Genomic DNA, 1,034,234 nt, shown 5'->3' with positions numbered 1-1,034,234 from the left:
GGGGTAGTGGAGCGGACCAATCAGACCCTTAAGCGACATCTCTCGAAAGTGTGCCAGGAGGCCTCCCTACGGTGGCCTGATGCCCTGCCCCTAGTTCTGCTCCGCATCCGTGCTCTCCCAAAGGGTAGATTAGGGCACAGTCCCTTTGAAATTATGTTTGGAAGGGCATGGCCTATGAATGGTACACCGGTTGTGTCAGGGGGAGAGTGGGAACTGGGGAATGGGTTTCTATCTCAGTATATGTGTTCCCTGTCTGCTGTTCTTTTGTCTCTTCACAGGTATACTAAGGATTCCCAGCCTCTACCCTTGGACTCGCCCATCCACTCCCTGCAGCCTGGTGATTCAGTGCTCGTACGTACCTGGAAAGACAAGCCCCTCCAGGAAAAGCGGAAGGGACCCTATACCATCCTGCTGGTCTCCCACACAGCAGCAAAGGTCAAGGGACACAAGAATTGGATTCATTATACCTGGCTGAAAGCAGTGTCAACGCCCCCCCCCGGCTGAAAGGTGGACCGTGCATTCAGCCCCCTCCACTGAGGATCTTGGACTAAAATTACTATTTAAATGGCAACCCACCGGGAAGGCAGGAAAATAGATGGGAGGGTATATTTTATTCCCCCTCTTGGCCATGTGCCTAACCGGTACTGCGGTTTCAGGCATTGTACCCGTAAATACCTGGCTGGCACTGGCCCAGAGTGCAGTGAACGCAACGTCATTCTCAGAGAGCCTTATTCTCAGAGACTGAGACAGCAGCTCTGGCCTTTTCTTTAGTTGGTATCCCTGGGCTTGTGGTGCATAATTATCACGCAGTAGAGCACCTTGCCTGCACGGTGGCAAAGGCCATTAACTTAACCTCAGCCGTCCTGGCCCAACTCTCACATGAGTTAGGGGAAGTACCTCAGGGTATGCTACAGAACAGGTTGGCTGTGGACTATTTGCTTCTACGCCATGGTCACCTATGCCAGGAGTTTGCAGGCATGTGTTGCTTTAATATAACAGATGCAGGGCCATCCATAGAAGCTGATTTACAACGCCTAAAGCAGCTGGTAAAGGGATTCATCAGCAAACTGGGGAGGATTGGCTAGGCTCTCTATTTTCTGGTTGGGGCCTTTCCCCATGACAAAGTGGGTTGTTTAGCCTATTATTTAAGTTTTTTTTTCCTGTATTAATCATGTTATGTTTACTGTGTTGTATGTGGTCCTGTGTAAAAATGCTTATTTTGCATAGTTTTGAAAATTTTAATTTTATGCATAGCCCGCTAGTGAGCAAATAAAGATGAGAAGACTCAAGCAATAGAAATGAGTATTCTCAAAGGAGGGAATTGTTGGAGACCCCAGGGCATGGCCACTAGTTAAGCTGAGGGGAGGGAAGGCCATAAGGGTCAAGGAGGTCTCCCTGCTGAAGGCCTAAGGGCTTCTTCTCAACCCCCCTTAATAGAATTCAGGCCTGGCTGGTTTGAGTAAGCTCTTTTGCTCTTAAAACAATGTTGCAGCCGCAGATAATGCCTCATAGTGTAAGGTTTGCTGACGCCAAGTTAAAGATAACAGGAGAGACAGCTACAAGGCCAGACAGGATGTGCTGGTTGTTTAAGTTGCTAGGAATGGTTGTTAGAGGTTGCAGGAAATAAACATTGTTGTAACCCATATAAGGAAGGCAGAGTATTTGTGCAAAGTTTTGATTGGCTAATGTGTAGTGCAGTAGCATTAAGGAATATAAAAGTGTGTGTAATGACCTGCTCTGTGTGCAGGATTTGAGATTCTATTCTCCCTGTACCTTGTTTGCAGCTGCAAATAAACTTTTCTGCTTCTCCACCCTGTTGTGATTATTGGGTGACGCACACCGGGTAACGAACCCCTGCTGTTGTTTTGCCTCTGGGCACTGGGTGCCGGCAACAATATTTTTATATGGTTTCTTGCTGTCTCACTTTTGCCTGTGTGAGATCAGGGTTGAACTGAAGTTGGGCTGGTAAACTAGTGCCTCTTATGGCAACAACGATCCTGTCTCTTATTTTCTAAATGGTCCTTATTTGCAATGTTCAGCAAGACTATGACCTGCAGTAATAGGAGTCTCAGCTGTGTTCCTTGTTCCTGGCACCTCTTATTAAATTTGGTCCTTTCATATATAATATTCTGGCTGCCTTTCACATGGGCATCAAAAGCCTTTTTCACTTTGGTGTATTGTTTTTATTTTCCACATCCGTGAGGGGGGGGGCACATGGGATCGCAGCAGCAGGAGCAGTAGCATGCTAACACAAGGGCATTTATTACCAGAGGTTCGTCTGTTGTTTCTATTACATCAGAGCCACCCCGAATCACTCAAATCTCTGGATCCAGCAAGGCCAGCTGCCTGAGGCCTTGTCTACACTAGCGGATGTAAAGCGCCGGGAGTAAAAGCGCCCCTCAGAGACAGCAGTAGGCAGAGCACTGCTGCGTGTTCACACTGTCGGCTGCCAGTGCAACGGCATGGCCACACTTGCGACACTTGCAGCGGCATTCAGAGAGGTGCACTCTGGGCAGCTATCCCACAAAGCACCTCTTCCTCTTCTGCTGCTGAGGCTTGTGGGAAGGAGGAGGGGGGTGCGGGTCATCCTGGGTCCAGTCCCAATGCCCCATCATGCATTGCTTCATGTCCCAGCAGTCCATTCTCATCCTTCTGCATTTGGTGCCATCTTTTAACAGTTTTTGTATTGTGCGCTCTGTCTTCCCGGTCTGCGGGAACGGATCCTGAACTGTTGAGGAATATGCTAATGGGTCTCACCAGCACGTCACGAATGGCAATACAGTTACTCCTTAAACTACAAAGTGAGGATGAGGAGTCTGACAATGATGTCAAAACGTGTAGTAGAGATGACACGAGATTCCTTGTGGCATTCACAGATGTGCTGACCACCATGTAACGCCACTTTTGGGCTCGGGAAACAAGCACCGAGTGGTGGGATCACATCATCATGCAGGTCTGGAATGATGAGCAGTGGCTGCAGAACTTTCATATGAGGATACGAACTTTCATGAGACTGTGTGCTGAGCTCGCCCCCACCCTGCGGCGCAAGGACACAAGACTGAGAGCTGTCCAGATGGTGGAGAAGCGTATGGCAATTGCAGTCTGGAAGCTCTCTACTCCAGATAGCTACCGATAGGTCACTAACCAGTCCGGAGCGGGCAAGTTGACGAGTGGACTCGTGTTGATGGTAGTTTTCAGGGCCATTAATCGCATCTGTCAAGGTTCCTTCCCCACTCTAAACTCTAGGGTACAGATGTGGGGACCTTCGTGAAAACCTCCTAAGCTTACTTTTACCAGCTTAGGTTAAAAACTCCCCAAGGTACAAACTATTTTACCTTTTGCCCTTGGACTTTCGCTGCCACCACCAAATGTCTAACCGGTTTTATTTTATTAGGAAAGAGCCCGTTTGGAAACATCTTCCCCCAAAAAATCCTCATCAAAACCTTGCACCCCCCTTCCTGGGGAAGGTTTGATAAAAATCCTCACCAATTTGCATAGGTGAACACAGACCCAAACCCTTGGAACTTAAGAACAATGAAAAAGCATTCAGTTTCTTAAAAGAAGAATTTTAATAGAAGAAAAAGTAAAAAGAATCACCTCTGTAAAATCAGGATGGTAAATACCTTACAGGGTAATTCGATTCAAAACATAGAGAATCCCTCTAGGCAAAACCTTAAGATACAAAAAGACACAAAACAGGAATATCCATTCCATTCAGCACAGCTTATGTTCTCAGCCATTTAAAGAAATCATAATCTAACACATATCTAGCTAGATTACTTACTAAGTTCTAAGACTCCATTCCTGTTCTGTCCCTGGCAAAAGCATCACACAGACAGACACAGACACTTTGTTTCTCCCCCCATCCAGCTTTGAAAGTATCTTGTCTCCTTGTTGTGGTTCAAATACAAGACAGACAAAACTTTTAGCAAGCAAGCGAGCTGGTCTGCCAACGGCTGGTCTGCCTGTCAGCTTTTCCACACTCTCCTTTTATTCTGCCCCCCCTCCTGCGCATTACATACTCCAACAGATAAAAGGAATACACTGGCTTTGTTTAATATACTTATTTACCAATTTCTATCTACCGCATTCCTTGCTTTCGGGCCTTGAGCCCAGTCCTGGGAGGCTTCCCACAGTTCATGTCCTTCGGGCGAGATTCCAAGGCTCATGCCCTTGGGAGGGGCCGTGTGTGCACTACTCCTACACAACACTCAGGGTGTGCCCTGAATGTTGCCAAGTGCATGAACCTTGCATGAATCCTTCATCCCCTCCTTTTTTGTTTATTTGTGCTCGGCCAACTCATGGTAGCCATCAATTTGCTTTTGCAAGCCAATTAACTCCCGGACAGACAAGGTCATAACTCGTGGAGCCTGCCAGAGCGGGTCTCGACAAAGCCTTTACAAGAGGGAATACATTGTACACAGCAACAGCAAAAAATAAGCCCCAAAAGGTAAAGTGTAGTTGGCCGGGCCCCAATTAGCCATGCTAGAGTACTGGGAAGAGAGGTTCGCGTAAGCAGCGAGCATCGTTTCATTCCTTATTTCCTCAGGGTGATGACATACTGGAATGAGGCACGTACCTAACAATTCTTCAGCTGCTACAAAATCAAATAAACAAAAGTGGGTAACATTTGCTATTGAAGCCAATCTTTCCCACAGGTTATATGTCATTCGGGCCCGTAATTACAGAATTAGCAGTGATCTGGGCGAGAATTGCCACAAACAAAGTCTCAGGAGTCTCTGGCTGTTGGTTTGCTGCCAGTCTTTGTTGAGCCGCGGCGACCAATGCTTTCACTGCTCCCCATGTCATGGGCTGGCTTGAGCCGCTACGTCTCCTCCGTCTCCGTCCCACCATTGTCGACCCGGGAGGCACCGCGTTCTCCTCCAAGGTCAGCTGAAACTCCAGTATGGGGTTCGACAGCCCCTGGTGCCACGCCATGCTGTTTCAGTGCCGGTCGCACACACCGGGCCGGAACCCACAACGGTCCTGCAGGGAGAAACACAGCAGCATATCCCCGACCCCAAGTAATTAAAGGTACTGGGCCCAACCATTGCGGATCGGGCAGCTGACGGTAATAGACACGCAGTCTTTCCAGTACCTCGGACTTATGAAAATGCCAATCCGCGGGGGTCTGCTGATCTGTATTCAGTGTTAAATTATTTAAAGTAAACAAAAGGACATGCAATTGTTGTTGAATGTCTCCTAAGGTTCGGAGACAAAGCTCCCCTTGTTTTAATTGTTTGTCAAGCAAGGTTTTTAGCGTGCGATTTGCACGTTCAACAATAGCTTGGCCTGTGGAATTATAAGGGATCCCGTGTTTGAGACGGACATCCCATTGGGCACAAAAGGTGGAGAGGGCTGTGGAGCAATAGGCTGGGGCATTATCCGTTTTTATCTGGCTCGGGCGACCCATAACAGCAAAACAGGCTAGCAAATGGTGAATAACTTTGGGAGTGGCTTCCCCACGCTGTGGGGTCGCCCAGAGAAAGCCTGAATAGGTATCAATGGAGACATGAAGAAATGAATAGGGGCGGAATTGTGGCACGTGAGTGACATCCATTTGCCACAACTGATTCGCTGCGGTACCTCTGGGGTTAACGGCATAAGAAAAGGTAGGGGCAGCAGCGGCACGGTGGGGGCAGGAACGAACAATAGAACGTGCATGATCAGCAGGAATGTGAAACTTTCGGGCCAAAACAGAGGCAGACTGATGAAAAAAGGAATGGCTTTCGATGGGGTCAGAAAAAAGGGAATTTACCTGACCATGTAACGAGCGATCTGCGCGCGCATTGCCCTCAGTGAGCAGCCCAGGCAGAGGGGTATGACTGCGAATATGAGCAACAAAATAAGGGAAATTACAAGTGGTAAGAAGATACTGTAAGGACAAAAACAGGCGAAGGAGGTCCGCATCAATCTGAGGGGTAATGAGGGCAAGGGGTAAATGATCGATTACCTGATAAACATAATGCGTGTCCACAATCAAATTAAAGGAACAAGCAGCAAAAAATTGAAAGGCCAACATAGCAGCAGCTAATTCCAAGGACTAGTGGAGCTCTCCAAGCCCTGTGCATGCAAATATTGTTATAGAAGTGAATGAAGCGCTTTCAGCTTTTCTAGGGGGAGGGGCCACTGGTCAATCCATACGGGCTCTAAGGATTGCCATACCAATGGGAATGCGGATGGCAAGGTGGGTGGGGGGGGGGTTTGGGCCATTATATATTAATATCAAGGGTGGTGTCCAGCTTTACAAGTAAGTCACTGCCCCAAATATTGAGGTGGACAGGGAACACAAAAGGGCGGATAGTAGCAAGGGCACGGCTTCCTGGTTTAGAGACCGTGACCCAAGACAAACTTTGGCGCCCGGGTTTACTACCCCCGATCCCCCACAACTCTGTAGAAGGAACTGTTGGCCAATTGACCGGCCAGTCCTGATCACGAATCACCGTAACGTCAGCTCCAGTGTCCACCAGCCCCGTAAAAGGAAAATTATTTAAAAGAAGTCTTAACTGAGGTTTCGAGAGGCGGATTGACATTGTTAGAGCAACAAGTGGAGAGGACGTGTTGTGAGACGGCAATTGAGACAACGTCGATCCAAAGCCGCCCCCGCCCCAGGTCCGTTCCTCTGCGGCTGGTACCTGATAGGGGACTAAAATCAGCTGTGCAATTGACCGTCCACCCAGGAGCGACTGCAGAAGATGGGTCCACACCTGAACCTTAATAACGCCGGTGTAATCGGCGTCAATGACCCCTGGGATGACAAAAAAACCCTGTTTCCCAGCGTGTGAGCGAGGGAGAACCAGACCCACAAACCCAGCAGGGAGAGGTCCCGTCACCTGTGTAGGTATGGCGCAAACCTCCCCCGGCAACTGAAAATCAGCGTCCTCCTGCATAATCAAATCAAGCCCTGCACTTCCGGCAGTCGCCGCCCTCATGGAGTCTATGGATCTTAAGGCAGAGGAACAGTTGTCTGAGTGAGAAACACCCCCGTTTGGTCCTGGGTTCGGGGGGGACCCGTCGCTCGGTTTCCCGACCCGCTACGACACTGATTAGCCCAGTGATAGCCCTTCTGACACTTGGGGCACTTCTTTGAGGGGCGGGCAGGCGCCGTCGATGAGCGGCACTCCCGCTGAAAGTGACCCTCCTTACCACAGCGATAACAACGCTTCCCCTCCTTCCCGCTTTTCCGCAGGGTGGCGGCCAGAACCCCAGCTTTATGTGCTTGTGTGCCGATGTTTTGGCACGCCCGCAGCATGTCCGACAGCTCTAGAATTCCAGAGGCTTGTGCAGCCTGGAGAGCACGGCGGCAATCCTCGTTCGCATTTTCAACCGCCATTTTTAACAGAATCTCCTGAGCTGCCGCAGGGTTCTCCACCTGTCGGAGGATAGCCTCCTGCAATCTGTTGGTAAAATCCATAAAGGACTCTGATGCACCCTGACGGATACTGGCAAAGCTTTTGGTAGGCCTGCCTGAATCTGGGACCTTCCGGAAGGCATGCTGGGCGCAGGCGGAAATAATGGGGAAGACAGCCTGAGGGAGTTGAGACTGCATCTGAATGGTAGCAAACTGGCCCTCCCCAGCTAACTGCTCATAAATGACACCTTGCTCTCTATATACCTGGGCTTGGCGTTCCGCCATCTGCCGATACTCACTAAGCCAAATAACGTACTGACTGGGCGTCAGCATCATGCACAACAGCACTTTCCAGTCTTCAGGGACCAGGGTGTACCCAGTACCTAGACCTTCAAGGAGACCACGTACATACGTGCTAGTCAGGCCAAACTCGCGAATCGCTTTCTTTACCTCTCGGATCACCGAGTAAGGCAAACTGACCCAGTTTGCTAGCTGGTTGCCCCGGCCATCATCCTGCCAGGTCACCGGGCAAACTGAGACCAGATCAGCCAACTTCTCTGCTGTAATATCTGAGCGAGTCTTCGCTGCGTGAACCATTTGTTGCACCAGCGAAAGCCCCTGAGCAGACGCAGATGACCCCCCAGGGGGCCCCGGAGCATGGGGCCCCACGGGGGGACGATGACCACTCACCGGCTCCAGAGGGGAAGACAAGGGAGGCGGCAGTAACGGAGGCCCTGGGGGCGAAGCAGGAGGGGGGATGGCTGCAGGAGCGGACGGGGGTGGAGAGACCGGCAGCCCCTCTATTGGCGCGGGAGAGGGCCTTTCCGAGGCGACACGCTGTATCGCGTCGCGGCAGAGGTGCCAGGCATGTAAAGCCTGCACGGGCGCCCGAGGCTATTTGTGCAATGTCTGGCCCAACCGCTCCCAGTCCGCTAGCTTAAGGGTCCCGGCATCAGGGTACCACGGGCATTGGGCACTCACCTCCTGTAGCAGGAGAGTGAGATCTCGAGTGGAGCAATCATGCTGAGCCTTACGCAGCAAATACTGTAGCTCATTGCGGTGTTGCACTTGCAAAGCAGAGAGGGAGCTTCCCATACTTACCACGATGAAAAATACTCACCGGGATCCGCGAAGCGGATGAGTGACGCGTCTGAAACCCTTGCCGGGCGAGGTGAGTGCTGAGGGCCCCACATTGGGTGCCAGCTGTTGTGGTTCAAATACAAGACAGACAAAACTTTTAGCAAGCAAGTGAGCTGGTCTGCCAACGGCTGGTCTGCCTGTCAGTTTTTCCACACACTCCTTTTATTCTGCCCCCCATCCTGCGCATTACATACTCCAACAGATAAAAGGAATACACTGGCTTTGTTTAATATACTTATTTACCAATTTCTATCTACCGCATTCCTTGCTTTCGGGCCTTGAGCCCAGTCCTGGGAGGCTTCCCACAGTTCATGTCCTTCGGGCGAGATTCCAAGGCTCATGCCCTTGGGAGGGGCCGTGTGTGCACTGCTCCTACACAACACTCAGGGTGTGCCCTGAACGTTGCCAAGTGCATGAACCTTGCATGAATCCTTCATCTCCTCATTCGTCATTGTGGTCAGGTGCCAGCGAGGTTATCCTAGCTTCTTAACCCTTTACAGGTGAAAGGGTTTTTCCTCTGGCCAGGAGGGATTTTAAAGGTGTTTACCCTTCCCTTTATATTTACGACACTTGCTAATAGATATTAGCGGAGAAAGCACACCCAGTCAGCCAGTGAATTCTGTTAAGCAAGAGAAATCAGGGTTTGATCCTTCAGGACAAGGAGGAAAGAGAGACCTTAATTTTGCAAAGGGAAACTACAGGATAACCCGAAAATGCCAAAATCCCACTGGTATTGAGCCAAAGGTGTAGAATAACAAACATGATTGTAGATGGACACTTGCAAAAATGAATTTGTTGTTATTGCTAATGGTAATTTTTGTAACAAATGTGTTGCTATTACCAAGAACTATAAAAATGTACAATGTGCCTAATCTTTTGGAAAATCCCTTGAACATGTTAAGAGTGATACATAAGAACACACTTTATGTTAAAAGGCTTTGTAATACTGATGTTTCACAGTTAGTGACTGTAAACAGGCTTGGCACTTTGCACAGGAGAAAAGACATTCCAAACCTAATGTGCTATATGAAAAGGGAAACGAAGGCACGCTACCATACTGCTTTCACAGGTAAATGCCAAGATTCCTGTACTATGGACAACATCAATATCTACATAGCTACAGACAGGGCCGGCTCTACCTTTTTTGCCGTCTCAAGTGGCGTAGCAGAAAAAAAATCAAGAAGCTGCCGCTGAAGTGCCACCGAAGAAGCTGCCGCTGAAGTGCCGCCGAGGGAAAGAAGAAAAAAGAGGGACCAGAGTGCCGCCCCTTCAGATTGGCCGCCCCAGGTACCTGCTTCCTTAGCTGGTGCCTAGAGCTGGCCCTGGCTATAGATAGCTAATGTAATGCCAATATTTTAAAAGGGCTCTAGAGGTGATCCTGGCAATTACAGACCAGTAAGTCTAATGTCAGTACTGGGCAAATTAGTTGAAACAATAGTAAAGAATAAAATTGTCAGACACATAGAAGAACATAAATTCTTGGGCAAAAGTCAACATGGTTTCTGTAAAGGGAGATCATGTCTTACTAATCTATTAGAGTTCTTTGAAGGGGTCAACAAACATGTGGACAAGGGGGATCCAGTGAACATAGTGTACTTAGATTTCCAGAAAACCTTTCATAGAATATCAGGATTGGAAGGGACCTCAGGAGGTCATCTAGTCCAACCCTCTGCTCAAAGCAGGACCAATCCCCAACTAGATCATCCCAACCAGGGCTTTGTCAAGCCTCACCTTAAAAACCTCTAAGGATGGAGATTCCACCACCTTCCTAGGTAACCCCTTCCAGTGCTTCACCACCCTCCTAGTGAAAAAGTTTTTCCTAATATCCAACCTAAACCTCCCCAACTGAAACTTGAGACCATTGCTCCTTGTTCTGTCATCTGCTACCACTGAGAATAGTCTAGAACGATCCTCTTTGGAATCCCCTTTCAGGTAGCTGAAAGCAGCTATCAAATCCCCCCTCATTCTTCTCTTCTGCAGACTAAACAATCTCCATCAGCCTCTCCTCATAAATCATGTGTTCCAGTGCCCTAATAATTTTTGTTACCCTCTGCTGGACGCTTTCCAATTTTTCCACAGCCTTCTTGTAGCGTGGGGCCCAAAACTGGACACAGTACTCCAGATGAGGCCTCGCCAATGTCAAATAGAGGGGAACGATCACATCCCTCGATCTGCTGGCAATGCCCCTACTTATACAGCCCAATATGCCGTTAGATTTCTTGGCAACAAGGGCACACTGTTGACTCATATCCAACTCCTCATCCATTGTAGCCCCTAGGTCCTTTTCTGCAGAACTGCTGCCGAGCCATTCGGTCCCTAGTCTGTAGCGGTGCATGGGATTCTTCCGTCCTAAGTGCAGGACTCTGCACTTGTCCTTGTTGAACCTCATCAGATTTCTTTTGGCCCAATCCTCTAATTTGTCTTGGTCCCTCTGTATCCTCTCCCTACCCTCCAGCGTATCTACCACTCCTTCCAGTTTAGTGTCATCTGCAAACTTGCTGAGGGTGAAGTCCACACCATCCTCCAGATCATTAATGAAGATATTGAACAAAACCGGCCCCAGGACCGACCCTTGGGGCACTCCACTTGACACCAGCTGCCAACTAGACATGGAGCCATTGATCACTGCCCATTGAGCCTGACGATCTAGCCAGCTTTCTATCCACCTTATAGTCCATTCATCCAGCCCATACTTCTTTAACTTGCTGGCAAGAATACTGTGGGAGACCGTATCAAAAGCTTTGCTAAAGTCAAGGAATAACACGTCCACTGCTTTCCCCTCATCCACAGAGCCAGTTATCTCGTCATAGAAGGCAATTAGATTAGTCAGGCATGACTTGCCCTTGGTGAATCCATGCTGACTGTTCCTGATCACTTTCCTCTCCTCTAAGGTCCCTCACCAAAGGCTCTTACGTAAATTAAGTTGCCATGGGATAAGAGGAAGATCCTTTCATGGATTGAGAACTGGTTAAAAGACAGGGAACAAAGGGTAGGAATAAATGGTCAGTTTTCACAATGGAGAGGGGTAACTAGTGGTGTTCCCCAAGGGTCAGTCCTAGGACCAATCCTATTCAACTTATTCATAAATGATCTGGAGAAGGGGGTAAACAGTGAGGTGGCAAAGTTTGCAGATGATACTAAACTGCTCAAGATAGTTAAGACCAAAGCAGACTGTGAAGAGCTTCAAAAAGATCTCACAAAACTAAGTGATTGGGCAACAAAATGGCAAATGAAATTTAATGTGGATAAATGTAAAGTAATGCACATTGGAAAAAATAACCCCAACTATACATACAGTATGATGGGGGCTAATTTAGCTACAACTAATCAGGAAAAAGATCTTGGAGTCATCGTGGATAGTTCTCTGAAGACGTCCACGCAGTGTGCAACGGCAGTCAAAAAAGCAAACAGGATGTTAGGAATCATTAAAAAGGGATAGAGAATAAGCCTAGTCTGTAGCTGTGCATTGGGTACTTAGGACGGAAGAACCCAATGCACAGCTACAGACTAGGGACCGAATGGCTAGGCAGCAGTTCTGCGGAAAAGGACCTAGGGGTTACAGTGGACAAGAAGCTGGATATGAGTCAGCAGTGTGCCCTTGTTGCCAAGAAGGCCAATGGCATTTTGGGATGTATAAGTAGGGGCATAGCGAGCAGATCGAGGGATGTGATCGTTCCCCTCTATTCGACATTGGTGAGGCCTCATCTGGAGTACTGTGTCCAGTTTTGGGCCCCACACTACAAGAAGGATGTGGATAAATTGGAGAGAGTCCAGCGAAGGGCAACAAAAATGATTAGGGGACTGGAACACATGACTTATGAGGAGAGGCTGAGGGAACTGGGATTGTTTAGTCTGCAGAAGAGAAGAATGAGGGGGGATTTGATAGCTGCTTTCAACTACCTGAGAGGTGGTTCCAGAGAGGATGGTTCTAGACTATTCTCAGTGGTAGAAGAGGACAGGACAAGGAGTAATGGTCTCAAGTTGCAGTGGGGGAGGTTTAGGTTGGATATTAGGAAAACCTTTTTCACTAGGAGTGTGGTGAAACACTGGAATGCGTTACCTAGGGAGGTGGTAGAATCTCCTTCCTTGGAAGTTTTTAAGGTCAGGCTTGACAAAGCCTTGGCTGGGATGATCTGATTGGGGATTGGTCCTGCTTTGAGCAGGGGGTTGGACTAGATGACCTCCTGAGGTCCCTTCCAACCCTGATATTCTATGATTCTATGATTCTAATATTCCTAACTTCAGATACAGAAATGATAAAGGCATGCGAATTGAATAATCACATTCAGTAAATTATAACCTTTCTAATGTTATAAAGACCCATCTCGGTTAAAATAAAATAAAATACATCTCGGTTATATCATTCATATCATAAGCATATTTTCATAAAGAATATGGAATGAAACATCACAGGCCGATCTTACAAGAGGAGACTGGAAGAGGTTGGCTTGTTTTGCCTAGCAGAACAAAGGCGGAGGGGGATCTGACAGCTCTCTATAAATACATCAGGAGTTAACATTAGGGAGAGGGAAGAGCTACTGAAGCTGAAGGACAATATTGGCACAAGAACACATGGAGATAACCTGGCCATGAATAAATTTAATCTGAAAAAGAGAAGGGTTCTAACCATCAAAGAAGCGAGGTTCTAGAACAGCCTCCCAATAGGAGGAATGGGGGCAAACACTCTGATTAGTATTAAGATACAGTTAGGTATGTTTATGAAAGGGATTATATGACAGGGTTGCCTTCAGGACTTGATGGCCCAGGAGGTCCCTTCCAGTCCAATGTCTTATGTTCTACAACTTTAGAGTTCACTTATCTATTTGGTCCAAAAATAGCCTAAACCTCTCAACTTTCTGCACACTCTGCAAGGCCAATCAATTTTCAGGGAATTTGGGGGAAGTGTGTGAGGTCTGTGGGTCGGTATTGCTACTTCCTATTGGCACGAGCAGTTAGACAATATCTTGAATTTTGCAGGATGGTTCAATTAGGTGGAGAATCTGAAGGAATGAGTCTCTGATGCAATTCTGTTTATTAACACAGAATATACACAAAGTCCTTTCCCCCTAAACAAAGTAGGGCTAAACAACAGGGGACAGCTTCTTTGATCACTATTCCAAGTCTGCCTTTCCAGTGCTCTGTCTAAAAAGCTGTTTCTCTTGGCTTTCTCCCACCTCCATGCTGTCAGTGCTTCTCTTGTCTCCCAGTCCAGTCGCGTGGTCTAGCTGCCCCAGCTTCTTGGCCCCAGCCCTGCCCGCCCCACATCAAGAGCCGGGCAGGCTTGTCCATTTCAGTGGACAAGACAATCCAGTTGGGACTGGGGGTTAGGGGAATGAGCAGCTGCCCAGGCCTTCTCGCCTCCCTGTTCCCCACCAGAAGCAGGCGAGGGAAGCCGCCCAAAGACTAGACTGCATGAAAACCCTGGGCAGGGTCTGGGCCATGTGGACACAAATACAAGGGCTAGGATTAATTGGTGGAGCGGTGTGTGTCTCTGGAGTGGGAGAAGCAGTCAGAAGCAAGCAGAAAATCTGAAGGCAGCAGGGCCAGCGTTAGACTCGCTGGGGCCCAGAGCAGGAACTAAGGAGTGGGCCCCACCCCATCTGCATTACCTGCTCACACACTGGATTTCTGCAGTTTCTGAAGCCGAAGCCCGAGCCCCGTGGGCGGCACGTATCGAAGGCACAGGAAGGCTAAGCCTGCCCAAACTGCCTGTGTGGCCCTGCCTGGCCCATTCAATTTTCACCCAGGCAGAGCCCTCCCCCTTCCCTTCCCCCCAAAGCCCCACTCCCAGACAGGGACCAGTGTGGAGCCCGGCCAGGGAGCCTGGGCAGCTGAGGGGAACCACGGTAGACCCTCCACCTGCCCGTGGTGCAGCGGGCCTGAGCAGGCCCTGGCCCATGTCCCTGCTCCCTGGCCATCCTGAGCAGGAGAAGGGAGCACGGCTCCCCACCGCAGCCTGCATGGCTCTCCCCAGCCTGGCTCCTGCCTGGGAGAGGGCCTTGGAGCTACAGCCTCGCCATGGTAAGAGCTGGGCGGGCAGCTGTGAGGAGCTGTGGAGTCACAGACCCTCCTCCGGCCCTGGGTGGGGAGTCTGGGGGGCAGGGAGGAGGCCTGGAGCACCATGGGCAGGTAGAGGGTCCACCGTGGCTGTCCACAGCTGCCTGCCTGGATCTTATCATGGCCAGGCTGTGGCTCTGAATCCATCCCACCCCGGCCGGAGTCAGGTTGGGGCGACCTGTGCGGGGAGCTGTGCGGAGCCTGGGTCCCTCCACCCACCCGGGATGGGCACTCAAGTGGCCGGCGGGGTTGGGGGCCCCAGGGCAGAAGGGTTGGGCCGGCCAGGGGCTAGCCTCCCCAAGCCCCCGGGTCACCCACCATCCATGCTGAGTCCTGCTGCCTGGGGCTGAAGCCTAAGCCCGAGCCCTGCTGTGTAGGGCCCAGGCAATTGCAGGAAACTAGGGGGCAGGGGGCGGCAGCCCGCTGGGAGCCCAGGAGCCTATGTGGCAGCCAGGCTCCCGGAAAGGAGCTGCAGCGAAGCTGAGAGACCTGGCTCTCAGCTCCCCACACTGCCCCCTTAGATTGGTGGAAGCGCTCCTGGTGAGGACACGCACCATTCAATCCAAGGATGGTAATGTGGACATCATCCACTGCAGGAATTAATGTGGTGGCTGTAAGCTGATCTAACATAGGTCGACTTATCTTTGTACTGTAGACATAGCGTAATTTTAATTATCAAAGGGCCGCCCAGCGAGAGGAGTCTCTCACATGAGGCAGTCACGCTCCATGGCTACAGCTTAGAAGCAGAGCCAACTTGTGATCTCCATGATATTGTTGTGGTTTAAACTTTATATCCCTAGTCTCTCTCTGGGTTCCTGAAGTGCAGGGGCTGCAGCATACTCACAAAGAAGATACTGTTGGCTGCCTGACCAGGCTAGAAAGCATGACAGAGCAATGTTCCCCCTGTGCATCGGGGTCTGTGCAAGCCCCAGGCACCGCTTACAACCCACTAAGTTCTATTCTGAGGTCTGAAGTGGTCCTCTGCCCAGGAAGCATAACTCCAAATCTAACCATGCATCCTTCCAAAAACGCTAGAAGGGGCAGAGTAATAAACCAATCTGGAGTTTGAAGCCCAAGCTATGTTACACAGCTATTCCACAACAAAAGTAAGAAACTGCTCAATATATATCATGTCTTCTAAACACCCTGTCCAGTCACCTTCAGGCTTTCCAAAAACCAGTCTCTTCAGGCAGGACATACATGAGACATACATGTGGCAGGACAGAAATAATACATGTTAAGGAAAATGGATTTGTTCTGATGAATTTAGCCATGATTTTCATAGAATAACATGGACTGTGCCAGACTGGATTCATGCCGAGGTCTTTCTAGCCCAGTCTCCTGTCTCTGACAGTGCCCAGCATGGGATGCTGCAGAGGAAGGTGTAAGAACCCGTAGTAGCAGATGGGAGGCAGGAAGCAGGAAGTTTAATGTCTCTCCCAAAGGTTTGTTTTATTTATGTGTAAGCAGTGTCAGGATGAGCTCCACCCTGACATCTGGTGGTGAGGTGTGGCAAGCTGTGGAAAAGAACTTCAGGGGCTGATCTCATTTGCATAGGCACACCCACGCCGCCTAGAATGAGGCCATAGCTGCCCAAATGGTCACTTTGGCTGCTGTGGGATCCCCAGTGTCTCTGTTCTTGGGGCAGGAAGAATAAATTGTTATTACCCTGATTATGGGAACTGTGCTGGGAACTGTACTTGGCCTTTTGTTATGATGGAGGGACTCACCATCAACTAAGTAGCACTCGCTAGGCAAGGGACATGGGTTCCAAAACTCTGTGAATTGAGAGAGGCTGGGGACAAGTATTAATACTTGATGGTATGGGCCCCTGGGTGAGGGCCTTACATGCTAATTGCACTTTCTCCTCTCTCCACTGTGGAATATCAGAGCTAATTTTGATTTCATTAGAAGTCTAGTTACAGGCTGCTGAGCTCACCTTGGGCTAATAGTACACCAGCACTGACGCTCCCCTACTACAAGCTGAATTCACAAAAGAGCTGAACTGACTAAGAGCTGAAATCACTGAGCATTGTGTTAAGTAGTGGGGGAGCCTGAAGATATATTGTAGAGCAGTTTGCGGGATGGCTGCAGTGCCTTGTGGACAGGCTGGTGGAGCAGTTCATAGGACGGCTGGAGCTGCTGGTGGGACGCGGAGCAGTTTGTGGGACGGTGGGAGCTGCTTGTGGGCTGCGGAGCGGAGCTGAGCGAAGGAGTTGGCGGGGCAGAGTGGAGTGGAGCGGAGCGAAGGCCTATGGAGCTGTGGGGCGGTCAGCTTCAGATCATGTAAGGTGCCTCTTACCCCCGTCCCATCTCCACCCAGGTTGGGAGGTAAAGCTCTGCAGATAAACTTTCGAACTCTGGGGCTGCCCTGACCAGGGACAGAGAATTTTGGGTCATTGGACTTTTGGGACTTTGGGTGATTTGGGGTTGCTGGACTCAAGAACCAAAGGGAAAGGGGCATGCCCCAATTTGCTTGGGGTGGGTTTTTTTTTGCTCATGGGTTGTGTTATGAATCCTGTTGGTGGTGTTTCCCCAACATAATGCCACATTGTTTCTCTCTGTTATTAAAAGGCTTTTTGCTACACTCAGACTATGTGCTTGTGAGAGGGGACGTATTGCCTCTTGGAGGCGCCCAGCGGGGGTGGTATATATTTGTCCCAGGTCACTGGGTGGGGGCTCGAGCCGGTTTGCATTGTGTTATTGGAATGGATCCCCTAGATATTGAACCCGGCCCTTGTTGCTGCCAACTCTGATGGGCAGAAGGGTTATATATGAAAAGTCTGATATTCCTGTTGTCCATAGAAAGGTCCCTCTTTGAATCTAGAGGGGAAAAGCATGTGCACCACAGGCCATGGGCCAGGGCAATAGTCTGCTGGAATGCTATTAACCTTTAATCTCAGAGAATTGTTTCCTAAAAACAAGTATCAACCAAGCCATTGAGGCAGGAGGGAGCAAATAGGCTGAGGAACTTAGTCGATGGAAAAATAGAGATATAGGAAGGCTCAGCATGTGTATTAAATACTCAGGACTGGATGTACAAAGGGAGTTGGGCAGCTAAGTGCCAATTTTAGGCTCCACTGCAACACAAAACACCCTCACCCCAATCCCCTGAATTCTGTAGGCACCCAAACTCACTCAGCACCTAAGTGTTTGCAGTAACGTTCCCTCAGTGCCTGTGTTCCTGCTCCACTCTAGGTGTCTGGACACCTACCTCCTGCCTAGAACTGGGTAGGAGAACGGACATAAGGAGGAAGGGCAGTGTGGATACCAGTCTAATAGGTCATACCGGCGGTAGAATGTCTGTGCCCAATTGGGTGCAGAATGTGAGTGAGGCCAAACAGCAAAAATTAAGATGTTTGTACACTAATGCAAGGAGCCTAGGTAACAAAATGGAGGAACTAGAGCTATTGGTGCAGGAAGTGAAACCAGATATTATAGGGATAACAGAAACAGGGTGGCATAGGATTCATGACTGGAGTACAGGGATGGAAGGACACAAAATAAATGCTGTTTAGGAAAGACACAAAATAAAGGTAAAGGTGGTGGAGTAGCATTGTATATCAATGATGAGGTAGAATGTAAAGAAATAAGAAGCAATGGAATGGATAAGACAGAGTCTGTCTGGGCAAAAATCACATTGGGGAAGAAAGATACTAGAGCATCCCCTGGGATAGTGCTTGGGGTGTGCTATAGACCGCCGGGATATGATTTGGATATGGATAGAGCCCTCTTTAATGTTTTTAATGAAGTAAATACTAATGGGAATTGTGTGATCATGGGAGATTTTAACTTCCCAGATATAGACTGGAGGACGAGTGCTAGTAATAATAATAGGGCTCAGATGTGATAGCTGATGGATTCCTTCATCAAGTAGTTGCTGAACGGACTAGAGGGGATGCTGTTTTAGATTTGGTTTTGGTGAGTAGTGAGGACCTCATAGAAGAAATGGTTGTAGGGGATAATCTTGGTTCGAGTGATCATGAGCTAATTCAGTTCAAACTGAATGGAAGGAAAAACAAAAATAAATCTGCAACTCGGGTTTTTTATTTCAAAAGGGCTGACTTTCAAAAATTAAGGAAATTAGTTAGGGAAGTGGATTGGACTGAAGAACTTATGGATCTAAAGGCAGATGAGGTGAGGGATTACTTCAAGTCAAAGCTGCAGAAGCTATTGGAAGCCTGCATCCCAAGAAAGGGGGAAAAAATTCATAGGCAGGAGTTGTAGACCAAGCTAGATGAGCAAGCATCTCAGAGAGGTGATTAAGAAAAAGCAGAAAGCATACAGGGAGTGGAAGATGGGAGCGATCAGCAAGGAAAGCTACCTTATTGAGGTCAAAACATGTAGGGATAAAGTGAGACAGGCTAAAAGCCATGTAGAGTTGGACCTTGCAAAGGGAATTAAAACCAATAGTAAAAGGTTCTGTCGCCATATAAATAGGAAGAAAACAAAGAAAGAAGAAGTGGGACGCTAAACACTGAGGATGGAGTGGAGGTTAAGGATAATCTTGGCATGGCCCAATATCTAAACAAATACTTTGCCTCAGTCTTTAATTAGGCTAATGAGGAACTTAAAGATAATGGTAGGATGACAAATGGGAATGAGGATATGGAGGTAGATAACACATCCGAGATAGAAGCCAAACTCGAACAGCTTAATGGGACTAAATCAGGGAGCCCAGATAATCTTCATCCAAGAATATTAAAGGAATTGGCACATGAAATTACAAGCCCATTAGCAAGAATTTTTACTGAATCTCTAAACTCAGGGGTTGTACCGTATGATTGGAGAATTGCTAACATAGTTCCTATATTTAAGAAAGGAAACAAAAGTGATCCGGGTAATTACAGGCCTGTTAGTTTGACATCTGTAGTATGCAAGGTCTTGGAAAAAATTTGAAGGCGAAAGTAGTTAAGGACATTTAGGTCAATGGTAATTGGAATAAAATACAACATGGTTTTACAAAAGGTAGATCGTGCCAAATCAACCTGATCTCCTTCTTTGAGAAGGTAACAGATTTATTAGACAAAGGAAACGCAGTGGATCTAATTTACCTTGATTTCAGTAAGGCATTTGATACGGTGCCACATGGGGAATTATTAGTTAAATTGGAAAAGATGGGGATCAATATGAAAATTGAAAGGTGGATAAGGAACTGGTTAAAGGAGAGACTACAGTGGGTCATACTGAAAGGTGAACTGTCAGGCTGGAGAGAGGTTACTAGTGGAGTTCCTCAAGGATTGGTTTGGGGACCAATCTTATTTAAACTTTTTATTACTGACCTCGGCACAAAAAGTGGGAGTGTGCTAGTAAAGATTGCAGATGACACAAAGCTGGGAGGTATTGCCAATACAGAGAAGGACCGGGATATCATGCGGGAAGATCTGGATGACTTTGTAAACTGGAGTAATAGTAATAGGATGAAATTTAATAGTGAAAAGTGCAAGGTCATGCATTTAGAGATTAATAACAACAATTTTAGTTATAAGCTGGGGACGTATCAATTGGAAGTAACGGAGGAGGAGAAAGACCTTGGAGTATTGGTTGACCACAGGATGACTATGAGCCGCCAATGTGATAAGGCTGTCAAAAAAGCTAATGCTGTCTTGGGACGCATCAGGCGAGGTATTTCCAGTAGAGATAAGGAGGTTTTAGTACCATTATACAAGGCACTGGTGAGACCTCAACTGGAATACTGTGTGCAGTTCTGGTCTCCCATGTTTAAGAAGGATGAATTCAAACTGGAACAGGTACAGAGAAGGGCTACTAGGATGATCCGAGGAATGGAAAACCTGTCTTATGAAAGGAGACTCAAAGAGCTTGGCTTGTTTAGCCTAATCAAAAGACGGCTGAGGGGAGATATGACTGTTCTTTATAAATATATAAGAGGGATAAATTTAAGGGAGGGAGAGGAATTATTTAAGTTCAGTACCATTGTGGACACAAGAACAAATGGATATAAACTGGCCATCAGGAAGTTTAGACTTGAAATTAGATGAAGGTTTCTAACCATCAGAGGAGTGAAGTTCTGGAACAGCCTTCCAAGAGAAGCAGTGGGGGCAAAACACATATCTGGCTTCAAGACTAAGCTTGATAAGTTTATGGAGGAGATGGCATGATGGGATAGCCTAATTTAGGCAATTAATTGATCTCTGACTATTGGCGGTAGATATGCCCAATGGCCTGCGATGGGATGTTAGATGGGGTGGGATCTGAGTTACTACAGAGAATTCTTTCCTGGGTGTCTGGCTGGTGAGTCTTGCCCACATGCTCAGGGATTCGCTGATCGCCATATTTGGGGTCAGGAAGGAATTTTCCTCCAGGGCAGATTGAAAGAGGTCCTGGGGGTTTTTCGCCTTCCTCTGCAGCGTGGGGCACGGGTCACTTGCTGGAGGATTCTCTGCACCTTGAAGTCTTTAAACCACGATTTGAGGACTTCAATGGCTCAGAAATAGGATAGAGGTTTATTACAAGAATGGATGGGTGAGATGGATGGCCTGCGTTGTGCAGGAGGTCAGACTAGATGATCATAATGGTCCCTTTTGACCTTAAAGTCTATGAGTCTATTCATCCAGGCCCTATTTCCCAAACAGAGGAGCCTGAGGTCACCAGCTAAATTAAATGGGGACCCTTATATAAAGGACCAAGCAAGCTGCAATGACCAGGTGTCTGTTGCCATTTAGGAAATTCAGACACCCAGCAGCGGGGAGGAAGGAAATTTGAAGTATATGGGGGACGGGATGGAGCAGGGGACTCAGGATGTGAGCAGTGGTGTAGTCAAGCCAGAAGACACCTGACTGCACTCTGCTGCTATTACTCTGTGTCTCCGCCACCTAGCATCAGTTGTTATCTGGGGGAAGTGCCTGAACACTGCGGCCACTCAGTGCCTGGCCCACAGTTGGCACCATCTGCAGCCCCCTAGTGGCTTCATGCTTATTTTAGTTAGTGGTGCAGCAGGTGTAGGGAAGCTCAGACGCTCCCAGAGGCAGGGCCAAATTAACCTTTTGTGGGCCCGGCGCCAACCATATTTGTGGATCCCCCTGTAGTCATTATGGGCCCCTTCTGAGTGTGGGCCTGGTGTGGCGGGACCATTGGCACCATAGTATACCCAGGACTGAATCTCAGAGACATTTTTCATTTTTGAAGGAACAAAATATGGACACGGTGTAGAATTAAGCATGTGGGTTTATTACGCACAGCGCTGGCAGAGTGTCACCTTGCTTATTAGGCTCAGAGACACTGCCAAACAATTGATTACAATGGATTATATGGATTTTCCATGGGCGGAGGGAAATGACGGGGTAGGCAGTCCCAAACCCCTGGATAGGTTTAGCAGCAAGACAAGATAAGCACAGTAGCCAATGGTCAAAAGGTTACATAATGTCTCCGCCCATAGTTTCAGGTTAACACACGACACTTAATTAGTACACAGGTGTTTTCCTTTAAACAATATATAGAGTGTGTTAGTATAAAATATATATGTTGAATTCTGATTTGGGATCCATAGGAATGAAGTAGCTCCCCTGATTGTCCGACAGGTACACACCTAGGAGCTAAAGCAAAAGGACAAATGAAAAGTATATAGCAATAAAGGTTGTCTTTTAGTTGTTCATTTGTGTTTCCAAGGGTATGTTTACACTACGAAATTAGGTCGAATGTATAGAAGTCGGTTTTTTAGAAATTGTTTTTATATATTCGAGTGTGTGTGTCCCCACAGAAAATGCCATAAGTGCATTAAGTGCATTAACTCGGTGAAGTGCTTCCACAGTACCGAGGCAAGCGTCGACTTCCGGAGTGTTGCACTGTGGGTAGCTATCCCACAGTTCCCGCAGTCTCCGCTGCCCATTGGAATTCTGGGTTGAGATCCCAATGCCTGATGGGGCTAAAACATTGTCACGGGTGGTTCTGGGTACATATCGTCAGGCCCCCGTTCCCTCCCTCCCTCCGTGAAAGCAGCAGCAGACAATCGTTTCGTGCCTTTTTTCCTGAGTTACCTGTGCAGACGCCATACCACGGCAAGCATGGAGCCCGCTCAGCTCACGGTCACCGTATGTCTCCTGGGTGCTGGCAGACGCGGTACTGCATTGCTACACAGCAGCAGCAACCCATTGCCTTGTGGCAGCAGACGGTACAATAGGACTGGTAGCCGTCATCGTCATGTCCGAGGTGCTCCTGGCCACGTCGGCCAGGAGCGTCTGGGCAGACATGGGTGCAGGGACTACATTAGAAGTGACTTGACCAGGTCATTCTCTTTAGTCCTGCAGTCAGTCCTATTGAACCGTCTTATGGTGAGCAGGCAGGTGATACGGATTGCTAGCAGTCCTATTGCATCATCTTCTGCCGGGCAGGCAAGAGATGGGGATGGCTAGCAGTCCTATTATACCATCTTCTGCTGAGCAGCCATGAGATGTGGATGGCTTGCAGTCCTTCTGCACCATCTGCTGCCAGCCAAAGATGTAAAAGATAGATGGAGTGGATCAAAACAAGAAATAGACCAGATTTGTTTTGTACTCATTTGCTTCCCTCCCCCCCCCCCCCCGCCATCTAGGGGACTCATTCCTCTAGGTCACACTGCAGTCACTCACAGGGAAGGTGCAGCGAGATAAATCTAGCGATGTATCAATCAGAGGCCAGACCAACCTGCTTGTTCCAATAAAAACAATTACTGAGGTGCACCATTTCTTATTGGAACCCTCCGTGAAGTCCTGCCTGAAATATTCCTTGATGTAAAGCCACCCCCTTTGTTGATTTTAATTCCCTGTAAGCCAACCTTGTAAGCCGTGTCATCAGTAGCCCCTCCCTCCGTCAGAGCAACGGCAAACAATCGTTCCGCGCCTTTTTTCTGTGCGGACGCCATACCACGGCAAGCATGGAGGCGGCTCAGCTCACTTTGGCAATTAGGAGCACATTAAACACCACACGCATTATCCAGCAGTATATGCAGCACCAGAACCTGGCAGAGCAATACCGGGCGAGGACGCGACGTCAGCGCGGTCACGTGAGTGATCAGGACATGGACACAGATTTCTCTGAAAGCATGGGCCCTGCCAATGCATGCATCATGGTGCTAATGGGGCAGGTTCATGCGGTGGAACGCCGATTCTGGGCTCGGGAAACAAGCACAGACTGGTGGGACCGCATAGTGTTGCAGGTCTGGGATGATTCCCAGTGACTGCGAAACTTTTGCATGCGTAAGGGCACTTTCATGGAACTTTGTGACTTGCTTTCCCCTGCCCTGAAGCGCATGAATACCAAGATGAGAGCAGCCCTGACAGTTGAGAAGCGAGTGGCGATAGCCCTGTGGAAGCTTGCAACGCCAGACAGCTACTGGTCAGTTGGGAATCAATTTGGAGTGGGCAAATCTACTGTGGGGGCTGCTGTGATGCAAGTAGCCCACGCAATCAAAGATCTGCTGATATCAAGGGTAGTGACCCTGGGAAATGTGCAGGTCATAGTGGATGGCTTTGCTGCAATGGAATTCCCTAACTGTGGTGGGGCCATATCCCTATCTTGGCACCGGAGCACCAAGCCGCCGAGTACATAAACCACAAGGGGTACTTTTCAATAGTGCTGCAAGCTCTGGTGGATCACAAGGGATGTTTCACCAACATCAACATGGGATGGCCGGGAAAGGTACATGACACTCGCATCTTCAGGAACTCTGGTCTGTTTCAAAAGCTGCAGACTTTATTCCCAGACCAGAAAATAAGTGTTGGGGATGTTGAAATGCCTATAGTTATCCTTGGGGACCCAGCCTACCCCTTAATGCCATGGCTCATGAAGCCATACACAGGCAGCCTAGACAGTAGTCAGGAGCTGTTCAGCTACAGGCTGAGCAAGTGCAGAATGGTGGTAGAATGTGCATTTGGACGTTTAAAGGGGCGCTGGTGCAGTTTACTGACTCGCTTAGACCTCAGTAAAACCAATATTCCCACTGTTATTACTGCTTGCTGTGCGCTCCACAATATCTGTGAGAGTAAGGGGGAGATGTTTATGGCGGGGTGGGAGGTTGAGGCAAATGGTCTGGCTGCTGGTTACGCACAGCCAGACACCAGGGAGGTTAGAAGAGCACAGGAGGGTGCGGTACGCATCAGAGAAGCTTTGAAAACCAGTTTCATGACTGGACAGGCTACAGTGTGAAAGTTCTGTTTGTTTCTCGATGAAACCCCTGCCCCTTGGTTCACTCTACTTCCCTGTAAGCTAACCACCCTCCACTCCTCCCTTCGATTACCGCTTACAGAGGCAATAAAGTCATTGTTGCTTCACATTCATGCATTCTTTATTCATTCATCACACAAATAAGGGGATGACTACCAAGGTAGCCCAAGAGGGGTGGTGGAGGAGGGAAGGAAAATGCCACACAGCACTTTAAAAGTTTACAACTTTTATTGAATGCCAGCCTTCTGTTGCTTGGGCAATCCTCTGTGGTGGAGTGGCTGGTTGGCCGGAGGCCCCCCCACCACATTCTTGGGCGTCTGGGTGAGGAGGCTATGGAGCTTGGGGAGGAGGGTAGTTGGTTACACAGGGGCTGTAGCGGCGGTCTGTGCTCCAGCTGCCTTTGCTGCAGCTCAACCATACGCTGGAGCATATTGGTTTGATCCTCCAGCAGCCTCAGCGTTGAATCCTGCCTCCTCTCATCACGCTGCCGCCACATTTGAGCTTCAGCCCTCTCTTCAGCCCGCCACTTACTCTCTTCAGCCCGCCAACTCTCCTCCCGGTCATTTTGTGCTTTCCTGCACTCTGACATTATTTGCCTCCACGCATTCGTCTGTGCTCTGTCAGTGTGGGAGGACAGCATGAGCTCAGAGAACATTTCATCACGAGTGCATTTTTTTCTCTTTCTAATCTTCACTAGCCTCTGGGAAGGAGAAGATCCTGTGATCCTTGAAACACATGCAGCTGGTGGATTAAAAAAAAGGGACAGCAGTATTTAAAAAGACACATTTTATAAAACAATGGCTACACTCTTTCAGGGTAAACCTTGCTGTTAACATTACATACATAGCACATGTGCTTTCATAACAAGGTCGCATTTTGCTCCCCCCACCGCGTGGCTACCCCCTCAACCCTTCCCACTCCCCGTGGCTAACAGTGGGGAACATTTCTGTTCAGCCACAGGCAAACAGCCCAGCAGGAATGGGCACCTCTGAGTGTCCCCTGAAGAAAAGCACCCTATTTCAACCAGGTGACCATGAATGATATCTCACTCTCCTGAGGATAACACAGAGATAAAGAACGGATGTAGTTTGAACGCCAGCAAACATATACTGCAATGCTTTGTTGTACAATGATTCCCGAGTACGTGCTACTGGCCTGGAGTGGTAAAGTGTCCTACCTTGGAGGACGCAATAAGGCTGCCCTCCCCAGAAACCTTTTGAAAAGGCTTTGGGAGTACATCCAGGAGAGCCGCGAATGCCAGGGCAAATTAATCCTTTCACATGCTTGCTTTTAAACCATGTATAGTATTTTAAAAGGTACACTCACCGGAGGTCCCTTCTGCGCCTGCTGGGTCCAGGAGGCAGCCTCGAGTGGGTTTGGGGGGTACTGGCTCCAGGTCCAGGGTGAGAAACAATTCCTGGCTGTCGGGAAAACCGGTTTCTCCGCTTGCTTGCTGTGAGCTATCATCTTCTTCGTCCCCAAAACCTGCTTCCGTGTTGCCTCCATCTCCATTGAAGGAGTCAAACAACACGGCTGGGGTAGCGGTGGCTGAACCCCCTAAAATGGCGTGCAGCTCATCATAGAAGCGGCATGTTTGGAGCTCTGACCTGGAGCGGCCATTTGCCTCTCTGGTTTTCTGGTAGGCTTGCCTCAGCTCCTTAAGTTTCACGTGGCACTGCTTCGGGTCCCTGTTATGGCCTCTGTCCTTCATGCCCTGGGAGATTTTGACAAAGGTTTTGGCATTTCGAAAACTGGAACGGAGTTCTGATAGCACGGATTCCTCTCCCCATACAGCGATCAGATCCCGTACCTCCCGTTCGGTCCATGCTGGAGCTCTTTTGCGATTCTGGGACTCCATCATGGTCACCTCTGCTGATGAGCTCTGCATGGTCACCTGCAGCTTGCCACGCTGGCCAAACAGGAAATGAGATTCAAAAGTTCGCGGTTCTTTTCCTGTCTACCTGGCCAGTGCATCTGAGTTGAGAGTGCTGTCCAGAGCGGTCACAATGGAGCACTCTGGGATAGCTCCCGGAGGCCAATACCGTCGAATTGTGTCCACAGTACCCCAAATTCGACCCGGCAAGGCCGATTTAAGCGCTAATCCAGTTGTCAGGGGTGGAGTAAGGAAATCGATTTTAAGAGCCCTTTAAGTCGATAAAAAGGGCTTTATTGTGTGGACGGGTGCAGGTTTACATCGATTTAACGCTGCTAAATTCGACCTAAACTCCTAGTGTAGACCAGGGCTAAGGCAGGCACTGGCAATGGCTTGGAGGAGAGGTGCACATCTGTGAGAGGGAAGATATCGTATCTCATAGTGATATGTCTGAACCTCTTCCATAAACTCAAGGCTGGTGTGTAGGAAGGCACCTCTTCTACAGAAGAAACAGGGCCCCTTTCATTCCTTAGGTCTGTTTGCAACTGAGATAAAGCCCCCAATTATAATTTCCACCTGGCTTCTTGCTGACCAAGCTTATCTTAGCAAAAAACAAGGTTGTCTTTTGTTTGTTCTGCTTCTTAGCTAATATTGTTCACTATTTGCTCGGCCTCTGTTGTCTTGACCAAACTCTGGATTTTGGGCCTGTAAAAAGAGCTGACACAGTCTATATATCAGGTTGTAACATAAACAGCATATGGATTTTAGCCCTTCAATTTTGATCACACACCTCTGCTTAACTATATGTTTTGCCAGACCCAGCTTCCTCAGCCCTCAGTTTTTCTCATTGAGCTGTACCCATGTGGGTTTACCAGTGTCCACAGTGAGCAGAACTTTCATAAGGACCAGGGAAACCCCCCACAGATTTATCTCCTTCCTCATTCAGACATTGTATAGCCATGTCTCCAGTACCGCCCCATGTCACCAGTCACTGTGTGTGATCCTGGCCTCAGCTCAATAAAGTTCCACAGCCACCAGATACCCGATCCGTTCTGACAAATCCCTCCCCCAGCGCCCATCCTGCCACTTGCAAACATCATTTCTCCAGCCCTGGCTCAGTGAGCACTTAACCCCTGGGAACCTGCAGCCTTCTTTTTCCCTCTGCTCCCATCTACGTGCTATTCCACTACCTGGTCACCACCACCTCTCCCCAGGCTTGTTTCCCTTCTACCTTGGACGTGCTCCCCAGACAGCTGGTCCTATTCTCCCCCTGCAAACCTGATCTGCTCCTGCTTTCCCTGCTCCCCTTGACATTCTTTTCCTCAAGGTGACCTCTGTTCCTTGAGGTTAACTCCAGTTTCTTTATCTGCTCCGAGCTTAATGGCCCCCCAGTAGTCACAGAGCCACCTGCAGCTTCTCTGGCTACAGCCACGGGGCCAATTGCCAGAGGCCAGCCTTAGACAGCTGCACCTACTAGCTGCGGGAGGGGTGGCAATTCCAAGGCTGAGCATGCTTGAACCTTGCAACGGCAGCACGAGGGACTCTCAATCCGCAGCGCTGGCCTTAGGCAGCTGTAGACTCTGCAGTTAGGTGCTTCCCTATTCCAGGCCAAGGCTTTAAGTACCTGAGATGCACATCACATGCAGAAGGGGCCCCCAATTCCTATGCACCCAACAGCTAACATATAGTAGTGAAGAAGGTGCAGCCTGGATGATTTCTGAGGCTGGGGCGCCAGGAGATTCGCCATCCCTGAGCAGCAGCTCTGCAACAAGCTCACACCACCCCCCCTCCACTGTGGGATCGGTACCCTATGAAGACAGTGGAGTTACCCCATGTTTCCACCCAAAGCCTGCTGAAGTCAGTGGGAGTCTTTTCAATGTCTTTAATGGGCTGTGTATAGAATTAGTTCCTTTGCTTCTAGACTCCAGGAGTACAGTGCATTCAAAAACTATGCTGCACTGGTTTACTATTGTAAGCAGGAGGGACTCACATAACCTAGTAAATAATCAACTCCTCCTGCAGCACTTACCTTTTTCTGAGAGGCCTCCCGCCCAATTACTAAATGTAAACCTGCTTCGCTTACAGCGTTTGAAACTATCAGGTGGTATGGTTACAAAAGCAAGGCACTTCTGAATTCAGTAGGAATTTTGGATGGGCATAGAACGCAGGACTGGTTCCTGCATGGTTACAGAACTGCAGTAAAGTGGAACAATTTTCAGTTTGTGTGATTAGAGGATATCTGGATCCATATTGTAAGACTGTCCCACATAATGAGGAAAAGTTGAGGTGCCTTTGATGTTCTTTTGTTTCACTCTTAGTTTCTGTGGGGAACTTGCCAATGCAATATTGACTGTCATCTTCTTTTTAAACAAACAAAACTAAAATAAAAAAGGGCAATGGTTGTTGAAAATAGCAATTCCAGTCCTAGTTAACATTGGGAAGATGCCAGCATTTGTTGCTCAATTTTATCCTACTTTTTCTTCAGTAAATTACGGTGGATCAATATTTGATTTGGGAGAAATGAAGTAACAGAGAGCGGCCCAAATGGAACTTGAGTGCTCCTGAACTTTAAGGGTGTTCAAATCTGGAAGGCAGGTGCGAGATTCCCTTTCGGGATATGAGATAAATCTGGAAAGGAAAAGCCAATTTCTGCTTCTATGTCTCAGAAGTGGAAATTGAGTCACATCCTCCTATGTGCCTGGTACTGTACCTAAAGCTGCCCAGGTCCTCTAGTAGAGCCTTCCCTCTCTTACTTCTCATTTTAACTTCTCCTAGTGGGGTCCACATACCTCCTTTACTAGGCTTCAGATAGAGGCACATTCTCCATTCATTCCACCCAATTCCTTCTTTGGGAGCTGCCAGCCAAGGAAGTCTTCTGAGGGTGATGTCTGGGTCAAAGTCTTCTACTCCTTGTGCATACATGTGCCCCATTCACAGTACCACCCCCTTCTACCAGCCCTCTCCCCATTCACAACAAGCAGGTGCATCAGGTCTGTCATAAATATAAAGGGAAGGGTAAACACCTTTAAAATCCCTCCTGGCCAGAGGAAAAATCCTTTCACCTGTAAAGTGTTAAGAAGCTAGGATAACCTCACTGGCACCTGACCACGATGACCAATGAGGAGACAAGATACTTTCAAAGCTGGAGGGGGGAAGAAACAAAGGGTCTGTGTCTGTCTGTGTGATGTTTTTGCCGGGGACAGAACAGGAATGCAGTCTTAGAACTTAGTAAGTAATCTAGCTAGGTATGCGTTAGATTCTGTTTTCTTTAAATGGCTGAGAAAATAAGCTGGGCTGAATGGAATGTAGATTCCTGTTTTTGTGTCTTTTTGTAACTTAAGGTTTTGCCTAGAGGGATTCTCTATGTTTTGAATCTAATTACCCTGTAAGGTGTCACCATCCTGATTTTACAGAGGTTATTCTTTTACCTTTTCTTTAATTAAAATTCTTCTTTTAAAAAACTGAATGCTTTTTTCATTGCTCTTAAGATCCAATGGTTTGGGTCTGTGGTCACCTATGCAAATTGGTGAGGATTTTTATCAACCCTTCCCCAGAAAAGGGGGGGTCAGATTTGGGAGGATTTTTGGGGGAAAGACGTTTCCAAACGAACTCTTTCCCAGTAACTGGTGTTAGACGTTTGGTGCTGGCAGCGAAAGTCCAAGGGCAAAAGGTAAAATAGTTTGTACTTTGGGGAAGTTTTAACCTAAGCTGGTAAAAGTAAGCTTAGGAGGTTTTCATGCAGGTCCCCACATCTGTACCCTAGAGTTCTGAGTGGGGAAGGAACCTTGACAAGGTCTCACCAGCCTTGGCATCTTCCCCCCTCCATCCCCTGTTGATAGCAGCCAAGGGAATGCTGGGAAATGTAGTTCCTTCCCTGCTCCAGGGCTGATTCTCCAGGGAGGAAGCTGGCCAAAGAACTACTCCATCCCTTCCATGAGGCCCCGCCCCTTCCCACCTCTTCCCTGCTCCCATTCCAACCCCTTCCCTGAAATCCCCACCCCAACTCTGCCCCCTCCCTGCCTCCAGGGGGTGCAGGAGGCATGTGGGGTGTGGCGGGGGCTCAGGTAGGGAGTTGCGATGCAGGAGGCGTGCAGGGTGTGGCAGGGGGCTCAGGGTACAGGAGGGGTTCGGGGGATGGCAGGGGGCTCAGGACAGTGGGTTTGGCTGCAGGGGGGAACCCGCAGCCCCCCTTCCTCCCCGCATTTACCTAGAGCGGCTCCAGCCCAGCGTGCACTGGGGGCAGGGCAGGCTCCCTGCCTACCTGCCCTGCCCCCCCACCTTTGCTCTTTCTTTCCAGGCACCGCCCCTAGCAGCTCCCATTGACCAGGAACGGGGAACCGCAGCCAATGGGAGCTTCGGGGGAGGTACCTGGAGGAGAGGCCAGGGAAACACACAGACCCTGGTGCCCCCTCCCCCAGGTTCTGGCCGAGGGCAGGGCAGGGAGCCTGCCCTGCCCCCGGTGCGCACCGGGCTAGAGCCACTCTAGGTAAACGCTGTGGGGGGGGGCCCCCACAGGGAGCTTGCGGGCCGCAGAAAATAACCCCGCGGGCCACGAGTTTGAGACCCCTGAATTAAAGTGACCTGCTTAAAGTGGAAACAGGACAGATTGTTTTGCAGGAGGGAGCCGTCCCTGTGTGCTCAGCACGGCCTGCCAGGGGCCTGTCCCAGTGCTTCCCACAAGGAAGGGAGAACAGGATGGTTGGACAAGAATGGTGTAACAGCGTTTGTTGCTCCTGACAAACGGTGCTGCTCCCATGAAAAGAAATGAGCATGTTGATAAATTGGAGAATTGGACTGAAAGCAACAAGATGAAATTCAATAAAGACAAGTGCAAAATACTTTCCTTAGGAAGAAAAAATCAAATGTACAAATACAGAATTGGGAATAACTGGTGTGGTTATAGTGCTGCTGAGAAGGATCTGGGGGTCATACTGGATCATAACTTGAATATGAGCCAGCCACGTGATGCAGATGTGAAAAAGGCTAATATCGTTCTGGGGTGTATGAACAGGAGTGTTGTATGTACGACATAGGATGTAATTGTCCCGCTCTGCTCAGCCCTAGTGAGCCCTCACCCAGAGTTCTGTGTCCAGTTTTGGGCACCGCACAAAGAAAGATGTTGACAAATTGGAAAGAGTCCAGGGGACAACAACAGAAACGATAAAAGGTTCAGAAAACCTGGCCTACGAGGAAAGTTTTAAAAAAAAACAGACGTTTAATCTTGAGAAAATAGGCAAACTGGAGATCACCTCAGCTCCGACAAGGACTCGGCCAGGTGAGCAATCATTCAAAACCCCACACAGGAGCTCTTCTGTAGTTCCAAAATGGAAACACCCTTTGCTCCGCACAAGGACACAGTCTTATCCAGTCCTTCCCTAAGGACTGGAGCCTTCTGTGGACCAGAGGTCCTGTCCATTTGCTGGATAAGAAAGGAGGCCTTGAGTCAGTTTAAACTCAGGCTATTTAACCAAAAGTCCTTTCTTTCTCGGTTGATCCTAGGAGAATCGAGTTTGAACCAGTATATGCCAGTCTTTCCAGGTGGTCGGCCTCCTAGGAGGAGTTACAATGTGACTAATCAGCCCCTGCTCTTCTGAGTGGTTCCCCTGCCCCTCTGGAAGTGCATACAATCTGAAGCACCCTGGAGCACCCATGATAAAAAAATGAAGGGGTGTTCAGCACCCACCGGAGCCAGCTCCTCCCCCTGCCACCCACCAGCATCTCCCGCCCACCAGCAGCCCTGCCAATCAACTCCTCCCCCTAGGACTGGGCGCGCTCGGGGGAAGGGGGCGGAACTGGTTGGCAAGAGCTGGGGCAGGGGTGGGGACTTGGGGGAAGGGGTGGAGTGGGGGCGGGGCCTGTGGTGGAGCAGGGGTTGAGCACCCCCAGGGCAAAGAGGAAGCCGGTACCTGCGCCAACAACCTTGAATTGTTTTTTGCCATTGTGACCGGGGGTGCCCGGGGCAGCCCTCACTGGAAATGCCAAGGGCAGGGCAGGCTGCAGAAGGGAGAGCAGATACTCCCAAGACTGGTGGGTAACACTGAAGTTAAACCTCCCAACCAGTCACAAACTGTGCTTCTGATCCCCCGCACTGGTTATCACGAAGCAAAAAAAAAGAAATCACACAGCCCCTTTATTGCATTCCAGCATCTGGCTCCCAGTCAGCACCTAGGTCTGGTACAGTGAGAAGTTATTTAAAACTCTGCTCACATATACAAAATGTTCTTCTGACCCCAAAGGGTGAGCCACGTCACCAGGTCAGTATAGGTTTGGATCTTACTCAAAATACCATACTGCCAGGCAATCCTTTAGTATCTAAAACTAAAGGTTTATTATAAAGAGAAAAGAAAGAACAAGAAGAGAGATGTTAAATGGTAAAACAGTCACATACATACAAAGACTTCAGAATCCATATATCAGGTTCTTAGCAGTACTGGTGAGTTTGCTGGCTCTGGTGGATCATTCAATCCTTGTTCAGAGCTTCAGTTTGTAGCAAGGTTCCTCCAGAGGTAAGAAGCAGGGACTGAAGACAAAATGAACAAGATGCAGCTGCCTTTTATAGTCTCTTGCCATGCAGCCTGTGCTTCCTTTGTTCCAAACACAAGCTGCCCAGCACATGGCTTGAAAGCCCAGTTCCGTTCATAGGCATGGCATATCTGGTATAATTCATTGCCATTCTACACTATTGATATTCATAATATCCTCAAGTGTCCCCTACATTCCATGCAGCGTCACACCCCCCACACAAAATGGATGCGGAAAGGGGTGTTCCTAGACACTGCTGAATGCATCACACGAATTTTCCATTCTTGGTCCTATATTATTACACTTCTGGTTTACATCACAAGCATTAGTGTAAAAAAGAACTAGTTTATCAAAATCATGTCTGACTAAATCAGGCTCTTTATATACAGCTACCTTCGCTTTCTGAAAGTCTTCTCATCCGATGTTACTTTAATATAGACATTAATGCTCTCAAGGATGTAATTACCTTGGCATTTAGCCATGACAGCAATGTGGTAGTGTGCCTCAGTTTCCCTTTCTGTATAGCAGACTAGATTTGTAAAGGTTTCTCTGCTGTGCCAAACTTTACAATTACTTACAGGTACCAGTTGTAACATTTCACTATTCTACAGCTCTCTAGCATACAGCGTGTTTTTAGGTATTATCCCCAATATGTTTACAGGCTTTTTATCAAAGTCATACACATTGTACCATTTTACCAGGGTTGACGTCAAAATCAAATACATTAGAAGGCTAAACCTTAACAGTAGCACCAAATTTGTTACAAGTCAGTGTTTATAAGTATCTTGGTCATAGCATGCCTCTTGTCTCACTGAATCCCTTGCCTGGCCAGGTGTGTCCTCAGTGCTACCAGCTATGGGCAAATCTTCCCTGTCCCTTGTTAGCCAGGTAGATTGTATCAGACACCAGCTTTCAAATTCTCATCTGCTACCGATTTCAAGGCTGGACACTCATTCTTCCCCTCAGCAGGATTGGGTCCTCCCCTTTCTCCTAGAAGGTTGAAAACTGAACCTCCCTGCTCACAGGGATCCTTTTGCTGGCTAGGTGTGTTCACCAACTGCAGCCCCTCTGTGCTATCAACATCAACACAGACACCCTCCTGCATGCTTGCTTCTGGATCCACCACCAGCTTAGAGACTGGACTCTGCTTTAAAGATACCAAACAAATCCAAAGTGTCTCAGGGTGAGAGTTTGCCTGCTCTCCCCTGCATCCTTGTGGGTTCAGTCATAAGGCTGTTCTGCACTGAAAAACCAGTAACCCAATCTTTCCTCAGACCCCGAGGCACAGGCTGCTTACTCAAAGAACCAGCATGGGGAACATGCTGGCCAAGCCCAGCCACTTGGCTACAGGGCTGTTCAATTTCTCTAACAATTCCCCGGCCCCAGCCCCCAATCTGAAACCTCCTCTAGGCTATCCACTCTGGATCTTTCTAAAGCAAAGTCAGTGGATGTAGACACCTCAGAAAGACGCGGGCAGTTAGGAACTGAAACCAGTCTCCCAAACATATATAGTGATTCACCCCCAGTGAACTCACGCAAATCACTTTTACACCCATCAGTGGCAGCAAACTGTTTGGGAAAACTACCATGAGGAACCTTCTCCCTAGGAGCTTCTCTAAGCAACAACCCCGTTTTTTTCTGCTCTACAGAAGCGTTGCTCTGTGGAGCCACAACAAACTCCTTCTGAGTTTCACTTACACCCAGAATCATCCCTGGAACATTAAGAGGATTTTCACATAACCCCCTTTCCAGCAAATGGCTACATTCCATGGTGAAAGCTGGGTTGGAGGCACCCTCCCTCTGCAGCTTTCCTCACTGGCAGTATGCAGGTTACCACACACAACCTTGGGAACACTTCCTTGTGGGGTTTCGGTTAAGTCCAGAACCACCTCTGGGAAAACTGAAATATCCTCAGCCATCACAGGCTGTTATACCCAGATGATATCCTGGTGCTTGCTAAAACATCTGAACAGGAACTGAAACCTTTTGGTGTGTGAGAGAACACACAGATACTGAGGTCACAGCGAGAGGCAGGCAGAGAAAGAGGCAGAAAAGCCAAGCAGGAGGCTGTAAGTACAGCGTGGCCTTGGACAAGGCTAGACAGAGCTTTTGGGTCTAGTGTTGGCTGAAGAGTCTCGGGGGCTGGACGCTAAGAAACGGCTCCTTTTGTTCTTGGGTCTTTCTGCGTTCAGAGACACAGGACTTGGTACATTCTTTATAAGTAAATGAAGCTGCATCAAAGAAATACCAACTATCCCCAATTTCTGCTTCTAAATGGATCATCCCCAGAGCCCCAAATTTTGACAGCCGCTCAGGTCGAAAAGGGGCAACGTCCTCTTAAATCACTGCACAGACTGTCACACTCCCCAGGACAGGGGTTGTTCAATCTCACCCAACCGTCCCCCTGTGCAGAATGTTCCTTGCGGCCAGCGGGTGTTCACAGACTCCTGCCCCCTTGCAATGAGAGCTCCCTCTGTGTCTGAAGGGGATGGTAAGATGTGCCAGTCAGAGACAGGGCCACAGAGGCCCGTTGGGCCGGGGAAACAGGGAGACACTGGCCAGGGGCTGCTGCTGAGTGCTTTGGGGACTGGTTTCTCTGTGTATCTGGGAGTCACTCTCTTTTCTGAAACACCACTCTCCTGACTGCCCGCTCCCACACAGGATCCCAGATCTGTCCCTCCCATGCTACCCCTGACCATTTCATACCAGCGTCACGCTCTGGGCAGGCCCTGTGACTCCAAGGGATGTTTGCAGAGAACACTTACAACTAGCAGAAACCACGAGTCTCAGCCCCAAAAGGTGCCGAGAGACAACGCCCCCCTACTCCTTGCTGCTGGGGATCAGGGCTGCGCCCTACAGACATCTCAGTGTTAGTAACATTAAGTGCCCCTTCCTCCTCCAGAAACTGAGACTCAAGTTCTTCAGAAAAAGAGCCATTGTAACAGGAAACAGCTCTCTGACCCCTGTAATGCATCGATCCCTCATCCCTCCCCTTCCCTGTGATCAGTGCAGTGAGGGGCACGGATGGGGCACCGCAGCCTTTTGGTTACTCAGGAGGAGGAAACTCCTCTTCAGTCTCTGCCAGAAATGTTGCCCATTTTTCACTGTCCATAATAAAACAATCCCTTCCAGCCGAGAGGCGCTGAGTGAATGGCCTGGCAGAAACCAGGGCCTCCAAAGTGCAGCCCTGACTCCTGTCATCTCCTCTGTCCAGCTGCAGCCCATAACGCTCACGGGGATGTTTAGGTGGCTGCTCGGTTCACACTCCCATCCTGGGGGCTACACAAACCATTCTAATAAAACTCTCACCTAGTACCTGGTTAACGGGGAGGTGGGAGGAAGGGTCTCCCTTCTGTGCACTGGCTGTGGGGAGAAGGGCGAGGTGAGAGCGGGCAGAGGTTCCCCCCCATCAAACTCAAGGGTCAGGAGTCCCCGCCCCATGGGTTCGCTGGTGTTTAGCAAGAGACAACGAGTGAGCAAAGCGCTTCTCACACTGAGTGCAGGGATAGGGTCGCTCTCCCGTGTGGATTCTCAGGTGCGTGGTGAGGCCTGACAACTGGGTGAATCTTTTCCCGCACTCAGTGCAGCAATGGGGTCTCTCCCCAGTGTGGATCCTCTGGTGGCTAGCAAGATGATGCAGACGGACAAAGCCTTTCCCACAGTCAGCGCAGCGATGGAGTTTCTCCCCCGTGTGGACTCGCTGGTGTCTAGTGAGATTTTCCAGACAACTGAATGTTTTCCCGCACTCGGCGCAGTGATGAGGGGTCCCCCCACGATGGACTCTCTGGTGTCTCCGGAGACTTTGAAGGAGACTGAAACTTTTCCCACACTCAGCGCAGCGATGGGGTCGCTCCCCAGTGTGTGTTGTCTGGTGTCTAATGAGATGTTCTTGTAGGTTGAATCTTTTCCCACACTCATGGCACAAGAAGGGTCTCTCTCCGCTGTGGATTCTCAGGTGTCTAGTAAGACTTGATGTAAGTTTGAAGCCTTTCCCACACTGGGTACAGCGATGGGGCCGCTTTTCTGAGTGGATTCTCTGGTGTCTTTTAAGGGTGGACGAATACATAAAGCACTTCCCGCACTCAGCGCAGGCATAGGGTCTCTCTCCTGAGTGGATTCTCTTGTGCATGGTAAGAGCTGATATTTGGAAGAATCTTTTCCCACACTCGGCACAGCAATAGGGTCTCTCGCCAGTGTGGATTCTCTGGTGGGCAATGAGATGGGATGCCCGGTTGAATATTTTCCCACACTCAGAACAGGGATGGGCTCTCTCCTTTCTGTGGATTTTCCCATGTGCTTTGAATGCTTTCTTTCTCCTGAAGCTCTCCCCACACTCGCTACATTGATAGAGATTCTGTCTCCTATGAACCGTCCAGTGATGGCTTATCAGGTCTCTCTGCACCTTGAATTCTTCCCTGCACACACGGCAGGTAAATAGGCTCTTTCTGGGCTCAGATTGACCCTCTGCAGGAGGCTTTAGATGTGGCCTGGATCTCCTCTGATGGCTTTTTGGGGTTGCTGGCTCCTTCCTGGTCAGGTTCTTCCTCTGCTTTTGTGGCCTGCACTGTCTCTTCTGGTGCCTTCCTCGCTCAGATTTCTTAGAATGGTTCTTCCCTGATGTCCCTGGGAAAGGCCTGAGTGGCTTCAGGTTGCCAGGCCCTTCCTCAGGAGTCTGCCCCTCAGCTCTGTTCTGGTTCCTCGCCCCTGGTTGGTGCAGAAGAGAATCCAGATGTTATTTTCTGTGCTGCTGACAAAGGGAAACCACTAATATTCCTAGCAGGGGGATGAGCCTGAGTCAGCCCCATGCCCCTCCCCTCCCCTCCGAGCAGGGCTGGCCCTCGGCACTTGAGTGCAAGAAGCCAAACTCCCAGGAGGCCCAGTGCTGGGGAAGGAGGAGAAGGTCAATGTCCCATAGACCCTGCTAATAGTCCCCCAAGTCAATGAACATAAGACTCAGCCCCCATGATTCTCTCCCTACTCTGAGGCCCATCTCACTGGGGAGAACAGCATCACCACACACCAGCACTGACACCGCTCTCCCGAGGGACACACACAGAACACTCACACTGTGATGGGATCTGAATGGCTCCATGTTCTATGGAAAATGTGGGAGGGGGAAGAGACTGGGGGAATCTGCGTAAGGGGAGAGATGGGGTTTCTAGGGGGATGTCAGGGTGAGGAGCTGTAGCACTTCTCATGTTTGGGCTTCAATCCCTATTGTAACGCTCTGTGAGGGGAGAGTTTCCAGCTGATGGATGACTCCTGAAATGAGCTCTCTGGCTCCCACTGGTGGAAAGGGCAGAGCTGGTTCCCTACCTGCTCCAAGGGAAGAGCTTTGTGTGAGGAAGAAGCCCAAGGAGCTTTCAATTGCCGACCAGTCCCAGGTCTCCTCTGCATCTGGAAAATCTGCACCAAGACAAAAGGTCTTTGGTTGCCAGCACATGGACCAAATGAATATCACTGAGAGAAGCCCTTTCCCCACCATCATAAATGATGCACAAGATGGGAGGTTATTTGGGGCTTGATTTTCAATTTGTATTGTGGTAGCACAACTGAGTTTGTGGCTGCATAGCCCCAGGCGCTGCACAGAGAGATTGTCCTGATGTTGAAGAGCTTATACACTAAATACACAAAGGGAACCTGAGCCAAAGCAGTAACTTGCTGTTTTAATAACTGGGCCCATAAATTTACCCTAATTGGCTGTTTAATTGTAAAAACTGTGAGAAAGGTTATACAGTGTTACAATATCCTACAACAATAAATGTCGATGGGCAAAGGTGCAAAATATAAAAAAGAAGATGGAATTAGTCCAAACACAAAAGGCCTATCATGCAATTCAAGGACAGTGTTAAAATTATGGCTGGTAAACAAGAGAAGTGTGGAACTGGAAATTAATGAACCAAAATGAATGTGTCAGAATTTAGGCCTAACTAGAGGAAAACTCAATGAAGGGCTGGGCTATTTTGCCCATTACTTCCTTTCTTGGTTTTTCAAAAGAAAACACTTGGGAGGGAAATAAAGGAGGGGAACTGAATGCAACCCTTGAAAGACGCAGCAACAGCAGGTGCGTGCCAACAACTGCTGCAGGGAGCGATATCATCATGTTGCCACCCTGAACTTCTTTTGGGACCCCAGATCTTCTTCATCCTTATCCTAAGAAATGTGCTAACAAGACTGGACCAGAGAGAGGGAGCTGGAGTATACAGCCACCATTACCAGTTCTGGCTAACTCCCCCAAATCACCTGGAATGTGAGACTTTGTCCCCTTCTCCCCCAAGCACCGTGAGTTCTTTTCGTTCCTCAGCTTATTTCTTCTCTTTCCTATTCTTCTCCCTTTGCTTTATATTAAATAAGAGTCTGGCTTAGCTGGACAAAACTGCCATAGTTTGCAACATTGCTGTAAGCCTGTGATCAAAGAGGCAGCAAAAAGCACTGCCCAGAACAGCCCAACGCTGGTACACGTTTGCCAGGTAGGCCTCCAATTGGCTGATCAGACCATGTGCTATGCCTGTGTGTCTCCAACCAGGATGCAGCTCCAGCCCATTTCAGCTAACTGCTTCTCTCCTCCCCAAAAGGACAGTTATTACCATCTTTAATATCATCGAAAAGACTTTCAAACAGAGGCTTTTTGTCTAAAGACTCTCTCCAGCTAAAGGGCAAGGAAACAAGGGACACTGTCAAAATAAAAGTCACACCTAATACTTGACATTTCAGATGCCTTAACTCTTTTCCTTTCTTTTTCTGTATCATTAATAAAAGGTTAGAAAGAATGCGTCATGGTGTTTTCCATGATACTAAACAGGCGAGTCTCTGTATTCCAAATCCCAAAACTTATTTAACCCTCTATAATACTGGCCATGACAGTGTCACATTAACGCCTTTGTCTCTCTGGGCCCATGTAGTCTATATGAATTAATACAACATTGTCCAAAGTCTGCCCACAGCTCAGTGGCAGAGTGAGGAATAGAGTCCAGGTCTCCTCACTCCCACAAGATGATGTTGCCTCCCAAGCAGTCCGGGGGAGTAATAAGGAAATCCCTTATTAATGTCAACTGAGAGCCCACAAAAGCGATGGAACGATGTTGGGTCTCTACAAAACTGGGCCTGATGTGGGAAGGGAGATTCCCAAGTGCTGCTCGGCCAATGATTCCGACAGCCAGGGCGGGGTGACAAACACTCTGGTGGACAGGATTAGAATTCAAAATGATCTTTACAAGGTGGAGAATTGGTCCGAAATCAACAAGATGAAATTCAAGTACAAAAGTAGCTCGCTTAGGAAGAAAATATCAGATGCACAACTAGAAAATGGGGGATCACTGGCTTGGCAGCAGTACAGCAGAAAAGAACGTGGTGGTTATAGTGGATCATGAATTGAAGGAGAGCCGACAATGTGATACCGTTGCAAAAAAGCCTAACAACATTAGACTAAAACACTAACATTCTGGGACAGAGGTGGGCAAACTGCAGCCCGCAGGACCGTTCTGCCCGGCCCTTGAGCTCCCGGTTGGGGAGGCTAGCCCCCAGCCCTTCCCCCGCTGTCCCCTGCTGCCGGGCAGTGCAGGCGGCGTGGCTGCGAGCTCTTGCTGCTCTGAGCAGCATGATAAGGGAGCAGGGAGTGGGGGCGGGGGGGTGTTGGATAAGGGATAAGAGGTTCGCAAGGGCAGTCACGGGACAGGGAGCGGTTAGATGGGGCAGGGCGGTCAGGGGACTGGGGGCTGGATAGGGGGTAGAGTCCTGGGGTGGGGGGGTCCCGGGAGGGGCCGGTCAGGGGACAAGAAGCAAGGGGGGTTGGATGGGTCAGGGATTCTGAGGGGGGCAGTGAGGGGGCAGGAAGTGGGAGGGGGTGGATAGGGGGTGAGGGCCAGGCTGTTTAGGGAGGCACAGCCTTCCCTACCCAGCCCTCCATACAGTTTCGCACCCCAATGTGGCCCTCGGACCAAAAAGTTTGCCCACCCCTGTTCTGGGATGTATTGTCACTTTGGCCAAAATGCAACAGGATTTCAGCTGCCTTCAAGCTACTCATTTGATCCCTGCACATCACTTTAACTCCTTCCTCACCTGGGCGGGTGCTACTCAGGATGTCCCCATCTCCATCTTCTGTGGGATACTGGACACACAGCTCTTCCCCTTGCTCTATGCTGGAGATCACCACTGGCTTGCGGGTTTGGATTCCTGCTTAGAGAAAAGCATCACCGCCCGTTAGATCTAAGCTAAGCACTTCTAGCCACGGAACTGCTGCACTTTCCGCAGCTCCCTATGCAAGGTGCCAATTAGGCAATGAGCTAATCTACGGATCTGCATTTGTTTTCCATGGAAACATGAACTGCAGCTTATGGTCAATAGTGCCTGCACATGGCAGTGGCGAGATATCTACACTGCAATTTTAGCCCCGCAGCCTGAGCCCCATGTCCAGAGCCAACTGACCCAGGTCAACCACAGCCGTGCCGTGGGTCTTTTATTCCAGCACAGATGAACCCAGTCTGTCTTTCACCTTAACTGTGGTGTTGGCTGGCCTTTCATCCCGTAGCCTGCAGAACACATGGCCCTTTTCTGCTTGTGTGCTCTGTCTGGGGAACTTCAAGAGCCAGAATTCTCTTGCCTTAAACTTTGGAGCCCTAGTGACCATGGGTGGAAGTGCCTCCCCTTGAAGATATGCAGTGTAGTTATAGCCCTATCAGTTCAAGGATATTGGAGAGACCAGGTGGGTGAGGTAATATCTTTATTGGACCAACTTCTGTTGGTGAGAGAGAGAAGCTTTCCTTTCCCAGACCTGAAGAAGAGCTCTGGGTGACTCAAAAGCTTCTTTCTCACACTCACCTTGTCTCCCCCTGAAAGGGCTGCTCTGCTCCATTAAACACACCTCTATCCATCCACACCCATGCACCCCTCCTTCCAACCCCATAGACACCTCTCCACCCAACCACTCATACCACTGCTCCATCTCAGTTACTGTGTCTCTGTGCAGCTCCCAGTGCACTGGGGCCCTGATCTCACAGACACAGCTCCTCACCTAACGAGACCAGAGTCTGGTAATTTTCCCACATGACATGTCTGTAAAGCTGCCTTTGCTGCTCGCCCAGCAGCGCCCACTCCGCTGGGGAGAAATACATGGCCACATCCTCAAACGTCACCGACATCTGAAAGGACAAACAACTCAACTCAGCATGGCAAAGTTTACACACTGGTAGAGGAATAGCTGTTGCAGGTGAGGCAGACGTACAGTGGTCCACGCAACTGGGAGGGCCCTGAGGGGTTTGAAAGTTCGTACCATTATTATAGGTGCAGGTTTGCCACAGTGTGAAAAAAGTAACGGACAGTCCTTTCCTCTGACTTTTTTTCTGTCTGTGACTCACCCCACAGTGAGCCCAGCCCCTGGCTGTGGGTGTTGTATTCTGGCACAAAGGGTTACAGCACTGCTGAGGGTTAGTCCTCCTGACCCTCTGTCATGATGCGACAAGCAGGCCAAACTTCAGTGAGTGTTGCTGCAACCCAGAGCACCAGGTCACAGCCCCACTTACATTTAGCCTGCACACCCGACCCTCTGTCACCAGGCTGGGGGGCTGGGCAGACCAAACCTGAGTAGCACTGCGGCCCCTCCAGCCATGATGCAATGCCCAGAGCAGGGCACCGGGCCCAGCCCCTCAAGACCCTGCTGGAGCCACTGCTGCGCGGTGAGAGTGGGGAACTGGACTCAGCCGTACACAACACAGGAGCTGCTGGAGCTGCACTGTGGGGTGAGCACAGGGTGGGTTCGCTCTCCAGTCGCTCCCCCCCTGGGCTTGCCCTCTCTATGGGGTGGGAATTAGGGTTACAGTGTTGTAGCCTTGTCGGTCCCAGGATATTACAAAGACAAGGTGGGGGAGGGAATATCTCTTGCTGGACCAACTTCTGTTGATGAAAGAGAGAAGTGCTTGAGCTACACAGAGCAGGGTCCCAAAGCCCAGGCTCCAGCAGGAGCCCAAATGTCTGCACTGCCATTAAACTGCCCCTAGGCTGAGCCCCATCAGCTGGCACAGCCCGGCTGCAGGTTTTAGTTGCCGTCTGCACAGACCCTGGGAGCCCCAGCCAGAGAGCTGCAGCTCCAGCAGGAGCAGCCCCGGCTGGCAGCGCTGGAGGTCCCGGGTTGAATCCCCAGCACGCTGCCCGATGGGGCGCTCACAGAAGGAACCTTCCCCCCGCGGTACCCACGGACCCCGCGCAGCCTCCCCCCGCACCTCCCATCGCCGGTGTGTGCAGCGGCCCCAGCCCGGCGCCGAGCCCGGTGTCCCGAGCGGGCCGGTCCCAGCCCCCGCGGCACAGGCCAGAGGAACCGACCGAACGGACCCGCCCCCGCAGCAGCCTCCCCCCGGGCAGCGATTCGCAGCCTCCGCGGCCGCTTCCCTCCCCCCGCGGCCGCCTCTGGCTGCGCCGCCCCGGGCCCCGCTCACCGCCCCGCGCGCCGGGGCTGCAGCCTGCAGAGGGGGCTCGCTCCCGCACGCGCCGCTCGGGCCGCGCTCGGCCCCCGGGTCTCCGCGGCGGGCACGAGACGGTCCCTCCCTTCGGCCCCCCCCCCTCGCGCAGTCATTCCTGGGCCTGTCTAGGCTGTGGAGGACCCCGAGCTCTGTGGGTTTAACCCTTAATCATCTCGGTCGGGGAAGCGAGTTGCCCGGGGAGCCACTAGGGGAGACGGGGTGAAATCGGTTCCCTGTGGGTTGGTGGCTCCCATCCCTTGTGCAAAGGCGGGTATCGCACCAATGTTACAGTGGGGGGGGGTGGACACCCTGTGTAGGATGGAAACCACTTCAACCCGGGGGTGCTGCCGCACCTGCACTCCCAGCACCCTGAGTTCCAGCCCCCGGTGCAAAGAACATTTCTTAGTAATTCATCAGGGTGAGAGACGCCTTTTCAAACATTTCACCAGAATAAATATGGGTTGAGATTCATGACAGTGTCTATTAGCAAATTAATACATTATTTAATAATTATTCAAATCTGGATCTGGAATCAGAGTGGCTGTGAGTGATAAAACACGTTTTCTGGGCAGCCTAAGCGCCGCTGTGGTGAGACAAGAATATGCCATTCCTGGAGCTAACACTCCCCGTGTCTGGGCTACATTCTGCCAAATATCATACCCCTGTTTCAGGTCTCTATCTGATTTGACAGTAGTGATACCACATGCATGAGAAAAAAAATCAGCCCAAAGCAATAGTCAACCAAATTGTTGCAGATCCAGAGGTAATGTTTTCACAGAAATTATATGGACAATTACAGTTTAAGAAATCTATAGGACTAGCCCTGCTTGGTTCTTAGACAAATTAAGAACAGGGGAAATGGCTACATTTAGCAGAACTTGTTGCATTGTTGTATACATATCAAAAAAATTATTAGTGTCACATCTTTTGCTTGGTGCACAACAAAAATTATATGAAGAAACTAGACAGGCACTGTTGGCCCCCCCCCCCCCCAAAAAAACCATGTTTATTATTTATATACAAACATACAAGACCTTAGCTTATTGCACACTGTGGTCAGACTGATTTCAGATGGCTTCTAAAACACAGATCACAGTAAGTACCACCAGGGGGCTCACAAACAACTTAAAGGGATAATACAACCCTATTCCCACACACGCACACTACAACTAGTGAAATCAGTCTTTAATGTTGCTGTGAGCGTTGCAAATAGTATTGTGTCTTGGTACACTTTACTTTTCAAGTTACTTGGCGAAGTCTTCACCTGTGCTGGAATATCTCCACTTCCTTTCCTTTTAAATTCCAGGATTCCATCACAGAAATGCCAACTCTCCGTTTGATCAAGTTTTTGGAAACATATAAAACGGTTCCCAGTGTTGTATATCATCCGAACAGTTTTGTCCTTGTAATGACAGCACCTTGGCTTTAATAAATGCTAAGGTTTATTCAAATCACTTTGATGTTCTCTACTGAACTAAACAATATTTGGAACACTATTTTTAATATTAATCTTATATCCAAGTTACATGGAAAAGAGATAAAGAGAGGGCAGATGAAGGATTTATCTGGCCTAGGACCATTTCTTTCTCTGAACAGTCAATGCATGTATCTGAAAAGAGACAGTACTGTACAGTACTTTAATATAACACTCCAAATGCATTTTGTTTTCTCTCAACTTACTTGCCATCATGCACAGAAATTGCTGGTGGAAATAGACGAGGGTCATATTTTAGAATTTTTCTGTGATTGGACTTAACCTCCAGTGTAATGCAAAAGATGTGTGGTTCACCATTAATGAGATGACATTTACTCAATTGATATATGTTGCACTTGTTAATTTTGATTCTGAAATTGTAAAATAAGTAAAAAACCTGCTAGCTATTATACCACAGATATTTTAACTAACCAATTCCTGCTTTTGTTAAAACAACGAGGGGTCCGGTGGCACCTTAAAGACTAACCGATTTATTTGGGCCTAAGCTTTCGTGGGTAAAAAACCCCGTGCATCTGAAGAAGTGGGGTCAATCATCTATATCATCTGCATAACACAGGCCATGAAATTTCAATGAATTACCCCTGTATGGAGTCCGATAACTTGTGTTTGTCTAAAGCATCTTCGTGTCCCAACTGGTTTTGAAGACATCAGAAGCTGGAGAATCCATCACTTCCCTTAGGAGTTTGTCCCAATGGTTAATCACCTTCACTGTAGAAAATTTGTCCTTATTTCCAGTTTGAATTAGTCTTTCTTCAGCTTCCAGCCTTGGGTCTTTTTCTGCCTTTCTAGGATGAGCATTTCGGCAGGGAGAAAGTGGGTATTCAGGCACTTCCCCTGGATACAAATGTTTATTAGCCAAGGCCTTGGAAGTCTACTTTATGTGGGAGCCATTTCCACCCCACACCTCCTCCACACAGGTGAGAATGGTCCTTCCCCAGCCCAGAGTGGTGGTTGGTAATTAGGGGCGGGGGCGGGGTTGTGCAGTTTGAAAGTAGAGGGTGAATTGCCCAGAGAACCATCTGGGCCTGTATTGGCTCCATCCCACAATCCAAACCCCAGATGCCCTTTGCCCTTCACTGTGGCATTAGCCCCTGGGAGCAGCAGCTGCAGGGGGCAAGAGGGGAAAATGGGCTCAGGAGGATCAAACAGCTCCTGAATGTCTAAGGTTCCCAGTGAATGTTCCCTGAGGGGCCACAACAGGCTGCCCCGGCCTCAGCCCCTGAGAGGTCACTGCCCCCCTGTAGCCTATGAGGCTGATCACACTCCACAGGGATCTGTGAGATCACCCCCATTTCCTTTCCTGCCCATTTTCACCATTTATGGCCAGGCAGCCCTACCCCATCTTGGTGGAGGGGCACCCCAGCTGAAGCTCCAGGGGCAGAGGGCACTGTGACTGCAGCTCAGGTTCCTAATTATTCTGTCTGAAGAATAAATAAAAAGGACCATAATGATAAACTGACCCTGGAGCCCATGCTGATCACTCAGCAACTGTCACGTGAGCCCAGATACAGACCAGAAGAGTCTGTCTGCTTGGGAAATTGCCAAAGCTGGTCAAGGGGAAGGATGGGGATGGCACTTAAGGGGTGGGAGGGGAGCAGGGGTTCAGGTTGTCTCCACTGTCTTGCATGAGAATTTCAGCTTCCATTACAAAAGGTAAGGTTCTAGCCCTCAGGGTAGCAGAGAAAACCTTCAAAACTTGAAACCAGTGCACCCTAACAGCTCAGACACCTAAAGCAAGTAAAAACCTCCAACTTCTATTATTTTAGAAAAATCTCATGAGTTTTAACCATTTGGGGCTGGCAAACTGTTTCCCTAACATGTACCCCTGAGGCAGTTCATTCTTAGGACAGCTCAGAGTCACTGAGAGGAGAGAGATAACAATAACTCTTATCTGCTTCAGGGTTTCATAGTAAGTGAGCTGAGATGTCAGATAACCAGATTCTACTTCCAATCAATAAATAAATAATAATAATTATAAATAAATAAATAAATAAATAATAAATTGGTTGAGTCAGTATAATTGTGACTTTACCCACGGTTCCATCTGGAATGTTGAACAGCTGTGTCCCATCTGGACTCCAACCAGGGGTGCCTTTTACACTGCTTAGCTGTGAAAGCAACCACTCCTGGTTTGCTCTCACAGCCTCCAGCATGTAAATTACTCCCAGCAACATGATATGAGGCCTATAGCCAGTGACTCCTGAATTACACCGCAGAGTAACACCAGCAAATTCCTAGTCCCAGAAATGTACATCACGTCCTGTCCAGCCTTCTCCTGGACAACACAAGCTCATATAAAGGCCGTCATTTTATTAATAGGAAATGATAGGCACAAATCCTGTTATCTCAAATGTTTCAATCCAAACACACTGGCTTCGATGAAACAATAAAACAAGTTAATTAACTACAGAAAAAAAAATTAAGTGATTACAAGTCATGAGGGATAAAAGTCAGATTGGTCATGGGCAATAAAGTAAAATTCATCGAAGCCCATGACCTGTCTCTGATTTTTACTAAAAATATCCATGATAAAATGGGAAGGGACTGGGCAGCTGCAGGGTGGATGGGAGCTCTTGGGCCCCCACCACTGGTGGGGGCTCAGGGCTCCAGGGTACCCCTGCCACCACAGCAGTGGGGAGCTGTGGGGGTCCGCATGCCCTCCATGGTGGGCAGGGAGCTGCGGCGATCCTCCTGTCCCCCGCAGCAGCTGGGAGCTGTGGGATACCCTCACTGCCCATGGCAGCGGAGAGCTTGGGGGCCTGCTGCCTCAGTCAGCGGAGGTAGCTCACAGCTCCCTGGAGCTGCAGGAGGCGGCAGGACCCTGCAGCTCCCAGCCGCCAGGGCTGAAGTCACAGAGGTCTTTGGAAGTCACAGATTCCGTGACTTCCGTGACCTCCATGACAAAACCGTAGCCTTAGTTATAAGAAAATAAAAGGTAAAACACAACTAATATCTAACTTAACAAGCTAAATGGATTCAAAGCAAAAGTCTCTCTCACCATATGCTGTATTAGTCTTACTAGCGGGAATCCTTTCAGCCAGGAACCCTCCCCAACTGCAGTGTTACTTTCCTTGTCTTTCAGGTGTCACTGATGCCATGAGCAGAGAGAAAGAGAGGAATATTTTGGGGTGCTTCTTCCCCTTTCTTATAGTTTATTCTCTGGTGCAAGAATCATCTCCAGCTGAGTTTCAGGAGACATGAGGTCCGTCTGTCTGGGAACCTTAAGCTGTTCCTTTGTTAAAATGCAGATTTCTCACCCACACCCTTTTTCCTACCAAAGAACATCCACTTAACCAGGTGATAGTCCATTTGATTTTGCTGACATCTGGCTGAGGGGTCAGTCTGCCTTTTTGTCTCTGAGGAACTGGTCTGTGGGTTTTCTCCAGAAATGCGACCATGTCTAAGTAACATCATACAGTAGAATCATATTGCTTTACATACAGTGTTGCCACACACATATTTTAACAGGACAATGATGTTCAGCTGATTATGGGTTTTCAAATGATACCTTGTACAAAAAATATCATAATCCTGATAAGGCGTGAACATAGAGGTACAGACTGTCACAGTAATACAGAAAGGTCAGTATATACCCAATCTGGAGAACTGTCTTGCAGCAGTTACATCTTCACTCTGTTCCGAACTATGAACTCAGTTTTGCTCATATTTTCCTCATTTAGAAGAGAGAAAATTCCAGATTCCACAGACCTTACACACCTTTTCTTATCTAATTATGCACACAACAGTTTAGCTGGCAGTAGACCATAGCACACAAGGTGCATAAAACCAAAGAAATATTAGCACTAACTGTACCTAGCACACAGTTCATATTTGTCAAACCTGAACAGAGCATACATCTTGCGTCTGACAGATTCTGCATATACAATTGTCATAAATATAAAGGGAAGGGTAACCACCTTTCTGTATACAGTGCTATAAAATCCCTCCTGGCCAAAGGCAAAGTTCTTTTACCTGTAAAGGGTTAAGAAGCTCAGGTAACCTGGCTAGCACCTGACCCAAAATGACCAATGAGGGGACAAGATACTTTCAAATCTGAAGGGGGGGAAAAGGCTTTTGTCTGTCTGTGTGATACCTTTGCCTGGAACAGATCAAGGATGCAAGCCCTCTAACTCCTGTAAAGTTAGTAAGTAATGTAGCTAGAAAATGCATTAGGTTTTCTTTGTTTTGGCTTGTGAAATTCACTGTGCCGGAGGAAATGTGTATTCCTGTTTTTGTGTCTTTTTGTAACTTAAGGTTTTGCCTAGAGGGATTCTCTATGTTTTGAATCTGACTGCCTGTAAGATTATCTTCCATTCTGATCTTACAGAGTTGTTCTCTTATCTTTTTTGTTGTTGTTGTTGTTCTTCTAATAAAGTTCTGTTTTTTAAGAATCTGATTGGGTTTTTTGGGTGTTAAAAATCCAAGGCTGGTCTGTGCTCATCTTGTTTTTTCTCAAGCCTCCCCAGGAAAGGGGGTGTAAGGTCTTGGGGGGATATTTTGGGGAAATAGGAACTCTAAGTGGTTCTTTCCCTGTTCTTTGTCTAAATCACTTGGTGGTGGCAGCATACAGTTCAAAGACAAGGCAAAGTTTGTGCCTTGAAAAAGTTTTTAACCTAAGCTGGTAAAAATAAGCTTAGGGGGTCTTTCATGCGGGTCCCCACATCTGTACCCTAGAGTTCAGAGTGGGGAAGGAACCCTAACAACAATGAACAAAGGGTAGAACAATTTAACTACTAGTAAATTTGCACAATAAAGCTTAACATGAGCACAGAGTATTCTGGGAGATTTTAACTAGTTCAAAGTTCTAACACTCCCATTTCTTGAGTGGGAATAATGGTTAAAAGCAGATTACAACTCAGCTAACCTGCAGCTGGCATAACCAACTCCAGAAAGAAAGGCAGGATGGCTGCTTCTCCCCAATATCATCTCCCAAGAGTGACTGGGACATGGCAAAGTCAGCGCCGCAGGGAAGATTGCAGGCCTTCACTTACACACACAGCAGTGCAGCCATTTCAGACCCATAATTCTATTGTATTATGTCATTCTCTCCAGGAACGATGAGACAATAGTGAGATAAAGTCCCATCTCATCATCACCCTCTGACAGAGAGGCCTGGCCACAGATTTCCCCAGCTTGAGGAACGGGGAGACACTGGCCCTGTGCTGCTGATCGGTTTGATTTGTTGATGTTGCTCTCTATTTAGGAGTCTCTCCCTCTCTCTCCTCAAACAATGCTCTCTGGGCTGCCTGTTCCCATGCAGGATCCCATCTCTGTCCCTGCCCCGTGACCCCTGGCTGTTTCATACCCATGTCACACTCTGGGCTGGGACTGCAACTCCACAAGTTGTTCACGGAAAACACCTACAACAAGTAGCAAACATGAGTCCCAGCCTGCAAAGCGGAGCAAAGTTGCCCAGAGAGATTTTCCAACACTCCTTGCCACTTGGTGTCACGGCTGAGATCCAGTGTTAGGCGTAATCTACACTCGAAGTGCTACAGCTCCCGATAGCATTCAAGACACTCTACGCTGACGGGAGAGAGCTCGCCTGTCAGCATAACACCTCCACCTCTATTTGAGGCGGTAGCTATGTTGGTGGGAGAAGCTCCCCCGCCAGCATAGCTCGGTCTACACCAACACTTAGGTTAGTATATTTTACTCCACTCAGGGACGTGGATGAGTCATCTGGTAAGTGATCAGTTCTAGTGTAGACAAGCCCTACGTGGGCATTAAAGGGCCACTTACTCTTCCGGGGACACAGCTCGAATTATTTTTTAAAAAGCCATTATAACAGGAAGCGACTGACATCTCGAATGTATCAATCCCTCACCCCTGCCCCTGGCGTTTTTCTGGCGTATGGCTTCTGATGGCACAAACAATGAATTAGATGTTGGGTAAGTGATGTCGTCACTCCATCATGGCAGCAGCATCCGGAGACGTCAAGCGTTTGCATCTACCATCAAGATGATAAAGAAGGCAGCCCATAACCAAATGGCATGTTCTGTTTGTTCTTGAGCCCCACAGGAACAGGATGGGGAGCTGAAGAAGCCCCAGTGGGTAGAGATGTAAGTTAAACCACCTCTCACCACAGTGTATCCTGTTGTAATGAAGAAGGATCTTTCCGTTAATACGATGATTCCGAGGAGGACGTGAGAGCTGATTCGGAGAAACTAGGGGCTGGAAATCTGACTTGTCTATCCACCAAGAAATGCAGCATCAAACCAAAGTACAGTCCCACACCACCTGATGTCGCTGTTTTCTAAGAAATGTTGTGTCTGATTTTACTGTCTGACAGGCTCAACTATTATTATGCATTCAGCCAACTATCAGGACAGTTTGCTTCATAACTTTGTCTCAAAGCCAAATCAAAACACTCTTCCTTTTGATTCAGTACTATGAGGGGCACACAGGGGATGTCACAGCCTGTCATTAACTCAGGAGACGGAAGCTCCTTTTCAGTCTCTTTGCCAGAATCTTTGCCCATTTTTCCTTTTTCCAAACAGAAAAATCCCAGAAGAAATAAAACAATTAATTCCATTTGTGGAGCCCGAGAAGACGGGAGCCGCAGTGAGCAAACGGCCTGGGAGAAACCAGGGCCTCCAAAGTGCAGTCCTGACTCCAGCCATCTGTCCCCGCTGCAGCCCATAATGCCCACAATGGAATGTTTCGGTACCTCTAGGGTTAAATGCTCCCATCTCCAGGACGACACAAATTATTTTAACAAACCCAGCACCTAAACTCATGTCTGCTCCCTGGCTGGGCGGCTCCCAATGCTTGAGGAGACTCGATGCAGCCAGGCTTCCCAGGGGGAGCAGGGAGCCAGGAGCCCATGAAATTGGCCAGTATGACAGCCAACAGCCAATGGAAGTAACACGCAGTGTCCACATGGACACTCCATCACCCTAACTACACTGACCTAAGCCATACGCCTCTTGTGGAGGTGGAGTTATTATGTCGGTGTAGTAGGGCCCTTAGATCGGTGGGAGAAAGGCTGTAGTGTGTACACTGAAAAGCTGCCTTATATCGACCTATGACTGTAGTGTAGACCAAGCCCTAGTCTAAGAACATTCATGGGGAGAAAATACCAGGTTCTAAAGGGCTCTTTTTAATGTAGTGGAGACAGGCATAAGAAGAACCAATGGCTGGAAGTCAAAGCCAGACAGATTCAAATTAGAAATAAAGAGGCTGATTAACTGTTAGGACAAACTACCAAGGGAAGTGGTAGATTTTCCATCTTTTGATATTTTCACATCCCGACTGGATGGTCAAAGCGGTAACTAGATGAACCATTCGATAATAGTGACGATAATGTAATTAAATGTAACGTCCTTGTAGGGGGAGAAATACCAAAAAACCCCACTGTGGTAACATGTAACTTCAAAAAGGGAAACTGCAAACAAATGAGGACTCTTGTTAGAAAGCAATTAAAAGGAGCCATCACAAGGGTTAAATGCCCGCAAACCGCCTGGAGACTATTAAAAATACCATAACAGAGGTTCAGATTAAATGTATACCCCAAATCAGAAAAGACCATAAGAAGACCAAAAGAATGTCACCATGGCTACACAGCAGAGTAATGGAGGCGGTTAGAGGCAAAACAAACAAACAAACGACCCCTCCCAAAAAACAAAAACAAAGCAAAGTAAAAGCTTTAAAATTTGGAAGTCAAAACGTAGTGAGGATAACGGGAAGGAGGACAAATGCTGGCAGGTGAAGTGTAACAGTATAATTGGGCAGGCCAAGAAATAATTTGAGAAGCAATTTGCTAAAGATTCAAAACGTACCGATAAGAATGTTTTTTACATTCGTGGGGAAGCAGGAAGCCTGTGGAATAGCCAGTGGGGCACTAGATAACAAAGATTCTAAAGTATCAGGGGGTAGTAGCGTTAGTCTTTAAGGTGCCACCAGACTCCTTGTTGTTTTTGTGGATACAAACTAACAGATTTATTTGAGCATAAGCTTTCGTGGGTAAAAAAAGATTCTAAAGGAGCACTCCAGGAAGACAAGGCCACTGCACAGGAGCTCAATGAATTCTTTGCATCGGTGTTCACTGCGCAGGATATGGAGGAGACACCCCAAAAGAACAGCTCTGATGTGGGTGACGCATCTGAAGTACTGACCCACCATGATGTGTCAATGGAAGAGGTTTTAGAACGAACTGAGAAGTTAAACTGCAATAAGTCACCAGGGCCAGCGGGTATTCGCCAAAGAGTTCGGAAGGAACTCTAATATGAAATGGCAGAACTACTATCTGTAATATGTAACCTGTCACTGAAACAAGCCCCATGGCGCTGGAACACTTTTTATAGCGCAGGGGTGGAAAGCCAGCTAACGAAACTGTAAACCATGTTTCAGAGTTGCAGCCGTGTTAGTCTGTATCCGCAAACAGAAAAGGAGGACTTGTGACACCTTAGAGACTAATTTATTTGAGCATAAGCTTTTGTGAGCTACAGCTCACTTCATCGGGTGCATGTAGTGGAAGATACAGTGGGGAGATTTTATATACACAGAGAACGTGAAACAATGGGTGTTACCATACACACTGTAACAAGAGTGATCAGGTAAGGTGAGCTATTACCAGCAGGAGAGCAGGGGGGGACGACAGACCTTTTGTAGTGATAATCAAGGTGGGACATTTCCAGCAGTTGACAAGAACATGTGAGGAACAGTGGGGGAGGGGGTGTTAATAGTTTTACTTTGTGTAATGACACATCCACTCCCAGTCTTTATTCAAGCCTAAGTTAATTGTATCCAGTTTGCAAATTAATTCCAATTCAGCAGTCTCTCATCTGTTTTTGAAGTTTTTTTGTTGAAGAATTGCCACTTTTAGGTCTGTAATCAAGCGACCAGGGAGACTGAAGTGTTCTCCGAGTGGTTTTTGAATGTTATAATTCTTGATGTCTGATTTGTGTCCATTTATTCTTTTACATAGAGACTGTCCAGTTTGGCCAATGTACATGGCAGAGGGGCATTGCTGGCACATGATGGCATATATCACATTGGTAGATGTGCAGGTGAACGAGCCTCTGATAGTGTGGCTGATTGGATTAGGCCCTATGATGGTGTCCCCTGAATAGATATGTGGACACAGCTGGCAACGGGCTTTGTTGCAAGGATAAGTTCCTGGGTTAGTGGTTCTGTTGTGTGGTGTGTGGTTGCTGGTGAGTATTTGCCTCAAGTTGGGGGGCTGTCTATACGCAAGGACTGGCCTGTCTCCCAAGATTTGTGAGAGTGATGGGTCGTCCTTCAGGATAGGTTGTAGATCCTTGATAATGCGTTGGAGAGGTTTTAGTTGGGGGCTGAAGGTGACGGCTAGTGGCATTCTGTTACTTTCTTTGTTGGGCCTGTCCTGTAGTAGGTGACTTCTGGGTACTCTTCTGGCTCTGTCAATCTGTTTCTTCACTTCAGCAGGTGGGTATTGTAGTTGTAAGAATGCTTGATTCAAGATACAAGAATGCTTGTAGGTGTTTGTCTCTGTCTGAGGGGTTGGAGCAAATGCGGTTGTATCGTAGAGCTTGGCTGTAGACAATGGATCGTGTGGTGTGGTCTGGGTGAAAGCTGGAGGCATGTAGGTAGGAATAGCAGTCAGTAGGTTTCCGGTATAGGGTGGTGTTTATGTGACCATCGCTTATTAGCACTGTAGTGTCCAGGAAGTGGATCTCTTGTGTGGACTGGTCCAGGCTGAGGTTGATGGTGGGATGGAAATTGTTGAAATCATGGTGGAATCCCTCAAAGGCTTCTTTTCCATGGGTCCAGATGATGAAGATGTCATCAATATAGCGCAACTAGAGTAGGGGCAATAGGGGACGAGAGCTGAGGAAGCGTTGTTCTAAGTCAGCCAGAAAAATGTTGGCATACTGTGGGGCCATGTGGGTACCCATAGCAGTGCCGCTGATCTGAAGGTATACATTGTCCCCAAATGTGAAATAGTTATGGGTGAGGACAAAGTCACAAAGTTCAGCCACCAGGTTTGCCGTGACATTATTGGAGATAATGTTCCTGACGGCTTGTAGTCCATCTTTGTGTGGAATGTTGGTGTAGAGGGCTTCTACATCCATAGTGGCCAGGATGGTGTTATCAGGAAGATCACCGATGGATTGTAGTTTCCTCAGGAAGTCAGTGGTGTCTCGAAGATAGCTCGGAGTGCTGGTAGCGTAGGGCCTGAGGAGGGAGTCTACATAGCCAGACAATCCTGCTGTCAGGGTGCCAATGCCTGAGATGATGGGGCGCCCAGGATTTCCAGGTTTATGGATCTTGGGTAATAGATAGAATATCCCAGGTCGGGGTTCCAGGGGTGTGTCTGTGCGGATTTCATCTTGTGCTTTTTCAGGGAGTTTCTTGAGCAGATGGTGTAGTTTCTTTTGGTAACCCTCAGTGGGATCGGAGGGTAATGGCTTGTAGAAAGTGGTGTTGGAGAGCTGCCAAGCAGCCTCTTGTTCATATTCCGACCTATTCATGATGACAACAGCACCTCCTTTGTCAGCCTTTTTGATTATGATGTCAGAGTTGTTTCTGAGGCTGTGGATGGCATTGTGTTCTGCATGGCTGAGGTTGTGGGGCAAGTGATGCTGCTTTTCCACAATTTCAGCCCGTGCACGTCGGCGGAAGCACTCTATGTAGAAGTCCAGTCTGCTGTCTTGACCTTCAGGAGGAGTCCACCTAGAATCCTTCTTTTTGTAGTGTTGGTAGGGAGGTCTCTGTGGATTAGTATGTTGTTCAGAGGTGTGTTGGAAATATTCCTTGAGTCGGAGACGTCGAAAATAGGATTCTAGGTCACCACAGAACTGTATCATGTTCGTGGGGGTGGAGGGGCAGAAGGAGAGGCCCCAAGATAGGACAGCTTCTTCTGCTGGGCTAAGAGTATAGTTGGATAGATTAACAATATTGCTGGGTGGGTTGAGGGAACCATTGCTGTGGCCCCTTGTGGCACGTAGTAGTTTAGAAAGTTTAGTGTCCTTTTTCTTTTGTAGAGAAGCAAAGTGTGTGTTGTAAATGGCTTGTCTGGTTTTAGTAAAGTCCAGCCACAAGGAAGTTTGTGTAGAAGGTTGTTTTTTTATGAGACCTGTCATTTTTGAGAGTTCATTCTTTATCTTTCCCTGTTTGCTGTACAGGATGTTGATCAGGTGGTTCCGCAGTTTCTTTGAGAGCGTGTGGCACAAGCTGTCAGCATAGTCTGTGTGGTATGTAGATTGTAATGGATTTTTTATCTTCAGTCCTTTTGGTACGATGTCCATTTGTGCTGGAAATGGCCCACCTTGATTATCATACACATTGTAAGGAGAGTGATCTCTTTAGATAAGCTATTACCAGCAGGAGAGTGGGGTAGGGGGAGAGAAAACCTTTTGAAGTGATAAACACCCAGTTTTTCATGGTCTGTGTGTATAAAACATCCTCACTGCATTTTTCACTTTATGCATCCGATGAAGTGAGCTGTAGCTCACAAAAGCTTATGCTCAAATAAATTGGTTAGTCTCTAAGGTGCCACAAGTCCTCCTTTTCTTTTTGCGAATACAGACGAACACGGCTGCTACTCTGAAACCTGTTCTAGATAAGTCATCTGAACAGAGCCCTGTCCCATTAATGGCTCTTCTTCCCTGCAGGAGCAAGTCGGTGTCTGCTGTGAGAGCTGCGCTTGGTGGCCCCAGGGAGGTATTTTGAAAAGAAGGTGGAGCTGGTGCTGTTAACAACAACTGAAGAAGACAGGTGTGTACAGTAGATCTTATGCCCCCATTATATAGATCTAGGCCTTTTCCTCACTGCTAAACAAGTTTGGTTTTTGCCACCTTGCAGTAACAAGGGGGTTTGAGCCATTCTGAAGTCACAACACAAGGAGGACAAGGCACTTGCCTTTTCGCAGTGCGGGAAAAGGCTCAAGAGAACGTCTTTAAAATAAGAGGGGAGAGCAATGCGCTGACGTGTGCCTTGGGACAGAAGTGTCATTTTTGTGTTGAAGCCTTGTTGCTCAGTCTGTGTAACAGCGACAAAAGGGGGGAGTCTGTATAAAGCACGGAGGTAGGTTTTCTCCCTAGTAGCTTGTTTTCAAAAGGAGATTCATAAGTATTTCCAATACTATTTCCAGTGGCTTACACTATTTTCAGTGTTTTGTGGGCATTCAGTGTTTCTTCACTAATACGCTGTGTGACCTACTCTGCAGTGGAAAGGCGCTAATAAAGAACTACTCAGACTTTCATTCAGGGTTTTACATACAATAGTTTTAGTCTGCGGAAGAGAAGAATGAGGGGGGATTTGATAGCTGCTTTCAACTACCTGAAAGGGGGTTCCAAAGAGGATGGCTCTAGACTATTCTCAGTGGTAGCAGATGACAGAACAAGGAGTAATGGTCTCAAATTGCAGAGGGGGAGGTCTAGGTTGGATATTAGGAAAAACTTTTTCACTAGGAGGGTGGGGAAGTACTGGAATGGGTTACCTAGGGAGGTGGTGGAATCTCCTCCCTTTTGAGGTTTTTAAGGTCAGGCTTGACAAAGCCCTGGCTGGGATGATTTAGTTGGGGATTGGTCCTGCTTTGAGCAGGGGGTTGGACTAGATGACCTCCTGAGGTCCCTTCCAAGCCTGATATTCTATGATTCTATGAATAGTCGGGAAATTCAACTCTGCAAAATGCTTTCTAAAAAGTCCTGGAAACACGGAAATGTGGGCTGGGTCCTCTCTGCTCCCAAGAGTGGTTTTTTATCAAATGTTTTCTAGCAGGTGTTGTGATGATCTTGCCTAGGCACCTTGTCATAAAGCTAAAGTATCACCTACGGTTTTTGAGCTATAAGCATCATGGACATAAGGTTAGTTTTACTAGGAGATAACACAGGGTTGATGAACCCATACAAGAGTGTTCCTACTGATCTTGCTTACGTGTGGTAAACACCTCAAGTGTCTCCACTTCTCATTCTCCAGAGAGATAATAACTATCCTGCCATGACCACTTATCCTTCAGCACTTTGCACCCTTCAATAGAAGTCTGACCACCCAAAGATTTAGGGGCTCCTGGCTGAGTGCATGATAGTCAAGGACCTTCGCAAAAACTCTCAAGTCACTTTGTGCTTTTAAAATGTTTGTCCGTGCCTGTGATCATCCTGATACTGAAATGTGTATGTTATATGGGTTTTTTTATTTCAGATTCTTCAGAATTACAGAAAATTCTTCCCCCCCCCCCCCCAAAAAAGCTGTACTAGGCAAAAAATCCACTGTAATATACATCAGTATGGCAGGTAAAGAGAGGGTTTTCTTTCCATACATATTTTGTTGTTTTCTGAATATATTATACAGTATCTTCAAACACCCCTGCTTGTGCTTTTTTTGCAATTCACGTTTTGGTGCTGTTACATTTCCTGTCCTGAGTGACTATGTGTCACGGAGTCGCCATGCCAATGCTCTGGAACTACTCCATACGAAGCCAGCCAGGACTCTGGGGGAGCCTCCTCTCTCTGAGCGTACTGTAGCCAGGGCAAGAAGCTTACACAGGTTCGACCTTCCTGGGTCTGACCTCGGAGCATTCAGCATCCCCTTCCACACCGTGCACTTCCTGCAGTGAGTCCGCCCAGGCAGGGCTCCTGGGGAAGCCAGAGGGCCCTGCACCCCAACTCCACAGTCAGACATGACTCTCAGCCAGCCGGTAAAACAGAAGGTTTATTAGTCCACAGAACACAGCGTAGGACAGAACTTGTTAGCACAGAAATCAGTGACTTTCAGCCAAGTCTATCTTGGGGGGAGGGGAGCCCAGAGCCAGGGCTCTGGCCCGCCCCCTGCACCCCAAGCCAGCCGAGACGGACTCACTTCCAGCTGTCTGGCCCCTGCCCTGCCCGTTGCTCCTCCTCTGGCCTTTGTCTCTCTTCCCAGGCCAAGAGTCACCTGGTCGCATTCCCTTCCTGGGTCTCAGGTTATGATGGGGCGGCCATAGCATCTGTGCAGGCAGCTGGGCAGCCCCCACAAAAGTCACACCCCCTTATTCCCACCTCCTAGACATTGGTGCAATACACATGGAAACTGAGGCACACACAGGATTCATGCAAAACAATAAGATTCACATAGGCTCATATGCAACATAACCAGGGAAAATCCCAACTACGTCACAGTATGATCTTACATGGTTAAAATCTGATCGATGTGATCTAATTATTTCAAATGAAATTTGATCTCATTACAAAATCTGGCTGTATTTGAGCAAGCCACAAATACTTCAAACTTATGCACATAGCTCAGATTTACTTACGTCACTCGTGTGATTGGCCTATGACTGCTGCATTGTTGAGTTTGGCTTCCCTTGCTTATATGTCTGCAGTTTACATGTCACGCCTCACCTACAAAATAACATCTGATTGTTATGCAGGTAGATACTTCATGTTTGCAATGATGTGAATGTTAACAGTGTGAAATGTTTTCTTCTGTGAACAATACTCGGGAACATCTCTGGAGGAAAAAGCTGCACACATTTTGGCATATAAGAGGAGTAACACGTATCCTGAAGGAATGAATAAAACAGACAGACGTAACCTGGGTCGATTTTCTGCCAACTTTTCTTTGGAAGGCAAGCCGTACATGTTTTTTTATGTAATAAAGACACAGAATACAGTGGAATCTTGAGCATATAAGAATGTTAACCTTACCTTCAATGGGACCATGATTAGGATCACTAGTTTTCGTCAAATTTCCCAGAAAATCTCCTTGCTCCATATATAGGCACTGTGACAAACCTATATGTCAGTGACATGACAAATGAGTATAAAGTATAAATATTACCCAAACCCCTATGATTTAACTTTATTTTTCAAGTACAAGCGGCAAAGAGTCCTGTGGCACCTTATAGACTAACAGACCTATCGGAGCATAACTTTCGTGGGTGAATACCCACTTCGTCGGATGCAACGAGTATGTTATCCAGTGCATCCTACAGTGTATCCTACAAACCGCAACAACGATCCATATATGTTCACTGAACAATGATTTCTAGTTTTTAAAAAAAAAATCAAAATCTAATTATAACCATATAGTGGAATTCCCCCCTTGTACTCAAGTTAAGATGACCCATACGCAGACAGGTATCTTTTATATGCATATGCCTTATAATGAATCTGTGACTTTGAAAATATCTGATAATTGCTTAAGTGCAACACTTGATGTCATCATCACGTCTCCATCTGCTTTGATTTGCAGAGGGACACTTTTCTATTCCTCCAAAGGAAGAAAGGTTGTCGTGCACACCATGAAACAAGCCCTACAATTCTTTAAACAGGTTCATGCCAGTCCCCAGGGTGAACATCAAGGAAAAGTCGAAACGAGAATTGCACTGACCTCAAGATACTATTGGCCAGGGATGACACAGGACATCACAGGCTGGGTATGTAAAGTAATGAAACAAAATCCTGAAATAGGTGATTTAAAATTTAAATACAGATTTGAAATGTACAGTGCAAAGAACGATATTAATACATTTGGTGTGAAAGCGTAAACTCCGTCCCCTTGCAGTAATGTTTTCATACAAGAATGTTAATGCCGTCCAAACTAGGTTGAGCGATGTCTGCATTGCCGGAAAGCAGGAAAGGAATTAAATCTAGATACCACCTTGAAAAACATAAAGGTAAATTTTGGACTCTGAGACATCTACTACATATCTTCTTTTAAAGCCTTTCCATTGTCAATGCATGAGGAATGTTCTTAGTGCAGACTGCATGTACATGATATACAGTCTTATTCACTTCCTTCAAAAACAGTAAGAAATCTTTGAAAGACAGAATCAAAGATAATTGTTTATCATTATCCATTTTTATTATTGCTACACAATGAGGCTTTGAATTTGCCTGAGTGGCACAATGGAGTGCAACAATGACCTCTCTTGCTCCTTGCGCTGGCATGGTCTATTTCTGCAGGTTTATTCTTGTATCATTTTTCCTACCCCTATTCTTATATTTCTTTTTCATGTGTTTGCTTCTTTATTTGTTTTTGTTCTGTTTTTTAAAAAAGGAAATTAGATTCTGCTTGTGTGGTTGTGGAAACCACATTATAGCGTTTCCTCTACTTCCTACATATGCGCTTATTGAGACCATTTAATAAGAAAGATCCAAAGTATGACTGCAACCTGTACCCCTGCATATAGGTCAGTCAGCCCTGGGAACTGGTGGGAATGGATTTAATAGGGCCGCTACCAGCAACGAAGAAGGGATACCAGTACATACTGACAGCCACGGATTATCTTACAAGATGGGTGGATGCATTTCCACTTCGAACTAAGTCAGCCTATGAGGTAGCAAAGAAAATATACAGCATTGTTATTAAATATGGATATGTACAGAGGATACTGACAGATGGCGATCCTGAATTCAATAATGAGGTAAAGATTTATTTTTGAGGTTATTTTTACTATTTCTTCAATCACACTGTCAGGTCACGGATAGTTGATAGTGAACATGGGTTTCATTCCCTTGTGAGTTTTTTTTTTTTAATGTAAATTGTTGCTGACAAGTTTTTCTGAACACCCACCCTGTTTTTGCAAATACTGTAGTTGGTCATCTCATCAGGGTTGCTATAACGTGTTTGTGTGCGCCCACGTGTGCTTACCCACCAAAATAACCCCCATCATATTATTCCAAGTAGTAAAATCTAGAGGATAGTTCCAGGTAGTAAAACTAAAAGTAATCCACAGTAATCACACACAAAATCAATGGCAAATAGGGGAAGGAACATAAATACAGACCTGTCCAAAGGAAAGTTTATGGTGTAATTTTTTTTTTCATTGTGATCTGGAAATGTGCAAAGTATGGGGAATAGAACGTATCTTCACCAGCCCATGCCACCCACTGACCAATACATTTGCCCATAGCACTACCAAATCCATCAAAAGGTCATTTTAGGGGTGGGAAAATTACAGTACTAAAGGCTAGTAGAATGCACCATGCCAGAAGCTGCAAATTGCTTCTAAATCTTGCAAGTCAATTTATTACATGGCAAATCTTTTTACCATATCACATGTGAAATGAAAAATAATCATAGCAACGCTCTGTGATGACCTCCTTCTAGTGCCTTTTTGATTCCATATGATCTGTCTCGGTCGTTTACTTTTTTCCCCACAAACTAATCAATCACCATTTGTTACAGAGCATTGCAGAAGTTGGTTGATGACACTGGGAGTAACTGGGATGAATTTGTTGGTGATATTTTATTTTCTTTGTGATCTCAAGTGAAAATGACCACCAAAATGTCCCCCTTTCGACTACTGTATGGCTTTGAAGCAAGATTTCCAATCCAAGTCTCGGAGGATTATACAGTAAGTGTATTTAAGTACCATCAGCTTTCATGTCAATGTCTTATTCTGTGAATCTTCATTTCACAAATCCAACCCCTTCTCTGTTTGTTTCAAAGCCACCAAATTTCGAGGAGCTCGAACAATTCTACAAAGAGTACAGCATAAATTTGAAATTGAGAAAGGATGCTGACATTGCACTGGCTCTTAGTAATATTGCCAAAGTACAAGAAAAACAACAAAACCAGCATGCCAAAAGAAAGAGTTCTGAATAATGGGGAAATAACATTTGAGGTTGGGGACTGTGTTATGTTACTGAATACGAGAAGGAAAACAAGAAAGGGAGGGCTGCTGCAACCTACCTATCGTGGCCCATACAAAGTTACTGCTGTTGCGGGTAAAAGAGTTAAATTGGAAACCACCTCGGGGAAACTGTTAGGGTCTAAGTACAGTATCTCCCACTTAAAACCATTTCAAGAGCCACCAACGTTAGGGGCTGAAAACAAATCAGAGGCAAACACAGAAATGGAAACTTCTGTGGATGAGATTGAAAAAACAGAGCCCTCGGAAGAGATTGGGCAAATGGGTGGCAATATATCTCACGAGCCTCCTGAGAGCCGAGTGATCAAGGTGGAGCTCACAGACGTGGCAGAAGAGGAGTGTGTAGTGGAAGAAGTTGCATGCAGTGATGTTGGTGATATGCTTGTGGAGGATGGGGGAAGACAGAGAATGGCTGCTCAAAGGTAATTGCTTACCACACTTTTTTTTTTTTTAAACAATTGGTTAAAAGTTTTCATGTCAAAAGGGCAACGTGCACAATGGTAAAACAGAGAAAAAGGAAACAGTATTACCAGGCATGTCATCTATGTTCCATGTTTTTTTTTCTAGTAAAATTTGTACAGACCCACAAGGTTACACAGAGACTGGAGGCCAAAGTGAGAGAAATCCATTTGTATGACAAAAAGAAAAGGAGGACTTGTGGCACCTTAGAGACTAACCAATTTATTTGAGCATGAGCTTTGAAGTGAGCTGTAGCTCACGAAAGCTCATACTCAAATAAATTGGTTAGTCTCTAAGGTGCCACAAGTCCTCCTTTTCTTTTTGCGAATACAGACTAACACGGCGGTTACTCTGAAATTTGTATGACACTTCATTTTATAGCCTGAAGCCCAGAAGCTGGCTGGATGTTGAGGTACATTTAAATAGCAGTAAACGTTGCTGGCGACTGGATGGATTCATCAATGCTTTTTTAAATTTGAACTATTCTTTCATCCGTTGCAGGTGGTCTGTGGGGCTGTGACTTCAACACCGGTACATGCACTGGTTAGTCAGTTTTTAAAAGAAGACAGAGCACATGGGGCTTACAGAAAAGGTTTGTAATCCATTTTACATCACTTATTTGTAACAGTAAGGATCCCTTCCACGTATGTATTTATGAACTACATTATGGTCTGTGTGTGCCATGATCATAAAATATCAGGGTTGGAAGGGACCTCAGGAGATAGTCCAACCCCCTGCTGAAAGCAGGACCAATCCCCAATTTAATCATCCAACAGATTTTTGCCCCATATCCCTAAATGGCCCCCTCAAGGATTGAACTCACAACCCTGGGTTTAGCAGGCCAATGCGCAAACCTCTGAGCTATCCCTCCCCCATTTAAAAACTTGCTTGCGTGTCAACAGATACAAGCCGTTTCGTTAGTCGCTTCCACTAGCATTCTGTCAGGCCGAGCAAAACTGAAACTGGAGAAGGTAAATGTTCACACGCTCTCGTGCCCCACAGGGGCAAAGCACATTTTCATAAAGGTGGTTAAGCGCAAACACAGTGCTGTGTTGGGGAAGGAAATGTACTGAAACTGGGAAATCCACTATAATCTACATTACATGGTTTGCTTCACTGACCAGCATAACTGCATTTTTCATTCTTTTTTCAATCAACACAGAGTGGAATCATGCAAAGTGATCTCTTATTGCTTCCTTTCAACGCACCAAAGCACTGGGTTCTTGTGGTAAGATGTTTTCCGCTGTTATACTTTGGGATTGTCTGCACTAAATGTAGGGCTGTCGGTTAATCGCAGTGAACTCACGCAATTAACTCAAAAAAATGAATCATGATTAAAAAAATGAATCACAATCACACTGTTAAACAATAGAATACCAATTGAAATGTATTAAATATTTTTGGAGGTTTTTCTACATTTTCAAATATATTGATTTCAATTATAACACAGAACAACAAGTGTACAGTGCTCACTTTATATTATTTTTTATTACAAATATTTGCAGTGTAAAAATGATTTTAAAAAAAAGAAATAGTAAAAAGAACGAGGAGTACTTGTGGCACCTTAGAGACTAATAAATTTATTTGAGCATAAGCTTTTGTGAGCAAAAACCCACTTCATCCGATGCATGCAGTGGAAAATACAGTAGGAAGATACATATACACAGAGACCATGAAAAAATGGGTGTTGCCATACCCACTATAACGAGAGTGATCAATTAAGGTGAGCTATTATCAGCAGGAGAGAAAAACTTTTTGTAGTGATAATCAGGATGGCCCATTTCCAACAGTTGACAAGATGGTGTGAGTGACAGTAGGTGGGGGGGGGGGGAAATAAGTATGGGGAAATAGTTTTATTTTGTGTAATGACCCATCCACTCCCAGTCTTTATTCAAGCCTAATTTAAAGGTGTCCAGTTTGCAAATTAATTCCAATTCAGCGTCTCTTGTTGGAGTCTGTTTTTGAAGGTTTTTTTTGTAATATTGCGACTTTTAGGTCTGTGATCAAGTGACCAGGGAGATTGAAGTGTTCTCCGACTGGTTTTTGAATGTTATAATTCTTGACGTCTGATTTGTGTCCATTTATTCTTTTACGTAGAGATGGTCTGGTTTGGCCAATGTACATGGCAGAGGGGGCATTGCTGGCACATGATGGCATATATCACATTGGTAGATGTGCAGGTGAACGAGCCCGTGATGGCGTGGCTGATGTGATTAGGTCCTGTGATGGTGTCCCCTGAATAGATATGTGGACACAGTTGGCAACGGGCTTTGTTGCAAGGGTAGGTTCCTGGGTTAGTGTCCAGGAAGTGGATCTCTTGTGTGGACTGGTCCAGGCTGAGGTTGATGGTGGGATGGAAACTGTTGAAATCATGGTGGAATTCTTCAAGGGCTTCTTTTCCATGGGTCCAGATGATGAAGATGTCATCAAAGTAGCCCGAGTAGAGGTAGGGGATGAGAGCTGAGGAAGCGTTGTTCCATATGGCTGACTTAGAACAACGCTTCCTCAGCTATTGTTCCCTAACGCCCCTACTCTACTTGGGCTACATTGATGCGCCTACAAGTCCGATCAGTCCTACTTCTTGTTCAGCCAATCGCTCAGACCAACAAGTTTGTTTACATTTGCAGAAGATAATGCTGCCCACTTCTTAATTACAGTGTCACCTGAAAGTGAGAACAGGTGTTCGCAAGGCACTGTTGTAGCTGGTGTCACAAGATATTTACATGCCAGATGTGCTAAAGCATCATATGCCTTTTCATGCTTTGGCCACCGTTCCAAAGAACATGCTTCCATGCTGATGACGCTCGTTTAAAAAAAAACTTTGATTAAATTTGTGATTGAACTCCTTGTGGGAGAATTGTAAGTCTCCTGCTCTGTTTTACCGGCATTCTACCATGTATTTCATGTTATATCAGTCTCCGATGATGACCCAGCTCATGTTGTTTATTTTAAGAACACTTTCACTGCAAATTTGGCAATATGCAAAGATACCAATGTGAAATTTCTAAAGATAACTACAGGACGCGACCCAATTTTAAGAATCTGAAGTGCCTTCCAAAATCTGAGAGGGACGGGGTGTGGAGCATGCTTTCAGAAGTCTGAAAAAGCAGCACTCCGATGCAGAAACTACAGAACCTGAACCACCAAAAAAGAAAATCAACCTTCTGCTGGTGGCATGTGACTCAGATGATGAAAATGAACGTGTGTCAGTCCGCACTGCTTTGGATTGTTATCGAGGAGAACCCGTTATCCAACATGGATGCTGTCCTCTGGAATGGTAATTGAAGCATGAAGGGACATGTGAAACTTTATCGCATCTGGCACGTAAATATCTTGCAACGCCGGCTACAACAGTGCCATGTTCTCTATTTCAGGTGACATTGTAAACAAGAAGCGGGAAGCATTATCTTCCGCAAATGTAAACAAAGTTGTTGGTCTGAGCGATTGGCTGAACAAGAAGTAGGAGTGATTGGACTTGTAGGCTCTAAAGTTTTACATTGTTCTATTTTTGAATGCAGGGTTTTTTGGTACATAATTCTGCATTTGTAAGTTCAACTTTCATGATAAAGAGATTGCACTACAGTACTTGTATTAGGTGAATTGAAAAATACTATTTCTTTTGTTTTTTTACGGTTCAAATATTTGTAATAAAAAATAAATATAAAGTGAGCACCGTACACTTTGTATCCTGTGTTGTAACTGAAATCAATGTATTTGAAAATGTAGAAAACATCCACAAATATTTTAAAAAATTGTATTCTATTATTAACAGCACAATTAATCATGATTAATTTTTTTAATCGCTTGACAGTCCTAAGTACTACATAGGACATTTCAAACACAGTTGTGTAGCAGTGATATAATTTCCTTTGTATTGTGGGTTTTCAATAAGTTTAATACACACAAATGAAAATGGAACTTCAGTGTAAGTCTTGAAATTCAGAGGATGGCCGTTTAAAAAATAAAATCCTAGTGTGAAGAATGTGTTGTTGGTAATGTATATGTAAAGAATATCGTCTGTAGTGTTTGAATCAAGGCATTCACAATACGATTTTCTCTTGTGTGTTAGTCAGATGTTACAAATGAGAATATCTGCAGGCAGTGTTTTGAAAAATCATTACACAATTGTTGAAATTATCGTATTACCAATAACGTATGTATATGTATTTACACTTACAGATCACATTAATGGAAACAAAAGAAGTATTAATAATTGACCCCTTGGGTGATGAGACAAAATATGAAAGAACCTTCCTGAGGACTTGGAGGTGATTCTTTAGATACTTATTTTCACGGTTTACATGTAGTGTTAGTGTGAAACTATGTTTAATCAGTGTAACAACAGTGAGGAGAATAGCTTCCTGATAGTTACAAAGAAAAATGGAAATAGCATATACTTGTACTCGCTGTACTTAATAATGGACATTGGGTGACCGTGTGCGATTTGAGTGTGACTAACTACTTCATTGGCCGTGGGCACAAAACACTAGCATTTAGTGTGAGTGAGACGGTGTTATTAGCAACACGGGCCATAGCAAATCAAGTGATATGTAGTGTAAGACTCTCCGCCTAGGAGCTGCAGGGACATGCTGGCTGCTTCTGGGGAGCCCCCTGAGGTCAACACCGCCCCGCACCCCAAACCCCTGCTACAGCCCTGAGCCCCCTCCCACACCCCAACTGCCCCAGCAGCGGCTGGTGCTTCTGGACCAGGGGCTGCCTGATCTGCTCGGGTAGCTCTGGAACCAGCCGCTGCAGAAGTCACAAAATCCGTGACCTTCGTGACAGACACGCAGCCTTAATTATCCTGTGTTTTTCTAATTAGACGTGTTTTTAGTTTGCAGAAACGTATTTACAGCATAAAGACATCAGTGCTGTAGAAACCACACAAGAGGCTCTCACTACGTGTAGAAGAAAAATAGCAATTCTTTTGATGGAAGAGGCAGGTAAGAGCTTTGTTACATATTACCGAGTCAGCCCATAGTATATGGGAAGATAATAGGAAAAGTGGAATAATGTCCTGTAACAAACCGTTACCTTAATACATCTACAGTGGGGTATGTCACAAGTTTGGGTCTCGAATGGTGACTCTGTATGAATAATTTCTTCAAGTCGTGAAAAATGTGGAGGGTTTGAGTGGTTACTACGGATCGAGCAGTGAAATGTAATTGGATATGGTTCTACCCACCTGCATTAAACTAAAAGTTTGAAACCCGTAGACTGGGGTACAAAATATCATCTAAAATAGGACACCCCCGGACCCAAAAAAAGAAAAAAATGTTCGCAAACCAGTTTAATTACTTGACATAATTGACATTAATCAAGATTTGCGTTTAGAGGTTTGGTCACAATGTAATCACCCTTTGAGTACAGGGCATTGATTTTTCAGAGGGCGTGGAGGAGTACTGCGTGTACTGCAACTTGGTCACTTGCAAAAAAGAAAGTGAAGATTGCATGATGGTAAGAAACAGTAAGGGTATGAGAAACACACACCATGTGTTGGAGCAGATAAGGAAGCAGAATATGATTGTTTATAGTACAAGAACAAAAGTCATGGCCCAACATCTAGCCAATTACATATAGACCCAGCGTAATAACCTGCCTAAGGGGCAGGATTCTTGTAATAATTCCACAGAAGTAAATATTTCCATAAGAATGGCCAAACTGGGTCAGACCAAAGGTCCATCTAGCCCACTGTCTTCTAATAGTGACCAATGCCAGGTGCCCCAGAGGGAATGAACAGAACAGGTGATCATCAAGTGATCCATCCCCTGTCGCCCATTCTCAGCCTCTGGAGAACAAAGGCTAGGGACACCATCCCTGGCTAATAGCTATCTTCCATGAATTTATCTAGCTCTTTTTTGAATTTTGTCATATCTTGGCCTTCACAACATCCTCTGGCAAGGCTGTTGATAGTCATATCTGACTAATGATTATATGTTCAAGGAATATTATTTTATAAATTAATTGAAATTAATTTTATGCTATAAGTTTTTATAAATTGTATAAATTAATTGAAATTATACTTAGGATGATTAATTCTGTGATTTCATGTTCTCATCTCTTACTTATCAAAGGTCCAGTGTGACTCTTGTGAGAGGTGGGCACATGTGCCCTGCCTGCCAGAGGAAATCAATGAAGAAAACGTAACGGATGAGGAGACAAAGTACAGCTGCACAAAATGTGCCTCGTTCAGTTGTTTATAAAAAACGTACATTGTGGCATTGTTTTGTAAAGAGAAATATTTTGGTTTTCTTGGAATAACACAGCTGGAATATAAACCAGGAATAGAGAAGTTTAATTTTAATGTACATCTCAGTTAAGAACAAAAATTGTGTTGTTAACTCTGTATCCGTAAATATGTTTAGATGCCTGTTTTTGAAAAACTCTTGAAATGAAAAGTAAGCTGTCCTTGTTTCTATACCTTGCTACAATAATAAAGTCTTTTTACATTTTGAAAAATACCTGTGTTTATTTGTGTCCACGTTTACAATGGAGATTTCAAACCGGTAGCAAATTCCCATCACGGTTTGCTACCTCTCAACTTTGTCATCCTCCGGGCCAGAGGCAGGTAACTGCAACGGATGGGTGATGCTCTGGCAGAAGTTGCTACCCCTGGGCCAGAGACTGAAAGGGGAGAGGTAGCGAATTCTGATAGAGGTACCGCTGGCCTAGAGCAGGTACATGGAAGACCTTACAGCAGGTGCAGCTGTACAGCTGTGTAGTGTAGAAATAGCCTTTGAAGTCAAGGGGAGGTTACCTTTGATTTCAATGGGAGAAGAACCAGTCCGGCTCCATGTGCTTTTGAAATTCCCACGCTCTGTGCATTCAGCAGCTGAGGAGTTTGCCCTACAAGTGGATTTTCAGGGTGCCGGCCCAGAAATCGATTATGAACCATTTGATGAACTCTGACTCCGACATTTAGGAACCTAACCTGCAACCAAACACCTGTGTGAAACGGGGGGGGGGGGGGGGGAAATGCCGTGGCTGTGCAAACATTCACTAGCTTATGCTCAAATAAATCGGTTAGTCTCTAAGGTGCCACAAGTCCTCCTTTTCTTTTTGCGAATACAGACTAACACGGCTGCTCCTCTGAAACGATTCACTAGGTGGATTTTATTTATAACCTTTGCATGGTTAATTTCTTAGACCAGTCCAGGCGCAGAGGGATGCACTTTGCATTTAATACGTTGATTATAGTGCTCCTTTCCGTGTATCTGGCGAACTGAAAGAAATAACCGTAGAGCTCCTAAGCCTTCCCCAGTTCCAGAGAGGGCCAGGCTATGCTGTAAGGGGAACTCAATAAAGACAGGAACTTCCTGCTCTCAGCTGTTTCCTCTGGAAGTATCAGGCTGGAGTCTCTCAGCACCTTGTGCACTGAGGGGTTGGGTCCAATTGATGAGCTCTCCTGGGAACATCTTTGGGAATAAGGCTTCCAAGCGGTGAGTCTCTGGGCTAAAGGGGAATTACAGCGAGAGGCGGCTCCAGGGGAGGGACAGAAACAGGCAGAGGCAGGAAATTGCTGCCTGGAGGAACAGGCTGCCAGGACAAAGGGAGCGCAGCTGACCTGTGGCTGAGGCCAGAGGGAACCCACCCAGGCAGCTGGGCAGGGCTGAGCTCAGCAGCCGGGAGAACATTTGCACAGTATTTAATTTTGTATGTCAGGAGTGCAGCATGGGGTCTCACTGGGTGAATCAGAGCCACTTCCTGTTGTCGGTAGGAGAGCAGTACTGAAAGCCCCAGTCAGGCTCAGGTCGCCCACTGAACAAAAAAACCTCATTCACCCAGATCTACGCTGGTTTCCGCGGCCTGCGTTATGCAGGAGATCAGACTAGACTCTATGAGCGTCTACCAATCTCTCCCCACGACCCGGAGCAAATCTCCATGGAAAATTCTCGATCCGCTGAATTCAGGGGCCAGTTATGGCAATGCTGCGCTACATCTCCTCTCTGCTTTCACGCCCTCAGCCAAACCTGCCATGATCTCCCGGATGGAGCGCGGGGAGGAGCCCAGCATCCTGATTCTCCAGGACTCCAAGGAAAGGGAGAGCCTGAGAGGTGAGGAGTGAGTGACGCCGGCTCAGAGAGCAGGGGAAAGCTGGGATCCCAGCAAAGCCATTGGGAGCTTCCCAGTCTGTCTTGTCTTGTCCCCTGTCCTCAGGGCAGGCATCACTCCCGGCTCCCACCTGCCCTGCCTGACCCAGCCTTGGGGAGATTCACTTCCTGCCCATCAGCTGCCTCTCTTTCTCTCGCTCTCCCCCAGAAGGTGCCAGGACAGCGAGTGAGAACGAGGAGGCGAATCCCCAGCAGGAAGGGTCGGCGGGAACAGAGCTGCACAGGACGTGGGGAGGAGCCAGCGAGAGCCCAGGCGGGGCAGGACAGCAGCAGGGAGAGCCCCTGGAGGAGAATGAAGCCTGCCCGGGGGAGAAACTCTACCAGGGCACCTAGTGCCTCAAACGCTTCAGCTGCAGCTCCAGCCTGCTCCATCACCGGCGCTGCCACATGGGAGAGCGGCCCTACGCGTGCCTCGAGTGCAGGAAGGGCTTTGGGGGGAGCTCGGCGCTCGTGGCCCACCAACGCACCCACACCGGGGAGCGGCCCTTCCGCTGTGCCGGCTGCGGGAAGGGCTTGAGCCGCAGCTCCAACCTGATTCGGCACCAGGGGATCCACAGCGAGGGGACCCCTGCCACTCAGTGACATGGGGCGGGAGAAGGGTGGGAAGTTTGGGTGGAAGATTGACTACCGCTAGACACCAGGAAATCAGCTCAGAGGGGCCCGGCCACGGACCCACCTCGAGGAGAGGGGCTCAGTCATGATTCAGCACCAGGGAATTCCCATCCAGGAAACCACCTGCCATTGACCCACAGGCTGTGTGGGAAAGAAGCTGACCTGGTAGCTCAGCCTCTGCCATCAAGTGAGTTCCCAGAGTGCTGCGGTGGCTGTGAAGGCCGGCCAGGATCCTAGGCTCTATGAGCAGGGGAACGTCGAATAGGAACCAGGAGACCATCCCCAGAGACTATACCCAGTTCTGGTGCCCACAGTTCATAAGGACGGCCATGCTGGGTCAGACCAAAGGTCCATCTAGCCCAGTATCCAGTCTTCCGACAGTGGCCAGTGCCAGGTGCTTCCGAGAGAATGAGCAGAACAGATAATCGTTGTGTGATCCATCCCCTGTTGCCCACTCCCAGCGTCTGGAGTGGGTTCATAGGCATTGCAAGACTGGCTCAGATCCTAGCACCATCTAGTGCCGTATGCCAACTCGGACAGCGTCCCAGCTGCTGCAGAGAAAGGTGTGTGAACCCTACAGTAGCATGTGCGGGGTATTCCGCCCCCCACGTTAGGTCTCAGCCTGGACTGCAAGGGAGCAGAGTGGCCTGAAGTGCAGGCCACAAGAATGATTCCAGGTCTGGAAAAACCTTCCTTGTAGTGAAAGACAGAAGAAGCTCCGTCTCTTTGGTTTCTCCAAGGGAAGGCTCAGAGGTAACTTGGTTCGGGTTTACACACCCCTGCATGGGAAGGAGGTTCCTGATGGCAGATGGCTCTGTCATCGACAAAGTCTGAACGAGATCCACAGCTGGGAGCTGCGGCAGACCGGAGAGAAGGGGCACATTTTTGACAGACACTGGGGCAGCCTTACCAAGGGACATGGTGGATTCTCCTTCCCTTGGGGTCTTTAGGGGGCGACTGGCAGGGTATCCTCGAAGACATGCTGTAGCTCGGCCACGAGCTGTGGGCTTCGTGCAGAGATCACTGGGTGAGTCTCCGGCCTGCGTTACAGAGATCAAACTAGATGATCCCAACGGTCCCTTCTGGCCTTCAAATCACCTTTAAACGAGAGAGTTTCACACTTGGTTGCTTCTGCAGGCTGAGCCCGTTGCACAAGCCAGGGGCTCCTTGCATTCTTCTACTTCCCCTACTAGCTCCTGTGGGCCACCCTCTCATCCCTTTCTATTTCTGGGACTCCCCTCCTCAGCACATATGGCTCCATCCCCCATACCATACCCCATACATATGGCTCCATCCCCCATATGGCTCCATCCCCCATACAATTATCCCCTGTTCACCTCCCATTCCTGAGGCTCTATCTGCCTCCCCATCCCCTATTCCCCCCTTCTCTCTATGTATTCCCCCTTCCCCCATATCAGGGTCCCTCATTTTCCCTCTAGCAGGGGTTCTCCATGCCCCCATTCCCCCATGCCAGGGTCTCTGTGCTCCTATTCCCCCTGTACCAGGGTCCCCCATTCTCCCACTCATGCCAGGGGCTCTGTACGCCCCCTCACACCCCGCTTTGCCCCTTCCCCCTGTTTTTATTTTCTTTCTGTCTGGGAGCTAAGTCATGCAGGATGTCAACCTTTCAAACTGAGATGGGGGTGCTGGGACACAGGAAGGTGTAAACGGCGGTCATCAACCTCTCCTTTGAGCTACGGACAATTATGGAGATGGCGGAAGGTGTAGCTCTGCTAACCAAAGACCAAGGGCTGGGTGCACCCCGCATTTCGCCATTCCGGTTTTCTGGGGGTTTTTTTCCTGTTTTTTGCCAGATCCATGGGGTTCTGCCCCTTGACGCCTAGAACAGGGCCTGAAACTGCGGAATTGATCAGCCAGGGCATTCAAAAGTGATCGCGTTACAGCCCAACAGAGAAATGTCATCAAAGCTGAGTGTAATGATGTGTGTGGAGATGCTTTGGTGGGAGCTTGAATCTTATCAGATGCCAGGAAAACCATGCTGAGAGAGACCCGGTCCCTGAATTACATGGTGGGTTGGGGAGAAGGTTCAGAGCCTTGACATAATGGGCTATAGAGCCTCATTGAAATCACTGGAGCGATGCCACTTTACACCAGCTGAGAGTCTGACCGCATTGAGTCTCCTCCAATTTCTTCCATATGGGGTAGAATCCAGTGCCCTTGCTCATTAAGATGTCTTGTAACCTTCATGTGTGGGGTGCTAAATAATATCAGCCCGTCCCCTGCCATATCAGCCAGGGGATGGGCTGATATGGCAAGGGACGGGCTGATATTATTTGGCAATCTGTTTTGGAGACAAGGTTCTCTCAGCCAGGCTGAAAGGGAACTGAGTTCTGGAAGTATCTGCATTAGAGTGAGTTACTTTCCCTTCCCCTGCTCAGCAGGAAACATTAACCCCCAGGCCCAGCCTGTACCCTATATATCTATGCCTGTCCCGAATTAAGAACATAAGAACGGCCCTACTGGGTCAGACCAAAGTCCATCTAGCCCAGTATCCTGTCTTCCGACAGTGGCCAATGCCAGGTGCCCCAGGGGGAATGAACAGAACAGGATGAAGTGATCCATTCCCTGTCGCCCATTCCCCGCTTCGGGATTTGGAATCCAAATGCTGCGGGCTCTTTGCTCTGCTGGATCTTGCAGCCTCTTGTAATGATGCCTCTGGCCGGGACGTCTGCCTGGATTGAACCCGGGAGCTCTGGATCTGAAAGCTCAAGGCACGGCTGCCTGAGTGATGGGATCAGGGCCCTCAGCTGAGAGGCTGCAGGAAGCTCATAAATGTCCAGAAATAGTCTGGCCACTAGATGGGGACACACGAGTCACCCTGTGTGGGTTATTCTTCGGGTTGGTGTGAAAGTCCCAAAGGCCGCTAGAAACCGGAGTTCCCTGAGAGGCCAGCCCATGGCCTCCTGCTCTCTCCAGCGCCTGGCTCCTCTCTCCAAGTTGCAGGGAGCTGCTCGTTCAGGAGCCAGGGACATCTGGGGAAAGTCCCCTCTGTGGCCAGCACTGCCCTGGAGGCTCCCAGACTTCTGACCATCCCCACCCCTAATATCAGTTCCCAGTGGGTACCCAGATCCCACTCCCACACTCTAGTTCCTGGAGCCAGGGCCGGATTCCCAGTTAGGCCCAGGAGGCACGTGCCTAGGGGTGCTGGCGGCGTTCTAGGGGCGCCTAAAAGTTAATAGTGGGTTAAAAGTTTCATTTTTGAATGGAAAACACCAAGGTCAGCTGGGGGGGGGCGCTGAAGACGCTGTGCCTAGGGGCGCGTAAGGTGTCAATCTGGCCCTGCCTGGAGCCCCCACTACAGGGGCAGGGGTTACAACAGCCCAGGATATGTCAGAGCCAGGGTCCGGCCCCGGGGGGGGTGCAGGGTTCCCGGGGGGGGGTCTCTGAGGGAGGGCGTGATGTCCCCCATTGCAAGTGGGGTGCAGAGTATCCCCCACCTGCCCTGCGGCGGGGGCTCATCCCGGGTTTCCCGGGGGGGGGGGGTTAGACACTGGCTCCGCGCCGGGGTCTTTGGTGCCTGTTCGGGGCGGGGGGGTCTCCCCATCGCCGGTGCTCTGGCGAGCTCAGAGTTAAAACCAGCGAGCTCCGAGAGCCGCCGAGCCCGGGCCGGAAGGGAGCGGCCGGCGCAGTCCCGGCCCACGTGCGGCGGGAGCGGGGAGACCCAGCCGCAGAGGCGGGACATCGCTGCCCGGGGGGGGGGATCGGAGCCGAACTGGGACCGGAGAGACCCCCCCGCCCCCAGCCAGCTCCGGGGGTCTGTGCAGCTGAGGCCGGCAGGGTCCCTGTTCCAGCCCTGCCCTCCCCTCCCCGTGCATGTTCAATAAACCCCTCGTGCTGAGATCCCACCGGCAGCTCCTCCATGGGGCCGTGCCCGGACCCATCGCTACAAGGGGCCAGCTGCTGCCCCCCCTTCGCCCCCCCCCCGGCCCCGTGTGCCTGGAGATCCTTGATTCCCCTGCAGGGGGCGCGGCCCATCTGCCCCCAGGGGTCTCCCTGCCTCAAAGGGCCCCTGGGAACATCCCCCCCAGCAAAGAGCGGGGCGGGGTTCAAGCCTAGGCGCATCTCACCAGTTTCTTCTCCTAAACAGGATTCCCCGAGCCCAACCTGGCCGGGATCCCCCGCATGGAGCCAGGGGAAGAGCCGAGGGTCCCGGATCTCCCGGGCTCCGAGGAAAGGGAGACCCCGAGAGGCGCCCACCCAGGTGAGGAATGAGCCACACCGGCTCGGAGACCGTCCGGGAGGGAAGGGGGCAGCTGGGATCCCAGCCAAGCCCCGGGAGCCCCCAGTTCTGTCTCCGCTAGTGTGGCAGCACGTACACGCCTTGCTCAGGTGCGGTGCCCCGCGGTGCCAGGTGCTGCACAAACACAGAGACCAAGTGCCTGACCCAAAGAGCTTTCACCCTTAAGAGGCAAAGGGTGCTGGGCGGGAAAGGGATGCAACATACAAGGGTTTGGCCCGACATAGCTCCGTGTATCGGGCCCTAGCAATGTATGGCCAGATCCACAGCTAATGTCAATCCGTGTTGCTTGTTGATTCCCACCAGCAGGGATCTGGCCCATTGACTCCAGTGGAGTGATGCCCATTTACACAAGGGTGGGATCTAGCCTGATCCCCACCTTCAATACCAGCTGGTACTCCCCGCTTCCTTCGTCCTTGTTCTAAAAGATTAAATGAGCGTTGCAATATGAGTTTCAGATATATCCTCGTTATTCAAGGCTCTGAGTTTTCGGTCCTAGCCTTCGTATCACATACAAATATAAATAATTCCCTGATCATCTCGTCTCACTCAGCACCGTCCCTAGCAGGTGTCCTGTCCTCATGGCAGGTGTCACTCCCAGCTTCCACCTGTCCTGCCTGATGCCTGGCAGGAGCCCTCCCTCCCTTCAGCCTTTCTCTGGGGGCTCAGCTGGGCCACTGGAACAGACCCCGCCCCTCCTCTCTCTTCAGGGAAGGGTTTGTGGGATTTCGCTTCCTGCCCATCAGGCTTTCTGCTCCACCCGTGACCAACTACTTGGCCTCCCCTCGCCAGCACAGGGAACAAGCCCTGGCTGGATTCTCTCTCTCGCTCTCCCAGCAGGTGCCGGGGCAGCCAGCGAGAACGAGGAGGAGAATCCCCAGCAAGAAGGGCCTGCAGAACCTGAGCGACACGCGACGTCCTGGAGCCCCGAGCAGGGAGACGTCGGTGGGGCAGGACGGCAGGGAGGAAACCTCCCAAGGGAGAGCTCTGCTGAGCGGGAAGGAGATCCCTGGCAGCTCCAAGACTCCTCTGGGCGTCCGGAGGAGAGACTGGCCATATGTGGGCAGTGTGGGGAGAGCTTCTCTCAATACAAAGACCTCGCTGAGCACCAGAGATCCCATAGAGAGGAGAGGCCCCATCAATGCCCTGACTGCGGGAAGGGTTTTACCTGCAGCTCCCACCTCCTCCAGCACCAGCGCACCCACACGGGCGAGAGACCCTTCCAGTGCCCCGACTGCGGGAAGGGCTTTGGGGTCAGCTCCCACCTTGTTGTCCACCAGCGGGTCCACACCGGGGAGCGTCCCTACAAATGCCCCGACTGCGGGAAGGGCTTCAGCCAGAGCTCCCACCTGGCCAAGCACCAGCGCACCCACACCGGGGAGCGGCCCTACAGGTGTGCGGCCTGTGGGAAGAGCTTTGGGGACAGCTCCTACCTGATCCAGCACCAGCATGCCCACACCGGGGAACGCCCTGGTGTGGGCGGTGGGATGGGTGCAGAGGACAGGCCTCACCCGTGCCCCCAGTGCGGGAAGAGCTTTGGCACCAAACTGGCCCTGAGCCGGCATCAGAAGGTGCACAGCGAGGAGCGGCCCTATGAGTGCGCTGAGTGCGGGAAGAGCTTCAAACTGAGCCGGCTGCTTATCCAACACCAGCGGATCCACACCGGGGAGCGGCCCTACCGCTGCCCCGACTGCGGGCAGAGCTTCGGCCGCAGCTCCCACCTCCGCTCCCACCAGCACATCCACACCGGAGAGAAACCCCACCCCTGCCCTGACTGCGGGAAGGGCTTCAGCCACGGCTTCCAGCTGGCTCAGCACCGGCGCGTCCACACGGGGGAGCGGCCCTACGGGTGCCCTGCCTGCGGGCGCAGCTTCAGCCACCGCTCCACCCTCATCAAGCACCAGCGCACCCACACCGGGGAGCGGCCCTACCGCTGCGCCCAGTGCGGCAAGAGCTTCAACTGGAGCTCCGCGTTCATCAAGCACCGCCGGACCCACTCGGAGGAGCGGCCCTTCCGCTGCTCGGACTGCGGGAAGGGCTTCCGCGAGAGCTGCACCCTCATCCAGCACCAGAAGATCCACTCGGAAGAGAAACCCTACAAATGCCCCGACTGCTGCAAGAGCTTCAGCCTCAGCTCCTACCTCGCCAGGCACCAGAAAATGCACACGGCCTAGGGGCGCCAGCGGGGGGCCTGCCCTGCCCGCGCAGGGGTGTCTCGGACTCACAGGTCGTGCCCACTCGTAGCCCCGTGCGGTCCGTGGGGGGAACCCCCTTCAGTGTGACAGCCCTTCTTGGGGGTCCACTCTGTCTCGGGAGTTAAGCCCCTCCACCTCCTGGAGCCGCACCTCTCTGAGCCTTAGCACACCTGTTTCTCGCCGTCGGCCCCCTCAGGGAGTCCACTTGCTCTGGACCCCCGGGGCCTCCACTCCCAAAGGGAATAATGCCACCCTGTTCTCTAGACCGGAGCGACTCTCGGCCAACATAAATCAGGAGGGTTTATTGAGCGTTTGAACACAGCATAGGAAACTCTCAGGGCGACTCCTGAGCTGAGCCTCCGGGTCGCCAGGTCCCCAGTTGCTGGGGTATCCATTCTCCAGGCCATTGGCTGGGGTCCCAAGTTCCCTCGCCGGTCCTCTGTAACAACAAATTCCCTCTTCCATCACCTCATTGAACCAGTAACACCCAGGGAAACTGAGTCCCACCCCCTATGCATGCAAACCATTGGAAAAAACAAGACAATCCCCCACTTCGTCACAAGGGGCATTGTGGGTACCTTTCTGGAGTGGGTATGCACCCCCTGCTTGCACAGAGATGTCCTCTTGTCTTCCCTCTGGTGACTGGAGCGTGTATCAGAATTTATGTGGAATTTGTGGCCCTGGAGGTTTTTAAGAACAGTTCCAGATCTCGGACAGCTCCCACCTCTCATTGAGGGTCTAGGTATATTTGATCCTGCCTCAGTGTGGAGGAGAGGACTAGATGACTTCTCAAGGACCCTTCCAGCCCTCCATTCTATGACTCTGTGAGTCTGCTGCTAACCCCTAAACTGATTGAATTTCCCATGGGATGAAAACTTTGAATATCAGAAATTTTAAAAAATTTGATTTTCGCCCCGATTTGTTGAAAGCTGAGAATTTTTCACAAAATATTATTGGGGAAAATATTTCATTTATTGTTTTGACTAATTATATCTTCTGTTATCTGAGAGGCCGTGTGGTCTAGGGCAGTGTTTCGCCACCAGGGCCTTTTCTTGTGGCAACAGCCTCCTGGGCTGTGATGGGGGCAGAGGGGCGCACAGCAGTGGCCCCTCTCCCAGGGCCACCAGCAGTGGTTGGTCTCTGCCCCCCTCTGGAGACACACACGCTGCAGGTGCAGACAACTGGTGAATTCCCCACTTTCCCGGGGGTAGGGTGGGCAGGGTTCAGCCATGGGGCTTCGGTCTCCATCCACGCAGTGGCGGCTCTGGTTCAGGCTCCAGCCCCAGGCTCACCATCCCCTACGCACACCCCTATTGTCCCTGGGCCCCACTGCCTCCCTGCCCACCTCCCCAACCAGGACTTAATCTGTCCCAGGGCTTGCCGGGGCTGAGTAAGTCTGCTGTGAAAAGTGATATTAGCAAACATACAAAGATCACTTTCACAGCAGAAAACTTATCAGCTAGCAAGTCTTAGGGGGGAAGAAAAAGCTCAACCAAAAAAGCAAAAGAAACCACAAAAAAGACAAGAACACGGGAAGCACCTTATTTGTGTTTCTATTCTGTTTATGTCCAGTAACGAATAGAGACAGCTGTAAATTATTTGTATTACCGAGTCTGAAAAAACCCTACATAAATTACAATGATTTGGACATATGTGCATATTTATATGTTTTTCCTAAAGTTCATTAAATATTTTAGGAAAACTTGTCAGCGCGGCCACCAGCAAGAGTTGGTGGCCGCACTCTGAGGCCCCCAAAAAATTTGTTGTGAGAACCCCTGGTCTAGTGGATCGCACACTGCACTGAGACATGGATTCTATTCCCAGCTCTGCCACTGGCCTGCTGGGTGACCTTGGGCAGGTCATGTCACCCTTCTGTGCCTCAGTTTCCCCATCTGTAAAATGGAGGTGATGATACTTGACCTTTGTAAAGCACTTTTTGAGATCTACTTGAGGAAAAGCACCATGTATAAGAGCGTGGCAGTATTATATTATAAATTTTAATATAAAGTAAAAGTCAAAATGATAAAGTAATATTCATAGATTCCAAGGCCAGAACGACCATTGTCATCAGCCTATCTGACCTCCTGCAGAACACAGGCCATAGAACTTCCCCCCAAAAATTCCAAGAGCAGAGCTTTTTGAAAAACAAACAATCTTGATTTAAAAATTGCCAGTGACGCAAAATCCATCACTTCGTAAATTGTTCCAAAGGTTAATTACTCTCAATGTTAAAAACTGACACCTTATTTCTAGTCTGAATTTGTCTAGCTTTAACTTCTGGCCTTTGGAACTTGTTATACCTTCTTCTGCTAGATGGAAGAGCCCACAATCACATATTTGTTTCCCCTGTAGGTACTTAGACTGTGATCAAGTCTATAACCTTCTCTTTGTTAAGCTAAATAGATAGACTCAAGGAGATCAATCGCTGTGAGGCAGGTTGTGGGGCTAACTGGTGTGATCATAGGAACCCCGCAGGAGATGGACTGGTAGAGCTGAAAGACGTGACTACAGAAGAACAGGGTCCCCAAGGGTGAGCCTGGGAATGAGTTCTCCGGGCACTTGGAGGCAGTGTTTTACAAGTAAGTCACTGGGCTAGAGCTCTACAAATCTGGTTCCTGCCCGAGCCTCTTCATGAGATTGTGGGCAGCTCTGTCTCAATTTCCCTATCTGTCCCTTTCTCTGTTTAATTGGTAATTTCTTCAGGCCAGGAGCTGTTTCTGAGTGTGTTTCTGTGCAACGCCCAGCAGAACGGGGCCCCGAGATGCTACTGTAATGCAAACAAAGAAATGGGAGTGTGAGACCTTACTATTTCTTTACTACCATGACAGAGTTGTGTGGCCCAGTTTGGGCAAGGGTGGGATGCCTTAGACCTGGCTAATTTGGACACCTTGGTCTTGGATACCTTTATGTGGTTGTCTCCTTGTTTTTCCTAACAAATCTTGTTTCAGTAAGATCCACGTTGACTTGGACTCTCAGGAATTTCCCAGAAGGATAAATGAGCCATCAAGCTTTCAGGACGGGTGGCTGAATGGGACCTAACTCGGCTTGTGAATTATTATCTAAAAGATTGAAGTGAAGTGACTCTTTTCTATAAGGTGTGTCACTCCCTGGGCTATGTCTAAAGGACAGGTCAGTTCAGCCAAACCCATCAGGATCCCTCCTGACCCTGCCCAGCCAACTCAGGAATTATGGTCCAGAGGGTAAGAGTCCTCCTATGGCTGTGTCACACCCAGCCAATGGAAGATGCTGGATAACCAGGGCAAGTTGGAGGGGTGTAAGGTTGCAGCAAGATTTCCTTTGCTTAGTGGGAGGTTCCTGTGGTTTAACCCCATCTCTCCCAGCGTTTTCTGGTTGCTGCTCTCCCTTGCCCGGGGTGAGGGAACTTCAGTCTGCAAGGGCTGGCATCAGTCCCATCTCACCTCAGTGAGGATCTCAAAAAAGGATCTGAGAGAGGTGAATGCCTCTGTCTCTAGGGTGGTGGTGGGGAAAGCCAGCTAGGGTCTCTCCCTCTCCTCAGCGGACCCCAAAGGACACAACCCCATCCCAACTGCACCCAGTCTGCTCCCATGTACAGCAGTCACGGAACCTTCCAAGCCTTAGTGTTCCATCTGCCCCCATGGCTATGGAACATTCCTGACCCCAAGATTCCATCTGGCCCAGGTTCCAGGCCCCAATGTTCCACTGACCCTGGAACCTCCTGAGCCTCAAAGTTCCAACTGCCACAGACCCCTCCTAGCTGGAGCAGTGAGTGGGGGCGCCGGGCACAGGGGAGATGCAGAGAAGAGTCTCAGTGAGAGGTGGCTCCGGGGGAGGGAGAGAAACAGTGGCAGAGACAGGAAATCCCTGCCTGGAGGAAGCAGCCGTAGGGACAAGGGGTTGGGAACCTGAACCACAGCTGGGACCAGAGATTCCCCCCAGCCAGCCCTGGGAGCTGCATGGAGGGAAGCGGGGTCTGTGCAGCTGAGCCCAGAAGGTTCCCCCCCTTTGCCCCCGCAGCAAGTTTCAGGGCAGCACAGGAGATCTGTGCAGCAGAGTGCCCCCAGCCACATTCGGGAGCCATGGAGTGCGTGAACGCAATAGGCTGCTGGGAACAGGAGGGGCTGCTCCCTGAGAGGCCAGACAGATGGATGTTCCCAGGTGGGGGGCAGCCATCTCCTCCATAAGGCACCCAGCTCCTCTCTCCACAGCGCTTACCAAGCTCCTAGTTCTCCTGGGCCCAGAGCAGCCCGAGAAGCTCCCAGGCATCTGGCCACACCCCATCTCCTTGACCTAAAATGGGTGATGTGGGGGCAGGAACCCATGAATTGTCAGATTCCAATGGGCTTTTCACTGTCAAACCTGGTCTTTGCAGGGCAATTTCTCACTGTGTGACTTCAATAAACCAGGATTTTTTTTTAAAGGAAACTAGGAAAAACAATCCCATCATGTGCGACTCTAAGAATCTTATCACATAGGTGACTGGCGTGGCCTGAGCCCCTTTTGTTCTGTGGACCAGCCCCCAGAGGGGGATGTGGCTACGCTTTTAGCCCACAAGCCACACAATTAACTGGGCGACAAGCACTGAATGTAGGATCAGCTTTCCTGACTTCTCTCCCTAGCTCTGGGAGGGATGTGGGGTAGAGCAGGACTCCTGGGTTCTGTCTGCAGTGCTGGGAGGGGCGTGGAGTCTAGAGCAGTGGTTACAGATCAGATCATAGGGGAACATGGTGTTTTGGCCTGTTCCTTGTAAAAGACAGTCCCCTCCTGGGCCTGGAGATGCTGGAGGTTCCCAGGCATTCTGCGGCCCTGCCCCAAGCTATCCATTCCCAGCAGGTATCCAGACCTGGCTCCCCAGTAAGGCCCTAGTTCCCAGCTGGCTGTGATCACTGTGGCCCCTGGGGAATGACCCCCGCCCCAATGCTTTGCACTCTCCTGGCTCTGGTCCTGGAGCCCCAGTTATAATGGCCTTGGGTATATCAGAGAAAGAGCCCCCTGGGGTTTCCCTGCGGGCTCTTTGGCAGGGAGCATGGTGCCCTCTTTAGGACCATCCTGTGGGGGGCGGAATTCCCAGTAGATTTTGTGGGGCGCTGCATTAAAGTCCAGCCAGGCCCATAATGGGTCCCCCAATATCTGCTCCTGCTGTGAGTTCGCTCTGGGACTGTGAGCCTGCCCCACACAGCCCTAGCTAGGGGGTCTGTGTTATCCGCCCCAGGGAATCTGCACCAGTCCGCTGAGCTCCCCCAGCGCCGGCTCCTCGTGGTCCCAGCTGAACCCCCAAACCAAGACCTGGAGCCAGGGCGGGCATGGACGGACACTGGGGCAGCTGGGCAGGGCCACCCTCCCGGCGAGACTGGGGGATCCGGAGATGGGGCAAGAGGAGCCAACGGATGTGGGTGCGCCAGGGATGGGGGGGCCAGGGGTCTCTCCTGAAGGTGTGGGGAACTGGTGCATCCTCCACAGGAGGGATCTATCCCCCCCTCTCTCCAGCCCAGCCCCCCGCGGGGGACCCTGCATCCTTCCGCCCCCTGCAGAGCCTTTCCCGGCTCCTGGGGCCGCCAGGCCGGGCTATCCAAAGCGGATCTTCCCGGAGTGGAGCCGGCCGCGGGGTTGCAATAGCGCAGGGACCTTCCTGTCCAACCCCCCTGCCTGCACCCTGGGCCGGGGACTCAGGCAGCACCCGCTGCCCAAGGGGCCGGACCCCCTGTCTGCAATGAGACCCCCCCCCGCGCCCCAGGGGACCAACCAGTAACCCCCCCACCCCGTGCGCTGCAGCCGGGCGGTGAGTGGGGGCGCAGGGGCGGCGGCTCCGGGGAGGGAGAGAAACAGCGGCCGGGGCAGGAAATCGTTGCTTGGACAAAGCGGCCGGGGGGGGTCGGAGCCGAAGGGGGGGCTGGGACCGGAGAACCCCCCCCCCCCCAGCTTTAGGGCAGTGGTGGGGGAGGTGGGTCTGTGCAGCTGAGCCCAGCAGGCTGTCCCCCCACCCCACCCCCCAGCCCAGCAGCGAGCCCCCGGGACACCACTGGAGGTTGTGGTTTGTACCACTTCCTTGGAGCAAAGTTACTGACCCCAGGCAATGAAGGGGAGTCGTGTGCTGAGATCTCCCCCCCCCAGCAATTCGCGTGAGAGCCATTGAACCAAACTCTCAGCCCTGGATCTGCTGGAAACCACTCCCTGGCTCCTGCACCTCTGCACGTTTCGGCTGCTTTTTGCAGCACTGGCGTGGCATGAAAAGGGTTAACACACTGTGTGGTTTCAAGGCCCTTAGGTGATGTTTGCAAAATGACTTCTACTGCTGAGTGTGACTCATTCGTCAAAACACCTCTTCCCTGTGTCATAGATCAGATCAGTAACTTAACAGCCCCCGAGTGGGGTTCCCCTACAGCCCAGGGGGCCCCACTGTGCTAGAACTTGGGTGGGGGGTTTTTTCGGATGAGATTATAACTGCAGTTGACAGAGGCAATAGTGTTGATGTAAGATAGACTTCGGTAAGGTATTGGCATTGGTACTGCATGACATTTTGAAAAAAAACTAGAAGGATGTAAAATTAAGCTGGCGCACATGAGAGGGACCAAAAGCTGGCTAAGTGATAGGTCTGAAAATGGAACTGTAAAATCATCACCAAGTGGGTGTATTTCTAGCGGGGTCCCACGGGGATCGGTTCATGGCCCCCCACTATTTAACATTTTTATCGATGACCTGGCAGAAAATATAAAATCGCCACTGATAAGGTTTACTGACAACACACAAAATGGGAGGAGCGATGGATAACGAGGAGGACAAGTCGCTGGTACGGAGCGATCTGGATTGCTTGGTAGCCTGGGTGCAAGCGAACAATCTGTGTTTTAATATGGCTAAATGCAGGGGTGAAAGTAACATTCAGCACTTACCGGAGTAAGAGGCGGGGCCTTGGGTGGAAGGGGCGGGGCTGGGGGGGTCAGCGTCCCCCAGCCAACCCAGCCACGCTGCCTGGCCCGCGCCACCTGGGGCAATTTAAATCGCCGGCCCCGGGGCAGCTCCTCCTTTTGCCCTCAAAGCAGGGTCCTTTGCCACAGCAGTGCTTTCACGTTGCCTCCATACGGGCCGGTACCGAAGGCCACTTTTTAGCAATACGCCGTACAGGCCTGTACCAGCTTACTTTCACCCCTGGCTAAATGTGACTATAGAAACAAAGGATACGACTTTATCCTGAGAAGCAATGCCTCTGAAGACTTGGGGGTCATGGCGGATAATCAGCTGACCATGAGCTCCCCATGTGATGCTGTGGCCGAAAGGGATAAGACATGATTTAGTTGGTGTTGGTCCTGCTTTGAGCAGGGGGTTGGACTCGGTGACCTCCTGAGGTCCCTTCCAACCCTAATCTTCTCGGATTCTATGCATAAGCGGATGCATACACAGCAGTATCTTGAGTAGGAGTAGGAAGGTTATTTTACTTCTATATTTGGCACTGGTGTGACCACTGCCGGAGTACTGTGGGTTCCATTCTTGTGTCCACAATTAGAGAAGGATGTTGATATATTGGTGAGAGGGTTCAGAAAAGAGCCCCAAGACCGATTAAAGGATTAGAAGGATTAGAAAACAGGCTTTATAGTGATAGATTCAAGGAGCTCAGTCTATTTAGTTTAACAAAGAGAAGGTTAAGGGGTGACTTGATTACAATCTTTAAGAACCTGCAGGGGGAACAAATATTTGATAATGGGCTTTTCAATGTAGCAGACAAATATATAAGACAATCCCATGAGTGCAAGTTGAAGCTAGACAAATTCAGACTGGAAATAAGACATACGTTTTTACGGTGAGGGTAATTAACAACTGGAAGATTTTACGAAGGGTCGTGGTGGATTCTCCATCATTGGCAATTTTAAAATCGAGGGGATGTTTTTGTCTAAAAGATCCGCTCTAGGAATTATTTTAGGAAAGTTCGTTGGCCTGTGTTAAGCGGGAGTTCACAACAGATGATCACAACGGCCTCTTTTGGCCTTGGAATCTGTGAATTGTACTGGGCGATGCACAGATCCTGACTAAGATCTGGGCCCCCATTGTGCCAGGCCCTGCACAGACCCAGTCTGAGATCAAGCCCCATTGTACCAGACACCACACAGACCCCTACCAAGATCAGGGTCCCCCATTGTGGCAGGGGCTGCATAGGCCCTGACTGAGATCAGCGACAAACCGCTTTGCCCCTCCTCCCTCCCCAGCGCAGGGAACGAGCCCCGGCTGGATTCTCTCTCTCTCCCAGCTGGACCGGGCTGCAGGAGCAGAGTGGCAGGGGAGGTCCCAGAGCCGGCAGGTGGCAGGGCAGGGCAGCTCCCTCCCTGCCAACCAGCCAGCTCCAGGGGAGATCAGAGCTTGGATCTGAGTCATAGTGTTTGAGGTTCATTCTCTCTCTCCCAGCAGGTGCCAGGACGGGTGTGAGAACGAGGAGGAGCTGGGACCTTCTCAGGAAGAGGTGTGGCAGGAACCCCCCAAATGTCCCTCTTGCCACCCGAGCTGGGGGAGCCGCTGACCATCTGCAGCCAGTGCGGGAAGAGCTACAGCCTGAGCACCCAGTTCCTGCGGCACCAGCGGACCCACGTCCGTGAAAAACCCTTCAAGTGCGACGAGTGTGGGAAGAGCTTCGTGGACAGCTCGGCCCTGCTCACACACCGGCGTGTCCACTCCGGGGAGCAGCCCTACCGCTGTGCCGACTGTGGCCGGCGCTTCAGCCGCAGCTCCAACCTGATCCGGCACCAGCGCACCCACCGAGAGCTGCGGCCCCACCAGTGCCCCGATTGCGGGAAGAACTTCGCCGAGGCCTCCTGCTTCCTGCAGCACCGGCACTCCCATGCAGGCGAGCGCCCCTACCTCTGCCCTGACTGCGGGAAGAGCTTCCGCCACCGCTCCGCCCTCCTGGCCCACCGCCGCACCCACCTGGGGGAGCGGCCCTACACGTGCTCCGATTGCGGGAGGAGCTTCCACCAGAGCTCCCAGCTCTCTGCCCACTGCCGGGTTCACCTGGGCGTCAGGCCCTTCCAGTGCCCTGACTGTGGGAAGAGCTTCTTGGACAGTTCCTCGCTGATCATCCACCAGCGCATCCATACTGGAGAGAAACCCTACAGATGCCCCGAGTGCGGGCGCAGCTTCAGCCGCAGCTCCAACCTCCTCCGGCATCAGCGCATCCATGCCAGGGAGCAGCCTTTCAAGTGCCCCCAGTGTGGGAGGAGCTTCCGGGATGGCTCAGGTCTGGCTCAGCACGAGGGGTCCCACCTGAAAGCCAAGACATACCAGTGCACCCAGTGTGGGAAGGGTTTCAGCCAGAGCGCCACCCTCATTAGGCATCAGAGGATTCACACCGGGGAGCGGCCCTACACCTGCCCTGAGTGCGGGAAGAGCTTCAGCCAGAGCTCCACCCTCTTCCGACACCGGAGGATCCACACAGGCGAAAGGCCCTACAAGTGTCCCCAGTGTGGGAAAAGCTTCATCGAGAGCTCGGCCCTGATCCAGCATCAGAGAAGTCACACGTGACAGAGGCCACTAGGGGAGTGCATCCATTGGAAGTCAACCATTGGCCAGTATCAGTGTGGTGCCGGCAGGAGCAGGTGCCTGGAATATTATGGGTTCATTGGTGGGAGGAGAACATCAACCATTGGCCAACGTCAATGTGGCATTGGCATGACAGCATGGCTGGAACATCGTAGATTAATTGGCTGGAGGAGAGCGTCAACTATTGACCAATATCACTATGGTGTTGTTGTGCATTTGTGTCTGGATTATCATAAATTAATCAACCGGAGGAGAAAGTCAACCACTGGTCAATGTCAACATGGTTTTCGTGTGAGAATGTGGCTGGATTATGGTAGATTAATCAACCTGAGGAGAAGATCAACCATTGGCCAATATCAGCGTGGTTTTGGTGTGAGAACGTGGCTGGAGTATCACAGATAAATTGACTGGAATTTTCAAATGACCCTAATGGTGTCAAGTGACCAGGTTCGAAATTCTCCCTTGGAAATCCCAGCCATAGATGTGGAAGGCCAGAAGGGACCATTACAATCACCCAGCCTGTCCTTATGCCTAGCGCAGTGATATACTGACATTCTTGGCAGTGTGTGGCGGAGGTGTGGAGTCTGCTCAGTGGTAATTGAACTTTCCTGTCTCTGTACGAATTGTCTTTTCCAAGGTCTGTTTGACGTGGTATTTAACAAGGTGAAACAGCAATCCCCAAAACAAGAACCCATCATTTCTGCCATGCAAATGGACCAAATGTCAGTGTTTAAAGTGACCTGCAGGGGGGGGGAAGTTAAGGCTGGGTTTGGGCCCCTTTTCTTGATCTTTTATGAAAAAAGTCTGGCCGTTTTATTTTTTTTTAAATTCTGCTTGGTTTGGGTGTGTCCCACAGTAAAGCCGTGTCTACACACATTTGTAGCTTTTTCACTACACCGGTCTAGTTAAAGGGGTGCAGCCCCCATAGTGTGGGCTCAGTTATTCTGTTATGAAGGGACTTTTTTTATTATTGCTATTCATTTCTATTTACCGTAGTGCCTCGGAATCCTTGGTGTGGACCAAAACCCCACGGTGGTTGGTGCTGTACAGACACGGAACGAGACGTCAGTCCCTGTCCCAGAAATCGTACAATCAAAGTCTAAAACAAGAGACAACAGATGGATACAGATGGAATGATGGTGGAGTACAAGGAAACAATGGGACACTGCTGGTCAGCATGACTGACCGTGGTCTCAGCACCAGCGGTCTAACCACTGTCAAGTTTTTTGTAGGACTGATGGCATAGGAGGGATTTGAAGGAGGAGGATGTTTAAGGGGGGGCCTTTCCCCGGCATGAGGGTTCAGCATGGGAGAAAGCGCAAAGGGGCTGGTTTTAAAAGGTCAGTCCAATCTGGATTGAAAAATGGCCAGTCATGGAGAGTCCACCGTGACCCGTGGAGAGTTGTTCTTATGCTTAATTATTATTCTCACAAAACTTTGCCCCTTATTTCCGGTCTGAAATTGTCTAGCTTCAACCTCCAGCCCTTAGATCTTGTTATGCAATGTAACTGTATCAGTTAAAAAAAAAAAAATCACACCCCGACCACCAAAGCTCTGCTGGAAAAAGACGTAGGGGAGACCCAATGATACCAGTGAAAAAGGCCCTGTTGCTGGAATAGCTTATTCTGCCTGGGGAACCGATAGAAGCCAAGCTAAAGGAACTCTGTTGGTGGCATAAGCTAGGTCTCCGCAAGGGGGCTTGCTAGTATAGCTGTCCTGCTCTAACCGGGGTTCTCAAACCTTTTTTGCTGGGACGGGGACCCCCTTTGAAAATAGTTCAGGCTGTGATGCCCCCCACCCCAACAAAAGGGATGCTCCCCCCTCCCATGCCATCCTTACTTCTGCGCTGCTGCTGGCAACAGCGCTGCCTCCAGAGCTGGGCGCCTGGACTGCAGCCACCGCTCTCGCGACCCCCCTGCAATAGTCTTGTGACCCCCTTTTGGGCCAGGGCCCCCAGTTTGAGGAGCTCTGTGCTATAAACTACACGTTTCCCAAACCCGAAGAAAAGCTCTGTGTACGCGCGTCTCTCTTACCAACAGAAGCTGGTCCAGTAAAAGATACTAGAGTACCTCACCCACCTTGCCTCTGATATCCTGGGGCCAGCCTGGCTGCAACAACACGGCATAAGCTACACGGCAGACTCTTTCTAGTGTAGACGAGACCCAACTCTGTGTGGCTAGACCACATGGGGAGGGGTTTAGGCGTCTACTCCGTCCATGCTCCGGTAGCAGAGATGTCTTCTGTTAGATTCAATCATTCCCCTGGCCCTCTGTGGCAGTGCAGTGGGGGTAGGGAATTATTCCCTTGGGGTTGGAGGGGGGGCGGGGGTCAATCCAGCAGCAGGTGCTGTTGGTGGGGCTGGTGGCAGGAAAGTCTCCACGCTGTTACAGGCCTGCTCTGGGGAAGTGAGGGGGTTAGGAGCTTCGTAACTTGAAGTCTACAGTAGATTCCTCGTGAGACGCAGCTGGTGGGGGTGGAGGGCATGGGGGCTGTTTAAACAAGGATCTCTCACTTTGCGCTGAGATGCGGCCGCTTCTGGAGTGGAGTGTGGGGGTGATTAACAGGAACCGTGCTTTAGGAGGGAAGTGAAAGAGAATCCTGCAGTCAGTTGAAGCCACAACTGGGGGGCATGGCGGGTAGAGGGAAATGAAATGGAATTACCCAACTGGGATGCTATTTTTATTGCTGTTTGTATTACAGTAGCAGCCAGAGGCTTGAACTGAAGTCAGAACCCCATTGTGCCAGTGAGACAGTCCCTGCCCCCAGGAACTTAAAGCCTCTAGGTCAGGGGTCTCAAAGTCCCGGCCCACGGGCCGTCTGCGGCCCGAGAACCTCCCCGCTGCGGCCCGCGAAAACTTTTTTAAAACTTCTTTCATCCCTCCCTGGGGGAGGGGAGCGGGCAGGAGAGATGCAGCCCCGCTGCCGGCTCTGTCTGCTGCAGGTGCCTCCCCCCGCAGCTCCCACTGGCTGGGGGAGAGGGACGGAGATACCATCACCAGTCGCCGGGCAGAGTCAGCCGTGGCGGTTGCATCATTGGTTGCCGGGCGGAGTCAGCTGTGGAGGACGAGTCACTTTTTTCCACAATGAACATAAACAAGTCAACATAGCGAACGCAACTCTCTGATGCCCACCTGGCTGCAATCCTGAAGGTTTCAACGGCTCAGTTCCCTGAGGCCAAACATCAACAAACTGGGAGAACTGAAGCATTGCCAGGTGTCTGGCAAACACGAACGGCTCTCTGGCAGGCGAAGCATTGTATCAAGTGGTACGACAGCGGTATTCTTTCCAAGACATTCGAAAGAAAAAATACACTAGAAACATTTTCTTTTCTACACACCATCTTCAGTGACATTATTGGCCCGCTGGGAGGATTTGAGGACTGGCCCTGGCCCAAAGGGAAATGGAGTTTGAGACCCCGATCTAGGTAGAGCGTTTTTCAGATGGGGACACCAAGGCTCAGGGGCTCGGCGACCTGACCCAGGAGCTAATAGCAGAGGGAGGAATTGAACACAGGTCTCCAGCACAGCACCTTAACCAAGGCCCTGGCCCCCTCCTCGTTCTGCCAGCAGGCTGCAGGGTCGTGCCCCGATGCTGAGGGGAAAGATCTGAGCTCAGTTTCTTCCATTCAGCCCATCACAGTGGCATCTCTTGGAGTCAAAGGGCACAACCCCTACTCCCAAAGCAAGGGCACCCCAGGACCACAGTTTACACGTAGTCCTGTTTTTCCAGTTGGGGTCCCATGACATGACACCCCCTCCCCAAACCTGCTGCTTGGGGACACTTGACCCAAACAAGGCAGGATTTTCTGACGCTCCCCCGCCTTCCCCATCAGATGTTTCGAATTTTGTCACTGGAAATCAGCGTGAAGAGCGGAAGGAAGTGCTCTCGCTCTGCAGATGCTTCTGCGCTCCTCTCCGCCTCCCACGTCCGTGGGAAAAGCGGGTGATAGAAATCTGCGTAATCATTTCCCCCAAACTCTGTTTCCAGCACCTCAAGCCGGCTCCTTCCCCCTCCGCCTGTGCCCAGACACTGTCTGCACAACGGGCTGGCGAGCCCGCCCAGCCGGATTTCTCCCTTTGCCATCATGTCCTGCGTCATCTAACGCCCCAGATCCCCGGGGAGCCATCACGCTCCAGATCCCGACATGGCCAGGACCCCAGGTGCCTTCCCTCTGCTGTTGCTGTTGCTCGGGCCGCCTCTCAAAGGTGGGTTGAATTGAGGGAGCCAGGTTCGGTCAGTCTGAGCCCGCTTCCGGGTGCATGTGGAAGGCCCATGGGATGGAGGGTGTCTGGACTGAAAGCACCTGGTGGGGCAGCGGATTGAATGGGGAGGCAGCAGGGCGGAGAGGTTGGTTTGGCACCAGCCCCAGGTTTGGGGAAAACGGGGATGGGGATGGGAAGAACAAACCCTGGGCACTGCAGTTGGTTTGTGGGTTCCTCTCACTGCAGCAGCTGGCCTCAGGGCCGGGGGGGGCTGCACCGATTGAAAAGGAAGGGGTGACAAGAGAGAGAAGCAGACTCATTAGAAATGTCATGGCTGCCGGGCAGAATCTGGTGTGTCTATAAAAGGAGGGCAGTGGAGTTTAGGCCATGCTCCAGTTGTTAGCCAAGCCCCAGCCTGGAGCCCCTTGGTCGTTAGAGTTGCCCAGGGCTGGGTGCCTTCGGCCATGAGCAATGTCCCGAGCCAGATGCCCTCAGTTGTCAGTGTCACCCCAGATCAGATGCCCTCTGTCCTTAGCAATGCCCCTGTGACCGACCCAGGGTACAATCCAGACTAATGAGTAGCTGTGTCACCCCTGCCCTGTAATCCGGGGCGCCCTTTACAATGCCTTGATGCTGTAGCCTCCAGCCTGGACACTGCTCACAAAGAGTTTCCAGCATGCAACTCACTCCTAGCTATCTCTGTGTGATCTGCAGCCAGCCAGCCACACCCTGGCTCTTACCAGCCTTGGTTATGCTGCAGGGTGATCCCAGTTCACTCCCAGTCTCAGATTTCCCCCCAGAAATCTATGTCCTGTATTGCCCAGCCCTCTCGTGGACACTACAAGTTTATAGAAAGTCTGTCATTTCATCACTAGAAATAATATGCACACCCCTTGTTACCCCAAATGGAGTTTCCCTGACACTTCACTTTAAACACACTGGATTAGATAAAGCAGCAAAACAAGTTTATTAACTAAAAAGAGAGAGATTTTAAGTGAGTACAAGTAATGAGTAGGGCCCTACCAAATTCACGGTCCATTTTGGTCAATTTCAAGATCACAGGATTTTAAAGACCGTAAATTTCATGATTTCAGATATTTAAAACTGAAATTTCACGGTGTGGTAATTGTAAGAGTCCTGACCAAAAAAGGAGTTGTGTGTGTGTGTGTGTGTGTGGGCGGGGGGTCGCAAGATTATTCAAACGGGGGTTGCGGTCCTGCCACCCTTACTTCTGCGCGGCTGGGGGCGGTGGTGCTGCCTTCAGAGCTGGGTGTCCGGAGAGCAGCAGCTGCTGACTCGGAGCCCAGCTCTGAAGGCAGCAGCACAGAAGTAAGGGTGGCAAAACCGCGACCCTCCCAGAAATAACCTTGTGACCCCCCTGCAACACCCGTTTGGGTCAGGACCCCCAATTTGAGAAACGCTGGTCTCCCACGTGAAATCTGTATAGTACACAAAAAAACAGATTTCACGGGGTGAGACCAGATTTCACAGTCCAGGATGCATTTTTCATAGCTGTGAATTTGATAGGGCCCTAGTAATGAGGCATGAACATCAGAAATGGTTACAAGAAACAAAGCTAAAATGCAGCTGGTGCCGAACTTCACACACTATGTTAAATTCAAAGCAAAGTTTTCTCACTGCATGCTCTCAGCAGTCTTGCTGGTCAAACTTCTTAGGTCAGGACCCGTTCTCCAGTTCTCTCTCTCTCTGTGTGTGTGAGAGAGAGAAAGAGCTCCCTGCTGCTTTTCCTTACCTGTTGGAGCTTCTTTTGTTTCTCTTCCTGCTTGATGTCTCTCTTTATGGCATAAATGCAAATTAAGCAGAGCACCCTTTCCTTTGTTTGACACAGGGCCTGTTTGCCAACCTCAGTTTGGAATATCTGCTATTAACGCCAAAATCTTATAACTTCCCATACAATGCTGCCAGACCTATTTTATCAGGACAGTATTGACCAGCAAATTTTGACTTTTCAAATGATATCTCACAAGGCAAACTTTGTAAAAGATTGTTACAATAGAGGTGTAGGGGGTGGGCATAGGGGTACATTCTGTCACAGCCCCCCAGCCAGATACCCTCAGTCATCAGCGTTGCCCCAAACTGGATGCCCTAGGTCAACAGAGATACACCAGCCTGGACACCCTCGATTCTTAGAGACACCCTGGGCTAGATGCCCTTGGTCATTAGCGACACCCTAGGCCAGACGCCTTTATTAATTTCAGCCATCCTGGACTTGATGCCCTCAATCGTTAGTGATGCCCCAGGCTGGACACCCGCAACTTTGTCATTGTACCCAATCAGTTTTTCCCTAAACACTGCCCAACTTTTCAGTCCTTTTCAGTGTGTGTTTGGGGCGGGGGGGCCTCCCCTCCTGCCAGTGAAACCTCCAGCCGTGCCACGGTGGCTGTTCAGAGGGGAAACAGCTGCAGCTGGGGACAGCTCACATCTCAGGCTGGATGTGTCTCAGGCCTCTGAGTGCGTGCGGCTCCCTCTCTGCAGGGGTGCCCGGCCCTGAGCAGCCTGTGAACCCCAGGGATCGTGGGGCACAAGGGCAAATCCTTCCCACACCCCGAGTCTACCCTGGGGAGTCAGCGGGTTAAGAGGATGAATGGCCTCCTCTTCTGAAAGGTCCAGCCCCTGCCAAGCTCTCCTGCCTGCCACAATCCCCACTGGCCTCCCTGCTGCACGGCGTTCACCCCCAATCCTGCTCACACCAGTGCCCCCACCGGTGCTCCCTCCGCATTGTGGGGACCCCTCCTCCTGCCCCCTAACTAGCACCCCTAATCTGTGATCCCTCCCCATTGTAGGAACCCCTCCCCCTGCCTCCCGACTAGCACCCCTAATCTGTGATCCCTCCCCGTTCCTGTGGCTTGTGTATTCGCGGTGCAGCACCAGCGCTCTAAAGAAACCCACCTCCACGAGGGGTGTAGCTACTGTCACCACTGGCGTTTTACAGCGCTTTCACCCCCCCCCCACCCAAGTGAGAAGGTTGCAGCGCTGTACAGTGCCAGGGGAGACAAGCCCTAAGAATCTTACCTCTCCAGCCTTCAGGACACCTGGGTTCTTCGTGCCCTCAGGCCGAGAGCCATGCAGTGTTGTCAACTCACGATATTTGGCATTTCACATAAAGCCCCAGCTGCGTGCGTCGTGTTTTAGATGCGAATCGTGTCTTTTGTATTGTAAAACACAGCGCACCTCTCCAGCCCTTGTCTTGGGGGAAGACACGAGCAAGAATGACCCTTGGCGGCTCAGAAGTCAAATAAGGAAAACCACAAATTTATCATTGTGAAAAAAAACAACCCCACCCAAGATAGTTTAAGCCAATATTATGATTTCAGGGGACCTGGTGTATGATTTTTGAATGCTTGGGAATGGCAATACTGCAGCGGGACCCTAGAGGTTAAATAAAAAAAAACACCCCAGCTTTCTGTCAGCTTGTACTAGGATATCAAAAACAGCTATTTCCTTGTGGCCTGTGGTTTGGCATGTGTGAAGAAAGCGTACAAGCTGAACCTTTGCTTTCTCCACACTGACTTCCTGTAACAGCAGCGCGGGCAAACTGGGTGGGAGGGCTAACAGGTTGGGGCTGGGAGCCAGGAGTCCTGGGTTCAGTCCCCAGCTCCGGAAGGGGAGTGGGGTCTAGTGGGTTGTAGCCGGGGGGGCTGGGAGTCAGGGCGCCTGGGTTCTACCCCTGCTTTGTCTCCCGTTGGCCTGCGATGGAATGAAAATGCCTTTCACGGCCTGCAAGGCCACATCTATCCGTGCAGCTGCGCGGTAATAACAATCCCAGCGGCTCTCAACCTTTCCAGGTGACTGGACCCCTCTCAGGAGTCAGATTTCTCTTGCGTACCCCCAAGTTCCACCTCCACCTAAAAACAACTGGCTTACAAAACCAGACATAAACATACAAAAGGGTCGTAGCCACACTAGTACTGAACAATGGCTGCCTGGCTCATCGTTACCATATAATTATCAAATAAAGCCACTGGGATATAAATATTGCATTTACATTTCAGGGTATGGAGCGGTCTAGACAAGTCATTGTCTGCATGAGGTTTTGGTTTGTACTGACTTCGCTAGTGTTTTTTCTGTAGCCTCTTGTGAAATCCAGATGAGGTGTTTCAGAGTAACAGCCGTGTTAGTCTGTATTCGTAAAAAGAAAAGGAGGACTTGTGGCACCTTAGAGACTAACCAGTTTATTTGAGCATGAGCTTTCGTGAGCTACAGCTCACTTCATCGGATGCATAGGTGATGTACCCCCTGGAAGACCTCTGCGTACCCTCAGGGCTATGCGTTCCCCTGGCTGAGAACCACTGTCCCGTTGTCATGAAAAGCCCACTTCCACGAGCGGCAGAGTCCCACCCCTGAGTTACATAAGTTAGGCCAACAGAGGCTTAGTGTAGACAGCGCTTCTACCGTAGACTAGCCCAGTTGCTTATTTCACATGCGGGCTTTCAACATAGCAGGGCCTCTTCCTCTTTCAGTTATCATCACCTGCAGCTAGGAAACCAGCTGGGGCTGGGGGCAGGCGGTTAACGCAGGGGCGAGCACGTAGAAATGCGAGGGCGCGTAGGGGGGTGAGAAAGACAGATTATAGTGGGGCACTAGGACCACCCTAGCTAAGGCTCAGAGAGCCCGCAGCTTGACAGCTGATTTCTCTAACTGCTCTAAAATCCCCACACCGACTGGATTTGGCTTGAAAACTGCTCTGGCCCGAGGGCTGCGGGGTAGGGATAATGGTCCAGATGTGAGGGGAGGGGGGTTTCTAATGTTTCGGGGGCTCGAACGCTCCCCAAACTGATTGCCCATGGAGCTGTGATCCGGGGTCAAAGCTGGCTCTTTAATCCCTTGAGACCAGCGGTACGAGGCACTTGCTGCCTTGTGGCTTTTGAAGCTAAGCACCACCCACGGGCTGTGAGTCGGAGGCTCTTTGTGCAGTGCAGCGTGTGTCGGCGTAACTTATGTGACACGCGGGGGCTGGAGCAGTGAAGCTGACGGGAAAGCTCTCTCCCGTCAGTTTAGGGCAGCTTGATTAGAGAGATAATGGCGGTGGAGCTGCGTGGCTTTGTGAGCTGTCTCGGGTAGCCTGAGTCAGGCCTGGGGGAGCAGTCTGAGCGTCGTGTGTTGTGTGCACTAGCTGTTCTCAGGCTGCGGGGGGCTCCTAATGGAAGTTTGGCTTCGGTATTTCAAAGTCCACAAGCAGATTCATATTTTATTCCAGTAAATTCACTGACAACCACCTTCGTTAGCTCAGAGTTAAGGTGCCCCGGGGCTGTCTCATGCCCTCCCAGAATGCTGAGCTCAGCAAAGCACAACCTCCGAAAACCAGGAAATACAGAGTTAAGGTAAACACCCACGTAACCTTAACTCTGCCCTCTTTGAGTGATGCCCCAACGTCACGGGCAGCGGGTAGCATAGGCAGGGGAAGGCTGTGCCTCCCCAAACAGCATGGCGTGGCCCCGCCCACGCTCGTCCCCCAGGCTCCCTCCTGCCTGCTTCAGTTCGCTTCCCGCCGGCCCTCTTCTGTGGCCGAGAGGCTGGGGCCGGCAGGCTGGGGCTGGTGCACACAAGGCCCAGGGTTGGGGAGCTCCGGGGTTGGGGCTGGGGGTGCTCTGGCCGCGCCACCCACCCGGCACTCCAGGGCTGGGGCGTGTTGCGGGGGGGCAGTGGCTGTGTGGGGGGTGCTCCTGGCTCCGGCGGGGCAGGGAGGATAGGAGGGGCGGGGCCTCGGGCAGAGGGGGAGGGGACAGGGGCTAGCCTCCCCCAAGGATGCATTCACCCATCGCCCATGCCCAACGTGCTCATAACACACACACTGACCCTCCGCCATTGTGCCGTACTGAACAGGAGCGCCCTACACCTGCCCTACACTCACTTAGCCTGGTCCACAGAAAGAACCCCCCCCCATCAGCTAAATTTTGCATCCCCTTTAGCACCCCCGTCACCTTCATGCGCCCGGTCCTGTCCGGCACTCTGCTTTCACTTACCCTCCTTTCAACCCACAGAGCACGCTCACCTCCCACCTCACGGCTGACAAGCCCCCGGGCAAGAAGACCCCTGTGCCCTGCTACTGACACACCCTACACCACACAGGGCTGTAATGACTGGATCTCCCAAGACACACGTGCAGGGCCGCCCAGAGGATTCAGGGGGCCTGGGGTCTTCGGCGGTGGGGGTCCTTCCGCTCCGGGTCTTCGGGGCACTTCGCTGAAGAAGCGGCGGCAGGTCCTTCACTCCGGGTGTGTTTGGCGGCACTGAAGGACCCGCTGCCGAAGTGCCACCGAAAATTCTCCTGGGGGCCCCTGAAAACTCTCATGGGGGCCCCTGAGGGGCCCGGGGCCTGGGGCAAATTGCCCCACTTACCCCCCGCCCCCTCTGGGCAGCCCTGCACACGTGCTCCTCTTTGATCACATACACGGGGTCAGGGAGAGGGGCTCACAACTCCCCCCCCAAATCAGCTTATACAATCACAGCTCTGCCAAGCTGCCCCAACTAATCCCTCCATCATTCAGCATAGCTACTCCCAGTATAGGGAATGCAGCTGCAGTGCGTGCAGATAATTCCCTGGGGCTCTTGCCGGCCCCGGGGGGCACAGTTAAGGTTACCGGAGCATTTGGCTTCACTTTGTATTTCCTGGTTTGCAGAGGTCAAAGTTTTGCTGAACGCAACGTTCTGGGAGGACCCAAGAGAGCCTCAGGCAGCCTTCCCTCTGCGTTTATGAAGATTTTTGAACAGAAAGAAGCGTTATTCGTGGGAGTTGGTGGTCATTTAGGCAGTTGTAATCCTACTGTGGTTATTGAATGTAATGACACCACCTAGCTCACGCATGGTGCTTTGGCTCAGTACATTGAGAAAGGAGGTAAATCTCTTTAGCCCAAGAATAGAGGTGGGGAAATTGAGGGACAAAGAGGTGAAGAGACTTGGTCAAGGTCTCTCAGCAGCCAAGCCAGGACTGGACCCCATGACTCCTGAGTCCCACCACACAGCCACACGGTTGCTGTGTGATTCCCACCCCTGCATCCCCCCTGTATGGTTTGTTGTGGGGGCAGTACTGGGTTTACAATGGCACCGGGGCGCCGGGCCCACACTCAGAAGGGGCTCTGGCACCCGGACTGTGGCCCCGCCCCCACCCCACTCCACCCATGCTGCGCCATAAGGCCCCGCCCACACGCAGCCTCTTCCCCCTGTGGCCCCGCCCACCACTCGCTTCGCTCCACTCCCTCCCCCAGGGCCTCGGGGGTGCAGTGTGGGCAGGGCCTTGGGGGGGGAAGAGGCAGAGCAGGGGGCAGGGTCTTGGGGGGAAGCCTTGGGGGGAAGAGGCCGAGCGGGGGGCAGGGTTTCAGGGCGGGGCATGGGCGGAGCTGGGGGCAGGGCCATCGTCTGGGTGCCTGGGTCCATAAAAGATTAATCTGGCCCTGCGTGGAGCGCTGGGGTTAAGGGTCCTGCTTTGAAATGTTTGCAGTGTGTAGCTGCTAACAGGGCGGGTGAGAGAAACCTCAGACATGGGCCGTGCCCCAAATACTGTATGAAATTAGTCATCAGCAAGTGCTTTGTTGTGTCCAGATCCCCAGCCCAGGATAATGCTGAAAGGGGGTCGGCTGGAGGGAAGGGGCTGTGCACACCCCAGAGAGGTGCGAAGTGGCGTCTCAGATGGAGTGTGAGCTGCTCCATTCACCTCAGTGGGTGTTCCCATCCCTCACACACACACACACTGCTGGGGAGCCTGTGATATGCATCGAGCATGCCTGTTCTCAACTCCTCACGCCAGCCTCTGGCCTGGTTGACGCTACAGCGTGAGGGGGGCATAGGGCGGCTGATGTCAACCTAACTCTGTAAGCGTCTACGCTGAAATGTAGCTCCCACCCCCGTGAGTCGCCCACTGCAGCTACTTGCATTGCCTGTTGGCTGTCAGCAGCGTGGTCTTGGTGCCGGGTCCCCATATGCCTGTTCTCAGCTCCCACCCAGAGGGGCAGGGCTGCCCCAGAGGCTGGTTCCTATGGGAGTATCAAGGAGAGGGGCTCAGACTTCCATGGTAGACCAGAGCTTCCCCGGATGGCAGCTCACAGGGGTGGGGAGAGAAAACGCCTCAGACACCCTAGAATGGCTCAGACACCCCCAGACCCCAAAGAGGAGGGGAGAATATGGGGCAGGCGCCCCCCTCCTGTAATCCCTCCACTCACTCTGCCACCCAGCCCTATGTCACTTCTCCAGTCCTCACCCCCTTCCCCGACCCCTTGTGGTCCCCTTCCCATAATCCCCCCACTCCTTGCCACAGCCCCTCCTCCCCGTGCCTTTACCTCTATTTCCCCCTCCCCTCCCAGCAAACATTCACATAGTTCATCTTTTTCTTTAAAAAAAATAATAAAAAAAATTTCAGCCCCTGCTGAACTCAAGAGTGCCGGTCCCCAAACTGACAACAGCCTGTGGACAGGGGCTACCCGCCTTCAGTTCAGCTTCTTGCCAAGAGTCCGGTGTGACGCTATAGGGCCGGGGCGCAGGGCAGGAGATCAGTGACCTTAGCAGGTCCCCCGGGGGCCAATCAGGGCCTGGGACTAATTTCTCTCTGACGAGCCTCTTCACAAGTCTTTCTGCCCGTGGAATCCGATTGGTTCACAGCTGTTAGGCACACGCCCATTGAAAGTGCCCAACTCTGTTTCAGCTCCCATTTGGATTCCCCGCAGGGGCAGAGGGATCTCATGCAGTAGTAGGGTGACCAGACAGTAAATGTGACAAGTTGGGACAGGGGGTGGGAGGTAATAGGCCCCTATATCATAGAATCATAGAATATCAGGGTTGGAAGGGACCTCAGGAGGTCATCTAGTCCAACCCCCTGCTCAGAGCAGGACCAATCCCCAAGTAAATCATCCCAGCCAGGGCTTTGTCAAGCCTGACCTTAAAAACTTCTAAGGAAGGAGATTCTACCACCTCCCTAGGTAACGCATTCCAGTGTTTCACCACCCTCCTAGTGAAAAGGTTTTTCCTAATATCCAACCTAAATCTCCCCCACTGCAACTTGAGACCATTACTCCTTGTTCTGTCATCTGCTACCACTGAGAACAGTCTAGAGCCATCCTCTTTGGAACCCCCTTTCAGGTAGTTGAAAGCAGCTATCAAATCCCCCCTCATTCTTCTCTTCCGCAGACTAAACATCCCCAGTTCCCTCAGCCTCTCCTCATAAGTCATGTGTTCCAGCCCCTTAATCATTTTTGTTGCCCTCCGCTGGACTCTTTCCAATTTTTCCACATCCTTCTTGTAGTGTGGGGCCCAAAACTGGACACAGTACTCCAGATGAGGCCTCACCAATGTCGAATGGAGGGGAACGATCACATCCCTCGATCTGCTGGCAATGCCCCTACGTATACATCCCAAAATGCCATTGGCCTTCTTGGCAACAAGGGCACACTGTTGACTCCTATCCAGCTTCTCGTCCACTGTAACCCCTAGGTCCTTTTCTGCAGAACTGCTGCCTAGCCATTCGGTCCCTAGTCTGTAGCGGTGTGTGGGATTCTTCTGTCCGAAGTGCAGGAGTCTGCACTTGTCCTTGTTGAACCTCATCAGGTTTCTTTTGGCCCAATCCTCCAATTTGACTAGGTCCCTCTGTATCCTATCCCTACCCTCCAGTGTATCTACCTCTCCTCCCAGTTTAGTGTCATCCGCAAACTTGCTGAGGGTGCAATCCACACCATCCTCCAGATCATTTATGAAGATATTGAACAAAACCGGCCCCAGGACCGACCCTTGGGGCACTCCACTTGATACCGGCTTGATATAAGAAAAAGCCCTGAATATCAGGACTGTCCCTATAAAATCGGGACATCTGGTCCCCCTATCCGCACCACTGATCAGTTTCACCCCTGCAGTTCCAAGGGAAAGGAGATCCGACAGGAATGCCAAATTCTAGAGAAATGGCCCCACTGGGGGCGTGTAGGGGCCAGGAGAGGGCTCGAGTTGGTAACCAAGCGGCTGTGCTGTGATCCCTGGTGTCCACACCCTACCAACCACTTCCTCAAGTCAAAAACCATGGGAAATTCCTCCCCAACTACTTGGTTAAGGCAGATTTCTGGTTGTCCCTGTGCCCTTCCCAGAAGTGGAGAGCAGCTAAATGTAACCCTCTGCAAATGGGACACGCAGCAGTAAGGGACACGCCACCCCCCGGAATGTAACCTTAACTCTGCCCCCAAGGAACGATGCCCCAACTCGCCCCGGCAGATGTGGTGCCACTCTCCTCCCAGCTGGGACAGAGCACTGTGGGGACACAGAGCGTGTCCTCGCTGAGCCACGTTCAGGGCAGGCTTAGGGAACAGCCCCAACCTCTGGAGCCTCTGGAAGCTCCCCTTCACTCCCCCCGGCCTTGCAGTGCATGGTCACCTATCTTCTCATCCCCACAGCAAGAAGAGGCAACTGCGTTCCCCGCCCATCACAAACCACATAGATCAGCCCAGGAACAAGGGTCCCTGATCACCCTGGGGACAGATGCCCCTCTCCTCCTATGACAGTGCAGCCCACCTGCCCAGCCAATCCAGCTGGCCCTAGCACAGAGCATGTACAGACAATGGCACATTCACAGAATCAGTCCCAATGGGCAGCCCTAGTGGCCTAATGGATAAGGCCTTGGCTTCCTAAGCCAGAAATTTTGGGTTCAAGTCCCATCTGGGGTGAAAAACTACCCTACTCACAGGTGGGGGCATGGGACATGGCACCCCGATCTGGCCCCAGGCTGGCTCTTGGAGACAGGGAATGGGACCCTCTAGGGTCCAAGGTGGGGGGACTAGCTGGCTCAGGGGGGCAGGGACATTCTGACTGGGCACCTGTTCAGTGGTTCCCTGTCTGAGGTGAGTTTATTGGGTCTCAGCACAAATTTCCCCTGTCCTGCAAGTTTCACTAACCAGTCCCCCTTGCTCCCTGAGGGCTGGACGGAGTACAGAGACCGACCTCCCATCAAGTGGGGGCTCTCCCCGGGCCCCCCAGCCTAGGCACTGGGAGGTCTCCTGTCAGCTAGTTGCACACTGACTGCAACATGATGCAAGCAGGGTGGAGAGGTGTTAAATGACACCGGGGGGACTAGGGCGGGAGTGGGGCTGGCCTCAGCCCACAAGTCACAAACCACACGGTGCAGATGACATAACCAAGGCAGGGTTCCTGTGCGAGCGTGAAAGGCAGAGCGAAAGGATATGGCAATAGGTCAGGGTTCTTGGAAGCTAGGCATCTCCTCTTCGGGGGATGAAGGGGTCAAAGGGGTTAAGGGCAGGGTTAGGGTTTGAGGGGTGGAGTAGCGGTGTCCCCACTCTGGATGGGGAGGTGGCTGTGCAGGAGGATGCTCTGATCCAGTTTCCTTCAATACCCCACTCTCCTGTAGGGCCAGCCCCCACCCTGGGGTACAACATTGACACTGTCCACCCGGAGGTGCTCGCCCCCAAGGTCAGTAGGACTTTCGGGTACCAGGTGCTGCAGTTCAAAGATGCAAGGTAAGAGACCCACCCTGCACTGCAAGAAAGACCCGGAGTTAGAGGGGGCTGGGAATCAGGACTCCTGGGTTCTATCCCCAGCTCTGGGAGGGCAGTGGGGCCAGAGCAGGGGGCGGGGAGTCAGGACTCCAGACTGTGGGGATTGCCAGGCCCCTGCCCACTCTTTCCCGGTGGGATCCCCCCCCAGCTTGTGTATGATCCCTACTGGGTCATGCACAAACCATGATGCTGACTCCCTCTTCCCCTTTCACTACCCGAATGCATGCTGCATCCACCAGGCCTAATTGGGAAGTGAGAGTATGTCAGGGGGCCCCAGCAGGCAGCACTGGGGTGGGATGACCCAATGAAGGACTAACTGGAACACAGAAATCAGGAAGGAGGTGGGGTCTCATCATGTGTTAGAGCAGGGAGGGGGCTGGGAGTCAGGATGCCTGGGTTCTATCCCCACCCTCTGTGGGGTCCCTGGCAAGCAGGTATTTCCCACCCCCGGCGTCTGATCTGCCTTGTTTTACAGCATCATCGTGGGAGCGCCAGGTGACCAGAACTCCACAGGGCAGTTGTACCAGTGTGCTGTGAAGAAAGGCTCCTGCCAGGTCATCCCATTGCCGGGTGGGTCTGGGGAGAAATCAGGGTGGCAGGGGGCACGGGGCACTGGACAGCGCGAAGCACTGACCCCATTTCCCTCTCCTTGCAGCGAGTGCTCAAATGGCGCATCTCGGCATGGCACTGGCGAGCAGTGGCTCAGACGCCCAGCTGATTGTGAGTGTGCCGGAGGGGGCGGGGGGGCATTGGCTGCGGGACAGGTCCTGATGGGACGTCTCCAGCTCTGCTGGGGAATAGACAGTTGGGGAAGCTCCTGCCTCAGGTGGGGAGAGGCTAGATGGGGCGTCTCCCTCTCTGCCGTCCCCTCTTGGATTCTCCTGCTGTTGGGCTCATACCTGGAGACCCAGGCCCCAGCCCCATCTCCCTTCCCGGTCGGGTTTGGCTCAGTCATAGACACTCTGATTTCCAGTCCTATGTGCTTCCCCCGCCAATCCCATACATGGCTGGTAACTGCCCTGCTCGGTGCCCCCCGTAGGCCTGCGGCTCTGGCTTGAACCGAACGTGTGATGGAAACCAGTACCTGAGTGGGGTCTGCTACCTCTTCAAGGAACACCTGGAGCAGCCCAAGGAGATGACGCCGGGATTTGAAAGTAAGGAGCTGACAAACTCAAAGCACTGAGACCCCATTGCAGGAGTCCTGGCTCCCCACTCTAACCCACCAGACCCTACTCCCCTCCGAGAGCTGGGGAGAGAACCCAGGAGTCCTGGCTTCCCGCTCTAACCCACCAGACCCCACTCCCCTCCCCGAGCTGGGAACAGAACCCAGGAGTCCTGGCTCCCGCCTCCTACCCCACACTCCAACCCTCTCTGGTGGTTCCCCACAGAATGCCTGAAGGGGAATGTGGATCTGGTGTTTCTCTTCGATGGATCAGCCAGCATGAACCCTGTCCAGTTCAATGCCATCAAGGACTTCATGGTCGACGTGATGGAGAAGCTGGGAAACTCCACAATACATGTATGTGGTTGACTCCTGCCCTTCCTGGTGATACTGGCCGGGCCCCATCTCCCCAGACGGGTGCTACAGGACTCTGCTTTCCATCTCCCAGCCATGCCCCATCTCCCAGCTTGGCACTAGGGGGTGCTGTGTTACGGGGGGGGTGCTGGCCGTGGCCCATCTCCCAGCTTGGCACTAGGGGGCGCTGTGTTATGGGGGGGTCCTGGCTGTGGCCCATCTCCCAGCTTGGCACTAGGGGGCACTGTGTTACGAGGGGTCCTGGCCGTGGCCCATCTCCCAGCTTGGCACTAGGGGGCGCTGTGTTACGGGGGGGGGGTCCTGGCCATGCCCCATCTCCCAGCTTGGCACTAGGGGCGCTGTGTTGCAGGGGGTCCTGGCCGTGGCCCATCTCCCAGCTTGGCACTAGGGGGCGCTGTGTTGCAGGGGGTCCTGGCCGTGGCCCATCTCCCAGCTTGGCACTAGGGGGCGCTGTGTTACGGGGGGTCCTGGCCGTGGCCCATCTCCCAGCTTGGCACTAGGGGGCGCTGTGTTGCAGGGGGGTCCTGGCCATGCCCCATCTCCCAGCTTGGCACTAGGGGGCGCTGTGTTACGGGGGGTCCTGGCCGTGGCCCATCTCCCAGCTTGGCACTAGGGGGTGCTGTGTTACGGGGGGTCCTGGCCGTGGCCCATCTCCCAGCTTGGCACTAGGGGGTGCTGTGTTACGGGGGGTCCTGGCCGTGGCCCATCTCCCAGCTTGGCACTAGGGGGCGCTGTGTTGCAGGGGGGTCCTGGCCGTGGCCCATCTCCCAGCTTGGCACTAGCGGGCGCTGTGTTACGGGGGGTCCTGGCCGCGGCCCATCTCCCAGCTTGGCACTAGGGGGTGCTGTGTTACGGGGGGGTCCTGCCCATGCCCCATCTCCCACCTTGGCACTAGGGGCGCTGTGTTGCAGGGGGGTCCTGGCCGTGGCCCATCTCCCAGCTTGGCACTAGGGGGCGCTGTGTTGCAGGGGGGTCCTGGCCGTGGCCCATCTCCCACCTTGGCACTAGGGGTGGTCCTGGCCAGTCCCTATCTCTCAGCCTGGCTCTAAGGAGTGCTGTACAGCAGGGATCCCAGCCCTGCCCTGTCTACCGGCATGGGGGGGTGGGGGGGTGCTGTTCTGACAACCCCTCTTCCCCGCCAGTTTGCCGCAGTGCAGTTTTCCCTGGAGGTGAAGACAGAATTTGACTTTAACAATTACAAACGAAACCGAAATCCCCGGGAACTCCTGAAGAATGTGACGCACATGAAAAGCCTGACAAACACCTTCGAAGCCATCAACTATGTTGCGTGAGTAACCAGGGGCGGGAGGGAGAGACGGACCCGTGACAACCAGCCCCCCACGCCCCACCCCAGAGGTGGCTGCATCTCAGTGCCGGGGGAGGGATCCTTGTAGAAACAGCTCCTGTGCCCAGCTCTGGAAGTGGCTACTTCTGAGTTCGTCTGCACCCTTTCGCTGTGTCCTGCAGAGACAAGGTTTTCATCCCAGAGCGTGGCGCCCGGGAAGATGTGACGCGCGTGATGATCATTATCACGGACGGAGACCCCAGTGACAGAGGGAATGTGACCGCTGCCAAAAATAAGAAAATTGTTCGCTACATCATTGGGGTAAGGAACCCAGGAGTCCTGGCTCCCAGCCCCCCACTGCTCTAACCCACTCCCCTCCCAGAGCTCAGGAGAGAACCCAGGCATTCTGGCCCATTGGGACTGACACAGGCACCAACGTCCCCTCTTGCTCTCTCCAGATTGGCAATAACTTTCACCGGAACGAGTCCCAGGCCTTCTTGACACAGTTCGCCTCAGAGCCCACAAGCCAGTTTGTCAAGGTGCTGGACAACTTCGAAAAGCTCAAAGGCCTCTTCAGTGAGCTGCAGGCCAAGATCTACGCCATCGAAGGTACCGGCGCCCCCTGGTGTGTGGCCTGGATTGTGGTGGGCACAGCTTGGCAGCACCCCCTGGTGCATGCACTGGACATCTGCAGCTCCCCCAGCGTCCCCGGTGCATGCACTGGACATTGCGCAGCCCCCAGTGCCCCCTGGAGTATGCACTGGACATGCACAGCCCCCAGTGCCCCTGGTGCATGCACTGGACATGCACAGTCTCCCCCCAACACCCCTGGTGCATGCACTGGACATCTGCAGCTCCCCCAGCGTCCCCGGTGCATGCACTGGACATTGCGCAGCCCCCAGTGCCCCCTGGGAGTATGCACTGGACATGCACAGCCCCCAGTGCCCCTTGTGCATGCACTGGACATGCACAGTCTCCCCCCAACACCCCCTGGTGCATGCACTGGACATCTGCAGCTCCCCCAGCGCCCCTGGTGCATGCACTGGACATTGCGCAGCCCCCAGTGCCCCCTGGAGCATGCACTGGACATGCACATCCCCTAGCGCCCCCTGGTGCATGCACTGGACATGCACAGCCCCCCAACACCCCCTGGTGCATGGACTGGCCATGAACAGCCCCCCCCAACACCCCCTGGTGCATGCACTAGACATGCACAGTCCCTAGTGCCCCCTGGTCCATGCACTGGACATGCACAGCCCCCCAACACCCCCTGGTGCATGCACTGGCCATGAACAGCCCCCCCCCCCCAACACCCACAGGTGCATGCACTGGACATGCACAGTCCCTAGTGCCCCCTGGTGCATGCACTGGCCATGAACAGCCCCCCCCCCAACACCCTCTGGTGCATGCACTGGACATGCACAGTCCCTAGTGCCCCCTGGTGCATGCACTGGACATGCACAGTCCCTAGTGCCCCCTGGTGCATGCACTGGACATGCACAGCTCCCCCAGTGGATGCACTGGACATGGACAGCAGCCCAGAGCACACGCTGGACACAGAACTAGCAATTCCCCTACGGCTGAAAAGCTGAGGCACATAATCCGAACCCAGGAGGCCTGACTCCCCCCACCCCCCACTTCTCTAATCCACTAGACCCCCCACTCCCTTCCCAGAGCCCGGGATAGGACCCAGGAGTCCAGACTCCCAGCCCCCCCCTGCTCTAACCATCCATTCTGTCAGCTGTCACCGAGATGCAGCTGTCTCTGGGGTGAGGCGTGGGGGCTCTTCATACAGGGGTCACTGCTCTGAGCTCCCACCCCTGTCTGTCTTGCAGGTACCAGCAGCCGCAGCTCCTTCCACCTGGAGCTCTCATCCAGTGGATTCAGTGTGGACCTGGACAAAGTGAGCCACAAGGAGGGGGCCTGGGCTATAGTGATTTGGGGTGGGGGGGGGTCTGAGCTATTGAGGTTCAGGAGGGTGGGAGAGGGCTATGGGGTTCAGAGGTGGGGGGATGGCTTTTGGGAGCTTGGGGGGGTTGGGGAGGGGCCTGGGCTGTGGGAGTTCAGGAATGAGCTGGGGCTACAGGGATTTGGGAGGGTGGGGAGGCTGGGCCATGGGGGTTCAGAAGAGTCATAGAGGGGCCAGGACTATAGGGGTTCAGGAGGGGAGGGACCTGGACTATGGGGGGGAATGGGCTATGGGAGTTTGGGGGGGGGGTGTCAGGGAGGGACCCAGGCATGGGAGTTGAGGGGCTCCCCATTCCCTCTGCCCTCCCCTTTGCCCCATGGCGTGTCTCTCTCTCCCCCTGCAGGAAAGGGTGGTGCTGGGGGCCGTGGGGGCAGATGATTGGGCGGGGGGCCTGATTGAGCTGCGGAGCAACCCGCTGCTGGAGACCTTCATCGGGAGCCCCTCAGCCAGTGAGCAGATAAAGGACGCCTACCTGGGTATGTTACCCCCAGCCCCTAGAGCCTCCCAGCCTGCCCCAGCATCCTCCATCTGTGGGGTGGGGCGCGGGGGCCATGTATACAGGGATCCCTCACCCGGTTCTCACAGGGGGGAATCCCTGGGTTGTGCGTACAGCCCTGGGGCGAGGGCCTCTGCAGCTGTGTGGCTCTCTGGGTACTGAAGCTTTGGAGGGCTGATGGGGGCGCACCCTGCCGCCCCTCTGCACCCCCATGGGCAGGGCTAGAGAGGCCTGCCCATCCCCCTCTCATCCGGAGAGGTTTCCTGCCCCCCAGGCTACGCGGTGAAATCCATGCAGCACCAGAACAGAACTCTCTGCGCCGCGGGAGCCCCCCGCTATCAGCACGTTGGGAGGGTTTTCGTGTTTGAAATCGACCCCCGCACCTCCAACTGGACAGAAACTCAGCACATCAGGGGCAACCAAGTGAGACCGGGACGGCCGGGCTGCAGGGAGGGGGCGGGGGCTCGGCAGGGGGCGCTGGGCTGCAGGGAGCGGGTGGGGGGCTCAGCAGGGGGCGCTGGGCTGCTGAGAGCGGGTGGGGGGCTCAGCAGGGGGCGCTGGGCTGCAGGGAGCGGGTGGGGGCTCAGCAGGGGGCGCTGGGCTGCAGGGAGCGGGTGGGGACTCAGCAGGGGGCGCCGGGCTGCAGGGAGCGGGAGGGGGGCTCGGCAGGGGGCGCTGGGCTGCAGGGAGCGGGGGGGGCTCAGCAGGGGGCGCTGGTCTGCAGGGAGCAGGCAGGGGCTCGGCAGGGGGCGCTGGGCTGCAGGGAGCGGGCGGGGGCTCAGCAGGGGGCGCTGGGCTGCAGGGAGCGGGGGGGGCTCAGCAGGGGGCGCTGGGCTGCAGGGAGCAGGCAGGGGCTCAGCAGGGGGCGCCGGGCTGCAGGGAGCGGGCGGGGGGCTCAGCAGGGGGCGCTGGGCTGCAGGGAGCGGGCGGGGGCTCAGCAGGGGGCGCTGGGCTGCAGGGAGCGGGTGGGGGCTCAGCAGGGGGCGCCGGGCTGCAGGGAGCGGGGGGGGCTCAGCAGGGGGCGCTGGGCTGCAGGGAGCGGGGGGGGCTCAGCAGGGGGCGCTGGGCTGCAGGGAGCGGGTGGGGGCTCAGCAGGGGGCGCTGGGCTGCAGGGAGCGGGGGGGGCTCAGCAGGGGGCGCTGGTCTGCAGGGAGCAGGCAGGGGCTCGGCAGGGGGCGCTGGGCTGCAGGGAGGGGGCAGGAGGCTCAGCAGGGGGCGCTGGGCTGCAGGGAGCAGGCAGGGGCTCAGCAGGGGGCGCTGGGCTGCAGGGAGGGGGCAGGAGGCTCAGCAGGGGGCGCCGTGCTGCTGAGAGCGGGTGGGGGCTCAGCAGGGGGCGCTGGGCTGCAGGGAGCGGGGGGGGCTCAGCAGGGGGCGCTGGGCTGCAGGGAGCGGGTGGGGGGCTCAGCAGGGGGCGCCGGGCTGCAGGGAGGGGGCAGGAGGCTCAGCAGGGGGCGCTGGGCTGCAGGGAGCGGGGGGGGGCTCAGCAGGGGGCGCTGGGCTGCTGAGAGCGGGTGGGGGCTCAGCAGGGGGCGCCGTGCTGCTGAGAGCGGGCGGGGGCTCGGCAGGGGGCGCCGGTCTGCTGGGTGCAGTGAGAGGCTCACTAGGGGGCGCTGTGGTTGCTCCCTACCTCTCTGACCCCCACCCGCCGTTTGGTTTGCAGATTGGCTCCTATTTCGGGTCAGTTCTGTGCTCGGTGGACGTGGACGGGGATGGGGACACGGACGTGCTTCTTGTGGGGGCCCCCCTGTACTATGAGGAGAGGAGTGGGGGCAGGGTCCACATCTATCGCTTGGACCAGGTGAGTAAGGGGGACCCTGGGGCTAGGAGCGTGGAGGATGGGGGGGGGTCTCCCCAGCAGGAGGGTCTCCCTAAGGGGTTCCCAGGGCATTGCTGGGGGGACACTGACTCTGTATCTAACCTTTCCGTGCTCACTCCCCAGGCCGGGCTCACCAACACTTCCGTGCTCCAGGGAGCCACGGGGAACCCCCTGGGCCGCTTCGGCGCAGCCATCACAGCACTGGCTGACCTGAACGGGGACGGCTGGGCTGACGTAGCCGTGGGGGCACCTCTGGAGAGCGAGGAGCAGGGCGCTGTCTATATATACAACGGCCACCACAGGGAGATCAACACACACTACAGCCAGGTCAGGAGCGGCAGTAGGGGGCGCTGTGCCCCATGTCCCAGCCTGGTACTAGGGGCCGCTGTGCTGTGCGGGGTCCTGGCTATGACCCGTCTCCCAGCCTGGTACTAGGGGTCGCTGTGCCGCAGGGGGTTCTGGCCATGCCCTGTCTCCCAGCCTGGCACTAGGGGGCACTGTGTCATGGGGGTCCTGGCCATGTCCTGTCTCCCAGCCTGGCACTAGGGGGCGCTGTGTCATGGGGGAGGTCCCAGTCATGGCCTATCTCCCAGCCTGGCACTAGGGGGCGCTGTGCCATGAGGGAGGTCCCAGTCATGGCCTATCTCCCAGCCTGGCACTAGGGGGCGCTGTGCCATGAGGGAGAACCCAGTCATGGCCTATCTCCCAGCCTGGCACTAGGGGGCGCTGTGCCATGAGGGAGCTCCCAGTCATGGCCTATCTCCCAGCCTGGCACTAGGGGGTGCTGTGCCATGAGGGAGGTCCCAGTCATGGCCTATCTCCCAGCCTGGCACTAGGGGGCGCTGTGCCATGAGGGAGGTCCCAGTCATGGCCTATCTCGCAGCCTGGCACTAGGGGGTGCTGTGCCATGAGGGAGGTCCCAGTCATGGCCTATCTCCCAGCCTGGCACTAGGGGGTGCTGTGCTATGGGGAGTCCTGGCCATGTACCATCTCCTGGCACTATGGGGGCCCTGTGCTGCAAGAATCCAGCATTCACATTCTCATACTGTCGTGATTTCCCCCCGCTCCGTGTTCCACAGAGAATTGAGGGCGCGACACTCTCTCCTGGTGTGAAATACTTTGGCCAATCCATTCATGGACAGATGGACCTCAGTGGGGACGGGCTATCAGACCTCACCGTTGGGGCTCTAGGAGAGGTGATCATGCTGAGGTGAAGCTGTTTCCCGGACTCCTGGGTTCTCTTCCTAGAGAGTGGGACACGGGGCCTTTCCCCTCTAGGGGTTGCTGGGTCCCGTCTGGCTTGAGGGCAGGGGGACTGGCTGGATCAAGGGGTGGGGAATGGGCCACCAGACCTTTCTCCTCTAGGGGGTGCTGGTTGACACTGTCCATTGTTTCCCCAGCTCCCGGCCCATCCTGACGGTGGTCCCCACAATGTCGTTCTCGCCAAAGGAAATCCCGGTAAAGCAGGTGGAGTGTTCAGGGCGTGATTCCTCCCGGCAGGGTGTTGAGATTACCCTCAACGTCTGCTTCAGTGCCAGCCGAGCCACCAAGCGCTACCAAGGTCAGAGACAGGGTCTGAACCACATCCTCTAACCCATTAGGTCCCACTCCTCTCCCAGAGCTGGAGCCCAGGAGTCCTGGCTCCCAGCTCTTCCTGCTCTAACCCACTCACCCGTACTCCAACCTTTATGCATTCCCCCGCTTCTCTCCCGCCAGAGCCTCTCTCTGCCAACCTCACCTACTGGCTGGAGATTGACGCCAATCGCATGAGGAGCCGAGGGGTGTTTGGGAATGGGCAGAGGAACACGTCTGGGACCATGGAGATCTCGGAGGAGAAGGACTGCAAAACAGAGATGATCCAGATATCAGTAAGGTCCCACCCCGTGGCCCGCAGCGGGAACTGGCTAACCCATTGGGATAATAGCACAGCTGCCTTGGGAGCGGGTCACGGTGGCTGTTTATACAAGGGATCCCTTGCCCAGTGCCGCAATGTGGCCACCTCTGGGGTGGGGTGCAGGGACTGGTTAGACAGGGATCCCTTGCCCGGCACTGAGCTGCAGCAGCCTCTGGGGTGGAGCGTTTACACAGCGATCACTCTCTGTTCAGAACTGCATTGAGGATTACATCACGGCAATCAAGATCTCGCTGCACTTTGCCCTCCAAGAGGACGGTGGCCTGAGCAGGACCCCGAGCCCGGTGCTGAACCCCTTGTACAACTCGTCAGCGACAGAGGTGAGGGGAGCCCGGCCTGGCGTTGCTCGGCTCTGTGGGGCTGGCTGGGCTCCGGGGCTGATCTGGGAGGCGGCCAGCCCAGTCCAGCTGATCTGGTATTAACTTTCGGGCTCTGTTCTCTGTTGCAGATCCCCTTCGAGAAGAACTGTGGGGAGGACGGGGTGTGCAACGCCGATCTGCAAATCCGCTTCCACCAGAATAGGTACAGCAGGGGGGCACCGTTCTGCAGGGAGCGGGGCGGGGGCTGAGCAGGGGGCACTGGGCTTCAGGGAGCGGGTGGGGGCTCAGCAGGGGGCGCTGGGCTGCAAGGGGAGGGCGGGGGCTCGGCAGGGGGCGCTGGGCTGCAGGGAGAGGGGGGCTCGGCGGGGGGTGCTGGGCTGCAGGGGGAGGACGGGGGCTCGGCAGGGGGCGCTGGGCTGCAGGGAGAGGGGGGCTCGGCGGGGGGTGCTGGGCTGCAGGGGGAGGACGGGGGCTCGGCAGGGGGCGCTGGGCTGCAGGGAGAAGGGGGCTCGGCAGGGGGCGCTGGGCTGCAAGGGGAGGGCGGGGGCTCGGCGGGGGGCGCTGGGCTGCAGGGAGAGGGGGGCTCGGCAGGGGGCGCTGGGCTGCAGGGAGAAGGGGGCTCGGCAGGGGGCGCTGGGCTGCAAGGGGAGGGCGGGGGCTCGGCGGGGGGCGCTGGGCTGCAGGGAGAGGGGGGCTCGGCGGGGGGTGCTGGGCTGCAGGGAGTGGGTAGGGGCTCAGCAGGGGGTGCTGGGCTGCAGGGAGAGGGTGGCTCGGCAGGGGGTGCTGGGCTGCAGGGGGAGGGCGGGGGCTCAGCAGGGGGCACTGGGCTGCAGGGAGAGGGGGGCTCGGCAGGGGGCGCTGGGCTGCAGGGAGAAGGGGGCTCAGCAGGGGGTGCTGGGCTGCAGGGGGAGGTCGGGGGCTCAGCAGGTGGCGCTGGGCTGCAGGGAGAGGGGGGCTCGGCAGGGGGCGCTGGGCTGCAGGGGGAGGGCGGGGGCTCAGCAGGGGGTGCTGGGCTGCAGGGAGAGGGCGGGGGCTCAGCAGGGGGTGCTGGGCTGCAGGGGGAGGGTGGGGGCTCGGCAGGGGGTGCTGGGCTGCAGGGAGAAGGGGGCTCGGCAGGGGGCGCTGGGCTGCAGCGGGAGGGCGGGGGCTCGGCAGGGGGCGCTGGGCTGCAGGGGGAGGGCGGGGGCTTGGCAGGGGGCGCTGGGCTGCAGGGAGAAGGGGGCTCGGCAAGGAGTGCTGGGCTGCAGGGGGAGGGCGGGGGCTCAGCAGGGGGCGCTGGGCTGCAGGGAGAAGGGGGCTCGGCAAGGAGTGCTGGGCTGCAGGGGGAGGGCGGGGGCTCAGCAGGGGGCTCTGGGCTGCAGGGGGAGGGGGGCTCAGCACGGGGAGCTGGGCTGCAGGGGGAGGGGGGCTTGGCAGGGGGTGCTGGGCTGCAGGGGGAGGGCGGGGGCTCAGCAGGGGGCGCTGGGCTGCAGGGAGAAGGGGGCTCGGCAGGGGGCGCTGGGCTGCAGGGGGAGGATGGGGGCTCAGCAGGGGGTGCTGGGCTGCAGGGGGAGGGGGGCTCGGCAGGGGGCGCTGGGCTGCCGGGGGAGGGCGGGGGCTCGGCAGGGGGCGCTGGGCTGCAGGGGGAGGGCGGGGGCTCAGCAGGGGGCTCTGGGCTGCAGGGGGAGGGGGGCTCGGCAGGGGGCGCCGCGCTGCCGGGAGCGGGGCCAGAGGCTCAGCGGGGTGCACACTCCCCCTGCAGTCATTGATGACCCCAATGCCCCAGTATCGGCGCTTTCCCCTAATACTTCCCCCTTCAGCCCATGGCTCTGTTAACCCTTTAATCACCATGGAGGGACTGAGAGCTCCCCTCGCCCTGCTCCCACCGACTACGTCCTCCTCCCCCGCTGCCCCCTGCCCAGCTCCCCGCTCATCCTGCTCATGTATCTGGGGAAGGGGCGGCAAATCCAGTCATGGGACGGAGGGGCGGGGTCTGCTCCCATGTACCGCTCATTCCCCGGACACCTGGGTCCTTTGCAAACCCCTGCCCCTCACATTATTTGGTGCCCAGTGCGGGGAATTGCTGCTAACTGGGTCTCTCACCCCTGCCCTCTTCCGGTAGGTCGCCGCAGCTGTTGGTGTCGCCCTCCACCCAGCTGCGGGTGGTGGTGGAGCTCACCAATCGCGGGGAAGACGCTTACCACACAGCTGTCCACCTGCCCCAACTGCCAGGACTGTCCTTCCGCAAGGCCTCGGTGCTGGAGGTAGGAGGGGGCTCAGGCTCTCAGCAGACTCAGGCAGACACCCCGGCGTTGGTGACACTTGGGACAGCTTTAAGCTGGACCAAGCTCAGGGCGGCCTGGTTGCCTCGTGGGGCAGGGGAACAGGCCATGGGGCCTTTCCCCTCCAAGGGGCACCGTCGCTGATTGGGCCCCAGGGCAGGGGACCGGCTGGCTCAAGCGGGTGGGGAATGGGCCATGGTGCCTTTCACATCTCGGGGTGCCAGCTCCGACCCGGCCCCAGGGTGTCCGGGGACTGGCTGTCTCTGGGGGGGTCTTGTTTCCTGACTGGTCTCACAAGCACTGCTGGCCAGGATTGGGGTCCTTCCTCCTTCCCCCCGCCCCGCTTACTTCTCATTGGTGTTTCCCCCCCACAGTCCAGCGTCCAGGCCAGCGTGAGCTGCAATGGCCTGGAGACTCCAGACATTAACTTCAGGAACCTCTCGTGTAACGTCAGCCACCCGATCTACTGGGCGAACAGCCGGGTGAGTCAGCGCCGCCCCCAAGGCCCATACGGGTGCTAGGGGGCGCAGCGCTGCAAGGAGTGGGGTGGGGACTCAACAGGGGGCGCTGTGCTGCAGGGAGCAGGGAAAGGGGTGGCGTTCAGTAGGGGGCGCCGTGCTGCAGGGAGCGGGGGAAGGGGCGGTGCTCAGCAGGGGGCGCTGTGCTGCAGGGATTGGGGGGCGCTCAGCAGGGGGCGCTGTGCTGCAGGGAGCGGGGGGCGCCCAGTAGGGGGCGCTCTCCCCTTGCAGTCAGCGCTGACTATTCTCCCTCGCCCTGCGCAGGTTCTGCTCCAGCTGCTGTTTGACGTTCTCACCAACAGCTCCTGGGGCGAGTGGCTGGAGCTGGACGTCACGGCCAGCAGGTGGGCGCAGCGCTCTGGACTAGCCTCTTAAGAACCGGGACCGAGCTGCCTCTGGGGCCATCCCTGTGATCCTGGCTGCATGGGCCACAGCCCCACAACACAGGCCACAGGCGCCCCCCGCAGCTGCACGGGCCACAGCCCCCCCTAGCTTGGACATTGAGAGGTCGGGGGTCGTGTCCTGTGTCACGGGGAGCATAGCTGTTCCCCACTGTACCGCCCGAAGCAAGCTGGGTTGTGTCCTTGCACCCTACCCCAGAGGCGGCCCCATGTCAGCGCCGGGCGAGGGATCCCTGTATAAACTCCCCCCCACACCTCGCCCCAGAGGCGGCCGCATCTCAGCGCCGGGCAAGGGATCCCTGTATAAACACCCCCCCACGCCTCGCCCCAGAGGCGGCCGCATCTCAGCGCCGGGCGAGGGATCCTGGTATAAACAGCCCCCACGCCTCGCCCCAGAGGCGGCCGCATCTCAGCGCCGGGCGAGGGATCCCTGTATAAACACCCCTCACGCCTCGCCCCAGAGGGGGCCTCATCTCAGCGCCGGGCGAGGGATCCCTGTATAAACACCCCCCACGCCTCGCCCCAGAGGCGGCCGCATCTCAGCGCCGGGCGAGGGATCCCTGTATAAACACCCCCCACGCCTCGCCCCAGAGGCGGCCGCATCTCAGCGCCGGGCGAGGGATCCCTGTATAAACACCCTCCACGCCTCGCCCCAGAGGCGGCCGCATCTCAGCACCGGGCGAGGGATCCCGGTATAAACACCCCCCACGCCTCGCCCCAGAGGCGGCCGCATCTCAGCGCCGGGCGAGGGATCCCGGTATAAAACACCCCCCACGCCTCGCCCCAGAGGCGGCCGCATCTCAGCGCCGGGCGAGGGATCCCGGTATAAACACCCCCCACGCCTCGCCCCAGAGGCGGCCGCATCTCAGCGCCGGGCGAGGGATCCTGGTATAAACAGCCCCCACGCCTCGCCCCAGAGGCGGCCGCATCTCAGCGCCGGGCGAGGGATCCCTGTATAAACACCCCCCCACGCCTCGCCCCAGAGGCGGCCGCATCTCAGCGCCGGGCGAGGGATCCCGGTATAAACACCCCCCACGCCTCGCCCCAGAGGCGGCCGCATCTCAGCGCCGGGCGAGGGCTGGAGCCTGTAAAGCACGTGGGGATGTCTGTGGTTTCAGGTACTATCAATAGCGGTGCCTGCCAGGAGGATGTCGCTGGCGTATGGGGCGGGGACTCATTCGGGACCGGGGGTGGCTGCAGGGGGCTATAACGTGTTTCCTTCTTGTCCATCCACCCCCCCCCACCCCCCCGCCCCCCCAGTGACAATGAGATGAACGGGACCCTGGTGAATAACAGACACTCGCTGAGGATCCCCGTCCTATACCCCATAAACATCATCACCAAGGGGTAAGACACCGGCCTCCTCTCCCCTCCCAGAGCTGGGGCTAGAACCCAGGAGTCCTGGCTCCTCGTGCCTTAAGCCAAACCCTCTCTGCGCCCCTGACCTGTGGGTCGGGGCCAGCCCTGCTCTCTGTGCTCACCAGCATCCCTCCCTCCCCCTCACAGAGCGGACAGGTCCACCCAGTACGTCAGCTTCAGCTCCCTGAACCCAGAGAGCCAGACGGTGCAGCACGTGTACCAGGTGAGGGGCTGGGCAAGGGGCGGGGGGTGCCGTGCTGGCCGGGATCTGACAGGGGGCGCCCTCCCCTCCAGCCCCGTGACACTGCCCCCAGACTGCCCCAGCCCTCTCTCCACAGCTCCCTTCCCCACCTCCTGCGTCGCCCGCCTCCCACACCCCACACCCCGGCCTCCCCTCCGCGCCCGACGTGAATCCCCCGCCCTCCCCTCGTGCCCTGTGGCCCGGGTCATGGCCTGGCCACAAGGGCCCGGTCCGCGGCCTCGTCCCCATTGCTCTCGGCGCTTCTCTTTGGCAGGTGGAGAACCTGCTGCCAGGGCCTTTCCAACAGCCAGAGGTGACGGCCTTTGTGATGGTGCCGCGGGAGTTCCCGGCCGGGCTCGCCTGGGAGCTGCTGGGCGTGCAGACGGTGAGGACAGCGTGAAGGAGTGGAGACAGGGCACACAGCACCCCTAGTGCTGGGGGGGGAGGTGGGACACAGCCGGGGGCCCCACAGCACAGCACCCCTAGTGCTGGGGGGGGCGGTGGGACACAGCCGGGGGCCCCCGCAGCAGAGCACCCCTAGTGCCGGGGGGGAGGCGGGAGGCCCCACGACACAGCACCCCAGTGCCAGGACAGGAGATGGGCCATGGCTAGGACCCACCGGGGCACAGCACCCCGTAGCAGCGGGCTAGGATACAGGACACAGCCGGGGCTGTCAGTCAGATGCTCTACAAACTCCGTTACATGTGGAGGAATCTCCTGGGTTTCCCCTGCTCCCCCAGGACCCCAGTATGACCTGCGATCCTGTTGCCACGGACGGGAAAACGAAAGAGACAGACGCCACCAGCGTCCCCTTCCGCACTCTCAAGGTAGGCGTCTCTGTCCTCAGCCCAAAGACCTTTACAGGGATCCCTCGCCCGGTGCGGAGGTGCAGCCACCTCTGGGGCAGGGCATGGGGACTGTTTATACAGGGGTCCCTCGCCTGACGCTGCGATGCAGCCACCTCTGGGGCAGGGCGCGGTGCAGCATGCAGACTGTAATGTGGCCAGGACACCAAGGTTAACAGCCCCACCCTTGGGGGAAAGGGTCAGGGAATCTTTAATGCCCAGGATCTCACACTAGCGCTGACTTTGAAAGACCTTCAGCAGCACCACAGTGGGGTCAGCTCCGATTGTGAGGGGGCAGTACCCTCTACTGAGCCCCCCACCCTGCTCCCTGCAGCACAGCGCCCCCTAGCACCATGCTGGGGCATAGGGGCCAGCACTGACTGAAAGGGGCGCATGCCTCCTGTTGACCCTCCAACCCGCTGCTTGGGTTTTCATGCTGTCTCCCGTCCCAGCACTAGCCCAGCCTGCTCTACATTGTGTGTGAAACCTGCCCGGGTCCCCGCCTGCCAGGCCCGTTGGAGCCAACAGCCCCGTTCTTCTCCCTGAGCCAGGTCCCCACCCCTCACTGGCCCCAGGAACCTCTCGGGTCCCTTTGTGTCCATGCTCCCGCGCGTCGGCTCTCCGGAGAACCCTCTCCCCACCTTGTGCTGGTGTGTTTCTTCCTAGGACTGCTCATCCGGAGACTGGCAAATCTACAAGTGCAACCTGGGCCAGATATATGCTCCCTTCTACATCACCATCATCGGGCAGTTGTCGGTTACTGGCAAAATTGAGGTCAGGGCTCTGTGTGAAGATATAGGGCCTTTCTCCTCTAGGGGGCACCATCACTGAGCCAGCCCCAGGCCAGGTTGGCTCACGGGGGCAGAGAATGGGACTCGGGGCCTTTCTCCTCTAGGGGGCGCCAGGTCTGCTCCAGTCCCAGGTGGAGAGACTGGCTGGCTCGGGGCAGGGGAGGGAATCCAAAGCCCTACGCTACCCCTCAGCAAAGAGACTGAGCCCCTCACCCTGGCCTGATGTCTCTGTTGGGGGCAGGGCTGAGTTTCCTGCTCTTCCGCTGGGCCCCCCTGGGTAAGGGGGCTCTCAGTTGGGAGCTGCTGTAGAGATTAAGCTTCTTGATCTCACAGGTCAAACCTCCTCGAGCCCTGTCCATAGCGTGGACCCTGGCGGGGGACTGAGCACCCTCCAGGGTTAGTGTGAAGGTGAGGTGTGATGCCTCCATGCCCCCCAGAGGTGCCAAGAAAGGCAGAGAGCGCCAGTGAGGCTGCCCTATGGAGGCGGGATCGACCCATCTCATGCTCTGCCCCCCACCATGAGATTACAGGTTGGGGGGCCAGTGTGTCTGAGGCCTGGTGTCCTGCTCTCCCTCCAGACTTCCTCCCGGTCCCAGTTCTGCACTGCCCTGTGGTTCAGCTTCGACACCAGCAAATATGTCAGCCAGTACAGCGACGAATTCACACAATCCCAGGTAATAATCTTGGCTGTGAAATCCCCCCCGCAGCGAGCAGCTGGGACTTCCCTGCCCTGCTCCCCACCTGTGTCTGGGATTCGGTGCCCACCACCCAGCCCAAACTGTCTTGTTGGGCTCGGCTCCTCCCCAAGGGCTGCTCAGCCCACATACTGAGTCCCCCCTCCCCAGAGGCAGGTGGGGTTTCCCCCTTACAGCCCCGTCTGCATTTCCTGGTATGCCGTGTCTGCCCCTGCAGGTCACCACGGAGGTGGAGCTGTTGCACGTGATGAATTACCTCTACGTCTACATAGGCAGCGGGGTAGGGGGGCTGCTTCTACTGATCGTGATCATCGTCGTCCTGTACAAGGTGAGATGGGCAGGGACTGGCTGGGCGATAGGACTCCAGCTCACTCAGAGGTGGTGCATTGCAGCCCGCCGGGTGCTGAGTTTCCCTGCTGAAGCAGCCAATAAAATCGCTTAATCTTTCTCCAGCAACATTTCCCCCAGGGGATCCCAAAGCCCCAGGCAGACATTGGAGGGACCGCGTCACCTCCTTAGCGCTCATCCTGAGATGCGTCCACCTCTGGGGTGGAGGCAACGCTCTCCAACAGCAAAGGGGAGGAACTGAAAAAGAATCCCATGTCCCAGTTGAAACCACAGTGAGGACCTGGCTGTCACAGAGAGGAGAGAATGGGGCCTCCGCTTGCTTTGTGGGGGGAGGGATAGCTCAGTGGTTTGAGCATTGGCCTGCTAAACCCAGGGTTGTGAGTTCAATCCTTGAGGGGGCCATTTAGGGATCTGGGGCAAAAATTGGGGATTGGTCCTGCTTTGAGCAGGGGGTTGGACTAGATGACCTCCTGAGGTCCCTTCCAACCCTGATATTCCATGACATGGGGCCTTTCCCTTCTCGGGGGCACTGGCTCCAATCCGACCCCAGGGCACGGGAGATGACTGGCTCGGGGGGCAGGGAATGGGACACAGGGCCTTTCCCCTCTAGGGTGGGCACCAGCTCCAATTCAACCACAGCATGGGTCAGAGAGAGTTTCTCTAGTCCCCTAGTCAATCAGTGGTGGTTTTTCCTTTTCCTGGCAGTGTGGTTTCTTCAAGCGTAATTACAAGGACATGATGGACCATGAGCCAGCGGCTGGGAACGGAGCGGCACCTGCAGAGGTCAGCAGTGAGGAAAAGGCAGGTGAAGATTGTAAGGAGGCACTCACCACAGATGCTCCCAGTGAATGACCAGACCCTCCCACCCCCTGGACCATGAATCCGAGATCTCCTTCTCTTCCCTCCATCCCCACCTGCCCCTAGGACTGCCTCATGCTCAGCCGGGGCCCTGCCCTCGCCAGTGTCCCCCAGTGGCCCGAAGGAGGATCACAGCAGCTATGCCTTTGCAGACTCATGTCTATCCCTGTCCTTGTGGCGGGGGTGGCTCCATCCTACTCCTGATGGAACAGGTGTCCCCAGGACCTGAGCCCCCCTCGCCGGCAGCCACAGCACAGAGACCGGGGGGCAGAGCGGGCCATGGATACCAAGGTCCACTCTCCCCCAGGCTAAGGCGAGGCACAGGGGCAGCGTGTGTTGGGCAGCTCCCCCTGCGCTCAGGGAAGGACATCGTTTCTCCAGGCCTCCTGGCCAGCGCCTCTCCTCAGCAGCTGCCCCATCCACCTCAGTGACAAAGAGGGGAAAAAAATCCCCATGAGATGTGAACAGCGACTGCAGTCAGGCGACCAGCACGTCCCTGAATTAGCGCCACGCTCACCAAGGGCCAGTGCTTCTGGGCAGCCAGACATGGCATGTAAGAAAGCATTTGTGGACCACATCAACTTCAACAGGTGACTGGGAACATGGCTTTAATAGTGACTGTCAACTATTAATCTAGGCCCAGCCCCTACACTCGTGAACTCTCCGTTCCTGGAGCCGACTAGAATGCTCATCTATTTATCACCTCACGCACTTACTGATGTATCTGTCTTCTGCGAGTATGCGACACTGTATGCTGATGCTTCCATCGCCCCGTGGATTTTCGCTTTCCCTGTTCTTCGCTTGAAGTTGCTCTTGCTCTCAGAGGCCTCTGAGTAGAGAGGTGATTTTACCTCTGTATTCGGCACTGGGGCGACCACAGCTGGAATCCTGTGCCCACAATTCCAGAAGGATGTTGATAAATTGGAGAGGGTTCAAAGAAGAGCCACGAGAATGAGTAAAGGATTAGAAAACCTGCCTTACAGTGAGAGACTTCAGGAGCTCAAACAAAGAGAGGGTTAAGGCGTGACTTGATCACAGTCTATAAGTGGGAACAACTATTTGTTAGTGGGCTCTTCCATCTAGCAGAAGAAGGTATAACAAGTTCCAAAGGCCGGAAGTTGAAGCTAGACAAATTCAGACTGGAAATAAGGTGTCAGTTTTTAACAGTGAGCGCAATTAACCATTGGACCAATTTGCCAAGGGCTGTGATGGATTCTCTACCCTGCCAACTTTTAAATCAAGATTGGATTTTTTTAAAAAAAAAGATCTTCTCTAGTTTGACCAGGAATTATTTCGGGGAAGGTCTCTGACCTGTTTCCCCCCCCAACCCCCCACCCCCGTGATTTCACAGGTCAGACTAGATGATCACAATGGTCCCTTCTGGCCTTGGAATCTATGAATCCATCTTGCAGTGGCAGGGTGAGGATCAAGAATTTCCTGATACAGGGAAGGAAAGCTGATCTTCCTTTTGTTAGGTGCCTCAGCCAGGTGAGCCCTTTCTAATGAAAACCCAGAGAATGATCACCCCATGATAGCCAGCAGCCACCTGGGATGTAGAAGCCCCCCCTGTTCAAGCCCCTGCTGCCATAACTATTTAAACCAAGCGAAAAGCTTCAGTGGGAGGGATTCCCACACTAGAACACTCTATAGCCCAGCGGCTAGGGAACTCCCCTGGGAAGATGTGGTTTAAGGTCATTGCTGCCGGTCAGGGAGAGGGGGGATTCCAACCTAGGTCTCCTACATCCCACGGGAGTGCTCTAACCAGTGGGCTGCTAACGAGCGACCAGTCCTAAGCTCCCCCCAGGTGTCCTTTGTGCAGGTTAGGTGTGCCTTTGAGCATCCAAAGCCCTACTTCTCTTTGTACATCCACCGCCAGGGTACCCCAGCTTTGGTGGAATTTCATGGGAGCAGGGCCCTTGCTTTGACCCCCAAGCAACAACTGCTCCGTCCGCTGGCAGGGCTGAACCCTGGCACCTATACGCACCCATCTCTGGTGCCTGAGCTAAAGGCCCTCCGTACTCAGTCCAGACACTAGAGGGGAGGAAGAGCCATTCTGGGATCATGTGGGTGTCTCTCTCAGGCACGCACTAAATTTCCATTGCGAGGGGGCTGATCTTTAACCCACATGGGTCAATACCAATTTCCAGGTGAGGTAAATCTCTTGTCTACAAACTGTGGAAACCCCCAGGCCAGGCTGTTTCTTTGACACATACGGGGCTGTTATAACTAGGGCCCTACCAAATTCACAGTCCATTTTCGTAAATTTCACAGTCATGGCATTTTAAAAATCTTGAATGTCCCTGTTTCAGAAATTTAAATCTTAAATTTCATGGTGTTGGAACAAAACATGAATGTGCTTTTAAAAACAGCAAAAGATAAACATGCAAAGCCCTTAAGACTCAGTGTTTCTCAAACTGGGGGTCCCGGTCCAAAAGGGGGGTCCCCAAGGCTATTGTAGGGGGTCACAGTATTGCCACTCTTACTTCTGTGCTGCCTTCACAGCTGGGTGGCTGGAGAGCAGCAGCTGCTGGCCAGGTGCCCAGCTCTGAAGGCAGCGCTGCAGCCAGCAGCCGCACAGAAGTAAGGGTGGCAATACCGTGACCCCTCTACAATAGCCTCGCGCCCCCCTTTTGGGTAGGGAACCCCAGTTTGAGAAGCACTGTGTACTTCTGTTTACAGTTACCCTGTACTATAGGATACTTTTATAGCATAGGGTAAAAGTTCACATAAGCCCAGATTTCACAGGCCGTGACACGTTTTTCGTGGCCATTGATTTAGGTAGGGCCATAGTTATAACCCCTGCCCCGGCAATGGGGACTCCAGGGCCAGAGCTGGGTGAATGCAGAGCGTTGGGACTGGGGAGGTGGGAAGAGGGGCCCCAACAGGGTGGCACTGATCACCTAGCCGGGAATTAGCGAGTAATACAAATTGCTAGGAAATCAGGAGAAAGGGTCTGGAAAGCGTGTTGGACACAAAAAGCCTCCCTGGCTGGTCTCTTTAAATGCGGCAATCGTACGCTGAGCCCAGTTCTTACTGGGCTAATAAAATACTAGTGATTATAACGCTTTCCACACACATAGTTAACGCTCTCAAACAGCCATCAGGTACGTTCTACAACCCCCCTGTTAGTGTCGAGCTCCAGACCCAAGAGGGGTTTCCCTTCACATCTCCAGCGAAATGCAGCCACCTCTGGGGTAGTGTGTTGCAAAAAGCAATATTAATAGAGCACAGCAACGGTTTGGGCCAGGAAGTGGAGAATCCCGTACGCCACTGAGACTGCGGGGGGGTGAGGGGAGGTTGATGTCCTGACGCTGGGGATTCTTAATGGCTGTAAACGAGTCAGGATCTCAGTCCGATGTCCCACCTGAGAAACAGCAGCTCCGCGCCCCCTGGCAGGGCTCCGAGGTCAGCACTGACTGGAGGGGGAAAACATTCCCTATGGGGCCCCCGCCCTGCTCCCTGCAGCACAGCAGCGGGGCCAGCACGGGCGACATGGGGAGAGCACCCGCTGCTCAAGCCAGGGCTCCGAGGAAGAGGCTGGGCGATTTCAGCCGCGAAGCCAGGCCTCAGACGAGAGGGGCTGGAGCGGGGCTGGCAGCAGCAGGGCTTCAACATGAGACCGCTGGATCTGAAGGCACAAGACCCCACGCTCTGAGCGCCACGACGAGCTCCACCAGCCAACACGTGCCCTGGCCGCTGCTCGCGGGGGAAAGAGCGCTGCTCTCCCTGGGTTACGCGTACCGCCCTTCCCGTCCGCCCCAGACACGTACCGCCCTTCCCGTCCCCGCCAGACACGTACCGCCCTTCCCGTCCCCCCCGGACACGTACCGCCCTTCCCGTCCCCCCCGGACACGTATCGCCCTTCCCATCCCCCCCGGACACGTAGCGCCCTTCCCGTCCCCGCCAGACACGTACCGCCCTTCCCCTCCCCCCCAGACACGTACCTCCCTTTCCCTCCCCCCAGACACGTACCATCCTTCCTGTCCCCCCCAGACACGTACCACCCTTCCCATCCCCCACCGCCCGTTCCCCACAGACACATACCGCCCTTCCCGTCCCCCCCAGACACGTACCGTCCTTCCCATCCCCCCCAGACACGTACCTCCCTTCCCGTCCCCCTCAGACACGTACCGTCCTTCCCGTCCCCGCCAGACACGTATCGTCCTTCCCCTCCCCCGCCGCCCGTTCCCCCCAGACACATGCCACCCTTCCCGTCCCCCCCAGACATGTACCGTCCTTCCTATCCCCCCCAGACATGTACCTCCCTTCCCATCCCCCTCAGACACGTACCGTCCTTCCTGTCCCCCCCAGACACGTACCGTTCTTCCCATCCCCCTCCACCCATCCCCCCCAGACACGTACCATCCTTCCTGTCCCCCACCGCCCGTCCCCGCCGACACGTGCCATCCTTCCCATCCCCCGCTGCCCGTTCCCCCCCGACACGTACCGTCCTTCCCGTCCCCCCCAGACACGTACCGTCCTTCCCGTTCCCCGCCGCCCGTTCCCCCCAGACACATACCGCCCTTCCCGTCCCCCCCAGACATGTACCGTCCTTCCTATCCCCCCCAGACATGTACCTCCCTTCCTGTCCCCCTCAGACACATACTGTCCTTCCTATCCCCCCCCAGACACGTACCGCCCTTCCTGTCCCCCCCAGACACGTACCGTCCTTCCCATCCCCCCAGACACGTACAGTCCTTCCCGTCCCCCACCACCCGTCCCCCCCGACACGTACCGTACTTCCCATCCCCCGCCGCCCGTTCCCCCCAGACACATACCGTCCTTCCTGTCCCTGCCAGACAGGTACCGTCCTTCCCATCCCCCCCAGACACGTACCATCCTTCCCGTCCCCCACCACTCGTCCCCCCCGACACATACCATACTTCCCGTCCCCCACTGCCTGTCCCCCCCAGACACATACCATCCTTCCTGTCCCTGCCAGACAGGTACCGTCCTTCCTATCCCCCCCAGACACGTACCGTCCTTCCCATCCCCCACCACCCGTCCCCCCCGACACGTACCGTACTTCCCGTCCCCCGCCGCCCGTTCCCCCCAGACACGTACCGTACTTCCTGTCCCCCTCCTCCCGTTCCCCTCAGACATGTACGGCCCTTCCCGTCCCCCGCCGCCTGTTCCCCGCAGACACGTACTGACCTTCCCGACCCTCGCAACTTCCCCCCAGACACGTACGGCCCTTCCCGACCCGTGCCAGCCGGTCCCCCCAGACACGTACCGCCCTTCCCGTGCCCCTCCACCCATTCTCCCCAGACAGGTACTGCCCTTCCCGACCCCGCCAGACACGTACTGCCCTTCCCGACCCCCGCCGCTTGTTCCCATCGGAGGAGGGTGAAGAAACTAAATGAATTCTTTGCATCGGTCTTCATGGCTGAGGATGTGAGGAAGATTCCCAAGGCTGAGCCATTCTTTTTAGGTGACAGATCTGAGGAACTGTCCCAGACTGAGGTATCATTAGAGGAGGTTTTGGAACAAATTGATAAATTAAACAGCAATAAGTCACCAGGACCAGATGGTATCACCCAAGAATTCTGAAGGAACTCAAATATGAAATTGTGGAACTACTAACTGTGGTAGGTAACCTATCATTTAAATCAGCTTCTGTACCAGATGACTGGAGGATAACTAATGTGATGCCAATTTTTTAAAAGGGCTCCAGAGGCGATCCCGGCAATTACAGGCCTGTAAGCCTGACTTCAGTACCAGGCAAACTGGTTGAAACTATAGTAAAGAACAATATTGTCAGACACATCGATGAACATAATTTGTTGAGGAGGAGTCAACGTGGTTTTCGTAAAGGGAAATCATGCCTCACCGATCTACTAGAATTCTTTGAGGGGGTCAACAAGCATGTGGACCAAGGGATCCAGTGGATACAGTGTACTTAGATTTTCAGAAAGGCTTTGACAAGGTCCCTCACCAAAGGCTCTTACGCAAAGTAAGTTGCCACAGGATAAGAGGGAAGGTGCTCTCACGGACTGGTAACTGGATAAAAGATAGGAAGCAAAGGGTAGGTATAAATGGTCAGTTTTCAGAATGGAGAGAGGTAAACAGTGGTGTCCCCCAGGGGTCTGTACTGGGACCAGTCCTATGCAACATATTCATAAATGATCTGGAAAAAGGGGTAATCAATGAGGTGGCAAAATTTGCAGATGATACAAAATTACTGAACATAGTTAAGACCCAGGCAGACTGTGAAGAGCTACAGAAGGATCTCACAAAACTGGGTGCCTGGGCAACAAAATGGCAGATGAAATTTAATGTTGATAAATGCAAAGTAATGCACAGTGGAAAGCATAATCCCAACTATGCAAATAAAATGATGGGGTCTACATTAGCTGTTACCACTCAAGAAAGAGACCATTGAGTCATTGTGGATAGTTCTCTGAAAACATCCACTCAATGTGCAGCGGCAGTCAAAAAAGCGAACAGAATGTTGGAAATCATTAAGAAAAGGATAGATAACAGGACAGAAAATATCATATTGCTTCTATATAAATCCATGGTAAGCCCACATCTTGAATACTGTGTGCAGATGTGGTCGCCCCATCTCAAAAAAGATATATTGGAATTGGAAAAGGTTCAGAAAAGGGCAACAAAAATTATTAGGGGTTTGGAACGGATTCCATATGAGGAGAGATTAATAAGACTGGGACTTTTCAGCTTGGAAAAGAGACGGCTAAGGGGAGATATGATTGAGGTCTATAAAATCATGACAGGTAGAGAAAGTAGATAAGGAAGCGTTGTTTACTACTTCTCATAACACAAGAGCTAGGGGTCACCAAATGAAATTAATAGGCAGCAGGTTTAAAACAAACAAAAGGAAGTATTTCTTCACACAACGCACAGTCAATCCTTGCCAGATGATGTTGTGAAGATCAAGACAATAACAGGGTTCAAAAAAGAACTAGATAAATTCATGGAGGATAGGTCCATCAATGGCTATTAGCCAAGATGGACAGGGATGGTGTCCCTAGCCTCTGTTTGCCAGAAGCTGGGAATGAGCGACAGGGGATGGATCACTCAATGATTGCCTGTTCTGTTCATTCCCTCTGGGGCACCTGGCATTGGTCACTGTCGGTAGACAGGACGCCGGGCTAGGTGGACCTTTGGTCTGACCCAGTAGGGCCGTTCTTATATTCTTATGTTCCCTCCAGACACGGCCCTTCCCGTTCCCCCCAGATACGTGCGGCCCTTCCTGTCCCCTGCCACCCATTCCCACCAGACACGTGGTCCCCTTCCCTTCTACCTAGGAGCTGGAACCAGGCCGCCGCGAGCCGTCACAGTGATCCTCCTACTACCAATCCCCTCAGCGTCCACTGCAGCTTCCAGATTTCCCTTCGTTGCCCCACTAGGTACATATTCCCTTCCCGGTGCCCTGGTCCCAGTCACCCCAGCCCGGCGCTCTCCTTGCTTCCTGCCTCATCACCCTCCTCCTCCTCCTCCTCCCGCTGGCTCTGGGACGCACCCCAGTCCCCCAGGGGGATCACTCCAGTCGGCTCCTGGCCCAGGTGAGTCCTCTGGTGCTGGGCCATGGCCGCCTTCTGCCCGAAGCCTTTCCCGCAGTGGCTGCAGCGGTAGGGCCGCTCCCCGGTGTGGGTGCTCTGGTGCTGGAGCAGGGCAGAGCTGCGGCTGAAGGCCTTGCCGCAGTCAGCGCAGGCGTAGGGCTTGAGCCCGGTGTGGGTGCGCCGGTGGATGTTGTAGGTGGAGGAGACGCTGAAGCTCTTGCCGCACTGGGGGCAGCGGTAGGGCCGCTCGCCGGTGTGGGTGCGCCGGTGCTGCAGCAGCGCCGAGCTGACGCCGAAGGCCTTGCCGCAGTCGCCGCAGACGTAGGGCCGCTCGCCCCGGTGGGTGCGCTGGTGCTGCAGGAGGTTGGAGCTCTGGTTGAAGCCCTTGCCGCACTGCGGGCAGCGGTAGGGCCGCTCGCCCATGTGCGTGCGCTGGTGCCGGATGAGGTGGGAGCTCTCCACAAAGCGCTTGCCGCACTCGGCGCAGCCGTAAGGCTTCTCGCCGGTGTGGGTGCGCCGGTGCCGCAGCAGGTCGGCGCTGAGCCGGAAGGCCTTGCCGCAGTCCGGGCAGCCGAAGGGGCGCTCGCCGGTGTGGAAGCGCTGGTGCTGGGCCACCTTGGAGCTCTGGGCGAAACGCTTGCCGCACTGCGGGCAGGGGAAGGGCTTCTCCCCCGTGTGAACCCGCCGGTGCTGGGCCAGGTCCGAGCTGTGCCCGAAGCTGCGCCCGCACTCCCCGCAGGTGTAGGGGCGCTCGCCCGTGTGGGTGCGCTGGTGGATGATGAGGTTGGAGCTCTGCGAGAAGGCCTTGCCGCACTCGGTGCACTTGTAGGGGCGCTCGCCGGTGTGGGAGCGCCGGTGCTGGGCCAGGTGCGAGTCCTGCCGGTAGCTCTTCCCGCACTCGGGGCAGGTGTAGGGCTTTTCCCCCGTGTGCGTGCGGCGGTGGCGGGCTAGGTGCGAGCTGTTCCCGAAGCTCTTCCCGCAGTCGGGGCAGATGGTGGATTTCTGCCCCTTGAGGGGTTTGGGAAGCAGCTCGGGGTCCTCTGACCCTTCAGGGGTCTCCCCTGCGGGATCTCCCTGCTGCCGTCCCATGCAAATGGTGTCTCCCCATGCAGGGCTCTGGGACATCCCGCGAGACTCCGTTCCTGCAGGTCCTTCCGGCTGGGGATTCTCCTCCTCTGTCCTGGCACCTGCTGGAAGAGAGAGAGTGAGTCCAGACAGGGCTGTGCCGGGGAGAGGCGATGGCAAAGGGCTTGGCTACAAAGAAATCAACATTTGTACCAATCCCACAGCCAGAGCCCCCCAGACCCTGCTCTGATGTGCTTCGTCCTGCTCAGTGCTGCTCAGAGATGAGACTGAGACCAGAGCCCCATTACGCCAGGCGCTGCACAGACCCTGACTGAGATCTGGGGCCCCATTACGCCGCGCACTGCACAGAGTCCAGCTAAAATCACGGCCCCCTGGTGCCAGGCGCTGCACAGACCCTGACTGAGATCTGGGGCCCCATTACGCCGCGCACTGCACAGACTCCAGCTAAAATCATGGCCCCCTGGTGCCGGGCGCTGCACAGACCCTGACTGAGATCTGGGGCCCCATTACGCCACGCACTGCACAGACTCCAGCTAAAATCACGGCCCCCTGGTGCCAGGCGCTGCACAGACCCTGATTGAGATCTGGGGCCCCATTACGCCGCGCACTGCACAGACACTGGCTAAAATCACGGCCCCCTGGTGCCAGGCGCTGCACAGACCCTGACTGAGATCTGGGGCCCCATTTAGGCCTTGCACTGCACACACCCCGGCTAAAGTCAGGGCCCCCTCCTGCCAGGTACTGCACTCCCACCCCCCCCGAGAAACAGTCCCTGCCCTCACAACCTAGAGAGCCAAGAAGTGACGGGGAAAGGGAGGCCCAGAGCGGGGAGGCGGCTCCCCAGGGCCCTGCAGCCGAGGCCAGAGGCGGAGTTGGGGGGGGCCGGGGGAATAGAACCCAGGCGTCCGGCCCGGCTTCGGAGAGCAGCAGCGATCGCCCCCCCTGCGCGTCCTCTTCTCTGCGGCCCCTTCCCAAGCTCCCGGGTCTGCCCCACGCTGGACAAGCCCGGCCGGCCGGCAGGACCCCCCAGCTCCGGGGGGGGGCGGGGGGGCCGAGTGTTACCCAGCCTCTGGCGGAACTGGGGCTCCCCCCTTCGCTCATTCCTCACCGGTGCGGGCGCCTCTGGGGATCCCCCTTCCCGGGGAGCCCTGGAGATCCGGGAGCCTCGGCTCGTCCCCTGGCTCCATGCGGGGGGAGGAAACAGCGGCTATTTGCTACCCACAAAGCTCCCTGGGTTTATCCCGCAGCCCCCCCCCGCACCCCGGCTGGGGGGGGTCTCTCTAGCCCCCATTTGGCTCCGATCCCCCCGGCCCGGCCCTGCGGGTTCCCCTGCCCGGCGCGCCGCTCGCGGGGCTCCCCCGGGGGCCGGGCGCGCTGGCCCCGCGCTGGGACCCCGCCGCCGCCGCCGCTTTCCGAGGGGGCAGCTGGGAACAGGAAGGTCCCTGCGTTATTCAGACCCCTTGGCGGCACTTCCGAGTCCTTGCGAGGAGCCCGCGGCCTGAGGAGCTCCGCTGGTTGCGGCTGGGGGGCAGATTTCCCCGGGGAAGAGGGGCGAGAGCTCACCCTGGGGTGGGGGATGACGGGGGGGGCCTGTCCCCGTCCCCGGGGAGGCAGGCGAAGGCCCATCACTGCAGAGATCCCAGTCCAAGAGCCTCCGGTGTGTCTTCAACGTCTGCCACAGAAGAGCCTTTTACACGCCTTGCAAATCCTACCTAGGTCTTGGCTGAAGATGCAGCCACCTCTGGGGTGGGGGCTGGGTATACAGGGATCCCTCGCCGGGTGCTGAAATGTAGCCACCTCTGGGGTGGGGGCTGGGTATTCAGGGGTCCCTCGCCGGGTGCTGAAATGTAGCCACCTCTGGGGTGGGGGCTGGGTATTCAGGGGTCCCTCGCCGGGTGCTGAAATGTAGCCACCTCTGGGGTGGGGGCTGGGTATTCAGGGGTCCCTCGCCGGGTGCTGAAATGCAGCCACCTCTGGGGTGGAGGCTGGGTATTCAGGGATCCCTCGCCGGGTGCTGAAATGCAGCCACCTCTGGGGTGGGGGCTGGGTATTCAGGGATCCCTCGCCGGGTGCTGAAATGCAGCGGCCCCTGGGGTGGGGGCTGGGTATTCAGGGGTCCCTCGCTGGGTGCTGAAATGCAGCCACCTCTGGGGTGGGGGCTGGGTATACGGGGATCCCTCGCCGGGTGCTGAAATGCAGCCACCTCTGGGATGGGGGCTGGGTATTCAGGGATCCCTCGCCGGGTGCTGAAATGCAGCAGCCCCTGGGGTGGGGGCTGGGTATTCAGGGATCCCTCGCCGGGTGCTGAAATGCAGCCACCTCTGGGATGGGGGCTGGGTATTCAGGGATCCCTCGCCGGGTGCTGAATTGCAGTGGCCCCTGGGGTGGGGTGTAGGGGCTGTTTACCCGGCAATCCCTTCCCAGCAGCCACCCCTGGGGGGGAGCACAGCTCTTCTCAGCTCCCCACTCTTGGTTCCAAAGGTTGTAAACGCCGAGGCAGGGTCCGTGTGCCGCACACAACGGATGTCCCTTTATTATCAATGTAGCAAAGCTGGCTGGGTTTATTGTCCGGGCCGGGGGTGGCCAACCTCTGGCTCCGGAGCCACACGCAGCTCCTCAGAAGTGAAGATGTGGCTCCTTGTACAGGCACCGACACCAGGGCTGGAGTAGGGTGACCAGACAGCAAGTGTCAACAATTGGGACAGGGGGTGAGGGGCAATAGCAGCCTATATAAGAAAAAGACCCCAAAATCGGGATGTCCGGTCACCGTAGGCTGGAGCTACAGGCGCCATCTTTCCAATGTGCCGGGGGATGCTCACTGCTCAGCCCCTGGCTCGGCCACAGGCCCTGTCCCCACTCTACCCCTTCCCGTCCCCTCCCCTGAGCCTGCCGTGACCTCGCTCCTCCCCCCAGAGCCTCCTGCACGCCGCGAAACAGCTGATCGAGAGGTGCCGGAGGGAGGGGGAGGCGCTGATCGGCAGGGCTGCAGGTGGGCGGGAGGCGCTGGGAGCGGGGCGGGGGAGCTGACGGGGGGCTGCTGACGTATAACTGTGGCTCTTTGGCAATGTACATTGGTAAATTCTGGCTCCTTCTCAGGCTCAGGTTGGCCACCCCTGGTCTGGGAGATTCCTGCGTACCTGACTCTACCGCTCAATTATTGTGAGACCTTGGGCAAATCATTCCTCTCTTTGTGGGTGTTTCCCTCCTGCCGAGGCTGACCAGACAGCAAGTGTCAAAAATCGGGACAGGAGGTGGGGGTAATAGGTGCCTATGTGAGAAAAAGACCCCAAAATCGGGACTGTCCCTATAAAATCGGGACATCTGGTCACCCTGCTCCTGCCCTTTGTCTATCTCATATTAACCTCTTTAGGGCCTCCATTATCTCTTATTCTGTGTCTGTGCCGCACAATGGAGCCCTGATCTTACAGGAGGCCATTAAGATCTGTTAAGATGAACAATAATAAGAGTAATTAATTAGTCTTTCCGCTAGTCTCCCAATCTTGAAACGAAGCATTTTCCATATGAAACAAAACCAGATTTTATTTACTGGGGTCTTTGCAAACGACAGATACAACCGGCCTCTCGTCCAAAGTCATTACGGCAGAGCATGGGGCCATTTGCGTCCCTGATTGGAGTCTCCGAAGATACTAACGCCATTGGCCAGTCAGATGTCTTGCTGATCGCGTGGATCTGTGGTGGGGCTAGGAGGGGAAAGGATACAGCTCCCCGATCGCACAAGAAGACAGAGAATCCAAGAATCATGAACAAAACAGAATTCAACAGCTGCTTTCAAACAGGTCCAGGCCTGCTTTTTTCTGTCACGGGGGGAGGGTGTGTTACTTACAGGCCTGTTCCAACACCCATTGGAATTAGTGGAAAGGTTCTCATTGGCCCAGATCCCCAGCTGGTGTGAATAGGCCAGGGTGACCAGACAGCATCTGTGAAAAATCGGGACGGGGGTGGGGGGGTAATAGGCTTCTATATAAGAAAAAGCCTCAAATATTGGGACTGTTCCTATAAAATTGGGACATCTGGTCACCCTAGAATGGGCTGTAGATCCACCGGAATCAATGGGGCGATGCCAGTTGACACCAGCTGAGGCTCTGGCCCACTGATTGTGATGGGAATTGGATCAGGCCCTGAATCTAAGGAATCTACCAACAGTCTTGTGTCTCTTTGGAGTCTGTACTTGGATGCCAAGCCCTGCGCTGGGCCTTTTTTACCCGAGCATTCAGCCTTTATCGTAGCCAGTGCTCTGACAGTATGGAACCTGCCTCTCGCCCCCCTGAGCTCAGCGTGGGAGTGTGCTTTTGGTCCCATCAACACTAGTGGCTCTGTCCGCTCAGAAAAGGAAGCGAAGCAGGATGACCTTGTGGAGAAAGGTATTGTACCGGGACTCAGGAGAGCTGGGATCGATTCCTGGGGTAAACGCTTGAAAAGTGACTGAGGAGCCTAAATCACAGTTTCAAAAGTGGATGAGGCACTTAGGAGCCTTTCAATGAGACTTAGGTGCCTAATTCACTTTTGACAGGGGACTTAAGGCTTGTCTACACTACAGAGCCTTGGCCCGTATAGCTATACCAGCAGCGCCCCCTAGTGGAAACACAGTGTAAGCTGTCGGAAGAGTAGCTACACCATCTACCCGAACATGCCAACAGAAGCCCTCTTCTATCAGGATAGTTGTGTCTACACCAGGGGTTCTGCTGGCACAGCTATGTCAGCTGATCCAGGCACGGATTTTTTCACAATCCCAGATGACACAGCTAGGCCAACAAAACTCTGTAGTGTAGACCAGGCCTTAGGCTCCTAAGTCTCTTAGCCGCTTTTACAAATGTTACCCTTAGTCTTTCTGTCTCTCTATTATAAAATGGAGGAAACAGTCCTCACTTTCCCTGTCTCGTCTATTTAGGCTGTGAGCTCTTTGGGGCAGGGTCTGACTTATTGTGTGTTTGTGCAGTGCACCGTGGGGACACTGATTTCAGTCAGGGTCTGTGTAGGGCTTGGTACAATGGAGGCCTTTATCTCGGAAAGGGTCTGTGCGGCACCTGGCACCTGGGAACCTGCTCCCAGTCAGGATCCGTGCGGCGCCTGGCACCTGGGAACCTGCTCCCAGTCAGGATTTGTGAGGCGCCTGGCACCTGGGAACCTGCTTCCAGTCAGGATCCGTGCGGCACCTGGCACCTGGGAACCTGCTCCCAGTCAGGATCCGTGCGGCGCCTGGCACCTGGGAACCTGCTCCCAGTCAGGATCTGTGCGGCGCCTGGCACCTGGGAACCTGCTCCCAGTCAGGATCTGTGCAGCGCCTGGCACCTGGGAACCTGCTCCCAGTCAGGATCTGTGCGGCACCTGGCACCTGGGAACCTGCTCCCAGTCAGGATCTGTGCGGCGCCTGGCACCTGGGAACCTGCTCCCAGTCAGGATCTGTGCGGCGCCTGGCACCTGGGAACCTGCTCCCAGTCAGGATCTGTGCGGCACCTGGCACCTGGGAACCTGCTCCCAGTCAGGATCTGTGCGGCGCCTGGCACCTGGGAACCTGCTCCCAGTCAGGATCTGTGCGGCGCCTGGCACCTGGGAACCTGCTCCCAGTCAGGATCTGTGCGGCGCCTGGCACCTGGGAACCTGCTCCCAGTCAGGATCTGTGCGGCGCCTGGCACCTGGGAACCTGCTCCCAGTCAGGATCTGTGCGGCGCCTGGCGCCTGGGAACCTGCTCCCAGTCAGGATCTGTGCGGCGCCTGGCACCTGGGAACCTGCTCCCAGTCAGGATCTGTGCGGCGCCTGGCGCCTGGGAACCTGCTCCCAGTCAGGATCTGTGCGGCGCCTGGCGCCTGGGAACCTGCTCCCAGTCAGGATCTGTGCGGCACCTGGCGCCTGGGAACCTGCTCCCAGTCAGGATCTGTGCAGCACCTGGCATAATGGGGACGCTGATCTCAGCTGGGGTGTCCAGGTGCTATTGTAATAATACAGTGTCTTTAACATGAGTCATGCCTAATGTATGGGGCCCTACCAAATTCACGGTCCACTTCCGTCAATTTTATGGTCACAGGATTTTAAACATAATACATTTCCTGGTTTCAGATATTTAAACCTGAAATTTCACGGTGTTGTAACCTTGGGGGTCCCAACCCAAAACAGGGTCGGGGGGCAGGGTTCGAAGGTTGTTGTAGGGGGGTCGTGATATTACCACTCTTACTTCTGTGCTGCTGCCTTCAGAGCTGGGCAGCCAGAGGGCAGCTGCTGGCCGGGCACCCAGCTCTGAAGGCAGCGCCGCCGCCAGCAGCCGCGTGGACCGAAGGGTGGCGGCAATGCCACGCTATGCCGTGTCACGCTCACGGGTGGGCTGCTGCCGGGGCAGCACCGCCTGCAGCGCCGAGCTCCCAGCCCGCGGCCGCGGAGCTTCCTGCAGCCAGGGGAGGTTCCCAGAGATGGGTCTGACCCGACCTTGGGAGCAGCCCGTGCAGAGGAAGAGGAAGTCCTGTCCCTCTCCAGCCCATCCAGGACTAGCAGTTGGAGCCTAGCGCTTGGGAGTTAAAGGGCTCCAGCTGCTTGGGCTGGCTGTGTGTGGGGTGGGGGGTTAACCTGGCACCCCCCGACCATGGGGCCCTTGGCGGTTGCCCATTTGTCCACCTGTAAGGCCAGCCCTGCCCCTACAATCGCCAGATTTCACAGAGGAGATCAGATTTCACGGTTCCTGATACATTTTTCACGGCCGTGAATTTGGTAGGGCCCTACTAGTGTAAGGCAGATCAATGGTTGGCTCCTCCTGCACATGGATTCTCTGATGCTGGACAAGGTGGGAGCTCTGGCTGAAGGATTTCCCACATTCCAGGCATTTATAGGGTCTCTTGCCCAAGTGGACTCTCTGGTGCTCGATGAGGTTGGAGCTCCGGCTGAACCATCTCTGACACATGGGGCATTTGTAGGGTCTCTCCCCACTGTGGGTCTCCTGGTGCTGAGTGAGAATTTAGCACTGACCAAAGCTCTTCCCGCACTCGGGGCATTTATAGGGTCTCTCTCCCATGTGGCTCCTCTGGTGTTTGATCAGGGCTGAGTTCTGGCTAAAGCTCTTCCCACACTTAGGGTATTTATGGGGTCTCTCTCCTATGTGGGTTTTCTGGTGCTGAATCAGGGTTGAGCTCTGGCTGAAGCTCTTCCCGCACTGGGGGCAACTATAGGGCCTCTCTGACATGTGGATCCTCCAGTGTTTCATGAGGTCCGAGTTCTGGTTGAAGCCTTTCCCGCAGTCAGAGCATTTGTAGGGCTGCTCCCCAGTGTGGATGCGCTGGTGCCGGATCAGGTTGGAGCTCTGTCTGAAGCTCTGTCCACACTCAGGGCAGAAGTAGGATCTGTAACCCAGGTGGGTCTTCTGATGGGTGAGCAGGTTGGACCTCTCACCGAAGCTCTTCCCGCAATGGGGACACTTGCAGGGCTTCTGTCCTGTGTGGATCTTCTGGTGTCTCATCAGAGTCGAGCTCTGGCTGAACCTTTTCCGCATTGGGAGCAGCGATGGAGTTTGACCCCTGTGTGGGTCTTCTGGTGGCTGATCAGCTTGGAGTTCCAGAGGAACCTTTTCCCACACTCCTCGCACCTGTAGGGCTGCTCACCTGTGTGGACCCGCTGATGGCTGAGCAGGTGCAAACTGCTCACAAAGCTCTTCCCACACAGGTGGCAACTGTACGGCCACTCTCTGCTATGGGTCCTCTGGTGGGTCATGAGTTTGGAGCTGTGGCTGAAGTTCCTCTCACAGGTCATCACATCAGCCATGCCATCAGGGGCTCGTTCACCTGCATATCTACCAATATGATATATGCCATCATGTGCCAGCAATGCCCCTCTGCCATGTACTATAAGGTGGACAGAAAGCTGGCTAGATTGTCGGGCTCAACGGGTAGTGATCAATGGCTCCATGTCTAGTTGGCAGCCGGTATCAAGCGGAGTGCCCCAAGGGTCAGTCCTGGGGCCGGTTTTGTTCAATATCTTCATTAATGATCTGGAGCATGGTGTGGATTGCACTCTCAGTAAGTTTGCAGATGACACTAAACTGGGAGGAGAGGTAGATACCCTGGAGGGTTGGGATAGGATACAGAGGGACCTAGACAAATTAGAGGATTGGGCCAAAAGAAATCTGATGAGGTTCAACAAGGACAAGTGCAGAGTCCTGCACATAGGACGGAAGAATCCCATGCATCGCTACAGAGTAGGGACCGAATGGCTCGGCAGCAGTTCTGCAGAAAAGGACCTAGGGGTTACAGTGGACGAGAAGCTGGATATGAATCAACAGTGTGCCCTTGTTGCCAAGAAGGCCAATGGCCTTTTGGGCTGTATAAGTAGGGGCATTGCCAGCAGATTGAGGGACGTGATGGTTCCCCTCTATTCCACATTGGTGAGGCCTCATCTGGAGTACTGTGTCCAGTTTTGGGCCCCACACTACACGAAGGATGTGGAAAAATTGGAAAACATCCAGCAGAGGGCAACAAAAATGATTAGGGGTCTGGAACACATGACTTATGAGGAGAGGCTGAGGGAACTGGGATTGTTTAGTCTGCGGAAGAGAAGAATGAGGGTGGATTTGATAGCTGGTTTCAACTACCTGAGAGGGGGTTCCAAAGAGGATGGATCTAGACTGTTCTCAGTGGTAGCAGATGACAGAACGAGGAGTAATGGTCTCAAGTTGCAGTGGGGGAGGTTTAGGTTGGATATTAGGAAAAACTTTTTCACTAGGAGGGTGGTGAAACACTGGAATGCGTTACCTAGGGAGGTGGTGGAATCCCCTTCCTTAGACGTTTTTAAGGTCAGGATTGACAAAGCCCTGGCTGGGATGATTTAGTTGGGGATTGGTCCTGCTCTGGGCAGGGGGTTGGACTAGATGACCTCCAGAGGTCCCTTCCAACTCTGATATTCTATGATTCTATGAAAGGCGTATCCGATTTTCTCATGAGTATGAATTAACAAGGCGTTAATGCAGCCCTCTTTGTTTGAGCTTCTACCAGGTCCAGATTTAACTGTTCCTCTTTCAAGACCAAAACAAAAGGTTGATATCCCAGCTCTACCTTTTCCAGTGTACATATCTTTTTGGCAGTGAGACCTTTGCTCTAGTTTGAGTTAATCAAGCGCATCTGACCTGGTGTCATTAGCAACTAGGAACAGCTTCACATCCAAGTCTTCCCTTTGAACCTGCCCTTGTTCAGGGCTAGGCCTCCTACCAGCAGTGGAATTATCAACTGGATTATTTGTAGCTGTCCAAACACTGTGTAACAACGGTCTTTTTTTGCAGTCGTGATCAGGTGTCCAGCCCACACAGGTCTGGAAGGGGTTGGGGTGGTGTAAGCAGGGGGATGGTCCCGCTATTGTGGGGAACTTTCCTGGCTTCAGAATTGGCTACCAACTCCCTTTACTTTTAGGCCTGCCTGACTTCAAGGACTCCCCTTCCTTCCTCCCATATGGCAGAGTCCTCGCAACCCCGACAAGCTTGGACCCAGGATTCCTGGGCGGCTTGATTCCCAGTCTTGTCATGGTCACTTAGGATGGAGACAAAGGTGTCCCCATTCCAGGGTGCTCTCTTCACACCAGACACTTCCCTGTCTCACCGATCAATGCATATCATTCAAAGCAAATACAGTTTATTAAACAAACAAAAAATTAAAGAAAAAAATTTAAGGCTAAAGAAAGGTTAAAGGAAACAAGTAATCCCACCTTTAGGGCAAGGGGACACCACAAACAGCAGTCTTTGTGTTGTAAGGAAAGGTCACAGTCTGTTCCTCACACATCCCAGGCCTCCTTCCTAGGCCCTGGCTGTGCTGCAGTGACACCATGGGTCAGACACCTACTCTGGTGGTGGCCACATGCCCTCAGGATCTAGGTGGCAGGACTCTTCTTCCCAGTGTTAGCCCTCCTGTCTGGTTCACGTCCACCCTCCGAGTCTGGCAGGGACACCCTTTCAGATTTTCTGGGGGTGGGGGAGGCATGACAACTTTAACCATGATTCCAGGGGCTACTAGGCACCTGAAAACTCTAGGTATTTTGCAGATAATAACTTAGAAATTAGCTGATAGTGTTCCTATCTAATTCCTATATAAAGAAAGGAAAAAACTAGGGCTGTCAAGTGATTAAAAAAATTAATTGCAATTAATCGCAAGATTAAACAAATTAATCATGATTAATTGCATGATTAAACAATAGAATACCATTTATTTAAATATTTTTACGGTTTCTACATTTTTAGATATATTGATTTCAATTACAACACAGAATATAGTGTACACTGCTCACTTTATATTTATTTTTGATTACAAATATTTGCACTGTAAAAAACTGCATTCAAAAATAAAACAATGTCAAATTTTAGAGCCTGCAAGTCCATTCAGGCCTATTTCTTGTTCAGCCAATTGCTCAGACAAACAAGTTTGTTTACATTTACAGGAGATAATGCTGCCCACTTCTTGTTTACAATGTCACCTGAATGTGAGAACAGGCGTTCACATGGCACTGTTTGTAGCCGGCGTCGCAAGATATTTACGTGCCAGATGCACTAAAGAGTCATATGTTCCTTCATGCTTCAATCACCATTCCAGAGGACATGCGTCCATGCTGATGACGGGTTCTGCTCAATTACAATCCAAAGCAGTGCGGACCGACGCATATTCATTTTCATTACCTGAGTCAGATGTCACCAGCGGAAGGTTGATTTTCTTTTTTAGTGGTTCGGGTTCTGTAGTTTCTGCATCGGAGTGTCGCTTTTTTAAGACTTCTGAAAGCATGCTCCACACCTCGTCCCTCTCGGATTTTGGAAGGCACTTCAGATTCTTAAACCTTGGGTCGAGTCCTGTAGCTATCTTTAGAAATCTCACATTAGTATCTTATTTTGTGTTTTGTCAAATCTGCAGTGAAAGTGTTCTTAAAACGAACAACATGCCGGGTCATCACCTGAGACTGCTAAAACATGAAATATATGGCAGAATGTGAGTAAAACAGAGCAGGGGACATGCAATTCTCCCCCAACGAGTGCAGTCATAGATGTAATTAACACATTTTTTTTTAATGAGTGTCATCAGCATGGAAGCATGTCCTCTGGAACGGTGGCCCCGGACATATGAATCTTTAGCGCATCTGGCACCTAAATATCTTGCGACGCTGGCTACAACAGTGCCATGCGAATGCCTGTTCTCACTTCCAGGTGACATTGTAAACAAGAAGCGGGCAGCATTATTTCCTGTAAATTTTTTAAGGCAGTTATGTAACAAAAAGAAATAAATCTACATTTGTAAGTGGCACTTTCACAACAAAGAGATTGCACGACAGTACTTGTATGAGGTGAATTAAAAATACTATTTCTTTTGTTTATCATTTTTACAGTGCAAATATTTGTAATCAAAAATAAGATACACTTTGATTTCAATTACAACACAAAATACAGTATATATGAAAATATATCCAAAATATTTAATAAAACGGCGATTAATTGCGATACATTTTTTAAATTGCTATTAATTTTTTGAGTTAATCGCGTGAGTTAATGGCGATTAATTGACAGCCCTAATATAAACTTGAAATATGGCTTTAATTGGTGTTTGTATATATTTTTTTGCAAATTTAAATCAATCAGGAGATAACACAGCAAGATAGTCCCAATCCCAAAGCTTGAGGTATCGGTTTTGGAGCCTTGACACAGATATCAGAAACACAAGTTTGATACTTTGTACACTATCTTTAGTAGAGATAAATAAAATCTGCTTACTTTCTCTAACAGACACACTCTGTGTTGACGGCCATTATCCACTCCATTTTAGTCATCTGTTTTTCACTCCACTAAAAACATATTTAATTTTAACATGCGTGGTTAAGTTTTTTCCCCTCTTTTATTAAGGAAACAAATTTATTTTTCTAATTATTTTGGCATTTATGTTTACCAATGTAAATCATGTACGTAACTCACTAACATTTGACTCCATCATTACTTGGAACCACATTAATTTTTGTACAAATTTTAAGTTATTTTACAGAGATAACTAAAAATACAATTTGAAAATAAGCGACCTTCATCTGCAGCGTCTAAGGTTCTGTGTTTAGCTAATGTTGTTTTAAACTGGCTCTGCTAAGGCGAGTACAAGATAAATTTACATTCTAGAAGGATATTATTATTTGATTGTACCACTTTAATCAATGAATGACAAAAGCATAATTTGGTAATAAAAGTAATAAGGATAATTACTCCAGCCAGGACAGGTTCAGCATTTTTAGAACTCACTGCTCAGAATTAAATTTAATCATAAGAGAGAAATAAAATTGTGAAATGCACAGACCAGGCAAAAAACACTAAAGTAACAGCACTGTAATCCTTAACAAACATTGACAAAATAAAATGACAGAGAATATATGTACATTTTGACAGGAATCCAGATGTAATAATAGCACCACCACAAGTGTGTGTGAGAAAGAGAGAAAGCGTGTCTGTTGTGGGAAGCATGTGAGGGAGACTGTGTGTGAGTGTGTGTTTGTTGGGCGGGGAGTGCGAGGGAGACTGGGTGCGTGTTGCGGGGGGAGTGAGCATGTGCCTGAGTGAGTGTGTCAGCGAGCTGTCTCTTTAAGCCGAGCACTCAGGAGCCTGAAAGCTTGTTCAGTACAGCAGCAACTCCCACACCAGAGCCAGAGGCACCAGCCAAGGCAGGCTCTGTCCCCGCACCCCAGCTCAGTGGAGACTGGTTAGATGGGCAGGGGGACACCCTGACATCAGCCCCCACCTAGCTCTGTGCAGCAGATCAGGAGGCAGGCTCCCGGTCCTGAGCAGCTTGGCCAGCAGTGGCTCCATGGTGGGGGAGCGGGGGCAGCGTGGCAGCTGCAGACGGCAGTGGAATAGGGCAGCAGCGGGGCGGGGGAATGGGGGTCAGCATCTTCCCTCCTGCTGCAAACTTCACCCAAATGTGAAGTACAAAACTCAGGGGCAGGGAAAGCAGGTGCCCCTGCTGCCCTCCCTAAATGGTGCCCCTGAAGTCCGGCCTGCAAGTCCTCTTGTCTGGTGGCATCTCCCTGCCCAGGGCCTCCACTCGCACTTCCCAGCGGCTCATGGCCGGCGTCTGCTCCCCAGCTCTGGGTCCGTAGCTCCCCGCTGTAGCTCAGCCCTGGCTCCCCGTCCACGAGGCTGCTCCAGCTCCACCTGCCTCAGCGCTGCTCTTGTTCGGCTCTGGCTCAGCTCCCCGAGCTCCCCTGGGCTGCTTCTCTGGCCCCTCTGGTTCTGGCTGCTGGGCAGCTCTGCCCCCAGCTCAGCTCTGCTCCGCCTCCGGCAGCTCCAGCTCACCCTGAGGACAGGCCCTGGGCTCCTGACTCCCTCATTAGCCTGCTTGCCCTGTCAGTCAGGCCGAGCTGGAGCGCTGGCCTCTCCCCATTGGCCCTGGGGACCTTGATTTCTCATTGGTAGGGCCCTACCAAATTCATGGTCCATTTTGGTCAATTTCTTACCAGGCAATACCATACCAGGCCATTCTTATTTCTGCACTGCTGCCTGCAGCCCTGGGCCCACAGTCAGCAGCCGCCACCCTCTGGCCGCCCAGCTGTGAAGGCAGCAATGCAGGAGTAAGGGTGGCATGGTATGGTTTTGCCACCCTTAGTTCTGCGCGGCTGGGGTGCGGCCTTCAGAGCTGGGTGCCCAGCCAACAGCCACCGCTCTCCAGCCACCCAGCTCAGAAGGTAGCGCAGAAGTAAGGGTGGCACTACCCTGATCCCCCTAAAATAAACTTGTGACCTCCCTGCAACTCCCTTTTGGGTCAGGACCCCCAATTTGAGAAACGCTGGTCTCCCCTGTGAAATCTGTACAGTACAGGGCACACAAAAGACCAGATTTCACGGTCTGTGATGCGTTTTTCATGGCCGTGAACTTGGTAGAGCCCTACTCATTGACCCTTCCCCTTTCTTTTGGCACTGGGAGATGGCAACCAAAAACCCCACTGAGTTTCAGTCAGGAGCCAACAGTCCCCTTGCTGGAGGCCTATTAACCCCACAGGCGGCAGCTGCGGAAGAGCCAGGGAGCATGGAACCCATTGCAAGCGGGTTTAGCCACAGGTGCCGACTTTTCAAAGTGCTGGTGGGTGCTCGACCCCCAGCTCCAGCCCAGGCCCTGTCCCCGCCCCGCCTCCTCCCACCCAGTTCCACCTCCTCCCCCGAGTCCCGGCCTCCCTGCACGCTGCGAAACAGCTGATTGCGGCAGGGAGGGGCAGGTGCCGATCTGCGGGGCCCACCGGCGGGCGGGAGGGGCTGGGGGCAGTGCGGATTTAGAGTTATTGGGGCCCTGTGCCCAGCTTCATTATTGGGGTCCCTCCTTGGGACCCAGCCAAGAAAAAGAACATTCTCTCTTATCTCTCCCCCCCTGCTCCCGTTTTTCATTCTTTCTTTTTTCTTCATCCCTCCTCCTATAAGTCACAGGAAGTAAATGAAAATAAAGTGAGGTACTTGACTCTTTTTGTAGTCTAACTTATTTTTCCACAGACCACTTGAAGATTGCTGAGGATCTCGGCGGACCACTTAATGATCTTTCCAAATATTGTTTCTACCATTAGCTAACTACTGTAAAGCACTTTGGATAAAAGCACTTTATGAAAAGAAAATGTAAAAAAACTTTGGGGTGCAGGGTCTGGCCAGGACTTAGGGTGCAGGAGGAGGTTCAGGGCTGGGGGTGCAGGGTCTGGGAGGGAGTTAGGGTGCAGGTGCAGGCTGGGGGTTGGGGTACAGGGTCTAACCAGGAGTTAGGGTGCGGGAGGGGGCTTAGGGTTGGGGAAGGAGGTTGGGGTGTGGAGCGCTGACCTGGGGCAGCTCCCGTTTGGTGCGAGGGGTGCAGGTGGGGATGTGGGGGGGTGGCAGGAGTCAGGGTGGGCAGGAGGCAGGGGGCGTATGAGGGGGCTGCAGGAGTCAGGGCTGGGAGTGTGTGAGGGAGTGCTGGAGTCCCCATTTGGTGCTCAGGTTAGGGGTGGGGATGTAGGGAGGTGCAGGATTCAGGGCATGGGGTGGGGAGGCTGGGTATGTGGGGGGCTGCAGGAGTCAGGGAGGGCAGGGGGCTGGGGATTCGTGAGGGGGTGCAGAGTCAGGGCAGGGGGCTGGGAGCACCCCCACAACCTCAGCCCACACCCCCAGCCCCCTGCCCTGAGTGGCTCATGGCAGGGGGCTGGGTGGGGTATGTGTAGGGGGAGTACGGGGGCCCTGCCTTTGCTCTGCCCTGCCCCGATTCCACCCCCTTCCCCAAGGCCCCGCCTCCGCCTCTTCTCCGACTCCGTCCCGAGCGCCCTGCGGCCCTGCTCCTCCCCCTCCCTCTCGGAGTGACCTGAACACCGGCAAACAGCTGTTCGGCAGCAGGGGAAGCACTGGGAGGGAGCGGGAGAGGAAGGGGCGGGAACGCGGCACGTTTGCGGGAGGAGGCGGGGAGGGGAGCTTAGTTGCCGGTTTGGGGCGGAGCCTGCAGCAGGAACCCCAGGAGCTGGCAGGTATCAAAACTTCTGACCCCCCAGCTGCCCAGCCCTGGGGGCCCCCTGTCACTGGGGGGCTCTGTGCCTCGGCACCCTGTGTTTCACTGTAAATCTCTCTCTGTCTCAAGGCGTCTTTCACCTCCTTGTTTCCTCAGGCTGTAGATCGGGGGTTCAGCATGGGGATCACAAGGGTATAGAACACAGCCACCAACAAACAAACCTCCCTGGAACAAATTAACCAGGGAAGAAGTGGATTCTCTGTTTCCTGGTATCCTCACATCACAACTGGTTACCATTCTGGAAGGTGCCTTTTAGTGAATTTCAAGCAATTGGGCTTAATATGGTGGTAAGTGTGTGACATTTCATAGCCGGTGAAATAGAGGGCCGGATTAGGAGATTGAATTGTTTCACAATCTATGTCTGTACGGAAAACTCAGAGTGGGGTGAGGAACAGGCTCTGCTGTTTACTGGGTGGCCCTGCTTGCTCCCCAGAATCAATAATGAGCAAGTGGGTGATCCGGGGTGCAGCTCAAACATCCAACCGGGCTGGCCAGGAGCAGACATCAGGCCTGCAAGGGAAAGGTGAGCGTAGGCAGTGACTTCACAAGGCCTTTGGCAGGAACTCAGCCTATTGGGCAAAGGTGATGAGGCGGCTGTGACCTCACAGAGCTCCCTGGACAACAGCCCGGCAGGACAGGGATGCGGGGCAGGGGGAACCTCAGAGACCCTTGTAGCCTTGCTGCAGGAAGCCTCCATCTCCCGGTCTCTCGGTCAGGACCAGGAGCGGATTGGGGTGGAGGAGATTCTTTGGGAGTTTTTGCATTTCCCTGCTGGATTTTGTTGAAAGAAATCATCATCTGTGTAGAAGGTAAGAAAAATACAGGCTCTCTGTACAAGATGGGGGACTCTATCCTAGCAGCTTCTCAGGTAGAAGCAGAGAGGTTCCATATCTCTCTGTACTGGGCACTGGTGCAGCCACTCCTGGAATATTGTGTCCATTTCTGGTGTCCACAATTTGAGACAGATGCTGATCAGTTGGAGAGGGTCCACAGAAGAGCCACATGAACGATGAAAGGATTAGAACACTGCCTTGTGCTGACAGACTACACGAGCTCCATCAAAGAGAAGGTTAAGATGAGCCAAAGGGAACAAATATTTACTAATGGGTCTTCACTTTAGCAGATAAAGGTTATAAGCAGACAGTGGCTGGAAGTTGAAGCTAGACCAATTCACAATAGAAATAAGGGGAGCATTTTTAACCTCAGGATTTGGAGCAATTCACCGAGGGTTGTGCTGGATCCTCCACAAATGGCCTTTTTAAAATCAGATTAGGTGTTTTTTCTAAAAAAATCTGCTCTAATTCCTATGGAAATTATTTTGAGGGACGTTCTATGGCCGATGTGAAACAGAAAGTCAGAGCAGAGTGGTTCCTTCTGGGCTTGGAATTTATGAATCTGAGACTCGCCTGGGGGCGTTTGGAATTTGTCCCCTTTGCCTTCCCTCTTCCTCCTTCACTCTTGTCTCTTCTTCTCTTTTCTCTTCTTCCATTTCTTTCTGCTGCTTTTCTTCCTGGGGAGGGTGGGGCTGTGCTCCAGCTGTCATTGTAGAGCCCCTCACAAAGAGGTGGGGCTGGAATTGTGCGCTGATGGTGATCTCCACCATAGTGCTCTCCTGTGGTGACTAGTTGAGAATGCTCGGCCCTCCAGGCCCTGAGAGTCTCCACACTGATCGGCCAAGTGGGGGGCTATTGCTGAGTTAATAGGGAGGAAACTCAGGCACTCCTTGGCTGTGTGGTAGTGAGGCCTAAGGCTCAATTCAAAGGCATTTATTTGTCTGTCTGGAAGGCCATATTTGGAAGGCTACATCCAATTCATTCAAAATTTCAGGGAATTTCTAGGCATCAGTGGGAAGAACCTTGTTGATTTTGGTGACAATTGGAAAACACACCGCCAGAAAAGCTGATTTCCACACTGTGCCCCTTACATTGGTCCTGAAGATTAAGGGCGTTGTGACTTGAGAGTTAATTCAGCCAGTCAGTGCTGACTCTCCATGGGCGATTTGCGTGTAACCCTTCTGCCCATCAGAGCTGGCAGCAACAAGGGCCGGGTTCAATATCTAGGGGATCCATTCCAATAACACAATGCAAACCGGCTCGAGCCCCCACCCAGTGGACCTGGGACAAATATATACCACCCCCCTGGGCGCCTCCAAGAGGCAATACTTCCCCTCTCGCAAGCACATAGTCTGAGTGTAGCAAAAAGCCTTTTAATAACAGAGAGAAACAATGTGGCATTATGTTGGGGAAACACCACCAACAGGATTCATAACACAACCCATGAGCAAAAAAAAACCACCCCAAGCAAATTGGGGCATGCCCCTTTTCCCTCGGGTTCTTGAGTCCCAGCCCCCAAACGTCTCTTGAGTCCAGCAATCCACAAATCACCCAAAGTCCAAAAGGTCCAGCCCCAGAGTTCAAAAGTTCATCTGCATAGTGTACTTACTCCCCCAGTCTGGCTAAAATGTGCCTGTGTGTGGGGGAAAGGGGTAAGGGGCACCTTACGTGTCCTGAAGCTGACTGCCCCACAGGGCTCTGCTCCGCTGTCTCACGAACGGCTCTGCTCCACCACGACCGGCTCGCTTTGCACAGCTCGCCGTCTCACGAACACGCCGCTGTCTCACGAACGGGCTCCGCTCCACCACGACCGGCTCCGCTCTGCACAGCTCGCCGTCTCACGAACAGCTCTGCTCAGCTCGCCGTCTCACGAACACGCCGCTGTCTCACGACCGGCTCTGCTCCACCACGACCGGCTCTGCTCTGCACAGCTCGCTGTCTCACGAACGGCTCGCTCTGCACAGCTTGCCGTCTCACGAACAGCTCTGCTCAGCTCGCCGTCTCACGAACACACCACTGTCTCACGGACGGCTCCGCTCCACCACGACCAGCTCTGCTCGGCACAGCTCGCCGTCTCACAAACAGCGCTGCTCAGCTCGCTGTCTCCACAACGGCTCCGCTCTGCACAGCTCACCGTCTCACGAACAGCACCACTGCAGTCCTAGATCTTCTGGCTCCCCACTACTTGACACAGTGCTCAGTGATTTCAGCTCTTAGTGATTTCAGCTCATAGTTAGTGGGGGGCCTTAGTGCTGGTGCACCATAAGGCCAAAGTGAATGCAGCACAAGTACCTGTAGCAAGACTCTTAATAGACCCCAAAATTAGCTCTGACATTCCACAGTGGAGAGAGACAGAGGTGCAATTGGTGCTTCAGGCCCTCACAAAGGGGCCCACACCACCAGGTACTAATACCCTGTCTCAAGTCTCTCTCATTCACACAGTTTTGGAACCCATGACCCTTGCCTAGTGAGTGCTACTTAGTTGATGGTGAGTCCCTCCATCATAGCAAAGGCCAAGTACAGTTCCAAGCTACAGTTTCCCATAATCAGGGTAATAACAATTTATTCTTCCTGCCCCAATAACAGAGACACTGGGGATCCCACAGCAGCTGAAGTGACCATTTGGGCAGCTATGGCCTCAGTCTAGGCGGGTGGGTGTGCCTATGCAAATGAGATCGGCCCCTGAAGTTTTTTTTCCACAACTTGCCACACCTCACCACCAGATGTCAGGGTGGAGCTCATCCTGACACTGCTTACATGCGTAAGTCAGCAAACGAGCCTGCAGGTTTCAGTGGGAGCGATGCCCAAGGCAGGCCGCAGGGTCAGGGTCTACGCTCAGAGTTAGTGGAGTCAGTGAGCGACAGGTGGCCGAGTTACCTCTGATGTCCCAGTGTTACTGCTCAGGTTCCTCTGCCTGCAGCAACCCCTGGGCAGTGACTGTCAAGGGGAAGGTTTTGTAGATTGAAACTTAATAAAACAGGAAGCGCAGAAGAGGAATGGCTGAGACGATTTGTCAATAAATGTAGGTTTTGTGGCAATATCCTGTGCAATTAATACTGGTTCAGGGAGGGAGACAGCATTCCTGCCCCTCCCACCACCTCTTAGCTGGGCCTCCATAAAAGAGACTAACCAGAGTTTCGGATACTTGTTTTGTTTAAGACTGAGCAAATAAGACACAACAAATTATGATATGATGAATTTTGCTGCCATCTCTCCTTTCATAGAATGCCAGCAGTTTATGACTCTCTAGAATGAAGCAGGTGTAAAATTCAAGGTGAAAACCAATCAATGGCTGTGTTCAAAACCAAAAACCCCCCAAAGGGAATTTTTTTAAAAAAAATTTAAACTGGATTTTTAAAATGTAAATTTAAGAACAGGTTTTTTTTTTGTTTTTTCCTGACAAACCTATCAGGTACAAAATTTGAAAATATGACAAGCTATGGTAAGGCCCTGTAGTTGCCTCGAGCCTATGAAACTGATTTAAATAAATAAATATATGAAGAAGTCCATGTTTGTGGCCAAGTTTCAGAGGCAGTCAAACCACTGAACTGTTGGAAGTCGTTGCCTAAGCACCTAGGGGTCCGGAAGTTGTTGAAATACTCAGCCAGATTTTGGCAGCAACAGCCGTTTCTGCAGGTGCAGAAAGAATATTTTCTTCATTTCAGTTCCTGCGGCTACTTCACTCAAATTAAGAACCTGATTGGGAGTTGAAAAAGGATGAAGGCTTCTTTTCCTCTTCTAATATATGAATAAACGCTAGAGAGGAGGAGATGTGAGCTACTACTTCTAAAATCTGGAAAGACGTTTATGACCAGGAACAATCAGTTCAATGCACTAATGAGAGATACTTCTTGACCTCAGTTTGTTTGAAATGAAAAAAAATGTTTCAGTCAACCTTTCGGTTTTTATGTATCCTGCAAAAACCAGCAAATCAACAAGTTTTAATGGATACCTATTCGTAGAATCATAGAAGACTAGGGCTGGAACAGACCTCAGGAGGTCATCTAGTCCACCCCCCTGCCTCAAAGCAGGACCAACCCCAACTTAATCATCCCAGCCAGGGCTTTGTCAAGCTGAGCTTTAAAAACTTGTAAGGATGGAGATTCCACCACCTCCCTAGGTAATGCATTCCAGTGCTTCACCACCCTCCCTGTGAAAAAGTTTTTCCTAATATCCATCTTAAGCCTTCCACACCTACAACTTGAGACCATTGGTCCTTGTTCTCTCATCTGCCACCACTAAGAATTTCATGAGAATCAATCTTCATTAGGAAAATAACTGAAAAATACAAATACAAAACATTTGAAATGAAATCAATCCACCCTGATCTTAGTGCCTGGGGGTGTGGGCCTCTGAGACCAGACCTGAGACCCTCATTGGCTAGAAACACCCAGGGAGCCAGTAACAAATTCCAGTCCTGTTAGCATCCAAGCCTCCATAATCCAAGGAACACCTGATGGCTGTGGGAGACAGAGGGGTGCTGAGGATGTCTAACTCATGCTTGCAAACACAGAGATGTGTTATTGGCTTTGGATGGGGGACAAGTAGCAAATCCATCGGGATTCTTGCCCCAAACAACAATCACCCATTTTCCTTTTGAGCACAAGGGCTCTAACACCCCTGACGAGCTCAAATCTTCTCCTTCTAGGACTTAGAGAATTTTCGCCATCCCCATGATACAGAGGTAAAGAGAAAGGAAGTGACCTCTCTTTGGTCACACACCAAGGTCAGGCTAGAGCTCGAAGAGAAGCATACTAAAAAAAAGTTGTATCAAAAATGTTTTACATTTAAAACTAACGGATTTCTTAAACAAAGGAAATTTGATGTGTGGTTAGTGACCTGAAATGATACATTCTGGTCACCACGTGTTTCTAGATTTATGAACTAGTAGATCCATCCTCTCACACTAGCTTTTATCCATGGATTGAGGGAGGAAAACAAGTTTGCCTGTTTTGTGAACTGCCAATGGCTTTCTTCAATTTCAACGCACTAGTCAATTCAACTGAACATTTGAATAAACTGAAATGAAGAAAATATTTTCTGCGCCTTTCGAGGAAGCTACTGCTGTCCAAAGCTGGGTTAGCATTTCACCTAACTTTGCTTCCAGGGCCTTAGCTATCACATCAGTGGTGTGACTGTCTTTAAAACTTGGCAGTAAACATGTTCCCCTTCATGTTATTTTTTCTCTTCTGTTTAAATTATTTAAGAGATTGTCATAAATTTCACCCTTAACAAAGGTTGTCATTTCAAATTGAATTTTAAATAGATAATTTTTTGTGTCAAGCTGGGCCTTAAAAATCTCTAAGGATGAAGATTCCACCCCCTCCATTGGTCACACTCAGAGCAAGGGAGACGGGGAATCGAGGAAAACCACCAATGAAAGCCAGGAGTCCTGACTCCCAACCCCTGCCTCAGTCACTACAGCAGCTCACACTCAGAGCCAGGGAGACTGGGAATCGAGGCCCGCTGGCACATCCCAGCGCTGGAAGGGAGTGTTCCTCTAGTGGTTAGTGCGGGAGCCTGGACAAAGGACTCCTGGGCTCCATCCCCAGCTCTATCCCTGACTCCCAGTGTGACCCTGAGGCAGTGGCTTCTCCTGCCCAGGCCTCTGTTTCCATCACTGGGGCTGGGGACACTCCCCTACAGCCCGTGGGTCGTCACGCTTCAGGAATGTGCGTGAGGTACAAGGAGACCTGGAGATGGAGGTGTGCTGCTGGCCGTAGGTCAGTGTTGTGAAGCCCGGCTGCTAGCCTGGGTTTATCCATTCCCTGGCAATAAAACATCGTCTTGTTTTCACAGCCCTTTCGATCTCCTGGCTTCTACCCCCTGCCCTGCTGGCAGGGCATTGTGCAGCACCCTTTCCAGCCCACCTGGGTGTGGGAGATCGAGGAGGAGGGCAAATTACGGACCATCAGTGAGCATCTGCCACCCAGCTCCATCCCATCTAGAGCAAGTGAGTGGAGTTCTCCAGAGCCATCCCAGTGTGGGGGGAATGGCCCAGCAACAGGCTCCCAGCCCTTCCCTTGTCGGAGATTGTTCCCCATGTCGAGAGTCTTCGGGAGAGCAGAACCTGCCACTGCTGAACACCCCCACCCCAAATCAGTGAAATCAGTGGGAACTGAGGGCGACTCCTGCCTCCTGGATTGGCACATCTGGGTAATGTGATTGCCCATCACAATGGGCAATGATCAGGTTCCTGGTACCTAGCCTGGCTGAGAGCATCCCTTATCCCTGGATCCCAGACCTGGGATACAGCTGTCATTCTCTGTGTGGTGTTCTTATTTTATTCCTAGGAAAAGGATCCCCAAAGGGGTGTGAGGATCCTGGACTCTAATGTCTGCAAGAAGCTTCAGCCACCTTCACAGGTAGAAGTCACTGTCTTCCTACAATGCCACTAGTGCCCTTTCTGCTCTCCAGGCCTGCTCCCTGCAGCAGGACAGAGACACCCCTTAACTCCCCAAGTCCTGATTTCCTGCCATTCAAGGGGTGGGGTTTCCATTGCCCACACCCCCACCATCAGATACTTTCCTGTGGGAATCTCCCTAGAGCAGGGAGAAATCTGTTCTTCTCTTCTCTGCTCAGTAAATCCACCGACACTGACCTCATCTGAGCTGCTTTGTGTATCCGAGATTAGTGGTATTTTTGGAAAACCCTTAGCGTACGGGGCTGTGAGGTGCAGCAGGGGAGACGTGAGCTCCAGCAGATTCCCCTGAAAAACACCACCCTGCCTTTCTCTGGTCAGGCTAGGGCTCACTGTCCATTGTGGAGGTGAAGACCGATGGGAGCTGCTGGATTGACCTTGATGTGCCATGTCCTTGTGTGGATGAAGGACCTACATCTCAGAGATGGCCAGCAGCAGATCTACCACATGTGTCCAGGAACAGGCTAAACAACCTACACTAATAGGTAAGTAAAATCATGGCCACATGTAGACATGAACCCCCTGATCTAAAGCCTAAGGAACAAGGATGTGAAATGTACTGTAATGAAAATGACAGCGAGGAAAACGTTTACTCCGTGAATTCCTATCATAGTGTAATTCAGAGTAACTAATGGGGAAGGGTGGTAGGAGATGGAATCCCACCGTTGCTATGGGATGGGAAGCCAGGGCATTTGCACAAAGACGTGAAAAGTATCACCCGGGTTATATATTGGGACAAAGTTCCTCCTCTACCTTGGTGGGTCTTGCACTTATTGGCGGATTTGCTCGTCTTGGAGCTTCACGGAGCCCTCAGTTTGGCCGCTTTCGTGAACCCACAGTCCAGGTCAACTCCTCCCGTGTCTGACCAGGAGTTGGGAGGTTTGGGGGGAACCTGGGCCCACCCTCTACTCCGGGTTCCAGCCCAGGGCCCTGTGGAATGCAGCTGTCTAGAGTGCTCCTGGAACTGTGCGACAGCTACAACTCCCTGGGCTACTTCCCCATGGCCTCCTCCCAACACCTTCTTTATCCTCACCATAGGACCTTCCTCCTGGTGTCTGATAATGCTTGTACACCTCAGTCCTCCAACGTCCGCGTTCTCACTCTCAGCTCCTAGCGCCCCTTGCTCCCAGCTCCTTACACGCGCACCACAAACTGAAATGAGCTCCTTTTTAAACCCAGGTGCCCTGATTAGCCTGCCTTAATTCATTCTAGCAGCTTCTTGATTGGCTGCAGGTGTTCTAATCAGCCTGTCTGTCTTAATTGTCTCCAGAAGGTTCCTGATTGTTTGGAACCTTCCCTGTTACCTTACCCAGGGAAAAGGGACCTACTTAACTGGGGCTAATATATCTGCCTTCTATCACTCTCCTGAGCCATCTGGCCCGACCCTGTCACAATATTTGTTGGCTGTCCCTATTCAATGCCCTAGGTACATTGAATGCTGTAAGATCTAGATGTCAGTCATGTTACTAAAACTCTGATTCATCAGGAAATCCTTGTTCAACACAGCATTTAAGCAGATGCCTAACTTGGTGTATCTGTTTTCATCCCCATTGATGTCATGCCTTTAGACACGGGCTTTGAATTTTCTAAATTTCCACAGTGCATCTTGTTCTGATCACTAACTCTGTTCCCCAGAAGTGTTGCAAGGTAGGAGTAAATATTCCAGTCACTATCTCTAATAGTAGAGAACAACCAGGGGATGCTTTTGGATGCACTCTCTGGGTATGTCTACACTGTAATTCAAAACCTGTTGGCTAGAGCATGAGCAGAGCTTTATGAGACTGCTGCTGCTGCTGTGGACAGCCATCTCAGCACGTTTCCCATCGTCTCTCTTCTGGCTGTGGATGCTCGATTGCAGCTCGTCTCAGCGGAGGTCCCTGCCATGCCATTTTATCTGTATCCAGCGAGTAGCTGGCACTCGGTTGGAAATACATGAAGAGATCGTCCCGTGGAATTTGGCGACAGCTGTCAGATGGGAGGCGCAGGTGGAGAAGGCCTTGCGCCTGCCCTCAGCAGAGCGGATCCTCAGCACGGCTATGATGATGAGAACGTACGAAACGATGATCAGAAAAGTGCTCATTTCAAACAAACTGCCAAAGACAAAAACCAGCATCAAATTCCTATGAATGCTGCTGCAGGAGAGTTTCAGGAGAGGGGTGAGGTCACAGAAAAGTGATTGATGACACTGGAGTCAAAAGGATAATCTCAACAAACCACTTGTGTGTATCAAAGCATTCACAAAGCCCCAGAAGTACGACCCAATGACCAGCATCAGGCAGACCTTCTTGGTCATGCTGACCATGTAGAGCAGTGGGTTTCAGATGGCCACATAACGATCGTCCGCCATGGGGCTATGAGGAAGATCTCAGTGGTGGCAACTACAGCAAAGAAGCCATATTGCGTAATGAACCTGCTCTAAGAAATGGCTTTGCTCTCCACTAAGAAATTGACCAGGATATTGGGAGCAATGGTGGAGAAATAGCAGGTGTCTAGGAACGACAAGTTGCTGAGGAAGAAGCACATGAGTTTGTGGAGATGGGAGTTGATCTGAATTACCAAGATCATCCCTAAATTCCCCAGCAGGGTGATAAAATAGATTAGTAAAACACTACAAAAAGCGTGGACGATGAGCACTGGATGATCTGTTAGTCCGATGAGAACAAACCTAGTCACCCTTGTGTATTGTTTCCACCATTGCCTTAGCTTGATTCTTAGCTGCTGGGATAATAATATTATGTATTATTTCTATTGCTTTCGCACCAGGGGGCCCCAGTTGCTGACCAGGACCTGGTGGTGCTAGGTGCTGTACAAACACAGAACAAAAGGATGGTCTCCGTCCTGAAGAGCTTACAATGTATTTACAAGACAAAAGACAACAGAGGTTTACAGAAAGACAGATCAGGGGAGCACAGGCAAACATGATAGGCGGTGGCACAGGATATCACCTAACCCTATAATAACTGATGTTTGTTGGCCTAGTGCGATGGGCTGGTGGCCAACTCCAGTCAGCTGGTTACTGCCCTCTAGGTGTTGGCTACGATTCCAAAACCTTCCTAATTTAGGCATCAGCTGCACAGTGTGCACAATAGCTTCCTGGCTTTTATTAAAGCAACAATATAAGGATTAAAACTGGTGTCTGTCTTTTTAAGTTCCCTGCTCCCAACAGGCCATCACTTATCTCTAACCCACAGCACCTGTAAACAACCCAGGTGTCCCTCAACTGCTGCAGACCCATGGAGAGAGAGAGAGAGATTGGAACTTACTGTCAAACCCAGGCCGGCTTCATCAGCAGTCCCTACGTCACTGGATCACCCAACAGCCTCCCAGCCACTGGCAATCTGGGTAGAGAGCAGCACCCTCACTGAGGTGAGGCTAAATGGATAAATAAATGTGGTGACGTGTCTCTCATACTCCCTCTGTTTCATCCAAACATCACACAGATCTCACCGTATCCAGAAGAAAGTGGCTGTAAAAGGGCTCATGAGCTCGTTTACTTACATAAGGTCCCTCTGTATTCCTTTTATTCACGTCGATAGTACTGTATGGAAAAGTCATTTTAGGATCAATGAAGTTATTCAGAAAGACCCCAGATGAGGAAGATACTTAAGTATGTGCCTTACTTTAACTACAGGGTAGTTCTAAATTAATGGGATCATCCAAATGCTTAAAATTAGCACCAGGATCACAGTAAAATATCACTCAAATTTTATAAATGTGCCACAGTGTAGCCCACTATTATTATTACTTATTTTTTGTATTATGCTAGCACCAACATCCCTAGTCATGGGTCAGGACTCAATTGTGCCAGGCGCTGTACAAACACAGAGCAAAAGGACAAAATGCTTACCAAGAAAATCAAGAGATAACAGGTGGATACAGACACAGAAATGGGGGAGGACAAGGCAACAACGAGACAGTAGTCGTCAGTTTCAGAGGCTTAATATTACAGGTGAAAGATTATGTAGGTTGGACATAAACACATTAATTTTTGATCATTTGGGGCCCAGAGCACTTGCAGTGCCATGAATAAATTAGTCTGCAAAAATATTTCTCCCATTTCACTAATTTTACATTTAAAATAATATGTGTTATCCTAACATGTAGCACTACTTACTTCAAACTCTTCAGATCACATTGGCAAAAATTACTTTTCACATTCCTTCTTCCAAACTAAAATCAAATATAAAATGAAGATACTTCAGGCCAGTGATACAGCTGGTGTAAATCGACATCACACCCGGGAGAACACCACCTAAAATCTGGCCCTAAATATTTCCACCTGCGGAAAATAGAACATTTATCTCATTATTTATTCCAGTTTGGGCCATACTAGATCTAGTCAAAATGTTTTTCACGCAAATTCTTTTGTTAGCCAGAGAATGCGGTGTCATTGACACAGAAATGTTGATGGGTTGATTTTGGTGGAGTTTTCGGCCAGAAGTTTTCTGAGGTGTCGGGTGCACTTTCTGGTCAACTCCAGAGAGAGAAGGAGAAAGAGAGAAAAGACAATTGAAAATCTGATCTTTTTGATCATCCAACGGACATTTTAACACAATTCAATTTTATGAAGCCTTTTGGAAGGTTTTATTTTCATTCCACTGTGGAATGGAGACAAATTTTGAAAACTTGAAGATTGTCACAAAAAAGAATCTTCATTCTCTGGCTGTCTCTAGTCCATGAACCCTACTTGCTGGAAAAAAGGGACCAACTTACGGAAAGACTCCAGAGGATCCACATTGAAGGAAGGGGAGGGGAAAAAGGGCTTGTATATATATGGCTTGTATCTGTCTTTCAAGGCAAGTCACCTGAAAGCTCCAAACATCTCTCCTACTCCCAAACTTCCTCAAACTAAGCAATTAAGATTCCCATCCTAGATCTTTGTTTTGGCTGCAGAATAATTGCCCTCAGATGAATTGTGCCATGGAAAAAGAAATGATGTTTACACCTTCATCCATCGCTTCCCCTCCCACCCCTGCTCTGAGAGAGACGTCATGTGAAAGACTCAGAACCAACTCCTTTCTGTTCCCACATCTTCTGATGTCCTCACCAGAGAGCCTGCCCCTTGAAGAGTATAATTTTATCCTGAAAACAAACATGGCTGCATTTCAGATTCAAATAATCAACAAGTTGACTTCTGCAAATTTCTGCCTTGGGCAAGGTGACCTGAAAAGAGCTATTTCCTGATGTAACTCACAAAGGGAGATTTCAGTTCTATTGTAATGGAAATAATGTTCACTCCTACCTTCCGAGAGATGTTGTCTTTCTTGATTTCAAAGTATAGGATGGAAGTATGTTTATGTTTGGCATAGCATCATTTTGGGAGAGGATCCCTGTAGCACTTTGGAGCTCTGATCATCAAGACAAGCACGGACAGACTCATTAAAAATGACCGTATTTCTCTTGGGGACACGGGATAATCACATGCAGATGCATTATCTTGAAAAGTTGTGCAAAAGTTTTTGCCACTGCGGGGATATGGGCTCTGTGGCTGATGTAGAAACCCATCCCCTGCCTCCCTGACCCAGCGCCTGTCACACGAGGCAGGTTGGAGCAATCCAGGGGAACATCAAGGTATGGCCAGCCTGCATTCTTTTGTGGCAACACTGTGCTGGTGTAATGGTCCTGAGTAGGTTTAACATCATTCTCATCATTGATTGCCAAGGGGCTGTAACAGTGTGGCGGAGAGCATGACTTGGTCCCCGGCGTGCAGCATCCCTGCTCCAGCAATGGTACCTGCCATGTTCCATCCTCTTTGCCAGCCCAGGGTGCTACTTGCAATGTCCGATGCTGGTTTTCCAATTCATTTGAACTCTGGGAGCATGACCTTGTGCCTGTGTAACTTCGCAGCCCAATTACATGTGACTTATGGATGGTTCTGAACAGCCGCCTTCCCACCAGGTTGGAGTCTAGAACTTGAAACCCCAGGAAAGCTGGTGGGTGCACAAATTCAGGGTGCCCCTTTGGCCCTGTTGTAGAGCAGTCTCCTCCCAAACCCCACTCCTCCCCTGCTCATGACCTCTTCCCAAGCATCCGCTTGTGGCCCGAGTCTATCTGCAGCACCCTGCCATCCACCTCTCCCTCCTCTGGGCTCTACAGCTGCACTCACAACAGATCAGTCTCGCAGGCCCTTCCAGGCGGGTTTTATTTATTTTCCAAGAGACAACAAACCAAAAGGAGAAGAACAGCATAAGGCAAGTTTTGCTGCTGGGATTAGTCTCTGCTCTCGAGGTCTTTCCTCCAAGGTTATTGCCAAACTCTCTGTCTCTAGCCATCCTTGCTGCTCCTTCCTTTCTCTGCAGCTCCTGCAACTCTCTCAGACACTTTCTCTTGTGCTTCCTGCTGATCAGTAAGAGAATCCGCTGATCCCTGTTCAGGTGGCCTTCTTAGCCGCTAGGGTTGGCTGAACTCAGGCCTCCAGTCCTTAAAATGCCAAGCCACCCCATTACAGGGCTATTTACAGGGACAGGCCATCATCAAAAACCTAGTCCTTTTCTACATCACCTCCCACCCTCTCTGCTTCACCAGCACAGCTAGCACCAATACCATGTGTTTCTTTCTCCCATTCCATTTCTTGTGTTTTTCAAATTGCTTCCCTCATGGAACATCCTCACCACGCAAGTTCCCCAATGCACCACCCTTTTTTATAATAATAAATAATAATAATAATAAATAATAAATGACTATTCATCAAGAAAGAAAGAAAGAAATTAGTTCCTTACATATCCTGCTTTCTTTGTATGTGTCCGTCTTCCTTAGATCATAAGGTCTTTGTATTAGGGAGTGTCCTTACTTTTCTGTCGTAAAGCACACACGATTGGTACTGAACAGATCAATAATGGATACATCAAACAAACAAAAAAAACCCACCTTTGTCATAAAGGTTGGTCTCCTCAGTAAAGTAAGCCATAAAAATTAGGACAAAGGCTATGAAGTCAAGTACTCTCAAGTTAGGAAATACCAGAATGAGTATTGCCCATGCAACATTAACTCTGCAATAAAGGAGGCAGGGATCCTGCAGACAACAGACTCCTTCAATACACAGCCCCAGAGCAGAATTCTGTGCACTGAATAAGGCAGGGGTCGCGAGGGAAAAAAATAACATGGGATCATGTAATTAGCGTCTGCATCATCGGGCAAAGGCACAAAGGACTGAATTAAGGGTGCCAGGGCAACACTTATTTGGACATTTGCTAACCTGAGAATGCTAAACTTTGTAACCTTTTAATCCTTTTTAAAACCTTGACTTTGTATTTCCTAATTATTTGATGGTTTAATTTATTGATGAAAGCTAACCTAAGAACGTTAAATGAAGGGTTTTTGGTTTCTTAATTTCCTTCGTTTTTTAATAGAAAGAACATCAATTATATATGTGCTGTTTAAACAATGAAGCTCTTACTCATCTGTTGTTTTCAGTATATATTTTATTGCCATTCTTATCTTTGTGAAGGTCCCTTTTCACCACTCAGTGCTGTGTTGATCAGAGTGAAAGTAATTAAATTAAACTGTATTAAAAAAAACTCATTTTATGCAACTTCAGTATCAGTGAAAGTTCTAAGCTCTAATCCTCAATTTGTAAGAAGCAGATAAACAATATCCAAGGAAAAAAAGATGGAAGGAAGGATTTTCAAGAATCAGAAGAAACCAGATAGAATTTTTTCCATCTTATTTTCACCTAGCCCTTACTAAGGAAAGTAGCAAACAATTGCTCTTTGAAAGAAACACTGTACCATACCACAGTACAAACCCAAATGAGCCCAGCAGGAGGCTACTGGCTTCTCTCAATCTGGTCCTGTTTCATTACAAACGTCCTTTCTGTGACGATGTTCTGGTAAGAAGGGGGCACTCAGTTGTCAAAGGTAGCTGTTGCCATGGCAGCCAGGGGCTAGTCATTCTCCCCAAGTATGACAAGGAGCTGGAGGCAGGGAGTGCTGAGTGGTGGGTTACTCTGATGTCACAATGCTACTGCTCAGGCAGCACCAGAGGGCAGCAAATGTGCGCTGTGGGGTGGGGTGGGGGGGAAATAGGCTTTCCCAGTGCTCCCGTTTCCCCAAATTTCCTAAAGAAACCAACAACATAACACCGAATGCACGAGTGATTGTTCCAAACACATGCTAATTAGTAGCTGAAATTTGATTCAAATTCCCCATGGCATGTTTCGAAACCAGTGTTCCAAAACAAGGAGAGACCTTGTAAAACAGAAAATTTGGAGGCTCTGGTGTATTTGTGGTTGTGTTAAGATTGAATACTGTGACTTTAAATTTGGGGCACGGTTCCTGGACCTACTTGCGTGCTAGGTGTCTCAGTGGGGGCTTAGCAGCAGTCAGTCAGCAGGTACCCAGTGAATTGTGCCTCTCTGTTACAGGCAGTAGCTTACATTCTCTCCCTCTGATTTTTGGGTTCTTATTTGTTATTGTTCTGGTCTCAAGAAACAAGTTAGCGAGACATTGCAAACTTCCAGCAAGAATATTTTATCTTTTCTCTAACTTCTCTGCTTGTGTGCCACAAAACATAAAAGACACAATCTCATAAAAAAAACAAAATAAAATTCTGAAGCCAAAAGTCCTAACTTCCCCTCTCTAATTTCCCCTACTGTTACTTACAACTTCTTGTCAACTGTTTGAAATGGGCTACCCTCATTACCACGAGAAAAGTGATTTTTCCTCCCTTGGCATCCTACTCCTAACTGAATTGTCTCATTAGACTGACCTCCCACTTGGTAAGGCCACGCCCATCCTTTCCTGTGCTGTGTATTTATACCTGCTACTGTATTTGCCACTCCATGCATCTGATGAAGTGGGTTCTGGCCCACGGAAGCTTATGCCCAAATCAATGTGTTAGTCTCTAAGGTGCCGCAAGGACTCCCCGTCGTTTTGCTGATACAGACGAACGCGGCCGCCCCTCTGAAAACCATTGAACGTTTTCCAGCAGAACATTTTTTTCAGCTGGGAAATGTTGATTCCTTGAAATGGACACATCCCTTGGGAACACGTCCGTCTCAATGACATTTCGTGGGGGTCCCGACCAAAATGGGATCGTGGGGGAGTTCAGAGGTTGTTGTGGGGGGTCACAGCATTGCCTGCTCACTTCTGTGCTGCCTTTAGACCTGGGCTCTGAGGGCAGCAGCCAACAATCTTTCTGAAGTTAGAGGAGGTTTGAAGATGTGCGGGTGGGTCCCTGCTGCTGAGAGCACCTCAGCTGGGGGCTCCTACCTACTAGTACCCTGGCAAATTAACGCAAGGGCCAATTTGGGGGCATCCAGGAAAATGGACCTCTGAGCCCCAGAAGGAACTGCAAGGGAAGCCCCGAGCCCCTGCTGCAGATGCTGGGCAGAAGCCCTAAGCCCAGGCACCCAGAGTGCCGACAGGAGTGGGGAGGGGCATGAAAGTCCTAAGCTCATCACCCCAGCCCTGGCTGCAGCCACGGGGGTTAGAAGCCCTGAGCCCGGGCACCCAGAGACGTGGCTGGAGCACAAGTTGTCAAAGCCAAACCCCTGAGCCCAATGCCGGGTTGATGCAGTGCACTCACACCTGCATGCCTCTGGTACATCTGACGTCCCCAGCCCGGCAGACAAACAGCTAGGAGGCCCCTGCTGGGGTGCTCCTGGCTGGGGGCTCCCACCACGACAGGGAGATCGGATTTCACGGGGCAGGGCTAATTCGATCTAGCCAAGAAAGGCACAACAAGAACCAAGGGCTGTCAGTTGAAGCCAGAGAAATTCAAATGAGAAGTAAGGCACACATTTTTGACAGTGAGGGAGACTAACCACTGGAATAAATTACCCAGGGAAGAGGTGGATTCTCTGTTTCCTGGTATCCTCACATCACAACTGGTTACCATTCTGGAAGGTGCCTTTTAGTGAATTTCAAGCAATTGGGCTTAATATGGTGGTAAGTGTGTGACATTTCATAGCTGGTGAAATAGAGGCTGGATTACGAGATTGAATTGTTTCACAATCTATGTCTGTATGGAAAACTCAGGGTGGGGTGAGGAACAGGCTCTGCTGTTTTACTGAGTAGCCTGCTTGCTCCCCAGAATCAATAATGAGCAAGTGGGGTGATCCGGGGTGCAGCTCAAACATCCAGCCGGGATCACTATAGTGATCTCCTGTGGTGACTAGTTGAGAATGCTCGGCCTCCAGGCCTGAGAGTCTCCACACTGATCGGCCAAGTGGGGGGCTATTGCTGAGTTAATAGGGAGGAGACTCAGGCACTCTTGGCTGTGTGCAGTGAGGCCTAAGGCTCAATTCAACGGCATTTATTTGTCTGTCTGGAAGGCCATAATTTTGGAAGGCTACATCCAATTCATTCCAAAATTTCAGGGAATTTCTAGGCATCAGTGGGAAGAACATTGTTGATTTTGGTGACAATTGGAAAACAACACCGCCAGAAAAGCTGATTTCCACACTGTGCCCCTTACATTGGTCCTGAAGATTAAGGGCGTTGTCACTTGAGAGTTAATTCAGCCAGTCAGTGCTGAGTCTCCATGGGTGATTTGCGTAAGTCAGCAAACGAGCCTGCAGGTTTCAGTGGGAGTGATGCCCAAGGCAGGCCACAGGGTCAGGGTCTACGCTCAGAGTTAGTGGAGTCAGTGAGCGACAGGTGGCCGAGTTACCTCTGATGTCCCAGTGTTACTGCTCCGGTTCCTCTGCCTGCAGCAACCCCTGGGCAGTGACTGTCAAGGGGAAGGTTTTGTAGATTTGAAACTTATAAAAGAGGAAGCGCAGAAGAGGAATGGCTGAGACGATTTGTCAATAAAATGTAGGTTTTGTGGCAATATCCTGTGCAATTAATACTGGTTCAGGGAGGGAGACAGCATTCCTGCCCCTCCCACCACCTCTAGCTGGGCCTCCATAAAAGAGACTAACCAGAGTTTCGGATACTTGTTTGTTTAAGACTGAGCAAATAAGACACAACAAATTACTGATATGATGAATTTTGCTGCCATCTCTCCTTTCATAGAATGCCAGCAGTTTATGACTCTCTAGAATGAAGCAGGTGTAAAATCAAGGTGAAAACCAATCAATGGCTGTTTCAAAACCAAAAACCCCCAAAGGGAATTTTTTTAAAAAAATTTAAACTGGATTTTTAAAATGTAAATTTAAGAACAGGTTTTTTTTGTTTTTTCCTGACAAACCTATCAGGTATAAAATTTGAAAATATGACAAGCTATGGTAAGGCCTGTAGTTGCTCGACTATGAAACTGATTTAAATAAATAAATATATGAAGAAGTCCATGTTTGCGGCCAAGTTTCAGAGGCAGTCAAACCACTGAACTGTTGGAAGTCATTGCCTAAGCACCTGGGGGTCCGGAAGTTGTTGAAATACTCAGCCAGATTTTGGCAGCAACAGCCGCTTCTGCAGGTGCAGAAAGAATATTTTCTTCATTTCACTTCCTGCGGCTACTTCACTCAAATTTAAGAACCTGATTGGAAGTTGAAAAAGGATGAAGGCTTCTTTTCCTCTTCTAATATATGAATAAACGCTAGAGAGGAGGAGATGTGAGCTACTACTTCTAAAATCTGGAAGGACGTTTATGACCAGGAACAATCAGTTCAATGCACTAATGAGAGATACTTCTTGACCTCAGTTTGTTTGAAATGAAAAAAATATTTCAGTCAACCTTTCTGTTTTTATGTATCCTGCAAAAACCAGCAAATCAACAAGTTTTAATGGATACCTATTCGTAGAATCATAGAAAACTAGGGCTGGAACAGACCTCAGGAGGTCATCTAGTCCACCCCCCTGCTCAAAGCAGGACCAACCCCAACTTAATCATCCCAGCCAGGGCTTTGTCAAGCTGAGCTTTAAAACTTGTAAGGATGGAGATTCCACCACCTCCCTAGGTAACGCATTCCAGTGCTTCACACCACCCTCCCTGTGAAAAAGTTTTTCCTAATATCCAACTTAAGCCTTCCACACTACAACTTGAGACCATTGGTCCTTGTTCTCTCATCTGCCACCAAGCATTTCATGAGAATCAATCTTTCATTAGGAAAATAACTGAAAAATACAAATACAAAACATTTGGAATGAAATCAATCCACCCTGATCTTTAGTGCCTGGGGATGTGGGCCTCTGAGACCAGACTGAGACCCTCATTGGCTAGAAACACCCAGGGAGCCAGTAACAAATTCCAGTCCTGTTACCATCCAAGCCTCCATAATCCAAGGAACACCTGATGGCTGTGGGAGACAGAGGGGTGCTGAGAATGTCTAACTCATGCTTGCAAACACAGAGATGGTATTGGCTTTGGATGGGGACAAGTAGCAAATCCATCGGGATTCTTGCCCCAAACAACAATCACCCATTTTCCTTTTGAGCACAAGGGCTTTAACACCCTGACGTGCTCAAATCTTTCTCCTTCTAGGACTTAGAGAATTTTCGCCATCCCCATGATACAGAGGTAAAGAGAAAGGAAGTGACCTCTCTTTGGTCACACACCAAGGTCAGGCTAGAGCTCGAAAGAGAAGCGTAAGAAAAAAGTTGTATCAAAAATGTTTTACATTTAAAACTAACGGATTTCTTAAACAAAGGAAATTTGATGTGTGGTTAGTGATCTGAAATGATACGTTCTGGTCACCACGTGTTTCTAGATTTATGAACTAGTAGATCCATCCCCTCACATCTAGTTTTTATCCATGGATTGAGGGAGGAAAACAAGTTTGCCTGTTTTGTGAACTGCCAATGGCTTTCTTCAATTTCAACGCACTAGTCAATTCAACTGAACGATTTGAATAAACTGAAATGAAGAAAATATTTTCTGTGCCTTTCGAGGAAGCTACTGCTGTCCAAAGCTGGGTTAGCATTTCACCTAACTTTGCTTCCAGGGCCTTAGCTATCACATCAGTGGTGTGACTGTCTTTAAAAATGGCAGTAAACATGTTCCCCTTCATGTTATTTTTTCTCTTCTATTTAAATTATTTAAGAGATTGTCATAAATTTCGCCCTTAACAAAGGTTGTCAATTCAAATTTAATTTTAAATAGATAATTTTTTTGGTCAAGCTGGGCCTTTCAAATCTCTAAGGATGAAGATTCCACCCCCTCCTTTGGTCACCCTCAGAGCCAGGGAGACGGGGAATCGAGGAAAACCACCAATGAAAGCCAGGAGTCCTGACTCCCAACCCCTGCCTCAGTCACTACAGCAGCTCACACTCAGAGCCAGGGAGACGGGGAATCGAGGAAAACCACCAATGAAAGCCAGGAGTCCTGACTCCCAACCCCTGCCTCAGTCACTACAGCAGCTCACACTCAGAGCCAGGGAGACTGGGAATCGAGGCCCGCTGGCACGTCCCAGCACTGGAGGGGAGTGATCCCTAGTGGTTAGTGCGGGAGCCTGGACAAAGGACTCCTGGGCTCCATCCCCGGCTCTATCCCTGACTCCCAGTGTGACCCTGAGGCAGTGGCTTCTCCTGCCCAGGCCTCTGTTTCCCTCACTGGGGCTGGGGACACTCCCCTACAGCCCGTGGGTCGTCACGCTTCAGGAATGTGCGTGAGGTACGAGTAGACCTGGAGATGGGAGGTGTGCTGCTGGCCGTAGGTCAGTGTTGTGAAGCCCCGGCTGCTAGCCTGCATTGATCCATCCCCTGGCAATAAAACATCATCTTGTTTTCACAGCCACTTTCGATCTCCTGGCTTCTACCCCCTGCCCTGCTGGCAGGGCATTGGGCAGCACCCTTTCCAGCCCACCTGGGTGTGAGAGATCGAGGAGGAGGGCAAATTACGGACCATCAGTGAGCATTTGCCACCCAGCTCCATCCCATCTAGAGCAAGTGAGTGGAGTTCTCCAGAGCCATCCCCAGTGTGGGGGAATGGCCCAGCAACAGGGCTCCCAGCCCTTCCCTTGTCGGAGATTCTTCCCCACGTCGAGAGTCTTTCAGGAGAGCAGAACCTGCCACGTGCTGAACACCCCCACCCCAAATCAGTGAAATCAGTGGGAACTGAGGGCGACTCCTGCCTCCTGGGATTGGCACATCTGGGTAATTGTGATTGCCCATCACAATGGGCAATGATCAGGTTCCTGGTACCTAGCCTGGCTGAGAGCATCCCTTATCCCTGGATCCCAGACCTGGGATACAGCTGTCATTCTCTGTGTGGTGTTCTTATTTTATTCCTAGGAAAAGGATCCCCAAAGGAGGTGTGAGGATCCTGGACTCTAATGTCTGCAAGAAGCTTCAGCCACCTTCACAGGTAGAAGTCACTGTCTTTCCTACAATGCCACTAGTGCCCTTTCTGCTCTCCAGGCCTGCTCCCTGCAGCAGGACAGAGACACCCCTTAACTCCCTGAGTCCTGCTTTCCTGCAATTCAAGGGGTTGGGGGTTTCCATTGCCCACACCCCCACCATCGGATACTTTTCCTGTGGGAATCTCCCTAGAACAGGGGAGAAATCTGTTCTTCTCTTCTCTGCTCAGTAAAACCACCGACACTGACCTCATCTGAGCTGCTTTGTTTATCCGAGATTAGTGGTATTTTTGGAAAACCCTTAGCGTACGGGGCTGTGAGGTGGAGCAGAGGAGACGTGAGCTCCAGCAGATTCCCTTGAAAAACACCACCCTGCCTTTCTCTGGTCAGGCTAGGGCTCACTGTCCATTGTGGAGGTGAAGACCGGATGGGAGCTGCTGGATTGACCTTGATGTGCCATGTCCTTGTTTGGATGAAGGACCTACATCTCAGAGATGGCCAGCAGCAGATCTACCACATGTGTCCAGGAACAGGCTAAACAACCTACACTGATAGGTAAGTAGGTTTCAGAGTAACAGCCGTGTTAGTCTGTATTCGTACTTGATGATCACTTTACATAAGCTGTTACCAGCAGGAGAGTGGGGTGGGAGGAAGTTTTGTTTCATGGTCTCTGTGTGTATATAATGTCTTCTGCAGTTTCCACGATATGCTATGCATCCGATGAAGTGAGCTGTAGCTCACGAAAGCTCATGCTCAAATAAACTGGTTAGTCTCTAAGGTGCCACAAGTACTCCTTGATAGGTAAGTAAAATCATGGCCACATGTAGACATGAACCCCCTGATCTAAAGCCCAAGGAACAAGGATGTGAAATATACAGTAATGAAAATGACAGAAAGGAAAATGTTTACTCCGTGAATTCCTATCACAGTGTAATTCAGAGTAACTAATGGGGAAGGGTGGTAGCGGATGGAATCCCACCGTTGCTATGGGATGGGAAGCCAGGGCATTTGCACAAAGACGTGAAAAGTATCACCCGGGTTATATATTGGGACAAAGTTCCTCCTCTACCTTGGTGGGTCTTGCGCTTATTGGCGGATTTGCTCGTCTTGGAGCTTCACGGCAGCCCTCAGTTTGGCCGCTTTCGTGAACCCACAGTCCAGGTCGACTCCTCCTGTGTCTGACCAGGAGTTGGGAGGTTTGGGGGGAACCCGGGCCCACCCTCTACTCCGGGTTCCAGCCTAGGGCCCTGCGGAATGCAGCTGTCTAGAGTGCCTCCTGGAACAGCTACAACTCCCTGGGCTACTTCCCCATGGCCTCCTCCCAACACCTTCTTTATCCTCACCATAGGACCTTCCTCCTGGTGTCTGATAATGCTTGTACACCTCAGTCCTCCAACGGTCCACGTTCTCACTCTCAGCTCCTAGTGCCCCTTGCTCCCAGCTCCTTACACGCGCACCACAAACTGAAATGAGCTCCTTTTTAAACCCAGGTGCACTGATTAGCCTGCCTTAATTGATTCTAGCTGCTTCTTGATTGGCTGCAGGTGTTCTAATCAGCCTGTCTGTCTTAATTGTCTCCAGAAGGTTCCTGATTGTTCTGGAACCTTCCCTGTTACCTTATCCAGGGAAAAGGGACCTACTTAACCTGGGCTAATATTCTGCCTTCTATCACTCTCCTGTAGCCATCTGCCCGCCCTGTCACAATATTTGTTGGCATTTAAGCAGATGCCTACTTGGTGTATCTGTTTTCATCCCCATTGATGTCATGCCTTTAGACACGGGCTCTGAATTTTCTAAATTTCCACAGTGCATCTTGTTCTGATCACTAACTCTGTTCCCCAGAAGTGTTGCAAGGTAGGAGTAAATATTCCAGTCACTATCTCTAATAGTAGAGAACAACCAGGGGATGCTTTTGGATGCACTCTCTGGTATGTCTACACTGTAATTCAAAACCTGTTGGCTAGAGCATGAGCAGAGCTTTATGAGACTGCTGCTGCTGCTGTGGACAGCCATCTCAGCACGTTTCCCATTGTCTCTCTTCTGGCTGTGGATGCTCGATTGCAGCAGCTCCGCGGAGGTCCCTGCCATGCCATTTTATCTGTATCCAGCAGTAGCTGGCACTCGGTTGGAAATACATGAAGAGAATCGTCCCGTGGAATTTGGCGACAGCTGTCAGATGGGAGGCGCAGGTGGAGAAGGCCTTGCGCCTGCCCTCAGCAGAGCGGATCCTCAGCACGGCTATGATGATGAGAACGTACGAAACGATGATCAGAAAAGTGCTCATTTCAAACAAACTGCCAAAGACAAAAACCAGCATCAAATTCCTATGAATGCTGCTGCAGGAGAGTTTCAGGAGAGGGGTGAGGTCACAGAAAAAGTGATTGATGACACTGGAGTCACAAAGGATAATCTCAACAAACCACTTGTGTGTATCAAAGCATTCACAAAGCCCAGAAGTACGACCCAATGACCAGCATCAGGCAGACCTTCTTGGTCATGCTGACCATGTAGAGCAGTGGGTTTCAGATGGCCACATAACGATCGTCCGCCATGGTGGCTAGAGAAGATCTCAGTGGTGGCAACTACAGCAAAGAAGCCATATTGCGTAATGAACCTGCTCTAAGAAATGGCTTTGCTCTCCACTAAGAAATTGACCAGGATATTGGGAGCAATGGTGGAGAAATAGCAGGTGTCTAGGAACGACAAGTTGCTGAGGAAGAAGCACATGAGTTTGTGGAGATGGGAGTTGATCTGAATTACCAAGATCATCCCTAAATTCCCAGCAGGGTGATAAAATAGATTAGTAAAACACTACAAAAAGCGTGGACGATGAGCACTGGATGATCTGTTAGTCCGATGAGAACAAACCTAGTCACCCTTGTGTATTGTTTCCAGCCATTGCCTTAGCTTGATTCTTAGCTGCTGGGATAATAAATTATGTATTATTTCTATTGCTTTCGCACCAGGGGGCCCAGTTGCTGACCAGGACCTGGTGGTGCTAGGTGCTGTACAAACACAGAACAAAAGGATGGTCTCCGTCCTGAAGAGCTTACAATGTATTTACAAGACAAAAGACAACAGAGGTTTACAGAAAGACAGATCAGGGGAGCACAGGCAAACATGATAGGCGTGGCACAGGATATCACCTAACCCTATAATAACTGATGTTTGTTGGCCTAGTGCGACGGGCTGGTGGCCAACTCCAGTCAGCTGGTTACCGCCCTCTAGGTGTTGGCCACGATTCCAAAACCTTCCTAATTTAGGCATCAGCTGCACAATGTGCACAATAGCTTCCTGGCTTTTATTAAAGCAACAATATAAGGATTAAAACTGGTGTCTGTCTTTTTAAGTTCCCTGCTCCCAACAGGCCATCACTTATCTCTAACCCACAGCACCTGTAAACAACCCAGGTGTCCCTCAACTGCTGCAGACCCATGGGAGAGAGAGAGAGATTGGAACTTACTGTCAAACCCAGGCCGGCTTCATCAGCAGTCCCTACGTCACTGGATCACCCAACAGCCTCCCAGCCACTGGCAATCTGGGTAGAGAAAGCAGCACCCTCACTGAGGTGAGGCTAAATGGATAAATAAATGTGGTGACGTGTCTCTCATACTCCCTCTGTTTCATCCAAACATCACACAGATCTCACCGTATCCAGAAGAAAGTGGCTGTAAAAGGGCTCATGAGCTCGTTTACTTACATAAGGTCCCTCTGTATTCCTTTTATTCACGTCGATAGTACTGTATGGAAAAGTCATTTTAGGATCAATGAAGTTATTCAGAAAGACCCCAGATGAGGAAGATACTTAAGTATGTGCCTTACTTTAACTACATGGGTAGTTCTAAATTAATGGGATCATCCAAATGCTTAAAATTAGCACCAGGATCACAGTAAAATATCACTCAAATTTTATAAATGTGCCACAGTGTAGCCCACTATTATTATTACTTATTTTTTGTATTATGCTAGCACCAACATCCCTAGTCATGGGTCAGGACTCAATTGTGCCAGGCGCTGTACAAACACAGAGCAAAAGGACAAAATGCTTACCAAGAAAATCAAGAGATAACAGGTGGATACAGACACAGAAATGGGGGAGGACAAGGCAACAACGAGACAGTAGTCGTCAGTTTCAGAGGCTTAATATTACAGGTGAAAGATTATGTAGGTTGGACATAAACACATTAATTTTTGATCATTTGGGGCCCGGAGCACTTGCAGTGCCATGAATAAATTAGTCTGCAAAAATTTCTCCCATTTCACTAATTTTACATTTAAAATAATATGTGTTATCCTAACATGTAGCACTACTTACTTCAAACTCTTCAGATCACATTGGCAAAAATTACTTTTCACATTCCTTCTTCCAAACTAAAATCAAATATAAAATGAAGATACTTCAGGCCAGTGATACAGCTGGTGTAAATCGACATCACACCCGGGAGAACACCACCTAAAATCTGGCCCTAAATATTTCCACCTGCGGAAAATAGAACATTTATCTCATTATTTATTCCAGTTTGGGCCATACTAGATCTAGTCAAAATGTTTTTCACGCAAATATCTTTTGTTAGCCAGAGAATGCGGTGTCATTGACACAGAAATGTTGATGGGTTGATTTTGGTGGAGTTTTCGGCCAGAAGTTTTCTGAGGTGTCGGGTGCACTTTCTGGTCAACTCCAGAGAGAGAAGGAGAAAGAGAGAAAAGACAATTGAAAATCTGATCTTTTTGATCATCCAACGGACATTTTAACACAATTCAATTTTATGAAGCCTTTTGGAAGGTTTTATTTTCATTCCACTGTGGAATGGAGACAAATTTTGAAAACTTGAAGATTGTCACAAAAAAGAATCTTCATTCTCTGGCTGTCTCTAGTCCATGAACCCTACTTGCTGGAAAAAAGGGACCAACTTACGGAAAGACTCCAGAGGATCCACATTGAAGGAAGGGGAGGGGAAAAAGGGCTTGTATATATATGGCTTGTATCTGTCTTTCAAGGCAAGTCACCTGAAAGCTCCAAACATCTCTCCTACTCCCAAACTTCCTCAAACTAAGCAATTAAGATTCCCATCCTAGATCTTTGTTTTGGCTGCAGAATAATTGCCCTCAGATGAATTGTGCCATGAGAAAAAGAAATGATGTTTACACCTTCATCCATTCTTTCTAGTGTGTCATGAGCTAGAGCAGGGATTCTCAACCTTGGTTCGCGCTTGTTCAGGCCGCGGTTCCCCGTTCCCGGCCAATGGGAGCTGCGATCGTCCGAACCTGCGGACACTCAGGTTAACAAGCGTCTCGCGGCCCGCCAGGGACTTACCCTGAACAAGCCGCGGCCCAAGGTTGAGAACCCCTGAGCTAGAGGACTCTTTCCATAAACCCAGCTGGGAGGACTCTAACCATAGTGTTATAGCCTAAAGCATAGATCCCTCAAGCCTTTTGTGCCACAGACTTGAGCTATGGGTGGTGCCCTACCACCCTCATAGGTCACAGGGCTTTGGAAGCTGTAACCAGAGAGAAGCCAAGCAGCCATCCAGCCAGGGAGCATCAGGCAGACTCAAGGCCTCCGAGCCACAGAACAAAGGCCACGGTGCAGGTGCAGCAGTTACAGCCTCCCTCCCCAACCTCTATGCTAGACATGCAGGAACCTTGTGTTGCAGTTAGGAAGGGGAGAGATAGACCCACTTGGCCTCACTGTACAAATAATTATCGCTTCCTCCCACCCTGCTCTGAGAGAGAAGTCATGTGAAAGACTAAGAACAATCTCCTTTCTGTTTCCACATCTTCTGATGTCCTCACCAGAGAGCAGTGCCCCTTCAAGACTATAATTTTATCCTGAAAGAAAAATATGGCTGCATTTCAGATTCAAAGAATCAACAAGTTGACTTGTGCAAATTTCTGCCTTGGGCAAGGTGACCTGAAAAGAGCTATTTCCTGATGTAACTAACGAAGGGAGATGGTTCTATTGTAATGGTAATAATGTTCACTCCTACCTTCTGAGAGAGGTTGTCTTTCTTGCTATGCCAAACATAAACATACTTCCATCCTATACTTTGAAATCATCATTTTGGGAGAGGATCCCTGTAGCACTTTGGAGCTCTGATCATCAAGACAAGCACGGACAGACTCATTAAAAATGACCGTATTTCTCTTGGGGACACGGGATAATCACATGCAGATGCATTATCTTGAAAAGTTGTGCAAAAGTTTTTGCCACTGCGGGGATATGGGCTCTGTGGCTGATGTAGAAACCCATCCCCTGCCTCCCTGACCCAGCGCCTGTCACACGAGGCAGGTTGGAGCAATCCAGGGGAACGTCAAGGTATGGCCAGCCTGCATTCTTTTGTGGCAACACTGTGCTGGTGTAATGGTCCTGAGTAGGCTTAACATCATTCTCATCATTGATTGCCAAGGGGCTGTAACAGTGTGGCGGAGAGCATGACTTGGTCCCCGGCGTGCAGCATCCCTGCTCCAGCAATGGTACCTGCCATGTTCCATCCTCTTTGCCAGCCCAGGGTGCTACTTGCAATGTCCGATGCTGGTTTTCCAATTCATTTGAACTCTGGGAGCATGACCTTGTGCCTGTGTAACTTCGCAGCCCAATTACATGTGACTTATGGATGGTTCTGAACAGCCGCCTTCCCACCAGGTTGGAGTCTAGAACTTGAAACCCCAGGAAAGCTGGTGGGTGCACAAATTCAGGGTGCCCCTTTGGCCCTGTTGTAAAGCAGTCTCCACCCAAACCCCACTCCTCCCCTGCTCATGACCTCCTCCCAAGCATCCGCTTGTGGCCCGAGTCTATCTGCAGCACCCTGCCATCCATCTCTCCCTCCTCTGGGCTCTACAGCTGCACTCACAACAGATCAGTCTCGCAGGCCCTTCCAGGCGGGTTTTATTTATTTTCCAAGAGACAACGAACCAAAAGGAGAAGAACAGCATAAGGCAATTTTGCTGCTGGGCTTAGTCTCTGCTCTCGGGGTCTTTCCTCCAAGGTTATTGCCAAACTCTCTGTCTCTAGCCATCCTTGCTGCTCCTTCCTTTCTCTGCAGCTCCTGCAACTCCCTCAGACACTTTCTCTTGTGCTTCCTGCTGATCAGTAAGAGAATCCGCTGATCCCTGTTCAGGTGGCCTTCTTAGCCGCTAGGGTTGGCTGAACTCAGGCCTCCAGTCCTTAAAATGCCAAGCCACCCCATTACAGGGCTATTTACAGGGACAGGCCATCATCAAAAACCTAGTCCTTTTCTACATCACCTCCCACCCACTCTCTGTGCTTCACCCATACAGCTAGCACCAATGCCCTGTGTGTTTTCTTTCTCCCATTCCGTTTTTTGTGTATTTTCAAATTGCTCCCTCTACATGGAACATCCTCACCATGTAAGTTCCCCAACGCACCACCCTTTATTTAATTAATAATTAATAATAATTAATTAATAATTAATAATAATGACTATTCATCAACTGAAAGAAAGAAAGAAATTCCTAGTTCTTACATATCCTGCTTTCTTTGTATGTGTCCGTCTTCCTTAGATCATAAGATCTTTGTATTAGGGAGTGTCTTTACTTTTTCTGTCGGGTAAAGCACGCACTATTGACACTGAACAGATAAATAATGGATACATCACAAACAAAAAATAAACCTTTGTCATAAAGATTGGTCTCCTCAGTAAAGTAAGCCATAAAAATGAGGAAATGCACAAAGGACTAAAAGACTGCAAAGTCAAGCACTCTCAAGTTAGGAAATACCAGAATGAGCATTGCTCAGGCAACATTAACTCTGCAATAAAGGAGGCAGGGATCCTACAGACAACAGACCCCGTCAATACACAGCCCCAGAGCAGAAAATCCTGTGCATTGAATAAAGCAGGGTCCTGTGGAAAAAAATAACATGGGATCATGTAATTAAAGTCTGCATCATCATGCAAATGAGCAAGAGGACGAATTAAGGCTGCCAGGGCAACACTTATTTGGACATTTGCTAACCTGAGAATGCTAAACTTTGTAACCTTTTAATCCATTTTAAAACTTGACTTTGTATTTCCTAATTATTTGATGGTTTAATTTATTGATGTAAGCTAACTAAGAAACGTTAAATGAAGGGTTTTTGGCTTTTAATTTCCTTAGTTTTTTTGAATAGAAAGAATCTATTATATATGTGCCTTTTAAACAAGGAAGTTACTCGTCTGTTGTTTTCAGTATATATGTTATTGCCATGTTCTTATCTTTGTGCAGGTCCCTTTTCACCACTCAATGCTGTGTTGAACACAGTATTGAAAGTAATTAAATTAAACTGTATTAAAACAAAACTCATTTTATGCAACTTCAGTATCAGTGAAAGTTCTAAGCTCTAATCCTCAATGTGTAAGAAGCAGATAAACAATATCCAAGAAAAAGAGATGGAATTTTCCATCTTATTTTCACCTAGCCCTTACTAAGGAAAGTAGCAAACAATTGCTCTTTGAAAAGAAACACTGTACCATACCACAGTACAAACCCAAATGAGCCCAGCAGGAGGCTACTGCTTCTCTCAATCTGGTCCTGTTTCATTACAAACTTCCTTTCTGTGACGATGTTCTGGTAAGAAGGGGCACTCAGTTGTCAAAGGTAGCTGTTGCCATGGCAGCCAGGGGGCTAGTCATTCTCCCCAAGTATGACAAGGAGCTGGAGGCAGGGAGTGCTGAGTGGTGGTTATCTCTGATGTCACAATGCTACTGCTCAGGCAGCACCAGTGGGCAGCAAATGTGCGCTGTGGGGTCGGGTGGGGGGGAAATTGGCTTTCCCAGTGCTCCTGTTTCCCCAAATTTCCTAAAGAAACCTACAACATAACACCGAATGCACGAGTGATTGTTCCACACACATGCTAATTAGTAGCTGAAATTTGATTCAAATTCCCCATGGCATGTTTCGAAACCAGTGTTCCAAAACAAGGAGAGACCTTGTAAAACAGAAAATTTGGAGGCTCTGGTGTATTTGTGGTTGTGTTAAGATTGAATACTGTGACTTTAAATTTGGGCACGGTTCCTGGACCTACTTGCGTGCTAGGTGTCTCAGTGGGGGCTTAGCAGCAGTCAGTCAGCAGGTACCCAGTGAATTGTGCCTCTCCGTTACAGGCAGTAGCTTACATTCTCTCCCTCTGATTTTTGGGTTCTTATTGTTATTGTTGGTCTTAAGAAACAAGTTAGCGAGACATTGCAAACTTCCAGCAAGAATATTTTATCTTTTCTCTAACTTCTCTGCTTGTGTGCCACAAAACATAAAAGACACAATCTCATAAAAAAAAAAAAAATTCTGAAGCCAAAAGTCCTAACTTCCCCCTGTCTAATTTCCCCCTACTGTTACTCACAGATTCTTGTCAACTGTTTGAAATGGGCCACCCTCATTACCACGAGAAAAGTGATTTTTTCCTCCCTTGGTATCCTACTCCTAACTGAATTGTCTCGTTAGACTGACCTCCCACTTGGTAAGGCCACACCCATCCTTTCCTGTGCTGTGTCTTTATACCTGCTACTGTATTTGCCACTCCATGCATCTGATGAAGTGGGTTCTGGCCCACGGAAGCTTATGCCCAAATCAATGTGTTAGTCTCTAAGGTGCTCCAAGGGCTCCCCGTCATTTTGCTGATACAGACGAACGCGGCCACCCCTCTGAAAACCATTGAACGTTTTCCAGCAGAACATTTTTTTCAGCTGGGAAATGTTGATTCCTTTAAAATGACACATCCTTGGGAACACGTCCGTCTCAATGACATTTCGTTTGGTGGGGGTCCAAACCAAAATGGGATCGTGGGGGAGTTCAGAGGTTGTTGTAAGGGGGTCACAGCATTGCCTGCTCACTTCTGTGCTGCCTTTAGACCTGGGCTCTGAGGGCAGCAGCCAACAATCTTTCTGAAGTTAGAGGAGGTTCGAAGATGTGCAGGTGGGTCCCTGCTGCTGAGAGCACCTCAGCTGGGGGCTCCTACCTACTAGTCCCCTGGCAAATTAACGCAAGGGCCAATTTGGGGGCATCCAGGAAAATGGACCCCTGAGCCCCAAAAGGAACTGCAAGGGAAGCCCCGAGCCCCTGCTGCAGATGCTGGGCAGAAGCCCTAAGCCCAGGCACCCAGAGTGCCGACAGGAGAGGGAAGGGGCATGAAAGTTCTGAACTCATCACCCCAGCCCTGGCTGCAGCCACGGGGGTTAGAAGCCCTGAGCCCGGGCACCCAGAGACGTGGCTGGAGCACAAGTTGTCAAAGCCAAACCCCTGAGCCCAATGCCGGGTTGATGCCGTGCACTCACACCTGCATGCCTCTGGTACATCTGATGTCCCCAGCCCGGCAGACAAACAGCTAGGAGGCCCCTGCTGGGGTGCTCCTGGCTGGGGGCTCCCACCACGACAGGGAGATCGGTTTTCACAGGGCAGGGCTAATTCGATCTAGCCAAGAAAGGCACAACAAGAACCAAGGGCTGTCAGTTGAAGCCAGAGAAATTCAAATGAGAAGTAAGGCACATATTTTTGACAGTGAGGGAGACTAACCACTGGAATAAATTACCCAGGGAAGAGGTGGATTCTCTGTTTCCTGGTATCCTCACATCACAACTGGTTACCATTCTGGAAGGTGCCTTTTAGTGAATTTCAAGCAATTGGGCTTAATATGGTGGTAAGTGTGTGACATTTCATAGCCGGTGAAATAGAGGCCAGATTAGGAGATTGAATGTTTCACAATCTATGTCTGTATGGAAAACTCGGGGTGGGGTGAGGAACAGGCTCTGCTGTTTTACTGGGTGGCCTGCTTGCTCCCCAGAATCAATAATGAGCAAGTGGGGTGATCCGGGGTGCAGCTCAAACATCCAGCCGGGCTGGCCAGGGGCAGACATCAGGCCTGCAAGGGAAAGGTGAGCGTGGCAGTGACTTCACACAGGCTTTTGGCAGGAACTCAGCCTATTGGGCAAAGGTGATGAGGCGGCTCTGACCTCACAGAGCTCCCTTGACAACAGCCAGGCAGGACAGGGATGCGGGGCAGGGGGAACCTCAGAGACGCCTGTAGCCTTGCTGCAGGAAGCCTCCATCTCCCGGTCTCTCGGTCAGGACCAGGAGCGGATTGGGGTGGAGGAGATTCTCTGGGAGTTTTTGCATTTCTGTGTGGATTTTGTCGAAACAAATCATCATCTGTGTAGAAGGTAAGAAAAAATACAGGCTCTCTGTACAAGATGGGGGACTCTATCCTAGCAGCTTCTCAGGTAGAAGCAGAGAGGTTCCATATCTCTCTGTACTGGGCACTGGTGCAGCCACTCCTGGAATATTGTGTCCATTTCTGGTGTCCACAATTTGAGACAGATGCTGATCAGTTGGAGAGGGTCCACAGAAGAGCCACATGAACGATGAAAGGATTAGAACACATGCCTTGTGCTGACAGACTACAGGAGCTCAATCAAAGAGAAGGTTAAGGATGAGCCAAAGGGAACAAATATGTACCAATGGGCTCTTCACTTTAGCAGATAAAGGTTATGAGCAGACAATGGCTGCAAGTTAAAGCTAGACCAATTCACACTGGAAATAAGAAGAGCATTTTTAAAGTCAGCGTTTGGAGCAATTCACCAAGGGTTGTGCTGAATTCTCCACAACTGGCCTTTTTTAAAATCAAGATTAGGTGTTTTTCTAAAAAAAATCTACTCTAATTCCTATGGAAATTATTCTGAGGGACGTTCTATGGCCGATATGAAACAGAAAGTCAGAGCAGAGTGGTTCCTTCTGGGCTTGGAATTTATGAATCTGAGACTCGCTGGGGGCATTTGGAATTTGTCCCCTTTTGCTTCCCTCTTGCTCTTTCACTAGTCTCTTCTTCTTTTTTCTCTTATTCCATTTCTTTCTCCTGCTTTTCTTCCTGGGGAGGGTGGGGCTGTGCTCCAGGTGTCATTGTAGGAGCCCCTCACAAACAGGTGGGGCTGGAATTGTGCACTGATGGTGATCTCCACTATAGGGATCTCCTGTGATGACTAGTTGAGAATGCTCGGCATCCAGGCCTGAGTCTCCACACTGATCGGCCAAGTGGGGGGCTATTGCTGAGTTAATAGGGAGGAGACTCAGGCACTCTTGGCTGAGAGCAGTGAGGCCTAAGGCTCAATTCAACGGCATTTCTTTGTCTGTCTGGAAGGCCATAATTTTGGAAGGCTACATCCAATTCATTCCAATATTTCAGGGAATTTCTAGGCATCAGTGGGAAGAACATTGTTGATTTTGGTGACAATTGGAAAACAACACCCCCAGAAAAGTCTGATTTCCACACTGTGCCCCTTACATTGGTGCTGGAAGCTGAAGGGTGTTGTGACTTGGGAGTTAATTCAGCCAGTCAGTGCTGAGTCTCCACAGGTGATTTGCATAAGTCAGCAAATGAGCCTGCAGGTTTCAGTGGGAGCCATGCCCAAGGCAGGCCGCAGGGTCAGGATCTACGCTCAGCGTTAGTGGAGTCAGTGAGCGACAGGTGGCCGAGTTACCTCTGAGGTCACAGTGTTACTGCTCAGGTTCCTCTGCCCGCGGCAACCCCTGGGCAGTGACTGTCAAGGGGAAGGTTTTGTAGATTTGAAACTTATAAAACAGGAAGCGCAGAAGAGGAATGGCTGAGACGATTTGTCAATAAAATGTAGGTTTTGTGGCAATATCCTGTGCAATTAATACTGGTTCAGGGAGGGAGACAGCATTCCTGCCCCTCCCACCACCTCTGAGCTGGGCCTCCATAAAAGAGGAAGCTACTGCTGTCCAAAGCTGGGTTAGCATTTCAGCTAACTTTGCTTCCAGGGCCTTAGCTATCACATCAGTGGTGTGCCTGTCTTTAAAACTTGGCAGTGAACATGTTCCCCTTCATGTTATTTTTTCTCTTCTATTTAAATTATTTAAGAGATTGTCATAAATTTCGCCGTAAATAAAGGTTGTCAATTTCAAATTTAATTCAAGCTGGGCTTTACAAATCTCTAAGGATGAAGATTCCACCACCTCCATCAGTCACACTCAGAGCCAGGGAGACGGGGAATAGAGGAAAACCACCAATGAAAGCCAGGAGTCCTGACTCCCAACCCCTGCCTCAGTCACTACAACAGGTCACACTCAGAGCCAGGGAGACTGGGAATCGAGGCCCGCTGGCATGTCCCAGCGCTGGAAGGGAGTTATCCTCTTGTGGTTAGTGCGGGAGCCTGGACAAAGGACTCCTGGGCTCCATCCCCGGCTCTATCCCTGACTCGCAGTGTGACCCTGAGGCAGTGGCTTCTCCTGCCCAGGCCTCTGTTTCCATCAGTGGGGCTGGGGACACTCCCCTACAGCCCGTGGGTCGTCACGCTTCAGGAATGTGTGTGAGGTACGAGGAGACCTGGAGATGGGAGGTGTGCTGCTGGCCGTAGGTCAGTGTTGTGAAGCCCCGGCTGCTAGCCTGGGTTTATCCATTCCCTGGCAATAAAACATCGTCTTGTTTTCACAGCCCCTTTCCATCTCCTGGCTTCTACCCCCTGCCCTGCTGGCAGGGCATTGTGCAGCACCCTTTCCAGCCCACCTGGGTGTGGGAGATCGAGGAGGAGGATGGATTATGGACCATCAGTGAGCATCTGCCACCCAGCTCCATCCCATCTAGAGCAAGTGAGTGGAGTTCTCCAGAGCCATCCCCTGTGTGGGGGGAATGGCCCAGCAATAGGACTCCCAGGCCTTCCCTTGTCAGAGATGGTTCCCCACGTCGAGAGTCTTTGGAGAGGGCTGAACCTGCCACGTGCTGAACACCCCCACCCCAAATCAGTGAAATCAGTGGGAACTGAGGGCGACTCCTGCCTCCTGGGATTGGCACATCTGGGTAACTGTGATCGCCCATCACAATGGGCAATGATCAGGTTCCTGGTACCTAGCCTGGGTGAGAGCATCCCTTATCCCTGGATCCCAGACCTGGGATACAGCTGTCATTCTCTGTGTGGTGTTCTTATTTTATTCCTAGGAAAAGGATCCCCAAAGGAGGTGTGAGGATCCTGGACTCTAATGTCTGCAAGAAGCTTCAGCCACCTTCACAGGTAGAAGTCAATGCCAGTAGTGCCCTTTCTGCTCTCCAGGCCGGGTCCCTGCAGCAGGACAGAGACACCCCTTAACTCCCCGAGTCCTGATTTTCTGCCATTCAAGGGGCTGGGGGTTTCCATTGCCCCCACGCCCACCATCAGATACTTTTCCTGTGGGAATCTCCCTAGAGCAGGGGAGAAATCTGTTCTTCTCTTCTCTGCTCAGTAAATCCACGGACACTGACCTCATCTGAGCTGCTTTGTGTATCCGAGATTAGTGGTATTTTTGGAAAACCCTTAGCGTACGGGGCTGTGAGGTGGAGCAGGGGAGGACGTGAGCTCCAGCAGATTCCCCTGAAAAACACCAACCCTGCCTTTCTCTGGTCAGGCTAGGGCTCACTGTCCATTGTGGAGGTGAAGACCAGATGGGAGCTGCTGGATTGACCTTGATGTGCCATGTCCTTGTGTGGATGAAGGACCTACATCTCAGAGATGGCCAGCAGCAGATCTACCACGTGTGTCCAGGAACAGGCTAAACAACCTACACTAATAGGTAAGTAAAATCATGGCCACATGTAGACATGAACCCCCTGATCTAAAGCCTAAGGAACAAGGATGTGAAATGTACTGTAATGAAAATGACAGCGAGGAAAACGTTTACTCCGTGAATTCCTATCGTAGTGTAATTCAGAGTAACTAATGGGGAAGTGTGGTCGGAGATTGGAATCCCACCGTTGCTATGGGATGGGAAGCCAGGGCATTTGCACAAAGACGTGAAAAGTATCACCCGGGTTATATATTGGGGACAAAGTTCCTCCTCTACCTTGGTGGGTCTTGCACTTATTGGTGGATTTGGTCGTCTTGGAGCTTCACGGCAGCCCTCAGTTTGGCCGTTTTCGTGAACCCACAGTCCAGGTCAACTCCTCCTGTGTCTGACCAGGAGTTGGGAGGTTTGGTGGGAACCTGGGCCCACCCTCTACTCCGGGTTCCAGCCCAGGGCCCTGTGGAATGCAGCTGTCTAGAGTGCCTTCTGGAACAGCTGTGCGACAGCTACAACTCCTCGGCTACTTCCCCACGGCCTCCTCCCACACCTTCTTTATCCTCACCATAGGACCTTCTTCCTGGTGTCTGATAATGCTTGTACACCTCAGTCCTCCAACGGTCCGCGTTCTCACTCTCAGCTCCTAGTGCCCCTTGCTCCCAGCTCCCTTACACGCGCACCACAAACTGAAATGAGCTCCTTTTTAAAACCCAGGTGCCCTGATTAGCCTGCCTTAATTGATTCTAGCAGCTTCTTGATTGCTGCAGGTGTTCTAAATCAGCCTGTCTGTCTTAATTGTCTCCAGAAGGTTCCTGATTGTTCTGGAACCTTCCCTGTTACCTTACCCAGGGAAAAGGGACCTACTTAACCTGGGCTAATATATCTGCCTTCTATCACTCTCCTGTAGCCATGTGGCCCCTGTCACAATATTTGTTGGCTGTCCCTATTCAATGCCCTAGGTACATTGAATGCTGTAAGATCCTAGATGTCAGTCATCTTACTAAAACTCTGATTCATCAGGAAATCCTTGTTCAACACAGCATTTAAGCAGATGCCTAACTTGGTGTATCTGTTTTCATCCCCACTGATGTCATGCCTTTAGACACGGGCTCTGAATTTTCTAAATTTCCACAGTGCATCTTGTTCTGATCACTAACTGTGTTCCCCAGAGTGTTGCAAGGTAGGAGTAAATATTCCAGTCACTATCTCTAATAGTAGAGAACAACCAGGGGATGCTTTTGGATGCACTCTCTGGGTATGTCTACACTGTAATTCAAAACCTGTTGGCTAGAGCATGAGAAAGCAGAGAAAGCAGCACCCTCATTGAGGTGAGGCTAAATGGATAAATAAATGTGGTGACGTGTCTCTCATAATCCCTCTGTTTCATCCAAACATCACACAGATCTCACCGTATCCAGAAGAAAGTGGCTGTAAAAGGGCTCATGAGCTCATTTACTTACACAAGGTCCCTCTGTATTCCTTTTATTCACATCGATAGTACTGTATGGAAAAGTCATTTTAGGATCAATGAAGTTATTCAGAAAGACCCCAGATGAGGAAGATACTTAAGCATGTGCCTTACTTTAACCACACGGGTAGTTTGAAATTAATGGGATCATCCAAATGCTTAAAATTAGCACCAGGATCACAGTAAAATATCACTCAAATTTTGTAAATGTGCCACAGTGTAGCCCACTATTATTATTACTTATTTTTTGTATTATGCTAGCACCAACATCCCTAGTCATGGGTCAGGACTCAATTGTGCCAGGCGCTGTACAAACACAGAGCAAAATGACAAAATACTTACCAAGAAAATCAAGAGATAACAGGTGGATACAGACACAGAAAAGGGGGAGGACAAGGCAACAACGAGACAGTAGTCATCATTTTCAAAGGCTTAATATTACAGGTGGAAGATTATGTAGGTTGGACATAAACACATTAATTTTTGATCATTTGGGGCCCGGAGCACTTGCAGTGCCATGAATAAATTAGTCTGCAAAAATATTTCTCCCGTTTCACTAATTTACCTTTAAAATAATATGTGTTATCCTAACATGTAGCACTACTTACTTCAAACTCTTCAGATCACATTGGCAAAAATTACTTTTCACATTCCTTCTTCCAAACTAAAATCAAGTATAAAATGAAGATACTTCAGGCCAGTGATACAGCTTGTGTAAATCAGCACCGCACCCGGGAGAACACCAGCTAAGAATCTGGCCCTAAATATTTCCCCTTGCGGAAAATAAAACATTTATCTCATTATTTATTCCAGTTTGGGCCATACTAGATCTAGTCAGAACGTTTTTCATGCAAATGTCTTTTGTTAGCCAGAGAATGCGATGTCATTGACACAGAAATGTTGATGGGTTGGTTTTGGTGGAGTTTTTGGCCAGAAGTTTTCTGAGGTGTAGGGTGCACTTTCTGGTCAACTCCAGAGAGAGAAGGAGAAAGAGAGAAAAGACAATTGAAAATCTGACCTTTTTGATCATCCAATGGACATTTTAACACAATTCAATTTTGTGAAGCCTTTTGGAAGGTTTTATTTTCATTCCACTGTGGAATGGAGACAAATTTTGAAACCTCGAAGATTGTCACAAAAAAGAATCTTCGTTCTCTGGCTGTCTCTAGTCCATGAACCCTACTTGCAGGAAAAAAGGAACTACTTATGGAAAGACTCCAGAGGATCCACACTGAAGGAAGGGGAGGGGGAAAACGGCTTGTATATATATGGCTTGTATCTGTCTTTCAAGGCAAGTCACCTGAAAGCTCCAAACATCTCTCCTACTCCCAAACTTCCTCAAACTAAGCAATTAAGATTCCCATCCTAGATCTTTGTTTTGGCTGCAGAATAATTGCCCTCAGATGAATTGTGCCATGAGAAAAAGAAATGATGTTTACACCTACATCCATTCTTTCTCGTGTGTCATGAGCTAGAGCAGGGATTCTCAACTTTGGTTCGCGGCTTGTTCAGGCCGCGGTTCGCCATTCCCAGCCAATGGGAGCTGCGATCGTCCGAACCTGCAGACACTCAGGTTAACAAAGCGTCTCGCGGCCCGCCAGGGACTTACCCTGAACAAGCCGCGGCCCAAGGTTGAGAACCCCTGAGCTAGACAACTCTTTCCATAGAGACCCAGCTGGGAGGACTCTAACCATAGTGTTATAGCCTAAAGCATAGATCCCTCAAGCCTTTTGTGGCCACAGACTTGAGCTATGAGTGGTGCCCTACCACACCTCATAGGTCACAGGGCTTTGGAAGCTGTAACCAGAGAGAAGCCAAGCAGCCATCCAGCCAGGCAGACTCAAGGCTTCCGAGCCACAGAACAAAGGCCATGGTGCAGATGCAGCAGTTACAGCCTCCCTCCCCAACCTCCGTGCTAGACATGCAGGAACCTTGTGTTGCAGTTAGGAAGGGGAGAGATGGACACACTCGGTCCCACTGTACAAATATTTATCGCTTCCTCCCACCCTGCTCTGAGAGAGACGTCATGTGAAAGACTCAGAACAAACTCCTTTCTATTCCCACATCTTCTGGTGTCCTCACCAGAGAGCCTTGCCCCTTGAGGAGTATAATTTTATCCTGAAACAAACATGGCTGCATTTCAGATTCAAATAATCAACAAGCTGACTTCTGCAAATTTCTGCCTTGAGCAAGGTGACCTGAAAAGAGCTATTTCCTGATGTAACTCACAAAGGGAGATTTCAGTTCTATTGTAATGGAAATAATGTTCACTCCTACCTTCCGAGAGATGTTGTCTTTCTTGATTTCGAAGTATAGGATGGAAGTATGTTTATGTTTGGCATAGCATCATTTTGGAAGAGGATCCCTGTAGCACTTTTGAGTTCTGATCATCAAGACAAGCATGGGCAGACTCATTAAAATACACCGTATTTCTCTGGGGGACAGGGGATAATCACATGCAGATGCATTATCTTTAAAAGTTTTGCAAAGGTTTTTGCCACTGCGGGGATATGGGCTCTGTGGCTGATGTAGAACCCATCCCCTGCCTCCCCCACCCAGGGCCTGCTATAGGAGGCAGGTTGGAGCAATCCAGGGGAAGGACAGGGTCTGGCCAGACTGCATTATTTTGTGATTATACTTTGCTGGTGTAATGGCCCTGAGTAGGTTTAACATCATTCTCATCACTGATGCTAGCACCAATGCCATGTGTGTTTCTTTCTCCCATTCCGTTCTTTGTGTATTTTCAAATTGCTCCCTCTACAAGGAACATCCTCACCACGCAAGTTCCCAACACACCACCCTTTCTTTAATAATAATAATAATTAATAATAATAAATTAATTAATAATTAATAAATGACTATTCATCAATTGAAAGAAAGAAAGAAATTCCTAGTTCTTACATATCCTGCTTTCTTTGTATGTGTCCGTCTTCCTTAGATCATAAGATCTTTGTATTACGGAGTGTCTTTACTTTTTCTGTCGGGTAAAGCACGCACTATTGACACTGAACAGATAAATAATGGATACATCACAAACAAAAAATAAACCTTTGTCATAAAGATTGGTCTCCTCAGTAAAGTAAGCCATAAAAATGAGGAAATGCACAAAGGACTAAAAGACTGCAAAGTCAAGCACTCTCAAGTTAGGAAATACCAGAATGAGCATTGCTCAGGCAACATTAACTCTGCAATAAAGGAGGCAGGGATCCTACAGACAACAGACCCCATCAATACACAGCCCCAGAGCAGAAAATCCTGTGCATTGAGTAAAGCAGGGGTCCTGTGGAAAAAAAATAACATGGGATCATTTAATTAACGTCTGCATCATCATGCAAATGCACAAGAGGACTGAATTAAGGGTGCCAGGGCAACACTTATTTGGACATTTGCTAACCTGAGAATGCTAAACTTTGTAACCTTTTAATCCATTTTAAAACTTTGACTTTGTATTTCCTAATTATTTGATGGTTTAATTTATTGATGTAAGCTAACTTAAGAAACGTTAAATGAAGGGTTTTTGGCTTGTTAATTTCCTTAGTTTTTTTGAATAGAAAGAACATCTATTATATATGTGCCGTTTAAACAAGGAAGCTCTTACTCATCTGTTGTTTTCAGTATATATGTTATTGCCGTTCTTATCTTTGTGCAGGTCCCTTTTCACCACTCAATGCTGTGTTGAACACAGTAGTGAAAGTAATTAAATTAAACTGTATTAAAACAAAACTCATTTTATGCAACTTCAGTATCAGTGAAAGTTCTAAGCTCTAATCCTCAATGTGTAAGAAGCAGATAAACAATATCCAAGAAAAAGAGATGGAATTTTCCATCTTATTTTCACCTAGCCCTTACTAAGGAAAGTAGCAAACAATTGCTCTTTGAAAAGGAACACTGTACCATACCACAGTACAAACCCAAATGAGCCCAGCAGGAGGCTACCGGCTTCTCTCAATCTGGTCCTGTTTCATTACAAACTTCCTTTCTGTGACGATGTTCTGGTAAGAAGGGGGCACTCAGTTGTCAAAGGTAGCTGTTGCCATGGCAGCCAGGGGGCTAGTCATTCTCCCCAAGTGTGACAAGGAGCTGGAGGCAGGGAGTGCTGAGTGGTGGGTTATCTCTGATGTCACAATGCTGCTGCTCAAGCAGCACCAGAGGGCAGCAAATGTGCGCTGTGGGGTGGGGTGGGGGGGAAATAGGCTTTCCCACTGCTCCCGTTTCCCCAAATTTCCTAAAGAAACCAACAACATAACACCGAATGCACGAGTGATTGTTCCAAACACATGCTAATTAGTAGCTGAAATTTGATTCAAATTCCCCATGGCATGTTTCGAAACCAGTGTTCCAAAACAAGGAGAGACCTTGTAAAACAGAAAATTTGGAGGCTCTGGTGTATTTGTGGTTGTGTTAAGATTGAATACTGTCACTTTAAATTTGGGGCACGGTTCCTGGACCTACTTGCGTGCTAGGTGTCTCAGTGGGGGCTTAGCAGCAGTCAGTCAGCAGGTACCCAGTGAATTGTGCCTCTCTGTTACAGGCAGTAGCTTACATTCTCTCCCTCTGATTTTTGGGTTCTTATTTGTTATTGTTCTGGTCTCAAGAAACAAGTTAGCGAGACATTGCAAACTTCCAGCAAGAATATTTTATCTTTTCTCTAACTTCTCTGCTTGTGTGCCACAAAACATAAAAGACACAATCTCATAAAAAAAAACAAAATAAAATTCTGAAGCCAAAAGTCCTAACTTCCCCCTCTCTAATTTCCCCCTACTGTTACTTACAACTTCTTGTCAACTGTTTGAAATGGGCTACCCTCATTACCACGAGAAAAGTGATTTTTCCTCCCTTGGCATCCTACTCCTAACTGAATTGTCTCATTAGACTGACCTCCCACTTGGTAAGGCCACGCCCATCCTTTCCTGTGCTGTGTATTTATACCTGCTACTGTATTTGCCACTCCATGCATCTGATGAAGTGGGTTCTGGCCCACGGAAGCTTATGCCCAAATCAATGTGTTAGTCTCTAAGGTGCCGCAAGGACTCCCCGTCGTTTTGCTGATACAGACGAACGCGGCCGCCCCTCTGAAAACCATTGAACGTTTTCCAGCAGAACATTTTTTTCAGCTGGGAAATGTTGATTCCTTGAAATGGACACATCCCTTGGGAACACGTCCGTCTCAATGACATTTCGTGGGGGTCCCGACCAAAATGGGATCGTGGGGGAGTTCAGAGGTTGTTGTAGGGGGGGTCACAGCATTGCCTGCTCACTTCTGTGCTGCCTTTAGACCTGGGCTCTGAGGGCAGCAGCCAACAATCTTTCTGAAGTTAGAGGAGGTTTGAAGATGTGCGGGTGGGTCCCTGCTGCTGAGAGCACCTCAGCTGGGGCTCCTACCTACTAGTACCCTGGCAAATTAACGCAAGGGCCAATTTGGGGGCATCCAGGAAAATGGACCTCTGAGCCCCAGAAGGAACTGCAAGGGAAGCCCCGAGCCCCTGCTGCAGATGCTGGGCAGAAGCCCTAAGCCCAGGCACCCAGAGTGCCGACAGGAGTGGGGAGGGGCATGAAAGTCCTAAGCTCATCACCCCAGCCCTGGCTGCAGCCACGGGGGTTAGAAGCCCTGAGCCCGGGCACCCAGAGACGTGGCTGGAGCACAAGTTGTCAAAGCCAAACCCCTGAGCCCAATGCCGGGTTGATGCAGTGCACTCACACCTGCATGCCTCTGGTACATCTGACGTCCCCAGCCCGGCAGACAAACAGCTAGGAGGCCCCTGCTGGGGTGCTCCTGGCTGGGGGCTCCCACCACGACAGGGAGATCGGATTTCACGGGGCAGGGCTAATTCGATCTAGCCAAGAAAGGCACAACAAGAACCAAGGGCTGTCAGTTGAAGCCAGAGAAATTCAAATGAGAAGTAAGGCACACATTTTGACAGTGAGGGAGACTAACCACTGGAATAAATTACCCAGGGAAGAGGTGGATTCTCTGTTTCCTGGTATCCTCACATCACAACTGGTTACCATTCTGGAAGGTGCCTTTTAGTGAATTTCAAGCAATTGGGCTTAATATGGTGGTAAGTGTGTGACATTTCATAGCTGGTGAAATAGAGGCTGGATTACGAGATTGAATTGTTTCACAATCTATGTCTGTATGGAAAACTCAGGGTGGGGTGAGGAACAGGCTCTGCTGTTTTACTGAGTAGCCTGCTTGCTCCCCAGAATCAATAATGAGCAAGTGGGGTGATCCGGGGTGCAGCTCAAACATCCAGCCGGGATCACTATAGTGATCTCCTGTGGTGACTAGTTGAGAATGCTCGGCCTCCAGGCCTGAGAGTCTCCACACTGATCGGCCAAGTGGGGGGCTATTGCTGAGTTAATAGGGAGGAGACTCAGGCACTCTTGGCTGTGTGCAGTGAGGCCTAAGGCTCAATTCAACGGCATTTATTTGTCTGTCTGGAAGGCCAGAATTTTGGAAGGCTACATCCAATTCATTCCAAAATTTCAGGGAATTTCTAGGCATCAGTGGGAAGAACATTGTTGATTTTGGTGACAATTGGAAAACAACACCGCCAGAAAAGCTGATTTCCACACTGTGCCCCTTACATTGGTCCTGAAGATTAAGGGCGTTGTCACTTGAGAGTTAATTCAGCCAGTCAGTGCTGAGTCTCCATGGGTGATTTGCGTAAGTCAGCAAACGAGCCTGCAGGTTTCAGTGGGAGTGATGCCCAAGGCAGGCCACAGGGTCAGGGTCTACGCTCAGAGTTAGTGGAGTCAGTGAGCGACAGGTGGCCGAGTTACCTCTGATGTCCCAGTGTTACTGCTCCGGTTCCTCTGCCTGCAGCAACCCCTGGGCAGTGACTGTCAAGGGGAAGGTTTTGTAGATTTGAAACTTATAAAAGAGGAAGCGCAGAAGAGGAATGACTGAGACGATTTGTCAATAAAATGTAGGTTTTGTGGCAATATCCTGTGCAATTAATACTGGTTCAGGGAGGGAGACAGCATTCCTGCCCCTCCCACCACCTCTTAGCTGGGCCTCCATAAAAGAGACTAACCAGAGTTTCGGATACTTGTTTGTTTAAGACTGAGCAAATAAGACACAACAAATTACTGATATGATGAATTTTGCTGCCATCTCTCCTTTCATAGAATGCCAGCAGTTTATGACTCTCTAGAATGAAGCAGGTGAAAACCAATCAATGGCTGTTTCAAACCCAAAAACCCCCCAAAGGGAATTTTTTTAAAAAAATTTAAACTGGATTTTTAAAATGTAAATTTAAGAACAGGGTTTTTTTGTTTTTTCCTGACAAACCTATCAGGTATAAAATTTGAAAATATGACAAGCTATGGTAAGGCCTGTAGTTGCTCGAGTCTATGAAACTGATTTAAATAAATAAATATATGAAGAAGTCCATGTTTGCGGCCAAGTTTCAGAGGCAGTCAAACCACTGAACTGTTGGAAGTCATTGCCTAAGCACCTGGGGGTCCGGAAGTTGTTGAAATACTCAGCCAGATTTTGGCAGCAACAGCCGCTTCTGCAGGTGCAGAAAGAATATTTTCTTCATTTCACTTCCTGCGGCTACTTCACTCAAATTTAAGAACCTGATTGGAAGTTGAAAAAGGATGAAGGCTTCTTTTCCTCTTCTAATATATGAATAAACACTAGAGAGGAGGAGATGTGAGCTACTACTTCTAAAATCTGGAAGGACGTTTATGACCAGGAACAATCAGTTCAATGCACTAATGAGAGATACTTCTTGACCTCAGTTTGTTTGAAATGAAAAAAATATTTCAGTCAACCTTTCTGTTTTTATGTATCCTGCAAAAACCAGCAAATCAACAAGTTTTAATGGATACCTATTCGTAGAATCATAGAAAACTAGGGCTGGAACAGACCTCAGGAGGTCATCTAGTCCACCCCCCTGCTCAAAGCAGGACCAACCCCAACTTAATCATCCCAGCCAGGGCTTTGTCAAGCTGAGCTTTAAAAACTTGTAAGGATGGAGATTCCACCACCTCCCTAGGTAACGCATTCCAGTGCTTCACCACCCTCCCTGTGAAAAAGTTTTTCCTAATATCCAACTTAAGCCTTCCACACTACAACTTGAGACCATTGGTCCTTGTTCTCTCATCTGCCACCACTAAGCATTTCATGAGAATCAATCTTTCATTAGGAAAATAACTGAAAAATACAAATACAAAACATTTGGAATGAAATCAATCCACCCTGATCTTTAGTGCCTGGGGATGTGGGCCTCTGAGACCAGACTGAGACCCTCATTGGCTAGAAACACCCAGGGAGCCAGTAACAAATTCCAGTCCTGTTACCATCCAAGCCTCCATAATCCAAGGAACACCTGATGGCTGTGGGAGACAGAGGGGTGCTGAGAATGTCTAACTCATGCTTGCAAACACAGAGATGGTATTGGCTTTGGATGGGGGACAAGTAGCAAATCCATCGGGATTCTTGCCCCAAACAACAATCACCCATTTTCCTTTTGAGCACAAGGGCTTTAACACCCCTGACGTGCTCAAATCTTTCTCCTTCTAGGACTTAGAGAATTTTCGCCATCCCCATGATACAGAGGTAAAGAGAAAGGAAGTGACCTCTCTTTGGTCACACACCAAGGTCAGGCTAGAGCTCGAAAGAGAAGCGTAAGAAAAAAGTTGTATCAAAAATGTTTTACATTTAAAACTAACGGATTTCTTAAACAAAGGAAATTTGATGTGTGGTTAGTGATCTGAAATGATACGTTCTGGTCACCACGTGTTTCTAGATTTATGAACTAGTAGATCCATCCCCTCACATCTAGTTTTTATCCATGGATTGAGGGAGGAAAACAAGTTTGCCTGTTTTGTGAACTGCCAATGGCTTTCTTCAATTTCAACGCACTAGTCAATTCAACTGAACGATTTGAATAAACTGAAATGAAGAAAATATTTTCTGTGCCTTTCGAGGAAGCTACTGCTGTCCAAAGCTGGGTTAGCATTTCACCTAACTTTGCTTCCAGGGCCTTAGCTATCACATCAGTGGTGTGACTGTCTTTAAAACTTGGCAGTAAACATGTTCCCCTTCATGTTATTTTTTCTCTTCTATTTAAATTATTTAAGAGATTGTCATAAATTTCGCCCTTAACAAAGGTTGTCAATTTCAAATTTAATTTTAAATAGATAATTTTTTTGGTCAAGCTGGGCCTTTCAAATCTCTAAGGATGAAGATTCCACCCCCTCCTTTGGTCACCCTCAGAGCCAGGGAGACGGGGAATCGAGGAAAACCACCAATGAAAGCCAGGAGTCCTGACTCCCAACCCCTGCCTCAGTCACTACAGCAGCTCACACTCAGAGCCAGGGAGACGGGGAATCGAGGAAAACCACCAATGAAAGCCAGGAGTCCTGACTCCCAACCCCTGCCTCAGTCACTACAGCAGCTCACACTCAGAGCCAGGGAGACTGGGAATCGAGGCCCGCTGGCACGTCCCAGCACTGGAGGGGAGTGATCCTCTAGTGGTTAGTGCGGGAGCCTGGACAAAGGACTCCTGGGCTCCATCCCCGGCTCTATCTCTGACTCCCAGTGTGACCCTGAGGCAGTGGCTTCTCCTGCCCAGGCCTCTGTTTCCCTCACTGGGGCTGGGGACACTCCCCTACAGCCCGTGGGTCGTCACGCTTCAGGAATGTGCGTGAGGTACGAGGAGACCTGGAGATGGGAGGTGTGCTGCTGGCCGTAGGTCAGTGTTGTGAAGCCCCGGCTGCTAGCCTGCATTGATCCATCCCCTGGCAATAAAACATCATCTTGTTTTCACAGCCACTTTCGATCTCCTGGCTTCTACCCCCTGCCCTGCTGGCAGGGCATTGGGCAGCACCCTTTCCAGCCCACCTGGGTGTGAGAGATCGAGGAGGAGGGCAAATTACGGACCATCAGTGAGCATTTGCCACCCAGCTCCATCCCATCTAGAGCAAGTGAGTGGAGTTCTCCAGAGCCATCCCCAGTGTGGGGGGAATGGCCCAGCAACAGGGCTCCCAGCCCTTCCCTTGTCGGAGATTCTTCCCCACGTCGAGAGTCTTTCAGGAGAGCAGAACCTGCCACGTGCTGAACACCCCCACCCCAAATCAGTGAAATCAGTGGGAACTGAGGGCGACTCCTGCCTCCTGGGATTGGCATATCTGGGTAATTGTGATTGCCCATCACAATGGGCAATGATCAGGTTCCTGGTACCTAGCCTGGCTGAGAGCATCCCTTATCCCTGGATCCCAGACCTGGGATACAGCTGTCATTCTCTGTGTGGTGTTCTTATTTTATTCCTAGGAAAAGGATCCCCAAAGGGGGTGTGAGGATCCTGGACTCTAATGTCTGCAAGAAGCTTCAGCCACCTTCACAGGTAGAAGTCACTGTCTTTCCTACAATGCCACTAGTGCCCTTTCTGCTCTCCAGGCCTGCTCCCTGCAGCAGGACAGAGACACCCCTTAACTCCCTGAGTCCTGCTTTCCTGCAATTCAAGGGGTTGGGGGTTTCCATTGCCCACACCCCCACCATCGGATACTTTTCCTGTGGGAATCTCCCTAGAGCAGGGGAGAAATCTGTTCTTCTCTTCTCTGCTCAGTAAAACCACCGACACTGACCTCATCTGAGCTGCTTTGTTTATCCGAGATTAGTGGTATTTTTGGAAAACCCTTAGCATACGGGGCTGTGAGGTGGAGCAGAGGAGACGTGAGCTCCAGCAGATTCCCTTGAAAAACACCACCCTGCCTTTCTCTGGTCAGGCTAGGGCTAATTGTCCATTGTGGAGGTGAAGACCGGATGGGAGCTGCTGGATTGACCTTGATGTGCCATGTCCTTGTTTGGATGAAGGACCTACATCTCAGAGATGGCCAGCAGCAGATCTACCACATGTGTCCAGGAACAGGCTAAACAACCTACACTGATAGGTAAGTAGGTTTCAGAGTAACAGCCGTGTTAGTCTGTATTCGTACTTGATGATCACTTTACATAAGCTGTTACCAGCAGGAGAGTGGGGTGGGAGGAAGTTTTGTTTCATGGTCTCTGTGTGTATATAATGTCTTCTGCAGTTTCCACGATATGCTATGCATCCGATGAAGTGAGCTGTAGCTCACGAAAGCTCATGCTCAAATAAACTGGTTAGTCTCTAAGGTGCCACAAGTACTCCTTGATAGGTAAGTAAAATCATGGCCACATGTAGACATGAACCCCCTGATCTAAAGCCCAAGGAACAAGGATGTGAAATATACAGTAATGAAAATGACAGAAAGGAAAATGTTTACTCCGTGAATTCCTATCACAGTGTAATTCAGAGTAACTAATGGGGAAGGGTGGTAGCGGATGGAATCCCACCGTTGCTATGGGATGGGAAGCCAGGGCATTTGCACAAAGACGTGAAAAGTATCACCCGGGTTATATATTGGGACAAAGTTCCTCCTCTACCTTGGTGGGTCTTGCGCTTATTGGCGGATTTGCTCGTCTTGGAGCTTCACGGCAGCCCTCAGTTTGGCCGCTTTCGTGAACCCACAGTCCAGGTCGACTCCTCCTGTGTCTGACCAGGAGTTGGGAGGTTTGGGGGGAACCCGGGCCCACCCTCTACTCCGGGTTCCAGCCTAGGGCCCTGCGGAATGCAGCTGTCTAGAGTGCCTCCTGGAACAGCTACAACTCCCTGGGCTACTTCCCCATGGCCTCCTCCCAACACCTTCTTTATCCTCACCATAGGACCTTCCTCCTGGTGTCTGATAATGCTTGTACACCTCAGTCCTCCAACGGTCCACGTTCTCACTCTCAGCTCCTAGTGCCCCTTGCTCCCAGCTCCTTACACGCGCACCACAAACTGAAATGAGCTCCTTTTTAAACCCAGGTGCACTGATTAGCCTGCCTTAATTGATTCTAGCTGCTTCTTGATTGGCTGCAGGTGTTCTAATCAGCCTGTCTGTCTTAATTGTCTCCAGAAGGTTCCTGATTGTTCTGGAACCTTCCCTGTTACCTTATCCAGGGAAAAGGGACCTACTTAACCTGGGGCTAATATATCTGCCTTCTATCACTCTCCTGTAGCCATCTGGCCCGACCCTGTCACAATATTTGTTGGCATTTAAGCAGATGCCTAACTTGGTGTATCTGTTTTCATCCCCATTGATGTCATGCCTTTAGACACGGGCTCTGAATTTTCTAAATTTCCACAGTGCATCTTGTTCTGATCACTAACTCTGTTCCCCAGAAGTGTTGCAAGGTAGGAGTAAATATTCCAGTCACTATCTCTAATAGTAGAGAACAACCAGGGGATGCTTTTGGATGCACTCTCTGGGTATGTCTACACTGTAATTCAAAACCTGTTGGCTAGAGCATGAGCAGAGCTTTATGAGACGGCTGCTGCTGCTGTGGACAGCCATCTCAGCACGTTTCCCATCGTCTCTCTTCTGGCTGTGGATGCTCGATTGCAGCAGCTCCGCGGAGGTCCCTGCCATGCCATTTTATCTGTATCCAGCAAGTAGCTGGCACTCGGTTGGAAATACATGAAGAGAATCGTCCCATAGAATTTGGCGACAGCTGTCAGATGGGAGGCGCAGGTGGAGAAGGCCTTGCACCTGCCCTCAGCAGAGTGGATCCTCAGCACAGCTATGATGATGATAATGTATGAAACGATGATCAGAAAAGTGCTCATTTCAAACAAACTGCCAAAGACAAAAACCAGCATCAAATTCCTATGAATGCTGCTGCAGGAGAGTTTCAGGAGAGGGGTGAGGTCACAGAAAAAGTGATTGATGACATTGGAGTCACAAAAGGATAATCTCAACAAACCACTTGTGTGTATCAAAGCATTCACAAAGCCCCAGAAGTAGGATCCAATGACCAGCATCAGGCAGACATTCTTGGTCACGCTGACCATGTAGAGCAGTGGGTTTCAGATGGCCACATAACGATCGTCCACCATGGTGGCTAGGAGGAAGATCTCAGTGGTGGCAACTACAGCAAAGAAGCCATATTGCGTAATGAACCTGCTCTAAGAAATGGCTTTGCTCTCCACTAAGAAATTGACCAGGATATTGGGAGCAATGGTAGAGAAATAGCAGGTGTCTAGGAACGACAAGTTGCTGAGGAAGAAGCACATGAGTTTGTGGAGATGGGAGTTGATCTGAATTACCAAGATCATCCCTAAATTCCCCAGCAGGGTGATAAAATAGATTAGTAAAAACACTACAAAAAGCGTGGACGATGAGCACTGGATGATCTGTTAGTCCGATGAGAACAAACCTAGTCACCCTTGTGTCATTGTTTCCAGCCATTGCCTTAGCTTGATTCTTAGCTGCTGGGATAATAACTATTATGTATTATTTCTATTGCTTTCGCACCAGGGGGCCCCAGTTGCTGACCAGGACCTGGTGGTGCTAGGTGCTGTACAAACACAGAACAAAAGGATGGTCTCCGTCCTGAAGAGCTTACCATGTATTTACAAGACAAAAGACAACAGATGTTTACAGAAAGACAGATCAGGGGAGCACAGGCAAACATGATAGGCGGTGGGCACAGGATATCACCTAACCCTATAATAACTGATGTTTGTTGGCCTAGTGCTACGGGCTGGTGGCCAGCTCCAGTCAGCTGGTTACCGCCCTCTAAGTGTTGGCCACGATTCCAAAACCTTCCTAATTTAGGAATCAGCAGCACAGTGTGCACAATAGCTTCCTGGCTTTTATTAAAGCAACAATATAAAGATTAAAACTGGTGTCTGTCTTTTTAAGTTCCCTCCTCCCAACAGGCCATCACTTATCTTTAACCCACAGCACCTGTAAACAACCCAGGTGTCCCTCAACTGCTGCAGACCCATGGGAGAGAGAGAGAAATTGGAACTTACTGTCAAACCCAGGCCAGCATCATCAGCAGTCCCTACGTCACTGGATCACCCAACAGCCTCCCAGCCACTGGCAATCTGGGTAGAGAAAGCAGCACCCTCACTGAGCTGAGGCTAAATGGATAAATAAATGTGGTGACGTGTCTCTCATACTCCCTCTGTTTCATCCAAACATCACACAGATCTCACCGTATCCAGAAGAAACTGGCCGTAAAAGGGCTCATGAGCTCGTTTACTTACATAAGGTCCCTCTGTATTCCTTTTATTCAAATCGATAGTACTGTATGGAAAAGTCATTTTAGGATCAATGAAGTTATTCTGAAAGACCCCAGATGAGGAAGATACTTAAGGATGTGCCTTACTTTAACCACACAGGTAATTCTAAATTAATGGGATCATCCAAATGCTTAAAATTAGCACCAGGATCACAGTAAAATATCACTCAAATTTTATAAATGTGCCACAGTGTAGCCCACTATTATTATTACTTATTTTTTCTATTGTGCTAGCAATATTTATTTATTTATACTTATTTTTTCTATTGTGCTAGCAAATCGGCATCGCACCCGGGAGAACACCAGCTAAGAATCTGGCCCTAAATATTTCCCCCTGCGGAAAATAGAACATTTATCTCAGTATTTATCCCAGTTTGGGCCATACTAGATCTAGTCAGAACGTTTTTCATGCAAATATCTTTTGTTAGCCAGAGAATGCGGTGTCATTGACACAGAAATGTTGATTCGTTGATTTTGGTGGAATTTTCGGCCAGAAGTTTTCTGAGGTGTCGGGTGCACTTTTTGGTCAACTCCAGAGAGAGAAGGAGAAAGAGAGAATAGACAATTGAAAATCTGACCTTTTTGATCATCCAACGGACATTTTAACACAATTCAATTTTGTGAAACCTTTTGGAAGGTTTTATTTTCATTCCACTGTGGAATGGAGACAAATTTTGAAACCTTGAAGATTGTCACAAAAAAGAATCTTCATTCTCTGGCTGTCTCTAGTCCGTGAACCCTACTTGCAGGAAAAAAGGGACCAACTTACGGAAAGACTCCAGAGGATCCGCATTGAAGGAAGGGGAGGGGAAAAAGGGCTTGTATATATATGGCTTGTATCTGTCTTTCAAGGCAAGTCACCTGAAAGCTCCAAACATCCCTCCTCCTCTCAAACTTCCTCAAACTAAGCAACTAAGATTCCCATCCTAGATCTTTGTTTTGGCTGCAGAATAATTGCCCTCAGATGAATTGTGCCATGAGAAAAAGAAATGATGTTTACACCTTCATCCATTCTTTCTAGTGTGTCATGAGCTAGAGCAGGGATTCTCAACCTTGGTTCGCAGCTTGTTCAGGCCGTGGTTCCCCGTTCCCAGCCAATGGGAGCTGCGATCGTCCGAACCTGCGGACACTCAGGTTAACAAAGCGTCTCGCGGCCCGCCAGGGACTTACCCTGAACAAGCCGCGGCCCAAGGTTGAGAACCCCTGAGCTAGAGGACTCTTTCCATAAAGACCCAGCTGGGAGGACTCTAACCATAGTGTTATAGCCTAAAGCATAGATCCCTCAAGCCTTTTGTGGCCACAGACTTGAGCTATGGGTGGTGCCCTACCACACCTCATAGGTCACAGGGCTTTGGAAGCTGTAACCAGACAGAAGCCAAGCAGCCATCCAGCCAGGGAGCATCAGGCAGACTCAAGGCCTCCGAGCCACAGAACAAAGGCCACGGTGCAGGTGCAGCAGTTACAGCCTCCCTCCCCAACCTCTATGCTAGACATGCAGGAACCTTGTGTTGCAGTTAGGAAGGGGAGAGATAGACCCACTTGGCCTCACTGTACAAATAATTATCGCTTCCTCCCACCCTGCTCTGAGAGAGAGGTCATGTGAAAGACTCAAAACAAACTCCTTTCTGTTACCACATCTTCTGCTGTCCTCACCAGAGAGCCTTGCCCCTTGAGGAGTATAATTTTATCCTGAAACAAACATGGCTGCATTTCAGATTCAAATAATCAACAAGTTGACTTCTGCAAATTTCTGCCTTGGGCAAGGTGACCTGAAAAGAGCTATTTCCTGATGTAACTCACAAAGGGAGATTTCAGTTCTATTGTAATGGAAATAATGTTCACTCCTACCTTCCGAGAGATGTTGTCTTTCTTGATTTCGAAGTATAGGATGGAAGTATGTTTATGTTTGGCATAGCATCATTTTGGGAGAGGGTCCCTGTAGCACTTTTGAGTTCTGATCATCAAGACAAGCACGGGCAGACTCATTAAAATACACCGTATTTCTCTGGGGGACAGGGGATAATCACATGCAGATGCATTATCTTTAAAAGTTTTGCAAAGGTTTTGGCCACTGCGGGGATATGGGCCCTGTGGCTGATGTAGAACCCATCCCCTGCCTCCCCCACCCAGGGCCTGCTATAGGAGGCAGGTTGGAGCAATCCAGGGGAAGGACAGGGTCTGGCCAGACTGCATTATTTTGTGATTATACTTTGCTGGTGTAATGGCCCTGAGTAGGTTTAACATCATTCTCATCACTGATTCCCAAGGGGCTGTAAAAGTGCGGCGGAGAGCATGACTTGGTCCCTGGCATGCAGCAGGCCTGGTCCAGCAATGGTACCTGTCATGTTCCGTCTTGTTTGCCGGCCCAGGGTGCCACTTGCAATGTACAATGCTGGTTTTCCACTGTATTTGAACTCTGCGAGCATGACCTTGTGCCTGTGAAACTTCGCAGCCCAATTAAACGTGACTTATGGATGGTTCTGAACAGCCACCTTCCAACCAGGTTGGAGTCTAGAACTTGAAATACCAGGAAAGCTGGCGGGTGCACAAATTCAGGGTTCCCGTTTGGCCCGCCTGTAGAGCAGTCTCTTCCCAAACCCACTCCTGCCCTGCTCATGACCTCCTCCACAGCACCCCCTGGTGGCCTGAGTGGTTCTGCAGCACCCTGCCATCCATCTCTCCGGGCTCCACAGCTGCACTCACAACAGATCAGTCTCGCCGGCCCTTCCAGCCGGGTTTTATTTCTTTTCCAAGAGATAAGGAACCAAAAGGAGAAGAACAGCATAAGGCAATTTTGCTGCTGGCCTTAGTCTCTGCTCTCGGGGTCTTTCCTCCAAGGTTATTGCCAAACTCTCTGTCTCTAGCCGTCCTTGCTGCTCCTTCCTTTCTCTGCAGCTCCTGCAACTCCCTCAGCCACTTCCTCTTCTGCTCCCTGCTGATCAGTAAGAGAATCAGCTGATCCCTGTTCAGGTGGGCCTTCTTAGCCGCTAGGGTTGGCTGAGCTCAGGCCTCCGGTCCTTAAAATGCCAAGCCACCCCATTACAGAGCTATGTACAGGGACAGGCCATCATCAAAAATCTAGTCCTTTTCTACATCACCTCCCACCCTCTCTGCTTCACCCATACAGCTAGCACCAATGCCCTGTGTGTTTCTTTCTCCCATTCCGTTTTTTGTGTATTTTCAAATTGCTCCCTCTACATGGAACATCCTCACCATGTAAGTTCCCCAACGCACCACCCTTTATTTAATAATAATAATTAATAATAATTAATTAATTAATAATTAATAAATGACTATTCATCAACTGAAAGAAAGAAAGAAATTCCTAGTTCTTACATATCCCCCTTTCTTTGTATGTGTCCGTCTTCCTTAGATCATAAGATCTTTGTATTAGGGAGTGTCTTTACTTTTTCTATTGGGTACAGCACGCACTATTGACACTGAACAGATAAATAATGGATACATCACAAACAAAAAATAAACCTTTGTCATAAAGATTGGTCTCCTCAGTAAAGTAAGCCATAAAAATGAGGAAATGCACAAAGGACTAAAAGACTGCAAAGTCAAGCACTCTCAAGTTAGGAAATACCAGAATGAGCATTGCTCAGGCAACATTAACTCTGCAATAAAGGAGGCAGGGATCCTACAGACAACAGACCCCGTCAATACACAGCCCCAGAGCAGAAAATCCTGTGCATTGAATAAAGCAGGGGTCCTGTGGAAAAAAAATAACATGGGATCATGTAATTAACGTCTGCATCATCATGCAAATGCACAAGAGGACTGAATTAAGGGTGCCAGGGCAACACTTATTTGGACATTTGCTAACCTGAGAATGCAAAACTGTGTAACCTTTTAATCCATTTTAAAACCTTGACTTTGTATTTCCTAATTATTTGATGGTTTAATTTATTGATGTAAGCTAACTTAAGAAACGTTAAATGAAGGGTTTTTGGCTTGTTAATTTCCTTAGTTTTTTTGAATAGAAAGAACATCTATTATATATGTGCCGTTTAAACAAGGAAGCTCTTACTCGTCTGTTGTTTTCAGTATATATGTTATTGCCGTTCTTATCTTTGTGCAGGTCCCTTTTCACCACTCAATGCTGTGTTGAACACAGTAGTGAAAGTAATTAAATTAAACTGTATTAAAACAAAACTCATTTTATGCAACTTCAGTATCAGTGAAAGTTCTAAGCTCTAATCCTCAATGTGTAAGAAGCAGATAAACAATATCCAAGAAAAAGAGATGGAATTTTCCATCTTATTTTCACCTAGCCCTTACTAAGGAAAGTAGCAAACAATTGCTCTTTGAAAAGGAACACTCTACCATACCACAGTACAAACCCAAATGAGCCCAGCAGGAGGCTACCGGCTTCTCTCAATCTGGTCCTGTTTCATTACAAACTTCCTTTCTGTGACGATGTTCTGGTAAGAAGGGGGCACTCAGTTGTCAAAGGTAGCTGTTGCCATGGCAGCCAGGGGGCTAGTCATTCTCCCCAAGTGTGACAAGGAGCTGGAGGCAGGGAGTGCTGAGTGGTGGGTTATCTCTGATGTCACAATGCTGCTGCTCAAGCAGCACCAGAGGGCAGCAAATGTGCGCTGTGGGGTGGGGTGGGGGGGAAATAGGCTTTCCCAGTGCTCCTGTTTCCCCAAATTTCCTAAAGAAACCTACAACATAACACCGAATGCACGAGTGATTGTTCCACACACATGCTAATTAGTAGCTGAAATTTGATTCAAATTCCCCATGGCATGTTTCGAAACCAGTGTTCCAAAACAAGGAGAGACCTTGTAAAACAGAAAATTTGGAGGCTCTGGTGTATTTGTGGTTGTGTTAAGATTGAATAATGTGACTTTAAATTTGGGGCACGGTTCCTGGACCTACTTGCGTGCTAGGTGTCTCAGTGGGGGCTTAGCAGCAGTCAGTCAGCAGGTACCCAGTGAATTGTGCCTCTCTGTTACAGGCAGTAGCTTACATTCTCTCCCTCTGATTTTTGGGTTCTTATTTGTTATTGTTCTGGTCTTAAGAAACAAGTTAGCGAGACATTGCAAACTTCCCGCAAGAATATTTTATCTTTTCTCTAACTTCTCTGCTTGTGTGCCACAAAACATAAAAGACACAATCTCATAAAAAAAAAATAAAAATTCTGAAGCCAAAAGTCCTAACTTCCCCCTGTCTAATGTCCCCCTACTGTTACTCACAGATTCTTGTCAACTGTTTGAAATGGGCCACCCTCATTACCACGAGAAAAGTGATTTTTTCCTCCCTTGGTATCCTACTCCTAACTGAATTGTCTCTTTAGACTGACCTCCCACTTGGTAAGGCCACACCCATCCTTTCCTGTGCTGTGTCTTTATACCTGCTACTGTATTTGCCACTCCATGCATCTGATGAAGTGGGTTCTGGCCCACGGAAGCTTATGCCCAAATCAATGTGTTAGTCTCTAAGGTGCTCCAAGGACTCCCCGTGATTTTGCTGATACAGACGAATGCGGCCGCCCCTCTGAAAACCATTGAACGTTTTCCAGCAGAACATTTTTTTCAGCTGGGAAATGTTGATTCCTTGAAATGGACACATCCCTTGGGAACACGTCCGTCTCAATGACATTTTGTTTGGTGGGGCTCCCGACCAAAATGGGATCGTGGGGGAGTTCAGAGGTTGTTGTAAGGGGGTCACAGCATTGCCTGCTCACTTCTGTGCTGCCTTTAGACCTGGGCTCTGAGGGCAGCAGCCAACAATCTTTCTGAAGTTAGAGGAGGTTTGAAGATGTGCGGGTGGGTCCCTGCTGCTGAGAGCACCTCAGCTGGGGGCTCCTACCTACTAGTCCCCTGGCAAATTAACGCAAGGGCCAATTTGGGGGCATCCAGGAAAATGGACCCCTGAGCCCCAGAAGGAACTGCAAGGGAAGCCCCAAGCCCCAGCTGCAGATGCCGGGCAGAAGCCCTGAGCCCAGGCACCCAGAGACATGGCTGGATCACAAGTTGTCAAAGCCAAACCCCTGAGCCTAATGCCGGGTTGATGCCGTGCACTCACACCTGTATGCCTCTGGTACATCTGATATCCCCAGCCCAGCAGACAAACAGCTAGGAGGCCCCTGCTGGGGTGCTCCTGGCTGGGGGCTCCCACCACGACAGGGAGATCGGATTTCACGGGGCAGGGCTAATTCGGTCTAGCCAAGAAAGGCACAACAAGAACCAAGGGCTGTCAGTTGAAGCCAGAGAAATTCAAATGAGAAGTAAGGCACACATTTTTGACAGTGACGGAGACTAACCACCGGAATAAATTACCCAGGGAAGAGGTGGATTCTCTGTTTCCTGGTATCCTCACATCACAAATGGTTACCATTCTGGAAGGTGCCTTTTAGTGAATTTCAAGCAATTGGGCTTAATATGGTGGTAAGTGTGTGACATTTCATAGCCGGTGAAATAGAGGCCGGATTAGGAGATTGAATTGTTTCACAATCTATGTCTGTATGGAAAACTCAGGGTGGGGTGAGGAACAGGCTCTGCTGTTTTACTGGGTGGCCTGCTTGCTCCCCAGAATCAATAATGAGCAAGTGGGGTGATCCGGGGTGCAGCTCAAACATCCAACCGGGCTGGCCAGGGGCAGACATCAGGCCTGCAAGGGAAAGGTGAGCGTGGCAGTGACTTCACACAGGCCTTTGGCAGGAACTCAGCCTATTGGGCAAAGGTGATGAGGCGGCTCTGACCTCACAGAGCTCCCTTGACAACAGCCCGGCAGGACAGGGATGCGGGGCAGGGGGAACCTCAGAGACCCTGTAGCCTTGCTGCAGCCAGCCTCCATCTCCCGGTCTCTCGGTCAGGACAAGGAGCGGATTGGGGTGGAGGAGATTCCCTGGGATTTTTTGCATTTCTGTGTGGATTTTATTGAAAGAAATCATCATCTGTGTAGAAGATAAAAAAAAATACAGGCTCTGTGTACAAGATGGGGGACTCTATCCTAGCAGCTTCTCAGGTAGAAGCAGAGAGGTTCCATATCTCTCTGTACTGGGCACTGGTGCAGCCACTCCTGGAATATTGTGTCCATTTCTGGTGTCCACAATTTGAGACAGATGCTGATCAGTTGGAGAGGGTCCACAGAAGAGCCACATGAACGATGAAAGGATTAGAACACATGCCTTGTGCTGACAGACTACAGGAGCTCAATCAAAGAGAAGGTTAAAGATGAGCCGAAGGGAACAAATATTTACTAATGGGTCTTCACTTTAGCAGATAAAGGTTATGAGCAGACAGTGGCTGGAAGTTGAAACTAGACCAATTCACAATAGAAATAAGGCGAGCATTTTTAACCTCAGGATTTGAAGCAATTCACCGAGGGTTGTGCTGGATCCTCCACAACTGGCCTTTTTTAAAATCAAGATTAGGTGTTTTTCTAAAAAAAATCTGCTCTAATTTCTGTGGGAATTATTTTGAGGGAGTTCTATGGCTGCTGTGAAACAGAAAGTCAGACCGGAGTGGTTCCATCTGGGCTTGGAATTTATGAATCTGAGACTCGCTGGGGGCGTTTGGAATTTGTCCCTTTTTGCTTCTCTCTTCCTCCTTCCCTCTTGTCTCATCAAGTCGTGTCTTCTTGGCTTTTCTCCTCTTCCATTTCTTTCTGCTGCTCTTCTTCCTGGGGAGGGTGGGGCTGTGCTCCAGCTGTCATTGTAGGAGACCTTCACAAAGAGGTGGGGCTGGAACTCTGCGCTGATAGTGATCTCCACCATTGTGCTCTCCTGCCAGGACTAGTGCTGGCTTTTGCCCCTCTGTAGAGAATGCTCGGCCTCCAGGTCTGAGAGTCTCCACACTGATCGGCCAAGTGCCTGGCTATCACTGAGTTAATAGGGAGGAGACTCAGTCACTCTTAGCTGAGTGCAGTGAGGCCTAAGGCTCAATTCAACGGCATTTCTTTGTCTGTCTGGAAGGCCATAATTTTGGAAGGCTACATCCAATTCATTCCAAAATTTCAGGGAATTTCTAGGCATCAGTGGGAAGAACCTTGTTGATTTTGGTGACAGTTGGAAAACAACACCGCCAGAAAAGCCTGATTTCCGCATTGTGCCCCTTACATTGGTGCTGGAAGCTGAAGGGCGTTGTGACTTGGGAGTTAATTCAGCCAGTCAGTGCTGACTCTCCACGGGCGATTTGCATAAGTCAGCAAACGAGCCTGCAGGTTTCAGTGGGAGCGATGCCCAAGGTAGGCCGCAGGGTCAGGGTCTACGCTCAGAGTTAGTGGAGTCAGTGAGCGACAGGTGGTCGAGTTACCTCTGATGTCACAGTGTTACTGCTCAGGTTCCTCTACCCGCAGCAACCCCTGGGCAGTGACTGTCAAGGGGAAGGTTTTGTAGATTTGAAGATTATAAAACAGGAAGCGCAGAAGAGGAATGGCTGAGATGATTTGTCAATAAAATGTAGGTTTTGTGGCAATATCCTGTGCAATTGATACTGGTTCAGGGAGGGAGACAGCATTCCTGCCCCTCCCACCACCTCTGAGCTGGGCCTTCATAAAAGAGACTAACTAGAGTTTCAGACACTTGTTTGTTTAAGATTGAGCAAAAAGGCACAACAAATTACTGGTATGATGAATTTTGCTGCCATCTCTCCTTTAATAGAATATGAGCAGTTTATTATTCTCTCGATTGAAGTAGGTCTAAAATCAAGGTGAAAACCTATCAATGGCTGTTTCAAAACCAAAAACCCCCCAAAGGGATTTTTTTAAAATTTAAACTGGATTTTTAAAATGTAAATTTAAAAACAGTTTTTGGTTTTTGTTTTTTTTTCTTAACTGAACTATTTGAATAAACTGAAATGAAGAAAATATTTTTTGCACCTTTCAAGGAAGCTACTGCTGTCCAAAGCTGGGTTAGCATTTCAGCTAACTTTGCTTCCAGGGCCTTAGATATCACGTCAGTGGTGTGACTGTCTAAAAACTCGGCAGTAAACATGTTCCACTTATTGTTATTTTTGAGATTGTCATAAATTTCACCCTTAACACAGGTTGTCAGTTTCAAATTTAATTTTAAATAGATGATTTTTTTTTTGGTCAAGCTGGGCCTTACAAATCTCTAAGGATGAAGATTCCACCCCCTCCATAGGTCACACTCAGCGCCAGGGAGACTGGGAATAGAGGAAAACCACCAATGAAAGCCAAGAGTCCTGACTCCCAACCCCTGCCTCAGTCACTACACCAGCTCACACTCAGAGCCAGGGAGACTGGGAATCGAGGCCCGCTGGCATGTCCCAGCGCTGGAAGGGAGTGATCCTCTAGTGGTTAGTGCGGGAGCCTGGACAAAGGACTCCTGGGCTCCATCCCCGGCTCTATCCCTGACTCCCAGTGCGACCCTGAGGCAGTGGCTTCTCCTGCCCAGGCCTCTGTTTCCATCAGTGGGGCTGATCCATCCATCCCCTGGGAATAAAACATTGTCTTGTTTTCACAGCCACTTTCCATCTCCTGGCTTCTACCCCCTGCCCTGCTGGCAGGGCATTGGGCAGCACCCTTTCCAGCCCACCTGGGTGTGGGAGATCAAGGAGGAGGGCAAATTACGGACCATCAGTGAGCGTCTGCCACCCAGCTCCATCCCATCTAGAGCAAGTGAGTGGAGTTCTCCAGAGCCATCCCCAGTGTGGGGGGAATGGCTCAGCAATAGGGCTCCCAGCCCTTCCCTTGTCGGAGATGGTTCCCCACGTCGAGAGTCTTTGGAGAGGGCAGAACCTGCCAGGAGCTGAACACCCCCACCTCCAATCAGTGAAATCAGTGGGAACTCAGGGCAACTCCTGCCTCCTCGGATTCGCCCCTTGTGAACTTTCGCTGGGGACTATCCGGGTTCTGCTCTTTCCCTGGCCGGGGAGGGAGCGGGGCCTGGAGGGGTGGCGGGAGCTGCTTGTCCAAACTAACGGAGAGCCCCACTGCTCTGAAAGGACGAGACTCCCCCGGTGTCACAGGGCCCCAGGGGTGAGGGGGAACGTTGGGAGCAGCCTGTGCTGTGACCTGCTGCCAGTGGGTGTGGAACGGCAGCCCCCGTGCCCTGGGGTGGGGTGTGCGGTGAGGAGGAATTGCCTCAGCGGAGGGGACGTGGGCAGGGGATCAGGCCGGCCCGTTAATGAGCAGCTGCCTTGAGCCCAGACTCATGGCTGCTCCCCACTCATTCCCAGGATGCAGCGGCTGAGGCGGATGCTGAGGAGGAAGGCCGGGCTGGTGGCTCCGGAGCCAGTGGGGAGCAGCGGCCGGCTTGCTCAGGAGGAGAGCGGCCCCTCTGTCCCTGCGGGCGGGGAAGAGGCCAGTGGCCAGGCGAAGAGGAGGAGCTCCCTGGCTTTCTGGAGGAGGAGGAGGAAGACACCAGCTCCCATAACAGGCCCTGAGGCCCCTTCGGGCCCAAACGGAGGTGGCCCAGGGTGATGCTATGCCGGAGGGACCCAGGAGCGGGTGGGAGCCGGGCAAGGCGGCTCTGGGGCTTCCTTCACAGGAAGCAGAACCAGGAGCCGCACCCCAGGGTCCAGCAGGAGCCACCCACCAGCCTGGCCACTGAGCAGCCCCCAGCCGGCCCAGAGCAGGAGCTGGGCGACTCTGGCACCAACAGCAGCTGCTCTTCCTACTCCCGAAGGGCCAGCAGCCCCTCCGTGGGGTCTGACAGCCCTGAGGTTGAAGGCTCCCCCTGTGCAGGTGAGGGGAGACCCAGGGGAACAGGAGGAGGATGGGGCGGTTGGGGGCTCGCGGGCTTCTGGGCGGAGTCGGGGGAGCTCCAGCCTCCCCTGATTACTTTGTTTGTGGGGGCTGACTCCCACAGGGCCCTGGGGCTGAGGGCATCTCTGGGAGGGGCAGGGTGGGGCCCTCAGTGCCATGGGGCTCCTTACAGAGGAGGAGGAACATGGAGCCTTTTCTCTCCACTGCATCCCCCCCGCAGCAGCATAAATGACCCTTTCTCCTTCCCTCCCCGGTGCAGAGACCCCCAGTGCCCAGCTGGAGGAGGTGGAGGAGGAGGATGTGTCCCCTGAACAAGCCACCATCAGGGTCATCCAGCAGCACCTCCAAGGCAGAGCTGAGGTACAAAACTCCCCCAGCTGCGCAGCCACCGAGTCTGTCCTGCCCCTTCTTCCATCCCCACCCACACAGTGGGGTCTAGTACCAGAGAATCCATAACCCCTAATGGGGGGGCACGTCTCCTCTGTTATCCTGCACCCCAAAGTGGGGGCATTTGTCCCACAAAGGCCAAGGTGTCGGCTCCCCGGTGACACGGTCCCAGTTACAACCCCTGTCTGTGCAGGGCGACGCTGTGGTTTCGGAAAGCGAGACGGCTTTCCCTGTCCAACCCCATGGAGGTCCTGAGCCCTGGAGCTGGTTTGGGTGGGGCGGGGAGGTCCCTACCTAATCCTCTCTCTCTCTCTTTTCCCCCATCCCACTCCTGTGCTACTCGGCACAGAGGCAGGGGCAGGACACCCTGAAGCCCCAATTCTCCAAAGCGGCCCTCATGGAGAGCATTGCGGTGAGTGGGACCCCGTGCCCGGCCCCTGGGGCGAGGGAGCCAGACATGGCAGGACGAGTCAGTGGGGCCGGAGGAGGGAGCAGAGGACAGGGGTTCCTAGGGCTCTGGGCTGGGGAGCAGGGAAGGGGGAAATTCTGACACTGATGGGGAGCTGGCAGTGGGGGAATTGTGAGGCCGGAGGGGCAGCTGAGGCTGAGGAAAGGGAGGAATTGGGTGGGAGAGGGGGAAAGGAAGGAGGAAGTTTGATGGATGGGAGGAATGGGGGGCCCAGCTGGTTGGGGGTTGGGGTGACACTGGCTGTTTCTGCAGAGCACTTTGGCCTCCTCACTGGGAAGCGCCTGTGGGTCTGCGGGGCCTGAATCTCACACGCGGTTTTGTCTCCTTGGGGTCTCCCAGGAGCTGATTGAAAATCTCCCCATGGAGTCCAAGCCAACCTCCATCGTGTCCAGCTCCATGGCCGCGGTTTGCAACCTCAGGTACCAGGACCCTCCCTTCCAGCTGCCCTGACCCTGGTGCTGATCGGGCCCAGAGCTGGGAGTCACAGATACTCCCCGGCCTGCATTACCCCAAGTTCTGGCTGTTCGCATCCCCCAGCAGAGGAGGTGGGAACATCCCCTCTTTCCTGGCTGGGGGGTTGATTTCACTCCAGTAACGTTCGAGTGGCCGTAGGGAGGGGATCACTGCAGGGGAGGGGGGTCGTGTCCAAGGCAGTGCCAGCACCACTCTCGTGCTGCAAAGTGTAACACGGGCTCCTCTCTCCTGCCAGCAAACTGAAGCCACTGCTTGCCCTGGAGCTGGAATCCCGCCTCCTGCGGGCTGTTCTCCACGGCGTCTTCACCATGGGCACGGGGCAGGGCACCACCCACTTCCGGGTAGGTCCTGATCCTACTTCTCTGTCCCAGGAGCAAGAGCAGCCTCTGGTCCCTGCTCCCTCGGTTTGATGGAGCTGCTGAGAATAGGGGAGGGGTGGGCAGAGCTGGGAACAGGCCCAGGAGGGGCGGGGGAGAGGGGAGGACACAAACTGGCAGGGAGGGCCCCTTCCCTCCAGAGGGGATTGCATTAGCCCTTGTGGCTGATCCCAGACTTTCCTCTTCTCCTCACTCTCTGCTCTGCTGCCCGGACTCTCCCACCCGGGGATCCTACCTCCCACCCATTGCGGTTTGGCTGCTCCATACTCTGCTGGGTACCAGGCCCTGCGCAGAGAACAGCTAAGGGCAAGGATTGAGGAGCCAGCAGGCATCCGGCCATGAACTCTTGCTCAGTGTCCCTGCAGTGAGGTGAATGGGAGAGCCCAGGAGGTGCCTTTTGGCTCTTGCCATGGCTCCCCGGAGAAACCCTGCCCCCGATTGTCCCCTGTCTGGGGTAGCCCCAGATCCCATGGTTGAGGGTGCTCCCTCTTTTTGCAGGCTCTGCACAAGACCTATTCGCAGAGCCTGGACTCCATGTTCAGGGGCCTGCTGACAGAGACCCCCACCACGGACAAGCTGCAGCACCTCTTGGAGGTGAGCAGAATGGGAGGGTCTGGGGCGAAATTTCTCCTGAACCCCGTGGGAGGGGTGCAAAGGAGAGACTAGAAGAGCCATGTTTCCATTGTGTCCTCCCAGCTTGGACCCTGCCGGCCGCACGTTCCCAGAGCCGTCAGTGCAGAGGGAAGGAGCTGGGACTGTCAGCCAGAGCTCTGCATGGTTGCATTAAGCACTAACAGTGAGCACCAGAGGCTGAAACCTGTGAGATATAGGACATGGGCCTCAGTTCCTGGAGGGATTGTCCTCACGGCCACTCCATCTATCCTACCAAGGCCTCTGGAGCTGGGGTCAGGGGGCCCAGGGCATGTGCCTTGATCCGGATGTGCTATTCATGGATCAGGGGTTCAGAGCAAATAGACCAGTCCCAAGGCCGAACCTTGTCCCAGCCTGGAGAGACAATGACAGCTTGTGCCCAGCAAGATGTGGGCAGTATCATGAACTCCCTTTTCAAGCTCTGCAAGCAGGGGTCAGCTATTCCCCCCTGAGCACAAGGTCTCAGCCGCTTGGGGATGGGGAGAGGCTCGTTTGTAGAGCATGTAGGCCTGCGCGCTGACTCTCTCCTGCCTCCTTCTCCTGCAGCACGTCCATTTCTGGCTCCACTCCAAAAAGACCCAGGAGAGAGCTAGGGCCATATGGAGCAGCGCTGCCCTGCTCCGATTCGCCACCACCCTCCCCGGATTTGATGTAAGTGACCTTTGACCCCAGCATCTGCATAGGCAGGGCTGGCTCTGAAAGGCTGTGGGACGAACCGCTGCAGGGATTGTAAATAGAGAAGGTCCCCATGGGGAGGCAGAGTCAGAACTGAGCCTCAACTGTGCTTGAGTCAAGTTCCTCATGCATGGGAGCAGAGCTCTGGCCCAGGGGAGCTGGAGAGCTGAAGGGAGACTGTTGATGGATTCCCTTCTCCTCCTCCTTCCACCAGAGCTCCTCTGACTTCCCCAAGGCGGGCTGCAGCTGGGTCTCTACATATCGGACCCAGCCGACGACATCAGCCGGCAAGCCAGGGGTGGGGTTTATTGGCTGTACAGCCTCCTGCTGCAGAACTGGGGTAAGAAACCCAGCTGGACGTTGGGACGCCATAGAAGCAAGCCCCTTGGAGACTAGCTCCAGCTGGCCATTGGGACGCCGATACGACTAAGGGCTCTCGTTTTAGACCAACTCCAGAAGGACAGAGGGACCCCAATAGAAACAAGGCCCCTGCTTTGGGGGCCCCCCACTTGCTGGGCAATGGGACCCTACAGAAAGAAACCCCCTCCTCTGAGACCCAGCTTAGATGATGATTCACACACATGTCCCTAATTCAGGGAGAGGGGAAGAGAAATAAAGTGCCAGGAAATTGGCTGCTTTATCTCAGAGCCCAGCTCTGTTCCCCACCCCAGGGAAATCAGCCCACCCATGGGGCTGCCAACTGGTGAGGGGTCAGGAATGGAGCTATTGAGACACATGGAGGGAAAGAGCCCATCATGAGGGCAGGGGCAGGAGCAGGGACCACAGGGGATGGACAGGGGATGGACACAAAACTTGAATGTATCAGATGAAGTGAGCTGGGGCAAATAAATAATGTAAATAAATTTGTTCGTCTCTAAGGTGCCCCAAGTACTCCTTTTCTTTTTGCAAAACTTGTATGATGTCACCAGCTAGGTAGCTAGGGTCAGATCCTGACTTCAGTGGAGGGGGCGGGGGGATTTCTCAGTATTAGACGCCACCATTAACAGGCGCCCACTCCCAGGGCACAATGACCGTAAGGGTCACATGATTACTGTGATGAATGAGACAAATCCCCCTTCAGGTACTGAACCGCCTGGTGGGGAACTGCGAGTCCACTGGACCATGGGTCCCACGAGGTTGCCGGCCAGTGTTCACCCAGCAAAGGGAACCGAAGGAAACAAGCACGGAAACCGGAGGCGAAACCTCCCCAATGGGTGTGTCTTTCTCCCCCCAGGGCTGAACATCAGAGAGGCGAGCGAGCTGTGGTGTCGGGACGGGCTCCAAGACACCGAGCGCCTGGGCTACAGGAACATGGCCAGGGTGGGGGAGGTAAGGACTCTCCGCCGGTGCATGGCAGCAGCTCAGGTGTGGAGCTGCCTCCCCCTGCAGTGAGTGTGTCATGGATACAGGACAAGAGCCTGCTACTTATTTCCAGCTGACAGTGTTTGGTTGGGAGAGGCTGAGGATCCTGGCTTGGAGCCTTGCTAACGGCCCCGGCTTGTGTGTGTTGCATGGATCCATGGCTATGTGGCGTAAAAGGGATCCCCTGGGGGGTTGAGTTAATGGAGGATTGTATCTCCAGGGATCCGGCTCTGCTCACTGTCCCCCCAGCTGACACCCTAGTGTCTGAGAGGGGAGCCAGTGGGTCAGTGAGTTGGGAAGCTCACACCAGCTAGTGCCGGACCAGATCCTCATTGGATTCCCTGCACCCCCTGGAAGCACAGGCAGGGTGTGGGGTTTGCCCAGCACCGTGGTGAGTCCGGGAGCAGAACCTGCCCCTGCCCTGGGCATTGGGTGAGGGACACCGAGCTCCTTTCCTGGGCGGAGTCACTGCACTGTATGTGAGGCTCATGGGAATGTCAGTGGGGTGAGGAGCGGGAACGGAAGCAGATCTAAAACACCCCTAACCTCTAGCGGCTGAGCTGCGGGAGATAGCACTGCTGGGAGCAGTAGGGGACCTTTGTTGTCTTTGTGAGCTGGGTTCCAGAGCGCGCAGACACGTTCCCAGCATGTCATGGCACCTGCGGTGAATCCGGCTCCAGAAAGAGCGATTCGAGGCCTCCGTGCCTGCAATCTCTAACTGAAGGGGGTTCCTTGGTCCATGGGACTCCAAAGGTTGGCTGCCCCAGGACTCGTATCCACCTGGTGAGATGCTAGAGGGATTTGGAGCCTGGTTCTGGGCAATTGCCAAGGGCTCTGGTCCTCTTTGTTTTAGGTCTTCGAACACGTCTTCACTGGAGGCCAAAGAAGAACTTTCCTCCAGGCGGCGCTTCTGGCCATACACAACCCCCAGATCCGTGTCAGCCAGGCTGGGCTGGTGCTCACATATTCCTTCCTGGGGGAAGCCAGCCAGCTGATCAGGGACGAGGTAACCAAAGAAGGATCAACTGGGGAGGGATCCCCAGGTCCTCTCACCTCCGGGCCATAGAAAGTCACTCCCATCCCATCCCCATTCGCTGACCAGGAAGCAAGGAGAGGATGAACCCGGGCAGGTGCCATTGGTAGGTGTCAGCTTCTCCCCTGAGCAGCTCAAAGCAGAGGAGACCCAGCTCTCCAGCAAGGCTATTTCCAAACAGGCGTCACATCAACATGACAGGCTGCCATGCTCATGCTAGGGACTGCCAACTTCCCTAGCCTCCTCTGTGAGCCTTTCATCCACCTCCGGGCCTCAGTGCTCTGGTATCATGTTATCCCAGCCACCACCTGCTCTGGGAGAACTGGAGGAGTCAGTCAGCAGAGGCTGCTCAAGTGCCTCATTCCCCAGAGCTACTGCGTCCATGGCGTCACCTTAAGGACGGGGAGGGTCCCTTGCGGAAAGGTGTCCACTTCTTCTCACCCCACGGCACTTCTGCCCAAAGCCTCCCAACCCCTCATCTGAAGGGGGCGAGGGTAGCTGAGGGATTCTGGGGAGCGGAGCTGAATACCTAGCTGGGTGGGAAGGTAGAACAGCTCTCACGGGGGGATTGAGAGGAAGGGGGCAGGAGTTCATTTCACAATGGTGGGAGTGGGGTTGGAGGTCACTAGAGAGGAGACAAGATTTCATCTCGGTGGATGGGTGGGGGAATCCGTCCCTCGGACGTGGGGAGGGTTAGGGTAGAAATTTTGCTGGCTCCCAGTGCCATTAATGCCCTTCGTTGCCTTGGGTGTCCGAGTCTCTGACTGATCCTTGTTCGTTTGCAGCAGGAGGACGTGACAGCGACGATCTACATCCAGTGCTTGCGCCAGGTGCCCAAAGCGCTGCAGGGGCTGTGCTCCGTGGGACAGCCTTGAAGGGCCCCCCCTTCGCATGCTCAGAAGCTCCCACTCCCTGCGGCAGGTACTGCTCTTTCTCGCTGGGCCTGGGGGAGACGGGCTGGGGGAGGGTCCATAGAGCCCACAGCACTGAGAGAAACCCAGGCTGAGCACCTCGCTCTCACCACCCTGCCCCACCCCGACCCCTGGAACTGGGGCCAGGCCAGATATGGTCCCTGCCCCCATGCCCAGAGGCCAGTTTCAGAAGCATCAGGCCGTCAGGGCCGTGGGGCTGGAAAGAAATGAGAGCATCCGCAGAGCCAGGGTTTATCGTCAGTAGCCATTGCAGTCTGGGAGGGGTGGCCCGACTTGGAGCCCCTCTCATGTCATCACTGCTTAGACCTCCCCATGGCCCGTGTCACCCCGATGCAGTGAATGTCTGACCACCTGGTATCTGAACCCTTCCTAGCCAGGAATGAAACTCCCCGCTAGCACCCTGGGGCAGGGAAGGATCCTCCCCATCTGGCAGGTGGGGACTGAGACACAGAGGAAGAGCTGTGATCCTGGTCACACAATCCTGGGGGTAGATCTGGGAACTGGTCGGGGTCCCAGGCCTTTCCCCCAGTGGCACCTTCGCTTTCTGCCCTTTATTCTCCCCTCCTGCTAGGGGGTCTGTGAGTGTGAAATGAACAGGAGGGTGATGGGGTCCTGGCACACAGCCTGGGTGGGAGCTCCCCTTGGCTTGGAGCCCACCGTCAGAGACATCTTTGTCATCCTGCTCTCCTTCTTTTATTCCTAGGATGGGAGTCCCTCGATGAGGGGTCTCTAGGGCTCCAGGTGGGCAGTGCCTAGGAGTACCAATAAGTCATCCTGGTTCCCGCCTGCATGCACCACCCGGCCCTGCCCTGCCCTCCAGTTCCTCGCTATTGACTCTGGCTTGACTCTGGGGTTATGACTTTGCCATGACCCTTATTGGCTCCAGGTGTTGGCTACCCACCCTGGTGCCGTATTCTCCTTCCCTTCTCTAGCCTCGCTCCAGGCCCTCCACCGACCCACTCCAGCATTGCCTCCTCCTCCTGATCTTCCCCAAGCCCTCCGATGTTGACTACCCGGCTTTGACCTTCGGCCTGTATCCGCACTCTGGCTTGACAATGACATCGACTTGGCTGATCTTTGGTCTCTGACTACCCAGCTACGACCTCTGGCATGGACTTGGACTCTGGCTCTGATTCTGCTTTGTCGATGGACTCTGATCTCGCTTTTGACCCTGGTGCGTCCCCGGACCTTGAGTCTAGCACCACTCTTAGCCTAGGCACAATCCTGCACTTCGCTGCGCTCCAAACACTGGGCCTAATTCTCAGATGCAGCATGTGACATCAGGTGATACAACTTTTGGCAGAAAAGCAGGCTCTCCGCAAGTAAGTGGTCCGTATGCAACAACGGACACATCACACAACAAGGTGTGAACCAGGGCCTCACTACATGAGCCTGGCCTGGGGATACTCCTACTGGAGCTGTGCAATGGAAATGACTGAAAATATCGGGGTTCCTTTAACCAGCTTCCACCCCTGGAAGGAGTAAGTTTGATGGATGGGAGGAATGGGGGGCCCAGCTGATTGGGGGTGGGGTGACACTGGCTGTTTCTGCAGAGCACTTTGGCCTCCTCCCTGGGAAGCGCCTGTGGGTCTGCGGGGCCTGAATCTCACACGCGGTTTTGTCTCCTTGGGGTCTCTCAGGAGCTGATTGAAAATCTCCCCATGGAGTCCGAGCCAACCTCCATCGTCTCCAGCTCCATGGCCGCGGTTTGCAGCCTCAGGTACCAAGACCCTCCCTTCCAGCTGCCCTAACCCTGGTGCTGATCGGGCCCAGAGCTGGGAGTCACAGATCCTCCCCGGCCTGCGTTACCCCAAGTTCTGGCTGTTCGCATCCCCCAGCAGAGGAGGCGGGAACGTCCCCTCTTTCCTGGCTGGGGGGTTGATTTCACTCCAGTAACGTTCGAGTGGCCGTAGGGAGGGGATCACTGCAGGGGAGGGGGGTCGTGTCCATGGCAGTGCCAGCACCACTCTCATCCTGCAAAGTGTAACACGGGCTCCTCTCTCCTGCAGCAAACTGAAGCCGCCGCTTGCCCTGGAGCTGGAATCCCGCCTCCTGCGGGCTGTTCTCCACGGCGTCTTCACCATGGGCACGGGGCAGGGCACCACCCACTTCCGGGTAGGTCCTGATCCTACTTCTCTGTCCCAGGAGCAAGAGCGGCCTCTGGTCCCTGCTCCCTCGGTTTGATGGAGCTGCTGAGAATAGGGGAGGGGTGGGCAGAGCTGGGAACAGGCCCAGGAGGGGCGGGGGAGGGGGGCGGACACAAACTGGCAGGGAGGACCCCTTCCCTCCAGAGGGGATTGCGTTAGCCCTTCTGGCTGATCCCAGGCTTCCCTCTTCTCCTCACTCTCTGCTCTGCTGCCCGGACTCTCCCACCCGGGGATCCTACCTCCCACCCATTGCGGTTTGGCTGCTCCATACTCTGCTGGGTACCAGGCCCTGCGCAGAGAACAGCTAAGGGCAAGGATTGAGGAGCCAGCAGGCATCTGGCCATGAACTCTTGCTCAGTGTCCCTGCAGTGAGGTGAATGGGAGAGGCCAGGATGTGCCTTTTGGCTCTTGCCATGGCTCCCCAGAGAAACCCCGCCCCCGATTGTCCCCTGTCTGGGGTAGCCCCAGATCCCATGGTTGAGGGTGCTCCCTCTTTTTGCAGGCTCTGCACAAGACCTATTTACGGAGCCTGGACACCATGTTCAGGGACCTGCTGACAGAGACCCCCACCACGGACAAGCTGCAGCACCTCTTGGAGGTGAACAGAATGGGAGGGTCTGGGGCGAAATTTCCCCTGAACCCTGTGGGAGGGCTGCAAAGGAGAGACTAGAAGAGCCATGTTTCCATTGTGTCCTCCCAGCTTGGACCCTGTCGTCCACACATTACCAGAGCCGTCAGTGCAGAGGGAAGGAGCTGGGACTGTCAGCCAGAGCTCTGCATGGTTGCATTAAGCACTAACAGTGATCACCAGAGATTGAAACCCCTGTGAGATGTAGGGCATGGGCCTCTGAGAAAAGTTACTGGCTCCTTTCGAGGGAGACCCTGAGATACAGGAGGAGCCTCAGGGAATCAGTTCTTCTGTCCTAGGGACATGGCAGTTCCCGGAGGGATTGTCCTCACGGCCGCTCCATCCATCCTACCAAGGCCTCTGCAGCTGGGGTCTGGGGGTCCAGGGCATGTGCCTTGATTCTGATGTGCTGTTCATGGATCAGGGGTTCAGAGCAAATAGATCAGCCCCAAGGCCGAATCTTGTCCCAGCCTGGAGAGACAATGACAGCTTGTGCCCAGCAAGACGTGGGCAGTGTCATGAACCCCCTTTTCAAACCCTGCAAGCAGGGGTCAGCTATGACCCCCTGAGCACATGGTCTCAGCCCCTTGAGGATGGGGAGAGGCTCGTTTGTAGAGCATATACGCCTGCGCGCTGACTCTCCCCTGCCTCCTTCTCCCGCAGCACGTCCATTTCTAGCTCCACTCCAAAATGACCCAGGAGAGAGCTAGGGCCATACGGAGCAGCGCTGCCCTGCTCCGATTCGCCACCACCCTCCCCGGATTTGACGTAAGTGACCTTTGACCCCAACATCTGCATAGGCAGGGCTGGCTCCGAAAGGCTGTGGGACGAGCCGCTGCAGGGTTGTAAATAGAGAGGGTCCCCATGGGGAGGCAGAATCAGAACTGAGTCTCAATTATGCTTGAGTCAAGTTCCTCATCCCCTGGCAACCTGGTTCCCCCTGGGTCCGTAAGGGACAGCCACGTTCCATAGGCCACTGGCTGGCAGGGCCATGCCTGGCCTCAGGTCCCTCTTTATTCTGGAGCAGCTCGGCAGCGAGAGCTCATACAGGGCCCTTGCCCTGGTCCCTTTCCTCCAAGCTCCCCCAGCGCCTCCTACAGATGGATGGGAGCAGAGCTCTGGCCCAGGGGAGCTGGAGAGCTGAAGGGAGAATGTTGATGGATTCCCCTCTCCTCCTCCTTCCACCAGAGCTCCTCCGACTTCCCCAAGGCGGGCCACTTTGTGCTGCAGCTGGGTCTCTACATATCGGACCCAGCCGACGACATCAGCCGGCAAGCCAGGGGTGGGGTTTATTGGCTGTACAGCCTCCTGCTGCAGAGGAGGGGTAAGAAACCCAACTGGACAATGGGACACCATTGAAGCAAACCCCCTGGAGACTAGCTCCAGCTGGCCATTGGGACGCCTTTACAACTAAGGCCCCTCCTTTTAGACCAACTGCAGAGGGGCAGAGGGACCCCAAGAGAAACAAGTCCCCGGGGCTTTGGGGGCCCCCCACTTGCTGGGCAATGGGACCCTACAGAAAGAAACCCCCTCCTCTGAGACCGACCCCAACTTAGGTGATGATTCACACTCATCTCCCTAATTCAGGGAGAGGGGAAGAGAAATAAAGTGCCCAGGAAACTGGCTGCTTTATCTCAGAGCCCAGCTCTGTTCCCCACCCCAGGGTAATCAGCCCACCCATGGGGCTGCCAACTGGTGAGGGGTCAGGAATGGAGCTATTGAGACACATGGAGGGAAAGAGCCCATCATGAGGGCAGGGGCAGGAACCACAGGGGATGGACAGGGGATGGACACAAAACTTGAATGCATCCAATGAAGTGAGCTGGAGCAAATAAATAATGTAAATAAATTTGTTTGTCTCTAAGGTGCCACAAGTACTCCTTTTCTTTTTGCAAAACTTGTACGATGTCACCAGCTGGGTAGCTAGGGTCAGATCCTGACTTCAGTGGAGGGGGCGGGAGGATTTCTCAGTATTAGACGCCACCATTAACAGGCGCCCACTCCCAGAGCACAATGACCGTAAGGGTCACATGATTACTGTGATGAATGAGACAAATCCCCCTACAGGTACTAAACCGCCTGGTGGGGAACCTGCGAGTCCACTGGACCATGGGTGCCACAAGGATCCCGGCCAGTGTTCACCCAGCAAAGTGTACCAAAGGAAACAAGCACGGAAACCGGAGGCCAAACCTCCCCAGTGGGTGTGTCTTTCTCCCCCCAGGGCTGAACATCAGAGAGGCGAGCGAGCTGTGGTGTTGGGACGGGCTCCAGGACACCGAGCGCCTAGCCTACAGGAACATGGCCAGGGTGGGGGAGGTAAGGACTCTCCGCCGGTGCATGGCAGCAGCTCAGGTGTGGAGCTGTCTCCCCCTGCAGTGAGTGTATCATGGATACTGGGCTAGAGCCTGCTACTTATTTCCAGCTGACAGCGTTCGGCTGCGAGAGGCTGAGGATCCTGGCTTGGAGCCTTGCTAACAGCCCCGGCTTGTGTGTGTTGCATGGATCCAAGGCTATGTGGCATAAAAGGGATCCCCTGGGGGGTTGAGTTAATGGAGGATTGTATCTCCAGGGATCCGGCTCCGCTCACTGTCCCCCCAGCTGACACCCTGGTGTCTGAGAGGGGAGCCAGTGGGTCAGGGAGTTGGGAAGCTCACACCAGCTAGTGCCGGACCAGACCGTCATTGGATTCCCTGCACCCCCTGGAAGCACAGGCAGGGTATGGGGTTTGCCCAGCACCGTGGTGAGTCCGGGAGCAGAACCTGCCCCTGCCCTGGGCATTGGGTGAGGGACACCGAGCTCCTTTCCTGGGCGGAGTCACTGCACTGTATGTGAGGCTCGTGGGAATGTCAGTGGGGTGAGGAGCGGGAACGGAAGCAGATCTAAAACGCCCCTAACCTCTAGCGGCTGAGCTGCGGGAGATAGCGCTGCTGGGAGCAGTAGGGGACCTTTGTTGTCTTTGTGAGCTGGGTTCCAGAGCGCGCAGACACGTTCCCAGCATGTCATGGCACCTGCGGTGAATCCGGCTCCAGAAAGAGCGATTCGAGGCCTCCGTGCCTGCAATCTCTAACTGAAGGGGGTTCCTTGGTCCATGGGACTCCAAAGGTTGGCTGCCCCAAGACTCGTATCCCCCTGGTGAGATGCTAGAGGGATTTGGAGCCTGGTTCTGGGCAATTGCCAAGGGCTCTGGTCCTCTTTGTTTTAGGTCTTCGGACACGTCTTCACTGGAGGCCAAAGAAGAACTTTCCTCCAGGCGGCGCTTCTGGCCATACACGACCCCCAGATCCGTGTCAGCCAGGCTGGGCTGGTGCTCACATATTCCTTCCTGGGGGAAGCCAGCCAGCTGATCGGGGACGAGGTAACCAAAGAAGGATCAACTGGGGAGGGATCCCCAGGTCCTCTCACCTCCGGGCCATAGAAAGTCACTCCCAACCCATCCCCATTCGCTGACCAGGGAGCAAGGAGACGATGAACCCAAGGAGGTGCCATTGGTAGGTGCCAGCTTGTCTCTTGAGCAGCTCAAAGCAGAGGAGACCCAGCTCTCCAGCAAGGCTATTTCCTAACAGGCGTCACATCAACATGACAGGCTGCCATGCTCATGCTAGGGACTGCCAACTTCCCTAGCCACCTCTGTGAGCCTTTCATCCCCCTCCGGGGCTCAGGATGGTTCCTAGTGCTCTGGTATCATGTTATCCCAGCCACCACCTGCTCTGGGAGAACTGGAGGAGTCAGTCAGCAGAGGCTGCTCAAGTGCCTCATTCCCCAGAGCTACTGTGTCCATGGCGTCACCTTAAGGACGGGGAGGGTCCCTTGCGGAAAGGTGTCCACTTCTTCTCACCCCACGGCACTTCTGCCCAAAGCCTCCCAACCCCTCATCTGAAGGGGGCGAGGGTGGCTGAGGGATTCTGGGGAGCGGAGCTGAATCCCTAGCTGGGTGGGGAGGTAGAACAGCTCTCACGGGGGGATTGAGAGGAAGGAGGCAGGAGTTCATTTCACAATGGTGGGAGTGGGGTTGGAGGTCACTAGAGAGGAGACAAGATTTTATCTCAGTGGTTGGGTGGGGGAATCCGTCCCTCGGACGTGGGGAGGGTTGGGGTGGAGATTTTGCTGGCTCCCAGTGCCGTTAATGCCCTTCGTTGCCTTGGGTGTCCGAGTCTCTGACTGATCCTGGTTCCCTTGCAGCAGGAGGACGTGACAGCGACGATCTACATCCGGTGCTTGCGCCAGGTGCCCAAATCGCTGCAGGGCCTGTGCTCCATGGGACAGCCTTGAAGGGCTCCCCCTTCGTATACCCAGAAACTCCCACTCCCTGCAGCAGGTACTGCTCTTTCTCGCTGGGCCAGGGGGAGACGAGCTGGGGGGAGCGGCCATAGAGCCCACAGCACTGAGCCAATAAGGGTGATTGCAACTTTTTGCAGAAAACCAGGCTCTCCACAAGTAAGTGGCCCGTATGCAACAAAGGACACATCACACAACAAGGTGTGAACCAGGGCCTCACGACATGAGCCTGGCCCGGGGATGCCCCTTCTGGAGCTGTGCAATGGAAATGACTGAAAATGTCAGGGTTCCTTTAACCAGCCTCCGCCCCTGGACCTACTCCACTGTTCTTGACTCAGACACCTGGCATTCCTGATAAAAGCCAGGGTTATATGGATACCTTTGAAAGAAATGTGAATTCGTTGCCGCTGCACCGGGGCTATGACTGCCGTCTTGACCTACCACCTTGGTTGAAAGTTGCCTTTGGCTGTATTTACACATTGTCAGAATAAGAATTTGTGGCTCTCCCTGCGTACAGGCATGAAAACCAGTCCAAAGGCTTTCTTAGCTACCAAGCTTTTCCCACGGGTGGTCAGGCCCTTTTTGGGAAGAAGAAATGTGGGACTCTGCTACGCTTCTGGTTAGACAATCAGCCCCTGAACAAAGTGCTAGTTTGGAACCATAACCCCCAGCTGTGAATCCCACAATTGTTGGCTCACAGGAAATCTGCAAAGGTTTTCATCAAACTAGATCTGCAAGGATTTATAATCTAACACTCATTTGGGCAGGGGACAAATGGAAGTCAGATTTCAAAACACGTTCTGGACATTTTAACTGTCTGGTATGCTATTTGGGCTCACTAGTGGTCCTCTGCCCTTGCAACACTTCCTCAGTTATGTAGCTGGGGACATTGTGGATCCATACAGTGTCATCTCTTCAGGTGACAGACTTCTCTTTTTGGAGAACCCAGAGCAGCACGTGCACCACACCCGAACCTGGAGAGGTTTGGGCAGCATGCTCTCTACACAGAATTGGAAAAGCGAACCTCCAGCCAACTCTCCACAGAGTTTTTGGGGTACATCCTCTCCCTGGAAGGTGTCACGATTGATCCAAAGAAGGGGGAAGCCATTCACAACTGGGAGGAAGTTTGAAGTCCTCAAGAAGAGCAGTGCTTCCTCGGCTTCACAAGTTTTACCACGGCTTCGGCCCAGGGTTCTCAGAGCCGGTAACCCCCAGGAGAGCTCTCCTCCTCAAGACGGCCACGTTCGTGTGGTCGCCCAAGGCCCAACAAGCCCTCACACAGCTCAGAACTGCCTGCACGACTGCCCCTGTTCTCACATGCAGCATTCATCGTGGAAGTAGACGCATCTACTATGATCATCAGGGCCCACTTTGTTTGGTGGTGCCAGAAGTGGGCTGAAATTCAGACTCACGTGACTTCTGCCCTTGCACCAATGCACCACGCACCAAACTTCTTGGCATTTCAGGCCTTTGGAGACTTTGTCCCAGCCATGGGCAGCCATTGCCAGGAATTTCACTATTGAACTCCCTGAATCAAATGGCCACAGGGTGGAACTGACTCTCATAGATCACCTGACCAAGATGGCACACTTCATACCTTGGGCTGAGAGGACAGATCAACTCCGAATTCCCAAAGCCAAAATGCCGATGACACCTTTATTTTGATAACTATAAATTCCCCCCCTGATTCCATGCCACACAACCAATGGCCTCTCCGTACTTCCTGGCCATCAACCTCGTTCAACGAATCCACCACATTCAAGAAGAAAGAAGGGAGCCCCTCGAGGACACTAGGAAGGACTTCAGATAATACGCGGATTGCTGATTTCAAGAGGGGCCAGTCTTTTCAGTAGGAGAACAAACTCTGGGTCCCTTCCCTCACTCTGACACAATCCGTTCCCAGAATATCTGAGCCTCTCACAGACATTGAGACTGTCCTCCCCTCTCCTCCTTGTGGGGGGGACTTGTATCCCCATTTTACAGACAGGGATTAAAGGTGAGGAAGTGACCTCTCCAAGGTCATGTCTGGAAATGTGGGGGAGAGCTGGGAACTGGACTGGGTTCTACAGGAGTGCCCTCCCCACAGGGGCAACTTCACTTTCTGCCCTTCGTTCTCTCCTTCCCTCTTGGCCCGTCTTCGAAGGGGGCTCTGAATGGGAAATGAGCCGCGGATTCCTCCCCCGCTCTGTCTTCCAGCTTCTGGGATCTGTCCACGTCACCTACAGCAATGCAGCCTGCAGCAGGCCCGGCTTGGGGAGCCATGACCTCATCCTATGAAATCGAGAAGTACTGGCTCTCAGGGGTGCTTAGATGGAAAACCACTCACCCCACACAGAGGTAGGAACCACCCATTCCCAGGTTGCCCTGAGGAGCCATGATTCCTCCAGGAGCTGGGGAAGGGCACAGTGATCAGTTTGTCAAAGGTAGGGGAGGATCGTGTAAGGAGAGGGTCTAAGAGAGGAGGAGCATGAGCTACTCTCTGTATTTGGGCTTGGCAGGGCTCAAGAGAAGGGACAGGGGCTGTTAGAGGACAATGGTGAGGTACAAGCGGTGTCGGAGATGGGGGCAAGGCCTGAAAAGTTCAGCTACTTTAGATCAATAGTACCAGAGAATCACCGGTTGAGGTGACTGAAAGCTCTGAAGTAGGGCAGCCAAAATCATCCTCCTCAGATGGGAACGTACCAAAAGTCTGCAGAAGCTCAGCCTCTGAGGTGAACGTTGTGGCCCAAACCTCTGTCTGCTCTGTACCGCACAGGATTCCCACTGGCTGTTCCAATCCAGGATGAAAACTATGCCAGTGATGTCTCACAGCACCTGGGCAGTGAAGTGCCACTTAAACCCGCTGTGATGCACAGACCTTGCCCTGGCTGTCTGCACAGGGCTGAATTTCACCCATTCAGAGTGTAAGGAAATAATTGGCTGAAGGCCTTTTTCTTTTTGGATGTCTGTCTAGTGGGAAAGAACTATGGGGATTTTTAACCTGTATTGCTCCCGGGACTGGTGCTTCAATGTTACAAAGAAGTGCTGATGCACTGGAGGATTTTTCCCCCTTTTAATCTACTCTCTTCTTCTCTTTTAACAGGTATTCTAAGGGCACCCCATGCTTCATACGGGCATTCTTGGGTGTGCAAATTGCATCAGACCAGCACAGGAATAAATAATAGTGAATGACATATGCAGACACTAAAGTTCTGCAGCCAAATTCTCAGAAACTTTCCTCTTCAATGTAGGATCAGGATTTCGTATTTAATTGATTTTTTTAAAGTGCTAAGCAGATGCTACCCTGTAATGAGAGGAAACAGAAGCGAAAAACTAAAAGAATGTTACTTAAACCAATGAACTGATGCAGAGAGTGGAAACACAGCAAAGCAAACAAATGAATACTGTGAGTAAATAACCTGAAAGCAAATGGGGAAGAAAACCTCATCTGGGTAGTTGTGGCTCTTGGGATAAAGATCAGGTTCCTGGTACCTAGTCTGGCTTGGAGCATCCCTTATCCCCTGGATCCCAGACCTGGGATACAGATGTCATTCTCTGTGTGGTGTCCATATTTTATTCCTAGGAAAAGGATCCCCAAACAAGGTGTAAAGATCCTGGACTCAATTGCCTGTAAGAAGCTTCAGCCACCTTCACAGGTAGAAGTCACTGTCTTTCCTACAACGCCAGTAGTGCCCTTTCTGCTCTCCAGGCCTGCTCCCTGCAGCAGGACAGAGACACCCCTTAACTCCCCGAGTCCTGATTTCCTGCCATTCAAGGGGCTGGGGGCTTGCATTGCCCCCACCCCCGCCATCAGATACTTTTCCTATGGGAATCTCTCTAGAGCAGGGGAGAAAACTGTTCTCTTAGAACCAGTCTGCTCAGTAAATCCACCCACACTGACCTCATCTGAGCTGCTTTGTGTATCCGAGATTAGCAGTATCTTTGGAAAACCCTTCGCGAACAGGGGTGTGAGGTGAAGCAGGGGATATGGGAGCTCCAGCAGGTTCCCCTGAAGAACACCACCCTGCCTTTCTCTGGTCAGGCCAGGGCTCGCCATCCATTGTGGAGGTGAAGACCGGATGGGAGCTGCTGGATTGATCTTGATGTGCCATGTCCTTGTGTGGATGAAGGACCTACATCTCAGAGATGGCCAGCAGCAGATGTACCACGTGTGTCCAGGAACAGGCTAAACAACCTACACTGATAGGTAAGTAAAATCATGGCCACATGTAGACATCACAGGAGTTGGTGGGGATTGAACCAGGGCCCTTCAGCACAAGCCCCTCTCACTCAGTGTCAACCAATCCTGCTCCACCCACTAGACCACGCCCCCTTCCAGAGCCGCAGAACCCAGGAGCCTTGATTCTGAGACTCATGCCTCACATCACAAGGCCAAACCTCCTCCCATTAAGGGAGCTATAGAAGAGACCGTCTGCAAGACCCCCTCTACATTTCCCCTGTCAGAGACTGTAGCCACGGGTGACAAGTGAATGAGCAGAGATCTCCCCTGTGGGAATCCGAGGGGCGGCACATTTGGGGTTTCACAGGGAAGGCCTCTGGCAGCCATTGACAGAGTGTTCCTGTGAGGAGATTTTCCGTCTCGAACAAAAGGTTTCTGTTCCCCCAGATCTCAGCCGCTCAGCAGAATGCAGGAGAGCCGAGTGCTGATGGGCTAGAGGGGTCACCGGAGTCACCACGCAGCTGTGCAGCAGGTGCAGTGTCTGCAGTCACCATGGGCCAAACCCTGCGCTCCAGACAACACAGGCCAAGTTTCCCTGGATTGCGAAGGGGACTTTGGCTCAGGGAATCGGTTGCTGGTGCCTGTGTCCACAGAGAACTGGGATGTTTTCATTAGCCCACCAATGGTCCATGAAGCGCCATCCAAGCCAGGGGAGAATGGACATTAAAGAGCGAGGCTGGGACCTCTGCGGAGCTGCTGCAATCGAGCATCCACAGCCAGAAGAGAGACGATGGGAAACTCGCTTAGATGGCTGGCCACAGCAGCAGCAGCCGTCTCATAAAGCTCTGCTCATGCTCTAGCCAACAGAGGCAGGGCCAAGAGCCACACAGGGAGAGCCTGGGTTGCAATTAGCACTATGCGGTTTTTCAGTGGATTGTGCTGTCCCGACAGTCTATTTCCTGTAATGTGCACATCCAGCCTCCCTGGCTGACCTCAATGGAAGTTAGGTGCTCTGTGCCCACAGGATCAGTGCTCAATGTGCTCACGCAGCAACCTAGGGTGCAAAAATGGAACATGATAGATGCAATGGTCCAAATAGTTAAAAACCTGTCCTCCCTGTTTGTCCCTACAGTTTTCATGTTTGCAGTTAAAGGAAGCCAGATATCTAGCTACTTGAGAGCCCCCTTGTTCCAGTCAGGCAGAAGATCAGTGCTAGCATGTGCACAAACCCTTATAGGGGAAAGATGGATTTTTAACCTAAAGCCATACCCCGTTCAGCCACGTTTTCACAACTTCACAGGTGAGGCAGTGTAAGAAATGGCTGTGCCTTTTGCTTAGGATTTGACTCACTGTGGAAAGACACATCACATTATCCAGTGTTGGAGAACTAAGGGCCTATTGGACTGCAGACGACCAGCAAATTAAACAGGAGGTGATCTTGTAAAAATAAAGTATTTATATTAACTAATAAGCCAACCTCTGCCCTAGTCCAGGTCTGCTTTGTGTTTAAACCCTAGGTAAAATCCAGTGCATTCAGGCCAGCACGGAGCTGCTGTTTGAATCCTCTAATCTGGTCTTTTCAGAGGAATTTTTGAATGTTAGATGTACTGATCCACAGCATTCACATACTCCTTAGTAGCAGGACAACTGCGCACCTCACAACCTTCTACGTATTTAGCCTCACTACACCCCTGTGAGGTCGGGAATTATGACCATCCCCATTTCACAATTGGGGAACTGAGGCACAATGAGATAAAGCAAGTTCTGAAGGTAACTCAGGAAATCTTTGGCAGAACAAGTAGCTGAATCTGGGTCTACCAAATCCAGAATTAGCACCTCAGCCATGGGAACATCCTTAAGCCTGACTCCCTTACCCTCCTCTGAATATCCTCGTCCTAGTTAAGGCTTCTTCCACTGCAGTGCCCTGTGCCTTCCATCAGTTATTCATTGTCTTAAGACTTTAAAGACCTAAAGGACACCTGTGCCAGCTTTAGATGAGTAGAAACACAGCTCTGCAGATGAGCAGAAACACAATCCACAACAAAACAGCACAAGAAAGTGCAGTGGCCAACTCAGCCAACACAAAACACATCCGGACATACAGGTACCCTCATCTGATCTGCAAAAGATAGGTTTCATTCCACTGAATGCATCCGATGAAGTGAGCTGTAGCTCATGAAAGCTTATGCTCAAATAAATTTGTTAGTCTCTAAGGTGCCACAAGTCCTCCTGCAAAAAATGTAGATCTCTTGTAATCAGAACTGGTGGAGCTAGATCCAGAGGTGGTATAAACTGGAATAGCTTGAGGATCTGTAAATCAAGCACTTTAATACTTTGAGTGCATATTTTGTTTTAAGTCTTTGATAAATAAAGAAAATACCTGCTGAACAATATATGTGCATGGATATTCTCTCATTTCTCCTGGGATGTGTCTTTTGCTCAAACTGCCTCTCCTGGGCAACTTCTTGTTACTTTCTGATTCAGGCTACATTTGCTCACCAATGGCCGTGCATATTGGCTGGCCCTCTGGGGAGCTGTCTCCCAGCCCCAGGACTCTACATATGCAAAAAAATCCAGCTCCCTTTTTGGGGTTGTTACCCTGTGTTGCCCCCTTCCAGCACTGAGTCCTTCCCTGCCCGCTTTTCCTCAAGGACTGGGGTCTGCGTTCTCTGGGCTAAAAGGGTCTCCTCTTTGGTCAGAGGCACCTTTCCCCAGCAGTTTCCCCTCACCTGTAAACACAATAAAGAGAGCGTTACTATCGGCATTAGCATCTCACCAGAGATCACTGCTCAGCGAGAGAAATATGGAGACCTAGCTCATGTCGGTGCAGAAGGAAAGCTTGGGAGGGCATTCAGAGATAGATGGTTTGAATGTCATTCAAGATGTGCAGTTCCTCTTTATAAAACAGACACATAAAATGATACCTGAATAAAATGTGGCCTCAGGGGGCATTTTTCAAAAAGCAGCAGGAATGGTGACAGAGTGGGAACATACATCTTTGAGTCACATATGACAAAAAAGTTTGTCAAACCAATATATTTCCAAGAAACATTTCAGTTTAGACTGACTGGCATTTTTCAAAAGAAAATAGTTTAGTCAAAATTTTGTCAACCAGTTCTACACATTAACTTTCCAATTAGATTTCTCCATCCGCCCTCCACCCCACCCCTTATCAGAGGCTGTAGGTGCTCTTACTAATTTGAAACACATACATAAAAACTGAAGATCTGAGAGACAAGTCCTAGGTTAGAGAATTGTCTTTTGTAACTATAAAAGTAACCTACAAGTTTCAACCACAGACATGCTGGAGGCAACAGCCCATCCACACATCATCCCAAATCTAGCCTGGGAAAGAAGATGTGCTTGACAGCATTCCCAGAATGTTAACACATCCAAAGGATTATGGACCAAAACAGAAGCGAGTTGCAAGGCTGGTGACTCTCTCTGCCCAAAAGATGCCCTGTCCCTAGCCCCCAATTTGAATCAAAATATTTCCAGAGTAAAAGTTCTTCTTCAGATAATACCAAGAGAAACTGCCCTCTTTCAAAACAGCTTGCATCTTATATTGTTCTCAAGGACAGCAAGGTGCATATGACCTTTGAAAGATAAGACTCTCTATGTTGGAGACATGTACCACCAGCTTCTGTGAGGGCAGCTTGACTTTCCTGCTGTTGGAAATAATGGCAGGTGGTGTTCATATTGAAAGAGGACCTCTTTGCTTAAAGGCAGCTTTAGCCTCATTCCTGTGGACAATGATGAGAGCTGGTGGCCATTTTGAAAAGTCGCAGTTCTCTGAAAAAGAAAGTTATTCACCATTAAAACTTTCGGAAAATGTTCCCCTGGCATATGGCGCTCTCACACACATACACACAAATTCTTATGAATTAACAGTTTTAGCAGAAAATTTCAGCTTTTTCTCAAAAAAATTAAAGCTTGAACTCTGGATATTTTTGTTGCTCTTCTCTGGACTTTTTCAATTCTAATATATCTTTTTTTTTTTTTTTTTTTTTTTGGAGATAGGGTAACCAGAACTGCACAAAGTATTCAGGGTGTGAGCATACCATGTATTTATATACAGGCAATATGATATTTTCTGTCTTATTATTTTTCCCTTTCCTAATGGTTCCTAATATTGTTCGCTTTTTGAACCACCACTGCACACAGTTTTCAGAGAACTATCTTCAATGAGTCCAAGATCTCTTTCTTGAGTGGTAACAGCTTATTTAGACCCCATCATTTTGTATGTATAGTTAGGATTATGTTTTCTAATGTGCATTACTTTGCATTATCAACACTGAATTTCATCTGTCATTTCCTTGCCCAATCGCCCAGTTTTGTGAGATCCCTTTGTAACCCTTTTGCAGTCAGCTTTGGCCTTAACTATCTTGAGTAGTTTTGTATCATCTGCGAGCTTTGCCACCTCACTGTTTACCCCTTTTTCCAGATAATTTATGAATATGTTGAATACAGTTCCTTATGGAACCCTGTTGTTTACCTCTCTCCATTGTGAAAGCTGACCATTTATTCCTACCCTTTGTTTCCTATCTTTTAACCAGTTACTGATTCATGACAGAACCTTCCCTCTCATCCCATGACTACTTAGTTTGCTTAAGAGCCTTTGGTGATGGACTTTGTCAAAAGTTTTCTGAAAGTCCACGTACACTATATCCATTGGATCACCCTTGTCTACATGTTTGTTGACCCCCTCCAAGAATTCTAATAGATTGGTGAGGCATGATTTACCTTTACAAAAACCATGTTGACTTTTCCCTAACAAATCATGTTCATCTATGTATCTGATAATTCTGTTCTTTACTATAGTTTCAACCAATTTGCCTGGTAATGAAATTAAGTTTACCGTTGTAATTGCCAGGATCATCTCTATATCATTTCCTGAAAACCAGGGTTATATTAACTTTCTGCAGTCATCTGGTACAGAGGCTCATTTCAGTGATAGGTTACATACCACAGTTAGTAGTTGTGCTAATTTCATATCTGAGTTCCTTCCGAACTCAGTTGAATACCATCTGGTCCTGCAGTAAAGCCTGATGTAAGAAATTCATTGAGATTCTTCATAATGGCCTTATCTTCCTTGAGTGCTCCTTTAGCACCTCAATGGTCCAGTGGCCCCACTGGTTGTTTAACAGGCTTCATGCTGCTGAGGTACTTAAAAAAAACTTTCTGTTTTTGTGTCTTTTGCTAATTGCTCTTCAAATCCTTTTATGGCCTGCCTGATTATATTTTTACACTTGGACTTTCTCTTAAGCTTGGTTTTCCTCTGCTAGCCTCAGGACTTGCTCATGCAATACTCCAGGTGACTATGAGATGCTACCTTGCTTTGAAAAGGCTGACCCATGTCACTGTAAACTCTTGCTGGGTTGCATCACTCCACAGGAAGGTAAAATCTCCACGGGGGTGTGAACTAAGGTGGAGTTGCTATCGGAGCTCACAGTGGGACACAGAGGGTGCTGGAGCTCCACCACCCAGCCCCAGAGCAATTGAGGCCCTTGAGAAAAGTGGTGACCCTAGAGTCTGGCAAACTAAACCTTGACTCCCAGGAGACTATTTAAAGGCCAGAGCATAGAACAAACTGCAAATCTGTGACATCTTCACATTCTCCTACCTGGTCATATATAACTCATTGCTATTCTTCTTTCCTAGTTCCTGAAGCTATGCGTGGAGACACTTACAGATCTCTACCAGAGCTGGCAAAGATATGGTCAGAGGACAATTCCTTAAACCCTTTTTCTTTTCATGAGTTATCTGCAAATTGACTTTGCTGTGTCTATCTTTGTTCGTTACTCCAAATGATTCAAAGTTAATGAGTCAAACGCAATTCACAGCATGTTCTAGATAATACTTAGCCCTGCCATGAGTGTAGGGGACTGGACTAGATGACTCATGAGGTCCCTTCCAGTTCTATGATTCTATTGGAACGAACATGGCCAGCTCAGATTTGTATGGCTGTCTTTGTGCTGCACACCGTGGCCACTCAGACATGGACAACAATAATGGGCAGAGAAGTGTTTCAAAATACCCCTTCAACTTGAACTAATCCTCTCTATTCGCCATGAGCAGCATAGTGGCCTATAACATGTTTGTGCAGTGTTGATTGTGGCATATTGATAACTATTACTGTTGTAACCGATCCTTTTAAATTTCAAGTTTTCCTGGCCCTGTCTGCAGCCTAGGAGGCTCTGTAAGGAAACTTATGATCCGAGTCGTTCTGCAGAGAGCTAACTTAGAACAAGGTGGGGTGAGTTTTGCCCTCTGACTTAAGGTATGTCTACACTGCATACCACTGGTGGTGGTGTGTAGGGTATGCGTAGATACACATTGCAGTGAAAAGCAGATTTTGTCCACACTGCAGTGTGTAGCTAGATGTGGAAGTGAAAGGCTCTGGCAGTGAGGAGGCGTGACATAGAGTGACACTACATTGCTATAAATAGCAGTGTAGATGGAGGAGGCACTGGTTGGGCATGTGCAGAACCATGCAGGGTACATACCTTACAGGTTCAGGTGTGTCTTTACTCATCTAAGCAACGCCTCATCATCTACACTGCTATGTATACTGGTGCTAGGAAGCATGCCAGATCAGGGGATTTACATGCCACCCTAAGGAGCGTGCAGTGTAGACACAGCCTTAGGGAGCAGCCTGCTTTGTCTCTCTCTGTTTCAAGGTTCTTGTATGTTATTGTTCTGAATTCTAAAGAAATAAAAGTGTTATGTTGCAACCTTCCAAAAGTGTATTTTAGGCTTTCATCTAATGCCTCTATTTGTATGCTGTGAACATAACACTGATTCCACCCAGTAGGGGTCAGGAGTATGGGTGCACCATCCAGTTCAACATTGAGCACGTGAAATATAATACCGCAGAGTACTAATGAAAATGTGCTTTCATGGACAGTGATTTAGAAATAAATTACTATGTGAACTGTTTCAGAGACTATGACGCTATCAATAGTGTTTTGTTAATACCTCTTCCTGTGAAGGGGACATTTTCAGTTAAGTAAAATAACAGGGAAAAAGACCCAAAAAGTTATTTTCAGAAACCACCCACTGCCCCAGTTCCACCCAAGACTTAGTTCTTTGGTAATTTCCAATGAAACAGGGAGGACCTGGGTTGGCTTATTTAGGGAGAAACAAATGGTTTGACACTGTGTTACACTTTTAAAGGACGTATTTTTTAATTCATTTTAACTCAGAAATTAATTAACAGATGCACTAGCAAATTCTCGGAAAATTCATTCTTTAGGCAGGGTGTAGTGCTGTAAATAGGAGGAGAACATAGTTTAAATACGTCAAGAGGCAACAGCTGGACACAGACAGATTAATAGGGGAGTACAAGGAAACAAGGAGTTAATATGGTCAGCATGAAAGGCAGTGACCTCAGACACCACAGTGGATCTCTGCTTAAGTGGAAGCAAACTCAACCTTATCTGTGGCACTACCCTCCATGCTATACAGTAAATAGTTTGTACTTGGAGCCACATGGACATTTTTTTCAGTGTTGCAGAAAAGTTAGTTTGTCATTTAGTTCTGCTTTATTGGTTAGAAATATATTGATAATGTTCATGGCAGTTGCATATATGTCTATATTTTGCACTAAATCCTGATCTTATTAAACACAAGTGCCAAAACTTCAATTGACTTCACACTACCTGAACTCTAATAATGCATATGCAGAAGGGGAAAGAATTAAGATTGCATCTGTCTGAAAAGGTCTGAGGAATCACAGCCTAACCCATAGGCCTGCTGCCTTTCAGACCCATGACGCCCAGTCAAACATTTCCCCTCTTTTTCATGCAATTTGCTCCCTTCTGCATCCTGCTGCTACCGCCCCCTTTCTGCCCTCACCCAAACACAGTGGAGTTTTTATCTTGCTCCCCTGCCCAGAATATAGCCCAGGGGAGGGGAAAAAGCAATTCTAAAGGCTGGAGAGCCTCCTGCATGGCCTACAGAAGCAGCGGTATCCTAGAGCTGAGAACTGTGCAGGCAGAGGAAGGGGGAAAACAAATAGAGCCACGCCCAGATACCAGCATCAGCCATCTTAACAGAAAGTGTCACCCAACCCATCACCTAAGAACATAAGAATGGTCATACTGGGTCAGACCAATGGTCCATCTAGGCCAGCGTCCTGTCTTCCACAATGGCCAATATCAGATGTTTCAGAGAGAATGAACAGAACAGGACAATTATCAAGTGATCCACCCTCTGTCATCCACTCCCAGCTTCTGGCAGTCATAAGTTTTGGGACACCCAGAGCATGGGGTTGCGTCCCTGACCATCTTGGCTAATAACCATTGATGGACCAGTCCTCCAGGAACTTATCTAATTCTTTTCTGAACCCAGTTATACTTTTGACCTTCACAACATCCCCTGGCAATCACTGTCCTCCGCACAGCTCTACTGCTGACAGTTGAGAGAAATTCTTCTTTAGCACCTCAGCTATTGCCTTGTGTTTTAGGAACTGAGTTCCAGACCCTAGGTTGTTGTATAATTTCGTTGAAGTCAATGGAGCTACACGAATGACAGCAAATGAGGATCTGGCCCTGAAAATAAGGAGTTCTACTGATTCATCTTATTTTTATTAGTTAGTTTATCCAAGGGAAGGTCAAGAAGTGACTTAAATATGCTGTATACGTGCCTGTGTGGGACAAAGATTTCCAATCGGGTAAAGATCTTTCTTTCTGCAGACAGAGGTATAAGATTCAGTGGCTGGAAGCTAAAACTCAGTCAAGATACGAGGTGCACCTTTTTCTTCATGAGGGTAATTAATTATTGGAACAAATTACCTATTACTGCGGTGGATGTTCCACCATGTAATGTCTTAAAATCAAGGCACGTTGTCTTCCTAAATCATATGCTGTAGCTTGAACAGAATTCATGGACTCAATGGACAAATTACTGGGTCTTGTGCCTGTGTTATGAAGGAAGTTCAACCAGATAAAGATATTGGTCCTTTCAGCATGTTTAAGTCACTTTAAAAAAATCTAGGAATTGATGAGTCTCTTTATGTCTTCCCAACACATCCTGATCTCTGACTTATGAGGATACGTAACAATAACCCTGTTATCTCTGTTCAGAATCTGACGTTTATCTCAGCAGCTACTGGCATATTCCATATGTCAGGGGTCTGTTGGCCCCTTACTAAAACTCAGTGCGGGTGTTTTGGTTGGCTGGGGCCTAGTACCAAAAGGAAGGGGAAGGGTCGGTGGGAAACCAGGCCCCTGAGGCTGACAGTCCCCAGAGACAATGGGGACAGGCCAATGCTCCAGGTCGGGCCTGCTTGACAGGGGGGCCAGGCTAATCAGGGAGTCAGGGGGTCAGAAAGGCCCCGTCCTCCCTGTGAGCTGGAACCAGAGGCTCCACTTTGCCTCAGCCCGGCTGCTGCTTCTCTGGCCCCCCGCCGGCTCTGGGGCTGCAGCCCTGCCCCCAGCACAGGGCCTGCTCTCTCCTTAGCTCGGCCCCACTGTGTCTGTCTGACCCAGGGCGACTCCAGCTCACACGGAGGACGGGACCTTCCTGACCCCCTGACTCCCTCATTGGCCTGCCCGCCCTGTCAATCAGGCCGCCCTGGAGCATTGGCCTCTCCCCATTGCCCCCGGGGACTGTCAGTCTCCGGGTCCTGGTTTCCCACCGACCCCTCCCCTTCCTTTTGGTGCTGAGCCCTAGCCAACCAAAACACCCCCACTGAGTTTTAGTAAGGGGCCAACGGTCCCCTGAGACATAGCAGTGTGGAAGTGGAGCCACTGAGCCAAAGCCTGGGCTTAATAGCACACGTATAAATCTGGAATAACTTCCCAGATTGTACAATGGCAGAAAAGCTGGATCCAAAGGTGCTGAACTCAATGACGGCTTTTCCATGGACTAGTGGGCTATAGCTCAAGGCATAGAATCTGATGCACTACTGAACTCTTGCTTGTTGGGAAGAGGCATCTCTCGCTATATCCCCACCCATCCTGAGCCGGGAATTGGGTGTCTTGCCAAGATGCTCTGATACAAAGCAAGGCTCTCTTTGGATTGGAGTGGCAGTCGCATTGGCTGCAAGAAAAGAGTTCCCAAAGAACGGCAGCAAAAGGGTTAAGGAGCATAAAGTGACCTTCGATACACACACAAATCTACTTCTCTGCTAGCAATGCCCACTGCAACTGACGTTCAAGGTATATCTTCAGACGCTGGCATTTACATATTCCCAATATATCATATTATCATCAATATGTTTACACCCAAGAGCGTATCTAGTGTTGCAGCAGGTGAACGAATACTTTGATCAATACTGAGAGAAAAAGGCCAAACAGGAAGGAAGGGCCGGCAGTCTGGGTGCTAGCCTGGAATTTGGAAGAGGAGTTAAATTCCTGTCTCTGCCACAGATTTGCTGTGTGACCTTGGACAAGTCACTTAGCCCCTCATTTGCCTTTCTGTAAAATGGGGTTAATAGCACTTCCTTATTTCACAGAGGTGTTCTGAGAACACATACATTAAAAGGTTGTGAGATACTCAATTGTTGCAGTAGCTGGAGCCATATATGTGCTTTAGATACATCGCAAATACCTTACTTATGTTGGTGAATGCTGATTCACATGAGCTGTCCCATTCACTACTGCAGGAATAAGATGTCACCCATCAGGAAGAGTCCAGTGATGTGGCTCAAACAGATGTAGAAAATGGTTACCATTATCAATAAGAACATTCCTGTAACTGAGCCATCGGGATGCCTTTGGTGTGGTGTGTGTATGTCCTTTCTCGTAGGTACCACACCTGACATTCATAGCGCAGGGCATTTTTGCATGAAAAGGAGATAGAAGGGCGGGGTGTTGAATTAATAAGAAATTTGTTTCATATGAATTCCCAAAGGCCTGCCCCTTCCTTTCCTCCTCTGTGGCAAATATCCTCAATTCTGGATTGAGACATGAAGGATTCCATAGGTCAGATGCTTTGAAAATGATCCACTGTCTGATTCAGAAACGACCATTAAAAGGAAAAAAGCCAAGCTATGGAATAGAGCTGTGGAAAGAAGTGAAAGCATTTGAAGAAAATCAGGGCCCAACTGTGACAGGGTGAGGCCGGACTGCACCATTTTGTGGCTATACTGTGCTGGTGTAATGGCCCTGAGTAGATTTAACATCAATACATAAGAACATAAGAACGGACATACTGGGTCAGACCAAAGGTCCATCTAGCCCAGTATCCTGTCTTCCGACAGTGGCCAGGGCCAGGTGCCCCAGAGGGAATGAACGGAACAGGTAATCATCAAGTGATCCATCCCTTGTCGCTCATTCCCAGCTTCTGGCAAACAGAGGCTAGGGACACCATCCCTGCCCATCCTGGCTAATAGCCATTGATGGACCTATCCTCCATGAATTTATCTAGTTCTTTTTTGAACCCTGTTATAGTCTTGGCCTTCACAATATCCTCTGGCAAGGAGTTCCACAGATTGACTGTGCGTTGTGTGAAGAAATACTTCCTTTTATTTTAAACCTGCTACCTATTAATTTCATTTGGTGACCCCTAGTTCTTGTGTTATGAGAAGTAGTAAACAAAACTTCCTTATCTACTTTCTCTACACCAGTCATGATTTTATAGGCCTCAATCATATCTCCCCTTAACCGTCTCTTTTGCAAGCTGAAAAGCCCCAGTCTTATTAATCTCTCCTCATACAGAAGCTGTTCCATACCCCTAATCATTTTTGCTGCCCTTTTCTGAACCTTTTCCAATTCCGATATGTCTTTTTTGAGATGGGGCGACCACATCTGCACACAGTATTCAAGATGTGGGCATACCATGGATTTATAGAAGAAAGATGATAGTTTCTGTCCTATTATCTATCCCTTTCTTAATTATTCCCAGCATTCTGTTTGCTTTTTTAACTGCTGCTGCACATTGAGTGGATGTTTTCAGAGAACTATCCACAATGACTCCAAGATCTCTCTTTCTTGAGTAGTACCAGCTAATTTAAACCCCATCATTCTCATCATTGATTCCCAAGGGGCTGTAACAGTGTGGCAAAGAGCATGACTTGGTCCCCGGCCTGCAGCATCCCTGCTCCAGCAACGGTACCTGCCATGTTCCCTCCTGTCTGCCGGCCCAGGGTGCTACTTGTAATGTACGATGCTGGTTTTCCAATTTATTTGAACTCTGGGAGCATGACCTTGTGTCTGTGAAACTTCGCAGCCCAATTAAACGTGACTTATGGATGGTTCTGAACAGCCGCCTTCCAACCAGGTTGGAGTCTAGAACTTGAAATACCAGGAAAGCTGGTGGGTGCACAAATTCAGTGTTCCCGTTTGGCCCTGTTGTAGAGCAGTCTCCTCCCAAACCCCACTCTTCCCCTGCTCCTCCCAAGCACCATGGACACTGTGTGTAGCCTCCTTCTCTTCACCAGAACTCAATGGGACGGAAGTTGGAAGCTTCATCTATGCCTTCTAAAGCACGCTTCCGTTCTTTCACCAGTATGACCACACACGGGGCCGGCCTTACACAGGGGCGAACCGAGCGAAGGCCGGGGGCGCCATTATAAACGGGGTGCCTCTGGATCAGCGGTGCCCCTGCCGCTCTGCTGGCGTCTGCAGCCCCGCAGCTCCTTGGACGACCCCCCCCCCCCCCGCAGCTGGGGAAGAAGGGCGCCACTGATGCCAGGGTGTCCCCTGCGCCCCCTGCCATGTACCCTATCTCTGCAGAGCGGAGTCGGGGGTGGGGATAGGGCTCACCAAGAGAGGGACAGGGCTGCTGGCACCTGCTACTGTGTCGAAAGGAGCTTTTTATTTAGACTGGTGAGTGCCTTCTCTTAAAGGGGCAGTGCGCGGTCTCTCACACTCCCCCAGCTCACACCCACTCTCTCTTTCACACTCACCTCCCAGCACATACTTATGTTGTTGTTGTTGTTGTTTGTTGTTACTTCTTGGTACTTCCTGCAATGCACATATATTCTCTGTAATTTTATTCTTTCACGTGCTGTAATTTTAGGTTTTTGACTGGTCTGTGCATTTCATAATTTTATTTCTCTCTCATGCTGACATTGAATTCTTTAAGTAGTGAGTTCTAAATCGCCGAACCTGTCCCGGCTGGAGTAATTATCATTATTACTATTATTATCATATTGTGCTTTGTCATTCATTATTGTGCTACAATCAAATAATAGTATCCCTCTCGAACAGGGGTGGGCAAACTACAGCCCGTGGGCCACATCCAGCCTTCCAGACAGTTTAATCCGACCCTCGAGTTCTTACTGGGGAGTGGGGTCTGGGGTTTGCCCTGCTCCCGCCAGGGAGACGGATTGGAGGCCGCTCCACGCGTGTGCTGAGGCTCCTGGAAGCAGCGGCATGTCCCCCCTATGGCTCCTACATTTAAGGGCAGCCAGGGGGCTCCGTGTGCTAGTCCTGCCCCAGGCGTCACCCCTGAGGCTCCCATTGGCCAGGAACTGCGACTAATGGGAGCTGCAGGGGTGGTGCCTGCAGACAGGGCAGCGCGTAGAGCCTCCTGGCCGCACCTCCTCATAGGAACCAGAGTGAGCACATGCCGCTGCTTCCAGGAGCTTCTTGAGGTAAGCATGGCCCAGAGCCTGCACCCCTGACCCCCTCCCACACCCCAAACCCCTACCCCACCCTGGAGCCCCCTCATACACCCTGAACTCCTCATTTCTGGCCCCGCCCCAGAGCCCGCACCCCAGGCGGAATCCTCACCCCCCCCCCCCATGCCCTAACCCCCTGCCCCAACCCTGATCCTCCTCCTGTCCTCCTAACCCCTTTGTCCCGCCTGGACCACCCTCCTACAGCCCAAATCCCTCATCCCCAGCCCAAAGCCCGCACCTCAGGCCAGAGCCTTCCCCTTTCCCCTCCCCGCCACACCCCAACCCCCTGCCCCAGCCAGGAGTCCCTTCCTGCACCCTGAACTCCTCATTTCTGGCCTCACCCCAGAGCCCGTACCCCCAGCCAGAGCCCTCACCCCCTCCCACACCCCAACCCCCAATTTTGTGAACATTCATGACCCACCATACAATTTCCATACCCAGCTGTGGCCCTCGGGCCAAAAAGTTTGCCCACCCCTGTTCTCGGCAAAACCTCTGTGTGTTATCCAAAAATTGAACATGGCTCTAGATCTTAAAGGAACAAACGAGACCAGAACTCTTGAGCCTATTTGCTAATAAGAACAATCAGAACGCAGCCCTGACTCCATGGACGGCAGGGGGCGGGGGTCCCTCCGGATTTACATCAGCGTCATCAAGATCAGAATGTGGCCCTGATTCTGATGCAACCAGGGGTTACAGAAATGGAGCTCTATTAAAGACTCCCCGTCATTTTCTTTGTTTCCTTTTAATCTTTTCCAGGAACCAGAGCACCACCCAGGCATGACCGAGAGATACAGAATGCTCCACCTATTACCCTGAAAAACTGGCTTTGGGGCACCTCTTGAATAACCTGCCTATCACCCCCCCTTAATCTCTCCTTCCCGAGGCGTGGGTCTCCAGGGTTGTGAGGGAAACACTTGAAGGACAGGCAGCCAGGCACTTTTTATTCGTGTACGTACTAACCCGGAACAGAGTACTAATCGAAATGCAAACAACACACAAATAACTTATCACAAGCCAAAGAGCATTCAAACTACAATAGCATACAGTTCAAATTGTCCTAAGCGATTGTGTTTGGCTACACATGGCCAGTATGCAGCAGATCTGGTTTCCTTGTACTAAACATATTTTGTCCAAGCGCTCCCTTATTAAACTCCACATACATTGTGAGCAGTGTTCCCTCTAATTTTTATGTCCGTGTGCGGAACGAATTTTGTTATGGGCACCAATATGGAGGTGATGTGCAGCACATCACCTTCATATTGGTTCACATAACATTCATGTGGTGGGGGTGGGGCCAAGGGGTTCGGAGTGTGGGAGGGGGCTCAGGGCTGGGATGCGGGGGGGATGAGGGCTCTGGCTGGGGGTGCGATCTCTGGGGTAGGGTCGGGGATGAGGGATTTGGGGTGTGGGAGGGGGCTCAGGGCTGGGTCAGAGAGGTTTGGGGTGCAGGCTGCTCCAGGGCTGTGGTCGGGAGAGAGGACTCCCCCCAGCCCTCTCTCGCCGCAGCAGCTCGGGGCCTGGAGAGAGGCATGTCTCCCCGGAAAATCCGGCAGGCCTGGGCCGGGCCTAGGGAAGGGCTCCTCTCCTCCAGCCGCAGCAAGTCCGGGGCAGGTCTGTGCTATGGCCGGCGGGGAGGGGCGCCTCTCCCTGCTGCAGCAGGTCCATGCTGGGGCCAGCGGGGAGAAGCCTCTCTCCCCGTCGCAGCCCTGAGCCCCTGCGCTGGGCTTAATAGGCAGCTGCACAGCCACACAGCTTAGAGGGAATTCAGATTGTGGTTCTTGCCCAGGTATCCTGATCTAAATGGGTCACTAAGTCAGCAGGATCGTATGCTGACACTGGGGAAACCAGAAGTGCCCAGCCTCCCTATGCTATCTGCGTGGAGGGGTGCGGGAGATGTAGGTACAGTTTCCTCATACGTTAGTAACCTTCAAAGCAGCTCTGCAGTCAGTTTGGTCTCTGCTTTCATATTGTAACAGCCGCTTCCACACTACGTTTCTCCAGAATTTCTGCTGTTCTTTGTTAGGATTCCTATTAATTTCCCCATTCTGGCTACCTCACTGGCCCCCTTTTGCCAGCAGCTGGTCTCCTAATTCCTCTCTCAACCGTTCTATCTGCCTTTTATGCTGTCCTGTCAGCTCGCGGATCTTTACAACACATGCTGATCACAAGTTGTTTACCACAGAGTTATGCTGCACCTCTTTCTGCCAGTTCGGTGGTTTTCTCTGGGGCTTTTTCCCTGCTGAACTTTCGACCTGCAGAGCTTTCGACCTATTTTTTTTCCCCTTCCGCTGAACTTTTAACTTTTTGGCCTACTTTCAGTAATGAAGAATCATGTGACCTGCAACTTCTCATGGTGGAATGACCTCAGCATATTCAAAATGCAAGCTAGGGACACAAAACGGAGCCTGGAGAATCTCTCCGGGATCACACCATCTCTTACCCTGCAGCAATCCAGGCACTGGGATTCAAATCCTTCACACATGCCTCTGAACTCCCTTCCTATGACCCCTCTTAGCTCAGTTCACCCACACAGAATCCCTACCCCCCTCCCCCCAACTTCTTATTTCCACACAGCCATGGTTTTCTGGATTCCATAGACCACAAAGGAAACACACACACACACACACACACACACACACACACAATCATTTAGATCCAAATATTTATTTATTCTTAGATCTAACTACAGGAAGCTCACTACATGGATAGAAAAATATCACTAGTTAAAAAAAATGGATAAAGAATTAAAATCAGCCCTACAGAAAAATATCTGAATTAATCTAACACCTCTCCCTTAAAAGCTACATAGTGAGAAGGCCCCAATCCCTCCATGAGTAGATTTCCTTCATTAAGTCTCTCTCAACTCATAATAACATTGATTGAAATAAGTGGAACGAGATCTCTGTGTTATGACAGCTGATGAAGCTGCAGGAGAAGTATCTCTGGATTATAGCGTCCTGTGAAGTTGCAGGAAAAAGCTCTCTCTTTGCTGCTAAGATGAAATCATGCCAATCCCTCAACTTCCCCCCTCCCCATGTTTATAAAAATTCCCAAATTAAAACATGCACACTCTCCCTCAAAAAACACAACAAAAAAAATGAGGCTCACAAAAAAAAAATCACTTTAAAAGGGCATTTTAACAGCAGTCACTTCTCTAAAACCATCTGGGTTTCCTTTGGTTTTAGAAGACACTTCCCCAAGAGAATCAAAAGAGCAAACAATTGACTTAAGAGAGGGTGGGTGGAAGACCTGGCTAAGGAGACAGCAGGGATTCTAGTTAGTTACTTTGATGATTCAGTGGCCACCACTGTCAAAAGCAGCGAGTGATTCAGTGTCTCAGTTTTTAAGGGACTCAAATTGGGGGAGACCCCCTTACAAGGAAAGTGATTCCCCAGAAAGCACTGAGTGATCACCCTCTGAAAAATCAGACTCAGACTGAGCACCCTCAAAATAATTAGCCAGTTTAGAAAAAATCTTAGCCATTTTCTCTCTCTCCTTCTTCCCCCTCTCTCGCCCCTTTCTTCAATCACAGCTTTTCCATGCCACATCTTGATGCTAGCTCAGGATTCTAAAAAGTCCTGGTGTAAATTCTCCATGCAGCCCTGCCGCAGACTTAGCCCCTGCCTAGGGTTGGGTGCCTGCTGCTAGTTGCCGTGCACAACCTGTGCCGGGCAAGTGTCTGGTTGTTGAAGGCACTTGGCAAAGGGCCAGAGAGCCATTCTTTTGCGAAGAACAGAACACAGAAATCTAGATTTCCATGGCCTCCTCTGCTGCAACCAATAGACCCCACTTCCCTCCAAGAGCCATGGATACAGCCCAGGCATTCTGACTCCCAGCCTCCCCTGTTCTAATCCACGCTACATTTTCCCTCTATCAGAGGTGGGAAGAAAACCCAGAAGTCCTGACTTGTATCCCTTCTTTAATCTACACAGCTCCAAGACCAGACGAATCACCTTTTCTGCCTTTACTTATGCATAGTTCCCCTAGGCTGCTGGGTTTTTTATAAAGAATTCTGTCTTGCAGACATAACTCCACCAAACTCCAATGACAGCTTTGCCTGTAGAAATACAACAGGGCTGGGGGAAGCTCTGGGATTTATTCTTTAAACCTTAGAACCACTAGGAATGTGTGATCTTATTTTATTTCCCTGTGAAGCATCAGGTGAGGATGCTCGAGAGTTTAACAGAATGTTAGGATATAGATATTCAGGCCTGTCTGTAAAGGCCTATACTCTAAGAATTTAGGTGTATTCTTATCACTTGGCTAGTTCTAGAGGTATAAAAGAATCAAAATCACTGTCTGCCAGCGTAAGGGCCTTCTCTTACTGTGACAGTCTGAGGCCCTGTTCTTAGGCTAAGGCCTTTGGCTAAGCAACAGAGGCAGCCATAAGCTGGGAAGTGACCGGTCACCTCCTCACATTCCAAACTAGTCACATTGAAAGAAGGTGCTATTGGGCTGTTAGGAATACAATCCTGTCCTGATAGTGCCCATCACCTCCAGAGAAAGGGAAGTGCCTAGAAAATGTAAAAGGAAACTTAGTTTGATAGCATCCTGTCTGGCAAGAACTCACTTCTCAATAGGTGGGATGTGAAATCCTCATTTCTGTGTTTGTTCTATCACTGTAGTCCCCATTTCCCCATTGTTTGTCTGTATAATCTCTGTCTGGTTCTGGGATTGTTTCTGTCTGCTGTATAATGAATTTTGCTGGGTGTAAACTAATTAAGGTGGTGGGATATAATTGGTTAGTTAAATTTCAGGAAAGTGATTGGTGAAGGTATAGCTAAGCAGAACTCAAGTTTTACTATATAGTCTGCAGTCAATCAGGAAGTGAGTGGGTGGGTGTGTGGTGGGATGGGAACAGGGAATGGGGGTGGGGAAATTGGAATCATGTTTGGCTAAGGGCAGGAATGGGAACAGGGACACAGGTAAGGCTCTGTGCTGTCAGAGCTGGGAAGGGGGACACTAAAGAAGGAAACTGGAATCATGCTTGCTGGAAGTTCACCCCAATAAACATCGAATTGTTTGCACCTTTGGCCTTCGGGTATTGTTGCTCTCTGTTCATGCGAGAAGGACCAGGGAAGTAAGTGGGTGAAGGAATAAGCCCCCTAACACAGAACTCCCAAGGCAAAGGGTTGGTGAATTTTTAACAAAGAAGATTTTTCTCCAGAGTGCCTGTTATGCTGTGATGTACATGGGAAAGTTGGTAATATTTTTATGACCCAGATGCGTGTCTCAGTTTCCCTGTGCACTTTGTATGGCTTCACACTGAGTAGAACAGGGAATGAGGGCTGGCAGAATGGCAGGTAGACTGTCTGAGATGGTACCAAGGTGTCTTTAGGAGCAGAAAAGAATCAACACATCTGAATGAAAGATCCGGAAGACATAATGGGACTGCCAATGAACAAGAACGCTTAGCTGCTGGGCCTGTAAAGAGCAGGCAACTTCCTCTGACACTCTGCAGTGAGGAAAGAGCTCAGCATCACTGCTAATACGCAATGGGCTGCATCGCTCCCTGAGACAAGAATGTCTCCGCAGAAGTCTGATCTCAGCTGGACTCGCTGTAGGAGCTCCTGGTGGCAAACAGGGGTGCTGGAGCCTGAAGGCCCAATCCTGGAGTCAGGAAGGCTGTATGGCCTACCCTGGTGGAACAGTGTGGCCCCCTGAGGTCTGCCACACTGAAAGGGAGACTGTTTAAAGGCCGGGATGTAGCACAGACCTGGTAAACCCATGTCTGATGGGGTGTTCACCCCATACCACCTCTGAAGGGCTTAACGTGGCTAGATGGACCAATTAACCACCAGGGCTGCACCTGGACAGGGAACCAGGGAGCAGAGAGGACTAATTAAAGGATGAAGCTCACCTGGACAGGAATAGGAAGGGCTTGTAGAAAGCCAGGTAGCTGAGGGCAAAAAGGGGCTGCAGGGACGAGGTCTGTAGTCACTCTTGGGCTTGGGAGAGCAGGGAGCTTGGCCCAGAGGGAAAGGCAAACCCGGAGGAGGATGGAAAAGAAGCTGGACAGAGACAACGTAGGAAGCAGACCAGAGAAACAGAAGTCAGGTGGGGGACAGTGCAGGTCTTAGCCACTGGATGTAGGGTCCCTGGGCTGGAACCCAGAGAAGAGGCCAGGCCTAGGTTCCCCTACCACCCACTGGGGAAATGGCCCCATTGATGGGCAGTGAACTGGAAGACTGCCTGGGATGACTGGTACAGAGAGACTTGGATACACAAACCCCCCACCCCCCAGAAGGGGAAACTACAGTGACCTGGCCAAAGGGCGAAGCCACGAAGAGGGAGCCATTGAGTCCCGAGAGAGAGACGGAGTGAGCACGTCAGGAAGGGGCGTCAGACTGGCAGAGCTAACCCCAGCTGTGGCCACAAGAAGGCGCTCCAGTAGTGAGCAGAGCACTCCATGATGCCTTGATACAGGCATTTGAGTTACATATATATTAACACAGGCAAAGAATCTGACAGGCTCACTTTGTTGACACTTATCTAACTCAGTTATCCCAGGAGCATATTGGAGAAAAATCCTCATTGTTAAAAATTTATATCAAAACTTTCAATGGTGACAGGCGGTGCCCAACTGTTAATGATTAAGGGGGCCCAATTTTGAGACAATGCTGAGCACTTCCACCTGAAAATTAGGCCTCCAAAATATCTCACACAATGGAGGTCCTCTGAGATTGCTACTGAAAACTCTTAACTTATGTTTTAAAGCCATTCTCCACATTCAGTCAGGTTTAACTGATCAGACCCAGTTCTCCAGTCTTCCCAAGAGACTTCCAAGTTATACAACTCCCAAATGTCTAATGTACAAGCCCCAAGCAGGTTGATTCCCTCTGCCCCTTCCCCAGGCTTTGCTTTGTGCATCATAAAGTAGCAAAATTGAGGGGCACAATCCCCAGTTTTATTTCCCTTTCCAGGATGCCTTTAAATTTCTTCTCCTGGTTGGTTGAGAGAAATGAGAGATCAATTGTGGATCTTAACTACTGCAAACCAGACTAAGAAAAGACCGAGAGATCTATGCTCTGCAGCCAACTCAGAGCATGAACAAAGCAGGTCAATTGAGAGCCACTTCTGCTTAGAGAATTACTCATCAAATAAAGAAAAGGAGTACTTGTGGCACCTTAGAGACTAATTTATTTGAGCATAAGCTTTCGTGAGCTACAGCTCACTTCATCGGATGCATACTATGGAAAGTGTAGAAGATCTTTTTATACACACAAAGCATGAAAAAATACCTCCCCCCACCCCACTCTCCTGTTGGTAATAGCTTATCTAAAGTGACCACTCTCCTTACAATGTGTATGATTGGAAATGGCCCACCTTGGTTATCATACACATTGTAAGGAGAATGATCACTTTAGATAAGCTATTACCAGCAGGAGAGTGGGGTGGGGCGAGGTATTTTTTCATGCTTTGTGTGTATAAAAAGATCTTCTACACTTTCCACAGTATGCATCCGATGAAGTGAGCTGTAGCTCACAAAAGCTTATGCTCAAATAAATTGGTTAGTCTCTAAGGTGCCACACGTACTCCTTTTCTTTTTGCGAATACAGACTAACACGGCTGTTACTCTGAAACCTGTCATCAAATAAAGAATAATATGGGTATCATTATTCCCATTGTACAAAGAGAGGCCCAGAGAGGTCAAGTGACAGAGCTGGGGCTGGAACCCAGGAGTCCTGATTCTCCCAGCCCGCTCTGATATCACCCCTAGACCCCATTCCCCTTTCTAAGGACCAAACCCAGGAGTCCTGACCCCCAGCCCTAATCACTATACCTCACTATGTTTGCTTATTTTGTCTCTACAAATCTACACATCAAAGCTGAACAAGTTACCTTCACTCTTCCTGCCATTTTGGGATCTTCACAGAGGCCATCAGCACCTTCATCCACTGGAGGGGGGAAAAGGGGGCTTCTAGTGCACTGGCATGCATTGCGGGTAGGAGCCAAGGCTTCCGAGATGGATTGGTATGTCTTGCTGAGCAGTGGGGGTGAGAAGAGAGGAAGCCAATTTACTCTCTATAAAGGTGCCCTTGTCCCCCCCAGCGCCCCTGGAAGGCACATTAATGTCCCCCTCTGTAGTGGCCCCTGTTCCCCAGGACATGTCAATTTCACTCTCTAGAGGGCCACCAGTGCCCCCCCTCCATCTGCTGGGTGTCTACTTGGTGTGCGTCCTCAGGTGCTTCATGAGAGCGGAGCTGTCTCCAAAGCCCTTCCCGCAGTCGGTGCATTTGTAGGGCCGCTCTCCAGTATGGGTGCGCCGGTGGTTGGTGAGCCTGGACCTATTGATGAAACCCTTCCCGCACTCGGGGCACTTGTAGGGCCGCTCCCCGGTGTGGATGCGCTGGTGGTTCATCAGGGATGAGTTGCAGCGAAAGCACTTCCCGCACTCGGTGCACTCGTAAGGCCGGTCTCTGCGGTGGATCTGCCGGTGCCGCATGAGCGACGAGCTCTGGCTGAAGGTCTTGCCGCACTCAGGGCAGCTGTAGGGTCTCTCTCCGGTGTGGATGCGCCGGTGCTTGATGAGATTGGCGCTTTGGCTGAAGCTTTTCCCGCAGTGGCCACAGCTGTAGGGTTTCTCTCCGGTGTGGATGCGCTGGTGCTGGCTCAAGTTGGAACTGCTGCTGAAGCTCTCGCCGCACTCGGCACAGGTGTAGGGCTTTTCGCCCGTGTGCGTGCGGATGTGCTTGGCGAAGGATCCCAGGCTGAAGCTCTTCCCGCACTCACTGCAGAAGCAAGGCTGCTCTGCAGCATGGGTGTGGTAATGCTTCACCAGGGTGTAGTTGCATTTGAAGCTCTTCCCGCACTTGGTGCACTGGTAGGGCCGCTCGCCCGTGTGGATGCGCTGGTGCTGGAAGAGGTGGGAACTCCGGATGAAGCTCTTCCCGCACTGGCCGCACTTGTAGGGGCGCTCCCCGGTGTGGATGCGCTGGTGATCGATGAGGTTATATCTGAGGACAAAGCACTTCCCGCACTCGGTGCACTTGTAGGGCTTCTGGCCCGTGTGGATGCGCTGGTGCTGGACCAGGTGGGAGCTCTGGCTGAAGCTCTTCCCGCAGTCCGAGCAGCTGTAAGGACGTGCCTCAGCCTGGGCTTGGTTGTGCTCTGTCACCACCCTGATGTCCATCTCATCCGGAGATATCGTGTCCGTCTCCTGCTGCCGTCCAACTCCACTGGCCTCTCCCTGCTCAGCACTCCAGGACATCCCACAAGGCTCCCTTCCTGCAGGCCCTTCCTGCTCGGGATTATCCTCCTCCATCCCAGCACCTACTGGGAGAGAGGGAGAATCCAGGCAGGGCTTGTTCCCTGTGCCAGGGAGAGACAGGGCACAAAAGGGGGCAGAAAATCTGAAAAGCGGGAAACAAATCCCCTGCAAACCCCTCCCTAGAGGACAGCGGAGGGGCTGGTTCTGCCCCAATGGTCTTGCTGAGCCCCCAGAGAATGGCTGGGGGAGGGCAGGGTTCTTCCCAGGGGTCAGGCAGGGTGGGCGAGAGCCGGGAGTGACATGTGTCAGGAGGACAGGGACCTGCTGGAGATGACATTGAGCGAGTCCTGTGGAGGGCTCCAGGAAGCTTTGCTGGGATCCCTTCACTCCCATAAATTGCCAAACTAACCTAAATTATTTGATGCCAATTTTGCCACTTCAAGGCTCCCCCAGCTTGTGGACCACTGACACTAGCCCTATGGGTTTGGGGTGCGACGTCAGGCTTGCTGACCAGAACAGTCCCTTCTGACCTTCCCCATCTATGGCTCTAGCATGGCACCCTGGGGTGCTGGCTGTTAGTTCGTGGAGGGTCTCTGGGCCAGCGTCACTCCTTTCTCACCTGTGCAAATGACCATCAGGTTCTCCCTTTCCTGGGAGCCCTGGAGATCAGGGACTCTCGGCTCTTCCCTTCGCTCCATCCTGGGGATCACGGCCGGGACAGGGAATCCTGCTCAGGGGAAGGAAACAGGCAAGACGACGCTTCGTGAAGTTTCCCTGGAGGTCTCGGTGCAGAGAACACGCTCTCATTTTAACCCCAGCCCCGTTCTCTGCTGGGGGGCGTGGGGGAGGATATGTTCACAGGGACCCTTGGGGCAGGTTAATGCCTGGGGGAAATGGGCTGTGCCCCCCATAAGGGAGTCAGGGATCTCAACACACAGTGAGAGGCCCGAATGGCTCAGGGAGTTGCTGGGACGTTCCTAGCCCGGCAGAGAGAGCAGAACCCCGGCTGGGCACGGAGCTGCCTTGGGAGGGGGATACAGGGATTCAGTGCCTGTGTGAACTGGAGCAAGGACATGCAGCCACCTGTGCCCTGGAGAGCCCTGGGGGAGGGGATCAAACTACCCCATGTGAATCCCCTTCCAATGTGGGGCTGACAGTCTCTCCTGTGGGGTTGGGGGCAGGGGCCAATCCCCCAGAAATCTACGGGGCCAGGGAAGAGCCCTGAGCCGAAGCTGTCCAGGGCTCCCCGCTACATCAGCTCCTGATCCCCGAGGGGCAACGGCGCCTCACCCAGCGAGATGAGAGTCTGGTAGTTCTCCTGCATGACGTCCCTGTAGAGCTGCCTCTGCCCTTCGTCCAGGAGGCCCCACTCCTCCCGGGAAAAATACACGGCCACCTCCTCGAACCCCACCGGCGCCTGGAACCAGAAGGGACCCCGCTCAGCACCTGCCGCTCCAGCCACGGCCCCCAGCGCTGGATCGGAGGGCGGGCAGCGAGGGGCACAGCTGGGAGAGCCCAAAGGGGGAGTCTGTGGAGCAGGATCCAGGGGGAAGGTGCAGTGCTCACTGTCCGATAGCACATCCCGCTGCGCATCTCACCTGGTAGCCAGCCGCAGCGACCACCAGCTCCTGTGCCAGGCCGCTCCCCTCCTCGCCCAGGGCAGGCCGATCTGTGGGGAGGACAGGGGGGGTCAGAGGCCAGGGCATAGCCCCACGGGGACCCGTGCATGGCCCCCTATGGAGCAAATCGCTCTGCTGGAGACCCGTGGCTGGCACAACATCCAGAGGGCCCTGCTGGGGTCATGCTCGTCCTGGGGCACATGGGCGGCTGCTGGGATCGCCAGCCCCCTTGGCACAGCTCCCAGCCCCACGGAGCCATCTCTCTGCTGCTCCCCCATGATCTGGGGCACGTGAACCCTGCGGGCAGCCCCTGGGGCACGAGACACAAGCACTCGCCGAGTCTGTTCCAGCAGCACACACGGAGCCCAGCTCTGCGGCTCCAGCGACTCCCGATTTCAGCCCCGCCGGACCCGGTTCGCGCCCCGCCGCCCAGCCCCGCCGTACCCATGTCCTGCCGCCCGCGGGGCTCCGGCAGCGGCTGGTCCGGGGAGCCCCGGGGGAGCCGCCGGCCTCCGCCCCCCGGCTGGGAACCGGGGCAGGGACCGGGCTCCAGCTGGGAGCGCGGGGGATCCATCGGGCCTGAGATCCTGTCCCGTCTGCTGGCGTCACGTCCCCACGTGTGTCACCCGGAGCCAATCCGCTTATGTCAGAGACAGGGACTGAATGAAGGGGCTGGTACACGTGCATCTGCCACGGCGCCCCCCAGTCCCGACCCGCAGCCCCTGCTAGCCCAGCCGCCCCCCAGCCGCCCCCCGATCCCGCCCCTGCTAGCCCAGCCGCCCCCCAGCGCCCCCCGATCCCGCCCCTGCTAGCCCAGCCGCCCCCCAGCGCCCCCCGATCCCGCCCCTGCTAGCCCAGCCGCCCCCCAGCGCCCCCCGATCCCCCCCTGCTAGCCCAGCCGCCCCCAGCCCCCCCCGATCCCGCCCCTGCTAGCCCAGCCGCCCCCCAGCGCCCCCCGATCCCCCCCGCTAGCCCAGCCGCCCCCCAGCGCCCCCCGACCCCCACCGCTGCTAGCCCAGCCGCCCCCCAGCGCCCCCCGATCCCCCCCGCTAGCCCAGCCGCCCCCCAGCGCCCCCCGATCCCCCCCCGCTAGCCCAGCCGCCCCCCAGCGCCCCCCGATCCCCCCTGCTAGCCCAGCCGCCCCCCAGCGCCCCCCGATCCCCCCCCGCTAGCCCAGCCGCCCCCCAGCGCCCCCCGACCCCCACCGCTGCTAGCCCAGCCGCCCCCCAGCGCCCCCCGATCCCCCCCGCTAGCCCAGCCGCCCCCCAGCGCCCCCCGATCCCCCCCCGCTAGCCCAGCCGCCCCCCAGCGCCCCCCGATCCCGCCCCTGCTAGCCCAGCCGCCCCCCAGCGCCCCCCGATCCCCCCCCGCTAGCCCAGCCGCCCCCCAGCGCCCCCCGACCCCCACCCCTGCTAGCCCAGCCGCCCCCCAGCGCCCCCCGATCCCGCCCCTGCTAGCCCAGCCGCCCCCCAGCGCCCCCCGACCCCCACCCCTGCTAGCCCAGCCGCCCCCCAGCGCCCCCCGATCCCGCCCCTGCTAGCCCAGCCGCCCACCAGCGCCCCCCCAATCCCGCCCCTGCTAGCCCAGCCCTGGGCTCCCCCCGCCCCCACAGCCCTGCCAGCGCCCCCCTGTGCCCCAAACTCCCGACCCGCAGCCCCTGCTCTCTCCTCCCCTGTCTGCACCCACCTGGCACCTGTGCCTGCAGCACTCCCGGGGCTACCCAGGTGAAGGGCGAATAACAGGTGTGGGGAGCCTCTCATTGAGCAGGCTTCTCCTGAAAGGGGCATTTCAAGCTACCTGAAGAGCAGCCTGGGAGCCAGCACGGCAGTGGCTAACGCTCGGACTCCTGGGTTCTGATCGCAGTTCTGGGAGCTGAGTGGGCAGAGCAGGGGGCTGGGCGCCAGGGCTCCTGGGCTGTAGCCCGCCCTGTGGGAGAAGAGGGGGGTCGAGTGCATTGCCGCGGGGGCGGGGCTGGGCGTCAGGACTCCTGGGTTCCATGGCCGGATCTCCTCCGGACTGTTCTCTGAGTCATTGCGGAAACAGGGATGGAAGGAACTGAAGAAAAATAATTTCCTGCTGACTGGAGATTTCAGTGTTAATATAATAGAGAAATTCAAGCCCAGCTTCCCAGAGCGGAGCCGGGGCTGGCTTAGGTAGGGCTGTAATAGCGCAGGGACCTTCCTGTCCCAGCCCCCGGACACCTGGGTCCCTCCCAGGCCGGCTTCCCCCGTCCCCCTGCGTGCCCAGGGGTGAGTCCCTGCTGAGGGCCGAGGGGATGGCCCGGCCGGGGGGTGAGTGGGGACGCAGGGGAGGGAGAGAAAGGGCAGCAGGGGGCAGGAAATCGCTGCCTGGAGGAAGGGGCTGCAGGGAGGAGGGGATCGGGGCTCCCCGAAATGCAGCTGGGACCAGCAGAGTCCCCCCAACGCAGCCAGCGCCTGGGGAAGTTTTGAAGGGTTTAATGGTAATTTATCAAAGCAGGACTCCCCCCTCTTTCCTCCCCTGCAGGCAGGATTCCTGGTCCCTGACCCCGGGATCTCCGGGACGGAGCGCGGGGACAAGCCGTGTGCCCGGGATCTCCAGGGCGCCGAGGAAAGGGAGACCCTGGCCCTCACTTGCACAGGTGACAAAGGAGTGACGAGGACTTGGGGAGTCTCCATGAACTAACAGTCAGCACCCCAGGGTGCCATGCTAGAGCCATAGATGGGGAAGGCCAGAAGGGGCCATTCTGGTCGGCTACTCTGACCTCCTGCCAAACCCAGGCCAAAGAACCGCACCCCAAACCCGTAGGGCTGGTGTCAGTGATCCACAAAGCTGGGGGAGCCTGGAAGTGGCAAAACTGGCATCGAATAACTTGGGTTAGTTTGGCAATTTACGAGAGTGAAGGGATCCCGGCAAAGCCGCCTGGAGCCCTCCACAGCTCTGTCTGGTCTCGCTCAGGGTCATCTCCAGCAGGTCCCTGTCCCCTGCCCTCCCCCAGCCATTCTCTGGGGGCTCAGCCAGGCCATTGGGGCAGAACCAGCCCCTCCGCTCTCCTCTGGGGAAGGATTTGCGGGGGATTCATTTCCTGCTTTTCAGATTTTCTGCCCCTTTTTGTGCCCTGTCTCTCCCTGGCACAGGGAACAAGCCCTGCCTGGATTCTCCCTCTCTCCCAATAGGTGCTGGGATGGAGGAGGATAATCCCGAGCAGGAAGGGCCTGCAGGAAGGGAGCCTTGTGGGATGTCCTGGAGTGCTGAGCAGGGAGAGGCCAGCGGAGTTGGACGGCAGCAGGAGACGGAGGCGATATCTCCGGATGAGATGGACATCAGGGTGGTGACAGAGCACAACCAAGCCCAGGCTGAGGCACGTCCTTACAGCTGCTCGGACTGTGGGAAGAGCTTCAGCCAGAGCTCCCACCTGGTCCAGCACCAGCGCATCCACACGGGCCAGAAACCCTACAAATGCACCGAGTGCGGGAAGTGCTTTGTCCTCAGCTACAACCTCATCGATCACCAGCGCATCCACACCGGGGAGCGCCCCTACAAGTGCGGCCAGTGCGGGAAGAGCTTCATCCGGAGTTCCCACCTCTTCCAGCACCAGCGCATCCACACGGGCGAGCGGCCCTACCAGTGCACCAAGTGCGGGAAGAGCTTCAACCGCAACTACACCCTGGTGAAGCATTATCACACCCACGTTGGGGAGCAGCCCTTCATCTGCAGCGAGTGCGGGAAGAGCTTCAGCCTGGGATCCTTTGCCCAGCACGTCCGCACACACACGGGCGAAAAGCCCTACACCTGTGCCGAGTGCGGCGAGAGCTTCAGCAGCAGTTCCAACTTGAGCCAGCACCGGCGCATCCACACCGGAGAGAAACCCTACAGCTGTGGCCACTGCGGGAAAAGCTTCAGCCAGAGCTCCAACCTCATCAAGCACCGGCGCATCCACACTGGAGAGAGACCATACAGCTGCCCCGAGTGCGGCAAGACCTTCAACCAGAGCTCGTCGCTCATGCAGCACCGGCGGATCCACCGGGGCGAGCGGCCCTACGAGTGCACCGAGTGCGGGAAGCGCTTCATCGACAGCTCCAAGCTCAACAAGCACCGGCGCACCCACACAGGTGAGCGGCCCTACAAATGCACCGACTGCGGGAAGGGCTTCAGAGACAGCTCCGCCCTCATGAAGCACCAGCGGACCCACACCAAGCAGACGCAACCCAGCTGCGGGGAGGGACTTTAGGGGAGGGGAAATTGACGTGACTTCAGGGGGACCCTCTGACAGTATATCATATGCTAAGAAACTGAAGCATGCATGCATATCAATCATAGAAGTATTTACCAACATTCTCATGTTCATCACAGACACTTTGGAGAAGGCTTCCTTGTTCAAGGTTTGCCAGCGTGTCATCTTGCTGGCGTTGTCCCCAACTCTAAAGCGTGCCCTGCCACACCCAGTCTTTTCAAGGAGGTCTATTTCTTTGACAGAGATTAGCACACAGACCAGGAAACAGCCTTAACTCAGTCTTGGCCCCAGGCTTCAGGGCCACCCCACCCCGGGGGTCTCAGGCACCCCTGCTCCTGGCAGTTTCCCAGTTTCAGCCACCTCTACATAAGAATACCCATACTAGGTCAGACCAATGGTCCATCTAGCCCAACATAAATGCCAACTTCTCATGGCACCGGTGGGTGCTCGCACTCCCCCCCATTCCAACCCCTTCCCCCAAAGTCCCTGCCCCAACTCCGCCCCCTCCCTGCCCCATTGGACCCCTCCTCAAATCCCCACCCCGGCCCCACCTCCTCCCCTGAGCACGCTGCGTTCCCCCTCCTCCCCCATCCCTCCCAGCGCTTGCCGCGCAAAACAGCTGTTTCACGGCAGCAAGCGTGGGAGGGAGGGGGAAAAAGCGGGCACGCGGCACGCTCGCGGAGGAGGCGGAGCAGAGGCGCAGGTGAGCTGGGGCGGAGGGGGGCGGGGTTGGTTGTTGTTTTTGCATTTGTCTGTTTCCAATAAACTCTGATGCTTAAGGCACACCTGAGAGGAAAGGACTGTGTGTTATCATTTTAAACCATGCTCTTTCCACTGAAGTAGCTAAAAACCGTAGTTTACACATCTCTCAGCTCTCCAGCCTCTGGCCTTAACCTTACTGAGTCTGTGGCATTTTTGTACAAGAGGCCATGAAAAGTGGGATGGGGCTCAATGGGGATGATCTGGGGATAGAGGAGGGATTTTTAGCTCATCTCTTAACTTCTTTTGACAATAGAAGCGTCCAGACTTGGAGCTTTCTTTGCATATCGTGACCAGGGAGCTGGGAATTTCCACTGTTCCTGAACCAAGGCAGGCAAAGGGCCCCAGACTGGGATTCAAACCCTCAGATCCCAGCACCACCCTATTTTGTATATCCCCCACTCAGCTGACTCCTTTCCTCTCCCCTTGTAAACTGGTCCCCACAGCCTCTGATCATGTCTGTTGCTTTGCCCTAGGCTCCCTACAATCTGTCTATATCTCTCCAGGATTGAGGGACCCAGAGATGAATCAAAAGGAGCCTCCCTGGGTTTATACAGACAGGGACTGTCCCCTCTGTTCTCAGGTCTGGGAATGGGACGTGCAGCCTTTCCCTTCTAAGGGCTCCGAGCAGCCTCAGAGCAGGGGAGAGGGTGGCTCGGAGGGTGAGGGTGTTGGGGGGAATGGGATACGGGACCTTCCCCTCTAGGTTGGGGACTGGCTGGCTCAGGGGGGCAGGGAATGGGATACAGGCCAGGACCTTAGTGTGTGAATCTCATTTACTGTGTTCATTAGGCCTAGTGTGAAATGAGTTGGGTCTCAGCTCAGATAGGAACAGACAGGTGTGCGCTTGACCACAGTTCCCACAAAACAGTGGGCTCAGTGACAGCAGGGGCCATGAATCCCTGAGACATTTCTGCCTCCTCAGTTCCCCCCAGGGTTTGTGACTGAGGTATTTACCTCACGCCTGTGACCCCCTGTCCACCTCAGGCCCCAGCCTCCCACCCAACTGCCCCAGAGACACCAAACCACGACATGCCCAACTGCCATGGAACCTCCAGATCCCAACATTCCACCCAACTGCCACAGAACCTCTAGATCCCAACACTCCCCCCCCGACTGCCACAGAACCTCCAGATAGCAATATCCCCCACCCCACTGCCACAGAACCTCCAGACCCCAGCACCCCCCACCCAACTGCCACAGAACCTCCAGATTCCAATATCCCCCTCCCCCGACTGCCACAGAACCTCCAGATCCCAATATCCCCCACCCGACTGCCACAGAACCTCCAGATCCCAGCACCTCCCACCGAACCTCCAGATCCCAGCACCCCCGACCCAACTGCCACAGAACCTCCAGATCCCAATATCCCCCACCCGACTGCCACAGAACCTCCAGACCCCAGCACCCCCCACCTGACTGCCACAGAACCTCCAGACCCCAACATTCCACCCAACTGCCACAGAACCTCCAGATCCCAACATTCCCCCCACCCCCACCCGACTGCCACAGAACCTCCAGACCCCAGCATCCCCCACTCAACTGCCACAGAACCTCCAGACCCCAGCATTCCACCCAACTGCCACAGAACCTCCAGATCCCAACATTCCCCCCACCCCCACCCGACTGCCACAGAACCTTCAGATCCCAACATTTCCCCCCACCCCCACCCGACTGCCACAGAACCTCCAGTTCCCAACATTCCACCCAACTGCCACAGAACCTCCAGAGCCCAACCTCCCCCCCCCGCCATGGAACGGCTAGACCCCAACATTCCATGGGAAATGGCCCGTCCCCCTGTCTCCTCCTGCTGCGGTTACCCTGCGGGGGGGTCAGGCCGCGTGGAGCCGGAGGAGCTGCTCGCTCCAGCTGGGCTTCGCCCCGCGGCGGGAGAAGAGCACTTTGACTGAGACCCGGGACCCCCGATCCCCAGGGAGCCCGTAATTCGGATTCCATCCGCTCCCTCTCCAATCTCTAGCGAGCACCCACGGGGAACTCTACCGCCTGCTACCCCTCCCTGGGCACGTGCCCTGGGGGAGCGCACCCCACCGCTCCCCAGGCTGGTCTAGTCTCTGCGGTGCCTTCCCGGGGGGCTCGAGCTCTGCCCACCCCGGGCGCGCTCCGCTTTCCCCGGCCTCCGGCGAGTCACCGGGTTAAACACATAGAGCTCGGCAGCGCCCCGGACTAGAGCGGAGCCCGGAGGAGGGGGCTGCGATCGCGCAGGGACCTTCCTGTCCCGGCCCCGGACACCTGGGTCCCGAGCCCCCGGCTGCAGCGCTCCCCGGCCCGGGCGCGATCCCCCGCATCTCCCGGTCTCCCGGGCGCCCAGGAACGGGGGACCCCCAGGGGCGCCCCCCCAGGTGAGGAATGAGCCACACCGGCTGGGAGTGAGGGGGAAGCCGGGGTCCCAGCCGAGCCAGCGGGAGCCCCCCCCCCCCAGTTCTGTCTGGTCAGTGTCGTCCCCAGCAGGTCCCTGTCCTCATGGCAGGTGTCACTCCCGGATCCCCCCCCGGCAGGAGCCCTCCCCTCCCCCAGCCTTTCTCAGCTGGGATGTTGGGGCAGCCCCGGCCCCTCCACTCCCCTCAGGGAAGGGTTTGGGGGGGTGGGGTGCTTCTTACCCTCATGTTTACTGCTCAGTGACAAACCCCTTTGTTATCCCTTCTCACCCCGGCGCAGGGAGCCAGCCCCGGCTGGATTCGCGCTCTGTCCCAGCAGCTGCCAGGACAGACAAGGACAACCCCAAGCAGGAAGGCCTGGCGGGAGCAAAGCTGCATGGGATGTCCCACTGTTTCAAGCAGGGAGATGATGCCTGTGGGGCAGGACAACAGCAGGGAGCCCCCCCCCCGGGGCAGAGACCTAATGATCTCGCCCCACTGGCCTCCACCCCAGCGGAGAAACCCTACAAATGCCACGAGTGCAACAAGAGCTACAGCCTGAGCTCGAACCTAAGCCGCCATCGCAGGATCCACACGGGGGAGAGAGCCCACAAATGTGCCCAGTGTGGGAAGAGCTTCCACTTCAGCTCCCAGCTTGTCCAGCACCAGATCAGCCACACTGGGGAGCGACCCTACAAATGCCCCGACTGCGGGAAGAGCTTTGGTGTGAGCTCCAACCTTCTCCAGCACCAGCGCATCCACTGGGTGGAGCGACCCTACAGCTGTGCCAACTGCGGGAAGAGCTTTGGCCACAGCTCCCACCTGGCCCAGCACCAGCGCATCCACATGGACGAGAGACCCTACAAATGTGGGGAGTGTGGGAAGGCTTTTGGGGTGAGCTCGGCCCTGATCCGGCACCAGCGGATCCACACGGGTGAGAGGCCTTACAAGTGTCTGGTTTGCGGAAAGAGCTTCAACCTTAGCTCCAACCTCTTCACCCATCGCAGGATCCACTGGGACGAGAAACCTTTTAAATGCCCTGAATGTGGGAGGAGCTTCAGCCAGAGCTCAAGCCTCAGCCGCCACCAGATCAGCCATACGGGGGAACGACCATACAAATGCCCTGAGTGTGGAAAGTGCTTCAACCAGAGCTCCCTGCTGATCCGGCACCAGCGGATCCACACGGGGGAGCGACCCTACAGATGCTCCCAGTGCTGGAAGAGCTTCCTACGGAGCTCCCAGCTGAAAAGACACCAGAGAGTCCACACCAGGTAGGGGGCAGTGGTTGGTGGCTCTCTGGTATCCTGCTGGACCTGGGCCATAGCAGTTATACAGACTGACTGGGATCACTTGGATAATTGGGATGGTCTCAACAAGATGTGTTTTAACACAGCCAAATGCAATGCTGTACATTCAGGAACTATGAGAATGTATTTTGCATTTACTGGGTGAAGGACTGTATCCTGGGACACAGTGACTCTGAAAAGGACTTACAGGTCCTGGCGGATAACCAGCTGACCATCAGCTCCCAGTGTGATGCTCTAGCTAAGAGAGTAATGTGATCCTTGGTTCTATAAACCGGGGAATATCGAGTAGCAACGGAGAGTGGGTAACACCTCTGTATGCGGCATTGGGGAGAGCATTGTAGGAGACTGCGTCCAGTTCTGGAATGCACCTTTCAGAAGGGATGTTGACAAATTAGGAAACGTTCAGAAAAGAGCCACAAAAACAGTGTGAGGTCTGGGAAACCTTCCTTGTAGTGAGCCTCTAAAGAAGTTTGATCTATTTAGCTTATCCAAGAGAAGATGAGTCGATGACTGGATCCCAGTACCTACATGGGGAGGAGAATTCTGATAGCAGAAAGGTCTTCAGTGTAGCAGTCAAAGGCTAAATGAGATCCAATGGCAGGAAGCTGAAGGGAGACAAATTCAGACTGGAAATAAGGTGTGAATTTCTAGCAGTGGGGGGAATTAACCACTGGAACAACTCACCAAGGGGTGTGGTGGATTCCCCATCACTTGGAGTCTTTACACCAAGACTGGACGACTGTCTGTAAAAGTTCCACTCTAGAGCCACCAGGAGTTCTGGGCTGGCTGCAGGAATCACACAGTGAGGTTCGTTGGCCGGGATTATGCAGGAGGTCAGGCCGGGTGGCCAGAATGGTCCCTTCTGGCTATAAACTACGAATCCCTCACCCCTGTCGGCCCAGCTGTGGGCGGCAGAGAGTGATAGAGACACAAAATGAAGGATTCACATAAACGTATCAAGGCAGGCAGAACGAAGGCTAAGAGACCACATGGTCCTCAAAGTCAGCAGATCTGGGTTGTATTCCTGCCTCGGCTACTGACTGGCTGTGTGTCCTTCAGCAAGTCCCTTCCCCTCTCTGTGCCTCAGTTTACCCTCCTGCCCTTTCTGTTTTCCCTTGTATGCCCTTTGGGGCAGGGACTGTTCTTGCTCTGGGTGTGTGCTGCGTCCAGCACAATGGGGCCCTGATCTGGGGTGGGCCTGTGAGTGTGGTTGTAATAGAAATAACTAACCAAGTAGGAAGCTTTCGCATCATTTACAAATGATTCTGTCGCCTCCTCCTTGTGCTGCTTTATCCCTGGTGGAAGTGGCGTCCCACAACCCAAGCCTGTTGACTGAGCAAAATGAGATCTTACCCTTAACTCCAGGGCATCAATTGGACAACCAGTAGGGGGTAAATGGGGGTCACACAGAGCTCCTGGCATGGGGAAAAGAGGGAGATGGGGGAGACAAATAGAGCCCCTGGCATGGGAGTGTTGGGGAGGGACACAGAGCCCCTGGCATGGGGAAGAGGGGGCAATCAGGGGGGACACAGAGCTCCTGGGATAGGGCCAGGGTTCAGGTAGTCCCTGAAATAGAGGGGGCTGGGAGGGTGGTACACAGGGAGCTTGTCGGGGATGTGGAGGGATGCACAAACAGAGGAATCTTGAATAGGAGTAAAGAGGTTATTTTATCTCTGCATTTGGAAGCGGTGCTACCACTTCTGGAATCCTGTGTCCAGTGCTGGAACCCACAATTCAAGAAGGATGTTGATAAATTGGAGAGGGGTCAGAGAAGAGCCACAAGAATGATTAAAGGATTAGAAAACCTGCCTTAATAGTGACAGACTCAAGGAGCTCAATCTATTTAACTGTCCAAAGAGAAGATTAGGGGGTGACTTGATCATAGTCTGTAAGTACCTACACGATGAACAAATATTCAATAATGGGCTCGTCAGTCTAGCAGAGAAAGGTCTGTCATGATCCAATGGCTGGAAGTTGAAACTAGACAAATTCAGACTGGAAATAAGGTGTAAATTTTTGACACTGAGAGTAATTAACCACTGGAACAATCTACCAAGAGTTGTGCTGGATTCTCCATCACTGACAATTTTTAAATCGAGATTGGATGTATTTCTAAAGGCTCTGCTCTAGGAATTATTTTGGAGCCGTTCTCTGGCCTGTGTTATCCAGGAGGTCAGACAAGATGATCACACTGGTCCCTTCTGGCCTTGGAATCTATGAGGAAGCCCTGGTGGGTGCAAAGAACTTGGCGAACAGAAGAAACAAAGTGTGGGACCCTCTAGCATAGAATATAGGTCACTTCAGGAGCTGAAAGGAGCGATAGGTCAGAGCCCTTCACTCCCAGCTCCCACCCCACATCTCTGGGGCCTCCCAGGAGGTCTCCAGCAGGACTACAGAAGAGGAGACTGATCAAGGGCTGGGGTTTAATTTGAGATCAAGAACACCGTTATGGAGAGGAACTTTCCACGTCTGCTGGGATGCTTCTCCACCTGTTCTTTGCTCCATCTGTCCCTGGAGAATGGACCCATGGGTGGTGGCTGGCACGGTGGGACAAGGGCACATTAACTGGGACACAGGACTCTGAGCCCTTAAGGGAGCCGGTACTTCTGATCCCATGTGTTTCCTCTCCAATCCCTAGAGAGCACCCAGAGGGGAATCTACCGCCTGGTACCTCTCCCTGGGCACATCCCCTGGGGAGAGGGCACCCCATTGCTCCCCACGCTGGTCTAGTTTGTAGTGTCTTCCCCAGGGGCTCGAGATCTGACCACCCCACTCTCTCCATGTTAGGAGCCTTTTCCTAATACCGTATCCGGCAACTCCCTGGGTTAAAAACATAGAGATCGGAAGCACCCCGGACTAGAGCGGAGCCAGGATGAGCGGGGCTGTGATCGCGCAGGGACCTTCCTGTCCCAGCCTCCCGGGCACCCCAGCCCGTGTGCGCGCAGGGGCCAGTCGCCGGCTGCCGCCCCACAGCGCCCAGGCGGGACTCGCCCCGGCCGGGCGGTGAGTGGGGACCCCGGGGGCAGGGGAGAAGCAGAGACACAGCTGCAGAGGCAGGAGATCGCTGCCGGGAGGAAGCGGCCGCAGCGACAGGGGGATGGGCGCTGACCCCCAGCTGGGGCTGGAGAGACCCGCCCCCCCGCCAGCCCGCTGGGAGGCGGGGTGGGGTGGGGGTCGGTGCAGCGGGGGAAGGAGTTTTCTGTGCAGCTGAGTTCGGTAGAGCCCGGGCGCGTTCTCTGCACCGAGCCCCGGGGGGAGGTTTCACCGAGCCCCGTCTCTCCCCTTTCTTTCCCCCGAGCAGGATTCCCTGGCCAGGCCACGATCCCCCGCACGGAGCCAGGGGAAGAGCCGAGGGTCCCGGATCTCCAGGGCTCCCAGGAAAGGGAGATCCCCAGAGGCGCCCCCACAGGTGAGAGACACCAGAGACCCGTGGAGATGGGGAGCGGGGTTGTATCCTGGGAAACGGTGACCCTGTAAAGAACCTAGGGGCCTCGATGGAAACCTAGTGAAAGCCTGAGCTCCAGGTGCAATGTTCTGGCTAGGAGGGTAAGACGATCCATGGACCCATGAACAGGGAAATTATCCAGCAGTGGCCAGGAGGGGTTATCACCTCTGTACAGAATCCTAGAATATCAGGGTTGGAAGAGACCTCAGGAGGTCATCTAGTCCAACCCCCTGCTCAAAGCAGGACCAACACCAACTAAATCATGCATAGGGCATGGGGAAGACCATTACAGGAGGCTGTGTCCAGTTCTGGTATTGCCCTTCGAGAAAGGGCATTGGGAAAGTGGAGGGGGTTCAAAGAAGAGCCATGAGAAGGATGTGAGGTCTGGGTAACCTGCTTTCAGCTGGGGCCACAAAGACGCTCAATCGATTATGTTTTTCCAAGAGGAGGTGACTTGACACCACTCGTCCCTCTGAGGGGAGGATATGGCTCAGAGCAGAGGGCTCTTCAATCTAGCTGCCAAAGACAGAGCAAGATTCAGCAGCTGGGAGCTGAAGTGAGACACATTCAGACTAGAAGTAAGGTGCGGGCCGGGGAATGAAGCACTGGGGTAAGTGACCAAGGGCGTTGGTGGGTTCGCCATCACCTGGAGTCATTTCACTCTAGTGAAAGCAGAAGCTGGGTTAGATGCAGGAGTCACTGACTGAACTGCTCCAGCCTGAGTTACACAGGAGGTCAGACTAGGTGATCACCATGGTCCCTTCTGGCCTTCGCATCTGTGTATGTTCTCTCACTCCCAGCAGGTGCCAGGACAGCAGGTGAGGAGAATCCCCGGCAGGAAGGGCCTGTGGAAGCAGAGCCTCACTGGACATCCTGGAGTGCCAAGTTGGGAAATGCCAGCGGGGCAGGGTGGCAGCAGGGAGCTCTCCAGGAGGGAAGAGGCTTGTGGGCACTCGGGGTCCCAGTGGGGATGCAGCAGGGGGAGCAAGCCTACCACTGCCCCGACTGCGGAAAGGGATTCAGCCAGAGCACAAACCTCCTAACCCACCGGCGAGCACACATGGGGGAGAGACCCTACGAATGCCCTGATTGCGGGAAGGCCTTCAGCTGGCGCTCCCACCTGCTGGAGCACCAACGCATCCACACCGGGGAGCGCCCCTACCGGTGTGGGGAGTGCGGCAAGAGCTTCAGCTGGAGTTCGGCTCTGATCCAGCACCAGAGCACTCACACAGGCGAGCGGCCCTACCGCTGCCCCGACTGTGGGAAGAGCTTCAGCCGTGGCTCCAACCTGCTGCAGCACAAGCGGATCCACACAGGTGAGAGACCCTACCAATGCCCCGAGTGCGGGGAGCGCTTTGGCCACAGCTCACACCTGGTGCGGCACCAGCGCATCCACACGGGCCAGAAGCCCTACAAGTGCGCTGAGTGCGGGAAGAGCTTCATCTCCAGCACCTGCCTGCTGCGGCACCGGCGCATCCACACGGGAGAGAAACCTTTCACCTGCTTGCAGTGCGGGAAGAGCTTCAGCCACAGCTCCTCGCTGCTGCGCCACCAGCGGGCCCACAAGGGCGAGCGCCCCTTCCTGTGCAGCCAGTGCGGGAGGGGCTTCAGCCAGAGCTCCTACCTCTCTGAACACTCGCGCACCCACACCGGCGAGCGCCCCTACAAGTGCCCCGACTGTGGGAAGGCCTTCGCCCAGAGCTCCACATTGGCCCGGCACCAGGGGGCCCACACCAGCGAGCACTGCTTCCCCTTCATTGGCTGCAGGAGCACTTGATGCAGGGCAGGGAGGCTGCTGCAAACACTCACGCTCCTTCGGATGGGGAGAACCTGCTGCTGTCTCCAGCTGGGGTCCTGTCCCGGGAGCCTCAGCTATTGCATCAAGTTGAGAGTCTGCAAAGGTGGCTTATGGAGACATGTCTCCCTGGGGTCCTGCCCCATTAACCCACGGGGGGACGTACCACTGCATCCGGCTGAGGGTTTCCAGTGGTGGATCATGCAGCCACATCCCACTGCATTCAGCTGGGGTCCTGGCCTGGAGAACCCAGGGGATACATGTCACTGATCTGGCTGGGGTCCTGTGCCAGTGGAATGCAGAGGGGACATGCCACTGCCTCAGGATAAAGGTCTGCCATCTCCCTGCGGCCCTGGCTGAGAGGCCCTGTAGCAGTGGTTTTCAAACTGCGGGTCGCGACCCGCTACTGGGTCATGGAATGTAAGGCGCTGGGTCTCGGCGGCTCTGGTCAGCACCGCCGAGCGGGCCGTTAAAAGTCCCGTGGGCGGTGCTGCCTGGCTAAGGCAGGCTAGCCCCTGCCTGTTCCGACAACACGCTGCGCCCTGGAAGTGGCCAGTAGTAGGTCCAGCTCCTAGGCGGGGGGACCGTGTGGCTGTACGCACTGCCCCCGCCCCAATCACCAGCTCCGCACTCCCGTCGCCCAGGAACCAGCTAATGGGAGCTGGGGGGGTGGTGCCTGTGCACGAGAGCCACGTGGAGCCACTTGCGTGCCTCCGCCTAGGAGCCGGATCTGCTGATGGCCGCTTCTGGGGCGCAGCGCAGTCCGCGGTACCAGGACAGGCAGGAAGCCTGCCTTCCCACCCCCACTGCGCCGCTGACCGGGAGCTGACCGAGGTAAGTCCGCACCCCAATCCCCTGCCCCAGCCCTGCGTCCCCCCCAAACCCAGAGCCCCTCCTGCACCTCAAACCCCTCATCCCCACCCTAGAGCCTGCACCCCCAGCCCAGAGCCCTGATCCCCTCCCACACCCCAACCCTCTGTCCCAGCCCTGAGCCCCTCCCACATCCCAAAACCCTCATCCCCAGCTCCGTTAGGTCACGGGCATCAACAATTTTCTTCAACTGGGTCACCAGAAAAAAAGTTTGAAAACCACAGCCCTATAGGATAGGGGTCACTGATCAAACCTCAGTGGCCTTTGGAGGGATGTGCCACCCCATCAGGCTGAGGGTCTGCAGTGGCAGATCGTGGAGCCAGTTCCCACTGCAGCCAGCTGGGTTCCTGGCCTGGTGGCCCCCATGGGGCACATCACTACATTGTGTCTCACCTCTCCCCACCGGGGGTTGAGCCTAGTAACTCTGTTTCTAGACCTCTGCCTCCCTCCTGTCAGCAATAAAGGACGTGTTGCCTAAGAGGCACTGACAAGCCCATCATTTAGCTGTTAGGGAGGGACATAGGCACCCCGTTAGCACAGGTTACAGCTAGCCTGAGGGTCACTGGATTATGTACCCATACTCCCTTGGTTGGTCTATTCATGGGGCTCAAACCCATAACCTCTGGGTTTCTACTGCCCTGTGTTCTCTCAGGTCCCATTCAGCTGGGCTGAGAGGTGAAAACAAGCACTGATATCTCTCCGTCACGCCCTCCCCCCCCCCCCCCCCCCCCCCCCCCGCCACCGGTGGCATCAATATGAGCCATCAGCTCACAATAAATTGAGTGGATCGCCTGGCTGTGGCCAACCCTCTCTTTCATTACATGGAAGAAGTAAGTGTGTGTGTGAGAGAGAGGGAATTGGAGGGAGAAGCACAGTGCTCGCATAGTGCTCGGTATCTGGACCGTATGGGAGATACATCAGAGGGTCCATACAGAAGATGGACCAATCAGAGGTAGCACATATTATTGGAACACCTAGGAGCCTCAATCAGGCACCAGGACCACACCATGGTGGATGCTGTACATTATTTATTAGGTGGATTATGGTAACACCTAGGAGCACTGGTCAGGACCGCACTGTGTTTGATACTGTATGTTATTTATTAGGTGTTGTGATGGGTGGCCCCCCGCTTCCAGGGTGCCATCTGATCTTACTGCAGTACCGTTGAGCCCACCTGTTCCACCGGCTTGGGCTCCCGCACCCTCTCCTGCTAAACCAGGCCCTCAAGCCTCCTCTAGCACACACACAGGTAGGGCCACACCCAGCTGCAGAAAGACAGACACTGAGATCAGCTCTGTGTGGGACGACTCAGCTCGGGAATTTCCCAGCACTCAAGAGCACATCCCCTCTGGACTGTAAACCCAAAATTGTATTGTCTTGCACCGCTCAGAAGTCTGTACAGCATAAGCTCATGGAAATCGCCCCCTCCTTCAATGTGGAGGAAGATATGCAAAGCTTTTTGGCCCCAGTTATGAATTGCACAAACTGGTTTAGAGAAAACAAAACAAGTTTATTAACTACAAAGGATAGATTTTAAGCGATTATAAGGGATAGCTATCAGATCAAAGCAGATTACTGAGCAAATAAAATATGCAAACTAACCTTAATACACTAAAGAAACTGGCTACAAGTAGTAATTTCTCACCCTAAATGTTGTTTTAAGCAGTTTGCAGAGTTTCTTGAAGACAAACTTCTCTTTCTTGCAGCTTAGAACGGCCAGATATTCCATTCACAGGCCAGACACCTTCTAGCCTGGGTCCAGGCCTTTCTTCCCCCAATCACTCTTAGGTGTTTTCAGCAGTCATCCTGGGCGGGGATTCAGTGAAGAACCAATCAAGATTAACTCACTTCCCTGCCCTAAATAGGATTTATATATGGCGGGAATCCTTTGTTTCCTAGTTTGGTCCCCATCCCCTATTAGTGGAAAAATACTAGTAGTCCAAGATGGGGTCCAGTACCAGGTGACATGATCAAAGCAGTGTCAAAGCAGCATCCCAGGAAGGTAGGAAATTAGCATCTTCAGAGTCCTATTGTTCTCCCTAATGGCCCGTCTAGGTTGATTGCCTACTGTGGAGTGGGCATTCCCCAAGTGTAAACACAGTTGTAATTGTTACATAGTCAATAATCAAAACTTCAGATACAGAAATGATACATGCATACAAATAGGATAATCATACTCAGTACATCATCACCTTTCCAATGATACCGTACATGACCCATCTTGCATAAAACATATCTTAGTTATGCCATATTCATATAACAATATCTCTATGACGAATATGGGGTGTAGTGTCACTGATGTATTATGGTAGCACCTAGGAGCCCCAGTCATGAGCCAGGACCGCATTATGAAGGTGCTGCACCAACACAGGATGTGGGGGGAATCATATGGGGGAAGCATCAGTAAGCCTCAGGACTCCTGGGTTCTATTTTCTAAGAGAAGAAGGATGGCCCACTGACTGGTTCCAATTCCCTGCTTCACCGCAGACTGTCTATGTGGCCTTTGGCAAGTCATCACAGCCAGATCCCCAAAGGTATTTAGGTGCCTACTTAATTCAAGACTAGGCACCTCTCTGCATCTTTAGGCACCTAAAAACCTTTGAGGAGCTGGCTCTTAGTTGCTCTGTGCCTCAGTTTCCCCATCTGTACTATGGGGATAATAGCTCTGCCCTGCCTCGCAGGGGGTGTTGTGAGGATAAATACATTACAAATAGTGAGGCACTCAGATACTACTTCTCTGGTCCCCACTGATGTATCTTAGCTAGATAGCTGTTGCCAGCACTGTCTCACTATATGACTGTATACCAGTCTCTTCCCTGCTCTGTGCCTCAGTTTCCCCATCTATAAAATACGTGTGGACCAGGCCTACATGAGTGAATGTTCCTCAGGCAGATTCTACCGGGGCCCCAAGATATTACGATGTGGAATATTTCAAGTATGCTAGTCGCTATCTAGCTCTGTTCTCTCTTCCATTCCTGGTACTTGTAAAATCAGTCGAAGGCAATGCTTTTCCATATCACCCACCATTAGCTGGCTGACTGCGAGCTCAGGAGCCCAGTGTCACCCAAGGACTTCCCCTCTGGTCACCCCCTCCTCTAATCCACTCACCCCATGCCCCTCTCAGAGTTGCAGTGCTCAAATTGTAATGAAAGTGGTGCCAGGGCTCAAGCAATTTTTTTTTTACGTTCATAACTGATGCAGCAAGCCCAGAGGTGCTAGGGCTCTGAACTGCCCAAGCCTAGAGGTGCCGGGGCTCAGCCCTGGCACAAATTAAGCACTGCAGAGTTGGGGCTGGAACCCAGGAGTCCTGGGCAGTGTCTGTGACATGGGGAGTAGAGAGTTACAGCTTTCCACCCCGTCATAAATATGCAAGAGGAGCTGGATCTGAAATCTCCAGCAGGCCCGGAATCAATGGCCAACCCTGCCCTACCATGCACTGCAAAGAGAAGCTCCATTTCCCAGAGTCCCTTGCAAAGGGGGCTGCACTAATTGTGGGACAGAATCCTAGCCGCAGCCTATTCCCACCCCCTTAGTTCCTGCTCCGGCACTGGGGACCAGCAGGTGCTGAGTAGGGTCCCTTGCGGTTCTAGGTGCTGTTTGAAGAGGTGGCCGTGTATTTCTCCCAGGTGGAGTGGGGGCTCCTGGAGGAAGGGCAGAGGCAGCTCTACAGGGACGTCATGCAGGAGAACTAGCAGACTCTCATCTCGCTGGGTGAGGAGCTACTGCTGCTCAGGGATTAGGAGCTGTAGGACTTTGACATACCTGGGTTTGACTCCCAGCCCCCACACACCCACTTTATCCCACTAAACCCCACTCCCCTCCCCGAGCTGGGGATGGAGCCCAGGGCTCTTCCTCAAACCCTTACATTTCTGGGAGATCAGGCCCTGCAGCTCCCAAACCCAGCAGCACAGAGACTGTCACCCCTACAGTGCAGCACCCATGTGCCCCCATCAGAGAACAGGGTCAGGATATTGAGCCCTTCAGGGGAGATTTAACAAAGCACTGTCTCATCAGTTTCCTTCCCCATCCCTGAGATCTCCCAGATGGAGCAAGGGGAAGAGCCGAGGGTCCTGGATCTCCAGGGCTCTGAGGGGAGGGAGATCCTGAGAGGCGCCCACACAGGTGAGGAATGAGCGACACCGGCTCAGAGACGGTCCGGGAGCAAAGGGGGAAGCTGGGACCCCAGAAAAGCTGCTGAGAGCCCCCCAGTTCTTTCTCGTCTCTCAGTTTCGCTGCCTTTTTTTTAACAGCTAACAAAATCATCCAAAGCACAGCCTTAGCGGCAGCCACGCTGCACCACCAACCGGGAGCCGCCAGAGGTAAATGCTGCCCGGCGGGAGGCTGCACCCCAACCCTGAGCCCCCTCCTGGATAAAAGCACCCTGAACCCCCTCCTGTACCCCAAACCCCAGCCCTGACCCCCCTCCCAGAGCCAGCACACCCACCCTCTCCTGCACCCAACACTCTGCCCCAGCCCTGACCCCCCTCCCAGAGCCAGCACACCCACCCTCTCCTGCACCCAACACTCTGCCCCAGCCCTGACCCTCCCTCCCAGAGCCCACACCCCGCACCCTCTTCTGCACCCCAGCACTCTGCCCCAGCCCAGAGTCCCCTCCTGCACCCAAACTCCCTCCCAGAGCTTGCACCTCTCACCCCCTCCTACACCCCTGCCCCAGGCTCAGCCAGAGCCCCCTCCTGCACCCCAACCCCATGAAAATGAGTGAGGGCGGGGGAGAGCGAGTGATGGGGGGGGGGTGGAGTGAGTGGGGCGGGGCCTTGGGGAAGGGGCGGGAATAGCTCCTAGGTTGCCCTTACTTTCAAAAAGTGATCTTGGGTGTGAAAAGGTTGGAGACCACTGCCCTACGCTAACCAGTCCCCTCCCTGCCTTTCCAGTCTCGGCTGCCTGCTGATCCTTCCCGGCCCCTGCCAGCCCTCTGGGGCTCCCTCGCCCTGCCATGCGCCCACAGGGGAGGGTACAGCTCCCCACCCCCATCATGACTATGCAAAAGAAGGTGGCGCTGAAATAATCTCCAGCACGCCCCCGAGTCAATGACCAGCCCTGCCCAGGGTGCATTGCAAAGGGAGACTCCATTTCCCAGAGCCCCCTGCAGCGGGGAGGGCACTCAACGTGGACAGGCTCCCAGCCCCAGCCGCTCCCACCCCCTTAGCTCCTGCCCCAGCAGCCGGCGGCTCCCTGGTGGTTCTCCCGGGCGGAGTGGGGGCTTCTGGGGGAGGCTCCGAGGCCGCTCTGCAGGGACGTCATGCAGGAGAATGACAAGACCTTGACCTCGCTGGGTGAGGAGCAGCTGCCCCCCCCCGGGGATCGGGGGGCTCGGAGGTGCCCCGGGGGGAGGCTTCGGTTCAGGACTCCTCCCCACCCCATTAGATTCCTGAGGGAACCCCTCCCTGGAACCTCACCACCCCATAGATAGAGGGGGTCACCCCCCCCCAACGGGGCCAGCTGCCCCTTCCACATCCCCAAGTGCTGACTCTGCCTCTCCGTCCCCATCAGCAACAGCTGGAGACCCCCCCGTCTACAAGAGAACCCTAAATCCTCCGCAATCCCCTGCCCTCCCTGAGCAGCAGCATCTCCCTGAACACTGCCCCCCTCCTACACACATCACCCAGGTTCCCTTTCCATCCACCCAGGGAGCGGAGGAAGTGTGTGCAGGTGGCAGGGTGAGAGGATGGGTGTGCATGGGGAGGGGGGGTGCACACATGTGTGCAAGAGGGGAAGGGCCGGGTGTGCATGTGCAGGGAAGGATGGGAGAGGTGCTGCTTGACCCCATCTCTGTGGCTACGGGGAGTGTTATGGGGGGGGGTGCACTCACCACCCAAGCACCCTCTGGGGTCAGGACACGACAGGGATTCGTCCAGCTTCAGCACCCCCTTTTGTCGGCTGATCTGGCTTTGCTGTGTTTTTTTTCTGGGTGACTCAGCCTTCAAGCCAGGTCACACTTCAAGTTCAGTGCCCTTCCGGGATATCCAAGTCCAGCTGTAACTGGTCAAACCCCACGCTGGCCTCTTCACAGTCCCTTCACCCACCTCCCCCCTGGTCCCACTGCAAAATCATAAAAATGTAAGTCCATCTCCCTGTGCTAAGGTGGGACCAAGTAAACCTAGACCATCCCTGGCAGTGGTTTGTCCAGCCTGTTCTTAAAAACCTCCAATGACAGGGACTCCACAACCTCCAGCCCTGGAACATGTTGCCTCTGAACTATCCATAGAGTTAGAAAGTTTTCTTAGGTTTCAGAGTAGCAGCCGTGTTAGTCTGTATTCGCAAAAAGAAAAGGAGGACTTGTGGCACCTTAGAGACTAACCAATTTATTTGAGCATAAGCTTTCGTGAGCTACAGCTCACTTCATCGGATGCATAAAGTGGAAAGTCTCCTCACTGTACTTCCACGCTTGGGCCTCTCATCCCTCCAGGACTCTTCGTCAGTTCCCTGTTTCTCTTGTGGAACGCTGGCCACAGGACGGCATCCCTGGAGCCTGGCCCCTCATTCTAGGGCCCCACCACAGGAAGGGAATGGAAGTGAATTGGTTTGGCATGGCATGGCATGGGTCGTCATCTCTGCTCTACATCAAGCCCCTCACTGTGTTCTCTTAAGCCTTTCTATTATGAGGCCCAGGTGTTCACCATACTAAGATCCAACCCCATTATTCCCGCAGCCTCAGGCTGGGATGCCATTAATTATGGCACAGGTGGAGCTGGGCCCATTTCCCCTTAAAGGGGCCAGTCACCCCCTGATGGGGGAACAGGCACTCTAGGCCCCGTTGTTATGGTTACAGCGGAATTGGGGAGATGCGCACTCAAGGCCCCATCTCTATGGTTACAGCGGAATTGGGGAGATGCGCACTCGAGACCCCGTCTCTATGGTTACAGCAGAATTGGGGAGATGCGCACTCAAGGTCCCGTCTCTATGGTTACAGCGGAATTGGAGAGATGCGCACTCAAGGCCCCGTCTCTATGGTTACAGCGGAATTGGAGAGATGCGCACTCTAGGCTCCATCTCTATGGTTACAGCGGAATTGGAGAGATGCGCACTCTAGGCTCCATCTCTATGGTTTCAGCAGAGCTGGGGAGATGTGCATGCTTGGCCCTGCTCTATGGTTACATGCAGGCATGGGGAAATGCACATTCTAGGCCCCATCTCTTTGGATACGGGGGAGCCAGGGAAGTGCACACTCTAGATATAGTCTCTATGATTATGGTTGAGCCTGGAAGATGTACACTCTACGCTGGGTCTCTATGGTTACTGGCAGGGCAGGGATATTTGTGGTCTGAGTCCCATCGCTATTTACTGGGGGGTAGGGTTGGGAATATGCAGTCTAAGCCCTGACTCTTTGGTTACAGGTGGGCCAAAGAGACGTGCATTCTTCTAGGCCCATCTCTGTGGTTACAGGCAGGCTAGAGAGACGTGTTCTCTATGGTTACAACATAGGTGGGGAGCAAGGTGTGGAGCCAAAGGGAGTGAAGTCAGGGAAACCTTGAGAGGGGACTACAGAGAATGGGGAGAATCCCTTTTTAAAATTATTATTATTTTTGAGGGGATATTATATTCATAGTCTTGTTTGCATAATTGTATGGAAATTAGGGGATTTGCTCATTTGCATAAACCCTCCAGATTTCTGAGCCTGCAGCCACGACATCACAGTGAGGGGGCAGCTGGGGGGTGGGAGGGTGGTATAAATGATGCTTCTGGGCAGGGTAGATACTTTCCACTGATGCCCAGGCCTATAACAACACCGATGATTCACTGGGCATAGCCAGGATTTGCCCTGCCAGGGGTTTCACTTCCTGCCCATCAGGTTTTCTGCTCAGTGACAAACCCTTTGCTGCCCCTTCTCTCCCCAGCAGGGAATAAGCCCCAGCTGGATTCTCTCTCTCTCCCAGCAGGTTCCAGGACCAAGAAGAGGAATCCCCATCAAGATGAGCCTGCAGGCGCAGAACTGCAAGGGATGCCCCAGAGCCCTGAGCAGGGAGACAATGGTCATAGCCAGGGAAGGAGAGGACGGCAGCAGGGAGACACAGAGGGAGAACCCACTGATGAAGAATGTTCTAAGAAGCTCCTTGGCTTGCAAAGAACCTGCACAGCAGAGAGACCCTATAAATGCCCCGAATGCGGGAAAAGCTTCACCCAGAGCTCTATGCTCATCCGCCATGAGAGATCCCACACGGGAGAAAAACCCTACACATGCTCTGTCTGTGGGAAGAGTTTTAGTCAGAGGTCCAATCACATGCAGCATCAGAGGATCCACACAGGGGAGAGACCCTATAAATGCACTGACTGTGGGAAGAGTTTCTCTCTGAGCTCCCGCCTGCTCCAGCATCAAATGGTGCATACTGGAGAGCGGCCTTACAAATGCCCTGACTGTGGGAAGAGCTTCAACCAGAAGTCGAACCTGAAGCAGCACCAGAGAATCCACACAGGGGAGCGACCCTACAGACGCCCTGACCATGGAGAAAGCCATTCTCTGAGCCCACCCCAGGAGATCCATAAAGTAGAGAGACCCTATAAGTGTCCCCAGTGTGGAAAATGTTTCCGTGTGAGCTCACACCTTATTAGACACCAAGTCACCCACACGGGAGAGCGACCCTATAAATGCTCCGACTGCGGGAGAAGCTTCTCGCTGAGCTCTCACCTCATCCGGCACCGGATAGTCCACTCAGAGGATAAACCCTACGTCTGCACTGAGTGTGGGAAGAAGTTTAGCCTAAGCTCCAGGCTCGACAGGCACCTGAGAACCCACACGGGAGAGAGACCTTATAAATGCCCCAACTGTGGGAGTGGCTTCGTCGACAGCTCCGCTCTTATTAAGCACCAGAGGATTCACACTGGGGAGCGACCCTATACCTGCCCTGAATGTGGGAAGAGCTTTGGTCGGAGCTCGTACCTTATCACCCACCAAAGAACCCATACGGGAGAGAGACCCTATAAATGCCCCGACTGCGGGAAAAGCTTTGTTGGCAGCTCTGATCTTAATAAACACCAGCGCACCCACACAGGGGAGCGCCCCTATAACTGCCCTGAATGTGGGAAGAGCTTCAGCCGGAGCTCAAACCTTATTGCCCATCAGAGAATCCACACCCGTTCCTTCACTCCTGCTCAGGGATGTGGTTAAGGGGATTTTGAATGTTGGCATTAAACATTTTGGGAGGGTTATTTATTTGATCACTTGGCTCCCATGTAGCCTCTTATTTCCAACCGGCTAGTGCCTTGTTCATCCTGTATTACACCCTGTGTTTAATACAGCTAAATGTAAATGTATACATCGGGGAACAAAGAGTGTTGGCCAGACTTACAGGATGGCGAACTGTCCTGGGAAGCAGGGACTCTGGAAAAAATTTGGAAGTTATGGTGGATAATCAGCTGAACACGAGCTCTCCCTGCAACGCTGTAGCCAAAAGATCTAAAGCAATCCTGGGATGCATAAACAGGGGACTCTCAAGTGGGAGTAGAGAAGTTATTTTACCTTTGTATTTGGCACTTTTGCAACCACTGCTGGAATATTGTGTCCAGTTCTGGTACCTACAATTCAAGAAGAATGTTGATAAATTGGAGAGAGGTCAGAAAATAGCCACAAGAATTATTAAAGGATTAGAAAGCATGTCTTATGGTGGCAGAGTCAAGGAGCTCAATCTATTTCACTGAACAAAGAGAAGATTATGAGATGACTTGATCACAGTCTATAAGTAACTCCATAGGAAAAAAATATTTAATAATGAACTCCTCAGTCTATCAGAGAAAGATCTAACACAATCCAGTGGCTGGAAGTTGAAGTCAGACAAATTCAGACTGGAAATAAGGCATAATTTTTTAATGGTCAGAGTAATTAACCATTGGAGAACTGACCAAGGGCTGTAGTGGATCTCCATCTCTGACAATTTTTAAATCAAGATGGGATGTTTTTCTGAAAGCTCTGCTCTAGGAATTATTTTGGGGAAGCTCTATGGACTGTGCGATACAGGAGGTCAGACTAGATGACCACAATGGCTTTAGAATCTGTGAATCTACATAAAGCCTTGTAAGGAATAGATTTTTAGTTGGTAAATGTCAATTTCACCGTGCACACACAAGCCAGTGACAAAATATTTCCAGTGATAATCAAAATTTACAGATAGGCAAAGTAAGAAAAATGCTGCTTTAGAACTTCTTGGAGTCAAAATCCAGTGACTGGAAATAAACTTATTACAAATCCACTAGTGAATGAATAGTAAAATAGGTAGGATTTGGTGATGTCAGGATATTGACTTTGTATATTTTGACATGTGATGTTGACAATTTGGTTTTAATGGTTTATAAAACTTTAATTTTTTGAATCTCAACATCTGCTATCATTAAATAATTATCTGACCCTCCCGACTTAATTTCCGGCAACTGTGAAAATTTAAAGAGATTAAAACAAAATAAACTTTGGTATTAACTGTTGAAATTATTTTTAAAAATTCTGCCAAACCTAGTTTTATTATATATATTTATATATATATTGTGACAGGATCAGGCCAGATGGCTACAGCAGAGTGATTGAAGGTAGATATATTAGCCCCAGATTAAGCAGGTGCCTTTCCCCTGAGTACAATAATGGGCTGTTCCAGAACAATCAGGAAGTTGCTGGAACCAATTAAGGCAGGCTAATTAGGACACCTGGAACCAATTAAGAAGCTACCAGAATCAGTTAGGACAGGCAGGCTAATCAGGGCACCTGGTTTTAAAAAGGACCTTACTTCAGTTAGTGAAGTGCGTGCAAGGAGCAAGAGGCGTGCAAGAAGCTGAGAGTGAGGTGTACTGCTGGAGGACGGAGGAGTACAAGCGTTATCAGACATCAGAAGGAAGGTCCTGTGGTGAGGATAAAGAAGGAGTTGGGAGGAGGCCATGGGGAAGTACCCCAGGTAGTTGTAGCTGTCATGCAGTTGTTACAGGAGACACTGTAGACAGCTGCAATCCACAGGGCCCTGGGCTGGAACCCAGAGTAGAGGGTGGACCCGGGTTCCCCCCATCCCCCTCAACTCCCTATTTGATACCAGAGGGGGTGACCTGGACTGTGGGTCCCACAAGAGGGGAAGGTCCCTGGCCTATCCCCCAACCCACTAGGTGGGTGAGCAGAGACTGCTGGGATTGGTCTCCTCCCTTTCCCCATGCTGGCCAGTGATGAGGTAGGCTGAGTGAACAGCAGGTTTGAGGCACTAGCAAAAGTGGCCAATCTGAGGGCTGCCGTGAATCTCTGAGGCAATCAAATCCGCCAATAAGTGCAGGACCCACCAAGGCAGAGGAGGAACTTTGTCCCAATATATACATGTAAGTTCTTTGGGACGGGGCCTGTCTCTTCAATATGTACAATGCCTAGCACATTGGGATCCCACACTTGATTGGTTCCTCTGGGTATAACCAGGCTGGAAACATTAAAATAACAAAAATGTCCATGTTTTGATTTATGAAATGTTCTTGCAGCCTTTCTTTGAGAAGCTCTAACACCTCTCTCATTTGTAGCAGGGTTCTGAAATTAAGCAAAGGGAAAGCCCTTGGGCTGGAGAAGTGCCTTTTCTTTGTCCTGGAAGATCTGCTCCAGTTTGGCTGAGATATCAGTTGTTAACACTCACCAATTCTTTTCTCTCACTTGGGCTCCTCCAGAAAGTGGCGAGAGGCTGCGGGAATAACACCCGAACTCAACCATGGTAGAGCCAGGCCTGTCCTGCAACAGCACACACGACTGGAAACGTGTGGGACCTGCTGGCATGGGAGGAAATGGGGGACACACAGAGCCCCTGCTCTGAGGGAGAAGGAGGGGGGAGTCCCTGAAATAGAGCAGTTGGGATGGTGGCACCCAGAGAACTTGAATGGAAGGAAAGCGTGAGCCCCTGGTGTGTGCACTCTCTGAAGGGGTGGGGGAAGTGCCCTCTGCATCTTAGCTCTGAAACCTGTTACTCTGGTGACAGGACAGGACACGGAGGCAGAGAGGAAAGGCCCCAGACACAGATTTTGCTGCTGCGTTGGATTGGAGCTGAGTTCCCAGCCAGCCTGTGATGGGGTTGCCACACTATGCAACAAGGAGTTAAGGGATTATTTTGGGCTCAGCCAGCCCTGCCCTGCCCCACCTGCAGCAAATGCTCCATCTGCTGGAGGACTTAAAAGATGGGGAATTCTCTCATTGGGGTTGCAGAGCGAGTGGTGAGAAAACCTGCAGAGTGCAGTGGGAAGCCTGAAGGCTGTGATAGCTGCCCAGAAAGGAGGACCCACCCAGAGAGGGACGTATCCTTTGGACATTGGTAACCCCCTCTTATTTATTGTGGTTTGGCTTTCCCCACCAGGAGCCGGAAGCAGGAAGATACTGCTGAGGCTCTCCATTGCCCCTGGCCTGAGGGAGAAGGAGGGAGTCCCCAAATCGAGGGGTTGGGATGGTGACACACAGGGAACTCGAATGGCAGGAAAGCGTGAGCCCCTGGTGTGTGCACAGAGAAGGGCCTGCTGGAGAAACAGACGTGTGCAATCTTTCGGTGGAGAAGGTACTAGCATGGGACTAGGTATTCCCGGACCGTGAGGGAGTCATTCCCTTCTCTGAGCCTCTTTCCCTCTCCCACCTTGTGTCTGCCTTGGGCAGGCCTGGCTCGTGGCTGGGACTGGTGTCCTAAAGTTCTTCCTCTGTAATCTGTTGCCTTTCAAGTCCATTGAACGTCCCCTGAGGGTCTTGTGGCACAGAAGATCCTAAGCTCCTGTCTCCACCTCGCTCCTCTCTCCGGTCCCCTCTCCCTCCTCCCCGCTCTAGGCTGACCAGCCCCCGGCTCTCCAGCCTCGCTCCAGCGGACCGTCTGTCCTGCCTGCTGCCCCTTCTCCCGCCCCAGCCCCGCCCCCCGGGCCTCCCTGCGCCTGCCAGGCGAGGGGGCAGATTCGTAGCTCTTAAAGCCACACAGGACCGTGGGGATCATCGTGTCTGAGCGCCCCCGGCACACGGCTCCGAGCCGGCCCGCAGTGAATTCCTGCTGCAGCCAGAGCGGATCTCCCGGCGAAGGGGCAGCCTGGAACACAGGTACCAGCTCCCCGCCCCTTCATGAATATTCACGAGGGGGTGGGGCCGAGGCGGGAACCTCCAGCCCCTCCCCCCCGGGGCACGGCAAAGGGAGACTCCATTTCCCAGAGACCTTGGCCAAGTGGGCCGCGCTGGAAGCCGCCCCCGCCCCCGCCCCCGCCCCGTCCGAAAGTCGGTCCCGCCCCGGCCTGAGTGCTGGGGACGCTGCCCCGGGGCAGGTGCGGCGCGGGGTGCCCGCCCCGGTGGCTCCCGGCGGGGCCGGGGGAGGGTCCCGCGTTGCGGGGGGGGAGGCTCCCGGCGGGGCCGGGGGAGGGTCCCGCGTTGCGGGGGGGGAGGCTCCCGGCGGGGCCGGCGGAGGGTCCCGCGTTGCGGGGGGGGAGGCTCCCGGCGGGGCCGGCGGAGGGTCCCGCGTTGCGGGGGGGGAGGCTCCCGGCGGGGCGGCTCCCGGCGGGGCCGGCGGAGGGTCCCGCGGGGCGGGGGGGGAGGCTCCCGGCGGGGCCGGCGGAGGGTCCCGCGGGGCGGGGGGGGAGGGTCCCGCGGGGCGGGGGGGGAGGCTCCCGGCGGGGCCGGCGGAGGGTCCCGCGGGGCGGGGGGGGAGGCTCCCGGCGGGGCCGGCGGAGGGTCCCGCGGGGCGGGGGGGGAGGCTCCCGGCGGGGCCGGCGGAGGGTCCCGCGGGGCGGGGGGGGAGGCTCCCGGCGGACGGGCAGAGGCAGCTCTGCGGGACGCGCCGCAGGAGAGTTACCGGGCTCCGGGCTCGCTGGCTGCGGCGCTGCCCCGCGGGGATCAGGAGCTCGCGGGCTCTGGCGGCCCCGGGGCAGCTCCGGCTCAGGGCTCTTCCCCGCTGAGATTCCTGGGGGACCGGCCCCGCAGCCCCCGGGCCCCGCAGCCCTGGGACTGTCACCCCCAGCGCGGATCCCGTGTCCCCCAGCAGGGAGCGGGGCCCGGGGTAAACCCAGGGCGGGTTCCCCGGACCGAGACCTCGGGGGACATTTCACCGAGCCCCGTCTCGCCTGTTTCCTTCCCCAGAGCAGGACTCCCCGTCCCGGCCGGGATCCCCCGCATGGAGCCAGGGGAAGAGCCGAGGGTCCCGGATCTCCCGGGCTCCGAGGAAAGGGAGACCCCGAGAGGCGCCCACCCAGGTGAGGGATGAGCGACCCCGGCTCGGAGCCCGTCCGGGAGGGAAGGGAACAGCTGGGATCCCAGCAAAGCCGCCGGGAGCCCCCAGTTCTGTCTCCTCTCAGTATCGTCCCCGGCAGGTCCCTGTCCTCAGGGCAGGAGCCCTCCCCTTCCCCAGCCTTTCTCTGGGGGCTCAACTGGGCTGTTGGGGCAGCCCCGGCCCCCCCCCCCTCCCCTCAGGGAAGGGTTTGGGGGATTCACGTCCTGCCCATCAGGTTTTCTGCTCAGCGACAAACCCCTTTGCTGCCCCCCCCTTCACCCCAGCACAGGGAACGAGCCCCACCTGGATTCTCTCTCTCTCTCCCAGCAGGTGCCGGGATGGCGAGTGGGAACTTTGAGGAGATCCCCCAGCAGGAAGGGACTGTGGGAGCGGAGCTGCCGAGGACGTCCCAGAGCCCCAAGCCGGAGGATACTGATGAGGCTCTCCACTGTCATTCTGCCCCCCCAGCAGGGAAACTGAGTCAATCCAGAGCTGGTGTCGAAGCTGAATATGACATGGTATCTCGGGGAACCCAGGCCAGGGAGAGAGCGAATACGTGCCCCGAGTGTGGGAAAAGCTTTCCTTGGAGCTCCCGGCTCCTCCGACACCAGAGATCCCACACCGGGGAGCGCCCCTACCAGTGCCCTGACTGTGGGAAGGGCTTCGTCGAGAGCTCAGGCCTTATCCAGCACCAGCGTACTCACACCGGGGAGCGCCCTTTCAGCTGCGGTGTGTGCGGGAAGAGTTTTGGCCTGAGCTCCCACCTGATCTGCCACCAGCAAACCCACACCGGGGAGCGCCCCTACCAATGCCCCGACTGCGGGAGGGGCTTCCTGCGGCGCTCCCAGCTCACCCTGCACTGCCGCACCCACACAGGAGAGAGACCCTATAAATGCCCTGACTGCGGGAAGGGCTTCAGCGAGATCCGCAACCTGAACCGGCACCAGCGCAGCCACACGGGGGAGCGGCCCTATAAATGCCCTGACTGCGGGAAGGGCTTTGCTCAGAGCTGCCACCTCCTGCAGCACCAGCGCACCCACACAGGGGAGCGGCCCTACAGGTGCCCCTGCGGGAAGGGTTTTGTCCGCAGCTCCCAGCTGATCCGGCACCAGTCAGTTCATACAGGGGAGAAACCATACAAATGTCCCATCTGCGGGAAATGCTTCACTCAAGGATCCACCCTGGCCGGCCACCTGCGGATCCACACCGGGGAGAGACCCTTCAAATGCCTCTAGTGTGGGAAGAGCTTTGTTTGGAGCTCGCACCTTATTACGCACCGGAGAACCCATACAGCCTAGAATGCCATACATGCCTCCCCCTACACGTCCCAGCCCTGGGGTGTGTATTAGCCAAGGTTCATCCCTTATTACTCCCCATAAAACCCATACATGTGTCTCCCTTCTACATGCTCCCTCCGGTGCAGGGGTACAGCTAAGGAGAGCTAAACATTTTTAGGGACCTCACTTATTTTAAACAACCCCTTGGATTTAATCCCTTGATTTCTAGCCAAACTGCTAGTGTCTTTTTGATTCCTGGGGGTGGGGGGGTGTTCAGAGTTAAGCACGGGGTTCAGATGCCCCCTTATTAATGTTAATGGGGATTGGATCGCCCCGTCCCTTAGGCAGTAAAGGTGGCAATAAGGCATACATTTTTAACAGAGTAATTAACCTATGGAACAATTTACCATGGGTCATGGTGGATTCTCCATCCCTGGCAAACTTTAAATCCGGAGTGGAGGCTTTCCTACAAGCTCTGCTCTAGGAATTATTCGGAGGGAGTTCTCTGGCCTGTGCTATACAGGAGGTCAGACTAGATCAGTGGTTTTCAAGCTGTTTGTTGTGACCCAGTACTGGGTCGTGACGGCTCTAATCAGCACCGCCGACCGTGCGGTTAAAAGTCCCATCGGCAGTGCTGCCGGCTAAGGCAGGCTAGACCCTATCTGTTCCAACACCGCACTTTTCCCCCGGAAATGGCCAGCAGCAGGTCCAGCTCCTAGGCCAGGGGGCCATGGGGCTCCGTGCGCTGCCCCGAGCACCAGCTCCGCACTCCCATTGGCTGGTTCCCAGCTAATGGGAGTGGGGGGCGGTACCTGTAGGTGAGAGCCGTGCAGACCTTTTTGCGCACCTCCACCTAGGAGCCAGATCTGCTGCTGGCCGCTTCCAGGGCACGGCGCTGTGCCAGGACAGGCAGGAAGCCTGCCTTAGCACCCCCGCTGTGCTGCTAACCAGAAGCCATCCGAGGTAAGCCCGTGCCCCAATCCCCTGCCCTAGCCTGAGCCCCTGCCCCAAACCTGGAACTTCCTCCTGCACTCCAAACCCCTCATCCCTGGCACCACCCAATAGCCTGCATCCTCAGCCCAGAGCCCTCACTACACCCTGAATCCCTCATTCCTGGCCCCACCCCACAGCCCTCACCCCTGCACCTCAACCCCAGCCCTGAGCCCCTCCCACACCCCAAACCTCTCATCCCCAGCTCCGTTGGGTCAGAGGCATCAACAATTTTTTTCAACTGGGTGCCCAGAAAAAAAGTTTAAAAACCACTGGACTAGATGATCACAATGGTTCCTTCTTACCTTGGAATCTATGAATCTAGGCACCTTTCGATGTCTGATCCCCACACGTTGTAATGTGGATCGTGTTTCCAAAGCCCTGAGGCTCCAGGGAGAATTTCAATTCTGTATCTGCTGAACAGACTGTAAACTCTTTGAGGTAGGGACTTCCTCCACGGTCAGTACTCCTTGACCAACAAGGGACACTGATCACAACCTCCGTGTTCAACCAGGCTGCATGTAATAAAGACAACCTTCACAGGTGACAGTTTGGAAGTCAGTGTTGTCGTTATGGAGGTATTGAAAGGAAGGGTTGTGTTGGGGGTGAGTGTGGTTATTGGGGAGGCCTTAGAGGTTTGGATAATGAAGTGGGGCTGGGTTTAGTTCCATTCTCAGGACCCTGGCTTCTGGACTTGCAAGTTTTTATCAGAAACCCCATTTTCATTAAAAACAAAATCTCTAACCCTCAAGGTTGCAAAGAAAAGTTTCAAAATGTCTCTTGGCTTTCAGCTGAACTCATTGCTTTGAGAGGTGGGAACTTTCCCGAATGGAACCAATGCTTCCTGAGTCTGCAGAGAGCCTTAGCCTATTGCTCAGAGAGGTGTGAACTGCCCTGATTGTAATCAGTGCAGCAATACTGCCTGAGTCTACAAAGAGCCTGAGCCGAACACTCTCTGAAGGGGTGGGGGAAGTGCCCTCTGCATCTTAGCTCTGAAACCTGTTACTCTGGTGACAGGACAGGACACGGAGGCAGAGAGGAAAGCCCCAAGGCCCCAGACACAGATTTTGCTGCTGGGTTGGCTGGAGCTGAGTTCCCAGCCAGCCTGTGATGGGGTTGCCACACTATGCAACAAGGGGTTAAGGGATTATTTTGGGCTCAGCCTGCCCTGCCCCACCTGCAGCAAATGCTCCTTCTGCTGGAGGAATTAAGAGACAGGGGATTCGCTCATTTGGGTTGCAGAGCTAGAGGTGAGAAAACCTGCAGAGTGCAGGGTGGGAAGCATGAAGGCTGTGATAGCTGCCCAGAAAGGAGGACCCACCCAGAGAGGGACGTATCCTTTGGACATTGGTAACCCCCTCTTATTTACTGTGGTTTAGCTTTTCCCACCAGGAGCTGGAAGCGGGAAGATACTGCTGAGGCTCTCCATTGCCCCTGGCCTGAGGGAGAAGGAGGGAGTCCCCAAATCGAGGGGTTGGGATGGTGACACACAGGGAACTTGAATGGCAGGAAAGCATGAGCCCCTGGTGTGTGCACTGAGAAGGGCCTGCTGGAGAAACAGAGGTGTGCAATCTTTCGGTGGAGAAGGTACTAGCATTGGACTAGGTATTCCTGGACCTTGAGGGAGTCATTCCCTTCTCTAAAAAGAAAAGGAGTACTTGTGGCACCTTAGAGACTAACCAATTTATTTGAGCAGAAGCGTTCCTGAGCTACAGCTCACTTCATCGGATGCATTCAGTGGAAAATGCAGTGAGGAGATTTATATACACACAGAACATGGAAAAAATGGGTGTTTATCATGCACACTGTAAGGAGAGTGATCACTTCAGATGAGCTATTACCAGCAGGAGAGCGGGGAGGGGTGTGGGGGGGTTAAAGAAAACCTTTTGTAGTGATAATCAAGGTGGACCATTTCCAGCAGTTAACAAGAATGTCTGAGGAACAGTTCCGGGGGGGGATTAAATATGGGGAAATAGTTTTACTTTGTGTAATGACTCATCCACTCCCAGTCTCTATTCAAGCCTAAAATAATTGTATCCAGTTTGCAAATTAATTCCAATTCAGCAGCCTCTCGTTGGAGTCTGTTTTTGAAGTCTTTTTGTTGTAATATTGCAACTTTTAGGACAGAGATTGAGTGACCAGAGAGAATGAAGTGTTCTCCACCTGGTTTTTGAATGTTATAATTCCTGATGTCTGATTTATGTCCATTTATTCTTTTACGTAGAGACTGTCCAGTTTCACCAATGGACATGGCAGAGGGGCATTGCTGGCACATGACATGATGGCATTTTTATGGCTGACTTAGAACAACGCTTCCTCAGCTCTCATCCCCTAACGCCCCTACTCTACTTGCGCTACATTGATGACATCTTCATCATCTAGACCCATGGAAAAGAAGCCCTTGAGGAATTCCACCATGATTTCAACAATTTCCATCCCACCATAAATCTCAGCCTGGACCAGTCCACACAAGAGATCCACTTCCTGGACACTATGGTGCTAATAAGCGATGGTCACATAAACACCACCCTATACCGGAAACCTACAGACCGCTATTCCTACCTACATGCCTCCAGCTTTCACCCAGACCACACTACACGATCCATTGTCGACAGCCAAGCTCTATGATACAACCGCATTTGCTCCAACCCCTCAGACAGAGACAAACACCTACAAGATCTCTATCAAGCATTCTTACAACTACAATACCCACCTGCGGAAGTGAAGAAACAGATTGACAGAGCCAGAAGAGTACCCAGAAGTCACCTACTACAGGACAGGCCCAACAAAGAAAATAACAGAACGCCACAAGCCAACCAGCCCTCAACTAAAACCTCTCCAACGCATCATCAAGGATCTACAACCTAGCCTGAAGGACGACCCATCGTTCTCGCAAATCTTGGGAGACAGGCCAGTCCTTGCCTACAGACAGCCCCCCAACCTGAAGCAAATAGTCACTAGCAACCACACACCACACCACAGAACTACTAACCCAGGAACCTATCCTTGCAACAAAGCCCGTTGCCAACTGCGCCCACATATATATTCAGGGGACACCATCATAGGGCATAATCACATCAGCCACAATATCAGAGGCTCGTTCACCTGCACATCCACCAATGTGATATATGCCATCATGTGCCAGCAATGCCCCTCTGCCATGTCCATTGGTCAAACTGGACAGTCTCTACGTAAAAGAATAAATGGACACAAATCAGACGTCAAGATTTATAACATTCATAAACCAGTCAGAGAACACTTCAATCTCTCTGGTCACTCGATCTCTGTCCTAAAAGTTGCAATATTACAACAAAAAGACTTCAAAAACAGACTCCAACGAGAGGCTGCTGAATTGGAATTAATTTGCAAATTGGATACAATTATTTTAGGCTTGAATAGAGACTGGGAGTGGATGAGTCATTACACAAAGTAAAACTATTTCCCTAGGTTTATCTCCCTCTCCCACACCCCGGCCCACTGTTCCTCAGACATTCTTGTTAACTGCTGGAAATAGCCCACCTTGATTATCACTACAAAAGGTTTTCTTTAGCCCTCCCCACCCCCCATCCCCGTGCTCTCCTGCTGGTAATAGCTCATCTTAAGTGATCACTCTCCTTACAGTGTGCATGAAAAACACCCATTGTTTCATGTTCTGTGTGTATATAAATCTCCTCACTGCATTTTCCACTCAATCCACCTGATGAAGTGAGCTGTAGCTCACGAAAGCTTATGCTCAAATAAATTGGTTAGTCTCTCAGGTGCCACAAGTCCTCCTTTTCTTTTTGCGGATACAGACCAACACGGCTGTTACTCTGAAACCATGCCCTTCTCTGAGCCTCTTTCCCTCTCCCACCTTGTGTCTGTCTTGGGCAGGCCTGGCTCGAGGCTGGGACTGGTGTCCTAAAGTTCTTCCTCTGTAATCTGTTGCCTTTCAAGTCCACTGAACGTCCCCTGAGGGTCTTGTGGCACAGAAGATCCTAAGCTCCTGTCTCCACCTCGCTCCTCTCTCCGGTCCCCTCTCCCTCCTCCCCGCTCTAGGCTGACCAGCCCCCGGCTCTCCAGCCTCGCTCCAGCGGACCGTCTGTCCTGCCTCCTGACCCTTCTCCTGCCCCCGCCCCGCCCCCCGGGCCTCCCTGCGCCTGCCAGGCGAGGGGGCAGATTCGTAGCTCTTAAAGCCACACAGGACCGTGGGGATCATCGTGTCTGAGCGCCCCCGGCACACGGCTCCGAGCCGGCCCGCAGTGAATTCCTGCTGCAGCCAGAGCGGATCTCCCGGCGAAGGGGCAGCCTGGAACACAGGTACCAGCTCCCCGCCCCTTCATGAATATTCACGAGGGGGTGGGGCCGAGGCGGGAACCTCCAGCCCCTCCCCCCCGGGGCACGGCAAAGGGAGACTCCATTTCCCAGAGACCTTGGCCAAGTGGGCCGCGCTGGAAGCCGCCCCCGCCCCCGCCCCGTCCGAAAGTCGGTCCCGCCCCGGCCTGAGTGCCTGGGGACGCTGCCCCGGGGCAGGTGCGGCGCGGGGCCGGAGGAGGGTCCCGCGTTGCGGGGCGAGGGGGGGCTCCCGGCGGGGCTGGCGGAGGGTCCCGCGGGGCGGGGCGGGGCGGGGTGGGGGGGCTCCCGGCGGACGGGCAGAGGCAGCTCTGCGGGACGCGCCGCAGGAGAGTTACCGGGCTCCGGGCTCGCTGGCTGCGGCGCTGCCCCGCGGGGATCAGGAGCTCGCGGGCTCTGGCGGCCCCGGGGCAGCTCCGGCTCAGGGCTCTTCCCCGCTGAGATTTCTGGGGGACCGGCCCCGCGGCCCCGGGACTGTCACCCCCAGCGCGGATCCCGTGTCCCCCAGCAGGGAGCGGGGCCCGGGGTAAACCCAGGGCGGGTTCCCCGGACCGAGACCTCGGGGGACATTTCACCGAGCCCCGTCTCGCCTGTTTCCTTCCCCAGAGCGGGACTCCCCGTCCCGGCCGGGATCCCCCGCATGGAGCCAGGGGAAGAGCCGAGGGTCCCGGATCTCCCGGGCTCCGAGGAAAGGGAGACCCCGAGAGGCGCCCGCCCAGGTGAGGGATGAGCGACCCCGGCTCGGAGCCCGTCCGGGAGGGAAGGGAACAGCTGGGATCCCAGCAAAGCCGCCGGGAGCCCCCAGTTCTGTCTCCTCTCAGTATCGTCCCCGGCAGGTCCCTGTCTTCAGGGCAGGTGTCACTCCCGGATCCCCCCCCCGGCAGGAGCCCTCCCTCCCCCAGCCTTTCTCTGGGGGCTCAACTGGGCTGTTGGGGCAGCCCCGGCCCCCCCCCTCCCCTCAGGGAAGGGTTTGGGGGATTCACGTCCTGCCCATCAGGTTTTCTGCTCAGCGACAAACCCCTTTGCTGCCCCCCCCTCACCCCAGCACAGGGAACGAGCCCCACCTGGATTCTCTCTCTCTCTCCCAGCAGGTGCCGGGATGGCGAGTGGGAACTTTGAGGAGATCCCGCAGCGGGAAGGGACTGTGGGAGCGGAGCTGCCGAGGACGTCCCAGAGCCCCAAGCCGGAGGATACTGATGAGGCTCTCCATTGCCATTCTGCCCCCCTGGCAGGGAAACTGAGTCAATCCAGAGCTGGTGTCGAAGCTGAATATGACAGAGTGTCTTGGGGAACCCAGGCCAGGGAGAGAGCGAATACGTGTCCCGAGTGTGGGAAAAGCTTCCCTTGGAGCTCCCGGCTCCTCCGACACCAGAGATCCCACACCGGGGAGCGCCCCTACCAGTGCCCTGACTGTGGGAAGGGCTTCGTCGAGAGCTCAGGCCTGATCCAGCACCAGCGTACTCACACCGGGGAGCGCCCTTTCAGCTGCGGTGTGTGCGGGAAGAGTTTTGGCCTGAGCTCCCACCTGATCCGCCACCAGCAAACCCACACCGGGGAGCGCCCCTACCAATGCCCCGACTGCGGGAGGGGCTTCCTGCGGCGCTCCCAGCTCACCCTGCACTGCCGCACCCACACGGGAGAGAGACCCTATAAATGCCCTGAGTGCGGGAAGGGCTTCAGCGAGATCCGCAACCTGAACCGGCACCAGCGCAGCCACACGGGGGAGCGGCCCTATAAATGCCCTGACTGCGGGAAGGGCTTTGCTCAGAGCTGCCACCTCCTGCAGCACCAGCGCACCCACACAGGGGAGCGGCCCTACAGGTGCCCCTGCGGGAGGGGTTTTGTCCGCAGCTCCCAGCTGATCCGGCACCAGTCGGTTCATACAGGGGAGAAACCATACAAATGTCCTATCTGCGGGAAATGCTTCACTCAAGGATCCACCCTGGCCGGCCACCTGCGGATCCACACTGGGGAGAGACCCTTCAAATGCCCCCAGTGTGGGAGGAGCTTTGTTCGGAGTTCGCACCTTATTACACACGGGAGAACCCATACAGCCTAGAATGCCATACATGCCTCCCCTTACACGTCCCAGCCCTGGGGTGTGTATTAGCCAAGGTTCATCCCTTATAATGCCCCATAAAACCCATACATGTGTCTCCCTTCGTACATTCTCCCTCCAGTGCAGGAGTACAGCTAGGGCGAGCTAAACAGTTTTCGGGACCTCACTTATTTCAGACAACCCCTTGGATTTAATCCCTTGATTTCTAGCCAAACTCCTAGTGCCTTTTTGATGCGCGGGGGAGGGGGGGGGGTGTTCAGAGTTAACCACGGGGTTCAGATGCCCCCTTTATTAATGTTAATGGGGATTGGATCGCCCCGTCCCTTAGGCAGTAAAGGTGGCAATAAGGCATACATTTTTAACAGAGTAATTAACCAATGGAACAATTTACCATGGGTCATGGTGGATTCTCCATCCCTGAAAATTTTTAAATCCGGAGTGGAGGCTTTCCTACAAGCTCTGCTCTAGGAATTATTTGGAGGGAGTTCTCGGGCCAGTGCTATACAGGAGGTCAGACTAGATCAGTGGTTTTCAAGCTGTTTGTTGTGACCCAGTACTGGGTCGCGGAATGTCAGACACTGGGTCGTGACGGCTTTAATCAGCACCGCCGACCGTGCCGTTAAAAGTCCCAGCGGCAGTGCTGCCGGCTAAGGCAGGCTAGACCCTATCTGCTCCGACACCGCACTGTGCCCTGGAAATGGCCAGCAGCAGGTCCAGCTCCTAGGTCTGGGGGCCACGGGACTCCGTGCGCTACCCCGAGCACCAGCTCCGCATTTCCATTGGCTGGTTCCCAGCCAATGGGAGCGGGGGGGCAGTGCCTGCGGGTGACAGCCACACAGAGCCTTTTGCGCGCCTCCGCCTAGGAGCCAGATCTGCTGCTGGCCGCTTCCAAGGCACGGCGCTGTGCCAGGACAGGCAGGAAGCTTGCCTTAGCACCCCCGCTGCGCCGCTAACTAGAAGCCATCCGAGGTAAGCCCGTGCCCCAATCCCCTGCCCTAGCCTGAGCCCCTCCCCCAAACCTGGAGTTTCCTCCTGCACCCCAAACCCCTCATCCCTGGCACCACCCCAGAGCCTGCACCCCCAGCCCAGAGCCTTGCCCCCATCCCGCACCCCAACCCCCTGCCCCAGCCCAGAGCCCCCTACTACACCCAAACCCCTCATTCCTGGCCCACCCCACAGCCCTCACCCCTGCATCTCAACCCCAGCCCCGAGCCCCTCCCACACCCCAAACCCCTCATCCCCAGCTCCATTGGGTCACGGACATCAACAATGTTTTTCAACTGGGTGGCCAGAAAAAAAGTTTAAAAACCACTGGACTAGATTATCACAATGGTCCCTTCTGACCTTGGAATCTATGAATCTAGGCACCTTTCGATGTCTGATCCCCACACATTGTAATGTGGATCGCGTTTCCAAAGCCCTGAGGCTCCAGGGAGAATTTCAACTCTGTATCTGCTGAACAGACTGTAAACTCTTTGAGGTAGGGACTTCCTCCACGGTCAGTACTCCTTGACCAACAAGGGACACTGATCACAACCTCCGTGTTCTACCAGGCTGCATGTAATAAAGACAACCTTCACAGGTGACAGTTTGGAAGTCAGTGTTGTCGTTATGGAGGTATTGAAAGGAAGGGTTGTGTTGGGGGTGAGTGTGGTTATTGGGGAGGCCTTAGAGGTTTGGATAACGAATTGGGGCTGGGTTTAGTTCCATTCTCAGGGCCCTGGCTTCTGGAGTTGCAAGTTTTTATCAGAATCCCCGTTTTCATTAAAAACAAAATCTCTAACGCTCAAGGTTGCAAAGAAAAGTTTCAGAATGTTTCTTTGCTGTGAGCTGAACTCATCACTCACAGGTGGGAACTTTTCCAAATGGAACCAATGCTGCCTGAGTCTGCAGAGAGCCTGAGCCTATTGCTCAGAGAGGTGTGAACTGCCCTGATTGTAATCAGTGCAGCAATACTGCCTGAGTCTACAAAGAGCCTGAGCCGAACACTCTCTGAAGGGGTGGGGGAAGTGCCCTATGCATCTTAGCTCTGAAACCTGTTACTCTGGTAACAGCACAGGACTCGGAGGCAGAGAGGAAAGCCCCAAGGCCCCAGACACAGATTTTGCTGCTGGGTTGGACTGGAGCGGAGTTCCCAGCCAGCCTCTGATGGGGTTGCCATACTGGGCAACAAGGAGTTAAGGGATTATTTTGGGCTCAGCCAGCCCCGCCCTGTCCCACCTGCAGCAAATGCTCCATCTGCTGGAGGAATTAAGAGACAGGGAATTCGCTCCTTTAGGTTGCAGAGCTAGAGGTGAGAAAACCTGCAGAGTGCAGTGGGAAGCCTGAAGGCTGTGATAGCTGCCTGGAAAGGAGGACCCACCCAAAGAGGGACGTATCCTTTGGACATTGGTAACCCCCTCTTATTTACTGTGGTTTAGCTTTCCCCACCAGGGAAAGCCTTGAACTAAACTGACCCAGGGGGATGAGGGGAGGAAGAGGCCCAGGGAGGACAGCTTTGGTTGCCAGCCTACTGGTAGCCCAAAGAGCCCTGGGTCAGAGCCTGGTAGAGTGGGAGGACCTGGGCTCCCTGTCCCTCAAGCCCCTTGGCAGTCAGGGGTTGTGACTGACCACTAAGCCATGCTCCCCAACCAGATCCTGAGTGAGGACCATTACACAGCCCCATGGAAGACAGGGAACAGTGGTGTGGGGAGATCATGGAAGGGAGGGGGCCATAGCAGAGGGAGGGGAATGGGAAGTGTGCTGTTAGGATATAGATATTCAGGCCTGTCTGTAAAGGTCTGTACGCTAAGAATTTAGGTGTATTCTTATCACTTGGCTAGTTCTAGAGGTATAAAAGAAAGAATCAAAATCACTGTCTGCCGGTGTAAGGGCCTTCTCACTGTGACAGTCTGAGGCCCTGTTCTTAGGCGAAGGCCTTTGGCTAAGTGACAGAGGCAGCCATAAGCTGGGAAGCGAATGGTCACATCCTCACATTCCAAACTAGTCACATTGAAAGAAGGTGCTATTGGGCTGTTAGGAGCTATCAGGACAGGATTGTATTCCTATCGCCTCCAGAGAAAAGGAAGTGCCTAGAAGATGTAAAAGGAAACTTAGTTTGATAGCATCCTGTCTGGCAAGAACTCACTTATCAATAGCTGGGATGTGAAATCCTCACTTCTGTATTGTTTTGTCATTATAGTTCCCACTTTGCTATTGTTTGTCTGTATAATCTCTGTCTGGTTCTGGGATTGTTTCTGTCTGCTGTATGATGAATTTTGCTGAGTGTAAACTAATTAAGGTGGTGGGACATAATTGGTTACATAATCATGTTACAATATGTTAGGATTGGTTAGTTAAATTTCAGGAAAGTGATTGGTGAAGGTATAGCTAAGCAGAACTGAAGTTCTACTATATAGACTGCAGTCAATCAGGAAGTGAGTGGGTGGGTGTGGGGAGTGGAAATGGGAACAGGGAATGGGGGTGGGGAAACTGGAATCATGTTTGGCTAAGGGCAAGAATGGGAACAGGGACACAGGTGTAAGGAACTGTGGTATCAGAGCTGGGAAGGAGGATACTAAGGAAGGAAACTGGAATCATGCTTGCTGGAAGTTCACCCCAATAAACATCGAATTGTTTGCACCTTTGGCCTTCGGGTATTGTTGCTCTCTGGTCATGTGAGAAGGACCAGGGAAGTAAGTGGGTGAAGGAATAAGCCCCCTAACATCTTGGTGCTGGTGACTCAGATGCATCGCATTGGATAGGTGAGCGGCAGCCTGTAAGTCCCCCTCCCCAACAGTCCACGCAGCTGCTTCGAGGGGGTATCGCAAACTCTCGTGATGGTAGTTGCGGGTTCTGTCAAGCCAGGGTAAAGGATTTTTTGGATAAATGGATAAGGAAGAACCAGGGCCCATACCGGGTGCAGGGGTCAACCTGGGATGAGATTAACAAGGAAATGGAGGAAGTGTTAGGGGACCCAGAGGGATGGGGGGTGGCTGAGGAGCCCACCCTCCTTGGTATACGGGGGAGTGGAAGAAGGTCCCTGCCCATGGGGACTGGATGCGTTCCGGGGAAAGGAGGCCCTTCAGTCCACTTGTGAGAGGTTTGAAGTAAGGGCAGCATTATGGGAAGCTGCCAGGAATCTTTCAAGTTTGGTGCTGCTTCAGCAAGGGCTGCTGAAGGGTTGTAAATTAGTTAGGGGTGGTTAAAGATGATTTGGAACAGCAGGGTTTAAAGTCAAAAGCAGAGTTAACAGACGACCTTTAGAGACTGGAGCTGGGACTTGCTCCTGGGGGAGTGGAGAGAAAGAAGGTGCGGGCGGGGGGGGGGGAGTGGCAGGATTTGCAGGAGCAGGTAACAACCCCTACTCTTCTCCCAGAGCCAGAATGAGAACCTGGGGATAAGGGTTCCCAACTGTTTCAACCCAGGGAGCCTACTCTTGGATCAAAGCTAAATATGTCCTTTTCTTCTCTTCCTTGGTTTACTTAATTTGCTGCTGGTAGCCTATACTTTAAACTGACCTGGCAGGCTTAATTGGTTTCTTTCCACCTCTCCCCCTGCCTTTCCACACTTTTTTTTGTTTTTCTGAAGTTTTAATGGAGGCTACTTCCTTCTTGACATCTCACATAAGTATCCGAAGTTTTTGTTTAATGATAAAACCCAGTTGCATCCGATGAAGTGAGCTGTAGCTCACGAAAGCTTATGCTCAAATAAATTGGTTAGTCTCTAAGGTGCCACAAGTTCTCCTTTTCTTTTTGTGAATACAGACTAACACGACTGTTACTCTGAAAAAAGTTCTATAAATGTAACTGTATGTGCAACTCTGTGCAGTCACATTGGATGGAAGCTTGGTAATTAAATTATCCAAGGGGGTCAGGTAGAGTGGCTACTACCACCACTAGGCTTCTGTCCCCAGAAACCTTTACAGCTATTCTGAGGGAAAATGGGCCCTTTTCCCACAGAAATAGTCTATAAGGGACTGCTGCAGGCAGAGAGAGAATCTGATCAAAATTGTTTGACTATTGGGTAATGTAATCAAAATCACTAAAGGATGTAAGGGGAACTATTGGAACTTAACTTGGCTGCCCCTGGTTGTCTAGTTGTACAAGATGAAAGTGTAATTGGGGTACAGTTGTGTAAAAAAGAGTAATCACAGTGCAAGAAATGTTAGGCAAAAGGGAATTTTGTGTGTGCGCACAGGTAAAAGGAAAAGGGGAGGAATGATGGGAACACTGAGCCTTGGGGTGGCTCTGGGGGATCAGATTGTTGCTTTGGTGGGTGTGCGTGAAAACTCTGTGGGCATGGGAGGCAGTTACACCTTGTGTAAAATTAATATGGCTAATATGTTATGAAGGTTAAACTATCTGGAAGGAATGTGCATTTTCACAGGATGTGTACAGTGCTAAAATCTGAAGCTGTGTCTCAGCTATTACCTGAGAATAAACTTAAAGTTTGGTACAGCAGAGAAACTATTGCAAACATGGTCTGTTGTACAAGAGGGGAAACTGAGGTACACCACCTCATGAATTTCATAAATGACCAGTGAGTGGGGTAATTCACTAGCCTGACTATAGAACAAAATAAGGACAGCCTGGAGGTAATTATTCTGTTTTTCCTGCAATTAGCAAGGAAATTTGTAAAAGAAAGTGATGATATTATTATTAAGCAATAATCTGTCCCCACCAGGGGGGTGGAAATTGTTTCTTTTGTTTTTCAGACACTCTACAAGCAAGCTGGCGCCAGCGGGGAAAAATAACTCAGAATAGCATGGATCTATGTTTTGTGTTGTGTTGTTTGTCTTGTTGCTAGCATTGCTGTGCTTCAATGAACAAAAAATCTCATGATATGGGTGGGGGATGGCTTCAAAAGGCTGACCTTGGGGGGGCAGATGTGTATGGGAATGCAAAATGCTCAGCAAGGAGGCCAGCACCTGTGTAATAGCTACCGTGGTACCTGGAAATGGAATGGCAACTAAGGTGGTTCCCACGAGCCGTATGGAATAATGAGAAGGGGAGGAGCTCACTGGGAATCAATGGAGGGGTGTGTAGAATAGTATAAATCAACAGAAGATGTTTGGATGTGCCCCTCTCCTGTGACTAAGGAGGAGCAGGATCAACGGCCTATGCAAGGGGTGGACAACTGGGTGTACTGTGTATAAGGTGTTTTGCTGGGAATGTACATATTACTGGGGGCACAATTACATCAGCCCATAACAAACTACACCCATCTATATGCTGCTATCTGGACTTTGCTGCACAAATGGATCTGTGAACCTTATTGCTGTGAATAATCAAACCAGGGCATACTGCCTGATTCCATACCAAGTGGTCAAGCTGGTTTGGACAATATCCCATTTCTCTGTGAACGTTCAATGGACTTATGATATGGACAAAAGCAAGCAAAGCCTGCAGGGGCAGCTTGTTGCAACTGCCAGCAATTGGACACATAAGATCGTGACCCTGTCAAAGGAGGAGAGGCCATGTTTTGGGGGTGTCTCGGATGTTGGACCATACTGCAGTGGTCAGGACTCGGTGTTGCTATGGATTTTGTATTGTTAACTGTACTTGTGTTACATTGCATATGGAGATAACCTATAAGTAATAAGCCCTCCAAACCCTGCAGTGTACTAGACAACCCGGACCCAACCTTCTCTGGCCCACTATAATGAGAAGTCTGGAACACTAATTGGAATAGGTGTGGTATGCCCGGACGAGAGAAGGTGCAGGGCACTATACTACACAAGGGGCAGTGGGACAAATGGAATATCGACACCGTCCACCTTGATGCCTGGCCCTATCAGGAAATGTGTCGCCATATGTCCTATGCTTTTCCAGGGATACCTGGGCAGGAGAATCCCAAAAGGGAAAAGAAAAAAAACTAAAGGGGGTGGAGTGTTAGGATATAGATATTCAGGCCTGTCTGTAAAGGCCTGTACGCTAAGAATTTAGGTATATTCTTATCACTTGGCTAGTTAGAGAGATATAAAAGAGAGAATCAAAATCACTGTCTGCTGGTGTAAGGTCTTTCTCTTACTGTGACAGTCTGAGGCCCTGTTCTTAGGCTAAGGCCTTTGGCTAAGCAACAGAGGCAGCCATAAGCTGGGAAGCGAATGGTCACATCCTCACATTCCAAACTAGTCACATTGAAAGAAGGTGCTATTGGGCTGTTAGGAATACAATCCTGTCCTGATAGCGCCCATCACCTCCAGAGAAAGGGAAGTGCCTAGAAGATGTAAAAGGAAACTTAGTCTGATAGCATCCTGTCTGGCAAGAACTCACTTATCAATAGCTGGGATGTGAAATCCTCATTTCTGTGTTTGTTCTATCACTGTAGTCCCCATTTTCCTATTGTTTGTCTGTATAATCTCTGTCTGGTTCTGGGATTGTTTCTGTCTGCTGTATAATGAATTTTGCTGGGTGTAAACTAACTAAGGTGGTGGGACATAATTCGTTAAATAATCATGTTACATTATGTTAGGATTGGTTAGTTAAATTTCAGGAAAATGATTGGTGAAGGTATAGCTAAGCAGAACTGAAGTTTTACTATATAGTCTGCAGTCAATCAGGAAGTGAGTGGGTGTGGGGAGGGGAAATGGGAACAGGGATTGAGGGTGAGGAAATTGGAATCATGTTTGGCTAAGGGCAGGAATGGGAACAGGGACACAGGTGTAAGGCTCTGTGGTGTCAGAGCTGGGAAGGGGGACGCTAAGAAAGGAAACTGGAATCATGCTTGCCGGAAGTTCACCCCAATAAACATTGAATTGTTTGCACCTTTGGCCTTCAGGTATTGTTGCTCTCTGGTCATGCGAGAAGGATCAGGCAAGTAAGCAGGTGAAGGAATAAGCCCCTAACGTGCTCCCAGTGGGGTGTACCTATGGCCATGGATTGCTTTAATTCAGCCCAGGGAAGGATGCAGAGAAGAAGAACCATGGACTGACCCAAGGAAGGATCGTGGTCGGAGCCACCCTCTTCCAGGGTAGAGTGGGGTGGATCACAACTCCCCTGGATGAATATGAATGGAGTGGGCGAGGCAAAAGGATCAGTAAAGAGAGAGAGCCAACCCTGCTCATGCTGCCTTGCAAAGGCAGACTCCATTTCCCAGAGGCCCTTGCAAAGGGGGTGTGCACAAAAAACAGGACCGGATCCTAGCCCCATCCATTCCCATTCTTCTTCGTTCCTGCTGGGGACTGGGACAGTGTTGTGGGGTCCCTTGGGTTTCCAGGTGCTGTGGGGAGGGACTGGCTGTGTGTTTCTCCCGGGAGAGTGGGAGCTCACGGGGGAAGGGCAGAGGCAGCTCTACAGGGACGTCTTGCAGGAGAATTATCAGACTCTGATCTCGCTGGGTGAAGCAGCGCTGCCCCTTGGGCATCAGGAGCTGGTGGGGGTCTGACATACTCATAGCTGACTGCCAGCCCCCCTCCTCTAACCCGCTAGACCCCACTCCCCTCCCAGAGCTGGGCTAGAATCCAAGAGTCTGGGCTCCCAGCCCCTCTTCTACGTGTGTGTGTGTGTGTGTGTGTGTGTGATGAGAAGTAAGCTTAAGGATCAATTTCCTATTCATGCACAAATGCATCATCATGGCAACAAAGATCACATTCCTATGACTTGTTACTAGGCGTATTACTGTAGCGCCTGGAGGGTTGTTGTCCAACGCACGACTGAGATTGGGCAGGTACACAGGGCAATGGAGGTGGACTTGGGACTCCAGGGTCCTGAACTGTATTCCTGGCTCTGCCACTGACCCACTGTGTGACCTTGCCCAAGTCAGTTTCCCCTCCCTCTATTTAGATCATAAGCTCGTCCTGTTAGGGATGGTCTCACTGTTTCTGCACAATGCTTAGCACGTGGGGTTGGAGCCTTTTGGTGCTACATAAGACAATTTTGCTGCTCTTCTCGTTGCCTGGACTGGCCTCTGCTTTCCTTGGAATCCACTGGCAATGGAGTTTCACTCCTGGAAACTATTTACTTTTTAAAATGTTGTTTAGATTGCTCTTAGCACTTCATCGTTTACCTGCATTAACACTGTGCAGCTGGATTGTGCTATGTGACTGATATTTTAATAGCAATAATCATTCAAAATATTAATAATTGTTAGTCATTTCAGCAATTGCACTTCTGTGTTTCTAGTATAGCACTTCCTGTTTCTCCCACATTAGATTTTAATTCTAAATTGGGGAGCCGGGGGGACTTTTTTTTTTTATACCCAAGCTTATTCTTTGGGGTCATGTGACTTTTAGGCTGACTGATTTCCTGGTTTCATGTCAAAACTACTTCGGTTTCCTTTGATCCTCCTAGGGGGATTGCCCACTGCTACTGTTGTTTTGCCTCTCTAACCAGCACTGTCCTCCTTTTTCGCCTCACTTGTGTGTCAAACTTCGATCCCAAATAGTCATCCCAGGCCAGATTTTTAAGGGTTGAAAATACCTAGATGCTTTTGAAAATTCCGCTAGTCCCCTTAATACCTTTACAAATCTGGCTCTTAAGGCACTATACTATCTTGTATGAAATCCTTTTCAGAAGCCAATTTCTACGGTAATTTTTACTGAATATAGGTATACAACCCTGAGATAGATTGACAACCACAAGCATTCAAAAATCATGGGTTTTACACCTGAAAATCATGACATTTAAATAAATACGTACGTTTGGGGGGTCTTTTATTTTGTCTTTTTGTTTCTGAGCTTTTAGGGTGCACTAGCTTCATACTTTTTCTGTTTCCTCTCCCAAAGACTGCATCTACCTAAAACGGTTGTACATGCCTTTAACATTCAATACTGTTTTGGACCTCCAGTAACATGTGAGTCTCCCCTCCTGTCATAATTGAAAACTTATTAAAGATCCTTATCTCTGTAAGTAATCCCCCATCCTGCAAACACTGAAGTGCAGACTTCCTTCTTTCTATTACTTTCTTTGTTGCATTGTAGATATGTCAATTTGTAAATACTGATTTTTTTAATTGAATTGTATATGCTTCTAATTGCATATTTTAATTGCATAGCCTTTAAGATGTATGCTACATATTTTGTGACGATACATTCCAGTGACATTCTTCATTCTGACAAATTTACTGTTCTGTGCTGCCAAAATCCAGGATTTTTTAAAGTGAATTAGCCTGATACTCCTTTGCATTGATTGGGCCGGAGCACAGTGCTGACCTCTCCTGGTTTGCCGTTTGGTGAAACTAAATGGCCTTGTCACCATTGTGTCTTCACAGGGAGATAGCTAATGCGTGTTGCCCATATCACACCCCAAAACCACATCTTTTCCAAACTATGCTGCTGCCTCAGACGTTAAATGAACCATTATTATCCATAGCTTGACCGCTCTGGTACTGCTTGCTTGGCTAGCCCTGCTCCTTCGCCGTCAGAGGTATTTTGCATCTGAATGTTTGCAGCCCCCCATTTGTGTGGGTGTCATAGAAAACCAATGAAAACATTTTTAAACTGGAGGAAATAACAGGTTTGTCTCCCTTCAATTTCCCTTCCCTTATTAAGATAGTACCGTTAAAGGTGTGAAACCGATGCACATAAAGTGCCTTAAACCCCTGTGTAGACACTCTCGTTCAGAAGTGAAGTGACCTGAGTTTTGACAACAGCTTTCAGGACCATCATAGCACTACTAATCATCATACTTAGCCCTTTCTTGAGTGCAGGGGTTACAGTGGACAAGAAGCTGGATAGGAGTCAACAGTGTGCCCTTATTGCCAAGAAGGCCAATGGCATTTTGGGATGTATAAGTAGGGGCATTGCCAGCAGATCGAGGGATGTGATCGTTCCCCTCTATTTGACATTGGTGAGGCCTCATCTATAGAACTGTCCAGTTTTGGGCCCCACACTACAAGAAGGATGTGGAAAAATTGGAAAGCGTCCAGCGGAGGGTAACAAAAATGATTAGGGGGCTGGAGCACATGACTGATGAGGAGAGGCTGAGGGAACTGGGATTGTTTAGTCTGCAGAAGAGAAGAATGAGGGGGGATTTGATAGCTGCTTTTAACTACCTGAAAGGGGGTTCCAAGGAGGATGGATCTAGACTGTTCTCAGTGGTAGCAGATGACAGAACAAGGAGTAATGGTCTCAAGTTGCAATGGGGGAGGTTTAGGTTGGATATTAGGAAAAACTTTTTCACGAGGAGGGTGGTGAAGCACTGGAAGGGGTTACCTAGGAGGTGGTGGAATCTCCTTCCTTAGAGGTTTTTAAGGTCAGGCTTGACAGAGCTTTGGCTGGGATGATTTAGTTGGGGATTGGCCCTGCTTTGAGCAGGGGTTGGACTAGATGACCTCCTGAGGTCCCTTCCAACCCTGATATTCTAGGTCTCCGGAGCCACAGGCCGGCCACCCCTGGTCTAGGAGCTTGTGTTTAAAAGGTATTCATAAGTAGTGCCTGCACTGTCCCCCCCGTGTGAGGCTAGCTGCAGTGTTCTCTGTACAGTACATGCTTGTTTACTATAGAAACTTTCTACAAAGGGAAGAGACCGAATACAGAAATATTGCAACCCCGTCCTGTTCGCTGGTTTTAGAGGCAACAGCCCGGCCCTGGAGCGCGGTAGCATGCTTTTGCAAATTAGACAAATACCTTTCTTTAGGGGTGTCAGAGGAGCAGCCCTGTTCGTCCGCATCCGCAAAAAAAGAAAAGGAGGGCTTGGGGCACCGTAGGACTTACTCTTTTTCTGTGTGGGTGTCCCCATTTAAAGCAGAGATTTCCCAGGGATGAAGAGGCACCTCTCACCATCACAAAGGGCTCCCGGGAGATGGGGGGAGGTAGCAAACTTGTGCCGAGCCTACCCCGCCCTGGCCCACCTTGCTACCCCTGGACCAGATGATGGGGGGGGGGGGAGCAAACTGCGCCAGGGTAGCACAACCCCCCCCCCCAGGTGAAGGCAGCGGTTTGTAACATTGCACCCTGCGGGGGGGGGGGGACTTCAAAGCACCGGGGATCCCCAAATGTTTTGCAGCGGGGGGAGGGACTCAACCCCGCCTGACCCGCGGGGGGGGGGAAGGCGACCAGGGCCAGGAGGGAGCGTGCCGGCAAGGGAAGGGTTAAGCCGAGGCATTGCCCCGCCCCAGAGCACATGGGGCCGGGCTGTGATAGCGCCGGGACCCTCCCGGCCCGGCCCGCCCGGCGCAGGGCCCGTCCCCGGCTGCAGCCCCGGCCGGGCGGGGCGCGGGGCGGCGCCGAGAGAGACTCGCCGCGGCCGAGGCAGGAAAGCGCCGCCCGGAGGAAGCGGCCGCAGGGCCGGGGCGGGGGATCGGGGCCCAACTGGGACCGGAGAGACCCCCCCCGCCCCCCCGCCAGCTCCGGGGGTCTGTGCAGCTGAGCCCGGCAGGGTCCCCCCCCCCCAGCCCGCCGGGCCTTCGGGGCAGCCCCGGCCCCTGCTCTCCCCCGCGGGAGAGGGGCAGGGGTTGGGGGGTTCGCTGCTGCCCCTCGGGGGTCTCCCTCCCTTTGCCGGGCGCAGGGAAGGGGCCCGGCTGGATCCCGGCAGCCGCCAGGACGCAGGAGGGGAGCCCCCAGGGGCGGTGTGGGGGGGGGGACACGCCCGGGGAGCCCCCATGGGCGACGCCCTGACCATCTGCCCCGACTGCGGGAAGAGCTTCCGCCAGTACTCGTACCTGGTCACCCACCGGCGCGTCCACACCGGGGAGCGGCCCTACAACTGCGCCCAGTGCGGCCGGGGCTTCTCCCAGCGCTCCAGCCTCATCCGGCACCGCCGCACCCACACGGGCGAGAGGCCCTACCGGTGCCCCGACTGCGGCAAGGCCTTCGCCCTCAGCGCCTCCCTCCTGACCCACCAGCGCACCCACACCGGGGAGCGCCCCTACAGCTGCGCCCAGTGCGGACGGGGGTTCAGCCAGCGCTCGGCTCTGGTCACCCACCAGCGCACCCACACCGGGGAGAGACCCTACAAGTGCCCCGACTGCGGGAAGAGCTTTGCCATCCGCTCCCACTGCACCGCTCACCAGAGGACCCACGGGGATCCAGGCGGGGAGCCCCCCTACCGGTGCCCCCAGTGTGGGGAGGGCTTCCGGCTCCGCACGCCGTTCCTGCATCACCGGCGCAGCCACGCGGGCGGCAGACCCCACCGCTGCCCCGACTGCGGGAAAGGATTCTCCCGCAACTTCCTGCTCCAGACGCACCGGCGGATCCACACCGGGGAGCGGCCCTACCCCTGCCCCGACTGCGGGCGCCGCTTCCGGCAGAGCTCCCACCTCGCCCACCACCGGGCCACCCACACCGGAGAGCGGCCCTACCGCTGCAGCCGCTGCGGGGACGCCTTCCCCTGCAGCTCGGAGCTCTTCCTGCACTACCGCACCCACACCGGGGAGCGGCCCTACCAGTGCCGCGACTGCGGGCGCAGCTACACCACCAACGGCAGCCTGCGGCGGCACCGTGCCAGCCACGCCCTGGGCTAGGGCTGCAGCCGGCTCGGCCCAGGGGCACCCTCCTGGGCAAGGGGCTGCATCTTCCTGCCTCTAGGCATGGCCTTTCGGACTGTTTGTTGGACGGCTTGTACTGGGGAAGAGAGCTAGGGACGGGTTATAGGGGGCTAGCGGTGGATCATTCCAGGAGAGAGAAGGAACACAGGGCGGGATCGACGGGTCATACAGGTCTAGAGCTGGGTCATACCTGTTAGACTGTGAAAAGCAGCTCCGCTCCATCTTCCCCTGGTCCTGAAGATGAGGTTTTCAAAATGATCTGAAGTGTGCGTGTATTTTTCCAAGCACCTTGAAATAGAGCGTGAGTGTATCTCTCTGTTCTTAGATGCAGATCTGTGTTCTGGGGCTCAATAGAACAATCAGCCGACCCACAGATTGTGCCGGCAGGGGGTGCAATGTTGGTAGGCCCTGGTGGCAGCTATCAGGTGACAATGACAGACCTCCTTAGCGCCACTTAGGGAGTAGAGAGAGCCGCCGAGAAAGGAAGCGACTGCCAGGAGACATGGCGGGTCAGAGCTGAGCTGGTTGCAAGCACCGAGCCCTAGGAGATCAGCCTGGGTTGGAGTCAGCAAGTCAAGAGAAGGAGGTGGGAGCATGACCCTGAGAGGCAGCAGAGGCAGAGATTCTTGGTCACAGAGCCCACTGGAGGGGCAAAGGTGGGGATTGTGCTGCGGGGAAACTGCCGGCTGTTTCTTTTCTGCGGCGTATAGGGAAACAGGGTCCTGTGGGCATTCTTTGTAAATAAACACCATCACACCTGGAATAGACCTGCCTTGTCTCAGCGAGGTGCTGTCTACAGAGGAACAGCCTTGCAAGGCCCTGGCTATTGGCTAAGACCTCAGGCTGGAAGGTTACAGGGTATGGACACGATACCTTGCCCCAGATTAATCCTGGGTCAGTCAGTCCCTTGGGAAGAGAGCAGCATGAGCCTGAAGCAGCACCGATCTGCCCCCATCTGGACCCCAGACGGGGTGGACCAATGTTCTAGGGTGGTCCAGAGAATCTTCTTTTTAGCTGCCTGGCCGGTGGGTCTTGCTCGCATGCTGAGGAATGACCGATTAGGGGTCAGGAAGGAATTTTCCCCCCAGGTCAGATTGGCTGGGGCCATGGGCAGGGTGGTTGTCAACTTCCCATGCAGCAAGGGGTGCGGGTGGCCAGCTGTTGAACGTCTGGGCATAGAATTACAGAGTTGTAGGGCTGAAAGGGACCTCAAGAGGTCATCAAGACCAGCCCCCTGTGCTGATGCGGGACCAAGACCATCCCTGACAGGTGTCTGTGTAACCTACTCTTGAAAACCTCCAGTGACGGGGATTCCACAATCGCCCGGGGCAAACCTGTTCTCGCACTTCACTACCCGAGAGTTAGGAAGTTTTTCCTTATCACTAACCTACATCTCCCTGGCTGCAGAATGAGCCCATTATTTCATGTCCTACCTTCAGTGGAGGTGAAAAACAATTGATCACTGTCCTCCTTATCACAGCCCTTAACATATTTGAAGACTGTTACCAGGTCCCCCCCTCTGTCTTCTTTTCCCAAGAGTAACATGCCTGGTTTTTTTTTTTTTAACTTTTCCTCCTAGGTCAGGTTCTCTGAACCTTTTATCATTTTTGTTCCTCTTCTCTGGACTCTCTCCAATTTGGCCACATCTTTCCTAAAGTGCGGTGCCCAGAGCTGGACACAGTGCTCCAGCTGAGTTCTCATCAGTGCTGAGGAGAGCAGGACATTGACCTTCCATGCCTTACATACAGCATTCCTGGTAATACACCCCAGAATGATACCAGCCTTTTTTGCAGAGGCATCCCATGGTTGACTCATAGTCAATTTGTGACCCACTGTAACCCTCACATCCTTTTCAGCAGCACTGCCACCTAGCCAGTTGTTCCCCATTTTGTAGTTGTTCTTTTGATTTTTCCCTCCTAAATAAAGAACTTTGCACTTCTCTGTACTGAATTTCATCTTGTTGATTTCCGCCCAATTCTCCAATTTGTCACGGTCATTCTGAATTCTGCTCCTGTCCTCCAAAGAGCTTGCAACCCCTCCCAGCTTGGTGTCGTCTGAAAATTTTATAATTATACTCTCCACTCCATTATCCAAGTCATTCATGAAAATCTTGACTAGTACTGGACTTAGGACTGACTCCTACAGGACGGCACTAGATGGCCGCTCCCAGTTTGACAGCAAACCATTGATAACTACTCGCTGAGTATGGGCTCACCCAATCAATTCCCTGCCAGTGCAGGGACCCTCAGGCATTGTCGGCTCACCGGTTTCTCGTGTTCTCTGCCCGTCGCTCACAACAGGGCTGAAATGCTTTGGTCTAACTAAAGGCTTTGGGCTGAATAGTAATGGCCTGTGACCTATGGGAAGTCAGATTAAATGAGCTAATGGCCTCAACCATCCATGAAACTTTGCTGTTTGTTGAGGCTGGTTTAGGCCACGCAGGTTGGGGAAGGGCCTGTAACCGGGGGCTCTGTTATTTATACCGACATTTTAAAAATGCATCCAGGCCTCTGGGTCCCTGGCAGGTCAATTAAAAATTGCTTCCCAGAAAGCTATTCCTTGCCTTTCAGAGTTTGCATTTTAGCCCCCATCCGTCAGCTGCAGGCTACGGTAACACTGCATTAATTTTCTGGCAGGGGATTTCCCTTGTTTGTTATTGAGGAAGTGCTGGTAGCAGTGAGGGGGGTGGGATTAGGGGAATCTGTGTGTGCAAAGGGGCATCGTGGGCACACTTCACCATTCAACTGCTGCGTCCCCCCTCCTCCGTGCTGCCCCATGCGTTGGTAAGAGCGGAGGGGAGCTGGTGGGGCTGTGTGGGGCACAGCCCAGCTGGGGGCAGGGGAGTGGAGATGCCAAATGCCTTCCCCAGATACACAAGTCCAGGGAGAGGTGTGAAGTGGCCCATTCATCTCAGGGCAATGAGAACACCCCAGGGAGAAGACTACAGTCTGCAACAATCGCCCGGAGAGGTGTGTACTGCTCCATTCATCCCAGCGGGTGTGCGCGTGCGCCCTGAACCGAGCATGCCCGTCCCCAGCGCCCGGCACAGACCCAGTGCTGGGGTCCAGTGCCCATACCCCTCACGTGTCCAAAAGGAGCCCCAGAGGCCACGCAAAAGGCAGGGTGAGAGGGAACACCTATGGCACAGAGTGGCCCGCCCTGAAGATTTTGCCTCCTTTGCCTTGCCTTTCAGGGGCAGCACTTGTTGCCTTAATCCCTCGGGCAAGCAAACAACAGCTCGCAGGCGGGTGAAGGGACGTCAGCAGAGGTCCAAAGGGCCGTCTCCACCAAGGGGCCTTAGCCTCGGCATTGCAAGGCCTAGCTTTTCGGCGCCTGTGACGGGTTCAGAGGAACATAGAACCATCGGGCTAGAAGGGAGCGCCAGCGTCATCGAGTGTAACTCCAGCCCCGCTGGAGTGATTCGTATAGGATGTCTGAGATCACAGCCTGGCTCAGGCCCAATAGGTGTGGGAACACCTAGACGGGGTTTAGGTGTGAGACAGGCCCCTGGAGCAAGGACTTTAGGTGGCAGTGTGGTTTCCCACTGGCAAATCTTTAGGTGCTAAAGAGACTTTGTCAATGGAAATTCACGCACCTAGAGGCTGTCAGTGCTCACAGGGTTAGGCAGCAGCTGAGAAGGGATTTTGAGGATCTAAATGTTGGATTTAGGTGCCTAAAGTGCACTTACGGTGACCAGATAGCAAGGGTGAAAAATTGGGACGGGGATTGGGGGGGGGTAATAGGCCCCTATATAGGACAAAGCCCCAAATATCGGGACTGTCCCTATAAAATCGGGACATCGGGTCACCCTAAGTGCAGTTATCCCTTTGTGGACCTAGCCCGAAAGCTTTTGTAGTGCATTGTTGCCAACCCTCCAGGATTGTTTTGGAGTCTTGAGACATTAAAATTGAATCTTTAATTAAAGATTATGTCACGTGATGAAAGCTCCTGGAATGCATCCAGCCGAAATTGGCAACTCCCCCATTATTCCTTGCCTGAGGGTCGGAGCCTAAGCTCTGGGCCAAACAGATGATACAAAGCTGCAAACGTTCAAAGCTGCTCTTTCTGGTGGGGCTGCATGTGGGGAACTCCTTAACCAAACGACCCGCAATTGTCCTTTCTGGGCTTAGACTCTATGATTCTATTGCATGTGGGTTTCCGAGCACCTTGGCTGTTAAAGTCGGACGCTGATTGGGGTGCCCTGTCCGAGGAAACCCTTGACCAAATGACCCCAAACTAGTACCATTTTCTGTCCTGCTGGTACTGAGGATGGGTAGCAATTTTCAAGACAATCTGATTAGGCACGTAGGTTTCCAAGCACTTTGAACTATTGGTTCTTAAGCAAAAAGCTCTGAGTTTAGGGCTCGTTTGCCACAACCGGAGAGCGGTCATCTAGGCTGGGGAATTTGCCAACAGCTCAACTTGAACTCATGACACAGGGGAGGTGCTTGGAGTCAACCCTTAAGCTCCTGAGCAACTCTATTATTCGGGCTGCTGCTTCATAGGCTCATTCATCCCCGTCTCAGGGTACGCCAGCAAACCTTCCCAGGTGCATGCCACGTCAGCAAGCCACAGCACAGCCCTCGTACTTCTTTAACTCTTGCTCCCCCAAAGGCAGAGTGAGCGGGTGCTAGACACGAGCAGAGAGCAGACCAGATCGAGTGAGATCGGTGCGGGGTGATCACAGCAAGAATTTGAGCCCACGGGTGTGTAGCAAAAAAAACCCAACGTGATAAGAACAGAAATGTTACCAACCGGTGCTTTATTCTGCTCAGCAACCCCTTGTCCGAATGACCCCAGATTTGCCCTGCTGACCTTATGCCAGGCCCTTATAGGGCCCAGGGATTTTTAAGAAGCGTTGTGTATGCAGATGCTAACCTAACAACTTCCAATGCTGTGTTCCAGTTGGCTAATACAGCCTGCTCTGTCTTGAAAACGCTTGGGGTCACTGCAAATACTGGCTGAGGTACATTAAGAACGGTGCTACAGAGGGAATGAACAGAACAGGCGATTACCGAGCGATCCATCCCCTGTTGCCCCTGGGGAGTGTACAAGTCTCTAACCAGGAGTTTGTTTCAGTTGGATTTGCTGAGGAGAGCTTGCAATGTGAAACAGGAGTTCTGGAGCTGTCTCGGAGGTGGCGAGGCTGCACGGCCTAACCTGAAGGAAGCGTCAGACTCTGTGGGAGCCTAACTGTAAAAAGGTTCCCCCAAGAGACTGTTTAAAAGCTGGAGCAGAGCACAGATCCCGTCCATGCCCAGAGGATCTGGCCTGGGTGGTGCTGAGAATGGTGGGGGACATTCCAGCTAGAGCTGGGTGAATAACGAATCTTTTGATTCACCGGCAATTCTGAAAACAAGAGAAAAGAAATCATTTGGGGTCAAGCTGAAAACCACATTTTCAGCAAATCAAAAAGTGGGGGAGGGGGATTAGTTTTGGGTCAATGTACATTTTTTTGTTTCAATTTTGAGCATTTTTTTAAAAATCTTTTTGAATTGGAGTTTAATGACATTGAAGGAAATTCGGAATCCAAAAGTTGTTTTGAACCAAAAAAATCAAAAAATGTTCCATTTAGAAAATGTCAAAACTTTACATTTGGATTTTTCAGATTTTATTTTTTGTACATCAACAATTTGGTGAAACTAATGTGAATTTGCGAAATGTTGCCATGGTGCAAAATCTGCACTTTTCATGGGGGAAAAATGGTTCAGATGAAACCGTTTGCCCACCTCCAGTTCTGACATTGAGCGAACCAAGACCTGGGGTGGTAAGTTGGCAGGAAAGAGCCCATCTCCCTGGTAGCAGACCCCCAAACCATTTACGGTTTTGGTTAAGTCTAACTGTTCGGTGTCACCCCGGGGGCTTATCAGACACCAGCGCCAACTGAGGATGGCTGGTCTGACGCACTCCCAACAAGAAGAGGTGGTGACAAACTTTCCGTCAAAACTGTTTTTCTACAGAAAATTGAGTTTTTGACTAGATGAAAAGCATGCGCTGCTTTCCACAGAAAATGTCCATGTCTTGTCAAAAAATCCAAATGTTTGAAAACAGAAATATTTCAATTTGGATCTGCCACCACGGTGCCGTAGGGGATTTATAGTTCGGTTGCCTCATGTCTCCAGTCTCCTCTAGGTCAGGGGAGGGCTGAGCTCCCTGGCTGGACTAGATCTTCCATGATGCACTGCAGGTGTGGGAGTTTTATGATGCACCATCTCCTGTCACCTAGAGTAGACCATGATGCATCAGGGGAGATGTACTCAGACCTGGGAGCCCAGCCTATATAGACTAGGATCATGAGGCACACAATCTACAACTCCCATGATGCATCATGGCCACAGGATTCCCATATGCACTGCCTCCCATCCCCTAGGGCAGGCCATGATGCACCATGGGAGATGTAGTCCGACCAGGGAGCCCAGCCTATAGAGAAGAGGCGCATGAGAAACCAACAACTCTAATAATGCGGGTGGCTCGGGGACTCCCAGGATGCACTTTGGTCTGTCTTAGGTGAGAAGGGGAGGTGCATCCTGGGAGTCCTATGCCCATGATGCAACATGGGAAATGTAGTCTGACGAGGGAGACCTATAGGAAAGGGGAGAAGAAGGCCCTGTGTCCAGGGACTCCCCAAATGCAACAGCCTCCCCAAGAGCCAGCTAGTCCAGGGGTTCTCAAACTTTTTCTTTCTGTGGCCCCCCTCAACAGGCTATAAAAATTCCACGGCCCGTCTGTGCCACAACAAATGTTTTTCTGCATATGAAATCCCCCCACCCACGAGTCTGGTTTTCTTATCTTTTCCAAAATCCCCAGGGGTCTGATCTGCAATGGGGAGAAAATTCCCTGGAGATCTGGAATCAATTTTGTGTCTTATGCCACCACGTTGGGGTTGGCATCTCACTTCCCTCAGCTAGCGATTGGTCCATCTGTCTGTCTGTCCAATCAATCAGTCCATCCATTTGTGTCAGAGCAGTCCAAGCAGTCCAAGCCCAGTCGCCCTCTGTATGGACACCCATCTATTGCCAGTGGGCCCCCATCGTTGGGTCCCATGTGCTCTCAAGTCCCCTGGCTCTGGCTCTGGGCAGGGTGTAGTCCCTGTTTCCAGCTCTGGGTCTATGGGGCACATGCCCAGGCTCACACCTCTTGCCTGAGCCCATCCTTGGGACATGGGACTCCACCATCCAGCCGTCCTAGAGCCTGAAACCTTCCGAGTCTCTCCCCTCCACCCCCAGTTGCCAAGGCCATGGGCACTCTGGCTGTGGGCCCTCTAGGCTTCTAGTTTAACCCTTTCATGGACAAGGGGGTGGGAAACTGTAGAGAGGGGGCATAGCCTCCCTTGGAGACTGATAGGGAGGAGGCACCATTCACTCTTGGTGGGTGGAGCCGTGCCAGCCGCGCCCGCCCCACCGGAAGCAGAGAGGTGGGACAGGACGTTTAAAAGGCAGGCCCTGCACCATTGGCAGGGCCCTGGGTTGGGACCCAGTGGAGTAGGGTGGGCCCAAGTCCCCCTACCTCCTGCAGCCACCCCACCCCTGGGGTAGCCGCCTACCCACCTTAGGCCTAGAGGCCTGCATTTGTCTGTCATCTGCCTGAGCTAGGAGGCCAGAACCTTAGATTGCTTATTGCTCTGCCCTGCCCAGAGGCCCCTAGATCCCTTGCTCCTCTTCCCTGCCAGACAGCTGGAGCCCTTTAGACTGTGGCCCTGCCCCGCCCAGACGGCCAGAGCCCTCTAGACTGTCATTCAGCCCAGCCAGAGGGCCTCATACACTGCTGACTGCTCTGCCTGTCCCAGAGGGCCAGCGCCTTACAGACTGTTGCATCCGATGAAGTGAGCTGTAGCTCACGAAAGCTTATGCTCCAATAAATTGGTTCGTCTCTAAAGTGCCACAAGTCCTCCTTTTCTTTTTGCGGATACAGACTAACACGGCGGCTACTCTGAAACCTGTCATTATAGACTGTTTGTTGCCCTGCCCTGCCCAAAGAATCAGAGCCTTGAGAGTGCTAGTTCCCCCTTTCAGACGCACTAGTGCAGGGGCATGGCCTCCCTCTGAGACTGATGGGGAGGGACGGCCACGGACCCTTACAGAAAGCAAAGAACACGGGCTGAGCAAAGGGGTTTCCTAACGCCAGTGACTTTACTATTAAAGCCCTTGAGAGTGACAGAGCTTTGAAAACAAGCACAAAGCACTCCCAGTCCCCTGCTCTGAGCTGGCCCCAGCTGGGAGTTTGTCCGTGTTTCAGGCTGGTGAGGGTCCCTCTTGCCCTCTCCTTCCCCTGCACATCTGGATTACTTGTGCCCCCATGCTCCATAGGGCCAGTAGTTAACAGACATTCAGAGTTGGTAGCTGCAGATTGCTGTGTCCTGGATGGTCCTTCAGCAAGTGTCAAGCCCTTCCCTGTGTGGGGCGGCTCTCTGGGACGCAGGACAATAGGCCACCCTTGGGCAGCTGTAGACCCATGTTGAGCAAGGTTGAGCAACAAAAGGTTTCAGAGTAGCAGCCGTGTTAGTCTACAGCTCACTTCATCGGATGCATTCAGTGGAAAGGAAGTTTGTACTATAAATTGGAGCTCACATGGGAACAGCTCAGAGCCCAGGGTGTGTTGGGGGGCATCGGTGGGTTTATCTTCCCAGGCATTAGGAAAAAAGCTCTCAGAAGTGAGAAGGACTGGAGTAGTTGGATAGATAGTTATCCAGTCATGGACCAAACCCCTTTGAATTATTTGTTAGGTGTATTACAGCAGAGCCTCAGAGCCTCAGTTAAGGGGCAGGACCTCACTATACCAGGTGCCGTACAAACACAGAACAAAAAGACAGTCCCTGCTCTAAAGAACTTATAGACTTCTGGAGGCAGATAGGGGGTGATGGATTCTCAACTCTCCCAGGGGAAAATGCATCAGTTGGTGGAGTATTGGTGGGGGAATCCCATAGGGCCAGCAGGTGACCAGGCTGAGATTGCTGCCATCTGCATTAGACACACAGGGATGTCCCCAAGTGAGGGCTTGGCTGTTTCTTTGCAAGATGACATACATGGGGCCGATAAAGACTCTGCCCCTGAAATGAGGATGTAGGTCACAAGATGGGAAAAGGTTGTTGATGAATATAGGGGTGCCCAGAAAGTTCCATGGCAGATGAATTGTTGAGCCCAGGAGGGTTCCATGGAAGCTGAGGCAGATGGAACATTGAGTTTATAAAGGCTCCGTGGTGGTTGAGGTGGACAGAACATTGGCGTTATGAAGGTTCCATGGCAATTATGGTGGATGGAACATTGGATTCATGAAGATTCCATGGCAGTTGTGGCAGATGGAACATTGGGTTCATGAAGGTTGAAGCCAGGAGGGTTCGGTGGCAGTCGGAAATGGGAGTTGAGTGGGAGCAACGGGTAAGGGATCCCTTCTGTGATCACTTCTCAGGGGCTGGTCCAATGGCACTCAGCCTAGGCCTCTGCTGGAGAAGTGTGTCCAATTGTGGGCACCGAGCTTTAAGAAAGATGTGGACAAACTGGAGTGTCCAGAGGAGAGGAACAAAAATAATAAAAGCTTTAGAGAACCTATGAGGAAAGGTTAAAAAAAAACAGGCATCTTTAGTCTTGAGAAAAGAAGGTTGAAGGGGGACCTGATAACAGTCTTCAAATATGTCCAGGGCTGTTACAAAGAGGACAGTGATCAATTGTTCGCCATGTCCACCGAAGGCAGGACCAGAAGTAATGGGCTTAATCTGCAGCAAGGGAGATGTAGGATAGGTTAGAGGTTTCCTAGGGAGGCTGTGGAAGCGGCAATATTGCAGGTTTTTAAGAACAGGTTGGACAAACACCTTTCAGGGGTGGTCTAGGGTTACTCGGACCTGCCTTTGCACAGGGGGCTGGACCTGATGACCTCTCGAAGTCCCTTCCAGCCCTACATCTCTATGATTCTCTGAGCCCTCAGAGAAAGGCTGGGGGAGGGGAGGGCTCCTGCCAGGGGTCAGGCAGGGCAGGAGGGAACTGAGAGCCACACCTACCATGAAGATGATACTGAGCAAGACGAGACGGCGTTCTGCTGGGGTTTACGTCAGGATCAGAGCGGCAAATCGTGATAACTGGGAGCCCAAGCCAGCTTCTGAGCTTCCCTGCAGGCGAGAACAACATGTCCAAGGCCACGCTGAGCCCTAAGACAGGGCCCTCAGCACAGAGATGGGGGGAGGCAGATCCCGAGGGGGAAGTTTATTTCCAACAGATACAATTGACTAACACAACAGCAGACTGGATCATCATCAAAACCAGGCAGGGGGTGGGATCCAGGTGCCTGCTGGGAACCGAGAGCCAAGGGTGAGGCTGGCTGGATGCCAGCTGCCCCAAGCTCAGGAACGGACGTTCCCCAGGTGCCACTGGGCTCCTGAGCTAGCAGGTCTATGCACCGTGAAGAGAGGAGCCAGGCGCTGGAGACGCCACCAGGGAGGGGATTAGACACTCCCTCACCCCCCGCCCAGCCATCTGGGAGCATACGTCTGTCTGGCCTCTGAGAGCAGCCCCCTCCAGTTTCCAGCAGCCTCACATACCCCTCCCCATGGCTCCCAATACTTCCCTTCCCCAGCCCCTGGGAGAGGAGAAGGAGCAGAGAGTGAGGTCCAGAGCTGTGGAGTTCCAGGGGAACGAAGGAACAGGTCTCCCCCACCCAGGAGTGGGCACAGACAAAAGACCCCATGTCCTTCAGAGATCACTCCCTCACGACTGTGGGGATTCTCACCTTTTCCCTACCAGGATCCCACTGCCATATACACAGGAACCCTCCCTCTTAGCAACAAGGAAGGGGTAGGGTTACCATGACCCCCTTTGAGGGGCAGCGATCCCAGGCTGAGAACCCTGCCTTGTGGCCTCTAAGCATTTCTAATAGCCCCATCTTGACTGGGGCAGAAGGGACCCCCATATTCACTTCCTTCCCCACTTCAACTAATTTCCACCTGGGGGCCCCTCAGTCATTCCCGTCCTCCCCTTCCACCCATACACACACTGCACTCATATCGCAATGCCTACGTGGTACATCACTAGTCTGGAGTCGGACGGGCTGTGCCTCACCCCAGGGGAAAAACTATGTCAGACCTCTGGGCTGATGTGATTCCTAAGGAGCTTGCTTCCTCCTCCCTAAAGAGGCCGGGTCCCAGGTCTTCAAGGCCCTTGGTCTCTAAGGAGGCCTGCTCCCCAAAGAGGCCTGGTCTCTGGTCTCTAAGGAGGCCTGGTTCCTAAAGAGGCCTGGTCCCAGGTCTCCAAGGTCCTTGGTTTCTAAGGAGGCATGGTCCCTAAAGAGGCCTGGTCCCAGGTCTCCATGTTCCTTGGTTTCTAAGGAGGCCTGGTCCCAGGTCTCCATGTTCCTTGGTTTCTAAGGAGGCCTGGTCCCTAAAGAGGCCTGGTTTCTAAGGTTCCTAAAGAGGTGTGAACAGTTAATAGAACTGTCCTCGCATGGGGACTCTAGGCCACATGGACCCTCTGGTGCCGGACAAGGTGGGAGCTGAGGATGAAGCTCCTCCCACACTCTGGGCATTTGTAGGGTTTCTCTGCCAAATGGGTGCGCTGGTGCTGATTCAGGGTGGAGCTGTCACCAAAGCCCTTCCCGCACTCGAGGCACTTGTAGGGCCGCTCACCGGTGTGGGTGCGCTGGTGCTGGATCAGGGCCGAGCTGTCCCCAAAGCCCTTCCCACACTGAGTGCATTGGTAGGGCCGCTCCCCGGTGTGTGTGCGCTGGTGCTTGATGAAAGCCGAGCCCCAGCTGAAGCTCTTCCCACACTTGGGGCAGCTGTAGGGCCGCTCCCCGGTGTGGGTCCGCTGGTGCTTCACCAGGGTTGACTTGTGCCGGAAGCTCTTCCTGCACTGGGGGCATTTGTAGGGCTTATCGCCACGGTGGGTCCTCTGGTGCCCGATCAGGGTGGAGCTGTGGCTGAAGCTCATCCCGCAATCAGCGCATTTGTAGGGGCGTTCCCCTGTGTGGACCCGCTGGTGCTGGACCAGGTGCGAGTTCCGGCTGAAGCTCTTCCCGCACTCGGTGCATTTGTAGGGCCGCTCGCCCGTGTGGATGCGCTGGTGCTGGATGAGGTAGGAGCTGTCGCTGAAGCTCTTCCCGCAGTCAGGGCATTTGTAGGGTCTCTCGCCGTGATGCACCTTCTGGTGCCGGGTAAGGCCTGACTTGTCTCCGAAGCTTTTCCCACAGTCCGGGCATTCGTAAGGCCGCTCGCCCGTGTGAGTGCGGCGGTGCTGCAGGAGGTAGGAGCTGTCGTTGAAGCCCTTCCCGCAGTCAGGGCATTTGTAGGGCCTCTCACCCGTGTGGATCCGCTGATGCTTGGTGAGGTGGGAGCTCTGGCTGAAGCTCTTCCCGCACTGGGAGCAGCTGTAAGGTCTCTCCCCCGTGTGGATCCGCTGGTGCTTAATAAGGTCCGAATACTGGCTAAAGCTCTTCCCACATTGCCCACAGATGGTCAGTCTCTGGGGTACAGACATGCTACTGAGAAGCCCAAATCCATTTTCCACCCCTTGGAGTTCTTCCCCCTGCCATCCCACCCTGTTGGCCTCTCCCTGCTCGGGGCTCTGCGAAGGCCTGTGTGGCTCCCACTGGGGATTCTCCTCCTCCTTCCTGACACCTGCTGGGAGAAAAAGAAAATCCAGTTCCCTGTGACAGGGAGAAAGGGGGCAGCAAAGGGGTTTGTCACCAAATAGAAAACCCGATGGGCAGGAAGCAAAACCCGCCCAAATCCCTCCCAGAGGGGAGATGAGGGGCCAGCAAAGGAATTTGGCATTCACCCATTAATATGTCTGAAAAGTTTAATCTGGTTATGAAGGACTGGGGAAGGGAGAAAGTCACCTAACCTAAGTGTTGTGTCTACTCATCCTAATCTGTGAATCCTCCCTTATCACATGGCAGTTTATGGTATCCATTCGTCCAAAACCTGGGTCTAGTTCTGGTGTCCACAACTTCAAAAAAGGTGTTAACAAATTGGAGAAGGCTCAGAGAAGAGCAACAAGAATGATTTGTCCGTTCTGGATAACCTGCCTTATAGCAAACAAAGAAATGGAAGTGACTTGATCACGGTCACTGGAAGACAATATCATAGAATCTAGGGCCAGGAGGGACCATCTAGTCTGACTTCCTGTGCAACGCAGGCCAGAGAACGTCCCCCCTGATAATTCCTGTTTGAACCAGAGCAGGTCTTCTAAAAAAAAACAACCCCACCCAATCTTGATTTTTCAAATTGCCCCTGATAGAGAATCCACTATAATCCTGGTCAGTTGTTACAATGGTAAATTGCCCTCACCATCAAACATTTTCACCTTGTTTCCAATCTGAATTTGTCTAGCTTCAAATTCTAGCCTTTGGGTCCTGTTAGACCTTTGTCTGCTAGACTGAAGAGCCCACTACTAAAAGTTTGTTCCCCACATATGTAGTTACAGACTGTGCTCAAATCACCCCTTAAGCTTCCCTTTATTAAGCTCAATAGATTGATCTCCTGGAGTCTATCATTCTAAGGCAGGTTGTCTAATCTTTAATCATTCTCGTGGCTCTTCTTTGACCCCTCTCTAATTTATCAACATCCTTCTTGAAGTGTGGACCCGAGAACTGGACAGTAATGGCATCACCAGTGCTGTATACAGAGCTAATATCACGTCCTCATTCCCTAGTCATACACCCAAGGATCATATTAGCTCGCTTCACTACAGCATGTCTGGGAACCAAGTGAAGATGAGCTGTCTATCATTACCCCCTCCCCTAGTCCTTTTCAGAGTCACTCCTTCTCAGGATACAGCTCTCTCTGGTATCTTTGAGACAGGAGAGCTTTTTAATCTACTGGACAAAGGGAGAACAAGACCCAACAGCTGGGAATTGAAGCTGGACTAATTCAAACTGGAAATAAGATATTGATTCTTAACAGTGAGGGGATTTAGTCAGTGCACCAGCTTTACCAAGGGATGTGATGGATTTTCCATTACATGGAGACTGGGTTGTTTTTCTTTAGGGAGACAGTGCGGCCTACTGGATAGAACACTAGGAGTCCTGGGTTCTATTCCTGGCTCTGCTACTGGGAGGCCTTGGACAAGTCCATTTCCCTCTCTGTACCTCAGTTTTCCCATCTGTAAAACAGGGGAAAGGAGCCCACCTCTATGAGAGTCCCATGGTGATGCTCTCCAGCCTGGGCTACGCAGGAAGGGCAGGCTGGACAACCATCGGGGTTACTTTTGGCAAACCATCTAGGGATCTATGGATGGTCCCTCTGATTTTCCAGTCCATGACACTAATCAGCCTGCCACAAGCCTTTCCGAATACTCCCCTGGCCCAGTTTATCTAGTGCCCCCATCCAGACCAAGGCCACCAAGTCTAGTTATCGAGGCAGCGATGTGGGGGACGAGTGAGGGTATGTCTGCTCCAGTGTGAGCAGCCCCCCAAGTCATTGCACCCTCTGGTGCTGCCATTCCCCCTGCTGGTGGGCTGCAATGCCAGGGCTTCTGGGGGGCACATCCCACAATGCTTTTTGCTGCACTCCGCTGAGCTTGCTGTGTGATTCTTTCCCAGAGCACCGTGGGAGAGGCCGTCTGGCCTTCTGGGCACCTGGGGATCGTGGGAAGGCGACAGGGGACTAACGGCGCTCAAGGGCTTAGCTAGCATCCTCACTGCGAAGTGGGGAGGTTACCAGCCAGGCTGAGCACCCGAGGAAAACCCCTATGGGTGGCGAGCGGCCGGACCACCTGGCCAAGGCTAAATGAAGGAGCCTGCAGCTGGCTAGATCTCCAGAAGCCAAGAGGACTCCCGTGGGGCCTGGAAGCCAAACGCTCTCAAGAGATGGTGCCCTTGTCCCCTGGGGAGAAGGGCCAGAAATAGGGACACTCCTTGGCGCCGGCTGGGGGCGCTACTGAGCGAGTGGAGACAGAACTGGGGGGGGGGCTCCCGCTGGCTTGGCTGGGACCCCAGCTTCCCCCCTCACTCCCAGCCGCTGTCGCTCATTCCTCACCTGGGGGGGCGCCTCTGGGTGTCTCCCGTTCCTGGGCGCCCGGGAGATCCGGGACCCTCGGCTCTTCCCCTGGCTCCATGCGGGGGATCGCGCCCGGGCCGGGCAGCGCTGCTCGGTGAAATCTCCCCCCGGGGCAGAGAACGCGGCCGGGCTCGAACCCCGGCCCCGCGCTCTGCCGGGGGGAGGCGGGATCCGGGCCGGGGACCGTGGGGGAGACCCGGGCTGCTCAACCAAGCTGTGCTGGGCTCGGCTCCGGGCCCCTCCGGGCAGCGACTTCCTGCCGCTGGTGCTGCCCCCGGAGCCGGGCACGCAGCCCTGCGCGCACCCGGCGGGGCCAGGACCCGGGCTCCGGGGGCTGGACAGGAAGGTCCCGGCGCTGCTCCGGCCCCGCGGCTGGCAGCTCCCTGGGAAGCGGAAGGTTCAGGAGAGCGGTGGGTTTAACCCGTTCTTCTCCGGGCCTGGTGGAGACGCCGCTGGTTAGAGGCACTTCCGATCCCCCCGCCTCTCTACAGGGCTTAGCTCGCACGCTTGTCCTAGCTGGGACCAGGACCCAGGAGCCCTGACCCCCCTAGGCCCCAATCCCTTCCCCCGAGAGCTGGGGTTAGAACCCGGGAGTCCTGATTCCCAGCCCCCACACTAACCCACTGGACCCCACTCCCTTCCCCCGAGAGCTAGGGATAGAAGTAGAACCCGGGAGTCCTGACTCCCAGACCCCACACTATCCCCCTAGGCCCCACTCCCTTCCCCCCAGAGCTGGGGATAGAAGTAGAACCCGGGAGTCCTGACTCCCAGACACCAAACTAACCCACTGGACCCCACTCCTTTCCCCCCAGACCTGCTGACAAAAGTTAGAGCCCAGGAGTCCTGACCCACTGCTTCAATTCTTATATAGGCAGAAGACTCCTCAAAACTACCACACAAGGATGTGAGACATGCAGATGGTGAGAAAAGAGATCCAGGAAAGGTGATGAATATACACAATCACCCTCTGTAGTTAAGACGTTCAATGGGCCGAGAGTATGTAACAGAGCTTCCTTACACCTGTGCTATCCAAATACAAGAGGAGAGATTATGAGTAGGGCCCTACCAAAGTCACAGTCCATTTCGGTCAATTTCACAGTCATAGGATTTTTAAAATAGTAAATTTCATTATTTCAGATATTTAAATCTGAAATTTCATGGTGTTGTAGGGATCCTGACCCAAAAAGGAGGGGGGGGCACAAGGTTATTGTGTGTTGGGGGAGGGAGGCGGTTGCGGTACCGATACTCTTACTTCTGTGCTGCTGGCGGGGGCGCTGCCTTCAGAGCTGGGAGCTGGAGAGCGGCGGCTGCTGGCCGGGAGCCCAGCTCTGAAGGCAGAGCCACCCCCAGCAGCAGCCCAGAAGTCAGGGTGGCCGGGGATGGTATCGCCGCCCTTCCGTCTGCACTGCTGCCTGCAGAGCCGGGCCCTCAGTCAGCAGCCGCCGCGCTCTGGCCGCCCAGCTCTGAAGGCAGCAGTTCAGAAGTGAGGGTGGCATGGTCTGGTATTGCCACCCTTAGTTCTGCGCTGCGGCTGGAGGGGTGCTGCCTTCAGAGCTGGGCACCTGGTCTACAGCCGCCGCTCTCTGGCCACCTAGCTCTGAAGGTAGCACAGAAACAAGGGTCTCAATACCGTGACACCCCCCCCCCCCCCCGCAACGCCCTGTGGATCAGGCCCCCAATTTGAGAAACACTGGTCTCCCTCCCTAAAACCTGGTATTTTGTGTGCTTTTACTGTATACCGTACAGATTTCAGGGGGGGACCAGATTTCACGGTCCATGACATGTTTTTCATGGCCGTGAATTTGGGAGGGCCCCAATTATGAATAATAATGAACATTATCGGACAAGCTTGTGAGGCTCTAAGCGCTCCTTGCTGGTGTTTCTGTTTGTATTGTTTTGCATGGATCCCTCACCCGGTGCAGAGATGCAGCTGCTTCTGGGGTGGAGTGTGGGGACTGTTTATATAGGGATCCCTTACCTAACCCTAAGATGCAGCTGCCTCTTAGGTGGGGTGCAGGGCTGTTTATACAGGATCCCTCACCTGATGCTAAGATGTAGCAACCTCGGAGTGGGGTGCGGGGCTGTCTATACAGGGATACCTCACCCATTGCTGAGATGCAGCCACCTCTGAGGTGGAGTGTGGGAGCTGTTTCTATAGGATCCTGCACCTGAATCTGAGATGCAGCCACCTCTGGTATGGGACATGAGGGCTATTTATACAAAGATCTCTCCTGATTTTTAAACCAATTTTATGATTTTTTTTTTAGGATATATTTCATGAGTTTTGAAGACTCCAGGCCTGGCAAGACCAAGATTTTTATTATGATAGTAATAATAATTCCTAGCTCTTATTTTCATTTGTAAATCTCAGGTCACTTTACAAGAGAGGGGCAGTATCATTATCCCTGTGACACCCTGGCACCCCCATATTCACCACTGTCCTGTAATTTTAATATGTTTTGTACAATGCGTGCCTTGTGAGGTATCCTTCTAAAAGTCTTGATCTGTCAAACATTAATATCCTGTTGGATTGTAGGTGTCATTATATGTGTTACTGAAAGATGTTGTGACGTTGAAAACACCCACAACTAGCCTTTCAGGTACAGCGATGGAGGAGCCAGACAGTGTTAATTGCTGTCATCAACACCCATCCAGGGAAGAATCCACTAGCACAGGAACTCTGTATAAGGAAGTTTCCTCCGAGGGAGCACGTAGGCAATGGAGAATGTTTGGCCAATGCAGCAGACTCCCCACGTCACATGCATAGACTTTCCGGCAAGCTGGAAGAACCTATAAATGATGAGGAGTGACATCATGACTTGGTCTTCACTCCCCCACAACTCAACACCTGAAAGAAGCTCTGGAAGACAAAGGACTCTGAATGGGGGAGGGGAATCCAAGCTGCAAGGCAGATGCAGCTTGTGCCTCAAGAATCTGTAAGCCTGCTTGTATCATCAGACAGGGTGAGATATTGCTGATTCAAATCCAGTCTAGTTTGTATAAGACTTAGTTTGCGATTTTGTTTATTTACAAGGTAATCTTCTTTGATCTGTTTGCTATCACTTAAAATCTATCTCTCTGCAGTTAATAAACTTGTTTTATATTTTATCGTAACCCGTGTGTTTTTGAGTGAAGTGAGTGGGGAAAATCTCAGCTCAGCTAGCAAAGGCATGGTGCAAATCTTTTCCACATCGAGGGGGAAGCGAACTATATTAATGAGCTTGGATTGTACAGATCCCTGTGCAGTGCACGATGGTATAATTCTGGGTGAATACTCCAGCAGGGGTGCAAGGCTGGGGAGCTGCCTTGTGCTGCCATTGTTGATCCATGAGTGGCTTAGGTAAAGCACTCAGGTAGGCATGTCGCACCACCTGCTGTTCTGTGGGGTGTTAACAGGGCCTGGAGAGGCTGGCTGAGTCACCAACAGAGCAGTGTGAGAGAGGCCAACCCAGCTGAATGGTTAGGGGGGGCACAGTGGTTCCAATGGCTCCCAGAGTGCACCCTGGGGGTACAATCCATCACAATCCCCATTTTACAGATGGGGAAACAGGCACAGGGAAATGAAGTGATTTGCCCAAGGTCACCCACTGGCAGAGCTAGGAATAGAACCCAGATCTCCAGAGTCCCACCCTAGTGCTTTGTCCACTAGGTTTGCTCTGCACACATTTTTTATCGAGATATTACTATGTCAGTTTGCGGTGTGATGTTAAAATCAATATAGCAGCACAACCGCTAGCATAGAGGTAGTTACACCAACATAAAAATATCTTATACCAGTGCAGCTAGTCCCCTACCTTCATAGTGTTGGTGGCTTAATTCCCTTATTGATAAGATAGCAAATAACTCAGCTCCATCAGTTCACTAAACAGTGAGAAATCAGCACAGACAGAGGTGTTCAGACCTTACCCCCCTGCAGGGAAGAGCCGTTAAACCAGCGATACTCAGTCCTGAACAGGAGCCAAATTCGCGATCAACATTACCCCAAAGAGCCACAGGAGTCTGAATTCATTGTTTCATTCTCTCTCTCTATATATGTATATATAATTCTTACAGCAAAATAACTGACCCAGTATTATTATTTTATCGACTACAATTGGTTAATAGCAGAGTAGAAGCTTCCTGCTTGATTAATAATGAAATCACAGAGTGTTTTAGTATCCTGTGCTGCAAAAAGCCGCAGGAGACACATTAAAGAGCCACTTGTGGTCACGAGCCTCAGTCTGAGTATCACTATATTAAACTGTCCCAAAAGCATGAGCTCACTTCTGCCCATATTCATAACCCTTTTGTGTACAGCAGATACAACATTTCCCAAATTCCCCAGTATCAACACAAACCTTCCATCCCTTTTTCCTATCTAGTTCTGTACCCATTTTTCAGGTTCAAAGGCCGCCTGCTCCGATGATTTCTAGCCTTGTATCTAGTTAAAGACCCCTGTAGCAATTATCCCTAAAAGATAACCAGCCATGCCTGGCACTCTGTTTATATTTGCTATTGCTTCTGACAGGTTCTGCATACACAGACAACAGAGGTCACATACAGTCAGGCTTGGAAGGATGACGTTTTTATTGGTAAATGTTGATTTAGCCGTACACACCCAAACTGATGAAAAGCTATTTCCATGGATAACCATCAAAATGTACAGATATGCAAAAGAAGAAAAACACTGCTTGAGAAAGAAAAGTTTGATCCAAGGATATTTACTTTGTATAGTATGACATGTGATCCTGGCAATTTGTGTTTTAGTTATAAAGCTGTAATGTTGTGAATCTCAACATCTGTCGTTAAATAATTATTGTCTGCCCATCCCCATTGTCTGCCCTCTCCCCAATTTCCTGCAACTGTGGACATTTAAATTGACAAAAGGAGAAAAAAATGCTTAAAACAGAATTTTGCACAACTGTAAACTGATAAAAATGGGGGGGAGGGGAGGAATGCTTTAAAACCACCATCAATATTATCCATAGAAATGATTAAAAAAATAAAAATCTGATTCTGTCAAGCTGACATACATTTCACCTGTTAAGAAGTTTCCACAATAAAGCTTAGCATAAGTGCGTGGCATCTGGGGAGTCTGATTCATGGTTATGCAACTCAGCATACGTACAAAGCCTTCCAAAATGTATATGATATTGGCTAACAATAGGAATAGAGGTGGTTGTTTCTCAGATTCAGGTGCAGGATCCTAAGCTATAATGCCATAAGCATGGGGGTGGGCTGTGCCCCTTTACTAGTATACTACTTACAACTTTTTCCGTGCAGGCAAGGTCTAAGAGATTTAGTTCTTTTTATGCAGAAGCATCACACTTTTGGAAATGTTTCAGAGTAACAGCCGTGTTAGTCTGTATTTGCAAAAAGAAAAGGAGGACTTGTGGCACCTTAGAGACTAACCAATTTATTTGAGCATAAGCTTTCGTGAGCTACAGCTCACTTCATCGGATGCATACTGTGGAAAGTACAGAAGACGTTTTTATACACACAAACCTTTGAGATGGTGTCACTCTTTCCTTATCTGTGTGGGATCCTCTCGGGATCTCCCTTTCCTTGGAGCCCTGGAGATCTGGGATGCTCGGCTCTTCCCTTCGCTCCATCTGGGAGATTACAGCTGGGTCAGGGACAGGGAATCCTGCTCAGGGGAAGGAAACAGGCAAGGTGGCACTTGGAGAAATCTCCCCTAAGAACTCTGTACAGAGAATGTGCCCTGATTTTAACCCCAGCCCTATTCTCAGTCTGGGTGATGTGGGATCCAAGCAAAGGGAAAATGTTCACAGGGATCCTTTTGGGTAACGAGATGCCTGGGGGAAGATGGCCTGTACTCTCTGTAGGAGAGGGATTCCCCCCTACACACGGGCAGTGGGGGCTTAGGAACAGCACAGGTATCCCATCACAGTGATAGTCAGACTAGTGCAGTGGTTTTCAAACTTTTTTTCTGGCGACACAGTTGAACTAAACTGTTGATGCCCGTGACCCAACAGAGCTGGGGATGAGGGGTTTGGGGTGCGGGAGGGGCTCAGGGCTGGGGCAGAGGGTTGGGGTGCAGGGGTGAGGACTGTGGGGTGGGGCCAGGAATGAGGGGTTCAGGATGTGAGAGGGGGCTCTGGGCTGGTGCAGGAGGGGGTCAGGCTCTGGGCTGGGGGTGCAGGCTCTGGAGTGTGGCCGGGGATGATGGGTTTGGGGTTCAGGAAGGGGCTCCAGGTTTGGGGGGGGGGCTCAGGGCTGGGGCAGGGGATAGGGGTGTGGGGTTGGGGCATGGGCTGACTTCGGGCGGATCCCAGTCAGCGGCGGAGTGGGGGTGCTAAGGCAGGCACCGTGGACCGCACTGTGCCCCAGAAGCTGCCAGAAGCAAGTCCGACTCCTAGACAAAGGCACGCAAGCGGCTCTGCACGGCTCTCACCTGCAGGCACCACCCCCAACCCCCTAGCTCCCATTGGCCGGGAACCGTGGCCACCCCTGCCTCAGAGCCGGACCTGCTGCTGGCCGCTTCCAGGGCGCAGCGCAGCATCAGAACAGGTAGGGACTAGCCTGCCTTAGCCGTGCAGCACCACCCAAGGGACTTTTAACGGCCCGGTTGGCGGTGCTGACCAGAGCCGCCGTGACCCAGTGCCTTACATTCTGCGACCCAGTGCTGGGTCGCAACCCGCAGTTTGAAAACCACTGGACTAGTGCCTATGTGAAAAGGGGTCCTTACAAACACAAAGTCATTGACAGGCTGGAGCAAACCAAGGGGCCCATCTGGCTTGGCATCAAATGAACATGGCACAGTGGACTTGTCATTGGCCTGGTGTTTTTCCAGGGAGCCCTGCAGGGATCGGGTCAGGGCCCCAGAATGGGAACGTGTTGGAAGGAGACATAAGGGAACCCCTGGCACAGACTGCAGAGGACACGCACGGGGGGAGGCAAGTGGTCAAGCGGGAAGACGCCAGGTGGCTGAATCGGAGCGAGCTGCATGGGTGGGAAGTTCGGCACGTGTTTTAATTCGGCGCTATGTAAACGGGTCCGAGGGGAACAAAGAACGGGGGCCCCACGCTCCCAGGATGGGGACTGGCTGGAGCCCCCATCACTAGGGTGACCAGACAGCAAGTGTGAAAAATTGGGATGGTGGTGGGGGGTAATAGGAGCCTATAAAAGAAAAAGACCCCAAAATCGGGACTGTCCCTATAAAATCGGGACATCTGGTCACCCTATCCATCACCTAGGGTCGCCTGGCCCTTTAAATGCCCAGCTTCTCGCCCTCATCCAAGATGGCCTCGCCCTGAAAGTGCTTCACTCCCTCCGATGCCCTAATCCAAGATGGCAGCACCGCATGGCCGCACCGCTATCTCCCCTTGACCATCCCTCGCCCGCCACCACACGCTGTTGCCCCACCCCAAGATGGCGGCGGCTCAGCTTGAGCCGTGACACGGCTTTCTTTCTCGCCCTTTGCCAAGATGGCGGTCTCCACGGCTTCAAGCTCCGGGGACCCCCGGGCAGCAAGACGCGCGCCCATTGGCTGAGGGCGGACGGGAGCAAGGCCCGCTGCCATTGGCCGCGGGGGGTCGGGCTGTGGAGCGTCGACAGAAACGGGGCGGGGCGGGAGGAGGCTGAGCCGCAGCCGGAGACCGAACGGGAGCGAGCGAGAGCCGGTGAGTCGGGAGGGGGAGCAGTGCGGGGAGGGGGGAGCAGTGCGGGGAGGGGGGGGCAATGGAGGGAGCCGGGAGGGGGAGCAGTGCGGGGAGGGGGGGGCAATGGAGGGAGCCGGGAGGGGGAGCAGTGCGGGGAGGGGGGGGCAATGGAGGGAGCCGGGAGGGGGGGCAGTGCGGGGAGGGGGGGGCAGTGGAGGGAGCCGGGAGGGGGAGCAGTGCGGGGAGGGGGGGGGCAGTGGAGGGAGCCGGGAGGGGGAGCAGTGGGGGGAAGGGGGGGCAATGGAGGGAGCCGGGAGGGGGAGCAGTGCGGGGAGGGGGGGCAATGGAGGGAGCCGGGAGGGGGAGCAGTGCGGGGAGGGGGGGCAATGGAGGGAGCCGGGAGGGGGAGCAGTGCGGGGAGGGGGGGGCAATGGAGGGAGCCGGGAGGGGGAGCAGTGGGGGGAGGGGGGGCAATGCAGGGAGCCGGGAGGGGGAGCAGTGGGGAGAGCCGGGGCAATGGAGGGAGCCGGGAGGGGGGGCAATGGAGGGAGCCGGGAGGGGGGGCAGTGGAGGGAGCCGGGGCAGTGGAGGGAGCCGGGAGGGGGGGCAGTGGAGGGAGCCGGGGCAATGGAGGGAGCCGGGAGGGGGGGCAGTGGGGGGAGGGGGGGCAATGGAGGGAGCCGGGAGGGGGAGCAGTGGGGGGAGGGGGGGCAATGGAGGGAGCCGGGAGGGGGAGCAGTGGGGGGAGCCGGGGCAATGGAGGGAGCCGGGAGGGGGGGCAGTGGAGGGAGCCGGGGCAATGGAGGGAGCCGGGAGGGGGGGCAGTGGAGGGAGCCGGGGCAATGGAGGGAGCCGGGAGGGGGAGCAGTGGGGGGAGGGGGGGCAATGGAGGGAGACGGGAGGGGGAGCAGTGGGGGGAGGGGGGGGCAATGGAGGGAGCCGGGAGGGGGAGCAGTGGGGGGAGGGGGGGCAATGGAGGGAGCCGGGAGGGGGAGCAGTGGGGGGAGGGGGGGGGCAATGGAGGGAGCCGGGAGGGGGAGCAGTGGGGGGGGGGGGGCAATGGAGGGAGCCAGGAGGGGGAGCAGTGGGGGGAGGGGGGGCAATGGAGGGAGCCGGGAGGGGGAGCAGTGGGGGGAGGGGGGGGCAATGGAGGGAGCCGGGAGGGGGGGGCAATGGAGGGAGCCGGGAGGGGGAGCAGTGGGGGGAGGGGGGGCAATGGAGGGAGCCGGGAGGGGGAGCAGTGGGGGGAGGGGGGGGCAATGCGGGGAGCTTGGAGGGGGAGCAGTGGGGGGAAGGAGATCCAGGGGGTTAGAGAGCAATGAGGGCCTTTGAGGACGGGGGACTCATGGGGCAGGGCAATGGGGGGGGATCAGTGAGGGAGGGTAACAGGGGTCGGGATTGGGGGAGATCAGGGCAAGGGGAAGTATGGCAGGGGGAGACCTGGGGGAAGCGTGGTTTGGGGGATTTGGGATGATGAGAGAAGTGATGGAGGGATTTGAGGGGGGAAAGCTGGAGTGCAGCTGGGGAGAAAGGGACCAATGGGGAAGACCAGGTGGACGGGCAGTTTAGGGGGACCAGCGACGGGAGCCATGGGGGGAAGACCCAGGGGGAGAGCAGATGGTGAGAGGGAGCACCTACCGGGGGGGGGGGGGGAATTTGTGCAGGCGAGTGAGGAGGAGTGCAGTGTGGGAGGGGACCGAACATAGGGAGAGCCCTGCAGGAGGGGCTGAGAGTAAAGAGGGTGTGGGAGAGGCAGGTGGGTGAGGGAAAGGGGGAGTAGTTGGCGGGGGGGGGGGTGAGAGAGATCCAAGGGGAGGAGAGAGACCTAGAGCCCGGGCGATGGATTTTGGGGTAGGGACCCAGTGGGGGAGAGATTTGGGAGTAACCAGAGTGGGAGATTTCAGAGTAACAGCCGTGTTAGTCTGTATTCGCAAAAAGAAAAGGAGGACTTGTGGCACATTAGAGACTAACCAATTTATTTGAGCATAAGCTTTTGTGACTGAGAGAGGGGAAATAGAGAGGGTTGGTGGGGAGAATCTAGGGGGAGAAGGGAGGAACCTGAAGCGGGGGAGGTCCCGTGGGGGAGTCCTAGGGGCAGAGGTAGGCAGGGTCAGTGCTGGGAGGCAGGACAAAGAGATGGAGATGCCCCATCAGGGCCCCTCTAGCCTGTCCCCGCTGCCCAGGATCCGTTCATGTCCTTTGTGGCCTGGGAAACCATCTCTAGGTGATCGTTCCCAACCCCCACACTTCCCTTCTGCTCCCAAGCTGGTGTCAGGTCACACCTGAGCTGCGCAGGGGGCTCTGTGGTTACTGCTAGCAATGGCTTTGCCTGCCCGCTAATGCCCTGTAATTATTCTCCCAGCGGCTCCCCTCTGCTTGTCCATTGTGATCTCTTGAGTTCTGCTCCGTGGGAATGTGCCACCTCTGCGGCCCCTCCCCCCGGCACTGAGGAGAGCCCACCCCCACCCCCACGTCTACACCCCCTCCCCCAGTCTGATCCCCCATGGCTGAGCCCTCTGCTACTGTGGCCATGCTGCCAACCCTAGAATGCAGGAGGTTGGGGGGGAGGGGTGTCATGCTGAGTCCTCGGGGGCTCTTCACAAGAGCCGGTGCCCCCTAGAGGGGAAAGACCCTGTGTCCCATTTCCCCTACAGCTGAGCCAGCCAGCCCCCCACCCCGGAGCTGGGTCAGGGCGGGGGTCTTGCAGTGCTCATTGTAACCCTGGATTCTCTTTCCTGGGCAGAGGAGGCCACGCTGGAGGATGAGTAGGCAGGAGGCTGTCCCGGGACAACCTCTGAACCCCTGATCCCAGGGGGCTGCCCCCTACATCCCAGCTGAAGCCAGCCATGGAGCACCCCGTGGCCAGAGGGGCGCTGGCAGGGGGCTGTACCAGGCTGTCTGCCTCGGAGCGGAACATCCGACGCCAGAGGCTCATCGTGTACAGGTGTGTGGGGGGGTTCACCTCTGTCCAGCCGCCTCCCCTCTGGGGTCAGGGCCTGTCTATCCCACCCTGGGCAGACCTCACCGGGGGCAGCGCCCTTCCTCTTCCCCTGGGTGTGTTTGAGGGGGGAGATTCGGGGCTGAGGATGCTGGAGGACAGGATGCTGTGGGTGGGAGACAATGAGAGGCAATGATCTCAACTAGGCCGGGTGGGTGATTTTTTTTGGGGGGGGGGGGAGATGTGGGTCTCTGGGTCCTGGGGCAAACATCATGCCAGTAATCAGAGGGATTTGGGAGTCCATGGCCCCTGTGAGTGACCCCATCTCTCTCTTCCAGACCCTCCACTGAAAATCAGAGCTCCCCCGCCCCCCGGGGGCCTGAGGAGAAGGCTCCCCCGCTGTGCTGGCTGCCCCGGGGCAGGGCCGGGTCTCCTCAGGCAAGGCGCCAGTCGGAGAGACTGCAGGGCAGACGGCAGCGGCTGCAGCAGGGGGTGCCCCAGTGGGGCCAGGGGGCGGAGCTGTGGCTGGTGGCCTCGCCCATGGAGAGAGCCCGGCACAGGGTACTGGCCATTGCCCTGGAGGAGTGTCTTGCCACCACAGGAGGGGCTGTGAGTGCGGGGGGTACGGGTGGTCTGGGACTCTGGCGGGGGCCCTGCTTGGAGATCTGATGGCCTGAGCCCCCCACCCCAACCTCCCCTGAGCCCTCCCAGGCCCTGTTGTCCTGCTCCCTTGAACCTGCTGAATCCTTTGCTGCTCCCCGGTATGGATTTCCCGAGCCAGCCTCTCCCCCACGTAACCTCCTTCTCTCCCTGCTGTGGTTTGCCCCCAGATGGCCCAGAAACTCCTGTGCTGAGCTCTCGGGGGGGGGGGGGGGGCAGACCGCTTGGTATTTGTGCCCCCATTACACATGGGAGGGGGCCAGGCTGGGCTCTTGAGGAGAGTTGTTAGGAGATGCCAGGAGCTGGGAGTCAGTTGGGGGGGGGGAGGGAGATGGGGTCCATGTTTAACCCCATGGTGTCTCTTGCCCAGCAGGTCTCCCAAAGGGGCACATCCTCCTCAGCTCATCTGGCCACCCCCTCCCTCCCTGGACACCCCCTCCCTGGGAAAGCCTTGCCGCCAGCTGGGAGCCCTACGCCTGGTTCAGATTGGACTCCTAGGCAGCAGGAGCCCACCATGGACAGGTGAGCGGGGATGAATCATGTGTCGGGGCACATTCCAAATACTAAGCAGGGTGTCTGCCGGGGGAGAGGGTCACTGGCTTCTGGGGCAGGGGCTGGATCTGGAGGATCTGACAGCGGAGGTATGGCAGCATGTGGGAGGCTGGGAAAGGGGAGCTTTGAGAGTTGGGGGGGGGGGGGGGATGTGGGAATGAGGTGCCAGGGGGCTCAGTGGAGCTGATGGCAGGGATGCGGGGAGTGGGATCTCGGAGGGGGTGCTGGTGGTGTGATGATTGGGGGGAAGGGGAGTCTCTTGGGGGGGGGGGCTGAAGATCCGGGGGGGGGGGTGAAAATTGTGCCAGTGAGCGACGGGGCTTTGGGGTCCATGGCCCCGTCTCATTCTTCCAGACCCTCCCCTGAGGAGCAAAGGTCTCCCGTCTGCCAGAGGCCTGAGAATAAGGCCCCTGCATCGTGCTGGCTGCCCCAGGGCACGGCTGGGTCTGAGTCAGAGCGGCTGCAGGGCAAGCGATGGCTGCTGCGGCAGGGGGCACCGCAGCAGAGCCGGGGGCCGGGGGTATCTCCCTCCATCTCCCAGCAGGGGAAGGAGCTGGTGACGTCGCCCATGGAGAGGGCCCAGCAGCGCGTCCTGACTGTGGCACTGGAGGAGTGCCCCATGGCAGCAGTGAGCAGCTGGGAAGCTAGAAGGGGACTGCCAGAGCCCAGAAAGGAGGGGATGGGGGTGGGGGAGGGATTGGGGGTGGGGGAGGCTGCCAGAACCCTGGCCAGAGGGGCAGGGATGGGTGGGTGGGGATCTCAGCAGTGGGTGCTGTCCCAGATGTGTCAATGGAGGGAGGGGTTGGGCTTACAACCAAGGAGGAAGCTGCCCTGACCAGGTGTCGCTGTCCTGTCAGCCTTGGGTGCGGGGGGTGAACCCCATCCTGTGCCCCAGCTCAGATGCTACCTCTCATTGGCAGGATGCCAGCCTGCAGCAGGAAGATCTGCTGACGCTGTTGCCTCCTAGCATGTAAGTGCACTTCCCTACCAACCAGCTGGGGTGGGACACAGGGCCCTCTAGGGGGCCCTGGCCCCAGAGCTTCACTTCCTCTCTCTTGCCTGACAGGGTTGATCAGCTGACAGCATCTTCCTCTTCCTCAGACCAGTGGGAGTGCTGCCCACAGCCAGGTAGGCGGAGCTCCAACTCATGCAGGGGCGGGGCTGGGGGTGGAGCTTGGACGTGGGGGTGGGGCTCCATGGGGAGCAGGGTTTGAACTTTTCCTTAAAACGTTTTTTAACCGAAAATGTTCTTGAGAAGGAAACATTAATTTAAATGAAATTTCAGTTAAAAAAAATTTATTTTGAGTTTAGCAACCATTTTTTTTGTTTTATAGAAAAAGAAGTTTTTAAAGAGATTGAATCAGTACAAAAACGTTTAGATCCTTATCAGGATGAAACCTTTCTGCTCAAAATGTGGTTTTCCCCAAGTCTTGTTTTGTGGGAAGTCAAAATTTCTTCTTTGTTCTGAAAATAGGGCCAGGGAGGCAAGAGTGTGTGGTTTTGGGAGTGTTTCTGGGACCTTGCTCAAGGTTTAGTGGGTTCGGCACTGTTGGGGGCTGTCTGTGCATCGCAGGATATGGTCCTCCCTTGGCTTCTCCTGACCCCTGTGCCCTCCTCCCAGCAGATCCTGCCCCACAAGAAGCCGAGCCATCTGGCAGCCTCCTGCCTTCCTCCTCCGCCTGGCCTCCCCCGATCTGTTCGCTGTTGCGCCCCCGGGCCACAGTCCCCAATCTGCGGCACTGGGGCATCGCCCCGCTCTTCCAGAGTGTCAAATCCAAGCTGGAGACCTTCGCTGACATCTTCCTGAGCCCGGCCAAGCCGCGCCTGCGCCCCCCACCGTCTCCCTGTCCGGACGAGGGAGAAGGTGGGGGGCAGCCGGCGGAGCCCCCCCGCCCCGAGGAGGAGCCAGCACAGAGTCGGAGCGGGCCGAGCCAGCAGGGGGCGCACAGCTCACGCCAGGGGGTGAACATCGAGGTGAAAATTGCCATCTCGGAGCCAGCAGAGAGGAGGGGCCCTGGCGAGGCCAAAGATGACGGGGACGGGGACAGCATTGTGAGCCGCAGACCCCCCATCTGCCAGTGGCGCCTGAGCCCTGAGGACCCCAGCCAGCCCCGCCTGGGCCGCAGCTACTCCTGCCCTGACTTCCCCTGGGCCATGCCGTCCCCGTTGCCAGCGTCCGCCCCCTGCCCCCCGCGCCGTCGCCGTCACACAGTCTGCAGCCTGGAGGTGTCGCGGGAGTTGCTGCGGGGCCACCCCTCGCCCCCCGTCCTACCCTGCCTGCGCAAGGAGGTCTTCCCCTTCCCCTCCCCAGCCTCCCGCCACCTGCTCAGCCCAGTGGTGTGCATGACCCGCTGCGACGAGGCCCATTCCTCCTGCTCGGGGCCACCCCACCACGAGGAGCCTGCCACTGCCCTGCTTTGCCCCAGGTAACCCTGCCCCCGACTCCCTGCTTGGCTCCAGGGAACTCTGCCCCCTGAGCCCCTACTTGGCCCCGGGGAACTCTTCCCCCCGAGCCCCCCTGCCGTGCCCCCAGTAACCCTGTTGCTGCCTGCCACACCTGCTATCCCCTTCCTGCCCCTAACACCACCTCGCCACCCCACCTTCCCCCAGATAACCCTGCCCCATCCCTCCTGCCACCCTGCCTTGGCCTAGGTCATCCCACTGCCATCCTGCCTTGCCCCAGCATCTGGGCTCCCAGTGCCGTGGCATCGCCTGGTCCTCCAGAAAAGGCCCTGAGAGGTTCCTGGTCCATATGGTCTTCTTGCCTCGCAGGGACGGCTCCCAGTGCCCGGAGCAGGGGGACAGGGGCCATGGCATCACCACGGGTGGGATTCTGCTGTCACACACAGATGCCAAGGTGAGGTGGAGCAATGGGAGGCAGTGCTGGTCCCAGAGTCCCAGTGCGCTGCTGGGGGCGCCATGCTGTGGAGAGCGGGGGGGCTCAGCAGGGGGTGCTGTGCTGCCAGGAGCGCGGTGAGGGGAGGTGGGGGTGGGGTGCTGTGCTGCGGGGAGTGGGGAGCGCTGTGCTGCGGGGAGCAGAGGCTTGGTGGGGGGCACTTTGCTGCGGGACAGGGGCTCAGCAGGGCACGATGCTGAAAGGGGCACTCTCCACTCACTGTGTAAATAACAGGGAATCTTTCCTGATCCTGTCCTATTTCTCTCCCCATTCCCTGCAGTGCTCCCAGGAAGAAACCACAGGGAAAGTGTCCCGCTTCCGCATCCGCAAGACCCCAGCCAAACAGCAAGCCAACCTCACGCCAATGGGCCTGCCCCGGCCAGTCAGGTATTGGGAGCTCTGGGGTAGGGGAGCGGTTGGGAGTCAGGACTCCTGGGTTCTATCCCCAGCTCTGAATCTCCCCAGCAGTTACAGCTGGCCACAGGATTCTCTTCCATTCCTGTTGTGTGGTGGTTGTCCAGCCCCCACGTCCCACCCCCAAGGCTGCTGAGACTCGGCACGGACAAGGGATTCCCATGCGTTTTTGCTAAGTCCGGTCTCCCCATCACAGGTTGAACAAGAAGGAGTTCAGTTTGGAGGAGATCTACACCAATAAGAACTACCGCACTCCCACCGAGAAGCGGTGAGGGGGCCCAGGGTGCTGCTGCTGGAGGGGGTGAGGGGTTGGGGGTGGCTACGAGGGGGGGGCGGCCCCCTCCTCCAACTCACAGGAAGGGGAGAGCCTGGCTTCAGAGTTGGGGTGGGGTGCAGGATGTTAAATCTAGCCGGGGTTGGTTCTTGCTGCTGGGAACCCAGGTGTCCAGCCCACAAACTTGCTGCCCCCCTAAGCAGCAGGAGGTGTTTGGTCCTGAGTGGAGGACCCAGGAGTCTGATCCCCGTTCCCCCCGCCCCTTGTGCTGAGGGTGTCCCAGCTGGGGGACACAGTAGGTAAGGACCGAGGTGTCTGGGCTCCATTTGTACTATAGGCATTCCAGCCGGGATACAGGGTGCGTTGGTGGACTCGGGCACCTGGGTCCCATCTAGCCCTCTCTCCTCCCCCGTAGGACCTTCGAGACGATCTTCGAGGAGCCTCGGGAGCGGAACGGGGCACTGGTGCTTACCAGCCAGCGCAAGCTGAAACGCACCATGGAGTTCCAGGACAGCAGCCTGCCCCGCAAACAGCGCCGTGCCCGACCCCGGGGGAGGCTGGCGGGGCGAGTGCCAGGTGGGCGCCGGGCCCCACCCCAACACCCCGACCTGGAGGAACTGCTGCGCCAGCGCCTAGCCGAGCTGGACGCCCTGTTTGAAGCTGATGGGGACTAGGGGGCGCTGTGCACTGTCCAGATCCATGCTGGGCATTGAACCAGAGACTGAGTGGCCCCTCTGTCCTTGGTATTGCTCATTGGCCTGGGGGAGCTCCCAGAATCCTCTGGTATCCAAGGAGAGTAGTTACCTCCCAGAAGCCTCTGCTCTTCCAGGGAGCATCTCCCCTGGGGATATACCCAGAATGTTCTGCTATTGGATCCTCCTAGAGCCATCATGTCCTCAGGGGTACTCCCAGAATCCTCAGCTCCCCTGGGGCTCCTGGACCCATGTCCAAGCAGAGATCTCTCTGGGACAGAGATGTCCTAGTTCTGCCCAGAATCCTTTGCTGCCCAGGAGGAGACATCTCCCCCTTGAGCCCTAGTTCCACCCATAACTGGCTGCTTCCCTGATCTGCCTGAGCCAAGGCAGCTGTCCTGCAGCCAGTCGCCAAGCTGCCTCCGCCACTGCTCCCCTCACAGGGTCCAGTCCAGGAGTGGAGTGGGGGTGGGATGAATGTCCAGCAGTTGTGACGAACCTTCCTGTTCTCAGCACTCAGTTGCCTACGCACAAATCCTCCTGGTGCTTCCATCGTCCCAGTGCCTCTGTGTAGCGCGCCCCCCCCCCCCCCCCCCCCGTGGCTGAACGTACCAGGGGGCAGATTGTTTGGGAGGGGGCAGTATTAGCCATTTTAGGGTCACCTCTCACTGAATGCCTGGGGGGCTAGTGGCCTTTGTCCAGTCTGGCTGGGATATAGGGCAGGAGAGGGGGCTTGTGGGAAAAGGCACCAGGGCATCAGGTCCCTGTGTTTATCAGGAGGAGGGCATTTTCCCCTCTGAAGTGTGACTGCAGCCTTGGGGGCACTGGCAGGAGCCCTGGGTGTGGGGTGTCTCCTGGGCTGGGCCCTGTAGGGTCAGTCAGTGGATATTTGCTGGTTTTATGTGTGTGGAGTTTTTTGAGATCTATATTTCTATTAAACTTTTCAACAAAAACATCCATCCTGTTGTCTGATCTGCTTCATTCATGCTGTCCCTGGCACTAGGGGCCACTGTGCTGCAGGGGGGAGCTCAATAGGGGGCACTCTCCCTTTGCAGTCAGTGCTGATCCCTACACACCATTAGGCGATGCTGTGCTGCAGTGAGCTCCTCAGCTGGGGTCTGAGAGGTAGCGGATGTAGGAGGAAGCTGGTGGGAGGTAAGCCCTGAACCTCAGTGCCCTGTGGGTGGGAGATATGTCCACCTGGAGCTGCTGGCCTAACTGGCCCAGGCTGTAAACCCTAAACCCTACTGTTGTCACTAATTGACTGCTTGTTCAGGCTCATTTGGCAGCTCTGAGCCTGCCGTAGTCACTCCAATGCCTTGCCAGAATCTGCCCTGCCTGTGCCCCATCTGTTAGGGGACCAGGGCCCCAAAGAGGGTTGGAGCTGCAGCAGAAGAGACTCCTGTTTTCATGCAAGGGAAAGCAGATGGGAGGAGGCCAGTGTTAAGGCAACTCTTTTACTGTAGCACCTAGGAGCCCTAGTCCCAGTCCCAGTCTGCATTGTGCTTGGTGCTGTACAAACAAAGTGATTGTCCCTTGAGTGCTGGCCCTGGATTGGGATGAGATATCCCAGGAGGCTGGGATCAGAAATGCTTTTGCATTAGGTACCCAGCCCCTGTGTGTTGTTACATGAAGGAGAGGGGGGCTGACTGCGGGTTATGAGGTGACAGGCTCATTTTTACCCAGCTGGATTCTTCTGGGCCTTGGCCTAAGCCTCCTGCCAACAGCCATCCTTGGCCTGTGGGGATGGAGCAGCTGTGTCCCTGGCAGCAAGGCATAGGCAAGCCTCCATACCTGGCTCCTTGGTGTGGGGTCATACCCCCTTGCCACTGCTGTGGTTTGCGGTGGGGGAGGGATGGAGCTGGGTTTGGGCTGACCTGGTGTGATTGGGCGGGACTCTGAGAGCAGGCCAACATGTGACATGCATGGTGCTGGGGTTGGGTGGGGCACTGGGGCTGTGACATCACAAGGCTGGTTGGTGACATCAGGACAGAATCAGGTCTTGTCATGTGATGTCGTGGTATGGTGGGGCTATGACATCAGTGTAGGATGTGATGTGATCAAGCTGTGCGGTGACATCAACATGCTTTTGCGTCTCCTGGGGACGTTGTGACATCACAATGTGGGGGAGAGAGAGTCCCGGCCTGGGGAGGGGCTGAAGGGACTACTTCTTCTAGCGGAGGGATTTTTCTCCTCTCTGTACTTTCAGCACGTAGCGGAAGGATCGCACGCTGTGGTCGGAGTTGCGTCGCGTGCCGTGCGCAGAAGAGAAGAGGATCCGACAGCGACGCGCACAGACAGAGCCGAGAGAGTCGGGGGACAGTAGCGAGCGGGGCGCGGCCCGTGGAGGGGGAGGGCGAGACCAACCGGGCCCCCTCCCGTGGGGGAAGGAGAGACCGGCTCGGACCGAACCATTCCATCCCCCCCCGCTCCGGCCAATCAACGGGGGGCGGGGGGCAGCGAGGACAGCGTAGGGCACGAGCCTCGCGGCCAATCAGCGCGGGGGTCGCGAGACGCCCCGCTCCCCGCAACGGCCGCGAGACCCCCTCCCCGCCGTCAACGGATTCCTGCCCTCTACGGCCGCTTTCTTAAAGGGACAGAGCAACGTGAGGCGTCAAGGGGGATTTCTACCGGAAGAAAACAACCCCCCTCTTCTTCCCAGCGCCTGTCAATGGATTTAAAGGAAGCCCCGAGCTGGTAAAGGGGAGTTCGCTCCTGCCCCATTGTGGAAAGTGGTTTCTTGTCGGAGGACTTTGACGCCAGGTTCTTAAAGGGGACGCTGGCTGGCTAATGACGGAAGTGGCTGGTGAGATTTAAACTCCGGGTTCTCCGAAGGGACGTGGCCCCCTGACACGAATGCCAAGAAGCGGTTTCTTAAAGGGGCAATGACCCCCACCCCGCGGGAGGCAGAAGCCGTTCGATCCGGATCCTGACCGGGGAGGCGGCCCCCCCCCCGAGCCAGGCGCGTCGGCTGGGGAGACTTGCCCCCGGAGTGTTAAAGGCGAGGTGCCTCCCTCGGCACGTCAACCATTGCCATTGCTGGCAGAAGGGGAAGCCGGAGTCTTCAAGGGGAAGTCCCCCCCGGCGTGTTGGGTTGCTGAAGGCATTTAAATCGGGACTCTCCAAGGGGAAGTGGCCCCAGGCCGGCTACGCAAGCGGCTGACTGCGGTGGCGGTGTCCAGCCCACGCACTTCAAGGGGAGGCCGCACCCCAGAAGCCACCCCCCCCCCCCCGCTGCACTTTGTGCGGGGAGGGATTTAAATCTATTCTGAGGAGGGGCCCCAACCCTGCAAGGGGGGGGCATGTGAGGCCTGATTAAAGGGGAGGCCTCTGCCAGAAGCTGCCTCAGCCCTTTCCTCCCCCATCCTTAAAGGGGAGGCCCCTGGAAAGAGGGTGGTAGCATGGTTTGTTTCGGCAGCAATTTAATCTGAATTAAAGGGGAGGCGCACCTCGGCCCGCCCCCCCGGCTTGGAGTTTATGTCAAGGGGCATTAAACCTCTGTTCTTCGAAAGGCCTGCCTTAAACGGGAGGACGCACGGAGCAGCCGCTGTGGCGTTCTGAAGGCGAGGCCCCCCAAAGCAGCTGCCGCAGGGAGTTCGTGTTGGGGGGCCCTAAATCGGATTTCAAAGGGGACGTTTGCCAGCGCGTGTCAAAATCCACCTTAAAGGAGAGGACGAAGACACACCCCCTCCGCTTCCTGGGGGAGCACCTCCCGCCTCCAGTTCTCCACCAGTCAGCGCCCAGAGGAGAGAGCGAGGACCCAGTTCAGAACAGCTGCCATGCAGCAGGCCGGAGAAGGGTGAAGGGCGTCGCAGGAAGAGGCTTGGCCAGGGGCAGCATGGAAGCAGCGGCCGCTCCTGCCCCCTGCTGGAGCGGGGGGGGTGGCAGGGCCCGGAGGCTGCGGCGCTGCTCGCGGCGGGACCGCGAGAGCCGCCGGAGCCAACGTCGGGGGGGACGCCCGGGGGAGCCTGCCCACCGGGGCGTCCTCTCCTCCTCCTCAGACTCAGAGAGCGAAGGTCCCGCCCCGCCAGCCCCTGTGGCACCCGGTAAGCCCCGGCGCCGGCCTTTGCGCCGGAGGACAAGACCATCAGGCTCCTCCTGTAGCCATGAGGAGGAGGAGGAGGAGGAAGAGGATCTGATTGACGGTTTCGCCATTGCTAGTTTCATCAGTCTGGAGGCACTGGAGGTGAGGGGCTGAGAATCATCCTCAGCCACAGGCGCTATAGGGCACAGGACACACATAGCAGAGCCCATTCCAAGCGAAGCACAGTGGTGTGTGACACACATACGCCACACCCAGAACAGACAATTATAGGCAGCCCAGCCCAGAGAGAGTGGATTTATGTGGTTATGTTTCTGGAGTGCTTGGCATATAGCAGTGGAAGTGGGGTCATGTCTCGGTGCTGTGGGTTCCCGGGGGCTGGAATATAGTGAGGGACGTAGTTAAGTGCCAGAGGTTCCTGAGGGCTGAGATATAGTTGGGGAGACAGGGATGTGTTTTGGGGATGGGATATAGGTGGGGGGGGGGAGGCGGGACGGCATGATGGAGGGGCAGTGTTGTAGTGCCAGGGGATGTTATATAGCATTGGTGGGGGGGAGAGAACACACCTGTACATTGGAACCGGGGGTTCCTAGCACTGGATATAGTGGGAGAGATGGGGCTATCTCTCAGTGGCAAGGGTTCCTGAGGGCTGGGATATAGCAGGGGGACGGGGCCATGACTTTTGTCTGGGATGCTGGGTGCTGTGTCCAGGAAGGGTTGCTCCCCTTTGGGAAGAGGTGCTGTGTCAGGCCGCAACTAAGGCTGTGTCTACATTGCCACTTTCAGCGCTAAAACATTCAGGGGTGTGAAAAAACACCCCTCCTAGCAACAAAAGTTTTAGCGCTGAAAAGTGCCAGTATAGACACCTTGTTCGGAGTGGTTATTTTTTATCACTGCCAGATAAAAAGTGTGGCCACAGGGAACACGAGCAGTGTAGACATACCCTAAGACACTTTCCGGTTAAGATGTGAAGCAGGGAATCCAGGTTTCAGGAGTGCAGGGTGGGGAGCTCTCTGAGCTCCATGTGTTCCTGTTCTGCAGTGACTCATGCTTGCTCCTCTTGTCAGACTGGACTGATTAGGAATCAAGGCGTGTACTCCAGAGTAAAGGTTGAACTCCACCAGGGCAGTTATAGTCTGCCATGTCACGCCCCCCAGGTGGCTGCTTCTCAGTGCCAGGCAAGAGATCCCTACATAAACCATCCCTGTGCCCTGCCCAAGAGGTGGCCATATCTTAGAGTTGGGCAAGGGATCCCAGTATAAGGAGCCCCCCACACTCCACCCCAGAGGTGGCTGCATCTCAGCACTCTGTGAGGGAACTCCTTAGAGATGGCTGGGCAGGTGTCATCTGTCCTCAAGGAGCTGCTTCACCGTCTCCCCCTCCCCACAGAAGGACACGACATTGAGGACCCCCGAGCGGCTGGAGCATCGGCTGAAGCACTCGGGGAAGCGGAAGCGGGACGAGGGGAGTGGCTCAGAAGAGGAGGAGGGCCGTGATGAGAGCTCAGAGAAGGGGTGTGGGCGGCATGCGGGGGAGCGGGCGCTGAGGAGACGCAGCAAGAGGAGGAGGAAAGAGGTCAGTGGAGAGGGGTGTGTGGGTTTGGGCAGGGAGAACTGGGGGGCTGTATGACATGGGGCTGCAAGAGAGGGTGGGGGGACTGGGCAGGGGGACGGGGCATGGGGGAGGTAACGGAGGGTGGGGGCTGGATGAGGACTTTAGGGTGGAGGCCGGGGGGGTGGGTTGCAGGAAATTCTCATGACACATGGCAGGGGCATCCCAACCCTGCTCAGCAGGGGGCGGTGCTGCCAATCATACCCCTTCATTTCCACAGGCCTCCCTCCGCTCCTACTTGGAAACAGGATACATAGTAAGTGGCTCCCTCGCGCTCCGCCTCTCCCCCCTTTGTCTGGCCCACGGCACCCCCTAGGGGCAGGCTCAGGCAGCTCGCCCTCCGCTCATCCCACCTTTGTCTTTCTCCCTTGCAGTGCGACATGGAGAGTGACCCAGGGGAGCAGGTGAGAGGCCCTGAACCCCACCCCTCCTCCTGTCCCCTCCTCCCATCCCCACCCCCTGAACTCCACCAGCCCACCCCTCCTGCCCCCACAGCCCTGAATCCCCCCTCCCCCAGGCAGGCGCATTCGGGAGGGGAACCCTCCATGGGGAGCTCAGAGAATCAAGGATGGTGGGGAGCTCCTGGCGTGTATTTGGCATCAGGGGGCTCCCCACAGCCAGGGATAATGTGAGTTCATTTCTCTCCCTGTCAGGCCTCCAATGATGACCTGGATCAATCGTTCACTGTCTCAACCAACAAAGGTGGGTGCTAAAGAAAAAGAGCAGCCCTTACCGAGCCCCCCGCCCTGCTAACTGCAGCACAGCGCCCCCTGTGACATTACCCTGGGTACAGTCTGGACTGCTGAACAGCTGTGTCCCCTTAATTTTCTAGCCTGCGCTGCCTTTTGCGCTGCTTTGCTGTGAGAACAGCCACTCCTGCTCCTACTCACTCATAGCCCCATACCTGCAAAATCACTCCTAGCTAAATGACATGAGGGCTTTGGCCAGCCGCTCATGAATTACATACAGGGCAACACCAGCAAATTCCCAGTCCCAGCCTTGTCCCCCAGAAATGTACGTCTTGTACTGCATGGCTCCCAGCTGGGCAATACGAGGCAGAAAGACCGTAATTTCATCAGTGGAAAATTATATGCGCAAACTCTGTTATCTCAAGTGGAGGTTCCCAAATGCTTCAATCCAAACACGCTGGCTTAGATAAAACAATAAAACAAGTTTCTTATCTCCAGAAAGAAAGATTTTTAAATGATTACAAGTAATGAGGCATCAAAGTCAGAAATGGTTACAATGAAAATAAAAGGGCAAAAAGGCAAACTAATACCTAACATAAGAACGGCCATACTGGGTCAGACCAAAGATCCATCTAGCCCAGTATCCTGTCTACTGACAGTGGCCAATGCCAGGTGCCCCAGAGGGAATGAACAGAACAGGTAATCATCAAATGAGCCATTCCTTATCACACATTCCCAGCTTCTGGCAAACAGAGGCTCAGGACACCATCCCTGCCCATCCTGGCTAATAGCCATTGATGGACCTGTCCTCCATGAATATATCTAGTTCTTTTTTAAACCCTGTTATAGTCTTGGCCATCACAACATGTGCTGGTAAAGAGTTCCACAGATTGACTGTGCGTTGGGTGAAAAAATACTTCCTTTTACAAGGAAGTACCTAGCTTAACAAGCTACCTTAACAAGCTAAGTCAACTTAAAGCAAAAATGTTTTTCTTGCAATAAGCTTACAGCAGTCTGGCTGGATTGCTTCAGCCAGGATCTCCCCCCAGTTCAGTGATGCTTCCTTTGTCTTTCCAACTTCGCTGCTGCTGTGAGTAGAGATGAAAGGGAGAGAGGTGATTTGGAGGCCACTGTTTTTCGTACCCTTTCCCCCTCTTTGAGGATCATTTCTAGCTGGGGGTCAGGCGACAGGCAGTCAGTTTACACAGAAACCCTCAACTGTGGCTTTGCCAATATGTAAAGTTCTCGCTCACACCCTTCTTCCTGCCAAAGAATGGCTGCTTATCTCGGTGGTAGTCCATGATGGTTCATTGGTTGTGCTGATACCTGGCCGGGATGTCAATGTGTGTTTTGTCTCTGAAGAACTGGTTTGGGCCTGCTTTTATAAACTTGGAACACGTTACAGCAAAGTAATACAGTATAATCTTATAACTTCACATACATTGTTGCCACAAATATTTTACTGGGACGATAATGTTCAGCAGATTATGAGTTTTCTATTACCACCTCACAATGCATACATTTGTACACAATTTATCATAGTCTTTTGAAAAGTGGGAACATGGGGTACAGTCTGTCACAGCCCCCTAGCACTGCACTGGGGCATAGGGCAGCACTGACTGCTGGGGAGAATGCCTCCTACTGAGCCTCCCACCCCGCTCCTTACATGGCAGCACCCACCCACCCCACCCCCAGCGCTGCATTGGGGCATCAGGGGCAGCACTGGCAACCAGGGGAGTGCCCCCTGGTGCTGGGTGGTCTCTCACTGGGTGCTGTCTCTCTCCCCAGCCTCGGGCCCAGTTGGTGCAGTGAACGGGAGCTGTGCAGCCAAACTCTCTGTGATCCCCAAGGTCTCAGGGCTGGAGCGGAGCCAGGAGCGGAGCCACGAGGCTGACGGGGACCCCCTGCTAGTGCCTTTCCTGCCCAAGGACCCCCTTTCTCAGGCAGCCCCAGCCCTCCCTGTGGCCCCAGCCCGGCCTCCTACTCCTCCAGCCCCGCCGCCCTCCCGGACACCCAACCCGGCTGCTGCCCGCACCACGCCCCAGCCCCGGGGTCAGCTGTCGGCGCCACAGGGGGGCCCAGCACCCCACAGCCTGCCCCAGCCCACTGTGCATGGGAAGGGAGCGCCCTTCGCCAGCCCCACGCCGCCGGGGCCCTATGGAGCAGGGCTGGACCTCAGCATTGCCGGGTGAGTGAGCTAGGGAGTGCGTTCCTGCCTTGTTCTTTCCCCCTTCATTCTGTCACCTTTTTCCCCTCATTCTTTTCTTGCTCTCTCTCAGGCGTGCTATTCCCCCCCCCCGTCTTATCTCGTGTTCCGTTCCATGTCTCCTCCTCCCCCCCCCCCACTACTCTTCTCCTGTTCGGTCTCGCTCGTTCTTTCCCCTGGGGCTGACTTTCTCTCTTTCTCTGTCTTTTGCAGGTGCAGCCGGAGCAGCGCACATGCCAAGTCCCTGCTGCCCCCGTGCTCCTCCTCTTCGCAGCTTCCTCCCCGCCCTTCCACCCCCTCGCTGGCCCTGCCCCCCCATGCCTTCCCTTCCACCCTGCGCCCCCCCACCCACCATCACCCACCCCTCTTTCCCCCTTCTCCGGGCCTGCCCCCACCCCCCCCTCTGCTCCAGGTCGCTGGGCACCCGGCCGCAGCCGCAGCCTTATCCGGTGAGTTGGGAGGGAGGCACGAGGGAGTGGGGGGTGTATGGGGAGGGGGAAGGGAGGGGCTGGTGGGGCGAGTCCCATCTCTTCTGGGAAGGGGCCGGCAGAGTGGAGAGGGGAGCATCTTTCAAGGTGGAGCAGGCAGAAGATGGTTCCCATATCTCCAGGGGAGAGGGGCCGGCAGGGGGATCCCATCTCTCTGGGAGGGTGGGGAGGTGGCTGGTGGTGGTGGTGGAAGGGGTTTCACTTCTCAGGATGAGGCTGGTGGGGGGTGCTCTTGTCTTTCTGGGGGCCTGAGGGGGAGAGGCTACAAGGGGGTCCCATCTCCCCCAGATAACTCCACCCCCTGCTTTCTCCTCTCCTTGCTCAGAACAAGAGCTGATCCGGCAGGGCCTGAGCTCACGGTTCCTGACAGCGCAGGGCGGGGCCGACATGGGGGCAGCCGCCATCCGCCCGCTGGCCTTCCAGTTCCACCAGCACAACCACCAGCACCAGCACACCCACCAGCATACGCACCAGCACTTCACCCCCTTCCCACCGGGCATGGTGCCCGGGCCCGCCCCCGCCATGGTGAGTGACCCTTCAGGGGCATCAGCTCCAGTCTGACCCCAGGGCAGGAGACTCTGCCTCAGGGGGAGCGGGGAAAGGGACATGGGCCTCTAGAGAGCACTGGTGCGTTGGGTTCCCCTTATACCCCACTTTTTCTTTTCCAGTTTGAGAAATACCCAGGCAAGATTGATGGGCTTCTGAGGCATAACGTGAGTGCGGCCTTGGCAGCCACTATCCTGTTCCAGGGGTTCCCAAGGGCTGGAATATTGTGGGGGGCAGGGCTTTGTCTAGGTGCCTGGGCTCCTGGGGGCTGGGGTATGGGGGGGGCAGGGCTGTGTCTAGCTTCCAGGGCTCCTGGGGGCTGGGATACTGCTCGGGGCAGGGCTGTGTCTGGGTGATTGGGCTCCTGGGGGCTGGGATATTGTGTGTGTGGGGGGGGGGGGGCGGGGGGCGTCTCAATACCAGGGGAGGTTCTTCGAGCAGTGTCCCTATGGATGCTGCACTGTAGGTGCGCTTGTGCCCCCTATGCCTTTGGTCGGAGATTTCTCATAGAAGTGTCAGGTCCGCTCGCACATGCGTGCTTGTCAGCCTCATGCTCCGTGCTGTTGTTATATAGCACTGCACGGGCGAGCCGCCTTCAGTTCCTTCTCAGCCAACTCGGCCAGAGACAGAGCTCTGACAGCGGTTCCCGTTGAGATTACTTCAGCTGGATCCTGCTCTGTTATTGTAGTAGTCAGTTTGTAGTGCTTAACATTAGTGTAATTAGTTTTAGCTTCCTAGTTATGAAAAATAATTATTTTTTTATGTGTTACATTTAGATAGATATTAGTTAGTAGATAAGGTAGTTCCTGTTCACTGGAAGGTTATGCCCGGTTCTCCCAGTGTCAAACGTTGTCTGTTGTGACGGGCATTCCTCAGTGCATTTGTTGCCTCAGGGAATCACACATTGCCCAGAAGTGTAAATTCTGTCTGGCATTGAAATCTAGAGCCAGAAAAATCAGGGAGATCAAACTTCGGCTCCTCATGATGGAAAGCTCACTACACCCTGCTTCTGACCCAGGCCAAGGGACTCCTCCTGTACGCCAGTCTCCAGGAAAATATGCTACCTCCACTATCTCTCAACTGCTTTCATTGAGGGTATCTTAGAGGAAGACGCAAGACTCCCCTCATAAGCCTTCCAAAGGTCGTGCCCTGAGTTCACCAGGTAGAATCTGTCTCAAAAAAGCCAAGGTCGTAGTATCTTCAGCTACTTCAGCACTGTCTGTTCTCCAATCTGGTACCCATGAGGCTGCTGGTTCCTCAGGTTCCGAGGGCACCACTAGACCAAAAGATGGCAAAGCCTCGGGCCCATCGAGATCGTTGGTACCGTTAGCAGACCAAAGCAGCAAGAAAAGCTCTTCCTCTGCGTCCTTGGTACCAAAGAAGCCCGCTTTGGCTCTGACCACATTTCCCTCAGTGCAGCTGAGACTCATAGTACCATCAGCTCGGTGCAGACTATGGACTTGGTAGTGACAGCACGCTCGGTACCACAGGAGTTTAATCTTCCCTGGGACCTCACTGTATATGAGACACCCAATTCTCCACTACCCGTCTCCAATGTATTTTCCATACCGAGTGCATCGAGATGGCCAGTTCACCTGGTAATTACCGTTTCCCCTCAGATTTCTCCAGGCACGCCACCATAGTGAGCATTCCATAGTGAGTTTAAGGAAGAGGATTCTGATGAAGACCTTGCCTCAGTTTCCCAAATACTGATCCAGGGCTCTCCTCCTCACCCCTATAGTGGCCCCTCTCCAGAAGTCTCTTATGAGTCTATGACCACTCATGGCACAAGATCGCAACCACCCCCTCCTATGCCTTATGCAACACCTCCTTGGCCATACTGGGATCCTTGGGCCTATCATTAACAATTTTCCAGGGCTTCGAGCACCACCCATCACAAAGATAGTCAACCTTCATCGCCTTCCGTCTCTAGGAGACCTGATCCTCAAGAAGAAACTTTATAAGAAGAAACTCATAAACATTTAGACCTATGTTAGGGGGCTTCTTCATTCACCCTCTCACTTCCCTGGTCCTTCTCGCATGAACAGAGCAACAATATCCGAAGTCTGAAGGTGCAAGCAATTCGATGTTGGGGTGACCTTCCAGCAAGCTTAAATCCAAGTTCCTTTTTCCTTATTTTCTAATTCGAACTTACTTCCTGTTTGCCCCCAATTTATATAGTAATATTCTCAGCTATACTTTAACCAACCAATTTAGTGAAATTTAGCTAACCAATCCTAACGTATTGTAACATGATTAGCTAACCAATTATATCCCACCACTTCAATTAGTTTACACCCAGCAAAATTAATTATACAGCAGACCGAAGCAATCACAAAACCAGACAGAGACCATGCAAATAGACAATAGCAAAGTGGGAACTATAATGACAAAACAATACAGAAGTGAGGATTTCACAACTACATTTATAAAGACATAAGGGTTTCCCAGCTGTGTCTAAGTGAGTTCTTACCAAACAGAAAACTATCAAACTAAATTTCCTTTTACATCTTCTAGGCTCTTTCCTTTCTCTGGAACTGATAGATCAGATCACCTTTCTAACAGCCCCAGATTGCCTTATTTCAATATGACTAGTTTGGAATGTGAGGATGTGACCATACATTTCTCAGCTTATGGCTGCTCCCGCTGCTTAGCCAAAGGCCTTAGCTTAAGAACAGGGCCCCAGACTGTCACAGTGAGAGAAGGCTCTTACACAAATTCTTTCTTTTATACTTCTATAACTAGCTAAATGATAAACATATAGCTAAATTCTTAAAGTGTAGGCCTTTACAGATAGGCCTTAATATCTATATCCGAACAACTAGTTGGTAGAAAATCTTATTCGTCTGCCTCCTTACAACTTAAAATAACCAACTATCAGGCATTAATGGTGAAACATAATCACTAAGGCCTTACCAAATTCTCGGCCATGAAAAACACATTGCGGACCGTGAAATCTGGTCTCGTGTGCTTTTACCGTATACTATACAGATTTCACGGAGGAGACCAGCGTTTCTCAAATTGGGGGTCCTGACCCAAAAAGAAGTTGCAGGGGGTTTGCAAGGTTATTTTAGGGAGATTGGGGTAGTGCCACCCTTCTGCGCTGCCTTCAGTGCTGGGTTGCCAGAGAGCGGCGGCTGTTGGCCAGGTGCCCAGCTCTGAAGGCAGCGCCCCGCCAGCAGCAGCAGCCCGGAAATATTATTTACATGCCACCCTTAGTTCTGGGCTGCTGCTGGCGGTGGCTCTGCCTTCAGAGCTGGGCTCCTGGCCAACAGCTGTCGCTCTCCAGCTGCCCAGTTCTGAAGGCAGCGCCGCCGCCAGCAACTGCACAAAAGTAAGGGCAGCAGGACCGCAACCCCCCCTACGATAACCTTGCGACCACCGCACAACTCCTTTCTGGGTCAGGATCCTTACAGTTACAGCACTGTGAAATTTCAGATTGAAATAGCTGAAATCATGTAATTAATGATTTTTAAAATCCTATGACTGTGAAATTGACCAAAATTGACCTTGAATTTGGTAGGGCCTAATAATCATGTAAATTACACCAAACTGAACTCTCTTGTTGACCGCTTACCTGCGGAGCATAGAGAGCAATTCCAGGCAATTATTGCAGAGGGCCAGCTGCTTGCCAGAACATCACGACAAGCCTCCCTCAACGCTGTTGATATTGCTGCCCATTCAATCTCTGCAGTGGTAGTTCTGAGAAGGGCTTCCTGGCTCCAGCTCTGGATTTCCGAAAGAGGAGCCGAATACAGTGGAAGACCTTCCTTTTGATTGGTGTAAACTGTTTGCCGATGGAACAGATGAATCTCTGAGCACATTAAAGGACTCTAGGGCTACTTTGTGTTCTCTTGGAATCTATACGCCTGCCTAGAAGAGATGGTTTACCAAATCCCATACAGCTCAGATATCCCGTCCAGCTCAATTCCTGATCTCTGAGGCTGTGAGAACCATATCAGAAGACACCCAAATTCCAGAGAAGGAAGCCATCCAACTCTCAGCCTTCTGCCTTCCGCCATTCCACCTAACCAGCCCATCAGAATTGCCGCGGGGAAGATTCTGAATTACCACCCTCATCCTTACCAGCTCCACCAATTCCACTGCTTTCCTCCCTTTGGCAACCACCTTTACCTCTTCAAGCAAGTTTGGGAGTCGATCCCTACAGTCAGATGGGTTTTGGAGATCTTCTCCACAGGGTACACCATCCCCTCCACATCTGACCAACCCCCCTACTCCGTCCCTTTTCAGGGACCCCTCTCACAGGAACTTCCTTTGTCAGGAAATAGCCTCTCTCCTACACTCAGGTGCTATAGAACCAGTTCCCATGAAGCACAGAGGAAAGGGGTTTTAGTCCAGGTACTTCCTAGTACCAAAAAAGAATGGCCCTGGGAGACCCATCCTAGATTTGAGGCTACTCAACACTTAGGTGAAGGCACAAACGTTCAAAATGGTGACACGTGCAGTGTTAATTCCATCACTAGATCCAGGGGATTGATTCTCAGCCCTCGCCCTTCAGGATGTGCGTTTCCACATTGCGATCCACGCATCTCACAGTAGACATTTTATTGTCAGCCGGGACCACTGTCAGTACCAGGTGCTCCCTTTCAGCCTGTCCTCTGCCCCAAGGGTCTTTTCGAAAGTCACGTCAGTAATAGCAGCACAGCTCCGCAGGAAAGGTATTTTAGGGTTCCCTTACCTGGATGATTGGCTGCTGAAGGGTCGCTCCCTGGAACTGACTTCATGGGCCACTTCCGAAGCCGCAACTTGGGCCTACAACTGAACATTCAAATATCCCCTTTATCCCCTGTGCACAACTTGGCATTCATAGGAGCGCATCTTGACTCAGTAACAGCAAGAGCATACCTCCTGCGCTGGTGTGTGGCCCTTTCCAACACAGCCAATATGATCCAGCTCAGCACCCAAACTTCGGTCAAGAACTGTCTTCAATTGTTGGGGCACGTGGCAACTAGTAGATCACACAAGACTCTAAATGTACTGCCTTCAGGGGTGGCTCAGGAGTGTTTAGTCACCAAACAGACACAGTTTAAATATGCTTCTTTCCATACCCACTTGCATAAAACAGTCCATCAATTGTTGGAAAGACCATCACAGCGTGTGTGCAGGAGTCCTATTTGTACGTCTTTTCCCAATGATCATCATAATGACCGATGCCTCCATGCTAGGGTGGGGAGAGCATCTGGATGCTCACATGGCCCTAGGCAAATGGACGTCACAAGAGACCATGCTATGCATCAGCCTCCTGGAACTCAGAGTGGTCAGATACGCCTTTCTCCGGTTTCTACCACTAATCAGGGGCAAGTACATAAAGGTCGTGACGGACAACATATGTATGTTTTATATTAACTGGCAAGCAAAAGCAAGATCCCCCCTCCCTCTGCACTGAGGCTGTCAAGCTCTGGAGTTGGTGATTATGCAATCAGAGTGTCTTCACAGCACCCTGTCTTCCAGGGTCGCAGAATGTGACCGTGGATACTCTCAGCAGGCACTTCTTCAAGACCATGAGTGAGAAATAGATTCCAGCATATTACACTACATATTCTGGTAATGGGGCACCTCCCAGATAGGTCCCAAACTGGAAAAGGACGCTCGATTGGCAGATTGAGATTTCCAATCCACCACAGCGGTAATCAAGAGATGTGTCTAGTTTTGCTCCAGAGGCAGACTGGGTCACCGATTCCTGTGAGATGCCTTCATTGGTCATCGGATCGACTGCATGTATTCCCACTGACTCCTCTGATAGCCAAAGTTCTGCTCAAAATAAAAAAGGACAGAGCCAGAGTCATCCGAATAGTTTTGATCAGGCCCAGACAAACATCGTTTCTTTATCTGATACAGCGGGTCGTTTGCTCACTGATCACTCTCCACATTGCTCCTCACCTGCTCTCCCAGGAAGGGCTGGAAGATCCTTAACCCCAATCTTGGAGAGCTTCATTTTAAAGCACTGTTGGTTCATGAGATTAGAGACTTACCTCCTCTCAGCAGGCTAAGGAATACTGTTACACAGCAGAAAACAGTCTATTTCCTACACGTACTCTCCAAAATGGACAAGATTTGTCTGTTGGTGTGACCGCCGACATAGTCCACCGACCTCATCACTGCCAGATATACTGGACTGTATCCTAACGCTAAAAATTTTGGGACTATCGCTGAGTTCCATTAGAGCCACCCCAGCTTTCCATTCTCCAATAGAGGGTTATTCTGTTCTTGCCCAGGGTGTTCCCCAGAGGTTCCTCAGGGGGCTCAGAAATCAGAATCAGTCAGTCACGTGTCCTAATCCGATTTCGGCCCTCAATCTGGTTCTTAAATGCCTTTCAAGATCACAGTTTAAACTGAGCTACCTGCTCCATGTATCGATGAAAACAACATTCCAGGTAGCCATCCCATCGGCACAGCTGCTTGGGGGACATGCCACAAAGGCCCTTTTTCACTGAATTTTTTAAGGATGAGGTCACATTATGACACCACCTCGAATTTTTACCTCAAGTTTCCTCTGAGTTCCATATTAACCAACCCATTCACCTGCTGATCTTCCACCCTAAACCTCACCTAGATAAACAAAAAGCATTGTTGCACACCCTTGACCTTGGGAGAGCCCTGGCCTCCTATCTGGAAAGGACTAACCCCTTCAGAAAGACCCCCAAATTGTGTGTCTCACTCGCAGATTGATTAGAGACTCTAGGCCCTTTTGATCTAAGACTTGCCAAGTGGATATCTGACTGCATTAATTCTTTGTACAAATTTTGTAATATTCGGGCACCTCTGGACATATGAACTCCCTCTACGAGGTCCATTTCCACCTCTACTATATTTCTCAAAAACGTGCCCGTGATTGAAATATGTAAGGCTGCTACGCTTGTCAATAACTCACAACTCTGCTTCTGATGCTGTGTTTGGCTCAGCTGTACTTCCTTCCGTACTGGACTCGACTCTGAAGCCTGCCCCATCCTTAGAGGGAATTGCTTGGTAGTCACCCGGAGTGGAGCACCCACAGGGATGTTAGTCACCCTGTGAAGAACTGTGGTTCTTCGAGATGTGTTCCGCTCCCTGCCGCCCTTCCCCTTCCCTTCAGAGTTCTCTGCTATGGGGCTTCAAGGTAGAGACGGAGCTGAGGGCGGTTTGCCCGTGCAGTGTTATATGACAACGGCCCGGGGCACTGCTATGAGAAATCTCCAATCAAAGGCAAGGGGGCGCAAGCACACCTAGAGTGCAGCACCCGGAGGGGGACACATCTCGAAGAACCACAGTTACTGTCCAGGGTGAGCAACCGTTTCTTCCCGGGGGCTGGCTGTAATGGTGGGGAACAGGGCTGTGTCTCGGTGCTGGGAGTTCCCAGGGGCTAGGATATGGGCTGTGTCTCGGTGCCAGGGTGTCTCGGCAGCTGGGATATAGCCAGAGGACAAGACCGTGTCTCGGTGCTGGGGCATAGCGGTGGGGGACAGGGCTGTGTCTTGGGGCTGGGGGTTCCTGGGGATTGGGATATAACCGGGAGGATGGGGACGTGTCTCAGTGCTGGGGGTTCCCAGGTGCTGGGATATAGTGTGGGCGGGGGAGGCTGGGCCATGTTGTAGTGCTGGGTGTTCCCGGGGGTTGAAATCCGAGGTCCCAGGGTGCTGCTTATTCCCCAGGGACTAGGAGACCCCTGCAGTGATGGTGCTTCCGTTTCCACTCAATGAGCTCTCCATGCCCTCTCTCTCCTCCTAGTTCTATGCCACGTTCCCTCCCACCGTGTCTGGGATCCCACCTGTCCTGCCCCCTGCTGTTTCCTTTGGCTCCCTGCAGGGGGCTTTTCAGCCTAAGGTGAGCGGGGAAGTAGACGTTGTCCATTCCCAGCTCTGGGAGGGCAGTGGGGCCTAGAAGGTTAAAGCTGGGGGGAAGGAGGGGTTAGCAGCTGGGAGCCAGAACTCGTGGGTTCTATCCCTGCTCTCGCAGGCGAGTGGGATCTCATGGATTAGAGCCGGGGGGGGGGGGGGCGGCTGGGAGTCTAGGTGATTGTGCGGGAGGGATGGGAGGGAGGACTCTATCCTGGCTTTGGCTCTGGCTGTGGTAGGGGGATTTGTTTGTTTGTAGCCTCCTGACGCCCTGTTCTCTCCCCAGAGCACTAACCCAGAGCTGCCATCGCGGCTGGGAGCTGTCGCCCCCTCTTTATCCCAGAAAGGGGGTCAGGTGAGCGGGGCAGTGGGCTGGTTGCGTGGTGTGGGGGTGTGGGCATGGATCCCTCTCTAACTGCCCGCTCTCTGTCTTTTTGTAGCTCACGGACCCTTTCAGACCCTCCCTGAGGGTAAGTAACCACGTGTACCAATCCTGTAACTTCACTTGTTGCAGCAGGGGGTGCTGTGAGAAATGGGTCATGGGGGGAATAGGCCAGTGTGTGCCCAGCAGGGGGCCCTGGGAGGAACGGGTCATGGGGCAGGGGAATAGCCCGTCTTGTGCCCAGCAGGGGGCGCTGTGGGGAATGGGTCACAAAGGGGGAATAGCCCAGGCGGGGGCACTGCCCTGGTGTGTCCCAGGAGCTGATGCTTTCCCATCTTTCTTGTAGAAGCCTGGCAAATGGTGCTCCATGCACGTCCGCGTGGCCTACATGATCCTGCGGCACCAGGAGAGGATGAAGGTAGAGTCGTGGTGGTGCCCTTTCCAGGCCCCAGTGGGCACTGCAGGGGACAGCAGATCCTGACCAGTAGCGCCCCCTGCAGTACCAGTGCTGGGCGAGAGCACAGCTGGGATCCTGCACTCATAGTCTGGGAGCATAATGTAGTAAAAACTCATTCTGGGGGCACCTCAGCCATAGAAAGGCAAGAGAGGTGTCAGCTGAGTCTTAACTATCTCCAGAATTATCAGTTCAGTGGTTTCGCCCTCTGCAGCATGGCAGGGGGCACTCGTTGCCCCCGCCTCCAGATCTAGAGCCTCCAGTTGGTGGGAATTTTGTTAATACTGTGTCATCAGAAATGAGTCCAGTTGGGTATCATTCAAAAGCCCTTTCTCCTTCTAACACACCAGTACCAAACGTAACAAACCTAGAGCATTTAAATGGCTCCGGTCAAACTAACCTGATATCTTTTTTTTTTTTTTTTTTTTGAATGAGATTACAAGTTTGATCAATAAAGGTAACAGGTTTTATTTAACTGTACTTTAACCGGGGATGTATTGGTTACATAAAAAAGACAAGGTTCTTTGGTAATTCTAGGGAAGTTAGCCTTGACATGTAGGACTGAAAACATGTTTTCATCAAAGTCATCATCGGGGTCCTCTCCGTCTAGGGACGTTGTCACACTGATCCTTGTTCGTGCCGCACTCTCACATCTCTGTACAAGGCAGGCTGGTGGCCAGACATTTGCAGGGTGATGAGTATCTGGGCTGTGCATGTGAGCGTTTGATTAGCTAAGGATGGATTCAGGAGCACGCGGTATTTTACACACAACTGGTGTGGTCACTCCATCTGCGCCTGAGAGGAGGAGGGTAGTTTTGGATGCACATGATCATCTTTGAGCCATTCCGTGCTTGATGATTTGCACTTTTGGTAGCAGGTATAAATGCACCCCTTGTCGGTGGCAGTTTATGTCTGTTGTCTGCTTCTTGGCAAACATCCACACTGTAGCTCTGCAAGTGTCGTAATGTTGATCTTCAAGTGGTAAACTCAGCATGTGAACACCTCCAGTGCACTTATGATGTAAGAATGGCCACACTGGGTCAGACCAATGGCTCACCTAGCCCAGTAGCCTGTCTTCCGACAGTGGGCAATGCCAGGTGCTTCAAAGAGAATGAACAGAACAGCTCATCATCACATGATCCATCCCTTGTTCTCCAGTCCCAGCATCTGGCAGTTAGAGGCTTAGGGACACTCGGAGCGTGGGGTTGTATCCTTGACTATCATGGCTAATAGTCATCGCTGGACCTATCCTCCATGAACTTATCTAATTAAATTATTTTTTTAATCCATTTATAGTTTTCACCTTCACAACATCCCCTGGCAATGAGCTCCGCAAGTTGACTGCGTTGTGTGAAGTACTTCCTTTTGTTTGTGTTAAACCTGCTGCCTATTCATTTCATTGGGTGACCCTTGGTTCTTGTGCAGGGGGAAAAAACACTTCCTTATTCACTTTCTCTCATATCCCCCCCTTGGTCGTCTCTTTTCCAAGTTAAATAGTCTCAGTCTTTTAACTCTCCTCATAGGGAAGCTGTTCCATACCCCTAATCATTTTTGTTGCATTTCTCTGTACCTTTTTCGAGATGGGGTGACCAGAACTGCATGCAGTATTCAAGGTGTGGACATACCATGGATGTATATAGCGGCATTATGGTATTTAGTGTGTTATCGATCCCTTTCCTAATGGTTCTTAACATTCTGTTCGCTTTTTTTGACTGCCGCTGCACATTGAGAGGGTGTTTTCAGAGAACTATCCACAATGACTCCAAGATCCCTTTCTTGAATGGTAATAGCTAGTTTAGACCCTATCATTTTATATGTATAGTTGGGATTATGTTTTCCAATGTGCATTTGCATTTATCAACATTGAATTTCAACTGTCATTTTGTCGCCCAGTCAGCCAAGTTTTGTGAGATTCCTTTGTATCGCTTCGGAGTCTGCTTTGGACGTAACTATCTTGAGTAATTTTGAATCATCTGCAAATTTTGCCACCTCACTGTTTACCCCTTTTTCCAGATCATTTCTGAATATGTTGAACAGCACTGGTCCCAGTACAGACCGCTGGGGGACCCCACTATTTACCTCCCTCCATTCTGAAAACTGACCATTTATTCCTACCCTTTGTTTCCTGTCTTTTAACCAGTTACTAGTCCATGAGAGGACCCTCCCTCTTATCCCGTGACAGCTTAGTTTGCTTAAGAACCTTTGGTGAGGGGCCTTGTCAAATGTTTTCTAAAAGTCTAAGTACACTATATCCACTGGATCCCCCTTGTTCACATGCTTGTTGACCCCCTCAAAGAATTTTAGTAGATTGGTGAGGCATGATTTCCTTTTACAAAAGCCGTGTTGACTCTTCCCCAACAAATCATGTTCATCTATGTGATTGATAATTCTGTTCTCTACTGTAGTTTCAAACAATTTGCCCAGTATTGAAGTTAAGCTTACCGGCCTGTAATTGCCAGCATTGGCTCGGGAGCCTTTTTTAAAAATTGGCGTCACATTAGCTATCCTCCAGTCATCTGGTACAGAAACTGATTTAAATGATAGGTTACCTACCACAGTTAGTAGTTCTGCAATTTCATATTTGAGTTCCTTCAGAACTCTTGGATGATACCATCTGGTCCTGATGACTTATTACTGTGTAACTTATCAGTTTGTTCCCAAACCTCCTCTATTGACGTCTTAATCTGGGATAGTTCTTAAGATTTGTCATCTGAAAAGAATGGCTCAAGTGTGTGGATCTCCCTCATATCTTCTGCAATGAAAACCAATGCAAAGAATTAATTTAGCTTCTCCTCAATGTCCTTGTCTTCCTTGTGTGCTCCTTTAGCACCTTGATCCTCCAGTGGCCTCACTTTTAGCAGACTTCCTGCTTCTGATGTACTTAAAAAATATTTGGCTGTTAGTTTTTGTGTCTTTTGCTAGTTGCTCTTCAGATTCTATTTTGGCCTGCCTAATTATATTTTTACACTTTATTTGCCAGAGTTTGTTCCTTTTTATTTTCCTCATTTGACCTCCAACTTTTAAAGTATGCCTTTTTGCTTCTAACTACTTCTTTTACTCTGTTTAACCACGGTGGCATTTTTTGGGCCCTCTTACTATTCTTTTTAATTTAGAGTATACATTTAATTTGAGCCTCTATTGCGTTTTTAAAAAGTTTCCCTGCAGCTTGCAGGCATTTTATTCTTGTGACTGTTCTTTTTAATTTCAGTTTAACTAGCTTCCTCATTTTTGTGTAGTTCCCCTTTCTGAATCTGAATACCACTGTGGTGGGTTTCTTTGGTATTCCTCTTCTTCCTTCCTTCCCACCCCACCCCTGGATGTCAAATTTAATTACGTTATGGTCACTGTTACTGAGTGGTTCAGTTATAGTCGCTTCTTGGACCAGATCCTGTGTTCCGCATAGGACTAAATCGAGAATTGTCTCTCCCCTTGTGGGTTCCAGGACTACGTGCTCCAAGAAGCAGTCATTAATGGTGTCTAGAAGTGTTATTTCTGCATCCCATCCTGAGGTGAATGTACCCAGTCAATATAGGGATAGTTAAAATCCCCCATATTATTGAGGGTTTTTTCTATTTTAATAGCTTTTTTAATCTCCCCGAGCATTTTAGTCACCATCCTGGTCCGGTGGTCGGTAATATATCCAGGGCCGTCCTTACGCATACGCAAAGTATGCAGCTGCGTAGGGCACCAGGAAATTTGGGGCACCAAATTTCCTGGTGCCCTGTGCAGCTGCGTGCTGCTCCAGCCCCTGCTCTGCCCCAGCCCCGCCCCCACACCCCGAGCTCCGCAGCAGGGCTGGGCCTGCACTCACCGGTGGCAGGAAGTGCAGTGACCCGGCCCCAGCCATGCCTCTGGTGAGTGCTGGGGGGTGGTCCCCCCCCCTGCCCCCCAAGGGCCCCAGAATTGCTAGGGATGGCCCTGAGTTTATCCCTACTGCTATACTTTTATTACTCAAGCATGGAATTTCTATCCATAGAGATTCTATAGTACAGTTTATTTCATTTAAGATGTTTACTATATTTGATTCTGTGCTTTCTTTCACATATAGTGCCACTCCTCTACCAGCATGACCTATTCTGTCATTCCGATATATTTTGCACACTGGAATTACTTTTGACCCATTCATTGTCATTGTTCCACCAAGTTTCTGTGATGCCTATAATATCAATATCCTCATTTAATACCAGGCAGTCAAATTCACCCATTTTTAGTATTTAGACGTCTACCATTTATATACAAGTATTTATAAAATGTGTCACTTTTTAGTTGTCTGCCTTCATGTGATGTACTTGAACGGGACTCCTTTTCATTTGACTTAAAAGAAAAGGAGTACTTGTGGCACCTTAAAGACTGACAAATGTATTTGAGCATAAGCTTTCATGAGCTCGCGAAAGCTTATGCTCAGATAAATTTGTTAGTCTCTAAGGTGCCACAAGTACTCCTTTTCTTTTTGCGGATACAGAATAACACAGCTGCTACTCTGAAACTTTTAATTTGACTGTTTCTCTTGCGTTCCTACCTGTACTTTATCAACTTCTATTCTCTACTCTTTACTAGAATATAGAGAATCCCAGTTAATAGATCCTCCCCATGGGATGTCTCTGTCCAAACCGTGTGCTCCTCTGCACCTGTTGGCTTTTCTCCAGCCCTTAGTTTAAAAACCTCATCGATGACTGTCACAGCTGTTTCGAGCGCCTTTGGACAAGGAGAGAGGTGAATTAAATGCCTTCCAGTAAGATAATTTGGTCTTCCCAGTCAACCTTCTAGTAGTGTCACATCTTGAAAGGGCATGGAAACGTGCCAGTGGGTAGCATTTAATGGTCCGAGTGATAGGAACACCTCTCTGAGGGATATACAGCGATTCTGTTCCCCAGAAGAAGCAGGCACAAAAGCAGAACCTACAACATCTGTGTCTTGTGCAAAACTCTCTGGAGTTTAGTAGCACCTCTTTTTCTCTGTGGCTTTGATGGCATGCAAGATAATTTTAGCCTCAGCCACCTCATGGGAACTATGAAGAAACTCCACTGAACAGTGCAAGGCAGCAGGTTCATTACACCATACAACCATGATATTCTTCCATCAGTTCTTTGCATGCTTGAGCGTTGTCCCTGCAATGTACACCGTTAACTCATCCTTCATGCAAGTACGAGACTGTAGCTTCTTCATTGTGAAAGTGGAGATGTCTGTGGAGTCAATTATTTTGTATCAGACAGGGGCAGTATCTCCTTTTTGGTAATATTGTTAATTGATTCCCCCGCGTATGTGTCAGACATGAGCTGGAGTTTATCATAGGTCCAGTATTTTCTCTGTAGCTTCATAATGAAATGTTCAGCCAAATCTTGGCAGGTGTTTCCAGGTTCTGGTTTGTCGGGACCTTGTACCTCAGCCATACCATCTCTGATTGCTATGCTGAATGGCCTCTGCTGGCGTAAGGCACCAGTCACGTTGTCAGTAGGTGCTGGCTGAGGAAGCCCAGGTGAGATGTGCATTCGTTTGCTTCTTGTCCTGTATGCATCCTGTATGCATTGTTCTATCACATTCAAATGTAGATTGTGGTACCACGAAGAAATCGTACGTTCCCAAAGTCTCATGTAGATCAACATCAAGCTGCGATCTGGACGCAGCCAGGAGATGAGCAAACAGTGACCTGTCTGGTTAGCCTTTCACGCTGACTTCCTTCTTGCGTTTGAGCATAGCTTTAGCCTACTGTTCTTGATTGGAGCCTATAGATTGACACGGCCTTGGATAAGTGTTTGGGTTTTGAAGTCTTCATGCACGTCATGGCCCACACTATCCATTTGACCGAAATCTTTAGCTATATCATCCCTGAAGGCTGCTATTCCTGAGCTCCAGTCCATTATATGTAAATGGATTGCCAGTGCAAGTAAGCTCATCATGTAGCTTTACAGTTATCCCTTCTTGGCATTTAACAACACCTAACGAATCCAGATGGTGCTTGGCTACTTCTGGGGAAATCATCCCAGCCATGCTTAATGTTTCGTTCGAAATTGGATGGAGTCCTGTCATTGTGAGGAAAACCCAGAAAAGAGCATTTGGATGCTGTTATGCCCACCAATCCCCCCAGGGCCTTTCAGTGCTCTGTTTTCTTATTTTAGTTCTTCGTCTGAATCAAGTGCACAGAAGGGAACTGGCGACCTTTTAACAACCCAAATTCCTTTTCTAAATTCCTCCCTAAATACATCTCTTATTTCAGCAAGGAACTAGGCAACCGTTGCAGAATATTTCGATACTTTAGATGTATTCAAGTAGGCAGGGCCTGATGAAAGTCATTATAGGGTACTTAAGGAACTAGCTGAAGCAATCTTAGACCATTAGCAATTATCTCTGAGAATTCGTGGAGCAAGGGTGATCTCCCAGAAGAATGGAGGAGGACAGCCACAGTACATATCTTTAAAAAGGGGAACAAAGAGGACCCGGAGAATTATAGACCAATCAGCTTAACTTCAATACCTGGAAAGATACTGGAACAAATAATTAAACCATCAGTTTGTAAGCACCTGGAGGATAATAGGGTTATAAGGACTAGCCAGCATGGGTTTAGAACATAAGAATGGCCATACTGGGTCAGACCAAAGGTCCATCCAGCGCAGTATCCTGTCTATTGACAGTGGCCAATGCCAGATGCCCCAGAGGGAGTGAACTTAACAGGTAATGATCATGTGATCTCTCTCCTGCCATCCATCTTCACCCTCTGACAAACAGAGGCTAGGGACACCATTCCTTACCCATCCTGGCTAATAGCCGTTAATGGACTTAACCTCCATGAATTTATCCAGTTCTCTTTTAAACCCTGTTATAGTCCTAGCCTTCACAGCTTCTTCAGGCAAGGAGTTCCACAGGTTGACAGTGCGCTGAGTGAAGAAGAACTTCCTTTTATTTGTTTTAAACCTGCTACCCATTAATTTTATTTGGTGGCCCCTAGTTCTTATAGAAGGGAACAAGTAAATAACTTTTCCTTATTCACTTTCTCCACACCACTCATGATTTTATATACCTCTATCATATCCTCCCTTAGTCTCCTCTTTTCCAGCTGAAAAATCATAGCCTCTTTAATCTCTCCTCATATGGGACCCGTTCCAAACCCCTAATCATTTTAGTTGCCCTTTTCTGAACCTTTTCTAATGCCAGTATATCTTTTTTGAGGTGAGGGGACCACATCTGTACGCAGTATTCAAGATGTGGGCGTACCATGGATTTATATAAGGGCAATAAAATATTCTCCGTCTTACTCTCTGTCCCTTTTTTTAATTATTCCTAACATCCCATTTGCTTTTTTTGACTGCTTGTGCACACTGTGGATGTTTTCAGAGAACTATCCACGATGACTCCAAGATCTTTTTCCTGATTAGTTGTAGCTAAATTAGCCCCCATCATATTGTATGTAAATTGGGGTTATTTTTTCCAATGTGCATTACTTTACATTTATCCACTTTAAATTTCATTTGCCATTTTGTTGCCCAATCGCTTAGTTTTGTGAGATCTTTTTGAAGTTCTTCACAGTCTGCTTTGGTCTTAATTATCTTGAGCAGTTTAGTATCATCTGCAAACTTTGCCACCTCACTGTTTACCCCTTTCTCCAGATCATTTATGAATAAGTTGAATAGGATTGGTCCTAGGACTGACCCTTGGGGAACACCACTCGTTAGCCCTCTCCATTCTGAAAATTTACCATTTATTCCTATCCTTTGTTCCCTGTCTTTTAACCAGTTCTCAGTCCATGAAAGGAGCTTCCCTCTTATCCCATGACAACTTAATTTCCATAAGAGCCTTTGGTGAGGGACCTTGTCAAAGGCTGTCTGGAAATCTAAGTACACTACGTCCACTGGATTCCCCCTTGGCCACATGTTTGTTGACCCCCTCAAAGAACTCTTAATAGATTAGTAAGACATGATCTCCCTTTACAGAAACCATGTTGACTTTTTTTCCCAACAATTTATGTTCTTCTACGTGTCTGACAATGTTATTCTTTACTACTGTTTCAACTAATTTGCCTGGTACTGACATTAGACTTACCAGTCTGTAATTCTCAGGATCACCTCTAGAGCCCTTCTTAAATATTGGCATTACATTAGCTATCTTCCAGTCATTGGGTACAGAAGCTGATTTAAAGGACAGGTTACAAACCATGGTTAATCGTGCCGCAATTTCACATTTGAGTTCTTTCACAACTCTTGGGCGAATGCCATCTGGTCCTGCTGACTTGTTACTGTTCAGTTTATCAATTTAATTCCAAAACCTCCTCTAGTGACACTCCAATCTGTGACAATTCCTCAGATTTGACACCTACAAACAACGGCTCCGGTTTGAGAATCTCCCTAACATCCTCAGCCGTGAAGACTGAAGCAAAGAATTCATTTAGTGTCTCTGCGATGACTTTATTGTCTTTTAAGTGCTCCTTTTGTATCTCGATCGTCCAGGGGCCCCACTGGTTATTTAGCAGGCTTCCTGCTTCTGATGTACTTAAAAAAATATTTTTTTATTACCTTTTGAGTTTTTGGCTAGCTGTTCTTCAAACTCCTTTTTGGCTTTTCTAATTACATTTTTACATTTAATTTGGCAGTGTTTATGCTCCTTTCTATTTACCTCACTAGGATTTGACTTCCACTTTTTAAAAGATGCCTTTTTATCTCTCACTGCTTCTTTGACATGGTTGTTAAGCCACGGTGGCTCTTTTTTAGTTCTTTGACTGTGTTTTTTAATTTGGGGTATATATTTAAATTGGGCCTCTATTATGGTGTCTTTGAAAAGTGTCCATGCAGCTTGCAGGGATTTCACTCTAGTCACTGTATCTTTTAATTTCTGTTTAACTAACCCCTCATTTTTGCATAGTTCCCCTTTCTGAAATTAAATGCCACAGTGTTGGGCTGTGGAGGTGTTCTTCCCACCACAGGAATGTTAAATTTTGTTATGTTATGGTCACTATTTCCAAGTGGTCCTGTTATAGTTACCTCTTGGACCAGATCATGCACTCCACTCAGGATTAGATCAAGAGCTGCCTCTCCCCTTGTGGGTTCCTGTATCAGCTGCTCCAAGAAGCAGTCATTTAAAGTATCGAGAAATTTTGTCTCTGCATTTCGTCCTGAGATGACATGTACCCAGTCAATATGGGGATAATTGAAATCCCTCACTATTATTGAGGTTTTTATTTGGTAGCCTCGCTAATCTCCCTTAGCATTTCATCGTCACTATCAGTGTCCTGGTCAGGTGGTCGATAATAGATCCCTACTGTTATATTCTTATTAGACCATGGAATTATTATCCATAGAGATTCTATGGAACATGTGGATTCATTTAAGATTTTTATTTCATTTAATTCTACATTTTCTTTCACACATAGTGCCTGCATTCTCTCCTACAGCTACCTAGGTTAATGACAGGGTTTTTGTTTAAATCAAGAAGTTTTGATTATAGTTTAGTTTAAAGGTTTTAAAGAATGGCAAGTATACCTCCTCCCCTTTCCAAACTCCCTCTCGAAACTCCCTGGTCGCAAAGCACCCTCGAGGCTTTCTCATTGCTTTCTCAAGCCCTGGCATTCTTGATAGCCCTGCCCTCTGACTGAGGCTAGCCAATGAACAGAGACTTCTAGATTTCAAACCTTGTTTAGAAGCTCACAGCTTCCAGCTGCCAGCCACAGCACATGGTCCTTCAAACAGACAAACACAAGCTCAGCACACAGCAAGTAACCCCCAAACACAAACCCACACTACAGACAGCCACTTACCCCCAAGGGTCCCATATTTGCTCTTCCTTCCCCTAGAGAACTCCCTCTCAAAACTCCCTGTTCGCAAAAACAAATAATGCCAAACCAAACTAATTTCCTTCAAGATGTGACCTATCTTGATTTTAGTAAGGCTTTTAATATTGTCCACCAGACATTCTCATACGCAAACTAGGGTAATGTGGTCTAGATGAAATTACCATGAGGTGGAAAGATTGTAGTCAAAGAGTAGTTATTAGTGGTTTGCTGGCAAACTGGGAGGGTGTATTTAGCGGTGTCCCACAGGAGTCATTCTTGGGTCTGATACTGTTCAGTATTTTCATTAATGACTTGGATAATGGAGTGGAGACTATGCTTATACATTTTGCAGATGTCACCAAGCTGGGAGGGGTTGCAAGCCCTTTGGAGGACAGGATTAGAATTCAGAACAACATTCTCAAATTAGAGAATTTGTCTGAATTCAACAAGATGAAATTTAATAAAGATGAGTGCAAAGTACTTCACTTAGGAAGGAAAAATCAAAGGCCCAATGTGGGGAATAACTGGGTGGTTGCACTGCTGAAAAGGATCTGGGGGTTAGAGTGTGTTACAAATTGAATGAGTCAAGAAGGTGATGTAGCTGTGGAAAAGGCTAATATTGTTCTGGGGTGTATTAACAGGAGTGTCATATCTAAGACAAGGGAGGTAATTGTCCCCCACTACTCTGCCCTGGTGAGGCCTTGGCTGGAGTACTATGTCTAGTTCTGAGTGCTGCGCTTTAGGAAAGATGTGGACAAATTGGAGAGAGTCCAGAGGAGAACAACAAAAATGATTAAAAAGTTTTAAAACACCTGACCTAGGAGGAAAGGTTAAAAAAACTGGTCATGTTATTCTTGAGCAAAAAGTCAACTGAGAGAAGACTTGCTAACCATCTTCGAGTAGGGTAGGGGCTGTTATGAAAAGGACTATGATCAGTTGTTCTCCGTGTCCTCTGGAGCTAGGACAAGAAGCAATGGGCTTAAACTGCAGCCACGGTGATGTAGGTTAGATATTAGGAAAAACTTTCTAATGCTAAGGGTCTGGACCGGACTTCTGAGGGAGGTTGTGGAATCCCTGCCACTGGAGGTTTCAAAACGGGTTGGACAAATCCCTGTCTGCGATGGTCCAGGTTTACTCCGTCAAGGGCACCAGAACCTTTGTAGAAGTGGGCAGGGGAGGGGGCAGGCGACATATAACTGTGGGTAGTGGGGAACTACAGTTGAAAGGGTTTTTTTTTTTTTGGCAGGGGGTGGGGGGCATGTGACAACCTCAGCAAGCTGTCCTGCTGCTTCCTCCCTCCCCGGGCTGCAGGGACACATGGAGAGTGCAGATGCCAAGGGGAGCACTGTCTCCTCGCTGCTGAGCATCCCACCCCGAGGTGTCCCAAGAAATCTGGGGGTCCACGTAACCCCACGTGCCCCCTGACATGTCGCCTCTGGAAGGCCAAAGTGGATTCCTGTGCCCCTTCTCCCCTAAGCCTTGCACTCCCCTTCTGCACCCCCTCCCCATGTGGCACCCCTTGCCCTCCAGGCACTTGGTGCAGCCAGTCTTCTGCCTCCAGCAGGAGCTCGCCGGGAACCAGCCACATAGCCTGTCCCCCTGCCTTTCCTACCGGCCAGCACCTGCAGCACCATGATCAGCGCCCCTGCTGGTGCTGCTCCACGCTTGCCTGATGCTTGCAGTTTGTGGATGGAGCCCAGTGACTTGTGACTGGATGTCTTAACCAGCGCCCCATTACACCTCTTTTCGTGTAATAATACAGGCTGATAACAACGATGATCGACACCACTGAACTGCTTCTCTTTTGCTGATGACGCCCAATCAATGGGAAGCTCTCCTTCCCTCTCTTGTAACCTTAGAGAAACGAATTCGGTCTCCTGGTCTGAGCATTAACTGCTACCACGGCATTGTCAGGCGAGGGCCTCAGTTTCACTTGGGGAGGGCTGCATGTTTCACATCCCTGGGTTAAAGTAGAATTAAAAAACCCCTTGGGTTTATCAATATTTTTCAATAACCCAAGACTAAATAATTGTTCTAGGTCTGACCCGTTGTATGCGGGGAGAAAGGGCTTTTGAATGATACCCCACTCGACCCATTGCTGGTGACGTATTATCAAAACTTCCACCAACCAGAGGACCGGGAGCTGGGGGGACTGTGAGTCCCTCGCAGAGGGTGACACCCGTGAAATGAGGATTCTGTAGATATATATTTTTTTTTTTACGAATCCGATGACCCCTCCCTCACCTTTCTGCCATTAACTTTGCCCAGAATTACATGTGCTCCCAGACTGTCAGCTCTGGTTCAGCCCATGGTTCCCAGAACTCCAGGAGGGCCCATTCCCTAGCACCGAGGAACATGAGCCCGGGGACTGATGCCATATGGAGCCCTGGGGAGTAACCATTGGGGGCGACCCTGCCTGGGTGGGGGTGGGCTAGATGGGCCCTGTGAGATGCAGTTAGGTCCCCCCCTTTGCTGACCTCCTTTCTCCCCTCTCCCCAGCTGATGCAGGGTGATCCCCACAAGCTGGATTTCCGGAACGACCTGATCACCTGCCTTCCTGGCACAGGGACCTTTGGAAGTCTGGCTCATGGCCAGGAGCTCACGCGCCCCGCAACGCTCTTTACCCCCGCAGGTCAGCGCCTTCCAGGCCCCAAGATCCTGCAGCCACTGCCCCCCTCCCAGCCCTGGGTACCCAGGTTATTGGGAAAACTGGGCATCAGAGTGCCATGGGAGTTGGAGGCCTATCTGGGGGAGGGGATACTGGGCTGGTGGGGGACGTGGGGGCATTGGAGCCGATTGGGGGAGGGAAGAGACAGGCGACCCAGGGGCTGTGGGGGGTTGGGGCTCAGGCTGGGGGCGGGAGGGAGGGAGATGATTTAGCCAAGGGCTATGGGCCCGGTAGGGATGAACTCCTCTCAACCAGTCTAATGCTCTTTCTGTCTTCCACAGGCGCTGTCCATCCGAGCTCTGGTGCCTCCTTTGGGCCCCCCAGCACGCCACACAGCTCTTTCCTGGGCCCCAGCACACACCTTGGTAAGAGCTGGGGGTGGGGTACAGGGCACCAGGACTAGGCATGGAGTCAGGGCCTGCACATGAGGCCCGTGGGCTGTGCGGCCCACGCCGGGGGTGGGGCACGAGGGCCCCGAGGGGCACTGCTGCGCCCATTCACCCCTCCCTTTCCTCCTCCTTGCTTTTCAGATCCTTTCAGCCGCCCCACCAGCTTCGCCGCGCTGGGGGCGCTCTCCAACGGGGCCTTCGGCGGCCTGGGGAACCCCGCCTTCAGTGAGTAGAGGGGGCGGGGCCACAGGCATGAGGGCGGACTCCAGTGCTGGGAAGGAGGGAGGACTGTTCTATGCCCCATGTGGGGCGACCCCTCGGGGCCGAAGCCCACCTGGGAGGGAGCAGGACCTGCGCGGTGAGAGGCTGGGGGCGGAGCCGGTGAGGGAAAAGTTGTGGAGCCGGGCGAGCTCTCGGGAGTGAGACCCCCATGTGAGAGGAGGTGGGGCCTCAGTGAGCCCTGGGGAAGGGCTTGGGGTGGCACTGTGTCCAAGAGGGACAGTAATTGCCCAGGAACAACCCTGGGGCAGGGCCCGTGCTGGAGCGGGCAGGCGAGCCCCAGGTATTTCGGGGGGGGAAGAGGGGCGGAGCCTGCACCTGAGGGGCGGGACCTGTTCTCAGAAGCTCTGTAAGCTAATCCCCCATGGGATAAGGCAGGGCCTGGATAGGGAAGGGACATGGGGGCGGGGCCTCCCTTGGCAGAGGTGGAGCCTACGTAGGGAGAGCCCTGGGGATGGAGCCCACTTTGGGAGCGGCGGAGCTAGGTCCTTCCTAGTCTCATGCTCCGGTCTCTGTGTTCCCATCCCAGACTCCAGCTCCATGTTCGGGCAGAAGGACAGCCCTGGGGCCCAGGCCTACGGCAGCCCCCACGACCCATGGAACCGGCTGCACCGCACGCCCCCCTCCTTCCCCACTGCCCCCACCTGGCCCAAAGGGGGTGCTGGCGATGCAGCTGAGCGTGGCCCGGCCCAGCACGAGAAGGAGCCGGACAAGCGGGAGGTGCCTGCCATAAAGGACGAGAAGGACAGGTATGAGGTGGGGGCAGGCCAGCTGGGTGGGTAGGGGTCAATGTAAGAGGGCTGGGGATGAGGGTTGCAGGGCTGGCTGAGGATTGTTGGGGGGTCAGGGTGGGATCGGGCAATGAGGTCCAGGTGCAGGAGCGGGGACTGATTCTGGGGAAGGGGGGACGGGCTAGCCGGAGATTGGGAGGGGATCGGGGCTGGTGTGGGGGAGGAAGGGGATGGAACGGCTGGGGATTGAGGAGGGGGATGGGATGGCTGAGGAATGTGGGGGGATCAGGGACTGAGGAGGAGGGGGACGAGTTGGAGATTGTGTTGGCCTCAGCCCAGTTCGTGGCACTAACCCCCAGCTCTGTTCCAGGGACACCCTTTTCTCCAGGCCGCCCCCTCGTGCTTCGCCAGTGCCCCTCCCCACTAAGCACCCTGCATCCCTGGGGCTGGAAGACGGCCCCATGCGGGCACACAGTGAGCCAGGGCGGGAGCAGCGTTATGGCAGCCCAGTGGGGGGCCGGGCCTCACGCTCACCCTACCCTGACCCTGCCCTCAAGAAGGAGGTGAAGGTGAAGGAGGAGCCAGAGCTGGGTGTCCTAGAGGGGGCACTACGGGCGGGCGGGCCCTTCCCCGGGGCTCTGCATGTCTCCCACCCGCTGGGGGCGCTGGCCGTCTTCGAGCGGCCGCAGGGCTCCCCGTATCTGGTGGCTGGGCCGGCCCCCGGTGCCCCCTATGCTGCCCTGGAGGCCTGGCGGGAGCCCTACGCCCTGCCCCGCTATCTAGAGCGCGAGCTGCCTGAGGACTACGAGCGCGCACGGCTCTATGGGCTGGGCCCGCACCCCCCAGGGCTGCTGGCCTATCCCCGGCATGCCACGCTGCTGGCCAAGGCCCCACCCCCAGAGGGGTTGCTTGGCGCCCCTCCGCCCCTCATCCCTGCCGTGCCCGGCGCCCGGCCCAGCTCCCCCCGCCGTGCCCCGGACCTCCGTGAGCTCACCACCGCCTACAAGGACCGGGACTCCAGATAATGATGCCTGTGGGTCCCAGGCCCTGGCATCAGAGATGGCATACCCTCCCCACACTGGGCTGGCAAGGATCCCCCCCACCCTGCCATTAGGGGCAGAATTCTCCCCCGCCCACCCCAGCATCAGGGGCAGCATGTCCTCCCCACGCCAGGCCAGTCAGCATCCCTCCCACCTAGCATCAGCACTGGTATCCACTCCCCCCAACGTGGCATCAGGTGCAGGATCCCCGCCCCCATCCCTTGGACTGGCCAGGATCAAGGGTGAGAGCGCTGAGGAAACTGCCCCCCTCCCGGCCGCTACACACGGTCAGAAGGGATGGGAGGCAGGACAGTGGGGTTCAGGGTGTGGCTGTGCCTCCCCATCTCCCCCTGGCCTGGCTGGGTCCAGGCGAAGGAGGGTTGGCATTGCATGCCCCACGTTGTCCCATGGAGAGGGCTTGGGGGAGAAAGGCCAGCTGTCGGGGTGTTCTCTACTGGACTGGTGGGGTTTAGATCTGGGTTGTTGGGATCATCCTAGGGCGGGTGGGGGTTAGAGGTGTGGGTTAAAGGGCGATCTCCCCAAGCTCATGGGGTTTCAGGGCAGGAGTCTGGGCTTCAGGTTCCCCAGATCTCCCTGTAAGTGGGGATTTTGGGGGCGTGTCTTGCTTTGCTCCCCTGTGGACTGGGGGGAGGGGGCAGGAGTGGAGCTGGGGCCCCCAGCCTAGTGTAAATAGGTCCCTGCTACCCTCAGGTGAGCTGGGTTTTGTACATTTATACCAGGTTTGAGGTGGTGATTTTAAAGGATCCCCCCCCGCCCCTCTTCTCTCCCCTCATTTTTAATGTACCGCGCTTTTTTCTATTTCTGTATCGACGTTGTGACGCTCCCCTCCCTCTCCCAACTGGACCTGATCGGAAAGGGATAACACGGCTGCAGGGGAAGGGTAGTGGAGACCCCCGCCCCTTGCATTGGACACTGCCGGTTCCTCCCCTTCCTCTTCCCTCCCCTCCCCGTTTAATTAAACCCCAGATTGGTGCTTCTGGATGGATTCCTCTTTGTGATTTCTTCTACCTGGGGACGGGTGAGGGATCCGAGTTATAATCCATGGTAGCAGGATCTGAACATGCCAGTGATTAAATATTCAGGCCCAGGGCTGGGAGTCTCTGGGGAGGAGTGGGCAGCTGGTGCCTTGATGCAGTAAAATGAGGGAGGCCATATGCGGGCTGATCCTGGGGTTCAGGCCCCAACCCAGGACACCTGGGTTCCATTCCTGGCTCCATTGCAGGCTGTGGGTGACCCTGGGCATGTCCTTAAATCTCTCTGGGCCGTATCTGTAAAACAGGGAGAATTGTCCTTCCCTTTGTCCATTTAGATTGTGAGCTTCTTGGGGCAGGGACTCGTATTCTCTCTCTCTGCGACACCCAGCACAATGGGGGCCCCAGTCTCAGTTGCGGTCTGGGCAGCACCCTCCACAATGGGAGCCCTGATCCATTTGGGGAGGGATCTGGGCAGAGCCTGGAGTGATGGCAACCCCAATCCCGTGCAGGGTGAGATCCATGTGGCCCCCAGCATGACACGGCCATGATCCTGTGCGTGACAGATCCGTGCGCCCCCGGTGTGATGCGGCCCCAATCCTGTGCAGGGATAGATCCGTGCAGCCCCAATCTTGTGCAGGGAGGGGTCCGTGCAGCCCCTGGTGTGACATGGCCCCAAACCTATGTGGGGAAAGGGCTGTGCGGCCCCCGGTAGATTGCAGCCCCAGTCCCAGTTAGGGAGGGGTCCACACTGCCCCGGATGCAACAGCAGCCCTGATCCGGGTCGGAGAGGGGTCTGCATGATTGCTGGTATGCCAGCGTTCCTTTACAGCTGGAAAGACTCTCTCTCCCCCAGCTCTGGGAGGCTTCCAGAGCATTCTCCACCCAAGACCACGCTCCCCATCCCTCCTGTTCCACTAGTACAAAACTACAAGGGGACAGAAGCCCCCTGATTCCCTGCCCCATTCTTTGCAGGTAAGATCCACTGGCACCTGCCCCTAGATTTTCTCTGTGCTTCACTCCCGTGGCAGTTGCATTTTGGCAGAGCCGTGCCAGTGCATTGCAGGGGCGCTTGGCACGTGGGCGCTCTTTCTCTTCCCAAGAGCCTGCTACAGCAAGCAGAGTACAGGAGCAGCTGTGGAAGCCTGCAGCACCGACCAGGCCAGTAGGAGGTGCTTTATTGCTGGGGAAATGGTGACAGCAGAGAGGTCTGGGTATTTCTAAAATGCGGGGCTCCTCTCCCAACTACCAGCTGCTGACACAGCCCTGACCCTGAGCTTCCTCCATGTTGGGCATTATGCTCCAACCCAGAGCCAATCATGTTTAAGTGAGGTTCTGTATACAGAAGGAATGAAATAGGGTGGGTGGGAGGGCTGGGAGTTAAGACTCTTGAGTTCTATCCCCAGCTCTGGGAGGGGAACAGCATCTATTGATTAGAACATGGGGCACTGGGAGCCTTAAGGGTTCAGCAAATGGAAAAAATGCTCCATGTTACACAGGATTACTAACAATTATCTATTGCAGTCAGGATGGGGCGCTCTACAGCCCAGGAGCTTAGAATGGGCCTGCACTATCGCGGTGCTACAGCACTCCCGAGAATGAATAATTATCATTCGCAGTGCAGGGGACATTGTGACCCAACAGAACCCGAGGCTAGGGGTAGGGATGCCTTCTGTTGTGCAGTGATATGCTGACCCATTTCCCCCAGCAGATAGAGCCAAGAGCAATAAGGGAGTGAAGGGGGTGTCATTCATACTGAACAAAGCCTGTTCAAATGGGAACAAAAAAGAACCCAGATCTCAAGGACTAGGGGGAAGATGAGCCCTAATGGATCCTGCTCTGTTAATTCAGAGGGAAGCAGGATGTTCGTGGAAAAGTTGCTGGATGGTTCAAGTGCATCTGACTGCTGTCCCCAGGGGGCAGTAGTGAGAAAGCAGAGGGGATGGATTTGTTTGCAATGTATGATTTGATAGCATCCTATTACCTTGAAATGGGATTTGAAAAGCTACTTTTCTGTCTACATACATCCTTCTCTCTCCACCTATACCCACGCATGCCCCTTCCTCCCTCCACATCCCCCATCTATCCTTATCCACACCCCTCTATCACTGCCTCCCTCCACATCCACACTGCTCCATCCACACTGCTCCATCCACACCCCTTTATCTGTCCACATCCACACCCACCTAATCTGTCCTTCTGAATACATCCAGTCCATCCATCCCCATATACTGGCTGTCTGTATCCATCCCTTCCCATGCACGCTCATCTATATCCATCCATCCATATGCACATCTTTCCATCCATTCATCCCCATATGGACCCCTCTATCCATCCTCCCCCACACCCCATGTATCTGTCTCCATACACTCACAGCTACACTCCCCTTACTCATTAGCTACTGGGATTGTTTATGCAGAAACAGGGTGGATTCTTCCTCAGCTGAAGTGTTTAAATAAAGACAAGGTGTCTTTTTCTCAACTCTGCGCTAGATCAGCCAGGGAGGTGTGGGGCTGGATGCAGGAAGCATTGGGGGAGGTTACCAGCCCTGTGGGATTCCAGCTAGATCATCTAATGGGGCCTAATTCGTGGCCCCAAGAGTTTAGCAAGCGATAGCACAGGCCCGGCCACTTGCTCTCTCTCCATAAAGCCCATCCATGGCTCCATCTAGGTGAAGACGCTGATCACATCCACACACCAGCACCAGTAAAAGGGGCATGGCAGAAAATTTTGCAGAGAAAAATTATCACAAGGTTCTGTTGAGTTTCCCCAGACAGTCGATAGTGACAATCCACCGTGGTTCGGGTCCCGTGTTCTCCCTGAAGAGTTCAAGGGAAATACCCCCTCAAAAATTGGTGGGGAAAATCCTTGACATCCTTCCATGGAACGACATTTCCCAGCAGCCTCCTCGGCACTCGGCTGGAGAACTACATTTCCCAGCATCTTCCTGTGTCACTGCCCGCCGCCTGGTCCCACGGAGCTACATTTCTCAGCCTCCCCTTCTGTCCGGGCTCTATGGAATAATATTTCCAAACGCCCGCCTCTGCCGCCCCTCCATGGAACTACTTTTCCCGTCATCCCCTGCGCCCTATCTCCGGCCTGGACTCCATTTCCCACAATCCCGTGAGCTCAGCGCTCTTTCTTTCCTCGCCGGGAGTCGAGACTTCACTTCCCGCGCTCCCCCGGCTTCCTCCTCTCGCGAGACTTCGCGGCCGCATTGGTCCCGCTCTGTCCCCATTGCCCCGCTCGAACTCCACTTCCCGTCATCCCTCGCGCCTCTGACTGTGTCTCCCTTTCACCTCTCGCGAGAGTTGCCGGGCGGCGAAGCGGGCGCGGGGGGGGCGGCCCTGGTGGTGGAGGTGGTGGCGTCCGCCATTTTGCCGCGGCGGCTCGGCTCGGCTCGGCGGGGCCTGGTTCGGGGTCGGCATTCGGGTGGGAGGGGCCAGCGCGGGGCTGATCGGGGCCGGCGGGGCCCGAGCGCGGGGAGGGGCGGGGTGGCTGCGGCCGGGGGGCTGCGGATGGCGGCGGATCTTGCCCGGCGGCGGCGCTGGGGCTGAGGCGGCGGCAGGAGGAGGCGGAGCAGGAGGCGCCTCCCTCCCTCCTCCCCCCTCCCACCCAGGTAAGATGGCGGCCCGGCCGGGGCTCCGCGCTCCCCCCCCGCCCCTACCCATAGGGGCGCGAGACGCGCTTGGGGAGGGAGGGGGCGCGAGGGAGGAGGGAGCGCGTGCGTCGCCAACCGCCGCTCCCCCCTCCCCGCGCGGCACTAACCGCCGCCTTCCCTGGCGGGGGGAGCCTCGCTCTGGGGCGTCCGGGGCAACGGGGATGGGGTCAAAGGGCAAAAGGGTGGTGGGTTGGGGTGTGCAGGGGTCAAGGGTCAAAAGGGTGTTGGCGTGGGCTGTAGGGATCAGAGGTTAAAGGGTCAGAGGGCAAGGCGTGGTGGGTTAGGGGTGGGGGTCAAAGGGTGGTGGGTTCATAGAATCCTAGAATCTCAGGGTGGGAAGGGACCTCGGGAGGTCACCTAGTCCAGCCCCCTGCTCAGAGCAGGGCCAATCCCCAATTTTTGCCCCAGATCCCTAAATGGTCCCCTCAAGGATTGAACTCACAACCCTGGGCTAAGCGATTGCCTAGTTAGGCACTGGGGATCAAGGGGCAAGAGGGGGCTGGGCTGGGGCTGATGGGATCAAGGGGGAATAGGGTTAGGGGCTGAGGGAGGGCAGGGTTAGAGGTCAAAGGGCAAGTGGGGTTGGGTTGAAGTGGGTCAGTGGCTATGGAGTCAGGAGCAGCACAGCTAGTGGGTCTGTCTCAGTGGGCTGCAGATCTGAGGGTGTCTGAGCGGGGTCGGGGGGCGTCAGAGCTTGTGCAACAGGTGGTTGTGGGGTCAGTGGGGCAGGGAGCATCAGGGTTGATGGGACAGGATCAGGAGTTGGCCCAGCAGGCAGCCATGGGTTTAGTGGGGCAGGGGACATCGGTGTTGGCACAACAGACAGTCATGGAGTTTGTGGGGCCAGGGGCACCAGGGCTGGTGGGGCCGGATTAGGGGGAATGGGAGTTTGTCAGTTTGGGTCAGGGGTTGCTGGGGGACAGTATGCCAAGATTGGTAGTGACAGTAGAGGCAGGACAGTCTCCGGGCAGGACAGAGGTGGTTGACAAAAGGGAGTCAGCAGCGCGGGGGCTTGGGAAGAGGGAGATGGTGGGCGTTGGGGTGTCAGGCTTGGCAAGACAGAGTTGTGAGGTAATGGGGTTGGGGGGATATAGGATGATGGGTTTGGCAGGTTTAATGATACAGAGATCCAGAGTACTGGGGTTGGCTGGATGGGGTCAGAAGGTACTGGGGTTGGAGGTAGAGGGATATGCAGTGACAGGACGGGGTCAGCGGGTTAGTGGACTTAGTGACAGTACCCAGGATATCAGGCTTGAAGGACACAGATTACAGGAATATGATAGGGTTGGTAGGACAGGACCAGGGTGTAACAATGGCAGGACCTGGGATAGTGGGACAAAAGCCTGATGTGACAGGCTTGGCAGGATGGGTTCAGGAATCAAGGGCACTGGAGGCAAAGGTGGGACTGGGTAAGGAGGTGGTAGAAGCGTCTGGGATGGTGGGAAAAGGGGTGACATGGCTCACAGGCTGGGACCGGGGACTTAGTGGGTTGAAGGTGGTGGGAAACAGAGTGGCTGAGTTGTCGGGACAAAGTCCAGAGGTGCTGGAGTTGGAAGAGGCAGTGAGATGGGGACGTGGGGTGGCAGGGATGGCAGGATATGGGGGGATGGGGCTGAAGGGACAGGGTCGTGTGTTGGGAGTGACAGAGGCAGTGGGGCTGGGGATGGCAGGTTTGGCATTGGAAGGGCGCAGCGTGAGGGAGTTAGTGGGACAGGGTCAGGCCTTGGCAGAGTTGGTGGTGGCAAGGCATGGTGTGCAGGCGCTGGCAGGACAGGGTCATGGGTTGGCAGGCGAGCGACCTGGGGTGACAGAATCGGTGGGGTGGGGGTTGGCAATGGAGGGGTACAGGGCAAGGAGGTTGGCAGTCGGGGTCAGGGGGTGACAGGGTTGGAGGTGGTTGAGCACGGGCTCCCTGGATTGTCGGGACATGATCGGGGGGTTCCAGGGCACAGCATCGCAAAGTGGGGTCAGGAGGCACCTGAGTTAGCAAAAACAGGACACCAGAGGCCGGGGTGGGCACATTAGGGTCAGGGGATGACTGAACTGGTGGTGGTGGGACACAGGGTAACTGGCCTGATTGGGTGGGGAAGTGGGGCTGTGGGATTGGCAGGGATGGGACAGGGCATAGGTAACAAGGAACAGCTAGGCACATGGGATCAGGAAACAGGAAGGTGTAATAGGATTGGGGCTTATGGGGGTCAGGGTGGTGATGGGGAGGACACACAGGTTGCAGTGTGGGGATGCAGTAATGTGGTGAGCAGGATGAAGTCAGTGGAGTGGGGAGGCAGGGTTTAGCAGGTAATGACAATGGGATCGAGTGACAAGGGATGGGTCAGGAAGGGGTCACAGGGTGGGCCAAGATTGGATGTAATAGGGACACCAGGGCATCAGCAGATCAGAGGGTGGGAGATTAGAAAGTGGTGAAGGGCTGAGAAGGGCTAATATGGGATAAGGGATACGATACAGTAACAGAATGGAGCAAGGTGGCAGACAGGGAAGTGGCCAGGATTAGAGGAGAGAATGCAAGGGTCTGGGCTCCTAACTCCCTTGCAGACAAGCCAAGCCAGCAAGCTAAGTGGAGATGGGTTATACCTGCCTTGACGACATCTAGGCATTGCTGTTGGCGGCCAGCTGTCTCCCAGGCTCTGCACTAGGACAGACAGGGTGTCCCCGTCCCTGCCTCTCCCCAGTACCCTCAACAGGTCTCTGCCTTTCCCCATAGGCAGGGATTTGGTAGCTGGTGCTCAGAGAAAATTCTCTGTTATACCCTGCAGCTAGGTCCATAGTCTGCCAGCTGCATTTCAGGCCCAGAGAGACAGGTTTAGCTAGACCCAAGGACTGTTCTGTGCGAGCCATGTTGGACCAAGGGCACAGGGAAAAGTGGGAGGAACGGGGCGGGGGAGTCTGTATCCCTGTGGAGTACCCTTCCAAGGAAAGGGCTGGGATTAGAAAAGTGTGAAGGGAGAGGGAAGTCTGGAGCCATGCCCCCATCCTGTCCCATCTTGCTGCAGGAGCGGTCTTCCCCGGGAAAGAGAAACCGTGGAAGTGGAGTCTGACGAGGAGGAGGAGTTCTCAGCTCACACAGGTATGGCTGGGATATGCTCTCTGGTGGCTCAGGGCTTTTCCCCCCTCTTGGGGGAAGCCAGCAGTGTAGCATTGCCTTTGCAGCAGGAAGCTTTGGATGTTCTCCAGAGCTGTGTCACGTTTCACCCCATAGGCAGGTGCATTTCAGCAGCAGGCAAGTGAATCCTTCCCCCTGCAAGAAACCCTTTTGAGATCCCAAATTCAAAAGTGATGGAAAAATGCAGATCACTGATGAAAAGGGCTGAGGGATCAGATGGGCAGAGGTTGGTTATGGATTCCCTGTGTCAAACTGGGAAGCGGCTGTTCTTGGGGGAATCCTGACAAAGAAGGTGTTGCATTTCCAACTATTTAAAAATATTGTTGTTGACTTAAGGTTTCCTCCTAGCATGAAACAAAAACATCTTGAACACCATAGGCCTGACTTCTTGTTCTGTTGTCGTGTGGCACTTAGTGCAGTGGGGTCCTGGTTTGTGACTCATGCATCTAGATGCTACTGTAATAGTAATATAAATAAGATCGTATATGAGCATTCTTGCTAAATAAATTGATTTCAGCTGCAAGCCTCAGTCCTGGACGCATTAAAAGTGGACTTATACTAGCAATGCTGAACTTGGAAAGTTCCCGATCAACTTTTTCGACTTAAGGCAGTAGACTGTGTCTGTATGATGGAGTTGCCACAGCGCATGTCGATTGGTGTAATGTAAATCAGTGCAGATTAACTTAGGTCAGGCCAAGTTCATGCTTATCCCAACTTCAGCAGCTGTTAAAATATGAACAACAATTGAAATTAAAGTGTCGTGTGTCCTGAGCTTAGTTCCCAGTTCTTGGTAGTTGACTGACAGGTAGAACTGGCAGCAAAAGGCAGTGTAGTCAGGGAGGGAGTTTTTCTCCATTATAAACTTATTTTTTTTCACTGAAGATGAACGTCTACAGCACAGCACAGAGCCAAGGAATCCTAGCTCTTCCCTCCTGCTCTAACCCACTAGACCCCACTCCTCTCACAGAGCCAGGGCTAGAACCCAGGAGTCCTGACTCCCAGCCCTTGCTGTAACCACTAGACATACTCTCATCTAGTTCTATTTCTGCAAGGTGAGTCTCCCCAGAGGAGATGGGTGTTGCCTTCTGAGTATGGGCAGCTTTCGGTAGCAGAGGAGTCCCTTCAGCTGGCAGCGTGAATACACAGTTGATGGCTACTTCCCCATCTCTTGCCAGGTGATTCAGAGACAGGCAGCCCCGAGCGCAGGCTGGGCTGCCAGGGGACCCAGGAGCTGGACAGTTCGTCCCAGCGGTTGCTTGACCAGAATGAGGCCGGTTCCCAGCATGCACTGGAGCAGGACGACAGCACTTCGGCCACGAGCAAAGCTATCGGGGCGCGAGGCGAAGAGCAAGGGAGCAGTAAAATGCAGAGCCATCCTCCCCAGCAGCACCATGCACTGCGCAGTGAGGTAGGGGCTCCCAGCCTGGCCGTGGAGCTGACCAGGAACACACTGCATTGCTGCCTGGGTGGGAGAGCTGGAGAAACGCGAATGCTGCTGGGGGTTCAGAAAGGGGCGCTCTCCTCTCCCAGTCAGTGCTGACCCCTGTGTGGTACTTGGGGAAGCTGTGCTGCAAGGAGCAGCGCGGGGGCTCACTAGCGGGCTCCCTCCCCTCAGTCAGTGCTGACCCCAGCACTTGGGGGAGCTGTGTTGCAGGGTAGGGAGCGCTCTCACTTTAAAGTCAGTGGGCGCTGTGCTGTATGGAGCAGGGTGGAAGCTCAGTAGGGGGTGCTCTTCCCTTGCAGTCAGTGCTGGCAGTCACTACTGCTATGTCTACTCTACAAAATGATGTCGACCTAACTTATGTCAGCGTACAGCCACTGCAGTTGTTATATCGCTTGTGTGTGTGCACACTTGGCTCCTTGTGTTGTCGGTGCCTGTTCTCACCAGGAGCACTCGTATTGATGGTATTGTCAGTGTGGGACGGCTCCTGAAAACCAGCAAGAGTCAGCGTGAACAACACTGACGTTGCGTCGACCTAATTGTATAGACTGTGACTCTGCGCCACTCGGGGAGGTGGTGTCACTAAATCAGCGTAGAGAGGCACTTGCATCGGCAGGAGCCGAATTTAAGTGAAGACACTTCCACAGCTAGGTCAACACAAGGCAGCCTGTGTTGCCCGAACCCTGCAGTGTAGACCCGGCCTTTGCTGATGTGGGTCTTTCATTAAGACGGTGATACTCGGGCTGAGGCTTAGGAGCCGCACGTAGCTCTTTAAAGTGTCTCCTGCGGCTCTTTGCAACACATATTAAAACATCGTGTGATTTAATTATTAACCAGTCTAAGTTATTAACCAATCAGGATGTTATTACTATACTATTAATCAGTTGCGGTTGATAAAATAATAATACTCTGTCAATCGTTTTGCTGTGAGAATTAATTATTTTTTTTATATATATCTATATATTACTGTAGTGAACGAAACAATGCATTCACACTACTGCGGCTCTTTTGGGTAATGTTGATCACTAATTTGGTTCCTGAACCACTGAGATCTGAGTACTGCTGCATTAAGAAACTTAAAATAAGTCAACCCCCGTTTCTATCAATGCTGTCCTGGCCCTTTTTTTCAAGACCTGGAGTATTAATCTTACTGTCCTGTCCAAATCTTAAATGTAATTCCATTCTGCTTCCTTAATTCCGTCTGCAGTTTCAGGTGGATATGGGATTCTCTGTCACTTCCCATCCAAAACTGTTATATGCAGCTGATAATTAGAGGCCATGCCTCAACCAAGAGCTGTCTGCACCTGGGTGAGGGATCCCTGTATAAACAGCCCCCCTCCCCACTCCAGAGACTGCTTCATCTCGGCACCAGGCAAGGCTTTCTTGTTCATACACATGGGGAAAAGCACTTTACCGTCCTTAGGCTGAAAGGGCTGCTGAGTTCACTGGTTCCATATGTAGCTGTGGCAGTGGCTGTCCCAGTCATCTCATCCTCTTTCGCCCCCAGATTGCACCAGACAAAATGACGGGGAGCAATCCTGTGTCACCGGCCTCTTCGGGGTCACCTGCCTCCAGTGGCAGCATCTCGCCACCACACCTCACTCACGATTCCTCCCTGGACAGTCACCTGGGCTTTGATGTGCCCAGGCTGCAAAGCAAAGCTCTGGCGTCCCCAGGAGTTTATGCCTCGGACCCGGCCAGCATGTGGGACAAGACGCATGCTGAGATCGCTGAGCAGGCCAAGCACGTGAGGAGCTGACTGTGTCTGAAGGGTCCCCTGGGCTGGAGCCCTCCATGCTCCCAGGGCCATGACCCAGATGCCCTCAAGGATCCCATGCCAGGGTGGGGGGTGGGAGGAAGTAGGGGATGTGATCCAGATGCCCTCAAGGAGACCGTCAGGGCAAGGAGGGGAGATAATGCCCTGGCTGGGGAGGAGGGGTAATGTGACTCTGAGCCCCTCTAGGTCCCTTATCCCTGTGTCACTGTGGGTCATCTCCTTTTGTTTAGAGTCAGATGGGTCTCGGCCCTGAGGATGGTTGATTTACCCCTGCCTTCCAATCTCCCGTGATGGGTGGGGGCTGGGATCCCTGTTGACTTGGTGCTATGTTCCAGGAGGCGGAGATTGAGAACCGCATCGCGGAGATGAAGAAGGAGGGCTTCTGGTCCCTGAAGAGGCTCTCCAAGGTGCCGGAGCCAGTTCGCCCCAAGGTGCACTGGGATTACCTCTGTGAGGAGATGCAGTGGCTTTCGGCAGACTTTGCCCAGGAGCGACGCTGGAAGAGGGGTGTGGCCAGGAAGGTGAGTTCTGCCCCTCCCTGAAACAGCTCTGACTCGTTTATTAAGTCCCCTAAAACCCAAAGGTGGGTTTGGATTGTCTTGGAAATTGCTGTGCCTCGAGGAGCTGTAGGGCAGGGTAAATGGTCCAAACTTGGGGGCATTTGAGATAGACCCGTGAAAGTATCACATGACATCAAAAAGTTCTGGGTCTCCTAACTCTCTTTTACACGCATCTGGGGCTGAAACCTATTGCTGTGATCCTCCCCCATTCAGGATTGATCTCAGCCAGCATTTCATACCCACTGACTCTCTGGGAAATGAATAGCACAAGAGTCATTAAGGGTCAAATTTGGGAATTGTAGCACAGGTCAAGCCACAATGCAGGGTGGATTGATTTAAATTGAAGCTATTTAAATGACTAATTTTAATCACGATTTAAATGCAAGAAGGTAGCCTTGATTTAAATAATTTATTTTACTCTCGTTTTGCATTTATACTTTTTAGTTACTTTCCTAAAGAAAGGTTGATTCTCATTGGTTGGTAACTATTACAATATATTGATTTACAACTAAATATAACCTTTACACTAAATTTGGTGCTTCTTTTAGTTAACCAGCAGGATACGCTACTTACACCTTCATTTAAGCAAGTATATAGTTTAACTTACATTTACTCTGATTCTTAATTTTTACATTTTTGTTAGTTTAGAAAACAATGAATGATGCATTTCTTATTTACTAGATGATTTGTTGTTTACATGTAATTTGTGCCAAACTCAATTTGGGTGGAGATTCAACTAAAATGCACAAAAACAGCATTTTTGAATGTTTTTTAAATAGTTAAATAAAACTATCTTAAACGTGCTAGATAAATAAGAAAAGTTTATCGGACAGTTTATCAAAATATGTTTTACGTTGAAAACTGATTTATTAAACAAAAGAAGTACTTAGTGCATTGAACTGTGGTTTTGGTCACCATGTCCTTCAGAATTTTAGAACTAGTAGATCATGCCCTCTCACGCCTAGTTTTTATTCATAGATTGGAAGAAGAAAACAAGCTTTTCTGCTTTTTCAACACCCAGCTCATTTTGTAACTGAATTATCTGTTCATTGAACTGAATTAGTTGGATAAACTGAAATGAAGCAAATTATTCTGCAGGTGCAGAAGAGGCTACTTATGTCAAAAGCTGGTTTACCACTACAACAAACTCTGGTTCCAGGTGCTTTGCCTGTGACTTCCACCAGTTCAGTGCTTTGTCTTTCTTTAAAACTTGGGAACAAATATGAACTGCTAATTTTTGTATTTAATTGTAATTATTTTGTAGACTCAATAGATTATAGTAAATTGAGGTCTTAACATGGGTTGTCATTTCAAATTTAACTTAAATAGGTTTATTTTAAAATATAAACCTGTAGCTAATTTAAATGTTGAAATCTGATTTTAAAAAACACTTAGATTTTTGTTCACCATGCCATGCCAAAGAGGGTGGAAAGGTACATGTGCAGCAGGACAGGGTCTCTGTTGCAAGGCAGAGAGTTTGCAGGTCACTTGGTATCAGGGTAGCTGGATGGCTCCCGTGTTCTGTGAGTTCAAGTCCTGCCCTCAGCAGCTTTCTGTGACTGCTGGGCACATTTTGCAGGGGATTTACTAAGGGTTCTGCCCTGAGAGCACACCTTAGGGCTTAAGAGCTGGTATTTCCAAGGGCTCTGAAATCCATCCAGGCGACATCTGTCTGTCCATTCATCCAAGCGCCCATCTGTCTGTCCATGTTCCTGTGTTCCATCTAGGCTTGCTCTGTCTGTCCTAGGTGCTGAACGGAAACCTCCCTGACCCTTCTCAAACTGTGGCTGGTGACCCAGCTGTTGGTTGGCAGCATGTCCCTGGGCTGTTGCTCCAGCTAGAGAGATCTCCCCCACCCCCAATACAGTCTGCCCTGGGTTGGTATAGCCCCCTTCTTCCCCCCAGCCATGCATGCATCTCATCCTCCTCCTCCCCTCCCCCAGGTGGTGCGGATGGTGATCCGGCACCATGAGGAGCAGAAGCAGAAGGAGGAGCGAGCCAAGCGTGAGGAGCAGGCCAAGCTGAGGCGCATCGCCTCCTCCATCGCCAAAGAGGTCAAGCAGTTCTGGAGCAACGTGGAAAAGGTGGGTAGGGCGTGCAGCACTGGAGGGAGTGCTCAGGCTGGCTTTGGGCCTGGCCTTTCTCATATAAGAATTGTCACACAACATACAGGCCTCTAGCCTGGTATCCGTGCCTCTTCGCTGCTCTAGCTCAGGCTGTTGGGCTTCTCTGTCCCAGCATCCCCTGCTCTCTGTCATTTCAGCTTGGGTATCATGACTCTCTAGCCCGAGGTCCCTGCCTCTCCTCTACTCCAGGGTGGGTTTCACTAACACAGCGTCTTGTATCGAGCAGTAGAATACAGTCGTCAGAGGGGAGATTTCCTTTTGCCCCTCAGCAGGAAGGTTCTTCAGAAGCGAGGATGACAGGCTAACAATATGCTGCTTTTTGAGACCTCCCGCTTACCCTTCTCTTTCACTTGGATGTCCCTGCCCACCCCCCTGGCCCTCCACTGGCAGGTGGTGCAGTTCAAGCAGCAGTCTCGCCTAGAGGAGAAGAGGAAGAAGGCCCTGGACCTGCAGCTGGACTTCATCGTGGGCCAGACAGAGAAATACTCAGATCTGCTGACTCAGAGCCTCAACGAGACCTTCCCCATAGCCAGCAAGACTGGCTCCTCCTCCCACATCAGCTCCTCCCACGCCGGCTCCACCGCATCCAGTCCCCCGCCACCTCCACACCTCACCGACGAAGAAGGTAGGGAACCCAAACACCCCACATCCCATTCCCTGCTCACCTTGAGCCAGCCAGTCCTCCCCTAGAGGTTAAAGGTCTTGTGTCTGTTTCCCCTGAGTTGGCCAGTCTCTCCTGCCATGGGGCTGGACTGAAGCTGGCACCCTTTAAAGAAGAAAGATTCCATGTCCCATTCCCTGAGCCCTCCAGTCCCTTCCCCCTCCAAGGCCAGATCAGCCGGCGCCCCCTACAGAGGAAAGGCCCCAGATCTCACTCCCAGGGCTCCGTAGTCCCAGGGTTCCCCACTTGCCCTGTCAGTGCCCCAGGTGTATGGTTCACACCCTGCTTCCTCCTCCCGCAGATGGGGACTTCCAGCCCCATGAGGAGTCAGACGACGAGGAGACGATTGAGGTGGAGGAGCAGCAGGAAGGGAATGACTCAGAGACGCACCGGCTTGAGATAGAGCTGCTGAAGCAGGAGAGTGAGCTGCCCCTGGAGGAGCTGCTGCAGTCCCTGCCCGCCCAGATCCTGGAGAATTCCTGCAGCGCTGCCCCCTCCGTCTCCAGCTCCAACAACGAGGAGGAGGAGGCTGCGGGGGAGAGTGATGAGGAGGTAGAGAAACAATCCAAGATGGTAAAGATGACTGAGGGGTGGGTCAGACCTGCTAGGGAGGCTAAGGGGATTGGTGATCAGCGACAGTCTCGGGGCGCTAGATGGGACACCCCTGACTGAGGCAGCGCTTTGCTCGGAGCAAGCACCTCCCTTCTCAGTCTACTGACCTGGAGAGCCAGCTGCACTCGGATCCCTTAAGCCAGTGGTCTTCTAACTTTTTTCAGGCGACCCAGTTGAAGAAAATTGTTGATGACCGCGACCCAATGGAGATGGGGATGAGCAGTTTGGGGTGTGGGAGGGAGCTCTGGGCTAGGGCAGGGGGTTGGGGTGTGGGGGGATGAGGGCTCTAGGGTGGGGCTGGGGATGAGGGGTTTGGGGTGTGGGAGGGGGCTCCAGGTTTGTGGGGGCTCAGGGCTGAGGCAGGTTGTTGGGGTGTGGGAGGGTGAGGGCTCTGGGCTGGGGCTGGGGATGAGGGGTTTGAGGTGTGGGAGGGGGCTCTGGGCTGGAGCAGGGGGTTGGGGTGCAGGAGGGGGTCAGGGCTCTGGGTTGGGGGTGCAGGCTCTGGGGTGGAGCCAGGAATGAGGGGTTTGGGGTGTGGGAGGGGGCTTGGGGCTGGGGATGAGGGGTTTGAGGTGTGGGAGGGGGCTCTGGGCTGGGGCGGGGGTTGGGGTGCAGGAGGGGGTCAGGGCTTTGGGCTGGGGGTGCAGGCTCTGGGCTGGAGCCGGGAATGAGGGGTTTGGGGTGCAGGAAGGGGTTCTGGGTTGGTGGGGGGGGCGGGCTCAGGCCTGGGGCAGGGAGTTGGGGCATGGGCTTACCTCAGGCGACTCCTGGTCAGCAGCGCAGCGGGAGTGCTAAGGCAGGCTTCCTGCCTGTCCTGCAACCGTGCTGCGCCCCAGAAGCAGCCAACACTAGGTCCGACTCCTAGGAGGAGGCACGCAAGCGGCTCCACACAGCTCTTGCCTGCAGGCACTGCCCCCCTCCTCCTCCCCCCACTGCTCCCATTGGCCGGTTCCTGGCCAATGGGAGTGTGGAGCCGGAGCTAGGGGCAGAGCGCAGAGCCCTATGGCTTCCCCACCCCGAGGCGGACCTGCTGCTGGCCACTTCCGGGGCACGGTGTCAGAACAGGTAGGGACTAGCCTGCCTTAGATGGGCAGCACTGCCACCGGGGCTTTTAACGGCCCGGTTGGCGGTGCTGACCAGAGCTGCCGCGACCCAGTGCCTTACATTCCATAAGCCAGTACTGGGTCGCAATCCACAGTTTGAAAACCACTGCCTTAAGCTGCATGATCTGTGTCCCCCAGCTAGGCCAGGGTAGGAGGGCCTGGGGGGGTGCCAGGGCTCTCATTTTGGGGTAGGAGGGCCTGGCCCCAGCCTCTCCTCCCAGCCCTCTACTTCATGCCTCCAGCAGGAGAAAGCAAAGTCCGTCATGCAGAGGAACAAAAGGCCGTGGAAGCCTGACAAGGAGGATGAGGAGTTCACGGCCAACGAGGAGGAAGGTGAGCATGGCAAGGGACCTGCTGGAGCAGCTAGGCTCTGGGTGGATGGGAGGGACCTGACTGCCGCTGATGGGGGTGGCAGATTAACAGGGCTTTCTCCCATCCACGTGGTAACACAGCCCCTTTTCTCCTCAGCTGAGGATGAAGAGGAGACGATCGATGCTGAAGAGAAGCTGGAAGGGGACATGGATCACAGGAAGGAACTGGATGACTTGGCCCAGGAAGGTATGGAGGGGGTGGGAGGAGAGTATATCTGGGACAGGCCTAACTGTCCTCATAGCTCCAGGATTCTCCCCTATGCTTTAACTGCATGGGTCAGAGAGATTTTAATCCTCTGACCACACCCAAGCTTGCGAGGGGATGGAGCCCTTAGGGTGTAAAGATCTTCTCAAGACAGGGTATTAACCCCAGCAGCGGGGCCAAATCCAACAGCTTGGGAAGCCCCTGATCCGTCCTTGGCAGATTTGTTGGTGGAGCCTCATTCTGAAACAAGTTCCTGCACCTTCCCCTCCGTGCTGCCTTGTTGCTAAGCCCTGAAGAATAAGGCCTTGTGGGACTGGACTGATTCCAGCCATGTAGCGCTGATGTTCAACGTGCCCTGGATCTCTCTCAGGGACACAGGGTCAGTTTCTCTGTCTCACCATCCCCAGGGCTCCTGGCAAACTGTCCCCCAAGTCATGTGATCAGTGTTCAGGGAGCACTTAAACAGGTCCCTGCCTGGCCCCGTAGGCTGGGATTTGGTAGCTGGTGCTCAGAGAAACCTCTCCATTGCAACCCGCAGCCAGGTCCTTCCTGTGCTGGCTGCGTTACAGATTTGGAGAGACATCTAGTCACAGGGCGGGGGTGGAACACGACATGACCTCTGCCCCATCCCACCCTCTGCGTGTTCGCATGCACCCCTGACTCTGTCGCTGTCTGGCAGGGGAGCTGCCCATGGAGGAGCTGCTGCAGAGATACGCCGGCGCCTACGCCTCGGACTTTGAGATGGATGAGTCGGATAGCTCCTCGGATGCCTCGGAGCCCAGCACCTCGGAGTACGAGGAGGAGTCAGAGGACGAGGACAGCAGCAGCCAGTCAGGTATAGAGGGATGAGGCGGCGCGGTCCGAGGAGTGGGTGGGTGTCTTAAGGCAGGGCTGATGCTAGCTGGATCTTGCCCCAGACTCCACCGCAGAGGAGGAGAGTGAGGAAGAGGAGGAGAGCCAGGAAGAAGAGGAGGAGGAGGAGGATACCCCTGCTGAGGAAGCGACGGCGGTGAGCCGGGAGGAAGACTTTGGTGTGGAGTACCTGTTGAAAAGGGACGAGGATCGGGGAGAGGGGCGTAACGACGCAGCCCCCGCCCTGGGGCCCAAGAAGGAGATCACAGACATCGCAGCCACTGCCGAGAGCCTGCAGCCCAAGGGCTACACCCTGGCTACTACCCAGGTAAGCGGGACCGCAGTGGGGAGGGGGTTGGAGGAGGGAAGGCAGCCAGACTAACCCACTCCCCCTTTGTGCAGGTGAAGACGCCCATCCCTTACCTGCTGCGGGGGACCCTGCGGGAGTATCAGCACATCGGCCTGGACTGGCTGGTCACCATGTACGAAAAGAAGCTCAACGGGATCCTGGCGGACGAGATGGGGCTGGGCAAGACCATCCAGACCATCTCCCTGCTGGCTCATTTGGCCTGCGAGAAGGGTGAGGGGGTGGGATGGGGCTGCATGGGGCGGCTCCATCTCTGACGGGGACAATCCTGCCCCAGGTGGGGATGGGCTAGATGGGCCCAGATGCCTGGACTGCAATAGCCACCTGCCCCATTGGTGGCATCTGCAGAGAAGCCCAGGGCTGACAGACTATGGAGATGGAGCTCCCTTCCTCGGGGGCTCTGGGAGGCTCATTGGTGAGGAGGGTACATGGAAGAGATTGCCATGCTGCTGCTCAGGCTTTGCCCACCTTGGCGCGCCAAGATCCCTGAGTCCGCAGCTTGAAAGCAGCCCTGCTCTGTGTTGGTCCCACAGGTAGCTGGGGTCCCCACCTGATCATCGTGCCCACCAGCGTGATGCTGAACTGGGAGATGGAGATCAAGCGCTGGTGCCCCAGTTTCAAGATCCTCACCTACTATGGGGCACAGAAGGAGCGCAAGCTCAAGCGGCAGGTGAGGAACCGGGGCTCCTCCATTACCCCAAGTGCACCCCCCAGCTGGGATACAGGACTGCCTCCTTATGGTGGCTGAGGATTGTCTGCTCTCCCGGGCATTGGGGATGAGAGTCATAGAGTATAAGCCAGAAGGGACCACTAGATCTAGTCTGGCTTCCATATAGAGCACAGGCCACCAACACCACCCAGCACCCGCACACTAATCCAGCCAGCGAAATGTGGCCAGTGTATTGACTAGCCTGTTGTGTGCCAAGGGCAGAGTAGGAGGGACCGGTGCACCGGCACCAGCAGGGAAATGATTAGATGCAAGATCCCCAGATGGTCCCAGCAAGCGACCTGCACCCACACGCTGCAGTGGAAGTGGAAGTCGTCTCCTCCAACCCAGGGTTCCTGCCAGTCTGACCTGGGGGACAAATTCCTTCCCAACCCCACATACAGCGATCAGTGAGACCCAGCCCTTGTGAGCAAGAACCAGCCAGCCAAGCACTTGAGAGAGAGACTGCTCGGTGCCACCCAAGTGCCCTGGCCCGCCCTCCCAATGTCCCATTTCCAGGGTGGCCATCCCTGATGCTTCAGAAGAAGGAGATGATAAGAGCCTCACAAAAACAGAATATATGAAGGAAATCCCTTCCTGGACCTGGTTAAAGCCCTGAAGCATGAGCTTTAGGAACATAAGAAATAAATCTGCCCCCTGCCAGCACAAGCAACCCCGTCATACAATCGCACGCATACGTTTTTCCAGCTTTCTCTTAAAACTAATGGAGATTTTTGCTCCCAGATCTCCTACTGGGGGTCTGTTCCAGAACCTCACCCTACTGATAGTTAGAAGCTGCCTTCTCATTTCCAGCCTGAATTTGTTCATGGCCAATTTATATCCATTTGTTCTTGTGCCAACTTTGTCCTTTAGCTTAAGTAGCTCTTCTCCCTCCCTGGTATTTACACACACCCCCACCCCCCACTCCCTGGTGTATTTATAGAACTCAATCAGATCCCCCTCAGTCTTTGTTTGACTAGACTAAATAAGCCGCGCTCTTCCAGTCTCCTCTGGTAGGATCAGCCCTCTGTTTGCCTGGTCATCCTCATAGCTGTTCTCTGCACCTGTTCCAGATGGAATTCACCTTTCTGGAACCAGGGGGCCCAGAACTCTGCACAGTATTCCCAGTACCTTGGACAATGGCATTAATACTTCTCCCTCTCTCTACCGGAAATGCCTCTCCTGAGGCATCCTAAGATCACATTTGCCTTTGTCACTGCTGCATCACGTTGGTGCCTCATAGTCATCCTGTGATAGACCCCCACAGCCATGTCTCTCTTCTCTCTTGCTTCCAGCTGATGAGCTTGTAACAGAAATTCTTATTATTAGACTCGAGATGCAGGACCTTGTACGTTGTCCTGCTGAATTTCATCCCATTTCTGTCACTGTAGTCTTCAAGGTCAGATTTTCCTGTATAATATTCCAATCTTCTGTATTGACAGTGCCTCCCAGGTCTGTATCATTAGCACACTCCTGCTTTACGAGCAGGCAGGCTTCTGTAGGGTTGCACAGGATACTGGCTGGCTCATGGGGGCAGGGAATGGACCCGGGGCCTTTCCCCTTTGGGGGCACCAGCTCCAGTCTGGTCCTGGGCTGTAGAACCACCTGTTTGGAGATGGGAAGGGGATCTGGGTGGTCCATCTTCTCTGGCTGCTCGCAGCCCCTCCCAATGTAACCCAGCTCCCCTCTGTAGGGCTGGACCAAGCCCAACGCCTTCCACATCTGCATCACCTCTTACAAGCTGGTGCTGCAGGACCACCAGGCATTCCGGCGCAAGAACTGGAAGTACCTGATTCTGGATGAGGCCCAGAACATCAAGAACTTCAAATCCCAGCGCTGGCAGTCGCTGCTCAACTTCAACAGGTGGGTGGGGTACCCCCCTGAGGTGGGGAGGGCCCTCGCCTGGCGTGGCCCAGCACGCTCATTGCTTTGCCTTTCCTTTCCCCGTGTCTCCTCCAGTCAGAGGCGGCTGCTGCTGACAGGCACCCCCCTGCAGAACAGCCTGATGGAGCTCTGGTCCCTCATGCACTTCCTGATGCCCCATGTCTTCCAGTCGCACCGCGAGTTCAAGGAGTGGTTCTCCAATCCGCTGACAGGCATGATCGAGGGTAGCCAGGAGTACAACGAGAGCCTGGTCAAGCGGCTGCACAAGGTGCGGGTGGGAACTGCTGTGGCTGCAGTGGAAGGGGAGAAGGACCTGCTGGGGGTGGGGAGCAAGGGCTGCTAGGAATCAGGCCTGGGGTGGGGTCTGCGAGGGATCGGGGTTGGGAGAGCGGATGGGTCAGGACCGGGACATGGGCGGTTTGATCTAGTGCTCGGAGCAGGGGTGACAGGCCTAGTGGTCAGAGGCCAGGCCAGGGGGCCAGAATTGGGAACCAGTCAGGAAGTCAGTAGGTTGCCCAGACAACTTTCTGTGCTTCCTCCTGGTTTAAATAGTACAGTCGGGGCAATCGGTGGGGGCCGGGCATCGTCCCCAAGCAGGATCCTTGTAAGTGGTGCCTCTGGGAGGGGTCAGAGTTCTGCAAGCCTCATGACCCCTAGGGTGGGGGGGCTGCCCAGTGGTGGCCAGGGTGTGAGGGCAGACTTTCCCTGTTAGGCTGGGCTGGGCTGGGCTGGGCATTCCCGCTGGTGATCAGGACACCTGTGACGTTGGGGGCGGGGCTGGCTTTCAGACTGATGGCTCTGCCCCACCCCTGGCAGGTGCTGCGGCCCTTCCTCCTGCGAAGGGTTAAAGTGGATGTGGAGAAGCAAATGCCAAAGAAATATGAGCACGTCATCAAGTGCCGGCTGTCCAAGCGCCAGCGCTATCTCTACGACGACTTCATGGCCCAGGCCACGTGAGTGCAGAGGGCACAGGACGCTTGGGTTTATCCTGGCTCTTGGGGGCGTGGGGTGTCTAATGGGTTAGAGCAGTGGGGACTGGGAGCCAGCACTCCTGGGTTCTGTCCCCAGCTCTGGGAAGGACTGGGGCCAGATCCCAACTCGGGTGATGGCGTTCTGCCTCTCTAACTCCTGCCCATAGTGTCAGTTGGGTACAGAATCCACCTTCACTGCTCTGTTGCCCTGCTGTGTTAATCAGTCGCTGCTCCCTGCCCCAGAGGTAGCTGCATTTCAGTATTGCCTGAGGGGTCCCTGTGCAGTGGCACGGTGTGGTTACCCGGCTGCTGCTGTGCCGCACCCCAGAAGCGGCCGCATCTCAGCGCTGGGTGGTCGATCCCAGGGTGGCATTGCTGGGTGGTTCTTACCCACCCGCCAGTCCAGAAATGCAGCATGTGGTGGCAGCAAGGAGCTCGAGCTGACTCTGCTCTTGCTTGCCTCTCAGCACCAAGGAGACTCTGGCCACAGGGCATTTCATGAGCGTCATCAACATCCTGATGCAGCTGCGGAAGGTCTGCAACCACCCCAACCTCTTCGACCCCCGGCCCATCCACTCGCCCTTCATCACCCAGGGCATCTGCTTCAGCACCGCCTCCCTCGTCCTGTCCGCCCTCAACCGGGACCCCTTTAAGGCAGGTGCCCCCAGCCCTTCAAGGGGGGTGGGGGGTGGGACACAGGGCTCTAGGGGACTTCAGTTCCAGTCCAGCCCCAGGACAGGGGCTTGGCTGGCTCAGGGAAGGGGGCGGGAAGAGATGGGGCCTTTCTCTAGGGAGCCCTGGCTTGCTCAGGGGGGAGGCAGGAATGGGACACAGGCCCTTTCACCTTCCTACCTGCCCTTGTGTTGGTGTTGCTCCGGGGGGAAGTACTAGGAGCCATGGGGGGGCTGGTCCTCTCCTAACTGGGCCTGGCCCCTTTGCAGCATGTGGACATGGGCATTTTCGACCTCATCAACCTGGAGGGGCGCGTGTCCCGCTACGAGGCCGACACCTTCCTGCCTAAGTGGAAGGTGACAAGGAAGCTGATCGAGGAGATCGCCGAGTCCCCGGACCCCCCTCCCAGGCCCAAGCCAGTCAAGATGAAAGTGAACAGGTACCGCAGCCCCCTATGGGGATCTCAGCGGGAGGGAAGGGGGCTGCCATGGCCATGGGCTGGGGGGATGGGGATCTCAGGGGGGGGAGGGGCTGCCATTGCCCAGGACGGAGGGATCTTGGGGGCAGTGGAGGAGGCTTCCATAGCCAATGCCAGGGGTTTTGGGGGAGGGGGCTGCCATAGCGCAGAGCAGGGGGTTGGAGGGGAGTCCTGGATTTGTGGGGGGGTCGGCAGGGAGTGGCGAGTTCCCTTGCCCCCGCACTTTAACCCCATCTGTTCCCCCTCCCTGCAGGATGCTGCAGCCAGTGCCAAAGCCAGAGAACCGGACTGTGGTGCTGGTGAACAGCCCTCGCCCTGTGGCCCCCTTGCAGAGACCTATGGCTCCTGTGTTGCCAGAGGCCCTGGCCCCCATGCACCCCATGGGCCCGGTTCTCCCGGGGCCCGTTCAGCCTCCCCTGCTCCCTCACCCCATGGCCGTACCCATCTCGCTGCCCCTGCCCCTCCCGCCATCCCCGGTGCCGGTGCCTCCTGCTGCCAGGCCGCAGGGCCCAACGCTAGTGCCTACGCTGAGCCAGAACAACGCCGCTGCCGCCGTGCTCCAGGCCCCGGTGTCCGCCCCGCAGGGTAAGGGCCCTGCCCAATGGGAGGGGTGGGGCGGGGCTGGGTCCCCACTGGGATCCCCTGCAGCGGGGCCCTTTCCTCTGCCTGAGGGCTGAAATGCCCTACTGGGGGGGTGTGGCCTGGATTTCCCTCCCCTCTCCTTTTTGGAGGGCAGGGCCAGGCCAGGTAACACCTTCTTGGACCCTGCCCCGTCTTTCCCAGGGTGGAGGAGCTGGGCTTGTATCCCCCTCTCCCTTCCACGGGGGCGTGGCTAGGCTGGCTGACTCCTCCCCTCTAACCAGCCCCTCTTTCCTCCCACAGTCCTGCCTACACTGATGCCTGCAGCCCAGCTGGTCCCGAATGCCCCCCAGCCCCCTGTGCTGCCGGCCCCTGCCACCGCTGCTGCTGCTGCTGCCTCCACCCTCAAGCCCGGCCCGGTGCCAGCCCCTGCCGTGCGGCTAGCCACCAACCCACTGAACCCGGGCGCCGTGGGGAGCATGATGAAGCCAGTGACAGTCCATTCCACCACTAGCACCCTGCCTGGCTACAACTTCCCGGCCACCAGCGCTGTGCAGCAGAGGCTGCTGCTCTCCCCGGACATGCAGGCCCGGCTGCCCTGTGAGTACAAGGGGCGCTGCAGGGAGTGGGGGGGAAGGCAGCAGGTGTCTGCCCCCTCCCCTCCTGGGAACTGACCCCGTCCCCTCTCCGCAGCGGGCGAGGTGGTGAGTATCGCACAGCTGGCCTCGCTGGCCAACCGGCCCCTGCAGAGCGCCCCAGGCAGCAAGCCCCTCACCTTCCAGATCCAAGGGAACAAGCTGACCCTGACGGGCACCCAGGTGCGGCAGGTCACCATGGCCCAGCCCCGACAGCTGCAAAGTAGGTAAACCCCTCCCCTCCCAAGTGGCCCCAGGCACCTCTGCTCCCCCTCCCCTCCTTCCATCCTGGTGAGGGATCTCTGTGTAAACAGCCCCCACGCCCCATCCCAGAGGTGGCTGCATCTCATCAGTCCCTGCACACTGTGTGATCCTCCCGCTAAGAGCCGTCTCCCTGCCCCAAACCCTCGCTCCCCTGCTTCCACCATTGCTGTTCTCACTGTCTCTCCCTCAGCCCCCTGTGCCCTGGCTGCTTGGCTGGCTTACCTGCTTTCTCTCCTCTTCCCCTCCACTCAGCCAGAGGTCTGCTGGGGGCTGCTAAACACTCGTTCTTAGACCGGACGAGGCAGGGTGGAGGGAGGGGGCATGAGAGACTGCAGCACTTGGGGGAGGAGATGGAAGAGCCAGGGGGTCCCAGTGGGTGGAGTAAGAACAGATCTGGGGGAGTGGGTTCCTGGGGAACAGCCAAGGGGCACGGTGGGGAAGAGCAGGGAACCAACAGTCCCCGGTGGGGTGGGGAGCCCTGGGGCGAGCAGAGCAGCGCTGGTGAGGTGGGGTGGGCAGCGGTGCACAGAGGGATGCCGGTGGGGTGGGGAGTGGGGAACCGAGGGGCGGTGGTGGGCAGGCAGCGGAGGGGCACCATAAGGGAGTGTTGGGGCATGGCGGGGCAGACGGCCAGGGTGGGATCCCTCTAAGCTCCAGCCGTCTCTGCCCATGAGGCGCCTGTTGACCCGAGGGAGAGAGCAAAACTCCAAGCCTGACCCTGCTGTAAGGCCCCAATGCCAGCCCGGCCGGGTCGCTGCAGGGGGGCGCACAGGGGACGGGGACGGGGTGGGCGTGCTCTGGTGGGGAAGCCCAGCTGTTCATGCTTTCTCCCCTGTAGGGAATGTAGTTCACCTGGTCTCTGCCGGGGGGCAGCACCACATCATCAGCCAGCCAGCCCAGGTGGCTCTCATCCAGGCCATGACCCAGCAGGGCGGACAGGCGCAGGGCGGGGTGCAGGCCATGTCAGGCCCCCAGCCCACCACCATCCTGCCCGCCCCAGCCTCTGCCACCACGGCAGCCACCACTTCAGCAGCCATCAGCGTCCCCATAGCTGCCACACAAGGTGAGTGTCAGTGGCTGGGGGCAGATCAGGGCGAGCGGCAGGCCGGACTCCTGGGTTCTATCCCCACTTCTGGGAGCGGGGCGGAGCTGGTGGGTTAGGGCAGAAGGGGCTGGGAATTAGGTTTTGTCCCCAGCTCTGGGAAGGGGGTGGGGTCCAGTGGTTAGTGTGGGGGTCAAGCTGTGTGCTGTGAGGGGGAAGATGTCTGCCAGGCTCTAACCCTGCTTTCCTCCTCCCCAGTGCCCTCCTCCATGGTGAACAGCTCTGGTGTGGTGAAGATCGTAGTGCGGCAGGCCCCGCGGGACGGCCTGGTGCCTGCCCCAGCCCTACAGCAGCCTCCACGCCCAGCCACAGCCACCACCCTGCCGAGCCTGCCGGCCGCCCTGATGGCACAGCGACCCCAGCTCCCCGTGGCACCCATGCCGCCCGTGCGGTTGCCCACTCAGCCACTGGTTCCGGTGCGGGCACCCACCCCACTGCAGGCCCTGGTGCGACCCATGATCCGAGTGGTACAGGCCCAAGTGCCCAGCATGGAGCAGTCGGGTAAGCGGGTCATCTTTGCCTTCCTAGACGGGGCGTTGTGCCCTAGGACTCTCACTAACCCCACTTGGCCTTTCTCTGCAGCTCCAGCACCGGCTCCACCTTCTCCTGCCACGGCGGCCCCTCTCCCCATCCCCCCTGCCACCACCATTGCTGCTGCTGTCTGCCCCGCACTGGCTCCGCGGCCCGCAGCCGCACCCAGCCCAGTGCCCAAGGAGGAACCCGAGACACTAATGCTACGCTCCACCACGCCCACCCCGCCTCCCCCGTCGCCACGGGCCCCACGGCACAGACGGCAGCCCCCTCCCCCACCCCGGTCACCCTTCTATCTGGTGAGTGAATGTGCGGGGGGACTGGGACTTGGGGGAAAGAAGAGGGGTCAGATAGGGCAGGGAGGGGCTGGGATAGTCCATGGGGAGGAGGATCTCAGTGCAGTGGGGCAGGGATAGGACTGGACCAGGAGAGGGGGAGAAGAAGGATCTGGACCAGCTGGGCTGGGAAGAGGATCTCGGAAGAGGTGGGAGCTATGCTGGCCCGGATGGAGGGGAGAGGATCTTGCGGGGTGGGGCTGGGATCTCAGATGTAAGGCAGCTCGGGGGGGCGTCCCATCGCCAACACTGACGTCTGTCCATCTGTGTGGTCCCGGTGGCAGGAATCACTTGAAGAGAAGCGGAAGAAGCAGAAGGAGGAGCGCCTGGACCGGCTTTTCCGCCTCAACGAGCAGCACTGCAACCTGGCCCCCATCTATGGCACCGAGGTGCTGCGCCTCTGCACCCTCTTCCCACCCAGCCCCCCTCGGGAGCAGGAGGAGGAGGGGCAGGAAGTGGCACCAGAGCTGGATGGCTGGAGGGGGGCCAGCTACAGCCACTGCTACGTGGCGCAGGTGCATCGGGACCCCCAGCACCTAGAGATGTATTGGCAGCGGGCCACAGCCGTTGCCCAGGCCATCCTGACCCCCCAGCAGAGGGTTGAGCAGTTGGCAGACATCATTGAGAGGTAACGCCTCCCGGCGGTGTGGCTGGGCCCCTCAGTGAGGAACGGGGATCTGAGCAGCTGCCTTGGGGAGCTGGGGTTCGAACTTAGGAGTCCTGGCTCCCAGGCCCAACCTGCCCCATTCCAGGCCTGGGGCTGGAACCCAGCAGCCCTGACTCCCAGGCCCCTTCTCCACCCGACTGTAACCCACTCCCCTCCCGGAGCTGACAACCGTGGAGGCGCGTCCTCCGTCCCCCTGGCCTGCTGTTGTGCCCTGGCTGTTCGCACCCTCAGCCATGCCCGTTGTATCTGCAGGTTCATCTTTGCTATGCCTCCCGTGGAGGCGCCTGCCATCACCATTCACACCTCTCACCCGCCCCCGTCACTCCTGCTCCACCAGGCCATCTTCAAGGAGACGCTGCGGCGGGAGATCTCGCCCCGTGCCAGCGGCCTGCATCGCATCGTCTGCAACATGCGCACCCAGTTCCCCGACCTGCGCCTCATCCAGTACGACTGCGGTATGTGGGTGGGCCGGGCAGTGGGGGTCATGGCTAGCTGGGCCCCTGGCCGATCCAGGGGAGGGGTGGGAAGCAGGGAGGCTGGGCAGAGACGCTCTGCTCAGGCAGGGGCTGAGGGAGAAGCAGAGAAGCCAGGCTCTTCGTGGTCCTTACTCCTGCCTGGCTCGCCTGGTCACCATCCCTGTTCCTTCCTGCAGGGAAGCTCCAAACCCTGGACCTGTTGCTGCGACAGCTGAAGGCCGGAGCGCACCGGGTCCTCATCTTCACCCAGATGACCCGCATGCTGGACGTGCTGGAGCAGTTCCTCAACTACCATGGGCACATCTACCTGCGCCTGGACGGCAGCACCCGCGTGGAGCAGAGACAGGTATCGCCGGCTGCCGCCTTGTTCTTGCACCCACGTGTCATGGGGGTTCCCTCAGCAGCCAGGCTAGGGACTCCTCTGGGCCCGCAGGCCTCCTCTGCTACGCATCCACCTCACTCCTCTCCCAGAGCTGGGGACAGAACCCAGGAGTCCTGATTGCCGGCCCCGCAGCTGTAAACTCTAGACCCCACCAGCCCCATATCCTGTCTGCTACCCCTCACTGTGGCTTCCCCCCTGACAGGCGCTGATGGAGCGTTTCAACGCTGACAAGCGCATCTTCTGCTTCATCCTGTCGACACGCAGCGGAGGCGTGGGGGTGAACCTGACGGGTGCTGACACTGTGGTGTTCTACGACAGCGACTGGAACCCCACCATGGACGCCCAGGCCCAGGACCGCTGCCACCGCATCGGCCAGACCCGTGATGTCCACATCTACAGGTCAGCCATGCGCCGTGTCACCTGCTCTTACTCCTCCTGTCCAGCAGAGGGAGCCTGTGCAGTGCATGTCCCGTCCCTTCCCACTCTGTGTGGCTGACCCTGCCCCAGAGGGTAAGTTGCCTCTCTGCCTCCCCCTGCAGGCTGATCAGCGAACGGACAGTGGAGGAGAACATCCTGAAGAAGGCCAATCAGAAGAGGATGCTGGGAGACATGGCCATTGAGGGCGGGAACTTCACCACAGCTTACTTCAAACAGGTACCTGGCCCTGCTGCAGCAGTCACACTCCCTGCTGCATTGCATCCCTTGCTGACCAGCTAAGTCATGGGCTGAAAGCTGAAACTCCCTGCTGGGACCCAGGATTAGTGATTCCCAGCACCCCCAACCTACCAGACCCAACTCCCATCCCAGAGCTGGGGAGAGAACCCAGGAGTCCTGACTCCCAGCACCCCCTGCTCTAACCCAAGAGACCCCACTTCCCTTCCAGAACAGAACATAAGAATGGCCATACTAGGTCAGACTAAAGGCTAGCCCAGTATCCCATCTTCCGACCGTGGCCAATGCCAGGTTCCCCAGAGGGAATGAACAGAACAGGTAATCATCAAGTGATCCATCCCCTGTCGCCCATTCCCAGCTTCTCGCAAACACAGGCTAGGGACACCATCCCTGTCCATCTTGGCTAATAGCCATTGATGGACCTGTCCTCCATGAACTTGCCTAGTTCTTTTTTGAACCCTGTTATAGTCTTGGCCTTCACAACATCCTCTGGCAAGGAGTTCCACAGGTTGACTGTGCGTTGTGTGAAGAAATACTTCCTTTTGTTTGTTTTAAACCTGCTGCCTGTTAATTTCATTTGGTGACCCCTAGTTCTTGTGTTATGAGAAGTAAATAACACTTCCTTATTTACTTTCTCCACATCAGTCATGGTTTTATAGATCTCTGTCATATCCCCCCTTAGTCGTCTCTTTTCAAGTCTTATTAACCTCTCCTCATACAGCAGCCCTAATCATTTTTATTGACCTTTTCCAATTCCAGTATATCTTTTTTGAGATGGGGCGACCACATCCGCACACAGTATTCAAGATGTGGGCGTACCATGGATTTATATAGAGGCAATATGATATTTTCTGTCTCATTATCTATCTCTTTCTTAATGATTCCCAATGTTCTGTTTGCTTTTTTGACTGCCGCTGCACACTGAGTGGATGTTTTCAGAGAATTATCCACAATGACTCCAAGATTTTTCTTGAGTGGTAACAGCCAATTTAGACCCCATAATTTTATATGCGTAGTTGGGATTATGTTTTGCAATGTACATTACTTTGCATTTATCAACATTGAATTTGAGCTGGGGAGAGAACCCTGGAGTCCTGACCAAGCCCGATCTCCTTGATCCAATCCCAGAAATCTGGCTGAGTACATTGCTCTTGCTCTTACAAAGCCCCTCACTCAAGCAGGTCACTGCTCAGTATAACCCGGGGGTATCTATGCCTAACCTGGGTGTGTCTGCCCCTCAGCAAACCATCCGGGAACTCTTCGAAATGCCCTTGGACGAGCCGGCCAAGAAGGAAGGGGAGGTCCTCACCATGGCACAGGAGGACGAGGAGGATCCCATGGCCAACAAGCAGACCCAGATCCTGGAGCAGGTAAGCCCCACCCAGCCACGGGGAGGGTTGGGTTTCCCTCAGCTCCGCCTCCTCACCCACTGAGAGAAGTGTGTCTGGCCGGCAGGCGCTGTGCAAGGCCGAGGACCCTGAGGACATCCGAGCGGCCACACAGGCCAAGGCCGAGCAGGTGGCAGAGCTGGCCGAGTTCAACGAGAACATCCCCCTGGATGCAGACGAGCGGCCCAGCAAGGAAGAGGAGGAGGAGATGTCGAAGGCGGAGCAGGAGATCGCCTCGCTCATGGAGCAGGTGCAGGGCAGGGGCAGGGACAGATTGGCTAGAAAGAGATCCACCCTGCATCATGTCACTCCCCTTGCTCCTACCCTGCAGCACAGCGAACCCTAGTGTATCTCAACTGGGGGAGCACTGTACCATGGGAAGGGGCTGGGTGGCTGTGTCCTTGCTGCCACCTGCTGGAGGGAATGAGCCCTGCTCTCAGTGGTGGGTTCAGAATCTCGCAAGCTTTTCCAGCGGCCCCTGCGCCCTGGGTTTAGCCAATCCTGTGGGCCTACCATTTCAGGGCTCTTTTATGTGCAATGGGACCCAAAAGACCTGACTCCCAGCCCGCTGCTGCTCTACTCCAGTAGACCCCACTCCCCTCCCAGAGCTGGGGTTAGAATCCAGGAGTCCTGACTTCCCAGATCCCTCTGGTAACTCCTGTTCATCATCTCCTGCCCTTGCAGCTCACCCCCATTGAACGCTATGCCATGAACTTCCTGGAGGCCTCTCTGGAGGACATCAGCCGAGAGGAGCTGAAGCAGGCAGAGGTGAATGTGACCCCCTTTAATCCCTTCATCGCTTGGGGCCAGGTGGGGGATCTCATCCTGGCTGGCCAGAGTAGCTTTGTCCACAGCCTTGGCTTCGGCAGCACCTCCAAACCTCAAGCGCGTGGCTCCCCCCATGCAACGCAGCTTCAGTGGTGTGGCCGCACAGCAACCATCTCCCAGGCTGTTGTGAGCCCCACTCCCCTGGGCTTATGACCTTTCATGGAGATGACAAACAGGCACCAGCTGGGTGGAGGACGGGGGTGGCCACAGGGCACTGAGGCACTGTGTAAACCCATCTGGTATCCTGTTCCCCCTGCCGCCCCAGATCACACCCAGGGGCCCATCTAGCCTGGTATCCAGTCCCCCCGCCCCAGATCACACCCAGGGGCCATCTAGCCCAGTATCACATCCCCCTCATCGCCCCAGATCACACCCAGGGGCCATCTAGCCCAGTATCTCATCCCCCTCATTGCCTCAGATCAACACCCAGAGTCCCATCTAGCCTGGTATCCTGTCCCCCTGCTGCCCCAGATCACACCCAGGGGCCCATCTAGCCCTGTATCTGGTCCCCTCTGCTGCCCCAGATCACACCCAGGGTCCCATCTAGCCAGGTGTCCCGTCCCTCTTGCCACCCGAGATCACACCCACAGGGTTATCTAGCCCCCTATATCCTGCCCCAGATCACGGCCATGGGACCATCGATGCACAAACACCCCTCTCATATCCCGCCCTGGATGAGACCCATAGGACCCTCAAGTCCTGTACTCTGCCCCCTCCCTGCTGCCCCAGCTCAGACCCATGGGCCCATCTAGCCCAATATCCTGCCCTGGATCAAGCCAATGGGCCCATCTGGCCAAGTATCCCACCCCCTCCTTGTCCCCCTGGCCCAGACCAGATGCTCTGTGGTTGCCTGGCAGATGACCACTCTCTCTCTCCTTTACAGGAGCAGGTGGAGGCCGCCCGGAAGGACATAGACCAGGCCAAGGATGAGGTGGTGTTCAAGCTGCCCGACGACGAGGAGGAGGGTCGGCTCAGTGAGGAAGGCTACATCAAAAAGAGCAAGAAGGCCAAGGTGCCCAGCCGTGCAGGCCCAGAGCGCACTGGCACACGCATGAGTGAGCGACTGCGGGGCACTCGCCTCTCCCTGCGCGAGGCAGATGGAGTGGACACAGAGTCGCCCCAGGCCCGGCTCCCCAGCCTGCGCCACCTGCGGGGCCACCATGCCAGGCTGGAGGCCGAGGAGGCAGAAGACCACCTGTCCCTGGTGGCACAGCACACGCGTGGCGCAGCCATCCGCAGGGACCTGGTGCGGGAGGAGATGCCGGTTCCGACCCGCAAGGCCGCGGCCAAGAGGGAGGAGTCGGGGACCAAGGTTCCAGGGGCTGGCGAGAGGGTGCTGCGGCCCATCCCTCACAGAACAGAGGCCCCCTTCATCGGGGAGAGGGTGCTCCGGACCTCCCCACAGAGACCTGAACCCCCTGCCACCGGAGACAAGGTGCTGCGAGGCACCCCCCAAAGAGCCGAGCCCCCAGCCACCATAGAGCGGGTGCTCCGAGCCATCCCTCAGAGAACAGACACCCCAGTCCCCGGGGACAGGGTGCTACGAGGCGCCCCGCAGCGAGCAGAGCCCTTGGCTGCCCTGGAGCGGGTGTTGCGGAGCGCCCCCCCGAGAACAGATGCTCCAGCTCCTGGGGACAGGGTGCTCCGACCGGCCCCACTCAGACCAGAGGCACCTCCTGCTGGGGAGCAGGACCTGAGACCTGAGGCACCAGCGGCTGGTGCGAAGCTCCTCCAGCCAAGACCTGAGGTAGCACCTGCCAGAGAGGAGACCCCCCAGCCAATGCTCCCAGCTGCTGAGATCTTGGGGGCACCGGCCCTGCTAGGGCATGAGAGCACAGCACCCACAGGGGAGCTAGTCTCGAAGAAGCCCCCTGCTGAGCATGTGTTGAGGGTGGAACCTCCACCCACTTGGGAAAAAGTGTTGGGATCCATGGAGCTCACGACGGGGGCGAAGATGGGGAGCGCGGAGCCATCTTCTGCCTCAGAGAAATTTCCCCTCCCAGCCCCCTGCAACCTGGAGATCCCAGCCCCCGACAAGCCGGTGCCAAGCCCGGAGACGCCAGCCTCTGGGGAGGAGCCACCTGAAGAAGCCAAGGGATCTTTGGGCAAAGCTGAGGTAGCCGGAGAGCTGTCCCGATGCCCAGTGGAGCTGGACAGCGTGGACGTGAAGAGGGGAGAGCCAGTCAGAGGTACCCTGGAGGTGCCGGAGAGCCAGGCACCCGATGGGCCCGCAGCAGAGCTCCCACCAGAGACGCGTGCCCACAGCGCTGCTAGGACAGGGCTCGAACCGCCCGCTGCTGAGCCTTTCTCCACCACAGAGGACAAAGTGCCAGGAGAGGCGGAGCCCCAGCCAGCCTGGCCTCTCACGGGCTACCTGAACCAGCCCGTGGAGGCTGCCAACTCCCTGCCTCGACTGAAAACGCCGCCCCCCAGCAAGGAGCACAACGGGCTAGAGCGGCCTTCCCCTCTCTCCAATAGCCTGGCCGAGCCCCAGCCCAGGGAGCTGGCGCAGGGTGCCACGGAGCCACTGGAGATCGCCACTGGTGGCAGCAGCAGCCTGAAGGTGGTGTCCAAGAGGGGGCTGGAGGACCGGGAAGACAAGCCCAAGCACCCAGACGGAGTGAGTGCAGCCAGCACCGCCTCGCTGGGGCTGGGGGAAATGCAGCCAGGGACGACCTCCTCCTCGGACAGCCCATCGCCGGCCAAAACACCGCGCCGGCGCACCAGCGCTGACGTAGAGATCCGGCAGAACCACCAGGGCCAGGACGGCCCAGCTGCCAAGGTCTTGCGCAAGCTGCCAGGCCGCCTGGTTACTGTGGTGGAGGAGAAAGAGCTGATCCGACGCCGGCGCAACCGCATCCACAAGCTGGACACCACCGGCGGCACCGTGGTGAGCCCCAGCAGCAGTTCGGCCCACAGCATCTCCGAGCTGGAGTTGTCCCCCTCCAGCAAGGAGCTGCCGCTGCTCCGTGACCTGCCCGCCCGCCGCAGGATTGAGCTGGAGAGCCGGGCTGCCAAGGAGCGGGGAGACGAGGGATCTGGGCTGGAGCTGCCCCCCAGCCTGCCCCCGCCGCCCCTCAAGCGTAAACGGGGCCGGCCCCCCAAGAACAAGTCTCCAGAGCAGCCAAGCCAGGGGGAAGCACAGCCACCACCCAGCACCAATGTGCCCCGCATCAGGAAGCCAGAGATCAAGACTCCCGAGCCATCCTCACCCAAGACCCTGAAGCAGCCATGCAAGGGGGAGGCACGGCCACCGCCCGGCACCCTGAAGCCACGTGCCCAGAAGCTGGAGCCCAAGGCCCCTGAGCCAGTCTCACCCAGGAGCAAGACAGAGAGCAGTGAGAATGAATCCCCCCTGGAGAAGCGCCGGCGGGGCCGGCCCCCCAAGGCACACTGGGCCCCTGCCACTCCCAGCACTGAGTCACCCCCCAAGCGCAAGCGGGGCCGGCCCCCCAAGAACCCAGCTTCCCCCCGCGTGGAGACAGCAGCCCCCCGCCCTGGCTCAACTTCGGACCGCGACACCTCCGCTGAGAAGGAGCCGCCCCCACCTGGCCGCAAGAGGAGGTGGAGGAGGAAGGAGGAGCCTGGCCAGGCCCCCAGCGAGAGCTCGTCAGATGGCGAGGAGGCCCGGCCCCTCACCCGGCTGGCCCGTCTCCGGCAGGAAGAGAAGCTGGAGTCGGGCAGCGAGTGCTCGGCCCTGCTCCCATCCCAGAGCGCTGCCCCTAAGCCGGAGCCGGACGGCACCTCGTCAGGGGAGAGCAGCACCTCCGAGCAGACCCCAGCCCGCTCCACCCGCCAGCGCCCTGGCAGCTTGGTGCCACCGCTGGAGCAGGAGCATCAGAGGCGCAAGCGGGGGTGCTTGTCAGAGGGCGGCAAGTCCCCCGGGGCTGCCGGCTCATCGGAGGACGACGGGGGCGGCGAGTCGGAGTCATCAGCAGAGTTGAGCGGTGAGGAGGGCGAGCGGCGGCCCAAGCGCCGCCGCCGCCATGCAGGCCGAGCCACCGGCAGCAGGAGGCGGCCGTGCCCCCGAGGCAGTTCGGCCGACCGCATCCTGCGAAGCGCCGCCGCCACCCCAGCCGGCAACACCCGCTCGGCCACCGGCACCACGCCGGGGGGGGTGGCTGGAGCCCCCACCCCCTCGGCCACCGCTGCTCCTGCCGCCATGGTTACCTCCTCACTAAGTATCAGAGGCCGCAAGCCCAAAACGTGACCACAGCCTGGGAGATGCCAGAGTCACTTCCCCTTGGGATAGATCGGAGCTCGCCTCCCCACCCACCCCCATCCCGCCCTTCTCGGGCAGCAGTACAGCCGCTCTGGGCTTCCCACCTCTCTGCCATCCCCGTCTGGACTGTTAAACCACTACTTGAACGCGGGAGGGGCTGGTGGCATGGCTGTCCGGTTCCCCTGGCCCCGACACACGCTTGGCTCTGGGCACAAGCTAACCCAGCTGCAAGTCTCGGCAGCCTGGGGTGACCCTGCTGCTCTGGCCCTGGGGGAGACACGTCCTGTGAGGGAACAGGGCGCCAACCAAGGCGGGTGGTGTACGCGGCTCCTCCTGGTTCCAGGCATGGGATTAGCCCAAGGCCCTGGCTGGATTGGCCCAGGCGTTTCACACCCTTTTTTATTTCTATCCTCTTGCCCAATCCAGGGCTGGTTCAGATCCCCCCTCCTGCCCCCCCAATGGAGGGAGCCCCCCCCCCCCGATTTCTAAAAACTCACCCGTTCTTTTTAACTAGCTTGGGTTGGTTTTTAACTGACGCGACCAAATTCGCGGCCTCCCACTCCCGCCTGGGGTTCTTCTCGATTTCCTTCCTGCTCTTCCATGCAGGAGCCAGGTTGTCAGGCTGGGGCAGCCAAATCTGGCCGCTGGGGACAGACTGGAACACGGGGTGCAGCGGCCCCCCAACACACACGGGAGAAATTGTCCTCTTTTTAATTATGTACATTTCAGACTCACAGCTCCAAGGACTCTTGGGGCTCTGATTGGTTGGAACCCCCCCCGACACACAAGCCCCCCACCTTTCTCTGTATGTACAGCCCTTGTTGTAAAATAGGTTCTTTTGAACATAATCTATGCAAAGGTTATTTTGTATAGGGGAGCACACCATTCCCCCCTCCACGGCAGGACTGGGGGCGGCAGCCGTTCTCTGGGGGTGGGGGGGGGAGCGTGTGGTTGGGGAGCAGGGGGTGTAGGGACTGGGGGGGGAGGTGTTCCCATGGAGCTGTCTTTCCTACTGAAGCATGTTCAGAACGTGTACAGAGGTCCGATGTAATCTTTCTTCAGAATAATGCTATGAATAAAGTGTTTAAAAAAAAGAAAAACCGACAGCACAGCCCCGGCCTCTGCAGTGTGGTTTGTGCCTCCAGCACCCTCCTGTCTTCCATCCACTCTCTCAGCCTTCCCTCGCGGCCATGATTGTCTAGACCTTCCACCGCAGTGTGGCATGCTCACACCCGTGGGTCGTGCCATTTCAAGGGGCTTGGGCACTGGTGGCACGTCAATGTCTCTCCCCTCCCCCGGTTCTCTGTGGCTCAGAAGAGAACTGAAATGCTTTGGGCTAACTAAAGCCATTGGGCTCAACATGGGGAATGGGGTGTGCTCTACAGCGGGTCAGAGCAGATGCTCTGTGGGGCTCCTTCGGGACTTGGAATCCGTAAAACAGCCCCATCTGCAGCATCCCAGGCCACGATTCCAGGGTTGAAGCCTGTATCTGGTGGCCAAGCTAGAGCATCTCTTTAAGAAGGGACGTAGGGACGGCCGGACTGGCTCGGAGCCAGTGGCCATCTAGCCCAGTATCCCATCTGGCAGCGCCCAGTACTAGCCACTTAAGAGGAAGGTGTGAGAACCTCCCAATAGCAGATGTAGGATAATCTGACCCTGCTTTAGGTTTGCACCCTGAGACCAAAGAATTAAAGATCAGTTCAGGCTCAACCAGAGGAGAAGTGATCTCCCCACCAGTATTAGCATGAGCAACACTAACTCTGGCTGTTCGCGTTATCCATAGACATGACCAATCACTTTAGCAGGCCTCAAAGCCTTGGTGTTGCCCTTATCATGTGGCAGTGAATTCTGCAGGCTAATCTCAGTGTATGGAAAAGGATTTCCTTTGCTTGGTTTTGAACTTCTCCTCTTACTGTAATTCATTGTCCCCTTATTCTTGTGTTGTAAGTCAGGGGAAACAAACCCTCCCTACTCTCAGCCCATCAATATTTTAAAGGCTTTCATCATGTCCTTTCTGTTTCTAACCAGCCCCATTCCCGTCAGTCTCTTGGAGAGAGGCCCATCCACTCTGTCTCTGAGGACTCCCAGGGATGGGGAATCTACCTTGCCCCACGACGGCACTTCCAACCCAAGACCCTCCACTGCATTTGTTCTTAGGGCAAAAGCATCAGAGTGAGAACATATTTTTAAAAACAAAAGTATTGAAAGGTTTCCTTGCCGTCCCAGGAATGGCCTGTCTTGGAGGCTGGTGGGCCACAGTCTTCGCAAACATTGAGGCCACCCTATGGGGGCGGGGGAGAAGGGACGGACCAGCGAGCCAGGGACACACACAGACTCATCAGCTGTATTGCTACAAAGGGCTGTAAGCATTGTGTGCCTCAAACTGTCCGGCCTAGCTCACTGTAGTGGCTTTTGGGAGGTTTTCAGGCTTTAAATGTGAACTACCCTGCTCCCCAAAGATACCACACCTGGTCGCTATAGCTGTCGCACCTCCCTGTGCCCCTGTATGGCTCAGCCCCATGGTTGGCATCCTTCTGTGCCCTTGATACATCCCTGTACCAGTAAGATACCATAGTCAGGTACCGGACACCTCCCTGGGCCTTTGATGGCACTGCTGGGGGCATGACAGCAGCTGAGGAGGGTGGGAATTTTTTGTGCTATTTTTAGATTCATAGATATTTAGGTCAGAAGGGACCATTATGATCATCTAGTCTGACCTCCTGCACAACGCAGGCCACAGAATCCCACCCACCCACTCCTGCGAAAAACCTCTCACCTATGTCTGAGCTATTGAAGTCCCCAAATCGTGGTTTAAAGACTTCAAGGAGCAGAGAATCCTCCAGCAAGTGACCCGTGCCACAGAGGAAGGCGAAAAACCTCCAGGGCCTCTTCCAATCTGCCCTGGAGGAAAATTCCTTCCCGACCCCAAATATGGCGATCAGCTAAACCCTGAGCATATGGGCAAGATTCACCAGCCAGATGCTACAGAAAATTCTTTCCTGGGTAACTCAGGTCCCACCCCATCTAATATCCCATCACAGGCCATTTATATGACCCATCTGGCTGACTCAGGGCCTCTTCCCGCTTCGTATGGCCACCTCTTGGAGGGGAGGGGGCGGGGGGAAGAGTTCTCCCTGGGCCAGGGGAGATCAGGGCTACGGTTTGAGTTGAGCCCAGACTGGCTGGACTCTACACCCCTTGAAGGGCAGACCCTGTGCTGGCAAAGGAAGAGCCATGATCCCATAGGGGGAAATGACCTGCAGCGGGGGAAAAGGTGCCACGGGAGGGAGCCAGGATGGATCTCAGAAGAGCAGGGCAGCACTGGGGCCATGACTCCTTCCAGTGGGGACTCTGAAGCCTGGCTTGTCCAGGCCGCCCTAAGGACTTTCTCATGCTGGCTTCTAGACTTAACAGCTACTGCCCTGTTTGAAAAGGTGCAGCATCACTGCGAATACTCCGCTGGCTTCACTCCTGAGAGATGGGGTGCTGGAGCTCACAGACCCCGGCAGGATGGGCCTGGGACCTGCCCTGGGGGTACAGCAGGAGCCCTGGGCGTCTGGCACATGAATGGCCGGGACAGAGCACAGATCCTGTGCCTCCACGCCACCCTCCCTCTGCCCTTACCTGGTACAGCTGGCGGAGTAACAGCCTGGCACATGGCGGCTCCTCGTGCCCTTGAGAGTCTTCTCCGTGTGTCTGAGATATACATACACACCTCTCTCTATTCCCGTATCTCGTAGAGCCTGGTGCGTCTGAGCAATCCACATGCCCATCCCACATCCAGCACTCCACCTGCCCACCCTAGTCCTTGTCCACCCTTCCTCGTCTGCCCTGTGCCCCACACACGCTGCCTCCAGCCTCCCCCGTTCGCCCTGCACCCCACCTGCTCTACATCCCATTCTCCTTCGAGTGATTGCTTATGTGTATTCCACAGTAGGGTGCGTGTGCTCGTCACGTGCGCCGGTGCCAGAAGTTTTCCCCCTAGCAGTACCCGTAGGGGGAGCACCGCTGCACCCCCTGGAGTGGCGCCTTCATGGCGCGGTATAAGGGGAGCTGCGCGCTCCCCTCACCCTCAGTTCCTTCCTGCGGCCAGGGAAGGTGCGTGGGAACTATTCTGCTCCAGCTTAGCTGTAGCTCGTCCCCAGAACTTTTCGGTTCGCTTAGTGCTAGTCAGTTCTTCCGGTCAGTTCAGTTCAAGTACCCGGGCTGGGGCATGCCCCAGGACCCGGGCTTCAAGTTGTGCGACACTTGCAGGCGTTCTATGCCAAGAAGTGACCCGCCCGCGGATTGCCTATGTTGTTTGGGTGAGACTCACATCAGCGACCGCTGTAAGATTTGTAGATCTTTTAAACTCCGAACAAAAAGGGAAAGAGACATTAGACTCCAGGCCATTCTCATGGAGTCAGCGCTGACCCTGGCTCCGGCACGCCGATTCAGCTCCGGGCACCGCAACTTCGGTGCGCGGCAACCCTTCGGTGCCTTCCACTAGCTGGCACCGCTCCCCAGCTATGGGACAGAAGAAGCCGAGGAAAGCCAACCGTCGCAGTGGCATCGGGAGAAAGTAGGGGCAGAGGCTAGACCCATGTCGGGCAGCCCTTGTTCCCCTCCGGACCCTAGGCCTCTGACTCAGGTTGAGCGGAGTAGCCCGGCCGTGTCGGGTCAGGCCTCTCCGGATGTCTGGATGCCTTGGACGCCAGAGGCCTTGCAAGCAGCTCGAGACGTCATGACCATGCTGGTACCGGGGGTGCCGCCGGTGTCGGGCCCCCGCTCTAGAGGCAAACCGCCGCTGAGCTCCCCGCAATCACCCCCAGCTTGGCACAGATCTTGGTCAAGAGACCGCTTCCGACCCCGCTAGCCGCCCAGCGATCGTTCGGGACGCAGTCCTCGTGCATCGCCGTCAACATCCGCTAGACTGTCTGGTTGGCTGCCTTCCGAACAGGGCTCCCAGCACCGTTCCACACCACGGAGCGATTACCGACGTGACCGAGAAAGGTATCGCAGACAGTCACCGAGTGGTCGGGGCTACCGCAGTCGGTCACAGCATGGGCGCCGTCACCGCTCCTGGTCAGGCTCCTGCTCTCGCTCCCCGCCGAGACACCGTCCCCGCGGCTCGAGGCATAGATTGCCGGCACCGTGCCATCGAAGGTCCGTGCATTGGAGCAGATCGCGGAGCAGCAGCTATGAGCGGTACCACTCCTCTGTGTCGTGGTCGCGGTCCCATGGACGCCGTTGCTCCAGGCACCGCCATTCCTCCCGCTCCGGCGATCGTGCCAGGTCACTTGTCAGCCCGACCGCCGCTCGCCGCCACCCCTCCTTGGGTCAGCCTAGTCAAGCCGACCAGCCGGTGCCGCTCCTGCTGCAGCAAGGGCACTGGCACCAGTGGGCACTGTGGCCTCCGACGCAGCCCCAGGTGGGGGCTCGCTCAGTAACCGGAGCTTCAGAGGCGCTGTTGGCCTCGCTCTCTAGGCCCCTGGGAGCTAAATCGGTGGGACATACGTCCTTGGCGCCGCGCCTGGAGTCCGACGAAGGGGTGGACCCTCCAGTGCCGGCAGACACTCAGAGCTCCATGCCGGCCTCCCCCCCCATTCCGGATGACACAGTTGCGGCCCCGCCACCCGCGGCCCCACAGGAGGACTTCAGAGCACACCAGGAGCTCCTGAAAAGGGTAGCATCGAGCCTTAACCGCCAAGCAGAGAAGATGGAGGGGCCCTCGGACTCCCTTTTTAATGTCCTGTCCTCCCCGGTGCCGGGCAGGGTGGCTTTGCCCCTCCACAAGGGGGTGGTAAACATTTCGAACACCTTGTGGCAAACGCCAGCTTCCCTGGCCCCCATTTCAAAGAAGGCACAGCGCAAATATTTTGTACCCGCCAAAGGGCATGAATACCTTTATACCCACCCGGCGCCCAACTCCCTGGTGGTCGAATGTGTCAACCACAGAGAGAGAGCGGGCCAACCAGCTCCCATGCCCAAACATAAAGATTCGAGGAGACTGGACTCTTTCGGTAGGAAGCTGTATTCATCTTTAAGCTTCCCCAGCTGTGGGTGGCTAACCACCAAGCTCTCCTGCGCAGATACGAATTTAACTTGTGGGGCTCACTGCCAAAATTTGAGGTCTCCCTCCCGGAGCGAGACAAGAAAGACTTCAAGGTGCTGCTGGAGGAGGGTGCGGCTGCTGCCAACGCTGCCTTACAGGCGGCGTCGGATGCGGCGGACATGGCTGCTCGATCCATGGCCTCAGCAGTATCCATGCGGAGGGCATCATGGCTCCTGCTGTCCAGGTTATCCACGGAGTCCCAGCCAATTATGCAGGATCTCCCGTTTGATGGGAAGGCTCTGTTCGCAGAACAAATGGACGCCAGGCTGCGTGACAGGAAGGATTCCCACACAACCTTGCAGACCCTGGGCCTTTACGTACCGCCGGCCAAAGCCAAGTTCAAGCCGCAGCAGGCCCCTGCCCAGGCTTCTCAGCCTAGATATGAGCCCGCCTATAACAGGTCTAAGGACTGGAAGGGGCGCCCTCAAAGGCAGTCGCGTCCTGCCCTGCAGCCTGGGCCCTCTAAGGGCAAGCAGGCGGGAAAAAGGCATTTTTGATGGGGCGCCGGGGTGTACCCGGGCAACTCCCGAGGGGACTCCCCCTTCCATAAAGCTTCCCTTCCGCAATCGCATGTGTGCTTTCCTCTCAGAATGGTCGTGACTAACCTCGGACCAATGGGTCCTCAACACCATCTCTCGGGGTTACATGCTGCAGTTTGTCTCGCCCCTGCCCAACCAACCCCCATCCCTCGCTGGCCTGGGGGACCCATCACATGTGGACCTGTTAGAGTAGGAAGTGGGCCGGCTCCTCAGTCTGGGAGCTGTGGAAATGGTGCCCGGGGAGTTCAAGGGCAAGGGGTTTTACCCCCATTATTTCCTTATCCCCGAGGCGAAAGGGCATCTCAGGCCTATCCTGGATCTGTGGGACCTGAACCAGTTCATGGTCAAGCTCAAGTTCCACATGGTCTCCCTGTCCTCTATCATACCCTCCCTGGACCCTGGGGATTGGTACACGGCCCTGGACCTGCAGGACACGTATTTCCATATTCATATATTCGAGGGGCACAGGTGCTTCCTCCGGTTCCAAGTGGGGCAGAACCACTATCAGCTCACGGTCCTCCCGTTTGGCCTATCCACTGCCCCCAGGGTGTTCACGAAGTGTATGTCGGTGGTGGTGGCCTACCTCAGGTGCCGGGGGGTCCAGATCTTCCCCTACCTGGACGACTGGCCGGTCAAGGGCAGCTCCTGGTTGCAGTTGCGGGACCACGTGGTGCTCCTTTTGTCCGCTTGTGCCACCCTGGGTGTGTTGGTAAACAAGGCCAAGTCAACATTAATTCCAGTCCAACACATAGAGTTAATCGGGGCGCTCCTGGATGCCTCGACGGCCACAGCCTCCCTCCTGCCGGGCAGGTTCGAGACCCTGAAAGGGCGAATCGCCTCGGTCTCGAAATTCCCCATGACAACGGCCAGGGCGTGCCTACAGCTCCTGGGTCACATGTCGGCGTGCACGTATGTAGTACGCCACACCAGACTCCAGATGAGGCCTCTCCAACTTTGGTTGGCCTCACAGTTCTCCCAGGCCCGGTGATTGCCTCCCTACGGTGGTGGTCCTCCCTGAGCAACATGCTCCAAGGGGTCCCCTTCCGGGACTTGGCCCCGTCACTGGAGCTAGTGTCAGATGCGTCGGACCTGAGCTGGGGGGACAGTTCAGACCCAAGGGCTGTGGTCGACCACGGAGTTGTCCCTCCACATAAACATCAGGGAGCTCAGGGCGGTACGCCTGGCGTGTGTGTCCTTCTGCTCACACTTACAGGGCAAGATAATCAGGGTCCTCACGGACAATACGGCCTTGATGTTTTACATCAACAGGCAAGGCGGGACCTGGTCCTCGGCCCTCTGCAAAGAAGCCCTCAGGCTGTGGGACTTCTGTATAGCCCATGGCATCTCCCTGAGGGCCTTCCACCTGCCGGGAGCCCGCAGCACACGGGCCGATCATTTGAGCAGGAATTTCTCCTCCCAGCATGAGTGGTCTCTCCACTCGGAGGTGGCTCACCAGACCTTCCGAGCATGGGGAATTCCCCAGGTGGACCTGTTCGCAATGAGGCAGAACAGGCTTTGCCCCCGGTTCTGCTCCAGGGAGAGTTTGGGACGGGGTGCTATCTCAGATGCCTTCCTCCTGCCGTGGTCAGGCCAGCTTCTCTATGCCTTCCCGCCCTTCCCCCTCATCAGCAAGGCCCTAGAGAAGGTGAAGTTAGACAAGGCATGGGTCATTTTAATCACCCCGGCTTGGCCCTGGCAGCATTGGTATGGGACCCTCATGAGCCTAGTGGCAGCCCCACCACGGCCGTTGCCTCTCCGCCCGGACTTGCTCTCCCAGAACTGAGGCCATCTCCTTCACCCCAACTTAGAGGCTCTCCACCTCATGGCGTGGCTGCTCAATGGCTAGGCGGGGAGGAGCGGGCATGTTCGGAAGGGTCCGACGCATCCTCCTGGAAAGTTGGCAGCTGTCCACACGCCGAGCCTACTTGGCAAAGTGGTCCAGGTTCTCCAGATGGGCTGTCGAGCACAGTGTTTCCCCAACGGCCACCCCGATTCAGCTTATCTCGGATTACCTCCTCCACCCTAGAACCCAGGGCCTGGCCCCCTCCTCGGTCAGGGTGCACCAGGCAACCATATTGGCCTTCCATCCACTGGTGCAGGGTCGTATGGTGTTCTCCCATACTTTGACTGGATGGTTCCTCAAGGGATTGAACCGTCTTTTCCCATATGCTAGGCCCCCTGTCCCACAGTGGGATCTGAACTTGGTGTTGTCCTGTATCATGGGACCCCCCTTTGAACCTCTGGCCACGTGCTCCTGGTCTCATCTTTCATGGAAGGTGGCCTTCCTGGTTGCCATCACATCGGCCAGGCAGGTATCGGAGCTCAGGGCTCTGACCTCTGGACCCCCGTACACGTTTTTTCACAAGGATAAGGTCCAGCTCCGCCCACACCCCACGTTCCTCCCTAAGGTGGTCTCCGTCTTTCACATGGGCCAAGACATCTTCCTGCCTGTCCTCTGCCCCAAGCCTCCCGCGTCCAATGAAGAACGCCTCCTCCACATGCTCGATGTGCGTAGGGCACTGGCTTTCTGGAACGGACTAAGCCATTCAGATCTTCGCAAATGTTTATTGCTTCAGCTGAGCACATGAAGGGGTGGTTGATCTCCACCCAGCGCCTCTCTCGCTGGATCACCTTGTGCACCCGCACCTGTTACGATCTGGCAGGAGTTCCCCCGCCACCGATGTGAAGGCACACTCAACGCGGGCACAGGCCTTGTCAGCTGCCTTCATGGCCCACGTCCCAATTCAGGACATCTGCAGGGCCGCTGCCTGGTCCTCTGTTCACACGTTCACCTCGCACTATGCGATTGTCTCTCAAACCAGGGACGAATGCCGGGTTCGGTAGGGCTGTACTCCGTCCCGGGAATCTGTGAACTCCTACCCACCTCCAACAGATATCGCTTGGAATCTCCTATTGTGGAATACACATGAGCAATCACTCGAAGAAGAAAAGACAGTTACCTTTTTCCATAACTGGTGTTCTTCGAGATGTGTTGCTCATGTCTATTCCACATCCCACCCTCCTTCCCCTCTGTCGGAGTTGTCCAGCAAGAAAGAACCGAGGGTGGGGGGAGCACGCAGCTCCCCTTATACCGCGCCATGGAGGCACCACTCCAGGGGGTGCAGTGGTATTCCCCCTACAGGAACTGCTAGGGGAAAAACTTTCAGCACCAGTGCACGTGGCGAGCATGCACACCCTACTGTGGAATAGACATGAGCAACACATCTCGAAGAACACGAGTTACGGAAAAAGGTAACTGTCTTCTCCCAGCCCACCCCACACCCTGCTCCACACCCAGCCGCTGCACTCTCTGCCTGGTTCACATTCTCAGCATGGCCTTTCTACCATTCTGGGTTTTTAGATCTACACATGGAGACTCAACCATATTCAAACACACAATATTTGCTTGCAACCCATTTACCAGGCAATCCAGATTGCTCGGACTCAGTGACTTCTCATCTTCTATATTTACTGCTCCCCCCAATCTTTGTGTCATCTGCAAACTTTATCAGTGAAGCGTTTATGTTTTGGGCCAGGCTACTCATAAAAATGTTACATAGTGTAAGGACAAGAACCGATCCCTGTGCGCCCCCCCCCTTTATATCCCAGCCCCCAGGAACTTCTTGCACAGCCCCACACTCCCCACAATACCCAACTCCGGGAACTCCTGGCATCAAGACACAGCCCTATCCCCCCACCAAATCCCAGCTCTCAGGAACCTCTGCCACCAAGACACAGCCCTGTTCCCTTGCTATATTCCAGCCTCCAGCACCAGGATGGCGCAGGGTCTGGGTGGGTGGCTGATGTTGTGAGGTCACTGCCTGGTTCATCACCACAGTCTCTGCCTCATCCCCTGTGGGTTTCCCAGTGCAGCCGTTCTGCACGCCGAGTGCCATCTCTTCCCCCATGGGGCACCGAGGGCTCCCCCAGGGTGGGACCTACAGGACAGAGACATGAACAGTCACACGGCCCTGCCCTGCCCCGCTTCGGCTGCTGCAGTCCCAGTGTGCTTCCAGCTCTTCCTTTGGGCAGGGGAATCAGGGTGCCAGGGTCCCCGGCAACTCCAGGAGGGGGTGCTGAGCAAAGAGTGATGAAGCAGCCCCCTGGGGCTCCACTCTCCTTTTGGGAGGCACCGCAGGGCTGGGCACCTCATTCTTTGCAGGGCCCTCATTTTGGGCTGTCTGTGCATGGCCCCCTCCCCGTTTTCCTGCAGGGGATTCCCCAGCTTCCCAGGGGAGAGAGGGTGGCACCGAATGCCAGGGCCCAGCACATTCCTGAGTTTCCAGGGGCAGCAGCTGCCTCAGCCAGCAATGCCCCATCCCCCAGTGCCCCCGGGAGGGGGAAGGCCCCACATCTCATCCCCCCCACTGAGCCAGCCAGTGTCCCCCGTCCCCCCCCCCGTCTCTGGTTCACAATCAATTCCCCTCCCCACGTCTAATTTCTCTTTCTCTCTCTGGGCTCATTTGAAACACCCTCCCACTAACGGGCCACTTCACCTTGAATGGGCCCTTAGCACAGGCGTTAACTGCTTATGCTAAACTATCTGCTCCTCCTCCTGTTTAGCTGTGACTAGGGTTGCCAGGTGTCCGGTTTTCTGGCAACCTGACACACATCTGACCAGGCCATTAAAAGTCCAGCTAGCTGCAGCGGGGCTATGGCAGGCTCCCTGCCCGGCTCCACACGGTTCCCAAGAAGCAGCCAGCATGTCCGGCTCCTAGGCGGAGGGGCAGCCAGGGGGGCTCTGCACACTGCCGCCACCCAAAGCACCGGCTCCACAGCTCCCATTAGCTGGGAAGCCGCGGTGGGCGTGAATCCAGGGAGCCACAGCTGTGGCCAATGGGAGCTGCAGAGCCAGCACTCAGGGCGGCACATGCAGGCAGGGGCAGCATGCGGTGCCCCCTGGTCGCCCCTCCACCTAGGAGCCGGAGGGACATACCACTGCTTCCTGGGAGCTGTACGTACTTACTTCCTCCATCTCCGGGAAATGTTAACTAAAGCCATTGGGCTCAGTTAGCCTCCCAGAGCCCCCTCGAACTGCACCAGCCAGAGCCACCCAGAGCCCACACCCCAAACCCCCTCCTGCACCCTAAACTCCTCATCGCCAGCCCCACCCCAGAGCTCGCACCCCCAGCCCAGAGCCCCCCCAACAATCCCCTGCCACAGCCCAAAGCCCCCTCCCTCATTTCTAGCCCCACCCCAGAGCCCTCACCCCCGAGCCCATGCCCGGAGCCCATACCCCCTCCCACACCCCAACCCCCCTGCCCCAGCCCGGAGCCCTCTACCACACCCCGAACCCCTCGGCCACACACCCCAGCCAGCAGCCCCCTCCTGCACCCCAAACCCCTCATCCCCGTCTTCACCCCAACCTGCTACCCAGCCCAGTTAAAATGAGCAAGTGAGCGAGGGTGGGGGACAGCAAGTGACGGATGGAGGGGGACACGGAGTGAGCAGGGAGGGCACCTTGGAGAAGGGGCGGGGCTTCGCAGAAGGGGCGGGACAGGGCAAGGGTGTTCCATTTTCTTTGATTAGAAAGTTGGCAACCCCGACTGGGAGAACCATTCACGGACCAGACTCTTCCCTGGAGTGGAAGAGGAGCTCTGTGTGGCTTGTCTCTCTCACCAACATACCTGGGGCCTGTGAAACAGATTACCCCACCCACCTCCCCTCTCCCATTTTTAAAGGCGGCTCCAAGCACAGAGCAAACACCAGCCCCCAGCTTCTGAATCCCCTTGGTAACATTTCCTCAGTGCCTCTAAAAACCCAGCTGGGTCCTGACAGCGACTCTCAGGCCACACCTAACAGCCCAGGCTGGAAAATCATCCACCATAGCCCTAGAAAGGGGGTGAACTTCTAGCCAAGAGGAGGGGGCTAAGGGGAGCAACTATCCCAGAGCGTCAGGGCAGCTGCAAATCTGGTGTGCCGGAGGGAGTACACTGGGGGGGACGACCCAGCCTCAGAGGTGAGAGGGACTGTCTGGATGGGCTCTGATGGGGAGTCATCTCCATCTCTGCTGGGGAAACAGACTCTTAGGGAGGGGGCTGTGCGGACAAGAAAGGGGTGGGGTGGAAGGAGGAGCCCCCCCCCCACACCTCCAGGGTCTTGGCCTGGGATCCCAGCTCACTCTGCCTGTTTGTCTGCACACCTGTGAGTTCCCAGTCCAGGTTTGGCAGTGCCTCTTTAGGGCTGGGCCCAGCCTCTCAGCATGAGCTCATTGACTCTGACTCAAAGCTGGCCGGCTGCCTCATCAGACGCCCCCACCCACCTTGCCCCTCTGGCCGAGTCCCCGCCAGGTCCCCAGGATATGGTGGACATTCAGGCTGGTTCAAACAATGGGGACTGGGAATCAGCCCTCCTGGGTTCTAGCCACAGTGCTAGGCAGGGATCTGTGGGTTAGACCAGAGGATGGCCTGTGAGTCATTCCTAGCCTTTCCTCTGTCTCGTAATGCATGTCTCTTCCCCTCTTCATGCCTCAGTTTCCCCCTTGTTGATGCTGCGTTTCTGTTGAAATCCGGATGCCTCTGGGGCATGTGGCAGGAGGAGGGTTGTTTGCAATAGGCTAGGAGCTAATTTCTGGAGCATGGGGAGCCATTTGATCAGCTATGGCTGCCTCCTTCCATTAGCTTGGGAGTTTTGCTCTCTCCATGCCTGGCAGGCCCTGTCCCGGGCAGCAGCAGCAGGACAGGTGAGTCTTTGTGTGTGTGTCCCTCTGCCTCTGAGCATGTGTCTGTCTGGGGAGCAGCCCCAAAGCCAAGCAAATGTGTCACGAGCCACCGCTCCCACTCCAGGAGGGGCTGAATCAGGAAGCACTTGGGGCCCAGTGCTGGCGATGATCCACCCTGGGACTGCCCAAGCCACGGAAATTGCAGAGCCGCCTTTTCTTTACACATTCCTGTGCCCACAGCGTTGGCATGGTGCCACCCCCATAGCCTGGCATAAGACCCCTCCCCCTAGAGTTGCCATCTTTCTAGTTGCACAAAACCAAACACCCTAGCCCTGAGGCCCCGCCCCCCGGCTCACTACATTCCACCTCCCTGGGTGGCTCACTCTCCCCCACCCTCACTCACTTTCACTGGGCTGGGGGGTTGGGTGCGGGAAGGGGTGAGGGTTCTTACTGAGGGTGCCAGATCTGCACCTCATTCCCCAGCCTCACCCCAGGAGGGGGCTCCAGGCTGGAAGATGGGGCCAAGGGATTTGACGTGCAGGAGGGGGCTGCAGGTTGAGGCAGGGAGTTGGGGTGAAAGCTCTGGGTTGGGGGTGCTGGCTCTGGGGTGAGGCCAGGGATGAGGGGTTTGGAGCTCTGGGTTTGGGGGGGCTCAGGGCTCGGGCACTGGCTTACCTCAGGCAGCTCCTGGTCAGCAGCGCAGCAGGGGGGCTAAGGCAGGCTGCCTGCCTGTCCTGGCACCCAGTGGCACTGGAACATTTTTAGTAGTGGGGGTGCTGAAAGCCAGCCCCCTTACCCATCCACCCCTGCCCCTGATTGGGAGCAGGGCTGTCTCTTCAGGAGCGGGGGACCCAGACAGGGATAAGGGGGCCGAGGCGACAGCTGGGGGAGGGCATGGGGCCAGGAGCGGAGCTCCAGGCAGGGACCAGCAACTAGGACCCCACGTGCGGGGCCAAGAGCAGAGCCCCGTCCATGGGGCCAGGTGTGGGGCTACGGGCAAGGGGCAAGCGATACCCGGGAGCAGAGGCCTAGGAGCGGGGGTGGGGCCGCCACAGGGGCCCAGGACCCGAGGCCCCCCAGGTGAGGTGAGGGGTTGTGGGGCAGAGGTCTGGGAGCAGGGCATAGGCAGGGGAGGCACCCCCACACACACACACCTCCCCCGCCTATGCTGGCACCAGTGTTGCACATGATCCGGAAGTGGCAAACAACCAGCAGGTCTGGCTCCTAGGCGGGGGCGAGACCAGGAGGCTCCACACGCCCGCAGAAACTGCTCCCCCACCCCCATTGGCCAGTTCCCGGCCAATGGGAGTGCGGAGCAGGTGCTTGGGGCAGAGCACAGCGCTGCCGTGGCCCTGCTGCCTAGGAGCCGGACCTGCTGGTCGTTTGCTGCTCCCGGGGCGCACGCAGCGCGGTGCCAGCCAGGACAGGTAGGGACTAGCCTGCCTTACAGCCACAGCACCCCCGAGCAGGCTTTTAACGGCCCAGTCGGCCCGGAGCCGCCAGGGTCCCTTTTCCACCGGTTGTTCCAGTCGCAAAGCGGACACCTGGTCACCCTAACCCCCCCGCCCCGCCCGCCATAGGTCGGGTGCGTTCGTCCCGGGGGAGAGATTCTCCCCCTGTGCTCTAAGGGGCTCCGGGCCTGATGGGCCCCTCTGGCCCCAGCGAAAATGGGCCTGGCCAGGGACAGGATGGGCCCAGGGCAGCTCCCCACAGCGGCGCCCCCGTCCCCACCGCCTGAGGGTCACAGGGGTCACCGGGGGCTGGGGCGTCACATGACCTGGGGGCACCGAGGGGTCAGCGTTCGCCATGTGACAGCCCAGGGCACCGGTCAGGTCACGTGACCAGGCTGCAGCCGTGATCCCCTTGGCGTGAGGGCCCCTAACCCTGCCTCTGGGGTCAGAGGTCACCTGGCTGACCCCCTGTTAACCCAGGAAGCTATCCATTTAAGAGCTCCTTCTTTTCCCCTATTGGCTGGCCCGCCCCCCCGCTCGGCTTCTGATTGGTTGGCTACTTGGGAAAACCGTTCCTCCTCCCCGTCTGATTGGCTGACTGGTTCATCAATCATAGCGCCGCGCAGCATTCCCATTGCTGATTGGCTATCTGAGCCGTTACTCAGCTTCAAACCCCGCCCTCCCCTTCTGTTTGGCCACGCTCCCCGCTGCTCACCCGCCGAGGCCGAGCCCCGGAGCTCGATTGGTCAATCTGGCTGCCGCTCAATTCTCCCGGGCCCGCCCCTCATTTGTTCCCTGCCAGTGCCCGTTGATTGTCCTGCCTTCTTGGCGCGTGGGTGGTCAGGCTCCTCTCCGGAAGTGGGCACGGCGCGCGGCCCCATCCAAACCGCGCGGCCCGAAACCGAGGTGCTGAGCCCGTGGGGGCGGGGGTTGGTTGGCTGGGGGAGGGGCTGGGAAAGGGGGGAGGCTTGGGTGGCTGGGGGGGCTGGAGGAGGGGGAGCTGGGGGGAGGGTTGGCTGGATGGGGGAGGGGCTGGAGGAGGGGGAGCTGGGGGGAGGGTTGGTTGGATGGGGGAGGGGCTGGAGGAGGGGGAGCTGGGGGGAGGGTTGGCTGGATGGGGGAGGGGCTGGAGGAGGGGGAGCTGGGGGGAGGGTTGGCTGGATGGGGGAGGGGCTGGAGGAGGGGGAGCTGGGGGGAGGGTTGGCTGGATGGGGGAGGGGCTGGAGGAGGGGGAGCTGGGGGGAGGGTTGGCTGGATGGGGGAGGGGCTGGAGGAGGGGGAGCTGGGGGGAGGGTTGGCTGGATGGGGGAGGGGCTGGAGGAGGGGGAGCTGGGGGGAGGGTTGGCTGGATGGGGGAGGGGCTGGAGGAGGGGGAGCTGGGGGGAGGGTTGGTTGGATGGGGGAGGGGCTGGAGGTGGATTATCTGGCTGCGGGGAGGGGGTGGTTAGGGGAGGGGAGGGGGACCTGGGAGTGGGGCTCTAATGCTTGGTGGGGGGGGAGGAAGTGCAGATAGAGGTGAGTCGCTGCCCTCTCTCCACTTGCTGTTTGTCTCTCCCCTCCCTCAGCTGGCCCGCAGGTCTGTGAGCCTAGCCCCGGGAGAAGCTGACAAGCATGACCCAGGACATGGGGCTTGAGGACAAACTGCCGGACTTGGGTGGCAGGAGGGAGTTGGACCAGAAAGACAACGACAGCGGCAGCAGCTGGGCCAGCAGCATCTCGGAGCTGGCGCTGTCCTCCAGCGGCGAGGAGCTGCTGCAGCACCGCAGCCAGCCCGCCAGCCACAGGGTCGAGGTGGAGAGTGATGATGAAGCTTCTGAGCCAGAGATGGCCCTCAGCCTGTCCCCAGTGCCCCTCAAGCCTAAACGGGGCCGGCCCCCCAAGAACAAGTCTGTGCAGCAGCCAAGCCAGGGGAAGGTGCAGCCCCCAGCTGCCACCCCCAAGTCCCATGCCAGGAAGCCAGAGACCAAGGCGCCTGAGCCCTCTTCACCCAGGAGCAAGAAGATCTGTGAGAATGACTCTTCCCTTGAGAAGCGCAAGCGGGGCCGGCCTCCCAAGGCGCATCGTGTCCCAGTCGCCCCCAGTGCTGAGTCTCCACGTGGGCGGGGCCGGCCTCCCAAGGCACAGTGTTCCCCAGTCGCTTCCAGTGCTGAGTCACCCCGCAAGCAGGGCCGGCCTCCCAAGCCATGGTGTTCCCCGGTCGCCCCCAGGGCCGAGTCGCCCCGGAAGCGGGGCCGGCCTCCCAAGGCACAGTGTTCCCTGGTAGTGGTCCCCCCCAGCATTGAGTTGCCCCACAAGCGGGGCCGTCCTCCCAAGGCACAGTGTTCCTCAGTCATCCCCAACGCTGAGTCACCCCGTGGGCGGGGCCGGCCTCAGAAGGCACAGTGTTCCCCAGTCGCCCCCAGCGCTGAGTCACCCCGCAAGCGGGGACGGCCTCCCAAGGCACAATGTTCCCTGGTCACCCCCAGTGCTGAGTCACCCCGCAAGCGGGGCCGTCCTCCCAAGGCACAGTGTTCCCCAGTCATCCCCAGCACTGAGTTGCCCCGCAAAAGGGGCCGGCCTCCCAAGATCAAGTCTTTGGAGCAGTTGCCATCCGGCACTCTTAAGTCCCACATCAGGAAGCTGGAGACCAAGGCCCCTGAATTGTTCTCACCCGGGAGCGAGACAGACAGCAGTGATAGCAACTCCCGCCTCGAGAAGCGCAAGCAGGGCCGACCTCCCAAGGTGCACGGTGCCCTGGTCATCCCCCATACTGATTTGCCCCATGAGTGGCACCAGCCCTCCAAAAAGAAGTCTCCAGAAATCAACAAGGAGGATGTACAGCCACCACCCGGTGTCCCCACATCCCATGTCATGAAGCTGGAGACCAAGGTGCCTGAGCTCTCCTCACCAAGGAGCAGGACCTCAGAACTGCCAGGGGAGGCGGAAGCACAGCCCTCACCCAGCACCCCAAAGCCACATGCCCAGAATCCAGGATCCAGTGCCCCTGAGCCAGTCTCATCCAGGAGCAAGACAGTAAGCAGTGAGCAGCCTCTGGAGAAGCGCCGACGGGGCCGGCCCCCCAAGGTGCCCTGGGCCCCAGCTGCCCCCAGTGCTGAATCACCCTCCAAGCGCAAACGGGGCCGGCCCTCCAAGAGCCCAGCCTTGCCCCGCGTGGAGGTGGCAGTCCTGTGCTCCGGGTCAGCCTCAGACCGTGACACCTCTGCTGAGAACGAGCCACCTCTGCCTGGCCGCAAGAGGAGGAGGCGGTGGAGGAAGGAGGAGCCTGTCCTGGCCGGCAGTGAGAGCTCGTTGGATAGTGAGGATGGGATGGCCCCACTCTGGCAGAAAGAAAAGCCAGACTTGGGCGGTGAGACCTCGGCCCTGCTCCCACCCCAGAACACCGCCCCTGAAGTGGAGCCAGATGGCAACTCGTTGGGGGAAAGTAGCGCCCCTGAACACCCCCCAGCCCGCTCCACCCGCAGCACAGCAGCAGTTAGCAGCAGCAAAACGGGGCCCATCAGTGGCTCACTCAGAATGTAGAAAAGGAGAAGAAAGGAACAGGTCTAAAAATTAAAAAGAGCAGCCTTTAAATCTTCAAATTCCCACACCACTGTCTGATGAGGACGGTTTAACTCAAAGGCTTCGGTGTTTATGGTCTGCTCCTTTCTCTCCTCATTCATGCCTCACTCAACTCAGGGTGCTGAATTTGGTGCTGTTGCCTGTGCTTTGGAACGCTTCACTGGTTTTCTCATACCCCTGCTTTCGCTTTCCAATTCTGCATGGCTATGCAATGCCCCCACCAAATTCCAACTTTTCTAATAAACCTACCCCTGATCTTGCCTCTCTCCTTTCCTACATTGCTTCCCTCGCTTCATCCTCTCCCTTTCATAGGATATCAGGGTTGGAAGGGACCTCAGGAGGTCATCTAGTCCAACCCCCTGCTCAAAGCAGGACCAATCCCCAACTAAATCATCCCAGCCAGGGCTTTGTCAATCCTGATCTTAAAAACTTCTAAGGAAGGAGATTCCACCACCTCCCTAGGTAACGCATTCCAGTGTTTCACCACCCTCCTAGTGAAAAAGTTTTTCCTAATATCCAACCTAAACCTCCCCCACTGCAACTTGAGACCATTTCTCCTCATTCTGTCATCGGCTACCACTGAGAACAGTCTAGATCCATCCTCTTTGGAACCCCCTTTCAGGTAGTTGAAAGCAGCTATCAAATCCCCCCTCATTCTTCTCTTCTGTAGGCTAAACAATCCCCATTCCCTCAGCCTCTCCTCGTAAGTCATGTGTTCCAGTCCCCTAATCATTTTTGTTGCCCTCTGCTGGACGTTTTCCAATTTTTCCACATCCTTCTTGTAGTGTGGGGCCCAAAACTGAACACGGTACTCCAGATGAGGCCTCACCAATGTCGAATAGAGGGGAACGATCACGTCCCTCGATCTGCTGGCAATGCCCCTATTTATACATCCCAAAATGTCATTGGCCTTCTTGGCAACAAGGGCACACTGCTGACTCATATCCAGCTTCTTGTCCACTGTCACCCCTAGGTTCTAAAGGTTTCCTAGATTCCCAGGCCAGAAGAGAGCATTATGATCCATCTAGTCTGACCTCCTGCCCTGGCCATAGACTCTCCCCTCCCATCTCTTATAAATGACTTTTCCTCCCGTATTCTACGCTGTCCTCCTATTTTTTTTTTTTTTTTTTTTTGCTTTACTTTACTTGCTTTCTTCATCATTTTATTTTTGTGTCCCCCACCTCGCCCCTCTCATTTCATTACGTGATTTGTTTATAAAGGTACTCTGTTCTTACCAAAGTCACTGGTAAATTCCTAAACCTTGAAGTACAGCCTCCTTGTTGGGAATCAGACCCTAGTGTGCTGCGGGACGGGCGGAGATATTCACCAGTATGCTAATGAAGAAAGCTGTACGGCTCTGTTTCATTATGAAAATCTTATCGCCAACTCTTGCTACACCAAGTGATCAAGGGGTGACAAGGAAGTGATGGGCTCTTTCCATAAAATTGTGAGCATTTCTGTTCTAGCAATCAGTCTTGCGGAGACTACCTGTTTTGTAGGCTCTGCAGAGGTGGATTGCCATATTGTCAGAAGCAATAAAACAGGAGCAGGCTAAGGAAGGAATTGTCGTAGGACTAACTCTTAAAATCTTACAAACCAAAATAGAGAACCACGGAGAGTTGCTTTCTTATGTAAAAAGGGAATGGGGCACTAATTTGAAAGTTTGATTTATTTGGTCCATGACGTTCCCTCAGGAGGATAGCAAGGGACTGATAAAACCAGGCAAAGATTGGCAAGAGTAGGTTTGTAGCCAGAGATAAGAAATAATGTGAAATAATGCTGTGACAATTGCTTAATCTGTGTGCAAAATGATCTTAAAGTAATAAGAACAGTGCTCCCCTTAAAGCTCATAAAAATTCAGGGCCACGGTCTACTTTGCAGATTCATTTTGTGGGACTGTTACCTGCAAGTTAAAAAGGAAATAAATATTTTTTTTCTTCAGCAATGGCTCCTGTGTTGGTAGTCTAGGTATTCTCCTATTGGGCCCTACTGGCAAAATTGAAATCAGATCGAGGAACTAACTTTACAGAAAAAAATCTTCCAAAATTGTCTTTTGGTGTTAGGGACAAAACAAAAGTACCACAGTCCATACTGCGCTCAGGACAGGTGGAAAGGATGAACAGAATCCGTCAAACTGATGGTGAGAAAGTTTCTCTCTAAAGGGAAGAGACCAGGACAGTCTCATTCCGTTACTTGACATGGCATTCGGGGCTGCTTTGCTAGTGCAAGAAATTGCATTTTGTTTGAGGTAATGACGCATGGAGAAATGAGACTTTCAAAGCATCTATGAAAAACTAATGATGCATGAGATTGAGGGAATAAAAGTGGATGTTTTGTGCAAAACTTTCAAAGACTACCTTAAACAAGCACATGTGTACATAGCTAACGAATGGGGAATATCAAAGTGAAAAGCAAAAGTGTATTTTGACAGATAAAGGAAAATGACTGGAAAGTAGGAGACCAGGTCATGCTTCTGTTATGCTTATTGAAGCATAATTTGTATAATAAATGGCTGTCTCTCCATTGAACTGTGGATAAATTAAACTCATTTATGTGTAATCAGGTTACTGGGAATAAGAAAAATGTGGATAAAGTTTAGCATGCTAACCAACTTCAGATGTTTTAGAGGTGCGTCACCCAGACCAAAGACACCAAGGTATATCAGTGCATAGTGAAGAAACCCCCAGGCATCGGAAGGGAAAAGATAAACCTACAGGTGACAGATGAGCCAATTACACTTCCACCCACTCTGCAAGAACAACTGAGTGCAATTAGCTATAGAGATGTTACAGTGCCCTAAGGTTGGACTGTGCTCGCTTACTGGTCTAACTGCTATTTCAGTCCCTAGTGCTTTGCTTAATAATGTGTAGTTTATGCATATATCTATTGTTTTAAATCTTTCTCAATGGAATATTGCTGAATTTGTCCACTGTGTAACAACAAATGTATTGTTGCTGTATGCATCTTTGTTATTAGACTTAATAGCATTTTATCAGGGACAAGTGCAAAATCTGGGAGCTGCTCCAGAAACTATTACATAGTCTGGTATCTTTCAAAATAGGCAACTCTGAAGTTTTGATGGAATTGTTTGTTCAGTTTTACGATTATTTGGATCAGGGATGTCTTTTTTTCCAAATGGGAGATTTAGAAAATATAAAAAGACACATTAACTATTTCAAGTACCAGGCAGTGGAAACAGTTTCTAAATCTATAATATGCCATTAATGGCCTAACTACTGAGGAAAGGTATAGTGTGTGTGTATAATAAGCATGACATTGCTAAACTGTTCATCCAGAAACCAAGATTAATGAATGAATTACAGGAAAGAAAAGGAACATGGCAGAGGTAAGAAGATTATTTGCACAATTTATGATAGTTGTGTTAACTGCCATAACCAGTTTGTCAAGTGATGATGAAATGGATAAATTTCCTGATTTTTATCACTGACAAAAAATTAGCTAAATGGTCTTTCCATCAGTGTATCTCAAAGGCTCTTGTAAACCGGCAATGTCTCAAATCCTGCAAACAGATTCCCTTGAGCACAATTTGTAATTTGGGGTCAGTGACACCTCAGCATACCAGAGGTACTTGTTGATCGAAACAGTCTTGGCATCCGTTGTCCGAATCTTAGCGCTGACATGTTTAATAAATTGGTGTTTGTCCAGTCACTTGATTACCTAGAAGAAGACCTCTACAGCGAGTGTCTGGATGTACCACGGCTCCTGGTGTTTCATTCAGCAGTGCAAACCTGGAGCCCACCACGTGTAGCCTGCTGCCGTGTATCAGTGCATGTGCCTGTGTAATGTCTGACATCAAAACTACTGTCTGTGGCCACGCCAGCCTGACACGGCTCAATGAGACAGATGGACAAGAGGCTACAGCCTCTTGTCCTGCAAGACTCATCCACTGGTGACAACCAGCAGTTGGGGCGACCTAGGCTCTGGAGAGATGGGATTGCATAGTAACCAGTTAAAATTTTTTTTGACCTACGGAGACTTTGCTTCACTCCAACTTTCTGTTTGACCCACAGTGTTGCAAGTCGAACCATAACGTGTAGGTTGGAACAGGCATCAGTGAATCCATTATCCAAAGTGAACCCCATCACCAGGATGAAGTTGAAAAATAATACCAGTTGTTCAACCTACACGTTGATCCACTAACCATAAATGTAAAAATATCATTAGACCGAAGAGATACGCATCTTAATCAGATTAACAGTGTCATGCACGAAGCAGAAAAGGCTCTGTATAATCACAGGCATGATGGTGACTTAGAAATACTTACGTCTAATGCTTGGACAGAGATTACTCTTAAAGCTTTAATTATATTGATTTTGTGTGTGTCAATTTTGTTTTGTCATGTGTTTTGCTAAAACAGCCTAAACTTCAGTTAAATGCTTTCACATCAGCTACGTGATTTTTTTCCCCCAGGGAGTCACCCTGTTGCTATAAATCTGAGCGGGGAGGGGCTATTAGCCAATATCATATATTTCTGACGGTTTTGTATTTTCGCACTTTCGCTAAGTTGTGTAACTATGAAGCAGACTCCTAGCATGCTTTGTGTTCATGCTAAGCTTACAGTTGTTGACTTGTGACCCCTGAGCTGATTTTGAAAGGTCCATATTTAAAAACTATTTTTTCTTTGCTAGGAATGGCTTGCTTACCGTCTCAAATAATCTGGTGGGGTGTTTGGAAAATGAGTTAAAAGCTGGTCAGACCAACTCCATACACCAGGATGACAGGATAGTGGAATCATGTCTACTTATGGTGTTTTTCCACTTACTGTTTCTTCCATCTTCACCTGTGATGCTTCCGGTGGTCTCCATGAGGTTGGGAGCATGTGCAAGGCAGGGAAACATTTTGCTGTTTCCTTTTCAGTTGGATGTTAAAGTTTTCAGATCTCTGTGAGACCTACCAGTGTCAGCTGGTATGATACATTTTACGTAGCTGCATGAGTACCGTGATCAGTGACTTGTGCGCTCTAAATTAATCAAAGGCTACGGAGTGAGCTGTATATAACCTCTGGTATTTGTAAGTGTAGGAACTGTCAAGCAAGATGTATGTTCTGTTAAGGCTTGCCAAATAACAATTAGCGTACAAAATACAGGGTATAAAGTGATAGGAGTGATTGGTGCAGGTGTCTTGGGTGAAGATGTCTGTAGACCTTGAAAAACAGGTGGGGAAAGTAGATAAGAATAGGGAAATTAGGTCTTTGATGTGACCGTGAGATGGGGGTGGGTGGGGGAGCGGAGGGTGTTCTGCCTATTGAAAATGCAGGATATAAATGTCAGCTAAGCTCATGATTTTGGAACAGATTGAAGACTGCTGCGAGCCTGTATCCCCACCTGGTACAGTGCTAACCTTTGCTTTTCTGTATTGTGCTGATCTATCTTTGCTTAATAAACTGACTGAGCATGGTTAGCGGATGTGCCATTGATCGGTAATTTAAATTGACTCCTCAGTGTTTTGTATAAAGGAACACAGCGTTTCCCCTCTCCGCGGCAGGACTGGGGGCAGCAGCCGTTCTCTGGGAGGGGGCAGGGAGTATGTGGTTGGGGAGCTGGGAGATCGGGAGGTGTTCCCACGGAGCTGTCTTTCCCCCTGAAGCATGTTGAGAACGTGTACAAAGGGCTGACGTAAACTCTCTTCAGAATAATGCTATGAATCAAGTGTTTTTAAAAAATAAAGAGGGAAAAACTACCAGCACATCCTCTGCAGTGAGTTGTGTGCTTCTGTTCTCCCATTCCTTCAAGGTAATGCCCATCTCCGCTGACCTCCTTCCTCTGCAAGGGTGCTTGCCTGCTGGGGTCATCTGGGTATCTCTCACCTCATCAATTCCCTCCCATTGCCACATCCTCAGGGTGGCAGTTCGGTCCCCCCTGTTCTCTTCCTGCGTCTCACACCAAGGCTGAAATGATTTGATCTAACTGAAGTCATTGGGCTCAACCCAGCAAGAAGTGGGTGGTGCTTGTAAGAAATACAGGGTATAAAATAAACCTTGGTTAAGCAACTGCTTATCTGAGTACCCATCTCACCTTTCTTAGGGTTCTTCTCATGTTGATTACTTTCCTAAAGAAAAGGTCATAGGAGTTGAATAGGATTAAATATCCTTAGCAACAACTATGAGTTTAGGACATAAGAAGACGAGAAGAGTGTTGGACTATGTGGGTCCATAAACTAGCAGGGTCAATATAACCATGTAGGTTTTCAGAATCAAATCACACAACCACCCTTGAACACGCTTTTACTCTGTCACTCAAATCAGGGTCTCGCTTATGCTTGTTTCTGTCAGCAACTTCAGTGCTGCTAGCACACCAGAGGAAAAACCGTCCAAAGCTAGAGTAGAAGACGATCTGCCAATTACTTGTATGCCAGTTCACCCACGGAGGCATAGTAATCAACCCTCGTTACCTGTTTCCCAAGGAGTGAGATTAGCCCCAGGCTCTAACGTTTCTAAGTGGCTAAGATGAATTCCTACGTTCTAATGAATCATTGGGCAGACTTAGTGCAGATCAAGAAGCCTGCCCACTTGGTCTCATTTTATATCTGTATGTGCCTAGCACTTGACCAGCAGGTGTGACTCACTGACAATATTCCATAATGTCCTGCACGAACCATATGGAATTAAGAGAAGCTTTATGGAGTTAAATTAAACCTTATTGAATTAGGGTTAATGCCTTTGGGGTACATGGTATTAAAAATGCAGCTGTGTCTGTTCCTGCAGCATTGTATGTACCTTCTCGAGGAGGGTGCTAACGAACTTCCTGCATTATCAGCCGTCAAACTCTTTCTCCCCCTCCTGGGGAGATATGCATAGACTAGTTTGAACTGGATTCTCCAGAGCCCCCCAGACAACAGCTAAGGTGGAGGTGGGGCTTTCTTCCTGATCCAGCAAACGGACTGGACCCTTGCTCCCTGGAGGGCCCCAATCCACAGGGGAAGATTGGAAGGACTTGGCCTACGAGGCCTCTTAAGTCTGTGTGCTTGTTGTGACTGAAGCTCCGCTGAACTGGTGATCACAAGGAAGCCCCCAGGGGCGAGGGTTGAAAGAGGGGTCTTGCCACAGCCCATGTGAGAGCTGGGTTGAAATCTGGTAAACTTATTAGTACATGTGCCAGTTCTTTTGTTGGTTTTAATGGGTCTCTGTCCTGCTTTGTACCTTTAAAAATAAAGTCGGCTTGCCTAGAAAACTTGGTATGGCAACTTGTATTGCTGGCAATCGCTCTGTTAGTCTCTGAAGAGGAAGCAAGCAGGTCTGTTTGGGCAGCCTGTCTGTGCTGGGAGCAAAGGCAGGGAACTGTCCATCCTGGAAATACCCTGGTCAGAAGGGAGAGGGACCCATGTCTCTATTCAATAAAGGCAACAGTTGCGGTGCTGGAAGCCTGAGGTAACCTGAACCACTGAGGGCAGATACAGCTACGCTTGCCCTGAACTGGGACAGCAGTATGGAACATGAACTGTGGTAGACGTGCATACAGTGTTATGCCATCTTAGTTAACAACAGTAATTTGTTCAGTGTCCAAGGTACTGTACAACAATCTTGATTGGAATTTGCTACAAAACAAGGACACATTCTGTGACACTCTTTAAAACTCATACACAAGCATGTACACTTCCTTACTAATTAGGAACGCAGTTTCAGGAAGTGGTCAGTTGATTGACTTAGGTCATCACCCAAGAGAGAGTCTGTGTGTTACTTACCAGATCTTTGCTCACTTGTCAGCTTTCGGGTGCTGTTATTATTTGCAGTAAGAGTTGACATTGCAAACACAGGTGGAGCAAAGGACACACACGACCACAGTCTTTTCCCAGTGCATTAGCAGGCACCCTGAATTGCTGGAAAATAGAGACAGTTAAAAGTGCCTATCTGAGACAGGTACTTCATGTCACCAGGAGCACTCCTAGGGCATCAACTCAGGACCTCTGTCTTCTCCCTTCCAGGTGTCTTCAGCCTTCAGGAAGCTGTGTGCTGAAGGAGACAGGATGGATTCCTTTTCTTGGAAGTGCTGGCGTGGACCAAGCAGATGGTGAAGATTTGAAAAGTGTCATCCTTTCTCACCATCCAATCAGGGAATGAAACATCAGCTTTTGAGATTTTGCAGCTGGGACTGGAACTTTCTAGTCTTGTTGTGCAGCACAACTTATCACACCAGCTTGTGTAAAAGTTAGGCCATGACTGTTGGTACAATCATCTTGGGACATATCTTGAGCATTGACTTGTTTGCGTCGGTCAGCAATTTACGTCCACAAGTTGCTTTCTATGGGCCCTTTGCAGCCCTTGGACAATTTTTGCAGTTCTGCTTGCTCACGTTGCAGTTACTCCATCAATGCTGCTGACAGCTGAAATGTTCAATTTAAAGTTTATAATTTATACAGAGACTCTCCATCTGCTTTGATGCACCTGACACTTGTTTTAACAGTCCATTATACAATGTGAAGTCCCTTCAAGATCTGGTCTCTAGCAGACTGGAACACCTTTATAAACCTTTCCTTTCTGGTCTCCTTGTTTTAACAGTAAGTGTGAGCCCTTCATCCATATGCCTGAGCTGAGTCTGTGCATTATCAGTTGAATTAGGTAGAGGTCTGGGATAGGTCACAGCTAAATACTAGGTGGAACAGATTGTTTAGCATTTTGGTTTTGTGTTAAAGATGAAGAGGTCTAGTGAAATAAAAATTACATATCAGTATTTAAAAGATTTCTCCCCACCTTTAAAAAATCATGTTAGTTTGTTTTTGAAGTTTTGCCTAAATGAATTGCCCAGCCTAGAAAACCCCCAACCACCCAAAAACCTTCTCTAAAGGCAGGTTTCAGAGTAGCAGCCGTGTTAGTCTGTATCCGCAAAAAGAAAAGGAGGACTTGTGGCACCTTAGAGATTAACAAATTTATTTGATCATAAGCTTTTGTGAGCTACAGCTCACTTCATCGGATGCATTCAGTGGAAAATACAGTGGCGAGATTTATATACACAGAGAACATGAAACAAAGGCAGTTGACAAAGATGGGACATAGGTCTCTTACTAGGCTTGTCAATTGTAAAGAAAGATTTAAATTCCAATCATGCTATAAATCCGCTCCATTCAGGGATTTTACAATAAAAAAGTAAAATGTTAAAAGGCAAAAGCCATGGCTTTGTGCCTGCATGCGAGCCAGGGATAAAGCTGCAGCCTCTGACACTGTTGACCCACCCCACACCCTCTCCTCCCTTTCTGAATTTTTTTTGGTCTGAAATGGCAACCTTCTCCGATTCACCTCTTAAACGTCTGTTCAGTTTTATCAAATATAGTTGTACAGTTCAGTGGACTATTAGACGAGTAAATAAATACCATTAACAAAAGCATAGGAGGGAGTACATGATGGACAATATTTTGTAGCAGTATCTGGAAAGCAACAATGACGTTCTTTGTTTTTATCATCACAATCAAGGGGCCCGAAAGTATGATTTTTTCTGTTCTTACTGATATAAATATATATAATACTTTTTACTTTTATGCAAGCTGTAACTCTAGATACTCGACAGCATTAAATCATACAAGTCAGTCCATGAGAGAGCTGAGCAATTACTGAAAACAGGTGTTATGATAACAAAAGGCCTAATGCAGAGAGACTGGGGAGGAATTAAGAGGCACTGCTGAAGTGGAAGTGGGTATAAGAATAAATCATGTCAAATCAACCTAATTTCCTTCTTTAACCACTAGGCCAGTAGCCCTGTTAGGGGAGAAGCAATAGATATGATATAAGGCTTTTGACACAGTCTCACATGACATTCTCATAAGCAAACTAGAGCAATGTGGTCTAGAGGAAATTGCTATTTGTGCAAAACTGGTTGGAAGAGTAGTTCTCAATGATTCGCTGTCAAAGTGGGAGGGCGTATCTAGTGGAGTGCTGCAGGGGTCCGTCCTGGGTCTAGTACTATTCAGTATTTTCATTAATAACTTGGATAATGGAGTGGAGAGTATGCTTATAAAATTTGTTGCTGACACCATGTTGGGAGTGGTTGCAAGCACTTTGGAGGACAGGATTAGAATTCAGAATGACCGTGACAAATTAAGGAATTGGTCTAAATTTGACAAGATGAAATTCAATAAAGACAAGTGCAAAATATTACACCTAGGGAGGAAAAATCAAAGGCACAAATACAAAATGGGGAATAACTGACTAAATGATAGTATTGCAAAAAAGGATCTGGGGCTATAGTGGATCACAAATTCAATATGAGTCAACAATATGATGCAGTTGTGAAAAAGGCTAATAGCGTTCTATGGTGTTTTAACGGGGCATTGTATGTAAGACACGGGAGGTAATTGTCCCACTCTACCCAGTACTGGTGAGGTCTCAGCTGGAGCATTGTGTCCAGTTGTGGACACCCCATTTTAGGAAAGAGGTGGAGAAATTGGAGAGAGGCCAGAGGACAGCACCAAAATTGATAAAAGGTTTAGCAAACCTGACCTATGAGGAAGGGCTAAAAACACGGTCGTTTTTAGTCTTAGACTCATAGATATTAAGGTCAGAAGGGACCATTTTGATCATCTAGTCTGACCTCCTGCACAGTGCAGGCCACAGAATCTCACCCACCCACTCCTGCAATAAACCTCTCACCTATGTCTGAGCTATTGAAGTCCTCAAATCACGGTTTAAAGACTTCAAGGTGCAGAGAATCCTCCAGCAAGTGACCTGTGCCCCATGCTACAGTCTTGAGATAAAAAGACTCAGGGGGGACCTGGTAACAGTCTTCAAAGATGTTAAAGGCTGCTACAAAGGGGACAGTGATCAATTGGTTGCCATGTGCACCAATGGTAGGAGTTGAGTGGCTGAGGGGTACTTTGTGAAGGCCTAGATGCCCATAGACCTACCGCACACTCGGGAGGACATGGGGCCACGTGTCTCTTGTTCTGGACAAACTCTAACTTATCGACATGTATGAGAAAAATAATGCAGAACTAAGTGTGCAAATGTCTTCGCCCTTTCAACCATGGTCCCTAATCTACTTTGCCCCAAATAGAAATTCCTCCTTGGGGGAGGCCAATGACTTTCTGAGAGAGAAGCAATTTGAGGACTGCCCAGGTTGTGTTGTAGATGCCCCTGGCCAGAGCAGCCACGGTGATGACCCCACTATAGCAGGCTTTTAAAAAGAAGCGGATAAAATCATGGAGGACAGGTCCATCAATGGCTATTAGCCAAGATGGTCTGAGATGGAACCCCATGCTCAAGGTTATCCTAAACCTCTGACTACCAGAAGCCAGGAGTGGAAGATGAGGTGGATCACTCCATATTTGCCCTGTACTGTGCAGACTCAAGCTCTGGCATGGGCCACTGTCAGAGACAGGATTCTGAGCCAGACGGACCATGGTCTGTGACCTAGTATGGCAGCTCTTATGTTTTTGATGATGTGAACCGTAAAATCAAAGATACTTGTGTTAATTTGTGCACGGAGAGTGTTTAAAATATTACCACATTGGCATGCACACTACAGTGCCTCTGTTTCACACAGAATCGCTCAGCTCAAAGACCAGAGCTGGTGGACAAAGCACCAGAGGCCGACGACCCCGCTAGAGTGCTAGATAAAATAATCAGAACGGCGTGTGGGATGTTGAACTTCGTCTTTGTTCAGCCGCATTTTGCTAATGTCATGCAAAGTATTCGTACAGCTTCATACAAGCTCTGAAACATAATTTGTGTCAACTCATTTCCCCAGGCACACATGTCGTTTTAATTTTATCCCTTCAAACTTTAACCCTCACAGAGTACACGTTTAAAACGTACTCTCCGCAGGCCTTTGAATTGCATTAGCACTCGGAACATGACACTTGGAGGTGCCATATAAGGGCATGGGGAAGTGACACACCCCCCAGCTGTGCCATATGAGGGCGTGGGGCTGTCACACAGGAGCCCCGGGGCATGCCACAGGAATGAGTGAAGACCAGTTTCCCAGCTGGCTCGGGCAGTCCCAGGGTGGATTGTCCCCAGCTCTGGGCCCCAAGTGCTTTCTGATTCAGCCCCTCCTGGAGAGGGAGCAGTGGCTCGTGACACGGTTGCTCGGCCTTGGGGCTGCTGGACAGACACATGCTCAGAGGCAGAGGGACACACACAGAGACCCACCTGTCCTGCTGCTGCCCATGGGGAGGGGGCTGCCAGGCATGGAGAGAGCAAAACTCCCAAGCTAATGGAAGGAGGCGGCCATAGCCGATCAGACGGCTCCCCCTGCCCCAGAAACTAGCTCCTAGCCCACCGAGCAGCCCTCCCCCCTCACACGCCCCAGAGGCAGGGGGATGTCAACGCTCAAGCCACTAGCCCAGCCTGACTATCCACCCAGGGACCTGGCAAGGTGGGTGGGGGCGTTTGATGAGGCAGCCGGCCAGCTTTGAGTCAGAGTCAATGAGCTCATGCCGAGAGGCTGGGCCCAGCCCTAAAGAGGCACTGCCAAACCTGGACTGGGAACTCACAGGTGTGCAGACAAACAGGCAGACGGAGACGGGTGGAGCTGGGATCCCAGGCCAGAACCCTGCCACCAGGTGAGACAATTCCCCGAGGGGGTGGGGGGCTCTTCCCTTCCACCCCACCCCTTCCTGGTCCGCACAGCCCCCTCCCCAAGAGTCCGTTTCCCCAGCAGAGATGGAGACAGCTCCCAATCAGAGCCCATCCAGCCTGTCTCCCCGCAGCCTACTCCCTGCCCTTCCCTAGGGCAGACCAGACTCACAGCTGCCCTGGCACGAGGGGATCTTTACTCCCCTTAGCACCCTGCTCTCGGCTAGAGGCCCCCGCCCCCCACCCGGGGCTGTAGTGGATGATTTTCCAGCCAGGGCTGTTAGGTGTGGCCTGAGAGTCGCTGTCAGGACCCAGCGGGGTTTGGAGAGGACCGGAGGGAACGTTACCAATGTGATTGTGAAGCCCAGGGGCTGTTGTTTGCTCTGCGCTCGAAGCCACCTTTAAAGCGCCTTTGAAACGAGCTGACAGAAAGAAGGAACGATTCTGAACCAGAGACTGGGGGGGACTGGCTGGCTCGGGGGGGCGGGGGGGTGGGACGTGGGGCCCTTCCCCTCTTGGGGGGCACTGGGGGATGGGGCATTGCTGGCTGAGGCAGCTGCTGTCCCTGGAAGCTCAGGAATGGGCTGTGCCCTGGCATTCGGTGCCACGCTCCCTTCCCCGGTGTCACCCCCCCCTCCCCTGGGCAGCCAGGTAATCCCCTGCGGGCAGTGACTCAGGGCAATGGAAACCAGGGAGGACGCAGGTAATCCCAAGCACAGACACAGCCCGAAAGGGGAAGCCCGCAAAGGATGAGGGGACCCGGCTCAGAGGGGACCCAGCCTTAAGGGAGCTGGTGCGGGGAGGGGGGGTTCTCCCTAATAACTCTGGGCTCAACACCCTATCCCTGAGCTGGTTGGGCATCCCGATTCCCCTCCCCGAGGGGGAGCTTGGCCATGCCTGGGGCTACAGCAGCTGGAGCGGGCCAGGGCAGGGCTGTGGCATGTGACTATCTGTGTTTCTGTCCTGTAGGTGCCCTTGCGGCCCCATGCTGGGGGAGCCCTCGGTGCCCCATGGGGGAGGAGATGGCCCTCGGCGTGGGGAATGGCTGCACTGGGAAACCCGCAGGGGATGAGGCAGAGACTGTGGTGATGATCCAGGAGGGGCCCTCGCGGCCTGAGCCGTCTGCCTGGACCCCACGTCCCCATGCCCTCCGCTGCCTGGCCATAGGCAGCACTGTCTGCTGCTGCTCCTGCCTGGGGGTGCTGGCCCTAATCTATGCTGTCAAGGTGAGGGGGGCTGGGATACAGCAGGGAGGATGGGGACATGTCTCAGTGCTGGACGGTTCTTGGGGTTGGGATATAATAGGGCGAGGGGGCACGGGGCCACATCTCGGTGCTGGGGGCATCCAGGGACTGGGATGTAGTGGGGGTCATGGGGCCATGTCTCGGTGCCAGGGGTTACTGGGGACTGGGATGTAGCGGGGGTACGGGGCCATGTCTTGGCGTGGGGGGCTACCAGGAGCTGGGATATAGTGGGGGGTACGGGGCCATGTCTTGGTGCCAGGAGCTACCAGAGACTGGGATATAGAGGGGGTACGGGGTCGTGTCTCGGTGCTGGGGACTACCGGGGTCTGGGATATAGCAGAGAGGGATGACAGGGCTGTGCTTCTGGTGACTCTCCCTTTTCTCCTCAGGCCAACGAGAAGCGGAAGACAAACTCTCCCGACGCGGATCTCTGGGCCCGGAAGTCCTTCCGGTTCTCCCTTCTCAGCATCGGGGTCTGGGTATCTCTGCTCATCCTGGTGCCGCTACTCATGGGACTCATCTCCTACCTGATTGCCAGGGCTGAATGATCTCCTGCCACATCCCCATTGGCTCTGGGGGATCAGGGGGATTCCCAGATCTGATTTTCCTCTCCTGGGACTGCAGGATGGGAGTTTCCCTGGCTGCATCTCACCACAACTGGCCTGGAATCTCCCCAGCCCTGCCAGTTCTGGAGCAGCTCCAGCTTCTCTGTGGCTTGGGACTGAGACTTGAGAGAGACCAGGGTGGGGTGTGGGACAGGATCGTCCGTGACTGTCTATTCCCAGCAGAGATGGCAATAAGGGAACCTAAAAACATCAAGGAAAAATCCATGGCTGGTAGGGCTAAGGACCAGACCGATTCCGTTCCTAGACGGAGATGGTAAAGCTGTTAATAAGGATGTACAGAAGGCAGAAGTGTTCCATAAATATTAGGGCTTTGTATTTGGAGAGAAGCAGGATGATGAACTCGCATCCCGAGAGGATGGTGAACTACTTTCCGGCCCATTAGTCACCGAGGAGGATGTTAAACAACGTCTACTAAACATGTTCACATCACAGGCCCAAGTAAATCGTCCCCCAAAGTCCCAACAAAGTTGGCGGAGGAGATCGCAGGCCTGCAAATGTTTATTTTTAATAGATGTTGGAATGAAATGCCAGAAGACTAAGAAACAGATTGACAGAGCCAGAAGAGTACCCAGAAGTCACCTACTACAGGACAGGCCTTACAAAGAAAATAACAGAACACCACTAGCCGTCACCTTCAGCCCCCAACTAAAACCTCTCCAACGCATTATCAAGGATCTACAACCTATCCTGGGGGAAGACCCATCACTCTCACAAATCTTGGGAGACAGGCCAGCCCTTGCTTACAGACAGCCCCCCAACCTGAAGCAAATACTCACCAGCAACTACATACCACACAACAGAACCACTAACCCAGGAACCTATCCTTGCAACGAAGCCCGTTGCCAACTGTGCCCACATATCTATTCAGGGGACACCATCACAGGGCCTAATAACATCGGCCGCACTGTCGGAGGCTCGTTCACCTGCACATCTACCAACGTGATATATGCCATCATGTGCAAGCAATGCCCCTCTGCCATGTGCATTGGTCAAACTGGACAGTCTCTATGTAAAAGAATAAATGGACACAAATCAGATGTCAAGAATTATAACATTCATAAACCGGTCGGAGGGCACTTCAGTCTCTCTGGTCACGCGATTACAGACATGAAAGTTGCGATATTACAAAAGAAAGGCTTCAGGACCGGGCTCCGGCGGGAGACTGCTGGATTGGAGTTCATTTGCGGATTGGATACAGTTGACCTAGGCTTGAATAGAGACTGGGAGTGGCTAAGTCATTATGCAAGGTTTCAGAGTAACAGCCGTGTTAGTCTGTATTTGCAAAAAGAAAAGGAGTACTTGATGCATCCGATGAAGTGAGCTGTAGCTCACGAAAGCTCGTGCTCAAATAAATTGGTTAGTCTCTAAGGTGCCACAAGTACTCCTTTTCTCATTATGCAAGGTAACCTATTTCCCCTTGTTTTTTCCTACCCCCCCGCCCTCAGACGCTCTTGTTAAACCCTGGATTTGTGCTGGAAATGGCCCACCTTGATTATCATACACATTGTAAGGAGAGTGGTCACTTTAGATAAGCTATTACCAGCAGGAGAGTGGGGTGGGGGGAGAGAAAACCTTTTGAAGTGATAAACACCCATTTTTTCATGGTCTGTGTGTATAAAACATCCTCACTGCATTTTCCACTTTATGCATCTGATGAAGTGAGCTGTAGCTCACAAAAGCTTATGCTCAAATAAATTGGTTAGTCTCTAAGGTGCCACAAGTCCTCCTTTTCTTTTTGGAAGAATGCTAATACTGTGCCGGGCAAGCAGGGTGACCAGGGGAATTATAGGCTGGTTAGCGTGACATCAATTCTGGGCGACACAAGGGAAAAGCTGATAAGAGCTTCCATCAACAAAGACTGAAAAGATGTAATTAAAGTCAGACAGCATTGTTTTATGGAAAAGACATTTTTGTCAGACAAAGCTGATTTAATTCTTTAACGAGGTTACAAATTTGGTTGATAAAGGCAGTTGTGTAGCTGTAATATACTTAGGGTTTTTGTAAGGCAGTTGACTTAGACTCGCATGACATTCTGATTAAAAATATAGCACAATGCCCCATCAACAGAGCACAAGTTAAATGGATTAAGAACGGGCTGACTGGCAGAGCTCAAGAAGCAGTTGTCAATGGGGGAGTTTCTAGTGGGGTTCTGCAGGGATCGGTACAAGGCCAGACGCTATTTGACATTTTCATTAATGATCTGGAAGTAAATAGGTGCTGACAAATTTGCAGAGTGTCCAGCCTCTGTTCCGCTGGACACACAGAATTCACAGACCTGCTGTTCCCAAAGGAACACCACACCTCAGCTTACCACAGGATCACAGTTCTGCTTAACACACAGCACTTCCCTTTGTTTATGGTGAAAAGAAGTACAGTGAAAGCAAACAACCGCGATTCATATAATAGCAATTAGGTAAAAGTATTGGAAACAATGGGTTACGTTTAAAACAAAATCATCATGTGCCTTCTAGAGTCTAGATTTAAATAACAAGACACTTTCATGGTCTTATGAAGTTTAGGTCACCCAAAGTCTTTCTCCCAGTGAGCAACAAGCAGATCGGCTGTGATCCTCCGTTCATAAGACAAGCAGGCAGGCCGCTTGTCCCTTGGGTGAAGGATACCGTATGTCTCTCTGCATGCTCCTCCTGATATACCAAACGAATGCTTTGATCTTAGTCGTAAACAGGACAACCCTCCCTATTGTGTGGTTCTTCCTGTAGATTTTGTGATCTCTTGTTGACTTCGCAGTCTTGATTAGCTGGTGGCTCCGGATGCAAATAGATTTACATTGTAAGACACACAATACGCAATGGTCAGCCAGGGAGAGATAAGCACCTCCACCCTCAGTTGACCTGTCTTAACTTACACACCTTAAAACCATAATGTTCAGTACAGAAACATAACTTCTTAAATATTATCATCATTTTGCAAAGATTAAGCTGATTAGTGGCCTACTGGGTCAGTGGAGACCTCACATGCCCCTCCACTGGTGAATTATTATGGATATACCAGCCCCAGGAGATGCCTGTAAACCTCTGTGCATCACTTATGTCATCCACCAGTTAGCATTAAGGGATCTCTGGGTCAGAGTAAGCTAGGCCCATTCAAACAAAAGGTGCCCTAATGTAACGCCGACAGATCCTGGTCATCGGGATTGAACGTGGAAGCTCTGGAGCTTAGTGCCTGATACTCTACCGCATGAGCTAAAAGTCACCTGGCTGTTAGCTAAGGCTCTAGAGCAGACTTGTTTTGTCTCTCTCTAAGTGGTCTCAGTGCCACTAGATGGGACACCCCACCACACCCAGGAGGTGTGTGGATTACATACTTCCCCTAGCTGGGGAAGTGCATCCCGAGCTTCAGAGACTTCCCAGGTGATATCCCAGATGAGCCCCGACTTGTAACACCAACAGATCCTGGTCATCGGCGGGCGGGATCAAACTGGGGAACTCTGGAGCTTAGTGCATGAGCCTCTACCTCATGAGCTAAAAGCCACCTGGCTGTTAAGCAGACTCATTTTATCTCTCTCTTTAAGTGGTCTCGGTGCCGCTAGATGGGAGAGAACACCGCACCTGGGAGGTATGTGGGTTACACAACCAAATGCGGAGCTGGGCTCGAGAAACGCAGGCCAAAGCACGCGAATGGGGGACCGTAGCCAGGGCAGCAGTGACGCCAAAAAGGATCTAGGGGTCAGGGCGGACAAACACGAGCTCCCAGCACGGCGCGGGGGCACAAGGGGCTGACGCGAGCCACGGATGGATAAGGAGGGGAGAAGCGCAGAGGAGCAGGAAGGTGAATCGGGCGCACTGGGGAGAGTGATACGGGGTCCCGCCGCCCCCCGTTCACACCCAGCCCAGAGGCCTTTCTGGAAGATGCTTTAGCCCAGGGGTAGGCAACCTATGGCCCGCGTGCCAAAGGCGGCACGCGAGCTGATGTTCAGTGGCACTCACACTGCCCGGGTCCCGGCCACCGGTCCGGGTGGGGTGGGGGGGCTCCGCGTTTTAACTTAATTTTAGATGAAGTTTCTTAAACATTTTAAAGACCTTATTTACTTTACATACAACAATAGTTTAGTTATAGATTATGGACTTCTAGAAAGAGACCCTCTGAAAACGGTACCATGTACGACCGGCAGGCGAAACCCTAAATGAGGGGGGCTCGATGAAGACTCGGCACTGAAGGGGGCCGACCCCGGGGGCAGCCGAAGGCCGGTGGCTGGGCTCCGCACAGGGGGGCCGGGGGGACACTGGCTGCCCCGGGCTCTACGGGGCCTCGGGGGCAGGATGGGCCCAGGGCAGCCCCCCCGCCCCAGCGCCCCCAGCCCAGCCGCCCGAGGGCCACAGGGGCCACCGGGGGGGGTGTCAGGTGCCTGGGGGGGGGGGCACCATGGGGTCAGCTGGGGGTCAGCGTTTGCCATGTGACAGCCCAGGGCACCGGTCAGGTCACGTGACCAGGCTGCACCGCCCCCCCCGGCGTGAGGGCCCCTAACCCTGCCTCTGGGGTCAGAGGTCACCTGGCTGCCCCTTGGCTGACCCAGGAAGCTGCCCCTCTAAGAGCTTCCCCCTGTTCCCCTCTGGCGGGCCCTCTCTTGGCTCCTGATTGGTTAGCTTTAAAGAACTACCCGCCCCTGTCCTCGGCTGACTGGCAGTTTGGTTTGTCAATCATAGGGCTGCTCCACATTCCCGTTCCTGGTCGGTCAATTGAGCCCTCACTCAGGTTCAAACCCCGCCTTGGACTTCTCATTGGTCCGGCTGCCCGCCATTCACCACACCCGGCCCCACGCCACAGCTCGGCTGGACAATCAGGCGGCGGCTTAATTCTTAGATCCGCCTCTTATTGGCTCCCCGACTCATGACCCCCGGCTCGCGTCTCGCTCTTTCTGCCTGCTGATTGGCCGCCTTGCCTCTCCTCCCGTGGGGGTGGGACAGTGCGGGCCAATCGGGGCAGACGTAGGGGGCGGGGCTGGGAGTCCGGCTCGAAACCGAGGTGCCGGGTGAGTGGGAGGGAGCGCGATCCTGGGGGGTGGACGGCCCCAGGATCGGGGGGGGGGCTGCTGCTGAGGGACGCGCCGTTGGGGAGGGGCTGGGGGACGCCCCGTGGGGGGGGTACGTGGGGGGAGGCTCGGGGACGCGCCGTGTGGGGGGGAGGCTGGGGGACGCCCCGTGTGGGGAGGGTACGTGGGGGGAGGCTCGGGGACGCGCCGTGTGGGGGGGTACGTGGGGGGGAGGCTGGGGGACGCCCCGTGTGGGGGGGGGTACGTGGGGGGGAGGCTGGGGGACGCCCCGTGTGTGGGGGGGGTACGTGGGGGGGAGGCTGGGGGACGCCCCGTGCGGGGGGGGTACGTGGGGGGGAGGCTCGGGGACGCCCCGTGTGTGGGGGGGTACGTGGGGGGGAGGCTGGGGGACGCCCCGTGTGTGGTGGGGTACGTGGGGGGGAGGCTGGGGGACGCCCCGTGTGTGGGGGGGTACGTGGGGGGGAGGCTGGGGGACGCCCCGTGTGTGGGGGGGTACGTGGGGGGGAGGCTGGGGGACGCCCCGTGTGGGGAGGGTACGTGGGGGGGGAGGCTGAGGGACGCCCCGTGTGGGGAGGGTACGTGGCGGGGAGGCTGGGGGACGCCCCGTGTGTGGGGAGGGTACGTGGGGGGGAGGCTGGGGGACGCCCCATGTGGGGGGGAGTACGTGGGGGGGAGGCTGGGGGACGCCCCGTGTGGGGAGGGTACGTGGGGGGGAGGCTGGGGGACGCCCCGTGGGGTCCCCTGGGTGGGGATCAGGGCACCCTGTGGCGGGGCGCTGGCAGGGACCCAGTCAGTGGTTGCGGTGGGTGGGATCCCCAGCTCGGCTGGCTGCACCCCACACATTCCCCGCTTGTTCGCTCAGCATCACCCCCGCTGCCACCCAGCCTGCCCTCGCTGCCCAGGCCGGCCTGGCCTGGCTTAGCTCCCTCACCCTTCTCCTCCTGCTCCATCCCACCCGGAGCTCCCCCTGCCCTCCAGCTCCTGTCTAAGCCCTTCCAAGATGGCTCCCCTCAAAGTGGCTCTTGCTGAGGTCTGATCACCCCAAGCCTGGGGGCTGGGAATGGGGTACAGTGAAAGGGGGGCTGGCTGGCTTGGGGAGGGGGTGTTGGGAGGGGGTCAGATGGCTGGCGCGGGGAGGCACGTGAGTGGGGAGGGGGTGCTCCATGGGAGGAGGCTGGGATGGAGGGGCACGTGGGTGGGGAGAGGGCACTCTGTGGGAGGGTGTCTGGGTGGGGTCACATGGGTGGGGCTGGCTGGGGGGGATGCGAGGAGGTGGGTGATCTGGCTGGTTATCTGGAGGGGAAAGGGGGTGTGCTAGCTGGAAAAGGGAGTGCTGGGGAAGAGAAGTGGGGAACTGGGGGAAGTGAAGTGGGCTGGACGGGAGAGGGAATGGGGCCAGTTGGCTGCGCTGGGGGTCTCCCATGCTGCAGGGGAAGGTGGGATGTGTGTGTGGAGGGTCTATGGGACAGATCACTGCTCCCTCCCCACTTGCTGTCTGATTCTTCTTTCACCCAGCAGGTGCGGGGGTCCTCGAGCTCAGCTCCTGGGGAGCTGGCCAGCATGACCCGAGATGTAGGGCTAGACGATGAGCTGCCCGACTGGGCCGGCGCCAAGGAGTTCTACCAGAAATATGACCCCAAGGATGTCATCGGCAGGTGGGGCAGGGGGAAGGGTCTCAGTCCTTGCTTGGGGGGGTGGGTTTTTTGGGGGTGGGGGGGAGCTCTGTGCACACAGAGATGGGCGGCTACATCTGTCCATGGCAGGGGTATGAGCAGCGTGGTGTGGGGGGCTGTGGGTGTCAGTCTGTCTATCTCACCAGGGTGCCTGTCTGCCCGTAGCAGGTGGGTGAGCCGGTGATGTTGATAAACTGGAGAGGTTAGAGAAGAGCCATGACAAGGATTGGACTCACGGAGCTCAATTTATTTAGCTTAAGAAAGAGAAGGTTGAGGGGTAACTTGATCACAGTCTCTAAGTATTTATGCGGGGGACAAAATTCGATGATGGACTCTTCAGTCTAGCAGAGAAAGGTCTAACACGATCCAACGGCTGGAGGTTGAAACTGTCCATCTTATTTGTAGTCTGAATTTGTAAACATTTCACAGTGAAAGTAACTAGCTATTGGAACTAGATGATCACAGTGGTTCCATCAGGACTTGAAACGTATGAATCAACAGGGTGTGGAGGGCTGTGGGTGTCTGTCTCACAGTGGTGTCTGTTGGTCTGTCCATGGCAGGGGCGTGAGCAGCGTGGTGCGGCGCTGCGTGCACAAGCAGACGGGGCAGGAGTTTGCGGTGAAGATCATTGAGGTGACCCCGGAGCGCATGACCCCGCAGCAGCTGGAGGAGGTGCGGACCTCCACGGGCAAGGAGATTGCCATCCTGCGTCAGGTGGCTGGGCACCCCTACATCAGTGAGTGACACCCTCCGTCCCCCTGGGACACTCTATGTCAGTAAGTGGGTATGTTTACACTGCAAAAAACAGGTGTGGCCTTGAGTTCACGGATTCCAAATCTAGAAGGGACCACTGGGATGATCTAGTCTGATCTCGTGTATAACACAGGCCAGAGAGCTTCCCTGGGCTATTCCTTATGGAGCAGAGTGGTTGTTTTTAAAAACATTCAGTCCTGATTTTAAAATTGCCAGTGACGGAGAATCCCCCGGGAACCTTGGTCATTTGTTTGAATGGTTAATTATGCTCCCTGTTCAATACGTCCACTTTATTTCTGAGCTGAATTTGTCCAGCTTCAGTTTCTAGCCGTTGGATCGTATTTGGCCTTTCTCTGCCAGATTGCACTGGGAGCTCATGATCAGCTGATCATCCATCATGACCCCCAAATCTTTTTCAGAGTCACTTGCTTCTCAGGACAGAGTCACCCATCCTGTAGTATGGCCAACATTCTTTGTTCCCAGATGTACATTTGACTGTAGTGAAACAGACATCGCTGCTTGCACCCAGGGAGCTGTGAAGTAGAGATGAAGATTTAACAGCTCAGGTTGAAGCCTAGAGGACTGGAGTTGATTTTTTTTCCCCCTGCTAACCCAAGTCACTGCTAGTTTAACCCCAGTGAAGAACACGCCTTTTTGCTGTGCCTCTATACCGGGTAACATCCTCCAAATTTCCTGGGCACCCCTATGACAGGAAGTCCCACCCCTGGTACCATCCCCTGTGACATACCAGGATGCAGTCCAGACTAATGAACAGCTGTGTCACTCCTGCCTGCAACCTTGCTGAAGTGCCTTCCACCTGGCCTGCTCACAAACAGCATGCAAGTCACACCCTGTGTGTAGCTGAAGCCTGCCAGCCACACCTGGGTTACACTCTGGCTCTCACCAGCCTGGGTTATACAGCAGGGTGACCCCCAATACACCCCCAGTCTTAAGATTCCCCCCCAGAAATGTATGTCCTGTTGTGCCCAACCCTCTCCTGGACAGTACAAGTTACATTAAGTGCATTATTTCTTTAATAGGAATAATGCACACAACTTACCACCCCAGTGGAGTTTCCCAGACACTTCACTTTAAACATACTGGATTAGATAAAATCTCTCTTTGTACTTATTAAATTTATGACTATTTTTGTTGTTGTTTTAAGTGAGTACAAGTAATGAGGCATAAATGTCAGAAATGGGTACAAGAAAAATAAAGATAAAATGCAACCGATGCCTAACTTAACCTTGCTTTGAATTTAACGGTTTGTTTTCTGACCACGTGCGCTCAGCAGTTTGTGGATTTGTTTTTGTGGATACAAACTAACACGGCTACCCCTCTGATACTCAGCGGTTTGACCAAACCTCTTAACTTAGGACCCCTTCTGCATTCCAACGGCTGCTTCCTTTGTCCCTTTAGATGTAGAGAATCGATGGACAGAGAGAGAGCGGTGTCTTGGGATGTTTGTCCCTCTCTTTTGTAGTTTCAGTCCCTCTTTTGAAAAACATTTAAAACTTGGTTCCAAGAGATAAAAAGTCTGTGTGGAAGGATGCTCCCTGCTGCTTTTTTCTCACCTGTTTGAGCTTCCTTTGTTTCTCCTCCTGCTTGATGACTCTTTTTACTGCTTACATGCAAATTAAACAGAGCACCCATTCCTTTGTTTGTGATAGACCTGTTTGCCAACCTCGGTTTGAAACATATGTTGTTAACACCATATAGAGGAATGTTATAACTTCACATACAATATTTCCACACGTATTTTATCAGGATGACAATGATTAGCAAATTATGAGTTTTCAAATGATCCCTTGCAGGGTGTGCTTTTTACAAAGATTATGACAATAGTGCGTAGGGTGTGAATTCAGAAGTACATTCTGTCACACCTCCCCCTTTACAGAGCTGCAGTAAGATTAGTCACTGGCTGACCTGGAGGCAGCAGGTCAGGGCCCTCTTTCCTGGATAGGGCATCTTCCACCATGTTTTCCCTTCCCTTTATATGAACAATTTCCATATCAAATTCTTGGAGTATAAGACTCTAGCATAGAAGCTTGGAAATTGAGCCTTCAGGTTTTTTTTAAACAAGATTAATGGCGAATGATCCATCAATACCCTGAACTTTCTGTTAATAAGATATGCCCTTAATTGCTTGACTGCCTACACTGTAGCATAATGTTCTTTTTCTATGACAGGATAATTTTGTACGGTGGGTGTCAATTGTTTAAGAAGGTGATGGGGTGTTTGTTGTTTTTCCCCCATCTGCATCAGCACAGAGCCTAGACCATGGATCTCGAACTCAAATAACCACGAGGGCCACATGAGAACTAGTACATTGGCCCAAGGGCAGCATCACTGAAACCCTTCCATACAAAAGCCCCCCACCTTGCCCCCGGCCCCTCCCCCACTGCACCCCTTCCATGAGGCCCTGCCCCTTCCCCACGCCCATTCCAGCTCCGCCCCCTCCCTGCCCCTATTCCAACCCCTTCCCCAAATCCTCTCCCTGGCCTCTCTTTTCCACCTCTTCCCCTGAGCATGCCGCGTCCCTGCTCCTCCCTCCTGGAAAGTCCTAAGCAGCGGGAAGCGCTGGGAGGTAGGCGGAGATGTGGCACGCTTGGGCGGGAAGGTGGGGGGTGAGGGGAGCCTGGCAGCCGGTGGAGTCTGCGCCTATGGCGGGCCACAGGAAATAACTCCATGGGCCACGTGTTTGAAACCCCTGGCCTAGACCAATGTCTGATGCACCTGTACACAGTTCAAACATTTTGTCAAAATCTGGACTAGCTTTTTTGGACAAGATTTTCTTCACCTTATCAACTCCCTCTTGATGTGCCTTTGTCCATATGACTTTGTTAGGTTTATTTATTTGTTTTTGTGACATAGGTCTGTGATTGCAGATACAATGTCGCTGAACCCCAAGTAACCCCAGCAAACCTCAAGTAATAGTTTACCAGACCTGTGAAAGAGTGGATCTGTTTTTTGGTTTGAGGTACAGGCCAGTTTCCAATGGCTTCAACTTTTAAGTGCTCATGGGATCTGTGACCCTCCCCCTACCCAGTGTTCCAAATAAGGAACTGTGGCTGCTCCAATTTTACACTTAGAGGCTTTTATGGTTAGGCCTGGCTCTTTGGGCTTTGACAGCACAACTTCCGAGTGTGTTTTGTGATCAGCCCAAGTGTTGCTAAACACTGCGATGTCCTTAGACCCTTGCAGAGCTCTGCAAATCATTTATGTTCACACTGGGTTGACCAGCCTCTGAAAGTTGGTTCCAGCATTAATTAACCCAAATGGTAACATTATGACCCCAGAGTCCCATATCAGTGATGAAAGCCGATTTTTTTTTTTTTTCTGAGCACCCTTATCTAAAGGAATCTGCCAGTAACCTTGAGTTAAATCAGGAGTGGAGATATTTAGCTTTCCTTAAAATGTGCATTATATCATCAGTTCTAGGGATGGGATACACATCTCGTGCTGCAACAGCATTGAGTTTTCTATAATCAACACAAAACCATAAAGTATTGTATTTCTTAGAGACCAAGACCACAGGTGACACCTAAGAGCTGTCAGGTTTCCGAGTAGCAGCCGTGTTAGTCTGTATCCGCAAAAAGAAAAGGAGTACTTGTGGCATCTTAGAGACTAACAAATTTATTTGAGCGTAAGCTTTCGTGAGCTACAGCTCACTTCATCGGATGCTGTCAGACTCTTTAATTACTCCCAGGTCCAACGTGTTTTGTATTGCTGTTTGAATTTGTTCCTGCATCTTGCAAGTGGCCCTGGAGGGTCTGCTGGGGGGTGACTGTGGCCCTTCTGTAATGATCTTCTGAGTTAGCAAGTGGATCTTCCCTGGCTCGTGAGAAAACACTTCTTTGTGTTATTGCAACACAGACAACACCTCTGCCCTTTCAACTGGTGTTAATGCACTGCAGATAGTGATGCTTTCCAGGGCTGAGTCAGTTTGGCATTCAGCCATTCGATCAATGAGGTGGTGTGCCTCAGTTTCCCCCTCTACACAATGGATCATGTTCACCATGGCTTCCCTGCTGTGATAGGCTCTAAGTCTGTTCACATGGACTAGTTGTGGGACAACATTACCATAAGGCTTTCTAACATGATATGTATCTTCATTTACCAGCCATCATGTCTTCTAACTCCTTTTTTAACCTGTGTACATAGTCAGTTACAGGCTCTTTCTCTGTCTCGGTGTTAGTCAGAGCTACAGCCTCAAGATACCTAGTGGCAAATTCACCACCACCAAAATAGATTTCTTCCCCCTTTTGGTAGGACATGGGACCCACAATGTCCATTGCTACCCTCAGGAATGCCTCTCGTATCAGAGGCAAGGGGTGTAGAGGAACTGTCTGGGGTCCTGCAGGTCTTCTGCAATAATTCCTTTCATCATTCTGTTTTCCTGGCCAGCAGACATTTTCTTTTAACCTGTCTCAGGTTCCGTGTGGCCCCAAGTGATTAGCAAAAGGTCAGTCATGTGCTAACAACATTAATTCCCCACAGTGCTGGTGGGCACAACCAACTGCTTAGAGGGACGCCCAGGGCTTTTGGTTTTTTGTCAATGGAGCATCTTTATGCAATCTCCCATCTTCTTCAAAAAACCTCTCCCTGTCTTCCCTTCTTGGGGCCTCGTCTAGGACATACTCTTTTATGCTCTCTAGAGTGGGGTTTATCCTTTGTTCAGTTGCAAAACAAACAAAAAAATCTGATATCTGGGACAGTGTCTTCAGTTACAGGGCTCATCCTCTCTCCGCCCCGCCCCTGGCCCGAGGCCATGCTGCTTTTCTCTGCCGTGCAGGACACAGCCTCAGCCCCTTCCCACATGTGGAAATGCAGTTTCCTTCTGCTGGAGAGGAGCTAGATAGACCCTCCAAGCAATCTCTGGGATTTTACCACTCTCCTCTGGGATCCCAGCATATGATTCCCTTTTGCTACAAGTTACCACATTAATAGCCATAGCCATATGCAAAATATCATTCCCAACAAGCATTTCCATGGGTTACTATCCCGCACCCCTACCGGCAAGACACCTTCCAAACCTTCCCAGTCCACATGCACCTTGGGTAAAGGTACAGGAATGTTATATCCCCCCACAGCCAGACGCTCCACCTTCTGGTCTGGTAACAGGTCAGTCTTTTGGTCCATGCTTCCCTTGACCAGAGAGATCTGGGCTCCGGTGTCTCTCCACACCATGCACTCCTTGGTATTTACTCTGGAAGCCTTAATAAATTCCATAGCTACCCCCTCGGTCAGTCCTCACAAAACTCATCTTTATACACTGGGGGTAGCTCTGGAGCACCTGTATTAAGGACAGCTGCATTAATGTGGGTTGGCTGGGGCCTGGTTTCTTTTAGCTCAGGCCACTGATTTTTCAGGTGGTCAGTGGAGTTACAAAGGAAACACTGACTGGGACCCTCCTCTGTCACAGGAGGTTTGTGATGAGGATTTTCAGAAGGGGAATGATTCTGCAGGGGTGAGTCCTTAGGCCTCCTTCCCAGGGGTAAAATGAGATCCCCTTTACGCTGGGTTTGGGTCCCTCCTTTCTGTGGCTTGCACTCATTGCACCTCTGGGCTTTCACAAAGGAGTCAGCCAGAGTGGCCATCTCTTGCACAGATTTTAAAGATTTATCTCACAGACTGTTCCTAATGTCAGTGCATATATGCAGGAAATGTTCTGGAGAAAGAGATCGAATCATTAGTTGTAATCGTCAGCCCTCTTCCCCTTTATCCATTTCCTTGTTGTCGCACGTCTTATTCGCTTCAGGAGTAACTTGAAACCTTGAAAAACAGCTTTTTGAAATGTAGGATACTGTATAACAACGCTTCCTGAATCAGCATTTCATTAAATACATTCAAAGCTTTACCAGACAGTTTTGCAATCAGTGGGGGGTCTTTCTTGTCCTCAGGAATATTGTGAATCTCACAGAGCCTTTCAAATGTGGTCAGATATTCTTTAGTGCAGGCTGATTCCCTGTACACAGGATACAACTTGTCTGAGCTAAGGGTTCTTTGAGTGGAGGTGATGCTGGGATCTGTCCAGGTTATACGTCCACTGCTCCTCTTCTTGGATCTCTTTCTCTCTCAGCTCCGCAGCTCATGCATGAGCTGCTGCGTCTCACTCTTCTCTTTGCTTCTCACCTTCTAGGGCTTGCCAATAGGCAGCTCCCTGATCTGCTCACCGTTTCTGGTGCTCATGTTCTCTGTCACTTTCTTCTGCCTCCAGCCTGGCCAGCTCTGGCTTTGCAGTTGCTTCGCTGTTGCTCATTGTGATGCTTTACTGTTTCTGCGTCCCTTACCTGAGACAAGCAGACAGAAAACAAAGCGAGGGTGACCTCTCCCTGTCCGTTTCCAGCCACTGCATGCGAGACTTACTTAGAATTTGGTATTCGCGGAGCTTGGAAGCCTAGACGGCTGGTGTCAATTTCCCCCGGCTAACCCAAGTCACTGTCTTCACTGGTAGTTTAACCCCAGTTACGAACATCCCTTGTTTGCAGTGCCTATGTACCCAGTGACACCCCCCCCCTCCCCCCAGCAATCTTCTGGGCACCCCTCTGGCAGGAAGTCCCACCCCCGACACAAGGAGTGCTCCGCTGTAACCCCCCCCCATCCTCTCACTCCTCTCTCTCCCCACAGTCTCACTGATTGATTCCTACGAGTCGTCCACGTTCATGTTCCTGGTGTTTGATCTGTGAGTATGAGATTCCTGCGCTCCCATGCCCCTTCCCCAGAGGGGCCTGCCCAGCCCCCACTTCTCCCACCAGGACCCTACCACGAGTGATCCCCCCCACTTCCCCACCCCTGCAGGGGTCTGCCACACCGCAGGGGCCTCCGGCACACTCACATCTGCCCCCATTCCCTGTAGGGGCCCCCCATGCCCTGGGGCTCTCACACCAGGAATGGAACCAGCCTACCTCCTGCAGACCCCAGAGTTGCTGTGGTGTGGGGTGTCTGTGCCCATGGATCAGGAAAGGTGGTGTCCCCACATCCTGTACTGCCTGCCTGGGCTCCCTCCCACTCCATCCGCTCCCTGGGCCAATTTCCACCCACCCCACCAGGGCTGATCACCCCCAATCTGCCCTGTCACCCCACCACGGCCGCCCCCCCTCTCCCTCCCCAAGCTGGCTGACAACCCCCTTCTCTCCCCAGGATGCGGCGTGGGGAGCTCTTTGACTACCTGACAGAGAAAGTGACCCTGAGTGAGAAGGAGACCAGGTACCGTACAATGCCCGCTGCTGGGGGAAGCTGGGGCTGCAGTAGCCGGGAGCTCCCCCACAGCCGCGCTCCTGCCCTGCTCCCCCCAGCACCCTCTGTTTGGTGAGGCACTGGCTGCAGGAGTGATCTGTCTCTTCCGTCTCCTCCCCCCCCCACCCCCAGGTGCATCATGCGAGCGCTGCTGGAGGCAGTGAGCTACCTGCACGCCAGCCACATCATCCACCGTGACTTGAAGCCCGAGAACATCCTCATGGACGATCAGCTCAATATAAAGCTCTCTGACTTCGGCTTCTCCTGCCGGCTGGAGCCGGGGCAGAAACTGCGGGGTCAGAGCAGGCTGGGTGGGAGGGGCCTGGCTGGCTGGGCCTGGGGGGAGGACAGGAGGGAGGCCAAGCTGATCTATTGTCAGTGGGAGGGCTGAGCTAGCTGGGTCAATCCAGGGGACTGTGGGGAGGGGAGAGGCCAAGGGGCTGACTGATGGGTGGGGAGGGGTTGGAGGGGAGCACACACCCCAGCCTGGGGGGCTGGCCGATTCAGGGTTGGGGGAAGGGAGAACATGGCTGGGTGGAAGGGGGGAGCTGCTGGGGACTGCTTCGGGGGGGGCGGGCTGATCCATGGGCCTGATCTGGGAGGGAATTGAAGGGCACTGTTGGTCCCTGCTCACCCATGCCTGGGGTGTCTCTCTTCCCCCTCCCCCAAACCAGAGCTCTGCGGGACCCCCGGGTACTTAGCCCCAGAGATCCTCAAGTGCTCCATGGATGAGATGCACCCGGGCTACGGCCAGGAAGTGGACCTGTGAGTCCTTGTTCCAGCAACCACCGTTGGGCTGTGGGGAGAAGGGCTCATTCTGGGGGGGGGGCAGGGGGTGGTGGTGGGGGAGCGGGTGGGCTTGCCCTGTCTACCTCAGTTCCTGTTATGGCTCTTAGACACCCCCATGTGCCCCCTGCTGGCCGGCCACCCACCCACCCTCTGTGCGGGATTCTGACCAGGTCCCCAGCTAGTGGTTTCCATGCCCGCCCCCCACCCCCTCCCCCCAGCACCAGCGCCCTGATGGATCCAGTAGGAATGACTTGACCCCTCCCACCCCGTTGTGTCCCAGCCCCGTACACATGGTCCCACCTGGCAAGTGATGGGTCTGACTTGAGAGCGTGTGGGGGCCGTGGCCCTGTCTGCCATCTGGTGTGGGGAGGGGCCCAGCTCCCCACACAGTGGCCATTGGCCCCTCTTGCTGCTGATCCCCCACTCCTGACTCCACCCTCTGGCCCCTCCCTGCAGATTCACGGTGGCCGAGTAGTGTCCGTGGTTCCAGGCCAATGATCCGTCTGTCCATCCCTCCACCCATTGGTCTGTGTCTGTCTATCTGTCCCCCTCCCAGTGGCCCTGCCTACCCTAGGTCTTACTCATGGAACCGTAGCGTGACCTCGCCCCCACCTCTCCTCCCCCCAGGTGGGCATGTGGGGTGATCTTCTTCTCCCTGCTGGCCGGCTCACCCCCATTCTGGCACCGCAAGCAGATGCTGATGCTGCGCATGATCATGGAGGGGCACTACCAATTCAGCTCTCCTGAGTGGGACGACCGCTCCGACACCGTCAAGGACCTGGTGAGAGCAGGAGGCCCCCCTGCCATCCCAATTGGATCAGCCTCCTGCAATCGCAACCCCCAGCTCCATCCCCAAATCAATCAGCTTCCCCCCACCCCCTCTGAATAAAACAGTCCCCCCCCACCCCTCAATGCCCTTGTGCTGAGTGGATTGTCCCCTGGCACCCCGTGGTCTAGTGGCTTAGGCCCCTCTGACTCCTCCTGCCCCTGCAGATCTCGCGGCTGCTGTGTGTGGAGCCGGCGGAGCGGCTGACGGCGGAGCAGGCCCTGCAGCATCCCTTCTTCGAGCGCTGCGTGGGGCGCCCGGTCCGGCTGTTCAGCCCCTACCGCCGGTTCAGGGTGAGTCACCTCCTTCTCCCCCTCTAGCCCCACTAGCTGGGGCTCTTCCAGGGCTTTCCCCATCACTGTAATGGGCCCTTCCAGCAAGAACCCCCTCCCTCGGGTCAGTGGGCTCTTGTGTCCCCAATAACTCCCCTCGGCCTGCACTGAGCTAATGGGCTCTCCCAGGTTCCCCTCTCCCCCTCCCGCCTGAATTGAGCTCTCCCGGGTTCTCCCTCTCCCCCCCACTGCACTTGAGCTAATGGGCTCTCCCAGGTTATCCTCCCACCTGCACTGAGCTCTCCTGGGTTCCCCCTCTTCCCCCCACTGCACGGAGCTCATGGACTTTGCTGGGTTCTTCAGGGTACATGCCCCCCTCCTCCATGTGCTGCTTTAAGGGGCTCTTGTGACTCCCCCAATCCCTCTTCCTTTTCCATTCTCCCCTTTGCTGGAATAGCCATTCCGCAGCACTGGGGTAATGGCCTCTCCTACGTGCTCTCCCCCCCCCCCAATGGTGGGGATAATGGTCTCTCCTTTGCCACCTGGCCTCTCCTCCTCCTTACAGTGGGATAATGGTCTCTGCCATCCCATTCCTCCCCTCTGCAATTGGAAAATGGTCTCCCCTGTGGCCTCCCCCTCTGCCCTGTGCTAATGGTTTCCCCTGCTGCCTCATTTCCCCCCACATCAGGAACAGGGATACTGGGCTCTCCTGTGTTCCCACCCACTGGGATAATGGTCTCTCCCACGCACCCCCACCCTCCTGCTGATGGTCTGTCCTGCGTGGTAGGTGCTGGTGTGGACGGTGCTGGCCTCCATCCGCATGTTCAACAGCTACCGGGTGCGGACGCGGCCGGTGACGCGGGAGCTGCTGCTGCGTGACCCCTACGCGCTGAAGGGCGTGCGCAAGCTCATCGACGCCTGCGCCTTCCGCATCTACGGCCACTGGGTCAAGAAGGGCGAGCAGCAGAACCGCGCCGCCCTCTTCGAGAACCTGCCCAAGGCCCTGCTGCTGGCCCTGCTGGGCGCGGAGGGCGAGGGGGTGGAGCTGGGCCATGGCGAGGGGGCGGAGCACCACTGCTCCTCGCCACTAGGAGGCAGGGACCAGGCTGGGCTGGGGGAGATCCTGGGGTGACCCCCCTCCTAGCCTGGGAACCGCGAGTGGGGGGTAGGGATGGTTGCACTGAACTTTAGGCCAGGGAACCCTCCACTGGGGGGCTGCAGGGGGGGCCCTAATGCAGGTTTGTCAGGGATCTCTGGGACAGGAAGGGGCAGTCCTGCCTGGGTGAGGTTTAGGGACCCCATGTGTGTCTGGCAGGGAGGGGGCTGGCGTGCTGTGTGCATCCCCCTGCCCTTTTTTTTTTTTTTTTTTTTTTTTAAACTTGGTCAGTATTGCAGACTGGGGGAGATGGGGCCAAATCCTCCCCTCCACCCAGATGGCAGAGTTGGGGAGATGGGGCCAAATGCTCCCCCCCTCCCGCCATGGCTCAGCCAAGCCCCGCTGATGTAGCTTGGTTCATTTTTACTTTTTTCCTGTAGTGTGAATTCCTGTGAATTAGAATAAAAATCTGTTGTGACCCCTACAGCGCCTGGGGGTCCTTCCTTCGTCTGTACTCCCAGCAGGGGCCCCAGGTCTGGGAGTGCAGGGACTGGGGGCTGTCTCCCCAGCAGGGGGCACTGTCCCTGGGGCAGTAGGGGGGAACCTTGAGACTGGGGTTCCCCCCCAGCAGGGTGCAGTTTCCCAGGGCAGTGAGACATGGCACCACCGTAGAATTAGAGTCCTTTATTGCACTCTTCTCTCCCTTCACTTCCGGCGGCCCCGGCCGCCCCCCTTGGAGGAGTTGGGCACCTTCTCCAGCAGGGCCAGCTTGGCATTGAACTGTTCCTCGCTGGCCCGTAGCCGCTCCTCCACCGCCAGCCGCAGCTGGGCCATCTCCTGGCAAAGTTGAGCCGAGATGTATTCCCGCAGCGGGGCCCTGGGGCCTGCAGGGGGGAGAAGGGTGAAGAAAGCAGCCAACCAGATCCCTCACCCTAGAGCTGGAGCAGGGTTGGTGCCCCCCAGAAGGAAAAAGCCTAGGTCCCATTCCCCACCCCCCGCCCTGGGGCCAGCCTGGAGGCCCCGTTTGCTCCCGAAGGGGAAAGGCCCCGTATCTCATTCCAGGCCTCACTCTTCCTCGCTCTCTTACTCTCACTGGGGGCTGTGGTTCCACTGTCTGCTTCCTCCTCTTGCGCTGGGGGGACAGGCGCCGTCACGCTCTCGCCCAGCTCTCCTGCTGGGGGGTGAAGACAGTGGATAATCAGGGTGGGGTTTGGCTTCATTGGCTGGATGCTCCACCTTCCCGTGCCTCCTAAAGCCCCCTCCTCCCTTCTGTGGTGTCTGGGAGCTTGTCCCGCCCAGCACCCTCAGGTGCCCCACTCTGCTGGCATCAAAAAGCCACTGTCTCAACGTTCTTTGGCTGGGAATTGCCGTCCTGTTCGAGCATTTTCACCTTGGCTCCGAGGCCCCAGGGCTTGCTCTTAGTCAGCAGCAGAAAGGAGAAGCCCCAACCATCTCCCCCCTGCACCTCCCACCCAAACCCCTCCCATGGGTACGAAGGAGGGTAAACTCCTCTGAGTTCACGCGCATGGCCGAGAGTTTGTGGGGTCCGGCGAGCACCAGCCACTCACCCAGCTCAGCCGCGGGCTCCGGCTCTGGCATTCCCACGTAGGACAGCGATATGTCCAGCCGGATCTGCGAGGGGAGAAAACAGGGCTGTCCTGGAAGCCGTAGGGGCTGAGGTAGGTCTTGGGCTGGGCACGCCTGCCTTCTGCTAGCTGCCCCATGTGGGTGGAGGACTCAGAAAGGGGGCCTGTGCGCAGCTAAGCCATGCGGGTGGTGGGGCAGGCCAGGTCCCCAGGGGGTGTTGGGTGTGGCTGACACTGGAGGTGCCATACCCCGTGGGATTCCCCGGGGGGGCGCCATACCTGCGGTGTGAAGGCGTACTTGTACAGCTTGAAGTGGCGGAAGTAGGTGTTCACCACGTAGTCGCTTATGAGTGCCAGCTGCTCCTGGCTGAAGAGGTCGATGCTGAATGGAGGCCGCTGGGGATGGGGAGAGGAGAAGATGAGGCAGGAGATGGGCAGAGGCTCCCCACCCCACACTCATCCCTCTAACTGGGCCCTGCTGGGGGGGGGAGCTGGCAGCAGCAAGGGGTCCCTGGCAGGAGCTGTCCCTCCCTGGCCCGTGGGCGGCGCCGAGCGGCGGGGCTCACCCGTATGGCGTGGCAGAAGAGCAGCTCGGTGAAGTAGCGGTAACATTCCTCCACATTGGGCAGGGGTGTCTCTGCGGGAGCAGACATGAGTGTAAGGGACCTGCACGCCCCACGGCCACCCCCCACGCTGCAAGCTCCTCCCTGCCAGCAACACCATCTTCCAGGCTCCTCCTCTTCCTTCCCCATGCCCACCACCACTGCCTCTCTCCACAGCCATGTTCAACCCCCAGGCTCCTCCTGAGAGCCCCACCCACCTTGTAGGCTTCTCCCCCTCCCTGTGCCCATCCCTACTCACGGAGGGTCCTCTACACCCCACTCATTTTTGTGGGCTCCTCCCTTGAGACTCATCCCCTTTCTTTAGGCTCTCCTGGCCCCCCGCCCCAATTCCCTGACTCCCTCCTCCCACCGAGGCCAGCAGTGCCTCCCTTTGGCCCCCGCTCTTACCCACACAGGCCTCGTGGGTGTCTTTGACGATGGCGAAGAAGGCGGAGCTTTGCTCCCGGTTGAAGCTGTGCTCCCGGCTGAACTGCACCGTGTAGAAGTAGAGATCCAGCAAGATGGCGGCCCGTGGGTCCGATTCCCAGCCCTGCAGCTGGAACAGCTCCGCCAGCACCCTGCGGAGAGGGGGCCACAGACTCCAGGGGTGGGGTGTCTCCCCACCCAGGGGCCCCCTCCAGGGTGGGGGGCCCTAGGGAGGACCTGAGAGTACAGGGGGCTGGTAGGGGGTGCTCTCCCTACCATGGAAGGACAATGGGGGGGACTCCAAGCCTAGGTGCAGGGGATGGGGGTACCCCCCCAGGGCTGGGGAGTACCGACCTAGAGACTTCCCCGAGTCCTACAATCAGTTACCTCTTCAGCTCGTCGGTGGTCTGCGCTTTGTTGATGAGGTCCATGGAGTGAACGTCCAGGTACTTCCTGCACCAGGGAGAGGGGCCCCAATGCCGTGAAAGAGCATCATTTGAAGCCCCAGCACGGGCTCAACAGCCCATTGGGGAACGTCGACAAGAGACCATCTATGAATATGGCAGGTTAAGGAGATACTTTGGGTCTCCCAGCTGAGCCGTTTCTGCCATTCCCAAGTACTGCATCAGCAATCCCCCTTCCCTGCTCTAGCTGCAGGGCGTTCGCATTATCTGCATTTTAAGGACATAGTTGGTCCTATGTGCGGAGTGCACTAGAGACTCCAGAACCGATGGGGAGACAGGTTCACCTGATCAGCTGTAGCCTGGTATGTACCCTGACCCCAAAGGCTGTCCCTAATTTAGATTGCCTGTGCCAGGCCTGGAACCCGAGCCAAGCGGGTAGTGCCTTGCAAAGCATTACAGACTCAACACGTGATCTACCGAGCGCCATCCTTGTGGCCCAAGATACAACCCTTTAGCTAGAAGTAGGTAGGAGGATAAACGGCCTTCCCAGAACTGTGCTGTGGGCTCAATCCCATCAATCTAGAAACGCTTCAGCTCCCGGGAAGTTTGGTTCTCTAGATCAGTGCTCGGAGCCAAACGACCTGTGGGGGAGAGATGGAAGAGCAGAAGCCTGGCACGGTGACTTGGCCGACACGGCAGCTAACGAGCAGGAACGTTTCAGAGAAGAGGGACCTCGGACAAATTTAAAAAGATCTGGTCTGACTTTTTAGATGCTTTTGATTAATTCCTAGCAGATGGAAACCAACATGGCACTCTCCTTTTCCTGCCCTTCCTGTTGCTTTCTTTTTCTGTTCTTTTTGTCTTGTTTGTTCTCCACCTACTTTTGGGAGCAATCAATAAAATACACATAACTATCAGAAGCTGCATCTTGGGTCGGGCAGCTGGGTAGCAGCCACACAGCAACACCACGTGGGGTGGCTTGCTTGGCACTGAGATGCAGCTGCCTCTGGGGTGGGGAGGCAGGTAAAAGCCATGCAGAGACGCTGCACGGGGATGGCTTGCCTGGTGCTGAGATGAAGGTGCCTCTGGCTGTGTAACAGCCACAGAGCGATGTGCCCAGAGCGCCCCCTTTGGAGGGGTTGGATGCTACTCACCACATGCAGATCTTGGCTTCATGGCACTGGGGCTGAAAGAGAGAGCAGTGTGGGGTGTCAGTGAACATGATGGGGATGGGGTGTGGCCAAGACATTGGGATGGGGGGAATGACAGGTCCCACTTGCCCCACCCTGAGAGGGAGTAGCCTGGCCAGTGGCCATAAGAATTAGCTGGTTGATGTTCCTAAGGGGTTGGTAACAGCTGGGGGTGTTCAATAGTTTAATTCATATCAGATTATCAGAATCCAAGAGACAATTTGCCTGTATGTAATGATGAATATCATGAGCCAACCAACAATGTGCTCGACATCAGTGAGGAGACAATCAGCCGGCAGGAGGTGACGGATATTCATGAGGTGATCAGCAATGTGATTAATATTCATGAGGACATGGTTAATCAGCTGTGGATGCTGACTTTTCATGAGACATGCTTACATGTACAACCTACATACGTACAAGAACCTACATCACAAAACAGAATTTTGTTTTGAAATTTGGTTTTGTTCCGAATCAGAACAAAAAGCTGAAATTTCTTGTGGAAATTTTGAAAAATTGTTCTCTGGAACCATTAAAACGTTTCGTTTCGACAATGTGGAATTGCCCATTTTTGACAATGTCAAAATGTTTTATTCTGATAATAATAATAATACCACCAATTTCTTAGCGCTTTTCCTCAGCAATTTCCAAGCGCTCCAGAATCTTTAATTGTATGCAGAGTAGTTGGAGCTGTGTCAGTCTCAGGATATTAGAGAGACCAGGTGGGTGAGGGAATATCTTTTATTGGACCAACTTCTGTTGGTGAGAGAGAGAAGTTTCAAGCTACATAGAGCTCTTCTTCAGCTCCGAGAAAGGTACTCCAAGTGCCAGAGCTCTAACTATTTATGCTAAGCAACCTGTTCCACCTTGCATTTAGCGGGTGTTGCAAGGCAGAGGTCCTGAGCTTCCCCCCACCCCCAAATCTGGCAGGTGAAAGGGGTGGAGGCTGGGGGCTGCACTTTAATGGTAAAAGAGCCATATGTTGGCCACCCCTGTATTATAGTGTCCGTAGCATTGACATATGTGCAGTGATGAGTGTTTTTAAAGCTGTGGAAATTCAGTAGGTGACAAATCTTACTGAGGGGGAAGTAATTAGGTAATGCTGGGTTTGGATATTCAGAGTGTGATCAAGGTAAATGAGATGGTGAATATTCAGGAGATGATGCATATTAAGGAGGTAATGGAGGAGTGAATAGTCATGTTGAATTATTATTAATGAGCGGTTTCGGAGTAGCAGCCGTGTTAGTCTGTATTCGCAAAAAGAGCAGGAGTACTTGTGCACCTTAGAGACGAACCAATTTATTTGAGCATAAGCTTTCGTGAGCTACAGCTCACTTAGCTCACAAAAGCTTATGCTCAAATAAATTGGTTAGTCTCTAAGGTGCCACAAGTCCTCCTTTTCTTTTTATTAATGAGCGATGACAATTAAAAATGATTGGTGATTCAAGGCTGATCTCTACCACGGATTTACATATGGGTCCTGAGATGACTCAGAAGTCCGATCCTGGAACTGCAAACCCATCCGCTAAAGGTACAGACATTTCGTGGCAAGCCAGCTGCCTGCTAGGAGAAAGTTAGTTCTTTCTTTTTGCTTCATTCTCTCTCGCTTTTCAGCTTTGAGGGCAAGGTGCTTCTCCTCGAAGCGGGCTATTGCCTGATGAAGGATATGGCGCCATCGGGGTCGGCTGGTGGCTTGCTCCTCCCAGTTTGGGATGTCCACATCAGTTTTCTTAAGATACGCTTTCAGTGTGTCTTTGCAGCGTTTCCTCTGACCACCACGGGATCTCTGACCACGGGCGAGCTGAGAGCAGAGGACTTGTTTTGGGAGGCGAGAGTCTGGCATCCGCGCACAGCGTCCAGCCCAGCGAAGTTGGTGCAGGAGGATCATTGCTTTAACGCTGGTGACATTGGCTTCAGCGAGGATGCTGGCGTTAGTGCGGCGATCTTGCCGCTTGACGCGAAGGATCTTCCGGAGGCATCACTGGTGATACCTCCCCAGACGCCTGAGGCGCTGTCGACAGGTCTCCCAGGTTTCGCAGCCGCAGAGGAGCGTGGGAACAACAAATGTGTTATCGGCTGGATCTCGGTGCCTGCCGCCGGTCACGAGCCGTGACAACGCGTCGGAGCAGTTTCCCAAGGGAAGCCCTTGCGCGCTGGATCCTGAGCTGGGCCTCGCGGTCGATGTGAATACGCGACAGGGGCTCGGCTGCTGGCGTGTGCCAGATCACGCTGGCTAACGCCGCTCCCTTGGGCCATCCGGTGTCTTGTGTGACACCGGGATTGTCGTTTGGTTCCGCGTCTGTCCCGCGCCGAGGCCCCCGGGCTCCTCCTGGTCTGTGACTGGGGCCTCCAGCTGCCACCCTCAGGCACGGAATAAACAACGTGCAGCGCCTAGCGCAAGGGGGCGTGGCCCAGGGCGGGGCTCCTCCGGGGTGCGGGGGGGGGAGGGATCAGCGCGTGGGCGGGGCTAAAGGGCAAACGAGCGAGGGACGCGCCCCGGCAGAAACCGCCCCGGCCCGTCTGCCGCTTGGGCGGTGAATATTTACATGCTCATGAATATTCATGAGCGGCTATGCGGGGGGCGGGGTTTGCTCACGCTCGCTGAGTGGACAGGGACGCCCCCCAGGCGCGAATCAGAGGCCACCATGACGAGCCGATGAATATTCATGAGCCGATGAATATTCATGAGGTCGTCGAAGGGCCGCGACCCCCCCCGAGGCTGGCTCTTTGTGGCGCGGTTGTCATGGCAGCCGCAGCAGCGTGGCCCCCGCCCCGCCCCGGGCTCACCTGCTTCAGGCGGTCCCCCCGCCCCATCGCTGCGGCGGCGCCGGCTCCCGCTCCCGCTAATGCTTGGGACGCGTCGCCACAGCAACCCCCGCTCCGCCAATCAGAGAGGGTATCGGGGCCGAAGCCAATCAGAGAAGGATTCATTGGATGGGTGAGAGCCCATTGACCAATCGCCGAGGTCGTCTTTGTCCAGCCAATCACAATGTGTATCTGTGCTGGGCTATGACCTAGTCTTAATTCCTTCAGCCAATCAAAAACGGTCTTTTCGGCTCAGCGGGCTTCAGCCAATCAGCGCATGTCTCTCTTTGACGGCTGGTTTCCACTATCCAATCACAGAAAGCCTCTTTCACCTCTCAGCCAATCCCCAGCCTGTCTCTAACATCAGCCAATCTTCGGCAGGGACTCTCGTCGACTAACCCCGCCCCACCCTCGCTCTCATCCAATGGGAGAAGAAGGGGAAAAAAAAACTCGTCCCGCGCATGTGCAACGCGAGGTAGGGGGGCGGGTGTTGGGAGTGTCAGGTCAGCGCGTGCGCAGTGGTGCGGCTGGGGGTGGGCCTGGCACGGGAAGCCGCTGGGAGTGGGAGCGCGAGGCAGGTGAGCGGGGTGGGAGGGCTGGCAACGGGGGGAGGGAGGCAAAGGGGGGGGAGCGGTGGGGGCTGGGGTGAGGGAGTGGGAGGGGTGGCAAGGGGGCGAGGGGTGGCAAGGGGGGAGCAGTGAGGGTTGGGTTGAGAGGTGGCAAGGGGGTGAGCAGTGGGGGTTGGGGGGAAGGATGGGGAGGGGTGGCAAGGGGGTGAGCGGTGGGGGTGAGGGAGGGGGAGGGGTGGCAAGGGGGTGAGAGGTGGGGGAGGGGGTGAGGGAGGGGAGGGTGGCAAGGGGGTGAGCGGTAGGGGTTGGGGGTGAGAGGTGGGGGGAGGGGTGGCAAGGGGGTGAGCGGTGGGGGGAGGGGCTGCGGGTGGCAAGGGGGTGAGGGGTTGGGTGGGTTGGGGGATTTAAGGGGTGCCATGGGGTTGGGGAGGTGAGGGGTTTGGGGATAGCAAAGGGAGATGAGGGGGGTTGGGTAAGAGTCCAGGAGGTGTGGGGGGGGCAGAGATGATGAGGGTAGGGAGGTTTCTGACCCCTCTCTGTTTTCCCCTCCAGGTGAGGTTGATCCCCCGCCCCCAGCTGCTGCTTCCAGAGCCCCCGGCCAGCGGCGTCATGTCGGGGCCGGGGAGCAAGCGGGCGGCTGGGGATGGGGGCTCAGGGCCCCCTGAGAAGAAAGCCAACCGGGAGGAGAAGACGACCACCACCTTGATCGAACCCATCCGCCTGGGGGGCATCTCCTCCACGGTCAGTGCTTGGGCTAAGGACTGTTAGGGGCAAGGGGGGTTGGTGGATGGAGGGCATTTGGGGAGGTCAAGAGAAACTGGGAGCGTGGAAGGGATTTGGGAACCCTGATTAGGCAGGTGGGATGGGGGCGTGGGGACACTGGGTGTAATTTGGGGAGGGCAGGGTAGGGGATTAAGAAGTGGGGGAGGAAGCAGCTGCGGTGATGGTGGGGGTGGCAGGGAGCCACTGCTGACTCCCCCCCACCCCCTGTTGATCCACCCAGGAGGAGATGGACCTGAAGGTGCTGCAGTTCAAGAACAAGAAGCTGGCGGAGCGGCTGGAGCAGCGCCAGGCCTTTGAGGACGAGCTGCGTGAGCGCATCGAGAAGCTGGAGAAGCGCCAGGCCACAGACGATGCTACCCTGCTCATTGTCAACCGTTACTGGAGCCAGGTGAGACCCATGTCCCTCCCCCGGCCATGGCCCTCTCCCCACGATCTCTCCTGCCGCCTCCCCCGACTGAGCATTCCACACCCACCCCTCCTCCCCTCCCGGCCACAACCTTCTGGCCGTGCATTGCACTACCCTGTCACAATGCCTCATCACCACCACCATACCCCTGCCACGCATCCCCCACCCTGCCTCGTTGCTTATTGTCATCTGCAGTTGGAGAGCTGCCCCTCTGGACCCTCAGCATATCTCCCAGTGACCACAACAGGCTGCCTACAGTGAGACCTCGGTCTGCTGTACTCTAGTGGCGTTGAGTGATTGGGGACTGCAAGCCAGGACCTCTGGGTTCTTAGCTCTGTTACCACAGTCTTCCTCTGTTCCTCCCAGAGACCTTCCTCCTGGGTGTACGTCTCCCCCAGCTAGTGGAGGGGGGCGCAGGTGTTATATCCTCTCCCAAACCTGAGCTGGGCTGACATCCCCACCCCCATCTCCATCTCCCTGCAGCTGGATGAAAATGTGCAGGTCCTGCTGAGAGGCTATGATGGGGACTGTGAGCCCCCACCCCCCGCAGCCCCTGCTGTCCCCTCTGCAGAGGAACCCAGGCCAGAGCCAACAGGACCGGACCCTGAGAACACAGCCAGCCCTAGTACCGAGGGCCCAGATAGGACAGGTGAGCATGGGAGAGGTACCAGGCTGCAGGGGGCGCTGCGCTGGGTCGGGGTGGTGCTGCACTAGGGCAGGGGGTTCAGCGGGGTGGGGGGCATTCAGCAGGGAGTGCTCTCCCCTCACAGTGATCTCAACATAGCGCTAAACCAGGGGTGGGCAAACTACAGCCCGCGGGGCCACAGGGACGTGGTAATGGCTGCTTCCGGGAGCAGCGAGGTGCCAGGGCAGGCAGGGAGCCTGCCCTCGCCCCAGTACGCACCGCTGCCACCCTGGAGCTGCTCCAGGTAAGTGGTGCCGGCTGGAGCCCGCACCCTGAACCCCTCCTGTACCCCACACCCCAACCCCCTGCCCTGAGCCCCCTGCCGCACCCATTCTGCACCCCACACCCATTCTGCACCCCAACCCCCTGCCCTGAGGCCCCTCCCATACTCCACACCCCTCCTGCACCCCAACCCCTTGCCCTGAGCCCCTTCCTACACACCGCACCCCCTCTTGCACTTCCTCCCGCACCCCTGCCCCAGCCCTACACTCGGCCCTGCATGCAGTTTCCCCACCCAGATGTAGCCCTTGGGCCAAAAAGTTTGCTCACCCCTGTGCTAAACCCTTCTCTGTCCTCCCCACCCCCGCAGAAACAGCTCTACCTGTTGCAGCCCCGTCTACCCCCTGGAAGGCCGGGGGGCTCCTGCTGAATGAGCCAGCCCTGTCATTCCTGGCCACCCTGGCCAGCAGCAGCAGCGAGGAGATCGAACTGCAGCTGCAGGAACGCATGGAGTTCTCCAAGGCCGCCGTGTCCCGTGTGGTCGAAGTCTCCAACAAGATCCACCGGCGCACGGAGGAGCTGTGCCAGAAGATCCATGCCCGGGGTGAGCCGAATGCCAGGGTTCCATCCTGGCCGTGGGAGTGGAGTGAGATCTAGGGGGTTAGAGTTGGGGCGCTGGGAGTCAGGACTCCTGGATTCTCAGAAGTGTGACTCCTTTTCAGCTGACTTGGACCAGCTGGATGAGGCGCTGAAGTCCTTGAACAAAGAGCTGATGAGAGAGAATCAGCGGCTGCAGGACTTGGCGATGCAGCTGCAGGAGAAACACCACAAGATCTCGCTGGAGGTATGAGCCGGTTCTCAGGGCAGAGGGGCTGGCTGGCACAGGGGTAGGGAATGAGTCGCAGGACCTTTCCCCTCTGGGGGCACTGGCTCTGACCGCAGGGTCAGGGGTTGTCTGGCCTGGACTGGATCCAGCCCCGCACATCCGTGTCTCTTCCTGGTGCAGTACACAGAACTGCAGGACAAGGTGACATCGTCTGAGACCAAGGTGCTGGAGATGGAAACGACGGTGGAGGATCTGCAGTGGGACATCGAGAAGCTGCGCAAGCGTGAGCAGAAGCTCAACAAACACCTAGCTGAGGCGCTGGAGCAGGTGACCTGCCCCCATGTCCAAGGCTTCCCTCTCCTCATCCCCCCAGGCCCCTTTCTGTGTCTCACTGCTCCCATCTGGCCCCATTGCAGCTGGAGCCATAGTTTCTCTGCCGCTTGTATCTGGGTCCCTCTCCCCCTCATCCCCCATATCTGGGGCTCGCTGCCACATTTGCCCATTCCTCAGAGCACTTGGGAGGCCTGATCGGCGAGGGGGTGGCTGACTCTCTTTCTGGCCTTTTGCAGCTGAACTCTGGTTACTACGTGTCAGGCAGTTCCGGGGGCTTCCAGGGCGGGCAGATCACGCTCAGTATGCAGAAGGTGAGGGGGCAGGGGGAGTTGGGGACATGGGAGGGGCAGGGATCTCTGGCACTTGGGCAGGGGAGGTGAGGGTCTCAGTGGGTGGAGTCCCAGTGCAGAGAGGGGCGGGGGTCTCTGGCACTGGGATGAGGGAGTCCTGGTGTAGGGAGGGGTGGGGGAGTCTGGCCCTGAGGTTAGGGAGCATCTTCATGCTGGGTGAGGTGGGGTCCTGGTGCAGGAAGGAGCGGGGCTGGGAGTGTGGGGTCTCATGGCATGTGTTGAGGTGGCCGCTGGGTGGGGGTCTCGAGGCGGGTGGGAGATAGGGCTCCGATGACAGAGGCTGTCTCGGCAGTTTGAGATGCTGAACGCGGAGCTGGAGGAGAACCAGGAGCTGGCCAACAGCCGCATGGCCGAGCTGGAGAAGCTGCAGCAGGAGCTGCAACAGGCTGTCAGGACCAATGAGAAGCTCAAGGTAACGAGGTGGAGGGCGGTGCCCCCTGGAGCCAGGTTCGGCGGTGGGACCTGGCCGGGAGGGGTGGATGGCGGCAGGCTGGGCGGTGGGGCCTGGCCGGGAGGGGTGGATGGCGGCAGGCTGGGCGGTGGGGCCTGGCCGGGAGGGGTGGAGGGTGGTGCCCCCTGATGCCAGGCCTGGGGGGAGATGTGGGGAGGCTGACTGGGGGTGGAGGGCGGTGTCTGTGGCAGTGACTCCCCGTGCCCGCAGGTGGCGCTGCGGTCGCTGCCCGAGGAGGCGGTGAAGGAGACCCTGGACTACAAGGTGCTGCAGTCCCAGTTCTCGCTGCTCTACAACGAGAGCCTGCAGGTGAAGACCCAGCTGGACGAGGCGCGCGCCCTGCTGCTCACCACCAAGAACAGCCACCTGCGCCACATTGAGCACATGGAGGTGAGGCTGGGGGGAGGAGTCACAGTGGGGGCGGGGCCTCTTGGGAGGGGCAGGACCTGTGAGGGGAATGTGCCACGCCTTTTATGCAGAGGGTGGTTATTGTTTTGGAGAGCCTGTGCTGTGTTGGAGGGTACCATTTGTGGTGCAGTGACTCATTGTATTGGGATGTACCACTCTGGCCAGGGGTGGAGGAGTGCTTACCATGCTGCCTGCAGGGAAGCCAACTGGGGTTGGGGGAGAGTGATTCCTCCCCCGTCTCTCACCCTCCGCCCGCCCCATTGCAGAGCGACGAGCTGAACCTGCAGAAGAAGCTGCGCACGGAGGTGATCCAGCTGGAGGACACGCTGGCCCAGGTGCGCAAGGAATACGAGATGCTGCGCATCGAGTTCGAGCAGAACCTGGCCGCCAATGAGCAAGCGGGTGAGAAAGAGACACGTCCCCCTCCCCCATGCCCGGCCCCGTGGTACAGGCCGGCATGGTGTATCGCCCGGCCCTGTGTGTAACTTTGTGGTACAGCCCTGTGTGGAGTGCGTGCCTCCCCCACGCAGTGTAGCCCAGTGGGGTGGGCAGGCCCCTCATAAGGAAGCTCTGTCTCTGCCTGCTGGAAGCTTCCCTCACTGGTGCCCTGCCACCAGCCACCTACCCCCCATGGCAGATGCCCCCCATTTCTCAAGTGCTTCCCCCTGTCCTGAGACAGCAGGTTCCTCTTCCCCCTGTGTAACCCTGCCCTTCCCCCCCAGGTCCCATTAACAGGGAGATGCGCCACCTGATTAGCAGCCTCCAGAACCACAACCATCAGCTGAAAGGAGACGTGCAGCGATACAAGCGCAAGCTGCGTGAGGTGCAGGCTGAGATCAACAAGGTGAGAGATCCGCTGGGGAGGGGTGCGCTCAGTGATCCACTCTGCGGGAGGGGAGGGCTTGACTGGAGCAAGGGCAGGGAGGGAGGGAGGGATCCATTTGGGGAGGGACAGGCGGCATTTAGGGATCTGCTCTGAGCGGCAGAGACAGATCCACTTGAAGTGTGGGGCTGCAATTGGAGATCCATTTGGGGCAGGGAAGGATCTGTTCTAGGGGAGAGGCTTGATTAAGGATCCCCTTGGGGGGCCAGGGAGGGATCTGTGGGGGGGATGCGGGGTTTGGGGATCAGCTTAGGGGGGTCGGGGAGGGATGGGTTGGGGAGGTGTGGGGTTTAGGGAATCTGCAGCCCAGGTGTCTCACTCCGACTCTCTCTCTCCCAGATCCGAATGCAGTCAAGTGGCTTCCCCTGCGGCTCAGCTGTGCTGCCCCCCGCACCTGGGCCGGAGGAGCCGGTGGGCGTGGTCCCAGCTGTGGCGGTGAAGGAGGAAGAGGGGGGCACACCTTCCGTAGAGGTGAAGAAGGAGCCGAAGGAGGCAGTGGTGGCTGTGGTTAAGAAGGAGGAAGCAGTGCCCCTGCCTGAAGGGGGTGTGAAGAAGGAGGAGGAGGAGCCACTCCCACCGGCTCCCCAGCCGCCCCCCCCTCCTCGCATCAAGGAGCCACCAGAGCGCCCCAAGGGGGGCCGTGGGGGGGACCGGGAGCGCTCGCGAGACCGTGACAGGGATGGCTCGGCTCGTGAGCGCGACCGCCAGAAGAGCAGCGATGACCCCAAGAAGAAGGACTCAGACCTGCTCAAGCAGCTGCGCATTGAGCTCAAGTGAGAAAACCCAGGCGTCCGGGGGAAGGGGGTGGGGGGAAGGAGCTCGTAGGGGGGTCCCAGGCTGGCTGTGGTGTGCAGGGCCTTGATTCCTCTCCCCCCCAGGAAGGCCCAGGAGAGCCAGAAGGAGATGAAGCTGCTGCTGGACATGTATAAATCAGCCCCCAAGGAGCAGCGGGACAAGGTGCAGCTCATGGCCGCCGAGAAGAAGACGAAGGCCGAGGTGAGTGAGACCCTTGTGGGGTGGGGGGGTCTGGAGGGTGGGTCTATGGGTAGAATGCAGATTGAGGGGTAGGGTTTGCCTCACTCTCTGTATGGGCAGATATGAGACAGTGACCGCCGTCTTTCTGCCCCTGCAGGCGGAGGAGCTGCGGGAATGGTTATGGGGCTGACACACCATATCTCTGCCCCCTGCAGGTGGAGGAGCTAGGGGGGTGGTTATGGGGCTGTGCCCCCATCTCTCTGCCTCCTGCAGGTGGAAGAGCTGTCGGGGAGAGCTATGGGGTTGTGATGCCATTTCTGCCCCATGCAGGTGGAGGAGCTGCGAGGGCGGGTGCGGGAGCTGGAGGAGAAGGAGAAGAAGGAGAGCAAGAAGATGGCCGATGAGGATGCCCTGCGCAAGATCAAGCTGGCAGAGGAGCAGATTGAGCACCTGCAGAAGAAACTGGCTGCTACCAAGCAGGTACTGGGGTGGGGGAGTGGAGGGCGGATGGGGTGGGGGTGGTTAGTGGTGGGAGGTTCCCCTGAATGGGGTGGGGAGGGGAGATCTGGCAGGACTGGGGGGCTCTGAGGGTGGGGCTGGGCAATCTGGCAGAAAGGACTTAGCAGGGGAGGGCATCCAGGCCCCCCTGACCTCATGGCCTCGGGCTTCAGGAGGAGGAGGCCCTGCTGTCGGAGATGGATGTGACGGGCCAGGCCTTCGAGGACATGCAGGAGCAGAACATGCGCCTCATGCAGCAGCTGCGTGAGAAGGACGATGCCAACTTCAAGCTGATGTCAGAGCGGATCAAGTCCAACCAGATCCACAAGCTGCTGCGCGAGGAGAAGGACGAGCTGGCAGATCAGGTGCTGGCTCTCAAGTCACAGGTAGGGGGTGCTGCAGGGAGCGGGACGGGGGCTCAGTAGTACGGTTGCCAACTGTGTAATCACACAAACCCAAACACCCTTGCCCTGCCCCTTCTCCGAGGCCCCACCCTCCTCACTCCATCCCCCCTCCCTCTGTCGCTCGCTCTTCTCCCACTCTCACTCATTTTCACTGGGCTGGGGCAGGGGGTTAGTGTGCGGGAGGGAGTGCCGTCTCTGGGCTGGGGCTGAGGGGTTTGCAGTGTGGGAGGGGACTCCGGGCTGAGTCTGGGGCAGGGGGTTGAGGTACAGGAGGGGATGCGGGTGCAAGCTCTGGGAGGGACTTTGGGTTTTGTAAGGGGCTCAGGGCTGGGGCAGGGGCTTGGGATGGAGGAGGGAGTGCGGACTCTGGGAGGGAGTTTGGGTGTGGGAGGGGGCTCAGGGCTGGGGCAGGGGGTTGGGGTGCGGGACGAGGTGAGGGGTGTAGACTCTGGGAGGGAGTTTGGATGCAGGAGAGGGCTGGGACAGGGGCTTGGGTGCAGGAGGGAGTTTGGGTGCCGGAGGGGGCTCAGGGCTGGGGCAGGGGGTTGGGGTGCAGGAGGGTGTGTGGGGTGCTGGCTCTCAGAGAGGGCTCAGGGCTGAGACACGGGGTTGGAGTATGGGAGGGCATGTGGGGTGCTGGCTCCGCGACGGGGCTCAGGGCTGGGGCAGGGGGTTGGGATGCGGGAGGGGGTGTGGGGTGCTGGCTCTGGGAGGGGGCTTAGGGCTGGGGCAGGGATGTGAGGGTGTGGGGTGCTGGCTCCGGGAAGGGGTTCAGGGGTGGGGCAGGGGGTTGGGGTGCTGGAGGGGGTGCAGGCTACAGCAGGGCGGCGCTTATCTCAGGCAGCTCCCAATGGGCGGCGCAGTGGGGCTAAGGCAGGCACCCTGCCTGCCCTGGCCCCTTGCAACTCCTGGAAGCGGTCGGCATGTCCCTGCGGGGGGCCACCAGGGGGCTCTGTGCTCTACCCATGCAGCTCCCATTGGCCGCAGTTCCTGGCCAATGGGAGCTGCAGAGTTGGCGCTCGGGGTTGGGGCAGTGAGCAGAGACCCCCCTGCTCCCTCCCCACAGGGGCCGCAGGGACGTGCCGGCCGCTTCCAGGAGCGGCGCAGGGCAGGCAGGGAGCCTGCCTTAGCCCCACTGTGCCGCTGGACTTTTAGCGCCTAAAATCTCCCTGTTTGGCTTCAGTAACCTCCAGGAGATAGAGCCTGATTCCAGGAGAGTTCTGGGAAAACTGGGAGGGTTAGCGACCTTAGCTCAGTAGGGACCGCTCTCCTCACGCAGGCAGTGTGTGCCTCAGTGCGGCACTAGGGGGCACTGAGTTGCACAGAGGAGCATGGGGGTTCAGCAGGGTGGGCCTGTGTGGTTGGGGTGGGGGTTCATTAGGGGGTGCTCTCCCCTGGCAGGCAGGGGGCGGGGGCAGCTGGCTGGCTGCGAGTCGGCAGGCGGCGCTCTCCTGACCGGGCTGCATTGCAGGTGGACGCCCAGCTGCTGGTGGTGCAGAAGCTGGAGGAGAAGGAGCGGGTGCTGCAGGGGAACCTGGGCACGGTGGAGAAGGAGCTGACCCTGCGTAGCCAGGCCCTCGAGCTCAACAAGAGGAAGGTGAGTTGGGGGGCAGGGCTGTGGGCTGGGGACCTGGGTCGGGGGGGTTGATGAGGGTGATCCGGGGGCAAGGGGGTGGGGGAGTGGGGTGGCGGCAGCGGCTCTTTTGCACCCACAGGGCAGTCTCCTGGGAGAACCCTTATTTCTTGGCTAAGCTTCTGCTGCCTCAGCCCAGCCTTCTCCCACTCAAGACTCCCTCTGCTTCCTGGTCTGTCATTGGGGTTCCTGTTCACAGGTGTGGATCCCAGTGTACCCGATCTCATCCCAGATGCTTGGCCAGACCTCATGCCTCTCTCCCCTAGGAGTCACCTGCCCAGTTCCGCTCAGCGGGTGGGGAAACTGAGTCACACATGTTGGTTATAAAAATATGACCAATATCTCCACGTTTGTTGGTGATGCTGCTGGAGGGAAGCTACCAGCATCGGGATGGGCTCTGTGGCTGAGGCCCTCCTGTGGGGGGAAGCTGGCAGTGCTGTGGGGTGTTCCCCCGTGGGAGCACTCCCACAGGGGAAGATTACAGCGCCGGAGGCACTGTTCAGGGGGAAGCTCGCAGTGATTGACATTCCCTCCTCCCGCAGGCGGTGGAAGCGGCCCAGCTGGCCGAGGACCTGAAGGTGCAGCAGGAGCACGTGCAGTGCAAGCTGAAGGAGATCCAGGCCTGCATGGCCGAGAACCGCGCTGCCAAGGAGAAGGAGTCCTTCAACCTCAAGAGGGCCCAGGTAGGGGGCGGGGGCTTGTGGGGCATACTGGGGGGAGAGGCAGGGGAGGGCCCAGGCCCTCTTGCTGACTGGATCTTCCCTGCACTCCAGGAGGACATTTCCCGGCTGCGGCGCAAGCTGGAGAAGCAGAAGAAGGTGGAGGTGTACGCCGACGCTGACGAGATACTGCAGGAGGAGATCAAAGAGTACAAGGTGGGCAGGGGGCAGCTGCGGGAGGAGGGGGAAGCCTGGCACAGGGGCCGGGGGGTGCGGGGAGGCACGAAGCTTGGGGAGGGCCTGTGCTCAGGCTCTGGGGTTGGGGGGAAGGAAGCCCGCCCCCCACACTAACAGGGTCTGTGCCCTCCCTGCCCCCCTAGGCCAAGCTGACCTGTCCCTGCTGCAACACACGCAAGAAGGACGCGGTGCTCACCAAGTGCTTCCACGTCTTCTGCTTTGACTGCGTCAAGACGCGCTACGACACCCGGCAGCGCAAGTGCCCCAAGTGCAATGCTGCCTTCGGCGCCAACGACTTCCACCGAATTTACATCAGCTGAGCGCCTGCAGTCCCTCTTCCCATCCCCTAGCCCAACGTTCCACAGATCCACCCCCTCCAGGATCCACGCGGCGGTCCCCTCCCTCCTGCCCTCTGCAATCCGCTCAGCAGGTGCTGCCAGGATTCCCTTGACCCATCCCTGAGGATCCCACCCAAATGATGCCCGATCCCCTGAGGATCTGCTCCTCACAGCTCTCTGGATCCTCCCCCAGGCTCTGCTCTGTGCTCACTCTGTGGGTTCTGCCAGGGTCTGCTCCCCTGGGGCTGGTCTCCTCCCTCTGATATTTGAACCCCGGTGAGAGCCCTGTTGTGCCGAGAGGATGCCCTTGGGGGTGAAGGGCCGCAGGGCAGCAGCTGACTGTGTGTGGGGCGGGGATGGGGACTGTTCATTCTATTTGGATTTTATTTTATTTTTAAATACTATGTTTGGTTATGTGGGAAATAAAAATTGGAGAGTCCCACTGGGGCCAGATCCTCCAGCCTGGGAGCGTCTGTATCGGTGCTTAGGGAGGGGAACCGGGGGAGGACCACAAACACGGGGGTCACACAGGAGGCTTTTACGGTACATCTACACTGCAATTAAAACCCTGTGGCTGGCCCGTGCCAGCTGGCTCGGGCTGTGGGCTGTTTAATTGCAGCATAGAGTCCTGGCCTCGGGGTGGAGCCCAGGTTCTAGGACCCTGTTTTTTAATCAGTCTGTCACATGGTACCAAGTCAAAGGCCTTACAGAAGTCTAAATATATCAACTTTGTCAGTCACGCTGGTCATCTCATCCAAACAAAGTTACCAACATTTGCCTGGATCTGTTGTCCGTAAACCATGGTGCTTGGTATTAATTACATTGCTTTCCTTTATTAATGGAGTCCCCCCATCAGCTGATCTGTTACCTTCAGTGGGATTGAGGACGGGCTGACAGGCCTATGATTATCCAGGTCGTCCTGTTTACCCTTTTAAAATATTGGCAAAACTTTTGCATGTGGTCAGACAGGGCACTGCCAGGTGGCAGCTTGCAGCTTCCATGCTCCAGGGGAGTGGGAATGGGGGGTGCCTCCTTTTCCAGCCTGTCAGCACTGGAGAGTTGGGAGCTGCTGAGCTGAGATGGAAGGGTTGTCCCATGACCCCAGAGTCTTCATCCACCCAGTGAAATTTAAGGGGAATGCTGCATCCCATCAGCCACCTTGCTGCCATGATGGCTGAGAGGGGCTGGGGTGGAGACCCTGTCGTTGGGATGGTGCTGCTCCATTCATGTGGCCCTGCTCCCCTCCCAAAACTGGGGCAGAGAACCCTGGAGTTGACCCAACTCCACAAGGCCCCACTCCCCTCCCAGAGCCATGGATAGAACCTGGGACTCTTGACCTCCTCCCAGCTGACTCAACCTCATTCCCCTCCCAGAGTTGAGGATAGAATCATAAAAATGTAGGACTGGAAGGGACTTTGATAGCTTGTCCAGTCCCGTGCACTGAGGCACTTTAAGTATTATCTAGACTGTTCCAGACAGGTGTGTGTCCAATTCTGGCTGTTCTTAAAAACCTCCAGTGACGGAGATTCCACACCCTCCCTTGGTAACCTGTTCCAGCATTTAACTACCCTGCAGGATGTTTATCCTAATATCTAACCTAAGTCTCCCTTGCTGCAATGTAAGCCCATTACTCTTGTCCTGGCCTTAGTGTATAAGGAGAACAATTTGTCACCCTTCTCTTTGTAACAACCTCTTACATACTTGAAGACTGTTATCATGGCTCCCTTCAATCTTCTCCAGAAAAACTCAGTTTTTTCAATTGTTTTCTAGACCTTTAATCATTTTTGTTGCTCTCCTCTGGACTCTCTCCAATTTGTCTACATCCATCCTGAAATGTGACCAGAACTGGACACAGTACTCCAGTTGAGGCCTAATCAGTGTGGAGTAGAGCGGAAGAATTACTTCTCCTGTCTTGCTTACAACACTCCTGCCAATACATCCCAGAATGTTGTTTGCTTTTTTTGCAATAGTGTGACACTCTTGACTCATATTTAGCTTGTGATCCACTATGACCCCCGGATCCCTTTCCGCAGTACTCCTTCCAAGGCAGTCATTTCCCATTTTGTACGTGTGCAACTGATTGTTCCTTCCTAAGTGGAGTACTTTGCGTTTGTCATATTGAATTTCATCTTATTTATTTGACTATTTCTACAGTTTGTCAAGATCATTATTAATTCTAATCTTGTCCTCAAGTGCTTGCAACCCCTCCCCTCTTGGTGTCATCTGCAAACTTTATAAGTATACTCTCTACGCCATTGTCCAAATTATTTATGAAGATATTGAACAGAACCGGACCCAGAACTGATCCCTGTGCGACCCTGCTTGATATGCCTTTCCAGCATGACTGTGAACCACTGATAACTAGTCTGAGTACCGTTTGCCAACCAGATGTGCATTCACCTTATAGTAGGTTCACCTAGGCTGTATTTCCTTAGTTTGCTTATAAGAAATTCATGTGAGACAGTATCAAAAACCTTACTAAAGTTGAGATATGTGACATCTGCTTTCCCCTCTCAATCCACAAGTCTTGTTATCCTGTCAAAGAAGGATATTAGGTTGGTTTGATAAAATTTGTTCTTGACAAAATTCATGTTGACTGTTACTTATTACCTTTTTTTCTAGGTGCTTACAAATTGAGTGTGTGTTTGCTCCATTATCTTTCTGGGTACTGAAGTTAAGCTGACTGGTCTATAATTCCCTGGGTTGCCCTTATTCCTCTTTCTTTTGATAGATACAGTATTTGCCCTTTTCCCATCCTCAGGTATCTCTCCCATTCTTTGAGTTCTCAGAGATAATCACTAATGGCTGAGATCTCTTCAGCCAGTTCCTTAGGTATTCTAGACTTACTTCATCAGGCCCTGCTGACCTGAAGACATCTAACTTAATTCTTAACTTGTTCTTTCCCTATTTTAGCCTCAGATTCTACCCCATTTACACTGATGTTCACTATGTTAGATGTCCAGTCACTGCTAACCTGTTTGGTGAAAACTGAAACAAAAAGAGCATTTAACACTTTGGCCATTGCTGTGTTTTTTATTGTCATTGTCTTTCCCTCTTCATTGAGTAATGAGCCTACCCTGTCCTTGGTCTTCCTCTTGTTTCTAATGTATTTGTAAAATGTTTTCTTATTACCCTTTATGCCCCTAGCTAATTGAATCTTGTTTAGTGCCTTGGCATTTGTAACTTTGTCCCGACATGGTCTCATCCTTTGTAATTTGACCTAGTTTCCACTTTTTATATGATTCTCTTTTGAGTTTCAGGTCTTTGAAGATCTGGAGTTGTCAGGGTGGTCTCTTACCGTACTTCCTTCTCTCCTGAGCCTGGGGATAGTTTACTCTTAATAATGTCTCTTTAAAAAAACGCCAGTTCCCCTGCACTTGTTTCCCTTAGACTTGCTTCTCATGGGCTCTGACCTGCCATTTCTCTGAGTTTGCTAACGCCTGCCTTCTTGAAGTCCTTTTTTTTTTATTCTGCTGTTTTCCCTCCTACCATTCCTTAGAACCGTGAACTCCATCTTTTCATGATCACGTCGACCCAAGCTGCCTTCCACGTTCAAATTCTCAACCAGTTCCTTCCTGTTTGTCAGAATCCAGGACGGCCTCTCACCTAGTCGCTTTCTCCACCTCCTGCAATAAGAGTTGTCTCCAATGCATTCCAAGAACTGGTTGGAAAATCTGTGTCCTTCTGTATTATTTTCCCAACAGCTGTCTGTGCAGGTGAAGTTCCCCATCACCGCTAAGGTCTAGTCTGTACTACAGACTTCTATCGGTATAACTTCATCCCTCAGGGGTGTGTGAAAAATCCACACGTCTGAGTGACGAAGTTACACCAACCTAACCTGCCGTGTACACAGCTCTATGGCAGCAGGAGAGCTGCTTCCGTCGACATAGTTATCCCCCACCTTTTGGGGAGGTGGATTAACTATGCCGAAGGAAGAGCTCTTTTCTGTCATCTTAGAAGCAGCGTTTTAAGGGGGCGTTTGCCCCAAGTCTTGGGCTTGGGATGATTTTGTTAGTTGCTTAAGAAAAGCCTCCTCTACCTCTTCTTCCTGGTGTGGTGGTCTCTCGTAGACCCTTCCCATGACGTCACCCTTATCTTTTACTCCTTTCATCCTTTCTCAGAGACTTTCAGCCGTCTGCCTCCCTTCTCTCTCAATCTCAGTGTAAGCGTACGCATCTTGGATATTCAAGGCAACACCTCCTCCCTCTTTCCCCTGCCGGTCCTTCCTGAACAAGCTGGACCCGTCTATGCCAATATTCCAGTCATGTGAATTGTCCCACCAAGTCACTGTGATGTCAGGGATGGCCCAAGTGTGATTATTCACTAATATTTTTAGTTCTTCCTGTTTGTTCTCCATACTTCTAGCATTAGTGTACAGACATCTAAGAACCCAGGAGGCCCAAATCCAGCCCCCCCCGGATCTAACCCACTAGACCTAGAGCTGGGGACTCCTTGAGCAACATAAGGTGAGTGAGTGAAGTTCTGCTCCTGGGCTCCAGCTGGTCTCATTGGGGCTGGTTTCTGCTGTTCCATGAACCCCTGGGGCTGTGGATGAACAGGTCAGGACTGACCCAGGTTTCAGCACCTCTAACAGGGCCGGGGCCAGACTTCTGCAATGCCTCACACGGCCCCCAGGGGCTGCTGCAGGGAGTACACAGCACCCCCTAGTGGCGCATTTGGGGCTAGCACTGACTGCAAGGGGAGAGCGCCCCCTACTGAGCCCCCACCCCGATCTGGGTGCAGTGACCCCTTAGCACCAATCTGGGGCCAGCACTGACTGTGAGGCCTCCTCCTGTGCCCTCACCCCCCTCCGACCCAGATCCACTGATCCTGCTGGGCCCGTAGGAGCTGGTGGTGCAAGTAGCCCTGGGTTTCAGGACACGTGCTAATGCCCCACATGCCCTGGCTGTCGTCTCCGCTGGGGGTCCGGGGCCATGCTCGCACCCCCCCCCCCCCCCCCAACACACACAATGGGGCGATTCCTACAGGGGATGAGGAACTATTGCAAGGAGGGGACGGAATAAGGCAGGGACCTTCCTGTTCCCAGCAATCCCCCCGGCTTGTGTTGTGTGTGTGAGCCTGGCAGCTGGGAGGGGAGCACACAAAGAGACCCGCTGCCACCCGTGCCTCGGGGCCGCGTCTCCGCCTGCAGCCCCGGCCCCGGGAGGGGATCGCCCCGGCTGGGCGGGGGCGCGAAACAGCCGCCGAGGCAGGAAATCGCTGCCCGGAGGAAGCGGCCGCGGTGAGGAGGGGATCGGGGCTGGGACCGGAGAGACACCCCCGCCCCCAGCCAGCTCCGGGGCAGCCCGGGGAGGGGGTCTGTGCAGCTGAGCCCAGCGGGGGCCCCAGCTCCGAGGCAGGGGCGGGGTGGGGCTGCGGATGGGAAAGATGCTAAACCCAGATGATCCGGCCAAGGGGGTCCCTGGGAGCAGAGGAGAGAGAGCGGCGATGGTTGCAAAGCCCCCCCCTCGCACAGCCCCCCCGGGCATGTGGCCCTTAATTCCAGCTGGAAATTGTGCGGGAGCCTTGTTTAAATAACTTCCCCCAGGCCTGTTCTGAATGGTGCAGAAATGGAACCCAGGAGTCCGGGGTGTGGGGGGTGTGTGTGGGTATTTGATCTTCTCCCCCGCCCTCCTGGTTCTCCAGGCCCCAGGGATTGCTGTGCTGATGGTGTCTGCCTCCTCGAATTGGCATGTGTGTTGGGGGTAGCGGGGTCGGGGCTGGCTGAAGGTTTGAGCACCCAGGGGGATGGGTTGAGATAAGTGCATGAGCTGGACGGGGCAGCTCAACGACTTTGACGTTTTACACGTCATCATTAGGTTTCAGAGTCGTGCCCCCATTGAGAAGAGTGGAGGCAATTCATGCCTTTCAGGGCAAGTCTACGCTATGACCTAAATACAGCCCTTGCAGTAGTTGAATCGGTTTTACACGTCCACACTACGCTCCTTGTGTCAGCGGTGCACGTCCTCACCAGGACCTTATTAGCTACCAGTGTGGGGTAGTGGGGGATGGTTTCCTAAAGGCAGCAACGGTCGATGTAAGTAATGCAGGACATTGTGTCGACCGAACTACGTCGACTTAAGCACTACGCCTCTCGCGGAGGTGGAGTTATTAAGTCGGTGCAGTGGGGAGCTACATTTTAGTGTAGACGCTTACGGAGCCAGGCCGATGTAAGCTGCCTTAATCAGCCTAGCTGTGTCGTGTGGACCAGGCCTCAGCGTGATCAGTTCAGACTCTCTGCAGACTCAGGCAGATGTTGGGTCATGTTCTCCAGATTTTCTGCGCACCTGTGACATCTAGAAACATGGTTTTCCCGTAGTGAAAACCGAGGTTCTACTGCTAATTGTGCATTCTGGGCACTTAATACATGTCTCTTCTGATCCCTGGTTTCATCTTATTTGATGCCTAGCCTATCTCAATTCAGAAGTGATTAAATTAAAACCTTTAGCATGGAAAACTCATTGAGACCAACAGCTGCTTTCTAGGGCCAGATAATGCCCTGGGGCAGCTGTGGAGTGTTCTGTGTGGGGCCTGCGGCATGCGGAAGTGGAATCAGCTGGGAATAAAGCAACGTCTTGTGGCTGTAAATTGTCCCAATGCCTACTATCGGGCTGGGGGGTGTTGAGTGATGGTGCCGTGATTAGGTACCATCTTAATTAAGCTCTTGGTTAAGGGTCCCTCTGGAAGTGGGGTGCTAACCGTGGATGGCACCTGAATGAGAAGGGGAAACCTAACAATGTGTTTGAATTCAGCAGCTCACTCCACATGACTGGGATCATGCCTGGCCCTGCCCCTGCCCCAGGATTCCCCGACCCGGCCGGGATCTCCCGCATGGAGCGAGGGGAAGAGCCCAGGGTCCCGGATCTCCAGGGCTCTGAGGAAAGGGAGATCCCGAGAGGTGCCTACACAGGTGAGGAATGAATGACACCGGCTTAGAGACTGGGAGTGAAGGGAAAAGCTGGTTTCCTAGCAAAGCCATTGGGAGCCCCCCTCCAGTTCTGTTTTCCACTCCCCCATTCCTGTTACTGTGTGACCCCATCCACAGCCATGTGCTCAGCAGTGGGGCGGGGAGACTTGGGCTCCAACTCCTGCACCCTGTGGGGCCAGATGCCCCCCCTTGCGTCCTCCAGTGCTCAGCACTGCCTCTTTCTGCTCCCCCCATGACAGCTTGGGAACCCCAAGGGCCACTGAGGATCCTAAAATCTCCCCAGCAGCATCTCCCTGAGCAATGCCCCACCCCACAATTCTATTTCCATAGAGATGGGATGGGGAGATGTGAAAGGGGCTAGACCCCCATCACTATGGTTACAGGTGGGTAAGGACCTCCTGGCCCCATCTCTATAGTTACTGGGGTGCTGGGGCAGGGTGATATATGTTCTAGGCCCCATCTCTGTGGTATGGGCAGGGAAGAGCAGAGCAGAGCCGATCCCACTGTGAGTTGGCAGGGCAGCAGTCGTGGGTCCCCTGTGGCAGCTGGGGCAGACGTGGCCTCTCCTCTCCCTTCTTGCGAAGGGTTGGGGGGAATTCAGCTTCCTGCCCATCAGCTTTTCTGCTTTGCCAGCCGCTGTCTCCCTTGGCCCGGGAATGAGCCCTGTCTGGATTCTCTGTCTCCTAGCATGTGCCAGGACGGAGGAGAATCCCCAGCGGGAAGGGCCTGCAGGAACGGACTCTTACGGGAGCCCCAAGCAGGGGGAGGGCCGGCCCGACTGGGAGACAGTGTGCGAGAGCCCCCTGCAGGAGATCCTGGTGCACCAGCGCACCCACATGGGTGAGAAGCCCTACAAGTGCCCCGAGTGCGGGAAGAGCTTCCACCAGAGCTCCCACCTCATCCGGCACCAGCGCATCCACACGGGGGAGCGCCCCTACAAGTGCGGCGAGTGCGGCAAGGCCTTCAGCCAGAGCTCGCTGCTGACCCGCCACCAGCGCACCCACACCGGGGAGAGACCCTACAAATGCCCCGACTGTGGGAAGAGCTTCAGCCGCGGCTCCAACCTCAGCCAGCACCAGCGCATCCACACCGGGGAGCGGCCCTACCAGTGCACCGAGTGCGGGAAGAGCTTCACGCTCAGCTCCCACCTCATCCGGCACCAGCGCACCCACACGGGCGAGCGGCCCTACAAATGCGGCGAGTGCGGCAAGGCCTTCGCCGAGAGCTCCCACCTGCGCCAGCACCGCCGCACCCACCGGGGCGAGCCGCCCTACAAGTGCCCCGACTGCGGGCGCGCCTTCGCCCTGAGCCTGGACTTCGTGCAGCACGTGCGGGAGCACACGGAGCGCCGGCCCTACCGCTGCGGGGCCTGCGGGCGCTGCTTCCCCCTCAGCTCGGCCCTCTCGCAGCACCGCCGGAGCCACCACCGCCCCCCGGCCGCCCCCAAGGCCCACCCCTGCGGGGTGTGCGGGAAGGTGTTCGGGAAGAGCTCGCACCTGGTGACCCACCGGCGGGTGCACACGGGCGAGAAGCCCTTCGCCTGTGCGGAGTGCGGGCGCGGCTTCAGCCAGAGCGCCGACCTGGCCAAGCACCGGCGCACCCACACCGGCGAGCGGCCCTACCGCTGCCCCGAGTGCGGCAAGAGCTTCAGCGTCTCCTCCACCCTGGTCAAGCACCAGCGCAGCCACAAGGGGGAGCGGCCCTACCCCTGCCCCGAGTGCGGCAAGCGCTTCAGCCAGAGCTCCAACCTCATGCAGCACCAGCGCAGCCACCGCGGGCACCGGCCCTACCGCTGCACCGAGTGCGGCAAGGCCTTCGCCCAGAGCTCGGCCCTCCTGCAGCACCACCGCACCCACACCGGCGAGAAGCCCTTCGCCTGCCGGCAGTGCGGCAAGGCCTTCAGCCTCAGCTCCAACCTGCGCCAGCACCGGCGCACGCACCGCGAAGACGCCGGCCCTGCCTGGGGCGTGGCTGGGGCAGCTGGCCCGCTCGGACACATTCAGAAATACCTTGGCTGACCAGGAGGGGACACGGGAACCCCACGGGGGTGTCCCTGGGAGGGGAGGGGATTTAAAGCAGGGAGGGGGCTGATAACCAAGACTCCTGGGTTCCCTGGGGGTAGAGTCTAGTGGTTAGAGCTGGGGGCTGGGAGTCAGGATATTTGGGTTCTTTCCCTGACTCTGGAAGAGGAGTGGGTCCAGGGGTGAGAGAAAGAGGGACAGGGAGACAGGACTCCTGGGTTCTCATCCTGGCTCTGGGAGGAGAGTGAGGTCTAGTGGTGAGAGCAAGGTGGGAGACCGGACTCCTGGATGCTACCCCTGGCTCTGACGTTTGCTTTTGTGCTCTTGGGGGAGTGTTTTCCCCTGTCTCTGCCTTAGTGCCTCATCTGGGAAAAGGGGACAGTGCTGCTGACCCACCTTCGGGAACGCGCTTTGGGATCTAGGGCTGAAGAGTGTTGGCTGGGAACTCCGCATGATACATAGGCTCATCTGAAGGGGATCGGAGTGGAATGAGGGTGGGGACAGATGGGTTATTTAGAATTCATGTGGAGGGATGGGGAGGAGGCAAATAAGAGGGTGGGGAGGGAGGTTTGGGTCAGGGTGGGGACTCCACGGAAGAAGAGGTTTTGGGGGAACGTTGGAGAAAGAAGGATTCAAGTTTCTCCCTGGTGCCCTGAGAATCCCATCTGTGCTGGAGCTGGGGGAGAAGTGCCCCAGTTTGGGGGCCTCTCCTGCTCTCCAACCCCCCACTCAGCAGGGATCATTAACTCTTGCAGGCCCATCCTGTCCCCTAATGCCTGTGCCCGTCCTGGGCGGGGGAGACCATCCCTTCACTCTCCAGAATCTGGCTGCCTCTGGACCCTGCTCTCTGCTCCTTCCCCTTTCACAGGCGCCAGGGGGTTCGGGAGCTGGGGGGGGCGTGTGAGACTGCTGGGTACCAGAGAGGCTGCTCCCTGAGAGGCTGGACAAACGGACACACCCAGATGGGGGGCAGCCTGTCTCCTTCTCTCCAGCGCCTGGCTCCTCTCTTTGCAGCGCATGGAGTGTTCATTCAGGAGCCTAGTGACACCTGGGGAACATCCCCTCCTGGCCTGGAGCAGACAGAGCTTCCCAGAAGTCAGTCTGGCCCCAGCCCAAACCCTCTGTTCCCAACAGGTGCCTGGATCCTGCTCCCCTGCTGGATTTTGTGACCGATGGGGTCTCTTGTTGTGTTATCAAGTTGTATCTGTAGGAAATAAACTCCCTTCCTCTGTGATTTGCCTCCCCCCGTATCTGTACTGTGGACCCCGTCTTGGGGGTCAGAATGGCCCTGGACATGTCGCTGTGCCGGCATGGAAGCCCAGATGCTGCTTGGGCTCCCAGATGGGCCAGGAGGCTCCCAGTTCTGTGGTGGGGTCCAGACTATACTGATAGAGACCTCAGGGAGACCTCCCAGACTGTAACACCCCCTCCAGGATTCTAAACCATAGAGACTCCTGGGAGACCTCCCACATTCCAGAATGGAACCTCCTCCAGGATTCTTAACCATAGAGACCCCTAGCAGCTCTACCCAAGCGTAAGGCCATCAGGTCTCCAAATCAAAGAGACACTCGCGAATCCTCCCACCGTGTAATCCTTTCAGGACTCTAAACCATAGCAACCCTCAGCAGCCCTCCCAGACTCCTTCAGGATTCTAAACCATAGAGATGCTTGGAAGACGTCCCAGAGTGTAACCTCTGCAGGAGACCAAATAATAGAGACTCCCCAAGAATGCTCCTCGATTGTAACACCCTCCAGGGCACTGTACTGTTGAGCAGTGTTTCTCGATGACCGGTCTGTGGACCAGTGCTGGTCCCTGAGATCTCCCCGACACAGTCTAGGAAGGCAGCAAGCCGGTCCCTGGGATCAAAAAGCTTGAAAATACCTAGATCAGTGCAGGTGCTAGCCCACTGGGTGCCCGAAGTAAAAAATGTTTGGTTCCCCCCAATACTAAAACAAGAAAATAGGGGTCCCCCTTGAGCTGCTCAGGGCCCTAAGCAATTGCTTAGTCTGCTTATGCGCAGTGCCAACTCTGCCCTAGTTCATAATGCTCCCCAACCCATAACCATAGAGAGATGGATAGTGACATGGCTAGATTGGTACTACATAGGTGGTCACTAGCCATATTTCTGTGGCAAGGCTGGAAGAGAAAACTGTATCTCTATGGTTATTAGACTCCTGGAGGGTGCTTGGAAAACTCACCATAGAGACCCTTCCCTGGAGTTTCTCCCAGCTGGCCTACAACCCTGGACAATGCTAGTGCACTGGGTGACATAATGGATAGTGGACCAATGCAGGCAGCCACTCTTAACTACATCTCTGGGGCCGCAGGGTGGCTGTGGGGGATCAGTGCTCCACAGTCAGGGAGGCCTTGGGGCGGTGGCCGGGTGGGCAGAGCCAAACAGAAATTGTGTGTGTATGGGGGGGAGGAATCTATATTATGTAGATAGTCAATGCATATTAATCCAACATGTATACTGCTATTGCATACTTCTCATGAGATGCCTGGATCTCTGGTCCCACAGACAGGGGACTAGCCTAGGGGATGTTGGTTTGCCTCCCCAGTCTCCTGGGGAGAGAGAGAAACCTCAGACAGGGCAGGGCAGAATCCCCACCCCCAGTGTTGCTGGCTCTCTCGATTTTTCATGAGTCTCATGATAATTATTTTTCCTTAAAGCCCCAGCTCCTGGAGTCAAGTGGAGATGTGATAATTTCAGCCTTCATTCTTACAGAAAAAGTATGTTTCTAGCCCTCGTGGCTGTGGAGAAAGCTTCAACATGCGACCCCTGTGCAGCCTAAAGACTCACAAAGCAGAAGGCAAAGAAAAAGACCCCCACATCTATTATTTTTACCTCATCTCATGATTTTGGGTGAGCCTGACTCTTGATTTTTGAAGATCTGGGGTTGGCAATACTTCTCACCCTCCTTGTTGTCTGCCTCCCGCTGCAGTTTAGCAGGGGGCTTCCCCATCCTGGTTATGCTTCAAACACCCCAACAAAAGAGCCTCTGTTGCATTATGAGTGGGTGTAACAGACCCCAACCAGTAGGGGGCAGCACCCCCAAAGGGGGAAAGGCCCCACGTCCCATTCCCCACCTCCCAGAGCCAGCCAGTCCCCTGCCCTGGCTGGGGCTGGATCAGAGCTAGTGCCCCTGATCGTGAGCCACAGCTTTGCCCTTTGGACATTCACTTTGCTCTCAGTTCTGCCTCCTGGCGCCCCCTGTCCCTGCCAGGCGACCACCCGGGCCAGTTACAGCTCCCCACCCCCCTCATGAATATGCAAGAGGAGGTGGGCCAGAAACCTCCCAAGTGGCCGACCCTGCCCAGGGTGCATTGCAAAGGGAAACTGCATTTCCCAGAGCCCCTTGCAAAGGGGACAGACCGAAGCGTGGGACAGGCTCCCAGCGCCAGCCCGTTCCCACCCCGTTAGTTCCTGCCCAGAGCGGCAGGTGCGGCGCGGGGTGCCCGCCCCGGTGGCTCCCGGCGGGGCCGGCGGAGGGTCCCGCGGGGCGGGGGGGCTCCCGGCGGACGGGCAGAGGCAGCTCTGCGGGACGCGCCGCAGGAGAGTTACCGGGCTCCGGGCTCGCTGGCTGCGGCGCTGCCCCGCGGGGATCAGGAGCTCGCGGGCTCTGGCGGCCCCGGGGCAGCTCCGGCTCAGGGCTCTTCCCCGCTGAGATTTCTGGGGGACCGGCCCCGCGGCCCCGGGACTGTCACCCCCAGCGCGGATCCCGTGTCCCCCCAGCAGGGAGCGGGGCCCGGGGTAAAGCCAGGGCGGGTTCCCCGGACCGAGACCTCGGGGGACATTTCACCGAGCCCCGTCTCGCCTGTTTCCTTCCCCAGAGCGGGACTCCCCGTCCGGGCCGGGATCCCCCGCATGGAGCCAGGGGAAGAGCCGAGGGTCCCGGATCTCCCGGGCTCCGAGGAAAGGGAGACCCCGAGAGGCGCCCGCCCAGGTGAGGGATGAGCGACCCCGGCTCGGAGCCCGTCCGGGAGGGAAGGGAACAGCTGGGATCCCAGCAAAGCCCCGGGAGCCCCCAGTTCTGTCTCCTCTCAGTATCGTCCCCGGCAGGTCCCTGTCCTCAGGGCAGGTGTCACTCCCGGATCCCCCCCCCCCGGCAGGAGCCCTCCCTCCCCCAGCCTTTCTCTGGGGGCTCAGCTGGGCTGTTGGGGCAGCCTCATCCCCGCTCTCCCCTCAGGGAAGGGTTTGGGGGATTCACGTCCTGCCCATCAGGTTTTCTGCTCAGCGACAAACCCCTTTGCTGCCCCCCCCTTCACCCCAGCGCAGGGAACGAGCCCCACCTGGATTCTCTCTCTCTCTCCCAGCAGGTGCCGGCATGGAGGAGGAGAATCCTCAGCAGGCAGGGCCTATGGGAGCAGAGCCACGCGGGACCCCCGAGCAGGGGCAGAGTCAGGGTGGGATGGGCCGGCCCTACCAGTGCCCCGAGTGCGGGAAGAGCTTTGCCCGCAGCACCCTCCTGATCCGGCACCAGCGGATCCACACAGGCGAAAAGCCCTACAAGTGCGGGGAGTGCGGGAAGAGCTTCTACCAGAGCTCCAACCTGGCGCAGCACCGGCGCACCCACACCGAGGAGAAACCTTACGGCTGCCCTGACTGTGGGCGCGGCTTCCGCCACAACGCCCACCTGGCGCAGCACCGGCGCACCCACACCGGCGAGCGCCCCTTCCCCTGCGCCCAGTGCGGCAAGGCCTTCAGCCAGCGCTCCAACCTGCTGCAGCACCGGCGCACCCACACCGGCGAGCGCCCCTTTGTCTGCACCCACTGCGGGAAGGGCTTCGGCGACAGCTCCAACCTGCTGCAGCACCTGCGCACCCACACGCCGGAGAGACCCTATCCGTGCCCCGAGTGCGGGCGCAGCTTCCGTCACGGCAAGCACCTGACTCAGCACCGCTCCCTGCACACGGGCCAGAAATCCCACTGCTGCCCTGACTGCGGGAAGGGCTTCAATTGGAGCTCCCACCTCGCCCAGCACCGGCGCATCCACACTGGGGAGCGGCCCTACCAGTGCCCCCAGTGCGGGAAGGCGTTCACACAGAGATCCAATCTCTTGCAGCACCAGGCCCTCCATCGCCCTGCCCAGGACCTGGCTGAGCAGCTGCAGATGAACCATGTGGCTTAGGGGTGGCTGGGGTCAGAGGTCATGCTGGAGAGGAGAGAGACCCGCCTTTCAGCATCGGATGCCTGGGGTTAAAGGTCTGATGATGTCCGACACCCAGGACTCCCCCACAGCATGGACACACCAACTGGACCCCACTCGGATGTGCTGCCAGGGAATGCGGGGGTGGATTAAACAAGCTCCCTGAGGGGACTTATTTGCTGGAGAGGAGAGCTGGGGACATTATTAATAAAGGGTGTAAAGCAGTGGTTCTCAAACTTTTGTACTGGTGACCCCTTTCACACAGCAAGCCTCTGAGTGCAACCCCCCCCAATAAATTAAAAACACTTTTTTACATATTTAACACCATTATAAATGCTGGAGGCAAAGCGGGGTCAGGGTTGGAGGCTGACAGCTCATGACCCCCCCCATGTAATAACCTCATGACCCCCTGAGGGGTCCTGACCCCCAGTTTGAGAACCCCTGGTGTAAAGTAAGAGTGTGTGGGTGGGTGTGCACGGGTGCGTGTACAGCCCTGCCCCCTGCTGGAGGGAATCAGGGCTGTGTGTGTGCGTGTGTGTGCGCACAAGCATAGCACTGCCCCCTGCTGGAAGGAATCGGTCATGTATGTGCAACACTGCCCCCTGCTGGAGGGAATCAATTGTGTGTGTGTGTGTGTGTGTGTGTGTGCACAGCACTGCCCCCTGCTGGGGGATTTGGGGCGCTGTGTGTGTGTGAGTGCACATGCATAGCACTGCCCCCTGCTGGAGGGAATCTGTCATATATGTGTGCAGCACTGCCCTCTACTGGAGGGAATCAGTTGTGTTTGTGTGTGCGTGTGCACAGCGCTGCCCCCTGCTCGAGGGATTCAGGGCTGTGTGGATCCCTGCTCCCCCTAGTGGAGTAAATGAACCCAGGTACCTGTGTGATTCTGTATCTAAGTGGTAATATCAGACACTTTCCCCCCCTCACAAACCCCCTCCTCACCATTTCACCATCAGCCCACGTGAAATCCAGATGGCAAGAAAAATAGCTTTTGTCCTAGAGGGAACACAAGCCCCAAGGCAGGACAAAATCCAGCTGTTGGCAAGGAAGAGAGCCCTCTGCACTCCGCAGCACAGCCCTCCCAGAGCCAGGGCACCCATCCCCTGCTCTCATCCACTAGACCCCACTCCCCACCCAGGACTGGGGATTGAACCCCGGGACAATTTGTGTAGTGGGGGGTGCTGAGAGCCATTGAACCAAACTGTAAACCCTGGATATAATGGAAACCACTTCAAGTCAGCCCACACACCGCTAGTTCCAGCACCTGTGGATCGAACCCAGCACTCTCAGCCCAGCTCTCCCGCAGGGTGCTACAGACGGGCGTTCAGAGCAGCTGCATGGCTCTTCCCCGAGGCACTGAGATTTCACAGTGGAGTGCCCTGTTTGGGGGATCCCCCACGGGAGACATCTCACTCCGATTGCAGGGTGGGTGTGAGAGATGCAAATCCTTCCTCTCAACCGGTTAAAGCTCCCAGAGTCATTTTGGACCGGGTCTGTTTTTCAGTGTAATGTGGTAATATCTCTTGGCTGAAATCAGTCACCCTGACCACCGGCTTTCCTCATTTGCTCCATGTGCAGCACCTGGCACAATGACGGCTCGATCTCAGCTGGGGTCTGTGCAGCGTCTGGCACAATGGGGGCCCCGATCTTCGTCAGGGCCTGACAGTAGTGGGGGAAGAGGTGAGGGTCGGGACCCAGCTGGAGGCTTGTTGGAGTGGGAGGTGAGGGAGCCGGCAGGGTGTCCAGTGCGGGCTGCATAAGCAGCAAAGCACAAACCCCGCTAGCTAATAGTGATTGAAGAATCCTCTCTGCCCCATGTCACGGGTCGCCAGCTGTTCCCTGTGGGCTGGCACCTATTCTCTGATACGTGCCACACTCCCCTCCAGTGGCTGGCCTGCGTAGTGGATAACAGCCCACTGCTGCTACCAGCAAAGGGGTGACTCCTTTCAGAGCTCAGGGCTGATGGGCATAGGCAGTAGTCAAGAGAGAATAACAACCTACTACTGCTACTTGACTCAAATAGGAGAGAGCCTGGCTGGGCTGTCCTCCCAAAGGCTTTGAATTCAATAGTGCTGGTGGCTCGGGGCAGGGGCCTGCTGTACATGGAAGATAACAGCTTACTATGGCAGCCTGCAGGTGGCATTACTCCATCTCGAGTGGCAGCATGTTGTGAGGTGAAAGGGAAGGCCCTGGGTTCGATTCCCAGTCAGGGCTCTTCTGCTGTGTGCTGGCAGCCCTTGTTGATGTTAGGGGGTGCTCAGTGCTGCTGCAAACAGCGTGTTAGGTGCCCCTGAATAGCAGCCACATTGGCCTCAGGCTGTCAGGGCAGGTTTGTGCAGCTCTGAGACTGGCCACCTGCACATCGTGGAGGCCCAGCACTCTGGCTGTCTGCTGGAGAGGGAGATAACTCTCTCTCTATCCCCATACACCCCCTGTACCTATTTCTAGCCCCGAGCACTACCTCCTCTATCCTCATACCCCCAATCCATAAGAACAGCCAGACTGGGTCAGACCAAAGGTCCATCTAGCCCAGTTTCCTGTCTTCCAACAGTGGCCAATGCCAGGTGCCCCAGACGGAATGAACAGAACAGGTCTTCATCAAGTGATCCATCCCCTGTCGCCCATTGCCAGCTTCTGGTAAACAGAGGCTAGGGACACCATCTTGGCTAATAGCCGTTGATGGACTGGTCCTCCATGAATTTATCTAGTTCTTTCTTGAACCCTGTTATAGTCTTGGCCTCTGGCAAGGAGTTCCACAGGTTGACTGTGCGTTGTGTGAAGAAATACTTCCTTTGGTTTGTTTTAAACCTGCTGCCTATTAATTTCATTTGGTGACCCCGGGTTCTTGTGTTATGAGAAGGAATAAACAACACTTCCTTATCTACTTTCTCCACACCAGGCATGATTTTATAGACCTTACCATACCCCCATAGAACCCCCCAACCCTATACACCCCCCATCTCTCTCTATCCCCATAGCTCCTCCCAGCCCCATACAACCCCCATCTCTCTATCCCCATATACCCTCATCCGCATACCCCCAAACCTATACACCCTCCGTATCTCTCTATCCTCATAGCCCCTCCCAGCCCCATACAACCCCATCTCTCTAGCCCCCCATATACCCTCATCCTCATACCCCCAACCCTATACACCCCCGTATCTCTCTATCCTCATAACCCCTCCCAGCCCCATACAACCCCATCTCTCTAGCCCCCCATATACCCTCATCCTCACCCCCCAACCTTATACACCCCCGTATCTCTCTATCCTCATAGCCCCTCCAGCCCCACACAACCCCCATCTCTCTAGCCCCCCCTATACCCTCATCCTCATACCCCCAACCCTACACCCCCCGTATCTCTCTATCCCCATAGCTCCTCCCAGCCCCATACAACCCCCATCTCTCTAGCCCTCCATATACCCTCATCCTCATACCCCCAACCCTACACCCCCCGTATCTCTCTATCCTCATAGCCCCTCCCAGCCCCATACAACCCCATCTCTCTAGCCCCCCATATACCCTCATCCTCATACCCTCAACCCTATACACCCCCGTATCTCTCTATCCTCATAGCCCCTCCCAGCCCCATACAACCCCCATCTCTCTAGCCCCCACCATATACCCTCATCCTCACCCCCCCCCCGGTATCTCTCTATCCTCATAGCCCCTCCCAGCCCCATACAACCCCCATCTCTCTAGCCCCCACCATATACCCTCACTCCCCCCGCCCCCCGTATCTCTCTATCCTCATAGCTCCTCCCAGCCCCAACCTCATAACCCCCCATCTCGCTCTATCCCCCTACATGCCCTCCTCCGCCCTCCAGGCGCTCCGACAGGGACTACACCCCCCAGAATGCCGTGCGCGAGGAACTACACCTCCCACAATGCCCCGCGCGGGGGTGGGGGGCGCTCTAGAACCCCACTGCCTGGAGTCCCCTGCACCGGCCAGACTCGGGTCCCCGCTGCTCCCGCGCCCCCTGCCCAGGTAAGTGCGGGCAGCCGGGGCCCCGGGGTGTGTCCCGGCCTGGGGGGAGGGGCGCTTCCCGGGCCCCTCCCCCCGCCAACGTGTCCCCCGGGCAGCGCCGGGCACCGGGCCTGCGGGGCGCCTCGCTCCTGCACCGGGGGTGCAGCCTGCGGCGGGAGGGGGAGGTTGGTGTAACTCACTAACTCCCCCGCCATTACACCCACAGCGTATTTATAGCTGTGTGTGTGCAGGCAGCTACACTGCGTGTGTAACACCGACATGCACACACACGACATGCACACACACAGAGCATGCAACACACACACAGTGTAATACCCACACGTGTGCGCACACACAGAGCATGTAACACACACAGTGTAACACCCACATGCATGCACACACATGGAGCATGTAACACACACAGTATAACACCCACACGTGTGTGCACACACACAGAGCATGTGACACACACAGTGTAACTCCCACACATGTGCACACACACAGAGCATGTAACACGCATGCAGAAACACAAGGCATGTAACACACACACAGTGTAACACCCAGACGTGTGTGCACACACACAGAGCATGTGACACACACACAGTGTAACACCCACACGTGTGCGCACACACAGAGCATGTAACACACACACTGTAACACCCAGACGTGTGTGCACACACACAGAGCATGTGACACACACACAGTGTAACACCCACACGTGTGTGCACACACAGAGCATGTAACACACACACTGTAACACCCAGATGTGTGTGCACACACACAGAGCATGTGACACACACAGTGTAACACCCACATGTGTGCACACACACAGAGCATGTAACACACTGAGTATAACACCCACACGTGCGCACACACAGAGCATATAACACACACAGTGTAACACCCACATGCATGTGCACACACACAGAGCATGTAACACAGAGAGTAACACCCACACATGTGCACAGAGCATGTAACACACAGAGTAACACACAGACACACAGTGTAATGCGCACACAGAGCATGTAACACAGTGGAACACACATAGAGAGTGTGTAACAGGTGCAGTAACACACATGCACACAGAGTGCAATAGACATACACACAGCATGTAATACACACTGCGCACATGTACAGAGCGTAACATGCACACACGCCCACACATGTACACACAGTGTAACACATATGCAGTGTAACATGCACGCACACAAAATGTGTAGCACGCACTCCATACTCTCACACACAGCTTAACACAGACTGCACACATGCACTAATGCGCACACAGAGTGTAACACACTCACCACAGACACAGGCTGCATTCAGATTGCGCCCGCACACTGTAACATACCCACGGCATGTAACGCACTGACAGCGTGCACAGACAGAGTGTAACACTGAGCATCTGCAGTCTCTGCATTACACTGTATACTTGTGACATTGTGTGTGTGTGTATGCAGTCAGTGGGTTGTGTTCTCTTCTCGTACCCATGGACTCCTCCTTGCTCTGTCTAATGTCTTCTCTCCACAGACCCGCTCCGGCCATGCCCAGCCTGGGGGTGCAGCCGCTCTGCACGGAGCAGTATGGCTCCCGTGATGCCCGGTGCTACCTGCCCTCACCTGACGGGCGCCTAAGCTGTGTGGGGGATGAGCCAGGGCGTGTGGGATGGCGTTCGCTAAAGGAGATCTTCATGGTGAGACGAGGGGTGGGGGTCAGAGGGCAGTTGGCCAGTGGGGGTCAGAGGGCAAAGGTGGGGAGTTGGGGGGAGCCAGGAGGGCTGACGGGTAATTCAGAGGTGGGCAGGGGAGGAGGGGTTCAGAAGTCAGAGGAATCAGGGTGGGGGGCACAGATTGGGAAGGGGGTTTAGCCAGGCTCGATCTGAGTGGGGAGGGGTTGGAGGTTATGAAAGCGAGCTGAGGGTGAGAGATGAGGGGAAGGGAGATTGGGGGGCTTGGAGGAGTTTACGGGGGGTGGGTGTTGGAGAATTTGTGGGGGGCGGGCAGGACATGCTGTTGACCAGGTGGAGATGTAGGGTGGGATGTGTGGTCTCTGATTCCCAGGGGAAGGTCGCAGTTCTGCTCACCCTTGGCCCCCACTTTTCTCTGCTGCAGTCCGTGTTTCTGCCTCAGGGGTACCCCGAGAGTGTGAGCCAGGACTACCTGCCCTACCAGATATGGGACACCGTGCAGGTGAGGTGGTGAAGAGGGGGAGACCCACCTCAGCTCTGGGGGAGGAGGGGGTGCACTGGGAGTCAAGGGGACCCAGTCCTGGGGGAAGAGGGCACTGGGGGGGCAAGGGAACCCAGCCCCAGCCCTGGAGGTATTGGGGGACCCCTGCTGCTTAGCAGTGGGTTTGGGGGGTCAGAGTGCAGTGGAGTGTGGCCCAGTCCCCCTCTTTATAGTACTAGGGCATGCGGGGGACTGGCTGAGGGCAGAAGGGTGTGATGGGGGTAATGGCGGGCACTGGGAAGCCAGAGGTGTGGAGAGGTTTGTCAGGGTACTTGCCCCTCCAGGGGCTGCCCCATTAGTAACAGCCTTCCCTGTTCCTCCCAGGCCTTTGCCAGCAGCATCACGGGGGCGCTGGCCACGCAGGCCGTGCTGAAGGGGGTGGGCGTGGGGGACCAGACCTCGACTGTTGCTGCAGCCACCGTCACCTGGATACTCAAAGGTGAGACACACTCCCTGAATCATCCTGGAGACACCCACTCCACAAATCCCTATCTCTGATCCCACTATCGAAGAAGGCCATACTGGTTAAAAAACTGACCTGGTTTGGTGGGGAAGTGACGGCATCTTCAAAAATATAAAAATAACATGTAATGAATAGAAGAAAGGGGAAACCTCATAGTAATTATTATAAATCAGAAGCTAGGAGTTTCAGAAAACTGATAAAGGAAGCAAAGAGACACAAGGAGAAATCTGTGGCCAGCAGAGTTAAGGACAGTAACAAGGGAGCTTTTTAAGCACATTAGGAACAAAAAGAATCCTGACAGTGATATTGGTCCATGACTAGATGGAAATTGTCGAATTAACAATAATAATGCAGAAAAGGCAGGAGTGTTCAATAAATGTTTTTGTTCTGTATTTAGGGCAAAAACAAATGATGCTGTCATATAATAGAATAACATTTTTTCCATTCCACTAGTATCTCTGAAGGATGTTAAACAGCAGCTACTTAAGGTAGACATTTTAAAATCAGCAGGTCCAGATAACTTGCGTCCAAGAGTTTTAAAAGAGCTGGATTAGGAGCTTCCTGGACTTTTAATGTTGATTTTCAATAAGTCTTGGAGCACTGGGGAAGTCCCAGAAGACTGGAAGACAGCTAATGTGCCAACATTTAGAAAGGGTAAACAGGATGACCTGGGTAATTATAGGCCCATCAGCCTGACCTCCATCCCAGCCAAGAAAATGGATCAGCTGATACGGGACTCTATTAAGGAAGAATTAAAGGAGGATAATATCATTAATGGCAGTCCATATGGATTTATGGAAAATAGGGCCTGTCAGACTAACTTTGTTTTGGGTAAGATTACAAGTTTGAAAAAGGTCACACTGTTGTAATATACTTAGACTTCTGTAAGGCTTTTCACTTGGTACTACACCACATTTTGGTTAAAAAAACTAGAACGATGTAAAATGAACATGGTCCACATCAAATGGATTGAAAACTGGCTAACGGATAGGTATCAAAATGTGCCTGTGAACGGGGAATCCCCACCAAGTGGGTGTGTTACTAGTGGGGTCCCGCAGAGCTGGCCCTTTGCTGTTTAACATTCGCATTAATGACTTGCCAGAAAACATAAAATCATCGCTGATGACACAAAAAGTCTGGGGAGTGGGAAATAACGAAGCGGACAGGTCACTTGAGCTGGGCTCAGGTGAACAATATGTGTTTGGATACGGCTAAATATATAGGTATAGGAACCAAAGAGCGTGGGCCAGACTTACAGGATGGGGGGACTCTGTCCTGGGAAGCAGGGACTCTGAAAAAGATTTGGAGGTCCTGGTGGATAATCAGCTGAACGGGAGCCCCCAGTGTGAAGCTGTGGATAAAAGAAGTCAGGCGGTCCTGGAATGCATAAACGGGGATCTTGAGTCGGAGCAGAGAGGTTATTCTACCCCTGTATTTATCCCTGGTGTGTCTGCTACTGTGTTCAGTGCTAAAACCTACAATTCCAGAAGGATGTTGTTACATCCTTAATTCCAGACGGATGTTGAGAGGGTCAGAGAAGAGCCGTGAGAATGATTAAAGGATTAGAAAACCTGACTTATAATGACAGCTCAATCTCTTTAGCGTAACAAAGAAAAGGTTATGGGGTGGCTTGATCACAGTCAGTAAGTACCTACGTGGGGAACAAATATTTAATAGTGGGCTCTTCAATCTAGGAGAGGGAGGTCTAATAGGATCCAATGGCTGGAAGTTGAAGCTGGACAAATTCAGACTGGAAATAAGGGTAAATGTTTCACCGTGGGAGGAATTAACCATTGGAACAATTTATCCAGGGTTGTGGTGGATTCTCCATCACTGACCATTTTTAAATTAAGTTTATATGTTTTTCTACAAGCTCCGTTCTAGGAATTACCCTGGGGTAGGTCTCTGGCCTGTGTTATCCAGGAGGTCAAATGAGATTATCGTAATGGTCCCTTCTGGCCTTGGAATCAATGAATTGGTGAATCCATCCTGTCCTGGGACTCCCCCATACCTGGGTTCCCCTCCTTGATGCATGCTGGCCTGGGACATCGCCCACTCCCTCCCACTAATCCCAATACTGCCCCCCCAGACTCCCCTGAACCCCCCATTCACTCTGCGGGATCTGCCATTTCCTTCACTCCCCCTGACAGCCCTCTCTGTCTCCCCTGCAGACGGGACGGGGATGCTTGGCCGGATCCTTTTTGCCTGGATGAAAGGGTGAGTGGTACACCCCGTGGAGGGGGGGGTTTCTGGGTCACCAGTGCTGGTAGGGTTATCTCTCCTCATGACCTCTTCTCTCTCTGTCCCCCAGGAGCAAACTGGACTGTGACGCCAAGCAGTGGAGGTGAGTGAGGAAAGGACCCGCCCCCGTTTTCCCAGGACATCCCTCCCCCAACCCCTCATCGCCGGAGCGCCCTTCACCCCAACACCCTGGGATGCCCCTCATCCTGATATCCCAATGGCGGATCCCCGCTTGCTGACTATTACATGATCTTTGACCTCTGAACCTTAAATGTGTTGGTCTTGCCCTCTGCATGTGATTGGACGATCCTCCCCTCTGAGCCTCTCAGGTGACCCTCACACTCTGATCTCCCATTGGGCATTTGTCGTCTGAGTCCCCATTGTGTGATCTTCACCTTCTGACTATCCATTGGGCAACACTTGCCTTGTGACTGCACTGTGTGACCTTTGCCCTCTGACCCCCATTGAGCCAATCTCAACTTTTGACATTTGTTGAGCAATACTTGACGTTTAACCTCGACCCATTGGTGACCTTCAGTCTTTGAACCTCATGGAGCAATTCTCAACCTCGTACCCCATTGAGTGCCCTCTGACCTCCCCCATGACCTCTTACCCTTCACCCCGACCATCAGCAGGCAATCCTGAACCTCTGACCCCTGTTTTGTGCCCAGTGTCCTCTGAACCCCAGTGGGTGACATGTGACCTCTAACCTTGCCATGCCCCACAACTCTTACCCCTTGTGCCCTTCAGGCTCTTCGCAGATGGGCTCAATGACTTGGCCATCTTCATGGAGATCTTGGCCCCTGCCTTCCCAGCATGCTTCACTCTCATCATCTGCACCAGCGGCTTCTTCAAGGTAGCAGGGACTGGGTTGGCATGAGGGGGTTTGGCGTGTGGGGAGAGGGGATTGATGCAAGGGGTTTGCATTGGGAGTTGGGATGGGGGTTGGCATGAGGGGAAAAGGGTTGGTTCAGGGGAGAGGGCGGTGTGATATATTGGGCTGTATTAGTAGGAGAATTGCCAGCAGATCAAGGGAAGTGATTATTCCCCTCTATTCGGCACTGGTGAGGCCATACCTGGAGTATTGCGTCCAGTTTTGGTCCCCCCCCACTACAAGAAGGATGTGGACAAATTGGAGAGAATCCAGCGGAGGGCAACAAAAATGATCAGGGGGCTGGGGCACATGACTTATGAGGAGAGGCTGAGGGGACTGGGGTCATTTAGTCTGCAGAAGAGAAGAGTGAGCAGGGATTTGATAGCGTCCTTCAACTACCTGAAGGGGGGTTCCAAAGAGGATGGATCTAGACTGTTCTCAGTGGTACCAATTGACAGAACAAGGAGTAATGGTCTCAAGTTGCAGTGGGGGTGGTCTCGGTTGGATATTAGGAAACACTATTTCACTAGGAGGGTGGTGAAGCACTGGAATGGGTTACCTAGGGAGGTGGTGGACTCTCCATCCTTAGAAGTTTTTAAGGTCAGGCTTGACAAAAGTCCTGGCTGGGATGATTTAGTTGGTGTTTGTCCTGCTTTGAGCAGGGGGTTGGACTAGATGGCCTCCTGAGGTCTCTTCCAACCCTAATCTTCTATGATTCTATGTGGGTGAGGAGTTGGTGGGAGGGGTTGGCATGAGGGGCTGGCATTGGGGGATTGGGGCATTGGCACAGGGGGAGGGATTGGCATGGGGTGATTGGTAGGAGGTTGGCACTGGGGCAGAGGATTGGCAGAGGGGCAGGGGATGGCGTCAGAGCTGCGTGGATGGCAGAAGTTCCATTTCACGAAGGATTTTGTGCTTTTGAAATTTGGCCGCATTCTTCATCAGAGCAAAACCCGACATTTCAATATTCTCCACGAAGGAGAATTCCAGAAAACGTTCATTTTAGCTCGTTGGAAAGATTTTGCTTTAGTTTTATCTCTTTGTACTATATAACACAGCGTATACTCCATACTGAGGTCTATGCAGTAGAGAATTCTGTGGCCATCAATACCAAAATGAAATAAAAACAATCCAAGCAAAAATTATTTTCTAAACAAAGAGTCAGGACGTTGTCAGAACATTTTCTCCCATTTTCTTTTTTTCCCCCTGATGAAATTCTGGTGGAACCGCCCTGATCCACATATTCCTATGGGATTCGGCTCTCTCTTAAGTCTTTCCCCCCGACTCTCGTTCCTGCACCCAACACCCGAACCCCTCTCCTCTCTCTCTCTCTCTGCCCCAGTGCATCGTGGGAGTAGCCGGAGGCGCCACCCGGGCAGCCCTCACCATGCACCAAGCCCGGCGGGACAACATGGCGGACGTTTCGGCCAAAGACGGGAGCCAGGTGGGATCCTGCTGGGGCGGTGTGGCCAATGTTAAGGGGCACCCCACAGTGCAGCGAGCAGGGGAGCTCCAGGGGGCAGAGGGGACAGGTTCTCCCAGAATGCAGCAGGGCGGAAATGCCATGGGGATGGGAGTTGTACCCCACCTCTGCAGACGCCCTCACTCACTCCTCTCCCCGACCCCCAGGAGACCCTGGTGAATTTAGCCGGCCTGCTCGTCAGCCTCCTCCTCATCCCCCTCGTCACTGACAGGCTCCAGTGAGTGACCCCAAGGGCAGGGATAGCACAAGTGTTATGGGGGGGGGGTCAGAGGGGATTGTGGGAAGGATTGTGGGGGATTATGGGAGGTGGGAGGCAAAAGTGATTGTGGGAAGGGTGGTGGCAGGCATGGGATTGTGGGGGATTCTAGGTCTGGCTGGGCCTGCCCCTGCCTCTGATCCCTGTCCCTGCCCTCCACCCCCCCAGGCTCACCTACGCCCTCTATGGCCTGTTCACGGCTCTACACCTCTACGCCAACTACCGGGCCGTGCGCGCCGTCTGCATGGAGACGCTCAACCGGGCCCGGCTGCGCCTCACCCTGCGCCACTTCCTGTGCCAGGGCTGGGTCCCCACGCCCGCCCATGCCAACCCGCAGGAACCCCTGCTGCCAGGTGACCACGGGGGGAAGAGGATACGGCGGGAGAGGGGAAGAGGAGAACCCCAGCATGGGCAGATGCAGAGACCAATTACCCCGAGAGAGGAAAGGCCCCATGTCCCATTCCCTGGCCCCCTGAGCCAGCCAGCCAGTCTCCCCACCTTGGAGCCAGATTGGAGCCAGCGCTCCCGAGAGGGGAAAGGCCCCGTGTCCCCTTCCCCCCACATACCCAGCTGACTAGACTCTTTGCTCCTTACTTCTTCACAGAATTCCAGCGGCATCTCAGGGTAACTCTGGGCGCCCCACTCCACCTGCTGGTCTCCAGGTTAGTAACAGAGGTTTAACTTGTCCCTCATCCCTCCCCAGGGATTGGCCGCTCGGCCCAGCCAGCACAAGTCTCTAGGGACACCCCTCGACATTTATTCTAGTTGCTGTTCCTGCTCACAGAAACCTGTGTGTCTTTGGTGGATCTAGTCCCTGTAACATCTTGTGGCAGGGAGTTCCAGAGGCTAAACGTGTCTGTTCCATTCGTAGTGAGCATCGCCTTCTTTGCGTATTCTTTCCCTCTGTCTATCCTGCAGCGTAGCTGAGTTCCAGCAGGCCTGCGAGGGCAACTCGAGGAACTATCTAATCGCTCTGAACCGAAAAACTGGTGAGGAGGGACCGGGAGGAGGAATGAGATCCAGGTGTCCGGGATGGCAGCCATAGGAGGCAGAGACCAGGAGGGGAGTGGGACCTAAGTGTCCAGAACAGCAGCTGTAGGGGGCAGAGCCTGGGAGAGGAAATGGGACCCAGGCATCCGGGATGGCAGCTGTAGGAGACAGAGACTGGGAAGGGAAATGGGATCCAGATGTCCAGGATGGCAGTGCGGTGAGATGGTGCGGGACACCCTGCTGTGCCCTTCTCCCCACAGGCACCGTGGCCGTGGCCCTACGCCATGGGGCGAGCAGTGTGGACACCATCCAGGCCTGTTCCCACGCCCTGCTGCTGGAGACCCTGCTGTGCCAGGCCCTGCCCCCGGGTGCTGTGGAGGGAGAGACGGTACAGAAGCTGCAAAGGCAGCTGTGTGGAGGTGAGGGGCCGGGCAGGGGGGCGGGGTGCCCAGACACCCCCTGTGCCTGATCCTGTGTGCGGGGAGGGGGGCTCAACTAGGGGTTTCCTAGCACCTATCCTTCATCCCCAGCCAGCTCTGTTCTGTCTTTCAGCCCCTGACGGAGAGGTCTGGGCTGCACTAACGGAAACTCACCGGCTGCTGGACAGGCTGTTCCCCCGGTTCCTAGCAGGTAACTGGGATGTCTGTGCACTCAGCCCTCAGGGACTCCTAGTGCCCCTCCCTGGAGAGAGCGCCCCCTGCACTCAGCCCTGAGCTCCCTGGTGCCCCTACCCCCAGGAGAGCGCCCCCTGCTGGGGAACATCCCCATCCCCTCCACTCAGCCTTGAGCCCCCTAGTGCCCCTACCCCTGGGAGAGCGCCCCCTCCTGGGAAATGTCCCCAACCCCTGCACTCAGCCCCGGCCCTTCCCTGTGTCCCCCTGCCTGGGGAGAGCGCCCCCTGCTGGGGAACATCCCCACTCCTTGCACTCCCAGTCCTGGTCCCACCCCCTGCAGGCCCCGTGCCCTGGGAAGAGCACCCTGTGCTCTGGAGACCCCACCCCCATGCTCTCAGCGCTGGGGTCTTCCCCATGGGCCCCTGCCCTGGGGAGATCGGCGAGACACCCCCACCCACTGCATTTCCAGCCCTGGGGTGTCCCCTACTGCCCCCTCTCTTATGGAGAGCACCCCCTGCTGGGGAAACACACACACCATCCCCTCGCCCTGGGCTTGTCTGTCTCTTGCAGGGCTAGTCTCGGCGGGCTGGGTCACAGATCGGAACCTGCTTGGAGCAGAGGAGTGGCGTCTGGATTGGACCCCAAAGGACAAGAAAGTCCTTTAGGCCGGCCCCCCTCCCCAGCATCGGTACCAACCCCAACGGGGCCAAAACATTCAGTGCCTTAGTGGGCTCACCCCAGGGAGCTGACTGGGATCAGTGACTGAAGGATGTGGATTGGATCCGGCTCCATGTGGGACCAGAGTTACAGATGCTGGGAATTCAACGTGCTCTGCACCCCTGTACTGCTGGAAATAAAGTTTTAATATATATATATAGACCTGGGGCTTTTCCCTGCTAGGGGGAACAGCTGAGATGGAGCCACCTTTTGGTTGGGGTGCAGGGGCTGTTTACATGGGGATCCGTCACCCAGCACTGAGATGCAGCCACCTCTGGTGCAGGGTGTGGGGACTGTTTATACGGGGATTACTTGCTTAGTGCTGAGATGCAGCCCGCTCTGGGGTGGGGTTCAAGGGCTGTTTATATGGGGATCTCTTGCCCGGCGCTGAGACGCAGCCCCCTCTGGGGTGGGGTTCAAGGGCTGTTTACCTGGGGATCCCTTGCCCGGCGCTGAGACGCAGCCCCCTCTGGGGTGGGGCACAGGGGCTGTTTATATGGGGATCTCTTGCCCGGCGCTGAGACGCAGCCCCCTCTGGGGTGGGGTTCAAGGGCTGTTTATATGGGGATCCCTTGCCCGGCGCTGAGACGCAACCCCCTCTGGGGTGGGGCACAGGGGTTGTTTGTCTGGGGATCCCTTGCCCGGCGCTGAGACGCAGCCCCCTCTGGGGTGGGGCACAGGGGCTGTTTATCTGGGGATCCCTTGCCCGGCGCTGAGACGCAGCCTCCTCTGGGGTGGGGCACAGGGGCTGTTTATCTGGGGATCCCTTGCCCGGCGCTGAGACGCAGCCCCCTCTGGGGTGGGGCACAGGGGCTGTTTATACGGGATGCCTGGCCTGGGCTGAGATGCAGCCGTATCTGGGGCATAGTTCAAGCCCCTTCTGTTTGCAATCCCACCTGTGTGCGTGGCCCGGTGATGTCATGGTCCTGCTGTGTGGGGTGATGATGAGACCATAGGCTTGTGCAGAGCCAATTCCGTGAGGGAGGGCCCGGCCCCCCCGTGCAAGTCTTGTGAGTCATTGTGCACGTGTTGTGTGATGGCCATCACTGAGCACTGGCGAGGAGGAAGAGACGGATCCGGGCCAGCAATACCCTTGCTCCCAGTGAGTGTGTCTGGGTTGGCCTCGCCTTGTGTGTGTGTGTGTGTGTGGTGATTTGTGTGTTGTTGTCATTCTCTGTACCCTTGTAGTGGGTGTGATTTTGTGTTAGTGTCATTCAGTGTTTTTCTCTGTGTTTGTGTGTGTGTGTTTGTGATTGTGTTAGTGTTCTGTCTGTGTGATTTTCTGTTTGTGTGAATGTTACCCTCTATTGTTATAGTGTCTGTGATTGTGTGTTAGGAGTATTCTCTGTACCCTTGTGTGTGTGATTGTATGTCACTGTGCGTGCGTGTGTGTGTCTTGTTCTGCATGCCCTTGTGTGTGTGACTGTGTGTCACTGTTCTGTGTGCCATATTGTAGGAGGCTGCTGGGGGGGGGTGTCTGTGCTGAGTTGTGGGGGGTGTGTGTGTGTGTGTGTGCGTGCATATGCATGCACCAATATCAGTAGATATCAGCTGTCTTGAGAGTCGTCCTGCTATCAGTGTGTGTGTGTGTGTGTGTGTGTGTGTACACATGTTGCAGGGTGTGGGTCATTGTGTCAAATGTGTGTGTTGTATCTGTGCCAGTTGTCCGTTCTGCTGTCAGCGAGTGTGTGTGAGTTTTGTTTCCTGTGTGTATAAATAGCAGGGTGCGTCATTCAGGGCAGGTGTGTGTTACATTATTAATGTGGGGGGGGGGTGTCCTGTTCCGTGTGTGACCCAAAGGCCAGGAGTCACTCTCCCAGCCACTGTGCATCAGTGTGTATGTGTATATTTGTGTGTGTTTGTTAGTGGATGGCTATGTCTGTTTGAAGGTTTTCAGGAGTCACACCCCACTCTCAGCTGTTGTGTGTTATGTGTGTGTATATCTCTCTGTGTGTTACACTATGTTATAGTCTGTGTGTATATGACACTGTGTGTCTGTGCATGTGTGTGACGTGTGTTACACTGTGCTACACTGCGACATTGTGTGTTACACACAGTGTGTGTGAATTACACTGCATTTTGTGTTAGTCTGTCAGAGTATCACGTCTGTTATTGTGTTATACTGTTATGCGCTCTGTGTATTACACTGTGTTAAGTCCTGTTTATGTGTTAAATTTGTGTGTGCAACTGTTACTCTTTCTGTGTGTCTGTGTGTGTATCTTGGTGTGTGTGTTACACTGTGCTCTGTGTGTGACGCGGTTACACTTTCTGTGTTACACTGTTAGTGCGTTCCACTGGCTTATGCTCTCTTTGTGTGTTACACCCTGTGTGTGTTACATTTGTACGTGCAACACTTTCGCTATGTATCTCTGTATCAGTGTGTGTGTTATACTGCTATACTCTGTGTGATGCTGTTTGTGTGTTACGCTCTGTGTGTTACACTGTGCCTGTGCACAACACTGTTACGCTCTGTGTGTAGGACACTGTGTGTCTGTGTTATGCTGTGTGTAACTGTGTGTGATCTCGGGGAGTGGGCTGGCTCTGTCTTTGGGGGTGCCCTCTGACCCCATGGCAGCCCTGAACCTGGGCGCTGCTCTCCTGATGGGCGTGGGGCGCCCAGCCTGGCTTTGGGGGATGCGCCTGGGGCAGTGACTCCCCTCTGCCCCAGGCTGGGATCATCCCAGGCAAAGGCAGGCTGTGCAGAGCATCTCATAACTCCCAGTTTCACCCCCAGGGGTGAGCCGTGGTGTGTGTGCGGTGCTGTACGTGTCCCTCCAGGATGGCCATCCCCAGGCTCTCCCTGCGGCGCCATCTACCCCAGATGCCTGGCCATGCCCTGCGGCTCCGCTCCTGGCAGATTCTCAAGCCCCTCACCCATGCTGGGCTGCAGCCCACCAGCAAGGTCAGGGCGTGGGGGGTAGACAAGGGGCCAGGGAGGGGGAGGAGCTGGGGAGAAGGGGGGCAGAAGAAGGGGTGGGAGGGGAGGAGTGGGGGAGGGGGTATATACGGGGCGCTATGGGGCGAGTGCCCCCTGCTGACTCCCCCCCCTGCAGGCCGTGTACCGTCGCGCCCCCACCCGGCTGCTCTCGCGACTCTGGGGGGTGCTGACTGGGCTGGCGCTGCCCCGCTGGCTGCGGCGCCCCCTGCTGGCGCTCTACGTCTGGGCCTTCTCCGTCAACATGGCTGAGGCGGCTGAGGAAGATCTGAGCAGCTACCGCAGCCTTGGGGAGCTCTTCCGACGCCCGCTCAAGCCCTGGGTGCGTCCCATCGCACCCCATGACATGGTATGTCCTGCCCTGTCCCCCGCATTGCCCTCCCATGACATGGTACATCCCTCGTTGCCCTCCATTGCCCTTCCATGGCATGGTACGCCCTGCTCTGTTCCCCCCCCCACATTGCACTTCCATGGCGTGGTATATCCTGCCCTGTCCCCCATTGCCCTTCCATGGCATGGTATGTCTCATGCTGCCCCCCCATTGTCCTCCCATGCCATGGTACGTCTTGCCCTGCCCCCCCATGACATAGTAGGTCCCTCCCATTGCCCTCCCATGGCATGGTACGTCTTGCCCTGCCCCCCCATGACATAGTAGGTCCCTCCCATTGTCCTCCCATGGCATGGTATGTCCCACCCTGCCTCCCCATTGCCCTCCCATGGCATGGTATGTCCCACCCTGCCTCCCCATTGCCCTCCCATGACATGGTATGTCCCACCCTGCCTCCCCATTGCCTTCCCATGTCATGGCAGGTCCCCCCGCCCCTCCACGGTATGGTTACATTCCACTCCTGCACCCCCTAAAATATGATAGGTCTCGTTTTGTTCTCCTCCCGCCATGGCATGGTATGTCCCACCCCTCCTGTACAAATTATGGTATGTCCCACCCCCACCAACATGGTATGTCTCATTGGCCCCTCCCCCAAGTGCCCCATGTCATGGGTCTTCCCGCCCCGTGACACCCCTTTGACATGCTTCGTGGGGTTGCCCACAGTGGCAATGCACATGCACGTCCCTCCTTGAGGCCAGGCTCACCAGGGTCCCAGACCTACCCGCCTGCCTTGGCCCGCACGTGTGCCCAGCAGTGCCCCGAGCTGGCGTTGGCCACCGCTCAACATGGCCGTGCCAGCCGCCACACTTGAGCCTCCCGCACGTGCGAGACACAAGCACGTTCCCCGGGGCTCCGGGCCGGGTGCCTTCCCAGCCTGGCTCTTCACGAGAGCTTTGCACTGTCTGCGCACGGGCCGGCATGGGCCCTCCCCTGAGCCCTGCCCCTGCCTTCCCCAGGGCACTGCTCCCTGGGGATTGGGAGCTCCCCCATCTTCGCTCAGCTGCCACAGGTGTGACCGCCCTGGCCTGCCCTCGTGAATCCCCGTGCGAGGCCATCCCCGCTTCTCATGCTGTCCCGGCTGGTTGCAGGTCAGCCCGGCGGACGGCTGCATCGTGCACCTGGGCCGGGTGCGGAGGAGCCGCCTGGAGCAGGTGAAGGGGATGACGTACTCCCTGGAGAGCTTCCTCGGGCCCCAGGACTGGAGGGAAGATGGGGGTGAGCGAGGGGTTGGGGGTGGGCTGATGGTGGGGGGCTGGGCCCAGGATCCAATCCGGGGGGGTGGCTGGGATAGATCCCAGGGGCCAATCTGGGCCCCAAGGGGGCAATGCTGGAGGGCCAATCTGGGGTGTGTCTCCCCCAATCCAAGGCAGTCCCCAATTAACCCTTTGCTGTCCGTCTCTCTCCCCCAGGCCAGGGTCTCTCCCCATGGTGGCGCCGGGGGCATCGGCTCTATCAGTGCGTCATCTATCTGGCGCCGGGCGACTACCACCGCTTCCACTCGCCCACCAACTGGCACATCCAGCACCGCCGGCACTTCCCTGGTACGGCACAGCCGAGGGGGGGAGCAGGCTGGGGGGGGCGGGGGGCATGGACCCGGTTGTCACTCACGCTGGGGTCTCCTCTTCCCTCCCATCCGTCTGCCTGCCCTGCCCCGTGCCCGTCCGTGGCAGGGTCCCTGATGTCGGTGAGCCCGAGTGTGGTGCGCTGGATCCCGGGGCTGTTCTGCCAGAATGAGCGGGTGGTGCTGAGCGGGGAGTGGGCCCACGGCTTCTTCTCCCTGACTGCCGTGGGGGCCACCAACGTGGGCTCCATCCGCATCTACTGCGACCAGGTGGGGCTGGGGGCAGAGGGAGCTGGGAGCCCTGGAGAGGGGGGCAGCCCTCTGGTGTCCTGATGGGGTCCCTGGTGAGCGTGTGCGCTTGTGGGGTTGTATGGGGGGGGGGTGTCCTGGTGAGCACGCACAGGCTCATGGGATTGCATGTGGAGGGGGCCTGGTGAGTGTGCACACACTTGCATGAACAGATGTGGGGGGCCCTGGTGAGCATGCGTGTGCTTGTGGAATCTCATGTGGGGGAGCCCCTGGTGAGCGTGCACGCATTTGTGGGATCAGACAAGGGGGGGCCCTGGTGGGTGTGCAGGCGCTTGTGTGATCGCACATGGGGGGCCTCTAGTGAGCACATGCATGCTTGTGAGATTGCACGGGGGGGCCCCCAGTGAGCATGTGCTCCCATAGGATTGCATGTGGGGGGGCCTGGTAAGCATATGCTTTGGTGGGATTGCACGTGGGGGGGGGCTAGTGAGCACGTGCTCCCTTGGGATCGCATGTGGAGGGGGGGGTGAGCGCACAGTCACATGGCTCCTGCAAACCAGAGCAGACGTGGCGTCAGGGGGTGCCCGTCACCATGGTAACCGTGGCCCCCTTTCTCTCCGGCAGGACCTTCGCACCAATTGCGCCCGCCACGTGCAGGGCCGCTACCATGACTGTAGCTACTTGGCCTGGGCGGAGCCAGCTGGGGTCCCCGCCCCCAAGGGGGCCGGCCTGGGCGAGTTCAACCTGGGCTCCACCATCGTCCTCCTCTTCCAGGGGCCCCGGCGCTTTGGCTTCCGCGCCAGTGCTGGGCGCAGGGTGCGGGTGGGGCAGGCGCTGGGCAGCCTGTGACGCGGCGGGCAGACGAGCAGGCCCCCATTTCCGGGCAGGACCCTGATTTCCTGGGGAGATTGCAGAACCCCTTCACTGCCATGGGGGAGACACCCCAGATTCAGTTGGGTAACAGGGAGGAGACACCAGACTTGTGGGAGAAGGGAAACCCCCACTTCAGATGGGAGAATTGGACCCCACTTTACTGGGGGGAAGGGAAGAGTCCCCCATCCCAATAGCCCCTTCAGCTTTCTGCTGGGGAATGTGGGGGGCTTTGACACCCCTTAAGAGCCATGGAGGAAACATAGGTGGGACCCTGATCTTAGCAGGGGATGGGATTTTTGGAGGCAGGAGCATGAGGAACCTACTTTCAAGATGGGGAACCGAGAGCCCCCCAATACTAGGAGAAGGGACCCCACTTTCCAGTGAGGGAATATGGGGTGCATCTGTGGCCCCCCCACCTTTAATTCCAATGGGGGTAAAAAGAGGATACTTGGTTTTAAGTGGGGGAGTCCCAAATTCAGCGGGGAGGATATGGGGGTGGATCCGAGGCCCCCCCTTAATTCCAAAGGGGGATGATGTGAATGGGGCTCTGGGGAGCTCCTTCCCAGATCCTTTGGGGTTGAAATCTGGGGGGAAACTTTTGTACAATCCTCTCTGCCGCCCTGTCCCCTGCATCCCATCCCATCCCCATAAGGCGGTCTGAACGCCAGGGGGCAGAATAGCTCTGAAATAAACCTTTCTATTTTCATATACAACCTGTTTGTCCTGGTGCGTTTGTGGTGGGGAATGGGACCTGGGGCCTTTCCCCTCTAGGGGGCGCTGGCTGTGATCTGGCCCTGGGCTAGGGGATTGGCTGGCTCAGGGGGGGTGGGGAACGGGACCTGGGGCCTTTCCCCTCTAGGGGGGGCTGGCTGTGATCTGGCCCTGGGCTAGGGGATTGGCTGGCTCTGGGGGGTGGGGAACGGGACCTGGAGCCTTTCCCCTCTAGGGAGCGCTGGCTCCGATCGGGCCCTGGGCTAGGGGATTGGCTGGCTCAGGGGGGTGGGGAACGGGACCTGGGGCCTTTCCCCTCTAGGGGGTGCTGGCTCCGATCTGGCCCTGGGCCAGGGGATTGGCTGGCTCAAGGGGTTGGGGAATGCCTGGGGCCTTTCCCCTCTAGGGGGCGCTGGCTGTGATCCGGCCCTGGGCTAGGGGATTGGCTGGCTCTGGGGGGTGGGGAACGGGACCTGGGGCCTTTCCCCTCTAGGGGGCGCTGGCTCCGATCTGGCCCTGGGCTAGGGGATTGGCTGGCTCGGGGTGGGGAATGTCTGGGGCCTTTCCCCTCTAGGGGGCGCCAGCTCCGGCCCAGAAAAGCAAACACTGGCTGGAGTTTCCCATTCATTTATTTGTCTATTGCTTCCCCTCCACACTCTTCCCAGCCTGAGTTTCATGGGGGGGGACCTGGTGGGAGGCTGGGCTGGGGGGTCGGTGAGGGTTTGGGGGCTATGCTGTCCCCCTCCCATTTCCACCCTCTTCCTGTGGTCGCAGCACTGGGTTTGGGCGGGAGGGGAGCCCCCAGAGAATACCTTGGGGGTGGGGGAAGTGGTGTACACAAGCCGCTCATTGACAGCTGAGGTGCACAGTGCCGGGGGTGGGGGGGACGATGGCATAGGGCAGAGGGGACCCCACCAAGGGAGAGGCCACCTTGGACAGAGGGTGCAGTGGGGGCGGGAGTGGGGTCTACAGGAACAGGGGAAGGGAAAGAGGGTTTATTTGGCGGCAGTGGGGGGCCGAGGTGCCGTGGGTTCCCCGTGGCAGAGGCAGAAGCTGCCGTGGGTTCCCTGCGGTGGGGCTCAGAGCCGGGGGGGGGGCTCCGCATGGCAGAGGCGGGGGTGCGGGCAGCGGCTCAGGCGTAATAGCCCCACAGGAAGAGGGCGACGGCCATCATGGCGATGGCGTTGAGGTTGACGACCCGGCTCCAGGTCGGCTGCTCCGTGATGTCTGGCAGTGTCTCCTCGGCCTCCTTGTCCGCACCCGGCTCCGGCGCCCGCTGCTCCGCACTCCCCAGGCTGCAGAGCCAGGCCACGCAGCGCCCCACGCAGCCCTGGGGCTGACCTGCCGGGGGGCCTGGCGGAAGAAAGAGTGTGAACAGCGCCCCCTGCTGAGCCCCCTTCCCCTCCCCTGCAGCCCAGCACCCCCTGCTGAGCCCTTGTCTGCTCCCTGCAGCCCGGCGCCCCCTGCTGAGCCCCCTGTCCGCCCCCTGCAGCCCTGCGCCCTCTGCTGAGCCCCCCTCCCGCCCCCTGCAGCACAGCGCCCCCTGCTGAGTCCCCGCCTGCCCCCTGCAGCATGACGCCCCCTGCTGAGCCCCCCGCCCGCCCCTTCAGCCCAGAGTCCTCTAGAGCCCCACCTTCCACCTCCAGCACGTGCTCCACAGCCCCGTTCGCGGCCACTCCCTGCTGCCGCCTCATTTCTTGCCTCCTCCTCCTCTCCTCCTTCTCCTCCTCCTCCACGTCCAGGTCCACGCGCTCCTCCTTGCTGTGCCGCAGGCTGAACACCAGCCGGTGTAGCTGGGGACGGGGGGTTGCAGGGTGAGCACTCTGCACTGGGGTGCCTGGGTCCCATTCCCCGTCCTGCTCCCTCCCCCCTAGGGGGGAGGGCCCTGTGCTGCTGTCCCGGACACCTGGGTCCCTTTTCCCCACTTTGTCTCTTCTGCTAGGGGCGAGCACCCTGTGGTCCTGTCCTGGGTTCTTCCCCACCTTGGTCTCTCCCTTCTAGGGGTGAGCGCCCTGTGCAGCTGTCCCGGACGCCTGGGTCCCATCCCCCTTCCCCGCTCCCAAGGGTTACTCACGTGCTTGTCAGGGATGGGTGGGGTGCAAAGCGATACCCCCACCACCAGGGCGATGCTGGCCAGGAAGAGGATGATGGCGAAGTAGAGGTAGTGGACCCCGCAGATGAGGCGGGGGCAGGCACTGGGGAAGGTGCAGCTGCCAGTGCCATAGGCCAATTCAGGCAGCAGACGGGCCAGGCCCATCAGCAGCCCCCCGACCAGCCCCCAGAACGCGCCCTGTGTGGAGAAAGTCGGGGGCGGGGGGTCACCTGGGCTTCTGAGTCCTCGCTCCCTCATCCTCCCACGGCCGGGATGCGCATTCCCCACCCCCTCCACCCTCCCCTGGTCTCCCGCTACCCAGATGCCTGGGTCCCCCCCCCCCCCCACTCCCTCCTCCCCGACACTTGGGTCCCCCACACCCTCCACGCCACCCCTCCCCCATCCTTCCACTGCCCAGACACTGGGTTCCCCCCACTCCTCCCCTCCCTCCCCACTGCCTGGACGCCTGGGTCCCTCTCTCGCTCCCTCCTTCTGCTGCCTGCTGTGGACACCGGCAGAGCAAGTGTCAGCTCGTGCCAAGGCCTCTGGAGCCCAGCTGGACACTGAGGCCCGCACAGCTGGGCCCCAGCCTCTCCCCGTGTGTTAGCCTTGTTAAATAAGGTCGGAGGGGTTAGTGTGTAGACTTGCAGAAGCGTTTGTACATTGCTGCAGGCAGCGATCTCACCTACCGCCTCTGTACCCCTGAGGGGTTGCTCTGTAAGGGCAAATCACCCGCCGGGCAAATCGCGCCCCCGGGTGTGAGATGCCAGTTTGCCACAGGACAAAAGATGGCCCCCGCGGGCTCTGTCTCCACCGCAATTGGCTGCCCACGCTGGCCCAGGCTGTGGGGCTGTTTGACTGCTGTGTAAACGTTCGGGGTCGGGCTGGAGCCCGGGCTCTGGGACCCTCTGACCCCGCAGGCTCCTAGACCCTGGCCCGCGCCCGGCCGTGTACACAGCAACGAAACAGCCCCGCAGCCCAAAGCTGAGTGGGCCAGACTCAGAGACACCAGACAGCCCAATGCAGAGCATCAGGGGGCAAATGATGCCCCCCCCATGAAGAGGAGATGCCCATGAGGGCTTGTCCCGCCAGCTTAAACTCTGGGGGAAGGGAATAAAAACACCTGCCAGGAAGAATGGCCCCTTCTCGCCATCCCCGGTCACCTGGGTCCCTCGGCTCCCCCACCGGTGACCCCTCCTCTCCATCTCCAGATACCTGGGTTCCCCACTCCTCTGGCCCCTTCTCGCCATCCCCGGACACCTGGGTCCCTCCTTCCCCCTCCCCGGTCCATCTCCGGATGCCTGGGTCCCCTGGCACTCACGGGCTCGTTGACCCTCTTGACGAACAGGGCGAGGAAGAAGACGGCGGCGATGGGTGGCGCCAGGTAGCTGGCGATGGACTGGATGTAATCGAAGAGCAGCCCGCTCTGCGCTGCCTGCACCACTGGGATCCAGGCAATGCTGATGGCCACCATGCACAAGATCCACACCCTGCCCAGAGACCAGGGTGAGGGGCAGGGGCATGGCTGGGCCCACAGCGAGCTCAGAGGCACAGCCCTCCCCACAGCACAGTGCCCCGAGCGCACCCTCACCTGCCCACAATCAGCAGCTCCTTGCTCCTGGCCCGGGGCCGCAGGCGGTTGTAGATGTCCATGGTGAATAGGGTGCTGCTGCTATTGAAGATGGAGGCCAGGGAGCTCATCAGGGCGGCCAGCATCACGGCCAGCATCAACCCCCGCAGACCTGTAGGGGGCGACAGAGAGTCAGACGGCCCCTGCCCTGCAGCCCAGCGCCCCCTGCCGAGCCCCCCGCCCGCTCCCTGCAGCCCAGCGCCCCTTGCCGAGCCCCCCGCCCGCTCCCTGCAGCCCAGCGCCCCCTGCTGAGCCCCCTGCCCGCTCCCTGCAGCCCAGCGCCCCTTGCTGAGCCCCCCGCCTGCTCCCTGCAGCACGGTGCCCCCTGCTGAGCCCCCTGCCTGCTCCCTGCAGCCCAGCGCCCCCTGCTGAGCCCCCCGCCTGCTCCCTGCAGCCCAGTGCCCCCTGCTGAGCCACCTGCCCTCTTCCCTGCAGCCCAGCGTCCCCTGCTGAGCCCCCTGCCCTCTTCCCTGCAGCCCAGCGTCCCCTGCTGAGCCCCCTGCCCTCTTCCCTGCAGCCCAGTGTCCCCTGCTGAGCCCCCTGCCCTCTTCCCTGCAGCCCAGCGCCCCCTGCTGAGCCCCCTGCCCTCTTCCCTGCAGCCCGGCGCCCCCTGCTGAGCCCCCTGCCTGCTCCCTGCAGCCCAGCGCCCCCTGCTGAGCCCCCCGCCTGCTCCCTGCAGCCCAGTGCCCCCTGCTGAGCCACCTGCCCTCTTCCCTGCAGCACGGCGCCCCCTGCTGAGCCCCCTGCCCGCTCCCTGCAGCCCGGCGCCCCCTGCTGAGCCCCCTGCCCTCTTCCCTGCAGCCCGGCGCCCCCTGCTGAGCCCCCTGCCCTCTTCCCTGCAGCCCAGTGTCCCCTGCTGAGCCCCCTGCCCTCTTCCCTGCAGCCCAGCGCCCCCTGATGAGCCCCCTGCCCTCTTCCCTGCAGCCCGGCGCCCCCTGCTGAGCCCCCGCCCTCCCCCTGCAGCCCAGCGCCCCCTGCTGAGCCCCCGCCCGCTCCCTGCAGCACGGTGCCCCCTGCTCAGCCCCCTGCCCTCTTCCCTGCAGCCCAGTGCCCCCTGCCGAGCCCCCGCCCTCCCCCTGCAGCCCAGCGCCCCGTGCTGAGTCCCACGGCCGCCCCCTGCAGAACAGCGCCCCCCTAGCAATGCACTAAGGCATTAGGGGCCAGCTCCAACTGCTTACCGGCAGGCATGAGCGTCACCACCAGCTTGGGGTAGGCGATGTTGGAGCAGCCGACTTCAGTGCCACAGATCCGCTTGCAGTCCTCTGGCACCACGCAGGCCACCTCGTCTGGGGAGAAAACGGGGTCAGCAGGGGGGCCAGGCCTGGAGGCAGGGGGCTAAGACATGGGGCAGCTGGGATCCCGCCAGCAGGGGGCAGCGGTACCCAACCGTCACTATCTCCTGGTGAGGTGAGGAGCACCGTACCTGGGTAGAGGATGCGGCTGATCATGCCTGGCATCACCATGAGGAACATGGGCAACAGCTTCAGGTACCCACAGAGGATGCAGCCGGCTTTGACGTGGGTCAGGCTCCTGCCCGCTAGGCAACGCTGCACAATCACCTGTGAACAGGGAAGGCCCCCGTGGAAGGCCCCACACCCTGAGCCAGCCAGTCCCCCACCCTGGGGCTGGATGGGAACCGGCGCCCCCAGAGGGGAAAGGCCCCGGGCCCCACTCCCCGCCCCCATACCTGGTCGCTGCACCAGTACCAGGTGGAGATGATGGTGAGGCCGAAGATTAGCGCTGGCCAGGGGAGGTCTCCCGTCAGGGGGTCGCGGAGGAGGTGAAAGGAGTCGGGGCGGGGCTGGTAGCAGGTGGCTGAGATGTTGTACAGGGCCGGGGCTGGAGAGAGGGTCTTGCTGGGAATGGCCTCCAGGTACTTGTCAAAGAGCCCCTGGTAGCCCCCCACCTCGTGAAATGCTGCAAAGCAACCAACAGGGGGCACTGTGACCAAGAGTGACCACGGCAGCCTGCTCCCAACATCTGGGAGAACTCGGGGCTGGAGTCACTGGGAGCCCCCCACAACCAGCACCCCTTCCCTACTCCCTACAGCACCCCCTGCTGGGACTGGAGTCACCGGGAGCCCCCCCCGCCCCAGTCAGGATCCCCACCCTGCTTCCCATAGCATCTCCTGCTGGGACTGGAGTCGCCGGGAGCCCCCCACAACTGGCACCCCCTCCCTGCTCCCTACAGCACCCCCTGCTGGGTATGGAGTCACCGGGAGCCCCCCCCGCCCCAGTCAGGATCCCCGCCCTGCTTCCCATAGCATCTCCTGCTGGGACTGGAGTCGCCGGGAGCCCCCCACAACTGGCACCCCCTCCCCACTCCCTAGAGCACCCCCTGCTGGGTATGGAGGCACCGGGAGCCCCCCACAACCAGCACCCCCTCCCCACTCCCTACAGCGCCCCCTGCTGGGTCTGGAGGCACCAGCGGCTTCCTTTCAGCTGCACTTCCTGCCCCTGTCCGTGGGGGAGCAGCGGGTGGGTCTCACTCACCAAAGCCCATGAGGACGAAGGCTCCCCCAATGATGACGAAGGTTTGCACTGTGTCGGTGTACATCAGGGCTGCCAGCCCCCCTGGGAGAGCAACAAGGGGTGGGGTGAAACGGTGCCCACCTGCGCTCCCCCCCCTCGCTCCCCAGGGCCCAGCTGGAGCAGCCCCTGGGCCCCCACCCCAGATGTGGCCCCATTACCTGTCACAGTGTATATGGTGGTAATTACGAGCAGGGCAATGACAGCGACATAGATATTCCAGCCCAGAGCCTGCTGGATAAAAACAGCCCCCGAGAACATGTCCACCTATGGGGGGCGATACAGGGTGGGGGTCTCAGCATTGGGCCGATGAACACAGCACCCCCTGCTGGAAGAAGCCAGGAACACCACCCACAGCCAGTGCTCCTGCCCACCCCCCGGAAGAGGATTAATTACGTACTGAGATTTTAGTGAAGATGTAGAGAAAGAGGGACAGGATGGACAGATAGATCCGGATTCGCCGGCCCCCAAATCGCTTCTTCAGATACTGGGGCATCGTGATCACCTGCAGGTAAAGGGAGAACAGAACGGAACCCAGGCGTCCTGGCTCCCAGCCCCCACTGCTCTAGCCCACCAGACCCCACTGCCCTCCCCTCCTGGAGCTGAGGATAAAACCCCGGAGTCCTGGCTCCCAGCCCCCTGCTCTAACCCACCAGACCCCACTCCTCTCCCAGGATTGGGATAGAACCCAGGAGTCCTGGCTCCCAGCCACCATTGCTCTAACCCACCAGACCCCACTGCCCTCCCCTCCTGGAGCTGAGGATAAAACCCCGGAGTCCCGGCTCCCAGCCCCCGGCTCTAACCCACCAGACCCCACTCCTCTCCCAGGATTGGGATAGAACCCAGGAGTCCTGGCTCCCAGCCACCCCAGCCTTTACCCAGTGTGATGCTCACCCCGGCAGTGAGGTAGACAGGTACGAAGAGCCATCCCAGGAGGAGAACCACGAAGAGAGCCTGGCAGGGAGAGAGGAGAGGGGTCAGGGAGGGGCAGTGGGGTCAGAGAGGGGGAGATGTGGGGGGAGGGTGTTCTGGGCACTCGAAATCACTTACATTCCACTCGAAGCCGGCCACAGCCAGGCCACTGGCGGCACCGGTGCCAGCCAGCCCCACGAAGTGCCCACTGCCGATGTTACTGGCAAAGAGAGACGCGCCCACCTGCAGCATAGCCGGAGGGAGAGGGCCTGGGCTATGGATAGGTGCACGGAGTACTGCCCCTAACGCCAACCCCCTGCCCCCGGACACTGCCCCTAATGCCAACCCCCTGCCCCCGGGCACTGCCCCTAATGCCAGCCCCCTGCCCCCGGACACTGCCCCTAATGCCAGCCCCCTGCCCCTGGGCACTGCCCCTAACGCCAACCCCCTGCCCCCAGGCACTGCCCCTAACGCCAACCCCTTGCCCCCGGTCACTGCCCCTAACGCCAAACCCCTGCCCCTGGGCACTGCCCCTAATGCCAACCCCCTGCCCCCGGGCACTGCCCCTAACCCCAACCCCCTGCCCCTGGGCACTTCCCCTAACGCCAACCCCCTGCCCCCAGGCACTGCCCCTAATGCCAACCCCTGCCCCTGGGCACTGCCCCTAATGCCAACCCCCTGCCCCCGGGCACTGCCCCTAACGCCAAGCCCCTGCCCCCGGACACTTCCCCTAATGCCAACCCCTGGCCCCGGGCACTGCCCCTAATGCCAACCCCCTGCCCCCGGGCACTTCCCCTAATGCCAACCCCTGCCCCCGGGCACTGCCCCTAACGCCAGCCCCTGCCCCCGGGCACTTCCCCTAATGCCAACCCCTGCCCCCGGGCACTGCCCCTAACGCCAGCCCCTGCCCCCGGGCGCTGCCCCTAATGCCACCCCCTGCCCCCGGGCGCTGCCCCTAACGCCAGCCCCTGCCCCCGGGCGCTGCCCCTAATGCCAGCCCCCTGGCCCCGGGCACTGCCCCTAACGCCAACCCCCTGCCCCTGGGCACTGCCCCTAACACCACCCCCTGCCCCTGGGCACTGCCCCTAACACCAACCCCCTGCCCCGGGCACTGCCCCTAACACCAACCCCCTGCCCCCGGGCACTGCCCCTAATGCCAACCCCCTGCCCCCGGGCGCTGCCCCTAATGCCAACCCCCTGGCCCCGGGCACTGCCCCTAACGCCAACCCCCTGCCCCTGGGCACTGCCCCTAACACCACCCCCTGCCCCTGGGCACTGCCCCTAACACCAACCCCCTGCCCCGGGCACTGCCCCTAACACCAACCCCCTGCCCCTGGGCACTGCCCCTAATGCCAGCCCCTGCCCCTGGGCACTGCCCCTAATGCCAACCCCCTGCCCCCGGGCACTGCCCCTAACGCCACCCCCTGCCCCCAGGCACTGCCTCTAACGCCAACCTCCTGCCCCCAGGCACTGCCCCTAACGCCAACCCCCTGCCCCCAGGCACTGCCCCTAACGCCAACCCTCTGCCCCCGGGCACTTCCCCTAATGCCACCCCCTGCCCCCAGGCACTGCCCCTAATGCCACCCCCTGCCCCTGGGCACTGCCCCTAATGCCAGCCCCCTGCCCCCGGGCACTGCCCCTAATGCCACCCCCTGCCCCTGGGCACTGCCCCTAACACCAGCAGCCTGCCCCCGGGCACTGCCCCTAACGCTACCTCCTGCCCCTGGGCACTGCCCCTAACGCCACCCGCTGCCCCTGGGCACGGCCCCTAACGCCAACCCCCTGCCACTCAACCTCATATCCTTGCTATGGGCCCCGTGACATCAATCCCTTGCCCCGCCCCACATTGCCCCATCCTCACCCCAGCTGCTTCTAGGGTCAAGTATTAACCCTTTTCCCTAAATCCATCTCTGAATCCGTTCCCGAGATCGACGGTTAGCCCCATACGCACCCATCCATCTAGCTGTCTGTCTGTCTGTCTGTCTCCCCCGCCCCCACTGCAATACTCACCGGCCACCAGACCATGTTCCTACCAGCCAGGAAGTAACCCCCGACGGTGCTGCGGTTGGTGCGGCACATAGACTGCAGGGGCGAGAGCGGGAGGAGGGCGTTTTCCCTGGGCTGGATGCTGGGTTTCTCCACCGGCTCCAGAGATACCCCGCCAGCTCTGTCTCCCTCCACGGGGTGCGTCCCCCCAGCTCTGGCTGGAGATGCCAGGCTCCGAGAAGGGCGATGGGACGGCTCAGCGGGCTGGACCAAATCTCCTCTGGAGAGTGACTGACCTGGGGCTCAGAGATTCTCAGGCCGGCCGGGTCTGACCTCCCGGGTAGCACAGGCCAGGGAACTGCCCCAAATCGTTCCTGGCTGAACTGGGGCACCAACTTCCCAGCGATGGCGAATCAGCCGCAGCCCTGGGTGAGCTGTTCCCATGGTTAATTCCCCTCACTCTTAAAAACGTACCCCTTAGTTCCAGGCTGAATTTGCCTACTTCCAGCCACTGGGTCGTGTCAGACCTTCGTCCGCTAAAGAGCCCCGTATTAATGATTTGTTCCCTATGGAGGTACGTACAGACTGTGACCAGCCCACCCCTTAATCTGCTCTTGGTTACTCTAAATAGATTGAGTTCCTGGAGTCACTCACAAGGAGGCAGGAAATGCACTTTCACCCGAGGCGTGATCGGCCTTCGGAACTCCCTGCCACCAGAAGTTGTGGGGGGCCAAGATTCAAAGAGGGACTGGGTATTTCAGTGGCTGAAACTAGCCAGAGTTGGTGACACAGCTTCCTGCTGCGAGGCTTCAGGGGGGTCCCTGTTAGAGACCCGGTTGAGATGTATATTGCGGGGGTGGAGGTGTGTGTGTGTGTGTGTGTGTGTGTGTGTGTGTGACATTTTCCTTTGCTGGAGGCTGAGTTAGATGGGCCTCGGTTGTGAGCCAGCCTGGCACTGAGTGAGGAATCCCACTGCCGTGCACGTGTCTTGCCTGAGTAATCCTGGTGTGTCCCACCATTTTGGGTCTTTGCCATGTACTGCAGCAAGCTGAGGTGTCCGCGGGGAGAGGATCCAGCACTCGGGGCTGTGAGGGGATGGGGCTGGCTAGTTGGAGGGGCCGCAGTGACTTATTAAAGCCATGGGTCAACGGTCGGGGGACTTTGTGTGGTGAGGTGATGCAGGGGGCAGACGCCGTACATTTCTGCTCCCTGACTAATCTGCTAAATTTACAACACCTCATTACAGGCCTCATGAGCATTCCTGGACCATGTACTTCCCAGTAATAATTAACAACCTCTTCCCCTGTCCCTGCCCAATCTGGAGCTGAGATCAAAGAGCTAAGACTATGAGAAGAGCAAAAAACCAACTGTACAGCCGGGATGAGGCCCCACCAGCCCTTCCACTGTGAGATGGGACCCTCCTGGGGTGGAGTAGAGGGAGCGATAAGCGGGAGAAGGGACAGAAATATCATGGGAGTGGTGGAACAAGGACAGCCCCATCCGAGGTCCCAGCGGTTTGGGTTCTAGGTACATCAATCATGCCAGTGACTTGTGTTCTAGGCATGTCAATCGCATGAGATTGTTGGGTTCTAAGGCCCGGCTCCACAGAGGGACTTAGGCATCATGGTGCTCGGCCCCAGGAACACCTAATGTTTAGGTGCTGAGAAAAATCACTGGACCAACACTGGGATCCAGAAAGCCTGAGCTAGGCGCCAGGCTCCCTATATAATGAATGGGTGCTAGGCGTGCTAGGCAGGGAGCCAGCTGAGCCAGACAATGGGAGATGGGAGGTCCTAAGTCCCGCCCCTCTCATGGAGTTTGCCCCCTTAGTCCAGGCTGCAGAGAGGCGCCTCGCTCTGCCAGCGGCCCAGAGCCGGGAATCCCTCTCCTGGGGTCGGGCAGCTTCGGTATCTCCGTTGTTCCTGGGAGAATGAGTTGGGCGCCTGCCTCACTCCCCACAAACCAGCCACAGGAGGAGGTGCCCAGCTTACGACTTCCAGCCCAGTGCTTAGTGCACTCAGCCTGGGTTGTGGAAGCTCCTGGTTCAATTCCCCCCTCTGCCTGAAGAGAAGCCACGGAGCAATAATGGGAGAGTCGGATGTGCAAGCTCCCTTGGTCTCTCCTGGTGCAGCTTCTTCTCCATGGTGGCTTTAAAGAACAAGAGTCCCTGGCCAGAGAGAGAGCAGGCCAGAGCTTGAGAAGAACTCTGTGGGCCGGTGCTTGGGACATCCAGCTGGGAGGTGGGAGACTCCTGGGGCCAGTCCCCTGGCTGTACCCACTCCTTCACTGAGGCACTGTGGAACAGCTGTACCAGGAGGGACTGAGGGGGTCCCACATCAGCATAGCCCAGTGGGTAGCATGAATGCTTGTCCTCCTGGACACCCAGAGGGAGGCAGCAGCTCATGTGCCCCGAGGCAGAAAGTCCGGCGGGTACGAAACTTAGACTACAATGACTTAGGTGTTGGGTGGGAGCCGAGTGAGAGTTTTGTGGATCTCAGGGGAGCCTAAAACTAGGACTTGGGCATCTAAGTTCTCTGTGGATGTGGGCCTCAGCCGCAGGCCCTTCTGAGACCCGCTGTTCTGTGGATGGGCTTCCCGGGCCACAGTTCAGGTTCTGGGGTCAGATTTCCAGGGCCGAGCCCTGGGCTTTGGTTCTGGGATCTGCCAGCAACAGAGTCATGCTAGGGTTGAGATGGAAATTCAAGTTTCAGAGTCTGAGTTCCTAGGTGATGATGCTTGACTCTGGGATGGATGGATGGATGGATGGATAAGTGTGGGGGGGGTGTCTGGAGACTGATGGATAGAGGGGTGTGTATGGAGATAGGTAGATGTGTGTGTGTATAGGGGTAGACAGCTGGCTAGAGGGGTGTGTATGGGGATGGAGAGAGGGGTGAGCAGCGGGATGGATGGGTGGACAGAGGGTTGTGTAGCTGGATAAAGAGCGGGCTCTGCTTAGGGCTGGATGGATAGAAGGTTGGGTATTAGGGTGGATAGATAGGTAGGGAGGTGTGTATGGAGTCTGATAAAGGGATAGAGAGAGAGGTGTGTACGGGGAGGGATGAATGGATAGACAGAGGGGTGTGTATGGGGATGGCTAGAAAGAGGGGTGTGTTTGGGGAATGAAGGATGGATGGGGTGTGTGTATGGGGATGGATAGAGGGATAGAAAGCGAGGGGTGTATGGGAAAGGATGGATGGACAGCTAGAGAGAGGGGTGTATATGGGAATGGCTGGATGGGGGGATAGATAGCAGGGTGCATATGGGGATGGGGGATAGATAAAGAGTGTTTATGGGGATGGGTGGATAGATAGCAAGGTGTGTATGGGGATGAGTGGATGGATGGATAGATAGAGGGGTGTATATGGGGATGGGGGATAGATAGAGGGGTTTATATGGGGATGGGTGGATAGATGGCCGGATAGCAGGGTGTATATGGGGATGTCCTTGACTCAAGTTTTGGGTCTAATTTTGGGGTGGTCAGTTCTCGTTCTCCGCCTGGTGGTTCTGGGTCCCAGAAGAGTGGCTCAGGTCTCTACCCTGTGCCATTTCTTCCCCTGTGCCATCTCTACCCTGTGCCCAGTGTGGGGGGGTGGGAGAGAGGGGACTGGGGCAAAGTCACCTACCCAGAGCCCTACGCAGATGACCAGGACGAAGTAGCCCACGATGACGCTGATGTCGGCAGGGTTGTTGATGACGGCCCTGGGCTGCGGCACCCCCTCCATACTGTTGCTGTCTCTCTCCCTGCACCGAAATGACACCTCCTGGAAGGGTCCCCAGGGGCCAGCGGGGATGGTTAATAGCAAACTTGGTCATGGGGCTGGATCTGTGATTAACCAACCCAGAGACTGCGGGGAGGGGGGAAGTAGACTAGAACGAAGGAATCCTGACTCCCAGTCCCACCCTGAGTTGGGGACAGAAGGCAGGAGTCCTGACTTCCAGACCCATTGTTGGGCCAGGCACTGGCTCTGGGTTGAGTCACCATGTGCCAGTGGCTAGTGTCAGAGCAGGGATGTCTCTAGAGGGTGATTAGCCTTGTCCCTCCTCCTTCCCTTGCCGTCTCTGCCCCACCGTTCCCTGGTAGCGGGTGGAGCAGAGCCCATGTTCTGAGCCAGTGGAAGTGTTCTCCAAAGAGAAGCAGAGTGAGGCTGGGCTGAGCCAGGCAGAAACGTGCACTGCTGGTGAGTGCCACCTACTACCCTGTGCTCCCTAGGGGATGGGGAGGGGGCTTCTGCCATGGGAGGGTTGTCACAGGGGAGGGGGCAAAGGGGGAGTCAGGCAAGGAGGGCTGCAGAAGATTGATTTAGCTTTCCTTCCATCCATCCTCATGCTGAGCCACCTACATGTCTATCCATCTCTCTACACCCTCCTCTAGGTATGTATGTATGCCCCTCATGAACCCAACTATCTATCCATCCCTCCATCCCTCTACAGAGCCAACTACCCGTCCATCCCTCCACATCGCCAATTACCCATCCCTCCATCAATCTTCAGAGCCAACTACCCATCCCTCCATACCCCTACAGACCCAACTATCCATCCCCCTCTGGATCCAACTACCCATCCCTCCATCACCCTTCAGACCCAACTACCCATCCCTCCATCACCCTACAGAGCCAACTACCCATCCCGCTGTGGGACCAACTACCCATCCATGCGTCCCTCCATCCATCCTTCTATGGACCCAGCTATCCCTCCCTCCATTCTCCTGTGGATCCAACAACCTATCCTTCCCTCCGTCCCTCCCCATATGGACCCATCTACCTAATTATCCTTTCCTCACCCCCCATGGACCCAATTACCCATCTTTCCAACCTCCTACGGATCAACTACCTAACCCTCCATCCCTCTATGGGCCCAACTACCCATCCCTCCATTTCCCTATGGACTCAATGATCTAACCATCCATCCCCCTATGGACCCAACTATCTAACCTTCCGTCTCCCTATGGACCCAACTACTCAAAAATCCATCCCTCCAAGCCTCTACAAACCCAGCTACCCACCCACCCACCCATCCCTATATCCCCTACCTACTCACCCGCACATCCTTCCATCTCTTCATCTCTGTGATGGGGTGTTCACCCCACACCAGAGAAGATGGGGTTAATAGAGGCCTCATGGGCCCTCCTCACCCTGTCCCAGAAAAAAGCAGTGGAGGTGAGTCCTCCAAACAGCCTAGCCAGGCTGTGCAGGGAGCAGCCAGTTGGAGGGAGGATGCACAGAGCGAGAGGGAGCTGCTGGCTGACTGCTGGGACTTGCTGGCTGGATACTCTGAGAAGAAGGGGAAGAAGGTGTTGGGGCGGCAGGGAAGTGGCCCAGGAAATAGAAGCAGCATGGAGCAAGGTTAAGGAGATGCTGAAGGAAGCTGTTATCTACAGGGTCCCTGGGTCAGGACCCAGAGTAGTGGGTGGACCCGGGCATTCCCCTACTTGCCACTGGGGAAGGGGCTGGACTATTGAACTGAGCTACTTCACCCCTGGAAGGGGGAAAACACGCTGATGACATGGCTGGAGGGCAAGAAGAGGACACATCCCCCCTGTCAGCACTTCTCCCTCCCCCCAGCGCCTCCTGCCTGCTGGCAGGCTCCGCCGATCAGTGCTTCTCCCTCCCACCCTCCCGCCTGCCTCAATCAGCTGTTTTGCGGCGTGCAGGAGGCTGGGGGGAGGGGGAGGAGCGAGGACGCAGGGCTCGGGGGAGCGGGTAGAACAGGGCAGGAAAAGGTGAGGCAGGGGTGTGAAGAGGTGGGGCTGGGGCGGGGCCTTGCGGGAAGGGGTGGAGCCTGGGGCAGGGCTGGGAGTCGGGCAGCCCCCCAGTACAATGGAAAGTTGGGACCTGTTCACTGCGGTACTTGGACTGAGGCGGGTCTGCAGTTAGAGACAACATCAGGAGACGCACCACCTGGAGACGGCGCACTGGTTGGTGGCGCTAATTCCTGTGGTGGCCAGCAGGAGGCGCTGCTGTGCTGAGTCAACTCTGTCATGCCTAGTTATCCAGACCCTCCAGCCCTCGAGGGGCCTACATAGCCACCCATCCTTCCTTCCATCCCCCTGTGGTCCCAGCTATTTATCTCTGCGTCCACACAGCTATGTACCCATCATCCATTTATATCTATATCTATCGATCCATCTCCCTGCGTGTGCCTGTCCATCGGAGCTCGAATGATGCCGGAGTTGGTGTGGAAGGCGCTGTCAGACACTGCTGTGGCATTAGGCAGCTCCCCATCGACAACATCACGCACACGGATGTTTCCCCCCCACTCCAGTGCCTTTGGCCCATCAGCTGGCTCTTGCACTGGGGCCAGGGGGAGGCGGCCTGGCTTGGAGCATCACATTGATGGCAAACACTTCTCTGTGGAGGTGTGTGTGTGTGTGTGTGTGCGCGCGTGTGTGTGTGCGTGGAGAGGCTCAACACTGGCTCCAATGCCCCAGTGCAGCGCTAGGGGGCGCTGTGCTGCAAGGAGAAGGCAGGGCACTCAGCAGGGGGCACTATGCTACAGGGAGTGGGGGGCCCAGCAGGGGGCGCTGTGCTGCACAGAGTGGGTGGGAGCTCAGCAGGGGGCGCTGTGCTGCAGTGAGTGGGGGGCTCAGCAGAGGGCGCTGTGCTGCGGAGGGGCAGGGGGCTCAGCAGGAGGTGCTGTGCTGCAGGGAGCAGGGGGGCTCAGTAGGGGATGCTTTCCCATCTCTCTCTCTCTCTTCCTCCCCCCACTTCAGCGCCACATCCTGGGGGGGTCTATCCCCAGCTCCGCTCATCGTAGGCTGTCAGCTATGTGGTGCAGGGGCTGAGGGTACGTCTACCTGCCAAGTAGAAACCTGCAGCAGCCAGTATCCGAGCTGGGCCTGACAGACTCGGCCTTGCGCTCTCGCACTAAAACTCGCCGAGCGGACAGTCGACCTCAGGCTGGAGTTCGGCTCTGAAACCCACCCCACTCCCCTGGCATCACAGCCCGAGCTCCAGCCCAAACCCACGTGGCTACGTGGCTGTTCTTAGAGCTGGAGCCAAGCCCCATGACCCTGAGTCTGTCAGCCCGGGCTCTGAGACTCACTGCTGCGGGTTTCTGCCACAGTCTCCATCTTCCCCTGCGGGCCCGTTCCTCGCTGAGGCGCCTGGATCCTACCAGAAATAACAAAACCCCTAATGGCTTGGTCAGTGTCTTGAATGAGTCCTCTGTGCTTTGCCGCCGATACTGACCCGACGGGGTCATCGCACGAGGAGGAGCAATAATTGCTCGGAAGAGCTGGGCACCCAGAAAAGTTTGGTGTAAAGATGTCGTCCAACGACAACGGTGACAGCTGGGTCTGTTGAAAAGGAGAAGATCTTCCCACCCAAATCTGAGGATGCACCAGAGTGCGCGGAGCAAGTCAGATGCCTGGGTAGTATGACCCCCCCAAGGGACATAGAAATCTGACATAGAATTGGGTTCGGGACTGCGGCTCTTGTGACACTCGGCCGCTTTGAAAAAGCAGAAGTGTAACCGGGAAGTGTCCAATGAAATTGCTGCAGTTTCTGGTGTTCAGCATCTTGCTAGATGCATGTGAGACATAGACGGTAAAGACACGGGACAGCAGGCGACTGGCCCTTCAACCTGAAATGCCATTGCTGTGTGTTAGCTCTACTTCGCACATGACTAAGAGAAAGGTAATTGCCCGGATCTGTGGCATAACCGGAGTGATCCTGGATATCACTGAGGCCATCAGATGAAGAAAACTGGAGTTTGCAGGCTGAGTGGGTTGGAGGAGCGGAGGGAGATTACTGGAGGAAGTGTAGCAGGGACTGATGCCAGGGGCAGGGGTGAGTGTGGACCGGATGTGGTATGGTGCACTGCTCAAGGCTGTGTGAAGACCACGAAACACAGAGGAAGTCTCCTGTGTATTGTGTTTACTGTCCATGGTGACAAGGATGGGCTGTGCTTTGCACTGCGAGAGAACGGGGGCGTGTGGATGTCTCGGCACCCATCTGCCTGCCAGACCTGGCGCCTCCCGGTGCCGTGGTAGCAAACAACACCCCCGCTTGAGCTGGAACCCTGCTTGAAAGGAAAGGGGCTGCTGGTGGGCTGTCCTCTGCGAAGGATCCCAGGATCATTTCAATAGGGTTCCCATATGTCCAGGTTTTCCCAGAAAGCACAGCAGCCAAAACTTTTGTGAGCCTCATCTCTACTAAAACTTGACCACAGAAGTCATAACAATGGAAGCCCTGTTTGCTCAGGCTTCTGTGCTCGCAATCCGGAAGGGATCATTCTATTTTGTTGCCTGGCATTTTGGTGGTGGTGCTGTATTTTATTTTAAACTGTGGTAGTGCCTGCAATGTCCTGCCCCCTGTGATGGGTTCAGTTACAGAGACCCCCTTGGGACTGTCACCTGATGTACTGGAATTACCTCTGAGCCCGTTTTCCCTGCCAGCTTGGGACTCCAGAACCCTGCCTTGTTGAGCCAGACATGCTAGCCTGCTGTAACACAGACCCAGGGCTGGTCCACGCCTCCAAAACTTCAGACTTTAACTAAAAACAGCTCAGCAGGTTATCTATCTCCAGCACCCAGATACACAAGCTCCCAATGGGATCCAAACCCCAAATAAATCCATTTTACTCTGTATAAAGCTTATACAGGGCAAACTCATAAATTGTCTGCCCTCTCTAACACTGATAGAGAGATATGCACAGCTGTTTGCTCCCCCAGGTATTAATCACTTACTCTGGGTTCATTAATAAACAAAAGTGATTTTATTAAGTATAAAAAGTAGGATTTAACTGGTTTCAAGTAATAACAGACAGAACAAAGTAAGTCACCCAGCAAAATAAAGCAAAAACATGCAAGTCTAAGCCTAATACATTAAGAAGCTGTTTACAGATAAAATCTCACCCTCAGAGATGTTCCAAAAAGCTTCTTTCACAGGCTAGACTCCTTCCGAGTCTGGGCCCAATCCTTTCCCCAGTACAGTCCTTGTTAGTTCCAGCAGGCATCTTAGGTGGAAACTAGGGGTGTTCTCATGACTGGCAGCCCCTGTTGTTCTGTTCCACCCCCTTATATAGCTTTGGCGGGAATCTTTTGTCTCTCTGAGTACACACCCCTCCTTCTAAATAGAAAAGTATCAGGTTTAAGATGGATTCCAGTATCAGGTGACTTGTTCACATGTCCTGTGAGACCCCAGTCTCCATTCTTCCAGGGCTGGCCTGCACATACCCAGGAAGGTTTGCCAGTGAACAGAGCCATTCATGACCAATTGTCCTAGTCAATGGGAGCTGTAGTAAGATGAGGCCCTGAAACATAAACTCTTGCATTAGAGGCCTGATATGACGCCTAAGGCCTGAACTAAAGTAATGGTCAAGACTTTGCTAACATAAAGCAAAGTTAAGCTGTGAGCCAGAGGAAGGCCCTGCTCACAGAATCTGGCAAGAAGAGGGCTGATGTTGCAAAAATACACGTACCTAAAATGGTACTGGGCACTAGTTATGGAAACACATGCCAGGATGGTACCAGAAAATGCCGGTACTTGCACATTCCCCAGATAACAGGGACAGGCTGACCTATCCTAAAGACAGGGGCAGGAAGGTAATATGGTAGAGCTGTTTTGTGAGAGGCGGCATCCTCACATGTAGAGGGGATTGCACCTCTGCATGTCAGGAGTGATCTGTAACTTGTTTGAACCTGTGTCTAAGAATGCATCCCTGAGTGGATGTCTGTCTGGCGTAGGGGGCAGTGGTAAATCCCGCCACTGACCGAGCCGGTCCTTTGTCAGGGAGCACATATGTACTAGCAGAACTGCAGACATCTGATCCGGGGAGCTAGAGACTGCGTTTCGTTTGGCAATAAACCTGGCCGGGTGCCTTCATACCTTATCAGAGTCTGTGGTCATTGGGGGTTCTCTCGGGGTTGCTGGGTCAGCGATCTGCACGGAGCTGGGGCGGCACACAGAGGGAACACCCCCCCGCCCCACCCCCGCAACCAACTGGTATCGACATTGAACAGAGCAGAACATCACACCCGTGACTTGTGACACCAGGAGCCGTCAAGATTCTAAACCGCCATTCAGTGGCCCACACTTTACAATAGGACCTCAGAGTTATACTTCATATTTCTAACTTCAGATACAAGAACGATACATGGATACAAATAGGATGACCACACACAGTAGATTATAAGCTTTGTAATGATACCTTACAAGAGACCTTTTGCCTAAAGCATATTGCAGTTACATCATATTCACACTCTTAAGCATATTTCCATAAAACATATGGAGTCATACGTCACATCCCCACTGGAGGTTTTAATCACTGGCAAAGTGTCTAGAAGCTAGGGTGGAGGTTGGGCTGCAGGGACTGGAAGGATGGGTAAAAATAAATGAAAGGTTTTTGCTAATTTGCTAATGCAAATGGACTTACCAGCATGAAGTTTGCCTCTTTAAACAAGGGGATGATTTTGTTGTTTGCATTTCATTTAGGAAGTGAAGGTAGCTTCAGTGTAGGTGGCATTGACACAGTTATTTGCAATTGTGCAAAACACCAGGGATGGCCCCTAATCCTGGCAAAACAAATGGCAATTCAGTGAGCGGTGCCATGCCAGTAGTGAATCAAACAGAAGTTGTCCTGTGTCTTGCTTTAATTCAGCTCCAATTTCACACCACAAAAGGCATATTATCAAGAGTTATTCAAAGCAAATCAGTTGACAAGCGAATTGCCAATGAAGCAAGAAGGAAAACCATGCTTGCTAATGTTTCTAAAGGGAAAAATTTCCAAAAGTAATTTTTGTTGTTGATTAAATCCTGCAAATTGTAACTTCCTTTCTGGGTTATTTATTTATCAAACTGAAGGTATGACTGACCATTTGGAGATTTCCTCCGTATATTTTAAAGAATGTTATTGAGCAAAGAAGCCACAGAAGTTATTCCATTATCTAACCCTGCAGCCTCCGCCAAAAAATGCTCTGGATTAGAAAGGTAGATTCATGAAAACTAGAAGAGAGGATGTCTGATGCAGAATGTGTTGAAAAATGCAAAGCCTATAACCTCTGTTCAGATTAATTTTTCCTTGGGTACTTGGGGGATTGCCAATATCCCTTTATAACAATTACTCAGCTCAATCAGTAAAACATATTCTGAAGTTGTGTTTTAGAAACAATGATATGAATGAATCAGTGAGTAGGTATTTAACATAGTTTTATACCAGTGTAACAACATCCACAGAGCTGAACCGTTTTGTAAAACTCTTTTAGTTTCACTAAAATATTCACTTAACTTTCTGAAAACCCCTTCTCCCAAAGTCTAAGCTGTGGCTTCAAAACCAGTAATACGTTAGGTCCCAAAAGACTAATTATTAGCTAAAACAACGAGGAGTCCTTGCGGCACCTTAGAGACTAACAAATTTATTTGGGCATAAGCTTTGGTGGACTTCATCAGATGCATATTTATACATAGTACATGAAAAGATGGGAGTTGCCTTACTAAGTCGGGAGTCAGTCTAACGAGCCAATTCAATTAACAGTAGAATACCAAGGGAGGAGAAATCACTTTTGTAGTGATAATGAGGGCGGCCCATTTCAAACAGTTGACAAGAGGGTGTGGGTAACCGTAGGGGGAAATTAGTATGGTAAAATTAGGTTTTGTAATGACTCATCCACTCCCAGTCTTTATTCAGGCCTAATTTGATGGTGCCCAGTTTGCAAATTAATTCCACTTCTGCAGTTTCAGGTTGGAGTCTGTTTTTGAAGTTTTTTTTGTTGAAGAATTGCCACTTTTAAGTCTGTTATTGAGTGTCCAGGGAGATTGAAGTGTTCTCCTACTGGTTTTTGAATGTTGTAATTCCTGTTGTGAGATTTGTGTCCATTTATTCTTTTGCGTAGAGACGGTCCGGTTTGGCCAATGTACATGGCAGAGGGGCATTGCTGGCACAGGATGGCATATATCACATTGGTAGATGTGCAGGTGAACGAGCCCCTGATGGCGTGGCTGATGTGATTAGGTCCTATGATGGTGTCCCTTGAAAAGATATATGGACAGAGTTGGCACCGGGGTTTGTTCCAGGGTTTGGTTCCTGTTGTTAGTGTTTTTGTTGTGTGGTGTATAGTTGCTGGTGAGTATTTGCTTCAGACTGGGGGGGCTGTCTGTAGGCGAGGACTGGCCTGTCTCCCAAGGTCTGTGAGAGTGTTGGGTCGTCCTTCAGGATAGGTTGTAGATCCTTGATGATGCGCTGGAGAGGTTTTAGTTGGGGGCTGTAGTTGACAGCTATTGGCGTTCTGTTACTTTCTTTGTTGGGCCTGTCCTGTAGTAGGTGACTTCTGGGTACCCTTCTGGCTCTGTCAATCTGTTTCTTCACTTCCCCAGCTGGGTATTGTAGTTTTAAGAATGCTTGATAGAGATCCTGTAGGTGTTTGTCTCTGTCTGAGGGATTGGAGCAAATGCAGTTGTATCTTAGAGCTTGGCTATAGACAATGGATCGTGTGCATCATCAAGGATCTACAGCCTATCCTGAAGGACAATCCCTTACTCTCATAGACCTTGGGAGACAGGACAGTCACTGAGGCCAAACATCAACAGACTGACAGAACTGAAGCTTTGCCAGGTGTCTGGCAAACACTAAAAACTCTCTGGCAGGCGAAGAATTGTATCAAGTTGTATGACCGTTTTATTATTTCTAAGAAAATTGAAATAAAATATAAATGTTTTCTTTTCTGAATACCATCTTCAGTGGCATTATTGGCCCACTGGGAGGATTTGAGGACTGGCACTGGTCCCAAGGCAAATTGAGTTTGAGACCCCTGGTATAAAGCTTATACAGGGTAAACTCATGAATTGTCCGCCCTCTATAACACTGATAGAGAGATATGCACAGCTGTTTGCTCCCCCAGATATTAATCACTTACTCTGGGTTCATTAATAAACAAACGTGATTTTATTAAGTATAAAAAGTAGGATTTAAGTATTTCAAGTAATAGGCAGAACAAAGTAAGGTATCAAGCAAAATAAAGCAAAAACACTCAAGTCTAAGCCTAATACATTAAGAAACTGATTACAGGTAATATCTCACCCTCAGACATGTTTCAATAAGCTTCTTTCACAGACTAGACTACTTCCGAGTCTGGGCCCAATCCTTTCCCCTGGTACAGTCCTTATTAGTTCCAGCAGACATCTTAGGTTGAAAACAGGGGCTTTCTCATGACTGGCAACCTTAGGTGTTAAACAGGGGTGTTCTCATGCCTGGCCTGCTTTGTCCTGCTCCACCCCCTTTTATAGCTTTGGCACAATGCGGGAATCTTTTGTCTCTCTGGGTCCCCGCCCCTCCTTCTAAATGGAAAAGTACCAGATTTAAGATGGATTCCAGTATCATGCGACATGGTCACATGTCCTGTAATACCTCATTCTTCATTACCCAGGGGCTGGCCCACACTCACATGTACACAGGAAGGCTTGCAGGTAAATAAACCATCTACAACCAATTGTCCTAGTCAATGGGAGCCATCAAGATTCTAAACGACCATTAATGGCCCACACTTTGCGTACTTACAATAGGACCTCAGAGTTATACTTCATATTTCTAGCTTAGATACAAGAATGATACGTGCATACGAATAGGAGGAATATATTCAGTATGTTATAACCTTTGTAATGAAACCTTACAAGAGACCTTTTGCATAAAGCATATTCCAGTTACATTATATTTACATTCATAAGCATACTTTTATAAAGCATATGGAGTGCAACATCACACCCCCTCTGCCCACTCAGTCCAAACTCCTGGCGGTGGGGGCTTGTAATCCAGTCCTCCTGAGATATGTTGCGAATTATACCTGATAGGTCATGCGCAGTTCGAGTCTAGGCTGAGGCACACGAACAAAGTCCCCAACTGCAGAGTTCCCAAAGATATTAAATTTATTATGCTTGAGCGCGGTGCCCCCCTGCTAGCCAGAAGGGGACCCCGAATGCAGGTTATACAAAGATTATATACCTTTTAGCAAAGCATGTTGCCCTCGTGCATCGGAAACCTTAGCCAATAGACAAACCCTTTCCTTATCTGCCACCTATCCCTGCTAGGTACGTTCCCCGTGCTAAACTATTACTTCAACTACCCAACATGGTCCGAAAGCAATACACCAGTAGCCTTTCTTATTAGGATGGGAGGCCCACATCACAACGCCAGGAGGCAGGGAGTTAGAAATAGACAAAGTACAGAAACCGGGAGTCGAGACAGGCTGGAAACAAGCGGGAGGGTTTTCACAGGAATGCAGTATCTAAGGAACACTCCTCCTGGTGCATGATGTTGTTGCCGGCACCCAGTGCCGAGAGGCTAAACAACAGCTGGAGTTGGTTCACTACCTGGTGTGCTACACCCAATAATCACAACGGGGTGGAGAAGCAGAAAAGTTTATTTGCAGCTGCAAAAAGGTACAGGGAGAATAAAATCTCAAATCCTGCACCCAGAGCAGGAAGTTACACAGGCTTTTATACCTCCTTTTTCCCAGCATACTTATCCAATAGCAAGCTGCCCTAAGTATCCATATAGCCAGCCAATCCAGTTCCCAGCTAGTGCCCTTGTGCTCTGTATCATTTCTTAAACCATACATAAAGCTGCTTTATTCAGCATTGTTCTTCCATATCTGCCCTGTTTGGCCTTGCTTCGTTTCATATTGTTGCAGATCCTCAGCATAACTGCTGCGAGTGCCTCCAGGCGGGACGGGGGGGCCAAGGACACCTGGGCCTAGGGCGAGGGGGCTTCATCGACACTCGTGGTCTTCCATCCCCTCGAGTTACCTAGTGGCCATGCCCCAGTGTCCCCAACAACTCCCTCCTTTGAGAACACTCAACAACCTTGGCTCTGAGTTTTCTCACTTGGGCTACTTAATTCTTTACAATAGGACTTTGCATAAGCACTTTGTGATAGCCCTGAAGAGAGTGACTTATTAACTTTTGCAAAAGGGCCCTGACACATGATACTGCACAGCATAATACCAGTAATACAAGCAATACGGGAAAGAGAAGTTTCAATAGCAGGCTAAATAAACCACCAAGCCAAAATGACAAACCCCAGCCTGAAAACAAGGTTTGCAACCAGTCGCTCTCTGGGGCAGTATAGGCAACCTGTGCTCCGGCTCGGTCATGGGCCTCAGCCTGTACCACCTTTTCATAGATCTCATAACTGCTATCATTGACATATACACAACATCGGGGCCCGACGAGGGCACAAACCCCTCCTTGGGATGCCAAGAGATAGTCCAAAGCCAGCCTGTTTTGGAGGGAAAACATCCTGAGCTGCTGTACCTCTTTATTTAATGTTTTTACTGCTGACCCTAAATCACTAACCGAGTCCTCTAACTCTAAGGCCACCTTCTCAAGCATCATCTGCAGCCTTACAGTATAGCGGCCTGTGCATGCCGTGGCTGGCCCGGAAACCAGTGGCGCTATTCCCAGTACAGAGCACCCTACAAGCTTCTCGGTTGTGAGGGAATTCTTCATATTGCCCTCCAAGCCGTAGTCAGTTGCTGCAGGGTCTTTTCTCGTGACTCAACAGAGGTGTCTTGGGCATTTCTAATCTTTCCTTTGGGCAGTGTGGCAGTTATGGACAGATGAGGAACTCCACGAGCTATATAACAGCTACCTGTCCAGTTGGCTGGCAGCACCTTGTAAGCCTTTCGGCCACATACAAAATAGTGACCCTGTAGGGCCCAGTAAGGACTGTTTCTTAAGGGGATTCCTGAGATCTTTAAGGCTGCTTTGGCTGTTTTTCCAAACAGTTCATATGCCCCTAAGGGGGCATCCCATCCTCCTGATTGGGTACAAGTGGGGGCGTTTCTAATTGTGCCGTTCAAATTACACTCGCCATAGGGACCACTACAAACCCACCATTGGCTTGCTACATTGGAGATATTAACTGGACGGCAAGTTATATTTCCAAACCCTTCTTTTGTGGTAAGAGTATTTGTAAGAGTTTCCCTAAAAGGGGAGGAACCATTACACACACACTGCTGACCTCCCCTCTTGGTCTTTATCCAATACCCATCAGCCCACTGTGTAATAACACAGGAGCTTTTTCCCACAGGACGCCCATAGTGACCAGACTGGTTTCGGGTAAAACATAACACTCCCTCAGTGAGTACTGCAACCGAATACTCCTGGTCCTGATAGGTGGCCTGCTGTAAAGAGGTCTTATTCCAGAATGGCGAGTCCGTTCTTTCCTGCTCTTTGGTGGCGGCTAATTCTGCTAGGGTCAGGGGCAGCATGTCAAGGGGCATTCCCGTTTTGGGGGACAGTGGAGTCGGAGCACATACCCAGCAATCAGTCTGGTTTGTTAAAGTAGCAACATGGTGCGCAAGCGAAACAAAGGAGTTATGCTCCCGATATGCACGGTTTGGAAATACCAATACAGAGAATAACAATGTTACCCAATTAATTATCACCAGAGTCTTCCCAACCCAGGGTCTCCAGTACCTGGGTGGGCCCATTTTAGCGTTAAGGTGCCCGCTATTTGTGTCTTTTAAACAGTAGCTTTAGCCCGAGATCGTCACTAGATGAAGAGTCAGCAGGTTGGACAGTCCACTGTTCTGCTGACGAGGGGGCGGGTACTGCCTTCAGACGAGAGTGATGGATCCAGTTCTTGTGTCCCTCGATCTTTGCCGCTGTATGGGAGATCAGCAGGACAGTATAGGGTCCTTTCCACTTTTCCTGGAGAGGCTCGTCTTTCCAGGTGCGAAGAAGCACGGCGTCACCGGGCAGTAAGGAGTGGACGGGAGAGTCCAAGGGGAGAGGCTGGGAATCCTTGGTATACCTGTGAAGAGACAAAAGAACAGCAGACAGAGAACACATATACTGTGACAAAAAAACATTACCCAGGTCCCATTCCCCTGACAGAACCGGGGTGCCATTCATAGGCCATGCCCTTCCAAACATAATTTCAAAGGGACAAAGCCCTAATCTACCCTTTGGGAGAACGCAGATACGGAGTAGGACGTGGGGCAAAGCATCAGGCCATCGCAGTGAGGCTTCTTAGCACACTTTTGAGAGATGCCGTTTAAGGGTCTGATTGGTACGCTCCACTACACTACTGGCTTGCGGTCTCCAGGGCGTATGGCGTTTCCAGGGGATCTGTAAGGCATGTGAAATGCTTTGAATGATTTTTGACGTGAAATGTGACCCGTTGTCAGATTCCATCCACAGGGGGAGTCCAAAGCGAGGAACGATCTCCTTAACAAACTTGAGGGCCACTGTTCTGGCAGTGCAGTTACGGCATGGGAAGGCTTCTGGCCATCCGCTGAACCGATCCACTATGACAAGGAGATATTTGAACCCTTGGGTCCGGGGAAACTCAGTAACGTCTATTTGCCACACTCGTCCGGGGCCTGGAATGGGTTCTAGGGCAGCTGGTGGCACAGGATGTCCCGGTCGGGGGTTATTCTTTTGGCAGACTAAGCAGTCCGCTTGTACCTGGGCAGCCAGGGGTCGGAGTCCGGAAGTGATAAAGTATTTTCCCATTAGCTGGATAAGTGCTTCCCTGCCAGCATGAGTGGTTTGATGTAGTTTCTGCAGCACTGGCCGGATCAGGCCCTTTGGTAAGAGGACCTTCCCTTCTGGGGAATGGAGCCATCCCTCCTTTTCCTGGAGACAGAGTTTGTCAGTTAGCTGTCTCTCCTCCCCAGAGTACTGAGGGGTTGGAAGCTCCCCTACTGATGGGATAAGGGCAGCATATGGGCGTTCTCAGTCTGAGGGGATGGCAGGGTGGCAGCATGCTTAGCCTCTCTATCTGCCCGGGCGTTACCTCTGGCCACATCTTGATCTTCCCTTTGATGGGCTTTACAGTGTACCACCGCCACTTCCGAGGGAAATTGTACGGCTTCTAGGAGCCAGCGGATTTGGGGCCCGTACTTGACTGGGGAGCCTTGGGCTGTCAGCATTCCCCTTTGCTTTCATAGGCCAGCATGAGCATCCAGCACACCAAAAGCATACTTTGAATCAGTAAAAATGTTGGCCCGCTTTCCTTTTGACAGTTCAAGTGCACGGGTCAGGGCTATCAGTTCGGCAAGCTGGGCAGAGGTCCCAGCAGGCAAACCTTCAGCTTCCACAGGGTCATGGAGGGTCACAACAGCATAACCCGCCCTCCTTTGCCCATCTATTACAGTACTGCTACCATCAGTGTACCACTCATAATCTGCATTTGGGAGGGGTACATCCTTTAAATCCGGACGGCTGGAGTACTGGGCATCTATGATCTCTAAACAGTCATGTTTCTGTTCCTCTGTTTCTGGCAAGAGAGTGGCTGGGTTAAGGGAGGGGCAAGGCTGTAGGGTGACTTCAGAGTTCTCTAACAGCTTAGCCTGGTACCGAGCAATCCGAGCCTGGGTGAGCCAAAGCCCTCCCTTTGCATCCAATAAGGCTCGGACCATATGGGGAGTATAGATTTGCATAACCCCTCCCAATGTTAGCTTCTCGGCTTCCTCAAGCACTAGGGCAGTAGCTGCCACCGCCCGTAAACATGCCGGCCAACCCTTTGCAACCTGATCCAGTTGCTTAGAAAAATAAGCCACGGGATGTCTCCATGCTCCTAACAGCTGTGTAAGCACTCCTAGGGCCACCCCCCTTCGTTCATGTACATACAACTGAAACGGCTTAGAGAGATCCGGCAGGCCCAGAGCCGGGGCTTTCATCAATTTTCTTTTCAGGATTTTAAATGTCCTGTCAGCCTCTGGGGTCCAATAGAAGTGGTCATGATCAGCTCCTTTTACACAGTCGTACAGGGGTTTAGTCCATAGTCCAAACTCTGGGATCCATATCCTGCAAAAGCCTGCCATACCCAGAAATGCCCTGAGCCGCTTACGATTACTTGGAGTAGGAACTTGACAGGTAGCTTCCTTTCTTTCGCTTGAAAGCTGACGCTCCCCTTGCCGTATGTGAAACCCGAGGTACCGTACCTCTGGGAGGGCGATTTGATCCTTACTCCGTGCTACCCGATATCTCCGGAGTCCAATAAAATTCAGGAGGCTCACGGTGGCTTTAAGGCGGGGGTTTGGCCCACAGTGGCAATTAACAAATCATCTACATACTGCAGAAGGAGGGTCTCCTCATTATCCCACTCCTCTAGGTCCCTGGCCAGAGCCTGGCCAAAGAGGGTGGGGGAGTTTTTAAATCCCTGGGCCAACACTGTCCAGCAAAGTTGCTTTTTAACCCTTTTTCGGTCCTCCCACTTGAAGGAGAAGATCTCCTGTGACGGGGTGGCAACTGGGATGGTAAAGAAAGCATCTTTCAGATCGAGGACTGAAAAATGGGTATACTGTCCCCCTATAGAAGCCAATAAGGTATACGGGTTAGGGACAAGAGGGTGCAGAGTCTTATCCCGTTCATTGACTGCCCTTAGGTCCTGTACCAGCCGATACGTGCCATCAGGCTTCTGTACGGATAGAATGGGAGTGTTCCAGGCTGACTGACATTCCCTGAGAATACCATACATTAGGAATCTATCTATAGTTTCCTGTAAACCTTCTCTGGCTTCCCTCTTGATTGGATACTGTTTTACTTGCAGTGGGCCTTTCCCTGGTATGAGCTGAATAGTAATGGGGGTCTGGTGGGTGGCCTTTCCTGGAATCCCTGATGCCCACACGAGGGGGTACACCTGGTCTTCCCACGGGCTCCATTCTGGGGCTTGCATGGCTGAGGGCTCAACTGCAAGGGTCATGATCCATGCATTCTCAGGGGGTAAGGTAAGGGTTATTTCGTCCTCAGTAAAATGCAGGGTGGCACCGAGGCGACAAAGCAGATCCCGTCCCAGCAGAGGTGTTGGACACTCAGGGAGGTATACCAGCTTGTGGGATATAGTCCTGTTTCCCAAAGCGCATTCCGCTGGGGCATACACTAGGCACTTGGTGTCCCTGCCTGTGGCTCCCACCACAGTAAGGGAATCTGCTACTGGCAACTGAAGGGGTTGATTTACAGCAGTTCGGGCCGCTCCAGAGTCCACTAAAAATTCTGTTTCTGAGCTTCCCACCCGCATCTTTACTCGGGGTTCTGGGGGTAGAGTGGTCCGTCTCCCCTGACACCCTATTCCTGCTCCGCCATCGCCATCACAGAGGCACCCCCCTTTTCTTTCCTCTTTGGGCACTCATTTTTCCAGTGTCCCTCTTGTCGACACAAGGCACACTAGTTGCGACCCAGTCGTCTTTCCTGCGGGCCCGGACGTTCATGTCCACGGCCCCTTCCTCCCCGGCCACTTCTCTTAGTGCCGGCCTGTACCGCTGTTACCATCAATCTCACTTGCTCTCTCTCCTTCTCTGTCTCTCTCAGACTATAAGCTCGGTTTGCAGTCTCTAAGATTTGTGCCATGGTCATGCCCATTAAATCCTCTTTTTTTTGTAACTTTCTCTTAATATCAGGGACTGCTCTGCTCGTAAAAATTCCCTTAATAATTGACTCAGTTGCCTGATCATCGGGGTCTGCATTAGTGTTCTGTCGAATGGTGTCCCGAATACGCTGTAGAAAGGCCCCTGGGCTTTCTTTTAAATCCTGCATTACTTCATATGGCTTTGCCCAATTATTATGTCGGATAGCCGAGTGACGGAGTCCATTCAAAAGGAACTCCTTATAGGAGGTAAGGCGGGTCATATCCCCATGATCATTTGGATCCCACCTGGGGTCTGCTCAGGGGACTTATGCATCCGGGTCAGGGACATTAATACGACCCCGGTCGTACCGTCTCTGCGCCTCCTCCCTTGCCTTGGACACAACCTGTTGTCTTTCAACCTCAGACCATAGGGTTCGCAGGAGGATGTTACAATCATCCCAGTCCGGCTTATGACTGCTGAGGCACCCCTCAAAGACTGAAATAAACCGGCTTGGGTTCATGGAGAATTCCCCAGCCTGTGTTTTAAAAGCTGCTAAGTCTATTGGATTGAATGGCACATGGGTGTAAACTTGCATAGTGGTAGTCTGACGTCCCTCTGCCCCTGGGCAAGCCACAACGGTCTTGGTAAGCAAAGGATAGAGTCCCACCGAGGGGGCAATCTCTGTAACCCGAGGCGTCCTACCCTTATAAGGTGGGGGCATGGGGGCCGAAGGGGACACCGGCTCTGCCATTACAGTGGGGGTGGGGGTCTGGGGACTAACATTAGCTGCTACCGAACCAGTTGGAGTCAAATTACAACTCTGCAGAATTACAGCTCTATTCTATTTCTTAAAGCCATAAACGCTTGTGCATACAAATATTCATTCCATTTACCCATTCACTGACAAAACAAAACTAATTGGAGGATTGTGTTGTAATTAATTGACCCTCCTGGTGGCCACCACTCCTGGTCCTCTAGTTGATATTGAGGCCAGTCAACTGTACAGAATCGTTTTAATTGACTCTTAGTCATCGGATCCGCACCAAATACCTTCCAGTTTGCTAGAACCCATTCTAGGGGTGTACAGCGTGCCCTAACCCCTGAGCTCTGTCCCTGTCCCATACCTACAGGGTAACTCTGGGCGTCCCCAGGTTGCAACAGAGCATACAATCCGGATTTCAAAAGGTTCCTACCTTATCCAAGGGACCGGTTCCTCACCGTCGTCCACAACTGCTCCTCCCCTATGTCCAAGGGACCGGTTCCTCACCGTCGTCCACAACAACTTCTCCACTATATGAGTGCATTGCACCGTTGTGCCCTCCGGGGTTGATCAAATCGCTCTCCTCCGAGGCCCCGGTGAACTCACCGGTGCACACTGGGCGTCGGTTCTCGCCACAATCCTCGACCTCCAGGAGGGGTCCGGGCAAGGCTAAATTGCAGGCTCGTCGCCCACCCAGGGACGCCAAAAGCTGTTGTCGGCACCCAGTGCCGAGAGGCTAAACAACAGCTGGAGTTGGTTTGCTACCCGATGTGCTACACCCAAGAATCACAACGGGGTGGAGAAGCAGAAAAGTTTATTTGCAGCTGCAAAAAGGTACAGGGAGAATAAAATCTCAAATCCTGCACACAGAGCAGGAAGTTACACAGGCTTTTATACATCCTTTTTCCCAGCATACCTATCCAATAGCAAGCTGCCCTAAGTATCCATATAGCCAGCCAATCCAGTTCCCAGCTAGTTCCCTTGTTCTCTGTATCATTTCTTAAACCATACATAAAGCTGCTTTATTCAGCATTGTTCTTCCATATCTGCCCTGTTTGGCCTTGCTTCATTTCAGGCAGTCTGACTCTGCAGCATATTGTTGCAGATCCTCAGCATAACTGCTGCGAGTGCCTCCAGGCGGGGGGGCCAAGGACACTTGGGCCTAGTACGCAGAGCTGCTGCGAGTGCCTCCAGGCCGGGGGGGGCCAAGGACACCTGGGCCTAGTGCGAGGGGGCTTCATCGACACTCGTGGTCTTCCATCCCCTCGAGTTACCTAGTGGCCATGCCCCAGTGTCCCCAACAACTTGCTTGCTTTTAGACAATGGTGGGCCCCAAACCAAAATGGAGTCACATATGCTAACTTTTCCTTAACAGATATATTAGCTGAAGGTTGTGTTCCCACCCAGTCTCCAAGAGGACTGTGATCAATGCTGTCTCCAGGACTGTGGAGCAAAACCTATCACTATTTTATCTATGGGGAACTGAGGCCCAGAGCGGGGATGGCGCTTGATGACGGTCACATAGGGAGTCTGTGGCTGAACCAGGAATGGAACCCAGGAGTCCTGGCTCCCAGCACCCCCCGTATCTGGCTCTGTCCCTTTATAGGTGCCAGGCAATTGCTGCGGTACTGATGAGCAGAGGGATGAAGGCTGCAGGCCGCATGGTGGAAGAGAAGCTGGTGGCGACTCGGAGGCCCGCCGAGGCCTGCACGTGGCGATTCCCAAGGCTCTGCAGAGGCCGGTAGTTGTTCTGTAGCCGGGGCCCAGCATCTGATTTTGTGGAGCTGAGGATGGAGGGGAACGCATCCACCTGGGGAGAGAGAGACAGATTAGTGGGGGGGGTCAAATTGAGGGGGGAGGCAAACTTGGGGTGCCCTACTGAGTGCAGAGGAGGATACCCCATCAATGGAGAGAACTGGGAAGGTTCTGATGGGGACCACTTTGGAGCAGAGAGAGTGGGGGTCTGAACAGCAGAGGGGAGGTGAGCTGGAAAAAGAGCCCAGGAGCCCTGACTCCCAGCCCCTCTGCTCTAACCCACTAGACCCCACTCCCCTCCCAAAGCTGGGGAGAGAACCCAGGAGTCCTGACTCCCTCCCTTCCCCCCAGCCCCACACTCACCACACCAGGAGGCACCAGGATGAGGTCGGGGAAGACAGTCCAGACCACGACTTCGTCACAGTTGGGGGTGGTGAGGGAGCCCTGGTAGCGGTAATAGCGGGCTAGGTCCACCGAGCCCAGGAGCCCCCGCAGGGAGAAGGAGCCGTCCAGATCCGTTTTCTTCCCTGGAGGGGCAGAGGGAGAGTGAGGGCCCCTCCCAGAGCTGGGGATAGAACCCAGGAGTCCTAGCTCCCAGCCCCCCTGCTCTAACCCACTAGATGCCACTCTCCTCCCAGCTTTAGGGACAGAACCCAGTAGCCCGGACTCCTAGCCCCAACCCCGCTCCTCTCATCCATTAGTCTCTCTCGCCCCCTGGTGGCACAGAGCTGTACTGTCCCCAGCCCCAATGCTCTGCCAGCCGTAATCCACCTCTCGCGCACCCCAGTTCAGGGGATACTCACCCTTCAGAGCCACCTTCTTCAAGTGTTGGGTGAAGGAATCCCAGGAGTGGGAGGGGCGTGTGTGGGCTGTTGCCTGAGGGACAAGACCACATGAGTACAGCAAATAGGGAAACTGAGGCGTGGGGAGGGCTGGGAGTCATAGAGTGACTCAGGGTAAGACTCCGGTCCCTCCTCAAATCATTAGATACCATTTCCCATCCAGAGAACCCAGGAGTCCTACTGCCCAGCCCCCACTGGACCCCGCTGCCTGTCCAGAGCTGGGGATAGAACCCAGGAGTCCGGGCTTGTCGCCCCGCACTGCCTCACCTGAAGGAAGAAGGCCAGCACAGCGATTCCCTCGGGATCCTTGAGGGCGTCAGCCACGCTCAGGTTGTTCTTGGTATGAACAATGTGGAGCTAAAGGGGGAGAGAGAGAAAAATTGGAGACTGCCCCATATGGAGCCCCTGCATGCTCCCTGCAGCACAGAGCCCCCTGCTGAGCCCCCCGCCGGCTCCCTGCAGCACAGCGCCCCCTGCTGAGCCCCCCGCCTGCTCCCTGGAGCACAGCACCCCCTGTCGAGCCCCCGCCCGCTCCCTGCAGCAGAACTCCCCCTACTGAGCCTCCTGCCTGCTCCTTGCAGCACGGTGCCCCCGGCTCTGCCCCACAGCCCACTCCAGACCGCACAGCATCCCCTAGCTCTGCACTGGGGCACTGGGGCCAGTGCTGCGCCCCCTGCCTCTCTCACCTCCATGGAGAACCCTTGGTAATTGATGAAATGCTCCGAGCCAGGCTGGGCTGCCCCCTGGCCCCAGTGCAGGTGGAAGGATTTGGCTGTGTAGATAGCCGGGAGCCCCTGGGCGCTGAGACGGAGCCCATCCGCTAAAAGCACGTCCACTGTAGGGGGTGGGGAGAGAGACCAACACAGGGAATGGGACCCAGGCGTCCGGAGTGGCAGTGCTGGGCACTCACTCCGGGGCAGGGACCAGGGTGGGGAATGGGACCCAGCAGGGCTGTAACATGGGCAGGGTGAGCAGGGCAGCCACCCAGGTGTGCCCTACTGTTTGGAAACCGTCACCTCCTACCAGGAGCCGGTGGCTCAGAAGCTGCTGGGAGTGACCTGCCCGCTTGGGCCCCTGGGTCTCTGAGCTGTGGGAGCCAGGGTGCTGGCTGGCTGCCAGGCAGCCCTCCCTGCCCTGTGCCCCGAGCCAGGCCACCTCTGCACGGCCAGGTGCTCCCCAGGCAGGGCGGGTGGCACTGCTCCTCTCCCCTTCTGTGCTAAATGGAAGGCAAAATCGGGGGGGGGGGGCCCACAGGCCCCCTGCCTGCCCCCCCATGTGTCGCCTCTGGGGGGGCACAGATATGTTTGCTCACCACAGGTACTAAAATGCCTAGTTCTGGCTCTGGGACCCAGGCATCTGGCCTGGCAGTGCAGGGTGCTCGGTTTAGGGGCAGTCTGTACCTACCTGTCGTCCCCTTGTTTTCCATGGAGATAAGCTTCCTGGCATCCCCATAGCCAGCGAGGGACACAACCCCCAGGTGGGGATTGTGGACAGTATCAGGGGTGACGATGTTGATCGGGGACTGCCTGGTGCCGTTACAGTGACCCAGAGTCACCCATGTCTCTGGACCTGCCAAGAGGGGAGAAGCCAACAGGGAGGGGGAAGGGCCACAGAAGAAAATGGGGGAGGAGTCAGAATGTTAATCAGCTGGTGTCACCCACCCCAGAGGTGGCTGCATGATGCAAATTTTAGTCCAGGAGTCAGGATTCCTGGGTTCTGTCCCTGACTCTGGCAGGGGAGTGGGCTCTGGTGGGATAAAGTGGGGGAGCTGGGAGTCAGAACTCCTGGGTTCTCTCTGCAGCTCTGGCCAGGGAATGCTGTCTAGTGAGTTAGAGTCACACGGCTCCGGGAGGGGGCTGGAGTCTTGTGGTTTAGAGCAGGGAGGTGGGGCTGGGAGTGAGGATTCGTTGGTTCTAGCCCTGGCCCTGGAACGCTGACCCACCCCTTCTCTGTGCCTCAGTTTCCCCACCCACCCAAAAAGTGAGAAAACAGTAATTAATCCCACTCTGGGTGAGGTCAAAGGCTGGACGTCTGTGTCGCAGGGGATGGATGGGTTCTCTTACCGCATTTTGGGTCTTCGTAGCACCAGGAACCTGCAGGACAGAGAGAGATGGGGGAGGGGGTCAGAGCCGGGAGGTGGCCAATAAATAACCACATCCTGCTGCCCCCTCCCTCCCCTGGGCTTGGCCCCAGCAGGTAGGGTCACTGTAGAGCAGGGTCGGGGCGGGATGGGGAGCAGCTTTACCTGTTGTATCGGCACCGGTGAAGCTGGCGCCCAGCAGCGTCCCCAGGACAATGAGGTGCTGGACCGAGGCAGGATTCATGTCTCCGATGTCACCTGCTGACAGCAACCTGGAGAAAGGATTGGAGAGACTGGATTCAACTCCCCTGCCCTGGTCCAGCCAGTGCCCCACCCTGGGGCCAGATTGGAGCCTGCGTCCTAGAGGGGATGGGCCCCATGCCTCATTTCCCACCCCTGGAGCTGGCGCCCCTAGAGAAGACAGGCCCCTAGGGATGCTCAGCAGCAAGCAGCTCTCACCTGCTCTGTGCCTGGTGGGGGAAGGTCACACTGCAGGGGTGAAGGGCTCCTTGCAGCTCCTTATATACATGGGGTCACCGCCCAGCCCAGCCCAGCTCAGCCCAGCCCAGTGCAGCCGGAGGTGGAATTACAGGGAAGGGATGAGTTACATCCATGGGGTGGGGCAGGGACAGAGAGAGGTTGGGAAGGGAGGGAGAGAGAAAACCAGGGAGTGGGAAGGAAAGAGGGGGACGGTGAGAAAGAGGAGAAAGGGCGCCAACCTGGGTGGCCGTGGGCACCCCCTGTAGGGGGAGAGCTGGTCTCAGATGCCCACGTCGGCTCTCACTCTTCTTGGAAGGGATGTGCAGGGGAGATGGCGCAAGAAGGAAGTGACACAGGGCAGCCCGGCGTGGGGCACAGCACGTCCCCCGCTGCTGGAAGGGTACCTCACACCCACCCTGGGGTGAGCAGATGTCCCTGAACCACTGCCCCTTATTGCCCGCCCAGAGCTTGGGATGGAACCCAGGAGTCCTTGTTCCCTGCTCCCCCTGCTCTAACCCACTAGATCCCACTCCCCTCTCAGAGCTGAGGGCAGAACCCAGGTGTCCTGGCTCTCAGTCCCCATGTCTAAATTATTAGACTAGATTTTTGCCACCCTCAGTTATTGGCACTCAGAGGATAGAGAGCACCCTCTATTGAGCCCCTCCCACTCCACTCCCGGCAGCACAGCACCCCCTAATGCTGCTCTGGGGCATTGGGCCAGCCCCCTCTCCTGAACTACCAGGTGTGTTCATAGCCCCCTGAGGGCGTTCGGCAGCTGGCGGGTGTACAAGGCGAAGATGCTGATGTCATCTTCTGAAACCCCATGATACCCAGATCTGTTTCCCCATCTGCTGAAACTCAAGCTGGGCGGATGGAGCAACCGTGCTTCCTGGGTTTACAGGTTCTCATTTCCAATTTAACAGGCTGGGACTGACTCACAACAGTGTCAGGCTGATGTCTTTCATACACCCTGCTCAACATGTGAGGAATACCCACAGGTCTCCAGGAGCCGGAAGACTTCCTTGAACCCCTCAGCTGGGGCTAGAACCCGGAGTCCTCACTCACGACCTCCCATCTCACCTACTAGACCCCACTCCCCTCCCAGAGCTGGGAGGAGAACCAGGAGTCCTGGTCCCAGGATGGGGTGCAAGAAGGGTCAAAGTTGGTCTCGATCCCCCACCCCTGCCCCGACTGGTTCTCTAGCCTGGAGATGTGGAGTTGCTGGGACTCTCTGAAAACAGGGCAGGAGGGTGAGGCCAGATAATTTTGGTGACATACCACGGCCCATACAAGGGTTTTAAATTCACGAGGTTGGCTGCTTCCCCACTGTGACCTGTACTGACTATGACAGTCATTAATGGGGGGCAGGGTCTGGTGAGTTAGTGTAGTGAGTGGGATGGGGGAGGGCTGGGAGTCAGAATTCCTGGGTTCTCCTCAGAGCTCTGGGAGGGGAGTGGGGTCCAATGAGTTAAACAAGGGGGTCTGGACTCAGGACCAGTTTGGGGTTAGGGGGCTCAGATCACAAAGGCATGTGGGGACAGGGGACAGAGGACTCTCTCTTTGTCGGTAGCATCTACAAGTCTGACTGGGAACCAGTTTGGATAACTGGGCCAGCTTGTGGGAACTGGTCTGTGTTGTACCCAGAGGGAACTGTCTTCCTCTCCTTGCTGGGAGCCTGTAAACAGGCAGCTGCTGACAGTGTAAACTCTGCTGTGCTTCACCCCAACAACTGATCTCCCCTCAGGCCTGGGGGTTGTGCAGACAGAGGTCATGTCGTCCTTGCTTATAACCTCTGTCTCTCTCCAGGGGCCCAGCGCCCCTGAACGGTTAGTGCTCTGCACAGCTACAGCGCGGAGAAGAGATGGTAGGGATGGAGTCTATTGTTTTGGAGCGGGCATGGGAGCCAGGACTCCTGGGTTCTATCCCAGTTCTGGCAGGGGAGTGGAGTCTATTGGGCACCTGCAGGGGGTTAGGCCAGATGACTCTTGCAGTCCCTTCTAACCCTATGAATCTATGATCAGACCCTGGGGCGGTGGGTTCCCATCTTCTCTGCAGTTCCTCCGAACTCCCTGATGCAACGCTAGGTGAACTGGTACCAAACAGGAGCCTAAGGTGCATCTGCCCCCTGCCAACCTGTGGGCCCCCCACCCAGTGCGTGTGGTGCTGATGCCTGGCTGGGCTTTCAGCCCTGCCTCTGGTAAGTTTGCGACATGTTCTCCTGGCGTGGCATGTGGGGAAAGTGAGGCACCCGCTGGGGAAGGGAGTCAGTGAGGCTGCCAATGACAGAACCCAAGAGTCCTGGCTCCCGCGCCCCCTCGAACCCCCCTGCCAGAGCCGGGGACAGGACCCGGGAGCGGGCGCTAGGGTGGGTGACAGCAGCTGTCCAACTGTCTGACCCCGCCCACTGGTTCTCTGTGGCTCCTCCCCCTCCGTGTAGACCCCTCCCCACTCATCAGCGCCAGGGAGGGGGCAGACCCCCGGGCAGTGTAACAGCCCCCGCAGCCACGCCCCCAGCGGAGGTGAGAACCGCAGCCCCCGGCAGGCATTGCTCCCCGCCCGATCAGAGCCCCCCCCCGCGCGCTATGCCTTCTGGGAGCTGTAGTCCTTTCCCCATCAGCTCCGGAGGGGAGAACTACAGCCCCCACAATGCATCGCGCTCTCCCCGCGCCTCATGGGAGGTGTAGTTCCACCGGCCGCCTTTAGCGCGGATTCTGTCGGGGCCCGAACTACAACTCCCACAAACCCCCGGGGCCGGACCCCTTTCAAGGCCCCCCCCCTTCCCCCATCGCTCTTGCCCTTGGGCCAGTCCCGCGATGGCCGCCGCAGCCGGGGGGAGCTGCCCCGCCGAGTCGCTGGGCTACTGCCTGGCCCAGCTGCGGGGCGGGGCCGAGCCCGGGCTGGGCCGGGCCCTGTTGGCCCTGCGGACCCGGCACATCAAGCAGCCCGGAGGGATCGAGCGGTTCCGGGCCCGCGGGGGGCTGGGGCCCCTGCTGGGGCTCCTGGCTGGGGCCCTCCGGCCCCGCCGCACCCTCGACCTGGCCCTCAGCATCCTGGGCAACTGCTGCACCGAGGGGGGGAGCCGGGCCCAGGTGCGGGAGCTGGGGGGGATCCCCTCGCTGGGTGAGTGACGCGGCGGGGAATCCCCGACGCGAAATGGTACGGTCCGGGGCCACCTGCCAGGCCTGGGGGTGCAGCCTGGGTGTCGTCCCCCCCCCGAGCCAGAGTGGTACAGTCCAGGGTTACCCTAGTCCTGCCAGGCCTGGGGGTGGAGCCTGGGTACTCCCCCCGCCCCGAGCCAGGGTGGCACAGTCTGGGGTTACCCTGCTCTGGGTCCCCCCCCCCCCCCGAGCCAAAATGGTTCTGTCTGTGGTCCCCATGAGATGTAGTGGTATGGTCTGGGGTTACCCTCCAATGGCCAGGCCAAATTGGTACAGTCTGCGGTCTCCTTGCACCTGTTAGCCTGGAGGTGCAGCTTAAATCCCACCGAGCTGAAATGGTACTGTCCAGGGCGCCCCACAGCCGAAGTGGCATGTTTCTGGATTCTCACCGTCCAGGGTTGCCCTGCACCTGCCCGCCCCCCCTGGGAGGTTGCATCTGGGGCTCCTGTGCTCTCACATTGTGGAACTTGGGCTCCCCCATTGGTGCTGCAATAGTGCAGTGCCTTGATTTCTCTCTTCCCTGGGTACGGCGTGGCTTGGTGTTCCCCCCGTGCATGCATGGTACAATTTGGGGTCCCCACTGGTGGTACAGGCCTGTGCTGCCTCCATCTCTCCTTGGGGTGGAACTACCTTGTGTCTCATGTCCACCCCAGAGGCGGCTACATCTCCGCACTGGACAAGGGATCCCTGTATAAACAGTCCCCGTGCCCCACCCCGGCGGTGGCTGCACCTCAGCACTGGACGAGAAATCCCTGGATAAACAGCCCCTTTGACCCCCCCAGAGATGGCTGCATCTCAGCTCTGTGCGAGGGATAATGCACTCACCGTGGTTCACAGATGATTTCTTTCTCTCTCTCCCCCCAGTGATGATCCTGAAATCGCTTGGAGTTGAAAGTATCCACAACCGGACAGCACGGGCCCTGGGCAACCTGGCCATTGATGTAGAGAACCTGCAGGCTATCCATGATGCTGGTGAGTGGGGTCGTGCCCCCCCCCTTGCCAACCTGCAAATGGAGGATGGGGGAAGACTAGGAACTGGGATTCTTGCCCCATATTGGGGAGCCCCTCGGATCCTGCTAGCCGAAGTCTAGTACTGAGGCTCACCCCGTACTGGGCATCCCCTGCTGACCTGGGCTGGGGTAATGGGAATTGTTCCATACAGGGAGCCCCTCTCTGCTTGCTTGCATGGGAGTAATAGGGGGGCTCACCCCCATACCGGGGAGCGCCCTGCTGACCTGGGGGATAATGGGGTTCACTCCTATATTGGGGAGCCCACTCCTTGTGGGGGTAATATTGGCGTTCACCCCGTACCGGAGAGGAGCCATGTTGGGGTTCACCTGCATACTGAGGAGTCCCCTGCTGACCTGGGAGGGGGTAATTGGGGTTCATTCTCTGGATCTGGGGCTCACTAACCCCCTTTCTCTCTCCGCCCCCTCCCAGGCGCGGTGCCACCCCTGGTTCAAGTCCTTGCCAGCTCCCAGGACAGCGAGTGCCTACAGAGCATCATTCGGGCCCTGCGCAACCTGGGCGCCACCCCAGCGCACCGCCTGGCGCTGGCCCAGCAGGGCGCAGTGCGGGCCATCTCCGAGCGCCTGGCTGCCAGCCCCGACGACCCCGCCCTGGCTGCTGCGGCTGCCCGGGCCCTGCTAGAGCTCACCAAGGGCTGCAGCCGGGACTGCGCCGAGCAGCTGAGCCTGGGGGGCGGGGTGGCCCCCCTGGTGGCATTAGCCGGGCACAGCAAGCGGGCAGTGCGGGAGGCGGCCGTCTCGGCGCTGTCCAATCTCTGCCTGCAAGGGATGCTGCGGCCGGCCGTGGGCAACGCTGGAGGCGTGGCGGTGCTGGTGGGGGAGATCCGGCGCCGGCGCGGGGCGGGAGCCGCTGGCGCCGTCCTGCAGCCCCTGGTCAGGGCGCTGTGCCTGCTGTGCCGGGAGGCCATGAACCGCAGCCGGGTCCGGGAGGCCGGCGGGCTGGAGCTGCTGCTGGCGCTGCTGCAGGATGGGCGCCAGCGAGGCTGCCATGCCCGTGTGGTCGTGGCCTTCGTGGCCTTCTTCTACGACCAGGAGGCGCTGGAGGTTCTGCAGGCCGGCGGGCTGGTGGCTCTGCTGGTGGGGCGGCTGGTGGCCCAGGGCCAGTGGGCTGCGCGCTGCGAGGAGGAGGACAAGGAAGAGGAGGGAGAAAGCGAGGATGAGCGGGACGCTGCCTCCTTTGACTTCCCCCCCGAGGGGCGACGGGAGAGCGGGGCACCGGAAGGGGAGTCACCCAGCTTCCAGAGACTCAGGTGAGCGTCTCTCCTGGTGTGCTTGGGGCTCGCTTGAGGGGTTCTCCTCCCCACTCCCTAGTGCTCCCCCCACCGGCTCTCCTGGTTTCCCTGCCCCCTGCTTGCTCCAGTGCTCCTGACTCACTAGCTCGTCTCCCTTCCCTGTTCCTGCTCGCTTGCTCTGGGCTCCCTTGATTCCCCCTTCCTCTCTGCACTCGGGGCTTCCTTGACCCCCGCCCCAGCTCTCACTCCTTCCCTCTTGCCACAGGTCCTGGCTGCTCTCTGAGGGTTACATCGCCAGTCCCGGCGACCTCTCCCCACAGTGGTCCCCCGACGGCTCCTTCAGCCCCACCCTCGAGCTGCAGGACGACACGCCGGGGCCTGGCCGGCTGCCTGTGGGGCTGGGCTCGCCCACCTGCTTAGCTCCTCCGTCGCTGGAGCCGGCTGCCAGGGTGCAGTGCTTGGCACCCGGGGCAGAGCTGGACTCAACTGTGGCTGATGGGAGCCATGTGGCAGAGACGCCAGGTGCTGAGGCACCAGTCCTGGCACGTTTGGCTACAGCCGGAGCTGCCAGGCACCATCCAGCAGAGTTACTGCCAGCTGCGGCACCGGATTTAGCTGCCAGGCACCATACAGCATTGCCTAATCCAGCCAGGACGGGTGAGCACAGCGCAGCCCCCATGGTGCTGCTGGCTACACCAAAGTCCACTGGGACCAAGAGAGAGAATCTGGCACAGATTGCCCCGGACACTGCCGGCACCGCCCGGAACCAGCAGGCTCAGTTGCTGCGGTCGGCGACCCCGAATGAGGAGCTCTCGCCAAACTGCGCTCGGACTGACTTGCAAAATCCAGCATGGTTCGCGGATGTGGCAGCCACTGAAGAGTTGTGTCCAGGCACCCTGGTGTCAGCCGGGCCTGACTGGCACGTCACGGCACCATCAGACGAGCCAGGTCCAGTGCTGGCGTCGCCAATTCCCACCGGGGCCAGCCGGTCCGATCGGGCACCAAGCCCCGTTCCCGAGCGTCTGCGTCCAGCGTCGCCAATTCCAAACGCGGCCAGCCGGTCTGATCGGGCACCAAGCCCCGTTCCCAAGCATCTGCGTCCGGTGTCGCCAATTCCCGCTGGGGCCAGCCGGTCCGATCCAGCACCGAGCCCAATTCCCAAGGATATACGTCTGATTTCTCCGATTCCTACCGGGACTGAGCAGCGCCTCCTTGCCGATGACTTCCTGGAGCCCCAGCCCGCTGCTTTCTCCTCGCGGCGCCGTGGCAAATCACGTCCCCATCCAGACGTGGCCCCTTCCATGCCGGCTCTCTTCCATCCCCCAGGCGAGACCCTGGCCCCGCAGTTCTTGCTGTGGGGTGGGGAGGAGGAGCTATCGGCCCCCGAGGCGCCTGCCCTGCTGCTGCTGTCCCGGTTCTCCCAGGCTGAGGACCCCAGCCGCAGCCTAGTGACGGGCCCAGTGCTGCGGGGGCTGCTGACCTATGTCACCGGAGCCCCTGCCCCGTTACCCCGTTGCCTGCGGCTGCTGCATCGGCTCACGTGCAACCCCATCTGCCTGGAGGCCTTTGTGCGCTGCTACGCCCCCTCCCTGCTGCGGGCCTGGCTGGTGCTGGGCGTTCCCCCAGAGGAGGCTGCCGCCGTGGGACATGAGACCCCCAGAAGCCCAGGCAGCAGGCACCAGGCTGGCAGGAGGTTCAAGGAGTTGGGTGAGTCCTCTCCCCCGCTGAGCCCTGGTCCCAGGGCACGGGGATCCCCCCCGCTGTGCCCCAGGGGTAGGTGAGTGCCCCAGTCCTGGGCAATGGGGGTCACCCTGCTGCATTATGGGGCTCCCAGCATCCCAGTGTGAGAGCACTCTGTCCCCGAAGAACTTGGGTCCTCTCTCCAGTAGCCCCCCACTGAGGGAATTGGGGTTTGCTCTAGGTTAATGGGGGTCTCCTGCTCCCCAGCTCAGGGTGAGCCTCCTACTTCCGCTGTCAGGTTCACAGTGCCCCGGCGTGGCACTAGGGGGAGCTGTGTGGCAGGGCGCGGGGCTGGGCAGGGAATGCTGCTTGGTGGGGGCTGGACACCCTGCTGGGGCGGGGGCGGGGGGGATTTGGAGGGATGCTGTGTCACAGGAGCTGTCTTGCGGGGGGGGGGCGGGGGGCTCATGCTGCAGGGGCAGGGCAGGGGGATGGGAGATCTGTGCCGTGGGGTGTTGGGGGAGGGGCTCTGACATGCTGCCCCCCTCCCCAGGCGAGGCCCTGCTGTGCAATCTGTGCGTCCAGGCTGAGTCGGCCTTCGGGGCGGGCGTCCTCACCCACATGCTGCTCTCGGGCGCCGAGGCCGACCAAGTGGCCTGTGCCGTGGCCCTGCCCCTCATCTGCAGGTGGGTGGCACCGGGGGAGGGGGGGGGGTGCATGGGTGGGCAGGGGGCTGGGCCCAGCTGGTGGAAGGAGGCCGTTCCGGGGGAGGTGGTGGGAATGGAGGCTGCGGGGGAGGTTGTGGGGCTGATCCAGGGAGATCCTGGGCCCATCTGGTGGGGGGAGGGGAGGGGGAGGCTGGGGGCCGAGCCGGGGACTGATCTATACCCACCCCCGTCCCGCAGGAAGAAGTCCCTCTGCCGGAGGCTGCTCCTGGAGCACTCGGGCCTGCGCCTCCTGCTGGCTGCGTTGACAAGTGGCGCCGACCCGCCCTTCACCTTCTATGCCGTGGACTCGCTCTCCCTGCTGCTGGGGGCTGCCGCCCCCCTCCCCGCCCCGCCCGCCCCCAAGCGCTCCCGGCTGGCAGCCTCCCCGCCGTGCCCCTACGAGCGGCTGGTGAGGGCGGGCGGGGCGGACCTGCAGTTCCGGCTGGACTCGGGCGCCCTGGTGCCGGCCTTGCGCCCGGCCGCGTGCACCGGCTCCGACGTCCTGCGGGCCATGCTGGCGGGCGGGTTTGCTGAGGCCCGCCAGGCCCTGGTGCCCATCCGCGGGGCGGCGCCCGCCCCCTTCCTGGTGCTGACCCACTTCCTGCACGGCTGCCGGGGCGAGCCGTGCCCGGCCCTCGGGGGCCTGTTCCCACCCGGCGAGGGGGAGCTGGCGGAGCAGACGCTGGCGGTGGCCGAGCAGTTCCTGCTGCCCGAGCTGCAGGAGCTGGTGGAGGAGGCGTTGTGCCGGCAGCACCTGCGCCCCGGCGCCGGCCCGGACCGGCTGTACCGGCTTGCGGAGCGCCTGGGCCGGGGGCAGCTGCTGCGCCGCTGTGCCCGCTACGTCCTGCTGGGGGCGTCGGAGGAGCCCGCCGGCCGGGCGGCCGCGCTGGGGCGGATCCTCCGAGTCACCGGAGACCCCAAGGGCCTGGCCCAGGAGCTGCTGGAGGTTGCCATGGAGACGCCATGGGGAATGGGCACTGATGGGACCTAGGCTAGGGGGCTGGCTGAGAGCACCGCCCATGCCCCTCTGGGTGAGGGGGGGGCTGGGCTTAGGGCACTCTCTGTACCCCTCTGGATGGGGGGCTTTGGGAATAGAGGAGGTTGGGGGTCAGGGAGCTGTGGGGAGGTTGATGGTGGGGGGAACTGAGGGGGAGAAATGGGGTAATGGCAAGGTGAGGAATGGGGATATGGGACCCATGCAGCGAGAGGTATCGGGGAAGTGGGGACGAGCCGCTGACCCCCAGGAAAATTTGGGATCCCTTCTCTGGAGTGAGTCATCTCCCCTTCCCCCGGGCTATGGCACAGGGTGGGACCTGCCTGCAACCTTCCCCGAGGAAGGGATTGTGGTGTGTTTTTGGGGGGGGGGGTGTCCCTACTTTTGCAGCACAGGGCACCCCAATTCCCCACTTGAGGCCACAGCGAGCAGCTGGGGGGGCGGGCCTTGACTGGAGGCTGGTGCAGGGCAGTGTGTGGGCTTTGTCTGCACAGAGATCTGTCCCTACCTTGTTTCCTATGTCGCAGGTAGGGCAGGCCCCGGGGGGTGCTCAGCGGTACCCCCCCCCGTGCTCCAGGGAACGGTGAGGGGCAGCCGGGGTTGCTGCTCTGTGCTGGCGAGGGGATGGGTGTGTACGACGGGAGTGTATTGAATAAGCTACTGTACGTGGAGAAATACAGGGTGGGCTTCGCTACGCACATGTGTCTCTCTCTTCATTCTGCTGTGCCCCCCACTCCCCCCCGAACTGGGGAGAGAACCCAGGAGTCCTGGCTCCCAGCATCATCATCTCCCCCCGCCCCCCCGAATGGGGGAGAGAACTGAGGAGTCCTGGCTCCTACTCCTCAGCCTGCTAGACCTGATCCTGGCCCCCCAGAGCTGGAGAGAGAACCCAGGAGTCCTGGCTCCTCGCCCCTGCTACTGTCTATCCCCGTCCACCCCAGCTGAGGCTAATCTCCCATCTCTGCACCTGGCTGGGGTGTGGCGGGGGCAGTGGCAGCAGCAGCGTGGGATCTGCCCCCAGCCTGGGGGGTGGTGGTGCCTGAGCCTGGGGGGGGGCTGGGGCAGCACCAGTCCAAGCGGGCTGGGGACAAGGATGGGGGTGGTGGATCAGGGGTGGGGGGGAACCAGGCTGTGGACTCCCTGCTTGGTGCTGGCTGTTCTTCCAGCTGGGCCCCCCCCCTCCTCCCCTCCCTGTGTCACAGGAAAGGCCTGCTGCTCAACTGCTTCCAGATGGGCTGGGGGGGAAGGGAGGGCCGCTTCCTGAGTGCGGGGCCTGGGATGTGTCATTCCCCCCCCCCAGCCTCTCCTCTGTCCCCTGCCACTGGGAGCCCCCACAGCCTCTTCTTCCCCCCCCCCCCAGTCTTTCCTCTGCCACTGGGAGCCCCCCCAGCCTCTCTTCCTCCTCCCCCCAGTCTCTCCTCTGCCACTGGGAGCCCCCTCAGCCTGCCCTCCATCCCCTGCCACTAGGAGCCCCCCCAGCCTCTCCTCTGTTCTCTGCCACTGGGAGACCCCCTAGCCTCTCTTCCTCCCCCCCCAGCTTCTCCTCTTCCCCCCCCCAGTCTTTCCTCTGCCACTGGGAGCCCCCCCCAGCCTCTCTTCCTCCTCCCCCCCCCAGTCTCTCCTCTGTTCTTTGCCACTGGGAGACCCCCCAGCCTCTCTTCCTCCCCCGCAGCTGCTCCTCTTCTCCCCCCCGTCTCTCCTCTGTCCTCTGCCACTGGGAGACCCCTCAGCCTCTCTTCCTCCCCCGCAGCTTCTCCTCTTCTCCCCCCCCCCAGTCTCTCCTCTGCCACTGGGAGCCCCCCAGCCTTTCCTCCATCCCCTGCCCCTGGGAGCCCTCCCCCAGCCTGCCCTGCCCCCACTATCACTGCCAGGGGTCCCTCCTGGCTCCCTCTGTTCCCCCCCCCCATCACCCACCTCCCTCGCTCCTGGGATCTGCCCTTCGCTCCCCCCTCTGGTTCTCCCGGCTGGGGGACCTCTCTTCCCCCTTTCTTGGCTCCGGCCCCGGCACCTCTCCCCACATCCTGTGAACAGTCAGCCAATTCTCTCATTTGGTGACAGTTTTTTCCCAACGTCCCAGCCAGAAAAGCCCGAGCCGGAACCCCCCCTGGCCCTGCGGCCTCCCCACTTCCCTTAGCGTCAGCAGCAAGAGGGGAATGGCACAAGAGAGAACCCAGGAGTCCGGGCTCTCAGCCCCTGCTCTAACCCACAAGCCGCACTCCCCTCCCAGCGCGGCGCTGGCCCCCTGGGGGCCCTCAGCAGGAGTAGTTTTGCCCCCCCCCCCAAAAGGAAGAGGGGCCCTAAGCAATGGCTTAGCCTGTTTATGCCTAGCTTGGGGGGGGGGGGGGAGGGAGGGAAAGAGAAGAGGGGTCCAGGCTCCCAGCCCCACCAGTTGCTGGTCCCAGCTCCCCAACCCATGGGGATGGAACCCAGGAGTCCGGGCTCCCCGCCCCTGACCCAGCCTGCTAATCGCCACTCCCCTCCCTTGGGGGATGGAACCCAGGATTCCGGGCTCCCCATCCAGCCACCACCCACTCGTCCCCACTCCCCTCCCTTGGGGGATGGAACCCAGGATTCCGGGCTCCCCATCCAGCCACCACCCACTCGTCCCCACTCCCCTCCGCTGGGGGATGGAATCCAGGAGTCCGAGCTCCCCATCCAGCCACCACCCACTCGTCCCCACTCCCCTTCCTTGGGGGATGGAACCCAGGAGTCCGAGCTCCCCATACAGCCACCACCCACTCGTCCCCACTCCCCTTCCTTAGGGGATGGAACCCAGGAGTCCGAGCTCCCCATCCAGCCACCACCCACTCGTCTCCACTCCCCTCCGTTGGGGGATGGAACCCAGGAGTCCGGGCTCCCCATACAGCCACCACCCACTCGTCCCCACTCCCCTTCCTTGGGGGATGGAACCCAGGAGTCCGAGCTCCCCATACAGCCACCACCCACTCGTCCCCACTCCCCTTCCTTAGGGGATGGAACCCAGGAGTCCGAGCTCCCCGTCCCTGTCCTGACCCGCTGGCCCCTGGCCCCTCCCTCGGGGCTGGAACCCAGGAGTCCGGGCTCCCAGCCCCGCGCGCCGAGCGATGCCCCGTTGCCATACATGGTCAGCGCGCAGGGGCCGGAGCCGGGCTCCCTGGCTCTCCGGGAAGACGCGTCACGGGGCGGGAGGGGATCGGGGGGGGGCTCTGCCTCCATCCGCCGCTGGGGCCGGGCCGCCATGGACGACCTGGGTAAGGGACCCGCTGCCAGGCTGGGACCCGCCGCGCCCAGCCCGGCCCCAGCCCCAGCCCCTCGCCCTGCGCCCGCTGCCCCGCTCCCTGTTCCCCCTCCTTCCCTCCCTTCCTTCTCTCCTTCCCTCCCTTCCTTCTCTCTCTCCCTCTTTTTCTCTCCCTTTTCCTCCCTCCTTCTTTCTTTTTTCTTTCACTCCCTTCCTTTTCTCTCTCCCCCTTTTCCTCATTCGCTCCCTTCTTTTTCTCTCCCCTTCTCTCTTTTTCTCTCCCTTTTCCTCTCTTTCTCTCTCTTCTTTCTCTCTCTCCCTCTTTCTCTCTCTCATTCACTCCCTTCTTTTTCTCTCTCCTCTTTTCTCTCTCTCATTCGCTCCCTTCTTTTTCTCTCTCCTTCTCTCTTTTTCTCTCCCTTTTCCTCTCTTTCTCTCTCTCCTTTCTCTCTCTCCCTCTTTTCTCTCTCTCATTCGCTCCCTTCTTTCCCTCTCTTTCTCTCTCTTCTCTCCTTTTCACTCCTGTCTTTCTCTCTCTCTTTCTCTCCCCCCCAACTTTTCCTCTCTCGCGGGCTGCTTTTTGCTCCCATTCATCCTTCTCTCTCCCCCCCCCCCGCCATTCCCCAGAGCGGTCAGGGCATGGGGAAGGAGGATTTTTTTGAGGGGGGGTGCGTCCCCCCTCCCCAGCCTGTCCCCATCTGGAGGAGAAGGAATTTCTCACCACATTCCTGTGGCTTCGTGGGGCCTGGGGTGGGGCCCAACCTGTAGGGGGCGCTAATAACCAGGGACCTCCCCCCCCCGCCAGCACCCTCCCTGCTGCCCCCCTCAGAAAGTTATACCCATGTGCCGCAGGGTCCCTTCTCTTCCACCCTTAACACGTGTGTGTGTGTGGGGGGGGCTGTGCCTTAGGGGGCGGGGGCAGTGCTGAGGCGGGAAGAGATGGGGGGCTGTGTCCCGGGAATGTGTCCCAGGAATAGGGGTGGGGGCAGGCTGTGGGTGGGCTGTGTTATTGGGCAATAGGTGGGTGTTTCACGCTGCGGGGAGGCTGTGTCCTAGGAAGGGTGTTTGGGGGCTGCACTCCAGGAAGGAGCCTGGGAGGGGGGCAGGGCTGTGGGAAGGGGGTCCCAGGATATAGGATCTGGGTTTGGGGGGGTCTGAGTTCTAAGAGCAGGGGCTGGATCCCAGGGGAGGGAGCTAAACTGGGGGGATGGGGTGCTGAGTTGTGGGGTGCAGAGGTTGTCCATCCCCAACCCAGGTAAGAGCCCCAGTGAGTCCTGCAGTGAAGACATGTCTGTGCTGGGGTACGGGTGTGGGGGGTTCACTGAGCTCCCCACCCCAGGATTCACCCCCCCTTGCCAGATTTCCCCAGCACCCCCTCCCAGCAGGAGTGTTGCTGCCCTCTCTTCCTGTCCCCAAACCAGCAGGGTGGGGCGGGCAGCCCACAGCAGGTGTGACCAGGACTGGGGGAACCACTGGGTGAGGAGGGGTTCTGGCTGCGGGGGGAGCCATGGAAGCTGGATGGTCAACCCTCACCCTGGGCTCACTAAACCTGAATCTCACTTTCCCCCTCTGTCCCCTGGTCTGGTTTGTTATTGTAGGGTCTCCTGTGACTGACAGAGGGACTGTATTCATTGTGGTTTGTTGTTGTAGGGTCTCCTGTGAGGGCTGTGACCACAAGCAGTGGTTTGCTAGTGTAGGGTAACTTGGGAGGGCTACCCATGCTGGGTTATTATTGTAGGGTCTCTTCCGGACCTCTAGGGCTGCTGACACTCCTTTGTTATTGTAGGGTTGTCCACAAGGACTCCTTTATTTTTATATGGTTGCTTATGGGCCTTGAGGCTGAACACCTGCAATTGTTTGCTGCAGGGACATTTACGAGATTGCTTTGTTATCGTAGGGTCTCTTGTGAGCACAAGGGTCTGTATGCTGGGTTTTTATTGTAGGGTGGCTCGTGAGCAGCAGGAGCTGTTTGGTTGGGTGGGGCCTCACGTGAGATATGGGTGGCATGTGCTGGTTTGTTATTGTAGGGTCTCGTATTTACACATGTTGGTTTGTCGTTGTAGGGACTTGGATTTACGCATGATAGTTTGTTGTAGGGAGGTGAATTTACACACAATGGTTTGTTGTTGCAGAGTGCTTGGAAGCACTGGGGTTACAAGCTCTGGTTTATTTTTGTAGGGTCTCCCATAAGCAGTTGCTGAGAATACTGCTTTGTTGTTGTAGGGTGCCCATTATTGTAGGGCCTCCTGTGCATGTTTTCAGGTTTGTTATGGTAGGGGGATAATGGGCACTCTGTGTTATCGTAGGGTCTCCTGTGAGCACAGCAATGGGTTGTTATGGTTGGGGGGCAGTGGACACTCTGTGTTATTGTAGGGTCTCCTGTGAGCACAGCAATGGGTTGTTATGGTTGGAGGGACAGTGGGCACTCTGTGTTATCGTAGGGTCTCCTGTGAGCACAGCAATGGGTTGTTATGGTAGGGGGGCAGTGGGCACTCTGTGTTATCATAGGGTCTCCTGTGAGCACAGCAATGGGTTGTTATGGTCGGAGGGACAGTGGACACTCTGTGTTATCGTAGGGTCTCCTGTGAGCACAGCAATGGGTTGTTATGGTCGGAGGGACAGTGGGCACTCTGTTTTATCGTAGGGTCTCCTGTGAGCACAGCAATGGGTTGTTATGGTTGGAGGGACAGTGGACACTCTGTGTTATCGTAGGGTCTCCTGTGAGCACAGCAATGGGTTGTTATGGAAGGGGGGCAGTGGGCACTCTGTGTTATCGTAGGGACTCCTGTGAGCACAGCAATGGGTTGTTATGGTCAGAGGGACAGTGGGCACTCTGTGTTATCGTAGGGACTCCTGTGAGCACAGCAATGGGTTGTTATGGTCAGAGGGACAGTGGGCACTCTGTGTTATCGTAGGGTCTCCTGTGAGCACCGCAATGGGTTGTTGTGGTTGGGGGGCAGTGGGCACTCTGTGTTATCGTAGGGTCTCCTGTGAGCACAGCAATGGGTTGTTATGGTCGGAGGGACAGTGGACACTCTGTGTTATCGTAGGGTCTCCTGTGAGCACAGCAATGGGTTGTTATGGAAGGGGGGCAGTGGGCACTCTGTGTTATCGTAGGGTCTCCTGTGAGCACAGCAATGGGTTGTTATGGTCGGAGGGACAGTGGACACTCTGTGTTATCGTAGGGTCTCCTGTGAGCACAGCAATGGGTTGTTATGGTCGGAGGGACAGTGGACACTCTGTGTTATCGTAGGGTCTCCTGTGAGCACAGCAATGGGTTGTTATGGTCGGAGGGACAGTGGACACTCTGTGTTATCGTAGGGTCTCCTGTGAGCACAGCAATGGGTTGTTATGGTCGGAGGGACAGTGGACACTCTGTGTTATCGTAGGGTCTCCTGTGAGCACAGCAATGGGTTGTTATGGAAGGGGGGCAGTGGGCACTCTGTGTTATCGTAGGGTCTCCTGTGAGCACAGCAATGGGTTGTTATGGTCGGAGGGACAGTGGACACTCTGTGTTATCGTAGGGTCTCCTGTGAGCACAGCAATGGGTTGTTATGGTCGGAGGGACAGTGGACACTCTGTGTTATCGTAGGGTCTCCTGTGAGCACAGCAATGGGTTGTTATGGTTCAAGGGACAGTGGGCACTCTGTGTTATCGTAGGGTCTCCTGTGAGCACAGCAATGGGTTGTTATGGTCGGAGGGACAGTGGACACTCTGTGTTATCGTAGGGTCTCCTGTGAGCACAGCAATGGGTTGTTATGGTCGCGGGGACAGTGGGCACTCTGTGTTATCGTAGGGACTCCTTTGACTGCGGTGCTGGGTTGCTTGCCCAGGGTTCTGGTGAGGGCTGAGTCAGGCTGATGTGTGATCCATGGTCTTGCCCCTCCCTGGCTTGGCTGCTCCTGGCTGCTGGGGAATGAAAAGGCCTCTGTGGGGCTCAGTCTGTGGTGGAAAATGTTCCCACAAAGGAGTGATTGTATGAGAGGGGGGAGTTGGCTGGGGTGGGAGAGGGGCAGGGGCGCTCTCCCCGCATAGTCCATGGTGGCCCCCCTGTGGTGCTAGGAGGTGCAGGGAGTGGATGGGGGGCTCAGCAGGGGGTGCCGTGCTGCAGGGAGTGGATGGGGGGCTCAGTGGGTGGGGCGCTGTGCTGCAGGGAGTGGATGGGGGGGCTCAGCGGGGGGCGCTGTGCTGCAGGGAGTGTGGCGGGGAACTGTCCCTTCACGGAATGTGCTAATCCCAGTGCCCCTCTGTCCCTCCTCCCCATCTGCCCCCCCATTTCCTTCTGTCCCGTCTCCTTTTCCAGGGGACTCTGGCTCCCCTTCTTTCCTGCTTGGCCCCCGTATAGTGGTGTTTGGTACGTACTGTATGAGCTCCCCATGTTCACAGCACACGTGGCTACTCCTAGGGCACTGCCTCAGGGAATCATTTGTATTGCTAAAGGTTGAATCTATTCTTGGGAGAGGAGTGGGGTCTAGTAGTCAGAGCATGGGGGCTGGGAGTCAGGACTCCTGGGTTCTATCCCAGCTCTGAGAGGGCAGTGGAGTCTTTTGGAAAGGGGGAGCGGGGGCTGGGAGTCAGGAATCCTGGGTTCTATCCCAGCTCCGGGAGGGTAGTGGGGTCTAGTGGGGGATAGAGGATCAGGACTCCAGGGGCCTTCCCCCAGCTTTGGGAAACTACAGATCTTGATGCTAATTCCACAGCCCCGGACCTGGGCATCCTCTCTTCCTTTTCTTGTCCCTTGTCTCTGCTTCCCAAGCCCCTGCTCCCTCTCTGTGCCCCCTCCCCCCCAGCAGTCCACCCCAGATCCATCCTAGCCTCTCCCCGACCCCCCACCTCTCTCTGCTCCCCCGACAGATGCCCTGCTGGCTGATCTGGAGACCACCACCTCTCACATTTCCAAGCGCCCAGTACTGCTCACGGACTCTGGGGCAGCCCACGCTAACGGGCTGGGGCAGGATGGGACGCCTGAGGCCAGGCCCCCTCCTCCACCCTACAACCCTCAGCAGCAGGTAACACTAGGGGGGTACTGCAGGGAGTGGGGCGAGGGCTCAATAGGGGGCGCTCTCCTCTGTCAGTGCTGGCCTGGCCCCAATCTGCCAGTGTGGTGCTAGGGGGCGCTGAGCTGCAGGGAGCAGGGACGATCAATCCTTGTGCAGCTGTTCATCAGGCTCTGCACCCCACCCCAGAGGTGGCTGCATCTCCCTGGTTAGTCTGAGACCCAGCAATCTCATGTCACTGGTGAATAGAGGCCCATTCAGTGACTCCTTGCACCCCCTCATGTCTCTCTCTTTGCAGGCCATGTCCATGGACCCTCTGCCTGTCTCTGCCCCGCCTAGCGGGGGCGATAAAGAGCATCTCTACAGGTGGGTCCCGAGCACAGCAGGGTTAGGTCTACAGGGGGCGGTACTGGGAGGGAGTGAAGGGTATGAGTGTGGGTAAGGAGCTGGGGGGGAGCTCACTGGGGGAAGGGAGGAAGAGACTGGCAGGGGTGGGGTGTGTAGGGCGGGGGAGAAGTGGGTGGGAGTGGAGGGGTGGGGGCAGGGGAGAAGAAGCGGGCGGGGGTGGGGTTTCTGGGGCAGGGGAGGAGAAGTGTGCGGTGGGGAGTGTGGGGTGGGGAAGGAGAAGCGGGCGGGGATGGGGCAGGGGTGGCAGCAGGCAGGCCTCCCCTTGGCTTTGGCCCAGTCCCTGCTGGCCATGGTCCAGCTGCTCCATTAAGAGGCTCCCTATAAATAGCGTCTCCATCCCGCCCTGCCTCCCCACTGCTCCCTGGGCTGGGTGGGAGCTGGCTCCTCCCTGCGAGGTGGCTGGGAGAGGGGGGCTGCTCCCCACACTCTGCTCACCCTCTGCTCCCCCCCAGCACTGTCTGCAAGCCCCGCTCGCCCCGGCCCAAGGAGTCAGCCGCGCCACCCTTCTCCTCGTCCAGCGGGGTGCTGGGTGCCGGCCTCTGTGAGCTGGACCGGCTGCTGCAGGAGCTCAATGCCACACAGTTCAACATCACAGGTAGGGCGCTGCCACCCTCTCCCCTGGCACTGCTGCTTTGGCGCACCGCTGCCCCCTGCTGGGCCGGGATCCAGGTTCCCCTCTGGGGCACTGCTGCCCCCTGTTGTGCCAGGATCTGGGTTCCCCTCTGGGGCACTGCCACCCCCTGCTGGGCCGGGATCTGGGCTCCCCTCCGGGGCACCGCCGCCTCCTGCTGGTCCGGGATCCGGGCTCCCCTCCGGGGCACCGCCACCCCCTGGGCCGGGCTCCCCTCCGGAATACCGCCACCCCCTGCTGGGCCGGGATCCAGGCTCCCCTCCAGGGCACCGCCGCCCCCTGCTGGTCCGGGATCCAGGCTCCCCTCCGAGGCACCGCCCCCTGGGCCGGGATCCGGGCTCCCCTCCGGGGCACCGCCGCCCCCTGCTGGTCCGGGATCCAGGCTCCCCTCCAGGGCACCGCCACCCCCTGCTGGGCCAGGATACCGCCTCCCCTCCATGGCACTGGCATGCTCTATTGGCCTGTGATTGGGGCCACTCTAGGCCTTAGCATCTCTCCCTATGGTTGTGAAATATTTTCCCCTGGTGGATACGCTTGGTCACTGCAGGCAACTAATGGAAACACTGTGTAAGTATGTGTGCGTTTGTCTGTCTGTCTGTCTTTTCCCCAGACGAAATCATGTCCCAGTTCCCATCCAACAAGACCCCTGATGGGGAGAAGCGGAAGGAGAAACCAGAGGATGCTGGGGAAGGGGGGTCCCCAAGCCAGTGAGTGACCCTCCCATTTCTGGCCGTTGGTCTATGGGGTTAAATATCCCACTGGTTGGGAGTCCAGACTCAGTACTGAATGGGCAACACCCCAGAGGTGGCTGCATCTCAGTGCCAGGTGAAGGATCCCTGTATAATCAGCCCCTGTGCCCCCCCCCCCCGAGGAATATGCATTTCAGGTGGGGTGAGGGATTCCTGTATAAACAGCACTGGGAGCCTTTGGTGGGAAGTTGGGGGGCCCAATGACCATGCTGTCATTTCCCTCCTAGGTCGGCTGGCTCCACCCCCCCTCCTGTGAAGCCATCAGCCACATCTGCTACCCTGGAGCTGGACAAACTCATGGCCTCATTGTCGGACTTCAGAGTCCAGAGCAACGTGAGTCTGGTACAGAGGCACTACGGGGGACAAGGCTGAGTCTGGGGGTGGGGGCTAATGGGATTCGGACTCTTCCTGTCCCCCGATGGGATCCTGTAAGTGTGGGAGTAAAAGAAGCAATGGGGGGAGGGGGCACGTGTGTGCAAGTGGAGGGACTTGTGTGTGTGTGTGAGAGCGAGAGCGAGCAAAGGCTGGTATGTGGACAAGGGAGAATGTGTGTGCAAATGTGTGTGCAGAAATGGGAGTAAAAAAGCATGTGTGAGAAGTGGTGTGTGCAAATGTATGCACAAATGAGGGTTCAATGGTGTGTCTGAGTGAGACTCTAAATGATCATGGAAGAGCAAGTGTGCTAATGAGCAAATGCACATGAGTGTGCAAGATGCAGTGCATGCAAACGAGCATGGGAGAGTGTGTGCGCAAGGGGCAGTGTGTGCAAATGAGTGAGCAAGGGGCAGTGTGTGCACATAAGTGTGCACAATAATTAGTGTGAGAGTCAGTGTGCAAGGGACCCTGGGTCTGTGTGGATGTGGAAATGAACATGCAAGAAAGAACGTGTGGGAATAAGTTCATGAGCCCACAGGCATGCATGCAGTATGTGTGTTCAAGCAAGTGCAAAGGTCGGTTTGTGTGTGTGCAAATGGGGGTGCAAGAAAGAGCGACCCAGCAGGTGGGCAAGCGAGTGTGGAAGTGGCTGTGGCAAGTATCTGGGCGTGGGTGAGAAACCACAGGTGTTGGTGCCAACATGGGTGACGGGGGCTGTGATCGTGAGTGTGAAAAAGGACACGGTGGTGCACAAGCGCGTGCCCTCTCACAGGGGAGCCAGGAGGGGTGAGTCTGGGGGACAGCTGGCAGCTGCCTGGGATCAGACGTGGCCTGGTGAGATCATCCGTGTGGCGGGCAGCTGACTCTGCCTGTCCCCTGCCTACAGCCGCCCTGCGGGAGCCCAGGCACCGGGCACATTCCTGCCCTGGCACCAGCCTTCTGGCAGCCCACACTCTGGTATGTGGCTCAGCCTGGCCTGCTGCTGTGTGCCGTGTGGTGCTGTTTGGCACTGGACAGTACTGGGGCGGCAAGCTGCCGCCGTGGGGCAGGGCAGGGTGGCATCCTTCTGGGTGTGGTGATGCACAGGGCAGCATCAGGCTCTGTAGCTTGCTGGGATGGTGCTGCATGGCATTGGGTATTGTATAGCATGGCATGGTGCAGCCCGGTGCTGCCGGTTTGGCCTGGTGAACAGGTGAGCACAGCGAGTGTCTGGTGTGGGATTCTCTGTCTAACTGGAGTGGGTGTGGCACCGAATGCCAAGGTAGGTAACAGATGACTTGGCGTGGTGCCCCATATCCCAGCAGCAGGGTACAGCGTAGTGCAGAAACCTGTATTAGTCTGGCATGGCACTGTGACGTTCCCCTGGTGTTATCTGGACTGGTGATCTGCTAGGTCACTCCAATCCTCAACTCTGGGAGCCAGCCTTCCCCTGCTCTGCTGTGAGAACCCCCACTCCTGGGCTGTTCACACACAGCCTCTGGCATGTAAGCTGCTCCCTGCTACGTGAGTGAGCACTTTTGGCCAGCTGCTGCTTGGATTGTGCAACCGAGTGACACTAGCCAATAGCTCCGGTCCCAGACACAACCCGAGGAACCTCCATCTGGCAGTGTCCAGTTATGCCCACTGGACTCTGCAAGCTCATATGAGTTTGTCAATTTAACAAAGCAATTGCTATGTACCAGGCTTGTTATCCCAAGGGGAGACTCTGACACACTGCAAACCAAACGCACTGCTTCAGGTAGAATAAACAAAAAGATTTATTAACTACAAAATATAGATTTTAAGTGATTATAAGTCAAAGCACAACAAGTCAGATTTGGTCAAATGAAATAAAAGCAAAACGCATTCTAAGCTGATCTTAACACTTTCAGTGTCCTTACAAACTTAGATGCTTCTCACCACAGGCTGGCTGGTTGCCCTTCAACCAGGCTCTCCCCTTTGATCAGCACTTCAGTCACTTGGTGGTGGTGGTGTCTGTAGATGGAGGTGGAAGAGAGAGAGCATGGCAAAATGTCTCTCCCTTTTATCATGTCCTTTCCTTCCTCTTGGCTTTGCCCCCCACACCCCTTCAGAGTCAGGTGAGCATTACCTCATCGTAGTCCCTGACTGACCAAGGGAAGGGGGGTGACTCACTCGAGAGCCCAGCAGATCCTTTGTTGCTGCCTAGGCCAGTGTCCTTTGTTCCTGTGAGGCTGGGCTGGGTTTGTCCCATACATGCCCTGATGAGGTGTGAACTGCCCCTCTGCTCCTGGAGAGTTTTTGCCTGGGCTTGTTTTAAGCCGTGAGGACACATTTTCAGCCTCATAACTACATACATGAAATCACACACCTATTACAACATGTTTACAACATCGCTATAACAACAATTTCTATAACATCACTGCAACAACAATGCTCAGTTCCATCATGAGCCTTCTGAAGACACCCGACATGACAAACTTTGCATTGGCTACCACACAATCATGATAAGGATGAAGATGGGGATGCAGGGTGTTCCCCCGAGGTACAGAGCATCACCTGGCGTGGAATGGTGGCTGGCATGGCCTGTGGCATGAAATGGATTGGGGTGGCATGCTCTGATCTGCCCTGGCATGGGTAAGGGGGTGCTGTGGTACAGACTGGCCAGCACCCACCATGGCTGGGTGGCAGAGGCTGTGGCCAGGTTTGGGGTGGCTGGTTGGCGTAATGCCTGGCACAGTGAGTTGGGGGCAGGGAGTTAGGGTGCTGTTTGTGGCCATGGGGCACGGGGCATTGTGGTGCTTCAGAGGCTGTGTGGCAGGGATGGGCACAATTTGGTGGCCTGTGTCATTCCTTGGAGGGGTGGGGGGGGAAAGATGGGGGCAATGAATGGAATGCGACCGGTGCTTTGTGGAAGAGTTTGGTGTCATTTGTGGTTACGGCTCCTGCAGGGCCATACAGCCCTGCCTGGTGCCAAGACGGGCAGCTTGGTTTGGCGCCGTGTGGCGCGCCCTGCATTGCTCTCCGTTGGGACACAGCGTGGTGCTGTATCGCCCGGGCGCCTTTTGGTGCATGTCTCAGCACCTCATATCACAGCCGGTTCCCTTCCAGCTCCCAGGGGTCTCGGCCGCGCCACCCCCGGCCCCCGCACGAGTCTCCCTGGTGCAGCAGCCGGTGATGTCATCCGTCTGCCCCAGCCCCTCGGGGCCGCCCCCCCCAGGAGCGCCGGCCCCGCAGGGTGGCAACTTGGACAGCATGCTGGTGATGCTGCAGTCGGACCTGAGCCGCCAGGGGATCTCCACCAGCACCAAGGGGCTGTGTGCCTCCTGCCAGAAACCCATCGCTGGGCAGGTGCGGAGAGGACTGGGGGCATCTGGGGGGGAAGGGGGAGGGGAAATCAGGGAGGTGGGTGCAGGACTCAGGGGCTGGGGGCACGCAGAGGAGCAGGGCACTTGGGAGCAATCAGGGGTAGGACTGGGAAGTGGATTAGGGGAGGAGAGATTGGGGAGGGGGCGGGGTCAGTTTTGGAAGGGGAGGGACAGGTTGGAAGAGCGAGTGGGAGATGCGGAGGATGTGCAGCACTGGGGGGGGGGAGGGGGGGAAAGGAGGAGCACCAGGTGGGGTGTGAGGGGGAGGGGAGGCAGGTCAGGGGAGGGGCTATCTGGCGGATGAGGAGGGGTTGGGGGAAATGGGGGGAGGGAGGAAGGGGCCTGTGGAGGTGGGAGTCCAGGACTAGCAAGGGGAAAGGGAGGGGCCAGTGTGGGAAGTGGGAGAAGGGAGGAGCTGAGTCTTTTCTCCTCTTGGTAATGGGTGTGCATCCATCTATCTATCTGTCTGTCTGTCTGCCCTCCCACCCGCCCTTGCCCAGGTGGTGACGGCGCTGGGCAACACCTGGCACCCCGAGCACTTCGTCTGCACCCACTGCCAGAAGGAGATGGGGGGCAGCAACTTCTTCGAGAAGGATGGCGCCCCCTACTGTGAGAGGGACTACTTCCAGCTTTTCTCGCCCCGCTGCGGCCTCTGCAATGAGCCCATCCTGGATGTGAGTTGGCCACGCAGCACCCTGCTGGTGCCATTCCCTCAGAGCACAGTGCAGTGCAGGAGAATGCAGTGCTGCACAGTGCTGTGTGAGAGAGTGCAGTGCCATGCAGTGTTATGAAGGGTGAGAGCACAGTGCCAGACAATGCAGTGCCGTGTGAGACCACACAGTGCCATGCAGTGTTATGAAGGGTGAGAGCACAGTGCCAGACAATGCAGTGCAGTGTGAGAGCGCAGTGCCATGCAGTGTTATGAAGGGTGAGAGCACAGTGCCAATGAATGCAGTGCAGTGTGAGAGCGCAGTGCCATGCAGTGTTATGAAGGGTGAGAGCACAGTGCCAGACAATGCAGTGCAGTGTGAGAGTGCTGTGCAGTACCTTGTAGTGTGACAGTGTTAGAGCATGCAGTGACATTCGGTGTGAGAGCACAGTTCAACACAATTCAGTGCAGTGTTAGTGTAGTGCCACACAAGGCAGCACATTGCAAAAGTCTACCCTCAGTGTGAGACAGCACAGAGCCACACAGTGTAGTGCATGCAGTGATACACAGTGTGACAGAGCAGTGTGCCACATGATGCAATGCAGCACTGTACAATGCAGTGCTATATACTGTGGTATAGTGCTATAGAGTGTAGTGTGAGCAATGCAGTGACTGAGTGCAGTTAAACACAATGCAATGCTGTACTGTACGTAGTGACTGCATGCAGTGAGACCCAACAGCATGTGTGGTGAGGCTATAGAATGCAGTGCACTGACTGCACTGTTATGACATGGAATGTAGTGCTGCAGATTGCAGTGTGATAGAATACAGTGCACTGACATAAAACAGACCAGTACAGATTGCCAGTGCAGTGCTAGAGAAGGCAGGGTAATGCCTCAGAAAGCAGTGAGAATCTATGGGATGCAGTGTGCTATGATGCAGGGTGACACAACAGTACATGGAACATTGCAGGGCAATGCAGTGTAACATAAGGCAGTGGGTGTGGGTGGGGAATTGGCCATGCAGCGCCAGAGTGTAGTGTGGTGCAGTGGACTCTAGGGTGGTAGCTCCCCCTTCAGGCAAGTGGGGTCATCTCACCCTGTGTGATGAGACCCCCCCCCCCCCCAGGGAACAACCTGAAACTGTGAGACCACTGTGCCTCCTTAACTCTCCAGCCTGGGCTGTCTCTCACAAAGCTATGCCAGTGACAAGCAGCAAACCCCTCCAGGTGCTGTGATCACTCAGCCATCAGCATGGGGAGCCCCACACCCAGCGAAATTGCATGAAGGCTCTCTCAGCCAGGCATGAATTATAAAGAGAGAGGCACCAGCCAATCACCCCAGTCCCCAGCCTTGCACCCCAGAAATATACCGTCTTGCACTGCTCAAGACTCTCTTGGACAGTGAAAGCTCATTAATTAGTTCGCCACGCCAACAAAGGGTAGTGGACATGCGATGGCCCTTGTTAACCTGAGCTGAGATTCCCCAAGCACTTCAACCAAAACTGCACTGTTTTAGGTGAAATTTAAACAGATTTATTAACTACAGAAAGATCGATTTTAAGTGATTATAAGTAGCTGGCATAGAGCTCAAAGTTGGTTACAGAAGAAATAAAAATAAATTTGCACTCTAAAGTCTACAGACTAAGCAAGATTTGAGTCAAGCAGTTTCTCACCCTAATAGATGGTACCGGCAGCTCACAGTTCTCAATACACAGGCTGGATTCCCTTCCCAGCCTGGGACCAATCTCCCTAGTTCAAAGTCTTTGTCTTCCAGATGCTCTTGCAGGTGTTGAGATGGGGGAGAAGAGAGGCCAAGTGATCATGTCACTCTCCCTCTTTTATACTTTCCTCCAGCTGCCAGAATGATCCTTGCTGTGATGTGGGTTAGGCGGCTTTCACTGGGTACGTGCCCTCTCTGAGGAGTCTCTGGGATGGCCACTGGAAGAGTCGATTCCACTTAATGGGCAATCAGCACATGTCTGGCTGGTCCTGATATAAATCTGTCTTACTAGGCGCTCCTTTGTTGCCTCTCAAAGGCTGGCTGTGGGCGATTCCCAACCTCACCACCTATTCCAGTAACACACACATAGCAAAATTTCATAAGGTCAGATACAACGATCACATGTCCAATCCAACGGGATAGCAATGTTCAATGGCTCAAGACTTCTGAAATGATACCTCACAAGGCATACGTTGTACAAAACAGTTCATAATCATACTGCAGTGGTGAATGTGGGGGGGCCCAGGGCGCTATTTTGAGGCACAGAGTGTCACACCCTGACTCTGTCCCTTCCAGAAAATGGTGACAGCTCTGGACAAGAACTGGCACCCGGAGCATTTCTGCTGTGTGAAGTGCGGGAGGCCCTTCGGGGAGGAAGGTGAGTGAGCACCCCTGCCCCACTGTATCCCACATCTCAGGGGACCTAGGCTGCGCCCCAGTAACCCCTCCATGAGACAGACCAGTCCCCCAACTAGCATTGCCCCCATTGCTTGACAGAGAACAGCACCCCCAACTAGCACTGCCCCCACTGCATCCTCTCTGTGGGAGCACCCAGACCCCTCACTTGCAGTGACCCTCCCCAGCCTGCTGCAGTGCGGCTGGTCACTGAGGAGCCCACTGGACCCTGCTCTCTGTCTCCCCCCACAGGCTTCCATGAGAAGGACGGCCAGCAGTACTGCCGCCAGGACTTCTACGAGCTCTTCTCCACGCGCTGCCAGGGCTGTGGCCAGGCCATCCTGGAGAACTACATCTCGGCCCTCAGCGCCCTCTGGCACCCTGAGTGCTTTGTCTGCAGGGTGAGCCCCCCCTCACCGCCCGGGCACAGCGCTGTGGGGCTGGAGGGGAGGGGGCAGCGGGGGAGGAGGTGGGGGAAGAGGGCAGTGCAATGTTGGGGTAGGAGGGACCATGGAGGGAATAGGGGAGGGGCGCTCTGGGGGATGGGGGAGTGCTGGGAGTATGGGGAATGTGCAGTGCTGGGGGGGGAGGAGATGGGGAAGCGCAGAGGAAGTGGGGGGATGGGGCAGTGCAGGGGGAGGTGGGGGGAATGGGGAGGGGGCAGTGTGGGTGGAGGCAGGGGATGGAGTGCAGGGGGATGGGGAGTGGGAGGGGAAGATGCAGTGCGAGCAGTGGTGGGGGAGGGGGCAATGTGGGGGATGAGGGGACGGGGCAGTGCAGGGGGCTGTGGGAGTGTGGGGAAGGTGGGGGAGGGGCTGTGGGGGATGGGGCAGTGCAGAGGGAAGGTGAAAGGTGGGGGAAGGTGGGGGAGGGAGTGCAGGGGGATGGGGAGTGGGAGGGGAAGATGCAGTGTGAGCAGTGGTGGGGGAGGGGGCAATGTGGGGGATGAGGGGATGGGGCAGTGCAGGGGGCTGTGGGAGTCTGGGGAAGGTGGGGGAGGGGCTGTGGGGGATGGGGCAGTGCGGGGGGGGGAGGTGGGGGGACAGGGATGGGGCCATGCAGGGAGAGGTGAGGGGAGGGAAGCCGGGGCAGCGTGTGGGAGGGGCAGTGCGTGCACTCACCCCTCCTGCCCCTTCCCCCCCCCAGGAGTGCTACGCGCCGTTCCTGCAGGGCAGTTTTTTCGAGCATGACGGGCGGCCCTTCTGCGAGACGCACTACCACAAACAGCGGGGCTCGCTGTGCTGGGGCTGCGAGAAGCCCATCGCCGGGCGCTGCATCACCGCCATGGCCCGCAAGTTCCACCCCGAGCACTTCGTCTGCGCCTTCTGCCTCAAGCAGCTCAACAAGGGCACCTTCAAGGAGCAGAACGACAAGCCCTACTGCCACCCCTGCTTCCTCAAGCTCTTCGGCTGAGCCCCGCCCTTCTCCAGGCAGGCCCCGCCCCCGGGCCCAGCCACACCCCAACAGGCCCCGCCCCCTGCCCTAGCCACAGCCCCAACAGGGCCCGCCCCCTGGCCCAGCCACACCCCATCATACCCCGCCTCCTGGCCCAGCAGGCCCCACCCCTGGCCCAGCCATGCTGGGCAAGCCACGCCCCACCCCACAGCCGTGCTTCAGCAGGCCGTGCCCTGGGCACATTCACCCCCCGGCAGGGGGCACCCCGCAGCAAGGCCACGCCCCGGCAGGCCCCTTACCTGGCATAGCCACGCCCACCGTCTCTGAGTGGGGGATGGAAAGGCCATGGTCCCCAGCACAGGCATGTCAATCATTGCCAAAGGCGGGGTAAGCCACGCCTCCCAAGACACCGTGGGAAGCACCACCTCTTTCGGAGCCACACCACAGCTGGCAGGGGCCAGCACATCTGCCCTTCCTCCCATGCTGCTGATAGGTCTTGCCCCCCCCAAGCCACCTGGAGGCCCCGCCCCCAAGCTAAGCAGAATTCGAACCCCAGGCCCACAGGGGATGGGCACTGGCCATGGATCACCTTGTCCAACAAGAAGGCATGGTCACTGGGGGCAGAGAGGAAGGGCCACCGGGCTAAGGCCTGCCTTCAATGGGGTGTGGCTGTCTGGGCTAAGCCCCGGCCCCTGGGCACAGCAAAGAGGGGGGGAACGTGGCTTATTTTTTCCAAAACTCACGTTGAAATGTCATAGGATCACAAAGTGTCTTCAGCTCTGGGCTGCGGGGGTGTGGGTGGGGAATGGGGGGGAGGGGGCGTAAAATGGGGCAGGTGGGAGATAATTCAGGGGAAGGGGAGAAAGGGGTTTATTACAAGCACAAATAAGGGAGGTATTTTATACTCATGCTGATGTGTTGCTGTTCAAACACAGTGGGGGTCTCTCCAGACTGGCACCAACAATCCTCACCCCCAACGCTATGTGGCTGTTAAACAGCCCCTGCGCCCTGCCCCAGAGGTGGCTGCATCTCAGTGCAGGGTGAGGGATTCCTGTATAAACAGCCCCTGTGCCCCACCCTAGAGGTGGCTGCTTTGCAGTGCCGGGTGAGGGCTCCCTGTATAAACAGCCCCTGTATGCCACCACAGAGACAATGGGGTGGGGAATAGGATTGGAGGCCTTTCCCCTCTAGGGGGTGCTGGTGTGTGGAGGGGAGATTGCCTGCGTATGGGGACCCTACTGTGCTCCACAATGTGTCTTGTCTTTTATTTTGCTTTTTATACACTCAGTTACGCTGAAGCTTTAAGTATTTATTGTAATTTTGGGGCTCTTTTAAGGAGCGTTCATGACAGCACTCTGGGCTCTGTTCCAGCTTGGAGACAGGATCGGGAAGAGCCAGAGAGCCTGGGGGCCGAGCGTAATGGGTCCTGTGGGGGGAGCGGGATTGTAGGCAGAGAGCATTCTGATCTGAAAGAGGGCAGCGGGAACGCTGACGAGACAGAAGAGATCAGGGAATGAGACACAGGGTCTTTCCCCTCTTAGGGGCACCAGCTCTGATCCATCCCAAGCACTGGCTGGCTCAAACTGTGGGCAATGGGCCAGGGGCCTTTCCCTTCTAGGGGGCGCTGGTCCCAGGTTACTTGCTGGGGGAGCAGGCAGGATTGTATCAGGGTCACATTTCTTCTTTTCTTTTACTGTATAAGCCCAAAATGCTTCTTCACTCTCACTGCTGTCAGGTGCCCAGCGGGCGTTGGCACGCACGGGTCATTTCTACCCGGCGTGCGCTCACTGCTGTATCCATGGGTATTACAGAATAAAAGCCACGTTTGAATAAAACGCTGTGTGTGTGTGAGTGTGTGTAAGCGAGAGAGCACAGTGCTGCCCCCTGCTGGAGGGTAGCAGGGACCCCTGCGTGTGTATCCTGGGCATAGGATCATCGTGCGCGTGTATCAGTGTTCGAGGGGGGGAGTGTCAGAGATTCTGGCTCTGGGAGAGGGCTGGGGGTTGGGGTGTGGGCTCCCGCCGGGTGGCACTTACTTCGGGCAGCTCCCGGTCGGCGGTGCAGCGGGGCTAAGGCAGGCTCCCTGCCTGCCCCGGCCCCATGCAGTTCCCCGAAGGGGCCAACGAGCCCCTGTGGCCCCAAGTGTGTGAGTGCAATAACGAGCCTGATCTTAACGGCCTTCCCGGTCACGTTCCCCTTATTACTTGGTTCAGCTCCTTCGTCTTCCATGGAGCCACGCAGGACAATGCTCCCCACCAGGGCAATAAATGGGGTTAGATGCAGAGTTGGAGGCCAGAAGAGACAGTTGTGAGCATCTCACCTGACCGCCTGTCCAGAGCAGGCCAGAATTGCCCCCAAATAATTCCTAGAGCAGAGCTTTCAGAATGGGGCTGCCTGGATAGACAGAGGGCTCTGTATGGGGATGGAGAGAGAGGGCAGTGTGGGGAATGCACAGATAAGGGTCTATGGGGCTAGACAGGGGGGGTCTGTATGGCACTGCATGGATAGAGGGAGAAGGACAGAACTCCAAGCTCATGCCGCTCATCATTGGCTTGTAACTGGGGTTCCCAAGGCCACGAGGCCGAGGAAAGGGAAACCAGCAGTCACAAGGGGACTAGAGGAGATAGACTCTCACCAGCCCTAGGTCTGGATCTGAGCCAGCACCTGCTAGAGGGGACAGACTCCATACTCCATTCCCCACCCCTCAAGGCAGCCAGTCCCCCGCTCCAGGGCCCGATTGGAGCCAGCCCCGCCTAGAGGGGAAAGGCCCCATTCCCCTGACCCAGCCAGTTCCCCACTGTGGTGTCAGGTGGACAGAGGAGTTTCTTTCACTTCCTCCCCTTAACTGTTGGGCAGTGTTGCCCTGTGTCTCCCATGTCCCACCCCAGAGGTGGCTGCATTTCAGCACCAGGTGAGAGATCTCTGTGAACTGAAATGCACATATTGGGGGGGAAAGCTCCCAAAGTGACTAAGTGATCCTGGCCCCTAAGGGCCTAAATCCCTGAAAATGTGGCTCAGGGCATTTCTACACATCAAAGTTATTTCGGATTAACCATAGTTTTGGGGGCTAAACTGCCCTGAGTTCCCACGGACGTTTTTTTCCTAGCGAGTTGGCACAAGCCACCGGATTGAACTCAAATTCCCAGACTGCGCTGGCCAGGCCCATTAAAGTCACTGAACATCCTCCCTGTGGGATAGTGGTTGTCCTAGAAACATACACCCCTGCTCCAGCCATTGGAAAGTGCAGTCAGGGCAGTCAACATACAATTCTGCTCCTCACAGCGCCCCCTGCTGGGGGAAGCTGCAGCGTGGGGAATAGAAAGAGAGACAGGGAGTCTTATCACTAGATCTTGGTTTTTTATGAGGTGGGACGATTTGGTTTTCTAGTGCCAGTTTGGGGATTAAAGTGCACAAAATGTGGGGGGGGGGTCAGCCCCCCCTCCCAGCCCCCTTGTGGTGGTTCTGCCTCTGTTTCCCTCTTAGTCCCAAGAATAGGGACAGGCCTAACTTCCCTCAGGGCAGTGATGGCAAGTCACCATCTCTAGTCCAAAGAGCTTTGCCACCCCCCCGGGCTACCCTTCCTCCACTCCCTCACAGTGCGCTGGCCGCCAGGGCTATCTCCATGGGGGCAGAATTCTTGCTTCCATCGTGGGACTCAATGGGCGGGGAGGGGGGATTCTGGCGATGTCGGGAATATCTGGCAAAGAACCAGGCCAATGAATAAAGAAGAAATGATCTCTGGTGGGACAGACGTTTGTCGGAGGCCATTGATAGCCCCAGGGCAGGTAGACGAGATTGGGTGGGGGAAGGGGAGTTGCACACTGCATGCCACTCATACCAAGGCTCAGATCCCACCTCGCTCTTCTCTCCCATGGAGCCCGAAGGCACTTCACAAAGGACGGCAAGTGTCCTTGTAGCCCCTTTCGCCATACGGGGAAAGTAAGGTACAAAAATGTGACCATCCCAGACCCTGAAAGGTATTTAGGAGCCTAACTCCCACGGAGAGAGGTGCCTAACTGGGCAGAGCTGGGAATAGAACCCAGGAATCCAGACTCTTATGTAAGGGGCTGATGGCCCCTTTGTGAAACTCAGTGACTGGCCCCCTTCCGACCCTGGAGAAAGGGGAAGGGCCGAAGAGGAGTCAGGATCCTGAGACTGACAGTCCCCAGGGCAAATGGGGAGCAGCTAACCTCCAAGTCAGCCGGATTGACAGGGCAGGCAGGCCAATGAGGGAGTCAATAGCATAGTTTAGGAAAAAAAACCCTCTCGCTCCTGCCCGGGGCACGGGCTGCTGGAAGTTCGCCTTGTGGTGCGTTGTCCGTGGCCTCTAGTCTAGTGGCTGTGCTAACCAGGAGGCGTGGCTCTTGTCTAGAGAGCAGACATTCAAAAGGCCTTGACAAATCGGAAAATTGGTCTGAAATCAACAAGATGAAATTCAGTCAAGAGAAGAGGAAAGGACCATACCTGGGAAGGAAAATACCCCAGCGCACGGCTACACATGGGGGAATAACTGGCTAGGCGGCAGTACTGCTGAAAAGAATCGGAGGGTTATAGTGGATTGGAAATTGAATACGAGCCACCAGTGTGATGCAGCTGCGCAAAAGGCTAATATCGTTCTGGGGTGAATTAACAGGAGTGTCGCATGCAAGACACGGGGAGTAATTAGTCCTGCTGCGCTCAGCACTGGCGAGGCCCGAGCTGGAGAACTGTGTCCGGTTCTGGGCACCACAGAAAGAGGTGACTAAACTGGAGAGAGGCCAGAGGAGAGCAACAAAAATGATACAAGGTTTAGAATGTTAAAGAAACTGGCATGTTTAGTCTTGAGAGAAGAAGTCTGGGGGCGGGGGGCTGATAACGATCTTCCAAAATGTTAGGGGCTGTTATAACGAAGATGAAGATCAATTGTTCTTCATGTTCACAGAAGGCCGGATAAGAAGCAACGGGCTTAATCTGCAGCAAGGGAGTTTTAGGTTAGATATTAGGGAAAACTTTCTAACTCTAAGGTTGGTTAAGCTCAGGTTACCGAGGGAGGTTGTGGAACCCCCCAGGACTAGAGCGGTAGATATGCCCAATGGCCTGGGATGGGATGTTCGATGGGGTGGGATCCGAGTTACTACAGAGAATTCTTCCAGGGTGTCTGGCTGGTGATTCTTGCCCACATGCTCAGGGTTTAGCTGATAGCCATATTTGGGGCTGGGAAGAAATTTTCCTCCAGGGCAGATTGGCAGAGGCTATGGGGGTTTTTCGCCTTTGTCTGCAGCGTGGGGCACGGGTCACTTGCTGAAGGATTCTCTGCACCTTGAAGCCTTTAAACCACGATTTGAGGACTTCAATAGCTCAGACATAAGTTAGGGGTTTGTTACAAGAGCTGGCGGGTGAGATTCTGTGGCCTGCGTTGTGCAGGAGGTCAGACTAGACGATCATAATGGTCCCTTCTGACCTTAAAATCTATGATTCTAGAGTTTTTTAAGAACAGGTTGGACAAACACCTGTGAGGGAGGGTCTAGGATTCCTTGGTCCTGCCTCAGTGCAGAGGGGGTGGACTACGACCACTCAAGGTCCCTACAGGTCCATGACTCTATAATAATTAACATGATGTTAAACACAACTTTGCAGCATGATAATAATTCCAGGCTCTTACCATCTGGAGATCTCAAAGTGCTTTACAAAGGAGGTCAGTAGCATTATCCCCACTTTAAAGGTGGGGAAACTGAGGCACAGACAGGTGATGTGACTAGTCCAGCAAAGCTGGGAACAGAACCCAGGAGTCCTGTATCCTAGGTCAGTGCTCTACTCACCTTACCATGCTGCACCCTCCCAGTGTAGCTGTAAGGGCCAAAATCTCCAAAAGCTAAGTGTTCAAACAAACATAATGCTTCAAAGCCCATGGGAAGGAATCCAGCCTCTATTTTATTGTGGGAGAGGAGTGCAGACATGAATAGACTAAAATCTTCTCCAGAGCCAAATTCACCCACGAGTGCCTCTGCTGGGCTTTTCCTTCAGTTGATTTTAATCGCAAGCCTCTGAGGGCTAAATGGTCTGTATTGGTTTGAAGATGTGCAGATGCTCTGGTTGTCTGTCAAGAAAGGAGCGGGCCGTTCTCTCCCTGGGGGGCGCCCTCCCTGCCGCACAGATCTTTGACTTCCAAGTTTTCTGCAAAGCATTCAGTCTGCTGGGACCGTTTGAACATCGGCGTGTTGCCTTGCCATGGTATTGAGTTCGGCCCTGCACTCCCACGGTGGGAGAGGTGAATGCCTAAAACTCAAATGCTGGCAGACTTGTGAAGGTGGCAGATACAGTCAGACACACACAACGGTAACTGTGCCCCAGGCTCTGTGACTGGAGTGTTGGGCAAGGTAACACAGGGAGTGTATGGTGGGGAAAGGGAGAGAACCCAGGAGTCCTAGCCCCCTGCTGTAACCACTAGATCCTAGTCCTTTCTGAGCTGGGGAGAGACCCCAGGATTCCTAGCGGAGAGGCCAGCTCCCCCTCAATCCAGCCACATTAATTTTGTAGCTTTCCTAGGCTTTTTGTGTGTGTGTGGGGGGCTGCATCTCCCCTAAAACCCTCTTTTCCACATGCCCTTGCAAGGAGGATGTGCAGAGCCAGAGAGCTGAAGTTGAAGCAGGGACGGGTACTGCTGCCCTACCTGTGCTTGTCTCTCCCACGATAGAGCTGGGTGCTACAGCCCCTGTGCCCCACATGGGCTTCTCCATGCGGCTCCACCATCTCCCCCCATGCGGCTGTCTACCTGCTGCTTCCTCTCTGCATTGAGGCAGGCAGCCCCCCCAGGTAGGTGCTGGAGTGGGGGCTCCTCCATAGGATCCCTGAGGGGGTTTGCTAGAGATAAGCCTCTCCCCTCCCAGAGCTGGGGATAGAACCCAGGAGTCCTGACTCCCAGCCACCCCTGCTCTAACCCACTAGACCCCACTCTCCTCCCGGGAGTGGGAGTCCCTATAGTCCCCACCCAAGAGGTGGAGGGAACCCCAGAGGGAAAGGTGCTTGTGGCTTTTCCCAGGATTCCAAGGAGACCTGGGGGGATGCACCCCTAAAGTGTCTGTGGAGGTGGGGAGCCCGGGCTGGGTGTTGGTGCCCCTGGATGGGCTGGGGCCAAAGCCCTGGAATGAATTATTCTTTACAGGGGTGAGGGTGGTTTGAGAAGGGGGCTGGCTGTGACACAGGGGAGTTAATCACGGATCTGTCAGGGGGCAGCAGGGATCACCCCCTGGCTGAGATCCGTGTCGGGAGCAGGCTGGAGGGTTTAGCTGGATGATCCCCTATGGATCCCCTATGGAGATTCCCAGCTGGGGTGACTGTGCTTGGATGTGGGGGAGGAGGAAGCTGGGCTTCAGCTCTCACTGAGGGCAGGGAGCTTGGACGTCTGCAGGCAGATCAGGCTGGGACAGGCTCTGGCCAGCAGCTCAGGGGATTGGGGAAGGGATGGGGCCGCTGGAGGGAGGTCTACCTTGCATTTTCGCATCTACAGACCCACCCGTCTCCCTAGGCTTCAGAGCCCAAGCTCCAGCCCGAGCCGCAACGTCTACACGGCAGCTTTTAAGCGCTGGAACACAAGCCCAAGTCTGGAGACACCAGCTCTTGGACTCACAGCGTTGGGTTTTAAAACACAGGGTAGACGTACCCTGAGTGACTCTGAGCCGGGTCACGGTGGGTTGTGAGTAGGGCTTGGCAGAATTTGAGTTTTGTTTTTCAGGATATTGAGGGATCAGATCAATGCTCCTGTTTAAGCCTTGTTTTGTTTTAAATTTGCGTGGATTTACATTTTCACAGTTGCAGCCAGTGTGGGGAGGGTCAGGCTAATTATCTAATGGCAGCAAACACCGAGATGCACCGAGTTACGGCTTTATACCCGTTGAAACACCAACTGTTGACATCGTGTGTCAAAATATGCAAAGGCAATCTCCTTAACTCAGGATCTGTGGAAACAGATCTCAAGCTGCATTTTTCTTCTGTTGCCTGTAAATTCTCATTATTGTGGGTGGAAACATGTTTTCGTCAGTTTGCGAGTGCGTGCGGTGCGATCAACATTTACTGACGCTTACTGAGAAAAATCTACAGCTCCCAAACCTAGCTTTGTGACTTTCTCTGCTCGGGTGGAGCCGCTGCAGATCCCTTACCCTGCTGGCTAAAGCACTGGACTGGGAGCTAGGACTCCTGGGTTCTATCCCCAGCTCTGGGAGGGGAAAGGGGTCTATTGGGTTGGAGCAGGAGCCATCCCCTCCCCCAGCCTTTCTCTGGGGGCTCAGCTGGGCCGATAGGGCAGACCCAACCCCTCGTCCCCTCACTGGGGAAGAGTTTGGGGGATTTGCTTCCTGACCAGCAGGTTTTCTGCTCCCTTTGCCCCTGCCTCTCCCTGGCGCAGGGAACGAGACCTGGCTGACTTCTCTCTCCCAGCAGGTGCCCGGATGGAGAAAGAGAATCTCCAGTGGGAAGGGCCTGTGGGACCAGAGCCACATGGGACATCCTGGAGCAGGGAGATGCTGGCGGGGGGCAGGGTGGAGACCCCTCAAGGGAAAGACCCACTGGAGAGGAGGTAGATTTAATGTATGCCTCTGGGCAACAGAGACCCAGCAAAGGGGAGAGAACTCACTGCCGCCCAGGGTGTGGGAAGAGCCATGACTGGAGCTCACACCTTGTCCGGCACCGGAGATCCCACACTGGGGAGCGGCCCTACAAATGCCCCATCTGTGAGAAACGCTTTGCCCAGAGCTCCAGCACCAACCCGCATGAGCAGATCCATGGCTGCAGAGAGGTCCCAAATTCCCCGACAGCGCGGGAGGCTTCAGCCACAGCTTGGACCTTCCTGACCACCAGAGATCCCACACAGCATGAAATCTGGGCTGCTACCCCACCCCCAAGTATGTGGGACCCCTCCCCACTAAGTCACAATATCTGGGGTCAGAGGAAGGAGAGTGCCAGGGCTGTGGGTTTGGAAGGCCCTGGAGGTGGTGGAATAAGGGGTTTGTCTACACTGGGGAAAGCCAACTAGCATCGCTGTCCCGGTGTAACCACCCCACTCTCGCTATTCCCATGTAACTATCCCACTCTAACTGTCCTGGTGTCACTACCCCACTCTGGCTAGTCCTGATGTAACACAGCTATTCCCACATAACTACCCTGCTTTAGCTGTTACACTGGAACAGCTACAGGACAGTGGAACTCCCCCGCTCTAACTTTTTCGGCGTACCTATCCTGCTCGAGCTGTTCTGGTGTGCGGTAGCTGTTCCAATGTAACTAACCCGCTCTAGCTTGTCTGGTGTAACGTCAGCTATTCCGGTATAACCCTCCCGCTCTAGCTATAATGTAGGTGTAGCTATGCCCCGGTAGTAATTCCCCTCTACCTATTCCCGTGTGTAACATACCTATTGCATCTGACCATCACAGCTATTGCAGGACACTTTCCCCCTGCATGAGCTAAGCCCTTGGCTACACCTGGGGATGTGGGTGGCACATGGGCCATGTGGAGTCCAGAATGCTGGAGGGCCAAGGGGCAGGTGTGGGAGGGGAGGGCTGGCATCGGCGTGGTATTCTCGGGGAGGGATTAGTTATGGGTGGTGATGTGGCATCAGCGGGGAGTCCATTGGTGCTTGATTATTAAAAAGAGAAGAGGTTGTGGTGACCCAGATTCTGCTGCTTGGTTCCGTAGCAGGAATCCCCTTTCCCCCCATGCTGGAGCTGTGGGGCAAAGCGTGCCAGATCAGGACCATCTCCCTGTTTGGGATAAATCACTAACCCTCCCGAAGCCCATCCCATCCTCTCCCTTGATCTCTGTGCCCATCCTGAAAATGGGATCTGGCTACTACCAGCCTAACTGGTTATAACCATCACTATTGGGTTTCTTTAACTGCTTACAAACAGGTACAAAACCTACATATTATACAGGGATCCTTTGCCCTTACAGCTGCCTCTGGGGTGGGTACAGGGGCTGTTTAATTGCTTCACAGCAATGCCACAGCTGAAGACACAGAGGGAAGCAAACAAAGCACAGAGGTGCTGGTTTAAGGAAGGAGAATCGAATGGCCCAAGATTGTTACTCCCCAAATCACATTCTAGCACCTCACCATGGCCTGCTTAGATCAGTAACTCACTTGTCAATTGTAGGTGAAAGGGGGTGGCCCGCCCTAGGGGAATTGCCAGGGTTTTCCCTCTGACCTTTGGAAAACTCCACAGAACAGACTAACTCTGTTGACCCTTGTGGGGGGGGACATGGATACAGCCTTCTGATTGAAAGATTTGACATTCAAGAAGTAAGTCTTTGAAAAACAAAACAATCTTTCTTCAATATTTTCTGGTACAATAAACTTTAAAAGCATATATCAAGAAACAAAACCCAAATCCCCTTAACACAAGTATGCATATCAAAGTCCCCAATACTTCAATACCAGAAATATAAAGGAAATAACCTTTAAGTGAAAAGAAAAGGAGTACTTGTGGCACCTTAGAGACTAACCAATTTATTTGAGCATAAGCTTTCGTGAGTTACAGCTCACTTCATCGGATGCATACTGTGGAAAGCATGCATCCGATGAAGTGAGCTGTAACTCACAAAAGCTTATGCTCAAATAAATTGGTTAGTCTCTAAGGTGCCACAAGTCCTCCTTTTCGTTTTGCGAATACAGACTAACACGGCTGTTACTCTGAAACCTTTAAGTGGTTACACTCTGCATTGGGTGATCAATCACATGTTGAACGCTAACAGCAAGTTCTTATTAAAACTGTATACATAGTTAAAAACACACATACACAGACATCCAACTTTATTATCCCAGGCCTACACATTCATACATTCTAATTATTCCTTATGTGAGGGTCCTCATGCTTACTTCTTCAGTCTTCTGTTCCTCTGGTTTAGGTCCATCTGCTATCCTTCAGACTGCTTTGCCTTCCTTTTCTTTCTTCAGTGATTTCAGTTCTTATTTTTCACCTTCGGACAGTTCTCCTGATGTTCACTCATTCCAGTGTCTTCCACTCAGGCTAGTTAAAGCATCCTCAGCTCTCTGCCTTATATACAGATTCTAGTTCTTTCTGATTGGTGGGAATGCATGGGATTGTAAAAAAATAACCAATCAGGTTTAAGCCCTCTATCTGTCAATCAAAGCTGCACCTGGTTGAAGACCTGAGCCGTAGATGCTGGACCTGATTGAAGTCCTGTGTTATACTTAACTGACCCCTTCCTTCAAGTTTTTGGAGTGACCTTTATTTCATCTCAGCCTGCTGGTTGGCTATTGGCCAAATCTCTCCTCCATTTTGGATTTCTCTGACTGTGACTGTTTGTGACCACTGTCTTGTTATCCCGTAACCACCTAAAATTATCTGTATTAATTATCAAAACTCTATAACGATGAACTATCCATATCTAAGCATACCCTAACACTACCGTTCACTGTCACCACTCTATTTTTATTATTTTAAACAAGTTTAATTTGGATCTCTCCCTGCTTCAGCTAGTGGCCAATGCAGGGTGCTTCAGAGGGAATGAACAGAACAGGGTTATTATTGAGTGATCCACTCCCTATCACCAAGTCCCATCTTCTGGCAGTTGTAGGTTTAGGGACACCCAGAGCATGGGATTGCATCTCTGACCATCTTGGCTAATGGCCATTGATGGACCTATCCTCCATGAGCTGAACTAATTCTTTTTTAACCTGGTTATACTTTTAGCCTTCACAACATCTCCTGGCAATGAGTTCCACAGTTTGACGGTGTGCTGTATGCAGTACTTCCTTATGTTTGTTTTAAACCTGCTGCCTATTAATTTCATCGGGTGGCCACTGATTCTTGCATTATGTGAAGGGGTAAATAACACTTCCCTATTCACTTTCTCCACACCCGTCATGATTTTATAGCATTCTGTCATATCCCACTTTAGTCATTTCTTTTCCAAGCTGAAAAAGTCCCAGTCTTATTAATCTCTCCTCATATGGAAGCTGTTCCATCCCCCTCATCATTTTTGCCCTGTTCTTTACTTTTTCTAATTCTAATATATCATTTTTGAGATGGGCAGACCAGAACTGGGCGCACTATTTAAGGTGTGGGCGTACCCTGCATTTATGTGGTAGCATAATATTTTTCTGCCTTATTATCGATCCCTTTCCTAATCGTTCCTAACAGTCTGTTCGTATTTTTTTTTTTGGACTGCTGCTGCACATGGAGTGAATGTTTTCAGGGAACTATCCACGATGACTCCAAGGTCTCTTTTCTGAGTGGGAACAGCTCATTTAGACCCCGCCATTTTGCGTATATGTAGAGTTGGGATTATGTTTTCCAATGTGCGTTACTTTGTACTTATCAACACCGAATTTCATCTGCCATTTTGTTGCCCAGTCACCCAGTTTTGGGAGAAATTATGTAACCTATTCACAGTCTGCTTTGGACTTAACTATCTTAAGTAATTTTGTATCATCTGCAGATTGTGCCACCTCACTGTTCACCCCCTTTTCCCAGATCATTTGTAATATGTTGAACAGCACTGGTCCCAGTACGGGTCCTTGTGGGACCCCACTATTTACCTCTCTTCACTGTGCAAACTGACCATTTATTCATGTCCTTTGTTTCCTGTCTTTTAACCAGTTACTGATCCATGAGAAGACCTTCTCTCTTATCCCATGACAGTTACTTTTCTTAGGAGCCTTTGGTGAAAGACCTTGTCAAAGGTTTTCTGAAAGTCCAAGTACACTAGATGCACTGGATCACCCTTGTCCACATGCTTATTGGACCCCCTCAAAGAATTCTTATAGACTGGTGAGGTATGATTGCCCTTTACGAAAACCGTGTTGACTCTTTTCCAACTCATCTTGTTCATCTCTGCCTGATAATTCTGTTCTTTACTATAGTTTCAACCAGTTTGCCTGGTACTGAAGTTAGGCTTACCGGCCTGCAATTGCCGGGATCACCTCTGGAGCCTTTTTTAAAAATCAGTGTAACATTAGCTATCCTCCTGTCATCTGGCCCAAGGGCTGATTTAAGGAACATAAGAACGGCCATACTGGGTCAGACCAAGGTCCATCTAGCCCAGTATCCTGTCTTCCGACAGTGGCCAATGCCAGGTGCCCCAGAGGGAATGAACAGAACAGGTAATCAACAAGTGATCCATCCCATCACCCTGGCAAACAGAGGCTAGGAACACCATCCCTGCCCATCCTGGCTAATAGCCATTGATGGACCTATCCTCCATGAATTTATCTAGTTATTTTAACTGTTATAGTCTTGGCCTTCACAACATCCTCTGGCAAGGAGTTCCACAGATTGACTGTGCTTGTGTGAAAAAATACATCCTTTTGTTTGTTTTAAACCTGTTGCCTAATAAGTTCATTTGGTGACCCCAGTTCTTGTGTTATGAGAAGGAGTAAATAACACTTCCTTATCTACTTTCTCCACACCCGTCATGATTTTATAGACCTCTATCAAACCCCCGCTTAGTCATCTCTTTTCCAAGCTGAAAAGTCCCAGTCTTATTAATCTCTCTTCATATGGCAGACGCTCCATGCTCCTCATCATTTTTGATGCACTTTTCTGAACCTTTTCCAATTCCAATATATCTTTTTTGAGATGAGGCGACCACATCTGCACGGAGTATTCAAGATGTGGGTGTACTATGGATATATATGTGGGCATACCAAGGCATACGTTACATACCACAGTTAACAGTTAATATTTGAATTTCTTCAGAAATCTTGAGTGAATACCATCTGATCCTGGTGACTTATTACTGTTTAATTTATCGACTTCTTCCAAAACCTCCTCTATTGACTCCTCAATCTGGGACAGTTCCTCAGATTTGTCACCTATCTTCTTTGAGTGCTCCTTTAGCCAATATCTCGCTCCTGAGGTTAAGCAAGGATGCAAGGTGTATCTCTTGCACGTATGCAGCTTCAGACCCGGTCCCTGTGCTGCTCTCCTCTCTGCCACTTTGGTCCCTGCCCAAGTGATTGCTGATTGGCACGGGAAAGTTTCCTACAATGGGGGAATGAACAAAGCAGCACTGCCAAGGAATCTTCAGTAGAGGATTGGCGAGTACCTCCAGGAAAGTTTCCTAGTGATCTCTCTGAAGAATTACCATGAAATCTCTCCTACACAGGGCCGTCCTTACCGATATGCAAAGTATGCAGCTGCGTGCTGCTCCAGCCCCTGCTCCGCCTCTTCCCCATGGCCCCTGCCCCTGCTCCGCCCCAGTGCCGCGCCCACTCCACCCCTTCCCCAAAGCTCCCGCCCCTTCTCCATCCCACCTCTTCCCGCCCCTGCTCTGCCCCAGTCCCACCCCCACTCCGTCCCTCCTCCTGAGGACTGTAGCAGGGGTCAGACCTGCCCTGCATTCACCGGGGCGGCAGTAAGTGAAGCAACCAGGCCCCAGCCCGCTCCGCGCTGCTGGCTCCCAGCCGCGCCACTGGTGAATGCTGGGAGGCGGTTCTCTCCTTCTGCCCAGTCTGAAGGCTGGGAGCCAGGGGAGCAGAGCAGAGTGGGCTGTGGCCAGATCACCCCACTTCCCACCGCCCCATGAGTGCAGGGTCAGGCCTACCCTGCACTCATTGGGCAGCAGGAAGTGGAGTGACCCGGCCCCAATCCACTCCGCTCCACTGGCTCATGCTGGGGGGGCAGTTTTCCTCCTGCCCCCCAAGCCTGTACCTGCTCCCCCTCAGAGCCCTGCGGCTGCCCCTCCCCACGGGGGGGGGGGGAGGGGGAGGGCTGCGTAGGGCACCAAAATGGCTAGGGACAGCCCTGCTCCTACATCATTTATTTGAGGGAAAACGTTTGGTCTGATTTTTTTGTTTTAAAAGCCCCAAAGATTCTATTTCCCTCCTTCTCTTTCTGATCTTGGCCTACACTGGGGATATTTGATGTTTTCACTTTTAGCACCAGCTACTGGAGTCAGCTGATGAGTTAAGAATCACAGCTTTCATTAGAAACTCGAATTTTTTTTTAAGTCTTTGCTTGTGGAGAAAAGTTTAAAGATATAGAGTTAAAATAAAAAGTACCACACATAATTTTTTTAACAAGAAGTCTTGTGCTTTTTTGAAGCTAATCTTGTGATTTTGCAGGGATCTGAGTGGTGATTTTTCAAGACTTGGATTTGGAGACAGGTTTCACTGTTCTGGGATGCTTTTCTGGGATGAAATAAATCTAAACAAATACTCCCCACCAGGAGTTACCGGGGCTGGTTGCAGGAAGTGGGTGAGACTTTCTGGCCTGGTCTTGCCTGGCAGAATTTGATTTTTATTTTTTATAATTTCAACAGATAATACTGATGTTTCTTAAGTATTTTTTTTAATTCTTATCAAATGTAAATGTTCACAGTTCCAGGAAATTAGGGGGCAAGGCTAGACAATAGTTATTTAATGACAGTAGACACTGAGATTCAGAAAGTTAAAGCTTTATAATGGTTAAAACACAAACTGTCACCAACACACATAGAAACTATGGAAAGTAAAATATCCTTAAATCCATGTGTAACAAGCCTCATTCAAAAGTTGAAATCACTGCATAATGAGTTCTCAAGCAGGATTTTTCTACTTTTCCTGTCTGTAAATTGCAATGACTATCGATGGAAATATTTTTTCACTGGTTAGTGTAGGGATGGTGAAAGTAATGTTTACCGATAAAAATCAAATCCTTCCAAGCCTAGTTATGCAGGAGGCCAGACAGGATGGGCACAAGAGGCCCCTTTTGGCCTTGAAATCTGTATATATCCCCTCCCACTGCACCCAGGGGCCTTATGACCATGTAGACTTCCAGAGATCCCCCATAACTATGCCTCAGTGCAGAAGAGTCAATATTATGTGCTTTGCAGCAACAATACCCCAGCTGAGATTGTGGGGCCCTAACTGTGCTGGGTGCTGCCCAGATCCATTGCCCTTACCCCAAAGGTCTCACCCTGTACATTCAAAAACAAACCCAGGGGTGGGAGTTAGATTTATTAAGCTACTGGAAACTCCCCCAGTGTCCGAAGTGAAGCAGTGCAATGTAATCAGTGGTCCCCCAGAGTTCTTTAGTGGCTTACAGACAGTAAATTAACATCCTTTCCCCTAGGGGGAGCCACTGTATCACTAGCTGGCTGTAGACTAGTTATTCTGCAATTCACAAATTCAGGGCTCTCCATCCTGGCGCTTAAGCATCCAAGCCACAGTGATGCTACCCTCCAACCTCTCGTTACACCCACGCCCCCTGCTGGAGCAGGGATGTTCAGCCTTTTACTAAAATACACTCGGGGAAAAGGAAAGGGGCATTTGTCAAGTTAAACAAAAAAATGCTACCAATGGGCCCATCTAGCCCGATATCCCCACTCCCTGTGGTTCCAGATCAGACCCCTGTATCCATCTGCCAAGATCAGAACCATGGGCCCATCTAGCCTGGTATCCCGTCTCCAGCAGCGGCTTCAGAGGAGCCTGTAAGGAGGCCCCTAGTGGACAGTTCCAGAACAGCCTGCCTGCTGGGAAAGCTTCCTCCAAACAACTGTCACTTCCTCACTCGTGTCCTTTCAGCTCCTTCCGATGACAAAAATGGAAAACATTCGAGGCTGAGCTTTTCCCAGCTCCCTGCTGGGTTTGGATCCACACCACAAAGGCAGCTGCAAAAGCCCCATTCTTTAAAATAAAAATTTCCCTGACTCACTGATTTTTGCCAAGTGTTTTGACCTTCTCCCAGCTAGGACAATGGAGATCGGATGGCCCAGGCATTACAATCCTAACCTAGGATGTGGGGGACGTGAATTCATTCCCCATTCCACCACAGACTCTCTGGGTGGCTTTGAGTAAAGAACATATGTGCTCATCACACATGCAGCTCTGCATTATGACAATAAATATAATCTAATCTCATGCTTCAGAGCTTCATCCCTGCAGCTGTCAGGAAGGACTTTTTCCCCTGATGCACAGTTGGCCAGGTTCATTCTGAGAGGTTTATTTCCTCCCTGCCTCTGAAGCACAGAGCTTAGCAGCTGGACACTGGACAGGGTGAGCCAGTGCTTTGAGCTGGTCCAGAGAATACTTTCTCTGTGCCTGACTGGTGGGTCTTGTTCACATGGTTAGGGTTGCCAGATTTGGGGTCAGGAAGGAATTTCCCCCCAGGTCAGATTATCTGAGGCTTTGTTGTTGTTTTGCCTTCCTCTGCAGTGTAGGGCGTGGGTCACCTGACAGCATCATCTGGGCATATCTCATCTAATCAATTCCTCGAGGAGCTGAGCCAGAAGCTCTTCCCGCATGCAGTGCATTTGTAGGGTCGATCCACCATGGTGGGCATCAGTAGTGGGCTGGGCTGGGATCTCCTCCTCCCTATTCAGGGCGGCCCTGCATGGCTCTGCTCCTGCAGGCCCTTCCTGCTGGGGAGTCTCTTCCGTCCCAGGAGAGAGGGTTTGTCTACACTGCCCACTAAATCTGGGGCTGTGGGCTCCATGTGTGTGAGCATCCACACTGCATTGTGAACAGCCTCTCATGGGGCACAAAGGGGCTACTGTGTCTCTACTTCTCTCTCTGTGGATAGAAGGTTTACACACAGCCCCTTTATTCAGTTTCTCTCTGCTGTAACCCAGGCTCTCAGACATTCAATTCCCAGAACAACCTCGGGGTTATAAATTTGCTCAGCAAACACAGTTACTATGTGAGCAGAGGTTAAATTAGGAGCCAGGGTCTATTTCGGCTGAACTCACACATAGGGCTCAAGGCCACCTGGGTTCTAATGGTTAGAGCACCAGTGGCTGGGAGCCAGGACTCCTGGGTTCCATTCCCAGCTGGGGCTAGGGAGTGGCCTCTAAGGCAGCAGTGGCTAGTGGCCAGGACTCCTGGGTTCTATTCTTGGCTGCGGCGGCGGCGGGGAGTGAGGTCTAGTGGGTTAAAAGCAGCATTTGGGGGCGGGGAGTGAGGTCTAGCGGATTAGAGCAGCATGTGGGGGCGGGAAGCCAGGACTCCTGGGTTCCCCTCCCAGGTGGGGGAGAGCAGTGCGGTGAGGCGCTGGAGGGGTCTCTCTCCACTCCCAATCCACTCGGTCTGCGGCTGCTCTTCCGGCCAATGGCAGCCGGGCTGAAGTGGGGGGTGGCCTGTCCCAGCCAATCACTATGGAGATTCTCCCGGGTTCCCCCCCCCCCATCCTCTCCACCCCCGCTCCCCCCGCCCCATAACGTTGTCTCCGCTCCCGAGTCCCTCCCCTGGTCCCCTCCCCGGCGGGGACCGCAGCGCTGGGCGAGCTGGAGCCGGGGGCGCACCCGAGGGCGGGGAGCCCAGCTGGGCAGCCCGCTCCTGCCCCCGCGGTGAGTGGGAGGCGGTGGCTGGGGAGGGGGGGCACAGGAAGCAGTCAGCACCGGCCCCAACTTCCTCCGGAGTCCCTGGGAGGGGGAGTCCCCCAGAGCCAGCGGGGTAACGTGGCGGGGGGGGGCCTGGCAGCAGCACGTGTGGGGGGATCGGCGGGGGAACAGCTGATGGCTGGGGGCAGGGCTCCGGAGGGGGGGCAGGGGACGATCCTGGCCAGGGTGGGGATGGGCCCGGATGGGGCGGCCCCAGCGCTGCTGGGGGACAGAGGTGGGAACTGTCCGGGGCTCAGTGAGCAAGGCGTGTCCCTGCCCTGGGGAAGAGGGGCTTAGATGTCAGAACACCTTGGCTCTCTTGGAGGGGTGGGGGGGTCAGGACTCCTGGGTTCTATCCCTCGCTCTGGGAGTGGAGTCTAGTGGGTTGGGGGCTGGGGGTCAGGTTCTACCCCTGGTTCTGGGAGGGGGTCTAGTGGGTGGGGCTGGGGGTCAGGACTCCTGGGTTCTACCCCTGGCTCTGGGAGGGGGTCTAGTGGGTGGGGCTGGGGGTCAGGACTTCTGGGTTCTACCACAGGCTCTGGGAGGCAAATGGGGTCTAGTGGGTTGTGGAGGGGCTGGGGGTCAGGACTCCTGGGTTCTACCCCTGGCCCTGGGAGAGGGGTCTGGACCTTGGTGCATGCTGCTGTTTTTGACTGTATTTTCCTCTCCCACAGCTGCACTTGGCCCCGTCTCCAGACCCGATGGAGGAGGAGGAAGAGGAGATGGAGGAGCGGGAGGGGAGCTCTCACTCTGAGGGACGCAGGCTGGTCATCTCCATGGATGGGGATTCAGTGAGTGACTAGTGGGCAGGGACTGTGTCCTTGGGGATTCCCCTTCTGCTCTCTGCGGAAGTGTCTAGGCTGACTTGCCTCCAGCGGGCCCCATGTGGGAAGCTGAGGCAGCAGCACTGGGCTGTGGGGCTGATCTGGGGGGAGGAATGGTGGCTGGCTGACTGGCCCCAAGGGCTAGTCCAGGGTGAGGAATGGGGGTGGCTCATTGGATCCAGGGAGGAGATATGGGCTGTGTGTGGCCAGGTCTAGGGGGAAGGGGGTTGGCTGGCTGGGCTGAGACCCGTCCTAACCTTGTTCCCATCCCTTGCACATATGCAGCCAGGTCTGGGGTGCAGCCTGCCGCCCTACCGGCAGTGCTGGTTGAATACGTGCAATGGATCCTGGGCCCTGCCACATCCGGAAGGGATTTGGTGTGGGTCTAGAGTGGGAGCTGGTCTTGCTGAGTCCCCCTTCCCCTCTGACGCTCCCCTTTAGTCGCAGTCCCCTTCTCAGCCAAAGTGGGGCTCTCCCATGCCTCCATACGGGCAGCCCGAGCTGCAGCAGGAGGAAGAGGAACCAGAGGATGAGGAGGAGGACCAGGAGTTCCAGGTGCGGACGTTGAGGATCCCAGCGGATGGGGACTTAGTGAGTAACTAACATGCTGATAAATGCCCCTCTCCATGCGATGCTAGGGGGCGCTGTGCTGCAGGGCGGTGAGCCTCTCACAGTGCTAACCCCAGTGCATTGCTAAAGGGTGCTGTGCAACAGGCAGGGGGGCTCAGTAGGGGGCGCTCTCCACTCGCAGTCAGTGCTGACCCCAATGCCTCCATGTGTGCTCAGGGGTGCTGTGCTGCGTGGAGCAGGGTGGGGAGGCCCAGTGGGTGGTACTCTTACCTTCGCCCTAGAGACAAGGTCTTACATAGGTGCGTGGAACAATCCACACCCACTGTGCTTCGTACGTCCTCCTGTGGTTTCAGCTAGATTACACTTCCCCTCTTAAACTGCTTTGTGACTGATAACCAGCCTCTGTGTCGTAACCTGGAGGTGGCTGCATCACAGCACCCGGTGAGGGACCCCTATATAAACAGCCCCTCCGTGCCGCCCCAGAGCAAGTAAAGCTTCTCGGCCTGTGAAAAGATTGGGGTGCATGTTAACCCGGAAATAGCTGAGTGGTTTCTGTACTGTGGGGGAAAATGCCCCAAGAGCAGGGGAGATTACTGCTGAGTATTAAAGAGGAGCTAGCAGAGCTCAGATGGCTTACCCCATGGGGTAAAAGGTCTGGGAGTCAAGACTCCTGGGTTCTATCCCTGGTTCTGGGAGGGCAGTGGGGTCTAGTGGGTTAGAGCAGGGGGGACTGGAAGTCAGGACTCCTGGGTTCTGTCCTCAGAACTGGAACCTTTAAGTAATTCATTCTCCCCATTTTGTGCCTCAGTTTCCCCCTTAGGGCTAAACACTTATCTGCCTGTCAATGAGAGGAGTCCCAGCCTCTCCCCCAGTCCAGTCCTGTCTGAGACCAGGAAGCGGGGGTTTGAACTGTGCCTAGGGGCTGGATCCAGTTTGTGCTGAGGGACCAGGCTGGGGTGCCCCTCCCATGCTGTTTAACAATCTCCCCCCTTGCCTTTCCCTTAGCTGGACTCTGCAGCTTTCCCGGAGGAGCTGTCTGAGGAGGAGGAGGGAGATGAGGAGGAAGAGGAGCTGGTAATCAGAAGGGTGAAGGCAGAGGAGGAAGAGGACCAAGAGTCTGAGGTACAGAAGCTGAGGGTTTCCATGGATGGAAATTCAGGGATTGGGGCCGACTGGGGGACGGGGGAGGTGGCTGGGTCGATGCAGAGGGGAGGTTCGCTGGGCTGAATTGGGGGGCAGGATGTCTATAGGCCGAGGGGTCACGGGGCCAACCCAGGGGTGTGAGAGAGGAGGGGGGTTGGGCTGGCTGGGCCGATCTAGGTGGAGAATGGCTGGCCCAGGGGCCAATCTGAGGGGAGGCAGGGGGCTAGGCTGGCTGGGCCAATGTGGGGCAGCAGTTCCTTTGCTCTGACCCTGTCCCACCAGCTGGAGTCGGTGGCACACCGGGGCTCGCTGCCTGCGAAGGAGCCAGTGATGGATTCGGAAGTGCAGGTGGAGCCCAAACTCGAGGGGCAGAAGCTGAGGATCCCAGTGGAGGGGAATTCTGTGAGTAACCAATGGAGAGTGGTGGGGGGGAACAGCTCCTTCCTCACGACCTGAGCCCCCGTGAGGGAGCATGGCGAAGGGACTGGATGTGGGTGGGGGCTGGTGCCTTAGAGAGTGTTTGCTCAGCTGTTGGGGAGTGAGGGGTTAAATTGGGGCTCCCTGGGACAGGGCAGGGCTGGACGGGGAGGGGGGAATCCTGTGGTTACAGGGATGGGGGAATTCTGGGGATCCCCTTATCAAGATAACCCCCCTTAGTGGCACTAGCTTACCCCCAACCCGCCACCGTAAATGAGGGGCGGAATGTTGGGTGGTGGCTGAGGGTTCCGGGGGCGGAATGTTGGGGGGGACCGAGGGTTCCGGGGGCGGAATGTTAGGATTGCAGTTAGTGAGGGAGAAAAGGAGAACTAGTAGAATGGGGGAGGGCTGGGGTGGGGCAGCAGTGCCGGGAGAGGGTTCATGGTCTCTGACTCTCTCCTGAGGGGTGCTATCCCTGGATCTGGAAAGGCAATAGGGGTTAGTGAGTTCAAGCGGGGTTAGAGTTGGGGGCTGGGAGTCAGGATGCCTGGGTCCCATCCCCAGCTCTGGGATGGGGGTAGGAGACGGAGGCTCTATTCTTAGCTCCGTGGAATTGAATTAATGCCTTGGTGCCTCTTCCCCCCCCAGCCTGTCCTGCAACTGATGGCATCCCCGGGGGGTGGGGGCAGGACGAGGGCACCGATGCCGGAGCGCTCCAACACCTGTGTGGAGTGTGGCAAGAGCTTCAGCCGTCGCTCCAATCTGGTGAAGCACCAGATCATCCACACCGGCGAGAAGCCCTTCTCGTGTGGGGAGTGTGGACGCAGCTTCACCCAGAGCTCAGCCCTTACCAAGCACCAGCGCACCCACACCGGGGAGCGCCCCTACGTCTGCGGGGAGTGCGGCAAGGCCTTCACCGCCAGCTCCAACCTGCTGCAGCACCAGCGTTTCCACACCGGGGAGCGCCCCTACGTCTGCGGCGAGTGCGGCAAGGCTTTCAGCCAGAGCTCCAACTACAACCTGCACCGGCGCACCCACACCGGAGTCACCCCCTACCAGTGCGGCGTCTGCGGCAAGCGCTTCACGGGCAGCTCCTGCCTGGCTCGCCACCGGCGCACCCACACCGGCGAAAAGCCCTACCAGTGCTCCGAGTGCGGCAAGCGCTTCTCCGGCAGCTCCACCCTGGTCAACCACCGGCGCACCCACACTGGCGAAAAGCCCTACGGCTGTGCGGAGTGCGGCAAGGCTTTCACCCACCATTCCAACCTGGTGGACCACTGGCGCGTCCACACTGGCGAGAAGCCCTACATCTGTGCTGAGTGCGGCAAGAGCTTCCGGCTCAGCTCCCACATCATCCGGCACCGGCGCACCCACGCCAACGCCGGCGCTGCCAACGCCAACGGGGCTGACCGCCTGTACATCTGCAGCCAGTGTGGCAAGGGCTTCCAGGTCGGACCCAGCCACCTGCAGCAGCAAGCCCACCAGGAAGAGGGACCCTATAGCTGTACCGAGTGTGGCAATAGCTGCTGGACGTAGAGGGGCGGAGCCTGTTGCAGGGGCGGGGCTTGTCAGTCCTGTCCCCCGCCCCTCCACTCCAGGCACTTTGTACACCCACAGATGGTGGGATCGGTTCCTTGGTGGGGGGGGAATTGGATCCTGCCAGGGGCAGGGCTTGGAGCGCAGCTTGCTCCAGGACCCCCCTGTATGCAGGGCGTGTGGCATCAGCTGCTGGAGGGGGTGGGGCTTGGAGCGCAGCTAGCTGCCATGCCCCCAGTTCCAGGGTCCACCTGTGGGATCAGCTCCCCCAGGGGTGGGGCCTGGTTCCCCCAGGGGGTGGAGCTCTGCCAGCAGCAGTAGAAGGACCTTCAGAGCGTTATGTGGCAGTGTTGGCCGGATGCAGAGAGGGGGCAGGGTCCTTCCGAGTAGGAGGAACGTGGATCCTGAGGGGGGCAGAGCCCAGCCCCTTTCCCCCATGGCAGTGAGCCCCCAGGCTCCCTCGCTTTCTGTGGTATTGCTCCTGCGAGGGTGAGGGAACACAGCCATGGAGAGAATTTGGGGGGGGTGGGGGTGGGGTGAGTGGCAGAGTCTCCCCCTACCCCCCCCCACAGAGGGCTGAGTTGTAAGGTGGGGTCCCCTGTGGTCCATCTTCCCATCTCTACTGGAAGGAGCAAACTTGGAGCACGGGAAGCTGAATTATGAGGGTGAGGAGTGGGTTGGGGCTAGTGGAGGGTGCCTCGAAGTGTGGGGGGGAACAGATCCCCCACCCTTCTGAACCCGGCTCCAACTCCGGTGGGGCTATGCCACTTTGGTGGAGAATCAGTGGAAGGGGCTGACTCGGAGGCAGGGACCTTGGATCTGCTGGCTAGCAGGTGCTGTGGACTTCAACCCTGTTTCCCTGCCCTCGTGCTGTGGGCTGAGTGCAGAGGGGCTGCTATTTTAGGGGAATCCGTAGACTGGGGCACAGTTTGGATCTCCAGGGGGTGACCCACCAGGGATCTGATTCCCCTGCGCTGGGGGTCACAAGGGAGCCCAGAAATTGATGCCCGGTGGATTTCGCAGCAGGACAATTCCCACAAGGCTGGGTCTGTGGCTGGAGAGCAGAGCGGGGAATGGAGGGATGATGTTGCCCATAGGGCCGTGTGGGTATGAAGCTGCCCCCTGGCTGGCCTGTCGAGGGATCACGGTGCTGTGCGGAGAACAGGCTGTACTTCTCTTGTTTGAGTGGGCAAAAAAATCATAGCCAGACCCTGCTTTGTCTGAGTCGTCTCTGCAGCGCTGAGCCCGGGAATGCCCTCATTGCTGGAGAGGGAGCAAAGTGTCCTGGGAGCGGCCGTCTCCCCCTCCACCCAGCAGCCATCATTAACCCTTGCAGGCCCCACCCCAGGTGTCAGCCCGTCCCTTTGTTCACCTGGGAGGTTGCTGGTTCTGGGCCTCACTCTCTGCTCCTGGGAGCCGGGTGGGGGGGGTGTGAGGCTGCTGTGAACTGGAGGGGCTGCTTCTCAACAGCTTGCAAAGACATGCTTTCACACAGGGAGGGGCCACCTGGCTCCACCGCCAGGCTCTTGTCTCTGTGGCACACACAGCTGCTAGCTCGGGAGCCCGGTGCCAGCCAGGGAATGTCCCCTCCTGGGCCTGGAGCAGCCAGAGAGGATTCCTGGAGCCCAGTTAGTCCTGCCCAGTTCCCAGCTGGCACCTGGCCATGCTCTAGTTCTGGGCTGCGTGATCAGTGTCATCCCCTATAGGATAAACCCTCTTCTCCTTCCCTCCCCACTCTGCACTTGCCCAACTCCATCCCCAGAACCTTCACTGCAGGGAGCAATAACAGCCCCATCTGGCCTGTGTCCAAAGGATTTGAGGTAATAGCAGAGAGTTAGGGTTATTATTATTGTTAGGTATATTACAGTGGCAGCTGAAGGTCTGCCTCTGTGCTGGGACTTGTACAGTATGCATGCCAGGTGCTGGGTAGGTCCAGGGTGAGGGACAGCCCCTGTCCCAGAGAGCTCCCAGTCTAGACAAAGGGTGGGTGGGGAAACTGAGGCACAAAGAGGGACGTGACTTACCCAAGGTCACACAGCAGGTGAGTGGTAGAGCTGAGGATAGAACCCAAGAGTCCTGAGTCCCAGCTCCCCTGCCTCCACAACCCATTGGGCCAAATTCAGCTCTTTCTGGGGTGGCAGAAGATTGAGGAGCGGGGAGGAGAGGAAGCCCTTGTGTGGTACAAGGGGATAGAGAAGTGGGAGCTAAGCTTGGTACAGTCTCGTGAAACTCAGATCACCTGGGCTCTTTCTGCCAGTAGAGGGCTTCCTGGGGCAGGGTCTTCCTGTGTTGGTTGCCTGTACAGCTCCTGGCCCGCTGGGGTCCCAGTACTTGATCCAGGCTAGCAGGAACTGCCTCAATACAGATAATCAATAGTAATTAGTGAAATGGCTGGGGCATGAGTCATGACAGATTCATACTGGCCTCATAAACAATCTCTGTCGCACATGCAGAGCCGCACACACAGATGGGGAGTAAGGAAGCTGCCTGTTCCCGGCAGTTCCAAACTCTCGGAAAAAATTGGTTTTGGTTTGAACCAAACCCCAAATGTTTTGATGCTTTCAGCAAATCAAAAAGTTAGGAGGGTGGAAAAAACATTTTGGATCAAATAAAATGGTTTGTTTTAATTTTAAGCATTTTAAAGCATTCTTGATTTTATTTTAAAAGTAGAATTAAAGGAAACTTTGAAACAAAAAGCCATTTTGAACCCACAACTTGAAACATTTAAAATTTTTTCCTAACAGTTTAATTTTTTTCTACCCAACCAATTGAGTGAAACTGGTGTGAAATGTTTGAGTTGCTGCATTGGCATGTTTCTCTTGGAAGAAAAGTAGTGCCTGTGAAAAACTTCTAGCTCTGCACACGTACACACACACACACATGCACCCTCACACACACAGTATGACACATTCAGAAAGTTAGAAGGAATGGAGGAATCCGTGGGCAATCACCGGTTGCAGATGTTCTCTGTCTGTTTCTGGATTTTCAGGCACCCCATATTGCAATATCTATGGCCCCTGTTGCCTACAGTCAGAATTGCCCCAGGACCCTGCACTGGTTGGTGCGGGATAGGAACTTGTGAGGGAATTAGTCTGTTTCCAGCGCAGGGAACGGCTGTGTCACAGTCTTATTTGTACTCTACTCCAGGTGCTGGGGATTAAAAGGGAAACAGCCTACTATGCTCCTTTCATGCACATGGCCCTGGTGCAGTGTGTGGCACGAATGAACATCCCTGATCTCACCTGGGGTCTGTCCAGCACACGGGCCCTGATTCCAGCTAAAGGATTTGCATTATCGGGTAGAACCAATCCCTAGTCCAGATGCAACTCCAAAGATACAGCAAAAGAAGGAAGAGCAGTGAAAGCATTTGAAATGGAAGATGTGAAGTCAGGCTTTCATTTTAACAATACCCCTATCCCTTTGACTGGCAATGGTCAGTACAAAGGAAAAAGCACTTGTCTGACAGTCTCTGAGCTGGTGTCAAAGCTGGCAATAACCGTCCACAGGAGGGGAAAGAGAAGTTAATGGCGATGGGCTGGAGCTGGCATTGAAGTCCAAGCCTGTGTCCTAAGAAAACAGAACAAACCACAGAGGGAAGAGAAGAAAAGAGCAAAGAGAAAATGCAGCACCTGTCTCTAGTGTTGATTCTCACGTGCAACCTCCCTGCTAGAGAAACACGGACCCAGCCCAGGGTCTGAGCAGTCGCTTTGAGACCTGGCAAACTCATGCCAGTGTTGGGCTGTTGAGGGATTATGTTTAGCTTCCTTTCCGGTCACAGGCCTTGGCTATAGCCTGCTAGACCCCACTCCTCCCCTAGAGCCAGGGATAGAATCGTAGAAGATTAGGGTTGGAAGAGACCTCAGGAAGTCATCCCTGCTCAAAGCAGGACCAACCCCAACTAAATCATCCCAGCCAGGGCTTTGTCAAGCTGGGCCTCAAAAACCTCTAAGGATGGAGATTCCGCCACCTTCCTAGGTAACCCCTTCCAGTGCTTCACCACCCTCCTTGTGAAATCGTGTTTCCTAATATCCAACCTAGACCTCCCGCACTGCAACTTGAGACCATTGCTCCTTGTTCTGTCATCTGCTACCACTGAGAACAGTCTAGATCCATCCTCCTTGGAACCCCCTTTCAGGTAGTTGAAAGCAGCTATCAAATCCCCCCTCATTCTTCTCTTCTGCAGACTAAACAATCCCAGCTCCCTCAGCCTCTCCTTATAAGTCATGTGATCCAGCCCCCTAATCATTTCCGTTGCCCTCCGCGGGACTCGCTCCAATTTGTCCACATCCCTTCTGTAGTGGGGGGGACGGAAACTGGACACAATAGAAGGGACTCCCAGCCCCTGCCCCTCGTTTAACTCACTGGAGTTAGGACTCTATCCCCAGTTTGGGGAGGGGAATCCAGTGGGTTGGGGGAGGGGGCTGGACTGCAGGACTCCTGGGTTCTATCCCTGGCTCTGGAGGGCGTGGGGGCTATGGGTTAGTTGGGCTCTCAGGAGTCGGGCAGCGGGCTCCAGTGGGACTAGGGTGAGGCTGGCATCGCCCCCCCCCGCCAATTTGGAGCTCAGGAAGGGTGGGCTGGTTCCCGGGCCAGCGCCAATGAGCGCGGGCCGGGGGCCGGGCGCAGCCGGGCTGTGCCCTTGATGGACATGCAGCTTCGCCAATGGCAGCAGCTCCGCCCGCCCTGAGTGGCAGGCGGCTGGGCCACTCTCGGACCCTCTGGCCCTGCTGCGCCGGAGCCAGGCGCTTCCTGGCTCGGCCCCCCGAGGAGGTGAGTGAGCGAGACCCGCTGCCGGGCAGGGGGTGCCCGGACCCCGGCTGAGCCGTGACACCCTCTGGGTGGGGCACCCATTGTCCAAAGAGCCAGGACTCCTGGGTTCCCTCTCGGGAGCTGGGAGCCCGGACTCCTGGGTTCTATTCCCAGCACTGGGAGGGGAGTGGGGGCTGGAGGGTTAGAGCAGCGGGGGCTGGGAGCCCGGACTCCTGGGTTCTATTCCCAGCACTGGGAGGGGAGTGGGGGCTGGAGGGTTAGAGCAGGGGGGTTTGGGAGCCAGGACTCCTGGGGTCTATCCCCAGCACTGGGAGGGGAGTGGGGGCTGGAGGGTTAGAGCAGGGAGGTGGGAGCCAGGACTCCTGGGTTCTATCCCCAGCACTGGGAGGGGAGTGGGGGCTGGAGGGTTAGAGTAGCGGGGGCTGGGAGCCAGGACTCCTGGGTTCTATCCCCAGCGCTGGGAGGGGAGTGGGGGCTGGAGGGTTAGAGCAGGGAGGTGGGAGCCAGGACTCCTGGGTTCTATCCCCAGCGCTGGGAGGGGAGTGGGGGCTGGAGGGTTAGAGCAGGGAGGTGGGAGCCAGGACTCCTGGGTTCTATCCCCAGCACTGGGAGGGGAGTGGGGGCTGGAGGGTTAGAGCAGGGAGGTGGGAGCCAGGACTCCTGGGTTCTATCCCCAGCACTGGGAGGGGAGTGGGGGCTGGAGGGTTAGAGTAGCGGGGGCTGGGAGCCAGGACTCCTGGGTTCTATCCCCAGCGCTGGGAGGGGAGTGGGGGCTGGAGGGTTAGAGCAGGGAGGTGGGAGCCAGGACTCCTGGGTTCTATCCCCAGCGCTGGGAGGGGAGTGGGGGCTGGAGGGTTAGAGCAGGGAGGTGGGAGCCAGGACTCCTGGGTTCTATCCCCAGCACTGGGAGGGGAGTGGGGGCTGGAGGGTTAGAGTAGCGGGGGCTGGGAGCCAGGACTCCTGGGTTCTATCCCCAGCGCTGGGAGGGGAGTGGGGGCTGGAGGGTTAGAGCAGGGAGGTGGGAGCCAGGACTCCTGGGTTCTATTCCCAGCGCTTGGAGGGGAGTGGCGGCTGGAGGGTTAGAGCAGGGGGGGCTGGGAGCCAGGACTCCTGGGTTCTATCCCCAGCGCTGGGAAGGGAGTGGGGTCTGGGAGGTTAGAGTGGGGAGGGATGCGGTGGGGGTTGGATCTGTGAGTCAGGAGTCCTTGGTTCATTAAGTGGGTAGAAATTCCTAGAAGATCCAAGAGCCACCAACCTTGGGGTCACCCGCGCTGGGTCTGCCTCTCTCCCCGCAACACTGGGGCTGGGAGGGGTGGTTCCTGTGTGTCTCATTCCTTCTGTGGCTCTGATTTCTCTCCACTCTCCAGAGAGGTGATCATCCCCTGGGCTGATCTCACACCCCCCCCCCCCTTGGACGTGCCCCACCTGTACAGATGGTGCTCCAGAGGGTCCACTGCTGATGCCAGGTGCTTCCCAGGGAGATACGGCTGTGCCCTGGCTCAGAGACGGGCCATGGCTGCCCAGGTGGCTCCCCCAACTGCTCTCAGGCTCCAGTTCCAGCCCCCACTGGGATGTGGCCTGGTTCCCAAAGAGGAAGTGGAGGAGCCGGATGCCCACGGACCCATCAACATGGAGATGCATCGTCTGCGGTTCAGGGGTTTCCGCTACCAGGAGGCTGAGGGGCCCCGGGAAGCGTACGGCCACCTCTGCCTCCTCTCCCGGGCGTGGCTGAGGCCGGAGCAGTGCTCCAAGGAGCAGATGCTGGAGCTGCTGGTGCTGGAGCAGTTCCTGAGTATCCTGCCCCAGGAGATCCAGAGCTGGGTGGGGGGGTGTCACCCCCAGACCGGGGAGCAGGCTGTGGCCCTGGCAGAGGGTTTCCAGTTAGCCAAGCAAGAGCCCGGAATATGGCCGCAGCAGGAGGTAATTTACGGATGTAAAATCATTAGAGAGTGGGACATGGCGCCTTTCCCCTCTAGGGGGTGCCAGCTCTGATCCAGTTCCAGTGGGGGTACTGGCTGGCTCACGGGGAGGGGAATGGGTACACGGGACCTTTCCTCTCTGTTAGTAGAGCTACTGGGAAAAAATATTTTGTGGAGATGATTTTTCTCATGAAAAATGCCCGTTTTGCCCAACCAAAATTGTCCCTGGGGAAAAATTTCAGTTTCGTGGGAAAATTTTGTTTTTTTTTTTCTGTTGGGAAAAATCTCAATGTAGGCGTCTCGCCCCCCTGCCTGCAAGTCTCTCGTCACAGTCACTTTCCGCCAGTGAAATTGACAAAAAACTTTCTGGGAGGGCTGCCTGGGTGAAAGCCGCCTCTCCCCACACGCCTCGCCTGGGACCGGAGAGGAAGAGAACCCAGGTGATCAATCCTCTGCTTCCTGGAGCGAAGAGGGAGGTGGAGAGTCATGGCTCTCGTCTTCTCCAGCCCCGGAGCTGTGGGCAGAGGCTGTGAGGTGGTCTGTCTGGCGGCTGGGAAGCTGAAAAACTTCCTCTGAGTTCTCCCCGAATAGACTTTTCTGTTAAAAACCCTTCCCCAGAAGAAAGCTGCTTTAAAAAACCCCCAACCCCAATTGGGGGTAAAAACGTTAAAAAACAGTAACATTTTTGGCAGGCAGGGATTTCCCTTGTCTGGCCAGGTCTGTTTGCTGATGGGGAGTGAGGGGTATGTGGCTGACAGCACTGATGCGGGCGCCTTCGTTGTTCCAGGAGCTGGTGACATGGGAGAAGGAGGCTGCGTGTTCCTCTGGGGCAGGGCTGGCCCCAGAACATGGCAAGGTCTGCAGGGAGATTAAGGAGGAGGAGGAGGAGACTCTGATCTCGCCAGGTGAGGAGCTGCTTCCCCTCAGGGATCAGGAGCTGGGGGGCTCTAATGCACCTGGGGCTTTGGGTCAGGGCTCTTTCTGGGGGATCAGCCCCTGGAGCCCTCAGACCCTGCAGCATAGAGATTGTCACCCGTACAATACAGCTCCCACTGGGAAGCATGGGTGCTTCCGATCTTGCACCAGCCACACGACTCCTACCCCTTTTCTTTCTCCAGAGCAGAATTTCCATTTCCCAGTTTGACATGACACCCCTGATGGGAAACCGTGACATTGGCTGTGACGGTTCCCGGGGCACCCAGAGCTGGGAGTCGCTCTGCTACCCCCTGCCTCCAATGCGAGGGGTTCTTGCCCGTGGTGACTGGGGGTTAACTCCTGTCAGTCACTCAAGTGTTCCCCTCCAGGCTATGCCAGCCCTGTCTCTGCCTTGCAGGTTAACAAGAGGTGCACCCCAGTCCGTCTGGGTTGTTCTCCCACGATATCCAACCCCTGACGTTGGCTACTGACAGAAATCCCAGACCCTCTGCCCCAAAGAAGCAGGGTACCCTATGTTACTAGTTTTACCTTATATCGCTGCTCCTCTAAAGTCACCCAGTACTTGTGAGTGCTTCTAATAAAACAAAAGCAGGATTATTTAAGAAAGGGTAAAGATTGAACTAGAAATGAGAGAGTGGGATGGAAACAGGTGGATACAACACACAACAAAATCAGAAAATGTGACCCTGGGTGCGCACTTGAGGGTGCCCCCTCCCCCTGTTAAGTCTGTTGCAGAGCTGGCTTGTTTCACAAGAACCAGGATCCAAATGCTCATGAAAATACGCCAGCTGCACAAGGGGTTTCCTCAGTAAATGGATCCAGGGGACCTCTCCCTCCTCTGTGTTAGGCTGAAACGGTCTTCTGTTTCTGTTCATAGGCAGGGCAAACCCCTGTCATGTTGTAATGTTCCTTTGTTTACCTCCAGGGGCTTTTGATTGTTTGCAGTTGCTTCTGATGGTTTTCCATGGATGGTCTTAGGCCTGGTCTACACTAGAAAATTAGGTCAGCTTAAGTATGTCAGAGAGGGATGTGAAAAATCCACACCCCTGAACGACATAGTTCAGCCGACCTAAATCCCTGTGTAGCCCGCTCTAGGTTGACAAAAGAATTCTTCCATTGACCCAGCTACCACCCGGAGAACCTCTCCCACCAGCGTAGGGAGTGTCTACACTGAAGCGCAGCTATACCGCTGCAGCATTTGAAGTGTAGACAAGACCTCAGTGTTGCACAAGGCTAAACAATTGAGCCTTGAACTGTATCACTGGCTAGACAGGGCAGGGTGGCAACACCCTCTCGCCTGAACGGGCCATCCCCGAGACTTATCCCCTGGTGACTAATTTCTATTCAAAGTCCTATAGTGTCCTGTCAGTAGAAATGTATTATTGCTTAAATATTACCTGCATGTACATCTCACAATGATTATGACTCGTGACATGTTACAAGCTTTCTGTAGATACCTTACATGTTACCCCTTGTGGATGATTACCATGCCAGGCAATGCCTTTGGTACTGTGAGTTTGACAGGTCTCAGGTGAGATTTGTTCGCAAAGAACCCTTTGCCAAGGGGTCAGTGTGTCACACTGGCTCAGAGACCGTCCAAGAGTGAAGGGAATAGCTGGGATCCCAGCAAAGCTCCCGGGAGCCCCCCAGTTCTGTCTCGTCTCACTCAGTGTCATCCCCAACAGGTGCCCTGTCCTCATGGCAGGTGTCATTCCTGGCTCCCACGGTGGCAGGAGCCCTCCCCTCCCCCAGCCTTTCTCTGAGGGCTCAGCTGGGCTGTTGGGGCAGCTCTGGTCCCTCCTCTCCCCTCAGGGAAGGGTTTGAGGGGATTAATTTCCTGCCCATCAGGTTTTCTGCTCAGCAACAAACCCCTTTGCTGCCGTTTCCCTCCCCAGCGCAGGGAACGAGTCCCACCTGGATTCTCTCTCTCTCTCCCAGCAGATTCCAGGGTAGAGGAGGGGAATCCCCAGCAGGAGGGGTCTGTGGGATCGAAGACACGTGGGACATCCCCGAGCCCCAAGCAGGGAGACGCCCTGGGTAATGGACTGAACTCATCCGCTAAGCATGAAATGAGTTTCTCTGACCTCGAGACCCCAGCGGAGGGGAGAGTCAATCGGTCCGACTGCGGAGGTGAGAACCAGGGTGGGGCGTGCAGGCCACGGGGGGACCCCCTGGCGAAGAGCCCCAAGGCCAGGAGCCCCAACGCCTGCGCCGTGTGCGGCAAGACCTTCAGCAACAGCTCCAACCTGAAGAAGCACCAGACCACCCACACCGGGGAGAAGCCCCACGGGTGCCCCCAGTGCGGCAAGCGCTTCAGCCACAGCTCCAACCTGCGCAAGCACGAGCGCACCCACACCGGCGAGCGCCCCTTCCGCTGCCCCGAGTGCGGCAAGAGCTTCCGCGAGAGCTCCAAGCTGCTCCGCCACCAGAGCACCCACGGCCGCGAGCGCCCCTTCCGCTGCGCCGAGTGCGGCAAGGCCTTCGGCGACGTGGCCCGCTGTCTGCGGCACCAGGCCCGGCACACGGCGCGGGCCTACGCCTGCGGGGAGTGCGGCAAGAGCTTCCGCCAGAGCTCCACCCTGCTGCTGCACCAGCGCGTCCACACCGGCGAGAAGCCCTTCACCTGCCCCGACTGCGGCAAGAGCTTCAGCGTCAACGCCAACCTGGCGCAGCACCGGCGCACCCACACCGGCGAGCGCCCCTTCCCCTGCGCCCAGTGCGGGAAGCGCTTCACCCAGAAAGCCACCCTGGTCAAGCATCAGCGCACCCACCGGCGCGGTGAGGGGGCTGGCGACGCCGCAGGGCCCAGGCTGGTGCAGCACCTGCGGTTCTTCCCGGAGCAGGGCCCTTCACCTGGCCAGATGTGGGAGATGCTGCGGCTGCAGCTGGGCGCCCGCTCGCCTGCCCCGGGGCCGCAGTGGAGGACTGGGGACGTGCCTATGGGCTGAGAAAGGAGGGGGACGTTGGCATGGGGCGGGAACAGAGACCCCCTCCCGCGCCAGGAGAGAGCCTTATAGGACTTCCGGGGGGGGCTACTGTCCCTGAGAAATGTCAAGACCTCAGGGGGAGGCCATGTGTGGGAGGGCGACGTTGATCTTTGCCAGGAAGACGCTCGCCTGAGAGAGAAACTAGGGAGAGACTCCAGGCTCCGTTTCTCTCTGACTGGTATTATTTGTACTACGGTGGCACTCGGAGACTCAAGGCTGGAGCATGGGCTGCCTCAGGGGGCAGGGCTTTTCCCTTCTAGGGGGCGCCAGCTCTGAGCCAGCCACAGGATGGAGGGACTGGCTGGCTCAGAGGCTGGAGAATGGGACATGGGGCCTGGCCACTTAAAATGTCCTTGGTCGTCTTCACAAACATTAGAGAGACCTTCCATGCCTGCCTAACCCCACCCCAGGGACCGGTTCCTTAATAGCCTTTACGGCCAGACAGACAGACGCTTCCAGGCAGGAGGGAGAGCCCATCTCCTTCTCCCCAGGGGTGTCTCCAGCACCCGGCTCCTCTCTCCACAATGCATGGAGCTCAGTGGCAGCCGGGGGTGGCCCATCCTGGCTCCCAAGCAGCCGGAGAAGCTCCCAGGCTTCGGGCCAGCCCCTCCCTAGGTTCTCGGCTCCAGTCTTGGCTCTCTGCTTTCTCACTGGGTGATCAGGGTCTATTGTCCCTATGCAATAAAGAAACTGTCCTAACTCTCTGTGTCCTTTGTGTTGGCCCCCCGGGGTTTGTCCCCTCACCCCCCACACTGTTCTGTGCTCGCCCAATCTCGTTCCTTGAGAACAACCTGGCCTTGGGGTGCAGGGTTTCCAGGTGTTACACAGATAAAACTACACAGGATCGTTTCAGGGAACAAGACCAGATGTCTTGTTTATTATAATAACACAATTTGATTTAAGACCAATATCTAATACCCCCCCTCCCCCCGATGTTCTGCAGCTGCAAGATAGTTACCAGTCCTGACCATAGCTTGGGTTTGTAGTTTGTGGCGGCTAACTGGCCAGGAAAGCCAGGCACAAGGAAGAGCTGGGTCTCTGTTGGGCACGCACCGATGCCCTTCCATGTTGGCAGCAGAATGTTACCCTTCAAAATCTTCTCCATGCTTTTTGTAGGCTTGAGTTTGAATCCAGAGTCTATAGGTCTTGCTGTGTCACGCTGCCTCTGGGTTCGGTGTGATTGATCACCGTCAATTGCAGACATGACTTTCAGCCTGGGACCTGGCTTTGATGTTCCTTCAATTGTACTTTTGTTCTTTTCTTTTTAGGGTGGACTCTTCTTGCTTTGTCAGGGCTGTCTTCAGCCATTGGTGTTTACACTTTATTTCATCAGGACGGGCTGGAGGTTGAGTCCATCATCCATCCATACCTCATTCACACATCTAAACTAATAAGTTTACAGCAGGGTTTAGCAAAAATGACGTGAGCATTTTAAAATGGAGTTTGGGAGAAGTTAAAATGGAGTTTGGGTTACAACATGGACAAGTGTAAGGAATGGCCGACAGTGAACAGAAGTTACAATATAGACAAGTATAATGAATGGCAAACAGTGAGCAGAAGTTACAATGTGGAAGCAGTGCAAGTTTCAGTGATTTAAGCAGCAATTGGATTGAAAGGGAAACTCAATTAGCCAGTTATTGGGGTACCTGGTTTTATGAATGAATGTAGTTTCATTCATAAAACTTTACTTATGAAGTTATATTAATAAAGTGAACAATTAAAAACAATTTCATTGATCCGTTCTACACAGGGGGGTCACTCATTGGGAACTGGGGTGCAGAATCCACCTGTCTGCCTGCAGCTGGGGGCAATTCTGGGTTTCCCCATCTGGTTGCCCCAGATCCCCCACTGGCCCAAGTGCTGCTCCCCATTTTCCCATGTAAACATAGTGCCCCTAACCCTGGATCTCCCTGTACCCCAGACTAGCCCCCTGGGGCTTTCTGCTCCCCTCTAGGGCCTGGGCCCTGCAGGAGTCTGCTGCTGTCTCCGCCCTCATTGCCCGCCTTTAGCTCAGGTACTAGAGCAGTGGTTCTCAACCCACAGCCCAGTCAGCACGCAGCTGCAGCCCGTGTGACATCCTCAGGGCCATACGGGTAGTATATAGATTGTGTGGATGTGACCCACGTGACCCCTAGAGAGCTGCATACGGTAAATAGGTTGAGAACCAGTGAGCAAGAGGCTGGTGTCGTAAGACCCAACCCCAGTCTGATCCTCACATGACACTCATCCAGGGACTTGTGCTCTTTCTGTCTCTTTCCACACAAACCTTTATCTCCCTTGAGTTTTTAACACACCCCACCCCCTGCCCCATCCTGGCCTGGGAAGGCGCTGGATGGGATGGGAAGGCAATGGCTTCCCTCTGCAATGAGTTTGTTGGGTCTCAGCCCTACTGGGCCCCACAAATTTGCTCATGTGCGCTGACTAGCCTGTGCCCCGGCAGCTCGGACGGGGAGGACAAGGACTGGACAGGCCAAGAGAGAGGTCTCCAGCATCCCCCTCCCATATGAAGGGGAAAGACTCTACTTCACCCCCAGGCTAGCCAGGCCCCTGCCCTGGGGGCTGTAGGACAGTGATTCTCAACCAGGGGTACGCAGAGGTTTGCAGGGGGTATAGCAACTCATCTAGATATTTTCCTAGTTTTACAGCAGGTTACAGGCTTCCCTTGGGGGAAGGGATAGCTCAGTGGTTTGAGCATTGGCCTGCTAAACCCAGGGTTGTGAGTTCAATCCTCCAAGGGGCCATTTAGGGATCTGGGGCAAAAATTGGGGATTGGTCCTGCTTTGAGCAGGGGTTGGACTAGATGACCTCCTGAGGTCCCTTCCAACCCTGATATTCTAGGATTCTACATAAAAAGCACTAGCAAAGTCCATACAAACTAAACCTGTGACTCGGGATCAAACGGCCTGAGGGTCCGGTGTAGGGGTTGCCAACCCTTCCGGATTGGCCTGGAGTCTCCAGGATGTAAAAATTAATCTTGAGTTAAAGATGATGCCATGTGAGGCAAGCTCCGGGAATACATGCAGCCCAACCTGGCAGCCTGGCCCACTCCTGCGCCCAAGCTCCACGCGTGACCTCATCAGCCGCGGGGGGGCGCCACCGAGCCATGCTGTGGTAGCGTGGGGGCACAAGTCCAAGTCACCCCTGGAGTTTCCCCAAAGACCCCTCACCCCGAAAGGGACCCTTCGCTCCCCGCTGCCTTCTGGAGGCGGGCGCGAGACAACGGGGGACGGGCGGCCGCTCCGCCCCTGGAAGGGCGCGGCAGTGCCCAGCCGGCGCTGACCCGTGCAGCCGCCTCTGGGGCGCGGCGCGGCGGCTGTTCATCGAGGGGGGTCCCTCCAGGCCCCCGGGGGAAGCGCTGGGGTCGGATCTAGCGGGTTAAAACCATAGAGCCGCCAGCCGGGCCGGGGGGAAGGGGAGGAGGCAGCGAAGGGAGCCACTTCCTGCTGCAAAAGTCAGCGGCTGCGGATCCGCTCGGCAGCGCCGGGGCTGAGCGCCCCGGGCAGGCACGTGGGTCCCCGGGCGCCGGATCCGGGTCTGCGAAGAGCCCGCCCCGGCCGGGCAGCCCAGATCCGGCCCCCCGCGGCCCGGTCCAGGCGCAGGGGAGACGCAGAGTCCCAGCGAGACGCGGCCCCGGGATTGAGAGAAACAGAGGCAGCAAATCGCTGCCTGGAGCAAGCGGCCACGGCAAGGAGGCTGGGCTGGCGGGGGCTGCGGGTCGGGATTGGGGGGCGCCGGCAGGGCTGTGTATGGGGGGGAGCCCAGGGCTGGCTAGCAGGGGCTGTGGGTCGGGATTGAGGGGCGCCAACAGGGCTGGGGGAGGGAGCCTAGTGCTGGGCTAGCAGGGGCTGTGGGTCGGGACTGAGGGGCGCCGGCAGGGCTGGGGGCGGGGGGGAGCCCAGGGCTGGGCTAGCAGGGGCTGTGGGTCGGGATTGAGGGGCGCCGGCAGGGCTGTGGGCGGGGGGGAGCCCAGGGCTGGGCTAGCAGGGGCTGTGGGTCAGGATTGAGGGGCGCCAGCAGGGCTGTGGGGGGGGGGGGGGAGCCCAGGGCTGGGCTAGCAGGGGCTGTGGGTCGGGATTGAGGGGCGCTGGCAGGGCTGTGTGTGTGGGGGAGCCTAGTGCTGGGCTAGCAGGGGCTGTGGGTCAGGATTGAGGGGCGCCGGTAGGGCTGTGTGTGGGGGGGAGCCTAGTGCTGGGCTAGCAGGGGCTGTGGGTCAGGATTGAGGGCCGTCAGCAGGGCTGTGTGTGGGGGGAGCCCAGGGCTGGCATAGCAGGGGCTGCGGGTTGCGATTGAGGGGCACTGGCAGGGCTGTATTGGGGGACAGTGTGCAGCCAGCCTGCTGTATTCACTTCTAACCCCAGTCTGCTGGCTCCTGAGAGCCGGGTCCTTCCAGCCAGCCGGGTCTCTGGGGTGGGCAGGGGGCTGAATATTTCTTCATGGCGCTTGGTTATTTGTGCCTCTCCACGAAGACTCCTCTCCCCAGTTCCTCTCGGTCCTGGCTCTGTGGTGACTGGTGTCTTTGGGTGTTTCCAGGGTCCGAGATTCGATGGCGCAGCCGGGCAGCCTGTCCCAGGATGAGATGGAGCAAAATACACCCCTGGCAGCAGAGAACCAACCGCTTGCTGAGCATCCAGAGGATCCCGAAGCACAGCAGGGAACGGGTAACCAGTGGGGGCTGGGCAGTGCATGCACCAGATTGCGGGACCATGACGCCAGAGCTCGGGTCACCCACAGGGGCTGAGCGGTAGCTCTCACCCGTAGTGCCTGAGCTAAGGGAGAAGCTTCGTGGGCTGGCGGGTGGCCGCCAGTTCCTTTCTGTGGTGGAAGGGTGCAGTGAGCTGCTCGGGGTTATGCTGGGCCATTGAGGCAGACCTGGCTCCTCCTCTCCCCTCTGGGGAAGGATTTGGCGGGGTGGTGGTGTGTGTTTGCTTCCTGTCCAGCAGGTTTTCCACTCCCTTTGCTGCCCGTTTTCTCTCTGGCGCAGGGAATGAGCCCTGGCTGGATTCTCTCTCTCTCTCTCTCCCAGCAGGTACCGGGACGGAGGAGGAAATTCCCCTGTGGGAAGGGCCAGTGGAACCGGAGCCGCACGGGCCGTCCCGGAGCCCCAAGGCGGGGGAGGCCAGTGAATTGGGCCGGCAGAGGCGGGCGAAGCGGGATGGTGAAGTGGCCCCACCAGGCCGCTCCTCCCGCGAGGGGCCCATCATCTGCGGGGACTGCGGGAAGAGCTTCGCCAAGGAGTCGGAGTTCGTCAAGCACGAACGCACCCACACGGGGGAGCGACCCTACCAGTGCCCCGACTGCGGGAAGGGCTTCACCAACAGCTCCAACCTCCTGCGGCACCAGCGCATCCACAGCGGCGCCAAGCCGTACCCCTGCGCCGAGTGCGGGAAGAGCTTCCGCCACAAGGAGCACCTGACCCGCCACGCCCACGTCCATGCCACGGAGAAGCCCCACGTCTGCACCCACTGCGGGGAGGCCTACAGCACCCGCACCAACCTGCTGCGTCACCAGAGCAGCCACACGGGGGAGCTGCCCTACAAGTGCCCCGAGTGTGGCCGGCGTTTCGGGGAGGCGGCGGCGCTGGCGGGCCACGCGGTGATCCACAGCGGGAAGCCCCACGTCTGCCCCGAGTGTGGGAAGGGCTTCCGGCGCGGCTCGTCGCTGCGGGAGCACCAGCGGGTCCACACCGGGGAGCGGCCCTACGGCTGCCCGCAGTGTGGGAAGGGCTTCAGCCAGCGCTCCTCCCTGGTGCTGCACCGGCGCACCCACACCGGCGAGCGCCCCTACGTCTGCGGCGACTGCGGGCGCAGCTTCAGCGTGAGCTCTGCCCTCATCACCCACCAGAGGCTGCACACCGGGGAGCGCCCTTTCCCGTGCCCGGAGTGCCAGAAGCGCTTCAGCGACCGCAAGGCCCTCAAACGGCACCAGCGGGTCCACACCGGGGAGCGGCCCTACCGCTGCACCGACTGCGGCAAAGGCTTCAGCCAAAGCTCGGCGCTGGCCACCCACCAGCGCATCCACACCGGGGAGACCCCGTATGGCTGCGGGGCCTGTGGCAAGCGCTTCGGAGACCTCTCGGCCCTCAAGCGGCACGAGCGCATCCACACCGGGGAGCGGCCCTACCGCTGCGGCCAGTGCGGGAAAGCGTTCAAGCACAGCTCGGCCCTGGCCCAGCACGGCCGCACCCACACTGGAGAGAAACCCTATGTCTGTTCCCAGTGCGGCAAAGCCTTCTCCCAGGGCTCCACCCTCATCCAGCACCAGCGGGTGCACACCGGCGAGCGCCCCTACCCTTGCCCCCAGTGCGGGCGAAGCTTCTCCCAGGGCTCTGCCCTCACCCAGCACCAGCGCACCCACACCAAGGAGAGCAACCCTCTGACGGGGCCCGGCGGGGCCCGGATCTACCGGGACCCCTTTGTCCAGCCGCGGGATGAGGACGACGAGGAGGACGGGGTGGGGGAGGTGCTGGTGCTGCCTCCCGGGACGTGGGACGCAGAGCTGGACGTACAGATCAAAGAGGAGCCGGAGTGATGGAGGCGGGTGGGAGCCGGGTGTTGCCGCCTGCCGTCTCCTGATTCAGCGTGGCTGGATTTGGGTGTCATGGGGAATAGTCATCTCTGCACCAGGAATCCCCTCTGCACTGGAACTGGGGGCAAATTACCTGGGGTGGGGGCATCTCCCCCTTCACCACCCTCCACTCAGCAGGGATTATTAACCCCCATAGGCCCAGCCTGTCGCTACCTGGATCTCACCGTCTCTGCTCCTTCCCCTCTCCCAGGGCCGGTGAGGGGTGCGGGGGCTGGGAGCTCTAGGGGCTGCTCCCCACGAGGCCAGAGAGATGGATGCTCCCAGGTGGAGGGCAGCCCATCTCCTTCCCGGTGCCAGTAGCCACCCCCCCCCGAGCTAGTCCCCAAGGACTGATGTGTATGCCCTTTGTCCCCAAGACTCCCGGGCCTGTCTGGTGTGATGGGCACAAGTACGTTTTTTATCCATTGTCTCTGTTTCTACTTCTGTCTGAAAACAATAAACCCCCAGTACCTCCCTCACACACAGTCCATGGCGGCTCTGCAGGGCCAGCGGCTGGCTCATGCTGTAGACATGCAAAGGGCTGCGAATGAGAACGGTTAGATCAGTGAGGTGGTGGAACTTGGTGTGTATTTAGTGAGCCAGGTCTCCTGGGTTCTATCCCTGGCTCTGGGAGGGGAGGGGGTTTGAGTGGGGGGAGGGGCCAAAGCAGGGAGTTAGGACTCCTGGGTTCTAAGCTCCGCTGCTGACTTGCTGTGGGATCTCAGGCAAGTCACTTCCCCCCCCATGCCTTGGTTTCCCATCTGCACGGCCAGGATGAAGCTAATTAGCTCTGTTGTATGGCACTCAGATCTAGGGATGAATGATGCTCTGTAAGAGCCAGGAGCTGTTACTCTTTGTATTACAGTAGCACCTACAGGCCTCAGTCAGGGAGCAGGACCCCATGGTGCTGGGTGCGGCCAACACATCTCCTCGCACAGATTCAGTGCCAGGGCTGAGAGAGGGCTGAAAACTCGTGCGGTTTTCCCCTACAGACTACCCTGGAACCTTTGGGTCCCAACATTCCACCCGCAGCTGCCATGGAACCCTCAGGCCCCCAGCATTCTGCTCCTAGCTGCCACGGAATCCTCAGGCCCCCAGCATTCTGCTCCTAGCTGCCACGGAATCCTCAGGCCCCCAGCATTCCAGTCTGAGTGTCATTTTCAACCACCACGGAACCCTTCATCCCTGCCACCCCCATCCTGCTGCTGCAGCCAGGTTGGCACTACCAAGCTCACTGCAAAGCCCTGTCTCCGATGCCTGCACTCTGGCTGCTGCCACCCAGGGGGAGGGGTCCTTGGCAGCAGCCATTTTACTATCGATTGGGCCTTTTCTCCTTGAACTGGGGAGGGAATTTGGAACAAGAAGAGGAGGGGCATCCGTGAGCAAGGAAAACCTCAGGACCGGGGCGGGGGGGGGAGGCCGGCAAGGTGTGTTCACCAGAGTTGGGGTTCGGCCTGAGGGTCCAGGTCCAGACTCTTGGGATAAGTCATGCAACATGGGTAATGGATGCAAGGGGCCTGGCCTTGGGGTTAGACGCCAGCTGAATCCCAGGAGCCCACTACTGAATATTTAGATTGCAACCCCACTATCGGAGCACATGCCACTGGCGTGCTGGGGCATCGACTTAAACTACTGACCCACAGGGGAGAGGGCCCCCTACTGAGCCCCCATCCTGCCCCCTACAGCACAGCACCCCCTAGCACCACGCTGGGGCCAGCACGGACTATGGGGGGGGAGAGTGCCCCCTGATAAGCCCCCCGCACTAGATTCCCTACCACCGCATTGGGGTCAGCACTGCCTTACAGGGGAGAGCGCCCCCTGCAGCACAGCAGCCGGTAGCACAGGGCTGTGATTTTGGGGAGAGACGGGGCAAGCCCAGGGGCGGTGGGTTGGGATTGACGAGGGATCGGGAGGCCCAGGGCTGGCATAGCAGGGGCTGCAGGTCGGGAGTGAGGGGCACAGGCAGGGCCCATTCATTTCCCTGGTATAAGCGGATTGGCTCCGGGTGACACACGTGGGGATGTGACGCCAGCAGACGGGACAGGATCTCAGGCCCGATGGATCCCCCGCGCTCCCAGCTGGAGCCCGGTCCCTGCCCCGGTTCCCAGCCGGGGGGCGGAGGCCGGCGGCTCCCCCGGGGCTCCCCGGACCAGCCGCTGCCGGAGCCCCGCGGGCGGCAGGACATGGGTACGGCGGGGCTGGGCGCAGGGGCGGCGGGGCGCGAACCGGGTCCGGCGGGGCTGAAATCGGGAGTCGCTGGAACCGCAGAGCTGGGCTCCGTGTGTGCGGCTGGAACAGACTCGGCGAGTGCTTGTGTCTCGTGCCCCAGGGGCTGCCCGCAGGGTTCACGTGCCCCAGATCATGGGGGAGCAGCAGAGAGATGGCTCCGTGGGGCTGGGAGCTGTGCCAAGGGGGCTGGCGATCCCAGCAGCCGCCCATGTGCCCCAGGACGAGCATGACCCCAGCAGGGCCCTCTGGATGTTGTACCAGCCACGGGTCTCCAGCAGAGCGATTTGCTCCATAGGGGGCCATGCACACGTCCCCGTGGGGCTATGCCCTGGCCTCTGACCCCCCCTGTCCTCCCCACAGATCGGCCTGCCCTGGGCGAGGAGGGGAGCGGCCTGGCACAGGAGCTGGTGGTCGCTGCGGCTGGCTACCAGGTGAGATGCGCAGCGGGATGTGCTATCGGACAGTGAGCACTGCACCTTCCCCCTGGATCCTGCTCCACAGACTCCCCCTTTGGGCTCTCCCAGCTGTGCCCCTCGCTGCCCGCCCTCCGATCCAGCGCTGGGGGCCGTGGCTGGAGCGGCAGGTGCTGAGCGGGGTCCCTTCTGGTTCCAGGCGCCGGTGGGGTTCGAGGAGGTGGCCGTGTATTTCTCCCAGGAGGAGTGGGGCCTCCTGGACGAAGGGCAGAGGCAGCTCTACAGGGACGTCATGCAGGAGAACTACCAGACTCTCATCTCGCTGGGTGAGGCGCCGTTGCCCCTTGGGGATCAGGAGCTGATGTAGCGGGGAGCCCTGGACAGCTTCGGCTCAGGGCTCTTCCCTGCCCCATAGATTTCTGGGGGATTGGCCCCTGCCCCCAACCCCACAGGAGAGACTGTCACCCCCACAGCCCCTCATTGGAAGGGGATTCACATGGGGTAGTTTGATCCCCTCCCCCAGGGCTCTCCAGGGCACAGGTGGCTGCATGTCCTTGCTCCAGTTCACACAGGCCCTGAATCCCTGTATCCCCCTCCCAAGGCAGCTCCGTGCCCAGCCGGGGTTCTGCTCTCTCTGCCGGGCTAGGAACGTCCCAGCAACTCCCTGAGCCATTCGGGCCTCTCACTGTGTGTTGAGATCCCTGACTCCCTTATGAGGGGCACAGCCCATTTCCCCCAGGCGTTACCCTGCCCCAAGGGTCCCTGTGAACATATCCTCCCCCACGCCCCCCAGCAGAGAACAGGGTCAGGATTAAAACGAGGGCTCCTTCTTTGCACTGAGCCCTCCAGGGAGACTTCACAAAGCGTCATCTTGCCTGTTTCCTTCCCCCGAGCAGGATTCCCCGTCCCTGACCTGGCCGTGATCTCCTGGATGGAGCGAGGGGAAGAGCCGAGGGTCCTGGATCTCCAGGGCTCCCAGGAAAGGGAGATCCCAATAGGCGCCCACATAGGTGAGGAATGAGTTACTCTGGCTTGGAGAGCGTCCGGGAGTAAAGGGAAAAGCTGGGTTCCCAGCAAAGCCACTAGGAGCCCCCCAGTTCTGTTTGGTCTCGCTTAGTATTGTCCCCAGCAGGCACCTGTCCTCACGGCAGGCGTCACTCCTGGATCCCAGCAAAGCCACCGTGAGCGGCCCCCCAGTTCTGAACAGCAGCTCCCAGCCCCCAGGATTTAGGAGAGTCTGTCGTGTCTTTTGCTCTTTGCACAACAGCAATAATCTGAAGAACCAATTCAGGCCCAGCTGGGCCTGGTGTAACCACCAGGACTAATTACACACAGACGGTAAAGCCTAGCTAGGGGCATATTACACCTCTAGTGGCTTCTAAAACACAGTGAACACCACTAGAGGGCTCGCATGCTATTTAAAGGAATACTACGCAGTTCCTACACACCACAGAGATAACTTGAATCTCTAAGCAGCCAGGTGGGACACATTGGTGTCAGTACAGATTGTGAGGGGAGAGAGCCCCTCACTGAGCCCCCACTTCGCTCCTGGCAACACAGTGCCCCCTGTCGCTGCATTGGGCCAGCACTGACTGTGAGGTGAGGGTGCCCCCTACTGAGCCCCCAATTCTGCTCCCTGCAGCTCAGCGCCCCCTAGTGTTGCACTGGGGCCAGCGCTCACTCAGCTGGTCATTCCCTCAGTAGAGTGGGTGGCTGATGTTACAGGAGAGGTTCGTTCCTAGAGTTGGGGCACAGGACCCCAATGCCAGCTAGCAGTACTTGAGAGACTGGCATGGGGAGAGGCCAAGAGCCCCTGAGCCGACCAGTCATCCCCCCATCCTGGGCAATTTTAAAACCAAGTTTGGACGTTTTTCTAAAAGATCTGTGCTACTTCAAAGAGGAAGTAATTCGGGGATGTTCTCTAGCCTGTGCTTGATAGGAGGTTGGACTAGATGATCTCTTCTAGCCTTAGAATCTATGAAGCTATGCATTTTGGACCTTGGTAAAATTATGATTCCCGCCTGGATTCTCTCTCCCTCCCAGCAGGTGCCGGGATAGAGAAGGAGAATTTCCAGCAGGAAGGGCCTGCGGGAGCGGAGCCGAATGGGACGTCCCAGAGCCCTGAGAGGGGAGATGGCAGCAGAACAGGACGACAGCGGGCAGAGAAGGAGCCAGGGCGCAGGCGCAGGAGGGCAGGACCCATCAGCTGCGGGGATTGTGGGAAAAGCTTCACAAAGAACTCGGAGTTAATCAAACACCAGCGCACGCACACGGGTGAGAGGCCCTACCAGTGCCCTGATTGCGGGAGGTGCTTCGCCATCCGCTCCAGCTTGGATCGCCACCAGCGGGTGCACACCGGCGAGCGGCCCTTCCCCTGCACCCGCTGCGGGAAAAGCTTCAAGCTTAGCTCGGCCCTGAGCCGGCACCGGCGCGTCCATGCTCAGGAGGGGCCCTGTTTCTGCGCTGAATGCGGCAGGGGCTTCAGGCACAGTGCTGCACTGACCCAGCACCAGACTGAGCACTTGAACCATGGAGACCCCACCAATGGACCTGTGGGGACACGGGTCTACAAGGACCCCTTCGTCCAGGCACAGGACCTCGAGGGGGAGGCTGGTGGGATGTGGTATACTGAGCCTGTGAAAGAGGAGAGTGGGTGATGGGATCTGCACTTGGGTTGTGGGTCTGGGGAGTGAGAAGAGAGCAGCTATAACGAATACAGGGACTGAACCTGTGATCTCTTGATCCAACATCTGGAGCTGGGCTGTGAGGCAGTGTGGTCTAGTGCAGTGGTTCTCAACCAGGGGTAAACGTATCCTTGGGGGTACGCAGATGTCATCCAGGGGATACATCAGCTCATCTAGATATTTGCCTAGTTTTACAGCAGGCTACATAAAAAGCACTAGCGAAGTCAGTAAAAGTAAAATTTCATACAGAATGAGAAAATGAGCAGTTTTTCAGTACTAGTGTGCTGTGACATATTTGTATTTTTATGTCTGATTTTGTAAGCAAGTCATTTTTAAGTGGAGGTGAAACTTGGCAGTACGCAAGACAAGCCAGAAAAGGGTCCAGTAGTCTGGGAAGGTTGAGAAGCACTGGTCTAGTGGACAGAGCACTACATTAGGACTTTTGGGTTCTCTTCCTGGCTCAGCCTCTGGCTTGCTGGGTGGTCTTAGGCAAGTCACGGCCACCTCTGTGCCTCAGTTTCCCCATCTGCAAAATGGGGACAATGATACTGTAAAGTTATTTGAGATCTTCTAATGGAAATCACTAGATAAGAGCCAGGCATAATTATAATGGCTGAAAAAATTTCATTTAAACTTTATTTTGATGAAATATTGGATTTTTGATTAAATGAAGTTTTTCCATGAAAAGTGTTCGCATTCCATGGAAAATGTTGAATTTTTTTTGTTAAAGAAACAGATGCCCGAAAATAGAAAAATTTAAGTCGGAAACTGAAATGTTTCAATTTGTGTATGTGCCCTAATGCTTCCTGAGAGTTGTGGTTTGGTTGTACTCTATGGACTACATCTCCCATGATGCACTACCTGCCATCTCCTGGGGGAGACCAGAGTACATCATGGGAGATGTAGTCCAACCAGGTAGGCCACTGCCAGCCTATCGAAGAGAATGGGAGCATGAGGCACCAAAACTACAACTCCCATGAAGCATTTCCAAATTTACACTTTTTGTTTTGTCTGAAATTTTCCAATTTTTGCTGGAAAAAACAAAATTTTCCTTGAAAAATTTAGGCAAGTGATTTTTCCTCCTTTTCTCATCAAAAACTTTGGGGGAGGGGGGAAGGGGAGAGGAGAAAACCCCCAGAAACATTTTCCATCGAGCTCCACCCACAGTCCCCTTTGGCCTAAGTTAATTGACCAGACCCGTTAGTTGGGAGGCAGTAGCGTAACCCACTGGTGATGTGTCATAGCTCCCCCTCTGTCCCTGATCCACAAAGGATATGAGTCTGTTATAGCCCTGGTTAAAGAGGGTTTGGTCTTCACTATAAGAGCTTATACTTTTATATTTTGAAGTCACTGGTGCAATCCTGGATGGTCTGACTGACATTAGCAGCTGTGTTATGTGAATAAGCCACAAAGCAGTTGATGGAGGAAAAAGTGAGGCTGATTGTTTTGCTTCACAACAAACACCTCCAGGAATTAGTGCAGCCCTCAAGGTGCAAACTGCTCCAGAATGGGGTTAAGTTCCCCCTGCTCTGCCCCTTGCTCAGCAGGAATCATTAACCGTCTCACACACTGATTCCTGGCTCTGCCACCAACTTGCTATGTGACCTTCAGCAAGTCATTTTGCCACTGTCTCCCCTCCTATTCCTTGTCTTATTTAAATGGTGAGCTTCTGGGGGCAGGGACTGTCTCTCACTGTGTCTGTGCAGCACCTGGCACTATGGGGGTCCTGATCTCAGTCAGGCCTATGCAGTGCCTGGCATGATGGGGACCTGATCTCAGTTGGGGTCTGTGCAGTGCCTGGCACAATGGGGCTGTGATCTCAATCAGGTTTGTGCAGTGCCTGACACGATGGGGGCCTGATATCAGTGGGGGTCTGTGCAGCGCCTGGCACACTGGGGGACTCAATCTCAGTTGGGGTCTGTGCAGCACCTAATACCACTGGGGCCATGATCTCGGATGGGGTCTGTGCAGCCCGGGCACACTGGGGGCCCTGATCTCAGTGATGACCCTTTGCATTAGTAATATAAATAATAAATTACAAATCCATCCTGATCCCTAATCTTAGAGCGTTCATGATTCACATCCCCAGCTTGGCTTTGCATTGTCTGTATCTAGAGGGGAAGCTTGCCCTCGCTCCTCCCTCTTCCCCTCCAGAGCCTCCTGCACGCTGTGAAACAGCTGATTGTGGTGGGCAGGAGGCACGGTGAGGGAGTGGGAGGCGCTGATCGGTTGGACTGCTGGCAGGCAAGAGGCGGGGACCTGATGGCGGGGCTGCTGACGTATTACTGTGGCTCTTTGGCAATGTACATTGGTAAATTCTGGCTCCTCAGGCTCAGGTTGGCCACCCCTGATCTGGGTCAGTTGGAGCTTGGCTCAGGATTTGACGGATCTGGAGAGGAGTGGTTACTGACTCTCTGGCTTGAGAGATGTGAATTTCCTACCTTGTTACAGAGACAAAAAGGGTGGAATATGTTAAGTCTGGAAGGCACTGGAGAGATCAGGACTCCTGGGTTCTATCCCCAGTTCTCGCAAGGGAGCATAGTCTCGTTGGTTAGAGCAGGAGGACAGGGAGTCAGGACTTGTAGGCATTCTGGCTGTGACATGCTGTGTTAAACTTTAAAAGTCACTTCTACCAGTACCTCACTTTCCTCATCTGTAAACCGAGGGTGATAAGACCTCCCTTCCTCCATGCAGCAGTTTGAGAGCTATGGCTGAAATGTTCTATATCTGTGTAAAATAAATGCTCTGTATGTAAGTTTTACGTGGTCCTAGGTTTAAAACACCATGGCTCTTCAGTGTGTGTCTAACACACGTGTTGGTGATGAATGCAACAGAACTATTAACGTTATGTAAATTAAATCTACTCCCCCTGTTTGTCAGATCTAGCTTACTGTTATCTGTAGAGGACTAGAGGTGGTTAGAAATATGTTGATAAAATGTTTCCATCAAAAATGCCGATTTGCCAAAACGAAAACTATTTGTGGGAAATTCTTGACAAATTTCTTGACTGGAAAAAAGCCCAACCCAACAGGTTTCAAATTGTTCAAATGACTTATTTTGACGTTTTTTAAATTAAAATTTTAATTTTTCCATTTCAACACAGCTTTTCGTTTGGAAACGTAAGCTAATTATAGGGGGGAAATGACAAAAAAAAAAAGGTCAAAATTAAAGTGAAATATGATGAAATTATAATAATGAAATCTGAACCTGCTTTTTCTTTTTCTTCTTTTTTTTTCCAGATTTTCAGCTCACTAAAGATGTCAAAATTTTAATTTGCATCCCAATTCAGGATGGGAAAAATTTCCAAAAATTTGAAAATTTTAATGGGACAGAAAACGATTTCCTGTCCAGCTCTGTGTAGGATCTCCTTTTGGATTTTCTCCTCCTCCTTTCTGATCACTACTCTTGTGTTCCCACCCCATAGCATGGGTAGGCAGGCCGAAGCTGGGATCTTTAGCCACTAAAGACGGTACAGGCCTCTGTCCCTATGAACTAAAAGATGGACTTATTTAGCAGGTAGCAGTAGTAGGTTATTCTCCATGCAGCTCCATGTCCCGGGGACAGATGGCACATGCTTGGCTAGTGGACATATTCCCCCTGTCAGTTCCTGAGCATCTCCGTTCAAGTCCTTGCTCAGGGTCTACAAAGTGCAAGGCCAGGTGGCCCCATAGCTAGAGCTGCTCTCTCTAGTGTGTCTGGCCTTTCTGTCACACCCCGCTTGTATTTCTAGGGGCAGCTGCTACCACCCTAAAGGAGGCATGTGAAGTCCTCTCAACATGGATGCCTGGTATGGCTCTTTCCCTGCTGACTCTGAGCATGCCCAGGAGAAGTCCATCTGACCTTCCCAAGACAGCTGTGGCATCTGGCCTAATCCGGAGCCCGCTCGCCCTACTGTGGGCTGATCTGGTACCTGTCTAGTAACACTGGGTTCCTACAACAAGTCTAACTGGTTCTAATTTAGCAATAACTAAGGATCTCTTCCACAACAGCCCATCAAGGAAAGGGGGTCACACTGGCACAGCAACTGTCTCCTTCAACTGCCATGGAACCTTCAGGCCCCAACATTCTGTCCTCCCGCCATTTCCAACTGCCATGGAAAGCCACTCCATATGGGTATCCTGCATTGTCTCCTCCTCTTGGACGAGGCCTGCCAGCTGCTGCTACCAGCCGCTGTGGAAGGGGCAGGAATGTTTTTTAGGTTTAGCTTTGGTCTTTTTGTTAAGACCAAAGTTTAGATATTTAAGTCAAACCAGACTGCGAAGAGTTACAAAGGGATCTCACAAACCTGGGGGATTGGTTGGACAACCAAGCAGCAGATGAAATTCAGTGTTGATACATGCAAAGTAGTGGATATTGGAAAACATAATCCCAACTATACATATAAAATGATGGGGTCTAAATTAGCTGTTACCACTCAAGAAAGAAATCTTGGAGTCACTGTGGATAGTTCTCTGAAAACATCCACTCAATGTGCAGCAGCAGTCAAAAAAGCTAACAATGTTAGGAACCATTAGCAAAGGGATAGAGAACAAGACATACTTCCTCTATATAAATCCATGGTACATGCACACCTTGAATACTGCGTGCAGATCTGGTCGCCCCAACTCAAAAACATATATTGGAATTGGGAAAGGTACAGAAAAGGGCAACAAAAAATGATGAAGGGTATTGAACAGCTTCCATAGGGGGGAGATTGAAAAGATTGGGAATTTTCAGCTTGGAAAAGAGTTGACTAAGGGGGGATATGATACAGGCCTATAAAACCATTATAGGTGTGGAGAAAGTAGATAAGGAAGTGTTATTTACTCCTTCACATAACACAAGAACTAGGGATCACCCAATGAAATTAATAGGCAGCAGGTTTAAAACAAAGAAAAGGAAGTATTTCTTCACACAATGCACAGTCAACGTGTGGAACTCATTGCCAGAGGATGTTGTGAAGTCCAAAAGTATAACTGGGTTCAAAAAAGAACTGGATAAGTTCATGGAGGATAGGTCCATCAATGGCTATTAGCCAAGATGGGCACAGATGTAAAACCATGCTCTGAAGTGTCCCTAGACCGGGGTGGGCAAACTTTTCAGCTCGAGGGCCACATCTGGGTATGGAAATTGTATGGTGGGCCATGAATGCTCATGAAATTGGGGTTTGGGGTATGGGAGGGGGTGAGGGCTCCAGCTGGGGGTGCAGGCTCTGGGGTGGGGCCAGAAATGAGGAGTTCAGGGTGCAGGAGGGGGCTCCGGGCTGGGGCAGTGCGTTGGGGTGTGTGGGGAGGGTAGGGGCTCCAGCTGGGGGTGCCGGCTCTGGCGTAGGGCTGGGGATGAGGAGTTGGGGATGCAGGAGGCTGCTCTGGACTGGGACCGAGGAGTTCAGAGAGTGGGAGGGGGTAGGGTGACCAGACAGCAAATGTGAAAAATCAGGACCGGGGTGGGGGGTAATAGGTGCCTATAAAAGACAAAGCCACATATATCAGGACCGTCCCTATAAAATTAGGACGTGGTCACCCTAGGAGGAGGATCAAGGCTGGGAGTTGGGGTGCAGGAGGGGGCCGGGGTGCAGGCTCCAGGCGGTGCTTACTTCGAGCAGCTCCCAGAAACAGTGGCATGTCCCCTCTCTGGCTCCTAAGTGGCTCCGCATGCTGCCCCTTCCTCAAGTGCCACCCCTGCAGCTCCCATTGGCCGTGGTTCCCGGCCAATGGGAGCTGCGGAGGCGGCACTTGGGGTGGGGGCAACATGCGGAACCCCTGGCTGCCCCTACGTGTAGAAGCCGGAGTTTGCCCACCCCAGCCCTAGACTCTGTTTGCCAGAAGCTGGGAATGGGTGCAGGGGATGGATCACTTGATTACCTGTTCTGCTCATTCTCTCGGAAGCACCTGGCATTGGTCACTGCCAGAAGACAGAATACTGGGCTAGATGGACCTTTGGTCTGACCCAGTATGGCCGTCCTTATGGTCCTAACCCCAAGATGCCAGTGTTTTGGAGATGGGAAGAAATTCCTGTATCCTACAGACACTGCAGAGGGTTTAGGGCTGTAGAATGGACTGGTCCATGCGATGAACAGGCCAGGACACTGTTATCATTGTGCTGGCCTTAGGGGGCAGTGACGTGACATCAGTAACCACCAGTTTTCAGACCTATGGTTTAAGCCCAGCATGAAAGCTGGAACCTCCATCAACATGACAAAGTAGCACTGGCCTCAGGTCCCTGCACCTCAGCGCCCCCTAGCACTGCACTGGGGCCAGCACTAACCGTGAGAGGAGAGCACCCCCCACTGAACCCCCCAAATCCCTGAATAGGGTTGCCATATGTCTGTTTTTTGACCGGAACGCCCAGTCAATAAAGGACCCTGGTGGCTCTGGTCAGCACCACTGACCGGGCGTTAAAAGTCCGGTCGGTTGTGCAGTGGGGCTAAGGCTCTTGTGCGGCTCCCGGAAGCAGCGGCATGTCCCCTCTCTGGCTCCTACTCTGGCAGTGAGGGGGCTCCACGCGCTGCTCCCGCCCCAAGCGCTGGTTCTGCAGCTCCCATTGGCCAGAACCACGGCCAATGGGAGCTGCAGGGGCAGTGCCTGGGGACGGGGCAGTGCGCAGAGCCGCCTGCCCACGTCTCCGCGTAGGAGCCGGAGGGGGGACATGCCGCTGCTCCCGGGAGCTGCTTGAGGTAAGCGCTGCCGGAGCCTGCACCCCTGACCCCCTCCCATGCCCCAGCCCTGATCCCCAACCTGCTCTCTGAATCCCTCAGTCCCAGCCTGGAGCATCCTCCTACACCCCAAACCCCTCATCCCCAGCCCCCCCCGCGACTCTGCACCCCCAGCCGGAGACCCCAACCCCCTGCCTCAGCCCAGAGCCCCTCCCACACTCCGAACCCCTCAGCGCCAGCCCAGAGCCTTCTCCTACACCCCAAACCCCTCATCCCCAGCCCCCTCCAAGTCTGCACCTCCAGCCGGAGCCCGCAGCCCAGCCCCCTCCTGCACCCCAACCCCCTGAGCCAGTCGGGTGAAAATGAGCTAGTGAGGGTGGGGAGAGTGAGCACCCCCAGAGGGGATGGAATGAGTGGGGGGCGGGGCCTCAGACAAGGGGCGGGGCAGGGGGCGGGGCAAGGGTGTTTGTCTCAGCAGGAAATGCTCCTTGGGGCATGGGGGCCAGCCCTGACTGCGAGGGGAGAGCGCCCCCCACGGCAGCCGGGGTCAGCAGTGGCTAAGCGGATTCCTCTGCCGGCAGCCAGCAGGCAACCCCAGAGCGCAGCGTGTGCATTTAACGTCGGCGCTGTGATCCCGCAGTGTCCCTTCCCAGACTGGGGGTGAGGGGTGGGGGCCCCCCCCCCAGAAATGCTCATGACGCGGAAACTTTACTTTTGAATCAGTCTCATGCGAGTCAACCCAGCTGGCGTGATTTTTAAACCACTCCTGCTTTTTCACCCGGGTCACAGGGGTTTTCAGGCTAATCTCGTGATTGTGAATTTTGGGGCGATTCCCTTTCGCGGCTGACAACACGGGGGGGTGGGTGGGGGGAATGCAGGGTTAAGGCCACTGAGTTCCCAAGCCGGAGAGAGAGGCGCAGGAAGTGATCTGAAATGGGGACGCAATAACCCACGGACCTTCCTGGGCCAGCCCCCATCACCCGGGCTCGCTTCGGAGTCACTCCCTGCACCCTGTGTGCAAAGGGGCTGAATCCCCGTCTGCAGCCCCAGGGCCCCGGAGGGAATCGCCCTGGCCGGAGCGGTGAGCGGGGCGGGGAGTCCCAGCGAGAGGGGCAGGCAATGGGTGCAAGCAGCCAAGAAGAGCAAATGAGAACAGGGCTGTGGGTTGGGATTGAGGGGCACCGGCAGGGCTGTGGGGCAGCACGGAGCCCAGGCCTGGGATAGCAGGGCCTGTGGGTCAGGATGGAGGGGCACCAGCAGAGCTGTGGGGGAGCTGCCAGCTGTACAGTGACTAGACTGTTTCCCAGACCCAGTTCAGGTGGTCCCAGGGTGGGGATGGGCCTCCTCAACAGAGGAGCTCCAGAACGAGGAGGGGGAGCTGCTCCCCAAGTGGCTGGTGCTTGGGGCTGCTAATGGGACTGATTGTGTTTCCAGCATGGCCTGCTCCTCGTGGGAGCGGCCCTGGGCTCTAGCAGAGGGGTTTGATCCCCAAGGTACCCTAGTCAGAGTGGGTCTGGTCCCTGACCCTGTTTCCCTTCCAGATTTGCACCGGCTGTCCGGTCCGCATGAGGAGGGGAGTGATGGAGGGCAGGAGCCCCTGCCCTGGCTTCTTATGCCTGGCTTCTAGGTGAGCTTCTGCCGAGCCATCCTGGGTTTGCTGGCCTACCAAAGTCTCCCCTCCCTTCTCCTTCATTTCTCCCCCATCTATCCCCTTTATGCCCTATCCGCAGGGTTTCCCACCCCCAGGGGATGGTGGCGACTTGGCAGACCCTTCTCATGGGCGCAGGGGCCACTGATTCCCCCCTCCCACCCCACCGAGAAGCAGTTGTTGCCCATTGGTGATTGGATGCCACAGATCTCCCCTCTGTGCCTGACCCACAGAGGATAGGAGTCGGTTCCAGCCCCCTTTTCAGAGCCTTGGTTCTTCAGCTCAAGCTGCAGCAGCGTGCGCTCTTAGTTCTGCAGGTCCCTGGTGTGTTGGCTGAGATGGTGGCCATCACAGCATCTTGCATGGAGATGAGGCCTCTCTGCTCAGCAGCACAGCACAGGCCGGAGGCAGGAATCCCAGCTCCCTCCACCTGCCAGGGAACGTGCTGGCTTCTCCGTGGGCCTGGGTGTGAAGTTGTGGGGAGGATGTGGGGTGGCGCAGTTGGTTCAGAGGAGCAGAGGTAGTGCAGTGAAAGGCGAGAGAGACCATCTCATGGAGAGAGGGGTACCCTGGAGGAGACAGAGTTCAGGGGTGGACAGACAGATGCGTTTCGCCCAATTCCCACAATCCTTTATGCCCTCAGAGGATCATGAGGCGGGGGGAGAGTTTAGCCATTTTATGATATGCGGACCAAAATGGAGACTGAGAAGCAGCGAGGCATTGTGGAGGAGCAGAGCTGTAGTCAGGTGGCTATCAGCTTCTCCGTTCCGGGCCAGCCGAAGCGCTTGTGAGATCACAGCTTGAGGCTACAAGTGAAGAGTTGCAGCAATCTCAGCCTCTGGAGATCGCTACAGCATGAATCATCCCGGCCGGGTCTATAAGGGGGCAGCCTCCGTCTTGGCCACTCGCAGACAGGAGACTGTTTGGAAGTCGTAGCCAATCTGAGTGCGAAGCCCAGAAGGCTGTAGAGGGGAGGTACTTTGGTTGGGGTCAGCTCTTCAAAATCTCTCCCTTTGCCAGCCAACATGATCTCCCTAACTGGGAAGGGTCCAGAAGGTGTAGCTGGAGTTGTCTATTTCTTTATCCTCCTAGCTTAGAGAGGGCAGGTTTGGTACCAGGAGCCAGTTAGCAAGGACCAGAGGACTTAGAGAGATACAGGGTGCACCGGGGTCTCTCACCACTTCCTCTCAGGTTTCACTCCCACTTCCACATGTTGGAAAGGCCTGGGTAATCCACCATGTTCCCACAGAGCAGCCTTGGCTCTCTAACAAGATTGATTTAGCTCACTGAAGAGAAGGTGAAAAGGTCACTTGATCACAGTCTATAACCACCTTTGTAGGGAGGAGATTCTTGAGGGCAGAGGACTCCGTTAACCTAGTAGGCAAAGTAGGAGCAAGATCCAAAGGCTTGAAGTGGAAGCTAGATTACTTCATCCTGGAAATAAGGCACACATTTTAAACAGGGATTGTGATTAACCAGCTTCTCAAAGGAGGGAGTCTTGAAATCCAGATGGGACCACTCCTAAAATTTATGCTCTAGTTCAACCACAAGTTATTGGGCTGGATACAGGAATTGCTGAGTGAAATCCTCTCACCTGAGTTATCCAGGAAGTTGGACGAGATGATCAGAACAGTCCCTTTTGGCTTCAATATATGGATCTTTTGATTCTGTTGTAGGAGCATATCCCTTCTCTTCCTTTCCTGCCCCAGCCCACTTCTTAGTAATCTCTCTCTTCCAAAACTGACACCAAGGAAACCTCTCGCTGCTTCCTTGCTCTCTTGGGGTTTCACCACAAGCTTTCTGTGGTGCACTTTGTGGCTCATGGACTGATTTTGTGGAGGGAAGGGAATTGGTGCAGTGGGTTCTGATGGGGGTCCCTTGTGGTTCCAGGTGCCAGTGACTTTCAAGGAGGTGGTCGTGTGCTTCCTCAAGGAAGAGTGGGGTGACCTGGACGAAGGGCAGAGGCAGCTCTACGGGGCGTCTTCCATGAGCATTATGAGACACTGATTTCGCTGGGTGAGGAGTTGCTTCTCCTTGAGGATTAGGAGCTGGGGGAAGCATGTGCCGACTGAACTGCCCAGGGCAACTGCTGGGGTCATCTCCATTCTTGGAAGAGACTCGAGTCAGTTAGCAAGCTTTAAAATGGCTTAATAGTTTCCATTTGCATGAGCCCCCCCAGCCTCTTTGTGTTTGCATCCTTGACTCCCCTATATGGGAGCAGCCCATCTCTCCCCACTGGCATCTTACTGCCCCAATGGGTCCCCATGAACTTTCCCCCTCTGGGATACTGTGTTTCTCCCAGCAGAGAACATGGTCAAAGTTAAAATGTGGGAGCATTCCCTGTATCAAGCCCCCAATGAGATTTCACCAAGCGCCATCTTGCCTGTTTCCTTCCCTGTCAGCAGGATTCCCCATCCTTGACCTGGCCATGACCTCCCGGGTGGAGCGAGGGGAAGAGCTGAGGGTCCCGGATCTCCAGGGCTCCGAGGAAGGGGAGATCCCCAGAGGTGACCATACAGGTGAGGAATGAGCGACACTGGCTCGGAGACTGTCCGGGAGTGAAGGGAAAAGCTGGGATCCCAGCAAAGCCATAGGAGGCCCCCCTGTTCTGTCTTCACTTGCTCTGTATTGTCCCAGCAGGAACCCTGTCCTCATGGCAGGTGTCACGCCTGGATCCCATCTGCCCTGCCTAACTCCGGCAGGAGCCCTCACCTTCCCCAGCCTTTCTCTGAGGACTCAGCTGGGCTGTTGGGGCAGAACATCCGCTCCTCTGCCCTCAGGGAAGGGTTTGGGGGATGCGCTTCCTGCCCATCAGGTTTTCTGCTCAGTGACAAACCCCTTTGCTGCCCCCTCTCTACTCAGCGCCGGGAACAAGCCCCAGCTGGATTCTCTCTCTCTCTTTCTGTCTCCCAGCAGGTGCCGGGACGGCGAGTGAGAACGAGGAGGAGAATCACCAGCGGGAAGGGCCCGTGGGAGCAAAGCCACATGGGACATCTCAGAGCCTCAAGCGGGGAGAGGCCGTCGAGAGCCAGGGTGGGGTGGGGCTGGCACAGGGGAAGGCCCAGGCTAAATCCGCACACCAGGCACAGCACAGGCGGGTGGGCCGTGTCATCTGTGGCGACTGCGGGAAGAGCTTTGTGAAGAACTATGACCTCTTCAAGCACCAGCGGGTCCATACAGGAGAGAAACCTTACAGCTGCCCTGACTGCGGGAGGAGCTTCGCCTTCCACTCCACCCTCAGCAAACACCAGCACATCCACACCGGCGCCAGGCCCTTCCAGTGCGCCGAGTGCGGGAAGAGCTTCCGGCAGAAAGGTCACCTGACCCGCCACGGCCGTGTCCACGCCGGGTTAAAGCCCTACGTCTGCGCTCACTGCGGGGCGGCCTACAGCACCCGCACCAACCTGCTGCGGCACCAGAGCGGCCACACGGGGGAGCTGCCCTACAAGTGCACGGAGTGCGGCCGGCGCTTCGGGGAGATCGCCGCCCTGGTGGCGCATCTGGTGGCGCACACCGGGGAGCGGGCCCACAAGTGTCCCGAGTGCGGGAAGAGCTTCCGGCGCGGCTCGTCGCTGACGGAGCACCGGCGGGTGCACACCGGGGAGAAGCCCCACGTCTGCCCCCAGTGTGGGGAGAGCTTCATGCGCCGTGCCACCTTCAACGACCACGTGCGGGGCCACTCAGGGGAGCGGCCCAACGTCTGTGACGTCTGCGGGAAGAGCTTCACCAAGCGGCACTCGCTGCTGCAGCACCAGCGGTCCCACACCGGAGAGAAGCCTCACCAGTGCCCCGACTGCCCCAAGAGCTTCATCGCTAGCTCCGCTCTGGTGCAGCACCGCCGGATCCACACCGGCGAGACGCCCTATCGCTGCGAGGAGTGTGGGCGCAGCTTCAGCCAGCGCTCGGTGCTGACCACGCACCGGCGGCTGCACACCGGCGAGCGGCCCTACAAGTGTGGCCAGTGCGGCAAAGGCTTCAGCCAGAGCTCGGCGCTGACCCAGCACCGCCGCACTCACACGGGGGAGTCGCCCTATGGCTGCGCCCAGTGCGGGCGGAACTTCAGCGGCATGTCAGCCCTCAAGCGGCACCACCGGACCCACACCGGCGAACGGCCCTTCCGCTGCGGCCAGTGCGGGAAGGGCTTCAAGCAGAGCTCCACGCTGGTCCAGCACACCAGGATCCACACGCAGGAGAAGCCCTTCTCCTGCACCCATTGCGGCAAGAGCTTCAGCCAGCGGTCGGCTCTCGCCAAGCACCAGCGGACTCATGCCAAGGAGAGCGGCGGCTCCCACGAGGCCGTGGGGACACGGTTCTACAAGGACCCCTTCGTTCAGCCGGGGGAGGGTGGCAGCGAGCCCGAGGAAGTGGTGGTGGTGCTCCCGCCGGGGACGTGGGATTGTGAGATGATCCCACGGGTGAAGGAGGAGCCGGGGACACCCCTGCAGGTGAAGGAGGAACCGGAGCCGCCTCAGCATATTCAAGATGGGCCCTATCAGGTTAAACAGGAGCAGCCGGAACTGCCACGGGAAATTAAAGAGGAGCCGGCACCCTCCCTGCAGATTAAAGAGGAGCCTGAGTGAGGGGAAGATTTTTGGGAGGGGCTGGATCGAGGGTTTGGGCATCGGATGGTGCAATAGGAATTAAACGTGGTGGGGCTTTTTCCAGGGACACTGAGCCACCCGCCTACCCAGACAGCCGGGGACAAGATGGAGGGGTCAGAGCCCGGGAGGTCGGAATAAAAAATGAAACACAAACTTTATGAAGGAAAAATGTAAAGGGCAGTTATGTTCTGCTTCCCAGGGGTCCCGGGCATCTCTTCGGTGGAGGTGGCCAACAAAGTGCCCCAAGTTGGGGTAGTTTTTCCCCTTCCCCAGTTGGCAGGGATCATTAACCCCTCCTAGGCCCAGCATGGCCCCTAATGGTAGAGCTGTACTATTTTTAGCCTTGGTAATGGAGACCCCTGGCTCTGTGCCGCCCATGCCTAGATGAGAGTGAAAAAATGCTTTTCATCAGGGGTTTTCGCTGGTGGTTTTCTCTTTCTTATTTCTCCCCGGTCAATAAAAAGTATCTTAGTGAAGATGAACTCTTCTCTGTAGTGTGGTAGCCCCTAGGAACCCCATCATGGACCAGGACCCCACTGTGCTCGGCGCTGTACAAACACACACTGAAAAAGCAGTTACCAGAGCGCAGATTTGACTGTGGAGATGGAGGGGGGCGATTGCCAACGTGTTGGCAGGGGAGACAGGGTATTGGGGGGAAGAAAATAAAAATGCCATCCTCCACAGTATTCCAAGTCACGAATGGCCTTGGGGAGGCTACAAGGATTATCTTCGTAATAGATCTGTGGAGGGCACGGTACGCCTGCCTATAAAGTACATAGATTCTCCTCGCTGTGATGTCTGAGACTCTTTCTCCACAGCTGCAGGAGATTACTGATCTTGGAGATTTCCGATTACTGATCTTGGCATAGAGCTTCCTTCAGCTGTCATGGAGCCTTCCTGGCCCCAGCATACGCATTTCCTGTCAACAGCCACCTCCCCACCTCCCAGGCCAATTTCCCGCCATTTCCAACAGCCACCTCCCCACCCACCAGGCCCATTTCCCTCCATTTCCAATGCCACGGGCCCCAGTGTTTGAACCTCCCACCATTTGCAACTGCCACAGACCCGTCAGGCCTGCGGTCCTCTCCAGAGTCTGCTGAGGGGAATTGGGGTGGGCTTTGCAATGGCTGGGCTCCATAGCTGATCTTTCACCTCAAATTATTGCACAAACTGTGAGGCGGGAAAGGGAAGAGACTCCTGTACCCCGTGACGCTCTGTGGGATGGGGAGGGGGTGAGGAAGTGACTAGGAACATCCAGGAGTGGATTGAGCCGGGACACCAGGGTTCAAGCCCGAGCCCTTGGGAAGAGATGTGTGATCGGTACCGACCCAGGCACCATTTCAGCCCAGCACTCCCTGTACAACATTGGGGTCAGCACCGGCTGAGAGGGGAGAGCGCTTCACACTCTTTAACCTGACAGGGGTCATTAGTGGGCCAACAATGGAAAGCAGAATCGCATTCCTCCAAAGAAGCCCATGCATCCATCAGTGTGACCATAGAGGGACGTAGGCATGGGACGTAGGCTTGCGGGGAGCGCTGCAGCACCCCTAGGTTTTGCGTCCCCGCCCTGCGCCCCTGCCGTCCAGGGTCCCGACTGCTGGCCCTGCACCCCTCTGCCCCCTGAGGTTCCAGCTGCAGGCTCCGCTGCTGTCCGGGGGCTTTGCTGCCAGCCCTGCATGTGGGGTGCTGGCCCTGTGCCCGAGGGCTCCACTGCCGGCCCCAGGGTCCTGGCCACCGGCCACAGGCTGCTGGCCACAGGCTGCTGGCCACCGGCCCCGCGTGCGAGGTTCCGGCGACTGGCCTCATGGCCAGGACTCCACACTTGGCCCGAGCTGTGGCTCCAGCCTCCGCCGTCTTACCCCATCCACGTCCCCCAGTCCCAGAGCCAGGGCCCTGCTCCTGGCCCCAGCTCTAGGGGGCGGTAAGGGGCAGGGACAGGGGTTAGAGGGGTGCAGCCTAGCACTCCCCACTCCAAAAAACTGTTCTAGCACCACTGTGCAGGGAGGGCTGGCGAAGGGCAATTCCCAGTGGAGTTGCAGGCTTCCCTGGGGGAGCCTATATCCCAGATCCTCAAAGATATTTAGCCTCCTAACGTCCGTTGAAATCTCCCCCTTACAACCAGTGCCCCAAATCACTGGAAGTTAGGAGCCTAAATACCTTGGAGGGCCTGGACTGTGGTGCACAGAGCCAGCAGGGATGGGCTCACTCATCAGAAAAACAGTGTTTTCCGATCTGGGAAGTTAATGGGTTAAAACCAACAATCTCCCAAACCTGCCTGTGCAGACACGGGGACTGTAATAACACTGGGACCTTCCTGTCCAGCCCCCTGCATCCTGGACTCAGAGTCACTCTTGTGCATCCCTGCAGCATCCTCAGGCCAGGGCCCAGGGGAATCACCCCAGCTGGCTGGGCAGTTAGCTGGGGGCACCAGGTGCTGGGGAAACACAGAGAGCAGCAGCCATAGGTGGCTCCAGGGGAGGGAGAGAAACAGCAGCAGAGGCAGGAAATCGCTGCCTGGAGGCTGGAAAGAAGCAGCCAGGATTGAGGAGCAGAGGTGGGGGAGTTTGCAGGGCCCACGGCAGCTCCAAGCCAGAGCTCTTAGCCTGGAAACCGCAGAAGCCTTGAGGGTTGCACCACGGTGAGGCCTGAGCTCTCAGCTGTGCTTGCCCTTTGTGACTAGGATGCATGCACCCCTCCACGTAATGCTCCCCTGTTATCTCTTTCTCCCAGGCTCTGCTCGAGTCCTGGTTGCAGTTCAATCAAGCTGGGCAGGAAGTGGTCTCAGACAAGATGGATTCCCCCAGCCTCCAGCTGGTGCAACTGAAGTGTGTATCCCAGGAGGAACTTTCAGGATCCTGGAGCGCGCCGTCCCAGGAGCCCCGAGAGCGACGGGAAAGGGGTACTGAGCAGGGTGGTCGGGATGGGTGGGAGAGCAGCTGAGGGGGCACTGGAGGGCTAAGACTTGTGCCAAGGGGGCAGCCCTGCAAGGGGCGAGTGGGTGCCAGGGGCTCAGCACGACCCCAGCACATGGGAGCAGAAGGGTTTGTCTTGAAGGGGGAGATACCAGCATTGGGACCCCCACATAATACATTCTTCACATTCCCCTCCCCGGCCCTTCCCAGATCAGCATCTGCCCCAGATATCCGAGGAGGAGAGCGATGATGAGCAGGAGTCCGTGTCATCAACCCCCATGGTGGGCTTCCAGGTGAGCTGCATGGTCAGCCCATCCTCGCTGTCGAAGGATGGAGCTCAGCGTCTCTCCTACGGGACATTAACTGGTTCCTCTCTGAGGCTTGGAGGGATCATTCAAAAGCCCTCTGGGCACCGATCCCGCTCTGTCTGCGACTTTATTTTGAACAGCAGTAGGGTTCTGGATCCTGAGGCACTGAAAGCTGTTGCACAAGCCCATTGGCTACAGCAAGGGAGGGATTCAGTCCTATTTTGGGAGCAGGGAGAATTTTTTCCCTTGTGAATATCATCCCATCCCCTTTCTGCCCCACTCTCCCTCTTCCTCCCTCCCTCCCTCCCTGACACTCCTTCCTCATCCCCGCTTCCCCCTGCTGTCAGATGGGACTGTTGGGTCTCTTGTGGTTCCAGGTGCCAGTGTCGTTCGAGGAGGTGGCCGTGTTTTTCTCCCAGGAAGAGTGGGGGCTCCTGGACGAAGGCCAGAGGCAGCTCTACAGGGACGTCATGCAGGAGAATTACCAGGCTCTGATCTCGCTGGGTGAGGAGCCGCTGCCCCTTGAGGATCAGGAGGTGGTGGGCAGGGGGGTTCAGAAGTGGCCAAGGTGGTTTCGGCCCATCAGATAAGTTATCTATGTGGGGTTAGATCTGGGTTTTATTTTTGTCGTCTGCCTGCATCCAGCTCACCTGTGCGTGGGAATCCCTGACTCTCCTACGGGGTACAGCCCGTCTGCCCCCAGGCATCTCATTGTTCCAAAGCGTCCCTGTGAACATTCCCCCACTGCCTGGATCCTGCGCTCCACCCGACAGAGAGCGGGGCCGGGGTTAAAACCAGGGCATGTTCTCTGTACTGAGCCCTTGGATGAGCTTTCACCGTCTCGCCTGTTTCCTTCCCCGCCAGCAGGAGTCCCCGTCCCTGACCCGGCTGCGATCTCCTGGATGGAGCGAGGGGAAGAGCCGAGGGTGCCGGATCTCCCGGGCTCCCAGGAAAGGGAGATCATGAGAGGCGCCGGCACAGGTGGGGAATGAGCAACACCGGCTTGGAGACTGTCCGGGAGAGAAGGGAAAAGCTGGGAACGCCCGCCCAGATCTGTCTCAGTTACTATGGCAATGCCCACTGGCCCTGTTCAGGATCTGAGCCCCACTGAGCCAGGTGCTGCACAGACACAAAGATAGACATGGTGCCTGCCCCGAGGAGATTACCCTCTTGAATGTCAAAGGATGGGCGAAGGGGAGACAAAGGATGGGTGAACAGGGTCTGGTTGGTATCTCTAGACATGTTAGACCCTAACAAGGCAGGGCCAGATCCCCAGCTGGTGTAAACGAGTGTTACTGCATTGGTGTGTATGCAGTGATGCTAATTTATACCAGCTGAGAATCTGGACCCATTGACTCCAGTGGAATTACAGCCAGTATATACTGGCTGGGGATTTGGCCCATTCTCTTCACTGCATTGGGGTCAGCACTGACGACATGAAGAGAATGCCCCTTATTGAGCCCCTTTCCTTCCCCCCACTCCCGGCAGCACAGCGCCCCCTACTGATCAATGCTGAGGCGAACTACTGGATGCTCTCTCTGTACTTGCTATGTGAGCCATTAGATCTACGTCACTGTCGTGGTTCTGCCGAGCTGTGGTAATGTCCAGCTTCTTGAATGAGGGGTTCCCGTGAGATGAGCCTGTTTCTGATCCCAGCGGAGATATGGAAGCACATGGTCAGACCCTGGCTGGATTCTTTCTCTCTCCCAGCAGGTGCCAGGAGGGAAAACCCCCAGCAGGAAGGGTCTGCAGGGGCGGAGCTGCACAGGAAGTCCCAGAGCCCAGAGTGGGGAGAGGCATCCGGTGGCGTGGGATGGCAGAAGGGGAAGCTGTCTCAGCAGGAAAGACCCAAGGCCAGTGGTCACCCGCGGCCAAGAGAGGGGCCCATCATCTGCGGGGATTGTGGGAAAAGCTTTGGGAAGAGCTCGGAGTTCATCAAACACCAGCGCACCCACACGGGCGAGAGGCCCTACCAGTGCCCCGACTGTGGGAGGAGCTTTGCCATCCGCTCCAATCTCCTCCGCCACCAGCGCATCCACACTGGTGCCAGGCCTTACCCATGTGCCGAGTGCGGGAAGAGCTTCCGCCACAAGGAGCACCTGACCCGCCACGGGCACGTCCACGCCGGGTTAAAACCCTACGTCTGCGCTCACTGCGGGGCGGCCTACAGCACCCGCACCAACCTGCTGCGGCACCAGAGCGGCCACACGGGGGAGCTGCCCTACAAGTGCACGGAGTGCGGCCGGCGCTTCGGGGAGATCGCCGCCCTGGTGGCGCATCTGGTGGCGCACTCCGGGGAGCGGGCCCACAAGTGTCCCGAGTGCGGGAAGAGCTTCCGGCGCGGCTCGTCGCTGACGGAGCACCGGCGGGTGCACACCGGGGAGAAGCCCCACGTCTGCCCCCAGTGCGGAAAGGGGTTCATGCGGCGCTCCATCCTCAATGGGCACCGGCGCACCCACACCGGCGAGCGGCCCAACGCCTGCGGGGAGTGTGGCAAAGGGTTCACCCAGCGGTCGTCCCTGCTGCAACACCAGCGCACCCACCGGGGCGAAAGACCCTACCCCTGTCCCCAGTGTGGGAAGAGCTTCAGCCAGAGATCGGCGCTGACCACCCACCGGCGGCTGCACACCGGGGAGCGGCCCTTCCACTGCGCCCAGTGCGGGAAGAGCTTCAGCCAGAGCTCGGCGCTGATCCAGCACCAGCGGACCCACACCGGCGAGACCCCTCACTGCTGTGGGGACTGTGGGAAGGGCTTTGGGGACCGCTCGGCCCTTAAGCGGCACCAGCGCACCCACACGGGCGAGCGGCCCTACCGCTGCACCCAGTGCAGCAAGAGCTTCAAGCAGAGCTCGGCGCTGACGCAGCACGTTCGGATCCACACTGGGGAGCGGCCCTATGTCTGCCCCCACTGTGGGAGGGGATTCTCTCAGGGCTCGGCTCTGGCCCAGCACCAGAGGACTCATGCCAAGGAGAGGGGCCTGTCAGACGTGCCCACTGCCAGCCGCCTGTACAGGGATCCCTTCATCCGGCCAGGGGATGTGGAGGAGGGGCAGCAGGGCTGCCCCTGGGGACACAGTGCACCCAGCCAGGCTGAAAGAGAAGCCGCAGTGATAGAATCATAGAAATGTAGGACTCGAAGAGACCTCAAGAGGTCATCAATTCCAGCCCCTGTGCTGAGACAGGGCCAAGTAACCCTATCCCTGGCAGGTGTTTGTCCCACCTTTTTCTTAAAAACCTCCAGTGACGGGGATTCCACAATCTCTCTCGGGAGCCTATTGCAGAGGTTAACTACCCTTAAAATTAGAAAGTTTTCCCTAATATCTAACCTAAATCTCCCTTGCTGCGGATAAAGGCCGTTGCTTTGTGTCCTTCCTTCAGTGGACAGGGAGAACAATTGATCTTCATCCTCTTTATAACAACCCTTGACATATTTAACGGCTGTTCTCAGGTCCCCCCACAGCCTTCTTTGCTCTAGACTAAACGTGCCCAGCTTTTTAAGAGTTCTGCTAGGTCAGGTTTCCTAAACCTTAAATCATTTTTGTTGCTGTTCTCTGGACTCTATAATTTATTCACATCTTTCTGTGGTGCCCAGGATTTGACACAGTTCTCCAGCTAAGGCCTCACCAGCGCCGAATAGACCAGGACAATTCCCTCCTGTGTCTTACGTAATCCACCACAGAATGATACCAACCATTTTTGGTCATCTTTATTGGTTCTCACTCATCTTTATTGAATTTTATTGATGCAGGTGGGCAGGGTGAGAGGCTGGATTTGGGCATCATGGGGAACAGGAGGAGGCGTTTTGAGTCATTTCTATCAGAAATCCCGTTCTTCCTGGGGGCATGTCCCCCTCCCATACTCCTCTCCCAGCAAGGATCATTAACCCCTACAGGCTCAGCGTGTCCCCTAATGTCTGTGGCCATCCCATGGGGGCCCCGTCCCTTCACTCTCCAGGATCTCACCAGATCTAGCCATCCTTCTCTGCTCCTTCCCCTCTCCTGGAGCCAAGGTCAGGGGTTCGCAGACTGATCCAAAGCCCATTGAAGTCAGTGGGAAGACTCCTATGGGCTTTAGGTCAGCTTATTAATTTCTCTGAGTCTCTGTTCTCAAAGTGTAAAATGGGGATAATCAAAATTCAGATGATGAGCTCTTTGGGGCAGGAACTGTCTCTCACTGTGTGTCTGTGCAGGGCCTGGCACAACTCATTTATTTATCGATTCATTGATATCAATGCCAGAAAGGACCACTGTGATCATCTAGTCTGACCTCCCGTGTAACACAGGCCAGAGAGCTTCTTCAAAATAATTCCTAGAGCAGAGCTTTTAGAAAAACATACAATCTTTACAAAAACTAATTTCCCCCTACTGTTACTCACACCTTCTTGTCAACTGTTTGAAATAGGCCACTCTCATTACCACTACAAAAGTGATTTTTCCTCTCTTGGTATGCTACTGTTAATTGAATTGTCTCGTTAGCACTGACCCCCCACTTGGTAAGGCAACTCCCATCTTTTCATGTACTGTATATTTATACCTGCTACTGTATTTTCCACTCCATGCATCTGATGAAGTGGGTTTTAGCCCACGAAAGCTTATGCCCAAATAAATTTGTTAGTCTCTAAGGTGCCACAAGGACTCCTCATTGTTTATGCTGATACGGGCTAACACAGCTACCACTCTGAATCTTGATTTAAAAATTGCCAGTGATGGAGAATCCACTGCAACCCTTGGTAAATTGTTCCAGTGGTTAATTCCTCTCACTCTTCAAAATTTATGCCTTATTTCCAGTCTGAATTTGTCTAGTTTAAAATTCCAGCCGTTGGATCATTTTATACCTTTGTCTGCTAGATTGAAGAGCCCATTATCAAATTTCTGTTTCCCAAGTAGGTTCTTATGGCGTGTAATCATGCCTTCCCTTAACCTTCTCCTTGTTAAGCTAAATAGCTTGAGCTCCTTGAATTTGTCACTGTAAGGCAGATTTTCTAATCCTTTAATCATTCTTGTGGCTCTTCTCTGACTTCTTTCCAATTTATCCATACCCTTCTTGAATTGTGAGCACCAGAACTGGACACAGGATTTCAGCAATGACCACACCAGTGCCAAATACAGAGGTAAAATAACCTCTATACTCCTCCTTGAGATTCACCTGTTCATGCATCCCAGGATCGCATTAGCCCTTTTGGTCACAACATCACACTGGGAGCTCATGGTCAGCTGATTATGCACAACAGCACCCAAATCTTTTTCAGTCATTGTTTCCTAGGAGAGAGTCCCCCATCCAGTAAGTATTTTGAGGTGGAGGCCATCCAAACTATACAGCCCCCCTTGCCCCACAGAAGATGGGCAAATGTTCTACAAAACCAAAGCCCTACATCCTACACCACTTACCAAGCCAGGGGTTCACTTCCAGAATCTTTTGTCTTCCTTTGTGCCAGGGACAGGAAGGATCTCAGAGAAGATCACTTAGGCCAGTGATTTTCAACCTGTGGTCCGTGGACTCACTGGGGTCAGTAGACTATGGCTAAGGAGTCTGTGAAAGGTGACTACGAAAATAAAGTTTCCAGTCCTGTGGTGTCATCTACAATCTGCAAGATATCCCATGAGAGATCTGCAAAATATCGCACAGCACAGTGGGGACCCCAAGCTCGGTTGGGAGTCTATGCAGTGCCTGGCACAATGGGGCCATAATTTCAGTTAGGACCAGTTAGCTCTATTGCAATACACTCAGTAATAAATTTGGAGATCTCTCCACTAGAAATCAGACCAAGATCTATTCTGTCTTTTCTTAGCTTGCTTTGGTTCCGGTGGTTTCATATTTCCCATGGATGCCCCCTCCTCCTCATATAGTTATGCATCTAATCCATACATCCATCCATTCCCACCTACCTATCCAACCAATTTATATTAGACCCATGTCCATACATACTGTCTAAGACCCTCCTAACTGGTTATGTGTAATTTCTTGACACTCTCGTTGGTACAATTTTGTGCATTCTAATTTTAGTCTCACCACTAATTTAAGAGGAATGTTGTGTGTACAGAGCACATCAGCAAGTTTTTTTGATTTGTGCATAACTTTTATTCTGGAAAATTCAATAAACAAGATGTCAATTTAAAAAGAAAAATCATCTTCCTGGGTTTTTTTGCTTGTATTTTTGTCCTCAAATTGTTCCAGATGTCTTGATTTTGTATCCAACTACCTTGAAATTTGTCCAGGTTCTGGGCAGTAGGGCAGTACTCCTCCCAGTAGGAGTAGTGGGGGGCAAACATCCTGATGAGCTTGAAGATGGAGCTTGATAAATTTATGAATGGAATTACTTGACAGGTTTGTCTATGCTAGGGGAGGACTGGACTCAATGGCACAGGAGATCCCTTCCTCTCCTAGGTTCCTATGAGCCTCACTGACTGGGAAAAAATAAAAATATAGCTCTCTGTGATAAATCTGAGCATGCTCTTTAATAATTACTTCTATGCTGTCTGGAGCTGTCACTAGAGCCATATGTCTATACCATATAACAAAGTAGATATTTCACGCTAGGGGTGTGAAGGAGGGCAGACACTTTTTCTACTAGTTGCCTAGCAGCTTAAAATGTATAGATTCTAGTCTGACCTGTATAGCACAGGCCATTAATGCCACCCAGTTATCCCTGTAACGAGCCCAATGTGTTTGATTGAAGCATCTTTCAGAAAGGCGTCCCATCTGGATTTGAAGAGATGGAGAATGCACCAGTCCCATTGAGAGTTTATTAACCTCTGCATCACTTATTCCCAGTGGCTATAGCTAGAGTTGAGGGGGGCAGAGTTAAGGTTGCATTGTGTGTGTCGGGGGTGATGTATATATACCTTAACTCTTTCCAGGTTTTCGGTGGGTTAAGTTTAGCCACTCTCCACACTCTGGAAAGGTCTAAGACAGCAGTGGACAACCTACATTCTGCCTTAACAAAGTTTTTGGTTTAGCCTGAAGAGCAGCTAGTCTCTGTGAAGGCCAGCAAGAGCTCAGCTGGGTTAGAGAGCTGGAGCAAGGAGAACTGAGTTATTAGGCAATTCCCAGTGTCCATCAATAGTTCCGCAGCCAATATAGAACTGCTTTCCATGCCTTTCCCAAGCTCCTCCCACACATTCCTTGCAACCTCCTGGAACGTCTCCATACCCCGTTCACTCCACCGCTTCAGGCAGCTTCCAAAATGATAGCTGGACTTACATACAGCTATGACACCCTACACTGCCCTGCACTCTTATCTCCCTTCTCACCAAGCTTTCTGTGTGTTGTTAATTGGTATTTAATGCGCTGAAAGATAGCCAATCTTTATCTGTCTCCTACGTGTGGTGGTTGCTGTTGGTAGTAATACATAGTGTTTGATCATTTGCTTGCAAATCCCAGTCAGGAATCATCACAATTTTCACGCAAGGTGACAAGTTAACAAAGCATGGCAGAGTGCTGTATAGATAAACACATCACTGGTGCTCATTGACAAAATGTTGCCTCAAAGCCTCCCTGATTCCCTGTCCTGGTATCTGGTTGCTCAAATTCAGCAGACAGGTGATCCACCTCCATGCTCCACCCCGGGGGGAAACTTTTCACCCTTAGCCTCACAAATATTATGGAGTGCGCAGCAGGCTGCTATGACCACGGGAATATTTTCTTCATTTAGGGCTAACCTGTCATAAAGTCAGTGCCAGCATGCTTTTAATCTGCCAAAGACACATTCTACGGTCATTCTGCACCTGCTCAACCTATTGTTGAAGTGCTCCTTGCTGCTGTCCGGGTTTCCCATGTAAGGCTTCATGAACCATGAGAGCAAGGCGTACATTGGGTCTCCCAGGACACTATGGGCATTTCAACATCCTCTGCTGGACTTTTCTGGTCTGGAATGAAAGTCCCTGCTTTCAGCTTTCTGTACAGGCCAGTGTTCCTGAAGATTTATGTGTCATGCACCTTCCTGAACCACCCCACATTGATGGCAGTGAAACACCCACGATGATCCACAAGTGCCTGGAATACCATAGACCAGTACCCCCTTTCTGTTGATGTACTCTGTCACAAGATGGTCCAGGGCCAAAATTGGAATATGTGTGCCATCTATTGCCCCGTCACAGTTAGGGAATCCCATTGCTGCAAAGCCATCCACTATTTCATGCACATTGCCAAGAGTCACAGTCCTTCATAGCAGGATTAGCTGCTGCCGGAACAGTTGACTTTCTGACTCCAAACTCATTCGCGACTGACCAGTAGCAGTCTGGAGTCGCCAGCTTCCACACAACGATTGCCACATGTCCCCCTCTATTTGACATTGGTGAGGCCTCATCTGGAGTACTGTGTCCAGTTTTGGGCCCCACACTACAAGAAGGATGTGGATAAATTGGAGAGAGTCCAGCGAAGGGCAACAAAAATGATTAGGGGTCTGGAACACATGACTTATGAGGAGAGGCTGAGGGAACTGGGATTGTTTAGTCTGCAGAAGAGAAGAATGAGGCGGGATTTGATAGCTGCTTTCAACTACCTGAGAGGTGGTTCCAGAGAGGATGGTTCTAGACTATTCTCAGTGGTAGAAGAGGACAGGACAAGGAGAAATGGTCTCAAGTTGCAGTGCGGGAGGTTTAGTTTGGATATTAGGAAAAACTTTTTCACTAGGAGGGTGGTGAAACACTGGAATGCGTTACCTAGGGAGGTGGTAGAATCTCCTTCCTTAGAAGTTTTTCAGGTCAGGCTTGACAAAGCCCTGGCTGGGATGATTTAATTGGGGATTGGTCCTGCTTTGAGCAGTTGGACTAGATGACCTCCTGAGGTCCCTTCCAACCCTGATATTCTATGATTCTATGATTCTTCACTGAGAGGGCAGCTCTCATTTTGGTGTTCTTGTGCTGCAGTGCTGGGATGAGCTCCACACACAGTTCCAGACAGGTGGCTTTCCGCATCTGAAAGTTCTGCTCCTACTCGAGATTCCCCTGGTCACGCATCCAAGACTTGCCGTAGCTCTTTGGGCCACAGCACTGCACTTGGAGCTTGTGTTCAGTTGATTGTCCACAATGACCCTTAAGTCCTTTTCAGAGTCACACCATGCCCAGAACATGTGGTGAACTTGACTTGACTAATCTTAAGGAAACCCAGAGAGCAGAGTGATTTCTTTATAGAACTGCTTTAATTCTTACAGTTAGGTGGTCCCTAGCTTCTAGATGGTCGCTACAGAAAGTCCATTCTTGGATGACAGTTCCTTGACAAAATCTGCTACGGTAGCCACATTGTGGATGGTCTCCAAAAATACAAAAACAGGAAATGTGTGAGGCCCATGATGGAAAAACTGGTACCATCTTTCCATGTAACTAATGGCTCATCAGCACCTACGCTCCCTCACCATTCTCTCATTAACACATGGCAGTTTCTGGATTCTTGCATCATGAAAAAATAGGGAAGCAGCTGTGAGGGCCTAATCAAGGTAAAAGTTTATGACCCACTCCAGAGATGGTTAACCTAGAAATACAGAGCTACTTTTAGAGCTTCATTAGAATAAATCCCATTCACAATACAACAATGAAAGTTTTCTCAGGCCCAATTTGAATATGTGATATTTCCCACCCAGAAGCAAATGTCCTAGTCTGGAGGGGGAGTGGGGGGGTGGGAAGCAGCCTTTCGATCTTTACTGCCCACAGTAGCTGACAGGGGATTGATTTGTCTGGAAGATCCAGTAACCACCTGGAGTATCTTGCTATTTCAGATATGATGCTCAGACCAGAAAGCCATCCCTTCCAGCACTGTGTCAGTGAGCCAGCAGTTCAGGGAGATGGTCAGTGACTGGGGTAACCAAGGATTCCTGTTACCCATAATTCCAGGCACTTGATGAACTACTGCTCAGCAGATGCTGACCAGCAGCTACCTGACCCTTGCTAAAGTGTGTGTGTGAAAGGTTTTGAGGCAGCTGGAAATGGTGGGAGGATGGAATGTTAAGGGGATGAAGGTTCTTTAGTGGAAGCTGAAAAATGGCGGGAAGATGGAGTGTTGAGGGGATGAAGGTTCTTCAGTGGCAGTTGGAAAATGGCGGGAGGATGGAGTGTTGAGAGAATGAAGGCTCTTGGGTGGCAGTTAGCAATGGCAGGAGGATGGAACGTTGGTCCCAAAGGTTCTGTGGCAATGGGTCGAAACATTAGAACGGGGGCCAAATGGAGAAAATCAGGAAGACTTTCCCTTTCAGGGCAGCTGAGGAGGAGGAAATTTCAGTAGGCAACGTATCCCCTATCCAACCCAAACCTACCAGAGGCAGAGGAATTTTCTTCCCTCTTCCCCGCAGGGCAAATATTTAGGGAAAGATGTAGGGTCTTGGCCTTGCTTCCGCTTCATCCTATATTCCACCCTTGTGCAATAAAGTACTGTGTGACCAAAGTTCTGTTGCACAATCCTTCTGGTAAAGGAGGGGAGTCCCCCCTTGAATGTTAGTTGCTGATGCGGAGTTGCGATGCTCAGACCTATGTAATGCCGATGTGGCAGGAAAGCTTTGGCCCTGTGCTGAATAGATTTGTATAAGGGAGTGAGGAGATAAATCCTGGAGAGATTGGGCATGTCTGGATTCCCTGTGGTTTTCTACAAACACTCATAACCATTATGAGCTCCTTCTCTCTCTTTGAATATTGCTAAAAAGCACCCAAATCTGGGAGCGCTCATCTGTCCAGCTTGTTTGGGAGGAGTCCCTCAGGTTCCCAGCGGGCTGTTGAGCTCACCCTGACTGCTCCCAAGCCTTGAGGCTGTGAATCCCCTCAGACAAAGCTTCTGGGAGAAGGGAAGGGGCAGAGAGAAAAGCCCAGAGTCAGCAAGATACAGGGGAGTGACGGAACGGGGTTCCTCCTGGGATGGGTACAGACGTTAAGGAGTGAGATGGGCCTGCAGGGGTTCATGATCCCTGCTGAACACGGCAGATAGAACACTTTGGCCCCAGCTCCAGCATGGAGGGGGTGTGACGTTATATGATTACAATATAACCATATAGAACATCGTTGCAACCACTGTTATATATTTTCAGCAAACCTTGTACAAAGGTTGTCAAGTGAGGTATCTATGAAAAAGGTATGATTTGCTGGTTATGATTATGCTATCTGTATGCATGTATCATTTTTGTATGTGAAGTTATAAGTATTGGCTCTATACTTGGATTTCAAATGTTGGCGCCTGGGGTAACATCCACAAGGCAGCTAGCCAGCACATCTTGGAGGGACTGTTCAAATTAAGTGGTTCATCAAGAAACACTTGGTTAACAATGGGCCATGGGAGACACCCAACTAAACTGAGTGGACTGTCATGTAAACGTGCTGTCTGGAGTGCAGGTAATGGTGTCCGGCAATGACTGAGGGAAATTGGACATGAACATGTGACTTAGAATCATAGATGATTAGGGTTGAAAGAGACCTCAGGAGGTCATCTAGTCCAACCTCCTGCTCAAAGCAGGACCAACACCAGCTAAATCATGCCAGCCAGGGCTTTGCCAAGCCGGGCCTTAAAAACCTCTAAGGATGGAGATTCCACCACCTTCCTAGGTAACCCATTCCAGTGCTTCACCACCCTCCTAGTGAAATAGTGTTTCCTAATATCCAACCTAGACCTCCCCCACTGCAACTTGAGACCATTGCTCCTTGGTCTGTCATCTGCCACCACTGAGAACAGCTGAGCTCCATCCTCTTTGGAACCCCCCTGCAGGTAGTTGAAGACTGCTAACAAATCCCCCCCCCCACCCCACTCCTCTCTTCTGCAGACTAAACAAGTCCAGTTCCCTCAGCCTTTCCTCATAAGTCATGTGCCCCAGCCTCCTGATCATTTTCGTTTCCCTCCGCTGGACTCTCTCCAATTTGTCCACATCCTTTCTCTAGTGGGGGGCCCAAAACTGGACTCAGTACTCCAGATGTGGCCTCACCAGTGCCCAATAGAGGGGAATAATCACTTCCCTCAATCTGCTGTCAATGCTCCTACTAATGCAATATGCCATTAGCCTTCTTGGCAACAAGGGCACACTGCTGACTCATATCCAGCTTCTCATCCACTGTAATCCCCAGGTCCTTTTCTGCAGAACTGCTGCTTAGCCAGTCAGTCCCCAGCCTGTAGCGGTGCATGGGATTCTTCCGTCCTAAGTGCAGGACTCTGCACTTAGAATCATAGAATATCAGGGTTGGAAGGGACCCCAGAAGGTCATCTAGTCCAACCCCCTGCTCGAAGCAGGACCAATTCCCAGTTAAATCATCCCAGCCAGGGCTTTGTCAAGCCTGACCTTAAAAACCTCTAAGGAAGGAGATTCTACCACCTCCCTAGGTAACGCATTCCAGTGTTTCACCACCCTCTTAGTGAAAAAGTTTTTCCTAATATCCAATCTAAACCTCCCCCATTGCAACTTGAGACCATTACTCCTCGTTCTGTCATCTGCTACCACTGAGAACAGTCTAGAGCCATCCTCTTTGGAACCCCCTTTCAGGTAGTTGAAAGCAGCTATCAAATCCCCCCTCATTCTTCTCTTCTGTAGACTAAACAATCCCAGTTCCCTCAGCCTCTCCTCATAAGTCATGTGCTCTAGACCCCTAATCATTTTTGTTGCCCTTCGCTGGACTCTCTCCAATTTATCCACATCCTTCTTGTAGTGTGGGGCCCAAAACTGGACACAGTACTCCAGATGAGGCCTCACCAATGTCGAATAGAGGGGAACGATCACGTCCCTCGATCTGCTCGCTATGCCCCTACTTATACATCCCAAAATGCCATTGGCCTTCTTGGCAACAAGGGCACACTGCTGACTCATATCCAGCTTCTCGTCCACTGTCACCCCTAGGTCCTTTTCCGCAGAACTGCTGCCTAGCCATTCGGTCCCTAGTCTGTAGCGGTGCATTGGATTCTTCCATCCTAAGTGTAGGACCCTGCACTTATCCTTATTGAACCTCATCAGATTTCTTTTGGCCCAAACCTCCAATTTGTCTAGGTCCTTCTGTATCCTATCCCTCCCCTCCAGCGTATCTACCACTCCTCCCAGTTTAGTATCATACCACTCCTCCCAGTTTAGTATCAGTTTAGTAACTTGTCCTTGTTGAACCTCATCAGATTTCTTTTGGCCCAATCCTCCAATTTGTCTAGGTCACTCTGGACCCTATCCCTACCCGCTAGCGTATCTACCTCTCCCCCCAGGTTAGTATCATCTGCAAACTTGCTGAGGGTGCAATCCACACCATCCTCCAGATAATTAATAAAGATGTTGAACAAAACCGGCCCCAGGACCGACCCCTGGGGACTCCGCTTGATACCAGGTGCCAACTAGACATCGAGCTGTTGATCACTACCTGTTGAGCCTGAAAATCTAGCCACCTTTCTATCCACCTTATAGTCCATTCTTGCCCATGTGACTCCAAACTCCATCTTGTTGCTGTGATTTTCCACAGTAAGAACAACGGGATACCCTCCATATTGCAAAAGTTATAAAAGGCCGTGGAAACACCTCCATTTTGTCTTCAATCCTGCTTCTTACCTCTGGAGGAGCTTTGCTACAAACTGAAGCTCTGAACAAAGGACTGAATGACCCATCCAAGCTGTGGATGTATTCCAGAAACTTGACCTAAGCCAGCAGTTTATTCCATCACTGCTACAAGCCTGAACCAAAAACTTTGCCATTACGGTATGTAATTGATTTCTTTAACCAATTTTAACTTTCTTTCTTTCTTTCTTTCTTTCTTTCTTTCTTTCTTTCTTTCTTTCTTTCTTTCTTTCTTTCTTTCTTTCTTTCTTTCTTTCTTTCTTTCTTTCTTTCTTTCTTTCTTTCTTTCTTTCTTTCTATGAATAAACCTTTAGCTCGTAGATACTACAGGATTGGGTGATTTTTGGGTAAGATCTAAATTATATATTGACCTGGGTGTGTGGCTGGTCCTTTGGGATCAGAAGAACCTATTATTTGGTGAGACTGGTTGTAAAGAACCACTCATCTCTGAATCCACTGTTTTTGGTGATGACATAAGAACTGGAATGCCTGAGGAAACTGCCTTTATGTTTTCTTGTTAGCCAATGTGGTGAAACTGGACTTTACTTTTGTGGCTGGTTTGGTATATCTTATAAAAAAATAACCACCAGCTTTGGGTTGTGTTTGCCCTATTTCTTGGCAGTTCGTCCTGAATTTGGCATCCTCATTTGTGACCCACTAAGGCCCAGTTACAAGGGGTTCCTAGTGTCCACATGTTTAAAACAATGTTAAAATATTGGAAAGGGTGGAGAGAGGATAACACACATTTAAACCTTTTAACACTGGGAAATATACAGGTAAGATAGGTGCTAGCCCAGCCCTACCACCTAATATTTCACTCACACACACACACACACACACACACACACACACACACACACACCCTGCCTTTTCCAACTGCCATGGAACCTTCATTCCCCAACATTCCATCTTCTTGCAATTTTCAGGTCCCTCAACATTCCATCCTCCTGCCATTTCTAATTGCCTTGGAACCATCTGCCTCTTAGAAATGCTTCTCCAGCTCCACAAAAAGTCATTACTTGGTGGGGAAAGACACGTCGTCATTTGGCCCACACACACTTTAGAGAGGGGCTGCCTGCTTCTGGTCAGCATCTCCTGAGCAGTAGCTCACCAAGTGCCTGGAATTGTGGGTAACAGGAAGCCTTGGTTACCCTGGGCACTGAATGTCACCCTGAACAGCTGGCTCACTGACACAATGCTAGAAGGAATGGCTTTCAGGTCTGAACATCATGCCTGAAATAGCTAGGCACCCCGGATGGCGTCTGGAGTTTTCAGATAACTCTATCTCCTGTCTGCTGTTGTGGACGGTAAAGATTGAAAGGCCATTTTTGCCAGAATGGGAGGTTTGCTTTGGTGTGATGGCTCACATATTCCTCCCTGCCCCCAAGACGCACACCTCTGTTGTGTATTGGAAAGGAAGGATGGTCCAGTGGCCAGGGCACTACCCAGAGACCTGGGTTCAATTCTCTGCTCCATCACAGCCTCCCTATATGGCCCTGGCCAAGTCACTTAGCCACTCTGTGCCTCAGTTTCCCATCCGGACATTGGGAGTAGTAGCCCTGCCTGGCTTCACAGGGGTACTCTAAGGATAAATATACTGCAGTTTGTGAGGTATTCACTTATTGCAGTGTTGGAGGCCAGATAAGAACCTTAGTGTGTGGTGGGCCAGGTCCATTTCAGTGGTACCAACCCTGAGAAATTCAGCCAAATGCTGGTGTGCCAGCATAGGTCTACACTGCAAAGAAGGGTGCGCTCTTAACCGGAGTTAACTTGGGTTAAGACAGCTGTAAACACATGGTAGCTTGAGTTAAAGTCTAGATGGGTCTGAGCAGATTTCAATAGGGGAACAACACTGCCATTAAAAACCCACAGCTGGCCTGTGCCAGCTGACTCTGGCTCACAGGTCTGGTTACTTGCAGTACACGCCCGGGCTCAGGCTGGGCCGAGGTGGGAAGTCTACACTGCATTTAAACACCCCTGCAACCGGAGTCACCTGGCACAGGCCAGCCGCGGGTTTTTAATTGCAGTGTAGACGTACCCGGAGTGACTCCTGCATTGTGTTTGTGCAGGGGTGAGTCTCCGTCTTTAGCCCCGGGCCCCAGAGAGAATTGCCCCAGCAGGGTGGCGAGCAGGGGCACTGGGCACAGGGGAGACGCAGGGAGAGTTGCAGCAAGCGGAATCCCCGGGGAGGGAGAGAAACAGCAGCAGGGGCAGGAAATCGTTGCCCGGAGAAAGTGGCTGCAGTAATGAGGGGATCAGAGCCTGCACTGCAGCTGGGCCTGGAGAGACAGGCTCCCTCCCGCCCCCTCAGCCAGCTCCAGGGCAGGGTGTCTGTGCAGCTGAGCCCAGCAGGGTGTAATCCATGGGGCCGGATCACCAGCTGGTGTAAATGCCATAGCTCATCTCCAGTTCACACTGGCTGTGGATCTGGCCCTGGGCGCGTCCGTCTCCACAACGGTGCTTTGCTCTGTAGCTCCCGTGTCTGCCCCTGGGGTCCCACTCTCACGCCAGGGCATGTGACAGCATCTTTGTTCCTCACAGCTCTGCCCCTGCCCCGGTGGCCATCTCTGGCGAAGAGGAGAGGAGGGAAGGGAGGATGATGGACTTGCTCCATGCGCTCCACTCTCAGGTGAGCTGGCTAGTGCTTTGCCCTCCTGGGGTCCCAGCTTCGCCTCCTCTGTGTGGTGCCCCTGTCCGTGCCAGCCCTGCAGCAATGGCTGTGCCCAACACACCTGCCCAGGCCCTTCGTCCCTGGGGAGAGGCTGTGCCAGGCCCTGGCAGCTGCCTGGTCTGTCACGGCACTTCCCGCAGGAGGCCAGCTTCCCCCACCTGGCTCATTCGCTCCTGTGGCCCCTCGCTGGTGGAGGAGAATGGTGTTCTGCTCCAAACTCGCCAGGGCCAGGCCAGGCCGCTGTGGCTGTGGTCAAAGCACTGGGCTGGGGCTTGAGAAAGCTGTGTTCAATGCCTGTCTCTGCCACAGGCCTCTTGAATGGCCTTGGGTCAGTCACTTTGTCTCTCTGGGCCTCCATTCCCCCTGTATAGAATGGGTATAACAACCCTTCCTTTGTCTTTCTTGCCTCTTTAGACTGTGAGCTCTCCAGTGTAGTGTCTCACACTGCAAATGTGTGCAGCTCCCAGCACAATGGGGGCCCCGATCTCGGTTGGGGTCTGTGCAGCACCTGGCACAATGGGGTCTTGATCTCTAACCCTTTCTCCCTTGGCCTTCTCTCTCCTCCGTTTCATCTTGCATCTTCCAGCTGCCCATTTCCCTGTCCCCAATACTGATCCACCTCCCATCTCTCCACCACATCGGAGTAGTAACACATTCTAGGCAGGAGCCTGGTGCTAGTACCTCCCCTCACCTGGATCGAGCCCACCGCAATGGTACCCATGTCATGACTCTCCTGATGTGGCTGGTCCCCTTGCAGCCTGAGCTCTCAGATTGTGGGTAGAGCGGCAGCTGCTGAATAGGGTTCCTTGTGGTTCCAGGTACCAGCTGCGTTCTAGGAGGTGGCCGTGTATTTCTCCCGGGAGGAGTGAGGGGTTGCTGGACGAAGGGCAGAAGCAACTCTACAGGGATGTCATGCAGGAGAATTACCAGACTCTGATCTCGCTGGGTGAGGAATCTACTAAAGATTTCCCTTTGGGGTGTGTGTGTGTGTGTGTGGGGAGGGGCATGACTTAATTGCCTGGTTGGGCTCTCTGATTCCAGGCTGTGTCCAATCACTTTCATTCCCGGGGGAACATTCCCAAAGGCTCCAAAGTGTTCGTAACAGGTGCTATGTCTGAATCATATATGTGTGTGGGGATCCCTGACTCCCCTACAAGAGGTGCTGTCCACCTCCTCCAGGTGTCTCCCTGCCCCAAAGGGTCCCCGTGAACTATTCCCCCTCTATTCACATCACATGTCCCCTGCCAACTTCAAGTCATGAGCCGAAGGCTGCAGCGAGTCCAGTCTCTGACACAAACTTAAATTGTTGTATTTGCTGTTTCCTTCCCCACCATCAGGATTCCCTGTCCCTGCTGTGATCTCCCAGATGGAGTGAGGGGAAGAGCCACACATCCTAGATCTCCAGGACTCTGAGGAAAGGGAGACCCCAAGAGGCTTCGGCACAGGTGAGGAATGAGCGACAACAGCTTAGAGACAGTCTGGGGTGAAGGGAAAAGCTGGGATCCCAGCAAAGCCACTAGAAGCCCCCCAGTTCTGTATTGTCTTGCTCAGTATCATCCCCAGCAGGGCCCTGTCTTCATGGCAGGTATCACTCCTGATTCCCACCCTGCCCGCAGCTTTTCCCTGAGGGCTAAGATGGGTCATTGAGGCAGAACTGGCCCCTCCTCTCCCATTTGGGGAAGAGTTTGGGGTGATATAATTAATGCTTATGAGCATCAGTTTATGGAAAATAGATCCTGGCAAACAAACTTTTTTTTTTTTTGGCAAGATTTCAAGTTTGGTTGATAAAGGTAACAGCATTTATGTAATATACTTAGGCTTCTTTATGGCGTTTGGCTTTGTACTGCACAACATTTTGATTACACAACTAGGACATTAAAAAATGAACATGGCACACATTAAATGGATTCAAAACTGGCTAACTGATAGGCCTCAAAATGTAACTATAAATGGAGACTCATCATCAGGGAGGTGTATTTGTAGTGTGGTCCAACAGGGATCAGTTCTTGGCCTTAAGCTATTGAACATTTTTATCAATGGTCTGGACATAAAATAATCACTGCTAAAGTTCACAAGTGACACAAATATTGGGGGAGTTGTAAACAATGAAGAGGACAGGTTATTCATACAGAGCGATCTGACAGCATGTGTGTTTCTAGTACTCCTGGGGGAATTCTGCGCCAAAAAATTAAAAATTCTGCAACAAAAAATTAAAAATTCTGCACACAATATTTTCAAATTCTGTAAAATTCTGCATATTTTATTTGTTAAAATAACAAGACAATATAATCACACCAGTTTCAATTATTTTTGGTCATTTATTTCAAAATACCTGTCAACAAGTATGTCTGTAACAATACAGACAACAAAAAAGATTCAGAAAATGTTGTTTGACAAATAGATTCCTTATTAGGCATATTAATACAGAACTCTGAGTAATAATTCATTTAAACTATAATACAGAACCGTATTTCCCGCACCCCTTAGAAGCAGTGCAAAGGCTTGGGGGAGACAGGGGTAATGGAGGAGCTGAGGGAGAAGGAAGTAATTGCTCAGAAGGAGCCTGGATGTGAACTTGGAGGGTTGTTGGGTATGGGTGGGAAAAGTATGGAACAAGCCGGAAGGGACATGCAGATCCTGGCTGACCCCTAGCCTCTCCCATTCAGTCAGACACATCTGCCCTGTCCTCATGTGTCCCTGCACCCCCATGTGTCCTTGCACCCCCTGTCCACATGTGTCCCTCCACCTAAGTTCCCTGTAAGCTGTGTGGCTGGGCAGAATGGGGGGGGGGGGGAGAGGGAGGAAGAGAGGGGAGAGGGGTGCTGATGTCAGGGTGTCCCCCTCCCCCTGCCCCTATACTCCATCTCCACAGAGTGTGTCTGGGGGACACACGGCAGGGCTCAGGATGGAGGGAGCTTGCTGGCAGCTGCTGCTGTGTCTGAACTTGCTGATCTACTTAAAAGGGCAGCATACTTAAAGTGGGGTCAGCATATTTAAAGAGACAATGCGTGTCTCTGTCACACACACACGGTGTGTGTCTCTGTCATGCACCCACACACACCTGGTGTGTGTCTCTGTCACACACACTCACACACACACACACACACACACTGTCTTTCACACTCACCTCCCAACACATACTTGTATTTTTGTTGTTGTTGTTATTACTTCTTGATACTTCGTTCAAAGTGTGTAATTTTAGTTTTTTGGCTGCTCTATGCATTTCATAATTTTTATTTCTCTCTTAAATTTAAATTTAATTGTTTGAGTTCTAAAATGCCTAACCTGTCCTGGCTGGAGTAATTATCCCTATGGCAACTTTTAAAAAATATATATTATATCTAGGTTTTTGGTTTCTACTGGTGGTGCACATCCACACATTACCTCGATATGGTGCACATAACAAAATTCATTCTGCACATTGATGGAAAAAATTAGAAGGAACACTGCCCTCCACCCCCACTCAGACACCCTCTCCCCCCTCCCCCTGTCCCCATATGTCTCTGTGTCCCACTCAGCAACTCCCCTGTCCCTATGTGGCCCTGTACCTCCCTCCTCCCTGTGGCCATGCACCTCCACTCCCATTCAGCCCCTGCCCCAATATGTCCTCCCACACTAGCTGTTATGAGCCCCTGTCTGACCCGCCCCCTCCCCCAGGACCGCATGCTGTCTCCCCATAGCCTGTGTCTCCTGACCCACTGTGAAGAAGGCTCTTCAGGCTCTTTCTCTTCCCTAGCTGGCTGGAAGTGGCTGCTGTGTTCTAGTGCCACAGTGCCCTCTGGTGGGCAAAAGGTGAAACTGCAGAAGTTATTTTCTGCTGGGAGCTGCTGCCTTGTTCTAGAGCCACAGTGCCCTCTGGTGGGAAAAAGGCGGAACTGCAGCAACATTCCAGCAGAAGTTTTTTCCTACGCAAAAAATTAAAAAGTTGCGTGGCTCATTAATTATGAGCGCACGCAGTAGCGCAGAATTCCCCCAGGAGCTGTGTTCCCTGTACCCTGCGTGCTTGGGCAGCCACACAGGAGAGATTTAAGTGCCGCCCAGCTGATAGCCGAGCACGCACAGCTGGCAGCATGTGTTCAGGTGCCCCTCCCCCCACGTTGCTCCATCCTGCAGCTGCTTCTGGGACCCTCCTGTTGGCTCTGCAGAGCAGGGGTGGGGGTGGGGGAGGGAGCTGATGTCAGGGTCTCCCCCTCCCCCTGCCCCTGCCTGCACCCCATCTCTGCAGAGCAGGCCAGAGGAGACAGCCTGGCTCAGAAGGACTCAGAGCTGCTGAGCTCTGAATGGTGAGTGTCTGAGTGCCTTTCTTAAAGAGACAGGTTTCAGAGTAGCAGCCATGTTCTGTGTGTATATAAATCTCCTCACTGTATTTTCCACTGAATGCATCCGATGAAGTGAGCTGTAGCTCATGAAAGCTTATGCTTAAATAAATTGGTTAGTCTCTAAGGTGCCACAAGTCCTCCTTTTCTTTAAAGAGACAGTGCACTGTTTCTGAGATTTCCCCAGGAGCCAGCTCACACAGTCTCTGTCTCCCCCTCTCCCTGCTCATGTACCCCATCTCCACAGAGCGGGGGAGACAAGACAATAGGGCTCAGGAAAGAACAGGAGAGCTTTCAGTGAGTGTCTTAAAGAGACAGGTTTCAGAGTAGCAGCCGTGTTAGTCTGTATTCGCAAAAAGAAAAGGAGTATAAATAAATTTGTTAGTCTCTAAGGTGCCACAAGTACTCCTTTTCTTTTTTTAAAGAGACAGTGCATGGCTTTCCTCAGCAGCCAGCACACACACTGTCTGTGTCACACACACACACACACACTGTCACTGTGTCACACACACACGCTCTCTCTGTCTCTCTCACACACACACTGTATCAAATACACACACACACAGCATCTCTGTGTCACACACACACACTGTCTATGTGTTACACACAGACACAGAGTCTCTGTGTCACACACACACATATTCTGTCTCTTGCACACTCAGCTCCCAACACATACTTGTATTATTATTGCTGTTGCTCCTTGGTACTTCCTGCAATGCACATATATTTGCTGTAATTTTATTCTTTCAAAGCATTATTTTAGTGTTTTGACTGGTCTATGCATTTCATGATTTTTATTTCTCTTACACTTAAATTTAATTCTTTGAGTAGTGAGTTCTAAAGTGCCTAACCTGTCCTGGCTGGACTAATTATTCCTATGGTAACTTTTAAAACATATATATTCTATATAGGTTTTTTGTTTCTACTAGTGTCGCACATAGGCACATACCTCGGTGCACATAACAAAATTTATTCTGCACATGGATGGAAAAAATTAGAGGGAACATTGCCCAGGAGTAGTCTAGGCCCTGAGCTTTGGGATGAACTATGTTCCAGGCATGCTGTCTCTACATATTTTCTCTTCTCAGCTCTGCCCCGGTGGTTGGCCCTTTGGGAGGAGCAGAGTGATGGCTGTTGGGAGGCTGAGGTTTTGCATGGCAGGTTCAGCCTTCAGGTAAGCAGCACAGCGGATATAACTGCTCCCCCCCACCATCACCCATGGTTCCTTCTCACCTCCTGTCTGCTCCGTTGCAGCTTCTTCCACCTTCCCACTGACTACCAGCCCCAGGTTCTCTCTGGGGCAGAGTTTGGGGAACATTTTAAGCAAGGACTCTTTGCACGTTTAAGTGTTATGAGTTCTCTTAGAGTGAGGTACTAACCACAGACCTTGGGGACAAACCCACAGCCTGCTAAGTCCTTCCTAGGTCTGGCCAGGAGCATTGCCCTGAAAAAGAGCCAAGAGATGCTGCCATTTGTTCCAAGTTACTCCAGCGCTCTCACTTCAGGGCAATGTGGGTTTCAATAAAGCCAAATATAAAGTCACTCAGTGAGGAACAAAGAACTCAGACCATACTTACAGGATGGGGGACTTCACCCTGGGAAGCAGGGATGCTAGACAAGGACTTGGGGCTCCTGGGGAGTAATTTGTGGAACAGGAGCTCCCAGCAAAACAGAGCGAATGTGATCCGTGGATGTATAAACAGGGGAATCTGGAGTTGCAGAAACGTTACTTTATCTCTGTATTCGGCACTGGTGCAACCACTCATTGAATACTGTCTTCAGTTCTGGTGCCCACAATTCAAGAAGGATGTTGATAAATTGGAGAGGGTTCAGAGAAGAGCCATGAGAATGATTAAAGGATAGGAACACGTGCTTTATAGTGATAGATTCACGGTGCTCAAACTCTTTAGCTTAACAAAGAGAAGGTTAAGGGGCAACTTGATCACAATCCCTGAGTACCTACAAGGAGAACCCTTCCACACCACGCCTTTCAAGATCCATGGGTCCTACCCATGCCTATCAAAATTAGTGGCGTACCTCATCCAGTGCACTACATGCTCCAATAACAACGATGTGGGTGAAACCAGACAATCACTACACTCTTCAATGAATTCACACAGGAAAATGATGAAAGACAAAACCACCCTGTCACCTGTGGGTGAACACTTTTCCCAAAGCGATCACTCCATATCTGACCTCTCAGTCCTCATCCTCAAAGGAAACCTGCACACTTTCAAAAGGTTTCAGAGTAGCAGCCGTGTTAGTCTGTATTCACAAAAAGAAAAGGAGTACTTGTGGCACCTTAAAGGCTAGCCAATTTATTTGAGCATAAGCTTTCGTGCGCTACAGCTCACTTCATCGGATGCAATCAAAAGCTGACCTGGGTGCTTAAATTCATACCTTTGAGATACACTAAAAAGCGTGGGCTACATTTACACTACAGACCTATATTGGTATAACTATGTAACTCAGGGGCATGAAAAATCCACAAGCTAAGGTTGTGTCTACACTAGCACTTTTGTCGGCAAAACTTTTGTCGGTCAGGGGTATGAAAAAACACCCTCGGACCAACATAAGTTTCATCAACAAAAGCCTCGGTGTTGATGAAATAGCACTATGTCGGCAGGAGAGCATCTCCCACTGACGTAGTTACTGCAGCTCGTTGGGGGTGGTTTAATTATGCCGGCAGGAGAGCTTTCTCCCGCTGGCATCGGGCGGCTACGCAGGAGGCTTTACTGTGGGGCAGCTGCATCGGAACAGCGGTGCTGCTGCAAGGTCCGTAGTGTAGACATAGCCTAGCCCCCTGTGTAGACAGCACTATGTCGATGGGAGAAGTTCTCCCATCAGTGCAGGAGCATCTTCACTTAAGCGCTACAGCGGCACAGCTGCATCAGCGTAGCTGTGCCGATGGAGTGTTTTAAGTGTCGACCTTGTGAAAGTAGAATGAATTATATTGAAATTATAATTCATTAAAGAAATGCTACTTGAAGGGTTTGTTGAAATAGAGTTGTCAGGAAGAGAAACATTAAGGAGTGTGAGATAATGGGTCCTCAAACTAATTAACTTAGAGCTTCTACTGAGCTAGGAGATTGGTAAACGTTAGTATGGAAATAAGATATGTATGTATATTTGTCAGTTTCTGCTTCCTTTTGTCTCTTATGTTAAATTGGCTTTGGCTTATTTGTATAAATAAGTTAGCTTGAGCCTCAGAGAGGGACTCACATATCTGGGTGCATTGGCAAAGCGCTTTGCTAATAAACAGAGTGGTCTGACAAATTATGTGAGTCCTGAATCTGACTTTGACAACCTACACATGGTCTTAATACAGAGACTGGATTTATGGCTTATTACAACAATCTATAACCCACTAACCTCCCTTTTCCTCTTATGACTATAGTGGTATTAACGGGCCACTTCACCTGGAATGGTCCCTGTGACAGGATCCCCAGGGTGCAGTCTGGGACTATGGGGCTGCTGTGCCCCCTAAACTCTCCAACCTGGGCTGTCTCTCACAGTGCTTTGCTTTGCTAGTGACAAACAGCAAATCCCTCCTGGCACTGTGATCACTCAGCACAACCGTATGTGAAGCACCCACACCCAGCTAGATTGCATGAATGCTCCCAGAGCCACTCATGAATCACAGAGAGAAAGGCACCTGCCAAATCCCCCCACCTCCTAGCCTTGTGCCTCAGGACTATACCATCTTGCACTGCTCAAGACCCTTTCTTGAGCAATGCAAATTTATTAATTAGTTCACCACTTCATCAATGGAAAGTGGACATACACCAGCCTTTCTAACCTGAGCAGATTTACTAAAAACTTCAAGCAAACTCACTGGTAAAGACAAACAGTAAAACAAATTTATTGACTACAAAGCCAAAATAAAATAAAATAAAATATAAGCACGCAGACTAATCTCTCAACCCTATTAGACTGGGCAACATCTAGATTAAGCCGTTTTTCTCTCCCTACTGGATATTGCAGTTCATAGTGCACAGGTTTCACCCTTGAAACCTGGGCCAGTCTCCTCCGTTGGAGTCTTCAGTCTTCAGAGTGTCCTTGTTGCTTGCAGTATAGGTGGGGGAAGAAGAAAGGCCAAGCATATGGCTCCTGTTCTGTTTTATATCCTTAGTCCATGTGTTTGGAGAACACAAGTCCAGGCATGTCTGGTGAGCACTGCTGAGTCACCAGGCAAGGTTGAGCAATTCCCCTGGTGTGGCCTTATGCAGGTGAGTCACTGAATTGTAACTCCGCCGCTGGACAATGACTGTTGATGGTTGTTTGACACCCTCCCAGGCATTGGTTACTTTCCTTGCTGTTGTCCCTGGAGAGCTAATATCTGGCCAATTCCCCGACTTACAGCATGTTTTACTGACAACCATACAGCACACTCTCATAACTTCATATGCACTAATAGTGTACATATTTAGATAGAGCAGAGACTTTCACCAGATCATAACCTTTCCCCTGATACCTTACATGGCATGCTTTATATGCAATATCACAAATATATATATATATGAGGAATATGAGGGTTACAGGGCGCTCCCCCAAGGTATAGAATATCACAGTCTCTTAGAATATGTGTTAACGACTTACGCTAAACTATTTCCTCCACCTTATGTTTAGCTGTGATACTCCGAGGCCAAGCCTACACTACACACTTACTTCAGTGTAACTATGTCACTCAGGGCTGTGAAAAATCCACATCCCTGAGCAATGTCGTTATCCCAACCTCAACCCCCTGTGTAGACAGCGCTATGTCAGCGGGAGAGCTTCTCCCACTGACATAGCTACCGCCTCTCACGGAGATGGAGTAACTAAGCCGACTGGAGAACTCTCTCCCGTTAGCTTAGAGCATCTTCATCAAAGAGCTACAAATTTATTAATTTAAGTAAAATTTATTAATTAATAATTTATTAATTTATTAAATTAATTAAGCAGCAGTGTTTGCAAAGTAGACCTGCCCTAAGTACCTGTCCCAGACCAGAAGAAGAGCTCTGTGCAGCTTGAGAACTTGTCTCTCTCTCCAGCAGAAGTCGATCCTGTAAAAGTTATTACCTCACCCACCTGGTCTCTACAAAGGGATCAGATATTTGATAATGGGCTCTTCTGTCTAGGCGAGGGAGGAATAACAAGATCCAATGGCTGTAAGCTGAAGCTAGACAAATTCAGACTGGAAATAAGGTGTAACATTTTTACCCGTAAGGGGAATTAACCATTGGAACCATTTACCAAGGGTTGTGGTGGATTCTCCATCACTCGCAATTCTTAAATCAATATTGGATGTTTCTCTAAAAGCTCTGCTCTAGTGCAGACAGGAATTAACTCAGGGAGGTCCTATGGCCCACATTATAAAGGAGATCAAATAGATGATCACAGTGGTCCCTCCTGGCCTTGGGATCAGTGACTCAGTGAGCCCAGCAAGGATGATGCTATAAGAACAAAGATTTGAGAAATTGCGTGCTCGGCCTCAGACCATGCAGCGGGGTGGCGGGGTGCTGAGCGGGGTTCCTTGTGGTTCCAGGCACCGGTGGCGTTTGAGGAGGTGGCCGTGTATTTCTCCTGGGCAGCGTGGGGGCTCCTGGATGAAGGGCAGAGGCAGCTCTACAGGGATGTCATGCAGGAAAATTACGAGACTCTGATCTCGCTGTGTGAGGAGATGGTTCCCCTTGGGGTTTAGGGGCTTGTGGGTGGGGGGAGGGAGGGGGAATAAACAAGGGGAAATAGGTTACTTTTGATAATGAATCAACCATTCCCAGTCTCTATTCAAGCCTAAGTTAATTGTATCCAATTTGCAAATTAATTCCAATTCAGCAGTCTCTCTTTGGAGTCTGTTTCTGAAGTTTTTCTGTTGTAATATTGCAACTTTCATGTCTGTAATCGCGTGACCAGGGAGATTGAAGTGCTCTCCGACTGGTTTATGAATGTTATAATTCTTGACATCTGATTTGTGTCCATTTATTCTTTTACGTAGAGACTGTCCAGTTTGACCAATATAGAGACTGTCCAGTTTGACCAATATACAAGGCAAAGGCGCATTGCTGGCACATGATGGCATATATCACATTGGTAGATGTGCAGGTGAATGAGCCTCTGACAGTGTGGCTGATGTTATTAGGCCCTGTGATGGTGTCCCCTGAATAGATATGTGGGCACAGTTGGCAACGGGCTTTGTTGCAAGGATAGGTTCCTGGGTTAGTGGTTCTGTTGTGTGGTATGTGGTTGCTGGTGAGTATTCGCTTCAGGTTGGGGGGCTGTCTGTAGGCTAGGACTGGCCTGTCTCCCAAGATTACCAGAGAGCGACACTACTGCTGCCCCGACTGTGGGAGGAACTTTGCCTACAGCTCCACCCTCAGCAAACACTGCAGGAGACACACCGGGGAGTGGCCCTATCAATGTGCTGAGCGTGGGAGCAGCTTTGCTCAGAGGTTCATGTTCATGCAGCACCAGAAGATCCACATGGGAGCCAAGCTCCGGAGAGGGCTGTGAGCACAGGGGACAGCCCGGCTCACAGCCATATCTAAGAACATTCACTTCCCCGGCTCTGATGGTTTGGCATCCGGCTTTAACGTGGTGGTTCCAGACACTGTAATTTCTCTGTCTTGTGTGGATCTAGACCCTGCCTTCCCTATGCCAACGTGCCAGCCATCTCTCACCAGGATCAATTGGAACTGCCTCCCCGGCTCAGACTGATTGAACTCAGGACCTCAGAACCAAAGAAGTACCTGCCTGCACTAAAAAAGCAGCCACCTTAAAGGGAAGCCAGGAGCAGACTCATATCCTTTCTAGGGTGACCAGATGTCCTGATTTTATCAGGACCGTCCTGATTATTAGGGGCTTGATATTACCCCCCCCACCCATTACCTCCTGCCCACCCTCCCTGATTTTTCACACTTGCTATCTGGTCACCCTAATCCCTCCACTAGGAGCCAGAGCCCGACATGGGTCACCTGCTGCCGCTGCTTCCAGTGCTCAGCCACCACTTTCACAGAAGCAAGATAAAATCCTGAGCGAGACACTTCTGTAATGGAATACACCCCTGTGTTCGCACCCTACACCCTACTGAAATAGCGGTTGTACAAAGTATGCCTGGTGAGGTTTCATTTGAAAACTCACACCTGGCTGATCAGTAAGAGCGTGCTAAAGTGCACATCGCAACATTATACGTAAAGGTCTGAACGTAAGCTGAAATCATGACTGAAGTGTGTTTCCCAGTTAAGTCTGGGGAGTGGTTAACCCAGTTTCTCAAAGACAAGGGGCAAGCTGATGCCCCAGGCAGGTGTCAACAAAGCTAATGGGCCATTACCTACCAAGTGGCCATTGTCTGGCAAGACCAGGTGGCAGGCACAAAGATCTACATCGAACAAAGAGAGAGCATGAAGGGTTTTCCTCCTGAGACTGGCTGTCTCCTAGTTCCCAGCCGGAAATGCTTTTCATTGAGGAACAGGAGACTATAAAAAGGAGGGGCAAACACCCCAAGACACCCCTTTTTCTCTCCCTCTCTGTCTCTGGCATCACTCCTAAGAAGCCAAAGGAAAACAGCTATTGGACTTTGGGGGAAGGAGTCCCGACCTGATGAGTTTGGCCAGTAATCTTTCTTGATTCATGTGGTCAGAAATTTTGCTTAAAACTAATATAGTTTGTGAAGTTAGGCACCAGTAAGCGTTTAGCTTTACTTTTCTTGCAGCCGTTTCTGACTTTTATGTCTCATTGCTTGCATTCACTTAAAATCTCTCTCTTTGTAGTTAATAAACTTGTTTTATTGTTTTATCTAATCCAGTGTGTTTAAGTTAAAGTGTTTGGGTAACTCTATTTAAGATAACAGGCTAGTGTATATTATTCCCTTAAAGGAATAACAGACAATATATTTGGACTGTGCAGGTGAGGGCTGGGCACTGAAAAACATACATTTCCGAGGGAAAGTCTGGGACTACGTTGGGGTCACCCTGCTGTATAACCCAGGTTGGTGAAACCCAGGGTGTGACTGGCAGGCTTCAGTTCCACAAACATGTCTGCGAGTGACCTACATGCTGGTGGCTGATTGTGAGCAGTCCAGGTTGGAGACTACAGCAGCAAGGCATTGCAAGGCCCCCCCTAGTCATGGGGGGCAGGTGACACAGCCTCTCACTGGTCTGGATTGTACCCCTGTATGTCACAACTCTGAGCCTCCTTTATTTTCGTGACAATGTCAGGTCAGTAATTGCATTTTAAAAAATTATATTAATTAGGGATTACCTTTCCCCCCACCCCACCTCCTTATGCACTTTGTAGTTTGTATTAGCCCAGATCCCCTCAAGGATAGGCAGCTGCACATATAAGAACTTAAGAACGGCCATACTGGGTCATATCAGTGGTCCATCTAGCCCAGTATCCTTACTTCCAACAGTGGCAAATGCCAGGTGCTTCAAAGGGAATGAACAGAGCAGGCAATCATCCATCCCCTGTTGTCCATTCACAGCTTCTGGAAAACAAAGGCTAGGGACACTCAGAGCATGGGGTTCTCCATTGATGGATCTATCCTCCATGAACTTACCTAGTTCTTTTTTTAACCCTGTTATGGTTTTGGCCTTCACAACATCCCCTGGCAATGACTTCCACAGGTTGACTGTGCATTGTGTGAAGAAGTACTTCTTTTTGTTTGTTTTAAACCTGCTGCCTGTTAATTTCATTTGGTGACCCCTAGTTCTTGTGTTATGTGAAGGAGTAAATAACATTTCTTTATTCACTTTTTCCACACAATTCATGGTTTTATAGACCTTTATCATATCCCCCTTAGTCATCTCTTTTCCAAGCTGAAAAGTCCCAGTCTTTTAAATCTCTCCTCATATGGAAGTTGTTCATTACCCCTCATAATTTTTGTTGCCCTTTTCCGTACCTTTTCGAATTCCAATATATCTTGTTGAGATGGGGTGACCAGATCTGCATTCAGTATTCAAGATGTGGGCATACCGTGGATTTATATGGAGGCAGTATGATATTTTCTGTCCTGTTATCTATCCCTTTGCTAATGGTTCCTAACATTCTATTACCTTTTTTGACTGCCACTGCACATGGAGTGGATGTTTTCAGAGAACTATCCACAGTGACTCCAAGATTTCTTTCTTGAGTGGTCACAGCTAATTTAGACCCCCATCATTATGTATGTATAGTTTGGATTATGTTTTCCAATATCCACTACTTTGCATGTATCAACATTGAATTTCATCTGCCACTTTGTTGCCCAGTCACCCAGTCTTGTGAGGTCCCTTTGTAACTCTTTGCAGTCTGCTTTGGACTTAACTATTTTGAGTAATTTTGTATCATCTGCAAATGTTGCCACCTCACTGTTTTACCCTTTTTTCCAGATCATTTATGAATATGTTGAACAGTACTGGTCCCAGTACAGACGCCTGGGGGACACCACTGTTTACCTCTCTCCAGTCTGAAAACTGACCATCTATTCCTACCCTTTGTTTCCTGTCTTTTAACCAGTTACTGATCCACAAAAGAAACTTCCCTTTTATCCCATGACTGCTTACTTTGCATAAGAGCCTTTGGTGAGGGACCTTGTCAAAGGTTTCTGAAAATTTAAGTATACTATAACCACTGGATCACCCTTGTTCACATGTTTGTTGACCCACCTCAAAGAATTCTAATAGATTTACAAAAGCCATGCTGACTCTTCCACAATAAATCATGTCTAATATCTTAGGTTGGTTTGCCAACTGTGGGGTTTGCTTTACAGTAGGACTTTCTCCTCTTTTCTCCTAATACACCTTGTTTTTAGTTCAGATCCTTGCAGTATTGACATGTGTCTGGGACGTTCATGCAAATTTGGCCTGGGCGAGGTCACCTAGCACCCCACATCGCTGGAAACCCCATCTACTGCCTCACCTGTCCGAAACCCACCCGACATAGGAATCTTAGCCAAACACACAGATCAACCAGTCCTTTCTTCTAACAGGCAGCCAAGGCGAGGGCTGTGGCCTGGAGCTAGGTCTGAGCCCCAGAACCTCACCTGCAGGCTTTCCTTGTGGGGGGAAACGTTTCAGACCCTGGGTCACATCCTGGCCTCACTGCAGTGAATGGCAGACCTCCCACTGGTGTCAATGGATTTCATTTCATGAGTGGAACGAGAAGGGCATAAAATGATAAGGAGACCCCCACAGATTGGGGTCTGTTTCTTGGCTGTTACATCAGTTCCAATGGACTCATACAAAACATATGTAATATAGGGGAGACTCAAGTCCTATCTATCTGCCTGTCTCCACACACTCACCTCTATCGGTTGACCCATACACACCCCTTTATTTATCCATCCATCCAACCCGCCCTCCCCAAGCCCCCACCTATCTATCAGGACTGAACGCTGCTGGGATCTTGCCCCGCTTGTCTCCATTCAGAATGCTGCTGCAAAGATCGCTCTCCTAGCCAGTCGCTTTGCCTGTGTCACCCTTCTCTTTGAATCCCTCCACTGGCTCCCCTTTCTCCAGCGTGTCAGTCACTTTCTCCAGCTGCTTGTCTTCACTGTCAAGAGACTGCAATGTTTATTCCCCATCCTACCTATCATCTTTCATTCAGCACCAAGAGGTCGACTCCCTCCTCTGGTTGGCCCATGATTCAGCGTACTCATGAAATTCGCAAGCCCCTTTGTGCTTTTTCATGTGCTTCCTCTCAGGCTTGGGAGGAGCTCCCCAAAAACATCTGCAAAACTACCTCTTCCTCCTTCTCCTTCAAATGCCTCCTCAAAACACTCCTTTGCTGCAATGCCTATAAAAAACTCGACAACAGTCAGACTGCTGGTGCGCTGAGATCACTGCTGATCCTGTGACCCATTATTAGCTCATTGGTTCCTTTTACTGCCCTGTCTGTCTCTGCTGTCTTTTGCTTTAAACTCATATTGTACGCCCTTTGGGGCAGGGGATGTATTTTTGTTTTGTGTTTGTACAGTGCCTAGCACAGTGGGACCCTGGGCCATGACTGGGGCCCTTAGGAACTACCATAATACACCTCATAGACTTTAAGGCCAGAAGGGATCATCCTGCATGTCGCAAGCCACAGAAGCTCCCCCCCGGCCCTCCCGGAATAGACCCCTAACCTCTGGCTGAGCTACGGATGTCCTCAAATCATGAGTTAAAGACTTAAGTTACAGGGAATTCACCATTTACACTAGTTTAAGCCTGCAAGTGACCAGAGCCCACGCTGCAGAGGAGGGCAAAAAATGGCCCCAGGGTCTCTGTCTGTCTGACCCAGGGGAAAAATCCTTCCTGATCTCAAATATGTCTTCTCTCTTCTGTGTTGTATCTTTTGCTCTCTACACAACAATAATCGGAAGGAATCACAGCTGGGTTCAAAATAACTGTGTTTTCTAAACATACGCTAGAGGGGCATGAGCTCTGGGACTCCTGGTATCCCTCCATCCCTGGATGCCCTCCTCCCATCCTCTCTATTTCAAGGTCTCCCTGCAACCCCCCAAACCCTGCAATGCCAGGGCCTCTGTATGCCCCCTTCCCCTATACCCCCCAATTTCCCTCCCCTCACAAGGGGTTGGGTGCCCCCTGTGAGGGGTTCTCTGTGCCCTCCATTTCCCCATACCAGGATCCTCTATTCTCCCCACCATGCCAGGGCTCTGTCCCCCCCATTTCCTCATCCCCCGTAGCAGGATCCCATTCTCCCCACGATGCCAGAGGCTCTCTCCAGCTCCTGCCAGGGAAATACATCCTGCTGCTCTGACTGCTTACGAAATCAGACATAAGAATACAGAAGTGTCGCCAGCCACACTAGTACTGAACAATTGTGGACTTTCTCATTTTTACCATGTCATTATAAAATTCATCAAATGGAATATAAATATTGTACTTACATTTCAGTGTATAGTATGCAGAGTAGAATAAACACGTCATTGTGTGACATTTTAGTCTGTACTGGCTTCGCTAGTGCTTTTTTGTGTAGCCTGTTGTAAAACTGGGCAAATATCCAGATGAGTTGATGTCCCCCCCCCCCCCGGGAAGACCTCTGCCTAGCCCTGGCTGAGAACCACTGCTTTGGCAAACACAGGTGACTGGGCTCAATACGGAGGCAACTGGGTGAGATTCTGTGGCCCACGCTATGAAGGAGGTCAAGGTAGATGATCAGATTCCTTCTGCCTTAAGATCCATGAATCTGCCCTTCACTTCCGTGACCCTTTCCCTCCCCCTCTTCTCCCTCCATCCCTCTTCTGTCTCTTTTTTCTACTTTCTCTTTCCTCATCCTATTCTCTCCCCATCCCATCCCTCTCAATCACACCCTCTCCTGTCTCGTCTCCTCCCCCTGTCCTGGTGTTGCTCCTTGTGATTTGCTCTTTGCCTGCGGGAGAGCCCAATCAGGGATCCCCCTGCCCGCAGCTCGCTCCTCCTTCTGGGAAAGGTGCACAGAGGAAGCAGGGAAGTGGGCAGACTGGATCGCTGGCTTTCTCCCTGCGTCCCTCCCCAGGCTCCTCCTCCGGTCCCTCTGCCCCCCTCCCGCGCTCTCCCGGCCTGTGCGCGCTGGGAAGCCCCAGGCCGGAGCATGGAGAGGGGCGCAGGCCTGCCGCAGCACATCATGGCCCAGGTGCGCGTCCAAGCCCCGGGGGCCGCGGCCAGCCGGGAGGATCCGTGCCGGGAAGGCTCGCGGAGGCAGCAGGCGGCTGCCGCCGGGGACAGGCTGGCCGGAGGGCGGCTGCTGGACAGCCGCAGCTTGGATGGGATCAGCCAGGCGTACGGGGCCAGCCGGGCGCAGGAAGGGCGCCGCGCCACCATCTCCAGCGCCCTGGAGCTGGAAGGGACGGTCAGCCACGACGGGGACCTCACCCACTTCGTGGCCAACAACCTGCAGCTGAAAATCAAGCTGAGCTCCCGGGGCAGCCTGGAGGAGCCGGAGCCCCCGGGCCAGCCCTTCCCAGGGCTGGGGCGGAGCAAAGCGGCCGACATCCCCCCCATTGACCCCGCGGTGCTGACGGAGCTGGAGCGCCTGACCCAAGAGGTGGCCCACAAAGTGGACCAGATGATGAGGAGCTTGAACGGCAGCATCCAGAACATGACGGCCCTGAGCGTGGGCTACATCCAGACCTACCGGGACGCCGTGGACAGCTTGGGCGAGTCCGTAGACATGAGTATCAAAGGGATGTACACCCTGATGGCCCGCTGCGAGGAGCTGGACCGCTCCATGCAGCCGGTCCACGCCCTGGCCAAACAGATCCGGGAGATCAAAAGGACCCTGGAGATATTCGAGTCACTGTGCAAGTAGCGGCGCTGGAAAACATTTCTCAGCTGCTTTGTTACTATCGGGGGAGGGGGACCGCTGTGCTGGTTGCAAACTCCAAAAGGGAACATGTAATGTGTGTGGTTGTGTGTTTCTTTCATGTCTTGTGCTGCCATAAGCCTGTTACACTAAAAGCAGACACTGCTTTGCCGAGCATGTGTCTGAAAGGGGCTAATGTCCCCTGACCAATTACTTGAAAATTTCCCACCCTCTCTGTTCGTTAGAGGGGATGATGCATGCTCAGGATTTCAAAGGACCCTAAGGGAATGATGCTCTCAAATTCAATAGGAACCCAACTTCAGTGGGAGTTGGGCTGCTTTCAAAATCCCAGCTGGGAAGAATTGTCAGCTGGACAAGGAATAGCAAACTGGATTCCCTCATCTGTGTATTTCACCTTTCCCTGTAAAATAAGAATATTTATACTTAATAAAACCACTCTGCAATTTGCCAAACAACTTAAAATGTGTCCATAGGAAAGAACTTCTGCTATTGAGGCTTCCCGGTGTTATTTTCAAAAGAGCCCAGCATTGCTCTTGCCTTGCTCCCTTTGAAGTCAAGGGGAGGTTTACCTTTCATTTCAATGGGTGAAGAACAAGGCCGGCCCTGAGTGGTTTTGAAATTCCCATGCTCTCCGTATTCAGCAGCTGAGGAGTTTGCCCTACAAGTGGATTTGCAGGGTGCCGGCTCAGAAGCAGATTCTGAATCCTCTCTCAAAACCTCTGATGACTCTCACATTCGCTTCCACATTTAGCAGCCTAACCTGTGACCTATATTAAATATGGAAGAAATGACAGTTGTGTACATATGCTCTGTGGACCTTATACCCTTCAACTGGTTAATTTATTTGTTTTAGTACAGCAGGGCTGCATGTATTTAATATTTGGCATGTGGTATGGAAGTGCTCCTTTCAGTGTATCTGGGGAACAGAAAGAATTAGCTATAGAGCCCCAAAGCCTTCCTCAGTTCCAGAGAGGACCAGGCTATGCTGTATGGGGGGAACTTAATAAAGACAGGAACTTCCTGCTCTCAGCTGTTTCCTCATCTAGAGGTGTTAAGTGACTCTCCTGGCTCTGAGTCTCTCAGCCCCTTGGTGCACTAAGGCATTTCTCTCCTGGTAAGACCCTACCGGAATGGCACACCTCTGTCTGTGCATTGCTAAAGCCCAGGGGAGTCCAGTCTAAAGAGGAGTGGAAGCGGGAGGGGATCAGAGCCTGAACCCCTACTAGGCCCAGAAGGGATCCCCCCCAGCAGCCCAGGGGCAGCCCGGAAGTGGGGGGGGAGGTGCAGCTGGGCCTAACAGAGTCCCCCCCGGTGGGAGCCTGCAAACTGGAGTAGGGCTAGGGTGACCATGTGTCTGATTTTCAACCGGAACACCTGGTTGAAAAAGGACCCTGGCAGCTCCGGTCAGCACCCTCAACCGGGCTATTAAAAGCCTGGTCAGCGGTGCTCCAGGGCTAAGGCAGGCTAGTTCCTACCTGTCCTGGGGCACCACGCTGTGCCCTGGAAGCTGCCAGCAGGTCCGGCTCCTCGGCTGGGGGGCCATGAGGCTCCATGCGGTGCCCCCATTCCGAGCACCGATTCCGCACTCCCATTGGCCAGTTCCCGGCAAATGGGAGCTGGAGGGGGGCAGTGCCTGCAGGCAACAGCAGCGTGCACCATGGAGCCTCCTGCCCCCGCCTAGGAGCCGGAGCTGCTGGCAGCTTCCCGGGCACAGCGCAGTGCCAGGGCAGGCAGGGAGCCTGCCTTAGCCCTGCTGCACCGCTGACCGGGAGCCGCCCAAGGTAAGCCTGGGCCCCAATCTCCTACCTTAGCCCTGAGCCCCCCCAAACCCAAGCCCCCTCCTGCACCCCAAACCCCTCATCCCTGGCCCCACCCCAGAGCCTGCACCCCCAGCCCAGAGCCCATACCCCCTCCTGCACCCCAGAGCCCTCACCCCCCTGCACTTCAACCCCCTGCCCCAGCCCAGAGCCCCCTCCCACACCCTGAACCTCTCACCCCCTCCCGCACCCCAAAACCCTGCCCCAGCCCGGGGAACGTGCGCGAGGGTGGCGAAGAACGAGCCACCGAGGGCGGGGGAACGTAGTGAGCGGGGGGCGGGGCCTCGGGGAGGGGGCGGGGCGAGGGTGTTGGGTTTGGGCCAATAGAAGGTTGGTAACCCGAAGCAGGGCAGCGGGGCGGTGAAACCCCTGGCGACCCCCCGGCCCCGATGGCGGCAGAGGGTCTGTTCCTGGGGGCGGGGCTGGCCGGGGAGCCCCCGGCAGGGACAGCAGAGCCGCGGCCGTGCGCGGGAGGCCCCGTTACACCCGGGCAACGGCATCGCCCTGCGGGGTCTCCGCAGCCCCCCGCCCCCTCTGGCGAGGCATCGGTTACCGGAGCAACCCGACCCCGCACTTCCGGCCTCCAGGGCCGTAGAGCTCGGGGTGGGGTGGGGCAGACAGGCGCTTCCGGTCTGCTCCAGCGAGTCGCGGCTTGGGAGACCGGAAGTGTTTTGTCCCCGAGCATCCCTCGCCTTCGTAAGCGGAAATGCGTACCCGGCTCCTTTCGGTCCCCACGGCGGTCTCTCCTCTCATTGGCCGGTCCCGCGGGGCGGGGCTGGGGGCGTTGCCCTGGGTGCCGGGCGCTGAGACTGTGATGGGCAGGTCAGCGCGCAGGCGCTGTGGCTCTGTTATGGCGGCCGCCGCCGGGAGGAGCGTGGTGTTCGTGACCGGCAACGCCAAGAAGCTAGAGGAGGTGGGTGGGGGGGGCAGGGAGCTGCGCGGATTGGACGGAGGGGGCCACCGTACCGGAGTGAGCACGGTGTCCGCCAACTCCCGGAGGAGGGGCGGGGCCGCCTCCCGCGTGCGGTGCTTCCTCCGGCCCCCGCAGCTAGCCCCGCCCCCTGCTGTCACTGCCCGGCCGCTCCGCGTGCAGCCATCGTTAGGCTCCAGAGTTAACGGCCGGGCGGGCTGTGGCTCGGCCTCCCGCGACCGCAACCGCCGGGACTGTCGCTGCCCTGGGGACGCTCCCGACGCTGAACCTGTCCCCGGACGAGCCCCGTCGGGGGGGCGGGCCCGCTCCCCTGAACCAGAGCCTGGTGGGAGCCTTAGAGCGAATCCCCCCTCGCCATCCCTGGTCCTGGCCAAACGCTGCTCCCATCCGGCGCTGCCCAGCGCCCGCCCTGCTGCCAACTTCCTGCCACCCCCTATAGCGCCTGGGTCTGAGGCGGGTGGCGAGAGCCCCTGTGGCTGGGAGGGATGGGACCAAACTGCCCCCCAGTATCTCACACACTGGGTTAAGTGCTGTCCTCCACCCGCAGAACTTACTGAACAGCCGCTGTCTTGTTCCCAACAGGTCCTTCAGATCCTCGGGGATGCGTTTCCCTACAGACTAGTCGCAAAAAAAATTGACTGTAAGCCCGTGACTTTGTTTCTCACTCGTTAAACAGTAACATTTCAGCAGCCATTGGCCAACCCTCCCCCCGCAATAATCCCTCCTGTTGTTGTTGCAGTGCCAGAATACCAAGGGGAGCCAGACGAGATCTCCATTCAGAAATGTCGGGAAGCAGCAAATCAGGTCATGTCCTTTTCTGCTTTTCCCACTTCCACAGGTGTAAGTCAAAGATGAATACAGATTAATGAAGAGTTTAGGCTAAATGGCCCAGCTGTTACCCACCGCATGACAACCCACCCGTTTGGCACAGGGTTGGTGGGGAATTAAATGGCCATGGACTGACTGGTGCCAACAAAAAGGATGTAGAATATTTGAATATAGCTACAGAGACATTCCAATGGAAGCCCATAGGAGAAAGGGTCATAAACGGGGTCTTCCGCGGCAAAGGCCCTTCCCTGGCCTGATCCCACTGATCTCTAGGACTGAGAGTGAGGTCTGCTCAGTTTCTTTGGCAGAACATTCCTACAACTGGCTCTGTTCTAGATGATTAGTATTCTCGTCTTCCAATCCGGTAGAGCAGGGACATGGTGAAGGGTAGAGTGTCCATCCACAGAGCTCTGGCCTCTCACATCCCTAGAGCAGAGGCTGCCACTGTTACTAGGTACAGTAATTCCTCGCTCAACGTTGTAGGTATGTTCCTGAAAAATGCTACTTTAAGCGAAACAATGTTAAGTGAATCCAATTTCCCCATAAGAATGAATGTAAATAGGGCGGGTTAGGTTCCAGGGAAATATATACACAGTATAAGTTTTAAACAAACAGTTTATAATACTGTACATAGCAATGATGATTGTGAAGCTTGGTTGAGGTGGTGAAGTCAGAGGGTGGAAGAGGGTGGGCTATTTCCGAGGTGATGCCTTCCTGCTAAATGATGAACAAGCACTCCACTGAGCCCTCAAGGGTTAACACGTTGTTGTTAATGCAGCCTCACACTCTACAAGGCAGCATGAATGGAGGGAGGGGAGACAGAATGGCAGACAGAGACACAGTTTGAGAGAGAGAGGCGCATTGCCCCTTAGAGTGGGGTCAGGATACTTAAAGTATACTGCCTGTTTAATGACAGGTTTCAGAGTAGCAGCCATGTTAGTCTGTATTCGCAAAAAGAAAAGGAGTACTTTAAATTGGTTAGTCTCTAAGGTGCCACAAGTACTCCTTTTCTTTTTGCCTGTTTTAAGTAGATCAGCAAATTGAGACAGCAGCTGCTGCCAGCAAGCTCCCTCCTTCCTGATCCCTGTCGTGTGTCCCCCCACTGCTCTGTGGAGATGGGGGGCAGGAGTAGGGGGAGGGGGACACCCTGACATTAGCACCCCTCTCGCCCCGTCCCCCCCACAGGAAGCAGGAGGCTCCCAGGAGTAGCTCCAAGGCAGAGGGCAGGAGCAGCACAAGGCAGTGGGGGGAGGGACAGCTGAACTGCCCGGTATAGGGTGGCTGTTGCACAGGGAACTTAGGCTAGCAGGGAGCTGATGCCGGGGGCTGCTGGTCCACCCAAGGTCCAAGCCCCCACCAGCTAACTGCAACGGGCTGCTCTTCCTGCAAGCAGTGGACAAAGCAGGTGGCTGCCAAACAACGTTATAAGGGAACATTGCACAACTTTAAACGAGCATGTTTTCTAATTGATCAGCAACGTTACAATGAAACAATGTTAACTGGGATGACGTTAAGTCAGGAGTTGCTGTACCTATTGCGGACAGGAGCGGAAAAGCTCCTTAAAAATGTGTGTGTATGGGGGGGCCACTGGCACCACCCATTTCTCCTAGGCCCCACCCTTGCACTGTCCCTTCATCCTGTGCCCCACCCCTGAGGCCTTGCCCCACCTCTTCATTGAGGCCCTGCCCTTGCCCCGCCTTTTCCCCAAGGCCCCACCCTTGCCCCACCTCTTTCCACTAAGAACCCAGCCCCTGCTCGCTCCTTTCCACACGTCCTACGGCCAGTAAAAAGTGGGAGGATGTTGCCCTCCCTCTTTTAAAAGTGATGGGGCTATGGCTGCATGGACCCGTGGTTCCGGCGCCCCTATTGCAGGTACGGGGTCAGTGCCTTTGTTCCCCTCTTATCATTTGGGTGGCAAAGAGGTAGTTCTCCACCAGCCAGTGGCAGGTTGTCATCCAAAGAGCGCAGGTGCAGATTTCTTTCAGACTCAAAAAGCCAGTTAGGCCTCGGGCTCCAATGAAAGCCAGGACTGTGCAAATGCAGCCCCCCGCATGTTAGGTTCCTCCAGCACTGGCCCCCCAATGAGCGCGATACCCATATGAATGCTTTAGATTAGTTCTCCTCAGATTTCTAAAGGAAAGCTTATTCTCTCTGGCGTGGTAGTGCCCCTTTTAACTGCAGGTGTGGAGCACAGGGTTCATCGCGTGTTCTCTTAGCCTCCGATTTAAGGAGCTTTAATGGATGCTGTGTTTTTATGAAGCCTCTAACATCATGTGGAACCATAATGGATTGTAACCTAAAAGGCAGTTTAGGAGAGGGTGCCTTCCCCCTAGATCTAATATTTCTGTTTTTTTTGACTTCCCTCTGCAGATTCAGGGACCTGTTATAGTAGAAGATACTTGTTTGTGTTTCAATGCCTTGGGGGGCCTCCCAGGACCATATATGTAAGTAGGAGTGAATACGCTTGTAGTTCTTTCCTGTACTGCGGTTTGACTGGGGCTGTGGGTTTTTGAGATGTGAGTCCTGGGGGCTCTCCAAATCCCATTAGCAGAACTCTCTTTTCTGTTGTTTGCTGTTCGAGCTCCTGCAGCTTCATCCTGAAGAGCGGGGCAATGGGGAAGGGATTTGTACTCTCCTGGTCCCTGCTTTGCACTTCATGCGTAGTGCATGGGATGGATTGAACAGCTCAGTGAGCCTGATTTACTCCCAGCTACTGGCCCTGCAGAGGAATCCCTGGAGGCTGATCCATGCACTCCAAACTCAGCACGGGCGTCATTTGCAGGGTTGGGCTCTTAAACTGAAATGATGGTTTAAAGTGATTGGACCAAACTCATCCTTTGTGTAACTACCCTGAAGTCATCAGGGGAGGAATTTTGTCCATTCTGCCACTTCAGTAGAGACAGAGCTTCAGAGTTTTGTTAACTCAAATCGCTGGATTTATTTTATTGTATAATGGGACCCTGGAGGCTGCTGTAGTTCAACTGGTAACAAGATTTCTAAATTTAATCGCTCATAACTAAGGCTAAGGTTTAGTCACGGGTATTTTTAGTGAAAGTCATGGACAGGTCACAGGCAGTAAACAAAAATTCACGGGCCGTGACCTGTCCCTGACTTTTATTATAAATACCCTGACTAAATCTTAGCTGCTCTGGAGGGGCCCGAGGGACTGCTGCTTCAGGGGAGCCCCGGGGGCCAATGGCTGACCCCTGCTCTGGCAGTTGGGGCTGACTGCTGACCCCACCCGCTGCTCTGAGGCCCCCCGGGACCACTGCTCTGGGACAGCCCCCAGAACCGCTGCTGCTCCAGTGGCCAGCCACATTGACTGCCCTTCCGGCTGCCCTGGGGCCGGCTGCTCAGGCAGCCCTGGGGCCAGCCCCACCAGCTGCTGCAGCTGTGGAAGTCCTGGAGTTCCCAGAAAGTTACGGAATCCATGACCGAACCGCAGCCTTACTCATAACTCCTCTAGCAAAGTCCTACTATAGCTCTTGGCACTGCTTTTTAGTTTTGCAATTTCTCCACAATTTGCTCTGCTTGTTCAGGTTACTAGGGCAGAAAACATGGAAGGCGGAATGTGATTGTGTACTTCTGTAACTCATCTTTATTTCTTACAACAAAATTGGGCAAATGATCACTCCCCAGATGTGAGTTAATTGGCTTAATGATTCTGAGAGGAGGAAAAAAAATCTTAAAATGAAGGATTTTTTTTACCATCTCACTGCTCATTTGTGGGAATTATGCTTCTGAACATTTGGCCTCTGGAATACTTAGCGCTTTTATAGTTCTCTTTATTTAAAGAGCTCCCAAGTATTTTACAAACTCACCTATGCGAGGTAGGTATTCTTCCCATTTTACAGGGGGGATTGCTACCGCATGGAGACCTTAAGTGATTTCCCCCCAAATTGTACAGCAACTCAGGAGAAGAATCCAGGTGTCTTGGGTCCTCTGCTTTAACCATTAGACTATGCTTCCTCGCTAAAGTATTGAGCATACGTGCTAGGTGGTACGGCACAACAGACTGGCACGTAATCTGAATAGCAAAAGTACTGGAGTAGAATCTTGGGCTAAAGAACCACAGACTCAGTTCTTTAAGAAATAGGCCCCAACCCTGCAATGAACTCCATGCAAGTTGACCCCTAGCCCAGGGAGGAGACCCATTGATTTAGTATGACCCACGGGGGTCTGTAACTTGCTGGCTTGGGGTCTAAGTCTGCATTTCATAATGTTTGTTAATATATAGCCCGGAGTAAGGTTTACTAAACAGCGCAAGTTCAACAGGGATTCATAGTGCTAGGAAACCTGTGCAGAGAGAAATCCGACCTAGAATGTTGCGCTGGACATATTTCCATTGTTGCTGACAATGGCAGAAAATAACCCTGCTCCTGACACTTGTGTTCTCTTCTTACGTTTCAGAAAATGGTTTCTAGAGAAGTTAAAACCAGAAGGTATTTCCCTTCGAATTACTGCTCTGAATGGGATTTGCTGTTCAGAATCACATGCTCCTGTGCAACCTAGCAATAATGTGAAATGAATCCCTTTCCTCTCTGGGCTTTCATGGCTCTGCACTTGACTGGTTGCTTTGCCATCTCTGGGACCGCTCACTTCTCCCCATTCCTCACGGTCTCCATGTGTCCCATCATGTTCTGCCCTTAGCTCCTCCCTTTGCTCCATCTCCACCTTATCAGTGAGTAAGATCATCTGCTCTGATGGCTTCAGCAGCCATCTCTGTGCCGATGATTCCCAAATCTACCTCTCCCATTCTCTTCAGAGTCATATCTGTCTTGGTACTGATGACTGCTCTTCCTAATTGCTCTGTAGTTATCAGTTCAGCATGGCAACACAGTAGTACAACCTTGGTGTCACCCCTCTTTCCTTTCCCCTCCTCACATCTAGACTATTACTGAATCCTGTCACTTCTTTTCCAACCTATCCAAAATCCATCCATCCCCTGTATGTGCCTTCCTGATCTCCTTTTTACTGATCTGATCTTCCTGTCACCCACCTCGTGTCCCTCCAGTACCACCAAACTCCCCTTCTTTGCCTGCTCTTCTGACTACACTCTGGGAGCTCCCTCTCTGCTGCATAATGCTGTCACAAGTATGGACAATGGGAAACAGACTGACCCCAAGTGACAGGAGATGTAACCTTTAGTATCAGATGAATAAAACCATTATCCTAGGCAGTTATGTAGCATCTTATCTAGGCGTTGCAAAACACTTCAAAAACATTCATTAAGCCCCCTTGCAAGGATTCTGTGGAAAACACATGAATAGAGTCCAGGAATCCTGATCACCAGTCTCCTGAAATACCCGTGAGACACCCCATTCCCTACCTAATCCCGGTAATACTCCCTCACCCTTGTGAGTGTGGATGCAGTCTGTGGGAGGCCTGCCACGGGGGCACAAAATGTTATCTGTTTGGGGTTCCCCCTCCCCTCGCTCGTCGCAGATTGCCTCTTGTCAGTTGTGCTGTGTGCCGAATGAAACGTGGAGATGATGGAATCCTTCTTTTGTTGCTTAGGTCTGTACAAGCTGTTAGCGGGGTTTGAAGACAAGTCTGCTTATGCTCTTTGCACCTTTGCATTCAGCACTGGAAACCCGGAGGACCCGGTGAAGCTGTTCAAAGGCCAAACTTGTGTAGGTATTCAGATCACTGTGCAAAAGAAGCCTCTGCAGATGGGAGTGAGGGGGCTTGTAACGTGAGTCCGTTAACAGCACTAATTCGCATGGGGCTCATCTTGGCCACCTACATCCATATTTAGTTACCTACATAAATGGCCTGATTTTTCCAGGGTTGCTGAGCCGCTGCAACTCCCAAAGACTTCAGTGGGAGATGTGGATACTCAGCACGTCTGGAGATCGGGCTACTCATCGTGGTGCCGAGGGGCACCTGAGTTTGAAAACGTTGGTTGAAGGTTCTGAGTGATCCTCCAAGTTCTCTTGTCTCCACTCCTGAGCCTGGTGGCTCTTCAGCCGTCCAAGCCCTTTAATGCTAGGAGCAGAATGTGTGGCTGCACCGTTTCAATGAGCTGGTAGTGGTGCTCCAAGCCCCATCACTCAGCTGCACATAGTTAACCCTTTCCTCAGATGTCCGTCGTTCCAGACCCTATCGTTTTCATTTGGATATGTGGTTGCTCTTCTCCGAACTCCCTCTAATATGGCTACATCTTGCTGGTACTGAGAAGCACAGAAGTGACCGGCCTTCTCCCACCATCCATGCCCAGAGTTTTCTCCAGCCAGCCTTAAATCTTGTTGCAGTTGCTCTCTCCTGCTCCTATGTCTGTTTGCTAGTTTATCCTTTAAACAGTCAGGAATTCTTACTGGGGGCGGAGTCCTGAAGCCTCAACGCCCTGGGGTGTGTATGTTGAGCAGGCCTGCCAGGGGAAGGTGGAGAGCAGTGCAGGAGGTCTCTCTGCCTACGGCATGGACGTAAGAAGATGGAGCACTAAACCAAGAAGTCCTAGTTGTTTACCTTGGCCTTGTTTTGCGGGAATGCTAAACAATCTTGTAGCTTTTGGTGGTTTCACAAAGCAGAGGTCTAAAATGTAAGAGGTTCATTTTTCCACGTGTAATGATCTGGAATGTAAATGTGGCAGAGCAGTGCTGAGAAAGAAACCTCTTATTTCTTCTTCCTCCTCGAATTGGCAGGGTCGCATTGTTGAACCCAGAGGCCCCAGAGACTTTGGCTGGGATCCTTGCTTTCAGCCTGACGGTTATGACCAGACGTAAGTGACTCTTTGCCTTTAATTCTTTACTTAAGAAAATCAAGAAACCAAAGGTTCTGTTAATGCATCAAGTGGAACGCACTTACAGTGAACTCTGCCAGAGAGAAGTTGAGATGGGCTTAAAGCAGAATTTTACATCTGGACAGCTTTGACCATGGGGGACGTGGCTCGGAACCTCACAGCTCAGACTGTCTCAAGCCTGTAGGGCAGAAGACCTGAGTATGCAGCGTGTTTCTAATGAACTGTTTCCCACCCTAGGACTCCTCACAGACTTTGGAGAGATGCAGGGACGGTTCTGCTCTTGTTTCTAGTAGCTGCTGCTAGTTAGTGGACTGTTGTAGGAGTCAGATATGGTTTTTATTGACTCTGACTTTAAGTGAGCTGCATCAGCCTGCCTAGAGTAGTGTTGTTAAATAAATGGACAGAGGTGGCCTTGCACTAGGGCAAATGACTGCACAAGTCCAGGACAATGGAGACCCAGGCCCAGGGTCTGACTCTCCTTTGGGAACTGAGCTGCACTCAATTCCTTGCCCTCTGAATAAGATGACAAAGGGCTCAGTGAGTTAAGCCTGGCAAGAGAGCCTGCTTGACTCCCAAGTAGAAATTATGTGACAAAAGGTTGGTGCCGAAGTAAAGCCCAGAGTCAACAGAGGGCGCCCTAATCTGCACGTACAAAGCAGGCCAAGGGAACCACTTCTGCAAAGGAGAGTAACAGCTACAGAATGCACGTATCTGGTCTGTCACCAGCGGCATCTCTAAGGCCTGGCATTACACTAGCCAGTGAAGGGAGCGGTCTCAGCTTCTCAACAGGCCGCTGGAACTCAGGAGCACGCAGTTACCAAGCAAACCATGGTTTAGACTCTTGGTTGGGATTTTGGCCATTCCTGTTTTCTCCTCCTCCCCAGGTATGCCGAGCTGCCCAAGGCAGTGAAGAACTCCATCTCTCATCGCTACAGAGCACTCAAAGAGCTCTCCGGCTACTTCAGTCAGCAGAACAACCCAGCAGAAGCCACCTCCACTCCCAGTTAGGCTTCCGGTGTCTTGGGCTACGTCCACACTGCAATAAATACCCCATGGCACCGAGCCTCGGAGCCCGGCTTGATTGACTCAGGCTCGCGGGGCTTGGGGTGTGGGACTAAAACTTGCAGTGTAGTTGCCTGGGCTCGGGCTGGAGCCTGGCTTTCGCTGGTTTTCGGAGCCTGGGCTCCAGCCTAGTCTGAACATTTCCAGTGCCATTTTTAGCCCTGCAGCCCGAACCCCATGACCCCAAGTCAGCTGACCCAGGCCAGCCACGAGTCTCTGATTGCAATGAAGATGCGCCCTTGGGGACACCAGACTTTTACAGAGAGTTGTACATGAGATGTGGGGTCCATTTGTGGTTGTCTGTACTGTCTATGTAGAATAAAGCTGCCCACTTTAAAACCGGGATGGTTTTCTGCTTCCTTTTGTTGCTTCTGAGGAGCCTGAAGAAGCCAGTGGGTCTACAGTGATTTTTAGGGGCTGAAGTGCACTGGATACAGAGTCTGGTGTTCGCGTTATCCCACAGCTTGTCCCAGGCCGGTGGTGTTTGTGCAGCTCACCCTGCCTCTTCTGTTCTCCCCTATGCTGTTGCCCTATCAACAGGATTTTTTTGGGTGGTGATGGGAAGATCAGTCAGTTGGTCGTTGCACAAGATCAGTGGGAAAAATGACGATCATTTCCCCTTTGTGTATTGTAATCCTGATGGCTAAAATGCCTGTGAAAAGTATCTGACAGCTTGTCTAATGACATGAAAGTGTGATGCAAAGGTCACTACCACATCCAGATTAAATTTACAGCGCTAGTTTGCTGTGTACTTCCCATCACCACCCCTTCCCACCCCCTCCTCTGAGCCTGCTGTGCCCTTGCGCCTCCCCCCTGCACCTCCACCACCTTTGCCTTTATTTCTGTCTTTCCTGAACAGCACATACCACAGGCGCTGACTTTGTCATTTTCCACGGGGTGGTTGACCCACGCTCCGCTCCAGAGCTGATCCCACCCCTACTCTGCCTCTTCCTGTCCCCGGTCAGCCTATTCCTGCCATGTTCTGCCCCTCCTCCGAGCACCTCCTGCCCGCTGCTGAACAGCTGATCGTGGTGGGCAGGAGGCACTGGGGCGAGGGGGAGGAACTGATCAGCGGGGCTGCCAGTAGGTGCTGAGTACCCACCATTGTTTCCCCATGGGTGCTCCAGAGAGTCAGGACCTATGGCACATGCCCTTCAATAGCTGTACTCCACTCATGACTAGTCCACCATGTTTCTGTTATCCCTGTAATACCTGGTTTCCCTTCCTGCGTCAGTAGTTCTAATTCATCTGTTTTGTCACCCAGGCTCTTGCATTGGTGTACAGACATCTTTGTGGTTTCTGCTTGGCTTTGCCCAGATTCTTCACCTGATTAGGAACAATCATTCTACTGCCAGTATCATCTACCTGACTGTTAGTATCATTGGTATTGGCACTACCTTTCCTCTTGATGTCCATTCTCTTCCCCTTTGTTGTTCCTTTCTCCATTGCTGTATCCTCTTTTACTTGATTTTCCTCCCACTAGTATTAGACTCGGGCGTGGAGATTCCGTGAGCATCTCCCAACGGTCTCCCCAGAATTCCTAGTTTAAAGCTATTTGAATCAGTTGTGCCAACCTCCATCCCAGAAGTCTATTTCCCTCCCTATTCAGGTGGAGTCCATCCCAGGAGAACAGACCTCTGCCCGTGAATTCCTCCCAGTGGTCGAATATCCCAAAGACCTCCTTATAGCATCATTGCCTGAGCCATCTGTTGATGATCATGATCTTCTCTCCTGCTCTTGGGACAGGTAGAATCTCACTGAAGATCACCTGAGCCTCCATTTCTTTAAACGTCTTCCCCAGCCTGGCCTAGCCTCCCTTGATGCGTTCCAGTGGGAAACTAGCCGTATCTTTTTTTTCCTCACACGAAGGACAATCTGTGTGTCCTCATTACATAAAGGGAGCCCCATACAATATACCCAACAGAGATTCCTGCCCTTTTATGATGAGGGAGCCCAATGCAACCCTTCTGCCAGGGGGAGCCAGCAGCAACAGGGCTAGGTTCAGTATCTAGGGGTTCCTCTTAACAATACAAAATAGAACTGGCTTAAACCCTCATCCAGTAATCTGGGAAAATTTAACACCACCCGTGGGTGCCTCTAAGACAGAGGTTCTCAACTGTGGTCCACCGTTTGTTCAGGGAAAGCCCCTGGCATGCTGGGCTGGTTTGTTTATCTGCCACGTCTGCAGGTTCGGCCGATCGCTGCTCCAGGCCAATGTGGGGCGTGGGCCGAGGGATGTGGTGGCCGCCCTTCCTGCAGCCCCCATTGGCCTGGAGCGGCGAACCGTGGCCAGTGGGAGCTGCAGTTGGCTGAACCTGGGGACGCGGCAGGTAAACAAACTGGCCCGGCCTGCCAGGGGCTTTCCCTGAATAAATGGTGGACCACAGTTGAGAACCACTGCTCTAAGAGGCAATACTTCCGCTCTCACAAGCACTGAGTTTGTGTCCAACAAAAGAGAATTTTTAATAAAAGGGAAAGGGAACCAAACGGTAGTTTGGGAAAACACCACTAGCACATTCAAGAGCATGTGCCCATAAGCAAAATCTAATCCCCACAGCGTGCTGGCCACTGTCATTTGTCTCAGTTTCCCACCATGCAATGGGAACGTGTAATAAAGGAATGTCCCTTTAACACATCACTCCCTTCTCCCTTTGCTGAAGCCCTCTCATGATTGTCTGTCCTTGGTTAACAAAAAACTCAGAGATGTGTTCACAGGGGTTCTAGGGTTGTCAGCTTTCTAATCGCACAAAACCAGACACCCTTGCCCTGCCCCACCCCTTCTGCGAGGCCCCGTCCCCACTCTCTCCATCCCCTCTCCCTCTGTCACTTGCTCTCCCCCACCCTCACTCACTTACTCACTCATTCATTTCACTGGGCTGGGGCAGGGGGTTGGGGTGCAGGCGGGGATGAGGGCTCTGGCAGGGGGTGCAGGCTCTGGGGTAGAGCCGGGGATGATGGGCTTGGGGTGTAGGAGGGGGATCTGGGCTGGGGTTGAGGGGTTCAGAGAATGGGAGGGGGTTCGAAGCTGGGGCAGGGGGTTGGGGTGCAGGAGGGGGTGTGGGGTGCAGGAGGGAATTTGCATGTGGGAGGGGGGTCAGGGATGGGGCAGAAGGTTGGGATGCAGGAGGGGGTGCTGGGTTCAGGCCTCAGATCTTGCACCAGGCCCAGTGCTCCAGGCTCTCTCTACTACAGCTTCTGGGCTAGCTCCTGCTGTGCCTTAATAGCGCTTGTAACTACTATTTGTTTCCTCATCTTTAGATTGTGTATTAATTATATTGATTACTTAAGAATCCCCAGTTATCACTTTGAGGGTTGACGGGTTCTTGCCCCAAGATCAGGCCCAGTATTTATTATATAGTTGGGAACCCCGATGTGCACAGTTGCAACACTCACACTATAGGAACTCTTTTATATTTACAAATATAGTTTATTAATACATTTAACATAGTCACAAACACTCCAGCTCAGTAAGATAGAGATACTACAGAATGTACCTCTGCACTTCCATATACTCTCACCATCTCCTGTAGAACAACCTGCAGCGTTAGTCATCACCTTCCTCATCACCATCACTGTCCTCCTCATCACCAGTGGCCATCACTCTGTCACCTCCCAAGGACTACATCTCTCGCTCCTACTGCCCCTAGGCTGGGATTCCGCTTTTATAATACGTTGTGCTGACACCGCTATGTTTGATGCATATTCAGTAGGGGATTTTCCCCCTTTTTCTTATTTGTATTTCCTCGCCTTACTAATGTTGGAGTGTCTTTTTCCTATTGGTCAGTATATCAGTGATCACAGCTTATTATCATATATGTCAATTCGTTACCATGGCCCTTTTGTGATTAGGGATCACATTTGTTATTTCTGTCCTAACTGGTTATTTCAGTTCTTTCCAAGTTCTAAGTTGTGGTGTACCAGTTAATTTTAACCTGTTAATTTTAAAAGGGAATGAATTTAGGAAAGCCCCTATGCCAACCTACTTCAACGCATCCTGTATGTTAAAGGTCGCAGCCATACCTGGACCTTATGCTTTAGCTCATCACCATCTATCCAGGTGAAAAGTCCCAAACATATGTATGCTAACTTTGCCTTAGGTCAACAAACAGGATGTGGCCTGCAGGTCCCTTGTGTTAGAGCCAAAATATACTCTAATATAAATCTATAATAATATAACAAATAATCACACCCATAAAAAAATAAGAAACTTATAAGAAAAGATATATAGGCAAGCAGCCATTTATAATAAGGCTCCTTCATGGGCTCCAGGTTTGTATAATTTTTGGTGGTGGCCAGAATGGGTCCAAGACCTGTCCCTGTAGCAGGGCACTGATTCACCGGCGCGGCGCCTCCTGTTGGTTGTCTGGGAATTAGCTCCTTTTTTGCCTCGGAGCGCCCTCTGCTGGCCAGTGGCTCGCCTGATCAGGCCCCGTGTCCCTACCAGACCCCAGTGCCCCTTTACCTCGGTGTTCTGCCCTAGCAGTACCCCCACTCTGGGTCTTCCTTCCCAGGGGGATCCCCAGCGCTCTGTGCCTGCCTTGCCTCAGTGGCTACTGCCAGTCATCATCTAGCCCCCTCTCACTGGGGCAGACTGTAGTCTGTAATGGCCACTCATCATTGGCAAGGGGGATTAGGACCAGCTGCCTCTGCCAATTCCCAGGCTGCCCCTCTGTAGCCCCAGTACTTTTGTAGGCCTTCAACAAGGCCTTCAGCCTGGGGAGTTGCCAGGCTGGAGCTCCCCAGCTCCTCTTGCCTTTCCCCAGCCCTGCTCTGCTTCAGGTACCTCGCTCCCAGGCAGCTAGCCGGTCCCACTACAGCCACACCTGGGGCCACCTACCTCTCCAGCCTCCCTCAGTTGGTCTTAATTCCTTTTACCTTGGAGTGGGGCAGCTGCCCCACTACAGTCCCCCACACCTTCCTTGTAAGCCGATATATAGCCTTACTCCTGTCCACCCCACCTCCACAGCTGGGGCCGGGAGCAGGGCCATGTCTCTGGGAGGGGGGACCCAGACAGGAGAAAGGGGGATGAGGCTGTGGCCACAGCTGGGACCCCGAGTGTGGGGCGGGAGTGGAGCCCCAGCTGGCAGCCAAGCCCTGGGCGCAGGTCTGGCAGTGGGTCTCCGGGCGGCAGCTGGGACCCTGTGTAAAATGTGTCCACATCCCTAGTTCCCGCGCCTATGAAAATAAGGTTAAGCGTGCCTTTCAAGTTGATGCTCAGTGGACAATTATGAACAGAGATATTGTTCACATCAAAATGTACGTAAAATATGAGCCCAAACATTGGTGGAGCTGGGCCCATGTTCCTGAATATTGGTGGAGCACGGGCACCACAGGCCCATAAAACTTGCCGCCTATGGGCTCCTTTACATCACTGGTAACGTAGGGGCCTTAAAACTTTCACAGTTTTAAAGCTTCTGGGGGACTTGACTAAGAATGGGAACAGTTAACTAACAATAGGAACATTAACAATGTTACTACATAGACAGGCTGCTACATTTCTGCCTCAGAGAATGAGATCAATTAACTATCAACAGCAACTTTAACTGTTACGGCACAGTCAGGCTGCTACATTTGTGCCTCAGAATATGAGACCAATTAACTAAGTGGCAGGCTGCTACATTTCTGCCTCTAGCCGACCTTGTGCATAATAAAAAGCCCTACCTTTCTATGCCAGTGAGCTGCAGTAGCCCACGTACATCCAGCCCCGGCCTGCCTCCCCACGGTGATCAACCACGCAGGCACGCACGCCCAGCCCCCCTCCCGTTTCTGAGGCTGCTCCAGGAACGCTGGAACAGACACGCTGCCGGGGAAGAGACGCGTGTCCCCTGGCAGATTTTTTTTTGCGTTTTTCTGCACAGGGAGGCACAGAAAACTGCGGGCCACATGAATTCTGCGCCCGCGCAGTGGCGCAGACTTCTGTCAGGCGTAAAGTCCGGCGTGGACTTTGGGCGCGTACTTGGCTTGCGAGCCCGTTCTGAAGCCTGTGCTGTGCTGGAGTACAGGCCATGTGTGGCCAGCAGACCTCGGTGCCACACAGGGGGCAGCAGGTGACCCCCCCACCCTCTTGGTAGGGTGGCACAGCCATTGGTTGTGGGAAGGGGGTGCTGTGGCTGTTACAGAGGGGGACAGGGGAAGTTCTTGCCGTGGCCGTTAGATGCGGGAAGAGGGAGGTGGTCGCTGTGGCCGTTATGGGGGGGGACAGGGGGGAGGCGGGCGCTAGAGCCCGTGGCCCGCAGCACAGCCTTCATCCCCCGCCGGCTCAGCACCGGCTGGCAGAATAGGCAGCAGGGCACAGCCCCAGCCCGGTCCTGGTGCGAGGGGCCGTGGGGGCTCTGGACCAGAAGGGTCTGTCCCTGGTCTCTTCCCCAGGAGAGGTGACGGGGCTCCCCGCTGCTTTGAGCGCCCCCAAGCCCCCCTTCGCTGATCCCAGCCCCCCCCCACTCAGGATCCTTGCCCCAGGGGCTGCTCCCCCCAGCTGCCCCCCCCCCCGGACACTGCCCTATGCCCTCCCCCTCCCGCCAGCCTGGGGGGACACGGACAGTGCAGGCCGCTGAGAGCTTCCCGCGCGGCTCGCTGCCCCGGCCAATAGGGGGCGCGGCGTGTCCAGCTGTCCGAGGCACGTGTCCTCACCCCGGCCGGGGCGGCGATGCCTGGGCCGTAGAACGCTGCTATTGGTTAGCAGGCTTGTCATTCCAGTCTCCTCTCGGCTGCCGATTGGGGGAAGCCGAGGAGGGTGGCGGGAGGCTCGGTCCCCGGCTCCCGGGGACTTGGCCGCGCGGCGCTGCCGGTGAGAGCGCGGGGCGGGGCTGGGGGCGGCGGCGGCGGCGGGTTTCCCATCCCCCCCCGCCCCATGCCACGCGCCCTGTCTGCATGGGGTCGTTGCCGCTGCAGAGGGGAGGCGGGCGCCGCAGCCGTTCCAGAGCGGGCCGCGGGGAGGCGGGCGCCGTGGCGGTTACTGAGGGGAGCGGTGGAGGCGGGCGCGGCGGCCGTTACGGGGGGGAGGGGCAGGCGGGCGCGGCGGCCGTTACGGGGGCGCGGCGGCCGTTACGGGGGAGGGGCAGGCGGGCGCGGCCGCCGTACGGGGGCTCTGTGGCCGTTACGGGGGAGGGGCAGGCGGGCGCGGCGGCCGTTACCGGGGCGCTGTGGCCGTTACGGGGGGGGGAGGGGCAGGCGGGCGCTCCGCTCCCCTCAGCAGCCGGTTTCCCGTCACACGCCGCGGCCAGACTCAGGGCCCTGCCGGGCCGGTTCCGTCCTGCTCCGCCTAAGAGCCGCGCGCCTCGAGTAACCCCGGCTGCGGCCGCTGCCCGGCCTGGGGTGACCCCGCGCCCGGCTGGGCTGGGGGGGCCGGGGCGCTCCCTGCCAGTGGCCGAGGGGACCCCCGCGCGAGGGCGGGGGGGACTAGCAGGTCCCCGGGGGAGGGGGAGCATCTGCCCTGGCCGCAGTCCCAGGGCGTGGGGGGCAGAGGGGCTCCCCCCCTTTCCGGGGGGCGCAGCTCAGCACCCGCTCCCCGAGAAGCGCCCCCCGCGCTTGGCCGGGGCAGGTTGTCCCCAGCTGCTAAAGGAGACCTGCCCCCATGCAACAGCCACCCCCCTCCCGAGGCGCGACTGCTGCGCCCTGGTTTCCGTGTTTAAAACAATCCGGATTCGGTTCCTGTGTCTGCACAGAGCCTCCGAGCCCGCCCCAAGTGCCACCTCCCTGCTGCTCTGACTTGCCCTGCCCCAGTCCCCCGCCGCACGCGGCCTTTCCCGCCTTTCGCCCATTTATCCAATATTTGCTGGCTCTGAGCATCCCCTCATTTACCTTCCTTAACATTTTGCCGCTGGATGCCCTTGTGCTATTTATATTTTAATAGGAAATAATCACTGGTCATATTAATAGGTGCTCATAGCTTCAGCAGTCATATCTCAGGGAGTTTCTAGTATAGTGCTTCCTGTTTGTCTTGCTGTGTTAGATTTTCGTTCTACGTTTTTGTTTTTAATCTTTTTATTTATATACAAGTTTAATGCTGTGGGAACAGAGGACTTCAAGGTGGACTGATTTTCTGGGTTGCTGTCCAAACTTCTTCACTTTCCTTTGATCTGCCAGTGGGGACTGCCTTTGTCAACTGTTACTTTGTCTCTTTATCCAGAACCCTAATGCTATTTCACCTCACCACTGGAGTGTACAATTTGGTTCCCAAAGATTTATTAAAGGCCAGTTTTTTAAAGGTTGAAAGCACCTAGATGCTTTTGAACATCCCACTAGTCATCTAAAATACCTGGCCCTATATATCTAAAAATTATCTTATGTAAATCCTTCTCAAAGGCAAATTTCTACTGTCATTTTTTTTTTTTACTAAATATAGGTATACAGCCCCAAGATAGACTGACAACCACAAGCATTCAAAAATCATGAGTTATACACCCAAAAGTCATGAAGTTAAATACATACATACATTTTGGGTTCTTTTAATTTGCCTTTTTGTTTCTGAGCCTTTAGGGCATACTAGCTTCATGCTTTTGCTATATTTACCCCCAAAGATTCCATATGCTGAAAAGAGTTGTACATTCCTACAACATTCAACACCATTTTGGACTTCTGGTAATATGTTTTCCTCCCCCTGTTTGTAACTGCAAACTTATTAAAAATCCTTATTTCTCTAAGTAATTTCCCATCCTGCAAATATTGAAGTTTACACTTTCCTCTTCTATTACTTCATTTGTTCCATACATAGATATTAATTTTTGTACCGAACTGTTTATTCTTCTAATTACATATTTTAATTTCATTGTCTTTTATGTATATTTTGTTATGGCACATTTCAGTGATGTTCTTCATTCTGACAAGTTTATTGTTCTTTACTGCCAAAGTCAAGGATTTTTTTAAACAATGAATATACTGTTACTTCTTTGCATTGGTTGGGTGGGGACATGGTGGTGATATCACCTAGCTTGTCTTTTGGTGAAACTAAAAGTGCTTTGGGTCCACTGTGTTTTTACAGGTTTCAGAGTAGCAGCCGTGTTAGTCTGTATTCGCAAAAAGAAAAGGAGTATTTGTGGCACCTTAGAGGCTAACCAATTTATTTGAGCATAAGCTTTCGTGAGCTACAGCTCACTTCATCGGATGCATCCGATGAAGTGAGCTATAGCTCATGAAAGCTTATGCTCAAATAAATTGGTTAGTCTCTAAGGTGCCACAAGTACTCCTTTTCTTTTTGTGTTTTTACAGTGGGATAGGTAATGCATGTTTGTTACCCTGTGATTAAAAACATCCCTTTTCTTAGCACCTAGGACACAGATGTTAAATGAACCATTATTATTCAGAACTTGACAACCCTGATACTGATTATATGCTAACACTGCTCCTTTGCCATCAGATGTATTTGCGTCTGAATGCCTGCAGCCCCCCAGTTATGTGGGTATCAGGAAAAAACAGTTAAAACATTTTAAACTAAAGCATTAATAGAGACTTTTCCTCCCTTAATTTCACTTATTTCCTTCCCTTTAAGTTATTAAAGGCTAGTCTACATGGTGTGACACTAAAGGTGTGACATTAGTGAACATAAGTTACAATGCCTTACACCTCTCTGTGAATGCTCTCTTTCAGAATTGGCCTTAGTTTTGCACTGACAGGGCCATCATAGAAGATTGTAGGAGTGTTTCCCCTAAAAACTATTAATCATCAGGGCTTTTACTTGTTTTCAACATTTTTAAAGTTTTGTATAGTCCAGGTGCCATCCACATTTGATTTTCTAAGCCCAAAGAGAAGGGGAGAAGCAGTGGAGCACTCATTTAGCTCTTCTGATTGTTGTCCCCTGTAGAAAAGCATTTTCAATATTTCACAGGTATCAATTTTGACCCAAGAAAATTTCAATAAATTGAAATATAAGGTTAAAGGTTAAATTTTGAGGTGATCTCTTTCCTTCTCTCTGCCCTGCATTGGTCAGGACATCTTTCATGAGCAGGAGAATGAGGGCCTCATCATGTCATGTATAATGGGGCTTTTGGCATCTTACTGAAAATTAGTAGGTTTTTTGGTTGGCCCTCTCCCAATATAAAAAAGGGGAGGGGGGGCTGACGAGAACTCAGGATCCTGAGACTGACAGTCCCCAGGGCCAATGGGGAGAGGGCAGTGCTCCAGGTCAGTCCGATTGACAGGGCAGGCAAGCCAGTGAGGGAGTCAGGAACTCGGGGGCTCGTCCTCTATGTGAGCTGGAGCTGCCTGTGCCAGATCAGGGCAGAGCTAAGGAGAGCAGCAGCCTGAGCTGGGCTGGAGGCAGTGCAGCAGCACTAAGCCAGAGGAGCCAAGTTGAACTGGAGGCAGAGGAGCCAGAGCTAGGGGTCTGAAGCAGCACAGACCAGTTGTGCCCATGGTGAGCCAGGGCTGAGCTACAGCAGGGAGCTGTGGGGCCAGAGTCAGGATAGCAGATGCTGGCTGTACCACAAGTAACACCACAGCCAAATGAGGTGAGCAGCTGGGGAGAGTGAGGGGGGAATCCGGGCAGAGGGCCCAGTGCAGGGAGACGTTGCCAGACTGGAGAGGGCACGGGAACTAGGGTTGCCAGGCGTCCGGTTTTCGATCAGATCGGCCGGTCAAAAAGGGGCCCTGGCGGCTCCATTCAGCACTGCTGACCGGACCGTTAAAAGTCCAGTCAGCGGTGCAGCAGGGCTAAGGCAGGCTCCCTGCCTGCCCTAGCTCTGCGCAGTTCTCGGTAGCGGCTGGCATGTCCCTGCAGCCCTTAGGCGCAAGTGTGATCGGGGCGAGCTACCCCTGTCCCGAGTGCCGCCTCTGCAGGTCCCATTGGCTGGGAGCTGCAGGGCGGTGCCTGCAGGCACGGGCAGCGCGCACCACGCGGAGCTGCTTGGCTGCACCTCCGCCAGTCTGCCTAGGGTCCAGATATGGCAGCTGCTTCCTGGGAGCCTGCCTTAGCCCTCTGTATGGCCAACTGGGAGCCGCCTGAGCTAAATGCCATTTGGCCAGAGACCACACCCCGAACCCCCTGCCCCAAGTCGGAACCCCCTCCTGCACCCTGATTCCCTCTTACAGCCCACACCCCCTCCCACACCCCAACCCCTGCTCCAGCCCTGAGTCCGCATCCAAACTCCCTCCTGGAGCCTGCACCCCTGCCCCAGCCCTGAGCCACCTCCCAGAGCCCGCACCCCCTCCTGTGCTGGAGCCCCTCCTGCACCCTGAGCCCCTGATTTCTGGCCCCATCCTGGAGCCTGCACCCCCAGTTGGAGCCCTCACCCCCTCCCGCATCCCAAACCCGTGCCCCAGCCCAGTGAAAGTGAGTGACGGTGGGGGAGAGCGAGCGACGGAGGGAGGGGGGTGGGGCCTCAGAGAAAGGGCATGGGGTGGGGCAAGGGTGTTCAGTTTTGTGCAATTATAAAGTTGGCAACCCTAACGTGAACCCTATGGGAGGGCCAATACGGGGAGAAGGGTCTTGCCACCTATAGCCTGAGGGCGTGTGGCCACCACCGGAGCAGGTATCTGACCTGTGGTATCACCACAGTGCAGCAAAGGCCTGAGAAGGAGGCCTGGGATGTGTGAGAAACAGACTGTGAACGTTTATGGCTGTTTATGGTGTTCCCCATGCTCATATGGTGGGGTCCTTTGTTCCTTTAACCTTTTCTATTTTTTCCCTTATTTTTCTCACAGTTGCTGTTTAATAAATTGTATTTGGTTTGAACTTAATGTAGTGATCAGTTGGTCAGGGAAGTAGCTGGTGTGGAGAGAGAACCTCAGAGTGGGGACACCCCAGTGCCTGTCCTAAGGGAGCACAACAAGACTGCGGGTTAAGCTCCCCCAGGAATCCTGGGTCCAGCCTTGTCGGGGTTACAATGAGTCTGCACAGAAGAGTGGAAGGGGAGTCCTTGAGGTCAGGCAGGTCTCCATGTAAAGGGAATGGGAGCGGGGACTTGGATCCTTTTGCTGTCTGATTCCACCAGGGTAGTGTAGGGAACTTTCCTGGCTTCTACAACAGCAGGATCATCCCCCTCCGCCCCCGCACTTACACTGGTAGATCCTGCTGTGCACACTGAAGGTTTTGGCCTAGCTGTACAGTGATCCACTCTATGAGCAATGCATATGAAGTGGTGGCTCTCTTGTCCAATTAGAATTAACCAGTTGATCCATATTTTTGGTGCTCTGACTGTAAAGATTCCCCTTGATCTCACCTCTCCCTGCTTGCTAACCACACATGATATAAACCTTTTCTTTTACTATGTGTTCTCAGGAAAATATAACTTACAAACATAGCTTTGCCTCTTACACCTTTCATATATTATGATACTAATATTAATGAGACCAGATTGCGATATTTGCAAAGGTGTGAGGTTACAAGTCAATAGGTGGCAACAAAAATATTTGCAGCTCACTTAAAACATTGTGATGTTGTGTCTCTTGGGATGTGGAAGACCCAGCAGAAAGGGAGAAGATATTTGAACAGGGGTCTCCCAGATCTCATGTCAGTGCTTTAACCCCTGGGTTAAAAGTTACAAGGTGGGCATTACCTCCTCCTCTGGCTGTTTTGCGTGCAGTTAGGCACCTACCCAGCTCATTCTCACAAGAAACAGATTGGGCTTCTAGGCTACCTGGCTCCAGGAGAAGGGTTCCCGTTCATGGATCACTAGGTACCTACTTGCAGTGGGGACTTGGGGATGAACAGTGTCTGAGGAGTGGGGCTTAGTACACACCCCTCTGGTGAGTGTCTCCCATCAGCAAGTTTAGGTGGCTCCCCATCTAGCATCCTGGCTTTTATGGATCCCACTCTGTGGTGCCTCTCTCTCCCTGTTCATTGTATAGGGAGCATAAGTCTCTTACTCAAGCTTTGTGAATCATAGAGGTGTTCCTGTGACTTTTTAGGCACCAAAAAGATAGGCAATGCAATGCTCAGCGTCACAACACCTAAGTCCCGTTGTGAATTTAGTGCTTAGGCCTTTTCTTCACTGTTAAAAGTGATTTATTTATTTTTTTAATTTCAGGGTAACTTAAGGTGCGGGAGCTATTCTGAGGTAAAAACACACCGAGGCCAAGGCACTTGGTTTTAGCAGTGAGGAAAAGGCCTGAGAAAATGTCTCTGGAATAATATCAAGGGGCGCTGTGCTTATGTGTTTGTGCCAAAGTAGAGAAGTACAAATTTTGTTTTGAAAACTGGATCAATATGTGTAACAGTTAGGGATGTAAAAGTTTAACTGGTTAACCAATAAGCTTGATGCTTATCGGTTTCCGTTAACGATTAATCTCCGCTGCTGCCCCGTGCGCCCCAGGGTCCCAGCTGCTGCCCCGTGCGCCCAGGGGGCTAGCAGCTGGGACCCCAGGTGCACTGGGATGCTGGGCGTGGGTGGCAGCAGAGCCCTGGGGCAGCAGCGGAGCCCCACATAAAACATGGAGGTGCTGCAGCACCCCGTGCACCCCTAGTTCCCTGGTTAAACATTTAACCGTTAGAATTTTAATAGGTTACACGGTTACTTTTTTTACACGCTATTTACATGCCTAGTAACAATGACAATGGGGGGAACAATATATAAGGAACAATGGTTGATTTTCTGCCTAGTTGGTGTTTCATGTGCATTAAATTTCATGTTCAGTGTTTCATGTACATTAAATATTTGTTTATTATAGAAATTCTATGCAATTCTCTACAATACAGAGTTCAATAAAGAAAAAACTACACCTCCATTCAGGTTTTTACTTACAATAGCCCTGATGTGCACAGTTGCAACACTCACACTATAAGAACTCTTATATTTACAAATATAGTTTATTAATACATTTAGCACAGTCACAAGCATCCCAACTTAGTAAGATAGATACACTACAGAATATACATCTGCACGTCCATTTACTCACACCATCTCCTGTAGAACAACCTGAAATGTTAGCCATCATCTTCATCATCGCCATCACCTTCCCCCTCATCACCAGTGGCCCAAGGACTACATCTCTCTCTCCTACTGCCCTTAGGCTGGGTGCCACTTTTATAATACGTTGTGCTGATGCCGCTATGTTTGATGAATATTCAGTAGGGGATTTTCCCCCTTTTCCTTATTTGTATTTCCTCGCCTTACTAATGTTGGAGTCTTTTTTTCTTATAGGTTAGTATATCAATGATCTCAAATTATTATCACATATGTCAATTTGTTACCATAGCCCTTTTGTGGTTAGGTATCACATTTATTTCTGTTCTAACTGGTTATTTCAGTTCTTTCCAAGTTGTGTACCTGTTGAGTTTAAAATGGTATGAACTTAGGAAAGCCTGTATGTCAACATGCTTTAAGCCATCCTCTATATGAAAGGTCGCAGCCATACGTGGACCTTATGCTTTAGCTCATCACCATCTATCTAGGTGAAAGGTCCCAAACATATGTATGCTAACTTTGCCTTAGGTCAACGTACAGGATGTGGCCTGCAGGTCCCTTGTGTTACAACCAAAATATTCTCTAATATAAACCTATTATAGTAAAACAAATAACCAAACCCATAAGAAGATATATAGGCAAGCAAGCAAGCTGGCCTTACATGTATCTCATGTACCTGTTATCTACATCAGTTCGTTGACAGGACATTTCTGTGGTTGACTCATGTACCTGTGGTCAGAATTTCCCCTTAAACTCTATTTTCAGCTCCCCAAATACTTGGGGTTTTCGTTGGGTCGTTTATCTGTGCAAAGTTTATCTGTTCAAAGTTCACAGGCTACACCTGCAGGGCAAGAAATCTCTGTCAGGCTCTGGAGTTGGGCTGGGGATGAGGGGTTTGGGGTGCAGGAGGGAACTTCGGGCTGGGGTGTGGGGAAAATGAGGGCTCCGGCTGGGGGTGGGAGAGGGGATGAGGGGGTTGGGGGCTCTGGCTGGGAATGAGGGGTTTGGGTGTAGGAGGGGGCTCCGGGCTGGGCCAGGGGATTGGGGTGCAGGTGTGTGGGGGGGGTACCAGTGACGCTTATCGTGGCTCTGAGGAAGTGGCTGCCAGGTCCCTGCAGGCCCTAGGTGCATGGGTGGTCAGGCGGCTCTGCGCAGTGCACTCTGCCTTCGCACCCACAGGTGCTGCCCTCCACAGCTCCCATTGGTTGCTCTTCCTGGCCAGTGGGAGCTGCGGAGCCGGTACTCAGGGCGGGGGCAGCGTATGGAGCCTCCCTGGCTGCCCATGCGTCTAGGGGCTGCAGGGACCTGATGTCCGCTTCTGGGAGTAGCGCAGAGCCAGGGCAGGTAGGGAGCCTCCCTTAGCCTCGGGCTCCTGCTGCACCGCCAACCAGACCTTTAACGGCAAAGGAAAAGAAAGAATGGTGGGGCAGAATTGTAAGGCATGGAAGGCACACAGAGCCTGGGACAATGGGGGACCCTGGTATGGAGGCACACAGATCCCCTGGCATGTCGCTGAGGGGGAAGTGAGGTGGCACACTGGGCCCCTGATATGGGGGAAGGGTTGGGGAGGGTTTGTAGGGAGTCCCTGAAATAGAGTGAGATGGGATGGTGGCACAAAGGAAGCTTGGGGAAGGGAATGGAGGGATGTGTGTGCAATCAGCTTGGCCAATAGAAGTAATGGAGTTATGTTTGAGCCAATGAGTCAAAAGGCTTCTGAGCCTAGCTTGGAGATGGCCGCTTAGTTCTCAGATCATTCACTCATAGAAATGTAGTGCTGGAAAGGACCTCGAGGTTATTTAGTCCATCTCCCATGCTGAGGCAGGACCAGGTAAACCTAGACTATCCCAGACCGGTGTTTTGCAGCCTGTTCTTATAAACCTCCTATGATGGGGATTCCACAACTTGTGTAGGTAACCTGTTCTGGGCCTTAACTATCCTTATAGTTAGAAAATTTTTCTTAATATCAAACTTAAATCTCCCTTGTTGCAGATTAAGCCAATTGTTTCTTCTCCTGCTTTCAGTGGTCAAGGAGAACAATTGATCAGCATCCTCTTTAAAGGAGTCCTTCACATATTTGAAGATTGTTATCAGGTCCCCCCTCAGTCTCCCTTTCTCAAGACCAAACATTTCAGATTTTTTTATTCTTTCAGAAAGCCTATTTTATGAGGATTTTTTTTTCTTTGCTCTCCTCTCCAATTTGTCTTAAAGTCTGGCACCTCAAACTGGACACTTTAAGAAAGTGATAAGGCATGTAAAAATAGAAAATATAACACTGTAGAAATGACAAAGTTACAAAGCAGTAGCTAATAAGGCAAATCTTTAATCCACATGAACAAAAAAAGGATTGTCTCTGACTCTCACTGTCAGTCCCTTCTACACTAGCCAACTATATACTTTGAAAAGGGAAAGCTGGAATATCCATATCTTATTGCTTATTACTGAAAAAGGAGAAGTAACTCAGGACATTGAGTGGGGGAAAAAAAAGGGGAAGTTCCTTACTCCAGCATGTTCCTGTTGTAACAAGCAGACCCAGAGTGGTAGAGTTTGCTTTAAGGTTAAAGCTTCCTGGTGAGGACTCCGCAGAATAATTTCTTCAGTCTGACTGGTTGAAAATGGAAAGAGCTATAAAGAACTCTCCTCCTTTGATAATCATTTTTTGCTGAAAAAGGAGGAGGAGCTCAGGACTCTGATGTGAGTGAAGTGGGAAGTTCTTCCCTGCAGCTGCAGACACAGAGCAATAGAGTTTGCTTTAAGCTCAGAGTTCCCCGTGAAAGCCTCTGAAGAAATAATTTCTTTGGTGCAATTGGTTGAAAACCGACTGTATTTGAAAGGTGTTTCCTGAGTTAACAGAAGTATTTTACCCTATTAGAATCTTTCTGTTCTCCAGTCTCTAGAAAGCACCAGGAAGAAACCCAATCAACTCAGGGACTCAGCAATGGCAAGAGGAACCACTGGAGTCCATGGCTAGACAAAGAAAACTGTACGTACTAATTTCCTTTTAGTCGCCATTCTGCCTAGTGATATTTACATTCAGATTTGCATTTCACACTGCTGTGCCTAGCAGAATGGAGTTGTGGTCCATGAGTAAACCTCTGAGGCACTGTGGTAATAAATACTACATTACAGGTCCACCTGTTGTAATAACTGGGGCAGTACAGGACTGTGGGAAAACTGCTAAAATTTTATAAAATGTTCCAGTCACCTATAACAAATGCCAATGGGAAATGGTTCAAAAGGGAGACAGACAGATTGGGTTACTCCCAACAAACAGGCTTACTAATCTAACTCAAAAGTCTGTGTCAAGATCATGCCTGGTAAACAAGAGGAATGTGGAATCAGAAATCAATGGGGGAAGTTTTTCCATCCAGCCACAGTTTTAAGTTTGTTTTAGCTAAAAAAGTAGTGAGTTGTAAGTTCTTAGGTGTGTTAACCTCTGAAAGGTTTAACTGTGATTTTGAAAGCATCTAATCAAATAAGATCTGTAAATCCTATAACTCTAGGATTGTGTTACGATTGTGTCTGGTAAACTAGAGGAGTGTGGGATCAGAAATCACTGGACCAAAATTGGTTAAGGTTAAGGTATGTATTCAGTAGCTGAAAATTCTGGCAAACTAGCAATTGTTGTCCAAGTGTGTTTTAGCTTGTTTGATTGGGCTAAGCATGCAAAGTCATCTGCTAATGTTCTTATTTGAAAAATCAGAGCATTTAACAATTTTGTTTGAGAGTTATTGCTATTTTTAAAATCTTCTTACAAATGCTTTGTTTCTCTTTTTCTTTTGTGTATTTTAAGGTTTGTAGTTTCTGTAACTGGTAATAACTTTGAACCTTCAACGTAAAGGCATTTTTAAGCAAAATGCAAAAGTGATAAAATAAAGTGTTTTAAATTGGTAAAGGTTAAGCTGCTAAAGCAAACTTCTGCTCAGACAACATCATGAGTAACTCTTTTTTAACTGAATGCCAGCTTAATTCGGGGCGGCTACTGCATTGACTATACATTGAGTTTTAAAGCATCGGAAATGGTTGTTGCAGCCCCCAAGTTTTTTGTGATTGGAAAAACAACACAATTTGTCGGTGGTTGTTTTTGTGTATGTGAATCAGCACAGTTCTAGTGATTCAGCTTAGATCTCTGGGAGGGGCTAAATTGCCTCAGTGGCTGTGAAATGTTGGTGGGCAAGGTCTATCATAGACTAAAATGCCAGTGTATTTTACTACCTTTGAGTGTTACAAATGGCTCATGGATGCAACAGTGGTTCTAAAGAATGTTAGCTGACTACTTCTTTTTAAGAGGAGGAAAAATATAGGGCTAAAATCCCTCAAGGGGATTGCAAGTCAGCAATTTTAACCACTTGTGTATGATATTTTCATGGTTTATGTAAATGTGCAGCTTTAAATGAGGAGGAGGGTGTAGCCTATAGGATTAACCTGCTTGCTTGCATACATATACATATAGTCTTTTTTTATAGTTTAATATAAATCTATAAACCTATTACAATAAACCAAATACTTAAAGTAAGTTTGGCTGTAATGCAAGGGACCTACAGGCCATATCCTGTATGTTGAGCTAAGGCAAAGTTAGCATATCTATGTCTGAGACCTTTCACCTAGATAGATAGATAATGGCATAAGGGGTTTCCAAGTCTGTACCCTCAAATTTAACAGGTACACCACAAGGAAAGAACTGAAATAACCGGGAGAATAAAAATAACATGTGTGTATATGATCTAATGTCATTAATATGTACGAACATGTCATCAATACACACAAACATACTAGCCCATGGAGTAAGTGTACGCTAACATTTTTGTGGGTGGGAAATAAAGTTTGAGCATAGAAGGAGGGTTCGGACACCTGCACCCTATAAAAGAGGGCCTTGCTAGAGAGGCTGTACTTGTTTTTCTTAGAACTTTCTAAGTTCCAAGGGGACTAGGCTAAGCTTGGTTTCCCTAAGCTTTTGTTCTTAATTTTCTGTATTAGCTTTTAATTTTAAGTTTAAGTTAGTTAAGTAAACTCTAAGTTAGCTTCGATAGCGCTTAGCTCTAGCTTCTTCTAAGCTTTGCGCCTCTCACTCGAACCTGAACCGCCAAACGCGAGGCTGATCCTGTGTCTCTCACCACTGGGTTATCAAGGAAGGGTGTGAATATATTAACCAAAGCTTTGTAGCATATAATACCATAATACCATGTGTATCTTTTGAAAGGCAGTAATACAATTGTAACTTTGTAACTCTGACTATTTTACCATTTAATTACTACTTCATTTATCTTAATAAAAAGTCTTTAAGGCTATATCTGTCTCAGTGTAAGCTTCCTATCATACCCCTAGGGTCCTTTGTAAATTCTGTGGATGCTAATTTGGGACAAGAACCTTATTATCTTCTAATCAAACAAATTGCTGAGCCTAAAACCCGTACTATCCAAATTAGTATTATTAACCTCCTAAATCAAGCAACAGACTGGCGAGCCAGGTAGGACACTCAAGGAGTGTGTGACAGGAATTTTCAGGGATTCCAGGCATCTTTAGACCCCTGGAAATCTCACCTGAAGCATAAGTGAAGAGTTAGAATTAGAGAGCAAGATTGTGTGTTTTACTCACTCACTCTTAAGAACACAGGAACCTGATTTTCTGTGACTGCTTCTTGGCAGTGATCCCAGAATTTCCTGTTATGTACTGTAGTTAGACTTAGAGTTTTAGCTTAGAGGTTTTGAATTTAATCTTGCAAGATAAAGAGTAATAGTGTTATTATTTAAAGTGATACATGCATTTAAGGGGCTTTGTTGAAGGTTGAAGTTATAATGAATGGCACCAATAAGATATTAGCAGTAGCATCAGGCCCGATGACCCACACTAGTGGTGGCAGGGGAGTTAATAAATCTATATATTAATTGCTGCCAAGAGGCTGCAGTAACTCAGAACTTGTAAGTTTCGATTTACCTTATTTCAGTCCCCTCAACTCTCCTGGGCTGCACCTCTGATCTGTCTGCCTCAGTTTCCCCCAGCTGTTTGGCAGGTCCTGACAGAGGGAAAGAGACCTCTCGAACAGCTACAAGCCATCGAGGGAAGAAAGGAGAACACGCCCCCACCCCTCTATCATTTACTTGGGACTTATTGAACTAAGTGTAAAAAACAGTTTAGGGTGTTGTTTCCTGTTGTTTCTGTGAAGAGACGCCTTCAGTTTCAAAGTAAAGAACAGCAGAGTGTTCATTATATAGTTTATTACATAGGCTCATCAGTAGTGAAGTTTTAGAATTAAAATAAGTTTTACGTTACATGTTAAGATGAGTGCAGCAAGGTCAAGAGTAGAGTCTGTTGGAGTTACCCGCAGTCCGGCTTTAAAAAATTTTGCCAGAAAATACATTCAGGAACATGGAGGAGGTTTAGTACAACTGAGAAATAGTTAAATGATCTCTAAACATTGTAACCCATGGGGTTTTGTAAGTGAGGTGTTTAATGTAGAAACAGAGTAAAAAAAAAGAAAGGCTAAACTGGTGAAGGGAATAGCTGTTGAATGTCTGCTCGTGGCTTGTAGTTTGCTGGGAAAGAAATTGAATAAAAAATTAGAGTTACTCAGAAAAGTCCAGCAAACTTTGGATGAGGGAGGAAAGGTTATTCAGGATTTAACAAATCGGCTACATGTACCGTCAGAGAAGCGGTCAGTACTTTCCAAAAGAAGCAGGAGATAAAAAAAACATTAAAACGGTGCAGGTACCAAATACAGGAAGCTGGAGAGGAAGCACGTTGTTGGCAGGAGCAAGTGAATGCCAGCTTAAAATCGCTGGACGGCTACAAATCAGACCAAGGTCGGCTGTTGAAAAGAATCGAAGAGTTGGAAAAGATAGAAAATGTGTTAGAGGACGACAAAGAATCAGTTCCTATCCCTATTGGCATGGTGAAACTGATGAAGATAGAGAAACCTGCAGGGCCAATTACTAAAAGTAGGGTGAGAGCGTTAGTTCAGGCTGATACAGTACCTTTAGGAGTGGAGTTGGAGATTGAGTCTCAGAAGCCACTGGCATGGTGTCTCCAGTGGAGGGGTATGATTTAAACAAAATAGTGGCTAATCATGCAAACCAACCTGAGTTACAGGCTTTACTTCGCAAGCATGCGGATGCCTTTGCTAAACACAAACATGATTGTGGATGTATGGCAGTCACTATTGTTGTAAAAGGAAAAGATGTATCAGCCCAGACCAGACTAGACAAACCCATACTTAGAAAAGACTATCAAGTCTTTGCTGACACAGGGAGTACTACGTAGATGTACTTCCACTGGCAATTCCCCTATTTGGCCTGTGAAGAAACCAGATGGTTCTTGGCGTCTCACAGTTAATTACAGACACCTAAATCAGGTCACTTGTGCCCCTACAGTGGTCAAAATGCCAGATATAATCGAGTCCTTTGATCCAGAGGTTGTGTGGTTTACTGTCCTTGACATCAGTAACAGCTTTTGGACATTACCATTGGCCCGCATTTCACAGTACTGTTTTGCATTTAGTTTCCAGGGGGTCCAATATTCCTAAACACGTTTACCCCAGGGATATAAAAATTCTCCAGCTTTATTCTATGTGCAAATGAGGCGGGTACTGTTGCAATTTTCTAAACCAACTGTTCTGTTTCAATACGTAAATGACCTTTGTTTAGCAACACAAACCAAGAAGGAGCATCTGAAAAGGCTTGACAAGCTCCTGCAGATCCTAAAGGAAGCAGGACTAAAATGCAATCTGGCCAAGGCACAGCTAATGGCCAACCGTGTCTCTTTCTTGGGCTTGACCCTGACAAAATGGGGTAAAACCCTGGCGTAACAAAAAGTAAATGCAATTCAAACATTGCCTTTACCACAGGACCGAACGGCTTTAAAATCCTTTTTGTGTTTAACTGGGTACCACAGGAATTTCATTCTCAATTTTGCTTCCATTGCAGGTCCCTTGTACCAACTGTTAACGAAAAGTATCCAATGAAAATGAACTGAACAACACACGGAAGCAGTATCCCAGCTAAAACAGGCCATTGTCAAGGCTCTGGTGTTGATCACTTCAAATCCTAAGATATTCTATCATCTAAAGGTAGTGGTAAGCATTAATACATTAGTGGCTGTGGCTTCACAAGAGAGGCATAAAAAAATCAGACCTGTGGCCTATGCCTCATGTTTAATGTCATCAATTAAACTTAAGTATAACAATTGTAAAAGTACCTATTGGCCACCAGTTAGGCCATACAACACTTTTATTTTTTAATTGGCCTCAGCCCAATCATATTACACTCATTGCACACTCCCCTTCAGTTCTTACTGTCCAATAGGGTATAAGATGGGCAAGTCTCAAATGCTCGCCTAGCCCACTGGGCATTGGTGCTGCAAAAACTATTGCAGTAAAACCTGTTAGGACACCATCTTTGTTACCAACTGCCCTACTGTACCAAGGGGAGCCACATGTGTGTCCCAATCTTAAGCAGTTGAATCTAAGGGGGAAGGAAAAAAAAACCTTTTCCAACCATTAATCCAGAAAACTAGTTATTTACCATCAAGGCAAACCTTATACCGGACTTAAAATCTATGCAGTTCCTCCTGAGGAGAAAAAAGAGCCTTGGAAGAAGGCATATTCACGCATTCCACATTTGGCTCAATATGCTAAATTAGCAGCGATGGCTTGTGTGTTAGAGTACTGTGTGCAGTTCTCCATCACCACATACCAAAGTATCTGTCTGTTTTCAAACTCCGTATGGGTATGCAATTCTCTCACAAAGTTTCTACCATGCTGAAAAACAAATGGGTTCACATCTTCTAATGGCTCACCTATTAGGTATGCATCGCTGGTAAAATACATCCGCTGGTTAGCAGTAACAATCGCTGTGCCAGGATGCCAATTAAAGTAAAAAAAATAAAAGCTCACTAAAAATTAAAACGCTATGCTACAAAAAATGGGGGAGCTAATAAATTAACCCCAAAAGAAGCCCAATCAGGGGAATTCGAAAAAAATAAATACATCAAAAATATTCTGTTACTACCCCTCGCCAAGGCATATTCTCAGGGAGGCCCTAAAATAGGTCGGCGTGGAGCCCCAGTTGCAATACTTCAGGAACCACAAGCTAATCCAGAGGTGGGCAAACTATGGCCTGCAGGCCACATCTGGCCCACTGGACTGTCCTGCCCAGCCCCTGAGCTCCCGGACGGGGAGGCTAGCCACCGGCCCCTCCCCTGCTGTCCCCCTTCCTCCCCCATCCCCCGCAGCCTCAGTGCGCTGCGCTGCCAGCGCTCTGGCCTGCCGCTCCTGCCAGGCAAGGTGGCGGTGTGGCTGCGAGCTCCTGCTGCTCTGAGCGGCATGGTAAGGGAGCAGGGAGGGGTTGGATAAGGGGCAGGGGGTCCCAGTGGGCAGTCATGGGACAGGGAGCAGGGGGCGGTTGGATGGGGCAGAGGTTCGGCAGGGGGACGGTCAGGGGACAGGGAGCAGTGGGGGTTGGATAGGGGGTGGGGTCCCGGGAGGGAGCAGTCAGGGGACAAGGAGCAGGGGGTTTAAATTACAAATTGCATTTGTTAAAAGGAGAGGTTGGGGGCGTGAGGGTTTCTCGAAAATTAAAAAGGGGGTGTGATGCCGGAAAGTTTGGGAACCAATGGTCTAGAAGGTTTACTTGGTCCTGTCTTAGCCCAGGAGATTGGACTGGATGACGCTTTGAGGCCCCTTGCCGCCCTACATTTCTATAATTCTATGAAATGCAAGTGAGAAATTAAAAGATCCTATGTTATGCTTAGGTAGTTTTATATTTGGTATGTATAACCTTGCAATTCCAATTGTGAATGCAAAGTCAGTCTAACATCCATAAATTGGAGTATTAATTAGATTCAACAAGGAGTTTTGGAGTTAAATGTTTTGGGGTTACTTATTGAAACTATCCCTTTATGTTATTGCTTCCATAAAGTTTAATTTAAGGTAAAAATAGAATCATAGAATATCAGGGTTAGAAGGGACCTCAGGAGGTCATCTAGTCCAACCCCCTGCTCAAAGCAGGACCAATCCCCAACTAAATCATCTCAGCCAGGGCTTTGTCAAGCCTGACCTTAAAAACCTCAAAGGGAGGAGATTCCACCACCTCCCTAGGTAACGCATTTCTGTGCTTCACCACCCTCCTAGTGAAATAGTTTTCCCTACTATCCAACCTAAATCTCCCCCACTGCAACTTGAGACCATTGCTCCTTGTTTTGTCATCTGCTACCACTGAGAACAGTCTAGAGCCATCCTCTTTGGAACCCCCTTTCAGGTAGTTGAAAGCAACTATCAAATCCCGCCTCATTCTTCTCTTCTGCAGACTAAACAATCCCAGTTCCCTCAGCCTCTCCTCATAAGTCATGTGTTCCAGTCCCCTAATCATTTTTGTTGCCCTCTGCTGGACGCTTTCCAATTTTTCCACATCCTTCTTGTAGTGTGGGGCCCAAAACTGGACACAGTACTCCAGATGAGGCCTCACCAATGTCGAATAGAGGGGAACGATCACGTCCCTCGATCTGCTGGTAATGCCCCTACATATACATCCCAAAATGCCATTGGTCTTCTTGGCAACAAGGGCACACTGTTGACTCATATCCAGCGTCTTGTCCACTGTAACCCCTAGGTCCTTTTCTGCAGAAATGCTGCCTAGCCATTCGGTCCCTAGTCTGTAGTGGTGCATGGGATTCTTCCATCCTAAGTGCAGGACTCTGCACTTGTCCTTGTTGAACCTCATCAGATTTCTTTTGGCCCAATCCTCTAATTTGTCTAGATCCCTCTGTATCCTATCCCTACCCTCCAGCGTATCTACCACTCCTCCCAGTTTAGTGTCATCTGCAAACTTGCTGAGGGTGCAATCCACACCATCCCCCAAATCATTAATGAAGATATTGAACAAAACCGGCCCCAGGACTGACCCTTGGGGCACTCCACTTGATACTAGCTGCCAACTAGACCTGGAGCCATTGATCACTACCCATTGAGCCTGACTATCTAGCCAGCTTTCTATCCACCTTATAGTCCATTCATCCAGCCCATACTTCTTTAACTTGCTGGCAAGAATACTGTGGGAGACCGTATCAAAAGCTTTGCTAAAGTCAAGGAATAACACGTCCACTGCTTTCCCCTCATCCACAGAGCCAGTTATCTCATCATAGAAGGCAATTAGATTAGTCAGGCATGACTTGCCCTTGGTGAATCCATGCTGATTGTTCCTGATCACTTTCCTCTCCTCTAAGTGCTTCAGAATTGATTCCTTGAGGACCTGCTCCATGATTTTTCCAGGGACTGAGGTGAGGCTGACTGGCCTATAGTTCCCCGGATCCTCCTTCCCTTTTTTAAAGATGGGCACTACATTAGCCTTTTTCCAGTCATCCGGGACCTCCCCAGATCGCCATGAGTTTTCAAAGATAATGGCCAATGGCTCTGCAGTCACATCCACTAACTCCTTTAGCACCCTCGGATGCAGTGCATCCGGCCCCATGGACTTGTGTGTGCGTCCAGCAAAAGAAACAGTGAAAAAGCAAGAGCACCAGCTACATTTCTGGATGTGCAGCCAAGAGTTGATTGTACTCTAAAAGAGGAACTAAGGCCTGGTCTCCACTAAAACTTATGCCGGCGTCGGTAATTACAGATTGCTGGCCAATGTCTTCAGACAAAAGCACCAAGGGAATTTGTAAAGATTTAGTCCATACCTTGATTATACTAGCATAGTTTGGAAATTACTACCCGCTAAGTAAGAGATGGCTTAGCAAACAGGCACCCTTGTCCAGATGATCAATGTGAAATGTAAAACAAAGTGTGTCTTCAGTTTTGAGGGTCAAAGCTTTTTTTACCTGAATATGACAAATGCATCTTGAAACATGAAGCTGGACACAGGTAAATCATACTGACATACATCAGACTGGCTTTCTCATTTAACAAGAAACATAGAACAGATGGTTTTCTGGGTATTTTAATGTTACTCCAGAGTTCAGCATCTTCTTATGATAAGGCTTTGTCTGATACAGAGGCCAAAGGTAACCTAACAGTTCTGATATGATGTTGACTGGAGCCCCTTTATGGGAAAAGCACTCAATTAAATCAAACTAGAGCTAATCTCTCACTACCAAAGACAAGTACACTGGAAAATGTAGCGCACGGGTATAAAACTTTGTTTGGGCCAAAAAGGGTCTTGAAAGAGGAACAGTTAAATCTGGATCTGGTCGAGGTTCAAACAAAAAGATTTTAATTAAATAAAATTCTGTTAATTCATACTCTTGAGAAAATTGGATACCCCTTTGAGTGATGCTCCTCAAATGTAGAGAGATTGTGTTACAAGGGAAGCTCTTTCAGGAATCAAATGTCATTTTTCTCTCTCTTTGTACAGCACCCAATACAATGGAATCCTGGCCCATGACTAGGACACCTGGGCTCTAGGGTAATACCAATAAATAATAATAATCTTAATTAAAAAGCATAAAAAGAGCCAACTACCTGCAGGAGTGCAATTGTGATCTGATATTCCTAGGTGCCATGACCAGTCCAATAAAAGGCAGAATTGAGGTAACATCACCTGAGTTCAGAAAGGGTTCACTAGGAAGGAAAAAACAGCACAGGAAGGAAGAAGGCTTGGTTTGGGCAGAAGGCTACAAAGAAGAAATACAAAACGGAGGGATCTCTTCTAGTCATCAATGGGCAGAACCCAACTGATATTGGTGAAAACTGGAAGCTGGAAATGTGGGGAGACACAGAGCCCCTTTCATGTGTGTGGCAGGCCCATCGGCTTTCAATAACTCTGTTTAGTAGAGAATCTGAGAGGCACTTGTCACTGCCCCTCAGATGATACCTTTGTCCCTCACACAGAGCTAACAACGTATATGTTTCCCAGGTCTCAGCTTGTGTGATCGGAAGAGAAGGATTTCTGAGACGATGGAGCCGCTGTCCAGCTCAAGGTCTCAGAGCTTCCACCACCCAGGACCACAACTGAGCTGTGACCTCAGAGAGAAGCTGCAGTATTCACCGCATCTAGGTAATAAGTTATGTGTGGAGATGCGGTGATGTTGTGGAGTATGGATATCACAGCATGGAGGTTTCAGAATAGCAGCCGTGTTAGTCTGTATTCGCAAAAAGAAAAGGAGTACTTGTGGCACCTTAGAGACTAACAAATTTATTTGAGCATAATCTTTCGTGAGCTACAGCTCACTTCATCGGAGCATGGAGGGGAGTCCCCAAGGCAGCCTGTTTGAAATCATCGGAACAGCATTTGCTTGTCTAGTGGCATGTGGAGGCTGGGTGAATCCCTGTTCCTAGTAGAGTCGTGAGGTCCAGGAGCGTGTGTGTCTGTGTGGGTCCCTCTTACGCAGTGGTTCTTAACCTGGGGTGCACGCACCCCCTGGGGGTGGGAGATGCCCTTTCTGGGGGTGTGAGACATGCCAGATTTTTTTAGAAGGTAAATCATTGAAAACACAAATTAAGCACAGGCACATAAGTAGAACTACTTTGTTTCATGAAACCTATGTATTTATTAACATTATACATTTTTTAACGATGACTGTAATATACAAACAAAAAATTTATTTTCAAGTTTTAAAGCTAATTGTAATGAAATTATCTCGCTACAAAATACAGTGTACCGGCAGTTGCGGGGTATTTCTTGATGCATACACAGACGACGATGTGGCAGCGCAGTGGCTTTGTTTGAATTCAGTTAGCTGCTAACTGTTAGCGCGTTGGTTACAGTTTACTTCCACAGCAAAACTCCAGCGTCTCTGGGAAGTACCTTGCCTATTTTTTTGTGCCTACTGTACTATTATTTGTGGTGAGTAATAACATAAAACTATTTTACAGCTGTTTAATATGCATTTAAAAGTGTATCGGTCCCCCTATCTTTATATATATTTTTTCATTTCAGTAACCCTTGCCATGTCAAAGAAACGCAAATGGAACGACGAAATTACTGCGAAATTAAAATAAATATATAATTCTCTCTTTCATTCTATAGTTATGATATATCTAGGTTTAAAGAACTGACCTACTTCAACGATTTTTGATAAGCGAGAACATATTTTGAGAACCAAAGGGGTGCAAGCTGCAGTAAAGGCTGCTCTAAGGTGCCACAAGTACTCCTTTTCTTTTTACGAATACAGACTAACACGGCTGTTACTCTGAAAACTGCTCTAACGGTATCTTTGTCATCCTTTAGATCTTCCTGCGACCTATTTGATTGTTCCTTACGATAAGGGGAATGAAAGAGACCAGGATATGGTGGCCTCGCTCCATAGGTTCAGCTTTATGGTGAGTTGTGAAACGGTCCGCGCTGTTCCTCCTGCTGGGCCATGCTGCTTCCTTGTCTGTCCTCGCTCATTGCTCCCACCTCCTCCTGGCTCCTCCATCGCTCAATGGTCTTTCCAACTTTTTCTTCCCCATCAATAAAATAATCACACCCCTTTCTTTGGGAGGTGCCTTGTGCATGTGGAGCTTTTCTAACATCCTGGATAGCTCACTTCATGCCCCTCCAGTTGCTCAGGATTAGCTCCTGGCAGTACATCCCATGACTGAGTGGTGAGACTATCACGGGAACAGCATGTGCTGAGTGGGGCTCCCTTGTGGCTCCAGGTGCTTGCTTGAGTGGCCTGGATTGGGACTAAGAGCTCTGTGGGGATGGGTAGGCTGAGTCTGGCATCTCTTGCTGTGTGGAAGAGGATGAGATAGTGGGAAATGGGATTCCTTCCCCTCCTCCAGTGCTGCGTTGATGGTGATGGCTCTGCCCTTTGCTGCTCAGCTTGTGCCTGAAGGGTGGGATTGTGGCCAGACCAGGCAGGTGCTGAGTGGAAGATCCATGTCATTTCAGATGCCAGTGACATTTGAGGAGGTGGCAGTGTACTTCTCTGAAGATGAATGGGCTCTTTTGGATGAAAAGCAGAGGGAACTCTACAGAGATGTCATGCAGGAGAATTACAAGACTCTCATCTCGTTAGGTGAGGAGTTGCTATCGTCCCCGTAGTGTAGACGTGGCCTAAATCTTTTATAAGCAACACAGCCCATTTCCCACCATACAGCCTGCTTGCTAAAATGTGATACACAAATCTTTTATAAACTATGTGGATTATGTCTTTCCCCTTCAGCAAAGAAAATCTTGGAATGTTCTTTGTAGTTAAGTGATCGACGAATACTTAGAATCATAGAATATCAGGGTTGGAAGGGACCTCAGGAGGTCATCTAGTCCAACCCCCTGCTGAAAGCAGGACCAATCCCCAATTTTTGCCCCAAATGGCCCTCTCAAGGATTGAACTCACAACCCTGGGTTTAGCAGGCCAATGCTCAAACCACTGAGCTATCCCTCCCCCAACTTAACACGTTGTGATGCATGTACCTCTTTCCAATGAGCAGGATTTACGATGGCTAAACCAGATGTGCAGTCCCAGATGGAGCGAGGGGAAGAGTTCTGGATCCCAGATATCCAGGGCTCTGAGGAAAGGGAAATCCCAAGAAGCACTACGACAGGTGAGGAATGAATGACACCAACTGAGAAACAATCTGGGACTGGGGAAAGCTGGGGTCCCAGCAAACCCACTGAGTCCTCCCCCTGTTCTGTCCCATCTCATCTGACTCACTGTTGTGCCCTGTCCTCCTGGCTCCCAATTGTTCTGCCTGACCCCTGGCAGAAGCCTTTTCCTCCCTCAGCCTTTTTCTTAGGGCTCAGATGGGACTTTGAGGCAGAACTTGCCCCTCCTCTGCCACTTGGTGGAATATACTTCCTGTCTATCAGGTTCTGTTATCAATGATAAATCCCTTTGCCGCGCCCTCTGTCTCCAACGCATGGAGTGAATCCCGTCTGGATTCTCTCTCCCAACAGGTACCGGGACGGCAAGTGAAAACAGGGCGGAGAGTCCCCAGCAGGAAGGCGCTGTGGGAGTGAAGCGGCACAGGATGTTCTCAGGAAGGCCGCAGGGCCCTGGTGGGGCAGATACCAGCAAGAGTCAGGATAGAGTGGGGCGGCAGAGAGGAGACTCTCCAGGCAGGAGTAAATCTACTCACAGCAAAAGAGGTTTGAGGAAATCCACAGACACCAACGCCCACCCGGTAACCCATATTGGGTTGACCGCAAATACCATCAATGAACTGGGGGAAAAAGTCAGTAACAGCTCGCTCCTTTTTCAACATTGTCAGGAAACTAGTGTAGAGAAGAGTGCTGTCAGGTGTAGTGAATGTGGCAAAAGCTTCACTCGACAAGAATACCTTCAGATACATCTGAAAATTCACAGAGGGGAGAGACCCTATAAATGTAACAAATGTAGGAAAAGCTTTAGACACAAGACAAGCCTTGTTCTTCACCGTTACACAGTCCACAAGTCGGAGAGACCCCATAAATGTCCAGACTGCAGCCAGCTCTTTATCCTGAGAGAGAGATTTATTCAGCATCAGAGAATCCACAACGAAGAGGCATCTAGAGGGTTCAACGATGGGATCGTGAGTGAGAACAGGGACAAGAATCCCCAGAAGAAGGGGTCTGGGAGAGCAAAGCCAGACATGATGTTGTCGGGGAGACCCCAGTGCCCTGAGTGGGGAGATGCCCGTGAGAGTAAGGGCAAGGTGAGAGAGCAGCATGGAGACCCTCCAGATTGGAGACAAAGTAAATCCACTTGCAGCAAAACAGGCTTAAGGAAATCCAAAGACGCCAGCACACAGTATAGAGACTGCATGGAGAAGAGACCAAATACAGGCACTGAACTTAGGGAAAGTTTCAATAACTGCTCTCTCCTTATTAAGCATCATCAAACTGGTGCAGAAAAGAGTGCTTACAAGTGTAGTGAGTGTAGGAAAAGCTTCACTCAAGAAAAATACCTTCAGATACATCTGAGAACTCACAAAGGAGAGAGACCTTATAAATGTAAAGAATGTGGGAAAAGCTTCAGTCGGAGTTCAGTGCTCAAAGATCACTCCATGAGTCACAGAATGGAACAACCTTATAAATGTACTCAGTGTGGGAAAAGATTCAGAGAGAAGACAATCCTTTTATATCATCTTTACATAGTCCACAGGGTGGAGAGACCCTATAAGTGTCCATACTGTGGCCAGCAATTTGTCCTGAGAGAGAGACTTATTCAGCATCAGAGAATCCACAAAGAAGAGGAACCTAGAGGGTTTAATGATGGGATCATGAGTGAAGATGAAGCTAAGAATCTCCAGCAGGAAGGGCCTCCCGGAGCAGAACCACAGAGGACATTCTCAGGGAGACCCCGAGGTCCTGAGCAGGGAGAAGGCTGTGGAAGTCAGGGCATGACACGAAGGAAGCAGAGACACCCTGCAGGCAAAAGAGGCAATATATCTAATCAATGTGAAAGAGATTCCAAGAAATTGAAAAGCACCATCACGCACCAGGAGACCCACACTGGAGCACAAACAAACACAAATGGTGACAATGAGAAAAGCTTCAGTAGCAACTCAGCCCTTTCTGTGCATCAGAAAATCCACCTGGAAGAGAAACGTTACAGCTGTGCTGAATGTGGGAAAAGCTACCACCAGCATGCTCACCTTCGAAGGCATCAGAAAAACCATACAGGAGAGAGACCCTATGTATGTGCTGACTGTGGAAAGAGCTTTGTGTACAGGTCAATACTCAGCAGACATGAAAGGACCCACAAAGAGGAGAAAAACTATAGCTGCACTGACTGTGGGAAAAACTTCAGTGAGTACTCATACCTTACTATGCATCAGAGAATCCACAGGGAGGAAAGACCCTATCAGTGTCCTGACTGCGACAAAAGCTTCAGACTGCGAGGACACTTTACCAGTCACTGTAGAACTCACACAGGGGACAAACCTTATAAATGCACTGAATGCGGGCACGGCTTTGGGCGGAAATCAACCCTGACTAAACACATGAGGATCCACACCGGGGAGCGGCCCTATAAATGCACGCAGTGTGAGAAAAGCTTTCGTCAGAAGTTCGCCCTTTCCCAGCATCAGTTAATACACCAGGGAGAGAGGCCTCACAAATGTACTGAATGTGGGAAAATCTTTCTTCAGAAGTCCCACCTTACCACGCATCAGTCAGTGCATCGGGGAGAGAGACCTCACATATGTAGTGAATGTGGGAAAAGCTTCAATGACCGATCAAATCTTGTTAAACACTTGGCAAAACTCCACTTGAAAAAGAAACCCCATATAGCAAATGCGGCAAAGAGTCCTGTGGCACCTTATAGTCTAATGGACGAAAGCTTATGCTCCAATACTTCTGTTAGTCTATAAGGTGCCACAGGACTCTCTGCCGTTTTTACAGATCCAGACTAACACGGCTACCCCTCTGATACCATACAGCAAATGTAGCTTCAGATTAAATAGATCTACAGTTGTAATAGAAAATAATGGAGTGGTACTTTTTTGATTCTGGTGAAACACTTCTCCTTTCATACTTATTCTAAAATACATGGTTTAAAGAGGATGGGTTGGTAGTATTGCCTTGTTTATGATTATGGGAGTAAAATGTAGGAGGGCGACAAAGCTGGTGAAGAGAGGAACTGATCTTTCAACGGGTTTTGGGGATGGTTAGTGGGAATTTCAGGGGAGTGGAATTGAATTTTGCAAGTTGACCAGCGGCATGCCATCTATGGATTGCATTCCCATGTGAGCCCTGAATATGACTTCCTGACTGGCTGTGCCAGTGGGACGATTCCATCCGGCCCCTGAACACACTACAGAACAAAATGGCATCCTCCGCACATTGTGAAGACACGGGTATTTTAACATGGCACTCTATAAATGGATTAAAACTTGGCGAACTGAGATGTGTCAAAATGTAACTGTAAACAGGAAATCCTTATTGAGTGGGTGTGTTTCTAGTGGGGTCCTGCAGAGATCGGTTCTTGATCCTCTGCTTTGAAACATTTTTATCAATGACACTTAAATTGGAGGAGTGGTAAATAATGAAGAGGACAGGTCATTGATTCACAGTGAACTGGATCACTTTGCAAACTGGGCAAAAGAAAACTATATGCATTTTAATATGGCTAAATGTAAATATATACATGTATGAATGAAGAACGTAGGCCATACTTAAATGATGTGGGATTTGATCCTGGAAACGTGGGACTCTGAAAAAGATTTGGGGTGTGGTGGATAATCAGCTGAATATGAACTCCTAGTACGATACTGTCTCCAAAAGAGCTCATGCAATCCCGAAATAAACAGGGGAATCTCGAGTAGGAACAGAGAGGTTATTTTACCTCTGTATTTGGTACTGAGGCAACTCTGTTTTTTAAACATCTCAGGGTTTATCTACTCTGGAAGTTTTACTGGTATAATTTTGCCAGTATGGTTATAGTGGCATAACTTCCTGTGAATAAGTGTGTCAACATGGGGCGTTACGAGTGCATCTTCACCTGGATCTTCCATCCCCAGCAGTTCAGTCTATTCCATGGCTTTTGTAAGGGGTTAGGCACACTGTGATTTTTCCTGTGTGGCAGGTACCCTTAATTGTGCCAGTGTAACTGGTAATGCAAGTCCTACTTCCTCCCTGAGCTGTGCATACCAGAATCCACTGACGGTGTCTGAAAAAATACGCATAATCTTTGGTACAGGGACCTGCTGCTCATCCTGCATGGAATTGCTGCCCAAAATGTTTCACAATTTACTCCTAAAAACACAGTTGGGCAGAGTGCTGGGTATGAACTGGAAAACAGAAAATGCTCCGTTTAACTTACAGCTGGTTAAGCCTGAGTGTGATTTGTTAGCTTATGAACTAAAGGCCCCTAAGGCTTTGCAGCTATGCAAAATGTATAAAGGATATGTGTGATAGATTGCAATGCTTGTTGGTGAAAGAAGTAATGGAGAGGTACTGAGACTGATGTTTTAACCATTAATTGCAACTCCTAAATGTTTTGCTGTGTAAGGGACGTGCGAGTGGTATGAACAAAACAAGGAAGTAACTAGGTTGTAAACAACTGGGGTATATGTGATGGTATAAACAAATTGGAACAGACACAGATGTTGACACTTAAAGATAGGTCAGAAAAGATTTTTACGGCTTGCCTTTGGACAAGATTCCCATGATGCTTTGCAGTTAACAAGCTATCTAGCAAGGAATGGAATTTTACAATGCAGTAACTGATGACATACTTTATATAAGATATATTTTTGCAATGTACTAACCGCAACATATTTGCAAGATATGTAATGAATAAAAATGTCCAAAAAAGGCCATAAACAATGATTAACTACTTGGTGTTGAAACACTTGGAAAATTACAAGGAAGAGGGAACTGAGGAAAGAGCCTTAAGGGCAGGTCTACACTATGGGGCTAAGTCGACCTAAGTTACGCAACTCAAGCTATGTGAATAATGTAGCTGGAGTCGACGTGCCTTCAGTTAATTTATTGTGGTGTCTACACCGTGCTGGGGTTAATGGGAGAAACTCTCCCATCGGCTTACCTTATGCTTCTTGTACCGGTGGAGTACCATAGTTGACGAGAAAGCAATCAGTGGTCAATTTAGTGGGTTTTCACTAGACCCACTAAATCGATCCCCGGAGGATCGATCGCACATTGATACCCCGTAGTGTAGACAACGCCTAAGATATGGAGAACTATACACCAAAAGGCGGCAATAAATAAGGGTTGGAATGTTGAACTAAGAAGAGTTTCAAAGTAGCAGCCGTGTTAGTCTGTATCCGCAAAAAGAACAGGAGTACTTGTGGCACCTTAGAGACTAACAAATTTATTTGAGCATAAGCTTTTGTGGACTACAGCCCACTTCATCAGATGCAGAGAATGGAACATATAGTAAGAATATATATATATATACACACACACACACACACAGAGAAAACTGTATATATACACATACAGAAAACATGAAAAGGTGGAGTAAGAGGCTAATTAATTAAGATGAGCTATTATCAGCAGGAGAAAAAACCTTTTGCAGTGATAATCAAGATGGCCCATTTAGACAGTTGACAAGAAGAGTTACCAGGGTATAACTACCACTAGAAATCATAAGAAAGTAAGACCATTGGCAGACAGGATCCAGACTATCTGAAGCTATAGAGAAGGCCTTCCACAGTTGTAGGTAATTGCATGCCTCTCTGTATGTGCTGTCTTGACTGTTTAATAAATTCATTCAAAGCTGACTTGTTAACCAAATCTAAATTTAAGAGAAGGCTTTTCATTAAGCATATAATCACACTTAAAATCCCTATCCATTATTAGCTATTCATTTATTAATTATTGATAAATTATTCGTTTATTATCAACACAAGAAATACGTAAACTACAGTCACTGGAAGACAGTTTTCTATACTGGTAATGTCTGACCTTTCTGTATTATGCTGTTTTAATGTTAATCAATAAAGTGATTGAGCTGAGTTCTCTGAGGTCTCATTAGCTGATGACAAACTTAACCAGCAACCGCCTCAAACCACTTACAAGATCACATTTCTAGCTGTAATGGGAATGGGGCCTCAAAGTGACTGGATTTCATGAGGATGAAGGACAGTGTCCCAGATGTGTGAGGCATTAAGGGGAAGGGATTACAGATCAATGAAGAGATGCCTTTTTTAAAATTTCTCAATAGACTGATTTAACAAAAGTAGCACTACTTTACACTATTAACTCTGGGTGCTATTAATTAAACATGAATGTCCCAGTGAAAGTGGGTGTGCTTATTATGAAACAGTGAGTTTGTGTATTTCTTTGGTGGTGCTGGGGACTGTTGTGACATTGTAACTCACAACAAAAACACCCACATGGCTCCTAGTACTAGGGAACACGTTGCTTTTTCTCTGGAAGGTTGTGGGAGTAAATCCCTGGTTCCTGAAGAATTTTTAAGGGGATCCGTTTTTGTTCAGCTGCCTGCTCACTCCCTCTCACTGGGAAGAGTCTGGGATCTGAGCCCCTCTTTTTACCTGTCTGCAAAATCAACTCTTTCTTCTTTCTTCAACTGCCATGACGTTGTTCAGTCCCAATAGCCACATCAGAGCAGACCAATTGTTCAGCTAGTCCTGTGTCTGACAGCGGCCAGCACTACACGCTTGGTTGGATCATGCAGGAAACCCCGCAGTGGACAATTATGGCAAAATCTGTCCCTAGCAAAAGTTTCTGCCTAATCCTGTCAACCAGTTGTTGGTTTGTGCCCTGAAACAGATTCCTCATATATACATTAAATATTAGTTCAGCTAGTGTAACTCTGGAGGTTCTCATTATCTATGTTTCTATCTGACCCTTTTTCAAAATTCCATGAGGTCCAAGTCTCAATGCTATCTAGTGGAAATGAGTTCCATAGGGTTATCTATCTATATATGAGATAATCTAATCTGATCACCTGTATATCACAGGCTACTACATTTCACCCAGCTACCCAATAACTTACTTCAGAGTAGCAGCCGTGTTAGTCTGTATCCGCAAAAAGAACAGGAGGACTTGTGGCACCTTAGAGACGAACAAATTTATTTGAGCATAAGCTTTCGTGAGCTACAGCTCACTTCATTGGATGCATGATGGATTCATCCGATGAAGTGAGGTGTAGCTCACGAAAGCTTATGCTCAAATAAATTTGTTAGTCTCTAAGGTGCCACAAGTCCTCCTGTTCTTTTTGCCAATAACTTATGTTTGCCTAAAGAACACCTAGAAAGGCATCCAGCCTTGATCTGAAGACATCAAGAGACAGAGATCCACCACTTCCCTCGCAAGTTTGTTCCAGTGGTTAATCACCCTCACCTTTAAAACTTGGGAATTTATTCCTAATTCAAATTTGTTTTGCTTCATTTTGCAGTCCTTGGCAGTGGCTCTTCCTCTATTACATTAAACAGCCCTCTAGGGCCCAGCATTTTCTCCCCGTAAAGGCATTTAAATTGAAATCAAATCACCGCACCTCTGAATCTTCTTTTTGAGAAGCTGCACACATTGAGCTCTAAGTCCCTCGCTGTGAGGTATTTTGTCTAGCCCTGTGATCATTTTGTGGCTCCTCTCTGTACCCTCTCCAGTGTTTCAACATAATTTGTAAAATGTGACTACAAGAACTGTACACAGTATTATCGTATCAGTCTCACCAATGTGGTACGCAGGAGTAAAATCACTCTTGCCCTACTTATTACTCCTCTGATTATACATCCAAACATCACATTAGCCCTTTTCACCGCAGGATCACACTGGGGGCTCATGTTCAGATGTCCGTCAACTGTGATCCCTAAATCCTTTTCAGAGCCACTGCTTTCTAGGATACAGTCGCCCATTCTGCAGCCAAGACCAGCATTCTTAGGCAGACGACCTTGTGTTAGACCCGCAGTAGAGGTCTCCCTACGGGATGGGAAGCAAGTAGATAGCGGATGCTGTGTTGGTATATAATACTCTAAATGCTCTTTACTGATTACAAAACAAACCTTTCTCACTCCACATTCACACCCCAAACATACTATGCCAGAGTCCAAAGGTCAGAATGGTCCCAATGGTCAGTTGAGGTTCCTTCCGTCAGGATAAGATCATAAGATGCAGGGAGCCAGCAAAAACCACATCTATATCCACATGGGGCTCTGGATCAATAAACAATTCTGATTTGTAAAAATCATAGGAAACCATTTATAGTGCATTCCGTTGCGTCATCCGTTCTTTGCCTTTGTTTACTAGTCCTTCTACCCACACAATTCCAAAGACACAATCCTGGGCAGGCCGCCATGATCCAATGTGCCATTTCCTCCAATTCTTATACAATTTTATATCAGTCCAGCTGGTGTTGTTTCCTTTTCTGATGATTTTCTGTATTTTTCTTGGAACATAAGATTGTTTTTGCCCAAATAGTTCTAATAGTCCTTGACCTTAAGTTCTTGCTTCAGTTGCCAACTTTCAATGCACGTATTCATGTCAAGTACGCATCATTCATATCAGGCCTCAATGACCTATAACACATTACATGGTATATGAATCACGATGTTTGTGTGTGTATGTGTATGTGTATATATATATATATATATCCCAACACTTGTATTTGGCTGTATTGTTTGTTTGGTTCTCCTTGAATGGTTATTACCTGGCAATAAATAACTTTTATGGTTAAGCTGGTTGTTTCCCTCCCTCTCTCTTTTGTGTTTTTGGCTTCCCCATTTACTCTGCAGCAATGCTCCTCTTACCTAAGCTAGAGATCCCTGCAGTGCCCAAAAATCCTGTGGGGTTTTCTCATCAAGTGGGTTACTGCCAGAACAATTGTAACGGGGAAGTGGGGATAGGGACGTGCTGAACCTGTGGCATAGGAGGGTGGCAACTTGGAAGTGCTGCTCGACTCAGACTGCTGAGTCCAGGGACATATAAGGGGTCAGCTTGGAAGTGCTGATTGACCCGGTCCGCTCAGACACGCTCTGTTAAACGTGTGTGTTCATCTGATTCTGGGGCTGGAGGAACCCAGCCCTGGGGAACCTCAGTCCTGCAGGATAGCTCCACTGGGAGGGGACTTGCGGCAGGGAGAAGTAGAGCTCCGTATGAGAACGCAAGTGACACAAGCAGTACATTGATAGAATTACAGAATCCCCTCCCCCCCCCGAAGAGTAACCCTAATAAATGAGCATACCCCAAAGTAACGGGCAAATCTGGTAACGTTGTTCTTCGAGATGTGTTGCACGTGTCTATTCTGCGATCCACCCTCCTGCCCTCTACATCGTAGTTTTCTGGAAAGAAGGAATGGAGGGGGCGAGGGGATGGCTGGGTGCCTTAACGAGAGGTACCGCTGAGGGGAAAATTTTCAGCAACTGTGCTTGGGGTGCACACACACCTAGAAGGAATGGACGTGTGCAACATGTCTCAAAGAACAACCTTTAGAGAAGGTTAGTAAACACTTTTTTAAAAATTAAAGCAGAGATTCTCACATGATCACCTGACTCCATTAGCAAGGCTTTAAGAAAAGCACCAAATATTGCAAGACGGGATAAAATAGCTAGATATGCAAACAATGCACTCGCCTCAAGACACGAACAACTTCTTCAGGGTTCCTAGCTTCCTATCTTCCAGCTCTGCACTGCAAAGTGCTAACCAAATCCAATATGTAGACTGTAAATTCTTTGGGGGCAAGGACCTTGTCTGCTTATTTGAGGAGTGTCCTATGGAGACCAGGAATTTCTCTCCTTTTTAGGTGAATAAGCACACTCTTTGGCCTCTGTAAAAATAACAGATGATAGTTTTCTTTTAATGAAAGCTGAGATTCTGCTGTAATCACATGACTCCTGGAACTGGGGCACTAAGTAGAGACTTGTAGTGTCTATCCCTTATTTAAATGCCTCCCAAAGTCATTAATGCATGCCAAGTTAGGGCTGCTCAGTGGTGCCTCATGTCCTTCCAGACTGAAAAGTGGCTAAACCTAAACCTTTGAAAACCAGGAAATACAAAGTGAATGCCATACGTGCCAAGCCCCTACCACTGGTGTTAAAACAAAACCAAAATTGATGTGTCCATGACTGAATACAGGGCTTCAGAGGGAAGACCAACCCAGAAACCCACGTGGACAGCAGACTACCTGGATTCCTAGGAGTTTCAGCAGTAATATTTTGGTTGCTGTTTTCAAACTCTTATTAAATGGAAGCGGGGAATGGTGTAATGATCAGTGCAGATAGCACCTCCACCAACAGCTGGTGCATCTTTATCTTAGTGTTAAGTTGTCTTGTTTTCATAGTGTGTGTTGTCCTGGTTGGGAAGGGCAGGGTTAAGGGTGAGGAGGCCACTAGTCCCGTATTAAACCAGATGGTCCTCTTTTTGAGAAGTGTGTCCTCCTTTCAGTACTGGGACAAAACCAGACATGGTATTGGATGGGGGACAATGTTCTGTCCCCTCTGACTCATAGAAATGGCACCCTTCATGCAGTATGACCTCGCACGTAGGTCACGCCGGTGAGGACAGCGCATTCTTAGAAACAGTGGTCTCCGTGCGGCGTGACTTCGCACTCACCATGAGTATGAGGTCACACCAGCAGGGGCAGGGTGGGCATGCTCTTAAAGACGATGTCCCCCGTGTGGCAGGATCTCACACTCACATTGTCTCCACAGTTTCTGGAACCATCAGAGGGTTTTCTGTAGGGTTGCCACCTTTCTAACTGCTGCTAACTGGATCCTTGAAGCCCTGCCCCTGCCCTGCCTCTTCCACCAGTCTCCCCCTCTTCACTCAGGCCCCGCTCCTGGATTTTCTCCCCTTGCTTGCTGGATTGTCTCCACCTCCCCGCTCCTGCCAGCTGGGCTCCCTCTGTTCTGGGGCTGGGGTGGCAGCTGCTGCAGCCTGACAAGGAGCCTGCCTGCAGGCAGGAGGTGATCCGGGCTGGCACAGGTTAATGACCTGGCGTCTGATCCCGACTCGGGGTCATTGGACTTTGTACTGACCAGACACTGCCACGTCCCCATTTTGACCAGACTTTCCGGTCAAAAAGCTGGCACCTGGCAACCTTAAGTGGCACCTCGACACAGAAGCGAAAAACCGGACTGCCCAAGTAAAACCCAGACAGGTGGCAACCCTAGTCCTCCGGAACACGTGAGCGGCCACCTTGGTTCAAGGGCAGAGGAAACCTGTCTTACCTGTGTGTATTGGAGTTGTTAGTTGCAGTGTCCTGGTAAATCCTGTGATTTCTCTGGTTGACCCATGACAGTATGTCTGGTGAATGAGAAGAAACCACCACAGAGGTGGTCAAATAAACCCATGGACGGTGAGTTATATGGGCCCGTGGTGCCCATGCTCCAGAAAATTCAGGGCCTGGGGCCCGGCTTCACCAATGTTTGGGGTTGGGTCTCTCCCCCAGCCCCGCCTGCCTCCCCCGCATGCCCCCCCCCGGAGCGTCCCTGCCCGTGCCCTGGGCAGCAGGCTGCTGCCCTGCCACGCCGCGCTGTGCTCCCTCGCCGGCCGCTGCCGGCTACAAAAGGGACGGGCACCCGAGGCAGGACGAGGTGGCTGCACAGCCGCCGCCTGTGGAGGCGCACACAGGATGGCAGCCCCACCCGCACCCACCACAGGGGAGGCAAAGGGGCTTCCTGGACCAGAAAGGGGCCTGGCCCCTAGAGATGTGCAGTGACAGTGCTGGGTGAGTGTGCTGCTGGGGGGTAGAATGGGGGGACTGTGGCATCCTCCTCTCTGGCCCCAGCCCTGGGGCAGCCTGCCTGCTCCCCAAACTCCTCATCCCCAGCCCCACCCCAGAGCTCGCACCCCCAGCCAGAGCCCTCACCCCCCCCGCACCCCAACCCTTTGCCCTAGCCCTGATCCCCTCCTGCACCCTGAACCCCACATCCCCAGCCCCACCTTGCAGCCCTCACCCCCGCACCCCAACCCTCTGCCCCACCCATACCCCAAACCCCTCAGCCCCACCCCGCAGCCCTCACCCCAACCCTCTGCCCCAACCACACCCCAAACCCCTCAGCCCCACCCCGCAGCCCTCACCCCTGCACCCCAACCCTCTGCCCCACCCACACCCCTCAGCCCCACCCTGCAGCCCTCACCCCCGCACCCCAACCCTTTGCCCCAACCCTGAGCCCCCTCCTGCACCCTGAACCCCACACCCCCAGCCCCAGCCTGCAGCCCTCACCCCCCCCGCACCCCAACCCTTTGCCCTAGCCCTGATCCCCTCCTGCACCCTGAACCCCACATCCCCAGCCCCACCCTGCAGCCCTCACCCCGGCACCCCAACCCTCTGCCCCACCCACACCCCTCAGCCCCACCCTGCAGCCCTCACCCCCGCACCCCAACCCTTTGCCCTAGCCCTGAGCCCCCTCCTGCACCCTGAACTCCACACCCCCAGCCCCACCCTGCAGCCCTCACTCCCGCACCCCAACCCTCTGCCCCAGCCCGAGCCCCTCCCACACCCCAAACCCCTCATCCCCAGCCCCACCCCAGAGCTCGCACCCCCAGCCAGAGCCCTCACCCCCTGCACCCCAACCCTTTGACCCACCCACACCCCAAACCCCTCAGCCCCACCCCGCAGCCCTCACCCCAACCCTCTGCCCCACCCACACCCCGAACCCCTCAGCCCCACCCTGCAGCCCTCACCCCAACCCTCTGCCCCAACCACACCCCAAACCCCTCAGCCCCACCCCGCAGCCCTCACCCCAACCCTCTGCCCCAACCACACCCCAAACCCCTCAGCCTCACCCCGCAGCCCTCACCCCCGCACCCCAACCCTCTGCCCCATCCACACCCCAAACCACTCAGCCCCACCCCGCAGCCCTCACCCCCACACCCCCTCTGCCCCATCCACACCCCAAACCCCTCAGCCGCAGCCCTCACCCCAACCCTCTACCCCACCCACACCCCAAACCCCTCAGCCACACCCCGCAGCCCTCACCCCAACCCTCTGCCCCAACCACACCCCAAACCCCTCAGCCCCACCCCGCAGCCCTCACCCCAACCCTCTGCCCCAACCACACCCCAAACCCCTCAGCCTCACCCCGCAGCCCTCACCCCCGCACCCCAACCCTCTGCCCCATCCACACCCCAAACCCCTCAGCCCCACCCCGCAACCCTCACCCCCACACCCCCTCTGCCCCATCCACACCCCAAACCCCTCAGCCCCACCCCGCAACCCTCACCCCCACACCCCCATCCACACCCCAAACCCCTCAGCCCCACCCCGCAGCCCTCACCCCAACCCTCTGCCCCAACCACACCCCAAACCGCTCAGCCTCACCCCGCAGCCCTCACCCCCGCACCCCAACCCTCTGCCCCAGCCCGAGCCCCTCCCACACCCCAAACCCCTCATCCCCAGCCCCACCCCAGAGCTCGCACCCCCAGCCAGAGCCCTCACCCCCTGCACCCCAACCCTCTGCCCCACCCACACCCCTCAGCCCCACCCCGCAGCTCTCACCCCCGCAGCTCTCACCCCCGCACCCCAACCCTTTGCCCTAGCCCTGAGCCCCCTCCTGCACCCTGAACCCCACATCCCCAGCCCCACCCTGCAGCCCTCACCCCAATCCTCTTCCCCAGCCTGAGCCCCTCCCATACCCCAAACCCCTCATCCCCAGCCCCACCCCAGAGCTCGCACCCCCAGCCAGAGCCCTCACCCCCTGCACCCCAACCCTTTGACCCACCCACACCCCAAACCCCTCAGCCCCACCCCGCAGCCCTCACCCCCGCACCCCAACCCTCTGCCCCACCCACACCCCAAACCCCTCAGCCCCAGCCCGCAGCCCTCACCCCAACCCTCTGCCCCATCCACACCCCAAATCCCTCACACCCACACCCCCTCTGCCCCATCCACACCCCAAACCCCTCAGCCCCACCCCGCAGCCCTCACCCCCGCACCCCAACCCTCTGCCCCACCCACACCCCTCAGCCCCACCCCGCAGCCCTCAGCCCCCGCACCCCAACCCTCTGCCCCACCCACACCCCTCAGCCCCACCCCGCAGCCCTCACCCCCGCACCCCAACCCTCTGCCCCACCCACACCCCAAACCCCTCTGCCCCACCCCACAGCCCTCACCCTCACCCCAACCCTCTGCCCCACCCACACCCCTCAGCCCCACCCCGCAGCCCTCAGCCCCGCACCCCAACCCTCTGCCCCAACCACACCCCAAACCCCTCAGCCTCACCCCGCAGCCCTCACCCCCGCACCCCAACCCTCTGCCCCATCCACACCCCAAACCCCTCAGCCCCACCCCGCAACCCTCACCCCCACACCCCCTCTGCCCCATCCACACCCCAAACCCCTCAGCCCCACCCCGCAACCCTCACCCCCACACCCCCATCCACACCCCAAACCCCTCAGCCCCACCCCACAGCCCTCACCCCCGCACCCCAACCCTCTGCCCCACCCACACCCCAAACCCCTCAGCCCCACCCCGCAGCCCTCACCCCCGCACCCCAACCCTCTGCCCCAGCCCGAGCCCCTCCCACACCCCAAACCCCTCATCCCCAGCCCCACCCCAGAGCTCGCACCCCCAGCCAGAGCCCTCACCCCCTGCACCCCAACCCTTTGACCCACCCACACCCCAAACCCGTCAGCCCCACCCCGCAGCCCTCACCCCAACCCTCTGCCCCAACCACACCCCAAACCCCTCAGCCTCACCCCGCAGCCCTCACCCCCGCACCCCAACCCTCTGCCCCAGCCCGAGCCCCTCCCACACCCCAAACCCCTCATCCCCAGCCCCACCCCAGAGCTCGCACCCCCAGCCAGAGCCCTCACCCCCTGCACCCCAACCCTTTGACCCACCCACACCCCAAACCCGTCAGCCCCACCCCGCAGCCCTCACCCCAACCCTCTGCCCCATCCACACCCCAAACCACTCAGCCCCACCCCGCAGCCCTCACCCCCACACCCCCTCTGCCCCATCCACACCCCAAACCCCTCAGCCCCACCCCGCAACCCTCACCTCCACACCCCCATCCACACCCCAAACCCCTCAGCCCCACCCCGCAGCCCTCACCCCCGCACCCCAACCTTCTGCCCCAACCACACCCCAAACCCCTCAGCCCCACCCTGCAGCCCTCACCCCTGCACCCCAACCCTCTGCCCCACCCACACCCCTCAGCCCCACCCCGCAGCTCTCACCCCCGCAGCTCTCACCCCCGCAGCCCAACCCTTTGCCCTAGCCCTGAGCCCCCTCCTGCACCCTGAACCCCACATCCCCAGCCCCACCCTGCAGCCCTCACCCCCGCACCCCAATCCTCTGCCCCAGCCTGAGCCCCTCCCATACCCCAAACCCCTCATCCCCAGCCCCACCCCAGAGCTCGCACCCCCAGCCAGAGCCCTCACCCCCTGCACCCCAACCCTTTGACCCACCCACACCCCAAACCCCTCAGCCCCACCCCGCACCCCAACCCTCTGCCCCACCCACATCCCAAACCCCTCAGCCCCACCCCGCAGCCCTCACCCCAACCCTCTGCCCCATCCACACCCCAAATCCCTCACACCCACACCCCCTCTGCCCCATCCACACCCCAAACCCCTCAGCCCCACCCCGCAGCCCTCACCCCCGCACCCCAACCCTCTGCCCCACCCACACCCCTCAGCCCCACCCCGCAGCCCTCACCCCCCGCACCCCAACCCTCTGCCCCACCCACGCCCCTCAGCCCCACCCCGCAGCCCTCACCCCCCCGCACCCCAACCCTCTGCCCCACCCACACCCCTCAGCCCCACCCCACAGCCCTCACCCCCGCACCCCAACCCTCTGCCCCACCCACACCCCAAACCCCTCAGCCCCACCCCGCAGCCCTCACCCCCGCACCCCAACCCTCTGCCCCAGCCCGAGCCCCTCCCACACCCCAAACCCCTCATCCCCAGCCCCACCCCAGAGCTCGCACCCCCAGCCAGAGCCCTCACCCCCTGCACCCCAACCCTTTGACCCACCCACACCCCAAACCCGTCAGCCCCACCCCGCAGCCCTCACCCCAACCCTCTGCCCCACCCACACCCCAAACCCCTCAGCCCCAGCCCGCAGCCCTCACCCCAACCCTCTGCCCCATCCACACCCCAAATCCCTCACACCCACACCCCCTCTGCCCCATCCACACCCCAAACCCCTCAGCCCCACCCCGCAGCCCTCACCCCCGCACCCCAACCCTCTGCCCCACCCACACCCCAAACCCCTCAGCCCCACCCCGCAGCCCTCACCCCAACCCTCTGCCCCAATCACACCCCAACCCCCTCAGCCCCACCCCGCAGCCCTTACCCCTGCACCCCAACCCTCTGCCCCATCCACACCCCTCAGCCGCAGCCCTCACCCCCGCACCCCAACCCTCTGCCCCACCCCATTCATTTTGTTACGCGCATCAGCATGCAGGCGGAGTGCGGTGTGAGGGCAGGACTCGGACCGGCTCTGGGCACCCCCAAACCTGATACAACCCTGCCGCCCCCGCCTCTCGCCCCCGCCGCGGCGCCCCGGCCAGGGGGTCGGGGGAAGCGAATAGCGGCGGAACTTCCCCTCCTCGGCGGCGCTTGTTTCCTCCGGCAGCTCAGCGAGCCCGGCCCGCGTCTGGCTGCGGGCGCCACTCCGGGATCGCCGCTGGTGAGAGCCCCGGGAGCCACCTCCCGCCCCCCGCGGTGAGCCGGGGACCGGGGCAGGGCGGGAGAGACCAGCTGCCCCGGCGAGAGAGCTCTGCCGGGGGCCGAGCCGTGGCAGGACACGGGGAGCAGAGCCTGAACCCAGCCCAGCCAGCTCCCGGGGAGCACGGGGCGTGGGGGGGTCTCTGCAGCTGAGCCTTGCAGGCTCCTCCCCACGCAGCCGGTTTCCGGGGTGCAAAGAGGGGAGGTCTGAGCACGCAACGCCCGGGAGGGGCCCCTGCAACCCGGCCAGCAACTGTCCCGCAAAACAACGCTTGACAAAAAGCCTTGGTAGGGTAGAAGCGAAAGGCCCGGTGCAGCGGGAGCCTTGTCCACACACACAAGGTGTCGTGCTTCAACCACCCCTGCCTTTAAAGCGGTCCAGTGCCCCCAGCCCAGCATGTGGATATAATTATTTTATTACAAAGGTGCTTATACGGAAAAGGGAGTAAGCCACCCTGGTATAAGGCAAAGCTCAGATTCAGTTCTCCTAAATTCAAGTTACGCTTTTTTAAAAGGCCTGTGTAGCAATGTACAGCAGTCGGCTGAGAAAAGGAAGGAAGACGTTGAGCCATGTGCATCCATCGCACCGTTACTTCTTATTTCTGCCGCTGACCAGGCAAATAGGACGACTGCCCTGATGACGGAGATGCTGCGATTGTCTCCACCACAGAGCCTTGGCCACCAGAGCCTGTGCGTGGAGACACCGCGTACGCCGACAGGAGGAGGTTTTCTGCCAGCATGGCTGCCCCACCTCCTCAAATGACGCTAGTTACACCAGTGTTTCTCAGATGGAGGGGCCACCAGGGTCTTTTCTTGGGGCCACAGCCTCCTGGGCAGTGATTGGGGGCGCGAAGCAGTGACCCCTCCCCCAGGACCCCCAGCAGGGGTTGGATCCTGCCCCCTTCTGGAGCCAGAAATGCCAGAGGAGTGGGCAGCTGGTGTGAATTCCCCACTTTCCTAGGGGCGGTGGGGCTCGAGCTTTCGACTTCAGCCCTGCAGTGACAGGTGGCCGGCTCCAGACATGGGGCTTTGGCATGCTCCGTCAACTGGTCCTGGGCTCATCGCTCCCCCATCGTCTCTGGTTCCCACTGCCTCCTCTGGCCCTGGGCTTCGGTCACATGGCAGCAGACTCCATCCCCCAGGCTCTGGCTGTGCGGCTTCAGGATCTGGCCCCAGCCACGTGGCAGCAGGTGCCAGCCCCAGGATCTACCCCTCTCAGCCCCCGCCTGTCACCCCTGGTCACCCGCTGTCTCTTCCATCCCTGGGCTCTGGCTGCGCGGCAGCGGGCTCTGTTCCTGGCGCCGGCCTCAGGCTCTGGTCACGGGGCTCCAAGATCTGTGTGTGGGGCTTTGGGCTCTGGCCCTGGGGTCACCCCCCTGATCCTCGCTGCGTCCTCCAGCCCCGGCCTTTGGCCAGGCAGCGGCGGGCTCTGTCTTCCGGGCTCCATCTGTGGGGCCTTGGGATCCAGCCATGGGGCTTTAGGCTCTGTCCCCAGGCTCACCACCCCCTGACCATCATCCCTGGCCCCCACTGCCTCCTCCATCCCCAAGCTCTGGCCTCACAGCAGCGGGCTCCGTCCCCAGGCCCTGGCCTCTGGCTGTGGGACCCCAGGATCCAGCCATGGGGCTTTGGGCTCTGGCCCAGTGCTCATCGCCCTCCATCACCCCGGACCCTGCTGCGTCCTCTGGCCCCAGTCCCCAGCCACGGGGCTTTGGGCACCGTGCTCAACCCCACCCATTGCCATTGGCCCCTGCTGCTTCTCCTGGCCCCTCACCCACCCCCCATCCTCCCTGGCTGCCACTGCCTCCCTACCCACCGTCCCATCCAGGTCTTAATTTGTCCCACAGCTTGCTGGGGCTGAGTAAATCTGCTGTGAAAAGTGAAATGTTTATGTTTGTTAATAGCGCTTTTCACTGCCTCCCAGTTAGCTAGAAAGTTTGCTTCTGTGAAAAGTGATTTTAACAAACATACAAATATCACTTTTCACAGGAGCAGACTTACTAGCTAGCAACTAAAAAAGTCTTTTAGACAACTAAAAAAGCAAAAGAAACAACAACAACAACAAAAGACAAGAAGAACATGCAAAGCACATTAGTTTTGTTTCTATTCTGTTTAGGTCCAGTAAAGAATAGAGACAATTGTACAATATTTTTATTACCGAGTTTGCAAATAAAAAAACCCCATCATAAATAAATTACAGTGATGTGGACATGTGTATGTGCATATTTACTTGTTTTTCCTAACGTTAATTAAGTATGTTAGGAAAAATTGTCAGAGTGGCTGCCAGCAAGGGATGATTGTTATAGCAGATGTTTCCTGTTGGGGAATCAACAGGGAAGAATAATGGTGGGGTAAGAAGGATCCACTGAGAGATACTATCTTAAAGAATTGTTAGTCCTCCCAGCTGTTCTCTAACCATGTCTTCACACATAAATCAGATAAACTGAGAATATATAGAAATGACACTGCAACATATGTTTCTGGCAGAATATGCTTGGCAACGAGGTTTCCTTTGTCTGAAACCCTATCTAATCAAATTGATACAGAAATTTAGTTGGCAGAGTGAAGACTGCACATCCCTTCCAGATGCAGGACAGACACGTCAGCAATTAGACAGACAAGAAAGGGTGGTAATGTAGCTATTTCTTTCCGTATAGTGCTGTACTAATCTCTGATGAATAATCTGAGATTAAATAATTCCAATCTTGAGTCATTAATTCAGACATGCAACAGCTTTAAGGTCAAAGGTTCCAATGAAAGAAAGCCTGTGAAGAAATAATTTCTTTGGTGCAATTGGTTGAAAACCAACTATAGTTGACAAGCCGTGGGTCCCTTGTTTAATAGGCGTTTTCTGAGTTACAGAAGTATTTTACCCTACTAGAATCTCTGTTTTCCAGTTTCTAGAAACCACCAAGAAGAAAGTCCATCAACTCAGAGACTCAGCAACAGTAAGAAGAACCGCCAGAGTTCATGGCTGGACTCTGAAAGAAAGAAAGCTGTACGTGCTTATTTCCTTTTAGTCACCATTCTGCCTAGTGATATTTACATCCAAACTTGCATTTCACACTGCTGTGTCTAGCAGAATGGAGTTGTGGTCCATGGGTAAACTGCCGAGGCCCGGTGGTAATACATGCTACATTACATGTATACCTGTTGTAATAACTGGGGTCAGATAGGCCTACCCCAACTGTGGAAAAATGGCTAAAAATTTATAAAATGTTCCAGACACCTATAACAAATGCTAATGGGAAACTGTTTGAAAGGGAGACAGACAGATTGGGTTACTCCCAACAAACATGCCTGCTGATCTAACTCAGAGTGTGTCAAGATCATGACTGGTAAACAAGAGGAATGTGGGATCAGAAATCAGTGGGGGAAGTTTTAAGCCACAGCCTCAGTTTTAAGTTTGTTTTAGCTACAAATGAAGTGAGTTGTAAATTCTTAGCTTTGTTAATCTCTGAAAGGTTTAACTGTGATTTTGATAGCATCTAATCAAATGAGATTTGTAAATCCTATAAATCTAGGATTGTGTTTCGATCGTGTCTGATAAACAACAGGGGTATGGGATCAGAAATCAGTGGACCAAAATTGGTTAAGGTTAACGTACATACTCAGTAACTGAAAACTCTGGCAAACTACCAATTGTTATCCAAGTGTGTTTGAGCTTGTTTTGTCTGAGCATGCAAAGCCATCTGCTTATGTTCTTGTTTAAAAAATCAGAGGTTTTTATAACTTTGTTTGATAGTTATTACTGGTTTTAAAATCTTTGTACAAATGCTTTGTTTCTCGTTTTCTTTTGTAGTTTCTCTAACTGGTAATAACTTTTAAGCAAAATGCAAAAGTGATAAAGTGTTTTAAATTGTTAAAGGTTAAATTGCTAAAGCAAACTTCTGCTTAGATAACATTTTTTAACTGAATGGCAGCTTAATTCAGGGCTGTATATTGAGTTTCAAACCATCGGAAAGGGCTATTGCAACCCTCAAGATTTTTGTGATTGGAAAAACAAAACAACGTGTTGGTGGTGGATTTTGTTATGTGAAACAGCACAGTTCTAGTGGTTCGAATTAGACTATGGGATGGGCTAATTTGCCTCAGTGGCTGTGAAATGTGGGCAAGGTCTATCATAGACTAAAATGCCATTTTAGTATTTTACTACCTTTGGGTGTAGCAAATGGCTCATGGATGCAAAAATGATTCCAAAGAACATTAGTTGGTTGCTTCTTTTTAAAAGGAGGAAATATACAGGGGTAAAAATGACACGAGGGCTAAAATTTCTGCTAGTCAGCAAGTTTAACCACTTGTGCGTGACATTTTCACCATTTATGTAAATGTGCAGCTCTAAAAAGGCAAGAGGAGTAGGGGGGTGGGGGGGAAAGATTTTCAATCTTTCCCCAATCTGGACTTTGAGCAAAAAATGTGACAAGAGCTAGTCTGTTTCTAAAAATCTGAAGACAGAGATCAACATCAGTTTTAAGTTTGTTTTAGGTACAAATCAAATGAGTTGTAAGTTCTTATCTTTATTAACACTCGAAAGGTTGAAATGTGATTTTTTGTAGCATCTAATCCAATAAGATTTGAAAATCCCAATTTTGGGATGAGGAATTTGCAAAGCTTGCAATACAACCAAGTACCTTTTCCCCCCTGTTTCTACAACAGCAGAGTTGCGAGTCAGCATGCGAGACAGAACTGCATTTTCTATCTTTGCTGTTCTTTCCTCTCCCTTTTTCTGTGCATTTGTCTGGTTTTGTCTTCACAGAAACGAGATCAGACTCTAACAACAGAAGCAACAGCTCCAGCCCATTTCAACTAACTGCTTCTCTTTCCCCCCCAAAAAGGAATGTTGTTACCATCCATAACAATATCAAAAAGACTGCTTGTCAGGGTTTCCTCCTCCCCCCTCTTGAATACTCTCTACAGCTAAAGGAAAATGGAATAAGGCATATAGTTGAAATGAAAGCCTTATGGAGTACTTTACATTTCAAATCCCTTAAGCGTCTTGAAAAAGGAACAGTTAAATCTGGATTTGGTACAAGTTCAAACAAAAAGGTTGCCATTCAATAAAATTCTGTAAATTCATACTCATGAGAAAATTGTAAAACGTTTGAGTGATGCCCCTGAAATGTAGAAGGATTATGTTACAAGCGAAGCTCTTTGCGGGTAAAGACTGTCTTTTTGTTGTGTCCTTTTTCAGTGCCTGATACAATGGGGTCTTGCCCCATGATTAAAAGTCCTGAGCTCTAAGGTAACAGAAATAAATAATAATAATGTTCATTAAAAATCATAAAAAGAGCCATCTACCTGCAGTAGTGCAATTGTGATCTGATATTCCGAGGTGCCGTGATCAGTCAAATAAAAGGCAGAACTGAGGTAACATCACCTGAGTTCAGAAAGGGTTCACTAGGAAGAAAAAAGCAGCACAGGAAGGAAGAAGGCTTGGTTTGGGCAGAAGGCTACAAGGAAGAAATACAAAACGGAGGGATCTCTTCTAGTCATCAATGGGCAGAATCCAACTGATATTGGTGAAAACTGGAAGATGGAAATGTGAGGGGACTCAGAGCTCCTTTCATGTGTGTGGCAGGCCCATCGGCTTTCAATAACTCTGTTTAGTAGAGAATCTGAGAGGCACTTGTCACTGACCCTCAGATGGAAACTTTGTACCTCACACAGAGCTAACAACGTCTGTATTTCCCAGGTTTCAGTTTGTGTGATTGGAAGAGAAGGGATTTCTGAGATGATGGAGCCCCTGTCCAATTCAACGTCTCAGATCTTCCACCACCCAGGACCACAACTGAGCTGTGACCTCAGAGAGAAGCTGCAGTATTCACGGCAACTAGGTAATAAGTTGTGTGTGCAAAAACAACGAGGAGTCCTTGTGGCACCTTAGAAACTAACAGATTTATTTGGGCATAAACTTTTGTGGGCTAGAACCCACTTCATCAGATGCATGGAGTGGAAACTAAAGTAGCAGGTATATATATTGTGATACAAGAGGGCCAGGGAGCAGTGTGAGAGTGCTAGAGGGGAAATATGTAAACTCAAGGCTAATTAAGGTGTGGTTCCCTGTAGACGAGGGAAGGTGGCTGCAGGTTAATTGGAGCACCTGCAGTCAATTAAGGCCCTGTTAGGAACCTAATAAAACCCCCTGCTTCAGGCAGACAGGGGAAGAGGAGAGGACTGGAGATTGGAGGTGTGCTGTGAGACTTGGAAAATCAGAGAACTGAAGTAAGGGGGACCCTGCCCAGTATGGGAGGTAGACTCCCTTCCCCAGCATCTAAGGACTGCAGGTACCCCACCCAAGGGGGAAGAGGGTAAGAACCCGCAGGGGTTGAGAGGGGCCGGGGCTCAGAGTGAGGAACAAACCCAGACCCCTCTCCCGCTTCCCTCCTTTACCACCTTACTGGGCCACTAGCGGGGCCATTGACGCCCCAAGAACAGGGGCAAGGGGTGGCATCTTAGCTCCCCGCCAAGAAAAGCGCAGGACCCACCAGAGTAACATCGGCCATCTTGTCTCTATCTCTCTCTGTCTCTATCTATCTACACACAGAGTACATGAAAAGACGGGAGTTGCCTTACCAAGTGGGGGGGTCAGTGCTAATGAGACAATTCAATTAACAGTAGAATACCAAGGGAGGAAAAGTCACTTTTGTAGTGGTAATGAGGGTGGCCCATTTCAAACAGTTGACAAGAAGGTGTGAGTAACAGTAGGGGGAAATTAGTTTTTGTAATGACCCATCCACTCCCACTCTTTATTCAGGCCTAATTTGATGGTGTCCAGTTTGCAAATTAATTCCAGTTCAGCAGTTTCTCATAGGAGTCTGTTTTTGAAATTTTGTTGTTGAAAAATTGCCACTTTTAAGTCTGTTATTGAGTGACCAGGGAGACGGAAGTGTTTTCCTAGCAGTTTTTGAATGTTATAATTCCTGATTTGTGTCCATTTATTCTTTTGTGAAATCATCAAAACAGTATTTGGTTGTCTCGTGGCATGTGGAGAGCGGGTAGGTCCCTGTTCCTAGTAGAGTCGTAAGGTCCAGGAGCACATGTGTCTGTGTGGGTCCCTCTAATGGTATCTTTATCATCCTTTAGATCTTCCTGTGCCTTATTTGTTTGTTCCTCATGATAAGGGGAATGAAGGAGACCACGATATGGTGGCCTTGCTCCGTAGGTTTGGCTTTATGGTGAGTTGTGAAATGGTGCTTGCTTCAGTGGCCTGAGCTGGGGCTGAGTTCTGGCGGGATGGGGAGCTTTGAGGGCAGGCTGAGTCTGGCATCTCTTGCTGTGTGGAGGAGGTTGGGATAGTGGGAAATGGGGTTCGTTCCCCCACAATGCTGCACTGACAGTGATGGCTCTGCCCTTTGCTGCTCAGCTTGTGTCTGAGTGGTGGCATTGTGGCCAGAGCAGGCAGGTGCTGAGTGGAGGACACGTGTCATTTCAGATGCCAGTGACGTTTGAGGAGGTGGCCGTGTACTTCTCTGAAGATGAATGGGCTCTTTTGGATGAAAAGCAGAGGGAACTCTACAGAGATGTCATGAAGGAGAATTACGAGACTCTCCTCTCATTGGGTGAGCAGTTGCTATCGTCCCCGTAGTGTAGACATGGCCTAAATCTCGTATAAGGAACACAGCCCATTTCCCACCAGACAATCTGCTTGCCAAAGGGGGTTTCATGAATAATTGACAACCTATATGAATTATGTCTTTTCCCCTTCATTCCAAGATTTTCTTTGCTGTTCTTTGTTGTTAAGTGATCGATAAATATTTGACATGTTGTGATGCATGTACCTCTTTCCAATAAACAGGATTTCCTATTGCTAAACCAGATGTGCTGTCCCAGGTGGAGCGAGGGGAAGAGCCATGGTTCCCAGATCTCCAGGGCTCTGAGGAAAGGGAAATCCCAAGAGGCACTACGACAGGTGAGGAATGAGTGACACCAACTGAGAAACCATCTGGGACTGAGGGAAAAGCTGGGATTCCAGCAAACCCACTGAGTCCTCATCTGACTCGCTATTGTGCCCTGTCCTCCTGGCAGGTGTCACTCGTGGCTCCCACTCGTTCTGCCTGACCCCTGGCAGAAGCCTTTTCCTCAGGGCTCAGGTGGGACTTTGAGGCAGAACTGACCCCTTTTTCCTTCTGTGGAAAGATTTGGGGAATTTACTTCCTACCTGTCAGGTTCTCTTATCGGTGACCAATCCCTTTTCTGCCCCCCCTTTCCCCAGCACATGGAATGAATCCCATCTGGATTCTCTCTCCCAACAGGTACCGGGACAGCAAGTGAAAACAAGGAGGAGAGTCCCCAGCAGGAAGGGGCTGTGAGAGTGAAGATTCACAGGATGTTTTCAGGGAGACTACAGTGCCCTGACGGGGCAGATGCCAGTGAGAGTCATGGCAGGGCAGGACGGCAGAGGGGAGACCCTTCAGGCAGGAGTAAATCCACTCACAGCAAAAGAGGTTTGAGGAAATCCAAGGACACCAGCGCCCAACCGGTAACCCTTATGGGGGAGACACCAAATACTGTCAATGAACAGAGGGAAGGTTTCAGTAACAGTTCGCTCCTTATTCAGCACTGTCAGCAAACTGGTGCAGAAAAAAGTGTCTACAAGTGTTATAAGTGTGGCAAAGGCTTCTCTCGACAAGAAAACCTTCAGATACATCTGAGAATTCACCCAGAGGAGCGACCTTATAAATGTAATGAATGCAGAAAAAGCTTCAGACATAAGACAAGCCTTGTTCTTCATTGTTACACGGTCCACAAGTCAGAGAGACCCCATAAGTGTCCAGACTGTGGCCAGCTCTTTATCCTAAAAGACAGACTTATTCAGCATCAGAGAATCCATTCAGGAGAGGTGTCTAGAGGGTTTAATGATGGGATGGTGAGTGAGAACAGGGACAAGAATCCCCAGAAGGAAGGGCTTGTGAGAGCAGAGCAGGACAGGATGTTGTTGGGGAGACCTCAGAGTCTTGAGTGGGGAGAAGCCTGTGGAAGTGCGGGAGCTGCACGAAGGCAGCATGGGACCCCGGAAGGGGAGAGAGGCAGCGTATCTATTCAACATAAACAAATTTTCAAGAAACCGAACTGCCCCATTGGCCACCAGAGCACTAGTCAGGGAGCACAACCGAGTACAAGTAGTGATCAGAAAAGTTTCAGTAGAAACTCAGCAGTGCATCAGAAAGTCCGTCCCAAAGAGAGACGTTACAGCTGTGCTGAGTGTGGGAAAAGCTATTACCACAACTCGCACCTCCGATGGCATCAGAAAAAACACACAGGAGAGAGATCCCATGTATGCGCCGACTGTGGAAAGAGCTTTAACTGCAGATCGTCACTCAGCAGACATGAAAGGATCCACAAAGAGGAGAAAAACTACAGTTGCACTGACTGTGGGAAAAAATTCAGAGAGTACTTGCACCTTGCTTCCCATCAGACAATCCACACAGGAGAGAGAGCCTATCAGTGTCCTGACTGTCACAAAAGCTTCAGACTGAAAGGGGTCCTTTGTACTCACCGTAAAACCCACACAGGAGCTAAACCTTTTAAATGCACTGAATGTGGGCAAGGCTTTGGGCGGAAAGAAACCCTACATAAACACATGAGGATCCACACTGGGGAGCGGCCCTATAAATGCACCCAGTGTGAGAAAAGCTTTCGTCAGAAGTTCTCCCTTTCCCAGCATGAGTTAATGCACTGCGGAGGGAGGCCTCACAAATGTACTGAATGTGGGAAAGGCTTCAATCACAAATCAAACCTTGTTCAACACTTGGCAAAACTGCACTTGAAAAAGAAACCCCACACCGCAAATGTAGCTTCAGATTAAATAGATCTACAATCGCAATGGTAGAAAACAGTGGAGTGGTTGGTTGGTTTGTTTGTTTGTTTGTTTTTTAATTCTGGTGAGACACTTCTAAAATACAAGGCTTAAGGTGGATGGGTGGATAGTATTGGCTTATTTTTGATGATCGGAGGAGGACAAAGCTGATGAAGAGAGGAACTGATCTTTCGGTGGGGTGGGGGGATGGTTAGTGAGAATTTCAAGGCAGTGGAGTTGAATTTTGGAAGTTGCACAGCGGTATGCCATCTCTGGATGCAACGCATGGATTGCATTCCCATGTGAGCCCTGAATATGACTTCCTGACTGGCTGTGCCAGTGGGACGATTCCATCCGGCCCCTGAACACACAGGGAGGATGCCATTGTGTAGAACAAAATGGCGTCCTCCGCACATTGTGAAGACACGGGTATTTTAACATGGCACTCTATAAATGGATTAAAACCTGGTGAACTGAGATGTCACAAAATGTAACTGTAAACAGGGAATCCTCATTGAGCAGGTGTGTTTCTAATGGGGTCCTGCAGAGATCAGTTCTTGATTCTCTGCTTTGTAACATTTTTATCAATGACCTGGAAAAAACCCCATAAAATGATCACTGATAAAATTTGCAGATGACACTCTAAACCAGAGGATGGTAAATAATGATGAGGACAGGTCTCTGATTTAACAGTGAACTGGATCACTTTGCACACTGGGCACAAGAAAACAGTATGCATTTTAATGTGGCTAAATGTATACATCTAGGACAAAATATGTAGGCCATACTTATAGGATGGGGGATTCCATCCTGGGAAGGTGGGACTCTGAAAAAGATTTCGGGTTTGTGGTGGATAATCAGCTGAATATTAACTCCCAGTACGATGCTGTCTCCAAAAGAACTCATGCAATCCTGAGATGCATAAACAGGGGAATCTCAAGTAGGAACAGAGAGGTTATTTTACCTCTGTATTTGGCACTGAGGCAACTGTGTTTTTTAAACTTATCTACTCTGGAAGTTTTACTGGTATAATTTTGCAAGTATGGTTATAATGGCATAACTTCCTGTGAATAAGTGTGTCAACATGGGGCGTTACAGAGGTATAATGATACTGGTATATTTTATGCCAGTTAAATTCCACATGTAGACAAGCTCTTAGCGAGAGCAGTTTTCAAGGTAACAGGTGAACAGGAGTAAGTCAGCCTTGCCCCACCCCTACAGCAGCTTTCTACTATGCACTAATGGGCTATAGCACTGTTGGCTAAAGATTCAGCTCACTGTCAAAGGCATATGATTAATAATGGGATGCCGAGTGCATCATCACCTGGATCTTCCATCCCCAGCATCAGTCTATTCCATGGCTCTTGTAAGGGGTTAGGCACATCGTGATTTTTCCTGTGTGGCAGGTACCCTTAACTGTGCCAGTGTAACTAGTAATGCAAGTCCTACTTCCTCCCTGAGCTGTGCATTCCAGAGTCCACTGACAGTGTCTGAAAAAATACCCATAATCCTTGGTGCAGGGACCTGCTGCTCATCCTGCATGGAATTGCTGCCCAAAATGTTTCACAATTTACTCCTAAAAACACAGTTGGGCAGAGTGCTGGGTATGAACTGGAAAACAGAAAATGCCCCGTATAACTTACAGCTGGTTAAGCCTGAGTGTGATTTGTTAGCTTATGAACTAAAGGCCCCTAAGGCTTTGCAGCTATGCAAAATGTATAAAGGATATGTGTGACAGATTGCAATGCTTGCTGGTGAAATAAGGAATGGAGAGGTACTGAGACTGATCTGTTTGCAGATGTTTTAACCATTAATTGGAAGTACTAGATGTTTTGCTGAGTAAGGGACATGGAGTGGTACTAACAGAAATAGGAAGTAACTAGGCTGTAAACAACTGGGGCATGAAGGGTTCATGCAAGGTTCATGCACTAGGAAACATTCAGGGCATACCCTGAGTGTTGTGTAGGAGCAGTGCACACACTGCTCCTTCCAAGGACATGAACCGTGGGAAGCCTCCCAGGACTGGGCTCAAGGCCCGAGAGCAAGGAATGTAGTAGACAGAAGCTGGTAAATAAGAATATTAATTAAAGTCATATTATTCCTTTTGCTGTTTCCTTTTGCTGTTGGAGTATGTAATGCCCATGAGTGGAGGAAGAATAAAAGAGAGGGTGGAAAGCCGACACGGCAGACCAGCCTGCTTGCTTGCTTAAAGCTTTGTCTGTCTTGCATTTGAACCACAACAGCTGGCGCCCAACGTGGGGCCCTCAGCACTCACCTCGCCCGGCAAGGGTTCCAGACACGTCACTCATCCGCTTCGCGGATCCCGGTGAGTACTTTTTCGTCGTGGTAAGTATGGGAAGTTCCCTCTCTGCTTTGCAAGTGCAACACCGCAATGAGCTACAATATTTGCTGCGTAAGGCTCAGCATGATTGCCCCACTCGAGAACTCACTCTCCTGCTACAGGAGGTGAATGCCCAATGCCCGTGGTACCCTGATGCCGGAACCCTTAAGCTAGCGGACTGGGAGTGGTTGGGCCAGACATTGCACAAAGAGCCTCGGGCGCCCGTGCAGGCTTTACATGCCTGGCACCTCTGCCGTGACGCAATACAGCGTTTCGCCTCAGAAGGGCCCTCTCCCGCACCAATAGAGAGGCTGCCGATCGCACCACTCCCGTCCGCTCCTGCAGCCATCCCTCCTCCTGCTTCGCCCCCAGTGCTTCAATTACTGCTGCCTCCCTTGTCTTCCCCTCTGGAGCCGGTGTGTGATCACCGTCCCCCCGGGGGCCCCATGCTCCGGGGCCCCCCGGGGGGTCGTCTGCGTCTGCTCAGGGGCTTTCGCTGGTGCAACAAATGGTTCACACAGCGAAGATTCACTCAGATATTACAGCAGAGGAGTTAGCTGATCTGGTCTCAGTTTGTCCGGTGACCTGGCAGGATGATGGCCAGGGCAACCAACTTGCAAACTGGGTCAGTTTGCCTTACTCGGTGATCCGAGAGGTAAAGAAAGTGATTCGCGAGTTCGGCCTTACTAGCACGTATGTATGTGGTCTCCTTGAAGGTCTAGGTACTGGGTACACCCTGGTCCCTGAAGACTGGAAAGCGCTTTTGCACATGATGCTGACACCCAGTCAGTATGTTATTTGGCTTAGTGAGTATCGGCAGATGGCGGAACGCCAAGCCCAGGTATATAGAGAGCAAGGTGTCATTTATGAGCAGTTAGCAGGGGAGGGCCAAATTTGCTACCATTCAGATGCAGTCTCAACTCCCTCAGGCTGTCTTCCCCATTATTTCCGCCTGCGCCCAGCATGCCTTCCGGAAGGTCCCGGATTCAGGCAAGCCTACCAAAAGCTTTGCCAGTATCCGTCAGGGTGCATCAGAGTCCTTTCTGGATTTTACCAACAGATTGCAGGAGGCTATCCTCCGACAGGTGGATAACCCTGCGGCAGCTCAGGAGATCCTGTTAAAAATGGCAGTTGAAAATGGAACGAGGATTGCTGCCGTGCTCTCCAGGCGGCACAAGCCTCTGGAGTTCTAGAGCTGTTGGACATGCTGCGGGCGTGCCACAACATCGGAACTCAAGCACATAAAGCTGGAGTTCTGGCTGCCGCCCTGCGGAAAAGCAGAAAGGAGGGGAAGCGTTGTTACTGCTGTGGTAAGGAGGGTCACTTTCAGCGGGAGTGCCGCTCATCGACGGCGCCCGCTCGCCCTTCAAAGAAGTGCCCCAAGTGTCGGAAGGACTATCACTGGGCTAATCAGTGTCGTAGCGGGTCGGGAAACTGCACGACGGGTCCCCCCCGAACCCAGGACCAAACGGGGGTGTTCCCCACTCAGATGACTGTCCCTCTGCCTTAAAATCCATAGAATCCATGAGGGCGGCAACTGCCGGAAGTGCTGGGCTTGATTTGATTATGCAGGAGGATGCTGATTTTCGGTTGCCGGGGGAGGTTTGCGCCATACCTACACAGGTGACAGGACCTCTCTCTACTGGGTTTGTGGGTCTGGTTCTCCTTCGCTCACATGCTGGGAAACAGGGTTTTTTTGTCATCCCAGGGGTCATTGACGCCGATTACACCGGTGTTATTAAAGTTCAGGTATGGACCCATCTTCCGCAGTTGCTCCCGCATGGACGGTCAATTGCACAGTTGATTTTAGTCCCCTATCAGGTGCCAGCCGCAGAGGAACGGGCCTGGGGCGGGGACGGCTTTGGATCGACGCTGTCTCAGTTGCCGCCTCACAACACGTCCTCTTCACTTGTTGCCCTAACAATGTCGCTCCGCCCCTCGAAACCTCAGTTAACACTTCTCTTAAATAATGTTCCTTTTACAGGGCTGGTGGACACTGGAGCTGACGTTACGGTGATTCGTGATCAGGAGTGGCCGGTCAGCTGGCCAACAGTTCCTTCTAAAGAGTTGTGGGGGATTGGGGGTAGCAAACCCGGGCGCCAAAGCTTGTCTTGGATCACGGTCTCTAATACAGGAGGCCGTGCCCTTGCTACAATCCGCCCTTTTGTGCTCCCTGTCCACCTCAATATCTGGGGCCGTGACTTACTTGTAAAGCTGGACACCCCCTCGATATTAATATATAATGGCCCAAAACCCTCCCTCACCCACCTTGCCATCCGCATTGCCATTGGTATGGCAATCCTTAGAGCCCGTGTGGATTGACCAGTGGCCCCTCCCCCTCGAAAAACTGAAAGCGCTTCATTCACTTGTGCAACAACATTTGCATGCACAGCGCTTGGAGAGCTCCACTAGTCCTTGGAACACCCCGCTGTTCATTATTAAAAAAAAATCTGGTGCATGGAGGCTGTTACATGACTTAAAAAAAATAAATAAACGCATCCAACCCATGGGTCCTTTGCAGTTTGGGTTGCCAAACCCGAATTTAATTCCTCAAACCGATCAGCTTTGTGTGTTAAATTTAAAAGATTGTTTCTTCACAATCCCCCTTTGCCCACAAGATCGCGAAAAATTTGCATTTACGGTGCCAGAATATAATAATCAGCGACCCTCTCAAAGGTATCAGTGAAAGGTCTTGCCCCAAAAAATGCAAAATAGTTCAACCTTGTGTCAACTTTTTGTGGATCGGGCCCTCGCCCCTTTTCGTGCCCGATACCCCACACTAAAGGTCTACCATTATATGGATGATATTTTGCTTAGCGGTCCCCAGGTCACGGCACAACAGCTTGAATATTTGTCTCAGATTCTCGGCCACGATGGCCTGTTAGTGGCACCAGAAAAAATCCAACGCTCTTATCCCTACCAATATCTCGGACATAAGGTTTTACAAACCTATGCTGCCCCTGTTCGCCCGGAAGTGGTCCTACCCCAACCCCTAACCCTTGTTAAATTACAACAAATTTTGGGTCATTTAAAATGGATTTGACCCTACTTCTGTCTCCCCACATCGATGCTGCAGCCGTTGTTCGAGCTCCTACGGGGAGCTCGGGCACCGGGCGCAGTTATTGCCATCACTGAAGAGCACATTGCCTGCATTCGACAGATCAATGCAGTGTTGAGTCAGCAGTTTGTGGATAGACTCACTGAGGTTCGTCCCCTGCGGTTGGTTCTCCTTGCCACCCCTCATACGCCTACTGCGGCTCTGTTTGTACCTCGTACAGACATGGCCGTCTCTATCATAGAGTGGATATATTTGTCTTCCACTCCTCCTCGAAACATTTATCCTTATTTAAATGCCCTGTCTGACCTTGTTCGTAAAGCCCGCCACTGTGCAGTGCAACTCGCGGGCACTGATTTAGTTGCCATTGTTTTCCCCTTATCATGTAGTGAATTTGATTCCTTGTATCACACCTCCTTGGCTTGGCAAGTTGCTCTTTGTAATTATGTAGGAGAGATCTCTTATAATCCCCCAAAAAATCCTCGGTTGGTAATTACACAAAAGGTGCCACTAATCGTACATCGTCTTAGCCGCTCTCGACCTATTGTTTCAGCTATCACTCTTTTTACTGATGGCTCTCCACATCGCGGTGTTGTCACCTATCAATTAAGTGACCCCCCTCGTTGGCATTCTCATTTTACGCTGCCTCAGCGTTCTGCACAACGCTCAGAATTAGCTGCTGTTATTTTGGCCTTTCAACTTTTTGCTGATTGTCCCTTTAATCTAATTGTGAACACGCATTATGTTTATCAGGTAATCGATCATTTACCCCTTGCCCTCATTACCCCTCAGATCGATGTGGACCTCCTTCGCCTATTTTTGTCCTTACAGTATCTCCTCACCTCTCGTAATTTCCCTTATTTTGTTGCTCATATTCGCAGTCATACCCCTCTACCTGGGCTACTCACTGAGTACAATGTGCGCGCCAATCGCGCGTTACGTGGTCACGTAAATTCCCTTTTTTCTGACCCCATTGAAAGCCATTCTTTTTTTCATCAGTCTGCCTCTGTTTTGGCCCGACAATTTCACATTCCTGCTGATCATGCACGTTCTATTGTTCGTTCCTGCCCCCACTGTGCCGCTGCTGCCCCTACCTTTTCTTATGCCGTTAACCCCAGAGGTACCACGGCGAATCAGCTGTGGCAAATGGATGTCACTCACGTGCCACAACTCCGCCCCTATTCGTTTTTACATGTCTCCATTGATACCTATTCTGGATTTCTCTGGGAGACCCCACAGCATGGGGAGGCCACTTCCAAAGTTATCCACCATTTGCTAGCCTGTTTTGCTGTTATGGGTCGCCCGAGCCAGATAAAAATGAATAATGCCCCAGCCTATTGCTCCACAGCCCTATCCACCTTTTGTGCCCAATAAAACGTCCATCTAAAACACGGGATCCCTTATAATTCCACGGGCCAAGCCATTGTTAAACGTGCAAATCGCACACTAAAAACCTTGCTCAACAAACAATTAAAACAAGGGGAGCTGCGTCTCCGAACCTTAGGAGACATTCAGCAACAATTGCATGTCCTTTTGTTTACTTTAAATAATTTAACGCTGAATGCAGATCAGCAGACCCCTGCGGATCGGCATTTTCACAAATCCGAGGTACTGGAAAGACCGCGTGTCTATTACCATCAGCTGCCCGATCCGCAATGGTTGGGCCCAGTGCCTTTAATCACTTGGGGTCGGGGATATGCCGCTGTGTTTCCCCCTGCGGGACCGTTGTGGGTTCCGGCCCAGTGTGTGCGACCGGCACTGAAACAGCATGGCGTGGCACCAGGGGCTATCGAACCCCATACCGGAGTTTCAGCTGACCTTGGAGGAGAACGCGGTGCCTCCTGGGTCCACAATGGCGGGACGGAGACGGAGGAGACGTAGTGTCCCAAGCCAGCCCGTGACATGGGGAGCAGTAAAAGCATTGGTCGCCGCGGCTCAACGAGGACTGACAGCCAACCAACAGCCAGAGACTCCTGAGACTCTGTTTGTGGCAATTCTCGCCCAAATCACTGCTAATTCTGTATTGATTGTGTGCCTTTTGTTTCCTGTAGGGGTTGGTTCGGGAGCGCTTTCTCCGTTACGGGCCCGAATGACATATAATTTATGGGAAAAATTGGCTTCAATAGCAAACGTTACCCACTTTTGTTTATCTGATTCTGTAGCAGCCGGAGAACTGTTAGGTACATGCCTTATTCCAGTATGTCATCACCCTGAGGAAATAGGGAATGAGACGATGCTCGCTGCTTACGCGAACCTCTCTTCCCAGTACTCTAGCATGGCTAATTGGGGCCCGGCCAACTACACTTTGCCCCAAACAGCCATATCCCTCCACACACTGTATCTGGCCAGGGCCAACAATGTCACCTGTGCGCGTGTGGTCAATTGCACTAGTGCAAAGGTGCCCTTAGGCTGTCGGCAAATTTCTCAACCTTTTTTAAACTGTTCCCATGCCGTGAATGTTTCGTACAATTATGGCCATATCATCCTACCATCAGGGTAATTTTTTACCTGCGGCTCACGTTCCTTTAGTTATATTCCTGCAAATCTGAGCGATGGCACCCTTTGTTGCCTCAGTAGAATGACACTCATTTTGCCTTTTGCTGGCCAAAAGCGCAGTAAAAGAAATACACCCCTCTCAGAAGATTGTGTAGCAGATGTCAATCTTCTCAGCCGCTCTGAGTATACTGCCTTAGCGGCCTCTATTGTTGGGGTCCCCGGGCTTGCCACTTATACAGCAAGAACTTTAAATGCCCTGGCGTGTTTTGCGGCAAAGGCGATTAATACAACATCCCAGCCAATTGCCCTACTTAACACGGAGCAGCACGAATTAAGGGATGCAGTTTTAGATAACAGAGCAGCCATTGATTTTCTGCTCTTGAAACATCATCTAGGCTGTTCCACGTTTCAGCATATGTGTTGTTTTAATTTAACTGATAATAGTCGTTCCATAGAAACTAGACTGGCCGAATTGGCCAATCTTACGGCACACATACGCCAAGATCTGGGGTTTGAGGGCTTTTGGAATTGGCTTACGGGTTGGCTGCCCTCTCTAGGATGGCTGCCGCAACTTTTCGGTTATGCTGTATTTGGGATTTTTGGGCTTATTTTTTGCTGCTGCTGTGTACAATGTATTCCCTCTTTGTTAAGGCTTTGTCGAGACCCGCCGTGGCAGGCTCCCCGAGTTATGACCTTGTCTGTCCGGGAGTTGTATCGCTTGCAAAAGCAAATTGATGGCTACCATGAGATGGCCGAGCACAAATAATTGCTAATTTTTGTGCTAAATTAGCACAAATTGCTAATTCAAATTTAGCTTTCTTCAGCTTGCAGTCATTGGTGGTGGCCCTACCTTTTTCCACTAGATTAAACAGCCCTTTAGGAGCTGGGTTTTTCTCTCCATAAAAGCATTTAAATTGTAATCAAATCACCTCTCAATCTTCTTTTTGAAAAGCTAAACCAATTGAGCTCTCTAAGTCCCTCACTGTAAGGCATTTTGTCTAGTCTTGTTATCATTTTTGTGCCTCCTCTCTGTATGTTCTGTGAGAGCCTCTCCGCCAGTGTGGAGGCTGCGCTGAAGGCCAAGCTTTCCACTGTAAGGCATGCAAAGCAGAAGGCAAACTCTGTCAGTGCATACCCAGTGTCTAGTACAAAGTTACTATTTAAAAATCACTCCCCTTATTACACTGAAGTGCAAGCCAGAACGTAATCTGTATCCTTAGCTATTCAGTGAACCGGTTTGCTGTTCCTGCCAAGGTGAGCGTGACCTAGCGGCAAGGGCAATGGGCCCTGTGCTGCAACTTGTGGGAAACATGGGCAGTGCTTGATTACCAGGGACCAGCATTAACTCTCCCAAATACTGGTCTTTGTCTGAGGCAGCTCAGGGGGAGGGGCGTGGGGCAGCCATGAGAACACAGGACCCCCGCTTCCCTTAAAGCTGATGGTATCAGGCACCCTGGACTTGCAGATTCTGAGGTCAATGCCCATCCCTGCCACCCAAACCACCAGTATGTTAGGAAAACTGGTTGAGGGACCTGGAAATCACAATGGGCGCAGGATCACATGCTCTATTGTTTGCAGTGTGAGCACTTGTAATGAAAACTTCCACCGTCTCCCGTAGGTGACCCGATGTGATATCAGTCTTGTGAGGGTAACAGAGGTGTCAAGGGAGCAGATGCTGCAAGATTTTGGATACAGACTGGTCCTCGTGCTGCAATGCTATGTACCGCAATGATGCCAGCAGAATTAATACTGTAGTGGCGTGGGAAAGTGTCCTTAACAGGCAAGTTGCCACTCCCAACAGATAAACTGCTATTCTCCACATTATACTGAGCTACTTTAAGCAAATCACTTCTACCTGGGTCAGGCTCACTTTTACAAACTTCATTTTTACAAACTTCAGTTGCCAGCAATCCATCACTCATAAAAAAATCTACCCTTTTCTTCCTTAATTAGGGCTTTAACCTGATCATCAACTTTAAGCTGCTCTAGAGAAACATTTCCCCCATAAATGAACTCTCTTTGTGCTTTATCTAATTTCAGATTCACTTCTGAGATACTAGACAGACCTTCAGAAACTTCATTCACATATAAATTGCTTTTTTGCACAAACAGCTATTTTTCACCTTCCCCAGGTTAGAGACAACCTCTCTCTGGTCATAGCAAAATTGGTTAAACACAGGCAATTGCTCAGAGTCATACAACATACTAGCATTGTTATAAACTGGACTTTCCAGATGATACAGTTTCTGCTGTTCTTCCATTGCTTTTTGGATTTCAAGCTTAAGTTTGTCCACTTTTGCCTTAGCTTAGCTGTGGTGAGCTTCTTTGGCTCTTTCTGCAGCTTGCTTGGCTTGGCACATCTCACCCCTGCACTAGTATGATTTGAAACCCAACGCCGTCTGAAATGGATCATTCTGAAAAAGCAGCTCTATCAGGCTGCGCGTCCAGGCAGAGCCGGCATGTCTGTGCAAACTCAGGCTGCTCCTGAAGTCGTTTCCCCCAGCTCATCAATAGATGTCAGGGCAGAGCCCATTCAGGCCAGGTGACACCTGCCTGCACGCCCTCGGGTGAGACCCGAGCAATCCATCCCTATGGACCGAGCCCTCCTGAGCGAGTCCTCCGAACCCGGTGGTGTCTGTGACATTGGGCTGTCTGTGTGTGTGTGTGTGTGTGTGTGTCTGGGGGTTGCCAATTTTGGTTGGACCTATTCATGGAGGTTTCATCACATGACAATTTTTAATTAAAGAGTAATCTTGAATTCCTGGAGACTCCAGGCCAATCCTGGAGGGTTGGCAATCCCCAACTGGGGGGCGCAGAGTTCAGCCCCATGTTCTCCCCCCGACCCGGCGCAGGTGCCTCTGAGGAGATGGGTCACGGGGGGAAGGGCAGAGCAGCTCCCTGCACAGTGTTAGGTAAGAATAATTAAACATGAGGCAGTTATGCCAGCTGAACCGAAGTCAGGCCAATAACGGTTGCTGGGAAAGTCCCTGAAGGAGATAAGCAGGATGAAAGAATACTTGTTTAAGTTGCAGGGAGTGAGATAGGGGGAGACCTGCATTCCTGCTTTTTTGTACCAGATGTTCTGAGAACGGTTTGTTCCTGCGTTTCTGTTCTGTCTGTTCTTAACTCCTTGTCTCCTGTTTGACACCCGTACTGATAAGGACGTTTGGTGAGGCATTACGACTTGCTGAAAGCTATATACAATAGGGGCTAGGAATGCATGCATAACAGAGAAAGAGAACTTTTAACTAACATGGGGGAGCGGTGGGCTGCTGCATGAAGAATCTGTGAGGCAACGGAACTGCCTCTAAAAACCTACCCGTTTTACCTAAAGCAGCAGCTGGCTCTCCTTGGAGAGGGGCCGCTCTCTACTGTTGTGCGCACTCCTCAAGGAAGAGCTTGTGTTTGGACCTTGCTGGTCTTGCCTGTCTCTCTCCGGTCAGACCACGAACCGAACCGTGCCCCCTGGGGTTCCAGGCCTCACGACAGGATGACTCAAAGCGCACAGAGGTAGGGGATTGCGGGCAGCGGCCATTAAAGGGGGAAGGGGAGGCACCACAGCCCTTCCAGAGGGGGAAGAGGGAGGCGGGCGCTGTGGTAGATACAGTGAGGGGAAGGCGGGAGGCCGTTACGAAGCGGGGGGAGGCAGATGCCGGAGTCGTTCCAGAGCGGGCCATGGAGAGGTGGGCGCCCTGGCGGTTGCTGAGGGGAGCGGTGGCGGCGGGTGCGGCGGCCGTTAGGGGGACGCTGTGGCCGTTACGGGGGGAGGGGCAGGCGGGCGTGGCGGCCCTTACCGGGGCGCTGTGGCCGTTACGGGGGGAGGGGCAGGCGGGCGTGGCGGCCCTTACGGGGGCGCTGTGGCCGTTACGGGGGAGAGGGGTAGGCGGGCGCGGCCGCCGTATGGGGGCTCTGTGGCCGTTACGGGGGAGGGGCAGGCGGGCGCGGCGGCCGTTACGGGGGCGCTGTGGCCGTTACGGGGGGGGGAGGGGCAGGCGGGCGCCCCGCTCCCCTCAGCAGCCGGTTTCCCGTCACACGCCGCGGCCAGACTCAGGGCCCTGCCGGGCCGGTTCCGTCCTGCTCCGCCTAAGAGCCGCGCGCCCCGAGTAACCCCGGCTGCGGCCGCTGCCCGGCCTGGGGTGACCCCGCGCCCGGCTGGGCTGGGGGGGCCGGGGCGCTCCCTGCCAGTGGCCGAGGGGACCCCCGCGCGAGGGCGGGGGGGACTAGCAGGTCCCCGGGGGAGGGGGAGCATCTGCCCTGGCCGCAGTCCCAGGGCGTGGGGGGCAGAGGGGCTCCCCCCCTTTCCGGGGGGCGCAGCTCAGCACCCGCTCCCCGAGAAGCGCCCCCCGCGTTTGGCCGGGGCAGGTTGTCCCCAGCTGCTAAAGGAGACCTGCCCCCGTGCAACAGCCACCGCCCTCCCGAGGCGCTACTGCTGCGCCCTGGTTTCCGTGTTTAAAACAATCCGGATTCGGTTCCTGTGTCTGCACAGAGCCTCCGAGCCCGCCCCAAGTGCCACCTCCCTGCTGCTCTGACTTGCCCTGCCCCAGTCCCCCGCCGCACGCGGCCTTTCCCGCCTTTCGCCCATTTATCCAATATTTGCTGGCTCTGAGCATCCCCTCATTTACCTTCATGAACGTCGTGCAGGTGGGCGTCGTGCAAAGAAACATTGAAAATAGGGCTGTCAAGCGATTAAAAAAAGTAATCGCAATTGAAAAAATTAATTGCGATTAATCACACTGTTATACAAAAATAGAATACCATTTATTTAAATATTTTTGGATGCAGTCTACATTTTCAAATATATTGATTTCAGTTACAACGTAGGACACGAAGTGTACGGTGCTGACTTTATATTTATTTTTGATTACAAGTATTTGCAGTGTAAAAAAACAAAAGAAATAGTATTTTTCAATTCACCTAATACAAGTACTGTAGTGCAGTCTCTTTATCATGAAAGTTGAACTTACAAATGTAGAGTTGTGTACAAAAAAAACTGCATTCAAAAATAAAACGATGTAAAATTGTAGAGCCTGCAAGTCCATTTAGTCCTACTTCTAGTTTAGCCAATTGTTCAGAAAAGCAAGGTTGTTTACATTTGCAGGAGATAATGCTGCCCGCTTCTTGCTTACAATAAAAAGAAAGGGAGGACTTGTGGCACCTTAGAGACTAACAAATTTATTTGAGCACAAGCTTTCGTGATCTACAGCTCACTTCATCGGATACAGGCAGTGGAAAATACAGTGGGGAGATTTATATACACAGAGAACATGAAACAATGGGTGTTACCATACACACTGTAACAAAAGTGATCAGGTAAGGTGAGCTATTACCAGCAGGAGAGCGCGGGGGACGGACGGATGGACAGACCTTTTGTAGTGATAAACAAGGTGGGCCATTTCCAGCAGTTGACAAGAACACGTGAGGAACAGTGGGCGGGGTGGGGGGAGAATAAACATGGGGAAATAATTTTACTTTGTGTAATGACACATCCACTCTCAGTCTTTATTCAAGCTTAAGTTAATTGTATCCAGTTTGCAAATTAATTCCAATTCAGCAGTCTCTCTTTGGAGTCTGTTTTTGAAGTATTTTTCTTGAAGAATTGCCACTTTTAGGTCTGTAATTGAGTGACTAAAGAGATTGACGTGTTCTCCGACTGGCTTTTGAATGTTATAATTCTTGATGTCTGATTTGTGTCCATTAATTTTTTTACATAGAGACTGTCCAGTTTGGCCAATGTACATGGCAGAGGGGCATTGCTGGCACATGACGGCATATATCACATTGGTCGATGTGCAGGTGAACGAGCCTCTGATAGTGCGGCTGATGTGATTAGGCCCTATGATGGTGTCTCCTGAACTCAGAAGTTACCTACTACAGGACAGGCCCAACAAAGAAAATAACAGAATGCCACTAGCCATTACCTTCAGCCCCCAACTAAAACCTCTCCAGCGCATCATCAAGGATCTACAACCTATCCTGAAGGACGATCCCTCACTCTCACAGATCTTGGGAGTCAGGCCAGTCCTTGCTTACAGACAGCCCCCCAACCTGAAGCAAATACTCACCAGCAACCACACAACAAAACCACTAACCCAGGAACCTATCCTTGCAACAAAGCCCGTTGCCAACTGTGTCCACATATCTATTCAGGGGACACCATCATAGGGATACAGACTAACATGGCTGCTACTCTGATTCTTGTTTACAATGTCACCTGAAAGTGAGAATAGGCGTTCTCATTGCACTATTGTAGCCAGCGTCACAAGATATTTTCATGCCAGATGCGCTAAATATTCATATGCCCGTTCATGCTTCAACCACCATTCATGGTGGTGACAGGTTCTGCTTGATAACAATATAAAGCGGTGCGGACCGGTACATGTTCATTTTCATTATCTGAGTCAGATGCCACCAGCAGAAGGTTAATTTTGTTTTTGGTGCATGTACCTTTCAGGAACCAAGCCAGGTTCTGTAGTTTTCACATCAGAGTGTTGCTTTTTTAAGACTTCTGAAAGAATGCTCCACACCTCGTCTCTCTCAGATTTTTGGAAGGCATTTCAGATTCTTAAACCTTGGGTAGAGTGCTGTAGCTATGTTTAGAAATCTCACGTTGGTACCTTCTTTGCGTTTTGTCAAATCTGCCGTGAAAGTGTTCTTAAAATGAACAACATGTGCTGGGTCATCATCGAGACTGCTATAACATGAAATATATGCCAGAATGCAGGTAAAACAGAGCAGGGGACATACAATTCTCCCCTAAGGAGTTCAGTGACAAATTTAATTAACACATTTTTTTTCAAATGAGCATCATCAGCAGGGAGGCATGTCCTCTGGAATGGTGGCTGAAGCATGAACGGGCATATGAATGTTTAGCATATCTGGCACGTAAATACCTTGCAATGCTGGCTACAAAAGTGCCATGCAAATGCCTGTTCTCCCTTTCTGGTGACATTATAAATAAGAGGGCAGCATTATCTCCTGTAAATGTAAACAAACTTGTTTGTCTTAGTGATTTGCTGAACAAGAAGTAGGACTGAGTGGATTTGTAGGCTCTAAAGTTTTGCATTGTTTTGTTTTTGAGTGCAGTTATGTAATAAAAAATAATCTACATTTGTAAATTGCACTTTCACAACAAAGAGATTGTACTACAGTACTTGTATGGGGTGAATTGAAAAATACTATTTCTTTTGTTTATCATTTTAACAGTGCAAATATTTGTAATAAAAATAATATACACTTTGATTTCAATTACAACACAGAATACAGTATATATGAAAATGTAGAAAAACATCCAAAATATTTAATAAATTGCTATTGGTATTCTACTGTTTAACAGTGCGATTAAAACTGATTAGTCAAGGTTAATTTTTTTTCAGTTAATCATGTGAGTTAACTGCAATTAATTGACAGTTGAAAATATTAGTTGAAAATATTAATAGTTGTTAGTAGCTTTAGCAGTCATGTCTCACAGTATTTCTAGTATAGCGCTTCCTGTTTGTATTGCCATATTAGTTTTTAATGCTAAGTGCTTGTTTTTATCTTACCCACTATTCTGTGGGAAGATATGACTTCAAGGTGGACTGATTTTCGTCATCCTGCAAATACTGAAGTTCACACTTTCCTCTTCTATTAAGTCATTGCATACACAGATGTTGATTTTTGTACTGAATTGTTTATACATCTAATTGCATATTTTAATTTCATAGCCTTTTATGTATGCTATATATTTTGTTATGGCACATTTCAGTGATGTTCTTCATTCTGACAAATTTATTGTTCTTTACTGCTAAAGTCAAGGATTTTTTTTTTTTAATGAATATACTATTACCTCTTTGCATTGGTTATGGGGTGGGCATAATGATGATATCACCTAACATCTTCAAGTAATGGGTGGTCCACTTTAGTTGTCGGTGTGTCCCTGTGCTATTGATGGGAGAATTTCAGCAGCAGACCTGACCCCCACGATTCCTTCTTAACCGTCCTCGGCCAGAGATGGAGCATGGAGTTCCCAGCGGTGCCCCAACTCAAGCTCATTTTAGGTTTAAAAGTAGTTAGAAATAGTTAAAAACAGTTCATAGTTAGTTATTTAGTTACTTTTCTCCTTCTTCTGTTCTAGTTAAAAAAAAATTCTTTCTGAGAGAATGTTAGGGTCTATATCTGGGGCTAACCGTCCCTTTTTCAACTATGCCTGGTTCATCAGGATTTAAACGCTGTATCCTATGCCAGGATGCTATCCACGTGTCAGGTAGCCATTCATACTGTGTCCGCTGCCTTGGTGAGTCGCATATTCCCCAAAAGTGCGCTCACTGCAGTAACCTGTAGGCTAGGCGAGACGGAGATCTGTGCCTCAAGCTCATTCTTATGGAATAATCTCTCTGCCCGGCCTTTGACCCCAGGCAGCAAACCCCCTCTGGACGAAGATCCCCGGAGACTTCACCCTCTGCTCAGAGGAAGGCTCACTCCTCAAAAAAATCATTGAGGAAATAAGTGACAACTTCTCAGAGAGAACCGACCAAAAATAAATGTTTCCCAGCCAGGTCGCTCTCCTTAGTACTGACTGCACTGTGGCTAAGTACCTTTGATGCATCAGGATCCTCCGGCACCACGCATAGCCCCTCCATTCTCCAGTGAGGAAGAGGATGATGAGGAAGAGGGCATCTTCTCCTTACACCACTCTTCACCTATCTGAACAATGCCAACCTCTGGAACCCTAAGATCAAGGTCCCAATATTGACAGTGGTATGGGCATCCATGGATGGGCCCACTCATAACTTTCCCCATGCAATGGCCTCACTGGGACCCTTGTGCCGCCTATAGAAGACATTATAGCAGACCACCCAGTCCCAATAGGGCGAGGATTAGATTGCCACCACCTTTGGTGCCAGCTATGTCAGAACCCCCAGAGGAAACAGTGGTAGACAGGGACGAGACGATAGAGTAGGACACCACACCACCTACTCATAACTCCTCATCCTCACCAGATGAGGCCATAATGCCCCCACCTCCTATGACTGCTGATGATTTCAAGCAATTTCAGAAACTATTCAAATGGGTAGTGGCAGGTCTAGAGGTCCCACTTGAGGAGGTATCTGAAACCCAACCCAAACTCCTGGAGATTCTCCAAACTTCGTTCACTTCAAAATTAGCACTGCCTATCAATGATGCGCTAATGGAACCAGCCAAAAATATGTGGAAAACCCTGGCAACCATTCTGCCCACAGGCAAGAGGACTGATACAAAATATTACATACCCTCTATGGGCATGGACTTTCTTTTTTCCAACCCTCTGCCAAACTGTCTTGTGGTGGAGGCTGTGAATTAACATGGGAAACAACTTCAATATAAGTCTACTCCCCAGGACAAGGAGCAGAAGAGACTTGACTTTTTTTGGCTGCAAATTTACTTGTCGGCAACCTTGCAATTTTGAGTGGCCAACTACGCGGCACTATTGACAAAGTATGACTATGACAATTCCACTAAGACAATTAAATTTATTAATGACATCCCAGAGGACAAAAGGGACCAATTCAGATCCCTGGTGAATGAAGGTCAACTAGTTGCCAGAACTGTGCTCCAAGCATCCCTAGATGTGGTGGACACAGTTACAAGATCTACAGCCACTGCAGTTGTCATCCACAGGGCATCCTGGATCCACTCCGCGGGCCACCCAAAGGAGTTACAGTCCACGGTGGAGGATCTCCCCTTTGACAGAGAGAAACACTTTGCTGCAAAGATGGACAAGGTCCTCCACACCATGAAGGACTCACAAGCGACCCTCAGCACGCTGGGCATTTACACACCTGCAACGAAGAGGAGACAACACAGATCTCAACCATACCAACGTAACAGATATAACCAATTTGCCCAGTAATGACAGTACGAGTCACAATGCCAGAGACGAAGACATCAGAGACGACCACTACCTCAGCCACAATCCTCAACATCGCAATTGTCATCCGCGAAACAACAGTTTTGAGGGTTTGGTGGAGGGTCTAAACAACTTCCCCTACCCGACAGTGTTGACAACACCTACCACATCCCACTTTGGTCACCGTTTATACCCCTTCTACCTGGTGTGGGCGTCCATCTCTAGACAAGTGGGTGTTAGAGATTATGCGTTCTGGCTACTCCATCCCATTTACTTCCATTCCCTCCCACCCAAGCCCCCTCCCTGTCTCTCTTCAGGGACCCTTCTCACAAGCACCTTCTACAACAAGAAGTAAACCACCTTCGAGATCTAGGTGCCCTGGGACAAGTTCCTCCACAACACAGGAGGAAGGATTTCTACTCCCACTACCTTTTAACCCAGAAGAAAAATGGAGTATGGAGACCCATTGTAGATCTCAGAAAGCGCAACAAGTTTGTGAGGGTCCAATGATTCAGGATGGTCACACTGGCAAAGATAATACCAACACTGAAATGGGGGGACTGGTTTTCAGTCCTCGACCTTCAAGATGCCTACTTCCACATAAGAATTTATCCCACTCCCAGGAGGTTTCTCAGATTTACCCTGGGAACGGATCATTATCAATACAGGGTCCTCCCTTTTGGTCTTTCCACAACATTGTGAGTATTCTCCAACATTCTCGCAGTAGTGGTGGCACATTTCCACAAACAAGGGGTAATAATATTCCCCTACCTGGATGATTGTTTACTAAAAGGCCATACTTGGGCAGAGTCATTTGATATCACTCAACGGACAATCATTCTCTTTCTGAATCTAGGAATACAGATAAACAAAAATCAACCCTAATTCCTGTACAACAATTGGACTTCATTCGGGCCCACCTTGACTCTACAGAAGCCAAAGCATCAATACCAACAAAGAGATTTTTGACCATAACCAGCCTCATCTCTTCAGTGATGAATAGTCCACCTATCAGCACGTACCTGCCTCCAACTATGAGGTTGTTGGAGACCCCAGGGTATGGCTACTAGTTAAGTCAAGGGGATGGAAGGCCATAAGGGTCGAGGAAGTCTCTCTGCTGAAGGCCTAAGGGCTTCTTGTCAACCCCCCTTAATAGAACTTCAGGCCTGGCTGGTTTGAGTAAGCTCTTTTGCTCTTAAAACAATGTTGCAGTTGTAGATAATGCCTCATAGTGTAAGGTTTGCTGACGCCAAGTTAAACATAACAGGAGAGACAGCTACAAGGCCAGACAGGATGTGCTGGTTGTTTAAGTTGCTAGGAATGCTTGTTAGAGGTTGCAGGAAATAAACATTGTTGTAACCCATATAAGGAAGGCAGAGTATTTGTGCAAAGCTTTGATTGGCCGATGTGTAGTGCAGTAGCATTAAGGAATATACAGGTGTATGTAATGACCTGCTCTGGTGTGCAGGATTTGAGATTTCTCTCCCTGTACCTTTCTTTGGAATTCCAAATAAACTTTTCTGCTTCTCCACCCTGTTGTGTTTATTGGGTGACGCACACCGGGAAATGAACCGCTGCTGTTGTTTTGCCTCTGGGCACTGGGTGCCGGCAACAAGGTCATATGGCGACAACCACATATGTGGTATGGCATGCGCATCTCTACATGTGCTGCATTCAGGGTTGGCTCAGAACTGTATACATACCACACAAACACAGCCTAAACAGACGCCTGACAATGCCGACCAAAGACAAAGACACTCTACCTTGGTGAACACAACCCAACAATGCATGCTCATGGATTCCCTTCACTCAGGACCTACTTTTCATGATGTTCACAACCGCTACCTCCTTGATTGACTGGGGAGCTCACCTGGAATGTTAATAAATTCAAGGGCCGTGATCTCCCCTAGAAACACAATTACACATAAATCTACTAGAACTCTGTGTGGTTTTCAACCAATGTCTCCACTTCCTCCCCTTGATAAGGAACGAGATGGTACGAGTAATGACCAACAACATTGCCTGCATGTTCTATATAAATCATCAGGGAGGAGCCCAATCCCACTCCCTATGCACACATGCCATAAAACTGTGGAACTGGTGCATTTGATACAACATCAGCATCTCAGCCTCCTATCTTCCAGGCTGTCAGAACACAACAGTGCACACATTGAGCAGACAATTCTCCCAGAACATGAATGGGAACTGAACGATGTAGTCCCACAAAACATATTTCAACAATGGGGCAACCTATCCATCAACGTATTCACGACATCACAAAATCACAAATGACCACAATTTTGCTCAAGAGCAGGTCTGGGACTGCGATTGCTAGGGGATGCCTTCCTCCTCAAATGGGATGCAATACTTCACTACATGTTCCCACCAATACCACTTCTATCGAAGGTTATTCACAAAATACATACTGACAAAGTGAAGGTTATACTGATAGCCCCAACATGGCCACAACAGATTTGTTATGCTTACCTACTGTGGATGGCTGTCTGTACACCATGCACTTTCCCACTTTGGACGGACCTCCTCTCACAGGATGCCGGCCAGGTTCACCACCCAAACCTGGAGAGACTCCAGTTGAAGGTGTGGCTCCTACATGGTTCCCTCATGAGGAACTAGCCTGCTCGGAACAGGTTAAACATTTATTACTAAACAGTAGGAGGACAACCACGCATAAGACTTACCTTCAGAAATGGAAGAGATTTTCCATATGGTGTCAGGTCAAACATGTTACTGCAATTTCTGCACTTGTCCCCTTGATCTTGGATTATCTCTTGGAGCTAAAACACTCGGGACTATCTACTACCACAATCAAAGTGCATTTTGCAGCAATTACTGTGTTCCACCACAAGATTGATGGAGCATTGTTATCTGCACATTCAATCACTAAATGTTTTCTAACGGGCATACAGAACATTTACCCTGAGGTATGCGCACCCTCGTCAACTTGGGATTTGAACCTGGTACTACGCTGCCTTACTGGGCCTCCATTCAAACCCTTAAGGATGTGTTCATTGACTCAACTATCCGTGAATGTAGCATTTTTAGTCACTGTCACTTCAGCCTGTCACCCCTCAGGTGAGACAGCGGCTCTTATGGCACATCCACCATCCACCATATTCTACAAGGACAAGGTCACCTTGAGACCACATCCAGAATTTGTACCCAAAAGATCATCCTCTTTCCATATAAACCAACGAGTCCATCTTTCTGTATTCTTTCCCAAACCTCACGGGGAGTACACATGATGCTGTACTACATACCCTGGATGTCAGACATGGACTAGCATTCTACCTTGATAGAACTAAGCCATTCAGAAGATCCCCGGGTTTTTTCATTTCTGTCACAGAATGCTCTAAAGGATTGGCTATTTCCACACAAAGACTATCAATATGGATCTCAGGGTGCATTCACCTCTGCTACCAACAAAACAATTTACAACCCCCAGCAGGATCAGAACTCATTCTACCAGATCTATAGCAACCTCAATAGCCTTTCTGAACAATGAACCACTCAAAGACATATGCAAAGCTGCCGCCTTGGCCTCTGAACATACATTCATAAAACATTACGCAATTGACCAGACCTCAGGCTCAGATACACTTCTAGGCCTAGCAGTACTATCTTCAATCACCCCTTCCATCCACAGAGGGCACTGTTCTACAGTCACCTTAAGTGGAGCACCCACAGGGACAAACATCTCGAAGAACCTCAGTTACTGCAGCAGGTGAGTAACCTTCTCTTACTGTTTTCAAACTCTTATTAAACTAAAGGGGGGAATGCTGTAATAATCAGTGCAGATAGCAACTCTGCCAAAAGCGGATGCATCTTTATCTTAGTGTTAAGTTGTTGTCTTGTTTTCAAATTATGTGTTGTCCTTTCTTGGAAGGGCATGGTTAAGGGTAGGAAGGCCTCTCATCCTGAATTAAACCAGATGGTTATCTTTTTGAGAGGTTTGTTCCCTGTTCAATACTGGGAACAAAACCAGACATGATTTTGTCTGGTATTGGGTGGGGGATGGCGGTCTGCTCTCTCTGGATTTTAAAAATGGCACCCCTCTGCGCTGTGTTACCTCACATGTGGGGCAGGGCACTCTTAAAAATAGTGGCCCCCATGCGGCATGATCTCGTACGCACCATGCATATGAGGTCATGTTGGTGGGACAGGTGGTGTGATCGTAAAGATGATGCCCGCCCATGCGGCATGACCTCACACGCATGCTGCCCCAACTCTTCTTGGAAGTACCAGAGTGTCCAGGAATTCCGAGAATAGTGTGCATGGGAGGTGTTAGTTGCAGTGTCCTAGTAAATCCTGTGATTTCTATGAGTGAGTATTACAGTATATCTGGTGAATGAGAAGAAATAACCATAGAGGTGGTTCAGTAAAAGATATTACCACACACCCCCTGTCTCTAATAACCATAGAGCTACACAGTTCTAGAGAGGACCAGGTTATGCTGTAAGGGGAACTAAATAAAAAAGGAACTTCCTGTTCTCAGCTGTTTCCTCATTTGGAAAACCCAGTGAGGTCTGAGTCTCATTGTGTACTGAGGGATTAAATCCTTGATCTCTTCTGGCAAAATCCTGAGGAGATCATGTTCTCCTCCCCCTCATGTGCTGGCAAGAGCGGTGAGTAGGGGTGTCTGGGATAAGAGGAAGGAGATGCCCCTGCAGCGGCAAGAGATCTCTGTCAGGAGGAAGTTGTGCCAGTGACAAAGGGATCAGAGCCTGAACCCAACATAGGGGAGGTCTGTGCAGCTGAGTCCAGCATAGTTCCCCCAGCCCAGCCAGCTCCAGGGCAGCATTCTGGTGGGTGGGAAGGACTTGTGCACCTGAGTCCTGCAGGCTCCTCCCCACTCAGCCAGCTTCTAGAGTGTAAAGAGGGGAGGTCTGTGCAGCCAGAGCCCAGGAGGGGCCCCTCCAACCCAGCCAGCAACTGTTCTGCAAAACATTTTTTTAAAAAGCCTTGTGAAACACAAAAGGCCTTAAGTATCAGAGGGGTAGCCATGTTAGTCTGTATCCACAAAAACAACGAGGAGTCCGGTGGCACCTTAAAGACTAACAGATTTATTTGAGCATAAGGTTTCGTAAAGTGGGTTTTTTACCCACAAAAGCTTATGTTCAAATAAATGTCTTAGTCTTTAAGGTGCCACCGGACTCCTCGTTGTTTTTACAAAAGGCCTTGTCCACACACACAAGGTGTAGTGCTTTAACAATACCAATACCAATATAAAGTGGTACAGCCCCACACCCTCCCCCCCGCCCCCAGTCATTATTTTGTTACAAAAGTGCTTGTTCTTATGTAGGAAAGACGTACCAGTATAGTTATACCAGTGTAAGGAAGCTATATACTGGTATAACTGTCTCCATATTAGGAGATAACTACATTGGTAAGAAATAATACCACCAACTGAAATAGGTATAAAAGTACGGTATCTGTGTGTAGACTAGGCTTACGGTCATGTCTACATTAGAAAACGTTTGCAGAAACTGGCAAAGCCTCCTAAAGTGCTTTTGCCACTATAGCTCAGACTAATTTCCCTCATGAAATAAACTATCTCAAACCAAATGGCAATTAACCAGGATGTTCAATGAAATAATTACAAACTTTAAAACCATCACAACACAAAAAACGAAAAGCAAAGAGTCAATCCTTCTCAATTCAATTTAAGCTTTTTTTTTTTTTAAAAAAAAAAAGCCTGTAAAACAATATATAGAAATAAAATGAGAAAAGGTAGGACTAAATTGATTCATTTAGGCCATAAAGAACATTAACTTCACAAAATTAATTTTTATTTCTGCTGCTGACCAGGCGAATAGGGCAACTACTCTTATAACTGAAATATTGAGATTGTCTCCACCAGAGAGCCTTGGCCAGTGAGCCTATGAGTGGAGACACAGCGTACACCAACAGAAGGAGTTTTTCCGCAACCATGTCTACCGCACCTCCTCAAATAACACTAGCTACACTATCAGAACCACTGTTCTGTCAGTGTTGGGGTGCCATTTCATCCATGTTGGCTGGGTGTGTGTGATTTTTTCCACTCACTCCTAGCCAGTATAGCTATGCTGGCAAAACTCTGCAGTGTAGACTAAGCCATCAGCACTACACGTGAAATATTTGGCCCAGCTTATAAAACCCTACACTCTACTTGAAGGCTTTTCTCTGTCTGCAATGTGATAGCTTTTGAACACCACATCTGATTAATTCGACAATTTCAGGGAATGTTCTCCACCTTGATACATTTTGGTGAAAATCAGAAAAGTAGAAGGAGGAATATGGGTACACATGGAGCCCCTGGCATATGCTTAGCAGGCCCATTAACTTTTAAAAACTCTGAAATTATCTATAGATCAAAGAACCAGTTAATGGTTGCCATTAACCACTTCGGGCATAACAACACTCCCATTAGTATGTCCCAATGGAGTTTAAATATTGACACCCTGAATGACTTATCACTCAGACAAAGGAAAAGAAAGAATGGTGGGGCAGAATTGGAAGGCATGGAGGGCACACAGAGCCCTGGACATGCGGGGGACAATGTGGGACCCTGGTATGGGGAATGGAGGCACACCGACCCCCAGGCATGTGGCAGAGGTGGAAGTGAGGTGGCACGCTGGGCCCCTGATATGAGGGAAGGGTTGGGGAAGGTTTATAGGGAGTCCCTGAAATAGAGTGGGATGGGAGGGGGGCACAAAGGAAGCTTGGGAAAAGGAGTGGAGGGATGTGTGTGCAGTGAGCTTGGCCAACAGAAGCAATGGAGTGTACCTTTGAGCCAATGAGGCAAAAGGCTTCTAAGACTAGCCTGAAGATGGCCCCTTAGTTCTCAGATCATAGAATCATAGAAATGTAGGGCTGGAAAGGACCTCAAGAGGTTATCTAATCCCATTTTTCTCAACCTTTTTTCATTTAAAGACGCCTTTGGAAATTTCTAATGGAGGTGCAGACCCTTTTGGAAATCTATTGTCTCTATATATAGTTGATTTCTGTTTTCAGTCTAAGTCTTTCGCAGACCCCTTACACATAGTCTGAGGATCACCAGGAGTCCACAGACCACAGGTGGAAAGCCACTGATCTAATCCATCCCTCATGCTGAGGCAGGACCAAGTAAACTTAGACCATCCCTGACTAGTGTTTGTGCAACCTGTTCTTTAAAACCTCCAATGATGGGGATTCCACAACTTCAGTAGTAACCTGTTTTGGGCCTTAACTATCCTTGTAGCTGGAAAGTTTTTTCTAATATCAAATCTAAATCTACCTTGTAGAGTAAGTCAATTGCTTCTTCTCCTGTTTTCAGTGGACATGGAGAACAATTGATCACCATCCTCTTTATAGGAGTCCTTAGCATATTTGAAGACTATTATCAAGTCCACCCTCAGTTTCTTTTCTCAAGACTAAACGTTCCAGATTTTTTAGCCTTTCCTCATAGGTCAGGTTTTCTGAATCTCTTACCATGTTATTTATTTATTTATTTATTTTGCTGTCCTCTGGCCCCTTTCCAATTTGTCTTAAAGTTTGGTACCTAAAACTGGACACTTTAAGAAAGTGACAGTAAATGAAAAAAATGTAAAATATAACACTGTAGAAATGACAAAGTTACAAAAGAGTAGTTAATAAGGCAAATCTTTAAGCCACATGAACAAAAAAAGGATTGTCTCTTTCTCAATGTCAGTGTATCTCCCTTCCACACTAGCCAAGTGCATCCTTTGAAAAGGAAAAGCTGGAAAGCTGTAGAGGCCCTCCATATCTCATCATTGCTTATTACTGAAAAAGGGTTAGTAACTCAGAGCTCTTCACTGGGTGGGGTGGGGGGGAAGGGGAAGTTCCTTATTCCAGCATGTTCCTGTTGTAACAAGCAGACTCCAAGTGGTAGAGTTTGCTTTAAATGAGAAGCTTCCTGCTGAGAACGTCTTCAACAGAATAATTTCTTCAGTGTGACTGGTTGAAAATGGAGACGAGCTATAAAGAACCCTCCTCATTTGATGATCATTTTTTACTGAAAAAGGGGAAGTAGCTCAGGGCTCTGATGTGAATGAAGTAGGAACTTCTTTCCTCCAGCTGCAGACACAGAGCAGTAGAGTTTGCTTTAAGCTCAAAGCTTCCTGTGAAAGCTTCTAAAATATTAATTTATTTGGTGCAATTGGTTGAAAACCAACTATATTTGAAAAGCGGTGGGTCCCTTGTAGAAAAGATGTTTCCTGAGTTATGGAAGAGTTTTACCCTACTAGAATCTCTTTGTTCCCCAGTCTCTAGAAACCATCAAGAAGAAACTCCATCAACTCAGAGACTCAGCGACAGTAAGAGGAACCGTCGGAGTTCATAGCTGGAGAAATAAAACTGTACGGACTAATTTCCTTTTAGTCACCATTCCGCCTAGTGATGTTTACATCCAGACTTGCATTTCACACTGCTGTGCCTAGCAGAATGGGATCATGGTCCATGAGTAAACCTCCGAGGCACTGTGGTAATAAAAACTGCATTACATGTACACTTGTTGTAATAACTGGGGCCAGACAGGCCTACACCAACTGTGGGAAAATGGCTAAAATTTTTATAAAATATTCTAGGCACCTATAACAAATGCTAATGGGAAACAGTTTGAAAGGGAGACAGACAGATTGGGTTACTCAAAAGAAACAGGCCTTCTGATCTAACTCAAAGAGTGTGTAAAGATCATGTCTGGTAAACAAGAGGAATGTGGGATCAGAAATCAGTGGGGAAGCTTTTCCACGCAGCCACAGTTTGAAGTTTGTTTTAGCTACAAATGAAGTGAGTTGTAAATTCTTAGCTTTATTAACCTGTGAAGGGTTTAACTGTGATTTTGATAGCATCTAATCAAACAAGATTTGTAAATCCTATAACTCTAGGATTCTGTTAAGATTGTGTTTGGTAAACTGGAAGAGTGTGGGATCAGAAATCAATGGACCAAAATGACTTAAGATTAATGTACATACTCAGTAGCTGAAAACTCTGGCAAACTAGCTATTGTTGTCCAAGTGTGTTTGACCTTGTTTTGGTTGGGCATGCAAAGCCATCTACTAATGTTCTTATTTGAAAAATCAGAGGCTTTTATAATTTTGTTTGATAATTATTACTAGTTTTGAAATCTTTTTACAAATGCTTTGTTTCTTGTTTTCTTTTGTGTTTTTTAAGGTTTGTAGTTTCTCTAACTGGTAATAACTTTGAACCTTCAACATAAAGGCATTTTTAAGCAAAATGCAAAAGTGATAAAATAAAGTGTTTTCAATTGATAAAGGTTAAGTTGCTAAAGCAAACTTCTGCTCAGACAACATCATGAGTAGCTCTTTTTTAACTGAATGCCAGCTGAATTCAAAGCTGCTACTGCATTGACTATACATTGAGATTCAAACCTTTGGAAAGGGCTGTTGCAGCCCCCAAGATTTTTGTGACTGGAAAAACAAAACATGTCGGTGGTTGTTTTTGTGTATGTGAATCAGCACAGTTCTAGTGATTCAGATTAGATCTCGGGGCGGGGGGGGGGCTAAATTGCCTCAGTGGCCGTGAAATATTGGTGGGCAAGGTCTATTGTAGACTAAAATGCTGGTATATTTTAACTATCTTTGGGTGTAGCAAATGGCTCATGGATGCACATGTGGCTAAGGAACATTAGCTGGCTGCTTCTTTTTAAAAGGAGGAAATATATAGGGGTAAAAATGCCACTAGGGCTAAAATTTCTGCAAGTCAGGAAATTTTACCACTTGTGCATGACATTTTCACGGTTCATGACATGTGCAGCTTTAAATATGGAAGAGGTGGGGGATGGGATTGGGAGAGTTTTTTGATCTTTACCCCATCTGGGCATTCAGTCAAAATGTGAGAAGAGTAGTGTGTTTCTAAACATCTCAAGACAGAGAACAGCAGCACTGTTAAAATTGTTTTAGGTATAAATAAAGTGAGTTGTAAGTTCTTATCTTTATTAACATGAGAAAAGTTCATATGTCATCTAATCAAAGAAGATTTGAAAATCCCAATTTTGGGATGAGGAATTTGCAAACCTTACAATACAGCCAAGTACCTTTTCCTTTTTTCTGTTTCTCCAAGAGCCGGGTTGCAAGTAAGAGTCAGCATGTGAGACAGAACTGCATTTTCTATCTTTGTTGTTCTTTCCTCTTCCTTTTTCTGTGCGTTTGTCTTGTTCTGTCTTCAAGGAAGCAAGATCAGACTTTAACAATAGAAACAACAGCTCCAGCCCATTTCATCTAACTTCTTCTCCTTTCCCCCCCCAAAAAGGAATGTTGTTACCATCCATAACACCATCCAAAGGACTTCTGAACAGAGTTTCCTCCTCCCCCTTTTTCTAAAAACATTCTACAGCTAAAGGAAAAATGGAATAAGGGATACAGTTGAAATGAAAGCCTTGCTTAATACTTTATATTTCAAATGGCTTAACTGTTTTTTTATTTTTTTTTTCTGTTCCTTTCGTAAAAGGTTAAAAAAGTTTTAATGCTGGTTGTTGCCATGGCACTTAGCAGGCTGAAGGTTACTGGCCTAGTGGATAAAGGGGAAGCACTAGACATGACATATCTCAGTTTTAATTGGGCTTCTGACACAGTCCCAGATAACATTATCATGTGTAAACGAGTGAAATATGGTTTGGATGAAATTACTATAAGGTGGATGAAAAAATTATTCAAAGAGTAAAAATTACTCAGAGTAAATGTCAATGGTTTGCTATCAAACTGGGAGGGTGCATCTAGTGGGGTTCTGCAGGGGTCAGTCCTGGGTCCAATACTGTTAAGAAAAGCTTCCTAGCTAGAAGGGTAGTTTAGCTGTGAAATAATCTTCCATGGGAAGTTGTGGAATCCCCATCATCATAGGCTTGTAAGAACAGTTTGGACAAACACCTGTCATGGGTGTTCTAGGAGGTTTATTTGGTCCTTCTTCAGTGCAGGGGACTGGACTGGATGACCCTTTGAGGCCCCTTCCCGCCCTACATGTCTATGATTCTGTGAAATGCAAGTGAGAAATTAAAGCATCCTATGTTATGCTTAGGTAGTTTTATCTTTGGCATGTATAACCTTGCGATTCCAGTTGTGAATGCAAAGTCAGTCTAACCTCCTTACAATTGGAGTATTAATTAGATTCAACAAGGAATTTTGGGGTTATCTACTAGAACTACCCCTTTAAGTTATTGCTTCTGTAAAGTTTAGTTTAAGGTAAAAATCTTCCAGGCAAAAGAAACAGTGAAAAAGCAAGAGCACCAGCTATACTTCTTGGTGTGCAGCCAAGAGCTTATTGTACTCTAAAAGAGGAACTAAGGCCTGGTCTCCACTTAAAACTTATGCCGGCATCAGTATGTCAGTCAGGGCTGAAAAACCATACACCCTCAGCAACATGGCTATGCTGACAAAACCCCCAGTGTGAACATAGCTATGCTGAAAGAAAAATGCTGCTAACGGCGTAGCTAATGCTGTCTGGGGAGGTGTTCACTTGCCATCAGAAAAACTTCTGTCAGTGTTCATTGTGTCTACACTAGGGGGCCATCCTGGCTCCAGCATAGACTCTGGAGTGTAGACAGCGTTACTTTTCTGAGAGTCTCTGTGAGGCTATGGAAGTGAGTGACAGACAGCATTGCTTTTAAACTAGTCAGTGTAATCTAAATTTCTCCCTAGCTGAAATGGGAAATTAAAGATTGCTGCCCTCTGGCCAATGTCTTCAGACAAAAGCACCAAGGGAATTCGTAAAGATTTACTCCATACCTTGGTTATGCTAGCATGGTTTGGAAATTACTACTCACTAAAGTAAGAGATGGCTTAGCAAACACGCACCCTTGTCCAAATGATCGATGTGAAATGTAAAATAAAACATGTCTTGCTTGAGTTTTGAGGGTCAAAACCTTTTAGATCTGAATGTGACAAATACATCCTGTAAGAGGAACAGTTAAATCTGCATATGGGAGAAGTTCAAACAAAAAGGTTTCCATTAAATAAAATTCTGTTAATTCAGATTCATGAGAAAATTGGATACCCCTTTGAGTGATGCCCCTCAAATATAGAGAGATTATGTTACAAGGGAAGCTCTTTGGGAATCGAATGTCATTTTTCTCTCTCTTTGTACAGCACCTAATACAATGGGATCCTGGCCCATGACTAGGACTTTTGGGCTCTAGGGTAATACCAATAAATAATAATAATGTTCATTAAAAAGCAAAAAAATAACTACCTGCAGGAGTGCAATTCTGATCTGATATTCCTAGGTGCCATGACCAGTCTAATAAAAGGCAGAATTGAGGTAACATCACCTGAGTGTGGAAAGGGTTCACTAGGAAGAATAAAGGTGCACAGGAAGGAAGAAGGCATGATCTGGGCAGAAGGCTACAAGCAAGAAATACAAAATTGATGGCTCTGCTCTAGTCATCAATGGGCAGAACCCAACTAATATTGGTGAAAACTGGAAGATGGAAATGTGGGGGGACACAGAGCCCCTTTCATGTGTGTGGCAGGCCCATCAGCTTTCAGTAACTCTGTTTAGTAGGGAATCTGAGAGCTACTTGTCACTGCCCCCCAGTAAATACCTTTGTCTCTCACACAGAGCTATAAACAAATATGTTTCCCAGGTCTCCGTTTGTGTGATCGGAAGAGAAGCGATTTCTGAGATGATGGAGCCCCTGTCCAGTGCAAGGTTACAGAGGTTCCACCACCAGGACCACAGCTGAACTGTGACCTCAGAGAGAAGCTGCAGTATTCACGGCAACTAGGTAAGTTGTGTGTGGGCATGCATGTGGTGTTGGGGAGCATGGATAGCACAGTAGGGAGGGGAGTCCCTGAGGCAACCTCTATGAAATCATCAGCACAGCATTTGGTTGTCTAGTGGTGTGTGAAGGGTGGGTGGTTCCCTGTTCCTAGTAGAGTCGTGAGGTCCAGGTGTGTCTGTGTCTGTGTGGATCCCTCTAACGGTATCTTTATCATCCTTTAGACCTATCTGGACCTCATCTTTCTGCTCCTCATGATAAGGGGAATGAAGGAGACCAGGATATAGTGGTCTTGCTCCATAGGTTTGGCTTTATGGTGAGTGGTGAAATGGTCTGCACTGTTCTTCCTGCCGGGCTGTGCTGTTTCCTTGTCTGTCCTCGCTCATTCCTCCCACCTCCTCCCGCTCCTCCATCGTTCACCAGCCTTTCCAACTTTCCTTCTTCCCCATCAATAAAATAACCACACCGCTTTTTTGGGAGGTGCCTTGTGCATGTGCAGCTCCTTCCACATCCTGGATAGCTCACTTCATGCCCCTCCAGGTAGCCAGGCTTTGCCCCTGGCTGTTCATCCCGTTACTGAGCGGTGAGGCTATCGCAGGAACAGCATGTGCTGAGTGGGGCTCCCTTGTGGATCCAGGGGCTTGCTTCAGTGGCCTGGGTTGGGGCTAAGAGCCCTGTGGGGATGGGGAGCTTTAAGGGCAGGCTGAGTCTGGCATCTCTTGCTGTGTGGAGGAGGTTGGGATAGTGGGAAAATGGGGTTCCTCCCCCCAGAATGCTGCACTGACAGTGGTGGCTTTGCCCTTTGCTGCTCAGCTTGTGTCTGAGTGGTGAGACTGTGGCCAGAGCAGGCAGGTGCTGAGTGGAGGACACGTGTCATTTCAGATGCCAGTGATGTTTGAGGAGGTGGCCGTGTACTTCTCTGAAGATGAATGGGCTCTTTTGGATGAAAAGCAGAGGGAACTCTACAGAGATGTCATGCAGGAGAATTACGAGACTCTCCTCTCATTGGGTGAGCAGTTGCTATCGTCCCCGTAGTGTAGACATGGCCTAAATCTCCTATAAGGAACACAGCCCATTTCCCACCAGACAATCTGCTTGCCAAAAGGTGATACTGAATGTTTGACAACCTAAATGGATTATGTCTTTCCCCTTCATTCCAAGATTTTCTTTGCTGTTCTTTGTTGTTAAGTGATCAACAAATACTTGACAAGTTGTGTTGCATGTACCTCTTTCCAATAAACAGGATTTCCTATTGCTAAACCAGATGTGCTGTCCCAGATGGAGCAAGGGGAAGAGCCGTGGTTCCCAGATCTCCAGGGCTCTAAGGAAAGGGAGAACCCAAGAGGCACTAGCACTGGTGAGGAATGAGTGACACCAACCGGGAAACCATCTGGGGCTGAGGGAAAAGCTGGGATCCCAGCAAACCCACTAAGGACTGCTCCTGTTCTGTCTTGTCTCATCTCACTCCCTATTGTGTCCTGTCCTCAGGGAAGGAGTCACCCCTGGCTCCACTTGTCCTGCCTGACCCCTGGCAGAAGCCTTTTCCTCCCCCAGCCTTTTTCTTAAGGTTCAGACGGGACTTTGAGCCAGAACTGGCCTCTCCTCATTCCTCTAGGGAAATATTAGGGAAATTTGCTTCCTGTCCATCAGGTTTTCTGATCAGTGACAAATCCCTTTGCTGCCCCCTCTGCACCCAGCACAGGCAATGAATCACATCTGGATTCTCTCTCTCTCTCCCACCAGGTGCTGGGACGGTGAGTGAGAAGGAGAAAAAAGCCCCCAAAGTAGTATCTACAGGAGCAGAACCACAAAGGATGTTCTCAGGGAGACACTGTTGCCTTGAATGGGGAGATGCCAGTGAGAGTCAGGGCAGGACAGGGAGGCACTGGGAAGACCCTCCAGGCAGGAGTAAATCCACTCATAGCAAAAGAAGTTTAGAGAAATCCAAAGACACCAGCACCCACCAGACAGCCTGCACGGGAAAGAGCCCAAACACAGGTACTGAACCTGGTGAAAGTTTCAATAAATGCTCACTCCTCGTTAAGCATTGTCAGCAAACTTGTGCAGAAAAGAGTGCCTACAAGTGTAATGAATGTGTCCAAAGCTTTTCTCAGCAACAGTGCCTTCAGATACATCTGAGAATTCATACAGAGGAGAGACCCTATAAATGTAATGAATGCGGGAAAAGCTTCAGACACAAGACAAGCCTTGTTCTTCACCGTTACACAGTCCACAAGTTGGAGAGACCCCATAAGTGTCCAGTGTGCGGCCAGCTCTTTATCCTGAGAGAGAGACTTATTCAGCATCAGAGAATCCACAACGAAGAGATGCATAGGGGGTTTAATGATGGGATTGTGAGTGAGAACAAGGATGAGCATCCTCAACAGAAAAAGCCAGTGGGAGCGGAGACTCATGAGGCATCTCAGAGATGTGAACTGGCAGATGCTGGTAAGAGTCGGGGCAGGAGAGGACAGCAGCGAGCTTACCCTGCAGGGGGGAAAGACTGTGAATCCGCTGTATGTGAAGGAAGTTCTAAGAAATTGAACCGCACCATTGCCCACCAGGGAACTAAGGTGGGAGCACAGCTGAATACACAAAGTAAAAGTAAGAGAAGCTTTAGTAGCTGCACAGCCCCTGACCTGCATCAGAAAATCCACCCAGATGAGAAACGACACAGCTGTGCTGAGTGTGGGAAAAGCTACCGCCGGAACTCACACCTCCGAAGGCATCAAAAAAGCCACACGGGAGAGAAACCTTATGTATGTGCTGACTGTGGGAAGAGCTTTGGACGGAAGTCGATACTCAGTAAACACCTACGGACGCACAAAGAGGAGAAACCCTATAGCTGTGCTGGCTGTGAGAAAAGGTTCAGTGAGAGCTCATACCTTGCTCTGCATCAGAGAATCCACACAGGAGAGAAACCCTATCAGTGTCCTGACTGTGACAAAAGCTTCAGGCTGAAAGGGGACCTTTCCAGTCACTGTAGAACCCACACGGGGGAAAAACCCCATAAATGCACTGAATGTGGGCAAGGCTTTGGGCGGAAATCAACCCTGACTAAGCACCTGAGGATCCATACTGGGGAGAGGCCCTATAAATGTCCTTATTGTGAAAAAAGCTTTCGTCAGAAGTTCACCCTTTCCCAGCATCAGTTAGTGCATCTTGAAGAGAGACCTCACAAATGACCTGAATGTGGGAAAAGCTTTCATCAGAAATTCACCGTTACCCAGCAACAGTCAGTGCACCAGGGATAGAGACCTCACAAATGTACCAAATGTGGGAAAAGCGTCAATCAAAAATGAAAGCTTGTTATACCCTTGGTAAACCTCCATGTGAAAAAGAAACCCAATAGAGCAAGTGTAACTTCAGATTACATTATCTCTAGCAGCGCAGTAGGGGCTCCACATGTGATATAAAACAGTGGTGTGGTACTTTCTTTGCTTGGAGAGGGGCACTTAAGTACAAGGTGTAAGAAGGATGGGCGAGAAGTATTGGCTTATTTATGATGACAGATATGAGATTCAGGAGGGGAAAGGAGCTGGTGAAGGTAGGAACAGATCCTTTGGCGGGGTGTGGGGGTTAGTCGGAATTGCAAGGTAATGGAGTTGAATCTTGTGGGAGGACTGATCATAAGGGCACAGTGGCAGGAACCAAGAGCAGAGAGTGCCTGGTAATGGAGATACGGATCATTTAAAAACTGGGATGTTGCACGAGGAGGAATACTTGTGCACGTGTGTGTGCGTATTTGTGTATCTTTTAGGGCTTGTCTATATGAGGAGTTCTACCAGTATAATTATGCCACTCTGGTTATACTGGTACAATTTCCCATGTGGACACTTTTATTCTGGAATAAGTGTGTCCAGATGGGGAGTGAGAGATGTATAATTACAGTTGTATATGGCCTGTAAAATTCCCCATGCAGACAAACCCTTAATGAGGGAAGATTAAAGGTGACTGCTGAGCAGAAGTAAGTCAGTCATGCTCCACCCCCACAGCAGCCTACCATGCCACTGTGGGTCTGTCTACACAGCAAGTAGCAGTAAGTGTCAGAACCTAGGTCAACAGACTCGGGCTCACTCTACAGCGTTAACAGTAGCTGTGAGATGTTTCAGCTCAGGCTGGAGCTTGGGCTCAGTGTGTCTCAGCGCCCGGGTTGACACACTTGGGCTTGAGGAGCTCACGCTATGGTGCTAAAAATAGCGGCGAGACCTGGCTAATCAGCCTAGGGTCCCAGGCCGAGCTGCAATGTCTACACAGCTCTTTTTAGCACAGTAATTCAAGGTCAAGTCTGTTGACGCACACTCTGAGACTTGCTGCTGCTGGCTGCTCCTCACTGTGTAGACATACCCTAGCTGGCTAGTAGCACTATTGGCTAAAAATAAACTCCCTTTCACAAAATATATGGTTAATAATAACAACAGGATTCCAGGGGGAGCCAACAGGGGAGGTATGCTGCCTGAGCTCCAAGCTTCTTGCTCCTTGTTATACCCCACAGAATCTGTTCAAAATAATAGAAATCCTACTATAAATGTAAGTTAATTTAGGTGGATATCAATGCACCATCTGCTAAGGGATTTCTGGATAAGAGTTTGGACCTCTCCTCTTCTCCAGTAATGGAGCAGGCCTGCAAAAAGTAAAAGCTATCTGAGAGCCCATGTCAGGCAGAGATGGAGATGCAGGAAGAAGCTCCAGATAGAATCCTGAGCAAACCTTGAAGGTGCTTCAGTAGATCTCTGAAGAACAACGTCAACAGATATTGCTGATGTGAAAAAGACCACTGCAGCTCATCAAACAAGCCTATGAAGGCTCTCAAGGAGAGTGGGGCAAGTTGAGGCCCATATGTCTGCACTGGAGGACTCTGTAACAGCCAGTAAGTCCTCCTCAAATCAGCAAATGCAGAGAATTAGAGCCCTACAGGAGAGAGTCGACTATCAGGAGGCAGATCAAGATATAATAATTTGCATTTGGTTGCCTTTCTGGAGGGCTTTAAAAAAGGTAGGTCTAGAAATTCCTAAATAAGGCTACCCCAGAATTCTTAAAACTCCCTTTGGGAACTGATTTTGAAATTGAGAGGGAGCACCGTTCCGTTGTTAGCCCCGAAGCCCCCAGCAGATGTGAGACCAAGACCTTTCCTCATTTTTTAATGATGAAGTTTTTAAAATGTGGCACCAGACAGTTATCCTGCATAAGGCTTGGGAATTGAAATGGGGCAGCAAGAGCATCATGGTGTTCTGTCTACACTCAGCAGGTGGCAGGGGGAAGGGCCCAGTTCAATAAGGCCACGAACAAGCATACAAGGCCGATGACATACTACATTTCATTTCCGGCCAGATTTCAGACTAAGACTGAAGGATAATGCCACAGTTTTGGCACAGCAACAGAAGCTAAGAAATGTATGGATTCTCTGTGAGGGACTCTCTTCTGATCAGTACCCCGGAGACTGATCCTCTCTTTTACACTTCAAGGCATAGACTAGTCCTTATTCTGCTCCACCCCCAATGTCTGTATTTAAGATAGAAGGAAGGTATTCTTTGCTTGGTCTGTTTTACTGGAAACAATTTTTGAGGCTGCTTTTTTCTTTAAGACTTCTGCCTCCCTCACTGAGTATATAAGAAGTCAGGGGTCTATAAAACTGTACCTGGAATTACCAATGCCAGTGGTATGTGATTATCCAGATCCACAGTGAAACCAATGACCCCATCTGCTAGGAAGGACTATGAAGGTGAAACATTTACTTGATGCATAATAATTTATACCTCCCTTGGACTGGGACTGAATCTTATGATAGTGAGCATCTGTGTGATGTGGACAGTACATGCTGGTTCATGCTGCTTGCTTTTGCTTAACAGTTACCCTGTGAGACATGAGCAGGGAATTGCAGCTCTCTGTACGGCAATTTGCTGAATCCTTCTTTCTCACTGAAACACGCCCTTCCCCAATCTGGATCTGTATAAATGGCCTCACTCTCCTCTGCAGATTTATTTCCCTCTCCTATCCCCCCCACCCCATTTTGTAAATTATTGTTAGCTGGCCTCACTTCTTGATTTTCCATCCCTTTTGCCATATCACCTCAATTTAGGTTATGGTTGGTTGTTAATGATTCAAGTTACATCTATTGTGTTTTTACTCTGAGCCCTGGTCTACACTAGGAGTTGAGGTCGAATTTAGCAGCGTTAAATCGATTTAACCCTGCACCCGTCCACACGACGAAGCCCTTTTTTTCGACTTAAAGGGCTCTTAAAATCGATTTCCTTACTCCACCCCTGACAAGGGGATTAGCGCTTAAATCGGCCTTGCTGGGTCGAATTTGAGGTATTGTGGACGCAATTAGATGGTATTGGCCTCTGGGAGCTATCCCAGAGTGCTCTATTGTAACCGCTCTGGCCAGCACTCTCAACTCAGATTTCCTGTCTACCTGGCCAGTGTAAGGCCCGCAAACTTTTGAATTTCAGTTTCCTGTTTGCATGGTCACCTGCAGCTTGCCATGCTGGCCAGAGCTCATCAGCAGAGGTGACCATGCAGAGCTCATCAGCAGAGGTGACCATGATGGAGTCCCAGAATCGCAAAAGAGCTCCAGCATGGACCGAACGGGAGGTATGGGATCTGATCGCAGTATGGGGAGAGGAATCCGTGCTATCAGAACTCCGTTCCAGTTTTCGAAATGCCAAAACCTTTGTCAAAATCTCCCAGGGCATGAAGGACAGAGACCATAACAGGGACCCGAAGCAATGCTGCGTGAAACTTAAGGAGCTGAGGCAAGCCTACCAGAAAACCAGAGAGGCAAACGGCCACTCCGGGTCAGAGCCCCAAACATGCCGCTTCTATGATGAGCTGCATGCCATTTTAGGGGGTTCAGCCACCACTACCCCAGCCATGTTGTTTGACTCCTTCAATGGAGATGGAGGCAACACAGAAGCAGGTTTTGGGGACGAGGAAGATGATGATGATGAAGTTGTAGATAGCTCACAGCAAGCAAGCAGAGAAACCGGTTTTCCCGACAGCCAGGAACTGTTTCTCACCCTGGACCTGGAGCCAGTACCCCCCGAACCCACCCAAGGCTGCCTCCCGGACCCGCCAGATGGAGAAGGGACCTCTGGTGAGTGTACCTTTTAAAATACTATACATGGTTTAAAAGCAAGCATGTTTAATGATTAATTTGCCCTGGCATTTGTGGCTCTCCTGGATGGAGTCCCAAAGCCTTTGCAAAAGGTTTCTGGGGAGGGCAGCCTTATTCCGTCCACCATGGTAGGACACTTTACCACACCAGGCCAGTAGCACGTACTCGGCAATCATTATAGAACAAAGCATTGCAGTGTATGTTTGCTGGCGTTCAAACAACATCAGTTCTTTATCTCTCTGTGTTATCCTCAGGAGAGTGATATCATTCATGGTCACCTGGTTGAAATAGGGTGCTTTTCTTAAGGGAACATTCGGAGGTGCCTGTTCCTCCTGGGCTGTTTGCCTATGGCTGAACAGAAATGTTCCCCACTGTTAGCCACGGGGAGGGGGGAGGGGCTAGTCACGTGGTGGGGGGAGGCAAAATGCGACCTTGGAACGAAACCACATGTGCTGTGTATGTAATGTTAACAGCAAGGTTTACTGTGAAAGAGTGTAGCCATTGTTCTACAAAATGTGTGTTTTTAAATACCACTGTCTCTTTTTTTTTTCTCCACCAGCTGCATGTGTTTCAAGGATCACAGGATCTTCTCCTTCCCAGAGGCTAGTGAAGGTTAGAAGGCGAAAGAAACGCACTCGTGATGAAATGTTCTCTGAGCTCATGCTGTCCTCCCACACTGACAGAGCACAGACGAATGCGTGGAGGCAGACAATGTCAGAGTGCAGGAAAGCACAAAATGACCGGGAGGAGAGGTGGCGGGCTGAAGAGAGTAAGTGGAGGGCTAAAGAGAGGGCTGAAGCTGAAAGGTGGTGGCAGCGTGATGAGAGGAGGCAGGATTCAATGCTGAGGCTGTTGGAGGATCAAACCAATATGCTCCAGCGTATGGTTGAGCTGCAGGAAAGGCAGCAGGAGCACAGACCGCCGCTACAGCCCCTGTGTAACCAACCGCCCTCCTCCCCAAGTTCCATAGCCTCCTCACCCAGATGCCCAAGAACGTGGTGGGGGGGCCTCTGGCCACCCGGCCACTCCACCCCAGAGGATTGCCCAAGCAACAGAAGGCTGGCATTCAATAAGTTTTAAAGTTTTAAACTTTTAAAGTGCTGTGTGGCCTTGTCCTTCCCTCCTCCACCACCCCTCCTGGGCTACCTTGGTAGTTATCCCCCTATTTGTGTGATGAATGAATAAAGAATGCATGAATGTGAAGCAACAATGACTTTATTGCCTCTGCAAGTGGTGATCGAAGGGAGGAGGGGAGGATGGTCAGCTTACAGAGAAGTAGAGTGAACCAAGGGGCGGGGGGTTTCATCAAGGAGAAACAAACAGAACTTTCACACCGTAGCCTGGCCAGTCATGAAACTGGTTTTCAAAGCTTCTCTGATGCGCACCGCGCCCTCCTGTGCTCTTCTAACCGCCCTGGTGCCTGGCTGTGCGAAACCAGCAGCCAGGCGATTTGCCTCAACCTCCCACCCCGCCATAAACGTCTCCCCCTTACTCTCACAGATATTGTGGAGCGCACAGCAAGCAGTAATAACAGTGGGAATATTGGTTTCGCTGAGGTCTAACCGAGTCAGTAAACTGCGCCAGCGCATTTTTAAACGTCCAAATGCACATTCTACCACCATTCTGCACTTGCTCAGCCTGTAGTTGAACAGCTCCTGACTACTGTCCAGGCTGCCTGTGTATGGCTTCATGAGCCATGGCATTAAGGGGTAGGCTGGGTCCCCAAGGATAACTATAGGTATTTCAACATCCCCAACGATTATTTTCTGGTCTGGGAATAAAGTCCCTTCCTGCAGCTTTTGAAACAGACCAGAGTTCCTGAAGATGCGAGCGTCATGTACCTTTCCCGGCCATCCCACGTTGATGTTGATGAAACGTCCCTTGTGATCCACCAGTGCTTGCAGCACTATTGAAAAGTACCCCTTGCGGTTTATGTACTCGCTGGCTTGGTGCTCCAGTGCCAAGATAGGGATATGGGTTCCGTCTATGGCCCCACCACAGTTAGGGAATCCCATTGCAGCAAAGCCATCCACTATGACCTGCACATTTCCCAGGGTCACTACCCTTGATATCAGCAGATCTTTGATTGCTTTGGCTACTTGCATCACAGCAGCCCCCACAGTAGATTTGCCCACTCCAAATTGATTCCTGACTGACCGGTAGCTGTCTGGCGTTGCAAGCTTCCACAGGGCTATTGCCACTCGCATCTCAACTGTGAGGGCTGCTCTCATCTTGGTATTCTTGCACCTCAGGGCAGGGGAAAGCAAGTCACAAAGTTCCATGAAAGTGCCCTTACGCATGCAAAAGTTTCGCAACCATTGGGAATCGTCCCAGACCTGCAACACTATGCGGTCCCACCAGTCTGTGCTTGTTTCCCGAGCCCAGAATTGGCGTTCCACGGCATGAACCTGCCCCATTAGCAGCATGATGCCCACATTGCCAGGGCCCATGCTTTGAGAGAAGCCTGTGTCCATGTCCTCATCACTCACGTCACCGCACTGACGTCGCCTACTCGCCTGGTATCGCTTTGCCAGGTTCTGGTGCTGCATATACTGCTGGATAATGCGCGTGGTGTTTAATGGGCTCCTAATTGCCAAAGTGATCTGAGCAGGCTCCATGCTTGCCGTGGTATGGCGTCCGCTCAGAAAAAAGGCGCGGAACGATTGTCTGCCGTTGCCCTGACGGAGGGAGGGGCGACTGACGACATGGCTTACAGGGAATTAAAATCAACAAAGGGGGTGGCTTTGCGAGAAACTGAATGGCCCCCTCAAGGATAGAACTCAAAACCTCAAGGATAGAACTCAAAACTGAGTTTAGCAGGCTGCTGATTTCACAGAGGGAGGGAGGAGAAAATGAATATAAAACAAATCTGGTCTATTTCTTGTTTTGAGCCACTTCATCTATCTTTATACATCTTGCTGGCAGCAGACTATGCAGTACGACCGCTAGCCATCATCATCTCCTGGGTGCTCAGCAGAAGACGGTGCAGTATGATGACTAGCCATCATCTTCTGCTAGCTGGAGGTTAAAAGACAGTGCACTGCCGGTAGGACTCAATCGCCACGAGACGAAACTTAAAAGGGAAATGACCTGGCTGAGTCATTCCCATGTTTGCCCAGGCACCCGGTTAAAAGAGCACCCAGGACTATGTCGATGACGGCTACCAGTCATACTGCACTGTCTGCTGCCAAAAGGCAATAAACTGCTGCTGTGTAGCAATGCAGTACCGCGTCTGCCAGCACCCAGGAGACATACGGTGACGGTTAGCTGAGCGGGCTCCATGCTTGCTGTGGTATGGCGTCTGCACAGGTAACTCAAGAAAAAAGGCGCAAAACGATTGTCTGCCCTTGCTTTCACGGAGGGAGGGAGGGAACGGGGGCCTGACGATATGTACCCAGAACCACCCGCAACAATGTTTTAGCCCCATCAGGCACTGGGATTTCTACCCAGAATTCAAATGGGCAGCGGAGACTGCGGGAACTGTGGGATGGCCACCCACAGTGCAACGCTCTGGAAGTTGACGGTTGCCTCGGTACTGTGGACACACTCCGCCGACTACATGCAGTTAGAGCATTTGTGTGGGGACACACACAATCAACTGTATAAAAACACTTTCTACAAAACCGACTTCTACAAATTCGACCTAATTTTGTAGTGTAAACATACCCTGATAGTTATTGGGGATAATGATGAAGAAACATGGTCTTGCTACATGTTAGGTTCCTTTTCCCTCCCCTCTTCTGTGGGTGGGAAAAGGGTGGGTGGGATGTGTGAATCGTTAGAGGACTGCCAATCTTTGCCGTGTATGTAGGATGTAATACCTCACTTAATGTGGTAACCCTACTAACTGTTAAGGTGAAATAGTATATATTATATCAATCTCAATTCGTTACATATGCTGTTTAAATGTTAATGAGCACCTATATAGGTTATGTTATAATATATTGAGTGTGGGCATGGGGGAAGTAGGGGAGGGTTTTTTTCTTCCTCCTCCTCCAATGGCTCTTCCCGTGGTACATTTGACACAGAGGCATTGGTGCCAACTCGCAAAAGGGTCACTGTTCTTTACAAGCAATTCCTGTCTCAACAAACCTGACAAACTCCCTGCACCCAATACACCACTTTCATGGTATTTATCTATGAATGGTAGCATGTGAGGTCTCTACTGAAAGCTTGTAACTTATTGGTACTCATAGTCATTGTGAGGTGTGGATATGGGTAATTTTTAAGGAATAGTGTAACTATATTGAAAATTGTGCCCTTATGGTCTTGGAGTGAAAGTGAGTCACCAGGGAATAACATGTCTCAATGGAGGCCCACTGAAATGGGAGGGAGTTGCCACCCCTCCCTGGTTAGCTGATTATGTAATATAGTGCTCAGTTGTCTACCATTCTACCAACCCAGAAAAGTCAATGGAAAACCATCAAACTATAAACATTGAAACCATATGGAAGTGAAAAGGAACTCTATGACAGTGAGGGGATCACACTGTTTGTGAATGAAAATGCTACAGTGACACAGCTGCACTTCTGTGTAGACACTACCTGCACTGACGGGAGGAGTTCTCCTATCAGCAGAGGTAATCCACCTCCCCGAGAGGCAGTAGCTAGGTCGACAGTAGAATTCCATGGCGCTGCCTATACCAGGGCTTGATTGGCTTAACTAGACTGCTCAGCGGTGTGGATTTTTTCATACCCCTCAGCAATATGCTTGAGCCGACTTAATTTTGTAACATAGACCAGGCCTGATTCAGTATATCACAGGGTGGAGAAAGATAGTCTGGATCCATTCATTGAGGAGATACCTTGATGAGCAGGATGCTTTGTGAAAGACTGGGACCTAGCTCCTAACTTTGGGGTGAGAATCTATTTTATTACATAGGAAAGGTAACTATTAATAAGGGTAGGTCCTAGTTCACATTTTATGATTTTGCTTTGGATGTAACCATTTGATTCCATCACTTACGCTTGTTTCTCTTTGAATCTCTATTCTTTCTTAAAATAAAATTCCTTTTGTTTTACTATAATTGAACTCAACAGCTGTGAACTCAACAGCTGTGTGTGGTACAAGACCGGTGGCCCAAGGTGCAACTGATAAACTGGGGTACACTGTTCCCTTGGGAATGGAGGTATCCAGTAATCGTAAGAACAAATGAACATAAGAATGGCCTACTGCATCAGACCAATGGTCCACTGGGACAGCCTGTACCCCATGGTCACCTCTTTTATGTGGTTATGATACATTGTGTACAAAGCATGCCTTGTGAGGTATTATTTGAAAACTCACAATTTACTGAATATTATTATCATGTTGAAATGTGTGTAACAACACTACATGTAAATTTACAAGATTTTGCTATTTTTTTTAATGAAATATGTTGTAATTTTGGGTAAAACCCACAAACTAATTTCCCAGAGACAAAGACACGCTGGCACACCAGCAGAATGCTAAAGAGTCATTACCTGTTTAACCAGACATTCATCAGCGGGGGTTGGGGGGGGGAAGGTAAAAACAAAGTATTTACAATTCATCTGAAGGACAATTTGTAGCTCGCGTATGCAACAGACCTACCCCATAACCCAGCAAGGATTTTTCCAGTACAAAGGGTTGGAGTATAAGAAGGAGGAAAAAAGGCCTCTGGCCACCGCTCCTCCTCTCCTCTCCACCTCCCTTCTCTCTACTTGACATTAATGAATATCTTAAAGACACTGAAGCAAGGAGAGATGTCCCAAGCTAACAGGAAATCCAGCCTGTGAAGTGAGAGCTGTGAATTCTGACCTGCCTGCAGCATCTGCTGTGGTGAGAAAGATGTTTGCTTCAAATCTCATTTAGCTTGGTAAAGTTTAGGAATAGTTTGTGGTTTTACCATTTTATTTGTTTTGTGACCAATTCTGACCTTTATGCTTTATCACTTATAATCGCTTAAAATCTATCTTTCTCCAGTTAATAAACTTGTTTTATTGTTTTATCTAAACCAGTGTGTTTGATTGAAGTGTTTGGGAAACCTCTACTTGAGATAACAAAGGCTGGTGCATAAACATTACCTATTGTTGGAATATCAGGCTATCTATGAGCTTATACTGTCCAGGGGGGTCTACTGAGCAGTATAAGACACTCATTTCTGGGGAGCCAAGGCTGGGGCTGGGGATATGCAGGTGTCTCCATGTATATAATTAGTGGGTGTCTGGGCATAGCATTCATGTATTCAGCTGGGAGTGATTTTATATGCTAGTGGCTGTGTGTGAGCAGAGCCTGGAGGGGTTGCTGTTCTCCAGCAAAGCAGTGTAAAAGGCATCTCAGATTGCAGAGTTAAGGGGACCCAGCAGTCCAGATTGTACCCTGGGGAATGTCTAATCCATCTAGCCCAGAATCCTGTCTTCCAACAGTGACTGGTGCCAGATACTTCAGAGAGAATCAACAGAACAGGGCAATTTATCAAGTGATCCATCCTCTAGTGTCAAGGCCTAGCTTCTGGCAGTCAGAGATTCAGGGACATCCAGAACAGGGGATTGCATCCCTGACCATGTTGGCTAATAGCCACTGATGGACCTTGAAGTTTATCTTCCATTTTCTTGCCCAGTTATCCAGTTTTATGAGATCCCTTTGTAACTCTTCACAGTCAGCGTGGACTTTACTATCTTGAGTAACTTAGTATCATCTGCAAACTTTGCCACCTCACTGTTTACCTTGTTTTCCAGATCATTTATGAAAATGTTGAATAGCACTGGTATATATCTTTGGGGGAACCTCACTATTAACAACTCTCAACTGTTAAAACTGACCATTTATTCCTATCATTTAACCAGTTACCTAATCTGTGAGAGGACCTTCCCTCTTATCCAATGACTGCCTACTTTGCTTAAGAGCCTTTGGTGAGGGACCTTGCAAGAGATGTTAAGAGTAACAAGAAGGGTTTCTTCAGGTATGTGAGCAATAAGAAGAAAGTCAAGGAAAGTGTGGGCCCCTTACTGAATGAGGGAGGCAACCTAGTGACAGAGAATGTGGAAAAAGCTAATGTACTCAGTGCTTTTTTTGCCTCTGTCTTCACGAACAAGGTCAGCTCCCAGACTACTGCACTGGGCAGCACAGCATGGGGAGAAGGTGACCAGCCCTCTGTGGAGAAAGAAGTGGTTCGGGACTATTTAGAAAAGCGGGATGAGCACAAGTCCATGGGGCCGGATGTGCTGCATCCGAGAGTGCTAAAGGAGTTGGCGGATGTGATTGCAGAGCCATTGGCCATTATCTTTGAAAACTCATGGCGATCGGGGGAGGTCCCAGATGACTGGAAAAAGGCTAATGTAATGCCCATCTTTAAAAAAGGGAAGAAGGAGGATCCAGGGAACTATAGGCCAGTCAGCCTCACCTCAGTCCCTGGAAAAATCATGGAGCAGGTCCTCAAGGAATCAATTCTGAAGCACTTAGAGGAGAGGAAAGTGATCAGGAACAGTCAGCATGGATTCACCAAGGGCAAGTCATGTCTGACTAATCTAATTGCCTTCTATGACGAGATAACTGGCTCCGTGAATGAAGGGAAAGCAGTGGACATGTTCAGTTCCTTGACTTTAGCAAAGCTTTTGACATGGTCTCCCACAGTATTCTTGCCAGCAAGTTAAAGAAGTATGGGCTGGATGAATGGACTATAAGGTGGATAGAAAGCTGGCTAGATTGTCGGGCTCAACGGGTAGTGATCAATGGCTCCATGTCTAGTTGGCAGCCGGTATCAAGTGGAGTGCCCCAGGGGTCGGTCCTGGGGCCGGTTTTGTTCAATATCTTCATAAATGATCTGGAGGATGGCGTGGATTGCACCCTCAGCAAGTTTGCAGATGACACTAAACTGGGAGGAGTGGTAGATATGCTGGAGGGTAGGGATAGGATACAGAGGGACCTAGACAAATTGGAGGATTGGGCCAAAAGAAATCTGATGAGGTTCAACAAGAACAAGTGCAGAGTCCTGCACTTAGGACGGAAGAATCCAATGCACCGCTACAGACTAGGGACCGAATGGCTAGACAGCAGTTCTGCAGAAAAGGACCTAGGGGTTACAGTGGCCGAGAAGCTGGATATGAGTCAACAGTGTGCCCTTGTTGCCAAGAAGGCCAATGGCATTTTGGGATGTATAAGTAGGGGCATTGCCAGCAGATCGAGGGATGTGATCCTTTCCCTCTATTCAACATTGGTGAGGCCTCATCTGCAGTACTGTGTCCAGTTTTGGACCCCACACTACAAGAAGGATGTGGAAAAATTGGAAAGAGTCCAGCGGAGGGCAACAAAAATGATTAGGGGACTGGAACACATGACTTATGAGGAGAGGCTGAGGGAACTGGGGATGTTTAGTCTTCAGAAGAGAAGAATGAGGGGGGATTTGATAGCTGCTTTCAACTACCTGAAAGGGGGTTCCAAAGAGGATGGCTCTAGACTGTTCTCAGTGGTAGCAGATGACAGAACAAGGAGTAATGGTCTCAAGTTGCAGTGGGGGAGATTTAGGTTGGATATTAGGAAAAACTTTTTCACTAGGATGGTGGTGAAACACTGGAATGCGTTACCTAGGGAGGTGGTGGAATCTCCTTCCCTAGAAGTTTTTAAGGTCAGGCTTGACAAAGCCCTACCTGGGATGATTTAGTCGGGGATCGGTCCTGCTTTGAGCAGGGGGTTCGACTAGATGACCTCCTGAGGTCCCTTCCAACCCTGATATTCTATGATTCTATGATTCTTGCCAAAGGCTTTCTGAAAGTCCAAGTACATTCCAGCAACTGGATCACCTTTGTCCACATGATTGTTGACACCCTCAGAGAATTCTAGTAGATTGGTGAGACTTGATTTCCCTTTACAACACTGTGGTGACTCTTCCCCAACATATCGTGTTCATCCATGTGTCTGATCATTCTGTTCTTTACTATCCTTTCAGTCAAATTGCCTGGTACTGAAGTTAGGCTTATGGGCCTGTAAGTGCCAGGATCGCCTCTGGAACCATTTTAAAAAATTGGCTTTAAATGAGCTATCTGCCAGTCATGTGGTACAGAGACTGATTTAACTGATAGGTTCCATACCACAGTTAATAGTTCTGCAGTTTCACATCTGAAGTCCTTCAGAACTCTTGGGTGAATGCCATCTGGTCCTGGTGACTTCTTATTGATTTGTTGCACAACCTCCTGTATTGACACCTCAATCTTGGACAGTTCCTCAGATTTGTCACCTAAAAAGAATGGCTCAGGTGTGGGAATCTCCCTAACATCCTCTGCAATGAAGACTGATGCAAAAAATTCATTTAGCTTCTTCTCAGTGACCTGGTCTTCCTTGAGTGCTCCTTTAGCACCTCGATTGTCCAGTGACCTCACTGATTGTTTGGCAGGCTTCCAGCTTCTGATGTACTTTTAAAAAATGCTGTAATTTTTTTGTGTCATTTGCTAGTTGCTCTTCATTTTTGGCCTGCCTAATTATACTTTTATACTTGGCTTGCAATGCTCCTTTACATTTTCCTCAGTAGGATGTGACTTCCAATTTTTAAAAGATGTCTTCCTTTGTTTCTGCCTCTTTTACTCTGTTGTTTAGTCCTGGTGGACTTTTTTGGTCCTTGTCGCAGAGCAAGAGCGTCCCATCCCCTTTTGGGGCAGGGTGAGGGTTATTTCCCCGTGGCTGAGTCTGTGAGACCGCCCTTTGTCTCTGGCTAGCGTGGCCTAGGGGCAAAAGTCAATATAGCTGCCTTCTCTCAGGTCTGTGTGGCCCAATGGCCTGAATCAACTGAGGCTTCCCTCTCCCTCAGGCCTGCTTGGCCTACTGACCAGAGTCAATATAACTGCCCTCTCCCTCATGGCTGTGTGGCCTAATGGCCAGAGTCAATATGGCTGTCCTCTCCTTCAGGGCTGCGTAGCCCAATGGCTCAAGTCAGTAGGGCTGCCCTCTTCAGCAAGGCCGTGTGGCCTAATGGCCTGAGTCAATATGGCTGCATGGTCTAGTGGCCAGTCGGGGAAGTGGGCTGCCACTTATGGGTGGGTGGCGGCCGGGATAGGAGGACCCGGGCCCTCCCTGCTCCACCAGTCCCAGCTCAGGGCCCTGGCAGTGGCAAGCGTGCTTACCACTGGGTCAGCGGGGCATCCGTCTGAAACATGCTGACACCGCCCCTGAACAATGACTAATCCCCCTGAGCCACTTCCTCCCCTGTCCCTGGTGCGGTGGTCTGGGTGTCTCCAGGGTCTCTGGACCCCTCAGCCTGTGCAACTCTCAGCAGCTCTGTCTCTTCTTGGGCGTCTGCAGGAGCCTGGGCATTCACCACCACCTGGAGCCTCAGCAGTTCCTGGGCCAAGTCTGCAACATGCATCCTCCTTCCTTGGCGGCCAGCCCTGAATGAGCTGGACTGCTCCCTTTTATGCCTGGTCTAGCTGGAGCATGCCCAGCAAGGCCGAAAGAGCATGGCCTCCTCGGCCCATAGGGTGGAGTTAACCCTTGCAGTACCAGCGCGGGGCAAGCGTCCCCCATCACAGTCCTCTTACCTTTTTCTCTTTTTATTTGGGGTGCACATGTAGTTTGAGCCTCTATTATGTTTTTAAAAAGTTTCCATGCAGATTGCAGGTTTTTATGTGTGTGTTTCAAACTAGGAAGAGCACCTCCAGCCTCTGATGCGGGGGGGGGGGGGGGGGGGGGGGGCGGATGGAGAAATCTAATTGGAAAGTTAATGTGTAGAACTGGTTGACAAAATTTTGACTAAACTATTTTCTGTTGAAAAACGCCAGTCAGTCTAAACTGCAATGTTTCTTGGAAACATACTGGTTTGACAAACTTTTTTGTCATATGTGACTCAAAGGTGGATGTTCCCATTCTGTCACCATTCCTGCTGCTTTTTGAAAAATGCCCCGAGGCCACATTTAATTCAGGTATCATTTTATGTGTCTGTTTTATAAAGAGGAACTGCACATCTTGAATGACATTCATACCATCTATCTTTGAATGCCCTCCCAAGCTTTCCTTCTGCACCGACATGAGCAAGGTCTCCTGTCAAGGTTCCTTCCCCACTCTGAACTCTAGGGTACAGATGTGGGGACCTGCATGAAAGACCCCCTAAGCTTATTCTTACCAGCTTAGGTTAAAAACTTCCCCAAGGTACAAACTTTGCCTTGTCCTTGAACCCTATGCTGCCACCACCAAGCGTTTTAAACAAAGAACAGGGAAAGATCCCACTTGGAGACGTCTTCCCCCAAAATATCCCCCCAAGCCCTACACCCCCTTTCCTGGGGAAGGCTTGATAAAAATCCTCACCAATGTGTACAGGTGAACACAGACCCAAACCCTTGGATCTTAAGAACAATGAGAAATCAATCCAGTTCTTAAGAGAATTTTAATTAAAGAAAAGGTAAAAGAATCACCTCTGTAAAATCAGGATGGTAAATACCTTACAGGGTAATTAGATTCAAAACATAGAGAATCCCTCTAGGCAAAACCTTAAGTTACAAAAAGACACAAAAACAGGAATATACATTCCATTCAGCACAGCTTATTTACCAGCCATTAAACAAAAGGAAATCTAACGCATTTCTAGCTAGATTACTTACTAACTTAACAGGAGTTGGAAGGCTTGCATTTCTGATCTGTTCCCAGCAAAAGCATCACACAGACAGACAGAACCCTTTGTCCTCCCCAGCCTCCCCACTCCAGATTTGAAAGTATCTTGTCCTCTCATTGGTCATTTTGGGTCAGGTGCCAACGAGGTTACCTTAGTTTCTTAACCCTTTACAGGTGAAAGGGTTTTGCCTCTGGCCAGGAGGGATTTTATAGCACTGTAAACAGAAAGGTGGTTACCCTTCCCTTTATACAAATGACACTCCATATTTCTCTCTATGAACAGTGATCTCTGGTGAGATGCTAATGCCGACAGTAACGCTGTTTATTCCCTGTGTTTACAGGTGAGGGGAAACTGCTGGGGAAAGTTGCCTCAGATCAGAGGAGACCCTCTTAGCCCAGAGAGCGCAGACCACAGCCCTTGAGGAAAAGGGGGCAGGGAAGGACTCAGTGCTGGGAGGGGGCAACACAGGGTAACAACCCCAAAAAGGGTCATTGTGCTCTGGGAGTGGGCGCCTGTTAATGGTGGCGTCTAATACTGAGAACCACCCCGCACTGAAGTCAGGATCTGAGCCTAGCTACCCAACTGGTGACATCCTACAAGCTTTGTGTCCTTCCCCTGTGGTCCCTGCTCCTGCCCCTGCCCTCATGATGGGCTCTTTCCCTCCACGTGTCTCAATAGCTCCATTCCTGACCCCTCACCAATTGGCAGCCCCGTGAGTGGGCTGATTTCCTTGGGGTGGGGGACAGAGCCAGGCTCTGAGATAAAGCAGCCAATTTCCTTGGCACTTTTGTTCTCTTCACCTCTCCCTGAATTAGGGAGATGAGTGTGATTCATCACCTAAGCTGGGGTCAGTCTCAGAGGAGGGGGCTTCTTTCTGTAGCGTCCCATTGCCCAGCAAGGGGGGCCCCCAAAGCAGGGGCCTTGTTTCTATTGGGGTCCCTCTGCCCCGCTTCAGTTGGTCTAAAAGGAGAGGCCTTAGCTGTATAGGCATCCCAATGGCCAGCTGGAGCTAGTCTCCAAGGGGCTTGCTTCTATTGGATCCCACTGTCCAGCTGGGTTTCTTACCCCTCTTCTGCAGCAGGAGGCTGTACAGTCAATAAACCCCGCCCCTGGCTTGCCGGCTGATGTCGTCGGCTGGGTCTGATATGTAGAGACCCAGCTGCAGCACAAAGTGGCCCGCCTTGGGGAAGTCGGAGGAGCTCTGGTGGAAGGAGGAGGAGAGGGGAATCCATCAACAGTCTCTCTTCATCTCTCCAGCTCCCCTGGGCCAGAGCTCTGCTCCCATCCATCTGTAGGAGGCGCTGGGGGAGCTTGGAGCAAAGGGACCAGGGCAAGGGCCCTCTATGAGCACCCGCTGCTACCAGAATAACAAGGGCCCTGAGGCCAGCACAGCCCTGCCAGCCAGTGGCCTATGGAACGCGGCTGTCCCTTACGGACCCAGGGGGAACCACGTAGCCAGGGGATGAGGAACTTGACTCAAGCATAGTTGAGGCTCAGTTCTGACTCTGCCTCCCCACGGGGGCCCTCTCTACAACCCCTGCAGCGGCTCGTCCCACAGTCTGTCAGCGCCAGCCCTGCCTATGCAAGTGGTCAAAGGTCACTTACATCAAATCTGGGGAGGGTGGTGGTGAATCGGAGCAGGGCAGCGCTGCTCCGTATGGCCCTAGCTCTCTCCTGGGTCTGTTCGGAGTGGAGCTAGAAATGGACGTGCTGCGGGAGAAGGAGGAAGGGGAGGGTCAGCGGGCAGGCCTACATGCTCTACAAATGAGCCTCTCCCCCTCCCCAAGGGGCTGAGACCTTGTGCTCAGGAGGGAATAGCTGACCCCTGGCTGCAGAGCTTGAAAAGGGGGTTCATGACACTGCCCACATCTTGCTGGGCACAAGCTGTGATTGTCTCTCCAGGCTGGGACAATGTTCGGTCTTGGGGCTGGTCTATTTGCTCTGACCCCCTGATCCAGCACATCAGAATCAAGGCACATGCCCTGGACCCCCAGATCCCAGCTGCAGAGGCCTTGGTAGGATGGATGGAGCGGCCGTGAGGACAATCCCTCCGGAAACTGCCATGTCCCTAGGACAGAAAAGCTGATTCCCTGAGGCTCCTCCTGTATCTCAGGGTCTCCGTAGAAAGGAGCCAGTGACTTTTCTCAGAGGCCCATGTCCTGCATCTCACAGGGGTTTCAGTCTCTCAGTCCCCAGCCAGGCCTGGTGCTCACTGTTAGTGCTTAATGCAACCATGCAGAGCTCTGGCTGACAGTCCCAGCTCTGCACTGACGGCTCTGGGAACCTGTGGACGGCTGGGTCCAAGCTGGAGGACACAATGGAAACATGGCTCTTCTAGTCTCTCCTTTGCAGCCCTCCCACGGGGTTCAGGGGAAATTCCGCCCCAGACCCTCCCATTCTGTTCACCTCCAAGAGGTGCTGCAGCTTGTCCGTGGTGGGGGTCTCTGTCAGCAGGCCCCCGAGCATGGTGTCCAGGCTCTGTAAATAGGTCTTGTGCAGAGCCTGCAAGAAGAGGGGAGCACCCGTCAGTCATAGGATCTGGGGCTACCCCAGTCAGGGGAATATTAGGAGGGTTCTCTGGGGAGCCCTGGCAAGAGCCAAAAGGCACATCCTGGGCTCTCCCATTCACCTCACTGCAGGGACACTGAGCAAGAGTTCATGGCCGGATGCCTGCTGGCTCCTCAATCCTTGCCCTTAGCTGTTCTCTGTGCAGGGCCTGGTACCCAGCAGAGTATGGAGCAGCCAAAACGCAATGGGTGGGAGGTAGGATCCCCGGGTGGGAGAGTCCGGGCAGCACAGCAGAGAGTGAGGAGAAGAGGGAAGTCTGGGATCAGCCAGAAGGGCTAACGCAATCCCCTCTGGAGGGAAGGGGCCCTCCCTGCCAGTTTGTGTCCTCCCCTCTCCCCCGCCCCTCCTGGGCCTGTTCCCAGCTCTGCCCACCCCTCCCCTATTCTCAGCAGCTCCATCAAACCGAGGGAGCAGGGACCAGAGGCCGCTCTTGCTCCTGGGACAGAGAAGTAGGATCAGGACCTACCCGGAAGTGGGTGGTGCCCTGCCCCGTGCCCATGGTGAAGACGCCGTGGAGAACAGCCCGCATGAGGCAGGATTCCAGCTCCAGGGCAAGCGGTGGCTTCAGTTTGCTGGCAGGAGAGAGGAGCCCATGTTACACTTTGCAGGATGAGAGTGGTGCTGGCACTGCCTTGGACACGACCCCCCTCCCCTGCAGTGATCCCCTCCCTACGGCCACTCGAACGTTACTGGAGTGAAATCAACCCCCCAGCCAGGAAAGAGGGGACGTTCCCGCCTCCTCTGCTGGGGGATGCGAACAGCCAGAACTTGGGGTAACGCAGGCCGGGGAGTATCTGTGACTCCCAGCTCTGGGCCCGATCAGCACCAGGGTTAGGGCAGCTGGATGGGAGGGTCCTGGTACCTGAGGCTGCAAACCGCGGCCATGGAGCTGGAGACGATGGAGGTTGGCTCGGACTCCATGGGGAGATTTTCAGTCAGCTCCTGGGAGACCCCAAGGAGACAAAACCACGTGTGAGATTCAGGCCCCGCAGACCCACAGGCGTTTCCCAGGGAGGAGGCCAAAGTGCTCTGCAGAAACAGCCAGTGTCACCCCCACCCCCAACCAGCTGGGCCCCCCATTCCTCCCATCCATCAAACTTCCTCCTTCCTTCCCCCTCTCCCACCCAATTCCTCCCTCCCCTCAGCCTCAGCTGCCCCTCCGGCCTCACAATTCCCCCACTGCCAGCTCCCCATCAGTGTCAGAATTTCCCCCTTCCCTGCTCCCCAGCCCGCAGGCCCAGGAAGCCCTGTCCTCTGCTCCCCCCTCCGGCCCCACTAACTCGTCCTGCCAAGTCTGGCTCCCTCACCCCAGGGGCCGGGCATGGGGTCCCACTCACTGCAGTGCTCTCCATAGGGCTGCTTTGGAGAATTGGGGCTCCAGGGTGTCCCGCCTCTGCCTCTGAGCCGAGAAGCACAGACTCGGGACAGCACGGAGGAAGCGGAGCTATTTGGCCCTGTCCTGCACCCACTAGGAGTGGGGTGGAGGGGAGAGAGAGAGAGACGGTTAGGTAGGGACCACCCCGCCCCATCTAAACCAGCTCCAGGGCTCAGGACCTCCATGGGGTTGGACAGGGAAAGCCGCCCATCTTCCCGAAACCACAGTGTCGCCCTGCACAGACAGGGGTTGTAACTTGGACCGTGTCTGCGGGGAGAGGACACCTTGGCCTGTGTGGGACAAATGCCCCCACTTTGGGGTGCAGGATAACAGAGGAGAAGTGCCTCCCATTGGGGGTGATGGATTCTCTGGTACTAGACCCCACTGTGTGGGTGGGGATGGAAGAAGGGGCAGGACAGACTCGGTGGCTGCGCAGCTGGGGGAGTTTTGTACCTCAGCTCTGCCTTGGAGGTGCTGCTGGATGACCCTGATGGTGGCTTGTTCAGGGGACACATCCTCCTCCTCCACCTCCTCCAGCTGGGCACTGGGGGTCTCTGCACCGGGGAGGGAAGGAGAAAGGGTCATTTATGCTGCTGCAGGGGGGATGCAGTGGAGAGAAAAGGCTCCATGTTCTTCCTCCTCTGTAAGGAGCCCCATGGCACTGAGGGCCCCACCCTGCCCCTCCCAGAGATGCCCTCAGCCCCAGGGCCCTGTGGGAGTCAGCCCCCACAAACAAAGTAATCAGGGGAGGCTGGAGCTCCCCCGACTCCGCCCAGAAGCCCGCGAGCCCCCAACCGCCCCATCCTCCTCCCGTTCCCCTAGGTCTCCCCTCACCTGCACAGTGGGAGCCTTCAGCCTCAGGGCTGTCAGACCCCACGGAGGGGCTGCTGGACCCTCAGGAGTAGGCAGAGCAGCTGGTGTTGGTGCCAGAGTCGCCCAGCTCCTGCTCTGGGCCGGCTGGGGGCTGCTCAGTGGCCAGGCTGGTGGGTGGCTCCTGCTGGGCCCTGGGGCACGGCTCCTGGCTCCTCTGCTTTCTGTGAAGGAAGCCCCAGAGCTGCCTTGCCCAGCTCCCGCCCGCTCCTGGGTCCCTCCAGCATAGCATCACCCTGGGCCACCTCCGTTTGGGGCCCGAAGGGGCCTCAGGGCCTGTTATGGGAGCTGGTGTCTTCCTCCTCCTCCTCCAGAAAGCCAGGGAGCTCCTCCTCTTCGCCTGGCCACTGGCCTCTTCCCCGCCCGCGGGGACAGAGGGGCCGCTCTCCTTCTGAGCAAGCCGGCTGCTGCTCCCCACTGGCTCCGGAGCCACCAGCCCAGCCTTCCTCCTCAGCATCCGCTTCAGCCGCTGCATCCTGGGACTGAGTGGGGAGCAGCCATGAGTCTGGGCTCAAGGCAGCTGCTCATTAACGGGCCGGCCTGATCCCCTGCCCACGTCCCCTCCGCTGAGGCAATTCCTCCTCACCGCACACCCCACCCCAGGGCACGGGGGCTGCCGTCCACACCCACTGGCAGCAGGTCACAGCACAGGCTGCTCCCAACGCTCCCCCTCACCACTGGGGCCCTGTGACACCGGGGGAGTCTCGTCCTTTCAGAGCAGTGGGGCTCTCCGTTAGTTTGGACAAGCAGCTCCCGCCACCCCTCCAGGCCCCGCTCCCTCCCCGGCCAGGGAAAGAGCAGCACCTGGATAGTCCCCAGCGAAAGTTCACAAGGGGCGAATCCGAGGAGGCAGGAGTTGCCCTGAGTTCCCACTGATTTCACTGATTGGGGGTGGGGGTGTTCAGCTCCTGGCAGGTTCTGCCCTCTCCAAAGACTCTCGACGTGGGGAAGAATCTCTGACAAGGGAAGGGCTGGGAGCCCTGTTGCTGGGCCATTCCCCCCACACTGGGGATGGCTCTGGAGAACTCCACTCACTTGCCCAAATGGGATGGAGCTGGATGGCAGATGCTCACTGATGGTCCGTAATTTGCCCTCCTCCTCAATCTTCTGCCCCCAGGTGGGCTGGAAAGGGTGCTGCCCAATGCCCTGCCAGCAGGGCAGCGGGTAGAAGCCAGGAGATCGAAAGTGGCTGTGAAAACAAGATGATGTTTGATTGCCAGGGGATGGATAAACCCAGGCTAGCAGCCGGGGCTTCACAACACTGACCTACGGCCAGCCGCACACCTCCATCTCCAGGTCTCCTTGTACCTCACGCACATTCCTGAAGCGTGACGACCCACGGGCTGTAGGGGAGTGTCCCCAGCCCCACTGATGGAAACAGAGGCCTGGGCAGGAGAAGCCACTGCCTCAGGGTCGCACTGGGAGTCAGGGATAGAGCCGGGGATGGAGCCCAGGAGTCCTTTGTCCAGGCTCCCGCACTAACCACTAGAGGATCACTCCCTTCCAGCGCTGGGACGTGCCAGCGGGCCTCGATTCCCAGTCTCCCTGGCTCTGAGTGTGAGCTGCTGTAGTGACTGAGGCAGGGGGTTGGGAGTCAGGACTCCTGGCTTTCATTGGTGGTTTTCCTATTGACCTAAGGGACCTTGGGCCAGCCATTCCCCCGCTCTATGTTTCAGTCCCCAGCAATAAAATACTTACCCATTATTGTAAATTGCTGTGAGATTTACCCAGAAAGAGCCACTCTGTAAGTGCTATGCAGCATTGGACCATCAAAGGTCAGATCCAAATTCCTGCCCTGGAATGGGTTACCTAGGGAGGTGGTGGAATCTCCATCCTTAGAGATTTTTAAGGCCCAGCTTGACAAAGCCCTGGCTGGGATGTTTTAGTTGCGGTTGGTCCTGACAAAATTGCCTCCGGAGACCTTTTCCAACCCTAACCTTCTATGATTCTATGATCCTAGAGTGAGGAGTGTTTGGATCCTGGCTTTCAGTTCAGCCCAGTACAGGGAGAGGAGCTCAGCCTTGAGTTTGGATAGAGGAGGATCAGCCCTTCCTGGGTTGGGAGATGGGCTAAGAGGTCCTTTCATCCCTAGCAGTGTGGGAAAAAATTGATTATTTTTAAAAAATATATTAACTGGATTTGTAATTAAATTAAGAATAGGCTTGTTTATTAAAAATCATCTACTTAAAATGAATGATGTGATAGCTAAGCCCCTGGAACCAAAGTTAGCTGAAATGCTAACCCAGCTCTGGACAGCAGTAGCTTCCTTGAAAGGTGCAGAAAATATTTTCTTCATTTCAGTTTATTCAAATAGTTCAGTTCACTTGACTAGTTCGTTGAAATTGAAGAAAGCCTTTGGGAGTTCACTAAACAGGCAACCTTGTTTTCCTCCCTCAGTCTATGGATAATCTATGGATCTACTAGTTCATAAATCAGGAAACACGTGGCGACCAGAATGTATCATTTCAATTCACTAACCACACATCACATTTCCTTTGTTTAAGAAATCAGTTAGTTTTAAATGAAAAACATTTTTGATACAACTCTTTTCTTATGCTTCTTTTTCTAGCTCTGACATGACCTTGCTGTGTGACCAAAGAGAGGTCACTTCTTTTCTCTTTACCTTTGTGTCATGGGGATGGAGAAAATTCTCTAAATCCTAGCAGGAGACAGATTTGAGCACGTCAGGAGTTTTAAAGCCCTTGTGCTCAAAAGGACAATGAGTGACTGTTGTTTGGGGCAAGAATCCCGACGGATTTACTACCTCTCCCCCATTCAAAGCCAATACCACATCTCTGTGCTTGCAATCATGAGTTAGAAATTCTCAGTGCCTCTCTGTCTCTGGCTGAATATTTCAACAAACTCTGGACCCAGGTGCTTAGGCAACGACTTCCAACAGTTCAGTGGTTTGACTTCCTCTGAAAATAGCAGCAAACGTGGACTTCTTCATATATTTATTCAATTTAAATTAGTTTAATAGGTTATAGCAACTATAGGCCTTAACATAGCTTGTCATAGTTTCAAATGTTATCCCTGATAGGTTTGGTTTTTAAAACAAATAAAACTGGTTTTAAATTTACATGTAGAAATCCAATTTAAATGCTTAAAAATGCCTTTTTGGGATTTTTTGGTTTTGAAACAGCCATTGATTGGTATTCACATTGATTTTAGAAGAACTACGTCATCTGAGAAACTCATCAACTGCTCGTATTCTATGAAAGGAGAGGAGGCAGCAAAATTCATCGTATCGATAATTTGCTATGAATTATTTGCTCAGTCTGAAAAGAGATGAACTAGAGTTTTCGGACACTTGTTTATGTAGGTCCAGCTCAGAGGTGGTGGGAGGGGCAGGAATGCTGTCTCTTTCCCTGAACCAGTATCAATTGCACGGGATGCTGCACAAAACCTACATTTTACTGCCAAATCGTCTCAGCCATTCATTCCTCTTCTGCGCTTCCCGTTTTAAAAGTTTCAAATCTACAAAACCTTCCCCTTGACAGTCACTGCCCAGGGGTTGCTGCAGGCAGAGGAACCTGAGCGGTAACACTGTGACCTCAGCGGTAACTTGGCCACCTGTCGCTCACTGACTCCACTAACGCTGAGCGTAGATCCTGACCCTGCGGCCTGCCTTGGGCATCGCTCCCACTGAAACCTGCAGGCTCGTTTGCTGACTTATGCAAATCGCCCATGGAGAGTCAGCACTGACTGGCTGAATTAACTCCCAAGTCACAATGTGACTTCATCTTCCAGCACCAATGTAAGGGGCACAGAGTGGAAATCAGGCTCTTCTGGCGGTGTTGTTTTCCAGCTGTCACTAAAATCAAGGAGGTTCTTCCCACTGATGCCTAGAAATTCCCTGAAATGTTGGAATCAATTGGACGAAGTCCCAAAAATTATTGTGTTACAGACAGACAAAGAAATGCCGTTGAATTGAGCCTTAGGCCTCACTGCACTCAGCCAAGAGTGCCTGAGTCTCCTCCCTATTAACTCAGCAATAACCCCCCACTTGGCCGATCAGTGTGGAGACTCTCAGGCCTGGAGGCCGAGCATTCTCAACTAGTCACCACAGGAGAGCACTATGGTGGAGATCACCATCAGCTCACAATTCCAGCCCCACCTCTTTGTGAGGACCTCCTACAATGACAGCTGGAGCACAGCCCCACCCTCCCCAGGAAGAAGAGCAGCAGAGAAAAGAGAAGAAGAGACAAGAGGGAAGGAGGAAGAGAGAAGCAAAAAGGGACAAATTCCAAACGCCCCCAGCGAGTCTCAGATTCATAAATTCCAAACCCAGATGGAACCTCTCTGCTCTGACTTTCTGTTTCACATTGGCCATAGAACGTCCCTCAAAATAATTCCCACAGAAATTAGAGCGGATTTTTTTAGAAAAACATCTAATCTTGATTTTAAAACAAGCCAGTTGTGGAGGATCCAGCACAACCCTTGGTGAATTGGTCCAAACCCTGGCATTAAAAATGCTCTTCTTATTTCCAGTGTAAATTGGTCTAGCTTCAGCCATTGTCTGCTCATAATCTTTGTCTGCTAAAGTGAAGAGCCCATTAGTAAATATTTGTTCCCTTAGGCTCACCGCTTAACCTTCTCTTTGATGGAGCTCGTGTAGTCTGTCAGCACAAGGCATGTGTTCTAATCCTTTCATCGTTCACGTGGCTCTTCTGTGGACCCTCTCCAATTGATCAGCATCTGTCTCAAATTGTGGACACCAGAAACGGACACAATATTCCAGGAGTGGCCGCACCAGAGCCCAGTACAGAGAGATATGGAACCTCTCTGCTTCTACCTGAGAATCTGCTCTGTACGGCTCCAAGGGTCGAATTTGCCCCTTTGGCCACAGCGTCCCACTGGGAGCTCATGGTCAGCTGATCATCCCCCATGACCCCAAGTCTTTTTCAGGGTCATAGCTTCCCAGGATAGAGTCCCCCATCTTGTACAGAGAGCCCGTATTTTTTCTTACCTTCTACACAGATGATGATTTCTTTCAACAAAATCCACAGGGAAATGCAAAAAATCCCAGAGAATCTCCTCCACCCCAATCCGCTCCTGGTCCTGACCGAGAGACCGCGAGATGGAGGCTTGCTGCAGCAAGGCTACAGGGGTCTCTGAGGTTCCCCCTGCCCCGCATCCCTGTCCTGCCTGGCTGTTGTCAAGGGAGCTCTATGAGGTCACAGCCGCCTCATCACCTTTGCCCAATAGGCTGAGTTCCTGCCAAAGGCCTGTGTGAAGTCACTGCCACGCTCACCTTTCCCTTGCAGGCCTGATGTCTGCCCCTGGCCAGCTCGGTTGGATGTTTGAGCTGCACCCCGGATCACCCCACTTGCTCATTATTGATTCTGGGGAGCAAGAAGGCCACCTAGTAAAACAGCAGAGTCTGTTCCTCACCCCTGAGTTTTTCATAGAGGCATCGGTTGTGAAACAATTCGATCTCCTAATCCGGCCTCTATTTCACGGGCTATGAAAAATTTCATACACTTACCACCATATTAAGCCCAATTGCTTGAAATTCACTAAAAGGCATCTTCCAGAACAGGGCCATCCCTAGCTATTCTGGGGTCCTACACAGCCCCCCTCATGGGTGGGTGCGGCGGGGGCCCCAAGCCTCCATGGGTGAGGGGGCTGGCTTGGGGGGCAGGCTGGGGCTGGGTCGCTGCACTTCCCACTGCTGGTGAGTGCAGGCCCGGCCCTCCTGCAGCCCTCAGGGATGTGGGGGCGGGGCTGGGGCAGGGCAGAGCAGGGCAGGGGCTTTGGGGAAGGGGTGGAGTGGGGGCGGGGCTGGGGCGGAGCAGGGGTAGGGGCCATGGGGAAGAGGCGGGGCAGGGGTGGAGAAGCACACAGCTGCGCAGGGCACCAGGAAATTTGGTACCCTACGCAGCTGCGTACTTTGCGTATGAGTAGGGACGGCCCTTCTTCCAGAATGACAACCAGTTGTGATGTGAGGACAGCAGGAAACAGAGAATCCACCTCTTCCCTGGGTTTGCACTCCCAGTTCTCCTGAAAGACCATTGAGAATTCATGCAGCCTGAGAAACTTCCCAGAATAAGCTACCAGGAGTGGGGGGAAATGAAGGAAACCAACCGAAGCCTGAGCTAGGCTGGAGAGCATTGATCCAAGCGGTGTTTGAACCCCTCCGCCCCCACCTGCCTGCCTGCAGTGAAGTGGACAGAGGGGCACTGATTTCTGTTTGTGAACTTGCTAAAGACTGTGGGCTTCAGCACAAGCGATACAGCCTATACTCCAAACTCTTGGAAAAATAGCCAAGTTGGCTTTTCAGAAACCTTTCCCCGCAGTGCTCTGCGTCCACTTGGGATTGTGCCCAGCAGAGGCTGGTGGAGGGGAGGGGAAGGTAGAGGAGGCTTTGCAAGTGTCATGGTGTCTGCACTACACCACAGACACACACACAGCAATGCAGGGCATGTTACGCAGGACAGTAAATTATTTGGCCATAACTTACAAAGTCCTCAGTGTTGAAAGTACAATTTATCCAGAAAGCAAAGGGAGGGAGGGGAGGGAGAATTGCAGTAACCAGCCTGGATACTGCACATCCCCCTCGCCAGGCACATCCCCCTCACCAGGATTTTCACTGACTTTTCCTAGCAATGTGGGGTGGAAGGGCCCTCATGTAGTCAAGTCAGGGTCCCTGTGCTAGGGCAAGACCAAGTAACACACCAAGTAAACATCCCAATGGGTGTTTCTCCAGCCTGTTCTGAAAAACCTCCAATGCTGAGGATTCCACATGTTGAACTGTCTAGCTGAAGTTCCTCATGCTCCTTTATGGAGTATGGGCATTCGGAGTATGGGCCAGTCTTACTGGTTTGACAACATCTCCCAGTTGCTCCATTTCAAAACCAAAATACTTCAGATTTCAGCCAAAATATACCAGTGCCAAAGTATTTTGGATTTGGGGATTTGTTCCTGAAAGCTCTAAAATTTCCAAGGGGGTAGGTGGGAATTTTGACCAGCTCTACATAAAAGGCCTCTATTAACAGTGAGGGTAATTAACCCTTGGAACGATTTTCCAAGGGTCGTGGTGGATACTTAGTTCATGGACAATTTTTCATTCAACATTGGATGATTTTTTAAAAGATATGCTCTAGTTTACAATGAAAAATACAGGGAAAAAATGATGACCTGTGTTATATAAGCAATTAGATGAGATCGGGGGGTTTGAATTTGTTGTCTGCAAACACCTTGGGGTCCACAGACTATATCTAAGGGGTCCTCAAAAGGTTGTTGTTACCATAGAATGCTAGTTTTTGACCTGTGGTCCGTGGATTCCCAAAATTTTTGATTGGTCCACAAATGAAAAAAACCCCACTGGACTAGATAATCAAAATGGTTCCTTTGGGCTTTGGAATCTCTGACTACATTAAATGTCCGTTGTTTAGGCATCTCTTAAGAGAGAACACAAGTCTCCACTGGATATCAGATTTATTTTTGTGGTACCCATTGCTTCTATCCCCTCCTCTGTCTCTTCTCTGGCATAGAGTACAGTGACAGGAGAAATGGCTCCCGGGAACTGCCCCACAGTGACTGGCTTCATTTTCCGGGCAATAACAGAAAGTCCAAAGCTGCAAAAACATCCTCTTTATGTTCTTCTTCGCCATTTATTTCTGCACCTTGGTGGGGAATGTTGGGATGATTGTGCTGATTAGGGTTGACTCCCAACTCCACAGCTCCATGTACTTTTTCCTCAGCAATTTGTCACTCTTAGATGTTGTCTCCTCTGCTATGATTGCCCCCAAGGCGATGGTCAGTTCCTAGTGATGAGTAAAGACATTTCTTTCCCTGGGGGTGTGGTTCAGTTTTGCCTCTTCTCCTTCTGTGCCAACAATGAGCTTTGCCTCCTGGCTGTGATGGCCTACGATCGCTTTGTGGCCATCTGCAACTCATGGCTTTATAATGTCACCATGTCCAAGAGAGTCTCCCTCCAGCCATTGGCTGGCTTTTACCTGTGCGCCTGTGTCAATGCCACTGTGCATAGGTGTACTGCATTCAGTCTGTCCTTCGGCCACTCCAGTGTCCTCGATCATTTCTTCTGCGATATTCGCCCACTCCAAGAAATCTCCTGCTCTGACTTTCGCATCAATAAGCTAGTGCATTTCACCTTTGCAGCCATAGAAACGATAGGCACCATTCTCATCATCCTCATCTCCTACATTTACATCATCTTTGCCATCCTGAGGATCCGCTCCACTGCAGGAAGGCACAAAGCCTTCTCCACCTGCGCCTCCCACCTGCCTGTCGCTTCCATCTTATATGGGACCCTGATCTTTACATATTTACGACCCTCGTCTGGCAGCTCAGTGGACTCGGAGAAAACGGTGGCTGTGTTCTATACCCTTGTGATCCCGACGCTGAACCCCCCGATCTACAGCCTGAGGAACAAGGAGGTGAAGGACGCCCTGAGGAGGACAATATACCAAAAAACTATTTCTCGCTGTATGTAAATGTGGGGACTGGTTTTTACTGATCAGTACTGGAGTGCAAATATGAGCTAGTTCTCACTCATTAAGTCGATGTGCAGAAATTTCTGTCATCATGGAATTTACAGGAGAAAACAAGAAGGAAATGGAACTTGAGCCAGATAATGAGGAAAGGTGCCATTTCCTTTGAAAAACAGTATCCAGTAACAGTGTGACAGCTTCTCCTTTATGCATTGATATGTGATTTCTGCAATACAGGCACCTCCCCCTATTTGTTCCACTGCCTTTTGAACTATATTGGTTAATTCAGCAGATGATATAAAGAGGAGGTACTCGGACTGGAACTGTTTTTGTTGCCACTGCTCTTATCTCAGTTCCCACAGCCACCATGTGAAATCACTATACAATTAAACAAAGGGAGGTGCACATGGAGAGGTGTTTTTATAGATAGATAGACAGAGAGATGGTTATGTATGGGGACAGATAGATAGAAACACGTCATTATACACACACATGAGAAAGGAAGGATGGTCCGGAAGTTATCACACTCGCCTAAGACTTGAGGGGGTCTGAGTTTAAACTCCTCCTCCACAGTAGACTTCCTTTGTGGCCTTGAGCAAATCACTTAAGGCTAGATTTTCTTAAAGGAATTTCAGTTCCTAATTCCCATTGAAATAAATGGGATTTAGCTGCCTAAATACCTTTAATAATCCTGGGTTTAGTCTCCCTTTGCCTCTGTTTGTCACTTGTAATATGAAGGTAAGAGCACCTTTAAACCCTCTCTGATTGGTCCATGCTTATAGGCCTATCCAGTGATGAGCTGCCAAAATCTTAACAACCGGTTCCCTCCTCACCCCACAAGGGGGTCGTTGCCCACCCCCGCCCCCTGGGACCCCCGCCCCATCCACCCCTCCCCTGTCCCCTGACTGCCCCCAGAACCGGGCAGGAGAGTGTCATGGGCCACCGTAGTGGGTGCCCACCCCACCCCTAAGAGCCAGAGGGACCTGCCGGGGGGTGAGGTGGGGAGTCCCGGCGGGGCTTACCTGGGGCGGCTCCCAGGAAGCATCCGGCAGGTCCCTCTGGCTCCTAGGGGCGGGGTAAGCGTAGCTGGGGGGGTGCAGGGGGAGCGGCTGCTCCCCCCACTGATCACATCAAAAGTGGCGCCTTAGGCGCCGACTCCCTGGGTGCTCCGGGGCTGGAGCACCCACAGGGAGAATTTGGTGGGTGCAGAGCACCCACTGGCAGCTCCCCGCCCCGTGCCCGGCTCCAGCTCACCTTACCTCCGCTCCACCTCCGCCCCTGAACACACCGCCCCGCTCTGCTTCTCCGTCCCTTACCCCGGCTTGCTGCAAATCAGCTGTTCACGCGGGAAGCCGGGGAGGGCTGAGAAGCAGGCGGCAGCTTTGCGCTCAGGCCCAGGGAGGTGGAGGCGAGCTGGGGTGGGGAAAGGTTCCCCTGTGCGCACCCTGGTTAGCTGCTGCAGTGCGGGCAGCCTTCCTCGCAACCCCCCCCCGCCCCAGCTCACCTCGGCTCCGCCTCCTCGGGCCTGAGTGTGAAGCCGCCTGAACACCCCTCCCTGCAGTGCTGGAGTGACTTTTACTTGGCCCCAATCTACATTTGTCTGCCTGCCAACCTACGCTGACCTGAAACTGCTATCTCCTACCCAATTACCAGACTATTCAACTGTAAACAATTACCTCATCCTTTTCAATAGGTATCCAATCGTTAATTTATGCCTCTTAATGTTAAAACCCCGTTGTTTTTTTTTTAACCCATTTAGTTAATTTTATTGTAGTTCTTCCCCTATTTTCGGTTAATGGCAGCAAAGGCCCGTCTTCAGTGCTGTGCTGAGGAAACAGAATAGAGCAGCCTCCCAAACTCTTGCAGGAACGCAGGATTGTGCCCACTTGGGCATTTATTAGGATTGGGTCCAGGCCCGTTTTAAACATCCCAATCAATAAGGCTTCCACCGTTTCCCAGAGAGCGCTCGCTGAGGACATTAAGAGCTATGTTAAATTGTTCTGCAGCATCCAGCCAAAGCATGACGGCTTATGACAACACAGCTGTTAGATCGCATTGTCTAGCTCTCAAGGGTAGGAGCCACGAAGCAGGTGCCGAAGCTGTCTGATTCCAGGTGGTGAGTTCCTGTTTGGGGCTCACTAAACTGACATAGGGGCGTCAGTGCAGCTTGGATATAGGCGCCTATCTCTGAGAAAGGGGGCAGGGCTTTCACACATGCCTGTTGTCGGCCTCTCTCCCATTGCCGAGGGAGCAGCAGCGCTGGCTTTTGTGGACGGCCTTCTTAGGCACTTCTCTCTCCTCATGCACAGGGAGCTTAGGGGCCCACTTGAGCTTTGTGGATCATGGTGTGTTCCTGTGATTTTTCTAGGTGCTGTGACACTCAGCATTGCAACGCCTCAGTCCCTTGGTGTGTCTCACCCATAGGCGCCGACTCTGTGGGTGGTCCAGGGCTGGAGCACCCTTGGGAAAAAAATGGTGGGTGCTTAGCACCCACTGGCAGCCCATCAGTTCCTCTCTCTCCTCCCGTGCCTCTGGCAAGCCCCACCAATCAGCACCTCCCACCTGCCACAGATCAGCTGTTTTGCGGCATGCAGGAGGCGCAGGGGTGGGAGGAGCGAGGGTGGGGTGTGCTCGTGTTAGGGGGAGGAGCAGGGACAGGAAGAGGTGGGGTGGGGGCTTGGGGAAGGGGTGGGGCGGGGGGTTGAGCACCCCCCAGCAAAGAAGAAAGTGGGCGCCAGTGGTCCCATCCAAAGTACTTTACAAAAAGGAAGTAGCATCATTATCACCATTTTATAGCTGGGGAAATTGACCAGGCAGAGTGACTTGCTGCAGCGATTAGGCCAAGGAGGCAGGTCTGATTCCCAGACTTGTGCCCAGCCCAGTAGACCTTAGTTGCTATCAATGCTCGTGCTACGCTTTGCACCATTACTTGGGAATTCTGCCGTGGGAAATGCCAGGTATTAATTATTACTACTCTTTGGGTGTCACTGTTTCCACTCACGGTTCCTATCCCGCAGCCCTGCGCCTTTGCTGATGGACAATCATGTCTTGCTCTTTTGACATTTCGACACTGTGGGGACATGGCTTTCTAATTTCATTAGAAAAACAAAACAGTTCAAAGCTGTTCCTTTTTGTTTCCTTTCCCCCCAGGTCTCGTCCTCCTCTTGATTTGCTGGTAAAACACAGGTGGCTTAGATAAGCGTGCGGGGCTTTAAACTACGTACTTCAGACAATACAATGAGGAGAATAATAGAGCCTGTGAAAGAAGATGTCTACTTTATCTGAGACGTATTTTAAAAGGGCTGGGTGTGTGGTGGGAGCTGGATTAGCCATAGTCTGCTGTAGAGAATCACATTTCCTTTCAGTGCCCCAGGATGAAAAGGTGATGCTGGCTAATTTGAACCTGGTCATTCAGATCCCACTTCAAAACGCAGAGTCAATTAAGCTCTGTTCTCCTCCCCAGCTGTGGGCCTTGGTTTGTTGTTGCTAATCAGGACACAGGGAAATTGCTTTCACCAGAAAACTTGCACTTTCTTTGCTGGCAGCAAAACACTGCTCAGATCTGGCCTGATGGAAGAGGTTTTTATGTCAGCTGGAGATGAGTGCAGGAAGGAGGGAGGGATAGCTCGGTGGTTTGAGCATTGGCCTGCTAAACCCAGGTTTGTGAGTTCAATCCTTGAGGGGGCCATTTAGGGATGTGGGGCCAAAATTGGAGATTAGTCCTGCTTTGAGCAGGGGGTTAGACTAGATGACCGCCTGAGGTCCCTTCCAACCCTGATATTCTATGATTCTATTGCCTCCCAGAAGAGAGCAGTTTAGCACAGCTCCTGTGGGCTAGGGAGGGACAGGCAGATTAGTGACAGAGTAGGAGGGGCCTAGCTACAGTGGTGCATCCCATTCCCTGGGACGTGTGTTAACAAGCAGGATTCTCTCTCTGAGGAAGCCACACGTGGGCATGGGTTTTTGTGGTGGGGAGGATGAAGTTCCAGAGAGGCATATTTAAAATCTTTATAAAACAGAGACTACAGAACGGGTCCCAAATGCTGTAGTGGCTCCATTGTATACTCTAGCCCTAGAGGCCATTATTGCAGAGCACAGCAATATTTCTTTCTGTAAGGGCTCCTAACTTGTGATCTCTGATTTACGGGGGAAGCTTCCCGTTTCTCCCATGTACACATTCTGGAGGGATGAACTACTCTAGTTTGCACTCTTCTAATGCCTTTCATTTCACCAGTGAATTCTACCTCCCCACCACTCCGCTGTAAGTATCATTATCCCGTTTTTAATAAGGGGAAACTGAGGCACAAAACCATATGATCGGCCCAAGATCACCCAGGAGGCAAGTGGCAGAGTTGCAGAGCTGTAACCAGGGTGGGGCCAGCAGGGCAACCGTCCAGGGTGCCAAGCCGTGGGGGCGGAAAGATGGGGAGGAAAAATGACAAAAAAAATGGTACAGGCGCAAATATGCTTGCTTGCTTGCCCCGAGCGCTAAAATGCCTAGTTACAACTCTTCTCCTCTGAGCCACCTCTCACTGCTTCTCCTCTGTGCCTGGCGCTCCCACTCTCCGCTGAACCGGGGCGATTTCCCTGGGGCTATCGGTGGGAACTCATCCCTGGGAACACATGGGGGCTGGGGGAAGTTGGACTGTGACCCAGGTGTTGGGAGCTGGGACAGGAAGATCCTTACACTATTACAGCCTCATATAAGGCAGCACCAGCCTTATATGAGAAGCTGGGGTTGAATTTTTCTATTATATCAACACTAAAATCTCCAGTCAGCAGGAAATTATTTTTCTTAAGTTCCTTCCATCCCTGTTTCCTAAATGAAGCTCAGAAGAATTAAGTTACTTGTCTGAGGAGATCTGGCCATGGAACTCAGGAGTCCCGACCCCCACCCCTCTGCTCTACCCCACTCCTCTCCCAGAGGCAAGAGAAAAGCCAGGAGTCCCAACTCCTAGCCCTGCCCCATTGTAACTAACTAGACTTTACTCCCAGAGGGCAGGCTAGCACCAGGGAGTTCTGACTTTAAGACTGCTCTGTCCACTAGACTCCACTCACCTCACAGAGGTGAGGTCAGAACCCAGGAGTTCTGAGCTTTAGCCATTGTGTCATGCTGGCTCCCCACATTTATCTACAGGGAGAATTTAGGCCAAAATGAGTGTGACTGTCTGTACCGCTATGGTCACTGCTTTTATAAGACTATGATAAAACTTGTACAATGTATGCCTTGTGAAAACTCATTTGAAAACTCATAATTTGCTCATCATTATTGTCCCGGTAAAATGTCTGTGGCAACATTGTATGTAAACTTCTAAGAGTCTACTCTATGATATTATTAAGCCATGTTCCAAGTCTGGAGAGCAGTCACAAACCAGTTTGCCAGAGACAAAAAGCTAGCAGATGCTTCAGCCAGCTATCAACAAAATCAAATGGACCATCATCTGGTTAAGTGGCCATTCTTTGGCAGGAAAGAGGTTGTGGGCGAAAATCTCCATCCTGACAAAGAAACAGCTGGGGGTTCCCATCCACACAGACTTTCTGTCTCCTGAACCTCAGCTGGAAATGATTATCAAAGAAGAGAAAGAGCTATAAGAAGGGAAAGCAGATGCCCCAAATTATTCCTCCCTTTCTCTCTACCCAGGGCATCTACAACACCTGTAGATAGGGCCCTATCAAACTCATGGCCATGAAAAACATGTCAGACTGTGAAATCTGGTCTCCTCCAGTGAAATCTGTTTTTTTGGGGGTGTGCTTTTACCCTATAGTATACAGATTTCATGGGGGAAACCAGTGTTTCTCAAATTGGGGGTCCTGACCCAAAGGTGGTCCGGGGCGGGGAGCAAGGTTATTTTAGGGGGATCAGGGTAGTGCCACCCTTACTTCTGTGCTGCCTTCAGAGCTGGGCGGCAGGAGAGCGGCAGCTGCTGGCCAGGCGTCCCGCTCTGAAGGCAGCACCCCGCCAGCAGCAGCGCAGAATTAAGGGTGGCAATACCAGACCATGCCACCTTCACTTCTCCGCTGCTGCCTTCAGAGCTGGGCGGTCGGAGAGCGGCGGCTGCTGACTGAGGGCCCGGCTCTGCAGGCAGCAGCGCAGACGGAAGGGGGCAACACCAGACCAGGCCATCCTGACTTCTGGGCTGCTGCTGGCAGCCGCTCTGCCTTCAGAGCTGGGCTCCCGGCCAGCAGCCGCTGCTGTCCAGGTGCCCAGCCCTGAAGGCAGGGCCGCCACCAGCAGCTGCACAGAAGTAAGGGCAGCAGGACTGCAACCCCCCCTACGATAACCTTGCGACCCCTCCCCACAACTCCTTTCTGGGTCAGGACCCCTACAATGACACCACCGTGAAATTGCAGATTTAAATAGCCGAAATCATGACATTTTTGATTTTTAAGATCCTATGACTACGAAATTGACCAAAATGGACCGGGAAGTCAGTAGGGCCCTACCTGTAGAACAAAAGAAACAGCTTTGCACTGGGGGAGGGATCCTGACTGAAAGGCATTCAGCCAGGAAGACGGCTACAACGTGCTGAGAGAGACTTTGCCTTGAATTCACATAGCTGGTTAAGTTAGGCATTAGTTGCATTTTACTCTTATTCTCTTGTAACCAATTCTGACTCTTTCATCTTCACTTAAAAGTTATCTTCTGTAGTTAAAAAAACTTGTGTTATCTAAACCACTGTGTTTGGATTGAAGCGTTTGGGAAACTCCATTTGGGGATAATAGGATTTGTGCCTATCATTTCCTATTAATAAAATGAGGGACTTTATCCGAGCTTGTGTTGTCCAGGAGAGGGCTGGGCAGTACAAGACGTACATCACTGGGGGCAAGTCTGGGACTAGGAATTTGCTGGTGGTGTTCTGCAGTGTAATTAAAGAGTGGCTGGCTATTGCACTCAGACAATATAACTAGGAGTAACTTACATGCTGGAGGCTGTGTCTGAGCAGACCAGGAGTGGTAGCTCAGTGAAGCAGGGTAAAAGGCACCCCAGGCTGGAGAATTGAGGGAACACAGCTGTTTATCAGTCCAGACTGTACCCTGAGAAATGTAACAATGGGGAAAAAGTTTCTACCCTCAACTGGTTTCGCCACCTGATGCTCCTTCAGTCATAGAATATCAGGGTTGGAAGGGACCTCAGGAGGTCATCTAGTCCAAGCCCCTGCTCAAAGCAGGACCAATCCCCAATTTTTACCCCAGATCCCTAAGTGGCCCCCTCAAGGATTGAACTCACAACTTTGGGTTTAGCAGGCCAATGCTCAAACCACTGAGCTCTTCCCTGATCTAAATACTATGTAAACATAAGTTTAAAATCACTGGGCTGGATTCTGCTCTTAGTGACCATGGTGTAAATCTAGAATGACCTCACTTATGTGAATGGAGTCAGGGTTGGATTCTGCTCTCAGCCATAGTGGTTTACATCCACAAAAATCCTTTTGGGTTTACTGGGGTCACTCTGCATTTATTCTAGTATGAGATCAGAATCGGGTCCTTTGAATTACTGTGTTTATATGTGAGAAACCCACTGTTAAGGATTGAGAGTAACTCAATAGCAGCCTGGATTAAATATATAGTTCAAAACCTTTGTGTGTTATCCAGAATCTGAATCTTAAAGGAACAAACAACGACCAGCACGCTCAAGCCTATTTGCTAATAAGAACAATCAGAACACAGCCCTGACTCCAGAGATGTCAGGGGGGTTGCTCCGGATTTACACGAGAGTCATGAAGAACAGAATCTGTCCCTAATGCTGATGCAATCAGGGGTTACAGACACTGAGCTATATTAAAGACTCCCCATCATTTTCTTTGTTTCCCTTTAATCCTTTCCAGGAACCAAAGCACCACCCAATGTGACTGAGAGATATGGAATGCTCCTTCAAATCCCCATCTTACCCTGCAGCAATCCAGGCACTGGGATTCAAATCCTTCATACAGGCCTCTGATCTCCCATACTCCACTTCCTGTGACCCCTAAGGAGCTCAGTTCACCCGCACAGAATCCCTACACCCACAGACCTCTCACTTCCCCACAGCTGTTATTTTTCTGGACCACAAAGAAAAAACACATACCATCTTTTAGCTCCAAATATTTATTGTCACCTCTTAAATCTAACTACAGGAAGCTCCCGACACCGATAGAAAAATAGCATTACTAAAAAAAAAAATGGATACAGAATTAAAAAAATCAGCCCTACAGAAAAATATTAGATTAATTCAAACACCCCTCCCTTAAAAGCTACATCGTGAGAAGGCCCCGATCCTGCCACAAGCAGATTTCCTGCATTAAGTCTCTCTCAGCTCCTCATAACGTTGATTGAAATGGTTGGAGAGACAGCTCTGAACTATGACAACTCACAAAGCTGCAGGAGAGAGATCTTTGGGTTATGACAACTCATGAAGCTGTGGGAGAAAGACCTCTGGGTTATAACGTCCTGTGAGGTTGTGGGGAAAAGATCTCTCTCTTTCCTGCTAAGATGAAATCTTGCCAATCCCTTTACTTCCCCTCTCTGTGTTTATAAAAATCCTTGAAATTAAAATAGACACGTCCTCCCCTCAAAAAAAAGGCTAAAAAATATTACTTAAAAAGGGCATTTAAACAGCAGTCACTTCTCTAAAGCAATCTGGGTTTCCTTTTGTTTTAGAAAAGGTTTCCCCACGTGAATCAAAGAAGCAAATAAGTGACTTAAGGAGAGGGTGAGGGGTGGGTGGAAGACCTGGCTAAGGAGACAGCAGGAATTCTAGCTAGCTACTTTGAAGATTCAGTGGCCACCACTGTCAAAAGCAGCGAGTGATTAGGAGTGTCTCAGTTTTTATGGGAGTCAAATTGGGGGAGACCCCCTTACAAAGAAAGTGATTCCCCAGAAAGCGCAGAGTGCTCATCCTCTGAAAATCAGGCTCAGACTGAACACCCCAAAATAACTAGCCAGTTTGGAAAAAATCTTAGCCATTTTCTTTCTCTCCTTCTTTCTCCTCTCTCACCCCTTTCTTCAATCACAGCTTTTCCATGCCACATCTTGATGCTAGTTTGTTGTTCTAAAAAGCCTTGGTCTCTTCTCTCCCAAAAGTCTAGATTTCCATTCCCTCCTCTGTTCCAACCTCTAGACCCCACTTCCCCCTGAGTGCCAGGGATAGAACCCTGGTGTCCTGGCTCCCAGGCCCCCTCGCCCACTCTAACCCACCATTCCCCTGCCAGAACTGGGAAGAAAACCCAGAAGTCCTGACTTAAAGCCCTCCTCTAACCTATTCAGCTCCAAGAACAGAAGAATCACCTTTTTTTAAGTATAAATAGTTCCACATGGCTGTTGGGTTTTTATAAAGAATTCTGCCTTGCAGACATAATGCCATCAAAGCTCCCACTGATCCCCACTGACCGCTTTGCCTGGAGAAATACAACAGGGATGGGGCAAGCTCTGGGGTTTATTCTTTAAACCTTAGCAACACCAGGAATGTATGTTCTTATTTTATTTCCCTGTGAAGAATCAGGTGAGGAGGCTCAAGGGTTTAACAGAACTCCCAAAGCAAAGGGTTGGGGAACTTTTAACAAAGAAGATTTTTCTCCAGAGTGCCTGTTATGCTGTGATGTACATGGGAAAGCTGGTAATATTTTTATGATCCAGATGCGTGTCTCAGTTTCCCTGTGCACTTTGTATGGCTACACACTGAGTAGAACAGGGAATGAGGGCTGGCAGAATGGCAGGTAGATTGTCTGAGATGGTACCAAGGTGTCTTTAGGAGCAGAAAAGAATCAACACATCTGAATGAAAGATCCGGAAGACATAATGGGACGGCCAATGACTGAACAAGAACGCTTAGCTGCTGGGCCTGTAAAGAGCAGGCAACTTCCTCTGACACTCTGCAGGGAGGAAAGAGCTCAGCATCACTGCTAATACGCAATGGGCTGCATCGCTCTCTGAGACAAGAATGTCTCCGCAGAAGTCTGATCTCAGCTGGACTCGCTGTAGGAGCTCCTGGTGGCAAACAGGGGTGCTGGAGCCTGAAGGCCCAATCCTGGAGTCAGGAAGGCTGTATGGCCTACCCTGGTGGAACAGTGTGGCCCCCTGAGGTCTGCCACACTGAAAGGGAGACTGTTTAAAGGCCGGGATGTAGCACAGACGTGGTAAACCCATGTCTGATGGGGTGTTCACCCCACACCACCTCTGAAGGGCTTAACGTGGCTAGTTGGACTAATTAGCCACCAAGGCTGCACCTGGACAGGGAACCAGGGAGCAGAGAGGACTAATTAAAGGATGAAGCTCACTTGGACAGGAATAGGAAGGGCTTGTAGAAAGCCAGGTAGCTAAGGGCAAAAAGGGGCTGCAGGGAGGAGGTCTGTAGTCACTCGGTGGGGCTTGGGAGACCAGGGAGCTTGGCCCAGAGGGAAAGGCAAGCCGGAGGAGGGTAGAGAGGAAGCTGGACAGAGACAATGTAGGAAGCAGACCAGGGAAACAGCAGTGAGGTGTGGGACAGCACAGGGTAGGGTCCCTGAGCAGGAACCCAGAGAAGAGGCCAGGCCTGGGTTCCTCTACCACCCACTGGGGAAATGGCCCCATTGATGGGCAGTGAACTGGAAGACTGCCTGGGATGACTGGTACAGAGAGACTTGGGTACACAAACCCCCCCAGAAGGGGAAAACCACATGACCTGGCCTGAGGGCCAAGCCATGAAGAGGAAGCCATTGAGTCCCAAGAGAGAGACGGAGTGAGCACCTGCAGGAAGGAGCATCAGACTGGCAGAGCTAACCCCAAGGAGGTGCTCCAGTGGTGAGTAGAGCACCCCGTGAAACAGACATTTGACCTAGATCAATATTAACACAGGCAAAGAATATGACAGGCTCGTTCTGTTGTCACTGATTGAACTCAGTTACCCAAGGAACACATTGGGAAAGAAAATCTTGATTTTTAAAGATTTGGACCAAAACTTTCAATGGTGATGGGCAGTACCCAACCTTTAATGGTTAAGGGGGCCCAATTTTCAGACAATGTTGAGCACTTCCACCCGAAAACTAGGCCTCTAAGATATCTCATACAATGGATGTCCTCTGAGATTGCTGTTGAAAACTCCTAGCCTTAACTTACGTTTTAAATCCACTCTCCACGTTCAATCAGGTTTAACTGATCAGACCCAATTCTCCAGTCTTCCCAAGAGACTTCCAAGTTATTTAACTCCCAAATGTCTAACGTACAAGTCCCAAGCAGGTTGATTCAAGCTTTGTTTTGTGCATCATAAAGTAGCAAAATTGAAGGGCACAATCCCCAGTTTTATTTCCCTTTCCAGGATCCCTTTACATTTCTTCTCCTGGTTGCCTGAGAGAAATGAGAGCTCAATTGTGGATCTTAATTACTGCAAACCAGTCTAAGAAAAGACTTAGAGATCTATGCTCTGCAGCCAACTCAGAGCATGAACAAAGCAGGGTGAAATGAGAGTCACTTCTAGCTTATACAATTACTCATCAAATACAGAATAGTAAGCACTTTTCATCTATGACTCTCAAAACACTTTAGAAAACAGCTGGGTACCATTATTCTCATTTGACAGATGAAGAAGAAACTGAGGCACAGAAAGGTAAAGTGCCAGAGCCGGGTGTAGAACCCAGGCCCCTACTCTAAACTATACACCTAAGCATAACTGCAAACAAACTCCGATTTCACCTTCTATAACCCACACATAGCTGGGAATCTAATCCATGAGTCCTGGCTTCCAGCCTCCTCTGCGATCACCCACTAGACCCTACTCCCCTCCCTGAGGACAGAACCCAGAAGTCCTGACTCCCAGGCCTAATCACTAAACCTCACTATGTTTGCTTATTTCCTCTGTACAAATCCCTGTGGCACACATCACAGCTGGATGATTTGCCTTAGCATTTCCTGCCACTTTGGGATCCTCGCAGAGGCCATCCGCACCTTGATCCACCTTGTAAGTGGGGGAAAGGGCTTCAGATCAGGCCTGCAGCTTGCTGCAGGCAAAAGGGCACTGGCATACATTGGGGGTAGGAGCCACGGTTTCCGAGATGGATTGGTATGTCTTGCTGAGCAATAGGGGGGCTGGAAGAGAGGACACCAATTTACTCTCTATAAAGGTGCCCTTGTCCCCCTAGAAGGCACATCGATGTCTCGCTTTATAGAGGCCCTCGTTCCCCACGGCATGTCAATTTCACCCTCTAGAGAGACACCAGTGCCCCCCTCTCCATCTGCTGGGTATCTACTTGGCGTGAGTCCTCTGGTGCTTCATGAGGGCGGAGCTGTCTCCAAAGCCCTTCCCGCAGTCGGTGCATTTGTAGGGCCGCTCTCCGGTGTGGGTGCGCCGATGGTTGTTGAGCTTGGAACTGTCGATGAAGCACTTCCCGCACTCGGGGCACTTGTAGGGCCGCTCCCCGGTGTGGATGCGCTGGTGTTTCATCAGGGATGAGTTGCAGCCAAAACTCTTCCCGCAGTCGACGCACTTGTAAGGCTTTTCACCCCGGTGGATCCGCCGGTGCTCCACCAGGTGGGAGCTGACGCTGAAGCGCTTCCCGCACTCGGTGCACTCGTAGGGCCGCTCGCCCCGGTGGATCCGCCGGTGCTGCATGAGCGACGAGCTCTGGTTGAAGGTCTTGCCGCACTCGGGGCAGCTGTAGGGTCTCTCTCCGGTGTGGATGCGCCGGTGCTTGATGAGGTTGGAGCTCTGGCTGAAGCTTTTCCCGCAGTGGCCACAGCTGTAGGGTTTCTCTCCGGTGTGGATGCGCCGGTGCTGGCTCAGGTTGGAACTGCTGCTGAAACTCTTGCCGCACTCGGCACAGGTGTAGGGCTTTTCGCCCGTGTGCGTGCGGACGTGCTGGGCAAAGGATCCCAGGCTGAAGCTCTTCCCGCACTCGCTGCAGATGAAGGGCTGCTCCCCGATGTGGGTGTGGTAATGCTTCACCAGGGTGTAGTTGCGGTTGAAGCTCTTCCCGCACTCGGTGCACTGGTAGGGCCGCTCGCCCGTGTGGATGCGCTGGTGCTGGAAGAGGTGGGAACTCTGGCTGAAGGTCTTCTCACACTGGTCGCACTTGTAGGGGCGCTCCCCGGTGTGGATGCGCTGGTGTTCCAGGAGGTTGGAGCTGAGAACAAAGCTCTTCCCGCACTCGGTGCACTTGTAGGGCTTCTGGCCTGTGTGGATGCGCTGGTGCTGGACCAGGTGGGAGCTCTGGCTGAAGCTTTTCTCGCAGTCCGAGCAGCTGTAAGGGCTCTCCCCCAGCTGGGCTCGGTTGTGCTCCATCATCATCCTGATGCCGATCTCCTCTGGAGACATCGCGTTGATCTCCTCCGGCCATCCAGCCACGCTGGCCTCTTCTTGCTTAACGCTCTGGGACGTCCAGTGTGGCTCTGCTCCCGTAGGCCCTTCCTTCTTGGGACTCTTCACCTCCATCCTGGCACCTGCTGGGAGAAAGGGAGAATCCAGCCAGGGCTCGTTGACTGTGCTAGGGAGAGAATGAGTGGCAAATCTGATGGGCAGGAGGTGAATTTCCCCAAACCCTTCCCCAGAGGGGAAGTGGCTTTGCTCCAACGATCCAGCTGAGCCCTCAGAGGAAAGCTTGGGGAGGGGAATTTGATAATGGGCTCTTCGATCTAGAAGATGAAGGACTAACAAAATACAAAGGCCAGAAGTTAAGGCTAGACAAATTCAGACTGGAAATATGGTGTAAATGTTTAACGCTGAGGGGAATTAACCATCAAAACTTGGCAAGGGTCAAGATGGATTCTCCATCTTTGGCAAGTTTTAAATCAAGATAGGATTCGTTCTGAAAAGATTTGCTCTAGTTCTAAAGCAATTATTCTGGGGAAGTTCAACAGCTGGAGAGACGAGATAAATCACATGCTTCCGGCCTTGGGATCTGTGAGTGTCGGCTACTGAGTGAGACAGGGCAGAACAAATTCAGGCTGGAAATTAGAAGGTTTCGAACCACCAGAGAGGTGAGGTTCTGGAACAGCCTCTCAGTGGGGAGTGTGTGTGTGTGTGTGCGGGGGGGGTGGGGGGGGGGGAGAAATAATGATTAATTTTAAGAGAACTGGACAAATTTGAGTGCAAAGGTGATGTGGGAGGGCGGGGCTCATTTCTGGTTTATGTCTTATGTTCCTAAAAACTATTACTTCAGGTTTTCAGTTGTCCCCCAGCAAGAGGCAGGGAGGGATCTTTTCCCCCCCCAAGCGTGTTTTGGGAGGCTGGATTTTTTTTGGTCTTCTTCCTCTGAAGCACCGGTGATGGCCAACGCTGGAGATGGGACACAAGCTGTGGGACAGGGCTCTGAGATGGCACCGAGCACTCTCTGGTGCTCGGCTCGCGGGGTCGAGCTCACATGCTCAGGGTCTAACTCAGTGGTTCTCAACCTTCCCAGACGACTGGACCCCTTTCAGGAGTCTGATTTGTCTTGCGTACCCGCAAGTTTCACCTCCCTTCAAAACGACTTGCTTACAAAAGCAGACATAAAAATACAAAAGTGTCTCAGCCACAGTAGCACTGAAAAATGGCTCTCATTTTTACCATATAATTATGAAATAAATCAGCTGGAATAGAAATATTGTACTTACTTTTCAGCATATAGAATATAGAGCCATTGTCTGTATGACATTTTAGTTTGTACTGACTTCCCTAGTGCTTTTTATGTAACCTGTTATAAAACTAGGCAAATATCTGGGTGAGTTGATGTACCCCCCGGAAGACTTCTGCGTACCCCCAGGTACCATGGTCTAACTAAGCGCCATATATGGGGTGAGGAACAAATTTCTTCCCCAGGTTAGACTGGCAGAGACCTTGGGTTTTTTACATCTTCCTCTTAGTTTCGCAGCGTGTGGGTGTGGATCACTTGCTAGGATCATCTGGGGATCTCTCACTTAATCATTTCCCTTCCACTGTGGGGGGGGCCTCAGGCACTGGTGCGCCTCGGTCCCTTGCAGGGAGGGATAGCTCAGTGGTTTGAGCGTTGGCCTGCTAAACCCAGCGTTGTGAGCTCAATCCTTGGAGGGGGCCATTTAGGGATCTGGGGCAAAAATTGGGGATTGGCCCTGCTTTGAGCAGGGGGTTGGACTAGATGATATTCCAACCACGATATTCCATGATTCTATTCCCTGCCTGTGGGATCTCATGGCTGAGCCTCCAGTGGGCTGTGATACTTTGGTTAAAGTCCCTTGCTGGGCTTCATGTGCAGGTGGTGGGTGGCACCGCCGGCCTGGGATACACTGGAGGGCAGATTACGAATCGCCACAGCACCCTAAATAATTGGATGCCACTTTTGCCACCTCCCGGCTCTTCCCCCCCGCCTTTGCGGATCATTGACACTAGCCCTCCAGCGTGGGGGTGCGACTCCAGCTCCGCCCCTTCTGGCCTGCACCCTCCCCAGCCCTAGCAGGGCCTGCTGTTCACTCGTGGACGGTCTTCCTCACCTGCGCAGGCCCCTCGGGGGATCGCCCTTCCCTCGGCGCCCTGGAGAGCCGGGACACACGGCTCTTCCCCTCGCTGCATCCCGGAGTCAGGGCCAGGGAATCCTGCCTGCAGGCGGGGAAAGAGGGGAAGGCTCTGCTTTGATAAATTACCACGAAACCCTTCAAAACTCCCCCCCCCCCCGCCCCCACACAGGCAGCCCCGGGTTGGGGGGGGACCTGGGGGCTCAGCTGCACAGACCCCCCCCACGTGCTGCTGGGATGGGGGGGATCTCTCCGTTCCCAGCCCCACTTTGGCTCCCATCCCCTTGTCCCCGCGGCCGCTTCCTCCAAGCGGCGATTGGCCGCCGCTGCCCTTTCCCTCCCCGCGGCCGCCTCTGGCTGCGCCCCCCCCGGCGCCCCCGCTCACCGCCCGGCCGGGGCGATCCAGGGGGCTGCGGACGGGGACGCGCCCAGCGCAACAGGAGGAGTCCGGCTCCGGAGCAGACCCGCCGGGGCAGGAGGAGCTGCGGGGAGGGGGGGGCTGGACAGGAAGGTCCCTGCGCTATTCCAGCCCCCTGATGGTGGCACCATGTGCTCTGGGAAGGGGAGGGCTGCGGGGTTAACCCTTCGCTCCCTGCACGCCGCCGCCCTGGGGAGTTTGGTTCCCCCCCGGAGCGAGCAGATCGGGGGCCCAGCCCCCAGGGCACGTGTCCTGGCGTGGCTGCCTGCGGCCCCGGGACATGGGTGCAGGGCGGGGAGCGGCGGCGAAGAGACCCGCTGCCCAGCCTGATCCCCAGCCAGCTCAGAGGCTGCGAAATGGGGAGGGTGTGTGCAGCCCTTGTGAGTGTGTGTACGCATCCGACGAAGTGAGCTGTAGCTCACGAAAGCTTATGCTCAAATAAATTGGGTAGTCTCTAAGGTGCCACAAGTTCTCCTTTTCTTTTTGTGTAATCAGTGTGGGTGGGTGTAGGCCGTGTGAGTGTGCCATCCGCTCTGATTGAATTGGCCTTGTCAACACTAGTTCTCCACTTTTAAGGTACCTCCCTTCTCTTCCTGTAGACTAGTGCCTGCATCTGTAGTTTGCACTCCATGCATCTGAAGAAGTGGGTTTTTTTACCCGCGAAAGCTTATCCCCGAATAAATCGGCTAGTTTTTAAGGTGCCACCGGACGCCTCGTTGTTTTTGTGCAATCAGTGTGCGCGTGCAGTCCTTGTGAGTGTGTGTATGTGGGGGTGTAATCAGCGGGGGTGTGTGCAGTCCTTGTGGGTGTGCAATCAGTGGGTGTGCAGTCCTTGGGAGTGTCTGGGGTTTGTGCGCAATGAGTGTGGGTGTGTGCAGAGCTTGTGAGTGTGTGGGGTGTGGGTGCACAGTGGGTGTGTGTGCAATTGGTGTGGCTGTGTGCAGTCCTTGTGAGTGTGTGGTGTGTGTGTAATGTGTGTGCAATCCTTGTGTGTAGGTATGGGTGCAATCAGTGTGGGTATGTGTAGTTTTTGTGTGTGACTGTGTGCAATCAATTTGGCTGTGTACCATCCTTGTGTAAGTGTGTGGGAGTGTGTGCAATCTATGGGGGTGTGTGTCATTTATGTGGGTGTATGCAATGCCAATCAGTGTGGTGTGTGTTCTTATGTGAGTGTGGGGTGCACGTGCAATGAGTGGGGGTGCATGCAGTCCGTATGTGTGCAATCAGTGTGGGTGTGCACAGTCTGTGTGCATGCATGTGTGTGTAATCAGTGTGTTTGTGTGTCTGTACAGTATAGCTAGTCTGTGTGGGTCAAGTCAGGTGTGTGTCTGCAGGGTGGGAGTCTACTGGTGATCTGCAAAGAATAAACTTTGGGGTTGGTGTGTATAATTTTGCATGTATCTGATGGAGGAGGAAGGCTTTGTGTGTGTGTGTGAGAAGGCAGAGTCTATGAGTGTTGTACAAGAGTGCAGTCAGTGTGTGTGTGTGTGCGTACAGCAGGGGTGTGCATAGGTGTAGCCAACATGTGTCTGAAATCAGTGTGTGCGCATTCAGGGTCAGTGTGTGCAGTGTCGGTGCAGTCAATGGGTGTATGTGTGTGCGCTGTGTTGTGCAACTTGTGTCTGGAACCTACGGCTGTAGCGTGTGGACTGTGTGCAGGCAGCCAGTGTGTGTGTGTGTGACAGAGAGAAATTGACAGATTCCAGGGCCAGAGGGGACCATTGTGATCATCTAGTCTGAGCGCCCTTGCAATAGAGGCCCGAGAACTTCCCCAAACTAATCCCAGAGGTGCAGCCAGTGTGTGTGTGTGTGTGTGCGCGCACCTGTGCACTGTGTTGTGCAAGGTGCGTCTGGAGCCCGCGGCTGTAGTGTGTGGACTGTGTGCATGCAGCCAGTGTGTGTGTGTGTGTCTGTGCGTGCTCTGTGTGTGTGCGTGCTGTGTTGTGCAACCTGTGGCTGGAGCCCACGGCTGCATCGTGTGGACTGTGTGCATGCAGCCAGTGTGTGTGCACGTGAAGACCCCCCCCCCCCAGCCCGAGGTTTGCCTGGCGGACGCTGCGGAGGCGCGGGGAGGCCAGAGGGACGACGCTGGCCCAGGCACTGAAGGAGCCTTAGGGGTTAAAACCACCAATTTCTTAAGCCCTCCCCTTCCCAGGCGGGGCCATAAGCGGGGCTGCAAATAGCGCAGGGACCTTCCTGTCCCCGCGCCCCCGACTCCCGAGCCCGGCTCCGTGTGTGGCCCGGGGTCCGCAGGCGATCGGGAGCGGGGCCCCGGGGGGCGCAGCCGGGGGAAGCTCTCGGGGCAGGGAGAGAGGCTGCAGCAGCGGCAGGAAATCGTTGCCCGGAGAAGTGGCTGCAGCGACGAGGGGATCCGAGCCCGACCCGCAGTTGGGACCGGAGGGACCCCGCCCCAGCTCCGGGGCAGCCCGGGGATGTGTGTGTGAAGCGGAGCCCTGCAGTGGCCCCCCCAGCCCCGCCAGCTCCGGGGCAGCCCCGGGGTGGGAGTTTTGGGGTGGCTCTTTGAAGGGCTTACTGGTAATTTATCAAAGCAGGACTCCCCCTGTTTCCTCCCCTGCAGGCAGGATTCCTGGTCCCTGACCCCAGGATCTCCGGGATGAAGCGCGGGGACGAGCCGTGTGTCCGGGATCTCCAGGGCGCCGAGGAAAGGGAGACCCTGGCTGTCACTTGCACAGGTGAAAAAGGAGTGAGGCTGGCTTGGGGACCCTCCATGAATTAGCAGCCAGGACCCTGGGGTGCCATGCTAGAGCCGTAGATGGGGAACGCCAGAAGGGGCCATTCTGGTCGGCTACTCTGATGTCCTGCCAAACCCAGGCCAGAGAACCGCACCCCAAACCCGTAGGGCTGGCGTCAGTGATCCACAAAGCTGGGGGACCTTGGAAGTAGTAAAACTGTCATCAAATTACATAGGTTAGTTTGGCAATTCAGGGGAGTGAAGGGATCCCAGCAAAGCCGCCTGGAGCCCTCCGGGTTCTGTCTGGTCTTGCTCAGTATCCTCTCCCGCAGGTCCCTGTCCTCCACGTCTCACTCCCAGCTCCCACCTCTGGTAGGAGCCCTCCCCTTCCCCACCCTTTCTCTGAGGGCTTTGAGGAGGGGCCGGTTCTGCTGGGGAAGAGCCTCGTCTGGATACTCTCTATTTCCCAGTAGGTGCAGGAGCGGAGGAGAATCCGCAGCAGGAAGGGTGTGTGGGAGCGAACCCACATGGGATGCCCCAGAGCCCCGAGCAGAGAGATGCTGGCAGGCCAGGATGGCTTCAGGGAGACCCCCTAGAGGAGAGACCTGATGAGTGTGAAGCTTATGGGATCCCTGAAAACATCATTATTCTGGAAACCACCTACATGGGAGAGAGACCCTTTAAATGCCTTGTCTGTGGGAAATCCTTCAGCCAGAGCTCCCACCTTGTCCAACATCAACGGATCCACACGGGGGAGCGACCCTACAACTGCCCCAACTGTGGGAAGAGCTTTAGTCAGAGCTCCCACCTCGCCCAGCACCAGCGCATCCACACCGGGGAGAGGCCCTACCCATGCGTTGAATGTGGGAAGAGCTTCAACCGCAGCCACACGCTGGCCAAGCACGTCCGCACCCACATGGGCTCGCAGCCCTACATCTGCCCTGAGTGCGGGAAGAGCTTCAGCCTCAGCTCCCTCCCTCAGCACCTGCGATCCCACCTGCCGGGGAAGCTGTACACCTGCTCTGATTGTGGGAAGGACTTCAGCAGCAGCTCCAATCTGGCCCAGCACCAGCGCACCCACACGGGCGAGCGGCCCTACAAATGCTTGGACTGCGGGAAAGGCTTCAGCCAGAGCTCCAACCTGGTGAAGCACCAGCGCACCCACACGGGGGAGAAGCCTTACAAATGCACCGAGTGCGGGAAGTGCTTCACCCAGAGCTCCACCCTCATCCAGCACAAGCGGATCCACCGGGGCGAGCGCCCCTACAAGTGTCCTGAGTGCGGGAAGAGCTTTGGCCTCAACTCGTCGCTAGGGAAGCACCTGCGCATCCACACCGGGGAGCGGCCCTACGAGTGCATGGAGTGCGGGAAGAGCTTCAACCTGAGTGCCAACCTCATCCAGCACCAGAGGATCCATCGTGGGGAGCGGCCCTACAAATGCCCCGAGTGTGGGAAGTGCTTCAATCTGAAGTCCACCCTGGTCAAACACCTGCGCACCCACACAGGAGAGAGACCCTATAAATGCACCCAGTGCGGGAGGAGTTTCATCGACAGCTCAAAGCTCAGCAAACATGCCAGGACCCACGTGGCAGAGAAGTCTCCCCAGGAGGTGCAGTAAGATTCTGCGTAGCAGGATCTGCAAAGGGGCTCTGTCTTGGCCCTGGTGCGACTGCTGCTGGAATAGTGGTACTGATTCTGGTGCCCACAGTTCAAGAGGGATGTTAATAAATTGGAGAGGGGTCAGAGAAGAAGGATTATGAGGGGTCACTAGAATGATGAAAGGATTGGAAAACCTGCCTTACAACGATAGACTGAGCTCCTTGAGTCTATTTAGCTTAACAAGGAGCAGGTTAAGGGGTGACTTGGTTACAGTTGAGAAGTATCTCCATGGGGAAGAAATGACTCTTCAGTCGAGCAGCAAAAGGTTTGACTCGATCCAATGGCTGGAAGTTGAAGCTAGACAAATTCCGACTAGAAACAAGGCACAATTTTTTTAACACTGAGGGTAATTAGCCATTGGAACAATTTGCCAAGTGTCATGGTGGATTCTCTATCACCAGCACATTTAAAATCATGATTGGATGTTTTTCTAAAAGATCTGATCTAGTTCAAACAGGGATTAATTCAGGGATGTTCTCTGGCCTATGAGACACAGGAGGTCAGAGTAGATGATCACAATGGTCCCTTCTGGCCTTGGGATCTAGGACTCTATAATGGACAATTTTTCCCTCGGTGAGGCCAGAAATTAGATGCCCCAAATGAATCTATGGCTCTTGAGTTGCCCTGTGTAGAACCATAGATTTCAAGGCCAGAAGAGGCCATTAGATCATTCTAGTCTGACCTCCAGTATAAGACAGACCAGAAAAACCTCACCCGGTGTTTCCTGCATCCAGCCAAGAGGCCCATGGTTCCACTTGAACGAGGCCAAGATTTTTCAAAAGCGACTAGTCATTTAAAAAAAAAATATATATTTTTTTGGAACTTCTCTTTTTGGTTGATCACCTTGAGATCCCTTTTATAGGGGGCTGGTTTTCAAAAGGTGTTGAGCGCCTGCCCTCTGAAAACCAGCCCCTTTAATATGTTTCCAAGAAACTTAGAACTGGAAGGGCCTTCCTGGGTCACTGAGTCAACTCTGTGCTGTCGCAGGCCATCTTGGAATCCTACTCAGAGACTTACCCAGATCCATCTTCAAACCAGTTAGGGTGTTTGCTCCTAGTGGAAGGCTGTTCCACAACCTCCCTCCTCTGGTGGTCAGGAACCTTCTCATTTCCAGCCTATGTTGATTCCTGGCCCGTGTGTCCCCATCTGTTCTTGTGCCAGCATTTTCCTTTAGCTTCAATAGCTCTTCTCCTTCCCTGGTGTTTTCCCCGTGGTATATTTAGAGAGAGCAGTCAGATCCCCTCCCAGCCTGCATTTTAGGTAGGCTTGGAAGGATTAGATGTTTATTGGTAAATGTCAATTTCACCACACACACAAACCATCAACAGAATATTTCTATCAATATTAATTGAAATTTACAGATAGGCAAAGTAAGAAAAATGCTGCTTGAGAACTTATTAGAGTCAAAATCCAGTGATTTAGATTATTGAATTGGGCTTGTTACAAATGGACCGACGAATGAACAGTAAAACCAGGAATGATCTGTTGATTTAAGGATATATACTTTGTATATTGTGATGTGATGTTGACAATTTGTGTTTGAATGGTGTATAAAACTTTTAACTTTTTGAATCTCAGTGGCTTTTGTCATTAAATAATTGTCTGACACCCCCCAATATTTTCCGTACAACTGTGAAAATTTAAATAGATAATCTCAAATAATGCTTAAAAATAGGGCTGTCAAGCGATTAAATAAATTAATTGTGATTAATTGCACGATTAAAAAAATTTATCGTGCTGTTAAACAATCATAGAATACTATTTATATAAATATTTGTGGATGTTTTCCACATTTTCAAATATATTGATTTCAATTACAACACAGAATACAAAGTGTACAGTGCTCACTTTATATTTATTTTTTATTACAAATATTTGCACTGTAAAACTAAAAGAAATAGTATTTTTCAATTCGCTTAATACAAGTACTGTAGTGCAATCTCTTATCATGAAATTTGAGCTTAAAAATGTAGAATTATGTACAAAAAACCCTGCAAAAACAAAACAATGTAAAACTTTAGAGCCTACAAATCCACTCAGTCCTACTTCTTGTTCAGCCAATCGCTCATACAAACACGTTCGTTTACATTTGCAGGAGATAATGCTGCCTGCTTCTTGTTTACAGTGTCACCTGACAGTGAGAACAGGCACTGTTGTAGCCGGTGTTGCAAGATATTTACAAGCCAGATGCAGTAAAGATTCATATGTCTCTTCATGCTTCAATCACCATTCCAGACGAAATGCATCCATGCTGATGACGGGTTCTGCTTGGTAATGATCCAAAGCAGTGCAGAGTACTGCATGTTCATTTTCATCATCTGAGGCAGATGCCACCAGCAGAAGATTGATTTTCTTTTTTGTTGGTTCGGGTTCTGTAGTTTCCTTATGGGAGTGTTGCTCTTTTAAGACTTCTGAAAGAATGCGCTACGCCCTGTCCCAATCAGATTTTTGGAAGACACTTCAGATTCCTAAATCTTGGGTCGAGTGCTGTAGTTTTCTTTAGAAATCTCACATTGGTACCTTCTTTGTGTTTTGTCAAATCTGCAGTGAAAGTGTTCTTAAAGCGCTGGGTCATCATCCAAGACTGCTATAACATGAAATATATGGCAGAATGCGGGTAAAACACAGAGCAGGAGACATACAATTCTCCCCCAAGGAGTTCAGTCACAAATTTAATTAATGCATTATTTTTTTAACAAGCGTCCTCAGCATGGAAGCATGTCCTCCGAAATGGCGGCCAAAGCACGAAGGGGCGTATGGATGCTTAGCATATCTGGCACATAAATACCTTGTAATGCTGGCTACAAATGTGCCATGCAAACGTCTGTTCTCACTTTCAGGTGACATTGTAAATAAGAAGCGGGCAGCATTATCTCCTGTAAATGTAAACAAACTTGTTTCTCTTAGCGATTGGCTCAACAAGAATTAGGACTGAGTGGACCTGTAGGCTTTAAAGTTTACATTGTTTTGTTTTTGAGTGGAGTTATGTAATAAAAAAACTACCTTTTTAAGCTTTCACGAGAAAGAGATTGTACGACAGTACTTGTATGAGGTGAATTGAAAAATACTATTTCTTTTGTTTATCATTTTTAAAGTGCAAATATTTGTAATAAATAATATAAAGTGAGCAGTGTACACTTTGTATTCTGTGTTGTAATTGAAATCAATATATATGAAAATGTAGAAAAACATCCAACAGTTTTAATAAATTTCAATTGGTATTCCGTTGCTTAACTGCGATTAAAACTGCGCTTATTTTTTTAAATAATGATTAATTATTGATATTATCCAGCAAAATTATTTTAAAAAACCCCAAACTAATTCTGAAAAGCCTAGTTTTCGGCTAACTAAGTGAAGCTCTTTCCGTGTCCTCTCGTAAACTAGGTACTCCATTCCTCTTATTAGATGTTTGGCTGCATGTGTGTGTGTTCTGCCTATGTACTGCCCCAGCTCTGCGCAGACAGCCGGCACAGCAGACCTCGAGCAAACTGCCCAATGACCACAAGATCCATTAAGGTATGAAGGCACCAGGCCAGGTTTATTGTTGACAAAGCACGGTAATAGCTCCTGGCAGACTCTGAGGATAGTAAGACACGTATGCCCGTGACAATGGATGCAGCTCTCATACAAGGGCTTATATCTCAGGCTCTCTTCCTACTACACCTCTGATCATCCTAGCTGCCTTCTCTAAACCTGTTCCAGTTTGAATTAATCTTTCTGGACCATGTGACCAGAATTGGACACAGTATTCCAGATGAGGTTTTACTAGTGCCTTGGTTTCTTTCCCAAATCATTAATCCCCTTTGAAAATCTTGACCACAGTATCTTTGAGAGAAGCCAGTGAGTCCACCCCATCCTTTCAGGGAATTGTTCTGATGGGGTGTAATTTTACCAACGGGCAATAAAGAACCAGGGATCACAGATTTAAGGAGAGAAATCTAGTTATGATTCAGTGTCATGTGAAACTTCATGACCAGGGAGCTGAACATTTCCATTGTTCTTGAAGCAAGAGCGGCAAAGCGCCCCAGACTGGGATTCAAACCCTTGGATCCCAGCACCACCCTCTTTTTTATATCCCCCACTCAGCCCCTGCTAAGCTGGATCCTTTCATCTCCCCTTGTAAACTGGTCCCTGCAGCCTCTGATCATGTCTGTTGCTCTGCCCTAGGCTCCCTGCAATCTGTCTGTATCTCTCCAGGATTGAGGGGCCCAGAGATGAGCCCAGAAGGGGTCTCCCCAGGATTATATAGACAGGAACTATCCCCTCTGTTCTCAGGTCTGGGAATGGGACGTGCAGCCTTTCCCCTCTAAGGGCTCCGAGCAGCCTCAGAGCAGGGGAGAGGGTGGCTCAGAGGGTGAGGGGGTTGGGGGGAATGGGATATGGGACCTTCCCCTCTCGGGATAACTGGCTCTGATCCGGCCCCAGGGCAGGGAACTGGCTGGTTCAGGGGGGCAGGGAATGGGATACAGGCCAGGACCTTAGTGTGTGAATCTTGTTTGCTGTGTTCGTTAGGCCTAGTGTGAAAGGAGTTGGGTCTCAGCCCAGATAGGAACACACAGGTGTGCGCTTGACCACAGTCCCCACAAAATGGTGGACTCAGTAACAGCAGGGGCCATGAATCCCTGAGACATTTCTGCCTCCTCAGCTCCCCCCAGTGTTAGTGACTGAGGTATTTACCTCATGCCTGTGACCCCCGTCCACCTCGGGCCCCAGCCTCCCACCCAGCTGCCCCAGAGACACCAAACCACGACATGCCCAACTGCCATGGAACCTCCAGAGCCCAACATTCCACCCCACTGCCACAGAACCTCCAGACCCCAGCACCCCCCACCCAACTGCCACAGAACCTCCAGATCCCAATATCCCCCTCCCTCGACTGCCACAGAACCTCCAGGCCCCAACATTCAACCCAACTAACACGAAATCCACAGACCCCAACATTCTGCCCAATTGCCATGGTACCTGCAGATCTCAACTGCCATGGAACCCTCAGACCCCAGTAGTCCATCGTAAATGGGCTGTGTAGCAAGGTAGCTGAAGTCCTGTTCCAGTCCAGCTGCACCGTCCTTTGGTGTCATGAGAAGGGTGGGGCTGGGCTAGGAGCTATAAAAATGAGAGCCCAAAAGCAAGCAACAATCCAGAGAGGGAGGTAGAGTCATGAATGCAGAAGTCAGGAGCAGAGCACGGCTAGGCTGGGAGCCTCAGGGAGGGGATGTCTGGAAGGAGGGAGAGGTGAGAGGTCCCTGGTGAGCAGGGGAGCCAAATCAGGCTGGAGAAAGCAGAGGGCCTTCAGGGGAGTCACCTACAAACTCCCCCAGGCCGGAGATCTGTGGCCAGAGAGGGCTGAAGGCTGAGAGCAGCAGCAGAAGGCTCAGGACAGCTGAAGCCAGAGGGGCAGAGAGGGCTGAACTCTGGGGAAGGATGGAGGGTTGAGCCCACTGATATCTCCAGCTGGAACCAGACCTGGGAATGAAACAAGGTGGAGAAGCACCCCAGCTAGAAGGGTGCTGGAGCTGTACTGCAGAGCCGTGGTTTTGTTCATAGATCCCTCGATTCCAAGGCCAGAAGAGATCATTGTGATCATCCAGCCTGACCTCCTGTGTAACACAGGCCTGAGAACTTCCTTGAAATAATTCTTAGAGCAGAGCTTTTAGAAAAGCGCCCAATTCTGATTTTAAAACGGTCAGTGATAAAGAATCCAGTATGACCCTTGTTAAGTTGGTCTACCGGGTAATGACTCACATCTTCTTGTTAAAAATGTATGTCTTATTTCCAGTCTGAATTTGTCTAGATTCAGCTTCCAGCCATTGGATCATGTTAAACCTTTGTCTGCTAGATTGAGGAGCCCATTATAGCAGATCAAGTCACCCCTCAACCTTCTCTTTGTTAAACTGAATAGATTGAGCTCCTTGAGTATCATTTTAATCGTTTTTGTGGCTTTTTTCTGTCCGCTCTGCAATTGATCAACATCCTTCTTGAATTTTGGTGACCAGAATTAGACACAGGATTCCAGCAGAGGTCGCAGCAGTGCCAAATATAGGGGTAAAATAACCTCTCTACTCCTACTTGAGGTTTTCCTGTTTATACAGTGATGAATTGATATAGCTTCCACCCCAGAGCCATCCCACATGGTCTGATAAGAGTCCAGATGCTATGTGTGATGAGCAGAACCTTCCAGATGTTCAGCCCATGCAACGCTTCCCAGCCGCTCCAGATGTTCTGCAGGTGACATCATTCCTCAGCCCTCTCCAGATGTTCTGAACTTGTAATAATATCTCTTCCTCTCCCCCAGACCCTTCAGATGTTCAGGACATGTGGCATTACCCTTGAGCCACCCTCTCTTCCCCCTTCTCTGGCCATTTTTGGGAATCTTTTCCTTTGCTTTTAACAAAAGCCTGATGTTGAATGATTTTCGGAAGGCTCTGTACAGAGAACACTCCCTGATTTTAGCCCCTGGCCCCGTTCTCTGCTGGGGGCAACATGGGGAAATATTCCTGGAGATCCTTTGGGGGCATATGGGCTGCAGACCCTGCGGGGTGGGGGTGAGGGGTGTCAGGAGGCAGCGGCCTGGATGCCTCACAGCACAATATGAAGCCACTTGTCCATTTTTTACCCTGCAAAAGGGGACAAGTTCTGGAACTGTCTAGCTCAACCCTCCACCTCCTCTTGTATCAGGAGAGCTCCGTCTGGCCAGGATGGCTGCTGAGGGTCCCCCGTAAACCTTCTCTTCTGAAATACTGTCCCAGTATTGCCTACAAGATGGGAACCGGCAGAAACAGAAGCCCACAACCTCCTTGATCGTTTACATTCCTCTAATCTCCCAGCAGAGGGCGCCCTGCCCCAAGATTGAAACAATAAAAAACCAATAGTCATGCTGCAACCACCAGGGAAAATCAACTGCAGGGACTTCCCTGTGCTGCCTGGGAGCTGTCTGGGGAGGGGAGGGCAGGGGGGAGAAGAACCCTGCTGGGCTCAGTTGCACAGACCCCCTCCTTTGCCCTGTGGTGCAGCAGAGTTAGGAGAGATCAGATCAGATGTATCCAACATAGGCTCCCGCACCAGTGGGATGTGGGCCAGGAGTGGGGTGGTGGAATATAGCCCCTCCCTGGGGACATGGTATTATGTTCTCTAGGTCTTGTCATTTAAAGACAGGTCTCTCGGAGGCAGCATCCCTTGAGACACACTTCTCCAGCCGGGAGGTGGAAGACACTTATTGCTAGGGCCCTACGAAATTCATGGTCCATTTTCATCAATTTCATGGTCCAAGGGTTTTAAAATTGGTCAGTTTCATGTTTTCAGATGTTTACATCTGACATTTCACAGTGCTGTGACCCTGGCAGTCCCAACCCAAAAGATACCCAGAGATGGGTGTGATCTCCCTCCCTGCCCAAGCAGCCATGCAGGTAAAGAGGAAGTCCTGTCCCTTCCCAGCCCAGCTGGGACTCACAGCTTAGGAGCTCCCAGCTGGGGCACTCCCACAAGCACGGGGGAGATCAGATTTCACTGAAAAGGTCTTATTTCACAGCCTGTGACACATTTTTCAGAGCTGTGAAATTGATCGGGTCCTACTTATTGATCTGGTCCTAGCTGCCCGTTGCGTGGTGTGTGTCTTACCGCAGACGTCTATTTGCACACTGAGTCAAAAGTTAATGAAGAGCTTGTGCGGACTTCAGACGGAAAATTAACAGGAAGAGATAAAGTATGTGTGGGGGAAGACTGTGTTTTCAGGTGGACAGCAAAGGTCGGAGGGGTATATCTGGGGGTGCAGAAAGACACCCTGGCATCCTTCATCTGGAAGACAAGTTGCCAGCATTGATCTCATGGAAGGAGGGTCTCAGCCATGCTGGCAGAGGGCTTTGGGGGCAGAAGTACCTTGTTAGCCAAGAGGGGATCTTGTTAGTGCGCTGAAGCTCTGGATCAGGTTAGGATTTTAGGGCACCTGTCACCCATTGTGTCCTGCAGTCCTGTTTGCTGCCTGTGACTCTCTGCCCTTTGTTACACTAAGAGCGGCTTCCTCTAGAAATGACTCTAGGTGCTATGTGTCGTGTGGAGCTGTGCACAGGGTGTAACCGGTGCGCTGGGGTGTACTGTTGCTGTGGGGTGTACTGTTACTGTTGCCTTTGTCAGGGGTGATGGAAGCTCCCTAAAAGTTTGGGGGGGCACCGTTGCTTGAACGTTAGCCCACTCCCCACGCAGCCTGTTCCCCTGAGGCCCTGCCCCTGCACCGCTCTTTCCCCCAAGCCCCCACCCTTGTGCTTCTCCTTCCCCCGAAGATACCCTCCTCCCCAAGCCCCTGCCTTCGCACCACCCATTCCCCCTCAGACCCCGCCTCTGGACTGCCTCTTTCCCTGAGGCCCCGCTCCTGTGCCACCTCTTCTCACAAAGACCCCGGCCCCGCTCGCTCCTCTCCGCCCCCCCACCACTTGCCTTCATGGCTGGTAAAAAGTGATGGGGCCAAGGCCCTCTAGTCCCCCCTCTTCCAGGACCCCTGGACCTGGTAATGCTGTTAGTGTCCAGGGGACCAGGTCTGGGCACTGCCAGGGGGTGCTCAGAGGACTGTTCCTCTCTAAGCTGCAGAGAGACATCAGAGCCTGCGTGGGCGGAGAGGGGAGGTCGTGTGGTGCCTGTAGATGGGAGTCGGGGAGCTGGCCCCCAGCTGGCACAGTCACGGCTGCTTCACGCTAATGTAAGCGGGGGAATAGTCCCACTGTTGTGGGGAACTTTCCTGGCTTCTGCACCACCCCGGTGAAGTGGGCTAGCGAAAGGATCTGAGTCCTCGCTCCCACTTCCTTTGCCCAGTGGCCTCCCGGCCCTTGAGGACTCCCCTTCCACTTTCCTGTCTGGCAGAGTCCTCGTAACCCCAACAAGCCTGGGGGGCTTGACCCCCAACCCTGCTGTGGCCACCTAGGACAGGGGCTAGGGCGTCCCCACTCTGGGGTACTCTCTCTGCACTGGGGACTTCTGTGACCCACTGACCATTACATACAAGTTAAAGCAAATGCAAGTTATTTAATCAACAATTATTTTTAAAAAGAATGAGGAAAAATGGGAAAGGTTAAAGGAAACACATCACCCCACTCTGTGGCAGGGAACATCACAAACAGTGTCTCTGGAATGTCAGGGCAGTTCACAGTCTGTTCCTTGTAAGTCCCAGGCCTTCTTCTCAGGCGCTGGCTTTGCTCCAGGGATGCTGTGGGTTGGACACTTGCTCTGGTGGTGGCCACACGCTCAGGATCTAAGTGGCAGGACCCTTCTTCCCAGTGTCGCCCCCGCCCTGTCGGGGTTACGATCCAAGCCTGGCCTGCAGAGCCTCTTGGCTGAGGCGTCTCCCTGTGCTGGGCCTGTTGCCCAGGGTCCCCCTCACTCTCCCCAGCTGCTCACCGCACCCAGCTCCAGACTGCTCCAGCCCCAGCTGCACCAGTCGGTCTCTGCACTGCTGCTGCTCTGCCTCCAGCTCCCTGGGCTGCTTCTTTGGCCCCTCTGGCTCTGGTTGCTGCAGCTCTGCTCCCAGGACAGGTCTGCTCTGCAGGCTGCTTCTGTGACTCTGCCCCCAGCACTGACCTGCTTCCTGGGCTGCTTTTCTGGCCCCTCTGGCTCTGGTTGCTGCAGCTCTGCTCCCAGGGCAAGTCTGCTCTCTCTGGGCTGTGCCTCTGGCTTTGGGGCTGCAGCTCTGCTCCCAGGAGAGGGTCTGCTCTCTCTGGGCTGCTTTTCTGGTTCCTCTGGATCTGGCACAGCTCTGCTCCCCAGCTTAGCTTGGGCCCCTGCTTTCTCCTTAGCTCTGCCCCACTCTGTCTGACCCAGGCAAATCCAGCTCACACGGAGGACGGGACCTCCCTGGCCTCCTGACTCTCTGATTAGCCTGCCCACCCCGTCATTCAGGCTGACCTGGAGCATTGGCCTCTCCCCATTGTTCCTCGGGGCTGTCAGTCTCATGGTCCTGATTCCCCATCGACCCTTCCCCCTTTTTAGTACTGGGAGCTAGCCAACCAAAACACCCCCACTGAATGTTAGTAAGGGAGCAACAGTCCCCTTACACTAAGGGCAGGTGCCTCACAACCCTGGGTCTTCCCAGGGAGTGTCCCACATGGGGAGTGGGACACTGACTTCGCAGGCAGAGGTGGATTGAGATCTATTCAACTGTGTGTGTCATAGACCCTCTACAGCGCTTACAATAAGGATTCCCCTTCAACTTGTGAGGCTGGGGCTGGGGCTTTGGCATGAGGAAGGGATGGGATCTCCTCCTGCTGTTGAGATCCACAGCAGCCCTTCCTTTCCGCCAGGGCACTGAGCTGGCACAGAGAGAACAGGGTCTGGGATAGCGCCAGGAGTCAAACCCAAATCTCTTGACTCAGGGCCAAACCTTAGTTCCCAGACCAGTTGGAGTCCTTCCCTCTGGGGTGGTTGTGACATTCCCCTCTGGTGTTATCTGGACCGGTGATCTGATAGGCCTCTCCAATCCTTGACTCTGGGAGCCAGCCTTCCCCTGCTCTGCTGTGAGAACCCCCACTCCTGGGCTGTTCACGCACAGCCTCTGGCATGTAAGCTGCTCCCCGCTACTTGCAAGGGAATGACACTAGCCAATATCTCCGGTCCCAGACACAACCCTGGGAACCTCCATCTTGCAGTGTCCAGTTATGCCTGCTGGCTACTGCAAGCTTATATAAGTTTGTCAATATAACAAAGAAATTGCTATGTACCAGGCTTGTTATCCCAAGGGGAGTCTCTGACACACTGCAAACCAAATGCACTGCTTCAGGTAGAATGAACAAACAGATTTATTAACTATAAAGGTAGATTTAAGTGATTATAAGTCAAAGCATAACAAGTCAGATTTGTTTAAATGAAATAAAAGGAAAACGCATTCTAAGCTGATCTTAACACTTTCAATGTCCTTACAAACGTAGATGCTTCTCACCATAGGCTGGCTGGTTGCTCTTTATCCAGGTTCTCCTCTTTGATCAGCGCTTCAGTCACTTGGTGGTGGTGGTGTCTGTAGATTGAGGTGGAAGAGAGAGAGCATGGCAAAATGTCTCTCCCTTTTATCATGTCCTTTCTCTCTTCTTGGCGTTGCCTGCCTCCCCTCCCCCCCCGCCCGTTCAGAGTCAGGTGAGCATTACCTCACCGCAGTCCCAAACTGCCCAAAGGAAGGGGGTGACTCCCACAAGGGTCTAACAGATTCTTTTGTTGCTGCCTAAGCCAGTGTCCATTGTTCCTGTGAGGCTGGGCTGGGTTTGTCCCATCCATGCCCTGATGGGGTGTGAACTGCCCCTCTGTTCTTGGAGAGTTTTTGCATAGGCTTGCTTTAAGCCATGAGGATACATTTTCAGCCTCATAACTACATACAGTACATGAAATTATAACCGATAACCTTACTATAACATGACTGTAGCAATTACTATAACATCACTATAAGAACCATGTTCAGTGCCTTATGAGCCTTTCAGCATGACAAACTTTGCACTGGATGCCACACAGTCATTTTATAGAGATGAACATGGGGGAGCAGGGTGTTCCCCCGAGGTACAGAACATCACAGTGGTGCTCAGCCAGTCTGGGGCACTTTGACCTCCCTACATTGGGCAGTTCCCAGGATGCTGTGGACAGCTGTGTTTGTTCCAAGATCTAGTCCCCACCTCGGATCCATTCTCCGGGGACAGAGGGAATGCGGAACCCGCAGAAAAGAATTACAGTCACCGTGAAGATGTGGAGAGCTCCGCTGCATCCCGGTGACTCTCATCTCAAATGAAACCCCACTCACAATCAAACCATCGGTGTTTAGGAAACACCCTCTCCAGCTCTTCCCCCTAGGCCTCCCCTCTGCATCATGTTGGATGGTCTCTCACAAAAATGTCTCACGCACAAATGAAAATCAGGGCATCCATGGCAGTTTTAATGCCATGACATGCCCAGAGCCCTAACCACACCCCCTACGAGCTTTTCAGAGTCACTGCTTTCCAGGGTACAGGCCCCCATCGAGTAAATGGGAAAGATATTCTCTTTGGTCATGGATGTACAGCTTTGCATTTGGCCATGTTAAAACACATCTGTTTGAAAAATGTGTATAGTGTTCAGTGTTTAGACCTTATGAAATGCTTGTGTAAGTTGCTGCAGGCATTGATCGCACTGAAATGTCTGTACCCCATGTTATGAGGTTCTGTTGTGGACACAGACCATGGGAAGTTCCGCCTCATGGGTTTGACAGGCAGCAGCCCCATGGCTCCTGATTGGCTCCCTGTCCCATAAAAACCCAAGAGGTGGTCCAGGAAGTGTCCAGGCAGCAGCATGGCTCTTCTGTAGCTACTACGACTGTTCCTGTTCTATGCTCTGGAACTCCTGGCTTGACCTCAGCTTGATTTGGACTCAACAGGCTCAACCACTGCTCCCTCCAGTACGGGTCCGAGGACAGAATGAGTACGAGGTGCACGAGATACTGGACTCAAAAATCAGACACAGCTCCTTATAGGCTGGGAGGGTTCTGGCCTGGAAGAGCAATCCTGGGTTCCTGCATCCCGAGATCACACGCCCAACTTCATGGCAGCCTTCCATGATTTGGGGTCCACAGTTTGTGTTGTGGTTTTGGCACAAAATTCTACAAACCTGCGAAACCAAGGCCAGCAGGAGGCTCCCCTAGTGGGGTGGGGTGGGGGGGGGAGCAGTAAACGTAAGACTCCCTGAGTCTAGAGCCAGGCCAGTAGTATTACCAGGCAGCTGATAGCTCCAGGCTGACACCCAGTAGTAGCTATAACCAGCCTCTGTTCCACCTCCCATGACCTGATGTGGACACAGACCATGGGCTGTTCTACCTCAAGGGTTTGACAGGCAGCTGCCCCAAGGCTCCTGATTGGCTCCCTGCCCTATATAAACAAAAGGGGCATTTTGGTCTCTGTCCAGGCAGCAGTGTGTGTCTTCTGTAGCAGCCATGACTGCCCCTGGCCCATGCTCTTCAGCTCCTGGCTTGATTTGGACTTTGCCTCCTGACTCAGATCCTGAAACCCAACTTGAACCCTGACCCTCCATATTGACCCTGGTCCGGACCTGACTACGGACTCCTCACCTACTCCTAGCCTCAGGTTTGCCCCTGCTCTGAGCCCTGGCCCTGACTGCTCTTGTTGGGATCCTGGCGGAGAGACCCTACACATGCCCCCAGTTTGAGAGAGGGTTCACCCAGCCTGCTGTCCTGAGTAGACAGAAGAAGACCCACCAGTGTGCTCAGAGTGGTGTCACAGGCTGGCCCTTTAAGGGGAGTTGGGCTCAGCCCTGGTCAGCTGCTCCTGATCAACCAGTTCAAGTCAATGATCATCTCCAGCTGGGGAGGAGATGGGGGATCTCTATAAAAGGAAGAGCAGCCCTGCTGGGGATACACCTCCACCAGCTGTATTCCCAGTCGTGGGGTCCCCCAAGGCCCCCTGCCCCAAGGAGAGCTCCCCCTGCTGGAAAAACACCTGTGTCTCCTGCACACCCAACCCTGGGGGATTTGAGTTAGGGAGAGGGTGGCAGGAGAGAAGGAGACTCCAGGGGCAAGCCCTGGAGAGGCAGATAGCCTGACGGCAGACTAGGAATAAGGATCTAGCCTAGGGAAGAGCCTCCAGGCTTGGGTAGGAGCCAGTCCTCCAGGGAGACAATCTGGAGGGTCAGCACTCTGTGTGAGAGTGCGGGGCTGAAAGCAGCGCCTGGGAAGGACGGCAGACCCTTGGTGCTACTGCTTAGGGTATTTATCAGTGTCCCAACCGGGGGATGGTGGGGCTCTGCGGAGGACAACCCTGCCACAGCAGGGATGAAGCCAGCTTGAATGGAGAGTTTATTAACTGCCAGAGGATTAACCCAAGGGGGAAGCCCCAGGTTGGCGAGGGCTCCTAGCTCCAGCTTATGGCTCATTGGGGTAGCCACAAAGGGAGGAAATCTCAGCGGGGATCCCATTGCAATCAGAGCTCAGTGCTGGCTGCAAGGACCGCACCCAGGGCAGCGGTCCTATGAATGCCCTGACTGGGGAAGGTGCTGCAGTCAGCAGGGGGAATCCCATGAGGGACAGTCCCTGTTGGCTTTACTGTCCAAAGCTTTTGTGCTTAGGAACAGCTGGTACAGAACGCTGCAGTGCGGGATATTGGGCGTGCGTCAGACCTGTCCACTCCCTCCACCGGCTTCCCTTCGGAGCAACTCCTGACTGATGCCATGTGCGGACGCGCCGATTCCAGAAAAGGAGGGTCTTGTTCCTGTTGGGTGTCACCCACGTTGAAAGTGGAACACTGCACCTTATATTCATGCCCACCTGAATCCGGCTTAGTTTCCATACCTTGAGAATATTGAATCTGGTTCACGGGCTTGGTCCTTAGCTTCGAGGCTTGGTCCCAGGGAATCAAGAAACATCTCAAGCTTCAGGATAAGGATCAGGGTTGGCAAGTCTGCCCCTCTGGGTCTTCTTGCTCTGCCTCTGTACAGTGCCTAAAACCATGGGGATGTGGTGGCCTAGGTGCTACCGTAATACACCTAATAAATGCCCAGTACCTAACACAGAGGGGTCCTGGTCCATGGGAAGGTAGCCTACATGTTTCCGTAATTCACCCAGTAAATAATGTTCAGTGCTTAGAACAGCTGTATCCTGGTCAATGACTGGGGCTCCTACGTGCTACCATAATACACCTAATAAATACTATACCGTGCCCAGTGCAATGGGGACCTGGACCATGCCTGGGGCTGTCCTAATTGCTACTATCATTGAGGTAGACTCATCTGTGCTGGACACAGAACTTTCTCAGGGCCTGATCCCAGGCTGGAACAAACTCCCCAGTGACTACAGACCATTCCAAACCTCCCCACCCTTCATTCCAAGCACCAGGGGCATTTCTTTGATCTTGCCTTCTCAAGCATAGAGCTGTTTGTATGTGTGTGTACACACACATACAAGACGGTCTCACACCTTTGTTGCTTCTGCAAGCAGAGCTCACAGCACATGCCATGGGTTCCTTGCATCTGTTCACTCCCCACCCCACAAGCTCCCTATGTATCTATCCCATCCCTCTCTCTTCGTCCCATTGCAGAATGCGTGAGTGGAAGGCGCTCAGATACTCCAGTGATGAGCGCTGTCTAAGACCCAATGTTGAACAGGGAGCACTTCACCCTCAGATGCCACATCTCTGCGTTTCTTTGGGGCAAGTCATCTGCAAGGACTGAACTTTAGCGAAAAGCCTCTCTCTGCTTTCTGAGGTAAAGGGCCAGGTTCGGGGTGTTTAAATGGTCCAAAGCCCATTGTAGGGCTCTGCTTCTATTGCAGAAGATTTGTCTGTGCCTGTGTCAGTGTTGCAAACCCATTGCGTAGGCTGGGTGAGATGTTCCAGTGGCCAGCAGAATGTGACGTAGCCTTCTCAGAGTTGGACAAAGGCTCCTGTGACTGCTCCTGTCTGGGCCTACCCAGGTTTCAGACCCCCTTTCTTATTGGACACTGATGGCTCGGGGGCAGTATTGACACAAGAACACAAGGCACCGGGGAGGGCCAGAGCTTATTACAGCCGAAGTCCAAAGTCCAGTGGTATGATTTCACAATATCGAGATGGCCTTGCTGAGATGCGAACGACAAGCACACCCCTAAGCAGAGAGCAAGGAATTAGTGCTCAATGGGGACGGGTGTGATTAGGAAGAAGTGGCTGTCTCCTCTCTCTCTCCATAACTTTCAGAAATGAAAATGTTCCTGGCTCACCTGTTGGACCAGTGAATGGGGGGTGTGGGGGTTTGCAGGAATGGACTCCAGAACATCGAAAAGCTTCCCAAATAGAGGACCTCGATATCAGCGTAGACTGGAAAATCACTTGGCAAACACAGCCACCGTGGAAGATAGCTTTCACTGTAGTATGGGGAGGGGATGCTGTCTGCTCACAGCAGGAACACTCCCATCTCCGATGCAATATTTTGAAAGGTCAAATCTGAGTTGGTGTGAAAAACATCCTGACAGAAAGACGCTGTGTCGATATAGAAATACTTAAGACTGTATCATTGGTAATTTGCTAAATTATGTCTTCTCTGAGAGGGGAGGGTAATTTTCTGGGTTGGATCAACCCTAATTCAAACTGCCCTTCAGGATACATGTAAGAAACAAACCGTCAAGCTCCTTTATGAAATGGCTAGCTGAAATCATGGGAGCCGCTGCTCAGAATGCAGGTCATGAAAGACCAGTTGGAAACTGAGCTGTGGGTGGGGGAGGGGTTTTCTGGGTGCTCTGTGTGTGAACAGAAGGAAACAGAAGTCAGCAAGGAAACACTAGCCACAGAAGCGGTGAAAGCCTGACACTGACTGAAAGGTGAGAGAGGTTTTGGACAGAGTGCTAGCTAGAAAGGGGGTTGGGGGGTGGGAGCAAAGAAACTGTCTCCTGCTGTTTGATTCCTGCAGTGTTCAGGGAAACAGGATTTTGTATGTTCTTTGGAAACAAACAGGACTGCATCCAAGGAATACCTGACTCCATCATTAATGGAACCTTCTAACAGAAAAAACCCACGAGGCCCTGAATATTGACGAACCACTCAATGCAAAAGGGACAAAGCCATTTAGAAATGTGCTCGAAGGAAGAGGCTGATAGCTGCCATCAGATGAGTCTTTGAGTTATTGACAAAGCTGATAGGAGTGTTAAGGACGTTTCTTTCAAATTAAATTGAAGGAGCAATTAAATGTCCCTTTATGTAGTGAGAGCTGGAAATGGGAAGCCATTGCCCAAGCTGGAAAGGGACAAGGGAAGGCCACTCAGAAGTTTAAACCATAAGGAATGAGGGACTTTGAAACCCAGAAAGATACTGGAGTCCCACAAGGATCAATTCTGTCTAGTCCTTTTCAATATCTACATGCAACTGTGTGGTGAACTAGCAGATGGACTCAAGTGCAAGCAATATGCAGATGAGACACAGCTCTACAAACCCTTGTCCACACACCAACACACCACTACCACCAAAAATGGCCAGTACTTGGATGAGATCAACTCATGGTTAAGAACAGCTGGCTGAAGCTGAACCCAAGCAAGACAAGGGGTGTTGCTGGTGGGCAGAGGAAAGTCCTTTCAAGAGTTCACAGCCCTGGCACAGTCTCCTCCAGTTGAACAAGCACCCTCACAATCAGTCAGTTCAGTCCACAGTCTAGGAGTACTCTTGGATTCCCTGTTGACGCTGATTTCTCACATAGCAGCATCTGTGGGTAACCTTTTCTACCATCTGTGGCTGTCTAGAACACTCCGTCCCACCCTGGTGGACAAAGACCTGGCCTCAGTTATACACCTATTCCCCACCTCTCAGGTGGACTACAGTAATGTGATGGACCATCACCTGGGCATGAAGCCATCGGTGTTTAGGAAACTCAACTAGTCCAGAACACTGTAGAACATCATTCCCCAGTATGGGATACCACATGTGAATCTAACCCATCCTGTGCTCTCTACACTGTCTTCCCTGAGAGTAGACTCAAGTTTGAGACCTCAGGTTTTTACCTTCAGGATGCTCCGTTGCCTATGTCAAGGGTATCCATGAGAAACGGGTGCAATCACGGTCAAGTGGCCACTCATTAGCATATCTGAGTCTGTGGGGAACGGATCAATCCACTTTGCATTGTGGAAAGCTCCAGCAGGGAAGAGACCAGGCTGGAAAGTTCTCCATCAGACTCCCTGGCACCTTCCCCCACAGCTGGGGCATCATTTTCTCAGGAGGATACATCTCAAAACTGCCCTAGACTATAAAGAAGAGGGGAAAAGTCCCGCAAGGGATTTTTCACCTAAGATGCCAAAGGAGTTGAGCACATTGGACTTTGTGGGAGATCCTGAGTAGGGGGTGGGCAGCTGTCTAGCTGGAAGGATGTGTGGTAAGAATCTTACTTTGAACCAAGACTGTAGTTTTGTTAAACCTGAGTCACTAGAAAGGGGTTTTCACTTCATTTACTGGTAACCATTTCTGACTTTATCCCTGACCCCTGAACTCACTTTAAAGTCTCGCTCATTTTGATGAAATAAACTTCTTTTGCTTTTATTCTAAATCAGCCGTGTGCTGTGTTTGCCTAGAAGTGAATATTCACTCCAGTTAAAGAAACAAACTGTTGGGCTTTTGTCTCTTTAAAGAAGCCATTGTCTGTATCAAAAAGAAAAAAGTGGGTGATCAGCACCCACCCGCCGATCAGCTGTTTGGTGGGAGGCACTGGGGGAGGGGGCGAAGCAGAGGTGGGAGGAGGCGGCACGAGGGAGGGGCATGCTTGAGGGAGGGCATGGGAAGAAGTGGGGTGGGGTGGAGCACCCACCTGGGAAGAAGAAAATCGGCACCTGTGGTCTGTATTACTCCTCTGACTGTCCCAGGACAGGGCTGGCCATTTCAAGGCAGAAGGTTTTGGGGATATTCGGGACTGGGGGTATGTTGGGGTCACTTGTCAAGCGGTAACCGAGGCTGGCGGAGACCAGAGTAGGGCTGTAACGCGCAGGGGGCTGGAGTCAGAGTCGCTGGCTGGGAGCATCCAGACAGGGAGCTACAGCAGTTGAGCATTTTAAGGCTCTCAAGGTTACAGGACAAGCGATGCCACAACTTCTCGCTGGTCTGAACTGCAGCCCAGAAGGTGACCATAGCCTTATGCTTATTGACAAGTTACTTTCCCATCGGATACGGTAGCTCTTGCCCTCTGGTTAGCTCTTGCAGCTCTTGTCCAGTTCAAAAAGCTGGGATCCAACTGCCATGAGACTGATTGAGTTTCTCCTCCATATTGGACAACCACTTGGGCCATTTCTTCTGCTTTTATGCAGTCATGGTCTCAGTCTCTTAGCCGGGGGGCTTCTCTTCTGAGTGCTTGCCCGGTGTGTGTGTGTGTGTGTGTTTGTCTTTGGAATTCTCCAGCTTGCATCTAGTCCAGATTGTAAACGTCATCTGTTGCCACAGGTGTCCATTGTTCTCATATTGATTGGGTCCGTTCTCAGCCTCTCCCTTCTCCGGTGGTGGGTTTCGCTCCAGGTAGATTGGGGACACAATAGCCAAGCTGTCACATAGCTCTAAAATTGCTTCCTATACAAACATCTCACAATAATTGGTGAGTTCTTACCTTTTGTCAGAGACCCCCACTACCCCCTTCGGTGAGATGTTCTGACATGGGACATCAGGGGCTTTGTCTTATATATGCAACTGTACCCGCCCCCCCCCCCCCAAAAACAAAAACAAAAACAAAAACAACTTTTCTGATTTTTCACACTTGCTATCTGGTCACCCTAGGGGTAATATACGTGCCTGGGGGGGTCTCTGTGTTACAGCTGTTCCGGAATTCCTGTAGGTCCCAGGCCAGGTGGCTCCTTTCCCTTCCTGGCTGCAGAGTGTCCTCTGGGCCAGGCAGCGTCTTTTCTGAGGCTGCTGCAGCTGAGACCTTGCAGGGAAATGCGGGGGCCAGAGCCACCAGGAACCATTTTCCTCCCAGCAACCCCACTACCCTAGCTCCTTTCCTGGGGCCTCCCGCTACCTGGTGTTCCAGCACTTCTTTCCTTAGGACTCCAGCACTGGCTAGATGGACCTCAGTGTGCTCCAGTCTGGGGAGTCCTGTGTTCCTATCTCTTTCTATGGCACTACCTTTATCCCAGCTGGGTCAGTATCCATGTGATCCCTTAACCTGAAAACCCTTTCCGGGCCTGTCCCTGCTTTACAGAGCCGTCTCACCCAAACACCAGCTTTGTGTAAACGGGGCACCATGTACGTATAGATTTTTCCATCTGTCAGGGTGTAGGGGAGGGGGGAATTGATCTCAGAAAGGTTCAGTAGTGCACATCTTGCAAATCTACAGCCTAAAAAGGATGTGAAATTGATGTGTGAATTTCTCAGCTCGGCCCCGTCACTCTGACTCAAAGGCTGGGCATGAGGAAGCTAGGTTTTTAATTAGATTGAGGACAGATATGACTCCTGTGTGAGAGAAAGATGGAGAGAGCTAGAGATACTCCAGTCAGCATTAGGTCTCTGTGGGTCCTCACTATAAACCTTATTTATCCTCCCCCAGCCCGCTCCAAGTTGTCTCCTGCTCTGTCTTGAAACCACTTTGTGCCTCTCTCCCGGGTCAAAGTGGCCCCCTGTCATGCCAGGTACTGCATGGAGCCCGGCCGAGAGCTGGGGACCCCCATGGGGCCAGGCACTGCACGGAGCCCGGCCGAGGGCTGGGGACCCCCATGGGGCCAGGCACTGCACGGAGCCCGGCCGAGAGCTGGGGACCCCCATGGGGCCAGGCACTGCACGGAGCCCGGCCGAGAGCTGGGGACCCCCATGGGGCCAGGCACTGCACGGAGCCCGGCCGAGAGCTGGGGACCCCCGTTGGGCTGCGATGCTGCATCGAGCCCGACTAAGGTCGGGTCCAAACTGTGCTGGGTGCTGTGCAGACGCGCAGTGAGAGACGACCATTGCCCTAAAGAATTCAGTCTAAGTAGACAAAGGAAGGCTTATTATCCTTAGCTGGGGAAAACAGAGCCCCAGAGAGATTCAGTAACTTGTGCAATCTCATCCAGGGAGTCTGTAGCAGAGCCAGAAGCAGGACCGAGGTTCCTGAGTCCGGTTTAATTCTTGAACCACAAGCCCAGCCTGTCTCTGTAGTGGGCTCGCTGGTCTGTCAAATTTAACCGAGAGACAAGCAATAGAAATATGCAGCCTACTGTGGTCAGTAGGGGATGATGCCTTTTCTATAGGGCTATCTGGAAACACCATATAGGATTCTGGTGCAGGAAGAGAATTCTCTGTTGCTCTAGGATGGACCCCAAAATGCCCATAGGACAGTGACCCTTTCCCATTCAGGCCTGCAGGATCTGTGTCCTGCTCTTCAAACACCATGCGCCCAGGGTTTGGATTGTGTCTTTGACAAATGCTCTGAGACAATGTAGACAGCTCCGTGTGCAGGAAAAGATGGATTTGAATAGTGCTTGAGCTAGATGTTTTCCCTGCACATTTTCTGCTTTGGAGGATTTCCCCCAATACTGGGTCCCACCCCAAAGGCAGCTGAACAAGCTCCAGGGGCGGGATCCCTGTACACATGCTCAGCCTAGAAAGCGTCTTGTTGTTGTTGGTTGTTGTTGTGCGGGTTTAGGGGCACTAGGAAATGCATGAAGGTCCCGTTGTGTGTTTTTTGAATGGGGAACAGGGTCCTGGCTCTGGGTGTGGTTTTTCCACTTTCCCTTTTGCTGCAGCTGGTCCTGGATCACATGTCACAGGCTGGGGGGCCAAATGGCCTGTGGGGCTGGGTTCCAAATAAGCAGGGCTGGCTTCAGGCAAAATGGCACCCTGGACGAACTCGTACTTGAGCGCAGTTGGAGAACAGCAGTGTGGAGCGCAGGGTGCGAGGGCCAGCTTCTGGCCCCAGATCCGAGCCAGGCTGCACACGGAGGAGTTTCTGAGCCTGGGGGTTCCCCCGGCCATTTGCCCCGATCATCTAGCTGGAGGAGAGCGGTTGTGCGGCATCACCCGTCCCTGCAGGAAAGGGGGTCACGGGCCAGCCCGCTTCCTCCGCAGGGGCCAGCTCTGTTGCCCGTGACTTCCTGCCAGTCTGGCAGCTCCACCCACGCCCTGCCCGTGTGTCCAGGGGCTTCAGCCCTGGGCTCGCCCACACTCATCTCCTCTCTGGCAGCCCAGGCCTGCCATCTTGTGGCATTCGGATGGCACCCACCCTCCCCAACCACGGCACCCTGGGCGGTCACCCAACCACAAGGCCGGCCCTGCAGGTAATAATTGGAGAAATTAGAAGCCTCGCTGACTCCCCTGTCTGCTTTCCTCTGGAGCACAGAGTGAATGGGCATCAGCAGCCTCTGGAGTGGTGCCCGGGGGCTGTTTATACAGGATCACTAGACCGGTGCTGAGATGCAGCTGCCTCTGGGGTGGGGCACAAGGGCTGTTTATACAGGGATTCCTTGTCTGGCGCTGAGATGCAGCCACCTCCCGGGTGAGTACAGGGGCTGTTTAGCCATCATCCAGCAACGCAACTTAGAAGTGAATCCGACACCAGTGTAAACCCATCCCACTCCCTGAGTTTCCTCCATCATGGCCCTAGCCTAGCAGAGCCCTGCTTCGCTCCTGTGAGCCACCACAGGGTGCAGCAGCCACGGGGCTGAGGTACCAGCTCCCCACCGGTGCAGATCAGGTGGGAGCCCTCTGCCCTTCTCACGCCGAGCGGCTCACACAGCCAAAGGGGAGGCACAGGCCCAGAGGGGTTCGCTGCTGTGGGAACGGCTGGGAGGGCAGCATTTGTCAGGTGTAAGAAAAGTGTGTGTGGTTGTCTCAGTGCAGGGATGTGTGAGGGGTGTTGAATTTACAAAGGGCAGTGGGTGGGGGTGGAAAATGACTAAATTAGCTACACCGCGTGTAACTAGTTGACCACTCTCAGGGGTGGGGGAGGGTATGGGGGAGTTCAGGGTGTGTGTGGTTGATCGTTTTTATTTGTTTTTTCATCTGTCTCCATGTAGCTGCGTGTGTGTCTGACTAATTGGGTGTCTCAGTGTAGTTGACTTTTTCTTTTCTCCATTCTGCTCCCTCCCTATAACACCCCTGAGTCCCCCCCCCATCAGTGTTTTTCTCTTTTCACGTGTCACTTCTCTTTCCTCTGCACTCTGCTGCCTCCTCTCCAGGCAGCGCCCTTGAACCTCTCACTCCCCGCTCCACACACACCCCTCACCCAGCACAGGATGGACCCCCTGCCTCTGCTCCTCTACCTGTGCGCAGGTAAGTGCCAGCCAGAGGGACTGGGAAATGCTGGGCTCCTCCACATGGGTGCCCAGCGAGTACCCCTCTGGCAGGGGGATGGGAGCAGCTGGACGGTCGGGACTCCTGGGTCCTATCCCTGGCTGGCTCTGGGCGGGTGGGAGGGAGTGGGGTCTGGTGGGTTACAGCGGGGGACCTGTGCATCAGGAGTCCTAGGTTCTCTCCCCAAATTTGGGCGGGGAATGGGGCTCTAGTGGCTTAGAGGAGGGGTGGGGGGCATCAATAACCAGCATTCCTGGGTGCAGTTCCCTCTGTGTTCTGTTCCCCCAGACTCTCTGGGATGGGAGTGGGTCACAGGTGCGACTCCCCTTCTCTGTGGGGCGTGTGTGCTCGGTAGGATGTGGGGCGAGGGTCCGGCGGGTGCGAAGTGGATGCAGTGTTCGCAATTGCGCAGTCCTGCTGTAAAACCATAGCCGCTTCCTTCTGCTTCAATGTCACATCTCTCTTGTCTGTGAGGGCTGGACCCATCAGGGAATGGAGGGGGGCTGACTTTGGGGTGGCTGAGAGTGAGGGGAATGGGCTGGGCAGGGGGGACAGACTGGGAGATGGGGTCTGAAAAGGGGTGAAGGGAAGAATGGGGGAGGCCACCTCAGCTCTTCCCCCACCCTCAGCTCCTTTGTCCCCAGGCCCCACCCACCCAGCTCCACAATTCTGCACCCTGCTTTGCCCCATATCTGCTCCTCCTACAGCTCTGGGGGGTCTTTACTACCTCCCAGGCCTGGAGGGGGCAGCTCCCAGGGGATTCTTGCAGAGGGATGGCCACGCTGTGTGTTAGGGATTCACTGTTGCCACTGATGGGCTGTTTGGTGTATCTTGTGTGACATGAGTTTGGTGGGTCTCAGCTCGGGCTCCCATGGCACAAGCTTACTAGGCCACCCTGCATTAGCTGACAGACTTGGCCGAGAGACCGAGAACTGCCTGGGCCGAGGAGCTCCCACTGCGATGCTGCGGCCAATCCTTGGAGGCAGAAGAAGGGGAAACTCGAGTAGGAGCAGAGAGGTTATTTTACCTCTGTATTTGCTCGCGATGAGAGTGCTGCTGGAATCCTGTTCTGCCAGTTCTGGTGCCCACAGTTGAAGAAGGATGTTGATAAATTGGGGAGGGCTCAGAGAACAGCCATGAGAATGATCAAAGCATTAGGAAACCTGCCTGATGGATTGAGCTCCTTGAGTCTATCGCTATTTAGATTAACAAAGCAAAGGCCAAGGGGTGATGATCTCAGTCTATAAGTACCTGCGTGGGGAACAAATATTTGATGATGGGCTCTTCAATCTAGCAGAGGAGGGTCTAACATGATCCATGGCTGGAAGCTGAAGCTAGACAACTTCAGACTGGAAATGAGATGTAACATTTCTAACACTGAGAGGAATTAACCACTGGAACAATTTACCAGGGGTCGTGGTGGATTCCCCATCACTGGCAATTTTACATCAAGATTGGATCTTTTTCTAAATGTTCCAGTCTAGTTCAAACAGGGATTAATTCAGAGAAGCTCTCTGGCTCGTGTTACACAGGAAGTCAGGGTAGATGAACACAGCGGTTCCTTCTGGCTTTCTGTTCTGTAATTCTGTGAAGGTTGATCTGCCCCTGCGACCCTACAGAAAGTCCCCCTCCCCCCGTGAATCCGGGTCAGCAAGAGATAAATCAAGGGCTTCATTCACCAGTGCTAAACACACTCCTTAGATTTCTTCTTCACATGGAAGTTTCTGCTGCTATGCAAATGAATGCATGGACGATTTGCATAAAATGGCCATCCAGGGCTAGACACAAAGGAAACTTGAATGAAGTGGTGGGGAGGGGCTGGTTGTCAGGACTCCTGGGTTGTATCCCCAGCTTTAAGAGGGGAGTGGGGTCTGGTGCTCAGTCTCAGAAAGGTTTTGGAATGAACTTGCTAAGGGTACAGCTAATGATGAGACTTTACATAGGGTAATTAACACTCTTACCGTCGGGTGGGCAGGACATTCCCAATCAACTCCACATTTTCAGTTCAAAGCAGAACTGTCTGTTAGTGATGGCATATTGTTTAGAGGAAATAGAATAGTGGCGCCGGAGACGTTACAAGCTGACATGCTCACAAGAGGACATGAAGGACGCTTGGAACTGGAGAAATATCAATGCAGAGCCAGAGAGAGACTGTACTGGCCACAAATAAGCAATGAGCTAGCGAAATTGTTAAAATGTGTGAAACAGGCCCCCAGTGCCAACCTAAACAGAGTAAAAGAGGCTATGTTGGTAAGCAATGAACAGTGAAGGGCATGATCTGAAGTTGGTGTGGATCTATTTGCATATGCAGGTGAGGGCTCTGTTTTGACACTGGATTATAATTCTCATTCTCTGGAGGTGGTTTTATTCAAAAATAATACACCAAAAACATGTTATAATGCACATGAAATCCGTATTTTGCAGGCATGGAATCCCTGAAGTTATTTGCCTGGCGCTGAGATGCAGCCACCTATGGGGTGGGGCCTGGGGGCTGTTTGTACAAGGATTCCCTCACCCAGCACTGAGATGTGGCCTCTTGTTAGGTCTCTCTGGGAAGGGATGGGGGGAGGTGTGACTCTCACTCTCCATGGGGCACGTGTGCTTGGTAAGATGTGGGCTGGGGTTGGTGGGCAGGAAATGGATGTGGTTGGCATGGTCCTGCTGTAAAGCGACCACAGCTTCTTCCTCATTCAAGGTCATATCTCCTCTGACTGTGAAGCTGGGACCTCTCAGTGCCTGGGGGGAGGTCACACGTTGTGTTGGCTGAGAATGAGAATGAGAGATTTGAGGCTGGTACTGGGGACTTTGAGGCACATTGGGAGATGTGTCCTAAAAAGGGATGAAGGGAAGACTGGGGGAGCCTGCTCCCGCCCTCTCAGCACCCCTTTAGTCCAACCAGCCCCACAATTTCTCAACCTCACCCCCCAGCCCCACAATTCTGCACCCCACCTTGCCCCACATCTGCTCCTCCTGCAAATCTGGACAGTCTTTATAGTCTCCCACCCTGGAGGGGGCAGCTCCAAGGGGACTCTCCTTCCCAGGTCTGGACTTGCAGGGATGGAGAGGGCAGAAGGGCCAGGGGAGAGGAGAGAAGAGCCAACCGGAGAGATTCTTACACTCCCTACTTCTCTCCCACAATTCCTCTCACCCCTGCTTGCCTCCTGCAGCAGCCCTGATTGGCTATCAGGAGGCGGGGGATGTGGGGAAGATCAGCCAGTTGGAAAGGGGTTTCCCCACTCACCCACTTCCCCCAGCCAGTCCCACAGAGGATGGCGGGGAGTTAGTTAGCTACCCAAATGCATTAGGGATTCAGTGTTGCCATCCACTGCCTGTTTCTTGTGTGACATGAGTTTAGTGGGTCTCAGCTTCGGCTCCCACAACACAAATTTTACCAGTGTGATGCTGTGGCCAAAAGGGCTATTGCGATCCGTGTATGCATGAACTGGGGAATCTCGAGCAGGAAGAGAACCTCAGAGTTATGAACACCAGAGTGAGGAACTGACCAGCCAATCCCACACTTCATTTGAACCAGAAGTATGCACCCAGGCAGCAGCAGAGCCCGCCCCCAAAGCAAATACAGTATGGTGCTGTGTTAAATGTAAACTACTAAAAATATAAAGGGGAAGCTGCATTTTTCTTCTGCATAGTAAAGTTTCAAAGCTGTGTTAAGTCAATGTTCAGTTGTAAACTTTTGAAAGAACTGTAATGTTTTGTTCAAGTTACGAACATTTCAGAGTTAGGAACAACCTCCATTCCCTGGGTGTTCATAACTCTGAGGTTCTATTGCATTTTACCTCTGTATTTGGCCCTGGTGCGACCCCCTTCTGGACTAGTGAGTCCAGTTCTGGTGACCACAGTTCATGAAGGATGTTGATAAATTGGAGAGGGGTCAGAGAAGTGCCATGAGACTAATGAAAGGATTGGAAACCCTGCCTCATAGTGATAGGCTCAAGGAGATCAATCTAGTTAAGGGAAGGTTAAGGGGTGGCTTGACCCGAGTCTATGAGTACTTATGAGAAGAACAAATATTTAAGATTGGTCTCTTCAAACTAGCAGATAAAGGGTAACACGATCCAGTGGCCGAAAGCTGATGATAGGCAAACAACGGCCATGCCTACCCTAGCGATTGTACAGCGGCCCAGCTGTGCCGATACAGCTGCACCGATGTAAGATCACTCGTGTAGCTACTCTATGCCGACAGGAAAGAGCTCTCCGGTCGACGTAATTAAACAACCTCAGTGAGTGGTGGTAGCTCTGTCGGTGGGAGAAGCTCTCCTGCCGCCACAGGGTTCTGCACACTGCCACTTATGCCAGCGAAACTTATGTCGCTCAGAGGTGTGGTTGTTTCATACCCCTGAGTAACATAAGTTTTGCCGCCGTAAGTGGTAGTGCAGACGTGGCCTGTGACTGCAAACAAAGCCGACATTTTTAACAGGAAGCGTAATTCACCCTTGGAACAGTTTGCCATAAGTTGTGGTGGATTCTCCATCACTGGACATTTAAAATCATGATTGGATGTTTTTCTGAAAGACCTGCCGTAGTTCAATCAGGAATTAATGCAGGGAAGTTCTCTGGCCTGTGTTATCCGGGAGGTCAGACTAGACGATCACAATGGTCCCTTCCGGCCTTGGAATCTATCAGTCTATGAAGTCTCTGCTCTGACCCTGGTGCCCCGACAGGAAGTGCACCCGCTATGGATCAGCGTCAGGGAAGCTGATGGAGACAAATCTAGGGCTCCGTTCACCAGCACTAGCTCCACTCATGATATTTATTTTTAAGTGGGAGTGTCTGGCACTATGCAAATAAATGCAGGGAATGATTTGCATAATATGGCCCTTGAGGACTAGGGAGCAGGTGGTGAGGAGCTGGGAGTCAGGACACCTGGGTTCTATCCCTGGCTTTGGGAGGGGAGTGGGATTTGTTGAGTTAAAGCGGGGTGTGTGTGTGTATGGAATTCAGTCCCGTAGCCAGAAGGAGCCGGCCCCTCAGCCCCAACCACTGGCCCGTTCTCTATAGGGGAAGCTCTAACTGGTGACTGTTTAACCCCTGCAGTGCTGGCACCAAGCCGTGAATTCAGTGTGGATGTGGAAGGACCCATCACCTTCCAGGAGCCAGCAGCGGGGTTTGGGCAGAGCGTGGTGCAGTTCGGGAGTGCCAGCACTGGGAGGTAAGGGCTGAACGTGGGCTCAGGGCCCCACATGACTTGTGCCCAACGCTGAGGGGCTCGTCTGGCTGGGCTGCCCCTCGTGGGACCCATCCTTCTAGCCCCCCTCTGTTCTCTCCCTGCAGGCTGATTGTCGGGGCCCCGCTGCAGATGGGAGACATGAATGACACCGGCAAAGTTTACAAGTGTGATCTGGGCTCCAGACGCTGCCAGGAGATCCCCATCCAGAGTAGGGGCACCCTGTGCTGTGGGGTGCAGCAATAGAATTGGGGTAGGAGTCAGGACTCCTAGGCTCTGTCCTCAGCTGTGGGGGGGAGTGGGGTGGGGTCTAGTGGTTAGAGCGGGGGGAGCTGGGAGACAGGAATCCTCGGTTCTATCCTCCGCTCTGGGAGAGGAATGGAGTTTATCTGCTCACCCTGGTTTGCTTCTCTCTCCTGTCAGGGCCCCCCGATGCCATGAACATGTCCCTTGGTTTGTCTCTGGCTGCCCGAGGCTCGGAGTTCCTGGTAGGTACCAAACCGAGGGGAAATAGGAGTGGGGTCCGATATTTGCTCCCTTGTCATTCCCGGGGCCAGCTCCCCCCACCCCCGCAAACCGCACTACTCATGGATGGTAGTAACTGGGCTGTGTCAGCATGACTGGACCAATGGTGCAGAGGTAACAATTGGGAGATGTTACCATGATTATACAATAACTGCAAGGGCTGTTGGTAACTCCTGTAACTGGAAGGGGGGCACAAGGATGCAGTGGGAAATGGTGGTAGCCAGGTATCCATGCTTTGGCAACAGTGACGGTGAGATGATGTTGTGAGGGATGGAGGCAACTGGCTGATGTTGCCATGGTGACAGTGACTGGAAGGAAGCAGGAAGCTGACATAGAAGGAAGCATTGTAACTGGGTTGTCGCCATGGTTACAGTGACTGTGCATGAATATAGCAGGGAGCATGGCAACTGGGTGACACTGATATGGCAACAGTGACTGGGTGCTGCCATAGCAGGGAGCGTGGGAACTGGGTGATGCCACCATGTGATTCCCCTGTCTCCTCTCTGGGAGCTCGGTGCTGGGACTGGGGTCCTGTCTGCCCCAAGGGGGTCCCCTGTCCTGGCAGGGCCTTTCCCTGCATATCCATGGGAGAGAGCTGGCCCCAGGCTCTCTCCCACACCCTCAGCGCTCTGTTCAGAGGGGCACCTACTGATCCCGTGCCTTTTGTGCCCCAGGTGTGCGGCCCCACGGTGCACCGGGCTTGCGGGGAGAACATGTACGTCAACGGCTACTGCTTCCTTCTGAACCAGAGCCTCCAGCAGCTCCAGCGCATCCCAGACACTCAGCCAGGTGAGGGGTGATGCAGGGGTGTGGGGGGGTGACCTGTGCTCTGGGGTCACGGGTGGGTACACGGGTGTAACGATGCTGGTTCTGGCGGGACCCAACTGAGAGTGCCAATTCAGGAGAAATTGCTTCAAGCAGGGCAGTTACAGCCCAAGACTGGGGTTTCTATGCACACCAAGGCAAACCAAACCAGCCAGACAGAGAAAACTTTGGTCTCACCCCACTGGCTCACCACAAGTCACACCAGCAATTCCCTTAGACACCCCAGTTTCCCAGTATCACCACCAGTGCCCCGCGTTATGGGGACGAATGGTTATGAAAACCAATACCCCAGTAAAAGAAAAGAGGTTCTCTCTATCCCAAAGGACCAAGCCCCAGACCCAGGTCAAGATACAAATCAGATCTTACTCACAAATCACGCTGTTGCCAATCCTTTAGAATCTAAAATCTAAAGGTTTATTCATAAAAGGGAAAAGATATAGATGAGAGCTAGAATTGGTTAAATGGAATCGATTACATACAGTAATGGCAAAGTTCTTGGTTCAGGCTTGCAGCAGTGATGGAATAAACTGCAGGTTCAAATCAAGTCTCTGGAGAACATCCCCAGCTGGGATGGGTCATTCAGTCCTTGGTTCAAAGCTTCAGTGTAGCCAAGTCCCTCCAGAGGTAAGAAGCAGGATTGAAGACAAGATGGAGGAGCTGCAGCAGCTTTTTATATTCTCTTGCCATGTGGTCTTTCTTCCTTTGTCCCAAAGAGAAGCTGTCCATCACATGGCCTGGAAAAACCTCAGAGTTCTGTCCATAGGCATGTCCCTGCACACCTTGCTGAGTCACAAGGTGTGTCTGCCTTCTCTCAATGGGTCAGTTGTATCGCTGATGGTCCTTAATGGGCCATCAAGCAGGCTAAGCAGAGCTGACACCAACTTGTCTGGGGTGTCACCCAGAAGCATAGCATAAGTTTGAAACACAGACAGTACAGAGCCAAAATTCATAACTTCAACTACAAAAATGATACACACATATAGACAGCATAATCATAACCAGCAAACCATAACCTTGCCTTAGACACCTCATTTGACCCCCTTTATATAAGATTTGGTGCCACTACAGGACCTTGGTTGCAACGATGATCTATACGGTCCCAGATTATGTCAATAATGTCACAACGGGCCATGGGAAGTTGGAGAGGAGATGCGTCTAGATGGGCCCATGGGTCCGATATGGGTTGGGATAGCAGGCTAGGTGGGCCCATTGGTTTGATTGAGGATGTCAGTGGGAGCTGGAAATCAGGACTCCTGAGTTCTGTCCCAGCTCTGGGAGGGGGAGGGGTGTATTTTTTCCATCCCAGTGCATGTCATGCTCTACTCTCATGACCCCTCCATGGCAGGGATGGGATGATATTGCGACAGAGGGGCCCATTGGTCTTATCTGGGGTTGCAGGGTGGGGGCAGGATACCAGGTTAGATGGACCCATTGGTCTGGTCTAGCTCTTTCTACTCCATGTTTGTGGAGTTGAGTCAGGAGTCAGATGTATTTCTTTCCTCTCCCCATCAGAGTGTCCCAAATATGTCACAGACATAGCGCTCCTCATTGATGGCTCTGGCAGCATCGCACGTGAGGATTTTAAAAAGATGAAGACGTTTCTCTCTGAGATCATGAAGTGTTTCCGCAGCACCGACACGCAGGTAACGGGTAGAGGCTGAACCCTGACTACTTACCCTGCCCCTCGCAGTCAGTGCTGACCCCAATACCCCAGTGCGGCACTAGGGGGTGCTGTGGTGCAGGGAGGAGCAATAGATTTTGCATCCTAAACCAGGGAAAAATTCCCACAGAACCAGCTACATCCTGACTGACTGCCCCAGCCCTTAACTGAGTCGGATTCCTGCTTTTCTGACCTTCCACCACTGGGGTTGTTTTTCTCTCTTCTCCCCTGCCTCCTCCCGCAGTTTGCCCTCATGCAGTACTCACACGAATTTAGAGAGCACTTCGACTTCTTACAGTACAGGAGGAGTCACAACCATGATCACCTTCTCCAGGGGGTTAAGCAGCTTCGTGGAACTACGCACACAGCCACTGCCATCCGGGAAGTGGTGTAGGTATTGCCCTCCTCCCCGTGCTGACTCCACAGGGAATGGGCTGTAAGGACTCCTGTGTTCTATCCCCAGCTGTGGGAGGGGACAAGTGGTTAGAGCAGGGAGCATCAGGACTCTTGGGCTCTGTCTCCAACTCTGGGAGGGGAGAGGGCACTAGTAGGTTAGAGCGGGGTGGGGATGCTGGGAGCAAGGACTCCGGGGTTCTATTGCAAGCTCTGAGCCTCTGTTGCCGTGTGACTTTAAGCAAGGAATGTCCCCTCCCTGTGCCTCAGTTTCCCCTTTGGTAAAATGGGGTAATGACAGTGACCCCCTTTGTAAAGGACTTTGAGATCTGCAATGCCAAAGCAGTGGACGAGCGCTAGGTGTTATTACGTATCAATAACCCTCCCAGGTGTTCCCCACCCCCCCTTTTCCAGGCAGAAGCTGTTCACCTCTGGGAGAGGCGCTCGGGATGAGGCCACCAAGGTTCTCATTGTGATCACAGATGGGAAGAAATACAATGACCCGCTTTCTTATTCAGACGCCATCCCCGAAGCTGAGAGAGCTGGAATCATCCGCTACGCCATCGGGGTGAGCTGCGGCCGTGTGGAGAACTAGGAGGGATCTGAGCCCTGTCCAGGTTCCCATTAGATAAGGGAGAAGAACTGACCCAGGGTTGTAACTGGGTCAACGTGTGACATTATAGGAGAGCTGGAGCTCCTCTCTTGTTCAGGTTGAGCAGAGCTGTCTAGTTACAGGTTGGGTTTTCTGACTGCCCTACGATACACGTGCTGACTCAGATTGCCATGAAATTTGGAATTCCTCATGGGGACACAGGTTAGGATTTGGGGTCACTTGAACTAGGGGCTCCTGACATACAGCCCCCCAGTTAAACAGCAAAATCACCCGGTTCTAATAGTTTTTTTCTGCACACACCTGGGGCTCAAACAACGGCTCTGATCCTCCCCAAACTGGTGTCAGTCACTTGACACTTATCTCCATGAAACTGCTGAGCCAAAGAGATTGAAATGAGCATCAGCAGCAAGATAAAGGGCAAGTCTACGCGACAAACTTAAGTCAACTTAAGTTACCTTGTCACACAGCCACCTCAGTAATTCAATCATTTTTTCATGTCCACATTATCCTCCTTCTGTTGGTGGTGCGCGTCCTCACCAGGAGCGCTTGTACCGACTTAACTGTCAGTGTGGGGCATGGTGGGGCCCTGACAGCCAGCGCCCCCAGGCGATATAAGCAATGTGGTGTCTATGCAGACACTGCACCGACCTGACTACATTGAGCTCAGTGCACCGGCTCTTGCGGAAGTGGAGTTATGAAGTCGGTGTGGTGGACGAGTTACAGGGGTGGGAGCTACATTTTAGCGAGGCCGCTTACAGAGTTAGGTCAACGTAAGCCTTACATCAATAAACTCGGGTTTAGAATCATAGATTCCCAGGCCAGAAGTGACTTTTGCAGTCATCTAGTCTGAGCTCCCATGGAGCACAGGCAGAGAACTGTCCCAAATAATCCCTGCTGAAACCAGAGCAGATCTCTTAGAAAACCAGCCAGTCTTGAGATAAAATTGCCAGGGATGGAGAATCTACCACGGCCCGTGGTGAGCTGCTCCAAGGGTTAATTCCCCTCACGGTTAAACCTGACACCTTCTTTCCAATCTGAATGGGTGTAAATTCCATTTCCAGCCATTGGATCTTGTTCGACCTTTGTCTGCTGCTTACGTCGGGCCCAGCGACCGGGAGGTGCCTGACTCCACCTCTGAACTGACTGCACACAACCCACCCAGACTAGCGCAGTGGTCCCGGCCCTTCACCCCTTGCCCTGAGGTGTCCCCCGGAGACATTTCCCGCACTCACCCCTCACTACACCCTGGAGGTTGAGTCATGCTGGGCCTCAGAGCGCTGACAATCCCCATGGCAAGGAGACCCCTGTGCCCTGCTGCTGGTACAACCAACACAACTCGGTGCTGAAATGAGGCAGGCTCCATAACTCCAGGCTCCAGCGGCCCGCTACCCTCCACTCACCAGAGCGGCACATGGCGCTGGCTGAGCCGTGCCTCTAGAGGGCCCAGCAGGGCTTGGGGCGGGGGGGTGTTGGCCCAGGGTTCTGGGCTGTGACTGATGCCCATGCCCTGGTCTCTCCTGTACCTCTACTCCGTGAAGGTTGGTGAGGCCTTCTCCAGTGATACTGCCCAACAGGAGCTCCAGGAGATCGCCTCTGAGCCCACCAAGGAGCACGTCTTCCGGGTGGACAATTTCGATGCCCTCCAGGGCATCCAGAACCAGCTGCAGGAGAAGATATTTGGTATCGAAGGTACCAAAGCCAGAGGAGGGGCCGCACTGGCCCTGGGGCTCTAGAAATGGGTTTTCAAGGCTGAGATGGGACGGGGAGCTCCTGGGAATCCAGAGCCCAAATAGGCCCCAAATATTCTCTCTTTCCCCATCCAACATGTATCCATTAATCTTCCTCCCTAAATGCCCCGATGCCTTTCTCATCCAGGGCCCCCGGGCAGGGGACTGGCTGGCTCAAGGGGCTGAGGAATGGGATACGGGGCCTTTTCTCTAGGGGGCGCTGGATCCAATCCAGCCTCGAGGTGGGGAGATGGGCTGGCTCAGGGAATGGGACAAGGGGCCTTTACCGTCTATGATGATCTCTCCCATGTCTGTCTGTCTGTTTCTGTCCCCAGGCACCCAGTCTCAGAGCGGCAGCTCCTTCCAGCTGGAGATGTCCCAGAAAGGATTCAGCTCCCTGCTGTCCCCTGTGAGTGACGCCTGGCCCCAGGGTGTGTCACACACTGATGTGCGCTGGGGCCCTGACGGCGCTTTCAAGCTAAGAAGGGGCTGGTTGGCTTAGTGGTTGCAGGGGAGACAACCCTTTACTAGCCCAGAGTCCTGTGGGAGCAGTGCAGGGGGCACCCCCCCTCCCACTCTGGGCAGACACTAGGGGGCTCTATGCTGCAGCAAGTGGTGTGGGGGCCCAGTAGGGGGTGCTCACTCCCCCTGGCCATCAGCACTGACCCCAGTGTCCCAGCACGATGCTAGGGGGCGCTGTGCTTGCAGGTGGGGGCCGTGTCTAGTAAATACATGCCGTGCTGTCTGTTCCCTGTAATCGGTCCCCTTTGCCATGCCTGTCCATTTAGGACGTGGCCTGTGCTGGGAGCGGTGGGAGCCTATGACTGGTCTGGTGGGATATACCTGTATGGGAGTGGCGGGGAGCCGAGCTTCATCAACGTATCCAGAACCTCCACAGACATGAATGATGCTTACCTTGGTAAGAACAAACCCACCGAGCTTCCCTTACCTATTTAAACAGCCCCCGCGCCCCGCCCCAGAGGTGGCTGCATCTCAGTTCTGGGAAAGTTCTGTGCAGCACTGTTGTAGGGCTGTTTCCCATCTCACCTCCCCACGTCCCTCTCTTCCTTTGAGGTTATTCGTCTCAGGTCATCACAGCCAATGGGCAGAGCAGCTACGTGGTCGGGGCCCCTCGCTATCAACACGCTGGCAAAGTCGTCCTGTTCTTCCGAGATACCAAGGGTGGGGAATGGACACCCAGATCAGAGGTGCTGGGAGAGCAGGTATGGGGAGTGTTACTGGTAATATGGAGTGTGGGTGTGAGAAAGAGAGGGCTGGAGGAAGCCTGTAAGATTTTGACATCGTGTAATATTTGTGTTTGGATTCACCTTCAGGAACGATTCAGTCAGAGAGCCTCAGGCAGGGGATAAACTTGACTGGTTTAGGGAATTGCACCGCAGCTGTCATTCAGCCTCTCTCCAATATCCCACTGCTGTTACCTTCACTTACAGTCTAGATAGAGCTCATGAGACCGATACAGACAGAGGTCCAGACATACCAAGGGACTTAGGCGTTGTGATGCTGCAGGGAGGCACCTACCCCTGCCAGTGATCCATGAATGGGGGGAAGATAGGGGCTCTTCCACCTAGCTCAAATGTCGGGCCTCATCCAGTAGGCAGGCTCAGAGCCACCACGATCTTCCACCCGGAGGAGAAGAGGGAGGGCCTCCCTTAGAGATGGTGGTTAGATTTCTCACCTAGGACGTGAACAACCCCTGGTTTGAGTCCCTGCTTTGCCTGATGAGGAAGAAGGCTTTAACCAGGGCTCTGCTGTCTCTCAGGGAGTGCCCTGACCACTGGGCCTTAGGGTGGTTGTGATTTGTACACATTGTGCAGCCCAAATGATATTTAATTAGTCAATTAAAGTGGAATAACTTTAACAGGCAAGACCAAAGGAGCCCACAGCTCAGGGGTTAGGGCATTGACTTAAGAAATAGCAGACCCCTGTTCAAGTCCTTTTCCTCTGACCACACGTACCAGATGGTGCCCTACAGGTGGAGGAGCGTTTGTCTTCCCCCAGTTTGTGGATCCTGCTTGAATGTGGTGGGAAATGGGCAACTGGCTGCTTAGAGTAAGACAGGAGTGCACATGCCCCTGCCCTTGAGGCAGCAACATAAGGAGTTCCTACTGCAAAAACATAGGCACCAAGTCAGGTTAGGCACCTAAAGGGGTCAGCAGCAGCCATGCAGAGGTTTTGTGAATCACAGTGCACCTAAGTCTGGGGGTTGAGCACATAAGTACCTTTGTGGATCTGGTCTAGAGAGACTCAGGCAAGGAAAATTACATTATTCATGATATTAGCAATGTTCGAAAAGCATCACACTACGCCAACGAACTGAATTTCTCCAAGATCTAACTGCCTATACATTCCAGCTGAAAAGAACTTATAAGGGTGACTCAGTCAGTGAATAAACTTTACTTGTGCTAGCACAGCCGCTAAAAAGAATTGCACCACAGCTAGCATTCAGCGTCTCTCCAAGATCTAACTGCCTAGTTGTGCAAGAACACGTTCAGCGACATCACCACCCGCTGTGCAGCGAGAGGTTGAGACTGAGGATGGAACGAGTATTGGGACTGAATCCTCATCCCCAGGGGGTGAGAAGGGTCCCAGTGGGAGAAGAAGGAGGAGGTGACTAAATTAAAGGGGTGACTTATCTGCCTCTCCAGATTGGCTCATATTTTGGGGGTACACTGTGCGCTGTGGACCTCGACGGAGATGGGAACACGGACCTGGTTCTAATCGGAGCCCCCATGTACCATACACCTCTGAATGGAGGACGGGTCTATAACTGCCTGATTAACTGGCCGGTAAGAAAGAGGATGGAGCCAGGGGGAAGATGGATGGCCTGGGGTTCTTCTTTGCCTACACTGCCATGGGGTTGTGATGCTGGGACAATTAGCATGGCAGTAGCAGGCGCGGTGCTCCAGGAAGTAGGATGGGGGGGATCATTCGGGGAAGCTTTTCCCTGCCAGTCAGTTCTGGCCCCGATGCCGCACTGCGGTGCTAAGGAGCGCTTTGCTGCAGAGAGAGGGAAAGATGGTCCGTAGGGGCAAGGGTACTCTTTGCTGGAAGTCAGTGCTGATCCTTTCCCCCTGTGTTTCCTTCGATGGGGCCTGCAGGGGATGACACTGATCTGCACCAAGACACTGCAGGGGCAGATGGGGCAGGCGTTTGGGCGCTTTGGGGCCAGCATGTCCGAAATCGGGGACATCAGCGGGGACGGACAGACGGATGTGGCCATCGGGGCCCCCATGGAGAGCGACAATAGCGGGGCCTTGTACATCTTCCATGGGGAAAAGGGAGGCCTCAATCCCCAGTACAGACAGGTGAGCCCAGCCTGTGAGAAAAGGGGTCACCAGAAAGCCCCGAAGAGACATGATGGGGCCCCACAGCCCCCTAGTGCCTATTAGCCTGTAGCTGCCGCTTTCCCATCCCTCACCCTCCTCTGCCTCCTAGTGCCCATTTACAGAACAGCCGCCCCTTTCCCACCCCTCACCCTCCGCTGCCTCCTACTGCCCATTTACAGAACAGCCGCCCCTTTCCCACCCCTTACTGCTCTCTCTGCCCCACAGCGCATCGAGGGGTCACAGTTTCCCAGCAGGCTGCACTACTTTGGCCAGGCCATCAGTGGTGGGACAGACCTGACGAGGGACGGACTGCCAGACATCGCGGTGGGGGCACAAGGGCAGGTCCTGCTGCTGAGGTGAGTTACTCTGTGTCGTTGCGCTGCTCCACATGGCAGTCTCAGGCCTTGTCTACGCTACAGAGTTTTTTTGGTAGAAGTTATGTCCGCGATTAAGAAGCACTATAATTTCATCGCTATTGCATGTTCACGCTACGCTCCTTGTGTCGGCAGAGCACATCCACACTTGGTGCTCTGGCACTGACAGTGAGAGCAGGGCACTGTGTGGGTACCTATCCCAGGGTGCGACTCACCACATTCTGCAGCTAGGAATTGTGGGAAGGCGGAGTGGATCGCAGCGCCTCATGGGTGCTAGCTCAACGTCCCATGATGCATTGTTTTCTGTCCCAGCATTCCATGGGCTTCCGACCAATTTTAGCGGCATTTTTAACACCCCCTGTTTACTGTGCGCCCGCCATCTCTGTGTGAAAGGATGGACCCCACAATGCTCTCTACTGTTGTGGTCACTGCTTGGAACACACCGGAGCTGGTCAGGCAGTACATCGTGAGCACCCAATCTGTATGTCAATAGGAAGGGGTACTTCTCTGAGGTATGGCAGGCGCTTGTTGATCACTGCAGGCATTTCACTGACATCAGCACAGGGTGGTCCAGGAAGGTGCAAGACGCACGTATCTTAAAGAACTCTGGTCTGTACAGAAAGGAGTAAGCAAGGACTTTCTTTCCACATCAGAAGATTCCAATGGGGGATTTTGAAATGCCCACAGTGTTCCTGGGAGACTCAGCCTACCCCTTACACCATGGCTCATGAAGCCTTAGTCGGGAAAACCTGGACCGCAGCAAGGAGCGCTTCAACAATAGGCTGAGTAGGTGCAGAATTCTCCTGGAATGTGCTTTGGCAGGTTAAGAGCGCGCTAGCGATGCCTTTATGGCAGGTTAGATCTAAGTGAGAAAAAGAATTCAATGGTCATAGCTGACTGCTGACTGAGGCAAGATTTTGAGATTGCGAACCAGTAATGTGTATTTCTATACAGCAATCTGCCATGCTTCATTAAACTCAATTATTTTATTTGACCTAGCACTTGCGTTGATTCCTGACTGGGATTTCTCGTAAGCAAATGATTAGAATGCATGTAAATATTACTAGCAGCAACAATCACTATGTGTAGGCATGGGCGGTCGGTGAACCGGGCGCTTGGGGTTGCTATCCCCTGGCCTAGCCCACCCGTTCTACTCAGGGCTCTACCCCTCCCGCCCCACCCTTCCCTGCCAGAGCCCAGAGGCCCCCCCCCCCCCCACGCACACACACAAGCCCTGAGCGCCGGGCGGGTGATGCAAGCACCGGCTCCAGCTGCCTGGAATCCCTGGCTGCAGGCCAGCCCCCACTAGCCCCAGCCCCAGGGCTCCTCTGTCACTTTTATCATCCTCCCATGGGCCTTAGAGTGCACTCTTCACACCCCTTTCTGTCCCATCTTTCCATTTCTCTCAGCACCATGCGTTCTTTTTTTTCTGACTCAGAGGATTGGAGCACCTCTCTGAACACGTCCTCCTTGCTCCACCTTGGTTGCTTCCTTATCTGGAGTAGGTGCTCCTCCGGTGTGTAGTGGGGTCCCCTGAATGGCACATCTGCAGATGCACAAGAAACAATGCACAGAAGCATGATAGTTAGTTCATGCACAGCATCGAATCATTACAGTAAAATACACCTCTTGTAACATACCAATCACTTTCTCAATGTCCCTTGGCAAGCACACATCTCAACAAACACCGTAAACATGGTGAGTATGGCTTAGGTGGGGGGTGGAACATTCAAAATGGGCCAAAGGGTGTTGATGATGCTTTCAGAGGATCAGTGAAGGGGACTGGGGACAATATTGTAATTCTGCCACCATTTTCCACAGGCGGGTGTCAGTGAAGCTGATATCTCATTCCTGAGGGTAAGCAAGGTCACATCTACTGCCTGCATCCAGGTTCAGACCAGGTCCCTATGCTGCTCACCTGGGTGCCTCTTTGGTCCCTGCACAAGTGATTGCCAAGTGGTGCGGGAAAATTTCCTACAATGGGGAAGGAAACAAAGCAGCTTTGCCAAGGAACCTTGGCAGAGGATTGGCAAGAACCTCCAGGGTAGTTTCCTAGAGATCTCTCTGGAGGATTCCCATGAAATCTAGGTGTGCATCAACACCCCTCTTCTGCTGCACTGCTAAGCTGCACAGGGAAAGCTGGTCCTTGCACATTTCTATCCACTACATTCTATCCATTTCTTTCTCCACCACTACAGTATTCAGAGCAAAGGACAGCCTTTTGAAAATTGGACACCTGGTCACCCTCTCAGGAAGGGCATTGTGGGACACCTCCTGGGGGCCAATCACAGCAACATGACCAAGCGCAGTCTTTACACTGGCACTTTGTCGACAAAACTTTGCCTCAAAAAGCTCGAAGCCTCTCGTCGAGGTGGGTTTACGTTGTCAGCAAAACAGGAGAGTTTTGTAACCATAAGTTACATTGTCGTGTGTAAACCTCCAGTGTTTTGTGGACAAATGCTGCCTTTTGTAGAAAAAATCTCTACAGTGTAGACAAGGCCTTAGTATGCTGAGTGTGAGTGTCTGTGACTGCTGCCCCCAGGTGGAGAATGGCACAGTGACAGCTCTGCTGCTCCCTTCTCTGCCCCCCAGCATCTCCTCTAGCAGAGCTGCATGTCCATAACCCATCTCCCTGGGGTGCTGTGAGCACATCCAGGCTGGGTGGAAGGCTCAGGGGAGGGAGGGGGCCTGGCCCCCATTGCAGAGAGCAGTTGGGTGACGGTTCTGTTCCTCCCATGGCAGGTCCCGGCCGGTGCTCAGAGTCGGGGTCTCCATCAGCTTCCAGCCCCACATGGTCCCAACCTCAGCCTTCCACTGCCAGGGGCAGGAGCAGCTCAACACGGAGGCCAGCAGGGCAGAGGTCTGCTTCACTGTTACTAAGAGCACCAGGGACAGCCTAGGTCAGACCAAACCCCCACCCCCCCATTCCCCTCCCCTCTTAGTGAGCCAGTCCCCTGTCCTGGGGATGGATCGGAACCAGCACCCCCTAGAAGGGCAAAGCCCTGTGTCCCATTTCCCCTTGAAGTTCCTGCTCTCAATTTCTCTGTCCCTCGTTTCCCCTTCCCCATAGGTGACAGGATCTCCAGCACCATCCAGTACAGCCTGGCTCTGGAACCCCGGGCGGACGAAGATCCGAGCCGCCTTCAACTCCACCGGCCCCGTCATGAGCAGGGAACTGCGGCTCGGCATTGAGACGAGATGTGAGATATATCGGATAACTCTTCCTGTGAGTGTGGGGGGTCCTAACCCCTTCCCTTCCCACTGTGTCTGCCTCTCCCACGCTGCCCCTTGCTCCCAAATCACCCAGAGAACAAACCTCTCTCCTGGTCCCACCCAGCCCCCAGCCCTCCTTTCCCTTCAGGGGTCCGACATGTCTCTCTGTCTCCCCAGCTCTGCCCAGAGGACACCCTGACCCCCATAACCCTGCGTCTCAACTACACCCTGACGGGGGAGCCCATCTCTACCGCTAGCAACCTCAAACCCATCCTGAGCGAGGACTCCGCGACGGTGTCTGCAGGCTTGGTAAGCTGCCAGAGCCAGGCCCCGCGGTGGGTCTGCTGCAGGGATTGAACCAGTGACCGCGGGGTTTGAATGCAAGAGTCTGGAAAATTCAGAGGCAGCAGCAGCCTCCTAATCCCCTTTACACAGCGCAGCCACTCGAGGGTGACAGATGGATGCTGAGTTTGCCTTGGCATCTCCCCTCCATGGGAACATTCCAACTTCTCCTCAAAGCTCCCAAAATTTCTGTCCAAAAACCAAATATTTTGGATAAAAAAAAAATGATTTTTATGAGACAATTGTCAATATTTATTTTGGCAAGGGCCCCCTAAGGGGAAAGATCCCATGTCCTGTTCCCCATCCCCCTGAGCCGGCCAGTCCTCCAGTCGCGGCACTCCTAGAAGTGTGAAACTGCCGCTGGGCAGAGGGTGAGGAGGAAGGGCGGGGTGGGGGGGGCTGATGATGGGTTTCTCTGTCCCCCAGTGCAGGGGGCTGGGAGGTGCTGGGGTAACAGGAGGGTCCCTGGGTCCCCGCAGTGTCACTCCGGCAGGTGGTGCTGCAGACCCCTCCCCACCCACTCTGATCCTGCTCTCCTGGGTCTCCAACCAGCTCCCGTTTCAGAAGGACTGTGGCACAGATGACCGCTGCGATGACCAGTTAGAAATCTCCTTCAATTTCTCTGGGTAAATCACTGAATCCTCCCTCCAAAAACACCTACCATGGTGAGACACATTTGGCTTGATCACGCTTCGGATCTTCCACATCCAGCTGGAGATCTTGTTAGATTTCCAGTGCTGATGGATGGGGGGTGTGAAGGGTTGCCCCCTCCCACTCCGGGGTGCCCCCTGATGTACTGGGGATAGCACTGAGCCCGCTGGTTCCACAAGCCTGGGCTCCCTTACACTGTTCTGCTGAGCCAGGCCCTCAAGCCTCCTCCAGCACACACCCAGGTAGGGACACACCCAGCTGCAGAAAGACACAGATGCTGAAATCTGCTCTGCATGGGAAGAATCAGCTCGGGAATGTTCGGCACTCAAGTACACACAAGAGTGTAAACCCAAAATTGTATTGTCTTGCGCCACACAGAAAACTGTACAGCGTAAGCTCATGAAAATCACCCCCTCCCTCAATGTGGAGAAAGATATGCATAGCTTTTTGCCCCCAGTTATGACTTGCACAAACTGGTTTAGAGAAAACAAACACACGTTTAATAACTACAAAGGATAGATTTTAAGTGATTATAAGGGATAGAAAACAGATCAGAGCAGATTACTGAGCAAATAAAACAAACATGCAAACTAAGGTTAATACACTAAAGAAACTGGCTACGATTAGTAATTTCTCACCCTAAATGTTGTTTTAAGCAGGTTGCAGAGTTTCTTGTAGACAAACTGCTCTTGCTTGCAGCTTCGAAGCCCAGTTATTCCTTTCACAGGCCAGACACCTTCTAGCCTGGGTCCAGTCCTTTCTTCCCCAGATCAATCTTAGGTATTTTCAGCAGTCATCTTGGGCAGGGATTTGGTGAAGAACCAGCCCTGATAAACTCACTTCCCTGCCTTATATAGGATTTACATGTGGCAGGAATCCTTTGTTTCCCTGTTTGAGCCCCATCCCCAAACAAATAGGACAATCACATTCAGTGAATCATCACCTTTCCAATGATACCGCACGTGACCCATCTTGCATAAAATACAATTAGTTATGCCATATTCATATCACAACAGTAGCTCTATGAAGAATCTGGGGCGTAGTGTCACAGGGTGCACTGCTGTGGGGAAGATGCACGCTGAAAGCTCACAGCGCTGGGGTCCCCGGGTGGACACTGCTAGAAGAAGTTCACAGAGCATCCAGGACACTGCCCTGAGGAAGCTCACCCCTTTCTCCCCCCTTAGCTTGAGCACCCTGGTGGTGGGCGTCACCCCCGAACTCAACACCACCGTCTCCATCCAGAATCACGGGGAGAATTCCTACAGCACCACGGTGCGGTTCTTCTACCCGGCCGCGCTGTCCTACCGCCGGGTCCTGCTGCTCCAGGTACCCCAACGAACACCAGGCATGAGGGGCAGGCTCTGCAGTGGGGAGCCGTGCTGCAGGGAGTGGACAGAGAGCTCAGCAGGGGCCGCTGTGCTACAGGGAGCAGGTCGGGGGCTCGATAGGGGAGCTGAGATGCGGTGATGGGGGGCCCGGCGGGGGGCACCAAGCTGCAGGGAGCGGGCCGGGGGGGGGCTCGGCAGGGGTGCTGAGTTGCAGGGAGTGTGCAGGGGGCTTGTCAGGGGTGCTGTGGTCTACGTCTCTCACTGGCTGGTCTCTCATGGTCAGTCTAACAGGAGGGGCCATGGCCGTTAAGTGCAGCTCGCCGTGGGCTCCGAGGAACAGACTCAGAGGAACAGCACCTGCCACATCAACTACCCCATCTTCCAGAGTGGAGCTGAGGTAGGGTCGGGCCCTGGCCTCAGCCCTGGCATGTGAAACTGCCCAGGTGTGAGCTAGGGTTGCCAGGCATCCAGTTTTTGACTGGAATGACCGGTTGACAAGGGACCCTGGCAGCGCCGATAAGCACCGGCTGACCGGGCTGTTAAAAGTACGGTTGCGGAGCAGCGAGGTGAAGCCAGGCTCCCTGCCTGCCCTGGCTGCACGGGGCTCCTGGAAGTGACCGGCATGTCTCTGAAGCCCCTGAGGCAGGGGAGATCAGGGAAGCTCTGTGCGCTGCCCCCCCACCCCCCGGCCCGCGCCTCTGCCTAGTGACCCGGGAACGAACAGCGAATGGGAGCTGTGGGGGCGGCGCCTGCGGGCGTTGGTAGTGTGCACTGCACAGAGCTGCCTGCCCGCGCCGCTGCCTAGTGGCCCCGGACCTTTCGGGAGCAGCGTGGAGCCAGGGCAGGCAGGGAGCCCACCTTAATCCCACTGCACTGGTAACTGGGAGCTGCCTGAGGTTAGCGCCACCCGGCCAGAGCCCATACCCCGAACCCCCTCCTGCAGCCCAGCTCCCTACTCCAGGTCAGAATCCCCTCCCACACCCTAACTCCCTCCCAGACCCCGCACTCCATCCTCCTGCCCCAGCCCTGAGACCCCTTCAGCACCCAAGCTCCCTCCAAGAGCCCATACCTCGAACTTCCTTCCGCACCCCAACACCCTGCCCCAGCCCCGAGCCCTCTCCCACACCCTGAACTCCTCATTTCTGACCCCACTCCAGACCCCGCATCCCCAGCTGGAGCCTTTACCCCCTCCCACACTCCAATTCCCTGCCCCAGCCCAGGGAAAGTGAGTGAGGGTGGGGAACGGCGAGCAACTGAGGGAGGGGGGCTGGAGTGAGTAGGGGTGGGGCCTCAGAAAAGGAATGGGGAAGGGGAGGGGGAAGGGTGTTCAGTTTTGTGCAATTAGAAAGTTGGCAACCCTGGTGTGAGCCCAGCTGGGAGCAGAGAGGGGCAGTTCCCTGGGGTCAGCCCAGCCCGTGACAAGCGATGTGCTGGGGAAAGCGCCCCGGGGAGCCTGGCGAGTCATTGCAGACAGAGTCCTGAGGTCACTCCGGGGCTCAGGCCCTGCCAGGGCTGCAAACCAAGGGCCACACTTTGGGAGGCTGGAAAATCAGGCCTCACTGGGGGAGAGAAGGGGAGGGGCTGTTCCCTCCCCCCTTTGGGGTCCTAAAAAGGATAGTTAATGGTGTGTTGCCATGGCACAGACTGGGTTGAGGTCTCTGGATCCCAAACCAGATTAGCGCTCTCTGTGGACAGGGACAGGGTCATGTTAACACCTTTGCCTCCATCTAAGTTCATACAACAGTCCCCCTGGTCCCCTGTGCCTCCCCTGCCCCCCACCGCCCCGCAGTCTCTGGTAGTTCCCCAGGCCCTGGGCCCAGAAGCTCTCAACCCCTGTGTTTTCCAGGCCATCTTCGTGGCCACCTTCGACGTCTCCTCTGAGGCTGACCTGGGGAACAGGCTGCAGATCACGGTCAAGGCCAGCAGGTGAGGGGGCCGTGCAGGGCCAGGGGGCGGGGTGGGGGCAGTGGGAGGGGGCCGTGCAGGTTAGCAGGAGAGGGCAGTGGCTTGTGATGCAGCCTCCCTGCCCAGTTATCTGCCTGTTTTCTCCTCACGTCTCTCCCCTTTGCCCTCCCCTCCCCCTAGTGACAATGGCGGCCCCCATCACGAAGCGCATGATTCACCGGGCGGAGCTGCCGGTCAAGTACGGCATCTTCGTCATCCTCACCAGGTAGGTCAGTGCGGAGACAGAGGGGAGAGCGCCCCCTGCTGGCCCCCCTCCCCGCTCCCTGCAGCACAGCGCCCCCACCCACCGCCACTCTCCAGCCCCATCCATCACACTCCCGTCTCTCTCCTTCCTTCCGTCCTTTTCCTCCCCCAGCCCTTGAGGAGTCGACCAAGTACGTCAACTTCTCCTCCAAGGAGGCAGGGACAAGTGTGCCAGTGACACAGTGGTACGAGGTGAGGCTGGCGGCACAGAATGTGAGGGGGGAGATGGGGCAAGAGGGAGGGAGTGGAAGTGGTTGAACGGGATCTAGTGGGTTAGAGCTAGGAGGGGGAGGGAGAGGGAAGGGTGGACAGGGAGCCAGGACTCCTGGGTTCTATCCCCAGCTCTGGCAGGGGAGTGGGGTCTGAGGGTCAGAGCGGGGGGCTGGGGATCAGAGCTCCCGGGTTCTCTTCCTGCAGCGCCCTATGACGAGTCTGTTTCTTTCAGGTCAAGAACCTGCGGCAGCGAAGTGTCCCCATCTCGGTCACATTCCAGTTCCCCGTGGAGCTGAGCGGGGTCCGGGTGTGGGACGCCTCTGAGGTCGTCGCCTCCAAGGTACCCTGCCTCTCCCTGCCCTTGTGTGTGTTAGATGGGCCCAGTGACATCTGCTCGGCCCTACAGCGCCCCCTGCTGGGACAGGCTGGCTGGGGGGGAAAGGCCACATGTTCCCCCTCCCCACTGGAGCCAGCCAGTCCCCTGCCCTGGGGCCAGATTGTAGCCGCACCCCATAGAGGGGAAAGACCCTGTGTCCCCTTCCCGCCCCCATTAACACCGTGTCTCTCTCCCTCCCAGCCCCAGCTGGCTCAGTGCACCAGTGAGGTGGGAAACGACCAGTTCAAAGGACCTTGTGAAGCAGATGAGTGAGCGCCCCCTGCTGGTGATTGCAGGCCAGTGCGGGTCCCAGCAGCCCCTTCCCTTGCACTAATACAGACAGTGAGTTGGGGGCTAGGCTGGGGAGGGACCCCTGCTATAGACAGACTGAGACCCTCATGCCCAGGCAGAACCCCTGCACGCCCCCTACCTCACCCGGCGATATCCTTCCGCCCCCAGGGACTGCTCCGTGGCCACCTGTAAGAAGATCCGGTGCCGAATCGCCTCCCTGGAATTGCAGCAGCCGCTGGAGTTCATGATCAAGGGAACCTCAGCTTCCAGTGGGTCTCCAGGTACTAGAGCTGCCACTGCCTCCTGGCCCCAGCAAGAGATCCTCCCGTGTGAACAGCCCCTGAGCCCCTCCCCAGAGGTGGCTGCATCTCAGTGCCGGGCAGGGGATGCCTGTGTGAACGGCCTGTAAATTGCTCTGGGTCCCCCTGGGATGATGCTCTGGCCTGGTTTGTGTCATTTCCAGTCAGGACGGTGAATTCTCTGTTCCAGACTCAGCAGCAGAAAGTGAATCTGGTGAGCGAGGCCTGGATTGAATACGAGGAGAAGAAATACACCCAGAAGGAGGGATTCATCCAGCGCCAGGTACCAGAGTGACTGTGCCTGGGATAGAGAGAGCATCGGGTAGTGGTTAAAGCTGGGAGCCAGGACTCCTAGGTCCTGTCCCTGCTCTGGGGGGAAGTGGGGGTCTGGTGTGATAGTGTCAGGACTCCTGGGTCCCCATCTCACAGCTCCTCTCCCCCAGGTGCAGATGGTGGTGGAGCGCTTCGTGGTCTATAAACTACCTGCCCATCACCGTGGGCAGCAGCATGGGGGGTCTGGTCCTGCTGGCTCTCAACACAGCAGCCCTCTACAAGGTGAGTGGGGCAGGGCTCTAACCCCTCCCCTACTGCTCATCAGCCTGGGGGAGGGCCTGTGGCTCTCCCAGCTGGTGGCGGAGGTACAAGGATTTTTTCCTTCGTAGGTTCCCACAGCCCATCCCTCCTGCTCCTCCACCATGAGCCTGTCTCTTTCTGCCTCTCACCATCTCCCCTCTTTGTCTCCTTCCAGCTTGGCTTCTTCAAGCGCCAGTACAAGCAGATGATGGAGGACGCTGTGGAGGGCGAGGGGCCTGGCCCGACCCAGAGCGCCTCCGCTGGCAACCCCCCTGCTTCCGATGTCCCCAAACAATAGCCCCCCATGCGCCAACGCCCCCAGCTTGGCCTCCCTCTGGGCTGCTCCAGATTCACCCCGCCCGCTTATGTTGATCACTGGACACCCTCCCACCAAGAAAATGCGTCCTAGTGCCACTAGAGCCAATCGTTACTGAAATTAGGCTGGCAATTCTCTTTGTCTTTTTATAATTTTGATGGAAAATGTTGAAATTTCTTTTCGGCCTTTTTTTAAACTTCCATCGATTTTAAATTTTGATGTGGAAAATTATGGGTATTAAGCATCTTTTTTTTTTCTATTTTATTATTCAAATTATCCCAGTTGTGGGAATTTATGTATGTGCGGGGGGGCCGGGCCATATGTGGAGGTCAGACAATTATTAATGGCAGTAGAGGTTGAGATTCAAAAAGTTAAAGCTTTATAACTATGCTTGGAAGGACTGGATTTTTATCGGGAAATGTTGTATTCACCACACGCACACAAATGCTGGCAAAATATTTCTATGGCTAATAATCAAAATTTGCAGATAAGCAAAGTAAGAATAATGCTGCTTGAGAATTCTTAGAGTTGGATTTGAGGCTATGGACTTAGACTAGGTCTACGCTGGGGGGGATCATCTAAGATATGCAACTTCAGCTATGAAAATAGCGTAGCTGAAGTCGGCGTACTTAGATCGACTTACCGCGGTGTCTTCACGGCCTGAGTCAACTGCTGCCACTCCCCCATCGACTCCGCTTGTGCCTCTCTTGGCGGTGGAGTACCGGAGTCGACGGGAGAGCGCTCAGGGATCGATTTATCGCATCTAGACTAGACGCGATTGTAATGATGCTGGTTCAGGCGGACCCAGCTGAGAGTATCAGTTCAGGACAAATTGCTTCAAGCAGGGCAGTTACAGCCCAAGGCTGGGGTTTCTATGCACACCAAGGCAAACCAAACCAGCCAGAGAAGACTTTGATTTTACCCCACTGGCTAACCACAAGTCACACAGCAATTCCCTTAGACACCCCAGTTTCCCAGTATCACCACAGTGCCCCTCGTTATGGGGACAAATGGTTATGAAAACCAATACCCCAGTAAAAGAAAAAAGGTTCTCTCGATCCCAAAGGACCAAGCCCCAGACCCAGGTCAATACAAATCAGATCTTACCCACAAATCACGCTGTTGCCAATCCTTTAGAATCTAAAATCTAAAGGTTTATTCATAAAAGGGAAAAGATATAGATGAGAGCTAGAATTGCTTAAATGGAATCGATTACATACAGTAATGGCAAAGTTCTTGGTTCAGGCTTGCAGCAGAGATGGAATAAACTGCAGGTTCAAATCAGTCTCTGGAGAACATCCCCAGCTGGGATGGGTCTTCAGTCCTTCGTTCAAAGCTTCAGTGTAGCCAAGTCCCTCCAGAGGTAAGAAGCAGGAAGAAGACAAGATGGAGGAGCTGCAGCAGCTTTTTATATTCTCTTGCCATGTGGTCTTTCTTCCTTTGTCCCAAAGAGAAGCTGTCCATCACATGGCCTGGAAAAACCTCAGAGTTCTGTCCATAGGCATGTCCCTGCACACCTTGCTGAGTCACAAGGCATGTCTGCCTTCTCTCAATGGGTCAATTGTATCGCTGATGGTCCTTAATGGGCCATCAAGCAGGCTAGGCAGAGCTGACACCAACTTGTCTGGGGTGTCACCCAGAAGCATAGCATAAGTTTGAAACACAGACAGTACAGAGCCAATATTCATCACTTCAACTACAAAAATGATACACACATATAGACAGCATAATCATAACCAGCAAACGATAACCTTGCCTTAGACACCTTATTTGACCCCTTTATACAAGATTTGGCGCCACTACAGGACCGTGGTTGCAACGATGATCTATACGTTCCCAGTTCAAGTCAATAATGTCACAGCGATAAATTGACCCCCGATAGATCAATCGCTACCCACCGATTCAATGTGTAGTGTAGACCTGCCCTAAGTATATTTTGACATGTGATGTTAATAATTTGTGTTTGAATAGTTATAAAGCTTGACCTTTTTAAAATCAACGCCTGTTGTCATTACAGAATTAGGTTTTGATCCCCACAGTAATTTTCCACAACTGAAAATTTGAATCAATAAAAATTAAAACAAAACAAAAAAACGGTAAGAAATAAACATCAATACTGTCTGTGGAAGTTATTAAAAAAAATAGCATTCTGCCAAGCCTATTTATAACCTTTGAAACCACAAATTGTCAACATCACATGTCAAAATGTACAAAGTAATTATCCTGCAAGCTGCCCCAAGGACACTGGCATTGCCACAAGTTTTCTACACAGTAAGGTGGGACTCTAGTAAGCTCACCAGGAGCATCATTCTTTCTTTGTCTAATGGCACATTTGAATTGTTATCACCGGAAACGTTGTGCCGTTGGCTGGATGCCTGTGCGGTGAGACTGATGGTTGCTGACAATTACCGCTAAAAATCTCATTGTCAAAGCCTACTTAAAACGCGGTCTGAGCGGTCAACAAAAATGACCCCCAAAACCACCAGCCCCTCTCTGTGTATTTCTGTGTTCTGTTAGGGAATGACAGATTCTCCGAGCTGCCTGTTCTCCTACCCTGGTGAGTAACAAACAAATATGTTTGGGGACAAGAAGAGATGTTCAGTGGTGAGCGGGTGAGGCCGCTAGCAAACACTGTGCCCTTCCTCTAGTTATCTTACAGCTCTGGCCGCTTTCCCCACACCTGTGGCCACAGCCCTTCTGTCTTGCCAGGTAACACAGGAGCCCTTGCCTCACCCACTGTCGTAAATATAAAGGGAAGGGTAAACCCCTTTAAAATCCCTCCTGGCCAGAGAAAAAATCCTCTCACCTGTAAAGGGTTAAGAAGCTAAAGGTAACCTTGCTGGCACCTGACCAAAATGACCAATGGGGAGACAAGATACTTTCAAAAGCTGGGAGGAGGGAGAAAAACAAAGGGTCTGTGTCTGTCTGTGTGATGCTTTTGCCAGGGACAGAACAGGAATGGAGTCTTAGAACTTAGTAAGTAATCTAGCTAGGTATGTGTTAGATTATGATTTCTTGAAATGGCTGAGAAAATAGCTGTGCTGAATAGAATGAATATTCCTGTCTGTGTGTCTTTTTTGTAACTTAAGGTTTTGCCTAGAGGGATTCTCTATGTTTTGAATCTAATTACCCTGTAAGGTATTTACCATCCTGATTTTACAGAGGTGATTCTTTTTTACTTCTATTAAAAGTCTTCTTGTAAGGCAACTGAATGCTTTTTCATTGTTCTAAGACCCAAGGGTTTGGGTCTGTGATCACCTATGCAAATTGGTGAGGATTTTTACCAAACCTTCCCCAGGAAGTAGGGTGCAAGGGTTGGGAGGATTTTGGGGGGAAAGACGTTTCCAAACAACGGTTTCTCAGGAACCCAGATAAAGTTTGGTGGTAGCAGTGGAAGTCCAAGGGCAAAGGGTAAAATAGTTTGTACCTTGGGAAAGTTTTAACCTAAGCTGGTAAAAGTAAGTTTAGGAGGTTTTCATGCAGGTCCCCACATCTGTAGCCTAGAGTTCAGAGTGGGGAAGGAACCTTGACACCCCCATGAGCCCCCACACCGAGCACCTCCCAGGAGCCTCAACCCAGGAAGGAGCCTTCCCCCAGCGTCCCCTCCCAGCAGCCCCTGCCTCTCCCATATTGCTCCTTACCCCTCCCTGCTAGAGAGCCGTGGGCTCAGCTCACTTCCTGGTGCTGAGGTGAGCTGCCGCGGTTCGGCAGGCTGAGCAGGGCCCGGCGTGCTGGTGTCAGCGTGCTCCCAGTGATGGGTCGTGCATGGTAGTTACAAATTCACTGCACGTGTGGCTGCCCATGCTCGTGTCTGGCAGAGGGACATAAAACCCCAATACGTTCAGTCTTTTCACTGGCAACAGGTAAGGCAGGACAAAAACCAGGCAAGCCAATTAAAAATCATCCAGATGGCAACACTACGTGGGACCCTCCGCATCCATATCCTGATGCCCCTTGCTAAGTTTGAAACATCCCAACCAGAGCATCGCTGACAGGGCTGGGAGCCAGGACTCCTGGCTTCTAACCCAGCTGTGGACGGGAGTGGGGTCTAGTGTTTAGAGCAGGAGGCACTGGATTGCTCGTTCTATTCCTGTATCTGGGGGAGAGAAAGGTCTAGTGGATTACAGCAGAGGGGCTGAATCTCACTGAGGCACCGTTTGCGTTTTGGGAGAATAATCTTCTCTTTATACTGTGAACTCTTTTGAGGAGGGAGAGACTGTGAATCTGTGCAGCACCTGGCACAACGGGGCCCAGATCTCAGGGTCTGTGCAGCACCAGGCACAACGGGAGCCCTGATCTCAGTTGGGGCCTTGAGGTGCTACTGGGTTGCTTCCAATAAAACCAAGCTCCCAGAGTCATTCGCCTGCCTTGTCTGAAGTCTCAGGTCACTTCAAACTGTCTCTAAATACTGTGTGTGTGTTTGTGGGAGTGAAAGGGGCTGTGCTGTCACTATGTGCTTCCACACCACACAAGGAATGAAATCACCTTTAAAACTGATTGAAAAGGGCAAAATCAATGTCTCTGTCCTGCAGGTTTAGCCTGTGGAACTCCCTGCCACATGTGGTAATGAGGCTGTGACAGAATACGCTCTCGTATTCACACCCTACATCATAGACACCAACTTCCCCTCTGCCCAGCGGGTGCTCGACCCCGCCTCGCCCCTGGCCCTGCCCCTGCACCACCCTCGACCCACCTGCATTCCACCCCTTCCCTCAAATCCCCGTCCCTGCCCTACCTTTTCTCCACCTCCTCCCCTGAGCGCGCCATGTCCCCGCTCCACCCCTCCCTCCTGGAAAGCCCTAAGTGCCGTCAAACAGCTGTTAGATGGCTGCAGGGGAGGAGCGGTGACATGGTGCACTAGCGGGGGAGAGAAGGAGGCAAGGAGTGGGGAGCTTGGCTGCTGGTGGGTGCGCAGCACCCGCTAAATTTTCCCCATCGGTGCTCAAGCCCCGGAGCACCCACGGAGTTGGCGCCTATGCCCTATGTACTATTTTAATAATCTTTGTACATAGTATGCCTTGTGAGGCATAATTTGAAAACTCATAAGTTGTTGGTCAGTATCGTCCTGACAAAATGTGTGTCAACATTGTCTGGAAAGTTCTATAAGAGTTCCCCATGTGATGTTATTAACCCATGTTCCCAACCCACAGCCCTACTGAGGCAGAAGTTGGCAAACAGGTGTGTCCTCAGGAAAGGAATGTGTGCTTGCCTGAATTTGCATTTAAGCAGTAAACAGTCATCAAGCAGGGACGGAAACAAAGGAAGCTCAAACAGATGAGGAAAAACCAGCAGGGAACATCCTTCCACATAGACTCTGTGTGCCCTAGTGCCCAGCTGCAAATGTTTTTCAACCATGGGACTGAAACTATAAAAAGGAGGGACAAACACCCCAAACCCTTCCTGCCAATGGCATTCACTACACCTGAAGAGAGGAAGGAATTATTCACTGAACACAGAGGAAGGGGGCCTGACCTACCCAGTTTGGTCAGGAAGGCTGCTGAAAGCACGTGGTGAGACACTTTGCTTGAATCTGATACAGTTTGTTAAGTTAGGCACTAGTTAACATTTCATCTTTTATTTTCTTTGTAACTATTCCTGACTTTTATTCCTCATTTCTTGGATTCCCTTAAAATCTCTCTCTGTGTAGTTAATAAACTTGTTTTATCAAATCCAGTGTGTTTGAATTGAAGTGCCTGTTTGATACACTCTGTTTGGGGTGACAAGATGTGTGCATAGCATAATCTTTAAGAATAATGGATTTAATATAATTTGTAGGGTCCAGGAGAGGGCCTAGCAGTACAGGACATACATTTCTGGGGGAAAGCTAAGACTGGGGGTGTGTTGGGGTCACTCTACTATATAACCCAGGCTGGTGAGAGCCTGATGTAAGCCAGGTGTGGCTGGCAGGCTGCTGCTACACACAGACACTCAGGGTGTGACTTGCATGCTCTTAGGTTCAAAGCTGGTGGGGGGGGGGAGCACAGAGAAGCCCAGCCGGAGGAAGCTCTTGGGGCAGGGAGAGGGGCAGCAGTAACAGCAGTGGCAGGAAATCGCTGCCCGGAGAAGTGGCTGTAGCGACGAGATCCGAGAGAAGAGACTCCGCCCCAGCTCCGGGGCAGCCCAGGTGTGTGTGTGTGTGTGTTGGTGTGTGTGTGTGTGAAGTGGAGCCCTGCAGTGGTCCCCAGCCCCGCCAGCTCTGGGGCAGCCCCAGGGTGGGAGTTTTGGGGTGGCTCTTTGAAGGCTTAATGGTAATTTATCAAAGCAGGACTCCCCCTGTTTCCTCCCCTGCAGGCAGGATTCCTGGTCCCTGACCCCAGGATCTCCGGGATGAAGCGCGGGGACGAGCCGTGTGTCCGGGATCTCCAGGGCGCCGAGGAAAGGGAGACCCTGGCTGTCACTTGCACAGGTGAAAAAGGAGTGAGGCTGGCTTGGGGACCCTCCATGAATTAGCAGCCAGGACCCTGGGTGCCATGCTAGAGCCGTAGATGGGGAACGCCAGAAGGGGCCATTCTGGTCGGCTACTCTGATGTCCTGCCAAACCCAGGCCAGAGAACCGCACCCCAAACCGTAGGGCTGGCGTCAGTGATCCACAAAGCTGGGGGACCTTGGAAGTAGTAAAACTGTCATCAAATTACATAGGTTAGTTTGGCAATTCAGGGGAGTGAAGGGATCCCAGCAAAGCCGCCTGGAGCCCTCCGGGTTCTGTCTGGTCTTGCTCAGTATCCTCTCCCGCAGGTCCCTGTCCTCCACGTCTCACTCCCAGCTCCCACCTCTGGTAGGAGCCCTCCCCTTCCCCACCCTTTCTCTGAGGGCTTTGAGGAGGGGCCGGTTCTGCTGGGGAAGAGCCTCGTCTGGATACTCTCTATTTCCCAGCAGGTGCAGGAGCGGAGGAGAATCCGCAGCAGGAAGGGTGTGTGGGAGCGAACCCACATGGGATGCACCAGAGCCCCGAGCAGAGAGATGCTGGCAGGCCAGGATGGCATCAGGGAGACCCCCTAGAGGAGAGACCTGATGAGTGTGAAGCTTATGGGATCCCTGAAAACATCATTATTTGGAAACCACCTACATGGGAGAGAGACCCTATAAATGCCTTGTCTGTGGGAAATCCTTCAGCCAGAGCTCCCACCTTGTCCAACATCAACGGATCCACACGGGGGAGCGACCCTACAACTGCCCCAACTGTGGGAAGAGCTTTAGTCAGAGCTCCCACCTCGCCCAGCACCAGCGCATCCACACCGGGGAGAGGCCCTACCCATGCGTTGAATGTGGGAAGAGCTTCAACCGCAGCCACACGCTGGCCAAGCACGTCCGCACCCACATGGGCTCGCAGCCCTACATCTGCCCTGAGTGCGGGAAGAGCTTCAGCCTCAGCTCCCTCCCTCAGCACCTGCGATCCCACCTGCCGGGGAAGCTGTACACCTGCTCCGATTGTGGGAAGGACTTCAGCAGCAGCTCCAACCTGGCCCAGCACCAGCGCACCCACACGGGCGAGCGGCCCTACAAATGCTCGGACTGCGGGAAAGGCTTCAGCCAGAGCTCCAACCTGGTGAAGCACCAGCGCACCCACACGGGGGAGAAGCCTTACAAATGCACCGAGTGCGGGAAGTGCTTCACCCAGAGCTCCACCCTCATCCAGCACAAGCGGATCCACCGGGGCGAGCGCCCCTACAAGTGTCCTGAGTGCGGGAAGAGCTTTGGCCTCAACTCGTCGCTAGGGAAGCACCTGCGCATCCACACCGGGGAGCGGCCCTACGAGTGCATGGAGTGCGGGAAGAGCTTCAACCTGAGTGCCAACCTCATCAGCACCAGAGGATCCATCGTGGGGAGCGGCCCTACAAATGCCCCGAGTGTGGGAAGTGCTTCAATCTGAAGTCCACCCTGGTCAAACACCTGCGCACCCACACAGGAGAGAGACCCTATAAATGCACCCAGTGCGGGAGGAGTTTCATCGACAGCTCAAAGCTCAGCAAACATGCCAGGACCCACGTGGCAGAGAAGTCTCCCCAGGAGGTGCAGTAAGATTCTGCGTAGCAGGATCTGCAAAGGGGCTCTGTCTTGGCCCTGGTGCGACTGCTGCTGGAATAGTGGTACTGATTCTGGTGCCCACAGTTCAAGAGGGATGTTAATAAATTGGAGAGGGGTCAGAGAAGAAGGATTATGAGGGGTCACTAGAATGATGAAAGGATTGGAAAACCTGCCTTAACGATAGACTGAGCTCCTTGAGTCTATTTAGCTTAACAAGGAGCAGGTTAAGGGGTGACTTGGTTACAGTTGAGAAGTATCTCCATGGGGAACAAATCACTCTTCAGTCGAGCAGCAAAAGGTTTGACTCGATCCAATGGCTGGAAGTTGAAGCTAGACAAATTCCGACTAGAAACAAGGCACAATTTTTTTAACACTGAGGGTAATTAGCCATTGGAACAATTTGCCAAGTGTCATGGTGGATTCTCTATCACCAGCACATTTAAAATCATGATTGGATGTTTTTCTAAAAGATCTGATCTAGTTCAAACAGGGATTAATTCAGGGATGTTCTCTGGCCTATGAGACACAGGAGGTCAGAGTAGATGATCACAATGGTCCCTTCTGGCCTTGGGATCTAGGACTCTATAATGGACAATTTTTCCCTCGGTGAGGCCAGAAATTAGATGCCCCAAATGAATCTATGGCTCTTGAGTTGCCCTGTGTAGAACCATAGATTTCAAGGCCAGAAGAGGCCATTAGATCATTCTAGTCTGACCTCCAGTATAAGACAGACCAGAAAAACCTCACCCGGTGTTTCCTGCATCCAGCCAAGAGGCCCATGGTTCCACTTGAACGAGGCCAAGATTTTTCAAAAGCGACTAGTCATTTAAAAAAAAAAATATATTTTTTTGGAACTTCTCTTTTTGGTTGATCACCTTGAGATCCCTTTTATAGGGGGCTGGTTTTCAAAAGGTGTTGAGCGCCTGCCCTCTGAAAACCAGCCCCTTTAATATGTTTCCAAGAAACTTAGAACTGGAAGGGCCTTCCTGGGTCACTGAGTCAACTCTGTGCTGTCGCAGGCCATCTTGGAATCCTACTCAGAGACTTACCCAGATCCATCTTCAAACCAGTTAGGGTGTTTGCTCCTAGTGGAGGCTGTTCCACAACCTCCCTCCTCTGGTGGTCAGGAACCTTCTCATTTCCAGCCTATGTTGATTCCTGGCCCGTGTGTCCCCATCTGTTCTTGTGCCAGCATTTTCCTTTAGCTTCAATAGCTCTTCTCCTTCCCTGGTGTTTTCCCGTGGTATATTTAGAGAGAGCAGTCAGATCCCCTCCCAGCCTGCATTTTAGGTAGGCTTGGAAGGATTAGATGTTTATTGGTAAATGTCAATTTCACCACACACACAAACCATCAACAGAATATTTCTATCAATATTAATTGAAATTTACAGATAGGCAAAGTAAGAAAAATGCTGCTTGAGAACTTATTAGAGTCAAAATCCAGTGATTTAGATTATTGAATTGGGCTTGTTACAAATGGACCGACGAATGAACAGTAAAACCAGGAATGATCTGTTGATTTAAGGATATATACTTTGTATATTGTGATGTGATGTTGACAATTTGTGTTTGAATGGTGTATAAAACTTTTAACTTTTTGAATCTCAGTGGCTTTTGTCATTAAATAATTGTCTGACACCCCCCAATATTTTCCGTACAACTGTGAAAATTTAAATAGATAATCTCAAATAATGCTTAAAAATAGGGCTGTCAAGCGATTAAATAAATTAATTGTGATTAATTGCACGATTAAAAAATTTATCGTGCTGTTAAACAATCATAGAATACTATTTATATAAATATTTGTGGATGTTTTCCACATTTTCAAATATATTGATTTCAATTACAACACAGAATACAAAGTGTACAGTGCTCACTTTATATTTATTTTTTATTACAAATATTTGCACTGTAAAACTAAAAGAAATAGTATTTTTCAATTCGCTTAATACAAGTACTGTAGTGCAATCTCTTATCATGCAATTTGAGCTTAAAAATGTAGAATTATGTACAAAAACCCTGCAAAAACAAAACAATGTAAAACTTTAGAGCCTACAAATCCACTCAGTCCTACTTCTTGTTCAGCCAATCGCTCATACAAACACGTTCGTTTACATTTGCAGGAGATAATGCTGCCTGCTTCTTGTTTACAGTGTCACCTGACAGTGAGAACAGGCACTGTTGTAGCCGGTGTTGCAAGATATTTACGTGCCAGATGCAGTAAAGATTCATATGTCTCTTCATGCTTCAATCACCATTCCAGACGAAATGCGTCCATGCTGATGACGGGTTCTGCTTGGTAATGATCCAAAGCAGTGCAGAGTACTGCATGTTCATTTTCATCATCTGAGGCAGATGCCACCAACAGAAGATTGATTTTCTTTTTTGTTGGTTCGGGTTCTGTAGTTTCCTTATGGGAGTGTTGCTCTTTTAAGACTTCTGAAAGAATGCGCTACACCCCGTCCCAATCAGATTTTTGGAAGACACTTCAGATTCTTAAATCTTGGGTCGAGTGCTGTAGTTTTCTTTAGAAATCTCACATTGGTACCTTCTTTGTGTTTTGTCAAATCTGCAGTGAAAGTGTTCTTAAAGCGCTGGGTCATCATCCAAGACTGCTATAACATGAAATATATGGCAGAATGCGGGTAAAACACAGAGCAGGAGACATACAATTCTCCCCCAAGGAGTTCAGTCACAAATTTAATTAATGCATTTTTTTTTAACAAGCGTCCTCAGAATGGAAGCATGTCCTCCGAATGGTGGCCAAAGCACGAAGGGGCGTATGGATGTTAGCATATCTGGCACATAAATACCTTGTAATGCTGGCTACAAATGTGCCATGCAAACGTCTGTTCTCACTTTCAGGTGACATTGTAAATAAGAAGCGGGCAGCATTATCTCCTGTAAATGTAAACAACTTGTTTCTCTTAGCGATTGGCTCAACAAGAAGTAGGACTGAGTGGACCTGTAGGCTTTAAAGTTTACATTGTTTTGTTTTTGAGTGGAGTTATGTAATAAAAAAACTACCTTTTAAGCTTTCACGAGAAAGAGATTGTACGACAGTACTTGTATGAGGTGAATTGAAAAATACTATTTCTTTTGTTTATCATTTTTAAAGTGCAAATATTTGTAATAAATAATATAAAGTGAGCAGTGTACACTTTGTATTCTGTGTTGTAATTGAAATCAATATATATGAAAATGTAGAAAAACATCCAACAGTTTTAATAAATTTCAATTGGTATTCTGTTGCTTAACTGCGATTAAAACTGCGATTAATTTTTTAAATCATGATTAATTATTGATATTATCCAGCAAAATTATTTTAAAAAACCCCAAACTAATTCTGAAAAGCCTAGTTTTTGGCTAACTAAGTGAAGCTCTTTCCGTCTCTCTCGTAAACTAGGTACTCCATTCCTCTTATTAGGTGTTGAGCTGTATGTGTGTGTGTTCTGCCTGTGTACTGCCCCAGCTCTGCGCAGACAGCCGCACAGCAGACCTCAGCGAACTGCCCAATGACCACAAGATCCATTAAGGTATGAAGGCACCAGGCCAGGTTTATTGTTGACAAAGCACGGTAATAGCACCTGGCAGACTCTGAGGATAGTAAGACACGTATGCCCGTGACAAAGGATGCAGCTCTCATACAAGGGCTTATGTCTCAGGCTCTCTTCCTACTACACCTCTGATCATCCTAGCTGCCTTCTCTAAACCTGTTCCAGTTTGAATTAATCTTTCTGGACCATGTGACCAGAATTGGACACAGTATTCCAGATGAGGTTTTACTAGTGCCTTGGTTTCTTTCCGAAATCATTAATCCCCTTTGAAAATCTTGACCACAGTATCTTTGAGAGAAGCCAGTGTCCACCCCATCCTTTCAGGGAATTGTTCTGATGGGTGTAATTTTACCAATGGGCAATACAGAACCAGGGATCACAGATTTAAGGAGAGGCAAAAGGATCTAGTTATGATTCAGTGTCATGTGAAACTTCATGACCAGGGAGCTGAACATTTCCATTGTTCTTGAAGCAAGAGCGGCAAAGGGCCCTAGACTGGGATTCAAACCCTTGGATCCCAGCACCACCCCTTTTTTTATGCCCCACTCAGCCCCTGCTAGCTGGATCCTTTCATCTCCCCTTGTAAACTGGTCCCTGCAGACCTCTGATCATGTCTGTTGCTCTGCCCTTGGCTCCCTGCAATCTGTCTATATCTCTCCAGGATTGAGGGGCCCAAGATGCCCAGAAGGGGTCTCCCCAGGATTATATAGACAGGACTATCCCCTCTGTTCTCAGGTCTGGGAATGGGACGCAGCCTTTCCCCTCTAAGGGCTCCGAGCAGCCTCAGGCAGGGGAGAGGGTGGCTCAGAGGGTGAGGGGGTTGGGGGAATGGGATAAGGGACCTTCCCCTCTAGGAGGCACTGGCTCTGATCCGCCCCAGGGCAGGGACTGGCTGGTCAGGGGGGCAGGGAATGGGATACAGGCCAGGACCTTAGTGTGTGAATCTTTTACTGTGTTCATTAGGCCTAGTGTGAAAGGAGTTGGGTCTCAGCCCAGATAGGAACACACAGGTGTGCGCTTGACCACAGTCCCCACAAAGTGGTGCTCAGTACAGCAGGGGCCAGAATCCCTGAGACATTTCTGCCTCCTCAGCTCCCCCCAGGTTTGACTGAGGTATTTACCTCATGCCTGTGACCCCCGTCCACCTCGGCCCCAGCCTCCCACCCAGCTGCCCCAGAGACACCAAACCACGACATGCCCAACTGCCATGGAACCTCCAGAGCCCAACATTCCACCCACTGCCACAGAACCTCCAGACCCAGCACCCCCCACCCACTGCCACAGAACCTCCAGATCCCAAGCCCCCCTCCCAATGCCACAGAACCTCCAGGCCCAACATTCAACAACTAACCAGAAATCCACAGACCCCAACATTCTCCCAATGCCATGGTACCTGCAGATCTCAACTGCCATGGAACCCTCAGACCCCAACAGTCCATCGTAAATGGGCTGTGTAGCAAGGTAGCTGAAGTCCTGTTCCAGTCCAGCTGCACCGTCCTTTGGTGTAATGAGAAGGGTGGGGCTGGGCTAGGAGCTATAAAAATGAGAGCCCAAAAGCAAGCGACAATCCAGAGAGGGAGGTAGAGTCATGAATGCAGAAGTCAGGAGCAGAGCACGGCTAGGCTGGGAGCCTCAGGGAGGGGATGTCTGGAAGGAGGGAGAGGTGAGAGGTCCCTGGTGAGCAGGGAGCCAAATCAGGCTGGAGAAAGCAGAGGGCCTTCAGGGGAGTCACCTACAAACTCCCCCAGGCCGGAGATCTGTGGCCAGAGAGGGCTGAAGGCTGAGAGCAGCAGCAGAAGGCTCAGGACAGCTGAAGCCAGAGGGGCAGAGAGGGCTGAACTCTGGGGAAGGATGGAGGGTTGAGCCCACTGATATCTCCAGCTGGAACCAGACCTGGGAATGAAACAAGGTGGAGAAGCACCCAGCTAGAAGGGTGCTGGAGCTGTACTGCAGAGCCGTGGTTTTGTTCATAGATCCCTCGATTCCAAGGCCAGAAGAGATCATTGTGATCATCCAGCCTGACCTCCTGTGTAACACAGGCCTGAGAACTTCCTTGAAATAATTCTTAGAGCAGAGCTTTTAGAAAAGCGCCAATTCTGATTTTAAAACGGTCAGTGATAAAGAATCCAGTATGACCCTTTTAAGTTGGTCTACCGGGTAATGACTCACATCTTCTTGTTAAAAATGTATGTCTTATTTCCAGTCTGAATTTGTCTAGATTCAGCTTCCAGCCATTGGATCATGTTAAACCTTTGTCTGCTAGATTGAGGAGCCCATTATAGCAGATCAAGTCACCCCTCAACCTTCTCTTTGTTAAACTGAATAGATTGAGCTCCTTGAGTATCATTTTAATCGTTTTGTGGCTTTTTCTGTCCGCTCTGCAATTGATCAACATCCTTCTTGAATTTTGGTGACCAGAATTAGACACAGGATTCCAGCAGAGGTCGCAGCAGTGCCAAATATAGGGGTAAAATAACCTCTCTACTCCTACTTGAGGTTTTCCTGTTTATACAGTGATGAATTGATATAGCTTCCACCCCAGAGCCATCCCACATGGTCTGATAAGAGTCCAGATGCTATGTGTGATGAGCAGAACCTCCAGATGTTCAGCCCATGCAACGCTTCCCAGCCGCTCCAGATGTTCTGCAGGTGACATCATTCCTCAGCCCTCTCCAGATGTTCTGAACTTGTAATAATATCTCTTCCTCTCCCCCAGACCCTTCAGATGTTCAGGACATGTGGCATTACCCTGAGCCACCCTCTCTTCCCCCTTCTCTGGCCATTTTTGGGAATCTTTTCCTTTGCTTTTAACAAAAGCCTGATGTTGAATGATTTTCGGAAGGCTCTGTACAGAGAACACTCCCTGATTTTAGCCCCTGCCCGTTCTCTGCTGGGGGCAACATGGGGAAATATTCCTGGAGATCCTTTGGGGGCATATGGGCTGCAGACCCTGCGGGGTGGGGGTGAGGGGTGTCAGGAGGCAGCGGCCTGGATGCCTCACAGCACAATATGAAGCCACTTGTCCATTTTTTACCCTGCAAAAGGGGACAAGTTCTGGAGCTGTCTAGCTCAACCCTCCACCTCCTCTTGTATCAGGAGAGCTCCGTCTGGCCAGGATGGCTGCTGAGGTCCCCCTTAAACCTTCTCTTCTGAAATACTGTCCCAGTATTGCCTACAAGATGGGAATCGGCAGAAACAGAAGCCCACAACCTCCTTGATCGTTTACATTCCTCTAATCTCCCAGCAGAGGGCGCCCTGCCCCAAGATTGAAACAATAAAAAACCAATAGTCATGCTGCAACCACCAGGGAAAATCAACTGCAGGGACTTCCCTGTGCTGCCTGGGAGCTGTCTGGGGAGGGGAGGGCAGGGGGGAGAAGAACCCTGCTGGGCTCAGTTGCACAGACCCCCTCCTTTGCCCTGTGGTGCAGCAGAGTTAGGAGAGATCAGATCAGATGTATCCAACATAGGCTCCCGCACCAGTGGGATGTGGGCCAGGAGTGGGGTGGTGGAATATAGCCCTCCTGGGGACATGGTATTATGTTCTCTAGGTCTTGTCATTTAAAGACAGGTCTCTCGGAGGCAGCATCCCTTGAGACACACTTCTCCAGCCGGAGGTGGAAGACACTTATTGCTAGGGCCCTACCAAATTCATGTCCATTTTCATCAATTTCATGGTCCAAGGGTTTTAAAATTGGTCAGTTTCATGTTTTCAGATGTTTACATCTGACATTTCACAGTGCTGTGACCCTGGCAGTCCCAACCCAAAAGATACCCAGAGATGGGTGTGATCTCCCTCCCTGCCCAAGCAGCCATGCAGGTAAGAGGAAGTCCTGTCCCTTCCCAGCCCAGCTGGGACTCACAGCTTAGGAGCTCCCAGCTGGGGCACTCCCACAAGCACGGGGGAGATCAGATTTCACTGAAAAGGTCTTATTTCACAGCTGTGACACATTTTTCAGAGCTGTGAAATTGATCGGGTCCTACTTATTGATCTGGTCCTAGCTGCCCATTGCGTGGTGTGTGTCTTACCGCAGACGTCTATTTGCACACTGAGTCAAAAGTTAATGAAGAGCTTGTGCGGACTTCAGACGGAAAATTAACAGAAGAGATAAAGTATGTGTGGGGGAAGACTGTGTTTTCAGGTGGACAGCAAAGGTCGGAGGGGTATATCTGGGGGTGCAGAAAGACACCCTGGCATCCTTCATCTGGAAGACAAGTTGCCAGCATTGATCTCATGGAAGGAGGGTCTCAGCCATGCTGGCGAGGGCTTTGGGGGCAGAAGTACCTTGTTAGCCAAGAGGGGATCTTGTTAGTGCGCTGAAGCTCTGGATCAGGTTAGGATTTTAGGGCACCTGTCACCCATTGTGTCCTGCAGTCCTGTTTGCTGCCTGTGACTCTCTGCCCTTTGTTACACTAAGAGCGGCTTCCTCTAGAAATGACTCTAGGTGCTATGTGTCGTGTGGAGCTGTGCACAGGGTGTAACCGGTGCGCTGGGGTGTACTGTTGCTGTGGGGTGTACTGTTACTGTTGCTTTGTCAGGGGTGATGGAAGCTCCCTAAAAGTTTGGGGGGGCACCGTTGCTTGAACGTTAGCCCACTCCCCACGCAGCCTGTTCCCCTGAGGCCTGCCCCTGCACCGCTCTTTCCCCCAAGCCCCCACCCTTGTGCTTCTCCTTCCCCCGAAGATACCCTCCTCCCCAAGCCCCTGCCTTCGCACCACCCATTCCCCTCAGACCCCGCCTCTGGACTGCCTCTTTCCCTGAGGCCCCGCTCCTGTGCCACCTCTTCTCACAAAGACCCCGGCCCCGCTCGCTCCTCTCCGCCCCCCCACCACTTGCCTTCATGGCTGGTAAAAAGTGATGGGGCCAAGGCCCTCTAGTCCCCCCTCTTCCAGGACCCCTGGACCTGGTAATGCTGTTAGTGTCCAGGGGACCAGGTCTGGGCACTGCCAGGGGGTGCTCAGAGGACTGTTCCTCTCTAAGCTGCAGAGAGACATCAGAGCCTGCGTGGGCGGAGAGGGGAGGTCGTGTGGTGCCTGTAGATGGGAGTCGGGGAGCTGGCCCCCAGCTGGCACAGTCACGGCTGCTTCACGCTAATGTAAGCGGGGGAATAGTCCCACTGTTGTGGGGAACTTTCCTGGCTTCTGCACCACCCCGGTGAAGTGGGCTAGCGAAAGGATCTGAGTCCTCGCTCCCACTTCCTTTGCCCAGTGGCCTCCCGGCCCTTGAGGACTCCCCTTCCACTTCCTGTCTGGCAGAGTCCTCGTAACCCCAACAAGCCTGGGGGGCTTGACCCCCAACCCTGCTGTGGCACCTAGGACAGGGGCTAGGCGTCCCCACTCTGGGTACTCTCTCTGCACTGGGGACTTCTGACCCACTGACCATTACATACAAGTTAAAGCAAATGCAAGTTATTTAATCAACAATTATTTTAAAAAGAATGAGGAAAAATGGGAAAGGTTAAAGGAAACACATCACCCCACTCTGTGGCAGGGAACATCACAAACAGTGTCTCTGGAATGTCAGGGCAGTTCACAGTCTGTCCTTGTAAGTCCCAGGCCTTCTTCTCAGGCGCTGGCTTTGCTCAGGGATGCTGTGGGTTGGACACTTGCTCTGGTGGTGGCCACGCTCAGGATCTAAGTGGCAGGACCCTTCTTCCCAGTGTCGCCCCCGCCCTGTCGGGTTACGATCCAAGCCTGGCCTGCAGAGCCTCTTGGCTGAGGCGTCTCCCTGTGCTGGGCCTGTTGCCCAGGGTCCCCTCCTCTCCCCAGCTGCTCACCGCACCCAGCTCCAGACTGCTCCAGCCCCAGCTGCACCAGTCGTCTCTGCACTGCTGCTGCTCTGCCTCCAGCTCCCTGGGCTGCTTCTTTGGCCCCTCTGGCTCTGGTTGCTGCAGCTCTGCTCCCAGGACAGGTCTGCTCTGCAGGCTGCTTCTGTGACTCTGCCCCAGCACTGACCTGCTTCCTGGGCTGCTTTTCTGGCCCCTCTGGCTCTGGTTGCTGCAGCTCTGCTCCCAGGGCAAGTCTGCTCTCTCTGGGCTGTGCCTCTGGCTTTGGGGCTGCAGCTCTGCTCCCAGGAGAGGGTCTGCTCTCTCTGGGCTGCTTTTCTGGTTCCTCTGGATCTGGCACAGCTCTGCTCCCCAGCTTAGCTTGGGCCCCTGCTTTCTCCTTAGCTCTGCCCCACTCTGTCTGACCCAGGCAAATCCAGCTCACACGGAGGACGGGACCTCCCTGGCCTCCTGACTCTCTGATTAGCCTGCCCACCCCGTCATTCAGGCTGACCTGGAGCATTGGCCTCTCCCCATTGTTCCTCGGGGCTGTCAGTCTCATGGTCCTGATTCCCCATCGACCCTTCCCCCTTTTTAGTACTGGGAGCTAGCCAACCAAAACACCCCCACTGAATGTTAGTAAGGGCAACAGTCCCCTTACACTAAGGGCAGGTGCCTCACAACCCTGGGTCTTCCCAGGGAGTGTCCCACATGGGGAGTGGGACACTGACTTCGCAGGCAGAGGTGGATTGAGATCTATTCAACTGTGTGTGTCATAGACCCTCTACAGCGCTTACAATAAGGATTCCCCTTCAACTTGTGAGGCTGGGGCTGGGGCTTTGGCATGAGGAAGGGATGGGATCTCCTCCTGCTGTTGAGATCCACAGCAGCCCTTCCTTTCCGCCAGGGCACTGAGCTGGCACAGAGAGAACAGGGTCTGGGATAGCGCCAGGAGTCAAACCCAAATCTCTTGACTCAGGGCCAAACCTTAGTTCCCAGACCAGTTGGAGTCCTTCCCTCTGGGGTGGTTGTGACATTCCCCTCTGGTGTTATCTGGACCGGTGATCTGATAGGCCTCTCCAATCCTTGACTCTGGGAGCCAGCCTTCCCCTGCTCTGCTGTGAGAACCCCCACTCCTGGGCTGTTCACGCACAGCCTCTGGCATGTAAGCTGCTCCCCGCTACTTGCAAGGGAATGACACTAGCCAATATCTCCGGTCCCAGACACAACCCTGGGAACCTCCATCTTGCAGTGTCCAGTTATGCCTGCTGGCTACTGCAAGCTTATATAAGTTTGTCAATATAACAAAGAAATTGCTATGTACCAGGCTTGTTATCCCAAGGGGAGTCTCTGACACACTGCAAACCAAATGCACTGCTTCAGGTAGAATGAACAAACAGATTTATTAACTATAAAGGTAGATTTAAGTGATTATAAGTCAAAGCATAACAAGTCAGATTTGTTTAAATGAAATAAAAGGAAAACGCATTCTAAGCTGATCTTAACACTTTCAATGTCCTTACAAACGTAGATGCTTCTCACCATAGGCTGGCTGGTTGCTCTTTATCCAGGTTCTCCTCTTTGATCAGCGCTTCAGTCACTTGGTGGTGGTGGTGTCTGTAGATGAGGTGGAAGAGAGAGAGCATGGCAAAATGTCTCTCCCTTTTATCATGTCCTTTCTCTCTTCTTGGCGTTGCCTGCCTCCCCTCCCCCCCGCCCGTTCAGAGTCAGGTGAGCATTACCTCACCGCAGTCCCAAACTGCCCAAAGGAAGGGGGTGACTCCCACAAGGGTCTAACAGATTCTTTTGTTGCTGCCTAAGCCAGTGTCCATTGTTCCTGTGAGGCTGGGCTGGGTTTGTCCCATCCATGCCCTGATGGGGTGTGAACTGCCCCTCTGTTCTTGGAGAGTTTTTGCATAGGCTTGCTTTAAGCCATGAGGATACATTTTCAGCCTCATAACTACATACAGTACATGAAATTATAACCGATAACCTTACTATAACATGACTGTAGCAATTACTATAACATCACTATAAGAACCATGTTCAGTGCCTTATGAGCCTTTCAGCATGACAAACTTTGCACTGGATGCCACACAGTCATTTTATAGAGATGAACATGGGGGAGCAGGGTGTTCCCCGAGGTACAGAACATCACAGTGGTGCTCAGCCAGTCTGGGGCACTTTGACCTCCCTACATTGGGCAGTTCCCAGGATGCTGTGGACAGCTGTGTTTGTTCCAAGATCTAGTCCCCACCTCGGATCCATTCTCCGGGGACAGAGGGAATGCGGAACCCGCAGAAAAGAATTACAGTCACCGTGAAGATGTGGAGAGCTCCGCTGCATCCCGGTGACTCTCATCTCAAATGAAACCCCACTCACAATCAAACCATCGGTGTTTAGGAAACACCCTCTCCAGCTCTTCCCCTAGGCCTCCCCTCTGCATCATGTTGGATGGTCTCTCACAAAAATGTCTCACGCACAAATGAAAATCAGGGCATCCATGGCAGTTTTAATGCCATGACATGCCAGAGCCCTAACCACACCCCCTACGAGCTTTTCAGAGTCACTGCTTTCCAGGGTACAGGCCCCCATCGAGTAAATGGGAAAGATATTCTCTTTGGTCATGGATGTACAGCTTTGCATTTGGCCATGTTAAAACACATCTGTTTGAAAAATGTGTATAGTGTTCAGTGTTTAGACCTTATGAAATGCTTGTGTAAGTTGCTGCAGGCATTGATCGCACTGAAATGTCTGTACCCCATGTTATGAGGTTCTGTTGTGGACACAGACCATGGGAAGTTCCGCCTCATGGGTTTGACAGGCAGCAGCCCCATGGCTCCTGATTGGCTCCCTGTCCCATAAAAACCCAAGAGGTGGTCCAGGAAGTGTCCAGGCAGCAGCATGGCTCTTCTGTAGCTACTACGACTGTTCCTGTTCTATGCTCTGGAACTCCTGGCTTGACCTCAGCTTGATTTGGACTCAACAGGCTCAACCACTGCTCCCTCCAGTACGGGTCCGAGGACAGAATGAGTACGAGGTGCACGAGATACTGGACTCAAAAATCAGACACAGCTCCTTATAGGCTGGGAGGGTTCTGGCCTGGAAGAGCAATCCTGGGTTCCTGCATCCCGAGATCACACGCCCAACTTCATGGCAGCCTTCCATGATTTGGGGTCCACAGTTTGTGTTGTGGTTTTGGCACAAAATTACAAACCTGCGAAACCAAGGCCAGCAGGAGGCTCCCCTAGTGGGGTGGGGTGGGGGGGGGAGCAGTAAACGTAAGACTCCCTGAGTCTAGAGCCAGGCCAGTAGTATTACCAGGCAGCTGATAGCTCCAGGCTGACACCCAGTAGTAGCTATAACCAGCCTCTGTTCCACCTCCCATGACCTGATGTGGACACAGACCATGGGCTGTTCTACCTCAAGGGTTTGACAGGCAGCTGCCCAAGGCTCCTGATTGGCTCCCTGCCCTATATAAACAAAAGGGGCATTTTGGTCTCTGTCCAGGCAGCAGTGTGTGTCTTCTGTAGCAGCCATGACTGCCCCTGGCCCATGCTCTTCAGCTCCTGGCTTGATTTGGACTTTGCCTCCTGACTCAGATCCTGAAACCCAACTTGAACCCTGACCCTCCATATTGACCCTGGTCCGGACCTGACTACGGACTCCTCACCTACTCCTAGCCTCAGGTTTGCCCCTGCTCTGAGCCCTGGCCCTGACTGCTCTTGTTGGGATCCTGGCGGAGAGACCCTACACATGCCCCCAGTTTGAGAGAGGGTTCACCCAGCCTGCTGTCCTGAGTAGACAGAAGAAGACCCACCAGTGTGCTCAGAGTGGTGTCACAGGCTGGCCCTTTAAGGGGAGTTGGGCTCAGCCCTGGTCAGCTGCTCCTGATCAACCAGTTCAAGTCAATGATCATCTCCAGCTGGGGAGGAGATGGGGGATCTCTATAAAAGGAAGAGCAGCCCTGCTGGGGATACACCTCCACCAGCTGTATTCCCAGTCGTGGGGTCCCCCAAGGCCCCCTGCCCCAAGGAGAGCTCCCCTGCTGGAAAAACACTGTGTCTCCTGCACACCCAACCCTGGGGGATTTGAGTTAGGGAGAGGGTGGCAGGAGAGAAGGAGACTCCAGGGGCAAGCCCTGGAGAGGCAGATAGCCTGACGGCAGACTAGGAATAAGGATCTAGCCTAGGGAAGAGCCTCCAGGCTTGGGTAGGAGCCAGTCCTCCAGGGAGACAATCTGGAGGTCAGCACTCTGTGTGAGAGTGCGGGGCTGAAAGCAGCGCCTGGGAAGGACGGCAGACCCTTGGTGCTACTGCTTAGGGTATTTATCAGTGTCCCAACCGGGGGATGGTGGGGCTCTGCGGAGGACAACCCTGCCACAGCAGGGATGAAGCCAGCTTGAATGGAGAGTTTATTAACTGCCAGAGGATTAACCCAAGGGGGAAGCCCCAGGTTGGCGAGGGCTCCTAGCTCCAGCTTATGGCTCATTGGGGTAGCCACAAAGGGAGGAAATCTCAGCGGGGATCCCATTGCAATCAGAGCTCAGTGCTGGCTGCAAGGACCGCACCCAGGGCAGCGGTCCTATGAATGCCCTGACTGGGGAAGGTGCTGCAGTCAGCAGGGGGAATCCCATGAGGGACAGTCCCTGTTGGCTTTACTGTCCAAAGCTTTTGTGCTTAGGAACAGCTGGTACAGAACGCTGCAGTGCGGGATATTGGGCGTGCGTCAGACCTGTCCACTCCCTCCACCGGCTTCCCTTCGGAGCAACTCCTGACTGATGCCATGTGCGGACGCGCCGATTCCAGAAAAGGAGGGTCTTGTTCCTGTTGGGTGTCACCCACGTTGAAAGTGGAACACTGCACCTTATATTCATGCCCACCTGAATCCGGCTTAGTTTCCATACCTGAGAATATTGAATCTGGTTCACGGGCTTGGTCCTTAGCTTCGAGGCTTGGTCCCAGGGAATCAAGAAACATCTCAAGCTTCAGGATAAGGATCAGGGTTGGCAAGTCTGCCCCTCTGGGTCTTCTTGCTCTGCCTCTGTACAGTGCCTAAAACCATGGGGATGTGGTGGCCTAGGTGCTACCGTAATACACCTAATAAATGCCCAGTACCTAACACAGAGGGGTCCTGGTCCATGGGAAGGTAGCCTACATGTTTCCGTAATTCACCCAGTAAATAATGTTCAGTGCTTAGAACAGCTGTATCCTGGTCAATGACTGGGGCTCCTACGTGCTACCATAATACACCTAATAAATACTATACCGTGCCCAGTGCAATGGGGACCTGGACCATGCCTGGGGCTGTCCTAATTGCTACTATCATTGAGGTAGACTCATCTGTGCTGGACACAGAACTTTCTCAGGGCCTGATCCCAGGCTGGAACAAACTCCCCAGTGACTACAGACCATTCCAAACCTCCCCACCCTTCATTCCAAGCACCAGGGGCATTTCTTTGATCTTGCCTTCTCAAGCATAGAGCTGTTTGTATGTGTGTGTACACACACATACAAGACGGTCTCACACCTTTGTTGCTTCTGCAAGCAGAGCTCACAGCACATGCCATGGGTTCCTTGCATCTGTTCACTCCCCACCCCACAAGCTCCCTATGTATCTATCCCATCCCTCTCTCTTCGTCCCATTGCAGAATGCGTGAGTGGAAGGCGCTCAGATACTCCAGTGATGAGCGCTGTCTAAGACCCAATGTTGAACAGGGAGCACTTCACCCTCAGATGCCACATCTCTGCGTTTCTTTGGGGCAAGTCATCTGCAAGGACTGAACTTTAGCGAAAAGCCTCTCTCTGCTTTCTGAGGTAAAGGGCCAGGTTCGGGGTGTTTAAATGGTCCAAAGCCCATTGTAGGGCTCTGCTTCTATTGCAGAAGATTTGTCTGTGCCTGTGTCAGTGTTGCAAACCCATTGCGTAGGCTGGGTGAGATGTTCCAGTGGCCAGCAGAATGTGACGTAGCCTTCTCAGAGTTGGACAAAGGCTCCTGTGACTGCTCCTGTCTGGGCCTACCCAGGTTTCAGACCCCCTTTCTTATTGGACACTGATGGCTCGGGGGCAGTATTGACACAAGAACACAAGGCACTGGGGAGGGCCAGAGCTTATTACAGCCGAAGTCCAAAGTCCAGTGGTATGATTTCACAATATCGAGATGGCCTTGCTGAGATGCGAACACAAGCACACACCCCCTAAGCAGAGAGCAAGGAATTAGTGCTCAATGGGGACGGGTGTGATTAGGAAGAAGTGGCTGTCTCCTCTCTCTCTCCATAACTTTCAGAAATGAAAATGTTCCTGGCTCACCTGTTGGACCAGTGAATGGGGGGTGTGGGGGTTTCAGGAATGGACTCCAGAACATCGAAAAGCTTCCCAAATAGAGGACTCGATATCAGCGTAGACTGGAAAATCATTGGCAAACACAGCCACCGTGGAAGATAGCTTTCACTGTAGTATGGGGAGGGGATGCTGTCTGCTCACAGCAGGAACACTCCCATCTCCGATGCAATATTTTGAAAGGTCAAATCTGAGTTGGTGTGAAAAACATCTGACAGAAAGACTGTGTCGATATAGAAATACTTAAGACTGTATCATTGGTAATTTGCTAAATTATGTCTTTCTGAGAGGGGAGGGTAATTTTCTGGGTTGGATCAACCCTAATTCAAACTGCCCTTCAGGATACATGTAAGAAACAAACCGTCAAGCTCCTTTATGAAATGGCTAGCGAAATCATGGGAGCCGCTGCTCAGAATGCAGGTCATGAAAGACCAGTTGGAAACTGAGCTGTGGGTGGGGGAGGGGTTTTCTGGGTGCTCTGTGTGTGAACAGAAGGAAGAAGTCAGCAAGGAAACACTAGCCACAGAAGCGGTGAAAGCCTGACACTGACTGAAAGGTGAGAGAGGTTTTGGACAGAGTGCTAGCTAGAAAGGGGGTTGGGGGGTGGGAGCAAAGAAACTGTCTCCTGCTATTGATTCCTGCAGTGTTCAGGGAAACAGGATTTGTATGTTCTTTGGAAACAAACAGGACTGCATCCAAGGAATACCTGACTCCATCATTAATGGAACCTTCTAACAGAAAAAACCCACGAGGCCCTGAATATTGACGAACCACTCAATGCAAAAGGGACAAAGCCATTTAGAAATGTGCTAAGGAAGAGGCTGATAGCTGCCATCAGATGAGTCTTTGATTATTGACAAAGCTGATAGGAGTGTTAAGGACCTTTCTTTCAAATTAAATTGAAGGAGCAATTAAATGTCCCTTTATGTAGTGAGAGCTGGAAATGGGAAGCCATTGCCCAAGCTGGAAAGGGACAAGGGAAGGCCACTCAGAAGTTTAAACCATAAGGAATGAGGGACTTTGAACCCAGAAAGATACAGGAGTCCCACAAGGATCAATTCCGTCTAGTCCTTTTCAATATCTACATGCAACTGTGTGAACTGCAGATGGATCAAGTGCAAGCAATATGCAGATGAGACACAGCTCTACAAACCCTTGTCCACACACCAACACACCACTACCACCAAAAATGGCCAGTACTTGGATGAGATCAACTCATGGTTAAGAACAGCTGGCTGAAGCTGAACCCAAGCAAGACAAGGGGTGTTGCTGGTGGGCAGAGGAAAGTCCTTTCAAGAGTTCACAGCCCTGGCACAGTCTCCTCCAGTTGAACAAGCACCCTCACAATCAGTCAGTTCAGTCCATAGTCTAGGAGTACTCTTGGATTCCCTGTTGACGCTGATTCTCACATAGCAGCATCTGTGGGTAACCTTTTCGACCATCTGTGGCTGTCTAGAACACTCCGTCCCACCCTGGTGGACAAAGACCTGGCTCAGTTATACACCTATTCCACCTCTCAGGTGGACTACAGTAATGTGATGGACCATCACCTGGGCATGAAGCCATCGGTGTTTAGGAAACTCAACTAGTCCAGAACACTGTAGAACATCATTCCCCAGTATGGGATACCACATGTGAATCTAACCCATCCTGTGCTCTCTACACTGTCTTCCCTGAGAGTAGACTCAAGTTTGAGACCTCAGGTTTTTACCTTCAGGATGCTCCGTTGCCTATGTCAAGGGTATCCATGAGAAACGGGTGCAATCACGGTCAAGTGGCCACTCATTAGCATATCTGAGTCTGTGGGGAACGGATCAATCCACTTTGCATTGTGGAAAGCTCCAGCAGGGAAGAGACCAGGCTGGAAAGTTCTCCATCAGACTCCCTGGCACCTTCCCCCACAGCTGGGGCATCATTTTCTCAGGAGGATACATCTCAAAACTGCCCTAGACTATAAAGAGAGGGGAAAAGTCCCGCAAGGGATTTTTCACCTAAGATGCCAAAGGAGTTGATCACATTGGACTTTGTGGAGATCCTGAGTAGGGGGTGGGCAGCTGTCTAGCTGGAAGGATGTGTGGTAAGAATCTTACTTTGAACCAAGACTGTAGTTTTGTTAAACCTGAGTCACTAGAAAGGGGTTTTCACTTCATTTACTGTAACCATTTCTGACTTTATCCCTGACCCCTGAACTCACTTAAAGTCTCTCATTTTGATGAAATAAACTTCTTTTGCTTTTATTCTAAATCAGCCGTGTGCTGTGTTTGCCTAGAAGTGAATATTCACTCCAGTTAAAGAACAAACTGTTGGGCTTTTGTCTCTTTAAAGAAGCCATTGTCTGTATCAAAAAGAAAAAAGTGGGTGATCAGCACCCACCCGCCGATCAGCTGTTTGGTGGGAGGCACTGGGGGAGGGGGCGAAGCAGGGTGGGAGGAGGCGGCACGAGGGAGGGGCATGCTTGAGGGAGGGCATGGGAAGAAGTGGGGTGGGGTGGAGCACCCACCTGGGAAGAAGAAAATCGGCACCTGTGGTCTGTTATTACTCCTCTGACTGTCCCAGGACAGGGCTGGCCATTCAAGGCAGAAGGTTTTGGGGATATTCGGGACTGGGGGTATGTTGGGGTCACTTGTCAAGCGGTAACCGAGGCTGGCGGAGACCAGAGTAGGGCTGTAACGCGCAGGGGGCTGGAGTCAGAGTCGCTGGCTGGGAGCATCCAGACAGGGAGCTACAGCAGTTGAGCATTTTAAGGCTCTCAAGGTTACAGGACAAGCGATGCCACAACTTCTCGCTGGTCTGAACTGCAGCCCAGAAGGTGACCATAGCCTTATGCTTATTGACAAGTTTACTTTCCCATCGGATACGGTAGCTCTTGCCCTCTGGTTAGCTCTTGCAGCTCTTGTCAGTTCAAAAAGCTGGGATCCAACTGCCATGAGACTGATTGAGTTTCTCCTCCATATTGGACAACCACTTGGGCCATTTCTTCTGCTTTTATGCAGTCATGGTCTCAGTCTCTTAGCCGGGGGGCTTCTCTTCTGAGTGCTTGCCCGGTGTGTGTGTGTGTGTGTGTTTGTCTTTGGAATTCTCCAGCTTGCATCTAGTCCAGATTGTAAACGTCATCTGTTGCCACAGGTGTCCATTGTTCTCATATTGATTGGGTCCGTTCTCAGCCTCTCCCTTCTCCGGTGGTGGGTTTCGCTCCAGGTAGATTGGGGACACAATAGCCAAGCTGTCACATAGCTCTAAAATTGCTTCCTATACAAACATCTCACAATAATTGGTGAGTTCTTACCTTTTGTCAGAGACCCCCACTACCCCTTCGGTGAGATGTTCTGACATGGGACATCAGGGGCTTTGTCTTATATATGCAACTGTACCCGCCCCCCCCCCCCCCCCCCCCCCCAAAAACAAAAAACAAAAACAAAAACAACTTTTCTGATTTTTTCACACTTGCTATCTGGTCACCCTAGGGGTAATATACGTGCCTGGGGGGGTCTCTGTGTTACAGCTGTTCCGGAATTCCTGTAGGTCCCAGGCCAGGTGGCTCCGTTCCCTTCCTGGCTGCAGAGTGTCCTCTGGGCCAGCAGCGTCTTTTCTGAGGCTGCTGCAGCTGAGACCTTGCAGGGAAATGCGGGGGCCAGAGCCACCAGGAAACCATTTTCCTCCCAGCAACCCCACTACCCTAGCTCCTTTCCTGGGGCCTCCCGCTACCTGGTGTTCCAGCACTTCTTTCCTTAGGACTCCAGCACTGGCTAGATGGACCTCAGTGTGCTCCAGTCTGGGGAGTCCTGTGTTCCTATCTCTTTCTATGGCAACTACCTTTATCCCAGCTGGGTCAGTATCCATGTGATCCCTTAACCTGAAAACCCTTTCCGGGCCTGTCCCTGCTTTACAGAGCCGTCTCACCCAAACACCAGCTTTGTGTAAACGGGGCACCATGTACGTATAGATTTTTCCATCTGTCAGGGTGTAGGGGAGGGGGGAATTGATCTCTCAGAAAGGTTCAGTAGTGCACATCTTGCAAATCTACAGCCTAAAAAGGATGTGAAATTGATGTGTGAATTTCTCAGCTCGGCCCCGTCACTCTGACTCAAAGGCTGGGCATGAGGAAGCTAGGTTTTTAATTAGATTGAGGACAGATATGACTCCTGTGTTGAGAGAAAGATGGAGAGAGCTAGAGATACTCCAGTCAGCATTAGGTCTCTGTGGGTCCTCACTATAAACCTTATTTATCCTCCCCCAGCCCGCTCCAAGTTGTCTCCTGCTCTGTCTTGAAACCACTTTGTGCCTCTCTCCCGGGTCAAAGTGGCCCCCTGTCATGCCAGGTACTGCATGGAGCCCGGCCGAGAGCTGGGGACCCCCATGGGGCCAGGCACTGCACGGAGCCCGGCCGAGGCTGGGGACCCCCATGGGGCCAGGCACTGCACGGAGCCCGGCCGAGAGCTGGGGACCCCCATGGGGCCAGGCACTGCACGGAGCCCGGCCGAGAGCTGGGGACCCCCATGGGGCCAGGCACTGCACGGAGCCCGGCCGAGAGCTGGGGGACCCCCGTTGGGCTCGCGATGCTGCATCGAGCCCGACTAAGGTCGGGTCCAAACTGTGCTGGGTGCTGTGCAGACGCGCAGTGAGAGACGACCATTGCCCTAAAGAATTCAGTCTAAGGTAGACAAAGGAAGGCTTATTATCCTTAGCTGGGAAAACAGAGCCCCAGAGAGATTCAGTAACTTGTGCAATCTCATCCAGGGAGTCTGTAGCAGAGCCAGAAGCAGGACCGAGGTTCCTGAGTCCGGTTTAATTCTTGAACCACAAGCCCAGCCTGTCTCTGTAGTGGCTCGCTGTCTGTCAAATTTAACCGAGAGACAAGCAATAGAAATATGCAGCCTACTGTGGTCAGTAGGGGATGATGCCTTTTCTATAGGGCTATCTGGAAACACCATATAGGATTCTGGTGCAGGAAGAGAATTCTCTGTTGCTCTAGGATGGACCCCAAAATGCCCATAGGACAGTGACCCTTTCCCATTCAGGCCTGCAGGATCTGTGTCCTGCTCTTCAAACACCATGCGCCCAGGGTTTGGATTGTGTCTTTGACAAATGCTCTGAGACAATGTAGACAGCTCCGTGTGCAGGAAAAGATGGATTTGAATAGTGCTGGAGCTAGATGTTTTCCCTGCACATTTTCTGCTTTGGAGGATTTCCCCCAATACTGGGTCCCACCCCAAAGGCAGCTGAACAAGCTCCAGGGGCGGGATCCCTGTACACATGCTCAGCCTAGAAAGCGTCTTGTTGTTGTTGGTTGGTGTTGTGCGGGTTTAGGGGCACTAGGAAATGCATGAAGGTCCCGTTGTGTGTTTTTTGAATGGGGAACAGGGTCCTGGCTCTGGGTGTGGTTTTTCCACTTTCCCTTTTGCTGCAGCTGGTCCTGGATCACATGTCACAGGCTGGGGGGCCAAATGGCCTGTGGGGCTGGGTTCCAAAATAAGCAGGGCTGGCTTCAGGCAAAATGGCACCCTGGACGAACTCGTACTTGAGCGCAGTTGGAGAACAGCAGTGTGGAGCGCAGGGTGCGAGGGCCAGCTTCTGGCCCCAGATCCGAGCCAGGCTGCACACGGAGGAGTTTCTGAGCCTGGGGGTTCCCCCGGCCATTTGCCCCGATCATCTAGCTGGAGGAGAGCGGTTGTGCGGCATCACCCGTCCCTGCAGGAAAGGGGGTCACGGGCCAGCCCGCTTCCTCCGCAGGGGCCAGCTCTGTTGCCCGTGACTTCCTGCCAGTCTGGCAGCTCCACCCACGCCCTGCCCGTGTGTCCAGGGGCTTCAGCCCTGGGCTCGCCCACACTCATCTCCTCTCTGGCAGCCCAGGCCTGCCATCTTGTGGCATTCGGATGGCAACCCACCCTCCCCAACCACGGCACCCTGGGCGGTCACCCAACCACAAGGCCGGCCCTGCAGGTAATAATTGGAGAAATTAGAAGCCTCGCTGACTCCCCTGTCTGCTTTCCTCTGGAGCACAGAGTGAATGGGCATCAGCAGCCTCTGGAGTGGTGCCCGGGGGCTGTTTTATACAGGATCACTAGACCGGTGCTGAGATGCAGCTGCCTCTGGGGTGGGGCACAAGGGCTGTTTATACAGGGATTCCTTGTCTGGCGCTGAGATGCAGCCACCTCCCGGGTGAGTACAGGGGCTGTTTAGCCATCATCCAGCAACGCAACTTAGAAGTGAATCCGACACCAGTGTAAACCCATCCCACTCCCTGAGTTTCCTCCATCATGGCCCTAGCCTAGCAAGAGCCCTGCTTCGCTCCTGTGAGCCACCACAGGGTGCAGCAGCCACGGGGCTGAGGTACCAGCTCCCCACCGGTGCAGATCAGGTGGGAGCCCTCTGCCCTTCTCTCACGCCGAGCGGCTCACACAGCCAAAGGGGAGGCACAGGCCCAGAGGGGTTCGCTGCTGTGGGAACGGCTGGGAGGGCAGCATTTGTCAGGTGTAAGAAAAGTGTGTGTGGTTGTCTCAGTGCAGGGATGTGTGAGGGGTGTTGAATTTACAAAGGGCAGTGGGTGGGGGTGGAAAATGACTAAATTAGCTACACCGCGTGTAACTAGTTGACCACTCTCAGGGGTGGGGGAGGGTATGGGGGAGTTCAGGGTGTGTGTGGTTGATCGTTTTTATTTGTTTTTTCATCTGTCTCCATGTAGCTGCGTGTGTGTCTGACTAATTGGGTGTCTCAGTGTAGTTGACTTTTTCTTTTCTCCATTCTGCTCCCTCCCTATAACACCCTGAGTCCCCCCCCCATCAGTGTTTTTCTCTTTCACGTGTCACTTCTCTTTCCTCTGCACTCTGCTGCCTCCTCTCCAGGCAGCGCCCTTGAACCTCTCACTCCCCGCTCCACACACACCCCTCACCCAGCACAGGATGGACCCCCTGCCTCTGCTCCTCTACCTGTGCGCAGGTAAGTGCCAGCCAGAGGGACTGGGAAATGCTGGGCTCCTCCACATGGGTGCCCAGCGAGTACCCCTCTGGCAGGGGGATGGGAGCAGCTGGACGGTCGGGACTCCTGGGTCCTATCCCTGGCTGGCTCTGGGCGGGTGGGAGGGAGTGGGGTCTGGTGGGTTACAGCGGGGGACCTGTGCATCAGGAGTCCTAGGTTCTCTCCCCAAATTTGGGCGGGGAATGGGGCTCTAGTGGCTTAGAGGAGGGGTGGGGGGCATCAATAACCAGCATTCCTGGGTGCAGTTCCCTCTGTGTTCTGTTCCCCCAGACTCTCTGGGATGGGAGTGGGTCACAGGTGCGACTCCCCTTCTCTGTGGGGCGTGTGTGCTCGGTAGGATGTGGGGCGAGGGTCCGGCGGGTGCGAAGTGGATGCAGTGTTCGCAATTGCGCAGTCCTGCTGTAAAACCATAGCCGCTTCCTTCTGCTTCAATGTCACATCTCTCTTGTCTGTGAGGGCTGGACCCATCAGGGAATGGAGGGGGGCTGACTTTGGGGTGGCTGAGAGTGAGGGGAATGGGCTGGGCAGGGGGGACAGACTGGGAGATGGGGTCTGAAAAGGGGTGAAGGGAAGAATGGGGGAGGCCACCTCAGCTCTTCCCCCACCCTCAGCTCCTTTGTCCCCAGGCCCCACCCACCCAGCTCCACAATTCTGCACCCTGCTTTGCCCCATATCTGCTCCTCCTACAGCTCTGGGGGGTCTTTACTACCTCCCAGGCCTGGAGGGGGCAGCTCCCAGGGGATTCTTGCAGAGGGATGGCCACGCTGTGTGTTAGGGATTCACTGTTGCCACTGATGGCTGTTTGGTGTATCTTGTGTGACATGAGTTTGGTGGGTCTCAGCTCGGGCTCCCATGGCACAAGCTTACTAGGCCACCCTGCATTAGCTGACAGACTTGGCCGAGAGACCGAGAACTGCCTGGGCCGAGGAGCTCCCACTGCGATGCTGCGGCCAATCCTTGGAGGCAGAAGAAGGGGAAACTCGAGTAGGAGCAGAGAGGTTATTTTACCTCTGTATTTGCTCGCGATGAGAGTGCTGCTGGAATCCTGTTCTGCCAGTTCTGGTGCCCACAGTTGAAGAAGGATGTTGATAAATTGGGGAGGGCTCAGAGAACAGCCATGAGAATGATCAAAGCATTAGGAAACCTGCCTGATGGATTGAGCTCCTTGAGTCTATCGCTATTTAGATTAACAAAGCAAAGGCCAAGGGGTGATGATCTCAGTCTATAAGTACCTGCGTGGGGAACAAATATTTGATGATGGGCTCTTCAATCTAGCAGAGGAGGGTCTAACATGATCCATGGCTGGAAGCTGAAGCTAGACAACTTCAGACTGGAAATGAGATGTAACATTTCTAACACTGAGAGGAATTAACCACTGGAACAATTTACCAGGGGTCGTGGTGGATTCCCCATCACTGGCAATTTTACATCAAGATTGGATCTTTTTCTAAATGTTCCAGTCTAGTTCAAACAGGGATTAATTCAGAGAAGCTCTCTGGCTCGTGTTACACAGGAAGTCAGGGTAGATGAACACAGCGGTTCCTTCTGGCTTTCTGTTCTGTAATTCTGTGAAGGTTGATCTGCCCCTGCGACCCTACAGAAAGTCCCCCTCCCCCGTGAATCCGGGTCAGCAAGAGATAAATCAAGGGCTTCATTCACCAGTGCTAAACACACTCCTTAGATTTCTTCTTCACATGGAAGTTTCTGCTGCTATGGCAAATGAATGCATGGACGATTTGCATAAAATGGCCATCCAGGGCTAGACACAAAGGAAACTTGAATGAAGTGGTGGGGAGGGGCTGGTTGTCAGGACTCCTGGGTTGTATCCCCAGCTTTAAGAGGGGAGTGGGGTCTGGTGCTCAGTCTCAGAAAGGTTTTGGAATGAACTTGCTAAGGGTACAGCTAATGATGAGACTTTACATAGGGTAATTAACACTCTTACCGTCGGGTGGGCAGGACATTCCCAATCAACTCCACATTTTCAGTTCAAAGCAGAACTGTCTGTTAGTGATGGCATATTGTTTAGAGGAAATAGAATAGTGGCGCCGGAGACGTTACAAGCTGACATGCTCACAAGAGGACATGAAGGACGCTTGGAACTGGAGAAATATCAATGCAGAGCCAGAGAGAGACTGTACTGGCCACAAATAAGCAATGAGCTAGCGAAATTGTTAAAATGTGTGAAACAGGCCCCCAGTGCCAACCTAAACAGAGTAAAAGAGGCTATGTTGGTAAGCAATGAACAGTGAAGGGCATGATCTGAAGTTGGTGTGGATCTATTTGCATATGCAGGTGAGGGCTCTGTTTTGACACTGGATTATAATTCTCATTCTCTGGAGGTGGTTTTATTCAAAAATAATACACCAAAAACATGTTATAATGCACATGAAATCCGTATTTTGCAGGCATGGAATCCCTGAAGTTATTTGCCTGGCGCTGAGAAGCAGCCACCTATGGGGTGGGGCCTGGGGCTGTTTGTACAAGGATTCCCTCACCCAGCACTGAGATGTGGCCTCTTGTTAGGTCTCTCTGGGAAGGGATGGGGGGAGGTGTGACTCTCACTCTCCATGGGGCACGTGTGCTTGGTAAGATGTGGGCTGGGGTTGGTGGGCAGGAAATGGATGTGGTTGGCATGGTCCTGCTGTAAAGCGACCACAGCTTCTTCCTCATTCAAGGTCATATCTCCTCTGACTGTGAAGCTGGGACCTCTCAGTGCCTGGGGGGAGGTCACACGTTGTGTTGGCTGAGAATGAGAATGAGAGATTTGAGGCTGGTACTGGGGACTTTGAGGCACATTGGGAGATGTGTCCTAAAAAGGGATGAAGGGAAGACTGGGGGAGCCTGCTCCCGCCCTCTCAGCACCCCTTTAGTCCAACCAGCCCCACAATTTCTCAACCTCACCCCCCAGCCCCACAATTCTGCACCCCACCTTGCCCCACATCTGCTCCTCCTGCAAATCTGGACAGTCTTTATAGTCTCCCACCCTGGAGGGGGCAGCTCCAAGGGGACTCTCCTTCCCAGGTCTGGACTTGCAGGGATGGAGAGGGCAGAAGGGCCAGGGGAGAGGAGAGAAGAGCCAACCGGAGAGATTCTTACACTCCCTACTTCTCTCCCACAATTCCTCTCACCCCTGCTTGCCTCCTGCAGCAGCCCTGATTGGCTATCAGGAGGCGGGGGATGTGGGGAAGATCAGCCAGTTGGAAAGGGGTTTCCCCACTCACCCACTTCCCCCAGCCAGTCCCACAGAGGATGGCGGGGAGTTAGTTTAGCTACCCAAATGCATTAGGGATTCAGTGTTGCCATCCACTGCCTGTTTCTTGTGTGACATGAGTTTAGTGGGTCTCAGCTTCGGCTCCCACAACACAAATTTTACCAGTGTGATGCTGTGGCCAAAAGGGCTATTGCGATCCGTGTATGCATGAACTGGGGAATCTCGAGCAGGAAGAGAACCTCAGAGTTATGAACACCAGAGTGAGGAACTGACCAGCCAATCCCACACTTCATTTGAACCAGAAGTATGCACCCAGGCAGCAGCAGAGCCCGCCCCCAAAGCAAATACAGTATGGTGCTGTGTTAAATGTAAACTACTAAAAATATAAAGGGGAAGCTGCATTTTTCTTCTGCATAGTAAAGTTTCAAAGCTGTGTTAAGTCAATGTTCAGTTGTAAACTTTTGAAAGAACTGTAATGTTTTGTTCAAGTTACGAACATTTCAGAGTTAGGAACAACCTCCATTCCCTGGGTGTTCATAACTCTGAGGTTCTATTGCATTTTACCTCTGTATTTGGCCCTGGTGCGACCCCCTTCTGGACTAGTGAGTCCAGTTCTGGTGACCACAGTTCATGAAGGATGTTGATAAATTGGAGAGGGGTCAGAGAAGTGCCATGAGACTAATGAAAGGATTGGAAACCCTGCCTCATAGTGATAGGCTCAAGGAGATCAATCTAGTTAAGGGAAGGTTAAGGGGTGGCTTGACCCGAGTCTATGAGTACTTATGAGAAGAACAAATATTTAAGATTGGTCTCTTCAAACTAGCAGATAAAGGGTAACACGATCCAGTGGCCGAAAGCTGATGATAGGCAAACAACGGCCATGCCTACCCTAGCGATTGTACAGCGGCCCAGCTGTGCCGATACAGCTGCACCGATGTAAGATCACTCGTGTAGCTACTCTATGCCGACAGGAAAGAGCTCTCCGGTCGACGTAATTAAACAACCTCAGTGAGTGGTGGTAGCTCTGTCGGTGGGAGAAGCTCTCCTGCCGCCACAGGGTTCTGCACACTGCCACTTATGCCAGCGAAACTTATGTCGCTCAGAGGTGTGGTTGTTTCATACCCCTGAGTAACATAAGTTTTGCCGCCGTAAGTGGTAGTGCAGACGTGGCCTGTGACTGCAAACAAAGCCGACATTTTTAACAGGAAGCGTAATTCACCCTTGGAACAGTTTGCCATAAGTTGTGGTGGATTCTCCATCACTGGACATTTAAAATCATGATTGGATGTTTTTCTGAAAGACCTGCCGTAGTTCAATCAGGAATTAATGCAGGGAAGTTCTCTGGCCTGTGTTATCCGGGAGGTCAGACTAGACGATCACAATGGTCCCTTCCGGCCTTGGAATCTATCAGTCTATGAAGTCTCTGCTCTGACCCTGGTGCCCCGACAGGAAGTGCACCCGCTATGGATCAGCGTCAGGGAAGCTGATGGAGACAAATCTAGGGCTCCGTTCACCAGCACTAGCTCCACTCATGATATTTATTTTTAAGTGGGAGTGTCTGGCACTATGCAAATAAATGCAGGGAATGATTTGCATAATATGGCCCTTGAGGACTAGGGAGCAGGTGGTGAGGAGCTGGGAGTCAGGACACCTGGGTTCTATCCCTGGCTTTGGGAGGGGAGTGGGATTTGTTGAGTTAAAGCGGGGTGTGTGTGTGTATGGAATTCAGTCCCGTAGCCAGAAGGAGCCGGCCCCTCAGCCCCAACCACTGGCCCGTTCTCTATAGGGGAAGCTCTAACTGGTGACTGTTTAACCCCTGCAGTGCTGGCACCAAGCCGTGAATTCAGTGTGGATGTGGAAGGACCCATCACCTTCCAGGAGCCAGCAGCGGGGTTTGGGCAGAGCGTGGTGCAGTTCGGGAGTGCCAGCACTGGGAGGTAAGGGCTGAACGTGGGCTCAGGGCCCCACATGACTTGTGCCCAACGCTGAGGGGCTCGTCTGGCTGGGCTGCCCCTCGTGGGACCCATCCTTCTAGCCCCCCTCTGTTCTCTCCCTGCAGGCTGATTGTCGGGGCCCCGCTGCAGATGGGAGACATGAATGACACCGGCAAAGTTTACAAGTGTGATCTGGGCTCCAGACGCTGCCAGGAGATCCCCATCCAGAGTAGGGGCACCCTGTGCTGTGGGGTGCAGCAATAGAATTGGGGTAGGAGTCAGGACTCCTAGGCTCTGTCCTCAGCTGTGGGGGGGAGTGGGGTGGGGTCTAGTGGTTAGAGCGGGGGGAGCTGGGAGACAGGAATCCTCGGTTCTATCCTCCGCTCTGGGAGAGGAATGGAGTTTATCTGCTCACCCTGGTTTGCTTCTCTCTCCTGTCAGGGCCCCCCGATGCCATGAACATGTCCCTTGGTTTGTCTCTGGCTGCCCGAGGCTCGGAGTTCCTGGTAGGTACCAAACCGAGGGGAAATAGGAGTGGGGTCCGATATTTGCTCCCTTGTCATTCCCGGGGCCAGCTCCCCCCACCCCCGCAAACCGCACTACTCATGGATGGTAGTAACTGGGCTGTGTCAGCATGACTGGACCAATGGTGCAGAGGTAACAATTGGGAGATGTTACCATGATTATACAATAACTGCAAGGGCTGTTGGTAACTCCTGTAACTGGAAGGGGGGCACAAGGATGCAGTGGGAAATGGTGGTAGCCAGGTATCCATGCTTTGGCAACAGTGACGGTGAGATGATGTTGTGAGGGATGGAGGCAACTGGCTGATGTTGCCATGGTGACAGTGACTGGAAGGAAGCAGGAAGCTGACATAGAAGGAAGCATTGTAACTGGGTTGTCGCCATGGTTACAGTGACTGTGCATGAATATAGCAGGGAGCATGGCAACTGGGTGACACTGATATGGCAACAGTGACTGGGTGCTGCCATAGCAGGGAGCGTGGGAACTGGGTGATGCCACCATGTGATTCCCCTGTCTCCTCTCTGGGAGCTCGGTGCTGGGACTGGGGTCCTGTCTGCCCCAAGGGGGTCCCCTGTCCTGGCAGGGCCTTTCCCTGCATATCCATGGGAGAGAGCTGGCCCCAGGCTCTCTCCCACACCCTCAGCGCTCTGTTCAGAGGGGCACCTACTGATCCCGTGCCTTTTGTGCCCCAGGTGTGCGGCCCCACGGTGCACCGGGCTTGCGGGGAGAACATGTACGTCAACGGCTACTGCTTCCTTCTGAACCAGAGCCTCCAGCAGCTCCAGCGCATCCCAGACACTCAGCCAGGTGAGGGGTGATGCAGGGGTGTGGGGGGGTGACCTGTGCTCTGGGGTCACGGGTGGGTACACGGGTGTAACGATGCTGGTTCTGGCGGGACCCAACTGAGAGTGCCAATTCAGGAGAAATTGCTTCAAGCAGGGCAGTTACAGCCCAAGACTGGGGTTTCTATGCACACCAAGGCAAACCAAACCAGCCAGACAGAGAAAACTTTGGTCTCACCCCACTGGCTCACCACAAGTCACACCAGCAATTCCCTTAGACACCCCAGTTTCCCAGTATCACCACCAGTGCCCCGCGTTATGGGGACGAATGGTTATGAAAACCAATACCCCAGTAAAAGAAAAGAGGTTCTCTCTATCCCAAAGGACCAAGCCCCAGACCCAGGTCAAGATACAAATCAGATCTTACTCACAAATCACGCTGTTGCCAATCCTTTAGAATCTAAAATCTAAAGGTTTATTCATAAAAGGGAAAAGATATAGATGAGAGCTAGAATTGGTTAAATGGAATCGATTACATACAGTAATGGCAAAGTTCTTGGTTCAGGCTTGCAGCAGTGATGGAATAAACTGCAGGTTCAAATCAAGTCTCTGGAGAACATCCCCAGCTGGGATGGGTCATTCAGTCCTTGGTTCAAAGCTTCAGTGTAGCCAAGTCCCTCCAGAGGTAAGAAGCAGGATTGAAGACAAGATGGAGGAGCTGCAGCAGCTTTTTATATTCTCTTGCCATGTGGTCTTTCTTCCTTTGTCCCAAAGAGAAGCTGTCCATCACATGGCCTGGAAAAACCTCAGAGTTCTGTCCATAGGCATGTCCCTGCACACCTTGCTGAGTCACAAGGTGTGTCTGCCTTCTCTCAATGGGTCAGTTGTATCGCTGATGGTCCTTAATGGGCCATCAAGCAGGCTAAGCAGAGCTGACACCAACTTGTCTGGGGTGTCACCCAGAAGCATAGCATAAGTTTGAAACACAGACAGTACAGAGCCAAAATTCATAACTTCAACTACAAAAATGATACACACATATAGACAGCATAATCATAACCAGCAAACCATAACCTTGCCTTAGACACCTCATTTGACCCCCTTTATATAAGATTTGGTGCCACTACAGGACCTTGGTTGCAACGATGATCTATACGGTCCCAGATTATGTCAATAATGTCACAACGGGCCATGGGAAGTTGGAGAGGAGATGCGTCTAGATGGGCCCATGGGTCCGATATGGGTTGGGATAGCAGGCTAGGTGGGCCCATTGGTTTGATTGAGGATGTCAGTGGGAGCTGGAAATCAGGACTCCTGAGTTCTGTCCCAGCTCTGGGAGGGGGAGGGGTGTATTTTTTCCATCCCAGTGCATGTCATGCTCTACTCTCATGACCCCTCCATGGCAGGGATGGGATGATATTGCGACAGAGGGGCCCATTGGTCTTATCTGGGGTTGCAGGGTGGGGGCAGGATACCAGGTTAGATGGACCCATTGGTCTGGTCTAGCTCTTTCTACTCCATGTTTGTGGAGTTGAGTCAGGAGTCAGATGTATTTCTTTCCTCTCCCCATCAGAGTGTCCCAAATATGTCACAGACATAGCGCTCCTCATTGATGGCTCTGGCAGCATCGCACGTGAGGATTTTAAAAAGATGAAGACGTTTCTCTCTGAGATCATGAAGTGTTTCCGCAGCACCGACACGCAGGTAACGGGTAGAGGCTGAACCCTGACTACTTACCCTGCCCCTCGCAGTCAGTGCTGACCCCAATACCCCAGTGCGGCACTAGGGGGTGCTGTGGTGCAGGGAGGAGCAATAGATTTTGCATCCTAAACCAGGGAAAAATTCCCACAGAACCAGCTACATCCTGACTGACTGCCCCAGCCCTTAACTGAGTCGGATTCCTGCTTTTCTGACCTTCCACCACTGGGGTTGTTTTTCTCTCTTCTCCCCTGCCTCCTCCCGCAGTTTGCCCTCATGCAGTACTCACACGAATTTAGAGAGCACTTCGACTTCTTACAGTACAGGAGGAGTCACAACCATGATCACCTTCTCCAGGGGGTTAAGCAGCTTCGTGGAACTACGCACACAGCCACTGCCATCCGGGAAGTGGTGTAGGTATTGCCCTCCTCCCCGTGCTGACTCCACAGGGAATGGGCTGTAAGGACTCCTGTGTTCTATCCCCAGCTGTGGGAGGGGACAAGTGGTTAGAGCAGGGAGCATCAGGACTCTTGGGCTCTGTCTCCAACTCTGGGAGGGGAGAGGGCACTAGTAGGTTAGAGCGGGGTGGGGATGCTGGGAGCAAGGACTCCGGGGTTCTATTGCAAGCTCTGAGCCTCTGTTGCCGTGTGACTTTAAGCAAGGAATGTCCCCTCCCTGTGCCTCAGTTTCCCCTTTGGTAAAATGGGGTAATGACAGTGACCCCCTTTGTAAAGGACTTTGAGATCTGCAATGCCAAAGCAGTGGACGAGCGCTAGGTGTTATTACGTATCAATAACCCTCCCAGGTGTTCCCCACCCCCCCTTTTCCAGGCAGAAGCTGTTCACCTCTGGGAGAGGCGCTCGGGATGAGGCCACCAAGGTTCTCATTGTGATCACAGATGGGAAGAAATACAATGACCCGCTTTCTTATTCAGACGCCATCCCCGAAGCTGAGAGAGCTGGAATCATCCGCTACGCCATCGGGGTGAGCTGCGGCCGTGTGGAGAACTAGGAGGGATCTGAGCCCTGTCCAGGTTCCCATTAGATAAGGGAGAAGAACTGACCCAGGGTTGTAACTGGGTCAACGTGTGACATTATAGGAGAGCTGGAGCTCCTCTCTTGTTCAGGTTGAGCAGAGCTGTCTAGTTACAGGTTGGGTTTTCTGACTGCCCTACGATACACGTGCTGACTCAGATTGCCATGAAATTTGGAATTCCTCATGGGGACACAGGTTAGGATTTGGGGTCACTTGAACTAGGGGCTCCTGACATACAGCCCCCCAGTTAAACAGCAAAATCACCCGGTTCTAATAGTTTTTTCTGCACACACCTGGGGCTCAAACAACGGCTCTGATCCTCCCCAAACTGGTGTCAGTCACTTGACACTTATCTCCATGAAACTGCTGAGCCAAAGAGATTGAAATGAGCATCAGCAGCAAGATAAAGGGCAAGTCTACGCGACAAACTTAAGTCAACTTAAGTTACCTTGTCACACAGCCACCTCAGTAATTCAATCATTTTTTCATGTCCACATTATCCTCCTTCTGTTGGTGGTGCGCGTCCTCACCAGGAGCGCTTGTACCGACTTAACTGTCAGTGTGGGGCATGGTGGGGCCCTGACAGCCAGCGCCCCCAGGCGATATAAGCAATGTGGTGTCTATGCAGACACTGCACCGACCTGACTACATTGAGCTCAGTGCACCGGCTCTTGCGGAAGTGGAGTTATGAAGTCGGTGTGGTGGACGAGTTACAGGGGTGGGAGCTACATTTTAGCGAGGCCGCTTACAGAGTTAGGTCAACGTAAGCCTTACATCAATAAACTCGGGTTTAGAATCATAGATTCCCAGGCCAGAAGTGACTTTTGCAGTCATCTAGTCTGAGCTCCCATGGAGCACAGGCAGAGAACTGTCCCAAATAATCCCTGCTGAAACCAGAGCAGATCTCTTAGAAAACCAGCCAGTCTTGAGATAAAAATTGCCAGGGATGGAGAATCTACCACGGCCCGTGGTGAGCTGCTCCAAGGGTTAATTCCCCTCACGGTTAAACCTGACACCTTCTTTCCAATCTGAATGGGTGTAAATTCCATTTCCAGCCATTGGATCTTGTTCGACCTTTGTCTGCTGCTTACGTCGGGCCCAGCGACCGGGAGGTGCCTGACTCCACCTCTGAACTGACTGCACACAACCCACCCAGACTAGCGCAGTGGTCCCGGCCCTTCACCCCTTGCCCTGAGGTGTCCCCCGGAGACATTTCCCGCACTCACCCCTCACTACACCCTGGAGGTTGAGTCATGCTGGGCCTCAGAGCGCTGACAATCCCCATGGCAAGGAGACCCCTGTGCCCTGCTGCTGGTACAACCAACACAACTCGGTGCTGAAATGAGGCAGGCTCCATAACTCCAGGCTCCAGCGGCCCGCTACCCTCCACTCACCAGAGCGGCACATGGCGCTGGCTGAAGCCGTGCCTCTAGAGGGCCCAGCAGGGCTTGGGGCGGGGGGGTGTTGGCCCAGGGTTCTGGGCTGTGACTGATGCCCATGCCCTGGTCTCTCCTGTACCTCTACTCCGTGAAGGTTGGTGAGGCCTTCTCCAGTGATACTGCCCAACAGGAGCTCCAGGAGATCGCCTCTGAGCCCACCAAGGAGCACGTCTTCCGGGTGGACAATTTCGATGCCCTCCAGGGCATCCAGAACCAGCTGCAGGAGAAGATATTTGGTATCGAAGGTACCAAAGCCAGAGGAGGGGCCGCACTGGCCCTGGGGCTCTAGAAATGGGTTTTCAAGGCTGAGATGGGACGGGGAGCTCCTGGGAATCCAGAGCCCAAATAGGCCCCAAATATTCTCTCTTTCCCCATCCAACATGTATCCATTAATCTTCCTCCCTAAATGCCCCGATGCCTTTCTCATCCAGGGCCCCCGGGCAGGGGACTGGCTGGCTCAAGGGGCTGAGGAATGGGATACGGGGCCTTTTCTCTAGGGGGCGCTGGATCCAATCCAGCCTCGAGGTGGGGAGATGGGCTGGCTCAGGGAATGGGACAAGGGGCCTTTACCGTCTATGATGATCTCTCCCATGTCTGTCTGTCTGTTTCTGTCCCCAGGCACCCAGTCTCAGAGCGGCAGCTCCTTCCAGCTGGAGATGTCCCAGAAAGGATTCAGCTCCCTGCTGTCCCCTGTGAGTGACGCCTGGCCCCAGGGTGTGTCACACACTGATGTGCGCTGGGGCCCTGACGGCGCTTTCAAGCTAAGAAGGGGCTGGTTGGCTTAGTGGTTGCAGGGGAGACAACCCTTTACTAGCCCAGAGTCCTGTGGGAGCAGTGCAGGGGGCACCCCCCCTCCCACTCTGGGCAGACACTAGGGGGCTCTATGCTGCAGCAAGTGGTGTGGGGGCCCAGTAGGGGGTGCTCACTCCCCTGGCCATCAGCACTGACCCCAGTGTCCCAGCACGATGCTAGGGGGCGCTGTGCTGCAGGTGGGGGCCGTGTCTAGTAAATACATGCCGTGCTGTCTGTTCCCTGTAATCGGTCCCCTTTGCCATGCCTGTCCATTTAGGACGGGCCTGTGCTGGGAGCGGTGGGAGCCTATGACTGGTCTGGTGGGATATACCTGTATGGGAGTGGCGGGGAGCCGAGCTTCATCAACGTATCCAGAACCTCCACAGACATGAATGATGCTTACCTTGGTAAGAACAAACCCACCGAGCTTCCCTTACCTATTTAAACAGCCCCCGCGCCCCGCCCCAGAGGTGGCTGCATCTCAGTTCTGGGAAAGTTCTGTGCAGCACTGTTGTAGGGCTGTTTCCCATCTCACCTCCCCACGTCCCTCTCTTCCTTTGAGGTTATTCGTCTCAGGTCATCACAGCCAATGGGCAGAGCAGCTACGTGGTCGGGGCCCCTCGCTATCAACACGCTGGCAAAGTCGTCCTGTTCTTCCGAGATACCAAGGGTGGGGAATGGACACCCAGATCAGAGGTGCTGGGAGAGCAGGTATGGGGAGTGTTACTGGTAATATGGAGTGTGGGTGTGAGAAAGAGAGGGCTGGAGGAAGCCTGTAAGATTTTGACATCGTGTAATATTTGTGTTTGGATTCACCTTCAGGAACGATTCAGTCAGAGAGCCTCAGGCAGGGGATAAACTTGACTGGTTTAGGGAATTGCACCGCAGCTGTCATTCAGCCTCTCTCCAATATCCCACTGCTGTTACCTTCACTTACAGTCTAGATAGAGCTCATGAGACCGATACAGACAGAGGTCCAGACATACCAAGGGACTTAGGCGTTGTGATGCTGCAGGGAGGCACCTACCCCTGCCAGTGATCCATGAATGGGGGGAAGATAGGGGCTCTTCCACCTAGCTCAAATGTCGGGCCTCATCCAGTAGGCAGGCTCAGAGCCACCACGATCTTCCACCCGGAGGAGAAGAGGGAGGGCCTCCCTTAGAGATGGTGGTTAGATTTCTCACCTAGGACGTGAACAACCCCTGGTTTGAGTCCCTGCTTTGCCTGATGAGGAAGAAGGCTTTAACCAGGGCTCTGCTGTCTCTCAGGGAGTGCCCTGACCACTGGGCCTTAGGGTGGTTGTGATTTGTACACATTGTGCAGCCCAAATGATATTTAATTAGTCAATTAAAGTGGAATAACTTTAACAGGCAAGACCAAAGGAGCCCACAGCTCAGGGGTTAGGGCATTGACTTAAGAAATAGCAGACCCCTGTTCAAGTCCTTTTCCTCTGACCACACGTACCAGATGGTGCCCTACAGGTGGAGGAGCGTTTGTCTTCCCCCAGTTTGTGGATCCTGCTTGAATGTGGTGGGAAATGGGCAACTGGCTGCTTAGAGTAAGACAGGAGTGCACATGCCCTGCCCTTGAGGCAGCAACATAAGGAGTTCCTACTGCAAAAACATAGGCACCAAGTCAGGTTAGGCACCTAAAGGGGTCAGCAGCAGCCATGCAGAGGTTTTGTGAATCACAGTGCACCTAAGTCTGGGGGTTGAGCACATAAGTACCTTTGTGGATCTGGTCTAGAGAGACTCAGGCAAGGAAAATTACATTATTCATGATATTAGCAATGTTCGAAAAGCATCACACTACGCCAACGAACTGAATTTCTCCAAGATCTAACTGCCTATACATTCCAGCTGAAAAGAACTTATAAGGGTGACTCAGTCAGTGAATAAACTTTACTTGTGCTAGCACAGCCGCTAAAAAGAATTGCACCACAGCTAGCATTCAGCGTCTCTCCAAGATCTAACTGCCTAGTTGTGCAAGAACACGTTCAGCGACATCACCACCCGCTGTGCAGCGAGAGGTTGAGACTGAGGATGGAACGAGTATTGGGACTGAATCCTCATCCCCAGGGGGTGAGAAGGGTCCCAGTGGGAGAAGAAGGAGGAGGTGACTAAATTAAAGGGGTGACTTATCTGCCTCTCCAGATTGGCTCATATTTTGGGGGTACACTGTGCGCTGTGGACCTCGACGGAGATGGGAACACGGACCTGGTTCTAATCGGAGCCCCCATGTACCATACACCTCTGAATGGAGGACGGGTCTATAACTGCCTGATTAACTGGCCGGTAAGAAAGAGGATGGAGCCAGGGGGAAGATGGATGGCCTGGGGTTCTTCTTTGCCTACACTGCCATGGGGTTGTGATGCTGGGACAATTAGCATGGCAGTAGCAGGCGCGGTGCTCCAGGAAGTAGGATGGGGGGGATCATTCGGGGAAGCTTTTCCCTGCCAGTCAGTTCTGGCCCCGATGCCGCACTGCGGTGCTAAGGAGCGCTTTGCTGCAGAGAGAGGGAAAGATGGTCCGTAGGGGCAAGGGTACTCTTTGCTGGAAGTCAGTGCTGATCCTTTCCCCCTGTGTTTCCTTCGATGGGGCCTGCAGGGGATGACACTGATCTGCACCAAGACACTGCAGGGGCAGATGGGGCAGGCGTTTGGGCGCTTTGGGGGCCAGCATGTCCGAAATCGGGGACATCAGCGGGGACGGACAGACGGATGTGGCCATCGGGGCCCCCATGGAGAGCGACAATAGCGGGGCCTTGTACATCTTCCATGGGGAAAAGGGAGGCCTCAATCCCCAGTACAGACAGGTGAGCCCAGCCTGTGAGAAAAGGGGTCACCAGAAAGCCCCGAAGAGACATGATGGGGCCCCACAGCCCCCTAGTGCCTATTAGCCTGTAGCTGCCGCTTTCCCATCCCTCACCCTCCTCTGCCTCCTAGTGCCCATTTACAGAACAGCCGCCCCTTTCCCACCCCTCACCCTCCGCTGCCTCCTACTGCCCATTTACAGAACAGCCGCCCCTTTCCCACCCCTTACTGCTCTCTCTGCCCCACAGCGCATCGAGGGGTCACAGTTTTCCCAGCAGGCTGCACTACTTTGGCCAGGCCATCAGTGGTGGGACAGACCTGACGAGGGACGGACTGCCAGACATCGCGGTGGGGGCACAAGGGCAGGTCCTGCTGCTGAGGTGAGTTACTCTGTGTCGTTGCGCTGCTCCACATGGCAGTCTCAGGCCTTGTCTACGCTACAGAGTTTTTTTGGTAGAAGTTATGTCCGCGATTAAGAAGCACTATAATTTCATCGCTATTGCATGTTCACGCTACGCTCCTTGTGTCGGCAGAGCACATCCACACTTGGTGCTCTGGCACTGACAGTGAGAGCAGGGCACTGTGTGGGTACCTATCCCAGGGTGCGACTCACCACATTCTGCAGCTAGGAATTGTGGGAAGGCGGAGTGGATCGCAGCGCCTCATGGGTGCTAGCTCAACGTCCCATGATGCATTGTTTTCTGTCCCAGCATTCCATGGGCTTCCGACCAATTTTAGCGGCATTTTTAACACCCCCTGTTTACTGTGCGCCCGCCATCTCTGTGTGAAAGGATGGACCCCACAATGCTCTCTACTGTTGTGGTCACTGCTTGGAACACACCGGAGCTGGTCAGGCAGTACATCGTGAGCACCCAATCTGTATGTCAATAGGAAGGGGTACTTCTCTGAGGTATGGCAGGCGCTTGTTGATCACTGCAGGCATTTCACTGACATCAGCACAGGGTGGTCCAGGAAGGTGCAAGACGCACGTATCTTAAAGAACTCTGGTCTGTACAGAAAGGAGTAAGCAAGGACTTTCTTTCCACATCAGAAGATTCCAATGGGGGATTTTGAAATGCCCACAGTGTTCCTGGGAGACTCAGCCTACCCCTTACACCCATGGCTCATGAAGCCTTAGTCGGGAAAACCTGGACCGCAGCAAGGAGCGCTTCAACAATAGGCTGAGTAGGTGCAGAATTCTCCTGGAATGTGCTTTGGCAGGTTAAGAGCGCGCTAGCGATGCCTTTATGGCAGGTTAGATCTAAGTGAGAAAAAGAATTCAATGGTCATAGCTGACTGCTGACTGAGGCAAGATTTTGAGATTGCGAACCAGTAATGTGTATTTCTATACAGCAATCTGCCATGCTTCATTAAACTCAATTATTTTATTTGACCTAGCACTTGCGTTGATTCCTGACTGGGATTTCTCGTAAGCAAATGATTAGAATGCATGTAAATATTACTAGCAGCAACAATCACTATGTGTAGGCATGGGCGGTCGGTGAACCGGGCGCTTGGGGTTGCTATCCCCTGGCCTAGCCCACCCGTTCTACTCAGGGCTCTACCCCCCCCCCCCCACCCTTCCCTGCCAGAGCCCAGCGGCCCCCCCCCCCCCCCCGCACACACACAAGCCCTGAGCGCCGGGCGGGTGATGCAAGCACCGGCTCCAGCTGCCTGGAATCCCTGGCTGCAGGCCAGCCCCCACTAGCCCCAGCCCCAGGGCTCCTCTGTCACTTTTATCATCCTCCCATGGGCCTTAGAGTGCACTCTTCACACCCCTTTCTGTCCCATCTTTCCATTTCTCTCAGCACCATGCGTTCTTTTTTTTCTGACTCAGAGGATTGGAGCACCTCTCTGAACACGTCCTCCTTGCTCCACCTTGGTTGCTTCCTTATCTGGAGTAGGTGCTCCTCCGGTGTGTAGTGGGGTCCCCTGAATGGCACATCTGCAGATGCACAAGAAACAATGCACAGAAGCATGATAGTTAGTTCATGCACAGCATCGAATCATTACAGTAAAATACACCTCTTGTAACATACCAATCACTTTCTCAATGTCCCTTGGCAAGCACACATCTCAACAAACACCGTAAACATGGTGAGTATGGCTTAGGTGGGGGGTGGACATTCAAAATGGGCCAAAGGGTGTTGATGATGCTTTCAGAGGATCAGTGAAGGGGACTGGGGACAATATTGTAAATTCTGCCACCATTTTCCACAGGCGGGTGTCAGTGAAGCTGATATCTCATTCCTGAGGGTAAGCAAGGTCACATCTACTGCCTGCATCCAGGTTCAGACCAGGTCCCTATGCTGCTCACCTGGGTGCCTCTTTGGTCCCTGCACAAGTGATTGCCAAGTGGTGCGGGAAAATTTCCTACAATGGGGAAGGAACAAAGCAGCTTTGCCAAGGAACCTTTGGCAGAGGATTGGCAAGAACCTCCAGGGTAGTTTCCTAGAGATCTCTCTGGAGGATTCCCATGAAATCTAGGTGTGCATCAACACCCTCTTCTGCTGCACTGCTAAGCTGCACAGGGAAAGCTGGTCTTGCACATTTCTATCCACTACATTCTATCCATTTCTTTCTCCACCACTACAGTATTCAGAGCAAAGGACAGCCTTTTGAAAATTGGACACCTGGTCACCCTCTCAGGAAGGGCATTGTGGGACACCTCCTGGGGGCCAATCACAGCAACATGACCAAGCGCAGTCTTTACACTGGCACTTTGTCGACAAAACTTTGCCTCAAAAAGCTCGAAGCCTCTCGTCGAGGTGGGTTTACGTTGTCAGCAAAACAGGAGAGTTTTGTAACCATAAGTTACATTGTCGTGTGTAAACCTCCAGTGTTTTGTGGACAAATGCTGCCTTTTGTAGAAAAAATCTCTACAGTGTAGACAAGGCCTTAGTATGCTGAGTGTGAGTGTCTGTGACTGCTGCCCCCAGGTGGAGAATGGCACAGTGACAGCTCTGCTGCTCCCTTCTCTGCCCCCCAGCATCTCCTCTAGCAGAGCTGCATGTCCATAACCCATCTCCCTGGGGTGCTGTGAGCACATCCAGGCTGGGTGGAAGGCTCAGGGGAGGGAGGGGGCCTGGCCCCATTGCAGAGAGCAGTTGGGTGACGGTTCTGTTCCTCCCATGGCAGGTCCCGGCCGGTGCTCAGAGTCGGGGTCTCCATCAGCTTCCAGCCCCACATGGTCCCAACCTCAGCCTTCCACTGCCAGGGGCAGGAGCAGCTCAACACGGAGGCCAGCAGGGCAGAGGTCTGCTTCACTGTTACTAAGAGCACCAGGGACAGCCTAGGTCAGACCAAACCCCCACCCCCCCATTCCCCTCCCCTCTTAGTGAGCCAGTCCCCTGTCCTGGGGATGGATCGGAACCAGCACCCCCTAGAAGGGCAAAGCCCTGTGTCCCATTTCCCCTTGAAGTTCCTGCTCTCAATTTCTCTGTCCCTCGTTTCCCCTTCCCCATAGGTGACAGGATCTCCAGCACCATCCAGTACAGCCTGGCTCTGGACCCCGGGCGGACGAAGATCCGAGCCGCCTTCAACTCCACCGGCCCCGTCATGAGCAGGGAACTGCGGCTCGGCATTGAGACGAGATGTGAGATATATCGGATAACTCTTCCTGTGAGTGTGGGGGGTCCTAACCCCTTCCCTTCCCACTGTGTCTGCCTCTCCCACGCTGCCCCTTGCTCCCAAATCACCCAGAGAACAAACCTCTCTCCTGGTCCCACCCAGCCCCCAGCCCTCCTTTCCCTTCAGGGGTCCGACATGTCTCTCTGTCTCCCCAGCTCTGCCCAGAGGACACCCTGACCCCCATAACCCTGCGTCTCAACTACACCCTGACGGGGGAGCCCATCTCTACCGCTAGCAACCTCAAACCCATCCTGAGCGAGGACTCCGCGACGGTGTCTGCAGGCTTGGTAAGCTGCCAGAGCCAGGCCCCGCGGTGGGTCTGCTGCAGGGATTGAACCAGTGACCGCGGGGTTTGAATGCAAGAGTCTGGAAAATTCAGAGGCAGCAGCAGCCTCCTAATCCCCTTTACACAGCGCAGCCACTCGAGGGTGACAGATGGATGCTGAGTTTGCCTTGGCATCTCCCCTCCATGGGAACATTCCAACTTCTCCTCAAAGCTCCCAAAATTTCTGTCCAAAAAACCAAATATTTTGGATAAAAAAAAAATGATTTTTATGAGACAATTGTCAATATTTATTTTGGCAAGGGCCCCCTAAAGGGGAAAGATCCCATGTCCTGTTCCCCATCCCCCTGAGCCGGCCAGTCCTCCAGTCGCGGCACTCCTAGAAGTGTGAAACTGCCGCTGGGCAGAGGGTGAGGAGGAAGGGCGGGGTGGGGGGGGCTGATGATGGGTTTCTCTGTCCCCCAGTGCAGGGGGCTGGGAGGTGCTGGGGTAACAGGAGGGTCCCTGGGTCCCCGCAGTGTCACTCCGGCAGGTGGTGCTGCAGACCCCTCCCCACCCACTCTGATCCTGCTCTCCTGGGTCTCCAACCAGCTCCCGTTTCAGAAGGACTGTGGCACAGATGACCGCTGCGATGACCAGTTAGAAATCTCCTTCAATTTCTCTGGGTAAATCACTGAATCCTCCCTCCAAAAACACCTACCATGGTGAGACACATTTGGCTTGATCACGCTTCGGATCTTCCACATCCAGCTGGAGATCTTGTTAGATTTCCAGTGCTGATGGATGGGGGGTGTGAAGGGTTGCCCCCTCCCACTCCGGGGTGCCCCCTGATGTACTGGGGATAGCACTGAGCCCGCTGGTTCCACAAGCCTGGGCTCCCTTACACTGTTCTGCTGAGCCAGGCCCTCAAGCCTCCTCCAGCACACACCCAGGTAGGGACACACCCAGCTGCAGAAAGACACAGATGCTGAAATCTGCTCTGCATGGGAAGAATCAGCTCGGGAATGTTCGGCACTCAAGTACACACAAGAGTGTAAACCCAAAATTGTATTGTCTTGCGCCACACAGAAAACTGTACAGCGTAAGCTCATGAAAATCACCCCCTCCCTCAATGTGGAGAAAGATATGCATAGCTTTTTGCCCCCCAGTTATGACTTGCACAAACTGGTTTAGAGAAAACAAACACACGTTTAATAACTACAAAGGATAGATTTTAAGTGATTATAAGGGATAGAAAACAGATCAGAGCAGATTACTGAGCAAATAAAACAAACATGCAAACTAAGGTTAATACACTAAAGAAACTGGCTACGATTAGTAATTTCTCACCCTAAATGTTGTTTTAAGCAGGTTGCAGAGTTTCTTGTAGACAAACTGCTCTTGCTTGCAGCTTCGAAGCCCAGTTATTCCTTTCACAGGCCAGACACCTTCTAGCCTGGGTCCAGTCCTTTCTTCCCCAGATCAATCTTAGGTATTTTCAGCAGTCATCTTGGGCAGGGATTTGGTGAAGAACCAGCCCTGATAAACTCACTTCCCTGCCTTATATAGGATTTACATGTGGCAGGAATCCTTTGTTTCCCTGTTTGAGCCCCATCCCCAAACAAATAGGACAATCACATTCAGTGAATCATCACCTTTCCAATGATACCGCACGTGACCCATCTTGCATAAAATACAAATTAGTTATGCCATATTCATATCACAACAGTAGCTCTATGAAGAATCTGGGGCGTAGTGTCACAGGGTGCACTGCTGTGGGGAAGATGCACGCTGAAAGCTCACAGCGCTGGGGTCCCCGGGTGGACACTGCTAGAAGAAGTTCACAGAGCATCCAGGACACTGCCCTGAGGAAGCTCACCCCTTTCTCCCCCCTTAGCTTGAGCACCCTGGTGGTGGGCGTCACCCCCGAACTCAACACCACCGTCTCCATCCAGAATCACGGGGAGAATTCCTACAGCACCACGGTGCGGTTCTTCTACCCGGCCGCGCTGTCCTACCGCCGGGTCCTGCTGCTCCAGGTACCCCAACGAACACCAGGCATGAGGGGCAGGCTCTGCAGTGGGGAGCCGTGCTGCAGGGAGTGGACAGAGAGCTCAGCAGGGGCCGCTGTGCTACAGGGAGCAGGTCGGGGGCTCGATAGGGGAGCTGAGATGCGGTGATGGGGGGCCCGGCGGGGGGCACCAAGCTGCAGGGAGCGGGCCGGGGGGGGCTCGGCAGGGGTGCTGAGTTGCAGGGAGTGTGCAGGGGGCTTGTCAGGGGTGCTGTGGTCTACGTCTCTCACTGGCTGGTCTCTCATGGTCAGTCTAACAGGAGGGCCATGGCCGTTAAGTGCAGCTCGGCCGTGGGCTCCGAGGAACAGACTCAGAGGAACAGCACCTGCCACATCAACTACCCCATCTTCCAGAGTGGAGCTGAGGTAGGGTCGGGCCCTGGCCTCAGCCCTGGCATGTGAACTGCCCAGGTGTGAGCTAGGGTTGCCAGGCATCCAGTTTTTGACTGGAATGACCGGTTGACAAGGGACCCTGGCAGCGCCGATAAGCACCGCTGACCGGGCTGTTAAAAGTACGGTTGGCGGAGCAGCGAGGTGAAGCCAGGCTCCCTGCCTGCCCTGGCTGCACGGGGCTCCTGGAAGTGACCGGCATGTCTCTGAAGCCCCCTGAGGCAGGGGAGATCAGGGAAGCTCTGTGCGCTGCCCCCCCACCCCCCGGCCCGCGCCTCTGCCTAGTGACCCGGGAACGACAGCGAATGGGAGCTGTGGGGGCGGCGCCTGCGGGCGTTGGTAGTGTGCACTGCACAGAGCTGCCTGCCCGCGCCGCTGCCTAGTGGCCCGGACCTTTCGGGAGCAGCGTGGAGCCAGGGCAGGCAGGGAGCCCACCTTAATCCCACTGCACTGGTAACTGGGAGCTGCCTGAGGTTAGCGCCACCCGGCCAGAGCCCATACCCCGAACCCCCTCCTGCAGCCCAGCTCCCTACTCCAGGTCAGAATCCCCTCCCACACCCTAACTCCCTCCCAGACCCCGCACTCCATCCTCCTGCCCCAGCCCTGAGACCCCTTCAGCACCCAAGCTCCCTCCAAGAGCCCATACCTCGAACTTCCTTCCGCACCCCAACACCCTGCCCCAGCCCCGAGCCCTCTCCCACACCCTGAACTCCTCATTTCTGACCCCACTCCAGACCCCGCATCCCCAGCTGGAGCCTTTACCCCCTCCCACACTCCAATTCCCTGCCCCAGCCCAGGGAAAGTGAGTGAGGGTGGGGAACGGCGAGCAACTGAGGGAGGGGGGCTGGAGTGAGTAGGGGTGGGGCCTCAGAAAAGGAATGGGGAAGGGGAGGGGGAAGGGTGTTCAGTTTTGTGCAATTAGAAAGTTGGCAACCCTGGTGTGAGCCCAGCTGGGAGCAGAGAGGGGCAGTTCCCTGGGGTCAGCCCAGCCCGTGACAAGCGATGTGCTGGGGAAAGCGCCCCGGGGAGCCTGGCGAGTCATTGCAGACAGAGTCCTGAGGTCACTCCGGGGCTCAGGCCCTGCCAGGGCTGCAAACCAAGGGCCACACTTTGGGAGGCTGGAAATCAGGCCTCACTGGGGGAGAGAAGGGGAGGGGCTGTTCCCTCCCCCCTTTGGGGTCCTAAAAAGGATAGTTAATGGTGTGTTGCCATGGCACAGACTGGGTTGAGGTCTCTGGATCCCAAACCAGATTAGCGCTCTCTGTGGACAGGGACAGGGTCATGTTAACACCTTTGCCTCCATCTAAGTTCATACAACAGTCCCCCTGGTCCCCTGTGCCTCCCCTGCCCCCCACCGCCCCGCAGTCTCTGGTAGTTCCCCAGGCCCTGGGCCCAGAAGCTCTCAACCCCTGTGTTTTCCAGGCCATCTTCGTGGCCACCTTCGACGTCTCCTCTGAGGCTGACCTGGGGAACAGGCTGCAGATCACGGTCAAGGCCAGCAGGTGAGGGGGCCGTGCAGGGCCAGGGGGCGGGGTGGGGGCAGTGGGAGGGGGCCGTGCAGGTAGCAGGAGAGGGCAGTGGCTTGTGATGCAGCCTCCCTGCCCAGTTATCTGCCTGTTTCTCCTCACGTCTCTCCCCTTTGCCCTCCCCTCCCCCTAGTGACAATGGCGGCCCCATCACGAAGCGCATGATTCACCGGGCGGAGCTGCCGGTCAAGTACGGCATCTTCGTCATCCTCACCAGGTAGGTCAGTGCGGAGACAGAGGGGAGAGCGCCCCCTGCTGGCCCCCCTCCCCGCTCCCTGCAGCACAGCGCCCCCACCCACCGCCACTCTCCAGCCCCATCCATCACACTCCCGTCTCTCTCCTTCCTTCCGTCCTTTTCCTCCCCCAGCCTTGAGGAGTCGACCAAGTACGTCAACTTCTCCTCCAAGGAGGCAGGGACAAGTGTGCCAGTGACACAGTGGTACGAGGTGAGGCTGGCGGCACAGAATGTGAGGGGGGAGATGGGGCAAGAGGGAGGGAGTGGAAGTGGTTGAACGGGATCTAGTGGGTTAGAGCTAGGAGGGGGAGGGAGAGGGAAGGGGTGGACAGGGAGCCAGGACTCCTGGGTTCTATCCCCAGCTCTGGCAGGGGAGTGGGGTCTGAGGGTCAGAGCGGGGGCTGGGGATCAGAGCTCCCGGGTTCTCTTCCTGCAGCGCCCTATGACGAGTCTGTTTCTTTCAGGTCAAGAACCTGCGGCAGCGAAGTGTCCCCATCTCGGTCACATTCCAGTTCCCCGTGGAGCTGAGCGGGGTCCGGGTGTGGGACGCCTCTGAGGTCGTCGCCTCCAAGGTACCTGCCTCTCCCTGCCCTTGTGTGTGTTAGATGGGCCCAGTGACATCTGCTCGGCCCTACAGCGCCCCCTGCTGGGACAGGCTGGCTGGGGGGGAAAGGCCACATGTTCCCCCTCCCCACTGGAGCCAGCCAGTCCCCTGCCCTGGGGCCAGATTGTAGCCGGCACCCCATAGAGGGGAAAGACCCTGTGTCCCCTTCCCGCCCCCATTAACACCGTGTCTCTCTCCCTCCCCAGCCCCAGCTGGCTCAGTGCACCAGTGAGGTGGGAACGACCAGTTCAAAGGACCTTGTGAAGCAGATGAGTGAGCGCCCCCTGCTGGTGAGTGCAGGCCAGTGCGGGTCCCAGCAGCCCCTTCCCTTGGCACTAATACAGACAGTGAGTTGGGGGCTAGGCTGGGGGAGGGACCCCTGCTATAGACAGACTGAGACCCTCATGCCCAGGCAGAACCCCTGCACGCCCCCTACCTCACCCGGCGATATCCTTCCGCCCCCAGGACTGCTCCGTGGCCACCTGTAAGAAGATCCGGTGCCGAATCGCCTCCCTGGAATTGCAGCAGCCGCTGGAGTTCATGATCAAAGGGAACCTCAGCTTCCAGTGGGTCTCCCAGGTACTAGAGCTGCCACTGCCTCCTGGCCCCAGGCAAGAGATCCTCCCGTGTGAACAGCCCCTGAGCCCCTCCCCAGAGGTGGCTGCATCTCAGTGCCGGGCAGGGGATGCCTGTGTGAACGGCCTGTAAATTGCTCTGGGTCCCCCTGGGATGATGCTCTGGCCTGGTTTGTGTCATTTCCAGTCAGGGACGGTGAATTTCTCTGTTCCAGACTCAGCAGCAGAAAGTGAATCTGGTGAGCGAGGCCTGGATTGAATACGAGGAGAAGAAATACACCCAGAAGGAGGGATTCATCCAGCGCCAGGTACCAGAGTGACTGTGCCTGGGATAGAGAGAGCATCGGGTAGTGGTTAAAGCTGGGAGCCAGGACTCCTAGGTCCTGTCCCTGCTCTGGGGGGAAGTGGGGTCTGGTGTGATAGTGTCAGGACTCCTGGGTCCCCATCTCACAGCTCCTCTCCCCCAGGTGCAGATGGTGGTGGAGCGCTTCGTGGTCTATAACTACCTGCCCATCACCGTGGGCAGCAGCATGGGGGGTCTGGTCCTGCTGGCTCTCAACACAGCAGCCCTCTACAAGGTGAGTGGGGCAGGGCTCTAACCCCTCCCCTACTGCTCATCAGCCTGGGGGAGGGGCCTGTGGCTCTCCCAGCTGGTGGCGGAGGTACAAGGATTTTTCCTTCGTAGGTTCCCACAGCCCATCCCTCCTGCTCCTCCACCATGAGCCTGTCTCTTTCTGCCTCTCACCATCTCCCCTCTTTGTCTCCTTCCAGCTTGGCTTCTTCAAGCGCCAGTACAAGCAGATGATGGAGGACGCTGTGGAGGGCGAGGGGCCTGGCCCGACCCAGAGCGCCTCCGCTGGCAACCCCCCTGCTTCCGATGTCCCCAAACAATAGCCCCCCATGCGCCAACGCCCCCAGCTTGGCCTCCCTCTGGGCTGCTCCAGATTTACCCCGCCCGCTTATGTTGATCACTGGACACCCTCCCACCAAGAAAATGCGTCCTAGTGCCACCTAGAGCCAATCGTTACTGAAATTAGGCTTGGCTGAATTCTCTTTGTCTTTTTATAATTTTGATGGAAAATGTTGAAATTTATTTTCGGCCTTTTTTTAAGCTTCCATCGATTTTAAATTTTGATGTGGAAAATTATGGGTATTAAGCATCTTTTTTTTTCTATTTTTATTGATTCAAATTATCCCAGTTGTGGGAATTTATGTATGTGCGGGGGGGCCGGGCCATATGTGGAGGTCAGACAATTATTTAATGGCAGTAGAGGTTGAGATTCAAAAAGTTAAAGCTTTATAACTGTGCTTGGAAGGACTGGATTTTTATCGGGAAATGTTGTATTCACCACACGCACACAAATTGCTGGCAAAATATTTCTATTGCTAATAATCAAAATTTGCAGATAAGCAAAGTAAGAATAATGCTGCTTGATAATTTCTTAGAGTTGGATTTGAGGCTATGGACTTAGACTAGGTCTAAGCTTGGGGGGGATCGATCTAAGATATGCAACTTCAGCTATGGAAATAGCGTAGCTGAAGTCGGCGTACTTAGATCGACTTACCGCGGTGTCTTCGCGGCCCTGAGTCAACTGCTGCCACTCCCCCATCGACTCCGCTTGTGCCTCTCTTGGCGGTGGAGTACCGGAGTCGACGGGAGAGCGCTCAGGGATCGATTTATCGCATCTAGACTAGACGCGATTGTAATGATGCTGGTTCAGGCGGGACCCAGCTGAGAGTATCAGTTCAGGACAAATTGCTTCAAGCAGGGCAGTTACAGCCCAAGGCTGGGGTTTCTATGCACACCAAGGCAAACCAAACCAGCCAGCCAGAGAAGACTTTGATTTTACCCCACTGGCTAACCACAAGTCACACAAGCAATTCCCTTAGACACCCCAGTTTCCCAGTATCACCAGCAGTGCCCCTCGTTATGGGGACAAATGGTTATGAAAACCAATACCCCAGTAAAAGAAAAAAGGTTCTCTCGATCCCAAAGGACCAAGCCCCAGACCCAGGTCAATATACAAATCAGATCTTACCCACAAATCACGCTGTTGCCAATCCTTTAGAATCTAAAATCTAAAGGTTTATTCATAAAAGGGAAAAGATATAGATGAGAGCTAGAATTGGTTAAATGGAATCGATTACATACAGTAATGGCAAAGTTCTTGGTTCAGACTTGCAGCAGAGATGGAATAAACTGCAGGTTCAAATCTAGTCTCTGGAGAACATCCCCAGCTGGGATGGGTCATTCAGTCCTTGGTTGAAAGCTTCAGTGTAGCCAAGTCCCTCCAGAGGTAAGAAGCAGGAATGAAGACAAGATGGAGGAGCTGCAGCAGCTTTTTATATTCTCTTGCCATGTGGTCTTTCTTCCTTTGTCCCAAAGAGAAGCTGTCCATCACATGGCCTGGAAAAACCTCAGAGTTCTGTCCATAGGCATGTCCCTGCACACCTTGCTGAGTCACAAGGCGTGTCTGCCTTCTCTCAATGGGTCAATTGTATCGCTGATGGTCCTTAATGGGCCATCAAGCAGGCTAGGCAGAGCTGACACCAACTTGTCTGGGGTGTCACCCAGAAGCATAGCATAAGTTTGAAACACAGACAGTACAGAGCCAATATTCATCACTTCAACTACAAAAATGATACACACATATAGACAGCATAATCATAACCAGCAAACGATAACCTTGCCTTAGACACCTTATTTGACCCCCTTTATACAAGATTTGGCGCCACTACAGGACCGTGGTTGCAACGATGATCTATACGTTCCCAGTTCAAGTCAATAATGTCACAGCGATAAATTGACCCCCGATAGATCAATCGCTACCCACCGATTCAATGTGTAGTGTAGACCTGCCCTAAGTATATTTTGACATGTGATGTTAATAATTTGTGTTTGAATAGTTATAAAGCTTGACCTTTTTAAAATCAACGCCTGTTGTCATTACAGAATTAGGTTTTGATCCCCACAGTAATTTTCCACAACTGAAAATTTGAATCAATAAAAATTAAAACAAAACAAAAAAACGGTAAGAAATAAACATCAATACTGTCTGTGGAAGTTATTAAAAAAAATAGCATTCTGCCAAGCCTATTTATAACCTTTGAAACCACAAATTGTCAACATCACATGTCAAAATGTACAAAGTAATTATCCTGCAAGCTGCCCCAAGGACACTGGCATTGCCACAAGTTTTCTACACAGTAAGGTGGGACTCTAGTAAGCTCACCAGGAGCATCATTCTTTCTTTGTCTAATGGCACATTTGAATTGTTATCACCGGAAACGTTGTGCCGTTGGCTGGATGCCTGTGCGGTGAGACTGATGGTTGCTGACAATTACCGCTAAAAATCTCATTGTCAAAGCCTACTTAAAACGCGGTCTGAGCGGTCAACAAAAATGACCCCCAAAACCACCAGCCCCTCTCTGTGTATTTCTGTGTTCTGTTAGGGAATGACAGATTCTCCGAGCTGCCTGTTCTCCTACCCTGGTGAGTAACAAACAAATATGTTTGGGGACAAGAAGAGATGTTCAGTGGTGAGCGGGTGAGGCCGCTAGCAAACACTGTGCCCTTCCTCTAGTTATCTTACAGCTCTGGCCGCTTTCCCCACACCTGTGGCCACAGCCCTTCTGTCTTGCCAGGTAACACAGGAGCCCTTGCCTCACCCACTGTCGTAAATATAAAGGGAAGGGTAAACCCCTTTAAAATCCCTCCTGGCCAGAGAAAAAATCCTCTCACCTGTAAAGGGTTAAGAAGCTAAAGGTAACCTTGCTGGCACCTGACCAAAATGACCAATGGGGAGACAAGATACTTTCAAAAGCTGGGAGGAGGGAGAAAAACAAAGGGTCTGTGTCTGTCTGTGTGATGCTTTTGCCAGGGACAGAACAGGAATGGAGTCTTAGAACTTAGTAAGTAATCTAGCTAGGTATGTGTTAGATTATGATTTCTTGAAATGGCTGAGAAAATAGCTGTGCTGAATAGAATGAATATTCCTGTCTGTGTGTCTTTTTTGTAACTTAAGGTTTTGCCTAGAGGGATTCTCTATGTTTTGAATCTAATTACCCTGTAAGGTATTTACCATCCTGATTTTACAGAGGTGATTCTTTTTTACTTCTATTAAAAGTCTTCTTGTAAGGCAACTGAATGCTTTTTCATTGTTCTAAGACCCAAGGGTTTGGGTCTGTGATCACCTATGCAAATTGGTGAGGATTTTTACCAAACCTTCCCCAGGAAGTAGGGTGCAAGGGTTGGGAGGATTTTGGGGGGAAAGACGTTTCCAAACAACGGTTTCTCAGGAACCCAGATAAAGTTTGGTGGTAGCAGTGGAAGTCCAAGGGCAAAGGGTAAAATAGTTTGTACCTTGGGAAAGTTTTAACCTAAGCTGGTAAAAGTAAGTTTAGGAGGTTTTCATGCAGGTCCCCACATCTGTAGCCTAGAGTTCAGAGTGGGGAAGGAACCTTGACACCCACCATGAGCCCCCACACCGAGCACCTCCCAGGAGCCTCAACCCAGGAAGGAGCCTTCCCCCAGCGTCCCCTCCCAGCAGCCCCTGCCTCTCCCATATTGCTCCTTACCCCTCCCTGCTAGAGAGCCGTGGGCTCAGCTCACTTCCTGGTGCTGAGGTGAGCTGCCGCGGTTCGGCAGGCTGAGCAGGGCCCGGCGTGCTGGTGTCAGCGTGCTCCCAGTGATGGGTCGTGCATGGTAGTTACAAATTCACTGCACGTGTGGCTGCCCATGCTCGTGTCTGGCAGAGGGACATAAAACCCCAATACGTTCAGTCTTTTCACTGGCAACAGGTAAGGCAGGACAAAAACCAGGCAAGCCAATTAAAAATCATCCAGATGGCAACACTACGTGGGACCCTCCGCATCCATATCCTGATGCCCCTTGCTAAGTTTGAAACATCCCAACCAGAGCATCGCTGACAGGGCTGGGAGCCAGGACTCCTGGCTTCTAACCCAGCTGTGGACGGGAGTGGGGTCTAGTGTTTAGAGCAGGAGGCACTGGATTGCTCGTTCTATTCCTGTATCTGGGGGAGAGAAAGGTCTAGTGGATTACAGCAGAGGGGGCTGAATCTCACTGAGGCACCGTTTGCGTTTTGGGAGAATAATCTTCTCTTTATACTGTGAACTCTTTTGAGGAGGGAGAGACTGTGAATCTGTGCAGCACCTGGCACAACGGGGCCCAGATCTCAGGGTCTGTGCAGCACCAGGCACAACGGGAGCCCTGATCTCAGTTGGGGCCTTGAGGTGCTACTGGGTTGCTTCCAATAAAACCAAGCTCCCAGAGTCATTCGCCTGCCTTGTCTGAAGTCTCAGGTCACTTCAAACTGTCTCTAAATACTGTGTGTGTGTTTGTGGGAGTGAAAGGGGCTGTGCTGTCACTATGTGCTTCCACACCACACAAGGAAATGAAATCACCTTTAAAACTGATTGAAAAGGGCAAAATCAATGTCTCTGTCCTGCAGGTTTAGCCTGTGGAACTCCCTGCCACATGTGGTAATGAGGCTGTGACAGAATACGCTCTCGTATTCACACCCTACATCATAGACACCAACTTCCCCTCTGCCCAGCGGGTGCTCGACCCCGCCTCGCCCCTGGCCCTGCCCCTGCACCACCCTCGACCCACCTGCATTCCACCCCTTCCCTCAAATCCCCGTCCCTGCCCTACCTTTTCTCCACCTCCTCCCCTGAGCGCGCCATGTCCCCGCTCCACCCCCTCCCTCCTGGAAAGCCCTAAGTGCCGTCAAACAGCTGTTAGATGGCTGCAGGGGGAGGAGCGGTGACATGGTGCACTAGCGGGGGAGAGAAGGAGGCAAGGAGTGGGGAGCTTGGCTGCTGGTGGGTGCGCAGCACCCGCTAAATTTTCCCCATCGGTGCTCAAGCCCCGGAGCACCCACGGAGTTGGCGCCTATGCCCTATGTACTATTTTAATAATCTTTGTACATAGTATGCCTTGTGAGGCATAATTTGAAAACTCATAAGTTGTTGGTCAGTATCGTCCTGACAAAATGTGTGTCAACATTGTCTGGAAAGTTCTATAAGAGTTCCCCATGTGATGTTATTAACCCATGTTCCCAACCCCACAGCCCTACTGAGGCAGAAGTTGGCAAACAGGTGTGTCCTCAGGAAAGGAATGTGTGCTTGCCTGAATTTGCATTTAAGCAGTAAACAGTCATCAAGCAGGGACGGAAACAAAGGAAGCTCAAACAGATGAGGAAAAACCAGCAGGGAACATCCTTCCACATAGACTCTGTGTGCCCTAGTGCCCAGCTGCAAATGTTTTTCAACCATGGGACTGAAACTATAAAAAGGAGGGACAAACACCCCAAACCCCTTCCTGCCAATGGCATTCACTACACCTGAAGAGAGGAAGGAATTATTCACTGAACACAGAGGAAGGGGGCCTGACCTACCCAGTTTGGTCAGGAAGGCTGCTGAAAGCACGTGGTGAGACACTTTGCTTGAATCTGATACAGTTTGTTAAGTTAGGCACTAGTTAACATTTCATCTTTTATTTTCTTTGTAACTATTCCTGACTTTTATTCCTCATTTCTTGGATTCCCTTAAAATCTCTCTCTGTGTAGTTAATAAACTTGTTTTATCAAATCCAGTGTGTTTGAATTGAAGTGCCTGTTTGATACACTCTGTTTGGGGTGACAAGATGTGTGCATAGCATAATCTTTAAGAAATAATGGATTTAATATAATTTGTAGGGTCCAGGAGAGGGCCTAGCAGTACAGGACATACATTTCTGGGGGAAAGCTAAGACTGGGGGTGTGTTGGGGTCACTCTACTATATAACCCAGGCTGGTGAGAGCCTGATGTAAGCCAGGTGTGGCTGGCAGGCTGCTGCTACACACAGACACTCAGGGTGTGACTTGCATGCTCTTAGGTTCAAAGCTGGTGGGGGGGGGGAGCACAGAGAAGCCCAGCCGGAGGAAGCTCTTGGGGCAGGGAGAGGGGCAGCAGTAACAGCAGTGGCAGGAAATCGCTGCCCGGAGAAGTGGCTGTAGCGACGAGATCCGAGAGAGAGAGACTCCGCCCCAGCTCCGGGGCAGCCCAGGTGTGTGTGTGTGTGTGTTGGTGTGTGTGTGTGTGAAGTGGAGCCCTGCAGTGGTCCCCCAGCCCCGCCAGCTCTGGGGCAGCCCCAGGGTGGGAGTTTTGGGGTGGCTCTTTGAAGGGCTTAATGGTAATTTATCAAAGCAGGACTCCCCCTGTTTCCTCCCCTGCAGGCAGGATTCCTGGTCCCTGACCCCAGGATCTCCAGGATGAAGTGCGGGGATGAGCCGTGTGTCCGGGATCTCCAGGGCACCGAGGAAAGGGAGACCCTGATGGTCATTTCCACGGATGACAAAGGAGTGAGGCTGGCTTGGGCACTCTCCATGATTTAGCAGCCAGGACCCTGGAGTGCCATGCTAGAGCCATAGATGGGGAAGGCCAGAAGGGGACATTCTGGTCGGCTACTCTGACTTCCTACCAAACCCAGGCCAGAGAACCACACCCCAAAACCGTAGGGCTGGCGTCAGTGATCCACAAAGCTGGGGGAGCCTGAAAGTAGTAAAACTGGCATCAAATTACATAGGTTAGTTTGGCAATTCAGGGGAGTGAAGGGATCCCAGCAAAGCCGCCTGGAGCCCTCTGGGTTCTGTCTGGTTTTCCTCAGTATCATCTCCCGCAGGGCCCTGTCCTCCACGTCTCATTCCCAGCTCCCATCTCTGGTAGGAGCCCTCCCCTTCCCCACCCTTTCTCTGAGGGCTTTGAGGAGGGGCCAGTTCTGCTGGGGAAGAGCCTCGTCTGGATTCTCTCTATTTCCCAGCAGGTGCAGGAGCGGAGGAGAATCCGCAGCAGGAAGGGTGTGTGGGAGCGAACCCATATGGGATGCCCCAGAGCCCCGAGCGGAGAGATGCTGGCAGGCCAGGATGGCATCAGGGAGACCCCCTAGAGGAGAGACCTGATGAGTGTGAAGCTTATGGGATCCCTGAAAACATCCTTATTCTGGAAACCACCTACATGGGAGAGAGACCCTATAAATGCCTTGTCTGTGGGAAATCCTTCAGCCAGAGCTCCCACCTTGTCCAACATCAACGGATCCACACGGGGGAGAGACCCTACAACTGCCCCGACTGTGGGAAGAGCTTTAGTCAGAGTTCCCACCTCGCCCAGCACCAGTGCATCCACACCGGGGAGACGCCCTACCCATGCACTGAATGCGGGAAGAGCTTCAACCGCAGCCACACGCTGGCCAAGCACGTCCGCACCCACATGGGCTCGCAGCCCTACATCTGCCCTGAGTGCGGGAAGAGCTTCAGCCTCAGCTCCCTCCCTCAGCACCTGCGATCCCACCTGCCGGGGAAGCTGTACACCTGCTCCGATTGTGGGAAGGACTTCAGCAGCAGCTCCAACCTGGCCCAGCACCAGCGCACCCACACGGGCGAGCGGCCCTACAAATGCTCGGACTGCGGGAAAGGCTTCAGCCAGAGCTCCAACCTGGTGAAGCACCAGCGCACCCACACGGGGGAGAAGCCTTACAAATGCACCGAGTGCGGGAAGTGCTTCACCCAGAGCTCCACCCTCATCCAGCACAGGCGGATCCACCGGGGCGAGCGCCCCTACAAGTGTCCCGAGTGCGGGAAGAGCTTTGGCCTCAACTCGTCGCTGGGGAAGCACCTGAGCATCCACACCGGGGAGCGGCCCTACGAGTGCATGGAGTGCGGGAAGAGCTTCAACCTGAGTGCCAACCTCATCCAGCACCAGAGGATCCATCGTGGGGAGCGGCCCTACAAATGCCCCGAGTGTGGGAAGTGCTTCAATCTGAAGTCCACCCTGGTCGAACACCTGCGCACCCACACAGGAGAGAGACCCTATAAATGCACCCAGTGCGGGAGGAGTTTCATCGACAGCTCAAAGCTCAGCAAACATGCCAGGACCCACGTGGCAGAGAAGTCTCCCCAGGAGGTGCAGTAAGATTCTGTGTAGCAGGATCTGCAAAGGGGCTCTGTCTTGGCCCTGGTGCGACTGCTGCTGGAATAGTGGTACTGATTCTGGTGCCCACAGTTCAAGAGGGATATTAATAAATTGGAGAGGGGTCAGAGAAGAAGGATTATGAGGGGTCACTAGAATGATGAAAGGATTGGAAAACCTGCCTTATAACGATAGATTGAGCTCCTTGAGTCTATTTAGCTTAACAAGGAGCAGGTTAAGGGGTGACTTGGTTACAGTTGAGAAGTATCTCCATGGGGAACAAATCACTCGTCAGTCGAGCAGCAAAAGGTTTGACTCGATCCAATGGCTGGAAGTTGAAGCAAGACAAATTCCGACTAGAAACAAGGCACAATTTTTCAACACTGAGGGTAATTAGCCATTGGAACAATTTGCCAAGTGTCATGGTGGATTCTCTATCACCAGCACATTTAAAATCATGATTGGATGTTTTTCTAAAAGATCTGATCTAGTTCAAACAGGGATTAATTCAGGGATGTTCTCTGGCCTATGAGACACAGGAGGTCAGAGTAGATGATCACAATGGTCCCTTCTGGCCTGGGGATCTAGGACTCTGTAATGGACAACTTTTCCCATGGTGAGGCCAGAAATTAGATGCCCCAAATGAATCTATGGCTCTTGAGTTGCCCTGTGTAGAACCATAGATTTCAAGGCCAGAAGAGGCCATTAGATCATTCTAGTCTGACCTCCAGTATAAGACAGACCAGAAAAACCTCACCCGGTGTTTCCTGCATCCAGCCAAGAGGCCCATGGTTCCACTTGAACGAGGCCAAGATTTTTCAAAAGCGACTAGTCATTTAAAAAAAAATATATATTTTTTGGAACTTCTCTTTTTGGTTGATCACCTTGAGACCCCTTTTATAGGGGGCTGGTTTTCAAAAGGTGCAGAGCGCCCGCCCTCTGAAAACCAGCCCCTTTAATATGTCTCCAAGAAACTTAGAACTGGAAGGGTCACTGAGTCAACTCTGTGCTGTCGCAGGCCATCATGGAATCCTACTCGGAGACTTACCCAGATCCATCTTCAAACCAGTTAGGGTGTTTGCTCCTAGTGGGAGGCTGTTCCACAACCTCCCTCCTCTGATGGTCAGGAACCTTCTCATTTCCAGCCTATGTTGATTCCTGGCCCGTGTGTCCCCATCTGTTCTTGTGCCAACATTGTCCTTTAGCTTCAATAGCTCTTCTCCCTCCCTGGTGTTTTCCGCATGGTATATTTAGAGAGAGCAGTCAGATCCCCTCTCAGCCTGCATTTTAGGTAGGCTTGGAAGGATTAGATGTTTATTGGTAAATGCCAGTTTCACCACACACACAAACCATCAACAGAATATTTCTATCAATATTAATTGAAATTTACAAATAGGCAAAGTTCGAAAAATGCTGCTTGAGAACTTATTAGAGTCAAAATCCAGTGATTTAGATTATTGAATTGGGCTTGTTACAAATGGACCGACAAATGAACAGTAAAACCAGGTATGATCTGTTGATTTAAGGATATTTACTTTGTATATTGTGATGTGATGTTGACAATTTGTGTTTGAATGGTATATAAAACTTTTAACCTTTTGAATCTCCGTGGCTTTTGTCATTAAATAATTGTCTGACACCCCCTAATATTTTCCATACAACTGTGAAAATTTAAATAAATAATCTCAAATAATGCTTAAAAATAGGGCTGTCAAAAGATTAAATAAATTAATTGTGATTAATCGCACGATTAAAAAATTTTATCATGCTGTTAAACAATAATAGAATACTATTTATATAAATATTTGTGGATGTTTTCCACATTTTCAAATATATTGATTTTAATTACAACACAGAATACAAAGTGTACAGTGCTCACTTTATATTTATTTTTTATTACAAATATTTGCACTGTAAAACTAAAAGAAATAGTATTTTTCAATTCGCTTAATACAAGTACTGTAGTGCAATCTCTTTATCATGAAATTTGAGCTTAAAAATGTAGAATTATGTACAAAAAAACCTGCAAAAATAAAACAATGTAAAACTTTGTAAAACTACAAATCCACTCAGTCCTACTTCTTGTTCAGCCAATCTCTCATACAAACACGTTTGTTTATATTTGCAGGAGATAATGCTGCTTGCTTCTTGTTTACAATGTCACCTGAAAGTGAGAACAGGCACTGTTGTAGCCGGTATTGCAAGATATTTACGTGCCAGATGCAATAAAGATTCATATGTCTCTTCATGCTTCAATCACCATTCCAGAGGAAATGTGTCCATGCTGATGATGGGTTCTGCTTGGTAATGATCCAAAGCAATGCAGAGTACTGCATGTTCATTTTCATCATCTGAGGCAGATGCCACCAACAGAAGATTGATTTTCTTTTTTGTTGGTTCGGGTTCTGTAGTTTCCTTATGGGAGTGTTGCTCTTTTAAGACTTCTGAAAGAATGCGCTACACCCCGTCCCAATCAGATTTTTGGAAGACACTTCAGATTCTTAAATCTTGGGTCGAGTGCTGTAGTTTTCTTTAGAAATCTCACATTGGTACCTTCTTTGTGTTTTGTCAAATCTGCAGTGAAAGTGTTCTTAAAGTGCTGGGTCATCATCCAAGACTGCTATAACATGAAATATATGGCAGAATGCGGGTAAAACACAGAGCAGGAGACATACAATTCTCCCCCAAGGAGTTCAGTCACAAATTTAATTAATGCATTTTTTTTTAACAAGCGTCCTCAGAATGGAAGCATGTCCTCCGAAATGGCGGCCAAAGCACGAAGGGGCGTATGGATGTTTAGCATATCTGGCACATAAATACCTTGTAATGCTGGCTACAAATGTGCCATGCAAACGTCTGTTCTCACTTTCAGGTGACATTGTAAATAAGAAGCGGGCAGCATTATCTCCTGTAAATGTAAACAAACTTGTTTCTCTTAGCGATTGGCTCAACAAGAAGTAGGACTGAGTGGACCTGTAGGCTTTAAAGTTTACATTGTTTTGTTTTTGAGTGGAGTTATGTAATAAAAAAACTACCTTTGTAAGCTTTCACGAGAAAGAGATTGTACGACAGTACTTGTATGAGGTGAATTGAAAAATACTATTTCTTTTGTTTATCATTTTTAAAGTGCAAATATTTGTAATAAATAATATAAAGTGAGCAGTGTACACTTTGTATTCTGTGTTGTAATTGAAATCAATATATATGAAAATGTAGAAAAACATCCAACAGTTTTAATAAATTTCAATTGGTATTCTGTTGCTTAACAGTGCTATTAAAACTGCGATTAATTTTTTAAATCATGATTAATTATTGATATTATCCAGCAAAATTATTTTAAAAAACCCCAAACTAATTCTGAAAAGCCTAGTTTTTGGCTAACTAAGTGAAGCTCTTTCCGTCTCCTCTCGTAAACTAGGTACTCCATTCCTCTTATTAGGTGTTGAGCTGTATGTGTGTGTGTTCTGCCTGTGTACTGCCCCAGCTCTGCGCAGACAGCCGGCACAGCAGACCTCAAGCGAACTGCCCAATGACCACAAGATCCATTAAGGTATGAAGGCACCAGGCCAGGTTTATTGTTGACAAAGCACGGTAATAGCACCTGGCAGACTCTATGAGGATAGTAAGACACGTATGTCCGTGACAAAGGATGCAGCTCTCATACAAGGGCTTATGTCTCAGGCTCTCTTCCTACTACACCTCTGATCATCCTAGCTGCCTTCTCTAAACCTGTTCCAGTTTGAATTAATCTTTCTGGACCATGTGACCAGAATTGGACACAGTATTCCAGATGAGGTTTTACTAGTGCCTTGGTTTCTTTCCGAAATCATTAATCCCCTTTGAAAATCTTGACTACGGTATCTTTGAGAGAAGCCAGCCAGTCCAGTCTGGCTTGGAAAGTCCACCCCATCCTTTCAGGGAATTGTTCTGATGTGGTGTAATTTTACCAATGGGCAATACAGAACCAGGGATCACAGATTTAAGGAGAGGCAAAAGGAGAGAAATCTAGTTATGATTCAGTGTCATGTGAAACTTCATGACCAGGGAGCTGAGAATTTCCATTGTTCTTGAAGCAAGAGCGGCAAAGGGCCCTAGACTGGGATTCAAACCCTTGGATCCTAGCACCACCCCCTTTTTTTTACATGCCCCACTCAGCCCCTGCTGAGCTGGCTCCTTTCATCTCCCCTTGTAAACTGGTCCCTGCAGACCTCTGATCATGTCTGTTGCTCTGCCCTTGGCTCCCTGCAATCTGTCTATATCTCTCCAGGATTGTGGGGCCCAAAGATAAGCCCAGAAGGGGTCTCCCCAGGATTATATAGACAGGGACTATCCCCTCTGTTCTCAGGTCTGGGAATGGGACATGCAGCCTTTCCCCTCTAAGGGCTCCGAGCAGCCTCAGGGCCGGGGAGTGGGTGGCTCAGAGGGTGAGGGGGTTGGGGGGAATGGGATAAGGGACCTTCCCCTCTAGGAGGCACTGGCTCTGATCCAGCCCCAGGGCAGGGGACTGGCTGGCTCAGGGGGGCAGGGAATGGGATACAGGCCAGGACCTTAGTGTGTGAATCTCATTTACTGTGTTCATTAGGCCTAGTGTGAAAGGAGTTGGGTCTCAGCCCAGATAGGAACAGACAGGTGTGCGCTTGACCACAGTCCCCACAAAACAGTGGGCTCAGTGACAGCAGGGGCCACGAATCCCTGAGACATTTCTGCCTCCTCAGCTCCCCCCAGGGTTTGTGACTGAGGTATTTACCTCATGCCTGTGACCCCCTGTCCACCTCGGGCCCCAGCCTCCCACCCAATTGCCCCAGAGACACCAAACCACGACATGCCCAACTGCCATGGAACCTCCAGAGCCCAACATTCCACCCAACTGCCACAGAACCTCCAGATCCCAACACTCCCCCCCCAACTGCCACAGAACCTCCAGACCCCAGCAGCCCCCACCCAATTGCCACAGAACCTCCAGACCCCAGCAGCCCCCACCCAATTGCCACAGAAACTCCAGATCCCAACATTCCACACAACTGCCAGAGAACCTCCAGACCCCAACATTTCACCCAACTGACATGGAATCTTCAGATTCCAGCATTCCAGCCAAGTGCCATGGAACCCTCAGACCCCAATAGTCCATCGTAAATGGGCTGTGTAGCAAGGTAGCTGAAGTCCTGTTCCAGTCCAGCTGCACCGTCCTTTGGTGTAATGAGAAGGGTGGGGCTGGGCTAGGAGCTATAAAAATGAGAGCCCAAAAGCAAGCAACAATCCAGAGAGGGAGGTAGAGTCATGAATGCAGCGCTCAGGAGCAGAGCAGAGCAGAGCATGGCTGGGCTGGGCTGGGCTGGGCTGGGCTGGGAGCCTCAGGGAGGGGATGTCTGGAAGGAAGGAGAGGTGAGAAGTCCCTGGTGAGCAGGGGAGCCAAATCAGGCTGGAGAAAGCAGAGGGCCTTCAGGGGAGTCACCTACAAACTCCCCCAGGCTGGAGATCCATGGCCAGAGAGGGCTGAAGGCTGAGAGCAGCAGCAGGAGGCTCAGGACAGCTGAAGCCAGAGGGGCAGAGAGGGCTGAACTCTGGGGAAGGATGGAGGGTTGAGCCCACTGATATCTCCAGCTGGAACCAGACCTGGGAATGAAACAAGGTGGAGAAGCATCCCAGCTAGAAGGGTGCTGGAGCTGTACTGCAGAGCCGTGGTTTTGTTCATAGATCCCTCGATTCCAAGGCCAGAAGAGATCATTGTGATCATCCAGCCTGACCTCCTGTGTAACACAGGCCTGAGAACTTCCTTGAAATAATTCCTAGAGCAGAGCTTTTAGAAAAGCATCCAATTCTGATTTTAAAACGGTCAGTGATAAAGAATCCAGTATGACCCTTTTTAAGTTGGTCTACGGGGCAATTACTCACATCTCCTTGTTAAAAATGTATGTCTTATTTCCAGTCTGAATTTGTCTAGATTCAGCTTCCAGCCATTGGATCATGTTAAACCTTTGTCTGCTAGATTGAGGAGCCCATTATAGCAGATCAAGTCACCCCTTAACCTTCTCTTTGTTAAACTGAATAGACTGAGCTCCTTGAGTATCATTTTAATCGTTCTTGTGTCTTTTTTCTGTTCGCTCTGCAATTGATCAACATCCTTCTTGAATTTTGGCGACCAGAATTAGACACAGGATAGAATCATAGACTATCAGGGTTGGAAGGGACCTCAGGAGATCATCTAGTCCAACCCCCTGCTCAAAGCAGGACCAATCCCCAATTTTTGCCCCAGATCCCTAAATGGCCCCTTCAAGGATTGAACTCACAACCCTGGGTTTAGCAGGCCAATGCTCAAACCACTGAGCTATCCCTCCCCCAGCAGAGGTCGCAGCAGTGCCAAATATAGGGGTAAAATAACCTCTCTACTCCTACTTGAGGTTTTCCTATTTATACAGTGATGAATTGGCACAGGTTCCACCCCCGAGCCATGGCCCATGGTCTGATAAGAGTCCAGGCGCTATGTGTGATGAGCAGGAACCCTCCAGATGTTCAACCCATGCAACGCTCCCCAGCCGCTCCAGATGTTCTGCAGGTGACATCATTCCTCAGCCCTCTCCAGATGTTCTGAACTTGTAATAATATCTCTTCCTCTCCCCCAGACCCTTCAGATGTTCAGGACATGTGGCATTACCCCTGAGCCACCCTCTCTTCCCCCTTCTCTGGCCATTTTTGGGAATCTTTTTCTTTGCTTTTAACAAAAGCCTGATGTTGAATGATTTTCGGAAGGCTCTGTACAGAGAACACTCCCTGATTTTAGCCCCTGGCCCTGTTCTCTGTTGGGGCAACATGAGGAAATGTTCCTGGAGACCCTTTGGGGGCATATGGGCTGCAGACCCTGCGGGGTGGGGGTGAGGGGTGTCAGGAGGCAGTGGCTTGGATGGCTCACAGCACAATATGAAGCCACTTGTCCATTTTTAACCCTGCAAAAGGGGACAAGTTCTGGAGCTGTCTAGCTCAACCCTCCACCTCCTCTTGTATCAGGAGAGCTCCGTCTGGCCAGGATGGCTGGTGAGGGTCCCCCTTAAACCTTCTCTTCTGAAATACTGTCCCAGTATTGCCTGCAAGATGGAAATCGGCAGAAACAGAAGCCCACAACCTCCTTGATCGTTTACATTCCTCTAATCTCCCAGCAGAGGGCGCCATGCCCCAAGATTGAAACAATAAAGGACCAATAGTCATGCTGTAACCGCCAGAGAAAATCAACTGCAGGGACTTCCCTGTGCTGCCTGGGAGCTGTCTGGGGAGGGGAGGGCAGGGGGGAGAAGAACCCTGCTAGGCTCAGTTGCACAGACCCCCTCCTTTGCCCTGTGGTGCAGCAGAGGTAGGAGAGATCAGATCAGATGTATCCAACATAGGCTCCCGCACCAGTGGGATGTGGGCCAGGAGTGGGGTGGTGGAGTATAGTCCCTCCCTGGGGACATGGTATTATGTTCTGTAGGTCTTGTTGTTTAAAGGCAGGTCTCTCGGAGGCAGCATCCCTTGAGACACACTTCTCCAGCTGGGAGGTGAAAGACACTTATTGCTAGGGCCCTACCAAATTCACAGTCCATTTTCATCAATTTTGTGGCCAGAGGGTTTTAAAATTGGGCAGTTTCACATTTTCACGTTTACATCTGACATTTCACAGTGCTGTAACCGTGGCAGTCCCAACCCAAAAGGTACCCAGAGATGGGTGTGATCTCCCTCCCTGCCCCCAGCAGCCGTACAGGTGAAGAGGAAGTCCTGTCCCTTCCCAGCCCAGCTGGGCCTCACAGCTAGGAGCTTCCGGCTGGGGCACTTCCAGAAGTATGGGGAAGATCTCATGAAAGGAGGGTCTCAGCCATGCTGGCAGAGGGTTTTGGGGGCAGCAGTACCTTGTTAGCCAAGAGGGGATTTTGTTTGTGCACTGAAGCTCTGGACTGGGCTCAGATTTTAGGGCACCTGTCACCCATTGTGTCCTGCAGTCCTGTTTGCTGCCTGTGACTCTCTGCCCTTCGTTACACTAAGAGCGGCTTCCTCTAGAAACGACTCTAGGTGCTGTGTGTCGTGTGGAGCTGTGCACAGGGTGTAACCGGTGCGCTGGGGTGTACTGTTGCTGTGGGAACAGCAGGCTTTGTCGGGGTGATGGAAGCTCCCTAAAAGTGTGTGTATCAGGGGCACCGTCGCCTGAACCATTAGCCCACTCCCCACGTGGCCTGTTCCCCTGAGACCCTGCCTCTGGGCTGCCTCTTTCCCTGAGGCCCTGCTCCTGAGCCACCTCTTCTCACAAAGACCCCGCCCCCCCCTTGCTCCTCTCCACCCCCCCACCACTCACCTTTATGGTTGTAAAAAGTGATGGGACCAAGGCCTTCTAGTCCCCCCTCTTCCAGGACCCCTGGAGCTGGTGATGCTGTGACTGTCCAGGGGACCAGGGCTGGGCACTGCCAGGGGGTGCTCAGAGGGGTGTTCCTCTCTAAGCTGCAGAGAGACAGCAGAGCATGTGTGGGCGGAGAGGGGAAGCCGTGTGTTGCCTGTAGATGGGAGTCGGAGAGCTGGCCCCCAGCTGGAACAGCCACAGCTGCTTCAAGCTAAGGGCGGGTTCCTCATAACCCTGGATCTTCCCAGGGAGTGTCACACATCGGGAGTGGGACAATGACTTCACAGGCAGAGGCGGATTGAGATCTATTCAGCTGTGTGTGTCATAGACCCTCTACCATGCTCACAATAAGATTTCCCCTCCAACTTGTGAGGCTGGGGCTGGTGATTTGGCATGAGGAAGGGACGGGATCTCCTCCTGCTGTTGAGATCCACAGCAGCCCTTCCTTTCCGCCAGGGCACTGAGCTGGCACACAGAGAAGAGGGTCTGGGACAGAGCCAGGAGTCAAACCCAAATCTCTTGACTCAGGGCCACACCTTAGTCCCCAGACCAGTTGGAGTCCTTTCCTCTAGGGTGGTGCTCAGCCAGTCTGGGGACTTTGACCTCCCCGCACAGCTCCCTACATTGGGCAGTTCCCAGGATGCTGTGGACAGCTGTGTTTGTTCCAAGGTCTAGTCCTCACCTCGGATCCATTCTCCAGGGACAGAGGGAGTGTGGAACCTGTGGAGAAGAATCACGGCCACCATGAAATCGTGGAGAGATCCTCTGCATCAAGGTGACCCTCACCTCAAGTGAAACCCCACTCACAATCAAAGTCTCCTCTTCTGTATGTTCTGCTGGAGGGCTCTCGGGAGGCCTCAGGGATTTGGGGTGGCAGCCGGGACCGAAGGCTCTCACATGTCACTCAGTCCAGCTCCCAAACTTACCTACATTCCATGTTAGAGAGTCTCACGTCTTGTTGCTTCTATCGGCCAAGCTCATTGCACCCTCCAGGGGCTCCAACTGCCCCCCCCCCCCGGCTCCCTGTGTGCCCCTCCCGTCCTCCTCTATTTCAGGAGTTACTCCACCCCTTCCCTCCTGGCAGGGGCTCTGTGTGTCCCCCATTCCCCACTGACTGACAGAGAAATGCCGTGGAGTTGAGGGTAAGATCTCGCTTTGCTCGGCCAACAGGCTTGGGTTGTGGGACCTCACTGCCCCACCAGGATAAAGCAGCCCAAGGAGGAGGCAACAGAGCCATTTGTAAATGGCGCTAAAGCTTCCTACTTCATTAGTTATTTCTATTACAGCCACACCCACAGGCCCACCCCAGATCAGGGCCCCATTGTGCCAGGCGCAGGACACACCCAGAGCAAGGACAGTCCCTATCCCAAAGGGCTTACTAGGGAAAATAGAAATGGCAGGAGGGTAAACTGAGGCACAGAGAGGGGAAGGGACTTCCCCAAGGACACAAAGCCAGTCAATAGCTGAGGCAGGAATACAACCCAGGACTGCTGACTTTGAGGACCACATGGCCTCTTAGGCCACGTCTACACTACCTGCTGGATCGGCGGGTAGTGATCGATCTACTGGGGATTGATTTATCGCGTCTAGTGTAGACTAGATAAATCGATACCCGAGCACTCTTCTCATCGACTCTGGAACTCCACCGCCACGAGAGGCGGAAGCAGAGTCGATGGGGGAGTGGCAGTGGTCAACTTGCCACCGTGAGGACGGTGAGGTAAGTCGACCTAAGATACATCGACTTCAGCTACACTATTCATGTAGCTGAAGTTGCGTATCTTAAGTCGACCCCCACCCCCAGTGTAGACCTGGCCTTAGTCTTAGTTCATCCTGCCTTGATACGTTTATGTGAATCCTTCATTTTGTGTCTCTATCACACTCTGCCGCCCACAGCTGGGCAGACAGGGGTGAGGGATTCGTAGAGTTTATAGCCAGAAGGGACCATTCTGACCACCCGGCCCGACCTCCTGCATGACCATGGCCAACGACCCTCACCGAGTGATTCCTGCAGCCAGCCCAGAACTTCTGGTGGCTCTAGAGTGGAACTTTTACAGACAGTCGTCCAGTCTTGGTGTAAAGACTCCAAGTGATAGGGAATCCACCATATCCCTCGGTGAGTTGTTCCAGTGGTTAATTCCCCCCACTGCTAGAAATTCACACCTTATTTCCAGTCTGAATTTGTCTCCCTTCAGCTTCCATCCTTTGGATCTTGTTAAACTGTCTTCTGCTCTATTTAACAACCTTCTGAGAAATCTCCCCACATGGATACCAGGGTCACGTCACCTCTTAACCTTCTCTTGGAAAAGCAAAATAGATCGAGCTTCTTCGATCTCTCAAGTTAGGGCAATTTAAGGAGCGTTGAGTGTAAGACATGGAAGGTTATCCCATGCTACTCGCCACCGGTGAAGCCTGAGCTGGAGTGCTGTGTCCAGTTTTAGGCACTACACTTTAAGAAGGATGTGGCCAAACTGCAGAGAGTCCAGAGGAGAGCAACAAAAACGCTAAGAGGTTCAGAAAACCAGACCTGTGAGGAAAGGATAGAAGAACAGGGCATGTTTAGTCTTGAGAGGAAGGCTGTGGGGGGACCGGATAACAGTCTTCAAAGATGTTAAGGGCTGTTATAACGAGGACAGTGATCAATTGTTCTCCATGTGTATTGAGGGCAGGACAAGAAGGAACTGGCTTAGTTTGTAGCAGGGGTGTTGTAGGTTAGATATTAGGAAAAACTTTCTACCTCTAAGGCTAGTTTAGCCCTGGGACAGGTCACTGGGGAGGGTGTGGAGTCCCCATGACTGGAGGTTTTTAAGAGCAGGTTGGACAAACCCCTGTCAGGGACGGTCTAGGTTTTCTGGGTCCTACCTCAGTGCAGGGGGCTGGACTATTTAGTCTCTGGGGTCCCTTGAAGCCTAACATTTCTATGATTTCTGAATGGTGGAGGCCAGACTTGGGCACAGTCTCCAGTCATGGTCTCCCCTAGGCCGTATATAGAGGTGACACCCCCCTCCCTGTTCCGACTCAATACTTTCCTCTTTATAGTTCATCCTGTGATCCTCTTAGCTACAGCCATGCTCTGGGATCTCTTGGTCAGGTGGTTAACCACTGTGACTAAGGCTGCAGACTTGTCATGGCATCTTTGATCCAGCATCACGGTGCAGTGGTGGGAAATGGGGTGTAGAGTCACAGGTGTGAAAATTCAACAATACTTCTTTAAATCCTATAGACATAAATTCCTTGTCCATGCCCTGCCGAGGGGCAGCCTGCAGCAGCAACCTCTGCCCTGGCAGAAAACCCCTAATCCTGGCCTGGTGTGGAGGGGGGCCCTGGGAAGGGCGGGGGGCCTGGAGAGCAAACCCACCCCACATTCACCACTCAGTGGTGGCTCCTGCCCCACCAGGTTGTAATGTCCCTCACTCCAATTTGGCTTGGCTGCCTCCCCAGTTGCGCTCAACCTGAGTGGGGCTGCGACCCCGTGAGCCAGGGTGCAATGCCAAGAGTGGGAAGCCGGGCCCAATCCATAGTCTATGAGAATTCTTGGATTCCCTGCTGATGCTGATCTCTCACATAGCAGCATCTGTGGGTAACCTTTTCTACCATTTCCGGTAGGCTAGGATGCTCCATCCCATCCTGGTGGACAAAGACCTCTCAGTTATTCACCTATTCACCACCTCTTGGCTGGACTACAGTAATGTGGTGGACCTGGGCATGAAACCAGCGGTGTTTAGAAAACACCCTCTCCAGCTCTTCCGCCTGGGCCTCCCCTCTACATCAGGTAGGACTGTCTCTCCAATCCCTCCAGCCCCTTGGACTTCCTCTCCACACTGGGCTGGCTACCCCTCTAAAACCTTGCTATGACCCACTGGTTGGGAAACGTTGCTTTATTAAAATCCTGGACACACTCGCAAAAATATCTCAGTCACAAATCAAAATCAGGGCATCCTATGAGCTTTTTAGTACCATGACATGCCCACAGCCCTAACCACACTCCCTACTAGCTTTCCAGAGTCACTGCTTTCCAGGGTACAGGCCCCCATCCAGTAAATGTGAAAGATATTCTCGTTGTTCCTGGATGTACAGCTTTGCATTTGGCCACCTTAAAACACGTCTGTGACTCTGGCAGACCAGCTGCCAGCTCATGCCAAGGCCCCCAGGCCTCATTGCACACTGACACATGCACAGCTGGGAACCGGTCTGGCTCACCTGTGCATTAGCATTGATACATTAGGTGTTCGATTTTGAAAAGTGTGTGTCGTGTTTAGACTTTATGAAATGCTTGTGTAAATTGCTGCAGGCATTGATCTCACTGAAATGTCTGTACCCCAAGTTATAAGGTTATATTGTGGACACAGACCATGGAGAGCTTTGCCTCATAGGTTTGACAGGCAGCAGCCCCATGGCTCCTGATTGGCTCCCTGTCCCATAAATCCCAAGAGGTGGTCCAGGAAGTGTCCAGGCAACAGCATGGCTCTTCAGTAGCTGCTACGACTGTTCCTGTTCTATGCCTTGGAACTCCTGGCTTGACCTCAGCTTGATTTGGACTCACCAGGCTAAACCACCGCCTCTTCCAGTACGGGTCCGAGGACACAATGAGTATGAGGTGCATGAGATACTGGACTCAAAAATCAGACACAGCTCCTTATAGACTGGGAGGGCTCTGGCCTGGAAGAACAATCATGGGAGCCTTTATCCCAAGACCATGCACCCAACTTTGCACCAGCCTTCCATGATTGGGGGTCCACAGTTTGTGTTGTGGTTTTGGCACAAAATTTCACAAACCTGCCAAACTGAGGCCAGCAGGAGGCAGCCCTAATGGGGGCAGGGGGAGTAAATGTAAGGCCCCTGTGTGATGGGTTGGATCACAGAAACCCCCTTGGGACTGCCATCTGATGCGTTGGGACGACCTCTGAGCCTGTTTTCCCTGTGTAGCTTGGGACTTCAGAACCTTGCCAGTTTGAACCAGGCATGCTAGCCTGTACAAACCCAGACCCAGGTCTGAACAACGTCCCACAAACTGCAGGCTTAACTGAAAACAGCTTAAGAAGTGTTCCTGTCTCCAACACTCCGATGCCCAGGTCTTAGTAAGGTCCAAACCCTAAATAATCTGTTTTACCCTGTATAAGCTTATAGAGGATAAACTCATAAATTGTTCGCCCTCTATAACACTGATAGAGAGATATGCACAGCTGTTTGCCACCCCCCCCTCCAGTATTAATACATACTCTGGGTTAATTAATAAGTAAAAAGTGATTTTATTAAATACAAAAAGTGGGATTTAAGTGGTTCCAAGTAATAACAGACAGAACAAAGTGAATTACCAAGCGAAATAAAATAAAACACGCAAGTCTAATCCTAATACTGTAAGGCCTGGTCTACACTCGTGGGGGGGAGTGGATCGATCTAAGATACGCAACTTCAGCTACGAGAATAGCGTAGCCGAAGTTTACGTATCTTAGATCAACTTAGAATCACTTACTTCTCGTCCTCGCGGCGCAGGATCGACGGTGGCCACTCCCTCGTCGACTCCGCTTCCGCCTCTCGCCGTGGTGGAGTTCCAGAGTCGACGGCAGAGCGATCGGGGATCGATTTATCGCGTCTACACTAGACGCGATAAATCGATCCCCGATAAATCGATCACTACCCACCGATCCGGCGGGAAGTGTAGACATGGCCTAAGAAAGTGATTACAGATGAAATCTCACCCTCAGAGATGTTTCAGTAAGCTTCTTTTACAGACTAGCCTCCTTCTAGTTTGGGTCCAGCAATTACTCACACCCCTGTGGTTACTGTCCTTTGTTCCAGTTTCTTTCAGGTATCCTTTGGAGGTGGAGAGGCTACTTCTTGAGCCAGCTGAAGACAAAATGGAGGGGTCTCCCAGGGGCTTAAATAGACTTTCTCTTGTGGGTGGAGACCCTCTCCTCTCTCCTATCCAGAATTCAGCTCCAAGACGGAGTTTTGGAGTCACATGTCCATGCATGACTGAGTTCCTTACCAGCCAGGCCACATTCCTGGGAGAGCTCAGATGTCGATTGGCGTCTCCAAGTTCATTGTTAGCTTAAGTGTTTCTTGATTGGGCACTTACTGAGAATAGTCTTTTTTCTGGAAGCTGACCAACTGCTTCACTGAGGCTACTTAAACAAGTACATAGCCAATATTCATAAATTTGAATACAAAATTGATACATACATACAAATAGGATGAATCCATTCAGTAGATCATAACCTTTGCAGAGATATGTTACATGGCATATGTAGCACAAAACATATTCCAGTTATGTCATATATACATTCATAAGCATATTTCCATCAAGCATTATGGGGTGCAATGTCACACCCTCCTCCTGAACTTACTGCCAGAGGCTTGGACATTGTCCATGGCGGAGGCATTTATACCTAAAATTCCTCTTTTCTGGACAGGGCATCTGCTACCCAATTCTCCTTTCATTTAATATGCATAATCTCCATGTCAAATTCCTGTAGGACCAGGCTCAAGTGTAGCAGTTTGGAGTTTGTGCCCATAGTCTGGTGAAGCCATACCAAAGGTGAATGGTCAATTAGAATTCTGAACCTCCTATTGCAGAGGTAAGGCCTTAGTTGTTCGCCAGCCCAGACAATGCATTACACTCCTTCTCTATGACAGAGTAATTCTGTTCAGCAGGGGACAGCTTTTTGCTTAGGAAGGCAATGGGATGCTGTGACGTTATTGACTTGAACGGGGACTGTATAGAACATTGTTGCAACCAAAGTCCCGTAGTGGCACCAAATCTTGCATAAAGGGGGTCAAATGAGGTGTCTAAGACAAGGTTATGGTTTGCTGGTTATGATTATGCTGTCTATATGTGTGTATCATTTTTATAGTTAAAGATATGAATATTGGCTCTACACTGTCTGTATTTCAAACTTGTGCTATGCTTCTGGGGAACACTCCAGACAAGTTGGTGTCAGCTCTGCCTAGCCTGCTTGATGGCCCATTAAGGACCATCAGCTGTACAACTGACCCATTGAGAGAAGGCAGACACACCTTGTGACTCAGCAGGGTATGCAGGGACCTGCCTATGGACAGAACTCTGAGGTTTTTCCAGGCCATGTGATGGACAGCTTCTCTTTGGGACAAAGGAAGAAAGACCACATGGCAAGAGAATATAAAAAGCTGCTGCAGCTCCTCCATCTTGTCTTCATTCCTGCTTCATACCTCTGGAGGGACTTTGCTACGCTGAAGCTTTGAACCAAGGACTGAATGACCCATCCCAGCTGTGGATGTTCTCCAGAGACTTGATTTGAACCTGCAGTTTATTCCATCACTGCTACAAGCCTGAACCAAGAACTTTGCCATTGCTGTATGTAATCAATTCCATTTAACCAATTCTAGCTCTCATCTATATTTCTTTCCTTTTATGAATAAACCTTTAGATTTTAGATTCTAAAGAATTGGCAACAGCATGATTTGCGGGTAAGATCTGATTTGTATCTTGACCTGGATTTGGGGCTTGATCCTTTGGGATCGAGAGAACCTTTTTTCTTTTACTGGGGTATTGGTTTTCATAACCATTTATCCCCATAACGAGTGGCACTGGTGGAGATACCGGGACACTGGAGTGTCTAAGGGAATTGCTTGTGGGGTGAGACCAAAGTCTGCTCTGTTTCGCTGCTTTGGTTTGCCTTAGAGGTGGAAAAACCCCAGCCTTGGGCTGTAACTGCCCTGCTTTAAGCAATGTGTCCTGAACTGGCACTCTCAGTTGGGTCTCGCCAGACCCATAGTCTGGTGAAGCCATATCAAAGGTGAATGCTCAGTTAGGATTCTGAACCTCCTATTGAAGAGGTAAGGCCTTAGTTATTCGATGGCCCACACAATGGCATAACACTCCTTGTCTATGACAGAGTAATTCTGTTCAGCAGGGGACAGCTTTTTGCTTAGGAAGGTAACGGGATGCTTCTTGCTGTCTTCCCCATCTGCATCAACACAGCACCCAACCCTGTGTCTGATGCATCAGTACACAATTCAAACGGCTTATTGAAGTCAGGGCTGGCCAGCACAGGCTCCGCAGACAAGAGTGCTTGTACCTTGTTGAAGCCTTTCTGGCACGCCTCTGACCAAATTACTTTATTAGGTTGATGCTTTTTACATAAGTCTGTGATTGGGGATACAATGTCACTGAACCCCTCCACAAACCTCCTGTAATAGTTTGCCAAGCCTATGAAGGATTGGACTTGCCTTTTAGTTTGGAGTACGGGCCATTTCATGATGGCTTTCACCTTAAGAGGGTCGGGGAATATTTCCCCCCCGCCCCAACCCAGTGTCCTAGATAAGGGACTTTGTCTGCCCCTATCTTGCACTTAGAGGGTTTCACCTTAGCCCGGCTTCTTTGAGCTTTATAGTACAACTTCCAGGTGCTCCTTGTGGTCACCCCAGGTGTTGCCGAATACAGCAATGTCGTCTATGTATGCCCTAGCATAATTCTGCCAACCATTTAACACTCTGTTGACCAGTCTCTGGAAGATTGCACCAGCATTTACCAAACCAAAAGGTAACATTGTAAATTCATAGAGCCCTATATCAGTGATAAAAGTTGATTTTTGTTGTGCCTCCCCCTCCAAGGGGATTTTGCCAGTAACCTTTGGTTAGATCAGTGGTTCTCAAAGTTTTGTACTGGTATAAAATGTACTGGCTTTTCATATAGCAAGACTCTGAGTGTGACCCTCCTTATCAATTAAAAACAGTTTTTTATATATTTAACACCATTATAAATGCTGGAGGCAAAGCAGGGTTCGGGGTTGTCAGGGTTCCCTCCCCACTCTGAACTCTAGGGTACAGATGTGGGGACCCGCATGAAAGACCCCCTAAGCTTATTTCTACCAGCTTAGGTTAAAATTTCCCCAAGGCACAAATTCTTTGCCCTTAGACGGTATGCTGCCACCACCAAGTGATTTAACAAAGAATCAGGGAAAGGACCACTTGGAGTTTCTATTCCCCCCAAATATCCCCCAAGCCCTTCCACCCCCTTTCCTGGGGAGGCTTGAGAATAATATCCTGACCAATTGGTTACAAAGTTATCACAGACCCAACCCCCTGGGTCTTAGGACAATGGAGAAATCAGACTGGTTCTGAAAAGAAGGATTTTATTTTTAAAAAAGGTAAAAATCACCTCTGTAAAATCAGGATGGAAAATAACTTTACAGGGTAACAAAAGATTCAAAAACACAGCAGAACTTCCTCTAGGCTTAGTTTCAAAGTTACAAAAAACAGGAATAAACCTCCCACCAGCAAAGGAGAAATTCACAAGAATAACAAAAGATAATCTAACATGCCTTGCCTGGCTTTTACTTACAATCTTTGTAATATGAGAGACTTTTAGGATGGTTTATAGGAGAAGGAGTTTTCTGACCTGATGCTTCTCTGCTTCCCAAGAGAACACACAAAACAAAGCCTCCCCCCACTCAAGATTTAAAAGTATCTTGTTTCCCCATTGGTCCTTTTGGTCAGGTGCCAACCAGGTTATTTGAGCTTCTTAACCCCTTAGAGGTAAGGAGGAATTCTAGGCTACCCTTCGCTATATGGTTATGCCAGGGGTGGAGGCTGACAGCTCATGACCCCCCATGTAAGAATCTTGTGACCCCCTGAGGGGTCCCGACCCCCAGTTTGAGAACCCCCTGGGTTAGTTCAAATGTACTGAGATACTTGGCTTGGCTCAGGAAATCCAGCATGTCATCAGTTCTTGGCATGGGGTATGCATCTGTTACAGTGATAGCATTGAGTTTTCTATAGTCTACACAAAATCTAACAGTGCTATTCCTTTTGGGGTCCAAGACCACAGGGGAAGCCCACGCACTGTCAGACTCCTTAATCACCCCCAGGTCCAACATGCTTTGTATCTCAGCCAAATTTTCTCCTTCACCTTGCTGGTGGCCCTCTAAGACCTGGAATGGGGAGGCTGAGCCCCTTTCAGGAGGATTCTATGGGACAGCCAGTGTGTCCTCCCTGGTTTGTTGAAAAATACCTCACTGTACTTTTGCGGCATTGACAACACTTCCTCCCTTTCGACTGGTATCAGCTCACTACAGATTTCCATACTTTCCAGGATTGACCCATCTTGGCATTCAGCCATCAAATCAGTGAGTGGGCGTGCCTGAGTTTCCCCTTTGACACAACAGGTCATGTTTACCCTGGCCACTCCACTGTGATAGGCCTTGAGTCTGTTTACATGTACCAATTGGAGCACAGCATCATCAAGGGGCTTTTTAACTTTATGAGTGTCCTCACTTGCCACTTCCACCACTTCAAAGAGCCCCTCCCAGGAGTTTTGCATCTTGAACTTTTTTGCAGGGCTGAGAACCATGACCAAATCTCCTACATCAAAAGTGCATTTACAAGTATTTTTGTCATACCACGCCTTTTGCTTGGCCTGACTGCTCTGGAGGTTATTTCCATCATGTCTTTCAACTCCCTCCTGAACCTCTGGACATACTCAGTCACGGGTTCCTCCCTCACCGTGTTGAATCCTTCCCAGGTATCCCTGATGAGATCAAGAGGTCCCCTCATTTTGCTCCCATACATAAAGACAAATGGGGAAAATCCTGTGGACTCTTGGAGTACCTCCCTGTAGGCATACGGCAGGAAGGTCAATAACGCACCCCAACTTTGGCCCCTTTACTTGGCATACATCCCCAGCATGGATTTTAGGGTCCCATTGAACCTTTCCACCAGCCCATTGGCCAGGGGGTGGTAGGGGGCCATCTTAATCTGTTTCACTCCACACACCTTCCATAGCTCACTGAACAACTGCGACATAAAATTTGCCCCCCAATCAGACAAAATCTCCTTAGTGAAGCCCACTCTGCTGAATATGGTGAGCAGGGCTCTTGCAGCTGTCTCAACTTCTACGTTAGACAGCGCGATTGCCTCAGGATACCGAGTGGTGACGTCTAGTACCATGAAGATATACTTGTTCCCCCTCCGAGTGGGGCGTGACATAGAACCCACTATGTCCATTGCCACCCTTTGGAACACCTCTTGGATGACTGGCAAGGGATGCCTGACACACTGCAAAAGTCCTACAATAATCCCTCACATCATTCTGTATCCCTGGCCAGTAGAAATTTCTCCTCAGCTTGTCATAAGTCCTCTGTACCCACAAGTGACCAGCAAAGGGACTGTTGTACGCTACCAGCACTAATTCCCCCCTCTGTTGGCTGGGTACAATCAACTGCTTATAGGGTTGACCGGGGCCTCAGTTTTTCCCTACAGGGTCCTCCCTATAAAGTTTCCCATCCTCTTCAAAAAACTTCTCCCCTCCTTCCCTTCTTGGAGTTCCCTCTGAGATACACTTTCTTATGCTCTCAAGGGAGGGGTCAGCCCTTTGTTTAGCTGCAAATTCCTGACAGACAACCCTTGAGATACTGTCTCTGTCTCTAGGCACTGACTGCATCTCCCCGGCCACCGGCGCCTGTTGTCTTCAGTTGGGTAGAGGCCTGGCTCTGCCTCTCCTATACTTGGAAGCACCCCGCCTCCCACATTGTTGTGTCAATGGGACCCACCCCCACCTCCTCTGTGGGTTCCAAAGTCCAAGGGACTCCCTCCGAGTCACCCACCCCTGTGTTCCCTGGGGCAGGACATGTTAGCTGACCTACAGTCATCAGCTGGAACAGCCTCCTCACGGACAGGCCGTTCTCTCTCCTCCCACCCTGGGAGCCCCTCACAGCCTTTCTTCATGCTGCGAGTTACCACACGAACAGGCCTAGTTTTGCTGAAAAAATCATTTCCCAGCAACATGTCTGGGGGGATGTCCTCGAGCATTCCCTCCAGTAAATCACCTTCCATACCTTCCCACTCCACATGAACCTTTGCCAGGGGTACAGGGAACCTTTGCGGCCCCACCCTCTTAATGAGGGTCATCTGCCCTGTCAAAACACTAGCGTCTGGAACCACACTTGGTCGAACCAGAGAGAACTGAGTTGCAGTATCCCTCCACCCCAGTCACTCTATGCCATCAATTTTGATAACCTTGATGTGTTCCATGGGGCTTCACCAGGCCCCATGTCCACCAAGCTGGTGTGATAAGAGGTAGGAGTACCCTCTGGGGTCTCAGGGCTGAGGGTAACCGAGCTAACATGGGACAAGGGAGGTTTACTCTCCTTTAATTTGGGACAGCTGCTTTTCAGCTGCCCTGGGGAATTGCAGTGAAAGCACCTTCTGGGATACCCTGGTTGTCCAGGAGTCCTGAGGCGAATAACAGGGGAATGGGGAGGTGAACGCCCAGCCTCCTTTTCCCCAGGGGCAAAACGGTGATTTTGCTTTTCCCCAACTCTGTACCCCCCTGCCAGTGGTTTATGTTTAATTGCAGCTTGTATTTGCTCATAAGAGTCTGCAGACCCAGCTAATTCACCCACTGCATTTACCTTTTTGTCCCACAAATACTGTTTTACATCATCGCTGGACATATTCAGGAATTGTTCCTGAGTAACCAAACCACACATTTCTTCCAAGCTTGTAATGCCTTTTCCCCTCATCCACTTATCTAACAAATCTCTCATTTCATTTACTTAAGCCACATTACTCAATCCAGATCCCCTCTTAAGACTCCTGAATTTAACCCTGTAGGTTTCAGGTGTAATCTGAAACTGTTTCAAAACCAGTTCCTCAAGTTTACCATAGTTTGAAGCATCATCAATAGGCATCTTACTGAATATGTCCAGAGCTCTGCCAGTCAATTTTGCTATCAATATGGTCATCTTTTCATCTTCAGGGATTGCATGGAGGGTGCACAGTCTCTCAAAGGTGATAAAATGTTCAGCAATATCACTGGATCCATCATACTGTGGACACAGTCACTCCCATTTGTGGATTTTTGGGGACATGGAGCAAGCAGCTGGAGGGTTTTGTCTCTTCCACTCCATAACAGCCAGTTCATGCTTCTGGGCCTCAATCTGGGCCTGTATTTCTCGATCTCTCAACTCCAGGGCTCTTTTTTCCCTGGCTGCCTCTGCATTCATTTCCATTTGTTTTAATTCCATCTGTCCTTTATGTTCATTTTCTTTCTCAGCCATTTGTAACCTGTGCAGTTCTAGCTTTTTCTGAGTCTCACTCTCACTCATGCTGCTGATTTTCCTGCTTCTATTCCCTTCCTCAAAATAAGCTAACAGAAAATAACAAACCAGTAACCACTTTGTCTGTTCTCCAGCCACCACACCCAAAACTCACTTAAAATCACTACCAGTATCTCAGAGCAATCAGCTGTGCACAGATCCTGCTCGACTACGCCACTGTGACGGGTTGGATCACAGAAACCCCCATGGGAATCGCTGCCTGATGTGCTGAAACTACCTCTGAGCCCGTTTTCCCTGGCAGCTTGGGACTTCAGCGCCCTGCCTGGTTGTGCCAGGCATGCTAGCCTGCTACAAACACAGACCCAGGTCTGAACAACATCCCCCAAAAGCTGCAGGCTTAACTGAAAACAGCTTAAGAAGTGTTCCTGTCTCCAGCACTCAGATGCCCAGCTCCGAATGGGGTCCAAACCCCAAATAAATGCATTTTGCCCTGTATAAAGCTTATACAGGGTAAACTCATAAATTGTTCACCCTCTATAACACTGATAGAAAGATATGCACAAATGTTTGTCCCCCCAGGTATTAATACATACTCTGGGTTAATTAATAAGTAAAAATACAAAAAATACAAAAAGTAGGATTTAAGTGGTTCCAAGTAATAACAGACAGAACGAAGTGAATTACCATGCGAAATAAAATAAAACACGCAAGTCTAATCCTAATACTGTAAGAAAGTGATTACAGAAGGTTTCAGAGTAACAGCCGTGTTAGTCTGTATTCGCAAAAAGAAAAGGAGTACTTGTGGCACCTTAGAGACTAACCAATTTATTTGAGCATAAGCTTTCGTGAGCTCACGAAAGCTTATGCTCAAATAAATTGGTTAGTCTCTAAGGTGCCACAAGTACTCCTTTTCTTTTCGTGATTACAGAAGAAATCTCACCCTCAGTGATGTTCCAGTAAGCTTCTTTTACAGACTAGCCTCCATCTAGTCTGGGTCTAGTAGTCACTCACACCCCTGTGGTTACTGTCCTTTGTTCCAGTTTCTTTCAGGTATCCTTTGGGGATGGAGAGGCTATCTCTTAAGCCAGGTGAAGACAAAATGGAGGGATCTCCCAGGTGCTTATATAGACTTTCTCTTGTGGGTGGAGACCCCCTCCTCTCTCCTATCCAGAATTCAGTTCCAAGACGGAGTTTTGGAGTCCCGTGGGCAAGTCACATGTCCGTGCATGACTCAGAACTTTACAGGTGGCAGCCATTGTTCACATGCTACCTTGAACGCCCCCAGGTAGACTCCTTATGTAGATTGGAGTCTTCTAAGGTTCCATTGTCCATTAAGTGTTTCTTGATTGGGCACTTAACTCGCAAATTCCTTTCTTAAGAAGCTGACCAAATGCCTTACTAAGGCTACTCAAAATCAAACAAGTATTCATAATTTCAAATACAAAAATGATACATGCATACAAATAGGATGAATATATTCAGTAGATCACTACCATTGCAGAGATATGTTACATGGCATATGTAGCATAAAACATATTCCAGTTATGTCATTGTAGCGGGGTGGACACCCGCTCGACGCCAGATAGGTTAAAACAGCCCTGAGAGAGGGCTGCTCCAGAAGAAAGGCAGCAGGGCTGATTGGGGAAGCAGCCTCAGCTGGTGGGGGCCATGGCCCAATCAGGGCCCAGCTGGCTCTATAAAGGCTGTAAGCCAGAAGCCCAGAGAGACTCTCTCTAGCTTCTGAGAAGGAGGGACCTGGCTGTGGGGACCTAAGCAGAGTACCCAGATTAGAGCGGGGCTGGGGAAGGGCCTGAGGAGCTGGGGAGCTCCAGCCAGGAAAGCCTCAGTCTGCTGCCTAGCATTAGGCCCAACAGGTACTGGGGTTGCAGGGGACAGCCCAAGGTTAGACAGAGGCAGCAGGTCCAAACCCAACCTTGGCTGTGATGAGTGGCTCATACTGCAGTCTGCCCCAGGGCGTGGGGGCTAGCTGGTGACTGGAAGGAGTCTACAACTGAGGCCAGGTAGGGATAGTGGGTGGGCGGTTCCCCTGGGAGAGGGAGACCCAGAACTGTGGGGTACTGCCAAGGGGAAGCACACAGTGAAAGGGGCACCGGGGGTCCTGGGAGGGACACGGGAGCCAGCAGCAAGGCGAGACACTGGCCTGAAGAAGGCGCTCTTGAGGCTGGTGAGCTAATTCCTGGAGATGACCAGCAGGGGGCGCCGCCGGTGAGTCTGTGCCCGGTTACAGTCATATATACATTCATAAGCATATTTCCGTAAAGCATTATGAGGTGCAATGTCACATGGTGATTGTGATTACAACTTGAATACATTTCATTCAGACTGTAAAAAGAAACCCTGGGCAGACTAGGAAGTGACTAAAGACCAGAAACTGAGAATATCCAAGGATATTTCAGTGACTGTCATTTTCCCAAGGGGAATCAAGTTCGTCCTCCTGCCCTGCCCCAACACACAATCATCCGGCTAGGCTGAATGCACGAGAGCAGTTTGGGTACTCTAAAACCCGTCTCATTGTACTTTTGTACACTAGGTATTCCCTAAAATGTATCCCAAAAGCCTCCAGCCCCAGACAGAACTTTGATTTAGAAAACTCACAAGGCTCTGTACTAGGTGCACCAGGGAAGACTCATCAGCAGGATGGGAAATGGGGGAGAAGGGCAGTTTCCAACATTATTCTTGGTCATCCTTTTTCATTTTACCTAGTTCTAGAAAGAGAAGGAGAGAACAATCCCTGTGGACTAAACCTAATGACGATTTACTATATGGAGCACTTTATGAATGCTTGTCACGGCCCTCCAAGGTCTTTGTTATGGTGCAAGGAGACCAGAGGCCAAGTGACCAGCTCAGCTTTACAGAGGGGGAGTAGGGGTGTCGAGTGCGGCTGGAAGACTTGCTATTTAAAAAAACAAGAGCTCCTTTGAAAAAAATGTCTTGATATGTTATCATTAAGGAGGCACAAAATGAACCCACCAGCCCTCTACCAAGAGGATGGATGGGAATTTAGGAACTTTAATGAGACTATCTGGGAAACACACTTCTCTAGGACCTGAAAGCCCATAGTAGGCTTGAGGAATGACTGTGGGTGAGCATACACCATGGGCTGCTTAGATTAATTATGTCACGGCAGTGATGACATAGGCCTTATAGCACTGAAGTGCCTGAACTTCTTATCTTTGCTAAGTGGCACAGACATTATGTCACACTGCTTAGTGGACACAGCATTCCGACAGCGGTCAGGCCAGTGCCAAACACCGAGAAAATAGAACCCCTTTACTCCCATGTGAGAGTCCTGTTTACACATCTCTGGCATGCCAGGGTACAATCCAGGCTAATGAGCAGCTCTGTCACCCCCCGGCCCTGCAGCCTTGGGTGTCTTACAAAGTCTCGCCAAAATAATTCCCACCTGGGCCACTCACAAACAGCCTAAGAGCATGCAAGCCAGCCCTGAGTGTCAGTGTGTAACTGCAGCCTGCCAACCACACCTGGGTTACACTCTGGCTCTCACCAGCCTGGGTTATACAGCAGGGTGACCCCAACACACACCCAGTCTTAGATTTTCTCCCAGAAATCTATGTCCTGTACTGCCCAGCCCTCTCCTGGACACTACAAATTATATTAAGTCCATTATTCCTGTAAGATTATTCCTGTGCACACAATTTACCACCCCAAAACAGAGTTACCCAGATACTTCAATTCAAACACACTAGACTAGATAAAACAATAAAACAAGTTTATTAACTACAATGAGAGATTTTAAGTGAATCCAACTAATGAGGAATAAAAGTCAGAAATGGTTACAAAGAAAATAAAGATGAAACGTTTACTAGTGCCTAACTTAAACTATATCCTCTTCAAGCAAAGTTTCTCACCACATGCTTTCAGCTGCCTTCCAGATCAAACTGTGTACATCAGACCCTCTTCCTCAGCATCTAGTGAATACTTCCTTTCTCTCTTCAGGTGTAGTGAATGCCATGGGCAGGGAAGGAGGGGTTGTCCCTCCTTTTTATAGTTTCAGTCCCACTGTTGAAAAACATTTCCAGCTGCGGACTAGGACACACAGAGTTTTTGTGGAAGGATGTTCACAGCTGGCTTTTCCTCACACCTTTGAGCTTCCTTTGTTTCCCTTCCTTCTTGATGACGGTTTACTGATTAAATGCAAATTCAGGCAGGCACATTCCTTTCTCGAGACAACACCTGGTTGCCAACTTCTGCGTGAGCAAGGCTGTGGGGTTGGGAACACGGGTCAGTAACATAATACAGGGAAATCTTATAAAACTTTACATACAATGTTGATACACATATCTTATCAGGACAATACTGATCAACAACTTGTGAGTTTTCGAATTATAACTCTCACAAGGCATACTTTGTACAAAGATTATTACAATAGTACGTAGGGTGTGAATACAGGAACGTATTTGGTCCCAGCCTCATTACTGCATGTGGCAGGGAGTTCCTCAGGCTAAACCTGTAGGACAGAGACATTTATTTTTTCCTTTTCAATCAGTTTTAAAAGTGATTTCATTTCCTTGTGTGGTGTAGAAGCTTGGACAGCACAGCCCCTTTCACTCCCACAAACACACACACACAGTATTTAGAGACAGTTTGAAGTGACCTGAGACTTCAGACAAGACAGGTGAATGACTCTGAGAGCTTGGATTTATTGGAAGTAACCCAGTAGCACCTCAAGGCCCCAGCTGAGATCAGGGCCCCCGCTGTGGAGAGCGTGGCTCAGACGCCGGCCAAGAACCGGCCACCGTTGTGCCGAGCGTGGCTCAGATGCCAGCCGAGAGTGGGCCTCCTGCCCTAACCCACTAGACCCCACTCCCTTCCACAGCTCCTGGGATAGAATCCAGGAGTCCTGGCTCCCAGCCCTGCCAGGGACGCTCTGGGTGGGAGATTTCAAGTTCAGCAAGGGGCATCAGGATATGGATCCGGAGTGTCCCACATAATGCTGCCCCCTGGATGATTTTTAATTGGCCTGCCCCGTTTTTGTCCTGCCTTGCCTGTTGCCAGTGAAAAGATTTAATGTTTTGGGGTTTGATGTCCCTCTGCTGGACATGAGTATGGACAGCCACCCGTGCAATGAATTTGTATCTACCATGCAAGACATGTGGCTGGGAGCGCAGCTGGCCCTACTCAGCCTGCCGAACCACGGCAGCTCCTCTCAGTGCCAGGTAGTGAGCTTCACTCACAGCTCACCAACAGGGAGGGGTAGGAGCAGGGTGGGAGAGGCAGGGTCTCCTGGGAGGGGACGCTGGGGGGAAGGCTCCCTCCCGGGCTGTAGCTCCTGTGAGGCGCCGGGTGTGGGGGCTCATGATGGGTAAGGCAAGGGCTCCCTGAGTTACGTGGCAGAAAGAACAGCTGTGGTCACAGCTGTGGGGAAAAGGGCCAGAGCCTCACCCCTGTTCACCATTGAACATCTCTTCTATTCCCCAAAGGGAAGAGCCGTTCATCCTTTATGCATTTGTTAGTATCACACCAGGGCAGGAGAATGCCGCTCTGAGGATCTGTCATTCCCTAAGAGAGCATAGGAAAACCTATGCAGAGGTTTGGGGGTTTTGGGGGTCGTTTTTGTTGCCCGTCACTCCGTGTTTTAGCTTGGGACACTGAGATTTTTAGTGGTAATTGTCAGCAATCATCAGTTTCACCGCGCACCGCCCCAAACCAAGGGAAAACATTTCTGTCGATCACAATCAAAACATGCAGCTAGACAAAGAAAGAAAACTGTTCCTGGAGAATTTTCTAATGTCCCACCTTATTGTCGAGAAAACTTGTGGCCGTGTGGGTGTCACTGGGGCTGCTTTCAGGATAATTACATTGTACAATTTGACATGTGATGTTGACAATTTGTGTTTTTAAAGGTTATAAATAGGCTTGGCAGAATTCTTTTTTAAAATAGTTTCCATGGACAGTACTGTTTATTTCTGAGCAAAATTGTTTGATTTTTATTCATTTAAATTTTTAGTTGTGGAAAATTACTGGGGGTGGGGAGGGGGAATCAAACCCAAATTCTGTAAAGACAACAAATGTTGATTTTAAAAGGTCACATTTTATAACTTTTCAAACACAAATTATGAACATCTTGTGTCAAAATATACAAAGTAAATAGCCTTAACTCCAATATGTTCTCAAGAGGAAAATTTCGATTATTAGCAATGGAAATATTTTGCCCCCAGTTTGCCTGTGTGTGATGAATTCAACATTTACCAGTAAAAATCCAGTCCTTCCAAGCATCGTTATAAAGCTTTACCTTTCTGAATCTCAACCTCGACTGCCACTAAATAACAGTCTGACCGTCACATATGGCCTGACCCCCGACACACACGAATTCCCACAACCGTGATCATTTAAATTGATAAAAATGGGGGTGGGAAGCTTAAACCCCACAATTTTCCACATCAAAATGTAAATCAATAGAGTTCTAAAAAAATGGCTGTGAACGTATCCTCAGTGTGCGCCACTAAAATGATAAAAAGGTTTATAGAATTCTGCCCAGCCTAATTTGAGTAACAATTAGCTCGAGTTGGCACTCGGACCTTTTTTGTTGGTTGGGGATGGGCAGTGGCCGGTCTTTCTATGTCTTGGAGGTGGCAAACATAAGGGGGCGGGGGTGGATCTGGAGCAACCCAGAGGGAGGCAAAGCCGGGGGGGGTGCCAACATTGGCAACTCGTACCTGTGGGGGAAGGGGGACAAGAAGGGGGGCAGAGTGAGGGTGCCCAGCTTCAGCAATTAAAATTTGGGGGTTCTGTGACCCATTTAGGGGAGCGCATGGGGGTCTATTGTTTTGGGGCATCGGAAGCAGGGGAGTTGCCAGCGGTTGCAATCTGGGTCAGGCGAGGCCCCTCGCCCTCCAAAGCGTCCTCCATCATCTGCTTGTACTGGTGCTTGAAGAAGCCGAACTGGAAGGAGGCAGCCGGGGGACATGGTGAGAGCCAGACAGACACAGGCCCATGGTCGAGGAGGAGGAGGGACAGGCTGTGGGAACCTCTGAAGGAAAGACCCTTGCCCCTTCTCCACCAGCTGGGAGAACCACAGGCCCCACCCCCAGGGTGATGGACGGTGGGGGAAGGGGTCCAAGCCCTGCCCCCCTCACCTTGTAGAGGGCTGCGGTGATGAGAGCCAGCAGGATCAGGCCCCCATGCTGCTGCCCACGATGATGGGCAGGTAGTTATAGACCTCGGAGCGCTCCACCAACGTCTGCACCTGGGGGAGAAGAGGTGTGAGATGGGGACCCAGGAGTCCTGGCACCATCACCCACCCCTGCTCTAAATCCCCAGACCTCACTTCCTCCCAGAGCAGGGACAGGACCCAGGAGTCCTGGCTCCCAGCTCTAACCACTAGCCGATGCTCTCTCTAACCCGGGCGCAGTCACTCTGGTACCTGGCGCTGGACGAATCCCTCCTTCTGGGTGTATTTCTTCTCCTCGTATTCAATCCAGGCCTCGCTCACCAGACTCACTTTCTGCTGCTGAGTCTGGAACAGAGAAATTCACCGTCCCTGACCAGAAATGGCACAAACCAGCCCTGAGCATCATCCCAGGGGGACCCAGAGCAATTTACAGGCTGTTCACATCGGAGCAATCCCTTGCCCGGCACTGAGATGCAGCCAGCTCTGGGGAGGGGCACCGGGGCTGTTCACATGTGGGGGATCCCTCGCCTGTTGCTGAGAGGCAGAGGCAGCTCTCGTACCTGGGAGACCCACTGGAAGCTGACGTTCCCTTTGATCATAAACTCCAGCGGTTGCCGCATTTCCAGGGAGGCGATTCTGCACCGGATCTTCTTACAGGTGGCCACGGAGCAGTCCTGGGGGCGGAAGGATATCGCTGGGTGAGGCAGGGGGTGCAGGGGCTCAGCATGGCCATGAGGGTCTGGGTCTATCTATAGCACTTGCTGTCTGAGCTAGTGCAGAGGGAGAAGAGCAACTGGGATCCGCACTGGTCCATACTCACCAGTAGAGGGCGCTCGCTCATCTGCTTCACAAAGTCCTTCGAACCCGGCATTTCAGCCTCACTGGTGCACTGAGCCAGCTGGGGCTGGGGAGGGAGAGAGACATGGTGTTAACGGGGGTGGGAAGGGGACATGGGGCCTTTCCCCTCTAGGGGGCACCAGCACCAATCTGGCACCAGGGCACAGGACTGGCTGGCTCAGGGGCTGGGGAAGGACCTGGGGAAGGTCGTTCTCCCCCAGGCAGCCTGTCCCAGCAGGGGGCGCTGTAGGGCCGAGCAGGTGTCACTGGGCCCATCTCACACACACAAGGGCAGGGAGAGGCAGGTACCTTGGAGGGGACGACCTCAGAGGTGTCCCACACCCGGACCCCGCTCAGCTCCACAGGGAACTGGAACGTGACCGAGATGGGGACGCTTCGCTGCCGCAGGTTCTTGACCTGAAAGAAACAGACTCTCTACAGGGCATGCAGGAAGAGAACCCAGGAGCTCTAATCCCCAGCCCCCGCTCTGACCCTCAGACCCCACTCCCCGGCCAGAGCTGGGGATAGAACCCAGGAGTCCTGGCTCCCTGCGCACCCCCACCTCTCCGTGCACTAACCCACTAGATCCCATTCGACCACTTCCACTCCCTCCCTCTTGCCCCATCTTCCCCCTCGCACTCTGTGCCGCCATCCTCACCTCGTACCCATGTGTCACTGGCACACTTGTCCCTGCGTCCTCGACAGAGAAGTTGACGTACTTGGTTGACTCCTCGAGGCTGGGGGAGGAAAAGGACGGAAGGAAGGAGAGAGACGGGAGTGTGATGGATGGGGCTGGAGAGTGGCGGTGGGGTGTCATGTCCAGAAGGGGGCGCTGTGCTACAGGGAAGGGCTCAGTAGGGGGCGCTCTCCCCTTGCAGTCAGCACTGGCACCTATGACCCTGTGCGGCGCTAGGGTCACTGTGCTTCAGGGAAGAGCTCAATAGGGGGCGCTGTGCTGCAGGGAACAGGGGGCCCAGCAGGGGGCGCTCTCCCCTCTGTCTCCGCACGGACCTACCTGGTGAGGATGATGAAGATGCCGTACTTGACCGGCAGCTCTGCCCGGTGAATCATGCGCTCGGTGATGGGGCCGCAATTGTCACTGGGGGGAGGGGAGGGCAAAGGGGAGAGATGTGAGGAGATGGAGTCAGTTAACTGTGCAGGGAGGCTGCACCACAGGCCTCTGCATCGTCCTGCTCCATGCACGGCCCATTCCCACTGTCCCCCCACCCCACCCCTGGCCCTGCACGGCCCCCTCACCTGCTGGCAGTGGCCGTGATCTGCAGCCTGTCCCCCAGGTCGGCTTCAGAGGAGACAGCAAAAGTGGTGACAAAGATGGCCTGGAAAACACACCGGGGTGGGGGGGGGGTGAGAGAACCAGTGGGCTCAGGGCCTGGGGAACTGCCAGAGACTGCGGGGGCGAGGCAGGCACGGAGGACGGTGGGGGGCTTTTGTATGAACTTAGAACAAATGGTCCCAGAGCGGCAAATGGTGTTAACATGACCCTGTCCCTGTCCAACATTAAACAGCGTTAACCTGGTTTGGGGTCCAGAGATCTCAGCCGGCTCCATGCCATGGCAACACCCCATTCACCGTCATTTTAAAGACCCCAAATGAGGAAGGCAACAGCCCCTCCCTTTGTTTTTTTCTCCACCAGTGAAGCCTGATTTCCAGCCCCCCAAGTCTGGCCCTTGGCTTCCAGCCCCAGCAGGGCCGGACCCCAGCCCCGGCGTGATTTCAGGGCTCTATTTGCACTGATTCTCCTGGCTCCCCCGGGCACTTTCCCCAGCACATCGCTTGTCACGGGCTGGGCTGACTCCTGGGAACTGCCCCTCTCTGCTCCCAGCTGGGCTCACCCCTGGGGAGTCCACAGGCCAGGGCCCGTCCCTACCTCGGCCCCGCTCCAGAAGATGGGGTGGTTGATGTGGCAGGTGCTGTTCCTTTGAGATTGTTCCTCTGAGCCCACGGCCGAGCTGCACTTAACGGCCAGGGCCCTCCTGTTAGACTGAGCACAGGGGACCAGCCAGTGAGACAGGGGGCCACAGACCCCTGCTGAGTCCCCCATCTCCTCCCTGGAGCACAGAACCCTGTGCTGAGCCCCCTACCCGCTCCCCGAGGCACAGCGCCCCCTGCTGATCCCCTGACCACTCCCTGCAGCACAGCGCCCGCTGCTGAGCCCCCTGCCCTCTCCTTGCATCACGACACCACCTGCCAAGCCCTCACCCACTCCCTGCAGCACGACGCTCCAAACTGAGTTCCCAGCCCACTCCCTCCTGCACGGTGCCCCCTGCGGAGCCCCCCACCTGCTCCCTGCAGAGCAGCATCCCCTGCCAAGTCCCCTGCCCACTCTCTGCAGCACGGCTCCCCACTGCAGAGCCTGCCCCTCATGCCTGGTGCGTTGGGGTACCTGGAGCAGCAGGACCCGGCGGTAGGACAGCGCGGCCGGGTAGAAGAACCGCACCGTGGTGCTGTAGGAATTCTCCCCGCGGTTCTCGATGGAGACGGTGATGCTGAGTTCAGGGCTGATGCCCACCACCAGGGTGCTCAAGCTAAGGGGGAGACAAAGGGGTGAGCTTCCTCAGGGCAGTGCCCTGGCTGCTCTGTGAACTTCCTCTAGCAGTGCCCAGCCAGGGACCCCAGTGCTGCAATCTTCGCCACAGCAGTGCCCCCCACCCAGGATCCATCAGCACTGGAAATCCAAACTGTGATCAAGCTGGACGGGTCCCCCCATGGCGGGTGTTTTTGTGGGGAGGATTCGGTAACTTACCCAGAGAAATTGAAGGAGACTCCTAACTGGTCATCGCAGCGGCCATCCATGCCACAGTCCTTCTGAAATGGGAGCTGGGGGGAGGCCAGGAGGGCAGGGGTCAATGGGGAGAGGGCTGCAGCACCATCTGCCAGAGCGACACTGCAGGGACCCAGGGCCCTCCAGTTACTCCAGCACCTCCCAGTCCCCTGCACAGGGGACAGCTGAACCCATCATCTGCCCTGCCCTTGCCACCCACCCACTCACCCAAACCCCTCCTCCCCCTTCCCCTCCCGGCTCTGGCCAGAAAAAGTATCACAGTTCTAGGGGTGCCAGGGCAGGGGGCCTGCCTGGCTCGCGGAGGGATGGGGAACAGAGCATGGGGCCTTTCCCCTCTAAGGGGCTCTGGCCAAAATAAGTTTTGAAAAATTTTCAGCAAAAATCATGTTTTTAGCCAAAAATATTTTGGTTTTTGGACAGAAATTTTGGGAACTTTGAGGAGAAGTTGGAATGTTCCCACCCAGCGGAGACAGGTCCATAGCCAAGGCAAACTCGGCCTCGTCTCTGTCGCCCTCCAGTGCCTGCACTCTGTAAGGGGTTTAGGAAGCTGCTGCTGGCTCTGAACTTTGCAGTCTCTCACTTTGGAATGCCAACGTCACTGGTTCGATCCCTGCAGCAGACCCACCGCGGGGCCCGGCTTTGGCACCTTACCAAGCCTGCAGACACCAGTGCAGAGTCCTCGCTCAGGATGGGTCTGAGGTGGCTGGCAGCAGCGATGGGATCCCCCGTCAGGGTGTAGTTGAGATTCAGGGTGATGGGGGTCAGGGTGTTCTCTGGGCAGAGCTGGGGAGACAGAGAGACATGTCGGGCCCCTGAAGGGTAACGGGGGGCTGGGCGCTGGGTGGGACCCGGAGAGAGGTTTGTTCTCTGGATGATTTGGATGCGAGGGGCAGAGTTGGAGGGGCAGACACAGTGGAAGGGGAAGAAATTAGGACTCCCCCACACTCACAGGAAACGTTATCCGGTACGTCTCACATCTCGTCTCGATGCCGAGCCGCAGCTCCCTGCTCAGGACAGGGCTGGAGAAGTCGAAGGTGACTCGGATATTAGTCCGCCCGGGGTCCAGGGCCAGGCTGTACTGGATGGTGCTGGAGATCCTGTCACCTATGGGGGAGGGGAAATGAGGGACAGAGAGAGACAGAGTGGGAACCTAAAGGGGAAATGGGACATGGGGCCTTTCCCCTCTACGGGGCACTAGCTCCAGTCCATCTCCAGGGCAGGGAACTGGCTGGCTCAGAGTGCAAGGGAACGGGGGGTTGGGGGGTATGGCCTGACCTAGGCTGTCCATGGTGCTCTTAGTGATGGTGAAGCAGACCTCTGCCCTGCTGGCCTCTGTGTTGAGCTGCTCCTGCCCCTGGCAGTCGAAGGCCGAGGTGGGGATTGTTGGGGGCTGGAAGCTGATGGAGACCCTGACTCTGAGCACCGGCCGGGACCTGCCATGGGGGGAACAGAACCATCACCCAGCTGCTCTCTGCAATGGGGCCAGGACCCCTCCCTCCCCTGAGCCTCCCACCCAGCCTGGAGGTGCTCACAGCACCCCATGGAGACAAGTTATGGATATAGAGCTCTGCTAGAGGAGACGCTGGGAGGCAGAGAAGAGAGCAGCCAAGCAGGGGCAGCAGGTTTGTATAATTTTTGGTGGTGCCCAGAACAGGTCCAAGTCCTGTCCTCCTCCACCCCCACCCCCACCCCGCCACACACACATACCTGCCTAAGGCTCTGGAAGGGAGTTTGGGTGCTGGGTGTGGGCTCTGGGCTGGGGCAGAGCGTATGGGTTCAGGAGGGGGTGCCAGTTCTGGGAGGGAGTTTGGGAGTAGGAGGGGGTTTGGGGTGCCACACAGCCCCCCCGACACCGCACTCCCCAGACACGTGATGTCCAGCACCCTCACACACAAATCCACAGTGCCCTGAACACCACCACCCCTGCACCAGCACTCCCCTGCCCTCAGCCCCACCTCAGCCAAAAGGAGGAACCGGGGAGGCGTGTGGGGGCAGTGGTGGAACTCGGACCCAAACTTTGGTGGAGCCGGGCCCCCAGGCCCAGAATATTCCTGGAGCTCGAGCACCACGGGCTCATGCAACTCGCCGGCCCTGCAGCAAAGCGATGATTGTGCCTTTCTCCAGTACAGAGAGAGAGAGAGACACACACACACACACAATGTATTGCTACTGTGTGCATCCTGGTCTACACTACAGATAACTGAGCTTAATGAAGTGTGGCAGATTACTGGTTCTCATTCTCAAAATGTTGCCTCAAAGCCTCCCTGTTTCCAATAGCCCTCATTGTGCCCCTCCAATAGCCATGGTATCTGGCTGCTCAAAATCAGCCGCCAGGTGATCTGGCTCAGCACTCCACCCCAGGCAAGCTTTTCACCCTTAGCCCCACAGGCAGCTCTGACCATTGGAATGTTTTCCTCACTAAGATCTAATCTTCCCTATAGGCATCGCCAGCCTGCTTTTAATGTGCCAAAGGCACATTCCACAGTCATTCTGCACCTACTCAGTCTGCTGTTGAAGAGCTCCTTGCTGCGCTCCAGGTTTCCCATTTAAGGCTCCATGAGCCATGGGAGTAAGGGATACGCTGGGTCTAGCAGGATCACGATGGGCATTTTAACATCCCCCACTGGAATCTTTTGGTCTGGAAAGAAAGTCCCTGCTTGCAGCTTTCTGTGCAGGCCGGTGCTCCTGAAGATGCGCACGTCTTGCACCTTCCCAGACCACCCCACATTGATGTCAGCAAAACACCCACAGTGATCTACAGGTGCCTGAAATAACATGGAGAAGTGCCCCTTTCTGTTGATATACTCCATCACAAGATGGTCCATGGCCAAAATTGGAATATGCGTTCCATCTATTACCCTGCCGCAGTTAGGGAATCCCATTTCTACAAAGCCATTCACTATTTCACGTACATTGCCAAGAGTCGTGGTCCTTCATAGCAAGATTCAGTTAATGGCCCTGCGTACTTGCATTAATGCAGCCCCTGCAATCGACTTCACCACTTCAAACTGATTCACAACCAACTGGTAGCAGTCCAGGGACACCAGCTTCCACACTGCAATTGCCATGCACTTCTCCACCGAGAGGGCAGCTCTCACTTTGGTGTCCTTGCACTGCAGGGCTGGGGTGAGCTCCGTACACAGTCCCAGGAAGGTGGTTTTCTGCCTCCGAAAGTTCTGCACCCACGGCTCATCATCTCAGAGCTGCATAACAGTGTGATCCCACCACTCAGTGCTTGTTTCCCAAGCTCAAAAGAGACAGTCCACTGTGTTCAGCTGCTCCATGAATGCCAAAAGTAATCTGTGTTGTTTCTTTCCATGGCACAGAGCAGGTCAGGCATCTCTAGTTCCTGTTCAGATTGGGAGCTCATGATATACTGCATGACCATCCACGATTTGTTCGCAATAGTTATCACAACAGCACAGATCAGTGCAGGATCCATCTTTTCAGACGGAGGTGGCAGGCTCACAGTAAACAAGAACCATTGAAAAATGCCACAGAATGCAGTCAAAAGCCCATAGACTGCTGTGACGGAAAGAACTGCATCATGGGGCATTGATTCCATACCCATGATGCACTGTGATCCACTCCACCATCACACAACGCCGAGCTGTGGAATGTGGCGAGTCGCACACTGAGCTAGGTACCCGCAGTGCACTGCTCTCACTCTCAGTGCGACTGCACCAAGTGTGGGTGTGCTCTGCTGACACGAGGACCGCAGTGTGGACATGGAATAGCGATGAAATTGTTAAACTTTCAGATCGCTGGAATAATTTATATCAAAAATATGCTTTAGTGTAGACAAGGCCTGAGATTGTCGTTTGGAGCAGTGCAACGACATAGAGTTATTTACCTCAGCAGCAGGACCTGCCCTTGTGCCCCCACCGCGATGTCCGGCAGTCCATCCCCCGTCAGATCTGTCCCACCACTGACGGCCTGGCCAAAGTAGTGCAGCCTGCTGGGAAACCGTGACCCCTCGATGCGCTGTAGGGCAGAGAGAGCAATAAGGGATGCAGAAGGGGTGAGTACACTGTATAATGGGCACTAAGGGGCTGTGGGCTCCATGGTGTCCCTTCAGGGCTGTGTACTGACCCCTCCCCACAGGAGCTGGGCTCACCTGTCTGTACTGGGGACTGAGGCCTCCCTTTTCCCCATGGAAGATGTACAAGGCCCCATGATTGTCATTCTCCATGGGAGCCCCAATGGCCACATCCGTGTGTCCGTCCCCGCTGATGTCCCCGATTTCAGACATGCTGGCCCCGAAGCGCCCAGACACTTCCCCCGTCTGCCCATGTAGTGTCTTGTTGCAGAACATCGTCGTCCCCTGCAGGCCCAATCCAAAAAGACACATGGAGAAAGGATCAGCACTTGCTGTCATCAGAGAGTGATCCCTAGCAAGCTCCTTTTCCTCTCTCTGCAGCACAGTGTGCCCCGCCCCCAACTCTGGGGCACTGGGGCCAGAACTGACTGGGAGGGAAGAGCGCCCCCTACTGAGCCTCTACCCCGCTTCCTGGAGCACCATGCCCACCACTGCAATACTAATTATCAAAGCATCACGGCAGTCCAGGCAAACAAGAACCCCAGGCCACCCATCTTCCCCAGTGCTGCGCTCCTCTTTCTTACCAGCAAGTCGATCAGGCAGATATAGACCCGTCCTCCATTCAGGGGTGTACGGTACATGGGGGCTCCAATTAGAACTAGGTCCGTGTTCCCATCTCTGTTGAGGTCCACAGTGCACAGTGTACACCCGAAATATGAGCCAATCTGGAGAGGCAGATAATCCACCCCCTCAATTTAGTCAACTCCTGCTTCTTCTCCCACTGAGACCCTTCCCACCCTCTGGGGATAAGGATTCAGTCCCAATGTCCACTCCATCTTTAGCCTCACCCTCCCAAAGTGCAGCTGGTGGGGCTATCTCTGTAAGTGTTCTTGAACAGACAGGCAGCTAGATCTTGAAGGGATGGGGATGCTGAATGCTAACTGTGGTGCAATTCTTTTTAGAGGCTGGGCTATCACAAGTCAAGTTCATCACTGACTGAGCCACTGTTGTAAGTGGCACGAATAGGCAATTGGATTTTAGAGAAATTCACTTTGTTAGTACAGTGTGATCTTTTTCAGGCACTGTTAATATCACTAGTAATGTTATTTCCTTGCCTGAGTCTCTCCAGCCTAGATCCACAAAGGTACGTATGTGCTTAACCCCCCGGACTTAACTGCCTCTGTGAGCCGCAAAACCTCTGCCTGGCTACTGCTGACCCCTGTAGGTGCCTAAACTGACTTGGTGCCTACGTTTTTGCAGCAGAAGCTCCTTTGTTGCTGTCTCAATGGCAGGGCTTGTGCCTTACTGTCTTACTTTAAACATGCAGTTGCCCGGTGCCCATTTCCCCCTCCCCCCGCCATCCCAGCATGGTCCACAAACTCGGGGAAGACAGGCGCTCCTCCATCTAACTCCTCCTCTGGTAGGTGTCATCAGAGGAGAAGGAATTGAATAGGACCCTGCTATTTCTCAGTTCAGTTCTCAGTTCAGTGCTCTAACCCCTAAGCTATGGGATAGTCTGATGTGGACTCCCTCAGTCTCCCCTGTTAATTGAGTAATTAAGTATCAGTTGGGCCACAGAACATATGCAGATCACAACCACCCCACAGCCTGAGAGAGGACAGCTACATGGTTAAATCCTTCTTCTTAATCAGGCAAAGCAGGGATTTGAACCATGGGTCACCCGCGTCCTAGGTGAGGACTCTAACCCCCAGGCTATAAGGGAAACCTCACTTTGTCTCCTCCAGCTGGTTTGTGAATATCTTGGCAGCTCTGAGCATGCCTATTGGATGAGACCCCACATGTGGGGTAGGTGAAGAGGGCCCGTGTCTCTCTCTCCCCTCCCCCCATTCATCGATCATGGGCAGAGGCAGGTGCCTCCATGCAGCATCACAATGCCTAAGTCCCTTGGTGGGTCTGGGCCACCTTATGAGTTCCGTCTAAACTGTAAGTGAAGGTAACAGAAGTGGATTATTGGAAAGATGCTGAATGTCAGCTGTGGTGCAGTTCTCTAAACCAGTCAAGTTTATCCCTTCCTGAGGCTCTCTGACCGAATCGTTCCTGAAGGTGAAGCCAAACACAAATATTGCACGATGTCAAAAGCTTACAGGCTTCCTCCAGTGCTCTCCTTCTTTCACACCCACAATCCACATTACCTGTAACACTCCCCATACCTGCTCTCCCGACAGCTCTGATCTGGGTGTCCATTCCCCACCCTTGGTATCTTGGCTGAACAGGATGACTTTGCCGGTGCGTTGGCAGTGAGGGATCCCGACCATGTAGGTGCTCTGCCCATTGGCTGTGATGACCTGAGATGAATAACCTCAAAGGAAAAGAGAGACATGGGGAGGTGACATGGGAAACAGCCATTCAACAGTGTGATGGGTTGGACCACCCTGTCTGGGATGCCACTTGATGTATTGGGTTTTCACTGAGCCTCTCCTGCTCCACCAGCCTGGATTCCCTCTCCCTGTTTTGCTGAATTAGGCTCTCCAGTCTCGTGCAGCACACACACACAGAAAGGGCCACACCCAGCTGCAGACACAGACTGAAGTCAGCTTTACGTGAGAGGACTCACCTGGAACTCACGTACACATCCTTTTGGGCAATAAACTCGAAACAATAATGTCTTACACTGGACAGAGAGATCTGCACAGTGCAAGCTCCTAAAAATTCACCCTCTCCCTCAATGTGGAGAGAGATGTGCACAGCTTCTTTCACCCCCCCCCAAAAGGTTAATTGTAAGTGATTATAAGGGAAAGCAAACAGAACAAAGCAGATTACCTTAATAAATAAATAAAACCTGCAAACTGATCATAACACACTAGATAGGTAGGATACAAATAAGGAGATTCTCACCCTAAGTGATAAACAGGCAGCACATTCTTAAGGCACAAGTTGCCTTGGCTTTCCCAGGTTTTCATACTCAGGCTAAAAATTCCTCTATCCTGGGACCAGCACTTCCCACAGTTCAATCCTTGCCCCTCAGATATTTCCAGGTGTATTGTTGTAGGGAGAGTGATGTCCCCCATGATATCATTGTCCACTTTTTATATCTTCTTCCCACTCACTGGAAAGCTCTTTTTCTCTGACATGGGACAAATAGTTCCCATTGTGTAGTGCTATCTCTGAGAGGTTTGTATTGTACCCAGTTCCTGGGGTAATCCATGTGCTTATATGCATTTCCTCAATAAGCCATTAACACTCTTTGGCCTTCTTACTGTTGTACTTGAAAGGCTGCTTGTGGGTGTTGTGAACCTCGCCACACGTTTCAGTAGCACATATGTAGCCAAATTCCATAACTTCACATAGAACGATAACACATACAATCCAATGAGATGAATGTTTAGCAGACCAAGACTTTTAGAATAATCCCTCACAAGACATACTTTGTACAAAAAATATCCTAATTACATGACAGTGGTGAATATTGGGGTGTCAGGGTGTCATAAACAGTGCTACACAGAGATCCCTTTCCCAGAACGAAGAGGCAGCCACCTCTGGGGTGAGGAGCAGGGGCTGTTTAAATAGGTAAGGGGAAATCTTTGGGTTTGTTCTTACCGAGGGAAGCATCATTCATGTCCCCAGAGGTTCTGGGTATGTTGATGAAACTCAGCTTCCCACTGCTCCCGTACAGGTATATCCCATCGTACTACTCATAGGCTCTCACCACTCCCAGCTCTGGATTCCCAGCAGCTCCCCGTCCCACAGAATCATAGAAGATTAGGGTTGGAAGAGACCTCAGGAGGTCATCTAGTCCAACCCCCTGCTCAAAGCAGGACCAATACCCAACGAAATCATCCCAGCCAGGGATTTGTCAAGCCGGGCCTTACAAACCTCTAAGCATGGAGATTCCACCACCTCCCTAGGTAACCCATTCCAGTGCTTCACCTCTCTCCTAGTGAAAGAGTGTTTCCTAATATCCAACCTAGACCTCCCGCACTGCAACTTGAGACCATTGGTCCTTGTTCTGTCATCTGCCACCACTGAGAACAGACAAGCTCCATCCGCTTTGGAACCCCCCTTCAGGTAGTTGAAGGCTGCTATCAAATCCCCCCTCACTCTTCTCTTCTGCAGGCTAAATAACCCCAGTCCCCTCAGCCTCTCCTCATAAGTCATGTGCCCCTAACCATTTTTGTTGACCTCCGCTGGACTCTTTCCAATTTGCCCACATCCTTTCTGTAGTGGGGGGCCCAAAACTGGACGCAATACTCCAGATGTGGCCTCACCAGTGCCAAATAGAGGGGAATAATTAGTTCCCTCGATCTGCTGCCAATGCTCCTACTAATGCAGCCCAATATGCTGGCCATCTCGACCTTGAGAACCCATTCTAAAGCCCCAGGGCTCCTGCGGCCCCTGCCCCAGCTCTGTTACCTTTGCAGGTGAAGATCTTCTCCTGCAGCTGGCTCTGGATGCCCTGGAGGGCGTCGAAATTGTCCACCCGGAAGACGTGCTCGTTGGTGGGCTCAGAGGCGATCTCCTGGAGCTCCTGTTGGGCAGTATCACTGGAGAAGGCCTCGCCGACCTTCACGGAGTAGAGGGAGGTACAGGGGAGACCAGGGCATTGGCATCAGTCACAGCCGGGAGCCCTGGACCAACACCCACCCGCCCCGAACTCTGCTGGGCCCTCTAGAGGCACAGCTCAGCCAGCGCCATGTGCTCCTCCAGTGAGTGGGGGGCCGCTGGAGCCTGGAGTTATGGAGCCTGCCTCATTTCAGCACCGAGTTGTGTCGGTTGTACCAGCAGCAGGGCACAGGGGTCTCCTTGCCATGGGGATTGTCAGCGCTCTGGGGCCCAGCATGACTCAACTTCCAGGGCGTACTGAGGGGTGAGTGCTGCAATGTCTCCGGGGGACGCCTCGGGGCAAGGGGTGAAGGGCTGGGACCACCACACTAGTCCGGGTGGGTTGTATGCAGTCGGTTCAGCAGTGGAGTCAGACACCTCCCCGTCGCTGGGCCCGACGTAAACAGCAGACAAAGGTTGAACAAGATCCAATGGCTGGAAGTGGAATTTACACCCATTCCTTTTGGAAAGAAGGTGTCAAGTTTAACCATGAGGGGAATTAACCATTGGAGCAGCTCACCACAGGCCATGGTGGATTCTCCATCCCTAGCAATTTTTATCTCAAGACTGGCTGGTTTTCTAAAAGATTTGCTCTGGTTCCAACAGGGATTATTGGGGTCAGTTCTCTGGCCTGTGCTACACAGCAGCTCAGACTAGATCATTGCAAAAGTCCCTTCTGGCCTGGGAATCTATGACTCTAAACCCGAGTTTGTTGATGTAGGACTTACGTCGACCTAACTCTGTAAGTGGCTACACTAAAATGTAGCTCCCACCCATGAAACTCACCCGCTACACCAACTTCATAACTCTACTTCCATAAGAGGCGTTGTTTTAGGTCAATGTAGTTAGGTTGATGCAGTGTCCATATAGGCACTGTGTGGCTTACATAGCCTGAGGCTCCAGCTGTTGGCCCCAGGCGGTGGGGCTTCAGCCCCATAATGCCCCGCACTGACAGTTAAATCAGTACAAAGTCCCCGGTGAAGATGCGCAACGCCGACAGGAGAGTAATGTGGACACGAAAAACCGATTTAATTACTGCGGTGGCTGTGTGACGAGGTAACTTAATTCGACTTAAGTGTATCGTGTAAACTTGCCCTTCGCCTTGCTGCTGATGCCCATTTCAATCTCTTTGGCTCAGCAGTTTAACAGAGAGAAATGTCAAGTGACTGAGATCAGTTTGGGGAGGATCAGAGCTGTTGTTTGAGCCCCAGGCGGGTGCAAAATAGACTTTATAAGAACCGGGTGACTTTGCTGTTTAAGGGGGGAGGCTATATCTCAGAAATCCCTTGTTCAGATGATCCCAAATTTAGACCACTAATCTTAACCTGCATCCCCATGAGGCAAACCAAATTTTATGACAATCTGAGTCAGCACGTGTATCGTAGGGCAGTCAGAAAACCCAGCCTTTAACTAGAAAGCTCTGCTCAACCTGAACAACAGAGGAGCTCCAGCTCTCCTATAACGTCACACGTTGACCCAGTTACAACCCAGGGTCAGTTCTTCTCCCTTATCTGGTGGGAACCTGGACATGGGCTCAGATCCCTACTAGTTCTCCGCACAGCCACGGCTCACCCCGATGGCGTAGCGGATGATCCCAGCTCTCTCAGCCTTGGGGATGGCATCTGAATAAGAAAGCGGGTCTCCGTATTTTTGCCCATCTGTGATCACAATGAGAACCTTGGTGGCCTCATCCCGAGCGCCTCTCCCAGAGGTGAACAGCTCCTGCCTGGAAAAGGGGGGTGGGGAATGCATGGGAGGGTTATTGATATGTAATAACACGTAACGCTCGTCCACTGCTTTGGCATTGCAGATCTCAAAGTCCTTTACCAGGAGGTCACCGTCATGTCCCCATTTTACTGATGGGGAAACTGAAGCATAGGGCAGGGACGTGACTTGCTTAAAGTCACAACACAACAGAGGCTCAGAGTTGGCAATCGAACCCCAAAGTCCTGGCTCCCAGCATCCCCACCCCACTTTAACCTACTAGTCCCCAGTCCCCTCCCACAGCTGGGGATAGAACCGAGGAGTCCTGAGTCCCTATCCCTTAGCTTGCATGTCCTTGTAGCCCATTCCCTGTGGAGTCAGCACGGGGAGGAAGGCAATACCTACACCACTTTCCGGATGGCTGTGGCCGTGTACGTCGTTCCCTGAAGCTGCTCAATCCTCGAGACAAGGTGATCGGGGTCATGACTTCTCCTGTACTCCATGAAGTCGAAGTGCAATTCAAATTTACTGGAGTACTGCATGAGGGCGAACTGCAAGGGGAGGCAGGGGAGAAGAGAGAAAAACAACCCCAGGGGTGGAGGGTAAGAAAAGCAGGCATCAGACTCAGTTAAGGGCTGAGGCAGTCGGGACGTAGTGGTTCTGTTGGAATTTTTTCCTGGTTTTGGATGCAAAATCCTTTACTGCTCCCTCTGCAGCACAGCACCCCCTAGCGCCGCACTGGGGCATTGGGGTCAGCACTGACTGCGAGAGGCAGGGCACGTAGTCAGGGTTCAGCTTCTGCCCATTACCTGCGTGTCGGTGCTGCGGAAACGCTTCATGATCTCAGCGAGAAACGTCTTCATTTTTCCAAAGTCCACAGGTGCGATGCTGCCCGAGCCGTCGACGAGGAGCGCTATGTCTGTGACATGTCTGGGGCACTCTGAGAGGGACAGGAATGAAGTACGTCCTGACTCAACTCCACAAACATGGGAAACCCAACAGAAAGACCAATGGGCGCATCTAACCGGATATCCCACCCCCTGCTGGCCACCCCGATCAGACCCCTTGGCCCCTCTGTCGCAATATCATCCCGTCCCTGCCATGGAGGGGTCCTGAGAGTAGACCATGACATGCACTGGGATGAAAAAAATACACCCCTCCCCCTCCCAGAGCTGGGACAGAACTCAGGAGTCCTGACTCCCAGCTCCTACTGACATCCTGAATCAAACCAATGGGCCCACCTAGCCTGGTATCCCAACCCACATCAGACCCTGGGCCCCTCTAGACCCATCTCCCCTCCACTTCCCCACGGCCCTTGTACCCACCTGGGAACCCAGGGTGTAAGTCCCCCCCATACACACCCCCGTGTCACCCCTTACCTGGCTGGGTGTCCAGGATGCGCTGGAGTTGCCAGAAGCTGTGCTGCAGAGGGAAGCAGCAGTGACTGACGTACATGTTCTCCCCACAGGCCCGGTGCAGCACGGGGCACGAAAAGGCAGGGGGTCAGTAGGTGCCCCTCTCAACAGAGCAGTGAGGGTGGGGAAGAGAGCCTGGGGCCTGATCCCTTCCCCCCTCCCTCCATGGATACGCAGGGAAAGGCCCTGCCAGGGCAGGGACCCCCATGGGGCAGACAGGATCTCAGCACCCCAGGTCCCAGCACTTAACTCTGAGAGGAGACAGGAGAGACACACGGGGGCATCATCTGCTTACCACACTCCCTGCTATGGCAGTGTCCAGTCACTGTTGCCATGGCTTGCCGTGCTCCCTGCTATGTCCATGCACAGTCACTATCGCCATGGCGGCAACCCAGTTACAACATTTCCTGCTACCTCAGCGCACAGTCACTGTCACCATGGCAACATCAGCCAGTTGCCTCCATCCCTCACATCACCACCTCGTGATCACTGTAGCCAAAGTGAGGATACCTGGGGCTACCACCATTCCCCACTGCATCGTTCTACCACCCCTCCAGTTACAGGAGTTACCAACAGCCCTCACACAGTTATATAGTCATGGGGACGTCACCCAATTGTCACCTCTGCACCATTCCTCCAGGCACACTGACACGGCCCAATTACTAACATCCATGAGTATTGGGGTTTGGGGAGGGAGCTTTCCCCTGGAATGATGAGGGAGAAAATGTCGGACCCCAGTCCCAGCACCCATCTCCCCTGGGTGTGGTACCTACCAGGAACTGGGAGCCTTGGGCAGCCAGAGAGAAACCAAGGGACATGTTCTTGGCATCCGGGGACCCTGACAGGGGAGAGATGCACATCAGGCTGAGCAAATAAACTCCATTCCTGTCCCAGAGTGGAGGATAGAACCGAGAATTCCTGACTCCCAACACTAACCACTAGCCAATCCCTCTAGCCTGGGACCAGCACTTCCCACAGTTCAGTCCTTGCCCCTCAGATATTTCCAGGTGTAATGTTGTAGGGAGAGTGATGTCCCCCATGATATCATTGTCCACTTTTTATATCTTCTTCCCACTCATTGGAAAGCTCTTTTTCTCTGACCTGGGACAAACAGTTCCCATTGTGTAGTGCTGTCTCTGAGAGGTTTGTACTGTACCCAGTTCCTGGGGTAATCCATGTGCTTATATGCATTTCCTCAATAAGCCATTAACACTCTTTGGCCTTCTTACTGTTGTACTTGAAAGGCTGCTTGTGGGTGTTGTGAACCTCGCCACACGTTTCAGTAGCACATATGTAGCCAAATTCCATAACTTCACATAGAACGATAACACATACAATCCAATGAGATGAATGTTTAGCAGACCAAGACTTTTAGAATAATCCCTCACAAGACATACTTTGTACAAAAAATATCCTAATTACATGACAGTGGTGAATATTGGGGTGTCAGGGTGTCATAAACAGTGCTACACAGAGATCCCTTTCCCAGAACGAAGAGGCAGCCACCTCTGGGGTGAGGAGCAGGGGCTGTTTAAATAGGTAAGGGGAAATCTTTGGGTTTGTTCTTACCGAGGGAAGCATCATTCATGTCCCCAGAGGTTCTGGGTATGTTGATGAAACTCAGCTTCCCACTGCTCCCGTACAGGTATATCCCATCGTACTACTCATAGGCTCTCACCACTCCCAGCTCTGGATTCCCAGCAGCTCCCCGTCCCACAGAATCATAGAAGATTAGGGTTGGAAGAGACCTCAGGAGGTCATCTAGTCCAACCCCCTGCTCAAAGCAGGACCAATACCCAACGAAATCATCCCAGCCAGGGATTTGTCAAGCCGGGCCTTACAAACCTCTAAGCATGGAGATTCCACCACCTCCCTAGGTAACCCATTCCAGTGCTTCACCTCTCTCCTAGTGAAAGAGTGTTTCCTAATATCCAACCTAGACCTCCCGCACTGCAACTTGAGACCATTGGTCCTTGTTCTGTCATCTGCCACCACTGAGAACAGACAAGCTCCATCCGCTTTGGAACCCCCCTTCAGGTAGTTGAAGGCTGCTATCAAATCCCCCCTCACTCTTCTCTTCTGCAGGCTAAATAACCCCAGTCCCCTCAGCCTCTCCTCATAAGTCATGTGCCCCTAACCATTTTTGTTGACCTCCGCTGGACTCTTTCCAATTTGCCCACATCCTTTCAGTAGTGGGGGGCCCAAAACTGGACGCAATACTCCAGATGTGGCCTCACCAGTGCCAAATAGAGGGGAATAATTAGTTCCCTCGATCTGCTGCCAATGCTCCTACTAATGCAGCCCAATATGCTGGCCATCTCGACCTTGAGAACCCATTCTAAAGCCCCAGGGCTCCTGCGGCCCCTGCCCCAGCTCTGTTACCTTTGCAGGTGAAGATCTTCTCCTGCAGCTGGCTCTGGATGCCCTGGAGGGCGTCGAAATTGTCCACCCGGAAGACGTGCTCGTTGGTGGGCTCAGAGGCGATCTCCTGGAGCTCCTGTTGGGCAGTATCACTGGAGAAGGCCTCGCCGACCTTCACGGAGTAGAGGGAGGTACAGGGGAGACCGGGGCATTGGCATCAGTCACAGCCGGCAGCCCTGGACCAACACCCACCCGCCCCGAACTCTGCTGGGCCCTCTAGAGGCACAGCTCAGCCAGCGCCATGTGCTCCTCCAGTGAGTGGGGGGCCGCTGGAGCCTGGAGTTATGGAGCCTGCCTCATTTCAGCACCGAGTTGTGTTGGTTGTACCAGCAGCAGGGCACAGGGGTCTCCTTGCCATGGGGATTGTCAGCACTCTGGGGCCCAGCATGACTCAACCTCCAGGGCATAGTGAGGGGTGAGTGCGGGCAATGTCTCCGGGGGACGCCTCGGGGCAAGGGGTGAAGGGCCGGGACCACCACACTAGTCCGGGTGGGTTGTGTGCAGTCGGTTCAGCAGTGGAGTCAGACACCTCCCCGTCGCTGGGCCCGACGTAAACAGCAGACAAAGGTTGAACAAGATCCAATGGCTGGAAGTGGAATTTACACCCATTCCTTTTGGAAAGAAGGTGTCAGGTTTAACCATGAGGGGAATTAACCATTGGAGCAGCTCACCACAGGCCGTGGTGGATTCTCCATCCCTAGCAATTTTTATCTCAAGACTGGCTGGTTTTCTAAAAGATTTGCTCTGGTTCCAACAGGGATTATTGGGGTCAGTTCTCTGGCCTGTGCTACACAGCAGCTCAGACTAGATCATTGCAAAAGTCCCTTCTGGCCTGGGAATCTATGACTCTAAACCCGAGTTTGTTGATGTAGGACTTACGTCGACCTAACTCTGTAAGTGGCTACACTAAAATGTAGCTCCCACCCATGAAACTCACCCGCTACACCAACTTCATAACTCTACTTCCATAAGAGGCGTTGTTTTAGGTCAATGTAGTTAGGTTGATGCAGTGTCCATATAGGCACTGTGTGGCTTACATAGCCTGAGGCTCCAGCTGTTGGCCCCAGGCGGTGGGGCTTCAGCCCCATAATGCCCCGCACTGACAGTTAAATCAGTACAAAGTCCCCGGTGAAGATGCGCACCGCCGACAGGAGAGTAATGTGGACACGAAAAACCGATTTAATTACTGCGGTGGCTGTGTGACGAGGTAACTTAATTCGACTTAAGTGTATCGTGTAAACTTGCCCTTCGCCTTGCTGCTGATGCCCATTTCAATCTCTTTGGCTCAGCAGTTTAACAGAGAGAAATGTCAAGTGACTGAGATCCGTTTGGGGAGGATCAGAGCTGTTGTTTGAGCCCCAGGCGGGTGCAAAATAGACTTTATAAGAACCGGGTGACTTTGCTGTTTAAGGGGGGGGGCTATATCTCAGAAACCCCTTGTTCAAATGATCCCAAATTTAGACCACTAATCTTAACCTGCATCCCCATGAGGCAAACCAAATTTTATGACATTCTGAGTCAGCACGTGTATCGTAGGGCAGTCAGAAAACCCAACCTTTAACTAGAAAGCTCTGCTCAACCTGAACAACAGAGGAGCTCCAGCTCTCCTATAACGTCACACGTTGACCCAGTTACAACCCAGGGTCAGTTCTTCTCCCTTATCTGGTGGGAACCTGGACATGGGCTCAGATCCCTACTAGTTCTCCGCACAGCCACGGCTCACCCCGATGGCATAGCGGACGATCCCAGCTCTCTCAGCCTCGGGGATGGCATCTGAATAAGAAAGCGGGTCTCCGTATTTATTCCCATCTGTGATCACAATGAGAACCTTGGTGGCCTCATCCCGAGCGCCTCTCCCAGAGGTGAACAGCTCCCGCCTGGAAAAGGGGGGTGGGGAATGCATGGAGGGGTTATTGATATGTAATAACACGTAACGCTCGTCCACTGCTTTGGCATTGCAGATCTCAAAGTCCTTTACCAGGAGGTCACCGTCATGTCCCCATTTTACTGATGGGGAAACTGAAGCATAGGGCAGGGACGTGACTTGCTTAAAGTCACAACACAACAGAGGCTCAGAGATGGCAATCGAACCCCAAAGTCCTGGCTCCCAGCATCCCCACCCCACTTTAACCTACTAGTCCCCAGTCCCCTCCCACAGCTGGGGATAGAACCGAGGAGTCCTGAGTCCCTATCCCTTAGCTTGCATGTCTTTGTAGCCCATTCCCTGTGGAGTCAGCACGGGGAGGAAGGCAATACCTACACCACTTTCCGGATGGCTGTGGCCGTGTACGTCGTTCCCTGAAGCTGCTCAATCCTCGAGACAAGGTGATCGGGGTCATGACTTCTCCTGTACTGCATGAAGTCGAAGTGCAATTCAAATTTATTGGAGTACTGCATGAGGGCGACCTGCAAGGGGAGGCAGGGGAGAAGAGAGAAAAACAACCCCAGGGGTGGAGGGTAAGAAAAGCAGGCATCAGACTCAGTTAAGGGCTGAGGCAGTCGGGACGTAGTGGTTCTGTTGGAATTTTTTCCTGGTTTTGGATGCAAAATCCTTTACTGCTCCCTCTGCAGCACAGCGCCCCCTAGCGCCGCACTGGGGTATTGGGGTCAGCACTGACTGCGAGGGGCAGGGCACGTAGTCAGGGTTCAGCTTCTGCCCATTACCTGCGTGTTGTTGCTGCGGAAACGCTTCATGATCTCAACAAGAAACGTCTTCATTTTTCCAAAGTCCACAGGTGCGATGCTGCCCGAGCCGTCGACGAGGAGCGCTATGTCTGTGACACGTCTGGGGCACTCTGAGAGGGACAGGAATGAAGTACGTCCTGACTCAACTCCACAAACATGGGAAACCCAACAGAAAGAGCTAGACCAGACCAATGGGCGCATCTAACCGGATATCCCACCCCCTGCTGGCCACCCCGATCAGACCCCTCGGCCCCTCTGTCGCAATACCATCCCGTCCCTGCCATGGAGGGGTCCTGAGAGTAGACCATGACATGCACTGGGATGAAAAAAATACACCCCTCCCCCTCCCAGAGCTGGGACAGAACCCAGGAGTCCTGACTCCCAGCTCCTACTGACATCCTGAATCAAACCAATGGGCCCACCTAGCCTGGTATCCCAACCCACATCAGACCCTGGGCCCCTCTAGACCCATCTCCCCTCCACTTCCCCACGGCCCTTGTACCCACCTGGGAACCCAGGGTGTAAGTCCCCCCCATACACACCCCCGTGTCACCCCTTACCTGGCTGGGTGTCCAGGATGCGCTGGAGTTGCCAGAAGCTGTGCTGCAGAGGGAAGCAGCAGTGACTGACGTACATGTTCTCCCCACAGGCCCGGTGCAGCACGGGGCACGAAAAGGCAGGGGGTCAGTAGGTGCCCCTCTCAACAGAGCAGTGAGGGTGGGGAAGAGAGCCTGGGGCCTGATCCCTTCCCTCCCGCCCCATGGATATGCAGGGAAAGGCCCTGCCAGGGCAGGGACCCCCTTGGGGCAGACAGGATGTCGGGACCTAACTCTGAGAGGAGACAGGAGAGACACACGGGGGCACCATGTGCTTACCACACTCCCTGCTATAGCAGTGTCCAGTCACTGTTGCCATGGCAATGTCAACCACTTGCCATGCTCCCTGCTATGTCCATGTACAGTTACTGTCGCCATGACAGCAACCCAGTTACAAGGCTTCCTGCTACCTCAGCACACAGTCACTGTCACCATGGCAACATCAGCCAGTTGCCTCCATCCCTCATAACATCACCTCACGATCACTGTAGCCAAAGGGAGGATACCTGGCTACCACTATTCCCCACTGCATCATTGTACCACCCCTCCAGTTACAGGAATTACCAACAGCCCTCACACAGTTATCATGTAGTCATGGGGATGTCACCCAATTGTCACCTCTGCACCGTTGCTCCAGTCACGCTGACACCGCCCAGTTGCTACCATCCATGAGTAGTGGGGTTTCGGGGCGGGACGGACCTGTCCCCTGGAATGATGAGGGAGAAAATGTCGGACCCCAATCCCACCATCCGTTTCCCCTGGGTGTGGTACCTACCAGGAACTGGGAGCCTCGGGAAGCCAGAGACAAACCAAGGGACATGTTCATGGCATCCAGGGACCCTGACAGGGGAGAGATGCACACCAGGCTCAGCAAATAAACTCCATTCCTGTCCCAGAATGGAGGAAAGAACCGAGAATTCCTGACTCTCAGCGCTAACCACTAGACCCCCCCACATTTGGGTATAGAACCCAGGAGTCCTAGCTCCCAGCCTCCCTTTCCCCCCGCTTTAACCCACTAGACCCCCCTTCCCTCTCAGAGCTGGTGACAGAACCCAAGAGTCCTGACTCCCACCGCAATCGTATTTCTGCACCCCACAACACAGGGTGCCCCTACTCTGGATGGGGATCTCCTGGCAGCGTCTGGATCCAGGGTTGCACTTGTAGACTTTGCTGGTTTCATTCACGTTTCCTGTCTGCAGTAGGCCCCCAACAATCAGCCTGCGGGGAAAAGGTATGGGGGGTCAGGGGATGCCCCACACACCCAGGGGACTGAGGCCCAGGGGAGGCAGCCCAGCCGGACATGCCCCTCAGTGTTGGGCACAAGTCACATGGGGTCCCATGTCCAGCCCTTACCCCCCAGCACTGGCATTCCCGAACTGCACCACGCTCTGCCCAAACCCCTCAGCTGCCTCCTGGAAGGTGATGGGTCCCTCCACGTCCACGCTGAATCCATGGCTCGGTGCCAGCACTGCAGGGGTTAAACAGTCTCCAGTTAGAGCTTCCCCGATGGAGACCAGGCCAGTGCCTGGGGCTTTCTGGTTATGGGACTGAATTCTAGCCAGCTACTCGAACCCACCAAATCCCACTCCTCTCCCAAACCAGGGATAGAACCCAGGCCTCCTGACTCCCAGCTCCTCACCACCTGCTCCCGGCTGTCTAGCCCTCAAGGGCTATTTTATGCAAATCATTCCCCACATTCATTGCATAGTGCCAGACACTCCCATTTAAATATAAATTTCATTAGTAGAGCGCTACCAAATTCAGAGTCCATTCTGGTCAATTTCATGGTCACAGGATTTTAAAAATCATAAATTTCATGATTTCAGTTCTTTAAATCTGAAATTTCACAGTGTTGTAATTGTAGGGGTCCTCACGCAAAAGGAGCTGTGGGAGTGGGGGATCAAAAGGTTATTGGTGGGGGGCTGCGGCACTGCTACCCTTACTCCTGCTCTGCTGCCGGCGGGGCACTGCCTTCAGAGCTGGGTGCTTGGCCAACAGCCGTTCCTCTCTGGCCGCCCAGCTCTGAAGGCAACACAGAAGTAAGGGTGGCACTACTGTGACCCCCTTAAAATAACCCTGTGACTCCCCTGCAACACCTTTTTGGGTCAGGACCCCCAGTTTGAGAAATACTGGTCTCCCTTGTGAAATCTGTATAGAATTAGGTAAAAGCACATAAAAGACCAGATTTCACAGTCTGTGATATGTTTTTCATGACGGTGAATTTGGCAGGGCCCTAATCATGAGTGGATTCAGCGCTGGAGAAGGAAGTCCTAGATTTATCTCCATCCGCTTTCCTGATGCTGATCCATAGCGGATGCACTTCCTGTAGGGACAGAAGGGACAGATCAGTCTTCATAGATTGATAGACTATGTGGCCATGGAGCCAGTGGTTTTAGTTATTATTCATTTATTGTACAACATTGTGATTATGTTATATCATATATATATTCATTAACTAGAGTTAATTTGTAGGATTATAAAAGTATAATTCCTCTAAATACCGAACCAAGTACTAGCGATGACTAAGACAAGCTGAAATGTAAGAACCTGTAGGTTAATGCCTGAAAGACTTTAGTTTATCTAGTTTAGGCCTTGGAGACAAGAAATGATGACATAAGTGACTGAAAAATAACCCAATGCCATAAGATTATGGGAAAAGAGGCACCAAGTGACAGTATTGTGCAAAATTACCCAGAAGATTAATATTAGATCATAAAAATACCATAAAGGCGCATCTGTCTCAGACATGTGTCTTAACCATGGGATACAGCTTGTGCGCTAATGCTAATGAGAATAAAGGGAACTTACCCAGCCTATAGAAAATTGGGGTTCATTAAGTTTCCAGGGGAGACAGACCAATAAGGGAAAAGAGGGTGGACACTTTTATGGACACACGCAGAATGTAGGTGTAGACAGAATCAGAGTATAAAAAGGGGATGCCCAGAATGAGAAAACTGAGCTCCCTCTGGGAGACTCCAGCAGGAACCATCCCTCTACTGATGATCAAGCCATGAGAGACCCATCAGACCCTAACACTATTGTCAAGGATGTGAGTATAACTATATTTTTAAATTGTGCATAGGTCTGTATAGAATTTCTATATGCGTGGGTAATCATAACTAACTTTAATAAAACTTAAAAATAGACTAGACCTTGTACTGGTGAATTATAGATGGTCATTACCTTTGGTCTCTATGTGTTCCTAGAGGCTCTCAGTTTGAAGCAAGTAACAGAGGTGACTTTCACTCTGTTAAGCTTGAAACTGTAGCCACCAGAGCCGAACCCAAGATGGTGTCACACCACAATATAAAATGTACTTTAAATAAAATAAAAGGCTATATCCAGAAGGGACCATTGTGATCATCTAGTCTGACCTCCTGCATAACACAACCCAGAGAACTTCCCCTGCATTTATTCCTGATTGAACCAGAGCAGATCTTCCAGAAAAATGTCCAGTCTTGATTTAAAATGTCCAGTGACGAAAAATCCACCACAACTCTTTGCAAATTGTTCCAATGGTGAATAACACTTGCTGTTAAAAATGTCAGCTTTATTTTCATAGGCCATGTCTACACTACCACTTATGTCTGCAAAACTTATGAAAAAACCACACCCCTGAGCGACATAAGTTTCGCCTGCATCAGTGGTAATGTGCAGAATGCGATGGTGGCAGAAGAGCATCTCCCGTTGATATAGCTACTCCCGCTTGTTGAGATTGTTTAATTATTTTGACGGGAGAGCTCTCGCCCGTCAGCATAGAGTGGCTACACAAGTGATCTTACATTGGCACAGCTGCATCGATACAGCTGTGCTTCTGTAAGATCGCTATTGTAGACATGGCCTTAGTTTGTCTAGTGTCAACTTTCAGCCATTTGATCATGTTAGACCTTTATCTGCTAGAGTAAAGAGACCAGTATTAAATATTTGTCCTCCTCATAGCTACTCAGACTGGGATTAAGTCAGCCCTTAACCTTCCTTAACTAGATTGAGCTCCTTGAGTCTATCACTACGAGGCAGGTTTTCCAATCCTTTCGTTAGTCTCATGGCACTTCTCTGACCCCTCTCCAATTTATCAACATCCTTTGTGACTTCTACCTGAAAGGCACCTGAACTGGATACACTATTCCAGCAGCAGTCACCCCAAGGCCATGTACAGAAGTAAAATAACCGCTCTGCTCCTGCTCGAGGGTCCCCTGTTCATGCACACAGAGATCGCATTAGCCCTTTTGGTCACAGTGTCGCATTGGTAAGTTTGTGTCGCAGGAGCCAGAGCTGAGACCCTCCAAACTCATGTCACACACAAAACACCAAACAGCTAGTGGCTGGCTACACTGAACCCCAAACACACAGGGTAGCTAACTCCCCTGATGCAAAGCTCCCCCGCTGGGACTGGCTGGGAGAAGTGGATGAGTGGGGAAACCCCTCCTTGAATGGCTGTCTTTCCCCACATCCCCCACCTCCTGGAGAAAGGCAGCCAATCAGGGCTTCTGCACTGGGCAAGCAAGGCCAAGAGTAATTGTGGGAGAGAAGTAGGGAGTGTAATAATCTGTCAGGGTGGCTCTGCTCTCCTCCCCCTTGCCCATGCCTGCTCCATCCCTGCAAACCCAGACCTGGGAAACAGAGTCCCCTGCTTGGAGCTGCCCCCTTTAGGCTTGGAGGCGGTAAAGACCCTCCAGATTTGCAGGAGGAGCAAATGTGGGGCAAGGTCGGGTGCAGAATTGTGGGGCTCATGGGTGGGGTTGGAAAATTGTGGGGCTGGCTGGACAAAAGGGGGTGCTGGGAGAGCGGGGGCAGGCTCCCCCAATTTCCCCTTCTTAGGCCTCGTCTCCCAGTGTGCCTCAAAACCCCAAGTCTGTCATCCTTATTCTCAACCACCACAAAGTCTGCCCTCCCCCATGCCCTGCGAGGTCCCAGCCTCACAGACAGAGCTGACATGACTTTGAAGCAGGAGGAACCTCTGGTAACCTTATAGCAGGTCCGTGCCAACCACGTCCACTTCCTGCCCACCAACCCCATCCCTGGCCCACATCCTACCAAGCACACATGCCGCACGGAGAGGGAGAGTCATACACACCCCAATGCCCTCCCAAAGAGACCCAACAAATGGCCACATCTCAGTGCCGGGTGAGCGAATCACTGGACAAACAGCTCCTATGCCCCACCCCAGAAGTGGCTGCATCCCAGAGCCAAATAATTTCAGGGATTCCATGCCAGCAAAATATGGATTTCATGTGCATTGTAACGTGTTTTGATGTGGTATTTTCTAATAAACAACCTTCAGTGAATGAGAATTATAATCCAGTGTCAAAACATAGTCTTCACCTGTGTATGCAAATAGATCCACACCAACTTTAGACCATGCCCTGAACTGGTCATCGTTTATCAACATAGCCTCTTTTACTCTGTTTAGGTTGGCACTGGGGGCCTATTTCACACATTTTAACAATTTTTCTCTATCATTGTTCATTTGTGGCCAGTACCGTATCTCTCCGGCTCTGCACTTACATTTCCCCATGTCCAAGCGTCCTTCATGTCCTCTTGTGAGCATGTCATCTTGGAACGTCTTGATATGTAACGTCTTGGCCATCTGACATTAATAGCCTCGAATACCCTCTGTAAACTCCCGTCATTAGCTGTAGCCTCAGCAAATTCACTCCAAAACCTTTCTGAGACTGAGCACCAGACTCCACATCCCTCTTGGAGCTGGGGATAGAGCCCAGGAGTCCTGACTCCCAGATCCTTCAAGCTTCCCTTTTCTCTAGTCCTTGAGGGCCATTTTACGTGCATCACACCCTGCATTCATTTGCATAGCAGCAGAAACTCCCAAGTGAAGACTAACCATCATGAACGGATTTAGCACTAATGAATGAAGCCCTTGATTTATCTCTTGCTGACCCAGATTCATAAGAGGAGGCAGGGAACACTTTCTGTAGGGTAGCAGGGGCAGAGCAGCCTTCATAGAATTACAGATCATAACTCCAGAACGAACTGCTTTGAGCATCTAGTCTGACTTCCTATGTAACACAAGCCAGAGAGCGTCTCTGAATGAATGCCTTTTTGAACCAGACTGGAACATTTAGGGAAAGATCCAGTCTTGATTTAAAATTTCCAGTTCAGGGTGTTAGACCCTCAGCAGGGGCCTTTTTACGGGATGGGGGAGCAGGCAGATATTGGACACAGTGTTGCTATATATAAATACTTTTTATGCTTTACAAAATGGATCTTATTTACTTTACATTTATACCCCAAACATACTATACCATAGCCCAGTAGTTAGACATTTTGATGGTTAGTTGGGGTTTAGTTTAGTTACAAGGTGCGGGGAGTTTACAAGTACCACACCATATATAAACTGGGCTTTGGATTATTGAAAGACTATAAATTGCAAATGTGTGACGCTTTTATTTATAATTTACTTTGTGACATTATTAGATTTTTGTTTTTTGTTGTTTTGGGCCTTTACCCTTTGTTTTAAAGCGACAATTTTGGGCAGGCTGACACAATCCAAGGCATTTATACATTTTTATAGCAGTTCCACTGTGTTATTGCCTTATCTGCTGATTCTTCATTTTTTCCAAGGACATAACATAGTTGTTTGGTACAAATAGGTTTTGACCGCTTGACCTTTAAGTTCTTGCTTTGGTTGCCAAAATGCAGGACATGCACTCCAGTTTCAAACACACAACAGCCACACTCGGCCCCATAGCATATATCATCTTACATATTATAACCCAACAAGGGAATCCATCACAAACCTTGGTAAATTGTTGCAGTGGTTAATTACTCTCGCTGTTAAAAATGTTACGCCTTATTTCCAGTCTGAATTTGTCGAGCTTCAACTTCCAAGGCATTGGATTGTGTTAGTCCTTTGTCTGCTAGACCAGGGGTTCTCAACCTTTTTCTTTCTGAGACCCCCCTCAAAATGCTATAAAAATTGCAGGGCCCAGGGGGACAGAGGGGCCTTGGGCATAGGTGTAGTTTGACTTCTATTTGGGGGGGACAGGGGACAGTGGGGTTCAAGCCCCACATAGGAGTTTCCAGGAAGGAAGTGCTACCTCCACCTTCTGACTCACCTCAGCAGGCCACCCAGTCTGTCTGGGTTGGGGGGGCAACCAAAAATTATAACTCAAAGCTGGGGGGCTTAGCTCAAAAAGTTTGAAAACAGCTTAGGGTGCAGGGAGAGGGTAAGTAGGGTCTGTATGTGGGCAGGGGGGTGGGTAGCTCAGGGTGAAGGGAGGGGGTAGCTGGGGCTGTGTGTGGGCAGGGGGTGTAGCTCAGGATTCAGGGAGGACATAGCTCAGGGTGTAAGGAGAGGAGTATTAGGGACTGTGCTGGGAGGACTCCCCTGTGGTCCCTGTTCCCGGAGGGGTCCGCCAGCCACGGAGCTGGGGGGCTCTTACCGGCTGCCACTGAGGGAGCAGAGGAGTCTGGGAGCTTCAATCTAGGGCACCAGCAGGAGAGGCAGGACAGCTGCTGCTGCCTGCTCCATGCACCAGCCAGAGCAGCAGTTACCCCACATTGCCGGACTCTGGCTTCCCGCCTCTGACCTGGCCAGGCGGCGGGGATTGGGGAGGGATTGCGCCTCCCCCATCTTCAGCCCCACAGTGGGGCGCCGGGGATTGGGGCTTCTGCCGCAGGGCCCAGCAGCCTCCTTGAAAGGGTTCGCGGACACCCTGTGGGCCGTGGACCCCCAGTTGAGAACCGCTGGGCTACACTGAAGAGTCCATCATCAAACATTTTTCCCCAGGTAGGTATTTATAGACGGAGATAAGCACTCCTTAGTCTTCACTTCGTTAATCTAAATAGTGATAGATTGAGCTCCTTGAGTCTATCGGGCAGGTTTTCTAATGTTTCAGTCATTCTCATGGCTGTTCTCTGAACCCTCTCGAATTTATCAACATCCTTCTTGAAGTGTGGGCTCCAGAACTAGCCACAGGAGTCCAGCAGTGGTCGCACCAGGACCAAATACAGAGGGAAAATAACCTCTCTAGTCCTTCCCGAGATTCCCCTGCTTATGTATCCAAGGACTGGCCACAGCATTGCACCGGGAGCAACTTGGCCCAGGCAGATCTTGGTCTCTGCTGAGTCTGTCAATTAGTGCAGGGTGGCCTGGCAAGCTTGTGCCGTGGGAGCCACAGCTGAGACCCACCAAACTCATGTCACACAAGAAACACCAAACAGCCAATCAGTGGCAAAAGTGAATCCCTAACGCACAGTGTAGCCAACTGCCCTAATGCAGAGCTCTCCTCCCTTCTGCCCTCACCCGCCCTGCAATCCCAGCCCTGGGAAGGAGAATCCCCTTGGAGTTGCCCCCTCCAGGCCTGGGAGGTGGTAAAGGCCCTCCAGCGCTATAGGAGGAGCAGATACGGGGCAAAGTGGGGCTGGGTGGGTGGGGTCAGGGGGCAAAGGAGCTGAGGGTGGGGGAGGAGCTGAGGTGGCCTCCCCCATTCTTCCCTTCATCCCTTTTCAAGCCCCATCTCCCAGTCTTTCCCCACTTCCCAACCCATCCCCCTCATCCTCAGCCACCCCAAAGTCTGCCCCCCTCCATTCCCTGATGGGTCCAGGCCTCACAGACAGCAGAGATGTGACCTTGAAGCAGGGGGAAGCGACTGTGGTTTTACATAAAGACTGAGCCATTGCAAACACTGCATCCACTACAAACCTGCTGGACTCTCCCCAAACCCGCCCCCCCCCACACCCCCCACATCCTACCGAGCACACACGCCCCACAGAGAAAGGGAGTCGCACCTGTGACCCACTCCCATCCCAGAGAGTCTGGGGGGAACAGAACAGAGAGGGAAGTGAACCCAGGAGTCCTGATTACCAGCCCTCCCCCACACAAGTCACGAGAGCCCCATTCCCCTCCCAGAGCTGAGGAGAGAACCCAGGAGTTCTGATGCACAGGCCTCCTGCTGTAACCCACCGACCCCACTCCTCTCCCAGAGCCAGCCAAGGATAGCAGCCAAGAGTCCTGAGCGTCCAGCTGCTCCCATCCCCCTGCCAGAGGGGTACTCGCTGGGCACCCATGTGGAGGAGCCCAGCTTTTCCCAGGCCCTCTGGCTGGCACTTACCTGCGCACAGGTAGAGGAGCAGAGCCACGGGGTCCATCCTGTGCTGGGTGAGGGGTGTCTATGGAGCAGGGATGCTCCCGTAGGAGGTGTGAGGTTCAAGGGCAGTGCCTGGAGAGGAGGCAGCAGAATGCAGAGGAAAGAGAAGTGCTCGCTGAAAAGAGAGAAAAACTGTCAGGGTGGAGGGGGACTCAGGGTGTTATAGGGAGGGAGCAGAATGGAGAAGACGGGGAAAAAGGTCAGGGACACGGGAACACTCAACTCGTCAGACACACAGACAGTTGTATGGAGACAGATGAAAAACAAATAAAACGGCCAAACTCCGCCCCCTGAACTCTCCCCTCTCGCTCCCCCTCCATGCTAGTGGTCAGCTAGTCATTTTCCACCCTCCCCTCCCGCTCCGCCCTTTGTAAATTCAAACACCCCCTAGTTTCAAAACTTGGGGAAAACACTGCACACACACCTATCCTGAAACAAACACACACGCAACCAGACAGACAGAGAACTGGTCAGACACACACAGCTACACTGAGACAGAAAACAGATACACAATTAGAAAACCAACTGCAGGGAGACATGCACACAGCTAAACAGACACACTCACAAACTCAGGGCCGTCCTTGGGCACGCACAGAATATTCAGCTGTATAGGGCGGGGCACCTGAAAATTTGGAGCACCCCGGGTCTTAATATCCACCCATCCGCCTCCTCCTATGCCTGTTTTATGGATGCTGCAGCCTGGTGAGTTTTCCTCTGGAGGGGAGCTAGGTCTTGTCTACACTAGCAAGTTGGAGCTCATTAAATCGTCCCCGGGCGTCATAACGCCTGAGGTGTCCACACTGGCAAGGCACGTAGAGCGCTCGCACCCCACGGCTGGAGCGCCCCTGGGAATCCACCTGCACAAGAGGCATAGAGCTTGCTGCACCCGGGCTGGAGCTCTGCGGTGCCAGTGTGGACGCCCTGGTCTATTACTGCGCTCTGATTGACCTCCGGGACACGTCCCACAATGCCTGTTCTAGCCACTCTGGTCATCACTTTGAACTCTACTGCCCTGGCCTCAAGTGACCAACCAGCTCTGGGAAATTTGAAAGTCCCCTTCCGTGGAGTGCTCTCAGCGAATCTTTCCAGGTGACCATGTCTCCACCCGCCAGGCGATTCCTGGCATGGAGCGATGCCGAGGTGCTGGACCTCATCAGCATTTGGGGAGAGGAGGCTGTCCAGTCCCAGCTGTGCTCCAGCTATAGGAATTACGCTACCTATGGGCAGATATCAAGGGCCATGACCGAAAGGGGCCATGACCGGGACGCAGCGCAGTGCAGGGTTAAAGTGAAGGAGCTGCGGAACGCCTACCACAAGGTGCAGGAGGCAAACCGCCGCTCCGGTGCTCCCCCATGACCTGCCGGTTCTACAAAGAGCTGGACGCGATACGTGGGGGCGACCCCACCTCCATTCCGAAGAGCACCATGGACACTGCAGAGGCCGTTCCAGCCCAGAGTGCAGTGAGCCAGGATGAGGAGGAAAGTGGGAGCGAGGCTGCTGAGGAGGAGGGGTGCCCAGAGCCAGAGGACGACTCGCCTCCCTAGATGCATGCAGCCAGGAGCTGTTTTCAAGCCAGGAGGAAGGTAGCCAGTGGCAGCATCCAGTGCTTGGGGAAGAGGAAACAGCAAAGGAGGCGCCCGGTAAGCGGCTTTGATTTTGTGAAGAGATTTGTTGGGTGTGGGCTGTTGGGGCGAGGAGGGTTGCAGAAAGAAGGGTTAGGGCTGTGTGCATGCCTAGATGCAGAATAGGGCGTGGATGTGCTGTCTCACATTGCGGTAATTGGCCTCAGTGATCTCATCGAAGGTCTCATGCAGAAGCTGGGCAATCTGCTTACACAGGTTCCTTGGCAGAGCTACTGTGCTCCTTGTCCCAGTCAGGCTAACGTATCCGTGCCACTGTGCCGTGCGGGGCGGGGGGACTACTGCTGCACACAGGCAAACTGCATAAGGCCAGGGCGGAAGCTGCATTCTTGCTATTTAAAGGGCCGGGGCAGTAGAAGCAGGGGAGCCCTGGGCCCTTTAAATAGTCACCGGAGCCCGGCAGCCGCTACCCAGGGCTCCAGCAGTGGGGCTCTGGAGGCAATTTAAAGGGCCTGGGGCTCCAGCCACTGCTGGGAGCCCCAGGCCCTTTAAATTGCCCCCTGGGGAAGCCGGGCTGCCCCCATATGGTCATACCAGGGTGAACCGGCTTACTTTCACCTCTGACCTTGTGGTTACTCACCATTTCGGGGCTCTTGTGGGTTATGTGTGCTTGCCTTGGGACAGGCAGTTTGTGCTATTGTGTGAACTGTGCTTCTCTTTAAGATTGGCCAAATCATTGCTCTGTCTGGTGTGAACAATGCTGCCTCTGTAAAATGTCACAGATGCAACCTTGACATCCCAGCCGTCCATGTTATCAACGGCCAAACGGCTACGCAGCCTCAGGAAATGGCTACGAAGAAGCAAGGAGGACCTTCTGCATGAAGTCATGCCACAGTCCCTTGCTGAAAATCAAAAATTCCAGGAGTGGTGGGAGAGCGAAAGGAGAGTCCGCCAGGAGAATGCGGACCACCGGCAAGAAACCACAGCGTGGCTCCTAAGCATTATGGAGCGCCAAGCAGACTCGATGCAGGCGTTCATAGCGCTGCAGACAGAGCAGATCTGCGCCCGCTCCCCCGTGCAGCCCTTGTCCCAAAACTCTTTCCCTTGCGCCCCCATGTCACCGCCAACCTGCTTTACCCAACATCCGGTTTCTTATCGCCACCAGCTGCCTCCATCACCTTTACCTTCACCATCCACCCCTGCAAACTCCAACCCCTACCCACTGCACTCAACCCCCATCCCCATGCAGTTTAGCCAGCCTGAAGTGCAGCACCCATTGCAGGGCGCTCCAGACAGGAAGGCTGGACATATGCAAATCTGTGATTGTCCCGTTCCCACCCCCACCCTTCCCTCCTCCCACACAGCACAGATGTGTCATGTCCTGTATGTTTCTCCAGCAGTTGTGTTTCTTTGCAATACATTAATTTTTTTGTTTTGGAACCGTTTTTTATTGCATTAAGTAAAAGCTAGCATAGCCCAGGAAAGCAACAGGCAGCCATATTTAGGGACAGCACTGCTTTCTTTGAAAGAAGAGGGGGAGAGAAAACAATCCCTAAACACAGCTTGTTCCTGTTGACTCCTGTCAGTTGGTCGCAACCAACTTGATATCCAGTTTTGCGGTCATAAGAGAAAACCAACGTCTAAACAGAAACTACGCTTTGCGTGCTGGTATGTACGGACACTTCTTGACAGCGATGGTCGCCATGAACGCAGGTCAGCAATTATTGGTAGAGAACTTGCACATTATAACATGGATGTCGCCGCATTAAGCGAAACACGCATCTCTGGTATCGTCCAGTTTACAGGGGTTGGAGGAGGTTATTCATATGATTGTGTGGGCCATCCTGAGGGGTGTCCAAGACAAGCGGGAGTTGGCTTCACCATCAAGACGTTACTAGTTCCCCAGCTTGAACCCCAGCCACACGCCATCAGTCCTCACTTCATGACTGCACAGCTTAGACTGACTGAAGCATGGACAGGGCCTTGTACTTGTTAGCGTGTACACACCTACATTGCCTGCTGCAGACAATGACAAGGAGACTTTCTATGAGAGCCTGAATTCGGTGATCTCTTCATTACCTTGTAATTCCAAGCTCTATACACTCGGCTATTCTAATGCTACAGTTAGTCAAGACTGCACCACATGGCACAAGGTGCTTGGACATCCTGGTATTGGAAGGGAGAACTCAAATGGCGCCCTCCTTCAGATACAATGCAACTTGAATGCACCCTCGGTCTAAGCATTGGCATATGATTTCATTTCATTACAAAACAAAGAGACATCTCTGATGTTAAGCTGACTTGTGCAATGTGAGTCACTGGCTCCTGATCTGACCAGTGTATGGTATGCAGTGTCATCTCCTTGAGCCTCTTTCCACCAAAACATCATCATTCTGCTGTGTGCCAGAAGGAGTTGGATGTAGGTAAACTTGAAATGCCTGAGACACGAGCATTGTTTCAACTCAGTCTTGATGCCTCCTTAGCCATCAACAATGAAGGTCCAGAGCAGCCAGTCACTTTTGAAGAGGACTGGATCAACATCAAGGAAACAACCTATAAAACTGTTGTCGAAGTACAGGGTTTCCGAACACGCAAACACAAGGACTGGTTTGATAATGGAGAGACATTGGTACCTTTTGAAATTTCAAATAGTACAAAGCAAGGATGTGTCCTTGCTCCTCTCCTGTTCGGCATCGACTTTCCGATGAGGCTTTTGCTTTCAAGGATTGCAAGTTGGGCATACCCATTCTGTTTCAAACTGATGGCAGCGTCTTCAACCTCCGAAGACTTCAGGCTCGCACCAAAGTGTTCACTGCAACCATCCGTGACCTCCTCTTTGCTGATGACTGACTGTGCATTGTTGGCTCATTCAGTTGAGGATGCACAGAAACTTTTTGCAAAAACAACGAGGAGTCCTTCTGGCACCTTAGAGACTAACAAATGTATTTGTGCATTAACTTTCGTGGGCTAAAACCCACTTCATCAGATGAATGGAGTGAAGAATACATCAGGCAGGTATAAATATACAGCACATGAAAAGATGGGAGTTGCCTTACCAAGTGGGGGAGGGGGGGTCACTGCTAAAGAGGCTAATTCAATCAGGGTGGATGTGGCCCAATCTCAACAGTTGACAAGAAGGTCTCCTGATACAGACGAACACGGCTACCCCTGAGAAACTTTTTGATCATTTTGCTACCTCTGCTCACCGTTTTGGACTCACTGTGAGCCTCAAGAAGACCGAGATTATAGAACCATAGAAGATTAGGGTTGGAAGGGACCTCAGGAGGTCATCTAGTCCAATCCCTTCTCAAAGCAGGACCAACACCAACTAAATCATCCCAGCCAGGGCTTTGTCAAGCTGGGCCTTAAAAACCTCCTAGGATGGAGATTCCACCACCTCCCTAGGTAACCCATTCCAGTGCTTCACCACCCTCCTAGTGAAATAGTATTTCCTAATATCCAACCTAGACCTCCCCCACTGCAACTTGAGACCATTGCTCCTTGTTCTGTCATCTGCTACCACTGAGAACAGCCGAGCTCCATCCTCTTCAGAACCCCCCTTCAGGTAGTTGAAGGCTGCTATCAAATCCCCCGTCACTCTTCTCTTCTGCAGACTAAATTAGCTCAGTTCCCTCTACCTCTCCTCGTAAATCATGTGCCCCAGCCCCCTAATCATTTTTGTTTCCCTCTGCTGGACTCTCTCCAATTTGTCCACATCCTTTCTCTAGTGGGGGGACCAAAACTGGATGCAATACTCTAGGTGTGGCCTCACCATTGCCAAAGAGAGGGGAATAATCACTTCCCTCGATCTGCTGGCAATGCTCCTCCTAATACAGCCCGATATGCCATTGGCCTTCTTGGCAACAAGGGCACACTGCTGACTCATATCCAGCTTCTCATCCACTGTAATCCCCAGGTCTTTTTCTGCAGAATTATATCTCAGTCTGTTTGGAAAGAGCCCAGCACCCCAGTGATCACTGCTGCTGATACTGTTCTTAAGGCTCTTAACAAGTTCTGCTATCTTGGAAGTGTACTCTCCTCCAGTATAAACACTGATGACGTTGTAACGGCTCGACTAGCCAAAGCCAGCAATGCCTCTGGAAGATTGACTAAACGCCTATGGAATGGCCCTGGTGTTAAACTTCATAGGAAGGTCGTTTGTCAGGCAGTTGGACAGTCAGCAGTTGTCCTGACTGTCCTGTTGTATGGATCGGAGTCATGGATCATATATCGCCGCCACGTCTCGAAACTTGATCAGCTGCATGTGCGCTGCCTCAGGAAGATGGCCCATGTGAACTGGTGGGACAGAATTCCAAACACGGAGGCCCTTAAGCTGTGTGGTATCATGGGCACGGAAGCAATGCTTATGAACAAACGGTTTCGCTGGATTGGTCATGTTATGAAAATGGATGACACGTGGATACCGAAGATGGTCTTCTACTGCCGGGTTGTTTGTGGAAAACGCTCCATTGGCGGTCAGTACAAGCGTTGTAAAGATGTCTTAAAAGCCAACGTGAAGTCATGCAGCATATCTCCCAATGATCTGGAAATGATAGCTCGGGACAGATGGTTCTGGCAGCAAACTATTACACAGGCTTTCAAACACTTTGATAGACAGTATCCAGACATTACAAGAAAAGCATAGGGTTCGAAAAGGGTGCATGGCACCCACAGTGGTGGGTTTTTATGTGACATCTGCGATCGGATTTGCCGATCGAGGATTGGCCTAGTCGCTCACCAGCAGTGTCATAGAAGATGGCTCAGTCCATATATAAACTGCCACCACCCCCTGCTACAGAGCCAGCTGATGCCCATTCACTCTGGTCCAGAGGAAAGCAGACAGGAGAGTTGGTCAGTTCAGAAAAAAGGGGGAACTAGAGATGCTGCTACTATCTCCAATTCTTGTCTGCGGGGCCAGCCTTGTGGTTGGGTCTGGGGATGGAAGGGAAGGTGTGGCATGGCTGTGCCTGGCCTGCGGCTCCTCTAGGCAGGTGCGGCATACTCAGGGCTTCAGCCAGCCCAGGGCTCCTCCGGCTGATGGGAGGTCATTCAGGGCATGTCTGGGTGGGGGGATTCTGGCTCTGGCCATGGGCCGGGGGAGGGGTCTCTGGGTTCTGGTCGTGGTGGGGGGAGGTGAATGGGGCAGAGACAGGGGCTAACCTCCCCAAAGGGGGGCTCCACCCACCATCCATGGTGTTATCCCTTTTGTATTGAGTGGTTAGTCAGTATTCGAGGTCGTGGGGGTTTTTTCTGTTAGAAGGCTAAATTGATGATGGAGTCAGGTATTTCTTTGACCCTATCCTGTTTGTTTACAATAAACATGGAAAGTCCTGTTTCCCTGAACACAGCAAGAATCAAATAGCCAGAGGCGGCAGGTTTCTACAGTTTTTGGTGGTGCCCAGAACGGGTCCAAGTCCTGTCCCCAAGACACACACACACCTGCTTTGTAAGGGTTGGGGGTGAGGACTCTGGCTCTGGGGTGGGGCTGGGGATGAGGGGTTTGGGATGTGGAGGGGCTCAGGGCTGGGACAGAGGGTTGGGGTGCGGGCTCTGCTGGGGGTGCAGGCTCTGCAGTGGGGCAGAGCAGGGGATACGTTGGTCGGTTGCGCACGTGTATGAAGATCCTTCCCTGTAGAGTAATTAAGAACCTGTGAATGTCCCCAGGTGGGAGGTGAAATGACTTGGCCCCAGGGGAGCAAGCGGCAAATGCCACTGCAGCACCCAGATCGGTTTCAACTGGCAGGAAAACACATTGCAAAGCCCTGGTTTGGTTGCCCCTTGCCTCTCTATTCTCTCTCTATTCCCACGCAGGTCTCATCTCTGCTGGCAAGCAGCTCCCCGGGGGCGATTGCTGTGTGTATGTGAGAGGGCTGATGAGGACAATGGGGTCCCCTCGGCCGAGGGAATGCACCGCAGAGCAAGCAGCGGGCAGGGGAGATCTGAGGAGCTGCTGGGGAAGCACTGTGTGTTAATACCAATGGGCGCAGATCTAAGTTTAGAACAACCTGAGGTTTTAAAAATAGACTGACAGACGCTGTCAACTGCGCCAGCGATTTATAAATGAGGCATTAAATGGTCAACTCCAATCTTGTCACAGCGACAGGAGCTCAAACTTTGTACAGTTTGACTTGAGCAGCAGGCAGGCTGCCCTGGGGCTGGGGCCAGAGAGGAGGACTCCCACTCTCCCTGCTAGCACTCAGCCAAGCCAAGAGTCCACTCCGAGTCGCCTGCCGGGTGGGGGGCTGCCATGCTCCTCCCCTGCCAGACACAGCGGTCAGCCGGCCCTGCTCCCTTACAGCCAGGCTGCAGCAGCCGGCGAGAACAATTATCCCGTAAAAGTGGGGATAGGGACATGCTGAATCAGAGCATCTGAGGGTGGCAGCTTGGAAGTGCTGCTCAAACCAGCGTAATGAGTCCAGGGACATATAAGGGGTCAGCTTGGGAGTGTTGATCAACGCGGTCCTCGCAGATGCGTTCTGTTAATGTGTGTGTGTGTGCTCATCTGATTCTGGGGAGGGAAAAACCCAGCCCTGGGGAACCTAAGTCCTGCAGGACAGCTCCATTGGGAGGGGACTTGCAGCAGGGAGAAGTAGAGCTCCGTCTGAGAACACAAGTGACACAACCAGTACATTGATAGAATTACCAAACCCTAATAAATGAGCATACCCCAAAGTAACGGGCAAATCCGGTAACATTGGAGCAGCAGCTCCTATGGTTTCCGCTAGCCATTGCATAAAGGAGCTTGATGGTTTGTTTCTGACATGTACCCTGAACAAAGGGCAGATTGAATTAGGGTTTCTCCAACCTGTAACAAACCCCTCCCCTCTCAGAAAGGAAATAATTTAACAAATTACCATTGATACAGTCTTCGGTATCTACATATTGACATAGCACCTTTCTGTCAGGATGGTTTTCACACCAACTCCAATTTGATCTTACAAAACATTGCATCGGAGATGGGAGTTTTCCGGCCGTGAGCAGACAGCATCCCCTCCCCATACTACAGTAAAAGCTGTCTTCCAAGAAGGCTGTGTTTGCCAATGATTTTCCAGTCATACCCTATGCTGATATCTAGGTCTGCTATTTGGGAAGCTTTTTGTTGTTCTGGAGTCCACTCCTGCAAACCCCCCATTCACTGGTCCAACAGATGAGCCAGGAACATTTGCATTTCTGCAAGTTATGGGGAGAGAGAATCATAGAATATCAGGGTTGGAAGGGACCTCAGGAGGTCATCTAGTCCAACCCCCTGCTCAAAGCAGGACCAATCCCCAACTAAATCATCCCAGCCAGGGCTTTGTCAAGCCTGACCTTAAAAATATCTAAGGAAGGAGATTCCACCACCTCCCTAGGTAACGAATTCCAGCATTTCACCACCCTCCTAGTGAAAAAGTTTTTCCTAATATCTATCCTAAATCTCCCCCACTGCAACTTGAGAGGAGACAGCCATTTCTTCCTAATCACACCTGTCCCTCTTGGACACCAATTCATTGCTCTCTGCTTGGGGCAGTGTTTGCTGATCACATCTCAACAAGGCCATCTAGCCATGCACCCAGGCCTGTGCGGGATTGTGCTGGGATAAGCATATGAAGGAGTGAAGGGGCATGGATAAAGGAGGACTAATGGGAGGTGGTTGATTACAGCAGGGAAATTACACTTGGGCAAATATGATTGAGAGAAATGCAGTTTATTTGGTGTGATCAGTGGAGGGGTGTTTGATATTGAAAAGGTACAAAGGCAAGCGTGAGGTATGTGTACTATAGGGGGACATTTGGATTTTAAATCTCAATACAAGCCCCTGGGTATTCTGAAGGAAAGGTTTATTACTGTGTGGTTACTGTCTACAAATGAACCCTGCATAGCCCTGATGACTCAGAGCCCACAGAAAACACCCTGAGCGTCCCAGGAAGCATAACCTTGGGCTGGATAATTGCATTTGTGGGCCTCTGCCCTTGGGGCTGTGTCTAATACATCTAGGGGCACTCCAGGCTTTGGCCTGTCTCTTTACAAGCATGTCCAAAAATCTGTGTTTGTTTATGGTGTCACTGTTCTGATGAACAGCTCTTAATTCCGGGAAACTCTGCCCCAACCGGGAAGTAAAATGAAACTTAACACTTACTTTCATTTTTCTCTTTTTTTATTCGTAGATTAGATCTCCCTCTCCACGGTTCACCGACCAGAGCTGTGTCAAGAAAAAAACATCTGGCTCTAATCAATCACAGTTGCCTGTAGCCCTGTTGCAATTAGTTTTTTTTTCAATGACCTTTTATTCTCTAGGCCACTTTAGCAAGATCATGGCAAAGCTCCTCGGAAACCAGTAGGATTTTTGCCTGAACACGGAGTGTCGGATTTGTCCCTGAGTGAGAAAGACTTGGCAGGGACAACAGTCACATTCAAAACTGATTGTCTTACTTTTATTTGTAGGGGCTCAGGGCACCGGTTTCTAAAGACTGATGGGCAGCTGGGACAGCAGAGGATGGAAAGACACCTGAGCCTCAGGCTATTGCACTGAGAATATTATAGCAACAGGTGCCTAGAAGAGTGTCACTTTGGGCCCAGCTTCCAGTATCTAATCACCTGGAACGTTAGACACTCCCCCACTGCCTTGGGTAAGTAAAGACTTAACCCAGATTAAGGTGCAAAACAAACCATGATTTATGAAGGGAAGTGTACAGAAAGTAGGCAAACCCAGGGGAAAAGATAAACAGACAACAAACACCTCAGTGGTTTAACCATACAGGCATGAAGCCTGGCTCCCAACTATCCTTGGCGATCCTGTGGGTTTTATACTTGCAGGTCCTGATGGCAGAGGCAAGCAGAAGATGGACAGCAGCTGCTGACCACTGGAACCAGTCCCCAGGCAATCCATGGGGTCCACTTCTACTGTCCCAATGTAGCTTGAGCAGGAGGAACACGGAACCAGAGCAGATGTTGTCGCTCAGGAGCACTCTTCGATCGTCTCCAGGCAAGTGATGCTGGTGTTGATGGTCCTCGACTTTATCAATGAAGGGCTGCTAGTGTGGATGCGCTCTGCTGACACAAGGAGCACAGTGTGGACATGCAACAGACTGTCATTTGCTTTTGGTCTTTCTCTCATTTGTAGCTCCCAGGGGCAGCCCAACCCTTCTCCTTACACCTAACAAGGGTGCACCTGGACTGGAACAGGATTTAAAGGTCCAGCTACCATGATACATGGCCCATTTAAGATGGACTATTGGGGTCTGAGGGTTCCCGGGCAGTTGGGCAGAACATTGAGGTCTGAAGATTCCATCTCAGTTGGGTGAAACGTTGGGGTCTGAGGGTTCTGTGGCAGTTGGGTGGAATGTTGGCATCTGGAGGTTCCGTGGCAGTTGGGCATGTTGTGTTTTGGTGGTTCTGTGGCAGCTGGGCAGGAGGCTGGGGCCTGAGGTGCACAGGGGCTCACAGGCGTGTAGGGTATATACCTTGGTCACTAACCCTGGGGGAAGCTGAGGAGGCAGAAATGTCTCAGGGATTCAAGGCCCCTGCTCTCCCTGATCCCCAATTTTGTGGGGACTGTGGTCAAGTGCACACCTGTCTATTCCTATCTGGGTTGAGACCCAACTCATTTCACTCTAGACCTAATGAACACAGCAAATGAGATTCACTCACTAAGCCCCCGTATCCCATTCCCTGCCCCCCTGAGTCAACCAGTCCCACTGACCAGGGACAGATTGGAGCTGGCACCATGTTAGGGTTCCCTCCCCACTCTGAACTCTGGGGTACAGATGTGGGGACCTGCATGAAAGACCCCCAAGCGTATTTCTACCAGCTTAGGTTAAAACTTCCCCAAGGCACAAATCCTTTCCTTGTCCTTGGACAGTATTGCTGCCACCAGCAAGTGATTTAGGCAAAAATCCAGGGAAAGGGCCACTTGGAGTCCCTGTTTCCCCAAAATATTCCCCCAGGCCCCTTCACCCCCTTTCCTGGGGAGGCTTGAGAATAATATACTAACCAGTTGGTTACAAAGTGAGCACAGACCAAACCCCTGGTTTTTTAGGACACTGAAAATCAATCAGGTTCTTAAAAGAAGAATTTTATTTAAAAAAAAAAGTAAAAGAATCACACCTGTAAAATCAGGATGGAAGGTAACTTTACAGGGTAAATAAAAAGTTTTAAAACACAGAGGATTCCCCTCTAGGCTCAGCTTCAAAGTTAAAAAAAACAGGAATAAAACTCCCTCTTAGCATAGAGAAAATTCACAAGCTAAAACAAAAGATAATCTAATGCATTTCCTTGCCTTTACTTACAATTTCTGTAGTTTTATATGTATCATTTCAGGTATCTTTTCAGGAGATGGTCTACCTGCTTGGTCTCTCTCTCTCTCTGTCCAGAGAGGGAACAAACAAAGAGAGCACAAACCAAACCTCTCCCCGCAGATTTGAAAGTATCTTCTTTCCTTATTGGTCCTTTTGATCAGGTGCCAACCAGTTTATTTGAGCTTCTTAACCCTTTACAGGTAAAGTGATTCTGTACCTCTGGCCAGGAGGGATTTTATGTTACTGCATACATAAAGGTTCTTACCCTTCAGCTTTTTCCAAATCATCTGTCATTAGGTTGCCTCCCCCATTCATTAAGGGTCCCACTCTTTCCCTAACCTTCTTCTTGTTGCTAACATACCTTTAGAAACCCTTCTTGTTACCCTTCACATCCCTTGCAAGCTGCAACTCCAGTTGTGTTTTGGCTTTTCTGATTACCCCCCGCACCCCACATGCTCTAGCAATATTTTTATACTCCTCCCTAGTCATCTGTCCAAGTTTCCACTTCTTGTAAGCTTCCTTTTTGTATTTAAGCTCACCAAAGATTTCACTGTTAAGCCAAGCTGGTCGCCTGCCATATTTGCTATTCTTTCTGCACATTGGGATGGTTTGTTTCTGTGCCCTCAATAAGGCTTCTTTAAAATACAGCCAGCTTGCCTGGACTCCTTTCCCCCTCATATTAGTCTCCCAGGGGATCCTGCCCATCAGTTACCTGAGGGAGTCAAATTCTGCTTTTCTGAAGTCCAGGGTCCGTATTTTGCTACTCTCCTTTCTTCTTTTTGTGAGGATCCTGAACTCAACCATCTTATGGTCACTGCTCCTCAGGTTGCCACCCACTTCTACTTCCCCTACCAATTTTTCCCTGTTTGTAAGCAGCAGGTCAAGAGGAGAACGGCCTCTGGTTCGTTCCTCCAGTAGGCGAGGAGAGATATGAGGAGAGATTAATAACACCGGGACTTTTCAGCTTGGAAAAGAGACGACTAAGGGGTAATATGATAGAGGTCTATAAAATCATGACTGCTGTAGAGAAAGTAGATAAGGAAGTGTTATTTACTCCTTCTCATAACACAACAACTAGGGAATCACCAAATGAAATTAATAGGCAGGAGGTTTAAAACAAACAAAAGGAAGTATTTTTTCACACAACGCACAGTCAACCAGTGGAACTGTGCCAGAGGATGTTGTGAAGGCCAAGACTATAACAGGGTTCAAAAAAGACCTAGATAAATTCATGGAGGATAGGTCCATCAATGGCTATTAGCCAGTATGGGCAGAGATGGTGTCCGTAGCCTCTGTTTATCAGATTCTGGGAATGGGCGACAGGGGATGGAGTACTTGATGATTACCTGTTCTGTTCATTCCCTCTGGAGCACCTGGCATTGGCCACTGTCGGACGACAGGATACTGGGCTAGATGGACCTTTGGTCTGACCTAATATGGCAATTCTTATGTTCTCACATTGTTAAAATTTACTCCTTATTTACGGTCTGAATTTGTCTAGCTTCAACTTACAGCTATTGGATCGTTTTAGACTTTTCTCTGCTAGGCTGAAGAGCCCATTATTAAATATTTGTTCCCTAAGTAGATACTTATAGATTGTAACAAAGTGGCTACTTAATTTTCTCTTTGTTAAGGTAACTATATTGATCAGTTTGAGTTGATCAGTATGAGGCATGTTTTCTAATTATTCTCATGGCTCTTCCCTGAACCCTCTCCAAGTTAGCAACCACTTTCTTGAACTTTCGGCACCAGAACTGGACACAGCGTTCCAACAGCAGTTGCACCAGTGCCAAACACAGAGGGAATAGAACCCCTTTACTCCTGCTTGAGATTCCTGTTTATGCATCTGTGACAAACCAGGGTACAATCCAGGCTAATGAGCAGGTGTGTCACCCCTGCCCTGCAGCCTTGAGTGCCTCACAAAGCCTTGTTGAAAGAGCTCCCACCTGGGCTGCTCACAAAGAACCTAAGAGCATTCAAGTCACACCCTGAGTGTCTGTGTGTAACAGCAGCCTGCCAGCCACACCTGGGTTACATCAGGCTCTCACCAGCCTGGGTTATATAGCAGAGTGACCCCAACACACTCCCAGTCTTAGCTTTCCCCCAGAAATGTATGTCCTGTACTGCTAGGCCCTCTCCTGGACCCTACAAATTATATTAAATCCATTATTTCTTAAAGATTATGCTATTCACACATCTTGTCACCCCAGACAGAGTGTATCAAACAGGCACTTCAATTCAAACACACTGGATTTGATAAAACAAGTTTATTAACTACACAGAGAGAGATTTTAAGGGAATCCAATAAATGAGGCATAAAAGTCAGGAACAGTTACAAAGAAAATAAAAGATGAAATGTTTACTAGTGCCTAACTTAACAAACTGTATCAGATTCAAGCAAAGTGTCTCACCACATGCTTTCAGCAGCCTTCCTGACCAAACTGTGTAGGTCAGGCCTCCTTCCTCTGTGTCCAGTGAATAATCCCTTCCTCTCTTCAGGTGTAGTGAATGCCATGGGCAGGAAGGGGTTTGGGGTGTTTGTCCCTCCTTTTTATAGTTTCAGTCCCATGGTTGAAAAACATTTGCAGCTGGGCACTAGGGCACACAGAGTCTATGTGGAAGGATGTTCCCTGCTGGCTTTTCCTCATCTGTTTGAGCTTCCTTTGTTTCCGTCCCTGCTTGATGACTGTTTACTGCTTAAATGCAAATTCAGGCAAGCACACATTCCTTTCCCGAGGACACATCTGTTTGCCAACTTCTGCCTCAGTAGGGCTGTGGGGTTGGGAACATGGGTTAATAACATCACACGGGGAACTCTTATAGAACTTTCCAGACAATGTTGACACACATTTTGTCAGGACGATACTGACCAACAACTTATGAGTTTTCAAATTATGCCTCACAAGGCATACTATGTACAAAGATTATTAAAATAGTACATAGGGCATAGGCGCCGACTCCGTGGGTGCTCCGGGGCTTGAGCACCGATGGGGAAAATTTAGCAGGTGCTGCGCACCCACCAGCAGCCAAGCTCCCCACTCCTTGCCTCCTTCTCTCCCCCGCTAGTGCACCACGTCACCGCTCCTCCCCCTGCAGCCACCTAACAGCTGTTTGATGGTGCTTAGGACTTTCCGGGAGGGAGGGGGTGCAGCGGGGACCTGGCGCACTCAGGGGAGGAGGCGGAGAAAAGGCAGGGCAGGGATGGGGATTTGAGGGAAGGGGGTGGAATGGAGATGGGTCAAGGGTGGTGCAGGGGCGGGTCCAGGGGTGAGGCGGGGTCGAGCACCCACTGGGCAGAGAGGAAGTAGGCGCCTATGATGTGGGGTGTGAATACAAGAGCATATTCTGTCACAGCCTCATTACCACATGTGGCAGGGAGTTCCACAGGCTAAACCTGCAGGACAGAGACATTGATTTTGCCCTTTTCAATCAGTTTTAAATGTGATTTCATTTCCTTGTGTGGTGTGGAAGCACATAGTGACAGCACAGCCCCTTTCACTCCCACAAACACACACACACAGTATTTAGAGACAGTTTGAAGTGCCCTGAGACTTCAGACAAGGCAGGCGAATGGCTCTGAGAGCTTGGTTTTATTGGAAGTAACCCAGAAGCACCTCAAGGCCCCAACTGAGATCAGGGCTCCCGTTGTGCCTGGTGCTGCAGAGATTCACAGTCTCTACCTCCTCAAAAGAGTTCACAGTATAAAGAGAAGATTATTCTCCCAAAACGCAAACAGTGCCTCAGTGAGATTCAGCCCCCTCTGCTGTAATCCACCAGACCTTTCTCTCCCCCAGATACAGGAATAGAACGAGCAGTCCAGTGCCTCCTACTCTAACCACTAGACCCCACTCCCATCCACAGCTGGGTTAGAAGCCAGGAGTCCTGGCTCCCAGCCCTGTCAGCGATGCTCTGGTTGGGATGTTTCAAGCTTAGCAAGGGGCATCAGGATGTGGATGTGGAGGGTCCCACGTAGTGTTGCCACCTGGATGATTTTTAATTGGCCTGCCCGGTTTTTGTCCTGCCTTACCTGTTGCCAGTGAAAAGATTGAACATATTGGGGTTTTATGTCCCTCTGCCAGACATGAGCATGGGCAGCCACACAAGCAGTGAACTTGTAACTACCACGGACGACCCATCGCTGGGAGCACGCTGACAGCAGCACGCCGGGCCCTGCTCAGCCTGCCGAACCGCGGCAGCTCCCCTCAGCACCAGGAAGTGAGCTGAGCCCACAGCTCTCTAGCAGGGAGGGGTAAGGAGCAATATGGGAGAGGCAGGGGCTGCTGGGAGGGGACACTGGGGGAAGGCTCCTTCCTGGGTTGAGGCTCCTGGGAGGTGTTGGGTGTGGGAGCTCATGGTGGGTAAGGCAAGGGCTCCTGTGTTACCTGGGAAGACAGAAGGCCTGTGGCCACAGGTGTGGGGAAAGCGGCCAGAGCTGTAAGATAACTAGAGGAAGGGCACAGCGTTTGCTAGCGGCCTCACCCCTGTTCACCCCGAACATCTCTTCTAGTCCCCAAACGTATTTGTTTGTTGCTCACCAGGGTAGGAGAACAGGCAGCTTGGAGAATCTGTCATTCCCTAACAGAACACAGAAATACACAGAGAGGGGCTGGTGGTTTTGGGGGTCATTTTTGTTGCCCGCTCAGACCGCGGTTTAAGTAGGCTTTGGACGAAGAGATTTTTAGCAGTAATTGTCAGCAACCATCAGTCTCACCGCACAGGCATCCAGCCAATGGCACAACATTTCTGGTGATAACAATCCAAATGTGCCCCTAGACAAAGAACGAACGGTGCTCCTGGTGAGTTTACTAGGGTCCCACCTTACTGTGTAGAAAACTTGTGGCCATGCCAGTGTCCCTGGGGCGGCTTGCAGGATAATTACTTTGTACATTTTGACATGTGAAATTGACAATTTGTGGTTTCAAAGGTTATAAATAGGCTTGGCAGAATGCTATTTTTTTAAAATAACTTCCACAGACAGTACTGATGTTTATTTCTAACTGTTTTTTTGTTTTGTTTTAATTTTTATTGATTTAAATTTTCAGTTGTGGAAAATTACTGTGGGGATCAAAACCTAATTCTGTAATGACAACAGGCGTTGATTTTAAAAAGGTCAAGCTTTATAACTATTCAAACACAAATTATTAACATCACATGTCAAAATATACTTAGGGCAGGTCTACACTACCCGCCGGATCGGCGGGTAGCAATCGATCTATCGGGGATTGATTTATTGCTGTGATGTTATTGACTTGAACTGGTACTGTATAGATCATTGTTGCAACAAAGGTCCTGTAGTGGCACCAAATCTTGTATAAAGGGGGTCAAATAAGGTGTCTAAGACAAGGTTATGGTTTGCTGGTTACGATTATGCTGTCTATATGTGTGTATCATTTTGGTAGTTGAAGTGATGAATATTGGCTGTATACTGTCTGTGTTTCAAACTTATGCTATGCTTCTGGGGAACTGTCAAGGTTCCTTCCCCACTCTGAACTCTAGGGTACAGATGTGAGGACCTGCATGAAAACTCCCTAAGCTTACTTTTACCAGCTTAGGTTAAAACTTCCCCAAGGTACAAACTATTTTACCCTTGGACTTCCACTGCCACCACCAAATTTTATCTGGGTTCCTGAGAAAACGTAGTTTGGACACGTCTTTCCCCCCAAAATCCCCCCAACCCTTGCACCCCACTTCCTGGGGAAGGTTTGGTAAAAATCCTCACCAATTTGCATAGGTGACCACAGACCCAAACCCTTGGATCTTAGAACAATGAAAAAGCATTCAGTTTCCTTACAAGAAGACTTTTAATAGAAGTAAAAAAGAATCATCTCTGTAAAATCTGGATGGTGAAAACCTTACAGGGTAATTAGATTCAAAACATAGAGAATCCCTCTAGGCAAAACCTTAAGTTACAGAAAAGACACACAGACAAGAATATTCATTCTATTCAGCACAGCTATTTTCTCAGCCATTTCAAGAAATCATAATCTAACACATACCTAGCTAGATTACTTACTAAGTTCTAAGACTCCATTCCTGATCTATCTCCGGCAAAAGCATCACACAGACAGACACAGACCCTTTGTTTTTCTCCCTCCTCCCAGCTTTTGAAAGTATCTTGTCTCCTCATTGGTCATTTTGGTCAGGTGCCAGCGAGGTTACCTTTAGCTTCTTAACCCTTCACAGGTGAGAGGATTTTTCCTCTGGCCAGGAGGGATTTTAAAGGGGTTTACCCTTCCCTTTATATTTATGACAGGAACACTCCAGACAAGTTGGTGTCAGCTCTGCCTATCCTGCTTGATGGACCATTAAGGACCATCAGCGATACAACTGACCCATTGAGAGAAGGCAGAAATGCCTTGTGACTCAGCAAGGTGTGCAGGGACATGCCTATGGACAGAACTCTGAGGTTTTTCCAGGCCATGTGATGGACAGCTTGTCTTTGGGACAAAGGAAGAAAGACCACATGGCAAGAGAATATAAAAAGCTGCTGCAGCTCCTCCATCTTGTCTTCAATCCTGCTTCTTACCTCTAGAGGGACTTGGCTACACTGAAGCTTTGAACGAAGGACTGAAAGACCCATCTCAGCTGGGGATGTTCTCCAGAGACTTGATTTGAACCTGCAGTTTATTCCATCTCTGCTACAAGCCTGAACCAAGAACTTTGCCATTGCTGTATGTAATTGATTCCATTTAAGCAATTCTAGCTCTCATCTATATCTTTTCCCCTTTATGAATAAACCTTTAGATTTTAGATTCTAAAGGATTGGCAACAGCGTGATTTGTGGGTAAGATCTGATTTGTATCTTGACCTGGGTCTGGGGCTTCGTCCTTTGGGATCGAGAGAACCTTTTTTCTTTTACTGGGGTATTGGTTTTCATAACCATTCATCCCCATAACGAGGGGCACTGGTGGTGATACTGGGAAACTGGGGTGTCTAAGGGAATTGCTGGTGTGACTTGTGGTTAGCCAGTGGGGTAAAACCAAAGTCTTCTCTGGCTGGCTGGTTTGGTTTGCCTTATTGTGCATAGAAACCCCAGTCTTGGGCTGTAACTGCCCTGCTTGAAGCAATTTGTCCTGAACTGATACTTTCAGCTGGGTCCTGCCTGAACCAGCATCATTACAATCGCGTCTAGTCTAGATGCGATAAATCGATCCCTGAGCGCTCTCCCGTCGACTCCGGTACTCCACCGCCAAGAGAGGCGCAAGCGGAGTCGATGGGGGAGTGGCAGCAGGCGACTCAGCGCCGTGAAGACACCGCGGTAAGTCGATCTAAGTACGCCGACTTCAGCTACGCTATTTTCATAGCTGAAGTTGCGTATCTTAGATTGAACCCCCCCAGCGTAGACCTAGTCTAAGTCCATAGCCTCAAATCCAACTCTAAGAAGTTCTCAAGCAGCATTATTCTTACTTTGCTTATCTGCAAATTTTGATTATTAGCCATAGAAATATTTTGCCAGCAGTTTGTGTGCGTGTGGTTAATACAACATTTCCCGATAAAAATCCAGTCCTTCCAAGCATAGTTATAAAGCTTTAACTTTTTGAATCTCAACCTCTACTGCCATTAAGTAATTGTCTGACCTCCACATATGGCCCGGCCCCCCCGCACATACATAAATTCCCACAACTGGGATAATTTGAATAGATAAAAATAGAAAAAAAAAGATGCTTAATACCCATAATTTTCCACATCAAAATTTAAAATCGATGGAAGTTTAAAAAAAGGCCCAAAAGAAATTTCAACATTTTCCATCAAAATTATAAAAAGACAAAGAGAATTTGCCCCAGCCTAATTTCAGTAACGATTGGCTCTAGTTGGCACTAGGACGCATTTTGTTGGTGGGAGGGTGTCCAGTGATCAACATAAGCGGGCGGGGTGAATCTGGAGCAGCCCAGAGGGAGGCCAAGCTGGGGGCGTTGGCGCATGGGGGGCTATTGTTTGGGGACATCGGAAGCAGGGGGGTTGCCAGCGGAGGCGCTCTGGGTCGGGCCAGGCCCATCGCCCTCCACAGCGTCCTCCATCATCTGCTTGAACTGGCGCTTGAAGAAGCCGAGCTGGAAGGAGACAAAGAGGGGAGATGGTGAGAGGCAGACAGAGACAGGCTCATGGTGGTGGAGCAGGAGGGATGGGCTGTGGGAACCTATGAAGGAAAAATCCTTGTACCTCCGCCACCAGCTGGGAGAGCCACAGGCCCCTCCCCTAGGGTGATGGGCAGTAGGGGAGGGGTTAGAGCCCTGCCCCACTCACCTTGTAGAGGGCTGCTGTGATGAGAGCCAGCAGGACCAGGCCCCCCACGCTGCTGCCCACAATGATGGGCAGGTAGTTATAGACCGCAAAGCGCTCCACCACCGTCTGCACCTGGGGGAGAGGGGCTGTGAGATGGGGACCCAGGACTCCTGACACTATCACACCAGACCCCACTTTCTCCCAGAGCAGGGACAGGACCTAGGAGTCCTGGCTCCCAGCTTTAACCACTACCCGATGCTCTCTCTGTCCCAGGCACAGTCACTCTGGTACCTGGCGCTGGATGAATCCCTCCTTCTGGGTGTATTTCTTCTCCTCGTATTCAATCTGGGCCTCGCTCACCAGACTCACTTTCTGCTGCTGAGTCTGGAACAGAGAAATTCACCGTCCCTGACTGGAAATGACACAAACCAGGCCGGAGCATCATCCCAGAGAGACCCAGAGAAATTTACAGGCCGTTCACACAGGGATCTCTTGCCCGGCACTGAGATGCAGCCACCTCTGGGGAGGGGCTCAGGGGCTGTTCACACGGGAGGATCTCTTGCCTGGGGCCAGGAGGCAGTGGCAGCTTTAGTACCTGGGAGACCCACTGGAAGCTGAGGTTCCCTTTGATCATGAACTCCAGCGGCTGCTGCAATTCCAGGGAGGCGATTTGGCACCGGATCTTCTTACAGGTGGCCACGGAGCAGTCCTGGGACGGAAGGATATCTCCGGGTGAGGTAGGGGATGTGCAGGGGTTCAGCCTGGGCATGAGGGTCTCAGTCTGTCTATAGCAGGGGTCCCTCCCCCAGCCTAGCCCCCAACTCACTGTATTAGTGCCAAGGGAAGGGGCTGCTGGGACCCGCACTGGCCTGCACTCACCAGCAGGGGGCGCTCACTCATCTGCTTCACAAGGTCCTTTGAACTGGTCGTTCCCACCTCACTGGTGCACTGAGCCAGCTGGGGCTGGGGAGGGAGAGAGACACGGTGTTAATGGGGGCGGGAAGGGGACACGGGGTCTTTCCCCTCTATGGGGTGCCGGCTACAATCTGGCCCCAGGGCAGGGGACTGGCTGGCTCCAGTGGGGAGGGGGAACATGTGGCCTTTCCCCCCCAGCCAGCCTGTCCCAGCAGGGGGCGCTGTAGGGCCGAGCAGATGTCACTGGGCCCATCTAACACACACAAGGGCAGGGAGAGGCAAGTACCTTGGAGGGGACGACCTCAGAGGCGTCCCACACCCGGACCCCGCTCAGCTCCACGGGGAACTGGAACGTGACCGAGATGGGGACACTTCGCTGCCGCAGGTTCTTGACCTGAAAGAAACAGACTCGTCATAGGGCACTGCAGGAAGAGAACCCAGGAGCTCTGATCCCCAGCCCCCGCTCTGACCCTCAGACTCCACTCCCCTGCCAGAGCTGGGGATAGAACCCAGGAGTCCTGACTCCCTGCCTACCCCCACCCCTCCATGCTCTAACCCACTAGATCCCATTCAACCACTTCCACTCCCTCCCTCTTGCCCCATCTCCCCCCTCGCACTCTGTGCTGCCGGCCTCACCTCGTACCCATGTGTCACTGGCACACTTGTCCCAGCGTCCTCGACAGAGAAGTTGACGTACTTGGTCGACTCCTCGAGGCTGGGGGAGGAAAAGGACGGAAGGAAGGAGAGAGACGGGAGTGTGATGGATGGGGCTGGAGAGTGGCAGTGGGTGGGGGCGCTGTGCTGCAGGGAGCGGGGAGGGGGGCCAGCAGGGGGCGCTCTCCCCTCTGTCTCCGCACTGACCTACCTGGTGAGGATGACAAAGATGCCGTACTTGACCGGCAGCTCCGCCCGGTGAATCATGTGCTCGGTGATGGGGCCGCCATTGTCACTGGGGGGAGGGGAGGGCAAAGGGGAGAGACGTGAGGAGACGCAGGCTGATAACTGGGTGGGGAGGCTGCATCACAGGCCACTGTCCTGTCCTGCTCCCTGCACGGCCCCCTCCCACTGCCCCCACCCCGCCCCCTGGCCCTGCACGGCCCCCTCACCTGCTGGCCTTGGCCGTGATCTGCAACCTGTCCCCCAGCTCAGCCTCAGAGGAGACGTCGAAGGTGGCGACGAAGACGGCCTGGAAAACACACGGGGGTGAGAGCTGCTGGGCTCAGGGCCTGGGGAACTGCCAGAGACCGCGGGGTGGGGGAGGCACAGGGGACCAGGGGGACTGTTGTATGAACTTAGATGGAGGCAAAGGTGTTAACATGACCCTGTCCCTGTCCACAGAGAGCACTAATCTGGTTTGGGATCCAGAGACCTCAACCCACTCTGTGCCATGGCAACACCCCATTAACCATCCTTTTTAGGACCCCAAAGCGGGGAGGGAACAGCCCCTCCCCTTCTCTCCACCCAGTGAGGCCTGATTTCCAGACCCCCAAAGTCTGGCTCTTGGTTTGCAGCCCTGGCAGGGCCTGAGCCCCGGAGTGACCTCAGGGCTCTGTTTGCAATGACTCTCCAGGCTCCCCGGGGCGCTTTCCCCAGCACATCTCTTGTCACGGGCTGGGCTGACCCCAGGGAACTGCCCCTCTCAGCTCCCAGCTGGGCTCACACAAGGGCTGCCAACTTTCTAATTGCACAAAACTGAACACCCTTCCCCCTCCGCTACCCCATTCCTTTTCTGAGGCCCCGCCCCTACTCACTCCAGCCCCCCTCCCTCAGTTGCTTGCCGTTCCCCACCCTCACTCACTTTCCCTGGGCTGGGGCAGGGAATTGGAGTGTGGGAGGGGGTAAAGGCTCCAGCTGGGGATGCGGGGTCTGGGGTGGGGTCAGAAATGAGGAGTTCAGGGTGTGGGAGAGGGCTCGGGGCTGGGGCAGGGTGTTGGGGTGCGGGAGGAGGTTCGAGGTATGGGCTCTTGGAGGGAGCTTGGGTGCTGAAGGGGTCTCAGGGCTGGGGCAGGAGGATGGAGTGCAGGGCCTGGGAGGGAGTTAGGGTGTGGGAGGGGATTCTGACCTGGAGTAGGGAGCTGGGCTGCAGGAGGGGGTTCGGGGTATGGGCTCTGGCCGGGTGGCACTAACCTCAGGCAGCCCCCAGTTACCTGTGCAGTGGGATTAAGGTGGGCTCCCTGCCTGCCCTGGCTCCACGCTGCTCCCGAAAGGTCCGGGCCACTAGGCAGCGGGGCGGGCAGGCAGCTCTGTGCAGTGCACGCTACCAACGCCCGCAGGCGCCGCCCCCACAGCTCCCATTCGCTGTGGTTCCCGGGTCACTAGGCAGAGGCGCGGGCCGGGGGGTGGGGGGGCAGCGCACAGAGCTTCCCTGATCTCCCCTGCCTCAGGGGGCTTCAGAGACATGCCGGCCACTTCCAGGAGCCCCGTGCAGCCAGGGCAGGCAGGGAGCCTGGCTTCACCTCGCTGCTCCGCCAACCGTACTTTTAACAGCCCGGTCAGCGGTGCTTATCGGCGCTGCCAGGGTCCCTTGTCAACCGGTCATTCCAGTCGAAAACCGGATGCCTGGCAACCCTCGCTCACACCTGGGGAGTTCACATGCCAGGGCTGAGGCCAGGGCCCGACCCTACCTCAGCTCCACTCTGGAAGATGGGGTAGTTGATGTGGCAGGTGCTGTTCCTCTGAGTCTGTTCCTCGGAGCCCACGGCCGAGCTGCACTTAACGGCCATGGCCCTCCTGTTAGACTGACCATGAGAGACCAGCCAGTGAGAGACGTAGACCACAGCGCCCCTGAGAAGCCCCCTGCACACTCCCTGCAACTCAGCACCCCTGCCGAGCCCCCCCCGGCCCGCTCCCTGCAGCTTGGCGCCCCCCGCCGGGCCCCCCATCACCGCATCTCAGCTCCCCTATCGAGCCCCCCACCTGCTCACTCTTGCACAGCACCCCCTGCTGAGCTCTCTGTCCACTCCCTGCAGCACGGCTCCCCACTGCAGAGCCTGCCCCTCATGCCTGGTGTTCGTTGGGGTACCTGGAGCAGCAGGACCCGGCGGTAGGACAGCGCGGCCGGGTAGAAGAACCGCACCGTGGTGCTGTAGGAGTTCTCCCCGTGATTCTGGACGGAGACGGTGGTGTTGAGTTCGGGGGTGATGCCCACCACCAGGGTGCTCAAGCTAAGGGGGGAGAAAGGGGTGAGCTTCCTCAGAGCAGTGCCCTGGACGCTCTGTGAACTTCTTCTAGCAGTGTCCACCCGGGGACCCCAGCGCTGTGAGCTTTCAGCGTGCATCTTCCCCACAGCAGTGCACCCTGTGACACTACACCCCATATTCTTCCTAGAGCTACTGTTGTGATATGAATATGGCATAACTAATTTGTATTTTATGCAAGATGGGTCACGTGCGGTATCATTGGAAAGGTGATGATTTACTGAATTTGATTGTCCTATTTGTTTGGGGATGGGGCTCAAAGAGGGAAACAAAGGATTCCCACCACATGTAAATCCTATATAAGGCAAGGAAATGAGTTTATCAGGGCTGGTTCTTCACCAAATCCCTGCCCAAGATGACTGCTGAAAATACCTAAGATTGATTTGGGGAAGAAAGGACTGGACCCAGGCTAGAAGGTGTCTGGCCTGTGAAAGGAATATCTGGGGTTCTAAGCTGCAAGCAAGAGCGGTTTGTCTGCAAGAAACACTGCAACCTGCTTAAAACAACATTTAGGTTGAGAAATTACTACTCGTAGCCAGTTTCTTTAGAGTATTAACCTTAGTTTGCATGTTTGTTTTATTTGCTCAGTAATCTGCTCTGATCTGTTTTCTATCCCTTATAATCACTTAAAATCTATCCTTTGTAGTTATTAAACGTGTGTTTGTTTTCTCTAAACCAGTTTGTGCAAGTCATAACTGGGGAGCAAAAAGCTGTGCATATCTTCCTCCACATTGAGGGAGGGGTGCTTTTCATGAGCTTACGCTGTAGTTTTCTGTGTAGCGCAAGACAATACAATTTTGGGTTTACACTCTTGTGTGTACTTGCGTGCCGGACAATTCCTGAGCTGATTCTTTCCATGCAGAGCTGATTTCAGTGTCTGTGTCTTTCTGCAGCTGGGTGTGTCCCTACCTGGGTGTGTGCTGGAGGAGGCTTGAGGGCCTGGCTCAGCAGAACAGTGTAAGGGAGCCCAGGCTGGTGGAACCGGCGGGCTCACTGCTATCCCCAGTACATCAGGGGGCACCCCCGAGTGGGAGGGGGCAACCCTTCTCACCCCCCATCCATCAGCACTGGAAATCTAACAAGATCTCCAGCTGGATGTGGAAGATCCGAAGCGTGATCAAGCCAAATGTGTCCCACCATGGTAGGTGTTTTTGGAGGGAGGATTCAGTGATTTACCCAGAGAAATTGAAGGAGATTTCTAACTGGTCATCACAGCGGTCATCTGTGCCACAGTCCTTCTGAAACGGGAGCTGGTTGGAGACCCAGGAGAGCAGGATCAGAGTGGGTGGGGAAGGGTCTGCAGCACCACCTGCCGGAATGACACTGCGGGGACCCGGGGACCCTCCTGTTACCCCAGCACCTCCCAGCCCCCTGCACTGGGGGACAGATAAACCCATCATCAGCCCCCCCCACCCCACCCTTCCTCCTCACCCTCTGCCCAGCGGCAGTTTCACGCTTCTAGGAGTGCCACGACTGGAGGACTGGCCGGCTCAGGGGGATGGGGAACAGGACATGGGATCTTTCCCCTTTAGGGGGCCCTGGCCAAAATAAATATTGACAATTGTCTCGTAAAAATCATTTTTTTTTAGCTAAAATATTTGTTTCTTTGGACAGAAATTTTGGGAGCTTTGAGGAGAAGCTGGAATGTTCCCATGGAGGGGAGATGCCAAGGCAAACTCAGCATCCATCTGTCACCCTCGAGTGGCTGAGCTGTGTAAAGGGGATTAGGAGGCTGCTGCTGCCTCTGAATTTTCCAGACTCTTGCTTTCAAACCCTGCGGTCACTGGTTCAATCCTTGCAGCAGATCCACCGCGGGGCCTGGCTCTGGCAGCTTACCAAGCCTGCAGACACCGTCGCGGAGTCCTCGCTCAGGATGGGTTTGAGGTTGCTTGCAGTAGGGATGGGCTCCCCCATCAGGGTGTAGTTGACACGCAGGGTTATGGGGGTCAGGGTGTCCTCTGGGCAGAGCTGGGGAGACAGAGAGACATGTCAGGCTTCTGAAGGGAAAGGGGGCCTGGGGGCTGGGTGGGACCAGGAGAGAGGTTTGTTCTCTGGGTGATTTGGGAGCAAGGGGCAGGGTGGGAGGGGCAGACACAATGGGAGGGGAAGGGGTTAGGACCCCCCACACTCACAGGAAACGTTATCCGGTACATCTCACATCTCTTCTCGATGCTGAGCCGCAGTTCCCTGCTCAGGACGGGGCCGATGGAGTTGAAGGCGGCTCGGATCTTCGTCCGCCCGGGGTCCAGAGCCAGGCTGTACTGGATGGTGCTGGAGATCCTGTCACCTATGGGGAAAGGGAAACGAGGGACAGAGAAATTGAGAGCAGGAACTTCAAGGGGAAATGGGACACAGGGCTTTGCCCTTCTAGGGGGTGCTGGTTCCGATCCATCCCCAGGACAGGGGACTGGCTCACTCAGAGGGGAGGGGAATGGGGCGTGGGTTTGGTCTGACCTAGGCTGTCCCTGGTGCTCTTAGTGACAGTGAAGCAGACCTCTGCCCTGCTGGCCTCCGTGTTGAGCTGCTCCTGCCCCTGGCAGTTGAAGGCCGAGGTTGGGATCGTGTGGGGCTGGAAGCTGAGGGAGACCCCGACTCTGAGCACCGGCCGGGACCTGCCATGGGAGGAACAGAACCGTCACCCCGCTGCTCTCTGCAATGGGGCCAGGCCCCCTCCCTCCCCTGAACCTCCCACCCAGCCTGGATGTGGTCACAGCACCCCAGGGAGATGGGATATGGACACGCAACTCTGCTAGAGGAGATGCTGGGGGGCAGAGAAAGGAGAAGCAGAGCTGTCATTGTGCCATTCTCCAGCTGGGGGCAGCAGTCACAGACACTCACACTCAGCATACTAAGGCCTTGTCTACACTGTAGAGATTTTTTCTACAGAAGGCAGCATTTGTCCACAAAACACTGGAGGTTTACACACGACAATGTGACTTATGGCGACAAAACTCTCCTGTTTCGCCGACAACGTAAAACCACCTCGACGAGAGGCTTCGAGCTTTTTGCGGCAAAGTTTTGTCGACAAAGTGCCAGTGTAAAGACTGCGCTTGGTCATGTTGCTGTGATTGGCCCCCAGGAGGTGTCCCACAATGGCCTTCCTGAGAGGGTGACCAGGTGTCCGATTTTCAAATGGAACAACCGGTCGAAAAGGGACCCTGGCGGCTCCGGTCAGCACCGCTGACCAGGTGGCCGTTAAAAGTCCGGTCGGGAGTGCTGCGGCTCTAAGGCCGGCTAGTCCCTTCCTGTCCTGGCTGGCACCGGGCTGCGCCCCAGAATTGGCCAGAAGGTCCGGCCTCTGCGGGGGGCACGTTCTCTGAGTGCTGGCTCTGCACTCCCTGGCCAACGGGAGCTGGGGACGGGGGCGGTGCCAGTGGCAAGAGTGGTGTGTGAAGCCTCCTGCCCCACATCTAGAACCCGGACCTGCTGGCTGTTTCTGGGGTGCGCATGGCAGTAGGAGAGCCTGCCTTAACACCCCCCCCCCCGCCCCCACTGCTCTGCTGAGCAGGTGCCGCCAGAGGTCAGTCCATGCCCCAATCCTGATTCCCAACCCCGTGCCCCAGCCACGAGCCCCCCGAACCCAGAGCCCCCTCTTGTACTCCAAACCCCTCATCCGTAGCCCCACCCCAGAGCCAGCAACCCCAGCCCAGAGCCCTCACCCCCTCTGCACCCCAACCCCTTGCCCCAGCCCAGAGCTCCCTCCCACACCTTGAACTCCTCACCCCGTCCCCACCCCATAGCCAGCACCCCCAGCCCACAGCCCTCACCCCCTCCTGAACCCCAACCCTCTGCCTCAACCCACAGACGCCTCCCTCACTCCAAATCCCTCAACCCCACACCCCAGCCTGGAGCCCCCCCTACACCCCAAACCCCTCATCCCCAGCCGCACCCCAGATCCTGCACCACAGCTGGAGCCCTCACACACCGCAACTCCCTGCCCCAGGCTGAGCCTCCTCCCGCATCCTGAACCCCTCATTATTGGCCCCACCCTGGAGCCCACACCCCCAGTTAGAGCCCTCACCCCCTCTCACACCCCAACTCCTGCCCCAGCCCAGTGAGAGTGAGTGAGGGTGGGGGAGAGCGAGCCACCGATGGAGGGGGAATGTAGTGAGCGGGGTCGGGGCTTTGGGGAAGGGGGAGGGCAGGGATAGGGCCTCAGGGAAGGGGCAGGCATTCGGTTCTGTGTGACTAGAAATTTGGCAAATCTACGACCTGACCGCTCTAATCAGCGGTTCGAACCCCGCTGCTCTGCAGCCACAACTTCAAGACCTACGGGCAGATTTCTCATGGCATATGCGAGAAGGGCTACAAATCGGGACACGGTGCAGTGCAGAGCGAAGATAAAGGAGCTGAGGCAGGCAGACCAGAAGGCAAGGGAGGCAAACCCTCACTCCGGTGTTGCAACAAAGAGCTGCCGCTTCTACAAGTAGTTGGACACCATCCTAGGTGGCAACCCCACCTCCACCACCAAGAGCCCCGTGGACACTTTGGTGGGGCGGGAGGGAATGGAAAGTGGACCTAACCCTGAGGACGAAGTGGTGGATGAGGAGGTCAAGTTGGAGGACGTTTTGGACCCCATGGCAGGGTCGTCCGGTACCATGGTGAGTCAGGAACTCTTTTCCACTCCAGAGGGGTGGAGCCAGTCCCAGAAGTCTGTCTCCGGCGAGCACGATGCAGGAGAGGAGACCCCTGGTGAGTGATCTTTTTGAGCAGATACTGCTCGATTACATGGCGGACAGCTGTCCTTTGCTCTGAATACTGTAGTGGTGGGTGAAGGAAGAGATAGAAATGTGCAAGACCAGCTTTCCCTGTGCAGCTTAGCAGTGCAGCAGAAGAGGGTGCTGGTGCACACCTAGATTTCATGGGAATCCTCCAGAGAGATCTCTAGGAAACTACCCTGGAGGTTCTTGCCAATCCTCTGCCAAAGGTTCCTTGGCAGAGCTGCTTTGTTCCTTCCCCATTGTAGGAAATTTTCCCACACCACTTGGCAATCACTTGTGCAGGGACCAAAGTGGCACCCTGGTGAGCAGGATAGGGACCTGGTCTGAACTTGGATGCAGGGAGTAGATGTGCCCTTGCTTACCCTCAGGAATGAGATATCAGCTTCACTGACACCCACCTGTGGAAAATGGTGGCAGAATTTACAATATTGTCCCCAGTCCCCTTCACTGATCCTCTGAAAGCATCATCAACACCTTTTGCCCCATTTTGAATGTCCACCCCCCACCTAGGCCATACTCACCATGTTTACGGTGTTTGTTGAGATGTGTGCTTGCCAAGGGACACTGAGAAAGTGATTGGTATGTTACAAGAGGTGTATTTTACTGTAATGATTCAATAATGTGCGTGAACTAACTGTCATGCTTCTGTGCATTGTTTCTTGTGCATCTGCAGATGTGCCATTCAGGGGACCCCACTACACACCGGCTGAGCACCTACTCCAGATAAGCAAGTAACCAAAGTGGAGCAAGGAGGACGTGTTCAGAGAGGTGCTCCAATCCTCTGAGTCAGAAAAAAAAGAATGCAAGGTACTGAGAGAAATGGAAAGATGGGACAAAAAGGGGTGTGAGGAGCGCACTCTAAAGGCCCATGGGAGGATGATAAAAGTGACAGAGGAGCCCTGGGGCTGGGGCTACTGGGGGGCTGGCCTGCAGCCAGGGATGCCAGGCAGCTGGAGCCGGTGCTTGCATCACCCACCCGGCGCTCAGGGCTTGTGTGTGTGCGTGGGGAGAGGGGGGGCCTCTGGGCTCTGGCAGGGAAGGGTGGGGCAGGAGGGGTAGAGCCCTGAGTAGAATGGGTGGGCTAGGCCAGGGGATAGCATTCCCAAGCCCCCGGTTCACCGATCGCCCATGCCTACACATAGTGATTGTTGCTGCTAGTAATATTTACATGCATTCTAATCATTTGCTTACGAGAAATCCCAGTCAGGAATCAATGCAAGTGCTAGGTCAAATAAGATAATTGAGTTTAATGAAGCATGGCAGATTGCTGTATAGAAATACACATTACTGGTTCGCAATCTCAAAATCTTGCCTCAGTCAGCAGTCAGCTATGGCCATTGAATTCTTTTTCTCACTTAGATCTAACCTGCCATAAAGGCATCGCTAGCGTGCTCTTAACCTGCCAAAGCACATTCCAGGAGAATTCTGCACCTACTCAGCCTATTGTTGAAGCGCTCCTTGCTGCGGTCCAGGTTTTCCCGACTAAGGCTTCATGAGCCATGGGTGTAAGGGGTAGGCTGAGTCTCCCAGGAACACTGTGGGCATTTCAAAATCCCCCACTGGAATCTTCTGGTGTGGAAAAAAAGTCCTTGCTTACTCCTTTCTGTACAGACCAGAGTTCTTTAAGATGCGTGCGTCATGCACCTTCCTGGACCATCCCGTGCTGACGTCAGTGAAATGCCTGCAGTGATCAACAAGCGCCTGCCACACCTCAGAGAAGTACCCCTTCCTATTGACGTACAGATTGGGTGCTCACGATGTACTGCCTGACCAGCTCCGGTGTGTTCCAAGCAGTGACCACAACAGTAGAGAGCATTGTGGGGTCCATCCTTTCACACAGAGATGGCGGGCGCACAGTAAACAGGGGGTGTTAAAAATGCCGCTAAAATTGGTCGGAAGCCCATGGAATGCTGGGACAGAAAACAATGCATCATGGGACGTTGAGCTAGCACCCATGAGGCGCTGCGATCCACTCCGCCTTCCCACAATTCCTAACTGCAGAATGTGGCGAGTCGCACCCTGGGATAGGTACCCACACAGAGCCCTGCCCTCACTGTCAGTGCCAGAGCACCAAGTGTGGATGTGCTCTACCGGCACAAGGAGCGTAGCGTGAACATGCAATAGCGATGAAATTATAGTGCTTCTTAATCGCGGACATAACTTCTACCAAAAAAACTCTGTAGCGTAGACAAGGCCTGAGACTGCCATGTGGAGCAGCGCAACGACACAGAGTAACTCACCTCAGCAGCAGGACCTGCCCTTGTGCCCCCACCGCGATGTCTGGCAGTCCATCCCCCGTCAGGTCTGTCCCGCCACTGACGGCCTGGCCAAAGTAGTGCAGCCTGCTGGGAAACTGTGACCCCTCGATGCGCTGTGGGGCAGAGAGAGCAGTAAGGGGTGAGGGATGGGAAAGGGGCGGCTGTTCTGTAAATGGGCAGTAGGGGGCAGTGGAGGGTGAGGGATGGGAAAGGGGCGGCTGTTCTGTACAATGGGCACTAGGGGGCAGCGGAGGGTGAGGGGTGGGAAAGGGGCGGCTGTACTGTACAATGGGCACTGGGGGGCAGTGGGGGGTGAGGGGTGGGAAAGGGGCGGCTGTTCTGTACAATGGGCACTAGGGGGCAGCGGAGGGTGAGGGGTGGGAAAGGGGCAGCTGTTCTGTACAACGGGCACTAGGGGGCAGTGGAGGGTGAGAGGTGGGAAAGGGGCGGCTGTACTGTATTACGGGCACTAGGGGGCAGCGGAGGGTGAGGGGTGGGGAAGGGGCGGCTGTTCTGTACAACGGGCACTAGGGGGCAGTGGAGGGTGAGAGGTGGGAAAGGGGCGGCTGTACTGTATTACGGGCACTAGGGGGCAGCGGAGGGTGAGGGGTGGGAAAGCGGCAGCTACAGGCTAATAGGCATTAGGGGGCTGTGGGGTCCCATCATGTCTCTTCGGGGCTTTCTGGTGACCCCTTCTCACATGGGCTGGGCTCACCTGTCTATACTGGGGATTGAGGCCTCCCTTTTCCCCATGGAAGATGTACAAGGCCCCGCTATTGTCGCTCTCCGTGGGGGCCCCGATGGCCACATCCGTCTGTCCGTCCCCGCTGATGTCCCCGATTTCGGACATGCTGGCCCCAAAGCGCCCGAACGCCTGCCCCATCTGCCCCTGCAGTGTCTTGGTGCAGATCAGTGTCATCCCCTGCAGGCCCCATCGAAGGAAACACATGGGGAAAGGATCAGCACTGACTTCCAGCAAAGAGTACCCTGGCCCCTACTGACCCCCTTTCCCTCTTTCTGCAGCAAAGCGCTCCTTAGCACCGCAGTGCGGCATCGGGGCCAGCTCTGACTGGCAGGGAAAAGCTTCCCTGAATGATCCCCCCCATCCTACTTCCTGGAGCACCGCGCCTGCTACTGCCATGCTAATTGTCCCAGCATCACAACCCCATGGCAGTGAAGGCAAAGAAGAACCCCAGGCCATCCATCTTCCCCCTGGCTCCATCCTCTTTCTTACCGGCCAGTTAATCAGGCAGATAGAGACACGCCCCCCATTCAGAGGTGTATGGTACATGGGTGCTCCGATTAGAACCAGGTCCGTGTTCCCATCTCTGTCGAGGTCCACAGCGCACAGTGTACCCCCAAAATATGAGCCAATCTGGAGAGGCAGATAAGTCACCCCTTTAATTTAGTCACCTCCTCCTTCTTCTCCCACTGGGACCCTTCTCACCCTCAGGGGATAAGGATTCAGTTCCAATACTCGTTCCATCCTCAATCTCACCCTCTCGCTGCACAGCGGGTGGTGCTGTCGCTGAACGTGTTCTTGCACAACTAGGCAGTTAGATCTTGGAGAGATGCTGAATGCTAGCTGTGGTGCAATTCTTTTTAGCGACTGTGCTAGCATGAGTAAAGTTTATTCACTGACTGAGTCACTCTTGTAAGTTCTGTTCAGCTGGAATGTACAGGCAGTTAGATCTTGGAGAAATTCACTTCATTACCGTAGTGTGATCCTTTTCGAACACTGCTAATATCACGAGTAATGTAATTTTCCTTGTCCGAGTCTCTCTAGCCCAGATCCACAAAGGTACTTATGTGCCTAACCCCCAGGCTTAGGTGCACTGTGATTCACAAAACCTCTGCATGGCTGCTGCTGACCCCTTTAGGTGCCTAACCTGACTTGGTGCCTATGTTTTTGCAGTAGAAGCTCCTTATGTTGCTGCCTCAAGGGCAGGGCATGTGCACTGCTGTCTTACTCTAAGCAGCCAGTTGCCCATTTCCCACCACACTCAAGCAGGATCCACAAACTGGGGGAAGACAAACGCTCCTCCACCTGTAGGGCACCATCTGGTATGTGTGGTCAGAGGAGAAGGACTTGATCAGGGGTCTGCTATTTCTTAAGTCAATGCCCTAACCCCTGAGCTGTGGGCTCCTTCGGTCTTGCCTGTTAAAGTTATTCCATTTTAATTGACTAATTAAATATCAGTTGGGCTGCACAACGTGTACAAATCACAACCACCCTAAGGCCAAGTGGTCAGGGCACTCCCTGAGAGACAGCAGAGCCCTGGTTAAAGCCTTCTTCCTCATCAGGCAAAGCAGGGACTCAAACCAGGGGTTGTTCACGTCCTAGGTGAGAAATCTAACCACCATCTATAAGGGAGGCCCTCCCTCTTCTCCTCCGGCTGGTTTGTGAAGATCGTGGTGGCTCTAAGCCTGCCTACTGGATGAGGCCCGACATTTGAGCTAGGTGGAAGAGCGCCTATCTTCCCCCCATTCATGGATCACTGGCAGGGGTAGGTGCCTCCCTGCAGCATCACAACGCCTAAGTCCCTTGGTATGTCTGGACCTCTGTCTGTATCGGTCTCATGAGCTCTATCTAGACTGTAAGTGAAGGTAACAGCAGTGGGATATTGGAGAGATGCTGAATGTCAGCTGCGGTGCAATTCCCTAAACCAGCCAAGTTTATCCCCTGCCTGAGGCTCTCTGACTGAATCATTCCTGAAGGTGAATCCAAACACAAATATTACACGATGTCAAAATCTTACAGGCTTCCTCCAGCCCTCTCTCTCTCACACCCACACTCCATATTACCAGTAACATTCCCCGTACCTGCTTTCCCAGCACCTCTGATCTGCATGTCCATTCCCCACCCTTGGTATCTCGGAAGAACAGGACGACTTTGCCAGCGTGTTGGTAGCGAGGGGCCCCGACCACGTAGCTGCTCTGCCCATTGGCTGTGATGACCTGAGACGAATAACCTCAAAGGAAGAGAGGGACGTGGGGAGGTGAGATGGGAAACAGCCCTACAACAGTGCTGCACAGAACTTTCCCAGAACTGAGATGCAGCCACCTCTGGGGCGATGCGCGGGGGCTGTTTAAATAGGTAAGGGAAGCTCGGTGGGTTTGTTCTTACCGAGGTAAGCATCATTCATGTCAGTGAAGTTTCTGGATATGTTGATGAAGCTCGGCTCCCCGGCACTCCCATACAGGTATATCCCACCGGACCAGTCATAGGCTCCCACCACTCCCAGCACAGGGCCGTCCTAAACCGACAGGGACGGCAAAGGGGGCCGATTACAGGGAACAGACAGCACGGCATGTATTTACTAGACCCGGCCACCACCTGCAGCACAGTGCCCCCCAGCATCGTGCTGGGACACTGGGGTCAGTGCTGATGGCCAGGGGAGTGAGCACCCCCTACTGGGCCCCCACACCACTCGCTGCAGCATAGAGCCCCCTAGTGTCTGCCCTGAGTGGGAGGGGGGGTGCCCCCTGCACTGCTCCCACAGGACTGTGGGCTCCAGGGACACACCCTGGGGCCAGGCGTCACTCACAGGGGACAGCAGGGAGCTGAATCCTTCCTGGGACATCTCCAGCTGGAAGGAGCTGCCGCTCTGGGACTGAGTGCCTGGGGGGAGAGATAGACAGACAGACACAGGAGAGATCATCATAGACAGTAAAGGCCCCGTGTCCCATTCCCTGAGCCAGCCCTTCTCCCCACCTCGAGGCTGGATTGGATCCAGGGCCCCTGAGAGAAAAGGCCCCCTATCCCATTCCTCAGCCCCTTGAGCCAGCCAGTCCCCTGCCCGGGGGCCCCCGGATGAGAAAGGCATCGGGGCATTTAGGGAGGAAGATTAATGGATACATGTTGAATGGGGAAAGAGAGAATATTTGGGGCCTATTTGGGCTCTGGATTCCCAGCAGCTCCCCGTCCCATCTCAGCCTTCAAAACCCATTTCTAGAGCCCCAGGGCCAGTGCGGCCCCTCCCCTGGCTTTGGTACCTTCGATACCGAAAATCTTCTCCTGAAGCTGGTTCTGGATGCCCTGGAGGGCATCGAAATTGTCCACCTGGAAGATGTGCTCCTTGGTGGGCTCAGAGGCGATCTCCTGGAGCTCCCGTTGGGCAGTATCTTTGAAGAAGGCCTCACCAACCTTCACGGCGTAGAGGGAGGTACAGGAGAGACCAGGGCATGGGCGTCACTCACAGCCCAGAGCCCTGGGCCAACACCCACCCGCCCCGAGCCCTGCTGGGCCCTAGAGAGGCACGGCTCAGCCAGCGCCATGTGCCGCTCTGGTGAGTGGAGGGTGGAGGGCCGCTGGAGCCTGGAGTTATGGAGCCTGCCTCATTTCAGCACCGAGTTGTGTTGGTTGTACCAGCAGCAGGGCACAGGGGTCTCCTTGCCATGGAGATTGTCAGCACTCTGGGGCCCAGCATGACTCAACCTCCAGGGCACAGTGAGGGGTGAGTGCGGGCAATGTCTCCGGGGACGCCTCAGGGCAAGGGGTGAAGGGCCGGGACCACTGTGCTAGTCTGGGTGGGTTGTGTGCAGTCAGTTCAGAGGTGGAGTCAGGCACCTCCCGGTCGCTGGGCCCGACGTAAGCAGCAGACAAAGGTCGAACAAAATCCAATGGCTGGAAACGGAATTTACACCCATTCAGATTGGAAAGAAGGTGTCAGGTTTAACCGTGAGGGGAATTAACCCTTGGAGCAGCTCACCACGGGCCGTGGTGGATTCTCCATCCCTGGCAATTTTTATCTCAAGACTGGCTGGTTTTCTAAGAGATCTGCTCTGGTTTCAGCAGGGATTATTTGGGGCAGTTCTCTGGCCTGTGCTCCATGGGAGCTCAGACTAGATGACTGCAAAAGTCACTTCTGGCCTGGGAATCTATGATTCTAAACCCGAGTTTATTGATGTAAGGCTTACGTCGACCTAACTCTGTAAGCGGCCTCGCTAAAATGTAGCTCCCACCCATGTAACTCGTCCACCACACCGACTTCATAACTCCACTTCCGCAAGAGCCGGTGCACTGAGCTCAATGTAGTCAGGTCGGTGCAGTGTCTGCATAGACACCACGTTGCTTATATCGCCTGGGGGCGCTGGCTTAAGTCAACTTAATTTTGTCGCGTAGACTTGCCCTTTATCTTGCTGCTGATGCTCATTTCAATCTCTTTGGCTCAGCAGTTTCATGGAGATAAGTGTCAAGTGACTGACACCAGTTTGGGGAGGATCAGAGCCGTTGTTTGAGCCCCAGGTGTGTGCAGAAAAAACTATTAGAACCGGGTGATTTTGCTGTTTAACTGGGGGGCTGTATGTCAGGAGCCCCTAGTTCAAGTGACCCCAAATCCTAACCTGTGTCCCCATGAGGAATTCCAAATTTCATGGCAATCCTAGTCAGCACATGGACCGTAGGGCATGCAGAAAACCCAACCTGTAACTAGACAGCTCTGCTCAACCTGAACAAGAGAGGAGCTCCAGCTCTCCTATAACGTCACACGTTGACCCAGTTACAACCCTGGGTCAGTTCTTTTCCCTTATCCAATGGGAACCTGGACAGGGCTCAGATCCCTACTAGTTCTCCACACGGCTGCAGCTCACCCCGATGGCGTAGCGGATGATTCCAGCTCTCTCAGCCTCGGGGATGGTGTCTGAATAAGCAAGCGGGTCTTTGTATTTCTGCCCATCTGTGATCACAATGAGAACCTTGGTGGCCTCATCCCGAGCGCCTGTCCCAGTGGTGAACAGCTCCCGCCTGGAAAAGGGGGGGGTGGGGAACGCCTGGGAGGGTTATTGATATGTAATAACACCTAGCGCTTGTCCACTGCTTTGGCATTGCAGATCTCAAAGTCCTTTACAAAGGAGGCCACTGTCATTGCCTCCATTTAACCAATGGAGAAACTGAGGCACACGGCGGGGCTGTGACTTGCTTAAAGTCACACAGCAACAGAAGCTCAGAGCTGGCAATAGATCCCTGGAGCCCTTGCTCGCAGCATCCCCCTCCCCGCTCTAACCTACTAATGCCCACCCACCTCCCGGAGTGGGGACAGAGCCCAGGAGTCCTGATGCCCAGCCCCCCTGCTCTAACCACTAGTCCCCAGTCCCTTCCCACAGCTGGGGATAGAAGCCAGTGGTCCTGAGTCCTTTCCCTTAGCTCACATGTTCTTACAGCCCATTCCCTGTGGAGTCAGCACGGGGAGGAAGGCAATACCTACACCACTTTCCGGATGGCTGTGGCCGTGTACGTCGTTCCCTGAAGCTGCTCAATCCTCGAGACAAGGTGATCGGGGTCATGACTTCTCCTGTACTGCATGAAGTCGAAGTGCAATTCAAATTTATTGGAGTACTGCATGAGGGCGAACTGCAAGGGGAGGCAGGGGAGAAGAGAGAAAAACAACCCCAGGGGTGGAGGGTAAGAAAAGCAGGCATCAGACTCAGTTAAGGGCTGAGGCAGTCGGGACGTAGTGGTTCTGTTGGAATTTTTTCCTGGTTTTGGATGCAAAATCCTTGACTGCTCCCCCTGCAGCACAGCGCCCCCTAGCGCCGCACTGGGGCATTGGGGTCAGCACTGACTGCGAGGGGCAGGGCACGTAGTCAGGGTTCAGCTTCTGCCCATTACCTGCGTGTCGGTGCTGCGGAAACGCTTCATGATCTCAGCGAGAAACGTCTTCATTTTTCCAAAGTCCACAGATGCGATGCTGCCCGAGCTGTCGACGAGGAGCGCTATGTCTGTGACACGTCTGGGGCACTCTGAGAGGGACAGGAATGAAATACGTCCTGACTCAACTCCACAAACATGGAGTAGAAAGAGCTAGACCAGACCAGTGGGTCCATCTAACTTGGTATCCTGCCCCCGCCCTGCAACCCCGGATCAGACCAATGGGCCCCTCTGCCGCAATATCATCCCGTCCCGGCCATGGAGGGGTCCTGAGAGTAGGCCATGACATGCACGGGGATGAAAAAAATACACCCCTCCCCCTCCCAGAGCTGGGACAGAACCCAGGAGTCCTGACTCCCAGCTCCTACTGACTTCCTGAATCAAACTAATGGGCCCACCTAGCCTGGTATCCCAACCCATATCAGACCCATCTAGACACATCTCCCCTCCAACTTCCCATGTCCCTTGTACCCACCCGTGACCCCAGAGCACAGGTCCCCCCCCACACCCCTGTGTCACCCCTCACCTGGGTGGGTGTCTGGGATGCGCTGGAGCTGCCGGAGGCTCTGGTCCAGGAGGAAGCAGTAGCCATTGACGTACATGTTCTCCCCGCAGGCCCGGTGCACCGTGGGGCCGCACACCTGGGGCACGAGAAGGCACAGGGTCAGTAGGTGCCCCTCTGAACAGAGCACTGAGGGTGGGGAGCCAGGGGTCTGGTGGGGGAGCCAGGGGTCTGCTCCCCAACCCCATGGGTATGCAGGGAAAGCCCCTCCCGGGGCAGACGGGACCCACACGAGGGCATCACCTGGTTCCAACGCTTTCTGCTAGTTCACGCACAGTCACTGTCGCCATGGCGACAACCCAGTTACAATGCTTCCTGCTACATCAGCTTCCTGCTTCCTTCGAGTCCCTGTCACCATGGCAACATCAGCCAGTTGCCTCCATCCCTCACAACATCATCTCTCGGGGTCACTATTGCCAAACCAAGGATACCTGGCTACCGCCATTTCCCACTGCATCCTTGTGCCCCCCTCCAGTTACAGGAGTTACCAACAGCCCTCGCACAGTTATCATGTAGTCATGGTGATGTCACCCAATTGTCACCTCTGCATCATTGCTCCAGTCACGCTGGCACAGCCCAGTTACTACCGTCCATGAGTAGTGGGGTTTTGGGGAGGGAGCTGTCCCCTGGAATGATGAGGGAGTAAATGTCGGACCCCAGTCCCAGCACCCATCTCCTCTGGCTGTGGTACCTACCAGGAACTGGGAGCCTCGGGAAGCCAGAGACAAACCGAGGGACATATTCATGGCATCGGGGGGTCCTGACAGGGGAGAGAAGCACACCAGGGTGAGCAAATAAACTCCATTCCTGTCCCAGAGCGGAGGAGAGAACTGAGGATTCCTGACTCCCAGCTCCCCCGGCTCTAACCACTAGACTCCACCCCACTCCCTCCCACAGCTGGGGACAGAACCCAGGAGTCCTGACTCCCACTCCAATCCTCTTGCTGTACCCCACACCACAGGGTGCCCCCTACTCTGGATGAGAATCTCCTGGCAGCGTCTGGAACCCGGGTCGCACTTGTAGACTTTGCCAGTTTCATTCACGCCTCCTATCTGCTGCGGGGCCCCGACGATCAGCCTGCCGGGAGAGAGTAGAGGGGGGTTAGGGAGTTGCCCCATCACACCCAGGGGAGTGGGTCCCACGAGGGGCAGCCCAGCCAGACAAGCCCTTTAGCATTGGGCATGAGTCATGTGGGGCCCTGAGCCCACGTTCAGCCCTTACCCCCCAGTGCTGGCACTCCCGAACTGCACCACGCTCTGCCCAAACCCCGCTGCTGTCTCCTGGAAGGTGATGGGTCCTTCCACATCCACACTGAATCCATGGTTCGATGCCAGCACTGCAGGGGTTAAACAGTCACCAGTTAGAGCTTCCCCTCTGGAGAATGGGCCAGTGGTTGGGGCTGAGGGGCCGGCTTCTTCTGGCTATGGGACTGAATTCCATGCACACACACCCCGCTTTAACTCAACAAATCCCACTCCTCTCCCAAGCCAGGGATAGAACCCAGGTGTCCTGACTCCCAGCTCCTCACCACCTGCTCCCTAGTCCTCAAGGGCTATATTATGCAAATCATTCCCTGCATTTATTTGCACAGTGCCAGACACTCCCACTTAAAAATAAATATCATGAGTGGAGCTAGTGCTGGTGAACGGAGCCCTAGATTTATCTCCATCAGCTTCCCTGACGCTGATCCATAGCGGGTTCACTTCCTGTAGGGGCACCAGGGTCAGAGCAGAGACTTCATAGACTGATAGATTCCAAGGCCGGAAGGGACCATTGTGATCGTCTAGTCTGACCTCCCGGATAACACAGGCCAGAGAACTTCCCTGCATTAATTCCTGATTGAACTACGGCAGGTCTTTCAGAAAAACGTCCAATCATGATTTTAAATGTCCAGTGATGGAGAATCCACCACAACCCATGGCAAACTGTTCCAAGGGTGAATTACGCTTCCTGTTAAAAATGTCGGCTTTGTTTGCAGTCACAGGCCACGTCTGCACTACCACTTACGGCGGCAAAACTTATGTTACTAAGGGGTATGAAACAACCACACCTCTGAGCGACATAAGTTTCGCTGGCATAAGTGGCAGTGTGCAGAACCCTGTGGCGGCAGGAGAGCTTCTCCCACTGACAGAGCTACCACCACTCACTGAGGTTGTTTAATTATGTCGACCGGAGAGCTCTTTCCTGTCGGCATAGAGTAGCTACACGAGTGATCTTACATCGGTGCAGCTGCATCGGTACAGCTGGGCCGCTGTACAATCGCTAGGGTAGGCATGGCCGTTGTTTGCCTATCATCAACTTTCGGCCACTGGATCGTGTTACCCTTTATCTGCTAGTTTGAAGAGACCAATCTTAAATATTTGTTCTTCTCATAAGTACTCATAGACTCGGGTCAAGCCACCCCTTAACCTTCCCTTAACTAGACTGATCTCCTTGAGTCTATCACTATGAGGCAGGTTTTCCAATCCTTTCATTAGTCTCATGGCACTTCTCTGACCCCTCTCCAATTTATCAACATCCTTCATGAACTGTGGTCACCAGAACTGGACTCACTAGTCCAGAAGGGGGTTGCACCAGGGCCAAATACAGAGGTAAAATGCAATAGAACCTCAGAGTTATGAACACCCAGGGAATGGAGGTTGTTCCTAACTCTGAAATGTTCGTAACTTGAACAAAACATTACAGTTCTTTCAAAAGTTTACAACTGAACATTGACTTAACACAGCTTTGAAACTTTACTATGCAGAAGAAAAATGCAGCTTCCCCTTTATATTTTTAGTAGTTTACATTTAACACAGCACCATACTGTATTTGCTTTGGGGGCGGGCTCTGCTGCTGCCTGGGTGCGTACTTCTGGTTCAAATGAAGTGTGGGGTTGGCTGGTCAGTTCCTAACTCTGGTGTTCATAACTCTCAGGTTCTCTTCCTGCTCGAGATGCCCCAGTTCGTGCATACACAGATCGCAATAGCCCTTTTGGCCACAGCATCACACTGGTAAAATTTGTGTTGTGGGAGCCGAAGCTGAGACCCACTAAACTCATGTCACACAAGAAACAGGCAGTGGATGGCAACACTGAATCCCTAATGCATTTGGGTAGCTAACTAACTCCCCGCCATCCTCTGTGGGACTGGCTGGGGGAAGTGGGTGAGTGGGGAAACCCCTTTCCAACTGGCTGATCTTCCCCACATCCCCCGCCTCCTGGTAGCCAATCAGGGCTGCTGCAGGAGGCAAGCAGGGGTGAGAGGAATTGTGGGAGAGAAGTAGGGAGTGTAAGAATCTCTCAGGTTGGCTCTTCTCTCCTCTCCCCTGGCCCTTCTGCCCTCTCCATCCCTGCAAGCCCAGACCTGGGAAGGAGAGTCCCCTTGGAGCTGCCCCCTCCAGGGTGGGAGACTATAAAGACTGTCCAGATTTGCAGGAGGAGCAGATGTGGGGCAAGGTGGGGTGCAGAATTGTGGGGCTGGGGGATGAGGTTGAGAAATTGTGGGGCTGGTTGGACTAAAGGGGTGCTGAGAGGGCGGGAGCAGGCTCCCCCAGTCTTCCCTTCATCCCTTTTTAGGACACATCTCCCAATGTGCCTCAAAGTCCCCAGTCCCAGCCTCAAATCTCTCATTCTCATTCTCAGCCAACAAAACGTGTGACCTCCCCCCAGGCACTGAGAGGTCCCAGCTTCACAGTCAGAGGAGACATGACCTTGAATGAGGAAGAAGCTGTGGTCGCTTTACAGCAGGACCATGCCAACCACATCCATTTCCTGCCCACCAACCCCAGCCCACATCTTACCAAGCACACGTGCCCCATGGAGAGTGAGAGTCACACCTCCCCCCATCCCCTCCCAGAGAGACCCAACAAGTGGCCACATCTCAGTGCTGGGTGAGGGAATCCTTGTACAAACAGCCCCCAGGCCCCACCCCATAGGTGGCTGCATCTCAGCGCCAGGCAAATAACTTCAGGGATTCCATGCCTGCAAAATACGGATTTCATGTGCATTATAACATGTTTTTGGTGTATTATTTTTGAATAAAACCACCTCCAGAGAATGAGAATTATAATCCAGTGTCAAAACAGAGCCCTCACCTGCATATGCAAATAGATCCACACCAACTTCAGATCATGCCCTTCACTGTTCATTGCTTACCAACATAACCTCTTTTACTCTGTTTAGGTTGGCACTGGGGGCCTGTTTCACACATTTTAACAATTTCGCTAGCTCATTGCTTATTTGTGGCCAGTACAGTCTCTCTCTGGCTCTGCATTGATATTTCTCCATTCCAAGCGTCCTTCATGTCCTCTTGTGAGCATGTCAGCTTGTAACGTCTCCGGCGCCACTATTCTATTTCCTCTAAACAATATGCCATCACTAACAGACAGTTTTGCTTTGAACTGAAAATGTGGAGTTGATCGGGAATGTCCTGCCCACCCGACGGTAAGAGTGTTAATTACCCTATGTAAAGTCTCATCATTAGCTGTACCCTTAGCAAGTTCATTCCAAAACCTGAAGACTGAGCACCAGACCCCACTCCCCTCTTAAAGCTGGGGATAGAACCCAGGAGTCCTGACAACCAGCCCCTCCCCACCAGTTCATTCAAGTTTCCTTTGTGTCTAGCCCTGGATGGCCATTTTATGCAAATTGTCCATGCATTCATTTGCATAGCAGCAGAAACTTCCATGTGAAGAAGAAATCTAAGGAGTGTGTTTAGCACTGGTGAATGAAGCCCTTGATTTATCTCTTGCCGACCCGGATTCACGGGGGGAGGGGGACTTTCTGTAGGGTCGCAGGGGCAGATCAACCTTCACAGAATCACAGAATAGAAAGCCAGAAGGAACCGCTGTGTTCATCTATCTTGACTTCCTGTGTAACACGAGCCAGAGAGCTTCTCTAAATTAATCCCTGTTTGAACTAGACTGGAACATTTAGCAAAAGATCCAATCTTGATGTAAAATTGCCAGTGACGGGGAATCCACCACGACCCCTGGTAAATTGTTCCAGTGGTTAATTCCTCTCAGTGTTAGAAATGTTACATCTCATTTCCAGTCTGAATTTGTCTAGCTTCAGCTTCCAGCCATGGATCATGTTAGACCCTCCTCTGCTAGATTGAAGAGCCCATCATCAAATATTTGTTCCCCACGCAGGTACTTATAGACTGAGATCATCACCCCTTGGCCTTTGCTTTGTTAATCTAAATAGCGATAGACTCAAGGAGCTCAATCCATCAGGCAGGTTTCCTAATGCTTTGATCATTCTCATGGCTGTTCTCTGAGCCCTCCCCAATTTATCAACATCCTTCTTCAACTGTGAGCACCAGAACTGGCAGAACAGGATTCCAGCAGCACTCGCATCGCGAGCAAATACAGAGGTAAAATAACCTCTCTGCTCCTACTCGAGTTTCCCCTTCTTCTGCCTCCAAGGATTGGCCGCAGCATCGCAGTGGGAGCTCCTTGGCCCAGGCAGTTCTCGGTCTCTTGACCGAGTCTGTCAGCTAATGCAGGGTGGCCTGGTAAGCTTGTGCCATGGGAGCCCGAGCTGAGACCCACCAAACTCATGTCACCCAAGATACACCAAACAGCCCATCAGTGGCAACAGTGAATCCCTAACACACAGCGTGGCCATCCCTCTGCAAGAATCCCCTGGGAGCTGCCCCCTCCAGGCCTGGGAGGTAGTAAAGACCCCCCAGAGCTGTAGGAGGAGCAGATACGGGGCAAAGCGGGGTGCAGAATTGTGGAGCTGGGTGGGTGGGGCCTGGGGACAAAGGAGCTGAGGATGGGGGAGGTGCTGAGGTGGCCTCCCCCATTCTTCCCTTCATCCCTTTTCAGACCCCATCTCCCAGTCTGTCCCCCCTGCCCAGCCCATCCCCCTCACTCTCAGCCACCACAAAGTCAGCCCCCTCCATTCCCTGATGGGTTCAGGACTCACAGAGAAGAGAGATGTGACGTTGAAGCAGAAGGAAGCGGCTGTGGTTTTACAGCAGGACTGCGCAATTACGAACACTGCATCCACTTCGCACCCGCCGGACCCTCGCCCCACATCCTACCGAGCAAACACGCCCCACAGAGAAGGGGAGTCGCACCTGTGACCCACTCCCATCCCAGAGAGTCTGGGGGAACAGAACACAGAGGGAACTGCACCCAGGAATGCTGGTTATCAGCGCCCCCCCATCCCTCCTCTAAGCCACTAGAGCCCCATTCCCCGCCCAAATTTGGGGAGAGAACCTAGGACTCCTGATGCACAGGTCCCCCGCTGTAACCCACCAGACCCCACTCCCTCCCACCCGCCCAGAGCCAGCCAGGGATAGGACCCAGGAGTCCCGACCATCCAGCTGCTCCCATCCCCCTGCCAGAGGGGTACTCGCTGGGCACCCATGTGGAGAAGCCCAGCATTTCCCAGTCCCTCTGGCTGGCACTTACCTGCGCACAGGTAGAGGAGCAGAGGCAGGGGGTCCATCCTGTGCTGGGTGAGGGGTGTGTGTGGAGCGGGGAGTGAGAGGTTGAAGGGCGCTGCCTGGAGAGGAGGCAGCAGAGTGCAGAGGAAAGAGAAGTGATACCCGAAAAGAGAAACACTGATGGGGTGGGGGGGACTCAGGGGTGTTATAGGGAGGGAGCCGAATGGAGAAAAGAAAAAGTCAACTACACTGAGACACCCAATTAGTCAGACACACACGCAGCTACATGGAGACAGATGAAAAAACAAATAAAAACGATCAACCACACACACCCTGAACTCCCCCATACCCTCCCCCACCCCTGAGAGTGGTCAACTAGTTACACGTGGTGTTGCTAATTTAGTCATTTTCCACCCCCACCCACTGCCCTTTGTAAATTCAACACCCCTCACACATCCCTGCACTGAGACAACCACACACACTTTTCTTACACCTGACAAACGCTGCCCTCCCAGCCGTTCCCACAGGAGCGAACCCCTCTGGGCCTGTGCCTCCCCTTTGGCTGTGTGAGCCGCTCGGCGTGAGAAGGGCAGAGGGCTCCCACCTGATCTGCACCAGTGGGGAGCTGGTACCCCAGCCCCGTGGCTGCTGCACCCTGTGGTGGCTCACAGGAGCGAAGCAGGGCTCTGCTAGGCCAGGGCCATGATGGAGGAAACTCAGGGAGTGGGATGGGTTTACACTGGTGTCGGCTTCACTTCTAAGTTGCGTTGCTGGATGATGGCTAACCAGACCCTGTCCTCACCTGGGAGGTGGCTGCATCTCAGCGCCAGGCAAGGAATCCCTGTATAAACAGCCCCTGTGCCCCACCCCAGAGGCAGCTGCATCTCAGCACCGGCCTAGTGATCCTGTATAAACAGCCCCTGGGCACCACTCCAGAGGCGGCTGATGCCCATTCACTCTGTGCTCCAGAGGAAAGCAGACAGGGGAGTCAGCGAGGCTTCTAATTTCTCCAATTATTACCTGCAGGGCCGACCTTGTGGTTGGGTGACCGCCCCGGGTTCCGTGCTTGGGGAGGGTGGGTGCCATCCGAATGCCACAAGCTGGCAGGCCTGGGCTGCCAGAGAGGAGATGAGTGTGGGCGAGCCCAGGGCTGAAGCCCCTGGACACACGGGCGGGGCGTGGGTGGAGCTGCCAGCCTGGCAGGAAGTCACGGGCAACAGAGCTGGCCCCTGCGGAGGAAGCGGGCCGGCCCGTGTCCCCCTTTCCTGCAGGGACGGGTGATGCCGCACAACCGCTCTCCTCCAGCTAGATGGTCGGGGCGAATGGCCGGGGGAACCCCCAGGCTCAGAAACTCCTCCGTGTGCAGCCGGGCTCGGATCTGGGGCCAAAGCTGGCCCTCGCGCCCTGCGCCCCACGCTGCTGTTCTCCAACTGCACTCAACTACGAGTTCGTCCAGGGCGCCATTTTGCCTGAAGCCAGCCCTGCTTATCTGGAACCCAGCCCCACAGGCCATTTGGCCCCCCAGCCTGTGACGTGTGATCCAGGACCAGCTGCGGCAGAAGGGGAAGTGGAAAAACCACACCCAGAGCCAGGACCCTGTTCCCCATTCAAAAACCACATAACGGGACTTTCATGCATTTCCTAGTGCCCCTAAACCCGCACAACAACAACCAACAACAACAAGACGCTTTCTAGGCTGAGCATTTGTACAGGGATCCGTCCCCTGGAGCTTGTTCAGCTGCCTTTGGGGTGGGACCCAGTATTGGGGGAAATCCCCCAAAGCAGAAAATGTGCAGGGAAAACATCTATCTCAGCCACTGTTCAAACCCATCTTTTCCTGCGCATGGGCCTGTCTACATTGTCTCAGAGCATCTGTCAAAGACACAATCCAAACCCTGGGCGCATGGTGTTTGAAGAGCAGGACACAGATCCTGCAGGCCTGAATGGGAAAGGGTCACTGTCCTATGGGCATTTTGGGGTCCATCCTAGAGCAACAGAGAATTCTCTTCCTGCACCAGAATCCTATATGGTGTTTCCAGATAGCCCTATAGAAAAGGCATCATCCCCTACTGACCACAGTAGGCTGCATATTTCTATTGCTTGTCTCTCGGTTAAATATGACAGACCAGCGAGCCCACTACAGAGACAGGCTGGGCTTGTGGTTCAGGAATTAAACCGGACTCAGGAACCTCGGTCCTGCTCCTGGCTCTGCTACAGACTCCCTGGATGAGATTGCACAAGTTACTGAATCTCTCTGGGGCTCTGTTTTCCCCAGCTAAGGATAATAAGCCTTCCTTTGTCTACTTAGACTGAATTCTTTAGGGCAATGGTCGTCTCTCACTGCACATCTGCACAGCACCCAGCACAGTTTGGACCCGACCTGAGTCGGGCTCGATGCAGCATCCCAGCCCAACGGGGGTCCCCAGCTTTCGGCCGGGCTCCGTGCAGTGCCTGGCATGATAGGGGGCCACTTTGACCCGGGAGAGAGGCACAAAGTGGTTTCAAGACAGCAGGAGACAACTTGGAGCGGGCTGGGGGAGGATAAATAAGGTTTATAGTGAGGACCCACAGAGACCTAATGCTGACTGGGGTATCTCTAGCTCTCTCCATCTTTCTCTCACACAGGAGTCATATCCGTCCTCAATCTAATTAAAAACCTAGCTTCCTCATGCCCAGCCTTTGAGTCAGAGTGAGGGAGCCAAGCTGAGAAATTCACACATCAATTTCACATCCTTTTTAGGCTGTAGATTTGCAAGATATGCACTACTGACACCTTTCTGAGATCAATTCCCCCCTCCCCTACACCCTGACAGACTGAAAAATCTATACATACACGGTTCCCCGTTTACACAAAGCTGGTGTTTGGGTGAGACGGCTCTGTAAAGCAGGGACAGGCCCGGAAAGGGTTTTCAGGTTAAGGGATCACATGGATACTGACCTAGCTGGGATAAAGTCAGTGCCATAGCAAGAGATAGGAACACAGGACTCCCCAGACCAGAGCACACTGAGGTCCATCTAGCCAGTGCTGGAGTCCTAAAGAAAGAAGTGCTGGAACACCAGGTAGGGGGAGGCCCCGGGAAAGAAGCTAGGGTAGTGGGGTTGCTGGGAGGAAAATGGTTCCTGGTGGCTCTGGCCCCTGCATTTCCCTGCAAGGTCCCAGCTGCAGCAGCCTCAGAAAAGACCCTGCCCGGCCCAGAGGACACTCTGCAGCCAGGAAGGGAAAGGAGCCACCTGGCCTGGGACCTACAGGAATTCCGGAACAGCGGTAACACAGAGACCCCCAGGCACGTATATTACCCCTAGGGTGACCAGATAGCAAGTGTGAAAAATCAGGAAAGTTTTTTTTTTTGGGGGGGGGGGGGGGGGGTATAGTTGCATATATAAGACAAAGCCCCTGATGTCCCATGTCAGAACACCTCACTGAAGGGGGTCATGGAGGTCTCTGACAAAAGGTAAGAAGTCGCCAATTATTGTGAGATGTTTGTATAGGAAGCAATTTTAGAGCTATGTGACAGCTTGGCTATTGTATCCCCAATCTACCTGGAGCGAAACCCACCACCGGAGAAGGGAGAGGCTGAGAACGGACCCAATCAATATGAGAACAATGGACACCTGTGGCAACAGACGACGTTTACAATCTGGACTAGATGCAAGCTGGAGAATTCCAAAGACAAACACACACACACACCGGGCAAGCACTCAGAAGAGAGGCCCCCCAGCTAAGAAACTGAGTCCGTGACTGCATAAAAGCAGAAGAAATGGCCCAAGTGGTTGTCCAATATGGAGGAGAAACTCAATCAGTCTCATGGCAGTTGGATCTCAGCTTTTTGAACTGGACAAGAGCTGCAAGAGCTAACCAGAGGGCAAGAGCTACCGTATCCAATGGGAAAGTAACTTGTCAATAAGCATAAGGCTATGGTCACCTTCTGGGCTGCAGTTCAGACCAGCGAGAAGTTGTGGCATCGCTTGTCCTGTAACCTTGAGAGCCTTAAAATGCTCAACTGCTGTAGCTCCCTGTCTGGATGCTCCCAGCCAGCGACTCTGACTCCAGCCCCCTGCGCGTTATAGCCCTACTCTGGTCTCCGCCAGCCTTGGTTACTGCTAGACAAGTGACCCCAACATACCCCCAGTCCCGAATTTCCCCAAAACCTTCTGCCTTGAAATGGCCAGCCCTGGCCTGGGACAGTCAGAGGAGTAATACAGACCACAGGTGCCGACCTTCTTCTTTCTAGGTGGGTGCTCCACCCCACCCCACTTCTTCCCATGCCCTCCCTCAAGCATGCCCCTCCCTCGCTCCACCTCCTCCCATCCCTGCTTCACCCCCTCCCCCAGCGCCTCCCACCAAACAGCTGATCGGCGGGTGGGTGCTGATCACCCACTTTTTTCTTTTTGATACAGACAATGGCTTCTTTAAAGAGACAAAAGCCCAACAGTTTGTTCCTTTAACTGGAGTGAATATTCACTTCTAGGCAAACACAGGACGCGGCTGATTTAGAATAAAAGCAAAAGAAGTTTATTTCATCAAAATGAGAGAGTCTTTAAGTGAGTTCAGGGGTCAGGGATAAAGTCAGAAATGATTACAAGTAAATGAAGTGAAAACCCCTTTCTAGTGACTCAGGTTTAACAAAACTACAGTCTTGGTTCAAAGTAAGATTCTTACCACACATCCTTCCAGCTAGATGGCTGCCCACCCCCTACTCAGGATCTCTCACAAAGTCCAAAGTGATCAACTCCTTTGGCATCTTAGGTGAAAAATCCCTTGCGGGACTTTTCCCCTCTCCTTTATAGTCTAGGGCAGTTTTGAGATGTATCCTCCTGAGAAAATGATTCCCCAGCTGTGGGGGAAGGTGCCAGGGAGTCTGATGGAGAACTTTCCAGCCTGGTCTCTTCCCTGCTGGAGCTTTCCACAATGCAAAGTGGATTGATCCGTTCCCCACAGACTCAGATATGCTAATGAGTGGCCACTTGACCGTGATTGCACCCGTTTCTCATGGATACCCTTGACATAGGCAACGGCGCATCCTGAAGGTAAAAACCTGAGGTCTCAAACTTGAGTCTACTCTCAGGGAAGACAGTGTAGAGAGCACAGGATGGGTTAGATTCACATGTGGTATCCCATACTGGGGAATGATGTTCTGCAGTGTTCTGGACTAGTTGGAGTTTCCTAAACACCGATGGCTTCATGCCCAGGTGACGGTCCATCACATTACTGTAGTCCACCTGAGAGGTGGTAAATAGGTGTATAACTGAAGCCAGGTCTTTGTCCACCAGGGTGGGACGGAGTGTTCTAGACAACCAGAGATGGTCGAAAAGGTTACCCACAGATGCTGCTATGTGAGAGATCAGCGTCAACAGGGAATCCAAGAGTACTCCTAGACTATGGACTGAACTGACTGATTGTGAGGGTGCTTGTTCAACTGGAGGAGACTGTGCCAGGGCTGTGAACTCTTGAAAGGACTTTCCTCTGCCCACCAGCAACACCCCTTGTCTTGCTTGGGTTCAGCTTCAGCCAGCTGTTCTTAACCATGAGTTGATCTCATCCAAGCACTGGCCATTTTTGGTGGTAGTGGTGTGTTGGTGTGTGGGCAAGGGTTTGTAGAGCTGTGTCTCATCTGCATATTGCTTGCACTTGAATCCATCTGACCAGTTCACGTCGCAGTTGCATGTAGATATTGAAAAGGACTAGACGGAATTGATCCTTGTGGGACTCCTGTATCTTTCTGGGTATCAAAGTCCCTCATTCCTTATGGTTTAAACTTCTGAGTGGCCTTCCCTTGTCCCTTTCTGGCTTGGGCAATGGCTTCCCATTTCCAGCTCTCACTACATAAAGGGACATTTAATTGCTCCTTCAATTTAGTCTGAAAGAAAGGTGCTTAACACTCCTATCAGCTTTGTCAATAAATCAAAGACCCATCTGATGGCAGCTATCAGCCTCTTCCTTAGGGCACATTTCTAAATGGCTTTGTCCCTTTTGCATTGAGTGGTTCGTCAATATTCAGGGCCTCGTGGCCTATATTCTGCAATATTCAGGGCCTTTCTGTTAGAAGGTTACATTAATGATGGAGTCAGGTATTCCTTGGATGCAGTCCTGTTTGTTTGCAAAGAACATACAAAATCCTGTTTCCCTGAACACTGCAGGAATCAAATAGCAGGAGACAGTTTCTTTGCTCTCACCCCCCAACCCCCTTTCTCGCTAGCACTCTTTCCAAAACCTCTCTCACCTTTTAGTCAGGGTCAGGCTTTCACTGCTTCTGTGGCTAGTGTTTCCTTGCTGACTTCTCTTTTCCTTCTGTTCACACTCGGAGCACCCAGAAAACCCCTCCCCCACCCGCAGCTCAGTTTCCAACTGGTCTTTCATGACCTGCATTTTGAGCAGCGGCTCCCATGGTTTCCGCTAGCCATTTCATAAAGGAGCTTGATGGTTTGTTTCTTACATGTATCCTGAACGAAGGGCAGTTTGAATTAGGGTTGAGCCAACCCAGAAAATTACCCTCCCCTCTCAGAAAAGACATAATTTAGCAAATTACCCGTGATACAGTCTTAAGTATTTCTATATTGACACAGCATCTTTCTGTCAAGATGTTTTTCACACCAACTCAGATTTGATCTTACAAAATATTGCATCGGAGATGGGAGTGTTCCTGCTGTGAGCAGACAGCATCCCCTCCCCATACTATAGTGAAAGCTATCTTCCATGGTGGCTGTGTTTGCCAAATGATTTTCCAGTCTACGTTGATATCGAGATCCTCTATTTGGGAAGCTTTTTGATGTTCTGGAGTCCATTCCTGTAAACCCCCACACCTCCCATTCACTGGTCCAACAGGTCAGCCAGGAACATTTTCATTTCTGCAAGTTATGGGGAGAGAGAGGAGACAGCCACTTCTTCCTAATAACACCCGTCCCCATTGAACACTAATTCCTTGCTCTCTGCTTAGGGGTGTGCTTGTTGTTCGCATCTCAGCAAGGCCATCTCGATATTGTGAAATCATACCACTGGACTTCGGACTTCGGCTGTAATAAGCTCTGGCCCTCCCCAGTGCCTTGTGTTCTTGTGTCAATACTGCCCCCGAGCCATCAGTGTCCAATAAGAAAGGGGGTCTGAAACCTGGGTAGGCCCAGACAGGAGCAGTCACAGGAGCCTTTGTCCAACTCTGAGAAGGCTACGTCACATTCTGCTGGCCACTGGAACATCTCACCCAGCCTACGCAATGGGTTTGCAACACTGACACAGGCACAGACAAATCTTCTGCAATAGAAGCAGAGCCCTACAATGGGCTTTGGACCATTTAAACACCCCGAACCTGGCCCTTTACCTCAGAAAGCAGAGAGAGGCTTTTCGCTAAAGTTCAGTCCTTGCAGATGACTTGCCCCAAAGAAACACAGAGATGTGGCATCTGAGGGTGAAGTGCTCCCTGTTCAACATTGGGTCTTAGACAGCGCTCATCACTGGAGTATCTGAGCGCCTTCCACTCCTGCATTCTGCAATGGGACGAAGAGAGAGGGATGGGATAGATACATAGGGAGCTTGTGGGGTGAACAGATGCAAGGAACCTGTGGCATGTGCTGTGAGCTCTGCTTGCAGAAGCAACAAAGGTGTGAGACCCTCTTTTATGTGTGTGTACACACACACACACACACACACAAACAGCTCTATGCTTGAGAAGGCAAGATCAAAGAAATGCCCCTGATGCTTGGAATGAAGGGTGGGGAGGTTTGGAATGGTCTGTAGTCACTGGAGAGTTTGTTCCAGCCTGGGATCAGGCCCTGAGAAAGTTCTGTGTCCAGCACAGATGAGTCTATCTCAATGATAGTAGCAATTAGGACAGCCCCAGGCATGGTCCAGGCCCCCACTGCACTGGGCACGGTATAGTATTTATTAGGTGTATTATGGTAGCACGTAGGAGCCCCAGTCATTGACCAGGATCCAATTGTTCTAAGCACTGAAGATTATTTACTGGGTGAATTATGGAAGCATGTAGGCTACCTTCCCATGGACCAGGACCCCTCTGTGTTAGGTACTGGGCATTTATTAGGTGTATTACGGTAGCACCTAGGCCACCACATCCCCATGGTTTTAGGCACTGTACAGAGGCAGAGCAAGAAGACCCAGAGGGGCAGACTTGCCAACCCTGATCCTTATCCTGAAGCTTGAGCTGTTTCTCGATTCCCTGGGGCCAAGCCTTGAAGCTAAGGACCAAGCCTGTGAACCAGATTCAATATTCTCAGGGTATGGAAACTAAGCCGGATTCAGGTGGGCATGAATTTAAGGTGCAGTGTTCCACTTTCAACATGGGTGATACCCAACAGGAACAAGACCCTCCTTTTCTGGAATCGGCGCGTCCGCACAAGGGGTCGGTCAGGAGTTGCTCCGAAGGGAAGCCGGTCTGATGCACGCCCAATATCCCGCACTGCATCGTTCCGTACCAGCTGTTCCTAAGCACCAAATCTTTGGGCAGTAAAGCCAACAGGGACTGTCCCTCATGGGCTTCCCCCTGCTGACTGCAGCACCTTCCCCAGTCAGGGCATTCATAGGACCGCTGCCCTGGGTGCAGTCCTTGCAGCCAGGACCAAGCTCTGATTGCAATGGGATCCCCGCTGAGATTTCCCCCCTTTGTGGCTACCCCAATGCGCCAAAAGCTGGAGCTAGGAGCCCTCGCCAGTCTGGGGCTTCCCCCTCGGGTTGATCCTCTGGCAGTTAATAAACTCTCCATTCAAGCTGGCTTCATCCCTGCTGTGGCAGGGGTTTTCCTCCACAGTGCCCCACCAACCCCCGGTTGGGACACTGATAAATGCCCTAAGCAGTAGCACCAAGGGTCTGCCGTCCTTCCCAGGCACTGCTTCCAGCCCCGCACTCTCACACAGAGTGCTGACCCTCCAGATTGTCTCCCTGGAGGCCTGGCTCCTACCCAAGCCTGGAGGCTCTCCTCCAGGCTAGAGCCTTATTCCCAGCCTGCCTCCAGGCTATCTGCCTCTCCAGGGCTTGCCCCTGGAGTCTCCTTCTCTCCTGCCACCCTCTCCGTAACTCAGATCCCCCAGGGTTGGGTGTGCAGGAGACACAGATGTTTTTTCAGCAGGGGGAGCTCTCCTTGGGGCAGGGAGCCTTGGGGGACCCCTGCTCTCCCCTTTATAGAGATCCCCCGTCTCCTCCCCAGCTAGATCTGATCATTGACTTGAACTGGTTGATCAGGAGCAGCTGACCAGGGCTGAGCCCAACTCCCCTTAAAGGGCCAGCCTGTGACACCACTCTGAGCACACTGGTGGGTCTTCTTCTGTCTGCTCAGGACAGCAGGCTGGGTGAACCCTCTCTCATACTAGGGGCATGTGTAGGGTCTCTCCGCCAGGATCCCAACAAGAGCAGTCAGGGCCAGGGCTCAGAGCAGGGGCAAACCTGATGCTAAGAGTAGCCGAGGAGTCCATAGTCAGGTCTGGGCCAGGGTCAATATGGAGGGTCAGGGTTCAAGTCAGGTTTCAGGATCTGAGTCAGGAGGCAAAGACCAAATCAAGCCAGAGGTGAAGAGCATGGGCCAGGGGCAGTCATGGCTGCTACAGAAGACCCACACTGCTGCCTGGACAGAGACTGAAATGGCCCTTGGGTTTATATAGGGCAGGGAGCCAATCAGGAGCCTTGGGGCTGCTGCCTGTCAAACCCTTGAGGTAGAACAGCCCATGGTCTGTGTCCACAGCGGGTCATGGGAGGTGGAGCAGAGGCTGGTTATAGCTACTACTGGGTGTCAGCCTGGAGCTATCAGCTGCCTGGTAATACTACTGGCCTGGCTCTAGACTCAGGGAGTCTTACGTTTACTGCTCCCCCCCCTCCACACCCCACAAGGGGTGCCTCCTTCTGGCCTCGGTTTGGCAGGTTTGTAGGATTTTGTGCCAAAACCACCACACAAACTGTGGACCCCAAATCATGGAGGGCTGCCATGAAGTTGGGCGTGTGATCTCGGGATGCAGGAACCCAGGATTGCTTTTCCAGGCCAGAACCCTCCCAGCCTATAAGGAGCCGTGTCTGATTTTTGAGTCCAGTATCTCGTGCACCTCGTACTCATTCTGTCCTCAGACCCGTACTGGAGGGGGCGGTGGTTGAGCCTCTTGAGTCCAAATCAAGCTGAGCTCAAGCCAGGAGTTCCAGAGCGTAGAACAGGAACGGTCATAGCAGCTACCAAAGAGCCATGCTGCTGCCTGGACACTTCCTGGACCACCTCTTGGGTTTTTACGGGACAGGGAGCCAATCAGGAGCCATGGGGCTGCTGCCTGTCAAACCCATGAGGCAGAACTTCCCGTGGTCTGTGTCCACAATATAACCTCATAACGTGGGGTACAGATATTCCAGTGAGATCAATGCCTGTAGCAACTTACACAAGCATTTCATAAAGTCTAAACCCTGAACGCTATACACATTTTTCAGACAGATGTGTTTTAGCACGGCCAAATGCAAAGCTGAACATCCATGAGATTATCTTTCCCATTTACTCGATGGGGGCCTGTACCCTGGAAAGCAGTGACTCTGAAAAGCTCTTAGGGGGTGTGGTTAGGGCTCTGGGCATGTCATGGCATTAAAACTGTCATGGATGCCTTGATTTCCATTTGTGCCTGAGACATTTTTGTGAGAGACTGTCCAACATGATGCAGAGGGGAGGCCCAGGGGGAAGAGCTGGAGAGGGTGTTTCCTAAACACCGATGGTTTGATTGTGGGTGGGGTTTCATTTGAGATGAGAGTCACTGTGATGCAGCGGAGCTCTCCACATCTTCACGGTGACTGTGATTCTTTTCTGCGGGTTCCGCATTCCCTCTGTCCCCAGATAATGGATCCGAGGTGGGGACTAGATCTTGGAACAAACACAGCTGTCCACAGCATCCTGGGAACTGCCCAATGTAGGGAGCTGTTCAGGGAGGTCAAAGTGCCCCAGACTGGCTGAGCATCACTGTGACGTTCTGTACCTTGGGGGGAACACCCTGCTCCCCCCTGTTCATCTCTATAAAATGATTGTGTGGTATCCAGTGCAAAGTTTGTCATGTTGGAAGGCTCATAATGCACTGAACATGGTAGTCATAGTGATGTTATAGTAATTGTTACAGTAATGTTATAGTAAGGTTATTGGTTATAATTTCATGTACTGTATGTAGTTATGAGGCTGAAAATGTATCCTCATGGCTTAAAGCAAGCCCATGCAAAAACTCTCCAAGAACAGAGGGGCAGTTCACACCCCGTCAGGGCATGGATGGGACAAACCCAGCCCAGCCTCACAGGAACAATGGACACTGGCTTAGGCAGCAACAAAAGAATGTGTTAGACCCTTGAGGGAGTCACCCCCTTCCTTTGGGAAGTTTGGGACTGTGGTGAGGTAATGCTCACCTGACTCTGAACGGGCGGGGCGGGGGGGGGGCAGGCAAAGCCAAGAAGAGAGAAAGGACATGATAAAAGGGAGAGACATTTTGCCATGGTCTCTCTCTTCCACCTCCATCTACAGACACCACCACCACCAAGTGACTGAAGCGCTGATCAAAGAGGAGAACCTGGATAAAGAGCAACCAGCCAGATGGTGAGAAGCATCTATGTTTGTAAGGACATTGAAAGTGTTAAGATCAGCTTAGAATGCATTTTCCTTTTATTTCATTTAAACAAATCTGACTTGTTATGCTTTGACTTATAATCACTT

The 1,034,234-nt window shown here is 52.9% G+C and overlaps 36 protein-coding genes, 4 long non-coding RNA genes and 4 pseudogenes across 129 annotated transcripts; 33 read left to right on the top strand and 11 right to left on the bottom strand.

Annotated features, from left to right (window-relative positions):
- Nucleotides 1–35,222: 35,222 nt before the first annotated feature.
- On the bottom strand, nucleotides 35,223–43,445 carry LOC102935565 (zinc finger protein 586). The gene is made up of 5 exons (XM_043549224.1): nucleotides 43,290–43,445; nucleotides 42,112–42,238; nucleotides 41,160–41,273; nucleotides 38,418–38,507; nucleotides 35,223–37,805 (listed from the first exon to the last, which is right to left on the bottom strand). Exons 1-5 carry the CDS (start codon nucleotides 43,320–43,322, stop codon nucleotides 36,517–36,519), a joined length of 1,653 nt encoding a protein of 550 aa, XP_043405159.1. The 5' UTR covers nucleotides 43,323–43,445; the 3' UTR covers nucleotides 35,223–36,516.
- A 17,117-nt stretch (nucleotides 43,446–60,562) lies between these two features.
- LOC119566367 lies at nucleotides 60,563–69,530 on the top strand. Of its 3 annotated transcripts, none has more exons than XR_005225356.2 (8): nucleotides 60,563–60,630; nucleotides 61,147–61,380; nucleotides 62,145–62,313; nucleotides 62,409–63,032; nucleotides 63,571–63,661; nucleotides 64,232–64,297; nucleotides 67,249–67,337; nucleotides 67,904–68,840. It is a non-coding gene; the product is annotated as an uncharacterized LOC119566367 (long non-coding RNA). The 3 variants fall into 3 exon arrangements; XR_005225357.2 differs by lacking the exon at nucleotides 60,563–60,630 and adding an exon at nucleotides 69,144–69,530 and having other exon boundaries at nucleotides 60,936–61,380; nucleotides 67,904–68,526; XR_005225355.2 differs by lacking the exon at nucleotides 60,563–60,630 and having other exon boundaries at nucleotides 60,940–61,380.
- A 2,264-nt stretch (nucleotides 69,531–71,794) lies between these two features.
- LOC114022523 (zinc finger protein 271) lies at nucleotides 71,795–89,963 on the top strand. The gene is made up of 6 exons (XM_027834589.3): nucleotides 71,795–72,819; nucleotides 75,901–76,014; nucleotides 76,888–78,218; nucleotides 81,370–81,445; nucleotides 86,638–88,337; nucleotides 88,740–89,963. The coding sequence occupies exons 1-5, from the start codon at nucleotides 72,711–72,713 to the stop codon at nucleotides 87,723–87,725; spliced, it is 2,718 nt and encodes a 905-aa protein (XP_027690390.3). The 5' UTR covers nucleotides 71,795–72,710; the 3' UTR covers nucleotides 87,726–88,337; nucleotides 88,740–89,963.
- A 1,300-nt stretch (nucleotides 89,964–91,263) lies between these two features.
- On the top strand, nucleotides 91,264–122,373 carry ITGAL (integrin subunit alpha L). Its single transcript, XM_027834585.3, has 30 exons — nucleotides 91,264–91,948; nucleotides 103,299–103,407; nucleotides 103,922–104,016; nucleotides 104,102–104,166; nucleotides 104,486–104,600; nucleotides 104,835–104,965; nucleotides 106,126–106,271; nucleotides 106,451–106,589; nucleotides 106,727–106,877; nucleotides 108,104–108,171; nucleotides 108,581–108,713; nucleotides 109,008–109,156; nucleotides 110,394–110,531; nucleotides 110,673–110,876; nucleotides 111,629–111,759; nucleotides 111,950–112,110; nucleotides 112,266–112,417; nucleotides 112,656–112,781; nucleotides 112,910–112,983; nucleotides 114,883–115,024; nucleotides 115,417–115,524; nucleotides 115,825–115,904; nucleotides 117,222–117,308; nucleotides 117,468–117,543; nucleotides 117,836–117,946; nucleotides 118,302–118,388; nucleotides 119,073–119,180; nucleotides 119,776–119,871; nucleotides 120,110–120,220; nucleotides 120,946–122,373. The coding sequence occupies exons 1-30, from the start codon at nucleotides 91,888–91,890 to the stop codon at nucleotides 121,090–121,092; spliced, it is 3,501 nt and encodes a 1,166-aa protein (XP_027690386.2). The 5' UTR covers nucleotides 91,264–91,887; the 3' UTR covers nucleotides 121,093–122,373.
- A 5,764-nt stretch (nucleotides 122,374–128,137) lies between these two features.
- Nucleotides 128,138–251,463, bottom strand: LOC102935347 (zinc finger protein 850). Its single transcript, XM_043549175.1, is given in 11 exon segments — nucleotides 128,138–129,551; nucleotides 136,478–137,190; nucleotides 137,193–137,445; nucleotides 139,416–139,430; nucleotides 243,819–243,834; nucleotides 246,738–247,881; nucleotides 248,400–248,507; nucleotides 249,071–249,197; nucleotides 249,379–249,449; nucleotides 249,844–250,039; nucleotides 251,086–251,463. Coding segments are annotated over 10 exon segments (3,627 nt in total). The 5' UTR covers nucleotides 249,974–250,039; nucleotides 251,086–251,463; the 3' UTR covers nucleotides 128,138–128,501.
- Nucleotides 223,923–227,391, top strand: LOC122466292. Its single transcript, XR_006291697.1, has 2 exons — nucleotides 223,923–225,026; nucleotides 225,447–227,391. It is a non-coding gene; the product is annotated as an uncharacterized LOC122466292 (long non-coding RNA).
- A 91-nt stretch (nucleotides 251,464–251,554) lies between the features above and the next one.
- Nucleotides 251,555–263,949, top strand: LOC114022525 (zinc finger protein 850). The gene is given in 4 exon segments (XM_043549246.1): nucleotides 251,555–251,648; nucleotides 251,905–253,575; nucleotides 257,262–258,027; nucleotides 262,478–263,949. Coding segments are annotated over 3 exon segments (2,577 nt in total). The 5' UTR covers nucleotides 251,555–251,648; nucleotides 251,905–252,562; the 3' UTR covers nucleotides 263,276–263,949.
- On the top strand, nucleotides 251,607–810,388 carry LOC119566362 (zinc finger and SCAN domain-containing protein 2). 3 transcript variants are annotated; one of them, XM_037899111.2, is made up of 3 exons: nucleotides 251,607–251,690; nucleotides 807,039–807,153; nucleotides 807,623–810,388. In XM_037899111.2, exons 2-3 carry the CDS (start codon nucleotides 807,075–807,077, stop codon nucleotides 808,768–808,770), a joined length of 1,227 nt encoding a protein of 408 aa, XP_037755039.1. In that variant the 5' UTR covers nucleotides 251,607–251,690; nucleotides 807,039–807,074; the 3' UTR covers nucleotides 808,771–810,388. The 3 variants fall into 3 exon arrangements, with proteins under 3 accessions (XP_037755039.1, XP_043405163.1, XP_037755040.1); XM_043549228.1 differs by having other exon boundaries at nucleotides 251,630–251,648; XM_037899112.2 differs by lacking the exon at nucleotides 251,607–251,690 and having other exon boundaries at nucleotides 806,624–807,153; nucleotides 807,626–810,388.
- LOC119566366 lies at nucleotides 269,278–280,202 on the top strand (annotated as a pseudogene).
- Nucleotides 285,223–302,353, top strand: LOC114020459 (zinc finger protein 345). Its single transcript, XM_037899137.2, has 3 exons — nucleotides 285,223–285,661; nucleotides 286,031–286,953; nucleotides 299,563–302,353. Exons 1-3 carry the CDS (start codon nucleotides 285,583–285,585, stop codon nucleotides 300,382–300,384), a joined length of 1,824 nt encoding a protein of 607 aa, XP_037755065.1. The 5' UTR covers nucleotides 285,223–285,582; the 3' UTR covers nucleotides 300,385–302,353.
- ZNF768 (zinc finger protein 768) lies at nucleotides 305,148–315,944 on the bottom strand. Of its 7 annotated transcripts, none has more exons than XM_037899104.2 (4): nucleotides 315,368–315,841; nucleotides 312,017–313,009; nucleotides 310,400–310,507; nucleotides 305,394–305,757 (listed from the first exon to the last, which is right to left on the bottom strand). In XM_037899104.2, exons 1-4 carry the CDS (start codon nucleotides 315,444–315,446, stop codon nucleotides 305,630–305,632), a joined length of 1,308 nt encoding a protein of 435 aa, XP_037755032.1. In that variant the 5' UTR covers nucleotides 315,447–315,841; the 3' UTR covers nucleotides 305,394–305,629. The 7 variants fall into 7 exon arrangements, 5 of the variants coding, with proteins under 5 accessions (XP_043405162.1, XP_037755032.1, XP_037755033.1 ...); XM_037899105.2 differs by having other exon boundaries at nucleotides 312,017–313,006; nucleotides 315,368–315,838; XM_037899107.2 differs by lacking the exon at nucleotides 305,394–305,757 and adding an exon at nucleotides 306,353–310,117 and having other exon boundaries at nucleotides 315,368–315,839.
- Nucleotides 322,762–332,374, top strand: PRR14 (proline rich 14). 15 transcript variants are annotated; one of them, XM_037899069.2, is made up of 12 exons: nucleotides 322,762–323,010; nucleotides 325,733–325,933; nucleotides 326,266–326,536; nucleotides 326,961–327,109; nucleotides 327,494–327,767; nucleotides 328,060–328,109; nucleotides 328,206–328,267; nucleotides 328,764–329,565; nucleotides 329,912–329,996; nucleotides 330,316–330,422; nucleotides 330,646–330,717; nucleotides 331,139–332,374. In XM_037899069.2, exons 2-12 carry the CDS (start codon nucleotides 325,836–325,838, stop codon nucleotides 331,395–331,397), a joined length of 2,229 nt encoding a protein of 742 aa, XP_037754997.1. In that variant the 5' UTR covers nucleotides 322,762–323,010; nucleotides 325,733–325,835; the 3' UTR covers nucleotides 331,398–332,374. The 15 variants fall into 15 exon arrangements, 14 of the variants coding, with proteins under 14 accessions (XP_037754997.1, XP_043405148.1, XP_043405141.1 ...); XM_043549205.1 differs by having other exon boundaries at nucleotides 322,827–323,010; nucleotides 326,266–326,488; nucleotides 328,761–329,565; nucleotides 329,792–329,996; XM_043549208.1 differs by having other exon boundaries at nucleotides 322,828–323,010; nucleotides 326,266–326,365; nucleotides 328,761–329,565; nucleotides 329,792–329,996.
- FBRS (fibrosin) lies at nucleotides 333,654–365,531 on the top strand. Of its 2 annotated transcripts, XM_037899052.2 has the most exons (18): nucleotides 333,656–335,601; nucleotides 336,847–337,032; nucleotides 337,289–337,324; nucleotides 337,443–337,472; nucleotides 337,722–337,770; nucleotides 339,546–339,945; nucleotides 340,177–340,412; nucleotides 340,777–340,976; nucleotides 341,120–341,164; nucleotides 348,723–348,818; nucleotides 349,116–349,184; nucleotides 349,270–349,299; nucleotides 349,558–349,629; nucleotides 361,922–362,054; nucleotides 362,372–362,455; nucleotides 362,621–362,704; nucleotides 363,288–363,507; nucleotides 363,860–365,531. In XM_037899052.2, exons 1-18 carry the CDS (start codon nucleotides 335,254–335,256, stop codon nucleotides 364,512–364,514), a joined length of 2,973 nt encoding a protein of 990 aa, XP_037754980.1. In that variant the 5' UTR covers nucleotides 333,656–335,253; the 3' UTR covers nucleotides 364,515–365,531. The 2 variants fall into 2 exon arrangements, with proteins under 2 accessions (XP_043405118.1, XP_037754980.1); XM_043549183.1 differs by lacking the exon at nucleotides 349,558–349,629 and having other exon boundaries at nucleotides 333,654–335,601.
- LOC102935415 (Snf2 related CREBBP activator protein) lies at nucleotides 369,069–400,281 on the top strand. 6 transcript variants are annotated; one of them, XM_037899035.2, is made up of 34 exons: nucleotides 369,069–369,140; nucleotides 372,194–372,267; nucleotides 373,479–373,711; nucleotides 375,252–375,491; nucleotides 375,857–376,042; nucleotides 378,025–378,165; nucleotides 378,598–378,832; nucleotides 379,170–379,441; nucleotides 380,826–380,916; nucleotides 381,052–381,141; nucleotides 381,839–381,994; nucleotides 382,077–382,339; nucleotides 382,414–382,591; nucleotides 382,912–383,048; nucleotides 384,778–384,947; nucleotides 385,044–385,236; nucleotides 385,785–385,921; nucleotides 386,407–386,593; nucleotides 386,881–387,050; nucleotides 387,343–387,674; nucleotides 387,972–388,268; nucleotides 388,362–388,526; nucleotides 389,406–389,630; nucleotides 389,868–390,170; nucleotides 390,252–390,499; nucleotides 390,820–391,163; nucleotides 391,455–391,657; nucleotides 391,855–392,024; nucleotides 392,263–392,459; nucleotides 392,600–392,714; nucleotides 393,974–394,102; nucleotides 394,188–394,370; nucleotides 394,805–394,888; nucleotides 395,832–400,281. In XM_037899035.2, exons 3-34 carry the CDS (start codon nucleotides 373,667–373,669, stop codon nucleotides 399,156–399,158), a joined length of 9,213 nt encoding a protein of 3,070 aa, XP_037754963.1. In that variant the 5' UTR covers nucleotides 369,069–369,140; nucleotides 372,194–372,267; nucleotides 373,479–373,666; the 3' UTR covers nucleotides 399,159–400,281. The 6 variants fall into 6 exon arrangements, with proteins under 6 accessions (XP_037754963.1, XP_037754962.1, XP_043405107.1 ...); XM_037899034.2 differs by lacking the exon at nucleotides 369,069–369,140 and adding an exon at nucleotides 369,747–370,591 and having other exon boundaries at nucleotides 379,170–379,420; nucleotides 380,829–380,916; XM_043549172.1 differs by lacking the exon at nucleotides 369,069–369,140 and adding an exon at nucleotides 369,747–370,591 and having other exon boundaries at nucleotides 379,170–379,420; nucleotides 380,805–380,916.
- LOC114021782 (nascent polypeptide-associated complex subunit alpha, muscle-specific form) lies at nucleotides 414,603–422,923 on the top strand. Its single transcript, XM_037899077.2, has 2 exons — nucleotides 414,603–414,821; nucleotides 415,481–422,923. Exon 2 carries the CDS (start codon nucleotides 415,527–415,529, stop codon nucleotides 417,432–417,434), a length of 1,908 nt encoding a protein of 635 aa, XP_037755005.1. The 5' UTR covers nucleotides 414,603–414,821; nucleotides 415,481–415,526; the 3' UTR covers nucleotides 417,435–422,923.
- Nucleotides 429,909–432,483, top strand: TMEM265 (transmembrane protein 265). Of its 2 annotated transcripts, XM_027831817.3 has the most exons (3): nucleotides 429,909–429,983; nucleotides 430,966–431,222; nucleotides 431,630–432,483. In XM_027831817.3, the coding sequence occupies exons 2-3, from the start codon at nucleotides 431,007–431,009 to the stop codon at nucleotides 431,786–431,788; spliced, it is 375 nt and encodes a 124-aa protein (XP_027687618.1). In that variant the 5' UTR covers nucleotides 429,909–429,983; nucleotides 430,966–431,006; the 3' UTR covers nucleotides 431,789–432,483. The 2 variants fall into 2 exon arrangements, with proteins under 2 accessions (XP_027687618.1, XP_043405180.1); XM_043549245.1 differs by lacking the exon at nucleotides 429,909–429,983 and having other exon boundaries at nucleotides 430,539–431,222.
- Nucleotides 436,731–450,009, top strand: PHKG2 (phosphorylase kinase catalytic subunit gamma 2). 3 transcript variants are annotated; one of them, XM_037899108.2, is made up of 10 exons: nucleotides 436,731–436,856; nucleotides 438,396–438,532; nucleotides 439,111–439,286; nucleotides 445,934–445,988; nucleotides 446,447–446,512; nucleotides 446,675–446,838; nucleotides 447,217–447,307; nucleotides 447,959–448,112; nucleotides 448,325–448,450; nucleotides 449,217–450,009. In XM_037899108.2, the coding sequence occupies exons 2-10, from the start codon at nucleotides 438,438–438,440 to the stop codon at nucleotides 449,559–449,561; spliced, it is 1,272 nt and encodes a 423-aa protein (XP_037755036.1). In that variant the 5' UTR covers nucleotides 436,731–436,856; nucleotides 438,396–438,437; the 3' UTR covers nucleotides 449,562–450,009. The 3 variants fall into 3 exon arrangements, with proteins under 3 accessions (XP_037755036.1, XP_037755037.1, XP_043405160.1); XM_037899109.2 differs by having other exon boundaries at nucleotides 436,797–436,856; nucleotides 438,393–438,532; XM_043549225.1 differs by lacking the exon at nucleotides 436,731–436,856 and adding an exon at nucleotides 437,627–437,907.
- Nucleotides 450,195–456,818, bottom strand: CFAP119 (cilia and flagella associated protein 119). Of its 11 annotated transcripts, none has more exons than XM_037899123.2 (9): nucleotides 456,521–456,645; nucleotides 453,698–453,729; nucleotides 452,527–452,592; nucleotides 452,122–452,291; nucleotides 451,678–451,748; nucleotides 451,391–451,507; nucleotides 451,094–451,157; nucleotides 450,613–450,699; nucleotides 450,195–450,409 (listed from the first exon to the last, which is right to left on the bottom strand). In XM_037899123.2, the coding sequence occupies exons 1-9, from the start codon at nucleotides 456,545–456,547 to the stop codon at nucleotides 450,231–450,233; spliced, it is 813 nt and encodes a 270-aa protein (XP_037755051.1). In that variant the 5' UTR covers nucleotides 456,548–456,645; the 3' UTR covers nucleotides 450,195–450,230. The 11 variants fall into 11 exon arrangements, with proteins under 11 accessions (XP_037755051.1, XP_037755052.1, XP_037755058.1 ...); XM_037899124.2 differs by having other exon boundaries at nucleotides 450,613–450,696; XM_037899130.2 differs by having other exon boundaries at nucleotides 452,527–452,690; nucleotides 456,521–456,610.
- Nucleotides 456,998–467,655, top strand: RNF40 (ring finger protein 40). 3 transcript variants are annotated; one of them, XM_037899050.1, is made up of 20 exons: nucleotides 456,999–457,116; nucleotides 457,660–457,848; nucleotides 458,111–458,278; nucleotides 458,780–458,945; nucleotides 459,571–459,804; nucleotides 459,923–460,044; nucleotides 460,207–460,353; nucleotides 460,596–460,670; nucleotides 461,002–461,121; nucleotides 461,371–461,550; nucleotides 461,835–461,970; nucleotides 462,291–462,412; nucleotides 462,791–463,224; nucleotides 463,330–463,447; nucleotides 463,757–463,906; nucleotides 464,098–464,310; nucleotides 465,800–465,925; nucleotides 466,504–466,644; nucleotides 466,735–466,836; nucleotides 467,001–467,655. In XM_037899050.1, the coding sequence occupies exons 2-20, from the start codon at nucleotides 457,717–457,719 to the stop codon at nucleotides 467,175–467,177; spliced, it is 3,063 nt and encodes a 1,020-aa protein (XP_037754978.1). In that variant the 5' UTR covers nucleotides 456,999–457,116; nucleotides 457,660–457,716; the 3' UTR covers nucleotides 467,178–467,655. The 3 variants fall into 3 exon arrangements, with proteins under 3 accessions (XP_043405113.1, XP_037754978.1, XP_037754976.1); XM_037899048.2 differs by having other exon boundaries at nucleotides 457,050–457,112; XM_043549178.1 differs by having other exon boundaries at nucleotides 456,998–457,116; nucleotides 466,504–466,836.
- Nucleotides 472,175–481,531, top strand: LOC102936081 (zinc finger protein 345). The gene is made up of 4 exons (XM_043549247.1): nucleotides 472,175–472,437; nucleotides 473,951–474,105; nucleotides 474,811–476,059; nucleotides 480,635–481,531. Exons 2-4 carry the CDS (start codon nucleotides 473,961–473,963, stop codon nucleotides 481,275–481,277), a joined length of 2,037 nt encoding a protein of 678 aa, XP_043405182.1. The 5' UTR covers nucleotides 472,175–472,437; nucleotides 473,951–473,960; the 3' UTR covers nucleotides 481,278–481,531.
- RUSF1 (RUS family member 1) lies at nucleotides 485,150–495,284 on the top strand. The gene is made up of 15 exons (XM_037899103.2): nucleotides 485,150–485,286; nucleotides 486,793–486,955; nucleotides 487,374–487,451; nucleotides 487,815–487,929; nucleotides 490,125–490,170; nucleotides 490,265–490,297; nucleotides 490,945–491,050; nucleotides 492,411–492,512; nucleotides 492,698–492,768; nucleotides 492,976–493,160; nucleotides 493,412–493,469; nucleotides 493,726–493,796; nucleotides 494,058–494,216; nucleotides 494,350–494,427; nucleotides 494,982–495,284. Exons 1-15 carry the CDS (start codon nucleotides 485,186–485,188, stop codon nucleotides 495,074–495,076), a joined length of 1,461 nt encoding a protein of 486 aa, XP_037755031.1. The 5' UTR covers nucleotides 485,150–485,185; the 3' UTR covers nucleotides 495,077–495,284.
- On the top strand, nucleotides 495,115–501,847 carry LOC114021787 (phosphatidylserine decarboxylase proenzyme, mitochondrial). Of its 6 annotated transcripts, none has more exons than XM_037899120.2 (7): nucleotides 495,115–495,252; nucleotides 497,863–498,030; nucleotides 498,182–498,412; nucleotides 499,540–499,666; nucleotides 499,861–499,992; nucleotides 500,122–500,282; nucleotides 500,886–501,847. In XM_037899120.2, the coding sequence occupies exons 2-7, from the start codon at nucleotides 497,908–497,910 to the stop codon at nucleotides 501,108–501,110; spliced, it is 999 nt and encodes a 332-aa protein (XP_037755048.1). In that variant the 5' UTR covers nucleotides 495,115–495,252; nucleotides 497,863–497,907; the 3' UTR covers nucleotides 501,111–501,847. The 6 variants fall into 6 exon arrangements, with proteins under 6 accessions (XP_037755048.1, XP_037755047.1, XP_043405165.1 ...); XM_037899119.2 differs by lacking the exon at nucleotides 495,115–495,252 and adding an exon at nucleotides 495,421–496,230; XM_043549230.1 differs by lacking the exon at nucleotides 495,115–495,252 and having other exon boundaries at nucleotides 495,421–498,030; nucleotides 499,540–499,660.
- On the bottom strand, nucleotides 502,457–514,755 carry SLC5A2 (solute carrier family 5 member 2). Its single transcript, XM_037899076.2, has 15 exons — nucleotides 514,617–514,755; nucleotides 511,018–511,089; nucleotides 509,146–509,250; nucleotides 508,990–509,049; nucleotides 508,496–508,600; nucleotides 508,257–508,362; nucleotides 508,060–508,140; nucleotides 507,255–507,484; nucleotides 506,991–507,126; nucleotides 506,746–506,853; nucleotides 505,529–505,679; nucleotides 505,259–505,427; nucleotides 503,920–504,135; nucleotides 503,479–503,638; nucleotides 502,457–503,198 (listed from the first exon to the last, which is right to left on the bottom strand). The coding sequence occupies exons 1-15, from the start codon at nucleotides 514,713–514,715 to the stop codon at nucleotides 502,978–502,980; spliced, it is 2,019 nt and encodes a 672-aa protein (XP_037755004.1). The 5' UTR covers nucleotides 514,716–514,755; the 3' UTR covers nucleotides 502,457–502,977.
- LOC114021786 (carbonic anhydrase 14) lies at nucleotides 532,839–537,513 on the bottom strand. Of its 2 annotated transcripts, none has more exons than XM_027831814.3 (9): nucleotides 537,177–537,206; nucleotides 536,883–536,989; nucleotides 536,701–536,730; nucleotides 536,042–536,206; nucleotides 535,324–535,472; nucleotides 534,905–534,994; nucleotides 534,599–534,671; nucleotides 534,159–534,322; nucleotides 532,839–533,850 (listed from the first exon to the last, which is right to left on the bottom strand). In XM_027831814.3, the coding sequence occupies exons 2-9, from the start codon at nucleotides 536,959–536,961 to the stop codon at nucleotides 533,641–533,643; spliced, it is 960 nt and encodes a 319-aa protein (XP_027687615.2). In that variant the 5' UTR covers nucleotides 536,962–536,989; nucleotides 537,177–537,206; the 3' UTR covers nucleotides 532,839–533,640. The 2 variants fall into 2 exon arrangements, with proteins under 2 accessions (XP_027687615.2, XP_043405168.1); XM_043549233.1 differs by lacking the exon at nucleotides 537,177–537,206 and adding an exon at nucleotides 537,437–537,513 and having other exon boundaries at nucleotides 533,291–533,850.
- On the top strand, nucleotides 539,973–547,020 carry ARMC5 (armadillo repeat containing 5). 2 transcript variants are annotated; one of them, XM_037899040.2, is made up of 6 exons: nucleotides 539,973–540,317; nucleotides 541,220–541,327; nucleotides 541,796–542,633; nucleotides 542,881–544,322; nucleotides 544,849–544,981; nucleotides 545,201–547,020. In XM_037899040.2, the coding sequence occupies exons 1-6, from the start codon at nucleotides 540,011–540,013 to the stop codon at nucleotides 545,991–545,993; spliced, it is 3,621 nt and encodes a 1,206-aa protein (XP_037754968.1). In that variant the 5' UTR covers nucleotides 539,973–540,010; the 3' UTR covers nucleotides 545,994–547,020. The 2 variants fall into 2 exon arrangements, with proteins under 2 accessions (XP_037754968.1, XP_037754967.2); XM_037899039.2 differs by having other exon boundaries at nucleotides 540,008–540,286.
- Nucleotides 548,369–565,974, top strand: TGFB1I1 (transforming growth factor beta 1 induced transcript 1). Of its 5 annotated transcripts, XM_037899065.2 has the most exons (12): nucleotides 548,369–549,226; nucleotides 553,517–553,567; nucleotides 554,068–554,222; nucleotides 554,509–554,576; nucleotides 555,071–555,213; nucleotides 555,860–555,956; nucleotides 556,226–556,331; nucleotides 559,443–559,682; nucleotides 560,200–560,373; nucleotides 562,646–562,727; nucleotides 562,997–563,145; nucleotides 563,891–565,974. In XM_037899065.2, the coding sequence occupies exons 1-12, from the start codon at nucleotides 548,410–548,412 to the stop codon at nucleotides 564,155–564,157; spliced, it is 2,349 nt and encodes a 782-aa protein (XP_037754993.2). In that variant the 5' UTR covers nucleotides 548,369–548,409; the 3' UTR covers nucleotides 564,158–565,974. The 5 variants fall into 5 exon arrangements, with proteins under 5 accessions (XP_037754993.2, XP_043405134.1, XP_037754994.2 ...); XM_037899066.2 differs by lacking the exon at nucleotides 553,517–553,567 and having other exon boundaries at nucleotides 549,075–549,226; XM_043549200.1 differs by lacking the exon at nucleotides 555,071–555,213 and having other exon boundaries at nucleotides 549,171–549,226.
- Nucleotides 582,241–597,488, top strand: LOC102936759 (zinc finger protein 16). Its single transcript, XM_037899098.2, has 9 exons — nucleotides 582,241–582,392; nucleotides 583,100–583,216; nucleotides 583,691–583,840; nucleotides 584,825–584,941; nucleotides 585,245–585,364; nucleotides 586,028–586,912; nucleotides 592,880–593,605; nucleotides 594,392–594,509; nucleotides 596,479–597,488. Exons 2-9 carry the CDS (start codon nucleotides 583,127–583,129, stop codon nucleotides 597,486–597,488), a joined length of 3,216 nt encoding a protein of 1,071 aa, XP_037755026.2. The 5' UTR covers nucleotides 582,241–582,392; nucleotides 583,100–583,126.
- LOC114018215 lies at nucleotides 598,081–628,642 on the top strand. Its single transcript, XM_043548399.1, has 15 exons — nucleotides 598,081–601,211; nucleotides 602,058–602,185; nucleotides 602,551–604,053; nucleotides 606,681–606,751; nucleotides 606,933–607,059; nucleotides 607,630–607,743; nucleotides 608,780–609,386; nucleotides 619,657–619,715; nucleotides 620,105–620,218; nucleotides 620,613–622,277; nucleotides 625,014–625,199; nucleotides 625,423–625,505; nucleotides 625,898–626,024; nucleotides 626,385–626,501; nucleotides 627,231–628,642. The coding sequence occupies exons 2-15, from the start codon at nucleotides 602,071–602,073 to the stop codon at nucleotides 628,640–628,642; spliced, it is 6,300 nt and encodes a 2,099-aa protein (XP_043404334.1). The 5' UTR covers nucleotides 598,081–601,211; nucleotides 602,058–602,070.
- Nucleotides 606,099–610,104, top strand: LOC119566363 (zinc finger protein 316). Of its 2 annotated transcripts, none has more exons than XM_037899114.2 (5): nucleotides 606,099–606,278; nucleotides 606,681–606,751; nucleotides 606,933–607,059; nucleotides 607,630–607,743; nucleotides 608,780–610,104. In XM_037899114.2, exons 1-5 carry the CDS (start codon nucleotides 606,149–606,151, stop codon nucleotides 609,388–609,390), a joined length of 1,053 nt encoding a protein of 350 aa, XP_037755042.1. In that variant the 5' UTR covers nucleotides 606,099–606,148; the 3' UTR covers nucleotides 609,391–610,104. The 2 variants fall into 2 exon arrangements, with proteins under 2 accessions (XP_037755042.1, XP_037755041.1); XM_037899113.2 differs by having other exon boundaries at nucleotides 608,777–610,104.
- BORCS6 (BLOC-1 related complex subunit 6) lies at nucleotides 658,004–660,343 on the top strand. The gene has a single exon (XM_007069659.4). The coding sequence runs from the start codon at nucleotides 658,525–658,527 to the stop codon at nucleotides 659,239–659,241; it is 717 nt and encodes a 238-aa protein (XP_007069721.2). The 5' UTR covers nucleotides 658,004–658,524; the 3' UTR covers nucleotides 659,242–660,343.
- ITPA (inosine triphosphatase) lies at nucleotides 661,411–670,979 on the top strand. Of its 4 annotated transcripts, none has more exons than XM_037899132.2 (8): nucleotides 661,411–661,986; nucleotides 662,587–662,644; nucleotides 662,744–662,844; nucleotides 665,203–665,276; nucleotides 667,243–667,274; nucleotides 668,350–668,465; nucleotides 669,477–669,553; nucleotides 670,459–670,979. In XM_037899132.2, exons 1-8 carry the CDS (start codon nucleotides 661,780–661,782, stop codon nucleotides 670,580–670,582), a joined length of 789 nt encoding a protein of 262 aa, XP_037755060.1. In that variant the 5' UTR covers nucleotides 661,411–661,779; the 3' UTR covers nucleotides 670,583–670,979. The 4 variants fall into 4 exon arrangements, with proteins under 4 accessions (XP_037755060.1, XP_037755061.1, XP_043405176.1 ...); XM_037899133.2 differs by having other exon boundaries at nucleotides 661,746–661,986; nucleotides 662,744–662,808; XM_043549241.1 differs by having other exon boundaries at nucleotides 661,746–662,043; nucleotides 662,744–662,808.
- LOC102937449 (zinc finger protein 585B) lies at nucleotides 677,352–708,471 on the top strand. 11 transcript variants are annotated; one of them, XM_037899055.2, is made up of 8 exons: nucleotides 677,352–677,423; nucleotides 687,362–687,454; nucleotides 692,391–692,533; nucleotides 697,317–697,457; nucleotides 698,631–698,722; nucleotides 699,279–699,405; nucleotides 699,818–699,931; nucleotides 700,284–708,471. In XM_037899055.2, the coding sequence occupies exons 4-8, from the start codon at nucleotides 697,358–697,360 to the stop codon at nucleotides 702,677–702,679; spliced, it is 2,829 nt and encodes a 942-aa protein (XP_037754983.1). In that variant the 5' UTR covers nucleotides 677,352–677,423; nucleotides 687,362–687,454; nucleotides 692,391–692,533; nucleotides 697,317–697,357; the 3' UTR covers nucleotides 702,680–708,471. The 11 variants fall into 11 exon arrangements, 10 of the variants coding, with proteins under 10 accessions (XP_037754983.1, XP_043405121.1, XP_043405125.1 ...); XM_043549186.1 differs by having other exon boundaries at nucleotides 692,391–692,539; nucleotides 700,281–708,471; XM_043549187.1 differs by lacking the exon at nucleotides 677,352–677,423 and adding an exon at nucleotides 687,147–687,165 and having other exon boundaries at nucleotides 692,391–692,539; nucleotides 700,281–708,471.
- On the bottom strand, nucleotides 706,213–711,548 carry LOC122466289. Its single transcript, XR_006291694.1, has 3 exons — nucleotides 710,963–711,548; nucleotides 708,979–709,179; nucleotides 706,213–708,313 (listed from the first exon to the last, which is right to left on the bottom strand). It is a non-coding gene; the product is annotated as an uncharacterized LOC122466289 (long non-coding RNA).
- LOC102937677 (zinc finger protein 189) lies at nucleotides 716,151–728,319 on the top strand. Of its 7 annotated transcripts, none has more exons than XM_043549215.1 (8): nucleotides 716,151–716,373; nucleotides 719,309–719,409; nucleotides 721,168–721,978; nucleotides 722,104–722,245; nucleotides 723,495–723,586; nucleotides 723,844–723,970; nucleotides 724,207–724,320; nucleotides 724,664–728,319. In XM_043549215.1, the coding sequence occupies exons 3-8, from the start codon at nucleotides 721,907–721,909 to the stop codon at nucleotides 726,214–726,216; spliced, it is 2,100 nt and encodes a 699-aa protein (XP_043405150.1). In that variant the 5' UTR covers nucleotides 716,151–716,373; nucleotides 719,309–719,409; nucleotides 721,168–721,906; the 3' UTR covers nucleotides 726,217–728,319. The 7 variants fall into 7 exon arrangements, with proteins under 7 accessions (XP_043405150.1, XP_043405149.1, XP_037755006.1 ...); XM_043549214.1 differs by having other exon boundaries at nucleotides 716,151–716,408; XM_037899078.2 differs by lacking the exon at nucleotides 721,168–721,978 and having other exon boundaries at nucleotides 716,153–716,373.
- Nucleotides 737,132–761,672, top strand: LOC102937910 (zinc finger protein 184). Of its 11 annotated transcripts, none has more exons than XM_037899083.2 (7): nucleotides 737,132–737,609; nucleotides 752,226–752,318; nucleotides 756,557–756,697; nucleotides 756,916–757,007; nucleotides 757,574–757,700; nucleotides 757,935–758,048; nucleotides 758,435–761,672. In XM_037899083.2, exons 4-7 carry the CDS (start codon nucleotides 757,005–757,007, stop codon nucleotides 759,874–759,876), a joined length of 1,686 nt encoding a protein of 561 aa, XP_037755011.1. In that variant the 5' UTR covers nucleotides 737,132–737,609; nucleotides 752,226–752,318; nucleotides 756,557–756,697; nucleotides 756,916–757,004; the 3' UTR covers nucleotides 759,877–761,672. The 11 variants fall into 11 exon arrangements, with proteins under 11 accessions (XP_037755011.1, XP_037755007.1, XP_037755012.1 ...); XM_037899079.2 differs by having other exon boundaries at nucleotides 752,226–752,443; XM_037899085.2 differs by lacking the exon at nucleotides 737,132–737,609 and adding an exon at nucleotides 737,728–737,782.
- On the top strand, nucleotides 787,690–788,634 carry LOC102938137 (annotated as a pseudogene).
- LOC114021783 (zinc finger protein 883) lies at nucleotides 796,701–804,659 on the bottom strand. Of its 2 annotated transcripts, none has more exons than XM_027831810.3 (3): nucleotides 804,428–804,659; nucleotides 804,022–804,127; nucleotides 796,701–802,017 (listed from the first exon to the last, which is right to left on the bottom strand). In XM_027831810.3, exons 2-3 carry the CDS (start codon nucleotides 804,098–804,100, stop codon nucleotides 800,825–800,827), a joined length of 1,272 nt encoding a protein of 423 aa, XP_027687611.2. In that variant the 5' UTR covers nucleotides 804,101–804,127; nucleotides 804,428–804,659; the 3' UTR covers nucleotides 796,701–800,824. The 2 variants fall into 2 exon arrangements, with proteins under 2 accessions (XP_027687611.2, XP_027687610.2); XM_027831809.3 differs by having other exon boundaries at nucleotides 796,701–802,020; nucleotides 804,428–804,638.
- A 20,836-nt stretch (nucleotides 810,389–831,224) lies between the features above and the next one.
- LOC119566365 lies at nucleotides 831,225–856,060 on the top strand (annotated as a pseudogene).
- A 6,149-nt stretch (nucleotides 856,061–862,209) lies between these two features.
- LOC102938577 (zinc finger protein 436-like) lies at nucleotides 862,210–863,972 on the top strand. 2 transcript variants are annotated; one of them, XM_037899122.2, is made up of 2 exons: nucleotides 862,210–862,367; nucleotides 862,838–863,972. In XM_037899122.2, the coding sequence occupies exon 2, from the start codon at nucleotides 863,028–863,030 to the stop codon at nucleotides 863,829–863,831; it is 804 nt and encodes a 267-aa protein (XP_037755050.2). In that variant the 5' UTR covers nucleotides 862,210–862,367; nucleotides 862,838–863,027; the 3' UTR covers nucleotides 863,832–863,972. The 2 variants fall into 2 exon arrangements, with proteins under 2 accessions (XP_037755050.2, XP_043405177.1); XM_043549242.1 differs by having other exon boundaries at nucleotides 862,835–863,972.
- A 22,454-nt stretch (nucleotides 863,973–886,426) lies between these two features.
- Nucleotides 886,427–913,298, top strand: LOC114021346 (integrin alpha-D). Its single transcript, XM_043549177.1, is given in 32 exon segments — nucleotides 886,427–886,581; nucleotides 891,654–891,768; nucleotides 891,891–891,994; nucleotides 892,207–892,271; nucleotides 892,983–893,097; nucleotides 894,646–894,776; nucleotides 895,038–895,183; nucleotides 895,601–895,754; nucleotides 897,339–897,489; nucleotides 897,863–897,936; nucleotides 898,314–898,443; nucleotides 898,599–898,747; nucleotides 900,190–900,330; nucleotides 900,643–900,705; nucleotides 900,707–900,850; nucleotides 901,097–901,114; nucleotides 901,116–901,228; nucleotides 903,987–904,144; nucleotides 904,315–904,469; nucleotides 904,634–904,765; nucleotides 905,353–905,426; nucleotides 906,638–906,779; nucleotides 907,064–907,177; nucleotides 908,624–908,703; nucleotides 908,861–908,944; nucleotides 909,095–909,173; nucleotides 909,427–909,534; nucleotides 909,773–909,856; nucleotides 910,032–910,145; nucleotides 910,357–910,449; nucleotides 910,609–910,719; nucleotides 910,913–913,298. Coding segments are annotated over 32 exon segments (3,501 nt in total). The 5' UTR covers nucleotides 886,427–886,544; the 3' UTR covers nucleotides 911,036–913,298.
- Nucleotides 913,299–918,009: 4,711 nt separating this feature from the next.
- LOC102937701 (zinc finger protein 572) lies at nucleotides 918,010–920,715 on the top strand. The gene has a single exon (XM_027834764.3). It carries the CDS (start codon nucleotides 918,026–918,028, stop codon nucleotides 919,109–919,111), a length of 1,086 nt encoding a protein of 361 aa, XP_027690565.2. The 5' UTR covers nucleotides 918,010–918,025; the 3' UTR covers nucleotides 919,112–920,715.
- A 23,599-nt stretch (nucleotides 920,716–944,314) lies between these two features.
- LOC122461339 lies at nucleotides 944,315–978,052 on the bottom strand (annotated as a pseudogene).
- Nucleotides 978,053–988,026: 9,974 nt separating this feature from the next.
- LOC122466290 lies at nucleotides 988,027–992,787 on the bottom strand. The gene is made up of 2 exons (XR_006291695.1): nucleotides 992,084–992,787; nucleotides 988,027–988,425 (listed from the first exon to the last, which is right to left on the bottom strand). It is a non-coding gene; the product is annotated as an uncharacterized LOC122466290 (long non-coding RNA).
- Nucleotides 992,788–995,457: 2,670 nt separating this feature from the next.
- On the bottom strand, nucleotides 995,458–1,022,889 carry LOC102937936 (integrin alpha-D). 2 transcript variants are annotated; one of them, XM_037899037.2, is made up of 30 exons: nucleotides 1,022,600–1,022,889; nucleotides 1,017,419–1,017,533; nucleotides 1,017,171–1,017,274; nucleotides 1,016,893–1,016,957; nucleotides 1,016,162–1,016,276; nucleotides 1,015,597–1,015,727; nucleotides 1,015,193–1,015,338; nucleotides 1,014,579–1,014,732; nucleotides 1,012,983–1,013,133; nucleotides 1,012,535–1,012,608; nucleotides 1,012,114–1,012,243; nucleotides 1,011,810–1,011,958; nucleotides 1,010,221–1,010,361; nucleotides 1,009,702–1,009,908; nucleotides 1,008,969–1,009,099; nucleotides 1,004,462–1,004,619; nucleotides 1,004,140–1,004,294; nucleotides 1,003,844–1,003,975; nucleotides 1,003,184–1,003,257; nucleotides 1,001,833–1,001,974; nucleotides 1,001,435–1,001,548; nucleotides 999,917–999,996; nucleotides 999,676–999,759; nucleotides 999,447–999,525; nucleotides 999,097–999,204; nucleotides 998,775–998,858; nucleotides 998,491–998,604; nucleotides 998,187–998,279; nucleotides 997,917–998,027; nucleotides 995,458–997,723 (listed from the first exon to the last, which is right to left on the bottom strand). In XM_037899037.2, the coding sequence occupies exons 1-30, from the start codon at nucleotides 1,022,634–1,022,636 to the stop codon at nucleotides 997,601–997,603; spliced, it is 3,501 nt and encodes a 1,166-aa protein (XP_037754965.1). In that variant the 5' UTR covers nucleotides 1,022,637–1,022,889; the 3' UTR covers nucleotides 995,458–997,600. The 2 variants fall into 2 exon arrangements, 1 of the variants encoding a protein (XP_037754965.1); XR_006291687.1 differs by lacking the exons at nucleotides 995,458–997,723; nucleotides 997,917–998,027; nucleotides 998,187–998,279; nucleotides 998,491–998,604 and having other exon boundaries at nucleotides 998,824–998,858; nucleotides 999,447–999,543; nucleotides 999,677–999,759; nucleotides 1,022,600–1,022,756.
- Between the last annotated feature and the right edge of the window lie 11,345 nt (nucleotides 1,022,890–1,034,234).

This window comes from Chelonia mydas, chromosome 6 (assembly GCF_015237465.2).
Source record: "Chelonia mydas isolate rCheMyd1 chromosome 6, rCheMyd1.pri.v2, whole genome shotgun sequence".
NCBI classification, from domain to species: Eukaryota; Metazoa; Chordata; order Testudines; family Cheloniidae; genus Chelonia; species Chelonia mydas.
Note: the sequence above shows the minus strand (reverse complement) of the source record. Positions and strands in the feature narration are given on the sequence as shown.

What these genes read in the sequence shown, in the direction of transcription:
- CFAP119 (XM_043549236.1), bottom strand. Translation starts at nt 456,664, where the DNA reads ATGAATCCTTCTCTGATTGGCTTCGGCCCCGATACCCTCTCTGATTGG. An exon ending in GAAGCCAAGATCTGCATGTG is followed by an intron (nt 452,593 to 453,697) that starts GTGAGTAGCATC and finishes TCCCTGGTGCAG; the next exon opens with GAAGTACCTGGACGTTCACT. An exon ending in CACCCACGAGGCCTGTGTGG is followed by an intron (nt 451,749 to 452,121) that starts GTAAGAGCGGGG and finishes CTGCTCCCGCAG; the next exon opens with AGACACCCCTGCCCAATGTG.
- RNF40 (XM_043549178.1), top strand. Translation starts at nt 457,717, where the DNA reads ATGTCGGGGCCGGGGAGCAAGCGGGCGGCTGGGGATGGGGGCTCAGGG. An exon ending in TAGCTGAGGCGCTGGAGCAG is followed by an intron (nt 460,354 to 460,595) that starts GTGACCTGCCCC and finishes GGCCTTTTGCAG; the next exon opens with CTGAACTCTGGTTACTACGT. An exon ending in TGCAGGCTGAGATCAACAAG is followed by an intron (nt 462,413 to 462,790) that starts GTGAGAGATCCG and finishes TCTCTCTCCCAG; the next exon opens with ATCCGAATGCAGTCAAGTGG.
- LOC102935565 (XM_043549224.1), bottom strand. Translation starts at nt 43,322, where the DNA reads ATGGGAGGTGCGGGGGGAGGCTGCGCGGGGTCC. An exon ending in GGGGAGGCTGCGCGGGGTCC is followed by an intron (nt 42,239 to 43,289) that starts GTGGGTACCGCG and finishes TTGTCCTTTCAG; the next exon opens with ATGTCGGTGACGTTTGAGGA. An exon ending in AAGCTCTTCCCTTGGAGCAG is followed by an intron (nt 37,806 to 38,417) that starts GTAGGGAACCAG and finishes TGCACCAACCAG; the next exon opens with GGGCGAGGAACCAGAACAGA.
- ITGAL (XM_027834585.3), top strand. Translation starts at nt 91,888, where the DNA reads ATGGCCAGGACCCCAGGTGCCTTCCCTCTGCTGTTGCTGTTGCTCGGG. An exon ending in GAAGCCATCAACTATGTTGC is followed by an intron (nt 106,272 to 106,450) that starts GTGAGTAACCAG and finishes TGTGTCCTGCAG; the next exon opens with AGACAAGGTTTTCATCCCAG. An exon ending in TCAGTGTGGACCTGGACAAA is followed by an intron (nt 108,172 to 108,580) that starts GTGAGCCACAAG and finishes CTCCCCCTGCAG; the next exon opens with GAAAGGGTGGTGCTGGGGGC.
- LOC102936081 (XM_043549247.1), top strand. Translation starts at nt 473,961, where the DNA reads ATGACTGGGATCATGCCTGGCCCTGCCCCTGCCCCAGGATTCCCCGAC. An exon ending in CCCGAGAGGTGCCTACACAG is followed by an intron (nt 474,106 to 474,810) that starts GTGAGGAATGAA and finishes TCTGTCTCCTAG; the next exon opens with CATGTGCCAGGACGGAGGAG. An exon ending in CTGCGCCAGCACCGGCGCAC is followed by an intron (nt 476,060 to 480,634) that starts GCACCGCGAAGA and finishes GCACCAGCGGAT; the next exon opens with CCACACAGGCGAAAAGCCCT.
- LOC114020459 (XM_037899137.2), top strand. Translation starts at nt 285,583, where the DNA reads ATGGAGCCAGGGGAAGAGCCGAGGGTCCCGGATCTCCCGGGCTCCGAG. An exon ending in CCCGAGAGGCGCCCGCCCAG is followed by an intron (nt 285,662 to 286,030) that starts GTGAGGGATGAG and finishes TCTCTCTCCCAG; the next exon opens with CAGGTGCCGGGATGGCGAGT. An exon ending in CCCAGTGTGGGAGGAGCTTT is followed by an intron (nt 286,954 to 299,562) that starts GTTCGGAGTTCG and finishes GACTGCGGGAAG; the next exon opens with AGCTTCCGCCAGTACTCGTA.
- LOC102936759 (XM_037899098.2), top strand. Translation starts at nt 583,127, where the DNA reads ATGGAGGAGGAGGAAGAGGAGATGGAGGAGCGGGAGGGGAGCTCTCAC. An exon ending in TCCCAGCGGATGGGGACTTA is followed by an intron (nt 583,841 to 584,824) that starts GTGAGTAACTAA and finishes CCTTTCCCTTAG; the next exon opens with CTGGACTCTGCAGCTTTCCC. An exon ending in TCCCAGTGGAGGGGAATTCT is followed by an intron (nt 585,365 to 586,027) that starts GTGAGTAACCAA and finishes TTCCCCCCCCAG; the next exon opens with CCTGTCCTGCAACTGATGGC.
- BORCS6 (XM_007069659.4), top strand. Translation starts at nt 658,525, where the DNA reads ATGGAGAGGGGCGCAGGCCTGCCGCAGCACATCATGGCCCAGGTGCGC.
- SLC5A2 (XM_037899076.2), bottom strand. Translation starts at nt 514,715, where the DNA reads ATGGAGGGGGTGCCGCAGCCCAGGGCCGTCATCAACAACCCTGCCGAC. An exon ending in TCAAGAGGGTCAACGAGCCC is followed by an intron (nt 504,136 to 505,258) that starts GTGAGTGCCAGG and finishes TTCTCCACACAG; the next exon opens with GGCGCGTTCTGGGGGCTGGT. An exon ending in GCACGTGCTGGAGGTGGAAG is followed by an intron (nt 503,199 to 503,478) that starts GTGGGGCTCTAG and finishes TTCTTCCGCCAG; the next exon opens with GCCCCCCGGCAGGTCAGCCC.
- ITPA (XM_043549240.1), top strand. Translation starts at nt 661,780, where the DNA reads ATGCGTACCCGGCTCCTTTCGGTCCCCACGGCGGTCTCTCCTCTCATT. An exon ending in AGAGAAGTTAAAACCAGAAG is followed by an intron (nt 667,275 to 668,349) that starts GTATTTCCCTTC and finishes TTTGTTGCTTAG; the next exon opens with GTCTGTACAAGCTGTTAGCG. An exon ending in CCTGACGGTTATGACCAGAC is followed by an intron (nt 669,554 to 670,458) that starts GTAAGTGACTCT and finishes CCTCCTCCCCAG; the next exon opens with GTATGCCGAGCTGCCCAAGG.
- LOC114021782 (XM_037899077.2), top strand. Translation starts at nt 415,527, where the DNA reads ATGACCCAGGACATGGGGCTTGAGGACAAACTGCCGGACTTGGGTGGC.
- PRR14 (XM_043549202.1), top strand. Translation starts at nt 325,836, where the DNA reads ATGGAGCACCCCGTGGCCAGAGGGGCGCTGGCAGGGGGCTGTACCAGG. An exon ending in CAGGAGCCCACCATGGACAG is followed by an intron (nt 327,110 to 327,493) that starts GTGAGCGGGGAT and finishes TCATTCTTCCAG; the next exon opens with ACCCTCCCCTGAGGAGCAAA. An exon ending in GGAGTGCTGCCCACAGCCAG is followed by an intron (nt 328,268 to 328,760) that starts GTAGGCGGAGCT and finishes CCCTCCTCCCAG; the next exon opens with CAGATCCTGCCCCACAAGAA.
- LOC114021786 (XM_043549233.1), bottom strand. Translation starts at nt 536,961, where the DNA reads ATGAATCCTGCCTCGGTCCAGCACCTCATTGTCCTGGGGACGCTGCTG. An exon ending in TGCTGGCCTTCTTCCTTCAG is followed by an intron (nt 534,672 to 534,904) that starts GTGAGGCAGTGC and finishes CTTGTCCCTCAG; the next exon opens with GCAACAGCCCACACACGCCC. An exon ending in GAAGAAGGTGGCTCTGAAGG is followed by an intron (nt 534,323 to 534,598) that starts GTGAGTATCCCC and finishes CTGCCCCTCCAG; the next exon opens with GGAAGAAAACGGATCTGGAC.
- LOC119566363 (XM_037899113.2), top strand. Translation starts at nt 606,149, where the DNA reads ATGGATCCCCCGCGCTCCCAGCTGGAGCCCGGTCCCTGCCCCGGTTCC. An exon ending in CCGCGGGCGGCAGGACATGG is followed by an intron (nt 606,279 to 606,680) that starts GTACGGCGGGGC and finishes TCCTCCCCACAG; the next exon opens with ATCGGCCTGCCCTGGGCGAG. An exon ending in TCGCTGCGGCTGGCTACCAG is followed by an intron (nt 606,752 to 606,932) that starts GTGAGATGCGCA and finishes TTCTGGTTCCAG; the next exon opens with GCGCCGGTGGGGTTCGAGGA.
- LOC114021787 (XM_037899120.2), top strand. Translation starts at nt 497,908, where the DNA reads ATGGCCATCCCCAGGCTCTCCCTGCGGCGCCATCTACCCCAGATGCCT. An exon ending in GGCTGCAGCCCACCAGCAAG is followed by an intron (nt 498,031 to 498,181) that starts GTCAGGGCGTGG and finishes CCCCCCCTGCAG; the next exon opens with GCCGTGTACCGTCGCGCCCC. An exon ending in CCATCGCACCCCATGACATG is followed by an intron (nt 498,413 to 499,539) that starts GTATGTCCTGCC and finishes GGCTGGTTGCAG; the next exon opens with GTCAGCCCGGCGGACGGCTG.
- LOC114021783 (XM_027831809.3), bottom strand. Translation starts at nt 804,100, where the DNA reads ATGCAGCGAGGGGAAGAGCCGTGTGTCCCGGCTCTCCAGGGCGCCGAG. An exon ending in CCCCCGAGGGGCCTGCGCAG is followed by an intron (nt 802,021 to 804,021) that starts GTGAGGAAGACC and finishes CCTTTCTCCCAG; the next exon opens with CAGGTGCCAGGATGGAGGTG.
- LOC102937701 (XM_027834764.3), top strand. Translation starts at nt 918,026, where the DNA reads ATGCCCCAGAGCCCCGAGCGGAGAGATGCTGGCAGGCCAGGATGGCAT.
- LOC102935415 (XM_043549172.1), top strand. Translation starts at nt 370,548, where the DNA reads ATGGGTTCAGGAATCAAGGGCACTGGAGGCAAAGGTGGGACTGG. An exon ending in CATGCAGGCCCGGCTGCCCT is followed by an intron (nt 388,269 to 388,361) that starts GTGAGTACAAGG and finishes CCCTCTCCGCAG; the next exon opens with CGGGCGAGGTGGTGAGTATC. An exon ending in CCCGGTCACCCTTCTATCTG is followed by an intron (nt 390,500 to 390,819) that starts GTGAGTGAATGT and finishes TCCCGGTGGCAG; the next exon opens with GAATCACTTGAAGAGAAGCG.
- PHKG2 (XM_043549225.1), top strand. Translation starts at nt 437,878, where the DNA reads ATGGCTCCCCTCAAAGTGGCTCTTGCTGAG. An exon ending in GCCGGGGCAGAAACTGCGGG is followed by an intron (nt 446,839 to 447,216) that starts GTCAGAGCAGGC and finishes CCCCCAAACCAG; the next exon opens with AGCTCTGCGGGACCCCCGGG. An exon ending in CCGACACCGTCAAGGACCTG is followed by an intron (nt 448,113 to 448,324) that starts GTGAGAGCAGGA and finishes CTGCCCCTGCAG; the next exon opens with ATCTCGCGGCTGCTGTGTGT.
- LOC114022523 (XM_027834589.3), top strand. Translation starts at nt 72,711, where the DNA reads ATGGTGGATTCTCCTTCCCTTGGGGTCTTTAGGGGGCGACTGGCAGGG. An exon ending in CTTCGTGCAGAGATCACTGG is followed by an intron (nt 72,820 to 75,900) that starts GTGAGTCTCCGG and finishes TCTCCTAAACAG; the next exon opens with GATTCCCCGAGCCCAACCTG. An exon ending in CAGGAATTATGGTCCAGAGG is followed by an intron (nt 81,446 to 86,637) that starts GTAAGAGTCCTC and finishes GACGGGTGTGAG; the next exon opens with AACGAGGAGGAGCTGGGACC.
- LOC102937677 (XM_043549215.1), top strand. Translation starts at nt 721,907, where the DNA reads ATGGGCAGAATCCAACTGATATTGGTGAAAACTGGAAGATGGAAATGT. An exon ending in GCAGTATTCACGGCAACTAG is followed by an intron (nt 722,246 to 723,494) that starts GTAATAAGTTGT and finishes ATCATCCTTTAG; the next exon opens with ATCTTCCTGTGCCTTATTTG. An exon ending in CGAGACTCTCCTCTCATTGG is followed by an intron (nt 723,971 to 724,206) that starts GTGAGCAGTTGC and finishes TCCAATAAACAG; the next exon opens with GATTTCCTATTGCTAAACCA.
- LOC102937936 (XM_037899037.2), bottom strand. Translation starts at nt 1,022,636, where the DNA reads ATGGACCCCCTGCCTCTGCTCCTCTACCTGTGCGCAG. An exon ending in TCATCCGCTACGCCATCGGG is followed by an intron (nt 1,013,134 to 1,014,578) that starts GTGAGCTGCAGC and finishes TACGCCGTGAAG; the next exon opens with GTTGGTGAGGCCTTCTTCAA. An exon ending in CAGAGGTGCTGGGAAAGCAG is followed by an intron (nt 1,010,362 to 1,011,809) that starts GTACGGGGAATG and finishes CTGCCTCTCCAG; the next exon opens with ATTGGCTCATATTTTGGGGG.
- TMEM265 (XM_043549245.1), top strand. Translation starts at nt 430,890, where the DNA reads ATGCCTGGGGCTACAGCAGCTGGAGCGGGCCAGGGCAGGGCTGTGGCA. An exon ending in CCCTAATCTATGCTGTCAAG is followed by an intron (nt 431,223 to 431,629) that starts GTGAGGGGGGCT and finishes TTTTCTCCTCAG; the next exon opens with GCCAACGAGAAGCGGAAGAC.
- LOC102937910 (XM_037899084.2), top strand. An exon ending in CGAGACTCTCCTCTCATTGG is followed by an intron (nt 757,701 to 757,934) that starts GTGAGCAGTTGC and finishes TCCAATAAACAG; the next exon opens with GATTTCCTATTGCTAAACCA. An exon ending in CCCAAGAGGCACTAGCACTG is followed by an intron (nt 758,049 to 758,434) that starts GTGAGGAATGAG and finishes CTCTCCCACCAG; the next exon opens with GTGCTGGGACGGTGAGTGAG.
- LOC102938577 (XM_037899122.2), top strand. Translation starts at nt 863,028, where the DNA reads ATGGGAGAGAGACCCTATAAATGCCTTGTCTGTGGGAAATCCTTCAGC.
- LOC102937449 (XM_043549186.1), top strand. Translation starts at nt 697,358, where the DNA reads ATGGAGCCGCTGTCCAGCTCAAGGTCTCAGAGCTTCCACCACCCAGGA. An exon ending in GCAGTATTCACCGCATCTAG is followed by an intron (nt 697,458 to 698,630) that starts GTAATAAGTTAT and finishes GTCATCCTTTAG; the next exon opens with ATCTTCCTGCGACCTATTTG. An exon ending in CCCAAGAAGCACTACGACAG is followed by an intron (nt 699,932 to 700,280) that starts GTGAGGAATGAA and finishes TCTCTCTCCCAA; the next exon opens with CAGGTACCGGGACGGCAAGT.
- LOC114018215 (XM_043548399.1), top strand. Translation starts at nt 602,071, where the DNA reads ATGGCGCAGCCGGGCAGCCTGTCCCAGGATGAGATGGAGCAAAATACA. An exon ending in CCTGTGAAAGAGGAGAGTGG is followed by an intron (nt 609,387 to 619,656) that starts GTGATGGGATCT and finishes ACCTGGACGAAG; the next exon opens with GGCAGAGGCAGCTCTACGGG. An exon ending in CCCCCATGGTGGGCTTCCAG is followed by an intron (nt 625,506 to 625,897) that starts GTGAGCTGCATG and finishes TTGTGGTTCCAG; the next exon opens with GTGCCAGTGTCGTTCGAGGA.
- ZNF768 (XM_037899104.2), bottom strand. Translation starts at nt 315,446, where the DNA reads ATGGAGCCAGGGGAAGAGCCGAGGGTCCCGGATCTCCCGGGCGCCCAG. An exon ending in GCACCAGCGCACCCACACCG is followed by an intron (nt 310,508 to 312,016) that starts GTGAGCGGCCCT and finishes TCTCGCCTGCAG; the next exon opens with GGAAGCTCAGAAGCTGGCTT. An exon ending in TGCTCAGTATCATCTTCATG is followed by an intron (nt 305,758 to 310,399) that starts GTAGGTGTGGCT and finishes TCTTGTTTTCAG; the next exon opens with AATTGCCGGTGAATCAAAAG.
- RUSF1 (XM_037899103.2), top strand. Translation starts at nt 485,186, where the DNA reads ATGCCCCGCGCGGGGGTGGGGGGCGCTCTAGAACCCCACTGCCTGGAG. An exon ending in CGCTAAAGGAGATCTTCATG is followed by an intron (nt 486,956 to 487,373) that starts GTGAGACGAGGG and finishes TCTCTGCTGCAG; the next exon opens with TCCGTGTTTCTGCCTCAGGG. An exon ending in CTTTTTGCCTGGATGAAAGG is followed by an intron (nt 490,171 to 490,264) that starts GTGAGTGGTACA and finishes TCTGTCCCCCAG; the next exon opens with GAGCAAACTGGACTGTGACG.
- FBRS (XM_037899052.2), top strand. Translation starts at nt 335,254, where the DNA reads ATGGAAGCAGCGGCCGCTCCTGCCCCCTGCTGGAGCGGGGGGGGTGGC. An exon ending in TATCCCAGAAAGGGGGTCAG is followed by an intron (nt 349,185 to 349,269) that starts GTGAGCGGGGCA and finishes GTCTTTTTGTAG; the next exon opens with CTCACGGACCCTTTCAGACC. An exon ending in GGCACCAGGAGAGGATGAAG is followed by an intron (nt 349,630 to 361,921) that starts GTAGAGTCGTGG and finishes CCCTCTCCCCAG; the next exon opens with CTGATGCAGGGTGATCCCCA.
- LOC119566362 (XM_037899111.2), top strand. Translation starts at nt 807,075, where the DNA reads ATGAAGCGCGGGGACGAGCCGTGTGTCCGGGATCTCCAGGGCGCCGAG. An exon ending in CCTGGCTGTCACTTGCACAG is followed by an intron (nt 807,154 to 807,622) that starts GTGAAAAAGGAG and finishes TCTATTTCCCAG; the next exon opens with TAGGTGCAGGAGCGGAGGAG.
- ARMC5 (XM_037899040.2), top strand. Translation starts at nt 540,011, where the DNA reads ATGGCCGCCGCAGCCGGGGGGAGCTGCCCCGCCGAGTCGCTGGGCTAC. An exon ending in GCAGGCTATCCATGATGCTG is followed by an intron (nt 541,328 to 541,795) that starts GTGAGTGGGGTC and finishes GCCCCCTCCCAG; the next exon opens with GCGCGGTGCCACCCCTGGTT. An exon ending in CCCAGCTTCCAGAGACTCAG is followed by an intron (nt 542,634 to 542,880) that starts GTGAGCGTCTCT and finishes CTCTTGCCACAG; the next exon opens with GTCCTGGCTGCTCTCTGAGG.
- TGFB1I1 (XM_037899065.2), top strand. Translation starts at nt 548,410, where the DNA reads ATGGGGATGGAACCCAGGAGTCCGGGCTCCCCGCCCCTGACCCAGCCT. An exon ending in CCCCCGTATAGTGGTGTTTG is followed by an intron (nt 553,568 to 554,067) that starts GTACGTACTGTA and finishes CTCCCCCGACAG; the next exon opens with ATGCCCTGCTGGCTGATCTG. An exon ending in CCTACAACCCTCAGCAGCAG is followed by an intron (nt 554,223 to 554,508) that starts GTAACACTAGGG and finishes CTCTCTTTGCAG; the next exon opens with GCCATGTCCATGGACCCTCT.